Raw genomic sequence first — 1,102,227 nt, forward strand, 5'->3', positions numbered from 1 at the left:
CAGAGAGCGCGAGAGAGGAGGAAAGGACGGCAGAATGAAACAAAAACTGGTCTCGCTATATAAAACAATAGGGGGTTCCTCTGACGGGGATGTGAGAACGTGAGCGGAAGATCGGGAGAGAGTGATTGGGAGAGAGAAAGAGAAAGAGAGAGAGAGAATTTAAGCAGAGACCAGAGAGGAGCAGCAACCCTATCGTGCGATGTGTGTGAAATTCAAGAACCTGTAGCGCCAAGAAGAACAAAACGCGCCGGTGCCAGCTGTGCGGTGCATACGTTATTAGCGCGCTGCTCTGTCCTCCTTAGGTCATGCTGCACCGGCACGCAGTCCGGATTAACTAACTTTGGGTTAGCAACCGGTTGCTTTGATAAATATAATTCCGGACCATCGGGCTTAGTTTTCATATCTCTCTTTCCTAAGATAACAAATGCACGGGGCTAGTCGAGAGGTAAGGTAAGTCAAATAACAAGTTACTTGCTTACCCTTTCATTATGTTTGATTGATGAAGGTATGCAGGTAATTTGTTACTTGAGACACTCGCCTGCCTACTAGTTTTGTATAAATTTGACACAAAGGGTGAAATCGACTCTTTTATGATAAATTTAAAAAGTAATAAAATTATATATTGATGTTAGTTGCAATGATTGGCACCTTTGGAGAATTGGAGAATATAAAGAAATGGAGTAATTTTATTTATAATTTATTTATATATATGAACTTGTAGACGATCTGTAATTTTCAGAATTGAATCTTGTCTGTAATTTTATCATACATTATTTATTTTATAATTTTATATGTTACATTTTTTAAACATATATTTGTATTTTATATATGTGCAGAGTGTTGGGTAAGTTAGTATTTTGCCTTCATTAAATTAAGTTGAAATTATAATTAAAGAAATTAATTTAATTATCTTAAAAGCTGTATGAACAAATAAATAATTTGATTAAAAGTCATGTTAAAATTAAATTAAATTAAAAAACTAATTTTTAAAAGCATTATTTACATTACATTAAAATAACGTAATTTTTTAAAATTAGATTTGTCTAAATAACAAAAAAATTACAATATGGACTATAACATGGTTAAATTAATTTAATACTTTATTTGTAAATTGTGTGTAAATTATAAAATAACAAACAAATATTATTTTTATATGAGAATGTATTTTTTCTTTTATATAAATAAATTTTTAACTTTAAGAAAAAGTTAATAAGTTAAAGTTTACGTGTCTTAAAAGTACATAAACTAGTTAAAGCAAAAATTAATTTATTCAAAAATAATTAAATTAAGTTAAAAATGATTAACTTTTTAACTTTATTATTTAACTTTCAACTTTTTAACTAATTACTACCTTATATATGTAAATGTATCTTGATTTCTTAGATATTTATTTTAATATATTACATATAAAATTTTAGATAAAATAATTACAATTTGTATCTCTTAACGGATGCTATGTTGTATTTTAATTATAAAGAAAAAGCATAGCAATTAGGAATTTACCGTATAGGTTTAATATTCAACAGGGTTGGCACTAATCAACGTTGATTCTCGACGAATCTTCGTATACGTGGCATGAATACATGTCTATTGGAAGTTCGTCAGAACCGGTGAGACTTTACGTACCCATGCAATGTGGTATCGGCAATAAGAAGCTCCTTCTTCTCAGCTTTGCATTTGCTCTGCCGGTGGTTTCTTCCCCTCGTCTCTACTCTCCTGCCTGTCGCTTCGCGAAACAGGTTCCTCTCTATTCGGGCCGTCTGCTATGTAACTTATTGTTTTCATCGAAAGGCGAGGGCCGCCAGAAGTGGCCCTTCGTCAAGTGAGAAAAACGAGACCGCGAAGCGCGTTCTCATAGGCGACGTCGTTGCGATTATCATACGGACGCCGGTTTTATTGTGCGCCCGTTTCTTTCGCAGTTTCATCGCGACGACGAAAGAAGCGGGATCTTTGGCGACGTTCTTTTTGCCAGCCACGAATTAAACCCTTCATCCAGCGACAGCGTGCGATAGTACGTCAGCGGAGACTGTTTTTGTAAGAAGATGGGTACATGATACGCAGCTTGCCATTGCTTTTGATTATCAAGCTTTATGATATTTGCATTTATGCATGCTTTAGCAATCGTTAATCTTTTTCTACGATTTTGGAAAAAAAAACCTATATCTAATATTAATTTTTTAATATTTAATATTTATATTTTAACTTTTAATTAAATCTTAGAGAAATATTGAAGAAATTAGATTTTTTAAATTTAAATTTTGTTAGCTACTTAGATCGCACAAAGTCTTTTGTTGTCAATCTTTTACAATTCAGAAATTATTGACGATTAACATATTAGAAAAAAAATGATTCTTGTTCATTAAGATTCTGATTTTTATGCGATAATTAATTAGCGGTGTTCAAAGCAATCGGTGTTTTCTGGAATTTTTGTGTGAAATATGCATAAATTACATTTTATCTTCGTAATGATGCATTATAATTCGAGAATTGGTTCATCACACACTGCCTATCTTCCTGTTCGCGATAGGATGGCCGGCAGATGTCCAAACGCAACGAGAAAGGATTGTCTTTTTTCTTTCGCGCAACTTTTCCTGGGCACCGCCCAGGTGTCCATTGTGGGTCCGAGCAACAATTCTCAACCCTTAATCCTTAACCCTTTGGTCGCGCGTATCCGCCGGCAAACGCCCATTTACCGATTCTGAAACAATGGTGACCGGACCGCACCCCGGATGCGCACGTTTATTAAGTAATGTCCCCCTCTGATTTGGCGCCCGGCAGCTGCCCGAGCAAAAAAGCCACTGTAGCTATTGTCTATCGTTTCTCTTCTGGATCGACGACGGTTTCGTAACGACGACTTTGAACAATCATCACCTAAGAAAGACGAAGAATGGAGAGCGACCTGTCTTACAGGTACTGAAACACGTTACAGCTTTTAATTTTCCAAGTTCCTCATTTCGAACTTCAACAATTGCTCTTATCTTCTTTTCAATCAGTATTATAGTAAGAAAAAATAAATTACGAGTTTATTAGCTAAATTAATTTATTTCTTGTATAAACATGTTTTTATTTTACTTAATATAAATTTTTTTATTTTTAATGTATATTTTAAATTATAAATAGTTTACTTATTATAAATACTTTAAATTAATTTTTTTGAAAAAAAAAAAATTATTTTATTACAAAAAATAATTGATAAATTAATTTGCATAAATAATAAAATTTAATATTACTTGTTATAAAATAGCATCTTAATTAATATTTTTCTTTTACATCTATTAAGATTTAATTTATAAACAATCGTTTATAAATTGAATTTGTAAATTAAAATTAAAGACGAGCAACTTATTTACATTTATGCGTCTTAAATTGCTAATGCTTTGATAGTTTTTAGTAATTAAAATAATACTTTGATAGTCAAGTAACGCTGTCAAAAAATGATCATTTTCTAATCTTCTTATCGCATAACTCTTTAAAAATAAAAATAGACTTATTCAGTTTTATTTTATTTGCCATTATATAATTATTGTTTTAATTTATACAGTACTTTTAGTAAGAATGTCTTCTTTTATTAAATTAAGAGAAAATCACTCACCTCGAGACCGTTATCCATCGACCGACATTAGCACAACTGAGTCCATAAAGTATTTGAAAGTCCAGTTTTTCTGTGACGAGTATGTCCAGGGGGAATCCCCGTGGTGTTCTTAAGGGGTCACGTGAAACTCGAGCGGGTCCACCCCACTACGTGGTCGACGAAAGGGTGGCCCTTGTGGAACGGGTCTTCCATTCACACAAAATGCAAGAGGCCAGTTTGAAAACGGCCGGCCATCAAATCTCTACGTTGCGTCTAAATTATTTCGGCAATCGTGCGACCAGTGCAAAACACGGGAAGTAGGCATCGTCGGAAATGGTGAGATTAAAAAGATTTATATAGAAAAATACTATTAGACTCAAGAAGAACTATTATACATTATTGAATATTATACATTATTTGAATTCAGTATTGTTTACAATTGTACACTATTCTAATAGTTTTCTGCGAGTTTAGTCGTATTTTTTAAGAGGAAGGTTAACATTTACAATTATAAAAATAATGATTATCATTTTTTAAATCTAGTTTAAGTTGATCAATTAATAATTTTTTTTTGCAATGTACAATAAATGAAAATAGGAAAAAAGTTAATATTTACAATTTATAATTACTGCTTTAGTATATATTATGTATGCGCGTTAATCGTGATTTCTTTCATAAATAAATGTTATATTCTTAAATATAAGGAAAATGCTTGTTTAAATATTTGTAAAATTTTATAGCAATTTATTTTAATTTTATTAAAATAATATATGTTTCAACTGTCAAACATTAAATGTAAATTTCAAATAATTTTATAAATAACGTTCTTTTAATATCTTGTAATTTTTTCTTTAAAATTCTATGATTAAAGGATTTAATTAATTATTTTTGTCAGAATATTTTAATGTGCGACACAATGGATAAAAATATACATTGACAAATAAAAATTTATTGTTGGAAACACTCGAAGCTTATCTCTTATATAACTTTTAACCATATTTTGAATTAATATATGTAACATGTAAATTTATGTAATTTTTTTACAATTGGTAGTCTATTATTAGGCAAATTATTTATTTTAAATTACACACACACACACACACACACACACACACACACATGCACGCACGCACGCAAATATATTATACTTTATTTCAATTTCATCTTTTTATCTATAATGGCGTCTGACGTCATTTATATGTTTTTCCATAAAAGACGTATGATTCAATAATGACTTAAATAGGTTACACATGTTTTTAGCAAACTTCAGTTTTTCTTTCATCATTGATAGAGTAAAATGGCTTAATTAATGATAATGTCTAAAATACTGGCAATTCGATCTTAAATGCTTTTCTAAATATATCAATTATATATATTACGTAGAACTACATATAATTTTACTTAAATTCTTTAAAAATCTACATTATTATTATTATATTTTATTAAAAGTCTTTAATTAAAAAAAATTTAATTGTATGAAAGTTTCGAGCAATATTCAGTCTTATTAAAAAATGTGAAAGAAGGTAGTTATGAAAGTAAATTAATTTTAATAAATTAATTTTAAACTTAAATTAATAGAAAGTGTCATAAAAATGTTTTATTTAATAAACTTAAAAATAAATAAAAAAAAAATTATTAAAAAATTGAGTGTAATTACACAGTTTAATTATATTATATAATTATATATTATAATTATTAAAGTAATTAATAATATGTTTATAATTTTTGATATTGTTTTTAATATCAATATTCTGAGAAAATAAAGTTTAAAATTGATTTATAAGATATTTTAAAGAATCTTTAAACCATCTTATGATCCAATTTTGAACTTTGTATTGTTTGAGTTATAAATGTAAATTCTAAAATGCAAGTGACTTTGACGTGATATTTTAACCTTTTGTGGTTTGTTAATCTGTAATAATTTCTCATTTGTGTGTACTTTTTTGTTATATAATTAGCCCTTTTTTCATACAACAGTGATTTCAACAATTATTTTATTTAATAAAAAAATAAACTAGTTTGTTTATTGAGATAATTAATTTTTTTGTTAACATTAGACGAAGTAAAAAATAATTTAATAAACCAAAGTATTATTAGCCAAATATATATTTAAAAAAGTAAACAAATTTTTTTATGTATGTAAGCCTAGTAATTGGGCCATTTACTTTATTCCCTTTAATTCAGTTAAATATAACTTAGTATTTGGTCGTCTAGAAATAATGTCATTAATCTTAGAAAGATCAATTAGTTGCCGGTTAATTCTCACGAAATACGTCTTCGACCATTTCCTTCTTGATTGTCCGTGAAATTATAGCGCATAACTCAACCGTCATAATGATCAGGCGGATTTTATACTCCACGACTTTTATAAAGCTGTATTTGATTTTTGTTCGCGCATAATTACAGTTAATTAAAGATTGGGAAAAGAAGTCCTTACATCAAATAACGTCAGGCAAATTTGTTACGATGTTCTTTATTTATATATTTCTTAATAACCCTAATCATTGATAATAAAGTTATTGATATTAAAAAATAATTAAAATAAACATTAATTAAAGTTTGAGATAACTTTTTAAAACATTTTTTTTTATATAAATTATATAAAGAATTTAATTATAAAATAAGAGAGAGAAATAATAAATTTTTAATGTATCGACATATTTATGTATACTTGATTTGATTATTCATTGCTGATGTAATTATGAAATTAACACTAATATATATATATATATATATATATATATAATTAATTAATTAATTAATGAGTTTGATAAAAATTATTTTAAATAAATAAAGTCCAATTTTTAATTTGAATTTGATAGGTTACACAATTCTGCTTTGTAACAAAGACTGTTCAGAATTTTACAAATTAGGAACAATATAAAAAAATTTTTTTATATTGTTAAAAATTTATATATTAAATATTAAATATATATTAATAATTCTATAAATTGCAAAACAGATAATTATAATAATTTGTGCAAGATTTCGTGGATAAATTGTGTTTCTCGAAGATTGTATCCTTGCTCTGCCTTTGATCCTCGAAGCCGACATCCCTTTAACTGTACGAAAAAGGTCGAAATCTCTCGAAAATTGCAAGACGTGCCGTAGAAAATAAAAGAGATGTCCAAGAAGAGAGAGAATTAATTGGTAACGACAATGCGGTTGCTTAAAATGTCGGCCGCGGAATTTTCCCCGTCCATAGCTTTCATCTACCCTCTACCCCGACGTGCGGTGGTCCGAGTCTGATGTGGAAGGAGGTAGAGCCCACCCACTCCGGTTCGTACGTCGAAGGTACGGAGCCATTGATTTTGAATATGTAATCCGAGGCATTTTATTATTCCATCGTACTTGGCACAGAGGGAGGAGAAGGTGGACAGGAGAGAGGGAGGGAGGACAGTGGAACGGGGCGGTTCGACCTCCACCGCCATCGACCTTCGTCCCCATCGGTAAGGGGGATGGCGGTCGTGAGGGGGCGATTCGATTCTTTTTCTCTCTCCCGCTTTCTCCTCCACTACCACCACCGTCACCGGCCGGGTTCTTGATGCGTGATTGAATATTTTTTCGCTATGTGCGATTGGTTCGTCGTAACGGTGGCAGGCAGAATGGACGAAGGAGGTGGGGAGAGTAGAGAGGGTGGCCTACGGCGACGGCAGCGGCGGCGGTGGCGGCGGTAGTGGTGGTTGCAGCCACCTGTCAAGCAAAAGAATCGCCATGGTAACCAGGCCCCGCCGCCATCGGCCGAAGGGGCTCGTTCGCCGGGGGTGGCGACCCGGACTCGTAGGGATGCCCGCAAGGTTCATATTGAATTTTAAGAAAGTTTCCATCGGTAGCGCGGAGAGACGAGCGAACTATACCCGGACAGAAAGCGAGAAAAGGGTCGCGGAGGTTGCGCTAGCAAGCATCTCCACATCTTTACAATTTACTTTATTAAAAGAAAAAAATTTATCATTTGCGATAGAATTTCAGATGTTGACGATCTTATATGCACATAGTATTTTTTTTAGTTTTTTCCAACGGCTGATACCAGTGTCATTAGAACATAAAGAAAACACAGATTTATCTTATTTTGATCGAATGAACAGGGAGAGAATCTGTAAAAGAGCAAGTCATAAACTTCTTCACTCAATGCAATGTGTGATTAAAAATGAGTGGTAAGAAATGTTTTCTTTATTGATAAACTCTTACTAATTTTTCTCTGTTATGCTGCATGTGTCGTTAATATGGAATTAATTTTATGTTAAATCAATGCAAAAATCTTGACTCTATTTGGCGTTGCTATTGTTACACTGTGCTAACATTGTTACGGTACTACGACAAATTATATTTTTGGAAAATAACGTTAAGAGTTGTTCATAATAAAAGTGGGTGTTATGATTAAGTTATTTACAGTACTATTTTACGTCAGCAAAAATAAATTTAAATAAAAAAATATTTGTCTTCAATTATGATAAACAAGAGCAGAAATGCACAAAAATGGAAGAAATATTTGTAAAGAATTTAGGAAATTTCCAATATTTTATTTATAGCATCTAGTATTTGTGTTTCTTTTCGAAATTTATACATTACAATCAAAGACAAAAATTTTTATTGACATTTATTTTTAATGATACACATATATCATTTACCTGTATTTACTAATAGACATAATGTAACAGAACTAATACCACTTTTTAAAAAAGATTAAAACTTTTTACTCTCTCAATATTACAAATTTAAAATAATTCCTGATACTTAAAAATTTCCAACTTTAATGTAGAGAAAATAGATTTTCAACTTTCCTTGTATTTAATAAAATATACAAGTTCTTAAACTTTATAGGTATTCATATTATGCGGTAAAAAATAATTATTCTTATTTATATTTATATTTATATTTAATATTTATATTAAATTATTTATATTTATATTTAATCATTATTTTTAATAATTATTTAATAATCTTATATTTCTGTAATTTAATTAATATGCAACAAAATGACATTATATAAATATAAATAGATTGTACATTATTATTTTATATTTATTATTAGTAGTTTTACATTGTACTTTCTTCTTAAATTATTTAAAATATACTTTAATTTCTTATATTAAACAAATAAAAATGTGGAACATTTATATAATAAATACACTTTACAATAAAGTCAAGAAATAAATATTTCTATATATTAAAAGATCTGAATAAATTTTAATCTTTATATCTATATTTATAAACATTGTTTCTGTGTTGTCAAAAGAATAATTTATTTTTTTATTCAAAAAGAAAGATTTCATTTTCTTAAGATTATATTTATTGTGTAACACATTCACAAAATTTTATTACAAATATATATTTTTTGTATAAAGATATGTAAAAACGTAAATAAAAAATATTAATTACAGCATAAAACATATATGAATATTTATGCTATATAGGTTGCTTGGAATACAATACGCGGTTTTTAACAATATATAAAACTAGAAAAGCATTCATGAGAATGTGTTTGTAAGAACATCCAAGTCATGATGCGATTACGACTATCCGCATTAGTCTGCATAATGAAGAAAATGAATAGGGGTAACTGCGATCGCGCCGCGCACGCCGTCCACAACTTTCTCTCCTTTAGAAATTTTCAAAAGGTTAAATTAGAGGAACTTGCTCAAGAGTTAAAATGCGAAAAAGTCTTACATGATGCTTTCAGAACTTTATTTTGCTTAAATACATTGTTAGTGAAAAGATGAAGCAGTACATTGAGGTTTAATGATGTTTTTAATACATTGGCTAACTTGAATTTTTAATTGCGTTATTTTTGGTATGTAAATGTAATGCTTTATTAATTATTTATTATCTTTATATTCTTTAATTTTTTAATTAAATGTTACATGGAAAGAGTAGTTTTGCTAAAGCATATCTAAAAATTTAACTAGATTCAGATCTAAAGATAATTCTGTTAGACTATCAAAATAATTACGTACACCGAAAAAAAGTAATATATCCAATTAGATATGTAGTTGCGGGCTGTCAACTATAGATACACTCAATACAATAATATATGCTATTGCAGTATCAACATTGCACTTGCATTAATAGTAAATATTATCGTATTGAGTATTTTATGTAGTTGGCAGCCCGCAATTTATACATGTTATATTGGCTATATTACTTTTTTTCTGTGTAGAATGCTCAAGCTGGTTACTAAAATATCACAACTTTGCAGCATTGCTCATTATGCTTTGAATGTCTTTCATAATCATTTTGATGGTCCAACAAAATTATTTTTAGATTTGTATTTAGTTAAATTTTTAGATGGTTTAATAAAATAGTTTTTTGTATGTATCTTTGAATCAAAGTATAAAAATGGCGATATAATTTTTTATTTATTTCTTATAATTCGATTTACATGATAACGTTTGTCAATAAAAAATTTGATTACAATTTATTCTTATTACGTAATGTTTGTAAATAATATGCTAAAAAATATTTAAAAATTTATCATAATTTTAATTAAAATTTTTATTTAAAAACACAAAAAATAATCGGAAAATAAAATGTCTTATATATATTAAACATATAAATTAAATTAAATTATATAATTTAATTATTACGTTATAAAATGTATTTTTTAAATAATTTTATCTTTTATTAATGTGCCAAGTCTCAATTATATGACGTAGTCTTTTTGATATGTTTTTGATATGTGTTAGATAATATTAATTTTTTTTTCAAGTAAAAGCTAGTTTAAAACCACTTTTTATTATTTCTTCTACTTGTACATTTTATAATGCTATTTATCTTCATATTTTTTTTGTACTCTTGTTAGACTTTTGTTTCCACATTAGTAACGATGCAGTCTTGTTTTGTCGTATAAAAATTTATGTATTCAAGGGTTAAACAACTTTGTGCGCGAGGATGACGCGACGGCAGAACTAATGGAGACAACGAGACGACTTTCTCCGTCTGCGGGGTCTCCGTGGGGCGGAAAAACACGGCGTCTGAATTCGCCGGGCGAACCACGCGCGCGGGAAGAGGCCGCAACCCCCCGAGGGTCGAGACCGAGCGAGGGAAAGTGAGGAACAGAGAACCTCGGCCCCCGTGAGGGGGCGACGGGAGGAATCGGAGGCCCTGTAATGATCTTACGGCCCTGGTAACTTTTTTAATCAGCGCCCGGTTTAATTATACGGTCGATGAGGAGGTACTCGCGCTCCTCCCCCCCCCCCCTCGGTCGCTCTTCTGGTGCTTCAATCTCCCCGTCGACTCGTTTCGGTTCACCCTCTCTTCTTCCTCCCGACGATCCCATCTCCTCGCGTCGAGCCCTCGACGCAGCAGACCCGGTCAGTCGTCCTAACTAGGCACCGACTCGCAAACAAGATTTGACTTATTGCGCCCGAGCGATTTCTCCGGCGTTTTCTCTTGGTCTTCGTTCCACGCGGGCGAGAGCTACGAGAAAACGGGGCAACCGCCTCGGGAAATTCCGAAATGCTTTTAATTGGAAGACCGCGACCGCGAGCCGATACCGCGATGATCAGGGAGCGCAGAATGGACGCGGATCCACGCCTCTTGATGGAGAATTCGCCGATGAAGTGCATTATCGTTAATTAGCGAGCACGCTCGGGAACGATCTCTTTCCCGCTTTCCCTTCTTTTGTTTCTTAAGTAATATGTATTTACTTTTGATGATCATCCTATTCGATACGCTTTTAATATGCATATGTTATGAACTTTTATTATCATTTTGAAAGGAAAGCTCTTCTCATTTACCTCATTTACATTGCGAACTAATAGGCACCATGAGCTGTCACAATTTTAAAATGAGAAAGAATACGATGACGGAGCATTCCTATTATAGTTGGAATGGCAAATACAGTCCATCACAAGTAAGATAAAAAACTCGTAATGATTCTTTTGTCTTTTAAAGATAATCTGCAATGTGTTTTTGTCTCCTGTTTTTTGTCTCTTTTTCTACTGTCTTTTTGCTTCTTTGCAATGTTTCATATTTACAAGATAAAGATTGAAATTGACAAACTATGAAAGAGATAAGAAGCATGTGTGACAAGAAACCTGATTATCGATAAAATAATCCACACAAAACAAAAAGGTAATAGACAAAAAACTAGAAACAAAATAAAAAGTATATTGCTAAAATAGCTTTTTTATTTACATAGAATAAATTAAATTTTATTGCTTCTTAAAACATAATTATATTAATAAATATTTAAAATTTATATTAAATAAGAATAGATCTATTAAAAATAGAATTAAGTATTTTTTATACAAATTATTATTTTTTGTATTAAATTATGTTTTATTGGATAAAATTCTTAACGTGTTTATAAAAAATTATTTAGTAAAATATTCTTTTGAATGTATTCTTTTGTTTTTTTGTTACTGTTATTACTTTTATTACATTTTATTGTTTAACGTATACTGTTTTGTAACACTTTGCAAGTAATGTAGTGCTTTTTATTAAACTTGTGTTAAGAAAAATTCTACTTTTATTTATTTTTAAATAGAAATTATCAAATGCAGTACTACTATATATTATTTATCAAATTAAACTATTCATAAATCTTTGCTGATGTTCAAGTAATAGGGTATGTACTCTGTAGCTTGTACATTAAATAAGGATGGTAGGGGTGGAGTTTAGAGGGTGGTTCCCCGACCAGCAACACAATTCGCATTTCCCTTTCGTGAAATGGCGTCTCTTATACTTTTGCTTTGCTCTAATACCTGTATTAAATATAATTGGTTATTTTCATTAAGATTTAAAATTCGTAAATAAATAATAATTAAACTTAATTTTAACAAATAATTCAAAGTCATTATATATATTTTTTTTTGAATAATATCTTATAATTAATTATAATATATTTCAATTTAAAGTGCATTATTTTTTATTTTAAATACTAATAGTATAAAATTTATTGATTACTGCTTGAAAATATTTGTTTCTTTTCTCAAGAATAAGATCTCAAAAAAGCTAAATAAACTTCTTTAGCTTAGATACGCCTTTGAATGCTAAGAAATGGTGTCTGAAGTTACTGATTGTTGACGTTTTGAGTGTGGCACGAGCACCATTGCATCGGTAATCGATGTCTACCTGCAGTGATTTTTTACCTGAGCGCGTGCCATGTACCTGCCACGCGTGAGAGTTAGGTCCAATCGATTCGATGGAGCGAGAATAATAGGGTATCGATACCTGTTGCTGAAAACTCTTTTTGTTACCTGTTTCAGTTAGCCTGTTTGTGACAACGCGACTATTGAAACATCTATAAGTCACCAATGACGTTTAGTTTGACACTTTGCTTTTTGGAAGGCTTTACATAAGAACTTGCTTCACTACCAATAAGTGTTCTAATATTAGAAAGATGAAATAATTGGAATTTTCTTCCAATTAATTAAATAGGTATTTAAAGAAATAGATTTTATATAGATTTTGTTGATCACTTAAACTCAAGATTTTCTTTTTAAGATTTTAAATAAAAATTTATATATAATGTTAAATATTAAACAAATTATTTTTATATTTATTAGGAAATTTATTATAATTATGATAATAGAATTATAAAATTATATCATTAAAGTAGACGTTTTTTTTATTTTGTAAGTAGATATTATTTTGTATATACTTTTACAAAATTAATTTTTCTTAATAACAACATTATTTGATTCAAAATCTTAAAAAAAGATCTTGAGTTTAAGCGACTATAAGATTTTTTATATACACTTCAAAAACTTTGTTCTTGAAAAGCTCTTTGTTTCCAATCACTTATAATAACTCGAAAATAAACACTGTAAATTTGTAAAAGAATTTATAATCCCAATTATTTTGACGAATTTGTCGAAATTGCTGTGCATCAGAATCTGACATGGCCCGTTTATCGGGGTCGTTAAAAGTACGGGCGAGTAACGAGCATGAAATGAAGTTTTAATGGCGCCGAGTTGGAACCGGCAACGTCGTATTTTGTTGCGTCTTTTTTCGGGGTTGCAGGGTTGGATGTAGGAGGGTTGATAAACGCCATCGTCACCTTTTATTCCACGTCGATGGCGGCGATCCGGGCTTACGAAAGATTCGGCTTTAAGAAAGCCAAATCACGATCCATCAACCTTCTCTACTTAGCTTTACATTCGATGGCGCCGAGGAGAGGACGACGAGAGTTAATTACTGCGTAATTAACGTGTAAGGTAATCTGGGACTTGCGTTTCAACCGAACAAGAGAACGAGGACTTGTAATTAGCGTCCTGCTTGAAAGACTTACGCCCTCAAGCATGTCATGTCGAAAAATATTCTTAAAGCAAATCCCTTGAATTAATTTCTATTAAATTAATTTACATAAGAAATAAGAGAAATACCATTTCTTGGTTGAGACTCTTAATGCCTTATAATATTAGTTTTGTGTTAATTTTTTACAATTTCCAGCTCATGCAAACTGCGCATTTTCGTTAGTCTTCAAACACAATCCATACATGAAGTCGAAATAACTCACAAATAAATTGATGAGAAATTTATTAGTTTTAATCCCAATAAGCTTTTTTTATAAAAATTATTAAAAAATTAATCTAAAAATATATTAATTAAATTTTTTTATATAATAAATTAAATGAAAATCATATATTAACTATAGTATATTTATTTTATTAATATAATTAATTATATTATAAAAATACTGTGCAACTAATGTAAAATTATATATTAATTATAATACATCTAATTTTTGACACTTTTATCTCTATTTTATAAATATATTACTTATTGTATTTAATATGATAGTAGATTAATTTCAAAATTTTACTTATTAATATAAATTTTATTATATTTAGATTGTAATTCAAATTAAAGTAACTTTTAAAATAAAAAAATATTGTACAAAATTATTAATTATAAAAAATTATTTATTAATTTAGGCAATGTTCCGAAATTTACTAATACTACTGAAAATCTTTAGTATATATATATGACACAAATTATAAATTTTCAGTACTGACAATGAATTTTGGAACGCAACCTTAATATGTTCTTTCTACAGTTTTAATTTATAAAATATTGTATAAATTATTTTTCACTCTCTACATATCTAATATAATATATTTTATTATAATAGTTTAATTTTTCATGAATAATTTAATTCCAAAAATTGTTTTAATTTTTAATTTTTAGATGTTTAATTAAAATTTGCATTTTTAAAAAATTATAAATATCTGAACGACATATATCATTTTAGGAAAATAAATGTTCTATAAATATTATTTAGTATTTATGTTACATTAAGGTTATGTCATAAAGATTATGTCTTTATAAATTTTTTACGTATTGTTTACGTTATGGTCACTCAAATATTTTTTATGTAGCCAAACTAATAATATAAATTATTATAAATTGTATTAAAAATTGGAAAATATAATTTTTCCCATTTCTGATGAAATCTGAATCTCTTCTGTGATTTATTGATTATTATTTATATGTATAGATAATACGTAAAGTATTATAGTTTATATTGTATACACGTGATGTAAATTATTTACATTTTGTACTTAAACACTCAATTTTGTGGTACACCCTATATATTTTCACGTGTAAACATTACCGACTACTTACAAATAAACAGGTTTCAAACGTTTCTTGATAGAGGGTACGCATTTCGTTCAGCCGTGAATTGTGTTCTTCAACCCTTATATTTTTACAGTTCTCCTTATTATCGACTTTAAGAGGGTAAAATAGATATCTGACTTGCCACACACACAGTGATTCTCAAAGCTTACGCGAGCAAGTTAATGTTCACATTAGAAAATATCTCACGTTCTCGATTACGCCGCGTTAAGCTTCTAAAAGAGATTTATAAACGTGATAAAATGAATTTCCATGCCAATATGTGGCGGCGACGGTCAAATTGCCGGAATAAATTAGAATTTAGTATTATGCCCGGCTGATTACTTTCGTATATTTTCCGTGAAAAAAACGTTAAGGATAAATGACCCTTCATTCTCCCCATCTAATTGCAGGACGCGCAAATATGATTGCAGTAACATAAATTTTCTTTACTGTCCCATTCTCTATAAACTCATTAAAAAGTGCACATATTATATAAAATTTATACATGAGTACTTATTTGTACATATTTATTTCTTCCCTTAGTTTATATGCTTTACAAACTAATGCGTTTCAAGTATAACGTTATGATTTAAAAAACAAAAGTAATTTGCCTATATATTGATAAATAATACTTGTATATTATTGACAGTTCGGTTTCCTTAGACTCTTTAAAGAAATAAAACTTGCAGCGACTATATGTAAAGTCAGTCCATCTTAGAAATGTAGAATCACGAAGGGTTAACGAACCTTCGGATTCGTCAAGAGCCCTCGCAAAGGTACTTGAAACGACTTGCAGATCGACCTTGCGAGCCGGCCGTGGAAGCCGGTTCTGATGCCCGGCGATGTATTCTCTCTCCTGTAAAAACAGTTATTATTTTTCCGTCGATTGTTCGCGCCGGCAGATGTATACTGAAAGAATCTCTCCTCGCACGGTTTCCGCCCCGCGCGCGGCCGCCGTCTCTCTCTTTCTCCCGTCGTCTATCGACGCGATCGGGATTTGCATACGCGGGAACGAATCGGCCCGGGTCCGGAAGGACGGCAGGTAGGACGGCGACGCGATGTGGCAGTCGTCCTAACGCCGCGCCGTGCACCGGCGCGCCATAGGGTGAAAATGAAGTGGCCCGGGCGCATTAATAACTGCACAAAGGGGGCCTCGAAGATCGGGGTGGGGCGCACGTTTTCGGGCCGCGATAATGCATAAATTAAGCCGAAACGAGTTTCGCGGGCCAACGGCTTCTCGCCGTGACGACCGGACCGCCGTTCGCGCCGCTTTGTTCTCCTCTCCGGTTCTCGACGCGGGAATTTCTCCCCCGAAAAACGTCGTCCGCGAATTAAAGTTCCTCCCTCGAACTAAACTAAACGCCGGATACCCCGAATAAACGACACTTTTGATTCTCGTATTTTTTTTTCAGTACGCATTTCCTACGTATCTCCCATCAACCTATGCCTTAAGTAATGATAAAATTGTTAGATGTATGAGGTCTTTCCAAAAGCAACATGTGAGTGTTATGTAAGGAGAATTATAACGAGTATATTTACTTACCGTAAGAAAATATTATGCTAAGTATTATATATAATAAATAAATTAAGACTTAGTGCTTGATGATTAATTACTAAGAACTTTTAAATGTAATTAAATCTAGTGTAAATGTATATTAATACTTCAAAAAACGCGTATTAGCAACATTTGATACAAACAAAATTTGAACTAAATATACTGTGTATAAAATGTGCAGGTTTTGTATTGTAATAAAAAGTTATAATATTAAAATATTAATATCAAGTTAATAATTATTTATAGTATTATTAAATACGTCTCCAGATAAATAATTAATAATTTAATGAGCTCATTTACAAACTTTCTTTCTTTCTCTATCTTCTGTAATATCTACAGTTTTTTGTGATGGTATAGTTTCGAGAAAGAATATCCGGCTTTTTGTCTGTCGAACGGAATAACGCCATTGGATTCTTGAGACATCGCGGTAGCTCATCTTGCGCTTTTCAGCCAACCTGCCTATGCCACTCCAGACAGCTTTGTTCCTTTCTGCAGTACGAAAAGCAATTGTTTCGTGTTAGCAGTCTAAGAGAGAAAAAAGAGAGAGAGAGAGAGAGAGAGAGAGAGAGAGAGAGAGAATGCTGTTAAGGGGTGGGTTGGAGACAGAAATTATAAATGCGCGACTGCCAGCGACACCCCATTACTCGGTTAGGACTCTTCCTTTCGACGCCACTGCATCAAGAATTCTTCGTACGGTTAAAAACAAAAGACAGATATTTTATGTAAATTTTATTTACACTATAAATATGTCTCTATATTAGAGAGATAAGATAATTATATTTAAATACTTTTTTAAAAAATTATTCTATATATAAATATTTTTATTTATGTTTAATTTTCTTAAAATTAAATATACTCGCTGTACTTAATTATTTTGTGATAAAGTTTTATATTCTATATACATTTCGACATCAAAAACATGTAAGTTTGTGAACTTATATAGAATTTTACTTTTAAATGGTTATATAAATTTTTTTAAAAATAAATCAGTAATCCGTAGACATGGACTTAGCAAACATTAATGTTTCTGTAGAGAGAATTTTCAAATTAATATAATTTTTTGTACTGGCTACGAATCTGAATCCTAGATCAGAACGTCGTACTGTAATTATTAACAAATAAAACAATTTGCCAGTCAAGTCGATGAAAAACCGTTAATTTTCGTTAATTCTATTTATTATGTTTCCAATATATTTAACAAGAAAATCAAGAGAAAAAATAGAAAAAAAACTCAAAATATATATATATATCTTCTATAATTTTTTGTAATATTATCACACACGCACACTCTCTCTTTCTCTATAAAAATTTATTGTTTTTACAGAAAAAATAATAAATAAGTTTATTAAGAGCATTAAAAACAATTTAACGCATACATTCAAAACACTTTGATGTTAAAATGTTACAAATGGTGGCAAAATGTTTTCAAGCTCTCAATTATAACAGATTGCAGACTTATATATTTTAAAATTACTTAAATATTAATTAATTGTTATTTTAGATTTTATTTAAAGTACAATTATTTAATATACTTATAAATATAGAATAGTTGGACAGCAATAAATGGTAAAATTTCCTGATAAAAGTTATTCACTTCTTTCATAACGTTTACAAGCAAAAAATACATTTTGGTAGTGCACATGTTGGGTAAAAGAGTTTGATATTTCCTGAACTAATATGGCTCTGTTGAATTTACGCGCATAGCTGGACACCGCATGTTCGCGTAAACAAGTTTATAGGGCGAAACCTGTATTTTTTCTTTTTTTTTTCCACCGTGTTCTCGTTTTTCCACTCAATTCAGCCCCGTAAATCCGGGTCCATGTTGGTCTGGAGTTGAGCGCGCACTCCGATCGATCCAAGGCGTCGCGACGCCTACCTCTCTTTTCGGATTCTTAGCATATGTTTCCCTTCGAATCTGTCGAAGGAGAGTGCCTTCCATCAGTTATCCTTCAGATCGAGAGACACAGGCACAAAGAAGATCTTAAGGACAAACTGACAGGATAAAATTGAATTTATAGCACATTGCAATGATTGATTATTTAATAATAAAATACATTTTTATATAAAACCTATAAATTATATTTAAAAGAGTTATTAAAAGCAAATTTGTCTTGTGCATAAACAAAATATGTTTTAATACATATATACATGTAAAAATTATTTTTAAATAAAACTTGATAACAAATTTTTTTTTATCAATAATCCAATATGCAAAGATAAGGGTAGGTATGATTTTCTTGGTTTCATCAAAGCGGTATGTTCTGAAACAGTTTTATGTAAGTGACACTTCCCCGTCTGGCGGTTCTCCCCACATTTCCCATATCACGTTTCAAGACGCGCACGAAGGTAAATGAGAGTCTCGCGGAAAAGATGTTATTGATGACAGCGTTAATAATGGATCGGGTTCTCAGCCGATAGATATCATTAACGATCATCTGCCTGAGCTACAGTGGCTTCGATCAATCATACGAAATGCCGACGTCGTCGGCAGACTCCTCTCCCGCTCCCTCCGGTCGCCATCCGCCCCCGACCGCTCGTGTTGTCGTTTCTTCTTTCGGTCCAACCCCTCACCCCCCTCCACAACGTCATCGTCTTCGAGTAATTCCTGCATGGGCTGGGATATCTTTTTTCCATCCGCCATCCTGGAGATTCGCCAAGATTCATTCATCACCGGCATCCGAGGGCGCAAAAGGAACGCCGCAAAAACCTGCTCGCAGGAAGAGAAAAGATCGCGCGAGGAAGCGAGCTGAAGCAAACCAAGGTGGAGGGATGGTCGTTATCGTTGTAGCGCGAATGCGTGGCGCCGGTTAGAATTATTATCGATATGACGTGAGAAGACTCGAGAGAATGCCCGTATGTGTTTAAAAATGTAAAACAATTAATTTAATATACCGCAAAGTTATTATTGTCAGCGATATAGTAATTTATCTATTATCTGTAACTTATACATAGATAATAAATAATGTTAAGCATTTATGTGTAATATAATGCAAAGAATTGATTGAGATGATAAAAAAAGTGAGTGTAAATTGCAGTATATCGTACAGAACAAAATCTGTAAATGAGTTTAGCTGGTGAAACCCGGAAAACATTGAATCACATAAATGCGCATAATGCGTGTGCGCGCGATGTAAAAATGGAGCCCCCTGCACGATTTTCATCTCGCGCTTTCGTCAGCAGAGGGCAAGCATATAAAAGCTGGGAAGCTGGAAAAAGCTTTAGCCTCGGTGTCGGTTGGATAAAAGTTCCCGCTATAGCTCCTTGTCCTCGCTTCTCTATTCGTGTTGATTCTCGCCCCTTTTCCCTTCCTTCTCCACGTACGTTTTATCCTCGCTACTCCGATTTCCGCTTGCTATCGCGCGAGGATGCTAAAGCGAGGACAAGAATCGAAACTTATTCTCTAATTGCATTCGTGTTATGTGCATATATCCGTTCTGCATCCGTTTCTCTTGCATTCTCGTAATGCGAATACGTGTGTAAAAGACTTTAGGTTCTTCCGTCGACGCGAATAAGAATGTATTAATTTTTAGAGAAGTCTGGAAAAAATTAAAAATTAAAAATTATCTACAAAATAGAAAATAAAGAATTTTCCATTTTTTTTATTCTTTGTACAGAAAGAAGAAATAAATAATAATAATACACATTTAATATAATAAATATGCACAATTAATAAAAACAATCATAATACACAATTATATAATACACAAAATAATATAATAATAATACACAATTAATAAAAACAATAATGCACATTTGTACGACTTTGTATCTAATAAACAATACAAAGCAATTACAAACAAGGTGTCAAAAGAGCGATATTCAATTAAATTTTGATAAAGACAAGATTGTTCCAAATTTCAACATGAACTTGTCAACAAATGTATTATTAGCAAATGTGCACGATTATTTTGCAAATGAGATGTGCTAAGATTATTTTAAACTTGCCGTCAAAATTATTTGCCGACGAAATTGGCGACCGAAATATTTCCAATCGTCGATGTTACGCGCGCACGTGTATTCGTGCCGGCGCGTACGCGTGTCCGTATCCTCTTTGGATACAATGTGTGCGCGTCAAGAATACATACTATTGATCGTGGGTGGATGCGAGAGAAAGAGAGGGAGGAAAAGGAAAAAAAGAGGGCGAGGAAGGACGTGGAAACGGCGGGGAGCGGGAGGAAAGAGAGACGGCGAGTGCCAGGAAATACAAGGAACCAGACCGAGCAAGGAATTTTTCTCCTTTCCATATTTTTCATGCAGAGAATACGACATCCTCTAATAAAGTTCGACTAAAGCATCTTACTCTTTTGCAAATTGAATTTCTAAACAAAACTTAATGACATTCTTTAACGACACAGTAGTAGATACTTCGCGAATTATTTCATTGGCGATCTTATATAGATTATGCGTTATTTATATAAAAAATTTATGTTATAATATTTTAGTATTTTATAAATGTAATTTCACCAAGAGAGAGGTTAGTACAGTTTACTAATGTGTTTTTACTAATGTGTTAAAAAGACGTAATATTTATAATGCGAATAAATCAAAGACAGAAATAAGTATAAAGGTATGAAGACATTTTGATTCTAAAGTAATAAGATAAAAATTAATTATACTTACAGTAAACTAGCGGTATTCTTTTTACTGTTATAAAAATTATATTGTTATTAAATATCTTTATAAATCTCTTATAATTTAATATAAATCTTTACATTCATCTGCTTTCAAATAAAAGTATTACAAATTTTTTAAAGCTCAGTAACGGAAAAATCAGTAAAAAAAAAATTAATTAAGTGTATAAATTAACATACAATATCTTAAATTCTTAGAGATACAGCAAACAGTCTTTATAGCTTCAATTTTTTTATTTATGAAAATGGAATTTTACATCGTTTAGCAACTAAAGATCTTATTTAAGCAATTTTATTTCAGACCAATAGCTCTTCCTTTTTTAGCGTATGCCATTTATTTAAATTGTCAGAGAGAGATAAAACAATATTTAACTTTAATTTATGAAAATTTAATATTATATTATCTAGCAATTATAGATTTCATTTAACCAAGTTTGATTCCGACCAATAACTCTTCCTTTTTTTAGCGTACGTCATTTATAAGACCATTAAGTCGTAACGCACAAGTGTTGGCAGGAGCCGGTTTGTTTACCGATCTTGGACATTGACAAAGTATCAATGATCTATAAATTTGCCTAAAGATCGAGTGCTTTGCGCGGGGAGGAGCTAACTCTTATTATGCGCAACGTCGATATCCCTTACCGCACACACATAGTCGGCGCAGCCAGTGTCACGTCGTCCCTTTATGCGAATATTAATGGCCATCGATACGTGTCACTTCTTCACCGTCCGCATCGTTAAACACCTGCCCCACCTTGACGTAAGGTAGACCTTCCATGCAGTACCGAACGTGGGAAAGCCCCGGGCACCGCGCTTTCTTCGGTTGCCCCTTTCGTCTGCGCGCGCGAGGAAGACCGCATAAATCTGCATACATGCATTCGCCGAAGTAAAAACTTTGACGCCCCGCGCGCAGGCACAAAGGCTGTTTTTCCACGGGGAAGTTTTCGAGAAGCATCGCCGGGAACGGGGGACGCGCACGGGGAAGGCGCAACGACGACGCTCGGCGGCTAGGGAATCTCGTTTGGATTTTATACTTGGGTTTACCCCGCGATTTTTTCAAATCCGTATACGAAATTCTTGAGTGCATTAAATGTCAAGCGGTGAGCAATTGAAAATTGAATAGAGTCCACGAATTTGTTTGCCTGCACAAAAGCTCCAACAAAAATGTCCAACAAGATATTTTAAATTAAATATCTAACCGTCCATATTTTACGCGCGCGTTATTGTTACAAATATTTAATGTGTAATAACTTCTCGTTGCAATTATTGACAAATTTTTAATTATTTTAACAGGACAAGATCTCACATCTTTCAAATTGCAATTACTACTAGCATAAACAAAATTTGTTAATTAGTGAATTTATTTATCTGGAAATCTTTTTTGTTATTAAAAATATTTAATATTTATAGTATAATTTCTCGTTTTGTATTGTTAATAAATTTTATATTATATCAACAAAATAAAAGCTTGTAGACTTTTCAAACTGTAATTATTCATGCTACTTAGAATATGTTAGAGCAACGATAAAAATAGCGATATTAGGAAAGCGATGAGAATCGGTGCATTGATTTATATGTAAACATTTATATTGAGACAGCTCGCAGAGCTAATAGTTGACTAGCAATTGAGGAGGAAAAATTTAAATCGCTACGCTTTTATCAACTATAGAAGAAATGGAAGTTAAAAAGTTAATTAGTAAAATATTTGTGAAATTACATTTATAGGATTAAAAAGATGAGAATCAGATTTATGATTAGCTAGATATGTGATTTTATCACTGCTCCAATAACTTTTATCTTTGCTCAACATAATCCTAACTCATGATAATTAATAATGATGAAGACGATAGCTTAATTAGTATTTCAACATCTAAACGCGTTCTGAACATAGGCCAAAGTATCGAACCCCGTTTTCCGGCACGGGATCTTCTTACTGGAAAAAGAGAGAGGAAGAGAGAGAGAGAGAGAGAGAGAGAGAGAGAGAGAGAGAGAGAGAAGATAAACAGCGGGGTGGAGGGGGAGATTAAAGACGCCTACACCCACCTGTTGAGACGTTCTCATAATTAATTTCATTTCACACCGCCGCGCGCTCGCCTTTCTCGGACAACGGTAGAAAGAACGAAAATGAAATGGGGAGACAAGGACAGATAAATTAAAAGAATATATATTCTTTTGTAGAATTTCTTGGAAAATCATCCGATGATTTCAGGAGGTAAATTTTCTTTGATATTCTCTTTCTCTCTCTCTCTCTTTTTCTCTCTCTTTCTCTCTCTCTCTCTCTCTCTCTCTCTCTCTCTCTCTCTCTGTCTCATTCTCAATTAACAAGGATACTTAAGAAAACATAATTTTGAAACATTATTATTTTCACATTTACTGACATACTTCAATTTTGAAATGTGCATAGTAAACAGTATGTTATGTATATATATAATAGTTAGGTATATACTAAAACTTGCATAAAGTGCTGTTTCAAACAACTTAAAAAGTTTTTACATTTTGTTATCTTATAATAGTTTTTAATTTGTTAAAAATAATTTCAAGTAATAATCAATCGCCAAGACAGTATTATCCAAATAACAGTTGAATAACACCAACAAACGATAAGATGATAGTCCTTCAAGAGCTTTCTATCCGAGAGAGCGACTGTATCCTTCACACTATACGTAGTCTCTACCTAAAAACGTATCATTCCAACCTCGTGACGGAAACCTTTCAGATACTCTGAAATCGGTACCCTCCTCCCCCATTTCGGGGCATAGTTCGGTAGCACAAGGGGGGAGGGAGGCAGTAGGGGTAAAACTTTCCTTCGCATCCATTCGGTCGCGTTTTAATCTTTCGCCGGGTTTGGAAACCCGCGGGGCCGTCTGTTCCTTCGGGTAGTTCCATTTCAATTTCATCTGTTCTCCCCTTCCCCTCTGCCCGCCTGCAGATTCCCGTATTCTAGGAGGCCAACCACCCTCTGCCCTCCCCCTTCCTCCACCGAAACCTCGAAACTCTCGGAAGAAGCAAGGAGTTTGGTATCTACATTATGCTGATACGAACCAACTACGTTTCATCCGCCTCCCCGATGTGAAGTCGCCCCTCTTTCGCCGCCACCCCTCTCCCCTCCCCCTCTCCTCTCTTCTTCGCCCGTTCTCGCCACCCTCCGATGTCTCTTTCTAGCGCCATGCGTTTCTCCCTCTTGACTTTTCATCCACCGCATTCGTGCCGCGCTCCTTCTCTGGTCTTCCCTCTCACTTATGACGTCATGCATTGATGCAGGAGAGACGCGCGAGATAATGGAAGAGATTCTCTCGCGAGGCGCGCCGTTGCGAGGAAACGAGCGCAGGTCGCTGTCGTGGCAAATGTTCTCCGGGTTCGCCGTCGCGAATCAGGCGGAGCTTTCTTTGTTTGCAGAAATGTGTTTGCAGAATGTTCTCTCTAGAGATGAATGTTTCATCCAGGAGATTAATTTCTCGCACGTGAATGATGCAGAGCTTAACTGAATATAAAATACCGTGTACAGAAATTAGCGTGTTGAATGATAATGAAAGAGCTATTTATTTTAATAAAATACGTGCCATGTCACAAAAATGAAGCATATACGGGAGACACCTATCATCCAGATCATCCAGAGCGGCAGGGAGAAAATAATAATATTAATAATAAAGCTTGAAAAAGACTGCAGAATATTATTACGTCGCAAATAATTGTTGTTAAGAAACTGACATTAGCAGTGGTTTCAACAATATTAAGATCTAAATTAAATTACGGATTCAAAATTCGTTTATCTATCTGTCACATTCTTTAAATTTTAATAATCAGAAAATAGTTGTTTTTATATTAATTACAATTCTTTTCTTTAAAGATGTTTTTATCATTATATTACAATGCTTTTTTTAAAGATGTTTTTATCATTAATTCTTGACTGCTAAATTGATTTTATTAAATTAAAAAAGAGATCATTATATGATAAGTATTCTAAAAATAATTATTATATCTTTTTTTACATTTTAATGGATAAATAAAAGTTAGCATAACACAGGGAACAATTTCATAAAATAAATGTAAAAAATGTACAATCGTGCACTTACTTCTTAAAATAACATTCTTTTATTGTCGAATGGCAAAACATATATAGAAATAAAATTTATACAGTATGAGGGAGTTTGCTTATTTGATTTATACAACGCAAAACCGCACGAATGAAGACGAAGCTGAGCCACGCGGAAAATTGATACAACGGAAGCCATTGCATGAGGGTGCCGTCCTTTTTCCGCGAGAATTCACACAAAATATCGATTCGTCGTTTCGGCATGAAGCGCATAAATAAACGCGTTTTATTGCTTACATTGCCTCTGCCTCGCCTCGACGACACGATTTCACAATTTATGCCACGCTCTTGTAACGCACGGATTTATTCAAAAACGTAATTTACGCAAGCCCTTTTGTAAAACACAACATATGCGAACGAATCAGAAACGTAAATATACGCATACGTATCACTTCTCCATATTTTTAAGAATAAAATTGATGCGACAGATCTTATTCTAGTTTAAATGTAACATCGCAAAATGTAATAAAATGTAGAAAATATTTTTTTGTACTGCCAAGTGTAAAATAATAAAATTGCCAAGGGTAAAATAATAAAATTTGTACAAATAAAAAAAATTCGTACTATACATCGCGTTTCTATGAATTGTTTCAAATTTTTGATACAAATCCAACTTTTTTTCTGATATAATTCAACTTACGTCTATTAGTCAGGCTGAATTAATCGAACTAATTCAAGGGTAAAAATTTTCCGCATCATTTCGCGCAACAAACGTCGCGAAACGTGCACCGTCAACGTCGCCCGGAAAACACGAAAAAAGGATTCTCCTCCCGTTTCTCCTTTTTACCTCCTTTTCCTCCACCTATTCCTCATCCTACATCGCGCACGTCGGGAGAATTCACGCGCAATATCGATTCCGTGGCAGCATGGAGCATATAAATAAGAAGAGTTTTCCTGCGTGCACACGCGTCACTGCCCACGCCACGTCTTTGCAGCCCCTCCAGCTCATTTTTCCGGCGTTAACGTCACGAGAGGGTAGGGTAGCGCGGGGGTTGTACGCGGCCGAGCGTACGCGAGGGATGGCAGAGAGAGAGAGAGAAAGAGAGAGAGAGAGAGAGAGAGAGAGAGAGAGAGAGAGAGGGGGGGGGGGGACCAGGGCGAACACGAGCGAGTTTCGCGGAGAGAGAGGGATTGACGCGAGAAAGGGAGAGAGATAAAGATAGAAAAAGAGAAAGAGAGAGACGAGCTAGAGGGATGGAGATTATCCTGCGGAAGTATCTCAGGTGGGGGAAAACCTACTGCCAACGGACGAAACATCTCCCTCAAAAAGTGCCCCCTCCCCCTCTTCGCTTTCCAACCTCCGTACACCATCGGCCTGGTTGGACCCAGCACATCCACCTTCCGTATCGATTCACTCACGGACGGCGCGGATGTGCCTTCTTTTCCGCGGGAAACGGGAAATTCTAGTAATAGCCGTAGGTGAAGCTACAGTTAAATTTCGTTTCGGCTTATCTAAAATCAGTAAATTAATCTAGTAATCGTCGAACAAACGCGTTGATGAGTTAACAGCAGGAAAGTAATTAATTAGATTTTTGTAACAGGTGGAAAGGGGTTGAGACTCGAATTGTGAAGAATGCTTCATTTTGTGGTGATAATAATTTGATTAAAATAAAAAAAATGAATGTTAGTTATTTAATTATTATAATGCAACAAAATATTTACTCAAAAAGACGCTATTAACTTTTAATATTACGATAATTTGTGTATCAAGTGATACTAGGTTTATTAATATCAGATATTTTTTATACTTTTTCTCTCTCTCTCTCTCTCTTTTTCTTTCGCTAAAAAGAAAAACATTCTTTCTTAAAATAAAAGCCAGTCTGCATATATTCGTGCTCAACTAATCTTGACTTGTTTAAGTTAAAGATAATAATTTACAGATTTGGGTTGTAAATTTCAAAGTCGTTTTTCAGCTTTGTTTAGAAACTCATAAAATGATTGTGATAACCATTATGTAATTTTCGCAGAAAAACTTTCTTGCTCCTTATCGTCTATTAAAAATAATTGCAGTCACTTTTTAAAGCATAAGTTTTATAGTTTTCTTTTTATTCCGTTCTTTGTTATCTAGGTAGTTATGACATTTTACACTTGTTATATTATGAGAAGCTGTAAGATCAGATCTATAAACTTGTACATTGCGTGACAAAAGAACGTTACGTAGTTAGTTATTTACATACGTACGAGAAAAAAATAGAAATTATTCGCTAAAGAAGAAGATATGTTCTTTTTCTGTTCTTTTCTTTTTCAAAATTTGGATTTTTTGTATTTATTTTTATTATTATTCATGTTGAAATTACTGTGTCAACATTGCTATTAAATATAATTTAATAGCATAATTTCATAAAAATGTAAGAGTTATGCCAGTTGCAAACTTTAATGGTCAATAAAATTATTTGCTCCTTAGACAGCTGAAGGAATAATCACCGTTAAAGAAATGAGCAAGTTTGAGACCGATCTTACAATTTGATCTGACAAGTGCGGCAACTTGGGAAGGAGGGGATGGAAAAAGAGGGGGGGGGGGGGTGGCGTTCGCGTGGCCGGACGAAAGTTTGCCGGGCGGAAGTATAAATGTTCCCAATTAATCGGCAAACTCAAATTAAAACTTTGAAACCGTCGGTAGTCACCAAATGCGACACTCGATTTCGTAACAATGCCAGGCTTGCCTCGTTCCGCGTGGCCTTTTCGCAAAAAAGGAGAGTGCAGGTTCCTCGAGGAAATTATCGACTGTCTCCCTCGCAGTTGTAGGTCGTGTATTGCCGGCTGCAGAAAGAAATCACCAGGTTCCTCTATCCCCGCGATTTGTCTCCTCTATTACTTGAGAAACTTTTTGTTTCATCAATTATTCCCGCTGTTCGGAAAGATTTAATCGAAGAGGACTCAAACGAGGTATGTACTGACCTTTTTTTTTGAGTCGGCTCTCACACACAAGGAAAATTAACCTGATTATATTGACGTGATATTATTTTACGTGGCTTTAAAAAAACCGATACTTTTTAAAGTATCTTGTACTCTGATAAAAAAATTGACACAAAACATTCGTATGAACATATTTGAATACGACTTTGTAATGGCTGAAACTGGTGTAAATCGATTATTTCGCACACGTGCGTCAATTGTTTAAAAGTCACGTACAGTGCGACATATGAATATGAAATATAACAATTTCTTTTAAAGCGATTACCAATGCGGCAAGACGTCAACCGCGTCAACCGAACTCGAGCGAGCTCGCGTCAAGGAAAAAAGATAAACGATTACCTTTTAGCGACAAATCCGCGGGCCAAGTTTGTGTGTAATTTTCCGCAGGAAATTTACCGCGGTACATCATTACCTGCCGCAGTCCCTTCGTCGGTGTCTCCTCTCTCGCGCGGCGCGAGTGCGAGGGGGGAGGGGTCGCGCGCGACCGGCTTCTGCCTTTCCTCTTCCCATTTTTTTCCGCCCGCTACCCTCGCCGCTCCTCCTCCCGCGCACCCCCTCCTCCCCCCTCGCTCTCCTCTCGAGAAGCGAAAGAACGTCGTTAGTTCGCGTACCGTTGCCGGCTTGCCATCCTCCATCCCTCTATAGACGACGCGAAAGCTAAAGGAGAAAGGGGTGGCTTGACGGTGGGGGTTGGTTGCCGAGGGTCGTCGTCGACCTTCTCTCCACTCTCTCTATCTCTCTCTCTCTCTCTCCCCCTTAACTCCCCCGTTCGCCCCTCTCGTCTTTCTATCGCCGTCGCTCGCTCTCTCTTTCTCTCCCCTCGCAGTTGTCTCGGCTCCCGCCTGTTGGTGTATGGGGAATGAGTAGCCAAAACGGAAAGGATAGAAAGAAAGAGAGAGAGAGAGGAAGAGAGGGAGGGTGGGATTGTGTGTTTGAGATAAACCACCCTCCCCGTCGTCGACGCGCTGCCACGTGTGCGCCGACCATTTTGCTGAAACATAATGTAACTCGGAACGATGTTAAAATATGGCGCGGCCTTGGAATTACACGCGCCCCCGCGTGTATTAGAGACGCGGACCACTCTTTTACCCCTCCCTGCCCCTTCTTCAGCTCCCGCGCTCCTTCTTCCCGCCCCCTCGCGTCTCTCCTCTTATCGGGAATAAATTCTGGCAGTTTCGCCGGGCGCGATTGAATACCGTGGGCGGCGTGACGGCCGGAATAAAGAATAAAAAAAAAAAAAGGTAGCAGAACGGCGCGATGGCAGTTTTTTCGCGACGACTTTTTTCTCGCGTCCCGATGCGCGCCGCGCGGCGAGATTTCGCGGCTTGCGTTTTCCAGCAGCCGACTTTGTGTCGTCGGATAGCAAGAAAATAAGCTACGCGAGAGACCGGTCGTCGCAGGCGTGTCAACGACAGACCGTGATAAAGCGAGGCCCGATTGTGCTTCGCTTCAACATAACCCGTGTGCCTCTCGTCGCACGATATTTTTCCAACGTACGAAAACTTATGTATACGTAAATGAAAAGATGCACGTGTTGTTGAAGTATAAAATTCACTTTAGAAGAAGCCATTCGAAAAAAATTGGACGACGGAATGAAAATGCAAATGTAGAGTTTCTGTTTATTTTCGTACGATATACAATAATCATTAAAATATCGGGCATTACGATGGAACCGATAGAACTTGCTCCCCTTGACTGACAATTCCTAATTTAATTAATTTAGGATAAACATTAGTAAACAGTCTACAAATGCATAACTTCGTAATCAAGTTTAATATATTTTTAATTCTTATTAATGAACAAAACAGTTTTATGAAATTATTTAATTACTAATTTTTTATTTCTTTAATTTTCGAAATATTTTTTAATTAACTCCATTGTTTTCCATTATTTATTTAAACATGCAAAATGACAAGCACACGCCTGAAAAATTAGGCTTATTATTTTTTTGTCTCAGGCAGCACCACTGTTGAAAAATGCCACGCATTTGCGATTAAATATTTATAATGAACCGCGTTATATTCGTCATATCGAATCTCTCGGCCAGAAAACCCGAGGAAACTCTATTACAACGTCGTCTTTATTTATGTGTTATTAAAACTTATAGCATAACTTCCGTTTCCTTTCTTAATCTGTCCACGTGGAAACTGTCACGGCTTCTCATGTTGTCCTGTTGTGCATCGCGGGTATTTTCCGCTCCAAAAATTAATTTACATCCGCGTTCTGCTGCGCATAAAAAAGTTTCTTGGAAAAAATTTGACAATGCGAGATGAGAGCAACGATTTAACTGTCTCACTTCTTATCGCAGGGGATATCAATTTGCGCAAACTTATACACAAAATTAAAAACGACGTAGAAAATTGATGTAAGTTTATAATTATATCATAATACAATTCATATCGCGCTTGTGTTATCATAATTGTATAATAATTGTTTTTTATTACATAAAGGCACACAATGTAAAATGTACTTTTAAGTTTATTGAAAATGAAAAATTCACAGCGTTTCACTCAATTTTCAAATAAATTTAAAATCTAAATATTCCATATTTTATTTTATTTGAACTTTTAAGTCACTGTTTTTAGCAAATGATACAAGACATTACAATAATGTCAACTTGATATTTCGCTTGATTTAATCTCACTGATGTTACATCTATTTTGATTTACATCTATCGCCTCACGTATACGAATCACGTGAATTTATTGCTTCCACAACATCTGTACGTCCGAAAAGGTCCATCTGTCTCTGATAAATTTTTACTCGAGGAGCATTTCGAGCGCGAAATGCAATTAAAAAAGTTCACGACGCGGCGAAAACTGGCTCAGTTTTTTTTCCCTTTCGCGCGCCACTTTCACGTCACGGGACACAGCAAGAGAGAGCGGTCACTCGGTTTGCGAGCTACTGACCACTCGCAGTTGCATCCGCTGCACGAGATGCATTCACATACACACACACACCGGGCCATCTCGTCGCACACTGCACCAACGAGCACGCGAAGTTTCCCCACCGACGGGACGAACGCATTTTCGCAATTGGATGTTCGAATCCGGTCAGCCCACCTTCAACTACGTGCGAGCTTATTCTCGAAAACTTAAACCAAACGAATTGAAAAATGTCGCGAGTTAAGAGAAATTGTGGAACATAATGCGATCGATATAATTAATATTTTATCGATTTCACAGAAAAAATATTTAAAGGACTTTAACTATGTAAATGCAAGTTAAATCTAAGATTTTCGATAAAACTACTTCATTAAAAGTTGCACTGTTACCGATGTCGAAAGTAGATTGTGTCGGTTGGAGGTGTTTTAATATCAACTCCGGTCTTCTACACACATGATTAATTGCTGTTTTACTTTTATCATATCTTGCAATCTTCGCTATACACATCGCGATAATAACTTTACCTTAGCTTTTCACAAGACATTGTATTTTGTGTAGACTTAGTGTCTGCTTGCACTTTCAGAACTTCAAGTCGTGGTACCTTAATGCCACCAAGTCTCTAAATTATCACCTGCGATTATCGTAACTTCTTTCAGGCGCGCGCAAGACTCTTTGATCAATTTGCCGAATTTTTTGGAAGAGTGTGTAGATGAACCAGAGATGATAATTGCAAGACATTCCCCGTTCGTCAGGAAAGTATATAATAAGAACATATACTATAATATATAATAAGTATAATACCTATAAGAATAAAATGTCTTAATGATATGTACCTGTTTCTGGACACTTCCACAAAAAATTATTTTCTCTCTCTCTCTCTCTCTCTCTCTCTGTTTTTTAAATGCTTTTTTATTATAATATTTAATTGTAATCTTTAAATATTTATTAAGATTCCCTTATAAAAATGTAATACTGGACATTAGTCAGTAATTAATACTTATTTTGAGTATTAAATTGCATTGTTGTTAATACTTTTAATACTCAAAATAAGTAATACTTACGGGCAAATTTAATACTGCCTAGTATTACATTTTTATAAGGATTACAAATAAATATTGCAATAAAAAACATGTGAGATTAATAAGTTGTGTAAGTGTTCGAATGTAAGTACACGTCTGGTCACTAAGATATTTATCTTGTAATACTTCTCTAAAAAATACTATATTAAAACTATCGACTACGGCTGTTACTTTTGACAAATTCAAGTATTTAAAATTTCAAAGCTTCAAATTCTCGCGAAGCTTCGAATATTGAAAGTTGTCCAAAGTAATAGCTCTATTATCATCGACTATCACGCTGCAATAAATAATAAGTGTTTTACTACTCTTGATTACCATTTACTTCTACTATGTTCGTACGTTTGTCGCTTAAATACACTGATGACACGAGCCAAAGCTCTTCTCGCGCCGCGTGCTTTTTTTTCAACCGAAACGCAGAGTAGTCCCGTAACGACTAGTGGACCTCTCTCACCCTTTGCCTCGTTCTCCGAATAAATTCTGTCGTCTCTCTTTCTCTTTGGTTGCTCTCGCCCCACCTTCCGCCCCATGAATCTCACAAGGTTCGAACAAAGGGCCCAAATAAATACAAATAGCACTTTCGAACAATGGCCAACGGTGCCAGGCCTCCGCCTATGGCGTTGTCTATGCGGCCCTCACCTCTCGTTCCTTCTCTCGTCTCGTTCGCAGTTTTCCGTTTGTGCAATCGTGTCGAGAGAAAGAGAGAGAGAGAGAGAGAGAGAGAGAGAGAGATTTTTCGAGGACGATCCACGTGCAAAACGGAGTATCAGGCACGATGGGTTCCCGTACTATAATTGGCTTTGCCTCGGCGTATCAGCCCCGCATTATGCCGTCGCGTACATTAGCATATTCGCCTGAAGATCTCTTTCGTCACGCGCATAATCGGTAAGTATGCTCCTCGAAGGGACGCTGAGCCGCGCGCTTCTACTTCGGCTTCGCGGGGAAACATACCGGATGTCACCGAGATTTTTTTAAAATTGACATCCACGGCTGCTGCCAATTATACGAGTACGAGTATCTCGCTCCGCTTCTTGCGGCGATTCCGTTCGGGAAATATACCGAGCGCTTTTATCCCGGACTTTTGGATGGTGCTCGTGAAATTGAGCAATATGTTCTCACGTAAAAATCTGTGATAGATAACGAGAGAAGGAATTCCAATAACAGCCGAAGTAATGAAAGATGTATAATTATTTGCAGCAACTGAAAATAATACCAAAAGCATGAAAGAGCATAAAAGACTACGAATATTTCAGTTAACTTTAGAATTTTATTGATAACTCGGAAAAACTTTTTACATAATGGCTTTGTTTATTCGGTCATGTTAGACCGAATTTTTAGTAGCAGTAGTTTCGTTTTATGTTAATTTGTTTCGCAGAGCCTATCGGGCGAATTGCTTCGCACTTTTGTTTTTTCTCATGCGTTTTTTTTTCTTCTCCTTTATGCAGATTAGATACGGGTATGGGATTACAGTTCCAGGGCGGCTGCACTTTTGCCAGTCAGGGCTGGTTTTGAATAATTCCCTTAGAACCCACTGACACGGTGTCACCTGGATGAATGAAATGCGAACGACCGTGAGAGAGAAGAGAAAATTGTGAATTATAAAGAGTCTGCGCGTGTTAGAACAATATTTACATTCGCTGTAACCTGGATGACAGTGGAAGTATTAATAAGAATTTTTAATTAATTTATTCTATTGTCCTGTCGTGTCAAACTAGCGTCTTGAAAATTTTAACACTTTGTTAACTGATTCCTTCAATCTGCGCTAGATAACGCATAATTCTTCATTTACAGATTCACTATATATCAATTATGAAGATTTAAAGAGAACTAGATATATTTTAAAAAATAACTGAATATTGATTTGTATCCAAAAAGTCATACTTTCGAGAGTAAAATAAAATCCGTGTATAAAAATATGTTTTTCATTCGAGCAAATAATCAAATAAGTCTAATATAATGCTTTTCAAGAGATAGCAAAAAAAAAAGAAATTTTAGAAATAAGAAATTTACAGAAGAGGCAAATTGACTCTTATCTCGTTTAATTTTCTCAACTCGTAAAATCGCCATCTAAGACACTCGCGTATCCGCAAGATGAAGTGCAAGAGGCAAAGGTAAATAAGTGGAGGTGTTACATTACGAGGCGAGAGTGTCCTGTTGTAAAATTTCCGGGCGGGATAGAGTCGGCGGGACGGAAGGTCGCACCCGTATTTTAATTCGAGGTCAATGACGCTCGAGGGAGACTTAAAACTCGGGCTAACGATGGGTCTGTTGACCCCCAAGATTTTTTACTTGGTCGTAGGATGAAATCGGACCACCCTGTCATTAGCATACAAAAGTCTCGGTTGCGGGCCGTACAGCGCGGCGGTTAACGACAATCATTACTTGGGAGGTTGGCGACTCGTAAACTCTCTCTCTCTCTCTCTCTCTTTCTCTCCTCTCTTTCCCTACGGTTCTTTAACGTTCGTCCCTTAGTCGCGCGACCGCACTTCCGCATTCACCTTGCCCGCTTCATGTTAATTCCTACAATAGCGTTTGTCGTCCGCCAAAGCCGACAATCGTCTAAGCACGAGGTACCCAATGCGCTCGGAAAATTTTGTATTCTCCCTTGTGTTTCTCACAAAAGACATTAACGAGAAGAAACTAGAGTTAAGACACAGTTTAGAAAAGCTAGTTTTACCTCCAATTTTACAAATGCACATTAACAATATAATATCCTAACAATATAATATTTTTTTTATTATGGAGAAATAAAATTCAAATTTATAAATCATTCAATTCAATTAATATGTAAAAAGGGATATTTTAATAATACTCGTTAGTGCCAACAACATTAAAAAACCACGCGTTTAGAAAAGATCCAGACTGAACAGGCTGTACGGGTGCTCGCGTCTTCCGCCAATCGTTTCAAACTGGCATGTGCAAAAAAAAGAATATACTCAGCGACTACTCTGAAGCTCGTTGTGTGCCATGTCCACAATAGACATGTCTTGAGAGTCTCACTCTAGGAAATGCCATGCTCGTGGGAGAAGGAAGACGTTCGTTTTTTTTTGGCACTCCCGCGTTTTTGTCTTCTGGCAGCTGAAAGGGTTGCGCGGAACGTCGGAGACAGGACAGGAAGGAGGAGGGAGGAAGGGAGGGAGGGAGGAAGGAAGGGCGAGAGAGAACGATAGAAGCAAAGCAAGAGAAGAGAGACTAAGAAGAGACGGAAGCTCGTGAGACGTGTGGGAAACTGGCCCAAGGTATGCAAATATAAGACTCGTGGAACGAAGACCGGCAAAGAGGGTTGGGGGCTACTTTCGTTGCCAAAAAAAAGCGACAACCTTCATATTGTGCTCCCGTTCCACAGTGGACCAGTGGCACTGATCTTATGTAAATCGCTGTAGTGTGTATCTAATAAGATTCGCCATGTCCCTCTTCTTCGTTGTGTTTGCCTTACAATCAACAAATCTCTGAAAAAATCTTTACGAAGCTTCAGATAATGTTATCTAATCATAATTCTATAAAGAATGAATTGTACAATTGTGTACGAGAATGATACCTATCTATTTGTTTACCTACTTATTTATTTATAATCTATCTATAATATTTCCATATGTTTATTATAATTATCTGTATAAATAATGTATACTTGTGTGTTTATGTGTATGTGCGTGTGTGTGTGTGTTCATTGAATAATTCATAGAATAATTCTGTAAAAAAGAATATGGAGGATATACTTACTTAGTTATGTACATTTAATAATTAATAGCAGAAAATGTGTTTATTTATACCTTTATTTGCCAAATCATAAAAAAGGATTAAAGGACAAAAGGAAAGAATAAAATGTTATATCATTTTTTAATAATTATTGTTGTTCTTCGTCTTGATAAATCAATTTGATATCAATTTCCGCTCCCAGTCGTTCACGAAGTTGGTCGAGAACATCAACTTGAATCTGATCAACGTTTTCGACAGGAGTATAATCGTCCTCACTGGATCTGCAATAAAATATTATCACAGTCATGAGAAGAAAATGCCAAATTTTTTATCAAAGTAGATCTAGTTAAAAAATTATCTTCAATTATAAAATAATCATTAATTAATCATAAACATGGATGATGAAAAAAACATGACTATAAAATCTGTAGTCATGTGATAGTGTATCATTAATCAAAATTATCTTAGGATAATTTTTCTCTCTTATACATTTCATGTCAAACTATAAATTTCTCTAATATGAAATAATCCCGACATTAAACAAATCCATATTAAAAAGAAACAAGTTTTAAAACTTTTGTTAAAACTTTTGTTAAAATGTTCAGCAATTAATTACTAGGTTCAGAAAGCATAATATGCGTAAAAGAAAAAAAACTAAGTATATAAAAGTAGATTTTAAAAATTACACTCTTTTATTCTTGCTTTCACTTTTCTTCGTTTTTTTATTTTTGCTATTTTCACTTTTTCGTTGATTCAATATCTTTTATTTGCTATCTCAATCTCCGTCAATTTTTGTCGCTGATTGTTTAATCACCGTTTGGCAAAGTACGAGAGAAACTGCAAACTGTCCAGAGACGATATCCGGCAGCATTTCTGCGTCTCCCTCAGAAAATAATGTGTTGAAATAGGGGTTGGGAACAGCGAAGGGTAGAAGTAAGTCGAATGGGATGGAATCGATTTTTTTCAGCTTCTGCCGGAAGTTTGAGCAGAATCTCCGTACATTCGTTGTCAGATGGCGCCAAGTCACTTATTTTAAAATTTATTAATTACATATATATGTAATAGTATGTAGCTATACATTCAGATGAAAATATGCAACTGTCAATTGTAATTTGAAACATTTGTTTATATCATTACTATCGTAAAAAGATTATTTTAAAGAGACTATAAAATATAAAAAGAGTATAAAATATAAAAAATGTCTTCACGAATATCATAATATTTATACATAAGTTTTTTCAATAGTAATTGTTGTTGTTAACTTTCTGTCCTTAGTCTTTATTTTATCCAAAAAATATACTTTCTTTAAGTTCATTGAACTATTTTAAATAAAAATCGTTTAACAAATTCGATAGAAGTCCACGTACAAACTTATTATTTTTTAATTTATTTAAACATGTAATATTATTATACATGAGTCTTTTCATATCTAATATTTTGTAATTATTCATATACTTTTTATGAGCACATACATAAAATTATTACATCAACAATAATATATCACATCGCATCAATAAATATATATAAATACATATTTTTAAAACTTTCTGATATCTTTTTTCAAGTAAATTTCAATTTAAAAAAATTCATATAATAATACTCTTTAAATTACAATCATTCAAAATACATTGATTTTCAGTGATATATTTATAACCTTATCAGTGAAATAAATATACTGATTTTTCAGTGATTATACACTAATTCTGAAATAAAATTACTAAAAAACAATGAATATTCATTAATTATCACAGCTATAAGGATACCACTGCAAATCAGTGATAATACTGATTGCAATTTAGTGAGTACGTTACTATTATAATAAATAAACGAGTTTAGAAATGTTGTTTATAATAATTCACTTTAACGTTATTCACTTTAACGCTTATTATTAAAGAAATGACAAGACAAAGTTGAGGGAAAGAAATGCAGTGTAATATTCACTTGAGGAAATCGAAAGTAAGGACATCTAGTTAGGAAACACGAAAGTTGAATGGTTTGATTTTGATACACCCCTATGTGAAACCCACCCTTGCCTATCTGGAGGGTGGGGCTTAACTATATCCTGAACCCACCCCTCGGACAGCCCCGCCGTGTCGTCCCTATAAGCCGCCCTTCTTCTCTATTTCGTGCCCTCCCAGCATCTTCTTCCGCGCCATCTGCGGTATTGTGGACTTCGGTTTCGCGCGCGTGCAAAAGCAAGACAATATAATTTCAGTCGTTTGAAACCGTAAATTAAAGCCAATTTGTACAACCCAAACTTTTAATTGTCGGGATATACGCGAGATCGCGATCGCTAATTTTGGTCCTCCACCTTTAAGAGGTGCACAACCCTCTTTTACCACAAAACGATTCTCGCACGCTCAACTGCATCTACTAATTTATCACACGTGCAATTATTTCTAATTTGTATAACTAACAAGCGCGCAAATAATATTATATTTTAATAGTATAATGTAAAATATGAGTGAAATATTTTAGTTATTAATTCGATGTTATTATAGTAGTTTTTCTTAGCAGAAAATAGCAAAATTATAAAAACTTACACACATTTCGTATCTAAACATATTAATATAATAAAGAAGACTGAACAAATCGTTATGTGTTATTAGATATATAAAATAAATCAGAAAATTATACAAAATAAAAAAAAAGATAAAAAATATTACAAAAGATCAATAATAAAGAATCGATTAAAAAAATAAATGTTATACTTTTTTACCCTCCCCCCCCCTCCCGTGGTCTCGCTTCGTCGAGCCTTTGTTCCTACTATTATACAAGTCGCACGGAAATAAGATATCGATAAGTACAGTATTAGAAATTTGAATCTCACGGATATTTCCACCTGACTAATCAACTCTTTTTAATTATACGGGGAAACTTATAAGCAGGTATTTAATATTAGTATTTACTCTCGCATCTCTGGAGTATAATATAAATTGTCAATAGTATTAGTCATGAATTTTGCAGTCGACTTCCACTGATAATGAGGTTCATAACGGAAAATTTTAATTGTAAGACACCGATTTAAAGAATTTGACTCCTATCAGGGACAATGCTACAGATCTCATTAGGCAAGACACGTCAATATAGTACGACTGCTCCTACTAGATGCTACGCACAGAGATAAGTAAAAAGTTTTGTATGCATTCTGGTGCGTAATCAATCGACGGTCACCGACTATGTATTTTTACCTTATTTGTAATTTTATCTGAATTTGTAACATTGAAAATGATCTGATGGCAGATCAAAATGTTTGTTAGTTATAATCAAAAACACATACACTTCCTACACTAAGATCCGGTAATGGCTCATTAGCCTCCTTTTTATTAATTATTGTTTATTAATTTTATTATATATTAAATGCTATTTTTGGTTCTTTTACGACAAATCTTGTACGTTATTTCATAGGAAAAACAAATGTAATTTATTTGATAGATTGTTAATTAAACTTTGTAAATTTTTATCAAGGAAAGAAATTGTATGTTGAAGAAGTTATCTACCTGGCTATAGTGATGATTGTTGGAGGCGTAGGAAGAGCGGTCAAAAATAAACGGAACGTTCCATTAATCAAACGATCGAGATCATTAGGTTCCGTCACATGATCGGGTAGAACTGTATCATCTATAGTGCAACCTGCATTATATACTAACATCCAATCGATTTCCGGGTCTCTGTAGACGCTTGTTACTTCTTGAAAAAGTCGATCCACGGCTTCGTATCTGAAAAATTGCAAAACATAATCTTATCAATATAATTATTAAATAAAATAAATTTAATCTGTGTTTTTATAAACATTAAATAGTGCTATCAGTTACAATCGTAAAGTTCGTTAAATAAATACTCTTCTGTTCCACACTTATTTAGATTGCATTCAGATGCAAGTGTCGGTTTGTCAAACTAAATTAAAGATAATATTTTTATAACTGAGGTAAATAAATCAGATATTAAAGGCTTATTAGTTGTAAAAATAATACTATAAAGAATTTATCAAAAAAAAAAAAAAATTTTTTCAGAGGTAAAAGCGCCTCGATGACGAAAAGATCGATTGCATAGGTAATTTGTAAACTTTATCGCGGACGCACAGGCGGAGGACAAAGGTGAACGATGGAAAGTTTATAATGCCTCAACGATAGCACGTGGCTGCAAAAGTTGAGGTATTTCCTGAAGGCACGCGACGAAAGTTAACACGGCCACAAGAACGGTTCCGGGTGCTTGTAATTTGTACTTCTCCGTTCCTCCGACTCCCTTTATATACCGCCCTCTGCTTTTACTCTTATCTGATCACAAGTTTTCCTCGTTTTCTGCAGCTGCAATTCCTGGCGCGGCACGATCGGACGATACCTCCGTTGACAAGCAGGGGCCGATCATCTGTTTTTTATTTAGATTACCGATAATGATATCATTGGGGATGACGATGCGGGAATCGCGATGGCGGGTCTCGTAAACCTGCTTCGTAATAGGACGTTTTTAAGCGATACTCGCGTAGACTGCTGTCATCATTAGCGTTTCGTCGACATACCAGACGTTCTAATTATCGTTACAAATTAAATTTTAGAAAAACAAATTGAAATCCGATTCTTCATTTATTTTATTTATTTCTTTACAGAACTTTAGGTATAATAGTACCTTGATATATTTATAATATTTAAATATTTTATATATTCAATTTATATATATATATTAAAGACTTGGAAATTACGAATAAAATATAATGTTTATTAAAGACTTTTAACGGTAAGATTGACAGCAAATTAGAAGAGAGGTAAAAAAAAAAGTAACATTCGATAAAAATTCGTAAACGAATTCTCACGTGTGTAGACACGCGTATCGATGTAGGTTTCGATAAGGGAGAATTAAGGGTGTCTTTTACAGGGCGCAAAACAATACGAGCCGCCGCGCGACCGATGTTAAATTAGTCGACGCACGCACCTGAAGGTGAGGAGACACTTTTGATATTAATAATGAAAACGCACGCAGGCCCTCCACGCTGTATCATTTCACCGCTGATGCACGGCTGAGCGCATAATTTTCGAATTAAGTTAAGCGGTCTTGGGGTTTAGATGATCACGGTAACCGAACGTCCGTTCGTAATAGGCGTAATTGGTGAGAGAATATTCTTCTCTTTCTCCTTTTCCCTTCTTTATACCTTCTATATACGGTGATACCAGGTGCGCGGCCAGCAAGCGGCGTGGCGCGCACCTCAGCCGCTAACGCGTCAACTGTTTATAAGAGGAGGCCCATCGTCGGGCCTTTCTCGCCCACTTTTTCCTCGCTGAATATTAATTATTCCTCTGAAAGTCGCACCTGCCCTATAGCCGCCTCTGGGCCGGACACACATGAGCCCGCTTCTTCGTATCTATCACAGCTCGTGATTCCCACCGCAGATTATCCTGACAGTTGGGTAACAATGCCGGTTAACGATCGATCTCGAGGGAATTGAGAAACGCCGTTGCGTCTTCGTACGTAAGTGCAACTTTGTGCAAACAACATCGTAAAATGACACTACTATCTATTTCTTGAAGCCCCACGAAGACACTTCAAATAGCTTGATTGGCAAATGTGTGACCGGCCATATTTAAAAGAATATAATATATTCGTCACATTTGTATGATATTTATAAAACAATTTTTTCATAATAATTACTCTAATTTAGTAACTAATATATCAATGTGTATATTCATGTACCTTCTATGAGATCAGAGAAGAGATGATCATAGAAGGCAATAGTTTCGCGCGTGGCTTATTGTTCATTAATATAATATTAATAATAATGCTCTCTTATAAAATTAGAGATAATCTTGGGATAAATATAACAAACATTAATATTCATGTACGAAAAGAATGAATTGTAAAATATTACTCATAATTTTTGAAATATACAAACAATATAAATGGAGAATATTATTAATTATACATTTTGGACAAATGTTATATGAATATTGTTTCAACAATTAAAAACTTGAACGTATGATTGATGGTGTCTAGGTATCGCTGATAGGTGTAATTATAGATGAGTTATTACACTCATATCACAGGAATATGTTTTAATGACGCATGTTTCGTGAACATTCAATCTCGAGATGTGAGATCGCGTCGTTAGCGCGATCCATTAAGAACCTCAAGATTTGAGAAATCACTAGGTTTACATCCCTATGATTTTACTCACGTAATTCAAATTTAATGCCCGCAATTTAGGACGCTCGGAAGTTGCGGATAATTGTGGAATTCCGTTCTTTGTGAGATGCCAGGTGCATTATGCAGACAGACTTTTGCTAATAATATAATAATGACAACGTGCTAATTGCAAAATTTATTTGCCAGTATTGCTAATTTTAAGAAACATTGGCAGATGGTAAGAAAATATGACAATATTCATACAGCATTTATAAAACCTAATAAAAAACTTTTAGATAAAACTTAGTTTTACGATTTATTTTATTTCTTATTAAAATATTTACAAAAGTCTACAAAAATATTTTACGTAAAAAATAAATAAATTTTGGTGCAAGACAATTTTGAGCAACATAGATAACAAAACCTTGTTTTTCGCGTCAGTTTAGTCTGACTTGGTTTTAATAAAAATTTATTTGGGCCTATTTATTAAGAAATTAATAAAGATTTATTTGGAACCTGTTTATTGAGAAATTTAATGCTAATGCTAAAAGATTATGACAAACGATAATAACTCTTGACATTCTTTTAGGGAAACGTCAGCATCAAACTTGTTAAAAATTTAAGCCCCCCCTGGATATTTTTCAACATTATCTCTGACACTATGTCGTTCATCGTGAAAAGTCGGATTTTTGCGTATTGCTATTGTGTATTTCATTCTCAAGATCTTGTTAAAATGAGAACTGAAAAAAAAACAGGAAGTCGGATGTGGTTGATCGTGATTTGTTACTTGTATGAAGTATTTTTTTTCATCCTTTTTATTATTTCTGATGGTAGTCGTGTGAAATGATATTGAGCGGTAGGGTATTATTCGCAGGCTGTCACGGCTACAATTATATACGGTGGCAAAAACGATCGCGAGATCTCTTTGGACCCTTTTTTTTTACACTTATTCCAGGAAGCAGATGTCACGAGAGACTAGCACCAACGCATCTCTCCGCCTCTATCTGTACGATTCATATTTTTCGACGTGTGACCGACCGGTTTTGTTATTTTCTCTTCTCTCTCTCTCTCTCTCTATCTTTTTTTTGTAACGCAAGCTACTATATCCTCGTACAATGCGAGTGCGAGAAAGAAAAAGAGAAAGAGACAGGAAGAGAAAGAGAGACAGACCGAAGTAACGAAGAAGGAAGCGAGATACTACTGGTCCACGCTGTCCCGACGAATGAGTTAACGGACAATGGCGGTCCACGTTGAAAAAATAAAGGAAAGAGGGACGTTGAACGAGGGGAGGGGGCCCTCATTACGAAGGGCGCCCCCGGTGTGTTTGTCGATAAGGGGGCCTATATGCAAATGGCCGTCCGTCGCCGGGCGCGGCGGAAAGAAAAAGTTTCTCTCTCTTTCGCCTGCTGCCTCACTCTGTCTCGCTCTATCTTTCTCTCTTTCTCTCTCTCTCTCTTTTTCTTTCTATCTGCTCCGATGCCACTTCTCTTGGTGCAGGAATAATGCCCTCCGACAGTACGTTGAAGCAGAAATGAAGGGGGGGAGGACAGGGAGGGAGGGTATAATGTATCGTAATCAGATGATCAATTATTAAGAGCGCGGCAAAAAAACAACGAGGGTTGACGTACGAGCGACAGGACAGGAACGTATCCGGATGTGAGGGGCCTTCGTCCTTTTCTACCTCCGCGATCCACCACGGGCTCTCCCCGAGGCGAACGACATTCGATACGCGTTTTAAGTTTTCATTAGAGCGAAATCGCGGGGTTCGTATGCGCGTCTTGTCTTATCGCGAGAAGCACATCGCCAGAATTTCATTAACGCACACAGGAATATTACGAATGCTTTTTAATGTTTGCTTAAAGCGTCGCGGATTTGTCATACGATCATCGAGTGTTACGTGCGATAAGCTGCATCGTGAAAAAGTATTTACTTGAATGTCGAAAATATTTGTGCCATTAAATAAACCAAATAGTGAATGTATTTTAAAAAGATATTTTTTTTTCAAAATAAAAACTGTATCAATAAATTTAGAACGTGATATTATTCCTAGTATCAAATTAATAATTTTAATCTTGTATAACGAATTAGATAATTTTGATTTTTATAAACGTACACAAGAGTTTTAAGATTATTATTTCAGTAAATAATTCATGTAATTATTTTTTGTGTATGTTATATACATTTCATATAGATTTTATATGTAGAGCTTATATAGGTGTTTTGAAATAAAAAATTCTAAGAAAGTTGAATGTTGTGTGAAGAAGGGGAAGTTATTACCCAGCGATTTTGCATAGTAAAGACATCGCTTTCTTCAGGCTCGACCTTTCCTCCGGTCTGATCTAACCGAACTTGTTTTACACGAATGTTTGCCGAGCGTTAGGAAAATGCATCGATATCGAGTTACCGATCTATAATGGATATAGACCCAGCTGCGTTCACGCGTATGATCGACGGTAAACGTTTATTATGCGTGACCCAAAATTTCCGTTATCTATTACCATATGCTCTGAGATGATAATGAAATGAAAACTGTTTTCAGTTGTGTATATATTAGTAATCTATATCATTTTTCTTTTTAGCTAAATTATACATAAATAATACTAGGATTGGAACGAAACGTGTTATTTGTAACACTGTCATTTTTAGTAACGATAACGTTTGTTTAATAACAATAAATTTAACAATTAACTTTTATCGTTACTTATTACATTTTAAACTTGCTTGTAAAAATTTTTGTATGGATGTGTTTAATCTTCAATCTTCAACTAGTATTTATGGTCTTATTATGGTCTATATATGTTTAAAATTATCTTAAATATAGTCTTAAAATATGATAAATTAATCATATTACCACATACATTTTAAAAACATTTGAGTTAAAATTAGCATATTAAAATTGACTTTTAACATAAAATTAAAGGTACACAAAATATATACATATATTGCTATAGTTATAGATGATAATAAAACCAATACTAAAAATTTTGCATTTTAAATATTTTTAAATATATTTTTTTTAATTTTTGTGATTTTACTAAATTAAAATATAAAATAATATAATATTATAGTTCTCATTAATATTTTAACAAAAAGGCATTAGAAAAGTAAATTTTTTTACATTAAAAAGTAACGGAGAAAAAAGCAAATTGTTATTTTGTAAATAAAGAAAAAGACTGCAAGTTATTTTTGAAAAGTAATTTTTCCATCTTTGAATAATACACTAATTACGTTATAAGTTATAAAAATATTGATTCGTGTAAATATTTTATTTCAAGCAATAAATATTAGAGGTAATCCACATAATTAAATATATAACTATAAATATAAAGAAAAATAGTGTAACATTTTAGATTCAGTTAGAAATAACAATTAAACAATGTAATTATTATATTATTAAACAATATTAATTTAATTAATACTTATTTTAATGTGCCTAATAGAAAATCATATCCCTTACAATATGTGTTGATGCAAAATGTTGAAAAGTCTTAATTAAATAAAAACTACATATGTGTGTTAAGTATTGTTTTAATATTTCTGTTTAATGTCTAATTTAGAAAATATTGAAATTAATGTTGCAATTTAGAAAAGATTCGATGTGACAATTAAAAATAGACGATAATGAAGATTCTTCGATCAACGTTTGTAACTATTCAAAGGTCCAGTTAAATAGCACCCATTACTGATATTGGAAGCTTCCATCGCTCTGTTGGTGTCAGGCGGATACCTGTCAGGTGACACGTGCCATTCGGAACATGATAATTTGGCGCGTACTCGCAGGTAGAACGGGGTTGTGTTTGGAGCCGCAGCAGGTACACATCTATATCGAGAAACGATCCTAAGGGGCCGCCCTATGCCACCAATCAATAGATATTCATCCCCATCGAACGTTCGGATGTATTGTCGATACTGGATGCATTCAGCTGCATTGTGGGACAGGCAGGTTGCACTGTTGCCACCGATGTGCCGCGGCAGAAGTTAAAAAGACCATTGACATCGTGTCAAGCACAGGTCGATCTTTTTTGTTATTACGATTTGTCTTGCACGGGATTCACTCGAAAATGTATTACTCTCGACAGATAATATTTTCTGACAGATAGTACTTCAGCAACAAAAAGAAACATCTTTTTTTTGTATTAAGAAATTAATTTAATATACATAATAATGATACATATTAATAAAAATTGAAAAAAATATTGCATTAATATCTGTAATTTATTTTTCAGATTTTTATAATGTCGCGATAATTTGTAATAAATTTGTTATATATATCTTTTTTATAGTTTAATTTACATAAATATTAATATAAATATATTTATCCACAGAAATGTTTAATCAAAACTAAATAACGATTCTTTAAATAACGAGTCGATCATGGCATCTAGTAGTTCTAAAGGGCTTTAATTCCTTCGTGAATTATTGACTCGTTTGCGTGAACATTCGGGTCTTGTAACGGTATTTCAGGCGAACCCTTCCCCACGGAGACTTCTAATTAATTAACGGTCGAACTCGGTCACAATTGCGAGTGCGTGCGAAGCCAAAATCGTCGGTGTTGTAACACGTTGGGGCAACGTGGCAGCGCGAAAGGAGAGAAAGGGAATAAGACGATGGGGGTCGGTTTCAGCGCGGCGCCGTCACGCTGCGCGAAAATTTGCATACGTGTTCCGGATTTAATTAGGTTACGAAACCGGGTCGAAGTTCACACACTTCATTAGAAATTCCGGTGGCCCGTTTCGTTCTGATGTGATCCTCCTCTATCCGCTCTTCTTCCCAGGTTACGCCCCTTTCCCCGCGTTCTTTCCTCGTCATCTTTTTGCACGTATCCCTTTTTTTTTTCATCTAGCTCTTCGTGAACTTCCATTCAGTTAAAAGTAATCATTATTCTCAAAGTAATAAGCAAATCTAATTTTATTTATTAAGTTAAATTAAAAGTATAATTAATCTTTAACGTTTAGTATATGTAATTAATAATTACTTGTAATAAATAATAGTAATTTATATCGTACCGCAACAAAAAAATAATATTGTTAAAAGTAAATACTTTTCAAATAAACGGAAACTTGTTTTTACGAAAAAATATTAATGTTAAAAGAGTTCTTTAAATCGTTTTGTCGCCGCGAAGACACAAAACGTATAGTTGTAGCGCTGCGTCATGAATATTGGTGTTGAAAATTACATACCGAAGGAACATGATACATCGGCTGATACATTCGTGAGACATATTTCAGCTACCATTACCAGATTTACATGAAAACAGCCCCTTCTAATTATAAAGCTTGCGCATTACTCGGGCAAGGGGAGCGACACTGCTCTCGGGAAGGTGAAATAATCAAGTTAGTCTCTTTCTCTTTTTCTCTCTTTGGGGCCTTATGCAAATTCGACCCTGCTACTATATCAGCATCAGCTGTCTTAAAAGAAACTTGCGACGTCGGTCCGGAACAGGAAGTGAACGATCTCACGCTGTCTAATTAATTCATTTTTGTTAATGGAGATACTTATAACTCATCAACGATTTTGTTAACACCGCTAAGAATTATGCTTATTTCTCGCGCATCATCTTATATACGTGATTTCTTATTAACAATATAACGCATTCTTTTTCTTCTTTTAGTTAGTCATTATAAATCCTTTCTCTTAATTCAAACAAGAAGACATTTTTCATAGGAATAATTATCTGAGAATTTCTTAACGAAAAGATATTAAAATATTTCTAGTCTACATAATAAAAGTTTTTTAATCGAAAGACAATTATAAAAATATTTTAATGTTAAAACAGAAAGGTTTCGCAAGAAAATTAATTCATCGAAATATATTTTGAAAAGCAAAATTAATATCGCGTACATATATATCCATCTTTCCTTTACTAATTTTAAATCACCTAACAAGTTCGGAAAAATTTTCCAGCTTTTCTCGATATCATCCGACACGGGACGATTAAATAGGCAAAAGTTTTATTGGTTCTATCGGACCATGGAGTGGGATAGAAATCCCCTCGTCTCCAAATTAACAATTAGCGCAACGGCATAGGCACTTCGATCAGCGATTCGCTTCGTAATTGCGTACAATCAGCGGTTTCTGGAGGAGCGAACGGCTTAACGAACTTCCCCTTTGTCGCTCTGTGCGCGGTCGATTATGATTCGAGAGCCAGACAGGGGGCCGTAATAACAGTTTTAAAAAACTCTTGAATATTACTTACCATCGGCATGAACCCATCTACCGGCCGTGATTTGCCGGTGCAAATCGCGATTTAATAGTGTCAAGGAGCGATGGTGCTAGCGCGGGGGAGGTCGGGCGCGCGTTTTGCTCCTTCAGGAATTTTATCGGGAACCGGTAATCCTACGGGTGTGGTGTGGGGTGGCAGCCGAGTCCTTTAATAACGTAATTAGCCCGAAGGATCTAGAATTTCTGTGGCGGATCGGGAATAAATTAATGCAATTATCCTTGTGCTCCGCGGCTGCTGCCGCCGTGACTTTGGCGGGACGGAAGGGGTCGGAGGAAATTCTTTTCGCTTCTTTACGTCTCTTTTTCCTCCGCGATACGGCGGAAACGGTATTTTGTCTCTCGACGTCCTGGCCGGATATTTATATTCGCTCTCGCTCGCTGCCTGATCTTTTATGCCGCGCTCAGTTTCGCGATCATAATTTTCGTCTGTCAAACGGGAAACGGTAATAAAAAAAAAAAAAAAGGGTAGATTGTTATTTTCCCTCATCTATATTCTAGGTCACTTTTATGAGTGTTATCGGACATATTTTCTATTATAAATAAAAAAATGTAAGATGCGTTACTCTCTCCAGCAACGCTCGTCCAATTTATTGCACTTCCTCCTCGCGCTTTAAATCTCGACTCTCGAGATTCGCTCCAGCTGAGAAGCAGCGCCGCTCCGCAGCATTCGACGCTCGGCGGGTGGCTGCTCTTTAATATGCTAAATATCTCACCGTTCCTGCCCCCCTCCCCGAGGCGAGCAAAGGTACGCAAACACACGACGCGCAATTACTCATCTTCGGCTCTTATTAGTAAGAATTATAAGGCCGTGCACGCTGGGTCCCATGCGCGGATCACGGGGATCGGAAGGTTTTATGTCTACTCGCGGCTCAGGGGTGGCGACGTGACCTCGCACGAATTAGCGGGCCCGTATGTCGTGGAAGAGAGTTCTCGCGCGTATGCGCATACGTGTCGCACACAAAAAAAAAAAGAAATAAGAAGAACGTAGAGGGAACGCAGACATTGTCGCTCGAAGGGTCTCATCTTCCGCCGTGCTCTCGTAGACGTAGTATACGGTTTAGATTCTTGGGCACGGCCGCGAGTAGATATGCAAATGAAATGACAAGCGAGCCAGAACCGTAACTCGAACGACATCGGGTCCTCCGCATCCGGCTCACTTCACGTTGTGTGTACATTTTATGCTTTTACCGAATTTTCAGTCTGCTCGATAAAATTAATGCAAACAGTGCTTTAAAACATAAAACCTAGGTATATTAAACATTTCATAATCGTTTGTTTGTGAAATTATCATAATTGTGTCATTATTAAGACTTGCAATTAAACACCGGGAAAGAAGTAAATAATAATAATTTTTATATACATTGGTGTACTTCAAATTCTTTGACCTCCTAAAATTTATAAAAAATTGTAAATTTTACACAAATAACCACACATTTTAGTAATAACGCTCCGTCGCATACAGACATAATAAACATTGTCAACAGTGGCAGGTGAGAGATTTCGTCTACCTCGTGCCTCTCACGGTCCTGAGGAAGACGTGTCCCGACGGCGGTCGCACAAGGGGCCCATTACGCGAGCCGGCCCCCGGACAAGAAAAAAACGACACATTGTGATGTGATGTATGCGCAAGGGGTCGCGCCGCGGGACTAGAACAAAGCGTCGCGATAAAAACTGGGCACGAATCTGGGCCCCGAGAAGGAGGTAGCGAAGGGGAGGTGAGCGGACCAGTGGGGGCCTCACGCTTCCGAACTTGCTCGTGCTACTTTCAGTGAGTAGTTCGGCACGCGTGTTCGAACCACGTTTTCGCTCCTTCTCTCGTTCTCCTCTCGTGCCATTAATTCGCAAATTTTACGATAACCGTTGTGGCGTTACTCATAAAATAGCAGGCAACGAAAAGATTATGAAGATTGTTAAAGTGCCGAGAATCATCGAGCTTACGATGTGCCAATGTGTGTGTGATAATTGTTAAACTAATAAAGATGTAAAATTTATTATATCTTACAGAGTAATATTTGAGAATTAAAATTAAAAAGTTAATCTCTACTGGATTAGAATGAAAGTTATTTGTACAATTGTATATGTACAGAGATACTTTTTGAGAAAGTTTTTAATATAAATTGTCAAATATTGATTGTTTTGTTGATAATATACGTTAACGTGATGTATTGTTATCAGAATAGCTCTTTTAAGTGCATATCTAGAATTTAATTTGCTATGGTAATATTATGTTTAATATCCCGGGTTGTCAATTATTAATGTTATTAAATTAATGTCATTATACCAGTGATTGCATTATTTCAGATAAGTAATGAGCACTATGAAACCTATCCCTACATGGGAGGGAAAATAGTAAGACGTAATTAAATTTTTTAAAATGCAAAAACAATCGTTTCTATTTAACATAACTTTACAATTAAAAAGAAACTTTTAAAAATTAGAAATAAAAACATATATTTGATTTAATTTTAATATTATAAATGTTACATATTAAATCCAATTTATATTTGATATGTAATAAAAAATGACATTTTTAATTAAACTCTTCTTAAATAAATTAAAATAATAATAGCATCACATTTATATCATATTTATAAAACATCATTAAAAGTTGTTTAAATCAGCAAATTTTTGACAACGTAAAACAAAAATTTAGTAATTAACAGAGCATCGTAAACAATGTTGTAGCAGTTTTAATTTTCCATTCAGTCATATTTGACGTTTAGAAATTTATATATTTTTGCAATTTTTATAAACATATTTTTCTGCTTTATTTGAAATAATTAAAACTACTCGTGTGTTGCACATCTCCGTAAAGTTATTTTACTGAAAATCTTGTTCATATTGGATATCGAACCATATACATAGACTCAGAGCGTATCGCGTATCTACCTGGATACGAAAAGAAGAAGATCCCCTACGAGGATATCGCGGGGTGGAAGAGCGAGAGACGAAGGTGGTCGCGTATGGATTCGCCTTGAGCTATTCCGAGGGCGAAGTTAGGATGGTTTGGAAATGATGAAAAAGCTTCTTGCGTCACTGTCAGCCGCCGCCGGTCCGTATTACACCCCCTCCCCCTCGCAGCCCTCCTGTCTCCCGCCCCCGCCCCGCGGCCACATCTTTCCCTTCGTCGCCGTGTACCAAAGAACTTGGGTCCCCGCTCTATCCATCTTAATATTATTATTTCATTCCGCGAGCTTGGTTTTCAGGGCATCCTTGTCTTCTTTTTCCTCCCCTCCTCCTCCCCCATCTCACTCTTTCTCACTCTTTTGCTACTCGACGACCTAATCGTGCGATCCGCGCACGAGAGTTCGATCTCCCTGTTATCCCCCTTTGCGAAAACCACCTTCCGCCCTTCTCTGTCCCCGGGACCGATCCGCCCGCCCCCGTCACCGGCACCCTCCACCTTCCGGAGCACCATCACTTACGGATCAATAGGGTATGGAAGATAAACGCACCTAGAGGGGATCTACGGGGTGCAGGACGCGCCAGCGCGGGTGAGTCGACGGTGGAAAGGGGGGGGAAAAAGAAGGGCAAAATGGTACCTACCCGGAGGTCCCGGTGTCTCGTGTCAACGAGATACGGGGAATTTTTTGTCGCGGATGCGATTCCTTGTTTGAATCGAAGCGCGAGGCGCCGTTTTCGAAGAATCGTCCGCTGGAAGACGAGATAATGAATAGAATTGATCAAAAGGATTTACGCGTAAAAGAATTACACAATTACACGTACAAAATTACACAAATACACGTGGAGAGAGAACGCGCGTTTGCAAGAGATTAACAACTTTAGTAATACGTAACGTGATAATTTTAGGATTACAATATAATTTAAAAACAGGCTCCGTTTTTTTATTTGTGCAGATAAAAACATCACATGTACTATAAAATATGTAAGAGATTTTACTCACAATTTTCACTTTATAATATTTTTCGAAAATATGAAACTAAAGTTTACAAATATTATATATCTGTTCCATTAACATTTAAAATTTTTATTCGAAAGATCAGACATATGAGCGACACATTACAATGAATTTTTTAATAGATTTGCAAAATAATCAAATTTCGAATTTATGAAGGAATATATTATTCAAGATTTTACCTCGACCGAAGTTTTGTTGACATTTTCAAAATTAAATCTATATAAATAATAGAATTTAAATCACGGAATTTAACGTGGATAATCCGTCGCGCTACAAATTTGCAATCGGCATTATTGAAAGTATCTCGCACAGTAAACGAAAAGATGTTATTCAACGTCACTTCTTTTATCGATAAACGAGATGAAGCCCGAGTTTTCTGCCCGAAGGAGGAAATCGTTAAGAGAGCGACATGCAAATTCGTTCGAAACTTTCACCCACCTTCAGCTCTAGTACCCTCTAGGCGAGAAAAGCGGGACACAGGGATGAGGAGAGCGGGAAAACGGACGCGACCCTCGAAGAAGACGGAGAGCTGGAGGAGGAAGAGGAACAAGAAGAAAGGTGGAAGAAGGGCGGGGGTGTTTTCTGTTCCTGGCTCGTGGCGATTTATGCGCCCGAAATCGCGCGCCCCCGCTGGAAATGAAACGTCGTCGCGAGGAAAAAGGGTAGAACGGGGATGGAGGATGGACGGTGGCGCGGGATGGGGGCGGTCGGCGATGGTGGCACGTGAAGGCGAGCGAGCGGTGGATTTTCTACGTGAGATGCTTTCGCATGACCTCGTTGTCGCGAGAAAAAGCGAGGATATGGCCGGAATCCGAAGAGGAGACTGGAATACCGTTCCGAAGGGTTTCGATGACGCCGAAGCGAAGATCGGAACATAAGAATAGTTCTCCAGTTTTGCCGGTTCTAAATCTTTTAATTAGCTATAAGTCCACGGTACGTAATAATATTAATTCGTATAATCTTTGTTTTAAATTAATTAAAGATGAGTATCAATTTGTCACAACTAAATATTAATGTTAATATTTTTGGTGTGATTTTATATATATTGTCACGTTCAAAAAATATTAGAGGAGAGGAGATTCTTATTGGCAGCATATTATTAAACCATCATTATTATTTGATTAATTATCATATTGTTCCGACTTAGAACTGTATTTCAAGACGGAAAAATTTACTCAGCGTGCAGTTTGATGAACTTTAAAGATCCAGCTAGCACTGAGTAAGACTCGTCTTTAATTACTTGCGTTGCTATATCGGTCGAATTCTCTTATTATTATTTATTCTTTAATGATGTATAGTTGTTGAATGAAATCAATGAGGAATTATTTAATGGATTTGTCACAACTTACAATTAATTTGTTTCTTCTTTTCTACCCCTTTCCCCCAAGCGTTATAATTTATGCGACACCATTGTAAGAAGAAATTTATAATTTCTGAATCTCGACTATGTTTTAAACTTTTCACAGTTTTATTAAAATACAGTTGTATTGGCGTCACTCCATTAACGGTTTTTACACATGGATTTATTACTTCACTTTTATTATATGCACTGAACATTTCCAACCTTCTTTGTAACGCGGCGAATTACAGGTATAAAGTAACGGCGCCTTTCATTACCTTATCTTATCCGGGAGTTATCGCGAAACCGACAAAGGCGAACCCACGGTTCTTTCCACGCGTAATCGCGCCAATAACTCCGCTACAATTTCGCCGATAAATGTACCGGAGGGCACCCTGTTGCGGGTTCGATCTTCCGACGTGGCGGCTGGCGCGGGTCATTTTTCAAGCCCCGCGAATTTTTATCGCGTCGCGACGCATCCGGCCGCACGCCATATTTCCCCGATAGATTCTAACCCGATGCGGAGAAATATTGTCGTAAAAAAGAGACGAAACAAAATTAAAGCGAGGCACGCAACACCGGTTCGCCCGGTTTCCGATCGCTGCGATCGCCGCGCTATGTCTATTGTCCCCCCTTCCCCTCTCTCTCTCTCTCTCTCTCTCTCTGTCTTGTCCTCTTCGCCACCTCTCTTTAATCGGCCGCGTGCCGCCGGCGGAGGGGCAGTATGGCAATATGCGAAGCGAGCCAAGCCCGTTTAATATCGCAGATCGAGGCACAAATGAATATTCATTAAACACATTTTTCCGATTTTAATTACATCCCCTAAGCGGATCTGGCCCGGGCTTACGCAGCGCTTCTCTCGTTCTCCTCTGCTTTCACCCCCTCTGTCCCTCCTCTCCCATCTTTCGCCTGTCACTTTCTCTTTTCCGCGCTGAGTCGCGTCGTCCCTCACGAATCCCCGCGCTATTCTTTCTCTTTTTCTCTCTCCAAGATCCGCACGCTTTTTAATGAAATCCCCATGGTATAGGAGCAACGAACGCCATTATTAATATCACCGGTCTATCTTTGAGCACAATAAAGAATTACTTTGTTATTAATTCCAATGTCCGCCCTCCTTCTTGCTCTTCCTTCCTCCCGTCATCGCCGCAACGTACGCGTCGCTGTCGCGCTATCGTACGAAGTTGGTATGCTGGTGATATATATCGTTGTTGAAACACTTGCTTCGCTTCGTCGAGGCAAGTTCTCGATGATACGACGCCGCCAAAATTTAATTTAGACACACGGCGAAATATTTCCTCTCGCGATGTCGCACACGCGCCCGCATTCTCTGTTTGAAGTTTAATTTCGGTTCGGTTTCAGTCACTGGGAGACGATGAGGTAATTGATACACGACAATGGTTTTTAACGTAGCGTACAGAGCGCCAGTTATAAATTAACAATTCGCAGGTAGAGAAAAAAATGAAATGATAAAGATTCTATTATACTTTACTATATGAGCTTTATTTTAAATAAAACTAAACGGTAATTACTTCTTCTTGAATTAAAATCAACTTTTCGTGACAAATGAAATGTATAATTTTGATAAAAAATAAAATTTTTTTATTATCATGAAAGAACCATAATTTTCATATACTTGTAATAAATTCTCACAAAAACTCAAATACCATTTTGTACTGTATTCATCATCAGTTTTATTTAATTAGGTTATAAAATTTATTCTTTTAAATGTAAATTTTTTAATTTAAATTTTATGCTTTATTAATTATAATTTTATGCGTTATTAATTAGAAAGTTATTTTCAAAAATATATATTTTAATTATAAGAAAATAGATGGTTTATATTACTGCTTTGAATAAATAATTACTCATTAACTGTAAATAGGATTGTATTTTTTATCATGTTTTCCTACATTTGTTTTTTTGTTACATTCTCGAATAATTGCCAGACATAAGAAGACGCTTTCCATTAATAAGTTTATTTATTTCATAAAACAATAAGAATTCAATTACATGTAATTTTGTAATAAGTGAATGTGAAGCTATACAGCAATAATAAATCAGGATTTTAAATTATTATGAGCTGGAGTAAGATATCGGAAATCGGTAAAAATTTTCTTTTCATTCATTCTTGTATTTTTAAAAATAAGTTTTAAAATGTGTAAATCATAAATTTATAGTTTCAGAAAATGATTTTGAAGGGAAAGAAAAAAAAAGAGAGGGAGAAAGTTCGTAAAACTGGTAATTAATTTATCAAAATGTGCACAATTTGCGACATACATTCTTAAATCTCGGTAAGCGAGAGCAGCGTGGTTCAAAGCGTCTCGTTAAACAGTCATACAGACCTCTTTCAACCCCTGTACGGTTTTTTCGCTCTGTTTCTCTCTTTCTCTTCTGCCGGCTCCAGACACCCCCGAATTTTTCTTTGTACCTTGCCACCCCCTCCTCCCCGTACGTCCTCACCCTCGTCGCGAATCGCGCACACATGACGCGATGGCGAACGGCGAACGGACAACGCATGCGCCCGACATGATATTTTTTCTTCTTTCATGGCATCCCCACTCCATTCCGCCTCTTGTAAGGCGAGGGGTGGCTTGGTGGTCGGGAGTACGGGTCGGTGAAATAAGGGTGTTGCTACGGGCAACGCTAACGAGCTCCATGAGCGTCGTCAGATAGAGCAACACACCACCATGGTATCTTCGTGTCAACCCTCGCCTCTCTACGTCTCGTACGGCGCTACGACAAATCTCATAGAAAGTTGGTTATAGCATAAATGCAGCCGCTTATATGGCTATCGGCAGTTAGAGGAACAGAATGCTAGACGTATGATTCTAAAATCATTTTCAATTTGTCTCTAAATAGCGAATTTTTTATTAATTCTTTAAAGGAATAAAAAATACATTGTACACTTATTAATTCAGAAATTCTGAAATAATTAAATAAATATTATATCAAAAATTATTAAAAATTATTAAAATATATATAGATATTATAGAAATATTACAAATTAAAACTAGATTTTTTAAGACTAAAATTAATTTAATGTTTTACTAATGAGTAACAAAAATAAAATTAATGCATTTTTTATAAATACAATTACTCAATCAATCAATTTTTATAAGCAACAATAAAAAAAATGATACTCGGTTTACAGTTAAAAAAAATATTATTTAATTAATATTAAAAAGTCAATTTATGTTAAAAATCATTTTACAAATTTTCAGATATATCAAAAGTTATTTTTTAAATAATTTTTATATTTCCAATGTTTGTTTATGTATATTACACATATATAATCTTTATGTTATTATGCATAATTAGAAATATTTTTTAACATCTCCCTCAAGTTGGCATAAATGTTATAAATACTTCTTTGATGTTATTAAATAATAAATTTAGGAATAAATCTATACCTTTAGAAAACGTACTTTTCAGGAAAACCGATTTAATTACATATCTTTTTTTAAAAAAAGTGTGTGTGTGTGTGTGTGTGTGTGTGTGTGTGTGTGTGTGTGTGTGTATGAATAGATTTTTTTAGGACAGTAAATGAAATTAGAATACCATAAAAGTATAAAAGTTTTCTTGCTATACTAATTGGATATAAAAAGAAAGACGATTTTTACTTTCGGGAAGATTGTTAGGATCACGCGGTTAGGGATGAATCAGCGAGGGTTTGTCGACCACGACGAACCGCGGGAGGGTTGCTGCCGGAGTGGGAAGGCAATTACGTAATCAAGTAATTAGTCCCTGACCTCAGATAACAGGTTTCCTCGTAGTATTCAAACGTCCCGATTTTCTCCGTAACTTCCTCTGAATTCCTACTGTGTATCCATGCATTTAATTTATTCTCAATGATGAATTGTATGTGTACATATGCATATATGTATAAAAACTAATTCAAAAAATTATTTCACAATAATAAACAATCCTAAAATAAATATTCTAAACTGTTTTTAACTGTTTAAAATAATTTCTACATCATAGAATATCATAAAAATGTATACCTTTAAAAGTAAATTTATAATCACATCCGCAAATTACTATTCCTAACAATTCGGCATATTTTAAAGTGTATCTCATGTTTTTTTTTAGATATGTAATTTTTCCGTAGCATGCACGCAACATAGCGAGCATTTTTCACTCACTGGAGATTTACGAGGGCGAGGGTAGCGAAACATTATGGGTGGCGAACTGACGTCGGTGAAGGCAGTCGGAGCAGGCCGAGTGAACCTTACTTATTGCTATATTTTAATATAACGATGGTATAAGAACGCCCATCCCCGCCGTAACATTTATTTCGATGCCATCCTCTCTCGTTCGTCTCCGTAATCCCTTTGCGGTTTCGCATTAATATTCCATGCGCAATGTACGAGCCGCCGCGTGTATTAGTGCACGCTCGTGATATACGAAACACCTGCGGCGAGATCAATTTTATTCGAAGCTCTTCCCGCAAAGAATCATCAAACGCGGATGAATAGAGAGAAGCACGTTCTTCGTTTCGTAACTGCGTAGTATTATTCGTATATTTCTTGATGTCACAAAAAGCATAAATATGCTGCTATATACAAGTTTTCTGTGGTATATCCAATCACCAGGAACGATAAAGAGCAAATATGAGAATAAATAAAATCTTTTTAATAAAAATTGTAGAAATATTTTATGAAATTCGATGCTAATCCTTCGTTGTTCTCGTTCGTCGAACACATGTTTTTTAAGTCTTTAGTACAAAAATTGTACCAAACGGAAATAACTATACCATATAATCTAGAAAGTTGTAAGTAAAATGTCAGAAAGTTTCCAGAGTCAAACTTTCGTGCCCCATCTATATGCAATTAAAAAAGGTCAACCGTGTACTGAGCAGTCGCCCTTTACGAGAGGGCTAAATTAAGTCGCGTTATTTACAAACCTCACAAATGCGTCACTTTTTTTAACGCTATTATTTTTTATAAGGCATATCCGTCCGAGACGAGAGAGCTCGAGAGTAAAAGCGGGAGCCGGAGGAGCGAGGAGAATCGCGAAGAATGATCAACGAAACGTGAAACGAGTCACAGTCGACGGTCTGTTCTCTCACGATTATTGTCCATCGCACAAAGAACGCTCTTTTTTTTTTTCCATTCCTCTCTTTCCTTCCCTCTCTCCTTTCTGTATCAGTCGGCTCCTCTCGCCGTCTCCTCATCTTGATGGGTAATGCCGACTTGGATATAATAATGACCTCCCGCGCAAGGTACAATACGATATTTTCTTTTGCTAAATTATCGGCGTGCTACTCTCTCAAACTTCTGCTTCTCTCCACTCGAGAAAAACCGGCGGTTACATTTCTTATATATCTTCATTTTTGCGGTTGCCTTATCTGCTCTTACATTTATCACATCGTATCTGAGAATATATACACATTATTACGCACTTAAATTAAATTCATTAAGAGTCACTTTAAAGTGAACAATAAACAATTTCTCGTATACATTAATTTAATTTATATATTCACTTTAACTAATAAAAAAATATTAAACGGTACACGAATAAACTTTTCTTATTTAATTGATGTTAAGTAATTGTAATTAATATTGCTCATTATTTCTCTTGCAAAAGATTTACTGCTCGCCAGATTTCGCGCAAACATAGAAAAGCGACTTCTGGAAAATGTGCCCGCAAAAGTTCGCGCATGGATGATAGGATCAATGACTGAGGCAAATTCTGTTGACCGTTACGCTGACGTGCGCGTCGGAACGATAAGAAAATTCCCATCGCCGTAATATTCGCCGGGTCTCGGTTTATTTTCGCAGCCGGGGCGAGAGACGGCTGAAGCAATTCGCGCGGAAGCTGGAGACACAAACAATCTGGCGCGCTCGCGGATGATAAATGTTTTCGTTTCGCGGCATCGCCGAAGTGTAGTGCTTTTAAATCCAATTCCCATAATGCTCGCCGGTCTCCCCCGCCTTTCATCCGGCCAGTTCCGACGTTTTCGTCATTCCTTGTTCGGGAGGGAGGGAGACCGAGGAAGGACGGGGATTGAGGATGCGGGAGGAGGATGCGAGACTGCGTCGCGGGCGAACGTCCAAACAGACCAAGACCGAGGGATTCGGAGTGCCTCACGTTTTGAGGGATTTCGTGAGCGCGCGCACGGCTCGTCGTCGTTGTCTCATTTTCTCGGGCGTGAGCCCGAGAGGTTCTCTTCCCGGGAAAAAAAAAAAAAAAAAAAGGAAAACGCGTCGAGATTGCACGTGTATGCAAAACGAAGGCCCTCCTTCAGTCGCATCACCGGCGATTGAGGCCAGAGCGTCCTCTTCCCGCCTCGCGAGGGCGTCGGATTGATATTGGGGTTCCTCACCTCCAAATGGACGAATCGTTCCATTATTGCGAGAGGATCCGAAAGAGAGAAAGAGAGAGAGAGAGAGATATTTACATTTTACACGAGTATTCGATGAATATTTTAAAGTGCGTCTTAATTTCGTTCTTCGTTAATTCGTAATTTCCTTGTAGACCGCTAGATTACGTTCTATTTAATCCATGTGCGGCTCTTTTGAAAAAATAAACTGCGTTTTGTATCGCAACATTTTTTTATTCGTCTCATATCTGTAAATAGAACATATTTTATAACAGACGAAAGAATATGCTCTATTCTCTTTTTTATAGTCAATAAAATCTTTATACGCCATTTCACATGTATTATTTATTGCAACGACGTTGTTAAATGCTACACTGATTTATTCGGCTGTTATATGTGACTGTTGCCTTTCGATATGAAGAATTTTCTGCTTGTATCACTAATGCAGATTTACAGTATGGTTTTACGGGCTTTGTACGCTCACAGAAACACGCGCACATACGAAAAGAGTCACGCCGCGAAATAATCCTCTATGCCGGCTTATTGATCAGATCACAAGTCGTTGGAACACGCTACCCAATTCCGACCACCACACCCACCGCCTACCCTTCAGGAACGGGGCATTTTTATTCGTGCAGTCTCACCCTCGTCGTTCCTTCCATCTCGCCTCACCTCGTCGTACCTTCCCCCTACCCCCACGCCACCCCTCGCGGGGACATTGGGGTGGCAAAGTCGCGAGAACGCCATTTTTTATTTCACCTACGTCGAGGAATAGTAGCATGCGGAATCATTAATAATAGACTGCGGCGGTTCCTACGAGGATTAACGGGAGAAAGAGAAGAAGAGAGGATTATGTGTTTATCCCGTAGGCTCGCTCTTCTAATGAACATTGGGAGAAAGGATGTTGCAGATAGGAATCTGTGAAAGATCACGTGGCGATGCGATAAATTCAGACAGAAATTAGCTACGTATATCATCATTATATCATGTGTTTATACATTTTACTTGATGTAATCTATTAGAAAATAAAGTAAAATAAAGTTGAACAAGGAAAGATCGGAAAAATAAATATAAATTTGGCGTGATAACATTTTCTGTACAATGTTCAAATTTTCTGACTAGGTATATAATTAAACAAGCATATAACTTAAATACAATACACATACAATGTATGTATGTAAGAAAAAAAGTAATTGGTACTTGTTGACAAAAGCATCGATTGAATCAATGGAAGAAAAGGAAGCTAATATACTTTTTAAATTTGTTACCCATTAAAATTTCACAAATTCTGATTCTTATTGCGATGTATATAACATTTTGTCACATGTATATTTACACACACACACAACTTATATACTTTTCTCCATACTTTATCTCCTCCCATTTATTCAAGCAGTCCTCGAGCTCGGTCCCCGCTCGAGGGTGGATTCACCGCTGCTGCATCGAAGAAAGAGGACTTTTGGTGTTTCGCCGGAGGAAGCTGAAACGAGGAATGAAGAAGGACGGAGAGTGGCTAGTTGGGGTTGGTTAAATAAGGAACAGAAATAAATAGGAAGGGAAGAAAAGAGCTCGTTAGGGGGTCTCCGCGAGTTTCCGAGTACCCAACTACCCAACCAAACCCTCCTGTTTTCCATCCCGCTCTTGTCTATCTCTCTCTTTCTCTCCTTCCTTCTTCTGATTCATCTTTCTTTCGTTTTGCGCACGTACAACGCTTTTGCATCGCGACTTTTCGATATCTCATGACATGTTTTCTTGTTCGCGACAGAATTAAGGCAGTGCGATGGAACACAATGTCATCTAATTTATTATAAATTTATTCGTATTTTTGTATTTTTATTTCAGTATAATGCAAATCAAAATATTGTCACTTTTCTATTTATTATTTAAAAATAAAGAAAGATTTGATCAATTATAAGGTAATAAAAATTTTTATTTATAATAAAGTTTAATTTTTTAACATTATATGTAAAAAATTGAAAGATTATTTCATATTTTAATTTTTATAATTTTGTACGTTACAATATACTTATAAATAAATATCTAAACAAAATGGCAATGAAGAATAGAAATATTAATGCTTTCATACGTCAATAATAGCTTTGATGTTGCATTAAAAGACCGGCTATAAGGACCGCTATTAAGACTAAGATTACTTTCAGTGTATCCTTTCTTTTCATGAAACTGCCGAAATCGCGACGGTAATCGCTACTGGCTGTATTAAATATTAACAGGTTAATTTCTTGCAAGACAGTCCATTGCCGTGGCTAAAGAGCGACCAACCCTTTCATCGAGGAAGGAAGGAAGGAAGGAAGTAAGCAAGATCGTCGCCCCGACGAAGGGTCGGCACAGGTTCCGTAGAGGGTTTTCGCTGGTCGAGTTTAACGGGGTTTTGCTGGTCGCGGCGGTCTCCGGTTTGGGGCAGGTAGATAGGACGGGGGGAGGGGGCTGGGAGAAAAGTCGGGGGACGGGGGCGTTTTAGCGAGTTACGAGCAATTGCCCACCGCCATTCTGCGCCATCGCTTCGTTCTTTAACCGACCGGCCCTCTCTGCCCATCACTGGGACCCCTTTCTACCTCCTTGCACGAAGGGTAGCGCTTGATAGGAACCGGGAAAATTGCGTGATTAACCGAAACCGTCTCCTGGGCTCATCAACACGCTTCTGCGACCACGAGAATCGGCCTGCCTTCGAGCTATAATGGCCACCGTCCTAAAAGACCGCGACAGATCTCTTTCGATCAGACTCTCTCTTCCTCCACGTTCTCCGGCGGGGTCGGCTGGTCGTTCGTAAATCGTCCAATCGTCGTCGGCGGACCGCACATCGTGTTCTTGGTTTTATTGTCGGCGACGTAACCTATCGGCAGACCACTGAAGATTGTTGTGGGATTAAGGGGCTCGTAGACTACTGTGATCGTATAACGCTGAAGCACGATGTAAATAACACGGTCAATTGATAGGATCGGTCATATAGTATGTGCAATGTCCCATTTTGCACATATTTTTGTAATTAGAATTTTTTTGTAGAATTAATTTGTCTTTAGTAAAAATGTGTTTACGTGTTATGTTTTTTTTTTTGATAAACTTGTTTTGTCGCCAATTTGGACGATTTAAAATTATTATAAAGTAAACATATATTATATGTGTGTGTATAAACGTAAGCTACTTTAGTGATTCAATTTTGTGCCAAAAACTTTCTGTCTTTTATTAGTTATATAATTTAAAAAAATTATATAAATCTGTAATAAAAAATATAACATATATCCATAATAAAATTATAAAAATGTAACACTGTAATGTCACGTTTTGCGAAGTAAGTGATCGCGCAAGTTATATCAATCAATCAGTTATTGCTTATTTTAATATTATTAAAAATGTATGTGTCGCATCTCAAAATTGTTCTATTGTTACGTTTAATATTAAATATTAAATATTAAATATTTGTAAAAAATATTCAAACATAATTTTTTATTGATTTAAGAGTTATTTAATTTTCTGTTTAATCTTGATTGATATGTAAAATCACGTTTTACAGTACTTATTAGTAAATTTGATGAGGAAGTAGCGTTACAAATTAAATCAAAGTTTATAAACATATATTTGTTGTATGTCGCGAATACAAAGTGTGTGTATATATATTTGAGTCTGCATGCTTTATATTTTAAAACTGCTATTATAAATATGTATTTATATGTATGTATGCCAAAAAGATATTATATATTTTGTTTGAATAAAAATTGTAACAGTAATATAAAAAATACTATATGTCATTGTAAGTATAGAGAAAGAGGAAGAAGAGTATTATATTACAAATTTTATTTTAATTTAAAAAATAATTATCTAGGGACGAGCGCATTGATTGCATTCGTTTTGTGTTTCCCTTCCGCTCTTCTACTTAAATCTGACAATCTGGGATCGAATTATTTGGTAGTCGCGAAATTACGCGAGCAGAATCAGCGCAAGCAGCGAAACGATAGACGAGGCTTAATATGGATAATCCGTGGTTGATTGGCTCCGGGTGAATTAAAGGCGTCCGGGCAAATGCAGACGAATCGAGAACGAATTCTTACTTCCTCGGGAATGAGAACGAAAAAGAGATTCAAAGGATATTATTCGTATTGTGTATATTATTTCATACGTGAAAAAAATTACTGAGAGAATAAATGTTTATCTAAAGAGAGATGGCCAAGCGGCGCGCGGAGGTGGATAATAGAGTTATTTCAAGAAAGTCTAATTAATTTTCATGTCAGAGAAATAAAGTTATCCATTTTATGTCCGCAGTGTCCGTATGTGCCTACATACACCTACGTATTCAACACTTTTGCGAGATTTAATAAAAGCTCGAGCAGGATTATCCAATCAAATCTGCTCTGCATTTTCACCTACCTGTGAGACAGAATATTTTTCAGAGAAAAGCTGCAAGAAGTATTAAACTGAAAAACACATATTTCTTCCATCTGAAAAATACAGGATCAAAAAAATTAAGATTTCAGAAATTATGTTGATAAATGTGTTGCTTTTCATAAGAAAAGAAGAAAATAAATCTCATTTAGCAAGAATACGTTAGCAGTCAAGAATGCAACTAACGAGTCGTCGTATGATAATCTCCATTTTCCAAGGTAAAACCCGTTAGCAGTTCCCATTTTCCTTCATACTTTCCGCCCTTTCCTACCGAGATATAGCCTAATAGCTCTGTCGCTATCTCGCATTGTAATCGAAGGATAATACGACTTCTCGCCGATGTTATGATATTCTAACGGTATTAATGTTCAACAGACAATAAGATGCACATGTACTTGCAGACAACAGAAAGAGAGATTGCAAATGTAAAAAGAAAGTTTGTAATTTATTTTTCTTTTACTTTTTTAAAATTTTCTTTCATCTGCTCCTAAAATATATGTAACTATATATTTATAAGAATTGTTTAAAAATTTGTCAATTATTTAAGTTTTACAAAAAGTTTACAACAGTTAATTTAACGTTTATTCTGCACGTAGCAAACAATTGGCGGTTGTAAGTAATAAAATTTTTAATAAAAAACACGCAACATATGCATACAAACAGTGTCATCCATTGGTCTCCAAACTTATTGTCTTACGTAATAAAAAAAAAAAGAAATATAGGCGTAATCATAAACGCAATGCGAAATTGTAGTATATAAATAACCACCTTATTTATATACAGCATTCGCGAAGTACGTAATATACCGACTTCTTTTCGTAATAGTAGGGTAATGTAATCCGACCTGGTGCGGTACATTAGCCGGAAAGCACTGTGGGATATCCCGCTGTACCGTAGGCTGTCCTAATTGTCCCTCAGGAGTCACGGTGTACACAGGCTAAGTTTTTTTTTAGATTCGTCCCTTTTGTGTACACAAAATTATATCCCGATCTGTCATCGAGGAGCGAACACGAGTGTCAGATTTCGTTGAGAAAGAACGACGCAATATTACAGTCAATCAAATGTTATTATTCAGAATTTATATTAACGAATAATGTAACAATTTATTTTTCACAAAATAATCAACGACTTATTTCAGTTCACTTTAGATATGTATCGATACATAATTTCCTCTGTAAGAGAAAATATAATTATTTTTATCGCGTTTGTATGTACAGCTGTCCTCTGCCAAAAAATATTAATGGAATAACAGTTTCAATGTGATTAACACATTCCAACATTTGTATCAGCATCTGCTGAACCGAAAGACTTGAGATCGATTGAACTAACTGTATGTTAATTGGTTACTGTTACCAGATAATGATCTAACAGTTAGGTAACAGGTCTTGCTGCTAATTCGATATCCCATTTCGATAATTGGGACCGGCCCGAGTTGTTTACTTTCGAGCGAACGAGTCGTCCGTTCTTTTCGAAATGACGTTAATTAGGCTGCCCCTTGTTGAGGGTTGACTCGATATCAGCGGTCGATTATATTCTATCTCTCGAAAGACAGCGCTTAAAAGGCTGGTCCCCATTATGATTTCCCGTATTAATAATTGAGGCCGATCGAAATTCGTTTGTCTTCATTTTAAATCGAGACGATCATCTGTCCTTACCTCGATGCTGTTATACCCTTTGTGCATTCAACGGTAGAAAATGTGTCCTCTAATGATCGCGATGGGTAAACTTTGAAATATCATCTGCATAATTTCACTTTACTTGTTTTAAATGAAGGAATAATTTGATTCTTACTTGAAATATCCGAATGCGTACGGTTATCATAAAACTCACGAGTTTCTCATATCATTAATATTTCGTTTTCGTCTAATAAAAATTCTCTTATAAAAACTTTCTCTTTTAGTTTTTGAAAGTGCAGCAGATAAAAAGAAATAATTTCTCTAAAAGAATATAAATTATTTGTATAGATTATATGTATATATATAATAAAGTAAAACCTATCAATTAGATGTTTTATTTTTCAGTGCCTAAAACAAAAGTTCTTATACAAAAAATAAGAAATAATAAATAGGAATAAAAAATAAAAAGAAAACCAATGTGAATATCGCAATTGCGATGATAAACATTATTTTTTTCGTGCGTTATTATTTTTAAATTCTACCTAAATATTGGGAATTGATTACACCAAAAGATGAATTTTCATGGTAGACATCGAGTTTGATTCATCGGTCAAAGGAGTCAATCATGTGATCACCGGGTAGCATGACAAAGTCTTTATATACTGTACTCATCCAATGTATATAAAGAAAGGTGAGAGCCAAGAGAAAGGATAGGCAAAGAGCCGTAGAGGGCGCGTGAGAGGATGGGAAGAATTAATCGAGTCTTGTAGGGTGATATGAGCCATAAACGAGGCAATCTGCCGGAATCCCGAAGAACGATCGACGGTGTTTCATCAGGACTGGCTCGGTAGCAAACCGTCTGGAAGGCCGTCTACTGAAAGAGTCAAACGCGAGGACTGACGTCTATATGCACGTCTACACGCGCATCAGATTCGCCGGTCCAGAGAGACTATATGAATACACGAATTAGATTCACACACAGGTATACATCAACACGTACACGTGCGCTCATTGCACAGACGCGCGTCGATCAACCGTGAGAACGTCTTTTGGTAGAACCTGAATTTCTTGTGCTTAATTGATCTGGGAGTCAGTTTGGGCCGCAGAAAAAGAACAGGAAGCCACTCGTATACATGGCTCCTTCCGTTCCCAACGATCGAGATCGATCTCTCGTCGACCGGCGGACAGCAGCAGGTAGAGATGCAAACGCGAGTCAAGGTCATGGATGCATTTAATTTTGGTCTGGTATACATTGTATTATTTCGCGATGGAGCAACACTTTTCTTTTTTTAAGAAAAGAAAGAGTTTCGGGAGAGAGGGCAATACCCTTGTATTTTATTGTGCAAATAATTGACAAAAAAGAAGTTCGCAATTAATATAAAAAATTAGACTTGTAAAATAGTGAAGTCATCATAATTTGCTTCGATACGGAAAGTACAATATATTATAATAATCTCGTAGTATTCATATTTTCATGTGACAAAACTATAAATTTTCTGAAAATATCGATCAAAAAAGAATAATAATTTATTTTTTCAAATTTTAACAAATGCATTTTAGAAATGTTAAAATTGTTAAAAAACGAAATCATAATAAGATTATATATTTGCACAAGAGTAGGGACTTTTAGAAATATGCAAACTAAGAAAATGTATTAAAGAATGTATTACAAGGGGGAAAGAATAAGTTTTGCCAAAAAAAAACGTCAAAAAACAACGAAAAATAAAAAGAAAGGATTACAAAAATCCTTCTCCTTACCTACATTCTTATTTCGGACAGAAGCTCGCGTTAAACAGACAAGCCTTAGGATGGGAAGACAAAGTGGCGGGTTCTCTTTCTCATTGGTCAATTTGCGAGGGTAACGCGAGCATCCAGTCTATCGCCCGTGATCCTGAAAAACAATCGGCAGGAAAAAGATGTCCTAGAGCCCACTGGGAACGGACGGACAGGAGTGAGCCCGGTGTCGGCCGTCGTGCGCGATTAGCCTGCGGGCAGCATGTGGACAAAGCAGCAGCAGCAACAGCAGCAGCAGCAGCCGCAGCCGCAGCAGCAGCAGGTGATCCCGATATAATGGTACGTGTATGTGTGCACGTGTGCGGTGCACCCACGTGTCGCACCGTGCGCCCGGTGTATCGCGTTCACCGCGGCCGGTTGGTCATCCGGCGCATCACGTTGCGACGAACGGGGCCGAAAGAGATGGATAAGAACGAGCGGCTCGTTCTCCGACAACAACGTGATCCTTCAAGGGGATCGTACATTTGCATATACGTCTGCCTTTCCTCGCGAAGCAACCGTTACTTATTTGCGAAAAGCGGAAACGCGGTGCGGTAATTGTGTACGGCTGCGAGAGACGCGTGCAGTGCGACGACGTACTCGTCGATCGGCTCGGTTAATCTTTCCGATCATCTTAAACCCTTGTCGAATTTCGCAATTCTCTCCGGATATTTCGATGAATTTTTTAATGATTTTTTGCTCCCTCAATGAAGCATTTGCTAATCAAAATGCATTATATAATGACTAACAAATTGCAAAAAAATTGTTACAGAGAAGAAGATCTAATACATAAAATGCAAAATAAAGTAAAAGTACTTTTATTAAATATTTATTTAATAAAATTAATTTATTAGAATTATTTGATAAAATTGTAATTTGTATGAACTTTATTAATGTTTACTTAATTAATAACAATTTTATAATTAAAGTGACATATGATCGATGTTTCATGTTGAAGCAGAATAAACGTAAATGATGTTTGTTGCAGGATAATCGCTGCAAAATGTTGCAACTTTAACTATAACACAATTTTATATATTATTTGAATCTATAGCTTGTTAATATTTTTTTATATAAAATGCAACCATGCCTATGCAATTTGTCATTCACATTATTCGATATCGAAAAATTAATCACAGCACTACGTGAATCATCAATGACTCATAGTATTGATATTGCATCATGTATCATAATAATGTTTATACGTGATATAAAAAATATTTTATGATTATGTTTCTCTTTATAGCCAAAATATTTTCCGGCCTAACGATTGAAAGCCCAGCCAGTAAGTCACGTATTAAAAAACACAGTAACGTTGTAATGTGTAATAATTTAAACTTAAAAAAAATTTTTATTTAATTGTCTTGTTTCGCGGAAAACTGTTACCAACTTACGACGCGAAAGCTCACACGCAAAATCGATAATTGGCCGTATCGACTTTCGATTTATCAAGGCGCGCACGAGTATAGATCGCCTCTTTGTCTTGCTTCGCGATAGGGCTGGTACCCAATCAAGACAAGCGGACAGTGTTTACGAAGTGTCGTACCACCGACGGGCTAATGGCCCGAAGACATTAAGTTAATTGCTCGGCACGTCGTACCTGTGTACTCGCATTTGCGTGCGCGACGAGCCCATCTTTCTTTCGCTATCTGCTTTCCACCCTCGTGTACCCTTCTGCTGGCCGCCGTCACGTAATGTTCGTCATAATGGAAGGATATCGTAAAGGACGTGAGTAATCCTGCCGAATAAAATTCCCGCAGAAAAAGCCACAGCTTTGTCATCTCCGTTCGATCGATTAGAATAAAGATACGCGGACAAAGCGTATTTTATAAATTCGAATTCAAGATGATAATCGGATAGACATTAATTAAATATAGATCGCTGCAAATTGGAGTGTTTTTAAAATTTTGGATAATATCAAATTAAATCAAGCCAATAGTATGTTTAATGTAATTTTTTAAAGATTGTTGCAAACAATTATACTTTATTAATATTAGACTATTAAGAACATCATAATATAATGTTTTGACTTCACTAGCTAAAGTTATTAAAATTTAAAAACTGAAGAAAAGTTTCTTATATTTATTTTTTTTCTAATTAACATAAAAAAGTTTTGGTCCCAAATTTTTGCGAACGCCGAAATAAGTTACCAAGAAGGAAACAACAAATTTTACTTCTAATAACTTATGCAGTAAAAACAACTATATTTTGTCGTATATAGTTTTAGATAAATTTCATTTAAACAAGTATAAATTCAAGTAAATTTTTAAATGACTATTAGTTTCATTAGTATGTAAAAATTTTGATTTAATTTCTAACGTTATTTTCTTATCAAATTTGCAAATAAATACTATAAAATGCGATATTACATATAAAAGTGTAAACAAAAAATGAAATAACTTTTAAATTAGTAAGAAAATTATATTCAGATTGTACACACATACTCTAATATAATAATTTAAAAAACAATTTATAAAAATTTAAACATTTTTAATATTTTGAGCTGTGACACATACGTTTTTACATTATATGATATGCAAATATTATCAAATAATTTCCCACAAGAAGTTTGCTATTAAAAAATAAAAAAAACAAATAAAAGTTAAAAAAAGAAAATAATAAGAATAATTTGTCAAATTTATAAGTGAGCGCATTTTATTATGAAAATAATTCCCATTAGTCGATAATTGAAAATCTGTCATCACTGCAAGAGTCACCTTAAATAAGATCGCACAAGTTACGCGCTAATAATAAATATTCTAAATTCACAAAATAGAAAATATGTAAATACGACGTCTAGTGTAATTTTAGCATACACCATCGCGCTTGCCCCGCTCTCTCGCCCCCCCTCTTTACGTGTAAAAGGAAAAACAACCCCGTCGTAGTTGATAGGGGACTACGGCACCTCCGTCGCTGATTTTTCCTGCCCGTCGAACCGTCTACGTGTATTTACATAAAATGGCGAGTCGTCGGAATTTTTAAATCAAATTCCTTATCGAACAAGCACGGGCTCATGCAAAAGGGGGAGACCGGCGGGGTGTGCCGGGCGGTGCGAAAAAGGTGAGTCTCTATCTACCACCAGCGAGATAACGAGTTCGTTCCTTTTCCACGATCCTCCGCACCCCGAGGTACTTGCAACCCCCGCCCCCCCCCCTCCCATAGTGCTCGCTCCTCTCTCTTTCATTCTGTAGTCAATTCCTTTCCTTCTCACTTCCGCTCGATCTCTGTTCCTCTTTCACTTCGCGACTTTCCAAGCCGTGACCCAATGCGGGAAATGAGAAAATGATAAGAAAATATACTCTCGGAGGCTGCGCGGACTAAGACGAGGCTCGGAGGTGTGAACGAACGGAGTCACGTGATAATGAGTTTAGAAAGCGTTGTGGGATACCCAATATTTATGTACGTATATAATATTAATACATATATATATATATATATAAATATTATAATATTATAATATAATAAAATATATATATATTAATATTATAATATTATAATAAAAAATATGTACACTAAAAAAAAGTAATATATTCAATAAGATATGTTATTGCGGGCTGCCAATTACAGATATACTCAATACAATAATATATGCTATTGCAGTACCAACATTGTACTTGCATTAATAGCAAATGTTATTGTATTGAGTATTTTATGTAGTTGGCAGCCCGCAATCACATATGTTATTGGCTATATTACATTTTTTTCTGTGTAATTATATATAACTGATATTAATTATATCTGTTGTTATTTCCACTTTTAAAACTTTCTATTCATCGAAAAATTATTCCTCACAAAGTTATATTTCAGCATATAAGTGTATTTTTATATATTTACAATAAACACAAAAGATTCAAATTCTTTATTTACTTTTCAAAGACTATATAATTTCATTTATACTCATTATTGTTAATACAGACAGTAAAATTTTTATATTAGCCACAGCCTCTTCAGCCTTTAAATTAAATATTATTTATTGACGTGCTATTTTTTTTAATCCTTTACGCAAGTGAAACAAAGAAAAAGAATACTAGATGCAATATTAAGATAATCAAACAATTTGTAATTTCGAACGTATGACATTAATACAGCATAAATCTTTCATTACAATTTCTTATTACAAATATGTAAAAGTGGTTGCCACAATATCTTGCGCGATATGCGCAAAAGTATTCATCGAGATGAGCACAAAGGCGGAGCAGAAAGTCGTGGATGTGCGTGTGCGAAGGAGACTAAGAAATCAAGGATGGTGGAAAAGGAGGGGCCATCGAGGACATAAATCTTCGAAGCTTCCTTATCAAAGGTACTCCACCGGGAAATGGCGGCAATCTTCTAGGTTCTCTTCTCGTTCTTGAAATAAAGAAGCCAATCACAAGGCCGATGTGACGTTGATCCAGAATGCGAAATAAATTTAATTTATTTTATTATGTAGAACGTTATTCTATTATATATATTCTTGTATATTCATATGAATTTAAATTTAACACATAAAATCAAAATTTTATAGTAAAAAAGTAATCAGAAGAATAATAAGATTACTCAGAAGATTACTTGTAGAATTTACAGTTCTAAATTATACGTATAAAATGATTTATGCCAATACGATTATACCAATTACTCAACTTTAACCCTCTGTCTACACGCGTTGAATAAGAGAAATTAAACTTTAAGCGATGATTTTCAGATAAAACGCAAGGAATGTCGTGATATTTACACCAAACACTATAAATAATATTCAAAAATGTTACTTGTAATTAGCTTTAAATTTATACGAGTAATACTATTTTAATAATAAAATGCATTGTTTAATGCAATATACTTTCCGTTCATATTCATTCATACATGTACACAAAAATCATTTTCAGATTACTAAATCAGTTAACTTTTTGAATAGGCAATGTTTGAACTATTTCTTTTTTTAATCTGGAATGTCAACTTAAGGTACAAAAGTATTTTTCTTTATGTTATTTTTGTGTTTTAAAATTATAAATTTTTATATATAAATATATTATATATTTTTTTACATGAAAATGTGTATTTCTCTGATTTTGTCGACTATGATATAACACTTATATATAATTTTTTGTTAAACAACCATACATTTATTTTATAGAAATGCTAATGTAAATGTTGCTAAAAAAATTTATACTTGTAAAAGTATTAAAATTCTAACGCAAATGATCCAGTCATGTAGAAAGACAAAAGGCGTCTTTAATGTGTAAATAAAGGATTAATAATAACGATACGTAAATATTAGTAAAGAAGAATATTAGTATTAAATAACAAAATAAACCAATAATTTCTAAAATATATATTTTGCAAGGAAAATAAAAATCGTGTAAAAATTCCATCAGAATATGTAATTCATTATTTATATTTTTTCTAAATACTTCGTAGCCCCCCCCCCCATAATTCAAGATAATATGCAATAAACTAGAAGAAAATTGGTTCGGCGAATCCGTTAATCCACTAAACGCGACGAACTTGTTTCGGCGAATTTGAGGCAATGCAGTCATCGTCGTATAATGCATCGGTGCATGTATAGTGCATAGTCGTTATCTTGGTAGTCGGTTCTCCTTCAAGGGCTGTCAGAAGGAGAGAAAAAGAGAGGGAAAGAGAAAGGAAGAGAGAAACCATCCTCGAGTTAAGGCAAATAGGAGTGCCTGTCGAGGAGAGAGGAAGAAGGGAAAGGTAGATGGGGAGAGAGACCTGGTAGGAAAAGAGAAGAGGACTCTTGGCTTTCGCAAGTATTATCTTGTCAGCACGGATAACGACACCTTGGCGTCGTACCTACGGCCCTCATCAATTATAAATCCCACCCACCAATCGCGCGATATCCCGATCCCACGGCCGCAACCGCGGATCGAGACGTCTCATTATCTCGCTAGTCGGACATCGCGGTTTCGTCGAGCCATCTCAAGAAGAAGGATTGGGGCTCTGAAGAGGCGGCGTTTTCAACATGAGATATTGTAAAATTTCAAATTTTCATGAAGAATTAGTGCGAAATCCATAAAGGTATTTCTTCGAAATTTAGAAAATTACTATTTTTTTAAGTTTCTAACCGTAGCAAGCTGCTTAATAAAGAATAGTGCTGGATTGTTTGAAATTAAAGAAGCATAAAAATATGTCTTTCAATTATTTTTAACTGATTTAAATACCGCTGCATAACGACATCTATATTATAGGCAATGCTTGTAAAAATTAAAAACAGTGGCGTCATAAAAAAATTTTCTTTAAAAATATTTAATTATTATTTCTTACAAAAAGAAAAATTTTGTACGTAAAAGATAAATTTGACGTAAACTTATTAAAACTGTTAATCAATATAAAAATGTAATAATTATTCAAAGTTATATTTATTAACTTTAAGATATTTAAGATTGCAGTAACAATAATTGCGGATTTTAACATATTTTATTTAAATCAGTTAAAAATAATTGAAAGGCATATTTTTATGCTTCTTTAATTTCAAACAATCCTGCACTATTCTTTATTAAGCAGCTTGCTAGGGTTAGAAGCTTAAAAAATATACACGGGGCAAATGTCAAGCTCCGTTATTAGAGTCTAACAACTCCATCATTAAGAAAACCCAAATGAATAGTTCGTTCGAAACGACGATGTCCCGCTATCGGAAAGAATTCTTCAACTCTCCCGGTCTCATTTTCGTGCGGCAGTCTACCCCCGATGGACAAATGGTGTTTCGCTATAATGAAGGGTTCGCGAGGCGGCTTAATAAAAAGCGGATGCCATTACGCCTCTTGTCCTCGGCTTTTTGCTCGCCGGGGCCTGATACGTTTTCTTGTCGAGGCCCAACGGCGGAAGCTACTTTCGTGATGATCGCAGCGATATCTTGATATCTCTTGTCCCTAATGATGCTTAGTAATGATGCCTTGGAGTAATATCGTCAAAGAAAAAACCGCTTATATTTCAAAACATCACTGACAGGGCTGGCTAAATTATATGTGGATGTGATAAGTTGATACATGTAAAGAAAAAATTAGATTTATATTATTTTACCAATCTGTAAAGTAACATAGCTCATAATAGCATTATGTAATATCAAGAATTACAAATATTACAAATAATTTTTAATCAATTAAAAGTAATTCATACATACGTAATAATATTTAGTATATACATTGTAATAATATATATTTTTCATGTAATAACCTCCTTCTTCCATAACATTATAAACTAAATATATAAATCTCTTCCTAGAAATCATACGTAACAAAGATTAAAAGTTTAGAATAAAAGTCTTGTCAGAATATAGATAATAATGTGAGGTTCACCGTGAAAGACTTGCTCCAAAGATAGTAACATAACGGGGTACGTAACGATTGTATAGCGGGTTATCTACTACAAGGAATAAGCATTATGTAAATTAAGACCCTATTTAACCCTTCTAGTAAACCTGATATCCGTTAAGGAAAATCTGGTTGCGTGATCACAGGCGTCTATTAAATAGCACTCTCAGTCATTGACAAATAAAAATTTCGTCTTTACAAATATGTATACGTATATGCAAATAAGGAATTTGTTTATAAAAAAAATTTATATATTATTTTCAATCTTGTAAAAAGTATCTTTTCGCAAAAAAATATTACATAATATATAATATTAACGTTGTTTATTTGATCTATGGAGACAAGTGTAATCTATCATGCAACAGAAATAAAAACAAATTCTATAGAGTTTTATTATTATAATATATAACGTTAGAAAGAAAATTAATTTTGTAAAAATTCTGCTGTTATTAATGTTTCAAATTTTAAATAACATTTTTTCCTTTGTAAAGCCGATTTTAAAAAAATATAAAATATTTATATATATTTTTCAATTTGTTTTGTTGAGGTACAGTGAATTGTTTCTTTAAAGCTATCGATATTCATGATAGAATTGTAATTTGTTCAATTCATATATTTTTATTACATTCACTCAAGGAACATAATTCTTTTATATAATTATTAAATTCTGCAAGAAATAAGTAAATCACGTAAGTTTATTAATACAAGTCTTTTGATGTACGTAGAGAAGAGCAATCGTAAAAAGTAGAGTTTTACGTAACAGTACCAACCCCGTCCGAGCACGTCGCTGTCTTCGAAAAAAAGTTACCCCCTGGAAAGAATTCTACTACATCGATGCGTTCAGGGGTTGAAAAGGGACTGCTTTATCGACTCTCGCAGTTCTCAATTCTATTCAATTCTTTACGATTCTATCACTAGATTGTTCTGTCGTCGTTATTTTTATGAAGTTTGCCTTTATCAAACCTCTATTTAAACTTTTATACGACTACACAATATTCTTCTTCAGTTTCAGAAACACAAATATAAAATATAAAATGTGTAAAGTTATAACAATTATATTTAGGAATTATTGTGTTCTTATAAAAAATGTATTAAGTAAACAATTAAATATATACACCTATTTTTTTATTACTTATAATTAAATAAAATAAAGATAGAGAATTTTATGAATCAAGTTAAAAGTTATACAAATAAAGTTATTATCCTAAATTTTTTAACTTCTTAAGTTTTTGCTACATAAAAGAAGTTCATCCTAGAAAAATTTAATTATTTAATTATATTGAATATTAATTATATATATTAAAAATATAAATGTGCATTAAGTAATATCATCTCATCTATATTTAAGAAATATTAAAGTATTAGTATTAATAAATACGATATGTTTCTAAATTAAATTATTATGTACACAATTTAATTACATGTAATAACCTTTATAATGATATTCTTATATTATCTTTTATATAAGTTTATTTCAATATTTTCCAACAGTAAAAATGTCATGAGATTCAAATTTGTCATTGTTTCGCCAATATCAAAAATGCACTTACATGCTTTAAACAAATCAATGTTATTATCCGCGCGACACGCGGATTCTTACATTTGATATATTTTCGAGTAGTGCACACGCACGGTATTAGAGACGTACGCATACGCAATCCCGCGAGCATTCGGAACTGACATATCACAGCGGAAATATCTCGACCGTGTAATAAAGCACAGAGAAAAATGTCGAAACTCGAAACCGAGACGAAGCGCGAGGTGCATAATGTACGAGTATCATACGTCACAATCAACTGCACGCGGCGCCAAACGCTTATTTCTCCGATGGCGCTGCCACGCTATGAAATTACACCAACTTGACTTACGTTCGTGAACGACAATCTGACGTAGTCTAAACTCGGTTTCAACCCGACGAAAATAATTTTCTCGTATACCTCTAACGGTGTACCGACGTCAGTTACAGTCCGGGATTTTCGGAATTTATTGGTAATGGCCAAAATCTTGAGCCGAGCTAAAGAGAGTGCTTTGCAAGAGGGGCTTTGCTGAATTATTGGCTTTCATCGTATGTTTCGTTTTCAACGTTTAGTACTTTCACAATGATAACGTGACGACAAGGTAATTACCAATATGTTAACTTGGCTATAAAAATTAATAATACTTAACAATCGTTTTCATTTGTTGTGCTAATATAAAATAACAAAGTATAAAAAATTTTCATGTCATATAAAAGTGCGAGCACTTTTATATACTTTTTTATTTTAATAATCTTTGTTTTCAGATTTTCGTTTTAACTGAATCTTTAATAAATTCTAATCAGCACTCTCAAATTACTTCATTTTTATGAAAATCGTATATACGTAGAGAAATTAATTTCCCAGTTTTCCTAAACTTTTTTATGCACTAATTTATATTTGTGCTTTCGCGAAAAAATTTTATTAAAATTACGGTATATTGGTACATAATATTTTTGTAAATTGTATATACGTATAGAATTGTAACATTTTAATAGAAATTGTCAAATATTGAAGATCATTCGATATCTTTACTCTTCCGAACTTAACGAAATTCGGAATTCACAATTCTCGATACGTAGACACATATACGCCCGCGCGCGTTCTTTTACAACCACACGCCCACCCAGTGGGCCCGATAACATCCTTTGATATTGTCCTTGAGAAAACCAGGATTGCCAACGGGGAATATCGATATTCGACGGTTGTACCATACGAAATTTCAAGCATGGCCAGGCCGTTTGATGACAAGCGCACCCCTGGCACGCAGAGGGAGGAAACCGAAATGCGTCCACCCCGTCTGTCCATCAAAGGGGGATGAATTCGACCAATTGATGGGTTTGGAGCCGGCGTCGATCAATCGACAAACTCCGCGCTCAAAGCCAGTGGTCATTCCTACTCCACTGACCCTATTCGTTCGTTGCTCGCTTCGCCAATAAATTGGAGTTTTTTCATCTCGCAGGCACAGCCGTGAAAAAAACTACGGATGTATGTCGAAATTCATATATTATTTATGTATTACGTTAGTGTTTGCTTTAAAGATTTCGTAGAATTGCGATCGTCTCTTACACTGTAGAAAAGTATGTAAAATTACATAAATAATACGTGTAAAACTTACACAATTAATAGTAAAATATATAACGATTTAAAATATCTTAATTGTGTAAATACCTTCATATTAAATAAAAATTATATATATTTGCACAATTAAAAATAAAACTACTAAAAAATTATATATTTATTTCCACTATAAATTGTGTAATTTTACATACTCTTTTACATGCTATTTCATCTTTAATTCGATGCATCGTGATATTATAATTAAACATTTTATTTATCGTAGTTGTTTTTTAGTTTTTACATATAAATAAATTTTGTGTATATCATAGCGAATAAGTAATAAATAATTAAAATAAAACATATGAAAAATAAATTGAAACAGAAAAGAATTTCTAAAGAAATTGTATATCTCTTTCTATATTCAGTCTTTCAGAATTATAAAACATGTCTTAAATAGTTTGTAATTCAAAAATTATTCGGCATTCTTTGTAAAAAAAATTAATATTAAATGAATCAATGGATCTATAAAAGCAAAAAGTAACATAATCATATATGTATATATAAAGCACATTTTTTATATAAATCAGTTAATTTGAACCATTTAAAATAAAATTTATCCCTTCAAGTCGCAATAAAGAAGTTACTCGTACGATCACCCTTGTATTCACGCATGCCAGGTACGTATTTCGCGGTAGTAGCATGCACGTCGTATCAAAAATGGAAGGAAATAAGTTCGCGAAAGTAACGGAGTAACGTCCCAGTCAGAAACACGTTTGATAATGGAGCGAGGCAGATAACACGTACGGCGGCTGACGAGGATGCGCTCGGCGGGACTCGCATGCGGATAAGTTTGCCTTTCCGCATCGAGGAGCGAGGTGAAACGAGGCGGCCGCAGATCCGATCGGACAGCGGAATCGCAGGTACCGGGGCTGGTTACATCCGCGCGCGGTCTGCCAAGCGCGGCAACCCTATCCGATCTCGGTTTCGCTCCTGCAACGTTTAAAGCCTTCTACCTGACGCACCATGTCTCCTCTCTCATCTCGCTTCCACGCTCTCCTTCTCCTTTTCTCTTTCGATCTCGCTCCTTCTACCAGATATTACGTGAACACGATCACGTCGTATCACAATGCGAAATCCCGCTTTTATTCGTCCTCCCGAATATAATACGGCGGGTCCGATGTGGTTAGACGCGAGCGTGGCCGGCTATTTTTTATACCGATCCGTGCGTGAGTTATTAGCATATGGCATATGGTATATCAGCGTATGCGTACATACGATAGATCTGACAGATAACAACGCTTCGACGATTATAAAATATTAATGGTAAATCGCGTTGGGAAATCCGATGAAAAACGTGCAATAATCCTTTCTCGTTCCAATCCTATACTGATATGTTGTCTAATCACGCGGATTCAACTCACAGCACGGAACAATTTTTTTTTTTTCGCATACCTGTTGACCATAATGTTAAACATATAATAAAGTCATCAATACTGACATACTACTTTAATTTTAGAGCCAAAAATAAAAAATTTGAATTATATACATTTGTATATGATTAATATATAAAGTAATTATAAAATTAATAAAATATGTTTAACTTTCTCATAAAAAAAAGAGGGTGCTGTTTTAGCAGATTTATACCGCATTAGTGACCTTCTTCTATAAAATTATTTCCGTAACTCGAAATTTTGGTATCAATTTTCAGGTAAGAATGGAATAACGCAACATTTTATTTTGTTACTTTCAAGACACTATAAAATCCTATTGTAATTAATACAACGTATTATTTTAATTATTATTAGAATTAAGTATATTGAAAATATGTATGTAGCAAAGTTAAAGATCTTCCAGTAATATATTATGAATATTTTCTTTGTTATGCATTTTATAATAATTTATACGTTTAAAAAGATTAACGCACATTCATTACTGTTAATAAAAATAATAATTGCCTGTATTTTTTCTAAGGACTATGGTCATGGCATGGAATGAAAGAGACAGCGCTGAATCACGACAAGATTTTCAGGAACTAAAGTCTTCTCCACGTCGAGAAATGTGTCTTGCCACGGCGTACCTCATTCTCGGTAGAATCTCAAAGAGAATCAGAGCTCGTACCCGATGTCCCACCCCCAAGGAAATAAATCTTTGGCCCTGGGCTATGCATCACCGGTTGGCAAGCAATTTGGGGCCTGGCGATAACTCATACGAGCATCGATAGTACGTCCTTTTATCTACATATAATATAAGAGTGCTCCTCTCGTGTATTTAAGTTCACGTGTATATATATATATATATATATATATATATATATATATCTCGCATTAAAAATGTTGCTCTATATATGTATATAATACGCCATAAAAAAATGTTTGCTTTATATACGTCTTGTGTTTCGATTACACGTCGTGTGCGTAAACGCAACTGGAACTGATAAGAAGGCAATCAGTTTCAAAGATATTTTTCTTCACGTAAAAACACAATAATTTATTATGATTAATATACGCGTCTTAAAATTATTCCTCCAATTTCCCTTTCTTTGCGAATAAGTGTACAGCATTCTTTATAGCGAGGTATCAGATTTTTTCGTATATGTGCAATATCTTATTAATTTCTTACTCTGATTTTATATCGTATCGTTTTTTGATATTTGCCATAGAGCAATAAATAAAAAGAGAAAATTATAGTTTCCAAATTTATCACTATAAAAGTATGGTATTAATTATTTAGTAAAATTATATAGATGGCAGCATCTAAATTTAAATAACGGTAAAAAATTTTTGATAAAAAGTTCCTGAAAGTTTTTCTCGAGAAACTTTTTAAAAACGCTAAATTCGCCTTTCTAACAAATCTCAAGAGATCAGATATTCGTCGTGCGTTACATAAGCGCGTCTTTAGGCCGCCCATATAGCGATAGTACATGAGTAGTCGTGCGTCTTTGCATATAATTAGAAGAGTATTGAATCGACCCTCGTGTCGAACGCCTTTTCACTATGAAAAAGCAGGATGGGACGAAGGAGGGGTAAGATTGCTCGCATCCGAGTCGAAGGGTCTCCTGTTTTTTTGTCCTGTCAGTACGAAAAAAGGTCTCCTCCTCTCCAGGAGAGAAAGGGGTTAAGGGCTCCTTCCGCGATCGGCAGGTACATGCCAGTGACGTTTTCCAGAGCATATGCATATGTGCCTTGCCAGGAAGAGGGTTGATCAAATTAAACCAGTGCCGTAAGAAAACTGGTCCTTATTAATATTTCTTTAAAGCTATGTTCTACACGGTAATGATGTAATTTGTAAAAACAGGACAACATTGTGTACATCTAGCAAATAATAAGTAGCAATTTTACAAACAACAGTTTCAAACTCTTCCATAATTCTTTTTTACATAATTGAGCTACTTGTGCCATTAAAAATCATTTCATTTAATTTCTATCATATGTCTACAAATATTTAAAAAATTTTATATATTAAGTTACACGTTTGTAACCAAATGAGAAAATTTAATTGTACTTGAGATTTTTAGAAATTCAACACCTATCGGACCGTGCGGTATTAGAAGACAAAAGAAACCTGCATTACGGTCCTGCCCTTTCGCGCAACCCTTTCCGGCCTTGGGCCCCGTTTGCTTCCTTAAAAATCATTCGCATAAATTATGCATGCAGGTAGTCGGCATTGTACGGTCGCTCATCTCAGCGGGGCCCGATGATAAATTATCGCACATTGAGAATTTCCGCGCTAACGAGGGTTGGAAATTTGAATATCCTTCCGCGCGTCTTTCATTCTCACGGCTTTCACCCTCTCCGCCACTCTTCTCTCGCGCCTGTCTGGCATGCTCACGGCGGCTCGTGCCTACCTGAGGCTTGCGATCGTATACAATGAGTCCGTGATTTGATTTATCGAACGATTTCTGTCGCGTATGCAAGCTCGCGAACAGAGGCACGTTATTATGTAACCATTGATTCGCAAAATCTCTCAGACGCGAACGATGATTCGGTTATGGCACATACGACTTACCAGTCGCCCCATAATTTATAATAAGTTATGCATACGGTTGTGTGCAAAAATAATTTTTTATTTTATTAAATTATTATTTCGATTTACATATATTTTTCCAACGAATAATATTCTCTTCTTCGCAAATCTTATTAATGTTGTAAGCTGTCAAATAAATATGTCGAAAAAATGTGACTAAAACAATGACAAAAATTTGTGACTCATCTATATACTCAGTATTGATATAATTTCTTCAATCTTCAATAATAATTAATTATGGATAGTACCGTAAGAAGAGTGCACTGGAAAATTGCACAAACTCAATTTTCACTTTCCTAAAGTAACGTTTCACGAGATTTAGAGGGTAAAAGAATTTTCGCAAGCGCGCGAATTTTAGTCGATTTGGTGAAGCACATATCGCGTTCGCGTTCCTTTGAAATAATTATAATAACAGGCGATCAATTAAACGCCACGAGGTGTTCGCATGCGAACGCCGTCCCTCATCCGCGTTTAACGCGCGCGAGCCGAAATAAGGAGCTAATCGCGCCCTTGTTAAAACCGTCCGCAATTACCGGCGATTACAGCGTGCGCAAGAGGTGTGTTGGGGCGGCCGCGCAATTTCGCGCTGCTGATAATCGGCGCGCGCGATACGTGTTTTATGGCGAGAAAATTACGCGCTCCCGTTCACCACGCGCGGCGAAGCGGCGCGATGCCGTCGGCGTGCGCGAGCGAGCGAGCGAGCGAACGAGCGAGCTCCGGGGGTCACCGAACCGAACCGCCCATTGGCGAAAAGTGCGCCCTTATAAACAATCGCAGGGCCGGGCAGCGCGATTCATGATGGCCGCCGACGAAAGAGTCCGAGACCCAGTGCCCCTATCGCCCCGGTGAAAGAAGAAGAAAAAAAAAGAGATGTAATGAGTTTCCCCTACCAGCCGGAGCTCTTTCGTTACGGGACACACACCGTAGGGACGGCGGCAAATGGAGAGGCCGAAAGTAGAAAAAGGGGAACGGAGAGAGACCGGACGAACGAGCGAGAGGGAAAACACCCCACGCGAGTGATTTGCATACACGGTCAGCCGGATCTACGACGTGACTCAGTTTCGTCGACGGGGGTTAGCTCGAATCGTCTCTCCGCTTTAATGAACTACCGTGCTCGAATCGTGGGTCGTCGTCCTCTTTTTTTTCCTTTTCTCTTTTTTTTTGCTTCACTATCGCGAAACAAGCCGAATAGTATTGTAAAAATACGCGATGAACTACACGTACACGTGCCGTGGTAACCATTAGTTCATTCTGCGGGACAGTTGTTCTAAGAGACGTATTTGGATGGCTGTGGTGATGCTGAGTGTGTGATGTGATTGATTAAATTTTACTCGCACTGACAATGAGAATGTGGCATGTTAATTCATGAAAACACAATTCTCCGATAGGAATAAAATTTACAGATATTTTCTTCAATTAGTTTTATGCTGTGGTACATTTAATAATACATTTATTATAGAGAAACATTAATTTATCGATAGATAAAAAATAATATAAATACGTTTTTTTTTTGAAGTAAGAAGTTTACAGGTTCAATTAAACTTCGGACAATAAAGAAATAAAATAATGGCACTTATAACAAATACTCTAATCAGTTTCTTGTAACAATATTAGGTGACGGCAATCGAGCGTACTCGTAAAAAAAAAAGAAAATTTTTAAACTTACGTAAACTGAAGATTATTATAGTCGTTTGATTAAAATATAAACAATAAAAATATAATCTATATTTACATTTAAAGTAAAAAAAAAAATAATATTTTTGTGCAAATGCAGACAAACAGGATTTCTAAGTGTATAATCGTCATTATTAAAATTCAAATAATAAAGATAAAATAAAATAATTATTCTATTTATATCTGTATTACTATATTCTATTTTTATTTATATTTTACAATTGAAGTAGTTTTTAATGACGGGAAATTTAAATTTAAAAATTAAAAATTATTGAAACCATTTAAAATATTTTAATTTAATATTTTAAATAACACAGGCACTGTAAGAAATCATAGCTATGTGAACACATTACAAATTACGCAAAATTGCAGTAAAAACGTTTCTCTTCCATTCTTAAATTTGATAAATAATATACAACGTTTGAAAATAAAAAATAAAATTATTAAACGCAATAAATTGGTATTCACATTTTTTAACTCTCTTATTAAGTTTATTCAAGATTATATAAAACCTTAATTTTTTAGTTCCACTATGTTAGGTATAAAAAATTATTATGTTCACATTTGAGTATAAAAAACATATTTTGTTATATGTAAAACATTCTACATATAACAAAATATGTATATATAATTATTCGTCAAGTATTCAATCAATGTACAATGTAAAATAAATAATTAAAAATAAATAAGTGTGATAAAGCATTGCTGCGTGTTAACAGTTACAAAACTATCACTGTTGCAAAACTGTTCACGTAATAACACTTTTGATCGCAATTTTGTTTAAGATATCGTTTGACTGTATATCTTTGTTATCAACAACAAACACTTCACAAAGGATATTAATTGAATCCTATACGACCTGCAATGCTTATGCTAACACTTCCGTTTATCCGATATCGTCATTAAATTCTTGCGTGAAAAATTAGTCGCTTTACACGATGAGACTTAACGGCGTATTATTAATTACTGATACGAGTTAAACGAAGGAGTGTCAGCTCGACTAGATGGAGTCGTCGAGAGACGGCCATGTTGACGCCTGCGTACGTAGCGTCGCGGCGCCTACTTAGGGGGTGTGTTTTCTATGTCAGGAAGAAAAGTATTGACTAAAAACGAATCAATTATTGGCATTGTTTTGCAAACAAATTATAACATGATTGAATTATGTAAAATAGTAAAAATTGATTTTTTTGTTGCATCTGTTATCTAAGTATCATTTCATATATAATATTTTCTTTGAAAATAAAATTTTTTTATACCGTAAAATTTTATACTTGTTCAAACCATCAACAATCATCAAATTTACATCTTATATCTATGTAAATAAGAAATCTAATATAATATGTACTATTATAATATAATTGACATTATAAATATTATATACTTTCATATGTAATTCTTTTCTTAAAAAATTTTCTTAAAAAATTTAGTTAAATTTTATAATTGCTTAATTCAGCAAAACAACAAATTAATTTTTGAAAATAATCTTCTGTTTGCTATATATTTGCACGTTTGTTTAAATTCGGAAGAAATTTTATATAATATTACTATTATATCATCAGACTAAAATTATTATATCAGATTAGAATTATTAGATACTTCTTATAATGAATATCATAAACGTCTCAATTTTTGGTTAAGTAAATCAAATAAATGTATTTTCAATATATATGTATATATAATTTAAAAAAATTAAAATAAATAATATTGATATTAAAAAAATAAAACTGTAATAATCTTCATAACACGACAAAAAAAATTATTATGCAATTTCTTTAATTTCTTAACACATACAGCAAAGATAACTTTATCCATTAATTTAATACGGAGAATGACATCAGACATTTTAAAAAATTAAAAATATTTACTATAAAATCTGTGCTACGCTGTATTTATGCGACTGCACATTTGGCATTGTGTTATAAAAGTCGTATATATCTGGCTGCGCATATACGTATATATAGGCAGTTAGGACGCAGACGCCGGCGTCGCGACGTTCGACGGTACAGTTCCCGTCGGACGGTCCTTGGAGATGGCAGGATTCGGTCCTGGATCCTCTCCCAGTCCTATCTACGCTCTCGTCTTCGCACGTAGTCCTTTCCTTCCTTCTTCTCCGTCTTAAGATTAAAAGAAATAACCGGAATCGCGTGTCTGTGTGAATGCGAAAATATTACGAATTCTTCGAATGTTTTTCATTTAAATACAACAAAAATCAAATCGCGCTTAATATTAATATTAAGAAATTTTAGTTAGTATAGATCCGCAGTGAAGTGCCTTTCATTTCACGAGTGAGTTTACGTTAAACACGTGGTCCATAGTTTCAAAATAATAAAATTCAAAACTATTTTTACGCGTGCAAAATTTTGTAGCTTGTTTATTATAATTAGATGTGCCAATTACTTAAAAATGTTGCACTGTGTTTAAAAAATTGATATATACATTTAATTTAATTACTGAGTCTGTTTTTCGATATATCCTTAAACTTGTGTAAGAGATTTGCATGAGACATTTGAAAATAAATTTTATGTATTGTAAAAAGTGACAAATTACAAGTAGTGGAATAAAAAAAATGACAGTTAAAAATTATTTCTAGACATTTTACTTGTTGTTTAACTTATTTTTCACAGAATCGTACACAGAAAAACTTTTAAAATGATAAGATTTTGAAAATTACACAAATTCGGCAGCAAATTCCGCACAGAAAGAATTTCATTATTTATTAACGGCGTCAAAAAAAGTAATAGTAATCTTTAAAATATTTGACATTTTAGTGCTCGAAATGCATAATCACATACAATTCATTCACAAAACTCTCATATTTGTAAACTGGTTCTTCTTCACTTGGAAGCGCAAAATCGAAATTACGAAGCGCCTTCGTGAACAGCTAACAGCTGATTGTTTCCTCTCGCGGCGTCAAGCCTTCGTTTCGACTTAATTACGTCAGCGCCATCCCTTCTCGCGTGCGCGACCCTCTCCACATTCTTAATCAGCACCCCGCTCGTCTCTCCTGTTCTCTCCACCAATCTACCTCCATTCATTTTCACTTTCGCTTTCCCCTTTCCTGTCGCGTACAAACATTCATGGAACGATTTCCTGATTTTCCCGACTTCTTCATGTCCTGACGAACTGAGTATGTGCGCGTAATTAATTTTTTTATTCATTAAGATTGCGAATTTGCATTACATTTCGAGGAAAAAGAATTTCTCATCACCTGTCACCTCTCGTCACGTAAGAAATTCGATCGCATTCTACTGGAAAAGAAGAAACAACGCCGGCGATGACGATCATTATGAGTAAGTACTTTTTTAGTAGTAGTACTGTCGTAGTTATGTTGTTCCTTAGATTTAGTATTAAATTAACGTTTTTCTGATTGTTATGGAACTCTATACAAATTTTCAAAATATGGATTGTTGTTTCCGCTACGTGTATATTTATACTTATCTCTATGCTTTATTGTAAATAAGAAAAAAGAATTGTCTACATAAATAATAAAAAAAATTAAAGTAAAAAAAGGATACTAATTCATACGTATTTAAAATTTTACCTGCAATAACAAAACCTATTTACATATATGTATATGTATGTATATATATATATATATATATATATATATAAAATATATATTTATATATATTATATATATAGCACGTACGCGCATCACATCAATAGAAATATAAAAATTTATGTTGTATTTTTACTACTAAACACTATTTTCTGTGAGCCCAGCGAAAGATGAGATTAAGAAAATGGATAAATGTAATATTGGGTTAACTGTAGATAGGAACGGAATAACTTATTTAGAAATCGAAAGATTAAGCGAGAATATCATAAAGAAATTAAATCATCGAGTTTATTTGACAATTTAATACACTTTTGTTAAGTGCCTTAAAGTATTATTTTAAAAATATTTAGTATGAACAAAGTGTTAAAATAAAAATATATAGAAAAAAATAATTAATAGATATTTGGCATAAAATAGTAAATTATTTTAAATGTTTTCGTGTGTTTTATGTAAATTTTATTTTCTTGTAAGATTTGTAGCAATAAATATAAATTAGTAATAAAACAATTAACATATAAGATAAGATTTAACAATCTATAATCTTTTTCAATTTTTAGTTCTTTGATGCAAATATATACGCAAATAATTTTCACTTTTTTCTAAGTCTAATTTAGCATTGTTTTCCAACCAATTATTTATAACCGTCAAAGTTATTACAACTGACTTAATTAACACGTTCAATCACTATAATAGTTCTTCTGCACTAACGAAACACCAATAAAGAGTCGCGTTTTTTATGCTACCTGATTATTCGGATTTTTATTTTTCCGCGTTAAAAAGTGAATCGAAAAGCACTATTGAAAAGCGCGTTCTTACTTTTTACAACTTTCGAACTTTCCTCATCGAGATTTCGTGTTAAACTGACACGTTTCCGGTGACAGGAATCCGTAAGGCCGTTTTGCCGTCTGGCGAGGTCAGAGGGTGGGGAGACAGACACCGGTTGCACTCATCAACCCCTCTCTATCGCTCTTTCTTTAACCCTTTCTGCTCCACCGGTCTTTTCCTTTATGCTTTTTGCATATGTAATTGCGATCCCGTGCAGAAAACGAGCTCGAAGAAGAGTTCTCTGCCTGACAGTACAAAAACTAACACGAAAATGCTTTTATATAATCACCTATAACAAGTTGAGCACCGAATACCAAAACACATCAAAATTGTCTAACTTTTCTTGTTAATTTAATATTATTTAAAAATCCCTATAAATTAAAATACATTTAATCTTTCAAATAAGACATAAAAAATAAAGAAAATATAAGATAAAATAAAATGCTGATTGACTCAAATTAACATATTTTTGATATAAATGTATATAAAATAATTCAGTATTAAAAAAATGTGTAAAATTTTTTATATATTACTATTTAACAATACTTGTCTGAGAAATTTTTATTTTATTCGTCAATAAATGCATATTTATAGATATTTTAAGAATGTTTTCGTAAATATCCTTTATATGATACGGAAAAGCACAAAACGTCCATCTTTGAAGCCTTGTACTCGTGAGAAAACGAGGATAAGATAAAATATAGCTTCTTTCCCGTCTCGAGTTTGTCGGTGGTCCTTGTCTGGCCAGGATACAACCCCCCCTCGCTGTTTTCAACCCTTTTCCCTCCCGGGGAGGCGGGCGGGATTCACCCAAGCGGGGCACCCCGTTGTCGTCCTCTTTGTATACCCGCCGGAATAATGAATTATATTTTTCTCTTCCAGCCAAGCATAGATTATAATATTTTTTACTATCTACACAAAAAGCGAGAGAGAGCGTCGGATCCGTTGGTACAACCTATAAACCACGTCTCTCTCCCTCTCCTTCGCGTGCTCTCCCTCTGTCCTCTCACATTTAAAAAGGGGGACGATGAAAAAAAAGGGTTAAAAAAAGGGTTCTGGTGCGATCTTCACATAAATAATCAGAGCAGCTCCTCTTCTCTTATCTCTCTCTCTCTCTCTCTCTACTTGGCTCAGCTTTGCATACACGCTAACTAACTCCAGCCTGCCAACCGTCACAGAGGCAGACGAGAAATACAGGGCCGCGACATATGCAGTGGGTTGACCCTATCTATGTTTAATGATCCGCTGATACGACGCTCTTTCTCTGTCGTTTGCTTCTTTTAGTTCCTGTATTTTCCTTTGGAGTACGCGTTGCATTATAATTTTGAATTTCACAACTTTCCTGCATATAGATATTTGTTAACATAACTTTAAGATCAGAGACATCGTATTATAAAGATATCTTTTAAAATTATATTTTAATTGTTTTTTTAAATTGTAATAACGAATTATATATTATTATATAAAATTTATTATTATATACATAGATAAACTCTTTTTGCAGTAAACTAAATATATATTTTAAATAAATTGCTTATTAAATAGTTTTCAACTTATTTAATGGATTGTTATTATTTAATAAATTCCTAAAAATTTAGCAATGTCTTAAAAGTGAACATGCAAGATTAAAGATTAAAACTTGATTAATTGAACTTTTGCCTTACTAGAAATACATATCCCCAAGCAAATTTATCACACTGCAAAATTTAGTAAACGATTTTTAACACCGCGTTCGGCCGAATTCGTTAGATAAACGTACGACACTGCAAACTCTTTTTTTCAAAGGAGGTACTCTGGCTCTCGTATCCCGTTTCACACATGGCGCCGCCAACCCCTTCCGCTGGTATTTCGGTCTCCGTCTGTGGCAGGTCGGGGCAATGTTTTAGATCTTATCCCCGAAATTATACGTCTGTCTGGCTGTCTGCTCCTACTCCCGGCCCTCAGGACGTTGGCACGCGGTATCAAACGCTAATCGCATGCCGCGCTCACCCCCCTCCTCCATTTAGGTACCACTCCTACCTCTTCCTGTCTGGCCCGCTTTACATCCTCTCTGTCCTTCCGACTTCTATCCCGCAGGATAACGGACGACGTTCCTTAAATGAGAAGAAGAGTAAACGACCAAGCTCCCCTCTCCGGTGTATCCACAAGTTTTCGTCGCGATTGAAATTTTAATCTCGATGCATAATCCATTTTTTTCTCCGACATAACAATATTATAAATTAATATTTATAGCATAAATTGCAATAACATTAATTATTTTAGAATCAAATTGAAATGTCAAAAAAATATATATCTTTCCAATTTTTCAAAATCAAACTGGAATCTAGGATTTTAATTTATGGTCTGCCGACGTAACGCAGCTTCCAAAAATTAAATAATAATATTTAATTTATCAAAAGTTTATTTACAAATTAAATGATTTATTTGCGTGAAAAATGTCAGGTTTAACGACGTTCTCGAGGCGCAAGCGCAACCATCGCGCAAGGTTAAACTCAACCCTATCTTCTAGCCCTGCGTTATTATGCAACAAGTTGCTTCGTTTTCATCGTTTTCCGTCTCTTTTCCTCAGTTTAGTCGCCGGTCACCCGCGGTTATTAAAGATGCTTTTAACAAGTTTTCGTCGCTAGCTGTACACGCGTTCTCTTTTTAATGTCAAAAATGATCATTCTACTCCTCACCGTACAATTTAATTGCCGACACCGTCTATATTTCGAATGAGCGTACGAGTTTCCTTTTTCACAAATCATATAACGCTTTTACGTTACATAGCATATAACGCGTGTATCTGCGCCTCGCCATTGTACGGCGTGAAAAAGGCATTGTGTAGAGGAGAGGAGGAGATAATCGATAATCGAAATTTATTGCACACCGTTATATACGCGTTACGGTGCTTAGTTTTGGCAAAATAACGCGGTGTCATTCTCTCTCGAAAAGGAAGCGCGCGGTTGAAACCCCGTAAAATGCATACGATTACCCTCGAGTTGTCGAAAGCGCATAACGTGATCTTCGTCAAAAGGGTTAGGCGCGATGCTACGGTCACTCATAAATCAGGATTTACCCCTGTCGTACTCTTAATCGAGCGTGCAATTTCAAGTTCTGCTCGCGTATCGACCTGGCTGGAAATAATTGTTATTCATATTTGTATAACCAAATATAAAAATTTATAGCTATCTAAGAATAACATAATAACAATATATCTTAAAAATTAAGTTGGTATTTGTGACTGTAATTCTATGGTAAAAGAATTATGGTTGAAAGTTCAATTTTTATAATATTAGTTATAATGTTAGTAATAAGTTTGTAGTGTTTATAGTTCTATGGGCTATAAAAAGTTTGCACTATAAATTAAAATAATTTTAATTATTAATATAATATCAAGAGAGATATGGATAATAAAAATAATTATTTTTATATAAATGTCACAATTGTATTAAATATAATTATTTTTTAAACATTTACTATTTACGTAAAAAAAATAACTAATAGTTATAATCTGTATGGTTAAAATAATCTAAATAACAGTTGCATAAAAAATTATTATAAATTCTATAGTTAAATTATAGTAATTGTAATTTTTTTTTCTATAAGTATAACGATAAAAAAACCGACCAAAATTTAAAAAAATTTCTCGATTATCAAGCTTGCCTTCGATTAGCTGCCGGCGATTACCTGACAGCTGAAGTGGCGCAAATATTTAATGCGGGAAGGGTGCATCCCTTTCCGTCCACAATGTGTATAGAAAGCGAGTGTTTGTTTAGTTATAATAACTAGACCAATTTAAGACAAGGGTCTGATATTTTATGTCTGTAGGTGTTATCATTATTTTGCAACGATTGTATCAAATATCTTGAGACGATGACAACCAACGTTATATCATATTACGCAAAGGAGGCGATGTTAAATATACGTTTCAAAGTTCACATTTAAAAAAATGTTCATTTATACTTGTCTTCGATCCATGAAATCGATTCAAGAAAAAAGAAATCGGCCGCATCAACAAGTGTTCATTGACGATCTATCGCACTTCGTTTCTTTTTGCGTTAAAAGAGAGAGGTAATTTCGATCGCCTCAGCGTGGTTGCGACGTCGTACCGCGAAGCTAATGCCAGTTAATGACGGTTTCATCTGTCGCGTGGTCGTATATACGTCTCCGTGATACACGGGGACTGTAACGCACGGGGGTTATCACACAGGTACCACGACTACCGCGCGCTGGTATAGCCGGGAGTCACATTCGCCCGTCTGGCAGAGGGAGAGGAGGGCGAGGGGCAGCAGGGGAGAGCAGTGTGCAAGGAGAGTATACGTCTCCATGCACGTATAAAGCTCTCGTGAGTGTATATATTACATACGTTGTTCAATTTCACGACGTCTCGCTTCAATTCAGACGACGGATTTTCCACCATTACCCGGCCGTATTTCTCCCCCCTCGCGTCTTTCTCCGCCGTTCGTCTTACCCTCTTCCACGCTCTCAATTTCTCTCTCCTCTCTCGTAAGTTTTCACTATATCCCTCTCTCTCTCTCTCTCTCTCTTTCTCCCGCCCCCTCCTTTTCCGACTTCAGGGATGGCGCACCACTTTGTGAACCAAGACAAATTGGAAATATCTTCTCGCGAAATACAGCCGCGGTACCGGCTTCGACTCGGCGGAATATATTGGGCGACAACGGTATATCCGGTCGAGTCGTTATTAAATATCCGCTTCTCTGTACACACGCCACGCTGACTACCCCATTCGCCTATTCGCCCCCTCGCGCCGATTATCAAGTACGCGCAGGAAAGTAGGACGAAGTCACATCACGTATAGTTTGCAATTTTTGAAACAATTCGAGCCTATCATAATAACGAAGCATTATGATAACGTTAGTCTGTTTGATCGTCGATGCTTGATCGATAAATTTAAATGCAAGTAAGATATTTTAACGGACCAACTAATGTGTCGATTAAATGAGTTAAGTTAACTATTATTATTCTATAAATTATTACATATATACTACCCTGCTTATAGGATATTTTGTTATCCAAATATATCTTTAACTTCAGGGCTTCACAGTTACCGACTATTAGATAATCCCGTATCATTCTTTCTGACGCGTACAAAGAGCAAACAATAAAAGAAGTATCATTACAGGATAAAGCGTCAGGGGCTCAGAGATCGTTTAGGCGCGTATTGGCGCGGATTAAAGATGAGCGAGAGATCGCGGTGCGATTCGATCGCATTAGCTGGCGGGATTTCGTTTCGAAGCTCCGAGAAAGACAGCGACTATTAATAATCCGTGTCCAATATAATGCCGCATTAAAGAATAGCGCCGCTTGGCCCCGGGATAAGAACCGTGAAAAGATCCCGAGGGGTGACGCGGGAATCACCGCAAAAATGTTTGTATTGTGACGGCAGGTAGATGGGTCGTAGGTCAACGTGTTCACATAAAGAGGATCTGTGAGAAGTGTTCCTCTCTTTTTTTTTTTAATCGATGCACCCGCAAACTTTCGCGGAAAAGTCTCTTTCGACGAAATCCCTCGAAAAAGAACGAGCTTATAACATGCTTGTACACGTGTCACTGTACAAATTTATAAGTTGCTATTGCTAGAAAATCTACATATTTCGAATTCAGTTTATTTATTTTTCACATTAATTCTAATAACCTTTAATTTTTTTAACTTTTAAAATTCAAATTGCTCGTTATAAATTAATTATTATACTTTTAATAAGCGTTGATACAAAATTATTGATTAAAATAATTGATTATTTGTAAATGCAAATTTCTTTTCAAGAATAAAATAAAATAATAGTGTAAAAAAGGTGTATTTATTTTGAAGACATCGCCACTTTATTGCAAAATTAATAACGAAAATAATCTGCGTGTATCGCACGCGAGAAAAAAACGTTCTGCTTTCCACAGTTCGCCGTTCGCTTCCACTCGATTTTACATATCGGCACGTAGGTAGGTATACCATACCGAGCCGGTCCAGGTAGACGGACCGTTCCGCGGAAGGGGTTGCATAACCCCTTGCGTCAAAACGAGTACAATACATGAGAAATAAGAGAGACTGGCGCGCGGGTCAAGAGAAGAGGATGAGAAAGCTACCTACCGAACTGTCGGCACAATGACACCAAATAGGCGGTTGATTGCACAATACTCCGATGTTTATCGACCCATCATCGATACATGCCTCTGTCGCACGCACACACCCTCGGTTGTACGTATGCACTCGTACATAAGAGTGTGCACCCGTGGAGTCAACAACCGAACGTTACGCCCAATTTAAGACAGCGAATGCTGCACCGTTCGATGTGCATTAGAAGGCGAAAGAATGCGATCGAGCTATCGAGAATTTTATTCGAATGTCGAGCAACGTCGACGAGTCATACCGATGATAATCCGCAAGGTCGTCGGTTCGGTTGAATCAATGAGGCAGAAAGAAGAGTAGCCAAAAATATTCGAGATTTTCCAGTAAATGGGAATAGATTAAATTTTTTTATCAAATTACTAATACACTATTAGAAATTAGAAAGTATTGATTAAAAAAACTATTTGAACATGAATTTATAAAATACTGTGAATTGTAAAATAAAATAAAATGCATTGAAAAGAAAGGAATTATATGATAAAATTAAACATATGTGAGATATTAGAAATTGGGAAAATATTTTTAGAAATGTTTTATTTTTTTAAATTTATATAGGGACAATCCCGATACACATTATTCGATATTGCAGCAAAATTTAAAACACAATTTAATTATACTGCAGATGCTTATCATAAATTCTAAAACATAAAAGAGAGAAATGATAAATTAAGTTTTAAGCTGCTTGAAGCTTGGAATTAACGACTTAAGCTTTTTCTTAAGGGCTACTCTTCAAGTTTATTACAATCGTAATATATAAAAGATCTTTCAAAGAAATTCGTATTTTACATGTATATAGTAGTACATCAGTGTATAAAATAAAAATATGTTTATTTGTTTATCAGAAAGAGCAGTGGAAAAATTACTACATAATAAAAATAAAATCATATACCCGAGTTTCGTATGAAAGTATCCGACTCCACAGACACAAGTGTTGTAAGCTATTATGAAAAATTATCCCGGAAACAATAACATCAATCCAATCGTTCTCACCGAATTAAAATCAGTGTAGGAATCGACGAGCAATAGGCCGTGCTTGTTAAACATCGCGTTAGATGAAAGCAAGGAAGAGAAAACGAGAGGAACGAGGAAAAAGCGAGAAAGAGAGAGAGAGAACGAGGCATAGAAAGAAAGAGTACGCCATGAGGCGAAGGGGAATCTCACAAGGGGGTTTTGGGGATTGGTTGAGGGTGGTGTGAGTATGTGGGGGCTGAAAGGCGTTGCCTGGCAACCACCCCCGGCTCTTCGTAATGGCCGCCACACACGCTACACACATACTCCCCCTTCGTCCTTCGCCGTATCCTTCTCTCTCTCTCTCTCTCGTCCTTCTTCCACCTTTCTTCTCCGTCTCCTTCTTCTTCTTCTTCTTCTTCTCACCGCGCAAGGGGTGCACCTTCTACCCCGCGCATAATACATATCCTGCACCCTATACCAGCCGCGTGCGGGGTAAATTCTTAAATTTTGCCCGAATTGAAAATTTCCATATCTTATTCCCGCGGCGGCGCGGAGCTGCTCGCTGCTAGCTGCAGCCAGTCGTCGTTCTCGTCGTTCTCGTCATGCGACAGCTGCAATCAAACCGAAAATTTCCCAAAGCGATGCCTTTCCATTTCGCATTCTCCCATCGCATTGTTAGTGATCGAGACAACAACGAGAAATTTGGGTTTCCAGCAAATTAGGGGATACGCTGAAAGATTAATTCTGATCTGAATTTTGCAAGGAGAGACTTGAATCCTTTAAAAAAGATATGGATAATTATAAAAATTTTATGAAAAACCAAAAGAGAAACGGTTGTACTTATTTCAACCCGAATTATATCAAATCGTTAACTATATCAGCAAATATAGAAAAAGCGTTCTCATCGTGAGAACAGATTAATTTAGAGAACACAGAATAGAATTTCCCACGAAATAAAAGTTAATAAAACATTATTTTTTCACTTAAAAAAAAAAAAGAAATCACTACCTCGCGTGTGACAGTGAAATAGACAATTTCCGACGAGGAATTCTCGCCGATATCACACGAAGCTCTAGTGGCGTAACACCCGGAAGCAGGAAGCAGAGGGTCGCAAGTCCTTTAATCGGATGTCGGGGCACGTGTTTCGCGGTGGCAATGCTCGCAGCTGCCAGGACACTTATGCAAATCGTGCCTCGAGCCGGCTGAGCTTTCGGCTTTATGCACTCCGTTTTAGTTGGCGAATTTGCATCGGTTGAATCGACTCCCTTTCTCCTTTCCTCCATTCCGACTTCTCCTCCTCTTTTTACCTTTTAGTCGCGGATATATACCTGACGAGTACGCGAGTGCGACTGCACGGTATGTATGTATACCGGGGCTGCCACGTAACGCACGACAATATCGGCCAATTTGCATACGAGAAACGCTTCTATAGGCCATTTCAAAGTTCCACGTCTTAAGCATTAGCATCGGCGCTCTTCTTTGAGTCGCGTTTTTTCGTCTCGTATTTGAAAAAATGCACCGAATCTACGTATTACTTTTTAAAATAGTTGCATTGGATGTTATTAATATAATATTAGAAATAAAAAGTATGTATTATGGTCTCCCATTTATATTTTATACAATAATGTTGTTAATAATCAAATTTAAATTGAAAACTTAACATTTCTATTCGCCAATATGTTGTCCTATTTATTCTAAATTAAAAAATATGAAATAACTGTTTAGAATGTTATTTATAAAAATGTGATGACATTACATAATAAGTCAAAGAGAATCAGGAGTGGTATCCTGTAATCATCTTCCACTAAAATAGATTCAATAAATTTATTTTGTTTAAAAAACAGTGTTTTATTATAAAATTATATATATATATATATTTGTATAATAATACGTCCAAGTTTAAAAAAAATGAGAAAGTATATGTAATTCAATTAAATATATCTTAAAAAATAACAAATGTAGATTAGCATATTAACGTCATTGCAAAACTATGGGCCAAAAATGATCCCATAAGTAATCACTAAAATTCTTCACCTAATAATGGAAATATTACGAATAGCCATAATATTTGCAAAGGCCATTATATCACCTTCTTTACTGTTTTCAACTTAATACAATAAAAATAATTAGAATAATTCATTTTTTTCTATTTTGGATTACTGTATTTTTAATAAAATAATTGCTAGTTAAATGTAAAATTATCAAATAATTCGTATTCTTCTTTTAATATTGTTTAAAGTGATAAAATTGTAGAATAACGTTGTATAGAAGCAATAAAAGTAAGAAACTGTAGTACCTGAGATACTACACGAGAAATTTATGAAATATCCTATATGGTAGTTGATGACAAAAAAGAATAACCAATCCGTGTATGACTGGAGTGGAATAATATTGTCATGCAAATACATCTAGTAACGTATACTATGTGCATACACACATAAATTACACGTTGTACACGTGCCGTTACTGCATTACTATTATAGATATAGCTACTATAACGATTTACAAGTAAAAATATACACACAGAAACATATTTGTATGTTTACTTAATCGCAGGTTTAAATTTACACGCTTATAAAATTTAAAACTTATTTACATATCTTCATTACATATATTCAAAATCTAGTCTCTAACTCACCATAAAAGCTGTCTGTATTATATCGTTAAGAAACCATAAGAATTGTGTGTAAACAGAGAAGATTCCAAAACTCTCTGCATTTACGCAGGGAAAGCGGTGAGATAGGACTCTGAAGAAAGACGAGCCAGAGTAGCTACTGTTCGAAACAAGCATCCTGGAAATATGGTATTTGAAGCGCGTCCTACCTAAGTACTAAAAAAAGGAAAGGGTAACCAATCCACCAGTATGCCAGAAATGGAATAATATTGTCATGCAAATACGTCGGACGGTGTACATATAGCGCACACAGCCGTCGTAGTGATTTACATACACGTATGGACAGAGAGAAACGGGGATGAGAGAAGGGCACGCGAAGAGATAGAGGAAGAGAGAGAGAGAGACAGAAAGAAAAGGAGAAAGATGTGCGCTGCTCCACATCTACCTGATTATTCGTACGAGGCTCGGGGGTTGCCCTATGGCAAGAGGGTGCGAGCAGGAGGAGAGCAAGCGAGAGAAATAGCAGATATAGAAGGTGAGGCGGGGACAGGGGGAGGTAAGAGCCAGGCATAGATCGCGTAGGGGATACGTACATATTTGCAAATACATTTAGCCTGGTTCTACAGGGCTGGAAAGTTAAAAGGGCAAACGACGTGCGCCCGATACCCCGTCCGAATTCGCTGAACCGCAGTCAATTTAATGATTTCGTCCTGTTCTTATCGCGCTCTTACCTTCCCGCTCGTCGACGATTTTCGAAGACGACAGGATGGTTGGTAAATTCGTAGGCAAGAGGGAGAAAATGTTCCCCGGTCCCCCGCGATCGTGTGTACATCAAGGGCAGCCGGTCGAGCGCTCGGATAAATCTCTAACGCGGAACTCATGTTACATATATTCATAGTATATTTTTTTAGATATATAGTATATTTACATTTTTTTTTGAAAACTTTTTACAATAAAAGTTTTTTAGCATAGAAATTCTGATTTTAATTTAATAATATATATAAACATATAATGCAGACGATATGCTAAATATTTATTAAGGATAAGGACTGAGAACTCAATTACAAACTTTAAAGTCGACTTCGCCATATTCCAAATATTTCAAATATAAATACCAAACACTCTCAAAAGAAAAAATTTAGAATATGTACGAGTATTGCCGTTTAAGTACTTTTTAAATAAAAAATAGATATCTTTCCTCTTAAACAAATATGCATTAAAAATTGCCAAATTACATTTTGATTTAGAAAAATTATAACGTTTAAACGATGTTTAACGAATGTTATTAAGAATATGCGTAAGAATAATTATTGTACGAAAGATGCATCTCATTAAACCACATTTACGGTTCTAAAGTTTTCTGCTTTGGATGAGAATATAGCCAATTGTGACGCGGTACAGGTATGTGATCACCATAGAAGGGGTTGCGCGATCCCGCGGTAGGTTTAGAATGCTGTGATGAAAATCAAGGGGTTAGTTTCTTACAGGATATGGCACAGAACACATGGGCCGTACATTTAAGAGTGAAGCGTATCATTGTGCTCGTCAACAACGTTTAGTATTCTACGCATTTATATAAAATAATCAGTAAATTATGTGCATATGAGTGATTATTGATGGTTTTATAAGCAATTTTTACAACTGTTTGTGTCTTAAAAGTAGTGTAAAAATGCGCGTAATACTAAAACTTATAAATTTGTTTAAATGTTTGAACTTAATTTTTAAATTACTTAGCTTAAATCGAGTAATTAACATTTCGACTTTGTGATGAGATCTTCCTTCTGACATAAAATGAAAACTTTGTACTCAGATTAAAAATATTATAATAAAAATTAATTTGTATAATAATAATTTGTTTAATTTATTTAAACTTTTAAACATTGTGATAAAAAATTAATGCCTTCCTCGAAACATTTAAAAATGAAAACTTGCCTTATTAAACTAGATTAATTCTCTTTTGTTGATAGCTAATATAAACTTAATTAATTTAATAATTACGGATAGTAGTATTAAGGATATTTCTTTACATCGAAATAAGGTAAGAATACTCGTGGTGCGATAGTACTATGATAATTTATCAAACATTAAACTTATATTCATTAAATTTATATACAACATTTTGCTCAAAGTGTCTGAAATATTTCACACGAAGAAAGTATTCTTTCGCCCGGCTAGGCAGTAATCTATTACCGCTTTACGGACTTAAAAGACAGCTCATCTCCGTTTATCCGCAGGCGGGGCCTGAAAATCTGTCGGCGCGCGCGCGGGTAAGTGACACGTTTCATTCGCAATCGAAGCCCGGCATCAGAATTCGCGGAATTCGCGCTCGGAATGGCGCGTCGCGCAGACGGACGCGATTTTCGAAGCCGGGCTTGGCAACCGGGCACGTACCGAACGCCTCCGCAACTTCTGACAGATACAAATCCTCCCGACGTTATTTGCAGTGCCGCGCGCCCTGCCGCGCGGCGCGGCGTTAACCCCGGGCGTGTGCACTCGACAAATCTCGATATGGAAAATCCGCGAAACGTATAAATGTAGCTGTCAGTCGCAGCCTGCACCCCTAACACCTTTATCCTGCCAGGTGATGGGGGAAAGACGGCGGTAAGGGAAAGAGACGACGGCGGTTCCTGACGATAGCGGCTCCGCCGCCTACTTCATACAAACGCCGAGAAAACGCACTTCGCACGAGCGCTTAAAATACGTGTCTCGCACGCGTCCATTTTATATTGTTTTAATGTATTATCGTATACATTAAATACAAAATATGTAATGTTTCCTGTCTTACTATCACTTAATTTATAATTTAAGTTACTGCCATTCTGACGCTAAAAGTTCCGTTTAATATTCGCTAAAAAGTTTTTTTTTACGATAAAATGATTACAATCAAACTTTATATTGCGTAACTTTTTTATATAAACAATTAAAACTTTTGTATCACATGCTTCTTGTGTGTGTGAAGAGACTGAACAATTTATATAATTTTCCCAGTCTTTACTGTGACAGCTGTGATATTTGTACAGAATAATAAGAGTCTTTTCGAGGTGTAGGGTCTAATAGACGTGATTTTTCGCTACATTTGCTGGTAAACGAATTTTCGCCGCCTAATTCCGGACACTCTCCCTTCGTGGTCCTGACATAAATTATCGCCTCTTTATGTTTTTCTACTACATTCGCACTTCATTACTTCTAAAATTAGTCTTTTCAATTTTCGACAAAGAATGCTCTTTTTAAACATGAATATTTCTGTTATCTTATGCTCACATGTAAAACTAAATATAGTAAAAAATTTTCCATACGTCTCCTTCCAATATTTTTATTAACTTCGTATTTTGTGTATTACATAAATTATATTTGCAAAAATATTCAAGATACATTTTATTGTCAATAAATTATTCTTAAAATTAATAAAAAGAAAAGAGTTAAATTTGACATGATAAAGTTAAGAAAAATCGTAATTATCAGTTATAATTATCGTTTTTTAAAATAATAATGGAATAATATATAGAACTGTGTCGAAAGTATGGATCTCCCTTATCGTATGTGCCTGATATTTCGCGCAGCCTCCTGGATCCTTCTTATTGTGCGCGCTTTAACCCCACTTCCGGGCCTGTATCGCGTGTCTATTCCGTCGTGTCGACAGAAGAATTTTCTAGGAAAAGCTTGCGACTTTCCAGGAGCGGCATCGAGATATGAAAATTCCTGACATCCTATATTCGGGACTTGGTTGGTCGGTCGTTTTCCTCTCTCGCCGTGAAGTACCCCCTCCCCCCCTGGGGCCGTCGCTCTGATAGGGTTGCCACTGGCTTTTCCATATCCGCGTGCGCGCACACGCTCACCGACACGTTCACACGCACACACCCCCACACGCTGCACACCCTAGCTACCCTTATCACATATTTTTGCATATCATACCGCTGTTCTCGGGGGCCACACCTTCTCGCGAAAAGAAAGTACCGAGAAGACAGAAATCGCTGATGCGCTAGCGCGCGGGTGAGCGAGAGAACGGATACGATGATACGAAGATTCGATACGGTACGATCGAACCAGAAACTGATGTGAGCGTATCGTATTGTCATCGTAAAAGGATTATCTTCAAAAATGATTAAAATATGATTAACTTTTATGTTAACGAGGGAATTCAAATCATTTTTTTTTTATTCAAATAACATTATTCCAGAAACGGAATTAATTAGATCCTGTTTTAAAATATTTCTATTGATATACTATTATAGATTATGTTTATTATATTTCAGTTATCTAGTTTGATAATTATCTATATGTATAAACATTTATATATATATATATATATAAACAAACAAATGCGGAATTGTTTACAGAATCAAAATTAATTAGCGTGAATTTAATGTAACCATTGAAATTATTTTTCTTTTTGATCGCTACCATTGACTGACGATGAGCAGATGTTATTTCAAAAAACACGATTTTCGCAAGCATTCTTATATGTGAGACATGTATCGTGACAAAATATTTTTCAGCATAATCACATAAGTGATATAGGCAGCCGTCATAGGACGACACACGTAAGCTTCTTCTCACCACGTACCATTTTTGAATATGGTCTGCACGACGAATAATATTATTGCATGATGCATAGTTGGCTTATCGTTATACACGAAAGTAAAAAATTATATATACATGTACATTCGTATGTAAATTATTTAATTTACTTCGCATTTTTATAAAATTTGAGCGGATAAAAGCAAATAAAAGCGTTATTATTGTATCTAAAAAATTAATTAGATAAAAATCTAAAAACAATTCAGTTAAATCGTCAAAATATAATAATTATGTCACTCAAACTTAATGAGCAACACTCTAAAAAGGTATGACATTCAATCAATTTGAACGTTCTACATAATTATTTTGATAGTTCAATGAACAATAATTTTCAGATTTGTACCTAGTTAAATTTTTAGATTATTTTAAACTGTTCTTTCTGTGTATCATAAACATTTACTAATCAATTATTAATAAATTTGGGTGAGAATGGAATAGTAAGAAATAAGATTGTCAATTTCATAGCCGTGAGAGAGAGAGAGAGAGAGAGAGAGAGAGAGAGAGAGAGAGAGAGAATGTCGTTACTTCTAGGGCTATTTTCTCGCAGTGTTATCCTGCACCTTAGGTATGTCATATTTATATTATTAAACATTGCAACGCGCGGCTTACGCATACATTCTCGTATTCCAAATCCTCTCTCCTTCGCTCGTCTTCTCGCCCATTACCTAAACTCCTATATACTCGAAATATTCTGCTGCACAGTATGTTCTCTCTATTCGAGCGTATACTCTTTCACGGTCATAAAAGACGCGAACGGTATGAATAAAACGAACGATGACTTAATGAACGGAATAATCTCATATTTATATGAAATTTTTGGAAAGAAAAATCCAATCTGTAAAAGTTCACTAAGGTGAATGGTGGTATTCCGTATACTAACTTATGTATTTAAATTACATTTTTTATTGTTTAATATTATACCATCTATGTATATCTCATGGTTCTTACAGGAACAATATTATATTGCTAATTGAGAAAACTTACGCGATTTTCCTTTTCATTTCATCTTAGTGTCGAAACGAATTTTAGATTATTTAATATATTTCCTTTAACTTTTTTTTCTCTCTTAATCCGAATTTCGGCTTTTCATCCCCGACTTCTCAGAGGGAAGAGGAAAAACGCATTCTCGAGAGTTAATGCATACGCCTTTGCAGTAAACTGAAGTTATTCTGAAACACGAGGTATTGATATTCTTATGAAAACCTCACGAATGCAAGTACTCATTCATATGTTCTCGTATTCAGTATTGCCACCCTGTCTACGCCATTGCGCTATTCACTCGAGACGTTACGCAGGATGGAGTCATGGTTCTTCTCATTCCTTCTCTCCTTGCCTCCTTCTTTCTCTCCTTTTGCCCACCTCGCTTTACGGGGCACCATAGGGGACGAAGCTACGAGCAGAGGAGTCTCGCGGTGGCCGGGTACGGGGTATAGTTTCCGGAATCCAGCGGGGGTGGTTTTTTTCTTCCCGCGGAAAACGGGAGGACCGGAGGGTGTCTTATATGCGGATGCACAGCGGCCTCTGATATGAAATACTTATACTCGAGGATATTCAGCAAGCTTATATTTGACTCGCATGCAAATCTCCTCCATACTTGATTTCTCGCGGATGCGACTCTCCGCAAGGGAATGATGGCCCGTTTTACGCTGCACTTCCCTATTTCCTCCGTCAGTTTTATCCTTCTTTCTGGCAGAAAAGTCCTTTTCACTCGTTGAGTTTGACAAATAAGTTTTAAGTGTTCTAGAAATGGACTCACGATGATTTCAACAATTAATATTTCTTTCTCTCTCATTATTGTGTAGCAATAAAAAAAGTTATTTACAATTTTTTAAATAAATCACGTATAAGCAAACGTTTATTAGTAATACAGCGAGTAAACTGAAAGTCGGATTTGAATTTTCTTTACATCGTATATCCGCGAAAGAGAGCTAAGAGGAGAGTAGAGTGCGGCAAAGAGCGGTGAAGATGCAGCGTAATGATGTTGGGGGTAGAAGAATTCGATATTAAGCCAAACATATCGAGTCGATGGAAATATCGGTGTCAAGCCGCGCGAGCGGGAACGGGAGGGTAGGCGGCATCGAAGTCAGGGCAATTTTTGTCGAGAAAATACGGTGGCCTTCCCGACCACGGAAATAATATAATCTCGCTGTTTTACTTCAAGCCACCGTGCGCACCGTGGAAATGCGATGCGGTAGGGCCAAAGGCGCCTAGGACGAGCTCGTAGAGAAGCGCGAGAGTAAAGGGGAACGGGAGTGAGGGAAGGGGAGGGGGGGAGGGAGGTGGGATGCATCTGTAACTTACTATCCGGAGGGTGCACGAGGAACGGTGGCGAATGGGACAGGATGGTCTGGCTTAAAGCGCCAAGACACACTGTCTAGCTGCGAAATTGTTTGGCGAAATACGCCGAGACTTTGTCACTTCTTCCGGGGTACATTTTCACCCGGGCGCGCGCGCCTCGCGAGCTAACACATCCTTATTTTGCACGCGCGCTCGGAGGCCCGGAATAACTCCGTTGGAAAAACAAAGGTTTCATTCACTCCCCGCGCGTGTGAAAATATTCCGCGGGGTGTATCCCTCTCTGGAGGTCGCGCGCGGTAGTAAATAATTTTTATCTTTCTCTCTCTCTCTCTCTCTCTCTCTCTCTCTTGCGAGGGCGACGGGCGGTCTCGTCAGCGAGATATTGAATTTAATTATTATGCTCGGGCAATTTGTAACGTCAATACGAAGATCTGCGGCAAGCGCGATTAGAAAATTTATCGAGACGCGTATGCACGAGATGATACAAGATGAAGAAGAACGCGACGACTCGTTTCACGCAGAGTTCACGGGGTTCGAAAATCGCTACAAAGCACAATAATCGCATTAGCAATTCGTAGAGATTCGCAGAACTTGCAGCACTAGGGCCTGCATTTTTCTTCATAGCGCGTTCGTTTATTCTTTGTTCGCGCGCGCACAACCTCCTCGTGTATGGGCGATACAGCGTAGGCGAGCGTTACGAGAACGGGATCTCAAGGGAGACGTCTCGAAAGATAGGCAGTCCGGTATGTCTGCGAAATATGTATGCTTCCAAGGGATCCCGTCTCGATCCTCCGACCCGGAGTCGAAGACGCGGCGGAAAGTCACTCTGCATATCGCGCGGCAGCTCCTCTTGCGCTCCTCCCTACCTCCCTCCCCCCTTTTTCCTCCCTTTACATTTCTCTCTTCAGAAATAACAAGAGGGCTCACGTGGAGAAGCCTTTAGTTATGAAACTTTTCCGTAGCTAAAACAAAATATACGCAGACTATCACGGAGTTACGTTCTGCACTTAAACCGAATGTGACACGTCGTCTGTTTTATACACACGGAATAAAATACGCGCTCGATCACCTGAAATACACATATTTCCCACTTTTTTAACACACGGTCGATGTTTCATTAGAGTTTCATAAGAAAAACAATGAAACGTGTTCTCGACGCTCATATATTAATTTTATTGGTAATTATTATGTAAGAATCTTTAACACAAAGTTCTTTTCACACTCTCTAAATGACAATCAGTGTACTTTCACCGATTTGCAGTGATAGCCTTATAACTGTGACGATTAGTGAGTATTCACTGTCTCTTAATGATTTCGACATCAATATTAAAGTACTATCACTAAAAGATCAGAGTATTTATTTCACTGATTGACATGTTATTAGTCTACCACTGAAGATCAGTGTAGTTTTACCGACTTCACTGATTGCATTTTAGAGAGCACACCAAATAAAGAAAATGCTACAATTCTCCAAACATCGGATATGATTAGGCAGTTCGATTGGCTCAATCGTTTAATTCCCAATTAGATTGTAGAGTCAAAGAAGTGACAAATTAACATAATCCAGTAAGTTATCTTTCCCCGCGCACACAACCGGTTTTCTACTTTGGCCATTACGACTCGGCGAAGTCCCTCTGAAATAACATCGCGCCGAGGAAAATCCTGACCTACCTTAAGAAGTTTCGCAAAGTACTCCGCAGTAACTTTCACTCTCGTTGAATGAACTTACCTGGATCTTAACGCTCGAAGTAACAAGGAACACTTTTCCCTCTCCTGCGCATGCAACGTCAAGAAAAATAAATATACGACGAAGAGAGTGAATCGCCTTCTTACGTAAATTTAGCGCATTTAATCAGAAACTGCGGTTGCTAATTTATGTAATTTTTTTTATAAAAAAAACCAAATAATTATGTTCTCTGGATCTATTCACATTCATCTAATCAAACTATGCATTTCTCTAACAAATTTTATTTAATAAGTAAAAAATAAAAATTAATTTTGCATTAAGAAAAATATTACTTTTATTTGGTAATGTCGATTAAATTTTATCTTTTATGCAACTGTAATGTTTAATGTTTATTTATGCACTAAATGTTAAGTAACTAAGTTACACTAGAAAAGTATCAATTTTTTTTTATATTGGAGTTATATGTCATTAATAATAGTTAATAATAATTGATATATTTTTTATAGAATAACATAAAGAGAAATTAATTAATAGTATTATTCAACCATAAATTGTTTGCATTTATTGCAAATTACTAAGATTCAACGGCGAAATGGCTAATCTGGATTCACCTTAGTCCCCTCTGAGTATCGCGTCTTATTCGTCCGTATCGATTTTGCGTTTTCAGTAATTTTACGTTTCCAAGGAGAGACGAGACCGAGAGAATATACGGAAAGCCGTATGTATGTACTCCATATGTATATATTGTATATATTTACGCACACACATATGAGCATACATGCACATATATGCTCCGCATGTCCCCTACACGAGCACGTGTCCTATCGGGGGTAAAAAGGGGACGATGCGACGCCATGACGGATGCGTATAGCCGTAACGGGAAAAAAGATGGAGGACGTCTATATCGTCGCTACATACTATCGATACATAATTTTAAAAAATTGCCGGAACCATACAATAACTAAATTACGATGTTAATTCATCGTATATTGTGTAAGTTATGATAACAATTTTTGACTGTTAATAATTATCTCGATAAATAATCGCAATGTAAAAACAGTAGCTTTTTCGTTGTCAGCGAGAGAAATTCCGAGATTACGTAAACAGAAATAATTGTGACAGAGTAATCCAGGAGAAAATACCAATGCCGGGTCGGCTAAAGATGTTTAGGTACGTAGGTCGAGACACGTAAATGATGATGTCTGATATTAGGCGAACGCGGACATGGCATCCTGCAAAAGTCGCGGGCAATGCGAGGCGCCGAGACAGGGGCGAAAGATGGGGTAAGGTGGGCGGATAGTGGGAGTGGAGGGCGGTTGGTTGGCAAGGATATAAGATAAGGATATACGTGTGCATCGCATCCAGGATCCTTGATCCTTTATCCCAAGAGAGCGCCGTGCTGGAGATGGAGCTTTTCGAGTCCTCCTTTCAGCCGAGACTACACGTACAGGCCGTTTCAAGATCGAAAAGTAACCGTGCTGCGTGCGTTTCTACAATGCTCTTTCGAACGGCTGTCAATTCCATGGGGAAGATTGTTGTGCAAAAAACGCATCAATACGCGTGTTAAAACGAAAACGCCGGCAATTATAATATGATTATAGATTTTTGAAACACAAATATTTTTCTCCGCCCGTGTAAATCCTGTTTAAAGGAAAAACCAGGGTTGAGCTTAAAGAACGACGTGTGGTATGCGCGGCCATATTACATCCCTCGCGAGGACATTGGAAATTTCTGAAACATCTTGTACGGTTGGCAATGCAGACTCGCGCTCCAACATGATGCGAGATAGACCGTAAAAGATTACTGCGACATACAGCGTGCTGCTTTCTCCTTCTTCCCTGCGCATCCCGCGGAGAGCCACACGGTGCCACCTATCTACCCTCTTCCCACCCCTACCCCCGCCTCACTGTTCGTCCTACGTTCTCTACCCTCGGCGCATCCCAATCTCCCATATCATATTATTCCCAGCGAATCCCGTTTTACATTTACCTTCCCTACCGGAGCCTTCTTTTTGACATCAAACTGATTATTATGCGCGTATTGTTGGGACTCTATGGGTGTCGATGTCAGCGAAACGTTGCAGTTTTGCGATGGGACGTCGGCTGTCCTTTTCGCGTCTTGCGCGCGTCACTGAGAATTATGAACTTGATATGTGAAAAATGGACACGCGCACAAATGTATTATAATATTAACCCTAGAAGACAAAACTGAATTTGCTTACCTTCAAAGACAAAAATGAGGTGAAATGTTCTTACAAATTCTCGAGTTTTTCAATCCTTTCTATTAGCAGTGAATTAATAATTAAATACATTTAATAATTAAATGCATTTTCTTCGTTTTTTTTTTTATAAAGAAAACGATGATGTAAACATGATGTTTTTTGTCAGAAAAATATTGAAAAAACCACTTGAAAGAAAAAATGTGCAAAAATGAGCGTACATATATACTTTGAATTTTGTTTGGCATCCCGCATTTGTCTATTAAGAATAATAAATCGAAGCGAAAATATAAATAAAAGACGCGGATCAAGTAAATATCTCTAAAGAAATAAATGAGCAATCTGTTTTGAAAGCGATGTACGGGTATACTTGTGAAGCAGTAGCCTTACATCAGTTTGTGTTCGCATCTCATTGAAATTCATAACGTGACGAAATCCAGTTTACATCACTTTCAAAATAAGTTGTTCAGTCAACAATTTCGTCAGCAGCGTAAAGCGCGTGATGTACCCTCGGAATACAATCTATGCCGGAGAGTACACGTTTCGCGTACACCCGCGGCAAATAAACGCAAAGATTTAAAACAGCACGGTGAAAGAGAATGCACAAGTTGAAAAAAAAAAAAAATATATATCTTTGTAAATCTTGTCTCGCGAAAAGTTTCGGGAAGAGACTTTTATCATTATGGATGCTTTACTCCCACACATATGATTTTCTCGCAAAATGCGGCCTCTCTAACGCGCGAGGAACTATCCGGTGCATTCACGTCGAGACCCCTTGTTCTCCTAAAACTCGAAGAGAATCAGCTAGAATTTCGCATCTCTCTTCGTTTTCTTCCCTTTTTTTATCGATCGTTCTTTCATCCGTTTTTTTCCTCTCCCTCTCTCTCTCTCTCTCTCTCTCTCTCTTTCTCGTGTTTCATAGATAAGAGGGAAAAGAGAACTAGTATCTACGATGCGAAGAGTCGCAATAGGATTTCGCGTATTTCGTCAGACGTCAGGGCCATTACCGAGTGGAAAAACAGAGGAGAGAGGAGAAACCGAAGCGCATCAGACGCCGAAGTGGAAGTCGAAAGAGAGAAAATCGGACGGAGGGAGGAAAAAACGATGAAAAAGGAGGGTATGCGACGCGAGATTGTTATTTTCAAAATTGATACGCGACAGCGGAGGGTCGAACCTGGCGACTTCGCGAGGGTGGTTTCACGAGGGATGATTGTGTGACGGGAATGGTATTGAATCTCACGTCGTCACGCGGCATGTTGGTTCTCTCTCTCTCTCTATAAATATATATATACTATATATATTGGATATGAGGACTCTTTTTGAAGAACAGCCGAAACCGTCAACTAATATTAAAACCCGAAGACAATCAAAGAGAGAGAATTAAATCGTCGACGATCGAGAGTTAATAGTGAGAACTCGAATTGAATAACACTTTAAATAAAATAAAATAAAATAAAAAAAGACGAGAAAAATACAGTAAAATTTGGAATAAAAATCCAATATACAAAAATTAATTTTGAAATAATTCTAACACATAGAAGTGACTAATATTGTCACTATCTCGTGATCGAAAAAAGGTCGAGAGAGATCGCGGAAACATATGAACCATATGTATAACTTTCAACTCGTCGACTAACGCTGATTGTTCGTTTTTTAAAGTATTGATAATATAATAGCGATATCTTTCGCGTGGTCGTCATACACGAGAATGCATTGTGTATATGCGTTTTCCGCTCTACTTGTCACACAAAAAGTTTATCCGCTGACGACCAACGGATCCTTTCTCGTGAGTAGGATCAACCTTCCGGAGAGTCGGCTGACTGGACAGTTCGATTGAAGTTCCTTTTCAGCCCATCCAATGATATATTAATCAACATGGGGCGAGTGAGCCGTGCTGAAAGGTCACGCAGCAACCGTCCAACCGAGTTTATAGCTAACGATTCAAAGAACAGGAAGCTCCGAACATAGTATGACTTCTTTCTGATACTTCACGTGCATCCGCGTATTCATTATTGGCTTTGCATCTGAGATAGGTACACGTGAAGGTTTATTTCGAAATGTGTATTGAATCTTAAAAGAAATCGTTAAGATACTGCGACTTTAAAATATCAACATAGTTAAAACTATGTGTATAAATTTTTCGAATAAAAAGAATGTTAAAGAATTTTTTCAGGCGATTCTTTAACTAATTCGCAAAACTATTTTTATACGAGATTAAACTATAGGTGAGTGTAAAAGTTTTGATAAATTTTCAGTAGATACTGTAATGTTTCTGCACTGTTAGCAAATATATTAATATATTATATACCAATAAAAAGACAATATTATTGGATGTCGTTTAGGAAAAAAATTGATTGAATTCATGTAAGAGTCATAGCTTTGAAATGAAATGGAAAATAACAGAAGAAAGGATTTACATACGTATAATAATGATATGTGCATTTTGAAGAGGAAAACATATTCAAAATAACAATTGTAAAAAACAATTATAAATAATGTAAACGCGTTTTAAAACAGATCAACCGTCGCGCGCCGGTTAGTATTTAAAGAAACGTTATTTACAACATCCATTGAAAATTTATAAAAACTTTTGCATTCATTTAATATAAAATTTTACACGTATTTGCAGTAATGAATAAAAATTGATATATCTTTTTAATGAATGTTCTGGTATTCTTTGTTTTTTTCTCTTAATTTGGTTTCTTGTTTGTTATGCAAAAGAAAAATATTTCAGCAAAAGTAGATTTTGTAAATCAAATACTAAAATTTTTTTAAATAATTTCTACATTGAGAGAAAAAACATAGTTGCTATTATCATGATTTAACTATAATTGATATCCAATTTCGATGTCAATTATTATATATTCGTAATTGTTTTAATCATGTAAATTATAATTATTATTACTACGCAAGTAGTAAACAAATGTTTAAAAAATAATTATATTTACTATAATTCTGGTTGCATTTATTACAAGAAAAAATATATTTTATTTTTATAATCACATAATTAATAAGGTAAAATTTATTATAGTTAGTAGAATTAATAACAAGGTTGTTATAATAATATACATTGAGAAAAAAAAAGTTAATTTGATTAAATTTTTCAACTTGATTAAATTTATTCAGTTCAAATGTTTATTCATTTAACTTAAATAGATAACATAAATTACTTAAATTTCTCACCAAATATTTATATATTTGACTAAAATACATAAATGCTTGAATTGAAAAAATTTAATCAAGTTGAAAAATTTAGTCAAATTAACAACTTTTTTTCTCAGTGTAACAATAATAATTGTAAAAATAAAGCTGTTAGCCATAATCATTTTACTCTGCTATTATACACGTATAGCAAATACTTTTTTCTCGGTTTTAAAAAATACAACAAATTCCAAGTCAAGATGTTACGGAATGATGCATACTAAAATTTAAACTACTACCCGCGATCCGAAAGTACGCTGAGCATTTAATTGCTATGAATAATGAATTGCGACGTGCGGTTCGCGGCGACGGTGTCGTCGAGAGAGAAAGATAGAGAAAGAGGAAGAAAGAGAAAGAGAGAGAGAGAGAGAGAGAGAGAGAGAGAAATATGTATATATACATATATATATATACGTGGAGGGGCTGGTCGTTTTAGTTGAGGGTAAAGGCGAGGTGAGGGAGGTGTGGGGGCGAGAAGCGCAACAGGTTCCACTTAATTATTGAACACTATAACCGGCTGGCTCTGCCGTCACCGCCGTTTTTACGCCCCTCACGGCGAGCCTTCGTAATCAACCACCTGCCCGCTATTACGGGCGGGTTGAAGTCGATCGTTTTCGGTGGAAGCGTCGCGATTTTTTTCTTCCTCGCGTCTCTCGGCGAAACGGGAGATTTTTCGTCGCTCATTGGCGTCGCGTATTCCCATTTTATAGCGTCGTCGGCGCGCGTTATTCGTATTCGTCATTCGTTATTCGTTCGCCTTCTTCTCGCCATCTACGCGTTTCTCGCGCAGAATTTCGCTTTTTTTTTCGCGGTTTTGTTTCTCGCCTAGTAGAATAACGGCGCAAAATAACGCAGTACGACTGCCGCGCCATGTATAAGATGCGCGAAACGCGCCGAATTCTTTATCCGACGTAGAGTGTATTTCGTTTTGGTGCACGTCTCGCATCTCTCGTTGGCAGCACTGCACGCGGCAGTACGGGAAATGGGCTCAGAGAAAGAGAGAGAGAGAGAGAAAGAGAGAGAGAGAGAGAGAGAAAGAGAGAGAGAGAGAGAGAGAGAGAGAGAGAGAGAGAGAGAGAGAGAGAGAGAGAGAGAGAGAGACCGCTGAGACGGTATTGATTTTCTATCCGACGTATGAGAGATGCGTGTTTCGGATGGTCTCTTCTTGCTCTTTGTTTTCTCCATTCTCGTCTATTTAGCGTCAGAGGCTGCCGCCCTCGGCACAGAACGTACTTTAATAAAAGATTCCGTTCTGTCGCTCTGGAAAAACATTGCGCGCGAGCTGGCGAACGCCCTGTATAAAAAGCGAAGCGTTAAATGTATTTCTATGTTACGCGCCGCCAATGACGACGATCGGCCGTTTTATGCTCCGCATTGTGTAACTCGGATCGATTGTCGATACGTTACCTTTTTTACAATGCAATCCCAGTAATATGCATGGTTTTTTTTTATGCGTGAAACCTTACATGTCCTTTGCGAATTTTCTGAACCAAATTACAAGTGATACCTCAAGCTAAATCTACTCATTTCCGTGACGTAATGCGGATAACTCTATAGGGAGAAAAAAAGATACTTAAAAAATTCATTTCTGAGATATAAATTTATTTCATAACGTGACATAAATCTTCATTTAGATAAGGCAAAATAAAAATATTTTTTTCCAGCAAATAAACCAATTAATAAGAAAACTCAGGTACTTCGCAGATTTCTCAGAAATAGAAATAAGATGTATTTCATGGAAATGTATATTTCATCATAATCAAATTTTGTATAATCAATAAATATCGAAAAAAATGTCACGAAGAACATTTGCTTGCATAGTTGAAACATTGATGTCAAATTTAACATATATTGCGTATCTTAAACGGTTCACTCAATTTTTGTGTTAATTTAATACACGATAAATATGTTAGAACCCTTACGGAAAAAACACTAAAAATAACACTTAAAAAAATACTCAAGTTGAGTATAATTTGGGACAAGGGGTAAACACTCAATTTAGTGTAAACTCTCAACTTGAATGTTCGCCATCTAATTGAGTGTTAATTTCAATGTTAATCCTAAATTTAAGAATAGCACTGAAATTAACACTCAGTTAGATGGCAAACATCCAAGTTGAAAGTAATACTCAAATTAATACTCAAAGCCAGCTGAACACTCTATAGTTGAATGTTTATTTTAGATATTCGTTTTATGTCCATTTTTACCAATGCAGATTAATTTTAATCTCGGTTGAACTTGCTTTTCTTGCTTTTGTTTTTATTTAACATTTTCTAATCCAATGTTTGAGAGTGCACACTCAATATTAAGTGTATACCTTCAACCGATAGATGTTGAGTGTACATCCCCAATGTTTCAGTGTTCACACTTTATGTTGGAAGTATACACTCATTTATTGAGTGTCATATTTAAATGCTGAGAGTATACTTTCAAATATTCAGTATTTAAATCCAAACTTTGGTATGAACACTCAATCATGGGGTGTACACATTCGATGTTCTTTGTATAAACACAATCTTTAGTGTAAATACTCAAGATTTGAGCGTATACACTTAAATTTGGGAGTAAACTTCCAAAATCGAATATTAATAGTCAATTTTGAGTGTAAACTCTCAAAATTAGTGTGTTTTTTCTGTAAGGGAAACTAACATAAGTATTATGTAAAAAATTAACACAAAAATATGTCACTTTAAGACAATTTGGAAACAGAAGGTGGAAATGTTTCTTCAGTAAAATTAACATATAATATGTTGACACGTATAAGAATTAGAATTTACATTTTTAAAATTACATTATTTTTATGTTATTTGTTTATTTACCCACAAATTGTGTTCTTTTAACACTAATAAATATTAAATATTAATTTAACATAAATATTCAAATAACATAATCACATCACGTTAAATTAACATTTGAATAAATTAAACATTTAACAAGAACTAGTTTTAATATAAATATAAAATGTCTTCTACTGTGTGTTAATACTTTAACTTTTTTCTCAGTGTAAATAACAAAAAATTGGAACTTTACAAGACTCTTAATTTAACAGTTGATTATGAACAGCGCTCTATATACAATATATATATATTTATATTCTTTCTTTATTATTATAACTATTATTATTAGTATTACATACTAATTATCTAATGCTCATTATTTACTATATCTACATGAAGAAATGTGGGAAAAAGACAATCGGCAAATAACATTCGCCGTTTCGACTCGGTATCTTCATTGAAAACAAAATGACTGCAATCTCACAGTGTCAGAGGGATAACTTATCACCGATGTTAGCGTATGAGTACGCAGGCGATAGCGCATCTCGCAAGAAACGAATTTCTCTCTCTTCCTCTTTGCGTTAGTTTTTGTTCATCCTTGACAGAGGAGTAGGAGCAAATTTTTCTCTCTTTCTCTCTCTCTCTCTCTCTTTCACGGGAATGTCTGACGTTGACGAAACGCTATTTGGAAACAACAACTATCGAGAAACTCGCGATATGAGTAAATACAGTGGTTGCCGCGAGCAACGTTTCGCGCTTCGCGAGCACACATACGCGCCACGCGTTATTCACACGCTTGTATGTAGAAGTGTAATCGTCGATTCGCAGTCGCTACAACGCGCATACACGCACACGCTCGTCGTCTACGACGCGGCGCATGAAAACGGCTTCCGGTCCCTCCGAAGCGGGGAAGAGAACCGAGGAGGAAGAGACGGAGGGAGGAAATGCGGTTCAGCCGCTGACTGAACTTGACGGATTCGAGAAAAGTTGGGAAAGTGCGGTGGCCTGCTCGCGAATCGCTTTAGAGCATCAAACAAGAAAGGAGAGACTGGCAGAGAAACGTTGGCGCGTGTATGTGCGATGAGGTATATGAAACCATTACGGAATAAGCCGAAGGAAAATCTGGCCACGCTGCAAATCCGTCTACAATATCTGAAACGATATTTTTAGTTTTTACGACCACTAAAAATAACAGGACAAAGCAGAATACAAGTATTCTGGAGACCATCGAGAAAATCTTGGCCTTTTCCAGCGTTAATCTTCTTGCGACGTATTAGAGTGGTCTATAAAAACAGATTGATGCTATTTGAGTTTAACAATAGTACTTTGTGCCAAAGAAAATAAATCTAAGAAGAATTTATTTGTGTACAATTACAACATATGAATTTTGAAAAAGAAAATACTGAATGTTGTAAAAAACTATCGTGATGTATTTAAAAAATTCGCAACATTTTACAGCATCATAATCGCACGCAAATATTCTTTTTTTCAGATTTATTTTTGCTAACACAAAGTATTAGAGCACCTCTGGTATATATGCCGTATCTTAAAAACTTGATTTATCAAGCATTCATTACGTTTAAGATAAATAAATTATATTAATAAAAATATATCAATAAAAATATTACACTATCCACTATTGTAAAAAACTAAAAGTTAAATATTAATTTTTTTTAAAGAAACTTCTAGAAACTTATATTTTTGTCTTATATCAAAAGGGGTGGGATATATCTCTTGACGTCATCTTTTCAAATAATTTACTGTATTATCTACTACACTGTAAAAAAATTTTTGTAAAATTACAACTATAATAGTAGGTAATTTTGAGACCAACTATAATAGTTGTAAATTTTTATGTGTATGTAATTTTGTATATAAATTTCGCAATAATTTCTTATTTGTTTTTTGCACTTGTGTATACGCCGTAAACAAATTTATGACATATTAAATTATTTTTACTTGTATACTGCAAAATTATACATACGAGAAAATTTCCAACTATTATAGTTGGTCTTAAAATTACTCACTATTATAGTTGTAATTTTATAAAAATTTTTTACAGTGAGTATTGACAAATTATAATAAGATCGACGTCATTTCTTCTCAAAGAGACCAAGATTTTTACACTCACCCAATAAAATTTAATGAAGAGTTCCTTAATAATAACAAATCGACCCCTGCTCCATCGGGATCTGCGACGACCCTCGGTAACGAACTTCACCGAAGAAACGTATGTCGGCGTCGCGCGAGACTTCTTCCTTTTTCTAACACAATTTCGCAACGGCGCGTTGTCGCCGCTCAAATTATTGCCATTATAATCGCGGCGATCTTTACGTGTGCGTTCGCTTTCTCGCACCACCCATCGCTCGCGCGACGGCAGTAAAGATTGCGGGGGACGGCATCGTTTCGCGCTGGTTTTATCGCGTCGCCGGCAGTGCATTCCGGGCGGCAAGTGAGCCGGGAAACGACGAAAGGCCGCGCGGCGCGAGCGATACCACGGCGCGGCGCAAAGCTCGCGGAATTAGCGAGATTTACACGGGACATAAACGCCGCGAGGGTGTCGTAAAAGTTTTCAGATGCACGCTCCTCGCACGGAGCTCTCCTTGGTACGTGTGAGAGCGTCCGAGGCACACACAGGCGCCCATTCTCCCCCCCCCCCTCCTTCCACCCCCACTCGTATGGGGGATGAAATTTTTCGAGTTCTACGTGTGCCCGGGGATTCGATGGGCGCACGAGACGTCTCTCCTTATCCTTCCAACCGACCTCCCGTTTCTACGCGCCATAGGTCGGTATCACTGCCAGAACGGTAACGGCCCCATAAAAATTCTGAATCGCTGCTACGGTCGAAGTTTCGCCGTTCTTTACGCAGGGAAGAGGGGGAGGGGCGGTCGGGACGGGGAAAACGACGGAGGAGGCGGCAGACCGTATTCATCCTTTCGCGTTCGATCGCACGATCGACTATTAATTCCTGTTCGCACGAACATTGCGTAGATGTGCTCCGGGAACGGTCGCGATAGGAGATAACGGGATTCACGTGACTACACAAGTTTTCTCTCACATGTGCATCACAACGAACTGCACGTACGTAATGTTTGTGCGTTGAAAAATTCAACTTGTCAAGAGAAAACTTAAAAAAAAAGACTCTGGACAATCTTTAGTCAAATAAATATAATCAATATATTTTAAGAAAGTTTTAAAAATTGTTCACTAAAAAATATGAAATATATTTACGAATAGTATAATGTTACATGAGGATTTTGTAAAGGAAATTAATTATTAAAGTAAAGAAGACTGTTCTGTACAATTTAAGTATACTGCATTTATTAGCTAATATTTAATATTAAAGTAATCATTTATAATTTCTTAGAAACAAAGTTAATACTTGATTAACGGGAATCGTTTAAAGTCTAGCCATGATTTTCTATTTTGCCGACTTTTTTAAATTCACACATATACAAAAAAATGTTTTGAGTCATATAATTATACAATTGTATTCCTAAATGTTAAAAAGTATACCTCAATTTGTTTAAATTTTTTACAACCAAAAACTTTTCCACAAACCACAAACTGCAATTGTATAAGCGATCCAACTAATATGCCTAATCAGAGAAAAATAAATTGATGCTTAAATAGGGTTAAATATATAGAAGTAATAAATCAAACCTTCGTACTTATTAGTTACATTATAATTAATTATATTAATGTAAAGTACGCACATATAAGACACAAATGATGTATATAGTAATTTGAAATATATTAATAGCTAATTAAGTGTATGAGGGAAAGGGCTTAATTTGCAATTCGACAAATGAGTTCGGAGAAACGTCAGCGCTCGTTTACAAATTACGAGCGATAATTCGCAACAAGCTGTTTGCTCTATATCGAGCTATTTGTTCGTGCTCTATCTACATCCGCGACGTGCTCGGGGGCTGCGCGATGAAACACGGTTGCCTCGTTCCCGAAATGGCACTTCGCGAAAACGAATTTTCTGGCTTCCGCAATCTCCGATCACACTGCGTGCTCGAGGAACACTGCAGGCGATAGAGACTGCGGCGCAAGACGTTGTTTCGACGTAACGAAGGACTCTCGCAACTTTGGCGAGATACACAAAGTACGACAGTAAGGCGGTTACAAAAGCCATCCGCGTCGAAACCAGCGAGGAGACCAGCTACTCTTTGTCATTTTATTCGACTTAAGGGAAACTTTTGATTTACGAGAAGCTACGTATCAAGCAGTAGTCTTCCTTGCAAAAATATCATCTTTATTCATACTGTGATAATGGAGATATCTAAAAACTCGACTCACTTGTATCATTTGTCATAAGAATTGTTTACTAAGAATCAGAAATAGAAAATAGAAGATATTCGCCTTTCGTCTGTGCAATATACATATTCCTAGAAAAATCGCAAGTAGCAGGGAATCTACTAAATCTAAATCTCGCGATAAGTAACATAAGCCGTTATCGTAATATTACATTTGTTTTTAGTCTCAAATTCTTTTATACACGTGTAATCGAAAGACTATCCTGATTAATAAAATGAGCTCATGATGCCTTCTTCTCGGGCAGTCTATATAGATAAAAGTTTACTGACTTTGATGGAAACATTTGTACACGATTTTTGGCGAAAGTTACGTCGTTGGGGCAATCTTTAGTTTTTTCCAAAAACGCAAGATAAAGTATTTCTCTTTCTCGCCCGCGCTTCTCGCAAATCGCCAATGTCTTCCGCCATTTACACCGCGTCGGCTTATCGTGTGTCGACCGGGTCGCCCTTAAAGATATACGCGCAGAATGTCATCAGAAAGAATAGCGAAGACACGAGGGGGATAGGTGTTGCCTCTTCTTCGACACGAAGATTATCAATATCCAGACATTATTATATCTCTTCAGGGCATGTACGTGTGTACACATTTTCTCATACACGTATCCAAAAAAACCTATGAGAGGTGTGAACGCTCGGTTCGCACAAGCACCTCCTGTAGATTATACTGGGCCTATATATATATAGCGCGCTATGCATTCTTGAAACAGTCCCCTTTCGCTCCTTTTTATTTTATTTTTATATATATTAAACAGAAAAATTGTTTCGCGTGTCCTCGCGGAGTGAAAATCATTATCGAATACTTGACAAATTACTCCAATTATAATCGGTTGCTTGCGCGTTTGGTGATGATCGGGAATAAAAAAAAGATTGGTTCATCGGTTACAGTTAACGCAGAAATATTTATATTTCTATAAGAAAAAATTTTAACTGCAAGATTACAGTCGTGGCTTACATTTAAAAATAATAATTTGCTGTATATTTCCTATAAATTTTTTACTTTTTTCTCTCTCTCCCTCTCTCTCTCTCTTTCTCTCTTTCTTTCAAGGAAGGTATGATGTTAGGCCGAGAATAGGATTAAACTATCCGATTATTCCCCAGACCCGCTTCTCTCCGAGCGAAGAGATAAGACAGCGACTCCGCGAGAAAGGCGGGCAAGTTTGGCGCGGTTAGATGGCGGTCCGGGGTGGTTGGCGGCGGGGAGGTTGGCTGCGGATGCGAGATGGTCGCTCGAAGACAGCCCTGATAATAAATCATAGGATGATACATTCTATCGTTCCATCGCCGAGCGTTCGTTCCTTCGTTCCTCCTCAAAACCAGATCCCGGAGAGAAAGCTCGAGCTTTCTCGAAAGAGATCACCTCTGCTGCCGGGAGAGAGCTCGCCTCGTCCTTGCGAAGGAGGCAATCTATCACCCTTGGAGCCCAGCCCGTCCCCGCGACTCACCTTACCCTCCCCTCTATCCCCCATGCACACTCGCATACCCGAGACCCTCCATCTCCCTCACCGCAAACCATCCCACACATCCACTTACACTCCTGAACCAGCCACCGCTTTCATTCTCGTCCGTTCGTTCTTCCTCTCCTCGACGCCGCTGCAGATAGCGCGCCGATCTCGCGCGCGGTAAACTTTATTTTTCCACGACATTTTTCCCTCGACGTCGTGCCGCGCCGCACCGCGTCGACCCCTCACCGTGCAGGCCTCACGGTTTATCGATATTTCAGAAATTATAGACTGAATTTTACGGCTACCTCAGAACTGTACACGTTCTCCTGGATACTCTTAGAGAAGAAGCACGAGTGATCCTTCTACTGTCAAAATTTCGAATTTTCAGAAACCAGAAATAATTGCAAACCTAATTATCGATCCTCAGATTTATCGAGGTAAATGAGTTTTTCGTTGTTAAAGTTACAGTCAGAAAGAGAGAGAGAGATTTATTCTCAATTAAATACAATTATGTAAAAAATACTAATAATTGAAGCCAAAGTTATATCACAAACTTGTTATAAAAACAAACGTAATTACAACAAAATTTGAAATTTAAATTTCTTTTATTTAGAAATAAATATATTATATATTCCATAAATACCACCGTATTGTTTGCACAAATAATTATGTTATTGTGTAAATATATATTCTTTTTAAATCCATATTTATGGAATTGTAAAATATTATTTTAAATTTTCTTGAATATATTTCTTCGACCATTTGTGAATTAAGAATTTTATAATATAAGAAAATTAGTTTTCACAAAACGACATGGCAATCTTGAAGAGTAACATTGTAGATACTTGCAATCGTTACGATCATAACAAGCAATCTTCATGCAAAGATCGGTTCGTGAATTCAAATAATTGGAGCTCAAGATATTTTCACTGGTGTGATTTTCAATAGTACTAGGCATACGAAGTTTATAAACACGTTGACAAATATCGCGTAAGCTACTGAGAAGCGACGAGAAATGTGAAAAATGTAAACTTGTTTACATAAAAATTTAAGATAAAATAGAAATCTTGAATTCTATTCTTAAAAATCTGAAAAGGAAAAAACAAAGTAACACAACCAAATTAATCATTTTTTCCTACTACATTTTATATAAATACAATTTAATTACAATCCACATAAAAATATTATGTTTAAAAACTCCATTTTCAATTTTCACTATTCATAAAATGTTAACATAATAAAAGAATAATAAGTCCATCATTATTTATTACTTTTATGAAATAAATAAATAATGAGATTATGTGTTTCAATAAATAGATGAAATAAATAGATAATGTATTATAAAGCGTTAATTGTGAAAATTAATTAATCGCGCAAGTTAATAATATTTTATAATTTGTTGTTTATAAGACCTAATTGGGTTTGTGATACTCTCAGATACTCGATATATTTCGTGTAATACGAAGACATAAGCGGCTTGCGTCACTGCTCGCTGAGTCTCACGGCGCGAATAATGACATAATGCGGCGGTCTTGTGGCAGAGTTTTGTATACCATCGCATCGAAACAAATACGGTCAGCTAGTTTCACTATAAAATATTTAACATTAATATAATGTGTGTTAAACGCATTTTATTCTTTCTATTACGATAAACACATTATTATCGTATTTTGTTTTGTGGACTTATTAACATTTATTAAAAGAATGATTAATTTTAAACTTTTTGAAAGCAATATTTTGTTATTACTTGAATTCTAATTGTCAAGAAAATCTTTAATCTGTTTTAATTACGTATTGCTAATATCAAATTTTAATTAGGACATATACAAATTGTTTCTTTTAATATAAAATTGAATTAATTGTCAATTACTCAATTTAAAGAAAGTGATTAAATCTCTTAATTAGACTCAAGTCAAAATGTTACAAAAATTATAAACTATTATATTACATGTAATGTGTCTTTCAAAAAACGATTATTGAACCAAAATTCGTGTTATATTTCAAGATAATTTTCTTCTGAGTTCTTCAATTGAATTACGAATCCAAATATAATGTTCTCTTCAAATGTCGCACTGATTCTTAAAATTTATTTTATTAAACCGTATCACGTTTTATAATTTCAAGTATAATGTTTCGTCACATTTTAAGATTGGTTTCAGTTGAATTTTTCAACAGAAATGCGATTATAAGTATGGACTATATCTATAAAATAATATTTGCAAATTATAGAAATAAACGAGGACAATCGATTCAATAATTCTCTCTCTCTCTCTCTTTCTTTCTCATATAAATATAAGAATTCAAGCGAAAGTATATAGGAACAGAAGAGAGGAAAACGAAAAAAACATCAAGAAACGCTGAATCAGCAGCGAAACCGAAAGAGTCTAGTTACTGGTGAAATTTATGACCGGCTTTTAGCAGCTGAAATTGATTCGTTGAGTAAACTGATACGTAATGGAATCTTTTCTTTTTCTCATTTTGTCGTTTGCTTCTCCTATTCGAAAGTCTTTCACCACGTTGCGTGATGTCTCCTTTTTACTTTAAGATTTTCAGTAATTTTGATTCCGGTTCATATTTTTCATAACATTTTAAAAATACGAGAAACGATTCTCTATATACATATTTTACTAATATGTATTTGCTTTATCATCTCTAAAAATTTTTAATCAGAAATGCCAAAACAAAAAGTTTTAAGAAAAATAAAAATTTTTTAAATCAACAAAAAACCGTGTTTAAAAATTTCAATGCCATTATATCTTTGGAATCGCATGTTTTAAATCCCAATATTTACGACGTCACAACTTAGAGGTTTAATTTCTTCTCCGGATGTGAAACGTTTCTAGAGCTACACCCGACGTCGAATTCTGCCTGTCGCTGTCAATATGAAATCATAAAATCATTCACTTCAATAAAAGTTTTTTTCGAGCCGCGCGACCTCGACAAAGGTGTACAACCAATAATACTCGTTCGAGCGCGTTTTTTTGATTATCGTGAGCGTCGCAACAAACGCTACCTCGCCTTCCCTCTCGGAGGGTTATGGGCTTCCGGTCGGCTGACTTCAATATTTTTTACTCAGTCAAACTCGCGGGCTCGCGTTCGTATTTTCCTCTTCCGCTCTTTCGACACGGAACGAAACAACGGCCGTTCTTTCATATCGTCGATTTTCCGACACGCTGCCCATGAGACCGCGCGGCATTTTTTTACACCGCCTGATAATTTCATAAAACGTTGCGCTTTCGGAAACGTTATCAACATTCCGGCAGTTTGCTCGCGCGGCTCTTTCGCGATCTACCAAGGTCCTATGTGTCCGAAAGTTGCCGAGAACGGTAGCGACTTATGGGCCTGGATTCTCTATCCGGGGAGGCTGCCCCTCATTCCCGACGTCAACCGTCGCTCTTTTTAAGCATGGTGTCTTTGAAGTACCATCCGACAATTTTAAGCCGCTTCTTCTCGGTCAGATAAAGCCGCGCTTTGAAAGATCTTACGGATGAGTGACTCGCGCCGCTTGAATCTCTTTGCTACCGGAAGAATACGTTCATCATAATGACAATGCTGAGGTTGCTAAATCAAATTTTCAATCAATCTGAATTTTCGAGTTTGCGTCGAAATAAGGGGCTTCAGACAAAATTTCAGTGACGTAACATTAAAGACTTGAAAAATTGTCGTCTCGAATTTAAATAAAATTTTGAAGTAATCCCAACTCTTCATTTATTTCGAAACTGAAATGTGTATAATACAATAATATACAATTGAAAGAGTTTTAATAAAGAAAAATGTCAATTTCATTACACAGAAAAAAAGAACATTGTTATTTTGACAATACCTTTAGTTTCCAAATAAAAATCTTGAAATAAGATTATATTGCGTTAAATAAAAGAAATTTACTTTTATATATTTTAATCAAGAAAATTATATTCTTGTTACTTAAAAATAATTTTCTCAAATAAAAATAAAAAAATGTTGGATAGAAAATACTGTATGTTTAAATCGAAGATTATAATTTTTTTAGAATAAAATTATCAAAATAATAATATTATATTTTTGAAATAACAATTATAGTATTGAAATAAGGCTATAATATGTTGAAATTCAAGATTTTCAAATTCTTCTAAGAAGATTATATATTGTTATGTATGAAACAATGAATGCGTTCCTATGAATATATGTATAAGAGTTAATTTGACACTTGCTTTTTTTCTGTGTAAAAATAAAATATTTATATCAATTACATACTCGAAGATTATTAAAGGGCGAAGAAAAAGGTTCCACTCCCACTGATAGTTTCAAGCTTGCAACTAATAAGATCAGTCGAATCGAAATCAAAATACCTCAAATGTAATTTGAGAGACACGGTATTGAAGAGGAATCGGGAGATTTTATTAAAGCAAAACGCTAATCCCGGGGGAATCCGTCAATATTGCATATTGCAACGGTGCTCGTCGGACATATCTCACGGAAGGTTAGCCGTCGTGAAATAATAGAGAGTGAGCAATGCGCTCCGGCACTGACGTGTCTACGACAGATCGCGAAGTCCCGTCTCCTCATCCTGCGCACGTTAGGAATAATAGAATTTTGATCGAATACAAACAATCGGGCGAGCGGCAACAGGAAAAAGTCGCTCATGGGAATATGGAAGAGGCTCTCTGTAAACCGCCCGTCCAATCATCGTGTCGTTCTGTTCGCGTATATTCCCTTCTCCTCTCTTTTCTCTCTCCTCTCTTCCCTTTTGCCTCTATTTTTTCCTCGGCAGAGCGTCTCTACTCCTTTTCTACCCCCTGTGATCCTTCCTCGGAGGATCTACGGTGCTCCACCTACTACGTCGGCGATATATCCCGCCCTGTACACGAATTTCTGACGTATAAACTTCACACGTGCATACCCAGCACGCACACATCGGCTGCCGCCGGCGGTGGCAGCCGATGTTGCCAGGAGGACACGTACGTTCACCCTGACTGACGTTTCTCTTATTTGATCGTTGATTGTCATGCTAAAGCCCGCACATCCTATTGATTGGGAGGGGTCCTTCCACTCCACCCACTCGTCCTCGGCGCGCGCGTGTGTCTTTCCGTTCTAGAAACGCAGGGTGAAATAAGCGCGGGGGAGAGTCGTATGTGCGCGCACACTACGGCGCTCTGTGCTTGGCTGCGTCGCCGACGACGACGACGACGAGCGGCCGTAAAGGGAAGAAAGGGATGAGAAGAATGCCGGGGACAAATTTAGGGACCGTTCGAATGGAGATGCCGTGTCGATGTTACTCGCATTTGCATTCCGACTTTCGATACAAACCTTTGTTCCACCGACTCCTACATACATCTCGACTCTCGCTGCTCTCCCTACCGCGCGCCTTCTCTTCGCTTGTTTTTTTGAGGGCTCTTCGTGACGTCCGTTTCAACCGGCGATTGGGATTTCGTTCGTGAGACCTTCGCAATCATATCTCACGAGTCTCCTCGATCGTCGTGAAAATAGCGTGCGCATTATTGCGAAAACACGGGAAAAAATCGTCTTTCCGTGTCGCGTTACCAGCCGCCCGAACAACAATTTACAGAGAATGCGTTCAGACACGAATGTATGAGGAAGCTTTTAATGACTTCTTATCGACTTTTACGTCCTGTGACCACATTACATATTCTCTAAGGAGAAAAATATGTAGAAAATCTGGTTACCGATCAAAAACTGGCCAGTTTTTAATACTTTGGTTACATGTAAGCAAAAGTGGTCAGCAACTAATTAGAAATTAGCCACGTTAGACAGATTAATAATGAATGATAACTATTTCTAGTAGTTTCTGTCTAGTTAAACTTAAAATATCCTGATTTTCTAGTCAGTAATTAGCCAGAAATTAGTTAAGTCAAATCTATAGTTCGGCACTCTATTCAATAATAAATATTTTTGAAAAATTGAATAAAAAATCAAAGGATAATTCGTTATTCTTCTCTTTATCATTTGTAGTAATAATATTTTTATTTATATATCAATTATATGTAATACGTCTCAGACTTCGCGTGATAACAGTTAATAAAAAATTCTTGATCATTTCTACATGAAAATCCTAATATCCAAGAAAATAGTTAAAGTAATAGTTTTAATTTTTAAATAAGAGGGCTTTAAAATCCCTGATTTATAAAATCTATCAATAGTAAATAGCCGGCAAATAAGAAAGAAAAAAAAACGTAATTTCAAAAAGTAGTAAACCACGATTAATTAATGAAAATTTTCTTAAATTTAAGTACTCTTAATAAAAATAATTATCTGAAGTAAAGTTTTTTGTTAAATAATATTTTTGTCTAGATAAAATTTCTAGAGAAACCTCTAATTCAAAACAATTTGTCAAAATGCTAGCTAATAAAAAACTGGTCAGTTACTGACTAATTTCTGGTTCTTCTTCTTATTGTTTTGCAGATATCTATCAATTGCATTTAAGCAATCAATTTTTTGGGTCACAAAATCTGAGGTTACAATTTGCAATTTTTAGTATGGATCTGTCTAAACCGGGTCAGCAAGATTAGTCGACAGATCTGAATCGCGAGGAGATCTCCGCGAGGATAGCGGTAGGTAGGAGAGGATGAAGATGGAAGAGAGCGAAAGCGGAGAATGGGTGAACCCGGAGTGATATGTACGGGCGTAGGTATGCGGAGTGAATATTTCACGAGGAAAATTCAGTTACGACTCGAAAGATTCTCAGGACACGTAGAGCCCGACCGTCACGGTGGAGCATTTCGGAGTATTTCAGACTTAGTTAGAACGTTTGCGTTCCTATTTAACGTCTGATGCCTGCGAATCTCGCGTAATCTTCCTTTTTCAGTTCTTGTTGGCGCACATACCGCATTCTCATCCAAGACAATCGCAACTTGCATTCCAAGTTGCAGCGTCACGTTGCTATCGGTCATATGTCTCTGATGATTCTCAAGCGCCAGTGCTCATATTATAATAACACGAGAACGTGAATTATTTCGTATAATCGTGCAATTTGTAAACTCTTGACGAAACTTTGTTGTAAAATCTAGAATTGCTCTATCGGGCTTAGCTGTCGCGAGGTATGTATTATTCCTCCAGGCTTCCAAGCGTAGGTATCGATCAAGAGTTTCTAGCTCGACATCATCGCTCGGGAGAGACATCGTCTTCGAAACGCGCCCTCTAGTATAAAAATTCCTGCTCCTCCACACATCCTGCTAGGAGTCTTCCGAGCCGGTACCACAGAATCGAATTCTTTGCCTCGTACGTAGGGTATGCGAAGGAAGAAGGAGGCATCGTATGGGCGGCAGGCGGGAGGGAGGAGGGGGAGGTGGGTTTCTGAAGGGTGGAATGGAAAGAGGGTTGGAAGCTGAGTCGACGTCTTTCAGTCGATATAACCGTGGAGAGTGCACGGTACGGAACGAGTAAGAAAGAGAAACAGGGGAAGGGTACAGAGAGGCAGGAATACGTGATGGCGAGGAGGCGAGGGGAGAGAGGGGGGAGGAGAGGGAACAGGAGCGACTAGAAAGAAGCGCGGGATACGAGATTTCGTATGCCTGCCTGTCCGTCCGTCTGAACCTGAGGGCACATCAGCAGCCGCCAACCTCGAAGAACTTGGCAGAGAGACGAATACCTCTGCAGAAAAACGACGACGGGGGCGGGAAAGGAAGGGGGATAGTACGAATAGTAGGATAGGATAGGTAATCTAATAGAAGGTGGGTGGTTGGGAGGATGGCTGAGTCGACGTCATTGGCAGAAGGCTGTCGACTCGGTTGCGAGCGGTTTAAGGTCGAATACGGAAAAAGCGGGAATCCTCCTGGGTAGAGCTGGTTACGTCGCAGACACGCGTAACCTATATACACGTGAGAATAAATGCACGCTAGTAACTTCGTCCTTCCTTGACTTGAAAGCGCGCGAGTCCTTGACAATTTTTTCGGAAGTTGTTTTATTAGCGCCGCGCGTCGTATCAATCTACCGCGATTCGAGATGGAATTCGAAAGCGACGTTTTACGTATAATAAGAATTTTTTGACGAATCAAATGGGAAACGTTGTATACGTGTAAAAGCATCTGAATTCGGAGTAATATCTCAATGCTACATTTTATTCGCATTTGCATGCTACCTACACATTTAACGTTTATATGTGGACCAAAAAGTAGTTAACTTGATACTAGCAATTCTTTAAGATCCATTTGGAAATTATTCCGAATTTTCGATATATATTACCGTGGGGATGGCAGTGGGGGAGAAAAAATAGATTTTTTGATCGCACCGTGTAATAAATTGATAGTTACGCTTTTCAAGATACGTCTGAAATATTCCGGCCGCTATCAAAAATGCAGGCGAGCATTTTTGAAATTTCCATATTTCCGCTCGTACTTCAAATACCAGTATCTCGGCGTATACACATCGGGGGAGTGCGTGCACGTATACGCGCGGAATATAGAAAGCGATTTGTTGGCGGAGGGCGCGAGGGAGGGAGGGGGGGGGGACGAGAGGGAGGAAAGAGGAGGAACGTACGAGCTTCGCGTCACCGGCGCACCCTTAGACTCCATCCTATTCCGCGATTCTACTCACTCATTCCACTCTGCTCACCCCCCTGGGAGCCAGGGAGACTTCTATTCCTCCCTTCGCATCTCGACACTGACGTCCCGACATCCACAGCCCTCGTCCTCCCCCTTCGCCCCAGCTCCTCGCTCCCTCCCACACTCGTCCTCTCTTTCTCTCCTTCCGCGCTTGCTCAAGCTACCCTCTGGTTCCTCTCCAGGTCGTCGCAGCAACACCCTCTCCCGGGCCCCTTTCGCCCGTCATCCATCCCGTCCCCTTCGTCACCCTCTCCGCGACAGCCACGAGAGCACATAGCCTCGTTCGTATATCCAGTGTTGTAGATACGTCGCAGTGCTGTCTGAAGAACCACGCGTATACGCCGGCAGGTACGCGCAGGTGTATAGACAGGTGCGCGTCGACGGCGATGTTAGATTTTCATTGGTATTTTCGTTCAGACTCGATTCATAACATTTCAATCATCGCAAGGACGGTTATTTAATTACTGATATAGCTAGCAATGCATACAAAAATAATGAGTTTTATTAACATTATTCTCAGAATTATTTAAGTTAGATTAAATATAAACTGTATCTAACAATCGAGCGTGAGAAATTTTTTTAATTACTAAGACGACTGATCGTGATTAGTATTCTAATTGCTCTCTTCTTAATTTTTATAAGTTACAATTTTAGAACAAACAAAGAATGAATCATTAAATCAAAATCAATTAATTTAAACTATGCTTTTAAAGTACATATAATTAAGAAAATATTTTAATATTTTATTTTAAAATACATATAAGTACTGCGATATATATCAGCTAAAAGACATATCATAGTATTTTATCATTTTATAGAAGTAAAACATATTTAAGCTTTAATATTAATATTATTTCGTTTTTTTTTTAATCGAGGCACATATTCTACAAAATTGTTTCACAAAATTTTTTGATTAATAATTTAGCAAAGTAAACTACTTATACAATATGGATATTACAATCATCTTTTATTTTTTTATTATGCATTCATTAAATAGAAAAACTCAACATTGTTATAAAGAAATTAGAATTTGATAAATTTATACAATTGTCATGAAACATCTTCAAAACCTATCAGTTTTAAGTAAATTCACTCTCCGTGTATGTATGGGCGCTCTATATCCGTAATGCTTACCACCCCTCTCTCTCATTTAAGGGTGCACACGGAGTCAAGGTCACGAGAAGATGTGAATGAAGGAGAGAGGAAGGTAGGCATATATAAGCGGAGAGCAAGCGAGCGAAGCCGAGCGAGAATGAGACAGAGGTGGGAGAAGTGAGAGAGAAAATGGGGCCAGAGTAAGGAAGATGAGACCAGGGAGAAAGAGAGAGAGAGAGAGAGAGACAGGAGGGTGGTGCTTTTCCCCCTTATAATTAATGTGTAAGGGTAGGTCGTGGTATGCGCGCTTCTGCCTTGCTTCCAAGGGAATTAAATTACATCAGCTGATTCGCGAGAAAAGGAGAAAGTGAGCGGAAAGCTATTCCCACGACTGCTCAAAACTTCTTTCCAAGCCTTCTTTTCTTTTTCTTCCACGCAGTGTGATACTTAACTACTTGTTAGGTAATTTTTTTTTTAACACGCTACATTCGTAGAAGAAATTCGTCGCAAATAATTCAACACGATTAACAAAAGTTTTTCAAGTTTATTAAATTGGAAAAAATTGTAACAAATTTTACAATTGTAATGTTAATATGGTTGATCGATTTAGCACAGTTTCGATCTTCTATTCAACGTATTTCTTATAATTTCGCTTCCCTCTTCGATGCAAAAGTAAATTGTGGAACCAAAATTCAAAATCCAATAACACGGTAATCGCGCGATCCCTAAACGTCGAACCCCTTAGCTTCGGGCGTCAGCAAATCGCGTCTAATCATGATCGAGACTTACGTGGATCATTTGCTTCACCCTCGTATGTGCTTCTCTTCGAGGATTCTTTCACGATCAAGAGGATCTTCTCGCAGACCGAGACACGTCTCCCAACGTCGGAGGGTGGAAAACGCGCCACGGATAGGACGCACGTTGGTAACAATGTCGGATAAGGAATAAAGCTCGAAAGAGTCGCGCGGGGAGGGAGGGGGGAAAGGCGGAGGACGGGTGAGCATAACGTCGGAGGACGCTTGAGAGAGGGGTGGGTGCGGGTAGTGCGAGAGGAGCAAAGGATAGAGAAAAGCCGTTGGAAGAGACGTAGGAAGCTGGTGGATGGCAGGAGGGTGTGGTAAAACGGGAGATGTACGGAAAATAGAAAGAATTCAGATCACGGGATGTGTCGAGGGGGTAGGAAGAGGGGGGGGGGGAGGACGGCAAGAGGAGCCGGCGGAGGCGTAGGTGAACGACGAGGTTGGCTCTGCTCTCGAAGAGTAACGGAGGCAGGCGAGGAAGAAGCGAGGGGTTAGGACGAGTTACGGGGAGGACGAGAGAGTCCCCAGAACGAGAATGGAATCAATACGTGGAGGCAAGTGTGTGCCCCTGGCCCCACATGCGTGTTTCCGTGCCTGGGGAGGCTAAACACGCGAGTATCTACAGAGGGCAGGGAGAAAGGGGGAGGGGGGGGGGTAGTGAGCGAAGGCGGGTGTCCCGCACCCTTCTTTGGTCCAACCCTCGGGGCCAGGCGAGTATGCCCTCCCCCCTCCCTCCCCTTCTCGGATGTATGACCGTGTACGTGGTATCCGGTTATGCGAAACGTTACTGGAATTCGACATACGTGTTTTTAAAGCCAATGGTGGGATCGGCGAAAATGTATTTCCGTCCCGTGAACATCGAGATTCGATCACCGAAACACAAGTGATGCCGAGGCTAGGAGGCTCCCAAGTTAAGAAATCAATGAATTCTTGACAACATTTTGTAATATTATAATCATTTTTTAAATTAATTAAACCTTAGAAGATAAATATACTAACTGACATTATAAATGTTATGTATTAATTCATTTCAAGATGCCAAAAATGTTAATTTTTGTAGCAATGTCTTTATGCTGTTCTCCTCGAAATAAATAAGATTTTGAATTAGTAAAGAATATATTTGAATAATGTTCAAATTGTGATTCTGTGCTTAGAGCAATACTGCTATCTATCTCAAAACATAAATCGAATCCCCACGCCGAATGGAAAAATCCTCGTGCGAATTTTATCTGGAAATCCACGTGGAGCGCGAGAGTGAGTAGACGGAGATTCTAGGAGGAGTGTAACTCAATACGCCGCTAATACCACGAAAATATCTTTAGGCGGTGAATATCGAAACGTACATCCGTGCATATGCCGTCAAGAGATGTGTGAAAAGTTTTTATTCAAACAAATTTATTAAGCGCGATCGAAAACAACAGATTAATGATAAGAAATTTGATATACGTGTCGAGAGATAATATTATGACGCATACGAGCCAAGTCGCTAAATCTCGCAAAGTCTTAATATCATACACAATGAAAAAACGGTCTACGGGATGACAAAATGAGAACAGGTTGCCTCTGGAGGAAAACCAAATTGATTGATCTTGTAAGTCCTTGGGAAGGATAGGCAGAGTGCTCGAGACCTACAGAGACTGTCGTAAGAGCCCTTCGCCGGTGCCTCCCTTGTCCTGCCAATAAAAATGAAACTCTCATCACGTATGATAGATTCTCGTCTGCCCCGAAAGGGCTGTGCCATTATTTTCCTCCCTCTCCGGCGATCCTACCTATCATACGAAGACGCGATAGAACGTGTACAGCCAGGGTTATCACGGTGGTCGGGGGTATCAAGGGGAAAACGTTCCTCACTTTGTCAATTCTCAATGGAGTTGGGTCGCTACATATCTGCGCGTCGCTTTGACGCGGACGATGACGCCAATATTATTCGCGATTCGGGTCCCAATGAAATTGATCCATCTGATGGTTCCTTCGTTATTTTTTCAAATCGCCGAGCTAACTAAACAAATACTGATAAACATGGCATGTGAAAAATAAATATATTTATGCACATTTTATTCTGCGAGAGAGAGAGAGAGAGAGAGAGAGAGAGAGAGAGAGAGAGAGAGAGAGAGAGAGAGAGAGAGAGAGAGAGAGAGAGAGAGAGAGAGAGAGATGAGAGAGAGAGAGCGAGAGAGAGAGAGAGATCCTATCTCTCTCTCTCTCTCTCTCCTTCTCTCTATCTCTCTCCTTTTACCTGTTTAAAATTGCGTTTTGCAATTTTAAATATTAGGGAAAGGGTTATTTATCAAATTTTTATCATGCAATAGTATATTGTATTTGATAATAAGAATCGCGGTTAAGTTCATTCCGATTGCATCTCACAGAGCTGTGCGGTATTTACGGTTGCGCGCGCGGCGCTTCTCGATAATTCCACTTACCAACTCCGACTTGTACGAGTACACGGTCGATGAAAATGCTTCTGCATTTAAAACAGTTGCATCCGCAAATACAATCAAGGTAAGAGTCAACACAGGTTGGAGAAGACTTGGCTGATACTTTTTGTGAGTGTGAGAATACGAAGCGTCGCATCAAATAATAAGCATATCCTATGGTACAGTATTATTTAAATCTTGAATAATCATTGATCATTATTCAGATCGGATTTTAAGCAATTAATACAAACAAATAAATGTATAAATAAATTTCTAAAAACAATTATATCTTCTAAAATTCCAATTGTGATAAATTTTTTACTTTATTAATTATTTTTTAATAATTTAGTCTATTATAAAATAAATACAAACTAATCTAATTTATAATTAAAACCAGTGTCAATTTGCATAGTTACAAAAATGTAGTACATGTATATTATACGTTTATTATATAACATTTATTATATAATCTAGCATATTTTTTTTCTTTCATATCACAATGGCAGTAATTTTTTTCTCTGTGAAAAATCTTTGTGCTCCGTCGATTATTGTACATGGGTCGTAAGAATAGTTTCCTATCGCCTTTTCGTCAGTAAATCACGGTCAGGAGAAGATTCGCAAGGACGCACGTATATTTCCGATTCGCATTAGACGAAGGATAGAATAGGAAAGGAAGGCTCCCCCATGAACATCCCTTGGCAAGGAAGCATGGGGTTGCTATGGCGACCGTTTCGAATTCCATAGACACACGTAACTCCCTCCAGCCCCCGCCATATGAGAAGCGCTTGCACGCATCCTACGCGATCCTGATTGGACGTTATTTTTTTCCGATAAGGGGTGCACATGTCTCCTACGAAACATTTTTTGAGCATGGCCGTGTGCGTGGGCGAATGTCGCCGTGTGCGTGTAGTTGGTGAAGGGCGGTTCGAGGGTGGAGAGTCTTCTTCGTGTCACACGTACCCACAGTTTGTTTCTGGTCTTCTATGACATTTTTACAATATTTTTCGATTTTCAAAAACAAGAATTTGTGCACGCTTTTCACGAGTAAATGTTAGCGGTGCTATTATAATTGAGTTACGATTTGTTATTGTTTGTATTGTTTGTATCTTACTTGTGGGATTTGAAAAACTGGCGAGTTGTTTATGGGGCAATTAAGTTATTTTAATTTTCATAGATCCCAGTAATTATCAAATATGCGCGAAACAATAGATGGTAAGTGCTAAAATAAATTAAACTTATTTCGTTTTTATCAGAACAAATGAATAATGTACACATGTTCCTTAACATATTTACTGCGGGCGTTCACAATTATATAATGTGTATACAGTATGTAAAATAACGTGTCGTTTAAGCTTATGTTAATTTCGTTACTCTTGCGGGAAGTAATACCCTTATGCTTGTGAGACAAGGTGCCCTTAAACTCGACAGGAAAGGGCTTCGCCTTGTGTAAACTTGCGGATAAGTATCTCCGGAGGGCTCGACATTTCCCCAAAATAATCTGATCGGAAATAAAACCCTATCGCACGTAAAATGCCGCTCGATAAACAATAGCGAAAATTTTAATTAATTTTCTTCCTCGTACGTCTGATATGTATATAAAGAATATTCAAGTTTTTTGGAAAAAATTATGTCATACAATTTGACAAACATAAAGACACATCGCAACTTTGTTATTCAGCTTATTATTTTCGCTATTATTGTCATAGTAATATTAATTTTATTATTATTATTATTAGTTTATTATAATATATTTATAGAATTATTACTTACGTTTATATTAAATAAATGTGTTTAATATCATATATGAATTATGTGTGATTTTTGTTTAACTCCTATTATCCATATATTACGCATGATGCTATTTATTTTTATTTTTATTTAATTTATTATCTTTTTTTTCTATTTTGTTAGCGTAAAGTATAAGCCGAAACTTCTTGGATATCCGAAGCTCGGCAGACAAATTGCGGAAACCAGCCCGCGGCGGAATGGAATTAATTTTGCCAGCCCATCAATGTCGATTGATTGATCGGTGCTCACACATTTTCCCCTCTTTGACGATGACAAGGAGCGGATCGTCAGCTCGAAGAAAACCGATCCTCGCGTGAAAGGTGGCGACGGCTCCGGTCCATTTCGCATCCTGTCACTCGCGAATTCCGCGGATGCCGAAGCCACCCTCACACCCGCGGGGCGTGTTTATTTGGCCGGAAGTCCGTTCATAAATCTGGCTGTTTTCAAGCCTCACTCTGTGAAATATGATAATAGATGTGAGAGCGATGGAGGACCGTCGTGTATAAGCGAAGATAAATCCCGGCAGAAGAAAAGAGCTCGCGGACATCAACCTCCTGCGGAAAGAGAGAGAGAGAGAGAAACTTCAACCCCTTGCCCGTACGATTTTGCAAAAGTAACCGAGGCAATAGCACCCCCCGCCCGCGTTCGGGTACAACACTCGCGAGCGCGAGTTTTCCCCTGGAAAGTTTGCGGATTACTCATGCGAAGGCTGCGACGCGTTGTGTCGGATAGTGAACTCGCTGAATAAATATGTTTCACAGTTTGCCGCGAACATGTTCCTCCTCCCCCTTTTTTTTTCCATATCCGATTTTTTCCAATCCGTTTCGGACCGCTTTCAATTAATTGTTAGCTCCGATATTCGCTATTGGGGTCCTGATATGTTTTCGCGAATTAGTTTTAAAAGTTAGTCGGGCGCGACTCTTCTCCCCAATGTGACATTACTTTTATTTCACTCCCATTTTATAAACTTTGATTATGTATATAGATAAATTTTATCCCTGATAGAAAAAAGAAATAGACAGTGTTCGTATTAATCTATTCTAAGGAATTAGCGTTTATTTGCAATTTGGAATAATCATGCCATTTAAATAGTTTTAACAGTTTCAATAGTTTAAATTAGTTTTACTCGGGCATTTTCGTTGCTAACATCCTCCATTATCTCCTCTACTTTCTTATCGCAGATGAGAGTTCTGACAAGACGTTTTTCTTGTTCTCATTTAAGGAAGCCCGGCACTAAGTAGAGGTTGAATCAAGTTAAGGTAGGTCGTTGTTTGTTACCCCACCTCTCCCACCATCTCGCTTTAACCAAGTTCTTCCATTCCTTCTTTCCTTCTTCCCGAGCGCTTTCTCTCTTCCACTAAAGCAACGGGCACGCGCTTCTCATCTCGTCCTGTCTCGCGCCATTCGTTCCGCAATCTTCTTAAGACTTTAGGGCAAGCAAGAAGGGAGGTGAAACCAGCAGATGGGGTAGAGTATTAATAAAAACTCGCATCGCATCTTATCATCCCTCGCGCGAGTCCTCTCGACCGCCGTGTGAGAAACGCTTACCGCGCGCGCCACTTTGCCTCTTTATCTCTGTCACTCCTTCCCTCAAGGAGAATATTGTTTAACCCCCGAATAACTCTCACGCCTGTGATTTACGCGCGACGTCCTTCATTTATTTACTTATTAAATTCGTGTCAACCTTCGCGCGCGCGCTTTCTCCCCACGAGATACGTATTGTGGAAAAATTCACCCTATTATCTTTGATGCACTACCGTTTAAATGTTCGGTAATGATAAGCTTATAATTATAATTAATGAAATATAGCAAAGATAGAAAAAGCTACCTCGAGATAAAGTTTTATTTTTTTATAATGTTATAAACAGATTTTTAGAAGTAATTATCAAAACTTTAAATTCAATTTCCCAATTTTTAGATTTAAAATTTTAATTCTAAATAAAGTTAGTAATCTCGGAAGTATAAATTATTGATAATTTTTTATATCGTTATACAATATAGATGCAACATTCTTAAGGTTATCAAAATCACTGCTAAAAAATATAAACAATTATTAAATCGAAATGGAAATATGCAAATCATGATTAAGTAAATAACTTATAAAAAATACACTCATGATATTATTAAACTGAAAGAACTTTAAAAAATATTATTTCAATGAATATTAATTCTTGAAAATAACATTTTATATATTCTATTGTACATAATATTAACCGACTTTTCGGGCTTGAAAAGTTAAAAAAATCTCCGACTATTGTATGTCTATATTTATAAAGAAATATATCAATTAACTCACCTACTTAAAAAACGAAATTAAAATCGGATATTTTCAGAATTTACATGATAAAATGTTAATGCTGGCCATTTTATACGACGGATAAGATAACGATATCGGAGTAACTATTCGCCGCAAGGGTGGCTTTCGCGGCGCACGTGCATCTCGACTTTAACGGACTTCCATTAAGGGAAAATTCTGGCCGGAAGCGGGAGGCGGTTTAAACCAGGAGCTGGATGAAACCGCGCGGCACAGTACTAAAGGGGTGGCGATAAAGATGAAGAGGACGAGAGAGAAAGAGAGGGAGAAAGAGCACGGGGTGGAGTGGGATGGTCGACGGGGACGGAGAAAGTGGATAATGGAATTTCGAGAGCGAGAGTCGAGGACAAAATGGCTGGCACGCTTGCTGCTTCCAGAGCGGGCCGCTCGGAGGGTGGCGCGACTGCACTCGGAAGGGTGGTAGGTTAATTAATTCCGGGACATAAACCCACCCTCTCTTTCCCTGTCTCACTCGAGGAGTCTGCGGGCTGTCGTATTGCATAGAGAGAACGGTACGGCTTCATAAACTATTATCAAGAGCAAGGTCGCGCTTAAACTGTGCCATCCTGTACAGTTTAAAGGGACCGGGCCAGAAGAGGATACTTAATAAAGCTACCGTGTTGAAAGGGAGATACATAAACCAAAGTTTATGCATGCACGTTCATGTAGTTACATCGATTTATTTTAAAATGTAAAAAAATTGAAATGTAATATTTTTATCAAACATATTAAAAAATATATTTATGTCTGCTTGACTCACATAACAATGATTAAGAGGTTATGAACATAATAAACAGTAATAAATATCTGCATTTTTCTATATTTATTAATTATTATTTTAAAAAAATTTGTAGTCTGTAAATTTAAAACACAAAATGCATACATTTTTTTTGCATCTGTAATTATATGATAATGCTTTAATAATAAAGTAAATAATTTTATAAAACATTTTTTAAAAATTAATTAATAAATATATAGCAAATATAATTAAACATTTATAAAGCCATAAGAACATGCTAATAATAAAATAATATCACCGCTAATTGTAATTTTTTCTAACAAACAATAAATATTATGTACTATTCAGGTAAGCCAATTTCTTTCGTAGACTATTGCATACTACATTTACTATGTAAATGTATACGGGTATTCATCAGAGGCAATTGTGACGCGTTGCCACGTTGCTCCGCACGCGAGAAAGTATTTTCCTTTCAGAAACTTGGAGGGTACGCATGCGGAATTATCGTCGCATGCTTGTGTTCGCAAAATGCTCGCAAATTTCGATGGCGCGGAGTACCATATGCTATCGCCGCGGCACTGGCTGGCCGTGGTGATGATTGAATGCGTAATCTGCGAGTAGAATTTTCCCGCGTTTTGGCGGGAAAGTTGCCGGCGCCTCGTCGGAAATTCGCTTCACGCGTGAAAAACGGCAAACTGTATTTGCCGCAAACGTGAAAACGTGGACGTATCTCGCTTATTTTGAATGAGTGCGTAAAATATTCGAAAAACTAACATCCCATGCAAAACGGATACGAGTGTATGTATATAAAAACATAAAATGTAAAAGAATGTGTATCAATATTGCTTAGTTTTTCTTGAAATTTATACTTATAAAGTTTACCGACGCATGGATGATAGCATTAATAATGAAATCATTCTACATCGCTGATCGTCTTCAGTAGCTTTACAGAATTAAAAAAAATTTTTTCTAAAATGTGTTAATACAGAAAAAATTTATGCATTACATATTTAATTTTCATACTGAAGTTAGGACTAATAAGTAATTTAGTAAAAAGCATTAAAATTCAACATTTTGCAGAGCGTAAAATTTATTTAGCATTTGATGTTATATCCATATAATTTTGTTTAATAATTAACTTTTGTTGACGTTAAAGTTTTCAAACATGTGGCACCTTAATTAATTTCTTTTTTGATAATTTAATTTAGGATTTCTAAACAAAGCTATAAAATAACAGTAATCTTTTAAAAAATTTCATATTTTGATTGTGACTCTCGCACAAGCTCGAACTTGACAAAATCTTTTTCCGTTGCGTACAATAACGTCGAGAACCGTGGAACCGTTACATGCGTTAGACTCACCATAATGGACGCGATTTGCGTAGGGGACCTCTGCTCATTATTCAAATCGAATTATGTCGACCGATTGACACGTTCTCAGGTGGTGGCTTTTCAAATTCCCAAGTCGGTCGCCACGCCGGGGGTTCCCAGTGCGCGCGAGGTGTCGTGAGAGAGGGACGCATTTGCATACGGAATTGAACTCTTCCATTCTGGCATTACGACCCCATCGGGACTCGCGCGCTTGAAAAACATCGAGCGAACGAACGAGGTGAGGAAGATCGAAAGGCAGGCCTCGAATTCGGGAATGTCGCGTGTTAATTATTCCCATGTGGCGCTTTACAGAAAAAAAAGGAAACTAAAATAACACGATTTCTTATGTGTCCTTGTTAGAAGTTAAAAAAGTTTATCTTTGAAATAATACGCAAAAGATAATCCATGTTAATTCATAAATAATAAAATAAACATAAAAGTATAAAAAATAAATTGCCAATTAGGAAGAAAAATTGGACTTACAAATTGAATGATTATATATAATCTGTTAGTATGTTCAGATGACTTGAATTTGAAATCTAATGACGGAAAGTATCGCTTTCACAATAGATATAAGATTTACTTATCATCTTAATTTCTTTGGTATCACATGGCATCAAAAAGCATGTATTCGCATTTTAACATGCACATACATTGAGGAAACAAACATCTGCTGGTTTGTAATGCGCGGTAGATGGCCTTAAAAGAACTGTACAATAGCCATTACAACCATATAATGGTTGCATAACATCTTGAGAGTATGGTAAGTCAAGCTGTATGTTATACCCGGAAGTACTTTAAGATCGAAAAAGCGCAAGCAAGAAATTTATTTCATTGTTGACAAAATGACGTTTATGGCGATGTAATAAAAAAAAAAGTGAGATAAACACATTCAAGGGGATGCTAAAGTGCCCGTCAAACTTGATCGGGATCGATAATGTAGAATCATTTGTGCATATCATTAACAAGATATCGTATGTATTTCTTTTATAGATTCGGAAATTCTTTTTCAAAATTAAAGTACACGTATTAATATCATCATATAAACTAGATTTTAAACCGAGAATAAACAAAATTTTTTTCAGTCTGCTCTTTTTCTAACCTATCTGTATTTGTAGTTATAAAAAGTTCATAAAACTAATCTTTTTTTCTTGACTTTTAATCTTAGTTTGAATTGCACGATATTGTTCGTATATGTTACCCCTAGAGGAATACGGTTTCATTTTGTACATACATATCGTAGATTTCGTATACTAAGCAAATATTGTCATCAAGTGGCAGCTCTACGTACCAAAAATAAAATTCTTTTTCGTTTTTAATATTAACTGAACCGTATTTCCCTAGATTTCGATGCGTACTTTAATTCTATAAAAGTTTTGCGATTCTATAAAGCCAATTAAAAGATCAGTTTATTTAAAAAATGTTGGTAAAACAAACGACTTTAGGATCCTTTTAATGATTTTTAAAATTTGCAAGACGGTTACATTCTGTATTTTTTTATTATTAGAAATAAAACCGTGAATAATCTTCCGTTCTACTGAAAAAAAGATTATATAATTTGTGCGAAAACACGAGATGCGTCAAAAAAGTAATATGACTAAAAATATACGATTCGATGAAGTTAGTCGCAAATATATTGATTTCTTCAATTCATTTTTATGTTCTTTTAGATATAAGTCCGTATCTAGAACGCGGTTATAAAGATGTTAGCGCGATTTTTTGTCATTTTACCTTTGTTTTAAACTTTTTAAAGTAATGAACAAAAAAGCTAAAATAACAAAAAGCGCGTTATTATTATATTAGAAGCTCGTTCTAAATACAGGCCATATATATATATATATATATATATATATATATATATATATATATATATATATATATATGATTTCATATTTTACAAAATAAGTTGTAAAATATAAGATATAATAAAATAAAAATATTTTTTAAATATAAAATTATAGTTTTTTAAATATAATACACAAATAGAAAATAACCAATCTTGTGCTTCCTTATTTTACAAAATAAATTAAAGAATATGAGATATAATAATATGATAATATATTTTTGTATTTAATACCGTAAAATTCAGTATAACAAGGACAATTTTATTGTAATAAATATATAATAAACTATATTATATAAAATAATAATTATGTCAATAATATAGCTTTGAAATGGTGGAAACTCAACTGTTTTTGTAGAATGATCGGAGAAATATATCACTAATACACAATTATCTCTCAACGTTTTATGAAACGGGAGGCAGCTCGTCCGTTAAAGAAGGATGTGCATAATGATCAGCGAAGTAGCGGCCGTCTGTCCACATGCAGCTGGCTTCTTGATTTTTTAAAACATTGCAAACACAAACTGATGCGTATACATGATTCAATTGTATGCAAATGACGATTGTGACTTGATAAAGGATAAACAAAAGGAAAAACTCAACAGGCATGTGCATCATCGTGACCGCAATGCTGCAGTGACAATATTTGTAAAAATGGAACTGTTTTTGTAGATATACCTCATGTACACAGAGAGAAAGATTTCTTTAAATTTAATAAACCGTTTTGTTCCAAAGAATATATTTCTTTGTTTCTAATAAATTTTATTAAATCTAAAAAAATCTGTGTATTTATTAAAATCAAGGAAATAATGCTTTGGAATAGTCGAACAAAACTGTATGTTAAATCTAAAGAAATCTTTCTCTCTGTGTACATATAAATATGTCGTCTAAAATTATATTTCATTGATGCTTGCACGTACGTATCCATGATTAAATATACTTTCTGACGTATAAAGGATATCAAGACAAATCAGAAATAATTGAACGCGCGCTAGATGGAAATAATAAGAAAAGAGAAATTATAATATTAATTTTTTTAATTCGTACAAATGACGATCATCTACAGATTAACTTGATCGCATAACTTGATCGATAACACTTGGACCCGGCGAGTAGATCGATGGGCTTCTCTTGTTGACTTCCTTGCTGTTTCACTTTGAATTTTCTCTCTTATCGCAAAACCAACGTAAGAAATAAATGTATCCCTCGTGAAGTAAAATCCTTAAATTTACTGCTTCGATTTTACTGGTCCTCGTGGAACCCCTCGGTAAACGAGATTCGATGCGACCATGTTTCGATGAGATCGATAGTCTCTCCCCTTGCTGACGGTGTAGGTACTCGTGCGCCCGTAAGCATGCAACTGGATCTACCTTCGCGTGTATACGGATTCTTTACTCCTGAATGAATACCGCCATCTTACAAAGCTGCAGAGATATTACCATGTTACAGGCTCTATCTATATTTGCTTTAAAGATAAGCTTGCACGGAGAGCACTATAAAAGATCTTAGGTTTACGCTTGATTTAACCGAGATGGGCAATCAATTAATCAATTAATTAATTATAAACACGTCTTTGAATTTTCATACAGTAAGTTCGAGACACTAGCACAATAAAATTGCAATTATTGCATATAAATCAATTTTCAACTAAATTTGAAAATTTGTGAAATTTCTTCTATCTCTCTATTTTTATTTATATATTTTTAATAAAAAATATTGTAAGACATTAATTAGGATCGTTGTAATCATACCATATATCATAAACTCTTGACAAATTGAGTGTGTCAAGTTTAATCTGCGATTCAATAAGACCAGGTATGAGAATTTAACCCGTAATGTCGCACGCGTGCACGCGAGGGGAGGCTTTCGACGCCGCGTTCCGCTCGATGTCCTCCGCGCGAGCGAGCGAGCGAGCGGGCGTGCGAGCGGTCTCGCTGAAAATTGAAAAACTCGAGAAAAATCAGGCACAATCCCAGGCGCAAGCCGTTCCCCCGGGACAGCAGGTACAACGGAATCTGGACGGATCCGATTGAATTGCAGTTTGTTGCATACACACGGCTGAAGCGCGCACAACAAACTCGGTTAGCCTCGAGTTACGAGGAATTCCAGTTCTCTCTGTATTCACGTCTCCTTCTCGCCTCCTGTCTGCAGGCTAAGCGAGAGGAAGGTAGATGAATACTCGTAGGTCGGAGGGGCTGTTAAATCGTGCGGTAAATTCGCTTGCATTTCACTCTCTGGCGAAGGAGTCCCGGAGTAATACGTCGTCGTCGTCGTCGTCGTCGTCGTCGTCGCCGCCGTCGTCGTCGTCGTCATGGAGGGCGTAAGACGAACTCGAAGCTATTGGAACCGGGTCGAATCGAAGGTCTTGCCGGGGCTCCACGCCGGAGGAGAAGGAGGAAGAGGGTGGTTGGAAGTCTGATCAGTTTATAAGCGCACATTGAGTTATTGGTAGCTCATCTGCCTCGTCGATATCCGACTGGATAGCTCCTCCTCCTCCTCCTCCTCTCTCTCTCTCTCTCTCTCTCTCTCTTTCTCTCTCCAGGATTTTCTTCTTCTCTTTCCGCGCGGAGAAAACTGTCGGTGCACTTTAGCGAGCTTCGCGAAATATTTCGTCCTCCTTTGCTTCTTCCCTTCGTTCGATGCATGTACGCGCGCGTGATACGTCGAGATAAAAATATGCAACGTATTCCGTAAAAAAAAAAAAGAAACGGTAAGGAGGAGAGGGGGGGGGGAGACTACTCTCGAATCCAGGAATATAAATTCCTCGTACGCTTATATCGACGATGAAATTTGTGAAAGAGAGTTTCCCGTAATAACTTGTACACGGCGCTGTCATAGGTACGAAAAGAATTGCGCATCGTTTAACGAAGTTTGTAAAGTACACAACTTTATTGTCAGATCGAAGAACGATTGGCGTATTTCACTTTGGAAGATCCGCCGTTTGACGAGATCCCGCGCGCATTAGTCGCGGCTTTCACCACGGTTAAACCCGGGGACAAACGCTCCGCGCGTTTGGAGCTAATTATCGTGTATCGGTGTGGCAATCGCCAGATAGCTCTTAACGTGCCGCCGCGATACGGCCGGCGCGTATAATTTATATCGGCTGCATTGACAGGCGAAAAGAAAATGGAAGGAGGAACGCGCATAATTGCGCGCGCGTTGCGTTGCGTTGCGTTAGCGTTGCGTGCCGTCGCGAACAAAACGACAACCGCATCAATCGGTGTTGCGTGGAACGCCGCAACTCGGCTTTAAGAATGATCCCGTCGCGCGCGAAACACTTTTGCCGCGACTCGTTTGATGGCCCTCGGCGTTATTAATGGATCGCGCGGGGCCGTAACGCTTTTCCGTGTACCGGCGTTAGCGATCGCCACGGTTCCAGGAAGCGAACGGGTTCTATCTGCAGAGAACTGATGACGATCGCGACTTTAACAGATTAGACGACTCCCGGACTGGAAGATATAGAGGACGACGATAGAGCCGCGCCGCCGCCGCCGACACGCGGCGTAGAAAGTCGCGCGATTATAAAGCGCGAGAGTTTAGACCAGTCCTGGGTGGATCGGGTTGGTCGCTTCGGATAAAAGTCTCGAGTCGACGCTCGGCCCGAGCGAGATTACGCGGAGATTGCATCGCGCTAGGGTACGTAAGAATAAATGTTAAGAATTACACGTTAAAAAGCGTCCGGTAATAGCCGGTTGGCCGGACCGCGATAAATCCGTCGCCCCCCAAAAAAATGTCGGCGAATAAATAGTAGATACGCAGTAATCGAATTCCGGCGTGAATATGTATGCGCAATGTTATTTCGCAATAAATATGTATAGCAACGTGTAATCAGTAAAAAAGTTGAACGTAAACAAAATTTATTGCTTACGCCTTAACCGTGCGATTGCCTCTTCTCATCACGCAACCACACGTTTGCGCCAGCGATTCTTCTATCGTCGAACTTCTATCATCGGCAAATGTCAAAATCTGCGTGTTGCGAAGATGCGACTTCTGTTCAATATAATTTCGCGCGAGGGGAAAAAAAAAAAGGTGACGTCGAGGGAAAACGTTCGCGTGCAACACAAATCAACTGTGAAAGTGCAAAACAGGCGATATTGAACGACGATTGTGATGCATCGTGGATAAAGTCGGATAAAGAAATCGCGGGCCACGTTTAGATGTTCTCGCGCTCATGCGCACCCACCCCCAAAATCGTAGACGACGCGCGAGGGGATGGACGATTGAAAGACGATCCCCGAAGTACTTCGTCGGGATTGCGAGAAAAGTAAGAGAAGAGTAAGATCTGGGAAAATCAGAAGGGGAGCGGAAGAGGGAGGAGGAGGAGGAGGAGGAGGAAGGGCACAGAGACAAGAAGAAAGGCTTGCCAGTTTGTCGGCCGGAGTTATGTGAGCGCAACGACGTAAATACGTTCCCCGATGCGGAGGTGGGAGCGGGGTGGTTTCGCAGGCAATCGAGAGGGCCAGATAAAGAGCGCAGCCGAGATCTCTGTACGTAGATACACGCCGGTCTCGGGGAGACTCGCGGGACACAAAGGGCGGCGCGACGAGAAAGACGGGCGGCGGTTAGGAGATAGTCGTAAACAACTGTCGAACACAATCTCCTAATGCACGCCTCTCTTTTGGCACACGCGAGACACCCTTTCTGCTCGAACGACCACTCCTCGCGCAACCACCCTCGCACCTCACCCCCAAACACCTCCCCCCCCACCCCTTTCTCTCATCGTACATCGCCTGGTAATAGGAAGTTATATCCACGGGATTCGCGACAACCAGAGGCGCCGAAACCTATCACCGTCGCGCTTTCGTGACTTTTTGCCTGGCTACGGGCGAAAGATCGTCGTCGTAAATGGGGGATCCATCCTTGTAACGTCTGTATTGGAATTCATGGCCGTCTAGCTACTGTATCGGCTTGTAACTGCGCCATCGAGCGAACCCATGTATCTCCGCGAGCCCGAGTCTTCTTTCGAGATTTTTTCGAATCGACGAATCGTAAAGGAAAGAAGAACGTTAGCTTCGTATTTATAGATCGTCTATTACATCCGTCGTGGCTTTAATTGAAACTTAAATACGATTAGGATAATCTGTTAAAGACATTGAACATTCAAGTAATGGACATTGTAAATCACAGATTAAATCACAGCAAATCGTATATAAATAATTGATTATTCAGGATACTTCAATGTCGTTTATTATGCAGTTTTATGTAATTTATTTGTTCTTTCATGAGGAAGAAAATAATTTTCCCCGCTACAAATTTGAATTTAATTTTTACATAATTAAGCTTATTTTCGTTATTTCTCATTTACAATTTAATTATGCAAAATTAACTTTAGAATTACTCATGTAACTCATTAAACGCGCGTAATTATTAAGTTCTTCGTGTTTCGATAATCGTTGTGTTCATTCGTACAAGTCTACACGACAGGGGTTAAGACAAGACTTCTGTAGTGTATCGCCTTCGCTATGTGTACATAATCATATAAAATACATCAAGGATCATATTTTTTCGTATCGCATAATAAATTGCGTTTCTTGTGACATTAGTCTTCCGTTTCGCCCGAGCGAGCACTCCAGGATGTGATCGTTCTTGCTATTTGAATGGATTTAATTTATCATGATCGGCTTAGGACTAAATTTTATTCTATTTTCAAGCGTACTTGAAACTGCGAACGTCTGGAGACCTAATATTCTCTTCGCGTTCTAAGTGATACTTATTACTCCGGCAAGAAAAATCTGTTGAAGTGATATATACAAAATAACAAATAATAATTTGAAAGATATGCAAATTGGATTTATCCCTTTTTGTCGAGCAATTTTATTAGTAGCAGGTATAGCGTTGAATGTTGTTCTATAAAGCAATATTTTATATAATTTATATTTAATTAATTAATTACTATCATTAGAATAATGTATGTAATAATTTTTACAATTATTATTAATATAATAAAATTAAAATTATTAATTTTTAACAGTATTTAAAATTAAAATATATCTTAATATAGAAAAAATTATCAGAATTGATTAGAAATTCATATATGTAATGAAAAAATATATATTATATAAAATAAAATTAAAAATATAAAATCACAAAATTATAGAAATTAAATTAGATAAGAATGAGAAAAATAACAGAAAATAAACACAATATATAATAAATAAAGAATTACATAAATATCATAAAGATTACTTATCAAAGTATACTCCATATATAACGTTTATATTATAATCGTATGTATCTTGTCAACGCGAAATAAAAATAGAAAGAAGATACATATGTATATAGATAATTAAAACAGAAATATTTCGGATCTACAGGAACATTTCAAATGGTCTAATTAATTGAAGCAAGCAGATTCTGCACTTGCAGATGCAAACTGTAGGTCAGGAATGTGCACATGTGTATATATTAATATATATTATGAAATTGTGCTATTAGGAATCAAGCTATATGTACGGCGGTAATGTCAAGCAGCGGGAAGCACTGAGAAAAATTGATGGAATTACGGAACTGCATAAAACGCGCGAATCAAACGACAGAAATAAGCAAAAAAGCATTAAACTCTTTCGCCTAATGTCTTTGAGTTTCTCCATAACTGGTGAATATTAGTTATGAACGACGTAATATTGCCTCCGCTTGCTTGGGGCCTTAATACACGGATAATATGCAATAGTGTTTATCCACTATTCCAGTTTGTGCTCCAAAGAACATAATATGTGCACGAGACGTTTATATAAATTAATTTAAACATAAAGTGCTCACATTTAACGTTTTCTTGAAGATGTGTATTACAGCGTACCATAAACGATACAATCATAATGTTTCATCTAATTTGTAGTTTTACATTATAAAACATTTATATTTTTAATAGAAATCTTATTACTTATAATTCGTCAGAATTTAATAATACTTAGCATTCAGTGATACATTTTTAAAATGCAGTTATCAATAAGATAAAGACATATGTTTTTAATACTTTACAAATTGAATTTTACAATTAAACTACAAAAATATAAAGAGAATTTGAATCTTTTATTCTTAGTGTATAAGTGATAAATAATATATTATAAATATTAATATAATTAAATATAAAATTATATATATATAGTTATTTTTTTTTACCAAATTACATTCTTCAAATATGTTTATTTCAATTACATTAAAAAAATTATTACAAAAATTAAGATCTTAAAAAATAACTGTAAGTTTATATTAAGAAGAACTGACAAACAATTAATTATATATTAAATGTATATGCAGAATCCTATATAAAAATTAATTTCGGAATGACATAATCAACAATTATTACCTAATTTTAAGTATAAAAATTAATTAGTTCGAAAACGAAAAAATGAAGAGTAACGTTGCAAGCTGTCGGATGTTCTCTCAATATAAGTTCTGTGATTCATGTTCATTCAATTTAAATGATATCAAGGAACGCGATTGCGTCAATAATTAATGCAGTTTGACTTTGCGTATGCAATAGTGTTTGTAATATCGTTTACAATCTTGCAGCTTGAGTCAGGAAGTATTCGCGTAGTGAACTCAATTAATTCTGAGGAGAATTAATTAAAGATAAAATAGATGAGCCAGGTTGAAAAAGTGGGAAGAAACAGAAATGGAATCATGATATACAAACGATTTAATGCATTTGCAGTCCTATAAATAGCAATATCCGCAATTTATCGGATTAAAATAATTTATAACTTGGTGGGAAGAAATTGAGAAAATTACAAACAAGTTCAGTAAATGTAAAATATTTTATAAATTGGAATGAAGTATAATTTTATGTTTAAGATTGCATTTTATACATATTTTTTATAAATTTAATTTTATAAATTAATTATTATAATAATTGTATTAATTAAGTAAAATTGAGATTTTTTTTTCTCTAATATTGTTCTATATAATTTTTTTTTTTAACTTCACATATTATTAGAGTTACATATGCACAAAATAGTAATAAAATATAAAATAAATTCCACTGTTTTCAATTTTGTAATTTACTTAATAATGTGATAAATAATTTTGAGAAAATTGTTATGTGATAGAAGATAACACAAGGAAACTGATACACAAAGGTCTGTTACGTACGGAATATAATTAAATGATAAACAATTATCATTTTTCGATAAAGTGGTGGCAAAATAATAAACGCATAAATAACTTTTACCAGAACGTAATTCTGATTAGTACATTTGTATTAATTGGTAAAAAAAATTCTGTGCCATTCGTGAATATCGTGTCATACGAGATACCGAATAGTATTCGATGTCCTTACGTACGAAGAAAGGAATAAAAGATTTCTTCCGTTACGTCGCGGTCATGGCCAATCATCCGGAATGACTTTGCATGGTACTGATACTGATCCTATCGTGGATCAATTATTATGGTAACGTCGGTATGCGCCTGGGCGATCCAGCGGGAAGACAAACACGCCTCGGAACGGTCATGCATTCGAAATCCATTCGTTCCTACCGTACATCTGCCGATCGGGCCGAGTAATGTTTTCGTGTAATTTTAATCGAGTGATCGTACAAGACGCGCGGCTGGTAGATAAAGGGCCGGCGATTATAATCGAATGGAATTGAGCTACGTTCCGATTCGTATGTTGCAGCCTGTACTTACGCCATTTTCGTATATTAGCGGTAATCGAATCGTTATTTTGTGATGTGATGCAGATGCCGCGATACTCGCGGCTCGTAAATACAGAATGCAGGGTGTGTATGCACATTCCTCGCATTTTATGGCTATCGTACAAGCCTTACGTTATCGTATTCATTTATTCAAATGCCAATTCGCAGAATAAACACATACCAGATCAAAATGTATGGGCCTACAATAAGGCATTGACAATTGACAATGATGATGGTAGCAATGTGAAAATTCTTTAAATTAAAAAAGCAACAAAAAATTAATATAAATGTTTATAATTAATAATTAATAGTACACCGATTACAGATATTATAATTATACAAAGTTATAATTATATCGATAAATTATTAATTTAGGAGTAAAGTGTTTCAGAAAGATTTTTTATAGCAACGTTACGAGATATAATACACCTGCACTCGATATCGATATCCGATTTACAAGGGAATTAAAATTAAGTATTTAAATTAAAAGCTAATATGGAAAAAATTGAAAGTAAGTTAAAACGTTTCATTTAATTAATCGCTGTCATGTATTAACATGAAGCTAATTAATACGATCAAAACTGATATATCGCATACTGTTCGAACAGATAAAATCTTTTCTTAAATTTTTTATTATACGCGATTTACTTTTATTCTTATTATTCTTAATAAAAATGTAATAAGAATTAATTATGCATTTTGAATGAATTATATTAGTGATAATATATTTTTAAATATAAAAAATTCCAATTTTTAATATAAAATATATAAATATTACTAATGTTATAAACTTTTTGATAAAAAATGTTTTTCTGTTTAATAATTTACACACATATATACACACAAATTAGTAATTTAATTCCGTCAAAAATGTGACTATTTTTTATGTTTAATTTATATATTTTTTTAAAATTATTGTTTGATGTAACAAATATATTAAAACGTTAACAAATTTAAAAAAATACAATTCATAAATAATTATATTTTTTGTTATGGATATTTATAAAAATCATATAAAATTGCTAAAAAAACATTATATATCAAATTTTTCTTTACCATTAAATATAATTTTTATTGCACTTTAATATTAAGAAACGATTTTAGTAAATTATATTATATTAAGTATATATAAAGAAATAGCTCACATAAGTACAACAATTAGTTTGCAATAGTTTGTAATATTTCATGGAGTTTTCCGTTTATTATATTTTCAATAACGTAAAAATAATGAAAAAAAGTTTTCAGTTTTATTGCAGATTGTCGAAATTATTCGCTTGCAAATTATATACTATATTCTTAATAAAATCCTCGGAAAGTTGAAAGGCATTCTTCTCCACTTGTCGAAGAGATAAAAACAGTTTGGTTTTTGTTCGTCTTTTTATGTGTGCAACGTATCAAGAGAGATACAAAGTGTTGTTCGCGCGATTGCACTGCATGCTAATGTAACCCCTTCTCATTAGAAACTCATAAAATTCAGGATTCGCGGAGACGTTTTTCTCGTGACGAGGAAGGAGAAAGGTCCGAGGTAAAGGATCTAGGAACGAGGAGAAGGCGAAGGTAGAAACCAGTTCCCTAGGCGTTACTCCGAGCAAGGAGGAGAGTTCTTTCCCACATAAAAACCATGCCATGGACAGATGGATAACTCCTGCAACTTGCGAGCCTTTCATATCGCATGCACAATTGTAGATGAAAATGCGCCAGCACGTGCACGGTTTCCTATTTCGCGGACTTTTTTGTAATAAATCATAGAGTTGTTTACCATCTGCGGACTACTTAGAAAGATTAACGTCGAGATTAACGCACGGTCTTGGCGAAAGCATATTACATGCTGATCACATTTGTGTCTATCTGTTAAACGATGAATCAATAGATTATATTTATAGAAAGCATCGAATTATATTTCACATCCCAAAATACTCGCTATTTAAAATTAAAATTAATTAATATAAACTAGAATTTTTATGCCTATTTACAAAAAATATAATTGATATCTTAAAATGATAATAGTTACCAAAATTTTTCTATTTTCAGATAAACATTGAATCCAAAAAGACTGATAAAATAAAACAATAAATCTTATCTATAAAAAATAAAATTGTTGCTTAACATTTCTTTTAATCAAAGTAAAATTTTATAAAACGCAACATGAAATAAATTGTCTTTTTTATATATTTAATTTGTTACTGTTTCATTTTAATATTCAGAAACATTAAGAAATTACTAACATATGTCAGTGATATATGTATACTTCAAAAAAAATTATAAAATTATATAATAAAATATATAAATATAGTACATAATCAAATGACTTGTGATATGAAGCTTGTGAGCAGCGAACAATTGTGCGTACAAAATGTAGATTTATTGGAAGCTGTTGAAAGCCATCGGTCTCTCATTCGGCCGTGCATTACGCCGCAGGAAGATAAACCGAGGTATAATGAGACTTGAAGAGGAGAAGGTCAGTTCTTCAAGCGATGTTTACCAGCCGCTACTACCTGCGTGCAGTTCTGGACGGCAATTTGATGTCCTTGCCTCTCCTCTTCGATGTTCTGCATCGTAAAAGAAATTAGGATGTGGAGAAGGGGAGACAGTAGTAGGCGGTGTGGGTTCGTTAACCCGTACGGACGTCGTTGCAGAAATGCAATTCGCCAGCTGACGATACGCTTAACTGCAACGAACTAACCGTGGATGCGGGGATATACCGGATCTGAGGATGAAGGAGGACCTTCTAACGCGGGGAGGGTGGTGCATTAGGTAGAGATAGCTAAATGCGATGGGGGGAAGCGCAGACACTACGGCGCTTTTTAATTTCTAATTATTGCGTAATGGCCCTGCTGCACTCCGACCCCCGGCACTGCGTGCAGACCTTATGCCCCGATAGAACATGGCACGACTAAGACCTTTAGTTATGGGTTGCGATAATTGCCAATTTCCATAGGCTCTACGTTCCGATAGAGCTCACATGTGTCGGCCGATTCTAATTGCAGGCTACGTGCACAACGAAAGTCAACGAATGTCAAAAATATAAAAACACTAACTTTTAATTAAAAAAAAAAAAGAAAGAAAGAATTATCGTTCCGTCACACGTGCTTTAACGGTTTTCGTTACTTTTTTTTACCTTCGATTTATTTTACCAAGGCAGAAATATACATGATTTATGTCGATAAACGAAAATAATCGGAATTTATGAAAGATATCAAGAGACTAGCTTGTAAAGTTTCAACGTTTGCGCCTTCCTGCGAAGTTCACTCGAAAGCTTGATTTTAAAATCGTCGCGCGTGCGGCCGTTGTGGAGGTGCCTTTAAACTTGGTCCATCTGCACTATGGCACAGATCATAGAGAATGCAGCTCGTGCAGCCAATATCCACTTTGTAATCCGTGCGCTTCCTACACGGATGCACGCTGGGAATCGCAGGTAGGCAGGCAGGCAGGCAGGCAGGCAGGCAGGTACGCGGAGAGGATAGGTGGATTCCTAGGTGTGCATCGCGCGCATCTGACCGCGTTGCACATGCGAACGGTGGTATCTGATTCCCCGACGGAAGTCCCGTTCTTGCTCAATAACGCAGACGATCTGCCGGGAATAATGATTGTTTCACAGGCAGCAGATTTGTACGTACGACCGGGCCAGAAATCGGCGATTCTGCCGTGTTATGTAAAGTATTTTCCGCCGTTGCTACGCTGCTCGTCGCGTAGCGTTCATTAAAATTAATCTCCCCTATGAAGAACCGTGCGCGGCGTACGCGCTCGCATTTTTTTCCACGTGTCGTATGATGAAAATCGTTTCCCCCCTTAAAGGACTTCGACGCGGGAAAAATGGAGTTGCGATTCTTATCGCGCCGGTACACACGTCGCAGTTAATGCTAAACCCGAGCCCGACGTGTGTGAATAAATTCTGCGGAGTAGAGCGCGTCTGGCGGATCGCTACGGAACGATCAACGATAAAGAGCGATACTCTTAATTAGGAGTTAACTGCTGCATGGTTGTATTGCAGGTGGAATCCGTTACGTACATGTCTCACACCTGTATACTTGGATATTTCCAAATAAAAAGGGGTAAGGGGATTATATAATCATACACTTTGCCAGAATTGAAGGAGATATAGAGAGAAGGGAGGAAAGGGGGGAAAGGAAATGGGAGTGATATGAGTATGAATGAGAGTTATATAATGAATAAGGAACGAGAGAACATGCGTGTACATAATTTGGATTACGAGACTCGGCGATATTGAAAATTATGCGTGTCTCCCCCGAGTATTATCAATCAACATATTTCGTGCAAACATTCATATGACAATACAGACAATAATGTACGTCATAAATATAGCTACTTTTTACAGTTTTTCTATAATCGTCTCTGATGCACAAATCAATATCATTTTTCGTCGCGGATGAAACAATTGCTTCTACTACCATTTTCACCACCGTTTGTCGAGATTATGTAGATGTGTTGACAATTAATGTACATGTCGGCACAAAAACGCGTGCAGCATTTGCGTCACGTTGGCGCTGCGAATAAATTTCAGATAACAATAACAACACAACGGTAATCTGATGAACACATTAGGATTATCAAAATTTGGCGCCTATGTACTACAAGGTCAGTCGATCAAGATCAATTTCAGATCACCAAGGGATGATTCTGTCGGCAGTCACCTGCCCCATGTGCGCGATCATACCTGGCGACAGGTATTGCACCTGTAATACACCTGCATCCGATCGCACGTTTCGGAAGAAATTTATCGCTCCGCCCCGAATTATCGGAAATTTATCTATATTATCCGGAATTGCAATGCGAGATTTATTATCAATATAAATTGGCACGTTAGGACGATACATTACCTATTTAATTTAGATCTCTGTACACGGATCGTTATATATATATTGTTCAGCAATTAATCTTTGTTAATTAATTCGATTATTAAATTATAATTCAAAATTTGTTTCTAATAATACTACTCAAGAGATAGTACATAAATGCAATGATCCAGAAGAAAAAAAAACCCAAAATAAGAAAAGTGACAAAATGAATGAGATCAGACGAAATTCTCGCGAACTGATGTTTCATCTAATTATCAGTCGCTATGCGTATCGCGGGTAAGTGGAATTTATGATGACAACGGTATAATTCACTGGTAGGTAAAGATAAAAAAAAAGTAGACAGGAAATGAGGGCGAGTTCGTACCCCGAGTTTTATTTAATTGTTATTTACGCCAAACGATCACGCGATCAAGGGAAAGGAAAGAGCCGCTATTTATCGACGATAAGTGCGAGTGAAGGGGATGGGGGGAAGGAGGAAGAGGGAAACAGAGGCAGAGAATGTAAGGGTGTACGACTGATTTAGAGAACTAATTCGCGACAATTATCACCGCGTTGAATTATAGCTTTAAGTCACGCGGGTTCCCGTATCCATCGTCCTGCGTCCGATATCGAAAGGCACGTATGAAACAGAAAAGTTCCACTTCTTTCGCAATACAACGTCACGAAAGTAGATAATATTAACCGATTATCTTAGTAGCTTTGTATAGTTACGACTGTTAAACAAAACTGACCTATATATTCTGTAAGCAAGAAAAGAAATATTTGGCCCACTTTCCGAACTAAATATTCGTATAAAATATGTTATCTTTCTAATATCTCAAAGATACTATATACAATTCATCCTGCAAGGAATTATCAATAGATCTTCTTTTATTTGCTCTTCGAGTATTTTTTCAAAAATTATTCGCCAACAAATCTCGGATGACACGTAAGAGAAGCTTACGAGACCAAAGCGTCCATAAAGTCGCAAATCGCCCGTAAGCGTCCTATCAGTACGGAAATATCAACTTTATAACATATAGCCACTCAACCCGTTAAAAGAACGTCGTCACGCGCTTCGACAGACTAAATTCGAGACGTTCCGTCCGTACATTACGAAGGATACGCATTTATACCGCATGCGTCTGGCGCGCACACGGCACACGTTCGACACGCCGCCGTGCGTATGCACCTTGCGCTCGCGGGGCCTCTCTCCCGCGCATCGTCAGACGGAATGCCGGAAGTTTCGATACTTCTATCCAGCGGCGTAAAAGCCGCGACTACGCCGAGCAATCTGCCATGCAATAAAATCGGCGACAAGCCGTGAATTCGTGACACGACGCTCATAAAGGGATTTATGCGCACGTTCGAGAGAAACGAGTTGACGTGGCTGACGTCGAAAGCGTTATCGACGGCGAGGGCATACGTGCACGTATGCGTTTAAATTGCATGACCCTCTGAATCATTTTTGTTGCGTATTCACGCCGCAAAAGTCCACGCGATTAAAATCGCCAGCTGGGGTTATTTTCGTTTACAAAGCTAAATTAATAGCCGCGTGTGGCGTATCTGTGTAATAAAAATTAAACACGATCGCGTGTATAGTATTACATTTGGAATTTTTAATTAGAAATTTTTATGTAGTTTTTAATTAATTTAAGATTTATATACTTACAAAGATTATTGTATAATTTTATTAAATGCAAAAAATTTAGTGCCAGCATTTAGAGTATGAAAATTCTTTTACTAGCAGTAAAAATCAACACTCAAAAATGAACAATCTTAACTGTATGTTTCAAACATTTATTGGTCGAATAACTATTATTGTATATACACGCCTGAAAAATGTTTTTTAAGATATATTTGTTGTTACAAAAAATAATACCATATGTCTCAGTAGTCGAATTGGGAAAACGCCCTCACGAAATGATCTAATTTCGTATCTCGAGGTATTATGCTTCGCAATAAATTATTTATATACAGTTTTTTGGGGGAAAGAAGAGAACTTAGAGATGCTTCTGAGCATCGATATCTAGCTAGTAAATATGTTTCAAGACTGACCAAGTTATCAGCGCACAGTTTATATAAGCTAAAGATATTAAAGTATTAGAAAAAGTTTATATTTAGCATCTCAAGATCTGCTGTAGACCAAAATGGGCAATCTTAACTTTATTTTTATTTTTATAGCAATAAAAAATTAACGGAATTTTAATGCACACGATAAAGCCAGTGATATAATACATTGTAAAACATTTTGCATAAAAATGTATCTATGTTATATTGCCTTTACGTTATATCTTAGTGTATAATCGTTACATCCAGCTTGACAAGTTTATAACTCTATTGTCCTTATCGCAAAATCTTGCAGGTCATAATCAGTGCTATGTCAGTAAAGACATTCCAAACGGTATATAGTTGTAAGTGTATATATAGTTGCAACTTTCGCATGACAGAAGTATAATCAAGTCAATTTAATCTGGTACGTATGCTCAAGTAAGATTTCCACAGTTGCAAAGAGAGGCACAACCCAGAGAATGTAAATTACTAGTTTAAAATATTTTATTTAAAGCAGCCGAATTATGATAACCAGAAGATTTTTATTTCAAATTCTTAATTTTCATATGAAAAATACTATTAATATTTAAAATTTAAATCAAAATTTTCAATATTTTTATTATTAACTTTAAAAGCAAACTATAGTTTTTTACGTTATTTAAGCTTTTTTATAAATTGTTACATAAAAATTTTATTGACATTTTAAGTTATTAATAAAATAATCGTCGTATTAATAAATGTTCACTAAATATGAGCTAAAATTTATTACGTTTTAATATTTATTAAAATTATTATTATTACATTTTTGTTCACGATTTTTCCTCTATCAAAACATCCTTATTTTATTTAACAAATTTTTACAATTAATTATAATTTATTATAATTGGGCATAAATATCATCAGATTTTGGACAGAAACAGAAGAAAATTCTCTTCAAAATTCCCGTATAGCAATTTTATAAAATGTATGACAGTAAAATATTAGTGTGATAAGAATCATATAATTTAGATCTAATTTTTTGAAAATTTTTTTATCGTTAATAACTTAATTATTGATGATTTATGTTTTATGTAAATGTTAGACACGCTTAAATATATACTTTCAATCCCCAGATAATCAATCGCATCTCGCGCATAATAGTATTACATCGTTGCCGAAAATAGGTGTATGATGTTTTCCCCAAGAGACGGGCCTGATTAATCGTGATACACGAGTAAAATTAACTGATATTAATTGAAATAACAGGTAATAATATCAGCGACCCTAAATCCAATTTGCTGCCTTGTATAATCTCCAAATTTATCATTTTAAAATTACTATATTTTACGAGGAATGGAATTAATCAGTTGTAAATTTAAAAACATTAGTTTATCCAGTTATCTTGCTTCTTGATATTTTTATTTTTTATATACTATTTTTAACATAATTTCTGAATCTCTTCGTTAGCACCATGAGATTAATTGTATCAATCATTACAGATTTTATTCTAAGATATCAGATAAATATAACATTAAATTACACCATAAATTAAATGTATTAATATTATGGGAAAGAAGCAATAACGCATCAAAAAGACTGATGCGGCAAAAAAGATCTGAGATTAATCTTGCAGCAAACTGTTCAAACGCTTGGGTCGTTTTGTCGCGAAACCCGTAGTAGATCCGGTATCGAAGGAGAAAGGATTGATCCAGGATGCGTTGAAGATGGAGAGGCGCAAAAGTCCTGTTACAAAGTGAAGACGACAAAGAAATTGCATTGCCGCGCTAAATCTCGGTCGTCGATACACAACGACGCGCGACGTAATCAATCTTCAATTGGTACGATTGATTCTTTCCTTTCTATGTCGTTGATGTCTCGATCCCGGATAACCGCGTCGGTTTTTACGAAATTACATACGTATCTATATACCTTTGCAATAAAAAAATAAATAAATGCGATGTAAATGTAATGCAAATGCACGTCAATAAAATTTTTTACAATTTTTATAAACCGTAATAAATTATCTTTTGATTGCAAGAATTAATGTTTATAATTATAAATAAATGACACATGTAGTTTAGTTTATTGTGAAAGATATAGGATCGATTAAATTAGGTTAAATTTTACTCACGTTAGGAAACAAATTGCTTTCACGTTTCTCTTCATTATTATACGTGTTCAATCATCCCTTTTCTCTATTAACTAAGTTTGTTATAGCGTTCATTGATAATTAAAATAATACTATGTTAATAAATAGTTTCGTGTATCTTAAAATATATTGTGCAAACTCACCGTGATGTCTTCAAACCGTCGTAACTCTTTAAAGAACGGTGCTCTTCTAAATAACCGAAAAGATTCTTCAATTCGGAGAGTTGTTGGTTCCGCTCTATCATTGATTCTTTTAGGACCTAAAATATTAATCACAATATATTTTTAAAAAATGTTAAATAAATATATAATGTTCAGCGTATTATTTTCTAGACAAATTTAAAAAGTTTATTTCAATTATATTTCTGTGCCCTTTCTCTAATAATTTATTATGGCTCTTTTATTTTATTACAGGAAATATTTCTTATAAAAGTTATAGATTCAAAGTTTTCTTTCTAGAAAAATTAAAACTGTCTTGTCCTAATTCGTTAAATGTATATTTAATATATAATATACTATAAACATTAGAGAAATACATTTATTTTTTTATAAAAATTAATATTAAAGAGATAACTATAACGCAATACTGTAATCGGAAAAATATTCAAATAATTTTCATTCTCTGTACTTGAAAACACAGCTATGGAAACAGGAATCAAAGGATTGACAAAAAAGATACCGTGAATTTCCACGTTTAGAAAGAGAATTGCGTCGTTCAACCTTAATTGCGCCAATCTTTGTCCCCTACAGTACATGGGTATATAGAATCAAACTAAAAGAAAAAAATAAAGGAAGGACCAGAGAGAAAGATGAAAAGGGGAGAGGGGGGGGGGAGGAGGAAAACAAGTTGAGTAGCGCGGATAAGCGAAAAAAAATCAGGACCACCGCTCCTCCTCGAAAATAAAATCGGTTTTCCGATAACTGGTTATTTGCTCGCACAAGTGGCTCGCTGACTGGGCGAGCACGTCGGAAGCGGTTTTCGCGTGTAATATTATCGAGTTATCGGTAGGATAGGAGAGCATTGATCGCGCCGGGGATAGAGACCGGAGGAAATGGACGAACGCGAAGAAAGAGACCGAAAGAGGTTGCCCGGGGTGAGTCGGTGGATAGTGTAGAACGGGGGGGGAGAAGAGATGCTGGGAGACGAACGTACATTGCACGAGCACAATATATCCGCGTGATTACAATATGTCGGGGCTCGAGGGACCAATATCAACCTGAAGTCGGATCAGCCAATGCTGATAATCCCCATTGTTGATGCCGCTACTCGACTGCCTCTCACGAACGAGATGCATCTCGTTTCAAAATTTCGAACAGCACGGAGCGAATACGCCGACGAAGGATGTTCGTGCGGTTGAAAATTCCTCCTCGAATATCTCCGCGGAATTTCGACATAAATTGAACATTACAGAAACTCCATGAAAAATTTCTCGGTTTTGAGCGCATCTTAAAGGGGGAATGCGAGAAAATTTTAATGAGAAAATCTATCTTTTCTACATCTTTGATCACAGAGGACTTTGTAGGACTTCTAGAAACACATGCGAATAAGATTTTTATTAGAATGTCTCAATTTATAGCGATAAAAATTAATGTTTCAATTATTAAATTATTAAATGTAATACAAGTTCTGAAATGTTTATAATAAGTTGTCGTGGAAAAATTAAAGACTTTTAGAAAAATCTGTTTTATTATATGCAGTTTTGTAATATTAAAACCTGCAGTAGTTTAATGTATTTCGTCAGAACATAGTAGAAACATTTTGTATTTATGTTAAAACCAATCGTTGAATTTCTAACATATTCAAGTTAGTTTAACATAATGTGATTACGTTATTTAAATATTTAGTGTCAAATTAATATTCAACATTTCTCAATGTTAAAATAATACAATTTACAGATAAAAAAACAAATAACATAAAAATAATGTAATTTTAAATACTAAATTCCAAGATTAATGAATAAAACGTACATGTCAGCATATCATATATATTAATTTTATTAAAGAAATATGTTTCCACACTCTGTTTCCAAATTAGGTCGAAAATATTTTTTACATAATATTTATATTACTTTCCAAAACATTCGTCTCATGTTAAATTAACAGAAATTTGAATAGGTCGTTTAAGACATGCGATATGTGTTAAACTTAATACAAATTTTTTGTTAACTGTGGACATAAAACAATCACATTACGCTTATACAAATTATCACATAAATTTTCAATTTTTCTATCAAGTAACCTTCTTATTTCGTTTTCCATTAATATATTTTATTTTTAAATAAGTAAATTTATTGATTAATCGTCGGCTTTAGCTTCGAGATAAATCGAAAATATATATGCACCGCTCGTTCGGCGATCCATTACGGACTGGCAATTTCTGCGCTCGTGCATGCACCGGGATCGCGTTAAAAGAGAGGTCGGAATGGCGGATATGTGGACGGCGAAAGAAACGAAACCTGTCCTCGTCGTTTATGCTCGGCGTCGGCAGGCTAGATCGCCTTTCACACATCCCACACGAAAGACGACGATGACGGAGGAGGCGGCGGCGGCGGCGGCGGTGGCGGTGACGGCGACGAAGCTCGGTCTCTTTCAAAACAATTACGCATTCTTCTATGCCCGTTCTCCCACGTCACCTCCTATCGTCTTGTCGCAATATCGCCGCACAGTGCGCCTTTACCTACGGCCGCTTTCTGTCGGTAAAGAGCGCGACGGATCACGGCGAATGCGCGATTTACTTGGAGAATTAGCATAAAGAAAGTGTCGCCATAAGTATGTTCCCATTTGTCGCGGACTGATTTGTCGTCCTCGATCCGACGATTACCACATTTGTAAGACTCATTGGAAGTACCGACACGGCGCGGTCTCTGTATAGGGAAACTACTTGTTTATTTGGATATATTAATACAATACAACGTATCTACAATACGTTGAATTATTTTTGCAAATGTCTATGGTTAATATTGTAATATATAATTTTCACTACTTTATTATTGATATTAATTGTATTCTTTTGTAATTTTTCAGACACTAGAGAGGACTCCGTTCATCTTTGACGAATTGTAAGTTTCCATGCATGTTCTCGTGATTAATTAGACAACATCATAGTTATATAATAGCTGTATTATATGCTGTATATATAATGTACAATATTATTACAATAGGAATAACTATTCTTATCTATTTGTTGCATTATAATTTGAAAAAAAAGTCATTAGAGTAATCACTAATATTGCGATTACTCAGTAAATTAGCGGTAAATTTAGAAATTATTATTAATATTCTCATATAGGTGCCATCTTCTGTAAGAAAGTTATTTTATTCGAAAAAGCTCGTAGGCTAGCGGAAGAAGCTTGAAGTGGCTCATGCCATCGAGATTGTTTTCTGTCATGACTTTTCTCTGCGCCATTCTCCTACCAATGCTGTCATATACCCCATTCACCTAGAAGCAGCCATCGCGATTTACGATCCCTCCGCTCTCATCTTCGTGCACAGAAAAGCGCACGACAGGCTTCCCATCTCGGGCCTCTGCGAAAAATATTTCACATTCCGATAAAAGTGATGGACGATGTAGTTTAAACACCCCTAACATTTTTCTCGCGCTAGAGAAATTAAAAAGGCTTCGACGCAACTTGCAATGTGTTTGATACGACGTTGCGAGACGGACGACAAAGAATGATTTAATGGATTGAGTAGTATATATTAATCTCAAATTATAATTAATGATAACAGCAAGAATTAATTTACGATAGTAACAAGCTCGAATAGATTTTTAGAGAACAAATCAACTTGTTTACTATCGTTTGAAAGCTTCTTTTGCGTAAAAAGTAAGATATAAAGAAGATTTATGTAATTAATATTGTTAGATTCTAATTAATTTCGTGCAAAGATAACTTTCGGACTCACGTCTATGTACCGGTTTATTCAAAAACGTCTTCTGTTTGATAAACACATTTCGATCTCGAAATAAATGGACTTAATCTTAGCTTGGTGTGTGTATGTACATATGTGCGTATATGAAGAACCAAAAAGAACCGTAGGTAGCGTAAAAGAAGATAGGAGCGTTTACGCAAATTCAATATGAGAAAGAATTTTATATCAGGCCGGTTTATGATACCAGGTGATACCGGAGGCAATTAACATTAAACGTAATTAACGTCGATACTTAATTCTGAGGCCTGTCGATCGTTACAGCCTCCAATCTTCGTTTGATTATTTTCCTCGGTCGAAACGCGCGATATGTGGGCGCGATCGCGCAAATGATACTTATCAGCGAGTACACAGCCCGATAAAAATACGCATCGCGCGTTTATAATTATCTTTCGGAGAAGCACTGCCCGTGGCTCTAAGAGACGTGTTCAATTAGCCAGCGGTACCAGCAGCTATTATTAATGAGTGATATTAATGGAAATAGTCGCGATACGCACGCGCGCAATCGCGCGGGCTGCAGCTTTAATCCTCACCATTTACATCAGGACTGGAAAAAGCTGCCTTCCGCTGGACTCGTGATATCACTCGGTAAATCGCACACTTTACGCCTCCCTTCGCGTGGTAAGGACGCCGATTCGAGGAGAAACCTCGACGATGGAGGCGTAAAAAGGATTATATCCGTGGACGGAGGACTCTTGGACTTTCGGCGAAATAATCTCCATGCTCATTTTGTTCTTAGCATTATTCGTGTCATAGCGAGGTTTATCTCGCCTTAAAACGTACTTGCTTCTTCGGATGGAAAATATTAGCAGTGTGTATTGAAGTTTACATATTATCGCGTTCGTTCTCGGAATTCGACGTACGGAAAAATATAATAATTTCGCTTTATCGAGGAGATGAAGGTAATTTCGAAACATCGTGCCGTTTGATTTTATTTTATCAATACAAAATGAATTAATGTTACATTAACTTCCTCCTTTATAACAGTAAAATAAATAAAAGCGAGCAAAATTGAAATGCACAACAATTTCAAAATATTAATGTGCAATACACGTGAGATTATAAAAGTACAATAAATAATGTAAAATAATATCGAAAACGTTATAAACACAAGAATATCTTACTACAGCTTTTTTTTTATCGACGCGCGATTAAAATACGTCATTACAAATAGAGAGGTATGAAAAGTATATATCAAGTTTTCTTGCTAATCGCCGTTTATGCGGCGTTCTCACGTTCATTCACGTATCACTCACGAATTATTAACGCCCCACAGACTTTATCCACGCTATTCAAGCCATCGTTTAAATTTTACAGCAAAGTAATACCCGCCTGCGCAGGTTGCAGCGGAAACTGCCTGAGATTTCCTGAATACGTATTCGTATATTTCTGTCCGCCGTGTGCTTGTCTGCCGTGTGCACGTAGGCGCCAAAGTGGATGCGCGCATAAATTCGCTCGCGGTACGTTAAAAGATGTGAAGTGATTTCGAGCGTGCGGCGCATAACAGGGCGAGAAAAAGGTACGCGGCTTCGAGTTACGTTCGAGTAAACGCGCGCGTGAGGCTGCCTCTCCCGTGTATATATATTGTAAAATATACTTACGCAAATATTGAAACTCCACGCCTCGTTTTCCACTCGCGACTGCGTCGGTTACGCACCGGCGAGACGTTAACGACGAGTTGTTACCAATAATAATAAGTGGCCCTTGTTTGATAAACAATACGCTGCAATGCAATATTTAAACCCCATTGTCCGCTTGGACATCCGATCTGCTTCGTGCTTCCACGTGTGTTTCACATATATAGATGCATGTCGCACAAATTACGGCCTGTCGGACGGATCCGCGATGCGAAAGTGACAGCGAAGAAATTGGTGGGATTGCACGTTGTACTTTCACTAAGCAGATGGCTGTTTTCAAAAGTCGCTACCCGACGAGCGCCCGAGTAATTGCCGAGTCGACGGTCCGCTGCGTAACAAAAGCGGCGGTTCGGCCAAATCTTACCGTATATACATTGTCGAGTTAGTAGTAATTGTAGTTTATGGAAATGTATAGCAGCCCCGTGTGGTTACCGGCGACGTAAAGTAATTACCGTGATTCGCTGTTATGATTTTCGTGGGGAATACCTCGAATAACTGCCTTTCAAGCAAACGCGGCGGTCATATCTGACTTCCGTTCGGAATGATTTCAGGGTTAATCTATCAATTTTGCGACTCCACCACTTAGGCATGTAGGGATTTTTTTCGCACCGGTTTCGATCTTTCGGTTTCGATATTTAGCGTGAATCGTGAAGCTGTTTTTCATTTTGACCCTAACCAAGAAAATTAATAAAAACTAGCAACAACCACAAGCAAATTTAAGACATTTTTGATAAACAAAATATAATTTTGATCACTTTGTAAATAATAAATTCAAATAACATGCATGTAAGCCGTTAAAACAGCAGGTATATTAAGCTGGCTGAGCCGTATCATTAGAAAATATCGATTTCTATATCGGAATTATTTGCTAATTCTTTGCTTCAGCCAAAAAAAATTACCAGTGACTAAATAGTTTAATATTAGCAGCGATATAAGTTTGTTTTTAATCTGAAAAGTCCACAAGTAAAGCAAAATTAACTTTAATTATTTTATCCTAATGCACATAATATGTATATAATATAATACATAAACAACAATATCATATATGTATTGATCAAAAATTTTAAAACGCTTGTAATTTTTTATTTCTCACAAGTTAAATATAATAAAAGAAAAAACAAAAGTTTATATATTTATATATATATATTTTTAAGAAACAATAGAATTTTAAATATATCGTTATTTTCTTTTTTAATTAATCAAATTGAATACTTTTTGAATATTTTTTTCAATATATATTTTTTACTTTAAAATTTTGTAGCTTGATAAAATATTATTAACCAAAAATTAACAAAAAATTATTTTAAAATAGATTCTCTAAGTTTTAAATTGATTTTAAAAAAATAGTGCAATAATCCATTGTAATGATATAATATGAACTTTCCGTGTAAAAGTTTCTTTTTTATAAAATCTTTTTCAATCTTGAAATTAAAGAGTCACGGAAAAAAGAATTTAGAGAAAAAATGTTAATTATAACTTAATTCGTATAATTTTTTTTTATTTTAAAGATCTTTTTTATACTCAACTTTTTATGGAACGTGCATTTTCAAATTTTCAACCAGATATATAGTTTTATGTATAAGAAAAAGAAAATCTTATTCTATTCCAAAATTCTATATATTAAAAATTCTATTAAATAATTACGCGCAACATAGTGCTTGTCGCGACATAAGAATGAAGCGGATTCTACGAGTTGAAATCTACCCTTGATGTACAGAGCGTTTTTTTTTTTTTTTTAAGACTGAGTGAGATTGATGGGTCATTCTCGATAATTATTGCCAAGATCACGGTACGACGTGCGGGGACATCCCAATATCGCCTTCCCTCGGCCGTATAGGCCATTAGCATAATTACATTATGTGAGTGCATTCTGGGCGCGTGTAGGCCGATCGCGAGTGGGATAAATAGGCGAGTTGCGTGCAAATACGCTGGAATTTCTTGCGGCATCGAAGGGAACGAGGGGGATGCACAGAGTGAAACACAGGAAGAACGTGATTATTTCTTTTCCCATTCCCGCCGTTTCATCGCCCGAAAATTCCTTCTTATAAATTATACGCGAACAGCCACGTAAAGGATTAATATGCTAATATAATGTTCATTAATTATCACGGGTTGCCTCCGCGTGCCGTTAAATCGCCTTATGATAGCCTTGATAATGAGGATGAACTTTTCCTTCAATCCTTTAATGTAACATAGTCGTTCAAGTCGTTTAGTTACGTGTGACGCGCGATCGATCTCGTTGACAAAAAAAATAACAAACTACGAGGATTTAATAACAATCCACGTCGCCGTGTCAAACATTATCCAAGTTAGTTGTACATGGTGACTGTACTCTATAAATGTAAATTACGCAGCAGAACGCACGCAGGTATTCATCGCCGCGCATACACACTTTTATTTTTCTAACTCTCAACAAACCGCTATTAAAGGCGGACGATAAAGGGCAGCCAATTACAGAAGAACCCCGGGTTATGCGCAACAATTATCCGTATGTTCGCCCATAAACGCGATTGGACGCTCGTCCAATCCCCGGGCACTAAGAAATTAGGCAAGGCTCTCGCGGAGAAAGTCGCCGTTTAACAAGGTCTTTGAAAATCGCACACGGATAAAAGGTTAACTGCGCGCCGTCGCAGGTGGGGGAGGATAAAGCGGGGAAAGGATCGTTACAGCTCATTAGCCTTATCGCCCTGTCCATCGTTTAACCTCGCGCCTTTACGCCGCCGTGGCTCTACGGCAAGACGGCGCGACGCGACGCGGCGCGGCGCGACGCGTCCGCGCTCTCGCGAATATCGGAATTTTAATAGAACATCAATTTAACGACATCGACGATTTCGTGACGGCGCCGGATCACATCGACGACGACACGACGGGGGGAGGGGAAAAAACCAGCCGGTACTCCTCGGCGTAACAGGCAGACAGAAACGCATACGCGTACACGTACAAGACACAAGCATACGCATACACACGCTCGGTTTCGTGTGATGTAAGACAATAAATTCCGCAAACGAGACCCGTGCTCGATCGAAAGGTCGCCGCGAGACGGAACAGCCGCGGGTATTCTCCCGCGTGATTTATGCACCTACGAAAGATCGTGAAGATCGTCGTGACTGATTCGAGAGACAAGTGGAATAAATGCCGGGATACCGGGATCAAGTTCCACGGAAATCTGTATCGACGTTTCCACGTCGAGGATTCCACCTCCCTCCCCCCTCCTCTTTCCCGTGTTCCCGTCTCTGTCACCCCTGTCTCCTTTCGTTTGTCTGCCCCGCCGGTCACGGCACGGCGAAATATTAGTCGGCGATCAAACGTTTATCCATACCTTATGAATGATGATATAATGATAATGTAATACGATTCTATATGTGCAAATTTTTCCCACATATTTCGAGAAACTGCGAAACTTACCAGAAAATTAAACAATGACAAAAAATGAACAGTGAACAAATTAAATCTTTGTTACCAAAAATTTAATGCAGAATGTTCGGTAATTTTATAAAATTTACAGAAAAAAGTTAGTATTAATTCAACATTGTCTCATGTATATAAATAAGAATATAAAATCTTTTTTAAAGAGTTTTGATAATTTTAAATTTTAGTAAAATATTATATTTTTATTTCGATATTGTAATAGTCGTCAGAAGGGCACGATATACGATCGTTTTGATAATAATAATAGTATTAAAAGATTTTAATTCTCCGTTTGAAGATATTGTTATTCTTTATCTGATATTTTTCTTCTCAATCGAATAAAAATTCTTATTATAATCACACATTGTCTCGTATATAAACAAGAATACAAAATCTTATTTAAAGGGTTTTGATAATCTCAAATTTCAGTAAAACATATTTTTATTTTGATAATCTCAAATTTCAGCAAAATATTATATTTTTATTTCAATATTATAATAGTCGTCTAAAGAGCACAATACCGTTTTGATAATAGTATTAAAAAATTTGTAATTTTTGAAAGAAAATTTTATATTCTTGTTTATACATGAAACGATGATTGCACATTCGAGACTAATTTTTTTCTGTGTAAGATCTTGACAATGCAAACAGTTGCGAATATCTTTTCTACACTTGCACCACACATTTTACAGCGAAGATTAAAACCATATATAATTTCGGGTGAGTTCAGAGTTTTGAATGATATAGGCACACACAAAAATGATCTCTATATTTATCCGCGGCGAATGGAAACGTGACGATTGACGTAAGACACGTTTTTCCGTGTTTGTAGTACGGAAAATTGAATTTATCAAAGTTATATCGAATTCAATCGTATAATTTAGCATAACCACCGCGGAACTCCGACGTATCGTTTCCAAACATTGAATTCCGCATTCTGATTCCGAGCAAAATTAACCCGCGAGTGTACGCAAGATCGTCAAACAGTTCTATTTATTGCGCAAGAAAAAGTATCACCAACCGATTCTATGAAAATAACGGTGAGACAACGGCTTTCCGGGTACGAAATTTACGATAGGCCGTGTGCACTATCTCCCGAGATATTACGAAGGTACACGATACTGCACTTATTTTCCAATAGTCTTAAAACTTATTCATCCGCGTAAGTGTTTACGCAGCTCTCACGTCTCGAGTTAACGATTCTTCCTAGTCTCTCTCCTTTTCTCTTTTTTTCTCTCTTTCTATCTTTTCATATCTCTCTAGTAGATATTAGTCAAATTCACTCGAGACTCCGTACTCTCGAACGCGTCGTTAGGTAAATCTATTTTCGTCCGACGTGGGTGTCGCGATATCCCGGCACGTTTCCACGTAGGCCTCGGTTAAGTAACCGTCGTCTCTCATGCAATTGTCACGATTATTTGTCTCGAGTCCGGCGCGGCAGTCATTTTCAAACGAAAGCCATTTTCCTCCATTGCGCCTGGCATAATATTTGTATATATCGCAATCCGTTGATCGGATACTCCTTCGCACGATTCCTACTACTCCCAACTTCTCGTATCGTAAACTCGTTTCGTTCGTTTCTCTTTAATATAACGTCGCGCTCCGGGAAAAACGGACGGCGCTACGGTGACGCAAGTCGCGAATATATATATTTGTGCAATCGCGCTATTGCGTTGAATATCGGCCCCTATTTACGAGCGAACGCGCGTAAGTGTCCGCGATGATGGGACGCAACCACGCGTTCGATGTCTAGAGACGTTTCTCTCGTCCTAAAAAATATTCGCTCGTAGATAGCTGCGCTCTCGAAGAGACCCACGTCCTCTTCCGTAAAAAAAAGAGAAATAATAAAAAATCCGGAAATATAAATTATTCTATTAGTCGCTTCATTTCGTATACCCTTCTTATGAATAACTGATCATGAATAATACATCAATCAATCTCTTTCAATTAGCAGAAACGTCAGAAGCGCCGCCTGACATTTATTAGCCGTCTCAAAATGAAATGTGAAAACATTCGTGATACTCGGCCGACCCCTTTTACGCCAGATATTCATAGATTTCAGTTCAGGTTGTTATATGCGAGTTGCGTGCATGCACACAAACTTATAAGAGGCGGTCGGGTAATGCCGCTCCCACGGGCCTCCTCGCGGGACGAAGATGAAAGAAGAGCGCTGATACCGTGTGTAAGGAGAGGCAATCATCTCTCGGCGAAGGACTGCAGGAAGAGAGGAGGTCCCGGCGTGTGTAGCCTCAAGATGCAGCTACGGCCGGATGATTCGATTTGATGGCATTAATCAGCGACGAGCTGGCGCGGATTAAAGTCGCGCCTCCGAGCGGTGTAACGTTTCAATTTACCGCACGAGCATTCGGAGGGCTACACAGGTCGAATGGCTAATACCGTCGGTCATCTATAATTCAGTCACCTTTATTTGTACTCGTGAGTTCGACGCGAGTAGCGCCGGTGTCGTTTGTTATCTGAATTCCGAAAGCGCTTCATGGATTATTAGTGAGACGAAATAGCCTTACGGATCTTGTCTCTAATAGTCCATTCTAAACGAAAGATGATTCTAACGGTTAATACTTAGCGGATATTGAAGCATAGGAGAGAGAGAGAGAGAGAGAGAGAGAGAGAGAGAGAGAGAGAGAGAGAGAGAGAAACTAGAAACAAAATTTAATCATTTTAAGAGTAATAAACTCGAGAACAATGTGTGTGAACAATTTTCTTTAAAAATTATATAAAAATTAAATATTATAACCCTTTAAGTGCTAAGTAAACGTGTAATGACCATAAGAATAAACAAAACTAATAAACAAAAACCGACAAACGTTAAGGACAAATAGAATAATCCGCGCTCGCAAAATTTAATACACAATAAATTTAATGCTTGCTTATATTTTTAACATTATATTTATTTGTAGACTGGAGAATTAGACTATATTGATAGTTTGTTATATACATATCATCTTTTCTTTCCCCATTATAATTAAAAAATTTTTAAGGGATTGTTATTCTTAAAAAAAGTTAATAGATTTTTTTGCAATAATTTTATGTGGACATTATTTTTCCATTATAATTAATATTTGATAGAATCTCGCTTGTAAGACCGACTATATTTTTTATGGAACAATATCGGTTTTATTTTGAGCAACATTGTCGCAATCATTTCCATTTAAATCTTTGATGTTTAATATCCGTCCAGCTCGGAGCAGCAGAGCGGATTAAGAATGATCGATAAGAGTATTTTGAAATGAATCATTCTCCGCGTAGAACGGTTGTGTCCTATTGATCGCTGTCGGAATACTCAAATGTATTCTGTTCGTCGTTTTATGTGCTTCATTACGGTGGACACATTGCCAGCAATCGCATGTGTGATATGCAAGATAGTAAATTGTAAACCGGCTATTGCCTCACTAATACAAGTCAAAGTTTCACGTTGGTGGCGCGGGAATTACGGTCTTTTCCGATGCATTTCATGTAATTGCTAATGAGTAATTAGCAACCTCGCCAATACCATGTGTGTAAATGAGAATTGCGCAATCATCGTTACGTTTAGACATCGTATTAACCCCGTTAGGTTCACTTTCATTGTTATTTCAATGAGTAACGTAATAGCGTTGTTTTTATCGAAAGAAGTATCAAAAGATTCACAAAAAAATATAATATATACAGCAAATCTTGAGTTAACTTCTTTTATTGCAGTAAAAGATTATTACACGATCAAAAGGTTTTTTTAAATAATATATCCGACTTTTAATTTTATTATCTAAAAGATTATCAATTGAAGTTTGGATAGAAAAAAATATTTTGATGCAATAAACTAAATGCTTTTCCGTACAATCTCGAAAGAGCTAAGTTATCAATTCCAAATAATTCTTGTAACGCGATCGAAGAATGTAAAACTTCAATTGCTATACTCTACTCTTGTTGATGACTTTCTTTGCAAGACTTTCCAATTTGTGTGCGACAGGTTGTTCACGCAGCTGGTAAAGGTGTTAATTAACTTCTTTTGTTCCCCCGAAGTTTCTTATTAACACCTCGATCGCTTCTTGACGATGCTTGATAGAATCGTTACTCATCAAAATTCGAACGCAGCTGTAGGGCATCTTTAGTCCCTCTTCCCTTGCCCTATTCGTAAGCAAATTCATCAGCACCCATCGATCTATCGATGTCGCGTAATCGCATCATGCAGCGTAGTAGCGATAACGAATAAAAGGAGACGCGTGTTTAATGCATGTGAAACTTTTTATTACGCGGCTTGCCGAGCTTCACCGTGCGCGTAGAGCAAAATGAAGAAAACGTCGAAACTTTTCCCGGCGAAACTTGAACCTAAAGATCCCCCGACGACATCTATCTTCTGATCTTCAGGAACGCGGTTAATACCCGGATAATCTGTGCGCTTGTTCTCATAACGAGTCAGACGAGTCAGACGGGGAGCTGCGAGAGATTATTCAAATTAAAGGCAAGGAATCATTCTGTACAGCCTTCTTGAAAATTTTGATCGATTATATGATAAAGGGAATAGAGCTTTGATTTAATTATTATTATGTGTGACCGTACAACCGATAATATCTCAACGTGTCGACACAGAAAAACATACAAAATTAGTTTTATTTTAGCGAAGCACAAATTTAGTAGTTTAACTTTGATTACGTGATTACGAAAGATATAATTATCACCAGATTTTCATCAGTTTAAAAATTATTAATAAGGGTACTACGCATATATGTAGTTTCTTTTATAAGAACGTTGCATTTTAGGTAGCATAGGTGCACATTTTTTATTTTTACAATTATCGCATAATCACCAGGTGAAAAACATGCATTTACAAGTATAAGAATCAGAGCATGAACCGTTGAGTCTAAGGATTGAGTTGACTTATATTGTAATCAGAACCTATTGGCAAAATTAAATGTATTTTTTGAATACTTGTTACTACCTGCACACGCAGTAATTGCTATTTCTAATTATTCATTTGGCAAACCTTAGCAGAAAGAAAATCTAAGATAAATAAAATGAAAGTTGGAGAGATTTCTTGTCACTTGTATTTTATTTATTTTAATAACTTTAGCAATAGTAGTATGAGCGTTTGCTTATATCATAAGCACTTGATAATCTGTAATTACGTATAGGCAGGTCAATAAAAATTGTGTCCATAATAGAAATAGAAAATACAAGTCAAATAATATGTAATAATTTATGTTAGTATCTACAAGTATATAATTTAATATGCGACATAACGGTAGACAGTCCTGCAATCAACGGATTCCTTTATACTTTGAATTTATTGGCTAACTATTTATAGGCAGCATTAGCTCATGATGGATATCGTCGAGCGCTATAATCATAAATTGCAGCGTAATTGTTCATTAATTGTTTCCTTTAGCTTCCTCCATAACGATGCATATTTAATGTTGTTGCATAGGGAAGATTTATGTTCCAAATAATGTGATGAACAGCACATACAGGGAAGTATGCATCACCTGTTTACGTCGCTTAAATATTGGGATTTGAGCATCATGAATTTTGTGTTTTTAAATGTTAATTGTAGGTATGTTTTTGTTGTTCTCCGTTATTTTTAAGGTAATTAAACCCAATGAGCAAAAAAAAATTATTCTTCGTACGTACTTACAATAAAAATATACAAGATGCATAAAAATACAAGCTAAATTATATAATTTCAGACAATGTTTAAAATTTTGAAAATGTTTAAAGTTATTCCACGTATTTCTTGACTGTAGAATTCCCTCGTTGTTATGTATGATACACCCGTACGCATCTGCATATATATATATATATATATACATACAAAATTTACATACTTTTCTATTTTGAATATATACAGTATCTCTTGCCAATATAAAGCAATTTAATCAAAATAAAGAATATATTCGTTATAATTTTTATGATATCAAAATATATAAATCGCTAAACAGATAAATAGTTGATAAATCTGGCTTTAGTATTATCGCAGAAAATAAAATGTATTAATAAGAGAATTACACCGTGACATAACACAACTGAAACAGAGAAAAGTTCTAAAACATATAGCAGAATCTTAGTGCCCAAATAATACCTATTATGTAATTTCACACACATGTTTTAATTCTTTGTACCGCGCGCCGTTAGTTTCGGTCTTGAAACGCAACTCTTAAATTGAACCAGAATAATAACAATATCATAATATAAAATTGATCAACTTAATAATACTGATGCTAACAAGCATCTATAAGATTCGCCCCCCCCCTCCTCACCCTCAAAAAACCGTAAAATGTGTAATGCAGCACGAAATACGTACTATTGTTATCACGATATTATTATTCTTGAAACATGATCACAGTACATGTTAAGATGCGCCCGAGCTTTTAGCTTCGGGTCGTTCGACGAGCTGTACGTCGTTAATAATTCCAAATGAGCGCGTTTGCTATTCCTGTGCACAGCGGGAGTCCGGGCCTTCTGACATTACCGGTAAAAGCTCATCCTTATTTTCAATTACACGGCCAAAGTGGAGAGAGCGCGAGAAAGAGAGAGAGAGAGGCCAGCGATGCCCACTGCTATTTCGATCCTTTTTTTCCCCGCCCAATGTACCAGCAATTAATACTTTATAAATCAATCTCGGCCTAGTGCACGGACGGCGCGATCCGTCCGTCGGGCTCGCCTTTAACAGCGCGCCGCGATTACGCGGGCCATGACCGCTCCTTCGGTGGAGGCCCTCTCCGGTGTAATAATAGCCCGAGAACCGGGCATAATTGCTACCCTCCACGTGGAAATGGCCATTCTCACTCAAGATAATCGATCACAGTCGCACGATTAATAAGCGATAAAGTCGCTGAGCTCTGCCCTTCGCCGCCCACCACTTTCTTCTCTCTCTTTTCCCTTTTTTCTCTGTCCCATAGCCCGAAGAAATTTTAGAGTGCGAGCGCACAATATTTTTACAGTTCTTTTCGCCGCCGTGTCTGCGCGTGAAGATCCATGACGTCAAAAAAACTCGCCGAACGACACTCTCCGTTAAAAGATTATGATACGCCAAAAATAAGTCCTTACGTTGCGTTCGATGCGCAGCAAATATCGTGTCTATTTCTACAACTTGATGTTTAGATGATTTAATAATAACAGATTATCTCATGTAACTAAGTTTCAACAAAGATAACTTTTAATAAACACAATGTACAATATTAAAGTAACAATAAACTGATAATATATACGAATTTTATTCGTATATCCTAAGTATATATTATCCTAAATAGTCCATTAAGATTTTAAAAATTAATGAAACCATCAGTTCATTTAAAATTTGTTCATGTATTCTTATTTTTAATAAAAGATATGATTGATGGAAGTTTTAAAAACAAGTCTACACATCATCAAAGTATTTCATATGTTATTAATACCGAGTGCTGCATAATACAGAGAGTACTCTAATACAAAAAATAAAACATCTTCAAATAAATAATTCTAAAAGATATAAGATGAAACTTGTTTCTATGCTAATTTGCTTTATTTCTACGCGAGAATATAATTTTCGAAATTTTCGAGTTTTCCTTTAACAAATAAAATGTACATATTTTTTTACGCCATTATATTAGATAATAAACTGAATTAAAAAAATTTGTATTACTCCAATTTATACAATATCGATTCTGCATGCTTAATATTTTCTTACAAGAAATTACCTTCATTTTCATGCTACACTTTTCGGTCTACCTTATAAATATGCATCCAATTAGGCGCGGCAACTTTTAAAACACACTCAATGTCGCCGCGGGAGAGTCCATAAGATATAATTATACTTATATTTGTAATGGGAAAACAGAGTTTTTCTCAGATCGTTAATCGATCACTGTCGTGCCATTAATAACCTGTAATATCGTTAAGTTCTCTACTCGGCGTATATAGAGTGAATGCACTCGCGACGTAATCAGTGTACGTTGTATTAAGTACGCACCTTCGTTTATTCGCACACGAACGCTGATGAGTGGCAAGAACTCCGGTAAAATTAACGACGTTGATTTGCAAACTCGCGAACGTGTTTTATTATATACAATGTCGTGTATATTGGCGTACGTGTGCACGGTAGCACTCAATGCCGCGAAAGCGTCGATTTTTTGCGTGCTAATAATCGATCATATATATATGACAGATAAATTACTAAATAAACAGTATTGATGGTGAAACAGTTAGGATCACTGGCATTTAAGCTGATCCGAGAGATATCCGCGAGTAATCAGTTCAGATGTACGATAATTACATGGAACTCATATAGATAATGATTCGTACAAGCTAAAAGAATTGCAGTAAAAAAATGTATATTAATTATTTGTCAATCGAGATTGGATCTTAGATAGGATCATGTTTCATTAGAACTTCACATCATATAAGCCGGAACATTTAAATGCAGCCACCATACTGTATTTTTCAAATTTAGAAAAAGACAGTTTATATTCTTAACTTTCTCAACAATTCTCGATTTTTATTGCTTGTAAAATAACCTTGATTTGCGTATCATCTGCAAATTCTATTATCTTTATTTAAATAAATATTTATAATTTGCAACTTGTAACACAGATGAAAAATATTCAGTTCCATTACTCAATTCTGTTAGTCTTATTTATGTTCCACGTATTTATATTGTGTAAATTATAAATCTTATTTACTCGACTATATTTAAATACTACAAAAGATATTAAAAGAGAATAATTATTTCAAAATTTTAGTTTATTGTATTCCGTGTTTATTCCGTGAAATTAACTAATTTTCATGAAATCGAAAATATAACATAGAATAAACAATGATTCTATTCCGTTAGAATAATTATTACGAGAAGAGATGTGTTCTCCCGTAAGAAGTGCATAACACGCGCACATGTACTTTTTACGTGAGTTCACATGCTCTTGTATGGTACGATAAACTTAAGATAGTACTGAGAAACCTGAAATGCGTATTACATTTGGAAAGAACATGTTCTCTTTGAGCGGATAAAACGATCGCTGATGAACGATAAAAATTATACCGGAGCGCACGTGCAGTAATGCGATATATGAACGCACCGACAATGTAGCGCTGCGCAGCATAACAATGTTATACGAGACGTTATCCTGGAAATTTAATCGCGCGCGCGTATTGAGTCTACAAATACGAAACTTAACAATGATTATTTAATGTTATAAACTGTGTTGTATTAATTATTATATATTTGGAAGTACAATGTAAACAGGGTAAGATAAAAAACTAATCTTATTTTATAAACTGCATATTCTGTTGATCATGTTACCGAGAGAAGCTTTAGTCATTTCCCCATCCAGGATACTTTTTTCTAAAAATATATTTGCAAAATCCATTTACAAAATCAAATGTAATTGTATTAATCACATTATTAATACAATTATTAATTATACATCTTGACATATTTTTATAAATATATTTTTCTTTCATGGAGAATTAAATTAGACAACAAAATGGAATGTTATTTCGAAAAAAAATTTTTTTTGGAAGATTTTATTTTGTAACAAGAAATGAAATGATTAAGATAACATAAGCATATAAAATTCAAATTTTTGCTTTCATAAATTTTGTATTTATATTAGTATAAAATATCTCATTAATCAAGCTTATTTTTTAAACAATATTTTTTTTAAATTTTTAGTAAATTAACAGAACTTGTGATAAAATCAAAAAAATCTTATTTACGTAAAAATGTCAATTACATTTTATTTTTTCATTCTATAACAAATAAAACTACGGTAATTAATCCTACCAAAACTTTCGGAACGTTGTTTATAGTCCTCCTCTATTACACTTTGTGAAACGATAAGACATAAAAGTTACGAGATAATATCTATCTCTGCTGCTCTTAATTTTTATGTATCGAGATGCGGTGTTTGTACATTGATGCTTATCGTCGATTCTCAGAAGTTTCGCACGTTATATCGTCATTGTCCGAAGTGTTCATTGGGGTTTAGCGAGCGATAAGACGCGAACGGTAGCTTACAGATCCCAGCTGCGGCGAGTGGATTTGCAATAACGATAACGAGGGGGTGCTCGGAAGTGCCGATGCATTCTGCGATACTCGCGCGAGCAAGGAAGAAACAGCGAGGAAGGAGACGGGGCTAAGAAAGAAATAAAAAGAGAGAACCGAAAAGAGATAGATAGGCGCGAAGAAAGAGACGCGAGAAGGAGAGCGCGACGAAAGAGGGCGCCGGGAAAAGGAAGAGAGAAAATCCCTTGTATGCATTCGTGTAACACTTTACCATGAAGCGATTGCACAAGTGGGAACGCGACCCCCATAAACCACCGTCGACCCCGCTTCTTCCACGGTGTGAGAGGAGAGGGCTCCTTATTACCGTCGGCTTGGCGAGAAAATCAAGAAGCCACGGGTATGTCGGCATCGACATACCTTCCCTCGCGAGACGGAGATTTGATAAATCTTTGAAAGAAATCATGGGAAAACGACGACGCCGTCTCAAATATTTTTAAAGGATAGTAAACGTCGCGCTTATTTGCGGGATATTAATGGTGCTTTATTTAAAAATGCTACGAAGATACATTATAATAGTTAATAAAACTAAAAGCAAATATTTCTTAACAATGCGATAGATTAAACGAAATAATATGAGAACACTAAGAGAAAAAAATGGTTGCACTAACCATAATATCATTATTATTGTTATTTATAGTAATTTTTAGACTCAATCATATTTTAACAGTTATTCAACAAAATTATAGTTAAAGTTAAAACTATATTAAAGTTCTCACAATCATAATGTTGGTCTATACAACTTAAGATATAATTGTTATAAACAAAATAGATATCTTAATATAATAAGTTGTACTATAAAATAATTACTATAAACATCTACTATAAGTATATGATTATTATCACCAATATTATAGTAATAATTACTATAAAAATGATATTTATAACTATAATTATTTTACTATGCAATTATAGTTGCAAATATTACACAATTTTTCTCAGTGAAAGAGATAATTATATAGAAATTGTAAGAAATAATTTATGTTTGTAAAAGGCCGTTACATCGCTTTATATTTAAAGAATAGACACAAAGTTACAGAAAAAGTTAAAGTAGAAATGCCAACAAAGTGTTGATAGAAATGTGTAGAAATAAAAATTAAGTTAAACGCCCTATAAATCTCCAACAATAAAATTCTGTGTACCTATAGACGTGAAACAAAGCTTGTAAAACTGAATCGATAGATTTCAGTTTTGAAATCGAGATATATCAAGCTGCGCAAAATGTGTCTAGATGCTATAAAGTGATAACCGAGACGTGAGTGCCACTCCTGGAGACGATGAATGAAACCATTACGCGGGTGTGTCGAATATTTCACATAACTAAAGATTGTAGCAAAGTCGTATATCAAATTTCGATTTGTTTTAACGACACGTTGCGGTCGACGTGATACTGATCTTCGTGTGAACACACCCCTCATTTCTTCACATATCGTAAATATGGAAACTCGACTTTTTTTATGTTGATCATGGCATCTGTATGCTCGTGTATCTGTATGTTCGTATTACAGATTATAATCTCATCAAATATGCTGAGATATTTTTAAAATTTTTTCTTTGCAACACTAAGATAAATGACTTAAAAAAATATTTTAGAGTTTTACTTATTAAATTTGGTATAAAAAAAAAACTTTTAATGCGTTGAATGTTATATTTGTTAATGTAAGTTAATGCGTTTATTTCATGATATCACATTGTCATTATGCAAAAGCATATATGTACGTTTGAAAGTAAGAAAATCTAAAAGAATTTTTTAATTGTTTTTCTTTTCTATAGTGATGAAATAAGGCGTGGCAACAAGATTTATATTACTGATACTTATTTGCACTTATAAACAAATTGCGGTACTTTATTGTAACGTAATTTAAAATCGACATAGCTCAAACGTTTTAGTCAAGTGAAACATCTAATGCACTCGCATAATGGTTATCTTTATCGTCTCACGCAATCTCTTCGCTTTCGACGATTTATCAATTCCATCGACACATAGATGTTGGTTATAAGATTCACTTAGGTTCGATAATAGTTGAATTTTGTGTAATTAGAAACATTTTATGCAAGAAGATAAAAATAAAAATTTATTTTCTATATATATTTTGTTCAGTAAAATAGAACAAATTTTTGTTTAAAATTTATTAATTGACAAATTTATTGTTTTAAATAATTTATAGATTTTAAAATTATTTATTTTATTTTTACAAATTACAAATATTATATATATAAAACATTAGTTCTCCTGCAAAGATAATAAGAACTTTTACATTAAAAATACAAAGATTTTATCGTAAAAGAATTTTTTTTAATTTAACATAAATACATTTAATGACCAAAATTTCAAAAAAAATTCAATAAAATATTATAATAAGCAGAAGAAAATGTTATAAATTCAAGTCAAAGAAGGATTATAAAGTAAGTAGCAAATTTTAAAACATTTAATATACAAATATATTAACAAATTTTGCATTTAATTAACATTATAAAAATTATTAATAGTTTATTAATATTTCGTATATTCTCAGTTCAGATTTACATGAAAAAATAATATCCCAAGTATATATTTGGATTCAATTAAATCAAAATTAGTACATTAATTGTCATTAATTAATTCTAAGAATAAATCAAATTCTATTTTGTCACTCAGGCAGCTAATTAAAGTGTGCGGTTATCCGGGCAAAAAAAAATAATTTTTACAGAATCTTAATTATGACAGCCCGGTGGTTACCGTTACTGTGAACATCCTCTGCTATCCAATAACGGTCAAGCAGATCTATCGACGACCGTGCAGCGTGGCCTTTGACGACCGCACAAGTATCGCAATTAAGTCTGCCTCATGGTCTGCCAAGTTGATGTAGCGCCGCGCGCGTATGCACATCGGTTCCACACTACCGTCATTATTATTGTGGCCGTTGCACGCCAGTCACAGTGGCGCGTGAAAAAGAGTCTCTCCCGCGACTTTTCGCGCGCTCGTCGTAGGTAATATCCTATACCGCGAGCACGCGGACAGCGCGGCCCCGACGTCAACGAGCGTTACGACACGCTGAAATTATACTGAAAGATCGCTGATTTTGCGGCGCACACAAGCTCGCCAGTATTTTACACGTCTATGTCGGCGGCGTGCACGGGTTAGCGACTTAATCGACTTTTTCATTATTTTCGAGACCCCGGGGTGACCTACATGAGTGTTTACACGTCAGGACGCAATAGTGGAAATATACATATAAACGTACATATATATGTAGATATGTATAACATATATGTAATCTATATATGTATATATGTATACGGTACGGGCACATTACTGAACGTCAACGAGCTAAGATAGAACATGCAACATCGTCCAGGAGACAGATGCGGCCATTGTAATGCAAATCAGATTTTATCGTAACATTTCGCAGTGCTACCTCGCGATATCGTATTGCAACACGGCGGGATCATTAAATAGTTCTTGGGTAGCGCCAGCGCGCCTTCGCACACACCCGACCTTTCCGTCCAAGTGTCGTGTGAAACGCGCGATCGTTTCCTGAAATTATGCAGAACTCGAATATTGGGAATTGCATCGCCAATAATAATTAAAAACTCACGCGCCGGGGTGGTAGCTCGGTAAGAAATTGTGCGTGTAGCCCCCATAACTTTACTGCTGTGCTTACCAAAGATTTTAAAATCAATTTTTTTTTACGTAATGATATCATCTTTGTTAAAAGACAAAATTCATAGAAATCTGAAATAATTTTGCAATACATGTGTATTTATATTTTTCCGCAAACTATCAAAATAATATATATGTAATTACCTTTACACTGATAAAAAATATGTGGTATTTTCGACTATAATTGCACAGTAAAATAATTACTTATAACTTATAGCATCAGAAATATTTTTAAAGTAACTATTACAATAATGTTAGTAATAATAACCATATACTTATAGTGATACCAACTATAAAAAATTGTATTAGTAATTATACAGCTACTCTTTCTTGATAGCTGCTATATCATATGATTATTATTATTAGTACTAATATTAGTAATAATTACTAAAAATAATATCTTTGACTACAATTATTTTACTATGCAATTATAATCATAATTATAATCACAATATTACACGTTTTTCTATCAGTGTACATTCCCGAAATAAAATAATTTTAAAGCAAGACAGTTTCTTTGTGCTTTGACACAATTTCGCATAGTACTCTTAACAAATATTTGATGACTCTTCCATAAGAAAAATACATATTAAATAAATCTATTTTGTATTAATATCATCGTCTTATCATTTCTAAATTATATTGATATTGTGAACGAACAACGAAATAATTACGATAGTGAACATGTACTTTAAATACTTTTAATACTGATTATAAAACAGTAGTTATGTAATGATCGTAAGGCGTGGTTCATTGACATATGAAGCATGCAATTAGCGCCTCTGTTATAATCATCATGTTATGATGAAGAAGCGATAATTAACACTCGGCGGTTGACAAATTAGTCAACGCTGTTCACGATCGCTCGTTCGATGATTAATTGTCTACTAATTTTTCAGGAGTGTAGAGCAGAAACGAATCGCTTCGTTGAACGCCTGCGGGTATAATCGAGGGCTTTATAATCTTCTTACCGTATGCATCCATTACCTTCATTTTCAACTTCGCCGTACTAAACATAACTTCATAATGTATGACAGATAACCATTTATTATTACATATAGTAGAAATAATCCCATATAATAAATAGCTTTAATTACAAAATGATTTCTTGATTCCAGCATATAAATAAGCAAAAATATATTCACGCTTTATATAGAAAATTTAATTATCGATAAAATAAATATTGAAGAAATTCGTATCATTTAATAATCGTTAAATTGTAATTCCTCTATTTTTTATTAAACCAAAAATAATATAGGTTACAAAATTATATTATAAATTTATAAAATCGCTAAAAGAGGCAAATGTAGAATTTAATTAAAATACAGCGCATGTTTCAATCATTTGACGATTATTGTCGACGTGTCGTACGACCAAAAAATTTTTTTAATTAGTTGATATAACGTCAGAGTTGCGGGATGCAATTGTTCAGAGATCAATGGTTTATCATCGTGTCGTGTATGGATCTCACGACTTGGAATTTATGTGCACGTTGTTACACCGTGTCCTCGTATTGTGAATGCAACTGAAGCTAGCAGCCAAAGGCAGCAGCCAAACGTCGAGCGACCAGGGCCGAACGTCATATAGGCGTTTCCAGGGAACACCATTCAATCAAACGTTAAAAATTCCCTGGTTATGACATTTTTAACAAACTTTGAAAAATTGCGTAGAGTTTAGTCATTATAATACATAATCGATCATTTGCGACAAGACTTGTAATTTACCAATTGATATAAATTTTTTAAACTAATTTTTATCGTTTTTTGCGCCTCACGCCTGAACGCAATATACGATTTCCTTCAAATTTGGCTGGAAATATCTTTCCGTAACATACAATCGACTGATTGATCATTCGCGAGAGGACGTGCATTTTCCTAATTGTTATAAACATTTAAAAATTTGATTTTTATCGTTATTTGCACCTCACGCCTAAACGCAATATACGATTTCCTTCAAATTTGGCTGGAAATATCTTTCCGTAACGTACAATCGACTGATCGATCATTCGCGAGGGAACGTGCATTTTCCTAATTGTTATAAACATTTAAAAAATTAATTATTATCATTCTTTGCGACTCACGCCTAAACGCAATGTACGATTTTTTCCAAATTTGGCTGGAAATATCTTTCCGTAACGTACAATCGACTGATTGATCATTCGCGAGAGGACGTGCATTTTCCTAATTGTTATAAACATTTAAAAATTTGATTTTTATCGTTATTTGCACCTCACGCCTAAACGCAATATACGATTTCCTTCAAATTTGGCTGGAAATATCTTTCCGTAACGTACAATCGACTGATCGATCATTCGCGAAAAGACGTGTATTTTCCTAATTGTTATAAATAATTAAAAAATTAATTATTATCGTTCTTTGCGACTCATGCCTAAACGCAAAGTACGATTTCCTCCAAATTTGGCTGGAAATATCTTTCCGTAACATACAATCGACTGATCGATCATTCGTGAGGGGACGTGCATTTTCCTAATTGTTATAAACATTTAAAAATTTGATTTTTATCGTTATTTGCGCTTCACGCCTAAACGCAATATACGATTTCCTTCAAATTTGGCTGAAAATATCTTTCCGTAACGTACAATCGAATGATCGATCATTCGTGAGGGGACATGCATTTTCCTAATTGTTATAAACATTCAAAAATTTGATTTTTATCGTTTTTTGCGCTTCACGCCTAAACGCAATGTACGATTTCTTCCAAATTTGGCTGGATATATCTTTCCGTAACGTACAATCGAATGATCGATCATTCGTGAGGGGACGTGAATTTTCCTAATTGTTATAAACATTTAAAAATTTGATTTTTATCGTTATTTGCGCCTCACGCCTAAACGCAATATACGATTTCCTTCAAATTTGGCTGAAAATATCTTTCCGTAACGTACAATCGACTGATCGATCATTCGCGAGGGGACGTGCATTTTCCTAATTGTTATAAACATTTAAAAATTTGATTTTTATCGTTTTTTGCGCCTCACGCCTAAACGCAATATACGATTTTTATCAAATTTGGCTGAAAATATCTTTCCGTAACGCACAATCGACTGATCGATCACTCACGGGAGGATGTGCATTTTCCTAATTGTTATAAATATTTTTTAATTTAATTTTTATCGTTTAGAGTCGTGAAACCGCTACGTCCTCGTCGTCGGCTCTGGGTGCGGCAAAAAGCGGTAATGTACTTTACAAAAATAATCGCTGCATTATTCTGGTAATCAACTATGTTTTGCAAAAAATGCATTTTCATGAAAATTTCCCATATACGGTTAATTAAGTCGTTCTAGACTTCAAAAAATATTTTCGTAGAAATTTGAAGACAGCGTTTCTTATATTTATCTGACTAACAATTAGCAATTTAAAAAACCACTAAACAATTAATAACGATCGCGAATGAAAATCTCCTAACCAGGAAATTTTTAACGTTTGATTGAATGGTGTCCCCTGGAAACGCCTATACGACGTTCGGTCCTGGCTGCTCGGCGTTTGGCTGCTAGCTTCAGCTACATGTATTGTGATATCGTGGCTATAATAATTCATACTTACTCAATTTGAATGTGTATATCTTGAAAACTTTGAGTAGCAAATGACAAGCTTTACTGTTTGCTTTATTTCAAAAATTCTGTTATCAAACCACTCTTCTTTTAAACGGATTAAAAATATACGTAATATTTAACAATAAATAAAAAATAAAAAAAATATATTTACTAAAAAATTACGCCATTACAACGCATATCAAAACAAATAAAATAAATTGCAATAAAGAGAATATAAGTAAAGCATCTCGTTGTTAACAAATTTACGTTTATCGTTTAATATTTAAAAAAAAATAATAGAAATAAAAATACGACTTTGATTACGACGCCAAAGCGTCCAAACATTAATATATTAAACATTGTTTCCGAAGACATTTTCTCTTGAAAGTAGAATTGCCGTTTGACACAAAAATGACGTTCAATCGGCGGTGCGGCTGTTTGTTATAAGTACAGTAAATCGCATTCGGTTACAAAAAGCCGCGCACGATCAAAAATGATTGTCCGACATCTATCGAATGACCGTTATAAAATTCTTGCGCGGTGTACGTGTTTGTACTGCGCGATGAGTTTCGATGAAAATTTCAATGTTTTTCTACTCCTCATACGCAGGCCGGCCAAGTTCTCGTGTTCGATAATACAAATCCGTTACGCCGCTGCTGGTCGTCTGTGTTACATACGAATACCCCATCGTGTGCCGACCCGATAGTCGATAAGAAACGTGCGGCGCGCGCGTCTCGGAGCCGGTCGCTTATTAATATCGGCTCGAATCATGCTCGCCGTTTTGCGCGGGAACAGATGGAGATATTTAGATGCCAATACTTCTGGTAGATACGCCGACGGCTTCTTTACGATCAGTCGTTAGAACCGATGTAACATAGGTACACGCATATATCCGGCGTTTACATTTTACGACTTCTTCTTCTCGAATGTCTTTTTATTGCACACCGAAGACACTCGTCTTCTTTTTTTCTTCTCCGTCGCACTCGTGGACACCGATATGCAGAGGACTGCAGATTCGTTTATTTCAAATGAAATCTTATTTTGTTAAAAGAAAGATAGAGAGTTGGGAGGAAGACCGATGATATCCTTCTATTTTGTTAGATATATGCAACTATATAGAACAAAAATTAATCTCAAATTTACAATGAAATTGTTTCATATATAAGCAAAAATATAAAATTTTTTAAGAATTTGTTAATCTTGAACAGACATAACTTACTTACATGAAGAATTTTATATAATTTTATCAAGAAAAGTAGATTCTCATTGTCTTCTCTCTCACTAATAATTTTCATTGAGTTGATAAGAAAAAGTATTAGATAAAAACAACATCTTCAAAAAAGAATCTTTTAATAATACTATTATTATTGTTAAACTATCACATATTTCCTCTTTAAATGATTATTATAGTTTTGAAATAAAAATAACATTTTCTTGAAATTTAAGCTCAACAATTCTTTAAAAATATTTGTATAATATAAGATTAATAGTAATTTCTTTTTGTGTAAACAAAAATTTTTATCTTAACTGCGTTTTAATTAATTAAAAAAAAAAAAATTTGTTGGAGAATAATTATTTTAGAAATATGTTTGGCAAATGTTTGACAATGTATTTGAAAAAGGAAAAATAAATGTCATAAAGACAATAAGAGATATTATAGAAAGATTTAGTAATCAGAATTGATAACTTAGAAGTTTTGTCTTATATCATTCTAAGTATCTATCAATCAAGTATTTATATCAATTATTAAAGTTAAGTAAAGTAAAGTTAATAAAGTAGTAAGCCTTTTAACGCTAATTTAAAATATTTTGGATATTTTGTATGTTGGCTATTTTATCAGATTAATGAAAAATTCATGGACCTATTTATCGTATCACAAAGAAAAACCATGAAAATTCCTTAATGATAATTATGATATACGCTTAAGGCATTACTTTTTTTGTTAGAAGACGGAAAGAATAGAAAACCATGCGTTCATATGAGACTTTTGAAACATACATTGTGCTGTTACGAACGTCACTCATTTCCAGTAGCAACGAAGTCGACGAGCGAGGTCAGCGGGGCTGTATAATTTATGGGTCCGTATGTCAGGATATCGGCGGTGCCGAGGGGTTCTTCGTAAATTTTACGACTCACGGGATTGTCGGGGCCTCTTCTTGACGAGCCATCTCGGCCCCGCGCGTTTCTCGACCGCCCGGCCCCTCGGCATTCAAACAATTTTTGACGATCCGAACAAAATTGTGACGTCCTCGTAAATAAACGTTTTTACTGTTACTATCTCGCGTATATATATATATATATATATATATATATATATATATATATATATATACACTTTGTTCGTCCGTCTTCTTCGTCTTCCCTTCAGGCGTTACGAGACACCCACGAAAGTGACTTACTATTTTTGCGCTCGAATATTCCGACACGTTATTTTGAAAGATATCCAATAAAGTGATATGTCAATAACCATTTACATACGAGATGTAGCAGAAGTGCTAAACTTTCTCTTGATTATACACGCATGATTTAAGAGGCTTGAGGTCTGCTTTCCCTTCAAGAAAAATTAGATGACACATCTCCGTTTCCTGTACCATTTCCAGTACAATATCTCGTAGAAAGGTGCCAATATTATTATTATCGTATAAATACATTTAAGTCTCTTATGCAGCCACAAAGTCAAATCATATTCACGCGAATAATCGTGAATCACGTCGGAACGACCGATCGTGCGGCGCGGTGTGCAAGACAAGTATTAGCTTTATCAGTCTTGCTAATAAAAATATGTTCCGTATGTTGCACGAATTCTTCCTTTTACAATTTCGAAACCAACGGTTTCGAATTCCCCTCTCGATAAACGAGCGGGTAAATTAAGATAGGCTTCTACGGAGCGTTTTTATCGGCTTTATTGACGTAAAAGGATTCGTAGAAACGCGAGGGGAAGCACGAATGCAAGACTACGCCTTTATTACTCATTACCGCCGGCGTTACTCATTAACGCTCCAGTACGCATTATTACACACCGCACGCTCCTCCGCGCGGCGCAATGTGTAATATGCCACGTGATTATGCAACCGTAGTAGCTTTGTAACATTTTTCCGCGGTGGCCTAAGCGCACGTAGCGCGAATTACATTCGAGAAAGGCCGTAATTCGCCGAATAGGAAAGCAATTTGCAGAAGACCTCGACGATACTAATCGGCAAAATTCATCGGACGTACTCTCTCTCTTTCTCTCTCTCTCTCTCTCTCTCTCTCTCTCTCTTTTGCGCGCGCATTTCTTTTTCGAGAATCGCATAGATTGAAACGCCGCAAGTTTTACACGGCTCGCTAATTACAGGAAGGCGATCCCGTCTAGCTTGGAAAGGTCATGAGATGTTGAGACCTATTATCACAAGTTTAGTCTCGTAGATTAAGTCCGAGAAATGTAGTTGTGCATTCTTAGCTGTTAAAGTAGTTTATCAAACTGTGAGATCAAAAGAACCGTTCATTTTGAAAAGAAACTTGATTGAAATTTGTTAACAATATCTCGCGCAAAATTATTTCCAAATTTATTATTAATATATATATATATTGTGTACATATACATAAAGAAAGATTTCTTTAGATTTAACAGTTTTGTTCGACTATTCTAAAGCATATATTTCTTTGGGTTTTAATAAATTTTATACAGATTTCTTTAAATTTAATAAAATTTTTTATTAGAAACAAAGAAATATATGCTTTGAAATAGTCGAACAAAACGGTTTATTAAATTTAAAGAAATATTTCTCTCTGTGCATATATAATTATTAATAGACATGTTAATTTATTATTTAATTCACGTATAAAAAAAACAATAAAATAAGGAATTTCTTCCCTGACGTTATTTTCGTCGTCAAACAAAAAAAAAATATGCCCTATACGTTTCATGATTGCGACACGTATAAAGCATACAAATGAACCCGGTGCTATATACTTAAATGAAAAATACCCTCGGACGCATCATCATCACAGCGCGAATAACTGGGATCAACGGCCGCCATACACGGTACGCACATCCTTCCCTGAAACTCAATAATTAGTCGATTACGCATTGAAGGATGATGAGGAAGCGCAGTCCCACCGGGCTGACGAGCGCGCATTAGCGCGGCGCGCTGCGCCGGTGCGAATTGCGGCCTCACCGTCCTCCACTGCGAAACGTCAATGTACGCTATATATCGTTAACGTGCCTCTTTGTTTAATTAATTCCAAGCCACTCGAGAGCCCTCGCGCGTGGGTACGTGCGTACTCGATGTCCCGTGCCCTGGCACCAGGCAGGTTCGTGTACCTGTGTTACGCGGCACCATCGACGTTCGTACGCCGCGCCGCCGGTTCAACTGCGTGAGGTGCGCGCATCCTCTCCTATACAGGGTGCTCAAAAATTGATATCATCTCGTACATTAATGAGAGATATGCAGAAATTTTAGATGTGTCCTAGTCAATAACAATAACGAATCGTTGGTGATTTCATAGATTCAACGTGTATTATATTAAATATTATTATTATTCAGACGTAATGTTAATGCTCCTCTCATAAACAGAATATATAAATAAATTTTGAAAAATTAACTATTATATACGTTATATATCAATAAGATGTCTGTATTTACTGCAAAGATGCTATAGTAATATTTAATCGCGTTGCATCGCAAAGAAATTATTTTTTTAGTTATTATTTCAGAATTAAAAAATATACTACTGTTTCCTACTTCTAACGTTAAAAAATAATAGTTTTTCATTAAAAGATCAGTCTTTAGTTAAATTTAAAAAATTAATGGTTATAAAAGAGTTACTTCGTTATAACATAAGTACACTAATTATGGAAGAAGTCCAATTCCATGAAACATTCGTTTAATGGTTAGAAAACGCGCTGAGTAAAATAGTCTCATTCACCATGGGTTTTTGCGCTGTACGATGTTTCCCCGCGTATAGCGATTTGCGGTCTATACACACAATTCCGAGATTACTCGGCGCTGCCTAATTTGGTCGGAATTCGGGACAGGACGTGGCTCCGCTTATGTTCCCGCACGTTTTTCAGAACGCATTTATAAGAACTACTCCACGCGTTACCTTACGATTAGATCTAAATTGCTACAAGAAACCGCCGCGTCGGAATTACCCGTAATTATAAGAGCCACAAAAGTTTCAATTTCTCCCATGCGACGCGCGATTCAGCGATTGCGATGCGATAAAGCTTCCAGATCCCTGGTAGCTTCTCGGAACGATGGTCGTAAGAATTTGATCAGAATTAACTATGCCAACAGAGATTAACTGCAATTATCGCAATTACAAGAATATGTTTTTATAGTAGGATGTGCGTAAATACCTACGTTAATTTAGTGCTTACCTGGTCTTGGTACTGATTTACATATATAATACATCCGTTACTTATAGCAATCAAGTAGCGCATTTATAGCGTCTCACGTAAATGTGAAATATTAAAAAGTTCAATGACGTTTCACTGAGACAAGTCAATAATCTCGTTATGGCTTATTTACTTCATTAAAGCAGGTTAAAATTAAAATTCTGTCGATATTCACGTCGTAACACCTATGCAGAGGTGGTCAAAACCCCTTGCATTTTACAATTACGTTATAATTGGATATTGTAAATTTCATTTGTTTTTTAATGTATAAAACCAAAACATTCGACATTTTCGTACTTGTTACAAATTACTCATTTTCGTTTAGCTCTATTTAATTTCTTTTTTTTTTAGAATAAACAAATGCTTTTCATTCAAACTGATACATCTTTTTCGCACCGCAAACTTTCTGTAACGACGCATGCATCGAAATATAATGGAATTTATTAGGAATTTAATTTTCCACTGCAACATTTCTGAAATGCTTACTAGAGTTGCTTTGAGAAGAAAAATTGTTAATAACATTTGTGAAATAGATCATAATATGAGCGTTCACCTATTTATTAAAATTAAGATAAAAATATTTAAATGAGTAATGAAAAATACTAATTAGCACAATTAATATAGACTATAGTAACATTAAGAAACTCTATTACACTCAATGACATATTTCATTGGTTATAAAAAAATGACATTTATATAATATAATAAATTGTTAAGTTAATTTTTTAATTAAACAAAATTCATAAATGTATTTTTGGTTCATAATAACATCATATATAAAAAATATTTATCCCTGCATGTCCAATCTTTTACCGACATTTTTATAAAACTTTCAAGAAACTTAATTAAAATTGATTAGTTTTATATTTAAATTAAATTCAAAGAACATTTCGTAAAAAAAGAAGAAATAAAACAATTAAAGGATGTCATTATGTTATATGTCAACTAATGTTTCACTTGGTTGCCTTATTTTTGATATTTATATTTTCTCCAAAATTATTCTTTTTCTTAGGTCACCGAGATTCATAACTTTGCGTTTGAATTGAATTAAAACAAATAAGTCGCAACTCTAGAATGTTTATGTATTGCATGTACCAGCTGGTGTTTTTGCCAACCTGCCCCTTTCTTCTTTTTCTCTCTTTCTTCTGCTTTCCTTTTTTAACCTTTATTTCTTTCCGGCGTTATTTTTGTTGTTCCACCTGTGCGACATATTAGAAGGGACAGTACAATTAAAAGAAAAACAGACGGATAGGAGCACCACAGACGTAAAATGACGAGGAGTTTTGTTATGTCTGGAATGTGTTTCCACCCTCAACTTTTGCAGCGTTGCGCCTTAAGACATATGTGGCACAATATAAGCGCGCGAGACGGATACGTATGCGTGTCTTTCTTCCCGTTCCCCCTCCAAGGTCCGTTCACCGTATGTGGATGACTTCGAGATTCCAGAAGAAAAAAAAAAGGGAAGAATAAATTATTTAAACAGTGACGAGAACGAGGGAGGGCGCAGCAGCTTTAAAACCAGCGGGCGTTCAGCTGGATTTCTGGAATGTTTATCCCATCACGATGTTTCATTCAGCATCCGTTCCTTTCTGTCTTGTATATTATAATGTCATTTAATATGCCCATAAAATTTATAATTCGATGCACTTAGCATATTGCTGGCCGTCACGTTAAAACTTGGTCCGGTTATTTAGATATTCATAGAATTCGGTTATATTCTTCGTTATGTATTTCATATTGCGTGTGACTTGTATAAAATACAAATGTGTAAAAATAAGCATTATGACTGATTCAAATCAGGGTGAATAAAAAATGAATATTCGCAGATCAATTCCACAGTTCAAGAAATTAAAGAATTCTAAAATATTCTCTCAAAATAAATAGAAGCAGGTCTGTTGACACTATATTTTTGACACCCGTTATGTAGCAGGCATTCACGCATTACAGGCGGTATCCACCTGCCAGACTTCAACCGGTAACCCTATTCCTTCGATATCTGAAATCTACAACCCTCTCTCTAGATGAGGGAACGCTGTCTATTTTTGGGACCCGGCCTCTATTTCTGGGGGCCCGTCCCCTAGAGGAAAGGGATCCCCTTGTAAAACGAAGTTTATGCATCCTACTAGCGAGTCCACGGTGAGTTAAGCCTCTTAAATCTCGGGCAGCGTTGGTTGCATCACACTGCATTGCACCTTCTTTCAGTCGACGATATAAAGATCTCCCTTGAGATTTGAGAAACTTTTTCTAAGGAATAAGATAAGATTCGTCAAATAATACGTCTGGGTTTTACGTGCGTGGAATGCAGATTGTTATAACGACAATCAATGTTTCAAAAATCGTCATAGAAATTCGTCATAGCAAGATGTACTATGTGCAGATTGTTTTTTCTTCTTCATATTTAATATTATTAAAGAAATATGTTTTCTCATAATAAAATTAAAATCTTTAAAAATACAAATTCCTTAAGATGCTAAAACAATTTGGAAAGAAGTTATGTGTAAACAATAATACTTTTGTAATTATTGTAATTAATAATTACTGATATGTTTTCCTTTATAAAATTTTATTCTTAATAGGATAAATTCCAAAAAAGTCACGATGAAAAATTATATCTTTGTTTTCTAACATGTTTTCGCGAAACAAAACGATTAAAATAAAATCGCGAAATAAACTTTTCTCCCAATAGGTAGTTTGTTTTCGTAATTATACCGTCGCAGATATGCAAAGAAACCGACAGGAAGAGTATGTCTTGAGCCGATAAAGTGTCGGATCGTTTTCCGGTCGTTGGAGAGCTCTTCCGTCATTCCGAAATCGCCGATCGTCTGCCAGGCGCTGCTGTTAGCACCGGGGAGGCTTTTACGATCTTGACTGAAGGTACGAAGAGAAAAGGCAGGGAACAAGAGGGGAGGAGGGAAAGAAGAGAAAGAGAGGAGACGTACATAAGGGGACATTTCCGTGCTGTTGTTTGTATGCCGTTTGCAATAGCGGCTCGTATACGGTAACGACTCCTTCGTGTTTCCGGTATATGTGTTTCGCCATCTTCCTTTCGCCTCCACTCACCGGGATATCATTCCACGGCGGTAGCATTTTTCGTGTCTGCATCTTGACTAGAGAGCTTTTCCATTTGGCTGAATAGCTAGCCGCTCACCGATTCTTACGACATTGTTTGCTTATTGACAATTATAGCAATAGAAAGTCAGACACCCGATAAAAACTGGGACTTTATTATAAGTTTCCTTCGACAAGATTTCGTTGAATAAAAACGAATACCGATTTACAACATACAAAGAATATCAAAGATCAATGAAAATTTAATCAATTACGTGAACTTGTATTGTGGTAACGGAATCGTGACAACGGGAAATTCAAATTTTTAAATTGTTTCACTTATAACTTGTAAAAGTTTTAATTATGTATCTACTTGAGAATATTTCATAGTAAATATTCATTGAAAAAAGAAACATAAAATATTCAGAATTTTAACACATAATTTTTATCTATTAGTGACTTTCAAATATTCTTGGGAACTTAGAAAGTAAGGGGAAGAGTATAATTTAATAAATATATAATGTCATAATAACAAACATAATAATGCGCGCAAAATAAAAAGAAAAAATTTAATGTATAACTTTAACTTTGTTTTTCCAGTTATCTACTGATATTCTTTTTTATTCTCTTATTAACATATATTTAAAATTTAGAATACATTTTCTAATTTTGAGAATATATTAAAGCAAATTAAATTATTGTATATCTTAAAACAAAGTAAGATTAAAATTTTATTGTTTTATTAACATATATAAATTGTTTTAATAACATAAAACCGCTATTTTACATGATAAAAAAACACAATTATAAAAGTATGCAAAATTTTAACAAATTACAAAAAAAAAAAATAAAAATAGGCGTCGTATTATTTAATTTTGTAACTCACTTGTGACATAGGTTACATATTTAATTCTTTTCGGGCTGAAAAATCGTTATGTAATTACCGTGTTTACTTTTCTCATAGAATCTACATACATATAAAAGACAAATTGAATAAATTTTAAAAAATATACAAGAAAACACAATTATGACACAGTAACTATGCGTGATCCTCTAAAAATGCAATAAGCTGAAAAAATTAAGTCCGCGCGTTTTCAGATCACAGATTTTAGACAACGTTCTTATCTCTATAATATTATATTTACAAGCAATAAAACTTAAATATCTCTGTCGAATGTCTCACCGTCTCACCGTTTTACCGTCTCACCGAATCCTTTTGGAGGTTTCTTCACGCGACATCAAACGCCCAACCCCATCTATTTACATTTTATCTGTTGCACAGTGATGCAACGCATTAGAGAGGCTGTAGCGGTAAAACCAACTTTGAAGAGCCTTAGAGACGAGATAAGTTTCCAAAAAGGCTGGTTTTGACACGCCACTCCATCCCGGAGCGCGACGCGTATCGACGGAGATCGGAAAGGGATTTTTTCCCTTGTGGGTGCATCATCTGTGCGCGCGGACGTTTGTATATGTGTACGTATATGAGCATAGGGTAAGAGAAAAGAAACAAGAACCCATGACTCGGAGTTCAGGTCAGTTTTGTGTCAGCTGCGTTATACACTGTTCATGGAACTACACACGTGACTGGCGCAGCAACAGTAAGGTATTACTTTTTTCACCGGTTGTGCGTACTCTGGGAAAAAAAGTGTCATGGTGGATTGAAGGACACGAAATTTAGAGGAAATTTTGGTGCGTACAATTATACATAAATTAATATATTGAGTTTGTCAAATAATTGTGTAGCAATGGAATAGGATATACTTTTAATATGGCTATAGCAATGTTACATAATTTTGGTAGTTAAAATTTATCAAAAATTTATAAAAAAAAATAAAATAATTGTTACTCTGATTTACTTGCAATATGTTGAAGCTCTGTGAAAAATTAAAGACGAGATTTTGTGTAGCACGCGTAACAAGAATTAATAATGAATGGCGTACCTAACGATCTATGCTGTGAAACGTCTTTCGTAATCGGAAAATATCTTAAAGAAAAAAAATCACATTTTACAAGCATTTTTTGCGTCCTAGATGATGTAAAAGATAAGAATCGCTTAGTTGCGTTGTTGTTCACTGTTCTAATGGCGTTATCTCTATAAAAGTACCTGGGAAATGCTAATGATTAATTCGCGTTTCTGGTTCCTAAGATGAATAGATGTATATTCTCTCACAGTGTACAATTAAAGCCTCTGTTAGAGCAATCCACGCGGCTCTTAGCGATTCATGTGTGGTAATCATCGCCATTATCTACCAATAACGTGCAATTAGACAAGTACTTGATTACAAGACGTAACCTGGCAGGAGACAAATGTACCTACGTCTCCGTTACAAACTTCATATACGTTCCCGTTGTGTAAGCACGATGTGTGGGATGTGCATAAGATATCATTGTGCTAAATGTTTCTTAATCGTCTATTGCATATTACCCTCAATTTAAAAGTACTGACTAGAAAAAGTGTTTAATTTTAAAATGTCAAAAAATATTTTATCTCTGTTTTCTTATATATATATACTTAAAAATGCTTTAGTTTTAAATGGGGTTTAGATTTATAACACTTAAATTTAAAACTGAATCTTTAATAGTTTTAAATGTTTTAATATTTAAATTTAAATACCACAAAAAACATTTTTTAATATTTAAAAAACGGAAATAAAAATAAAACATTTTAATATATTATAATTAAACATTTTTAGTAAATAATTGTGCAAAATATATTAAATCCTGTATAAATATAACGATATATATAACAATTTTTTTCAATTAAAAAATCAAACTTTCTCTCTCTCTCTCTCTCTCTCCCCCTCTCTTTCAATTTATGAAAATGAAATTTCTAGGATTTTTGAAATAATGAAAATTGTTCAAATTTAATATACCATTAATTATCTAATGTATTTTGTTTGACAGCTGAGTAGCGTCATTTCGTATTGAACGTACTATTACGAAATTAATCGAAATCTTCTTTACACCTGCAAAGGACTGGTGCTTTTTTGAAACCTGCAAATCAGACCCTCTAACCAAAATCATTAGAAGTATAATACAGTTGGATATTCGGTTTCATAAAGCTGAGTTTTCGATGAGATTTACTACGAAGCAGGTTTCAGGTAGGCATTCAAACAGCTAGATTTCTAGAGAACGGTCCTATGCACACACTATGAAACCGAGCTGTGGAAAGTTTGGGGGGGATCATGTAAGGGGATACAGGTGTCTGAATTCTGAAGTGAAAAAAAAGAATACTACAAATTCCACAAGGATTCCTCCGCTATAAAAGATATCGTAAGCCGTAACCATCCCTTTCATCACCGGATTGGCACTTTCGGGTGGGTAGGCTGCTGCAGCTAAAAAAATCGTTTACTGTCAAATAACTGCACTTGTTGCTTCATCAATTCGCGGACTTCAGACATGGAATTTATGTTCCGTCTCAACGTTACGATGTTATCGCGCCATTACAAAGAAAGATAAGAGTTTTAAGAAGGGATAGATGATGCAATTATAATTCCGGAAATCAAGAATTTCTTGTTGCAAAATTTTAACGACTGGAAACGTTTTAGACTGGTTTACATTTCTACATTTTAAATTCCCACAAAAGCGGAAATTGTTAGTAATAATGCCGTAAATGTTAAAGCCAATTTCGCTAGAAAAAAATACGCGACAACTCAATTACGACGATTACCTTTGCCTACGTTTGCTTTAATGGTGCAAGTTACGATTTCCGATTTGACACATAGAATGAACGCCGCTTTTTTTTCCCCTTTGCGGTGTTAATAGAACCTCATTCTTTCGGCTCGCTTTCGTATCCATTAGCGGCTCGGCTGCGAGTTTTATTGACTTTGTGAAATACTCAGTGAGTGAGCGGAAGATAAAGGAAATCGTAAAATCTGCTTTTGCAGCGTGGAACGCTCGTCTCGATGTGAATATCTAATTCACGTCGCTTGTGCGACTCTCGATTGACCTTTCTGTACGCCATACTAGTAACGACCGTTCGCGAAGAAACGTAAGAATCGCAAACACACGCTGTAGGTGGCGAAATAGTCGTGGAACATCATACCAGGGATTATTTATTGCTTCGGTCGATCGTAAACTACGTTTCGTTGTCTAACGTCCACTACGACGTCCTGCTTTGCTGAGCTATGTAACGCCGCCTACGTGCCCGTGCGCAACATAATGTAGTTGACCAGCATATAAGTCATTGGGTACTGTTAAAATAATTGTATTCAGCACAAATTAATTGGCCTATATATAATAATTCTAAAGACATAACTGTTAAAATAATTCTATCTTATATTCTTAGTTTGGTAAAAACTATTAAGTCGGGAATAATTCAGAACTCTTATTATTTGCGGATATTATGTTTGCAAAGTTTACTCAATGTACTCATAAGCAGTATAAGTTAGAGAACGCAATTTGCCTTCAAAAAAACGTGATATTCTTCTATACACATTTGTTACACATTAAATAGAATCACTACCGTGTATTGTATTATAATAATAATTATATTACATGCATTATACATCGACGTATAGTATGAACTGGGTGGTCCATTCATAAAAACCACCGAAAAGTGTCGGGTAGAGTTAAATGTGCGATGATGATCAATCGCTCTCTCTTTCTAATACTTCTATTAGTTACTTTTATTACCGCTTAGTAGCGATCAAAAAAATCTTTTCAGACGATAAACTCTATGTATTGTTTCGTATACGTTTAATCGTATAAAATGATGTAAGATATAATCACATTAATACAGTTTATTTTATCAACCGACATCGTTTATACTTTTATTTAGAAAGTTTCTTGATCTAAATATTATCATGGTATACAAGTTTCATCTGCAAGAAAAAAATGAGACAAATCATGAGATTGTCGTTTTATCGGTTATCTTTAGATTATGATTACTACTTTTCGATTGGGTAATGTATTTACGATGCTGTTATTTATTAATTAACAATTTCTGGTTATAGATTCGATTATAAATTTTCGTTAAATTCTATCGATTGGCAATATTAAATGTATAAACTTGACCCAGCCTACTATATTACTGATTAGAAAAAGGTACAGCTTGGCTGCCATCAGTCACTGTCTCTTTTTTTTCGACCGGTTACATTTTTCCATCTTGAGCGTAGTCTATACGTCGATGGTATTATAACATGTATTATATAATTTAAATTACTATGTACCTATATAGGTTTGAAAAAAACGATAAAATAAAGATAATATAATGGCGAGTATAAAAGAACACAATAGTAAATAAATAATAAAAGAAAAATCACATGGTGCAACGTGGACTTCTCTTTTTCTGTCATTTTAGACTTTCTTCTTCTTCACAAGGTGCCTAGATTTAGGCAACCATTTTACTGTTACGGAACAAAAATGATCTTTTTATTAATATATAAAAATTATATGCCATCAAAAATAACATTATCGTTCTCTTTCTTTTTTTTTCCGTACACATATAAAGTCACCAATGAAAGAGGCTAACTGCTTCTTTCATTCCAGTTCCTTCATCGCACAATGACGTAGCTATTAGAGGAATTGATACGCTTAGCCGTTTAAGCGAAATCAATTACGGCTGCCGACAGGCCTACTGGCATAATCCATCGGTTGTTATGCACGCGCCGCTGTGCGACGTCATCTCGGTAGGGTGCCATCGTCCGATGGGCTTCCAGGTATTGCGAAACGCCGTCGGCGACCAATCACAGCCGAGGATCGTACATTTAAGCTCATGTCATTAGACTGAATTAGTCTCTTGGACTTGCTTACCATGGAGACGCAATCCGTTATCCTTAATCCGAAATGTTTAGAAAAACCACTGAGTCACTCGCTGATATTGACATTTTCCCCTGTCATTCGTCGCATGTAGGTGCACAAATAAAGTGATATAAATATTTTCTACTGAATATTATACTATATACAACTAATGTAGATGTTTCAATACGATATCTAAAGGTGTAGATTTAAATCCAAGGTACACACACACACAACACACACACACACACACACAAATCAATAATAAAATAAAATATATAATTTCTATGTTTTGCTATAGTTTATATTTTTTATTTTGTCGTTGATAACAGCCGTCGTGTTATTTATTTAGGAGGTCTGTGCCAATGTGTATTAGCGACTTTCTTCTAACATTAATATTAATATTTTAAAGTTAAAACAACACTTACTTACAATTAAAAATTATTATGATCTAAACAAGATGTTTCTTAGATTTTTAGATGCTGAAAATGATGTCGCAAATTAAATTTCAACAGCATATTAAATTTCCAAAATAATTGAGATGCAAAAATGACTTTTTTTGTTTAAAATTTTTTGTAAAAAACGGTTAATATTATTTTAAAATTTCGATTAGAAACTGTATATAAATCTTTTATAAAGACTAATAAATAAAACATTTACAAAATGCATTTTTTGCACATTAAATTTAATTCAGAAGCTTAAAGTATTGGTGAAAATGCTTGCGGTATGGTTTTCAGCATCTAAAAATCTATAAAAAATATCTTGTCTACTTCATAATAATTAAAGACATATTTTACGTAAATGAAAGTAATCTATTACGATTTTTAATTCTCAATAGAAAAAAAAACAAGAAGAAATATTTATTTAAATATCATTATTTATAAATATAATAATGTATACTTTATTTAGATTATTTACTAAACTAGAGAGAATAATATTATTGATTATTATAGTTTTAATGCACTCGCACCTCAACAATATAATCTACATGTCTTTAGAAAATATTAATTAAATTAAAATAAATCCCTAACAATTCTAATCGTTGTGAATATGAAAAAAAAATGTGAAAAACTTTTATATAAATTTTAATGTGTTGATATATTCACACGTATCTGACGCGTACGCAAAGGGTAACGTCCGGAAGCGGCGAGAGTGTAATAAAAATGCAGATGTGGAGCTGGTATTGTAGCGATCGATCGAAAGCAGTTCGACCATTCCGCAGCAATTGATCGGTTTCCTGTGCACTTAGCTGCACGAATTTACACAAATTGCACCGACACGCGCCATCATGCAGCATCCCCGTTTGCACCTAATTTCAAGTTAATCAGCTGGAAATACCTACACTGTAAAGGCACCTCTTTTATCGACTCTACACAGGGGGGGAAGAAATGAAATACCGACACGGATTATCGGCCCCCTTTGGCAAGGTTGTCTCATAACGAACATATTAGTGCATTTTCGTACTCACCAACTTTATGTGTTTCTAATAAGTGTAACTTGAAAATTAGTAATTAATGATAAGATTTATAAACTAAGATCGATATATGTTTAATGTTATCTTTAAATTGTTATACTTTATAGTAATAGTATTTTTGTATAATTACTTTTTGTACACAATATATTTTCAGGCCATCTTTTAATTAAATTTTAATAATAAATTTTTAATTTTGCATCTAAGTATACTTAAAAAATCTTTTTGGTTTATTTTTATCTACAAGCGTTTACATTTTGTTTAAATATTTATATTTCATTTAAATAAGTCTCACAGATTGTTTTTTCAGACATGTTGCTCTTAAAATGGCAATATTTTATTTAAGTAATCTGTTTTGCAAAAATTTAAGATTGAAGTTATTAATATCAAATATTTGTTTATTTAATTATAAATTAAAAATATTTATTATGAAAGGGAGATAGAGTAAATCAGAAAGCTAAAACTTTCTTAGACAGATAGTACTTTATCTCTTAATGTCTATGCCAGATGTCGCTAGCCTTTAATACGCGGATATGGTAAAAAGTAATAAAAAGGATGTGTCGGTATCATGACTGATTGTAGACAACTGCTTTAACAACATAGGTAGAAACATATGTATCAAATATATTATAGAATTTAAAAAAAAGAGTTTTTCATACAAAAGTTTAATCAATTTAATCAATCAATCAAACAATATTTTGATACTAATTAATCGTTAATTTATTCGTATATTTAAATTTATACAATTCATACAATTCAAAATTTAGATTGCAATCACTATTAATCTATTTTTGTTCAGTATGTTTATAACAAACATGCCGATTAGTTTTCACGTTTTGCGCTTTATATATTTTTCCAAGGTATTTCTTTTCTATAATTTACAATTTCTAGTATTTTTTATGACATAAAAAAGACTTTACTTAACTTCTAATTTTTATATATTTATATAATTTATATATGTTTACTTGCAAATATTGCCCTGATAAATGCATTTAATATTAAAAACAAAACTTGAAAAAAATATAAATGTTAAAATACAAAATTGATTGAAAAAACCGTTCTCTCTACTATCTTCTTCTATACTTTCATGTATAATCATATACGTGATATCCGCTAGAACCTGTTTCCTGTAAGGCAGGTTTAATGCATGCTCCGTTAGACGAAGTGTGCGTATGCTGGCGCCAGCTACCGACAGGCGTCACAAATGTTTGCCGCCTCTCTCATCGGGTGACAAACTATATTCGGTAGAAAATCTCGCGTGGCGGAAAAATGTTGGTGCAGTAGAGATCGGAAAAGGCAGTAGTGGGGACGATAGAGATCGGTGGGGGAGTATGAAAAGGCAAAAGAGGGGCGCCGTTAAAAGAGGGTGGAGTTTCACCGCGCAATGTGTTCGTATCGAAGAAGTAGGAAAAACGGCAGAGTCGCTCGCGCGTGCCCGCTTCTTTTTTACTCTATAGCTGTCTCGTTTACTCGACCAGGATACTAGGCGTGGTTTAAAAAAGATTTAGCGACTCGTGTGAGGGGGAGGTGGAGCTACCGTGGCGCGGAATTCCAGAATTCACGAACTGCGACGCCGCGCTGAAAGCGCCGGGGTGCCGTTTACTCTAGTAAGGCAGAGGGGGAGGGAGGAGAAGATAGGAGAATTCGCGTTGCTGCGGCGAGTTTGGTGGGACGCGGCGGTGGTAGACCCGTCGCACGCAGGGAAAGCGACGAAGGGGAAATTATATCGCTTCAGGCAGACCGATCGAGCTCGACAACAGCCAGTTCAATGCGCGCCAACATTCTCTCAAGACATTTCCTTGTGTTCGACTTATGCGTCACCTTTCCATACACGCATTCGTTTTAGAATTTACTCGTAATATAATCTTTTTAAAGTCCTGCTACAGACAGTATATCAAATAATCTGGAGAACTGTTTTTTCCCCATATAGTATTTTTTAATCCCGCTATTAAATCAGATTCAAAAATATAAGGTTGCCAATGTATTTGATTTAGAAGATGAATTTAGGGTTTTCTCAAATAAAAAAGAAGGAAAAAAATGTGCGTGACGGTGGAAGTGCTGGAAGTGTCCGCCGGATGGCAAGATGCAAGTGCTCATGTTAATGTAGTTATAATTCTGTGCGCGAAGGAGGCTGTCAGGGAAAGTTTGAATGCTTGGCAGGAATGTGCACAATTTGTTGGTTCGTATGTCAATATTCTCTGCACGTCTGATGGGTGCTGGGATAAAATGCGTTCGCAACAAAATTTATACGTTTGATACTAATGCTACTTTGGAGGATAAAATAATTATTGTAGCACTCATAATGACAAATAATATTAAAAACTTGATAAGTTAAGGCATAGTAACGTTAGAAAAAAAGACACCTTAACACAATTACAATTTGTTTTTCGTAAAAATTTTTTAATCAACATCTATACAGTCTAATACATTTAACATGATCAGATTATTTAGGAGTTTAAAGAGAATCCTCCAGTCTTCTACGAGATTATTTCAGCAGATCGTACGTTCCAATTCAAAAGCGAACGCTGAAGTAAACAAAGTAACATCAAAAATTAACTCTTCACAAATCTCTCTTGATTTGACCATAAGACTGAAAGTCTTATAAAGTAGATTATTAACATATAATATTTAGAAACGTCTATTAACAATAGTCTAACTATAATCACGTGACATAGCACTAAAAACATTGACACGCGACAAGATAGTTCTAACATAGTTAAAAGGACAAATGTCTCCGGTTTGACTACAAAATTAAATTTACTTCTTTCTTTGTTAATATTGAAAATTATACGACACCGAAACATCTGTCGTAAATATACAGACGAAAAGTGATAGATATTAATCATGGACAAAATATATGGGGTTGTGTGAATGTTATACATTATAAATCATATTATACTTGAAGATGAAGTCTACTGACTTCAATGGATTTATTGTACAAAAGTAGCGAGCAGAATAGCACTCGGTTATCTTTGCACTAACGGATCTGACTATTCACAAAGTTGGCTATATTTGCAGCGTGGATAGCGCGTGACGCATGCTAGCGATGTTAGAGCGTTCTGCTCCCCACTCTTGAATTTGATCTATCTTCCCCACCGCGAACATTCGATCCCCTACCGGCGGTATTGCAACGTACCGGACGCGACAAAGATGGAAAGATTCGCGTGTACCTCAGCTCGAGCAAAATGGAACACGTGCCGCCGCGGTGGGGGCGGAGGAGGAGCGAGACTCGCGTTGAAGTAGGGGATATCTATTCACGACGAGAGGGGCAACCGACTGCTCTCACCCTCGCGATTACCACACCCCTTCCACCAACCAGTGGTGCGCGTTTTCTCCCACATAGCGGCGCTAACCGACGGGATCTTTGTTACTCGCTACGCTCGAACGGCGTTTCGGTCGTGAGTTTGGATGCTGGTGCCGCCCAGCGGCGATCGCGCGAAACTCCAAGGTCGTCAGGATGGTGGAAGAATAGGTGGTAGGACAGGGTGACGCCGAGAGAGGAAACACGGCGATGGTGGGGTGAACGAAAGGAGCATGGTGGGGGCAAATCCAGAGAACGTATCCGACGAGGACGGCGACATACTACTCTAAGGACGCGCAGAACGTCAGAGTGGGTCGAGAACGACGGGTGTCTCTTTCTCTCTCCCTCCTTCTCTCGCTGCCTATCGCTCTGTTCTTGTTCCTTTCGAACATTTTTCTCACTTCCACGCTCCTCGTGGAGAGGCAGAGAAACAGAACTCGATGGCGGGGCGAGAGCCGGCTTACTACGCGGCGAAACGCTAGCACGGTGCTCAGTCTTCAGCGATCAAACCGCCAGGCAGTGTGGACCTTCCTGAGCAATCTCTTCTTCTACTTTTTACCTTCTCTTCTTTTTTCACTGGTGACGACAATCAGCAGATAAGACTAGAAAAACGCAACAGTTGTTCCATTGTTGCTTGATTCAACGATTTGAAGCGATTTTTTACTGGGAAGATCGTCAATTAAACTGAGATCAATGTCAAGAAGAATTAAACAGAAGACAGACAACAGTTTCGGTGAACAGTGTGAAGATAGTCAAAGTCCGGAATAACTTGTATATTGATCTTACGAACTTGGAGTAAGAAATTATTTACATCGGAGTAACAATGAAGGAAGAAGATTAGAAGCTGAAGTTCGAATTGAGAAGATAATGCGACAAATTGGAGTTTAGCAGATTTTTTAAAACAACGTATCCAGAATGGTGGCTTATGATCAGTTCAAACTTCAAGACATGAAGTTTCGAATTAAAGACTCAGGATTAAGAAAATTGTTCAATACTTCGAAAATGGAATCTATGAATACGATTAGACGAACAACAATACAACACCACGTGAAGAAAGCGTATCGTATCTACAAAGATAGGTGCGTGCTGAAGTGTAATCGCAATCACGAAGAACTGTGTTAAACCACGTGGGTACATTAAATCTCGTGAACCTTCCATTCAAAATAAGTTCGCGAACTAGAGATGGTGTATAAAATTGAGATCGAGTACCAAGAGTACCAATCTTCAAGTATCAAGTACTCACACTGCTCCTGAAGATCGTAGAGACATTAAAGGTGCAACGTAACAGTGAACACACTACGAGAGTCGTCGTATCGTGTTAATGTTGTTCAATGACGATACTACTTAGAGGAAGAAACTGTAAAAAGAAGCGCTGCGAGTGCGGGAAGTGTAAAATGTAAAAAGTGGTAAAGTGGAATAAAACTGCACTATGCCGTTCGCAAGCATAAGTTTCGAACGTAATATCCACTATCCATTGATGAACTTGTTACTCGTCGTGTGATCTGCCGACGGCACTTACAATTCGAGACATTCAGTGATCAAATAGACAAGTGAGGTAAGAAAAATAATCTCAAATGTAATTCTAAATAAAATATTTATATTCATTGTTTTATTTGCAAAAAATTTATTTCTAAAAACCAAAAGTTATACTACCCTCACGATTTTACAACGAATAAATAGTTATAGAATTTGCATTGCAACAGGATTTAATGTCCGAAACAGTATTGTTGTTTCATATTTCGTACTCAATGTTCATTTTTTCAACTAAATTGATAAAATTCATAAGATGTTAATGCGTGTGTTTTGATAATATTTGAAATTTATTAAAAAGATTATTTGGAGAATTTATCAAAATATTGTTACGTGTAAGCAGTTTTTGAATGTGCTTTACATATGCAAAGATATATTTTTAGTATTCTTGTTAAACTAGTTGAATCTGTAATATTTAAACAAAAGTAAATAAATATTTTTTCCTTTGAAAATATCAAATAAAAGATGATTTTTAGTTTTCGCACGTATGTGCATTACTGCAGCAAAAATTGATAATATAGTGAGGTTGATGACGTACTAGGAGAAGAATGTATCATTTATATGACATTTTTCTCTTCCTACCAGACGCTTCGGTGTGTTCGATACTAAAAAATCGGTTTTTAAATTCACCTGTTGCTACACGTTTTTCTCTGCAGTAGAAAAAAATGCAATCGCGTTTATAGGCATTCGTGTATTCGTGTTTCGAGAGTGTTCCTATATCTCGTGAAACGTATCGGGACTTCCAAGAGGACTTGATATCTCGCCGAGAGTGAGTTGCGCAAACAATTTTCGAGTGATCATCGTTACTAGAATAGATCCACCTGTTAGGTAAACAAGTTGATCGCAAATGCCCTTTGCTTAGTGTGCCTTGAGAGTCCACCTGTGAAGGTTTTCGTAGATCAGATGGTGGCTTGCCAGGTCAGAGAATTCATCAAATCTTTGGAAAGGAAAGGCACGTGCCTCACATCAGGTAGCAAGCGTCCTGGGGTTGCATTGTATATCGAAGTATCGGCAATCCGCATGAGTCGTTGCCACTCTTTTTGAGGATCTCAATTCTACGTTTGAGAGAATCCGAGAGTCAAGTGTTCCATTGAACATCGGAATGAGGCGGAAAAGAAGACCTGCGGGCTTTTCGAAAGGTTCACAAACCGCATCGACGAAATATTGTGATCTACGTATAAAGACCGTATATCTTATTACGCTTCTAAAAAGTGTTCAGTCGAACGTGATTGTCTTCCATTCTAATAAAATTTTTTAATGAAAATAAGTTGAAAAAAATTAAAACAACGTTGTGAAATTTCGGGAGTTTTCTATTTCTACAGTTTTTGATCTGCGGATTTTTAAGTCCACCAATAATTCAAGCTGAAAATGATATATGATTCTCTCTCTGCCCGGTTTTTGAAGTATTTTAATCTTTTTCTTCTCGAATATGACACACGTAATCGGCGCTCGTATAATAAAAAAAACTTCGCTGATGTGATTTTAAACTATCTACTGTGTGGGTTATTAGTCTTTTTAAATATCAGATTTGATTATATGGTGAACTATTCATCATATCACACTCGGTCACACGGAATATATTTTTCAACGTCAAATTACGGACGTTTCTAGGTATACGATACAAGCGCGCAAGTTTTCCAAGGATAACCGAGAAAGAAACCGAGAAATAAAAAAACGAGAAAAGAGCGATCACGACATCTCGATTGAACGACGTCTCAAGAAGAATACTAATTGCACGCGATCAGGTCGTTAGAGACGGAATCGCGGTAATATTTCATAGCAGCTTTCCTCATTGCATAACACTGTAAACGCACATCCGCAGATTTTGTTTTACATTCGCGGGACAATACTTGCATCTCTATAAATCGTTGTTAATTTTTTTCGCAACAAACAATTATAAACCTCCTTAGCGTGATATAATATGGGAGTGTGAATATTAAATTTGAATTAATATTTGTATTGACGTGGGGGTTGAAAACAACATTTTTGATCGAGAGTGATCGACGAATCGCGAAAAATGTCAATTTCGTCACGATAGAAAGGACTATCTTGTCATACATCTAGACGTGAGCGACCCTCTCTCAGCCGTCGGATACTCGCCGCGCTTAGTCACTTGGATTTCTCGAAGGCGCAATTAGTGTGCTGCGCAATTGAAATTACACGGTAACTTAGACGAATTATGTTTCTTTTCCGCCGAGACTTCAATCAAGAACTTCGATTTGTTCGTCTTGATGAGTTGAAAGTTACGAAGATGGCAAATTGGGCGCGGAAAAGGAAGATGTGTACGCGACGGATAGGAGGGTTTCGAAAAAGTTGATTGATAATGCGAAATGCAATCGTCGCGCGTTACGATAGACACGCTTTTCGAGACGACTCTTTTGAGCATTCGGACAACATATGTGTTTCCCGTTATATAGAAACGAAAACTTAGCTTGGAAGACAATCGTGGAGTGTGTCTCTTTAGTGGCGTGCCGGGGAAACGAAGCTGTCCGTATAAGCTGCGGTTTGGTACATACCCTCGGGGACCCACCCTTTTTTGGGTCTTATAGGGGCCATTATCCGATCGTGGAATTTGAGATCTGGCCCTTTCAGCCGCGCGTCAAATTATCCTTGAGCACAATGTGCCCGTTGATTGATATCTTCAGTCGTTGCTCCTGCAACGTGACTCGCTCACTTCGTTCTCTCTTTCTTATACCCTCTTTCTCTCTCCTCCGCGCGATCTCCCTCTTTCCCTCCCTCGCTATTCCCGTTGACGTTTTTTTTTCTTCTCTCTCTCTCTCTCTCTCTTAGGACCTCGCGCAGCGGCCCTGTACAAAGCCAGGCCCGAAATGCTTCTACTCGCGGACTCGCACAGCCCTTCCACTTGATTTATTCTAAACCCCTGCTCGCTCGCCCCCTGGTCCCGACCTCAAACTCGTTTCTGCCGTCGAGAAAAAATGATCTTACGAAACTGGAGAGCGCGCTCCGCGTAGTATTGTGATCCTTACCTTATATAAAATCCTACCTCGATGAAGATCGCTATTGTGCCGCGCATCGGCGAGAATCACTTTCTTCTCTTCTCGAATTTACGCGACGCGCTCGGTGTCAAAATGATTTCGCGTCTACGCTCCACAGACCGATCGTTCTTCGTGGCATGATTCGATTTGACGTCAGGCTGTCACCGACACGGACAGACTTATTTATTAATATTTCCAAGCGGGTGTTTTTTTTTTTCATATATACTATAGTAATCCGTTAATTATGTTAGTTAATAATTATTGCAGTAACGAGTGCAAATGTACCTTAATTCCGCAATTCTCGCATGCTTTACGTTGGTGACAATAGTGGAAGTCGTGGAATATCCGAAGGTAATCGTATGCGCGCGCGTGCGGAGCGTCCGGCTCGGCAGCACAACACAGTACACCAGAGTTTTCCTCGCGTCCCAATCTAAACTTCGTGAGTTAGGGATCAGCGATGGAAGAAACGAGATATCCGTATCGACTGCAGCTGTCGGTGAAATGTCACGTCGTTTCTGCCGCGCCACGAAAGCGACACTTTAATCACCGGCAATTACGCATGGCCGAATTAGGTAATTACCTTACGTGCCCGAGCGCGCGCGCCGCTGGGAGACCCGTTTATATGTCGTTACTTAGTCCGTTTTAGCTCGAGTTAGTGTAATTAGCGCAAGACAGGGTGTACGCGAGCATATTATGCGCCGAGTTCGCCTCGGGAACTCGTGTGTCTTGCCCCCGTTCCACTTTCCCGCACCCGCTTACATCATGTCGGTCGTCCGTTTTCAAACTTTCCCGTCATTAGCCGCTTTTTTCTGTCTCTCTTTTTCTCTCTCTCTCTCTCTCTCTCTCTCTCTCTCTTTCCCTCTTTCTTTACGCACTGCTCTACGAAAAGTATGATTTCTCGCGAGCAACGCTTCGCGTTACGTGGCTATACATTGCGGAGAACTGCAAACTAAGTGGAAACAACGTGGGCGATGATACGTATGTCGTGGAACTATAACGTCACCGTCTCTGCCGATGGCGGAAACGAGGATTTTGCTCGAATGCAAATTATATTTTATTTAGAGGATTCCTCGGCGGCTCGAAATTCATATTTCGAAATTTGAGAGTACGCTTAAGCTAAAGTTGAAATTGCTGACATCAGCAGTCGTCGCCTATCATCGAACATGCAAATGTTGCCATGAGACTCTTCTCTCTTCACTTCCAACTTTCGTGAAATTAGTCGCGGAAAAGGACATTTGTTCGATATATTAGGAAATTTTATTATAGACGTTTTTCTGTGAAAATCGATAGACACAAAAGGAAGTAGAGTAGAATTTTAACGAAGAAGTTTTTAACGTGGCAATCTTTTTTAACTAGCAAAGAATCCGCCGCGAATTTGCCAGTATTTTGTCACCAATGTATATGCTCGATGATTCGATGTATTCACTTTTATGAATGCGCATCGACGTATTACCACTGCATTTCGAACAGTCGAACGGACGCCGAACGACCGGAAGAGAGTTTTCCGCGTCGCCGCTGCTAAAGGCGGGTTCAGAGAGGATTTTCCTCGCTTTTCCACTGGCTGCTAGCGTAACGAGGTTACGCCTTAAGTATTTGCTCGTCGATTTCACGACGATGGGGTCCTGCCACCACCGACGCCTGTCCCCCCTCCCCCCCCCCTGCCGCCGGCTCGTCACGCGACTTCTTTTACCGTAGCGTCTATATTTCAAGAGCTCGAAAATTCATCTCTTTCAAAAATGTTTTACGTGACTTTTCTGTCTTTCGTCAAATTCGACCTCCATGTTCCATTAAACTTAACAAGTTTCGAGGCGAACCATAGTAGTCTCTTGAACACATTGCGTTTGTATTATTATATAATTATGTTACAATTATTTTCTTAATTTATTAATTTATTTTTTTTGCAATACCTTCAAATAATTCGCAGGGCACAACAGATTTATCTATTGGTTTTTACTAGAGAACTCCATTTTCTTTTTAAAAAATAATTTTAAATAATTTTATGCCAAAATATCATTTCTGCGCATGGTGCAGTTAAATGTTAGAAATTGACTGCAGTAGAAATGTAAGCTTCAATTTGCTCGAGTATCTCGTTTAATATTGAAATAAAAGTAGGAGCACCCGCTAACATAAAGGCAAAGAAATATCGCGCAGTTTGGAACTAAACTCTCTACCTCTCATTTCGCTTTTACTGTAGTAAGATCGAGAATGTTAGAACAAACTCGCTGACGCGCACGATAATTTCCTGCCTCCTTTAAGATCTCGGCTCTCATAGTATCTATTACAGTTCAACCTCTCCTGTTTCCAAGATAGCGACGTCAATTAGCTAGGAGAGCAGTGTTATTCGCTTGAACACTTGTTGGTATTTTATATAACCATTGTTACGTTTGCATCATCGTTATGTTACATAAAACGCGAGTCAATGTTAGTTATTAAACTTGTAGTGATGTTGCTCAACGACTAGTATTTCAACATTCACACAATCATCTTTATTCCGCTAAAAATATCGCATTTCGTCGGATACGCGGGGCATATATAAAAAGTACGAATTATAAATTTGAAATTGTAAAATTTATTTGTTTCACCCATCTTGCAAATATGTTTAATAGGGAATATTGCGGTGCGTTTTCCGTTGTACGTTTTGACGTTATATATATTCGGCGGACTTTTGAACGAGAATTTATAATATTGTACGGCTTCGATCGACGCTCCATGGGAGAAAGGATCGGTGTCGAAGGTATTGATCCTTCACAGGTGTTAGAGGTGTTATCTATTCTGCCTTCTTTTCACCCTTCGATTTTCTAGGTATACCTAACCGATAGCTCGAAACCTTCAAGAGGGACGTACGATCCCTGCTTCAGGTCATGCGTAGCATATAAATATTATGCACAAATAAGGACGGGCCGTCGCGATTATTTATAGGAATTTTATGAAAATTTCGTCTATACCGAAGGGTGAACACTAGGATGCAAAAGAGTTGGGATAACCACCTGGGTTCGGACGGGAAACTTTCTTTGATGTAAATTAGGCACATGAGAAATATTGCAAGGTATTAGTCTGGCATATCACATGACTAAATACAAATCAGAATCTATATATAAATTGTTCCTTGCTATTTAATCTTTATAAACTTTCATTTTGTACACTACAAAAGAAAGAATGTTTTTTTGCAGAGAAGGTGAATAAAGTTGTGCAAAAGTTTCACAAACGTCGTTGCAATTGAAAAATTTGTTTAGTAGATTTTGTAAACACTAATACATTTTATCAATCGTTTCATTAATAATGATAATAGGGATTCAAGTTGTTCTAATCAATTTTCGAAAACAATATCGTCGAGAAATTCGTGAGAAACTACGCGATGGTCGTTTTATGTTAATAGCTGAAGAAAAGTCCCCCTCAGGAGTTTTTCTCACGGGGTTCTAAAAGAATATTAATAGGTTCCGTATTCCCGTCATCTTACTGTGCCGGATTTTGTCGTGTTGTAAAGAGTTACAGACTACCTCGAGCCATCTGCGTGTCTTTTGATTTTCACGCTAATAGCAAATCTTCTCGCGTAGGTTTACGTGGCATTAGTTATTAGTGCGCTAGAATAATAAATGATACAGTAATCCTAGTAATATTAACTGTAAGAAAAGCGATAGCAAAGTTGAAAGAAACGAGTACAATGCAAAACTATTTCGCTCATATTAACAGCGAGTTTGAATGTTTTAATAAATATTAATTCTTTATCTTCTCTCTCTTTAAAATTTATATAATAAATAAAAACACATTCATGAAGTAAAAAACTTCTCTTAGGGAAACATTTTATTCGTCATAATAAAAATATCTCAGAAATAAAAATATCTTATTTATCTAATAAGGTGAAATATAAAAATAATATTATAATCGCTTCAATTCATTTCTCGAAATAGATTAAATTTTCGAGATCGCTATCATGCATAAAAATGATCAAAAAGTCGTAAAATCGGAAAGTATCCCGAAGGAGCAAGAACATGTATTTTCAAGTTAGGGTGTAAACATCTAAAAAACTCGCTGCTGCCGAATTTAGTACGCTCATTGGACTTGGAAGAAGATATTACATGGAATAATCTGTGGTCAGTGTTCCCCTACGCCTTTTCTCTCTTTCTTCTCCCCCTGTTGATGCGATTTATAATGAACACCCGACTCACCGCGGTACTCCCGATCGCCTAACTTCGAACACGTTGCCAGTTTAAAGATTAAAAAAAGAACACGACGCAACAATAATATCAAAGGGAGGGAGGGACAAGCTGGAATACGTAATGCGCTAAGGACGAAGGCGCGCCATGGACCAAGCATGAAATTGAGTTTCGTTCTGAAATCGACTTTCGACAAAAAGCATTATCGGATAATATCTCGTGGGATAAAGATAAATTATGTTCAGTCAACGCCGTGATTATTTTGGGCGGCAGACATGGCCCGCCATTTTCGCCTTTAAATAATCTTGAGCACATTAATCTTGGAAATATGATTTAATTCACAATGAAGTCGTATTTAGTTTAATTTTGGAAGATCAAATATCGACATTATTGTGGCACTGAATAGTGCATTATACGCGAAGAATGCGTATTATAATTATAACAAGAATGTACCCGGTTTTCTTCCTTGAGTCACTGAATTATTCATTCATTTGTAGGTACATAAATGTGCTTGTACTCGCACATCGCAAAATCTCTCATGGCCCGAGAAATAAGTAGCATTAACAACGCATTCATTATACTAATTACTATTATAAAGCATTGTCATGCGTCAAGACCATGCATGTTATTTCTTTGCCTCGAAAAGAAAAGAGTTCATACTGCTTATACCTGGGCCGAATGTAGGGCGTAGGGCGGTGAAAGGGGTTCGAGAAAAATCGCGTGTAGAAGTTGATGGTGGTTGATTTAATTTCGATTCAGACATGTATCACGAGAAGCTAAGTTAAAGTATAATCGAACAAATATATTTCGAATATATTTTAAATACACAGTAACTCACTCTGAGTAACATAGTGATTTCTTTTTTCGTACTTTTTTAAAGATTTAATCAAAGATAATCTGATAAAACATGCCGATTACACGACTACTAAAACATATTTCTTTGAGAAGGAGGAGAAATTCTAGCAAGTTAGTTTGTCGTATACTTTCATGCGTAAGAACCACGAATACTTGTCGAACTTACGCTATGACCCAGGTGTATGCTATTATTAAGTTACAAAAGTTTGAAACCCGCTTCAATCGAAATGACACGACCGTCAAGATATTAATTTAGCGTTCTCTTTTTATTTCAGATTCAAAGCCCGCGGTAAGAAGATTGCAGCTGCTCAGTGGCACTGATCGGTAAGGTATAAGGATTGGAAAACCGTTAAGCCGTAAGCTATATAACTAGTTTTAATAGAAAGTAATAAAAAGCTTGCGATAGATGTGCCCCGTTTTGCTCGGCGGGACACTGAATATTTTCACAAGGCAGACGACGCACGGTTTCCGTGGAACATTCGATTTGATTTCCAGACGGCAAACGGATACTTTCTTCACGACACTTTTCTCTAACTTATTGTTTGCCTTTGCGAAATTCAAGATTCAAACTTTATATCGTCTGTAAGTGATACCGTGTAATTCTATGATGATCGTATCGGGTATCAATATCGAGTGAAGCTTCGTCGCGCGATTTTGTTAGAGCTGCAGCTTGGGGAAATGTTACGCGGCAGCGTCGGGGCTAAGAGATCGAGCCGAGCCGAACGAAGAATCCGACAAGACGGTACGTCCCTGCCTTCGGTGGGCAGATAGGGTATAATCATACCGAGTTTCGTATCTCGAGGGGGGCCACGGGAAGATGGTCCAACATCTGCCGCTGCAGGGAATCTCTGCCCACATGCTGGCCGGGTCGCTCGTACGCGCTACACACGCGCACACGCGACGCACACGTGTGTACGTGCGGCAAAAAGTGACGTAGGTACACGGTGGGACGTCATGTAAATTCATTCGAAACACATGGCAGGGCGGCTCATGGCGGCGCGGCGTTCCTCACGCGCGCAAAGGGCTTCGGAGAGAGAAATCTCTCTCTTCGCGAGGAGAGCAGGCCGCGCGGAAAAACAAACGATAACTTCGGAGAGACTTTCAACTTCGCGTGCCCCTCCCGGTAGTCCCGTTATTCCGTGCAACGTCGCTGCGACCGGGCGCGGATAAATTTGGACTTCTTTTCTTTCACGGGGGTAACTCGGCAATGCGATATTTCAGTCGGTCACAAATCGTCGCGGTTTTCTTTCACGAAGGACGAAACGTTTAATGGCAACGAAATGACAATCCCGTTGAAATTAATTCAAGAGAGAATTTGCAGTTGACAGCGTTGAATAAACCGTAATATTCTACGTATCTGAATATGTTTATTAATCAATATAATTAATAAATTTTTGTATGTCATTATAAATTCAGACGATGAGAACTATCATAATTGGTATGCCGGCTAATTATGCATAATATAAAATATCGGCTTTATTAAAAGATAGTTTCTGACGTACCCTGCCACGAATATGTTAATTGGTTACTTCATTATTTTAATAAATATGTTCCTCTTTTGTTGTAATGTGTATATACGCATAAATTTATTACATCCTCGTGAACATATTAATTAGTTGCAATTTAATTTTAATCGATACATACTTATCTTTGTTATTATCTGCACTAATAGCCTATACGTTATATCATTATATTCTGCACAAAATAAATCTGTGCTCTTAATAATTTAATTTAATCGCGATAGCGCACGTGATCTTTTTATGAAGTATATTTTACGCAAAATATACCAACGGTACTGTATAATTGTTGGAAAAGGAGGAATCAATTGAAAAAAAAAGAACAATGAAACTCGCGCGCATTACAGAAGTGTTCCTAATTAAAGTCATCAAGCCAGTTGAACAATTATCATTAACTGCGTACTACGTTGCCGCAACGCTTACAACAACCGTCACGTTTACTGCCACTGAAAATAGTTCGTTCGATTTCACTTATATCCGCATAACACCCTTATTATAAGCAAAAAAAAGTAGGTATTGGACGTGCAGTATATTAATGAAGAAAATAACTTCTTGGTAGTTTAAATAAAATTACAATCACCTTGAAAGAATGAGATACTGCAAAAAAAAAAAAATTAACTAGAGAGATGAGCAAGTGCAAAGAGCAAAGAAAAAGAGAGGAGGATGCTGTTGTTCGGAGCGACTCCCAGAAGGGAGAGATAGGGGACAGCTCGGTTGTCGCGTCGTTCTCTCTTTTTTTTTTTTCACGAGAAAGAAATGTCTTCGTTATGTTCGGCAAGCCGGAAGATAAAAAGGAGCAAGGGCCCTTTCGATGAGAGTCGATTTCGAAACGCTTGCAGCCGCGCCACGTAAAGAGTGCTGCGGCACAATAAAGATAACGATTTACGTTTGACTTTATCGTCGGGAAACCAGGGCCAATGACTCGATGAACCCAACTTCGTATTCTCGATGCCCGCTTGGTGTCTCCTGAATGTCAAGGTAGCGTCGAAATTAAGTCGCAAAGCAGTAACTAACAGCTAATTAACGCTAACATAATTAAATAGCTGTAAGTTACGTTCATTTCCTTTAATATTCAGATAACTTTGAGCATCATACAGAATAGCTTTGTCCACATAAAACAGATGACATCTTATAAAATATTCTGGAATTAATTGCGGTTAAATGCATTTAAAAAGTAATAAAATAGAATTATGCTAAGTAGAATTTATTAAATTCTATTAAAAACTGGATTGTTATATAATGAAACTTTTATGAAGATATATTTTGGAATATCACATGATGTTATCTTAATTCTGTCATTACCGAGTCACATTACGATTATTAATTATACTTTTGATGTATTTAGCAAATTTTAACGAAGAATAAATTACCTTGTATGATGTGATCAAGATAGTCGATCAATTTTTACGAAAAATACGGCTAATAAAGATAGTGGAGATTACAATATGTACATAAGAATTTTTAAGATATACCTTTATTTGAAAAAAAGAGGTTTTAAGATCTCTGTACGACTGTGTGAATTGCGCGTTGGAACGGGCCGTATTTCTCCGTGAAATTTAACGAACCCTCTCGCAATGGGACACCATTAAAAAAATTCTTAAGCGTCATGTCGTAGAACGCACGCAATGGTGATGAACGAATAAAAGAGAGAGAGAGAGAGAGAGAGAGAGAGAGAGAGAGAGAGAGAGAGAGAGAGAGAAGGGATATTAAAAGGAAAAAAATAAACAAGAAGAAAGAACGACAACGTCGCGAGGTATTTCACGCAAACTTATGCAAATACAGGGCAACGCGCACATATCGCGCAGTTAAGTAATGTTTACGACTATGATGCAGACAACATAATTTATAATTCTTGCATATAGACCGAGGATAATATTTTTGGAACAATAATAAATGACAGAGAATTTTAAGTAGATAACAGAATTTAAAGCAAATTGAAATAATTGATCTGCTAGATATTTCTTGACGATTTATAAATTCTATGTAAATAAAATACTTGAGAAATAAATAATTAGATGTATTATAGATTAAAAGGATTAAATTTTAAAAGAACAAAGTTAATGACGACACATGATTAGTTTCCTTAATTTTTAAATATCTCTTAAATTTAGATAATGATTTATATATTTTTTTAATAGCAATCGTAGAGTTTGTAAAATATTCCGCGCGCGTACGGAATACTAAATTTTCCTCTCTACTTCTTCAATTCATTCACATTGTATTGCACTCACGCACGATTGTTTACCGTTTTTTTCTTTTCACAAGGCAAGAAGAGACATATCGCACGCATATAGACAGTTTTAATTATTTAATCTGACATTGAAGTGCATTTCCGTCGAAAAAGTTTGTGCCATGGTAGAAACTCGAAAATGCATTTCGTGCACGTAACGAACTTAAATGACCAGAGCGTGAGCACACCGGTTGCCCCGCGACCATTATCAGATCAATAATTACGAAGGAGAGCCAAACTTCTCGAACTTTGCACTGTTTCTAACAAATTCATATCGCCACCCGGTTTCTAACTTCTCTTTGTATATTGATAAAAGATGTCGGCGATCCTTGAAAGAGGATTATTAACTAGACGACCAGAAGTTTCCTAAGTAACTTTAGTTTCTGAAAATCTATCAATTTTATTTTCAGATCCATATCATATCGAAAAGTGTATGAAAAGCGACAAAAGCCTAAATAAACGTAAGAACCGGTTTCTAATAAAAAGTTTGAAAAACGATATTACAGGTAGATCGTTGCACGGTTTTAATTTAGCATGACGCTGTATTCTATGCGCAATAACTGCGTAGGCAGATTGGGCCAATGCAATCTTGATTGACAAACAACTGTTGCGGTGCATAATTATTATTCACCACACGTTATGGCATGTTCCAAGCCGCGAGGCGGCGGTGCCTAGAATCGATATTCTCAGGTTAACCGTACATCCACACACACACATATATACGGTGTAAGGGACCGTTCATGGCGTTGATCGTCACGTCCCCCAATTAAGGTCTCGAGGTCGTTAACGAGCAAAATAATTAGGCTATACACGCGGATGACGAGGACAACGCGGTTCGTTAGTCTGTCTTCCCTGTATAGTGATCCTGCTATCGTGCTACATCTAGCAAGACGATTAACAACAAAAAAAAAAGATGTCAGACGTATCCTTCAAGTAGTGGCGGGACATATCGTGAATTAATACGTTTGGTGGAAGACTCGTTTTACCAAATGCCTGCGTGCAAAACTGCTGCGTACGGAAGAGGCCGCGGTATTCGCGTGAGGGACAATTTTCAAAGCAAATAATTGATTGGATCTCTCTTCCTTGTCAGCGCATTACGCTCGAGCGTATTGTTACTTCGCGAAAGCACAGAAAAAAAAACTTTGCCCCGATTCATCATTGGTAGATCGAGCACGCTCGGTCACGCGTGTCGCGTTACAACCGATCGCACAATCACGCCTCGCTGCTGTCTTGCATGATCGCTGATAATAATTAGATTCGATCGGAAGTTTCATCCGTCCAATAGCGAGCTTTAGGAGTTAAAGCGCAGTGTTAACGAAACTTTAACGTCGAGTTAACGACGCGACACGCTGAGCCGGTAACCCATAAATGCGCGGATGCCAGGGGTTAAAAGCGAGAGGGAGAGAGAGAGAGAGAGAGAGAAAGAGAGCTGCGAGAGGGACGAAATGCGAGAGGGAAGGGAGAAATCTGTGAGCGCCACCCTTTCGTATGCAAATCCCGGGACACCTGGAGCCAAAGGCCGCATGCAAATCGGAGCTCGGGCCATCTGATCGGGCAGAACCTCCGCCTCTGAACCGGTCCGTGTTTTTTGCGAGCCCCGAAAATCGCACGTTTCTCTGCCATATTTTTTTTTTTCACGGTAGTAGCATACGTCGCTGGGAATTCGACTCGCGAAATTCAGTGCGAACACATCATTATAACTTCGCCGCGAACTTGCGTCGCTCGACAGTTAAATTTATGCAAACAGATGTGATGATTACTAACATTTAATTATTTTCCTCGTCCTCTCTCTCTCTCTCTCTCTCTCTCTCTTTCTCTGTCTTTCTATCTTTTTCTTAATAAGTGCAATTAATATAAAAATATTTTTTATTCGTTTCAATCATTCCTTATAGGCTCGATGACAAATTGCCATTTGCCCACGATCACGAGTCGCTCAGGGATCGAATCGGAGCAAACGATAAGCACATAATAACCGATATATATCTAAAATGACTCGTTATTACGTCAGATGGCTGATTTAAAAATTGGTACGCTCCATTAGCCGCAAAAAAAATTGTTAATGGCACGACTGTGACGAGTGCGACATGGCGATCGCATAAATAGCGATTGCTTCGAGCCATTGATTAATATCGGGCGATTGAAGCCATCGTGAATATCATCCGTTAAAATGATACCGTGCAGGAACGCACCAACGCGCGGCGCGGCGCGGCGCGGCGCGCGCGCAACCGTTTTTTTTCCCATTGATTTATTTCGCGCAAAAAGCGAGAAGAGCGCATTTATCGGACGGTGATTATCTGCGCCAGTAGCAGCACGCCGCGCCCCACCGTAATCATTAATTATCGCGCGCAGATAAATCGATTGCGCGCGTCCCTGCGCGCGCGACAACGGCGCGAGTAACGGCGCGGTTCGATACGGTGCGCGCGGCGCGCGGTGCGGGTAAAAATGCGAACGACAGCGTAAGAGAAGGTGTAAACCGGTGTGGCGGTGGCAGCGGCGACGGCGGCGGGCGACCGATAACGCGGGAGGAAAAAAAAAATAATCGCGCGACGATAACGCCGATGGAAATATTATTGTTTGCGCACGCCACATTCCTCACGGGCGCGCTCGCTGCACGGTGTGCGTGCCTCAAAAACTTATAGCTCCGCACGGTCCTCTCGTCGTAGTTTGTCAATGTTGACAGTATTTAATTAGGAAAATTTTCGGGTGTGTACCGTACAGTGTTTTATCGCATAACGACGTAACGATTACACTCTGTGTTCTTGCGTGTGCGCGTGCGCGTGTATGTGTGTGTGTGTGTATACGTAAAAAGATACGCGTAAACAGGTGTACGTGTGTGTACGAGGAATAAATTGTCCTATTGTAAACGCGGATATATGTATACCGGGGTAACAGAAAGTTTTTCAGCACGCGATCCGCGTAACTCCAATTAACGGCGGCAGTTGTTCGCTGGTAGGAAGATCCCGCGCGTCTTTATTCGCAATTTATTCCCGATAGTGCCGGGAACGAGGTGAGACGTTATACCCACGGTAACGGTTCTCGTTATCGTAAGGGGCGGTAGTTTCAGTTATAAGCGCGACTTATGCCACGTATTATATCGCGCTAAAACCCGTATCTTTGATAAGTCGACGATGCTTTTAACGCCGCACCGAGGCTAATCCGATCTGAGGCTAGACGCCAGCTGCGCACGCCGCCCGTGTGCTTCAAGCGCGTGCAAAATAATTGCGCGCTTATCACCAAGCGCTTATCCACCTCAACCCGTCTCGGGAGAAGATGGTCGGCGAAGACGCGATCCGCGAGGCAAGACGGACGCGTGAAACGCGCACGTATCGGCCAGTCAGATCGTTATCGTTAGCCGTCGTGTTTGTCAGACTCGCCTTCTTCGTTTTGCCCTGCTCTCTTTTCTTTCTCTCCCCCCCCCTCCCCCCTCTCTCTCTCTCTCTCTCTCTCTCTTCCGTTTGCCTTCCGCGATACGCCTAATCGCGCGATCTGAGTCGCGGCGTTGCAGCTTATCCGCGAAGACGTCGCTTCGGCGACGCCGACGCTGCCGCGTGAGCCAACGCGAAGCACAGCAGAAACATGAAGCTTCGACTTCTCCCGTTTGCGCGACGTGAATTTCGCTTATCGGGCAGGTAATCGGTTTTCCCGATGGTTTAAAAATGAACGTTGCGGACAATATCATTATTTCGGAGCGCGCGCGGTAAACGTATCCGAACGCGAAAACACTTAGACGCGGCAGAATGTATTAGTTATCGCTAAACGCTTTGTATCGCATTACGTTTTCTTTACATATACGTTAAAAACATGTTTAGATTATCGTGATTTGTCGTCAGAAACGTGGTAAGCAAAAGATGTTTACTTGAATATGGAATACCTCTTCTTGAATAAAAAAACACAGTTTTGAATAAGAATATTAAAGAATAAGCATAATATTTCTGCTAAAGATTATCAAAATTCAAAAATTTTATGAAAGTCGTTTGACTCAAAAGAAATATGTGATTGAAATTCACACTCGCGCTGTTATTTTTTTTTAAGTTGATTAGTCGGCAAAAACAGTTTTTAGTTTGCAAATTGCATATTTATCACTTTTCAATTTATGTGAATTATAATACCGGGTAACTTGTATTCGTACATCTATTGAAGTAATTCAATGAAATGAGAATCAATTAGCACCGTGAATTTATCAAAATCAATTTCCTTCTTCATTTTCCTTTAAGGATTAATCTTGGATCATTGAAACTTGATTTAAGAGATTCGTATCGACTTGATATTTATCCGTATCTTTCAGTGAAGAAATAAATTAAACGATGACGATGTAAAAACTACAACTTCAACTTTAAGTACATTATTCATCGTTCGACGTGTTTCTCTTACGTTTCTCTCAAAAAAGTGAACCCTTCGTGACTGCGATAGATAGAAGCGCGGGAAAATAAATTCTCGTGACAAAAAAAAAAGAAAGATTTTCTATCGCAGAGTCTTTAACGAAGAGATAATCCGACAGAGTTTCTCCCCCTTCGGCTCGGACATTCCCCCCGTCCCATCCTCTTCGCGTCTGCTCCTCTAATCATTCAATCTGCCCGGTATCCTCTCCGATGTCATTGCGTCTATCGAGAGCACCCGTGCGTGTCGGGTGTACGCATGCACGCACGCTCGGCCAAACGCTGAAGGACTGCCGCGCCGCGCAGGTCAGCCATCTTGGCTGACGTCATCTCGCGCGTCGAGCACGCAACCGCGAAATGCCGACTTCCTCGTTGCGATAGCACACCTTACTTTTTATTACTCCTTTCCCCGATTCTCTCCCTCGTCTATCCTTTGCCCGGCGCCCTCTTCCCCTCCCTCCCTCCCCCCCCTTCCTTCACGTCGAGCCGATCTCTCTTTTTTTTCTCTCTCCTCTCGTTCCTCTCTGCTCCGTCGTGTAGCATGTACGCATCGTCGGCGCGGCGTCGTGTGCAGACGTTCGCGTTTTGGTTGCGAAACGAAGCGAGACACCCCACCCGCGATACATGTAAAATGGCGGAATTTAATAGAAAGGCGCTATTCGCCGGTCGCAGTCAACCGACTGGAAGCCGAGGCGGTCCACCGATCCTTATCGCTCTTATTTCTATTCCGTTCCTGTACGGAGGGGAAGGATTGCGTATCGATTCCATCTGATTTCTTATGATCTACATGTGAATTTCGCGGAAGCACGCACATTTGAGGATTTATAGTCCGCGTCCGGTCGCGATCTCGATTTGCGACAGCGGAAGACGAATGTTGCTCGATTGGCTATGAATTAACATAGATGTCGCGGCCGACAGGAATTTATAGTTGACTTAAACGCCCGTGCCGGTTAATTTTTTTTTTTTTTTGAGCCCCGCGGTAGAGCGTGTCTAACCAAAGCATTCGGAATTTTCTGGTTTAACTCTTTCTGAAACACGCGTTTAATTTCGCGACACCTGGACGCTTCATGCTGCCGTGCACATTCAGTTAAATAAACTGCAGTATTCGCTTCTTTAAAATAAACAGCGAAGCTAAGCGCATAAAAATCATTATCAGATAATTATCAGCTAAAATTAATTTTAATCGAATAAAAATTGTTAATTTAGTTCTTAGTTTTTTATATATATCTAAAAAAAAAAATAAAAATAATATACTGAAAACGCAGCATTAAATATGGCAATATTAAAAAAATCATGTGTTCTCTCTCATTCTTTAGTACAGTTTGTAACTTTACACTTTATAGCACATCGTTTAAATTCCAGAAATATCAGGCTTATTATTTCGACCCCAACCAGCTTATTGATTAACTGATGGGGCTGAGTTATCGATTACCATAGTGGAATGTCAAATTAATATGGAAATATAAAAAAATTAAAAATAATGGTGATAGGCCATTACGCGGAACGCGCACTGTCGTCCCGTGTCGCGTGCACTCCCGTGTATTATTTCTTCAACTATAACACACACGTTTCCCCGAAGCCTGTAATAATCGGCGATAACCGACGGGTTGCCGCCTAAAGACGTTAATCGGCTATCAACCGGAAAAGTACTAGGCACGTGCCCGACGTTACGGGCGGGGACGCCCTCTCGAACCGACGTTCAAATTGACGTCGCGACGGTGCGCGCATCGCGACATACGGACGTCTAAATTTTTCAAGGCAACGAGCATTCCCGCTAATGATGATCGTTCGGCACGTCAAGCCGATATCACGCGACGTGACGCGGTAATTTGGATTCGTGCCGGGTCATTACTATGTTTCGCATTATAGGGACAAGTTCAGAGCCTCTCGAGTCTCTCTATCTCTTTCTCTCCCTCTCTATTTCTCCCGATCGACTACCAGTCGTGGTAGGGTAGGTGTTTATAACCGGTGTTAAATCGGGCTCTCTTTACGGAGCCCAATAAAACGCGGTACACGTCGTTCACTCGTCGATCTCCGTTCCGCAGGAACCTGTTCGTGATCCGGGTCAAATTGTAAAAATAGAACCGGGTAGAGGGAGAGGGGAGGCGAGAGGGACACGAAACCCCATCGCTCATTTAATATTTACAAAAATATGTTAATTTATTAATGTCCGGAGCTTTTTGCACCGATACCTTCGATTGGCTTCGCCTGCCACTTGAAAACCTGCTCCGTCGGAAGAAACAAGATCAAAATCAAGATCAATATCCAGTTGAGTTACTAATCGAATCTGCACTTCTGTATCTTTTTTTCTGACATCGCCTCATATACAATTAGCTACTCGATTCATGAGAAAGAAGATCGTGAGATCATGCCGGATGTGCAACCTTTAATATTATTCTCTTTGCTATCTCGTAAGATTCTTTTTTACAGAATAAAATAAGTTTCACTCCGAGATAAATTATATCTGCGATTTCATTTCGTTTCAAATAAATTTTTAGATTCCGAAACATTAGGTACAAAATCAATATCTCGAAAAATTTAATATAAATCTCTTCATGCATATAGTAGTAGTAGTAGTAATAGAAGAGGAGAACTATATCAGTCTCTAGATGTTAGATCTAAATCTAAAAAGTTTTTCTGTGACTCCCACTAAGGTTTCTTTTTCCTTAGGCTTAATATAGAAAACCTGAGTCCCAGATCTCCTTTTTAAGTTTGATATAGCTTCAGGTTTCAATTCTTATGCAGTTTTGGTCCTTAATAGAGCTTTAGACCTCCTTGGACCTGGTACAGTCTCAAATTTTTTGTAGCCTTCGGAAAATATATGTAGGGTGATCTTAGACCCAGGTATTCTTCATGATTTGCTACTGCCTTCCGGGAGATGGCGATCATATAATAAAAAAATCTGATATATTCTGGATTTAAACTTTGATTACAATCATCTTCATGTATGCAACTTAAATTGAAAATTTTTCAATCATATTTTGCTAACTGATCTTTTATTATAAAGCGTCTTCCTTTTACGAGAAGCAATTGGGATCACTCCCAAGGACCTGAGTGCGACGATTAATCTCGAGTGAAATTAACGATTCGCATGCGTCCGAGTTATGATTATCGTCGTGTCGCGCCCTATGTTAGGGGAATTACCCGTTGGTGACGGTTACTCGTCCGCTTTACTGCCTACCATGGCATAGCTCTCTCACTGTAATATGCTAATAGGTAGATGGTAGCTCTACCCCGCGTAACGACGGATCGTCGTATCGTGTTTACGAGGTGAGCCGACCCCGGGGTTTCCCCTCGTGTCCCCCACACGCGCGATGAGAGGAGAACCTTACGAGGATCGTCGAGAGAGTCATTCCCGTCCCGTGGTATTCGTTACGCTCCCGTAATTGCTGAACGCGTCGGTCGAGGCTGTCGTGCAAACCGATACGATGTGAAGCTTCATATGGGGACACGTGAGAACGGAATCGTTTATTGGGAGAAATCATAAAATAATCGGTTCGCGCGCGACACGGGACGTTTTTTCCACAACCATGAATTTCGGTCGATTTGTACACGAGCTTTAACTTTTATACGAACCAACTGTACCAATCGTATCATTTCAATTGTATCTCCGATTGATAGCAACGAAAGAGTTTATACTAAGCACTATACAAGCCAGGGGTTTTTTTTTATCCGCTAGTTTGATACCCCATACGACTGTCACGTAACGTGTAATCATTCACTCGCTCGTGGTGAGGGTTGAATCTATACACGAAATACAATACAATCTGAATTATCATTTGGAAATAAATGATTGCGTAAACAGGTACGTGTAGCGGGCAACGGTGGGAGATTCGCGCGGTCGTGCGAATCGCTCCCCCGTCAAGCAATATTGGAAACGAAGCAAAATTAATTAAACCGGCAGCGCTAGATCTGGATGCACGTATACCGGTTGCAACGATAATTAAAACTACCGACAGGACGAAAAATTTTTAATCAGCGGCACGACCGCGGCGCGGAGCGGATTGTCCCTCGAACGGCTCGGGATAATATGACACCGGCAAATTTTGATTCGGCGTTTCACGAGGACGAAAAATGATAGAGGAAAAAAAAAGAAGAAACCGCGGAGGGGTAGGGGGCAGAGAGAAATCAAAAACCCCGCTTGTTTGCGCGTATTGGAGCTAAACGGGGGGTTGGTTCGCTTCCGCACACAATTGTCGGGCCCGGACGATTGACCGAGAGGCCGAATGGTTGGGAGTTGCTGTAGCACGCGGGCGTGGTGCGCGCGATAAAAATGGCGCACGCTCGACGCGACGAGGGAGACTCACCCCCCCTCCCTCCCACCCCCCTTCTTTTATTCCCGCATAAATGCCGTGTGTGTGATGCACCCCCAACAGACCGCCCTGGACTACCCTGTCGAAAAAACACTGTTCCTCCCTCCCTCCTACCGCTTCTCGGCTTTCCTTCCTCTCTCTCTCTCTCGCTCGCCCCCTCCCACCCTTGCTGTTATCCCTTCATGGTCTCATTCCACTGCCGCCACCCTCGCGTTTTGAACCATCTACCCATGATTGGGAGGCACGAGCCTGTTTAACCCTCGAGCGGCTTATTATGCGGCAGTCGTATGAACGGGCGAATAGATGGATGGCACGAGAATGGTTTCGGCGTAGGCCGGGACGACAGATTGAAGGATTTTGGAGGGTTTCGGCGGTTTCTCGTGTCGCATTGCGAAGAGAAGAGGTTTCCTTCTTTGTGAGCTCAAGTGGACGAAGTGAACGTTGCGGCAAAGGCGGACGTGAGAGACCTGTTTTATGTTGTAAATGTCATCGATGACAAACGATTCGATTAAAGTTCTCAGGCTTGCCGATGACAGGGTTTCGTCTCGTTTCTGTACTGGCGCGATAGCGACGCGACCGCATACTAATCATGGCAATAATTAATTTGGATCATTAATTTGGATAATACTTTTAGTCTCAGCATATATTAAATGTTTATTACTACGATCAGAACTATTTGATGATAAACATCAAATGTAATTGATGTTTTGGAATAAAATTATTGTACTGTGAAATTTTTTCTAACGAGTCGAGAATTGATATCGTAGTGTGCTAATTGATATGAGCAATTTATGGGGTGACAGCGCAGGATGAGTTATAGTTCTCCCCGACGGCTTGTCATAACATTACAGCCATGATGGTACTATGGAATAGACACTAAAAGCAATCAATAATTAAGTAAGGTTATCCAGAAGTTCAACCGTTTGTCGCATTATGAGTCTGTCGTGTAATTAGAAGGGAAAATATATTTAAAATATAAAATGTTTTCCTTTAGAGGATTTGAAAAAATTATTATCTAATAATAATAGTTACATATTTTTACGTAATTAATAGCTAATCATTGATTAAAAGGAGTTTGTCAATTTATATAAAATTCACAAGGTGTGCATAAACATATATTCATATGTATATATTCAGGATTATTTTGCTAATAGATTTTAATCAAAATATATTAAATTTACGTTAAAAAATATTATACCATGATAATTTGTTTTTTCCAATTGATAAATAACGTGTGGATTGGTGTCACATGAGTAATTCAAGCAACCCGTGCAACATTCCGGACACCTGATGCCATTGTAAAAAAAAGAGAGCGTACGAGTGCGTATATAAAAAACGAGACCAGGGCGGTGAAGCAACGGGTAAAATCATCCCCAACAATCCCATTTCCGAGTGCAATAAACCAGACGATGGAGGAGGATGCTGCTGAGCAATAAACCGATCCGGATGAACATTTCGTCGTGTACCGAACGATATCGTATCTGAAATTCCACAGAATGTCCGATCGTTTCACGCATCCGTGACCCATCCGCCTATCAATGCGTTACGCACATATACGCATCTTTGTGAAGAACCGTATATTATTTTTAACGCGATAATGTTAATCTCATTATTTTATTTGAGGTGCAAGAGAATGCTTTATATTTAGAATGTTTATCAAATTTTTGTTAAAATATTTTTCCAGATATCTATATGCACTCTTGCTCTTTTTTGTTAATACGAAAAAATTTCTCTAAAAAAAATAACTTTAATAAAAGATAATGTAACATACGTTACGCATTTTATAATAATATTCGCTCGAAGCATAATTTTGTCAAAGTATGGCAAATATAAATATGATTGATAGGTCGGGAAAAGCTTGGCTGCACGAACTGACCGTTTTAATAGAAAGGATATATTCTCCGAGTATAGCTTTAAATAGCGAGACGAAGCGATATTTCGCCAGACTGACCGATGCACCGTACGTGCATGGCTTACGTGCCTGCAATGTAGAAAGGGTCATGCTCACGCACGAGAAAACCGATTATCTATTGCACCGCACCGGCCGCGTAGATAACTCCGGTCTAATGTACAATAAGAAAACGTGGTACGTGCGTTGCGCGCATTAAAAGAGAGGAGAACAAGAGAAATGGCGGGTACGAATTATTAAGATAATAATGAGGGAGAAAGCTGGCGGTCTGTTAGATCATAAACCAATGTCCCTGCTATTAGTTTAAACTCGTCAAAATAGTTGCTACGTGATTTCTAGAATCTCATGAATCAATAATCAACAACTCATATAAAGTTATTTTACGGCGGATTTTTAAAGAGAAGGATATTCTATTAACTGTGTGTGTGGAATTTCATTAATAAATTTTGGTGAGATGATGCGTGTTGAAAGATCCGATAAATTATAATACTATTAGAGCTGAAAAACGTATCTCTGGTTTAGATAAAGTCTCTGGATCTCCTTGGCTCTACCGATGTTCCGCAACGGTAACCGGCGATCTAAAATACATTCCGTTTGGTTCGAACGTTCGGTGCAATTTTGCGGGGCAATGGCGGGGAAAGGATCTCTCTCTCTCTCTCGCGCGCGCGCGCGATCTCTTTTAACTTTCCAAACGGCGTTTCGGTCGTAAACTCGAGATCCGTCCGTGAGCCTTGTCCCTGAGAATCTCTGTCCTTTGACTATCGCTATACAATATTCATGCTGCCGTGCCAAGTGTCTCGCAATAACTTAGTTATCTCACGATGATTGTGACTCAAATACGCGCATGCGGAATATTAATGCTGTCGGAAAGAGCGCGCGCGGCGTTGCAATATGCACGGGGACGCGGCGCGACGCGACGCGACGCGTCGCTGCGTCGCTCTGCGGCTGCAACGCAAACCGGGGAGAATTGTGACGGCGCGAGGGGACGACGCGAGGGCGGACGGCCCCCATTGCAATTGCGTTCTCCACCACCGCGTAGCCGCCGCGTTTACGTAGTTGGACCGATGGACCGGTTGGCTGTACTACACCAGGGGTGTAATGGGCAACGTGCACGCTGTCGATAGTTATTGCTTTGTTATTGGGCCGGGTGCGACGCGGGACGGGACGGAACGGGACGGGACGTGTCCGGACGCCACCGGAGCGACGCGGCGCCGAATATTGCGCGCGGAGGTTGTTTTATTGGAAATTTCCCGCGGCCCACTTCTGGATTTCCGCGATTTTCCCGTTCACGCGGACGTGACGACGCGTGCCAGCCGCGCGCGCGGCGCTTTTCCACGTTCGCTTTCTCCCGGCGCCCGCTTTTGCGCTTTTTTTTTTTTGCGCCCTTTTTGCATCCTCTCTCTCCCTCCCTTTTTTGCAAGCGGCGTCCTGTAAAATCCGGGGCTTCCGAGTAAATCCGAGTTTATTATTAAATCAAAGCTCGTAACACGACACGCGCGCAAACTGGTTTTTTTTTTTTTTTTTTTTTTAAAGAATTTCTGGGTCACTAGAGATGATTTCAAAGTGTTTCGTGTTTTCTAAATATGAAAAACGTGAATTGAAAATAAAGAATTTCGCGAGAGTGCAAAAATATGAACAAATGTTTAAAGCTGCGTTAACGTAGTGAAGAATAGAAATGCAAACGGAGAACAAAGCGATGATACATGTAAAATCGTAATTGCCAGGTAAAGGTTCGAAAAACAGTTTGAAATAATTCCATCGCTAACGTGTCTGGATTTACAGCTGGATTTCATCAAAAAGCCCGATAGGGGCCTTTCTACGCTAACAGTTTCCTCCATTTTCGGAAGAACGTTCGATCCAATTGGATCCAATCACGAACGGTAGGGACGTGCGGCTGCACGTGGCTTAATTGATTTGATTTCGAGGGGGTTTTCATCCCACTTTCGACGCGTACTTCCCTGCAACCTGACATTAAACATTGTGTAGCACCCCCCCCCTTCCCCTCGCTCTTTCCCTCCTTTCTGCTTTGCCTTACCCTTATGATTTTTCCAAAAGGTCGCCCAGGGTTCTGTGTGCTCGCACATACATACATACACATATACATACAACACGCGTACGTGCGTATAAAATCGAGAGCTTCTAATACCATCCATCTTGCGTTCAGCAATTACATTTCATTGTAATATTTAAGAATGTACGCTTTTCTGTATAGTTAATAGTATAATTCAGCTACTTTATTCTACGAAAGAAACGGGGAAAAAGATCGGTGAATCGCATGTCATGAAGCCTCTTTGTGAATGCGAGCGCGCACCAGACGCCATTATAATGCCCCTGATTGTATTGTACACAAGTTACATGTCTCCTGATTGTATTCGTCCATCGTGACTGAGTAGCTTCCATCTTGTTTCTCTGAATGCAATTGATTTCGAATAAATTACACATAATGAAGGAGAACCATTGCTTTATGAAAATGCAGCCGACTTTCGTACCCGATTTTCTTTGCAAGAACTATTCTTTGCCACTAATGATATTAAGATTACCAAATGATATTTGGATGAATAGTTTTCAACCTTTTTACGTAAAAAGGTTAGGCGATTTCCAAATGAACTCGATCCTTTTTTTACAAATCATTATTATTTATTAATTCAGCCGCAATTTATACCACTAATATTAAGTAAAATTCCAAAAAATGTAACCATAATAAATCAATTATAATTAATAAAACTACAGTCAGCAGTTAACAGATTTTAGCTTTAAAGACGTTTACTTGAACTTTGAACAATAATTTTATTTAAAATCTCGAGTGGGAAACAAAGATTTATAGCTTTTTTTTATCTTTTTTTAAAGAGGTAATTTTGTGATGATATCAGGCTTTTAAAAAAAACACGGTCTTTTATGTGTTAATTACCGTATTGTGCTAGAGTCGGCTAATCGCGAAATGATGAGTTGTCATAGCAGAAAACCGCAATTGCTCATGATGATTCCACGTTTCGTCACACGTTTGTTGCAAAATCTAATTTAGAGCGTACGTACCATACGAACATACCGCATGATAGTCGCACCGGCGTCTGTACGACTAGAAGCAAATTGCGAGCGTGGGGCCGATTTCATCAACGTTCGCGCGAGTATATCATCGATCTCTTCGCCTATTACAGGGCCCACCGAACCTAGGTTGCCAGTACCGGAAACCACAAACGCGAATGATGATTCACTGACTCGTCATACGCTCGTTACAAAATCTAATTTAAAATTGAGATGATGTACGAGATTAAGGCGTGGAAAGTTCTGTCGTGTTGCAAGAAACCACTATAGCAATTATACTAGCTTCGTCAATTATAATCTAATTGGAAAGGCGTAAAAAACCCATGCTACGTAACTCTAAGCTTTTCAGATTTGATATGTTTAGTTTTTATTCAATGAAACGAGAAATGCGTGTATCCACGCTTAATTAATTATTACATAATATACATAATCCCTAGTTAGCTACTTTTAAAATGTAATTAATTGTTTTCATTAATTGTTGTCCATGATTAGTGGTAGGTATGTTAAGCAGTTAGTTAGAAACAAAGGGAGCACGGAGAAAAGAAATTGTGCGTCGCGTCTCGTTCTACAGTGTAATTTTCAATATCCAGCTTATTAACCCGGAATAATACCATGTCTCTTGAGCTTTAACCCTCCTTGAGATTACACGACTTGTCGACGTATTAGTAGTGGTAAATCCAGCATAATACGTATATATATCCGAGCGAAATCTTATTCATGTCTCGTATTGCTGGGGTGAAAGGAATGCGCATAGTCGTAAATTGAAAAATTACGAAGAATTACGAAATAGTAGAGACAGCGAGTAGGCCAATTATTTCAATTAAAATTTCTAACATAGAATTTTACATAGGTTAATGTTTTATGTTCAATCATTTTACATAGGTTAATGTTTTTTAATCAAATTATCCAGTGACGGAGTATTAACAATTATAAATCACGCATATAGTGTTACTCATTGTTTAAAGATTTTCTGATTTATGACAAATTTTAAGTTATATATATCTTTGAGAAAAAAACGTTAACAGCATATAGTAAAATACCAAACTCATATAACATAAAAAATAATTATAAAAAATTATTTTTTATTCAGGTACAGCACAAATAATGTAACACTTTAACACCCATAAAATCGCTTAATTTCACGATGTAAAGCAAACGAGAAATTCATCGGCGTTTTTTTTGTTCGGCTGAAGAAATCCAAACAGGGAAGATTGGCAATGAATGTCGCGCGTTCACAACTCCGGCCGCGTGACTTCGCCGGCCTTTCCCTCGCGCATCCTCAAACGGAGAAAGTCCTTTTCCCGTCCCTTCGAACTCAGGCGCCTATCTATCCACGACCACGTAGGCGTTTTTATGCGAACATTCCCGCGTCCCCTAACTCCGCCGTCTCCTTTTCGAGAGCTCGGGTGTGCGAGGCGAGTATTAAAGTTCTGTTTTACGTGCCGTTCGCGGAAATGACGAATCTTCCGTTCTTCCTCTCGTACCTCTCTTGGCAGGCAAGTTAATGGTCGAGGCTTCCGCGGACTTTCATAATTTCGAGGGAGACGAATCTCCTTCCGGGGGACGTTTCGAAATCCCACTTTTTTTTTCCCCGCTTCCGCGGAGCCCGAGCTTCGCGAGAAGTTTGATTGCTACAACGCATACCGCGATGTGTCAGGAGGATGTCAGCGTTCGGCTTGTACGCGGGGGAGACAATTTTGGATGATGAACGATATACAGTTAAGAAGCGTTACGTTATGCGCGCGCGAGCAGCTGGCCGCTCTTCTCCATCGTTCATAAGCACATTTGCGCATGAAATAGCGGACGGCTCACGTCATTGTGTAAATTTATCTAACGAATTTCGAATTATTAGCTGGAATAACTGTGCGTCAGTAATTTGTTAGAGTACTATTAATCAAGTAACGCTAAATGAAGAGCGGCACTAAAAATAGATTTGTTTGTACGATCATGTCATGTTATATTCGACATGACCGAGCGATTACGGCGGTCATCGAAAGGAAAAATTATCTTGACAGTGAAAAATTGGTTGAGGGTGAGGGATCTCATGACTTTCAAATTCCTTCGGATAATTCAGAGAGACATTACAGCGACAGTAATAATTAATTGATTTAATTCGCAAAGCTCGTCTCCGCCATTGAAAATAGCTATTCCTGGCTATTTCCGGAATCAAGATTATCGGCGGTAGAGCGTAGTCGTAGGGACTACTGTGCAAGTTAAACATGTCAGTATCTAATAGACTTGTCTTTTTTTAGCTGCACTTTTTGCACTGTTTGCACTTTCCGCTGGCTTTCCATTTACATTGGAAAGATAAAGAGAAAGGATGAACGGCGCAAGAAGGTCCAAGCTAAACAGAACAGACCTTGTATCTCTTTCTACTTGATTCGTGCCGATTATCTTTGCAAGACCGATATTTCACGCCTCTCCTTGCGTCACAGGAAAGACACGTTCTACGTTTAACCGCTTTGCCGCGCGCGGCGGTATTGTAACAACGAGCAATTTTCGTTCGCCGGTGAACGGGCGGGCACCTTGCTATTTCACCTTGAAACCGGTCCAACGGTGCTTCCCTTCGGCTCCGGCCGCCGATCGAATCGAATCTCCATGTCCGATCTCTCGTTCACCCGTTCGAAACGAGTTCCATCGCGCGCACGGCTACGCGCGGGGAATGATTCGCAAGTACCGGTGTTTACTCGTGCGGTCATCTTCTAAATTGCGACGCGTTTATGACCGCGTGTCGATCCGGTGATCAATGCGGAGGCTAAAGAAAAAAAAAAAAAAAAGAAAAAGGGATTATTGCTACGCGGCCGCTCGTATTTCGTGAGCTGCCGGCGAGAGGAACAGTAATATCCATCTTTTATGTTCGATAATTAGACGCGTCGGGAAGAGGCGGACGGGAGAGGAGAAAGAAAAATAGCGCTCTTTATCGAGCATATTTTATCTGAGGGGACGCTAATTCGTTATTCTATTCGGTTTCAACGACCGTTGATGCAATTGCATGCCGGACTTATATGGACACGGCAGTGCTCTCTTACATAATTAATCGCCGACGAGTGATCGATAGATAGAATAACTAATTATCTTTATCTTCGGAATTGTTCGCCAACGCGGTGCGAACTCATAATTGCCGTTCTCGCGATTCTCGCGGTCGTCCATGCGGTCATTATCAACAAGCCAGAAGTAAAGTACAAGTAGCACAAGCTATTCGTTATTAGACATTCGCCATATATTTCAAAACGTGGCCTTCGCGCTTCCGAAAATTCGAGCGCGGCCCGCGGGAATGCGAAAGAGGAAGAGTCAAGAAAAAGAGATCGCTCGACAGTGATATGTAATGTATCTGGCATGACAAGGCGAGAGCAATTAAATGTCGCCGGATGCAGCTGCAGGCGATTGCGTCATCGGAGCTACTTTGCAACCTTGATCTCTCCTCGGAGGGGTCTCTTCACCGCGGTTCCCTCCTCCTCTCTCTCTCTCTCTCTCTGTATTTATCTCTATCGTTCCTCCATCTCTGCTTCCCCTCGTCCCTTTTAAAACTTCAACCGTCCAGCCGTCCTCTCTTTGGCCGCGATGATCGGCGTTGTCGTCGGATTCTGCCGTTTGCATTCTGCACTTGCACCGCGACAACTTCTGCACCTTTTTACGACCCGCGAAAGATGTAGCGACGTTTTACGACCACGCATGCATGCGGGAGAGCGGCCATGCGAGAGAGAGAGCGCGCGCGCGCGCGCGGGGTCCTTTCTAAAACAATAAAGAAAAAAAAAAAAAAATTCCACGACAGTCTAATAAAAAGTCACGATCCTATCCCGCCGTTTAGGATTTTACGATGATGCGTGCGGCGTTTTATGGTATGTCGAAGCGGAAGCGTCTATCGATTGGCCGGCCCACGATCAGCAGCTAGCCAGCCCGAAGGCGCGCCGCGCATTAAAAACGCTGTTTATCTTACGGGTTAACGAGTGACTTCTCGAGAGCGGGTTTCACTAGGCGCGTTACACCACGCGATCACCTTGTCCCTGTGTGGTTGACGAGAGAGAATAAATTAATAATTTAATAATCATCGAAAGAAGTGACAGGTTAACCTGTTGCACAAAAGGTTGTCGCTGACCTTTAGAGAGAAACAGCTTTTGCCGTCACCGCTTTCCGGGGGCATCGCGAGCCTCGATCCTCGATCCTCGCGGCGACGCGAATTACAAAAACGCGTGACGAAGCGGACCCTTTTTTGTCGCGTTTTCGGTCGCGTCGTGATACTCGCGAGGAATCGTGGGACCCGTATAACTGCGTGCCACAGCTTAAGCTCTTTATATTAGCATTGCCGTTAAGAGAGCAAATTAACAATTTAGTGATCACCGATGGAGTCGGTTTTAGAATAACACTTCCGCCGTGTCCACTTCTTCGGTGCCCCCGCGTGTCTTAACGCGAGGCAACGCGCTACAAAAACGCGTAACGAAATGAACCGTTTTTTTGCTATTTTGATGAATTGTAATCATTTGAGACTTGTTGAACCGTTCCATAGTTTAAACTCGTTATCCTTGTGTGCTGTGACGGCTTGAGGATATATTTTCATGTGCCGTCCAAGTTTATTGTGATTTAGAGTCAAAGTACATTACATACACTTATTGTTTTATTTGTCGTCGCATTACGAGAAATTGAGGGAATACGTGTAAATGGGAATTATACGGGATAATATACGGGGGGATATTAATGATAAACTTAATAGACAATGCCGTAATAAATAAAAAGATGATACGTTGGGAGGGAGATAAAAACGTAGGAAGAACCTACTGGGAAGCTATTTTGTCAACTCAGTCAATTTAGGATTGGTTCAAATTAGGGTCAGAGTGGTCACGAACATGGATGCGGGCGCGTAAAATCTCCTCTCAAGAGGGAAAAAGAAGTTCCCACGAATCGTGGCAAACGTTGTCAGAGAGAAGCGGCGGTCTTCGTGCGCGACGAAGTTTCTTCGTCTTAAATTCAATTCACACATGGTTAAACAAGCGTCACGTTTCTCTCTCTCTTTTTTTTTTTCACACAATCGTACTGTCACCGTCGTTGTCGAGTCAAACGTGATGGCTCGTACCCTTTTTAGAGCCGTACGACACCACATTTATTGCTCTTTTTCCAAGAATAACGAGCGAGAAGGGAGCCACAGTAGTAGAACATTATTAGTTTTTAGTGCTCTCAACAATGTAACATTCCATTTTGCTTACGAAACCGCTGTAAACGCTATAAAACTTGTCTGCACAATAAAGGTCTACACAGCAATAACGTATCGTATTCCTTAATGGACGCGATAGGTTAAAAAGAAAATCGGACGTGCTAGTAAAACAGTCCCCGCTTTTATTTTTGACGATAACAGACCCGCCCGATCGATACCGCCGAAATAACTTTAACTGCAAAATTTACTTCTCGTCATATGTCAAACGAATTTCAGGCAGGCGTCAAAGATTGAATATCGACTTTTGTGACTCGGGTCACACGATCTATTGCCTTCGTACACGTTTGCGCATATATCGTACACCCTGTTCGGCGCGATTGGTTCAGCGGAAAGCCGATGCCGCCAGCTACTCTGAATAATTAAACTAGCTCCCTGATGCGTGATCTGATTGGTTTCACGCACGGAAATTCTCCCCGCGCATTTTGTGACAAAAAAAAAATACTGCATGTTTAGTCCAATCTGTATCGCGGCGCTCGCGTGACATTCGCGATATCAAATTTAGAGCTCCGTTACTATCCTCACGTGCAATTGGTAAAATACAAAAACGTCGCAGGAAAAACTAATTAACTAATGCTGTATCTTTCTCCATATATTCCACTATCACACATTCATTTGAAGATCTAATGAGATGAATTTTTGAGCGATAGAATAATGACAATTGTCAATCTCCATTCTGTTCGGTTCCGATCGAGGAAAATATATTAAAATTATGAAAATAAGTATTAGAATGATAAGTGTGTATTCGTATATTATTATAAAATACGCGAAATATTTAAAGATTTGTGAGAATTTATTACAGGAGAATATTGGCGTGTAAAAAAATCTTAGAAATTCACTGTATCATTATACTATGTTGTACGTCTTAATCGACAAATCGATCGACAAAACACGCTATCCGCGTGAGCGTAACGCACGGTGATCGAATAAGCGTTTCACGCAAATAAAGACCTCGCGGTAATGATATCATTCGACTGACTCAACAGCGGTCACATTGACCAGGCTAACGCGTTTAACTACGAACAAATGGCAATCGATGCTATTAATCGACCGATAATCAAATCACTCAATTGACTTGGTTTTCCTTTGAACGCCCGATCAGTCGCCGATTACAGGGCACTTCTTCCTTCCGCGTTTTACGCCAGTTCGTGCGAAAGTTTATCGCGAGTGCGAGCAACCTTTGGCAAATAAAGTCGCAACCTTTGCAACTAAAGTATACCGTTTTAGATCACGTAATTATATGTTAATTTACACACGTCCTTTCAGTTCTGGAATACATATTATAAAATAAATTGTGATAAGAATAAAATTGAATAACAGACTGTTTTAAACAACAAGATTACAAATAACTACAGTCTGCTTTTCTTGAAAATGTATTTAAATAACGGAAATTGGGAATGTAAATTAATTTAAGATTAATTTCAGATTACAGATTTTTTGTATGTAATATTTTTTTTTGTATGTGTTGCTTGGATGGAAATTTATCACCAGTCAAATTTGCTATTAGATCACACACAAGGAAATTAATTGTACGACTTAGGCGCGAAAGATATTCTACGCCCGTTCTTCGCCTCTATTTGTGACGAACCACTCGCAGAAAAAATCAATCATAGCCAGTTATGCATTACGTGTCCGTAATAATTATGCTATGCGATTCACGGACGCGAACGCGGTTGTAATTGGAGCAATCGTGCCTCTTTTCTTCTCTCTCTCTCTCTCTTTCTCTCTCTCTCTCTCTCTTCGTCTCTCTCTTTTTCTCTCTCTGGTTCTGTCCGTCTCTCGCGACGTCAAATCGGATTCCTCCCACCCCGTCTGTCCGCGCGCTGCACAACCCGCCGTCGTCATCATCTTCCTCTTCGTCTTCTTCCGCGGCAGCGGCATGGCATCGTGTCATTCTTTACCGCCAGGGGCGTCGGTGTTGCTGGTAGACTTCGAAGGAAGTAGGGGGAACCCGTGCAGGGCCGTGTGTCCTCTCATCGTGTGTGTTTCTCCGCTCGGTGCCCCTCCGAGACTTCAGTTCTTCGCGAGCCTTCGTATGGATAGGATTCACGGGATTGAACAATCCGGATTTCGAACATCACTTAGTCGTCTCATTAAGAGATTTATCCATTTGGATTTCAATCAGAATCAAGAAACGATTGTGATTATGGGATTAACGTTGAAAATTTTTTTTTCAATTTTTAATTAAAAGAAAGAGAGACTCCTCTGGTGATCTGACTTGGTGATTAACCGGCAACGTGGCAGTGTTCGTCGAGAATTCACGTGATTAGCCGTGGAGCATTGAGCTCTTTCTCAACGTGCTGCTTCATTTAGTGCGAACCGGCGCCGAGGACCGCTTCTTCGTTCACTTCATTAAACTCGTCTTTTCGGAGTGAACGCGAGAAGATAATGCACCGATTGTTCCGTTCTTTGAAACACCAGTGAGAGTTCGAGTCTTTCGATACGTGATAGTGAATTTTACATTATTTATTTGTGTACTTTGAACTTTACACTCCAACTTTTTATCAATTGCTACCAGGGATATATATTCGTTTTACTTATTGTTTATTTTATATAGATATTACTTTTGTATGTTTTTCTTTATTTTTACTTGTTTCTAATTATTTCGTAGTAATATACCGTCGACAGTAGTGGCGGTCGTAGCACCGAGAGCTGGGCGTTTGCTCTCTATGCCAGAGACCTGCGTTCAAATCGGGACAGAAATATCGAATTTCGTTCGATTGCCATCTCTCGGAAGACAATGGCAAACCACCGAGAGTATTTTTGCCATAAGAATTTATAGGCCGTTTGAAATCGACTTAAACTGCAAGTCCCATATTGTTCGAGGAAGTGAGGAATATCAATGTCCTTTTCTTCTTGAGAGAGACTAGAGCCTGACCTGGACTGTTGCGCCACTGTTTGACTGAACGGATATAGTCGACATATTATTTTTGCGAGACGAGCGTGGTGTAGCGGATAAGCATACTGGTTACGCCGAAGGTCCCGAGTTTGATCCCGGCCAAAACAAAGTTGTGTTATATGTTCACCTCTTCGTTTTCCTCTTCGATGGAACGGCAGGCCATCAAGAGTGTTCTATGTCCATAAATCTCTCGGATCTTAGCCGTTCGGAATCGGCGTTAAACTGTAGCTCCCATATGTCTGTTTATAATCTACATGCGCATCGTAAATACATTCGGAAGAGAGAAAAAAAAAACAGGCTTTAAACCTACACGAGGAAAATGTTAATTTTACGTTGCAATTTTAAAATTTAAGTGTATATTATTAAAACCTATATTATACATTCGTAAATTCAAAAGCGACGATTATATTCTAACTAACTTTCTCTAAGGATATTTCATGTAAAGGTATGTATCCCCCATGTAGGACGACATAGGAAAGCGTGAAACTGAAGCGTTTGGCGCTTATGATGCAGCGGGTGATTCATCAACTGAAACTAATGAAGGACGAAGAAAGAAGAGAGAGACGGTATCTTAATGAATATGGTAGAGATCCAGCAGCGAGGTATAGAGTTCCTACGTAGTGTTCAGAAAGTAGGAACTTCATACCGTGCTCTTGGACTTGCCGAAAGATCTTCGACCGATACTCCACGTGTTCCGCAGCGATAAAAAAAGAGTACGAGACGCAATGTAATTGCAATGGCAAGGGGACGAACTGACGGTGAGAGAAGCGAACGTGATTAGCATATGAGACGCAGATCAACAAAATCTGCAATCTCTCGATTGGATGCTGAACGCGAGCTTCGTAAGTCACGAGGTATAATTAAGTTGAGAGACACAAAGAGGAGTTTTGTATAAGCATTAGATAACCCGAAGATATTGCAGGCGGAGTAGAAGAAAGAGCAACAGACACGTACGTCCCGCGGCATTTTATCACGGGTATCCAAGAATCATTTGCATGATCATTATTCAAAGATTTGTGTTAATAAATTATATGAAATTTCTTATTATACGGTCGCGTAAATTATAAAATTAAATGAATGCCGTGCTTTCCGCTGATTTTTAAAACAACTGCTATAATTACGATTCACACATTCACGTTTAGAATTGCACAATAACGTACATTGTACTTGTATTTTACTTTTGCAAAATGCAACTGTATAATTTTCATTTCACGATAACGTTCTATGCAATCTTTATAATAAAATGTAATTATTTATATAAATTATTTGATCAAGTGTTGTTCACATTGTATAATGTGAACATGTGCGTCAATTTTAAGAATATTTTTAAAAAAAGAATAAGTCGTGGATGTATGTTGTTTTTCAAATTGAAAAAAAAAATCATATGTATACGCGATATTTATATAAGTACAATTATTTCTTTTAAATGATTAACACCTCTGTTAGTTTTGCAATTAATGCAGTTTTAAAATTAATATTCTGCGCAATGACATTGTCTCAAACGTGTGAACAATATCAATACAAAAATAAGTATAAAAATCTTTTATCTGTATAAAATATAAACTACATTTTTTCTTTAAAGATTATCTAGGTAATTGTACATACTAATAAAAAAAATTAATTTTGATTAAAATTTTCGACTTGATTAAATTTCTTTAGTTCAAGTATTATTTATCAACTTAAGTACATGAAATATTTGAATTTTAATTCAAGTATTAATATTTAAATGAAATACGGAAGTATTTGAAGAAAATCAAATTGAAAAAAATCAATCAAATAACTTTTCTTTCTCAGTGTACCAATTCCATATGAACAGACAGTCATTTTTATATTTGTCTCCCGTTGATTTTACCTCCATTCAAACACACCCAAACGTATATATAATTCGCGAAGGAGACGCAGCAGACGTATCCCGACGTGATTAATAATTAGTGATTAATTATCGATTCGTCGCGACAACGCTGGATGATTGGTTTGCGTAGCTCGTGACCCCACGGCGTGGCCTCTGTTTACGCAGTGTAAAATCAACGATTTGGAGACGAGTCGCTGCGCAACATTATAAGTGTCCGTTCCAATGACACAAGCTGCATTTTACAATTCAATTGGCGCAATCAACCGATCTTGTATTTTTTCTTTTTTTTTTTTTAATATGTGTATAAAAACGAATCTAAAACCTGTTCTCTTTCTTCTTGTTTTTTTTCCTCCCGACATTCGGTAAAGCTCTGATAAAATCTGAAAGAGCGATTGCGTAAAACGAATTTTTCCGTGCAACTAGGAAGCGCCGAACTAAAAGCGGCCTATGCGTTTGCATGGGAATCGGCGCGATCAAACCGTTACGATTTTGACGTTTATTAACTTTGATGTCATACGCGATAAAACATACGCGCTTTACGCGGCACACGCAAGTATTCCATGTATTTCCCAACGACGGGAACTGATCGGATTTAATTCACGCGATGAAGAACGACGAGAATAGATTTGCCGCCGACCGGCCTCGTTCACGTATCTTACGTATCCATGCGGGAGAATGTTCTTGGATTGTACCATATCGAGCTTGTCCCACTCGTACAAACACGCATGGCAGATATCGGGAAATTACTTCTCTCATGCCGGACGTATAATCGATATATCTCGTATGTACATGATGATAATGTCATTGCTACGAAAATATTGGCGATTGCGTGTGTATGTGTGTGTTTGTGTGGTAAATAAGATTGTAATATATATATATATCGCATGTGCAATTTCATGATCGTAATTATAGATCAGCGTAAAGTCATCCGGATAAAAAGCTAAGCAATTCGTATAATATTACACTATTGCGTCAGTTGTCGATATCTCGCTGCTAATTAAGTAAGAACTTGATATATATGCTGAAATTATAGAATTATAGAAAACAACTAATTAGATAAAATACATGGGAAGTAAAAATTGTACTTTTTGCTGAAAATTGCCATTAAATTTTTCCGCAAAGTTAATTCGAAAACTCTCTAGTCGGTTTATTCGCTCGAATAAAGCTTGAAAAGACCTAGGAAGAAATGATGTATGTCGCACTTTTTTCTTGACTTCAATATAAATACAGCCACGATTGTATTTATTACATTTGACATTCTCGTGTAAGAAAACAACTTGTGAAGGACTCCAATTGGTTTCCCACGAGGAGCCACAAAGCAATGCGAGAACATTACTAAGCGAACGTTCGTACTTGAGTTGATGTTCGAAAGCGATCGAGAACACTTAGTATTTGTAATAGAATAGAGTGTAATAAATTCAATTGTTACATAAAAGAAGTCTTCAAGTACCAGTCTTCTAATTTTTTTCCTTGGGTCTCACTCATGGCACCACCGTACAGAATCTTTCTGAATTTGACATATTTTTGATTATACAAATCAAATATTCATAGATTTAAATATGTATACAAATTAAAAATAATTAAAGTTCCGAAAGAATAACTTAACACTAAAATACTCAAATATTTTTAAGATAATAGAATATTTTTTCATTATTTAGATATTTAAATTTGAAAATTATATCAACAACCTAACCAATATATCAATAACCAGTTTTTTGTAAAAAAACGTTTTTGCATAATGAATTACATAAATGCATCTAACAAATATTTTAATTTTTTAAAGACATTTCTATAAATTATCCAAACCAGAGTTAAAGAACTTAGGACAAATCTTGTAACGTATTTTATATATCAGTGGCAATTTTTAGATTTTACTTTTCCAGTCTCACATCACACACAATCTCAATTTAATCTTGATATTGCTAGCCGGAATAAAGCGTGTAAACTATTAATTATTAAAAATCGCAATTTTTCGTACGTACAATTTCTATGCCAAACAATATGCTATATAACGAAGCTTTTGACGTAAATAACCTCGAATCATTATTGAAGGTAAATAGGCACACCGGACCGTGTGGTCAACAGTTCTATAATTAAAGCATACCGTTGAGAGCACATGCACATATTGAAATTGTAATGTGCACATTCCACCGTCCTATACTATTATCCATTATTAACACCTAACCGTCTGCAGTGCATATACCTGGGTTATTAAAGAGGTCGAGAAAAATAACTAATGTTGTTACATCTATCGTTTCAATTGCTATTTCTCATTTTACAATGGAATATATGCTTCATAATACGTTATACCATTTTGTATAAACGTAATTTCAAAAAGAAAATATTTCATAATATTTTATATTTTTCAATGTTGAAACAAACGAACAAAACGAGCTAAATGTCACGGGTATTTTAGTATAAAGTGACAAACAAAAATAAAATATCATAAATATATATTTTCATATTTTAATGACAAAGAAAAATAAAATATCATAAATATATATTTTCATATTTTACGTAAATAAAATATATGGTACAAAATATATCTTAAATTTTTATAGCATTCTCTTTTGACTTACAACTGTTATTTCATTACTGGACAATCTATTGTGAGAAATTTTAATTTAAATGACCACAACACCTACATGATTCTCGCTTCGATTACTTACAATTTCAATATACCATATTAATCTCTATACCCATCGTTATTTTCATCTACATGCGCATCGAAAGGAACTTAATTACAAATTTAAATGTCTACGATATATTTTTGTAATAATAAATTTAGTATACTCATGAGTATACATATAAATAACTTATGTCAGCTCTTAGATAATTATTGTATTCTTTTATTATAATTTGTATTCTTCAAAGCCCAAAATTGTATATTTTTTAGTTTCAAAAGTTTAATGCTTCGTGATATTATATTAATTGAAACACTGATGTTTTCTTTTGCTCGTACGTTTTAATCATTCTCGTGTACTTTACTAAATTTGCTTCCATAGAATGTTCTGTAACACATTTTAATTAATGAAATGACATTGAATCTACCTAAAGAATACCAAAGAACAACGGAATATTTCGTTCGTCGTGGCAAGAAGACAATTTCATCGATTAGTCCTCTGCAAGGCCGAGATTGTCTCGTCTACCTCATATATCTTCTTCGGGGGTTGTTCCACAGGGGTCCTCGTCGACAGGTTCGACCCGATATTGGTCCCGATCGATGTTTGCATGTGGTGACAGGATTATGTTTGAGTCACCGAATCAGTGCCACGGCCATTTGTCACCTCGAGATTAAATAGAGAACCAACTGCCTTCGAGGGAATGGGTGGGGAACGGGATACAAGGGTGACTACTAGGCAATCTTCCCTCAAACCTACTACCGAGGACGTCCCTCATGAAGATAAGACGTTTTATGACACAGGCTTTGTCATTGTATTAAAACATTACATTGCAACTAAATATTTTTAACTATTAATCTAACAATGTAAAAGGGTATTCTTTCATAAAATCGGTAAAAATCATAGTATATTTATAATGTATTTTATAGTAATAAAAAAAAATATTTGTTAATATTTAAGACAATGCCTCAAAATATCTAAGAAAATATTTATAGATGCTAATATAAATATTTTTTCTAAAATATAAATAGTAAAACCAAGTGGAATTGTAGATATTTCAATGTTTAGCATAAGACACAAATTGTGTAAAATTCAAGTGATGCATACAGAGAAATAAAGTATCGACTATTAAATATTAAAAAAAAAAAAAATTGTAATGTGGAATAAACTCTTAACATCAAGAAAAAATTCGCTATTTAAAGAATTTATTAAAAAATATGTTTTTTTTTTCTGTGGATATTATATTTATAAAATATTAAGTAATGGAGAAATATCGTGAATAACAGAAATATATAAAAATATTATAACAATACAAATTTTTTGTAACGGTTTGCAGGTGAAAAAAGATAAGAGAGAAAAGGATTAAGTTAGAAAAAATCTTAGAATAAAATTTTGATTTCAGGCAAAAACTTTTAGCTTTATATGTACGAAATGATTGCCAGCAGGCTCGAGATAACCAGTGCACTCTAAAGGCCTTAGCTTATCTTGAGATATGATAAAGGGCTAACCACACCGGTTCAGCCTCGTCTCGCTCTCTCGTTCTTGTTCCCGTTTTTTAATATTTTTTAGTCGGGGCAACATCTCGCGATGTATCGCCTCGTGTCGACTGTGCCTGATCTCTCGAACATGCGGTATCCTTTATCATGTAAAAAACCGAGATAACATTTATCTGAATAATGTTGGCTTTTGAAACCTAACGCTGTACGAATACGTTGCGCAACTATTACATGAGAATTATCATGAAGCTAAAAGACATGTATATTCGTATATTTTTTCTTTATTCAATTTAACACATTGATAAATGTGTAAATTTGCTAAATTTAGCAACGGTACTTTTCAATTTCTAAATAAAGTTAAATAATTCTACAAGAATTTTTTAAATTAAATATATAAACATGTTATGTTATAAGATTATTTAAGCAAAGAATTTATTATAATTTAAATCTATTAATATTTCTTCAAATTATTTTTATGAAAATATTCTTTATATTCTTATGATATATTATTTTAAACTTTAATTCTTTAATATCATTATCCTTTTTTAATATAAAATATATTTTCACTGTATGACAATCAATGCAGTAATGGTTGCTTTTTATAAAAAAATATTATTACAAAAAATACACACACTACTAGTTTTTATTTACTAAAAAACTTGGATATTATTATATATATAGGATATTACGTATGATGATCAATTTGATTAACTTCTTTTTGCGAAATTTTTCAAAGTGCACAATGCGCGCCATTTTTTCAGATGAATTTGGCATCTAAAACGGATCGACATTTGGAAAGATGCAAAATACAGCATCTGCCTGTTTTTCCACGCGGCGTCTATATACATACGTGGACGGCTCTGACAAAAATCACGCACGTGAAAAGGTGGGGTGCATAAATTATGGCGCCCGCCATGTTTGTCCCGTAGCGTGGCGATTGGACGAGCGAAAAAACAGGAATCCATCCCCCGTTTAAGTGCTCCCACACGCGTATGCTTTTCACCCCAACGACGAAACAGCCCGCGCCGAAATACGCCATTTCTCTTGCATGATTTCGAAATCTAGCGCTAAAAGTTTTAGGGTGAGAAACTTCTTTGCGAGATTCGTATTGCTTATACAAAACCATCACACACATACTCATATTACTTCTCCCTGTTACGCGCGTATTATTGGTTGAAAAATATGATCATTTGAAACTATCTTTATTCATCGTTGGTTATAGATTTCTTCAATTTAAAGAAACAAATTTATACAAAAATGGTAAAGTTCGCTGTTCATTAATTTTTATAAATATTTAACAAATGTGCTGAATATTATAAGCAAAATTTGATTTGTTTGGATAATGCTTATATTTCATTGCATATTCAGTGCTTATAATTTTCTTTTTACGCGTATAACGTAAAATCTTAGCCAATTATCTTAGACGAACGATTGCATAAAACTTTTGCTTCACACAAACATAGAAAGAATTAAAAATTAATGGATTCTAGGTAGTATTGAAATAGCGTTTGACTACCGCTTCTACAGAAGCTTACACCTGGCGCTGTTGCGCATTCAGCGCAAATTGCATTTCATTGTATTACACAAAGACAGCACATTGCTTACAACTTCGGTCATCGAACTCTACTAAACGTATGACGCAAATTTTCATGTATGGGACATTGACGCAAAAAAATGCTTTATAAAGTAAATACTTAAATTTTTACATACATGCAAAAAAATTATTATAAATAGCACACTAAAAAACTCATTAAAGATTCTAAATTTAATAGTTATTAAATTCATAAATTAAATAAAATGACGAAAAATTAATGAAAACGATGAAATTAATATAAATAATAAATATGCATTAACGTATTATTATGTAACTATTATGTAAATTAGTACGAAATTCACATTATTAATCTATATTAATAAAATAATAAGCTTAAACGCATTACTCTATTTTTACCAAATAATATATGTAATATCCAATACATATTATATCAAATAATTAATTAATATTAAATTTCATGTGTATATTGTCTACAAGAATTAAAAGCAGTAGTATCTTATTTTAAAATAATCCCGTTATTGATTTTATCATTTTATCTAATGTATGGAAAAAAAATATATTTATTAGTGGACTCTAAACATACAACAAGTATCTATTGATATCCAATAATTACAAAATAGACTACAACTAACAACGTTAGTTTAAAATATGCGGTTATGAATATATTTATCTATATAATCATTAAGTAAGCTACGTAATGAGAAATCTATCTTAAATTAATATATATAATATCTTAATTAGTTCTCTGATTTCGCTAATATATCTCAATGGATTGGCTTATCCGTTGATTTATCTACAACGCTAGTATCTAATTTAAGTACTTGCATGTACACAGGAATTCGCGCAAAAGTAAATATGTGTCTCTCTTTTATCTGTTGAAGCCAGCAATGCGCATTTGCATGAAGACACTACAAGCGACGTTATTGCGTCAAAGTGCACACGTACAGACAAGCCGCTCCCCTCGCAGGAAGTCGGTGGCTGCGGTCGCGTCGCGCTAATGGAAATCGTAAACATTAATTAGCGGAGCACCCGTGGTCCGCGCAACGAGAAATGGGATTCGATTCTCCAGTACGGCAACATTTCGACAGCTGAAAAGCCTCTCTGTCTCCCGCGCGCGCGTGCACACCTATCTCTCGCCCTCCCTCCCCCCCCTCACCCCTCCCACATATCATATCTTTCGGGACGCAAGCGAATCCCGAATCGTCGATTATGAATCAGCGATCAAGTTCCATCGAGCGTTGTTTCGCGTACACTGATGGATGATTCGGTAGCTTTGATCAACAGGGCCACTACATCGAATAGAGCTGGCTGCGTGTACAACAAATCACAATTCTATCCCACTGTGTTCTATCCCACTGACTATGTAAGCATAATTTTGGTTGATTAGCAGACGATTTCATTAACGTAAATTACGAGTGATATCAATAATCTAAAGTTACTAATGTAGCTAACTTCTATGTATTATTAACGTCACTTGCTAATTTGGAAACGAGCAAGAGGTTTAGTTATTTTCCTCAAAGCTTGCACTTTCCGCTCTTTCTTTCCTTCCATACAACAAACACGTAAAAACGCCTCTTTTTTTAATAATATGAGTTATACTCTAATACGAGTTATATACACATCGGTGCAACGCCGGCTTTGTTTTGCCGTTTATTTCGACATGTTTCCGGTAACATCCTGCTATCTACCATGCGTGTTTGCCGGCTTGTCAGGTTTGACCATTCGCTTACATTGTCAGCACCTTTTTTATGCGATTGTCTGCGCCGTTATTCGATAAACCCTATCGTCGTTTACGCCCTCCAACCGACTGCTTCCCGCTCAGATCCGATATGAGGCTTAACCACAAAACTGGAAAACTCCGGACAAAAATAGCAACTATTGGAATTGAACAAAAATTGAGTTAATCGATCGTTGTACGATATAACAATTTATTTGGTAGAATATCCAAGAAATTGACTCCAATTTCTAATTCGAAGATTTAAATTTTAAATTCCCGATATGTATAATCAAGAAATTATAAAAACTTGACTCATTCAATTTTAATTTAAACTTTAATTTTATTTCAATGTTATCGAATATATTTTAATTTTCAATAATATCGATTAGATTTTATGTAATATTGTCTATTTGCTTTGAGAAAACTATGATGCAGTTAAAGAGAAATACAAAACGATAACTTGTACTTTTTCACTAATTGAAATTATTAATTTGTGTAATTATGTAAATTTTCACTAATTCACTTTAAATGTCCTTTCCAAACTTTCAACCGATTAATTCTTGGCTTCTCAATTTTTTAGATTTGCAAGTCGCGTATTATCTGTTGTGTTATTCTCTTCGCATCTTCATCATTTCGCCGTCAATTATTTCTACTCTTCTTTTTTACGTTTCTTGACGTATTCGATATACCACGTTTACGCGATACGCGCTACAGGTGCGGATGGCGGCGTAGCTATCGAGAGGAGATCGAGAGGATCGAAAGCGAGCGGAACAAGGTCCCCTCGATTCAGCGATCCATGAAGCCTCCGGACGCGAGAGGCGTTGTAAATCTCTGTCATGCTCCATAAATCCCACCCTCGATACTGCTCTACCCGAGATTATATACAAGTATACATATACGTGTATGGATCCTTTTCCGGCGTTACCATCACTCGACATGGATTTCAAAAAAGGAGAAACACCAGCTAAGAAAGGGGAAAGATAAGAAAGTCCATACGAACATATACTGTTCGGTATTTTCGATCTCCTGGCAGACATGCTTCATAAATCCGCTCGTACATAGTTTTTATCGCGAGGGATCTACAAGATCGACGTCGGAGATCGATATAAACTTGACTGATTACGCGGATGTTCGGTGTACAACATCTTGAAAGAAACGCAATGCTGTCTCAATGAAGGCCAAAAGCAGAAGAGGGGATAATATACCCATAAAAACTTTCTAGATGAATATATAATTAATACTGGATTTCATACACAGGTGTAAAAAAAAAAAGAAATCATTTAACTGTATAAAGTCACAATAGTAATAATATTATAATATTAATTAATTATAATAAAATCAACATATAATCATTGATAACTTAATTGAATTGCATTACCAGCAACACAAAATTAGATGTTATATTTTATTATCTTAAAAAATTGCAAATAAAAGACATTTGTAATCAGAAAATCTTTCACAATTATATTCGCGAATAATGTATTGATACTTAATATTCCCAATCACATACCATTTGTTCTGTTAATCCTTTAAAGCTTAATGTAATTTATGTATGTTTATTTTGAGCTTTTCCCAAATGTTCCATATTGGTAATGTAGTATGTTTCTCAATATAATATTCGTAATCCACCCTAATTAGATTCTCTATCTTAATTCGAAAAACAATTATGTTTTCACTAAAGAAGCCACTAGTTTAACCATTTGCAAAACAAATCAATGTTTGACGATATTGGAATTATTTGTAAAAACAGGTAAGTAACTGATACTTTTCCAATTTTTTTATCTATATTATCTCAAAGTGATAAGATTGGTTTTTTTATGATCATTATCATGATTATACAAAATATTTAATTATGCAGATGGGACATACATACATGTACATATTTAATCAAGAAAATTATCAAGAAAATCGTATTTTTTGATAATTAATTTTATTCGACAAAATTCTTCATAAGCAGTATTCTTTTTGCGATCATTGGAAAAGAAAAAATTTATTTTAATCAAATTTATGTCTTACAAATCTTAAAGGGTTAATATAGTGTACGTATGTTAATAATAATATAGTTGAAATTATTATAATTATTCATGTGACGAATTCTCAGATAATATAGAATATGTTACGGAGAACGAAGAACAGCAACTTGCCAGTAAGTCATGAAGGATAAGTATAAGCTTGTAGAAGTTGCGACAAGTTAGACACCCGAGTCCGAGTTAAAAGTTCTGTTCCTTTCTTGCGGTTTAACGTGTATGTTTATTCATAAATTCTTAAAACTACTACGAATATGATAAACGGGATCTAGTCTTTTACCGCGTGTAGAAAACTAATCTTGGATGTCTCTACAACTATTGGATGTCATCAAAATCAATCGTTGATTAATATGCTTAGTACAGAAAATTTAAACTAATAATCACAAAATAATATAATATAATTAAAAGGTATTTAATTTGCGTTAATTTAATTATATAAAAACTTAAATTTTAATTCAAGTATGTATTGATATATTTAATTGAAATACATAAATACTTAAACTGAAGAAATTTAATCAAGTTAAAAAAATTTAATCAAATTAACAACTTTTTTTTCGCAATGTTATTAGTTTTTAGAATTTATTCACGTAATAATTTTTTTAGAGCAATGTCATTTACATTTCAGAGAGAAGCGCATTGCGTTAAAAATTATTATTATACAATATACATGATATTAAGATGTGTTTTAATATTAGCGAAAAATTGTCTAAATGGAAATAAAATCTTACGGTTCTTTGGCGTTTACAAGTAATGGGAAAATGGTATCGTTCATAGGTAATGGAAAAAATCGCGCGCACCGACAGTGCGTGTGATTGTAGTTAATGGGAATATCCCGGGGCACTTCGATTTCCAGTATTAATTGGGGAAGCTATACCCTGCATTTCCACGTATTATCCGGTAGAAAAGCGCACAGCCCCTCTTGCGGAATTTTTTTTCTCGCCATTAGCCTGAAGCTAATTACACCTTTAGTCGACGAACAAAATTGCGTTTCGTATCGTATAAATTAAAATGGCCGCGCGTGGTTGCGACGGCAAGATATTTTTCGAGCGTAATAAAGAGAAATAATAAAGCGTCGATTCGGTTCAATGAACGCCACGTAAAAATAAAGTCATTAGGCACTGATGTATTTGTTTCATTAATATGAATGAAGAGAAAAAGCGCACGCCCACCGTTCGTATAATGAAATAAATTGCGGAAAATGTACGCAATGATAACTTTGCCGTTTTAATAAATAAATGGTGCATAAGCCAGACTCCAAATTTACACGGTTGAAACGGCATTACGTGAATCTACGATATGTACGTACATATCTACATTTCTGTTTTTATCAGTAAAATTGATAATTATTTGAAAAAGAACTAACTTATCGTTAAAAACAAGTGTATCTCGAGTGCTAATAATTTGATGAAAAAATGAGAAATGATTTACAATTCTATTTTGTGATAATAGTAGATTTAATTCTGGTTACAAACCTATTTTATGATAATAGTTTCAATTAAGAGTATTATGATTTATTTAAGCATCTACTAAAAACTGCTATGAAATATAAAAGTAAATATTTTTAATTGTTTTTAAAGAATTATTTTTTATAAGATAGATAAGTAAATTCTTCTATCTACTCTTCTGTTGAATATAATTAAACATGAATACGTATATGCGCGAATTACGCCATGTTGTTTTAATCGTCTTCGAATGTCGAACATAAAAATCGACATTAAAAACAGATGAAACTTTCCTGTTGCAGATCCTGTTAGATATTTATTTAGTTTCTGTTTATATTTGATCTGTAGATTATTAATCGTATGCACACCTTCACCAACAACTTGCTCATCTGACACTTCAAGCAGCATTAACCGTGTGATCGCGGTAGACATGATTTTTCAATCTAATATTTATGTCATAAACTTCGAGATTATATTCGCGAACGGCGAAGCGTGTACCTTGATTAGCTTCTTTATGTTTGTACCCTGAAATAATTACTCATCAATTATCCGCTTATCCGCCCGATTATCATTATATCGTTGATAGACTTAATGTTTAGCGCCTCGGAAAGCGCAAAGTTCAGAAATGATCCGCGCGTAATGTCCAAGCCAAGATAGCCTACGTGTCGTTACAGCGTGAGCATGTGAGTGCTCGTGCACGAATATTCTTATTTTCCTGCTTCCCGGCCAATTAAAATTGAAAATTACGTCGGGCGAACTCAGCGACACCTGCGCGAATCTACATACTGGATTGAGTGCCACATTCAGGCCTGTGGCTTTGCATCAGGCTCATACCTGGACGCATGTATTTATGTTAGTTGCGTTGTACTGTGTACGAGGTACCACTTTCAAATCAAATCGGCCTTGCATCCCTGTCGACGCCTTCTCGAATAATCTCGGAGGAATCGCCGTCGTTTGCATGCGGAGGATCGCGTGAAATTCCGTGTATAAAGCTCAGAATAAATGAACAATTATATTTAAAAGCATAGTTGTAAGAACGTGCTGCAACAGTAAATGTCCTTCTCAGATTTCATCCATTTGCGTGATAAAAAAATCATATAAAAAATAATATCATATTATATGCAAGAATCCGCATACAAGAAAATTTTTTGTATATAATCATGTGTGTGTAATCATAACTTTGTCAAAGCAAAAAGCCTCGTTTTATTTAACAGTTATATAATTTTTATTATTACTAATTTATATTAGATCTTACTTAACAATAATGCACAACATGAACGCGTGTGTGTATATGCCTGTAAATCACAACAAAATTAACAATAATTAATCTGAGGTTGGGAAAGAGCTGAGTGACGCTATTTCCTTAGAGCTGAAATGATATGCGCGAACAAGTTCGTTCGCCCACACAAGTGTCTATCAATAGCTTCTTTCGTCAGGTCCATCATGCGATGTTAGATCATTACGAGTTGTAAATTACTCGACGAGCATATACATACATCGAGAAACTGATGAGTGTAAGCATAAAATCACACTTACGGAATCGGAGTCGTAGCGGAAAGAATGATATCATCGATAGTGATGGTCTACCGATATAGAGGATTATACCGCGTGTTTCTTATGTAACATTTATTCGAGAAATATATTCATTATATATCGCTATTTCGTTTGATAGTATGCAGCAGTGAAAAGAAAAAGCTAGAGATAATTAATCGATGATAAATCTGTTTTTGAAAAATACGTATTATTAAAAACAGAATTAATGTAGAATTCAACTCTACATAATATTCTATTAAATTATTAATAGAACTTAACTTTATTGTCCTGTTTAAATTTAGTATATTATTTGGTTATATGGTCAAAAACTCTAAAAATAGACAAAATAAAAAACTCACCAAAAAAAATCCTCTGTGTGTGTGTGTGTGTGTGTGTGTGTGTGTGTGTGTGTGTGTGTGTGTGTGTGTGTGTGTGTGTGTGTGTGTGTGTGTGTATTACAATAGTAATAGATAAAATTATTACACACAATGCCAGGAAAAATTTTTAAAATATTAATAAACAAAATAAAATAAATTTTAAATAGGCTCAAATAGCAGGATTAAATAAATATTTCATTTAACGATATATTTAATAAATATCCTTAATAAAATACGAAATAAAGATAATTAAAGATGAAAATTATGTCTCACATATCTCTAATCTGCAGTATTAAATATATCAAACCTTGAAATTGTTTTTCCGATTCATGAAAAAAATTCGAGATATTAATAGTTTGAAAGCATCTTGTTGTTTCTTCAAGAATCAGGTTTTTAAAGAAATAAAGCATTGAAATTAAGATTAAGAGTACGTAAGCTGCTATTTACGAGACCACTTTGATAATGAAGAAATTATCGTGACATAAAATCTGTATGAATATTATGCGTAAATATATGCAGAAAATATGCATGTTCTTCTTTCTCACAGCGAGCTTCTGCGTATCAACGATTTATCGAGACATTGATACATCGACGTATCGAATCTTTTTGATAGCCGTAATGACACTCAATAACTGAGTGTCTTTTATATATATTATCAATTATTTCTAATCTATTCGTTCTTAAAATAATTAAAAAGCATTTAACTATAATCAATTAATTGTATAAATTTCGAACCATATCTTAAACTATGATATGAATCTGTAAGATAATATCTGTTATTCTTCTCTAAGATACCTACATTGATTAAATATTGCAAAATGTAAGTAAATATTGCAACGTAGCTTTCCCTCGGGAACGCCAGGTCCGAGGGGGCTACGCTCAATTAAACGGGAATTTCTATATATGCGGTAACGAGTAACGCTCTTCCAGTTAGATGCGATAGTTATTAGAACGGTAGTCTCAATATTTCTCGAGAATGCTCTCGATACGGTATCAGCAGCTTGCATACGGTATCCCCCACTCGCTCGAGGCTTACGCTCGAAGCGAGAACGGTAACTCATAGACGGTATCCCCCAAATATCGGGCGAGATGGCTCTCGACACGATAGCGGTATCTTGTATACGGTATCCCCCAATATCGATCGAGGTTGCCCTTGATACGATAGCGGTAGCTTGCAAGAACGGTAACTTCCCAATACGCTAAATTGTTGGGCGCCAGGCGCGACTTCTCGCGCCACACAATAATCAGCTATAATACGGTAACCAACTGGAAAGCGTTACAAGTGCCGGTAGCTCTTTCTCGCGAGACGATAGAGTGGCGTGGTTCTTTTTGAGACGGAAGGCGTGGAGATGTCGGATCGAGGCAGGTCGTATAAAGATTCGGTACTCACTGATTAAACAACAAAAGAATATTTTATATTTCTCTACTGAAAACGGTAACAAGGCTGCAAGGAGCTTACTCAATGCGTCTGTATACAATTAATGCACGAATTTTACTGTGATAGAGACAAAAACTCATTAGAGACACCACAAGGTGGAGAAGACAAAATTGATAATACGCGGCAGGAGGCCGGCGAGGCTCTCCGCTCGCACAAAGACAAAATCAATAATGGCGGAAACAAGTCGCGGTAACAATGATTCTAATCCTATGACTGTCGGCTCCGGCGTAGTCCGAGAGGGACGTACTCGCGGTATCAATTCTTCGGGGCCGGTCGGTCCGAGCCCTCGTGCGGCCACAAAACTCTACTCTTTACTTCGAGTTACGTTACACAACAAATATCACTAACTATATCGGATTCGGATCGCCGCAATCACCAGCGGAAACGGTATCCGGTATCCGGTCCCGCACGAGGGTTGACCGCCTTTTCCGAATCTTACTTAATCGATGGCTGCCGAGTGCTGGCCTTACAATAATGAACGGAGTCCTGGTCTCTGAAGTCTTCGGTAGCGATTTCGGTATCTCGGGCTCGTCCTCTGCCAAGTACGCACAGTCACGGCTTGCCGAACAGTGAGGAGCCCCGGTCCCGCGCCGGCCGGCTCGAGCCGCCGCGCATGCGCGTGCTTCGATTTTCGGTCGATCCGCACGCCTCGATCTCATGCGGCGCCGCTTCGCCTCTCGAACTGCCTCGTGGTCCGCGCGTGACGACTTCCGCCGAGGCGAGTGTTAACGCTCTGCCATTTTCGGTCGGCCCGGCTGGCCATGCCGTGACCAAACCGATCTACGTGGCGGCGGATGACAGCTTGACGGTCGCTCCCCCGGTTTGCAGCCCGGTGGCGTGCCCTCGGCGTGATTCCTCTCATGAATCCTTCCGGCTGCTATGCGGTATCGTTTTTGCCACGGTATCCTCAGGGCGGCGGTATCCAGGCGGCTCAGGGCGGTAATAATCAGCCGGGCTCGGTGCACGGCTCGGCGGGGAAACTCTGCGCGGGGCACCTCTCCTACTGTCGACTGCTCGCGCTACTTTTTCCCCCGATGGCTGCTCCTCCTCCGTTCGTGGTACAATAAGATTAAGCCTTCACTCGGCGCCTTAGTCCTAAATACCCTAATTAATCTGATACGGTAACGCGGAAACTAGAAAAGAAGGAAATAAACGTAAAACAAAGTCACGTCCCCCTCGTCTCAGCGAGGAGGAGCCCCAAATCGACCCCCTCGGTCGAGCTTACGCCCTTGTGACGAACGCGACCGGACGCGTTACGTCACAACTCCCCCTTCCCTGGGGAGGACCGAAGAGGTCTTGAACTCCAGCGACCAGGGCTGGCCACCACTCTGGCAGCCCCTGTGCCTTCCGACACAAAAACCGCATCTTGTCAGTCAGCGCTATATCCAAAACAACAACACAAAAAAATTCTCACTATTAGTCAAACCACTCAGATTCCTCCCCAGATCCGACAGTATCACCCTTAAATTTTCGCTAATGTGTCGTTAATCGTTCCGGGAAGACGAGGGAGAGGAAAAATAGTGAAAGACAAAACCGGGGTTGCCCCCATTTATATGCAAACTTTGCGGCGTTTAATCTCCGCTCCAATACAAAAAAACGAAAGAAAACGGTAACAGATTGAGTTTTAAACTCGAGCGGTAACACAGTAAGGAACAATCCAGGAGGGAATGGTCCAGTCTTACATATAACAAAAGAAAAGGCATCTTATCGCCCACAAAAAGAGAAAAGGGGACAAAAGGGAAAAAAAAAATATCTTTGCGGGTGGCTCGGCCTCATTCACTTCCTGTCCCGGGGTCCTCGGGGTCCGGTGTACGGGCGGGTGCCCTTGTAGGCGGTGCTGCACCTGGGGCAGGTCCGCACGGTCACCTCCTGTTCCCCGCAGCCGAAACAGAATTCCTGCTTCCGGGCGAGACGGCACTCCGTATATCTGTGGCCCCCTGAGCCACAATTCCAGCACCCCGGTGCGGGGCGATTCTTCTTTGCCTGTGGAGGTGGTGGGCTGGCCTCCGCGGGAGCGGGCCGGTACCTCGCGGGTATATTCGCGGTTTGTGTAGCCACTGTCCGTAGCTCGGTAGCCGGTAACTGGGTCCCCCGATGCGAGGTCTCAGGCCGAGCCTCTGTGGCCTTATCTATCGTTTCGGGGAAACCCCTCACCACCGCCCCCTTATCGGTCCACTGCGCGTCCCGGACCAGCCGCGCCGTGTCCTCCAGATCCGTCCAGAACCCCTCATCGTTCTGGCGGACGAATTGCCACACTGGCAGGTGGCGGGCGTAAAATTGGCGCCATAGGCGCCTTGTATCGGCGTTTATCATGCCGGCGGTAACTTAATTCGGGAACCTAATTTAATCGGAAATCGGGATAACGTAAGCCTTAAGGTCTTGGATATGGATTTTTCCGACGGCCGATCCCTCCAAGTTCTCCAACTCGTAAACCAGCGGAGAGATCACTCGTCGTATTCGTAAAGGTCCCTGGAATTTCGGTGCCAGCTTCGCCGCGATATTTTGCGCGGCCGAAGACAATACATGTTGTCGCTTCAGAACCAAATCGCCAACCTTGAACACGCGAGATCGTCTACGTAAATTATATCTCCGTGCCTGTCTCTGATTTGCCTGATCCAAATTATCGGTAACCCATTGCCTAACTGTCTGCAACTTTTCCATTCTTTGCGACCAATTAGCGGTATCAGTCGGAACGACTTCGGTAACATCTTTATCCCGCTCGCGCAATAATTCTTTCGGTAACAGTTCGCGTCCCAGATTCAGAAATGCTGGGGATGTCCCCAAAGACGAGTGGAAGGCGGTATTGTACGCGAAACGAAGGTCGGCTAAATGCATGTCCCACTCCCGATGGTCCTTTTCGATATACGCAATTATCATCGTCTTTAAAATGCGATTTACTCGTTCCACCGGATTCGCTTGTGGGTGGTATGGCGGTACCGTCGTGTGCGTGATTCGATTTTCCTCCGCAAATTCTCTTATAATTCGGTTTACGAATTCGGTACCGTTGTCCGTTAGCAAGACTTTCGGAGTTCCCCATCGCGATATTACGAGCTCTTCGAGAGCTTCCCTTATTTTCGGGCCGGTAGCCGCTCTCAACGCTTTACATTCCACCCATTTGGTAAATAGATCCTGAATAACCAGCAGATACTGGAAACCAGCCTTACTCCGCGGTAACGGTCCCACGATATCCGCTGCTACCACTACCCACGGTCCTTCCACTATTCTACGTCCCATTAATCCGGCGGGACTAGCCTGCTCGACTTTAGTGCGCTGGCATATGTCACACGCCCGAATATATTTGGTGACGTCGCGAAACATGTTAGGCCAAAAATAAGATACAGCAAGACGTTGATAAGTCTTCTCGACTCCTAAGTGTCCTGCCTGTGGGGCATCGTGCGACTCCCGCAATGCCTCGATGCGGGATTCGTGCGGCAACACTAACTTCCACCTATCAAGATCTTCTACTATATCCGAAATCACCGGTCGTGCCCTCAGAAAATATAATTGTTTATCCACAACCTTCCAATGCCCGTATCGCTTGGGGTCGGTAACAACTTCTTTGAATCTTTTTCGGTACCACTCGTCACGCGTGTCCTCGCACTCTACTATGTCCATCACCGCGTTTACAACGATTTCGTTCTCGCCCTCGAACATGCGCGACAACGCGTCCGGCACGTGATGAAGTGCACCCTTTCGGTGTTCTACCACGTAATCATATTCCAATAATTCGAGAGCCCATCTCGCTAATCTGCCGGTCGGGTTCTTAAGGTTATGTAACCATCGCAAACTACTATGATCGGTAACAACGGTAAATTTGTATCCCTCTAAGTAAGGTCTAAATTTCTGTATTGCCCATACCACGGCTAAACACTCTTGTTCGGTAACTGTGTATTTCTTTTCGGGATCGGATAATACGCGACTAGCAAACGCGATAACTCGCTCGGTACCCTCGATATTCTGTGTCAATACGGCTCCTAAACCAACTGAACTTGCGTCTGTTTGCAGCATAAACGGTAACTCAAAATTCGGACAGGCGAGTGTCGGGGCCCTTACTAGATGTTCGCGAATGTGTTCGAACGCGCGATCTTCAATTTCCCCCCACTCCCAGCGCCTGCCTTTTTTCAAAAGGCTAGTTAGGGGCTGACTGAGTGTCGCGAACTGCGGAATAAATTTACGGTACCAAGAGGACATGCCCAAAAATCGTCGCAATTGTTTTATGTTACGCGGTTCCGGATACTCTAGGATAGGGCGTGTCTTTTCGGGATCCACAGTTAGCCCTTCCTGCTGTACAATAAATCCGAGGTATCTCACTTGCGATCTGCAAAATTCGCATTTATCGGGATTGACCGTTAACCCTGCGGACTTGATTTTCTCTAATACCCGCCGCAGCCACGCTACGTGCTCGTCGAATGTCGGGGTGACTATTACTATGTCGTCTAAATATGCGAACGCAAACGGTTCCATCTCCGGGCCGATCAGGCGGTCGAGTAACCTTTGGAAGGTTGCCGGGGCCCCCGTAAGTCCGTACGGCATGCGGGTAAAATGGTACAATCCCTTTCCGGGAACACTAAAGGCGGTAACTTCACGACTCTCTTTTGCTAGCGGTATCTGAAAGTATGCCTGACTTAAGTCAATGGTTGATATATATCGCGCCGATCGTAATTTATCGAGGATGCCGGTCATATTCGGTAACGGATACGCGTCTTTTTTCGATACGCTATTTACTTTCCTAAAGTCTAGGCAGAATCGATATTTCCCGTTCGGTTTCTTCACCATTACTATTGGGCTTGACCACTCGCTGTACGATGGTTCTATTATTCCTGCATTAAGCATTTTATCTACTTCGGCCCGAATGGCTTCCTGAACTTTCGGCGAGACAAGGTAACATCGTTGTTTAATCGGCGACGTGTTCCCTACATCTATTTTATGCTCTATTAATTCGGTAACTCCCGGGTTCTCCGACGGCTCCGGTAACGTTTGTAAAAAAAAATCTAGCCGTTCCTGCTGGTCCCCCGTCAATTCCGCTAATCCGGAACACGCGCGATAAGCCTCTTCGGTATCAAAGCGGTAACGTATGTTCGGTATTTCAGAAAAATACCACTCGTCCTTGGCAAAATCCAATCCCACCCTAACTTTCGACAGAAAATCTAACCCGAGAATACACGGCACTGCCAAATCCGGTAACAATCCGGCGGTAATCACGGTATCTTTTCCCTCCAGTTTTATCGGTAACTTAACTCTTTCGCGGATCGTAGCTATCTGTCCATTGGCTGTACGTATCTGTACGCTCCTCTCCGGTTCCGTGGAGAGACCTAAAGCCCTTACGATTTGTATTCCCTCACGACCGAGGAGGGTCCTATTTGATCCGGAATCGACTAGCGCCGCAAGAGTGTGACCACGTATTTTAATATTAAAATAACGGAGAGGCGGTAACGGTGCGTTTTCGAATGTGCCGTACGAGCAGCCTAACGCTTCGGTATCTTTATTCGTAGTTTGGGTCTCGTTTTCCTGGCTTGGAGTCGCAGGTACCCGCCCTACTGACTCCCGCTCGCGTTTCCCGAGCATGATGGGCAGGTCTTTACGGTAAATCCTTGTTTACCGCAGCGGTAACAGTGGGTTCTTCGCGGTTCCGCGCATCCTCGCGCGCGATGGCCCACCTTCTCACAATTCCAACATTTTATATTGGCGGCCGATGCGGTATCATTTTCGGTAGCAGGGGGGTTAACCGTTGTAGGACTCGCGGCGGCGACCGTGGGCGTATTGCTGACTCGCTTCTTTCCCTTATGGCCGCCCGCATGGGCCACGTTTACCGCGGCGACGGTCCCCTGGGTTCGTGCTTTGCCCTTTGGTGGATGGTATGCTAAGTCCGGAAAGAGCGACTGTTCCGGTAGGAGGGGGGGTCGGTAATTCTTTTCCGCGGCGAAATTACGTTCGATTCGCGTCGCCTGTAGCTCTAGGGAGCGGAAACACGTAAAGTCGCGTCGCGAGATCGCTATCTGTAAGCGCGGTAACATGTTACGGTAAGCAAAGTTTAACTGCTCTGGTAACGGCCAAGGAGGACTTACTTTCGCAAGTAACGTTCGTAAGCTAGTTAAATAATCCGCGGCAGTTTCATGTTCGCCCTGCGTTCGCCGCAATATTTCCTCCCGAAGAGCGTAGTGATAGTCCGGATCACCAAAGCGTGCGCGCCAAGCGTCCTCGAAATCCTGCCAATCTCGCCAATTCTCGCTCTCTAAACGAACCCAATACAAGGCGTAATCTGTCATAAATGACGGTAAGCACTTAAAGAGATCGGCATCGGTAACCGGAAGAATGGAGCGAGCCTCCTTGATGCGCGTTAAAAAAGCTTCCGCGTCGCTATTCCGCTTTCCCGAGAAGTGGAGATTCCACTTCCTCATTAAGTGATAGGCGTCTGCGGCCGAGTTGCGCGGAGTGCGTCGGCCGGTATACGGCGGACCGGGATCTGCCCGCGGGGGAAGCGTATAATCGTATTCTCGCTTCCTCGTCCCCGTCTCTCCGGGTTCCCCTTTTGCGGTACCCTGCTCCTGTGGCGGGGATCGCACTACGCGGTTTCCGGTACCAAAATCGCTAATAGTGAATAACGGAACGCTAGGCCCCGGTCCCACGGCTCCTAGATCCTCGAATGGATCGCTAACGGCCTCCACGGGGTCGGGGGTCCCGGAGGGGGTTGTCCCCCTGAGGATCGCCTCCTCATATCGCGTCAATCGCGCTCGGAGGACCGGTAATATTCCGCGGACGTCGAGCCCTCGCTCCTCTAAATGCTGTCGCGCCTGCTCCTCCGTCAATTTCTGGATCCAGTGATGCGGATCTTTATTCGCCATTTTTCTTCCCCCCTCAAACGGTATCCTCAATTAAGAAAAATCGGTAACTCACTCACTAAAGCGGTATCGATCGAATAGCGGTAACCCCAAACGCGCGAGAGAAAAAAAAAATAAAGCCTAAAGTTCGGTAACTTATAAAGTCTCAACTTGCCACAAGGCACGATTCGATAATCGCAGTCGAGACACAAAGGGAACGGAATCTCGAGTCACCCGAAACGTAAATACGAGCACGCAGACACGGGCTGACGGACCGCACGAACGAAAACAGCGAAGGTCGCGAATAAAAAATCGAAGCCGAATCACCAACGAAAATCTTTTCCAAAATCTTACACACCAAATAAATGCGAACGCTCCCCACAGGCGAGAAAACAATTTCCCGAGCATTAACCAATAGTAACGTTCAGACTCAATTATTCGTTACGATATTTCCACAGTAATATTAAAAAAAAAACTTTAATTTTCCACGTACAGTACTTTCACTGCAGCGTGATTCTTTTCCACTCGTAACATACAGTGGTTTACGGTATCACTAATCTATCGGAAACTCAACGTTATTTATACGTAAGCGGTAACAATCTTCCCACAGGCAGTACACAAAAATCCTTGCGAACCGTAAGTGAATATTACGCAGGCTATAGTAAGGCGCACACAGCAAGCGTGCGTGCTGTAGGCACCGGAATTCCAAGGTCGCGGTAACTCAGAGTCGTCCGTCGGAATCAAAACAATAGACAGCACGAAAGTCAAAGGAAGGAAGGTTACACACAAGGAGATAGCAATACGAAATTTTCGATAATATAATATTTCATCTACGACTGCCTGTTCTCCGATTCTCCACTTAATTAATTTTACGGTAACGCGGCGTGGGCCCCACGTTGGGCGCCAAAATTTGCAACGTAGCTTTCCCTCGGGAACGCCAGGTCCGAGGGGGCTACGCTCAATTAAACGGGAATTTCTATATATGCGGTAACGAGTAACGCTCTTCCAGTTAGATGCGATAGTTATTAGAACGGTAGTCTCAATATTTCTCGAGAATGCTCTCGATACGGTATCAGCAGCTTGCATACGGTATCCCCCACTCGCTCGAGGCTTACGCTCGAAGCGAGAACGGTAACTCATAGACGGTATCCCCCAAATATCGGGCGAGATGGCTCTCGACACGATAGCGGTATCTTGTATACGGTATCCCCCAATATCGATCGAGGTTGCCCTTGATACGATAGCGGTAGCTTGCAAGAACGGTAACTTCCCAATACGCTAAATTGTTGGGCGCCAGGCGCGACTTCTCGCGCCACACAATAATCAGCTATAATACGGTAACCAACTGGAAAGCGTTACAAGTGCCGGTAGCTCTTTCTCGCGAGACGATAGAGTGGCGTGGTTCTTTTTGAGACGGAAGGCGTGGAGATGTCGGATCGAGGCAGGTCGTATAAAGATTCGGTACTCACTGATTAAACAACAAAAGAATATTTTATATTTCTCTACTGAAAACGGTAACAAGGCTGCAAGGAGCTTACTCAATGCGTCTGTATACAATTAATGCACGAATTTTACTGTGATAGAGACAAAAACTCATTAGAGACACCACAAGGTGGAGAAGACAAAATTGATAATACGCGGCAGGAGGCCGGCGAGGCTCTCCGCTCGCACAAAGACAAAATCAATAATGGCGGAAACAAGTCGCGGTAACAATGATTCTAATCCTATGACTGTCGGCTCCGGCGTAGTCCGAGAGGGACGTACTCGCGGTATCAATTCTTCGGGGCCGGTCGGTCCGAGCCCTCGTGCGGCCACAAAACTCTACTCTTTACTTCGAGTTACGTTACACAACAAATATCACTAACTATATCGGATTCGGATCGCCGCAATCACCAGCGGAAACGGTATCCGGTATCCGGTCCCGCACGAGGGTTGACCGCCTTTTCCGAATCTTACTTAATCGATGGCTGCCGAGTGCTGGCCTTACAATAATGAACGGAGTCCTGGTCTCTGAAGTCTTCGGTAGCGATTTCGGTATCTCGGGCTCGTCCTCTGCCAAGTACGCACAGTCACGGCTTGCCGAACAGTGAGGAGCCCCGGTCCCGCGCCGGCCGGCTCGAGCCGCCGCGCATGCGCGTGCTTCGATTTTCGGTCGATCCGCACGCCTCGATCTCATGCGGCGCCGCTTCGCCTCTCGAACTGCCTCGTGGTCCGCGCGTGACGACTTCCGCCGAGGCGAGTGTTAACGCTCTGCCATTTTCGGTCGGCCCGGCTGGCCATGCCGTGACCAAACCGATCTACGTGGCGGCGGATGACAGCTTGACGGTCGCTCCCCCGGTTTGCAGCCCGGTGGCGTGCCCTCGGCGTGATTCCTCTCATGAATCCTTCCGGCTGCTATGCGGTATCGTTTTTGCCACGGTATCCTCAGGGCGGCGGTATCCAGGCGGCTCAGGGCGGTAATAATCAGCCGGGCTCGGTGCACGGCTCGGCGGGGAAACTCTGCGCGGGGCACCTCTCCTACTGTCGACTGCTCGCGCTACTTTTTCCCCCGATGGCTGCTCCTCCTCCGTTCGTGGTACAATAAGATTAAGCCTTCACTCGGCGCCTTAGTCCTAAATACCCTAATTAATCTGATACGGTAACGCGGAAACTAGAAAAGAAGGAAATAAACGTAAAACAAAGTCACGTCCCCCTCGTCTCAGCGAGGAGGAGCCCCAAATCGACCCCCTCGGTCGAGCTTACGCCCTTGTGACGAACGCGACCGGACGCGTTACGTCACAATATTAATAAAATTGCGATAAAAAACCTACAAATAATTTTTAAAAAAAGTTAGGAACATAAAACACGTTTTACGTAAAAAATATTATATAAAAATTGTATAAAAATGTATATGTAAAATAAGCTAGAATCAGTAAAACATTAAATTTCATAATTATTACGTTACATAAGTATAAATTATACATCGGGATAGTTAAAAAGAAGTGAATATGAGTTTCATCTATACATGTTACATTTTTATTTAATAAAATAGGAAATAGAAAATATTATTTCATTCTGTATAATATTAAATATATTTCTTTATAATATTAAGTAATGTTTATTATTATTATAAAACAAGCATATTATCACACGTATATCAAAATAAAATAATTCAAGATATCCATCTGTATATTAATCCACAGTACTCTGAACTGTGCCTGTTAGCACAACGACCTCACGTATGAAATATATTTATCTCTCTTCGGGACCATACGGTCTAACAAGCAACGAATAAAATTTTGGCCGCACGAAATTTCGGCAAAACTTCACATTTCCGTCCGTAAGGTCACTGACTCTCATTGTCACGAACAATGCGGTACGCATGGCGTTTTCGTTGCAAGTGGCGGGTTCAATGCGCTCTTACATTCTATGTTGCATACCACCTGTAGGGAGGTCATGCGCTTATGCGCCGAGCATATCGCGGAACCATGTGCTCTGAAAATTGACGGTGTTTTCGCGGGAGCATCAATTACGTGACTACGGAAGACCAGGGGAAAAATAGAGGCGGGAGGAGGGGGGGGGAGGAGGAGGGCGCGGAAAATGGCTATACGACGTGTTTGTATGACCGTGCGCGTGCTGCGTGCGTGTACCCGGTGATCGAAATCAACCGTGCTCGAAGCGACATACGGTCCCCTGGAGTCATTGACACCGAGAGCCGCCATGGAGTTCAATTGGATGCCCCTGTGATTTTAGACTCGCCGTTGATTTACGGATTGCGCCGAGAGAAAGGCAATTCGCATCGCATTTGGATTCACAACGAAGGGCACACTGTGCGCGCCGAGATTACTCGGGAAGTATACAAAAACGCTTTGTGAAATGTTAATTAAAAAAAAATTAATTAACTCATCTTTAATCACCGAGATAAAAGAACGCTTGTTATTCGAATAAAATTTTTCATGTATAACATGAATATTCTGATTCCCATTTCAAATATATTAATAAAGAAATGTGGATTTGCGTTTTAATGTAATTTTATCTCGTTGAAAATAAGAGGGGAAAAAATATTTCGCAATATTTTTTTTCATTTTTTGTAAAACGCAAGTCGGATGATCTGTATATGTTGTAGGCACAGTATACCTATTCTCTTTCGTAGATCCCCTATCTTTTAGACAGAGATCTGCTTATGGAAATGGGTCTTTCTTAACTCGATAACTCGACAATAGTGCATTCTATAATGCGCATAATCATTGATTACATAATGGTTGCACTTACACAGTAATCTCATTCATTACGAAACATTAACACTCCTCCGCGCAACATCTGCTATCGATAATGGATTAACTGTTAAACACAACTATCCGCAATCAGCAAGGAATTCGCATTACGCATTACGGCACAACTAAGATTCTGACGATTTATCCCGCAATCAAGACTCTTTTCATAGATACTCGTCAGTCTTTGAACCGACAAACAGAACGATCTTCTCTATTCCCATCTATGACGTCGCTCAGAGTCATTAGCGATCATTTAACGAAAGTTAAATAGTCCCTATTCTTTTTTTTTACCAGCACTTTTTTTTATCGACACAATCAGTTTGCGACCTCAAGAGAATCGCAGTTGCAATTATCTAAATCCCTACACGGTTTGTCTTCAGACCCGCCCATCCTCATTTTCTTAAATAAAATGGTTGCGGATACTAAAATTTACAATAAAATAATGACTGCAACATATAAAATGTAAACTAGTGTCACGAAACACCGAATTTCCGAAATTAAGAAAAATTACACCTTAATTCGATATCGAATTACATCTTGCAGAATCGCGAGGGGCAACAATGTAATTTGTGGTGCGAGCCGACATCCGTACTGTATATATATTATGTATTATATTGTATTCACTCAATATACCGGATAATAATACATCAGGCTATTTTGACTTCGATGATAGACTCACCAGAGCGCGGTTCGTCATTTTATCAGAGTTTCGGCAAGTATGTTGTTATCGCAAATAATCACTGTCGTTAAAACGTCGCTTTGTATCGCGACGTATCGCGCTATAGTGCTCTAGAACGACAAGATCGATAACACGTAAGTCTATAGACATTTTCATCGCGCGTAAACTTTCCGATGTGCACAAGTGACTTATTTATAGATAAATGTACAGGCGCGTCGCATATTGTCGTGGCATGAAAACGCGATGCAGCTGTGATGTCATTTCTTGTTTCTCACGTGTAATTTTAATCAACGAATCATTTGAAAAATGCCGCTGCCTGCATTGAAGCGCTACGTTGATATTCTTGTAGGCATATTTCATGGGAAAAATCGCAAGGAAAATGTAAAAACATATGCGGAAAAAAAGAAACATTGCACTATTGCGCAATTCAGAAAATAAATTGCTAAAGTAAAGATAAACTTTTTAATTTATATTAGGTACATAAAATAATATAAGTTAGAAAAAATATATTTTAAATAATAGAAAAATAAATTAAGCTATATCAGGTTCACTGATCGGTTTCACTAACAACCAGTTAAAATTCGCATGCGCATTTTTACGCATCGCCGCGTAAAAGTGCGACGAAAGACTCGATTCAGCAACTTCGACTTCCGATATATCATATGGTGTCGAATGTAATGACACGTCAATACGTAACATGCAATATATTATATTGTATTCACTTAATACCTTAATACGCGAGGGTATGAAAGTAAGAAACGGCATTTCCGCGCAGAGGGCGACGAGCTTTGTGCTGAAAAGCGCAAGCACACCACAACCGTATACGCCCATCGCTCTTTACGCCTTTTTAAAGTAATGACCACTGTCATTTCTTCAATTGTTCGATGAAAGGGCAATAACCTTCGCCATGCTTATGAAATGTATTAATGTTGGCCGTTGACATGTCAGGAAGTTTTGCTGCTCGTGTCCATTGTAGTTTATCGATACACGTATTATTTTAAAGCTTATATATATAAACAAAAGCAATAACGTCTATTAAAATTTTATTTCAAAAGGATAAAAAATGGTAAAATAAAGTGATTTAATGATATAAAAATTATAAGATTATAATTCTTCTTAATAGCATAAAAAAATGTTCCAAAAATATGAAACATGCAAATATAAAATATCAATTTCTTTAAAAAATAATATAGTTATTAATATATAAATATTAATTTATATTAATATTATTTAATTCGTTATAAGTTTTCTTATAAAAAAGTTTAAATTATGAGGCATATTTAATACATATTTATATTCTATATCTTTCTAATATCTTTTTAAACGCTAATACACATATATAATCATTTATAACGCAATATTATAAAGAAACATCTGCAGTGACGGTAGTTTGTATTATGTATATCGCTGATCGTAAACAAGAAAATTGTGATAAAATATGAACGTGTAAAAGAAGATTGTGTTTAATGATAATAAACAACATTGACAACTACGATTTAGTTGCGACACTTTGCACGCGTTAAGAGTCTAATGGTGAGTAGAAATGGTCTGATAAGTTAGCTGTGACGATCTGAGATCGTAACTACTCTTTGACGCTATTAAGGAGCAGAGACACCCCCAAACCAACCCTCTATTCCCTGAGGAGTTTGCGCGTGACCGTTTAACGATCCGCGGCCATCTTGGACGCATGGCGTCGGTGTCGCTCGTCACGTCACCCAAGGGGGTTGCGGCTTCCCCGGAAACTGCAAAGGAAATCCTCGTTCTTATCACCTACGATAGATGGCGATGTTGGTTCTTATCCGATTTTCCAGGGGTGCGCCTGACATAAAATAAACCCCCACAACCCTTCCGAATAATTCAACATTTCGGAATTCTAACCACTAGATCTAGAGTCTGTTGGAGAATACATTTTACCTACTTCGCATTTCTTATGCGAAAAATTGCCGCATATTTTTCAAGAAAAAGTTGAGTTCTTATTTCTTCAAAAGTCTAAGTTAATATACCGCATTAGATAAACTTGTCATTTTTTGCGCAGGATCCCAGACAAAAATATGACAAAAATAAATAAAAACATAATGCGTGATTTATAATTTATGAAGACAAAGGAATGCATATAAATATTCTCTATCATTACAAATAATAAATTCTTATTATGTTTGAAAAATCTTTAAGCAGACGCGGACAAAGTTAATGAATAAATTTTGAAGATTATATAATATAGCATTGAGCTATACTTTTTCTTATCCCCAAAGTAACATGTAACATATAATGTGTGTTTCGTTCGCACATTCTTTTCTTTTTTTCCTTTGAATATTTCATTCGGTTCGAGTGTACTACGTGGTTATATTAAACACTAGATGTTTGGTTAATCGAAAATTACACGTAAAAGGAACGTAACATTATTAAAGAAATCTCGGATCGATCTTAACGGCATGCTGTAATTTCTGCGATTCATTACCGTCGGATGTGAATGAAAAAGAGAGGAAAAGAAAGTCACGACTGTTACGCGGGGCGCATAGCACGAGCGCCCTAGCACGAGAAGCACAAAGAGCGCCTCCTTGCGTTTATCGATCTAATTGTCGGAGGGCTTAATTGCGGGGGATGAGAGACGACCTTGAGGAGGGTCGTCGCCGTTACCACCACCTCCGCCACCACCTCCGCCGTCGAGACCGAAGTTCGAGCTGGGACTTCCGTGAGAGAAGGTAATTGCGAAAGTGACCTGCCCCAACGAAATTTGCCTCATTCCACGAAGACCGAGCGCCTTGTTAATGAAGAAACCAGAACCGTTGCACGTGTTCTGATCCACGTGGACCGGAAACCAACGTTCTCGCGCATTCTCAACAAGGACAAGCGGGAAAGTTGTGTGATGTATTTTTATCAATGCGTGGCAGGGATATTAATCAAAATTAATAATTATGAAACAAAATATTTCCCGTTATTTACTCATTTCAGATATTTTAGAAATCAAGTATTAAAGAGAAACATAAAAGAAAAAACCGGTTTAAAAGCTTTATGTATATGTATAACTACTACATTAATAATAATTATTATTAATAATTTAGTTGCAGTAAATGCAGTAATTGTAATTGATATATTATGCCATAAAATAAAATATCAAGTAACTACCATGGTTTTTCCCATACATCATAAACTGTAATGTATTATCGATGTAATATTATCCATTTTAACGCAACATTTACTATTATTATTAACTTAATGACACTCTGAGTAATCGTAATTTTGCTGAAATTATATAGATAATTTAAATAAATTAATAGATAAACTAATAAAAGATTGTAAGATATTTTTTATACATTTTTGTTAATGCTAACATGTGTATATTTTGTTAATTTATTTTAATTTTAGTTAAATTAATAATATCATCAAAGTAGTATAAAAACAATTAAAAAACATATTCAATCTTTTCATACGTTTGTAAATTCTAAATTTTATATGTGTTTCGACACATATTGTAAATATTCAACGTTGTATTTGTTGTATTGCAAATTAAAATCCAATGTTATAATATCATAACATTAATAATAATAATAATATTGCAGAGATATTAATATGAAATATTGACGTAAGTTGAAAGATGTATATTGTGGTGACAGAAAATGCGCGGAAGGGGCCGTGGTTGGGTAAAAACGAATAAGAAATAAGGACGGTTTCGATTCAAAAAGTCAGAGCAACTGCAGACGCGCCGAGAAAGAGAAATCTCTCAGCTCGTAACCGGTATGTCTCCTTTGATGGGAAATCCGTGAAAAGTCGAGATTGAATTATCCTACCGTCGTCGCAGGAATAGATGCGGACGAGAGAGCGAAACGAGAGAAAAAGAACTACAGACGAATACGGAAAGGGATGATGCGAGAGTGGGCGGAGAAGAAGAAAAAGAAGCGAGAAAGAACGAAAGCGCGGCAACAAGGAGGGAAAATGAGAGAAAATAAAATATAGCCCGGCCATTGGCGCGACTTCGTTTCGTACATTTTATTTGAGCCAATTGGATTTATTTATGCGGGTGGCCCAGGGTTGGGGAGCCCGAGAGGGTGAGCGAGGCGGAATGGCGGCCGGTAAAGGAGTTTCCCTCTTTTACCACCTCGTCACCCCACCACGCCCTTTCGCTGTCCGGACTCCGCACTTTATTGTATATTTAATTCCTTGTTGTTTATCTCCGTCCCGTTTTCGTACCTCGTGCAGGTTTAAACAGATATTTCAGCAGCAGAAGGCCGTTGCGAGGGTAAAAGAGACAGTGAGACAGGGTGCAAAAATAAAAGGGAAATGAGAGATATAAAAGGGGTGATAAAATCTTGCCGAAGATGGTATTGTTACTATTTGAATTTCGCTCCCCTGCATTTTCTGCCGTATTCTAGAATTGCATTCCTGATATGTTGAAATTCGCGGAGAGATTCAATGATAAAACAAAATAAACTATTAATACAATTGATCAATAGTTATTATTGTAATCGCCGAACGTGTTCATCGACAAAATACTTGAGAAATCTGCGTTACAGATAAGAGAACTGTGATGATAATAAAATAAAAAAATGGCAAACATTAGTATTTACAGAAGTTTTTACTTTACACGACATGGCATAAAAGCTGTTTGAAAATGTAACACAAACATTTTAAAAATACTATAAAATAAAAAATGTTATCTCCTAAAATTACATCGATCAATATTTGGGTAACATTACTTCCACTTGGATACAATAACGTGGCAGATATATGTATACGTCGGTAAACCATGTATTATTCTATCAGAACATTCTGTGGTTAGTCTAGTCAAACAACTAGATCAATCCAATAAATTCTGGTAGAAATTGATAGAACCAGTTGGATACAAATGCAGAATAACTCGCTTCCGCTTTTGAAACCACGAGTGCCAATTTAGCCCGAGCCAACGCCTCACGCCATTGTTAAACAATATACATTTCTAGGGTTTTTATAACAAACTTGAATGGATCGTGTATCAGAGAAATTGTGATTTACAATAGAAATATGACACAAAAAGAATGTAAATGCTGCAATCTTAAGTGACGTTTTATAACAATCGCTTTTTTTTCAGCAAAGATATAATTTTAAAAATGTGTCGTGTTTTTTTACGAATTTTCTTCAGTCGTATTTTCGACTTCAATTTTGGCATTTGCGTCTTCGTTCGTAAAAGTCAAATGACAAAAGTGCAGCTTTGGTGAAAGAATGAATGCACCAGGAGCCACGGAGAGGCTAGGGGAACTGGCTTACTTCCGGTTCGCCTATTCGCGCCATCATCCGGCACGAGCTGCATTCTCACGCTCATCTACATACTTGGCTATACATCAATATTCGGGGCGGCCGAAAAACGGATCCCGCTTTGCATACTGGACCCCCCGCTCGTGTCATTTCTTCTTTCGTAGGGATCTCAGTGGGACATCGCGTGGCAGATCCTGAGAAAGGAGTCGCGCAAAATACACCCCGCGGATCCGCCGCTCAAGTCTACGTACGTGTCGATTAATGCATGAAGAAAATGGATCCAACACATCCATGCTTTCGAGAATTGTGTCGCGAAGCAGTCATGCTAAACGAAGTATGAACGAGTTTGATCAGATTTTCCTATTACTGTTCATGTCTTAAAAGGGTGACTTCTAATGATTTATATTTCTTTATTTTATTTATACATAATCTAAATTTTCATTAAAAAATCCATAAGTAAAAAGAGATAATTCTAGGAGGAAAATTCCCATCATTATTGTGAGATATTTATGCTGAATATGAGATGATGTTTTTGTATGATTTTCGGGTCGTAAGTTAAATCGATACTGAAGTCGGAACGACACAAAACACGTTTTAATCGCAGACACAACGTGCGGTTAGTTGCTTTCTTGCGAGAGATCGACTCCTTCATTCTTCCTCGTAATTATTACTCTTTAACAAAAGATCGTGGCGCGAGTCTGGAAGAAGGAATGTGGATTGCGTAATTTAAATAATTCAAGAATGACCCTGACCTCGGTTAGGTTAGGTTACGGGGTGACCTGCAGCCGGCGATTACAATCACAATGCACCGTCAAGTTCTTAGGGTAAGACAGGTAGCGCCGTCTGACCCGCATACATTAAGTCGAAATCATCGGAGGTATCTGCATATCTATATATAAACATATACCTACAGAAAGATGAAAAAATTTCCACAAAACGGACTACCGCGTACTTTTTAATTAATCATCTTTTGATGCCTTAAAGTTGCAATTACTCAAGTGTTTTCTTTCTCACCTATCTAAAGAGAGAGAGAGAGAGAGAGAGAGAGAGAGAGAGAGAGAAGGCAAAATAAAAATAAAAAAAATAAAAAAAGTAAAGTGCCAATTTGAATTTTTGAAAGTTGAATTTAAAACGACAACGGTTGCATCATTCTCTTGCATTGCATTATCATCATGCTAAAAGCAGAAACTGGACCTATCCTCCACGGTACACGTAGGCCGAAAGAACCGAATATTTAACCGGCATGCATTTAAATGGCCCGATTCGCAACATTAACATAACGGTAGGCAATTCCGGACGTCAAAGCTTGACTGCGTTCTACGTTCAAGGGTACGCATCTTGCCGAGATCCCACGGTGAGAAGTTAAATTGTTCGGTCTTGAAATCGGCGATTTCGAATATAGGAGGATAGCTAATGTTTTCTAAATGACATGCAGAGGATGCACATGGCGTGGAACTGCCGTGAGAAATTACGATCCGCTCGCTGGATCAAAGGCTTTTCGACAATTGGAGATATGCAAAGTAGGATTCACAAAATATGCAACCGTTTACCGTTGTGCACATATCGGTTATAATGTTGTGAAAGACGTCAAACCTTATGCAAATGATATAAAGATCACAGAGAGAGAGAGAAAAGAAGAATTATGCAAAGAACCGAAAAAATATATATAGTATGTCCTGTTACTTCATTAATACATTTGTTATATACGCATTTTTTTAATTCTTTGCAAATTTTCAACAAAACAATTTTAATAATTAAAATAGAATACAAAATTTAAAGTAAAGAAAGAGAATATAAAAGAGTTTCTAAATAAATCAATAATAAAAATAATTTCCGTTATAATAATTAAATATAGCTATATATTTTTTATTTATATATTTATATCAACTTACTGTTTAATTTAGTTATTTAATTTAATATTTTATTTTATTTACTAAAAGTAATAGGTAGTAATATCTACATATTTGTTATTATATAAACATGTACATATATGTGTACTTGTAATTAAACTCGTTTGTAATTTATTTATAAATTCAAATGACATACTGTTGCACTTTATAATCGATGGCGCAATCAACATTTCCATTTCATCGACAAAATTTGTTATACATTCAACGCGTGATGTTAGTTATCATAATCCAGTGATTAAATAAATACATCTAACTACAATCGTGACTAGCTATTCACAAAATTCATCTGATTTAATAATTATAATCGCGTCCAATACTTTATTTGGAAAATCTATTCTATTCTAGTAAACATGTTTCTGTAAGAAATGATTAGCATTTTTTAACTTAACCGGGACAGGTTATGTATTAAATTTAAATGACATCAGAAACAATCTAACACTATTTGCTCTACGCATCCTATGATAACAATAGAAGAATTAATTTATTAGTTGAGTATAAATCTATATTTAATTAATATCAACTCCATGTCAATATCGCACAAATTATTTACGAGCAATCTGGGATGTATTGATTGCATCATAAAATACGAATAACTGAAAATATTTCCGATCAATGACCGCCTCGTTGTAAACAGTGCTACCAAAAATATCCAACAGCCATCATTAATAAGATATATCTAATAAGTCAATTTTAATAGAATCCATCGAGATTCTTTCAAATAACGAGAATCTATCGGAATTTTTAGCGAAAATGGCTTATCAAAAATTGCGTATATATAGAATATCATGTGAGAGTAAGTTGAAGAAGCATCTCATGTCAATTTTAATTAATTTAAAAACGTTTCATTTTAAAACGACACACGGTACTAATAATAGCATCGCGATCGAGATTCATTGACGAATGGCGTGGCCGGAGCAGAATTAACGTTTCGATGCTCGGAACTAAACGGCTGAAGGGTTGTAAGCTGGTATGCAGATGAGTCGACATGGTCGACCCCGGAGGCGGATGTTGGCAGTCTGCAGCTACGTAGACAATAGACCAGTGCCATTATGTCCGTCGAATCCTAAAACCCTATAGAGTCGTTCTTCTCTGTCTATTATCCCGTTGGTGGCAGGCCACATTGTGTATCCGGTCTGCCACGGGACTACGGCCATTGTCGGTCCACCTAATTATTCCAAATCTTCCGCTCGTTGCCGGTAACTCCCATCCTCTGACTCGCGAAATTTCATCGCCTCTAAAGCTATCTGGTTTGGTCGCGATTTACCCGATCTCTCACCCTCTCATTTTCCTGTCCGATCAAGTTTCCGCGAAATCAGATATTTAATGACCGATAATACCCACCCCCCCCCCTCCGCCCTCCCGCTTTCAGCCTCTCTCTCTTTTCTCTGCTCTCATGCTTTCTCTTTACCTCTTTCTCTCTCCTAATCTTGTTTAATGTAATACTGAATTATTTTTGATTAATTCAAGTATACAAAAAAATAGGACTGTATACAGGGAACATTTTTAGAACATTAAAGGCGACCTACAATGTGTCACGAACATTTCGTCGCCAGTCACAAAACGATTGCGACAGCCAATCAGAAACGTCAATAGTTCCATTGACGATTATATATATATATATATATCGCACTTTTAATTTTCAAAAATTAAATCGTCTCCTTTTTTATAATTTTTAAATTTAAAACAAACTTACCTCTGGATCATTTGATTCGGCCCTCTTATATGTAAACAAAGGAGCCAACTTGTCATAAAGGTTTACACGCTCATGAAGATCTTTGAAGGGATTTTTAGTACTGAAGAAGTCGAGGTCGATGTCTAAGATATACGGAGTATCTTTTTCAGGAAGATATTGGCGCAATGCTGAGCTGACAGCTGTGAAGTCGTCTTTCTGCAACACAAGTATCAAACAATTCACGTTATAGTATACGTCAACTTTTATGTATACTTTTAGGTAACATTTCAATATTTTCAGTATTTTTAATATTATATTGAGATTTTAAATGGGTTAATTTTTTAAAATATTAATCGGATGTTTTTTCTAACATTTTCCTTTAATTTCTATTAAACTTTATACATTGAATATTTTACGTAACTGTAACAATAACGAGTGGCTCGGCGCAGTTTTTTACAAATTTTTTTACATATTCTATATTTTTCATCACTAATAGTCGTACTATTTTGGCCATTTGTCACTGAAAGCGAGGTTATTCACTGGATGCTATCAAGTGATGAAACACGGGCATTCAGTTCTGCGAATTAGCGACGCTATATTACTCAATCCTTTTTTTGACGCTGCTCGCTGAGCGCTGACATCACTGGAAACGTTGACGATAATTACCAATAAAATGATCGATTGCCGATGTTATATTGACGACCCATGGTCCAATTTTCGAACGGGATTTTCACCACCATAGGAACACACGGGGCGGTCGGCGAGGAGAGATTGGCGACGTGCGCAACCGTTCGTATGAACCGGATATTGTTCGTAGCGGGGCAAAACGATGCCGCCCGCGTATAGAGGGTTTTTTGTGACGCGCAAAAAACAATGACTGCACTCGAATTAATTCTGTTAGAATTGATACTCGGGCCCGGCACTGGGATCGCAATTTGCATGCGTTCACAACAATGAAATACAACGGCGAGCGCGGGGTGAGATGCAATACTATCGCGAGGAGACGAGGAAAAAGGGGGGAAAAATGAGAGGAGGGGAAAAATCAACAATCAGACTGAGCAGTGGCTCTCAAAACTTGTAATGTTTTTCCCGTGTCGACAATTTTTCGAAAGAAATCTCACGATCAATTTACGTCAACAAAAAAAAACTTAAAGTGTAAAAAGAGGCAATAAAAAAATAAGATATTATCGAAAATCAATCTTTACAAGTATAATAATTTGCATTTTGTAGAATAATTATTTTACGATTTACAAGATATGTTTAGTAAGTAAAATCGTAATCGCTTTTTTAACTTTATATGAATACTTTCTCATAGTCTTATTCTATTTTTTTATTAAACATTTTAAGCTAAAATTAAGAAAAGACCAGTAATTTTGAAACAATCGAAATTATTGAAATTTTTTAATGGGCGCAAATCTAAAATGCATAACATGCAATGAGTACTTATATGTGCAATGCTCAAAACGTCAGGTTACAATAAAAAAAAAGAAAGCATATTCTACCTTATTTTTGAAATATTTTCCGAAATCGAAAAGAATCCATCATGCCACCTATATTTTTCCATACATTTAACAATATTTTGTCATTAAATATTGTGATATGGGCTTGAATCACGAATAATACAGCTTGGATACAGCTGCGGAATTTTCTGAAGCGGAGCGATTATTTTTTTTTTGTGTGTTCCCGATCTTGTGCCACGTCAGCTGATAAGAGCGCTCGTTTTGCGCAACCTTCGTATCACGCTCTGCAGATGTTCATCGGTCTTGTGTCTGATTTAATGCGACCGTACGATCTCTGAACCAGACTGCTTGCGTGCGTATCCATCCAGTTGACAATGATGTCAACAAAGGCAATGCTCTTAAATGCGTTTTTAATTACAATCTTTTATACGAAGGAAATATCTTTCTTCGTGCTCTTTTTTCTTCAGCAACAAGTCCATATAATTTGTACTCATTGCATACAATTATTTTAATCTGCATCACGTTAATTTCTTATCGTTCTCATAAAAAGCATAATAATCACAATACTTGTGCAAACATCATGATGTCGACATATCACGGATGGACAAACCGCAAAACACATAACCGCAGAAAAGTTATTTGCGATTCATATTTGAACAATTTTTCAATTGTATTTTCAGTTCTATCTCGCGAATTCGTACAAGCGACAAGTGAAGGGATGAGGGAATAACAAAGCGAAACGTACGTGCAATATATCAGTCGAATAATACACAAAGAAATATCGAGTGATTCTTTTTACAAGTTGTCTTATGAATTATGTTTAGTGCAACAAAGAAAAGACCGCGGACTGTATACGATGGCAGTAATAATCAACGAAGGAATTTCCCTGTGTCACATATTGTTTTTCAAGTAATCTTTGATAGTTTTTCCTTCTGATAGTTTTTCTTTCTTATTTGAATAATGCCTCGGGGGCATACATTAACATTTGAAATTTCCTTCGTATAAATCCTTCGTTACACGATATGCACGAACAAATCGCATAAGCCAAGTTAAGAACTTTCCACTCAATACAGTGATTAATATTTGCAAACGAAACGTCATTATGCTATACATATATTTCATTCGCGATAATAGTTACAAGTGTCTAATGCGGCATGTATAATTTATCGCGTCAAGTATTTTCCTCAGCGAACGTTATGTTTTTTATGGTCGTCTTCAGGTTCCAATCCACACTATAAAATTATATGAACAACAAGAATAAAATTTGTACGATTTATGGAAATGTATACGTTATAAATCGTATAATATTTTTACACTTGTTGTCCATGCAATCCGACATATTTTATTTATAGCGCGCGCATGACGTCGTGTTAATTTGTTTCTGTCAGTTGCGGCGTATCTTTTATTATATCACGCACAAGAGAAATACGATAAAGTATAAATATTGCACATTATTATTAACAACTGCCGATTGCAATATAGGAAAACGCTCAAAGAGGAATGTCATTGCCGGCTAAATTTAAATTGTTCGAGCGCGATAGTCGGACGTTGCACCCGGCGTAAGTGCAATAACACAATCCGTCGACTTCGATTTCGGCAGATATTTTCGTCCATGCGTCGAAGTTAGAATATGATTGCAATAGCGTCACTTTCACACGAGTGAGTCACGCAATAAAAGATACGATGCAATAGTACAAGATTCACATGAATATTTGTAGTTTTAATCTTGTGTAATTTTATGTAACCCTAATAATTTCGTATTAACATTAATATTTGTAAAATGAGCGAAACAAGCATAGAAATTTTCACTAATTTTCAAAATAAAATAAAACAGTAACTATTGTATCCGTTTTAACGTTGAAACTAATTTTTCCCTCTTTCGTATTTTATTATTCAAATAATTCGTATTCAACTGTACATTTCCTGAAATATCTAGAACCTTTCACATTTTTAATTGCTTCATAAATTTAACATAAAGCTCCATTCTATGTCTCATTATTTCGACGTCCTTTTTTAGTCCTTGATCCTCCGAGTTTTAAAATTACAAATACGCTGGAAAAATTTTCTGCAGTTTCTGTCTGACAAATTTGAATAAGCGTATTTCGAAGAGCAATTAGACGGCGTGGACTCTGTATTCGCGCAAATAAAATGCTTGAATAACGTCGAACGAGTCTCGCGAGGAGCACGTGGCAGCTCGCAAAAGGCTTACGGCTCTATATATGTCTACGACAGAGAATCGTCGGTCACAACCGTCGTCGCGACCGCAGTTAACGCGAATGCCATATGCAAATGATTGCATTGTCTTGACCTAAAGTGGCGTGATCTCGGTCGGTTTATTGTGCTTTCACCGGCATCTAGAGGCACAGCCTCGCAAAAATTACAGCTTACTCATTTACACCAGCTGCACAACGCACACGCCGCGTGAAAATACGCACATTTTTTTCATTAGACGAGCTTCTATATATTCTAAGAAATTTAATAATAATTGTAGTAAATAAATCAAGAATTTATTTAGATCGTAAATCAAACTCCAGATGTTCGTAATAATTTCCGGTTAACTTAAAAACTAAGCTTCAGCCTATCCCGCTTGATGTATAATATATCAAACGTGTACGAGTTTTGTTTTAATATTTCTCATTCTTATTCTTCGTTTCAAATTGTTATTAATGTAACTTTTTCTTAACTATTGCACTTTCCACATATATATATAATTCGTAGAAGTGTATACATAAATGGGAATATGTGATGTGGAAATGTTATTACGAGCACTGCAATATGGTAAGCTCGAGTCTGCGGGTTCGCTAAGCCTAAATGATCAATCATGCCTGCGGGGATTACTCCGATATTACGGTATTCTCCGACATAACAGACATCTATTTAATAAATCTCGGAATTGGAGTATGCTCGTTTTCTATTATGGGCATAGTCTGTTTCAGTAATAGCGATGCACTATCTTGGCTTCACAAATGGCCTTCGTTATTTAATTAATTATAGAATTGTACAAAATATGATATATAATATATATATATATACTAATATACATCCATGTAATTATGTAAATATGTAATTGTGTTAATATACATTTATACGATAAATTAATATAATATATATGAGAAAGGCAATAATCATGAATATTTCAGTCTTAAACGGATGATTTTATTACATTAAGTATATTATATTAAGCAATGTGTATTTGAGAAAAAAAATCCTGTACTGTTTGTTACTTTTAACAAATGAGACGCTTCGAAGAGTTTTTATTGGCAGAAAATTATTATAATAGATTTCTATAAAACCCGATACACGGCGACGAAGCATCTGTATATGTAATCACAAATTATCTACTTCTTCAATCCGATACGCATTCGCTCGCTCGCAATGCAATGAGTCTGCATATACGGCGAGCATTACGCAAACGACCGAAGTGAATATCCAAGATTCGACGCAGAAATCACGTTTTTATAGCGCCCCGGTGTTGCGTCCCGCCGATAATTAATTAATACGTGTTACGCAACGCGTGGGCGGTGCCCACGCTTGTTGCTCGATGACGCTTGTATCCATTGAATTAGTAGAATTTGCAAGCGCACCACGCTTGCCTTTACTAGCGGCGCTGTTGGTCGTCTTTCAATCGCGCGCGCAAATCCGCATTCACGATATGCAATCAACAGCGCCGCATGAGCTCGATCGCTCGCTCGGGTGCCGATCCTGATGCATTGTTCTTGCACATGGTGAATTAGTCTCGCGGATGGGGTCGGCGGACGGGATCGACGGTGTGTTAATTAAAACGATACCCCCCTCCCCCCCCCTAACCCCTCGTCGACACGCGCGAGAATTCAAATTTCGCACATATGTCAAATATGGTGCTTCACAAGCTGTTTTCTTTTACATGCAGCGCATTTTCCATTATGTGTAAATTAATCTTCTCTTAAATCTCAAATTATAATCTCTGGATTTTTCACAATACAAGTGTAATTTAATTGTATATACAGAATATATTTATTTATTTAATGCTAGAAGAAGATTAGTATCAATTTAACAATTACCGTCTCATATAAGCAAGATCTTCAATTTTGAAATCTTCAAAATGTTTGATATATAATTTTATTAAATTTCAATAAAATATTATATTTTTATTATAGTTCCGTTCTCCAAAAAGAACAATATGATTATTTTGATGTTAATAGTATTAAAAAATTTTAATTCTTGATTTAAAAATATTATTCCGATCCCTTTCCACCCATGAAAATAATTTTTAAAGAAAGATAAATATATTTTTCTCAATAAACCTATACAAAATTTTTTCACATGAACAAGATATGTCAAGTATGTTCAAGATTATACAATTTTTTAAAGACTTTATTCTTGTCCATATTAAACAATAATAAGATTAAAAATTAATTGTTTTCTGTGTATCTTGGCGTATTTTTAGTTCCTTCTTTTAGCTTCCGTGCAGCATTCAACATAATCTATCACTTATTTATTTCTTCATTATAAAACAATGCTTAAATTCGTAGAAACGAATCCAGGAGCGAGATAAATAAAAGTCCGCAATTATTCTCGGTTAATATATTCTCTATTCCGATTGGACTCCTATGTTTCCCGTCCGGTGACAATGTGTGTCTTACCATCGATAGAAATCCCACCGTACAAAATGCTGTCGGTGCTCGTGAAGACGTCAAGTCTTACCCTCTCTTCGATCAACGTCGCACGGCACGTTCGAGCATGTTGAGGAGCCAGCATACGGCGGCGGCGGCGGCGGCGGCGGTGACGCTCGTCACGACGAGTCAGCACGTTTTGTAGGAAGGCTTCGTGGTCGGGGCCTCGTTGCTCAGTATGCAAGCTCGGTGGTGGCCGCATCCGGTAGGTATGCACTCGCGCGCGCAAGCTCGGAAACTCACGTTGCATTATGTATCCGTCTGTCGATACCGGGCACCACGTGTCAACGCGATGATAAGAATAGAATAATAGAATTTTCTATGAACCTCTCCTGTCGTCAGGGGAAAGGAAAATATCCGTGAAACTCTCTTTCTGTCTCTCTCTTTCTCTCTCTCTTTCTCTCTCGCTGACGAGCGACGGCAAGCTGCGTTCACCTGCTGGGTCTCGTGTGTATCTCGTCGGAAGATCTCGCCTCATACGCCTTTCTTGTCGATATCGACGCTGAAATGCCGTTAAAGTGCCACCGCGTCAGTGCTCCGTCGAAAAAAAAGTCAATCGCGTTCCATCTTCTTGTACGACGCAGAGGTACGACGCCGCTTCCTTGGGAAATGAGCGAGTCGTGTGCGGAATGGGAACTTTTCTCAAGAAAGGAAGACCGAGACATTTCTTTATAAAAGATAGAAATATCGATGCATTCGGCTAAATTGCATCAATCGCGTCGAATAAAAAATATAATAATGATAATTATATAAATGAGATTTTCAATAATAACTATAAATATGTAAAATAAAAAGTGTTAATTATTAGCTTCATAAAGAAATAAAATAGACAAATGTTTCAGAGGACATAACATGCCCGCAGGAATTTTAATCGTAATATAAAGTACGTACAAATTATACGCAAATACGTGCAAATAATTGTTCAGTGAAATGTACGTGTATTATTTCGAAAAAACTCATGATTTTCATAAACTGAATGAACTTGGGAAATGATGTAGGTAAATATATCTTTTCTAATTTTAAAGATAAATATAGGTAGATCAAATTACATAATTTTCCCTGTCTGTTTTATGTTCTTGAGCAAGGAGATTTAGAGATGTGTACTTGATCCAAATTTTTTCGAAACTGGACTTGTATTTTTAGCGCTTCAAGTTATAATACAACATTAGATGTTAGGTCAATCAACTAAATCAAAATCATCATTCTTTAAACATCATCATTTTAACAATTCAAAATATTAAGAATATTGATCATGATATTGTATAATAAATAAAATTATGAAGAAGAACAGTAAGTTGTTAATAAAATCTGCAAATGCGGAAAATCTAGCCCGCATTATTTCTTACCACACGTATACAGAAAATCGAGTACGCACATTTCGGCATAGCTATCTTTCGCCTAATCGCATTTTTGCCGCTCGCTTCCGGGGAGCAATGCCGACGCGACGGCGACGGTCTCGACGGCCTCGTCGCGAAATAAATTGCGCGAGAGATAAGTTTTGCTCCCATATTTGCGTGCTACCGCGGGCTATACCATCTTAACTCGCTGCCGCGATTCTACAGCTGGTAATTGTCAGCCAATTACCGTGGCGCTGACGTATTTAGTCGCATGCGAAAAGAGCCATCTATTGTTCGCTTCCCCGTCTCGGTACCCGCGCTCCTAATTATGTATAATGTCCGCCGGGAAATCGCGGGCGATACATCCGCGAACGTGCGCCTCGTCCCATTGTTTACGCGAGCAATCGGCGCCTTTCCCCACAGGTGAAACTGTAAAAAGCCACCGGAAAATCTAGGAAAACGGTCGCTCGTTAAAAGCCAATTTTCTACGTGACCGTCCGTAACCGGCAACGTAATACGCGCAACGTAATAATAATGCGAGTCTCCTGTATCCTTCAGATGTACAAATTATGCGTTTCGATTGATGTTACTTTGAATAAGATGAGAGAGAGAGAGAGAGAGAGAGAGAGAGAGAGAGAGAGAAAGAGAGCGACTCATATATGCATATAATTTTTTCAAATACGCGTATATTAATATCCTTATAGGTTACCATGATGTAGCAACCTCTATTGAAAATGCTAAGCTGCGGTGGAAAAAAGTGCTAAATTAATTCCGTGTTCTCTTTTCGAGTCAATTGAAATGCAATCGCGACAAAAAAAGAAAGAGGTAGGGATAGAGAACCGGATAAGATAAGAGTCTGCGTTCGTTGTATAATGTAATCGGCGGTGGCGACACGGCGGGCGGCACGTAATTTGTTCTTGCACGAAGACTTTCATGTTTATTTATTATATTATCTGTGCTATCATCGTATATTTATTAATGCGCGTTCTTCTACTCGTCGCCATTCCACGTTCGCTCGCCACATTTTTCGCCGCCTATATACCACGCTTTCTTCCCTCATCGACGGCGGCGCAAGTATATTAACGTAAATTATGCCTGTCTGACCTTTAATTCTCTAATCAATGACTCGATTCTCCCGCGCTAAAACACCATAACACTTTTGTGGACACCTGTGGAGCTTCTAGTTAAGCAAACCTACGATTACCTAGTATTAGCAGGTTGCGCGCATGAAGTAGATAGAGGATAGACAACATTGTCTTACTTCGTGGCATAATTAACTCTCGCGGTATTAATTAGCGTTGGTGGTGTACGCCATCATGCGGCTTATCCTGTCCACCCAGTCGCAAGCCAATTTCTTATGTGTCTTTCGTTTTTACGTGACTCGTGTCACGAAGAGACATGTAACAATCGCACATGGAGTGTGTGTATGTGTTTTTACTGTTATACTACTTATCGCGGTAATTTCATCACTTTCTATTATCAAACTAGTATCAAACATGATCTTAGAACATGATATTAACGGTGATTGAAATAGGTTCCGTTATTTCAATTAAACCAAGGAGTAAAATTATTATACCTATTTTTTAATTGTTTAATACTTCACACACACACACACACACACACACACACAATGTGGATGTCGTTTTTTAAGTTTTTAGTTGTAGTTTGTATTATAAAAACTTGTTTAAAACTCTAATTTTTATATATATTTTTACGTACATATTTTTTGTAGAAATTAAAAAAAATAAGATTGATAATTAAGTACATCATTTTACGTCTCTTATTTCCAGATAATTAAGTTGAAAAAAAATACGATATAATAAGCTTGCACAACATATTCGTTGAAACACATTTTGAAGTATCAAGCTAATATTGTTCTTCACAAATATAAAAATTCTAGTTTTTTCTCCCCATCAAGTGTTTGCTTGGAGTAAACAAGTGAAACATTTTTCTTGCGAGTGTATGATAGTAAAAGTGTTCGATATTTGTCGGCGCAAGAGGAATTCCACAATGTGTAAGACTTTCAAGTGCTACGAAAAACTTTGACCGCAGGCCACATACCAACAGTTGGCAAAACACACGTCTCTCTCTCTCTCTCTTTCTCGAGAAGAAGACAGAAAGGGAGGAAAGCGGGAAGAGAAGAGAGATAGAGAGCAAGAGGTCAGCATGAGGGGAGGAGAAAAGGGAGCAAAAGAGAGCTCGATCGCGGGCTGCAGATGCTGGCGATAGCGCGCGTATAAAAGATGTATCTACATTTAGTTCGGACAGGCACCACTTTATTCGCTCGCCGAGCGCTAACAAGTGTTTTCCATCGGCCGAAGCGGTGCTTTAAAGATCCGCCGAGTGCAACCGGTCTGCCACGAAGTCGATGCTACTTGCTGGTAGCTCGTTTGGAATTGCGGTAAATCTCAACGCGCGAACAACGCGCGACTGTCAATCGGCGAAGCCGAGTTTTGATTTACTTCGCGCGCACACATCGCCGCGCACATCCGTTGCTGTGCGCAACCGGATGTTCTCCATGACCAGCGTGCTTTTTTCGTCCACTTCACCGTAGACGAACAGGCACGGTGTGATATTCGCTGCCTACAATCTTTAAAATCTATGCAAACGTTAATAATTAGAATTCAATTTTATATTCGTACTTGTTAATAATAATAAAAAGACGGATTTACTTATATATCAAATATGTCTTAATAATTGTACACACTTTTTTATTAAATTGTTCACTGATCATAACGAAAAAAAATATTTAGTTTAAGTCAATTTATACTAACGTAAAATTCGAAGCTACATTGTCTATAAAAGCACTTAATGATGAATATTGAATACATGATCCGTTATGTATCAAATATATTACGATCTTGGCTTTATACGTTTCGTTCTCTCGGACGAAAGAATAAAAGTAGAATCAGAGACCACAGTAACGTAGACACGGTATTTCATCCTTTATAGACGTCGGTTCGTATGCTAGAAACGCTCAACCTCACGAAGTCGAGAACTTCTAGCTTTGATGATGGGGGTTACAACATCGGCTCCGAGCTCTCGAGAATCACGATTCGGTGACGTGTGGCTAGCCAGCCATTCCCGGGTACCACTGTGGACGGGTGCATATAAACATAAAGTTTACCGTGGAGGGTCAATACATGTCGACTTGAGCATTGAAACGAACATTTATCCGCGGAAGTAGGCAACCACTTCTAACGGGTTAAGGTTGACCAGGGAAGTACAGTTGCAATAATCTTTCGCGGTTCATTGAACTTTTTCAGAAAATGCTCGCCCATTTCCAGCATCTGGCGTCATCGTATTCGCCGTAACAGATTTACAAGCGAAACTATTTACGATAGGAATAAGATAAGATTATCAACACAATTTTATATCAGTAACGTTGTTTTTGTCTCGTTAAAGTAACGGTACGTGACTTTTTTTCCGTTGAATTTAAAGCCACGATGATGACTTATCTCATCTTAGATCAATTTACTGCTTCTCCTTCTCTCCCCCCCCCTCCCCTCCGCCCCCTCTCTACGAACGTTTAGAATAGTCCAAGTGTAGCGAAGGATTTTATCTTTTCCCCCGTTGGGAAACAGGCGCGATTCGGTAACGTATGTTTTGCACGGCGTATCGTGATAATGCCGTACATGAGTCGCACATACCGGGCTAAAATATATACGCTCGCAGAATCCAGGGCGTGCTGGATCAAGGTGGCACGAGCGAATCCGTGGAAGTGGTCTACCGCTTCCTGGTAGCCCCGATAGTGCTTAATCGACGGCTTTGTGAGAAGCGGTCTTGCGGGACAACAATTCGAGAGTAATTCTTCGGATCGTAAACAACCCTGTCCCTCCTGCCTGGCCGGAGGTATCGGAATCTGGCGCGTTGGATCTCCGCGCGGTGGAGTTCGATCGCACTCGTGCGAATCGAAAGCGCGCGCGCTCTGATAGCACAAGTCAAATAAAATCACCGCGCGATCGCGCGATTCCGATCATGCCATATTTCCCATACCGCAATTATTTTTAATCATTCGAATTGCTCTCCGCACAGGCGGCTGTATATGTATTGCTCGACACATTGCACGTCGCGCTCATCTCGATGCTACGGCACGCGGAGATGGTTGTGACGTAACGGCGTCACAAACTTAAAAGGGAAACATTTGTGTTGTCAATAAAATATTTTATCTTACCCAGCTATACGCTAAAATGCATTTGCAAGAAAAATTGCACAAGATATTTGAAATATTCGCTACCTTTAACGAGAGTGCACGTGAGTGTTTGTAAAGTTTTTACATAATTTTACATAATAAATTGGCGATAGATCCGATAAAAAAAAAAAAGGAGTAGCCACAACAAGCTTGTTATAAATTATGCATAATGCAGCGTATACTGACGATTATCTAAAAAGTGGAATCGTTTCTGTGAAATTTCTGCGTAATCGTAAGTCAATCGTAAAAATCTACATAAATAAGTACCGGACGCGTATATATAAGTAAGGATTAACTTAGCGTCTTCACGAGCGCAGAAACTTTTGCAACAAGTGGTATCGTAAATACGATGACCGTGTTTACGATGTCGCCGCCTCTATAACGCTGTCGCCGAATGGGCTTACGCGGCGCTGCAATCTCTTATTCCGCATTCATTCCGCTTTAATTTACGACACGCTGGAGAGCCAAATCGCCGCGTGAATTACTTTTCGGATCGCAACCAGCAATTTCCGACAGAAAGAGAAAGAACGAAGGGAAGAGAGAAAGACAGAGAGAGAGAGAGAGAGGGGAAAAAGGACCGAGCGAGCGCGTAAGCAAGTGAGAGAGATAGAGAGACAGAGAAGGAGGGAGTTGCTTGGAACGACCGATAATCGGTGCATAAGCGGTACACGCGAAAGGCAGGTCCGTCATTTCTTCGATAACGAGTACCGACTTGAACCGTCTCCGACGGGTGTCACACGGTCTTAATGTCGTGGCATCGCATCGGCAGCAGCAAGAGACGCGAGAGCGGAGATAGCGCGCGCGGCTCCGCCGCTGCTCTGTTTAATTAATGATAATAGCTACGCCTAACAAGAGCTTCGCCCGGCCGAGTTTTCTTTTCATTGTCTTTTCGTGATGCGACCCGACGTTCTCTCTTCTCGCGTTTCTCCCCGTTAGCAGCCGAGGGGAGGCGTACCGCTACGGTTATATGCTCTCCTCTCCGCGTTCCCTATCCTTGTTCTTGGGTAAGGGTCAGATCGACTTGAGGCGGCCGATCGCATCGCCGCGCCGGAACGTTCCGGTTGCTCGCGAACCCAACTGATCCCGATACCGCGCGCTACCGTGACTTATGCCGGCGATATAGAGTTGTTTCGCCAATTTTTATTACGGGCTTCCTTTGTTGCGGCCACAGTGGAATGTCGTTACGCGAGCTCTCGTGAGCCCGCGCGCGCGAATGACGGCGAACTTCTTGTTATTATGTCGTTCTAAGCTTCATAGACCACTTCGTGGAGTAGTAGTTACGAGCGAGCACGATTTAATTCATACGCGCATAAAAAGTATAAAGACGTTGCCCATTTACTTTTAACTACTTTGAAACTTATGTACTCGAAAATATTGAACCTTTTTTAAATATTATTCATTTAATATAAAATATACAATAATATTTAGAAAAATAATATTAGTTATTATTTAGACAAAAAATATTAAAAAGCTTTGTATATTATTAATTTCTAGAGTCGTCATTAAAAAGCCTTAGTGCCTATAGTTTTTTTTTAAATATTTAGTAGTTTTTCAATAATGTTACAATTGATTACAACATTACATTTCAGTGAGTATGCTCATCAATATTTACATTAATTAATGTAATTGAAATAAAATTATTTTTATATAACGGAACGCACTGCTCGTTATCTCTTACAAGTTTGCATAGCATTCTTGCGACTTGAATCGAAATACGGCAAATACCGTGCGTTATAAAAATTACGTTCGATGAGGAATGCGTGGCGAATACTCAAAGAATTAACGTCGTCGGATTCGATGCATTCCCGGATCGTATAAAAAAAAAAAAAAGAAGTCTCAACCGCCATGGAATTAAAAAGCGGCACTCTAGACGCATATCGGAGCCTCCTCGCGTATTTCACTTTAACGGTGCGGGCTTCGTTAGAGGAGAGACGTCGAGATCCCGCATTGTGGTCGGGCAGTTCTCTAAGGCTGGGCCAATGCTGCAACTGCAACAGCAAGGAACGCGGACCGCATGTGCGCGCCAGTAACATAACGCGGCGCAACGTCGGCGCGCGCACGTACGTACTCTGTCGTAGATACGGTGGTGCTAATTGCAATTTATGTCTCATTGCAGTCGTCGTCGGTGCGCGGCGACAAAGGGAGTTGTGCCGCAGGCGGCCGTTTCTACGTTTTAAAGCGTTTCAAGAGGGAACCATGTCACCATCATTCGCGACAGAAAACACCATGGTTGCACCACGGTTCTCGTCGACGTCTCGTACCGTACCGTACTGCACCGCGCTGCACCGCGCTGCTTTCATCAATCTACGGGAGTTTGAAGTTTAGAAATCGGCAGGATAAAATACTCGTGTAATTAATGTCCAATACTTTTTAAAATTGTATAGGGTAATTCTGGTATATATGCCGCACCATAACGAAAACTTGATTTATCAAGTACTACTTACTATGTTTAAGAATAATAAAATATATCAATAAATAGTTTAGTAGTAGCTATTACTATAAACAAAGTTAGAAATGTATTTTTTTTATATTAAAAAATTTTTTTAACATTTGCATTTTTGTTATATATAGAATGTAGATAATTAATCAATAATATTTATAGATAAGAAGTAAAGTAACTTTTCGATCAAAACTTATACACTGTGTTTACAAAGTATTAGAAAGTAAGAACAATAAATATATATACCAAATAATATGGTTGCGTTAATACTAATACAAAAAACTGTAATTATAATAATATTATAAAGACACATAATATAGTGGCCACATGTAAATTATCTTTACTCTTTCAATTTTTTTCGATTTTTATAAAAATTTTAATAAACATTTTAAAACTATAATTTATTTCTTTAGAGATATTCTATTTATTTGTTGCAATAATATATCAAAGAATTTAAAAATACTTAAAACAAAATAGGTTAATTTAAATACCAAATTATGGAATTAATTAATTTTTGTAGCACATGAACTTATTTTATAATTTTCATAATTTATTAATTTTTATCGCATACATCTTGCTAATAAAGTTTTTATTTAAAAAATCAAATTGCAAAATTAAACGAAGCATAACGTTCTTGTATCTGCAGTTTAATTCGCAATAATCTCTTAATTTTCAATTCCTTCATGTCGGTGCTTGATGTCGAAACAAATGACATTCTTCTTGTTTTCAAGTATCCTACCGAAGAGAAAAAAAAACCGTATAATACTTGGGAGTATCTTGTGCAACACACACTATGCATGAAGGTAAAAAATTTCAAAATTATACTATTATTTTCCTACCACTTACTACTCGAGTACCGTTATTCGGTACAAGATTGCCGTCATTGCGGAGTAACAGTAACGCCCGGCGCGGCGCACGCGGTGCCTCCTTGAAAAATGCTCAATCGCCCGACAGTCATGATTCGGAAAGGTGAGCAGAGGCGTGAACAAGGTGCAAGCACCGATCGTTTAAAATTCAATGATACTTCAGCACGCTATCGATATGCACGCTTCATATCGCGCCTCTAATCGACTCGTTCTATTCCACCTCAATCCGATAGACGCACAACGCGATGCACAATGGGCGCACAATGGCATGGAAACACGTATATAAATCGCGCATTATGCGTCGTATTTTATGTGCCCGTAATATACAGTAAATACGTCTCGCGCGCTATATCCTTTGCTTTAGGTTTTCCTTTCGCTCACTGCCACTATTGTTGCCCACAAACGATACCCCGCTACATTGTGCCAATGTCGTTTCTCACAATCAGTCGACATTGTAATTTTTTCAAGATGCAAAAAAATATTGAAGCTGAATCCTGAACTGTTCTATAATGACAAATTTACAAACGCAATAGTATCCTGTACGTTGAACTAATCTTGATATTTTCTCGAAAATATCAATTTTTCTTCAACAAATAAAATTTTATAACAGGTAATAAAAAACAAGAAATGTACTGATATATAGACAAGAAAAGAAGATATATCAAATTTCGAAAAACATCATAAATTGTGTTTGAATATATAAATATATATGTTTTCTTCTGTTGATTAATGTAAATTATTTTATATCACCAAAAAAATATATTAACTTTATTAATTTTATTTCATATATAAAAAGTGTTCTGCTAAATCGAAAGCATATGTATTCTTTTAACAAAAAAAAAAAAAAAACAAAAAAAAAACTACAAATAGATAAAATATATTAAAACGAAACGTTATTTAATTTTATCAATAAATAAAGTCTCGCCTTTTCGTAATACAAATCCGATCGTAGACTTCTTATTAAATTCGCGACGAATTGAATTTTCCCGTTAGCCTCGTGTTTCTCGTAGGCGCCGTAGGAAAACTTCGTCCTCTAAATAAAGCCCCTGAGTTTTCCTCCGCAAAAGAAAGTTCCGCAACGTCTCGCTTTAGCGCTGAACTTGGTAATAAAATAATTATTTTCAAACGACCTCAAACTTCGATCACCATGACCTATTCTTTCTTCAAATTTGATGACATTATCAAACATAAGGATAAAAATATGTGTATTTATCTTATATTTATATTAATTCTTTGAAATTATAATAAATTATTATAATGACAGCAGCATAAGGTAATAAAAATCTTTTGTCTAAATTTCTTTATACACATTTATGATAGGAATATAAGAAAAATAAAGTTTTAAGAGAATTGTTTGTGCAAAAGTTTCTTCCATATTGCAAAATAATAAAAAAATTTAAAACTTATAAAAAATGAATACAGAAATTTGTGTTGTGCTTATCGTATTCGTCATTTTCCATTCTTATCGTTAAATATTTTCGAAACGTCACAATTTCAATACAGAGTACAGCATTTATGGTGAGAAATAAAACGGGGGGAAAAAAAAAAGATTTAATGTAATAACCCCATTAGGTTCTTTTCTCTTCTGCAAGAGGCGTGGATACATTAATAACGCAACATTTTCATCAATATCGGAAACGTATCTTTAGAGAGTACTATGAAATTTCCACTTTTGGCATTCGTCCAGAGGCTCGATTGGTCGAGAAGAGCCGCACGTGTACGCAGGCATGCATGGCGCAGCTGGTTTGTACGCAAGCTTGCACTGTAGTCAGAGCATATTTATGGATTAGCATACAATGGTGGTGTTTATTAAAGATTCCTCGAAGGTTCCCACCTTTGACGCCGCCTCCGCGCTTCTTCACCGTTCTTGAGAAGCATGATGCTCTCGTCTGGGAAGCTTTGCGCGTCTTCTCGAAATGATCTGATCACGAGAGCAGCTTACGATTTCGATCTAGGTTATGACGATCGCTTTGATTTTATCATCTCGTCCACAGAAATAGTATTACATAATAATATATCACTACCTAATCTTCATAATCTTCTTTTACGTTGGAAAAACCGTTACAAATCGTTTTACCGTGTACATAAATGTTAGAAATATACTCATAACAGTACGGAAAATAAATTTTCATTAGCTTCATACAGAATGCATTAACAAATAATAATATACAACGTATTGTAAGATGCAATATAATTATAATACCGAAATATCTTTACGGCAATTTGCGGTTATAATTCTTTGGTATTGGAATAGTTAGCCTTTATAAAAATTTCTTCAAATTTCAACTTTAATTTTTCCTTACGTCGATATGCTCGTACTTTATTCCAACTGTTAACAAGTAATCTCGTAATTTCATTGCAAATAGAATATCGCCCATTCGAATGCAAGACAAAAAATATTTTTACTGCAGTGAAATTGAGCTAGCTTCACTAGACCGAGAATCCGTTATGCATTATTCGACTCGTAGCTTTCCTCGAATCGACACTTAACCAGAAGAGCGTAGAGAGCGCGGGCCGCCGAAGAACGGCATAAAGAAGGCCGGCTTCATCGGAAGCGGCCTGCAAGAAGGTACGGTACAGTGTTCCGAGACGAGATCTCTAAGAAAAGGGAACCTATCGGACCAACCAGCCGTCTCGAATGCTCGTTTTGGTCAGCGGAGATTCATTCTCATGCAACTTTAGCTACGAGACTTACTTGGAAGCACGTTGTGTACGTGTGACCACGTCCTAACCCTACTAGAAGTTCAGCGAAGGAAGCAGCATGGAGGCGACCCTCTCCTCTTCTCTCCTTCTCTCTCTCTCTCTCTCTCTCTCTCTCTCTCTCTCTCTCTCTCTCTCTGCATGATTCTGTCTTTATTTACCATTGTATTCGCATTGCAGTCTTATTAAATCGAAATATTAAATATCGAAATTTTTTAACGACATTTAAAAAAGGTAAGACAATTTGTTTGGATATGACATATGTAAGTATAAAGAATTTTGTCGTAATTATTAATGCTGTGTTATGTAAGTGTACGTAAAAGGTATATCCACACAGAGAAAAAGATTTCTTGAAATTTAATAAATCGTTTTGATTGACTATTCCAAAGCATATATTTCTTTGTTTCTAATAAATTTTATTAAATCTAAAGAAATCTGTGTAGAATTTATTAAAACCAAAGAAATATATTTGGAATAGTCGAACAAAACTGTTTATTAAATCTAAAGAAATCTCTCTCTCTCTCTCTATGTGCAATAACAAAATAATAGAAACTTCCACGAAAAAGTTTTTAACAGTCTGTAAATTTGTGAGTCGTTTTCATGTTTGTCTTTTATTAAAAATTTTATTATTTCAGACTGTTAATTTTCGGATTTTTACTTCTTTGACTCCTAATCGCCAATCATTATTTTTCATAGGATGACGCGTTGTAAATTCATTGCCGGCAGCAAAAGCTATATCCCTTGGATATTTCATACATCACAGGTTACATAATGTTTCTACGAAGCATTTATTTATAGTTAAACGGTATATACAGAACTAGCTGCCGGTGCCATTAAGAACTAATTAAACTTATGGTAGATACTAGATCGTATCTATCTCATATTTTCCATTCTCCTATTTACTGCCTGATAGTAATTATCGAAATTTTATCTTCATCATTGCCCGCTGTAATTTTTTTCCACAGACTCTCTCGAGTAAGTCGCAGATTCTTTCAACTCGAAGATACTTAGCTTCTAAATCTCTAAGATTAAGAGAACACAACAGGATATAATTAATGGCACGACACCCAACATTTTCAACAAGAAGATAAGCGAGTCTATGTAAGAAGCGATCAAACGATCGTCCGCTCGGCTAATAAGGACTGAGATTTTCTTCCGCGCCCGCGGTCCACGCCTCTTTCTCATGACATTAGGGTCGCCCGAGAACCACAAGAGCGACGCCAAAGTGGGACGTTGATAGATAGACCCTCGACATTCGTGTTCCGCGTCGGACGTACTACGCCGCGGATCACTCATTAATTATTACATAAATACGTATAGATTAATAATTATACGCATTAATAACGCGGCATTCGTGGGCCGCCGCGAGAGACGCCGCCGTAGGTAGCCGCATGACGCCGACCGACCGACCGACCGGCGCGCGGCGCAGCGTCGGTGAATGTCGCTGTAACGGGTGTTCTAAATGTCAGCCACGCTTCACGACGAAATTACGTGCCCGAGCACTTTTTCCAACTTTCAAAACCGCTCGGTGCATCCGTACAAGGCGCTTTTAAGGTCATCGGGGCAATTATATCGGCCGGTAATCACAAGCGCGCGCGCGCGCTAGGCAACGGCCATTAAGCCCGATGCGCATCGGTGTTCTCGTTAATAAGTACACGATCTAATTACTCGCGGATGATAACCGTCGACACGGCAATTCCTAAGGCGTGATTAATACGTGTGTTTACGGAAATGAAAATTTCATCGAATGTAGCGCTACATCGGCAAGGTCCGCTCCCCCCCCCTCCCCTCCCCTCCCCTCCCCACCCCTCCTTTCTTCCTCAGCATCCCACATTCGATGACGTAAATAGACGAGACACGTTAAAGCAGCTCGGATATAAATAAAAAATTGTACGCTATTTTATTGGCGATTGGCACACCTGATGTTTGACATCTCTTGAAATGCGATATCGCTCTTCGCATTTTATTGCCACAATTAGAATAGCGACACAAACCAAAAAACATAAATTTTATAAGACAAGAATCTGTTCGAGTCGTTTCACGGAATTTTTTATGATGACAACAGAACGGCAAGTGTAGTAAAAAGTACGTGTAAGATTTGTGTGAAGCACAACTTGGCACAAAGTTTATGCAATCCGTATCTTTGTTTTTGTAAAAAAAAAAAAAAAAAAAAAAATTCTCACATCTCTCCCGTGTCGCAATTCACGCGGCGTGCGCTTTTCCTAGTTATTCTCTCATTTTTCTCGGTATGGCAATAAAAATTCCGTTTCTCGGCGAGACTGCAGCCGCCTTGAGACACACCTCGCTCGCGCTCGTCAGCAGCCTTAAAACGTTGGCAAGCCAACCCGCCGATGGAATGCAGAAGCGAAATTAGTATCGCTGTCATCACAAGCGCTCTCTCGCTATACTTACAAGCTGTGATGCTTTTTTATCACTCTTGCTCCTATACGATATCATCGAGAGGAGGCAGTAGCGGCATGAACGCAATCATCTAAACGTGACACTGTCGGAAAAATAATTGATTCAAAGGCGGAATTGTTTAATTTCAGTATTCTTCGTTCTTCTAACTCTGGTAGATTTTTCTTTTATTTTTAAAAAATATTTAATGTATTATTTGAAATTAAAATTATTTTAGATTATTATTGCATAAAATATTAAACATATTACTTTACTCGTTATATTACCTTATTAGCTGTTACTCGTACATTTATATATATTCTCTGTTGATTTTTTCGTTTAATAAAATTAAAGTGCTACAGATTTTTAACACGTATTATATGATATTTGAGTATAAACTTGTGTATCACATAACTTAATCTAGAAAAACTGTTCTTGCACATCTTCGAAAGACAAAAGTTTTAATCCGGAAGAATAACACAGTGAAGAAAAACACGAAACCGAGTATTTCAAATAGCATTTAGAGTTAATGAGGTAAGTGTGAGTCGTCTTTTACAGCTTCCAGTGCTTAAATGAAAGCTATTGACGCTCGATCCAGGTTACAGAACTCTCATCGTGGAAGTGCCCGTTGTATTGCGTGAGTTCCAGAAGCGCAAAACGCATTTGTCGATTTGCACCGAGGATGTGTCAATATTGACGTTGCTCTTGGGGAACATGTTCTCCACGGGCGGCTTGTGTCTCCTCGAGTCCTGAAGGACCACCGACGGTGCGAGCGAGACAGGCAGACGAAAGAAAAGAGCGCGAGATTCAAGCAGAAGAGGGAGAGAAAGAGGAAAACAAAAAAACAGAGAGAGAGAGAGAGAGAGAGAGAAATGTGGAGAAACGTTCCTCCACGTTACGAGGATCGCAGACGCGCTATTAAAGTGCAGAACAAACAGGAGGAGTCCTCAACGGTATAGCGAGAGGACACGCGACGTTACGCGTCTTCATGGGCGCGTGCAGGCTAAATGATTCCTTTGAGAATATACGAGATTTCGCGACCGCACTGTGTTACGTCAATTCATCGTTCGCAATTGTTCGTATCGCTGCGGGCTGAATAGCTGATGACAGCAAACCTTTCCATCAACCAAGACTTTGACCGAAAGCGTACAAACAATCGACGTTGATCTATGGCGCAGCGAGTCTTGCATTTTTTCCTTTATGTACCTCCTCCAATTATTGAGCCCCTTTGCAAATCTCTCTTGTAAGTCTCTTTTTGTACTATTGCGAGGAATTAATATTATTGCACTATAATGCGCCGTTAAACTTTTAGTTCTTGTCACTTCATATCTGTTGAATTATCTCAACTTTTCGAATAAACCGGACAGTTCGAATAAACTGGAGAGGCGCATCAATACGCCTTATAAATTTATAAAGCCAATAAAAACCTGTCTATTTTTATAAACGAATAGATAAAAACTTATTTGCAATGCAACTGATTCTTAATTGATACTAGAATTTCTCATATAATCAGCTCATATGTGATTAAGATGCAGAACATACTGGGTGTACTCAGAGAGAGGTTTGGATGGTTCAACTCCCCTCTCTCCCCCCCAAAACTTATTTATCATTTTTTATTTTTAATTACAGAATACGATTTTACTTTTAACTATGAATAAAATTTTTCGTATCACTTAAAATATTTTCATACAAAAAAAAAGTTATGATTTTAAAAGTTATGGAAAAATCTAATATTTTTCTCATTAAAAATCAAAAACAAGAAGAATTCTAAGCTCTAAACAATCCGAAGAAGCAATGCATTGACACCAAAAATGTTCCTGATGTATATGTCAATAGAATTGATAAATCTCCCCCCTCAAAAAAAAAAATTCTAAGTATATAAACATAAATTTTGGTATTACAAACTATAAACTATGCTTCGTACGAAACATACATTTTATTTAAGTTAATGTTGATTGCTGTTTATTTATTCGATCATACGGAGCTTCTGAGGTTTCAAACATCTGCTGGCCACCCCCGCGGCGCGTATTTTTCAAATTTTTGTCACAGAGGCAGTCCCTGGATTCTTACGAACGTACGCGGCGTCGTATCGTCACACGGCGGCGTACCCGTGGGCCACGGAGAGAAATTTCTCTGCGTCGTTGCCCATTATCGTATCGGGTATCGGCCGCACGCCGCAATTTCTGCTCACCGGGTCACGTTCAGCCGCAAAATCGGTATGCGGAAGAGAAAATATCGATGATTATCGCGACGCGGACGGTCACCGTAGGTGCCCCGACGCAGGACATAACGGTGTGCGGAATCGGTGTGCCATCCCTTCCTTCGGACACCCCGCGAAAAGACGATGGCGACGCCGCAGGAGACTCCGACAACTTTAACGGACAACTAAATCCATGCACGGTCTATCGTGCGTGATTAATAATCTGCCGGGAAGTTTCGCGCGCTTCTCTCGGCCGCGAACCCCTCGAAACGAGAAATTATCCTCAAATGCCGTAGGTCAAGTCATATAATGACTTTGTAATTGAATGTTCGGATAGACACTATGAAATTATAGAGATGCTTATCTAGGCGATATTGCCAACGCAGTTGCAGATATTTGCGCGTCTCCTGCCGTGAATGCTCGTCGCTTTGCAGCTTTTGATAACATCGCGTTGATATCGATGTAAATGGATGGACATTACGAATTTAAAGGATTATATCAAATTGCCGTAATATTTAACATTGTGGAATGTGCAAATTTGTCATCGTGTGTATAATTAAATAAATTGCTGATAGTTTATCTGATGTAAATTATGCTGTTTTATTAGCTTATGCGGATAATTGATTATTGATTGAAGATTTTATGGAAACCTTTTTCTTTACCCCATTTAAATTTATCTCAAAAAATCGTACGACACATGATTAAGAACATAACAATCAATTAAACAAAATGTATTTCTTAAATAAATTTTTAATAAACAAAAAGATTTGAATAGAAATTATACTGTGTACAAGTATAAATTTCCAGATTTTCTAACAATTTAGATTATTTTTTCAATCAATCGGTACAACTATAATTTTTTTAAATTATCTACTCTTTAAATCGTTTAAAAAATATATCGAAAATTTTTGTGCGAAACTATAGGTACGTAAGTTAAAGAAATACAAACTTAAATATTCGCGAGAATCTGCATCAATGTTTAATTTAATTTTTTTTGCACATAACCGGCAACCAAATTCAATTTGAAAAAATAAACAGTAGTTCGGACAATATTATATTAAAACATGGAATTCATTTTTGTTTAAAACATAAGATTCCTTTTTTTTTATAAAACTTTGCAAAAGAGTATAATAAAACGGAAATAATTACAGGAATTCGCAGAAAGATACAGAAGATGTTGGAACGCTAACGTCTCCGTGTATAAACCGTTTTGCCAATTTCCGCTCGACGCGGCTGAAGAAACGTACAAACGAATTATCGCTGTTCTCGTGAAGATGGTTATGCTTCGACATTCCATCGCGTTCGCCACGTCAAGCGACGTTCCCGCCGTCCGTTTACGTTCTGTCGCCGTTGCCGCGGACTTCATCGTCGTGATAAAAACGATCGGAACATCCGAGTCAGACTCTGATTAAAGAAAGAGCTAATTAATGATTAGCGCGTCGCATCGAAAATAGCGGCCGCTTCTTCTTCGTCGAGGTAAGAAGAAAACCAAAGTGACCAAAGTGAAATAATGCTGCGGAATTTCGTTTTTGTGATGTGTGACACTAGACAGAAATTTCTCCACTCGCAAGTCTTCTTATTTAACGTATCTTCGAAAAACGAAAATTCGACAATGAATATTTTAAGCGGCCGTCGAAAAATAAATAAAAAATTCATGAGTTCATCTTGATTCGAAATACAGTTACAATGGTCTCAAAAATAACATCGGTTTGGAAATAAATTAAGAAAAGAAAATTTAATTCAATTTCCGCTGAGAAAAAGGTCAATCTCGATAAAGTCAAAAAGAACATGGAGAAAAGTTATTGGATTTCCAGAACACACTAAATAAAGCGTTTAAATATAACACAGAGTATTCCACCAGCATTTTGTGCACGTACGTACGAATTAATGCGCCGCATCTCACATATATACATTCCACGCGGGACATTACAAATGGATTAATTAATGAATCGCGAGCATGCAGGAAAGAGGCGTGGTTTTTTTTTGCACGTGTGTACGCGCCCCTATATTCGTGCACGGGCCACCCGGAGTTCGCGTCGAACGCATCAAGAATCTCGTGGCTGCAGCATTAATTATTGAGCGATCACTGCCGTGTAATTAATTGACCGATCGACCTCCTTCCTGGCAGCGAGTATGAAAAATGTGATGCGGCCGGCGCATAACTTCATCGTATGTGACATTTCTTAGAAGGAGTAAAAAAAATCGATGATTTATCTTTGGTTGCGTGGCGTATAGCAGATAACTAACTGCGTGCAAAGAACACATAATACGAATGCAATAAGATAAATAATCCTCGGCAGTTATTTACGTTTCGATTTAATCGCCGACAAAAATCTGCTAAATATTGGCATATTAAAATAGAAGTCAATAATTAGATAGTATAACATGCAATTATATCAAATCTATTTGTGCTAATAATTTAATGCTTAATAATTTATAATTTAACAAGTTCCTAATTTATCCTTCAGACGGATAAAAAGGAACATTCCGTTTTTATTTGCACGAACTGTACAATCTTTCGGAACAGTTTACGGATTCCGTTATTCCGTACTTGGACCGAAATATATGCATAAGTAGATCGAACGTGTGCAACCGCAAGTGGGGCTAAAAATACCCGACATCTCGCGATGTGCGATATCTGTCGTCTATTGCGGTTAAAAGAGAACGTCCGGTTTTAGTTGAACGAAGGAAACGTAGCGTCCCTTTGCAATATCAGTTCAGGCTATAAAGTCGTTTCACAATTACGCGACGCCTGACAGGTGTATGGTGCAACGTGAAACGCTGAAAGGTTTGTCGGTTGCGCGAGGCAAGAAGCTGGCCGCGGGAGAGAAACGGAAAAAGAGAGAAGGACGGCGAATAGATGCGCGATCGTGGGCCGAAGAAAGACAGAGAGGTTGAATGGATAAATGAGAGACGGCGGGCGTGAAGGAAGCGAGCGCGAATAAACGAGCGCGTAGATGGGAAGATGAAGATGGCCAATCTTGCGAGAAAGGGTAAGAGAAGGACGAAGGGCGAGGCGAGGAGGTAACTTGGTGGCAGAGAGGAGAGCGAGAGAGCAAGGCATGGCGCGAGCGAGCACGACAGAAGTGGAACATAGATAGAGTAGGAGACAAAGAGTGATGAAGGGCGATGCGAGCGGGCGAGAGAGAAGTCGGGAGGCAAGAGAGAGAGAGAGAGAGAGAGACAGAGAGAGGGGGGGCGGGGGGAAGGAGAGAAAGATATACAAAGAGGGAGACAGAGGGAAAGAGATCGGGTCACCGACCTGTACGGAAATAGGATCGAAACCTTAGGTAAACGTAACTTTTCCTCCGGGGCGAGCGCTCAGGCCGTTCTTCGGCGCGTTTGGAAATCCGCCAAAGAAATCCAGGAACGGCCGTGTGCCGCCACACCAGGCCGTGGCGATTTCCCCCGCGGCTCGCCACGACGCCGACGACGACGTGCCGCGCTCCTCGATCCATTAGCGCGAATTGCGGCGCTGGCTAAGGTAATTGGACAGCTTCGAGGAATAATAATAAATGATATGTATCACGGGGTGAGCGTGCGATCGGCCTGAGCGAGCGAGTAGCGTATGCAACTCCAAGCCTGGGGATGAGGATCTGATTGGCGCGACATAATCGACTCTACGCGCTATACACTACGGCGTGATCATTGCGAACAAGCTCGAATGTGTGTTGGCGTAGGCTTGCGTTGCTTGTCCCGCGTGTCGCGCCGTGTGTCTGTGTATTAAAATTTGGATACAATGATACCGGACTTGATCGATCTACTTAGCGAACATGTCTGAATGACGCGCGTATTATCAGCCTCGTTCCTTTGATTTCTTTTCAATTTTATTCCTCAAATTCTTTTGCTGATAGCTCTTCACTCTCCTCTCGATTTCTTTAAAAAGTCTTCCGATTTTTATAAAGTAAATGTTCCTTTCTAGTTTGTTTAACGTAGTTGTTTTCAGTTATTATAACTTTTACAGGAGTTGCGATTTTTTTAAATTTGATTCGAGTCGAACTCACACCGTGCAGTTTTTATTCATCCACAATTATTATTATTAATAAAAGTATGAAAAGTTTTCCTTTGCAAGAAAACTTGTAAATTTCTAATTTGACGAAATCTTGAATATAACTCTACGTTTATTACATACACAATTTATATCGAAAGCAAGTTCTTTCCTTTTTGTTCTTTTGTAAAGCAGAATCCTACAGTTCTATTTGAACCTAAAGTATTATTATTATGTTTATTCATCTGGAAACGCAATTTTCTCAGGTCGTGAAAATATTACATGAGGATAAGTTCCGTACTCTATGAGAATGCGGAAAAACTGGCGGCCGCGGCGCGCAGATAGTGGCAGGCTTTGTTAACAGGATTTTCTTGCACGCGTGCATTTGCATAAAGGCATCTGAGGAGAAGCCGAGGTGAAATCATGCCGAAAGAGCGCGCGATACCGCGGAGCGTGGTAAAGCACCAAGAAAGTTGCACGGTAGCTTATCGCTTGGCTGGTATCTCGTTGTAAGGAGAGATGCTCGTCGGGTAATCTACATCATGCAGGAAGAGATCGCGCGCGGACCCCGGGTCGGTCGGTGTAATACAGAAGTAGAAAGTCTTTCTCGTATAATACGATGACCCGGCGCTACCTTTGGTCCAGGAAGATCCCACCGTGTTCTTCCAGGGCGGAATATACGCGGCTACTTGTGTAATATAGCAGCGGGGATGCGACGGTGGTGTCTCTGGTTACTCAGGAAGAATCTTTATTGATGTGAGAATTAACCCTGCGACCATACGATCGATCCGCACACGGGGAAAATTTTATAGCAAAATTTGCTATTGTAAGCAGTAAGCGTCGATCAAGGAAGAAATTACGCAAATTTTTACCACACAGAAAAAAAAGTAATACAGCCAATAACATATGTGATTGCGGGCTGCCAACTACATAAAATACTCAATACAATAATATTTGCTATTAATGCAAGTACAATGTTGATATTGCAATAGCATATATTGTTGTATTGAGTATATCTGTAGTTGACAGCCTGCAACAACATATTATTGAATATATTACATTTTTTTTCAGATGTTTTTCATCAAATTGTGCCACAGTATATATTTATAGTATATATATATATTTACACTGTTTATGATATAATTCTCTAAAAAATTTTCTTATATCCATATTTCGGGTCAACGTTTCACACTGAGAAAAAAAAAGTTGGTAATCTGACTAAATTTTTCAACTTGATTAAATTTCTTCAATTCAACTATTTATGTATTTCAGTCAAATATATAAATAATTAAATTGAAAGTTCAATTGAATTAAAGTTCAAAAATTTAGTCAAATTAACAACATTTTTTTCTCAGTGCAGATTTACTTACTTTCAATGTTTTTTTTTAATGGTAAGATGATGGTGCTTGTCAGCAACCGTATTTGTTATAGTGATTTATCGTACAAGATTTTAATTTAGGTAAAATTATATACTAAAAGGTACAAAAACATATATACAAAACTTTAATGAATATTGATTACATATATTGCATTAGCAATTCAATGGTGGAGCCAGCGTCTGAATATATGAGAGTATAAAGAAGTGCTTAATTGTGTCCACAATAAATAATGGAGCCTAATATTGTCTTCATTCGTCAAATGTACAAAAAATTATCAACGATCAGCGTAGATCGGAGGCATAATATAATGCTGGAAGAAGATATTGTCTCAGATACGTACCCGCGCGTACCTGCCACCGAATACCGGTCAAACGACATCGGCGACGGGAGAGAAGCAAACTCCCTGAGTCAGATGATCAATCGTCGTGGGCATCAGTCGACCGAGCTATCGATCACCCGACGACCTCGCGTCATCTTCTTTACCGTCGCGCGGAGATCCGCGCACTCACTTCCGGTTACCCGTACCGATGATGAACGTGGCTCTCCGATCAATGGACCCGTCCGTCGCCCTCGTTGCGATGCATCGAGCCGGCGGAAAACCGATCGTGAGCATTGTTGGACTAGGTGCGGACGTTTTAATGGAGCCGTTAAAGCCGTTAGTTAAGTTTAACTATCGCGCTCACGGCGCGCCAGCTGCCTCTCCGATCGGATAAGAACGGAGCCTTCTCCGTGCAGCGCCTTCTTAGCCATCGAAAGCGGAGCGGAATCTTTTCGAGGCGACGCGTGCACCGTGCTCCTTTAAACGATCGACGACGGTTTCCGTAAAGGCAGCCCGTCGCAACCGGAATGAATGAGTGAGAGATAAAGTCGCGCGCGTGTGATTCGCAAGGCTGGATGAGCGTTCGGCCAACTCGGCGCAGGTGTTGCAATATCGCTACATGGTCATTAATTTGCAATGAAATAACTTCGCGCGGCGCTTGATCGCCGCCGAGAATAACTAACGAGCGCTCTTTCAGCGTTAGAAATAGAAAGCGTTCCAAAGCTATTAATTGCGCGTTACACAATCAAATTGGAAGCACTGCGAATTTCTCGCAGAAACACGTAATCGTCAGAGATAATAGCCGGCCGGGGAGATAAAAAGAAAAAGAAGCTTCCACGCGGCGGGGGACAGGAAGCTCGATCAATCAACGAATGCCGACGTGCACCAGGATCCCGTGATACAAAACGAAGGTCTGATATAGTCGGACGAAGGTGGTGCAATGTAGTCTGCAACTGACCTACTTCGCCATAGCACGCGGTACATATCGGTGAAGAAACGACAGAATGCTGCCAATGCTAAAGGGACTTTCACTCGGAATTAAGGCTCGTTCCTGAGACACAATCGGGACCGCTGTGGCGATCGATTGTTTTCGAAAGGTCGCCGCCCGGTCCTCCATTAGCGGGTTTCCATTAGGCTTCTCTCTTTCATAATGGCGTAAAGGTCACAACGGGATGCCGCCTTCGTAATTTCGGACAGGCCGGCATGACAATAAACTTATTATATATTGAAAAGCACGCGATATACTGAGGGATTGGTTAAAACTCATTTCATTTTATTATTTCATTTGTACGTTAAAAATATTAGAAAAACATTCAGTATCCAATTATAAATATAATAACAAACCTTTCCTATAAAAAAAATTGGTCATTTATGTTATTTGTTTAATAAAAAATTATTTTGGCGTTATTTCGGAAAAGATTAAATCATAGCAATAAATATGTTATTATTTTCATAAAAAATTTGTAGTTGCTTCTTTACCCAACGAAATTTAAGAAAATACTGTTTTCTCAATCTGTTGGCAGAAAATTTATAAAGTTTATAAACTTTTTCTTCTATTTTCAGGTTTTGATTAAGACAGATTTGTGTTACTTTATGTCAAAGATTATTTCGTTCCAAGGTGAACAAGTGCCTTTGCTTACTTTTTTTATTTTATTGGCTGTCAATTTTATTCATTAATCAGCAGATAATAGGAAGTGGTAAGACAAGGTTAAAGTACATTTTTCTTTCTTTCAGTCCTTAAGCGGAATCTTCCTTCATACCGATTTAATGTACATCAAATCGAGAGATAAATACTAGTCCGAATAATTGTTTAATAACATTTTGTGTATGCGTATGTGTGTTATATTATTGGTATATAGGGATGATTCGCGTGAGCCTCGGGCTTCTCGATGGTGCTCATCGAGCGTGAAGCGATTCGAAGATGAACCATAGCGGTGCCAGCCATTTTCTGCTTCTTCTGCTTATAAGGAATCAAGATTTTATCATGTATAAACGCGCGGTGAAAAAAATATTTTATGCGTATGCCGACAGACGAACAATGAACCGCTCACTAATTATCCGCATGGTGTTGCACGGAGAATAAAAATATTCCAGTATCAGGAATATTTTTCACCCTTTGATATCTGTATGAAAGTAAATTACTAGCGTAGTAGTAATATGTATGCGTACATTGTGTAAAAAATAAAAATTTTGTATGCATTGAAAACAAATCGTTGATTAAACTTTTCAGCTCGATTGCATTTCCTCAGTTTAAATATTTTATATATTGAAGTTGTACTTGAAGATACTGAAAACATTTAATCGAGTTGAAAAATTTAATCAAATTAATAACTTTTTTTCTTGACGTGTATATAAACGGTTCTAATCACATCACGAAATATATTAGAAATGATTAAATTATTTCCAAAATTAATCATGCAATTTTTAAGATAAAATAAGAATTTTTAGAATATGTAACTTTTCCCTTTCTTTTCATGAGAAAAAATTGAAAATATGCTTTCTAGATAAAGATTAATTTTAATAGATTTCCGGTTTAATAGATACAGATTCTAATTCTTAGTTTAAGATATTTATATCTTTATATATTTTTTAAGCGTCCTTTCAATTTTTAAATTAAAAAAGACTAAAATTTCTTCTACAAACTTCAATAGTTAAATAAAAAAGATGCAATATTGCATGTAATACGACGATGCAATATTGCATGTGTACGACTTGCATGTAAAAAAACAAAGTTAATTTCTTCTGGCATATACATACCTATAAATATGGACTTTAATTTTTTTTCGCAAAGTATTAAAATTTTTGTGTAATCAACCACGCTCGAGTATAATGCGGCAAGATTATTATTTAAATAGACATAAAGAAACTAGATGCTGTGACTGGTTGGCGCCGCTTGGTTACGCTGGACAATAGTATAAACCATGGATCAGCTAAAAGGTGAGGTTCAACCGCAGTGCCACTCTCCGGGGGGTTCGGCCACGTTACCGGTGTTTAGCACACAATGCACGTTTGCCTCTTTACGAGTTGATAATGAAACGATTCTCGTAGTACGTGAGTAATAATTCTTCTCTCGATTCTCTTGCATTTTCTTTGATGCTGTCAAACGGTGTCTTGCGTAACAACAATACGGGGACGGTTATTTACTAGAAGAGTAGATATAAAGCCGTATGCAGACTTGATTAAAAATTTTAAAATCCACTGTAAAACTGCTTCCATGTAAAGCTACTTGTCACATTAATGTTGAGAATATTTGTATGTATTATACAAATCTCTCTTTATTAAAAGACCGACTATATTCAGTATTATTTATGAGCTTGATTAATAAATGTAAAAAATTTAAGAATATATTAGAAAAAAAGTCTTATTATATTTTCTTCTAATCTTAGAATTAAGCTTTTAATGGTTTCAAAACATATATGTCAAGAAATTTTTAAACTTACAATACATTAAATTGTACTATTAAATTTTACCTTCTTCTAGTCTTATTGATATCATAATATAAAAAATAAATTAAAAAAAAATATATATATATATTTATATTTTATCACGATATTTCAATTTAATGCTCTTAAGCTCGACTAGTCCAGCTCTTATCATTTGTCCACTACTAAAAATTATATACAATTTTTATATCGGCTGTTTTGAATTTTCAATGCATTTGTCTCTATTTTGTGTTATAAAAAAAGTAGCTCCAAAATTATCATTTGTATTCCAAAATTATTATTTTATGTAAATAGCTCTTATGTTAAATGATATATGCACAATCATTTAATGTTAAAAACTATTTTTCAAATGTCTTTTTCAAAAAAATTTCTAAAAATTAAGATTTATCTTTGGCAATACTTATTGTTGAGTTTTGACATACTACCATGTATTCATGATGTATTAAAGATTGCTTCATATTGTACAACAAATGCATATTGATCAAAATTATATATAATTATATATTACTGACAAAATATTAAATATAGATGCAGAGATTAAGGCATGAAATATAAACCGTATAAGAATTTAGACAGAACTGTCTGCACGATTGCGGCAGCCTGTACCGTTATCGACACCGCCATATGCACTGCCGGAGGAATTATGTGCAAATCTCGTTGGCCACGGAATGTCATTAAATTCGTCACGTTGTGCCGAATGGCGAGGTTGTTTGTTGCATTAACAGAGAATTCAATCGCAATGACCAGACGTTATCCTAGCAAGTCTTTTATTTACAAGCACCGGTAGCCTTATGGCTGATATATCTTCATGTTATAGTAAATAAAGCGTAAACTTTGCAACGTACTGACGTAGAGCCATACGGAAAACCGTGTTCTTATGCTTCATCTGAACATTTTACTGTAGATAAATCGAACATCATAATCCAGAAATATCATTTTTATTGATTCCATCCGGGCTAAACATGTAATTTGACTTTCAAATTTCTTAATATAAGTCGTGATATTATATTAGAGTCAATATTTACATGCAGATTTAGGCATCCAAGTATCAGTATTGTTATTTTATAAAAATTAATAAATTTTATAAGTTAAATACACTACATTGATTTAACTTTTCATAATTTAAAATGGAGCAGCCTGTAATTAATTAGGAATTTTTACGTCAGCTTTGGAGAATTAGATTTAAAATTTAATAACGATACTTAACCTTAATCGATATAAATTCGTTGCACAAGGCAATTTTTAATATCGATATTGTAAAAGACTATGTATTGTAAAACTCAACAACAATCATCATCAAGATATAAATTTTATCTTCTATAAATTCATTTACTACTTCCATATGTATATTGTAAATACGTACGAGCGCCAGATATATTTTTTTCGAAATGTGGCGCGTAGCAGCTTACTAACGATCTATATTGCAAGAAAAAGAGAGAGACTCGTCGGCGCTGAATCGCGCAAAGCTATCGGATTCAAAGCAAATAGCTGATAGCATTAACATAATTTTACAATTAATGTGCCAATAAAAGTTACTATTTCGAAAAATAGTACACATATGTAAATCAGTAAATATGTATATATAAATAGAGCTAGATAAAACATGTTTTACACTACCTGTGCTACTCACGCCATTAGTTTGTAAATATTGCAGAAAGTATTTCGTATGTGCAAGATACTTGATTTTAATTAACTGACAAGCTTAAATAATCAGATTTAAGTAATCAGGCTGAGAGAATTTGATTCCATCAGTTCGATATATCTTACTCGATATATCTTACTTATTAGATAATATCTGAATGAACTTTTAAAAAATTTTTCCACAAAAAGACCATTTTTTGCTCGGTATCTAAAAATAGCTAAATATCGATCTGAAAACAATTTAGTTATTATTTTCTTTATTATATTATAAAAATATTTATGTAGAAAGTTCAAATTATGATTGCTAAAATGGCAAAACATTTTTACAGCATTGTTCATGTTTGAAGGTCTTTCCTAATTATTTTGATGATCCAAAATTATTTTCAGATAGTTCTAACTAAATTTTTAGATACTTTTGTAAAATCGTTCTTTCTGTAGTCCATTGATAAATAGGAAATTCCTAAAATATTGTTTAATTATTACACAATTATGCTATATCATTTTTTTTTAATTTTATGGATAAATAATACTAGTAGGCGAAATAATCATATACATCATTGATATTTTTAAAATATATTAGTTTACAGTAAAAAAAAAATATATATATATATATAATTTATTTGCAAGTTCAATTTTTTTTAAATTTTTAAAATAAATATGTAACAAAAGTTGTATTTGCTCCAATAATCAAGGGTGTATACATTGCATCTCTAAGACACATTATCTCAAGCGGATGATTTCATTACAAATAAATATTCAGCGTAATTAAAATCAGCAGTAATTATTTACACTTTGTATTGGTTACAGGTATTTTCGCGCGATAGAGAATCATATAACGAAGTGTTGTAGCGGAAAATTAAATGTCGCACAGAAAATATCCAGTGCATCGATAAGCATTTATGGGTAGTTGAGTGTTTCCTGTTTACTCTGATATGTCTAGTTGGATTTGGTCATGGAAAGCTGATCTTGTCGCAACAGTAAAATGGTTAAGCATTTTTTCAATGCATTGCATCGCATCGCGTTGCCTATTTACATACACACATAAGATGACATTCACGCGTCAAGCTTGAAGATTCGAAATATTCTTTATAAAATAAATTAATGCGCTTGCAAATGCTAATGCAAAATATCAGTCTTATTGCCTACCTGCTCTAATGATAATATTATTTTTATAATTATTGATGTGCTGCTCGCACTTATGAGCATTTATAAATAATCCGCCCTGTCTCATGCACGAGTTCTCGGCTAAGCTTATTAAATAATATTAGTATGATAATTCCATCTTATTGCAGTGAATACATTTAATTTTAATCCTGTAAAGAGTAATAAGTGAACTTTCGAACAGCCCAACATCATTTTATTTCATCTTTAAAGTTATTAATAAAATTTTAAAAAACTATTTTCGTTAGGAAAAGTTATCTAACATATTGAATTAAATATTAAATGGCTTAGAATTGTGATGCGAAATGATAGTAAAAATGAATTAGATCTAGCATATTAAGAAATACTGTTCTAACGATTTCAAGAAATCAAAACTTTTTTGCTTTTTTTGAGACTAGAACTAAAAATTGCGCGCGCTTCGTATGCGCCATTCAGCAATAAAATTATCAAACATAAATATAATTCAACACATAATTGAATCCTGCTTGAAATAATTTTATATTCTTGTACGCAGAAATAAGCTACACTTAATAAATAATTGTGCACATAAGTACTTTGGACTAAACCAAAACCTTCCAGAATTTGATATTAATAAATTTTTTTTCTAATGTTATTACCTTTAAACGTTAGAAAAAAACATTTATATACTATTCATGCGTACTGGTATAAATAACATAAAAATTTTCATTGACTTAAAATTTATACTCAATTAATCTTCTAATAAATATTCTAAATTCTAGATATTTTAATACTTCTAGATATTTTAAAACTTTATTCTAATGTCAAACTCTGTTAATAGTGTTAATCACGGTACATCTCTTTCTAGTTCAATTATCAAATAACTGACATTTACTCTTGTAATGTAAAAGCATGAAATGAACAGAGTAAGAGGCTTTATTACTACATCGTTTAAAAAAATGGATTTCACGTGCGTAAAATATTACGTTAAAATGACATTAAATTTAAACTCATGACGAAGTCACAATGATCAATAGAAAGTCGTGTCCAGTCAGGTAGATGAGTCCAACGACCAGATCTGAATGGGAGAGATTCTTTCATAGCAATTAATTGGTTGTGTGCGGTCGGAAGAGCTAGTTAAAAATTAATTTACAACTTAAAAAATCTTGTTTTATCAGAAAAAAAATGTTCAAACTTCTTTTGCATTTTTTTTGAAACAATGCTTTTTATCTGACTGCCACAAATCTCCAGAACTATTTATCCAATTTATTTCTAATTTTAATCTAAATATTCCAAATTAAATTATTAAAATTATACGATCTAAAGCGTATAATTTTATTGATTTGATTTTTCATAAAGATTAAAGTTGATTTTTTTCTTTATGAAAACATATTTATTTTCAAAAATTGTACACTGCAATTTAGATCTTAATTTACAAATAATTTGTTTTTAATGTTGCAGTGCTTTCCGCAGTGAGCGACCAGTCATCGGACGGAAGAAGTTTCAATATTTAAAGACTTCATAATTTATTCACTAAAAAAAAAAAACCGATTAAAGTTAATTTACGTTAATAATCTACGTGAAAAAATCTAAGCTTTTCATTTATTATATACTATACCAAAAAATTCCCAAACTTTAGCTACTTTATAATAGGATCAGATTGATGTCCCTTTTTAAGTTTAAAGACTTCTCCCGAAATCTTTTCCATAACAGACGTGACTGATTATAAATTAACTAATTATAGGCGTTCGTTTTTATTTATTGCTTCACAAAAACATTTCAAACCACTTAATATTAATGTATAACAAATGGAATAAATATAGTAGTGCTAAATTGCTCAAGTCTGAAATATCTCTCAGCCGTTTATTCGTGCCGATATTCACGTCGATTAATTCTCACGAGCGCGCCGCCGCGGAAAGCAAATGTCGAACGTTTCTTCGGGTGCAAACTTAGGGCACTGTAAATTTCCACCGAAACGCCCGGCGCTACGACCGCGTGCGTAAATCGCAGACAGGTGGCATTAAGTACAAGTACTCGGTAGCGCGATTTTGATTTATGGCTAATTGCTCGGTATTTTTCCAGACTTCCTAACGCATTTTGCATCTCATGAATGATAAAGTCATTTTCGCGCGGGACGGCACCGAAGCGGGGAGCCGAGAGCGCGTTAAATTCACGGAGGCGAAAGGGTGGAAAATATGTCACGCCGCCTTCCGCACATCCGCGTTTCTCGGTTCGCGCGCCTCGGTGTGTGCGCGGGAACGAGCGGGCGAGCGTTGCGTGTGTGTCTCATGCCGCGTATGCGAATTGCACGCTCGTTTTCACATTCGCGTGAAAGCCGCACGCCGCACGGAAGGAACGATACTGTTAGCACCCACTTCGTGAAATTTCCGCTCGTTAGAGAGCGCCGAAAGGAACCGGTCTTTCATAGGCTTTCCGCGAGAATTACTGGTACACCCAACATAACTGCCCCGCGTGATATATTAATCCATTTGCATTCGCCCTCGTAATCCACGAGCGTACCACATTTGCCGAGTTCCCTTTCTTAAATGTCGGCCTTTCTCTTGCGCCGTGCGCGCAGCTATGGGATAAAACCTTTATCAAGCGGTTATCAAGAAGTCATATTATGAATAATAGAGCGGTTAATAAAACGGCAACAGCAAATAATTCATCTTTTTTTTTTTACGTTTATAACGAAATAAGTTTATAGGTATAATTCCCATAAACGCTAATCTTAATTTATCAAGATAAGTTCATACACACGCATGGACATGTATTTATTTCCTTTTTCTGTAATAATCGATTATCAAAGAGATACTTCTGATTTATCATTATATCTTTTATTAACAGTAATACATTTCGCTTGTTGTTCTTAATTATCTTTTAAAAAAGCTTTATATAATATTTCCAAAACAATTAAGAAGCTGCGGCACCAAGAGAAAAGAAGCCAGATAAACAAGATGCTATAAAGAAACGGTAAAACAAGAACAAAAACTAAAAACCGCGAATGGATTTGTGTTGTAATTTACCGCAGGGCGCCTTTGTTAAGACCTCGTGCGTTCATTCATGTGGATGCCACATGTCGTTTATAGCTCTTTAAGTTCAGTAAAGGATAATAACGATAAAGCATTGATTTTTCGCCTATGCTGCTTTCTTTTATGTTCCGCAGTAACGAAACACAGTAATAAAACACTTCGAAACAAAACTGGCAGAATTTAGTGTACATGCTAGTTCGACTTATCTTTTCATTATTATCAAGCTATTAATATTAAACAACAGTTAAAAAATAAGTTACGTGCTATAACCCTATTGTTAGAATGATCCTTCCAAATGTATTAGACTAAAAGATTATATAACACCGTTATTAATGTGCCCGACAAGAAAAGTTAATAATCGTCCTTCACAAAACGTACGATATTTCATGCGTAACATTCGGACGACATCAGCATCATTTTACATACAATGTGTCTCATACAAATCGCTCACCGCAAATCGTCTAAATTGCGAGTCTTATTTCTCGTCGGCTCGCATTATCTCGCGAAATCATTATCTCGCAGACCGCAGTTTAAACGAGCGTCTACTAGAGCATAATCGCCCGTTTCCCATGAAAGCCTTGAAAGGACTTTTGCATCGAGAATAATTTGTTTACCAAATCTGCGGTCTGTACGTGCGCGATACCGAGGAAAAAGAAGAGAAACACGGAGGAGCGCCGAGGAGGGAGCCACGAACGTTTATCGCGGTTCACCGCGGGGATTTATCGACGTCGCCGTTGCTATCTCGTCCGCCTCGATTTGAACTTTGACCCGAGTTGAACGGCGAACATGAAATCGTGAAACGCCTTCTACAAGATGACGATGACGACGACGGCGACGGCGACGACGACGGCGGCGACGACGACGACGACGACGACGACGACGACGACGACGACGACGACGACGACGACGACGACGACGACGACGACGACGACGACGACGACGACGACGACGACGACGACGACGACGACGACGACGACGACGACGACGACGACGACGACGACGACGACGACGACGACGACGACGACGACGACGACGACGACGACGACGACGACGACGACGACGACGACGACGACGACGACGACGACGACAACGACGACGACGACGACGACGACGACGACGACGACGGCGACGACGACGACGACGATGACGACGTAGCAAGGAAATTACTCGTATAAAACGGTTACGTTAAAATGTACGCGTAATATGTCCACGTATATACGTCGATAATGTAAACTTAGTTGATAGGCAGACACTGAAGATAATGTATGTATATAGAACGTAATACTTTTTGCAATTCTTAAAAATTTTGATAATTAATGAAATATTCATAAATTGAGACAATTTCTTTTCTTTCAAAGAATTTAACAATATGAAAACCAATATATTAATTTGTATGTTACAGCATCAAGACGTATGACAAAGAGTTACAAAACATTACAAATAGTTATATTGTTCTTAAATGTCAGTGGAAGGAATAACTGCACGGAAAGAAAGCTTTTGCTAAAGTATCTAAAAATTTAGTTCATATACAGAAAAATTGGTTAAACCAATACAAAATAATAAATAGAACGCTCAAGTTAGACTGTCAAAACTTTTTGCAATTTTGCTCGTCATACTTGAAAATGTCCTCACAATTATTTTCATGATCCAACAAAGTTATTTTCAAAAATTTGTATCAAATTAAATTTTTTAATTCAAAACCTTTTTTTTTCATGTACACAAAGATAACAATTTCTTTGAATATTTTTTTCTCTATTTGGATATTTTACTTATTTTATTTACTTTATTCAAGCAACAGAAAATTATATAAATATTATCTTTATTAACAATATTATAAAACAGTATTATTTTATTAAATCAACAATATTATTTATTCATCAAATAATCGTACTTGTTTCTTCAAATAAACGGTTTTATTTGATTTTCAAAGCATATATTTCTTCGTTTTTAATTAATTTTATTAAATCTAAGCAATCTGTCTTTCTGTGTGTACAGTAGAATTTTCAAAATTAAAAATAATAATACATGAAAATATCACCATAAGGATCATCTTCCGCAAATACATCTTTGCAGTGTTTATTGGATACTATAGCATCGGTTTCATCGACGTAATCTCGCTCGGCTCTAAGTACGCTCTATCACGACACATCTGAACCGTTCATACTTATCACGACGTAGCGTATATCACAGACTGACCCCTTATAAATATCGAAGAGCAGCTCATTGTGTGACCACGCGGCTGCATTCCTGTCGTACAATTAAGCTCGACATACGCTCTGGTAATGGCTCCCTCATGTTGCCGTCACGCCACGTATGCGTACACATAGCTTACGACTCCGCACTCTGGTTATCCACGAGTCTGCAGGTGGATGTGAAAAGAAGATATCGTAATTGAAGAGTATTTCTCTCACGATAAGCCAGGAGAAATATTTCGCCGATCGTATATATGTCGCGGATAAGTTCTAAGACCTAATCGAGATACGAGCGTTTATCTTCTTGCATACATAACTCACGAATTTTTATCCAATTAGCAAACTTGAATTTAAAAGTGCTAGAAGCATCAAAGATAATAATTCGTTAAAAACGTATATACTATATACGTGGGTGAGAGAGGGAGAAAGAGAGAGAAAAGATACAAAGACCTTTTTCATAAAATCGGATTTCAAAATTCTTAATCTTTACAAATTTTATAACATTTAGATTTCTAAGATAAAATATTATAACAATTCCAACTATTTCAAATAATCATCATGCAGTGATTGAGTGGCAACCTAAGTATCATTACAGTGACGTTAATAGTAAATTTACGGTTGTAAATAAATTGATTCCAACATTGCATTTCCGTAAGGATAAATATGAAAAAGCCGAATAAAATTATATGTATAAAGTGCGAAATTATTGCGTGACGCTGAGGCAAACGTTAAATTGATCCTTGATCGGTCTTGGTTAACGGCCGCGCATAAGCCAACTGCGATCTTTCACCATACCGTCGAGATTATCGTCATCAGCGTCGAAAACACGCCTACATCTTGTCATTTATTAGGTCTTCTGCGTCGACAGCAGTTACCACTGCATGTTGATGTAATCGAATTAGCAGTCGTGATGAATCGTTCGAAATGTCACTGACAAATATGCTCGTAGTGCAGGAACGCAATTCGCATCGTTGTCACGTCTATTGTCGCAGATTGCTTAGCTAAGTCGTGAATAAATTCCAACGAAAGCTATCCAGCTATCGAGAAACTGATCGTGAATGAGGACGCGTAACAGCCTTCTAGTAATTACGATTAATGAGTACGAATCTTTGTTCGTTGACGGAAAAGTATGCTACAAGTTTTAATATTCTGTACACATACAATTCGCGATTTTGTCCTGTAAATTTCTTTTCTTTGGTAAACTAAGAGCACTGCAATTAGCTACAACGTTTATATATAATATATATAGTTATTTTAAATGATAGACAACCATATAAATACTTTCTAGGAATGTTCAAGTGTATGTGTAAAAGTCATTGAAGAATTTTTTCATATTTGCAAAAGTAACGAAAATTAACTCAAAAGTGTTGTAACCTTACGTGTGTAGAAAAAACGCCAGAAAACGTGTGTACAGAGTGTTAATATTTACATAAAATGGGCTGAGAGTTATCTGTGTTTCGACAAGACGTTTTTAATAAATGCTGTGTCAAACAAAATTAATATTAATTATCAAAAGTATTATTAATAAAGCAGTTACAAGAAATTAAATGCATCTTTCTCTATGGTAAAAAGTTTTAATAAATTCGTTCAATCATTTTCGTTGAGTTTAAAAACTATAAAATTAAAAAAATATAAATAATAAATAACATCCTTCTTTTTATCGATATAGATCGATTATATTAATTATTATAGCTAGGATACAATTGTCATCTTCTTATTTACACATGGAAAAAAATACACTTTTGTAATCACTTATCAAATAACCCAAAGAGATTAAGATAAGTAAAGAGATTAAGATTGTCACGTTTCCCATTAGTACGTTAAGATATTCGGTTTACGAGCACACACGTATCTTTAGAGAAATATTTCGTATGCATTGTATTTTGTACGTGCAACGCGTTGATTCATGGCGGAACGGAACGTTGTAAAGTATCGACAGCGTATTTTTATTCGCCGCGACGTTCTGATTGAAACAATAAATTATAGCGTTGTTTTTCGTTGCGCAATAATTAATAATTGATAGCATGAAACAGTTGAACGTTATATCAAAGTCGAGTCGACTCAAGGAACAAAAACGAGACCAGGATGTGACACTAGATGTCTCGATATAATTTTCGTAAAATACTTATTTATCATAATTAGAGATTATAATAAAATAAAAATGTATACGGAGAATATATATTTTTTTAACGTTTTTTTACAGTTTTCTAATACATAATATATTGTACATTTTATTCTCGATTTAAAGTAATACACCATTTTATCAATCAGTTATAAAGAGTAAAGTGTTTAAACAATTAATTATTAAATGTTGTAAAATTTAATATTGCAACTCTACTTAATTTATCTTATTCTCTTTAGATATTGCACAAATTTTCGATATACTTTTGCCAGTGAAGCGCAACTATCCTCCAAATTCAAATTCATTTACATGACGTTCTACGTTGAATAATAGTGATAAATGCAAGAAATCTGAGCTCAAAAAATTCAATATAAAAATTCCACGCATTAAAAATGTGCAGAATGCTATTTATATACTTACGAAAGAGAACCGTCTTGATATCGTGCCGATGCTGTCGTTTATAAATAGTAACGGACAACTCGATAGAAAGTTTTAACCGGTTCTCAGGAAATGGCGCATATTAAGCAGAGAAATTTGTTTTTGCCCATTGAAAAAAATGACAGTTTATTATCAGACGTATATTACGGGGCGAAAACATAAGACCCAAATTGATTTATGATCGGTGTGACTGCCCAACAATACTCAACGTGATTCAGCAACAGTATCTGTTCATTCGGTAACTTCAGCCTAAAATCGCTGACAGCGGTGCTGACCTATGATTCTTCGAGGCCGTAGTAACCGAATACCTGTCTAATAGTGGACTCATTCATGCTCATTATTCCGACATTTACATCGAGCTTCGCGTGGCGTGTCATAGATGCTGATATTTATAGCGGACACTATTTGCGCGATAAAAGAAAGAACAGCGTGCGGCAGAGATAATAGAATGTTTTTCTAATGTTATGTCTGCAGACAGATATGTGTGGCGATGACTTTGAAGATATGTAATAGTAACCAAATTATTTATCGCGCAATGTAATTCGTTCAATAACTCATTATTAAACATATTTGTAAAATGTAATAATTTTTAAACGTTAAATGTAAAACTAAAAATTGTGTTAATTCTCGATGTGTTATCTTGGATTATATTACAAAGAAAAATTGATACAATATTAAAAAATTGAAAAAATATGACGCGGATATTCAAATACGTATGAAATATTTATCGAAATAAATTGTTTATTTTAATAAGTTGCATTTAAAAGCTTATTTTCTGAATAATTTATGATTATCAAAATCATGTAAAAGAAAGAGACAACACAGATTATAAATGTTGCTAATAATTCTGTGTATCTTATATTCGTATTGTTTTGTGTTTAAGACTCTTAACACACGTAAGATAAAACACTTTTGATAGAATTTATCGTGAATATGTTGTGACATTTAACAGGATAAAAAATAAGGTGATGGTCTCAATTATGAGATTTAATAAACAGTTCTGATCGATTATTTCAACACATATATTTCTTTGTTTTTAATAAATTTTATACACTTGTTTTATTTAATACAATTTATTAAAAACAAAGAAATATATATTTTAAAATAACCAAACAAAAGTGTTTATTAAATTTAAAAATATCTTTCTACACATATTACAAGAATTACAAGAAACATTTTAAAATGCAAGAAAAATTTTCTGTAATTGTATTAATATATGTGTACATGTAAAACAATTATTTTTACAAATTTGACACATAATAATAATTGGAACCGTCACTTGAAATTGTCTATAAGTATTTCAAAAATGTAAGCTAAAATATGTTGAATTTTACATAAATGTAAACGACAATATATAAAAAGAAATGCCAACAATTTTTGAACTTTAAACTTTTAATAATATATAGAATTCTAAGGCTATTTCGACCATAGCAGTGTAACGCATTATCTTCCAAATTCCACATACACATATGACGAAAAGAAAAACGCCAAACGTACATTCACGCAAATAGCACGGATGTTAAAAACATCTAGAACCTTTTTTCTATTCGGTATATAATATAATGTAATTTATTTGTGGACAAAAGAATCGTGGTACATGCGCGCAGGTGTACGCATAAACTTAAATGCTCAAGGTCTTTTGCCGTGAAGTTTCTTTTCTGTGTTCGCGGTTTTCTCATCGTCCAAACATGTCCTGATGTAAGTGTTGACCTCGTGGTTACCGGGAAATCATCATGATACTGTGGACGTTGCTAGAGCTATCTATGGTGTGGCTGACCAAACGGTTTTTTTTTTTTTTTAGGAATGAAAAGAATTGACGGTAAATCCGGATTGGGAAAGTTGAGTCGTCGTCATCCGCGTCTTCAGAATGAAAAGCATAAAAACCACGGTCGTTGCATTCTCTGTGGTACCAATTTCTCCTCGATATAACCGAAAAAAAGTGTGCCTCACTGCTAAAGTATGTTGCTAAACTACGTAGGTCGTTCGAATATGAAAGGCAAGTTTTCGGTTGGTTCATTCATTTAAATCCTAACCTTCGGTGTAAAAAAAAAACTACAGGTTTTACAAAGCAGATTTCTGAAACTACCAGCATAACTGCTTCGAATTGTTTTGACTTGTAAATGACTACGCAAAATGTTAATATCAATATTAATATCGTAGATCAATTTTGTGGCGCAAGACACCGATTGAAAGACACAAAATGCAAATTAAAGCGGGCCAGGAGAAATTTAATGCCATGGTTAATCATAATAATGGCAGTAATAATGTGTTCAACATAATACGGCTATAAATAATGTCCCTTCTACTTATCCTTACGAAATCAACAACGTAAGCTACATTATCGAACCACAACGAAATATTATAATAATTCCGATACCGTCCACAAAAGAGAACACTCGAATCGTCGCTTTTATTCCGAGTTAGTCCATGATAAATTTCACGTCGCATAGACCCCGCGGATTAATTTTCAACGTGTAAGATAATATTAGCCGGCCAACACTGAAAGCGCGAGCGCGCGGCGAATAACTTTGCGCAACTATCCTGCGGCCGGCATTCGCGCAACCACCGCCGTTAATAAGGTGTTAGTCTGGCTGGCACATGATCGAGAAACACGGGGCATAGGATAGGACGTTGCAACAAAGCAACGGTGACGGGTACAGACGAGCCGTATCCGGGACGTCGACCAATAAAATTAATCGCTTTTGCTACATCGCCTGAATAATTTATGCTCGCTGCTGTGCTTAGGAATTGACCGACCATCTCCTTCGCGACCGAGTGTGGCGCGCGTGTGTGGCGCAGTTAGGGATCGTTTATAAAAAATGGACAGACACTCGCACCCGAACGCAATAAAACGCAGATTTAGTAACATTTTCTTGGAAAAATCTCCTTTAAATTGGTCGTAAGAACTTTAACGTCGCGGACGTGCATCTTACTATAGCGCGGCACCAGTTACCATCTCTTTTTCACTTACGTGATTTGAAAAAGGAAGAGGTTTTTATTATTGCTAAAAGATATGAATATTTTAAATATGTAAAGTTTTTTTCTAATAAAGTGTCGTATGGCGTCATTATTTAAATTTGTGTCGTTATTTGAACACCGTATGATATAAAGAGATATTTTATATTAAATATAACAATGGAATAATTTTTATTCTCAAATTTGCATTGTTCAAATCGGAAATGATCGATTTAATTGAAATCGCCGCATAACGAGTGTTGCAACCGCGTGTCTTGAGTAGCCCCGCGTGCAGCTTTCTTCAATTTCGAAATATATGATGCATGAAAGTCGCTGGCCCGTAAAACTGTCGACATGTCAATTGGTAGTTTCTTCCGTATTGTTGTCCCCGCAGCCGACGCAACAATGTTGCCCCCAGATATGCGGTATGCATTATTCAATATACCCGGAAGGCCAACTGCGCGGGTCCGCCGAAGTTGACTCTCCTCTCCGCCGTAAGTACGACTTGTATTTTCTTTATCTCGCTACTACTTCCTGCATACTTCTCGGTAAAGCTCGCAGAAATGCGCTAATTGCGCTTAAACCGGGAGATACAAGAAGAATGGAAGAGGCATAACTTTCACACCTCGTAAACGGGTATGCCAATGACGCGCCTGAATACCGATGTGCTTCGTGTGGAATTATACAAAATTGTAAACGTTGAAAAGGAAGTTAAACATTTCGACATTTGTGGTTCGCAAGGATATTTTAATGTCGCGTACATACGTTAGCTCAATTTTCAGCTAACTCATCCGGTTTACGTGAATTATGTGCTAGGTAAGGTTACGTAACGCGTAATACCACTTCGGTGCTGCATTAGGAATATATATTGCAAAATTGTCAATAAGAGCAAAAGGACACGCGGCTTTATTGGGAGTGTCGCGTAACGGCCGCCGTAAGGCGGCACGGTAGCTATTAGGAGCAGGATGTAACCGTTCAAGAGCGAGTGTTTAGCCGGGCCCTCATAAATCACGCAAGGGCGACAAGCAATTATAATAACTGTACCTGAGTATAGACGCGTAAATAAAATACCAAGCCCTTCGGCCAAAGTAATGAGGCTGAATGCGAACCAGTTTTCGAGACTCGTTATCGCGACAGAATAAACACCGGCGAGGGAACGCTCTCCCGTGGAAGTCCGTCTCGATTATCAGTGTTTCAGGTGGTACCCCAACGGGGCATACGCCGTGCAATAATAACGACGCACGGCGCGGCCGGGCGAAAAATAAAAATACATCCCCGTAATAAATCGCCACTTTCCATCGTGTCCAAACAACACAAGGTGTACAAGGTGCCGTGTGTACTTTTGGATACTTTCTATCTTACTCTTTCGACCGCTTGTGTATTACTCTCACGTTACGCTACAATAGCGCTGTTTATCCATAGAGAATCGGATGTCTGTTTAAATAGACGTCCGGCTATTAAGCAAGGCACACACTCTTTAAACCGGAGAGAGGTCCAATCGCGCGCGATCTGTCGCTTGCCCACAAGTGTAGTCACCTTTCCGCGCAAAAATATTCCGAGAGAAACCTCCAAAGTCTCAAGGTCATGGGGACCTCATCGTCCGTGGAATTCAAGCTGAGTTTCAGATTTCAGCGGAACGAACTCTCGTCGGATTTGCCGAGTAGAGAGGGACCACGAAAGAACGTGGCGCGCGGATGTGGCGAAGGAGAATGCGCGCGCGCGCGCGCGCAGACGAGAGAGACCAAAAGTACATCGTGGCCGCTCGCCATAACCTTTTATCAGTTATCTAATTAGCCGTTGCATTTAATTAGCGATCCGAGGAGAAAGCCGCGAGATAGCCCTAGCGTTGTGCGAGACCGACATGGGCCTGCGAATAGCTATACGTAATTTTAATCGGCACTCACGTCAGATAAGAAAGGTCGACGGATGGACTTGGATGCACGCATCCGCGTGCACTTTGCAATTAGTCGTATTTTTATTTACTCAGCTATTTGCCGCTTATATTGAGCTGCGCACGAAGAAAGTCCGACATGAAGCTGTTCGATTAGTCGACGGGAATTTTAAGGATTTCCAAGCACCCATGACCTTACGCGAATCGAACAACAAGTAAAAAACGTTACGTAGATGGTTGTAATATTAGTAATCGTACGAATTCTATTGGGTTAAAAGACGATTTTAACATTCATTAAGTTTTAGGTATAAAATGTATTTTATATTCATAAATATCTTAAAAACAAGTAATTAATGTGAAGAAATTTGTATTTCTTCTAAAAAATCATTTCAATGAAAATCTTATTAAAACTAAAATCGTTTTTAAATCAAAAGGATTCATATTTTTTAAATAATTGTGTAATTTTGTAAAATCATAAACAAATTATAAAACAAATTGCGCAAACTGCGCAAAAAAATCGACAGATCTTTGTGGACCCACAATTGTCTCGTAAAAAAATCATGTTTATTCGATTTATAAGTACTTACCTTCGTTGAATCTTCGATGAAAGCTCCGATGGTTATTACATGCAGAATGACTTCGCGAGTATTTTCAAGTTCTTCTGGTGCGGCGTACAAACCGTCACTAAGGAAGTACGGTTCAGCGCAAGTTACTCTGCAAAGAATAAATATTATGTTATTTAATAATAATCTGTTTTTCGATTGATAAATTTAATAAAAGGCATCATAATTTGTCAATTTCTAGTAAAATTTTCTAATATATATTCATCTTTAAAAATACAAAATCTTATAAAATACATAAAATTATATATGTATATTGATACATAAATAATGTATTTATTTTTTATGGAAATTAAAGTTATAATAATTATTATACTATATATAAGTATACATAATTATTATATCACGTAATTTAAGTAAATTTTGTTAAATTAATCTAAACCACGTACTAAAATCTGCATTTGAATCTCATTAAAACTTCCTTCTAATTATTGTTTAAATTATTATAAGGAAATGTGTTTCTTTATTTTTTTTTTATAACGGATTTTGGAGAGAAAATAATATTGGGGTCCATGATCCCGACGGTTGGGTCAACATCGGTTATCATAACTGTTATCGTAATATCGAGATTTAATCGCAACATATAACCGTACATATGTATTAGTGTATCCGTAAACCGCATTATCTCGATTTAATTATTGCTGGGCGGTACATAAAGGAATTCTTGAGAATCTCCAATGACGAATATTCAGCAAGCAAATGAAGAAAATAAAAAGAAAGATATCATATAGCATTTATTATCCAGAAGCTCAATCGTTTTGAGATAATTGAAAAATAAAATTATATGACGATAAAATATATTAATCGTACTTGCGACCTCCCAAGAAAAGTCATTTGACAAAGATGGAAATAAGATTATTTTTCGTAATATAAAATGAGACCATATTTAATATTTACATGCGTTCATGAATAAAATATATGCATACGCATATATATTTTAAAGTGTGCAGGGTAGATCTGCTAATTGATTGGCGGCGGCTTATTTGTCTTTCAACAATTACACGAGTGGCGAATTTATTCGCCATTCGTGGGCATTCGAAATAAGCGGGATAAATCACAACGCGATCTAAATCACCCAACATCTCGCGGGGGCCCCGACATTTTTCTTCTCGCCTCTCTTTTGCGGGATATTAATCTTTACGCGTTGCACCACTTTCCTCGTCATGTACTCGCGCGCGCGGCGGCGACGAACACGCGGATCTCCCGCGCGCTGCTCCCGGGTCACGGCAAGTATAATAAATACGTTCCGTCCTTGTCTCTGGGTGGTTAAGGGGGAAGGAGCGGGGTGCGCACGAGGTAGAGGCGAGAAAAATCGAGCAGTCTGAACCCCGAGAGCCCGAGAGATTGCGTGGCCGGGCAACATCAATTTCGAGGGTGATTCCCGGCGGTGTCGGAAGAGCCCCCGAAAATTTCGAATGCCCGCGTAATCGAGGAGCGCCTTCTCAAGTCGAGTGTATAAAGGTGCTCTTACTCTCGAGGATACCACCACCTCCTCCTCCTCCTCTGGCTGTCCTCGTCTCTACCTCTCCTCCACGCTTTCTTGCTTCCCCGGCGTCCCTTTCGAACGTCGTTTTTTTTCTTCCATCGTCCGCGATAATGATACCCACACGCTCTCGCTCGGTAATAATATTAATGGCTTCGTGTACCCGGGGACCATCGGAGGCTCGGCAAAAGGAACAACGTGGTGATCCCTTACGCGGAGGAGCTCGTCGTAAGAAACGGAGGAGCCCCAGAGTGCCTCCTCGCCGGGGTATTACACGGGAAGCGTGGATTCGCGCGAATTAACTCCGATACACTCGCTGCTTCACGTTTCATTCATAAAAGATTCGTATTGCGATCTCTAATAAAATAAAGCTTACGCGAATTAATAATCGGATGCGCAGGTAAGCGAAAGACCCCGGAGATTGCTGTAACACGATCATCTCTAACAACCGTTTCAATGATGTTATCGTGCGTTCAGATTTTTATAAGACTTTTTAGAGGAAACTGAAGTAATTCCGCTTAAAGAGAACCAAGTCTCCTTAAACCATAAAACAGAGACGATTAGAGAAAAAAAGGTAGGAAAGTCATAAAAGTTTATAGTCTTGTAATTATGAGAGATATTAGGTTTTCAATACATAAAATTTTAATGATACATTTATATTTCCAGTTACATGATTACGTACGCGATAGAAAATGATTAAAGAAAGCTATTAAGCGTAACAAGTTGTCGTTCTTAATTTCAGTCTCACGATATCAACTTTGTTTTCCTCTCTGCTGCTTTCTGTGCATTAAAAATGTACTTTAATGATTTTAAATGCAGGTATATATATACTATTAAATATATAAATATTATTAAATTAATATTAATATATGTGTGTGTGCAAAATAACAAAGAGATAGGGAACGAAAGAGAAAGACAATCTTAATAAAATATTTGGACACATTGTAGCATGACGACGCTGTTTACATTTTTTAGCATGTCGCAAACAACACACATTCAACTGACATAATTCATTCGATTTGAATAAATCACGTTTGTAACAAAACTAAAATGAGGAAATTAATTTATCGGCCCCGGTATCATATCAAAAAACTCGCGTACTATCCATAGTTCGGTTCTGCATAATTAGCAATTTAATCTGAGTAGATCGCGACTGGTTGCTTACGCAGTCGGCATAGACATCACGTCTGTAATCCCGTAAACCTGTCGATCACCGAACAAAGGGATTGATCGCCCACATATGCCTGGTCGGACAAGCGCAACGGCGCGGGCAAATGTTCTTTCAGCTTTCGTGATGTCGAAAGGAAAAATTTAAGGCTGAGAATTGGCAAAAATTTAGTTTGCCAAGAATTGGCAAACTAAATTTTTTATCATAATATGTAATGTAATTATTAATCATGTTGCTTTATTAATGTAAAAAGGGAAAAAGAGAAAAAAAAAGTAACAGAAATTTGATAATCTAATTTGACATATTAAAATTTCAGTGCTTAACAAGGTTGCTTAAGAACCGTCCCCGCAAAACAAGATTTGATCTCGTCGAACTACTGAAAGTATATCTGACTCAGTACGTCTTTACCGCGAAACGGCCGTTAAATATTATACTTTCCACGAATCAGCTCCTCACGAGCCGCGTCATTAAAGTGCCGTTTGCTGACAGAAAATCGTGAAACGCCTACGATGTCGTTGAGCCACCTTGTTTCCGCAGCCTTCTCCGGATTCTTTACGCTTCGTGAATTTCGAAAGTAACGTTTCGGCCAAGAAGATTTTGCAATACAAATCATAAAGACTAAAACGATTAAATTTAGCAACAATGACTTTTCAACAAAAATGTTATGTTTTTTTAATATCTTCTTTAATAATCGCAATATTTTTAAATTATTGTGTTACTTCTACAGAAAGTAATTTATTACGGAGGATATATTAATGAAAAAAAGAAGAAAACAGCATACACGTAAAGTGTACAATAAATTGAAACAAGTAAACCCAGGACGTACCTGTTTTTCATTTGCCAGTGTAAAAAGAAGAGTCCTATTGAAAATTGATAAAACTATACTACATGTTGTATATTATGTATGTTGTTATGCATGTTATATTATTAGGTAAAAGCTATTAACGTAATCTTTTAACGTAATTAAATAAAAATAAATAATTTTATCTCCTGCAAATATTTTTTTCGTTTCTAAACACAATACATATATTTCTGTGCAGGAATTCGCTTTTAATGGCATAATAACACAAATTTTCTGTCTCATGAAAGAAATCTCGCAAATCTTGTTTACAGAAGTATCTAGAAATTCCGAAGAAACTATATTTTCAACGCATTTAGATGGTTAGATCGTTTACACAATAATTATGCGCATTCGACGACACTGCTATTCCAGGAGATTTTTATGCGTAGTGGCGGTTAGCACGATTAGAATCGTTTCTTATGGTAATACCACAAAAATGATTCTATCATCAACGAAGCAAGAGTCATACTCGCTAAACCACGTATCGTTGAATCGATAATTAGATTAATTCTTAACAAAACATGCGAGGTTTCTCTTTAATACTTTATTTTCTAGTCCTTGTTCATACGCAAAATGACAAATAATTAAAGACTTTTATTCTAATAATATATTTTTCAAAATATTAACAACAATATTTAACATTAATTACCAGCAATAATATTTAACAACATTTATGTATAATATTATTAATAATATTTATACTATAATATAAAAATAAAAATATTATTAACAAAACATCCGAAGTTTCTCAAACTTCAAAATTTCGAAACATTTTGAAATTTCTAGTTTTTGTTTATATGCAAAATGACAAGTAATTTTTCAATGAAATAATATTTTTAGATGTCTTAAATAATTTATAAAAGCGGCAACAATTAACGAAACAAAAACTGACAAAATTTAAAGAAAAAAAGTGTCCAAGAAATTCCTTATTATCGATTACACTAATTATTTTAATCAACAAAAAATAAATGCAAATAACGTGGTCCGGTTAATTATGTGTTGCTAGTTGCTAAAACAATAAAATAAAATATAACTCGTACTCTTTGTTACGTAAACACTCGTATTTAAAATTACATGCAAAATACATGTATCGAAAACTTGTCAGTTATTTTTTATCTCACATGCAAATATATTATTTTCGAAAGAGTAGGAGGTAAATAAAAATGCCAGTCACGAAAGAAAGCATAGTACTGGCGAATAAATATTAATAACAATCGGATTTAGTTCTTTGCTCGACAAAATATTCGAGACAAACCTATGTGGTGTATTATCCGGGCGGCATTAAACTTGTCAATTAGTTACGTAGCAGATTGTAGCTGTTATATTATGCTTCGTATTACGTACGACGTATGTGCGATTTGAATGTAGAAATCCGAGTACTACTATTCATTTGTGTCATGCATTTAGCGCTTACCAATATAGGAGGATTAAAATTATGCAACCAGGACACAATAAATCTGCCAATGTCAGGAAGTTGATATCGGAATCGTATAAATTACAAGACGAGTATCTTAATCGAATTAAGAAGTCTCATGTATGAAGTATCGGCACAGATAATACGTTACTCGTCGTTTAATTACGATAATGTTTAAATCATTCAAGTATAAAATCGACGGAAATCGACTGCAAGAAATAGAATTGCCTGCAGACAATTATAGCTTTATTGTTTAATACATTTTTTATAAAAGCTTTGTATCAATACCAGAGCTTTTTACCATGCATAGTTTTTAGTAATGATCGTAAAATATTCCCTAATACGTTTAACATCATTAACGTTTTTAACTTTGACTCAATATTTTTTTTTTTAATAGAAGTTGTGTAATAATAGTAATATCGAGTTTTTATTGTCTCTGCGTAGTTTCTAGAAATAATTGTAAGATTCCCTGTCACGTTTAAATTAATTTCTGTTTCTAATTTTAACTCGATGTATGTTTCACAGCTTTATAATAATAATAATAGAGTTTCTGTCGTCTGTGTAATTTCTAAAGATAATTGTAAAATATATTCCTTATCACGTTCAATTTGCTCACTTTCTGCTTCTAATTTTAGTTGAACGCATTTTTTTTACAGAAGCTTTGTAACGATAACAGATCTCTCTCTTACGCAATTTATAGAAATAATTATAAAAATTCTGTTATATGTAAATTATTATCTTTTTGTGTTTTTAACATTTTAAAGAAATTTTAATTGTTTTATAACCTAAAAAAAAAGAGCATATTATTTACTTGTCTATTAATTTCGGATCAAGATTTAATTTCGCAAAGTTTAATTTTCCATGTTACAGACATTCAGAAACTTTTACTCATCCATTCCAATAAACATAAGGATTATTTTTATACGCGCAACACGTATCCAAATATGAAACTTAGCGATATTACCAATAATTGTAAAAAATCTTTACGATGGGACACGAGTCGATGTCGGTCACGAGTGTCGAAAGAAGCGACTCTAATCACGAACAAATTATTGGCTTGTTCTTTTTCACTGCACTGTCACATTGGAGCAACAAGTCAGAGTAAGACAAACATATTTTTTCTCACTCTAACTTATCGCATCGGTGCAACAGTGCAGCGAAAAAGAACGAGCCATACATCGCGTCAAGAAAATCACCACGAAATAATCGTCCGATTTGCTGTGCGAAATGCAACCGGCGCAGCTGACGAAACATGGAGGGCCATACGCAAGAGAGGTTACCTTGGAGGTTACGTACCTCGATTAACGCATCAGGCTGATCGCTCGAGACCGTCTCGGTGTTCCTCTGATACGTGGGACGACATTCAAACACTCGTCGTCGGACGAGCAAACAACGCGACAAGCCCGTGCGTCTCCGAAGAGAAACCGATCTTTTCTTTTTTGTGGGAGGAATATCGAACTGACGCGACACGACGGCGCCGCGACGGCGCCGAATACCGAGTACCGAGAAATACGCGCGAACCGCGGCCGCGAGGGGACTAATTGGTACATTAAGGATGTTTGTCCGTTTACGAGGGATTCGACACTCCCGACACTCGCGCGGAGAATTCGCGCGGGACGAGTAAAAAGACGCGAAAACACGGCATAGCAATCCCTGCTCGCGACGACGCACTGGCCACGCACGATGAACTGATCGGCACGCGACGGAAATTCGGTCACGTGACCGCGTTCAATTTTACGCCGTATGTGAAAAACTGTTGTCGCGCGATGTCAGTTTCCATGTAAATATTGCGTCACAACTCGTACTGTGGATTTAATTATGTGCGTGATTTTGTATTGTAAATGCAAGGTAGGATAAGTTAATATTTTTTTAAACTAAATTAAGTTAGTCATGATTAAGTTAAATTAATTTTTTAAATCATTTATATTAAATCAAAAAATCATAATCTTTTAAATTACTCAAATGATTATAATGTGGAGCATCAAATAAATTTAATGTTACGTTTATAATTAAAGTTAATATAAAATAATTTTAAAAAAACGTTGTATGTGGGAGAAATATAAATTTTATCTATTTTTTCATATAGATGAGTATTTAATTTACAATTAGAAAAAAGTTAATAAAGTTCGTGTGTTTAAAAAATTAACTAGTTAAAGTTAAAAATTAAATCGTTTAAAATTAACTGAGTTAAATAAAAAGTTATTAACTTTTTAATTAGTTTCTACTCAACGCTGTATAAATGTAACTTTGAATTGCGTTTTACAGCACAGCAGGATTTCGAATTGCGTATAATTTTAAATTTTATGCAATTTAAAACAATTGAAATAAAAAACGGAATTTTCAAAATCACTTTAAAAAGAAACAAACATAGTACATGTACATAATTATAGAAAAATTGTGTGTGTGTTCATGTACTTTATGAAAGTCCTTTTTTATAAATATTTAATAAATAAATATTTATCGTTATACAACTTAAAAAACCGACTGTATATTACATTGTGATTCAAGCGAAAAATCATGATGCGACATACCGCTCGCAGAATTGTACATTTCTAACGGAAAACTCATTTAGAGACACAGTATCTATAGTAACAAATCGATGTGCGCAAAAATATCATTAAAAATAATGACGTAATAAAAAACTGAATTACTTGATTACTCTCAAAATAATATGTTTATTTCATGTCCATTGTTATTTACGTAATTGTTTATGAACGATAAAAGTAACTTAGTTTAATCAAATAAGCTATTTAATTTTTGATTTATCTCATTTGCCAATACCTACTCGAGACATTCTATACCAATTTTTACAATAATAGAGTGACTTTTTTAAAATTTCTTTCGAATAATTAAAATATCTGTTTCCAATTCTCTACACCTTTTACGTTTACTCCGTTATTTCAGATCATTTTATTAGAGTGCTCTGTCTACCTTACGCACGTGTTGTCGAATCAATTTGCCAAATGGATAGAAAAGAGGATAAGAGTGCAAAAAGGCGAACTTGATATGCGACGTGGATCAAAAGAGATAAGGGTCGAAAGAGATAGAATGAATAATAAGTGCAAAATTGGTCATGCTATGTGTACGGGGGAGAAGGACAATGCGAGCCTGATAGAAAAACAGAGGGAACCCATGGCCGCACCCTGATTTCACGCATATGATGAGTCGTGTAGACGAAAATGAAACGGCGAATTCTGACTCCTAATCTAAGCACGCGAGTGCGTGAAATCGCTCGACGACATGGTTAAAACTAATTTATAGGCCTTTCTCGTGTGCGGATTCTCTTTCCAATCAATGGATCATTAACCAATGGGATATTGATATCATCACGCTTTTCAATGATCGTGTGCATTAGCAAATTGCTTTCATAGTGCTGTGATAGTTAAAAATCTGTTTTCTTACTGTTAGAGAACGGAGAAATTAAAATCTTCTCGAAAATGCATTCTATTCAAACAATAATCATAAGGTTTTTTTAAGAATAATACTTGAAATATAGAAATATAGAAAACATGAGGATATACTTATTGAATGAGATTTTCTCATAATTTGCAAACCCATAAGTTGAAATTAATTTTAAATTTGACTATTATATATAATAATATACAAATATAAATTAATTAAAATTTTTTAACACAAAAATAAAATTGTCTATATCGGTCTGTAACAGATCGTGATAAATAATAATAATTTTTCCAAGATCCGCTGTAAATCAATGTAGACAATCTTATCTTCGTGTTTGACACTTTTTATTAGTCCTAATTTCAGTTATTATTGTTGAAATTTCTACACTTGAAATTGATTTATTTAAATTATTACAGAGCGATAAATCTGTTGCGGAGTAATAACGAAACAATTTTCCTTTTTAACGGTTTGCGTCTATTGTCTGGCATCGAGTTTCATCGTTCCGCAATCGCGGCGTAAAGGCAGAGATGCTTTTCTTCGTGTGCCTCTTTTACATCATAAATCACGTCTAGTTTAGGATCGTATATCGCAAAATCATTGCAAAACCTTTCGTATCAATTTCTCCGGCGACACACGATTCTCTTGTTGTCTAAGTTATTGTTACGTATAAACGACACATCACTGTCACAAACTGCTCGATAATCCCGGTAATAAACTCGGCTCGAGGGCTACGGGCGAGCTCATTGCGAACCCGTTAAGCTCGTTTACCAGAACAAGAATCGGATTCATTTATATCGGCCGGTACATATGAAAATTGCGCGCGACGCCGCGCTAATTTGCGTTCTACCCTAACGATCGGGAAGTATAATCGCCCGCGGATTACGTAACAGCGATAAATATTCACGATCGATAGAGCCAGTTTACGCAATAAATATTCAGCTTAATATCATTCCCTTCCTCTACACGTCACGTTCGCAAATCAGTGCGAGGCTCACCAGTATATACATGTCGCGTGATCTTGCCATACTCGAAGAGTCCCTGAGATAAAAGAGAGAGAGAGAGAGAGAGTGACCGAGGGTGTACGTATCTCTGCTACATACGAAGGTGATTATATTAGTCGCGCACGCCTCGAGTATCTACCGGGTGGTCCGTCAGATAGATGCATAAAGCAAAATGTCAAGCTCTCGATCTTCCATGAACAATCGATCATTTCAGGTTGCATCATTGGCCGAGATGATCGTACGCGATGCATCGTCGAGATGAGTCGCGCGCGCACGTACAGAATGCAGATAATTTGCCTCCCACCTCCTTAAGTTACGTTCGTTACGCCGAGTTTCGTCGTTAACCTGATTAATGATAATGCGAGGCTAAGAGGGAACCATTTTTCTTGCTCCTCGTATTCGTCGATCGGAGATCAAAGGATGCGTAACGGGGATATAATTTCGGACGTCGGGTAGCGGCAGCTGCCGTAGAGATTTTCGTCCCGCGATAAGCACTTATTTATTTCAACTGCGGTTCCTATCGTTGGTATCATTAATTATTATTTAATAACAAACTCTTGCCGCGTATCGTTTAATGTAATACTCGCGGCGCGGAATAATTACGTAGTTGTTGAAATACCTTCGGAGATTCCAAAGTTTGCTCGTTCGATTCTTAAAAATCTTTCTTAGATTACTTATAATTAGATGCAATTAACTTATATGTTGTAACGCCAGTGCTAATTAAATTTCATCCGTAAATACGTGTCGATAATCTTTAAATAAATTACCATCAATCCCATTGCCACTAATAGCTATCTGTACTTTATACGTACAACCGCGTTTACTTAGCACAATTTTATCCATAATCAAGTGTAATTATCCGCGGTTTAATGCAATTTTATGAGCGTATAGTCTTCTACTTTATTTTGCGGCATTCTATGGAAAAATCGAGATACGGCGTTGTAATGCTCGTCTTTACGCATCATAATATAAATCGATTGATAAAACGATCGCGTTGCGAGCCCGCGCTAACTTGATAATCAGCGTTTATTAATCGAGTGATAAAAACGCACATCTTACGACGCGACTGTCCGGCAATGCGACCAACGGCTTTACTCCTTAAGTCTCTCTGTATTCCCACTCGCATCTCGAACCGCACGAGCATTTGCCTTCCCGCATATGACAATATATGATGATTTCGATGACAGAAAACATATGTTCCCGCTTTACCTCAATGTGGCGTATATACCGAAACGATAGCCGGTACGTTCGCGACATGTGTGAACACTCTTTTACGCTGTCCATATAACTTCAAGTAAGTATCTAATATGGAGCTACTGCGCAGAAAACATAAAATAAAAATATTAATTCGCGTTTTAATTTAAAATTGTGATTAAGTGCCCAATTATTTAAGTTATTGGTCCAGAAAACAAACAAGTTTGATTTTTCTTTAAAAATTGTACGTGTAAGATAGACAGATATATATTCAGTATATCCGTAAAATCGTAATTTCCAGTTTTGCTGCTAGATCGAAGTGTAAAAACTCATTTTAATAAAATGATCAATTCGCGGACAACAAAGTTAAAAGCCGGCATCACGTACTTACGGAGAAATAAAAGAAAAAAGGTGTATATGTCAAAGTTGCGACGCGGTTAAAAAATATTCGAACCGGATGGAGTGAAGGTTGATATATACCTGGGGCATTTATCCAGCGATAATAACGTGGACCATGCTAATGTCAAAGCTGGTTGATCTGACCATAATCAGATCGGTGTAGTTTATAGCATATCGCTCGAAGAACAAGAATTATCGTTGCACGCGCAATGGTTTTGTTAGCATTTTATCTCGGGCGCTTTTAACATAATGAGCCTAATTTTTAATTTTATCATTTATTTAACGCTAGAATCTTGGTAGTAAGAAAAAATATGAAAATTCTAATGATAGAGATTATTTATACAAAAATAAAAAATAAAAAATATTAAATAAAAAAAAATTAGCGAAACCTAAGCTAGATTTAGAAATTGTTTTATGCATGTGCATTTATTTAACCTAGTTTGTTAAGTTAATTAATAAAATACTTAAAATTTAATATACGGAGAAAAAAGTGCTTACATTTTTTATTTTATGTAAAGCAGCTTGTGTAAAGCTGATTTTATCTATTTTTTCATATTATTTATCTTTCTCTATTACATTGAGAGAGTTTTAGAAAAAAAAAGTTATTTTCGTTTAATAAACTCGTGAATGTACATGATAAATCACTTAGAATAGATTAAAAGAGATTAGCAAAAACCGTATTAAGTTTAACATCATTAAGTAAAACGTTAATATTCCCGACACAGCTGCAACGAACTATTCGCGTAAAATGTAGTTTCGACTTGGAGCGTGAAATAACGTCGCTATCCAGCGCGGTGACACATTCTGAAAACTATTCCAGCAGGGCGGAGCAAAGGTTGTGGTATCCCTGGGGCATTTATTTAACGATATTGCCACGGTCCGAGCTAATGTCAAAGTCGATGCCGTGCCCAGGTCTACTTGGAACGTCGTGCGGCACGTATTATGCTGCCTAGCCGAACGTGAATTACCGTTGCACGCGAGAATTATCGCTTCCTTGGCTTTTAACGAGAGAAATTTACACAATCATTATTGTCCTCCAGGAAGGGATGACAAATTCGTGCGATAATTTAGCGGTAACGTATCCGTAATGCACGTTGTGAAATTGCCTGATTTATCATTACGAATAAAAGCCTCAGTTTCAAGAGGTACGAATGTCAATAGAACTTGAAGTAAAAGCGATTACAATCGACTTTGCCTCACATCTAAACATTTGACTGCATAATTTTTCTCATATAATGTACGATAGAAAATCTATTTTATAAACGTTGTGTGGAAAAGTAACGAGTCAATTTTTCAAGACGCCTTGAAGTCAATTACGTTCAACATTTACAGTAATAATGCATAAATTATAATGCACTCCGTTTGATCGGGGAGACGCATTACTCTCGAGCGTGTAAAACCCCTTCGCAAACGTTATCGTCTCCTTACCGCGCGGCCTTGATTATGAACGCGTCGTGTGCTCAAAACGTCGCAACACACTTCGTGCACCTAATAGACATCCTATTAGCCGTAGGTGCATTCGAGCCGAGAATTTTTCTAAGACGGCAAGCCTCTAATGCGATTCCGCTCTAATAGAATAATTCCCCAGCGCATTAGTCAGACCGCGGCTCTAATCGTGATTGCAGAATTTATACCGGAGTATGTACCGGAGCACGTATTAGAGAACGAGAGAGAGAGAAAGAGAGAGAGAGAGAGAGAGAGAGAGACTGAAAAGGAGAGCGTGTGGAGAGCGGTACGATAATAATTGAATTAAGTGAATGTCGCTTAATGATACTCATTACATTACCAAGCCGATTACTAAAGCGATCGTGATCACAGAGAGCGCATTACGGAATGCAGTGGAAGCAGATCTCGAGTAATAAAGTTTCGCGGCGTTAACATCGGTTTTATCTCAATGTATCGCACGTATCATCAGCTCTCTGCGGAGATTATAATCCGGTCTAAACTCCGCGAGAGATAATTCACTCGTTTAGTAATAAGCACGTGGCAAATGGCCCGGCCCGATTGATGCGGAACCGGGCGTCCGATATTCCGCATCAAAGCGATCTGACAATAAGTGCTACTAATCACAAGGAGAGGGATGTATGTATGTAAGAAGAAAAAGGTGCCGATGCACAGATATCGTGGAATTGCATAATAACTTCTCGCACCTTTTGCACGTTTTTGAGCACACGACAGTTTGCAGATAAATCGCATTAGTCACCCAGTAGATTCTAGCTGCGCCAATGTTCCTTTCCACGTCACTTTCCGTCTTCCCCGGAGCGCTATCTGTCCGCTATCAGGAGGGAGAACGAGCTCGCATAGAACCGCGAAAATATCTCTTCGCGCGAGGAATGAGATTTACGAAGCGTACGAACGCCAGCGGAAGCACGAAGCAACAGTGCAGCACTCTATTGCGTCTGGAAATCCATGACGTCGCCTGCCCGTAATCTACGCAAACGAGAGGCCGAGAGTAAGAGCGAAAGGTCGAGAGCTGAAGAGAGAGAGAGAGAGAGAGGGGGGGGGGAGGGGAGACAGAGAAAGTGGGCGATCATTTCTTCTTCGTCGAGGAAAGAGAAGGGCGCGCACCCGGCAGGAAACGGACGCACGAATTAATAATGGCTACTTGTATCTTCTTCTTTGCCTCGATTCTTCTCCCTCGGCACAGCAACCGTTTTGCGCGGGCCGCACGAGAGCCGCGGAGAGAGAAAGAAAGAAAGAGAGAGCGAGAGAGAGAGAGAGAGAGAGAGAAAGAGAGAGTCGGGGCATATGTAGTTTTCTGCATCGCCCCGCAGCGCGGCCGCTTAATGGCCGCGGTAATGCAACGTGATTGCCCGTTTCACGGAGCATTACGTGGAAAAACACACGTTGCGACGAGCGAGAGACTCACGCAAATGACACACGTACGTGCACGAGTTAAGCTACGAGCCGCGGAAGCCGAGGTAGCCTTGCTTATCTAACGTGGGACCCCAGCACGGGGAGATGGAAACAAGCGCGTATGGAAAAAGGACGTCGGAAATGAGTGAGACAGCCGTGAATTAGATCTCGTTTGAAAAGTACGACGATTTATGTATGCGAGTGCCGTCTACAAAAAAAAAATCACCCTTTGACGATACGTTAATTTCATATCAATCGATCGGAAGTCATAATTCTTGCAATCTGGAAAGAGTACCTTGCTAAGTAACATTCACATAAGGGATCTTTGTTACATGCGTGTCGATCGAATTGCTCATCTTTCGTGCATAAAGCTGATTTCCACACGAAACGTTCTCTCACATAATTGCCAATATTCAAAATTTTCAAAGAATTGACGTTTAAGATTGTCACCAAAAAAGTTAACTTAAAAAATATAAGTCAATTTTGAATCAGTCTTATGTTATATTATATTATGCTAAAGTATGTTTATCATTAGAATCAGCAATATTGAATAATTAACTTCAGAGAACAAAACTGTAATCGTAATTGCCGATCTCTTCCGAAAAAGCGTTATCGCGAGATACAAATTCTTTGCGAACCTCCCTTCCGCGAGTCCGCGCCTCGAAAGGATCGAAAAGGAGGAAAGGCAGAGCGATATGACGTAGTGCCGAGAAAATTACGGTAATCACATGGTGGATGTGCGAGATACCTGGAAGCACACAGCCGTGCAGGAGAAGGAAATATCTCTGGCACTGTCGAGGTTGAGAAAGAAGGTGGAGAAAGGGAGAGGAGGGGAGAGACCGAGCAAGAGGAAATAGAAAGGGGGAGAAGAGATGGGGAAAGGCAGAGAGAGGAAGCGAGAGAACGAAAGGGAAAGAAACTTCCAGAAAGCATGCCGACATCGAGTGAGGAGAAAAGTTCGGCCTTGAGGCGAACAACCGGCACGAAGGTGGAAGAAAGAGACGCAAGAAGAGGATATCATGTGTAAGTGAGCGAGAGAGGGCGGAAAAGGAGGCAGAAATCATAGGGATTAGCGTGTCGCTGCCATACGAACGGGTAATCCCGTGCTAATAGCGAACATTTCCTTTGCCCGTAAACGTTGTCGTGATATCGTAAACGTAAACAGAGTAGTGGCAACCCAGTCGTAACTCTTTCGCTCGCTCGTTAGGCGATGGCATGTCATGCCCGAGGCTATTCTGCGCATTTAAATGCTGTGTTAATGACGTTTTCGTATCAGAAGGCATCAACGGTTCTACCGTGTTGTATCGCTGCAGCCGTTAGTGAATCGGCCATTCGTCCCTACAACGACCCGAGTCGTATCGGTATTACGTTCTTTCATTGAAATTAATCTACACGAAGGCTCAATGAGCTCAAAGCTCTTCATGCTATGAAAGCTCAGTAACGGTTATCATTGTACTTACAAAAAAGAATACTACACTCTTTTCTCGTCAATCGACACGATTTTTTACAATTAACATATAATAAAGAATAGAGATTTACAAAAAACTACTTGTTTTAAAAATGAAAATAGAATGTATGAAAATAGTTTATTTTGCAGACACATACATGTATTAGAACTTAATATTTAAAAAAGTAACAGCAATGTATTTCTTTTCCCAAAGGAGAATTAGTGTAATTCTCCTAAAATAGTCTGAGGGGAATAAAATTCAGTTTGTGTGTAAAAAAAACATCCAACCCTCGCAACGACCGGATTATGAACCTGAAAGTATGAATGATTGCGTGATCTGGTGAAGGACGCGTGTATAAATATTTATGCATTTAAGTATAACGATCGATAAAGTTAAATATATCCGCCTTTTTACTTGGCTCGTGTAATAATAATGTATGTTAACGATTGCCGATGGCATAGTGGATATGTAACTTCTTAAATTTCTCAATAATGACAAAGAACGATCTTGTGTCATTGTGGTACGCGTATAGGGGGATTAGAAATTATGTCACATGTAATGCCTCGCCACGCAAAGCGATCGATGTAATTGAAGTAATTGACCGCGGTCCACGTCTCGTCCACATTCGCACGGACCGTACACACGTGTAAACGGGGCGTGCCTTCGGCACTTATATCATTAACTTAAAAATCTGCGTGCCCTGGAGCGATTGCATACGCCTTACCATGTATAATTCAAGACTGTATGTGAAGGTATGGAATATTACCATAACTATCTCTGTTCTAAAGGACAAAACCGCAAATATTTATTATTATCCAAACTCGAAATGTACGAACAGCATAATATGATATTTCTTGAGATATATGTGTGCGTGCGTGCGTGCGTGCGTGCGTGCGTGTGTGTGTGTGTGTGTGTGTGTGTGTGTGTGTGTGTGTGTGTGTGTGTGTGTGTGTGTAAAACAAAAGAAAATAGATAAAATTTCAACAATTCAAATTAAGCAATACATATATGTTTCAAAAACGTGCCATAAATAATTCTAACAGTTTTCTAATCTTCTAGAGATAGAATATAGCTTGTATTTATAATTATTACATAAATCTCGCATCAAAAAGCGTATTAAGTAAATTACTTAAAATAAAGTTTTTTATATTAAGACATATAGATTTATTCATAATTATTTTTATTAAAAATTAACGGCACAAATAACAGCTGATGGAAGAAGCGAAAAGATTACGTTCATGAGAAACTTTATACCATCAAACTGTTGTACGATTGTTTTATACCATTCAGTAATGATAAAAATTTAACTAACTAAAACTCACATTATGTAAATATTTGTTTCAAGCAATAAAATTAAATTATCATTAAATAACAAAAGTTAAGCTATGAGAAATTTGAATAAAATTAATTTTATTATAAAAATAATTAATGATTATTTTGTAAGATAGTTAAAACAACTTTTATCTATTAAATAAATTACTATGCAACAATCGCAAAAACAGGAGTAATTACAATCGCACGTACTATTCATTAGAATAGGATAAACGCATGGAACGAAATGCTAATTTAATGTTGCACAATGAAAGAATATTACAGAAAAAAATAAAACTATAAAGTTCCTTTGCAATGCGTCTCATAAAATAATACCATAAAATCTCAAAAGTTTTTAATAAATAATATACAATACACAAAAATTTTAAATTTTTGCAACTAATAAATGTGATAAATAAAAAAACACTCTTAATTATATTATATTGTACTGTTTATTAAATAAATGCAACACGGCACAATATTGATTAATCTAAAAAAATATTCTATTTACAATCAAAATCAGGAAATTGTTGTTATTTCAATATCACGCGATATGACGCGAGTAATGAGGTCAGTTAATGACTAATTAAGATGCAATCATTGAAAATATATAATTCATTATTGTATGGCAAAATATATTTCAAATGCCTACACGCACGTATAAATAATGTAGTAAAATAATGATATACAATTTTCAATTTCATATTGTACTTTGATTTTTATAAAATAAATAATTCGTACAAAGTACTTGATAAAATAAATACATTTACAGTTGTTAATCAGGAAAATTAATTACTCTTTTAGACTAGGAAGTTAATTATTAGAACGTAGAAAATAATTGTACGGAAATAGGCCTGTTTCTACCAACGTAGATTAACTTTAATCTCTGTTTAACTTACTTATTATCTTATTCTAATTCCAAGAATTAGATAAAGATAAAGAGTAAGTTAAACCGAAATTAAAGTTAATCTACTTTGGTTATAAAAACGGGCCATAATTAGTCTTTCAGTACATAATCACGTTTTGATAAATAATGCGAGAACACACGGAGCGATTCGCTTATTACCTGTTCGGTTGAGTCTCATTGTACAGAAGAACAACACGGTATGTAGGTAATGAGGTTTGGGTACTTTACATCACCAAAGCAAATATTAAGTTATACACTAGCCACTCTTGAGCAACTGTAAGATATTTAATATATTACGAAACAAATGTATGTTGAATATTTTATTCCTTGATATTTCAAACTGCTTTCGATAAATGAGCTATCTTATACTATTATATACTTTTTATATTGTTTTGTAGACTTATTGGCTACAAAAACCTATATCAAGTGTGGCCTAACCTCGTGACCCAAAATAGTCATCAACCGTTCATACCGTAATCAAGTTAAAATATTTTTGTAGTCTCAGCGCCGGCTACGCTTTTAGCTGTTATTGTAAATCTGAGATTTGCTGACAGTTTGACAATTAAACATTGGATAACGTGTATTTACACCGAAGTTTCCAGGCCACCTATTTTAGATTGGGTCACTAAAAAGCGAGACCTGATCTAAACCTAGATCAGGTCAACTACTAAGTGTTTACAGAAATAGGTGTTTATTTAAATATTTTTAGGTCAAATTTGATACGCCTAAGTGCAGAGTATAAATCATCACCAAGTATAGCCATCAAACCAGAGTATAGCCATTAGTATCGCTCAAAATAATGATTAATTCTATTTAAGAAAGACTTTTAGAGTATAGAATTATTGTAACTTGATGAAAGAATTTATTCGAGTGTTTCACTAACATCAAATTAATTCTTTTTTTTAAATAACAATTTAAATTAACAATTAATTACTAATAATAAAAATTAAATATTATTACTTCCAAAATAAGATTTATCTTCATATTGATTGAAAACTATTTCTAAAGATTAAATCTTATTACTTTCAAGTAACTCTGTTCCTATTCTAATTATTATTTAAAAAGGAGTAAAATTATGTGATTATCAATAATTATATAATAAATCGAAAGAAATAGATTAAATTATCGCGATTTAATTTTATTACGATTGGAAATAAATTATAACAAATGTTAAATTAATTCGTTCTAATTCAAGATCTACTTATTGTTCTAGAAAACCGACATTTTTAGTTTTAGTGCTAAAACATTTTTATTCTTGTCAGTGAGTTGAACTATGAAAAGGATAACATCAGTCTAGCGCTTAATATTAGAGGCTTCCGATTCCAAAGAGATAAAAGTTACATTACGTTATAAAACTGATTTCAACTGATTGTATTTTTCAGCAGAAACTATCATAATTATAATTATATTACATTATAATTATTATAATTACAAGTGATAAATATAGATATTGTCCAAGATAATTTGGTACTTTCTGCTACACGATATTATATGTTTCATCAATTTTCAACTTTCAGTCGGTTTCTTCGCTTCGCGATTTCTTTCTTGTACACGGTCTGTCGATCACAATGTTTCCGCGTTCCGTTACGCTCAGTAGAAAGAGACGTCGATGGCTAACACCTTTTTTTTTTATTCATTCGCGCAAAATTCGCAATTGCATTTGATTGCGAACAATGACGCACGGGGGAGAAATACGCATCATCGTGTGCACGCATAAAAAGAGACGACGAGTGTAGAACGTGACAGGAAATGTACGAGAAAACTTGCGAGATATTAAAGTTGGCAAAGTTGCCGGCGTACGTACGAGGTATCCCCTAGCTTTTGCTTACTAAGCCAGCCCTTCTACACTTTCCGTGCTGTATCTGTTCGCCTTACCCTTCTCCTGTTCCTTGACTCCTACCCCGTTTGCGCCGTTCATCTCACATCTGGCAGGATATTGCGATAAAAGAATTACCCGTTTCTCGCCGCGTGAGAACGTCTCTCTTCGCGCTGTATATTATACGTGAAAGAAAACTCCAGATATTAAACTGAAAGTCCCGTCTCGCCAGTTGCACGGGCACCTCGTCTCTCGCTTATGACCGTTCTCAAGACCGGTACGTTTTCTATTCGCGAAACCGCTCCCCTCCTCCTATCTATCCCCCTGTATCAGATAGTATAATAACTATTATAGTCCATCTCTGTCTAAGTCAGATAAAGAATTCTATGCTACCGCGGTACATCGCTATTAATGAGATTTTAAGCCTCGAAACATTTGCATATATGATCTCATCAATCCTGGTTGAAGAGATTTTGAAGGATGCAAAATTAACAGCTTGCAATCATTTTACCACGGCGCAACACCTGCGTATCATCGATCAAAACACTCATTTTCTGCGCCGTGCTACCGAACGCGCTCGCGCAGGTGTCAGTCTTGAAAACGACGCGTTAAGGAATCACGGACGGCGAGCGGAGGTATCAGTAGCGAAGGCGCCAAAGGTGACGTCGAGGGTACGATTAGCAGCGCCGACACTATATGGGGGAGAAGAAGGAAAAAAGAAACGGAAACTTTAACGCGCGCGGACGTCGCGGAAGAAGAAGCGAGGAGCCGCAGGCAGAGATGAGTGGGATGAAGGGTTGGAGGTAAGATCCGCCGCTCCAAAGGAACTATAAAAGGCTTAATCCCGGCGGCGAGAGTTATACGCGCATCCCGAGGAGGGATGCAGATAGAATTGCGGTGGTTTATAGACGCCGTGCCCTTGGGTATATTGCAATGCGGTTAGCGTCCACATCCTCTTCGTTCTCCTCCGTTCTGTGCCGCTCGCTGCCATCTCTCGTTGGCCCCTCTCTCATCCTCCTCCTCCTCCTCCTCCTCCTCCTCCTCCTCCTCCTCCTCCTTCTCCTCTCTTTCGTGGGGTGCGCCGACAATGTGACATGCAATATGGTAATCACCGTGGAGTGCGCTCTGGGCCCTACGTGGATGCTGGATGTCGTGGCGCGCAACCTCTGAATAGACTTCCCGGGGCCTACGGGAAAGGAAGTACGACAGGCCAACGACACGCGTCCCTCGCACCCCCGGTCCGTCGGGGTCTCTCTCTCTCTCTCTCTCTCTCTCACGTGCAAACGTACCCATGGCGCACGCGCGCGACGTATGAATCATCTTAACATTTTTTTTCAAACTCGGCGAATTGCCTCGCCGAGTCACCGCAATGGACGGAGCGGTATACGGAAAAATGATGGACCATTCTATTCAATTTCGATGAGCACCGAAATGTTATCATTATCGAGAGATGAGTTATGATTAAACGTGATAGCTGACATGTTTACGCGTGTTACGCTTCTTCGGTGAGTAACAGAAGCCGAAGTGCAAACTATTACATCCTTATCAGATCCCAGACCACGACCGCGACATCTGTCCTCGTCTCGAACGCATTATATTTCACGTGAAGGAATAATTACGTGAAAGGAATAAATGGTAATAATTAAGACGTCAAATTTTCACAAGTTTTTTTAACATTTCATACATTAAACAATTATTGTACTATAAATTATGATTTCTTTTTTATAATTTTGATTTATTGTATATTTCAGTAAATAGAAATATAATGTGAGTGACTTATTCTGCATAAATTGTTTTATTCAGTCTGTCTTTTAACAAACTTTGAATTGCGAAGAAAAAATGTACTGTAGAAACATAACTGAAGTTGAAAATGTGTATATCAGTCTAATGCTGAGTATCTACTTCGAAAAATGAGGTATAAGAAGAGACTACGCATGTTCTCATCATCTTCTGACAGATTTCTCATGTATACTCAATGCGTACAAGGTGCATAGATTATAATACATTTTCTATGGAAGACGTACTGCTAGTTTATGCCATCGTCTAACAATCAACATTCAAAAGTAAAATCATCTAAGATATTTATAATAAGAAAATAATGATTCTTTTTTAATATCAAAAATAAAGATTAAAAAAGGAAATCTATTTCACACAATTATGTATCTGCTAAAAAAAGGTATTCCTCGACTTATACAAACATATATACGTACACACAGAAATATAATACGAATATTGAGAATATAAAACATCTATAAGTTCATACGTGACGAATTCATTGTGCAATTTGAAACAGTGCAAAATGTCTTATGTAATTTAGTGTAAAAATTTTTATTATGTTCTACACGTGTGATTCTAAATAAGTGATTCTGTGAAAATTCGATTTTGCTCGGCTGCACACGAGTGGAAAAAAGATCCTATAGATACTCTGTGTCAATTTGTCGCGTGTTTAAGCAGTATCTAAATAATAATAGCAATGTACACAAATGTACGATGACGCCGAGTCAAGTCACCGTATATATTATGTACATTGCTTCATTATCATCTGCTTACACGCGCATTAAATTGACACAACTTCTATGCAGCGTTTTCCTGCTCGCATACAGCCGGTTTTAGACCATATTTTCTCTCTCTCTCTCTCTCTCTCTTACGTAGTATTATATAAAATTAATATAATTAATCTTACAATTACTTTTTCACTTTAGAATATTATGACAGTTTAATACCGGCAGTATGTCACGTGCAACAAAAGTTAATCAAAGAAAAATCATTTATTATACTGATAAAAGTCAAATGATTTGTGACATACTGTATAATTATTAAGAAAAATTCTAGTCACGTTTGACATTCTATGCATTATTTTCTAATAGTTATCTATTATTTTTACGTAACAAGTTGTAATAATTTATTTCGCATCAGCTGACATTCGAGGATATATGTAGTATAACCATTCCAGATTCTAGATAACACGTTAACTGTAACCTTCGCCTTGAAAGTATACACGATAAAGTTTATGTGTTACTAAAGTCAAGGACGCGATCATTAATCTGATATGAACTGCCTAGGTGTGAGAAAAAACGAGATGTAAAACTTCAATCACGCACATTCTCCATTAGTTCCCATATAGATAGCTGAGACGCACGTGGCCAATGAATCACCGGCATTTTTCCATGCCGGTGAGTTATCCTGCTCAACTCCCTCACTACAAGAAGTATGGATAAAGATACGTTGGTTTCAAAGAAAATTAATCTTGCGGTGCACTCGTGTGTTATGTAGATCTTTTGCTCACGTGTAACTGTTGCTCAGTTTAACGACCGAAAAAATAGAGTACGATAAAGAAACAACAATATTGGTCGCCATTGTGTTATTTTTTATTTGTCAATGTAGATCTTATAATTAATAAAACATAATTCTCAATATATTCTATGTGCTTTCTATTAATTTATTCTATTATTAATTATTTATTATCTTCTTGAAATATATTTACTCCTATTTCGCAGTACTATACAGGAAATACTTTGTTATACAAACATACTTTAAACGTTTATGAAACTTACTGATTTTTAGTAGATTGAATCAGATATCTCGGTTACACAAAGTTCTCGAGGTTTTCATGCTTCCGGGAGTTATTATTTCTGACAATAGGACAATTTTTGGATAGATGCATGTAAACTAGCATGCAATCAACTAACAATGTACGATTTTACATTTCTGCCTTTCGTAATTTTATTGTAGTACATATGACACATAATTAGTGGAAATCGCTCTTTACAAATAAAATTTAAATACAGATTTTTTATTGATATTACAATACTGTTATTTATTTGTTAATAACATATGTATATATTAGCTTTAATCGTTTTTATACATATTGGTTTATAAGTTTTGGAAATTAGAAAAATATTGCATTAAAAAAACACTAAAAATATAATTAAAACATTAGGTCTAATTATCTAATTATATTCATATAACACCAACAATTAATTCTTTCTTCAGAATCAACATTCTGTTAAAAGTATTTTATCGAATTATTTTATTGAATTCATGTTAAAACAGGTAGATAGTTGAAGTTAAGTACATAGCTTTTTATTGAAGATTTAAGAAGTCGTAACAACATTGTAACTACCATCGTTGAATATCAGTCAGGTATTCAGTTTGACAGAATAATGTTATAATTAATTAAATGTCAAAACTTTTGCAGATTAATTATATATAATAGAATACGTAGTGCACATAATGCACACAGAATATCAAAGCTTTCATATGTTCAAATTACATTATTATTTCGGTATAAGTTACATCTCTGTAAAGCACATATCGTTGTTGCAAACGCCTTGATAACAAATACGTAGTACACAAAGAGTAAATCATATCGTTTCATCTAATATATCTTCTGGAAATTTTCGCGTTACGTTCCATCAGTACTTCACGGATTATTTATACCTAGAATATTGCGCCGCGAATAATTTCCACAATGTTATTGCGTCATAAGACGCCACAGATTTGCTTCGTCTCGTCTCGTGCCGCGCCACGGCATTTAGATCGAAAGTCTATCGAGTGATCTTGTGCCAAAAGATTAATTTACCCATTACCAATGAATAATAACCGTTATTAACTATGCACGATGCACTTGCTTACGCTCAACAAATAACCGTTAATAATAATAATAGTAGCAGCAGCAGCGCATCCCGTCGTGAGATCTTTCGCAAAAGTATTTGCAAAACCTGTTTACCGGAGAAAACTTTCCTTTCGTTAAGATGTCACTGATAAACAATTCAACGGCTGACTTTTAATTCGCGTTGAAGAAGAAATGGTTGGGAGATTAATCAAATAGATGCTAAATTACATAAATATTATATCGAGGTCTACTTTGTCTGGAGGTGAAACCTAATGCAGATAACGTCAGGAGTAATGGTTGCAAACTCGTGATTCGTTATCTCTATCATTGTTACATAATATGTACCGGTCAAATAAAATATTATCATTGATTCCTGGGATTAAGCGGGTATTTCAGCTTGCATAAGTCATAAAGAAAACTAAGAAATGAATGAGTTAATATAATCGTTTCGCGTTAATACACTGCAATATGCTCGACGAATCATGGATACCCTAAGAGGAAGGAAACGGTTGCGGTCGTCGAGATGCAAGTAACCTTCCTCTCACGGAAATTCTTGCAGAATGATTCAACCACATCTTCCAGGTTAACAAAATTAGAAGATGACATAAAAAAAGTGGGCATTAAACACATCGCGATATGAATTAAGAAAAAAATATCAATGCGACGCACAAAATGCAGAAAAATTGAAAAGAACTTTTGTTAATTAATTAAATATAAAAACTTTTACGAATATTCAAAAAGAGTGGCGACAAAAAGTAATGGTTTTTTATATGTTCTCTTTCAAAAGACATCATTAAAATAATTTTTAGTCTTATATTTAAAAAATATTATAAGCTTATTCATATATTTTTAGATTAAGTTGAACATATATTTTGAGATTAAACTAATTATTTTATTAATCTTTTAAAAAACATTTTTTTCCTCAATTTTTTTATCTACGTGTAAGTAGCTTTTAATATATCGTCATCATCATCATCATCATCATCATCATCATCATCATCATCATCATCACAATCATCAAAAGCTTTTATTCTTCGATATGCTATTGAATTATATATTAAAAATTTTAGAACATCATGTATACATTAAGCATACATGCAAACTGCACATTACGCTGAAGTATCTGGAGCGTTGTATTCAAATAAATAAACACGCGTATAATAACTTCTGGCGGGAGATCTCCGGTACTCATCTTGGCTTCTCTCGGACATATAAAAAAAAAGACAGTTCGCAAAGGCTACATCGCGATGATCTCAACTCCATGATCCTCGGGCGTTCTTTTAACTTCTTGCTCTCAACGCAGTCGGTCGATCAGATCCATACAAATGCAATCACGACATTAAGCGAGGAGATGCGTCTTCTATGCACTTCCGCACACTTGCCTAGACCTATGTCTGACTAACTGTGTATGCATTTTTAAGTCGCTATCCGATACCTACCATGATATGACTGTGATAGCCGCAGGTAGGTTTGTCGGTGATCAACGTTGCCGTAACTAACGCATGCAGTACAATGTGCCGTGTGATCAAATCCGGGACGGAAGTGTGCTTTTGTTCGCCTAAAAACTAATCTCATTGTGATCTGTACATACCTCGAAGTTGAAATGTTTATTTATATATAGCATAACGTTTGCTAAGAACATATGTATTTGTTGTGCATTCTAGTATTATAAAAAGTGGGAAAATGAGACTGATGAGCAAACAATACATCCTGTTTGCGTATAAACATAGTTTAAAGGAATGTTTTTGCCAAATATGACACTTCTAGTACCTCACTTCAAGATGAAGCACATTAACCATTCCATTAAAAGGTCTTACATACCATCACCGAGCAGCTAGGGTGATCGTGCTTCAGAACGAACAAGATGGAAGGTGTAAGAATTAATGATTGCTATGAAGATCGTGATGGAAGACGCAAGAATTAATGGTTGCAGTCATGGTTCTTAGGTTCGATGTTTTCATTATATCTCCCGACAGTACAACGAATTTAGAAATAGTGACGACAGGACGGTCGCGAGTTTGCTATTTTTAGAGAATTTATTTTTACGCGCGACAGTGTGAATATGATTGATGTCTATTCGATTACCGTGCTGCTAGAATTATTGATCGACATTTCTAGATTATTGATACATCCTCATTAATATTGTTGAACCAATATCTAACGTGCGCACACAATACAATGTGATATAAATAAATATAATAATATAAATGTAACAGACATTATTTATCGCGACTTATTATTTAAATAAATATAATAAATTTCAATATACATATATGTTAAGTTAATCAATGATATATGTATCAAACTTTGTGACATCTTTGAAACTATACGTTAATACGTGAACTCTGTTAAACAATCTTGAATATATATAGGAAAATATATAAAAAGCAACTTAATTCTACTTTTAGATTTTATAGATAACATTAAGCCATTACAACTTTCTGTTTTTAAACGATTTATCATTGGAATACAAAAATTGGAAATGTAATACATAATTAATATATAAAAAGCATTAATTTTGACATAGGTGCTATTTCGATTTTTTTTGTGAAAGCTAACGTAATGGTTATTAATAAGCAGCTTTAAGATTTTCTTTCAAGCTGTTTGTTTTTTAATATACATTGCAGGATTAATAATTTAATTACGCAATTTTAATTAATTCCATAGATTAATTCAAGAACAGCTTTGTAAACAAACTCAAAAAGCTGTATCACTTATTTTCTTTGTCTTTTTTAATTTTGATCAATTTTTCTTTCTCACTTCATGGGTTATCGCGATCATCCCGCCAAAGCTTTACATCTGTGTATATTAATCAAAAGCTGATTAATCTCGACAGGTGCCGGAAGTAAATGTTTCTGTAATAAATATGGATTTGACACGTCATATATTCGCCCTAATATCTCTTAGAATTTCTCTCAATTTAAAGTATCGTATAACGCAACAATCTTTCACAAAAAAAATTAGTAGCAACAGAAAGAATTTGTGTATGGTAACTAAATTTCAGTTATATGCAGCTACTGCAACTAATCTTCTTTTTCCATATCACTAAGCAGATATTAAGAATTGATTCAGCTTATATGCACAGAAAAAATTTGTGTCAATTTAATAATCATCTTATGTCATCAACAACAAATTATCTTATAAGCACAAGAATATAATACAATCTTTTTTAAAAAGTAGAATCTTAAATTTCAGTAAAATGTTATATTTTTATTTCATTATTATAAATCATCTATAAAAAACAATATCATTATTTTTTTAATAATAGTTAAAAGATTCTAATTCTTTGTTTAAAAATATTTTGTTATTTTTTAAATCCAATTTATTGTTTTTTTCTTCTAATTCAATAAAAATTATTATATAAATAATAAGAATATATGTTTCGTGATAAATTTATACAAAATTTTGTATACATATAAGCAAAAAATATGTTTGTTCAACATTAACAAATTCTTTCAAAAAGATATTCTTGTTTATACAAATATAAAACAATGATTGTAGGTTTAAATTTCTCTTTTATATGCACAACGAAATGAAAATGTTCTTGATAATGATCGATATCGTTATACAAGTAAAATGAAATTTTGAGAATACGGGAATATATTATATTTTGCGGGATAAGGTCTCTACAAGCGACGTGGTATACCTCCGAGTATTCTCACGCTGTGGCAAAAGGTTGTGGAACGACGCGCGTAATGTGTATGTGTATATGTGCATATATATATATATATATATATATATATATATATATATATATATATATTTATGAATGTGTGCACGTGTACGCGCGACCGCGTGCGCGTCTCTGGTATGGAACTATGCAACGGCTACAGGTACTGGACTCTCGAGAGTCGACTAATGAACACAAAACATGTCAACAGCCGTGGGAAGACGGTAGAGTGAGTACCGAGCTCCTTGTTCGGCCGGTGTTTACGCTCTATCGAGGAAGTCGATGTAGAAACCAGGGAGCCAGACCACTTACCAGACAGACCGTTCTACACGAATCCACTTCTGTTAATAGTGCCGCAGTGGCCCATCAAGAGAAAATGCAGAGGAGGACACAATGCGTACCACCTCTTCCTTTAATTCTCGTTTTATCTTGTCATTGTTAAAAATCCGAGGAACGCGAAGTAACGCATATACTTGTTTTTTCGAGTAATATCCCTCACACACACACAGCAAATACGTGTATTATTTTACACAAGCATATAGATGTAAATATCTTCCTTTTACATTTAAATAAAAGCTTATTTTTTTATAATGTTGAATATCAAAAAAACTCAAATCGCGAATTTCTCTTTACGTTAAAATCCTGTTACATCACATTGGAAAAGAGTAAAACGTATATTTAAATGAATTAATTATACTCGTTCGCTTTGACAGGATTTTTCCGGGATAACCTTGTCGGGATATCGACGAAAACAATATGTGTATCGGCAAAAATATGTACGTTTCGAAATGTTTCCGATAATTAATCCAGCTTGTGCAGAAAGAGAGAGGAGAGAGAGAGGAGAGAGAGAGAGAGCTATGGGACAAGATTCTCGCATGACGCGCTCGCTGAAAATCCCTTCCTGCGACATTTGCACGACGGTTGATGCAGGAAACGTCTGCCAGTAATTCACAGCCCTTTGTCATGTCGCGCGTTATTGTTGGCTCGAGCCTCACCCGGCGACGAGAATCATTCGTGAGCAACCATCTCTAGCCGCGCGCCGGGCCGGCCGTGGCTAGCTTTAACAGTGTGTTCACCTCGTGGTTTATTTGCCGATGTAATTGCCATCGGGCGCGCCATTCTCCACACCTGGTGGAGTGGCCCATACCTTTGGTAGTCGTGGTCGGCTCTCGCACATCGCAAGCTTCTGCCTACGTGCATGCGGGAGGGTTGGGGGGGGGGAGGGGAGTACAGTACCTAGCGTATATAGCGTATACATAAGTATACACTCGAGTCGTTGCGGTATATCCGCTAAGCCTGCGGAGACCCGTGTTCACGTTTCACGCGTGATCGTGCACGCGCAAATCCGAGGAGCGATGGCGTACCGACTTCTAGCTCGTACGTTTCGCGGACGCCGACGTATAGGCGAAATTATCGCGGATGTGCCCGGCGTATGAGTTTAGCTTAATGGAGCATGATAAACATGACGGAGTGATTGTTAGGTGAGATAACATATATTTATTGGTTGCAAAATATATTCAGAAATTTCTTTATACTTCTCAAAGTAAAACATTTTACTTAATAAAAGAAAATATCGTGTTCCGTGTTCTTTTAAAAAAATTTCTAAATTAGCTTATCAACTTGCGAATAGTCGCATTGAAACGAATATGTATTCCGTTCAAATTGTCAAAATTTAATTTATATTTACTACGTATTTTAATCATTATTAAGTAAATAAGAGAATTTGATCGTTTTAAAATAATGATGAATCAGCTTAATCATTGATTTTTAAATGTATTCCGTTACACATTGGATAAATAGAAAAAAAATGCATTTTAAATACAAAAAAGGAATAAATATTTCACCATATGTGCTTATGCTAATGTCTTACTCGCATATTTGACTATACGTGTAGATACAGCCATTAAGAACGGATGCGAATACATATAAAAGAAGTTCACAGAGTCACATGAAATTTCACTTTGCACACGGGACTGTACGAGAGCTTCCACGTACGAATGCTTCCGGGTCATCGGTCGGAATACCCTGGACACAGGTGAAGAACTCTCTGAGGAACCCGGCGTAAAAGGATTAGAGAATGCGACGACAGAGGTATGTGGGAAACATGAACATAATGAGCAACCGGTGACGTACGTCATCGTCCACTCCTCGTTGGAAGAACAATGGCACACTCGGTGCCTGTTCTAAGGAAACAATTTAAGCAGCGACCGAGGGAGATCGCGCGGTAATCCCCCAGCTTCCGCATCCTTCGACTTCCAGTCTCTTCTCTGTCTGTCCTCCCTCCCAAGCTGCTGCTCTTTGTCGCGCCGCTTATTCACATAAGCGTATTTACGCGATAAATTGTCCAATAATCCTTGAACTTTTTAATCTTGAGGAATTCCGCAGATACTTTCAGCTAACGAACTATGCGGAGAACGAAATTGTCCGCCTTACTTGCGCCTTCATTGTGTTCCGCTGATAGTTCGGCTTTTGCGCGTTTGGCTCTTGGCATTCTTTGGTCCTTTTATCATCAACGTATTGTAATTTAACTTTATCTGATAATATATATTGCGTCCGAGCAGTCAGTAATTCCTCATTACACTTAATTTATATATCGGTGTACATTTTATCTCTTATTGATTTTTTTTTTCTTGACACAGTATTGTTCACGATCGAGGTGCGGTAATATTTCATGTACAATTATCTTTCTCTAATCTATTTTTCCACAATTATCCGCCAATGATTAATTTGCAGTCAAAGGTGGAGAATATCAACAGATGGAAAACGTTGTATTTTGTATTGCCATCCATTAAATCATTCGTCTCTAATTAGATCTCTTGATAGGGTTATGAGGTTTATCGAAAACGAGATAGCGCTAGACGTTTCTACAACGCTGACTATAAACTATGCGATCCGGCGGAACGATAATCAAGTTAGACATTCCTCAGTAAGTATATGCTTTTACCGACATTGAATATCAGTGAGGATGCTTCTGATCGTCTAGTTGAGCGGATATTGAAGCGGAGAACGATTCTCTACATTTCTACGAGGTACCGATAAATCCGAACGGGTTGAAATGATGAAACGACCAACGATCGTCAAGGGCGCTTCGTCCACGAACTGATCCGAGAAGCTTCATTCAGCCTTCCTGATTATCCCCGCGGATCAAGATGACCCATGGTACTCGGAAGATCGTAACGATTACTTGCACCGTGCTCCCTGTGCCTGGATAGACGCAAGAATATCCGGTGAAAGGTAACTGATTGCTTTTGCCTCGCGGAAAGGACCTAACAGGAAGAATCATCTGTCCTGCACGCCTATGGGGCCGAGTACCCTTAACGAGAAAATATGTACGGTATAGTGTATCGTACAACGGAGTATATGAATCCGTATATGTTCATTACTGAGAGGATCATCGATTTGAAGATTAAGCATCATAACGTAACTATAAATTTACTGTAAGAACAAATCTGTATGTTGCTATTCACAACTCTTCCATTACATATCCCGTTATAATTCACTATTAATTATTATACTTGCAATTTATGAGAAATTTTGAATAGTTTTTATGTAGACATTTATTTCTGTATAATGTACCAGAGTCAAATAGGTGCCACTCAATTTATTTTATTTTTTAAACAACTCTATTATATATATATTTATAGCAGTATTGAAATAAATTAAATGAGAATACAATTTTTATTTCAATCGTTCACAAAAATAAAATATATTTTCTGTATAAAAAATTAATTTTAAAATGTTTCTTTAATTTTAATATTAGGACTTATTATATGTTTATAAATATAATAAAGTTTGAATTAAAAATAAATAAAAAATAACAAGGAAGTTAAACAACCTTCTAAATCAGTTTCAAAATAAATATTAATCATAAAAACGAGATCTATGGGGTCTACTCTGACTACTCTACTTTTAAGCATCACAAGTATTTAATTTGATCATTAATCTTTTAATCTTTGTGAAAATTTCTAACCATTTAGGTATAATTTTAGTCTCTCAAAAGTTAACAATATCGAAAATCATTATCCTCTGGTCCGCACATAACAAATTACAATAGCCTATTTGTGGACCTTATTTAATGAGTACGTCATTTCTAAAGAAAATATACTTATCTAAAAAAATCAATACGTATAATAATGTTATAATATTGAAAACAATGTAAAATTAATAAACTTTATAGTTTATTAATTTTTAAATAACTCGTACGCCACTTCTTCACAAGTTTTTGTTACACTAATCAGATGCACTGCTGCTTACTTCCCCAATCCCTCTTACTTACTTATCTACTTTTTTTAAGCACATACTCTACTAGGCGTAAAGTGCCACTTTTCAAGTGGCAAATTCAAAAGTGACCCTTATTTAGTGCTGGGTCTGATTCAGCTTGGGTACCTTGCGTATCGCGTGACAATTTGAAAGAGACACGAGTACACATACATACATGTATATTGAAACAACTCAGTCCGCTGGGGTAACGAAATGAGGCCATTGCGAAACGGGAATAGCGCAGTTTCGCGATCGGTTTTCCGAACCGGACTCTGAACCGCGCGTTAAAGTCGTATGCGGGCTAGCTAGCTAGCTAGGTAGGTAGGTAGGTAGGTAGGTAGGTAGGTAGGTAGGTAGGTAGGTAGGTAGGGCTTTTACACAATACACGCAACGTGTGCTCACGTACGTGTCCACCGCTGTTGCTTGCGGCCTCGTCGAGAGTTGCACCCGCATGCACCGTGTGGTGAGCCGCGCTTTTGCACACATGATCGCGAGCGAGCGCGAGCGCGTGTCCCAAGCGCAACCAGCGGCATTACGTTGGCGGCCCAGCGCGGCGCGGCGCGTTGCAACACCCAGGTGTGTTTTGCAATGCGTTTCGATAGTCGATACGCTGTTTGCGCTCCTATCAGTGTCTAAAACCGCATATAGGAGCGCATTCAGTGGTCATGTAAACACGCGTGAGACTCCTCGACATTCCTTTCTCCGGTATCTCCTCTTATCTGGGCTGCTACCCAACGTCGCGCTCGTACTACGCCGCGAATATGTTTGCGCTCTTTTTTTGTGCGTACGTTTTTGCTTTAAGAGCCGCTGATGCACTCGTGAAAGCCGGGCCCCCACTTTGCATATCGATGGAAACGTATTTTCGTACGGTAACTCCTACTGATTATCGCTCTGCTTAAAAAGAGCGGAAGAAACGTATCGTTGAATCTTAATTACGCGAATGCGGAGCTCTTTCGCAAGAGTTTCTACAAAATCCTTTTTTTCTCTCAAATCAATTTAATTTGACATTGCGCAAGATACATGAATATTCTCCCGCGTCCGCGCGCGCGCGCGTTGGTTAATAAAGCGAGAACACCGGTTATGAAAGGAATAATTTCACTCCACTTTATTGCGAAATACGCGAAAACCCCCGGTTCTATCGGGTATAATGACGTTTCGCTAACCTATCACGTTAAGTTAAGTTGAAGGATTAATGACGAAAGTCGGTGAGGGGTGACTGACATATCCTGTAATTCCATATGAAACAACCAGACGCGTTACGTGTGGAAAACAAACAACTCGTTGTTTCGATTAAGCGGCGCACGTGTTATCGTGCGATCACGATATATCTCTAGAATTCAAGACTCTCCTTGCCTCGGAGTTATATCGCATTTAAGTTGTGCCACGGTGTGCTATTAAATTACGAATTAAAATAATTGCGGTTTTCCGTTCACCATGAACGGATATCTACGTGGTATATACGTCGTGTGTACGCCGCGCAGCATTAACAGCGCCGGGCATAAGGAGCTGCAGGGCGGATTTCTACGCACCTACTTGACGGGGCTGTTTATGTATCTAAAATTAAAGATAAAAGTCCCTGATGATAAGCCCCGACGATGTGCTAGAGTGCAATCATAATACTCATAATTTATACATCAGGTGTACCCCCTTTGCTCCCCTCGGTATCTCCCTCGGGTATCCCGCAGATATTCATTTTCTCCGATAGGTAAGTGAAAATGTACCGCGGCTGTGCTCGTAAGTAATATGTAAAAGGGGATTGTCTACGAGCCCGTGGAGTTGCACTAATTTTCGATCGTAAATCACCTCGGCTTTACCACTTTTAAATCGTTAAAACGTCGCGACTGAGGCAAGACAACATTTATTTTCTCGATATTAATTAATACCCGCAATTTCGTTTAAACCGACGGGTTAACTACGGGGTTTTATAATGAACAGGACAATAATTTATATTCCTAGACGGCGTACAAAGTGCATCGCAAGTATCCCCGGTATAATTAAAGTCTTGCCAGCCCAATCGAAAGGATCGATGGCAGGCAGACGTGGCGCTACCCGCGTGCAAAACGCGGTGCTCTAATGAGGCACCGATGTCGCAAATATTTGAGGGAGAGAGCGGTGGTTAACCTTTTCGACCGATAAATTCAATACCCATTAATGTTGATTACGTGGTCTCAATCGGCCCATCTTTTATTGCTTCCTCAAAGATATGCGCATCCTCTTCTGCACACGTGCGATACCATCTTTACTCAGAAAGGCATAAATTCTCGCAGTTATCTTGATCCCCGTTCATTACACTCGCTAGTGCCGATAGAGTCATTAAGGCACACTTAATAAATAGGCGAAGCAATTGGCGCGCGCGCGGTAAATTTCATCTGCGTTGCGCAACTCTCCGAATGCGAATACACATGACCTTGATTTTGCTATAAATATCGAAACGGCAAGTGCAGTTTATAACGACCTTAGAAAAATTAATCTTTTTAATTAGTTAAGTCTTAATTTTAAAACTAATATATTATACAAATATAGTACAATAAATACATTCACCATAGACAGTATAGATATACTGTGTGTATGGTATTGACAGATATATGTAGATATTTCTTTTTAATCTTCGACTACGGGTCAATTGTTCCAACTTCTTGGTAAACTTAACTATCAGATACATATCTTATTTATTTAAGGAAAAAAATTAAGATAGACACATGATTAACTGATAGGTAAGTTTACCAAGAAGTTGGAATAACTAGCCCTGAATTTCATCACATACAAAGATAATAGTATAGATTGAATATGGATAAAAATAAAATATGTGTTTTCTAATGATAGCACACGTCATGTAATATTACAGATTACACATTATTTACACGTTACTGTTGTATAATATTTTCGCAATGTAAATACTTTTAATAAAAGTCTGCAGGCGTATACGTATCGAGTATAATACGTAGAATATGTTTGATATAAATAGTAGTGTTTTGCTATTGCTGATATCTTTATGTATCAATGAAAAAAAAAACCATTAAAAATTATGATTTAAACGCAACACTTTTTGTGCGTTCCAATGATTGCAGTAGAAATGGTTTTGGTTGGATTGCTTTTGTGGCTGATGAATTGAAGTCGCCTTTTAAGAACAGCGTTGTTTTTATGTACAGAGATTAGTATCACCATCTAGTAAAATGCCAGTAGGATATTGGATGAGTATTTAAAATATAAATACACTTCCTCTGTACATGTACTCAAAATAAATTGTTTAAGGCCACATCCCTTTACTGGTTTCTTTTTCCCTGTCCAATTTCATCTCCTCTCCGATTCCTTTTTCTCGCTATTGCGATCCATTCGCAGTTGCTACGCATGTGCATTATACGTGCGTGATGCACCAAGAGGCAAAGAGAAAGGGAGAGAATCATATCTCATCAGCTTCCCCTCCGGTTCTTCCTCTCCGCCATCTATAGATATCGGCTTAATACATTTTCATTCGGTCTTAGTGCTCCAAAGAAACGGAGGAAGAGGAAAGGAAGAAGAGAAGGAAGAAAAGAGCAGATGTGAAGGAAGAGAACTGAGAAGTTAGAGCTCAAGAAGGCGGATAGACCTCGACCATTCTCTTAATAAGAACGCCTTTTTATCGTTAGTACTAATCGTGATGAGCTTACTAGGATACAAACTAGATACACTAAAATTAAGTGCTCATCTTTGTCGACCATTTGATTTATTATTATGTTATGTGATATCTCCGTGCCGTTTTTTAAATATAACGAATGAGTTGTTCACGTACTTATATATTGTATTTCACGCTATCACGAAATATGTAAATTGTAGAAAATGTAAATTACCAAAACAATAAAAAATTATCATTATGATTCATTCGATATATCAAAGCTTATTAAATATTAAATCATAAGTTTATTAAAATTGATTATTAGTAACTGTTATAATACAAAAGAAGAAGTAGAAAGAAAATGGTCTTTAAAAAATGGTCTTAAAAAACGTACTTGAAATAAATTTCATGCACTCGTGCTGCGGAGCAATAATAATAGACATAATTTTACACGTTTTTTTGCACGTTTCGCGCTTAACGCAATAAACGCGAATCGGCACGCGAAAGGCAGATAGACGAACACGTGCATCAATTGTGCACTCTTCATTGCGATCACATAGGCTCGTTATGACTGATTTATGTTTAATATAATTGCACTAACATTCTCAGAACTTGTCCGACGTACCAAAAAGTACCGGGTGATGAATGATGGCCGATGCTACCCGCCTGCATGGCCCCGGAGGACGAGGAGATGATGATGGAGAGTAGAAAGGATGAGAGTGAGGAGACCTGTTAGGGCGGAGTCAAGCCTTATCATCTTCACTGAACATATAGGACATTTAAATTAAAATGCATTTTGCGTCGAAGAAGCTGTATAGGCTTACAAACGAACTATACTTTAAGATTATGGAAATAAAAACATAGTAACAGGCTATTTGGCACTATTTGGCATTTTTATAATACGTATTATATTAATTTTAGAATATTGGGATAAAACTAATCGCACAAGTTCACAAGAAGTCACATACTTGATAGGATAACAAAATTGATTAAAGATTAAATTAATTTATCGATACATAGATACATATAAATCATTTTACAGCTAAAAAATTAGTTATTAAAACATAAAGTTATCATTACATATTATTACTCTTCTAGTTTATTTTAAATAGTTTATTTAAATATTGGACATTTTTTCCGTTTAAGTTTTTACTGGTACAATGTGATGTTACAAATATAATAATAAGTTCTCACTTTCTGCTCTTTCGCTCTTCCTCTTTCTTTCTTTCTCTTTCCCTTTCTCTCTCCCTGTCTCATTTGCTTATTTCATTTTTTTGTACGTTTCTTTAGCTCTTTGTTCTTGTTGGACAATATGACTCTGAACACAATAAATTTGCTTTGGCGCTTTGTTCTTATTAGCACTCGCTATGCCATCTGTGACACATACAAGACTTCAGATGTATCTTGATAACACGCGCTTTTATTAAACGAGATGCATTGTCATACAGATTGCAATAAAAATCTAATAAGATAAATAAAGTTAAATAGGAAAGCAGACTCAAATAAATATACATGAATGCATTCATTTACAATTAACATTATTTTCTAATAGGATCAAAGTAATTTAGATTTAGTATGTCTTCTATTATCTTTTAATATAATCATGTGTGTGTTGAAATAATAATACCATTCTGTTGATAAATAAAGAGTTTTTAAAAATCGCGTTGTGTAATAATTAATAAACGATAATCTATGGTTTTAGATTTACTTTATTTTACGTTTATTCACTGTGGGCAAAAACCTTTTCGTAGTCTGTCCTTTTCCTTTTCTATCTCTGTCTGTGCTTTCATATTTTCCGATATCTAATCAATATAATAAGAATTAAATAATGTAAGGGCAAGGATAATGTAAGGGTAAAAAGATATGTTATTTGATATAATCAAATACTGAAGTTTCAAGTATTATCCAATGTGTAAATAAAACTAGGAAAAATAGTATTATGTGGTGATTGCTATATGTTGCTACATTTAAATTCATATATCTTTTTATTCAGTTTTCGAATCATAAATTTCAATTTCGATCGTCGCAACAGTGTAATACGCATTACATTTGAACGTGTAATATCTTGTGCAATATATCAAAATGCAATTACAATACTACGATTGTATTATCAGATTTAACTTAAATTGTATAATTGAAATGCATAAAGCTGTAAATTAAATGGTTTTAACTTTTGTCTGAATTAATTTTTCATAAATACAACGCTGCGTTTATATGGACACATTCTTTATCAGTAGGCGGTCATGTATTAACATGTTTCAGAATTATCGTTGACCGCTGCATTGATAACGTAAATGGTTTGATATGTTTCCGTTTATAACTTCCTTCCCTGTATAATCCTATAGCCAGTAGTAAATATCGGTATTAAAATAAAATTAGCTATAAACACAACGCGATAATCATGATTTTTCTTTCAAAAATCACATTGTATTCTGGTAAACGCTGGAATACAGTCAGTTTTTATTTCCAATTTTCACAGTTTTATTTTCACGTTGAACAATCGTTTTCGTAAATTTTCTTACATCGTGTCAAAAGAAGAATAAATCTGCTTGAACCACAATAAAATTAATTTCTAATAGTACTAACATATTTTATATTACCGTTATGTAAAATCATTTCTGCAATTCTCTATTTTCTTTATCCGTAGTACTCTAATAGATCTTGACTTCGTGAGCCACGTACGGTGGACAGTAATTGGAAATCGACGTTAGTCCAGATGGTCGTGGTACATCCTGACTAAGCCTATCGCAGGTATTACGACTGATTGTGAGCACAATAGTGGTAATATCTCCTGATTTAGTGACGGGCGCGGCTAGATAGCCAAGGCGAGTGTGCGTTCCATTACCGGACTCTGAATCCTCTCCATTCTCCTACCCCTCTCTCTCTCTCTCTCTCTCTCTCTCTCTCTCTCTCTCTCTCTCTCTCTCTCTCTCTCTCCTTCTCTTTCTCTCTATAATTCTCTTGATCTGTCAGAATCGCAAACTGCGTTCTGTAAGTAAAGGGAGAAATATATGATACCTCGTAATAAAATGCAGGCGCAACATGAACGTCTCACAAACAACATCGTTCCTCAACAAATTAGAGGAGATTCTACCGTCTGTCCTTATCTGCAGTGGCAAGGCCGTACGTCATCGTCCGCTAAATCGATCGAACCAATGCGACTCGCGATGCGGCCTATCGGTTGGATTCTGAACGATCGCGTGGGATATACCTCGCGATTTATTCCTACATGCACGAGTAGAAAAGTACGAGTCGAGGCCGATTTTACGACTGAGCTCACACAATCAAGTCGCAGCTGCGCGAAAGCATTAGTGGATTGTAAATCGAAATTGCGATACGAAGAAGGAAAGCTATATCGGTAATTACTAACCATCGTGTGTATCCTTGATATAGCAAACAACACTAAGCTTATTTGATAAGTACTCCGGTAAAAGCATACTTTTTAAACATAAAGTTAGTTTACATAAACTATTAACTGTAATATCCTAATAAGAAAATTATTTTTTTCGGCAACGTATAAATACAATATTACGTGTAAAATTATTATTATTATTCATATAAAATTATTATTAAAGGCATCAACAACCGTTGCGACCGAAAATAGCTCTCATTTTTGTGTTTGACTTTTTCATTGTTAAAATTTCATTTAACGTCATAACACTTTTTAGGTTGTAGAAAAGATTTCTATTATTATGTTTCGTATAATAATAATCATTTAAACAATTTTTCTTTTCTTCCACATTTTAATTTTGTTGCGTCAAAATAAAAATAAAAAAAGTAGAAAAATAATATTAAAAAATTATTAACGTTGTGAACGGGTGAGGAACGTTGTGAACGCTATATGTGGAAGCAGCTTTATGATTGTGCAGATTTATTGGTCATTTATTGCAAATCCGATGCATTTGTCACAATCTGATTTTTGTATCTTACATTACTTTGTACTGTACTTCTAGTTGTTTTGGATGATTGCTCGACGAATTTTCGATAGTTCACAATCATGTGCAAATTGAAACACGTGCAAAATCTCATATAAGCGAAGCAGTAGCCAACCACGACATAAATAACTTTCGATAAGTTCGGTTGTGCAAGTTTCCGCTGCTATACAGGCTCTTCTATGTTCTACATAAGCTTCGGCACTTGCGACACATCAAAAACTTTCATACTTTTAACATTATTAAAAGACCGTTAACCGTTAACATTATTAAAGATTTTTTATTAATAATTAATAAGAATTAATGTTACCTACATTTACATAATAATAGTAATTTTTATAGTAAATTTTTCCACTTTGTCAATTATTTGTCATTTTAAGAGATATTACACATGTAATCATATGTTCGATTCTATTTTTACAATATATGATAAGTAAATAAAGTTATTAGGTAGAGAAAACATTGTTAAACGTGATTTGTGCCTATTAGATTTCTTGAGCGCCGGGCGCAAGAGGGCAAACAAGGTTAATTATCGACAATAAATCATTACTTGGGATCATCAATTTTATATTGAAAGCAAATTACATAGATGGACCGCAGATTTTCGCAATATCGTATTTTCTATGTTTATTATCTGTGCCATGGCTGTCAATCAATCTTTGTTAAGTTAATTTTTCCTTAAGAAACATTTATATATATATATATATATATATATAATTAAATTAAATATGTCAAATAATATTAAAATACATCAACTTTGGTAATATCGATCGTGGTAGCTTCAATTTAATTGTTACGTCGAACCTCAAGATAATGGCAACGCCTTCAATGTCGTGCTTGCAGTTGTAACAATGCGTTTGTCCTGTCTGTATGTGACGAAATAATTTGCACGTACGCCGACTGCGTTCGCCGACACAGCCTCTGAATACAAGCAATAGCCTATTTGTAAATGTCAAATTGCAAATTGTCTGCACGCGTATTATGCCCGTTTTATCTCCGGCATCGGAGTACATGAACAGGTAAGTCTTACTCGCATCTAATTATCTGACACGAGCTCGCGAATATCAAATTCGAACTTTAGCCTGATAAAATACTCGATAAAATACGCTTGCTTACGCGACTTCAGAGTTGTAACATGTTCCAATTAGATGCGTCTGCAAAGACGCATGAGAGACGCCTTTTAAAGTTATTTGCTTGTTTCTCGTCTTGCGTCGCCAAAAAACCACAAGCATGACGCAAATCGTAATTTTTAAACTTATAATTGTATATATGCGAGACAAAGTTCAGTTTTCTCTTCCTCTCGCTGTAAATGTCAGGTAATAGCGCGTGTCCGGCTCCCTCCTTTCTATTTATTGCGTACGAATGTATCCTACTGTTTTTTTTTTTTTTTTCGTCGTATTAATCGCAATTCCACGTATATTTGTACGTACATAATTTATTCGCGTAGGCGCAGACATGAAAGATTGGATGCAAATTCAAGACATAAATCTGCCGAAAGGTCGATCAATTTTCTATGTCAACCTACACGTTCGTTATGAAATATGTATGCTATAATGGTACTCGCGGGACAAAAATTTTCAACGTTTTACTTCCGCCATTTTATGGATGCAAGCCTTAAACGTAGAATCAATTGTTTTTCCCGATTATTATTGAAATGCGATATGCACACGACGGCGTTGTATAGTTAGTACGCGATGCCGATAATTTATGTTTGTATGACGAATGATTTATGACGAGGCATTAATGTTGAAACGCCTGATGGGAACGCCGTTAATTTGTGTCACCAGTTAGAGAAAGAAAAGTCAAATCCCCGTTAATTGTGCTTATGGGGTTGAATCCTAAGTCTCGGCTAATGAGGACATGTTAATGCTTCGTTAATGTTCACAATATCCTCCTTTTTCGTGGTATTTTATTTATAAATGGCAGGTATCGTTAGTATATATTTTCTTGCCGCGTTTATTAGATCTGATTCCCAAACTTTTTATTAGTCTACGTGGCAACTTTGATCGTGTTGTTTTATATTATTTATCCCTAACGATAAATTCCCGTTTTCGAAATGGCTAGAAACAATCGATACAATCCAGCTAATTATTATTTCAAACTTCAAGGAAGGATTAATATGCGTATTTTAATACCTTTGTCGTATATCAAATTACCTTATCCTTTCTAATATATTACTAGAATAAGTACAAATATTTTTGTTTCATAGAACATTTTTATAAAACAATTTTTTCAATATTTTTAGATATTTATCTTTCATATTAGCCGTCGTGGTTTTAAATAATTCAAATATTCAATCATTTTTTTACCAAAAAATATTTTTTTAATTTCACAAAGAGCGCGCAATAATAGCATTGGTGTACAACGCAGTGACGCTACAAAAATGCCATGCATAAACGATTTAAATTTCTGGCTGAATTATGATTTATATTTATCATAACGTATCTCTCGATAACGTGATCAACATCCGCGGTTTACGGAAAATGTTTGCAACGTTCCAGAGTTGAAAGGCAAATAAATCATTAATGAGTCCGTTTTTCGTTGAACGTTGGTGTGAATGTCCAGTTTTCATGGGGCGTTTCGTAGTCGAACCCGCCTCGCATGCAATATTGCCCGTGTAAACGCAATCACGAAATTTGCTTCAATAACAGCTTTCGACGGAGCGAACGCATATTGGTGCAACGGATGGCTCGTTAATGGCAAAACGTTATTTTATCAGTGACGTTGTTTGTTTAACGTGTACGGATATCGTGATCGTATTATTCCGTTTCACAGAAAACCAATCGTATGTATCTTTGCGATATTTTATTTGAACGCATATGTGCGCTCGTTTATTTGCACAATCATATTAAAAAGGAATGTCGGATGAGGGGGAAAATACAGATAAATAATATGATTGCCATATTATAAAACGTGGCAGTAACAAGAATACAATTATATTTTAATGGCATAATAATTACGCCAAAATGGTAGGAGAGGAGAATGTTTATGAAAATTATAAAAAGTAACAAGAGCGGCGATCATGATAAAAAAAATACATGGTGAATTTTTTACTCAAATGTTATTCTTAGTCATTTAACGCAATATTAACTTACTAACGGGCTACTATCAATGAATCTTTTAGAACGGAGTTTTCATGGAAAAAATGCACAATGTACATCTCGTCATTGTGTTACCTTAATTTTTAACATATTACCCAATATTCCGCCGTCGCTTATTGCTGTTAACCGCGCCTGTAATATGTTGATGGACAGCTCTCCCTAGAGTTCCGAGGCGATTAATTCGGCACAATACGAAGGATGCAAAAACTCGAAAGCCTGTCATTGTCTGGCGCCGCTCGGTCTTGCACTAATTGACCATATTATGGAAAATAGTAGGGTCAAGTACTCATGCGACCCGTGATGTCATCGCCACGTTACAGAACTGTGCGTACTGACAGACAGTCAGAACGTGGAAAAGAACGTCGTTAAAGTCGGTCCTTCAAGAATTTATTACGTTTGTTTACATAGAAGCTGCGTATCCTGTAAAAAAATGACGTACAGCTCGTAAAATGAGATTTAATGCGTGGCGGAGGCAAGGGTCAACCGGTGATGTACCTGGCACGTAACAGACAACACTAGTCACGAAAGCAATGAACATTTATTGTGCATGACAGAGAAAAACGGATATAAACACGTTAACTGACAAGAAAACTATTATATATTGTTTTTCGTCAAACTATCTTCGCCATTTGTAATGTCACATTTAGTGCTTCGTTCTAGCAATAAAAGAACAAGATTTTATCGCGCGCATTAGAGACGGGTTGATAGAAATTGTGCTTCAAGCAAGTATGTGAATCAAAAAGTAATTTAAATTGCTGTCACAGAGCAATTTTATTTTTAACAAAACAGAGATTATATCCCCCATATCAGTAAAATTTATATGACGATCGTAAAATGTGTGCGGAACAACAATGGATATTTCAGAGAGAAACGTCCGTTGCGCGATAAATTTCATCTCATTAATATAAACTGAATCACATACACATGAAACGCTCGTTTCTACATTTCTGTATTTTAAATGCCAATTTTCACAAAAGGATCGACCGAACCGGGCACCGTCCCGCGAATACTAGCATTTCGTGACCGAAATCTATTCCGAGGTAACGACAAATCGTGCGCTTATAGGCACGAATCATAAATCCATCGTGCCAAAACTAGCGGGCTACTTAACCGGACGATCAGACTGTCGATGGCTCTTGCGAGCGTGCGTCTCCTTTCCGCAATTTCCCTCAGCGCCGCAAATTCCTTCGTGCGGACCGGATCAACGCCGATTACGCGATCGCCGATGAGGGCAGGAGACAGGGGGGGGGGAGGGGAGGGAGCGGAGTAATAACGTTCTGTATCCTGATTCCGTGGATTTATGGGCACGATTTCAGATTCGAAATAATTGATAGAAGGAAACCGCAATGAAACGAAACGGAATGGAATATCGGACGGGGCTCGTTCCACCCGGGGAAGGTTTCGAGGGAGGAAGGGAGGATGGAGGAGGAGGGAAAAGGGTGCCTCGATTAGTTCCCGCCTTGCCCAATGCCCCGGCTGCGATTTATTGCCTGAAACCGTCAGCCGGATCGTTTATGAGGCCGACCCGAATACCGAGCGCCGCCGGTTACCGATTTTAAACAAACGATAATTGCCGGTTATGCCCGTGATTACGGTACGTTGTCGTTTCCACATGCGCCCAGCTTCCGTTTGACGATACTGCTTTGAATGAACTATTAGTACGTACAGTTAATTTCCTGTGGGCCTTGCTGACCCAGAATTGTATTTTATGTAGGTGTATCCGTTTTATGTGCCTATGTATGTGTATGCATCCTATTTTATAACATGACGACATCGAGATTTATGATCCACGTGAGAGGAAACAGATAACCGAATTACGGTATATAAATATTGCATTTATCTATGATAAAATACAAAATTATAAAATACAAAACACGTTTTTCTTTTCCTGACCACTTTATTATGTAGACCGTAGATGTAGATTTATAATTATATTAATGATTAAATCATTTTATTATTAATAAATGTTGGATTTATTATTATCAATTATATTAGAGAGAGAGAGAGAGAGAGAGAGAGAGAGAGAGAGAAGGAGAATAACATAAAATAATAAATAATAATACAGTAAAAAAATATTATGTCTACATAATTTAAAAGATTACGTTACAAATTGGCCGGCGTATCCGTTTCCTCTCATTATATTGTTCAAAATGATAAATCTGGTTGAGTATACTTTATCATAATACAGCGAAGCCGTAGAATTCGATTTATAGTTACGAATTCTGTTCCCCGAGAGCTGGCATCGTCCAAGTGTACGAGCGTATACATCAGCCTGAAAGAATTCCGTCAGGAAAGGACTCGACCGCGAAGCACATCCGCAAGCGGCAACCACCTTGTTCGCGGCACGTAGTAATCCTAACCCCACGCAATTTCTTATTTGTTAATGAAAAAAAAAGGGCCCGATCGAACGGATTCACATCGAATCATGCACACGTAATGCCGGTTCATACGTGCGCCCTCGCGAACATCCGCGCGTACGTACAGTACCATCCTCCTACCCGTGTGAGCAGGGCCCGACGATATGCATTCTCCAGATGTAGGAGAACAGATGGAGATTGCGTGCGGTTTCGCGTGGATCGTCGACTGATTGACATGAGCCAAGACCACAAAAATCAACGCGACCAAACGCAGCAACCTCGGTATACCCCCAAGTTGGACCGCAGCTATTTCATGCGCCTTGCTCCCGAGGAATCGCCTTAAGGATACACCGCCAGGTCAAATCGGGATACCCGGATTGTATTGCGATGCCTTATTTGCGCGTATACGCTATCACACCGCCGGGATCGTTATTATTAAAGTGGCGCGCGATCTCCGCCTTCATTACGTAAATTATTGTTTGCGCAAACACAACGCTCTCTATATATGGGGAGACGCGTACAATTTTCAACGCGTCCTGACAAGAGATACATCTATTTTAAATTACGCTGCCGTGGAAGGAGAGTTTCTTCTACTTCATTCTGAACCACGCGTGAACATCGCAATGCACGTAGTGAGACAAGCGTGATTCGTCAGACAAGAAGAAAAAGAAAGTTTTCGTATTTTCTTGTAGACAATATTTTTCACACAAAGAAATGATCGATCAGAAAATAATCAAGGAACTATTCGTGTGAGAGGGGAGCCTTGTAATTTCATAGAATCTTCGCGATGTTTTTCCACGAGACCAATGACAAATAAGCTGATACGGGCATCGGGCGCGCCGGTCCTTATCGCGGTGTCGTTCCAAAGTCGATGTGAACGTACCCTTATCTTTCTCTCGCTGTATCGCTTGCGGCCACCCACTCGTGCAATCCAACTGCAAGCAGCCTTGACGAACCAAGGTCGCTACTTGCAGCGGCTTGCACAAGGGAGTACACAATCACTTTTGCATCGGATCGCAGCATACGATGTACATATGCATGCATAAAGTAGAAAAAAGCCCCACTCCAGCGCAAATATGGCAAAAACTCGTCAACGAATCAATGCCCCGCCGTGCTATCTGTAAATTGCTCGATTGCATCACGAAGATACGGTTTCTCAAGATGCACTGGAGTAACTCATCAAGTCTACGCATGTTGCGCGCGCACGTTACTTTTGTGAGCGCTCGTCTTAAAGGAAGAAATTCGTCATGGGTTTGACACTATCTATTCATGGGTCCAATTTACATGATTATTAAAAAATTGATACGCAGCCAAAAAACGCACAATAAAGCGTTCGATTACGCGTGCGTGATCCTCTACTTTTTTCTTTTTTTTTTTTGTTACGGCAGATGTGGAATATTTTCCAATAACGTCCCGCTACGAACTTTCATTAGACCCCCCACGCTGCGGGGAGGATGTACGGCTCACGTGGAAGCTGAATGAATGAAAGTTTGGATTGTTCTATTCTTCTCCAAAAAGTGAGCCAGGTTCCCTTTTGTCAATCGTTCATATTTCCGACGGAAAGGGAGGCGTGCACAATGTTGCGCAACTTCGATATCTCGTTATCATAGATGTGAATAATTAGCCGCGGGACAAAGTGTGCTCGTGCACACGTGCGTAAACACGATAACGACATTCTCGTTTTTCAGAAGACATTTCTCTCTCGCCGTACGGCTCCTTGATTGTTCAACGGCGCATCGAGTCTCTCCCCGGTCCCTCCCGCCCCTCTCTTTCTCTCTCTCTCTCTCTCTCTCTCTCTTTTTCCGTATGTGTGTACGAATGCGTGTCTACTCGTGCATTGTGTTAATATCTCGTTGTCAGCAGCGACTAGCAGTGGGGTTAGACTGATATACTGCCGACACACCCGTCACATTGCGATACGAGAGATATGGCCTGGCAAAGACCGTGCCTATAAACTATACGCGCGAGTCGGACGTGCGTGTGCGCGTGTGCGTACGTATTTATATATACAGGCAAATAAAGCGCGGCCGCACAATGTGCTACTGGAAGTACGCACACACGCACGTGGGCACGGTCCAAAGTCACGCACACACACGACGCGCGTCTTCGACAGGCGACCCGCGCGAGATGAGAAAACGCACACGGACACACGTTCACGTTTATGCGCGTGATACGTAAAAGGCGATGTTGATTAAAATTTTTCCACCCATCCAAAAATTATCGGGGGGGGGGGGGACTTGATCGGGAAAAAACTCCGCGCTCTTCTATATGCAATAAACTCGCACGAAGGTCGAATAAATCTCGTAGTTTTAATTATTAGCCGAGAGACGCCAATGTTTCACTCGATTGAACCGAATCACGCGCGAAAGATCGGTCTCTCAGACGCATGTCGATAGAGCGAGAGAGTTAATCATCCTCCGCTTGCAATCATCCGCGCGCGGCTTACGTGACACTTAAGATCGTCCTCCCTCTCCCCGGTCGATAAGCTATCGCAGGAAATCGACGTGTGTACGCGACGTGTTTGCCGAGGAGCGGGATCGCACGTGCTACGTGAGAAGCCGACCGTCGGGGTGGAATCCGTTTACCGAGGGTGGGCGCGACAAGCGCTGTTAATTATTAAGAAAATCAATAGCGCGCGCGCCTGTGCATGATCCAAGCGCGGATCGCGCGCGCCTTCGGAGCAAACGGCGCACGAAAAAGGAAAGGTACATAGAAGAGCGTGCAGAAGGGCCGAGAGAGTGAATGGACGTGACGTGAGCGCAATCAATCATTCGAGGGATTTACAGGCCGCGAAGAGAAGCGAAGAGGCGAGAGTGAGCGTACGTATGTTTTATGCATACGCGCGTTTATGTATGCGCGCCGGTCTTTTCTCTCCCTCTCTCTCTCTCTCTCTCTCGGAGTCGTTAAGAAATTTTCGATGATGAAACGCCCGCGCGCGAGACCGGGAACGGATCACAGAATGAGCATTTAGATGATTCCAGGAGATTAGTGGATATGCGCGCTATAGGTCGGTAGGATTCTCCTCCTGTCGGAGAAAACGCGTACGCCTTCGTTTCGCGGTTGGCTCAACAAAGACCCCTACGCTGATAAACCGCGGCAGGCTGCGCTCGAAGATTGAGTTAACTGCATTCGCATCCTCCAGCTCTCGCTCTCTTGGAAGCAGACACACGTGGAGAAATGAGTATTAAGAGAGAGCCGCAGCCCCCCTCCCGCCCCCCCCTCTACACGTGACACGTGGGCGAAACGAAAATGAGAAAACGCGAGAATTGCGCCTGTCCGCCGAGAAGTCCGCCGTCGTTATGCGTTTTCTAACGATCGAAACGTGGTTGTCGAAATGTTTCTTTATGGCCAGCTTATATGGCGCGTAACAATAAGATTAAGCGCCGTTTTACGTTGCAGTCTATTGTTGCATTCCGCAGATCGTAGATACACATTGTTGCCAGCTGAAATTTATTAGTTATAATTATATTCCTTGCTATTTACATGCATTTTTCGTTGCAAATAATGCATCTTCTCTCCCACGAACATTATAAATTTTTATCAAAATCACATAAATCTCTATTATTCATACACACACACACACACACACACATATGTGCATCGGACAGTACAATAATATAAATAAAATCTTGCACAGGAGATTACTAGGAATTAGTATTTTTTAATATTATTTATTCATCATAATATAAAATATTTTTTAATATTATGATAAAAAATTCAATTTCTCTATGCATGCATCTTTCAATAAGATGGATTCAATGAAGAAAATGTATATGCATGTGTAATCATCGCTTAAAAAAAATACGCTTTGAAAAATCTGTTAATCTGGAAAAATTATTTTTTTACTTCAAACTAAATAAAATATTTGTACAGATTTTATTGACATTGCTGTTTTCATTTGCCGAAATAAATGTATTATTAAGAAAGTAAAATACACAAATTCATGTTGATAAAATCAATTTTTTGTTGCAATCATTAAATATTTAATTAAATATTTCAACTGAATTATCGTCTAGTGTATCAAATTTTTGTTCCGGCAACTAAATTCTTTTTCAGCACCTATTCTCACAAGGTTACTGTATTTTTATATGTTTGATGTCAGACGCTATTATGTCTTTAGGTATCTTAGAAGTTTATTAGTACGCAATTGATTGTAACTGAGTACGAATATTCACTTTCACTCTTGTTCTTTCGCCGCTAACAATAAGAAGAAAGATATAAACGCAATGCATAATAGTTTTCCTGCACCCGTAAACATGTGGCAAGAATAAGATATTTTCCAGTTAATAAAGTTTTTAAACAAAAACTGCCTGATAAATTATACGGTCTAATGTCTGACACTGTTCCTAGTTTTGAAAGCGTGGGTGATAGTCACGCGGCACCGTTTGTTTTTACAAACGAAAGGACGTAATCATAATGGGCGACTTCCACCTTTGGTCAGCTTCTACCTTGGCCGAATTCCATCGAACGCCTACTTCCTGCCGAGCCTCTGAATACAATCTACCGCTGCACTCTACGTGCCACGATTTCCCCCTAACCCCTCGTCCTCTCACGCTTTGTCGCTGCGGCTCTCTTTTTCTCCCGACGTCCCTCGTTACGATTTTCTCTTGCGGTTGCAAATTTATAAAGTCGACCATATAACCGCCGGCTCTTTTGTAAGCTTTGTCGTGAAGAGTAGCTCTTTTAACATCCTTTCGTGTTTCGCGTTTCAACCGAAACAAGCTGTGTCCGTTACTTTGTTTTTCAGACAAATGCAACATTCTTATCATGATAATAGTAAATATGATACATTAAATATAATACAATAACATAAAGCTAAATATAATAAATAAAATTTTATATAATATCCAATTTTTATGAGCGATATTTAGAAAAAAATGGAATTATGATAGAAACGTATTTCGTAATATTATACATACATGTACAATTGCAAGGTTTGATCAAAATTCGTGTTACAAAACTACTTTTATAGCTATTTAGTCACTAAAACATTTATCGTCGCTCTGCCGAATAAGAAACTACATACATAATAAATTTATAATATAAAACACAAGTAGACGTCATTTTTATACAAATGATAACAAAAAGATATGTTTAATTTAAAAAAAATCCGAATCAAGAGTCACAATGTTTAAAAAACCAAATAAAAAGCGCAAAGAAAAGATTAATATGAGTCAACATTGAAATTACTATGCAATTTTTTTAAATTAAAATTTTGATTATAAAAGAAATTTATTTCACAAATAGTTTAACCTTAATACATTACTTCTAAGATTGCAAAATTTCAATACATTAATTCGGTGTATTGCACCGAAATTTCCGTTAAAAATGACTCGAAGCAAAACGCGTTCAGAATTAATGTATTGAAATTTAACAAGAAGAAATTTATTGAGGTTTAGCTATTTGTAAAATATACATATTTGACGGTCAAAATTTTAAATTAAAAAATTGCACATTAATTTCCACGTTGACTCATATTATTCTGTTTTTTGCACTTTTTATATGCTAATAAGTTTTATATACTATAATAAAAAATTATATAATATATTATTCATGGTTAAATAATTTATTTTATATACTTATTTTACACTTTATACATGAGTAACTTTATTAATAAACTTTTTGTATAAAAAAATTATTTATAAATAAAATTACTACAAATTTAAACTTTATTACTCAATCACAAGAAATAATTGTTTTTTTAATAATTTTTAAATAATCGTACAATTTTCGAGCAATAGAATTTATTTATCACTTATATGTACAATATTAAAAATAGGATTAAAAAACTAGGATTAAATCGCCTGTTGTCGTTTAGAAGAAAAGACGGAAAGGAAGAAGACGAGGAAGAAGCAGACCGAAGAGGAAGTGGAGGCTGTCGAGAAACGTTTCTTCCCACGACGTGGCCCCAGACATTTGGTCCAATAATAACACTAATTTCGTCTACCGAGGAAACCTATTGTCCGGTCGATGCGTCTACAGCGGATGCAGCCCTTTATTGTATGTAACATACGAAGAGATGCACACGTGTGCAGGCGTGGGGATGTGTGGAACACGTCGGTTCCACGGACTTCACCTGTTTCGACGGTAGATTCGTTTCATTATAAAAGATCGAAACTCCTCCTCGATCCTTCGTCTGGCCAAACAGGACAAACTTCACGTATACAACGTGATCAAGTTAGATTAAAAGATATCCAGTTACAAGATTTGTTTTCAGAGATATTTGAAATGAAAAATTCCTTACCTTGAACGCTAAATAATTTTATTCAATTAAGTCGCAAAGTCTTATAAATATTATCCGACAAATCTGTATGTATTTTGTAATATTGGACTTATGTAATTGTGCAAAATAATCTAAGTTTGAATATAATAATAATGATTATTATCATTTTGCCTTGAAATTAAAGATTAATTTTAAATTACATTGAAAAATATTTCGCTACTAGTTGCTAATATGTAATATGACACTTCTTTTACAATGCAAATATTTGAAGTATGTAAAAATTTGCGGCTAAGAAAATTACAACTTTTAACAACGTACTTAAAACTTTTCTGTTATAAAAGAAAAAATATATATTTATAATTCCATTTTATACCTTTATAGATTTAATGTAATACCTTTAATTAAAACTGTATGTAGCATATGTAATTTGTTAAATACGTACAAGAGCTTCAAAATAATGCGGTACGTCGAGATTTCAGTGGAGAATAACGCGCACGCTATTGTCCTGATCTGACACATTCACCTTAATTATGCTCCTCGACGAGATTCCGGCATTGCGCAGTGTTCATGCGGGAAGTTGTATGCCTTGTACATACCCATGGTAGAAAGCTCACTAACATTCCATGTCGCGGCCGAAACAGTGGAATGCACTTTCAGTCGGCGGTGGTGCATCCTCCGGGTTACGAGTGGTTACGTTGATCGTACAAACGCGAGTGAATAAGCGAATAATTAACCGCCGTGATTAAAAGCCGCAATTCAAACCGATATAATTTGTTTATATATATTACAGGTACGCTTTCGGGAGCGCCAACAGGTATCGAATTATAGATAATATTCCACGCATGAAATTAATTCCTCCGCATATAGGCTCGCATAGAAACGATCTGCTAATTATCATGAGTAGTTAATAGCACAATATGTATTATTAAAAGCACAATAACAGATACAGCCGCGCGTCAAAGATAACATGAAGATACTTTACAGCAACATCGTTTCATATATACATATATATATATGTATATATAGCGTGCAGTGATATTAATCGTACATAGTTTGAAGCATAAATCTCCCCCTCCCCTCACTGATAGAACCACGGAAGAGAGAGGGAAAAGCTCTCGAAGGGAAACCTCAAAACACTTTCATAAATCGGTCTTCTTCAAGTGTTTCTTTCGTAATAACTCCGCTCTATCTCGTACACGGTGCATTCCACCGTATTGTACCGCGAGTACCCTAACGCACCGACGTGAGGACGACTGATAAAATCTGGGTCATTAGTACTTTTTTCTATCATTGTGTATGTTCTACGCTGACGCCGCGGCATGGGCTCCACGCCATGTACCAGATCGCCCCCTATCGTTCCCTCGCGCCGTTCATTTACCGCTTCCGGCCTTCACCTTCCTCCGTGAAGTTCACTTTCCCGCTTTACGACTCTTCCTGGGAAGCGTTCGGGGTCCATCTGGCATAAAATATTTCTTTCGGCGACTCACGCGGGGCATCAAGGGCGTGCGCCATTGTTACCCGATGCCTTTTCCCAGCCGCGAGACAGGCCGCGTACACGCGGTGTCTGTCTCCGCCGAGGTTTCCACTCGACTCGTCGCTTTTGCGCACGGCGAGGAAAAAGCATCTTTCCGTCTTTACGTCTCGCGCTATTTCCTCTTCTCTCTCTTTCTCTCTCTCTCTCTCTCTCTTTCTCTCTCTCTCTCTCTCTCTCTCTCTCTCTCTCTCTCTCTCTCTCCTCTCTCTCTCTCTCTCTCTCTCTCTCTCTCTCTCGTCTCCGGGGCGTGTTTCTTCGCCGTGGCGATTACTCCGCCGCCAATTTATTTACGGCAACTACTCCAGCGCGGTAATCACTCATTCAATTACCATCACCTATCGGCTTTATGGTTTTTCCGGGAAGGCGTATCAACGCTCTCGTTCTTTGAGACACAAACGAGCCGCCGGGAACAGCTTCGCGCCTCCGCTTTCATCTTCCGCCTAAGATTCATCATCGGCTGTACTACTCTCGCTGCCAACGATGTTCCGCGAACGATGTTATCGCGATCGCGTATTCTACACGCGATATTAAATACGCCGACGTGTACGCGATTTAATAGATATACGGATTACATGTGCAATTTTATATTCATGTCTCTCACAGCAAATACAATCTGCGTTTAATAGGGCGCGGGGGGGGGGGGGGTTAGCGGATGCGAAAAATGGGTGGGAAACAATCTTTTTGGTGGGAAATTAAAGGGCAGGGTAATTGATCTCGTGGGGAATCGATATTATAAATCGCGTTGCGCAATAATATTATAGTACCTCCTCCTTCTCTTCGTTTCTTTGTTTATCATTACTTAGCGCAATCTCTACTTCGCACTATCTTAGATCTCCGATCCCGACGCAGCTTTAATAAATACAACTCTGACGTTTCGAACGTTCACCTCACTGTCATTCCCTTGAGTAATTTCTTCCTGTTGATCGTAGATAAAGAAGCGATCGGTTCATACGGAACCAGCAGGTTGCCAGCCCGTGTTTTGACCGGGTTGATAGTCACCAGATAACCAGCTAGAATGAGACGTTACAATGATAGGCCGCTCGAAGCCACGGGGGAACGAGCTATGAATGCGCGTATTATGACTAAAGTTTCTGTTTCTGTCCGATGTCGGATATGTCTTGTCTACTGAACGACGCGTACGACGCGAGTTCGATATTGAAGTTGTAATAAAAAGGACACGCATTCTAAATGTTTTGCCAGTTCTGGAAATTTTGCAAAGTTTAAACTATATTTATTGTCGCAATAAAATACCTCTGAAAGCTATAAACAGCTAAAACACGAACTATACTGAATTGAAGGCGAGGATATAAAAAAATAGATGAGCACGAACTTATCTTGATATTTAAAATACAAGATAACATAATACAAATTAAAACACCATCAAGGTGCGAAATAAGTAACTGTCATATATTTAACAGGGTTGCAATTACTTTTTTTTAGTAACGGACTGATAATGGAGTTACTTTTCTTATGTAGTAACTATAATGGTAACAAATTTAACAATTACTTTTATCGTTGCTTTATACGTTTTAAATCCACCTATTTGTGACTATTGTGTATTGAATTCTCAATTCTGTTCTCAGCTGATATTCTGTTATTATGTTAAACCATTTTAATATATAGTTTAGTATAGTTACAAAAAATTATATAAACTAATTATATTGCAGCATATGTTTTATGAGCAATTCTGAGTTTAAAATTAACATGTTGGAATTTTTAAATACAAAACGCAGAAAAGTACAAATTTCGCTGTATTTAATAAATTAAATAAAAAGTTTTAATTTGCATTTTGTAAAATAAAAATTTACAACTCTCTAAACTTTTTGTAGTCTTTCGCAAATTTAAGATAAAACCAGTAATATTGTTGCCGTAAATATTTTATTAAATATAAAATATTAAAACAGTAAATTTTACGTTTAATTTGTTTTTGTTTTAGCGCTAAAAGAAGTAATGAAGAAAGTAGTTAAAATTCCTTTTAAAAAGTAACATTCTCAACCCTGAAATTCTTTTCAGGCTCTGTTTTGTGCTGGCAAATCTCGCAATTTTCGCGTTTAAATTAAAAGCACATGGAGAGGCGTGTCGCAAGGTAGATTAGGCGCAAAGATGTATGCGCGATATAAACGCGAACGAATATTTTCGTGCACAATGCGCGCTTTCGCGCATTCGTCATGCCGCGGTAGTTACGCTCACGCCTTCAGCCCGCATGACGAGGATGAGCAGCGCGACGGTCATAGATCACCCGTGCATTTAATAGCATCAAGATTCTCGGTAACTCGGCGAATTTCAATTTCTCGAGCTACTTTCGCGCGACTGCCAACCCAAAGTCCATTCCCAGCCATCGCGGGCGCGCATCGCTGATTTTCGTAGATATCATCAAACAGCGTCGCCGCCGCCGCCGCGGCGATACGTAAATTACAGCTCATTTCTGGCAGGCCGGTCATGCGAACGAAGTAGCAGCAGTAGTAGTAGTAGTAGTAGTAGTAGTAGTAGCCGGCTTACGCTTCCCCGCTGTCGCCCCACGGACACCGTCCTCTCCTCCAAGAGCGCGTTTCACGCATTAATGTCGCGGCACACGCACGCACGCTGGATGGATCCTAGCGGGGCACAGCTCGTCCATTTCCTGCTAATTAAATTAGCGTATCGGCCACCGTCCAGTGTCGTGAGCGACCCGAGAGCCGCGTTTCTCTCTCGTGAGTTTAACGACCCCGTCCTTCTGCTCCCTCCGCCGCCCCTCTCTTCGTCTTCATCAGTCGACGCCGCCAATTCCCAGGAGTCTCGTATCGGTCGCGACCGTTGTTCTCATTAGGATAAAACATACGAGTCGAGGCGGTTAACCGAATTACCCGACTCGCGTTACCTCGGACTGGGTACCCGCGAACATCCCGGGGCATTCGAGCGCATCGGCACATATTTCGAATCATCGAGGAATTATTAAAGATTTTTTTTTTTTTACACAACATTTTTCCGAATTATTCGGAACCCTCTGCATAGCAATTGTACATTAATTTCCAGGATATTCAAAGCATACCAGATTTATCTCACGCCGACTTTATAACATAATAAAAATATATCTTCAGGTTTCCAACGACTTATCAAACAAGGTCATCATGCAACGTGAAACATAAAACGTTGCCGAGGAGAATTAATATAAGAAACAGGTTGTAGCTGCAAATTATGCAGCGGAGGGTAAATATGATGAAAATCTTAATAGTGTCCCGTAGCTATTCGCACAATATTTCTGAATAGAAATGCGTGTATTTAAATGAAGTAGGACATTGCATATTGATTAAAAACTCGTGAATTCTGATCTCTGCCAGAATAGATTGATGCCCGTTAGGGTACGCATATATACATAAAATGGAATTTATTAAAATTACATGTATCCGAGTTGTTAATCCAATCAATGTATTCGGCTATAATCATGATGTAACGTTAATAACGATATTTTCCCTCTGTCTATCCCTCTCTCTCTCTCTCTCCTCATTCTAACACCACAATCTCGCGCGTAGCCACTCGAAACTGTTCAGAAATTTTCCACGGCGCAATTGCACTGCCTACCTTCGAGCGATATACTTCTCGCCGCGCGATTAAGACCCGTAGCTGATTAAAGCGGCAAAATCCTCTCGTATCGTTCGCGGAATATACGCAAAAGCGATCATTAGCGTCGATGGGCATATCGATTATGCGCGATCGGAATCTCGGTGCGGTGAGCGCGGAGGCACTCGAACGGTGGCGAACGTTGCGATTGGTATGTGCTCATCTAATTACGAACGGTATAAACGGGCGAGCCGTACGATACGTCGTCGACGGACACATCACCGCCGCTGCCCAGAGGCGGACAATTGGAAGGATTGTTTCCAAGAAGGCTTCGTGTACGTAATTGCCGAGGCGTGCGCGTTTACGAGGCGTACACGCGCGCGCGCGCGCGCGAGACATCGTACGGGAGCGATCGGTAATGAGGAAACGATTAAAATAATCAACATAGCGAGCCATTAAAGTATTACGGAGATCGCTCGTATCGCGCAAATTGGATATAGACATATCGCGGACGCATGCATGAAAAACCCGGAACCGACGATCTCTTTCCATCCGCATTATATTACCTGTGCTAATAATTTCTTCACGCAACTGCCTTCTCGGATCTGTATACGAAAGTAACTGAAAACAAAGGTTATAATAATCCAGCTTTGATCAAAGTTATCCAAAATCTTAGTGAAATAGATTCAACTGAACGTAAGGTTTATAATTATTATCGTTACTGCATTTGTTCATTAGCAACTAAATATTTTAAATAATATCATTGTGTCACTAAATCCACCTCACGGCATTATCAAGGATTTTTTTCAATGTATTTGAAGAAAATAAACACAAGTTAAAAAACGCATTGATTTTTATTTACGGCACAAATTACGGTTATGGATATTGGTACAGATTTTCGGCCGATCGTTTCGTTCCGCTCTAACGTTACGAAATTTGATATTCATTGGAAATTGAATATTCATCGACAGCTCGAGAGCCGCGGTAAGATATAGTTTGTTCAAGTGGTACGTAGCATGTATATTATAAGAACGAATAACATTTCTGTAAAATGTATAATTTGTGTTAAAAGATAACGTGATGCAAATTGCGCAAATTCGTGGTTTATTTCGATGAATTGTTGTAAGAGGAAAATTTCTCTTTTCGATATATGAGTTTCATCAAGTTTTTACGATGATGCACCACGACTTTCGAATTACAATTCACGTAGTCCCATACTGGAACGACGTTATCCAAGGTCAGGATCGGCATGAATTACGTTTACAAAGCGTCACCGGTAGCGTTGTATACGTAATGGCACTTTGTCAGTTATACGCCGGAAGTTACCAACTAAGGAAAACTCGGCGCATTAGTTGAATGTAATGGGACGAGGCAACGATATATTTATGGCAACGTCGCGCGAGGCGAGTGAATACGTGTCTCGATTTCGACATAAGCCATCGATCGTTTCAACAGCTGCACCATCCTCCAGAGGCTGCATTGCCCTTATAAGAGCGCGGTGCGCTTCTTACCCGGGCGCTTAGAATCTTATAATTGTGGCGCGAGAAAAAGGAAAATGGATCGCGCGCAATCGCGGCGCGGGGATATTCCTGAAAGTTTAAGTAACCGCGGCGGCGATAAAGGTAATCGCGGTATCGCCAATTCATCGACCTCTTCCGCGCAGCGGCAACAATTTGCCCCGGCTCTCGCCGCGCGCCGCCCGTGATTGCAGTCTGCAATTAAGTTTTCCACACGCCCGTCGCACCCGGCAATCAGGCGCCGCGCTTTAGAGAGTGCCTCTTGAGGACATCCTAGATTTAGCTAATTCGTCCGTTAATAACATTCCAGCTCACCCGCGGTGCGCGCTAATTACACACGTTCGCGATATATACGAACACGTACGAACAATACGAAGCACCAGATTGCCGGGCAATTAGCGATGATACCCGTGCGCGATCGAGCGCATGCTCGGATGTGTGCGCGCATCGCGAGAAATCGCGCTATCGAATCGAACATTAATAAGAAGCTGTGTTCCCATCGCCGCGATCGCGCGTGAATCATCCTCTATTCGCCGCGCGATCGCACACACGAGCGCACGCACACCGCTCACCGTTTCCAGTAGATTACCAGAAATTTATGAGATCGAGCATATCGAAGGCAAGTAAGTCGTCGAAACTCGGCGCGCCGCGCGCGGACGAGATTTATGGGACTCTCTCGGCTGCTGCTGCTGCTGCTGCTGCTGCAACGGCTAACATAATGTAATATGCATGCATCACACCGTACCTGACGTACGTCCTTCTCAGTTATTAATTCCGACGGACTTCGCTTCGCCTCTTTCGCGTTCGTATGCAATGAGGGTTGCGCAAAAGTCAATGCCTATTATACGCCGATAAGATTAATAAACTATGGCATGAGTGCACTTGTCACGGAGCTGATAGACGTCGGCCAGAGAGAGAGAGATTAGAACGAAAATTCCAAGCCGAGATCCGCACGTGCATGGTGTGCGTGCTGTGTGTGATTGCAGAAGGTCTCGTGTGAATTATAAAGGCGAGAGAGGCGACAAAATCGGCAGAGTTAATCGTGCATTCTCTCGTAATGTAAAATGACGAGAGGGTAAACAACCCGTCCGAAAAATGATCGATGCAAAAGGAAAAAAAAAAGGAGAATATTCACGAGGCTGCGCTGCCTCGACCACGGAGCCTCCTCTGTACCTTCGGATAAAAAAGCACCGCGCGCGCCAGGATGACGCAATAAATGTCATCTGCGCCTGTCGTTTTTCTCCGTCTTTCCGTTGGAATCATTCTTTTATGCTCATTGTCGCCGTCACTCCTTTCCCAGCGGGAACGAGGAGCGACAGTTAGCATCGCCGCGCCCAGATGTGGTACAATGCACATAGATGTAATATACCACAGGCACTAGCCGATCGTGAATTATTGATGGCTTTATCCAGGGGCTCTTGGATGGTACCAGGTGGCCAAGTTCCGCCTTGTTCCGAGCGGAGGTGAATCGACAGTCGAAGCGAGATGGCGAATAAACTCGCTCGCAGAGAGTGGTCGGATGAGGCAACGGGAGAAAGGCAGATCCGCGGAGAAGGACCGGAGAGAAAGAGAGAGAGAGAGAGAGGGAGTTGGTGTTTAGTTTACGGCGTGGCGATGTTTGACTAATGTTCCGCAATTTCAGCTTTTGTTGTTGCCGGGCCCCAGATCGCCCGCTGCGACTATTGAAGAGGGGCAGAGAGCAGTGAGTCTGATGGTTAACCGACCCTCGAATTTTCGACTCCTCCGTAACCACTCCTGTCGGCGATCCGACCAGCCGGGATTGAGGTTTTACTTACAGCGTAAGTACGACGAGCTCCCGATCCTTGCCCAGCGCGAATAACAAAATCATTAATTGCAATGACAAATATACGTCGTAAAGGTGATGCGAACGATTACTTAATATTTATCTTAGGCACCGTTTGCCTTGTTTCAGATTTAACGGTTATATATGGGCTTATATATGGCACGGGTGGTATAATAGTTTCTTGTAACGCACTATTGGCATTCAACGCGCTGCTCGTCCACCCGGCGTTACTGGGGTGGAATAATTACGACGATAATATCGCAACACCTCCCGGTACGACATTCGCCTCTAAACCCGCGCTTGAAAGTGAGCACTGCCCTCACGAGTAAGTGCGCAATAAATTATCCCGATTGTAACGAAAACTGTCGCCCGTTCAGCCGATAGCCATGCACTTGCGCCGTTATTGTTAATTACAAGTATAAGCGGCTCTAATGCCTATACGCACGGTGGGACTAAAATCAACTGTCGCGTCGATTACGTTTATTGTGACGTGCCGCGAAAATAAACTCATGTAAACTTCATTTCGCAAAATCAATATTTTTTCATCGTGCGCTTTGAACGGCTACTCGATATCCAATTAACGGGCCAATCAATCCCGAGGGAATGAGAACTAATAGTTTAGCATTACAACTGTATCAGTGGACGGTGGAATTGTCACACTAAATCATTCGAGATATTAATATTCCTAAGTCAATTAATGATTCACATTCGTTGCGCGCTTGTAAATCGTGCACGCGGCCATTTCCAGATATCCCCATAGAATATATGGGCACGATGAAATAAATTGTTATTTACTGTTATTTATATATCTCTTTCTCTCTTTCGAATTTGCTGTACTTTTCCAGTATTTGCTGTACTTTCGCGCCAATAAAATTAAACTCTGCCTCGCCACAGAGGCAAAAATAACATATTCATAATAATACGAGCACGTTAACGTGCACACTATTCTTTTATCGAAAAACCTCTCGTCGAGCATCAAAATTCGTAGGTAAATAAAATAATAAATATACAAGGAATTACGCAATACGTGATATATATCACGTATTGAAAGAGAAGACGACTATTCCTATTCCTTATCAATCGGATAAGTTGTATTTTCGATACGTTCATACATTAGTCATCATATGTTAGTTTTCCCGCAAGATCTCACATTTCTTGATCTTCGACACTTCGTTCTTACATGCCGAACGTTAAACGTCTTTATAATGAGGGGAAAAGAATCGGTAAATTGTGATGCAATGTGAACATTTTATCGAAAGGAATAAAAAAAAGAGAAGGAGCAAAGAGAGAGAGAGAGAGAGAGAGAGAGAGAGAGAGAGGAGTCTGACGTGCTTACACAAGAAGCGAAGGAAAGAGATGGCGACTGGACAATCGCCGGATGCCGATGCCGCGCGCAAAAGCAGGCCGGTGGCAGGCGCAGGTGTGCGTGACTATATACGGCAAGTACTGCGACAACGGCATTAACGTGCTACCATATCGATATCGTTATAATATGCAAACGCGCTCGCACATATCCGCGATGGGGACTTGAGACTAACGTGTTATTCTGGGTCATGGAAGCGCTCGGAAAGGAAAATCATCGGTTGATCTATCGCCGTGATAAAGGTTCCACCGAGCTATTTTCCTTTTCTACATTGAGAACGATAATCTTAATTTACCGCGGCATACGTAGGACGCATTTGTTGTCAAATTTTTTCAGGTTTGAACATAATTTGAATTGTTAATGAAAAATCGCCAATACTCTCATAAGCCTTCTAAAGTAGCATTCCCTTACTTCTTAGAAACGAAACATTGTACTATATCAATATTAATAAAAATATGGTTACATAGGAAATTAAAGAAATAAAAATTCATAGTTACAATCATGAGCCTTTTCTTATATAAAATCTACTAAATAAATCAAACCTTTATATATAGTTGTGTTATATGTTGCGTCCTGCAAGAAGAGCATAAGGTATTTTTGTGCAATCGATAAAAACATGTTTTACATTGAAATGTTAATAGAATCACATATATTAATTTGTAAATATTTTGTGCAAATGATTGTGTTAAAGAAAAAGAACTATAGCTAGATCTTGAGACCCAGTTTTTCAGACGTTATTTTTAGTCATGTTGCAAAAATATTGTAAAAGATGTTTTTAAAGTTTTTTTAGTTGTCTTTTCAATTACTATTCGAAAAAAATTTAACTCAAAGTTAACGTTCAAAATGTAAATGAGAGAGGAAAGTGTAAAATTATCACCTTCCTTATATTTGAAAATGTACGATCGTACAAATGTGACTTTTTTTTTCTTACGTAAAATTTGTACAAATTAATACTTTTTAACCGACTGGATTATCCGCGATGGTGATAATGGCGAAGAAGCGGATTTTCATAATTTTCAAGTTCTTTGGTACAAGTTGGCTTTTACTTTTTACCTCATAGTGATAATTAGCCGTTTCTCCCCTGAGTGAACAAGTCGAATGACAGAAGTGAAAAGAGATAGCTCGGTTAATTACTCCCGGACGCATATATAGGTAGAGAGAAAGAGGAAGAGAGCAACACGAGGGCGGGGTGGATAGCAACGTTTTCGAATGTGCATTATGAGATAATACCTTGCGCAGGTGTATTGTACGGTAGATTATTAACGTGGAAATTTCGCTCGCGCATACCACTGCTCATTGCAGCCTATGTCTACAGGTGTATGAGAGGGCTTTCGAGACGACACCTCGGTGCTAATTAGCGCCACCAATTAGCGAACAGCAGACCGGTTCTCTCTTTCTATACCTCTTTATATCATCCCTCTCCATCCCGTCCCATCCTCGTTTATCGATTCGGCTATTTGCTACCAAACGGCTGGGCTTTTTTTAATCCGACGGTCATTTTCATTTTGTAGATTCTAAAGTCCGGTTTTCTCACTAATGCCTCGACAAGAAAAATATAAAGAAAGGTTCAATTTTGAGCTCATAATATTATACATATATATAATATTATACATAATACTTTTGTGACTTAATAAAAAGGATATCAAATTTGTAAACTCTCTAAAACATTGTGCACAACAACACATAAATGTAACGTAGGAAGAGTGAAGAAATTCGGAAATTTAATTACCATTGTATACTGCGTAAAATTACAAATATACATATATACGATTTGCCATGGTGTTCACTATCGTTATATACAATTAACAAAATAAATATGTACAATTATGTACGGACGCATTTCCGCTCGATGACGTTTATTACTCTATTGATTAAATGATAAACGTAATACATTTAAATTAGTATAAAGAGAAACGGAGAGTAGTACTGCATGTAGAAATAGATATACCAAAATGATGAAAACCCGCGCGAGATTCTTGGGATGCATTTAAAACGTAATTTTCATAAAGCGTGCCTGGCATAATTATGCCATTAGGATCTCTTTGAAGCCCGTTTAAAGTCATAATCACTCAACGAGACCGGTCCCTGGTTCGCTTCTTCCTGGCTTGTTCCACCATCGCATCATCCCTGACGTCCCCCCTCATCCCCGTACCCTTTAACCATCGTCGGTATCTATTCTTGGATGTGCAAACGGAGACAACTTTGGCAGGAATCTTTGCACGATAATAGGACAAACGTAAATCATTGAACAATAGGAAACGATCTTTCTTGCCTCAGTCCTTTATCCTGTCATTTATGCGCGAGAGCCGAGCACAAATACATGCATAAATCAAACACGGAGGTACTATCATGGCATGTCGTCCAAAGAAAGACAGAGTCCAGGACATGCGTATTTTTTCTGTTCTTCACAACGATCGCAAAACTGACCTCGAAATTACGCGGAAAGACTGAAAGATCGAAAAGTAACACGAGAAAGATTTTATTAAAGTAACTAAAGTATCGAAAAAATTTGGATGTGAATGCAGATTTGAAAACAATTGTGTTGGACCATCAAAATAATTACAAATTCAGCACGATGAGCAGCAATGCTGCAAAAGAATTGTAACATTTTAACAATCAGTTCAAGCACGTTATATAATTATTTTAATTATTTAACAAAATTATTTTACATTCATACAACTAAATTTGTTAGCAAAATCGTTCTTTCCATGTATGGACTTGTGCACGAAACAAGATTACAAAGAGAGATTTTATAATTAAACGCTTTTTTGGCTTTTATTACGATTTTTTTTTACCGTTTGATAAAACGTAACACAAAACTGTAAAAAAACTCCTTCATCCTTTTAATTTTACAAAAATTAACACACATAATTTATATGATTTTACTCTTATGAATTATTATCTGCGAAAAACGGAAGGATTGTAGTATGTTATTGAAATCTTTATCTTTATCTATATATATTTCCTTTGTGTAGCAATGTCATTGGGCATTATAGATTAATCGCAAAGATAATCATCAAGGGAATTAAAATTATAGAATTGTCGACTTTTCAAGAGCGAAGAAATTTGCACGAGCACAAAATCAGTGAAACGTACGTATCGAAAGGATAATTAAGGCAAAGAATATATTACAATCACGATTGACTTTTTGTCAAGCAAATTTTTGTTTTCTAGGATTCGTGTACAATTCTGTGGGCATAGAAACGAACTAGATCGTAAACTAACGGTTCAATGGAGCATACGTCTCTTCTTTGGTGATGTGTAATGTAAAAAAAAAAGATTCGCGAGAAGAGACGTCACGGATATGTGAAAACCGTGTTTCAATTACGTGCGTAATTTACGACCCTCGTATTTTCTCTTTTTCATTCGCAACCAGCTCTCTGGAATCAACATTAACCACCCTTTTTTATCAAACAAAGTTACAACTATAATATCGTATAATCGTAAATAAATCTTAATATCCTTATATGATATTGTTATGCATTAAAGATCACAAAACTCGTTAATTATGACTCATTAATTAGACGTAAAAACTATTTTTACAAGGAAGGGAACTTTATGTAGATTACATGGGCATAAAGAGCAGCAAAGTATTTTCCGTTAATAAGGATTTCTCAAGAAATTTCTTGATTAATAAGATATCATTATGTAAGCTTGCAACGCTAATAATAGTGTAATTAACTAATACATTCATTTTGAGTACTCAACGCGGATACGTTTACGTGCTTAGTGGTAAGCCAAATGTCCTTCGCATAACTTTAAGATCATCGCGGATTGCGATGGATCTCTAGTGATACAACGCGCGCGCAAGTTACGGTTCGTTATAATTTCTTGCGGCATTTTCTGCGGGCAAAAACACATCGCGAGGATAATCAGTAGAAGAAAAAGGTATGCGCGGCGCATGTACGGGTGAATAATAATAAGAGATCAGTACCGCGGAGGATCGTATTCTGCCAGGAAGCTGCTAATGCCAATCGCCGACACGATCTACGAGTGCCAGCGGCATCATACATACATATCTTAACGATCTTTAAGATCTTATCACACGTCTTGTATCACTATAACTGAAGATGATGTCATTCATATATAGATATGTGTATGCAAGGAGAGAGAGAGAGAGAGAAAACGTTAAATAAATTTATAAAATAATTTTTAAAAAAATCTTGGTGACAATTGAGCAAAACTTTTCAACGTTTATTGCAAATATTTAATTAATTATACAATAAGAAATTAGATTATAGTATATAGTTAAAAGAAAGAATGAAAATATTGTACGATTCTAGGTATTATTTGCAAAATGACGTTTGAGTTTATTAGTTAAAATTCAGTGCACTTCTTGACACATACATCAAGAAGAAATGTTCTTATGTTTAAAAAAGGCGTTATTATCTTTCACACGATTTAGACCTCGTCTTTCTTTAACGATGTCTGCATTCTTCTTCAGTCTGTATTATACCTCTTGCCTATCTCTAATATTCAATCGGATCGTTCTTTGCTTCTGATAGGCTGCGTCATTTTTAAGCCTTAATTAGACTTAATCTTACCCCGTTGTAGTTTATTTACAGAAAACGCCTTCGCATTCTCTAGGCCACTTTAGTGCATTGCAGCACACACACACACACACACACACACACACACTGTCTTCCTCTTATTCCGGCTTACTTTAACATAGCGTAGTGCATTTTGATGAACCCGCGGCTTACTTCGATATAATCCAGCTTACCTTGCCTGACAAGGATGTACTCCAGTTCATTCTAGATTATTTCGTACCTTACAATGGCTCATTCTCTTTACGTCTTTACCTACCATCTATAAGAGAATGCGCGCGAAGAATGCAATGAGAATGCGAGGAATTGAACACTCTAACGATCATAATCATTATTAGCATTTGTATTACTTCCTACTCCGAATGAAATTCCTAGCAAATAGTTTCGTAATGAAGATGGCGTGGAGAGACGAGATATACGAGATAATCAGGGATCATACGTGGTACTTTAAGCTTCATCTGATATCTCACATTGTGTTGCGCCGTACTCACGATAACTCCGATAGCTGGTAGCGCCCTGAATACGCGGCGTATCTATCTATCGTTGATTTTTGCAGGAAGCGCTATCCATAATTCTGTATAATAAAGATCTTGAGCTCTTATCTGATAGCTCTCGTGTCGCTGTCAAGAGACGGCCCTTCCTATCTCTCAGTCCACAACCTCTCCTTCTTTCTCTCTCTCTTTCACACACGCGTCGCTCCGTTCGCTTTTTAGCGAAGGGACCGCGTCTGCCCTGGCACATCGCTCATATAACGGAGTTGCGTGCCACTCTGGTATCAAAAACTGCGCGCAGTTTGAACACTGAAAGCTCACGGCAATCGCCAATGAGATCTCTGACAATCGGTGACTCCGCGCACGGCAATTCATTGCGGCTTATCTGATATTCCGCGTGCGGCCGCCGCCGCCGCCGCCGTACCTAGAGTACACCGCGCCATTTTCCATGTACGCGCGTTCCGCGCAGATAAACTCTCTTACCTTCCTCTTCCGCGCTGAGCGAGCAGGTATTTTCTCTCTCCGGACACATGCGGCGCGACACACAAGTCCCGCGGCCATAAAACATATACGTAGACGCCCGTCGTATGCCACAATGGGGAGAGAACTTTCCGCTTTAAATTATAAATATTTCGAAATACAGAATTATATACTTTACACGTTGCGCAAGCTCGCGTTAAACAGTACGAGGAAATGTAATTTTCCTAAACAGTTAACACAAAAGATTGCCGTAATTGTCGTCGTCAGGTTAAAGTGTCTTTCTCTCGATAGTGTGACCCAAGTTAGAAACTCTCATGTATATAAACTTGTTCCTTTTTCTGTAATTTTGTCTAGGAGAAAAGAATATTCTTTATTTTCGAAAGGCTAAATATTGAAATAAAATTACGTAGCGTTAGACAAATGCAACTTGCTTACACGAAGAATTTTGTACACTTTCGTCAAGAAAACTTTATTCTCATAAGTTAAGAGAAAAAAAATATGGAATGGAAAAAAAAAAATATATATATATAGTGTTCTCTAGATGACTGTTAAAATTTTGTTAAAATTTGAGATTTTCCAATTTCAAAAAAGATTAATTTATATATAAACAAAAATATACATATTCTTGAATAAATATATCGATATATGAAAACAAGAATGTTCTTTTTCTTTTGCGTACGGAATAAAAACATGTGAGTATTTATATTACAAATGTATAATTAGATTTGCTACCTGCTATAATAATTTATAATTTTCTTGCCAACTTATTATACTCGTGATTCCAATTTAAGACTGTCGTTTTTTCTTCGCGGGAACACAGTGCATATAAATAAACTGGAAACCTAGAAATATATGCGCGTAGGCACGTAACTCGTTATTTCTTAATGCGTGACATTGTGGAAAAAAAAAAAAAACGATTGCTTAAACAACTCGATGTTTGCCGCGTGCCTTTCAGAACTCCCATCAAACATATCGTATCGGCCGGCTGAGCGCTTCAAGGAACACTTTGTGTAAGTTTCGCGCGCAACGGGTGTTTATTGCACTACCCCGCGTATTGCCCAACGTATAATTGCGAGATACGGCGATTTAGCGCGGCGGAGGTATAAATAAATCCGCGAGATATATGCGCGACAATTAGATCGTCGTTACGTTACCGCGGCCGGTAACGTAATGACGCAGGCCTGCCGCGGCAATTAGAAACGCACACCGTCGCGCACCCCGCGATTTTCGCAGTGATCTCTTTCGGTTCCCGGCGCAGTGCCGGCGTAATGCTACGTGCACCGGCTAATTTACCTGGCAGGATATCCTGTCGATCGGCATCCGGTGGTCATTGGATCGACCGATCGGCCAATCTTCGGCAGAAATCAAATGACGAGGCGAAAGCAACCGGCCTACCAGCCAACCAGCTGGTAGCCTCGATACCATAAAACACGCCGTGCCAATTAACGATTAGCCATGACCAGGATTCCTGGTAGCTGGGTATAACTGGCAATGACGCGGCTCGCGTATACGCCTCCTACACACATTGATTTGCGAATTATACCGGGAATCAGTGCATGGTGATTAGAACGTCGATGAGACCAATGCCGGCGATCGCGCTGTGAAAGGACTGGCCTGGCTGGATGGCTCTTTCCCTCCTTTCGAACGCGTCACGGACCATGATGCACGCCGTATCGTGAAATAGTTTTTTTCTCTTTTTTTTTTCGGCTCGGGGACAAATTTTCAGTTCGAACCGTCGACGAGCTCGGCGCATCCGCCAAGAGCTGGAGACAAACTCACATCGACTGTGGTGGACTTGCGCGATGGAGTTAACGAACTTCCGTTTCACATCCTAGTTCATTTGCCAGTCTGACTTGTAATGTAAACAACCACTCGTTCGCCTCGCACGGAGTGACACTCGCAGCTGCTTAACTGCAGTTAACGCCACGATTTGTGCGGCAACTCGCTCGATCGTCGTCGTTAACCGGCGGCGCCGATCCTCCGACGAAGGATTAGACGTGCCCGCGACCGATCCACGGAAATGCGTATGCATTTGCATCTTTATTGGAGCGTAATTGGTCCGCGTCCCGTCGTATTAATTACGCAAAGTCCCGATTCCCCTTTCGCGCGCGACAGAATCCGCTCGTTACGCACGCGACGCAAAGTCGAACGTATTGAAGCCCGAGATCTGCCAATAATTATGACTCACCGCGCTGTTCCATCGTAATTCATAAGCGGCACATTCAATTAACGTTGCTCGAAGATTACAGGCCTCGGCCTGAGTCGTGTGTAAACCCCCTCTGGGGCTGTGTTTCTTAACGGAGGCCGCCGCGCCGCGCGTGATTTATCCGCCTAGGCGAAATTTCGCTTCGCAAAAACGGCCATTAGCCGGTAAATCTCGCGCACGGACTGATAGATGTCTTTTAGATAATGAAGACGAAAGACGCGGCTTTTTTTTTTTCTTGACACCACCGCCGCCGCCGCCGCCGCCGCCGCGGCGTATCGCGTGTGGTGCCGTTTACGCTGTATAATTAAGCTGTTTGTATTCACGTGGGCGATAGGTGGGCGTGTAATAATCGGCCGCTATCACCACGTACTTATTCGCGTTGCCTACGATGCAGAACCAATTTTCTATCATTGAAAAGTGAATGTCGCGCTATTGTTTAACATTCGCGGCTATAAATTACGCGACTGGCTGCGCCGACTCGACGGCGGCTTGGCTTTTTTTTTCGCCATAACTCACACCGAGAGGGTCCCGCCATGGGCCCCGGTGGCGATAGCGACGACAATGTTTAAACTTATCGTATCATTATAACAGATATTACATGAACAAGCACGTGTAAATCACCTATGTTTAAGAATGACCAATGAGCCCGCGACTATTGTAAAACTGTGACGCAAAAAGCGAGAGGGTAAAGTGACTCGTGTAAAATTGACTTCTACAAGCAGCTTTCGATCGGCAAAACGATTTCATTTATCATTATTATTATACTCATTTTAAAATAGGGTGTTAAATAACAATGCTAATAAGCTGCGTTGGGCGTAAATTGACACTTTACATTGGCATATGCAAGAATCCTCGCATCAATTTCGTACAACGTTGATATTAAAAAGTAGGGCTTAGATTATGAGATTAATGCGCAGAAACGGAAAACCAATTTTTACATCAACTGGTATCGAATTGAACTACTTTGTTACGTAAACTCGTTGCTAAAACGGCTAAAAATATCCACCTGCACCTGTCCGGAGTTGGTGCGAGTCATAAAAGCGAACGTGTGTAGTGGCTAGTAGTCCTGTTTTGACAGATTATAATTTATCGTTTGCTCGTAAAACTGATTCTACGAGCCCTTTTACTTCTTCTTCGTCCCGAGAGATTGACTTTAATTCACCAGCATACGTGAATACGCATGCATAAAATGTATAGACATCGATAACAATGACCAGTTGCAAAATATTCCCAGTGCATACAAAGTTTTAACTGGTTTTAAAAGCAGTTTTTTAATGATCATTAAGTGTGGAACAAAGAAATCGCATTATAATTCCTTTAGCTAATTGAGCTAAACGAGATGAAAAAGAATTGTTGGTAAAACCCATTTGTTTTCGTATGTTTTAGAAAAAATTGTTTATAAGTTACGCGATGAGCAAATTTCAGACATTATCCTCATTAAAATTATTGGTGTATGGGGAATTCGAGTCCAAGTCGGGGTTTTAAATTTTTGAATTAAATCGACTCGATAAAGCCTTAATTAGATCATGTGTTTTTGTTTATATAATATCTAATTAATTAATAGAATTAATACAAAAAGAAAATTGCGCTTTTTATGTTAAAATTAACAAACTTTAGGCCTGCATTAAACGTTTAAAATTAATCTCCATGTAATAAAAATATGTAAATTAGAAAAATATTTATTAACACATAATTCATTCGTAATAATAAATTAAGTAATTTAATTTTCTCTCTCTCTCTCTCTCTCTCTTTCTCATTTTTTGTTCTGTTAATTACATAAAATATCCAATTCAAAATATTTGAGAAACATTTCTTTTGTCTTTTGCAGACACCACAGCCAATCTGGTGCCGACAATAATAAATTCAATAAAATGACAATATATATATTTCGTGCGTGGATGTAACTATAAATGTGCACAGTAGCTTTCGATACAACGCGCGGGCCAGACGCAGTACGCATGTCTGCTGTCAGGCTGTGTGTTTGGTTTCGACGGTATCAAAGCGCAGCCCACAGCTAGAGCCTTGCGAGCTTTTACGACTTGTCCGTCACTGGGGGCCGGCGTTTTTAATGATATATCTGCGTTACGTGTGGCCTAAGCGGACAGACGTGGCGGCGGTCGTTCAGACGTACAAAAATTTTTACGTTTCAATTATATGGTCCAGTGCGGAGCTGAAATCCTTAAGCCACTTGTCGGGACTCATCGCGGCACCTCTCACGCGCGCAACGAACGAACGACGGTCCAGAGTGCGAAGGCATTTTTTTACGCCATGCCCCTCCTTCTCCCTGTTCTTCATCTCGTTCTTCTTCTTTCTCCCCCTTCTGTCTCTCTCTCTCTCTCTCTCTCTCTCTCTCTCTCTCTCTCTCTCTCTCTCTCTCTCTCTTTCTCTCTTTCGTACGCTACCATTTTTTAAGAACGCCTGCGAGAAGCAAGCCCGACCGTAGTCTCGCCGGCGATGTAAATTTTTACGTTGTAATTATACAGCACGTACGTCTCTGGAATTCGTAAGGGCGCTGTCTCGACTCGAGATGGATGGTCTCGGTTTTTGCGCCAACACGGTGAACGACCAGCACCGATGCAGGCGTCTGGAGTGCAAACTAACTCCGCAGGCTGGACGTAGCCTCGTGCATGTCCGCGAAAAATTTCAGCCGACGTAACGGTGCTCACATTTGGGTCGACGCGCGCACATAAACTCCATACCTGAGCGTCATTAGATGTAAAGTCTGCTTGTTTGTGCCGCGGCCGAGGAGAAACAACGTGCAATTTCGTTGTTTCGTAGTCAGGAGGAAACATTCCTATCAAATATCGAGAATAATTCTTATTTGTAGGAAGGCAGGCGAAGCATCGGCATGGGAAGAACGGTTTTGCTGAAGTATCTGGAGATTTAGCTAAATAGATGCAAATCTGAAAACAATTTTGTTGGATTATCAAAATAATCTGGAAATTGGAACGCTGAAGCGTGATGAGCAGTGCTCAACAAAAAATTTTAACATTCCAGCAAATTTCAATGTCCTGTGTAATTATTTTTATGATTCGACAAAATTATATTCAGATCTGTATCCAGTTATATTTTTAAATACCGCAGCAAAAAACTTTCGTGTAATAACACACAATCCATTTTTTATCTTGTCATTTATTACTTATCCGAACAATACTTATGAAAATTTAATGAGTACGGTTACGCGTTTTTAACTTTCTAATTATTTCTCAATTGTCAATTGAGGTCGGTAGTTTTTGTGCCAACGGTAGACGTCAGTTTTCACATGAATGGGACATATAAAAAGATAGAGCACACGGGGTTCGAGTTGTAGGGTCGCGCGCTTTACGCAATCGAAGTGCGGCACTTAAGCTTTACGCGTATCGCAGATAGCGAGACGCGTGATAATCGGGCGTACGCGTCAAAGGCGTGCGATAAAATTCTTCTAAACGCCGGTGGTCCTGGGCCTGCGAGGTAACACTTTCACGAGGCAGCGCTGATTCTTTCGGATTTCCGAGAGATAGTTTCACCGGCGACGACAGATATTTACGGGCGTTTAGAAATCCTGGGTGTGGTTCACCGCACGTATAAACAGCGCGACCAGGCCCGGGACAAGCGACCCGCACACTGTAAAATACATGGGATATTGCTTACTATATATAGTATAGAACTATTGACGTTGACTTTGCGAGGATCAGGCATTATCGTAAAAGTGCGGCTAGTGTTAAATGTCAGTCAAGTCCACTTGTATATAAATTACTTACATGTTTATTATGCATCATGATTCAGCTTCATATACCGTTTACGTTATTATCAGACTGTGATTTCCAAGGGGGAGAAAGGCCAATATAGATTCAAAAATTAATCTTCTTAATGTCATAAATCGTCATAAAATATCTTCGGTATAAACAAGCAACAAATATGTAACAAGATATTCCTATAACGTCAAAGCGGCTGCTGTATAATATTATTGCATAAGTAACATTCATGATTTATGCTGTTAGAAAGGGTCAATCCTGTAGGCCATAATTAATGATTTATATTCAGCGTATAGTATACCTAACACCTGTGGATGCTGCGTGGATTTGTTTACGACAAACTACTCAGCATGAAATTACGTTTTATTACCGTAATATGTCATCACCACAATGCAATAGCAGCCAACCAATTATTATCTTTCGGTCGAAGGTATATGTAAAGATAATTTTAGTGGTTGTGTGCTGGTTTTATTAATATTCAACTGTACTATTCGTTGAAGTGAAATACGTTTAAATAAAGGCATTTATTACAGATACAATTTTTATTGCGAAACATTAGATTTCACACAATCGAAACGTATAATTTAAATTTATTCGACAATAAAGAATATATTATATGTATGAAAATAATCATGGCTTAGAGTAGCAGATAGCTTCATGTTAATCCGGATTCTCAATCGAATAACAACGAATCGTTATTGCCTTTCATGAAATTCAATAACTTTTGATAAGCGAATGTATGCAGCTTCTCTAATAAGAAGGCTCTTAGTATTCCGTAAACGAGGAGAAAGTTAGCCACGTGAACGAGGACTGGTAACTCGAAAGGATCAATTGGACCACATATTGAATGAATCGTATCTCTAGATTCCAAATGCGCGCGATCGTTTCTCGAGTCGTTACACGAGCCAAGATCGTGCTATTGTAAATATTGAGAGATCCGCATCCCGGGATATCGGTAATATCGTGTAACCCCCCGAAGAAAGCACGATGCTACATGTCCGCGCTCTCCTCGTGCGGACGCAATTTACATTTCGTCAACGTAGGCTATCGTTAGGCAGATGCGAGCACAAATTGGACGCTCCGTGTCCCCTTCATACGAATCACCTGCTACCTACATGCAATTACGGCCGATTTCATCGGACCTTGAAAAGTGTCGCGCGATCATGGCAATACGTATGCGGTACACGTGTAGCGTGTAGATCGTGATCGACGCTACGATCGCAGATCTTATATCCAGATGTCGGCGAGTTATCCAAAACTTGCGCCTGCGATGAAATATTTGCAATCAAGATTATATCAATAGGACTGACCGATAGTCTATATTGAAAAGACGCGAGCAAAATGCTTATTTGGATCACACTATGAGTTCGAGTACTTCTGTTAGTAAATATATCTGCTCGATAAATTTTTAAATAATAATACATTTTATGATTTTTTCGATAATATTTTATTAAACTACATAGAAAGTTGCTTTGCTAAGTATCTTTCCAACTAGCTAAGTGTGAAGATAATTTTTGGTAGCTTATTAAAATAATTGTGGTGCAAGTTTGGTTGCTAAAATACCGAAGAAACTTTTTGGAGCATTACTCCTGTTTGAATTCTTCATAATTATTCTGGGAGTTCAAGAAAGTTATTTCTATATCTAAATATATTTTAGTATAAAACATTTTTGCATATAACATTAAACTTAGGTTGAGCAAAATATAACATTAAAATTAAAACATGTAAATATTAAACAAACAACTGTAACAAAAATTGCATTAGTTGGAATTTTAAATTTAGATTGCAAGTTAGAATTTTAAATTTAGATCAGTCAAATTTAGATTACAACAGATAGATGACGGATTGTATCATAGCAAGTGTATAATAGTTTGATAAAAAAAACTTAAGAAAAGCATATCAATTCACAGAAATTAATTTAGTGTCTCTGAATGAGCGACAAGTATATTGACATAGTAAAATTAGCTTTCGCTAATTTGCATGCCACATAGTATATTTTAACTTTACTAGGAATGTCTTGCAAGATACACGGCGCGTATATATTCATGGCGTGTAACATGTAATGAAAATTATTTAACGGGAATGTCACGTCACATTGCAACGGTCGAGCGTCCGTATAAATTTCTTTTTATGGTCGATTAGCATTTTAGAATGACGAAAGGTGTCAGAGTGAGGCACAATTCACCAAAAATTTCGTCATCATAACTGATTAGCATAAGAGAGGCACGGTTATGCACGCGTAAATACCCGATTTAACATCAACGATCTCCGACATAATTCTAAAACCGGGTCTTAAAAAGTACCGATATAATAGCCGATCGGATGGTAAGTAAAATTGCCGCGTAGAATAATAATTTATAATATGTACACCGATATTTCTTTCCATATTTACGAGCGTGTTAAAAGGGTCAAAAAGGTTGAAGTGACCATTTAATCATTTGCTTAAAACAAGCAATAAAATAATCTACAATAATAACGTTACATTACAAAATTGCACATAAAATTATTGGTGTGTAAAAATTTATTATTCATTGTGCTTATATATATATATTTTTTATAAACTCGTATTTAAAATCTTAATGCGTAGGATTGTTCATTTATGACAATTCCGTTTTAATTAATAATTGTTGCGTGACAGAGATTTTGTACTTTTTAATCATGTAAAACGCCTACATTGAAGTTATGTAACGTTATTATAAGTTAGAAGTCGTCATTCAAGTTTCATCTTGTGGTTTTATAATTAACGCTCTACGAGCGCTACTTTGGTAGTTCATTCCTAATTCATTCGTAAACACTTAAGAATGCGTCAAGTGCGTCGCTTCTACATGGCCATTAACTTGGAAGACACTTCATACCGATATCTTCGCTCGCTAGTTTCTTCTGACAATATAAATATCTAAGAAAAATAAGAGAAGAAGACACAGTAGAAACTAAAATAAAATAAAAGAATATAACAGAAATAATACGTTTGTAAAATATAATTTTTGTATAGATAAATACACACACACACACACACATACATATAATTATAAACAAATCATTATTACATTGAAGAAACAAATAGAGCAACTTTTCCATCGTACAATTAATAATTCGAACAATACGAATTTTATTTTCACGTAAAAAAGATTATTACGTGTATCCTATATATTCAAAGTTAATATTGTACGCAATCTTATACGTAATTAAAGTGAAATTAAGATCACTGAGAACATGTCGCGACATGTACTATCTTTGTAACTGCAAGATGTAACATTCTCGAGAATACAAGGACGATAAGTGGGTTCTGAAGTGGCTGCCTGGAATTAGTCTCCTTCGTCTCCTAGGTGCAGGATACGAACGTTTCGTCTATGAGCATATAAGTGTACACCAGGCAACAATGGCGGATTTCAAGTGGCTCTTGAAGCGACTCTAATAATTTATATGCTTAAAAGGCCCTGACTGCCTACGTGAAACGTTGATGCCATAAGACAAGGGGGCTACGCGAAGAGCGAGTCGTGCTCAAGGGTAGCTCGGCTCCGAGATCCGTAGACAAGGACCCTTCACCAAGGAGAATTGCTGTTGCTGTTCCTGGCGCCTAGACTCCTGTCTTCTATCGTCGAACGAATCAAGCAATAATCTACTCATGATCCGACATATTCCGTTCCCTTTCGACGTGTCTTCTTGTACGACTTATCTTTTGTATTTTATGTATACTTGAGGTACATGATTTCGAGATATCAGTAAACTACATCGACACGCCACACTATTTCTTGAAACTACATGGAGAGAATTTTCTCATAAAATATTTACTTTAAAAATAAAAGTAATAAATAGGACAACATTGTATTTTGAAAAAATGTATATAATTTTCTGTAACTTATTGATATCTATTGCGCATATTTTATATTGTTTAAAATACAAAATATATTTAATTATTTTCACTAAACTGTGTTGTTAAATTTTTATTATTGTAAAATATATTGAATAGTTTACAATTCTTTATTGTTTTAAATAAATTTAAAATAAATGTCAAGCCATAAATATATCTTATATAAAATTTTGCAGTTGGTAATTAGTTGGCGCGCTGTTTATAGTATAAATAAATAATGAATAACACATTTATCAATAAAAAAATGACGTAGCACGTAACATAGAAGATTTATAATCCAAAATTCCTGTATTAGACTTCTATTAAGATAAACATATTATTTAAAAGATGATATATATAACATTAAATATATAAAGAACAAATTTCATAGTCATATAAAGATAAATTATATAATTATGTGTCATTATATAAAAAAATTTTGTCTTGAATTGTAAAAATTTTGCCTTGAAGCATTTTATAGTATGCTTAATTTTCATTAAGCCATTTATCAAATATCTTTTGTATATTTCGAAGTTTTTTATCGTTACTCATAATATTTGATTGCCTTGTTGTTAGCTCATCACCACGCGTGATAAAATTTATAACGAATTTTGCGGTAAAATATAACGGTAAAAAGTTCTAATACATTCCGTGTATATATTAAAATACTGAAGTTAAATAAGCGTAGCTATTCTCAGTAAAATAATGACTTCGAGCAGTCATTATTTTACTGAGAATTATATTTTTCAAGAAAAATAATGATATACACACAGAGCTAGAACGCTTTGATTGAGCAACGTGTAGGAATGCAATGTTTTTGATCTTGATAACAATTCGACCGAAGATACATGGGAATTCGCCAAGTATGTGCGAAGATTGTTAGTACCAGAGTAACTACATCAAGATAATCAATAACACAGTTATTAAAGAACCAGTAGTTTTATATGAATAAAATGCGTGGTGTTGTAGAAATTATAATTTAATTAACTGCACGCGAGTACGGCAAGAGTGTTCACTTTGAAAGGAACATTCAGAATCGAGATCGATATCAATCACTGCATATCATATCACATATCGCATGTTCCAATTTAATCAAATGAATACATTTTAGATAAACTGATTTAATCAGCAACGAATTTCACGCTCTTTGCTGTACTGACGGCGCTAAAGGTGTATCACTGGCAAACATAAGTCGCGAAGAAATCAGGTTGGAATGTTTCATGCTAATCCTTTTATTTGGCGAAGCGACAAACGCTCAATTGATTTCCGTTGTACTCTGGTCGTTAAAACAAACGTGATAATGGTAACGTTCGATGCACAGGGCCAGCACACGAGCCGCGATGAGTCGTCACAAGCACAAATTCATAAGTTCCTGCGCGGATGACCCCAAGCAATGTAACTTCAACGCCGACTCGTGTAAAACGATTTGACGCATTAGAGAAGCACAAAAACCACCTTCCCTCACCCACGCAGCAATTTACGTCTTACGACTCGTATTATGTGCGCCGCAGTCAAATCTTCCCTCGTAAGACAAAAACCGGCTGGCGTTCATGAAGCGCTCCTCTCGTTACATGGAACAATCTTCCCGGCATGTACATATAACGTGATGTTTTGCACGCGGTCTAAATTACATCGGAATTTCTCTCGGGTTCGCAAGGACGCAAAAATCAACAAATAGGCGTGCAAAGTCATTTTCATAGGTAAAAAAGTTGTATAATGATAATGCGCCCCTAAAGATTTGCGATTTTTCCCCCGCAAAATTTTCCGAGCGTCATTAACATGCAACAATATAAATTGCTTTATAACTATAACCCACTTACAATCAAATAGTAATTACATGAAAGCGTATATTATCTTTTATCGGTTTGCAATCGTAATTGATAATCCTTCATTGACAATACGATCAGCTTTCATCGGCTCGGACGGAATATTCATTAATGAGTCGTAATTAAAACGTAAACTTTTATTAGATTAATTAGCTCCTTCAATGTCTGTACGGTACAATAAGATGTGTCTGAATTGCGCGGCACTTGCCAGTTGAGAATCACTGAACCACGAGCAATGACCCATTGGAGAACACGACGAAAACATCGGGTTTCCAGCGAGTGGATTAATAATCGGACGGCGCTGGTTCGCTCGAAATATTGCCTGGGCACCCTTCCTTTGCCCTTCGACCCCCTACGTCTCATTTTTTTATCATACCATGAACCATTTGTCTTAATACAATTTCATCTCGTTGCACACGTCACGCCGGTAAAACATAGTTCGGCATATTTGTTAAAACTAGATCCACACAGTCGACCACCTAAACAAGATATATTCACACGAAATAATGTTTCTTTACATTCAATACTTTCCCGGCTATAATATTAAAAACAATTTTTATTAACATTTAAACATCTCAATCGTGTGCTCGCTGAAGCGGTCCTTTCAATGTCTTAAATAACATCCTTTTCACTCACGAAAATATTGATGAAATGGCTTTATCGAAGCATTAAATTACAATATTTTCTTTTCATTGAAAGTTAACTCCCGTGTATTTTTATTGATCCCCTTTTAGTTTGCCTTTCGTAAGCAAATCACTGTAAAACACAAATCACAAATATTCATGGGTAAAAAAAAAAAAGAGTGTGCGCATGTGTGCCGGGTGATAGGGGCTATTGACCAATAATATCAAGAACCGACGAAAAAGCGGTCTACAAACAAAAACCGCGAATGAAATTCCACACGTCGACCGGGAGCACAAATTTCGCAATTCACCGACGAAACAAAATCGTTCCCCGGGTTTCATATAGCCCGTAATCGTTTTTGACCTCTTTTCATATTCGTTACGTCGCCATCGATTTCGCGAATTCCGGCGATTTCGCGTCCGACGCGCCATTCACGCCGCGGAGTGCCGGGGCGCTGTGTGTAGCGGGAATTTAATTCGAACCGATGGGGGGGAGGGAGGGGGGGGGGCCAATATAAGCAAACAGAGAATGGTTGTTATTGTTTGAACGGGATGAAAAGGATGGACGGGATGGCCGGGACAGCTGTGAACGGCGCATACACGCCTGCCCGTGACTGACTCCAGAGACCGTATTTCTGGGGCAAAAAACGCGCGGGGGTTCCCCCGCGCTTCTCTCCGCGAGAAACCGCATACTTCGGTCCGAGTTTCTTAACCCTAGCAGGCAGCAGGGTGATGTAGCTCTCTCTCTGCTAAGCTCTCTCGCATCAGCCGGGACCAGCTCCGGCACAATGACAGCTTTCAGAGAAGTGACTCACGGCGATTCTTGAGGGAAGAGACAGGGAGATCGCGCGTCGATCCCGGCCGATCGATCCCGCTACGCAACGTCGTTTTATTATGCTCGCGGTGTAACGTGAATCGATGATGACAGAGCGTTTATTAGTAGTTCATCTTGACGCGACTCTCCGCACTGACGGGATGGAAACGGCAATCTGGAATTAACAACTTTATCCGCGATTGAATAAATAAATTACGATTCGGGTTGTCACAAAATTCAGTTATGATGTATTCAGATATAATATTGCGAGACATTAATTAAAATCGCGAATCTAATGCTACGCAACATGTACTGCAATTATATGCAATAATATGGTTGCGGATTATCGTCCTCCGGCGAAACGAGATGGATCATTATTAGGTCGTCGGGTTTCATTTCATTCAACATGAATGCTGTTAATTAATAAGGTAAAAATGAGATACTCGTCATACTTTGCATGCTAATATACTTTTTAACATTCTCTCTGATATGCTATTCTTGCAATCACGTCTCTTTTTTAAGTATCGATAATATGACAGAGTATAGTTATATGTTATATTCGTTAGAGCAAAAATTATTTTTATTTCAAGCAAATTATATAAATTATATAAATTGTAGTCTCTGCAACTTTTTAAAAAATTATTTGTAATTTCTCTCACAAAATATTATTCTGTATATATTATTTTGTTACACAGTGGATTTTACACTCTCTCTCTCTGTGTATTTTGCGAAGCTGTCATATTTTATTGCCACAGATTCTTATAACAGAAAATCGAACGCAAAAGTATTAAGTGAGATTCTCAGTATGTATTACAAAATAAGTTACATTTTAAATTAAGCAGAATATTCAAGCATATTTCGTAATAAACTTTAATCTAATGTACATAGTTATCGATTATTGTGATAAAATATTAATCAATATATACGTAATGAAATTATGATGATAAAATTATGATTAATTGTGATATGAGCCTCTCTGATGCATATTACTTCACTTTTACTTCAATGTTAAAGTTTTTTAAGGCTTAAAGAATTACTTACATTAATGCAAACATCAAGAAGCTACATAAGTGACTGCAATTCTTCACTGAAATCGATGTACACGGACAATATCTAGTTATACGCACAGCGGGAAATATTCGAGACTTTCAGCAACGAACACGTATGTCGTTCGAGAGATTAATCAGCCGCAAGATCGCAGCGTGCGTTATACTCATTTACGGCTAACACGACTGGCAATCGGCGAGACTAATGAGAAATAGAGAGGGAGCTAAAATGAGAGAGCATGCGCGCGTATAAATAATACGTTAACACCATGAACGTTATTAAACGTCAATCCACATGGCTTCCTATTCCGATAATTATAATATATTGTATTTTCCAATTATTATTTTAAAGACAAAAGTGACGAATAAGGTACAATATGTGTATAAAACATTATTCTATTATAATGTAATGTATTGTCATCATAAATGTTATATATATATATATATATATATATATATATAATTTTATTATATGTATGACAAAATCATTCATTTACAACAATACATTTTATATAAATAAATAAATATATATAATATATATGTAAAAGCACTTTTAACGTTTCTCAGAAAAAAAAAAAAACTCTCAGGCCCTCCTACCAATTTCTTTTAGGGAAAGGAGCCAGATAGGTTCGCTTGTCGGTTTTAATTTTAAAGTTACTAGCAGTTGTTATTTTGTACCAGAACTTCGTAGATCCATGTTCAGGTGAAGAATTAATTACAATAATTTTTTTAATAACGATATAACAACAAATATTTCGTATAACTTTTTATTGATAAAATCGTACACAATAATTTACTTGCAAAGATGTTGCAAGTAACACACAAGCAAGAACAAATTGTGGAATAGAACGACAATTGAAAATATTTCAATTTTAAATCCGCATCCCCAAGGAGAGAAGGCTGCCATTCATCACGGAACGGTTAAATATTATTGTTCTCACGTATCATTGCCGAGAATAGAGGTTATTATTACTATTCACTGGTATACCATTTCACTGCTGCGTTCCGCATTACCGCTCGATTGATTTAACATCGGGACTGCAATGCGATCGCGTTGCAAGGATGCGCGCAAAAACACATCACAAAAAACCGGCCGCGGCAAAGAAAAGGGCGCCTCCGCGAAATCTGCATATCATGGGCGCACGACTGTTTCGGATTAAAAAGTACCGCGTTTTTTGTCGCCCCCCTTTTTTTTTCACCACCGCCGTTATTATTATTTTCAATCTCTCCGACTTGTATCGGGGAAGGTAGCGCGTACGTACAACGTGCGCGAGCGAGCGTAGTGCGCGCTCCCTTTCCTCGCCCATCGCGTGCAGAAAGGGTGCGACGACTATTGCTCGGCGGTCGTCGTGAACGAGAAGTGAAAAAATATGTACGTACGCAGCGGGTATATGTCGAAACCTCCCGTTCACCGAGCGCGGCTGAATGCAAAGCGACGGATGTCCTACGTGCGCGCGTGCACACCTTTTTTTTTTACCCTCTCCTTCCGAGGCCTCCCCCGAAACTTTTTTTCTCGATTCTATCTCGCGGCTACCGCGTGACAGGATTGTTGAAATGGCCCGAGCATTGTTCCGCGTCTCGTGTCGCAAGGACGAGGGTGCCGGCTGTGACGGAGCCTACTGTCCGATTCCGACATGTGGCAAATGAAAAGAACCGCGCAACGGAGAACGAAAAACGAATCGATTTTCGTGCGAGAGCCGCATTGTCTTCATGCGGAACCCTTCGGCGCGAGTGTTTCGCGCGCGTCGAACGCATATCAATATGAGTCGCTGTGAGATTTTTGTCATATTTCTTAAAATTACAGTTTAAAGCAAATATAAAGCAAAACTGTATATATTTCTGTGATATAATTTATATTCTCATTTATATTAATTATTATTAGATATTTCATTATAAATTAACACGTATCCAAAAATCTAGTTTATTCTAATAAATTTTAAATTTGAAATTAAGATTATAAATTAAAGATTTATAAATTGTAAAATATACAGAGCGTTAAGTAATTGCATATTTTTCTTAGCTGCATAGAAAATTAATCTCAAATTTACATTTGATATATATAAAATGTTTTGTAAATAATTATCTATATAAATAAAAATGTAAAATGTTTGTTACTCATTTAAGATCTCCGTAAGTTATTCACCGATTGCTTTGAAATGAGAAACGGAGAGAGACCGGGCGAGACGGGGAGAGACCGGAAGAGACGGGGAGAGACGGGTAGAGATGGGGAGAGACGAGGAGAGACCGGGAGAGACGGGGAGAGACGGGGAGAGACGGGGAGAAACGGGGAGAGACGGGGAGAGACCGGGAGAGACGGGGAGAGACCGGGAGAGACGGAGAGAAACGGGGAGAGACCGGGAGAGACGGGGAGAAACGGGGAGAGACGAGGAGAGACCGGGAGAGACGGGGAGAGACCGGCAGAGACGGAAAGAGACTTGGAGAGACAGGGAGAGACGGGGAGAGACGGAGAGAGACCGGGAGAGACCGGGAGAGACCGGGAGAGACCGGGAGAGACGGGAAGAGACCGGGAGAGACGGAGAGAAACGGGGAGAGACTGGGAGAGACGGGGAGAAACGGGGAGAGACGAGGAGAGACCGGGAGAGACGGGGAGAGACCGGGAGAGACGGGAAGAAACGGGGAGAGACCGGCAGAGACGGGAAGAGACTTGGAGAGACGGGGAGAGACGGGGAGAGACCGGAAGAGACGGGGAGAGACGGAGAGAGACGGGGAGAGACCGGGAGAGACGGAGAGAAACGGGGAGAGACGGGGAGAGACGGGGAGAGACCGGGGGAGACGGGGTGAGACCAGGAGAGACGGGGAGGGACGGGAGAGACCGGGAGAGGCGAAGAATGTTTCTATTGTGTTTAAATTAAGGTAATAAAAAAAATAAAGATGGCTGTTATTTTATTGAAAAAAAGGAACTTATTTAAAACAGTCTTTTGAATGAATTTCTAAATCCATGGCAGCTTTTAGAAAAAAAAGTGAGAAGTACGTGAATAAATAAATATTAGATTTATTAAAGATAGATAAATGCTTATTTAAAAATAAAATAAAAAGAGCAACAGTAAAACAAGGCTCTTGAAAGTTAAACAACGAAAGCAAAGAAAATTTGAAAAAAACGTAGCATAAGAATAGAGAGCCACAGCAACGCGTGGCAGGGCATAGCTAGTGTCGAAATAAGAATATAATATTTTGTTAAAATTGAAGATTATCAAACTTTTTAAAGAAGATTTTGTATTCTTGCTTACATATGGTAATAATTATTGAACTAACAATTGACTAATTTTTTCCGCGTATACAAGTTCCCTGACTTGTAGATTTTGATAAATTTTATTTTCATAAAAATGTTACGTTAATTTCAAAATAAAACATTGATAAAAATATAAATCTAGGTAAACTCAAACATGTACATTTAAAACTTTCAAGCTATACCCTACAGTAATGAATAGAAAACACTTCAATTTTTAATAATATTTAATTTATTATATTAATATTAAAAAGATTTTTTGACAATCATGCCTCTTTAGTTTGCCTCTGGGATATACGTAGTTTAATAAAGTTCTTCTGGGATAGCTCGTATGAGTTCTCGTTATTGCACGCAAGTTGCTTCATCTTCCTAGCGAGTCTTTACGTCCACCGATCGTTTATGCGAACATATAGCCTCGGGAGCGCCTCCGATGACTGAGTGTCCTATATCCCATAATCGAATAAAATTCATGTTATGATCCGCGAGAGCAGCGCGAAAGTCTTCGCGATTACGCCGTCGAGGTATCTCGCATGCGAAGCTCCCCTCGCGTTCTCTCCTCCCGCGCGTCCCGTACAGGCGGAGATAAAGGCGCGGAGGTGATTTCATTCCGAGTGCGCGGAGAGCGCGCCGATAAAAGGCCTTCCTCTTGCCTGCAGGTGCCGAGGGATAATAAGCAACCGCCACTCTCGGGCGCGGGGATACCTCGCAGCGCGCCTGAAAGAAGGATTTTTTCGCGCCTCGCTGACCGCGGCGGCGCTGATTCCGACTTTCTCCTTCCAAAGCCGCCCGACGACACGACACGAGGTATATACGCGGATTGCGGCGCTTGAACGCGCGCGACTTTTTCCAAAGTTTTCCTTTTTTCACGCGTACAGTGCGTGTGTACATCTCCCAGCGTTGACGCCCTTCGTTCGACGCACGAGCAACGAAAAACGGAGTGTAATAATCGCGCGATCTCGCGACCGAGCATTACGTTCTGACGAATCGCGTCGGACAATTCTCTCCCCTCGCGAACGTGACACCTCGCGTACGTATACCCCGATCGCTTAACGTGAGAACGTGAGAGTGGTGAGAAAAGCTCACTCGACGATCTCCGAATGGAAAATCTCCATCTCCACCTACGCGCGGGGAAAGAGAGGAAGTAAGACGATCGAGAAAGTACTCGGGCGCGAAGATGCCCATCTCGTATCTCGTATACCGCGAGCTGCTACGGGCGAGGCAGAAAAGTCGACGTGTCTCTTCCATCTAATCATACGAGCGCGACTTCGCTCGTCCATACACGCTCGACGACTTTTGCAAAAACGGTCCGCCTCATCGGACGACGGCGCGTCGCTTACATATAATTTATATATCGCGGCCGATGTATATTTATACGCGGGGCCAGGGGCGGTAACGCCGGTGTTCCCGGAAAAGTCGTTTCGTGGAGGAAGCAGCCCAGCGCGCGGGGCCGCTCCTCCCTGCTCGTTCTCCCGGCATGCTCTCGAGCTGAGCGAATGGAAGAGGCGAGGGGAGACGCACGTACGTGTTATACTCCGCATTTCCACGCCGGAATTATGACTTTGTATAATCGCACGCGCGAGTCCGCGCTAAATAGTCCGGGCGGGATGTCCGCCGTAAATCTGAACGATCGTTAATTCGGATACGTTATTGCCGTGGCAGGCGCCTCGCGCATCTCGACCGGTATCAAACCGGCAATAATCCTCCCGCGCCGTCAATATTTTATTGCGGTAAATACGTCGCGACGTTTATCGCTCCGCCAAGTGCCGCGGAACGGCGTGCGCGCCGCCGCGGGGAGAGAAATTTCGACGATTAGACGCTGGGAGATTCATTCGGAATATACGCGAGGCGAGACGAGAGCGGCACGCAAGAAATATCCATTTCCGCGACTCGATTTCAACTTCCTACGCCTCTCTCTCTCTCTCTCTCTCTCGTAAGTGTGCAGCTTGTATCAACATTCTTGCAGCGTGTGATCGTTAACGTGCATTAAGTGTATCTCCTCGGGTTCTTTGAACAACCCGATTTCGCCGTAATGAAGAGTTCTTCCCTCCCCTCCCTTCTCGGGGCGCGTTGTTGAAATTCCAGAATTAGAAATTTCCAGACGACACGCGTAAACGGACACATTAAGAGGCAACGCAATTTCACGCGCGTGCGTTCAATGTACGTTTGACAGCCCCGCGCGCATTCGCAACGGGCGCAACGAGGCGTCGCGCCGTCGGACGGATACGTTGCGTAGAAAGTTGTGTAAGACAACGATGACGAAACAGGATCACAAGTACCCTACGCTTTGCATAGGTATATATACGAAATGGAAAAACATCGTATCGCGCGCGCGCGCGCGCGCGCGGCCCGTAATCATCGACGGCGAGGTAAATAAAGCCGTACGGTTATTTTGCTTCGTAAATCCATCGTCGACATAACTTCTTGAATTTCCTTAGGAAATCCAATCCTTTTGTTCGGGTCGCGCCTTAAAAAGTACGCGCCAGAAGGTAGCCGGCTTGCCAATCCGGGATACGTATCGTAAATTTTATTACTGTATTTAGCTGCCATTAAATGCCATGCACACGCGGTCTTTAATAGCGTGTAAAATATGGATATGATGAAAATATAGATATGATAATTAAGGAACATTTTGCTCTATGCAAAAATAATTTATTCCAAATAATTATCGTAATCTTATGTAGAGGAGGGCCGATACTAGCGTAGGCCTCTTAAAGCGACACTTCCTTATTTCTGAGAAACCGTTAAACTTTACACAATATTAATAACGACGAAAACAATCTACTTACCGGGTAATTAAAGAAATAAAATGTCATTTTTAAAGAATCAACATGTACATATTTATTATTTTCCTATAATTAGGAAGTTGAATGATGTTACAATATGTTATAATAAATTATAAAATAATATACACGTATACTTAACATTCTTTTACATTATTTCACAGATGCGCGTTTTTTAATTTTAGACAGGGGACATCCGAGTATCATGAGCATTGACGACCGCTGCTCGCGTTCGCGCCAATCGGCGCGGTGCAGGCAGCGTCGCGTAATAATCGGGAAACCGGCGCGCGGCGTCGGGGGCACGGCGCGGTGCCGATTACCCACGAAATTGCCTGCAAACATTTAATATCGGTCGCGTCGGCACGGTGATCGCGGTGAAAGCACGTCAAGCCGCGGCATACGAAAATTGACGATCCTGGAAGCGACGCTGACGGGACTCGGACGCGCCGCAACGCAAAACGGCCGATCCCCCGGGCCCGGACCGGGCGGGTACGCGCGGCTACGCGAAACACACGAGGCCGCGTGTGTGTGTGTGTGTGTGTGTGTGTGTGTGTTACACCTACACGGACACGGAGGGAGGACGAAGCGGTTGAGGGAAAGGGAGAGGGAGGGGAAAGGGGGGAGGGAGGGGCAACGCGGCGTAATCACCGATGATTGCCCTTTATTACGCCACGGTCAAAGCACGGCCCGGAATCCGGTCCACTCGGCTGGCTCACAAGGAACGATGATTCGCCGGCGGTCCGCGCGCGATGCGCTCTGGACCGCGCGCGGCCGCGGACGAGGGCGAGGAGGGCCGTGTGTATGCGCGTGTGTGTGTGTGCGAGGGCGAGAGCGAGCTTGTATGTATGTATGTATGTTTGTACGTATGCATGTATGCGCGCCACGCCGAAATCGGCCGGGGACACGCGAACCACTCGTTCAGCCCGCGATTACGCGGTCGATCGCTTCGAGGAAGCGGGCGTTTCTCGAGGCGCGAGGTAAACGACTGCCTCGTTACGCCGCCGGAAATGGCCGGATAATTAGTCCGGTAATGAAGCGTGTCAATGTACGCGATTCGTCGTTCGGGTTACGTTCTCGAACCGCGGATCCCTCCCGCCTCACGCCGCCCATGCGGATGCTGTTCTTCCTGCATGACGATTATCTAGCTTATAACCTTATCTCTCCTCGTCGGCCGATCATTAATCGGCTAATGGGGAAAGGTGCGCACGTAAATATACAAGCGTTTATGTGTATATAATGTTACGTTATTTTAAATTAAAGGAATATGAAGGCTTTAAGTTTGAATTAGCAGAATGCGCAGGGTGAGTGTTGTTTATTCTCTTCATCATTCTCCATTTGCTCCTCCGTAAGATTTGGCACCGGTATACTTTTCAGAAATACACATGTAAGAGCGTGATTTTTTTCGTGACGCGCAACACTCGTGGATTAAGATGGGCCGAGGGCTCTCGAGCCGGGAGAGCTCGCGAGTTCTACGGGCGCACGTGAGTGTTATGCGATTTCGTCGGGCTAAAACGCCTGATGCCCCCTCGACGAAATCGACGCGGTGCACGCGAATGCCTCGTCGAGGGGCCTCGGGTTGTGCGTTCCTGCGAATCGCGTCAGGAAACACGAAATTTATCGTTCATTCTACCGAACATTGTGGACAGCATGCACTGCATCGCGCGTTTCCGCTGTTAAACGTATAAACTTTCGAAAGCTTTTGATATAGGGTAAGTCGAGCGAAATGTGTCACTCTTGAAAAATAATTTATTATCTTCTGCCTAAAGGATAGAAATTGTTTATTTTATAAACAATAGTTATAGTTTCTGTTATTGCGTTATTGAAAAAGTAGCACATATTGAATATTTCATTATTTTCTGCCTAAAAGTACAGACTGTTAATTTTATAAAAAGTAATTATTTCCTATTGCCATTGTCAAAAACAGAAAAAAAAAACAGAAAAACAGAATTTTTGACAAATAAATATGTTAATCAAACTTTCAAGTACAGTTTTTTATTTTCTCTTGCTTATTGATAATTACTTTTAAAAATATAAAAATTGCCTGCATTTACCTAGAATTAATGTATTAATTAACCTCGAGCGTTCCACGAATGAAAATAGAACGAAATTTAGCTTTGAAATGTAACAGATATGTACGTCTTTGAAAAATTACGATGCTTCCCTGAATCGCAGCAAGAAAATAAATCTGAAAATAGATCCGGGGCTTGGATTTTGTCGACTGACGGCGTTATCGTTCAATCTCCCGCTCTGCAAGCGAACGGAATTCTCCGCGAGTGAAAATTACGTTTCACGTAAGAGTATCAATGATACTTGTGCGCTTTGAAACATGAGCGACGACAATCCACGTTCCTACAGCCTCTCGTTGTCGGAATGAATCATTCGCGTGAGGAGACGAGGGCGGAAAATGGCCGAAGTTATGGCAACGATATCACGGTCCTTGCACGAAAACGGCCTGGAAACTTGCCAGCCAAGTCCATCTGTGTATAACGATTGCACTTGTTGCAACGGTGCCATCGGGAAGCATATCCATGCATACGCGCCTGACTCGCGTGCTATTCATTTTTTAGCCTTACTGCGGAGCAAGGGCCGAGTAATTATTCTGTCATTTGTAACCAGAAAGATTCAGATTTAACTTTGATTTTAATTATGCAAGTTTAAATTCGTTCGAACCTTACGTGCACTTTCTATCGTTCGAAGAGAAATATTTATTTTATTTTCCAACGGAAGTTAAATTTAAGAAAATAGGAAAGTTTTGTTAAATGATATATATCACTCAAATTTCGACAATTTTATGTAGACGGCTTGACAATTACTGTTAAATAATTTATGGTAAATATATGCAAAAATATGCAACTATTTTCAAAAATATCCCGACATTAACTTTACATTACAAAAATTTCAAATATTTTACGGCTATATCGTACTCGTAGAAAATGTAAATTATATGGCGATACTCGACATATAAGACAATTTTATGTAAATTTCCAAGTTTTTTTATTCCTAAAGCGCGCAACTTTTCCCATTTTCCATTCTTGAAATATCGTATTCCGGTAGATTAAAAATGCATTACTTCTATGCGCAATTGCTTCTATGCGCAATTAATTGTACATCTAGAAACGTCTTCGCACAAATAACGTCTTGAGAAGCAGACGTAGCAGAAAAGGAGAGAGTGAGAGAGAGAGAGTCGGAGAACTCTCGTGCTTTACGTTATAACAATTGGAGATCAAAGAGGAACAGGATTCTGTTATCGGGATTACTTTATCAATCGCTCGGCTGCGTGAGACGGGAATGCGCCGGATGTGGACAGGAGCTTCGGTAATGAAGGAGCGAAGGGAGCCTGTGCGTTTCTGGCCGGTGCGGAATATAATCGAAAGAGGAAGAGTCGCCGAGGAAGAGACGGAGAGAGAGACAGAGAAAGAGAAAGAGAGCGAAAGAGCGAGAGAGAGAGAGAGAGAGAGAGAGAGAGAGAGAGAGAGAGAGAGAGAGAGAGAGAGAGAGAGAGAGAGAGAGAGAGAGAGAGAGAGAGAGAGAGAGAGAGAGAGTGAGTGAAAGGGGGAAGAGAGCGGGAGGAAAGGAGCCGTATTCCGAGAGGGAGGAGGATTGAGGGCGAGGAAGAGAACAGAGACGAACGGTGAGGCATGCCTAGCCCGCCTTGTGCTCGCTACTCTCCTGAGTCAGGTTCAACGACACGCCTCGCCTTCTTCGTAGTAAACAACCTGGCGTAGACTCGCCCGTTGCCTTCTAGTACGAGCACAGTGGTTCCCAAACCATCTCCTTTTCCGGCGGAGCCGATCGAACGTGGATGCGAAGACACGTCAAGAGAAAAGGGAACAAAAAAAGGGGGGAAGAAGCGAACGGGATCCGTTAAATCGAGAGATCTACGTAAGCGTCTTATAGTTTGCGTATCATAGCCTTGGTGCACCAATCGTAGCCTCGGAGGAACGTATAATAAAGTCAACAATGCAGAAATCGAGATACATCGATAAATGGATCATTTTCGTGCGAAAGCGTTGAATTACCCGAACCGATTGCATATAATTCGCGGGAGACGCGACGCGAGCGCATGAGAATATAATAATAACGAGCCCACAACACTTACCGTAACTCTTATCGGATCGTAGAAATAATTGTTTTTTCCGCCGACTGAATTACTGAATTATTCAAAGTATGTGAAAAAAAAAAAAAACACCACGAGCGCGAGATAGGCAAGACAGGTCCTTACCATACAAAAGAATAAGGACGCGTACGCTGCACGTATAGCGGCGCGCGTTCCCCCATGCGCTCCGTTATTCCGTAATAAACGATGAGACGCCTATGTCGGACAAGACTTGGCCTTTGCCTCGATATCTTCGCAGAACACACCCTTTTCAGCATTATCGCCACTCGGTCATCTTCCCGGCTCGAGATACAACGACGTTGTCCCAATCCTGTCCATGCTAATGACTTCTTTTCTTAATTGGCTGCCAGCCGCGTATGGCTCGTATACACCTCTTATCACCTTATCGTCGATCGCTCACCGCGAATTCACGGTGCCAAGGGAAACCGGGGGACGGGTGCGTTTCTCCTTGACAGAACCGAACGTTAGAAATGCGCGTCGCGATGCGCATGCGAAAGGAAAAAAAAAGCGAATTTACTTTATTCCATTATTTCTCACGATCATTTTTAACGCGGAAATTGAACGATGTCGGACTCGAGCGAGCCGACGGAGAAAATGCAAAAGCGGCTTCCAGAGAGCAGAGGCTTAGAGGGCCCGAATAGGTGGAGGGGAAGTTGTATGTCATAGTAAGAGGCATACCGAGAGGATCGTAATGACTAAATTGCGGACTTCCAGTGCGCGTGCACTTTTGCGCCGGCGCTTTCGCGGAGCCGCGGCGAGCCGGCTGCATTTTCGAGCAGAAATATCGCGGCGCGGCTGCGGCGGCACGGCGATGCGGTTCATGTCGAGATCCGTTCGTTTGTTATGCCAACCTGTTAGCGTTGGCCGCCGCAGCCGCGCGCCGCCGCTTGTTCCAATCGTAGTATTCCCGCGATTCCGCCACGGCTTTGCGCGTAGGTCCCTCGCGAACGCATAATAAACGCAGCCTTAGAACGGGCGTATCGCGTGTTATACGCGCGCAAGATATAATGCTAACGTCGGCCGGCTAATTGTAACGCTTGTACGGCCTGCACGAATGCGATACAACAACGAAACACGTCTTAACGAGCCGTGCGCAGACAAACGTATTTTGTGTGAATCAAGACGCACAGCACGCTTGTTAAAAAAGAGAATCCTGTTAATAATACGTCGAACGGTTTTCATTACGAGAAAGAGAAAATACAGTTATTTATCTCAAGAATGCTTAAATTATCTTGTTAACCATTCTATTAAAAATAAAATAGGACTGTAATCTTTCGCCGTTCGTTTTTCCAGTTTGTAGAAAAACATAAAAAAAACAAGTATAAGACTTGCTTGTGCGATTATCTGTCGCTACTGAAAATCTTTACATAGATTAATTTATGATCTTGGAATAATATACTATGTAAAAAAAAAAAAAAAAACAGAAACGCGACGTAGAGAAAACATATCTTGATTAAAAACTCATGGTTCTAATTTTTTTCGTAGTTTGTTCCAAGGTAAAAATATTTGTTTTTCTTCGTTATATAAAATTATTCTTATATCTAATATACATTAAAGAAATAAATATAATTACTCTTATATAACTTCTTTATTGTATAATTACTCATTATTGTTAATAAGAAGTGCAATAAAAATTTTATTTAAAAAGCGCGACAATTTAGAAAGAAATATAATAAAAAACCGCGTTCTTTGATCTCAAAAATATGTAATTGATATGAAATTGTAACACGTAATTACTGATCACGTACAATTGCCGAGCAGTTTTTCTAACAAAGCTCATTCGTGGAATCCATCGCAATGTTGTTTTCTCGCAACGATGGAGCCTTCGTGCGAGATGACAAAAGCGCAGCCGGTATGATTCTGGGGGTCGATTATGTGAACTTAATTAGAATTTATGAAGAGCACGAGCCAGTGGCTAACACCGTGTCATGGCAAACACAACGATATCATTTATGCAGGAGCAGGACGTACCACGGAGTGCAATTAATATAAATGATGGATTATTACCCGGGCTCTCGAGTATACACCGGATGCGTATACATGCATATTCTACAGAACATATAAATAAACACGTCTGCTTAGCCAGAGTAATTTTCTCCTAAATTATTATTACAAATGTGCCAAAGTGAGATTTTCGTACCGTCGATCAATTTACGATGCTATTCAGCGAATAAAACGTACCCATGAGATCATTTTGAGATAATAATGAAGGACACATTAGAAATTTGAAAATTAATCTTATTGTCCTCGGTGATAATTAACAAAAGTAACAAAGCTTCTTTATGATCGACTCAATTGGCAAAATTTAATTAAAAAATTAAAAAATAGAATCTAAAAATAAAGTCAATATATTGTGTACTTTTTAATTTTTTAAATAAATTTTGTAAGTGGATCGACTATAAGCATAAGATAACTTCGTTATTTTTTATATTAGAAATTATTTTAATTATTGTATCGTAATAATGGGAGCACAATAAAAATTGTTGCGCATAAATTACAAATGTATCTAATACAAAAACAACTTTTTATTAGTAAATTATTTACTTTTTTTTAATGTTCTAAAATTCCAATATTCATACCTCTTTTTTCAAATTAATTTAAAACTAAGGCACGTTTCAACTACATGTTTTCAATTATTAGCACATTTCCAGCAGCATTTTTGTCTGCCGTTCAACGATATTAATAACCAGCACGCGTCCAGTTTTTTCTTTTGCAAACGTCCATGTCAATCAGTAATTAAATATTCCCAACAGCACATTAATTAATTGAAATTGAAATGATCCGTATTCGCAATACCCGTCATTCGCATATGTTTCGAATTCGCATGGCTTTGTCATATTTTAACAAATTACGTCCGCCATGCGAGGAGAACCCTCCGTCCGTAGCCGACAGATAAACTAACCAGAGGACGACTGCCGTTCTGTCATTTGAGATTTATAGGATAACTCTCCAGGCCACCGTAATTTACCGCGACGTTGACTTTCTTGGAATCAGGATAATCGATGCTCCCTCAATCGATGCGCTCCTATACATCCGCGGCGAAATGCGCGCAGCATCGATTACACGTGAAATGTATCTTGCATGAGCGATGCGTTGGCGCGGAGCGATGCTCACGCGTCTCTGGGTGTCCTTTGTTGTCCCCGGCCAGCATGAAGAACTTACGTTCCAGTAAAGCAATTAATAATTGATAACGCGTTATGAGTCGGCGTGGGAAACACGCCTCGAACAGCTCTAGACACACAGCAGGCGCTGAGAATAATTCATGTCTCGCACTGTGTCTAACTTCTGCGCCTTGTCCTCCTCCTTCTCTCTTTCTCTCTCTCTCTCTCTCTCTTCACAATCCAGCACAAGCAACTTCTGTTTGCCTTTTTTCCATCAGATGTTCCGAGATACTACCAGAGTCGGATGAAGAACCATAGATACTTACAAATTGCGTGACACATCCAGAGGAGAAGCCTTATCGAGATAGCGCCGAGGAAGAGAGAAAGAGAGAGAGATGCGCGAGATAAACGTCTCGCAGCGTCTTAAACTCAGGACGTAAGTGAAATAGGTAATAGACGGATAGTTGGATTCGTGTGATAAATTAAGCAGTGGGATGCTGGTACCGTTTTTTTTTTATATCGCTTGCTATATCTTGTTCGAAAAGCGGATATTTGTCAGTGTCTTGGAATTAATAGCTCGCATACACGAAAGAAGATGTAAAGTTGACAAAGCCACTTGAAAACATTTATGAATAATTTCATTTCAACGAGTAATCTATTTTATTATAAAAGGAGATTTTTTTCGATGACTTGTAGAGCGGAAATGGATAACAAAGCTTTAGGAGGATAAAGCAAATGGCACATCACCGAACCTTCCATTTGAAAGCGACAAAGTAATGCGGTCGCTCTCGTCACTGTCTAGCGGAGCGATTTAATTAAGAGAACGTTAATTAATTAATACGAGGAGACAGACAAGCACGGAGTTTGCTCAAGCTGGAGTCTACTCGAGTATCGTCTGTCTGCAAGGCGGACAAAAAGCGGAGAATGATATAGTCTACAGACTTTACGTTCGCGCAAATTATAACGTAACGTAAGGTAGAATGCGATTTAAATATTTATAAAAATTGATTGAGTTCTAAAAGTTCACAAAAAATCAAAATAGAATATAAAAAGAATATTAATATCTTTCTTTTTATATTATAGGACAATTTTATATTATAGGACAATTATATATTAAATGCAGTGACAGTTTTTCGATTCATTAGAATGTAAATAGTACATTTCGTATTTCGTAAATATCAAATTGTAAATAAATAAAAAAAAGATATTAGCCGCGTTATTTGTTGCTAATAATATATTTAAAGAATCTGAAAATAAATTAATATTTTAAAAAGATTTAATTTCACATACCTCTCTCGCAACTTCAAATTGCATTAAAGAAATGTTGCTCGATTAAGAATCTCAATAGAAAAAAATATTTGGCATCAGCGAGCACAGAGCTGAACTTCATCTGCAATTACGTGAATTAATTTTAGCAGTTTTAATCTCTCTTCATGAAGTTGCCCACGCTTAATCTCCGGCCGGGTGAAGTGCCCCGCAACGCGAAGGCCTTTTGCACTTTTTCTGTCTGCGGAAAAATAACACGACCGGAAGAGACTGCGGCAACCATGAATACGTGACCGCCGCAGTATTCGGCTTAGAAGGCAGGAACGGAAACGAAAGTTCCAGGGACGCACGACGAATTTTTGAACACATAATCCGCATGATCTTCACTGACGGCGGCAGAGTGATATGTGCCGTTTTTCAGTATTAATTAATTTCACTGTTGATACATGATTAAATTTTTGCGCAGAAATAAAACGTTAATTTTTCTTTAAATAACAGGTACTAAAATTATTTTTGGATAAATAATATAACGCCAATTTAAAAGAAGAGAACATTTTGTCTCGCTTCAACTTCAAAGGTGTAGTAACGCAAAATTTTCATTGCACTTACATTTCCAGTAATGACACAATCGAATATGACTCACTGGCGATGATGACACAAATAGATGAAAACGTAGAGTTTCTCTCTGGAGTACCATTTCAAATTATTATGACGAGAAACTGAAGAACTTCTTTTATCCAACAGAAGCTTCAGAACACGTAATGGAAAACTGGACATTATTATATCGAAGTATCCATTTCTAATATTGTACCATCGTTAAATATACGATTCTCTCATTAATTAATAATCTCTCCATCAGACCGGTTTCATTCGTTTCCTCGCATTATTTCTCATCGTCTACTCAGGCTTCCACTATCCGTTTTTGTTCCGTGAGAAAGGATCCCGTTTCACATACACAGGTTCAATCCTTTCCTATAACTTTTTCACCGCCATTAATTGCAATTAATCCATTTAGCCATTATAGGCTTTTACGCGGCCGAAACCTTTTCGTCATTTGATTTAAGTATGGAGTTCGGTTGATTTCGTAGTGCCTGGCGCTTTTTGCGAACCGGAGACGAGTCGGAGGGAAGAAACGCCGCGTCAAAAACCGGCCGAAATCCTCTTTGCGCGCCGCTATCCTGCGCCGTTATTAATTATCGCCGAGTCATTATTAAAAGACCCCAGTCATTTTTACGAAGTGCTTTTTATCGTTCATTAAGAGGTATGTCCATCCCGTGCGCCCGCGAAAAACTCGACTTATCGCGCCCGTTCGCGTCTCGATCAGAGAGGAAGGCACAACGCGCGCGATCCTATCTCCTCGACCTCCTTCTGCCGCCCCTCATTTTCTTCGTTCGGAGTTATTATCAAGATCCGTGCGCGTGTCCGTTTAAACGGCAGAGGGATAACGGTATATCACGCCCGGGCACGTCCTCCCGTCCTTGTACCTCACGCCTACACGTGTACCCTCCGCTCTCCAATTCGTAGCGCCATTTCCGCGCGGAGGATGATCGAGCGGATTAGCGACGTGGGGAAATACTGTCTACCTAGAAAAGCGCACCTCCGCCCGGCGAGGTCCGGTCCCGTGTATTGGTAGATGGATTCGTCGTAATTCAAAAGACGATAATCGAGTATTATCGGGATACAGGTATACGTTTGATGCTACCTATAATAATAATTGTTTGAAAAAGGTGTTACACAGAAACGTTAAATTGTTTTTGAAAATTTATAAATATTAATAATAATATATGATATTAAATTATACGTACCGAGATAGATTCCCAGAAAAAAATTGTATTAAAAAATAATATGTATTCTGGAAGATTTTTAAATTAAGTTAAAAAATATTTAATTCATTCTTCAAAGATTTTATTTGATAGAGAAGCATGAGAATAATAAAGATTTATATAGGAAAGTATCTCAACGAAAAATGGAATGTCATTAAAAAAACGAGTTAGCAGTTAAACTAATTGTATAAATAATAAGAAAATTATATGAACTTTTTGTATTCTGTTGTAACGCGAAAGCTTAATTTGGTTTCGTTTTGTGTGATCTAACAGGCACGTTAATTCTTCAAAAATACGCATTTCTTGACAACCGAATAATTATAAGGAGAGCTTAGCTGTGCGCAAAATAAGAGGAGAAGGTATGCGAGAAAGGAAGGCTCCGGGTGATTACCATTGGGCGCGAGCAGCTTGCGCAGAAAGAGGGGGAAGGCGCAATGATGCCGGGACACGAGAACTGGAATGATGAATTGCAAGGCGCGGCAATGAATCAGAGCCCAGCGACAGGCGGTGCACCTACCAACAATGCGGGCCCGGTTCTTAGAGGCCCACCAAGGCTGACGACAAACACCTTTCCCTGCGGTTGCGCTAAACACTCCATCTAAACAATCGTGCGCTTATTTTATTTTTATCGTCTCTCTTTCTACTCGCTATATTCTATTTTCGAGAAATTGTTAGAAAGACCACCGGATCGATTTTTAACACCTTTTCGCTAACAAATTTCGTGTACAAATCTTCTCACCTCCACTTCAACGTACAATTTACAATAATCACCCTTTGCTTTCAGTTTTATTTTTATTTGCTGTAAAATAATGCGAAAAACGCAAGTGCAAGATAAATTAAGCTAAACTATACCGAACAATTTTCTTATGTACATACAGCAAACGTTGCGGCGATGTAATTTGTTTATGTAGCACTGCCAACAAAAAGTAAGAGGTTCATCAAAATGTGTGTGTGTGTCGCACCAGCGAGGAATTAAATTTTTTCCTAATCCTATACAAACGTAGTTTTACTCCATCGCGAGGCATTCTCTACGACTGCACTATAAATCACTACCAGACGTTTCCTACCTCTAAGTATACTTTATTACAACCCATAAAATATATTTCCTGTGAGTCATCTGTGTATCCGTGTGGGCGTGCGGAGAAAACATCAAATTCTTCTCAAAATAAACATTCACAGCTCTTTTTCTCTTATATCAGTTTTTATTTCATTCTTATAACGTTTAAAAACGACATCTTTTTAATTGGAAGATATTAAATATGCCGGAATGCCAGTACGTTGCCCTCGAGGCAATATGATAATAACGTCGCCTTTATAGCCCGGGAGAAAATCGGTAGCGTCAGGAATTAATATACAAACTTGTTTTACAAGCCGATCAACTCTCCCTGTCCACGAGTAAGTGGATTAAATGAAATTGCGGCCTCAATACTTGAACGGATCATGCATAAAAATATTCTAGGGAATGGCAAATGATATCAATCTCATTGTATCGTATAAAAGAATATTAAAAATATTCTCATTCATATTTCTAACAAAATATGTTTTACTATCATGTTACAATTGACGTTTTGAATTATTGTTTAATTGATAAAAGAGAACATAATTGTACATCTCATACATAAATGTGTGTGCGTTTTCTTTTTAAATTTTGTAAACGAGTAGTAAATTATTAATAAGCTCTTAAAGCTATTAATACATTATTTTGACTAATGGTATTTTATTCATAATTAATATTATCAAGTAATTCAATGTCTTAATAAAAAAATGAAAGATCTCAAAATCAATCATTGTATTACATGTAATACGTTACTGAACAAGTAATCGTACTTGATTAAATAGTTTCGCAATTGACGACAAGTGGAATTCAATTTTGTCTCTAATTATAAATAAAGCACGCTCAAAATTTTGTTCATATTAAAGGAAACTCGTATTTCAAACAGCAATTTATATTTATATATTTAAATTTGCAGAAGCGACTTTATCGAAATTCTTCGGTTAGCACAGCCTTTAAAATCGTTGCCGTTATCCTTAACCATCGAACGGCGAGTGTCAATAGGATGATGCAGTCACTTAAAAATGCGACCTTCGCGCTGCAACTGCGTCGTAAGCGTCAAACGCCAACACGACTGACGAGGGGCGGGATAATCTTGTGTTAGAAGCCCGATGATTCCTTTGCTTTCTGATACACACGTGTTCCGGTATAATTTATCATTCTTTAAAGTTCCGATGCCTCCGGGAATAATCTGCATGAAAGTCGATGTGGAATAACAAACGAGTGGCCGCTCGTGACTCATAAATCGACAAGAACGAACGTACAAATGAACGAACGTTCAACTAATTCAACATAATTACAAAACCCAGCTCGTAACAATTATAAAAATGACCATTAAGCTGGAATAATTAACGTACGCCAACGGTGACGTAACGTTACACATATTCTTGATAAACGACGGATACCGAAGCTCGAAAGGATGCAGCGAAATCCGTGAGGACCGATCGCGAGTCCAGAGGGGCGGCGGGATCGGCCCAGGTAGACAGGCAAATAGGGCAGGCAGGGGAAATCTCGGGGGAGGGTTTGGTTAGGAAAAAAACCAGCGGGGCTGGCGCACTGCCATGCACGATGGAAACGCAAACTAATCGCGCAATCTGCCGGTGCACGCGGCAAGTCAACTCGGGCCACGAAGAATTTCAATCAGCAATAATACCGCCGCCGCGCTCTTCATCTCGCGCCCAGCGAGATTTCCTCCCCCTCCCCCCCTCTACTCCCCCGCGTTCGCTGCCATTCTCGCTGCCACCGTGCGCCTCGCGGGGTCCCACCTCCTCGGTTTCGCGCGCGTGCGACCGTGTTCCTCTTCTCTCGCCACTTCGCCTCACGCCGGTTACAAATGGCGTCATTATTCCTTAATAATTCGCGATACCGCGAGCGGCGTATCTATTGTCCGGCGCGGGCGGCGGACGCTGAGTCGCGCCGATCGGCCAACACTTGGCAGACCGCGCCGGCCTCCTTCTCTCGCTTCTTTCTTTATTTTTTTCCCCCCCCTTGGTCCTTTCCTCTCGTCACGGAGAACGCGCGGTCGGTCTATCGGCCCCCCGTGTTTATTAGCACCGTCGTGGCAACGCGAGAGGCCCCGGCACCTCCACCGGCGGGTAAAGATGAGCGATTTATGCGGCGCGCGGCGCATCCGATGGTACACCCGGCGATACCATCTTATAACCGCTTCCGTGCTCGGTAATTGAAGTTCGACGTTTTCGGCAGGCGGGCGCGAAACGGTTCCTCTTCATACGCCGCGAGTCGAGATAAGACCGGGCACACACATCGCAGGGTATCGCCGATATGGCAGGCAAGATTTGTTGTTGGCATGAAAAAAAAAAAGGACGTTCGGCCGCCTCCCGGCTCGGGGCACCGTTCGCTCGCTTCTGTCTTCTTCTCTCTCTCTCTCTCTCTCTCCTTCTTTCTTCTTTTCTTCTTGTTGCTTTGTTTCGAATTCCGCGCGTTGCTCTTGCAACGATTACGTGTATACGTGGTAAATCGGCATGTGTCAGGATCAGAAGATATACGGGCTGATCGATCGAAACGGAACGAGTCTGTGATCGAGTCTGACCTGAAAGGAGTCGTGGGCCATCGTTACGCGAATTAAATGCCGTAATGATGTAACAGATAGAGTCGGATCTCAATAAAATAACCGACGATCATCCAGTTCGAAAGGGGAGGGGGGGTAATGAATGTTGTATCGACGTTGACCAGTTTCTAATGACAGCGCTACTTCGACGGGTACCGATAAACCGTATAGCGACGCTTATTCCACGATCACGTCGCATCTCTAGACTTTCGCGTCCAGCTATATCCTGCACACGTTTATCTTCCCTCTCCCATCGCCAGGTTCAAGGCACGCCACGTCGCGGTCCAAGTGTGTATACAACAGGCGAACAAGCTGTCGTCATATGGCGAGTGGTGATAACGACGGGCTGAAATAGGCAAAGTCACCGATCGTGGTAGGAAGGGTGGAAGCGATGGGTGTGCGAGGATCGGTGCACCTTCCACGCCAGCGGAGGTCACGTGGGCGTATCGAACCGGAGAGATTAACTGCCTCTCGCCTTTTCCGCGGATTCACAGCTGTTGCACCACCTGCCGCATCCGCCCTTTTCGCGCCCGTTTAACGCCACCTACTACTACGTGAGGCATCGCCGTCGTCGTCGGGATGCGCCGCCGCCGACGCCGTCGTAATGTTAATTGCAGGCTGCGGACAGTAGCCACGTGATAGCGGCGAACACAAGCCGAGTACGCGAGCGCAATAATTCACCATAGGATGGAAGAACGACGTTGCACACAAGGTGCGAGATATTGCGAGGTGAGCCGCGTGAAAATTGCTTCCGTTCTGTGTGTCGCGGAAGTGCGGCCGCAATATCCGTTCTAACAGCCGAAACAGTTTTGTTTGTGATTCCGAAGTGTTGCGCAGCTCAAATGTTAGCATTAGGTACGTTTAGACAGAAATCAAAGTTCATCAAGCCGCAACAACCTTGTTTTATAACAATTTCATTATCAAAACAGTGAGTTCGAGTCTCTCGTAAATATTTAGACTTATAAAGTTAATTTGCTATTAGTAGAAATGTTGCAATTATTAGTTTCAACTTCAAGAGAATAATTTTGACTTTAACTAATAATATTCAACTCTGAAGTGGTATTATGAGTAAATCTTCTCACTCAATTGCTAACTTAAATTTAATAATTTTCATAATTAAGATAAAAATTTTGATAGCTTAAAATTGCATTTAATAAGATAAAGAAATAATGTTACTTTAGTTATTCTAATAATATTTTGCAACATATAAAAAAGAAAAGAAAATGTAAAGAAAGGTAAAAAATTCTTAATGTTGTTGGATAAATTTGTATCCAGAGAATTAATATAAATGTTAGAATTAATATAAATGTTAATATAAGAAAAATATATAAGTAGTTCTCTACGATTAATAAAATTACTCTAGATGGTATTTTGAAGCATCAAATTTTGCATTATTATATAACATTTTAATATTATACGAATCGAATGTGAACACGGTAGATTGGGCCATAAAGAAACCATATAACAATCTTTCGAATTTCACGTATTTCTTTTATTATGAAAAAATCAGCAATCACTTAACATATTCAGCTATTTATTATTATGTAATACAAGCTTAGAATAAGCTGCATAACGCATATAATTTGCATTATAATATTGATAGGTCAAGAAGAAGGAAGAAATGCAGAAGATCATGTTCCGTTACGACGTTTGCATGATGTTAACTCGACATTTATAAATTTATCTGTTGCTTCGAAATAGGTAGGAAGTTTCAGCATAGCTTAAGGCCAATTTCGTCTTGCGTCGATGCGTACGATTTCGCAGATGCATAAATATGGTGGATGATCGAGGGGAAGGAAGAAATGAAAGCAATGAAACGAATGGCAAGCAATGTTAAAAAGCATGATAAGGGGATTAGGATTCAGCGGTATGCCACTCGTAGAGATGGAAGGTTCGAGTTCTTACCAAGAATGGAGAAAGATATAAAATTCACGATTTTACAACTTTTTAAATTGACGTTTATAGTTATGAGTTAGCTGCATGTCGCTGAATCATTGATTAGAATCAATCGGGATATAATAGGCATTATTTTCCTCTGCTTGTAGCACCTGTCACGCACATCGTTCATAAATTAAATGCATTTCTTAATGTTATCAATAATATATGCACTTTTCAGAAATACAGCTTTGAATTATCACAAATATATTTCCTGATTACAACATTTCTTCTTAATGTGTAAATTTCCTCATAATGTATTCTTTTGTACATTTACATTTAGTATATACATCTAATATATGGATGACGTGTGAAAACGGTCAATAATCAACGGGCAAGTTACCTCACATCCATTTTCCGAGAGCTGCGAGAGACCCAAGGAAACCTGCGTCAAGCCTTTAGGGACGGAGAGCTGATTATAACCTAGGGAACTGGGCTGGAGAAAAATTAGGGAAACTAAAACTAAAAGTAGACTAGAAACCTGAGACTGTATCAAGTCTAAAAGAAACCTAGTGAGTGATGAATCTGGAAGCTGTCAAACTTAAGAAAAAAATAGATTGAGCAGTAAGCCTGGTACATAAGATTCGATATATTATAACATTGAGCTGGAACTGACAACCTATACCAAAAATCACAGAGAGACTTTATAGATCTAGTGATGATCTAGGAACTAAAAATATAATCTCACCACTATTATATTCTATTATTACAATGTATAATTACAAAAATATGTACTACTTATATAGTGCTGTGATTGTTAACACTATTGAAAAATATAATTACACTCAATGTGAATAATATTTCTCGCGATCGTTCCGAGTCTAATTTTGTTCCTATCGTCATCGCTCAATATTCTACATCTAACCGCGATATCCTAATAGCGCGCCTAATTAATTGAAAACGGTTACGTTCAGCTGTAGAGAGTATCGCAAGTCCCGATCGAGAGCCGTTCGCGGAACGATTGTTGAAAACATACATCCGCCGCGCGATTCCCGGTTGCTATCTACGTTTCTTATCACCACGACGTGCAGCGCTGGAAAAAAAAACGCCCGACCGTTTCCGAACACGGCGCGTTCAAAGCGAACGTAGTTACGTCGGTATCGCGCGGCTCATAAATTCCAAATCCTCTTTTCTACCGTAGAATCCTCTCGTTTCGCTCGGCCACCTCTCGACCTTCCTCGGCGATCGATCGGTCGATCGGGCCACGACAAACCACGCGGCTGCACCACGACGAACTAAACCCCGGCTCGTGCGTTCGGACTCTCGTCCGACCTATCGAGCTCACGCGACTCCGCTCGAAGCAAGCAGCCTCGTGCGTTTCCTCTCCCGTCTCCGCCTTTCCTCCTTCCGCTTTGAACACGATTCCGGCATAGCGGAAATATCAGACTTAAGAGACGCGTCCACAAAACGACTTCTCCGCCGCGATAGCTTTCACGAAACTCGGGATGACAGCGCGCATTATTCCCAAGCGTTGCGACCCATGCTCGAGACGACATTCGAGTGATTTAAGTTGTCAAGTTGAGTTTCAAGTGGGTTTACGCGTCAAAACAGGTGGATCAACACAAACAAACTTTCGGTAAGCAGAAACAGAGCAGCACGAACTGTTTGCGAATAGGAAATCAACAAAGAACATGGTTTCCCAGGCCAAGACGTTGCGACCTCATAGATACTACCATCTTAACTGCGTTCCTGGTTTTGTTTCCTGAGAAAAAAAAAACCAAGATTTATAGATTCCTATACGCGTCCACGTGTATCCACGTTTCTGACGTTATGACAAGTAAGATAACGACTTAATTTACATTTTTTACGTTCGAGACAGACAGTTTCGAGGCATCAAATTACTTCAGCCTTCTTCTTTATGGCTCTTAAAAAGAGATAAAAATCTCCTTCATGTAAATACACAATTAAGAGATGAAAATAGCTGGTGCATATAAAAGTTGCAATTCTATTCGCTCTTTTATCCACAGCTTACATCGTTCTTCCCACCCACCGGCTCATTTAACACTAGCACATCACGGCCGCAGCAACGTGCCTTTACGCAACTTCAGGCGTCTAATCGATTCGACGATCTTCCAAGCGACGCGACCCGTTACGGGCAAGGGAGGTGAAACAACACGGAGATCAAGCGCGAAGCTGAGGTTTAAAGATCGAAAGAATGTTGAAACGCTTCCACGGTTCGTAACGACGACGATGCGGACGCGAATCATTAATCCTCGGAACACGGTGCCGTGTAGCTTGTACCTACCTGTGATTACGATTTTTTTTTTTATGTCCTATCTATCTCTCCCCGCTGAGACTTTCTCCGCCCCCCCCTCCCCTACCACCGTTCCCGGCGAGACGCACCTTCTTCCCTTAGTGCCTCGTTATGTGCCCGTGCCTTTGAGGTGCAGGGTGACCACGGGGGAAGGTACACCTACGCTCATCGGCGACTCGTGTTCCCACACGCGAGGCGTGAACACCGCCGGATATACGTGCGCCTCGGCGTGCGTTATCTTCCCGTGGTATCCAACCGCTTCGCGGTTCGCGGGTGGTAGGGGGATACCCGGCGAGGACCGACGTGCATCGGCGATTCTATCAAAGCCGGAAACTGCGCGGGTTTCCGGTTGTACGACCCCGACTTGTCGCCGCGGCTTCGCTTTCACGTGGCTTTAAGCCAGAGAAATTTGTAGAGAGAAGTCACTTGGAATTAGACCATTGTAACAGAAATTGTACTTTACCGTGTGTAGTTGTGTTACAAATGTAAATTTCTTAAACGTTACTTTAAAGGACAATTTTATGAGTCACGGTCCAAACAGGAGAACCTTTATTATGTTGCTTTCTTATTAAATTTCTGCCGCAAACTATAAATGTCGTCAACCATTTCAGTGATCAATAGCGAGCTGGGTGGTAATTTCTACCTACACGCCAGAGCATGGAAACAGTTACGACCCCCTTCTTATTAAATTTCCACCGCAGACTATAAATGTCGTCAACTATTTCAGTGACAAATAGCGAGCTGGGTGATAATTTCTGTGTTTTAGCAGTGTCGAGACACATTAAAATCGTTGCAACCGCTTTCCCGTAGATCCCGTCGTCGTCATAAACCGGCAACTTTCCGCATAAGCGCCAAGGGGAAAGGGGCCCCGCCACAAAGGCGAAAATACGTTGCGGCGATGCATCATTTTCAATAAACCCATAATTACACGGGTATCGGTGTAAACACGTACGTCATCCGCGTCCCACTCTGTTTTCAGCCGGCGCGCCGTGAAAGGTGCCAATTTCGTAGCCGGCGTAGCCGCGTATTATTTGCGTACGCATTTGCGTCCACCACGCGAGAGCTTACGTCCACGCAGCCATGCGTGCACGCGGCGCGAGTGACAGCGGCGCGAAGGTTTCCCCTCCGGGGGATCCGCGCGATCGCAGCTCTGTTTGAGCTTTCGATCGACGAGAACGAAGCCAGCCAGCCAGCCAGCCAGCCCCGCCGTCGTCCTCCACCGTGACGCGGAATCACGTGTTTATTGTGCGCCGCTTCGCCCCGTGAAGAACGTAATATACCCCGGCGTTGCGTGTGCGTGACTTGTGTGCACATCCGACGAGTTGCGGGCTAACCAACCTGTGCCGGCGATAACTCTCCGGACATGATTGCCGGGACGGATAAATGTCATATCATTGATACGCAGTCACGAAGACGCGATGTCGACTCGGGGAAACGTTTCATGCAGTCAGGTGAAATCAGAAATTATCGCAAAACGATCCTCCGCGGTGTGCAATCACATCGAGATACTCTACCTTATTATTTTGTGTAATAAAACCTCCATTCCCATTTTCACACAGCTAAGCCGTTTAAAAAACGATTGGAAGATTGAAATGTTCTTTTATCCGTTGATGCCAATTGTGTCGGTAGACAGTAGATGTATAGTATATTAGTTCATACTAAGTATTTGTAGTCGAAAAGATACAATATGAAACGCATGTAATACATAGCCAACTTTGAAATTATATATATAGAGGAAAGTCACCGATACTGGCACACCACTTTGTTTTTGTTGGACAGTATTTCTTAAACAAAAGTTAAAATTAAAACAACAAAAACAGATGAAACTGGAAAGTGTCTTCTATCATACAGCATTATTAATAATACCGTTGCAGATTTTATAATAATTAAATGTTTTTGCAACAACAATAAAAGGTGAAAAATTGGATCTCAAGAGAGACTGGCAGACCAGGTAACATTTTCCTTTTCTTTTCCTTTAAAATGAGTCATTTGTACAAAATATTAAGTTAGATTTGTTTTTTTAGATTTCGCATGGAAAAAAATAAATGTATGAACTATGGGTTTTTATTTCCTGAATTATATAAGTAGATCACGTTTCTATCAGCCGTGAAACAATACAGCGTTTCCGTGAAATAAAATTGCGCTGTTTTAGGAAGTCAATGCCGGTGTTGGCGACCTTCTTCCTCCACGCACAAGATTCACTGCGTATGCTGTAAGCGGAATAAATCGGCAGAGATAACGTTAACGAGGATTAAAGAAGCTCCGCGATAAACGATTTCCCATTTCCATAAATTATACCGCGTATAACGAATATAATGCTTTCATTAACAAGCAAGCGCAGCATCTACGGGGCGTAGAGGCTCGCGCGCACGGTTCTCTGTGGCGCTGAATAAGCTCGTTTGTTCGATAAACAGCGCGACCAACAGCTCCGGAGCGTTTGATCAACGCCCAGCCGTCCTATTAATTAAAAGCGGCCGAGTATCACTTCGTTAGGGGCGTCCGATGCGTCATAAAGGCGCGCGCGTTATACGCACGAGGCGGGAGGAGGAGGAGGAGGAGGGTTGGGGGGAGGAGGGAGGGGAGAGAGAAAAAAGACGATAGACGGGAGACGAGGTAGAGAAAGCTTCGTAAGAAGGACACGATGCAAATAGCCATGGAAACTGCCGCGGGACGGACTCGTTAACGCCCGGAGTTATGGCCTGTCCACACCGCGCGCGGCGCGGAGCGCAAAGTGCGGAACCTCCGGCTGTGTAATTTGCAAAATACTAATTACGCGTTCGCTATACGGCGACGACGCCGGCGCGTGCTCCGAGTCGTTTACACCTCGCGCTAATCCGCGCAAAAAAAAAATGGACACTTCGCACGTACGTATATTGTTAGCCCCCTTGTTAATAATGTCCATGGCCCGTGTGTGTTCGGGCCACATCGGAGGAGGTGCCGCTGCCGAACGACGCGACGCGCCCCATGTGACGTTAACACGCGGCAGCGTGCATAAAATATCGCTCGTAAAAGAGCGGACGGAGGGCTCGGAAGAAGCGGGAAGCGATGTAAAAAGAAGAGGAAAGACCGGAGAGGGGCTGGGGGGAGAAAAAATACGTCGCGATGAAAAACGCGCGCTTGGGAATCCCCGTTCCGGCGAAAATCCTAATCGTTTTCGCTTGCCGCGAGGATATGATCAAGCGGCAATCGGCGATAAGTCGAGTACAAACGGAATTCCCTTATATATTACCAAAAAACAAATTTTGTTTTGCAGGATCCGAAACGTTGCCTCGCGCCGAATTCGCCGAGATACGCAGCGCCGCAACTTGAGAAGCGTTCGGGATCGTTTTGCATTAGCGCAGCTGCAACTGCAGTTGCAGTGTCGCCGTGTTCGACGGCTTTAGCGCCGTGTAAGGTGTGTTATGCCTGTCCAGGTTCGGGAATACGACTCTCGTGCGGACATAACGCGACGAATGCGTTACCTCACTCGTTCCTTTGTCGCGTGGTCAACGCGAGATGTGCTACCCTTAACGATAAAGCCGTTGCTACACGCCCCGGCCGCTTGTTGTTGAACGGCGCGACTGCATTACCATAACCGACGCGAATGGCGGCTTAAAGGTACACGGCAACCGCCGAGCGTATTCCGCGTGCTAATAATACAGAACGCGCATCGGAATGCATCGGAAATGTCAGACGGGGAGAAGTGCGGCGATGGCACGCGGTGCTATAGCGGAGAAATAAAAGAAATCCCAAATTGAATAGCGGCCGCCGATACTTCCCGTTGCACGGACAGCTAATTACACAACACCGATAAGGCGAATTAATTTTTTATCGCCGATAAAAAGTATTGCCCCGAGCAAACCACTTATAGGGTTGTTACAGTTGATTTTTCGATAAAATCAATCTGCATAATTTTTCTTACGTTTGAAGCAATCAAAGCGACTTGTTAAACATGTATATATATAGAATGTAACAGAACGAAATTTATGACAAAATTTATGTTATTTAATACGAAACTCATATTTAAATGCATATTAATCATATACATCTTTCCTGGGAATAACTTTTCAAGCACGGAGCATCTTCACGGTTAAGTGCATGAGCGTTCAATCGCAGTTCCTTCATATTATATGTCTTAATAGGTCATCTATTCATAGAAGGAATAAAAATTGTGGAAGATGGAGCTATCTCGGATTTCTGAGAGGCCGGCACTGACTGAATGCATCGGTGCTTCCGAGAAATAGTTCACGTAACTCGGTTCTCCTGGCCTCTGTCAAATCGTGCGTTAGAGAATAATTTGTAGCCTATAAAATCATATCTGTGCGAAAGCAGGCGTATTAATATTACACCTCCCGTCCGTGACTGTCATAAGTGCCTTGTCTAATTGCATGTGAAGATAGTTATGCAATTCTCCTCTTGTAAAAGATCGCGAGGGGCTCACGTTTTACTACAACCTTTTACACGCGTCTTCCGAAACGTAATGCACGCCAGGAGGGGAAAAAAAGACAAGCCGGCATGTGCAATCGATATTCAAGTTCGACTTCCGCCATGCGTACCTGTTGCTGCTATCCGTGGGATACGCCTAGGATACGCCTAGCTGATAGCTGCCATTAGTACGTGATGATTATTTCTGCATGCCCCAACAACGATTTCCTGATACCGGAGCGGAATGCAAATTTCGAGCCCGAGCTTGAGCGCGCAGTGCTACAATGAATTAATATTAACGACGATATCGTTTTCGCGCCTCGGGGCACGATTCTACTTGCCATTAGACAATCTAATCCAGCTTGCGCGTAGCCGTAACCTTTTGAGATCACGTGTCCGCCGTCGTTCATATCTCGAAGCGCGCGAAGCGTGTACGCGGAGAATAAATTAATAATTTGTCTGTTAATCCGTTAGCCTACTATGCCCTCGCACACGTGACTGTATTATCTTCATCTAACATACTCAATGAAACAGCGTGGCGCGTTTATAGAATGTATATAGGAAATTGAATAGAAATCATAATGTCAAGAATATTGCAAATTTTATCGAAACAAATTACGTTTTTATGTATTCAACACAAGATAATGCCTATTACCTTTTCACGTATATATAAATTCTTTTACAGTCGTTAAAAAAAAATTTTATTATTTGAAAAATGTCTCCCAATTAGAAGAATATTCTACTACGATTCCTTTTCGCTTTATCTTTGTGATTATAAGGTATCTAGAAAACTAGAATTGATTTATTTGCATGGTGTAAACTGCGCAAACTGTAGTTACGAAGGAAACAATTAACACTCTCGCAATTTAGTTACGTAAATATTTATTACACTCTTGAATTAAAAACCTGCCACGAGTCCAAAACTTATAATCTTAAAATCCTCCTGTTGGATGAGCGGAGAAGGAGCGAAGGGAAGGACAGTAAGGGAACTTGAAAAGTTTGCTTGAACTTGGACGAAACTTTGCTCATATCCAATGTGGAAGCTGTAAAGGGCTGGATGTTACCCTTCCTGCGAAAAATCGCCGCACCTTCAGAGCATCACAATCTCTTTTGTGTACAAGACGATCTATCACACATGAATGCGTTGCATGTTAATACAATGTTTGTGCCAATGTAAACGACGAACGCTTTCTAAAGTTGTAATTCACTTTGAGAATAAAAACTAGTTGCTGCTTCGAGATTATCTTGTGTATGTGTGTGTGTGTGTGTTACAAAAAAATAGTAAAAATAATCTTCCAATAAGAGCAAATATAAATGCAAAATCTATTTATTTATTGGAAACTTTATAACTTGTATTATTCTGCAAGTATGCATTTTTCATGTTAAATTTCGCGATTATAAGGATACATATAATCATTGCGTGCACGAACTGAATTATAATAATCGTGATAAAGAAAACTGCTTCAGACACGACATCATGATCTCATATCAATTATGATCTAGTATCATAATTACAGTATTATAGCTACAATATTCGTCCTTATATGTATGGTAATGAATAAATTAACATAATATTCCTGATCTAATAACTCTTTTAATTTTTTAAAAATTTTATCTAATTTATTGTGTATTGCCAAGTTACAGCAGAGTTATAGCAACAACAGATGTAAAAAAATACATGTATAGATATGCAAAAAGCAAAAGGTAAAGCCCCAGCATAACATCTATTACAAAGCTCACCCAAAATACAAAGAAGATCGAGCTAATGACATAAGTGCATCATACTTAGGCTAAACACTTAATACGTCTATGCAAATAAATACTACGATTAGACTACACTGATACATTTACACATATAAAATATACACAGTATCGCAAAAAAAAAAAGAAAAAACGGTGAGTAACAAAAATTGTCCGATGCATATTGATTAACAACAATCTGTTTGGTTTTTGGATTTATTATTCATAAATAACGATACTCAAAACAATATTTATTTAACAAATATGTTAAATAACGGAATTTTCTGTAACAACAAATACGTTAGACTAACGTACTTTTTTTATTATAAAAATTTTGAATTTCTAAATGTACAGTTGTTTACAAGAAAATTGTGCACCTCGCATCGGATCCAAAAGTTATCGCGCTGTAAAAAAAGAGACGTTCTGCGATTTATTTTACACGCCTGGTTTGAGAACGTACTGTTTTTATGGCGAGTGGCTGCACCATCAAACGACTTCGCGCGATATCTTCGATCGGCAGCCGGAAGATGTGCCGGTCGGATGCTAGCAGGATCCTCATAAACGGGGCTGGATTTTTATTTCGTTGCACCAGTGAATTTTACGACTCTTCAAATTTCTGGCATTCCGATGTGAAATAGTGGGAATAGAATATTTTCTACGTCGCGCAATTATCGGTTCGAGATCTTTAAACTAGGAATCTGTCCGTTTCTTTTATCGATGCACTGACAAATTATTACTCATCCCGCGGATCGGCGCGGGCAAGAATTTAACGATCGATAAAAGCCCAACAGCTGTGTCTTTAACTCTTTACGGCAAGAATCGTATTTTCGATTCCCGGTGGGAATCCAAGGTACGTTTATTGGTAGCAAACTTATCGTGCGTTTTCGCGTAAAAATGCTGGCTTTTGCGGACGTGCATAACGTACCTATAAACGATAAAATACAGCAATAATTTAAAAAATCAGATCACGCGATGTTGCGCAATGCTCTTGCAAAAGAATCCTTCATCTTTAGGATAGGTTGTTTCACCTTCAAGTAAACTATCCGATAATTTAACTGACAGTTAAAAGTGTGAGTTGCGTTGTTCCACTTTTCGGCAAAATTTATCTCCTTGGTAAATAGCCAATACCGACAGATAAATTACACGGTGCTCTGACTACCGCGTAAGCCACTTAACCAACAGATAAGTGTACGTACTACGGTGGAAATAGAAAATTGATGGAAGATTGGAGCACAATATGACTGTGGATTGGAGTGTAGGTTAGATTATCCGAAATTTTATATTATTATATAAAAAATGGAACCAGAATTGTGTGAAAATCCACTAGTTTATGAAGACGAAGGTAATAATGAAATTGATGAAGAAATAATAATAGTGATTCGCAAATAATACACAGTTCGTCCGCGTCCAAATTTTATTAACAAATATGATAATATAGAATTCATAAGACGATTTCGATTTCGTAAAGGCACTGTCCAGATGATTTTAGATCTCATCGAAGAAAGAATAAGGAGCAAAATTGACAGATAGATATTAAACATATTTTTTACTTTAAGGTTAATTTGTATAATTTATATATGTGCTATATAAGCAAAGCTATTCATGCAGCTATAATTTTATAATATCATGTTAATAAATAATATATTTTATAATATATTAGTAAATATACATAATATATTTTTATTTTAGAAACCATGCTGTATCATCATTACACCAGCTATTATTTACTTTAAGATTCTGCTTGAAACACATACTCAAGCTGAGCAATTATACATATAATGAATCCCAAATACGAACACGAAATGTTGTTGAAGTTTTAGAGTATGGAAACGAAGATTTGCTGCACTGGCATTTGGTTTAACAATTGGCATTTGGTTTAACAATAACCCTTAACTGCACAAGCTATAACAGTACTTCGACAGAGATATTGAAGCTGCAATTGAGGAATTGGAAATCCAAAATGTACAATATCATAATGACATTGATAATGCTAATGCGCGGCGATCATTAATTGATGTATATTTTGCACGGTAACATTTTTTATATAACAAATCATAAAATATAATAAAAAATATTTTTTAACTAATTTTTGTTTACAGTTTTGTTGGTTAAAATTATAGGATAAATAATGATGAAACAACGCTCACGTAAAAGCTACTGGTAAACTGTCCGGTAAGATTTACCCTAAAAATAGTAACCTGCCGAGTAAGCCGAAATTTATCGGAAGATGGAACAACTTATCCTTAAGGTGGAGAATCTATAGCAATTTTTATAAAATGTTATTACTCGAACATTGCGTCTACGCGTACGTCAATCGCGAATTACGAATAAAAATATAGGAACGTAAATTGTCGTAATAAAGCTTTCTTGTCTGCATTAAGCTTCCTTTTGTTTCAAATAAGCTCTCACGAATAGTTTGTATCTGTCGATAAAAAAGAGATGAACAAGAATTATGTCTATAATTACATGCGCACTAATCGGCCGATTATTTGCTCGCGCGGTTATTTCATTTCGTTTACGCGCAATTAAACAGGCGCGCGTATTCGTAAATGATATTCTCGCGGTTATTTCATCTTTAAATACAACGTACAGCGCCTCGCACTTCGGTGAGGAGAAAGCTTATTGATGCTAAGGCCAGGATGGAGATTCTTAAGCATCAATAATATTATTTCGCGGAGAGAGGATTCTCGAACATCAATAATATTATTCCGAACTGCTTCGTTTGCCTCCTCGCGGTTACCGGTTGGCGTTAAAGAGTCTGAGATACGTTTGCCCCCTGGCCTCGCGAACGTGAATAGCCTCCCGACATATTTCCAATTAACAAGCAATCAACAAGCGCTATTTCGCGGCGCAAACAATCGTAATAAAACGTTCGAGCATGCGGCGAGCATAGGGGGGGGGGGGGAGCAGATGGGCGAGATTACATGGGTGAGATAGGCCGGCTATCGATTTAAATCAAAAAAACTATACGGCGAACTTTTATCTACCGCAATGAGGGAAATATTTACGAAGCTATAAGAAGCCGCGTGCGCGTCTCCTCTCCTCGCGGGGTTTCTAGCGTCGCAAAAACGTCCTGTCGCAACTCTCTGCCTATATTCTAGATGCGTTACACACACACTAGACACTTTACACCCTGCCCCCTACCCGCAGTAATGCTACCGTGCGACTGCGGCGGCGCGTTTTCAATTAAGCAAATGTTAATGAAATATCGTATTTCTAAAGTGTCTTCAATTATCGTGCGATAGGCACGTACGGCGTGTACACGTACGCGCCGCCTAAATTATCTCACGTGTTATAAAATCTTTCACGCGGCATAAAACAGAGCCAGACGTGGAAAAGTGGGTAGTTCGGCAGCGGGGGCTATTTTAATTAAAATGCCGCGGAAATTTTTAACTTGTTTCCCAATATTATTATCACGCGTGCGAAAAGTGAAAGCTGACGGGGGAGGGAGAGGGGGAGACATTAAAGACTACGACGGGGGCATGATCTGTCGCGAAATTGACATATAACTAATATTAACCTCTTTTATCGCAATTGATTTTGCATAACTCGAAATGTAAACGTTCTTTTCACGGTTGGGTGCCTTCTCGCGGTTGATGTGTGATGTCTGCTGAAAAAAAAAAACTGTGCTAAAGACATCGGCGGGGTTACGCTCGCGTTTTACACCGTACGACGTGCAATCGTGGCGACCAATCGTGTGATTGGTAAGAAAATAACCGACTATATTAATCGTTCACTTACGAAAACGGAGGCGCGGACTTTTTTCTTTTTTTTTTTTTTCCCCTTTCCTTCACTCGACACAAGCGGGGCGCACGTGTCTTCGCCGAGGCGTGAAAGATTGAGCGCGTGGGACGAAAACAGGAGCAGAAGGCTGAATGTCGCCGGGTGGAAGGTGGCGCCTAGGGTTTTTTTCAGTTTCTGGATAGCGAAAATTAGATTTCCGCGGTCCCGCCCGGGGGAGGGAAGCGGATGGCCGGAATGACTAACGTCCGCCAGACACCTTAATCAAGATACCATCCGTGCTCGTTCTCTCTTCAGAAGGGAACTCCATTAACATATTTCACTCTTTAATTCGTACGGGCGGCGCCGCGCGCGTTTCACGGGGCATTAGCGGCAAGACGAGGATTCGCACGGAAGGATCGCGCGCATCTATAATACGCGACCGCGAATGCCTGTGCACCTTGTTTGCTCGGTAACGCTGGCCGGTTCATAGATTTAAAGCGCCGTTTTGCTTTGAGCACTCGGTTTACAAAATTGTGCAAGCGACATCATCCGCGCGCGCCGAATGCCACGTATTTTTGGAGCTGTCTGGTCTGAGGTGAATAATAGATACTTTCGCAATATGGACGAAGCAGCCAGGATATTTCACATAAATAAAGGATGAATAACAATGACGAATTGGTTTAAGCTAAATAAATACAGCTGGAGCATCTATACATGTACGGTCTACGTCGAGTAAAATAAAATGTCAATACGATTAACTTCATTACTTTAAATTAATCGATCCAAGTTTTACGACAACTTTTTGGTGCTACATTTGTTTAAAATTCTTAAACTTGCATGATATTGTGCTAGACTAATTTATGAGCCAAGTTAACAAATTAAATAAACTTTTAAAACGTGAAAATATATGTAGCAAAATAAATAATGCAATTATATTAATATTGCGCGATCAAAATAAGAATAGAAAAAAAATATTTAGCTAATAGAGAATATCTATTTTTCTGAAAGTGCTAAAATCAAGTTGCAAAATAATTTTGATTACGTTGATAGACGTTTTGAAACATCGGTATCATAAATTGGAAATTGCGCTCACCTGATATTATTATTTCTGTTAAATTAGACTTATTTATTCCTATGCTTGTGTTCGGCGCATATTCGTTTACATAATAACGTGCATATAGTCTTTGAGTTGGCCTGTAAGTAGTGAGAAGGACTTCGAGAAAGACTTGCGAAAGAGAGGCAACGATTATCGAGTTACTTTATTCGCCGTGCGATCGCGATAGCCGCACGAAACTTTTATGAAGTTGCTCAACCGCACGAGAATTTCTGGATGTCACGCAGATTGACACGCCGCCGTCTCGAGTATCCGGAGTCCGGGAATCAGCGAGGAACCAAGGGCTCGCACTTGGGATATGGGCTGTAAAAAAGTGGTTACGCCCACCGTCACACAAAGTATATATCGGCGCTGAGCACCAAAGTAACCCTGTGAACGCTTGCCAAGTCGCCGGTTCTTGATAGAGTTATGAGGTCGTCGCAGTCTCTTCCTGAGTCTCTCATTTCTCGTGCGGAAAGGCCCGGTATAACGTAAACCTGACGTTAACACACCGTACTTTACTGCTGCCAGTTTTACTGCTGGTATGGCGACACAACGACAGCAACGAGTGCGAGTGAGCGTAAGAAGAAATAACCGTACATAGATGCCCGTCCACTGCGTTAATCATTTTTCAGATTCCATACTACTGTGCACGAAAACACTTCGCCCAAACATGTAACAATAAGTGATAGTGGCGAATGCATGGACGAATAATGTCCACGAAAGCAAAACATAGAATAAAAACACATATAAGTACAAATAAATAAATACATATTACTTGGACGCGTAAATTTATTGCGTATACTTGATTTCATTAAAAAATGATCAGATTTATTGCTCTTTATTGAAATAATATAACATAATAAAGTAGTTGATTTTGTTTACAATTAATAATATATTCATGAAGTTCAAAAGATAAAAGCGTAGTAAATTATGTAATAATTACATGTAATAACAAAAAAGTACACAGATTTTAAATTTCTTTTCTTAGTATCGAGATAAAATAAATAAAATAGTTAAAAAACATAAAATACATGTATTATCTATATACATATATTAATATATATATATATATATATATATATAATATTACTTATATTTTTTTAATGTAAATTCATAACTATTCTATTTATTGAATATATTCCCTTGTAATGGGGAATTATTATTGAATCAATTTCATAATATCATCACTATTAATAGTCATAAACTGATAAATTATATATAATATTATTATTATTAATTATTATTTGTATCAGAGAACATTGTAATAATCATTATAATTTGCCAGAAAACCTATTACAAAAGTGTATACAATTCTGATGAAAAAAGATGAATTGCAAATTTAAATTGCAATATAAATGACTTAAAAAAAAACATTAAATTAATAAGATTTTAAAATGTAAATTAATTTATACTTTTTATACCCAATTTTTATATAGATTTGGTTAAAATATTATTTACTTGGAAATATAATTATATTAAATTGTTTTTTATTATTTATTAACTGATACAGTGACCTACCACCCTATCACAATTTTCTCGGATATTTCATTATAACGAGCTATTCTTATGTTCGGTGATGTCTCACTCCAATTATCCATGAAGTTTATTATGCAGTCATATCATTAATAAGCTGAATAATTAAATGTTAGAGCTTGACATAGCACTTATAAGAAACTACACTAATAAATCTAGGTATAATACCTTTTTGTTTTAGTTACATTCTAAATCCACGTATATGTAAAAATGGCTCATTCGTATGTGTGATTTAATTTTCTGTGTAAAAATAACACTGCACTATACTGCATAAAAGGTAAATTTACATATTTTATTTAAAATGTTTCACACAATTTGCTGTTATTTTTAAGTGAAAAACTATCACATAAATGAGGCATTTTATACACACTTGAATCTGTAGTGTATTTATAATTTAGCTTGGTATAGTTTATTAAAATTCTTAGTTTCGATTAAAATTCTTCGCGTGTCTCTCTTGTGTTCGAAATAGCATTACGTAGCACACTTCGAATTTTTAGGCGTAGATATTTGTATTGTGGAATGCTTCTACTATTTTGTAATCTTAAACAAAAATATTTCCGTTTGCAGTTTATTCAATGACTATATCTGATGACGACCGGCACATTGCCAAACAATCACTTTGGATGCATTGTTCATCGAGAGAAAAGACGATTAATGGAGATAAATATATCAAACACCAAAATTCAATTATTTTAAACACGGATTGCTATTTATAAGAAAAAAAGCTGACAAATAAGTATCAATTACTTTAGGCAACATAAATACGATTCCAATTGAAAAATTAAAATCTATTAATAAAGATACAAATATATAATTAAGAATGCGTAATTAAATAGATACAATCAAATCTGTAAATCACAATCTCGAAAAATTGGGATGGCAGTTAAACCTTGATTTATGAGCAGATATTAAGCACGCATCAAATTAGCTGATGGCGTTGCCAACACATACACACGGTATGTCATCATCATCTTCGTCAATGTCAAATTTTCTTTCGTTTTATGATGAAGCCCACGTATTCAGCTAAAGAAGCGTTGAAGTTTGCGTGAAGAGAAAACTAACAATAAAACTCGAAAGAAAATTTTAGAGTAACAAAAGTAGTAACACACTTTCCTTACTAAACTTATACACTAACACTTCTAAATCTCTTATCTCTTTGACTTGTTAAAAAAAAAAAATGACAAAAGAAATAAAAAGACAGGAGGCATATTGACGAAACTTCAATAATCGCTAATTGATGAGAAATTAGCTTATTACACTTATGAGTCCATTTGGCATATCATTTCATTATTAAACCAGAAGAATCGGTTTTCACTGAAAGCAATTTCTTTAGTTGTAAAATAGTGCATAAATATAATAATTAAATAAATAATGAGGTTTTCTAAATTGCTTCGATTAAAAAATATATTTTTAAAAATTTTATACACTTGTTCTGTTCTTTTATAGAATGGCAGACCATCAAGAGTATTTTATGTTAAAAAATCTTTCTACCTTAACCGTTCGGAATGGATGTTAAACTATAGGCTCCGTATATTTTTTATCTCGTGTATTTGTATAACCTACCATAGATGTGAACCATAAATATACATAGAGAAAAGGCATAAGTTCGGAACCGTTGAAATTGAAAGGAAAATGAATATAACTGTAATATACAAACAACTTATCATTGCAAATACTATAAAATACTACAAAAATATAAAAAATTGATAAAAATTAAAAATTGCAATATAAGTTTATTTTCTATAATCAAGTTAATTTCACAAATGTAACTATTTTTTGTTTAATTTTATGCGTCTACTCGTATATTTAAAAAAATTTAATTGTAAACATACGACAAATGTACTTTCACACTTGTCAACACTTTTGTCATTAAATTTCAGTTCTTTTACTAATCATATATTCATGCAGGTACATTTCGTATTCACCTGGCATTACGACACGTAATAGCCGACAAAGAGTCCTGTTTATTTACGATTGATTGCGTGCTTCAACAATTTTTGAAATGCCCGTACTCTTCAAAACTGGTCAATCGTCAAACAAACTATTGGAATGAAGCGTCAATAGCGTCTGCCCTTGTCGTTTGATTTCCCATCATTTACGAGGTAATGCTAAAATTCTCGTGAATTGGTCCTAATTATTTAATGCACGATTGAATCATAAAAATAATAAATATCTTCATTCTCTAATTTTAATTAAATTAGTTTTTCATTTTTTAAAAGTCAATTTTATTTTAATTAAATATCGATCATTTATAAGAAATAAAGAGTCTATATATGAGTAATACGAACAAAATTAGAAAGAGCCATCATCATTAATAATTAAGAAATTAATAAGTGACAGTCCTTTCGAGATGAACAAACACTTCTAACAAAGTTGCTTGAGGCTACAAACTTTTTTATCGCAGAGAACACGTCTGAACAGCGTATCTAACGTAAATTAAGTACATTCATTTGTTTGGGATTCTCTTCTTTCTTCATGCTCGCTATCTCAGTACTCTCTTTTGACCTGAATAATCTTTCTAAGAATCTCCGAGCCTTGTTCATAGTACACGATACATAAATAACGTCTTACAAACGTAACTTCTATTGAATCGATCATATAGTATAATCATATAGTATTATCTTACGAATAAATTACTTATATAATACGGATAAATGTTATATCTTTTTAACAATTCAAAATCTTAATTTGATTATCATGACTTATATGACATTTCGAGAATATATAGCAGTTCAAATAGCAAAAATAATTATAGCAGTCATTAAAATATTTTAAAAATAATTTCTATAATTAAATTAAAAACTGTATCGTTCATTGGAAAAGTGATCCGTTCCATTAATGAATGGTATCGTAAGAGCGTTAAAAATATATGATTACAAAAATGGTATCGCTCGATGACTAATGGATAAATACTTTGAATAATGTTTAAGCGAAAGATGTCGCATTAATTTTAAACCATGCTATTGTTGTCATCGTGCCAACCCAAAGAACGGATGCACAAATATTTGTTGATTCATGAATACTTGTGACTTTACTATCACATTTATAACAATCAGATATAAAAAATAAATAAATATAGCACACAGTTACCAATAGATGTAAGTATATAGATAAAAATAAGTTAATTGGCACAAAAATAGATAAAGATATATGAAATATCCTATTCTTTACAGTTCTACTCAGCAAAATCAAAATAAAAGATCGCATAAATATAAAATAAAAAATATTATATTTAAATTAAAATTACGTTTCTATTCGTTATAAATTTATAGAATAAAAAAAGCAATGTTTATTAATAATATATAAAAACAACATAAAATACAAACTATACAATATCTATTTAGTGTAATAGGATTTAAAAGGTTCAATTAAAACATTCATTTAGAAAGGAAAATTTTAAAGAGTGAAATTTTATGGTGCCACCTGAGTACAATCGTTATAGTCAAAAATAAGTAATGTTATAAATTGAATAAAGCGGTTAAGTTTAGTTTCACTCTGAACACTTACGCATATATATAGGCATTTTATTTACTACCGCAGGTGTAGTCGCGCATTTCTCGCAGTCGACACGCACAGCTTCCAAATCGCGTGACATCCGTTACGCCACATTCTAAATAACATGACTTTCGCAGTTAATTGCAGTTTGCTACAACGGCAAAGTGCTAATGATCGCTACGGTAGCACCTGTACTGCCACCGATCATTACATCCAAATACCTCCGGATCACTTTTGACAAGCGCCGAGCCGAGAGAAAGATTGCGTGATTCGCAAACATAAGGGATATATGGTCTATCAGCGTGCTCTGCAACCTCGCTGCTCGATGTGAACAGCCCTCAGCTATACTCACACCATCGTCACGTCGAGATACTCGCGTGCTCAGCTTACGTAGCCTAGAATCGTGCAACTATGAATCTGAGCGGTGTAACCGGAAGTTTTCATCATAAGCACGTAGAGTAAGCAATTACAACTAACCGAGGAAATTATTGTTGTCGCAAACCCACGCTAGATAAACCATTGAGAAATGACATATCATTTTGAAACCGATTTAATATGGTATCCTTTTAATATTGCGTAATTCGTGTCTGAAATTCTTGAATTTCAAAAGTTTCAGAGCTCTTAAAAGAATTAAAATATAAAACCAAATTTTTCAGAGTACAATTATTTTATTTAAAAAATAAAAGAGTTTCCCTCTATTTATTTCTATATGCGGTTTAATTTGCCATTTAAAATCGAATATAATTATAAAAGTTCTTAATATAGAAAGACAATTTCAATTGTATTCTACAGATATTTATTTCCTGTAATGGATGAACGTGTGGGCTACGCCAGTCAATCGCGCTAGTCCTTCTGGCACAACAACCATTGTGTAGGGCATTTCCCACACAAAAGAGCCGAGTTGTCGATCTTTTACCGATGAAACATGCAAAAAGGGCAAACAAACATCTCTCTCGTGAGATCAATGTCGTACTGCGCCGGTATAGAGAGTAGTGAAAATTACTCCTCGAGGAGAGCCACATCAGAATGTTATCTCGATCGAGAGAATGCTGGCGCCAAGTCACCCGTCTTTGTACGCGTCCTTTTTCCCTTTCAACCGCGGTCCCTCCGAAACTCCGAAGGAAGGCGCGCGCGCCTTTTCTACGCGATACTCGCGTCGTTGTCGTCGTCGTTGTCGTTTGAATGTCACAACGACACGCATTCGTCGCATATAATTGCTCGCACTATGCATTGTTTCGTTTTTCTCCTCCTCCCTATCTCCCTCGCGCTTCTCTCTCATCGTGGTTGCAGTTGGAGAACGCCCGGCAGCCCGCGATATTTTCGTATCTCCTATTTATACACCGGCAGTAGAAGACGCACTGCCACAGTGTATCGCGGTGCTCGCGCAGATGCTCGCGAAGTTCAGGTCAGAGGACACACCTCGAGGAATTTCTCTTGGCAGAGAAAGAGAGAGAGAGAAATATCGCGCGAGGTGTAAAGCGTGATCGGGGCGTGGGTCTCGATTACTCGTAACCTCGTTTCATCGGTGCGATTTCATAAATTTCGCGACAAGCGGCGCGCCAATGTTTCGCTCGCTAATGATGTCGCAAGCGTGGAGACGAGGTATATAACTATAACATGAATATGTACCACCAGATTTATACCGGGTATACGCGTATAATTAGAGAGAGGGAAGAAGAATGTCCGCGAGCCGGAAGATTCCCCGCGGGTCTCTCTCTCTCCGTTTCTTCCCCTTGGCCAGCCCGAGTTTGAAAGATTCCTAACAAACCTGTTTCGCCGCGCAAACGTTAACGACTTTGTGGAGAATTTACGATTATGTAGGAAAGCGTGCCGTGTGCGGCTTTTCGGGACCGCAGCCCCGGGAAACCTGGCTACCGTCGCGTCGTTTTGTCGAAGCCGCTTATTACTTGTTTCGCCAACGCGCGCGAGACTCTAGGAATAGCCTTAATGGTGTATAGCGGCGTACGTATGTACGCGCGTGAAGAATCTCGATATTTTATGGCGGCGATTATCGTTTAGCCTGTCCGTCGCGGCCAAATCGCACCGCCGCGCCGCGCGACGCCTCTTATTTTCATCATTAAGCTGTGACTAATCTACCATATTACCGTGACGAGACGCGCCCGAAAGGCGTTTTACCGGGAACCTCGCGCCCCTGCCAGCGACTTTCCGAAAGTTCTCCTTCGTAGCGGCTGGGATGTGAGAAAAGTCACGAGACGCTTCCACGCGGCTAAAAGCGTAATTGAATTTAGACTGTAACTAAAATGCAAGCCAATTTTCCTAACCGTATCTTTTAACGGAAGCGCGTGATATGCTGTGCTGTTATGTGAAGGGGATGCTGGAATGAGATCAACTTAATCGAGATCGATAATGTGGAATCATATTGGTGCGCATTATTAACACTTTCTTTTCGTTCTCGGTATAAAGTCCAGTTTACAAACCGATATTAATGCGTATACTTTAATTCTGAAAGAGGATTTCGAAATCTATAAAAGAAATCCATACGAAATCTTGTTACGAAAATCTTTGTAACGAGATTTCGTATGTATTTCTAGTAGAGATCTCGAAATTCTTTTCCAGAATTAGAGTATACGTATTAATATCAGTCTGTAAACTAGACTTTACCCAGAAAAGAAAGAAATTTCCAAATTTATAAAAGAAATAAAAATCTCGTTATAAAAGTTATCGCTTAAATAGTAAAACAGATTGTCTGGAGCATCCCCTTAAGGAACTAACGGGTACACTTTATGTAAAATCTTGCATTGGTTTCTCTCTGCCGCAAGGTACAAATCTAATTTAACCTAAGCCTTAGTTAATGCATAGAATGCATCGTGGAATTATATTATAATTATGTTGATACTACAAAGAGAAGTCGTTAATGTCTTTTGAAAGCACGGAACCGCGCGATATGACAAGACACCTCGAGCGTTTTTAGCTCTTTTACGGTCCGATTACTCCAAGTGACTCACCGTCTCAAAATGCAATAGTTTAAACAATTCTTTCCGGATTATACAAATGATAGGCTACTTCCCACCGTTCACATTCGTTGGCCAATCCCGCTGTATAAGAATACGTAGGCGTGCACATTTGTTCCCCGCGGCTTTGTCTCGTGACACGATAATGGATACTTGAATAAACTCAAGCGTGCACAATGGCTCGCGCAGCAAACATTAGAAAAATCAGTAAAATTGGACGACACCGCTGCGAGAACCCGGGAAGAATTCAAAACTGTTACGCATTCCCGAGGGAAGTATAACGAGAGAAGATGCAGAGGAAGGCATTAAGTGCCAGACGTGTACAAACGTGTACTGATTAGTTTGAATTTTCGGAAACCCGAAGAAGATGAAAAAAAAGGGGGTGCGGAACAGGGATAATTTACTAGGTGCCAGGTAGAATAATGAGTTTGCGAAGTTCTTCAAATCACCGGACGCCCATCGTCCAATTCATCACGGAAATGAGGATCTTCATCACGCGAAAGAATGTAAACACCCTGGGACATCTTAACACACGAGGACCAATCACCAGGAGCCATTCTCTATTAATTCCGCGTTCTTCCGCAACTCGCCGTCCCGTTTGCACAACGATAATTGCTATAATTACCAAAAGCTGCCTTCCTCGCGACGACGTGATATCAATTGCCTTTCACGTTCTTCCCTTCGCAAAATTAAACTTGCGGTTTACTGCCACATCAACTGGCTAAACAAATTAATTGCCGCATCGTGTAAAGCCGGTTGCATTTTACAGAAGAAAATTCATTTCTCCAAACTAATTTCGCGCGCGGCGCAAGTTCGTGGATGCAAAAAGAACTTTGCCGATAACGAGGTACATGCCTCCTGGTTTCAATCAACGGCGACCAGGGCGAGTCGCGAAATGTCCGTCAACGCTGCTCGTCGCCAGGGCTCGTGTGCAAGCAAAAAATGATTTGTCTGCTCGTTTACGTCACTCATCCCTCCAACATTCGTGCAATAAACGGATATCGAAGGCGAGGAGAGTCGCGAGGCGAACGAGCACGATCGTCGGTTTATTATCTTATTATATTTCGCACGATAGGTATGTGTGTAGCGCGCGCATGTGTGTGTGTGTGTGCGTGCGTGTGTGTGTGTGTGCGTAGAATAGTGTACGTACGTACACATACGGTATGTTTGTGGGATACACGTGTGTTGCCGCGATTGCAGCCGCATGGTGAGGCTAATTGCAAACCAGCCGTTATACGGAGAACGCAGCGGGGGAACAGAATATCTTCCAGAGAGCCACGGGATGTGGGATATTTCTGATCTATCAGTCAAGCGATCAGTTCGCGTTCGCTCTGGTAGAAAATACAGAATAGCGTTGAAAGCCAGTAAGTAAGTAGCCGGATGTGGAGATGATGTCGAAATTGCTCAGATACGACATTCATTTTGCTACCTCAGACTGCGTTCGGGACAGCTACACCAAGGAATTAATAAGTGACTCTAGCGGGATGCCTGCCAGCGATATAATTACGTTCTGATTAAATCGCGGTGTGCACAATAATGCGGATGATTGGTGGCTACCTGAAACCGGGCTGATTCTCCCAATTAAAATCCCCTTGACCGACGCTACGGTCGCACGACGTTTCGATTTTCAGTCTCGCCGGCGAAAGAAAGGATTTGATATACTATATTGAATTCGACATTTCGTATATCGGTAGGATTGCTAATCACATGTTATTCAATAGTCACTGCTTCGGTAACGTATCATTAACTTATAGCTAGATATCATCGATTATCAACTGCAGCATTCTGGTTTTTCTTTTGCATGGAATCGTTTTTTTTTTTCTGACGATTCTCTAAAATTTACTTTAATACTCGAACGCAGCGACAAAATAGTGAAGAGGGAGAGAAAGAGAACGCACGAAGTGACGTTACCAAAATTAACCTTGAGACGGTGCCAAAATAATTATTCCTCCTTTTTCTCCCATACGCCACAGCCATCCACACTCGTGTCTCGAACTTGTCTAATCTTCCCGGCGCGAAATCGTATTCCTATCGTGCCTTTCAATCTGACGCATTCCACGGTGCCAATCACACGTCCAAGGTCGCCCAAGGATAAACGCCGAGCGGCGGGGAGGCGAGAGTTACGCTTCCGAAAAAATGTAAATGAACAACAAGCTATCGTATCTAAGACGGTTCCCTCGAGGTGGTCCTCCGGTCCGAGGCTTGAAATTCAAAAGCGATATCTAAACGCAGTCATAGCGCGAGCGCGAGCGAAAGTAAAACACATGTTGAGCCAATCAACCGAAACCGGCTGTAACTCGATACCGAGTAACATTTCTGTACTTTAACGGCTATTGAAAAGCCTGCCTTGTCTATTTTCTCACTTCTTTGAAGAGTGCCGTAATGGCCGGCCTGTCTCTCCCAGTTGACATTCTAATGCTGCGCAGATAAATTGGATTGGCATCTCAGATAGTTGGGATTGGCCGGGCTCCAGCGTCGAATGCCTTGATTAATATACCGGTAATTAGTTACCGCTGCAACCGCGAGTTACAGATATTATTATGCTAATTACGTCGGCGACGTTGAGTAATAGGCTGCACGTGAAGCAACGGACAAGAGGCGAGCGGCCCACGTTCTCGCCATTTGTGGTACCACTGTTCCATCGAACCTTTGGAAGCGAACAGGCGACCTTGAAAAATATCGAACGTATGCACAAAAGTGAAAGGATCCGTCGATCGTTTTTTAATATTTTTTTTATTTTTTTTTTACGAGCTCCTTATATGCAAATTGCAGTATTTGCCGAGGAATGCTTGAGTATATAGTTTGTTTAGTACAATTATATGTGCGATCGCTGATGAATGGTTGAGAGATATTACCGGTACAAAAAGCCTGTTCTAAACGCCTTTATTGCCGCGCCGCCTGTCGGTAAACCGTCAACTATTAATAATCTATTTGCGTCATTGTTCGTAAATTATACAACGAGACGTTCCTCGTTATTTCGATTCCCGGGACCACACCTCGCCATAAAAACGATGTTTTCTTAAACGCGACTGAACACCTTTAAAGTGCACATCAATCGTTAACTTTCATTGAAGCTAAAGGTAGCCACAAATGGGTCGCAAACGTACGGAGAGGCACAAAGAAAGTGAATATTTCTTAACGATTGGAGAGCACTCGTACCTGCTCGCGATGCACGCGAAGTCCGAATTAAACAGTTGTACAACTGAAGTCTACGTATGATTATCGTATATGCATTTTCTGTTAGGGCAACGATACCATTACACGTGTTCTGCGGGGGGGGGGGGGGAACGTAATTCCGATCGCGCTCATCCGTCAAGCTCTGCAAAACGCGTACGCCCTGACAGACGTGTGCGCATATATGCATAAGTAACGTATGTAACGTATTTCAATAATATTCCCCCAACAACAGCTGCCGTTGTGTGAGAAAGGAGTGCGCACTTGGGGCAGAAAAGAAGTTCGAAACAATTATCCAGACCAGGCCTGACGGACGGCGAACGATGTTAGCCGTGAGCTGAAGCACGAAGCGCGGGCTCTTAGATGGAGGCAAAGAGGGCGAAGGCACGGCAACAAAAATGATTCGGCTCCGAGCCCGACCGGGAGGCTTGAACTTCTTACATGAGTTCCCGCCAGTATTTACGATCGTGTCGACGAGGCCTCGTTGAGATCCGCGCCGATTCAAGAACAAGAGATAGAGAGAGAGAGAGAGAGAGAGAGAGAGAGAGAGAGAGAGAGAGAGATCCCCGATTCGGCCCCGAGCGGCCATCGGCAATGCGGGGAGAGTAACGATCGATGCGATCGGAGAACGCGGATCGTGAGCGCGCGCGGCTCCCGCGCACCAAAATTCTCTCGATCGTAACCGCAGAATCGAATTCCATCGCGACAACAGCTGCCAATCTTCGACCGCATTCGTTTCTTTTGCATTCTGTCGGTATTTGCGCGATCATTCACGATCGAGTTTCACGATCGTTACGAATGCCGCACGAATATCATAGTTGATATTCCACGCACGCGAGGAACAAATAAACAGCTGTCCTAATTGTTAATTTTTAGATAATAATTAATATAATCGTTACAATTATATTGTAAAAAATAAGGTGATAAACGTATATAAGTAATAAAATAAATAATAAAGTTTAGTAACAAACGTTCTCTTTGTCAACATTAATAACTGCTTATTGAAACATGATTGACATTTAAAATATGAATGAAATAATTCCACCAAAAAAAAGCTAAAAATATCCCATAAGATTATTAAGAATACGTATTTTATAAAATAATAAAATGCGAAGAAAATTACAAATAATTCTTACATTTCTAAATTATATTATAAAATCATAATTTTTCAAGATTTTTCATATTGTATTTAATAACAATAATGCATAATACTAAAATAATAAACTAAATACGTTTTCCTAATTTATTATCTAAATCATGTTATGTGGTATAAAATATTTATATCGCAATATGCTAAAGAAACATAACATTTATCATTTTTTATATATTATATTTTTGATCAAGCTTTTACATCATCATGTCTCATCATGTATCGAGATTTTTCCTATTTTACATGACAAAGGGGGATCGGATATAAGTCGAGTCCATTTACAATGAAATTGATCCCATAAGTTTTTATGGTGGTAATTGACTTTTAATCGGTTCCAATAAGCGGCTATGAAAATACGTTCCGCGAGAATGAAGCGATAAAGTGGGCCGACACCCATTCCAGATCAACATCTCCGTCATTACCGTCATCGCCACTACCACTATTATCATCATTATCATTATTTTCCTCATTATCCTCATCATCATCATCATCGTTATCAATTGATGCATTATCCGCTGCTGTAAAGTATCCTTTCTTGTCAATTCGATAAATTGCAGTCCGATAATTAAGCAGCACGATCAAAAAGAAATTGCAGTATCGGTTTTTACATAACGACAAAATATTCTAACTTCGATGGTTGATTTAATTTTCCCTGTAAGAATAAATTTGCCGATTTTAATAAAGTATATAAATTAAAAATTTCAAATATATCGCTGGTAACTTTCAAGCTTTTGTTTCTATCTCAAATACAATTCAAGCAGTTTAATTTTCAGCTTTTTTACATCGCGAATAATAGAACTGAATAACAGAAAAAAAGGACATTTAAAATCTCTGCTATTTTATATTAAAGCGTGAATGTGAATATGAAATATTGTAAAAGATAATAATAGGGAGAATATATAAAACATTCTTTTAATCTAATAATAATAGACGTAGATTTAATAATAATATATCAAATCTCCGATTCTCGTTTCTGGGAATGATCAAAGCTAATTCGATCTACATTTTTCAGATCTATATCTGTAATCTCTTTCGTCTGATCTCTTTGCGAATCAATCGTGTTTCTGACGTCATTGAGTCAATGGAGGAAAAAGGAAATCGATGGGATGTACGATGATACGCGTAGATATCCCAGATCTCCAAGCTCATGTTCCGGGAGTATGGAAGACGCTGGATGCCGTGGTTCTCTCAACAATCAGAAACCTGTTTCCAGAGTGAAACCTCTCCGGCTGGAACCTCTTTACTGTTCGTTCCTTCTTTTCTCCCTCGTCGTCTTCCTTTTCCTCTCGCATTCGCCCTCCGTCCCACCCCCTTCTGCAGACGAGGTTAGATGAGGATCGCCCCGCGTTCATCAATCATCCATTGAAACGTAACCCGTGGCGTTCTATAATTAACGACCTCGCTACAAACTTCGAAGAGGTCCCACGCCCAAACGAAATCTGGCCCGCTGAATGTATCCTCCACTTTGAGATACGTGCCAGATTGACGCGAAACCGAAGACCAGATTCTCTTACCCCGATCTTTTTCATCTGTTACGAAAGCGCTTCGTCGTGGTGCATTTACGCTTGCACTTTGATTTTTCGAATTTCGATTCAAGGGATCGTCGACGATACGTTTATTGCTCGAGGAACGATGCGGAACCTTGAAAATGAATGCTATTTGTAAGCGTTAAACAATTCCGACAATAACAAAAAGATTTATGAAACGTATTTGCATATCACATATACACGGAGAGAACTTTTGTCTTAAAATTTACCCTCAAAATCTGCTATTTGTGGGACAATGTGTGACCTCGAAGAATTTTACTATACTTTTTGGTAAAATTTACTATACTTTAGTCACACATTATCCCACAATTATCAAATTTGGGGGGTGAATTTTAAGAGATAATAAAATAAAATTAAATACCTCAAAATTGCGCTTTGGATACAAATAAAAGATTATTGCACTGTAAAAAAATATACTTTGGAAGAAATTTCGCAATTCTGTAAGATGTAATTTAATGAAAAAAAAATGTTTAGCGAGATGTGCTAAATAATATATACTACGTTCTCAAATTATCTGTCTCTTCCAAATCCTGTGTCGTTATGTGCATCCTCGCATCAGTGAGATTCACTACCGCAGGGTTACATTATGCAAATAATATTTCATCAGCTGGACGCGAGTAAAATTGCCATTTATAATAGTCGATTCGCGTAGAAAATCCTCCGATGCTAACATAACGCCTGCCTCATACGTTCTCGTAGGAAATATATTGACCGTGATAAACTTTATCAGAACCGTGATAAACTTTATCGGAACTGCCGGTGGCTTACTGCTTATCTGCTCGGTTTTGGCAAAGCTATTCATAGCGGATGAATTAAAATATTTCTCGATCGGACAAATTATATAAAGAACGTACATCTGATTGGATAAAACTCGCGGACACGAGTGCAACAATTTAAAGCCAGTTCACACGCGATTAGTCAATCGAACCGCCAATTTGAAGCAACCGCCTCATTAGAATGAACCGATGTTACAAGTAATAAAATTTGTAACTAAGGGATTACGCGGTTGCGAGAAGACGCATGGCACCACACGTTGGAATGTGAATTTACTATGTGCGGTAAAGAGGATTGAAGCCTAGTCTTTAGATTGCAGCAATGTGGCGCTTCTGGAAGTGCTTGAGCTACTGTAAGAACAATTTAAAAGAAGGTTTTTATAAGCGTGCTAGTGTGAGTGTGCAGACGCGCAATGCTTGACCGAGTTGGAAGGCGAAAAAACCTTATAGATGTGTGCGATAAAATATTATCATCGTGTGGCAATCACGTATGAATTTTTCGAATATAATAAAATCCAAATAACTATAATTAATGAACATGAGAAATGCGTGTGAGACAAGTTCTATGCATTAGTATGAAGCAACGATGTAGATTAGAAGGATTTTTCTTTTATTTATGGAGCTTTTCTTAACTATCCACCATATATTTCAAACAGATCGCATTTAATTGTATGATTGACTGCACATACAAATTAGAAGAATTTTAATGGGACTCGCGACTCGAAATAGTTGAAATCAGCCTGTCGAATTACCAAATCACTGCGGCAAGGCTGATTAACGATCGTGGACTCATTCCGGATTTGCCGGACTTAATCGTATTAGTATTGGGAAACTCACAGTAACAAATTGACCACGGGGTCTATGCGCTTTCACCAATGGAAATGCGTTGTCCAATCCTCTTCGCGACCCTTTTCCTATAATCCGTTAATCATTATCATCGTACATGGAACTGCGAGACAAGAGGCGGGATATATTATGAAACCGGTAACCGGGTAATTTCATGAAAACTGGTCGGACGGGTTAAAAACCGGCCTGGTTGACGATCTCGGACTAAACAGGCGCCAAACTGGATCTTGTTACTCTCGGAAAACGAAATCTCATCGACGGTGAATTAAAAATTTCATAACGGCAGTCGGCCCTAGAGCGCAGGGACGTATCTATTTTCTCTATTTTTGTTAAACCACGTAATGCCCTAAAAAAGCTGTAAACATTATCGATAAATAGTAAACTACGTTTTTATTCCGAGAGTAATGGTATAAAATAATAATTACTAACTTAAACGAAGAAGATCCTTATTATATTTTAATTATGTTTTAATTAATAGCTATATGATAAATAAAATGCAAAATGTACACTAATGTTCAGATTTGTGTCCATTAAAATAATTGTTGCATTGAAGTTTTTGTATAAATAATATACTACAAACGAAGAAAAAGACAGCGATAGTAAAAAGACGATTCCCTTTAGGTCTAAAGGGGTCGTGAAACTCGAGCGGGTGGATAAACGGGCATTGTGTTCGCCTCATCGACTGACCGATATTTGGCCAGAGTCATTCTGAAAGTATGGATTAACGATCCGTAGGGTGGACCGGAGGGTAGACCATAGGAGATTACTAAGCTAAGGCTAAGCGTGATGCAGGTGGTCGAAGGGGAACCGCCGGAAAGAAAGGACAGAGATGATGGTTCCACTTCAGAAACGAACGAAAGCCTCGAACGGTACAGTGGTGAGTTAAGAGGGCCTAGAAAGCATCGACTGTTCTGCCCGAGACCGCTGTTATATCCGAAAGCGGGAGTACATTCTAATTCGATCGGTCTGGACATAAATCTACAGGGTGTTCTTGATGTGACTTATATTTAGCTACACTTACAACTGCTAGAATAATACTTTCAGCACTTCTATTCGTATACTTAATCTTGGTCCTTCTTAGTAATTGTACGACTAAAAATTGTTTACGTAAACTTACTTGAAAAACTTACATTGGTTGGCTCTTTTAATTTTATTTAATTTTAACTTTGTTTAACATTTCATTTTATTTAATTGTCAGTGGAATAGAAATATATTCCAGTATTTCTGCTTTTACAAATAATTTTATGTAATTAAAAATTACACAAAATGTGGAAGAAATATTTTCAATATAGTAATTAAGAGTACTTGTAACAAGTTGTAGACTGTTGTAGAACAATAATGAAAATAATAACAATTTACATTTGAATGCATTACTGAAAAATTGTAAATGATTGTCACAGAATGAAGTGAAACACCCGATATGTCATAAGGATAAAGGCATCAAAGAAAATCAAAGCCTTGCAGGTATTACGCCATAAATCGGCTATGAGATGTTTGAAGGAACGATTGTTTCGGGTCGATTCTTCTTCAGAGCTTCGAGTGTCGAAATGAAACTCTTGATGTCTGATCGATTCTAGCATGAAGCATCGCTCCTTTCAAACTACTCCACAATAGCATAATAGAAGCTATTCACGTTGGAAAGTCCGTTTGCGATTCTTACATTCTCAAATCCTTAATTTTACCTTAAGTCTTGCCTCTATCGGATTTAAATACTTTGTATGTACTCGATTATTATTTTTCTCTTACGCATACATGGACAGTAATCATCATGACTAATGCTAGTCACTTATAATAAAGTATAAAATAAAGGAAAAGCGTATTTTATTTTTGTGAATTGCTTAGCACACAAAAATAATTGCATTCTGCAAAAATTAAAATGGTGAATTAAATAAACGGATAAGATAATACTGTTAAAGCAAAGTGGAATTAGATTTTTTCTATAATTTAATGACATTGCGATTGATGGCACTAAAGTAAAATATCAGAACCATCGTATAGCAAAGTAATTAATATAAAGGAGTATTCTACATGTCCTATCGGAGAAACAGCATTTACGCAAGAAATTGAAGAATGAAGAAAACGAATGCAATAAAAGAACAAGTCGAAATAGATAGGTTGCATGTAGGCAATTAAAATAGACGGTGACGTGAATGCGCAAAGCGTGCTATTTTGATGCCAGTCCTCTTTATTGTCTATCATTTATCTCTCATTTTCTTTAAAGCAAGACGCTATTGTCATATTAAAAAATCATAATTGCTTTATACCGTACGGCAATAGAGATAGAAATCAATCCTGATCCGGTTTGGAGGTATGACAAGAACGCGCGGGATTGCATAGCACTTGACATTATCCGTAACCCTATCGCCTCCTTAACGAAGTCAACGTCATTACATTCATATGTCGAAAAGCTATCACTTTTAATTTTATAACCAAGCGCAAGATCATTTTTTCCCCGACGGGCCTTCAGACATGAAGGCGAAAGGTTTGTAAATGTACGTTGGATAAAAAAAAAAATAAAATGAAATAAAATAATATCTTTTATTTCTCATAACTCTCATCATACGTGCAAATCGCATGCGAATCGTATATGAATATAAATCCAAATATAGAGGTGGAACAACGGTTGGACAATTATATACGAAGAATAGACGTATTAATCAAAGTATTATTTGTTATACAATAATACCGAGCCATCTACGTGCATAAATATCAGAAATAACAAACGGCAATGAAACGTAGATAAAATTAACAAGCATGAATATCTATCGGCGTTCCGATTTCATTTTGTTTTGCGCACGCTGCAAATGAATAATACGAGCCGTGAAAATTGTCAATGGGATAACGTGGCTTGCAAATCCTCTTAAAATGCATTATATAAATCGAAATCCATTTTTCAGGCAAAACATATTTTTCGAGCGCAGCTATTCAAACGATTCTCCGAGCCATTTATGCATACGTACACCGATCGCAAACAACGCTGCCGCGACGCCGCCGTGTACCCGCAAATATTCCCCCTCACGTGGAACACGATATAAACAGGTAGACACGGAGGGGGGGGGAGGAGGGGGGAGGAAGGTTGTAGGAAAAGAGCAGAGGAGAAAAAGGAGAAAGCGATTCAATAGTCACGACCCTTCCCGATCGATTAATATCACTGCAATAAACGTCATTGCGATATCGAAAAGGGGTGGCTCGCCCCACGGCAAACGCCGAGCCTCGTGTCGAAAAATGTATACCTCTCTATTTTACAAAACACGCAATAGCACACGTAACCCTTTAGTCACGTATAGCTCCGACTCCTGCCCGTTCTTCCCCTTCCGTGACGGAGAAAATAGAAAGCCAAACCGATGGAGGGAAGATCCAATCGCCACTTGCCACAATTCGACTTCTCGCGCATTCCGTAAAAATTCCAGAAAAAGCAGCAGAACCGAACTGTCACGATAGTCGGAGATTAAGGTCCCCGATTAGAGATTTCAACCTCGCGAAATTGAACGGTTGCGCAAACGCTGGACGTTCTCGCATTCATTGCCGGCGCAAACGCTCAACGGCCGTCATTAATCTCGCGATTGCACCGGCACACGGACAATCCTTACGAAACGGAATCCCCCCAGCGTTCCTATCCCATAGCGTCCTTGATTCCCCGAGACGATCCCCCCGTCGCCGTGGACCGCGAGATCCTCTCCTCAAGGAGACACGCGGGGACTAAAACGTCACCCGCTCTGTTGTTTTTTTTTTTCTTTTCTTTTCTGTAATGCGCGCATATTAAACGCAAAGAGGGCCGCACAATAGAAACGCGTTCACGCACGCTGCTCGCGTGGATGCCGAGTACTCCACGGGTATCGATGGCGTATCGACGGATCCCCATTGTGATCGGCCCAGGGACGGGAAGAGGGCGAGGGGAGGGGGAGCAAAGCCTCCCGATAGCCTGGCGCGTAGAGCAGGTAACACGTCACTGAGGTAGGATTGTGCCCCGACAGCGATTGATACGACTCGAGTCGAAATCTCGCGGTCCATTGTCGGGTTTGCTTTTTGCCGCCTCTTATATGCGCGACTTCGATTGTGTACCACCGGCCGCATTCATCCACGAGTGGAAAGGCGATTTCTCATCCGCGTAACGGGGTAACGGCGGCGAAGCACAATGCGGCCGGGCGAAATAATAAAGGGCCGCGCGCTCCGCGGCGGTAGGAAGGAAAACGGTGAAAAATGAAAACCTCCACCGACGAATATAAATCAGGGAAGGGCGCGCGCGTGTTTTGTGCGCCTCTCTCGCGCGCGCGCGCCTCTCGTACACGTGTAATACGTATACATACCGTGTACGTTGAACGCGCTCGCGTCTTGAGAAAAACTCTTTGTCTTTCCCCCTCCCCTCCTCACTCTTTCTTATTACCACTGCGTCGATTGCAGTTGACGCACTCCGACGCGTACGTGTACACGATCGTTGGCACGCGATCGGAGAGATCCTGTTTGGATCGCAAATCAAACTCTTACTTTTCCTTCGTCAACGCGTACACGCGCATAAAAGCGTACGCGAGAGTGAAATTGCAAAACTGATCGATAATTTCACATCGCGTTGCGCTTCTAAAAAAATGTCGGGGGGCCAAAAAATCCACCGGGCTACAGTATAAAGCGCGCAATGACATGCTTGATTACTCTCCACTTTCGCCATGTAAATGGTAATAAGATTGATGTTATTAACCTATACGACGTATTAAATTTTCCCTCGGATCGTTACGAATTGACTTTGCAGTTTCGACATAAATGACGCTCTCCGCTCGTCCGCCGTAAAAAAAAAAAAAGAAAAAAGAAACTTGGCACGATCGGTAATCATCATATTTTGAAATCGATCAAATTAACGTTACCGCTTATAAGCGCAGACACGTGTATCTGTGCGCGCGCGCTAAATTAAGAGTTGACGTTAATAACGATGTACGATTGCAATATTTCATTTTTTTTTTTTTTTTTGAAACGAGCTTCCGCAAGTAACGGCGCCAGACTTGGGTACTCCGCGTCGGAACATCCTGGAGGCGTTATTATATTGACAGCTGATAATGGCCGATTTCGACATTACTCGAATCGACATCCTTGCCGTTCGCTAGTTTGGCGAATGAATTAGAAAGTGGTATTAATGGTGCCGTTTGACCGCGAGACACAGCTACTTAATCTTTCAAAGGATTTACGGAGTCATGCTGTTAAATACGTAACACAGAGGGGGGACAAGTAAACTATGAACCTTTTCTATGATCAATAGTGACATATCACGGAAAACTTGCATTATACAATATTAGACGCGCGCGGATTTCGCTAGTTTATTTCTCAGAAATGGATATAATATTAGTTCGTTAATATATGTGCCGCGCTGCTTACGTAAAACTCGGCAAAATCAAAAGTTACGATTCGACGTAAGCGGCGCAACATATACATATATTAACGAACTAATATTAAATCCATTTCTGAGAAATAAGCTGGCGAACTGCGCGCGCGCGTTTAATACACTTTATTTGCAATACGGCATATTTTTCTTTTATTTATATAAAAATTTATTACTTACTCGAATTCAGTTTCAACACCGGAACATATCGATTATACGACGTGAACGTATGTAATTCTTATTTTAAACACAAGTTGCTATTTTAAAAACGAGATGTCTAATTCTCACGAAAACCTTGTCATTATCAGTTGCGAGTTATCACTCAGTTATATTAATTTCAATTGATTAAATACAGATACAAATGTGCACGCAAACTTACGTAATAGAATGCGAAATTCTAAAAAAAATAATTTTAAAGAAAAAAAAACTAAATTTTTGTATTTAAGAAAACATTTAGTTGTCTTGTATGTCTTTCGATGTTTAAAGGTAATTAAAATATAGTATGGAAACAACGTGTTATGTGAAACAAGCAGTGCGATTATAACTGTTGGACGAGATTTTAAGGTAGGATTTTATAGAATTGAGTTGTTATCGAACAGCATGTACGCCAATGTTGGCGTCGGGATGACCCCTGGTCCTCATCATTCTCTCTCTCCCCCTCTCTTTCCCGCTCCCTTCTGCTCTCTCCCTCTTCTCTCCTCCCTCTTTCTATCTTTCTCCCAGCCTATCGCTGCCTCGCTCTTTGCATCGTCAAACGATCTGTCGATCGAGGCAATTAATGCGGCTGGCTTTGATTATCCCCACTGCTCATGCAGACAACGACTTCACATGGCCGTGCAAATAAAGCAGTTTATTTATACGCATGCAATTAAGTTGGACACACACCGGACGCATCCGCGTGTCTAGTTGAAACGGTCAAGTGTATCAAGCGCGGTTACTTATACACATCTGCTAGAAATACATTCTACAGTTTGCGATAACATTAAATGCGATGCACACACCATGCTTATGCCGTTACGTCAACGAACTGTCCGATTCTTTTGGTTAGACATCTAGCTTCTATTTTTCTTTTTAAATAATATTTGAAAAAACGTCGTAACAATATTTTCATTGTGCCGTTATCATCGTTTACACATGCATTCCTGCTTTACCAATTTAATTATCAATTAATTGTTAAATTAATTAAAAATAAAATAATATAATACTATATACTAAATAATATTTGAAAAAAACGTCGTAACAATATTTTCATTATGCCGTTGTTATCGTTTATATACGCATTCCTGCTTTACCAATTTAATTATCAATTAATTGTTAAATTAATTAAAAATAAAATAAATAATACTACATGCTAAAACTGCAAAACAGATAATAATTAATTAAATCCATATGCGAAAAATGTACGAATTCTGTATAAAGTTTACATTTTAATGAAAAAATTAAATTACACAGCGACTATCTAAAGCAGCATTGTATAAACATTTTTCGCAGATACTCTCCAAACGAATCTGATTACCAGTAACTTTATATATATTGAATTGTGTATTGTTCAGATAGTCATAAATTAATTAAATTTACTATTGGTTATTTCAATTACAATTTATGTAACACAGCGCTGTACTTGCAATGCAGAAATGATTTGTCTAATAATAATGATTTACAACCTCATTTATCGTTTCTTCGTAACATTACTTTATGATCGATATAATTTTACGTATGATCAGTATAATTTTTTTATACGAAGTCATTAAATAGCCTCTGTTAGTGAAGGCTTGTGCGATTATTAATGTGCGCTCGTACATACAAGACGCAAACTGCTATAGAATTTATGTGACATAATTACGGCTTAATGATGAAACGAGGAAAAATATAAAGTTTCGAATTCTACTCTCGCTTTATACGTTATATATGACAATTGCGCTACAAAAAAATCTTCTAATGTTCGTTCGTTAGAGGGATGTTGGCGCCAGTTTCTCCCGGTAAAATAATTGTTATGGCTTAACGACATGCTAGATCGAGCATACGAAACGTTCTTGAGCTGTTTCGAGATATCCTAGAAATATCCTCGCCGTTTAATTATCATACGCGGCGCCGCATATAGCTTCATTAGTAAGTCGTGCGAGCCATAGTTCATGTTCTTACGGACCACCGTTCGTAGTCACCTTCGTGACTACGCTAATAAGTGCGCACGACGGCATTGATAATCACCGTCACTTACTAATTAACACGCGAGAGTAAGAATTATCTGCTCGGAACGACAATATACCAGTAAGATTGCGCGTCGACATTGTTTTGCAGTCAGGAATAATCTAGCAATCGCTGAAATATCGATATCGTAACAGCAATGGAACACCGGGTTCAATAGTGCTTGATATCTTGCGTTTAATGCGCGTATAATGTACAGTAGGTTATGGCCTTTGGTGGCACAGACGCCTAGACCATCACCGACGAATGTTAAGTAGCATTTATAAATACATAATTACGGTGATTAAAGCTGAAAGGTCCAGAGGCGCCGCCGGCACGCTTCAATTAACGACCAGGTGTCAATGATTATTATTCTCACCTGCACGGCGTTTGCATTTCGTGACCCTAACCGCAATTAAGAATTTCTTTATATTTCGAATAAAAGTGTACCTTGCAATTCGCTCGGTATATTTATTGTAATTCGAAAAATTGAAATTATTAACTAGTGCAGCACTCTCTATTGCAGTGAGGTAAATATTAATTAATTTTAGAATTAATTTTAGAAAATCAAAGGGAAATTAAAGCTTCTGTTTGATTTTTAATGAAATTCCAATGCTTAAACAATATAAAAGTTTAGTATGTTACATAAAATGTGTCTGTATAGAAACAGTAAAAAAATACATGGGTATGTAAAAAATATTGCTTCGCAATAAACATGTTAGCCCAAAACAGGATAACATAAGAACCTGTCACTCTTGTCGAAAGTAGCGATGAACAATTATATGCGGCGTAGGGCCAAGCCTTCTCGCTTCAATGGCGCCGACTGATATCAAATTTCAGTCGCGCGAGATCGGCGGTCCGAAGAAGAACGGTAATCGGGAGGAAGTCGTGCAAAGGCACGCACCGCGCGCGTGTGGTCCATCAATCATGTTGTTCCCGGCGACAGGTGGACACTGGGGTCGATGGAGACCCCACATAATTGGGAGAATAGTGCCGGTTTGCTGGTCGACCGGGCACACGGTCATTTATCTTGTCGCGATCGAGCGCCTATCGACGGTTCGGCCCGATTCGAGTTAACGCCCGTGAAATCGCGTGTCGCCCGTTTGGGAAAATCAGCCTCGTTCGATCTCTCTCTCTCTCTCTCTCTCTCTCGAGGCTGTATGTATACAACGTTGGCGCCATGATCGATACCGCGCCGCCGTTTTCCTGTTGGCGTTACGCCGCTCCGCCATGTACCTCGTAATTGGGGAAGCAAATACAGATATCATTGAAATCATCCTGGCGCGCACGAATACTCGTTGAAAATATTTATTTACGAAGTATCGATTGTTGCTGATGCGCAGCTGCGTGATTGTTTCGCAGACGCAGTCTCTTCTTTTCTTCAAAACGTTCATAATTTCCGACAGGTTTGCAACGCTCAAATTTTTAGTATTACAAATCTCTTTTGTACACATAAATTTTATTACAAAGAAAAAAATAAGCAAATTATACTATTGTAGTTAGCTACCGTCATATTTTAATATATTTTAATAAATTTATCGATGTAGTATGATTAAAATGAAACTAATTAGCAATTGCATATACATATAACTGTGTATAACATTACTATTAAAGTTAAACTTTATTCAAATAAATTGTCTTCATAATCCTACAGGAAATTATATTAAAGAGTAAGAGATATTAAAAATATTTTTTATGTTTTACACATATTAAATAATAAGAAAATTTTTTTAATTGCTTAAATATAATAATAAATCGACAACGGATCGATTCGAAACCATGGGAAACGCATTGGGAAGCTATAATAATGATTCTCTAGAGACAAGCCTCGTATACTTGTCAAGTAATTCAACACCCAAGATATCGTCTTGTTCTTTACTTCGTCGTATAATCATCTTTTTTTCGTTTGTGCCCTCCCGAGCTCGTAGTTCCGATCTTCTTTTACTGTCATCCTCGTCGACGACAAGGTCTCCCCTAGACGGCATCTAGTGTCTCGCCGACTAAAAAGACCATCACGTCCCACGCTGAATCCCATGCCTACGGGCACTCCTTCGCGCTGGCCTCAAAAATACTCCAGTTCAGTCTGGCTCATCGTGCCGCACCGGTACACCTTTTCGTTCTCAGTCAAATTTTAGCTGTTTGCGACGTTTGACGCTCAACATGTCATGAATATTTTCATCCTTATAAATTTCTTGCACGTCTGAAGCAGAATCACGTAGGTATGGCAAGTGTAATTAATAAATATGGAAAATTGTCAATTTTAGAGTTTTAATTATCTAGAAATCTTTACGAAACATTTTATTTATTTATGCAAATTATTTATTAGGTAAAGATAAAATTATACGTATGTCTGATCGAAACACGTTTTACCTAAATATTATAATTAAGAATTTATAATGCTTGTAAAATGAAATATTGCATAATATACATTTAATACATATGTAATATATTTATATGTATTCACGATATGTTTTTCCCACTCGTAAGAAATTAACTTGTATAAAAACTCGTTTAATTAATGCGACAAATAACGATGAATCCTAATTGATATCAAACGAGTGAATCTCAAGACTGCAGGAAAAAAAAAACCGAAAAAGAATTTACCAAGTTTTAATTGAGCGGCGAGATGCCGTTCTATGATGCCGTCAAAGGCAACACAACAACGGAACAACTGACAGCTAGATACGATCGTTCAACTGGCTACGTTATCCGCATTTGAATCTCAAATCGCTTCTAGGTATCAGAATCGTGAAGGAGAAACGTTGAAAACCTTCGAGTCGGCGCTCCAAGGGCTACGAGCAGACGAAGCGGCATGTCACGACAAATACAGCTACTTTTCCAGATCTCTCTCCCGCCGCGGCCGTTCCTGCCTCTCTTCTCACAAGATCGCGAGGGTATCGAGCACCGCGAGATCGTATCTGAGTGTCCCGATGGCGGTTCCATCGGTGTGGCAACATTCGCCAAGTTTTTTCATGCCCCGATCAACTTGAGCCTCCACCGAGGACTTTTGATCTCGAGTGCTTGCCGTATGAATTTCTAGCATGTCGATGCTCTGCCATTGCATTTTCTACACGCGATAAAGTTCGTAAAACACAGTATTCCAAAATGAAATTGCCTACCCTGGAATTTACTATTCAACTTCATACTATTCAAGTTCATATATAGTATATGCCTATCTCATAAAATTGATTTGCTCTCCAACGTTACAAATCGCTTTGAAGAACTTTACATTTATTACAAATTACTTCATTATAAAACTTTAAATTCATTATTTTATGAGTAATACGATTTAATTTCCCGTGCCGTTAAAGAAGATGAAGGTTGAATTGATTGGAGCTTGAAGTCATGCCAGGAATCGCTCTGCTGCAAGATCGTGAACAAGAGAAACCTCTCGGCGTCTTTGAACGCCGATAACCCTGTCTTTTACATATTCATATCCCATCGTCGAATCTCGATCAGCAATGGCGATAAAGCAATTTAAGCACTAATACCGCCCTCCCGTTGCAACGCTGCTGCACCTTCATCAATCGAAGCGATCTTTCTTACCGGTTTTTTAACAGGCTTCCGAGAGTTTCGTTACGCTGCGAATTGTACACGAATTTTGTGTGCGACACATAAATTACGGGATAGCGCGTGTGTATACGTTTGCCCCCGTGGATGATTCATTTCCAACGACTCTTCGGACTGTTTAAAAATCCCGGGCACTACATGTATCCTCTTCGTCAAAAGATCTGTATGTTTATCCACGTGTGACTGAAATCTTCAATCGCGGAATAAGATAATGTTTTCTTAACCCCAAAGTGACCGTTATCCGAAAAGAATTCCGACCGACTGACGCAACGTAAATGTCGTAACGTGTCTCTAATTCTGAAAACGAGTACTTGAAGCCGAAGAAAAAGGCTCCGATTATATTTATGTAGAATGATAGCGGCGTATATGTTGCAAGTTTTGAAATTTATAAAAGAACACGATTTCTTGCATCACACGCCAGTTTATTTGAACAGACGGCATTTCGAATACGACTTATTGTAATTCTCTCGCGATAAAATTAATGTAACAAAATTTTTAGAAAATCATGAAGATTGTTATGTGATTTAGTTTATTGATCTAATCTATTAGTTAATTAATATCAATTATTATATCTATAGCGTAACTCGTCTCTTCAAATTCTTTCAGTCTTTATGTATTCTTAAATCGTTTATATCTAGCAAATTTAAGCATCGAAAAAAGATGACGACAATAACGAAATAATGCCACATTACTTGATGCCGTCATACGATAAGAAGCAAGTTACACCAGTTATAGAATTATTAAGGTTCTGTCGTCACACAATATGTTTACGTAAAAAAGTATACTATTTTCCTTTTTATATGAGATTTCGGACAGCATGCAATAATTTTAATTTTTCTTCATCACCGTAATAGCGGTGTTCCGCGAGCTCTCCATCTGTCGGGACGACAAGCACTCCTAATTCCGACAAGGGGAAGGATTCCCTTCTCGCGTAGCCATTTCAAAGGACAATAGTCCAGCAGTGTCTTTGTGCGATTCGCAATGGAGTGCTCGGATTGCCGTTGATTACTGACAAATAGCGCGACCGGAGAGCAACGCCAAGGAAGATGGAAAAAAAATTTTGAAGAAAGGCAGAACGAAAAGGATCACTATCAATCATAAAGACACCGAAAGGCATGTGGTAGATCCCATTCACCGATTGTCATTCGAAGCTTGAATAGTTCATATAGATAGCTTTTATATGTTTTATACATCATTTTTGCTATTCTTATAACAGCGCTTCGGATTGCCTCCACTTTTAATCGATGGCATTTCATACGGAGTCGATTTTCTCGATAGAATTTATCGACTATACATCTAAAAAACATTATATTTATCGCAGAAGTTCACGCAAGCCATTACTTTTCTTATTACAATACAATTAATAATTTATCATTGCGTATATCAAACTTAAATATGTTTACAGCAAAAATATATTCAAATATATTTAAATTTCAAATCATGGACAAAATTGTAACGTAAAAAATTAAATTTTATAGAGGAGAAAATATCTTTTGCCATTTATATGATCAAAACTGCATTGAGATTGTCAGTTAGATTATAATAGTAAGAAGATATTGCTGCAGGCCATCTGCTGCACAATGTCTTTTTATTTAGACACAAAGTCTTTTTAGACTTATTTGAAATCACATCGTCAGCTAAACAGTAAGCAATCTAATACGTTCGACTAAATTTTCACGGTGATGCGATAGGCTCATATTCGTAGCTCGAGTTCCCGAATATTATTTTACCTGAAAATATGTAGAAACGAATTTGATGTCCTGGGGCGACCAATGCATAGTTTCAGATTACATTTGGATCTTGCTGACACATATCGGATGTAATGTATTTTCGCGGATTAGAATCACATGCTTTCGAATAAATAATTTACTCTATAACAACATTTAATACAAAAAGTTATATAAATTATTTTAAATTTTTATACATTATTATCTTTATGCTACATAAATAATGTGTTTACATAATTAAATTTTAAATTTATATTATTCAACTTATTAACAAGAATAGAATTCAATTCTATTATTTTTATTCATAATAAAAATAAGTAATGTCTGAATAATGTAAAAAATTTTCACTATATTTTAAATAAAATTGTTCTCAGGATTTTTGATATTTTTCATAACTTTTATGTAAATTTTAGAAATTTTCAAAATTTATGTATAATTTTATAATTTTGTAGAAAATTTCTTAGATAAAATATTTTTTTCAGATTTTAAACAAAGAGATTTTAGACTAATTCAGAATTCACATATATAAAAAATTCTGAGGAAAAAAATGTAAATTTTCTAAAAGTATTTCCCATTTGTAAAAATTCTGATTTTCTAATTCAGAAAAATTTTTACCAGGAATATCTTGGTTATTTTTATTAATTAAATGTATTAATCAAGATCCTGATTATCACAAATATTTTGCAAGTGATGACAGAAAGAGAGCTCTATTAAAATATTTTGAATGAAAAATATAATGGGTCTAATTACAAATAAATAATATTAGTAAGGAATGTAGAAATTCATATTACACTATGTGTGAATAATTCCTGAAATAACACAAATGTCTTAAAACATAACATGTTGTCGGCAAAGAAACAGTGTATCTCATTTCGTGTTCCTTTCGTGGGGCATACTTTCACTTTTTTCTTTGACATGGTCACCTCCTTCACATTTAAATAGCGGTTCACACTGGTCAGAGGAGCCGCAAAAGTCCACTTAGTGGTTCCGCACAAACAGGTCTCAAAATGAGAGGGCCCAACAATTGTCCACTTTCAGTCCTCCATTTGCCATCATGCTCATGATACATCTTCTATACAATAAAGACCTCCCTCTCATAAAAATCTTCTTTTCACTTCCTACCGCTTTCTTTCAAGAAAGAATTTAAAATCCTACGTTCCTTATGTAATAAATACTATAATTAGACATTTTTATCTGGAAAATAAGACAAGATAAAAAATAAAGAAAGAATAAAGAAAAAAATTTGAAATGTATGTGTGTGTGTGTGTATGTATAAAATTAATATCCTTTAACAATAATTTTTCAAATTTGTAATTTATCATAATTTAATTTTTTCAACTTTTATCTTAAAAAACGTACTTTGCAATATAATTGTTAATATACAAATGATAATATCTTTTATCAAAAATAAAAGACTGCAATTATTTAAACCATTACTATGTTTGTCTAATTTTACATAAAATAAAAATAAAAATAAAAATTATATATATATATATATATACAGTACGTAACACATTTTTACATAATAGGGAAGGTATAAATAAGAGATATTTACATAATAGTTCACGAAAAATAGCTTTGCATAAGTATTAAGACGCGAATCCTTAAAAGTAGCGGCAAAACATTTCTACTGAATTTACGAGGCATCCCTCTTCCCGCGAAACTGCGTTTATCCGCCCTTTTCGAATCTACAGTAAAGTACAGTCATTACCACTTGTATTTTTGTTGCTTGTATCGCGCGCGTTTTAGCGGCAACTTCATCTCGAACCGTGAAAGAGGCAGAAAGGCACTGCGGAGTAGTCTGTGCATTTTAATTGTTTGCTATGCAGACAACTGCCGCTCCGGCCGTACGGTTACATCCTAAACCTGACCGTTTGGCCCCGTACGATTCCGCCAAGATGCATTTCGGAGCCCTAGAATTAGCGTGGCGTGGGGCCCGCGATAGATTGCAGGGTTGCAAACGCGAAGACGACCGACGGAAGAAACGAAGAAGAAGAATGACCACGGAACTCCAAGTGTGGGAACGGCGAAAGCTGGAGCGTGAATAGTAGTGCTGGCACAGGAACGAGAGCGATATAGTAGTTAATATATTCGCATACGAAGCATATTTATATTAAAAAAAAAAAAAAAAAAAGAAACAACATAGGATTGATGGCCATTTAAAAAGCACGAAAGCGGTCGCCTCGTTAAAAGATAATTTATATTCTTCATGGGAAGAACAGTTTTGCTAGAGCTAGAGTTTTGCTAGAGCATCTAAAAGTTCACCTATATAGATACAAATTTGAAAATAGTTTTGCCATCAAAATAATTATGTAGAACGCTCAAACCAATTGCTGGAACGTCAAAGCATCGCAGCATTTACAGCATAATTACTTTGTTGGTTCGACAAAATTATTTTCAGAGATCTGTGTTCAAGAACTAAATTTTTGAATACCTCAACAAAACCGCGTACTTACATAGCGCTAATGGAAAACAACTAAAAAGATCTCGTTTTTTTTTTTTATAGGACACATAAATTTTGTCGTCATCAACGTGGTAAGATGTCTATAATTGTCCGATGATTTAAGCAGACATTAAGGTAAGGACATTTCACGGGATTGTTACGCGTGGTCGACGGGCACGAGGGGGAACGTTCATGTTGCAGAAACTGCAGATCGTTGACGACAGCGGACACGGAGAAGCGGCGGCAGCTGTTGTTACGTGTCCGCGCGACTAAATTACCGCACTTTGGGCTATGTAAATCGACCTTTAAGCGCCGTGTAACATCGCGTCGCTGATGCAGCCGCCGCCGCGCGACACGGCGAGATACACGCGTACGTCACTCCTGGTTTGCATAATGCGAAATTGCCCTGAAAATGATAGGAACGGTCGGTTATTATTTAAATTTCGGTCACAGGCTGACCCAGTTCCGGTGGCGGTCGGCCGCGAAGGAAGGGGCTGCGAAAAATTCCCATCGACGGGGCCCCGAGCCGCGAAGGCCACGGCGGTTTTAAGAAACGGCGGTTTCACTTCTCGTCCCGTGCAATCGCGTGTCGTGTCGACTGAATGAAAACCTGTCGACGATGAAAGAGGTATCCGACGGTCACAGCCCACACGCTGACAAGCGGCGGCTTCTTCCCGCAGTTATATAATTTGCACGGATCGCGAGAAACGTACGGTACTTATGTACGTGGAACCGCGCGGCACCCAAAGTCGGCCGAAAGTGAAAATTCCGGTTCCAAACGTAAAATCTCGCTTGCGAACGTAACGAGAAGATTTTACCCGACGACAGAATCTTCTTTAGATTTTCTAACGTGCTATAATGCTATACAAGTTATGTGACATCTTAAACTATTTGCACGATAGAATTACCGTAGATATCGTTGGAATGATATCGACGTTAGAATCATATTTCAATCTGACACATTTTATTTGGTAAAAGTATTCTCATTGGAAGATGTAGAGTCAATCACAATTGCAAATAGAACTAGATTTGTTCGACGGAATTGGAATAAAATGTAGAAAAATCATTACAAACATCGGCGTGTCACAATAATAGAAAATATATTGTATTTGTGACTGTAGTTGCACAGTAAAATAATCATAGTCAAAAATATTATTTTTTTAAATAATTATTACTATAATATTGGTAATAAAATAACCATATGCTATATTTAAAAGTTGGACAATTTATAGTATAATTTTTTTTATAGTTGACATCAGTATAAATATGTTTATTATCACTAAATATTATAATAATGAATATTATTATAACAATTACTATAAAAATGATATTCCTGACTATAATCATTTTACTATGTAATTATAGTCGCAAATATCATATATTCTTTTATCAGTGCACGTACTTAAAACTTTGACGCTTCGCATGAATAAAAGCGAATTCGTGGCAAAAGAAATATGACGGAAATATGATATATATAATCAGGTCGATCGAAGACCCCTGCTTTGTGGTTGAGCAATTTGCGAGTGTCATCAGGAGCAAAAGATAGTGTGCGCAGTATACGCACTAATTTCATCAACTCGTCAATGCATAAACAGAAGAAGTTCACAGATTTCTTTATACGTGATTATTCTGTAAATAATAACTAATGTTAATAAACGGCGTATAAATCCGAAACATGAAATATCTCTTCTTCTTGTTAACATCACACCTTGCTTGAGAATACTAATATGTACGTGTCTCGCCCTGTAGCATCTTGCTTATTACATCAAAATTTTTAATCCCTGCAGCTTTCTCCTTAGTCTTAACGCTTAATCTTGATAACAAAACATGTAATATTGTTTATAAAAAGAAAGAAGCAAAATCAAGTTTATAATTAGGAAGACTCTGAGAATATATTTCATTAAACGTTCGAGGCGAAATCATCGTCGAGGGAGACTTAAAAATGAGCGGACTTTAAAGAGGCGGACGTGAGCGGTGGTGTAAACATGCCCGATAATGAGCGTTGTGCCGATTACGCTGTCGCGCCGCAACCGTTTCGCGGAAAATGGATCGATAATAACGTGTCGATAACGTGAACATCGCAATTTCGTGTGGATTCAAATTTGCACTTGTGACAAATGACCACGGTCCCGAGAGCGAGTGATAAATCTCAGGTGGAATCGTCGCGGCCGACGTGCACAAGCACGACAACCGGTTCAGGTGAGTGCAGATCATGATGATATAAGTTTCACCGGTCGCGGAAGATCGATCGATATTGCCCGATAAATCCCATTATTAATGCGAACGTAGCAAGAACTTGATAAATTGCTAGCGCTGGGTACACGTTTAGTAGCGACGATCCTTTACGCCTTTACAAAACGGCCCTCAAGGGCTACAGGACGATTTATTCGCTGGCGATCATCTCGTCGTATTTACACGCGTACGTGTATACGCTGTCCTCTTTCGTTATCGGGAAAATCGATAACATGTCATAAGAGACCGGTAATGGGATAAACGCTTCCTGCGCTTATGAAACGTCAAATTGCACTCTTGCAAGCAGATAGGATGTGACAGTTGTAGAAATTATTTACCTTTAATTTAATCTACTACCTCAATTTATTAAAAATATACAAAGAGACATATTAATATTAATATTTATGTTTATATATTTTTTCAGTAGTCACAAACAAGATTTTATTATATCTAATTGTCTTTCTCCCATTTGAATTTCTAATTTTAAGATGAGAAAACTGGGAAAAGAAATAGAGAGGGAGAGAGAGAGGGGTGGAGAAAAGAGATAATATAATTTAGTCTGATTAATTAAACATGGTGAAAGTTAAAATGAACACTCAAGCTCTAAAAATAAATGTTAAGATAAAAAATAGGGTAAATTTTTTGTCAAAAAAAAAAAATTAAAAATAAAAACACTAATTTATTACAATATCGTATGCAATTTAAAAAAAACTTATTTAATTAATAACTTTTAACGGTTTTGTTGTAGACAGTGCTCCTGTTATTAAAAAAAAGTTATTAATATTATTTTATACAAAAAAAAAAGAGAAAAAAGTTTGAATTAAAATAATTTTCCGTCCCACTTTGTAACACGAGGCATTCCACCTCAAGTATCGAGCAATCATCGTATTCACACGTAAGAGGACGGGTGTGCAATAATAATTTCCGTACACCTCTGAAACTCTGAACGGCATCGCCGTGACGAATTCGTAAGCTGGCGAATGTGAGAGGGCATCGCGCAATTGCCCGATACTTACGTGGTTATAATTGACTCTTCCGTACACGCGACGTCCTGCACTTCGGTTTTACATCGTTTTAGAGACCGCCGGGGCCGCCTTATTCGTTTCAGAAACAAAGTGGCCTGCATCCTGGAACGTCTATCGCGACGAACGATCGCAATGAGACACGTATGTATCTTCAATCGCCGCACCGCGCCATCATTGTGGCGTGGTAGGAGCTGTTATTTCACGGCACGGACTTCTCCAGGCTGCAGCCGGCTGCAGGTGCAGCCGCTTCTCGATCCTTAGACGTTTCGGTGTGCATTGTGATCGAGTGATATAATAAAGCCCGTGGGAAACGGATAACGGGGCCACCTGACGCACCACTCTCTGACGACGATATATATATTTATATATACTCTTCTCTCATACACGCGTGCACGTTATAAAAAAAGAGGCATACGTCAACACGTACGTCCTGTATCTGTACAAAGGATGCGAGTCTTGTATTCAAGCATGCAGAATTGGCCTCCACATGCGACTTATGGATTGCTACACCGATAACGTACCTGACGTTGTCCCTCGATGCGTAATGCATGACGTGCGATGTCAAGAAATACATAGACATTAAGGAAAAAAAGCGATAAGCTGCAAATTTAAAGGAAACTCGAAAGAAATTGCACCGTGATTATGATTATGATTAGAAATTAAAAGCGTATATAAATGTAAAATTGTCGTTTTAGTCCGTTATATCACATCAATAAACTCAACAACACGTATTACAAGCAATTCATAGAAATAGATAATGAACACCAGATGATAGACGGATTATTAGTTACCAGATGACAGTCTATGAGGCAGTAACAATTAGAGATATCATTAGCGTGGAGAAACCTCCGTACGACGTCTGGAATTAAAGTATCGTAGGGGCTGACGGGTTACCGAAGATTACAGTGTACAACGAAGCATTAAGGCAAGCCCTTTCTGTATATATATTCAATTCAGTACGTTATTTCTGAATTTGTAAATTAATAGTGCTGTCATTATAGACAGAAAATAAAGAAGCGGAAAATACTACAAATGAAGACGCAACTGCAAGATATCAATAGATGCATACAGTATGTAATGACAAAAAATTGCATATAAAGCATAAAGTCTAAAGTGTTCGAATTCAGTTCTAGGAAAAATGCACTCTTCAATAAAATAAAATAAAAAATAATTTATTTAACATTTTTTAAAATGACATATCTATTTGCCACTCGCTATTTGCCACTAAGACAAAAAAACAGATACAGTTATGATAAATTTAATTGTAATTTATGTAATCATTTCCAGTATTTATTTTACCTTAATAGTTTTAACCATATAAATAATAGCTATTATTTTTACGTAAAATAGTAAGCAGATGTTTAAAAAAATAGATATATTCACTAATTATGATTGCATTTACTATGTGTATATAGAAACGTTTATTTTAGTTTTACTATCCGTATTTTAATTTTTTTCTACTTGTATTAGTATTTAAAATTATTATAATTTATAGAGTTATAAATATAAGATTATTATCAACATTATAGCAGTAACAACTAAAAAAATTAAGTTCCTAAATCATGGTTATTTTATTACGCAATTATGGTCACAAATACCAGACACTATTTTCCTAGCGCAGTGTGGTCTCGCGTTTATTTTATTACAACGCATCTCCATTTCTCTTTCATAATTTCTTTTTTCTCGCGCAGAAAAAAAAAACGAGACAAACATTTTTTTAGTTTTGTTACGTTTCACAGCTGTGTCTCATATGTGTTTCCGTGCCTGCTTATTTCCCTTCGTTTAGCAACGAGAGGGACAATTGATGGTCTCACGCGGTGCGATAATGCCCCGGGAAAACCTAGAACGGAAGAGGAACGATCGGCGATCGTCGGCGGTTAAAATTTTTAGGCCTTACCTACGCGCCTGAATCACGCTCGCGTCACGCACGCGGAGTATACGCGTACGTATTTCTCCTCGCGGAGAATCTACGGAGCGCGTCGGAAACCCTACGAAGTATTCGAATTGTCGGTTCTCAACGGGACATCGAGGCGGGTACCCTGCGGGGCACGGCGTGGTGCCACGGCACTATCATCCTGAGCTTTCACCAGCGTCATCATCATCGTCATCTGGCGGCTCTTATTCTTCCGGTGTCTGGACTTAATGGACGGATCTGTCATAACCCGTTTCAGCACCTTCGTCAGTGTCGACAATGAGTCGCAATAATGACTTGCAGTCCACCGCCAAGATCATAGGCGGTGATTTCGCGGAAATAAAATCGCTAATATCGCCGAACGCGCTCGCGATAGAAACTAATCTTGGCCGAGAGAAAACGGGCGACCACCCATTCTTTTTTATTCTATCCCCCCCCTTTTCTTTCATTCCTCCGTACTTAATCTCGATAATTAACAGAACGAGTTGTGACCAGCAGCTATAAAACCCGGATCTCATAATTGGGCATAGATTTGTTTAAGATCGAACTCGAAAGAGTGATATTGAAAAAGACTGTGTCGTTATATAATTAGCGTTAATATATGTACATCTTGTAGCGCGCGTGTATAATGACTTTCGTACTTTGGTTCGCCGATCGAACTCGCGACAAATTACAACCGCGGGAGAGCGTGTGCGGCTAACCGTTTCACGATTTCTCACAATCAAACGCTCCTTCCGCCGCCGCCGCCGCCGCCTTGAAACGCTCCGACCACTTTCTTGGATTAAACATCGCCCATCGTCGAGATTAATAGCCGCCACGTTGCGTTTCGCTAAACGCAAACGCATTCATGCGCCGCGCGAGCGACGGTCTCGCTCTCTCTCTCTCTTTCTCTTCCTCTCCCGACATTGTTTCCCTACGCATCCTGAAGAATGGTCCGTCGTCCCATCGGAACCGCCGCCGCCGCGCGCGCGCGCGCGGCACAATGCCCCGGTAATTTCTGTAGGTAAACGCGTTTACATATGCATACAAAGCCGCAGTTTCCGCGCGCGGTGGCACAAGCCGCGCTTCGAGACCCGCGAAAAGAAAATATCGCTAAAAGACGACGACGACGACGACGATCGTGACGGCGACGACCGCAACGACTCGCGCGTGCACACGTGCGTCCATAGAAACGTCGTCGCGGAAACCGGCGGCGGCGCGACCGTCCACTTACGTTACGTAGCCGCCGACGACTTGGATTAATGGCTCGCGCGGTTTCCCTTTGGCCCCCCCTCCTCCTCCCCCTCCCCCGAGATACCGTACCACGGGACCGCCTGATAATCGAAACTCTCGTTAGATTGCCGAGTGGGCGAGGACAATTTGCGCGGTGGTAGCGGCATACGTAATGCGTGTCCCTTTTAACGAGCGCGAGATTTATTCGGTATTTGCGTAATGCCTTTGCGAATGCGAAAACGCAAACGGATATTTTCCTATTCCTAAGAAATTCCTAAATTAAGGAGTGATTATAGTCAAACTTGGTCGGGATCGATAATACAGAATCATTAGTGCGCATCATTAACAAGATATTTGGTACGTGTTTCTTTTCCTTCTCGGTTATAAATTTCAATTTGCAGACTGACATTAATACGTATACTTTAATTTTGAAAAAGAAATTTTTAATCTATAAAAATTTTGTAACGAGAACGAAAAAATTTCCAAATTTATAAAAGAAATATATATGAAATCTCGTTAAAAGTTATTGCTTAATCGCTAAAATAAACTGTTTCCAGCATTTCCCTTAATGAAGATGACGAGAAACCGTCAGACGTCACGATAAATGGCACTAAGTAGATGTCACTTGCGACATTTGTAAAAATCCCAAAGCTATTTCTAAATTGGAATCGAGAGTTTATAATGTTAATAGAGCTCGGAATTATGCAGAGCGGGATTATTATGAGATGACGGAGATAACGACGCGGGGCGTAAAAGCAGATTTTTTTCGAAACTAAAAAACACAACTCCGACGGGAAAACGGGTCTCTAAATATTTCCTTTGCCATTAATAAATACGTTGCTCGTATAATCCGTTAATAATTGCTTTAATACGTAGACATGAGTAATATAAATTGTATTAAGAAGCCATAAATATGCATGAGACTCGATTACGCCGTTAACTGGAAAATGGTGGAAACCATTTGCCTCATTATTTTCTCAATCATCGGAGCGGCCAGTAACCAATTAATTAACTCGTAACGCTTTAATAGCTGCACTAATGACAGATCGATTAATGGGCACTTTCCTGAGAGGGAAGCTCCTGGATCCCGTGTCACTCGCGCTAGCAGGCAATTTTCGAGCAGCTCCCTTCAGTCAGAGCGGAATTTTTGTCCTCGCATGCCTCCAAGGTGCTTTAAAACGAGCATCTTATTTTTAGTTACAAAACGGCCAGATTATTCGCAGCCTCTCGAACAGTTATTATTGCGATTATTTTATAAATTAACCGCTGCGTCGCGCGACCGATAAGTGACATCGCATCTATTAAACTTTCACGTCGCGCACATACGACATTTATATAAAAGAAATAATACGTGTAATTTTTATTACTATCACCGTGCAGGCACAACTGAACGGTCGTTGGATTTATTCGCAATTTCGTATCCGATTTCATGATAATGGTTATCAGTGCCGCTCATTTAATCACGAAATTTGCGCTGCAAATTTAAGATCGAAAGCGGCTCGTTATCGCAAATTAATTATTTAAATTAATGATTTCCGCAATTCGCAGAGCACAGGATATGCTGCACCGTTGTCTGCCTTTGGCGTAACTTTGTAACGCGTTATTCAAGCAGTGGCCGGGAATAAAGTAAGTTATTTAACGACGCCCCTTTACACGGTGTTTTTCTGTTGATTTTAAGGTCAGAAATTTATGTCGTCGCGCGTTTACTATTAAAATGAAATAATTTATACCCGCGCGGATTAATAGCTACCATAATCCCAAAGTCAAAATACCGTGGCGCGGGGCTCGTAAGTCACCGCAAGACCACTTTGTACCGACGCCCGTTCCGACTGCGCGCGCGGTCCGCTGCGCCGAATAAGATACGTTATTTAACGATCGCTGCATTTGTACGATGCGCACTAAAACGAGAAGAAAGGGCACGGATAGAACGAAGCCGGCGAGTAAAATAAATGAAGCGACCCCTTACCGCCGCATGGCGTCTGAATTAATGATCCTCATAGCTCTCTGTGAACTCAGATGTACTATCAAATCGCGGCGCGTCCACACAATCATGCGACGTATCGCGCACCTATAATTGCATCAATTTGCGATGTCACGCGAGATATATGTATATACGTTGGAAGCGTATATACGTAAAGTCATGACGTCCCTTATAGCGGGGGATATCACTGTTGATCTACTGCACCGATGAAAAACAGGAGCCTGAAAGGGCGCGCTTAATAGAAACCTCTATTACGTGAGAAATATAGAGACACTTATATATCGAGATACACGGATACATGACACAGTGAAACCATAGGCGCGTTCAGGGGAGCTGTGAGTTGGGAATTTAATCCACCCTTTCCCCGTCCGGGAAATTTTTATATCCATTTTTTGTTTTTTTTAATTATAAAATACAAGTTTACTTTTAATTCTATCTGTTATTACATATAAAAATATTATTTTCCTTTCGTTACGATCATGTAAATAATTTTCCGTTGATAGAGCTTTGATAGCATAAGAAAAATTTTCGCAAGGTTTTCAAAAGAATATGGCTTTTGCATTCGATAAAATAAAATAAACACCCTCGGCTATGTATTAAACGCAGTTAACGGAAATAATAATCCCTCTCCCCCGAAAAAAATCTTGGAATAACACAATTTAGTTTTAATAACTCAAAATAAATTGTTCTAAATTGCTACTAATTTAAAGGGATTTTATACACATTTTACATGCAAGATATTTTATTTTATTGCAATATTGAAAATAGCGCCGTGTCTCCATTTAATGCTGGATATTAATCATACGATGCACATCTCGCACGTCTCGCGTCAAAGAAGTAACATAAAAGATTGTAACATAAGAAAGATCCAAGCTGATGATGCGAAGAAGAATCGACCCTCTAGCTACATGAGTGTTCCTCGTGTCCCAGAATATCAATTACACCCTCGCTGTAGCCTTCGGCGCGAAAATGTCATTAGAATCAATAACAGCAGCCACCCCCTTCCTCCACCCTCTCAATTCGCGTACACACAATTCCACCCTCGTCGCTTCCGTTCGCCGAACTTTTCCCGATGGCGCTAGCATTCTATGAAGCATTGTGCTCCGCTTTCTTGCGCAACCGAATTTTTCCCACCCTCGTCCCCGTTGCCGAAAAGTACGAGGGACGCGCCCGTCCACCAGCAATTTCATGAAACTTGGGCACGCGAGCGTAATTAAGACGCTTTGTGCTGGAAAATTCCAGACACAACAGTCCTTTATTACTCGGTTTGTCCGCCAAATTTAAAAAAACTATCTCAACGCAATAAATTTGCAAACATAGATGGACAATTTTATCAATTTCGCTAAAAATTTTATTAAAAAATTCCTAATAATCAGAAAGCATTACTCTTCTAACACGATAAATATTTCCAATAAATTAGCAGCAGACTTAATAATAATTACACTGCTGTAGAAGCAAAATTTTTTACTCGTTCAACACATCCGGATTTTTATGATCGCAGCGCCGCGGGCAGTAATTCAGCGTAGATTGTACCATATCGATATCAACGAGCGCCTTCATTTTTCTCCATCTTTCTTCGGACGGAGTAATATTTTCGCTACGAGCCCCGGGACTTCCTGGTCCTGTCAGGTTTCTGGAAGGACACGGCAAATCCCGCGGCATCGCGCCGGGATCAGGGAGAGACGGTAGAAGGAGAAATTGGAGACGTATATACGGCGGCGGAAATGTATACGTGGCCTAGAGGGTTCAAGGGTGCGCGACGTTGTCTTCCACCGCCGGGGGTGGATTTGCCTTGGAGGAACCACCGCGGTCCGCACGAGGGAGGGAACCATCCCGTAAAGCCACCATGATTCCACGAGATAAACCCGCATATTATGTCGCGTGGGATTATGCGGAAAACCAGCCGCGAGACGCGAGATCTGCTGTCTGTGTGCGCGGCTTGCGGTCGTACGTACGCGGGGCGCGGCGGCTCTGTGGGTGTGTAAAGATTTTACGGGCGTCACGGGGAACGAGCGTGTCTTCTCAAGAAAAAAATATTTCCCCCGCGCTTCGCCCGCTACAAGAAGAAAATTAAGAAAGCTTAGGGAGGAGTAAGAAAGGGTGCGTGTGCCGGCGCACGTACGCATTTTATTATTCTCGCGCTGACGGCCCCCGTGACAAACGAGCCGAGAAATATTTACGCCATCAAAATATGATCCCCCTTACCCCCCCCTCTCCCCAAAGCATGAGAAATATTTAACTTTTTTTATATTTACACTGCGCGCGGCGCGGTATGTTTTATTTAAGTATAAATCACCGGAGTGTACACAGACGTATAAACTTCCGAGGGTCGCGTTGCCAACGTAGAAGGGGACAAATAACGCATGAATGGAAAACCAAGGTATGCACTCGAAGACTCTTAATTTTTCACAAATCTCCCGAAACGTCCAATTATCGTGCTTCGTGTTACACACATCTTCCTCGTAACGGTCTCAGGTTACAAAAACCACGCGGCCCGGGGGCCCTTAATGCCCCGGGATCGTTACGAAAGCAACGAAAGCGTGGCGACTTCCGCCGGTGGCCGAGCGCGAGGGGCCGCGTCGCGTTTATCGGTCAGAAAAAAATCCACCCGTGAATTCCCCATAAAGAAGCTGCGGATACGCCCGGCTCGTATTTAAAGGACTTTAAGAAACCACGACCGCCGTAGTTCCCGGCTCATCTGGCTCGGGCCCGCGCGCCCGAGGTTTTTAATTAAGCCGTAAATCGAAGCGCCCGGGCCCGCCTTTATTGCGGCCCTAAACTATATCGACCACATTCTTAAAAGCGAGGTGCAACCCGAGACGAAACCTCCGCCGAGCGATTCGCCTCGTGCGACACGTCGCGTCGCGTCGCGCATACAGGTCTCGTCGCCTCGGGAGGTGTCGTCGTTTTTACCACGAAGCCACCCTCGAGGAGGAAGGACGCACGAGCGTGTCCTCCTTCGTTCGCCGTAATGATCGGACCCGCTGCCAGGAATGTCGTAAACAGAATCGTGATCAGGGTGGTCCGCGAGGATGACGATTTCCCCCCCTTTTTTTTCCCTTCCTTCTCCACTCCCTATAAGTCACGGCGCGCTTAAACTTTAACGTCTCGGCTTTCATTGCCTCTTATTCTCACGTGAGCGCGGCCGTTAACGCGAGCTCAAAAAGACGCGAGGAGATCGCGCGGCGCGCGTGTCAGAGCGCGCTTACGGCCCTCTCTCTTATCGCCGAAATGAAGGGCCGCCTATCTGGCCTTAAAACTCCTCCGTGATTTTTCTTTAAGCGGTCTTGCATTTTTTGTTTTCTTCAGCCCCTCGCTCTGTGTTATCTCAAGTATTTTAATGTATCGTGCCAGTTCGTGGAAATGTACTGTGGAAAAGGAAATGACAATACACAGTTTGTCGTCTACTTTGTAAAAAAAAAAAAAAAATTTTATTCCTTCATATGATGAAGACGATATTCTACTGAATTTCGTTCATTGGAGTCAATAATCCAAAAAGTATATTTATATTTACATTTATTTACACACTCCTCACAATATTACAGATCATCGAGTGTAAATTGGAATTATCTATAACAATAATAAGAAATTTTCTATAAAAAAATTGAAGGGGGTTGTTTAGCGAAAGTCCGTGAGGCGATTGATCTTGCATCATTTGATTTACTTGTGCAATTTGAGATTAAGACTGTAACAAAAGGACCAATTCTCTATCAGCGTTAAGCCATACTCACGCCTCTGTTAGCCACTTCGGGAAAAAAAAGAAAAAAAACAAGAGAGCACCAAGGAGAACTCAAAGGAGAACACCGTATAAATACAGAGACGGCCGTGAGAATAGGGAAGGACACGGGTACAGGTCGCGTCCGTTGCAGCTCGTCGCCTTCCACTTCCATTTGAATAAAAGCAACGATAAGCACATCCTTAGAGTCGCTCGCAGTTCTGAATTGTTTCCGCTTCTTAAACCCCCGACAAATTTATTATAATAACTACCCTTAGAGCCGGCGGATCTCGCAGCTCGCTCCGGCCTTCGTCTCTCACCGCGACCGCCACCGGGTTCCGCAGTCGCCTCTTCGTTTCCATCCACCACTCTCGCGCTGCTTCTTGGCCTGCGCACCAGCCGCTACCATCCCTTCGTCTACCGTGAACGCGCACACCGCCGTTCGTCCACCCCCTCGCGCTGCCCTCTCCCACCTCGCCGACGCCGCCGACGCCGCCGCCGCCTTCGGTGTTTTCTCTCGCGAGGAGGAACTTCTTTTTCTCCGCCGTAGTCGCCGGGCGAAAGGAAGGATCGTTCCCGCGAATAATGTGTTTCTCCTCCACCACCACGTGGCGAAGGAAGCTCGGGATAAGGGAGATCGAAGAGAACATCAGTTGCAATATTCTCAGCACGAACGTCAGGATTTCGGACGTTCTCTCCACGCGAATATGCCGGTGCTGGTTTACGCCCCAACGGCAGTTAATCATTTTACGATAATTACATGCTTTAAAGCCACGGAGGTGGATTTTCTCTTATTAATCCGGCACGCTCGGCTCGAGGTTGCGGTTTGTGGAAATTGGGCAATCGTTTTAACACAAACACGGTATTATTTTGTGCTAACGAAAAATTAAATTCTTATTAACTCACGTATTTCTTACGTTATATACAAATTACAGCAGTTATTAATTATATACATAACTAAAAATATTTTTACCCTTTTTTTTTTAATTATATGACATAAATCTATCTAATAAATAAATTACATGCGAATTGAGTCAAAAATATATTATACATAAATAAATAAATAATTATGTTATTTAATACTTGCGCTTTCAAACGCTTTCAAAACCAGGAATATGAAAATTATTTGCAACAAGGTCCTTCATTAACGACACGTCAATACCGGTAAAGAAATAAAAAAGGAATCGTGCCTCATCGAAGAAACCACCGTTATATCTTGACCCAACTTAAGCAGACGGCCCGCAGTTTGCTCGCTGCAGTATTGCCCGCTGTTGCGGAGTCTGTAAATAGGCGCTCGCCTTGACGCGTGTATTTTTCCACTCTGCGCTGCGGAAACCGCGGCCGCTGAAAACAACGCGAAATTGTATGCGAGGGAAAGAAGTGGAGGTGAACGACAACAAAGGAGACGAACGCGAGGGGAGAGGAGCGGGGCGGAGGAATAGAAGAGGTCGGCGCGAGCGGTGGCTTCGTCTCGGCGTGGTATTTACGACGTCATTTCCTCGCTGACTGTCAATAATTTCCCTAGGGGATGCGGAAGACATCACGTTGTCTCTCGCGTGTCTCCGCCGCGCGTTCTCCTTCGGACGTACGTCGCGCGCTTCTCCTCGGTTCGCCACATAAACCGCCTTTTCGCCATCCACCTATCTCGGCTCGCGCAACCTTTTTCATCTCTCTGCAAATTGAAAAGCCGGCGAGCGGGACGACGCGCAAAGCCCGCGAGCCTGCCAAAATGCAATATCACATAGATGAGAATAAGGCATGCAGTCCGTGGAAGAAACGAGAGATTACGTGCTTCCACGATAATTCACTTCTGCACATGCGGACCTTTCAACTGTCAATTACTATGTATCAATCAATCTATAAACTTTCGAATTAATGATAGCCTTGTTAATTTCAGATTTAATTATCCGCCTTGCAACAGCTATTTCCCGTCAAGTAATTCGTCGTGTGTGAGAGAAAACTCCGCACGCCGGTAATTAAAATTAATATAATAGCTTACGTATAAAAAATTATCTTTTTAATATTGATACTTTGTTATGAAGGAGTTAGACAGGTCTGCCCGGTGTGTGGTTCTGCACGTGTTACGTAAGACGATACGTATTTCCTCATATCGTCTACATTCATATTATTGTTATCTCGTATTCTAGCCATCTCGTGATTTCATCTTTCCAAGAATTAATCCATAGTAGAAACCTATAATCACGCCACGGCTAATGTGTAGCGCTAATCATTCTCCTGATAAAACGCATTGTTTTTTATTTCATTCTATAATTATACGATAACCCACGATACTTAAATGATCGGTCGGTCCGCGCGGACCAGTTATTATGCTGCGAGCCCCTTTAAAAACAGCTAAACGCGGGGAAACTGTAGCCTCAAGAACCAAGGCAGCGCGTCGCCTAATGAAGCATCTCCTTTAACTAATTTACAATCAGCGCTTCCTCTCATGCCGGCTTGGACGCCGAATGAGATGCCGGCGGGATGCACGAGGGTGGGAAGAAACGAGCACCCAAGTTCCGTACTTTCTCTGTCCCGAGGCTATCGCCGCCTTCATGACCCAGAACTCTTTAATTTTCGCCATTCGATTACTCCGCAGCATCCTCTTTAACTCATTAGACTCAATCAATTATACAGTACGGTTACAGCAGTAGTCTCCTTTCCCTTTCTCATTCTCGCCCAACCAACCCTCTCCCTCCCTCCCACTCACACAATCTCTGTCGTCCCTCCGTGTCGTCCTGCTCAACAACCCCGTCTTAATCCTGCGACCGAGACCCCGAGTGGTATCCCGAGATACCGGGGGTTTACCAAGGTAAACCTCTTAACGTCCCGACGCCAGTGGAAGTCAAGGTCGCGGGACACGTGACGCGGCGCGTCATTATCCGTCGAATTTTGGAGAACGCGGTGGAACGAATATCCCCTGCACGGTCCAAAGCACACCTACCTGCAACAGAAAGATAAAGCTACGTTAGTTTTAAAAGCATTTACGTATATAAGTATATAAGTCCACTTGTACAGCATACGTAATGTTACAATTTGCAGATCTAAATACGAGTATTAAAATGGATTTATTCCTTTAATATACATGTGACCGAGAAAGGGACTTGATTTACATTGTGACTGAGATTACTTACATCCAGGATCTATTTTATATATAGAGAAACATATTTATAATAAAAGTTCTGCAAAATTATATAATATATATTTTTTATAACGCGTTGAGAGTTATAAAAATTATGATACTTGTACATCACAATGCCATAAAAACAAAATTATCTTTATGTCTAATGATAGTCCATATTGTATTTTACAATAATATAAATGTTAATACATTTAAAAATAATATAGTAAAACATCATTCTTCAATTATTAACAATTTTTATTGAAATTTAAAAAATTAGCGAAAGGTTGAGTGATTGTTTTTAGCAAGGGCTTATCCCAAATTTAATGTGCACACAAACACATTGAGAACGCGTTATAGCAGGGTGGTCCATTTGTTTTCTGTGTATCCAGAACCCTAATGTCGTACGATAAGGTGTGGATAGAGCGAGTCGCCTGATATGTTAGCCGGCAGTTAAAACTTATCGTCGTGCGTCTCGTGTTATTCATCAAAGCGTGACGAGTGGATGGAATTTTTATATCTTCCTTCCTGGTAAAAAAGAGCTTCTCTCCTCCCCGAAATCGTTTTAATAAAACTCGATAGTTTAACGCTAAAACGCCGCCGGTATAGCCGGCCCATTACGATTGACTTAATGAATCGGACCATTCGAGCATCGTTGCGATGCCGACGAGCTATATCTAATGCAAACAAATTAATTTAAGTGGTTATATCGATTTCATATGCGGCTGTGTATAGTGATAATAGCATCATCATATAGGTGTACTTTTGCTCTATGAATTAAATGTACTTAAAGAACGAGCAGCACAATAATTTATACATGTAAAGATAACAAACGCAATTACTCCAGAATAATTACATCTCATGGGCATTGTAACGTTATTAATAGAGATGTACCTTATATCATAAATTATATCATAAGTAATTAAGAACAAGTAGCACACAACTAGAAAATGTAATTATATATTCTGTAAATCCATAAAAAAATCACAAGACATAATTTTATACATTAATCATGCATTAATATATTAAAACGTTCTGCTTAGAATTATAAGCTTAGCAAAGTCGATAATTTTAGATTCCAAATTTAAAGAATAATAAAAAATGTAACTCCTCCTAATAGTTGACAAAGATAATTGATTTCTTTGAAATTGTGCTGTTAACCGTTATCTATGATATATTCTTAATTGTTTATATATATATTTTTTTAGATATATTATGCAATATATATGTGTTAATAGTTTTCTCTTTATAAGTATTACATTAATTTGTCGCTAACTGGAACAAATATTTGCCAAAGTGCTTCAATCATTTTACTACCACTGGAATATTAGAAACTTTGAAAATTTAGGAAAGAGCTCAAAAATATATATTAAGAAAATAGGCGTGGTAAGTGTCAAGCAATTCGTGATATTATGCAGGACAGGGCGGCAGGAAACGGTGTAACGTCGCCAGTAGGCTTCGTGTACGAGGGTGGAATATGCTTAACGTTAATTTGTACGATAAAGGAATTATTGATTTTTACTTAGGCCGCTCAGTCAAGGGTGAGAGAGAATGCGCGGGGCAGGGAAACCTTGCTTTAAAGTGGAGGTACTAATGAGACGCCTTTAACGCATCGTTATGCTATCTCACGACTCAAAGTGGGAGATGCAATTCGTTCCTATATGGAAAAGATGTATTTTTTAATATTACAACATATTTTAATAATTTATTGAATCATACATTTAACTTACCTAATCGTTAATTATTATTTTAATTTTATAGAGCAAAAGGTAATATTATTTACGGTTTCCACATTTACATTCTGTACAATAAATTTGTTAATAATCAATATTTTAAATTTAAAACTTAACATACATTTTCCATTTCACATTCATCAATATGTTGCTTAATCGATTTTATAGATTTACAGATTTTTAAAATATTTAATTGTGTAGGTGTTATTTATAAAGATGTGATGGCTCTGCATAATAAGTCGAAGAGAAACAGAGATGGCAATAGACTCCACCATTAAAATAAATTTAAAAAAAGAATTTGTTTAAGAAATACAATGTTTCAAGCCAATACCAATTTTCTTAATACAATATAATTTATTAAATCAAAAATATCTAATTATAAACGCTATTAAAAACAACTGTGTTAAAAAATGTTAAACAAATTTCGAAACGTTTCGACTATACATAGTTTTCTTCAGTCGTGCCAAATTACCAATATTTATAAACTTAAACATGAGTAAAATAACGCAAACAAAAATATAATTAATCAGTTGAAAAATGATGACGATTGAATAACCATAAAAACAACGCATATCGTCTATAAAAATGTGTCATAATAATTAAAACGTAAACGAATAAATAATACAATCAAAAAATAATGAAATTTTTTTTAGAAATTAATAGTCAGAAAATATGGTCAAAAATCTTATCGAGAAATCTAAAAGATCAAAACCGATGAAAAACGTGTAATTTATGAATAACATAAACCGATATGCGTATTGTAAAAAAACTATAAACTTACATATATTGATTCCAGACAATATTAATAGAAGCAAGAAAAGCTAACAGTTTCAAACAAAGCGTTAAAAACGACTGTAATGTTCGGTAGTCAGAGACAGAAAGGTTTCGAAATTTGTTTAACATTTTTTAACACAGTTGTTTTTAATAGCGTTTATAATTATATATTTTTGATTTAATAAATTATATTGTATTAGGAAAATTGGTATTGGCTCGATATATTGACCTGTTTATCTTATTATTTTTGCTTGGCATTAACGAGCTCTTTATAATTCATTTGTTTTTTGTTATACAATGTTTCGTTAAACAATTTTATATGTATAGTCAAAATGTAGTCAAAATAAAGAGAAAATATTGGAAAATAAATTCTGCAAATAAATGTACATACACATCTTTCATGTATAGAATGCAGTACTAAAAAAATGTATAATATATATTACCTATAAGTTAACTTTGTTTATATCTTGAAATATATGTACAGCCAAATCAAATGTTAAATAACAAAAAAGAAACACTCAAGTGTACATATATTCATGATAATATGCTTAAGTTTAAAGAGAAATATGTGTAATTCAATAAAATAACCTTACAAAAGTCTCGAAATGTTCAAAAATAAAAATGCCTTATAACAAATGTTGTCTATTGTATATTGGTATATTAGCTCTGCTATGCAACAAAACCGATCACTAAACAAATTCCATTAATTAATCATTAAAATTCGCCTCTTAATAACAAAAATATTACGAGTGCAATCATAATACAACTTTTTCTTTATTAATATCGACTTTGCTCTTCGAATCCAAACATAGAATCTATAATCAAATACACAAAGCACATATGCAGATATTATTACAGCATATTCGTTAAGTGAAATTAAAGGGCCCGATAAATATCCCAAGATTATTACGCTCTTTTTATAAATATAAATTAAAAAGTGAATAATTGAACGTCTTCCTCCAGCTCTATATTTATAGCGTTCCGTTTCTCTTTGTCATTTCAATAAGAATATTATATTATGCGCTTTTTGCATTTTTTTTTAGTTTTGCAAACAAAAACAAAATACCGCGTTCTGAAAATATATTCATCGCATTTTTCTAAATTGAATTATTTCGCTCGAAAACTTTACACGCGAGCTAGCATGATATTATTAATTAAAGTGGCCAGCTCGCGCAGGTTCTGTTCAGCCGTCAAGTTGTACATACTCGCGTAAAAAAAACTGCTTACATTATGTGCATGTAAACCGTCATGGCCGCGGCTGCGGCCGCGACGGCTTTGCCGCGTCTGAAAATTTGGAGTAATAGGAAAACTCCTGAGCGGAAAAGAAGTTCAATCTAGCCGGGCGAGGGAAAAGCTTGGGAAAGCTCTTTGGACTCCTTTGATTCCAACTCGGCCCCTACCACCTTCTAAATCTTTTCCCTTCCCCCTGCCCCGCCCCCCCCCCTCTCAACCACCGTCGCCTACGACTCCGTAACGTTTTTCACGATAGGAAGAAGCTTCCAAAAGTTGCTTTGCCAAGTTACCCTGCGGCTGTGCATCGGGCAAGTCCCTAAAAATCTGACTTTCTTCCTCGCTTTCTTTAACCACCGTTGCGGATAACCGTCTACGGCCGGGATGGAGATTCCATCTTCTCCATATTTACGGTATGGGGATGATGAAAGACGAAAGTGATGAAAAGAGATCGGCGTGCTCGCGTTTTAGTGATCGTCGAAAGTCAGAAAGAAAGGAAAGGATTGCACTTTTTAACGCTTTACAGCGATTACGTTTTCCATCTGTCGGCCGATTCGGATTTGCATTAGTATTATAATAAGTAGAATAGTGGAGGAAACGTATGTCACGAAAACGATGAAAGATACAAGAAACAGCGTACGTACATATTTATAAGAAGATTTCTCTACTTGACGGCAAACAGAATTTTTCATATATGCTATACGTGTGTTCACATACGTTTTTAAATGCTGACGCAAATCTGACGGAAATGAGAAAACCTTTTTGTTGATTCGCAATAAATTTCTTTCCATGACATTTTTTTTTCCTTACTTGAAATCTATATCTGTCACCTACGAACAAATTATTCATGAAATATTTCGTACGCGTTGCAAATAAAAAACGCGCGAGTTGGAGAATCGTATATCGAAAGACACCCAGTCGTTGCGGGATGGTCGACGGCCGTGTGTGAGTGAGAAAAGAAATAATGAAAGTCCGTGTCAGGAAAGTGCTCTCTTTATTGACAACAAGGCTTCCGAGAGAGCGACACGGAGATGCGACGAGGGAAAATATAGTGCTTCCATATCCGTGCGCGGCTGTCTATCGATTCTCGACGAGTATAAAGTACTGCGATTCCGCCTGCCGCCGTCGCCGAGTCGACGGAATAAATTTGCGCTCGCCCGGGTAAAACGGGGTGAGAGTCCACGGAGTGCAGGCGAACGGGCGGATCGGCGCGGGGAAAGGGGTGGCGAGGGAGGGGGGGGGGAGGGGGCGGCGGCGAGAGGGTGCGGGAGTCGGAGGTCGGGAGGGCGGACGGGTGGGAAAAAAGGAGAAGGAAGAATACGAGAGGAAATGGAAGAGGCGAACGGGAAGAGGCGTCGGAAAAGCGCACCTCCAGACTGCGATGGGAATTTTCGAAACTACCCGACCTCCTCCGCTCGCCATTTCCTTCCTCCGTCTCGCACTTTTCCGCCCCTTATTCGTTCGCCGCCCTCCGCTCCACTCGCCGCGCTACGCCGCGCCGCGGCGCACGATCGAGTATCAGCGGCAGTCGGCGATGGAAACGCGTGCGTGTACAAGCGTTTGTGTAGGTTTCACGTAATGAGAAATCCACCTCAAAGTTCCCTCGCTCGACGGGCTTCAAAACGCAGAAGTTGCTTGATCTTTATCGCGCGAAAAGTTGCTTCAATCCATTTTAACACTAATGTCGAATAAGTTTAAAAACCCGACAATCGTATCAATGCCGGATGTTTTCTCTATTGACAGTAGGAACCGACTTTGGAAAAGTTTTGGTATAGTAACTAATAAAATTATTAAGATAATCTCTCTTTCTCTGGATTGTATTATAATAATAAAGAGAGAAAAAGAGAAAGAAAGAAAGTAGCAGTATTTAGAAAATATATTAATATTAAACACAACATTATAAAAAAACTAACTAATATTACATGCCCGACGAGCTTCTTTCAATAAAATTGGAAATATTCGCAAATGTTCAAATATTTTACATTAAAAAAGAACCTTGGTTTATTATATCATAACAAGGATTCATTAAAAATTGTTTAAACTACCACGTATATAAAATTATAAATAAGAATGTCATAATTTTAAAATAAATTAACCAAGATCTATTATAAATCTTCCCACAATATATCCATTTATAATTGATTTTTACTTATATACATAAATAGTATCGCATAAACAATTAAAATTAAAAATTGTTCGAAACAATTACAACTTGCTACTTTTTGTAAATCGCAAATGCCTCGCTCTTCCTTTATTGTTCTTATAATGCTCAGCATCAAACGATCAAATGTCGGAATTCACGAAAATTATCGCTTAGAACTATACCACCGATTCGTGAAAAGATAGGAAGATCCTTCCTTCTTACCCTTTCCTTATACCACCCCATCGTTTTGCGGCGAATGCAAGCGAGGAAAGGAGGGAAACTTCTCTTTGGCAGTCGAGGATCATTACGGCAGCTGATTGACGGGAATCTTGTTAAAGGTTTCGTTTGAATAATCGCCGCTCGATTCGCCGATTTTCATGACTCGATCCTCACGTAATGACGCGTAGAAAAATCCGCCACACCACCATCGTCGTTCGCCCTTGTGCCCATTCACGGGCAATAATTTCAAGAGTCGATTTCTTGCACGCCCATAAGCGTCCCCCTCATCCAAGCAACGCGATCGTTCCTCGTTATAACGAAATTCAATTTTATGTTAAATATTCCTGAACGCAATCCACTGGCGCTCCCGAGGTCAATTTCTGATCCTGTCCAATCGCGCGGCTCGCAAAAGCCGATCCATTATCTTTGCATTTACAACGTCTCCCGTTTATGCACGATTTAGACAACAAACTTTCGGTAATGAGTATGTTAATCTCTCGGGACATGCACAAAAAATAAATCTCCTAATAAAAAGAATATCGTTCTTTTTTTAAATCGACAGGTAATGTAAAAGTCGCTCTGGACAAAATATAGATCATACTTTTAATATAATTTATAATTAAGTACATTGTAATATGTAATCAATTTTCTTTTTGTTTATAATAATTTATTTGAATAATAACTATAACTCTCTTTCTCTCTTGTAATTCAAGAATCACGTGTATTTCATTCATAATTATTATTACTGTAAAAATCGCTCTGAACAAAATATAGATCATACTTTTAATATAATTCATATTTAAGTACATTGTAATATGTAATCAATTTTCTTTTTGTTTATAATAATTTATTTAAATAATAACTAGGACTCTCTTTCTCTCTTGCAATTTAAGAATCACGTGTATTCCACTCATAATTATTATTAATGTAAAAATCGCTCTGAACAAAATATAGATCATATTTTTAATATAATTCATATTTGAGTACATTGTAATATGTAATAAATTTTTTTTTTGTTTATAATAATTTATTTAAATAATAACTATGACTCTCTTTCTCTCTTGCAATTTAAAAATCACGTGTATTCCACTCATAATTATTATTAATTTAAAATTGAACGCTAAAAATCTGTTTGTAGCGCGCGGGGATACGTGCAGATTCTAAGTGACGTGGTGCCGAACGCAGGTTTTTCTTAAAAGCCATGATTACAATAATAAGAAGTCGCACCGCGACCCGAATCCGTCTTGCCGAGCTTGCGAAGTCTGGATGCCGCGTGAATAATTTAGGGCATATTCGCGCATCTAAACCCCGGATCACTTAAATTTTCAGGAGTACCAGCGACGCCGAGTTGTCGCTGCCTCTCACCGCGCGAGGGAGTCCAGGGGGAAAGTTACAAATATGTTTACGCGAGTCTCGACCCCGCAGGTGCGACGGTTTACACGATTATCCGGGTCCCTTTTCGGCGCCGCCGCCGCCGCGACGAAGGGGCAATTGCGATGCCTGCCCCCCATCCGCGTGGGAGGAAGGGCAGATATCGTGCGAGGCGGTTGGAGAAAGGAATAACGTATAAAAAACGCGTATCGGAGGTACGAGAGCGCGCGGCAGATCAATCTTCCGTTCTCTCCCTCGCGTCCTCGTCTTCTTCCCAGCCCCACCTCTCTACCTTACCCTCCAGCCACCCACCTTCTTTTCCTAACGTATAAGGTACGGATCCCCCCCCCCCGTCGACCTCCTCGCGCTTTCCCCGCCGCCGGGCGCGCACACGTGCGTGATACGCACGCGTGTGCCCGGAAAAGAAGCGTGTATCCCAGAGGATCCTCCTATCGGCTCGCGATTGCGGCCACCTTACGGGATTTATCGGGCGTGGACGGTGCCATTATTTCAGGGATTCGCTTCCGGTGTTCATCTCTCAGTGTCTCGTACGTCGACGCTCATCCTCACCAATTCTTCGGGTTCACCCTCCTCCCCGCGGCCCTACATCTCGCATCAATCCGGGTACATCGGAAGGGAAAAACGTGGAATTCGCCGGGCGCGGAATGAAAATTCCAGATCTGCCGAAGGAGGAGGCGAAATTTCGATCCCGAGGTAGAATCCTAATCGGCTTTGCTTTCGAGTCATCCGCTCCCTCTCCCCCCCTCCCCTCCTCCTCACGTCTATCGCGACGAGCCATCCCCTACGATGAGGTGGGATATACCCACCGCCGCGGCCACCCTTCTCAATCGTTGTCCTCCTGAGCGTGAGCATACGAAATTGAACGAGCATCCTTAACGAGCGGCGTGCACTCGCTTGATAAGAATGTTTGAGCGACAGGCAATGCGGTACCTCATTTCCCTGTGCAAGCAAGAAATTTTATACTTATTGAAGCCTATTACGCTCTTGTTTCTGTTCTGTTCTTGTTTCGTTAGCGTGCTCAGTTATTCCTCCGTCAAAATCCAGCTCATGCGGCCATTATGCTTCCGGCCGATTACGATTCATACGTCAATCGCAGCGCGGTTCCCAGTGAAATCGACAGCGTTACGCAAGATCTTGCCAAAGCAGTCTCGCAATCAATCGATCAGCGTTTTATTTACTAGATATCAAAGATATGATGGAAATTATAGTTTTAGTAAAAATAAGTTCAGTATGTGTATCTCACACAAATCTTTTTTGCCATTTTATTTCGTAAGTGTACATATAGTATATATATTGCATATGATAACTGATACAATACTTTAATAAAATATTGCAATCAATGTTATTATTTAATATTTGGAAAATTAATTTTTTTGTAAGAAAGTTAACCCGATTGTGTATTTACTTTGACAGTTAATTATCTATTTCATATTATATGATATATAAGCATCATATCATTTATATATTGTGCGATTGCCTTTATAATACCTGTAGTTGCAATGAAAAAAATTGAAAATGTGAATATAATATAATTGTGTATAAATTGATAAATTTATGGAACAATATCTTATACCTCGTTTTTTTATTTCTAAATATTTTTTGTATACATTATTTCATATTTGTGTAATAATTCTTACAGAGAAATTTCTTTTTGATATAAAAAAAACAACATTAATAACAAAATTTCTTAAAAATAATTTAAATTTTTGCGATTTGTTGCAATATTTATTTACAAATAACTTAGCGCATAAATTTTGACTAAGCAGTAAAATTTAAAAGTTTTAATCGACAAATCTTTTCTTTCTCAATTTTCTAGTATAATAAATTACAACATAAAATGCACAATTAATTTTACAATTTGTGTAATTTTATTTTACTAAGTATTTCCAGAATTAAACCTTCCACATGAGATCGACTCGACCGCGAAGAGAACAGCGTAAAAATGACTTACAGCCTCACGAAAGGCGAAACGTTAAGTCTAAGCTACTGGAAACTTTATGAAGCTTCTAAAGGAAAAAACGAAGGAATATTCTATACTCGGCGTATAAGTAGACGGTATTTCGGGCCCGAGGCACGTCGGTGGATCGGCAGGCGTGGTCGTGAGGCTCCTCCGATATTTCTGAAGCCAGCCGAAGGAAAAAGGAGTCACGGGCGACGGACGGGCGTGGAGAAGCGAGCGGTGCGGGTGAATGTGAAGGAGGGTGGTTCGGTGTTCCCGGGGGCGAAAGTGGCGCGGCGTTCTAATGCGATTCCGATATCGGTCCGGACATCTCGTGAGCCGACTATACCTCCCAACCCCCACCCTCTGACGTCCCCAGGACGATCTCACCCTACGATGTGGACGAGCACGTCAGGATGGGTGGCAGAGAGGGTGGATCGTGGAAGTAAAAGGGGTCCCCCTAAGGGCGGGGTGGCTCGTAGAATGGGCCGATATGTATGCCGTGAGCGCACCACCGTCCGGCCGCCATCTTGGAATCGATGTCGATCAAGCGGAAGGAAGGAACTTCTGCGCAGCTCGGGGGCGGCCGAGGTGTACCCTCCCCTGGTATGGTATGTGTGCGCGCCTTCACATACACCCCATTCTCCCCCTCCGCTTCCCGTGTGCCATCTCGTGCTGCAGAGGCGGTTGACCTACCCTCTAAATGTATTCGTATGCGCGAGAGAAGAAGACATAAGTCGTGAATTTCTTCTTCGCGTAAAATGGCGTCTCTCTGATATCGCTCGGGGTGCAATATGGTTTTCATTATTTCGTATAAAAATCACTTGATTATAAAACGAAAATTCACTGTTTCAGCACGAGTACAAAAAAGTTTACCGCACACATGAAATCTCCCATAATGTATATTCATCTGTTTTTAGAAACTTGAAAATTATGGCACAGCATTGTCTTAAAATGATTGAGTGTCTATTCTATACATTTTTCATGTATTTATATACATAAAAAAATTGTAATATATATTTTAATATATTACACTTTATATTAGATAAAACTAAATTCAAACGAGCGCACACTGCGCACCGATTATATCTATACCATTCGATACTGGTACTCTAATGATACATAAAGAAGCCAAACAGTAGAAGAGGGAAACGTTGCCTCACACTTCATCATGTGCAATACGTACTAGTATTACGATATCCAGCATATACAATACCGTTTAACACCGCACGCTGGTGCATAGCGTAAATCAATGTGCTCGGGACGAAAGGATCCGTGAGAAGAGACTCTATCCTGCCATAATATTCTCTCCATTCCACTGTAAGAATTATTGCCGGTACGTCGCAGAATTATCCTCGCGGAATGCAAAAAGGAATTTCGCGTTGGTGTAAGGATAAGCAGCGGCGCGGTGGCACAGTCACCTCTCGCGAGGAATCGGGAGGATGTGGAGGAGCCAGATAGGATGCCTGATTTATGAGATTATAGGTTGTACCGGTATAAACTCCGGCGAAAATGGCGTCTCTGCAAATCGATCGTAAAAAGGTTGTCGCACCAGCGGCACGGCGGCCGATGGAAGCGTACAATAGCCGGCGTCTCGTTCGTTAACTCCACGGAAATAAATAAAAACGCGAATGGGACATCGCAGGGGTATCGAACGACGTCGGTGGAGGGGGAAGGGGGGGGGTGTTATATCGACTGCGCGAGAGGCCCCGCGTACTCTCTTCCATAACCCATAAAGAATCGAGGCCTCCGGTGATTTATGGATTATGGCGCCGGAGCACGCGAGCGCGTGGAACTCGACAAAAAAAGAGACGAACGCGCCGAGGAACGCCGTCTTTTCATCGTTCTTGTCAATGAAGTGGATAGAAGTAGGCGCGCAAAATGGTCGTGCGAATTTACGGCTTATCGATCGACTATCGCGAGCGATCGCCCCGCATCCTCTCGAAGTAAAATGAATGGCTTTGTAATACCCTGAAAATCATCGGCCTCTTAAAATTGCGGTCGATGCGACGGAAACGAATTAAACAAATTGAGCAACTAATCTTTAAAAAAAAAAAAAAGTAATAAAAGAACAATGTCAAAGTACCTCTCATCCGCACTTTCTTTTTCTCTTATCTTATTTTATCCCCAAAATAATCAATAATCGTAATAGTCAGTGTTCGTAAAAAGCAAACGAGCGAAGGCATGATAATAACTGATCATGCGTGAATCAGAAGGAAATTCCGAAATTCAAGACAGAAACAATCGACACTTAGAAGTAGGGCTTAAAGGCAAATGCGGTCAGTGTGCCTCCACGGGCTGAGAAATACGAGGAGTTGAATGGCTCGTGACCTTGGCCCCGAGGCTGTTAGCCTGGGGTTGGTAAGGTAATTAAATGCCATGGATGGGGTTGGTTGCTATAACCGGCAGGATAGAACGAAGGGTATCCAGGGGGGATGAGACTAATTGCCGATGCAAGGAAAACCATCCCTCGCCGTGCTACCGGAGGATCTTTCAAGGTGCTCATCCTTCTGATTATACCACCGTTTTATTAACGGCTCCTCTGGCGCTGTTGCTACATAAAGTATCGGTCGCCTTCAATTCTTCAACGCAAATAAATTCAAGTTTTTCCGTATCATATCTTTCGTATTGTGCATCTTAAAAAATTAATTATACTGTTGTACATTTTTACTTATATATTATATAATATACAATTATGTTTATCTTATGTAGTATCTATTTTATATGCCGTTGTATGTGTATAAGCAACAAAAATATTTTTCTGCATATACATTGTACCAAACAGACATATTGTGCTTTACCAATTTTATTAAGAAACATCACAAATATATTCAAAAAATATACACAAAATATAATATAAATATCTCAAAAATATAATTATTCTAATTATTAATTATTTATCGTATCAACTCATGTTATTATTATGTCTGTTTATTAAAATTACAATAAACATTCACATTTTTGTCTTTCAGTTCACAAATTCAAGTTTTGATAAACTCTACATCAAAAAGAATAAACAACATATTTGATAAAATATTGTATAATGCATCTTACAAAAATTTATATTTAATAAGTATTTGCAACTAGAAGTAAATTGTTTATCACAGAATAATTGAAAAATGTGTAATCAAGCATTTAACGTACATTGACGTAATACAACAATAAAATATTCGTATTAATAATTCAAGAAATTGATAATTTACTGCGGTTAAATGATAAAAATAAAAGTTTTAGAATGAAAAAGTCACTGAATTCGTAGAAAAAAACTTTCCTAATTCTCGTCGGGGTACGTTCAATCCGTACAAATAGCATTCTCGTAATTTGAGAATGATAGTTAGATAAAGTTTCGCGCGCGACGGGGAACCACTGTCCCGGAAGTAGCCCAGTTACAAATTAGCATCCAAGGATTGCCCTTGGCGTTACTCCTGTCTCTCTTCCTCCCGTTCGGTCTCCTCCGATCTCGCTTCCTATATCCCTCTCGCTTCCTAGCATCGGTCGTCGGTACTCCTCTTTCTTTCTGGGTTATTAAAGGAAGCCGCCTTCGGGGTCAAGTCGGGTTAGGTCAGGGCGGCAGGGAATAATGAGCGAGGAAAAGTTAAACGAGAGTATTTTTTACCGAGAGGAAAATTACGCTGGCCTTCCCTGGTCGTAGTAAAGATGGTGCAAGGAGGACAAGCCATTGCAGCGGTGAACTTGAGAGAGACAGAGAGAGAGAGAGAGAGAGAGAGAGACGAAGACGGAAGGGAGAGAGGGAGAGAGAGAGAATGCAAAAGGAAGATAGGGGTGGAGAAGGAGGAGGAGGAGGAGGAGAAAGAGAAGTGAACGAGAAATTCAGGGGTAGGAGATCTCGGGGTGGCACTAGGGGGTGTCTTCCATTCATTACCGCCGGTTACCCCTTAATGGAATCTTCGTGTCCTCATCTTTCTACTGTCCTTCCTCAGCGCCACGCTGTGCCGCGGTAATTTCTGTTTTGCGAACAAGAAGTCGTTTGTACACTCGGCAAAGCGAGATGCCTGCCGTCATTCAGAAACAAACACCGCCGCGACTTGTACGCACGTTATCGCAACCTCGCATTTATCCTATTCTCTCTTGACACGCAATCATTCTTTAATGTCATGACGTCAACGTAAGTCCTTATCCTCATATATATTTGTCTTGTATCGGCATGCAATCAACGTTATAATAAATACAGTACCGATTTGTAAAATGTCATAATTGATATTAAAGAATTTAATAAGGGCTGCTCTTTTTAATTTGCAGATAACTATTTCCTCTTACAAAATCTTCAAATTTAAGTCAACCGGGCATACGAAATTCCAACCCTATTACGTACATTGAGTTGAAAACACCGCGCTTTAATATACATTAATAGACAATTAATTTCCACGTATAATTTCATCTATTTGTTAGCGACTATGGAATTAAGAATGTCACTGAGAGCAGAAATTTAGCTGGCTACGAATAACGTGAAAAACGGACGTGCGCGAGGAGGCTCTTGTGTGCGCCCTTTTCGATGCCCGGGATATCAAATTATTCTGCATAAAGGATGACACAGGTCGATGGTAATAAACTGACTCGAGAAATAATGGCATAACGAGCATAAAGTGGGGTCCGCTCGTGCAGCCGGCGGCCAAAGAAGCGGAAGGGGTTGAAGAACCAGGTAGGCCCATTATCCCCGGCGTATCCGTGTACACAACAGGGTGTCTATAAATGTTTCGGGGACTTACGTTTCTCTCGCGCCGGTAATTTATTCAGAAAGTCAGTCGCCACCTGAGTAACGTGAGAACACTCGGGATGCATCTGCATGCAGATGTCGCGCCCAGTTGGCATCCGAGAGCTATCGATCCTGTTCCTCTACTTTTTACTTCGTTTTTTTCCCCCCTTTCGGCCGATAGTAACCGTCTATTTCTTCATTCGATTGATTCGTGCCGTACTTAATTACATTTGGCTCTCCTCGAAAATACGATAGACCCACGCTGTGTCAGGTCGATGACCTTTGGCTGACCGGTGAAATCTGTCCAGGTAACTATGGAAAGACTTGTTTGTATTGATTTATATAAGGCTTGTGCAGTATCGCTTAATAAATAAAAAAATCAATTGCTCACAAATTAATTACACGTGTCATTTAATATGCACATTTAATATAAAGTAGATAAAATATTATTAATAACAATGCAAGACCCGCGCGCTCAACTCTTGTACACTTTAATACGAGTAGTGCCTCAACACTGTCGGATTTATCTGAAATCTGACGTTCCATTACGTGAATTGCAATTCTTCTTCGTTTTCTACGCGGCGTAGAGTAATCTTTTAAAATTTGAATGTCACGTGACTAACATCCTCCAAGAATTTCTCGTCTCAAGGGTAAGAAGATTAGGTTTCTTTGAATAGATAGGTTGCCTGGTGTCCGCAAGATAGGGACATGGGAAAGCACTCCTCCTTTTCGTATGTAGATTTCATTGGAATGCCCGAGGGACACGAGGGATCTCGAGAGCAAAGGGAGCGAAAGGGTTGAGGGAGAAGTTGGATACGGATAAGGGTTAAGATATACGCGTGGGAAGACTGCCATCTCAAATTTTCGAGTCATGCCACGTGTCTTTCAGTTTTTATTTTCTGCTGTACCATCGTTGATTGAAAATTAATAATTTGTAAGCTCGGGTGTATAAGTTTTATCATAGGTAAAAAAGATGTAAAAAGATTTGTCATTCTATTTTTATTCTCAAATTTAGTTTATAGTCAGTTAATAATATGATTCATTGAAGGAGATGAGAACATTGAAGGAGATAAGAACTTTGATACAGCAATGTATATTTAATATTTACAACTTTTTTTTATGGATTACATTACTATGATGTATATTATTACAAAATGTAAAATGTAATTGTTAATCAAAAATTTTCACATATCGGAAATTTAAGTTATATTTTATGTTATCACAATATTATCAGCAATGTGATATTTTTGGGTACTCGCATATTTATTTAGTATCAATGAGTTCATGTTAACCTGACAGAGGACAGCAGATGTGCGTTTATACACCGTCAAACAACAGCGTTGTGTCGTGCTGCGACTGTTTAATGGTCATATTTGCGAAAGATCCTTTTACATGTGAGGTAATGTCCTGAGACAACGTGACAAAAGTACACACGGAATCGATATGCGACCCTTTCTCTTCTACAAATTTACTAGAATACTTAAAGACCGACTCCAAATATGAAACAAAATATAGATAAAAAAATATCAACAATAATGAAAAACTAGTAATTGTTCTTATATTAGATTACATCATATTTTTAGTCAAATTAAAAAAAAGCAAAAATAATATAAAATGTTAACAAATTATATAAAATAAAGTTATTAAATAGAATAATAAACGACACATGATTAATATGTAATTAGAAAAACATAAGTTTTCCTTTCGGGAGTCAAATGTTAAAAATTTACAAATCAAATTAATCACAAAAAAAAATTGTTAAATATTTTCATATTCAAGCTTTGAACAGTATCATAAGAAAAAGTGACATAAAACAAGTGTTATTTATCTAAGATATTCCGACAAATTTTAGCAAATAAAATTATATTATTATAGAATATCTTATATTTTTTGTCATAATATTACCCATAAAGATTTACTTTACAGAGAAACAGCCTTACACATCAATGTACCAAAAACTTTTCAATAAAGGAAACCATTTATTAATTTGATAAAAAGTTTACGCATAAATTATTGGAAAAGATGAATAAACAGACTTGTGAAATTGATCTTCGACTTGGCCCGATTTATCTCAGCCTTATTTAAAAGGATCGTTGAAGAAGAGTCATTATCTTAGGGGGAACTCTCGCTTCTAACCTCGCGTTGGTTCACGTTCGATAAATTGTCGGTGGTGTAACGTAATAGCAGGGGATTAGTGAACGCCCTCTCATCCTTGCTCAGCATCTCGTAGGTCAGCCTTTAATAATTACTATTTCTTTCGAACGTCAATCGCTTAACCCAACCGGATCGGGGTTATTGGAATCGATGGTGCAATACGAGATTCATTAGTTTACTTTAATACTTTGTAAGAAGTAAAAGAAAAGAGAAGAAAAGAAAGGTAAGGAAAGAAAAGGATTGCAAGAGAAACTGTAAAAGTTGTATCTCAAGTAGAAAATTAAATATTTCCCAAATAGCCTTCCTTTTTTTTTTGAGAAATACATTTCTCAAAAAGATTTCTCTAAAATAACATTTTACACTAATCTAACTAGACATACATATCCGTTTGATAAGCGATAAATAATCTATACAATCAATTCTTTTTGGGAAACAGAAATTTCTCGATAAAATATACAGCTAAATAAATGTACTGCTGTTCCAAATTAGTGATAATCTGTGATTCTTTTTTAGTTTTAGAATCAATTCAATATAAAATTAGTATTTATATAAACTTGGTTTTTCTAATGTTATTAAATATTAAATTAAAATACATAAGCCAATAAATCATATAGATAGATGAAAATTCGTCATCAAGGCCAACGTAAAATCCAGTCCTATCATCGTATGTCCATCTCTCCTCGTAAGAGCTAGTCAGATTCGATGAGAGCAAGGGTAAGAGGGTTCGTGCACTGCTGACTGCACAGACCTCTTCTCATGATCCCTTCACAGAGGTAGAGGAGAAAGCAAAAGAGAAGCGCCAAGAGAGAAGGGACGAAAGAAAGGGAGACAGGCGCCCTTGAGAGGTGAGTCCCGGGATCGGTTCTGTGTGCGGGCCAAGCGTGAAGAAAGAAAGAAGCCGGTGCAGAGAAGAGGGAATGATGAAAAGAGCGATGGGAGATTGGAGAGGCGGCTGGCTGACTGGGTGGTTAGCTGGCATAGGTGGTGGTAGTAGTGGTGATAGTAGCTCGGAGGGAAAAAGAAGAGGAGAAAGAGGAAGAGGTTGAGGAGACGGCGGTGGCGGAGGTGGAAGAGGAAGAGGAGGCGACTGTACTAAGAAAAGCCGACACACGGGGTGGCTAGGAGCAGTGCAGATCAATGCCAGCCAGCCAGCCAGCCAGCCAGCCAGCCAGCCAGCCAGCCAGCCGACCCAACCCTTCCGAGTCTACTGCTCTTCAGTTCCCTAACCCTTTACCCCGTTTTTCCACCCCGACTTCGGCGGACTCACCCGGAGATAAAACACGAACGGCTCCACGAGCCACCCCTACACACCCTGCCATCCATGTCGCCCTGTCGTTTTCCTTCTCTCTCTACCTATGTCTTCCTCTTTCTGCCCGCCGTTTCTGCCTCGCAGCCACTCTCTCGATTTATCTTTCCCTCTTTCGAAGCTCTCTTTCGTCTCTGGCGTACCTATAGTTACCAACACCGATGAAAAATAATAGCTGCGGCTATACCGGCAAGGGAGAACGAATAAGCGAGAATGAAAAAGAGGAAGAAAGAGGGATGCATCGGCGTAAACGCACTCGAGACGGAATTGCTCTGCAGACTTTGCCTTCCCTTTGACGCTTCGAACGCCGTGCATTTCAACGAGCTGCCTTCCTCCCGATTTGTTCCGGGGAAATGATTTTTTCGAGGCAACAGCACTGCCTATATCCAGCGTTATCGCGAAGTCAGAGAGGAGCTCTTTTTCAACTGTGCCTCATTTAGTGGGAGAAGTTTGATAGAAAGAGGTGTTAGAGTTTTATTTAAAATTTAAATAACACACATCACAATTAACGTTTGGAGATAATGCATACACATTAGGAAATCGTAATTGATTCAAATCTTTATCTCACAATAGTAATTAATATGAAAAAAAAAAAAAAAACAATTTCTTTAACAATTACAACATTTTTTACATGCTTTAGATACATAAAAATATAACAAATCAAATTATGATAAATAAATAAAATTTGTTAAATTATACAGTGATAAATTTTTTCGGCCAAGGAAAACACCCGGAAAGTATCTATTTACGCAGTTGGTAGCATAGACCGATAGAGTTACGTTAATGTCGCGCCAGCACGGGTTACACGAAGATAGTCGGCCAGGACTAGCAATTTTTCAAAGGGAGCCTCTCACGACACCGCCAGCCAGCTTATTGCGATCGTGGATCAATTTTCAATCTTTTCAGAGATCCTCCTGTTGGCAGGATCAACATCACCATAGAAAAGGACCGAGAGAGAAAAAGAGAGAGAGAGAGAGAGAGAGGGGGGGAGAGAGAGAGTTACCGGGGTGAAACGCCTTTCGCAATCTGCCAGGAGTTACTTTCATGTTGCTACAGAGTGGCGGTGGCGCGGTCGCATATAAAACAAATTAATCTCGTTAGGGGGAGCGTCTGCCTTCGTCCTTCCGGCTTTCAGGATCTTCCACCTCCTTCTTCCCCCCCCCCTCCCCCCTTCTCCCTGCCTCCCTCTTTCCTTGACTGCTTGGCTCGCTCTTTCGAGCTGCTTGGCGGCGAATCTACGGACGACTTTGCTCCTCTTTTATCTTAATTCGTCGTCTAAATGAGAACGAAGTCGCGGTTATCGCGGTTTCAAGAAAAAGGGACTCCTTGAATTGGCGCGCCGGTGCTTTATAAATCCTCTTGAGCGGCCAAGTGACTGGCTGAGCGCGATTTTACTCGCGGACGCTCGCGTTTCTTGCTCGTTACTGTACAAGAGTAAGTACCACGGGCCGGATCGCGATTTAAACTTGGCAAGGCGAACCGATATGGCTACTTATCTATAGTTTATTGATGGAACGTAGACTTCACTCCTAATCGACAAAATAACTGAAAGTACGATTAATTTATTTATCATCCTAATAAAAAATTTGTACTAAATAATAACAGCATTATGGATGAAATGAAATAAGCAAAAAAGTAATGCATCATTTCACTGCGTTATCAGATAATTATGGTCAAAATATATCATAATTCTTGTTTAAATAAGATTATTGTTTTTATTAAAACGTGATAATACTTGTCAAGTTTTACCGATCATGTAATATACTATTAAATGATTTAATATATAGTTCACATGTTTTTAATACCGCCTTAACAGTAGGATAAATGTAGAGGGAATGAATTTGAAAGAACACGATCGACATTCGCACAATTTCTAATACAGCAATGTGAAAAGCGATCTTCCATCCTGTCAGGCGGAGAGAACTTAAAAGATGCCAGAAATGGAAATTCCACAACTACGTTTCTCTATCTCCACGTCCGGACTCGACACAGGCAGGTTGCATGGAGATAAAAATACAGCAAACGAAATGAAAAACTTGAAAATACCAAGTAAATCGACGTAGGTAGATATATATATATATATATATATATATATATATATATATACTTGAGTTCAAGGAGAAAAGTACGAAGAACACACACGAGACCGGTGATATTTGATGGTGCGTGTGCGAGTGCCCTGGTGTGCGTGGGTGTGTGTTTCGTAAGGGTGGAAAGACATCCAACGCGCATGCTCCTACGTGGGCGTCAATACGAGCTGTACACGCTACCCTTTCTCTGTCCTTTGTTACACACATATACACACGCCACACACATACGCGCACCCTTACGCAACACACATACGCAAATGTACGCGCGCGCATCGCCCCGCACATACACGCGTACGTATACATTTGCGCACGTGCATCTTGGAGCGAGAAAGCATTTCGCTTTTGTAATGTTGATGGAAGCACGTTTTGATGGTTGAATAAATGCGGTACATCCCAGAGATATTTCGTCAAATTTATATATAGCACTATCACATAATTTATTCGACGTCACATCTCGTACATATGTTTTACATGCGTATGTGTTTCTATTTCATTTTTTTTCACTGTATAAAAAAAATGTTCTTATAACAAATTACAAGCAAGTTGAAAACCAAGTTAAACCGTTTCTGTCTGTACAAAATATATTACAAAATATAAATGTAAAATGTAACTTTCAAGTTGTACGCCTATACAACTAATTACGTTTCGCATTTATTGGCAATCACAGTGAGACATTATATTTTATTACGCCCATGTCCCCAGGCTGCTATCAAAATAAATAATGTTATCATAATTACATGTAGGAAATACAACAATTTCATGCCGTCCAAACAAATAATACCACATACAATGTGATAATAATGAAATTCAATTAATGTGTACTTTTCCAATATAATTCCTTTGTTAATTTCACCCTCCTCACAAAACAATTAAAGCCGAAATCAAAGATGTAAGTGCAAAATGTATCGTAAGCCTTAAAATAAAAATTATCGTTACATTACTGCATGTAAGATATTAATTTAAACTGATTTACTTTTATGATGAACAAAAACAGATTCGGCATCTAACGTCACGACGTCACCGTACATTTACCAGACCGCTGGAAACCGTTTTCCCCAAAAGCCGGCCAAGATATAACGCCCTCTCGGCTTTCTTGGTGGCCCTTCCTAGGTAGCGCACGGGGCACAAACATATTAATGCCATAACCATCCAATCTAGTCGACGTACCGTCGCCTTAAATATAAATGGGCGACGCGCACAGGCAGGACGCCCCACTTTCGTATTCATGCGAAAGTTTCCTGGTCGCCTCGTTAACTTTACATAGGACTATATGGACGTTTCCAGATTCGGCAGTACTGTGTGTATGTGCCCCGCGTGTACGTACGCACGCACACGCGATATCGTCACCAACGCCGGCGACGATCCGCTGGTATCCGCTCGCGCTCACGCATACATCTACAACAACCGTCTAACTTCGGAGTAATTCAAGCTATTGTGCTCGATGGAATTGTTGGAGTATCGGCGATCGCGTAGTAGGTGAAACGATAATCCGATCCGCTTTTCTGGCGATCGTAAATTTCGTTTTACGAGTGATCGTGGTAAATGTAGAACACGATCTATGCTTCCGCCGCACGTTGTAAAGTCGACTATAAGTAGCATCGAGATACAGAGAGAGAGAGAGAGAGAGAACAAGTTAAACTTTTGTAAAGGATATTAAAGTTTAGAAGACTCTCTTTTTTTTTTAAGAATAATTGAAGAGTAGCTGATTTCATCAAAATGGTTCAAGTCTGATGAAAGAATAAAGCGAGGTCTTCATTTATCGAGGACAGCCTTGTAGATAAATGAAAACGATTGAATTTCATCCGCGAATAAATCCCGACAAAGCAATTATTGTCCTGCTCAATAAACATCTTCACAATTTTTCTTTTGCTCAAAAAAAAAAAAACGACTGTTAAACTCAAGACGTTCGATCGTACAATTCAGATACTTTAAACGGACACCCTTCCTGGTGATCCTCGATTAGCTGTAACGATCCCAAACGGCTAAACGATACGCATACCATTCGATGTTCGATGAATCGGAACCATCGTTGCATCCGCGTGACATATGCTCGGTGAGCGTGAAAATGCCTTTATGCAACCTTTAATCAAGTGCACGCATACGTGCGCATGCCGCACAATGTACAATTAATTAGAAATAATATTTTAATCACAAATAAAGCGAGGTACAAGCGTTTGGTAATTGCTACAAAAGGTAATCACATTCCTCGTCACAGAATGAAATCGAGTTAACATAATAATTTAACATATTTTATAACTATCGCAGCTTCATAGTTTTGAGTATGGAAATTCTTCGTTTCATCAAAGCGTATTTATATATCACATATCATCCGTAACAATTTCTTTGCCTAAGTTTGTTAAAACATACATACAATTTAACATTTGCATTGTAAAAGCCAATTCCTAAATATATTAAATAAAAAAAGAAACAAATGTAAAGCCAAGAATTTTTTTGCGAATGGAAAAATAAGATAGTAAGCGGCTGTAGATTTTATTTGACGTGCGTATATATATTTTCCTTTCATACGATCTCATTTCATGAACGAGGAAAACGACTATACGACACCATCATTCTTTCTGCGTCGTTCTTTTTCCCTCTTGTATTTCCATTGGTTTCTCTCGCCGACAAGAGAAGATCTTACTGGCCGTGGAACAATGGACGGTAGGTGTATTTTTATCCGGACATTAACATAAGCCGATTGTGTCTTTCCTCTTCTATACGGGCTGCGTGGAAAGATCGAAATAAAGATGGAAAGAATCGTCTGTCTGCCTACCTCTCGAAAGTGACACGTAGGCAAAAAAAACCCATTTCTACTGGTTGAAACAATCACGTTTTCTTTAAATTAGCAAATATTAAAACCAAACCGTGTATAATTTTTAACTACTTACAGTTAATTTTTTAGTTTTAAAATTATCCAATAATCCAACAAATTATGAAAATATAAATATTATATAACAATTATGTATATTTAAAAAATAATGACATAAGATAAACACATAACAGCACAATATACACGTTATATAATATGATTATAGAATTATAATGTCTAGAATTCTAACTCATAAACAGATTGTCACAGATAACTAATAAAAAAATAACTATTGGCTAAACTATCATATTCTAAATATGTTCTCCGAAAGGAACGGCTGTTTGGTCATATCGCAAGGTCTGTTGTCCGCCATTGTGCACTTGAAACTAATTTCTGAAATCTTTATCGTCCGGCGTCTTCTCGCTCTACTGAGTGAGCGTATACGCTAAACAAAAATAGGAGTAAAAAGAGAGCGGATGCGGCGGCGCTGCCAGAGAACTTTTTAAGCAAATTAATCAATATCAACGAGGACGGAAGTTTACGGCAAGCTACAGGACGAAAAAGAGAGAGAGAAAGAGAGAGAGAGAGAGAGAGAGAGAGAGAGAGAGAGAGAAAGAGAAAAAAGAAGATTTCACCGGGAAGCATCCGGGCGGACCTCGCTAATTTCTTTAAAGTAGTTTGCCAATTTATTATTTTCCAATTTTCCAGGAACTTCGGCCGCGCGCACGTACGACGTTTACAAGCCTCACTGTTATTCCGCTTTTTCTTTTTCGTTCTTCACGCTCGCTGCTGCCTCGAAACTGAATTTGGCAGCAATCAACCCCGACCACATCCGTTAAAAAATTGCTGTTTGTTTCACTTTTGCAAAATTGCTTCCATCGTGTCAATATGTACAATACATTTTAATTTTCGGCTATCAATTCCATTGTAAATTAACAGGAGAATAAAAAAAATATTTACTCTTTTTTATGTTTTTAAATTTATAAATAATTAAATTCGCAAACTTGATGTTTATATAAAAGCACAAGTATTATATGTGAAAACATTTCATCAGTTTTCCTTTCTTAAACATAGTTCCTGAATAATCCCTTATATTATTAGACACATCATAATTTTTATAAGTTCTTCTAAAAATCTCTTCTCAATTTCTTTCAAAGATTATATTTATACGACACATCTAAAGGAAAATCACCCATATTGGCATAACTTCGTTTCTGAATGTATTTCTTAAACAAAAGCTAAAAATAAAAACTTGGAAAACATAAATGTAAACTAGAAAGTTTCTTTCATCAAGTGACAAAGTGGTTTTTATAATACTGTTATATATTTTGTAATAATTAATGTTTTTGCAACATAATTAAAAATAAACATATAAAAAATTAGGTTTTAAAACTAGCAGATAGTTAAGGTTTTTCTTTTCTTTCTCTTTAACATGGATTATTTGTACAACATATTTACAAGTTAATGTATAAAAGAATTCCTAGAAAATTTTTATTTCGAAGTAAAACGTCTTCTTGTCGATTATACCTTATTCTGTTTCGCAAAACGCAACATGTAGCGTGACTATACAGGATGTCCCAAAACACGTGAGTCAACGATCGTAAAAAGATAGAAGAGATCGAGATGAACATAAAAGTCCAATATTGTTTTGGGTTAGGTCTTGAGTTAGGTCCACCAATAATCAAAATATTAATTTTTCAAATTATGCGAATGAGAGCGCGCCGAGGAAAGAGCTCGATACGCTCGAGCCAGAACACGGAAGAAAAAATCTATTGTGAATGTATGATAAGCTTTCATTAATTTACTGTTTACGACATTCACAATTACGATAGAAATTACAATAATTAGATTATTTGCAAATTCACCGTTTGTCAGTGCAATGTTTAATTTCCGATAAATAAGAGGATGTCCCGACATCCTCTATGTCATTGGCGATCTTTTATCATTGTTATAATCAATTGTAAAGAAAATGGTTATTTTAATAAATGTATTTGTTTTTATTAATATTGAGGAAGTCTAAAAAAGAGAGGAGAGAGAAAGAGAGAGAACGTTAATTTAGATATATAAAAATATAACAAGTTATCAACAAAACACAACATTTTCGACCATTCAAAATCTAAAATAAAAAAAAACAAAGCTCGAACTTATGCAGAAATATGCAAAATAATAATCTAAATTTTTTTTCTTCAAGAAAATACAACAAGGTATAAAATGTTTCGTTAACGTCACTATCACATTGATAATAACATACAAAGGAAAAAGATTTTTCCTTCTCCTATCAGAAAATGTACTTTCAATTTTTCAAAATAATTTCAACATTGATTGCATTCTTTTATCGAAAGACGTCCGCAACAAACGTATTGGAATCCTCGATTTTGAAATTCCGACTCTCTTTCGCATTCGCGATTCCACGAGGCACGAAACTTTTCCCATAGTCCAGCGGGTTTTTACCCCGCTAACGATCGACAATGTTTAAGCACGGCGAGAGCCAACAGGATCGCGCAGACGAAGCAAGTTTAGCCTAACAAGGGGCTCCCCGGAAGAGCAGGCACCGGATGAGGTATGTAAATCTCGTTCCGCCGAGGTCGTGCCGCGCCGACTCTCCCCTCGTCCCTTCACGAGCATCCACCCCTTAACCAGGTTCTTTCGTGGTCCACAGTGGCAGGGTAGATTTTAACCCTTTTCCAGTTATCGATTTTCAGCTCGAGACGAGATGAGAGAGCGCCCAGCCTTCGACCACTTTACGCCATACTCGATTCCACTTGACTACTCCGACAGGAGAACTATCTCCTCGCATTTAATTCACTTTTCTTCTTCATTTTCTTACGCTTCTTCTCCAAACATGTTAGATGTATTGGTATTTGCAAACGAATAATAAGAGATAATGAAAATTCAGAAGTTAGAAAATAAGTTGTAGTAATTGATAAATAAAATACGTTAGCTGCGTGAAAAATATGCTAAATATTTTGATTTAAGATTAGTTCCATCATTAAGATGAGTTTATATTACAATCAAAACGAGAAAGAGAGAGAGAGAGAGACTTTCCGGATTCTTTATCGCTAGGACATCTTCCAACCGAGAAATATATGTCCTTAATGTCCAGGAGCACACTTACATTCATCGAAGAAACACCTCTATAAATAACGCCGTAATGTATACCGATAACTTTTAGAGAAGAGGAGGGGTGGGGGGGGGAAGGAACGTCGAATTTTTACGAAGCACCATCGAGTGCTTCCATCCTTAGCGTCCCCCTCGAAGCGTACTTTATCTCTCGGCGATAAAAAAAAAAAGCGCTGCTTTAGGCGGCCGTGCTCGCTTCTCTATATCGAGGGGGTTTGTGTGATTGATTACCAAGGTGGAGTCTAACGCACGAGGGTGGTTGACTTGCGCAGACTACACACTTGGAAAACGCGTTCGAAAGCACGTATGCGTGAGCTAGAGTCCTCCGGAGAAAAAGGAGACTGCTTCTTTCGCGAGCGAGCTCGAAGAGGAACGAGAGGGGATGGTCCTGGTAAGATGGTAGAGCGGAACCTCGCACGTAGTACGCGATACATATCCGGGGGAAGGAACGAACGTGCATCGGGAATACGTATGCGTGCTCGTACGTGTGCCATTAGACACATATTCGCGTATGGAAGCCATACGGACGTACTCACGTGTGTACACGTGGGTGCGCGTGTGGGTGCCCTTACACGCGACAGGCAGGCACGTATACATCAGGGGGGTGCACGAGGGTCCATAGACCAATCGGAAGCAAGCATTCTTTATCCACCCGAGTATCTTGGACGCATGCCTCACGTACGAGGCGTGGTTTGGGGCCACCCTTGTTCGAATATACGTGCATGCCGTTCTTTTTTTCCGGTCACTGAATTTTCTATGCTCGCGGCGACGCATATATGTATATGTATGTATTATACCGCCATGTCAACGTCTTGCAAGTGTATCGACCACCCTACGTTAGGTCTTTAGTGATTTTTCGGCGTAATAATCAAGCCCACCTTCCTCCCTCTCACCCTACAAACGGAAAGGATAAAGCAAAATCGTTTTGTACAGTTGATGGAAGGTGCGTAGCGGGAATAGTAGGTAGTCGATATACAGACAAGCGGATAAATGTGAAATTTATTAGATGACGCGTGCGATTATTACCGCGGACAATGATTACTCCAGTCATAATTGTGACACTGGATCTAAACCTTGGTATTTTAATGCTGCCGTGCACGGGTGAAATTCTAACATCGCGAACGCCTGCAACGATGGCAGCGTTGCAGAAAGAAAACGAGATAAGTAACTCACTACCGGACTGACAGTTAACGCATACTCCAACACGTACTTCATATGCATAGTATTTGCTCAGGTGTTCAGGCGGTAGCGTACCGGGTTCCGCAACTGACATCTACGATCTAATGCGTTTCTACAACTTCAAGGACGCTCATCAGACTTGTAAGGAGTAAGCCGATGCAAATCTAAATCAGTTACGAAATAGAGGTTATCATGTGTGCCTCGTAATTTACAATCAACTGCAAACTATCGAAGCACAAAGTATCACGCGCAATTCGAATGCACGAGTTATTACGACGAATGGTAATTTAAACCCGGTAAGAAATTTTTCATACAAAAACATGTAATAAATATAATTGCATACAAAATATGTACGTATATGTTTATACTGCATTAGCTTCTTTCTTTTGTAAAGTTTTTGTCTGGTATAAAAAAAATACACAGTCATAAAAGACAAAAACTATAATAAAAAATTTTTTTTGCAAATAATATTAATGATTTAAGAAATATATATGATACACGAGCATTTTTTCTCATTTTTCATATTTAACTTTTTGTTTAAAAAAACAATGCAAAAATTATCTTTTTAATAGTTTTTGTCTTTTCATCGTGACTATTATCTTTTGTATACCAAACGGAAATTTTACAAAAAAAGAAATTAATATAAACATATATGGACAGATTTCATAGATAATTATATTTATTTATATATAATTTATGTAAAACACTTTACCGGGAAAAGAAGATCAAATATAGACTACGATTTTAGCGCAATTAGTTTCTACACGTAAAGGTCGAACACTCCATGAATATTTCTTGCAGGCGTAATAATGCGGCAAACGATTGCGCAAGGGGGAAGCAAGGCGCGTAAGGCGGAGATATATATTCCAAAATTTCCATGAAATTTCTCGGCGGTAGCGCGTATACACGGCGTACGATAATGCATGCTCGTATGCTGATAGACACGTGGGTGGAGAGGCGCCTCGGACCCCGTACGGTACACGTCGGGAGAGATCTCTCATTATGCATTCCTTTCAGGCGGCCGTCATTATTTTACATATTGCAGGAGGAGGCGTACACCGCGCGCGCCGCGCCGGTACCGACTCTGCCTTTGCCAATTTTTCCAGCATGGCAAAAAGGAACGGCCGGCAATTTGGTGCGCGCCGGATAGCATACGTGTACGCGCGCGCGTGTATACGGTCACCTTAACATTGTTGTTGCAATTTAATGCGTTTCATCGGGAGGCGGCGCCACCCGCGCGCGCTTTGAACGCACGAGCTCGCTCGCGCCACCGCCGCGCGGGCAGCATCCAAGTTCTTTCGAATTTATGATCCGCGGGAAACATTTATTTTTCTATACAACGGCGCCGCGGAAACGCGTAATAGAATTTGTAAGCGAATATATCGATGCCCGCCATTGTGGCAGGTGTATCGTTGAAATATTTTGCAGCCGAGGGAAATGATTAAAAGCGCGCGCGCGCATACGAAAAGAGACGGGGGTGGGCGAGAGATTGTAAATCGGTGCCTACTGTGCAGTTACGTGCACAGAGATGCACCCTAGAACACGCACACAAGACATTTATAAAGACGCAACATTATCCATAAAACATTCCGGATAATCGAACGTCGTATGTACAACGTCCGAAAACGGTCTCGAAACATAGTGATTTCCGTCGACCTGTCGGATTATTAAATCGTAAGAAGATAGACGTCGTGTGTGCTGCAACGTAGCGGATCCCGCGTACAATTATCCATCACGCACATTGAATCGGCGGATATACCGGCTTCTCCTCGTGATACGTGATATTATACCGGCAAATAAAACACGCGCGCTCGCGGGCATGATACTACAACGCTACGTATTCAGAAATGTGCACTAGGCGTCCGATATGAGCGGGCGGAGGAAGGGGGAAGGGAAAAAAAAGAAGGGTACCGATCACTTGTACTATGAGCCGTGTGTCTGTCTACGTTCAAACCGACAGGTGTACATGAAACGGCCACCCAACAGTGTTGCATGAGGTTAATGATCTTCATTTGTGAGGGAGCCGCAGTTCCAGGTAAAGAGCCCAACACGAAACAAGCCCGGCACGAAGAAGTCGTGTCCCGTAGAGAGGCAAGAAACATGTAGATGCATCGGAGCCTCTCAAGAATTTCACCATCGCGCAATTCACGCAACGATTAATTCGGACGTTGCGTCTCAATTATGCAAAGTACCCAACGGATTTATCTCACGAAAAATTATCGATAATTTATTTAGCAAATAATTGTAACGGTATTGATGTCTCATTAAACCAGTAGTAGTTCTATGAGGGAAGATAATTTCGTGGCAAATTTGTGACAACCCACTAATTCGCATAATACATTAAATAAAGCCATAATCTTCGAACTTAATTTCTTTCAACAACCCTTAAGACATTGTAGGAAAACGTATTAATATTATTGAGCAATTACGTGCTGAAGATAAGTTTTTAATTTTTTTTTATACTTTCAATGTACTCTACCATTTGAATATCGTCAAGAGAAAACTCTTGGAGGTCACACAAATTTCGTGTTCATATATTTAATGCGGGCTAACTGAATCTCCTTCAAACGTTCCATCGACAAGACATCGGATACCAAGAGTCAACATGGTCTTCTTATTTCCGAGCAACCAGCTCCGAGGAGGAGCGGCGCAAGTGACGCAGCCACCTGTACGTAAGGCAGATGAATCTCGTGGCGGCTTTCAAGGCAGGAAGAAGAGGTAGGTTGTAACAGGCCGGCCTATATGTATGGTAATATCGACAGGGAGGTCCCCGCGATCCAATACTCAGCTCTCCTCCCCCCCCCTCTCTCTCTCTCTCTCTCTCCCTTTCTCGTGCACGTATTATGCGGTGGCAGCGAAAAAAGAAGCGCTACGTAGGACGGAGAAGAGGAGACGAAGAAGGCGAACGAGGATCGGCGCGCAACCTCACGACGACTATCCAGTTGCGGCAGCAAGAAAGAGACAATCGAGAGGGACGCGCACGCCCTGTACCAACCCGTTTCTTTCCCAGTTCCGTTCTTCTTTCCGACGTCATCGAACTCCGCGGGAAGTTATGCCGCGAGAGAGGGCCACCGAGGCAGACCGGGAAGAAAGAGGGAAGAACGAGAGAAAAAGGAAGGAAACATCTCTCGCTCCTCTGGAAAAGCATAGAGGAGAGTAGTGAGTCGGCGTCGCCCGGGCAACGGCTCTGCCACCTTATTGGATATGTTGAGCAATTTATTTTATTTTTCCCTATTCCTCGCGGGAGGGGAGCACCGGGAGGAAGAGCGAGAGAAAGAAAGGGAGACAGAAAGGACGGGTGAGAGAGAAGGCTGCCGAAGGAGAGGTAGAGCGCACCCTCCTCCACTTACCTGCTACCCTCCGCACACGTCGACGCCATTTTCCAATATCGCGTCAAGCGAGCGCTCCCGTTCTCGTTCACTCACCCTCCCCCCTTACCCCCTCCCCCCTAACCCCCGTCTTCCTCTCGTTTCGTCTCGCTTCTTCGTTCTTTTCTCGAGGAGAAAGAGAAAATGGAAGCGAGGCACGAAACGAGAAAAAGGGAAGAAAGGAGCCTGGTAGGCGGCGCGGGGGATGGTGAAGGAGACGGAGGTGGAGAACGCGAGAGCGAGGAGCTACAGCTAGCTTCGGCTGTAACGAGAGAACCGAGTAAGGTTGGGTGAGAACCGTACGTTCCTCCATCCGTAAATTGGCAATATTCATGCCGAGCCGCGTACACGGCTTCCCGTACGGGGGAGGAGATGAGGAGGCCGGTGGGTTGCGAGAGGCGGTAGTTGAACTGCGGAACCGATTCCCGTAGCCCGAAGGCAACCCCCCCCCTCCCCCCGCGCGAAAACGCTCACCTAGACAATTCGTTCGTTATTTTCACGCCGACGTCGGAACGGGGGATGAAGCCGCGCGCGCTCCTCTTCCGCGATCCTTTCTGCAGCCGGAAAGTTGCGCGTGGTTACTACGATCGAATGGTTTTAGGGCACGTCATATGAAGATAGCGTTGAAAGAGGAGTTGGTTGGCGAACACCCGTTTCGCACGTACATACGTATATTTTTTATCTCTGTCACATTTACTCTTTCACTTTTCAATCTATATCACTGTTCTAATCATTGTTAATATTTTGCATATTAAAAATAGTTATTTCTCCTCAATTAAGTTCCCCAATGATCCGCAAAATTGTATAAATTCGTTATATAAATTCTTTAGATAAAAAATTACTGGAAATAAAATTACAATCTTATCTGGATTGATATCTCGATGACAATAAAAAGGCAATAAATGACAATAAATTTTATATTGATAGATATTCCAAAAACTGTAAACTATTTTACGATAAATTTCCAATTAGCTCATATACATTTCCAGTGAAAAAATATTTGTAAAATAAAAATGATATTTTTGTTTGACCAACAAAGTGTGTTTTCAACTGAGTGCTCGGCATTCTATCGGTATATTGATATTTAACATCGCGCCAGACAGTGAAAAGTCGCAACGATAAAGTTTTACTCATACGCTTTAGTAAACCTCCAATTAATGTAAACTTCTGTCGGTAAAAATCGTTTTAAAATTACTTTGCACTCCCGGGCGCGCGGCCACACCATCTCCCATCGGCAATCCTCTCGCCTCCTGCCCTCCTTCTTCTTTCAGCTGAACCTCGAGCCCGAGGAAGCCGAGGGGGTGGCTTTAGGAGTTTGAGTGATATTCCAACTTTTAAAATATGTCAAATTATTTTCTTTTCAGAAGAGCTGTCGTCTAAATACATTTCCATCTCTTTCGATGTATTTAAATACACGGGGCTCAATCTGCGACACAGCGGCGACAAATATATAAGGCTTTCGGTGCGTGATTGGTATATACGGGCGTATAAGAGACACGCTCGCCCACGCTGGTTACATTTCAATCCAAAATGAGGAAGTCTCGATTTTAAATGTCGCCTCAATGAGGAGACGTAGAAATACGTATCTTACTAGCCAAATTTTACCACATCTCTTAATTAAAGCGTATTTAAAAGTTTCTCTCCAACGTTTCTGCCAACACGCAAAATGCTAAAAGTCGCGCCGCTAATATTCATTAGATTAATATGGAAACGATCGCGCGATTCAAATCCCCGCAACTCTCTCGCGAAAAAACGAGGGAGAAATTTCAGAGAATCCACCTTTTTTCAAGCGCTTTCATTAAAATTCCAGAGAGCGCATAAGAACACTTTTTCTTTCTCTCTCTCTCTCTCTCTCTCGGCCATATTGTCTTATTTGTCGCGCGCAACAAAGAGACACATGGATCAACGAAAGGTACAATTTACACCCGTAACGCCAATTCACGGGGGGCGGGGGGGGGAGGGAGGACAGATGGAGGAATCTCCCTTTATTTCGAAAGCCCTTATGCCGGGCGTTATAGGCTAGACGCGTAAAGCACGTCGACTTCCTGGCGGCGCGAGGAATAAGTAAAGAGACGGACAGTGCATCTCTATGTAGATAAGTATGTACCTATCCGCGCAATTACATTGCACACAAAACGTCGACGACAACTCTTTGTGCCGGCTGCGGATATCAAAGCTCGAACGCTGCCAGCTGGAGCTCTCTCTTTCCTAACCCTCCCCCTCCTCAAGCTCTCTATAGCGAAGCAATAGAGTTCTTGCCTTTCCGTCACTCTATATCCGGCACTCCACTTCGCGACGCGGTTCTTCCGTCGGGCAAAAGTAGCCTCCTCCTCATTCATCCCGTTTTCCTTCACCTCCGCGTCCTCCGCCGCGTCCTTCCTCTCGTCCTCGCGAGGCGCGACTTTGCCACTCTCACTCCCTCAGTTCCGTGCGCTTCTCCTTCCGCTCTTGGCTCTGAAGAAAATAATTTCTTTCATCGCTATCCCTCTTCTTCGATTTCTCTTTATATGCCAGACAATGGAATGGTCCTTTCCCGGAGCACGCGGGTATGCTGATTTCTGACGAATGACAATAAATCGTCTGCAAAAGACGACGATTTCGGCTGACATGATTATTCCCCGCGAACACACTCCTTTGTTACATCGTATTAACAGACGGCTCGAAAGTTTTGACCTTCTATAAATATTATTTCGTGAGGGATTTGGAAGTTGCGCGCCGTCGCAAAATTAGAAAAGAAAAATTTCTTACGTAAATATAGCAAACTTGAAAATATTACTGTATCGTTCCAGTACAAACTTTTCTAGTAATGATAAGAAATAAACATATAAGATAATAAGCCATTATCTTATATAAACAACATAATTATGAAAAATATCTTTACATAGTATCTCTCTTCTTTAAATTCGGTTCCTTCAGAACTAAAAATTGCGATTTCTATTTGAGACTCATATATCCTTCATAATGATTGTGCTCTCAATATACTAGATGGATTTGAACCTGAATCTTTGTTTTATATATACATAATTTGTATACTTACATTATTATATACCGTTTTAATTTTTTTTTTAATTGACAAAAAAAGAAAGTAAATACATTAAACGTCTCAAGTGTAATTTCAAGATTTCAATGTTCGCACAGTCTCCTCTCCCATTTACAGAAATAGACATTTATGCAATTACAACTTTACGGTGCTACAGTACAGACGTAAAAAGAAATTAGAAGACAACTGAAACCTGCGTCAAAGCGCGGCCATCGACCCTAATTCTCGGCAACGCTCCGGAACTTAGAAATCTCGTACCGGATCCATTTGTATTAAGAAGTCCAAAAGAGAAGAACGGAAACGGCAACCCATAACGGCACTGGTACCTATGCATGCGAGAAGCAGTTAGCTTTATTGCAGCGCGCGGGAGTTTTTAATATCGCTTTGGCGCGGACGCGTCTGCCAGCTGACAAAAGGAGAAAAAAGGAGGCGTTAATGGAGAACGTTTTCGCTCTAACGACCGTGGAGAAAAGGAAGGGGGTGGAACGGGCCAAGACTACGGGACATCAGCCGGGACTGCGTAAAAGGGTGGACGCTGGCGCCTGTCCGCTGCCCACCAGACATGCTCGCCAGACCGTATGGTTTTTATACGATAAGAAAGAGAAAGAGGGAGGGAGAGGGAGAAGTAAAGATACGATAAGAATGCGAAAAATTCCCACGTTATAGGAAAGCTGGTGAGGAAGAAAGATGCGAGCATCCGCGATTCAAGTCAGTCTTAACGCCACAGGAAATCATCAATATCCATGGAAAAACGACGGAAGAAATTTAATGAGACCAGAATGGATATTTTTTGTGAGATAAATATTTTACTATCACTACTTTATATGTTTTGCAGCACTTATCCATCGACCTAAATATGAATTTTGCAAATAACAGAGAGATATTTATCTATTAAAATTATTTCAAATGATACATTTAAAAGTAGACATTTAAAACGTAAAGAGATTAACAAATTTTAATTACTTTGAAATAAAATGTATTGAGCAACTTTAATACCTTAAACAGTTACGTTAAGCACTTGACTAATTATACGGTACTGATTTAATGTTCAAGTAAATAAAAGAAAAGTCGTAAAAAAAAGTTAATTTTATAAATTTGTATAACATTATATAAAAATTAATGGTTAATTACATTATACATATATAGAGCTAATTAAAATAAATATATAAAGAATAGTTTCGCTTAATGTTAAAACTTTAGTAATAATTGTGATAAGTATATGCATCATCTCGTATAAACATTATAGTGCTTGATATTGTAATTGTCAACTTTATCAAATAAACTTTAATCACAAAATAATGTAGAAACATTTAATAGCATTACATATTATTCCGAATATCGAAGATTGAATGCGTTCATCTCGTATATATCATATCCAAAATCCCGAATTTTCTGGTCCTCATCCTCTTCGGATAAGAACGAGGGAGAGAAAATCTTCATAAAAGACAGAAGGAGCTTTAACTCTGGTGGTTCGAGATTTTAAATCCGATCCTGCGCGCGGCCCCACGCAGATTAATAAAAGAATTCATGAAGTTTAAACCGCTCTTATTACTTCGATTTTCTTGTACCTTCTAAAAAGACTTACGAGGCCACCTCGGTTTTATCCGTCAATATTATCAACAAAAATGTATATTTACGCTTCTATCACTTTCACAGAACCTTTAACCTTGTCGCTCTGCTCAGTGCCCCTCTTTTCAAAGTTAATATTATGTTACTCGTTAATTCTCGAGAAAACACTTAATCGGTAATTTTAAACTTGCAACTTTGTGCACCGAGGAATTGTATTTCATCCTCTTACCAATGACGTTTGTCTTAAGTTTCATGCATGCTAATATGCTACGTTACTTTTCAAAAAAGGTAATAGAATAGAATATTCAAAGAATGCCTTATATATTACCATGAATATAAAACGTGATAGAACTAATAGGTTTTTTAATTTTGGATGTCAAAAATCAGGTTAAGAAGAACGAAAGTTTTTTCAATGTCAATATAAATAGTGATTTAATTAAATCATATATGATTAAAAATTGGAAAAAATTTTCATAAATTAACGTATGCAAAAAGCAAATTCACATACTGTTAAACTGATTCTATCTAATCTCTAATTTTTAACAGGGGCTTAAAAAATTATTAAGGTACTCAATGTTAAAAAATAAAGAACAATAAAAGTGTTCAATAACAAAATGCTATTAGAAAGACATCTTTTTCGAAATTAATTTAAAAATTTGTTGATAAAAAAAATATAGTTTTCGGACGCACAAATTTATATTTCCTTGACTACTAAACGTCTTGAGAATTTTATTTTAAAATTAAAAATAAGAAAATTGCGAAACACTGTCGCATAATGTCTTCAATTTTTACAATACAACAAAAAAACCTACTCTTATAAAAGTCTTATGAAAGATATATGCATGGTTGTAAAATCAGATATGTAGATTCAGCAGATGAACGCCGTAGGTCGCATCACAGCTATGGACAAAAAAGAAATTCGCAATCACGTAAATAATATTTATGGCGGTGTTTGTGATTTCTGCGAAACATTTAAATGTTCGGTTAACTACGCTGAGAATACCTGATAGCAATTAGTGCGCTAATGTCTTCTAGTTACCCCGATCGCGCAAGAAGTCGGCGGTAGAGTAGCGGCACGTCGAGAAACAAGTAGAGAAGAACGCAGACCGCGCGCGCGTTAATGGCCTTACGTCGCCATCGGCATCGTGCACAGTAACAAAATATGCTTTTCGCGCGCGTAGTGCTCTTGCAAGTGCTTCAAAAAGAATACACGAATAAAATAGGATAACAAATGGCCGACAATAACAAAGTAATGTAGCTTATTTCGATTTGTATTAAAGATGTCTCGCAATATCTGTTGCATTCAATAACGAAATATCTTTATATGCAGAGACATACTAATTTAAACGTATACTGAAATGTTGCACAAATTTACAGTAAACCAGACAAAGATTTCGTTGACGCTGCAGAAAAGTATGCAGTCGAGAATATCCCAACCGAAAAAATTAAAATTTCGCCCGTGTATTTAGCGGCCCTTTTTTATTTGCGACACGTCCAATTAAAACTCCCTAAACACCTAACGCATTTGCGATACTCACTTTGCAATTTATTCGCCAGATATACTCGGTATCCTTTACTTCGGCCTTCGTTTACATCTCGTTATACGTGCCGGGGAATATTTATTTACATTCTGCTCCTGCCCCTGCATCTCTCATACTGCAAGTTTCTCGAAATTATCATCGTACACCTTCGTATACCTCCAACATTCCACCTATACCAGGCGGGAGAGAGGCCTCTTACCTTCGTTATCTACACAGACCGCAAAGCATCGAATAAAATTTTCACCTTCGTACGCCAGCGCGCAAGGAGTAAAGTGCCAAAAAGAATAATGACTCACTCTACTCTACCATTTTTACTTGGCGAAAGTGATTCTTTCACAGCAACCAAAATCATTGGTTCGTCACTTAAAAAAAAATATGTAAGTTAAAATATTCTAATAATAATATGTTATTTTATTAAATATTTGTGTCTGTATATATTATAAAACAAATAGATATATAATTGTATATTTATAAATTTACAAGTAATTTGAATAATATTTTAATATAAAAAAAAAATCTTAATTTCTTGTAACTGTAAATAAATGTAATCACTTAAATTATATACAAAATAAAAATTTTTTTTTAAAATAATTATCAAGATTAAATGTACAATATATTTCATCAATATATCTATACTTTATTAAAAGAGTATATATACATTTAATTATGTAAAATAGTATTCGCTAAGAATATACGTTTTAGAATATAAAGTAAGTGTAAATATCTGTGCACTGTTTACTATAGTTTTTATCGCGTTGTTATAATTCGCTTATTGTAAACAGCACAGCAGCCAATAATTGGACAGAGATAATTAACAGAAATTCACGGCGGGTTACAAGAAGCAATTAGCATTTTGCGCAGTACATATTCAGCCACAAACAGATAATAGTCAAATATCCTTTCTACAACGTTTAATCCCGGTAATCAATTATTATTATTAAAGGTTGAGACCTGTGATAGGGGCATATAAATGTAAGAAAATTAATGCAACAAGGAAAATATTACGCTACATTATGTGAATTACAAAAAATATATTAAGTGATTTATTCTTTCTTTCTTTCTCTCGCTAAAATTTCCACATCAACTGTACACTGGGAACAAAGTTTCTGTTTTTAAATTAAAATATCTTTAACGATCAAAATGTTTTGTTTTACATAACAAAAAAATTTAATTGCTTCTGTAAAATACATGCAACACAAATTTAATATTAAAAAATTATTATTAATTTTAACCAAATTATTTATTACAACAAAATATTTCTAATATAGTGGAAGATTCGATTAAAGTTCAATTGGAGTTCCAACAGTAATAAAACAAATATGTGTTCAAAACATAATCTCTCGATTTATCACAACAAATATTAACAAATAAAATTTACAGAATATTTTGTACATAAAAAAAAAAACACTTTCATTCACTTCAAATCGCGTCGATCTACTATTGCCTATCAGCTGAAGGTATCAAATGCGTTTCGCTAAGTACTAAAACGCGAACATTATTCGCGTTTTGCCGCAGGAACTTCCTCTTAACGTTTTGCGGCTAAATAAAATGACTACCACGGGCAACTCCTTAAAGGAAACAGTCGAGCCATCCGTTACGAGAAAAAGCATTCGCGACTCCGCTGATACGTACAAGTAGGCGAGAAGAAGGACAGACCTGTTTTCCGCCGTGGTACGGAGAGAGAGAGAGAGAGAGAGAGAGAGAGAGAGAGAGAGAGAGAGAGAGAGAGAGAGAGAGAGGGCCATTTGTATTCATATGAAAATATTATCTCGCCGCGCGTCGTGCCTCTTCGGGATCGCTATTCGGTTTGCATAGATACTTATGCATGAAGGCAACATCGCTCGGCATTGTTATGCAACCCGATGTAGATCCTCAATATAGATCCATGCTCGAGGTTTCATTCGGATTTGAAGAGCTCCGTACTCCTTTAGAGCATTCACGTACACACGCACACAATAGAGGGGATGGGACCACTATACCTAGAATCCGTCCCCTCCCCTCCTCCCCTCATCTTCCTTGTATGATGGTATGGATTGTATTACAGGTTGTCGAAACTCTAGATTGCCGTTTCATCGTAGGCACTGGTACTTGAAATTTCTGGCACACAGGGAATTGTGCTCGAGGTCTTTGCCATTTTTTCCCCCTCGCGTCCTCGCGCGAAATAAGTTTTTGCACGGCGGTTACGAAGATCGATGCATGATTATTGGTGAAATAATGAAGCTTAGCATATAATTGGCTCAGCTACCGCTTTTTATATTTTATGCACCGTTCCACCGTATTGCTGTCTGTAAAGTTGTAATATACGCCTATCGTGAATTAAGTCTTTGAAGTCTCCACTACATATTTCGTTCTAAAAGATTTATAATATGTGCAGCGAGCAACCTGCACCAACTTTTGTAGCCAACCAGTTCTTCCTACTACGGTTATGATCGTATATCCTGCTGTCGAGATGTAAGAGTCCGATTTCTATCTCGTGTACTATATAAATAACACTGGTACCGTAGAGATTTTTGTTACCTCGGTTAATCCTATTTGAATTTTTAAATTATGAGAAATATGCCCTATCAAAATTTCTAGAGATCGTGTAAAACAACAAATTGTCTGCGTACCGCAACGCTGCAACGTGAGATCTAATTTACAATTACCGAGAAAGGAAAGTACAGTATAACTGCCATACTTCACATTAACAACGCGGCAAATCGGCTATTCGTATCTTTCCATCCACCGCTTCGCGAATTGCATTATAAATCACATACCTATCTGCAAAGCAATTTATAATTAAAGAAAGTTTGAAATACGCAGGATATTGAATGTAACGTATGCATAACGGATGTAACGCATTTATTAAGATCTTATTTCAATTAAATCTAAGCGGACCAATTAAATGAACTTGTTACATTTCTCTCTTACGTTTTCTTCCTTCGTGTAATAACGCGTGCCAAATTTGTGACGATTAAAGCAATAGGACGGAACTATAACGTTCGATTCGACAGTTATCTGCGCATAATCGTTTTAAATCGTTGCAGCATTTGCAGTAATTAATACGCAACCGTGGGCTCAAAATACAGCAGCCGACGCAGTAGGATTAATCATATATAAAGTTCCCGATGCATTGAATGGGGGTATAACCGGTTTCGCCAACCGAGTTGCACGACAACAAAGCAGCCCACGCCGAAGATAAAGTGAATACGAAGTGCATATCATAAACATATACTTACATCCGCACACATTACCGCTGTTTGCACTTCATCGCCCCGCATTATTATCCAACTTATCTTGTTAAAGCACAATCGGAATATTTCTAGAATAATCAAGCTTTACGAATGCTGTTACAAATTTCTACCTTATCCGAAAGAACAATCCATGTCGTGTTATTTTATCATTTCTATAGAAGTACAAAGCAATCCTGCATTTTGCATTTATGAAAATATAGATATCCTGCATATATATGCAACACTTGCATAAAACGCTTATATGAAAAAAAATTATCTTAGAATTTACCCTCAAAATTATAATATGCTAATATGGACTTTAAAGAATTCTACTATATTTTTTTTAGTAAAATTTTCATAAAATTAAATCGAACTATTCTACAATGTAAAATAATTTGATTGACCTTTAGTAAAATTATACCAAACTACTTTTATTTAATTTTAACATTATTTATTATGCTGTTGAAAAAATCTTAGTCAAAACGTATTTAATAAACAAATAAAAACAAATTTTATCGCTAAAAATTACATTTCGTTTTATTTGTTTTTCGTCTTTTTTATCTCTCCTTAAAAATTTTACTAAATTGTATTAAATTTGGTTTCCTTTACTTATAACTGTACCGAAAGTTTTAAGAGAAAATCCTCTTCGTGTATGATTTGTCACATGATGCAATGAGATAACTTGTATTTCAAAAAAAAAGTTTTGAGTATGTTGCCGTATAGACGTAACTATTCTTCCTTGCTCTCCAAATCGATATTACAACGTTGAGTCTATATCGCGATCAACAAGAGCGCCAAGATAGCCGACCTCGGAATACGCCGAAGGGGTATGCCCGGACACATCGAGACGAAATTGGATATCAATTATCCCGGGATGATTATAACGTAAGCCGGGTGGGTCTTGGGTGAGCAAACAAACCGTTAGGATCGTCGGTAATTGGGTGGAAATTATTGCGTTCTCTCTCTACATTCGGCTCTCTTTGTCGCGCGTGCTGTATCGCGCTCTCCTCCCTCTCTGTTCCTCTCGCTCGTTTAGCGAGACGATGACGACGGCGACGGTGCGGCTATAATTTTCTCATAGGAAGTAAATTTCATTAATGTTGCTGGCCTAACCGCCGAAGAGATCCCCTATGCGATAACGATGCCCAAACCGGCTAAGGGCGATTGGTCGGTATATCGACTGGCCGGTAATAAAAACTAGTAGCCATCGACTAATTTTTCTCTCCTCGCGCAATTTTTCGCCCTCAGCCTCCTCCACGCTCTACCCTCTACTCTTCGATTTCACTCTTCCTTCCAGTTAGTCCTCCCATTTTTCTATTTGCTTTACAAGTGCGTGTAGTGCCACAACAGTTCCGACCGACTAATTAAATCTGAATAACGATTGGGTCGGCTCGCTCTGTCTGGTTATACACCGGCGATTGGCGAATTTGCACGTATAAGCCCGTATTTCGGCGACAATTCATGTACGCGGGTAGGCAGGTAGGTATAGGCAAATGCGCGTGCGGGAAATGGGGAGGCACAGGTGTGTGGGAGACGGCAACATTTATTGGACGCATGCGGCTAAGCAATCAATAATTACACCGGAGCTGGATTAATGTACAGACTGCGACGAAAGCGTTCGCCAATGCCCGTGGATTAACTGGGATTTTTACGTAACGCGAATAACGTCGCCGATATTATTCTCTTCGCGATTTCGAAGTACCTCTCTCAAGGTTAATCGGCGCTGAAGAAATGCATACGCGATAAGACTTGAGAAGGGTGTATCGTGACGGGAACCATTTTTTTAAAGTTATCAACAATTCAAACTCCAAACCACCACGTAGCCGTTTGATAATAGCCAATTACTGCGCGGTACAATTTATTTGCCATAAAGGTAGGTTGCTCTACTCCGTTTTTATTATATTTAATAACGCGCACATGCTTTATGCTTCCACGTAACAATATATTGTTGCATTATTACGTGCAAGAAAATAAGAAATGCTACCAAATAAATTATCAAAATCCCTTTAATAAAACTGACCAAAGTTAACTTATTTAATTATTATGCCAAGCAAGGAGAAACGGTAATTATGCGGAATAAAATAATTGTAATATATATTTAGAGACCTCAGAAAACACTACAATATAATAAATTTTTTTCTATCTGCTTTGAAACATCGCCAAGAGCCTGTAGCTACTTGCAATCACAGATCTCATTCCTAAAACTGTATGCGTCCCTTTCAATGATAACGATAACATGTTTCCTCTTGAACAATAATTTCTGACGTGCATTTATAGCACGAAATACTCGCGGATTAATCGCAACATCGGAGAGGAAGAAATATAAAAAAAAAAACTCGCACATGATTACCAGTATATCGAAGATGAAAAAGAGGAGGTAATGAGACGTGATATCGAAGAGAAAATGTGGTAAATGACCAAAGAAGCAGCATCCGGGTAGAGTGTTAAAACTAAAAGTGCTATTCATTTGGTATCCGTAATGGCAGGATAAACTGTCTGTCTATGGGTGATTATGCCAATTATCGAGAATACCAAGCCCGCATACATCGTTTGCGTTGAAATAATCCGTGTATTTGACACATTTTGACATTGTAACATTAATATTGCAATCGGTAATAGACCGCACATCCGAGGTAATTTCTTATTTGGTTACGACGTGATCATCAAAGGAAGGGAAAAAAGAATGATTTCATAAACATAAAAATGAGAGAGAGAGAGAACTAATATCTGCAGCGGATTTTCGTGCCCAATAACAATTTTTGTGTGAATTTTTTATGTAGCATTACGCGCCGCATATCAATGTTTTCATAAAAGAGAAATGGACGATTATCAACGGATATATCGATTAAAACAGCCACGTAGCCTGAGCCGAGTAACTCGTAATGGACCGCACATTTCCGGCTCGCACTTTCAAAACCGCAAAGCGCTAGTAACGAAGTTGTAGCGGGTACTGGCGGAATTTCGCAAATCTTAGCTGAATGCGCGCAAACTTGGTTATTCTCGTTCCCGAGAATAACGGCGGTTACACTGCGAATTACGGTTAAAAGTTAAATTATAGATTGTGCGGGCGAAGTAGAAATACGTCTATTATCTTGTAACTGTCTGACACGATTGAGTATACGTACATTTAGCGGCATTAAGTAGGTATAATGTATAGAATTGTTGGTAAAATTAAATCTCGAGAGATTGACATTCTGATACGTATCGTAAATCTTACCGCGAAACTCACCGTATCGACAATTGATTATCCACAGGGTTACATTACTCGCGATACCCATGATAAAATATATCAGACATCAATAAATTGTCGGCGATAAGCCACTATAATTAAGAACTACGGAGGCGGGATAAAAAAAAAGGGGGACATAGAAATTTGCAATCGGTTTTGATTGACGTTAAAAGTACGCTATGATAAATTATAGAGCCGGCATCAACCTATCACCTTTTCTAATAATAAAGCGCAAACATTCTCCCCGTGAAATGTATAGTACCTGCTAGCTCTAGAGTCGGGAGATCGGTCTCTCGATGCGAAAAAAAAGCGGGTATTACAGGCTATAATAATTTATCGAAAATTTCCCCTGACTTTCGATCTTGACATCCGCTTTGTTATTTACATCTCGAGGTGAAACGATAAGTATTATACGTTCCGCGTGATCTCATGTACAGTAACCGAGATCGTTCTCCTTGATGCACGCGAAGGAGTTAGTAGACAGTTTCATGGCGAAAGAAGAGGACACGCCTTCGTCGCCTTTAATGGAATAGCAAATAGCGGCCAGGAAATTTGCGCTTACGAGGCGCCTTCGAGCGCGCAAGATACAAAAGCACGCAGGAAATTCTAAGCAAAATGGCCGCGTAAGATCCGTTGATTCAATAGAAACTATTTGCACTGCCATTAGACTGTCCAATGCCGGCGCTATCGGCCTGTATACTTAAGAGATGGCGGCAAAAAATGCATATAATGACTTGACACTATTGCGACAGGATCTCGAATTTATCTGCTGCAACAGATCTTGCATCGCTTAAACGAAGATAATACTGATAACGAACATACATTTACAGAATCGTGCATATTTATCCAACGTGAGAGAGAAAAGGGAAAAATATGTACTCGAGAACTCAATACAAAAAAAAAATATAATAAAAATGTAAGAATGTAGAATTTCGAAATACAAAGGACACGTACGTCAACGATAATAAAGTATATCGCGGTTCGCCCTGTTCAAATGTTCAATTTTGCGACCGCGAACGAATAAACATTCACGGCAACGGATTGTCGCAGCGGCAACAATCGCGGTGCGCGCCGGATTATCTAATTTCCGGTTTCCATCTTGGTGACGTCTGCGGCATCCAAAATTACGCCCCCTCAAAGACGGCGGGTAGATACACTGACCGTATCCGCACGCGTATTGTCTCTCACCCATACTACAAGGTACAATTTCCGTTCTACTTCCGGAAATGGATCCATTGTCCGATGTAATCGGAAGACAACAATATCGCGGTCGATGAATATCTCTCTCTCTCTCTCTCTCTCATCTCTCTCATCTCTTGTGTCTGTTTCTGTTCTCGACACGCGGATTTACCTTCACAAATCAGCACGTTATTGCATCTATATGTGATAATGAGCCACGATTATGCACGCATATATCTGCATTGAACATATTCAATGCTAGGATAATGCGCTTGTCATAAATTAATTATATACGTAATGACGTTGATTATTTGACGTAGGGAAATTACTTTCGCAAGAAATTCCTTTATGATATTATCATTCTTTTATTAAATCTATCCGCTCAATTTACTTGAAAATTTTTTAAGTTAATTTATTTCTTCCATCTATTTTTATAACTTTTAAAATATATAATGTGGCTATAATTTCCTTTTATATTTTTTTTTCCTTAAAAAATAAATACAAATACAAATAAAAATAATAGACACATACGCGTTTTATTTTTATCATTAAGATCTCATTGTGGCATACATACACATACATATATGTATGTATAATATATAATAATAGAGAGTGAAGAGAAAACTACTTTTAACTGTATCAATTTATATCGTTCATCTGTTTTGTAGGGATGAACTGTTGATTTGCTAATGAGAACGTAATATTATCGTTAGTTAGATAGGTATGTTTCCATTAGACGTATATAGCCATTGCAATCAAAGCTCATCACGATATTAATCATTTAACTATCATCTATTATGGGAAATCATATGACAATCAATTCATCAGTGGACAAATTGTTTGAGCGAGTGTATCGGTGCACGGGCCCCGTCGTGTATCTTCAAAATGTAACTCGATGCGCGTAATAGATAATCAAAGCATAATTTCGAGCAGCGTTTTCGCTAAACGCCACGTAATTAATGCTTGTTTCGTATCCCTCCCGCTAATGAGAGAAATAATCGACACTATACATATCAATGAAGTGTCTCGTATATAAACACACCCGTGTTCCCCTCTAGGAACGCGATGTGATCCGAATCCTTCATGTACGTAGCTACTTGCCTGTAGCGCCTGTACGCATGTTTAATCATATAGGTACGAGGAGTTTGCGCGTATCTCAGCGATATGAACGCACGAGCCGTCGTGTATCGTGCACGTTCGCCCGGGCGTACGTGTGTGTATACGTGTGTGTCGTCAAACGCGCGTATACTTTGATGCATGCGAACGCATATCCGGATCCACGAGTAAATTAGTGTGAGAATTGCGGTGTGAGAATTAGTGCGCTATGCGCACGAACGTACGTGACAGAAACGTGCACCGGTTGTTGCATAACATTAACCCCCATACGTTTCCCCGCCTTGTAAATGTGCTGCAAACGACTGAGGTGGATATACGCACTAATGGAACCGTAGAGTAGGAGGAAGAGAGAGGAGAAGGTGCAATAGAGACGTGCAGATAGGTTAATGAATTAAGGAAGATAAGCGGTATTACCCCTCCCCCCCCCCCTCCGTGTTACAATGCGCGATTCCGATACCGAGCTGTTGTTTTGCGTGTGTCGCGCGTGAAATAAAATCCGCCGTGAATTACCTGAATAATTCACGGAGCTCGCGAATGGAAGGGCGACCAGCGGGACGCGGGCGCGCGGCGGAAACGTTTATTGCAAGAGTTGTAAAACGATCGGTTTCACATCCCCGCCTGCACCCGCGTGTACGAGTACGTGCTGCGTGGGTCGCGCGGGGACTTTAATTAGAAACTACATTTCGCTTAATATGAGAGGTGACATTTCCTAAAATACTTGTGCGTTTAATCATATTAAATAAAGAATTTGTGTCTGCTGTACACGATGTTGTGACATTTTGATTAAAAGGATAGATCTATCAGATAAATGTAAAAATAAGAGAACATAGAAAAAGTGTGAGACCGTTATATATTAAAATATTTTAATGTTAAATTAAGACTATATATATTACAAATCTGAGTAAATGCGTGGTAATATTGAGCATACAGTTTATGAGGATAGTATTCAGGACATTGACTGATAACAGATTCAATGTCTTGTACTTTCATTCCTTCTATTATATTTAAATAATGAATTTTTGCTTGCTGCTTTTATTTTGTGCATATTAAAGTTTTTATTTGAATAATGACAAACAATATTTATTATTTATTTTAAAAAGCTAATTTATTTTAAAAATCATATTAACTGCCACCATACGTTTAAAATGGTAGTAATTAGGAAATGCAGTTTATCTTATCCGCAGTGACCATCATTTGTTTTGAATCTTAGCTGGAATATTTTCCGTAAGAAGAATGTTACAATAATTAATTCGATTTGATTTATCAGAATGTTGGAATCTGTCGCAAAAACAATCTTGAGATGATTGCCCCCCCTCACGTTCATGTGTGCGATAATGTACCGATACCTATCGCTGTATAACGACATTCATACATGCACAGGACGCAAGGGGATGTACTAGGCGAGGCTAGCACACGCATATATATCGCGTATATATATTGTGCATGTACGTGCAAAGGCATAATTATACACACAAGGAACACACACGGAGAAGGCAAGTCACGGTCGCACCTGCTTGCCGTACCGACAGCAGGCACGTCTTGTTGGACAACGCACCGGTCGACGGACGGACGGATGGATGGACGGACGGACAGACGTACATATACCGGTTATTGTCCTGTCCCAGGAAGAAGCAGGGCCTGCGCCATCGGCTTCGTTAGCACTCGATTACTATCGAAAGACGTTTCCTACGCGATCTCCGTCACTTGTCATATCGCTTTCTCATTCTCCCCCACCCTCTTTTACTCCTCGTCGTACTGTTTCCGCGACGTCGCGGCGCACACTGTTGACTCTGTAAATCGCATCGGCGAAAGTAAAAGCTAACATAGTAATGAACATTAATTGTGTTTAAAATTTCATATCTTAATATTGTTATCAAATTTATACCTGTTGCACTACTAAAAAAAATCAGTGCAGGTCAAAATTTTATGATAATTTGATCTGATTATACGTTTGTTAAAGAAAATTTAATGCAACATTCTAAAAAAATCGTAAGACTTAGAACAAATTCCCAGAACATTCCCAGAACACTCTGTACATATATGCATACGCTTACGTGCCATAATGAAATTTCATTATAGCGAACATCGATGAAATGCAATATGCACCGTAATAAAATCTAATTAAATGCCTGGCTAATGCCTATCCCTATATGGATAATCCAGCGCCTATAACGTAATTTCAGTACATCAGTAAACGCAATTTCAAAATTTTAGGTAATCAACTCCGGCAAAGTAATTACGGTGATATTTCACTGTCTACGTAATTTTTGGAAGTGTATACAAAAATTTAAATAACTTTCCTATTGTATAACTTCAAGAATCAAACAGATTTTATCGAAACAAGATTATCATACGCTAAAAGATCGTTTATCACACTAATAAACGAGAAAAATGGAAAATGTATGACTATGTATCAATATAGTAGATCCTCATAATTTGCAATAGTGATAAGGCTTTCTTTTGGCTGACTAAATTGGCAATTTTTATTAGCCTTTGATACAAGAAACATTTTTATTATTACTTGAAAATTAAGAATAAAATATTGTAATTTTTTAATAATAAAAATTGCCACTTTGGTCGACCAAAAGCTTTATCTCTATCAATTATCACCACTGATAAGAAGAAAATTTTTTATGTTTCATCGAATCATTTACAATAGTTGCAGCATATTACAAAAACACATGGTTGCAGTGAGTATAAAATACCACAAATGTCGTTTAGATGTTGATGCGTCTTTTTTCCGGTGCCTAGCAGTTTCGTCACGATAAGCAAGACGGCCGAGTGGCTAAGTTGCAATCGCGATGGCGCAGCAAGAAGCAACTAACCGCTCGTAAAATGTCGTTACATTGTGAAAGATATCGTGGCAGATGGCCGTGCCGCGACTTGCAGATGAATGCAAAAATGCGTGTACGCCGTACGTGAGTACCAGTTGTAAGTGTGCCGATTAACATTTCCAAGTTCAGACACGCGCGATGCATCGTACGAGAATATATTTTATATCGGAGAGACCGCGGCGGCGTGATAATCTATGACTCGATGCCGTAGGATGGAACCCGAGAAAGAGAGAGAGAAAAAGAGAATTTGCCGATTCCTCGTTTAATTTACCATTTAATCGACATCGGCGCAGCTCATCGAACAAGCTCATTCGCCACGCTTTAATGAACCTATATAAAATATTATAGCCGCTACTTCAGAAGAACGGTACAGTTATTCTAATATATTTACCTCGGGTGTAAACTTACATCTTCCTTCACTTCATCCGGTAAAAGGGATATCTGTGTAAAGTACTTACACATTCACGGTCAGCAATTATCGCGTCTAGGGAATCGTATATACATAACTACGGCGGTGCACGCGAAAGTATAATTATCCGAAATATTTTGAAGCACAATTTTCACATTGTACAATTTCTGTTGCGGTATGTTATTCGCGTCGGGCCTTAAAAATACTACGCTGCAGTGGCATCAATCACACCGTGTACGTTATGTATACGCGTTTCCAGCGACCTGTGTCGGCGAAATCGTGCTGATCCACGTGGTGAACCATCAAAATGATGGATCTATCCGCGTTATCTTCTATCTAGCAGATAGGAGATCATTCGTTAGCTGCCCGTTGTTTACAATTAGGGAACCCCCATAAAAAGATTTTGACGTGGTAATTATCACCTCGGTTAGGAGCCACCTTGCGCAACCGTTGCGCATAGACGCGACCCTGCGGATGCATCGAATCGGGCGGTGTACTCGCCCACTTCATAAACCGCCGCAAATTACAGTTTTCGGGATGGAACGGTGGCCCGACTTTGCATAAAAAATTATACGGCTTTTCGAAAGAGGAGTGCTTCCGTCCTATTTGGCTTAAAAACCACGTAGCTGCGGCTCACGAGAGAAGAAACGAGAATACGCACGGTCGGCCCGAGCGATCCGTTCGCCCGAGTCGCTCGTTAAGAGATGGAAGAAACGATATATGGCCCACGGTGATGGGCACGACTAATTATTTCCACGGTTTGTCTTCCGGCTTTTCTACGGTGCTATCTTTTAATTTCGTGTTTCGTGCAACGTTCTCTACGAACGTCCGACGGTTTCGCAAATAAACTGTGCTAAATGCTACCATAAATTTCACTTCTGATACACGACCGAGCAAATGTTGTTCGGGAATTTTATTAGTAAACAAGAATTTTATTAATATACAGAAAGAAAATAATATAGCCAATAACATATGTAATTGCGGGCTGACAGCTACATAAAATACTCAATGCAATAATATTTGCTATTAATGCAAGTACAATGTTGATACTGCAATAGCATATATTATTGTATTGAGTATATCTGTAATTGGCAGCCCGCAACTACATATCTTATTGAATAGATATTTTTTTCAGTGTAGATATATAAAAGCATTTACAAGGATATTTCAGCTTACTTTAGTCAGTCAATCTTAAATATGTAATTTCTTCTTTTTCTTTTCTGATCAATGTAAACATTCCTAAGAAAATATAATATAAATTATTAAAATACAAGTGTTATTGGCTCAAATAAAAAATTACGATTAAATATTCCGCATGTTACAAATAAACAAAACTAATAAAGATGTATAATTCTAGAAGCGTTACAGCTTTGGAACAAACACTCTCTGCGTAACAATATATTTATCGAAAATATATTTATCGAAAATAACAGCAAAATACGTGTGTCAAACGTGATTCCTCAAGATTTCAGAGAGGTTCGTTCAAATTAGAACGCAGCTTTTCACCGTGCACCGGTGTGAAAAGGCATATGTCTACTTGGACAAAATCCATTATCCCCGCGACACGAAATATACGGCGGGTATTCTGCATAACCGCGTTTTGAGAAATGACAATATGACATGCTTCATGCTGAGTGGCCGCCTCGCATAAACGTTGCTGATATGACGGATGTTCCGCTTCCTTGTCTTTCTATCATTAAACCGAGAGGCGGCGGCGAGTCTACCGCCCTGCAATAAATATAGGCAAACGATACCGGAGATTACGCATGCATCTGCGACCAGCAATTTGGTCACCGACTTTGATCTATTCTTGGTATCGAGAGCTTCGACCACACCGTAGACTGAAGCAATCCACCTGCAAACTGTACGAAAGCATACTCGATTCCGCGTAAGTCAAATTTTAGTCACGCACGTGAATCACCCTGCTGCCTCTTCTAATTCCGATTTGGCAGCGGAGCAAGACTATTACTTTATGCATGTGTGTACGTGCAATTAACAGACTGATACAAAACTGGGTGAAGCCGAGCAAATTTAAACACGTGTTTCGAGATTTTAGATACGTAAAATAGAAACATATGCGTTATTTCTTACGTCATGTTTCGCAAAATTTAACCATAAAATCGATAGAATAATAAATTTTTAAGTTATCAACAATGTTACCGCAGTATAGATATAAATCTTTTTTTTTTAAGATATTTATTGCCCAACATGAAATAACACTGTGTAAAGAGTTCTAAACACTTATTAGTAAAAAAAAGAAACTAATAAACACTTATTAGTAAAAAAAAGAAAAAACAAAAAAATTTATTAAGTAACCTGAATAAAGCAATTCCGCTATCTGTCCTCATTAACAGTAGGCAAAAGGAACAAGTAAGATAAAAATACATGAAGTGCAACGTGTGGATGCAGCTGCTTTATCACCCTGCTTCGCGCTTGAAGATATTTATTGCACATACGTTTCATCCTCCGCACCATAACGACGCGTGTACACAGAACGATTAATGGCTGCGAAACGACTTTATTACAGCAAGCAGCATTTCGAAGTGGCCTGCCGGTAAGCGACGTCCGCAAATGCCTAATTAATATCTGGGTCACAAGACGGGGAGCGGCTTTAATTATCCGTGGCTACCGGCCGACCAATGATAAATAAGTGTCTTATTCTGTACTCTTGGACTTTGACACGCGTCTCTACTTTCAAGTCTGGTTAAGACACCTTGTCAAGAAAAAGTAGAGAAATAAACAAATTAAATATTGATAATGAAACTCATCTTGTGCGATAAAAAGCAAACTTTGTTTCATTGCAAAATATTTATGGCGCAATTAAAAGCGTAATTGATTAAAGCATTAATCACAAAATCGCGACAAATAAGCTTTGGTAAAAAAAAAAAATAAAAACTTAACATGTATCAGGCATTTTTTTAGATTGATATTAAGTATTATCTGCACTTTTGCAACGCCAAGAGCAACACTAGATTGGAAAAGGTAACTGGCGTCCCTTTGTGTGTATGCTGAATGCGAAATATAAATTTGAATAAGAAGTCACGTGAGCCAAGCCATTTTGAAGAAGAAAAAGCGATTGCACGAGCTAGAAGAGCCAACTAGTCGCAAGATGGTAGATTTGGAAATCAAGATTCTGACGTGATGAATGTGACTTCGGGGGTGGATGTGGGAGTGGCAAGAGGGTGCGCTGGTAACGTACCTTAAATCTAACTCGTGGAATTCTCTGATACGTGGCTGCGCTCTTGGCGTTCTTATACGCTCACACACGGAAAACCCTCTGCAAAAGATTCCTTCTTTCTCGACCAACCGCCATGCGGCTCCTCAGACATGCGTGCTACCGCAACTACACGCATGCCAATGCACAGTAAAACATGTTTCCACTCGATATACCAATCGAAATTTTATATTATACTATTTTTTTCGATTATATTACATCTGTCTGTAAAAATTGTTAAATTTTGTTAAAATTACATGTAAAATAATAAACAAACAGATATTTTCAAACGCTTATAATTTGCATTTATAAATGAAAAACGCATTGTGTTATTTTATAAATTGCTGAACAATCACAGAAAGATAAAATGAAATAAATACCATACTCTTGTAGCATATTTATTGTATAGTAATTGACTACTTATAATAATAGTCTGAATCAAAATGGAAAATTTAAGAAGAATAAAAATTTTCGAATAAAATTACAATGTTCTTATACACTCGCCTACCAGACCTTTGAGACACCCCGTAAGGGTGGTCCCAGCGCTATAGCTATTCCTTGAAACTTTCGGAATAAGATGACGCCGGAGCCCAACCTTACCCCGAGAGTAAATCGAGGCGTATGCTAAAATGGAACTGTACAAAGTACCATTTCATAAATCTTGCCCGGGAAAAGCGTACGTCGCGGGAAAGGGCGAGAAAGGGAGGAAAGCTGTTGATAGATGAGGAATACTCTTGTTAAAAGAGGGATCGGCAAGGAGCGCCGTGAGACAAGGCGGTCAGACATTATTTCGGAGCTGCTGCATGATATTATAAGCCAGACAACGACGCTTCTACTCTTCTGATGTGTATGCATATGAAACTTTCATATATAAAGTTTTCATGAAAAAACTCACTTATTTTTTCATAACTGCTGCTACAACTTTTGCTTTGTTATATACGTAGAACATTGCGTAATAAATATTCTGCAAACACAATTGTTCGAATCGTCTAAAAAAAATCGACCGTTTAAACACCCTGCTTTCAAATAACAGAGTTTTATTTTCAACTTTGTTATCAATATTAGTTATCTTTCTCTATTAATAATATATAATTTATAACACACCTAGTTGCATACATAAAACTAATATCGGAGAAAAATAAGGTTATTTATAAAATATTTCGTGCAGCTTTTTTTTCTATGCAAAGGAACAACGCGATTGAAATGCCTCATTCATATAGCACATCTACTGATTAACATAAAACTTTTAATACGCAACTCAAGGAATTGCTCCGCCGTCGCTTGCGTATAAGTAAGCGTGCGTTGACTGGGTATTGCGAGGAGGGTAAAACGGCGGAAGAAGAAGGGATGAGGGAACAATATATCAGGAGAAGTTGGCAGAAGGGCGGAGGCTTCCGCGAGAAAGTGGCGAGCTTCGTCGGCCCCGTTTCTTTTTACTTCGAAGCCAAGGAGAATCCCGAATAATCCGCCTGCAAGGATTATCCCATCCCTCGCTGATGCCCCTGTTTCATATAACTTCGAATATCGTGAACTCTCCGTCACGTCGGAATAATTCGATCTCACCTTAAAACAAATTTCTGCGTGCCTCTTAGCAAAAATAACTATCTGCAAAATTTCATTTATATAGAATATATTTTAGAAAACAAATACACGACGATACCTTAAATAAAGAGGGGAGAGAATGGAGAAGAGAAAAAACAGATTTTCAAGAAGAAAAAATTATTCCCACGCATAAACTGAATTTTTTATTAACAACGTTTAATATCCATTACTTCATCGGTGATAAAATCAATTCGTTATGTGCTCCAGTCCGCGTCTAATCATGTTCTCTTCAAAATCGTTCCTTATAATTGTACAGACATTAAAGCTAATAACTGTAAAACGCTGGAAATGTTACGTGTCATTTTCGTACACTTTTCTCTTCAATTATTATGTTCTAAATTATTGACGCCCACGGGCATCAATTAGTCAACGTCGTTCTAGAGGAAGTCTCAGTGTCGCCACTGCCCAGAAGACCAGAAATCCATCTTGACCGCCGATATTCAGCAGCCATCCATTACGTGCCGGAGGATAGGAGGAGAAACGGGCATTAGGAGGTACGTATTGCGGAAAGTATACGCCTCGCACTAAAGTACGATAAATTTATCCGCGCGACGTTAACAAATGGCGGGGTGGTTAATGGCGGATAGGCGGCACTAACGTGCCGACGATGGTGCAATAATACAGCAATAACCGTGCGACGTACGGATGGTAATAATTATGAGAAGACCGTTACCGATCTGACGTAAGATCTGAAATAATTATCGTGCTGGTTCGGACGAAAGATAAGAAATGTGGTGTAACGCGATGTTTATTTATTTTGCGGTAAAATCTTTTTTTTTTTAATTCATCTAGAATTACGCCACGTCGTTCATGACAAGTGACGAAACGGTCGTCAAAGGGACACTAGCATCTTGGCAAGTAATGTGATAAAAAAATTCATACATTATTGTCTATTGTTTGTATTCTATCTTGCGTCCTGTTTATATTTGCTACATAAACGCATGTCAAGAATACAACGTCGATGCGATTAAGCTCCTAATTAACTTAATAACTGTTTGCTGAACGTGGCTGCTTCAAATAATTAATCTTCCTGAAGGATTAAAAATAAATTTTTTCACCATTAATTATAATCTCATATTTAAAACTCTTCTTCTTTTGCTCTTTTAAAAGTTTGAACAATTAGAAGAAGATAAAGATTACGTGTGTGATTATGGGAAACATTATCTGTTTCTTTGTATCGGAAATTAATTCATCCCAACGTCTCCCGTCGAATTTAGCCTCGGAATCTTTACGCAATCGATTTTTCGACAGCGTTGACCCGTTTAAGATCGTCTTTCGGGTGATGCGAGAGCCACCCCTGTCGCGTTCCTTCTGTCCCATTCTCATGCCGACACTCCCTTTATCGATCCCACTCCAGTCTCTCCCTCACTCTTGTCCCTCTGCTCACGCTCTCATTCTTCTTCTCCCCCTTTCTTTCCCCTCGCTCTTTCTCGCACTCTGCCATTCTTTCTTTCTCTCTCTTCCTCTCTTCCGCCGCCGTCTCCCTTCAGCGCCTAGTCACCCCCGGGGAAACCCTAGAGAACCGCTTCCGTTTCTCCCCGCCGTCCTCCTTATTCGGCACCAACCACCACCCACCCGCGTCTATAAACTCGACCAACCAGGAAGCACGTATCTGCCCTTTCGAATTATCCGGCTGGCTTGCCGCCCTTTGTTGCACGCGGAATTTCGTTTAATTAAAATGATACTACGGGGACTTTCCGTCGTCTCCGCGATACGAAGACCTTGGATCTTAATAAGACCTTCGACTGGAATACTGTCGGAACGTAAACATTACTTATTTTAAATATCGGAAAATTGAATATTAGAAAACTAATTGGTGACCGTCCTGAGAGAGGAAATTGATAAAGTAACAATCTAGTATCGTGCTTAAACAATTTCGTGCTATATATATATATATATTACAATTTCTTTAATTTTTACAAAAAACGAACACGACATATAATATGGTATACTAGAAAATTACAAACGGCGGCACTGGATCTTAATGCATTTATTTTCAACGCAAATACTATACAAAACAACATTTACATCATTAATTTCATAGAAAAATGTATAAGTCTCGAGTAGTTAATTATTCATGATACATCAATAACTTAACAGGCATGTATCGCATAAACATGGCGGAATGGGATCGCGAGAGTCGAAGTTTATAGATGTCAGTAGTGGATGATATTAAGACACATTGACGTGCGACAAGAAACAAACTGCAATAGCCACGATATATAATAAACAAAAATCGCTATAAACATGTAATGTTAAATTCACAATGATTTAAAAAATTAGAAAGCTAATAACAACATCTGCAAAAGAGTATTTCACTGAAAAACGCAAAATTAATGTAATCCCTAATTGGTTTCGGCCACATAATTGGCACATTGTGATAATCGTACTATTCTCATTTTTCTCTTCGTTTGAGAATCTTCGTTTAATTCTACACACACTAAATTAGCGTGGGTTGTAATCTTGACAGGCATAAAGTTGCGAAGTAGCGGAGCATGAGAAAAAAAAAATGCATCATTCAGAGCGGAATTATGTTACTCGAAAGCACACGTTTAATGACGCTATTCAAGTAAAGCCTAATTAACACCGTGTTAAACGCTGTGTGCTTCATTGCTACCATTTTCTCCGACGGGTTTTGCATGTTTCACTCTTCCGCTCTTACACACGTGTATTAAAATTTATCCCAATACTCTGCAATAGTTCAGAACAAACAAATATTCACACACACGCGCGTGTATTATTTCGTTAAAAAAAAAGTTTCACATTATTTGTGTAATTAAAAATAATATATTTTGATCTACGTATGAGTTATACAATGTAGCTAACAACGACATGGATAAGTTCATAATTTACGAAACATACGACGTACGAAAAATAAAATGTGTATCAGAGTTCAGAATGTATCGCGTAAAATAAAAGGCTTCGTAACATGCCACGCGTTCACCATTCATATAAAATAAAAAGTATCAAAATAAAATAGAATAAATAAAAATACTAGAAGGAATCTAGAAAAATATTTTTGAAAGCCTATATTCACAACAGATACGCATCTCGCTAACGTTCTGACGTTCGTAACGGAGAATATGAAACGAGATTGCGCGACACCGTTAGGATCATCAACCGCCCGAATCCCGAGGAGATCGTTAGTCCTTGCACGATACGTACATGCGGTTTCGTACAATCGCCCGCGGTATGAAAGAAAGACAAAAAGGCATCCCCCATCCTTCACTGTCATGATCGGTGTCGTCGCAAGGGGTACCTTCACACTTCACCGTCGCCGCGAGAGGCTCGGCGCTCAACGGGATGACGACATGGACTTAGCTTTCTCCTCGCGAGAGTGAGGGGCGATTGGTCCATCGACTCGCGGGGCTCACACTGCTCACTTGTACGTGACGCGTACCTCACCCCGCTGAAGCTGATTTGCCCGAGCTCGATTTTGCGCTATTACCGAACGCCGAGTGTCGAGATTCGAGACGCGCTGAGACAGTCCTGTTGTTGAATACGGTGAACAGCGAGAACAGAACAGAAGAGAAGAGACAGGGAGAGAGAGGATTGCGAGGCGTCGCGGCGCTGGTCGGCACTAGACTTGGCGTCGGTTCGTTCGTTAGCTGGACCCTCTTGCTCGCCCGTATTAATTTGCTTCCTCCTCCCCTCGCGCCTCCCCTCGTGCGTCACCCCGCGGCGGTCCCTTCCTCGGCCATCCCCCCCCCCCTCGCTCGCGAAAAGGGGGGTTTGAGTCGCCCCCGGTCTTAGCTGCTGCTAGCTGCTGCCGCTACCGCTGCAACGAGAAGCCGAAGAGACGGCGCATGCGGACTCTGCTAATCACCCTCGTCGTCCTCTACGCTCCCGAAGAGAACCCCCTCCCTCTATCAGCGTCGCCCACCAATGCAGGCGATAAACGTGAGAGCCCACCAGAAAATTAATCGGCAACCTGAACTACTGCGGTCGGTGTTTCCAAACTACTTTGACTTTGTTTCTCACGATCCTGACCTCGACGTAAACAATTACGGAACATACAAAAGTGTCTTCAATAATCTCTTGTAGATTAATTTGCAAAAGGCAAAAGAATCAAATTTAAAGTTTGCAGAAAATTAGAAAAATTATTGAGATAGCGTATAGTTTTGTGAAACAAAGAAATTATTTTTTACGAACTATTATTGATTTTCTTTCATTTTCATTTTTTATCGTTGAAGAAACGTAATTTATAAAATAACTCAGATATAATCCTATATAAATAATTGAACTTGATATAATATACACTTAAGTATAATTTTTTTAGCAAAATTTATTACTAATACATCGGATTAAATTTCCATTCCATCAATACAAGAATTAAAACAATTTTATAATAGTTAAAAAAAAATCACGACTTGTATTCATCTATAATAGTCGCATGACACAAATAAAGTACGTCTAAAAAAATGTATTATACCTTCCTAAACTATATATATATAGAATCGTGTCATCAAGAGGAGGGTTCATAACAAGACGAAATCGTTTCTGCGGTGATGGGGATGATAGGGAACGAGGTATTGGAAAATCGTATGAGGGGTTGGGACGACGTAGGTAACTTCGGCCAACCAATCGGCGACGCGGGGCGGGAGGAGGTCAGCAATTTTTCGCCTCATTGCTCATAGAAAGGAAACGCTTCATCGTACGGCCCCAAAGCATCCGCGAACTTACGGCTGTCGGCCGCTGACTCTGAGGGCTTAGTGTCAGCTCGTCGTTGATCAGCTAGCACTCCCAACTTTACCGGACCAATTTTCAAAGGATGAAGCTCGATCGATTATTTTGCCCGTGGTTCGTGTGGCACAAATCCTCATAAAGAAAGGAGAGCGATTCTCATAAACAAGCCATAAGAGTCGCAAAGATTTTGCACGATTCTGATTTGTCTTTGATATGTTTTTATCTTACAAAATATAATTATTCAAATAATTCATAAATCATGTTTATTATATAAATAAATAAATAAAATGTAATATCTAAAAAATTCACGTAATTCCATTTTTAGTTTTAATATTCTAATATTTTGAATTCATCAGTTATGGTTATATGTCAGCGCATTTGATTTTACAGACATCAGCAAAATGCCGTTGTCCGCAGTTTAAGAAATGAAGGAGGAGAAGACTCGATAAGGGAGGAAAAGATCGGTCGCCCTATCGCGATTCAAGTTCAGAAAGCCTAAGAACCGAGGGCACAGCATAATCGCGAGCATAAAACAGCGAAACGCTTAGCATGGTAACATCCCGGCGCGGCCGTCATTACCGTATTGATCGTGAAGGTAGTTTCTCTCGCTCTTTTCCTCCCCGTTATCCCTCTCCGCATCGGGGAGGATCAGAGCCCAATAGTGGGGATGAATCAGGGAGGTGCAGTATCATGGAGAGGGTTGAAAGTGGGACAACGAACTTCTCGATGTAATCATTCTCAAAGATCAAAGTGATTGTCAAGGCAGAAGAATCATAAAATTAGAAGCAAGGATCTTTTTCTGACTGCATGCCAGAAAATTTGAAATTCATTAGCAGTCATCATCATCTGTTTAACGGTCAAAATATACCTCAGAACTCGGAACAGGATATAAAATATTGCTCTTATTCTTAATATGTACTTTTATATAATTAATTACATTTTATAAAACGTTATCGTGAAAAATATGTAGCTTCTCTTCTCTAAACAGTTCAAATTAGTTGAAAGCCTACAATTTCTTAGTCGTAACTCAATTCAATCTCTATTCTATTTATTACTGAAAAAAAGAACATTGAAACTCTTTTAGAAACATAAAGATAATCAAACTTGAAAAGGAATTCGATTGTTATTATGCGAGTGGTTACGCGAGTTCTTGCACTGATTCAACGAGGTGACATTGACCTCGGCGGTGACGTCAGGCAAAGTTCGAAGATCCTTCCTTCTCCTCTTACCATTCCTCACTGATGGTCCAGTACCCGTTGCAGGACCGGTTTGGTAAGCGTCAACCGATCGTAGGGGCAAGAAACAGCTGAATCACCATGACTCCGATCCTTCAACTCGGGGATCGAAGTATGGGCAACTCTATCGACGTGTCGAAAATTCAGAGTGAGCACGTATTAAAAATAAATTAATCTGCGCAACAAAAATATCACCCTAAATAATGTAGAAATTAAGCTAAATTAATAGACTCTGAAATATTAAAACCTTTAAACATATTTGACAAAACTCATAACTTTCTCTAAAGACGTCTATTTATATCAAAATTAGATAAATTTGTATCAAATAAAAAAATAATGTAATAAAAATATCTTTAAAAAGTAAAAATTACGATTTTTAATGTGTTGTAATCATTATTTGAAATAATAAAATTAACGTACAAATATTTGCTCCAAAGTATAAGGTTTGTAAAGTTTACATGGATAAGAGTATCCTATCTCCAACATCTCGAAATTTTTAAAAATTTAATAATATATCTAAATTATAAATATTTACATAAATTTTATTCTACAAAATATATACTATATTATATACCTACAAATATACAAATTACTTATTTATGTAATAATAATTTTCTGGAATTTAATAATCAATGTCGAGCGATTTATCCTCAATATAATATTCTTATTGTGTCTGGTGGACTTTTAATATCAAAATTATTTATATAAGAAATCTCAAATGAGATCAAGAAAATACTCGAAGGCGTATCGATTATTACGACATATTTAAAAGGTAAAATATTCTCCTCTATTTAATATCTAGTTATTTTTGTCACTTTAACTTAAAAACTTTATGTTTTATAGGCGAAACAAATCTGTAACTATTTTCCACAATCGCTATGAAACTGAATAGCTGTCAAAAATCATTTTTAATTAAAAAGATTCACAAAATTGGTATCTGATTTATAAATTAATATTCGATCGTTGTAGATTCATTTACCGTATGATAGTTATCCGTTGTTATTATTACATACATAAGATATAAAAGACTCTTCTTCTGACTCTTCTTCTATCATTTAACGCGATTATATAAACATCTGCAATTTTATTCGTATTTTACATTTGACAAGAAAGAGAAAAGATAATTACCCAGAAAGACTTGAAATATTTCCGGTACTCTTATTGAAATGTATTGATTATAAATATTACTTTAAAGATCGACAGGATAAATGACGGAAAGTAGTGTCGGTAATGATTAGCATTTGTTTTTTCTACATTCTCTATTCAATATAAACGTATAATTTACATACTACTTTAACCAATTTAAAAACATAATATTTTTATCTTGCGCTAATATCTTTAATATTAGCGCAAAGTCATTTTCTTATAACATTTTAATATTTCTTTACAAGTATTTTTATTATGATTATAACTCTAAAATAAGAATTCAAATTTTTTTAAGTAAAAGTAGTGTTAATAAATAATAAGAGCTTTGTTTGCCAAAGTTGATATCAATAAATCAAAATACAATTCAAAATTTCAAATTTAAACTTAATTTCATATAATTTTATACTTAATAATACAGCAATAATCTTTCAAACAAATTTTAAATATTATTGCTACCTTTAAACACAATCGCTATCATTCAAAATAAAATATTATCATCATATTGCGCGATTATTATACTTGAGCGATTTATTTTTCCATCTCACAGACTCATCATGCAATTCATGCCCACACAAATGTGATCAGATTACATTGCACGACGCGAACGTGATTCACGTAACCCACTGTAACCTGTTTGGTACAGACCTCGTAAATCTTTATTGCATCCTATCGGCGAATAACGTAAATGAATCATTTTTCAGTTAATTTAAAAAGAAATCACTTTTCTTCTTAATTATCATTCTCGTTTCACGTAAAATCTAATTTCGTTCAAATACTTTTCAGCACCAGAAAATTTCTTTTCTATCTCATTTTATACAGTTTTATTTATAATTTCACAAAGATAATCATAAGCCAATCAAATCTTAATTAAAAATTCAGCAATTATTAAAACAATCTCTCAGTTCTGAGATGTAGAAACCTTATTGATTCGTCAAATTTTTATTTCTGTTTAATGACGACCTCGATATAATTCTACCAGACGGTATAACGATTTCATAAGTCTCGTGTTCCTATCAAAAGCAAAAAATTCCATTCATCCATGCTGAACAGAAATCAGTCGATAAGTCGAATCGAGAAAAACATGAATGGACTCTTGGGTGGCGCGCATTAATGCATCGACAGTATCGTTGATAAATTTTAAATGGATGGCATATACAACCGATATAATCGAATGGCTACTGCAAAATGTGCGCTGAGTGCCTGTAGACGTCGCGAAGCAAATGGACCCAAGGGACATAAACGGGTTCGTGAGAAAGCATCTGTAGGATGTGATGAGCCAGCAAGTGTCTACTTTGGAAGATTGCGTCGATACGTAGGTATTTAGATTAGATTCAAGTACTCGTGCAGAATTTCAATTTCAATTGCGTCTAATAATTAATTAAATACTAAATTTCTATTGATTCGTAAAAATACCGATCTAATAATTCCCTGTCAGCGATAATTCCATCTCTAGAAAGCAAAGTTTCTTTCGTTTAAAAACAAGCGAGAATTCACGTGCCAATTTTTATAATCTTATCCTAATTATGGATTATCATACAGGCAATACAAATAAAAAAAAATAAGTAATTAATAAAATATTTTTTGAAGTAACCTTCATGAATAATTTATAAGTTATTATGGTACACTCACCATAATTATACGTTAAAATATGTACGTAACATTTCAGTCATACTAATCGGTTCATATTTATAGTAGTAAACAAAATTTTAAATTTAACTTTCTTCTAATATTTAATTCGCCTATTAATATTTTTCTCATATTTTTTTTCAAATCGCAAATTAATGTTTGTAACATTCCAAGACGTATTTTTCATAACATATAATTTTATCTTGAAGGATATTACCTTTTTCCTAATAATAATAATAATTGAAAGGAAGGGAAATGAGAGTCAAGCGTGGATATCGATTCGCAATTTTCCTGACAATTCATTAACATCGAAAATTCTGGCGCCTGCAATTCTCGCTCGATTTCTAATATATACTATAATAATATGGTCGGGAAATGGAATTTACGCCGTACGAAACAAGTTTTATGAAAAGGCATGCTAATGATAGAACATGGTTTGCTCAATGCACGGTCAGAACAGCGTCCTCTGGTATGCCACCACGTGGTGCTCGTGAACGAATGATTGAGACGTACTCCAGTGGTACGACTCGTATGGTGTATACAAGGGGACTCCTTGTTGCCGAGTCGCCGGTTGTGAGTTGCATGCCTCGTAATCTTCTCGACGCGGACAAAAAGCCAGTCGCCGTTTAAGCTAACTCGAAAAGAAGCGCGCGCATAATTTTTCTTCATACGTCTAACTTATTAGCTCTATGTCTTTGCATCCTGCATGTACCGATGCATCCTGCGATAAAATATGTATGCGGACGCAATTATATGATGCCATCTCATAAACATCCTCTCCGTGCGGCTCCAACCTGTTTACGCGAAAATATGCATCCTCAGCAGGGAGTAACGCGGAGTAAAAGATGTCGAAGAAGTCACGTTCCGTCTTCTGCTGAACATGACGACTTTTCTAAGCCGTCCTGAATTGCACATCTCGTGCAACAAGCAAATGTCATAACAAGTAAATAATAGATTTGAAAGTGTACGACAGTGGACTATTTTCGGATTAAAATTTTCTTTAATTTTCTATCAAGTTTTTTTAACGAATATGAATAAATCGATTAAACATCGACAGGATTAAAAGCATATTCTACCTTACATGCCTTGCGATAATTACACAAAGTTGCGACAAAATGCTATTGTATCATTATTATAATATTTTGATGAAATTAGAAATGAGAGAGAAACGTAGTGTTTAGCGATACTTAAGATTTCTACGGAATAGAGTTCCATGTTGTGTCAGATGATACTGTATGAGAGGCTCGAGCTCCAGCGCTCGATCTTATATGATAAATTCGGCACAGACGCACGTGTGTATTTACGGCATAGCATTCCACATGCATCACAGCAATGATATATGTCCCTGTGAGAAATTACATTACCAAGATTTTGGCGATGAGAAGAGAACGTATAATATAACAATTTGTTATTATAATTGCAAATTTCTTCTCTTTCTCTCCTACTCTCATAAATTTATATAACAAAAGTATATTAATTAAATAAAACAGTAATCTCTCATTGCTGCTTTTTATTAAAAATAAATTTAAAAATAACTTTTTAATTTCATCTTTGATATATAGAAAAGAAAGTGTAAGTATTATGACCATTCGTAATATCTTTGTTATATATTAGATGACACATTCTAGTGATTATTGATGAAATTAGTTTTTAGTTTAGTAATCCATAGTTGGTGAGCCATAATATCACCGTCTTCTCTGTTAAAGAGAAAAAAGTGAAAAATATGCAATATATTACACAGTAATTATTATAAAATCGTTATTTTTTAAGCAATATTTGTATATTGGCATAATTATAATACGCGTAACTTTTCACAATAAAGAATTACAACTTATTACAACTTTCTGCAATTTATTACATTTTTATTTTAACAAAGATATGAAACTGTAACATGCAAACACTCTATAAAATGCATATTCTCTCCGCTAGATACAAGATCATACGTCTTTCATCGATCATGCAGCTACAAATTCCACGTGGCTCGGGTTACAAACGTATGCCCACGCATATACATTTCGTGGTGCGCTTTGCTGTCACGCGTACAAAAGGTTGAAAGCTCGTTGTCTCGAGTTGACACGTACGTAGGCAGTAATGTCGGCTTCGTAAGAAGGGAGATCGCGTATATTGTGCTCACCGATCTGAGACGATATAAATTCTAAAATATATTGAAGAGAAATAAATTCTTCCGTGAGAATTTGTGTTTTGCCGGCAATTACTAGTTAAATATTGCTACCGGCTTCACATATGTTGAACTCGTGAAAGAAACGTTTTGTCTCAGCCATCTCAAATTAAAAAAGAATTAACGGAATAATGTAAGAAATAAATTCATCTTACCGCTTGATATAAGTAAAATTGTTTAAATCTTAAAAATTCGATATTGCCGCGATATTGTTTAAATATTGTAATCCCTGTTATCTCGTTCCTGGGAAGAGCTGAACGAACGGCGAAGACGGAATTTCCTCGAGGGATAACGGCTAACAATGCGCGCATTCCCGTTCCTATCCACGAATTACCATGTCTACACTTGGAACCGCGTGTGGCGTTTCTATCTGAGGCAGGATTTTCTGATTATGCCATCGCTCGTCCACTCAACTCCCGTTTCTCGCGCGAGCATGAAAAACGGCGCTCTTATCCGCGCGGTAGATCGCGCGCTTGTACCTCGCGGATTTATATCAGTTGCGCAAAAGCTCTATATATATATATTTATCTCTATATATATGTATATATCTCTCTCTTTTCCTCCTTGTAAAATTACACGCCGTAAACGCGATACGTCGCCCGACTACACGCGCGGATCGGAACCGTTCTCTCCGACCGGTGTCATAACACGAGTGGTTTACGCGCGGTGCGCCGTTTCGTCGCATCGCGAGGCACAAAGTAGCGAGAGCGGCACGGCACCGCACCGGCACGCTCCACGTGCCCGTATTTAACGTACGTGAGCGACATTCTACGAGCGAGTCGAGTGGGCAGGCGCACTCGAGCGCGCGGTTCTCGTTTACATGGACGGAGGAATACGGGGAGTGGACCGCGCGCGCGAGTGGGCGCGATGAGAGATCCTAGATCTATGTCGCGGAGGACGTAAATTTTGCAACGCGGAATACCGCAACGAGATACTCCACCACGGGGAAAAACATCGTAAATACGGCTCGCACACGCTCACCCGGCTAGCTCGGCGACCGGCCGGCCTCCTCAAACAGTTGCATCAATCATGCACTTATTATGCAATAAACCGTGCGATAATTTTACTCACTCCTGCCCGCGACCGACCACTTAGCTCTCTTGCTGCATTCCCTTGATGATCGCTACGTTGTGCCGGCTTGTGTGTGCGTGTGTGTAAATGCGAATATGTATTCACTAATATATGCAGTAAGTACCGGTGTAGCTTCAAATCTTACAATTCCTCTGGAATTCTCCGTTAATTGTTGCTCTTTCCGAAAACATATTTTATACCAAAGGAGATTTAATTTAAATAGCAGGCTATGCTAAGATTAACCAGTGGTAAAGTAAAACAGCGCGTTTCAGTTCCTAGTTTTTACCTGATTCGACTAGAATTAGATATCTACATCGCTGAAATAATTGTTTTTAATATTAATTAAAATCATGTAATACAAAATGGAATTAATAACAGCTAGCAAATACGATAATCGTTGGGATATATTTGTCACTTCATTACTAAGTTCGCGCAACGCGTATACTGACATCTTCACATTCACTAACACTGTGCAGGTCCTTTTGTCCATCATTCGCTCTCATTCTCGTATTCTCATCTGCCGATGCTGTCTTTGATAATTCATACGTTCTTTCAAATAAAAATAAAACTTTGTCTAATCACAGTTCTACACTTGTGTTTTTCCTTATATTAATTTTTTGGGTTTTTCACTTTAATCTATCTCTCTCTCTTCTTTCACATAAGCACGACCCAAAAAAGGTATACTCTGTCCCGAATTGTTCTATGAATAACTTATTTCCCGTCAAAACGCTTACTTGACATCTACAAGTTTAAATTATTTGATTAAAAACTCTCCCTCTCTTTCTCTCTTTTTCTCTTTAAAGATAACCAAAAAATTTACAGTAATTTTGATAACCGATAGGTCATGCAATAACTGTAAATAATAATGAGACACATTTATCACTAATAAATAGGAACGGCAGGAAAGAAGAATTTCTCTGTAACTTGTAAAATCTTCCAATTAAAAGACGTAAAATCAAATGTTTTAACGATGCAATTTGTACATTCGTAACGTCGGTACAAACAAACAAACAAACAAATTTTCAATACGTTTTGAATATATTATCACTTTACTCTTATTACTTCCAAGGTATGCAATCACTTGTGTATTAGCGCACCGCGATTAAAACAAAGTCGCTCTCGAAAACAGCTCTCGAACTTCGGGTAACGACGAAGAAGAGAAGACGAGGTTCGCGAAGCTCTGAGGAAACTGATCGAGCACTCGATCCCGGCATCCCATCGCGACCCACCTGGGCAACCTGAGAAGGGACCGGCAAACCCGCCTTTAGGGTTAACGAGCCCCTGCGAACACGCCGGTGTGGAACCTGCGCCTTTTGTAACCCGAAGTGACGCCGATCCCATTGACGGGGCCTTATGTGCTTTCCAATCGGTGATCTATGGATCCCTACTCGACCTCTGGTCCTCGTGCGGCTCGTAATCGTATATTTCATTGGCAGCTCAAAGAGTGGCTCTCTCTCTCTCTCTCTCTCTCTCTCTCTCTCTCTCTCTCTCTCTCTCTGTTTGCCTGCAGGCTCGATTGTCGTGTCCTGGCTTGTGTATTGTGTGCGAACGCGGCTTCGTTCGCGGAGAGGGTGAGGGAGAGAGACAGAGTTCAAAAGGGAGGCGAGACTTTAAAAGTTAACGCGTTCTCGAAAGCGCGATGCGTGTTTTGCGGGACGTGCGTACGCGCGTACCTGTACACCCGGAAGCACAATCCAGAAGCATAATCGTCATTTTAGCCCGATCGCCTGCCACGCACGCCCTCGTGTACAAGGTGGATCGATGCAGAATGGATTTATAGGCGGTGTTGCTTTGTGGGACACAAAGGGTTTGATTCGATGTTCGATGTTCGATGATCGATCGTATGGTATCGAAAAACGAGCGCGGACAACGAACACGCGTGGTGTGACATTACATTCTTTTGATGATCTCGTAGCACTAAAACACTATCAAAAAGACGTTTTAATGGAAGAAAAACACAAAAATGTATAATCGTAGTAATGTTATTAATTAATTGCAGGACAGCTAATAATTAGTTAAAAAGTTAAAAGTTAATAATAAAATTAAAAAGTTAATAGCTTTAAACTTAATTTAATTAATTCAATAATTTAATTTTTAACTTTAACCAATTATTCTTGAAACATGTAAACATTAACTTTTTTTCTCAAGATAAAAGTTTCATATGTCCAAAAAAAATTATTAAAGAAACGTCCTAGCATAAAAACAATATTTTCTTGTTATTTTATATAAATTTAGTTTACAAATAAAATACTAAATATATTTGATCGTCAATATTATAAATTTATTGGTAATCTAACATAATAAATTATAAGACTTTTAATATATATTTAATATAAATGATACTTTTCAAAATTAATTTTTACTTTAAGTTAATTTAATCTTAACGTAACTTTAACTAGATTAATTTTTTGTTCTGTTGATGTAACTTTTAACTTAGCTAAATTAATTCATTATATTCTTAATACAGTTTACAAAAACTACCATATTTTGAATGATAAGACATAACAAAATTTTATAATTTAATTTATTAATAATTTTATATTTGCTGCATTGCTTTCTCCTTCTTTCTTAATTATTTTTATTTTATTATTAGTATATATTATTAGTAATATTATTATTAGTATATATAATAAGTACACATGTTTTTACATTTATTCTAAAAGTTAGAGTATTACACGCAGAAATTATAAATTACACGTACCATGAAAGAATTATCAAAATTTTCATTGTTTTTTTAAAATTGTTATAGTATTTAGACTACTTGTATACGTATAATTCTTATAATTCATGCTACCGTGCTACATAGTACTTTTTTTATACTAAATTTTCACCGTGTAGGCTAGAGACGAATAAATCGTATTATTAATTTCGATAAAGATATTCTATTGAAAGTCGAGGAAAAGAATTATTCGACATGGCAGTGTTGAGTGGACCATCCAAACTGGAGGGGACTAACGAACCGTGACGTCGCGGTGATACTACACGACAAGCGGAAATAGAATTTTCTAACGTGTGCTAACGCACAGCATTGTCTGTAACGTCGCTTGCGCTTCAGGTAGGCGCCCAGCCCACTTCCCAACATTTGTCCCTAGCGTGTACCCGAATTGTCACGCGCATAATGCCGTGAGTTTAGCATATTATATCTCGTGGACCAGGTATATGTTCTCGTATAATTAGCAGCAGTTCTTATGCACCGCCGTGACATCGGCGCAGAAAAAAAAAACGGTCGGAACGCAACCCCGAGTGGGCCGAGGGGGACCGTCGACAGGGAGGGGGGGGGGGGGGGGGAGGGGACGGCTGCACAATAATTTTTTTTCCTACTGTTTCTCGTCACCGTCTTTTAACCCGGTGAGGTCCGGGCGTGTCCCACGTGAGGTCCCGAAAATTCCCACATATACCCTTCCGTCCAATTTGCATGCCGACGAAAATATCGATGCGTCGCCGCGCCGCGCGGATATTTTTCTCAGGCCCGTCATCTCGCGCGGGATGCGGAACCCAGGAGGCACCTATACCTTCTGAGAGATGCAAAAGATTCGGGACGTCGTTTGCATGTTGCCGCGTGGTCGCTTCGTCTCGCAACTCCACGCTGCTGGAAGGCCTGACTTCCACGTCGCAACGTGCCGCACATCAGAGGTTATTATCCGACGATGGCGACGACGGTGCAGATATCGAAAGAGTACCGTACAGAAAAATAAGATTGTATCGTAAATAATCAGCATATGCGCTCGTCAACGAGAGCGCAATGGCAATTCATCGAATCGAACCGCCGGAATAAGCACTCCGGCTCCAATTGAGCCTCGCGTTCAGCGGCAATCATAAATACGCTCGCAGCTAATAATATAAAAATGTTTCGGGTTTTTTTTTTTTAATACGTTATTATACTAACGAAGGAAAGGCAGAAGGATTACGGCAGAAATTGCCCTCCTAAATATATACATTCCATCTATCAGCTGGCGCATATATGCCCCACTATACAGAATAAGACGGCACGGAGTAATTTTATTTTCTCGTTTCGCAGTAATATCAAGATAATGAAGTCACGACATCCGTATGTCGTCCCTGCCCAGTCATCTTCTCATCAAATGACTTTTCCGAGATACTTTATGAATCGATAGGACAAGCACGCGAGCGCAAATGTGGAACTGAATTGGTATAATTGAGGAATGCGCAAACACGGTTATTTCATCCAGAAATGAATGGGTATCGGTATGCAGTAACTCTCGGATTTAACAAAAAAGTTATCCCATGCTTCATATTCTTTCGCTCCATATAAACATTATTCGTCGGTCCTACAATAACATCTATTTTTCATTTCTTTGTACAAAAAAAAATAAGTTTAACTATTATAATTTAATGCAAAAATATAAATGTACGTAATAAAAAATAACATATACCAAAAATATAAAAGATTAGAATTATTATAATTGATAAAATTTAAATACAAATGTCAAAACTGCGTTTCAAAATTGCCACACCTCATGTGCTAACAGATCAACGTAGTCATCGATCTGATTCATATAAATTGACATATAAACATGTAGATATAATAATAGACGCTTACAAATAAAATAAATATCAAAAATGTTTAATTTCCTACTTTCTTTTCTGAGAACGTTTCATAAAATATAAAGAGAAAGAGAGAGAGAGAGAGAGAGAGAGAGAGAGAGAGAGAGAGAGAGAGAGAGAGAGAGAGAGAGAGAGAGAGAGAAAGGTCTCTATGGAGTCTTTGACACTACCCTTTAAAGACGTACGCGGGAATGCGATGAGAAATAAAAATTGAAGTTGGCTTCCTGACCGAACGGATTATTGAAAAATCTAGAGTGAAGTGGCGTTCTTAAGGACCTCTTGAGAGAGGTCCTTGCCAGTGGCATACCTTCCTTTCACATGCTAACTCTCCTCAATGGTCCGGCCGGTGGTACGAAAGGACCACTTTTCAGATTTAAATCAAGACCGCGTGTACGCATCCTACCGCGACCTACCCGATTTGCATTACAGTACAGACAAAACGCACATGCGTGTGTGACGTACACATCCAAATGCGCGACGCACCCGTTGTTAAGCGGATGAACTTACCCGCAAACTCGAGAATGCCGTGCGAAAAGACCGCGTGTGAACAAAATAATCAAAAACCATGCACCGCCAACCGCAAACACTTGCAATGCTTTTTTTATGCATCTTCTCAATGTCACTATAAATAATGATTAAATATTAATTGCAAGAGAAGACAACCCATTATCAATATGACTTTGGCTAATTGTTTCATATTGATTATGTCATTAAGATCGTAAAATTTCTTTTTTCTTTCGATTTGATTACAAAATCAAGTTGTACATTGCAACATTATCATTCTTACTCGTGTACGACACACGTATTAAGTGCACTGGTGGCAAGCACTTTCGCACCTGCCGAAGTAATAATTCGTCCTTTCTCATTCGGGCTGATATCGAATTAAAGAAATTCATTAACTAACTGCGTACACGCGACAAAGAAGATTACCGTTATACTCAATGTACATCGTAAAAAAAGAAACCCTGCAAAATTATGGCTCGCAGAATTCGAAATAGCAGCTTGTACTCATAAATAACGTTCATTTTAGTCCGCGATTACTAAGTACTCGGCACCAATATAAAGTTTGTTCGCCAACTCCTTAGACGTGAAAGGAGCTCTTAATATTTTCGAGTGGTATTACATAACGACTTATCATTCATCTCAGAGTCAGCTGCAAAGAGTAAAGGAGATATCTAATATAATTATAATTTGTACATTTCGATACCTCCCTTTCAAGGTAACGATCACTCAAACCGTAATTGTAAGTTGGGCTTTTTGCGCGAGACTTATCGTGCACATAAAAATGACTTTTATTAACAATAGCTAGCATATTGTTACCTTTATACAGTTAATACTTTTAGATTTAAACTTTAGCGATTAATTCATACTTGCTAGGAATATCTTTATGGGCAAAATTTTCTTCTTAAACAACATGATACATAGAAAACAGTTATTATAACTAAAAACCTGAAATTTTTGGAAGAATTTTACACGAAGAAATGTAAGAAGAATATTACATTTGCACAGATAAAAAATAAAAAAAAGTCTATAAGAACATTGCAATTCTTATTAATTCAAAATGCAGACTAATACCTTTTCCCCAGGCCTACCTCGAAATTATCATATCACGCAGTAATTTTCTGGGGAAATAAATTATGATTGCATTTGACGTTAGGCGTCCAGCCGCACGAGAGACATCGATCAACCTCTCAAATAGCGAACTCCGTTCGTAAATCGCGCGCGCGCGATCCCACATAAACGTCGCACCCTACAGCCCATTATTCCGAAAACGTCTCAAGGTACGCCAGACACGATTCGATCACGTTGCGACACTTCGATCACGTCACTCGCACACGCACGCGACCGCAATACGCGCGTCATCAATCGTCGACGCTCTAATTACGATATCTCGATGCGGTTCGGTTGACAAAATGTATAGCCCTTATTACTTCCGGATAAGGCCGCGATGACGTATTAATGCTCGACGCTTGTTATTCTTTTTCTTTTTTTTTACGAGGAACGATGAAGCAGATGGGGAGGTAGGCTCCACCACCGGGAAAGAGGGAGAGATGCGAGAACGAGACGAAGACGAGGAATAGGAAGAGGAGGGAAGAAGCGACGTCGTGGGGAGTGCCGGACTAAATTACCCGGACGTGCCCGCGCAGATAAGGCTCCCTGTGTACGCGCATAATGCGGTACGTAATGTGCAAGTCCACGGGCAACCACCGCCCGCCACCTCATCATCATCCTCCTTCGTCGCCGTCAGCGTGCAACGTCGCTATCGCCGCCGACGCCGCCACCACTGATGCCGCCGCGGTCGCGCTCGGTAGAAGAAGAGGCAGAGGAGGAGGAGGAGGAGGAGGAGGAGGAGGAATTGGAACCTATGTATCCACGTATGCAGTCTGTGTGCTCAGAGGCTGGGCACATATTGACCGATACGTACCGCCGGTAGCAAGATAAACAGTTCTCCTCTCGTTTGCTCTCCCAGCCTTTCTTCCACACTCTCGCTCTTCCGTCTCCTTCTCTCTCTCTCTCTCTTTCTCTCTTTCCCTTCCTGACTTTCGTCTCTCTTTCCCTCTTTATCTTTCCTTCCTTCTCTCTGTTTATTCTCTCTTCCCACTTGAGCCTAATGTTAAGTCGGCGCCCGTGACCCGTACACACAAAATTTATGGTGACACGTCGACTGTAAAATTTCATAAAGAACACATTTTGTACGATAGCATAGTCAAACTGTAATCCTAACCGCTCTGTGGCGTACGAGAAAAGAAAAGATGAGTCTTAGTGGAAAAAAAACTACCTCTTTATTTTTTTTTGTAATATAAAAAAAATTGTTAGAAAATAAATAACTAATTAACTAATTAAGATCCCATTTATTTAAAGTGCTATCTATTGCCAAATCTATTGGAATGTTTGCAAATAGCGAAACTGTATCTAATGAGATCAAACTGTGTGAGTCATCTTACGCATAAAACTGTAAATTCGAGATCAACAATCACTGTTTCAATCCTGTTTATAATTAACAATCTACCTGTATTACTAAAGATAGCAAAATGAGCGCCAAAATATTTGTATATTTCACAATTTAGGGTATTTAAAGAATTATTTATTTGAAGAAAATTGCATACAATTATACCGCCGACTTCCACTTATCTATTTCATTTATTTAATTGTTAAATATTTTTCCTTTTAATAACCTTTATATTTTTAAACATATAGATTAAGTTAAAATCGTCTATTCGGTTTGCGGCGAATCTTGGTGCTAAATATAATTTTTCTATTAATTTAATACTATTAGTTCTTATATTTTTTTAATTGTAACTTGTCAATTAAAATGGCATTCATGTATACATAGAAAAATAAGTTGAATTATAAAAGTTGTTTAAAAAATATACATTACATTTGATAGTTTCATATTTAATGACAAATTAATGTCTATTTAGAAACGTTGGAAATTTTACGTGGCTGTTTAATTATAGCAAAATACATATATATGTATATTACAAATTTTATTAAAAAAAAATAACATGATTCTATCAATTTCTCTTTTTACTCTTTCTCTTATAACTTTCTCATTCTTGCTTATTGTTTTTTTTTTCGTGTAATAAAACACATTTAATATTTATCATATTCATGACACTTTTTTACATATGGTCTTAAAATATTTTTTATGGCTGTACATTAATTTCACTCCACAATAAACTATTAAAAAATTTTTTTTAATACCAGAACCCTTAATAGAATTTTTATTACAATATATGTAAATACAAAAATAAATAGAATCTCTCGATGAACCAAAGATTACTGTTATTCCTTGTAAAACGAAAGCAAAGGATATGAAGACGATCCCACATTGCCCGAGGTACGGAAACGAAATCACGCAATTGCTGTCGGACAAGCTACGAAATAATAAAGTTTACCGTGTCCCTGGCGACTCTTAATCATTCGCCGGAGGTGACCAGCGCGACAAGATCCCTGTAATTCCTCACAAAAACCGAACGGACTATCCTCGTTCTCCCTCTCGTAAAAGCCGCATTTTTCGGTCATTTATTGGTGCCGGCTCACGTCCAGGCGTATCAAAGATCGATCGTCGCGGAAGCACCCTCAGGATGAGTGCTTCAGCTATCCGCTTAAGTGCTGGGCTGCCGTTCAACGCCCTGCAGGCATCAGATGATCTTATTCGCGTGTCATGCGAATTTATATCGAAGCTCACACGCGCGACGTAATTTTCACAGATTGATATCGGACCTTTTACGGTGAAGACCAATACGATTCGAATATTCTTGCACATTACAATCCTCCTCCCCATATTTACCAACGACGCGTGAGCATGAATATCTCCAAATAATATCAATAATTGAATAATAATCAGTAATTATACCAAGTGTCATTAATATCGAATAATTATGTATGTCTATTTAAGCTTCCTATTATTATTTCTTTTTGTAACGACACACTATCGAGTTTCTCGCATTTAATATGCAAGAAATAATAAAGAGAATTCAAGAATAAAAAATATTTTCAAATTATCAAAATAGGGACTTAGACCAAGTCCCTATCAAGATAATTTAAAAGTATTTTATCTTTATTATTTCTTGCATATTAAACGCGAAAAACTCGATAATGTGTCGTTACAAAAAGAAATAATAATAGGAAGCTTAAATAGACATACATAATTAAATAGACATACTAAGCTTTCTTTCAATCTATTAGATTCCGATTTTTCACAAATTATTAAAATAATTTATTGTGTAAAATAAAATTGACCTACAGTCATAAAAGTTTTATAACTACATATATTAAAAAACATGTTATAAATATTACAAATGTTAATGTGTTTTCTCAAATAAAGAAAGTCAAAGAACAAGAATGAGAAAGTTGTAAAGAGCTAAAAGAAAAATAAAATAAAAAGTGCTTATTATTAGAAGCTCGAATTTTGTACACATACATTGTATAGTTTAATATTATACGTTATGATTATTATAAATTTTATCAAAGAGAACAATTATGATTAAACGTTTTACATTTGTCAATGAACACATAATTACATAATTATATCAATAATAAATGCATATAAAGTTTCTTGGATTAATTGTTACATTACATTGGAATCACTTTGAATTACGAGATATTTACGACGAACAAACAGAATTCGACCAGAATTTGTGCAAACGCGATTCGTTACATATACATAGCACGACTGACCTTTTCATGCATTCGTTACTCACCTCCATATAACGGTGGTATGAAAGACTTGTCGCTTTTTCATCAGAACACTAGAAGAGCAAGAGGAGGACGGGATCGGGGCCGCAAATTACATTGTGAAGTGCTATTAACGGCAACGTAATAGCCACAATAGGCGAGCCTCCAGCAGGATTTACATACGCGCGTACGTGTATATACATGTGTAGCCTATCGTGCGGTAATAAAATGCGTGAAAAAGACCTACGCGTACGTACGGTGAGATATCCAACGGATACCAAATGTTGCTGAGGGTTAGAACAAAAAAAAAAAAGCGAAGAGAAAGAGAGAGAACGGCCCTACTCTCCTATTCACGGTAACCGGCAATTACTTCGTCTACGTGCTATGTGCTGCATGTGCGTCGCGCTATTGTAATTAAATGAAGGAGACACGCTTAGACGGAGACGGGTATTGTAATTAAATAAAGGTGTCCGCCACGACCGTTGGCGCATACGGGCCGCATTAAAGACTCTCGGCTAAAGAGACGAACTCGGCCTTGGCATTCACTTAAGCAGGATATATGTCGCGGTAGCATGAAAAGAGAGACCCCACAATGCAACGGCAACGTGTCACATCTCTATTAATGCGGTCTCCATCCCCGCCTGCTTACTTGCACTTTTCACAATGACCTTTATACTTGTGATTCACGATGCGTCTGACCGGCGATTGTTTCATCGGCCGATCGATGATTGAATAAAACGGTGGGTGAAAGGATGAGAGACCACGCAAGGGAAACGTATTATAATCTTATGAAAAGTCCGCATTATCTCCGGGCAAGGTTTCGTTCTCATTCTGTTACATGCAATGTGTTCCAGAAATGCTATTGCTCGTACCCAAGAACGAATGAACTATACGATAGAATTGAAAAGTTAACGTTCTCCTCCCTCGTGTAATCAATTCTTTGTTAATACAACTGAAACATCTGTGTCAATAGCTGTGTAATGTCAGAATATTTTTAAAAATACGTAAATCTTTAGCATTAATCACAATTTTTTAACAGTGTGCATATTATTTAGTGTATGAATAAAATATGAGTAAATTTTGTTAGATATTATTTCAGTTTTATAAATTTTATTAGCCAAATATACATTATATATCACATCGCAATAATATATGTAATTAGTATATTGTCTAGAATTGTTTATGTACTTTATATATTATTTTTTAACAATATTTTTGAGAAACAATAACTTTATTTAGCTTCTTGAAAACTTAAGGTTTTATATATATATATAATAATCTAATAACAATTGTGTAGCATTGTAAAAAATTTGATAGATACGATTTAAAAAGTTTATCAAGAAATAGATGGAAAAGAAGATCCCTGTCGCAGCACATTAAATCAATAAAATTTAATAATTTTAGACATAGAGATTTACATTTCTAAATTTATTAACTACATTTTGAAGTACATTACGCAACATTCGACCTACATTTGTTTCTCATAATTTTTTTAGCTGGCTATAAACCGTTATTTTTCGAAACAAAACTTGAATCACATCCTGCCAGGACGAGGGTGAAGGATACAGGACAAAAACAAGTACAAAGTTTCGCCATAGAGGGAACCACCTACTAAGCTATGCACACCGAAGTCAGCGCCGAATAACAAGAAAGGGAAGCGGTGAAAGCTCGAATTCTTGTCTCTTTCAACTCTCTCTCTGAGGATAAAGTCATTTTCTAAATTTAACTACAGTTATAATTACAATATGGAAAGGTTGAATTTTCCATATAAAAAAAATTCACTTAAATATTACAACAGTTATAATTTTATTTGACTATTGTTAGTACTCCCTATAATTCACTTTCGTGAAACTATTAGATTAAATGTAAAATAAGAATATTTATATGTAACAAAAAAATATGTCCTCTAATATATATGTATATATTATAATAATTCAAATAATCGAAATGCATGAAAAGCCTATGTGCAACTATCTACATTTATTCTGAAAATAGAAAATCAAGAAATGGCACGCGGAATGGAAAGCAAATGAAAAGTCACTCTTAACAATTCATACGTCAGGATTATTAACTCCCAATAATTGTAATTGACAATGTAATTAGAATTCATTAACAGTCGCATTTTACCGTAGTACGTCAAATTAAGCATCCCGCGAATGCGCCGACTATTGGCGCTTGCCGAGAGAAGATGCACGTAATTTCGCCGCGGCATGGAACCAGTCGTAACTGAATGTAAGTAGCGCTGTAAAACGCCCGGTAAAATCTCGCGGCTGGCCGTTTTCATAGCGCGTAAAATGCTTTATAGGATAGAAGCGCAGCGCGAAAAGCCGCGCGGGCGGTACGCTTTCGGTGTGCGCGCATTCTTGGTGAGCTCACGAGCGTAAAGTGGCCGAGGGGAAGCGCGTAATTAGGGCTCGCCATGGTAAAACTGACAACTACACGTCAATTAGTGCAACGGTAACCGGCCCCCCGATTACCGCCGTCTCATCGCAAAGAGACAATTTCGAGAGAAACCAAAAAAAAAGATGTCCCGTGTGTGCCACTTTACTTCTTCGTAATCCGCATGCGTTCTCGCAATAGGTTACTGACGATTTAACACGAAGCTGACGGAATCGCAAAACAGAAGATGGACAACTGGATAGAAAGTTCGAGGGAAACAAGAAAGTTTCCTTCCCGGTCAGTTTAACGAATATTTGCAACCTCATTGCAATGCCTTAGTTACGTACTTGAAAATTTTTACATATAAACATATTTTAAATAATATTGTTAATAACTTTCGAAATTTATTAGTAGACTATGACATACAAAACAAATGTAAACAGAAATAATTTACTCAATTAATAAGTTAATTTATTCAGGAAATTTATAATTTTAAATGTGATACTGTATGACTAAACAGTTTTACGTATAATATTCGATATTGTGTAATCAACGTAGAAAATCTGGGGTCCGATACACCTGGGAAAAAGCTAACAATAAATCGTAATCTTGAAGTTGTCGCTGATTTCAAGTACCGTTCAACAATCTGCACGGTGTGAAATATTTTTCATGGAGTTTGCTAATGTTCATCATCTTTCTTGAGATAATATTCTTCCTAAATTGCAATCAGTAAAATCAGTAAAAATATATTGATTTTCAGTAGTATACTCATAACTTGTCAATTAGTGAAATAAATACATTGATCTTTCAATCATTATACTAATTCTGAAATAAAAATCTAAAAGACAATGAACACTCACTAATCACAATTATACGTATATCGCTTCAAATCAGTGATAATACACTGATTGAAATTTAGAGAGTTGCTTCCTAATTGCAACTCATTAAAAGCTTAATGTGCCATTATTTAGCGCAATGGGCGTTACCTTGTTACGGCACGAATTCAAGTTGAAAAACGAGACTTTTATTAATATCTTAAAACAATGACGACGTCTATGACTCACTGTTGACACTATGAGTGCTCTCATTATACTAATGTAACGCATCTTGCGATTGCGTGCTACGCAGTAGTATAATAAGAGCACGCCGTAGTGTAAATAATAAGTTGAGATATTAATATAAATCTCGTTTTCTGACAACTTGGATTTGTGCCGTGATAATGTAACGCATATTCAAGTTGTCAGAAAACGAGATTTTTATTAATATCTCAAGACAATGACGACAATAATGAGTCTGTGACTCATTATTGATACTGTACGTGCTCTGATAATACTATTGCGTATCATGCCCTCGCAAGATGCGATACGATCAATGCCCTATATAAATCTGGAATAAATCATCAAGATGTCATATCAAAGTTAGTTTCTGCACGAAAACAATTCTTGTTATCTCTAAGAAACTTCTCGGAGAATAAAATGTGTGTACACATAAAGCGGCAGTAGAATTAAACTTGTAATCTCGCGCGAACAAAATAAATTTCGATATCATTGTCACTTTCTCATTAAAAAAAGTCAAATATAAAAAATGAAAAAATCAATATTTGCGGTGAGTCTTGGTGCCTGTGTAATATTGTGTAAATTTTTACAATCTCCAGTTTAGGTAAACTGTATGTCATATATTCGATCTTAAAACACAGTCCTTAAATAAAGCCAATTTATCACAAATTAAATTGACAAGCAATTTTTAACAATACCGATGCATGAGCATCTTAAAATATTGTAAAAAATTTATTGCAAACATAACACCTTCAGCCAGGATTCAAATCTAGATGTCTCTCTCTATCTTAAAAAAAAAGTCATAGTACTTCGATAATTTACAGCCGAAATAATATGATATATGTTTAGCGAAAGTGAAAGACGCATCTTCATCTAGCAGTACAAAACGCGGTCTATGCGAGCTCACTTTGGAGAACAATAACGTTGGCGTGAACGTATAATGCTAAACGGCTAACTTCTCATCGTCTCTTTTCCCGTCTGTTTTAGTCATTACCAAAGATTTCATGGAAGATCCGTTCTTTCTTCTCTAAGAAACGACAACGTTGGCAATTAAATTCACTTTCGTTAGCCAAAAACGGTAAACTAACCGGAGAAGATAAAGGCACATCAAAGTTTTAAATTTAAACAATCGTCAAATTGTCAACAAGAAGATAAAGATATCAAATGTACAAAAATTGAAAATAGTATCATTACATAGTTTACGTTTTAATCTGCGAGAATGAGAACTTTAAACATTGAAGTCTACAAAAATCATAAACCATAAGAAATATTTTTTGTAAAATTTTATATCTTACTTTTTCATTTAAGAAAGGATCAATGGAATGATCTTACTTACCTAATGAGAGAAAAGCAATTTTAATAATGACATTTTAATGATGTCATGTAACAGTACTCTGTCTCAGGATCCGAAGAATATTGCCTCGTTTTCTCGGAAACGCCCGATGGGAAAGAAATTATGGAAATGTCCCGATAAGACAACAAGCTTAATTGCACCAAGTTTGCTACGAACTGGGGGAAACGAACCATACAACAGTTAGACGGAAAACAGAATTGACTATTGTTGCGATAATTGCGAGAAATTATGTTACCTGCGGAACTGATTACTACCTACAATGGTAACAATGGTACGATAGTACGTTTGTTCGTTATACAGGTAGTGCTCATTTAATGTGAAAACGTACGTATAAGTACATGTGTAATTGCATATCTGAGCGCACAAACAATAAAATTATTTTCATCGATAAATAAAACTAAATAAAGGACTATAAAAATATTCCATGAAATGATAATTACATAAAAAACAATGTAATATATTTCAAATCAAATTTTCATGTATTTCAAGATCAACTTTCTTCCCCTCCCCTCTCTCTCTCTCTCTCTCTCTCTCTCTCTCTCTCTCTCTCTCTCTCTCTCTCTCTCTCTCGCTCGCTCGCTCGCTCTCTCTGTCGTGTCACAAAATATATTAAAACGTATTATTAATGATAATTATTGTCGGAACAACATGCAGAGGTAATTTAAACGTTTCGTGATTTCAAAATAATTGATTAATTACAAGCCATTTATGTGGCGTTATATAAAAGCACTATAGACTTTCACGGTATTACAATAAAGATTAATATCTGCGAAGTTTCGCGTATCTTCCATGTAATTTTCACACGTAAGAAAATGGTGGCTTACATCACCGACGCACGCACGTCGAGTAATGTTAATACGCAAAAGTGTGATTATAAGAGAGAGAGAGAGAGAGAGAGACAAGGAGAAAGGAGTGAGAGATGGATTTTCCACCTGCAAAAGAATAATATACCGGACAATGTAAATTACACCGCGGTAACAAAAATGCAGGCAACGATGGAGCGATTAAGCAATTTTAGCGGGCGGTAACCCCGCGAGGCACGGAACAATCACTATAAGAACGTGACACAGCTGTCACTCGAATCATTTACATACTTTTACATACGTTATGAGAATGCCAGACGCATTACTGCAACTTGCTTCTTTGTAGCACAAGCAGAGTGACTGCATTGTTATCGTCATCGCCATGCATTATTTTCGCGTCACTCTTTTCGTTCGTCAAGCATAAAATACACGTTATGTAAAGCAACATGAACAAATTCGCAGCACTTCTGCTTTCTACCTGAGCATTTCTTTATAATCGATCATACAACTTAATAAAATTAATTTTAAACAAATTAATGCATCGTCGCAGCCCTTGATTTCTAACCCCGTTACTAGCAACTCTGTCGCCATCAATTTTATACTTTCGTCGTAATATCGTCAGAATGAGATAACAAGCAGACATCGTTAATAACCGAGTGGTATATCATACCCATAACGCGGTATGATAATACGATTTCGAACGATAATTCCGACAAGTTAGCCACACAAACTAATTCTCAGGGTGACATTAATGACGTTTCGCGTTTATCGTGCCAGTCGTTCACCTGGCTGAGTATTCGTGCGTATTATTGCGTATCGTACTTAGGCAGCTCGGCGTAATTGTAATCACGCTAATGCATCTTGTTGTGGCACGTCCCGACGCGATGCATTGCGTTGCAACCATATCGTCTACGGTACGTGCGCTGGATGACAACGAGACGCTTTCGAGATCGTTTCACGCGATAATGATAGCGTGCTGCACATGCACCCAGACAATAGATGGATGTGCAAGAGTGATCAATAGGTCAATACAAGAGAAAATTAGCCACTCGCCCGTTCCTCTTTTTTTTCCCCCCAGTGTTTAGCGGTGCGTTTTACATTGGAATTATTTCCTTGGACACATCTAATATATGCGCATAATTTAAGACCGTTATTAATGTACGTACTGAAAGTAATACTAATGTATGACATACTCTTTTTTTTTTTCTTCTTATTTTGATTAATCTTATCTCTCCGCCTAAGGCACAGCGTGTCACGCGAGCGCCGAACGCACGCGTACCATTCGCATAATTTAAAATTTATCATCTCCTAATGCAATATCAAGATTGATTGTTTACATTATTTTGAGCGCGCGGACAAGCATTTGCCTCGTAACAGAAATGTTCTCTTTATGTCGCCATTATCACAATCAGCGACACAAATGACGCATCTTCCATTACGCATTTTCGCGCGGCAAAAAAAAGGAGGGGGGGAGAGGAGGGGTAGAAACTCTTTCTCGTGAATGTGTGAACTCGCGCTCTGATTAAACACGATTCGATAAGTCCATAACGTTGTGCTCCAATCGGCATATTATTGTACGTTACATTTAAACGCAGCGATCGGCGCAAGATCTCGCGATAGAACGTGTAATTTTACTTTTAATCATTATCGCGCGTAACGAGGCGCGTCAAGTTTAGGCGCAGCAATAATAGCGCAGCAAAATAGAGAGCCGCGGTTCAAGCGGCGTACTTCGTAATCATCGTCATCATCCAGAGGGTGGAGGGGGGCCAGCTTATTATTATCGTTATCTTCGCGCTCGCCACGGAGCGCGGATAGCCAGGAGGGGAATTAAGGTAGAAATATACACACACGCTGCGACGGGCAAAAGTAAAAAGGCGCCTCGAAATATCAGGCGCGCGCGCGAGCTTTGAAACAACGTGTTACACAGGCGCCATAATCTTCTCACTGGCTTATGTCTTATTGTCTTTCATCGAACAAAGGCAGAAATTAATAATCACGGGACAGAACAATGCACGTGACCCGTCGTGTGCATCCGCGATGCGTAACGAGACGCGCGGAGCTAAACCGGGAATAACAACGCTGAATCAGACAACGTTGTATCATCGCGCGCGCGCGCGTCGGCTTTATTTCTTTTGTTATCGTTACGAGACTTTTTCTTATCGCTAACTTTTATACGACTCGACTGAGAAACCCCGACAACGAAAGGTATCCGAGGTTTGATAAGAACGATGGAAAAAAACGTGTCTTCAATGTTAACTTTTCATCTTATGCAATTTAATTAGCCACCAAAAATATAAATAGAATTTTTTATAAAGGATGTTAACTGACAAGAGTTATTATTATCCATCAACGAGATATATTCTACAGCGAGATATTTATCGCTAAAACTAAGATGATCATTCTAATATTTAATTTGTTTCTCCGGTGTACAAAAAAAGGGGAATGTTTAAAGAGTGACACGATGCCTTTAGGATGTCGCGCTGTACTGCGACATTTATGAAATAACAACACCGAGATATACACGCGATTAAATACAATCGCGATCACCGCGCTTCTTCATTGCCTTGCTCATTATCATTATCATTCTCACGCCTACCTAGCGATAACGGCGAAGCCCGAGGAAAGCTAAGAGCAGCCGCGAATGAAGTCATCTTCGCTGATGCATCGATGGTTATCCCGGCAGCGGCTTCCTTAAGCTTGACTCAATCTGTTTATCGTATTACCTGGCGCACCCACACATCGGGAGAAGGACTACGCTAGAAAAGCCGGACGGAAAAAAAATGAGATTCAACGACGCGTGAACAAATTGCATTGTTACCCCGATAAGTCCACAATCTCGAATCGGATCTAAAATCGAGCACTACGATAGATCAATCCAATTGTTCGTACTTGGCAAACAAGCACCCGTTGCTCATATTTTAAAAGAGAAAGAGACTAATCATGTTGTCTTTAGAAACATATGTAATTCGAATTTTAACACAGAAAAGAAAATATATCAACGTTATGCTAGCGTAAAGTATATTTACAGACAAATAATCCACTCTCCCTTTCTCAATGCCTAAAAATAGATAAACAATAGATTAAGTTATTTTAGTAAATGATAATTTCTTTAAAATGTACATTGTATCTTCTTTGTACATTGGGTAGATTATAAAAATTTACGACCTACAGAGAATAGACGTTGTGACAAATATATTTATGTTATAATGTAACAAACACTTGGAAAATATATTACTTTTTATTAATAACTACTAAATGTATTAATAAGAGATGGATCTATCATTTGGTTTTAACACAAATTTCAGCCTTGTTAGGAACAAGGTTGATACAATACATAAATAGTCACCCGTACAATGTTATATAATTCTTCTAGCTAGCAAAACACCTTTCGAGAGATATTGGAGAATGCTTAAGAAATATTGGAAAAGAAAGTTTGCCCTTTAAAACCGTTCGCAAAGATGTTCATTCTATAATATTTAAGCCAGGCGGTTACATTAACTGGAAAAAAATGCTAAAGTTTTGAAGAATAAAAGGCGAAACAATATGAGAAGCAAATTTCTTCCCCCAACATCTCTAATTTAATCAATTGAAAGATATTCTTTTCTAATGAAATAGTACAACATTTTCTATCGATGACTAATCAAGCATTGTGCGAATTTATTCTAACAAGAACAGAATTTACATTAAAGATAAATTAATCTCTTGTTTTAACAATCCTTCATTTTAATAAGGAAGAACAATGTATCTCCCTGATGTCCACATTATTTCGTCCATCCCCCTGTACATGATAATAAACGCTTCTAAGAATACGCGACAGGAAAAAAAGGTTGATGTTATAAATGACGTCAAACAAGACAATTATATTAACAGTCGCGTCTCGAAAGGTCTAATATGCATAGGCGAAACTATATATGCTCTTTGGTACCTAACAAAGATCACATCTGCCGATCGCTAATGTTAAGAGCATGTCTCGCTGAAACTAGCATAATATATTACCGCTAATAACAGCATTTGCCGCGGCGATTATTATTCATAAAGCGCGAAACATCATTCGCGCTGTTTTTCGCCCACACGGCCGATGAATTTATCACGGGATAAGACGCACATTCGTCTTATCCGCGCCGTCCTACGTAACTGCGAGCACAGTATATCAGCGTCCTGAGGTATCGACGTTTTTCCTTCCCGACGTCCAGGTCAATGATGCGCACGCATTTTTATCTCCTGCGGCTAGTTATGGCCCCGGCCCGGTATAATAGCGGTTTTAACTACATTCACAAAGTGGCGTAATTTATTGCGCCATTATACTCAGCTAAGGAGCTGCTTGTTGCGAACGACGACGGGCCGCGGTGAGGCGCGTGCACGCGGACGTGATTTAAGGTAAGGAGAATGACTACCGTGTCGCTATTATGGCTCATAAGCCCGATCGAAGCGGGTTTCAATCGACGTTCCCCGGATCGCGAATGCCTCGTTTATTCGTTCGTTCGTTCGTTCCTTCGTTCGTTCGTTCGTTCGTTCGATGAAAAAGACCGCGCCGACGACGTAGCCGCGCTACGTCGAGGGACTCTCCGTCGACACGATAAAACTTCCATTACATACAACGAGAAAGTAGATATCATGCACGGGCATACGAAACCAGGCATGATTTACTGGTTAATAAAATTGTGACAGCATGTAATTTATAACAATATACTGAGAATGCCGCGAGCGAATCTGCCAGACACTTTCGGACGGATATTACCCACGTGATTTTTAGGCGTAAAATATATCACGCGAACGAAGAGCCAAATGTCGGAATTTAGATACGATGCGCTTTAAACTCTCGTAACTCGTTTTAGTCCAAAATATTCAATCCCTGAAATGCATATTTATATTCTAAAGAATTCGAAGGAAAGAAATATTGTAATCGTTTAATAATCACACAGATAAGCTCCTTTTTGCTGAAAATGATATTCTGGTGTTGCAAGTTATAACCAAAATGGACGTTCTAATATAGTAAGCTGTAACATAAAACAATAATCACTGTAAACATCTATTATAAGCATGTGATTATTACTACCATTATTATAGTAATGATTACTGTAAAAATGATACCCCTGACTATAATTATTTTACTATGCAATTATAGTCGCAAACATCACACATTTCTTTTTCAGTGTGTATACGTATCTTTCTGCCATTCGACTTCTTAGTTATTCGACCACATTAAAAAAAAAAGTTTATGCCAAGTGTGCACTTAAAATTTTATGAGCGGCGCGTGAAGCCGATTTTCCGCGAAGCACCGAGCACGCATCTGCGTAATATACATCATCAGCTTCCTGCCACCATCGCCGACATTGTATCGGTTATTTATACGGGATTACGCTCGCCGAGCCAGATATTAATTTCGTTCGTCGACAAAGTGACGCGACAAAGCAGTAGCGAGATCGCAGGGAGAACGTGCAATTTGCGTGAATTTACAACGTTCCATCGAACGGACGCCAGAACGTACGTGTGTCGCGCCTATATTTATATAATGCTCGGCCACCCGAAGGCCGACTTCGACTCCGAAATGGGCTATCTTACCCGCCCTCGGAGCAACCTGCGCAAATAGCACACCCTGCCTGCAATACGCGAGCGCACTCCCGGAAAGATTTCGCGACATTATCATACCTGGGGGTCATTGGTGCACGACGAATCGTCTCGTCAGCCAACGTGCGGCCACTTTTCACATTGAACGGTACTTAAAGGCCTTGCGCTTATCGTTAAGTGTACAGGTTGCTCTCGAGCGTACACTTACGCCCGCTCTCCCCGCGCCCTGTCTTTCTCTGTATTTTTCTCATTCTCCTTTGCGCTCCGCGCAGGTATGTGTGTATACGCACGGGTAATCCAACGGGAGAGCGTGGGAGTCGAGAAAACGCGTTTCCTTCGCGCGTTCCATTTGCGTAAGCTCGTAAACCTCACGGACGGCTCGCGACGGCGCGGCGCGGCGCGGCGCGCGGCGCTTATTAACTCGATCGCCGAACGCGCGCCTATAATGATCACGTCGACGCGTGTAAAATAAATTGCTCCGATTGTCCAGGAAAAAAACTATCCACTTCTTCGCGCTACGGAATCGATGGGAGTTTACCGAAAATATGCCGGCAGCGCCGACGCGAAAGGAAATCTTGGTTTTACGTTTTAGTTTAAAATTAATACGAGAGATTTTCTGAGGATAAGAGAAGCGATTTCCAGATCAATAAATTTAAGAAATTCTAATAATGGTACTGAAATATTGATACTGCATCGTGAAATGCAGCTTATTTTCACTGTATCCGAGATCGCACGATAACGCATACGTAAGGTGAAGTTATTAGCCGCAGATTATTAAGACAGTATTATAAGTCTGATTTATTGATATTGACAATGCACGGGATAATCACATCTATCTACTAATATTAATCATTTCCTTTTGATCAGATAATAAGGCGTATCGGCGAGAATGTGGTTAGCATACCGATATATTAATAAATACAGCGATAATATGATGATAGGCATACGTATTGTGAAGTAATTCAGAGAAAGACTCAGCACTTTTCATAGCGCAATGTTGATTCTTGCTAGCGCTTTTATAAAAGTAAAAAATATATATGATGGAGAAATAAAATTCATTTATAACCATTACTCGTTCGACAAGCATGCTTCATTAGCCAAAATGTTTTCAAATGGGACACGTATTCATAATAACCTTCTAAAATGAAAGACAACCGTGATTATACGTACATTCTTATAAGCATTCACATGCCATTGTATCATTAATATCTTCTTATTGAGTGTGTCAAACTTATTAAACAATAAAATATTAGTAAATTAATTAAAAAACATATATTTAATATTTTATTTTATCCCGTAGACAGAGATTCTTCTTACACATTTATCGTAACCATTACTTGTCCAAAAACGCAATCATTGCCATAAAAATTTAATCAGATTGACTATACAGTAAATAATAAAATAACAAGATTGTAATAATTAACCAAATACCAATTCGAGGTATACACAACTTCATCTCGACAACAAATTCCAGCAAGTGTAAAAATATTTTTATAGAGATATATTTCCATGAAAACTAGCTGGTTATGATAATTGCTTAATTCACAAATAATTAAATTTCATACATCACTGTATGTTGTCTGCGTATGCAATTCTTTTAACCAAAATAAACGTACAAGATACATTAGTGGCGCCATAGGGTTACGATGCTGATGAACGATACAAAAAAAAAAAAAAAAACAACTGCGAGTAAGCTTCTCGCCAAGGTCGGGTTATAAACGCGCAGAGTTTAAGTCGCCTCAATTAAACTTGTGCAAAGATGGTGAGTAATAATAATTAAAAATTAAATATTTACATCCGTGGGGAACAAAGTTAAAATATCTCTGTGCGCGCGAGAAAGAAGGAAGCTGTTTATTATAACCGTGAGATGAGAGCTGAAAGAATGGAATAAAACTTATATTACGTAAATAGCTATACATATGCAGTGTACGTACGTAACGAGACAACTATTTACAATTTGTAATTACCGGAAATAACGGTGCGAAATTCCTATACGACTGGATTTCCCATGATAGTAAAGTAGCAAATTGTGTATTATGTAAATTACAATCGTCAAATACCTTACATATAGTTAAATAATAACAATTGCAATCAATAAAATTCTTTATTCAATTATTTCTTTACATTTCTATAAAAATTCCTGTTAATTATGAATGTTTTTCACAATTTTTTTACGAATATATCAAGTATATTTCATAATAATTGTTATAAAGCTTTGATTACATTGTGTTTAAACATTATAAGCAATTTCGATAATGTTCAAAATGATTCGTACTGAATTTTTTAATATATTTAATACTTGACTGAATCAAAACTTTCTCCAATTTATACAGATGCATTTTTTACTTTTTTAGATATCATTCCATTTCAATACAAAATAATAGATAAATACTAAATTGAAATTCACAAATATTCTAAATTTAGTTTCTAGACTCTATTTGTGAAAATGTGACTGTGCAAATTCCTACAAAAATTATGTACAATCATTAAGTTATAATACATAACAATCAACCAACTTATAGATCTTCATAAAATTACCATATGTGCAATAACATTTCATAATAGCAATGTAAACAGAGTAGCGATCATCATTTATCTAGTACTTGTTAATACACAACACTACATGCAGTAAATAAATTATAAATCATAAGAGACACGTAAAGCTCAAGGATGCCAGAAGTCATTCGTTCGATATGAATTTAAAAAAAAATCATGCGTAAAACAACTACGTTTGCAACCACATTCAAGCTATCTGATTTTGCACGAGATAATACGAGACGCCATCAGTGAGGTTGAATATTCAGGTGATTATCGCGATTGCTTCGGTTCAAAGTTTCAATTAAGTACAATTTATCTTTGCTCACTTGTGCTACCCATAATCGAGGAAACATCACTCCAAGAGATAGATTTCAAACCAGTTATGACAAGAGAAATAGTGGCAAATAAGCGAGGTGGACGCACGACGGAAATGACGGTTCTACAACAAACTAATACGACTACCGTGCTTCGATTAAATTCTATCCAAGGTTAAGTTAGCTTCAGGAATAAGAATCCATTATTTTCAAAATTCATGTACGGAGATATACGATCTGAAAGGTTCAAATAATATAATATCTTCTCCCCCCCGCCCCTTTAAATATAATTATATAAACAAAATACACTTTAAATAAAAATTCTCTACTTAGTTGGAACAAAGAAATGTTTTTTTTATTTCCAAAAAAACTTGTTTGAAATTTAACAAACAAAATATTTAATAAATAATGACACCTTATATCTATAAACTTGAAAAATTAACTGTTAAAAAAATGTTTTTAACAATTTAAAAAACTAAAATTTTTGAAATATTTTAATAACTAATTATAGATGATGTACGCGAGATACAACAAAATATAATTCTGTTATCCTAATTTCCAATAATAACATCGGACAACTTCTTTCCCGAGTTTGCAACCAACGTTTACAATCAACATCTCGATAAAAGAAGAAAAACAAAATTAGCAACCCCCGTTCATTTACATGAGAGAGTAGTTGTCCACGTATAGTCATTAAAATAATGAGCCAAGTCATTTCCTGTAAAATGATATCGGTAATGCTACCTTGGTTTTGCATAACGTGTAGCAGATCTGAAAAAAAGGAGGGTGCCGATAAAGATCTTTGAATCTTTGAGCGACAAGCTCGAGTGCGGCGACTTTGACAATTCTCTGTCAATCAACGACATCCGCTTACATTATTTATTAAACACGTTGCTTCCGTTATACGCTTTCCTTTTTTGGGAATTCTATTCTTGTACATAAATGGAGGTACACACGTGCACATTAAAAAATTCTCGAAAGCAAATTTGAATTTTGTTATAAAATATCTGTAGAAAAGATTTCGAAGTTGTCTCAACGTATATTTTCTTAGAAGCAGAATCGATACTTTCTTTGATTCCTTTAATCCTTCGAAACATCGCAATATGCTAATAGTATTTCAGTTATAGATTCGTTTCCACCAATATAGATTAACTTTAATCTCGGTTTAACGTACTTGCTATCTTATTCTAGTTCTATAAAAATTAGAAAAAATAAAGAATAAATAAAGCCAAGATTAAAGTTAATCTACATTAGTAGAAACGAGCCATAATTAAATAAAAACTTCATTCTGCAGTGTCAGCTGACCTTATATCTCTACAGAAAATCACGGGTAATCAGGAGTCAGTACTGAAAGCAGGCCAAGCATCTTTTAACAAAAATTAAAATTTATAATAATACACTGAAAAAAATATTCTTCATAGTATCAATGTATGACGTTTATTAACTAAAATTCATTGCTACAATAAATTTTTTGTTAATATAATAGTATAGATGTACATTGAACCTTTTCATTAACCATAAATAAATTTATTAATATAACGAATTATTTTTTGTTACAATAAATAAAACATAATGATAATAAAATATTTCATTGGACCAATTTTAATAAATTTTTCATTAGCAGAATGAATATTTCATTCGAATTTACGTACAGTTTTGGTTCAGTGTAAACAATACCCACAGATTCTAAGCCGAAACGTCTGTATTGTATATTATTATAGGTTAAATTAAATTTTATCAAAAAATCCTACCAGTTACAGCGCTGATTCCCAATTGCCCGTCATTCTCTATGCAATTGGTTAAGCTTCTGAAGAGTCTTGGGTTAAATTATCGAATTATATCTATCACATTTTCCTGCGTTATGAAAAATGTCATAGTCCCCGATCGGCTTATTAATCTCACGGCCTTGTTAAGAGCCAGGTGCAACGCGTAGTGATCCCGCAAATTTGTGACGTGTCTCCAGAACCGCTCATTATCGGTGCACCTGAGACGAAGTCACACGTACTTATCGGGTGTACGCGCCGCGCGCCGGCTTTCTGGTGCCCGAAAACGTCTTTCGAAAAGCGTGACTACCGTCAACGAGCATGAGAGACCGGCACCGTCATTATCCTCCTTCCAATTATCGCGGGCTCCCTCGTGTCAATGTGCACGCTTATTCCACGAGCTCGCAAGTACGCGCGCGCAAGCGGCGGCTTAATCTGCGCGCTGCGATCTCGTGGCCGGCTAAATGTCGCGCCCGCTCGATCGCAATTTTCGATCGCGCCTATATGTCCCGGCCATGTGCCCCGTGTACACGTCCGTGTACACGTGCACGTACACGCAGCGGCATCTGCGGCCGGCGGAATACCGAAATTTAAAAATCGGGCAATAAACAACCGTTCTCCTAATAGCGTCGCCGCGAGGCCGGGATGCGAGTGAGCGCGCGTTACGCGATATTCGGACCAATTAGTAAGCGGCAGATTGCTATTTCTACATTTGCCGTGTTTTATCGAAACACGGTCATCTCACACTGCCGATGAAAACTGCGAAACTAATGAAGAGGATCATTACGGTAACAGACTGCCTCTTCACTTGTCCCTCGGTGCTTTCTAATCGTGCGTTTTAAGCGATACGAGTCAACGGCAGATGAATGAACGATATAAGATAAAGTTAAGATTTACATGTTAACAAATATGTTAACAGACATGGATAAATGCAAAACTCTAAACTTGTATGATATCTTCATTTGCGTATTGGCGTTCTCCCCTCTCTCATAATCATCATAAGTAAAATTAATATACAGAGAAAAAGAATTTATTCCTGTTTTGAAAACATCTTTATTTTAGAAATATTATATACTGAAACAAGATCACATCAAGATAAATATATTCTCATAACAATCACAACAATGATATTGGAATCTTTAAATGGCTATTGTAATATTGAAATATAAATATAATATTTTGCCGAAATTTAATTATCAAATTCTTTAAGAAAAATTAAATTCTATATAAGCAAAAATATATTAGAGTATTTTTCTGGAAACAAAATTCTTCACGTAAACAAGTTATTTTCGTTTAATGTTACGTAATCCTGCAATATTTAAAAATACAGACGTTCTCAAAATAAGAACATTCCATTTTTTCCGTGTACACACGTACTCGCGTTACTTAGCTTGCGCTAAAATTATGCGATCAATCGATTTTTGCGCGATGCCCTTATAAACTACCATTCGGAAAGGTCTCGTTCCCATAATTGTTCTAACTCGCATAGACTGATAACGTCTCGTTAAGACGCGGCACGATGGCGCGCGCGGAGAGGGAGCGGACGGGGTCCCGCGATTGTGCTCGCGCGCTGCACACGTCGGGGAGGACGGCGTTAATTGGCTCGTCGGCATTTATCCGACAATTATGAATATCGGTCGCCGCGCTCGTAAATAATTCTGCGCCGCGCGTTGCGAGTCCGTGATGCGGGTGATCGAAAACGCGCCTGTAACTCCTCGCGCGCACCTGTACCGATCCATCAAGAGTTGCCGATCGTCGCGCGATAGGAGTATAGGACACTGAGCACCGCCGACGTGCCTGCGGGCATACATCGGAATTTGTTGCTTTAATTACGTCGAATACAACGATCCGTATCGGCGGATACATTATGACGAAACGCACCCCTCGTCTACCTTTGTGAGTTAAAACTCTCGCCGACGCACAAACTCCGTACTTTCATTATCATCTCATGGATAATCAAAAGGCCGATGCATCGCAGCAATTTCAATGCATAAATTGTTTTGATCCCTTGGTCAATTGGATAAATTTCCTATCATGTTTTCGATAATTATTTGTCAAATAAATATATCACAATCTCTCCTAATGTTACCGGTTAATGTTAAACATAAAATACGCAATATACTGATAAAAAAATTATTAATTTTATAAAAACTTAAATGTATCAATTAATCAAGAAAACCAAAACAATTTATGCATTAAAATTACTATAAAATATCGCGCAGCCTTTCGATTAACCGTGAGACTTTATCGCGTAGATAATAAGAAGATACGAAAAAAAAAGGGGTTCAATATTTGTACATAGCTCTTTATGAACTGCATTAATCTTATATCTCCCGTATAATTTCAACTTAAATCATTATTATATCGTAACATAATCTGCTGATAAGAAAGTGAAATTACTATTATAAGGATAAAGTTTAGTCTGATAAATTAAGCGTATGCGCGTAATAAAACTCGTCGCGTGTAAATGCTTCGTCCGCAAGCTGTCCCGCGATGCGCATGTAAAACCTGTCGTCTGATAACAGTAAAGTATCATGCGTGTTACATAATTAACGGCGCGACACACAATCTGTTCACGTTCCATCAGCCAACCTGCTGAACATCTTTCTCAATTTAGATCGCTACCGCCATCATCATTTATCTGTGGCGCGCATTAATAAAGGAATTGTAATAAAAAAAATGCAACAAGTTGTCTGTATAGATCGCATTAGCATTCGATAGTATCGTAAGAAAGGCCGCCATCGGTTGTTTTGAACATTACCGGTGCGCTTAACTCGCTTGTAGACGCGCGGGAAAGGTTTTCTTAAAAGAAAAAAAAAGCATCCCCCTTTCTCCCCCCCCCCACTCTTCTTTCGTGAATCCTCGCAGCTGCCGCGTGATCGGCATTCCATCGTTTTACACGGTAACACGTCATAGTTTAATCCTTAACGAGGCACGTATTACCATCACGCACCTTTCGCGCATATTGTGACACTAAAAAGCGATGTCGTATATAAGAATCACCCCGGAGCTACGGACACCTGCCCTCTATTTTTCGACGTTATCAGATTTTTCAATTGGAGAAGAATCGAGTAGTAGAACAGTAGATAGTATCGTACAGCATGTATACAAGAAAAAATTGACGTGAAGCTAACAGCACCATTCACGCAATTAGTAACGGTAATCAGTAGCAAATGGAATTGTTCGTGAACGATTTCTGTTTGACATAATTTATCGCTATTCCAATCAACCGCTTGTTGCAAACGAAAGTAAGAAAAAAGAAGATAAAGTACAATAGAATAAAAACGATATATCCGATTGTTACTCTGATCGAATTTTAATTGAATTTTATCAGATAACAATCGGTCGTGTCATTTAATCGATACGGATCCGTTTCTACCAACTCTTTATTTTTTTTTGTCTAATTTTTGCAACTAAAATAAGATAATAAGAAAACAAGCCTTAATCGATAGAAATTTATCACGGTGTAAAGAAAAAAAATCATGATTATTTTTTAATAGTGATAGATATAAATTTTTCAGTTTTAGAGTTCATCGCAGGGCTTAAAAAATGACTTTTCAATGAATTTATCTGTAGATTTTCTATATTTAGAATTTTCAAATAAATAAATACACAGTGCTGTACGCTCTGCGCTTCTACGGTTTTACGGTTCGATACATTCGTAGTGTCGACAAAATCTAAAAGCTCTTGGTTCGCATTAGAATATCAAACGCTGTACGTGATGAAACGTGATTAACATGCGATACACTCGAGTCACTCTCCTGACACCGCCGCTGACCCTTAAAACGGAAGCAAACGCTTCTTTGCATTCATGCCAGCCATTGTCCGGTGCTGCGCAGAATGATGCGTTCTAACGGACCAGGGTACGCCATCAACGCGTTTCATCGCGCATTCCGTGCATCGATCGTATTCAAAAGATTTGCCGCCGCAGGTAGACAGAGACCGTTAGAGGCGTCACCGTGTAATTGAAGTCTCCGGCTATCGCGCCATTAACGTCTGAAATGCGTTTCGTGAAAAAAAAAAAAAAAAAAAAACTTTAACTTATCCAGTATTGACATGCTCACGATGCACCGTGAGTTACCAATGCGAATCTCATGCCTCTTCGTCACGATCTCAATTTATTCTCTCTCGTGAATCATTTTCAGACGATCGAATAAACATGAAATTAACAACACTAAACCCTTTTCACCGATTATATCGTCAGCCGGAGGAGAAGAACATTTTCTGCCGCCTAATTTCATTTTAATCGCATTCAACAAGAACTATAATTTATAAGTTCCTGCTGTGTATTCTCAACGTTTCTACCTTTAAGAAAACCCCTATGAGAAATCGTTTTGTCTACGTAAAATATAAGAGTTACTTAATTTCACATTATCTTAAATTAAAAGTTATTACAGACAAGCGTTTTTTCTGTCACAATAAATCTACCCTTCTTCCTTGCTGAAAGTAAACGTGTATTTTGATAAAATGTATAACAACGAAAACTAAAGTCGCCAAAATCTTCATTTTTAAAAGTTTATATATATAAATATATTTAAAATTCTTTCCATAGAAATCATTAATATGAAAAATTGAATTTAAAATCCAAGCATCTATCTCTACAAAATAATTCTTGGTCGATACGTAACAATTAAACTATTTAAATTCACAATCACGATAGTTAAGTGGTGATGGTCTCAATTATGAGTCAAATCCGAATTACAAATTTGCAAAATTAAATATTTTACAGATATACATAAATAAATTTGCAGAAATTTGTCTTACATTGTTTAATTTTTTGTAATTATTATATAAAATCACTTTCTCAATAATGGCTAATATTTTAAAAAACCGAAAAGATATCATTAATAACCTCTCTAATAAACTTTCTAAATAGTTCCTTAAAAATCTCTTTAAATTATAATATTCTATACAAAGTATAATATATGCATTAAAAAAAAATAAAAAATGTACATTAACATTTAATTACGCGCTCATCCATAATTCGCGCTTATACACAAACATTTTTCAATTATGTTTTTCAAAATTCACACTCGTTTTATTAAATATATAATTTCTTTTTAAAATTATAACGTATTGCTTTTACATTAACATTAACATTAACAACATCCTTACATGTTCGTTAAATTTACACGAATAAAAATCATTTTAAATTTGAATGAACCACTCCACAATTAGAATCTCTATCGACAATATTTCGCAAACGTCACTAGAATTGTCTGATGACCGTGCGCGACCGCATGCAATGCGTTCCCTCGCACGGTGACCTCTCCGATTCCCGTCCGTGGCCCTTGTCGCTTCCCGTCTTTGTCCGGGGGGATAGACGTGGAATGTTATCTCTCGGCTTGGATGGTTTACGGCGGTTTTCGATAATAAAACAAACGACCGGCATGGTCAGCGGCACCGGCGGTGGCGGCGACGGCGGCGGCGCGGCGGGGCAAAATGACGGAGTCCGCTATTACAGAAAATTTTATTAACGAGCCGATCCCGGAAGACAAAGCCGCGGTGCAGCGTGTGCCGCAGTGCGTAAATCAACGGCGCTGGCTCGATCATTAAGCCTCTCTTTCTTGGCACCGGGGCTATCCTCGCTGCCGGCCGGCACCGCGTCGTAATGCGCCACCTCGTATTGTTTTCTTTACGTATGCAGTTGCACGCGATCGGTTTTTATGCGCGGGCTCGTAATGCCTCGCCTCCGCGAGATGTTTCGCGCGCGCGTGCTTCGAGCCGCCTTTCTTCCTTCTCGAGGAGCGGAAAATCGCTTAGAGCCTGCTTTACCCGGCTATAATGCATATCCGGCCACTTTCATTAATCCATTTCGAACAAAGAACCCTTCCCGCCAAATGCGAATCAACGTAACGGATTTCCCGTTGTCCAGATAAAAGACGGAGAGCGACATTAACGGCGAGGACGTTGACTCTCTTCCGTCCACAAAACGATTTGGTCGTTCGTCCGAAATGTGTATTTTTTTTCAGGCGGCATCTCGAAAAATAACTGGAGACTCCGTGAAATCCTTTCTCAGAGCATTTAGCGTGCCGCACGTGAAGCAAAGCCCATAAAGAGCATCCAGGCGGAAAAAGTAGATCCTCGTTATCGATATGTATCTCGCGAGGCGTATGATATCCCGGTACACGCCGCGTCTTGTGATTACGACTCGTACAAGTTGTTTCCCTATCGGGAACTCGCACTTCCATGTAATCCGAATCGCCACGCGGCCTCTAACAGAATAACAAACGAGCGAGAGGCATAATTTGCAGCAATTTCTCATCCCGTTTAATTTCTGACCCCTTCAACCGGCACCGCTCCCCCCCTTCCCCCCCCCCTCGGTTCACCTGATCGGCACACACTAAATATCCATTTGAGTATCGTTCCAAGTATATACGCACGCCTCTAATTATCCCTCTGCACGAGGCCCGCCGCAACGGAATTCCTACGTCTCTCTTTCGCAGGAGTCTCGGACCTTAAATTCTCATCGGGAGGTTCCAGACGGCGGACGCCGGCTTTAAAAGTCGCGATAAAAAAAAAAAAAAAAAAACCAGCATAATTCAATAGGCGCTATCTGGGTAACAACAACCTGTCGGTCAGACCGGGGGGGTGTCCTGATCATTTCGGTAGCGCGGGCCGCTTCTTTTCCTCCTTCCCACCCGCCCCCCGCTCTCCTTCCTGTGCCCCGGCGCTCTCCCGCGAGGACCCTCGCGGTCCCGGGGCTCCTCGGCAACGATAATTACCTATAATTAGCGAGGCGGCGTACCTACCCGCGGCGATACGTGGCTTCACGTGTAGTCATTATGCGTTTGCACGCTCCTATGCGTACGACTATATTTCTTGCGTACTGACAGCACCGAGACTGCCCACTGCGGCGGCTACGACCCGCACCGCGACGTGTGCACGGGGACCCCTGCGTACCGCTACGCCAAGATTCCTAGAGGTCTGACATTCCTATCGCGGGTCCTCGATTTTCATTCGGCGGGCCGTACGTCGCGGAGGATATTCACGTGGTGTGAGTCATCGAGGCTTTTGACGTTTTGCGTACCGCACACCCACTCGCGCCAATGAAAGAAGCGAGGTATATCGAGGAGATGCGCAGAAGAATGTCTCGTCCGTTCAAAAATTTCAAGCAATTTCAAGAAATGCCTTCATCCTCTACAAATTGTGTGTATACGTTTTTGTGTTGTTCTCTTAACAAAATTTTTTAATTTTATTAATTGTTCTGTTATTACGTTTCAGTATCTGTATAAAATTTGAATATAATTCTCTTATTGTGGTTTAAAAGTTATTTGATTTTTTGTTTGCTATTGATTCTTAGCGTAAACTCACGTTTTGTAATACTTATTTCCAAGTTTGATAGAAAAAGTAACGTTACAAATTAAGTTAAAATTTTTACATATACCAATAAAACTCTAATAAATATTTGTGCCAAAGTTCAATTAGATTTTACTCGTTAAAAAGTTATTTATTTAAAAGTGCAGAAAAATAAAATTATATTGCTGCATAGTCATTATAAATCATTAAAAATTTTTTATTGCTTTCTTCTTTGTACAGCTGGCTTTCAAAGACAAAATTCTGATGTTTACCAATATTTTTGTTATCGAATAGAAAAAAGAAGACTAAGAAGACTACAATTCTAAAAATTCGATAACTTTCAGCTAATATTGTAGAGCCAAAACATTCTTAATTGATTCAATTCAAAATCTTAGAATATTACACCTAATTGTAGTTTCTCTAAAGCCTAAGATTTCAGGAAGGCAAAAGAAAAACTGATTTATAAATATCTGTAATGTTACAAAAAATAAAATAAAAGGCATGCATGGATTCTGCGTAAAGAAAATATTTAAAAAATGTTTTATGACAAATTGGCAAACGGGACTGGAGAATGTAATCACGCGTGTATAAATCGATTTAAATTCTTTATAAATTAAGGGAATAAAGTATGTCCCTCCCCGACGTAAATTCACCTTCGACATCGCCAGTAACGGGACGTTACACAAGCTTATTTCTAATCATCTTCGATCTCCGTCTACCTTCCGGCCATACATAGCTCAAAGATCACGCGGCTATAATTAATTACAAATGTCTTTGCGTCGGAGAGATTATTCATAGGTCGATAATATGATCGCGCGTATGTTTACGCCAAGTGAAAGCATCGTTCGTTGAGATTGAGAAAAAATTCCGTTTTATTTGAAAAGAAAATACACATATTATTTGCGGAGAGTTAAAACAATCTCTTGAGTTTCATAATTTGATTCCATTTTTATTATTTATAAATTTTATTCTATAATAAGTTATATATTTTTTCTTGTCCTATATATATATGTATGTTCAAAGTAGTCTCACTTTTACGCTTATTTTTGTATACAACAGTAAATAATGAGAATTTTTCATTATTGTGCCATTTTAACATATACATTTTATAGTTTCTAATAAACAAAATTCCAATTACAAATTAAAGAATATATTTTAAATTATTTTACAAAATTATATACATTTTGTTAATAATAAACTCTTTGCAACTGTTGTAAGTAAGCAGTGCAGCGAAGAATCGTTGTAATTGAGAAGACTTCGTTAGAGAAAACTTTATTAATTTTGATCTTTACAATGAAGTACCTCCTTCACAGTCAAATAATTTGACTCGTATTTTATCCCAATAGAACTAAAAGAAAGGGGTATCTAGTGGCAAAAACAAAGTTTAAAAATAATTGAATAGCTTTTAAGATATTTTTGCAGATAGATGAACAAATGACGACCAAACTTGTGAAATTATAAAAGTAATTTAGTGCACTTTATAAAAATACAGACAAAGAAACATATCTACCTTCATAAATTTTTTTTTCGTAAATTTTGTTTCTCTGACTGCATAAATTAAATTGCTCGGGATCTGTGAACTTCCAATATCAAATCTTTCAGTTCAAATAGTATAAATGTCATATTCTTCACTGTCCATATTCACAGATGCAGATATATCTTTGGATATTATTTATAGACTCGACGAAATATGTATATTTGCACTGTAAGAAATATGACAGGATATTATTAAATAAAGTCTCGCATGTCGGATGCGAGTTCAACAGACTTATTGAACTAGACGTGTATTTTTTCCTCCCTTGTGAAAATATCAAATTATTCTGATATAAGCAGACATTTGTTATTACGAACGTCATTACGTTCATTATTTGTTCTCAAGGTCTCTGAACATTTACGACGGATCGTGGCTGTCGTCCAGAACCGTCCACTTTTCTCATTAACATGATAGTCTATTTACCTTGTAGTTTATGAATTATTGAATTGATGAAAGCTGCGAAAACGTAAAACCGAATTTCGTATTAAATAACAAATATTGCGTAGAAAATATTATCATTAATATCAGTATGATAAATCGAACCATAATGCATCTGCAATCCGCAAGTGGAATGCAAGTGTGTGTGTGTTAAAAAACATAATTATTTAAAGGAAACTTTAAATAATTTAATACTCTAACAAAGATAATAAAAATCTAATAAAAATCTTTGCTAATATTATGCGTTTTGCATAAAATTACGTAAAATAAATGAGGAAATAAATACAAGAAATATTGAGATATTACATTTAAATTGTGAAACTGTATTGTTAAATAATTGTAAATAATTTATTTTATTCTCCTATACACATACGTGTAGAGTATAAATTTAAAATATCTGCCGTTACGATAAACTGTATTATAAATAACGCAACATTACATAAAAAATTAGATAATTGCGAACAATATAAATAAAATCATAAGCAAAAAATACAATGAGCAAACAGTTTTAAACTCGACCACTCAAAACTAAAAACCTAATAATCCGCATGAAAGTCATCCTTTTCAGGCAAGACTCGTAACCGATTGTGAAAACTCCGAGTTGACCTATCAGTCAGCGAGCAACGCGTACACAATTCGAGCGGAGTGACATTTCGCGGACTTAAGAGGCGGTAATACAGAAACTTTCGCGAGTCTCGGCGAGCGAGCGAAACTAGAGAGACGTAAATCTTCGTCGAGTCGGCCTATGCGTTTATTTTCCCTATTCGTCGGCCCGTCTAAAAGGCTAACAGCAATTATGGTGTTTATTGCGTGCCTGTAATCCGGTCGCAGCGTGAGTTCGTTCAAAATGAAATCTTGTGGCACCACGATGCAAATGCGTTAAGCAGATACGTTCTCAAGAGTGTTATCATCGTGAACGGTTTATTTTACCATAGAGAATAATTTCTCTTAAATATTTGTTGCATATAAAAGAACAGAGATGCACTCCGCTACGTTTTGTCATTTTTATCATATAAAATATCGCATCAAATATATTAACATTTTTTAATATTTCCGTGGCTTTATTTTAGTTCTTATTTCTTTTTCTATTCATTCTTTATCATAAATTTAATTTGGAAATAAAAAATATATTATAAAAAAATATATAAAATTAAAAAATGTAATCTTTCTATAAGTTCTTCTACTCAATTTAATTTTTTAGATTATTCATCGATTCAGTACTAAAAAGTTGTTTATTTTTCTTCAAATGTTATATATATATATATCATTGTTATGGTAAAGTTAAAAATGTTAAAAAGAATAAAAAATTTAACAAGTTCATTTGTAATTATCAATATCCTTTGCAAGAACATTACTTTGCCATATCAGAACAGGAACTTGCATGTAAAACTATGATGCACTTTTTTGCTCAACAGGCCTTTCTCTTGTGCCGCTAGTACGTAATATAATACCTTACAATAATAAATCGCAATCAACCACCAAATAGCACTGATATAATCGATCGTTGACGCAGTACGACGTCGATCACCACGCGTCTCGTGGAAAAGAGAAATCGCCGTAATCAAGATAAATAACGGCAACGTAAATGGGCGACTAAAACGCGATCGAACTAGAAGAAAACGGTATGAAAGCTGCACTTGAAATAAACCAGTTCTAACGTTGACAGAATAGAAATAAAAATAGAAACGCCTAAAAATAGAAACGCAAAAAATCCTCCCGAGAAACCTTCAAAGTTTCATAAAACTTACTTGAATTTGTAACAGTCTCTTTTATATTTGTGCAATATTCCAAAATATCCAAAAATATATATAAATACATTCTTTCGAATATCTCATAAATTTCTTTCTTTCAAGTGTTTAAAATGAGAAAAAAATATTAAACCTTCCAGTCAAACTTATCATTTCCGGAAAAAATTTTGACTGAATTAAATTTTCCTCCATTAGAAATCTTCAGAGCACTCAAACGCACTGGTGATTTTTGCACCAGTTCATGCTATTTCCTGCTCTCCTAATTCCCGCGCGTTCGATTTTATCGCAGTGCGCCATTATTAGACCGCAACCGCTTGTCGCAGCTTGCGACTACGGAATAGAGAATTAAACGGTGGTTTCTGTATTCGCGGCGTGTTTCTCTAGTCCGTTGATCACTGGACAGATTCCAGCGGAGGGACAGGTCAAAGGCGGCACTTGCCCAAGCGTCTCGTAACTTGTGACAGCTCGTTGGAATGCGCCACGATTCGCTGATAGGGATCTCACGTTATTGGCTGTGCGATCTTCTTTAACCCACGTATACGCAATGCAGATGTTGAAACGGCTGGTCTTATCTATCGGGATCAACGAAGCATTCAATGACAAATTCAATCGAGTATCGACAACTCGATTGGTAGCAGTTTTGTATGCTATGTAAATGTCCGACATTATGTTCTTATATGTATCACCTTGTCGTCTTGAATTATTTTATGTTATTATTATTTATTAGAATAATCGCTAAATATATGTTTTAAGCGACTGTAATCATAAATGCAAGTTGTTGACCATTATTAGGTCGGTCTTGTCACATACAGTCTCGTTTAAATTTTTCCAAAAAGGTGCGACATCAAAGCTGAAGTGAGAAATAATGATGCCATTTAAGTGATAACGCGTTACATCAATGACGTACACGGTAGTACATGATCGCGCGGGATCACAGTCGTAAAAAATCCCACGTTTAAAAGCTATACTTCGACGTGCCGGCAATACCTCACGGCGATTATTTCTCTTAATCGTCCCCGCGATGAAGCCCACGTGGTAATTTTAGCATCAGGTTACAGGATATACCCTGCGCACACAACACGCGTCTTTCTTTCTCGTTTCTCGATTTTCTCGTATAGGGTGGAGAGGCGAGCGCAACATCGAAATAGATTCCCCGCCGTGAGACGAAATGACAGCGTGTCCGCGCGTGGATTAATCACCCAGCGATAATTAATTCCGTCCGCGCTGTAACCTATCTCGGTTCCCCCTCGCGTAAAAACCGGCGTTCCCGTAGAACATAAGTTAACCCGAAGTAACAGGTAACTGCTAACCGCTATGCTGCCTTCATATTTACCTACGGATGCAGGTAAAGATACAGGGAAGATCGGGCGGTACGCGGAGGCAGGCTGCAATCAATTCTCGGCTAAACGAAAAGAGCGAGCTTGATTACGGCGTGCTACACGTTGTTAATTAATAACAAAATTAATCAGGATATTTCTTGAGGAGAAAATAATTTTTGCCTCGAGACTTGAACAAATGGAAACTGAAAATTATCGGGTTAGCGTCTTCACGGACGAAACGAAATTTCATTATTTTATTATATTTAGTATTCGAATACTTATTTATATAATAAGTAATGCGTGAATAGAAACAAAACGTTGCGCAGAGCACAACATATAGTTTTGTTACATCAAGATTGTCGAGAGCTACCGATTCATAAGCATGACTTGTCTTTCTTAGCAGTATATTTGGTTGTAGCCACGACAATTATTTTCCAAACAAAAGTGATGACTGTGCTATTACCACAATTTTTAATGCCATACATTTTTTGCTAATAAATTAATTGCTAAGCCATTCACGTTAAAATCTTATTATAGCATATTATGAGACGGAGACATGCACGTACATATCAAGCTATATCAATTTCACAAAAAGCAAACCTAGTTGCATCGCTGTAATTTACCATCGTTGTAACTTATCATTATTGCAGTGAACTACAATAATGATAATCGCTATTATACACGTTCGGATACAGCAATTGCGAATAATGTAGCAGGTGCTTTACCGCTCGTACTAACTTTATTGCCACGACGATAAAACAAAAAGGAACTTTTATGACACAATTTAACGTCTTCGCGCATAACGGTTGTATATCCCACGTTATAACGGCACAATCAAATCTTTACTAAGTTGATCCACTTCGTATTTAACGCTGTAGCAAATTTAATTTTACCATAGTCCCGCAATAAACATCGTAATTGAGCGTTATAATAATTACGAAACGATTTGATTGCCAATTATAATATATGTTTTTTTTTTATATATATAAATTTTTATGATAACCAAACTACTATATAATTTCATTAAATAGTACAGCATAACAAAGTACCGTGCCGGTTTGATATTTCCGGTCGTTTGTCTATCTGTAAGATTTCTCAGAAACGGTTAAACTTTTTCAAACTTTGCTTCCGTTAGATAACCTTAGCCTAAGAACCTTGATTCCAAGTAAAATATAAGTTAAATCAGTGTAAAGGAATCAAAATTCAAAATCGATAAAATTATTTCACAAAGTTTTCCAATTACAACAATTTTTTACTACACTACTTGCTTACATCCGTTGCAAAGAGTTTATTGTGTTCCTGTAATATATATTTATATATATTTAATATAAAACATATTCTTTAAAATTAATTGCTACGTTTGAACTGTCTTTTGTATTTACAAATTCTTTACAATTAATATTTACTTGATAAAAGTTTCATGGACATTAATTGCAGTATTTGAATTAAAGACCAATAAATTGGACACTACATAGAATAATCTATTAAAAACAGAGTCTATATATAAAAATTTAAATAAAAAAAATTCATTATTTACAAAATTGAATATTAGACTGTATGAATAATACAAAGAAATAAGAGGAAAGTGCGATTTCTCGGTCGATTGCATTTTAAATGCAATCATATATCAGCATGGAGTTTGTAAAACAAAAAAAGATTTAATAACCAACATGAAATAAACCGTATAAAAATATTATTAAATACCAAGATTTGTTTCAACCGAGAAATGGCATTTCCTCTTATTCCCTTAATAATTTATTATCCACTTACATATTCATTTACATACAGCTGAATCGTATTAAAACGATATTAAAAGTTTATGACTGAAAAATTATTAGTTTAACACGCTTACATTTATTCAATATCTAATCAATAGAAAAAGATTAAAAATCTATGTTCACAATGTTAATTCCAGTCTAAAATAAAATAACCAGTTATCACACTCGAATATTACCAAATATTATTAAATACCAAGATTTGTTTCAACCAAGAAATGGCATTTCCTCTTATTCCCTTAATAATTTATTATCCACTTACATATTCATTTACATACAGCTGAATCGTATTAAAACGATATTAAAAGTTTATGACTGAAAAATTATTAGTTTAACATGCTTACATTTATTCAATATCTAATCAATAGAAAGAGATAAAAATCTATGTTCACAATATTAATTCCAATCTAAAATAAAATAGCCAGTTATCACACTCGAATATTACCAATCTGTAGTAAGAATATCTAAAGTCTGGATGAAACGTAGTTGTCGATCGGCAAGATTCACTTGAAACTTGAGGTATCCCTGCATTCGCAAAGACCATTTCGCCGCGGCGCGCCGTCAGCTCGGCGAGAAATTACCGAGACATTTGCAATTTGCCCATGTGAAATTCCACGCCGTAGCTTGGTTTACGCACGGCGCATACGAATGAACGGAACATTAAGGCGGACGTTAACGGCCGACTGTATCGCTAGATAATGAAATCGCACGGCTGTAAAATAATTTATTTATTGTTCGATCGCGGGCGGTCGTTTCTCCGGGTAAATTTCCGTCTGGTCGAGATTGAAAAGCCGCGTGATCTCAAGCGCGGGCCAGGCGCCGAGCCGAAAAAGAATTTGCTTACGCGTACGCGGCCGTGCGTGTAGAGCACACGCATAGTACACGCGCACACCATCCATATGACTCTCGGAAAAATTGCACGAAAGAGGCACGAGGCGTAATTTTACGACAAGGCAATAATCGGGAACAGCCGTTAGCATTGGCGTCGACTTCTCCTGCAGAAGTAAGAGAAATGCGAAAATTCTCTTTCTTCAAGAAATCTATAACCACCTTTGCGATCATTTTCTTGCCGATTTCATTCCTTTCTTGCGAGCATTTATTGCCTTAATCTTCATGTAACGAAATTATTTTAAGATCAGACATAATCTTAAATCTTTTTCGTAATTTAATACCCCGTTAAAAATCGCATTTATTAGATTTTTTTCCATATTTATCGATGTCTACAAAATAAAAATGAATAAATTGACAAGAGAGACAAAAAACAGGAAACACAAGAAAAAAGAGAGAGAGAGCGAGAGAGAGAGAGAGAGAGATGGATAAATTTCAAATTAACTGAATTAAGACGTAGGATTTTGTATCGCGGAAATTTTGAAATGTAATTCAACATAATAACTCTAGGATTCTCTAAACAAAATTGATTCCAAGTTCGACGCCCATGACAACGCATTCCCTGTTACGAGGCGTCTCACGCATCGTTTTCTATTTCTCACGTATAGTTCGCCTGGAAATTTAAATTTATGACGCATTACGGAGCAAGCAATCGCAGTCATTCGCTGGTGGTAAATTTACCGCCTTGCATGAAAAGACGCGCGAAGAGTAACAATATATTGATAGCGAAAGCAGTTCTCGTAGGAATTTCAATCTTGAACGTTTCGTCAACGATTTGCGGTACATGCTTACACTCCACGTTTAATTTCTGAAGCAAGTGAAATTACAATGTGAAAAAAAAAGTTCTAAGCAAGACAGATAACACTTCAGTTAAAACAATATGCTAAAAAGATTATTTTGAATTACCCGCGCTATTAAAGTTTTATAAAGTTTTCCTAATTACAATAACAAACCTTGAAATCGTATTTGCATTGCGCTCGAGAAATTAGAAATAATTATTTAATACTAATTCGATACTAATTTGTTGCTTTTATACGACAAGGTATTATTATTGATTCTGTCGTTTATGTAAAAAAAACTTCGCTCATTTACTGATTTCCACTAATTACAATGTATATTCAACATCTATTATACGTAATTTTTCATATTACAATTGCATCTTCTAATCTTTTAATCTTTCTTGCACATAACATGTAATAATACACTTGTTGTAAGTGAACGTTGTAAGTGAAACAAATAAAAAGATTCGTAATAATGCATCGTAATACATCACGCAGCTGTAAATTATTATCTAAACTGGCAATATTACCCGTCGCTTCTGACAATATTAGTAGCTACATCCGCTATAATCATAGGCAACGAGGCCGATAATTCTTGTTAGAACGGTGATTCATTATGTCCGGCCGATGCGTTGCGATATTTTATTCTATGGGAGTTTTTCCAACCTCGGCTAACGTTTTAATGACAATTTATGTCCTCGTTTTATGGACATCTCAGACCGGAAATCAATTCGTTTGTCCATGGACTTCTTATGTGAAAGGCACATTTCCCGTTTCTCAAGTATTATGATTTATCGTACTTAACGTTCCCTGGGAATAAAATTCACAACGTAACAAACAATTACCTTTTAAAAGTTGTCAGAAAGTTTGTAATTCATATGGCGTTAATTTTGAAATGTTAAATGACATTGTGACTGTAGCACGTGCGATCGAACTACCTATACATTTTCGTTCAAAAAGTGCATCAAAAAAATATTTTTTTTCTCATAAAATCTACTAGAAATAATAACATGTAAAAATTAATATAATTGCTTACAAAGATTTAATCATTTAATTTCATTTAATATTCGTACGACGTGTTTATTTTTTAACACGTTTATGATGTGTAAAAAATATTCTCATATCACGACGTAACGGTTTTCTCATATTTCTTTTCGCCTAGCATTTTTAAATCTGTGTGTGTTTATAAATGTATATAATAACATAAAAAATAAAACAAAATTGGTATAATTTTTCTGTAATAATTGGTATTTTTATCGAATCTGCTAGAATTTAAAACAGTGCCACAAGAATATTAAAAGTAAAATAAAACTACATATATTACTAAATAGGAAGGCTAAATATTTTAACAATTATCTAAATAGTCTAAGAGAATTGTTTTTAAATTCTGTTCCCAGAAGTGCAGAAGTAAGACAAATCATAACTCAAAAAAAGAAATTATAAAAAGTTATCCGTTATTTTTTAAAATAATTAATATCAATTAATCATAGGAAGTTTGTGGATCAACCCAATCAATGATTGATAATAATTAATTCAATATAATAATTATCACAATCGAGAATATTCTAAAGCACTGTCCAGATGTCAACGGATAATTCAAGCATGCAATAGATAATATATTCATACTGCAAATATTTCTGTTATGCTAGTCAGCTAGACTATTCAGGTATGCTCGTGGTACCACGGCAACAGCTTGGCTTGACACGTTGACAAAAGTCACACACGTGGGCTACCAATCACGCGTTGCACGTGGTGTTTTAGTTCAGCCTACGGACAAAATTGGCACGCACAGACTGCCTACTCAATTACCGAACGGCATCGATTAATAAAACGACAATGAAACACGATCTACCTACCCGCATGCATATCTAATAGATGAATACGTTATCTCGAGCCTCTTGATATTTCTGCGTGTTCTAACTGTTTCCCTTAGAACGCGATTAATGTCCACCAACGTTTAATCTGCGGTTTATATTAAAAATCTATAAAACGTAAACATTTATTTCTCCAATCTTATTTATTAACCATATATAGAAATCGTAAGCTCGCGCTATCCCGGAGAAGAAGTTACGACGCCGGATTGGATAACTCTCGCGATATCTTTTTCGCCGGCTACCACACACGATAAAGCCGGGTGTCCACCACGGGAGATAAAAAACCCAAAGTCACGTTACATACATTCCGCACGTGCATCCATATATAGGTATACCTATAAGCAAATATGCCTTGACGCGCGCGTTAACACGTGCGGCATGTCGCGCTTTTGCGCGCGATAGGCCGTCAATTCGAAGCTTGTCATTCGATCCGGCATTTCGATAAAGTACGCCGAAGATATTTTTTTCAAGAATGATGTGACACCGTAATTTCCGCGCGCAGAAACGCGTTTTAATCCCGCAACGAGATTCTGCAGAAATCGCGGCTCTCCCTTCGCATTCTTGTTTTAATTTTAATATTAAAAAAAAAAACTCTTATCAAATCTCATTAAAAGATACAAAGTTTAGACACGCGAAATAATGGAAGTCCAGAAATAAAGTCTTCCTCGTGCTACGCGTAGGAGAATGAGGTTTAATGAGCAGCCGCTTGTGCAGAAGTCATTTCCTCCCCAACGAAATATCGTACAGCGCCACACTATGTGTAGATAAACCATAATATATTTGACTAGTAACTTATTTTTATCTCATAACTTAAGCCCCGATCGGTATCTCGCCTCTAGCGCTTGCTGGGTTTGTCATTTTACAAGCCATTTGCATAATTGAATCGCTTACCTAATTTAAGGATACAATAAATTCAACTGCGTTCAATAATAATTCGCAATAAAGTGGCAACGCGCTTCCGCGTGCTTTCATAAATATATCAACCTTGTACTATATGTACCTTCTCTCCCTCTCTATTTCTCCCTCCCCTTTCCTGCAGTCTACAGTAGAAATTTGCATTTTGCTCACGCTACCACGGCGAGGCACTTGGCGAAATTCAAGAATCGTGGCTGAAGCCGTGACTTCACGATGTTGCAACCTACGTGCGAATAGTGTACATGCGCTGCAAGGAAAGTAGAAATATCGTCGTTTAGATGAAACGTTTGTACAATCATATAATCACCGAGCCGAAATAATCACATTAATATCTCACGTCTTCGAATATATAAATGTGCATCCAATGTTGGCTTGAAAATTACAGTTAAATATTAAATTATCGTCAATTAAATGATAATTAACGGGTAATAATCAACGTTGTCGCGAATATTCGAAACTGATGGACATGTATGTTGCATATTTTTAAGGAAGCTGAAATAACACTATTTCTTGATTGCATGAATTAAATTTGTAACACTCATGTAATTATACTTTTGAAATAATTTTAAGAAAAGTTTGTTACAATTTCAGGAACATAATAAATTTCTTTTTTTTTTTTTATAAAGATAAAGATGTTTGAAAACATTTAGTTTACTAATTAATCGAGAATTGGAGTCTCCAATCGTTAACTTGCACATTTCTTTTATAATCATAGAATTATACGTCGATTAAAATTTCTTTTCACAATAGCTCTTCACAATGGCCCGCCTGTCTTATCTCTAAATTATTAAATTTGAAAATTACGATAATCTATATTTACGATCTGTTCAATTACTTGGAAATATTAATTCTTTAAAGAAGAGCATTTAACATTCACAATCCTGAATTTCCTAAGCTGCGGGAAACAAGCGAATTAAACTACTGAATTTCGCCTGATGGCTGCCTCACGTGAGACTTACACGCGCTTGAAACGGTAGTGATATTTACGCACGACTTCAAATCCGTCTGCCGGCCTGTCGGATGTAGAGTTCGTGTAGGTTTCGTACCTCCTCCGCCATGCTCCGTCGCATGTAACGGCTGAACATTTATCTTCTTCTTGCTGTACCGTGAAAAGTGACAGCAACCGGGTTGCAGCAGCATCGCCGCCAAAGAGCGAAGACGTTCCGTACACCGCTTGCTGTCGCTCGATGTTTCGGTTATTAATTTTTACGAGTCCACAAGTGCCGCATGAAAGAGATGCCGCTTTGATCGTGAACGACGGCCGGCGATCCCAGCCAGTGAAACGATTCGAATACACGATGGCATGGCGAAGCAGTTCAAACAGATGTAGATTCACCTACCAGCAGATTAGCAAATCGCGTATTTTTAAACATCTTAATCTGGTCAATGAAGAAGCCAAAATGAGAAAATCTAATAGAATCGTAAAATATTCTTTAATATTCTTTAAAGAAAGAGGATATATTTCGCCATTGAAAATTTTGATAATTAAATAAGAAGATTAACATAATATATTTTCCATTCGTTACAATGTGTGATCCTTGCGCGCGAAAAATTCTCTACTTTACACAACTTATTTTGTAGTAAGAGTGATTTTCGTGATAAAAAAAAATAACTGAAGCGGCAACTTACATCATAAACATTCGCGATGTTGTAAGGATATTACGTGTCTGTATATTTACGGATTCGATTGCCTCGCCGTCGCAACCCGATTGCACTTCTTGCTACAAGTGGCAGCAAACACAGAATATGAACCGCCTAGCCATTACGTGCGACAAAGCACGACGTTTACAAGCGTGGCCGCTTTCGCAAAAACTGTCAGTCATTGTGTAAGAAACGTAAAGGAAAATAAATAAAGATGAATACGCTATCTTAACACGTTTCTTGTGGAGCACCGAGTTGCGGGTTTACTACAGTTATTAAGTTGTGAAAATGCCATGTAGGTACAAGAATTTAATTGAATTAATCGCGAACAAGAATATATGATCCTGTCAATCGTATTCTTGCATGATTTGCTAAATTATTAAATCATGTCATGGTCTACAACTACAAAACAATCGGTATGAACGGTACGTTTTCGAGTAACTGCATTTTCCATAAAGTTTTCACAAGAAAAAGTTCAAAATCGAAAAATTAATAATAAACAAAAAAATTTTGTAGTGATGCGGCACGTAATAGTATTAAACAAAACGTAAAAATATAAAAATTGTTACAAGTCAGTGAGAAGTGCAGTGTGTCTTTTTTCTTTTCAACACGACAAAGGAATAGTTAATCTTCTTTCCGTCTCGTTGTGAAAAGAGCAGAAAACAAGATGCAGCTGTGCAACCATTAGCGACCGCCCGCCACGCTATACATTTTCGTGATAATTATCCAAACTAATTACGTGCCGCATGTATCACATGTTTCTATTTCGTACTAACACGCAATCATATGTCATCCGTCGTTAATAACCGCATCGTTCCTCAATTACTGCACATCTTTCAAGTGCTATAATACAAAAATATGCTAATAGTAAGTCGCAATTCTATAATTTCAAGTTATAACCGTATCTGGGCGCAGTGCATGCATCATCTTACCCGATTGTACTTCATATAATTGTGTAACGTAAAATTATAATGTTGCAACTTTATTTCTTGTACATGTTTCTTCCACTTGTCGATGTATTATGGACAATGTACTTTAAGCGGCAACCTTTTACGCTATACGGTCACCCAAGCATCTTAGGTTTCGCTTTTGTAACATAACACAGCTGTTTTGCCACAATAAACGTCAAGTCCTAGCATATAACGCCTGCAGTTAATCTTCTTCGTGCTGCAACTGCCAACGATAAAAGATACGGGCAGTGATCTGTAGTTTTCATTGCACAAGCTATACGCTGCGAGGTTTCGGTTATTAATTTTTACAACCTACATAAATGCATAAGTAAAAAAAGGAAAGAGAGATTTTGAATAAGGAATCCCACACACATTGCGTTTATACAGAAACTGCTAGAACCCAGCAAATAACATGCAAAGTTAAAACTGATTCTTAGATTCGATACATTCTATGGAATGTATTTAAGATATTATCTTTAAATTCCATTTGTGGTAATAACACAAAGTTCAACTGTTTTGCTGCAATCTAGAAAGAAAATAGTACTTACTTTTATATATAATAATATATACAAAATCCTTAGTTGACATTTTTATTATATATAATGTTAGGGTAGAGGAAGAAGATTAACTTCTATGCTTTACATTCAACTCACGCTAAAACTACAATAAGTATTCAGCACGGCACCTCTTGTCGTGCTGATTTCGGACATTGAAAAATTATAAAAAAATGTTTACTCGCCGGAACTCTTTTTAAAAATGATTACAAAGTATAGAACTGTATAAGTACTACCGAGAATTGTCGCTAGAATTATCATAAATACATACTCAACTTTTTCTCAAGTGTCGTGTCGTGTTTAATATTAAAAGTGTAGAAAAAAAGAAAATTATTAAAATTTCTGTTTGTTATTACACATAATGATGGAACTCTAGCAGTACTATCTGAAAATAGTAGTATAAAATTTTATTTTTATTTTTTTCATATAAGGATTGCAGCATTTATTTTTATTTTCATAAAGAACTCGAGAACTATGGAAAGTGTTACTAGAACTCTAATTATTTTTTTTTTATATTAACAGAATGTCGTGCCAACTTCACAGATCGGGCGATATCCAGAATAAAAAAAACTCGATCTATTAAATCAAGAAGGTACTGACAGATCACCTGAATCAGCGATCTAAAAACCGAAAGAGTGCACCTGACGTTCCACTCGGTTTCACAATTAATTTTCATGATATATCCGTCGCGTGAAACGATCGTAAAAGTGGCCAGACCCGTTCGCGAGCGACGCTTTTCGCGAGAATCGCGGCGATCTAATGAATAATACAGCGAATTCTCCTATGGCGCGCGATCCCTTCGCCTTCGGTTTTGCGTCCACATTTTTCTGCGCCGTCCCATAATTTTTCCGCACAAAACGGCTGCGCGCCGAACGGTCCGCGCGGATATCGCGCCATAACGTATCGAAAGACACTTTGTGGCCAGTCATGTCGGGAATTAATAATGCGTCGCGCACCTGCCTGATTTAAACGACTCGATACGTTAATGCACCCGCGGCAATAACTCGTCTCCCATTCTCACCCCGGCGAAAGACAGTATCGGACGGAACCGGCTGATTATTGTCCCGTCTGATTTCTCTCCCGTTCGCATTAAAATAACTCTTCATCGCTCCCCGACAAACATTCCGTCCTAATCACTGTAAAACGATTCGCCGCGGCCGGGCAATTAACGCTACTAATCGAAATATCCCGGATAATATTCGATGCACATTTAAAGCGCAATAGCGAATTAATGAAAGCCGCCTGAGTAGTAAGAGAGTATAAATTCCGCGCCAAGTCGGTACGGGCGGCTCTCGTGTGCGAGATTTGGCGTGCAGCCCGCATACCGTGCGTTGCACTATCGGAATTCCAGAGCTGTCTCTTTATCTATGTAACTGATGACAGGCTCGATCCCGGTTGAATGACTACTGTAATTTCCAATCGATCGAACCCGCTGGTTTGCAATTAAGTTAATTTAACACAAATCAATTATTTGTTGAATTCACAGAACACGCAATGTGCGTCTTATGAAAAGAAATACCAGTTACTAATCGTAAATAAAAAAAAACCATCGTATCGACACGTTTACAATTACATATATCTAAGAAATAAAATCTCCAATCAAATTTACTCTTATATGTAAAATATTCATAATAATCTATACATAAATTATATTATTATAAAATACAGAAAGATATAATGCGTGTCGCAGTATCTTTTTTTATATAAGAAAATAAAATCATCTTTAAATCACGTATACGCTTCATCCCATTTAAAGCGTATAATTCGACAATTAATGATATGATTATCATTATCAGGAAAATTAGGTCCAATCGAAAACTAGTTACTTGTTTAATTATGTCCACAAGCACTTTCTCTTTCTCTACGGTTGTGTCTATCATTATCGTTATCACGGCTAACGTTCAGTTCTTCATTTTTTAAAGATAATTATCATTTATATCGGAATTTCTCGCGTTCATGCTTGGCTGCCGCCATTTTTTTTTCACAATTATTCAAGCAGAACGTAGCAACAAAATTATTTCATCAAGAAGCAGTTGATTAAATATTCTAATGTCAAGGTAATAGTTGATTAAGAGTAATATTTAATCGCTGTAAACTTTCTCCGCTTTAAGACTTAAGAAGTTTTAAGATTGAAATAATTTTTAAATTTTATCAAATATAACCAGTAAATTAATAAGTAATTAAATAAGACTTGGTGTTGTATCGGGTCTAAAAACAACTAGGGTTATATTAAAATAAAAAAACCTAAAACTGCATAAGTCTAAATATCTAGAGCTATAACAAGTCAACAAAAAAAACCTAGAAACTATGTTGGGCCAAGGCTCCTATTGAAGCTTGAAGAGATAAAACTTAGTGTCACAATATCTAAAATTTAGGATATCTATTAAAAGATTAATCAAATAAGTATTAAAATTTAAGTGAGAAAAAATGTTCATCTTACTTATACAAGTATGGATAAGTATTTGTGTTTTATACCAAAATGTACAAGCGTAAAAACAATCCCAAAGATCAATGATTTTTGGAAGTTAAAAAATTAATTTATTAACAATCGAGGTCCGGAAGCGCGAAGCGCGCATAATGTTATGTTCTAGTATATCATAAAGTCACCAGAATTAACAATATCATCGCTGCATCATCCTCTATCAAATTTGTGATAATACCTTTTCCTAAGAGTTTAATAAAATTTAAAGAGTATTTCTTTAAAATTTAATAGAGTATTTCTCTTTATCATCTGCTTTCTTCCAAGAAGATGCGTGATAATAAGAACATCAGGCAAAAGACCCTTTGTAAAGACAGCATGCGAAATGTCTTGTGAACTTTCTTATCCACAACGAGCTATACTATTCATATTTCCTTACGCGACTGCGAATGTCATTATCGCAGCTGTACAATCGCGATTGGCAAAGCTATTTTACACGCCCGCTTCTTGCGAAACAATAAATAATAAATAGATGCGCCATGTAGCGGTCATCGTGGCAAATTATCGCACACGAAATCTCATACAACCATTAAACAAAAAAAAAAAGAGATACAAAATGCTTTCATAATATTTCAAAGAGCATCTTAAAGTCTAAAAAGGACCTTTTACTTTCAAACACTGTTAAACTTTTTAAAATCTTTTTTCGCTATCGAAATTCGAAGTATTTCTTTAATTATAATTTTACCTTTACATATTGCAAGATAAAATTTTACGAAGTTATACGAAGTATATGTAAGCACACATATAATGTAAATTTATATTTCCCGCAGTCGCATTACGCTACAGATAGTGTCACCCGTATTAAACTTTAGTTTTAAAATATCGTGAGAGAATATATTATTACAATTACTTTTATAAAAACATGCAACATATGCTGAATATTAAAAAATCTGCACACACTATAATGAATTCTTATACAGTGCAAGCGCAATCGCCCGCATGCATGTCCAATTACAACACTATATTGCTTCACCAAGTTTTCTTAATCATTAAGAATTTGTACAACTTTTGTCAATCAATAAAAACTAAAAATCAGAAAAACTACAGAATCTCTCAAGTTTTTTAAACCATGTACTAATTGTATAGATAAAACAAAATTTGTACATTAATATATATGTATCTCCAAAATTTGTTAAATAAAAATAAATAATTACAATCTCTAATTAAATTAAAAGTAGATAGTGGAGTACATGGGTACTTAAATTAAGTACACACAACGAAACATACGTACGCATAATCGCAAGTGCGACGGTTGTAATTAAACGCCAACGAAGCGAGCGTAAGTCGGTAGTAATTCAGACAGATTAATCGTCCCTTGAAATTAACCGCGATTGCCGGGATACCTTTATCACCTACAACTCCCTCCCCTCATAATTTCAACTTTCCGTTCCCTCCTTTCCACCTGCCTCCTTACGCCTTCGTACGGACCGGGGTTCATAGTGATTTTATTCTCACCAGCATAAAATCCAAGAAGCAGAATTCACGGCGCTGGAAAGAATCATTATAATTGCCGACACGTGCATACGGTGCGAGTTTAACCGAGAACAAAATAGACTATCACGGTTTAATGGTAAGAATGCGAATTGAATTAATTGGAGCAAACCCGTTAGTGTAATTTAATGCGAAGACGTTGCTTAATGCAACCGGAAATTGCTTACTTGTTTCGCGAACAGGAATCATCCAAAGCCATCGTGAAGATGTATGGGACATATATATTCATAAAGAAATGATTAACCGAATATTTTTGATCGCACACTGATAACAAACTAATTTATTAGAAAATGTCTTCGTGTCTCAAAGACTCAGTTCTACATTTCTAAATTAAAATCAACTTAAAATTTTTTTTTTTGAGGTTTGATTGTGCGTAATTTTAGGTTGCAGTATCAAAGACATATTTACTCTAGTAGCAAAGAATAGACTTCTCAGATCGTTATAACAAAATGACGAAATTAATTTAGCGAGTCGTTTACGGAGCAAAATGATAAATCGGAAAGAAAATTATTGCTGTCGCTGAAATATTCGACGGATTATTGTTTATAATGATCGACGAATCAAATTGAATTCGCAATCACGAGCGGGATCCATCACAACAGAAAGAAATCGGCTCCGCCGCGCAATTATAGCGCAATTATAGATCCGCGATTACCATTCCTAATTGCGTCGATTAAAGCAATTACGCGCGTTGTGCCAGCGCCGTCACAAGATTGAAGAAAATGAGCGGTCTGTGGATCTCGATCGCGCGGCCGATCATTCATCGGCGCGGCGGTTCAATCAACCTCGTAGCGCTATATACGCAACTGCACATCCGTGCATTTCTTATTTCGCGTATTACGAACGAGACGAGAGATGGTGATTTTGCGCGCAACGACGATACTTGCGGCGTGCGCGGCCGCGCTCGCACCTGGACGAAAGGCTGGCGCCTTCTGTTTTATTCCGGTATTAAAAAATGAACGCCGATGTCGCTATAAATATGACGCCGGGCGCAATATAGCGCGGCGCGAGTATACTATATAGTTGCCTAGATAGCGATCAGGTTAGCCGCGGCATAAAATCCGGAGCCGCGCGATTATCCGCGTTGCGGAGAGATAACGAAATTTGCACAAAGGCAAGGAAGGAGATAGCGAGAAATGCATAAACGTATATTTTCGTTGCGTTTTTCTTCCTTTTCTTTTTTCTTCTTCTCTCTTAGTCCCGTCAGTAATCGTAAAGTAAAAGCTAACGAGTCCCACACGCGCGCACACACATACGCACCGAATCTTCGGTTGAAAACATAATCCGCACGCATATTTGTGTTGCGTGCGTGAATTTCCTTATGTCTCCGCGTCGATTCGCACCACCTCACGCTCGCCTCGCGAAAAATTTGCGTGAAAAGGTTCTCGAGTAAAAATCGGGAAAAGAATATCTTTATTCGCGACAATTATTCGCGATTAATGAGCTCTCTTCGTTTCGCGGTGTACGCACAACGTTAGACATGCGCCCGGGAAGGCCGCTGGGAAATAAATTCCTGGTAACTTGTGCATGCAAGAGTGGACGTCTAGGAGGACCGAGCGAGCGCGTGGTCGGCACAAAACTCATGCTACGAAAGGGAACAATGGGACCGGCTAGAAATCGCTCATTGTGCCCGCGAACCGGCAAAAATAATCACGTGAAAGACCGCGAGGACGGACGGAAGGACGGACAATGAACGGGTCCGTATTGCCAGACTGCCACTCGTCGTGCGTTCGTGCAAACGGTTTCCCCAGTTCTCAAACGCTTCGCCGTCCGTCCGTTTTGCATTTGTGCTCTCTCGTGTGCCTCGTGCTGCCATTCTTTCTTTCTGACCCCGAGTTCCTGCCACTCGGCGCGTCTTTCGTGGATGAAAAATTGTTTCGGCGAATTATCACGCTGGAAGAATGCACACTGTTTTTTCTGAATCGTATATATAAAAAAAAAAGTAAGTAAAGTAATCATAATGGATTATTTTACTTTTTTATTTAAAAAGAAAACAGAAGTAGTCTACTTCAAATAGCTATCACAATAGACAAATATTTTGTACATAAGTAGAGGTGATTTGAAAAATGGCGGACGTCCATATCAATTTGACATTAGTGAAGTCGTCTCATGTGCTTTCTTATCAAATGAAACCTCGTATAGTACTCGTAACACACAAAATAATAAATTTCATGGTCTTTTTTTATAAAATCGCTCATGATTTAATCATCTAAAATTTAAAGATGTACGTGTCAACGTATCATCAAAAAATTTTTAATGTATAGATTGTTCTATTATTGTTATTTTTTAATTTGAACACAATTCTCTTATTGGCTTCAATTTACTTTACTTGTCATGTGCTCTTGTTTTTTATGTAAATCACGTTTCGTATTTATTTGCAAATTTGACAAGAAGGTAACATTACGCATGAAATCAAATGTTGTTTGTAGACGAACATAACTCTGATAAATATTCATGCAAAAGTTTGGATCCTCTTATTTATTCAGAAGTTCAAAAATTTGCTTAAAACTGCAACAAAATAGAGTTTTCGCTGTATAGGTCAAATTTTTCGTTGTTTTGTTTCTTTGTAACTAATTCCAAAGCTAAAATTCCGATATATTGTTTTGCCGTTAATTAAAAGAAAAAAAAAATAAATCCAGAAATCTTGCATTTAAAAAAAATTTCCGTAACTTTTAGCTGATACTATAGAGCCAAAATATTCTTAACCCAATAAATTGTGAATTATCCCAGGTAAAACAAATACACACAGATGTTTCGCGCGCCCATAATCGCAAGGAAAGTTTCGTACCGAGAGGGAACTTCCGTTCTCCCAATTAAAGTAGAAGTAATAAAATAGAAAGCAACGCATGCCTTCCCGCACTTATTGTACGTAACAATCCGCACATTTTACCCGCTAATTTATGTCTCCGGTGGAAGAAAGCCGGGTACGCCGGACCGTCAAGACATTATTTACGAAGTCATAATTTAGGGCGCGCAGAGCGGCCGAAAATATCGCGATGAAGAGAAGAAAGAATCGCATATACCGCATATATTTCCTCGCGTTTCGCTGACCGAACGCGTAACACCAGTCGACTCGGCAATGAGTCGTTGATATGCATACACATATGCGAGTAAAAAAAAAAGCGAGAAGGAGGTAGAGAGAAGGGAAGGCACCGAAGAATCCGTGGGTGCCGTCGTGACGACGGCGACACCGGAAACACCGTGGGACCAGGAGGGGGATGCCCGTCCTTCCAATTCGCGGGACCGCCCCGCGATAAAAGTGTCGTCGTCGTCGTCGTCGTCCGGATAAAAGGCCGATCGAAAAAACCAAACGAAAAGAAAGAAAGAAAAAGCGCGAGATCCCCGCTCGCGCGGGGATTTCCGCGAGAGAGGTAACGGTAACGGCGGTAACGCCGCGCTGATTTTTACAAGCTGCGCGACGAGTCTCCGACTTTACGCGCGCGTAAGGTCTGACAAGGTGAAATCACTTGGTGTAATTCACCGAACGCTGAATACTAATTACACACACGGCCGTTATTAAATAATCGTCCATGGGAAGAGACGAGGCGGCCGGGTCGCCGTAGGACACGCCGACGCTTTTACGACCCCCGTATGTCACACGAGGCTCGTGAATAAACGGACGAAGAAGGAGGAGGAGGAGGAGAAGGAAGGAGGAGAAGAAGCGTATATCGGTGAGGAACTGTCCATACGTCGGTGCTCGATCGCAAGGATCTCGAGTGCCTTTTGCCGAGGTAGATTGCCGCCGCTCAGATCGCTCGCTTGCGAAATATCAAGCACGCGGCGCAATCATTTTCGTAGAAGGGGGGGGAGGCAGACGTCCGCGGGACTTTAATGTCCCCGCGTTTCCCACGAAGAGTTAATATACCGGCGTGTAACTTATATCGGAAGTCCTATATCAGAAACGCGTGTCGCGGCGAAAGCGCGCGCACGATATTTATCGGCCGCCATCGCGATCGGCAGCCGGGAAATTAAAGTTTCTGCCCGCGTCGTCGTCCGTTCGCGAGTTTAAAAGGAGGAGGAGAGATGCCGGGGAGAGCACTCTTGCGTCATTCCCTCGTTTTTAAAAGGCGACTTCGCGCCTGACACGCACGACACCGTTAATGTTCGTCGCGCATTGATTTCCAACGTGGCGCTCCTTTTTTACGCAATCTTCACCGCCGGTGCAGGATTATACGCGGCGCTGGGCGATTTATACGTGTATTTTAAACATATATAGACGGCGAGAAAGAAATGCGCCGTGTATATATATATATATATACGCAAGCCAAACGAAATGATTTCCCGCGCGTTCGCGCGCCCACTTCACGGCTATAACGTTAACGGCCCGTTATCAGATCGCCGGCGCTCGTTTACGCCACCGCCGGTTCAAAGACCTATTTAGCATTTTCTTACGCCCGGACTTAACGACGCCCCGCTATTTTTACGCCACCGGTAAGGAGAATAATTCTCCGTCCTCGCGCGCGCGCGCGCGCGCGAGGCACTTAACGTTTTCGCGCGACGAAAGAATAAGAGCGCAGGGCCGCACAGCCTGGAATTTATCGATCGTAACAATCGCAACGCATGCATCTCCGTAATTGTCCGCCGATCGAGTCGTCGCGATTTTCATCTCGCGTCACGCGCGAGGATCTCCCGACTTGCCGCTGCGTCGAGCTAACAACGTCGCGCGCTCCAAGGCGGGATAATAATGACCGGGGGTAACGCGGAAGTATCAATTTATTAGGAATGAATAACTGCGAAATGCAAACGTTCATGAAAGTCGTTAGTGGAATTTCTTCTTAATAAGCTTGCAAAATTAAAAACGCACTGTGTAATTATTTCACTGGATGATGGAAACGAAATTTATTCCGTAAAATTGCGAGGTGTAAAATAATATCGTTTCCCGTTTATTCGAATAATGAATTTATAGTATAGCTTTCCATCGAAAACTTTCTGATCGAAAGGAAGTTGCTAAGGAATGATAGATCGATTGCCTCGACGGAGAAACTGGATTTCCTGCCCCGTCATTTGCCCGCGTGCGACAGCGCGTCAAATTACAAATCTTCTCTAATTTTACGACAGGCTGAACTGTTCTTATCCACGTGGCGCAAAAGAGTACCATGCTAAATGAGCTGTCGATATAATTAAACGTCGCGTTGATAAGTTTAATGAGCTGACCGTTCGACCGCGAAAGACACTTTTTTTCATAACGTAAGAATTCTTATGTTACAAAAGAGATTATGTTACAAAAGAGATTAATCTCTTTTGTCGGAGCAGTGAAGACGGAAAGTCTTAATTGACGCAATTGCAAAACTTGCGTAAATGATGAGTGATAAAATATAAATTAGTAATATATAATTGCTCTATCTTTCAAGAAAAGATATTTAACAAATACGTGAATTCATTCATTAGTTTTTAATGAGTTTTTACTCGAGTAAAGCAAGATGTGTTACTTTTCACAATATTACATTAATATTCATTAGTTATGTAATAATGATATCAAAGTATAATATTAAAATAAAAAAAATTTTATCTATGAAATAACAGAGAAATAAGAGAAAATAAAAAAGCCTTAAATAAAAAAGAAAAAATATTTATCATGTCAGAGGAATTAATTAATTTTATCATTATTAAATCAGCACGTAAACAAATCATAAATTCGCAATTAATTAAAATGCAAACAATAAACTTTGCGTTTATTACGCTGAAACGAGTGGCTCAAATGAGTCATAAACAGAATGCAGATAGCAAGTAAGTCAATATAGTATTCTACTTAATTTATGTTACGTGTATAAAAGACTAAAAATAATTGCAATAAAGTGCACCTTTCTGGAATAATATTAATAACAATAATAATAATGTAACTTACTCTTAACGCGGAGCAAGTCGAGCAATTAAGAAAATTTATTCACTCCATTTAATCTGTACGTATAAAAATTATGAAAAATAATTTCCGGAACAAAACCGAAAGAGAACGAAGTTGATAACTCGAAATTACAGACAATTTCAAATTCAAATTAACGCGTAAAATTAACCATATTGTCATATCCCACAAGATCAACAATCGTCAAACAATGTACACTCGTTAGGGATAAATTTATACCCCAAACGTTTTACATAATAGACATTAATGAACGAACGACTGACCGACGGTTCGTGAATTCAGGATCGACGTTGAAATTAGTAACGATAATTCATTCGGGCAGAGACGGTCCATTGTTCGTGCGCCAGCGGATAGATTTCGATTCTACTTGATTCAATTGGATTTTATTCAAAAAAACCGGCTGTACGCGCGCGGTCAGCGCCTTCACACCAGGGACTCGTTTCCTGCCTTTTACTATTCGCAAACTTTCCGAAAACACTTCCATGAAGAACCTAACCGGCTTTCTCAAAGCCTGATTTCGCGTTTCATTTGCCCCCCCCCCTCCCCCCTCGCCCTTTCCCCGAGCACGTTCTTGATCGAATAAAGAAATGCGAAATATTCTCGATACGTATATAAGCGCATTATAATATTCTACCTATGCCTTCATGTAAACTCGCGTTACAATGCAGATCATTTTACATGCAGAATTGGAAAAATCGGAATGTTGCGATGTTGTTACACATTTGTTGTAAATAAATTAATCCCGGTATTACCGTACCGCGCTGATTCAAGCGTGTCGCAAGCCAATAGCTGGAAGGCAGCTCTTACTACGCATTAGAACTCAAGCCGCGAATGCCGATATATATTATATACTTGTTAAACCGATTTTTACCGATACGCATTGACTGATTTAAACCCGCGGTCCAAGTCGAATTGACGATCGCTAGGGGGCCGTCAATCACGCTTATTCTTAACGGAGATTGCAAACATGTGATCTAAACAATGACCGAATCAGCGAACGTGAGTGTGTCGCTCGCGCTCGGCGTGAACGCGATTCTTACGCGAGCGCGCGAGCCCCGGGGCACGATAGCGGCACGACTCCACGCGCGAGAATACGCGCCGGAGTCGTGAGCGTATATACGCCAACGGCGAATTGTCTCGTCGATCAGGTTTAATCTCGACAGAAAGACGGAAAGGCGTGTATCGCGCCGGCGACGCCAATCCCGCACGGGGAGTAAACTCGCGACGTGAGTGAAGGAAGCCAGAGAGGAGGGGAAAAAAAAAAAGGAGGAAAAGATCGACGAGCCTAGAACGCAATTAGGGAGAAAATGGACGGCTCTCGTGGCGAAAGCGGTTAAATCAGTCTGGACGCTTACGAGCGGCGATTACGCACGGCCAGAAAATTCCCCCGGCGCGGTCACCTGCCCGCCGAAACACGGCAACAACAACCGCGCGGTCGCAGATTTCGTAAATCATCGCGCTCCGTGCGTTGAGGGATCTCTTTCCCAAACGCCGAGCGGCACGGGATAAGAATGGCCGATGGCGACAGAGTGGGCGGCTTGTTGATGACCGGTCATATTTACGTCAAATTTTGGTCTCGTTATTATGTTATTAAACGAGACGAAAATATTCTTCTCTTTGTACACTGAGAAAAAAAATTGTTGATTTGACTAAGTTTTCCAACTTGATTAAATTTCTTGAATTCAACTATTTATGTATTTTAGTCAAATATATAAATGGTTAAATTGAAGCTCAAATATTTTATGTATTTAAGTTAAATGCATAAATACTTGAACTGAAGAAAATTAATCGAGTTGAAAAATTTAGTTAAATTAACATTTTTGTCTCAGTGTAGCAAGTAAAAAACAAAAATAGGCAAGTTTCATTCTTTGCGATAAATATTAAAATAAATTGGAAGGTTTAATTTTATTGTCGCCAATTGTTGATAAAATAACAAGAATAATGTAGCCTCCTTATAATTGATTTTACTAACAAAGTTTATTAATATAGTAGTTTAAAAAAGTACATGACGCGCGTTTTGATTGACCTTAATATTAAATTCTTTTCAAGTAACAAGTTGTCTTTATTTGTCTACTAATCTCACACTTCTCAACGGTGTTGACGTGTTTTTACGATTCTCAGTTCTTTACTTCTTATTATTTTAATTCTACTTAAGCCAATCATCATTATAGTTTATGACATAAGAATGTGCCATAACCTTCCTTTTTTAACTTAATCTCGCCTTATATTTCTTAATGTTGAAACTACGAATTTGCTGGCATAAAACTCATAGATTTACGATGTTTCTGCAATAATCACTTAAATCCTGGTTATTTTTTAATTATGTTACAAAACTTTTGCCACTTATATTGTTTATTAAAAGACTTCATTATTGTTAAAATTATTTGACATTATAAATGAGTAAAACATATCAAAATTTCTTTTTTATCATCTTGCAGTACATTTGCATATCTAATTTAACCTACACATGTGTTTAAATACATGTTCTGCATCTCGAGTAAAAATAGACCTTCGACAGACAGCTGATCAAGATCGTTTTACAAGATAAACACGACTATTTATTAAAGCTCGCGGACACCGAAAAGAAAGTGCTTCCTACGCGATACGCCGCGCATTAGTGGCACGGTTCTCCGCTCATTGGACATTGATAAATTGTAGTTTAAGGAAATTCTCAACATTCTTACAATCGCACCGCCGATCTCTCGCTGGCAAATTTCTAAGAGCCGTGACCGCGCGCGAGATCTCGCTCGGTGACTTCTCGCTGATGTCGGCGATCTAAACTGAAGGAAGAAGATTAGAGAAATCGCAGAGGAGACTAGCGGCGACGACGGACGGCGCGGCGCGTCCGAGACGCTTCGGCTGCAACAAATCCCAAAGAGATCCCCTTATCTCCGCGCACGCGGATCTCCGTTTCCGTCTCGCGATCGCGCGCAGATTTCACGAGCGTGCGCCAGAGTGAATACACATATAACAACCACGAGACGACGGCGAAGGCGCATCGATCGTAAAGCGTTGCCGTAAGAATCGGGGCGAGTTTACAGCCAATAGCAATTTACTCCGAGTCGATGCGGAATAATATCACAAATAACCGCGGTCCTTTCGCGGTTTTACGATAATTCCCGAGGCGTTATCCCTCAGCCGACCGCTGCGCCGCCGTTACGCGGTGGTACGTCGTTCTCGACGGCGCACGTACGCGATTCGCGCGCATCTTGGGGGGCTACCAGCAGGAATACATAAGGAATATATCCCCTCGCATATCTCAAGATATTTCCAGATTCCAGCGATACTTAGGCGGGAATTCGTGAGAATCGAAACGGTGCACGAGAATTATCCTGCAAGCCTTTACCACTAGTTTATAATAAACATCGCTATTATCCATAAATTCTTGGCCAAATCCTTCTTTTTATTATTCCCAAAGATTATTTCCGCAATAAATACATTTCGTAGGCTAGGAAATAATTGTTGCGATTTCTAAAATATTCCAAATGGAATATTTTAAAATGTTTTAAAAGAGGATAATTTTTAGTTCCGTTAAAAATTATATAAAAGTATGTAGAAATATTTCATTAGATATATATTTGAATTATTTTGTTGAATCAGCATTGATATGATTGCTCCATGTAGGACCATCAAGCATGAATAGCAGTGCAAAAAGATTTTGACGTTTTAGCAAATAGCTAGAATGTTCCACTGTATATTATTTTGTTCGTTCAACAAAATTATTTTCAGTTCTCTAGCTAAAACTTTTAGATATTTGAAGCAAAACTATTCTTTCCATATAAATCAAAATTAAGTTAAATATCCTAGTACTAGTTAAATGTATATTTTAAGATTATCCGCAATAGGATTAGTATATTTTAGTATTAAAATCGTACTTAAAATTATACTTCTTATCCAAGTGTAAATATCATATTTTCGTAAATACTAGAATTATTGATATTAACATAATCGCAAATAACTGTTTTCAAGCAAGTATCATAGATTCAATATCAACGAAATATCTCCAATATGAAAGAACACATTATACATTAAAGTTGACAGCTTCTATATAAAATTAACTTTAATCTTAATTAACCGATAAGTAACATCAAAGAACCTGTCAGACACTAAACACAAAAAAGTGACATCTGATAAAAACCTGTCTTCAAAAAAACTAATGTTACGTTTTTATCTTTCTTAATCATGTCATCACAACTGTGCTTAAAGATGACACTACCCTGACACCCTTCCTCCCCTCCAAGAAACTAATCAAGATCTCGCACGACATTTATGATACCGATCCTTTCATTCATCAACGTCATATCTTGCTGTAAGTTTGCTAATTTCAGTTATCTTAATTAGAACTCGTTTCTGATCAACTCGCCTAATAGTGGGGAGGATTACTGCTTTACTGTAGATTAATAAAATTGTCAACTCTATATAAGTGAAATAATGATTATGTCGCTAAAATTGACAAACTAGAATCTGATTTAGAAATTGTTTACAGGAAACTGGAGAAATTCAATCGCTGAGTAAGAAAAAGCATTTATGGGCAGATGCAAATGAAGATTAATATCAATCGTTGTGCACCGTAAAGTAAGAAAATATATTTCTTGCATCATTTAATTAAATCTCTATTCGCTAATATTCCGTCTAATTATCTCATCATATTTCTATATAATAATATAATATACTATTAATAATAAAACATTTCCTGATGTCAAAGGTAAAATACAATATACACTGAGAAAGAAAATAATTCAACAAAACGTTTCGTTGTGGGTTGCCAACAAAAGATATACTTAATGTAACAATATTTGCTGTCAATGCAAGTGCAATGATGTTGTTTGAACTATGTGTTTATATTGCAACACCATATATTGTTGTATTGAATATATCTTTTGTTGACAGCCCGCAACAAAAAAATTTTGTTAAATCAATTACTTTTTTTTCTCAGTGTAGAAATTCCTATAACCATTTTATAAATTGTTATCAAAATAATCAAAGTAATAGTAATTATTTTTTTATTTATATGTTCATGTTAAATACATATATAATAACTTTCTAATCGCCGGTAATAAAATGTATCCAAATGATAATGTGCTTTTATGTCGTGTTTATCTCATTCGAATTTAACAAAAACATGTAATACGTAAAAAAGTAAACAAATAATTAACTAAAATACACTATATAAAATACAGTCGATCAGTGTTTTCCTGTTCTACAACCTATTCTATTCCATGCGCACCTTCCTTGATAAATGTGCCTGTGTGTTTGCGGGTACGTACGGATATAAAACATACCGTATAATAATCAAGAATTAGAAGAACGATTTTATAGCGACGTGGCAATATAATATCGCCGTCGAGAGAAAAAAAAAATTCGCGCGAGAGCATTAACGTTCATTTGGTCGGTCATGCGCGAATAAAACGAAAATCGTGCTCGTAATCGCACTGACATTAATCTTCCGTCCGATACGTTAATTATAAGAGGAACGACGTAACGAATAGTTTATCGAACGACTAGTTGCGCGTTACTCGAACCGCGCAACGTAAGAATTGACCCCCCCTCCCCCCCCCCCCCGAGAAACCTTTCGCGGCCTTACGCATTTGCGTAATAAAGCTTTAATAATGCTTTAATAAAGTTGCGTGCCGCATCGGTGTGAATCCCGAGAAAGTGAGGCGTTACATTGGCAGCTGGACAATTTATTGCTAATTATTTCTATAGCCGCGGTCACGCGGGAGGAATCGCCGCATAATGAAGTGATTTATGATTGTAATCTGTCATTGGTACGCCGATCCATGCGCCCATAATTGAAGGTATATAAATGGGATGAAGATGTTGCTGAAACTAATTAATAATAAAGGAGCCTATGTTAAACACGTGCCACGAACAAATTGGTTGTGCACGACCTATTGGCCCGCACGGAGAAATCCAATTAGTGGGAAAATCCACGACGGACACCGCCTTCGCCGTAATCGTAAGAAAAGAAACTAAGATATATAAACGTAATTTAACACTCGAAGAAGATGTTGCGGGGGCAAGGAGATCAAGTAGAAAGCCGCAAAGTATTGTCTGTTGGTCGAAGATGAACGCGGGATGCAATAAGGCAGTAATCAAAAATTAATCTCGAAGTCTGGCACTTCGATTATATTTTTCAGTATTACTTGAGAGTATTAATCTTAATTGTTAATTTTTACGTAATGTCATTAAATCATTTCTGATATGAATAAATTTTAAAAACTTTGTCTATTGTAATTTTTTAAAATTAAATTACTAAATTTTTTACAGCGATATATAAAGTTTTATTTTATTTAAAAAAGTTACCAACGCTGTTAAAAATCTACGTATTATACATGAATATTTATATTTATGTATGTAATTTTATATATTTTCTTTTATATACATTGTTCAAAAAGATGAAAAAATTTGTCGTATCTCGTACAACTTATTTTCGTTTTATTAGAATTTTACGCGAGAGTATTACGCTTTCAAGTTTTTGTAACATGAGAAAATCTCCCAGACGCATAAATGAAATGGCGCCTATAAATCTAGTGTCATATATCACTATATATGGCTGGCGTTTTCTTTCCTACAACCAGATCGTTTATTACATTGAACGAAACGGATAGAAAAAGTAAAACGAGCGGAAAGAAAGCGGACGGCGTTCCCGCAATAAACTTTAAGCCTGACAAACAAATGAGTGGAAAGATATTTACGCTCCATTTCACTGTATTAAGAAACAAAATTATTCTTTCCGCTTGACGCAAATTTTACATCATCGAATTATGTCATAAATCACCGACATTTTTCCATATTATTTCAACAAATCTTTTATCTTTTATTTTCAATCAAATATAAAAATCATAATGTAAAAATATCCACGCATTCTTTTTACTCTCTACTTGACAAACCAAAATTCCAGTATAAATTTCAATAAAATTTAAGAATGTTTTGATCTCAATAAATTCGAGCTTGTTCAAAGCTTTCTTAAAATTAGTGATATTATAAAATCGCAAAATGATCCTATGTTTTTAGTGACAAACGCGTATGTTTAACACGTAAAAGATACACGCTTTAAATTTACAATAAATTCAATTTAGAGTGTAAATAAATTTAGTGAGTAAACTCAAGGTGTTAAGTAAAAGCTTTAAGCCAATTTTCAATAAGTTATTGCGACTCACGTTGACGAGGCACATATTTCATAAATATATATAGTATTTCATCACGTGGATCATTACGAAAAGTCTGAGAGGGGAAGCGTGCCGAAGCGGGAAAGGGAGAGAGAAAGAAACGAAGGAGGAAAGGCGGATAGGTGAAGAGGTATTCGCGAAGTAGACGAGAGTTATAATCATTGGGGTCGAGGTCTGGCCGGCCAGAGGCACCTCTGAACGATCCCGTGAGAGGTTGGTCACTTCGGGAAATGATGAATCGTCAGGGCAGGCCCCGGCCGATCCGCGCGAAAGATCCGCTCATTTCTACGATTTACCGTCAACTCCTTTTTTTTTTTTTATTACCACCGTTATTTACTACCGTGCTCTCGCCGTGAAAAGGACGCAACCCTCACGCTTACGCATCGTAACACGCCTGATACGATATGTTGCACGCACAAGACTAACGAATGTATCAAGTGATCGAAACGAAACTGTATAACGCAGATCGTTATCCCGTTCGAGAGATTCGTCCAATTACGAAAAGAGTACTCCTCGTGTTTTACCGCCACAATTCAATTACCTTACGCCACTTGTAATTAAAGAAGGGAATTCATGAATTATGCATTTGTATGAAGATATCGAAGCATTAAACACCGTGATGTTATTAAACATTCTTCGTCTCCGGCGTAAGCGTTACTTCCTACGGGATAATTTATACGGACATTTACGCGTGGCGTGACAAGGCGCGATTGCATAAAATTCCGCGGCGTACGTATACCACGCCGCGGGGAATCGTAAACATTCCCCTAAGCCCGACGTTTCACTCTTATCCGCGAGCGTATCGGAAAAAAAGGTGACGCGTTGCGAATGTGGCGAACGAGGAAAAATTTCTTCCAGCGCGCGCTCGCTTGCTCGCCGCCGCCCGGTGACAAGATAGAACCGAAGTGAGAATTCCTCAAGGTCGGCGAATTCCGCGGATGGCGATCGTTGGAGCGTATATTATCGGCCGTGCTAAATATTTAGGCCGGATACTGGGTGTCTCCGCGACGCGGCACGCTGCATATCAGTCTGGCCGATACGTGTCGGATTGTAACATTCGCATATATTGGAAACATTGTGTACGCGACAAACGCGCCGACAATAATGGCTTTGGTTGTCGCGTTGAAACCGACCCTAGCAAGGCGTATAAATCGCAACGACTCTATTTCCATGCGCTATAAAACGCCTTTTAAAACGTAAAGAATAAAGAGTAAAAAAAGTAATGAAAAAAACGTAAAGAAGTAAAGAGTAAAGGAAAAGGAAGAAAACCCATTACATATTTTTTTGACGCAACATTATAATTAATAATGGACATCATAATTCATGCAAAATATTTCAATTTGTGGCTCGTCTTTTATTTGTAGATGTTTTAATTTCAATTCGAATTTCAAAAAAAATTCTTTTTAATTTAATTCTTACAATTAGTTTTATTTCTCATATTAAAGTTTGAATTGTTTAATAAATCACTCACAAATTAAATTAATGTATTTGTTTATTTATTAACTTTCGCAATATTCATTAACTTGTCATTAAGTACCTTAAAAATTGATATCGTCTTGATTGAATAAAAAATAAGAAACGTAAAGTGCAGTAAATTAATAAAAAATAATAATTCTCGAATAATTAGACGATTTCAATGTAAAATAGCGACTCAAAGTAACGTGCATTTATCATTTATATTGCAGGAAGAATCTAAATGCGTGTATAAATCGCGAAAGAAAATGTAACGATAGAAAATCGATTTGTTCATGGTGAAACATTTCTTCCGGTGCAAGTAACATTATCATTTATCACACTGAGACAACCGACTGTCACAGATGCATGTGTCCACGCATGTGCAACGATATCTAGGAAAGAAGAAATATACGATTTACATTTTGATTACAAAAAGCAAGCGGAATGATTTATCCGCGTCTTTGACACAACCGCTTTTAAAACTGCCCGTGTAATCGCGTTGGTTTCGCACTGGATACCGGCTGCCACATCCCAATAAAATAATACACGAACTGCGATTTACGAACGCTTACGTTCAACCGAACACAGTTGTTAAGAAAGATTAAATGCGTCGGTACGCAGCTTCTAATTACTTCATTAATACAGAAAATGTCAATTGCATACATTACGCATATTCATACTACACTTTAGCATAAACGTTGTTTTTTATTTCTTACTGTCCTCTTGAATATATCATTTAAGATTGAAATGTTGAATGAACATAGATCAGCAATATCACGATGAATTAAATTTTAAAATACAACCTAATTAAATGTATTATATTATTGGAAAATAAAAAAAATATTTCAAATTTAATGTTTTGTAAATTAATATGCCTATACAAAAAGATCGGAAGTCTTACAGGTAAGATAACAAAAAACATTTAAAGACATTAATTACTTCGTTTAACAAAATTCATAATAAAGTTTACTAATTCGATTTATCGTTTCTTTTGTATGCTTATACTTTCTTTCTTTATAAATCTATTTAATAATTTATATTTATGATTTCTAATATTCTTTTCAATTATTGGTTCAGGGATAGTAAATCACGCGACAATTATAAATGAGAAACGTACCAGGACTTAAGTATTCGATCTGTTATCATAGGTGAATCCACAGTATGTGAATTCTAAATCTCGTTTCCTGATCTTCAACAGCATCCATGCATATTATGCGATTCAAAGGATGAATTAAACTTACCTGCAACAGAAAATAAAGAGAACGTTATAAAAAGATTATTTATTTAGCAATCGTATACACGTAATCAAAACACTAATCTTTCTGTACTGTCTAATCTCTTGATAAGATTTTCAATTTAATCAATCATCGACTTATTACAGTAAAACGCGCGTAACATATGCATACAAATCAGACAAATCGACATATCAATCTGCATGCGAATTATTGGTAAAATCATATTTTTAACTTTTTTATAATTGTATCTGTCCTTTGTACATGGTTTCAAAAAAAAAACACGCAAAAATATGTGATTATAATATTACTAATAATAAATAAATAATAAATCGTAAAAACTGGACAAAATAGCCTGCAAATTTTATGAAAAGTTATACACATTTATATGTGTATGTGTGTGTGTGTGTGTGTGTATGCATTAGTAAAATATTGTCTGATCAAATAAGAGAATATAACTACAAAGTATCTTGTATTATTACGTGTATCACTTTTAAGTGCAGTCATAAACAGGATGTTTTATTTTCGGTCAAGCAGGAAACAACGCCAAGTAATATAATGCAGTACATACAATACTTAAGACCGTAAAAGAACATAATAAACGTCGTTTCAATCTTTTCGGACCGATTATTTGGAGTACTACACCTAATTAAAATTTAATTTCCACTGATCTCTTCGAGATTACTTTCCTTCGGCTTTCGCAGATAATAATCATGCATTCGTGAAAAGAATACGCAAATGCATCAATATACAAGCTCGCAGAATTTGTAAATAATTTCGCTTCCGCTGACGTTATCGAGGAAAGTGCAGCATTAATTAATTATAAATTCGACCATTTCGGCAAAAATGGCCGACGGGGCGTGGCCAATCGATAGATGAGGCCATTATCTCGAAAAAAATCCATCCCCGCAACTTTACACGATACTCCGATTCGCTTGCAATGTAATAAGCGCATTTTCTGCCGTTTCGAAATATGCAAAAAAACAGAAGAGCATATAATCCAATTTGCGTAATCATATAATAGACTTTTAATAAAATTATTAATAAACAGTTATTGCACATCTATAAACTAATTGTTAATTAGGATTCACTGATCAAACATACAATTAACTAACAACTACAGAAATGATTTCGCCAATAGAAATAATTTCCTCCATCATGTATTTCTATTGGCCTAAGTATTTTTGTACTTTCAATTTTCCTAATCAGAAGCTATCAGAATCAAAACGCAAAAAAAAAATACGGAGAACATGACAGGTATTTCAAAATTCATTAACTATAAAACATCAAAACGTAGAGTCCGCAGAAATTAGACATTGAAATGGCGACACCAAACGACCGTGTCATAAACATCACGAAACGCGATTTCTTAAGATAGAAATCATATCGTGTCCATTTGTTACGGGAAAAACATCAGTATTCTCGCCCGCGGACTATCGAACAGCTTCGCCGATCAGATCACGGCTCTCACGACGTTCTCGCGTACGTTCTCGCCTGCGAGCAGAGGCACGCCGTGAAATCGCGGATTACCGCGGCGCGGCGGTATCAGAGAACTCGGGTTCTAACGATGATTTACAGCCGGCTTAAGTGCCTATGTGGGGTGCATTTCGGGTGGAAACGTGCCGTTTCCCCACGGCGCGCGGCGCGGCTCAACTGTCGCGGATCTCGAATGGATCTCCCTCGCGGAAAGCGTTACGTTCCTCGCGATCTCGCCTGGCATGCGTAAATATTTATGCACTATACGCGAAGATGCGTCGATCAAGAGTCGACCTAGCCGCCTATACATTAACGGGACGACGCACGCCGCATGCTGCGTCACGCACGCAACGCACGCTGCACGTGCACCCCACGCGCGCAGCGCCTTACGCTAGGCGACTAAATTATTTTACAGCTCGTAAAGCCCGTGCGAAGAATACATCGTTGCTAACGAGAGGTCCGCATCTATCAAGATAATAAGGATTACGATCTCTCCGTCTTGAGAAAAAGAGAAGAGAGAGAGAGAGAGAGAGAGAGATTGTAATGCGCTCCCCGAGCGTACGAAGGCGCGGCTCGATGCGACTCGGTGGTGAAAGACCGCGAAAAGGCAGCCATTGGAAAAGATTAGTCTATTTTACTCGTTATGTTTTTTCCCCCCTTTTCCCCCGCGGCGGTTAACGGCTCGCTTGTAAGTAAGCGCGATTGTTCCACACGATGGGAAACCGCGAGTTTTTCCCCTCGCAAGGGAGGAGAAAAATAATGGCCCCCGGCGATTTCTTTTCCCTTTCATCGCTGCTTTCATCCATGGATTCCTTCGGTAATTAGGAACTTAATTGTGCTGCATATATTCCCTCTCATCACGAGTCCTCCCATCGCAATCGTATACATAAAATGCAAAAAAATGGCATTCCTAATAATTTTCGCTCTAATGAGAGGACACTTCCAATTAGATTTGGAACATTAAAGACAACCCATTGTTTCCCTCGAAACCTTGTACCTCTGGTACTGAAAAACCAAGTGTCCCGGTGGTGATCCGGATAAAACTCACCTGTAAATTCCGCCGCGATTTCAGAATCAGATAAATTAATACACGCGTCGCTTCCTCCCGTCACGAGAGTACGCGTCGTCTCATTATGCGGCACAATGTGCCAAACGAGGCGCGCTCGTATCAATCTGATACATCCTAATGCACTTACGTGAAACCTATGATTAAGTCGAATCGGGTATCAACGTGGCGCAGGGGAAACAAAGGGACACACCGGCGCACCGCGGCGGGAGGGGCACCGCACACGTACATGTAATACATATCACATACGTCCCTGGCATCGTCATCGATCATCCGACGTCACGGTAGGGTGCGTTTCGCCGTAGCGCTGTATCAACGGGGGATCGCATGGTTTCTTTCTCATTTTTTGCCATCAGCTAACCGTGCCATAACCCCCCCTCCTCCCCCAACGCCCCCGTCACCCGACTGCCTCTCCCCCTCCCGGCAGCCACCTCGTTCGTTCCTCCCTCGTGCGGCTCCCACTGCCAACTCGTCGAACTTCCGCTTACAGCGACTTCCGGTTGGAGGGTTGAGCGCACCGCGCATCGCGGCTGTCACTTCCGGCTGGTTGGGACCGAATGAGGTTGTCATGGAGACACGCGGCCGGGTCTCCACCCTCGGACACACCCCCGGCAGTATGGCCGACAACTTACCCCTCTCCTCGCCTGCACGCTCGCGCGACAAGGGCGTCGACCATCTCGCTCGAGGATTTCGCAAGGGCCACCCAAGATAGGTGGGTGGGTGATTGAGTGAGTGGGAGAGCTCACGATACGGAGGGAAACCCCATGGGTCTCCGCTGCATATCGTGAAAGGACCCTCGACCCTCCGAGTGCCACTCATCCTACCGCACACAATGCACACGGGACTTGTGATGCGCGTCGGTGTGCGGGCGCGCACATGCGCGCCGCCAATTCTCGATTCTCGTGAGCCTCTTTGTGATCGACGCGGGCTGCTGTATGCGCGACGGTACATACACGCGGGAGATATTGGATTAAACCCTACGATATATTCGAGGACGTGCGCGAAGCAAATGCAATCTCAATAACCGTGATGACTTTCAACGTGGCTAAAATTCCAATAATCTCCGACGTGGATTTTTGTCATTACTCGTTCTTGCGTGTCGAGAGCTCTCCCCGATTGGCTTCCGATTAGAAATTAATACTGCTTTTATTCATTTAGCGTATTTCACATTAATGTACGAGAGAGAAATATACTCTGGCATTTTTATTTTATTTACTGCTGTATTAAATAGAACTGAATTTCAATTGAAATACGTTCTGCATGCATTTATGTTCTCTTCAATTGGTAACATTTCATATTGTTTTGCTTGTATCATATTTTTGATAGAACGAAACATGGAAAAGTAAATAATATCTGTATAACAATAAAACCCCATGCATTTTTTTTAATTATCAATAGTTAAAATTTACATATAGCCTATTATATTAATATCAAAATTAATAAATTTAAGAATTTATTGAAAGTACCACTAGTTTCGCACATATCTCGTATCACAATTTCAAAGGTAAATATAAAAAAGTATTTAAAAGTGTTTAAAAACATTTATACGAATCAAGTAAGTTAAAACAAATATTTTTTTTCTTTCTCGTAAACTTTTTAATATATTTTACTATATTTGTTGTTTTCAAAATAAATTTGCAAATTTCTTAAATATAATATAATATTGTAAAGTATTATTGCTAGTTCCGTACAAATCTCGCAATTAATTTGTGGCGAGAAATTCGCTGCTGCGAAACGGACGGATCTACTCAGTTGATTAAATACGAACATTAAAAAAAAAAGATAGAACAAGAGAAAGAGAGAAATGCGGGAGACCCGCATCGATCTGTTCAAATCCCCATAGAAATTAACTCGAGAACACCGACTGCCCCTTTCACCGTTTCAGACACGAGCACTCGTTAGAGCATTAATTAGCGATAATCGAAGCCGTGCGATTTAACCGACGCGGAACGCAGAAATTTACCCGACAAGTAACTGCGCGAGTTTCTCCCTAGGAAACGATGCAAAAAAACAAATGGCAAGAACCAAGTCGTTCTGTCGACGAAGCCATTGTTACGAGCCGCGTGCATGAAAGGTAAAGTACACTTAATTATCTCGGTGGACACGACTGAAAGTTTTATCATCGCCTTTACTTACTTTTGTCCGTACTAACGTATTTTAGAGAGCTCTCGATGGTAATTTTAAAAGTGAGAAATATACATTTAAGATTTTTTATTATATTAAAAGATTTTCACTCATGCAAAAATTAGCGATTTTGTTTCTGTAAATTACATTTCAAGCATCTGCTGTGCAAGTTACCATTTCCATATAATTGCACGCACAGAGTCACGATACAGTGTATACAATTAAATAATTAAAGGTTTAACTTGCATTTTATAGCAGTTGTGCATACATGATTTATATTCATGTGTTACCGAGAAAATCATATTTAAATACTTAGTTCAACTTTGCAATATTAATACGAATTTTTACATCATAAACAACTTGTCATCAATGACATCTCATAAATAACTTGATGAGAATCTAAGCATTTCTTTATGAGTGTTACTACGTAACATCTTTAATAAATATATATACTGAAGCCGATGATTCATAAAGGAATTATTTACGAAGGCATTTACAAAGATTTTTATGATATAAATATAACACTAAACTCAAATAGAAGTTTGCAAAATAATTAGAAATTATTATCAATAATCAGTAGATTATATCAATAGATTGTAAAGATAAATTATAGTATATAATGCTAAATAAGACACAGTATAGAATATTATTATAGATTATAAAAGTTGTCATATTTAAAACAGAAATACATGCTTTTTCCTCTTTCAACTATTTCATCCATCTCTCTCTTTCTCTCTCTCTCTCTCTCTCTCTCTCCTTTTATTATAATTTTAAGTTTACTTTTAAATTTGACGTCCTCGAAAATTGCTTCGCTATACATTATATCTTATTTTTACCGTTATAAAGATAATAGAAAAAAAACAAATGCTAGTGTTTAAAAATAAATTTACAACTTTTTACAAATAATAATTAGCAAAGCAGTGTACACAATAAAATTATAGAGTATAAGACACATATACTGTTTATCCTACTTATACCACAATTCTGAAAATGCAATTGTCGAATTAGTGAATGTCTCGCAAGCTTTAATTTCATACTGTAAGACTCGTTTAATTGCAGTTATCACGTTTACTGCTAGAATGACAGAAATGTTGTTACAGTACGTAGCAATTATTCGTCACGCAAGCGATATATTAATTCTACAGTAAGCTCACATCCCTATGGATTGCACGTAAAATGAACAATTTTAATAGTATTTATTCGCGTAATTGGATACTTGACGTTTCCATTAATAATTTAGTACATTTTATATTCAATGTAATCTTATCCATTTAATTTTAACATTATATCATTTATCGATCCTTATCATATTATATATCGCTTATATGAATTTAAAAAAGTATTACACGCAAGTTTTAACTATAAATTAAATATAAGCTATCTTTTTTTTTATTTAACTCCATCATTTGTACAATATCTATTAGTTTTCCTTATTGTCATTATCTTTATTTTTTATGTAATTATTTTTATCTTAATTTATTGTACAAATGTTTAATAATATTCAATGTATATTTCATTAATTACTTCATAGAATAAAAATGATGAAATGAATTAAAATATTCCAATTAAAGTTAAAAATATTTTTATTTATTAAAAACCATATTTTGGAAAACTTTCTCGCGAATAACATAAAAATTGTATTTACTTAGAATGTTTGTAGAAATTAAAATAACATTTTAAAAGATCAAAAAATGCAAGAGCAACATTGAAAGCTGTAACTTTTTAAAAAAACTTGATAAAAATTGAAACAAAATTCAATTTCTTGCAACAGAATCTCGTAAACATTGAAAAAGAAAGTCGTCTGAGCTCGTTCTCAACTATACAAGTATTCGCGTATGGGAGAATGGCGGCGACGTCAATTATAAGTAGACGGGAGGAAGTGAGGAAGAGGGTCGGCGTCTTCAGTCGCCCGAAATCCCCAGCCGAATCGCAACCCCGGTGCGGCGCCCTTCAAACTCATCAGAGCGCGACGTGTCGTTTGCCCACGAAGGCTTCGAGTGCTCGAGCGTTCGTCGTCACCGTAGCCGTCATCGACGTCGCCGCCCGCATCAAGCCAGCCATCCGTGTCGCACGGCGAAAAGGAAGGCGAAAATCCAGGGACAAAAGGTCTAAGCGTGCTCGAGAGATCTCCTCCGATCTGTCTCGAGTCGCGACGGTGAAGGGAAAAAAAAAAAGAAGAAGGAAACGAAAAAGAGGAACGTGGGCTGAACGAAATTCGGGCGTCGCGCCGTTCTCAAGTGGAGAACGTCGGGTCGGAGAGAAAAAAAAATCCATACCGATGTCGCCGGCGCCCGGAGGCGGGGCCAGGTACCATGTACCATACGGTGAGGGTGCCGACGACTCCCTTTTACAACGAGGCACAAGGGGCGCAAATGATAATTCGTCGGCATGGCAACGCCCGTCCTATCGCCCGTCCCGATGCTCCATGCATGGATATTCCTCGTACCTTTCTCTCTCACCCTCTACCCACTCTCCCTAGTCCTCTCCAACCCCTTTTGAAACGATCCTCGTCAGATCCCGCCGAGGACCTCCCTCTCCACCCCTCGGTCGACGCTTCGAGGCCGAACGAATGGCGCTCGTGAAACCGTATTTTCTTCCTTTTGAAGATCTCCGACCGGGTGCACTTGCCACCCTCGAGCCCGACAGGGAAACCCCGACGATGCGAGGGTAGGTAAGTGACGGTGAGATGAAATAGACGTATTAGAGAGAGGAAAGCCTGGCCTGGCCTGTTGCCACGGCAACAGCCTGGGAGGCTCGTTGAAGAGGATCGGGTCGATCCTGCCCTCGATGGCAGACGGAGGCAGCCGAATAACCTTGAAACATGCCTCCCTTTCCTGAATAGCTTTGCTCGCGATACAATAGTGAAAAGTGGGTGCGACGCGAAGGGTGGCAACACCGACTGTAGACGCACTTGGGTGAACTCGTTACTGAGGACGATCATTAAATATTATATGCTTTGAGAACTCCATTTGGAAACGTGCTGGTGGAAACATTTCCCTCCTCGTTGCGCGAAAAGTATATTCATATCATATAATAATTCCCGTCTCTTCATAATAAACATCGGAAATATTTAATAAATTTAGACTTAACGTTCATAAGAATTTTAAAATTTCATAAATCGCATAAATTAACTTCTTAGAAAAAAAGGTCATTGTCATTTTAACAATTTTGAAACCTTTAAAATAAATAAATATATTGCTTTCTTTCGGAAGTAAAGGAAAAACATTTTTAATTAAATTTAAACTTTTATTTTATCTATACAGCTGAATAAAATTAGAACACAAATAAAGTTATAATTCCTTAAGTATAAAAAAGAGAAAAAATAACGCATGTCTAGAAAAAAACCTATAATTAAAATAAATGATTACTACAATAAATTAACATAATAAACCACAGCAATAAAGCGAAAGAATTCTTTTAGTAAAAACACGATAAATGTTCGCTACATTAAATACAATCAAAAAATCAAGAAAAAGATATACTTCCGCACTATTCATGTACAAGAAAGAAAAGAAAAGAAATAAAGAGGCTGCACACGTTGATAAAAAAATAAAAGGAAAGATGACGATGGGAAGAGCAGATCGGACGAACGAACATTCTGCGATACACCATCGGAATCCTGTAACGAGTTGTCCCCGTAATAATAACCTGCCCATTGAACGATGTAGATCGTAGACGATCACGAGACTGACGCTACATTTTGATAGGCAATTTGTCGCGATCGCCGGATCTCGATTAATATTCAAGTTCCGCTGCCTGCTGGCGTCTCTCACGCGGCGACAGCTAAACGCAGCCTGCACGCATGGCGTGTGTGCAGGGCATAATTATTTTTAATTAAAAGCGTCTCTTCGCTTTTTCCAGTGTCGATACGTTCACGCGATTATATCTGATTTCCTTTCAAACGTTGGACAGATCCTCGGACAGGTCGCAGCTTAAACCGCTATTTTAACAAGGCGAATATAGTCCCGACGAGCGCAACATTTCTCATTGGATTTGTAATTGGTGTTAATTAAATTCAAGCTACTATAAGTGCATTTATTTTTTTGAGATGTAGATTCCCTCCACTGATTATTAAACATTATGAATAATATGTGATATAAGTTAAAAATAAAACGTAAGGTTTAATACTTTTATTTTTTTTTTTCTACTTGAGTCTCTTGTAACATTTTTTATCTCATATTTTATTTAAAAAAAGATAAATCTTCTTAAGAGCTAAGCAAACTAATACATCAAGGCATAGCATTTTATAGTTTGGCACTTTATTTATAATATTATAAAATAAGAAAAAAAATTCTTACATTTTTAAAATTATTTTTTATTACACACACACACACACACACACACACATTCTTAATAAAATAATGATAAATAATATAATAAGCGATAGAAAAGGAAAGAAGTATACATCGAGCAAAATTAACGAAAGCATATTCTTTATTGACTAACTAATCGATTGATCAATTAAGATATCAGCTTAATATCAATATGTAATCAGGACGTCGTCGTCTTGACCACGATCATCGCGATTAGTTTTGACGAGAAACACGATGATATCGACTTGTGCGAGTATTATTAACCGATGTGTACGTCGCTAAAGACATAATTGGCAATTAAAATAGTTAAAAACAAGAGATTTATATTTTTAATTATTAGATTCCAAAGATGTTTATGGACCCTTTCATAGTTTATCAAGTCTTGACATGCTAATTAATCTAACTTGAGAAGCAAAGAAATAAGTCGTAAACACGAATTCGCTTGCTCGTCGAAATAAAAAATAATTGCGACATTAAATTAGAAAGTAAAACGCTCATCGACAAATAACCCATCAAACTCTATGTTTATTATTCATAACTTTATTATTCATAGGATTCTATCTATTAAAATCTACGTGCGAGTAATATTGAGCGCGTTACGTTCAAAGAAATAACTTTAGAATACATAACTTTAGAACATAACTTTAAAATAAAAGAATGTAGACCGAATATGTGAAAACATAACTAATATAGAATATGCCTTACTCATAGTTGAATTTTCGTGCTGATATTTACTTGTGTGATTTTATTTATCTTTCAAAGTTCACTAAACTGTGTGCCGAATAAATGAATTTTCAGTCTTTAAAATACAGTTGTAAGATAAACCAGATCAATAATATCACATTAAATTGATAATCAATTTAATAATAATAATAATGCTAACAAGTATCTGTTTGTCTGTTCCCCCCAAATAATTTAAAAGTCTAAAAGTTTTTGCAACCAAACATCCTACGAGTCGTCGGATCGCGAAATCAGACGGAAACAACATAAATTAATTACTTATAAATTAATTTAGTGCAATAATGAGGAACAATAATGAAGAAATATTTAACCGAATAATAATTAATGGTATTATTAGCTATTGATCGATGCATTTGGTTTTTAATTTTCGCTGTTTAATTTTCTTGAAAACTATTCAATAAAATATTTTTTTAATTATTGAATTTTTTAATGCAAGTAGAATGTATCGAATGTTAGAAAAAAAAACCATTTGAGAATAATAATTATACTACAGCTGAAAATTTTACACTCAGTAATGCAATTATGTTGCACTTTATAAAAAAAAGCAGTCCTTAGTAGTTGTAAAAATAATTCAAAATTACGTTGTGTTCAAAACGATGCTATTTTTGCTAATTTATATAGTAATGAAAATATGCAATTTAATGATTTCTAATGTAATCTTCAATAAAATACATGTATATTATTTGTTATAATTAATATTATATAAAAAATTAATTAATTTTTTATTTTTATAAATGTAAAAATAAACCTTCCACTAAAAAAGTAATTTAAAAATTAATATCTAAAAATAACATAATATTAAAGTATATTTACAGCCTATATAACGAATAATAATATATATTAGTATAATAAAAAGTTACAATCCGATAGCAATTTTATAGTCAACAAATTGCAAAAAAAAATGTAGACTTTATTATTTCTGTTCCTACACTAGTAGCGTCATTAATTTTTACTATCAACTTGTCAGACAAGTTGCGGAAGTAGTAATTCAATAATTTTCTTATTGACATCGTTCTTCTGTTCAACTCGATTGACATTTGTCGATCAAGAATTTTCTCAGGAAGAAAACAAGTTGTACCAGTGTCACTCTAACATTTCCGTGAACTACATACTAATTATGAAGATATGATAGAAATAGATAGTTTAGAATAAGAGTTTTATTAGAGAAGAAAAGTTTTAATTATAATCAATACAAAGAAAAGATAAAAAAAGAATATATATTTTATAAAAATATATTTATTCAAAAATAAGATTAATAAATATTTTATTTTAAAAAGTATGTAGTTACTTGACATTGTGTGTGATGGGTAATATTTATAAAAATATCCTATAGTAAACTTTTAATCTATATTTTTACAAAATATATATGAAGTCTGAGGCGAGTGTGGTGTAGTGAACAGCGTACTAGTTTGTCACGCTAAAGGTGCAGGTTCAATCCCGAGCGAAATCGAACAAATTTTATATGCTCGTCCTCCTCTTCGATAAAATGGCAAGCCATCAAGAATATTCTATGCCTCAAAATTTCTCTCTTTTAGCTCTTTGGGAACCGACATTAAACTGTAGGTCCCGACTACCTGTGTAGAACTTACATCTGCATTACAGATAATATGTAGAGAGAACCCTGAGTCCGTCTTGGACTAGCACCATTGAAATAGAAATAGTACATGAAGTCTGTTCCTCTCCTCTACATTTCAAAAGTGCTTCAAAATTATGAGAAACCATGAAATATCTGTTCGATCACTTTGGAGGGTTACTCTTTCAGCGTAGTAGGAACAACAGACTTCTTAGAACCAATTGTTATCAACTTCTTGATAAACTTAATTATTAGGTAAATGTATCTTTCTTTCGAAATAAATACAGGTAACATCTGTCGAGTAAAGCTTCTCGATAATTTGGAACAATTGACCCTTAAAGTAGTAGGCCTCAAAAAGTAATCAAACAGGGATTTCGCAGTTTCTCATAATTTTGATCCGTTCCAAAATATAAGGAAAAAAGCAGACTTTATAGACGACTCTATAAGTATAATTTTTTTGTTATAAAATCACAATATCGAGATTTATTTAAAAAATGTAATATACCGAATTATATCTAATTGTAAGCAAACAATTAGATATAATTCGTCACTTTTTGTAAAAGTTTCAAGTATTTTCTAAGTATTTTTCTCCGAGGAATATTTCCATTCGAAATACCGTCTAGTTCCTATCAACATCGGGAAGAAAAGTTTTATTTCATTTTCGTAAATATTACATTTTGCCCTTGAATCCATCTTCCGGATCGCACCAAGCGAACCAACTATAATCGAATGAGCAGTATCGCGCCACTCCCAACGGATTACGTGAGCGAGGCAGCTACATGCATTTCGATCCGTTGATGTATTACGTGTACCTGTACATACATCTACATATGACCGAGCAGCTCTGGACCAGTCAAGCCGGTCTACCGCTCGGTTCCTGGTTCCTGATTCCCGGTTCCTGTGTCCCTCGCCCTCTCTGTGCAAAACTTTCAAGGCAATCCTCTTCGAAGCGGTATGCGGCTTCGGTCAATCCTCCATAATTTTCACAACAAAGAAAGGCAAAACTTGCAACTTTTTCGGAATTATTTAGAAAAAGGTGCATTTTATAAAAAGGGAGATACAAAAAGTTATAAGAAAATTAATTAAAAGTATTAAAAAAATGATCTAAATGTCAACTGAGTCAATCAAATTTATTCAACTTATCGTTAATAGACCATATATAAATCACAATCTTTATCTCCACACTATTTTAATAAAAAAATTACGATAATTTATTTCTTTAGTAGACTACTCTCTACTATTAGTAGAGAGAGAAATTAATACCTATATATTACATTTTTTCTGATAAAATAATGGAATCATAGCATATCATTGATTTATTTTACAAAATAATTTTGTAAAAATAGCACAAATAAAATTTATTTTTTATTAATTAAGTAAAATTGTAATCTACAGTAAATCATAGGGAATAATCACAAAATTAGTTAGGTCGTTCCATAAAATAAACATATTTAGGTATGTTTATAAGTAAATATATTTATATAAAATTCATAAATTAATGACAGCTAACCGTTAAGAACAAATTGAAAAATGTGTGTCAGAAACATTATTTTTTATCGAGACTTTTTCACCAAGCTTTTCGTGCGAGATATGCGAGAAAATTATAAACGAACTTATGAACAGTGCACTGAGAAAAAAAGTTGTTAATTTGACTAAATTTTTCATCTTGATTAAATTTCTTCAATTCAAGCATCTATGTATTTCAGTCAAATGTATAAATATTTAAATAGAAGTTCAAGTAATTTATGTATTTAAATGAATAAATATTTGAACTAAATAAATTTAATTAAGTTAAAAAATTTAGTCAAATTAACAATTTTTTCTCAGTGTAGAAGCGAACTTATAACGCCAATATGTCGCATACTTCCTCGATCAACATTAACATCAATTACAGCTATTGTAATGTTCACAGATGGTGAAACATAAGATGAGATGATGAAAAGATCGAATTGACTTTACAGACACGATCGAACGAAACGCAAGACTGCGTTCAGAAGCATCATCCGAGTGCCATCATTTTATTCTTGTTTGCCATCGAATATTAAACAAAGACAAAATAATAACTGGGAACACCCGGGTGATATTTCTGGACGCAGCTCTGCACTATTTACGCTTCGATCGAGGCGACTGTTTTGCACCGCTCGCGAAAAAAAGTCGGTGGAAGAACCTGTCGTACCACTCGAGCCCGGAAAGGAAAAAGAAAAGCACGCAGTGCCGATGTCGTTACCGAACGGAAATGAGGAACGATTCGAGAATGGCCTGGCCAACGCGCCGCAGAATATGTATGTCTAACGAGAGGGAGGAGACTCCGTCCGATGATTGCGTATGTCCGATGATGGATCATGCGTAGCACCACCGGTAATTACATGCAAAGGAGAGTGAGGGAAAATTCTCTGTGTCGCTCGGTTTCCGGGATCTAGGATAAGGCCACCGATCTTGCCCTGCCCACCTACGGCTCTCGTAACGATACCGATAACATATAACGTCGAGTGCGCGACTAAAAAGCGCGCCAGCCACGAGAACACGTCTACCACGATGGACGGGACGGCAGGCCAACTGCTAATTACACCCATCGGGCAATGGATCGGTTCTCTCGGGAAGTTATATGGCAAATGGAAGTGAACCACGGCATAAAGCTCTCCTGGGCCACCTACCGCTTGGTGTAATAATATCGATCGGCAGCAATGTAAGTAAGCAAACATAAACTATGTTTGCCGGCCACCTGAAGCGCTACGGAAACTAGAATCAAAGTGGAAAAGCTATTATTCGTGGTAATGATAACTAGCAGCATACCCGAATTATCGAAGCAAAAAAATATTTCGATACGCTTATGAAGAAAAAAATATTCATTAAGGAAACATTCAATTTAGATTGTTGCTTATTATAAAATCTATATATTACTATACTTTATTTATAATTTATTTAAAATTCAAAGTATAAATTTCAAAATAAAAGTATTAAGATAAACTTCATTTAGATACAACTGATGGCCGACGGGGTTATACATTTTAGGCCTATAGAACATCTGTAATTGATATTCATAAAAAAATAAATAACTAGAAATAATTTCTTTAATATATTTTTGTTTATACATAATTTTATTAGATTTTATTAATTATTTTATATTTTTAAATATACAATTTCAATTAAGATTATAATCAATTTGTTTACGTATTATTGATACAAATAAATATAGGTTAGAGAGTTTTACTAATGTACAAATGGCAAAACATATTGCAAATTAAAATTTTAAAAGTCATATATAATTTACATTCTAAAAATATCAATAAAATAATCAACGTTTTACTCGTTCCAGTAATAACCACGCTGATTTCATGCGTCAATCATTATATAATCATAAAATATATATATTTCTGATAGCGATATTATGTAAGGACTTAAAATATCCAATTATGTAAAGTATTAAATATTGATTTTAAATTACGCTTATTATATTAACATATATACAAGTTGCACCACGTGCATACAATCGTATCAGATTAATCAATTGCGGATTGCAAATATTTTGTTAAAAGAACGAAAAAAAACGATTGCCATTAAAGATAGATACATGTCTCCTTTGTGTAAGTGTATTTCAGCAAATTTCTAGTCTACATTTTGCGAGATAAACGAGACGATAATGACGAACAATACGCTACTTTAAGGGGAGTTAAATTATTACAACGTCTAGCGTTATCATTCTGTATCATGTTATCTATTACGCTATCGTGAGCAACGTGGGCTGGCAGATCTTGCTAAATCGGTTTATTATCTAATATAAGAATTATTGTCACGACCACTCTGTGATCTAGCGCGAATATAATTTGGCCGAAAGACTATAGAAAGCGTTTCCAAATATAACAGAATGCAAGAACAAGTATAACATGAGCGCTCATTTATTTTTGTTCTTACCTGAAAATCCTGATACAATTTTCTCTTAGAATTTAGCCTCAAAATCACAATAGTCGTGGAAACAAGATGTACTTGAAAGAATTTTATCATAACTTTAGTAAAATTTAATCAAATTATTTTATAATATGAAATTGTTTGGCTAAACTTTACTAAATAAGTAAATAATAAATAAAATTCTTCAAAATCCACGTTGTCCTACGATGACAAAATCTTACCATGACTTTGAGGGTAAATTCTACGAGAAAATTTTCTTCATGTCGTCGAAAGTACAATTTTAAAAAATGCTCTAAAAAAATTTACCGTCCACCGAAAGCGATCGTTAATTCTTTCATATGATAATTCAATTACTCGTCTGAATTTTTTTTATATGCCTGATATGTCTCTCGACTTCTTTAGAGCGACTTTTTAACCAGCAGATAGCCAGCTGATATTCGACTTGTCCTCAAAATAAAGATCGTTCCCACCATCTTGACAGTCCTGTTAAGCTGTCGCATCTGAGAAGTTATACATTGTTAAATCGAGGATGGTTCAAGAATGAAGTCGGATTAATTAGCACGATATGCGTCAAATTATATGTTACCGTGATGGCGATACCGACGTATCTCTATATTTCACGACAGACGGCAGGTACCAACACCTAAGATCGCCGCGAAGCCAAAAGTGCACCCCCTTATTATAAAGTAGCCCCACTTATCTCGATTACGCGGTTCTCTTTTTAATCGAACACTAACCGATTGATCGGCATGCGGGAATCGAGTCAGAGTACACCTTGCAATTCGGGAGCTGGCCCTCAGCTTTTCGGGCCGCAATAATATGTTTAATTAATGACATAGGTATAGATTAATGATCGTTATTCAAGCTCTTAAATTACTGATTTATGATTATAGTCATTCCATAAATTTTTGACATAGTTGTCTTATGTAAACCCCCTAAATGACGCAAAGAGTATCTTCTCTCTGTGCGGAAGATCTTTAGTTCAAATTCGATCAGAAACATCGATTTTATTCAATCACCGAAAGTATCTTGCCATAAGAATTCCTACAAGTCATTAATCAATATCTTATATTGTATAATAGATTATATGTTTCTGATTAGAGGACACAAAAGCTGATAATCACTTAAAATGAGAGAATATCGCGTATTACATAAATAAATCTTTAATAATGCAAAAAGTTTGCAAATGTTTATTTCTTTAGTTTTTCTACGCTTCTATTCAATTTCGTTACAATTTTCAACTGCATGGAACAAACAATTTTGCCGCGCAAAGTATCTAAACATTTAACTGGATACAGATCTAAAGATAATTTTATAGGATCATCAAATCAATTATAAAGGACATTTAAATATAATAAGCAATGCTGCAAAAAATTTTGACATTCTAGCAACCAACTCGAGTGTCCTACACAATTATTTTTGATGAGATCCATGTGCAACAAAATTATTTTCATCTTTATTCGGCTAAGTTTTTAAATACTTTAGCAAAACCGTGCTTATAAAACATTAAAATGTACCATAAATTCTCCGTATATAGAAATAGCAAACGACGAACAATAAGTTTCGTCGTTAGCTACGAAAATTGCTAGCACTACTCACATTATGAGCCGCACTATTTTGCAATCGCATAAACGTAACATGTGTTTGCGCGGAGAAAAATTCTCGCTCTACCCCGCGCCACGCCAACCGGATAAAATCGCGACCACGTATAGCGATTTCTCTCAGTTGAAAATATTCTTCGGCGAGAAGTTCTAAGAGCCGAGCGTTCGACGAAACGCTCGGCAAAGGACTCGGCGAAAGACTCGGTGAAAGAATGCAACAATGTCGACCGGATGGTTTGCACGTGACAGCGGCACGACGATCCGAATAAGGAAGTTTCTTAACGGCACGTACGTGTCGACGTACGCTCACGTACGGTCCCGTGGCCGCTAGGTATCAGAATCCTCACGTGTGCGATATCCGACTCGAATATATCCAGCCCATCGTCGATTCAAATTTCGAGTAACATTCCCTACATAACATCAATAAGCTTTCGAGTCGTCTTAAGTTATCAAGTTATATTCTGTAATTCTAGAGTATTGCTAATTAGATTTATTTTCTTCTGTGTTTTAATTTTTTTCTGATGTACTACGTATCTCTCATTGAGAATGATCAGTGTTTCAAAATAAAACAAAAAAAGTATTGAAAAAAAAAATTTCAATTTTCAATTTTATGTAATTTCGAAACAAAATACTCGTACAGACGGAAAAAATTTTTTTAACTCTTTTCTATTTTCTCTTTATAAAATTCATTACAAATTATAATTATTTTGAAAACTTTTCTACGACTTTTAATCGATATTTCCTATATAATACCAATAAGTTTGTATCGAGTTATTATAAATTATTAGATTATTTTGTACAGTATTTAATTTTTTTATGTATTATATATTGCTCGTTAAGAACGGATACGATCATTATCAGCAATAACGGTTAATAATTTTTTACATGTTCAATTCTCTGTTAAATAATATTTAATAGAATATTTTCTCTTGCCCTTACAAAAATTTTCCATAGAATTTGTTTAAAAAGAAATACTAGCCACTGATAAAAAGATTAAAGAATATAGACTTATAAAATAAAATAATAAGTTGTAAATGAAAGAAAGATACATCAATAAACAATACAATAAAAAAAAATCTCCAAAATCACTCGAGTTTTAAGAGATTATAATTTTCGTGCGAACGTAAACAAAGTATCTTTTTTACCTCCGATGTTTAAAATGATTTCTCCTCTGATGTACTTTTATTCCGTTTTATGATATTCGCATGCGGCATTCAATAAGCAAGTGATATGCATCATAAATAATGAAAAGTGTCCGCCTTCGTGTATATCAAAATCTATCAACGTAGGATGAATAACGAGTATAGAAGCACGCGCGCGCACATCCCAAGTTTTCATATTCATCATGAAACGTGCCGCGGGTAGGGCACTCAGAAGTTTCTCAGAATATCTATTTCTATTAGAGGATTCTTGTTAGCACGCATCACGCGTGCGCAAGACGATTCGAATGAATTAGGGATTCATTTACAATTACAGTCGGAGATTGATGAAGCAACAACAGTGCATAAAGCTCATTAAGATCGCGCAACGAGAGCTTTAACGCTGTGTTATTATCAGCATTGATTACAAATGTGTAACCCAGTCGTCGTCTTCCGAACCTTAAGAAGCGCGCTTAATTGTAAATGAAGCAAGCCGCAATTTACCACGTTTAATTGAAAACATGCTCAACAAGCAGCACTGATTACTTTCTTTCGGCGACGCACATGATTGATGCGGGGATCCTGATCGATCCAAATACCGGTACGCTATACAAGTTAGAAGGGCTTAGAGCATTCAAATTGTATTTTTAGTATCATTTGTTACAGATTATGTATCACATAATATGTTAAACTTGAAAATGTATATCGGCGTGAAAGTTAGATCATTTCAAATACAAAATAAATAATTTTTCGATTATAGATCAATTACTTACATTAAATTTAGCCATTCAATTTTTCGGTATGTACACTGAAAAAAATATTCTTCATAATATCAATGTATGACATTGATTCACTAAAATTCATTAATACAATAAACTTTTTGTTAATAATTCAATATAAAGATTAGATTGAACCTTTTCATTTGCCGTAAATAAATTTATTAATATAACAAATTATTCTTTGTTACAATAAATAAAACATCATGATAATAAAATAATTCATTGGACCAATTTTAATAAATTTTTCATTAGTAGAATAAATATTTCATTAGAATTTATGTACAGTTTTGGTTCAGTGTGTAAGAATATAATATTATTTCCTATATCATGCTGTCAAATCAACATTTATGAAATTAAACGCAATAATATAAAGTACGCTATTTAATATTTAAGTTTAATTAAATATATAATTAATTATAATTTCTTACCGATTTCAAAGTTATTAATATTTTTTTAACAAAATTTTAAATATTTTTATCTGTTTCATGTATTATTAATACAAGTATACAAATAAAATAAAATAGAAAATATTAAGAAAATGCTTTCTATGCTCAAACAGAAAAGTGAAGAATATTGTTGAAAATCTGAAAATTAGTAACTTCTGTATTTGAAAGCAGTTTTGTAAACGCAAGTGATCGAAGAAACTCGCGTAATGTCAATCCTACAGAGAAGTATAAAAGAACGAAATAATCGAAATGACCGACTACGCCGATATGTGGAAAAAATAAATTACTGCAGGTTGTCGCATAACTTTCGAATACCTTTGACGGATCAATAATTGGGCGAAGATGATAGCACAGCATCCAGGTAATTCGATAAAAAGAGGTTCGTACGCGAAGAAACTGGTTCTCAGATGGATATACGATTAGCAATCTGCGAATCGACTAGCGTTTATTTATATTATTTTTGCATTTTTTTTCTTTTGCATAAAACAAGAATCGAAATTGCAAACGAGTGCGCCAACGAAACATGTGCAGAATAACGCATAACATATGATATGACACACCAGTTGAAATTTGTTCAAACATAATACTGACACCATAGATATCACAGATAGTAATTTCATGAGATATAATTACAAAATTATTTTCATACAATAACAAAAACGGAAAAAAGGAAAAGCAACGGGAATTAAAATTTTAATGATTAAAAAAGTAGGATAAAATTTTCTTCAAAATGTTCTATCAAAAACTTTAATTCGTCCATATTCTCTTGATACTTGTAGGTATAATATACACGTTTTACATGCAATACGTAAAAGAATTGAAACATCAATATAAAAAAATAGCAATTATTAAGATAATGAGAAGATATAATTAACGAAAAAGTTTATCTAAATTATATGATTATAAAAAAAGTCGCTCATTATTATTAAAAATCACTGTGCATTGCGAAATAATATAAAGCAAGTAATTACTTGACAAGACCGTCCATATTCCAATATATTTAAAAAATCAGAATTATGCTTTTTATCCTTTATGCTTCCAAAATTCAAAATGGAATTTATGGTTTCTGTAGTCCTTGTCCTGTTACAATAAAATCTACATACGTATAAAGTGATTCAGAAAAATGCAAGGTAACTGTTAATACTATAAAATTATATCTCAGTTACGGTCATTATTTTTATTAAACAAAAACTCGAATTATCCAAACATCTAAAAAATTATATTCAACATCTAGATCTGCTGCAGATCGAATAAACGACCTTTAATCTAACTTTATCTATATGTTTAAATTTATTTTATAGTTAACTCTTTCACACTACTGCCTACCATGCCAGTTTCAAGATCCAATTTTTCAAACGTTTATTTTTGTTTATATTACAAAAACATTAATGACTACAAAATACGAAACAGTATTATAAAAATTAACATCTGATAAGTACTTTGAAATTTACATTTGTTTTTAAAGTTTTATTTTGTTTAAAATATTATCAAAAAATAAAGCGGTATGTGGCCATCCGCACATATATAATAGATACATATAATTTCTGCAATAATATTTAACAAATATCTTATAATTCTAATTTTCAATCTTTGTATTTTAGTTAATTTGTATTTAATAATTTTTTTAAAAATATAATATATAAAAAGTAAATACAAAATGTAAAAATTCTTTTAATTTATTAATGATATATTTGTAGCTTAAATATCATTGTATTTCTCGAAAAATCAAATGTAAAATGCAAAAAAAATACAATAATATAACAACATTCTGAATATTTCTTTAGAAAACTGCAAAATAGGATGACAAAGGTATATTTCAGTTTTATTCTATAAAATTTCATACGACTTTGTGCATTTAACCCTGAACAAAAAAGTCCATAAACGAGTGTATGAAACAACGTGTTTTCGTGGAATGGACCGGATGATGAGGTCATTAAACTGCAATTAGGACGCATCATCCTTTATTATACGGTGCCTGATGATCGTCCGATACGTCGACCTGTCCTGTATGATTCACGTACCGCGAAACAAACAGGAAGCAATGTGTCGCAGACCGAAAGTTGGCGCCAACTTGGCGTTGATATCATCTTGACTCTCATCTAAACTTCATGTTCGCTTCTTGAAGCATAATACGCACGTCAGTGGTTATATGTTACATCCGAGTGAAATGTCCGGAATTATTTATGTTCAAAAATATGCATGAGTAAAAGGGAAACTACATTGCCAGCTGTTATCTCCCAAAAACAAAAATTAATGTAAAAGATAAAAAAGACACGTAAAGCATCACAGAGCTACCTCTTGTGTTCTATGCAAAATGTAAAATAAAATTCGATGTATTTTGCTTAAACTCTCACAAATAAGATTTTTCTGAGAACAAGTAATACATTACGATTAATAAATATTATAATTAATCATTTTCTCGTTTTATATGTGAGGATCAGAAAATAAAATTTGAACTTTAAAAATAGTACAAAAATATCATTAACACGCATACAATAACGTACTAATACCATACAAAATACTATACCAAAATCAAAAAAAAAATTTTTGTACTTTATAGTGGAAAGGTAAATACGTCATAAAAAAAATGATGTATTAAGTGCTAACAATTATTCACTAGCCATCTAATTTTATCAACAAGATTATAATATAACGTTCTTATTTTTTTAATAGGAACGTTATATTATAATTTTAATATTTCTCTACATATTGCTAAATTTGTTTTCAAAGTTGCTGATTATTTTCTCTTCTTTTTATTTTCTCAAAGATTAAAATAATTCAAAAGTAAAAATTCTCACTGCCGCGTCCCTTCATTTCACACTTTACTGCGCGTTGCATTCTGCATGAAAAAATCCAGACATGGAAAAATCGCGATATTTTTTTTTTCTACACAACACGTCGCCGGCATTTATCGTGCGCTCGTTAATTTTCGCGGTGAGTCAAAAGCTCTGTTAATTGGTGGCGTAATGATGTCTTTCCTAATTACACACCACCAATGTAGAGGCACCTCAGCCAGGTACCTCCTTCTCAACCCCTGACTACTCATTCGTTCTATCCGCTTCTTACGCTTTCATCGCGGATCCATCATCGTTATTAACATTAACGCGGGCGCTTAGCAACCGAGTTGCTTTCCATTTGTCGCTTTTGTGAGAACACTACGGCCTCGCCGCGACAGCTTTAATGTCTCAGGAAAGCTCTCGTGGGAAGGGAAAGAGGGTAACGACAGTGGGGAAAAAGTAACGAGCGAGAACGAAAAGTGTATGCTCGTCACATCGTTACAGTTCTGGAAGCATACAGACGAGACGGGAAACGTAAAAGACAGAAACAGAAGGTTTCCCCGCTGGCTTTGAGCTACCGGGAAAAAAGCGTTAAAAAGTGTCGGCAGTTTTCTCGACGGATGTCTTCATGGCGGCGCAAGTGCGTTTTTCCATTAGTAATTCTCTTTTCTTACCTTAATGCAGCTCGTTTCTCATGTATACGCTGCTATTGAAGAGCTCCACAAAGTCCATCCATTTCCACAATAAGCATTATAAATTATTATACAAGCAACTCCTTTGAAGTAATCCTTTTAAGATAATTATCTTACATCGTTATATTGCGTCACAGAAAAAAAATGTAATACGTCTTCATATATAATATAAAAACAAAAACCACTCCTTCATCACTTTTTATTTCATTTTGTTAATTTCATGTTCACAGTTATTAGAATTTATTAAAATTTAATAAATTGAGTGTTATATTTTATTTTTAAAAAATGTATTTATATCAGAATAAAATAAACTCATGAAAATAGGAAAAGAGAAGGAGAGCTAACTCGCCGCCGTGATTTTCCTTTGACTTCGCGCATTCGCGCTTTAGTCGTTAAGGGAGGTTAGTTATACCGGTTATCGGTGCGAGTTCACGAACAAACGAAGACCGGTTTCGTTCCATTGAACCGATCTCCCGCACGTCCGGGGACCGAGTTACGTATTGCGAAAAGGTACAGGCTTCGATAAAAATTCACAAGTAATGAAATATATAAATATGTATAAATAAATTCACTCTCTGCCTGATTGTACGACGATGAAACTTTCAGATTAATGTCCCTAGTAGCAAAATACATTGGCAGTATATTGGCTAATATTGGTTAAATATTGGTTATATTGGGAATGCATTGGCCAATATTTTCCCAATGCTTCCCAATGTAACGCCAATATTGGTTATAAAATATTGGCTCCAAATTAAAATGCAATTAATGTCCAATATGAAAAATCGATTGATTCAATATTGGCCCAATGCTGAACCAATATTGAATCAATATTTCTGCTTAGACAAATTGGCTAAATAAGATAAAGGGTCCACTTTACAATATTGGACCAATATCGGGAATATTGTCTTTATACTACTTTCCAATATTGCGCCAACGTTTTTGGTTACTAGGGGTGCATTTAATCATACTAAATTACTAAAAATTTATTCCTTACAACGCGTGTCAGGCATGCTTTAAGTTCCATCCAAAAATCTAGCAGGAAAGTAACAAAAATATAAACTAGAAAAACAAGTAAAAAAAAAATAGTAAATTTACAGGTGTTCTCCAAATATTCGTAAATCGATTATTACCCTTTGATCGCAAGGTGAGAACGGAAAGCTGCCTCGGCGACCGTGCTTTCTTACACGGGAATACCGAGAGATGGGGCACATCGAGAGTTCATCGATGACGCCACCGGTGGCGAGATTCCAAACGGCGGACATAGCGGGGAAAGCGAGCACCTGGGTATCGTATCAAATATCGCGGTCACGTATGCGGCAGCCAAGTTTTCGGCTGTTTGTCGTATAAGTATAGTGAGACTTACGGTTATCGCCACCGCGCGAACCACGGGAGAGAGACGGTAGGAGCAGCCGCACTAATGGTTGGCGTATACACCGAATCTGTGCAGTGGAGCAAAGACCGACCGACCGACCGGCACGACCTTACGTCGGCCGGGGTCCGGCGAGCTCGTAAATTCAATTAGTCCGCGAATATCTTCGGGACCATAGCGGGGGCAGCGCGCGATCTTCTCTTCCTCCGCGAGACTCCTTCTTCTTCGCCTTTCAAGTCTTCTTCGTCCCCCTCCCCCTCCCCCCCCCTTCCCGTCTCCTCTCTCGCTCTCTTTATCTCGACCGAGTGGGAATTCGCCCACTTTTGTTCTTTGTTCCGTGGCACTTCCTTTGGTCGCCTCCACCTCTACCGCGCCTTCTCCTTTTATTCCTACACTCGGCTAGACGTCCACCCTTCATCCTCTACGCTATCCATTCTTCATCGCAGTCGCAAGGGGGGAAAAAAAAGAGGAGGAAAAAAGTAGGATAATCATATTGCGCACTGTAGTAGAACATGCCACCTGAACCACTCGGAGGAAACGGGAATAAAAGTTTAAGAGGAATGTCGAGCCGAGATGGCGCTGGTAAATTAAATTGCACGCGTGAGAAATGCACATATATATATGTATAAATAGCATATAGTTTAGATTTATTATTATTATATTTTATGGAGATACGGATTCAGACTGTAATTTCGTTCGCCCGGGCTTCGCAACGTCGGAGCTGTTGAAACCATTACGAGCGTAAAAAATTACCCACGAGAAACGACCTTAGAAACGTATTTCGCTATCTCGTTTGCCGCGAAGTTGATAGTAATTGAACGTACGTTTGGGGGGCTGGAGATTGAATTATTAGAATTACTAGGGAGTAACGCTAGGCAATTTCGATAATACGAGGCCGGCAGAGAGCGGAGCCGCCGCCGAGCGGCACCGCGTGATTTCTGAATGCGGGAGCCGGCGGATGCCTGCCAGCTAAAAGAATAAGGAGGTTAAAGTGCCAAAGGAACGCGGTACCGTAGCAAATAGCTAATTCGTACTCTGCGCGCGCGAGATCTCCTCTCTCGCCACACAGGTCGAACTTCTCGCTGCGCGCGAGGTGTACGGGCATGTTTCGACATCGGGAAATTCGTATATCTATCACGCGCTCTCGCCGCGCGCGAAGGGAGACGGTTTCGGGTGCCGGTGTTAGCATTCAACGACGCAGTTCTATCGCAGATGCGATCTAACCGCGCAGAGAAGCGCAGACCGAAGGCCGCCGATGGCGACTCCCACGTCGAGAGAGGCCACCTTGTGAAACCACCATGTGATACCACGTTTGCTGTATCGCAGCTTCTGAATATAAGCGCAACACGATCGTACAATCTCGATAGCAAATGGGGAAAAAAATTATAACCTACCAGCGCGTACATATTACCCTCTATATCAGATAATTTATCTAAATATAACAGATAGTCTATCTCAATTGCAGTCCTCGATTTTTTTTTCGAAGATTCATGGGAAAAGAAAAAGCATTAAAGGAAGAATTGAGATTTTAATTCACGTCTGTAAGGGACTTGAATATTAATAACGCGAGAATTTTGATCTTATGATCACATTACAAAATATATTAATCATTATAAATGGACAATTGGTTGTTTATAATCGTTTTTATATATCGCAAAAAAGTTATACCATCGTAATAACTTTATTAGCTCAATAGACGTTACACATATAAACTGAAATCATCATATACAATGAAAAGAAATGTGTGATATTTGTAACTATAATTATATAGTAAAATAATTATAGTCAGACATATCATTTTCGTAATTATTACTATAATATTGGTAATAATAACCATTTGTTTATAGTGATGCTTGCATTAATTGTTTTATAATATATCTTACTATATAAAATCTTTATTTTGGTTAGCAATCTAAGTTGCATAGACCAATATTATGATTATAAAAACTTTAATATAATCTAAACAAACTATAATTTATATTATTGAATAAAATATTGGTTGAATCAAAAAATGATTATAATTTATAGTTATTTTTATAAATTATAGCAATATATTATAATTACAGCAGCTATTTTTTCTCACGGTGTCATAAATATATCACTTCGTAAATGATTGGCAACTGTTTACGTAACAGTCATCGTCTTGTCATTAAAATCAATAATTATTCAATCAATTTTATTCGGAAAATACTATCGTGTTATTGTCCCATCATTGTAATTCTCGATTGACTCCGGAAATCTCGAAGCGCGAATTGACGTTTCATCTACTAGCAATGTGATGAGCATTCAATCGCCACTAACTGGATGAGTGCACGGTATGCATTTGCTACTCAACACTTGACATTGCGCGGAAAAAAAACTTTGAATTACGCGATGTAAGAAGCCAGCCAACAACGTGCAGAAACGAACTCGAGACGCCTTTGATGCGCCCGAACGGGCTATCAGTCATCACCCCGGCGAGAAAGGCAGGGAGTGATTTTCCGTCGGAGGCGATTTATCGATTGTGTGCCGCGATGATTACGCGTTAGCCGGAGGCCTAAGCACGCGTTTACGAAATTGATTGGACACGGTGTATAGCCTCACAATTTCGGTAACGGGAAAGTTCATAAGAGCAATCTATCAAAACGCGACCTCCACGACGACCTTCTTTCAGAAAGAAGCGTCGTAATTAACCCTTTGACTACAGCTGAGCTGGGCGCGAAACTGTACCGCTGTACCGCACAGCTTGATCACGAAATTCAGTTGAAAACGCGAACGTTTCGATCTTTCGATAAAACAAATGCAGATAAAATCACTAAAGACACATTCCTATGTGATAATAACAAGATATTTAATCGGTATATTCACAGACCAAACCTTATTTCAAGATCATCTTATTAAATTAAATATATAAATATATATAATTAAATGCGAAATATGTCCATACATGTTTTTACTAAATTTTTTTTTAAGTTTTGTTTAATATAAAAAAATAATCACACTGAAAAGACCAAATTTAATTAAAAAGATAATTTTCGAATTGTTTCTTTTACAAAAAGTTAAATATGAAAAAATAAGAAGAAAATTACCTATGTATGACCATATTTATGGTTTAAGAAATACATATGACTATACATGAGCAATTTTTTCTCATTATTTTCATTCTTTTTTTACGTTGATCTCATTTTTAACTTCGCATATTTAACTTTTTTGTAAAAGAAACAGTGCAAAAATTATCTTTCTAATTAGTTTTCGTCTTTTCAGTATGACTATTATTTTTTTATACCAAACAAAAATTTTACAGAAAAGAAGTTAAGTTATAAACGTATAATGGACGTATTGCGTATATAATTATAATATATTTATATGAAAAATATATTTGTATGAAAAACTTTTTACCGGAATGAATACTAGACATTGAGATATACGTCGTTATAGTGGCGTCTAAAAGAACGTTTAGAGAAAAACTATTATAGCAGTAGTACGTAGTAACCAAAGAGTTAAAGATAAAAATAAAATTCATGCGAAAGAAACATGCACATTTCTTCCAATGGCAAATCTCGCAAAATAAAGCATCTTTCTGTAAATAGATAACGATCAATTGCCCCAATTCTGTAAATAGATAACGAACAAGTTGCTGAGTTAACGATAAACTACATATGTTTGCGGATCGGACGTGTTATCCGCCATTTTTTCACAAATTTATGAACCCTTAAGTTAGCCTACATCTTACACATATCGATGTCATTTTATTCATATGCCGCACTAATTTGCATGTTGCATAGAGAGTTCTACAATTGCGGAAGGAACATTATCAAGAGGCAAAACACGGTTGTCGCATTAAGTCCGCATCCTTTTAGCGGCGCATAAAAAATTCACCGGCCACTAATGTTTCTCCCGCTTGCTGTCCTCTGAATGATAACACCTCCGCCGTGCCGCCGCGATGTGCCGGCATGTAATTATCGTCTGTGTGCATGCGCGCAGGTCCATTTTCATAATTGAACACTTTTACGCAAAGCCGGGGGCATGGAGGGGAAAGGCGAGGGGGGGGGGAAAAAAGATCGGAATGTATAATAAAGCTTCTTGCATTTAAACCCACACGCGCGGCTATTCGTGGCTATTCGCGGCTATTCGTGGCTCGAGTTATCTGCATACTACTCCGCAACAAGCGTATCATTTAGCTACCTACGCCAAGAATTTCGCGGCTCACATCGCAAAGATATATACGCGAGCCTCATTCACTTTATACGACTTCCTGTTGTTGCCGTTGATACGTTATGTATATATCTTTCCCACTATCCTTCCGTACGGAGGGATCCGTAATCGCTTCGGATCTCCTATCGACGAAGATCACTCATATCCACCAGAAGATATGAAGCGGAAAACTTGGCAAGTTTTCATCGTCGTAAAATTTAATCGAACGGATACACACGGCTTACAGATCTACTTGATTTTTGCCCCCGCGACGTCCGATAATTACACCTGCTTCACTAACGAGATATAAAACTAATATGTCCAAATAAAGATTGCGGCAAATTTCCGGCACCACTCGTGTGAGTTATATTTGAAATGTAATAACGATAAATCCTTTCCTCTCTATCGGGTAACGTTCAACGTATCGTAAGTTCTGATCAAACAATCTAGAACACGCGTAAGATTCTGTAATAGACATCTCATACGAGAAGGAAGTTCCCTTAATGTGCACGCGAAATATAAAAACTGTCATTAATTTCATGAAAGTGTCGGGCATTTTCTGCTTCATTTGGGATATAAAAATACAAGCGTGTAATACGATCGCGTCGTTACTGAAAGAAATCCGGGAAACTTTCTGTCCCGATTACGCCCCATTCCGCGTAATTTTACACTCCGCGTAAACTGGAAACCTTATAAATGTTACCTTGGAATCACGAGGAAGCAAAAAATAAAAATGAGAATAACGACTGAGCGATGAAGCGGTAAGCGCTTATCGCGCTATACGCGTCGCCCACACATTTTCCTAATTGGTCGGCCTCGCTAGAGAAAAGAACGATTTAACGTTGAGAAGCGGCGAGAGAGCATGAGCGGGGGGTAACGGAGAGGGGGAGGATCGGAGAAGCGTTTTATCCGGTACAAAGCTTGCCCCGTATGCCCCGTAAACTTCGCGGGGACGATAAAGCAAAACCGCGCTCCGCGATATAATAAGGAGAGCAAACCGCCGGCACATACGATGTACGTTGTTGTTTCTCCGGCGATACGAATCTGCCATTTTCTCATGAAGCCAAGGCAACGCATCTCCGCATCCGCGCGACTCCACCCACAAATCCCTCGCTCGTACGTATTATAATACGTAATGCCAATTGCGAAATTCGCGGCGGCGTTCTTATGCAACACGCGCGCGCGCGCGCGCACGCGGTGTCTCATTCGCGCCATTGTTCTCGTCGCGCCCCATTGTCGCACCGAGAGCTGTACGAAGCGGCATAGGTAAATGAAGAGATCCGCATCTCGGCGCGGTTTCTCCCGGCGGTGCGATGCATGCCGTAACGTTGCCGTGCGCGACGGTGCATTTACTGCACGCGCGCGGCTCCGCGCTTGTACAATAAATATATACGCGCTCGTCGTCCCACAAGCTCTCCTAAGCTCTCGCTCGCGACGATTAATGTCGCACGGTGGTGGTGTACACACGTGTTTCGTAAACCGTCTCTCGTAAATAGGACACACAACCGTGCCGGACCACATCTCGTCGCACCTCCGTGCAAATTAAATCAACGTGCCCATTAAAATGAAGTTTATGGGAAATGCTTAGAAAATAAGCCGCGCGGAAGTATACATCTGCGCGAAATGCAGGCATTATTAACGCTTTAAGGTGCACGCCTCGTGCAAAAAGCTTGCAGTTATGTAAGCTTTTGATTTTCTTATTCACGGAGTCACGGACTCTATGGATATTATCCTAGTAGCAAAAACGTTGGCGCAATATTAAAAAGTAATATAAAGACAATATCTCCAATATTGGTCCAATATTGTAAAGTGGGTGCTTCATCTTATTTAGCCAATTTGTCTAAGCAGAAATAATTGGTTCAATATTGGTTCAGTGTATTGGGCCAATATTGAACCAATCAATTTTTCATATTGGACATTAATTGCATTCTAATTTGTAGTTAATATTTTATGACCAATATTGGTATTACATTTCGAAACATTAAGAAAACATTGGCCAATGCATTCCCAATGTAACCAATATTAGCCAATATAGTGCCAATGTATTTTGCTACTAGGGTATTTTATATATCTCTTATTGTATTTTTGGGAAGGGGGGGAATCTTTTAGCGATCTAAATCTAAATCTTGCGATTTAATGATGTCTTGAAAACATATACTGAGAATTAAAAAAGATATTCTATGCAATAAAAATGTCTTAAAAATATCTCTTAAGAGTCATTTAAACATCTTTCTTTTCTAAAAAGATCTTGAATCATATTTCATAAGATATCTTTTAGATATCCGCAAGATATCGATATTTTCTAAATAATATTATCTGCAACTACTATTATATCAACTATTATAACTCTTTACTTCAAAAGAAAACAGTTGCCTTTAACAAATTAGTGATTGATCCTTTAATTAAAATATTCCTAAACTGTTCTTCTATAAAACTACAATGCAAAATAATTTAATGCATAAAATTATTCTTTTACCTAGAGTAATACTAAAAACTGCAAGATTCATGAATTATTACATCCTATGTCGCTTTTAAAAGCATCAATGTAGATACATCAATTGACAAAAAAAACAGAACGACACTTTCCTCCGTTCCGACTTTCGCGCGGTTCGCCCCGAAGCGAAAAGCCGAGGATACTGGAACGAGACGGAAAGCCGATCAAGCGCAATAAAGCTCGTGTTTTAATTCCAACGGCGCGGCCGGTGCGGCGTAAGTGAACTTAAAAGTCGTGCCTCATATACCTGCATTTACTGCGCAGTAAAACCGGCACATTGAGCCTCTAATAGTACGCGTCCGCCGACCGAAGTTCCGAGCGTGGAACGCTACTATAGCACCGGCATTTAGGGTTGCGCTAGCAATCTGAAGTACCCTCAATCAGGCTATAGGATATCTATTAAAGAATATTAGAGCCACCGGCGCTCTTCGATAAATTGCCGTTTCCCTGAGTGCTCTTCCGTGCGCTTCCATGCTTCTCGAGCGTCTTCTACACCATTTATGACAACCGGCATATGTTGTCCTTGCGCAAGAAAAACTCTCTTTCCCACGTCATTAAAAGTTATGACGTCCATGTGAGTGATATCAGCTGACATTCGCGAGCCTCAGTATCAGTCCTGATCACAAAACGCTTCCCGACATTCCGAGAGTAATGTAGAAGTATTTTTTACATAAAATATATATATATATATATATATATATATATATATATATATATATACACAATATGAGAATTTTTGTTATAATAAGAAATATAGGTGGTAATATCCGAAGAAAGATAGCTATAGATAAGAGATATTTTAGATACTTGAAAATCGTTTATAAATTTGATTAACAAAACTAATACAACAAACAGATCAATACATCGAGCCAAAACAAATTTTCCTAATACAAATATAATTTATTAAATAAACATTATATAATTATAAACGCGACTAAAAAACAGCTGTGTTAAAAAAATGTTAAATTTCGAAACGTTTCGACAATACTTAGTCCTCTTCAGTCATAATAAATTACCAATATATATGAACTTAAACATGAATGAAATAACGCAAACAAAAATATAATTAAACAGTTAAAGAATAAAACCATAAAACAACGCATATCGTATCAATGCATATCGTAATAACAAATAAAAACGTGAACCAATAAATAATACAATTAAATAAATAATAAAATGAAAAATAATAAAATTTTTCCGCAAGTCGGTTTTCATATTAAAAGGACAGAATAGATAGTCAATAAGTCTTGTCGATAAATCTAAAAAATCAAAAACAATGGAATACATGTTATGAATAACATAAACTGATATGCGTATTGTAAAAAACTATATTATGTGTTTATTTAATAAATTATATGTATTATTCAATACAGTAAATTATATTGCATTAGAAAAATTTGTCTTGGCTTGACATATTGACCTGTTTATTGTATTATTTTTGCTTAGCATTAACGAGCTCTTTATATTTGTTTGTTTTGAAATTTGATTAAAGTTGAATATCAATATGAAACCATAAAATTATCTCGCATATTATGATAGTAAGTTTATATGATGTGCAATATATATTTCTTCAAAATCATACGAGATGATTAATAAAGAAATCAAGTGTATCGTTTGCATAATGTAATGTCATTTGTAACGTCATTAGAATTTCACCCCTAAAGAGCAACACGGTCTTTTATGCGCTATAAAACAGTCACGAAAACCAATGCTTTTTTTTATGTAGTAAACACCCGGTTATACTAATTAAGGCGGTTCGGATGCTTAAAATCTGCAACGCTATATTTTTAAATTACGAACTTCCTCGACAAGGCGCTCTCTCATACGTTATCTGCATCTCAATGGAATGTACCGTAATACAGATATAAAACGTTATCGAACACATAGACACATTACCGTTAATGTATATTTTTCGGCTCTTAGAGCCGCCGCACAGACTTCTGCATAACACAAAATGCATAATGCATAAGAGAATTAACCAATCAGAGGTCTTTATTTCTATCCTAGCGTAACAAACCCTTGTTTGTTACGCTATCTCCAAGAAGTTGCGCCACAATTTCCCGCTCTACCCTGTCGCATTTTAATTTATAAACGTTATTCAATGTACTATAAATTTTTATATAGACATTCAAGTTTATCGTTGAGTAAAAGGAGACTAAACGAAACTAACGTACAAAGAGAGGGACAGAGAGAAAGAGAGAAGGACGATCTAATCTGACAGAAAAAAATAGGAGGCTGTTAGAAGCAGAATTTACAAAATTATTACAATTAGAAGATTGCGCTAATGCGCTTGTCCTAAAAATTAAGTCAAAGGTTAATATCTTGAAATTATAGGAAGATTGCTGCCATTAAAACGCGAGCAAGTATTCCAACGGGCAATTTTTCGTACAGATGTACGAATATAAAAACGCCGTGCGCATAATTTTCGGATAATGGCACTTGAAGACAACGTATCTTCCCTCTAATCATCTAATTTCGAGATGTTCTCGTTTAAATTTCTACGTCCCTTCGGGAATAGCCGATATAATTGGCGGATTCGTAGAGAAAGAGGGATGAACTCTAAAAACCGCAGACCTACCCACTAGTTTAATAAAATGTGCATAATTGCGCATTGCGCATAATATCAGGCCTCCTCTCCCCCCCTCTTCGACCGCGCTTTAAAATTCGCCAGCGGCCGGATCTTTTATCTCCCTTTTTTTTTTTTAGTTTCGACACAGCGTTTAACGATCGCCGGTGCGACGCTGTCGATGCGATCATCCGATATATCAGAAAATAGAGAGCTGTCAGGCAGGTGTACGATGCAAAGGACATCATAATCGGAGATCTTTGTGTGGCTTATCGTCGTCGACAACGCTGCTGCAACCGCGGTCATCAGACCGAGACAACGAGCGACGGACGGTTCGCCCGATCTCGCTATACGTCGTTCCAGCTTGAGTAGACAATGAATAGGACGCGAAAAGGTGGCCGGCGTGTTCCGATCGGGACGGACGAAAAAAAAGTATCATCACAATTAATCTTGTATTTTATATGTAACGTGGTAATGAGTTCAAGCGGCTATCGCCTGCGAAGATCTCATACCAGATTTCATTTTGTCGACATCGCTACCGCGCTGATTAGCGAACATAACTGGCAGAATGACGCATTCGCGATGTCACCTATCAGGTATAAAATTTGTCGGTCACTCGTTATAAAATATAAAATGAGACACAAGGAAAAAATACGGCATATTCGTTGCTAATTTTATAATGAAATATTAAACACATTATAAATTTCAATTATATATATTTTTTTGTTACTATCATATTTTTATTATTTGTTAAATGTATGTCCAGACAAGTAGCAAATTTTATTATCTATAATAATTATCATATTGCACAATGTAGCTCGTTAACAATTATATATTTAATTCAAGTAATATTGCGTGAAACAACTACAGTAAATTGATAAATGCCGCTAAATTTTATTCTTTATGGCTATAAAATAAATAACATAAACTAAAGAATAAAATATACATTAAATAAAATCTATTTAAAAAAATATTTTGTACAAAGATCGAATCTTGTAAAATAATTAAAACGATAAGGAACAAAAAAGCAACAACATTGCATTATTTAGCAATTTTATAATCTAAAGACAGATATAAAATTTTATTTAAGTGTGTGTAAATGTGTGCAAATGTGATCGTGTACTATTTGAAGGATAAAGATTAGATTAAGTGGAAGAGTGCACTCAAATGGAAAAAAAGATTAAAGATCAAAAAGGAAAGAATTAAGGTTGAAGTAAGCCGGGTCTAAAAAAAAATGGGAGGAAGCCATAATTCTGATACACGACGGATTCTCCTAGTCGATACCAGTCGTATTCGCATCCGGTACACAAGAAAATAAAAGAATGTTGGTCGTGCAGCCGAAGATCTGCCACTACATCGCATTCACAGGATTCACGACACTTCCGGTCAACAATACCATGCCGTTTATCGTTTAATTAGGGACCAAAATACTTGGGTATGCAAGTTATTCCCTTTGTTTTATGAGATACCAACTGCGTACGGTTTCTTTCCTTTCCTTTTCGTGGGCCATGCGATTTGTTCAACGATCGCGATGACTGTCGAGATTCCCGAAAAATATCACTTCCTTAAGACATCGTATTCTCATTTTCAATTACAAGGAAGCACATTCGTATACGGAAAATAAAACGACACAATATTATAAATATGGCATTAACTTAACCGTTATCTGTTGCCGTATTCCGTAAGTACAAAAATTGAAAATATTTTATAAAAAATATTTAACGTAGATACTGATTTAACATTTATGTGTTGTCGAACAAACAGCTACATCGCTTTTAGCTATGTGAAACACGATATCCTTGCACCGATAAGAATGACGAATACTACATCTCTCCGTGCAATCTCTCGAAGATAATTGGCAGACGAAAACATTTAATCGAGATACTTTAATTGCAAGGTTCCCCTGAGGCTAACCATCTTATTCACTCTTGCGTCTTTTTTTTTAAGCGCCGAATCCTTCCTTCATTTCTGCACTTAGTGCACTAACTGCGGTCTTCGCCTTTAATTACTTTCGTAGTCGCTTAATTGCGATTAAGGAACATGCTCAACGGCATTCTTTAAAACGAGGTAATTGAAACATTCCCTTTCATTACGTGTAATTGTGGCCATCTTTAATTAATTTGCAGTCTCGGATGAGAATAATTCTTATTACTGCTACAGTTCTCTTCGAGTTTTTTATCCCGATGAACAACATGTGCGCTGTAATTGTACTATAGTAATATGTAATTTTACATTTATAATAAATTTTCTAACAATAACATTTAAGATACTTTTTTAAATTACTCGATATAATATTACATATTGATTATTATATATTATACTATATTATTAGATTTGTATACTTAAGAAACTTAACACACAATAATTATAAACTTCTATTTTAATAGACAATGATCAATACGACTAGTTCAACGTTAAAGCACGACATAACTTAACTTAATTTTTAACAAAATTTAACCTTTTGTATAACAAAGTTCTTTAACAAACATACTTAGAATTTAACCATCTCGATTGATCTATTGGTTCTTAGAAGCGAGGATTGTCTCAAACATCGCGCAGAAGCTACGGCGTGAGGCCGATCTTAATAAATTATGCATCACTCGCCCTTCTAACATTAACAATCGACTTCAAGCATTGTCTCTTGCCATTCAAAGCGCAGCCATTGTCGACGAGTAAGATGTAACCTTTGTTAATAAATAACCGTTTCTTTATTTAGTAGAAACTAACCTCAATTCAATACAGAAAATTGTGCTACATTTTTCTTTACAAATTAACATAAACATTGCGTTATTAATACAATACAATACAAAATAGTATAAAATACGGAATAAAAAATAAATAAAGTTTGGTATAAATAATTGAAATTAAATTTCCAGTTATTCCCGATTTATCCGACGTATCTTTTTAACGAAAGAAGTAATTTATCAGTTAAAAAAGTTAAATTTGTTATTAACAATGACTATAATTTTAATTTTAATTTAAAAAATATCGAATGTAATGTACTAACATTATTAATTAACTCCGTAAATCTTCTTATAATTGAAATTATTAATTTTTAATACATTCTCTATTTATATTATTATTTCAGCTTCAAATATAACATCACGACATTTAATAATAAAAAAAAGTTTTTTAGACTATTAGCGTATAAATTTCAAGTAAAAATAAGTATCTTTGCCTTGTCGACTAACAATCATATTTATCTGAGTGCTTCCGTAATACTTGCAAGCACATCAAATATAAATGAATCGTAGATGCATGTAAAAATATTCTGCACTGTTTGTCTCGATCAATATCCAATCACTTGAAAACGGCGCAAGCAGATACACTAAATTATGGCAAAATGTATTCGTGCTTATATCGCCAATAAAGAAACATCTGCCGTCATTTTATTTTCAAAAATGTATTAATGATGCAATAGCATTATATAATAAAATACTATTTTTTATTTTAATTAATATGTCAAGCTTGCATCAATTAGTGTTAGATAGAGTTGAAAAGTAACGCGTTACTTGTATTGTTTTTTTTTTTAACGTTACTTTCTTCAGTAACAATAATGGAAACGTCGTTACATTATTATAGTAATAATGAATCTTTACTTTTTTAATAATATTTTATAAATATATGATATATACTTATAAAGCGTATATAAAATAATAACAATAAGCAATTAGATATTACTCTAAAAAAGTCACCAAAATTTAGTGAAAAAAATACTGAGAAAAAAGAAACAAATTATTAACGGTAACGTGTTATTTTTATAGAGATTTCACCTCCTAATATTAACATATATATTAACATATATATTTACAAAAAAAATCAAAAATAAATATATTCATTTACTTATATATAATTTTAATAATTTTAATAATAAAAACAAAAAACGACAAAGAGTGGCAGGTCAAAGTTTACATTTATAATTGGAGCTTACGAAAAAAACAAAATGCATATAAATAAACTTTAACATAATTTCTCATCAAACAACAATTTTTCATAACCTTAAACTCTAACAATAAAATAAAGAAAATTGTCATCCTTGTAGAATAATATTGTCATATCATTTCTTGTGGCGTGCATTAACGTACATTCCAGTATTAATTGATATGTCGCACGAGTCACGCTTATATATGATTTCCGTGATATCACGTATGCGTGACAAAAATAATTTTATAATTAATTTTTCACATGTAATTAATGCGTGCAAACAGTACCGAATAAAACTGATATGCGTGTGGATGATTTCTAAATGCATAGCAACAGCAAACGTGTTAAAATTGTTAAATAAATCATTCTCTGTTTCTTGCTTCATTGCTGCACGTCCATTTAACTTAATTATATTTACGCTGCACAAATTAGAATAGCAAAACAACCAAGTTTCGCAAAGAGTTGTAAAATCGTTGACAAGTGTCAATTCATTAATTCTTTTCTAGCCTCCGTATTTCTAACATTATGTTCAAATTATTATAATTCTCAAAGACTAGTAGCAATTAATAAGTAGCTTTTAATTGATTTATTAGAAAAGGTTAACAACGTTAACATTTGAAATATTAATCTTCAATACGATTAATACAAAAATGCTATATTATATGACCCAGTTTTGGACTCATCGATAAAAATCGCAATAACCGTTAACTTTCTTTTAAATGTGAAAGATTGTTGTCTACGACAATATAAATGTTTAATTATGCTTATTCAGAATCATCTGCCGATTAGCAGGATGTCATACGGGTAACACTCGAAGTAAGGCGCCACCTGTAATTATATTATTTGGGGCAATGCGTGTTAATTTATCACTTCGATAAATACATACTGATTAAACGAACGTATTACGATCTGTGTAATTATATCTGTGTCCAATTATCCCCTTTTCCCGACATTTCTTGCATTCGCTGACAAATGAAAAACTTACAAATTGTCACTATTGCAAACTCTCAATCGCCAGTTTTCTACGCAGATCAACAATTAACGTGATTTTAAACGTTTTCTAGTGGTTTTCAAGTAGATTCAAAGCATTCCGTTTCAATAACAACTAAATATATAAACCTAAACTGTTAAAATAATTCATTAAAGATTTCAAATTTTATTCTTTAAAGAGCAATAATTTTTCTCACGCAACTTTCGGATCATCTTACACATACATATTTTTTTTTATCTCACGACATCTAAACTAACAATTTTTCTGGAGATCACGCGTATTATACTCCGCAAAAAAAAATACATTTAAATTCTTACTCGGAAGCGGGTAGCAACATAAGGGCATATACTGGTTGCAATCAGATAGCAAAAGAAGAATATTGTATATCCTTTTTTTTTATTTTATCTCTAATGATTCCTCAAAACAAGCTTTACCGTGAACAGCTTAGCCATATTTGGCGCATCGCTTTTATCGCGATGTTTCCTACCCGCCACCGGTTTGAATGGTAAGGCGAGAGTAACCGACAGGTGGTACCGATCGGTCTGTGAAGACTCGAGAGAAAAAAATTAAATGTCGCTCTTGTCATTATGCCATACGTAGAGACATAAAAACAACTCTGACCGTTGTGCAGGCAACCAATTATTTCACTTGAAATTTTGAGTTTTATCTACACGACAGTCGAAATAAAAATAATTTGCCGATTCTCATCATCATCAATAAAACTTTAATATAATTATGGTAGACATTAATAGTGGTGCGTGTGTTTTTTTTTTATATTTAACATTGCCATAGTTTGAAATAAATTTTCAAAAAATAGAGAGAGAAAGAGAGAGAAAGATGAAAAATAGAACAAAAAAACATACGTACATAATTAAATAAATTTTACTTTCTGCAAATCAATTTGCGTGATGTATACTATATATGTATCTAATATGTTCTCTGTTAACAATATATTTATTAATTAACTTTCTAATGATGCTATAAGAGCTATGAAATTTCACACGGTTTTAATTATATGTTTAATCACAATTTATAGAGAAATTTCAAACTAAAATAGTAAATATATAATAAACAATCATAATCAAATCAAATATATCAAATCAAATCAAATGTATTGTATGCTAAAAATCGCAAATATATATAAACATTTTACCTTTAGACTTAAAAAGATATTTATATGTTTAATATATTGTATATATTTATAGTATATTTATTTTACATAATAATTTGCAATAGAAATATACGTAAAGTCCTATAACAATATTAAAATACGTAATTTTTTATTTAAATGCACCTCTCTCACATGACTGATTGATTGTACGTACGCTGATATAATTGCGCGTATTCAATTCACAATTCACGGTGCTCGTGCACACTATCGCCCGTTCCCGGAACTTTAACGCGAGCAGTATTATGCGCTTAGAGAAACTTGAGTGGCAAAGCGGGATGGCGATCAATTACCGCGAATTTTCCTTAATTAATTGCACGCCACGCCGGGCCATCGCGTGCTCGCGAGGCACCGCGATAAATACCGGGCGCTCCGCGAAAGGCCAGAGTCGATTCGTCACCGTCGCCCATTTGAGAATCACGCAGGCAGTCTTACGCTCGATCGTATAATCGCATCGAGTCCAAGAGCGGAAAAACCACATCTTCTAGCGCGGCGGAAAAGGCTAATGCGCTCAAGAAATAAATCCTGTATTCAAACAGTTATACGATCCGACATCGGTCATGCGGGGAAAAAACACCCGCTCGTTGCGATAAAGAAAAGTTAATGACAAAGTACGACGGTAGAGTAGCAACGCTCGTTATTTTTGTCCTCAAAGAGAAATTAACCGTGATCATATGTCCTTAAGCCAAGACGGTCTGAAAGCTATAGTACTAATAATTACTGCAGGAGAAACGAATGAGATAAAATTTTTACTTGCTCTCAAAAAGTTAAATTGTTTTTTATAGTTTAATCTTCAATCTCAATACAGTATTATTCCAGTAAAAAAAGTTACAGAATATACAAGGTATATATATATATATATATATATATGTATGAGCATAGTTATAATATATCTATACTCATAATTAAACAGAAAAAAATATTTCATAAATTGGTAGTCAAATGACTTTCTTAAATATTTAGTAATTTTTTAAATGACAAAACTATTTTATTAAATACTTAATAATATTTGGAAGTTAAAATTAAATGTTTATATATCAATCATTCGTTATTATAGATATATAAAAACATAATCTTTATGTAGAAGAAAGACTTTAAATTGTCGTGAGCACATTTTCGAATATATTTCCGAGTTTTATCATTCGTGATTGTCCTTAAAAAAAAAAAACAACAACAGCAATAAGAGGATTGCCGTTCTCGGACGTGATTTAGTCTACCGCTCACTGATAATACAACGACAATGACAAATCTGCCGCGTATCTCATTACCACTGGTAACCGGGCAGGAAGAATGGCAACACATAGAGGACACCGAATCGGTAAGCAAAGAATAATTTATCCTCGCGAAACACGGTTCACGGGGTTAATCGAATACTCGTGTCGTGGACGGTTTAGCGTCCTGGTGCTAACCACCTTGGGACGTTTAGTTCCACGAGTGAGTGCCGTCCTGCTCTCCTCTCGCAACATGTACATCGCGGGCGCGGGTATACGTACGGCCAAGCCAACGTGGTGAGTAACCAACGATCGCATCCGCCTACGAGATAAGGCGGATTGTTTGTCAAAGCCTTGCCGATTCGTCTTGCCGTGCCAACTTCAACAAACGTATATTGTCGCCTCGCCCACATGCATATGAACGAGATTTTCTCTCCGCACCGTGTGTCATCGCTTGCCTCCTCAAGGATGCATTTATTTATTCAGTACCGCTGTCCAGCTGCGTTTGAAATACGAAGAAAGTGTACCCTGTATGATAACAAGCGTGTAATAATATTGTGTGTATAGATTATAATGTACTCCGATTCTCTTTTCAACTTGTATGTAACAAGTCCTCGAAGTCGATCGTGAGGTGTTTCCCCCCCCCCCTCCCCCGAAAAACGCAGATTGCGAGATAAATCTAACATGATATTTATGATGAACGAATAATTATTTATATTTCTTTTTTGTTTTTGTCTTCTTCCTTAGGCTTAAAAGGCTCGTGCTCGCTGTTAAAAATAGAATGCGAAAAGAAATTATTCTTTCGCATATGTATGTATCGCGATAACCCGTTTGTTGTTTATAATCAATCTAGGGCGTACCCAGTTTATTATTAAGTTTTTACACGCCGCCGCGCGCTGTGGCAAAAGTTCTCACACGCTCGTTGTAAAGAATGCAAACACAAGTCTCTCGAGTGAGGCACTATGAAGTTTATTTACGTAACACGTTACACGAGAAGTGCTATTCGCGTATTGCAGATTTAATGCTCCGTTCACGAATGCTCGAGACGTCATGACTCCACTGAAACGTTGAAACTTATTTGCATCTATGTTAATCTCCATTCGCAACGAATCAAGCAGTTATTATTCTGACAACTAATATTCTATTTCTTCAATAGATTTAATGTTCATGTCTAATATTATTTTAGATGCAATATTATTAGTGTTTGTGGTGTAGTTTATACGAATTCCAACAATTTACTCAATTATAATGTCTACTTCTTGTTGTAAAAATATTTATAGTATATTGTATTCAGATTGCATTTAAAGATGCAGATATAAAAAGAAAAATATATTATACATATATATAGGAATACATTAATATTAATAAATATATTAATATATATTCAAATAATTTACTAATAAAAATATAAAATAATCTGTGTATAAAATTATATGCAAACATGGCTATCTTTTCTTCAATAACGGCGATTACACGAAAATTATAGATTACAATTTATCTCAGATTTAATATGAAAAAATACGTGAAGCTAATTGAATTAATTATTCATTTTCAATTAAACACGGTTCAAATGTTTACGATCTTCATGACCTAACAGTCGTTTCCAGGAAATAATTTTTGACGGCATAATCGTTCATTCCTTTCATGAAGACAGAACGGACGTAGCATCCTTTCATTAACTTTTTGTTTAGAATATAAGCGTTGAATGCTAAAGCGGAGTGGCATGATGGAGTAAATTCCGTCGCGGAAGGGTAGTGAAGACGTACGGTGTCACTTTACTTGTTGTTATAAACGTTGTTTTGAGTTACAGGAAATTATGCACAAGGCACAGATGCGAGCCGTCAGCCGAGCTGTCAGCCGCTAATGGCGGCATCATACATTCTACGTAACGTAGCGCTGCGTCGTAATTATTATTAATAGTAGCTCGTATATTCCGCAAACAGAAGTGGAGATCGTTTTAAAATGCGCGAGCCTAGAACTAATTTTGTGTCACGCATACTGCTGGTGCAACCGAGTAATTGTATGGCAGATACAAAAGACTGATATTTATGAGCAAGTTCGCGGCAGAAATGTAAATCGCGCGACGCGGCTGCTTCATATGGCTGCTATAAATTGAAACGTATGTAGCTGAATTCTTTTCTCGGTTTTTAATTGGTAAAAATCAAAGACAAGTACAGATCCATATGTCTTACGACAACCAATACTATGTGGTTCATAATATCGCGGAGAGTTACGTGTTATTGAAATTACTATCTATTATCATTCTCCCTTACTCTCGTGGCGAAGTGAGATCTTTATGCTCAATCACGTGCGAAAAAAACCTAGCCATTATTCCGTCACATTTTTTTTCGCTTCTGCAGCAGAAACAAATTTAGAAAAACCACCAAAAAAATAATCTAAATACACAAGAATATACGGATGTATTCACTTTTGGAGAAAGATCATTTAGAATTTAGAATTATCTTTTAACAATTTTAATATCTATACATATCTAATATATTATAATATTTCAAAGTTTTATCACTGATATTTCTCAAAAGTATTATACCTCAATTAACTAATTAAGTTTTCAATAATAGATGGCAAATTAAATTTCATTAAGCGTATTTTCATGTTATCATGGTGTAAAGATAATTTTATATTTTATATTTTAAAACTAATATTAAAATTCATATTCTCTTCGGATATATAAAATCATTAGTAGATTCTATATATCTACCCTGCTTATTACATTGCATTGCGTATTACGTTTTTCCTGCCTCGAGAGTCTGCATCAAATTGCACCGAGAATTCAAGATTTACTGCTCGACATAGCACATTCGTAACGAGGAAGTAATCATAAATCATCCGGAATAACGTGAAATTTATTAGCCGGGCTAGAAGAGAACGGTGATATCACGCGTCATCATCATTACCGAATGTATACATGATCTCGTGTTGTCGAGATATTTATTCATTCGTGAAAATCTGACTGCATTAAGAAGATGCTAACGATATAGATCTGTTTTATTCATTAAGCATTATTATTTTCAGACGTAAAAATCTTTTGATTGATTACACAGAATTGTAAATCCTTTCCCACTATTAAAGTATAATTAATGTATAGACAATAACAGTGAAGGAATGGAATTAATAATTTCATGAAAAAAAAATTAGAAAATTGTAGTTTTGTTATCAATTTCGGCAGTTAACTCGTGATAACATTTGTTACACATAAAAATTTTAGATTTTGTACGTATAAATAAAACAATCATCATTTTTGCTGCATAAGCCACATTTTTTGTTGGTTTCAAAACGAAATATTTCCGATCAAAATTTGTTTTCGTTGATTTAAAAAAAAAGAATAAATCTAAGAAGCCTTCTAAATTTCGGTAACTTAGCTGACAGTATAAAGTCGGAACACTCTTAACTTTTTTACGACGACCGGGTATAAGCCACGTGAACTACGTGCCGATCTTTAAAAGATCGAGATAATAAGGCGATTAATAAAAGCGGCGGGGGGAAAAAAAGATACGCGTGCGAATAAACCGGACGATACTGCGAAAGCACAATTACATATTTATCCTTCTCGCTCGAGTATCATAAGAACCGATCCAAAAGGTACGATCATCGCGCCTCGGGGCCGATCTTATCTCGCGCCGTGGCATCGGCTGCCTACGCACGAACGTCCCCGCGTGACGGACATCTGAATGTGCATGCGCGCAGCTGCGCTTCGCGCGCGGGACACCCACCGGCAATTATGCACGCATTGTACGCGAGGGCGAAAAAAAAATCGCTCGCGCGAATAAGGGAGTGAGAGAGAGAGAGAGACAGAGCGCACGGAAACGCGGCGCGAGGGAAGACGACAGCGCGGACTCTCCCCGACTATTTGTCAACGGTAGTGAGAGACGGCTGCTGATTTCTCGCGACTTCTCTCGTCGCCTTATGTACCGCGAATGCGAGTAAAAAGAAGCAGCGGAGGCAGACGTCTCGCCGTAAGGGAAGCCGCGAAGGCATCGCTCTCTCCGCTCTCTTTCTCTCCTCGCGGCGAGACGCGGCGCGGTGCACGTACTTCTCCGCACGTGTGGCTCGCGGGTACAAATCGTCGCGGTGAGATCAAAAACCGGCGCGCGTATTTGCGCCGAGAAACGCGCGGAGCGGAGCGGAGAGGGCGGTGTGCGCGTGGTCAGATAATCCGCCGTATAACTTCGTCGCCGCGAATACGATACGTCGGTCGTTCGCGTATAATCTGGACGGGCGGTCTGCAGCAGGCTAGCGCTCTCGCGTGAGATGAAAATATAGAGCACGGGGGAGAAGAGGACGGGGAGGAGCGGAGCGTGCGTTTTTTTTTTTTCTTTTCTTTTATGCGCGCGGGTGGCAGAGAACGGAATCAAGATTTTTCGTCGGTTCGCTCGTAAAGATATATTACCCTTTGCAACTTCCCGCGCGGTTACGTCGATCCCAGCCGGTATAAACGAGTATCCGGTCGCAGATAAACGATACTGCGGATATTGTCTCGGGGAAAAGTATTTCACTCCGAGGCGCAATATATATATAGCGGTTAGTTTTCCTTAACCGCCTAATAATAATGCCAGCGTGAAGAAAAGCCAGGGCTGCTGCCCGCGCTGCTGGTCGGGAGAACTCGAAGATTGTTTATCGCGATTGTTGCCTCACAACAGAGAGAGAAAGAGAGAGAGAGAAAATCTCCGGGTACTTTCCGTTCCATTACAAAGTGGCGGCTGCATTCTTATCGTACGCCCCATTGATGAAATAATAGAACCGGATACGCGTTCTCGCGGTCCGGTATTTAAGCGGCCACCCGACAGCAATGACACACGGATAAACTGTATTACTTAATACTTCACTCGACAGGGAAGGTGGACAAAAATAGGATTGCCGGGGTCTCTGCTCCCCCCCCTCCCTTCCATTTAGAACTTACGTACGCCAACGAATGCCACGTGCATTTCTCGCGTTCTAATGGGAAGACATTTTTCTCCGCGGTCGCGAGCCTAAAATATGCCGACCCGTTCGATATCAGCCTTGCAAGGCTGCCTAATGACAAAGAGATCTCGCTTAAAAATCAGACGGTAAACCCGTTGTTGCGTGACGTATTCCGAACGCTGCGACCGGCGAGAATCAACGAGAGAGCCTGGGCCGAACCGGCTCGTAATTTGCGACTTCTATATTTGTGTGCACGCGCGTAATAACTCGCGCGACGCGAGGAAAAAATGGTGGGCTGCGATCGACTTGCGAAATTTTAACGGGCGCGATTAACGCGTTATCCAGCTGCCTGGACTACCTTCCGCCGACCACAGTTAAAACGTTACAGCTAACAGCGAAACATACGATAAAATGTATTTTATCTAGTTGCTAAAGTATGCATATATATATATAGTATCAGAAAATAAAACAAAAATTCGACAAGGTTGCAAAACAATTACCTAACATAAGAAAACGCTCAACTACAGCTGAGAATGTTATTATATAGTATACCCGCCCGTATTCTTGCTTCTCTGTGCTGAAGCTAATCGGAAGACAAGTTTGTCTACCTGAACGGCTATTATGCTGTAATTATACTGCTTTTTGCGTACAGAATATGTTTTGCTCTATGATATAAGTGGTGAAAACAATAATTTGTTGAATGCCACCGATGTGGGTGGATAACGGGCTGTCGCTCCAAGCGAATTCCCGACCGACTCGCAATCTCCTTTATATCTCTTTTTTTCACACGAACACGCGCACAATTTTATATATAATACACGTTTATTTTTTTCAGCCTAATAAATATAGGAATTTCTAACAGAAAAATTTAATAGCTAATAAAATGGATTTTTAATCATTATTAACATATTGTACTTTATAATAAAGAATATGTAATAGATTTAATGAAAAAAGTAACTTTTTATTTTCAAAAAAAGAAACAAATACCTAAAATATCTGTGGAAAGCAATTAAAGTATTTTATTTATTTATTAAAATGTTAGATCTGAAAATGTCTCTAAATTGTTATGTGTAATTACACAGAAAAAATAACTCAAGTATTTAAAATTTTCGTTTGATACAGACTTGAAAATAATTTTTGCATCATCAAAATAATTATGACGCTCAAGCATAATAACCAATGTTGTAAAAAGTTTTAACATTCTAACAATCAGCTTGAGTGACCTACATAATTATTTTGATAGTTAATTAAAAAAATTATTTTTAGAGAGAAAGAGAAAGCTGGCTATCTAGCTAAGTTTTTAAGTGCTTCAACAAAATTGCTCTTACTATATACGTTGGTGACGTATTGTTGTGAAACGTTACATTTAAGAACGATATATTTACGCTCTTTACGACTTATTGCAATTTAGGTCCATCCGATTTTGCAATCTAGACTTGCAACCTTCGGTAAATACATTATCTTACAGATTAACATCAAAATGCTTGTTGGAGGGCATTAAACAAGAGAGTTAGCAATATGTGACGAGCTTGTCAGGTGCACGTACACTTTTTCCAGAACGATAAATCCATTATTTACGCGGTCAACATTATCCGAGCAATGTGTACACTTGGTCACGGGTTGCGTACATTCGGACGACAGATGCACGCATTTCCCATCAGTCATGATTACGATTCTCGCTATCACGATCATCATCATAATCCAGATCAGACCTTCGGGCAACAAACCAATCTTTGTTCAAGAATCTAAAAGCGAAGCGAATGAACGCATTACTGAGAATCCATTGCGATGCAAGTAAGAAATGCAAGGCATTTTTTGTACGGCTTTTGGTAAAATTACATTATACTACAATTACAACATTTGTAACATAAGTTTCTCAGTGATGATATGCGTATATACTCAGTTATTCTATGTAATCATAGTAATAGCAAAATTTGCTATTTATAAATATACACTGAATGAATATATAATATAAATTAATATACAACGAGTAATAACACTTAATGACATAATTTTATGCTGATATGAATTATTTATATGTAATGGTATGATTTTATGCTCGCTATGAATTATTAAGTATTAATTATAAACAATCAGAAGTTAGTAAGACACTATAACGTCCTTTTATCTGTATATGTAAAAACATAATTATACCAAAAATTCATAACATATTGCAGAAGAATCATACATATATTTTGAAAACTGTTATTATTTTCTCACAAGCATATTATTTTCTCTATTTTTTTGCATACTCAATGTTGTCCAAGAATGGACAGAGCCAAGGTCTCCGGTCTACATTATTTTCCATATTAGAGGTAATTACTCGACGTCAAAATAATATATACAAAGTAATGCATACGAGAACTTGTGCACAACATGTAAGGCAATGGTTAACTGCTGGCATCTGCTTTAAATTCGAGAGAACCTCGTGTGATCCTCCGTGCAAAGTGTGATTGTGTGGTGTACGTTGTACCTTCTGAATGTCCCGCATATTTTCGCGTACGCACATCCATTGTACAGGCATTGCCTTAGACGAATCAAATTTCCCCATAGTATTGTAAACACTCGCCTGCATTATGTTAATCTTTACCATAATCATAATATAAAAATAGTCGTATAACAAAGACTCCTTCATACGCGTGCGCAATTATAATTTAGAAAATTTATTATTATAAACATTTACGCGAAAAATAGAAGTACGAAGAAAGTACAGAATGTCGCGCAAAAAAGTAAATCATAATAATTTTATTTCTTTATTAACGATGAAAAATGTTGTGTCCTTGTTTAAAAAATGTAAACCAAGATGCGAAAATGTTTCGAGATTTAAAAGAAAATTTTTAGAGATCTAATGAAACCCCGGAGTACCGTACTTTATAAATAAATTAATTCAGAGCACAAATGATACACGAGTACACATAGTAATTTGTAACTGCATAACTTATCGATAACGTAATCGACACTCCTCTATATAGACGCGTGTTATGGAATTCCAATTTAATAGGTTTCCGATTAAGTATAAACGCTCGCTCGTGTCTAATAATCTAAATTCCATTAGAGCCTGCTCTAATTGTTATTCATGTTGCTACACCACAGCAATTTCATTTAGAATTGGCTGTTTTGCGTGTGAGGCAACTCATTGATGAAGTTGTTTAAGCATACGATTAATTAGCAAACTTCGATAAATCTTTAACGGATGCCGTAGCCGATCAATTTTATACATATTCAAGAAGACATTCTTGACGTTAATATCATTAGCGTCAATAATATTAACGTCAAGAATCTCTTAAACACGTGTTTCAAACTAATCGGTTCTAGTATCCATTTATTGTAGCTAATTGCTAATTAATCACGTGTAGTAAAATATGTGATTTCTTTTCATAAACCATCCTTATTACATCTTTCTTTTATTTCTAATTTTGTGATGATAGAATAGAGCGCCTGAGATGTAATTGTTAAATTAAGTTAACTAAAAATTTAAATAAAACAGATATAACCTTCTTAATAATAACATAAAATCGTATATTAAAATTGTACTTCTAAATATAACAATGAATATATACTAATTAATGAGTTTAATGCACGCTAATTATGTTTTACGTAACCATCGCGCGAGCCATTAAAGCAATTGAGAAATGTAGCCCTAGAGCATATTTAACGGCTTACTATGGAACAGCCTTAACGAATCAATTAGCGACGGAGAAGGACGAAAGGGAAGAGGTGGCTGTGAAGGGAGTAGGAGGATCGAGAATCGAGAACTCGATCTCTGCGGGGTCGATGCTAATTTCTAGGGTCGAATCGTGCGCCGACCGTGCTCGCGATTGGTCTGCGCGAGCGGCGGTCCCTTTTTGTTCTTTTAGACGAGAACCGCCAATATATATATATCTATATATATATGGAGCAACCTGGCGACGATCGTGATATGTCAGCCGGCACCCACGCTCCTGCGATTTCAGACACGCCACCTTTGCCGCTAAACCTTCTCAGCCCTGACCTGTCCTGTCGTCGCTTCAGGCCCTCTCTAAACTTACGTCCTATTATCTCACGGCTCAAATCTCACTCGAATCTCGAATCAAAATTTTCACCTTTTTTTTTTTTTTTCAAATCTTGATAAAGTTGCTAATAGTAAAACGATTTTTGCCGTTTGTGTTTCTGCTGAAGCGTTGCTATGTAACTTTATTAATGTATTTCATTTTGATAAACTTCAATACATAAAATATGTGTATAAAATCAAAAGCGTTTCTTTCTCAAATATAAATTAGAGAATGACTTTGAAAAATACTTTGTGCAAATTTGCAATAACAAAATATGAATAATTTCTTTATTTTATAAACTGTTAAAAATAAAAATATTTTACCTAGAGATATATATAAATCCAGATTGATTAAGAAAATTTAATATAATCATAATAAATTATAATTTATTTTGTTTACTTATTATTATATACTTTTATTTACAGATTTATCATTATATATTTTTATTATACTTAATATTATATGTAATATATATATTTTTTGCATCAAGTTATAAATCTGATATAAAAAACAGCTAAATTTATGTAAATAAAAGTAAAATAAAAAAGAATTTCAATATTATATTTAGACAATTATCACATAGAATAGTCAAAATTATATTTAAAAATACTGAAAAAATAACCTAAAATTTCTAGCAGTGCTGATTTTAAAAGACATGACAGAAAATTAATCGGAAAAATGTGGCGCTTGTCTAACCGCTACGTTCTATTATCATCGATATCACTTTTGCAATGACAGAATTGTTATTATAATTGCCCCTTCTCTTTTTGCAGAAAAGTAGGCGCGATGGCTGACGATTGTATTCGCCATCTACTACGATTTTCTCCCACTACAACCGCTTTCTGTCCTCCTACTCTGATGCCAGTTGAGCCACCTCTTCCTGAAAAAGTGTACCATCACCGACCATTGGGTGCAACTGAAATCAAGGCTACCGATTGGACGGCCTCTAACGCTCGCCTAGGAATGCTGCGACCTCGTGCAACGAATGCAACGCGCGACACACGTGTAGAGATGCAGATTAACGTAATCTCCGTGAGCTGTACGTTATCGGGTCGAGATCGACGACGCCTTCGAATTGCTCCACGCGAAGGATTTATGTTAATTCTAAGTAACCTTCGCAGAAATTAATCGGTTTGCATAACGCTTAAAGATTCTTCCCCGGGCGAGAGGGAGCCTTCAATGTGTAAGTGATTTTTTTTTTTTTTTGTTGAGAGCTTAGAAATAAACATAATGTTTATATTAAAATTTATGCCTATCTTTATCATTCCGATAAAAGGTATTCCGATAAATATCATGAAGTAATCAAAAGTGTTCACACTTGAACACGTTCATATATGTTCAAAATATTGAAGAATATTTAAAAAGAAATAAAGTTCTATATCTTTAAAATTTAAATATCGTGCAAAGCACAAATTTTCAGAGAAAAGAAAGATGACAAAAGCGTCTAAAAATATTGTCTATTTAGATATTTATTTTTCTTTCAATGTTAAGTTAACATTGAAGTTGTAACATAAATTTGATATGGTAAGAGTTTTTCTTATCGCAGCTAAATCAAATAAAGTAATCTATATATAACTGAACCGTACTGATCGCGAGAACGAATTTTAATATATCCAAATATCACACTGACGTACCAGATGTCCCTGTGAGAAAGAATTTTAGGCATACGCTTTGTTTACGCATCATGAAATAGCATTACATCATTCCTACGAGATTATTAGATAAACTTGTTAAACGGTGTCGCTTTTATTGCAGTCCAGTCAAAGTTATTCGAGATATGAGGAAGCATTTGGAGCCTGAGCCGACGGGGGACGATAGGAATGAGCGGTTGATGAAGAGAAAGGTGGAGGGCCGTTAAAGCTATATACGTAGGGAAAGAAAACGGGTAAGAGACAACCGCGAAAAAGACCGGCAAGTGGAATGTCAGTTAATTTGTAGCCAAGTCTAGTCCATGCCATAATCTGCGCATGTATCATACTCTTTTATACGCGCCGAGACACACGTTGCCGATCAGTATGTCGCGTGCAAGTACACCAATGTGCATTACAAAACGCACATTATGAATTACTATCATTATTTATTATCAAAAACAATTTTCACGTGATATAAAAATTTTATTATAAATATTACAGTATTTAGACTAGATGCTACAAATCAACATGCTACAAATTTGGTAGTATATTATATATATATTTATTTATTTATTGATGTAAAGAAGCTGTTTTGATATAAAATAAAAATATTAATAATGCGACGTTTGCGATTATCGTCCAATCATTGATAGATGAAATAAATGTCCACCAAGTACAATGGACTATTTGATAAAGAGGAAAAGAAATCGATCAATTGCATTCCACTTATGTGAGCAAGTCACTAAGCGAAAGCTGCACAAGCTTTTACCGGTAGCGTTCAGAACATCGGTACACAAGTCGTGTCTTAGCTATGGCAGGTATTTACTACTGGACACCGAGAATACTTTACTACGTTCGCGTTCTTCGTTGCATCAACGCCGTTTTGTCCAGAAAATCGCGGAATGTATGAGATCTTTGAGACGTGATGTGAGAACAGAAAGTGCTTGAAAAACATTTGCTTGATTACGTGAGTAAATACGCAAAGAGAAATAATTACATCATATGGTTGCCCATGTTTTACACTCTAAAAATTACATACTTGTGTTTTCGCGCGATTTTAATATCTTGATGGAAGAAAATAAAAAATTTGCCAAATGCGTAAAACAACGTGGGGTATACAGACCGGACGGTACTCACAATCCCGTAATACTTTATCGTTCAGAGATAAAAACTACTCTACGTAAAACCGAACGCCCGGAGGGCTTCCTTCTTTTGCTCGACACTCTCGCATAAGCAGGCGATTCAAGTGCCGCTCCGTGCAGAAAGAGAGAAAGAGCTACGAAACGTGAAACAGAGCACAAAAAGAACAATCCGCGAGGTGGATGAGAAGAGCACATAAGGAAGCCGAGTTTACGAGATGATTGTCCTACGGACCCTATTCATTCGACATGGAATCTCCAGGTGAATCTCTATTGTAGATTATTGCGCCATTGTCCATTGTCGCAATCCGCCACAACTGGTCTCCTTAGATCTCTTTGACATAAGTAGAAAAAGTTTGACAAGGATAAAAAAAACAGCGGTGTCATTGATGAAGACACTCAAAATAATTAAAATTATTTAAAAACCAAAGAAAAGTGCAGTCTGCATTAATTCAATATATAATCGGCATTCTACCTTAGGTTCAAATTAATGTTTCTTTCCATGAATAAAAATTTTTTTCAAACAAAAGTATTAAACCAAATCGAGCAAAACAATAAAATGCACAAATTTCGAACGTTAACATTTTTCAGAATTATAATGAATGTTCTTTTATATTGTAACCAAAAATATCAGAAATACACTGAACCAAAACTAGACATATATATATATAAATTCCAAAGAAATATTCATTCTACTAATAAAAAATTTATTAAAATTGGTCCAATGAATTATTTTATTAACATGATGTTGTAACAAAGAATAATTCGTTATATTAATAAATTTATTTATGGTTAAAAGGTTCAATATAATATTTATGCTATTAATAAAAAGTTTATTATCAATGAATTTTAGTCAATAAACGTCATACATTGATACTATAAAGAATATTTTTTTCAGTGTACGTAAGTTAATTTGTTGCTCGATTCAACATCTAGGCGAAAAGCCTTAATCACGTCTCAATTTCAATTATTTTCCAATTTGAGAGCAAAATCGACGGGGATGTGAAAATTAACGGCAATTAACGGCAATTCACGTGCCTCCCACGTTGGGCGGTCGGGCGAAAAAAGTGCAGGTTGCACGCGACACAAACGCGGGCAATGGAAGTTTTACTTGTCCTGCGGGACAAACGTCGATGGAAATCGAATGATGCGGAACAGGCACCTGCGTGGGTACATGCAATTACGTATGGATAACTTCGGCGAAAAAGCAGCCGATGCGATCGCACACACCGACTCCGATCTTATCGACACGATGTCGCGCGCATTGCCGAAGGTTCTAGGCCCAGTATGACGGTGCAATTATCAATAATTGAGAAATTTTTTTTCAAGTGTATTTCAATATAACGAGCCGACGCGCACATTAATTTGATATTATAAGCACTGTCCCAAGATTCCCGTTATTACATTGCCGTAAGACCATTAACCTCTTTTCGCGATACGCAATTTATGTTTTTCCCTCTCTTTTTTTTTTAAATTATACTCCGCAAATTTCGAAGACAAGTGTAATTCGGGCCATATGCGCGTTTCAAGATGCCCACAGGTTTTTTGAACCGTGTAAATCGTCAGATGTGCAATCTCACTTTAATTACTCATTTTAATTATTCAAATTAATTAAGCGAAGATTAATTGATATACATATTATATATAAAAAGTATTAACAGTATACGTTTGTAACATTATCAAATTAAAGTAATTATGCACAAATATTAAAAAACGTTATATAATTGCTGAAAGTAATGACAAAATTTGCTTATCATTCCAATTAAATTTAATATTCATAAATTTTAATATATACTCTTAAAAATAATTTAAAATTATAAATATATAAGCAAAAGACAATATGTATATGTAACCTCGATTTTTAAGTTTGTTTTTGATACTTTGTTATTATTATTGTTATATTTATTATAAATACATCAATAATTGTGTGTGAGTATGTGTACATGTAATAAAATTATATTAATATTTTTTATAGTTAGAAATTTTTATTTTAACCTAAAAAGTATTCTAATAATTTCTAATAACTTGAATAATTTATAATAATCTTAATAGAATATTACTTAATTCGGTTTTTCTAAAAGAAGAAAAAGAGTAATAATAATAAACTTTACTTGATTAGTTTGCTAATACTCTTATTGTTCTAAAAAAAAAAACCAAATTAATATTCTGCAATTATATAAAATCAAATTATTAAAATTTTGTTAAGTCTTCATCTCAGCTTAAATTTAATCTGATGGCTAAATGTCTCGTCGATAAATAAAGTGTCGATTATTAGTTAAATATCAGCATATCACTATTATCAGCCATCAGAAACTAATGTACGTAGCTAATAGAAATCAACAAAGACATAAGTAAAGGAAAATCATGACATAATCCACATGTTTCACTCACGATGCATGGACATACATCCCCACGGTAATTCGAGAAACATAACTCAAGTCCTGACGGACCGCTGAATCATGAGTTTCTCGCGGCATATACCGCCGCGACGTGTCGGCTTCCCTTTTGCTACTTCACTCTTGCCTTTTTCCTCTCCACCCATTCATTCTCTCGACTCGTCAACCCTACGACCGCCTGTGTCCTTCTTTGCCAAGTATGTGACGACTTTTCTCTGCCACGCACGTATTACAACCTTTCAACCGTGTGAAATGACCTTTACGAGGAGATTGTATCAAGGCGGCAAGTGTCGCGATAATTGGATTTTAAAATGTTAATATGTTGTTATTTTCGAAACACAATGACATAATCGATAATTAAATTTCAATTTAATTTAATTTTAAAAAATTATTTATAAGAAACTATCAACAGATCTGAAGTGAGATCTGCACATTTGAAAAAGTTTAAAATAGATCGATGTACTCGATATTCTCTTAATAAAAACCCATAAAATTATAGAATTTATAACATATATACCAACACTTAAATATTTCTTATATTATATTATTTATACGTATATGTATGTCTATTACTGCATGTCAGAATCATTCAAAAAAAAGTTAATTACATCAAAATTAAGAACTCAACGTGCAATCAGCGATATTCAATCGCAATAATTCGCGTTATTTTAGATATAATATCAAGCTTCTGGAAAATAAATGTAGGGCAGTAAATAACAGAACAACGGACAACCTGGTACGAGTTACAGAAGTTGTTCTTATAATTAAATAAAACGGTCCAAGATCGAGAGAACGAGAGCTAGGATAAAGCTTCAAATAAATAAATCCATGAATCAGATTATGTCGGTTACGCACTCACCTTATCAAGCCGGTCTCCTTCTGCTTGCCGATGAGGAACGTCAGTACACCGTCGGTCATCTGATTCGCCCACGGTGGTTTCACCCAGATCAGGTTCTTAAGATGACCTGCGTATACTGCAGGCAGAATCCAATTTTCAATGCTGATCTCGCTAAAAGAATATAAAGAGCAAAATAATTATTCCTTCATAGATTAAAAAGTTATGTACATTTTTTATCTTTTTTTTTCGCTTTTTGTAGTTTACATTAGCAAAAGTGCACATTTTATCTAAAAAAATATGTTCATCCTGCACAAATCTAAAAGTACATTAATATTTTAAATATTTATTTCGCAATTATATAATAAATGTAACTGTAACTGAAATCAACTAATTTTTGTCAAAGAATACGTAAAAATAGAAAATAATATTTTGTGTAACCAAATATCATTTTCTTTTTAATTATCACAAATATAGACATTTTAGTAAAAATACACTATTTTGAAAGATTACAATTTGATTGTGATAACGGAATACAAAGCAAAATTATAGTATAGTAATTTTATACAAAAGTAAATCAAATAATTTTAATCAATAATTAATTCAAAAAAATACGCTATTGTTATTTCCATATAAATAAAAATATAAAAATAGTGTATGAGAACATAGTAAATGTATCAATAAGAACTCGTACGTTTGTATTTATAATATTTAGATCAAAACTGTATCAAAAAAAATTTTGTCTCAAAATCGACGTGAAGACAATGAAGACAAAGCGTAATCAACACAATAAAAAAAATCAAAAATGGTTGTACTGTAGTTTAATTTCAACAAGTTCAAATTTAATAACGCCAGCACGAAAATATATATAAATAAAAAATTCGCTCTCGCCTTTGTACAATATTTTTAATACCAATAGAATGTAACGTGACTTTAATATTTTATTTCTTACCATCTGCACACTCACACACACCCACCCACCCACACACACACACACACACACACACACACACACACACACACATTTGACTATTAAATATAATATGCGCATAAAATACAACAATATAAAAGAATTTTTTTCATATCTTATCTATATTTTATTATAATATTCATCATTTCAATTTTGTAAAATTATTATTGTATAAGTCCAAAATAATAAAAAACCGCGAGATACTTGTTCGTTTATTTCGATTACTCTAGTAAGGTGTAAGATGTTACTCTGTAAGATAATAAAGTCCCCTCAAAATAATCGAACGCATATCTCGCGATTTTTTATAAAAACCAATTCCAAAATATATAGGATGGGAACCGATTTTTACCGACAAATATCCCTGTATGTGGCAAAATGTAATGATACCGAATCGTCATTCAATGTTACAGAGCATGCATTGGTAGCAATAAATACTAAACTCTTCGAACTTGAGCCGCGGTAGCCATCTTTGATGAACACTCTTATATCTTGGCTACCGATACAGTACATACATATTCGTAAGAATTTGATTGAAGTCTCTTCGCGGAAGGAGATTACACATTCGATGATGTTTCAATAAAAAAACAGCTGTCGGCAATACGAGACCAGGACTGCTATTCCGTAAACACTTACCGACAACTATCGATGTCGTTAAGTATCGTTGCGCATATTTTTTCATCAAAATACGTGCGCAAAGACACTTAACGACATCGATAGTTGTCGGTAAGTGGAATAGCCCCTCAGCAAATACGGTTATTGTACGTACGTACCTAAACAACTGATTCTTGTCCCACACCGTATCGGCCGGCATCTCCTTCGGTATCAGCATATCGGGATGCGAATCCAGATGTACGAAAGTATTACCTTCGAAGGGCAGATGCTTCGACCCCATACACCGATATATGAACGGTAAGGCCTGTGGAGATCAAAACGGTGTGTTTATCGAATATTCGTACGAAAATTGAGTCTCGCGTTATCTCCGCAACAAATTCGCGGACTCGACCGGCGCGCAGACTGGTGTCGAAATCTCGAACTTGGAGTCAAATCTCGAGATCGATTAAGGTGCCTTTTCACGCTGACGCTCGACGCTCATTTTCAGCGTCAAAAGACATCACGTGACTAAAAGTAAAGTTACCCATTGGTCATTTTTAGTCACGTGATGTCTTTTGACGCTGAAAATGAGCGTCGAGCGTCAGCGTGAAAAGGCACCTTTAGATCAGTTAGATCAGCCGTCGATTCTCAAACGATCTTCTTTGTTCCAACTTCAAGACAATCGGAAGATTTATTTCACTGTAATTGTCGATCATGCATTTGTGATATATGTACATGATCAAATATTTTTTATAAAACAAATGTTAGAGCTGTCGAGGTTATAGTTATATAAATCTTATCGAAATTTCGAATCAATTCTTGTCACAAAATCCTGATCTTTTACTCTACGTTCCTTTGAAAGATTCAGCAACAATAAACTTGCGTGACAGTTATAAAATAAATTAATATTAACGCATCAAAGGGCAATTTATTAATATAATTATTCTACTACTCGGAATTTCTCTAAAAGAATACAAAACTAACTTATCCCTCAGCTACGCAAAAAAGGAGAGAATATATTCCACTTCTTTTTTCCATTTAATGAATCTCGATCTTTAGGAGGCTCACGTTTAAGCATAAATCTTATATCGTTAAAAATTTCGTACAGCGCGACAGCAGCAGCTGTTCCAGGAACTTCCAGAAGCGCACGCGCCGCGCCTATAACGCCGCGACATCTAGCGACGCGATACGCGCAACAGGAGCCATCTGCGCTGTTCGCGGCGTAACGAACGAACGCGAGAGAAACAGCGTTCGAATGCACCCACCTCATCGTGGTCCTCCACCACGTAGACCGGCGTCCTCTTAAAGTGCTTGCGCGTGTACGACATAACTCGCGAGCGCGGGGTACGCGGACCTGACCACCCGACTCTCGAACGGAATCACGACGATCGGCGGACCGACGGGACGAATTATAACGCGTTAAACGATCGATTTTCCAATTAACGTCACGACGACACGAGACGCACGCGAACGCACCGGGAATCGCGGGCACGCGACGCACTGCTTCGCGCGGAAGCACGTGGTCACCGACTGAGGTTTGCTCTTAGGCGCGCACCTCAAACGCGATCATTTTGCGAATAAAGGGACAGGGGCACCGGGACAGGGGGTTTACACCGAATTTCTCACGAGACGAGTTTCGTAAGGTGGTTCCCGGTTCCCCTTTTTTCTCTTGCTCTAGCCCAGGCCCTCCCCCCCCCCTCCTCTTTACTCCATCCCTCCCTGCCTCCCCCTAAGAATATGAGGACGCCTTAGAAACCTGATCCCTCTAACACAGCCGGCAAGCGGCGAACCAACGTCCTGGAGTATCGTTTGACAACTTGGCGTTGATAAATTTGTCCAAGCAGGTCGAACGGTGTTTAACGGAGTCACCGCCGCTGAATAGATGTATCTCCGCGTGTTATTTAACTTTCGAATAAATGTATATCTCTCTCATAATTAGCACTCTATACACACATTGTTTTAAGAGACACTCTCAAATGTTAGATCTCGTGATACTCTAAAGTTAATTTTCATTACTTTTACAAGGACAAAAGATTCTTTGACGACTTACGTATACATAATGACAATTTTGTCCTGCGAATTTCTTTCCTTTGAAAAACTAGAAGCAATGTAGTTATAATAATTATATAATTTTTTTTATAAACAAAAATATAAGTACTTTTCATAGAGGTCATTAAAGAATGTTTATTCTCGTAAAAATAGTGAAAATTAATTCAGGAGTGTCGTGACCGAACGCGAATAGAAAAGATGTCAAACAATGTATAACAATAATTCAATTTTTATTTAATTAATAGAAAAGATGTCAAACAATGTATAACAATAATTCTATTTTCAATAAGAACTTTGGCACATACATATTTCTGTATTTTACTCTGCTTTCAATTTTACTTAAAAAATGAAGACTATTAAAGTAAATCAATTTTTATTTAACTAAAAGTAAAATCAGGTTTGTCAATGATAATATCTTTTCAGCTCTGTATAAAAAAAATAAGATCAACATTTTCGTGCATTCAGCTATCCATAATACATTTAGACAATTGTTAAACATTTGTAGATAAGAAAAGTATTTTATTTATACAAAAAAAAAAAATTGTTTTATTAATCGCTCAACATGTAAATCACAGAATTTTTATAAAATCGTAAAATAAACCGCACGTGGTATTTACACGAGTATTAATAGATGTCATCATCAATTTTTATGAAAAGATGATGATACACGGTAAAGTATCCCCCTATACCGTTGACAACCGACAGCATTCGATCGACAGGACTATACGAGACCCGATCGCGAAAGATCAATCCAATTGCATAATCGCAGGTAGCGTCGAATCGGTAGGAAAAGGTTATCCCCGGCACACAGTTCAAGTCACGTCGATGCGTGTTAAGTGCCGGCAATGCGTGACCTTTCGCCATCGCGATTGAATCACGTGTCATTCTCTCTACCGTCGCTCGATCATAAACTCCTGAGAAAGGCTGCAATGCGTTCGCGATATGATCTACACGAATATTCCTCGTACAATTGAACAGACAGATACAGAATACTCCGTATCTCCCTTATCATTTCGATTTTGCACGATCATTCATCGTACGCAGTCCAATTCTCGAACATCTGCGAACTGTAGATCTCGAGATGTAGTTGATTCGTCTGCAGGCTTAATGACGATAGGAACCTTTCAATATCCGTATCACATGATTGAACATCGTTTACTGAATCGTCACTTAATCTGTAAACCTTTAAATCTCTAGGGCGATCATTGATCTTCTGCTCGGAGTATTGTGGTACCCGTGATGATCCAGCATATGTACGAGAAGAATGGAAAGTTGCGGGAATACGTTCGCTCCTCTGATCACGATGGATTTGATTTGACGAGTGCGCTTCGTCTCTATATAAATTGTGAGACTCTGGAACCCACGGATGAAAACTTTGCACCGGATTCAGTGAAGACTGACGGGTTTTCTTCGTATTCGCACTTGCACGTGAATTCAATGTCCTTGAATATCTCGCGGAGGCGATTGAATCATCTATATCTTCGCTATCCTCTTGATCGCATTTACGAGACTTTACATGTCTATCATGTTTACCAAGTATATCCACATTGTTGTAAACAATGTTATTAGTTTGTACAGATGTATATCCGGTTGATACGTTTTTAATTTGATATTGAACATTCTTTCCGCTAGACTTGTGGCTACTGCTACTGATAGCCGACACTTTCTGTCGATTGTCCAAAGCAACTTTATCAGCACTTGAAAATGCAACATCCTTCTCAGATAACACAACTGACGACTCACTCGAAGTACTGCATGTTTCTTCATTACTTTCATCATTAACTTGTAAAATCTCTACCTTTTTGTATGCTTGATTAGAGATTGTATTATTAGAAACATCATTACATTTCATATTTTGTATCTCGTGCTGATTTTGATTAACATCTGTAACTCCATTGAAGTAAACATTTTTGGTTTTTGAATCTTTTCTCTTTTCTACATTCGTTGTTGGATCCATTTCACCAATCTCATGATATTGAGTTATGTCGCTTTGATTTTCCAAGTGCATTGGTTTTTCAGACACTAGTATACACTCTATCAATTTATCATTTTCCAAAGAATTTTCAGACAGTTGTAAATCGTTCGATAATTCGTCATCTTTTGCATGCCTTTCTGCTGTTTCTTTAAGAAGCACTTTCATATCCAAAAACGACAAATTTTGCTCTGTTATTTTTTTAATCAAATCACATGTCTCAGTTTCATTTAAGCATGCTAAGTAATCTATTATTTCTAATAATTTTTCATCGGGATTCTGACAAGTTTTAAAATATTGTAATGCCCTGCGATACTCTTCAATCTCAGAGTCCGAGAGCATTAAATTTGGCATATATTCTTCAATATTTATAGGATAAGGAAAAAATGCGTTAAATTTAGTCCCAAATGTATAAAAACGAGCCTTAAAATCTTCTATTTCTATGTACATATCTACCAAATTATCATCTGAAGATGCTCTAGCTGCTGAATATATATAAGTATCTTGCACCTCTTCATCATTACGAAGTTGTGGGAAAACGCACAAGAACGCCCGCTTCTGTATATCAAGAAAAGTTTTGAGGGATGAAAAATGTTCTTTATATATTAGTTTATAAAAAGAATCAGGCATGCCTTGGTACGTTTTATCTAATAAATCAATTTCAAAATCAAGTAGTTTTCTCCAATCGGAAGCTATTTTTAACAAAGATTCCTCATCGTCACAAACATTATTATCGTTTATAATAATTTTCTTAGCATACGTTATTAAATAATTATTTATTATAATTCGTATATGATCATTCTCACTATTATCCAATTCATGTATAGGTAAAATATTAATTAAATTAGTATCTTTGCTAGAAAATGCATCCTGAGAAGTTTCTATGGATATTTTTTCACTCTGAATTATTTCATCCATATGTGGAATGTTTTCAGCAATTGTTTCATCAATTATCTGCAATGAATCCTTCATATATTCAACGATGTTTTCAACTTCAGTATTTGATAATTTGCAATTCTCTGTATCTGATAAAGCTACTTTAAACTCGACATTTTTATTTAATTCTTCTATAGGAGAAGCACCAGAATTAGGTTTTATTGTAAATTTATATATATGTCTTGATCCGGAATTTGTACCTAATATTTTACTTTCTTCAGAATTTTCAACTACAGATTCTATAGTTGATTCTTCCTTACATTCTTTAGAAGTATTAACTACAGAATTCGTTTTGTTTTGAATGTAATGTTGAAATAATGAACTAACTTCTATCCTCTTATCTAAATTAGATCTTGGTTTTACATGTACATTATTAGAAGTAATTTTATGGCATTTGTTGTTTTTCACCAAAGTACCATTGCACTTTTCATGTTTCATTTCAGTGGCATTTCCATTATTATTCTTTGACAATAACATGGTTGTCATGTGTTTTGGTGAAACACTTTTACATTCATCAGATCTTATAAAAGTGCCATTATTTTCTGATGATAAAGTATCACTACTTATTATGCTCTTGGACAAACTATTGTTACATTCTTCATGTTCCACAATAGAAGCATTTGCAACATTATTTTCTGATGAAGTATCACTAACTGCTGGAGATAACGTACGTCTTAACATAGGTATTGTTATAGGTATACCATTTTCAGATTCAAGAATCGTTTTATCAATGGCTGGCAATTTTGTAAAACTTGTCTCAGATTCCAGATAAACTTTTTCAAACGTCGAAGTATCATTAGCCCAAACATCTTCCATATAATCAGGATTGAGTTTGAATAAATAAAAATTCAGTCCAATCGAAGTTAATAATTTTTTGAATGATGAAAGCTCATTCTCGGAAATAATTGTGATAGAAATTCCATAAGACCCATACCGACCAGCTCTGCCAATTCTATGTAAATACGTCGCTGGATCTGCAGGTATATCGAAATTTATGACCATATTAACATTTTCTATGTCTATACCTCTTGCGGTTAGATCTGTGGTCAGCATAATTCTACATTCTAAATTTCTTAAGTTTTCAATCACTTTCAATCTTTTAGTCATATCTTGATTTCCAGCAATATATAAAGATGAGAAGCCTAGCGAATTAATCTTATTGCTTACCGATTGAGCTCTAAAATAACAGAAAACAAGAATAATAGTTAATTGAATTAAATATACTAAAAGTTAAATAATTAAAAAATAATTACGTACCGTGATTGATAATTTGAAAAAACTAAACTCTGCTTAAACGGAATCTTGGTAAAAATTTTTACTAGCTCATCAATTTTGGTTTGTATCTAAAAATTTGAACAAATAATTTATATAAAATTTGTCAATAAAATAAAAGTCTATCAATTTAATCTGTAAATAAAAAACCTGTTTCATTGCATTAGGATGTGTCGGAACCATGGCCACAAATTGTTTAATTCCAATCAAAACTGGTCCATCAATATTTGGTGATGTTAGCACAGGAGAGCACATGTAAGTTTGCAAAAATGTTTCCAAATCTCCAGGATAAGTAGCACTTGAGGCTATAATTTGCTTACTGGATGGCAGTTTAGAAAATAAATAGCTATAAAAAAACAATATAACTTTAGTTAATTGTAATTTAACAAATAAAACGAATTGTTAATAATCAATTTAATTAAATGTAACGATTAGATGTGCATTAGTACAGATTAAAAGCTATTTTATACATTAATCTACCTGGATTTGTAAAACATAAATATTTTGAATGATGGAATACCCAGTTTGTATTCCAGTGAATAATATGAATATATTAATTATTTCAACGTCCAATTAGCTCATGTATTATGCATACAGTCACAAAACTAAGTGTCCGAACACTACACCATTATATCGATTTCTTCAAACTGTTGCTCAAGTGTTAAGAATTATGATTTTACATACGCTTTATAGCACTGGTAATTTCTATTTATATTTTAACAATTAATTATAAAACTACCAATACAATAATATGTAAAATCACACAATTTTTAATATACAAATAATAATTTGAAGGAATCGCGAACAATTGCTTTTTCAACTAACTATACTCTTTATATCATTTGTAGCCGTTAATACATAGAAAAAGATTGCAAATACTGGCATAGGCTTTTTGACTGTTTATTAAAGCAGTACACCTTTATTTCTTGGAAATGATAACATTGCACAATATTAATACTGATAAAACATGATCTACTAAAATGATTTAAAAAATAACAATCCATAGTTCACAGCTATAGCTTTTTTTCTACATAAAATCTATTAAAAACAAAAATCTAATTTTTACATAAATTCGCGCATTTTGCAAAAACTTAATTATAAAAATATAAAACAGTATTACAAAAAAACCACTATCAACCTAAAGATACTTTCTAACTTATGTTTATATTTTCAAAGTTTTATGTTTACTTTTGTTAAATATTATCTAAAATATTATCTAAAATAAAATAGTATGCCAGTATTCGTGATCTTCTATTAATATATCATTTGTATGCATATATGTATAAATGTAAATTTATTTAATGCTTAATTTTTAAACTTAATACTGACTTGATATCCTTTTGAAAATTAATCTCCATTAATTTGTCTGCTTCATCAAGAACAAATAATCTGATTTTCAAAATTTGAAGAAATCCCTTTTCAATTAAATGTTTAATTCTGCCTGGTGCACCAACAGCTACATGACATTTACTAAGTTTTTTCTTATCTTCGTCTATTGGTATTCCCCCTACAAAGTATTCAACTCCTAATCCTAAAAAGGACACAAATAATTAAGTCTTTTTTTTCTAAGAAAATATAGTGATATAACATACCTTCTATTTGTGAACCTATTGCTTTAATAACATGAGATATTTGAATCGCAATTTCCCTTGTAGGTGCTATTATCAAAACTTGTGGTGACTGTATTGAAACATCCAAAGTTTCAAGAGCTATTATACCAAACACTAAAGTTTTTCCAGTTCCTGATTTTGCACGTATTATTAAATCTATAAACAATCAATATTTTTAATATATAAATATTATTTATCTTTAATATTATATATATATAATTATATAATTAATACCAAATCCACAACGGCCTAACGGAATGGCCTTCAACTGGATGGGAGATGGTTTTTGAAATCCAGCAGACATCAACCCATCCAGAATATTTTGTGGAAGTCTCATTTGATCAAATGTAACATTCTCTTGTATTTCTACATCACTCGTCCTCTGTTTTTTGTTTATGTCGTGTGCAATATATTGAGCCATTTTCCTAATAACACAAAATATATACAAATATAAGAAACATCTATTAAATATAATCAAAAAAAAGAGATAGAAAAACGTTCTTCTCTTTTATAAAACGTGATATTATTTCTACATCAATTATGTCATTAAATTCCATCAAGCAATATTTATTTCTTTATTCAAATTTCTTTAAACTCTACATCAAACTAATGCACTAAAAAAAATAATATAACCAATGACAGGTGCTATAACGTTTCACGTACCTAATGTACAATTTCTATATAATGTAATGCGATTTATATAATTATACAAACTCTTGTACACCGGTTTATTTTCTGGAACACAACAAACACCACGCTTTCTCGCGATCTCACAGCGTTTTTCACTGGGAGAACTGGTGCGCACTGAGTGCGCACTTGCCGCAGGAAATGTGTTTTACACTATATGAGTGAAACACGTTGCCTGCGGCGAGTGCGCACTCAGTGCGCACTAGTTCTCCCAGTGAAAAACGCTATCACTGTGTAAGTTGCGTTCAAAAAGTACAACGATGGACGATTTTTGTAAAACGGTTGAGAGGTATGCACCAATCATAAACGAGTATTATTCATGGTCTGTTCCTTTAGCTGCACTTCATAAACAGTTCATTAACTGAAAAGAACAGACCATTGATGTGATTAGGTTAGGCTTCGCTGCGATTATTTTGTGAACGCAACCAAATGATCCTACGTGAATTCACTATTCAGAAGTTTCAGACAGTTTCAGAACGATGTTTCCTCAAACTGATAGAAACGTTCGATAGGTTTGACGCTAATTTTATTGCTATAAATTTCAAATATCTTGTTATTAACTCAAATAAAAGTTTGGTCTTTTTACAGCCTTACTTGTACTCTCGATGAAACTAATTTGTTAATTAAGATATTCCGAAGTACTGCTGTTTTCAAGTGAACGTAAATAAACTTAAGATTTTGTGAAAATTAGTTATTGCTCTAACTGTCGCGAAGAGTAGAAAATTCTGTGAAAAATGGGGCGCCGTTCAATCAATACCACGAAGAGTGGGAAATACATGAATCCCACTGATCAAGCAAGTTAGTAATCCAACCTAACCAAACTTTCTAATCAAAGAGCTTCTTTAGAGAAACGTAATTTTTAATTAGAAGAATGTGTGTATATGTAGAATATTTAATTGTCTTTTCTTGTTAATTGTAGGAAAGGAAGCACGTAAGAAAGAATTAAAGAAGAACAAGAAACAACGACAATTGGTAAGGGCGGCTGTTTTGAAAGGCAAAGATCCAGCACAGATTATTGAGGAGATGGAGAAGATTGATCAGATGGGTTAGAGATTACTTCTAATTTTTTAAGAATACACTATATATTTACAAAGTGCTTATTTATACATATTCTTTTATTTTTAGAGTATAATGTAATGCAGCCACCTCCCCTAAATGAGAAAGTATTGAAAGACAAGCGAAAGAAACTTAAGGAGACTTTAGACCGAGTCTTAAAAATGTATGTAAGTATGTAAATGTATGTATGTAAATAGTATAATAGTAAAATGTTCTTCAATAAAGTATTGGTAAGCTCTCTTGAAGAGATTAACAATTGGATATTACATTGAAATCAATGTGCTGCTACTTTATTTTTTAGGCAAAGGATGATCAGGAAAAGTGGGCAGAGCTGAAAGACCAATTGATACAGTATGAGCGTAGAAGGATAGATCTGGTTTCTTATTTTGAAGCTGTACGACATGCACAGCAAGTGCAAGTTGACGAGATTCCATTGCCCTCGGCTGTCAATGATATAACCAGGTTGTATCCAGGTAAGTAAAACAACTCCTAAATGCTTAATAATATTGTGCAATATTTTAGACAATTTAAAACAAATTCAGTACAGAGACTCAAATAATTAATAATATACAATATTCAAATATTGAGTGTCTGCAGGCTGCTTAGAAATAATTAGATATTATAATTGAGAAGAACTGTGAAAAATATAATTATGCAACTAATATAAGTTTTTGTATAATTTTATAACCCTTATAATTTTTTATTTAGTACAATTTAATAATATAAATTTCTGTACAGGTTCCTTAACATCACAGATTCCATTACCAGATATGCCACAGCCACCTGCACATATGTATCCACCTCATCCTCATTATATATCGCAACACCATGCTATAATGAATATTCCTGTACCACCGAGTATCTTAAAGAAGACTAGCGCATATGCAACTTCTCCGTCTGTGCCTATACTGGCACCCAATAAAGAGCCGCCTGGTGTACCACCTTTTCCACCTCCGGAACTGTCAAGTGACGATGAAGATACTGAAAATGTATGTAAATTAGCAAACGTTTTCTACCTAGCTATAAAAAAAAAAACAATTTTGATATTTATGAAATCAGCAGATGAAAGAGCCACCAGCAAAATCAAGGACGATACGATTCGCTGATGACAAGGAGGACAGTAAACAAGAGTCAGACAACAAGGAGAAAGACGCCGAAAAAGAAAAAGAGAAGGACAGGGATATGGCAAAAGTTAAACCGACCACGTTGCAGCAAAAAATGTTGGCGATGGCGGGACAAGATATCGACCAGTTTATGAGAGAGATGGAAGTCGTCCACAAGAGGAGAGAGACCGAGCGTGCTCAAGATTTGAACGCTCGATTGTCGCTACTCGAGACGGAAAACGAACCTAGTGCTAAATCTGGCAATAATAAATCTAGTAATAAAGGAGAGGAAGAGGAGTTGGAACCACCAGGGGCATCGGAACATCTTGTTGGACACACTGGGCAACACACGTCTCATTCTCATGCTGCTCAGCACACGCAGCAACATGGAACGATGCCGCCAATGGGCATACCACCACCACCTCTGCTTTACAGGCCACCTCCGCCGCCGTTGCATCTCAGAATGCCACCGCCGCCGCCACCTCGTATTGGACTCCGATTACCACCTGGTAATATATTAAAATTCCTATATAAATTATAGTTAAACTCTTTTAGCTTGAAGACTGTATAACTTTCAATATTATAACTTTTAACAGAAATTTGACTTATAATTTCCATTTTTTATCGAATGGTATTTATACTCCAATCTTATATTCAAGACCATCTTAAGTCTGGTCATAAGCAGTTTTAAGACTCTAGTCGTCCAATGACCAAATAACCATACAGAAGGTCAAAATTATACTTAAGACGATCTTGAATATAAGATTAAACTACAAATACCAACCGTAATATATTTAAACGAATGAAAGAAATAATGTAAAAATATAAATGTCATCGTTTTATAGGTCCACCACCTGGAATGCCGAGAATATTGAGACCTGGGCCTCCAAGTATACCAAGAATGCCACCGCCGCAAATGCAAATGTCGAATATGTCGAATATACCAAATCCGCAGATACAAACGCAATCTGGAAATACTACGCAACCTAAGACACCCAATGTTCTCTCCGCTGCACCACAGTTAATCAATCGAAAGGACAAAGATGTAAAAAGTACCACCACTATTGAGGCAAAACCACAAATCAGAAATCTGGCTGCTGACGTTACTAGATTTTTACCAACGTCTTTGCGCGTGAAAAGAGACGATAAAAAGAAATCTAGTAGTATTTCCAGGATTATGGAAAGGCCACCAGAAACGCAGCCACTTAGAACAACGCAACCTAAAACTAAGGATGATGCATATATGCAATTTATGCAAGAAATGGAAGGATTACTCTGAAAAATTTATACTTAATTGGAATCAATATATGACTTTTGTACAATATTCAATGTAATTGTGAACATGTCATTTCCGTTATTTAGTGTCAGTTGGAATGTCTATATCTTTAAAAAAAGAGTGAATAAGATGAAAATAATAATAAAAATTAAAAAATCCTTATGCAAAATTCTAAGAACTTTGAGAAATAATATATTAAAGTAATTTGATAAATTAATATTTCTAATAACGATTAATATTATTTTATATTTTGATTTTTTTGTCCTTTAATTAATCTTTTTTTATAAAAATGCAAAAATAATTATAATTTAATCCACAAATAAATATATGCTTAGTAATTTCTCTTTTTTTAGATAAAAAATTTTTCAAATTTTTTCAATTAAACTTGTTATATATATAATGTGATAAATAAATTCTAAATAATTTATAGATCTGCTTATTAAAGTATCCATAATAATATTTTCAATTCTGTATGTGAAACTTAATTAAAAGTTAATTATATCAATTCTAATACTATATTGATTTAGAAATTAGAAGAGAAAGTATTTTAAAACCGTGACTGAACATGAAAAGATGTATATATGAAATGTTCATAAAAATTTCTGAACGATTAAAATTAACATTTAATATTAAATTAAAATTTAATGCCCATTACACGCCCATTTCTAAGTCGAACGTCGCTTTTATTTAATTATTTTTGTTTATTACATTATTCTATTACATAACTTTTTAGTAAAATAATTGTATGTGGAATTTAAATTGTAAATTGATTCTTTAGGCAAATTTTTTTTCAATTCGTCGATTGATCAATGGTATTATGCGCAAATGCAACTTTGTTCCGTAAAAAAGCTACATTTGCGCCTAAATCCAGTCTCGAAAACGCGTCGTACGTCGTATATGCCGCGCACTATACGAAGCAACATGGCGGACTTGCTACTTCCGATAGCCCAAGGAGACCGGCGTCATTTCCCTCTTCTACGTTACACTCTACGCTCGCTAGCAAGTACTTTGACCAGCCTCGACTGATGCAACTGCAAAGTGATAGCGAATTATCCACACACACGTAAGAGAAACAGCGTCAAAACAGCGAACTGTACGAGCTAAACGCGCGGACTTGCATCCCACTTTTCCTTGCAACCGATTTTGTTTTTCGTCGTCAACTGAATTGAAGTTTTAATCGAGGACGATTACGGACATTGCGCTTCTCGCTTCAAGATGTACACGCGAAGCAGGCAGCAAAACCAGCAAAACTACAACAACGGTATGACTTTTAACATATATTGGGAACTTTGGGCCGTGTATTCTTATTGTAACGTCGTATCGACATCGTAGCGACAACGCGGTAGACGAGAGTAATTCCTCGCAAAGAGAAAAATCAATAGCCGCATACGCCGGTTGGTGCGAAATGGCGGTGCTCCTTTTCGCATTAACGGAACACGACGCACCCGTCGAGAACATGGCGCGACGTATACATATATCATGATACCATTTGTCGAAATGCGAGTTTATGCTGAGTCATCGTATGATTTACGAGCACGTTCGGCTCACATAGATAGGGGACACGAAATTTTTGTTCCCTCCCTCCCCCCTCTCCCTTTTTTACTGAAAAAATTGATTGATGAAAATTTTCGCAGTTTGACGCGTTATACTTGTAATGTTAATAAATAATTGGATGTTACAGGGCGAAATCCAAATAATCCTCAATCCCAAGGATCTCAAGGAGCCCAGGGATCTTACACGATGCCTGTAAGTATCTTCTTTTTGCCTTAAATATATGGTAATGTTTCACTATATTTTTACACATGGTATATATAGATTATAGATAAAGATAGACAAGAGATAGTTTATTATGCAAGCCATGAATACAATAATTCTGACTTGAACTTATTTTATTATTTTTTAAAAGCATAGCCATTGCCTTTGAAAAAATAACTAGTTACATAGATTTTACTATGTTATAAAATTATTTCTGGATGCGTATTGAGATATAAAGGGTGGTCTACAATACATGGAGTAAGCATGGAGTAAAAAGTAAGAGTAGGTTCTTACACCTGCTTAATGCTCGGTCTACAATGTCTACAAAGCAGGAGTAATAGAGTAAGAGTAACAATTGACCAATTAAAAACCAGGAGTAAATGAAATGAGCAACTCTCATTTCATATTTCTTACTTCTTACTCTTACTCCCTTACTCCTTCTGACATTGTAGACATGCATTAAGCAGGCGTAAGAACGTCACTTCTGGCATAAGAGAGTGGGCGTAATGGCGTAGGTAAAATAAATTGAATTTTATTTCCGACTCTTACTTTAACTCTTACGCTTACGCTGTTACGCTCAGCCAATCAAAACAGTTTGTTTCCTATCCTTAACATTGCTAATTGGCTGTATTTTACGCATACTTTATCATTCTGGACAAGACTGTTGTAAGCATTTTACGGCATTCGCCACTCCTACTCTTATGCCTTATTCTTTGCTTACTCCATGTATTGTAGACCACGTTTAAAAGTTTAGATAAATGCTTTAAGAATTCTAAAAAAAGTTGAGAAAAAAGTTTAATATACGTCATCAATCTATAGGTGTATGTGTGTATGTGTGTATATGTATATGCACATATATATATATGAATTTTTATATATATTATACATATTAATGCAGGAAATATAAAAACTTTGTATCTCTGATACATATTTTTTTTTATGAATCTTATCTAGAATCAAATTTTCTCTATTTTACCAACAGCATATCTATTTTATTGTATAATACTATTTGTAATAATATATATATATATATAGTATATTACAACACAAATATGGATCTTACATATAATATTCTTCAAAACTTGAGCGAATCGATAAACTATGTTCACATTTTTCTTATATATATAAAAAATAGATGTTATTCAAGTATTATTAAAATAATGAACTTTCACACAAAATTAAATAATCTGTACTTAAAAATAAAATGACTTAACCTTTTACATAAGCTATTTTCTGTTTATATGAAATTAATCATATAAAATATATACTTATTTTATAAATTATAGAAAATATTTTGTATTATAATTCTACATGCATAAATGTGGAGAACAAAAATGATAAAATTTATTAAGGTTAAACTGAAAAACATTTAAATATTATTTGTCATTTGATAAAAGGTATATTATAAAATTATCTTTTCCTTTATTATTTTTGTTAGTATTATTTATATTATTGTAATGTGCATATTTGTTTTAAAAATATAAAATTCTTACACAACAAAACTTACCAAAAATATCCAAAACTTACAAAAATTATTATCCATAAATCTGTCCTGTGTCAAAATAAAAATCAATATTCATATAAAATAAAAATAAATTTATATTTGTTAGGGTGTATACTAACGGGAAAAATCGAAAAAAATCGGGAATTTTAGAGAATTTTTTTTTTATTTTTGTAAATTGTATATTTTTATAGAAATTTTGCTTTTATATTTAAATTTTATTTTTTTCTTTTTGACAAAATTATTTCTTTTAATATTTTTTCTAATTTTTAACAATACAAAATGTGACTAAACACAGAAGGCTCCTTTAAAAAATATACTGTCTTTTATTGTCGTTTTTTTTCTTCCCCCCCCCCCCCCAATAAAAACTCGCGAATCACATGAAAGATGCACATAAACGTATGTACGGCACTAATCATATTCTACACAAAATAATGGTACACGATCAGAATATTCTACACAAATATATTGTACACAAAAAATTATACGTGGAAAAATTGCACATGGATATATTGTGCATAGAAAAACTGTGTAATGGACAGTTTTTCTATACACAATATATCCGTGTACAATTTTTAATTCAAGGTTAATTCTTGTGCACAGTTTTCCCATGTACAATTTTTTTGTGTACAATATATTTGTGTAGAATATTCTGATTGTGTACAATTATTTTGTGTAGAATATGATTAGTGCCATACATACATTTATGTGCATCTTTCATGTGATTCGCGAGTTTTTATTGAAAAAAACGACAATAAAAGACAGTATATTTTCTAAAGGAGCCTTCTGTATTTAGTCACATTTTGTGTTTTGTACTTTTAATGAGCTATATTATTACGAATAAATTGTTGTATTGTGCTATTTAGTTTATATTATTCTTTTTAGTATTTAAATTTAATATTCAAAAGTCGAGTAACTTTTCTTGGTGTATGATTAAGAAACACTTAAAGATATAATAAAGTAAATTTTTAAAGCTGGATTTTTAAAAAATATTCTAATTTTACCTAAAATTTTGAATAAAATTCTTGTAAAAACCAAATTCTCAAAGAATTCTTTTATAAAATTTATTTAGAGTATACACCCTGTTATTAAAAAAATTTTTTTCTAAAAAATGAAAATTATGTATGTTGTATCAAATGGTTTATTACTTGACCTTTGACTACGCCGTTGTATCTTAAACACATGCTGAGAGGTATAGTGTTTCCTTCTTCTTTCACAATCCCTATATACGAAGCAGTTAGTAGCTTCTAATTTAATTATTAATTGATACCAGCATTGGAGATGTGTTTATTGCGCTGAAATGTAGATATTACATTTCGAAATTTAATAAAGGGTCTATGACGGTAGTTAAAGGTTAAATAAGTGTTATATAAATAATAAACATTTTCGAATATTGATTAAAAATATTGATTGTACAATATGAAATTGAACAATATGATAACATGCCTGTTTGCATAAACACGCATGTAAATTCAAGTTCCATATGCTGTCGAAAAGATTTTCACTTGCATGTACTAATTAGTGGTTCCTACTGTCCCCTTCCCTGCAACGCAGGTACTAGTAGCTATACAACAATACCGAGGAGGTGCATTCGACCAAAGACTAGGTCGTCAGTTACCCACATAGCATACCCTACCGTAGGCCGTTTTCTTGGTAGTTCGTGCTGAACTCGTGCCTAAGCAAATGTCACTTTTGTAGAAATGCCGCGTTATTATAAGCATTCTACTTATTGCATCGAATGCTACTTTATTCTTAAACACCATGTTAAAATCCAATAAAAGATCACGTGGATTATTTAGTTTATATAATTTAATACACCAAAATCCATAACATAATTTTATAGCATAATTACATTAAAATTTTGTTTTACTGATCTCTTTACTTTTTAACATGTATTTCAATTTGATAATAAAAAAATATAATTTTTCATTTTTTTACATATATGTAAAAAACGTGCTATTTATTAATAGCATATTTTTCATTTCACAAGCTTAGCTCAGTCATGAGTAAAGAGACGTTGGCCACAGTAAAGGTAACATGGTTGGTATGAGCTATGGGGGTAGCATTTAACTATTTTGAACATACGATACTAGACCTTGGTGGGGTAGCACAACCGTAGAGGTTCCTTGTGTAGCGGCGACCCACCCTATGTTTTACAGTATAATACACAAGGAAGTTATCAAGCGTCGCAGTCCATTCAACAAAGCAATTATAAACAAGACAACGTACAAAACTCACAAGGATTCAAATCACAGCAGCAACAACAGCCGCAACAGCCAGCAGCCGCACGGTCTTTACCATCTATAGCACCTACACAACAACTAAAACAACAACAATTACAACAACAACAAGGACAGCAGCAAAAGTTACAGCAGCAGCAGCAGCAGCAGCAACAAGGACAGCAACAAAAGCTACAATTGCAGCAGCAGCAGCAGCAAAAAATGCTACAGCAACAACAGCAGCAACCTTTAGCGCAGCAAATGAACCAACAAATGATACAACAGCAACAGGCACAGCCACAACAGCAGCAACAGGCATCACCATTGCCGCAGCGATTGAAACCGATCTTGAAGCAAAGTACACCATTGACACAGCCAGCTGCACCTGTTGCGCAAACTCCACCAGTGACTTCTCAGCCTCCTGCAATGCCTCCAAGCTCTACTAATAATAATTCCGATATTACGATGTCTGAAGACAAGGATGATAACATGTCTCTTGATATGCCCAACCAAGATGCTCAACCAAGATGGCGAAGAAAGATACCTGGATGTAAGTACTTCTGAATTAAATAGAGATTATAGAAATGTATCATTTTATACTTCTGTAATCTCATTAAGATTATATTCAAATATTTGAATATTTTGAATAATATATGAAAACATAATATATAATGAAGATGTTAAGTCTCCTACTACAAATTCTCCTGTATATTTTAATATAAATAATTAATAGATTTAATTGTAAATTTTATTATTTTTCATTACATAGCCACACAAAAAAAGTGATCTGGCCTGTATACCAGACCCATGTATTCCTACGGATTTTGGCCTGTTGAAACCAAATCTGATGTCAGAATTGATGGATTGGTTCCATCCATAGATTTTCGAGCTTTTTCGAGGTTTCCTCGAAACAGCGAGCCAATCCACCAATTCTGAAATCAGATTTGGATTCAGCAGGCCAAAATCCATAGGAATACATGGATCTGGTATATAGGCCAGACCATTTTTTTTAAATGTGGCTGTGTTATTATACATAGCTTTTGAATTGTAGAATAACGTTAATAAGATTTTGTAAAACTTAATTAGAAGAATAATTAAATAAAACAATTTGTTTAAATAAGGAGATTACAGCAATGTTTATATTTGTATTGTAATTTAAAATTAAATTTGTTTTTTGTGATGACACTTCACTGCGCAAATTTGAAGATTCAGGAACATTGTTCTTAATGCTATTAGTATTGAGCATAAACTCTCCTGTAATCAATGTGAATTTCTCCACTGATATATAAAATAAATTTTAATTATTCATAACATATTGTATACATATTACTAACGTAACTATTTTTGTAGTTAAAGTAAATAAAAGATTGAAGCGTCTTCGTATGAATCAACGTCTAAGAAAAACTTTGCAACCTAAAAATGCAATCATGGTATTAAACGAAATGAAAGCTGGAGTTCAATTTACATTCCCTGAGACACAAGGACCCATGCCAAATTCACTTTATTTGGTTCATGCTGAGGTAATTTATTTTGTTGCTTTATTATAATTAAAATTTTATTGCAATATTTATAATATGATTGAGCCTCATGCTACATAAATCAGACTTCATCTTTACAAAACGCTTTATTAACATTAATTTATAGCTTGATGGTAAAACTTATGTTGGACAAGGATTATCCAAACCACTTGCCCGACAAAATGCAGCAGAAAATGCATTAAAAGCTTTATTACTTGAAAAAATGACAGCAGCATCTATGAAAGCACGTTTAGATGCTGAATCAGATGGACAAACCAATGTACCTATGGACGGAATAAAAGATGAAAGTAATGACGATAGCAGTACTATGGAGACTAATACTGAAGATGAGATTCCATGGAGTTCATTGGCCAGTTTTGCCCTTTACAAGCTTTTCCTTGAATGGCATAATCAAGGAACATCAGTTCCAGTACCACGACCTGGTTTACCAACTGCAAAAGGAGTTAAGAAGGACAATCTTAGTGCTACGAAACCTCCTACTGAAAAGGAACTTCCACCCAATCCTACGAATATACATCCAGTTATGCTACTAAATCAAATGAGACCTGGATTAACATATGTAGAACTCAACCGTGTTGGTAACCCACCAAATACAATGTTTACTCTAGCTGTTGAAGTTAGTGGAGTTGAATATTCAGGAACAGGTATATATACATATATATATATATTTTTTTTTATGAATTATTGTTAAGTATTTTTATTATTATTAATAAATAACAATTTTTATCTTACAGCTAAAAATAAAAAAGATGCCAAGAAAGCAGCAGCTAAGGCAGCATTATTAGCATTATATGATTTGACCTATCCAGAAGATGTCGCTAAGCCGGAGCTAATGGCTTAAAAAAGTGACCAATATTTTATTTAACACGAACTTCAAAATATAATGTTATACACTAATTGGATTTTTTTATTTAATTGTCCACAAGATATCAGTAATTTTTTTTTATGATTTGATGACACTACTGCTTCTATTATTTACTTTAAATTAAATTCTTTTGTATTTCGCCTTTGTAACACATGATAATTGTATACATAATGAAAATTATTATATGATCGTTGTCATATAATGTCAAGATATAAATACAAATTGTGAAACACACGATTCAAATAGTTTAATAACACCTGATTTCTTGTGATGTTATCCTTATATATATGAATTGTAAGTCCAACAAATTATAAGTCCATAGAAAAAAATTATGTAATTATAGTTAATTTATGACAAATTAATTTTTTATTTATTACATGTGTATATTTATATATAATTGTGTTATACACAATTATATAATTATTATATACATGTAATTATACAGTATAATTATGTATTGTTCATATAATTATTTCTGAAAATATATATTACATTTGATATTTAATGACATTTAGAATAACGGAAAAAATAATATTACAAGAAATTGAACACATTAAATTATTCAATTTTTTCATCAGTGTTACACAATAATACTTGTTGAAATAATATTAGAATTCCATATAGCTTATATTTAAACTATTCTTTGACAACGAGATATTTAATAATATAATTTTACATATATTTAGAATTTTAAAAAAATTTACAGCAAATATTTTACGTCACATTAGCAAACTGTGCTTTCACAATAAGTAAATTACAATTTTTATTATAATCATGTTTCACAATTATTGCAATAATAACAATGGTTATATACTCCATTGTTTTATCACGTAGTGTTAAATATACTGTTTAAAAAAACAGTATTGTAATGAATGTATTAAATATTAATGTATTCCCAATAAAATATAACTTCACAAACGGCATGGCATGTATTTATTTATGTTTATATTTTAAGATATGTACTATAGAATATTTAAAGATATTTTGGATCTTCAATTCCAGCTAAAAGTTATCGAAATTTAATAACTACAGACTCTTAGATTTTTTTAAATCAATGACAAAAAATTTTGATCATGGACATCCGATATATAGCTATAAAATCAATCGCAAAGAAAAAAACAAAAACTTTGACTTACAATAGCTTATAAAATTATTTTTCTACGGTTTTAGATAACTTTTTAATAATAAATAAATTTAAACACAAATATTTTAGTGGTATTTATTAATTTTAAAAAATTTTAATATAATTTGTAATGCTACTTTCTCATCAAAGCCAATAAATACTACAAAATGTTACCTAAGAATCAAAAGTAAACAAAAATTAAGTAAGTGATAACAGAATTGTGTTCAGATTTTATATACAGAAATATTCAAACATAATAAAACAATCTGTAACTTTTTTTAATTTTTTGTAACTCCTAAGAATCAAAAGTAAACAAAAATTAAGTAAGTGATAACAGAATTGTGTTCAGATTTTATATACAGAAATATTCAAACATAATAAAACAATCTGTAACTTTTTTTAATTTTTTGTAACTTTTTAAAATGATATATCCTTATTTTCAAACAACAGTTTGCAAAATGTTACAGCAAAATAAATATACATAACAGATTAAGAAACTTATACTATTCTTTAATAAATATTACAAACATTTATATAACTTGAAATGTATCTTCTGTTAAAAACCAAATTAACAATACAAACAAAAAATCTTAATATCGCTAGTAATTATTTGCAATAAAACAAGGAATTATTTGAAAAATTTTGCCAGTTGAATCGTTTAAATAATTCCTTGTTTTATTAAAACAAATTAATCGTAAAATTTTAATTGAAATTACATAATATCTGTGATTGCTTTCTCAATAATGTTTCACATATATATCAGGAAAGTGGTTGTTATAGCAACAATTGCCAAACAATGTTCCATTGTACAGTAACAGTCAGTTGCAATAGAACGTTAATACTTGTAACCAGATTGTCAAATAATGCATACATTAAAATTGGTAATGATAGGACCAACTGAGGTAAGACCATTCATGAATTATATATTTATATAAATAATTTAGAAGATATAAGATTTTTTTTATATCAGATTATACCTGAGAAAATAAAATTATAAAATATATACTTATAACATATATAAACACACACATATGCCTATTTAGAGTGGGAAGACCACAATAGCAAATTTTCTGGCGGATGCTACAGAAATTCCATATGATTATCATCCAACTCAAGGTGTCCGAATATTAGAATTTGAAATTAAAGATATTGAAATTAATAATGAACATATCTCAAGAGATCTCGAGCTGTGGGACTGTAGTGGAAACTATAAGTAAACAATATATGAATGTTTTTGCAAAATTTAATTTTGAATAAGAGAAAGATAACAGATATTGTAAAAATGTTTTCAATAGATATAAAAATTGCTGGCCAGCTATGCGTAAAGATGTGCATGGCGTGATACTTGTATACAGCGCAAAAACGCAGGATTCTTCAAAAAAGTTGAAAGAATATTACGATTATTTCGTTAGTGGAGCTAAAATAGGGGCAAACAGTTGTGTAATATTCTTCTTTGACCCTGATAATATCACCTCAAGCGCCTCAAAAATTATTTGTAAGTATACCAATAACAGGATTATTCATAGAATATTCAAATCCAACAAAACATTGATTTTGAGATAAATTATTAATTCTTTATTTTTCTAATAGTTTATGTATAAATTAATTTTGAAATTTATATGTGTCAAAGCATCTACTTTCCCGAACGTGTCTCATGTCAAGTGTAACGTGGATGACGATGGTGACAAATTAAAAACTGATTTTCGATTGTTTCTAAGTGCTCTAGTGACAAAATTGCATGAAGACAAAGAAGAAAAATTGATTTTGAGTGACAATATATTGTTTTCTAAATGATATATTCACTTTTTTATAACAGTTGTATACATAATAAAAAATAGTACTCTTTTATTATCAATGTCTACCTTTGTATAGCTTATACAGCCAGATACACACCTCACCTGATTACCAACATTTTCTTCATCAACGTTTCAATATATTATCAAGTATATCAACTATATAGTAGTAATATAATAATTACAAATTGTACATGGAATGATTAAATGTTATTTATAAATTCCTCTTTGTAATTTGTTTATATCTGTTATTAATTCTCTCCATGCTCTTTCTACTTGTATTAGGGTTTCTTCATTACTCCACAAAGTACTTATAACGACGTTGGCCTCTTTAACTTGCTCAGTGTTACTTGGTTGCATTTCGATTCGTAGTTTTGCTGCTTCCTCGGATAATTTATTTCTATCCATTACTCGTTTTATAGCCTGTAAATATATTTAATAAGAGTTTCATAAAAGGATTTAGATCGTATAAACAATTTATAAAAACTTTATACGTATATAAATGTGAATGTAAAATAAAAGATATAAAATAATAAAATACAAATCAATTTTTATCACCATACATAGGCGAAGTATAATTTATCTGTGAGATAAGATTAACCTCATTTTGTGGAATGATACAAGTCCAAATTTCATTGCATTCATTCTGCCATTTAGCTTGAATCAAAACTGCTGCTTCTAGTACAACAATATCACGACCTTTTCGAAAAAGTTTTTGTACTTCTTTTTTAGCTTCTTGCAGAATTAAAGGCCAAATTAATTTATTCAATTTCTCCAATTGTTCCTATATATAATACATATATTTAAGAAATTATATATTATACAATAGATGTAAAATATAAAATGCTAAATACCTTGTTATTAAATACTATATCACCAAGCAGCTTTCTATTTATAAATCCATCCGAATTAAGAATAGAAGAACCAAAATGTTCAACTATTTTATTGAAGCACTCTGTCCCAGGCGAGTATAAACCATGGGCCAATTTATCACAATCTACAAGACCAGCGCCGAGTTGTTGCATTTTTTTACCAACCGAGGATTTTCCACTTGCGATACCACCCGTTAAACCAATAATGTAAGGTTTTGAGATGTAGTCTCTCTAATAAAAGAAATAGATTATTAATTTACATAACAAATAAAATTATATAGAATTATACATAAGAAATCTCATATATTTTATAATTTTTTTCTATTGTAGTCTATATATTGTCTTCTGTAAGTAACTTACAGAACCTTGAAGCTTTGTGCCAAGTAATCGCCTTCTGTGATTACTAGAGCTGATTTTTTCCTCTTCATTCTCGTTATGATTTTCATCAATCGCTAATTCTACTGTATAAATATCCAATTTGCTTAAACCTTTTTGCATACGTAATTCATTGATTTTATCACCTCCACGCTTTGTCTCTTCACTCACAACCAACATTTCCAATGTTGGATCTTCCTTAGTAGGTCCATACATGTCATCGATAGGAACAACATTAGGTGTTATTGATGAATCCACATCCTCCAAAAATTCTTCAACTTCCCTTATCCTTTGCGTACATGGTTGTATAAGCTCCCATAATATTTTACCTGCAAATATTTAATTTCTAACTGTATCATGTGTGTGATATTATTAAGTCATCTCATAGTTTTTATCCATAAAAGCATTACTATACATTACGAGATAAATTGATTTAAATCAAGTAAATTATAAAAATTTGTTACTAGTGATCATGTTGGTGTCTGTCACGCCAACGGTAAGTCTTTCTGTACAGCGCAAGGCAGCCTCGCTCAACAGGATCTTGTGCCCGTTATGCAACCGATCGAATGTGCCGCCCAGTACTACATTCTTGTAAGTCTTCAAATTCTGAATATCACATTCTGAAGTTTTAACTGGACCCGGCCCGTATATATAATTGACAAAACGGTAGTTCATCGACTTGTTCGCCAAGTGATCCTGTATGAAAGTATCCGCCTCCTCCTTGCTGCATCTTTGATCGAAGATCACCACCTCCACAGGTTTTTTGGTGTTTATGACAGATCTGTCAGGATACTTCAAATTGGTGAGCAAAATACGAATATCTAGACGGGAAGCAATCGTGGACGTGTTCATGTAAATGTCGGTGATTTTCTTGGAATATTCCGGCCCTGTCCGCTGCACCATCGAGAAATTATTACCTCCCGCAAAGATATTCTTCTCCGGAAGGTACTGAATGTACAGTGTCTTTAGAACGTGCTTCTGGATTACGACCAACAATCCCTTCATCTTAGCGGGATTTGTTAAAACCAACAAGCCGGTGTTTGCCATGTCGGAAAAAAATATATTAAATTTCTTCACAACTTCTGAAATGCACTTTCTTCGATTTACGATTAATATTAATGTTAGCGAACACTGCCCTGACAATTGTAGGCGATCACACTTGAGTGTTGTCTTCCAAATCTGATTTTAGTTTTAAGGCGGGGTTCTTTTTTATCTATTTTATCTATACATTCGATCTTCGGGTACGTGATATGACATGACGATTATCGTAGTCAAAATTTACATAAGTTTTGAAAGAACTATTTATCAGACAGTTGAAGACATGATTGAGGACACATGATGGTTTTCAAGGTCGGAATTATAAATTTTATCATTAAACCACGTTAGTTAAACTCGTATCACAATTAAAGCCATTTTCACGTGTCGACAAATTTTCCAAGCGTGTTGATTGGGTGAAGGATAGAGAAATATTGAGCCTTCTGTTCTGCAGCCAACCAGCGTGCTTGAAAATATTAATTTCTCTCCAATGATACAAGAAGTTTAATTGAAAAGAGCATACCACTCTGCCAGTGTTATGCGTATGCGCAAGAATCTAACCTAGAAAAGAAGCCGGACCACGCTGATACGCGGTACCACGCTGGTTTTCGTAAATAAGAAAGAGTAGATGTGCCAAGTGTTTCATTAAAGATAAAAGCAGGCAAAGGGAGGAAAAACGGACCGTAAATATCCGTGCATTATAATCCTCGAGTTTTCCTCTCCATCTTTTCTCACAGTATACGATATTCACCATGGTGCACAGTAGAATATTCGCGCGGAATCGAGCGCTAGGCTATGTCAGCAATCACGTACCTCTCGTAACGAGGTACATCCTCAGGAGGAAGGAGCACCTGGTCGTCACGTGCGTAGGCAGGGAGTTCCACACGTACGGATGCAAACACTTCACCCTGCTGAGCGTCTCGGGTACGCACGCCGACGACATCACCTGCCTAGCCACTGACACGTTTCACGTGTACACGGCTAGCGCGAATAAGATATTCGCGTGGCGCCGGGGGACCGAGCTGAAGCACATCTACGCAGGTCACGACTGCACGGTCCATCTGTTGCTGCCGTTCGGCGCGCACTTGCTTTCCGTCGACGAGAACAGCACCCTAAAGGTCTGGGACATCAAATTGGAGAGTCTTCTACTGGAGTTGAATTTCAGCAACGATGTCTTCAGGATCACTGCACTGATACACCCCAATACCTACATGAACAAGATCCTGCTTGGCAGCGAGCAGGGCCAGTTGCAACTATGGAATCTCAAGCTGGCTAAGATGATCTATACATTTGAGGGGTGGCGGAGCAGCGTAACGGCGCTGGAGCAAGCGCCCGCGATAGACGTGGCCGCCGTCGGTTTGAACGACGGACGCATTATTCTGCACAATCTTAAATATGACGAGACTATCTTCGAGCTCGTGCAAGATTGGGGCTCAGTGATATCCATCAGCTTTCGCACGGACGGTCATCCTATCATGGCGACCGGCAGTCTAGGTGGGCAGATTGTGTTGTGGAACCTGGAGCAGCGAACAGTAGAGAGCCAATTGTGCAATGCGCACGACGCCGCTGTCACGGGTCTGAGATACATACCGAATGAGCCACTATTAGTCTCGTCTTCACCTGATAATTCTCTTAAACTGTGGATATTTGACATGACTGACGGTGCCGGTAGACTACTGAGAATCAGGGAGGGTCACGCCGAACCGCCGACGATCGTTCGGTTCTATGGAAACGATGGTAATTATCTGTTAACCGCAGGTGGCGATTCCTCACTTCGGCTGTTCTCCACCGTCACAGAGATATTGAATAAGAGCCTGGGCAAAGCCTCATTTAACAGGAAAGCTTCAAAGAAGAAAGGTCACGCGGTTGACGATCCGCTGTTGATGCCACCAATAACCAAACTCGCGTCCGAGGTGACACGGGAGAAGGAATGGTGCAACATAGTAGCCGCTCATTCTGGTCTAGGTGTGGTCACTACGTGGTCATCTCACCTCCAGAAGATGGGTGACTTTAAATTACTTCCCGAGAGATTTAAGAACAATTACAATGCTATCGCGACTGCTTTATGTTTAACGAGATGTGGGAACTTCGTCGTTATCGGGTACAACACGGGTCACGTTGACAGATTTAACATGCAATCGGGGATCCATCGAGCATCCTATGGGAACGAGAACGCCGCTCATGAAGGTCCCGTTAGAGGCATCATGGTCGACGACTTGAATCAGACTCTCGTCACAGCTGGCAAAGACGCAAACATCAAGTTTTGGGATTTTAAACCTAGGAAAGGTAGCTTGCGTTGTAAGAAATTATATTTTTCTCTCTCTAAGTACACAATATTTTAATGTAATTCTTATTTCTTAGGTATAATTACGGCGAGAACGATATTAACGATGGAAGACTCAATCGAGTGGATACGATGTCACAATGAGAGCTCCCTCGTGGCTATAGCCTTGGAAAATTTTGATATCATGTTAATGGATCTGGACACAAGGAGAATAGTTCGACACTTTCAAGGACATGAGGGACGAATAACTGATGCGTGTTTCAATCCTGACTCCAGGTGGTTAATTACAGCATCTATGGATTGCACAATCCGCACTTGGGACATACCATCATCACACTTAATAGATATCTTTCAGGTAAATTTAATTTCAGGATTAATAATATATATAAATAAATGGATAAACAGATGGATTTTGAGAAACAAGTTACCATTTATCTTCTTTCAATATTATTTGGATCAAAAGAGAATTTAAAAACATTAGAAAATTATATTAATAATAAGTTTTGTGCCCTTGCAGGTTTCCGAGGCTTGTATATCCTTAAGTTTCTCTCCAACAGCAGAATTTCTTGCGACCGCGCACGTACGTAACGTAGGAATCTTCTTATGGTCAAATCGTATGCTCTATTCGCACGTCTCGCTAAAGGCTATTAGTAAAGACGATATGATACCCGAAGTAGAGCTTCCCGGATCTTCCATAGAAACCGAGAAAGTCGATGAGAAAGATGTCGTCGCCGCAGAGCCAGATTACGTATCTCCCGACCAACTCGACAGTGATCTTATAACTATGTCCGCCGTGGCGCAATCTCGATGGCAGAATTTACTCGATATCGATATCATTAAAAAGAGAAACAAGGCGAAGCAACAACTAAAAGTCTCAGAGACTGCGCCGTTCTTTTTGCCTACGATTCCGTCATTGGAATTGCGCTTCGATTTCTCAAACGTTAACATCAACGACAATACTGAAACTTCTCGTATTCATCCGACCTTGCAAAATATTACTTTATTCAATAAGAGTCTGCAATCAGTTGACGACAACTTTTTGGACGTGATAGAAAAATTGAAGGCAATGGGTCCTAGTAATATCGATTTCGAAATTCAATCGTTATCCGTGGATGAGAATTCCGCTGAACTAGCAATGCTACAATTCATGAAGATGCTTCGTTACATGATGGAACAACAAATGGATTTCGAATTGTCGCAAGCGTATTTGGCAGTATTCTTAAAGTGGCACGGTCCAACGATTTCGGAGAAAGATACGTTACGAGATTGTCTGCGACAAATCCAGGAGGTGCAAATGAGAAACTGGTTTACGCTACGAGAGAAATTATTTTATAACTTGAGTGTTGTACAAAGTTTTAAGAAAATGTAAATAAAAGACGAATTATTTTTATATCATGTAAATAAATATTTTGTATATCGTGTAAATAATTAACAATCACAAATAAATCCGTTTTGTATTATGCGTTTTATATATTTTCAAAAAAATTATTTTACATATTTTCAAAATTATTTTCAAAACTTACATCCATTTATATAAAAAGTTACGATAGAAAATGCGTATAATTTGCATGGACTGGAGATTATAAAATTTCCACTTTGAAAATAAATTATTGTACACGTGCGACATCCAGTGTCGGCTCGTAAAGACATTATCCGATATATATCTTCTTTCTGGTTTAATTTTCCCGAATTTTATTCTTTTCAATGTATATAATAGAAAAATCCTCAATTTTATGATAAGAATATCTGTCATTTATACATATTTTATAAATATTATGAAAAACATGCTAAAAAATTATTTCTACTGTGGCATTTATATTTTATATACACACGCATGCACACACACGTAACTAATTAAACATCTTCATATTATATGTTAATACAGATATTCTTAACTGTTTCTTTTAAACAAAATTTTAATTTTTTCTCGTAAATATAAAGTATAACAAATTAACGCTTATTTTATTGCATAAACATAATAAAAAAGTTTTATTCCCAGTAAATCTAAAAACAGATTCAAAGTCTGGTAGATCACATAAGTACACTTTGTGAGAGTATTAATATTTACAACCTATTCCTTGTAATTAAGAAAGCCTTGCAATTGTTCTATTATCGAAGCCTCAAGGGACAAGTCATTGATATACAGTTCAAAGTTCGTAACAATTCTGTATAGACTACGCTTAATCGCGCTACGCAAAGACCCGAGAATTAATTTCTCATCTGCTTGCATTTTCCTCGCTAATACAGGTGACTTTGGCAGTTTGTCCAGCGCCTGCTTCACCGACAGCACAGTGTTGATGATGTTTGGCACATCTTTTTGCACAATACCATAAGAATCTTCACTCAGCGAAAAGACAGCCAAAGACGAAATAGCTTCGGCCGCCCAGATCACCAGTTGCCCGTTGTGTAAAGCGTGACGAATCTTATTGTCATCTTGCTCGGCAAAGATATAATTGATAAGTGGTTTAGAAAATAAATACGCTACGAAAGCTTCTTTCTTCTGCTTAATAAACTTTTGAATAAACGGACCACTGTAAGGAGCTTCCTCTCTCACATCTGTTTCTGCTACTAATACCGGTGCTACATCCGGTACCAATTTCCGCATATGATAAATGTACTTGCTTTGCTGAACCGGTGGAACTCTCGCCGTTAATGTACTATAACAGAATGGTTGTTCCTGAGATTTTATAGATATCGTGTTCAGGTCAGACGAGAACTTCTTGAGAAGATTCGTACACTTTTGCACCACACAGTTCCAATTGTACGGATGACCGCCTGGTTGACTAAGTGTAAACAACATCCCCCTTCTCGTTTTCTCCTTTTGGGCCAGAATGACCAAGTCCAAATATCCCAAGTGCTGCATTATTGGTATTTTGTCCATCGATAGTACATCGATGAGAGTCATCTCTAAACTGTCGGAAGTGTACGCGCCGCTCGAGCCAAATTTAAATGAAGCCCATTCAGTCAGATATATTTCGAATAATGTGTACGTGTTGCTGATAATCAATATAAATATAAATTGATACAGCCATAATTGCAATATCAACGACAGATTTAGTAATCTGGACAAAGCGTCCAGAGGTTTCATCTCCGTTTGCATAGGAAACAATGTTTCACGGTAGTATGATCTCACAAAGTAATAAACAGCCATGTAATACAGAGTCGACCACATGGAGGAGATCATCAACGTCGGCAACACAGCGTAAATTCTTTGTCTTAGTTGAAGAAATTTGGATTGTGCTATAATGGGAAATCGGAAATATTTCCCGACGATATTACTGGTCTTAAGCGAAAGATACAATCCACTCCAAAAGCCACTGAACAGCAAAAAGTAGTATTCCTCCATCAGACACGTTTCATACCCAACATTGCAATCTGCGGTGCTTGAGAAGCTTCCTCTCTTCAGGGACAGGTGCAGCCAGACCAAGATACCGCCAATGACAATATACAACGCTCGCAAAAATAAGTTTTGAATCCCAACAGTCTTGCACAGCTTAACAAATCTGCTCTTGTAGTATGGTGGAGGGTGCAAATAGTTCTTGCTACAGAGAAAACCCTGCAAGAAGGTCACTATGGCGAGGACGGTAAAGTAGGCCCACATCCGTGGTGACATCACAGCAGTCCATGTGTCCTCGAACCAACGTGTATAATCAATGCTCAGGTTCGCAAGTAGAACAAGACAGTAGACGAGAGACAATTGCAACATCACACTCGTAACAACAGCCAGGATCATCCGCTGCACGAGCAGCTCTCTGCACCCCTTCTTGTCCGTCTCAATCATCGTGATCTTATCTCTGCTCTGCTATTTTTTTCTTCTTTTTTTGGTTCGTTATCTGTTCTTTTGTAAAGATAGATATAAGCAAATATCTGTCCACATAATAAAAAGTAATGTGCTAAAGAAATTGTGGAAGGGAAAAAAAAAAGAAAAGTCACAGAAAAAAAGGGCAAGTTAAGAAAACATTTGTAACACTGTAACAATACAAGAAAATGTAAGCATAGAAAATTTAAAAATTGTATTAAAGAAATTAATAAAATAAGCAAAGATTGTATAGATAAAACATGGTTATATAATGACAGATGATATATATTAATGCTCATTTTCACAACCATTCTTTATATTCAAGGCCTCCTTAAATTTATTTTCAGATGCTTTTCAGCCTTGAATATAAGATCTGACTATGAATATATAAGCATAAGTCATTGAATTTAAGATTTGAATGCGTGCGATTAAAAAATATAAAAAATTATTATAATAGGCACCTGTCGAAAGACAATCCCAGACAATCCGATCAAATTGTTTGACGAAGCCGGTTAACCTTCAAGCCGGTGAGCGTAAGTTAACCTTCAAAAACTCTCCCACAGATTCCCTCCTACGACGGCGACCGGGCGACGCTGCTCGAGTCTCCTCGCAACGTCGCTCGTCACAATTTCTTTCGCGAGTATCGTCGAGGATTACGTTTTCCTTACCTCGTCACTTACGTGAATAACAACATTAAACAGAAAGCCTTTAAAATGATTTCAAATCTCACTCAATCTAACACAACCTTACCCGTCATTTACCGCTTTTAAAATGTATATTGTGGTCTGTTCTTTCTAGCTGCACTGTTGCACCGGTGCAATAAGTTAAAGTAAGACAAGTATATTTTTTCTCATTCTAAGTTGAGAGTGCCGTCGTGCTACGATCGCGAGCCATGTGAGATCGTACGTAACAGAGGTCGTATGCATGTGTAAAGTGCGGCATATATCATACGTTTGTTTTTGGTTTCGAATAAAGTGTTCGCGTGCGAATTCGAGTAAAGTATTTGCTCAAAGGGGATACGTTCGATAGAATATCGCGAGTGCCAATTAAGTAAAGTGCTACTAGTCGAGCATACGAAATTCTCGAAACGAATTTGTCTCCGTTCGTTGTATTTCGGCGCGAAATTTTCATTCAAACGGTTTTCTCACCGCTTTCCTCGGTTTGCGTTTCCACGAAGTTACGTGTGACGTCACGCCACTTTCGCAAAGTTTTCGTGTGCGTGTATACTCGTTCGAGGAGTGTACGTAATCCGTTCGGTAGGATGTCGATCGTGCTAATAATGAAATTTTACTAGTCGTCGCGCAATCATACATCAGAGATACAAAACTCGGGGAGTGAATTGCTTTACTTCAGGGGCTTGATTCTTGAATTCATTCGCAAGAAAACGTATGCGCAAATCCCGCTCTAACAGAAAAGTTGCAAGTTTATTGGTTAAAAGCCATACAATAGCCAATAAATTTTCAACTTTTCTGTAAGAACAGAATTTGCGAATACGTTTCTTTTGCAAATGAATTCAAGAATCGAGCCCCTGTTCAGTGTGCCTCGACGTGCGCATTCAAACATTTCTTAGCGCTTTTTTCGGGTTTCGTTTCGTGACGTCACGCATCATACCACTTTTCTGCCATATTTTCTTTTTTGATTCGCCGCCAATCAGACGAGACGTACTTTCACGTATTTTTTCAAATGTAACGGTCGCGCCAAGTGAAATTCTCGCGCGCGGTTTACGTTTTACTCGTGTGTGATATGTGTGATATAATATCTGTAATATCGAGAGTGCCGAATAAAGTATCGGGCGATCGTTATTAATGTGCGATCATTATTAATGTGCTTCGAAAACAGAGCAGGGGCTCGATTCTTGAAGTCATTCGCAAGAGAAACGTATACGCAAATACTCGCTCTAACAGAAAGTTGTAAGTTTATTGGTTAATAGCCATACGATAGCCAATAAATTTCCAACTTTTCTGTAAGATCAGAATTTGCGAATACGTTTCTCTTGCGAATGAATTCAAGAATAGAGCCCCAGGGGCTCGATTCTTGAATTCATTTGCAAGAGAAACGTATTCGCAAATTCTGTTCTTACAGAAAAGTTGGAAATTTATTGGCTATCGTATGGCTTTTAACCAATAAACCTGCAACTTTTCTGTTAGAGCGGGTATTTGCGCATACGTTTTCTTGCGAATGAATTCAAGAATCGAGCCCCAGGATGATATCAGCAGAAAGCGGCATTCATGGAGCGACTCGGTATTCCGGAAAAGGAATGTAGCAGCAGCAGCAGCAGCAACAGGAGCAGCGACAGCAATCGGTGAGTGAATTTTTATCAAATTAATTATTTGAATTTATATCATGTATATGTGGTACTGCACATTTATAGAACACGATTATGCACATTTGCATAAAACAGATTTAAAATATGAATGCATATAATTGTAAAATTCACGGGTATAGCATGAAACAGAATCAAATAAACGTGGACATAGCATAGAAAAGACCCAAAAAGTCATGCACATTACCTACGGGATTCATAATAGCTATTTGACTAGATAGTTCAATGTCCACATTTTGTGCACATAGAGGCGCTTATGGATGAAAACACCTAATAAAACGACGCGATGACCGCTCTCAGGTTCCTCTCTGGTATCAGAAACCGTGAAAAAAATGAAGTCAGCAAGAAACGCGCTTTTTTCCAACTACTTCAAATAGAAACGCATTTGTGTGAACGGGACTTAATACACACAATCCGCCAGGTTGACAGATGGACGGCAACTGTGCAACAGCGATTTGTTGCAGAATTGCAGATAACCTCCATCGGAGGTTAACCTTCCGTTATCGATAACTGCAAACTGGCACGGGCTAGAAAACCAAATAACATTTGGAATTGACTAAGAAAAGAAGAATTCAGCATATTTATGACCGTTCCAACTTCTTTGGTAAGCTTACCTATTAGGTAAACATGTGTTTCTAAATAAAGACAGATAATAGGTATCCGTTGGATAAATCCAATCTTCCAAATCATCCAAATTAGAATATTCAGCTTTTAAAGTAATTTATCAATTTATTACAAAAAACAGAAAGAATAATATAATTCGAGTTATAATTAAGAATAAGTTAAAATGTTACAGAAAATATAAATAGGCGTGCCAAATATCTGATCACAGATCAGATACATTTAATCTCATTAAAATAATAATTTACATGGAGAGAGTTTCGACAATTTAACCGTGATGTCACGGAGTATCATTCTCTATGTATACTTTTGAAATTTCTACAAAAATCAAAATGGAACATCGAGAAAAGGGAAAACAAGATTTATAAATAGAAAAGGAAAAAACCAAGTTTGACAACTGCCCAAAGTATAATTCATTTTTTACTAGATAACAACAATAATCTCTTAGAGAAATTATTTATTATTATTAGTTTATATTCTCCACAGGTAGCAAATTCATATCTGTTATTTGAACTAAAGATCCAATTGTAAACAAGAGATGGCGGAGAATAACACTGTCAAAGTAGTAAAAGATGGGGAGAGCAGTGTGGACTTAAGTCGTTACTTGAACAGTGCGCCGCCCACGATTCTCGACGAGATTGTCGCGTTTCAGAAGCCCAGCTTGTTCGACATACAATCGGATCTCCCTGTGAGTCGAGTCTCCGATTATAATCCTTTGGATTCCAATGAGACATCCAGGCTGGGCGGCATCTTTGACGCGGACTCCCTGCACGCGTCGACGTCCTCGTTGCTCGCAGACGCCGCGGTTGAACGGATCGAGCACAGCGCGTTGAATGACGTTTACAGGGACGCGTGGATACCATCGGAACATACGCGCAAGATCCTGGGATCTATCGCGACCACGGCGACCGGCACAAGTCACCTGGATCGCGAGAACCTTACTATGCCCGGGTTGGCGGTGCAGGGCGACATGCCCGATCTGATCAAGAACGCTGCCGTCCATTTCCTAGGCGAGGACGAGAATATCCATCGGAACGTGCTCACGGCGTCCGACGTGACGCAGGACGAGCGCGGTCTAAGGAATCTGATACAGGCCGGCTGCTATCGCGCGGCGGTCAATCTGTCCGGCAGATTGCTGGCGATCTATGCCCAGGGCTATGGCAAGATCAATCAGCCAAGCAAGCACACGCCTCACTCCTTGCAGCTCTGGTACACACGGCTGTCGCTGCTGGCCAAATTGCGGCAGATAGACGTGCTGGAGAACGAGTCGCGACCGTTCGGCAATCTCGACAAGCCCGACATGTACTTTACCTTCTATCCGGAACTGTACGGCACTAGACGCGGCTCCATGGCGTCGTTCGCGTTCCGATTACTGCTGGCAGAGATCCCGTCTTACTACGGCAAACCGAAGCAAGCGTTGGAGAACTTGTATAGACTGCTGGCGACCATTAATCAAATTATAGCCAATTTCCGAGCTGGTCTCTCTCCTTCGAGCACCGAGGGGATGAAGAATGCGAAGATCAGCGAGTCCGATCAGCAGGACGCCGTCAGATTGTGGACCGCCAGGAAATCTCGAATCCTGGTCTCTGTCGTTAACTGCGCTGTCAGCATGAGAAACTACATACTCGCGATAGAAATATTGGAGGAACTATGCAGGATGCCCGACTGGACGGCGGAGCAAATAGGTATATTCAGATCGGCCATAGGAAGGGTACATTTGTTTCTCGGCGACGTTACAGCGGCGGAAAGATATTTAGTTCGTCTCGCCTATCTTCACAAGGAGGACAAGCCGATGAGCGTTAGGGAACTAGTGGACAGCGGCCTGATAGCGGTTGCGGAGAACGCTTTTCAAGAGGCCTACAACTGTTTCCAGTACGCGTCGACGATGGATCCGTCCAACGTGATGTTGACTAACAATATGGCAGTCTGTTTATTGTACACCGGTCAGCTAAAAGCGGCCGTATCGTTATTTGAAAGCATCGTTAACAGAAATCCATTGAAGAGTCTGCAAGAGCCGATTTTACTGAACATGTGCACGTCATATGAATTACACACGACACATTGCAAGCAACCGAAGTTGCATTTGTTGCGGCAGCTGAATAGATACAAGGGCGACGCAGCCGACATTCAATGTCTAAAACTAGCGATGTAACGTTAGTCGTGAATTGTCATTGTTAACACATTGTGATCTGAGCCTGCTATTTTTATTAATTATAAAATATAATTATATATATAATTTTAATTTTATTTAATTAATTTAAAGATACAATTTAATTTGTAAAGAATTTATAGTAATACCAAAATCGGAGGATTCAGTGTAAGCGGTGCGAGTATCGGAGGATTCAGTGTAAGCGGTGCGAGTATCGGAGGATTCAGTGTAAGCGGTGCGAGTTTTTTAAAATTTAATCTAAATCAAATTCTGTTGTCTTTAACACACTGTCTCAAAAATTAGGAAAAAATTAAGTCTTTATTTCTACTTTTTCTAAAACTAATTTTCCTATTTATATTTGGAAACCACTGATTTAAAAAACAATTACAAATTTCTTGGTGTATTGTACTTTTTAGTATAACTGCTCGTGATATACTTGAGAATTGGATCACAAAGTGTTAAACCTCAGGGAAGAAGTAAATGTGATATTAATAAGAATAAAAATATGTTTTGTTAAGTAATCTCTGAATTTTTTTTCGCTTTTATTCTCATGTCATATCGTTAATATATAATGTGTCATTTATTACGTTGTACCAACGTCTCTGTTTCTGTGCTTGAATCAATTATGGAAAGTATAAATGATTGCACATCCCGAATTTCCCTCCCAGGGTCGTCGATTACATTAAGAAATACAACAGCGGGGCATCAAAGTAAAATAGCCTTTATTACATCGTGAAACGAGGACAATTTAACGAATGTTCAACAATTGCTATAGTTTTCTCTCCACTTCACACTCTCTCTCCCTCGCTCTATTTCTCTTCTTTATTTTTTGTTTTCGCTCACACGTGTCGCTGAACACGTGCAGTTTACGCGCACGGTCTTTCCTCTTCCAGTTTACCAGTTTCCCCGCTTTTTTATTACGTTCTTTTTTTTTAATTGAAAGAATACGGGTTGTGTCGCAGCATTTTTTGAAAATATATATTATGCAATAATCCAATGTCTTTTCACTATTTCTTGCGTTTACAGTTTATGCAGTTTATTTCTTCTTGCGGATCAATTTTCATGCTTCCGGTTTCACTCACTGTTTCCTCGTTTTCCTATCGTTTTATTTTTCTTATCTTTATTCTTTAAACTGGCTAGTTTATTCTTTCATGCATTTTCTCTTTCTCACTTTCACTCACTCTCTCCCTTTCTCTCTCTCGCTCTTATTATCGCGCGATTACATCGTAGCACATTATTATTAGATTATCGGATTCCAAAACTGCATTCTCTCCCGCTCTCTTTCTCTCTCTCTCTCTCTCTCTCTCTCTCTCTCTCTCTCTCTCTTTCTCCCTGCAGAATAAAGGCACGAACTGGCGGAAAAGTCGGCCTAACTGTATAATATTTTCATTTATTTATTATGGATGGAACTTCGTGTCACAATACAATTATTTTTTTTATTTCCTCTCTTTCCCCACCGTCGTCCCATGGGCCTTACGGCGGTTTCGGCCCGTTGAATTGTTAGTGCCGCATAAGTTAACGACGTAGTGAGCGCAGCGCAAGAATGTCCCCGTATCGAGATGTATATTAATTTAATTTTATTAATTTATTTATATTAGTTTTAATTTGTGTATCGTTACACATATATTTCGAATGCCCATTGTCGACGATCAAATTAGAATCGTCTCATTAGATTAATACAAATAACTTAAATTTAGTCCCTCTTATAAGGAACAATAAAGATATTTATTCGATCGTGAAAGAAAATAAATGAAAGATTTCTTATCTTTTCTTCCCGTGTCGAATTATTTTGAATACAATTAATGTTGAAATGGGCAAAAATATTCTCACTACAATATTACTGCATGCATGAATATTTGCCAGAATCATTATTAAAAATGGGCAAAAATTATTTTACTTTTATCAGAGAAAATAAATTAATAAATTTCATTTAAATAAATAAAATTTGTTATTTTTAACATGCAGAATTATTTTCTGCTTATTTCACGTTAAGTATTACATTAAAAAATTATAATACACATTTTTGAAGAAAGACATTTTATATGTACATATTGTTAAATTCTTTTGATTTAATTTTGCACTATTTCCCCTATTTCAAATTTGAAAATAAAGCACATAAACATAAATATAATAATTTGATTTATTACAAAAATATATAAAGCTAAAATAATTCCTCAAAATAATTTTTGAGAATAATTTATCTCTACTAGTAATTATATTTGATGTTGTATAATTAATTTTCCTTTATAATTGACATAAATTTAAATTCTTGTATGCAAGTAATAAGTTATGTGCTTCGATAGTAATTTACAACTTTTCCGAAAAAAAAATTCAAAACTACAGAGAGATCTTTAATACATGTTTCAAATAATTGATTTCCCAGATAAAAGAACTTAAACACTTCTGGAAAATGTTAAGTTCTGCAGAATTTTGCTAAAGCTTTACACGAATTAATTACATAGAATTACATCACTTGGAGCTTGCGCAACAGGCACTACATCGTAAATAAGAAGCCTTCAAATGATCTCTTTCTCTCCTCTTTCTCTCGTTCGAGTACGTTCACACTTCGTCTTATTACAGTAATATCCACGTCGCTATTCCTGTCAATTAAATGTAATTGTATGTATATATATCTAATATATAGTATATACACAATCGTGTATATAATATATATATACGCCAATTTATATAGTAAATTTATCTTTTTATGCCTACAATATATTTATATATTTTTATATATACTATGCGTATAGTATGCGCTTACGCCGTCTAATCTCTATAAAGAAACGATACATTATTGTCTGCGGTATTTTTTGTTTTCGAGTATTCATATATATATATATATATATATATATAGTATATATACAATTCACTTTTTTTGGTATTCATAGTAATAAGTCAATGAAAAGCTCAATGGCGTGACCATGTAGTAATCATTGAGTACAATAAGTCTGAAAATCCGTACGCTTCGCGATACTCCTTGCATAATCAATTTAATTGCTTCGCAGATGAAGGGCAGAAGAGCGGGTATGTTCCATTCTCTTTTACTATGTCATTTATTACGAATTTTATCCGTTGCGATTTAAAGAACCGTAAATGGCATAATTCAATCAAGGAGGATCGTGAAGAGGAGCTCGGCTCTCGACGACAATGTCGCGCTAACATTTATGTAATTTTTTCGTTTTTATCTTGGCAACTAGGCAAGCTCGGTCGTTCACGGAAGGCATCGTATGGTGCTTATTAAATCGTTGCTTCAACAATCATAACAATTTTCACCGCTCTCTTATCTTTTTTTCCCCGCTTGTTACTTTTATTTCTAATTATTTTATCTTCTGTTATTCTTTGCTTTTCTATCTCGTTATTGTTTGTTTTCGGGAGATAATGTCGATGCACAAAAGCTGGCGCGATTTACATTACGCTTTAACTTTTTTCTTTTCGTTATTTAGTAGTACGTACATATATTGAGGCAAGCGGGTCGCAAAAGCTCCCGAATCAGAGGAAATATATAATATATACTTTATATATATAATATATTATCTATACGTATATAATATTGTCTTCGTAAGTTTTCTGCTTTTTCATCCTGATGTCCTAACCCGTTGTTGGTCGTAAAGTCATTTTAAAAATTGAAGACATTTTAATTAGGGAAGCGACACAGCTTCGTTGAGCTCAGAACTCTTTCTTGAATTCATCGAAATTATATCACTTTCAATTCTTGGGTGCAAGTACAAAGCAGAATGACTTGAACATTAAATACTTAATCTAAGAGAAACGACGCAGAAATTACAGACAGTAGACTCTCTTTTTCTTTTCTTTTCTCTAGAGAAAGTGAAAAAATTGCATTAAAAAATTAAAAAAAAAGAAAGATATAAAAACGCCGAGAAACAGAAAAAACACGCGATGAATTACTATCAAGTGGATAAAGTTAGGAACGACTTTGTTAACTAAGTGAAATGCGATTGAGAATCACTCGTTACGGATTGCAGATTGTAAAATCGAATGGCAACATGAACGAGAACGCTTCGCACCGATAAATAGAAATTACGGCAATTCTACGCGCCTGTGTCGGATGTAAAGAGGAGATCCGTCGCAGCCAGAATCATCCGCTGCTCGAACGATTAGTGTACTATGTCACGCGTGTCTCCGCGCGTATATAATATTACATTATAATTATATAAAAATATATTTTTTAATCGTTAACACTATAATAAATGAGTATTATAAGCATTATATCTGCACATTTTTTATCTTTCTTTTCTTTTTTTCTCATTTCGCATAATGGTAGTGGTAAACACGATGCCTGTCGCGGATAACCGGAGCTTCTACTCACGAAACGTCGCGTCGAGGAAGTACAACCGTGACGTACCGGTTTGCCGTATGCCGCACACACACACACACACGCGTACATACATACACACTAAACACACGTACACATACACACACTGGCACAAAATTTTAATAATACGGTAATATCTGTATCTCATCTTTCTTCCCGTTATTTTCCTCTTTTTATATCAATAACAATATCACTTATCACTTGTAGTATTCGTGTAAATAAAAAGACGCATAAACTGTTATAAAATACATTCTCGAGTATTATCAATCTGTAGAGTATATATATATATAATATATAATATACGTCCTTATTTCTCTACGCGTTCGAACGAATAAAATCATATAAACGTCGTAATATAATAATTTTATAATAGTACAATATTGGAAGCATTTAATATCATACTTAGGTGTTACGGTAATTTTCGGGCCTCGGATTTCGGTGAAGAGATTATTGCGAGGTTTCGGTGCACGTTTCGTGTTTCTTCGCGCCGCACCTTTCCATACAACGTGAACGTACATGCAAAAGGCGCAGACAGCCCGAACCCGTTTCGGGCGTCTTTTCGATCGGGCGTCTTTTGGATACGTTCTTTCGGATTTCTGCGTCATTCGATGTATCATATCGAAATCTAGTTTTCAAACTACTAATCTCCGCCCACGCGAAACATACGTGTCGCATGTTTCGTGAGATTGCTTCTTTGGCTATCTGGTAAAAGCGAGGTCAGGTCTCTGATGAAAGGTGCCACGCAGTACTATTCGTTGCAAGAGGAAAAAGTGATAAATAAAATGAGGAGGCCCCGAAAAATGGATCCTCGCGGAATGTGTAGCGCAGTTTCACGACGTTACTATATTTCTCATCGTCTCGAACAATAATCACGTTATGCATTATAAGAATAACGTGTAATCAACTTGTCGTCTTGTAAGTACAATAGTAAAAAAAAAGATCTCGCATGACATCGATCACCGACCCGCATGGCCCTTATAAATCCAAGCTTGCCTATTTCGCTCTCTCTTTTCCTTGCCTTCGTTCTATACATATAATGTGTAGAATATAATAATAATAATAATAATAATAATGTAGCCTGTTTTCTTCGAGTAAAGTTACTCATTGTAAGGAAGTGGAACATGAGATTCTAATCTCCGGTCTTTACAATCGACAAAATTCCTTAATGTTAAGCTCAATTAACAGCTGTACCCCACACATATTTGATTCGGTAAACTCAATATATTCATCTTTATTCGCGTAGAACGAATACTCGTTCTTTTTTATAGATTATACACTATGCGCGATCTCCATTCTTATACACAAATTACCGTTGGGACCTGAGTTTTGGAAATTATTTGTCGAGATACGTGACACGTCGCTTCGCGGAGATTAATTGTTTAAAAACATTTTTTTTCTATTCATTTCGAATCTAGCTCGTGTATGTATATATGTATATATTATTATCTTTTTTGCGAATGGATATCGCGCTCCTCATGCGGACGTAGCTAACAAATTTGTACATTAATTAGTTTCCTTATTATTGTCATGGTATATATAATATTTTGTTAATAAAAATACTAAAATATTATGTATATTATAATATATATATAATAGATTATTGCATTATGCTTTGGTACCGTTACATATGCGTTTGGCTTTTTGTTGACACGCTTGCCGCGTAATTTTCCTCTTCATTTGTATATTCACCGGTTTTCATATTTTTTTTTACACAAGTTCTAAAATAAAATTAATAAAATCTCTAAAGTTAATTTAGACAATACAAGATAAAAGAAAACATCTTTCGTCTCAATTACGAGATTTAACATACATTTTGACTTCTTTTTTTTTCGAATTGCATCGCCTAAACAGTTTCTTATATCTTTCTTTTCTTTTTAAAGTACGAACCGACGAGCAATAACGCCATGGTTTTATATGTGATGTCGCGTAGCATCTTAGGTATTATTATACTTATGGCTTCACGAAACATCGCGGCGTTCCTAAAAGTCCATACCGCGAAAGGAAGGCGTAAAAGCTTTTAACGTTTTTTTTTATGGAGATAGGATCAAACTCACATGTAGTAGAGAAAAAATCTTAAACGTAAGAAGAAAGCATAAGCAAAATATGCAAAATATCAATAATACTACTAATTTACCAGTAAATTCGAATAGAATACTATAACATAGTAGTATTATTCTGCCAGTAGGTCAATTTCACCAACATAATTTAACTACAGATATCGAGCAAAATCTGTAATTTCGTAACTACTTAGAATATATTTCAATAAGTAAAATGTGAGTAGCATACTAGCAGTATGTTAACAAATTCTAGCAGAATACTGCGACATACTGCGACTAAGATAGGATGACGAGAATAAAGGTGGGAAATAAAGCTGATTTCACTCTGTACCTAATATACAGTATGAATCACAACAGGAAGAGATAAATAATTAAAAAGAAAATCAAGAAATAAATATAAATTAACGTATTGTATATAATATATAATAAATTCTTAGTAAATAAAATTTTCATACTTTATAATATTTTTTAGAATCTTTCATATTGTGAAATTATAAAATTTTTTTTTAATTTATAAATTTTTTCAAACACTATCACAATTAAGGCGATGCTCGACTGCCTCTCAAACTTGATCGAGGTCGATAATGTAGAGTCATTCATGCACATCACTAATGAGATTTCGTATATATCTCTTTTATAAATTTGGAAATTCTTTTCCAGAATTAAAGTACACATATTAATATCCATCTGTGAATTGGATTTTATATCGAGAACAAAAAAATTTTTTTTTTATTGCTCTACTTATCGACTTTTTACGCGTATAATATAATCTAAATTTTCGTTTCACAATTTCGTCTCAATTAGGTACTAAAATCTAATTTTCGAAACTCGACACTGTTTGTTCTCGTCGTCTACTAGTCTGTGAATACGAATTTCGTAGGTACAAACTGTAGATCTTTTATATTAAGCAAACATTGTTATGATGTGACAGCAAATTAACAATTTTTTCTCGTTTTTGGAGGAAATTCCACTCCACAGACTGATAACAATGCGTATTCTTTTATTCTGGAAAAGGATTTCCAAATCTATAAAAGAAATAAAAAGATATTGTTAAACAAAAATTACTATCTTTTTGTTGGTAAAACAGACAACTCCAGCATCCCCTTAATTAGAGAAATAAAGGAAGATTTGTAGAAAGAATTAAGAAGAATAGCAAGAGACGAGAGAGAGGAATGAATAGTTAAAGAAAACAGAAGACATAAGAAAAAAGAATCAAATGATGATTTTGCTCGTTTTCTGTTGACATTCTACTAAAATTTATAGCAGACATTTTTCAAAATCTATTTTTAACAGATTTGGTTATTTAGAAAATTGTGTATTTTTATGTAATAGTTGGCAGTAAACATTGAAGGATAGAGATATACATGTGTCACATGTGCTCTGTCACACAATGTATTGAGAAGGAATAATGTAAGAAAACATTAGACTAAAAGTGAAATAATGTGAGTCTCCATGTGTTCGAATAGTTAATTCGTTGGCGGATTCGACAGTCAATCTTGACCTTCACCACATAGCGGTTTTATAAGATTGATTAGAGAATTGAAAGTTGTTAGTAAAGAAGTATGAGGTAAATGGTAATTCATAAGAATGAGAGTTGGAGAAAGAGAGGATAATGCGTATCTCTTTTTAAGAGCAAAAAAAGCAATCGCTTCCCCTCTTTCTTTCTCTCCCCACTAATTTCACGATCGAACAAAGAAAGCATCTGACTTTCTGTTGTTCTGTTTTACTAATTCTGATTTCTTGCCTCCAACGGGAGTGCATGACCTATTAATATAAGTTTATGGGAAAAGATCTAATCTAGATAAGCGAACGAGCCTCAAATGAACAGACGGAGTATTCCTATTCTCTGTAGGGCTTGCAATAAGAATAACGGTGATTCATGTGTTGGCTGTAGGAGCCGGAGTGAGAGAAGCGCTTGAGGCACTTGGAGCACTGGAAGGGCTTTTCGCCGCTGTGCAGCCGCTTGTGTTCAGTCAGATGATGCTTGTGCTTGAACGCTCTTGGACACTCCACACATTTGTAGGGCCTTTGCCCTGAAAACACATTTACTAATCTCTGTTTTTGCTCATAATAATTATTTTTTAATACGATAGTTCCAAACAAAAACTCCTTGCTATATTAAAATTTCTTGATTAGTTTGGATAAAAAAAGATAAGAAAATATCGATATTCTAATTTATAAGGTTTCCATATAAATAGTTGTAAATAAAAAAGTTAATCTCTTAGTTAATTTTTGTTACATTTTCAAATATATGTTGATTAAACTACAATTGTATATCTTATTTAAATGCAATTTGAACTGAATATAAAGAAGCTTGTAAAGGAAGACTTTGGTTTCTACAAAAAAATTATTTATCTTAATAATAAAGTACCTTATTTTAAATTTATAACTTGGATAATAATTCTTGTTGTATAAAAGCTTCCACATACAATATACTTACCGGAATGTTCATACTTGTGTCTCGTGAGGGAACTATGTTTCGAAAATGTTTTCTCACACCGATCACAGAAATAAAGACCCTGCTCATTTTCTGTTGCCGTAGGTGTTATTTCCGATTGTAATGCAGCTTCGCTCTCGCCCTTTACGTTCGCTTGATTTTGATTCTTAAAAAAAACCACGATGTAATTCTTATACATTCATTTATAAAAACTTTAAATCTATTACTAATCTTACTTTTTATTATTACCTTTGTAATTATCTCTCCACTGGGAGGTGTACGCTTATTCTCAACAGGATCAGTAGCGGGAGTCTCTTCGTCTATGACCAAAGGCAAATCCTCGAGATCATCATTGTCGACAGCTAGAGTTGCAGTATTATCCTTCCGTTCGCCCGGAGACGAGGTGTTTCTATTCGCTGTATCATTTTCTTTGGTCGCCAATATAACAACTGCTTCTTTCTTCGACAAATCCAAGGGCTGTTCAGTAATAGGTGGATTTACTGGAGGTGTTAGAGGAACTAAGGCTGGTGGCATCTTCGATTCCCTTCGATCCCTGGCACGAGAATTTTGAAACCAAACCTGTAAAATAATCATTTAATATGTAATAAATAATTAATTATCATAAATCTATTAAATAATAGTTGTTTGATGTAACGGGGGTATATTCTAACAGTTTTCAGTTTAATTTTTTCAATTTAGACAGACAATCTGTCTTTGTTGGGCGTACCTGTACGACACGAGTAGGAAAATGGATGTAATCGGCAATCATTATGATCTCTTCCTTCTTAGGTCGTGGATTGATGGCGTAATAACCTTTCAGAACAGCAAGCTGTTCATCGTCTATGAGCGACCTAGCTCTGACTCTTTTACCGTTGTCATTGTGAGGTTGGTTGCCCTCATCTTCATCTTCCGAATCTGCTTCGGAACTGTCCTCTGCTTTTCTCTTGGCTGATCTCGATGTCGGTTGATTGACATTCTCAAGCTTTGCGGCTAAACCTTCACTTTGCGAGTCGTATTGGTCCGCTCCGCTCCAGTCCGGACAATGCGTCATTTCACTAGACATTTCGCTATCTTGATCCTATAAACAGGATTTCAGCTCACAAACAAAAATATGTATCTTACGCGACGTAGAAAAATTCAGTTATTTGTTCTTTGATCTCAATATATTTTTATTTCATTAAAAATTCTCTCTAAAATCTAAAATTTTAAATAAACATATTATAACTCGTGATTAATTAAAAAGATCTATTTATTCTAATTCTAAAAAATTAGAGTAAATTAATTGTATATTTATTGTATTGTGTATATGTTAACAATTTTTAATTTAATTTTTTTATTTTAACACGAGAAAAATTATTCTAAGATTCTCATTATTAAGGGAACTCTCTAGAGTAAAGTTTAGAAAATCAACTTTTTTATTGCATTTTCTTAAAGTTTAATTTCTTCACAGCAGAAGTAGTTACAACAATTTTAAATTTTAATCTCTTGCTTCTTTTTCTTTGAATTTTCTTCCTTGAATGTGACATTTTTTTTACAGTTTTTGTAAATTACTAAACTCTGTCGAAAAAAACAAAGAAAAAGTATTCTGCTCGCTGAGCGCGCTAATTCCCGTGCGTAGTGAGGTTTTGAGAACTGTATCTTTATAAGTATTTGGAATTCATATATGTATACAGGTCTCAAAACCTTGTCACGTACAGGAATTAGCGCGCTTAGCGAGCAGAATACTTTTTCTTCGTTTTTTCGACAATCAGAGTTTAGTAATTTACAGAAACTGTAAGAAAGATATCACATTCAAGGAAGCAAATTCAAAGAAAAAGAAGCAAGAGATTAGAATTTAAAATTGTTGTAACTACTTCTGCTGTGAATTTGTTCCAAAATATTTACGCTGCGGCTTGAAAACAATTGAAATTGCTAATTATCTTTCAGTTGGAATATTCAATGAAGGACATTATGCAATTTGGAAAGTTTTCGAAACAATGGAAGTTGTTATTGGTTCAGTAACCAAACATTTCGCGGATAAAAAAGACGACAAGTAATTGCAGAACGCTGAAAGAAAACACAAGGAAACGTCGAAAGAGATTCGCATAATTCATAGACAACTTCAAATCATATATCAATCGGTGGAAGCGTTACTATTGTATGCGAAATTTTTTTGTACGAGTTCAAGAATCGGGTCTCAGGCTTTAAACGAGGTTTTTTTTATTTTAAGAAAATGTTTTGTTTGGGGCCCTGAAATAGTTAATTAGCTGTAAGTATCATAAATTTCAAATTATATATATACTATTATATATACTAATCTATACAATTATATATACTAAAAATATGTACGTAAAACTTTAAATGCGTTTTTCTCAAAACGTTTTTCAAACTGATAGACATACTTAATAATACTTTTTTGAACGGATGATTGAAACCACTTGAAATTTTGAATGTATTCAGTAGATGTATAGTTTTCGACTGAATTAAAATTTTCTCGATACAAAAATGCAAAATTTTACACTAAAAAAACTATGCAATTTTCTCGACTAAAAATAATTTTTTTCAAAATAAATTTTTTTATTTTCAATATTTTTAATAATCCTAATTCTGGTTATAGCTACTGGCTATTGCTATTTTTCATAATTTTAAATGTTTTTGCAACAAAAAAGCTGGTAACAGATAAAATAAATATCTTATATAGTAAATTGTACTTATTCTTTGTCATTTTACTTTCAGAGTTTTTTTTAACTCTTGTTATCGCTCTATTTGCTATTAATAACAAATTAGTTGTCGCAAACCTTTCTTTCTCAGATTAAATTATAAATAAAAAAAATTATCGCTAAATCTCTCGTTACATACCTGGTAATCCTCTTCCAACTCTCGTTTCATAGTGGCCGGAGACGTGGATAGCTTCCGTACATTCGCTTCAAGCAGCTGCTTCGTCACGGATGTGTTTACAGTCTCCAGTATTCGTCGGACCGCATCGAGGCCCTGCAACGGGTCTACTGGCGCGGGAGACTCCTTGCCCTCAGTGCCCTCCGTTCCCTCTGAGTCCGCTGTCGATGGACTCATCACTTCCCGATGCGTCTCAAATTGCTCGGTAATGTGATCGAAGGTACGCTTAGCGTGCCATTGGTTCAGCAGCTTACTTATCGAAGACTGCAGGAAGTAATTTCCGAATCCCATCATGTGAGGCAGCAGAGTTGGCATGTCATAAATACCTAAATATCAAACAATTTAAGCTTAAGAATTGCGATAATTGTTGCTAACACTTGGTAAACACTTAAAATTATTTAAGATTAAAATTCTAATATTTAATAAGAATAGCGAGACTGTAATTCATACAATAGACCTTCAAGACCAATACCTTAAAGACAATCAGAAAACATCCTACCAAAAACGTTTCTTGAAAAAAGCATGCTATATAAAAACAATTTTTGAAAAAATATTGACTGATCAAATTGTACAAAATTTGCTCAGACATAACACAGTAGTAAAGATGTTTTTATACATCAATCCCATCTTCGAAATTAATTATATATTATCTTCATGTGCTATATTTGAGCGCGCAAATCTCTGACAATTTAATAGGTCAATTTTAAACATTTTTTTTTTTCATGTAAAAGTTATTATAGCCTTGGCATTTTTATATTTTTATTTTTATAATTTCAAAAATCTGTCACTAATACAGAAGATCTGAGACACAAATATAAAAATTCATCACTGCTTCGTAATTTTCATTTCATTACAGAAAATCTACCTACTCAAAATCATCTATCGAGTTCATAGATAAAGGAATAGTAAAGATATAATATATACGTATACAAATATAGTAATTTTAAAAAGAAATTGATTATATTAATAAAATTACCTGTTCCCTCTCTTTGTATCTCCTGATATTCCGAAGGTGACAACTTCGGCAGGATCGGCAAAAATGTATTATTGTTGGCCGTCAGCAGATCGACGTCACGTCGTCCCGATAACGCCTGATGCATCTTTTTCTGCCCTCGATCGACATTGCTTATAGTATTCTGCCTCGACTTTTTCAGATTCATTATCAAGCACTTCTTCGCCGTCATGTGGCTCGAATACGATCCAGAATGAGAGAAACGCTTGCCGCAATTGTTACATTGGAATGGCTTTTCACCGCTGTGAATTCGCAGGTGTTCCTACGAAAAGTACGGAAGGCGCATTTAAATTATTCTCTCTCTCTCTCTCTCTCTTTCTCTCTCATATGTAACACGTGTAAAAAGAAATAAACTCAAAGTAAAATAATAATGGATACTGAATTATAATTAAAATCGTTAATACCGCTGATAAAGATATATAGAATGTAATATAAATGCGAAATGTAATATAAAAAACATGAGAAGTAAAAAAGATAGAAAATAATATTACATGCTTTTATCATTAATCTATTTATAATAATAAGATACCTTAAGGTGATGCTTAAACTTGAAGGCCTTCTCGCAGTGAGGACATTTAAACTTTCGTAGAACAGCACTTTCATCATGGCTAATCATGTGCCTCTGCAGTCGGTAGACGTTGGCAAAGGTCTTACTACACACCTTACAGGACTGTCAAATTATTGAGAAAATTAATCAAACGAGATAAACGATGAACAAGAAAATTAATCAAACGAGATAAACGATAAACGAGAAAATTAATCAAACGAGATAAACCCACGAAACTGATCAAATCAAATTATTAATATTAATTTGTTGTAAAAATTCATAAGTAAAGATATGTTGGCGATATTATAGTATTTATTTGTTTATGTTATTAAAATGCTGTGTTCGGCGAGGTCATTTCATCAATTGCGTGAGTTACTGTACACAATTATGTCTCAAAGTTAATATTTTACTAATTAATACTTTAAGAACACATTGCAGTCATATCGAAATTTTTCTTTGAAAACTATGTTAAAACAACTAGTAACAAAATCAGTCGATATTATCTACTTATTTTCCCAAAAGAGAAATCATTTTTTGAATTTACTGGTTGATCTAATAAAAATATGTCAAAATAAGTATTTATTTTAATCGCATTAATTGCATGTGTATTATGTCTAATATATTCCATTGTATTTTGCAATATGTCGATATTTTGTTTCAAATTAAAGGTATTCTTGATATAAATGGAATTGACTAGAAGACATCCATATTCAAAATTCAATTTGAGCAATTGCAGATAATATTTTGCTACAAAAAAAGAGTCGCGTAATTGCGCGCGAAATCATATAAATTGAATATAAATTCAAAAAAGAAAGCAAAAATGTGAAACAGGAAAAAATATAAGAGACATATGATTGTCTCCCCGCAAAATATCATGAGATTAATTATATGTATAAAAACCATATTATTTATTTTTTTAATTACTTAATAAATTGTAAACTGAATATTACTTTCTACTTTACACTGCCATTCATAACTTTATGCGTTGCTTATTCATATCCAACGCTTGTTATAAAAAAAAAACTAATAATTTGGAAAATAAAACGGGATAATTTATCCCTACTCCGGACATTCGTGTCCCCCTTCCACTCGCGGAAAATCGCGTGCGAAGAGGGACAAAAACGGCGGTGGCCCTCAACTCTGGAAAGCTGACTGCCGCTTTTGCGGGGATATAATCGATAAGTCCGCGCGCGGGACGCGGACGAACAACGAGCACCCTTCCCCGCGGGCGGCGGCTGTGGGTGTCCTTGACAGGTCATCGCGATCACTCACCACTTGGGAGAACTGGGCGTTGAGATCGTGCTTGTCGATGGTACAGGACGTTTTGTGCGTGTCCTCGAGGTGAAGCTGCAGGACACGGACGTCCCGACAGTGGATGCCGCACTGAGGGCACCTTTCGCCACCCTGCTGCTGCTGCTGCTGCTGCTTCGCGGATGATCCGCCCTCGCCGTCGCCACCACCGCCCACCCCCCCGCACGTACCGCCGCTGCCGACGCCACCACCTCCATCGCAACCGGCAACACTTCCACCTCCTGCGGTTGGCGCACCACCCGCGCCACAACCTCCGCCCACCTCCGTATCCACGACACCTGCGTCGTCCTCGCTACGGCCTGTAACACGCGCACACGTGGCACGGTTTTTACATCTCACCTCAGCGCCGTGGCAGCGCGCCATCGCGCGTAACACACACACACACGCACGCACGCACGCACACCCCACACGTGTGCACACGTATTTGGGTACCGGAAAACCATCTTCATCACGTGTATATACGCGTGTGCGATGTTTTCAGTCATTCTCACTATCGATCTCTGTCGTGTCCGAAATCATCGGTTCACTATCGAGAATCTAAGATTTTCATATTTGGAATTCAAGAAAATTAAACGTAACTTGGGTTTTCTATATTCAGATTAACAGTTTTTTTTTTTTTTTTAAGGAGTTGTAACTTATTGTTGCACTGAATGAATTCTACAATCGCCGGTGTTGCAACTGACGCGTACGAAAGGAAATGCCTTTGATAATGCGAATCTCGTAATAACAATGCAGATAAAAAAACAAATGTAATTTCGGAGAATTCAGTTGTCGGGGGATAAGTACAGGATGTTATACGAGTAAATACGAAATGTGATGTTTACTCGCACACACGGAAGCAGTCGGTGTGTAATAAAGCGGAGTATTTTCGTATCTTCTTCGACATCGTAAATTGGGATTATTTAAACTTCACCAGTCTTAATTACCGAATGAAACTCGATTGATTCAATTTGCATTTTACAATACATTTTCGGTGTTTTACGGAGATGAAAATCTGGCAGATTCCATTCAGTTTTAATCGGAAATGGAAGCGCAGTACATCTTATACGCCGAGTTTTGACGCTACAAAGGGACAAAGATAGGCTTCACTGTTTATTCGTAACATTGTATAACAGTAAAATCCAATCAACTCGAAGAGTCCAAAAAATACAATCAACTTTTCACATCTTTCTAAGACAGAATAAAAAATATCACGGTATTAAAATGAAGTAAAATAATTTTAAAATGATTATTATGAAAGTTTATTTTTAGAGTCACAATTTTATTTTATTTTGATGTTATCATAACTTATTCTTAAGCTTGAGATTATAGCATCAAAATTTATATAATAATAATAATAATAATAATAATAATAATAACTCTATTGCTAAGGACAGAAAATTATACAAAAACCGGAACATAATAATAGAATACAAAGAATAGCATACAAAAGGAAAAGCATCAACCAAAAGTTGCTATTAAGCCTTCCCCAACAAGAAGAAAAAAAGCAGAATAAAGATTAGTAAAACTATATAGCAATAGAGTACAGTTAAATAAAAATTAATTAAGGATTTTCCTCATTTCTCATACGTGTATACGTTTTTCTCTGTCTTACTCTACTTTCATTATAACACTTACGTCTGATTCTTTACCATCAGCCTAACCATGGATGTACGCAATGGAGGGAGCAGGAAGGGATGCTTTATCCTCTCCTCCCAAATTTTGGTAGGGAGAATAAATTAAATTATAAATGTGATTTTTGACATAAAGTTAAACACTTGTTCGCCAGTGAGCCTTGGTTTATTTCCTAGGAAAAATAAAAAGATTAAAAAAAAGAAATTTAAGAAATTGGAACTAGCAGATTTTTGTTAAAAGAAGCCGAAATTTTGGCCCCTTTCGACTGAAATCTTAGTTACATCTATAAATCTTTCCTAATTTACGTAGGATGCTTTTCATTTATTGACACAAGTCGACTTTGATTGATGTTATTCTATCTTTCTTGATACTCAATGAATAACAAAGATAAAATAACTTGTGTCAATTAGTAGAGTATGTCGACTAGATCATTAAATGGAAGCACTTATAGAGAAAGCTGTGATTTCTTCCGGAAACATTTGTCGATAACACGATTCTGTTACATTCGGAACATTATTTACGAAAAATAATGATATTAAAATAGATCCTCCATATATTTTGATTTAACAATGGAGAACAAAAACTTTTAAAATAGAATCACGTGTCTCGTGCTTTTGGCACGCAAGCTCATGCAGACAATGTATTTCGTAATTGGTTCTTAATGATGTTTTTGCTCTGCAATATTAACTAAAAGTTATCGAAGTATAAAAATTACATACTTCTTATCTGAAAAAAAGTTAAAATATCCAATAACATATGTAGTTGCGGGATGCCAACTACAGATATACTCAATACAGTAATATATGCTATTGCAGTATCAACATTGTTTGCATTAACAGCAAATATTATTGTATTGAGTATTTTATGTAGTTGGCAGCCCGCAACTACATGTTATTGGATATATTACTTTTTTTCTGTGTAGATTTATTCTTTTCTTCTTAATCAATAATAAAAATTTTAGCTCTAAAATCAACTCTAAAGAAGAAAGTCACAAAAAATTTAGCTTATAATAATTTATGCAACAGAAATGACCTTATTTAGCAGCAATTTTAGATAAATAAGTTTTTAACAATTAAACGAATCTAAATAAATCTTTATGTAAGAATATCTATTCGAGTTTTAGTATTATATGTAAAAAATTTGATTTAATTTGTAATGCTACTTATCAAATTTACAAATAAGTTTCTGTAAGATATTATTTTATATAAAGAAATCGAAAACAAACCAAAACTTAAATAATTTTACACAAATACTCTAATGTAATAATAGAACAATCTATAAAATTTAAAAATTGTTGGTAAGTAAATACATACATCCTTTTAAAACATCCTATATCTTAACTCATATTTATATAAAACTAAATCTCTAATAAACTGAAAAGATCATATCTCAATTATAAGTTTATGTTTTTTAAATGTAGTATCTAATAAAAATCTAATAAAAGTTCATACAATAGTTCATATGTTTTACAGTTTAGTCTACTAATTGTAAAAAATTAAATGGTTAATTAGTATAATTAAATATTAAATTGATAAATTCTCTCAATAACAAACTGACTTTATTAAACGTTTAATAATTTAATATATGTAGATTAATTCAGTTATAATTACCCTTCCAACGAACAAGAGTCTTTTGGGCACAAGCGCAATTTTAACAAGCTCAATTTTCAATTTTTATTAACAATACACACTTGTTTTTTTCTATTGATTCATACCCATCAACGGTTTTTTGTATGCACAAGCCTTAGCGCCATATAACGGTAACATCGATCGAACTTAGATATGTTCGATTTTCACTCTTTTAGAGTAATGTTTCACTCTAGGAAATTTAGAGAATACTAGAATGCATTTAAAACGCAAAGTTTATTTACCAAGAAAACCGTATATCTCAGGTTATTTTATAGATAACGTAGAACAGGTATTGTTGGAATACTGTAGATCCCAGTGTGTATTATAAGGGTTAAATAAAGATTTCAACATTTAAATTAAACAACCATGTATTGAAAAGTAATCCTAAATTTTTCTAAATTTCTTCCAAGTCACACAGTAAAAAAATTCAAGCTAGACAAAAAAGGACTGATTACCTAAATTGGAGCAAATAAAAATACAATTGCTTATCGAGAATTGATCGTTTGACATTTGTCATATAGATATTCGTGTAAAATTGCAAATCATGTTTACATGGCATATTTCATTGTCATCGGAGATATTAATATCCTAACCATGACGGAAAGCTGCGTGCTCGGAGCGAGACAACGGAGCCGGCTATATCTGAGATTCCAAGTTGGAACCGCACGTGCAAGATTGGCGGCGATCAATCAGCTACGCGCGTATCTGGCGGTGGGTATCGGTTTACACGTGCGAGATGCGCACGGAGTTAATCGTGACTATACCTTCGCCAATTGCCAATAACGCAACGGCCGGGTCACCGCGGCGACACGCCAGTCGCGTAATCCCCGGCCCGTGACGCACGTGCATCGGTGTTCGCGCACGCATCTGTGGAATGCGCGTTATATCCGCTGGAGAAGAAGACGCGTGCGCGATAGACACAATCGAATCGCATGGATAGGGCGTAACGCCAGAGAAACGCGAGAGAAAGAAATACCGCGATGAGTCTCGCTGCCAAATGTCTCGCGGCCGGCGCCGCGCTATTAGGTAGGTAGGTACACATGTATACGTTTAACGCGTCCTTACATACTCACCGACGCCGACGCCAGCGTCGCGTCGGTCGAATGACGCGTCGTTTCACGTGGCGGAAAGAAAAAAAAATGTCGAAAATTAAATCGCGGAATTTCTTAAGAGCAAATATCACGAAATAAATAAATATATACATATAAATGTATATATTTACTTTTATTTACATTTAATATATGTAACATGAGACTTTCTAAAAATAGAGATTATAAAATTTTATAAATAGTGAATCATTAACATTACCATAATTACACAATTGCATTACTATCCCTGTACAGCAGGACAGAGTCATGAATTCCGTCGTAAAACTCGCGATCGAGTTCTCTTCACTTGCGATATCCATATCAAATAAAGAAGATATCTTTTGGGTCTCCACGTGTCTAGAATTTTTGAGAACTTTTCCACATCCGATCACTGAAATTGCATCGGCAATTGTGATGTCTGACGTTTTCAAACTTTTGATAATCGCGATTAACCGATCACAATAAAACGGCACGGATAAAATATAATCTGAAGATGAATATTCGAAGGTGTATAACTAAAGAAATAAAATTGAATTTTCTTAACTGCAAGCAAAAGTGTGAATCTGTCTGCTCGCAACGTCCAGGTAGAAATGAAACGTTGGCTTACCTCGGCTTAGGATTTAGAACACATGTCGTACACATGTCGTGAAAACAGAAAAGTAATAAAAGAAGAAAGATGGAAGCAAGCCGAGTGAGAAGCATTGTTCTTGCACATAGGTGTGTTAGGAAGTAATGCAGAGAAACGATGGTACAGTAATCCCCTATGCATAGAACCAGTCATCCATATCCAGTCACTGAAAAAAAAACGGCACACGGCCGTTCGAATCTGGGTAACTTTTCGGGTGTCCCCATTGTCGGTGAGGCTGGATTAAAATGCCTCCTTCCCCCTCCAACCTCTCCCCGCCACACGTACGATTTCCCATCGCACCGCACACGAGCTAATCCGACGCCGACGTCGGGTTGATTGCGGTACATTTAACCACTTGGCAGCCACGTCCGCGAATTAAATTCGCAACGAATTAATATTTAATTCATTACGAATTAAAATCCTTTATATCGCTCGTGTGCAAATAATTAAACCGACAATTGTGCTCATATTAAAAATCCCACATAATTCCGAAAAGTTAATGTCAATTAAAAAATAATATTATTCTGGGTGAATTTGAACAGAAAGCAGACACGCAAATCTTATGCCATAATTACTACAATTTTTTTAAACAAATTTGTTTAAAGCAGGATTTATTTTAAAATATCTTTGTCAATTATATCCTTGAATATTATAATTTCATAAAATTTTATAATTTTGATATTAAAAAATTAAATTGTTTTCAATGAAAATATTAAAGATGTATCTGCTCTCATGATAGAGAGTTAATAAATCGTGGAACTTGACTCTAACTTAATAAATTTTTTTATCAAACTTGTCTAAAATTTTTTTCTCAAATTAAGTTCAAACAAGAATGAATTAAAAAGTTAAGTACTATTTCGAAAGTAATGATGAAAACTGAAAATGATAACAAATTTCTACTCGTTGATTTTTAGATTTTTGTTTATATAAGATTTTTATATTACTTTTATTTATTCAAGAAAGCTATAAAATGTACAACCTTGTGAAAAATCTGTATTATACCTATATATTCATCTCTTATTTGATTTATAATATATATCATATACTCAGGCAGATTCGTAGAACCCATACAGTAATGTCTGCAAGTGCGCAGAATTTCTCGTAGCCGTGTTTGTCATCGGTGTATGTGGTGCGAATCTCACACCGAGTATGGTATATTAATCTCGCGTAAGTAGGTAGATAGGTACACGCGCGTACACACGGCATTTGCTGGGAAAATGCTAGTCGTAAGTCAATGCACGTAAGTTTGCACGCTGCCGTAATTAATATACTGTTGTACGGTAACTCTGCGCAATCGGAAACGACACCCGGCAACGGTATGCAAGTTTCTAAATACAGACATAATATTATCTTCCCTATCTTGAGCGTTATCATTTAATTAAGAATTTAATTTAGACTTTCTATACAATGAGTGAATTTATCTCAAAGCAATCGAATCTACTGTGTTTCGAGTTCTGTAAAAACTGCTGATTATATTTTCATAAATTATACAATTATTATTTTTTCGTAATGTTATTTAATTTTATTACCTATTTATTTTTGTTTTTGTTTTTAAAATACAAATACCTAGGCTGTTATTGTTTTTTTTTTTTATTAGATTGCATTTATAAGAAAATTTGTTTTTATAAATAATAAAATTATTTTTAATTAGACCCAGGTATTCATGAGTAACTTCATAATTTTAATATTTATTTTTATTTTTTATATAAATGAATTTTATATAAAATTTTATTTTGGTAATTTTAAGTTGGTTACTTTGATTACCTTAAAGTTACTAAAGTTTCGTTTTTCATCATAACATATCATATTATACGCATATACATAAAATATATACAAAAAAAACTTGAATGTAAACTTAAATCTAGCTTTAACTCCTTCCATTCATATATATACATATATGTTTTCCCATTTGAATTGTAGATTTTTATAGTTGCATCAATATTTTAAATTGCAGTTATTGCGTTACTTTTAAGCTTCGAAGAATAAAACCTAAATTGATATTCGAGATAGGCGCGGTATACGGCATGACAGAACGATGTAATCTCTTCTTCGGCGAAGAACGCGTTTCAAGCGGTATATGAAAACATGGCAACGGTCGTTTTCAAGCGTTAATCAAGCTACGAGGCAAACGGGAAGTTGGCTGTATCGCTCCGGATTGCGTCCGCGCGCTCACACGGGTTCCACGAAGACGAACTTTGCTCGCCGTGAGGCCGATAAGAGACGTCGAAACGGGTCAGAGCCGTGACCTTTCTTGCCTTCCTATGTACGCGATCCGTGAAGCACACGCTGCCGCCGCCGCCGCCGCCGCCGTCGTCGTCGTCGTCGTCGTCGTTGCGGAGCTATGTCGCTTATGCTCTTAATTGCGCGCCCGAAGCGTAACGAAACGCGATACCGTGCATTCCAAAACGTCATCTCGCAATTCATCCGCGTGCGCGCTCCTCACTTTACGTAAAAATAACGAGACTCGCTCGTCCTTTGCGATGTGGAAATGAAAACTTTTCGCGGTTCCGAGTACATCACGCGTATCTGAAAGAAGATACGTCAAAGGCCGGTATACCTAACGTAATCAAATCTTATTTCAAGATCGTCTCGAGCAATGTCCTAAGACGCCCTATAATACGGCTCTGTGATTGGTTGATGGCATCTTAAGACAGTATATAACTTAAATATAAGACCTGCCTATGAATACCGTAATGGCATCTGATGTAATCGTATCGAATGTTAACGAGAAACGACAATGCAAATCTCGTACGGAGAAAATCCAGTGGTCGCGCAAAATCACGTTCGAATTCAAGACGAAGATTAAGTGGCGAGTAGCGTGTAAGCTTCAGAAGCGAAGCGCCACGATATTGCCAAGTATATCTCGTCGATACCTTATAAGGCAAACACTTTATGGAAGGTAAACACTTTTGCGAGCCATGACGTAATATTCGACGCAATTTCGCCATCCTCGCGCTTCCCCCTGTGCATAGGGCAAGGGTTAACTTCGCCGCGAGCGTTAAATCGCGAACGATTCGCCGCGCGCGCGAACGTTCCCGTCCTCGGGAGGAAGAGATGCGCCGCAAATGACGTCAGCGGAATGTGGAAACCGTCGTCGTACGGCAAATTGCGAGCAATACCGTGCAACTCGCGCAATCTCGGGAGACCGCGCGCGACTCGCGGCGACGCGACGCCGGGCGTCGTGCGTCGTTTTCTTGAATCGCGTACGAACAAAAAAAGGACAAGATTAATAGGGCCAGCTCTCCCTTGCTGTACTTCGCGTTTACAGTACCGCATTGCGTAACGACATTATCTCGAAATGCATATTCTGTATTAATAACGTTCTCGCGTCGATGCCGTTATTAGTGGTCGTTATATTAGTATATAGCTTTGAAAATTGTGAGAGTCGACATAAAGTAAGCTCTGCCGAGACAATTTCGTTCGTTAATCCGATAAAATAACTCGTAACTAAGCAAAGAATAACATTAGAACTCTCCAGTAACAAAATCTATAAAACGACATTAAAATGATTATTCAGTTTAAGAAGAATATAGTTGATAAATTATCTCGGCAATTTTGTTAAATTGCAATAAAAGAATTTTTCTGATATTTATTGAAGAAAAATCCACTTCGATGTGTTAGCTGTATTATATAATAACATTATGTGTGCAAGATGCGCCATAGAGATGTAAAAACTTGAACACAAGTATATCAGTTAGTTTACTGAAAAGTATCGCTGAGTCATGTTTATTCACCGTCACAATAATACCGATTGACCGTACGTTTCCTCCGTTTTTTTTTTCTTTATTGGAGCGCGTGACGCGTAACCTAATTTCACGAAGTCTCGTAAAGACACCAGGCGAGCATTCTATTCGCGGACGAATTTGCAAGACGACATTTCCTGGGATTATCTGCGCAGACGGCAGCATCAATTGTCCCTCGAGAGTGGGTAGTCCGCGACACGCGATTGTTGCAGAAGTCCCTGAAATTTCGCGCATAAATGACCGAGGAAAACGTAATAGTAAAATGTGAAGTCGAAAAGCGGACGTGGCGATATTTCATCGAAACTGCTGAAATTTGCAAATATAGTACTTCTGTTGTCGAGAATGTCAAGAATTGTATATATTAATGAATTAGTAAAACAAAATTGCTTTGCGGCTGTGATGCAGGAAGAATTCCATTTAGTTTTTTAAATTCTCCATGTTTGTCTCTTCTCGTCAGTTTTTATCAGTATTGGAAGTTTGTATTATTAAATAATCGTTTCTGCACATACCAATTTTTTATCTTTTCCACGAGAGATAGAGATACGTTTGAACAAAACGCGCATTGGAATGAAAGTAGAGGAAGGAAGTCACCAATACTGACGAACCACTTTGTTTTTGGATAAAAATAAAACTTTGAAAACATAAATGTAATCTAGAAAATACCTTTTATCAGATACTACAGCAGTTTTCATAATATTGTCCCATTTTTCCGGCAATGTTTTCGCAATATATATAACAAAAAATGAATTTTGAGAAACTGGACCCCAAAATTAACATAGACAGTAATGGCAGAATTCAGATGGCCTAGTGAAGAAATTAACTATAAAATAAGTTCATGAACTAAGAAAAGAAATATATTTCTGTGTATTAAACACAGTTTATAAAATAAAAAATAAAAAATTAACATTTATAAAAATAAACAATTTATTTGAAATGAGATTATGTTACGCGTGTGTGAAAAAAAATGAACCACACATTTATAATCTGTTCTCAGTTAACAGAGAAATGCACCGGAAACCTATTATATACACTTCGCGGCGAGTTTATGTTTCATATTGCATTATGAGAAAAAAATACGAATGAAAAATTTATAAACAACACAGTTTCAGGAAGCTACAAACATGTAGAATGATTTAATATTATCAATAATATTCTCACTATTTTTGTTAACTTGCTATGTAACTTGCAAAGAATCATGTAAAGTTTATTCTCGCTTTTAAAAAATTCATTTTTAGTAAATTTTATGTAAAAAAGAAGACAAACTTATGGGTTTTTATTTCTTTACTTTCTAGCAGATCATGTTTTATCAGTATTAATATAGCACAATGTTTATATTCCGAAGAAGAAAGGGGATGACGTTTAGAAGACCTATGCTAAATATACTGGTAACTTTATTCCATCAATAATTCCAAGTAACAGTATCGCGGAATAAATCGCGCATTATCGCGTAATAATCGTTCGATTCTCTGAATAATGTGGCCATTAACGTTGCTGCACGATGTGCGAATCGAAATATTTTCTTGCGGTTTTGTCTGGGGCCGTCACGGAAAACCGCAATTTCCGTCGTTTCTTATTCTAACACACTAATGCATTTATGGTTCGATGCCATCGATTCCGCGTAAGCTTCCAATTACTCGTTTAAATACGCATTCCAGTGCAGAGGACGCGGCCGATATGACATCATTAGAATTACACGCTGACTTAAGCGTAAACTATATGCTTAAGGAGATATTACTTCATCTGTTTATTTTACTCGCGATCGGATATATCGTTTACATACATTTTAAACAATCAATCTCTAAGCCTGTGACAACGTAATCAGCAGTTTTATCCGGCTTTGTTAGATAATTAAAGAGGACAGCTCTCGCATAGCTGTGGCTGGCTAATATGGCAGCCGGTTTTCTGACGACCGCCCATGTCTACGGAATGCCGATAAAAAAGACGATCGGTAGGCAGGGCCTTAAAGAGCCGGGGAGGATAGACGCGCGCGCTCACTCGCTCGCGCTTACGTCACCCGACAACGTGGATTAAGCCGTAAAGGCGCATTCGCACGGCGCCGAAGATACGGGCGGACGAATGAACGAACGAACGAACGAACGAACGAACGAGGTCCCTGGGTCGCGTGTGCGTCGCTGGCTGCCGACCGACGCTTGCCACGGTAGTGCGAAGTAAACGATTCCTCGGAGAGGTCATTGAGCTTGATAGGGCGCGGGCGGGCGGCCGGCCGCCATCTTCCAGAACGTTAAAACCACTTCGACGCGCTCCCATAAACGAGCGACGTGGCGCGGCGCGCGGTAATCCGCGCTGTCCTACCAATCAAAATTATTGAGCAACCGCCGATGTACAGGCCGGGTGGCTATATGTATATGCGAGCGCGAGAAACGAAGGAAACATAAAACGTATACCGCCGCTGGAACGATCCGACGGCGGTATCGTAACGTCAATGAAGGAGAGGAAGGCAAGATGGCGGGGATTCGAGAAGAAGCCACGTGTCTCTTGCGGGGAGAGAGACCATCGCGTTTTACGGAGCTCGATCGGATCTCGCCGCAACTCGCGCTCTCCATTTTCCCCGCTCGGGGAAGATGATCGTTCGAGTATTACAACGTCGTCGTTCGTAACTTGCAACGTTGCTGTACGTTCTTTATAGAGAAGCTTCAAAGGTTCAAATTTAGTAATGACGATTATAATTATGAAGATTTCAGATGTGTTACTTCTTTTCGTAGCCTCTCTTTGCGAAAGAAACTTCTTCACCGCTCAAATTCGCATAATTTGCGATATTACATTGTATGTCTTTACAGAGAAGCTTCAAAAATTAGGAATTAAGTGAAGCTCCTTATTATAAAAATGATAATTAGAAATTAAATGAAGATTATAGATATATTATTATCTCTGTTTCGCTTTTTCGTAGCCTCTCTTAACGAAAGAAACTTTATCATTTAAATTTACATAACTTGCAACATTATATTAGGACTTTATAAAAAAGCTTCAAAAATTAAAAAGTGAAGCTTATAATTATAAAAAGTATATAATTATAGAAATTAAATGAAGATTATAGATACCATCATCAAGATTATAGAAAAACATATTTTTCACCTAACAGTTCGGAAATTATTAGTACATCTCGATATTAATGATTCGTTAACGCATCGATGTATTATAATGCTGATAACAAGCTAAGAAAAGCTAAGAAAACGAGACGCGTATACTACGAAAATAGGTAAAGCAGTTTACGCCACTCGTTTATCGCACACACTAATACAAACGTCGTCACAGAATCGTTATCTGCGAGAGAAATATTGACGCATTTCTCAATTGGTGAGAAAAATGATCGGATAATATTGAGCTAGCACGACTTTATCTGCTCGCAGTCGCGTGAGCCGCGCATTATCTTTTACGCAGGCCGTGCCAGAAACCACTCGTGCTGCTGGGTTTCCGAAACCAAGAAAAGCACAACTTGATGCGAGATACACGTAGCAAAAATTAGCACGTCCCTTTCTTCTTTTATTAAAGAAAGAATGTTTCCTTGTACGAGGATATACAATTACAATAGCGCTCGCATTTACGTGTGTCATGGAAAAAAAAATCGCTCGTTCTGGCGCTTTAAACAGAAGGAATTGAACCAACGCGCTAATAATATATAAGTTGAAGAGATAAAAGAGTACAAAAGGTCACAAAAAAAAGCATAGATATGCCCAAGCTTCTGGTCCATTCATCCTACTCTGAAACACGGGATGAACGGGTTATCTTTTTGCGCGAGAACAATGCGCTTCCTCGTGCACATGGATGCACGCGCTGCATAAACAGCATCTTCTCTCTCTCTCTCTCTCTCTCTCTCTCTCTCTCTCTCTCTCTGTCTGTCTATGTAATGTCAAAGAAACCTGTTGGATCAAATCTCTCAAAAGATGTAACCGCTATCTCTGATTAACCACTTCTTTACAATCGCCTCTGTGATTAAGCGAAATTTCACTATACTTTTTGTTATTGCAAACATACAAAAATAATCTCAAAGCTGTTTCATCTGTGTGCGTCGAAAATTAAACTCGACGCACTTGTAACGGTTTTAATTCTTACCGTTTGTAAATATTGCAAATACTTTTATTTGAGACGAAACATACAACAGAGAAATAATTTTTATCGCTTATTATTTATTTACATCGTTCTTCCATATGATTTTAGTGTTCGTCTTTTCCCTTCAGAGAGAATTAACTCTCCGCTTTAATAAACTTTAAAATTTTTATAGACATTATACCGAGAGTCATGAATGCGAAAATTTCTCTACATTAAATATATTTTTCTGGCGCGATTTGTGCACGAAAAACTGCCTAAACTTAGCCGCATGAGGCACAGCCACACAAAAACAACGGCACTTACCTATGCACGCGCAACTTTTGTTTCGCCATTGTAGCCCGTAAAGACGAAAATACGAGTCGGCGCGTTTTCGAGCGCCAATATTAGGAATACTTAAATATTTTCGTACGGGGCACGACTCCGCTGCTACCTGACTCGGTGTGTAATCACCGGTCACACATCCGCGCCCGCGCGCCATATCATACGGGCGTTCGCCACTCCGTGCGTTTACGTACGGAAAATACGTCGAGATTGATTTTCGGCGCCTTCCGCGAGTTTCGAGTTACGTGCTCCGCCGCTTTTCGGAAACCGAGATTGACACGCTCGCCGAAATCCAAATTGTTTACGAAAATGTATAAAGGTTCTTTTTAACATCTCTTTGTTATTCTTGCAATAGAATTTTAAAGATTTTCTAATTCGTCACCCTATTGAGGCAGTTTTTTGAAACGTATAAAGGACAATGAATTAAATGAACATTCCATATGTACAGTTATTTATTTATTTTTTTATTTTTTTTAATAAAGAATCACATGTTCTAAAAGTATTGGATTATAATATGAAATACAATTGATATTATAGAAACTTTAAACGCATCCTTTTTACAAAATTATCGAAGATTATATGTCCTTCTTCTAATTATTATTTAAATCTTAAAAAACTAAAAATTTAATAGATTTACTTTCAAATAACGATTGCAAATAAAAAAGCTTGCTCTTGAAAAAGATTTTTAAAAAAAATCTTTTTATACAATGAAAAATTTGATTAAGAATTATTGATTATAAAAATTTGACTTGATCATAAATACATTTTTAATTCCCGATTTTCTTTGCAATTTTTTCGAAGAAATACTAAACTACTTTTTTGATTGAAATTTCTAGTCATTAAAAAATTACATTTTACGCCTTTCTTTCACAGAAAAGCAGCCGAGTTTTAAAGAAAATGAAACAATCTCACTGTAAAAGGAATCTCTGTTAGTAGTCTTTTAACAGAATAAAAAATAATGACTTTAGAAAATTAAATTTTCTAAATGGAATGCAGTAAGAAATACCACACAGTTGAAAAATTTGTGTTGAATTTAATGAAACATTGTGTGTTCTAAATGGTCCAGTCAAATTTTTGTGCTAATGTAACAACGTAAACATGTTCAAAAATAACACAAATTTTATATTAAAAATTAACCAAAAAATGTAACATTTTGATACAATGTAGAAACAAATTGTAAAACATACTTCCATTTTCAAGTATTCTTCAGTGCAAGTAACATTTATAATATATCAACAGCTTATTATTTTGCTATTGTAGCATATTTGTAAATAAAATTAAAAAAAATTAAAAACATGTTTTTAAAATAAAATTATCAAATTGAACACTGAACATGCGAATTACTTGATGAATGAAATATTATGTCTGTAAAATAAGAGTAATTAAAATACAAAAACAAGTTAATGAAATTTTTTAAATTAAACGTTATCTCATTCAATTTATCTTTTCTCTTTTGCCAATAATTGTCTAAATTATCTAAGTTGATTTGCATGTATGTGTATCAACGAGAAATATCAGTTAATAATAACTATCATGGCGTTCAATACATTGGAGTCAAGAATCAATTTTTGTTTGCATAATCAGTGATATGCGACTAATCGTACTTACGAATGATGAGTGACGATGGGCCTACCAAGGTCTAGATAAATTGATGACGTATCGCGAGAATAGTAAGACTCATTAATGAGTAAATCGGCCAAGGTGGATCATGCGTCTTCTATGTGTACAAGGCGAAAGAAATGAAAGCAATAAATTCAACGATGTTACGCAAATATGGATTAAACTAGAGAATAAAAAAAGGGCAAACAATTCTTAAAAATATTGAACTCTATATTTTTAATTTAACTTAATTATTAAAATACTTTATTTCAATCCGTTAAGGTAAATAAATCAACTCAAATAATGCAGTGTATTTTTACACTAATTTATGTCTATTCAGAGTTTTATATACATTGGAGAAATAGCTTAAACTATTCCCCTTTTAAAAAATGGAAAATATATCAAAGATAGAAAATTTCATTTTACCTTAATATATCAGTACTACAAAAACTTATTGATGTCGTATAAAACTCTATAGTTTCTCTCAAAGTATGCATCTTCACAGATATTTCGGATATATCGTTAAAATTCTAATTTATTAAACAGTGCAGAGTTTCTTTGTTTTTGATAATAAATTTAAGATAATCTTAGCTCCACCGAGGTAAAACGTAAAAAATCAATCAATTGACTAAAAAGAGTTAAAAATTAAGGATAATAATATCTTTCAATAATAAAGTTTTTCTAGTTACAACAGCTTTTCGCTGCGCTATTTACATTTATTATAAAAGAGTTTATCATCGTTTATATCTTGTTTATATATAAATATATAATAATATATTTATATGTTACAAGAACTGTTATCAGATTTAACTTGCTTTTGTTTATCTTAACTGTGTGAAATTCGTGAGAAACAAGGACGGGGTTTTTCTCGATGAGATGAAACAACGATTTTTCCAAGTGGGGGGATAATATCTAGGAACGATGCCGGGCCGGTATCGATTTTCGCGAAACAGGAGACGGTGGACAGTCAACAGCGGAGTCAATCGCAGATGCTGCCTTGTCCATTAAAATGCCGTCTTATATCACGCAGGCGATATATAGGTCGCGCACGTGCAGCGGCACGCGTTCTGCGAATTTTCCTCAGACTCATCGAGTTTTAAACCAGATGACGAAGTTATGCATCTCTCCGCCTACGCGAAGATCGAATTCTCTACGAGGTATATCTTGACGCGCGCGCTTCATTTAGAAATATAAACCTTAGGCTTCACTTTAATCCACGAACTCTTTGATTGATTTTCAGGCTGATAACAAACGCGTAACGAGAGCAATCTCAAATATTCTCGTTAACACACCGAGTTAAACACTTAACAAGTTGATTTTTAGGTTTATTACCATGATTAAGGCATTGTTTAAACTATGGCAGCTTTTAAACCGGGACGTTAAATTTTAAAGTTACCGAGAAATTGAGCTTCAGAGAGCTACAAACATTCTCTATTTAATTTCAAATGGACTTTAATGCTTTAATTTTTTACAACACATTGGCTAATATTGGATAAACGTTGGTTATATTGGGAATGCATTAGCCAATGTGTTTTCCCAATGTAACGCCGATATTGGTAAAAAAATATCGGTTTCAAATTAGAATGCAATTAATGTTCAATATAAAAAATTGTTTGGTTCAACATTGGGCCAATGTTGAACCAATATTGCCACTTAGACAAATTGGCTAATTAAGATGAAGCGTCTACTTCACAATATTGGACCAATATTGGGAATATTGCCTTTACATTACTTCGCAATATTTCGCCAATATTTTGTGCGCTAACAACCGCGATTCGTAATCGACAGATTCGTCACGGTTGACAAACACGATTGTCATCGCAGGTGTGCCTCAGTTTTACAAGATATTTAAACTGGAGAGTTAAAGGCTGAAATGTAAATGTTAATGTCCGCTTCGAAAACACCTTTTATGTTTATTCATGTCATTTATTCAATCAACGTTTAAAAGTAAAAGAATCTCGCTACAAATTGTGTGTTTCTCTCTTCGATATTTTCGTTAAAGCGCACTCAAGTTAAGAGACGCGTACACATGGAAAAGGACTGTCATGTTTAGTAAACATCCGATACGTAAATCTTTTTACACGGGTATGTATACCTGCCAATATTAATGGTGATCGTTTGCGGGCCGGAATAACACGTTTGCTGGACGAATCAGAGTGGCAAATGAACGAACAATTTTATCGCGGGCAGAAAATAAGTATGAAAAAAAAAAGAAAGAAAGAAAAGAAAACATTTGTCGCCCGCGATCGACTCGGAGTTTTTCTCGACTTCATCGGCTCTCCTCGTCAGAGCTCGACTTCCGCGGGTTCACTTACCTTTGAACGAATTCCGGACGAGAGTCATGCTCATATTCGCGGAAGCCGGTGCCTCGAGGGTTACGTTCCGGCGGCTCCTCTTCCTCCTCTTCCTCCTCCTCCGCCTCCTCTTTCTCCTCCAGCTCCGGCCTCGGCTCCTCGACGTCGCGGTTGCCAGGTTCCGTCCGTCCGCTCTCTCTCCGGCGGGGCGAGGCGTGTCAGCTCGGTTTTCGCCTCACGACGGCGACGACGAGGAGGAGGAGTTCGTTGTCCATCGGCGTTCTAAGGCACAGCGGCGCGTCAACATGTCGCTGCAATTTCCTCTCTTTCGACTTGGACTCTTCTCGCCGCGCGCGTTATCGTTCTCCCACGGTCATCCGTCCTCGCCACCACGACGGCTATCGGCTGCGGTCTGTCGCGGACTGACTAGGACGACGTGCCGCTCGTCTTCTCATCGTCGACCCGGACGGCGACGGCGGCGACGCGCAACGTATCCCAACCGGCACCGGCACCGTCAACGGACATCGGCGAGTGGCACACGCGCGCGTTCACTGCCTGAACCCTCGCGGACAATGACGGAAAGGGAGTAATCGTGGAGAGGCGCGCGCGCCGCGCTCTTTTACACGGGACGGAGAAGAATTCCAGTTGCGTCGCTGCTTCCAACCGAGTCTTCTTTTAGATTCTCCAAGTTTCACGGTTAGCGCGAACTGTGCGACGAGATGAGGCAGGCATATATAGGCAGGCAGGCAGGCAGGCAGGTAGAGAGAGAGAAAGACGCTGACTGGGCGGAACGAGGCCAGGTCACCACCAGGTAACCTCCTCGACGGCGATTCGCGCGGACGACGGATTTTCGTTGGAGGACATCAGCCCACAGTCCGTTTCCCTTCTCTCCTCCCCTTCGTGGCGGCGTGTGTCGTTGTGTCGAGTGCGTGGACGGTGAACGACGACGGCGGCCAACTACGCTTTGTAAATAATCATCTCGCTCACTCGCGCGAGCACGCACCTATGTCTCGCGGTGATCGCGCGAAAACGCCAAAATGATTGGTGAGAGAGGGTGGAGGGGGAGGGGGAGCGAGAGTCAAACGAAAAAAAGACGGAAAGGGGAGAGGGGGAGAGAAAGAGAGAGAGAGAGAGAGAGAAAAGGGAGAGGCCGTGCTCCGTGCTCCGGGTATATCCGCGGGAATATCACGCGCGAGAATGCGCTCTTTTTTCTTACTCCTCTTGCCTCGACGCTTCTTCTTTCTTCTCCTCCTCCATCTCCTTCTCTTCTATCACCTTCCACCCCTCCCTACTCCATCACTTCCTCCGCCACCTTCGACACCTTCCCGTTCGGGGGACGACGCCTTCCCGTCTTCCTCCGCACCGCGACGTCGCGCACACGGGAGAGAGGAAGGGAAAGAGAGAAAAAAGAAAAACAGGAGGAAGAGAGGAGGGTCGCACACGATCTCGCGATCTCTTCCGAGCGCGAGAAGACGGCGGCGGACAATGACGGTGGGCGACCACACACGCGCGCGGAACGCAGGCGAGTGTGGAAGGGGGGTGAGGGGGGGGGAGGGAAGAGATGGAAGAGAAAAGGAATAAGGGAGACGGATGCGACGTGAGGAAGGAAAAAGCGCGAGAGACGATGACGTGAGGAAAAGAGAGAGAGACAGGACAGGAGCGGCCGCTGGCGGACACGGTAAGTCGTGTCAAGACATAATAGCAAATCGCGCGCGAACAACGAGGAGCGGACAACGAGAGGCAGAAAACTCGGCTGCCGAGGTGCGCGTTTAACTAAAAGCTTAGCTGCTCACCGCGCCGCGCCGCGCCGAGGGCCAGAGAGAGCGGAGATCGGGAGAGCAGTGCCGACGAGAGACGAGAGAGGCACCGGCGTAAAACGGCACGACCGTGCTTCCCCAACTAACACACACGGAGACGGAACATCGGGGACTGCTCCGGAGGTTTACTATAGGATGGGACACACGCGCGGATGGTGATGGCGGCCGTGTAGCAGCCCGTGCTAGCAGCCACCGCCCCCATGCTTCTCTCTCTTTCTCTCTCTCTCGCTCGTTCGCTCCCTCCCTCGCGAGAACGAGCCGAACGTCTCCCCTCTCCAACGGATCTCTCTCTCTCTCCCTCCCTCTCTCTCTCTCTCTCTCGCCCCGCCGGCGATATAAACGACGATGGACACGCTGGAGTATCCCTCCACTCCTCGCTTTCCTACGCGCTCCCTCGTGGCTACCGGCCGATGAGAGAGATCTCTCTCCCCTGCATCCTCCGCCTACGGTGTGCGTGTCGCCGCGTCTCACCCCTCGGGCTCACCCATCGCCTCGCACTCTCTCTCTCTCTCTCTCTTTCTCTCTCTCTTTCTCTCTCTCTTTTCATCCACCACCGACGCGCAGCCCCTCCCCGCCGTTCTCCCCCCTCCTCCTCTTCCCGTCCCTCCCCCGCTTCGCCGACGTTCCTGGGACAGCGAGAGATGTTATCCTCGAGCGATATTCGTGTGCGTGTGCGCTGTATATCCGTTTGTCCGCCGTGCCGTGCCGTCGCCACATCCCCTACCTGCGTCGCGATCCCCTGCGTCAACGTCGGCGGCGGCGGCGGCGGCGGCGACGGCGACGGCGGCGGCGTGTGCGTCGGCCGCAATCAAGACTAGGAGCGTAGCCACCGCCCGCCCGTGCCCCGCTCTTCCCGCTCGCTCTTCCCGAGACATTGGCCGAGCGGAGTGGTCGTAAACAAAAATTATGGCGTGTCCCTCCATGTTGTTGGAGCGCACGGAATGTTTTCGGTCATTTTAAATACACGTCTGCTTTACGTGGCGTCCTGTCTCCGCGGACGGTTACGCTACATTTACGTTTTTCTAGGTAAAATGCAGAATACGCGGGTCGCGGCTCGCAAATGCGAACGCGACAGCCAAACAAAAGTATTAACGGTATCATAGTATGACGCTTCTCATGGGTTGTCGCATCCGCATTTGCGACCTACGACCTGCGTTCTGTGTCCCGTGTAGAATTGTCTTAAAAATGATTTGGATTCGTACATAGACGACAGAGTTATTGAAATTTAAAAACTGGAGCTTTAGCTGCGAAGAAGAAACAAAACAATTTGATTTATAATGGTTTATGCATCGAAAATGTAATAATAATACAATCTATAGAACGTTTAAATTTTGGATACTTGAGATATATGACACATATTTTTAATCAAATATGAGATCCATTTATTCTAACTGCGCTTTCTTATACATTCGTACATTTTTTAGACTATAAATAAAATAAAATTTTTCGAAAGAAAAATTATTGATTTTACAACGTATGAGTTTAACATATTTATTCTTCAGTATTATACTATTAATTGCGACATTTGATTATTTTGTCAATACTTCCCAAAATTAATGTCAAATATATCTCGTCTCATTCTACGTTTTCTCGTGATGATCGTAGAATTGATCATATCAAAGAGAGATCGGAGTTTCTGTAATTGGTTCTCATATCGACGAAAAAACAGTTCTTATCGCGACGCGCTCGTTAACCGGAAACCATAGTATCTTCGGCTCTATAGCTGGCATACGGACGTTGTCGCTCTATTCTTTATCTGAGAAATGAAAGGATGCGCACGTTATATGGAGATGCGTGTACGGTATGGCCGTTTCCTTCGAATTTCTCTCTTTATTTCTCTTTTTGTTTCTCTCTCCCTTTCCCCTCCTCCTCTCCTCTCTCTCTCTCTCTCTCTCTCTCTCTCTCTCTCTCTCTCTCCCCCTTTTTCTTTCGGCTCGCCTCTAAAGGGAAAAAAATGGTGCGTATCTTATGGAAGGAAAAAAATTAAAGGGATTCCCAAAGTATATAGGTCTTGACCTATTAGTAATACTCCGATTTTTGATGAATTGTTTAAAAAAAGGTTTAGTCATAGTAAGGATCGAAGGATTCAATTTCAAAATAAACTATAATTTTCAATTTCTTGTGCTTGAAAATCATTCGCTTCAATATGACGTCAAAAATATCATCAAAAAAGGTGCTTTCTTTAAACCTTCATATATCTCAAATTTTAGAAAATAGAGATTTATAAAAATTATATTCAATAAAAAATTGGAAAAGTAAAAGTAATGTAAATAATCAACTTACTTCTTTCTCCCTCCCACTTTTTATATTCCCTGAAGCTAGATTGGTCGTAGATATGTGCTGTTTAAAAAAATAGGTTGCGATCCACATAAATTTTGGGAAACCCTGAAGCAGTATAGTCTGATATCGCTAATATTACCAGGATGAACAGAAGTTGCTTTCTTTAATTCTTCTACCAAAGTTTTGAACCGACTATATGATATTTTACTCCCCGTAGGCAATCGTGGGTTTTTTTACCTAAACAGAATTTTGCTCTCAAATTTCCAAGGTAAAGGAGAGTGAATCCTGGATGCTTTCCTAAAAAATTTTATTGGTAATATCAAAATTGCACTCGTGCCATATTGCCAATAGCATTGAGTGCTCCCACCAGTTAAATTGCGTTTTTTCCGCTTTTTCTTTACTTTTTTATTTATTGCTGTAAAATGAAAACTAAATTAAAGTCTTGCCTTTTCTGCCTAATATTTATTACACCTATGAATAACTATATAAATTGTTTCATTCTTTTTTTTAGGTATTAAAACAATTATATTTTTTGAACGCTTAAACGTGTTTGCATTTTTTTCTTTTTAAAGAAATTTAATCTAATTGCAAAATTTAGTCAAATTAACAACTTTTTTTTAGTATACATTTTAAAACAAATTTCAAATATTTTCTTTGGCACAAATTTGTGGTAAAATAAAGGCTTTAGATTGGGTTAAACAATTATTTAATAATATAAAAAAATAAAAAGTTACTCTGAATTTTTTAATAGATTTGTTGAAGGTCTAAAATATAAAGAAATTTATATTAGACAAAAATTGCTTACTGAATAAATAAAAATATTATTGTATATAAAATATTAACATGTAGGTTTTTAGCATTATATTTTTTAGTATTAATATATTATTTATTAATTAAAAAATTTTGACAATTAAAAATTAATTAAACCTAATGGCCAATATCTAGATCAATATGTATTTATTATATTTGTATTTCAAAATGCAGGACTGATTTTTTTCGAATATGCGAACAACAGCAGTTAAACGCAGAATATTAATTATGCGGTGAGAATGGAGAAGTAGCAGAAATAGCGTGTGATAAGGTTCGGTTATCTGCGTTTAATTCCCTTGACTTTTCACCGCTGCGTGGCAAGCGATACGTCCGTAAACTGTGCACAGGAATCGTTTATTCTAAACTCATTATGCATACACGCACGTCTCTACGAAATATCAAACTTAATCTTTTCTTTTCTCGGCAAAACAATAGAAATTATAGATTAGATAAGAATATATTCTTTTAGTATATTTTTGTCAGACAAAATAATATTCATTGGATGATTGGACATAATTGGATTTTACTCGGAGCGCGTGATATAAAAATATTTATCAATAAGTAATTTTTCAGGTAAGGTTTTCTTCACTCACAGCATTATTTTGTATTTATATTTAACCCTTTAAATCTCGGGAGATATATGCGCGAAAACATGTTTTTCTCGTGGTTTTTGTTTTTCCAAAAACTTCACTTGACTCTGAATCTGATCAAAAATTTGTTATACCGCAATTAATTAGAACGAATTGCTCTTTCTGAAAATGAAATAGGATATCTAAAATAGTAAATAAAGACTAAAAATAGAAATAAAAAAAGATAAATAATCTTCTGCCTTTTAAATAAAATAAATCAATGTAATTATTCTACATTAATGGCGACAAAATTTTTAGTTTACTATTAATCAATAAAAAGATACCGATTATTTCTTTTACATCCACTGACAAGATTATAAAGTTTTGAAACAAAGGAGCGTGTAGAAATAGCTTTGAAAAAAGAAATGGAACATTTGAAGTAAATTCTTTTCAGCTTTTATTTAAATTCCTAGACAACTTAAGCTTTTTTGAAAATATAAACAAATTTGTGTTTTGATGTTATATATCTTTTATTCTAATAATTATTTTTATCTTGTGAAATTCACATACATCTAGTCACAGTGATATTCATAATTATTTCCAAGGTAATTTTTACATAATTTTCAATGATTTTAAACTCAAAACTTCATTCTTGAAAGAATAGCGTTAAAAATATTCGATAAAAATGTTGATTTTTAACAGTAAACAATGTATTCTTGATATAAATTTAAATTAATACTTTTCCGTGAATTATTGTCTTTCTGAGAAAGGAGAGCAGATATACGTTTCATGTTGTGAGAGAATCATTGGGCGCATTCAAGCCGGACAAAGCAGCCAGTCTGCTCGCCGCAGTTGAACGTACTTGTCAGATTCACAGGTAAGAAACAATCACGTTCAATCACTCGGCAAACAGATTAAGCTGCTTTGTCGGCCTGAACGCGCCGAATGACTGTAAATGAAACAGGATGTAAATAAGATAATAAGACACTCATCTGTCAATAGGTGAGGACGTTAGGCTTTATCTCTTGTCATTAACGTACACTGTTATAATTTACATTTTCAATATGCGACGATGCCTTAAATCGCGCCCTTCCGAACGTCATGTCGTCGTCGTCGTCGCCGTCGATGACGATGGGAAAGGGTTTTCGAAGCGAAAGTTTCGTGTCGCGTCTATTTCTGAAGCCGAACATTACTTCTGGCGCGACATTATTACTTATTCCCCACGATAAAATATATTCACGGAATAGCGCGAGATTTACTCATCGCAGAAGCTCCTACCGTGCTCTCATCCCACGACCGAATTGCGGCTAATCAATCGCTTGGCGCGACCGAGTCACGAGTTCTTAGTCACGGGTTCTTCCAAATTCAGCGGTCGGAATCAATGTGGCGATTCCGTACCTCCCCTTCTTTCCCGCCCCTCTCTCCGTCAGCTCGCGCGCGGCTCCCACCGTGTGTCTGCCTCTTCTCTCATCTTCTCGAGCTTCACGTCCGCCCGCTCCTCGTCGTTACGTCGAAGGCAGTGAGAACGCGGCGACGTGGTAGCGGCACTGTCCGCTACTATTAATAGTGTGCAGCTGCCTGCGAATTACTGAATGAAAACGGAGAACCGTCACGGAACAATGTCCGAGAGAAAGAGAGAAAGAAAAGAGGAGAGAAGTGGGCCCCGCGCGCGCGAGAGCCCGCGCGTATATCGTTAAACAACAGGCGTCGTCGGGCAATGATCGTAATCGGAGCCGGACCCGCCGTCTCGCGAGCGGTGGTAGACACGCTACGAATTAATCCGGTGTCCTCCTCGCGCCGCGTGTAGCTTCTCGATTGTTTGCCGACGTATCCCTTCATGCTCATTTCCCCGACGGATATCGAATTCGATATAGAAGCCAATTCTCCTGCAGAATGTCATTATAAAACGTTTTCGTTATTTCTGTTATGTATTTCGGATCTTTTGCAAAGAAACGATGTTTACTCACGTTTGTTAATTTATTCGCGGAACAACTAGTCCGCGTTGCAACTTGAAACTTTACACTCTCCGAATTTCATAGAGTGAAGACATTTCCGCTACAATTTTTTTGTACGATTTTTCAGTCCGATGAAAGTTCAAGTTCACGCGCTATAAGAATGAAAGATAATCACTTTAATAAAAGTTAACGTTCACTCTCTTATAGAGGAAACTTATTGTGGAAAATCGAAACTCGAAAAGTTTTAGTCGCAGTATTTTCTATGAAATTTAGAGAGCATAAAATATTTTGAACATTTAAAGTACTTTTTCTATTAAAAAAAATAATAGTCTTTTTTGTCATTACATGACATTATTATGGAACCTAATAATATATTAGAAATCAATATATTATGATACGAATTATTTAATATTTAAATTTTATCTTATACTGCAATTTTTCAATCCTCATAATTTTGCTTCTCTCATTCATAAATAAAAAAATCATGCATAGACTTTGGGATTTGAGAAATTCTCAAATAAAACATATTTTACAAAAATAAGAGAGGATATAAATTCTAACCATTTTTAATTTCTTTTTTTATTAAATAAATATAAACTTATATACATATATATCATTTTTCTTCATATTTAACTTCTTGTAAAAGAAACAACGCGAAAATTGTGTTTTTTCAACATGACTATTATTTTTTTATATCAAACAGAAATTTTACAAAAAAGAAATTAGTATAAATACGTGTGTGGACGCATTTCGTATATAAATAAATAAATTTTTATATAAAATATTTTTTAGCGGGTAAATCAAATGTCTATTTTATAAAACTTTAGATTCTGCATTAATATTCTAAACTTGAATTTCGGTTTTCACTTTTTGAGATATTTCGGCCGACTATATACGTTGGACTGCACTGGCACGCAATCTCGCGCGATCGTTTTCTGCGTGCATACACGTCGATCCTACAATTGCGAAGCCATCGCTTCGGAGCAAGATGGCCTACGGAAGATCAACGAGACGCATTCGCTGCGCCGACAAGCGCGGACGGCTCAGGCAACGGCCGAACGAAAATGTATGACACTTACTCTTGCGTCTACATTTTTTTGTGTCGGTATGTTAAACGAGAGGCGTCGAAGCAGCGATCGCGCGATACAGAGTGTGTGGCAGTCGAGACGAGAACGAAGAGAGAGCAAATCGCCTTCTATTCGGCCAGTGCTGGCAATTAGAGCCAATAGCGTCTCCTCCTCTCTTTCTCCCGCCCTTATACTCTCTCCTCTCTCCTCCGCCTTTTCCCTCACGTCCTCCCTTTTCCTCGTCTTTGACTCGTCTCGTCTTTAATCACGCTGCTCTCGAGGTGTTGAATTTCTTGGTACGATGTTAATCTTCCCCGTTCTGTTAACGACGCCCGTCATCGTCGAGGGCGTTTTGATGAATAACACGGGCTGGTCGGTCGACTGGACGCGCGATTTAAGCGCGATGCGATCGATAACACGCTGCGCGGCAAGAAGCGATCACAGAAATTTCCCCGATGTATCATGACACTTATTGCAAGAGGCAAAGAAAGGACCCACCTAGAAATTACATCCGGTAGAAATTAGAATCGAATTGGATTTGACATTCGATTGTGCAAATCCGGCTACCCAAATTTGGCGATGTATAAGATAAAGGACTAACGTGTTTTAAAGACTTGAACCTGATCTGGTTCACCGTATCTGGTGCTAATTTTGTTTTTACGTGTGTAAAAGCACTTATCGGATTTGGTATGCCAGTATTTGAATCTGATCCGGCACAAACTAATTTCGAGATGCCAGACTAAATTACTGCCGGGAAGAAAAGAGAGAAAGCATCGGTAGTAACACGAACTTTTTCCGAAGCTGAAGTAATTTAGAACTCGGTCTCACAATTAAAATCCTACATTTAAAATCACATAATTAAAGGTTACATTAGATTTTTTAAGTTACATTAATTTTTTCAATTAGACTTTTTTACATCTTCTTGTTCATCTTTTTTTTTTTCTTTAAAATGAACATAAAAATAGGAAAGGTGAACTGAATTTTAACTACAAAGAATAGGTCTATTGTATCACTTGATATTTTTGATAGTGGTTTGTTAGTGGTTTTTTTTTTTTCTTTACTATATCTATTTTGAAAAATTTAATGACTAATAGGATATAGTATTTTCGAATCCTGCAATATTAAAACTTTCTTTTATCTTTAACTCTTTATCTTATCTCATAAGATTGGTACAAAAACATTGTTTTTCTCAAATAATTTCACAATTTCAGTTTCTAAAGAGTCTTAGGTCGATTGTTCCAACTTCTCGTAAAGTTATTTATTACGTAAACATGTGTCTATCTTCATCTTTTTTTTAATAAATAAAGGCAGATAATAGATATCTGTCAAGTAAATTTTCTTAATAAATTGGAATAATTAGTCATCGAACTATTAGCTCATAACTCTTATAAATTTACTAAAATTTAAAGCTACATATTATGATGGCTTAATGTTTACTGCATTGATTTCTAACAAACAAGTTCATTAAAGTTTTTTGTGTACCAACAGTTTAATCAACCTTATTAACATTAATATAGTGCAGCAAAATTAGAATCATGAAGTCGTAATTGCTGACTGAGTTTCGCACGAGTATTATTAGTATCTGGAATTGATAATAATAGTACTTGATATATCAGTATTACTGTTGACTGTTGATAATCAGTATCAACGATACATACACAAGTTACTACTAGTACCAGTTGATATTAATCTCAACAGACAGGGGTTAGTCGCAATCGTTCCCACCAGATTAACCAATATCGGCGTCGCGGTACCAGCAGCAATGCGATATACCGGTATCAATTAACGGTGCGTTATACCCTCGGTGTGTTCGTCGGGGTACCCGCGGATGCTACGGCACTGCCCTGATCTCCGGCACGTCGCGGTCCAGACGCGACGCGGAGATCACCGAGCGCGCTCGAAGCGCACCGAGCTGTTTTGGGAGGAGAAGCCAGAAGAAGCGGTAGGTGCGGCACGAAGTGGGGGGCATCTCTCTCTCTCTCTCTCTCTCTTTCTCCCTACCTCTCAACGCACGGTGTCGCGCGATGGAGGGGAGGGAATTCCCCTCTTTTCCCCGCCGCAGTGACCACTCTGTGTCCCTTTTTGTTGCCGCCCATTAGGCGCCACCGCAGCGTGATTCGCAACTGTGTTTCTTTATCTTCGCCGTATCCTACACGGCTATACGGACCTACGAACGATAGTACGCGCGTTCCTGCGTATTTCTTCTGCTTTCTTTCTTCTCGCTCGATCTCCATCGTCGTCATTGTCCGCCTATATTTCCTTTCCACTGCTCCGATTTCGAAGCTCCGTCTCTTTCTTCTTGTCCATTTTTTTTTTCCTTTTCGTTTTCCTTTCCCGCGAGACAGGACAATGAGTCGCGTGAATCAGCGCGATAGGTGTAACAACCTTCCCCGTGTGTTTTCACGTGGAGTTGAATCGCTCCGCGATGTTGTTTAAAGTTCTTCGACGATTGAAATGCACACGGTTTAAAGTCCTCTTAAAACTCTAAATACATTTGCACCGCGCATCATGTTTTACGCACACGCGCATAAGTATTGTCTCTGATATGATATGATGCCTTTTGTATTTAATGATACGAGGGACTTTGCCTTTCTACCTTTCCACTTTTTCCTTTCTTTATGTTGATCGATACTTTATGCCTAATATGTGTTTGTGGTCACAATTTTTCAGAATTTTTTTTTTTTTTTTTTTTTTCAACACAAAATACGGAAAAATACGACTGTGGTAATAACTGTAATAATATGGATTCACTGGTGAATTAGGTTTTTTTTTTTTAACAAATCTTTATTGTCCTTTTCTATTCTCATCTTTATTGCTCTGCTACGTCAATACTTTTAATATTTTTTCATATTTAAGAGCTCTAATAATTACTTTTTGAAAACATATTCAAATATTAAAACCATTGACGTAGGGCAATAAAGATGAAAATAAAAAAGAATAATAAAGATTTCTTTTAAAAGAAAAAACACAGACAAATGCCACAAAAAAAAACCGAAAGAAACGTTTAGTTATAATTTCCGAAAAAATTGTTAAAGAAGACTACCTCTCTAACACGTGTTTATACTTATTAGTTATCATCATCATGGTAAAGAGAAAAATAATAATTCACTGAACAAAACATTTGTTGTGCAGTTTTCACTCAAGTCTCTTCTTAAATAATTTCTCACATATTATTCAATAGATTTTTAGAAATATAAAATAGGTAGTTATGTTTCTTATGTGTTTTTATTTGAAATAGTAAATGTTTACCGGTAGTCACAAGACCCGTGTATCACATTTAGGTATATAGTAAGGGAAATTGGGGCTAGTGAATTATATATATATATAGGGATAGATAGGCTAACTGGATTTACATTAAAAACATTGGAAACCCGCATAAACGTATCTAAAGCACGTAGCAGGGACTGCCGCTCAGTCATCCGTGATATCTCGGCGTAAACCCGTTATTAAAAAGTTACTTAAAATAGAGTTATTTAGAATTTTACTTTTTTAAATAAAATTATACTTAAAAATATATAAATATGTTAAAATATATTACTTTTTATTTTAGAGTTTTTTTAGTTAATTTATCTTATGTCATGTATTATCCTGCCTCAATTCTGGAGCTACTTGTGCACGTATAATATGTTTAAGTTTTGCTCGAAAAGAGAGAGATAAACCAGTCGAACATTTCTACTTGTCCTTTTCTATTACTCCTTACTCCTCATTGCTTGCTATATATTTATTATCTTTATGATAAAGTCATTAGATAGCCAAAGAACTGCAATTAGAAAGAAAATGGTGTTGTTGGTAATGGCTATGTGTACATGTGTATTAGGAGTCAAGACTATTTAAGATTATAGATATATATATTATATGTATATAGATATATACATATACAAAGAAGAAATTTATATTATCACAGACGCGGCCACAGATATTCAGAGTATTGTTTTTCATTGCTTCATATTTTTTTATTTCTTCACTCGCTAAGAAAATTCATTTGTCTTCCTTCGGTCAATGATTACGATACCTCGTAGAGACTTTTATCGCTCCCCCGCGTTTTCTCAAGAGAACAGCTCGAGTTTCACAGTATCTTTCGACCTTTAGCCTCGCTCGGTTCCGGTCACCTATATACGGTGGGCATAAAGTTTGATAATTTGTCCGAAGTAAAGGTTGTCTAAAAAGGAAAGATTATATCGTATTGTACACCGAATTGTATCGTACCTCAGTTGGGCTCGAACTCCTTAAATTCTGACATTTTAAATGAACAAAAACCTGATCTTCTGAAGCAACTGCGCGCCATGTGGGCGCCACTTGTGCTCGCTTTTTGTTCTCTTTTTCTCTCAGCATTATAATGTTCCTTCAGGTTCCGTTTCTTTCTTTCTTTCCCATATCATCTCTGAAATCCTGTTGTATGTTTCTCGTAAACAAAATCACAGGTAAATAGACACCGAAATACATATCATTATTTGCATGGTTACGCACTTATAAAAGTTACATAGAAAATAAAATTTCTTAAAAATTTCTCATTTTGACCAATTTTTTCTTCGAATTGCACAAAGTACGGGGTTTTTTTACTCTTATAGCTGGAAACCACTATTTTACTTACTTTCAATTAAAAGTATAAATGACTGTTAATATTCGACAACCCGGGTATTTCAGATACAGAAGCGGTCATTCACGCTTCTTTCCTGTGCGTTTTATATAGAGTGTACGTAATATGTTCTATATGAAATGCAGGCGCATGTGAAAAGTAAGTGCGAAATATTAATGAGCGCAACTATCTTTGTGAGTATTATCTATTTTTTATTTAATTTTGCTGTAATGTCTATGTAACACCTACCCGGGTTAATATTTGTAAAATTAAATGATGGGACGGAACCGCGTACTTGAGTCTGCCCAGGTCTTAACATGCCTTGTCTAAAAAACGTCTTTTAGACATGCACTATATTCTTTAGACACGTTAGGACCTTGACAGGACGTCTAAGTTTTAAATTTTCTTTTTAAACGTATGTGCTGTCTGGGGTGTAAAGATAGTTGTATTCATATTAATAACTCTACATGGAAAAAAAATCAATTTTGATGAAGTATCTAAACTGCAAAAAGTTTTAACATTCCAGCAACCAATTTGAAAATTCAACATATTTATTTTGGCCTAACAAAATGATTTTTAAACTTGTAACTATAATTACATTTTTAGATACTTTAGAAAACTTTTCTTCTTTCCGTATAAAAAAATTAATTAAAACATAAGCGAAATTAATACATTCTTCACTTTAATAATTATAATACGTTTCATCAAAACTTAACCCTAGCTCGCCACTTTATTTTCATGTCTTTAATTCAGACTTTTATCTGTGCAATGGCTTGACTTTGTTGCCTTGTCATTTTCATTCTAACTAATATTTTTATTTTTGTGTAATATATACGATATGCCGAAGCCTAAATAAGATGTTTATAGTATTAGTAAAAAAAAGATTTGTATTTACACTGACATTTTATTACAAGAAAATTAGGAAAGGTAGAAAAGTGGTCTTGAAAAAAATTGCAAATATTTTTGCAAGTAACAGTGTATATTGGAACGCAGCCTTAGAAGAACTACAAGTTTTTTTTCGCTACCAGTGCATCAAAAATGGTTCTTTTCTCATGTGTCACTTCACATAAAAGAACATATTTCGACACACAGGTAACAAAAAATATTGTATGTGACATATGCGGATCGGTTATTGTCCGTCTGTGCGGTGGACATATTCCGCTCTTACGAGCAATTAGCCGATTCACCGCACTAGTTGCACATATATCTATTCTAGGTTTATAGAAAGCGCCAAAATATGCGAGAAATAAAAATTAGAAAACCAAAACGTGTTAAGCAGTCCTGGATCGGAAAGTGGTTAATTAATGTTAATCATGTACATCTTGTTGATGTAATGAAATCATTTTTCTCAGTCAGTAAATGCGTAAAAATCTGTGGACCGTAAAGGATTAAGTTAGATATACTTATGTTCTTATATGTTTTTACATGAAAATGTGCAGTAAGCTGGAGAATAAAATCATACTCGCAATTCGATTCAGCATGTTGCATACAAGAAGTAAAGTATTGAGAGAGAAGCTTCTCTCCTCATGAATAATATTCCATTAACAGCGAACTATAAATAATTAAACTCGAACCCTAACGGTCGATGATAAATCATTATTATTCATTGTTACAATTTTATCACGTGAGTAACCATGCGACAAAAGAATTAACACACACTGGATCAGTCACACAGATTTCCTGCATTCCCTTATCTCTGGCCAAGGTTTAGATTACGCTCCACATTACTCATTACGGCGAAGCGTGTGGCTATGAAAATAAGCGCGGTAGTCGAAAGCCAATATCTCGCATTATACGAGGACACTCGGAAGATAAACAGAAATCCGAACACCACACGCACGCTTTCACGATCGTAACAAATATTTGCCTCCTGACCCTGTGATATAGAAAGAGTGAGGGAGGGGGGGGGGGGGAGAGAGAAAGAGAGAGGAGTGCGCGTTATACCTAATGCAGCTTTATCTTCGCTCGTGTTCGGGCATAACCGGCTGGACTTATCCGATGAATATATGAAAAATATTCGAAATACTATCATTAAATTTTCTTTCTATGTAATATATATATGTATGCTATATATTAGTTTATTATATGTTACATATTATAAGTTATATAAAAGTAGATATATAGTTATATAAAAGTCTTAGATATTTTTAAAGCATTTTTTTTTAAATATATGAAATATATAATATAAGATTTATTACATATAATTTTCTATATTTACATGTCTTTTTGCATGTGTTTACAATAATAGATGTCTCTTTCGTAAATCTGTGATATTGCAATGATTTTTATGTATCGTTTTTGTTAATATTTATTGTGTTTTCTAAATTACATGGAAATTGTACTCGAAAAATGGGGAATTTATCGAATTGTTTAAGTTAGTGTTTTATCACGTGACTAAAAACGTTATTAATCGTCATCGTTTATATTAAAAATTGCAAAATTTTAATTAAACGTTTATTAATTTTCAAGTTGTTTAAGGATAAAAAATTATTTTTTATTTTAAATATAACATTTGCTATTATATTAAAAGTGTTTTCAACAATATTACTAACTAAGTCGTGTATTGTTGCTTTAAGAATAATTAATATTAAAAACAAAAAGTCTATTTAATAAAATTATTTAATGGTAAAACGTAATATTACGCTTTATTTTATTTTAGTAAATGAAATAAAATATACACGATTTATATTTTATTAAATAAAGTGTCCGAATTAAAACTTAGAATGATTTTATTAACAAAGACTTTTTGTTTCATCACATATCACTTTAAAGCCAAAACTTTAATCGGTTTTTCAGGAAAATCAAAACAGCTATATAATTTTTATTGCGCGCTACGCTCTGTGAGGCGCCATTCAAGCAAAATATTGAATACATAAAATATATCCCGGGAAACCTTTGTAACCATATAATACATGGTCATTCGCGAGTATCACTTTGTGCACTTCCCTTTTTAAAATCTTTGCGTTCTCTCTCTCTCTCTCTCTCTCTCTCTCTCTCTCTCTCTCTCTCTCTCTCCAAATCCCGAATATATCTTGTTTTTAGTGCAAAAGTTTTTGGAGATTTGAAGAAACACGAACAGATGTAAAAAAATATCAACGATTCTTCTTCTAGAGAGTGCTAACATATACCTATCGAGTTTATTTATTACCGAGTTTATCTGTAATGGCGTGCTATGAATCAACGTGTCACTACACACTTTAAGAAAATATGAAAAATTTATTTTAATTCAAAGAATTATTTACTCTAATGTAGAGTAAAACATTTATTCCAAAGAAGTGAAAGAACTACTTTGTAGGGATTAAACATTCACTCTTATGAAAAGTAAAGTGTCATTTCATGTCAAATAATAGTATCTTCACTTCATCAACTAAAGTAAAAATTAATTTAAAAATTAGAAATAGTATTGTTTTACTGTATCGCTTCATACAATAATTTTTTAAATTTAGAATTTAGTATCAAACAATCACATTAAACATGAAATTATATAAAAAGCCTCACGTTAAATATTTTTACATATAAGAATTGATTCGTAACTTATTATTAAAAAATGTGTGCTATAAAATAAATTGTGTGCCGTTTTCCCGTCATCAACAGAAATAGCGACGGGTCATCCTGTGTACAGATTTTTGTCGCGAGATGAGAACAATTTTAACTTTAACTGGAACTATGGCGGTTTCGTGTGGCACACGAGTTTCTGGCATTCTCGTTTTCGCTGTCTCTTTTTTTCCTTTTGCCGTCCTTTCGCGCGATGACGTCTCCTCCGAAAGAGAGATAAACTCGACAGTGCAAGATATCACACAGTGGTATGACTTTTTGCTATCAAAGGTAATGTTATAATGTTTCAAAAATTATTTCTGCGCTTGTTCCACTAAAATTCTAAAAAATTCGCATGCTGTTTATATAAAAATGTTGATTGGATCGCGAGTACAATATTATAAAAAAGAATTACTTTACAAGAAAAATTTGTTCCAAGTTAAATAAAAGGAAGAATTATCTATAAAAAGATCATAAAATACGTCTGGAATGGAACATTTTTCTTCTTCTATTTTTATTACTTATTAAAGCCATTTTAATTGTTGCTCATTATTATAATTTATTTTTTTACATTGAAATAATTAATTAATTGAATATTTCGGTTTTTGGATTAATATTTTTATTATTAATCTCAAAATTATTATTAAATCTGTATATAAATCAGATATTACGTAAGTGGAAAATCAAATGAATTTCGTTGGACCATCAAAGTAAGTCAAACTTTCTGCAGCATTGCTCATCACGCTTGAACATCCTTCTTAATTATATTTACGATCCAAAATTATTTTTACATCTGTATCCAGTTAGATTTTTAGATGGTTCGGCAAAACCGTTTTTTTTTTTTTTGCCGACCCACGTGTCTACACGATGGAATACGTTTTCCCATTGCCATTGAAACTCAGCAACGTTTTATTGTTCTCGAAACTCATGAACTTAGTGAAGATACAATAGGGCAGGTCCGTCGTGGTACATGAAAGGTGGACAGATTGTACGTACGGCCGAATCTACAGAAGATCGAGGTAGTCTATACCCATGGGTTACTGACGCAACGCCATATGGATAATAGCCTGAGGGCTCACCTCCAATTTCTAGTACCGTGGTACTGGTGTACGGGCCGCATTCAAGGTATCGACAAGGTATATACGCATGAATACGCCACGCCACGCACCCATGGTGCTTCCCAGCTACACCCCCTTCGCCTCCCTTAGCGAAAACGATTCTGCAAAACCGGGCTGGCAGGAGATCGCGTATACGTGAGTCATCGATATATTCGCCGCTGAACGCCCCGTGTGAACGTTGTTCCCACGACGTACACTCCGCGGAGGGAATGGTATCCTTTCCCGTGTATATACGCGACCATCGGCCTCGTATCGTTGACATGCCAATGGGGCGTCGCACAGTTTTAAGTAGATATAGCGAAATAAGTATTTCTGAAAGTACGTAACTATTGACGCGACGTTACAAGCATACTAATAAGTCTCCTGGCAGAAGAGGGCATCTGTATGCGAGGATGGATACGAGAGGGGAAAATCAGATCAGATATACGCTTACGTTTTGCGAAATTGAAAGATTGACGTGCCACTGTGGAATTATGCAACGTCAGCGCGGGAAGACCAAATGCAGTTTGAACTAATTGAAAAGTATCGCGCGCGTATGTACGAACTGCTGCTGGCCGTAAATCTGTCGCGCGCGAATTGTGGACGTAGGGCGTGTTTTATCGCGAGCGACAGGCGTCGCGGGATAGGTCTTTCGTTAATACGTGACGAATCGCGGCCACGCGTATCACGATAAATTTCGATTTCGCCGACACGCGGCGACTGCACCGGTGGCTTGGCTCTTTGTTCGAGAAAAACGATCGCGACGAATTTGTCACAGCGAATATTGTAAACAGAAGTCGCGCGCGCGCGCGCGCGATTGGATTTTCTGCTTCGCGAGTTGTCATCAAATCGATCGGTTTACAACCAAGTATTTTCTTTTTAAGTATTTTGTAAAGTTTAAAGTAAATCACAAAAGTAAATTGTACCACGAAGGTATAACGTCAAAAGTAAATTTATTTCATGAATTTTGTTTTATATTTACGCGAATAAAAAGTAACGCACGGTTATGGGGCGTCGCAAAAAAGTTTAATTAATTTTGAAATATCCTGTGTGGATCGGTGTAGATTTTAATTTCAACCGCATTCAGAGCGCACGCAGCTAAATCGATTAGCATATCGCTTTAATCGAATTAATTATGGCGCCAGATCAGCATCAGATAATTATACAGTGCTGGTGGATTTTCGTTTTGGCGTATTAATGGAGATCGGCGTAATTGCGTCGGGTCGTTTTGACGAGGCCTCTTTGAGTCAGCGGGCGTACCGCAAATTCTGCGATGTGCGTCAGCGTCCTTTCTTCTGCTTCCAATCAACGATTTATCGTGCCACGAGGGTACCTCTCGGTGCGCGAGTCGCCTGACATATTCCAGATAACGAACATCATTGCACGCGTATGTTGTTGCGCGAGGTAGATACAATAAAAGTGAATAAGAAATTCGTGATTTCAAGTTTCACTTTAAACATAAACATACATCCACAAAATGGTCTTTTTCATTATAAATATAATTATATTTTATTATCGGAGATACAAAATTATTACAAAATATATATGTATATCTTTTATCTATATTTTTGTTTCTTTATGACAGTCTAATAATTGTTAGACTATGTTAGATTACTGTTAATTTTTAGCCATTATGCAAGTGCGGGTGTAAAGTTGTTTAAAAGAATTTTATTACAGAACTGTATGATAATCTTGCTTATTGTCTTTAACAATGCGTGCGGTTATCTTCAATAAACTGCCGCGCACTTAATAATGTCTTGGGTAATTAGTCATTTATAAATAGCGGACGGTCGTTAATCTCAAAACACCCACACAGGCAGGTACCCCTGGCGGTATACGAGATGGAATTTAAAGGGATTCAGCGGTTATGCATTCTGGGAAGGTGTGCACTGCGAAATGCAGCCGCGGTGGATATTGGATGCGGATGATGGGGTAGCCGCTGCCGTTCCGCGCGCGGGAAAATGGGCGGCTATGGGGTAGCAAAGCTAAGCCAGTAATGCAATAACTTGAATAGAGGGGCACGCAGGCGGAAAGAACATAACCTACCCCTCCGCGAGCGTCCCTTTTCCCATCTCTTCTGTCTGCCTGTCTCTTTTTCTCCCATTCTCTTACTCGCTCCTTCTCCGTTCCTCGTTTTGAGGTACATGGGGTACATACGAATCTACGCACGTATAACTACTCGCACGGTGCACGGAACGTGGCACGAGGGTGGTTGCAGGGTTCTTCACCCCCTGACTAGGAAGGTACCCCACGTACAGTCGGTCACGTTAAAAGGCTTTTAGTACTCACTCGTTCGCCGTTATTGAATCTCCAGCCGCTCGTACGAGGGCCGAGTAATAACTGGGCGAATCGTACGTTCGCCAGGTGCATCTTTGCGTTATCATTTTAGTTCGTGCAGAACGTGAAGGAGTCGATATCAGATCCTTTATGAAAAATTTGAATCTCTCACAAAAAGATTGAAAATCGATGTTACATCGATAAGTTCAATTTTATATGTCATAAAAAGAAATATATCTGCCAATTGTGACATATCTTTAATAATGAACATAAAATATTTGTAAGCTTACAACATTAAAACATAAAACTGATATTGATTCTCATTTTATGTATATGAAATATCCCGGATTATATTATTATATTATTAAAGCACAATTTCCAAATCCTTTGTATCACTTTGTTATCAATATTAAGTATTTTTTTATAATTCTTAAAATTCTCTTAATGTGAAAATCTATTAACAATTACTTATTAATTAGAAAGTATTACCGTTTAAAAGAATAATTTTATTTATCTCTGTTTTAATTAATTTAATTTTACGTATATAATCAAAATTGAGTCATAGTGCAACATTGAGAAAAAAGTATTTGGTATTTGTGACTAAAATTGCATGATCAAACAATTATGATTAAGAGTCCATTTTTATTATAATATTACTTCTATATATCACTGCTATATTAATAATAATAATAATAATAATAATAACAACATTGTGTTTAGCAGTTTTTACTTAATAAATACAATCAATAACTACAGTGAATAAACTATTTTTTAATATTAGTTTATTATTTATTAGTAATAATAGCTAATAACTGTAATTTGAATGATTAAAAATATAATAATATACCATATATTTGGATGATTATAAATCTATAACTGACATTGAAAATGAATTATACTTATAGTTAAATTAATATAATTGTTACCATTTTTTTCTCTCAGTGTATATTATAGTGTTCACTTGCGCGAACCACTATATGCCGTATCTCTTAGTGGATCTGTAAATTATGTTGAAATTAATCTTTCGAAAGCGATAAGTGTATAAGCTAACGATAAAAATTGCCACCGCAAGTTGCAGTTGTCAGGAAACTTTATCGCTCGCCGCAGTCGTACGTACGTTTTATTTCGGTATTACAAAGACTCCCTAATGAAACTTAGAATTAGTGACGCGATTGACTGTACCTGTACCGCAGGAGGGTGATCCCGAGAGTTAAACTCCGCGATTCGAGAACGCGGAGGGGGTGAGGCGGGAGTGGTCGATGCTCTCCCGGTCAAATACAGGGGAAAAAGACAGGGCGAGCGAGTGAATGAATGGCTTCCAATCTGTTCCATCCCTTTGTTGAAGCGGCTCGTGCCGCGTGTGCAAATCTACCCCTGCTCGCCCCCTCTGCCCGCTTCCCCCCTGATTCCCTGGTCTCCCTTACGGATCCTACCGTCGTCGGTGCACACGCCTCACACCTGAGCACAATGGACCGTCGATTTCATTCTCCCCTAGTCTTACCTTCTCGTGTTTAAATACTGACATGTCTGTACGTCTGCACGTATTTCGTCTCAACGATTTTCCCTCTGTTTTCCCTCTCTGCGAGAACTCTGTCACGTGTATCTCGTTGGATATTGAGATACTAAAGTCGTCAAGTGGAAACTGAGAGTAAATTTCACGGAAATACGTAGAATGCTGTAATAATATAGTCATCAAGGATTAGTTTAAATAACGTTAGCATAACTTTAACTTATACTACTAATTTCTATAGTCTTCTTGTATAATTGAAAACAATACGCTTAAATTTTGAAATAAAATAGACAAAGTTTGTGATTTAATGTCATTTAAATGTTTATTAGTATGTCCATCAAATAAAAATTAGACATACATAAATATATATGAAGTATTTAAATATCTATTAAATATACTAAATAAATTTATCGAAAATAGATATATTCTGTTTCAAAATATTTTTATTTTTTGTAATTATAAAATATTTAACGATTTAATTATTAATTTTATTTTATAATTTATATGTGTATATATATCTACATAGTACTAATATTAACTTAACAATTATAATATTTTTAACACTTGTTTTAAACAATTTTAATTGTTATTGTTTGTTTTTTGATCCTTTTCTTTATTTTAAAAGATTAATAAGAAAGAATCGAAGAATATGCTTTTATAAAAATAAATCTTTTAAATCATTAACCCATATGAAAAATAATGATCTAATTACGCTGTCCGCGTTACAGGCAGAATCAAATAGGAGAGTCTGCAGAGAGGATGTTGCGGCCAACAAGGAAAATAAAACAGCGACTTTATCGCTATCAACGTGTGCAGAAGCGAGCAAAGGTGAGGGCACTCACGTAAATCGTAAATAAAGATTATACTGCGCATATTCATATGCATAGAACAGATATCGAGACTCTTTTTCTCTCTACAGTATTAATTTCTTTTTCTATGAAAAAATGTCTTTTTATCTACAATTCTACGAATTGTATTCGATAGCAACATAGATTGAGCAATACAAGTGATTGAGAGAAAGAGAGAGAGAGAGAGAGAGAGAGAGAGAGAGAGAGAGAGAGAGAAAAATTGTAGTAGAAGATCAATAAAAATAAAATTAAATATATATAAGATTCTACGCGTAATTAAAGATTTCTCAATGAAATGCGATTTAAGCCACTTTTCTAAAACTTACGAAAATAGATTCGAGTTTAACTTTCGCAACTCTAAAGAAATTAATTCTCTCAAGTTTATTCGAAAATAAATTAAATTCTAAATTGTTACATTGAACTATCTTAATTATTTTTTATCGCGAATTTGAAATTGTTTTTTTGTTTCTAATTATTCTATAGATTATTTCTTATATGATATTTTATTACGTTTAACATATTCTTCTACTTCATTTTATTACATTTACGAATTATTCTATTATTACACTTTTATTATTAAAACATTACTATAATTAATATATTTTTTCAATAATTATATTTTAAATTTACGTTTATAAATTCTTTCCTCTTTCTTCCGGTCTTTAATACAGAGAGGTTTTTTATGCCATTTTTCTTTTCACGGCTAAGCTTCATATAGTTCTTTGTTTATATCATCGAATATTTTGCAAGACTATTTTCATACGAATTACTACAGCGGCTTTCCAGTCCATCCACCATAATCGTAGATTTATCGTCAATCTTAATTTTGGTTTGGTCATCTCTACATGATAAATTTCGATACATGTGGGTCCACGTGTACCTGATCAAAGGCTATTTAGCTCGGTGTCTGTGTATACCTTAATAGCTCGTAGGTGCGCACGAATGATGATCGTTAACGAACATGCGGGCACCGCGGTGGGAATTCCACTCAATTTAAGTATAATTGTTTAATTGAGGATCCTCGCCGAGGCGCTCACCGCATGAATTGGTCGTTTACGATTCCGTTCTCTCGTCGCATATTTTCGAGAGTCTCACCACGTAACACAGAAACTTCGATTAAAATTTTATTTTGTATATACCATACATCATTTTCACTTGCTTCTTTTATTTTTTATTATAATAATTATGTTGTTGATATTAATACTATATGGCTTTGCTATTTTCATAAAAATTTTTACTACAAATTAAATATAATAAAAAGTTTGTATATAATATAGGCACTCAAATTTGTCGAGAAGATTCTGCAAAGTTTATTACAAACTTTATCAGTAGAAAAATAATAGATTTAATAAAGATTTAACATACGCAATACTGGAGAATATGGACCAAAAAAAATATATAAAGTAAAATAAAATGTAATAACAGTTTAATAACAGAAATTAAAGCAGACTTTGACATACTTTTATATGTATAATTTCATATAGACTGATGGCAGAGATAAAGTTGAATTTACATTTGACAGATTCTGTTTGATTTCTATTACCAATTTGCTTATAATTTCTAATCGAATTTATTCTAATAATTTTTACTCGAATTCAAACAATCTTATTTTCATTATTATCAACGTAGAAGATTAATTCTTACATTTTCACAGGAATGAGAAATAACACGTTATAAATACCGAGAGTCAGTTCCTTTTATTTGTTTTTTAATGAAAGAATTAGGCCATTAATAATGGGATAACTTTGTTTTCAAATAGTATTTCTTAAACAAAAGTCAAAAATAAAACTTTAAAAACATAAATGTAACCTTATATAAACTTTTTCAGACAATAGAGCAATTTTTACAATATAATACTGTTTTATATTTTAATCTCTTATTCCTTATAATAATCCTCCAAAAATTCAAAAAAAATTGGACCTTAACTGATAGGACAACTGATAACAATCAGTATATTGAAATAGTTTTACCAGCTACTAGTGAAAAACCGGTCAATTAAAATTGACCTTCGAGAGTATTACTATAATATTAATTGATTATAATTAACTATCATATCATTAAGTATCAAACTGAATATCAATTGAGGATTACTTATTGTTATTGATATTTATATTTAATCAACATCATTATCAATTATTGATGCAACTAATTAGTTCTTTTTTCAAAGGATGTTTTTACAACATAACAAACAATAAACATCTGAGAAATTCGAATAGTAGAGTATATTTTTCTTTCCTTTTTGTTTAACATGAGTACAAATATTTACAAGTTAGTGTATATAAGAATTCCTAGAAGCTGGTCATATCAATGTAAAACATTTTTTTTGTCAATTATATAAATACCTTATGCTCTAAGACGCAAATGTAGACGCACGATTCTATGTGATTCTATAAGAAAGTTAAATAAAATTAGACTTGTATTTAATAGATTTTAAATAGAAAAAATCAGGAAACTGTGTGAACTATATACGTATATCGACTTTTGTTTCTTTAATTATCTAAGTAGGTCATGTTTTTCAGTATTAATACAGTGCAATGTTTATTATTACTTTAAAAGTCTATGTCAATATTGATAACCTTTCTCTAATGATTTAGTAATAATATTACAATTTTCAACAGTACTCATAATAATAATCATAATAACAATAAAAGGAAAGAAGAAATAAATAAATTGTCCATGTATAATCATATATATTTATGATTTGTAAAATATATATAATTATATGTGAGCATTTTTTTCATTTTTTATACTTAATTTTTGTAAAAGAAGCGATGCAAAAATTATATTTTTAATTAGATTTTGTCTTATCAGTATGACTATTATTTTTTTATATCAAACAAAAATTTTACAAAAAAATAAATTTGTATAAATAAATATGAACATGTGTTAAATGTTATATGAAAAATTTTTTACCAAGCTGCCAAATATGTTTTCATACATGGTGTTATACCAAAAAAAAAAACAATATTTAGAATAGGAATAAGCGCATAAACAAAGTATATTTTTAACTATTTATGGATTAAAGATCCGTGATTAATAAATCCATATCGATGTCTCTCTCTGCAAATTCTAAAGTTACAATATACGTATAACAAACGCGTCGTCCGGCATGCATTGATATTACAAATTGCCACAGTTTTATAAAATGGCTGGCAGATATCATCCGCATCTGAAAGTATAAGAATCACAGAGAGAAGAGATACGCGAGGAAGAGATCACGATAAGATGGGGACGACGCCACGAGCGGTCGAATCCGCCGCCCGCGACCGCGTGGAAACGATATAATATATATCTCACGACGGACGAGAGAGAGAGAGAGAGATCGTTGCCACGATCTCCTCTACTGGAAGGATATAGCAGCGACGGGGGTGAAAATCGTGCCACGTGGCCCGCGGGTACTCCAGGAAGAACAAGGGGGAGAACTCGGACTAGCATTACTGGCCCCGGCCATGGCGAACGTGAGTTACCTTTACTGCATTTGCTATTCTGCCATTGTGCACGGTTACGATACGGGACCGTGCAGGGGAAGCTGCTGCGAGAGAGATCGCGTGAGTCATACTGAGGCGAGCGAAGCTCCATTGGCATTGGCGTAGAACGTCTTCCCTGGACAAGGGCGTCTTGTCTTTCATGGCGCATCACGGCTATTTTACACGCCTTCTTATCATCAAATCGAAATTTCCCCGAAACCGTTCTCAACGTTCTTCAGCAGAGCGAAACCTTATTGCCATCCTGAAGCTATTTCGCTAATTACAACGATATTAGTCAATCTGGTGTATTTGATTGCTCTTAATAACTTTCGTTTTTTTTTTTTTTTTTTTTTTTATTATTATTAAGGCAATCGTTGTTTTATTATTTACGCGAATTTCTCTCGTGTAGCGGTAACAATCTAATTATTTAAGAATGGAAAACTACAAACAATATATTAAAAAATGATATATATGGAATTGCTTCGTCACGATTAGTGCACGTATCGCAGAAAAAAATGATGCCTTCTGTAGTAGCATGTTTTCACAAAGATAACGCCGCTGATTGATCACCGAGACAGAAAAGACGCGCTATTTGCTTTGGCTCACCGAGTACGCAGTTATTGATAAACGAGGTATAGTAATTCGAGTGACGAATGTATAATGAAAACGGTAAGAAAAATGCAAACTTAAAAAGACATTGTTTCAAGAAACATTTCAAGAAAGTAAAATATAATTTAAATCTCTCCTTTATCCATATATGTTATAACTGTATGACCTAAAATGTATGGATCTTTTATTGAATAAAAATTCTTGAAATTTAGTTGGAAAATGGGAGAATTCACTTTTAATGTTTCCATCATGTTTCCGTTGAAAATTTATATATTCATTCTGCAATAGTTTTAATGAAAGTAATATTTCTTCACTATATAAAGCAAAGCTTTTACAAAAAGAGGAGTAATAGCGAAATGTCAAAGTAAATTTGGGTGAAATTATTCCGGCAAGAGAATATGAGAAAACTAACTGAACTGAATATTCAGGGAATTCGAGAAAGTAGTTCAGGAGGTCAATCGATCAGTTCTAGATTAGTCTGAAAAATTGTAGAGAATCTTTTTAAATGGTCGGAGTTATAGCAAACACGAAATCGTCGTTGAAGAGAAAAGAATTTGTCGCCGACACGTGGAATACCTACGTCACTGCGCTCGGTCAATGCATCAATCCGGCCTGCATCTGTATGTATTTACGCTTGCCGGAGAGGAGGGTAAGGGGGGAAGGGATGGACAAGGGGAAACCCCTATGTGACATCATCCCCCACGCGAGCGAGCGCCCGCTTCGTTTCGCTGGCTGACTTCTGTCGCCTAACTCCAAAACACCCCTGGACCCTGCCACCTCCCTTTACCTTTAATCTTTATCAATCCATCCAGCCGAGTCGCCGAATCGAACGCACGAGCATGCACGAGACGGGACGCACGGGACGCGAACGCCACCGCGCATTATTCACGGCCGATAGCGCCTTCATCCCCCGAATCCATCTACCTCTTTCACCGAGTTTCACCCTCTATCCGTCCTCCATCCTGTTTCACTCGCGTGCCCTTCGTAGCCTCGTACCCTAAACACTACGTCCTTCAGCGAACTGAGCCGAATCATTGATTGAGACAAAGATCACACGAGTCTCACTTTTGACATAAACGTCTTTCGATGTGTGCATTTTTACTCTCTCTTGTTAAATATTAGATACAATTCATTAATATTGATATTAATATTAGCAATTTTAATAGCCTGCTTTATTTAAATATTTTAAATAGATATTTTTATTGCCGTTTTTATGGTTTAATAATGTTTTCAAAATCAAACTATATATTATACACATATTATTTAATCATTATTTGTATGTGTACGTGTATATATACAATTTAATTAAAAATATTATTTATTACCATAAGTGGTAATAAAAAAATATATGTGTGTATTAAAAATGAATTAATTAATAAAGAAATTGATTCTTGGATTTAATTGGAGGCACTGCAAACAAAATGCATCATATACATTTAGATATTTTTCCATCATAATTTAACATTATGGTAATATTATTAATATTGTGCTTGATTAGTATGCGTGTAATTTTACATTAGTTATTAGCCATACAGCATAACATCTTTTAAAAAGCTTTCTGAAAGATATCTGACAGAAGATATCTTTTAGATATCTTTCAGAAAGCTTTCTGAAAAATGTGTGCTGTGTTGAGTAGGCAAAGATAATTTTTCTCTTTATTAAATTTAAATGCACATAAAGATATTGTAAAATGTACATGAAGATAAATTTATTAATTTCTGACTGATATAAATTTCTTTTTTTTAATTGCTATTTTCTTTTTTTTTTAGTTTTTCTTTTTTTGACATAAAGTTAAGTATAAAGATATATACAAAAGAGTATTTATATAAAATTTCTAATATCTTTCATATTTATATGAATGTCAAAAACAATCTTGGACAATCAGTATTTATAACACTATTATTATACTTGTTATTAAATAATTATTATGTTTTTAAATTCTTTTATACAATTATTTTATTAAACATTATTATAACAAAGCTATAATTATCATTTTTATGAGATCGCTTCAGTGGCGTCATCTACAAATTCAATGTAGTATTGTGACAATATATACATAATATTATTGGATTGCAAATATGCATTCTTATTTATATGTATAGTATTCGTAGTAATAATTAAATAATAAATTTAACAACAATACAAATAAATAATAATAATAAATTTAATATTATGTTAAAAGTTAATTTTTAGATATATTGGTGATTGAAAAATTGATATCAATAGTCGATAATATCGATATTCTTCAATTATTAATTTTTATCTAAAGATATAATTATGGTCAATATATTAATTATATGTCTATAGACAATAATACGTAATTCAATTTATTCTAAATTTTATAGATATGGACTGATATTTATAGGCCAGTATTCATAGTCGGATCTTATATTTAAGATCATCTTAAGTACTGTCTTAAGATGCCATTAGCCAATCACAGAGCTGTATTAGCATCTTAAGATATTGCTTGAGACGATCTTGAAATAATATTCGACTATGAATACCAGCCATAGTCTGTTCTTATAAGATCGTCTTAAGTTTATTTTTTAGACGCTGTACGGATTATTTTTATAGAGCATCCGGGTGATATATAATAAAATGGGATGTTTCGATTGGTTAACTTATAACGCGACGCATGCGTGTGACACCCTCAATGGAAACTCCGCTTTAGATAGTACACATACAAACCGCAGATGGCACTGCATTTGCAAATTTCCGCATTTCTAACGGAACTCTTCCGTCTTCTTGTTTTTGCTCCTCGTTGAAGAGGATGGTTGAATGGTGATGCCTGCTTGTGTTGGAGATTTTGTGGCGCCAATTATATTATTGTCAGATTTCATTCGTTTTATTTGATTATCTTCAAAAATGCCGGCGTTTTTGAAGCATATCGAGGTGGAAAATTTTAAGTCTTACAAAGGAAAGCTGATTATCGGCCCGCTGAAGTCTTTCACGGCAGTAGTTGGCCCTAATGGATCCGGTAGGTTATCATTCTGTGTATCAACAATGGGTGCGTTCAACGAACATGATGCTTGAGCAACGATTGCTTGTCAAAAGTAGTTTGCATACATTTAAATCTATTGAGTCAGACGCCAGTTTTTTAAAAGTTCTTCACTCGATTGTCATATTCGCTGAACGTGAAACTTGACGTTTCATGCTGATGAACAATGACACACTAAACTATGACATCCTAAACGAATTATGTAGTGATGCATTCTTGCGTTGATTACATGCCGTAGGAAAGTCTAATTTTATGGACGCTATCAGTTTTGTCATGGGTGAGAAGACTAGTAGTCTGCGAGTCAAGAGGTTCAGCGAGCTCATTCATGGCGCGTCTATTGGAATGCCAGTAGCACGAAGGTGACATTTTACATATACATAGTGATGCTACTTTCTAAAGTTTGAATAAATGTTGAATTGTGCATTATAATTTGTACATTTCATGTTTTTGAATAAGAACTGTGAGCTTTCTGTTGAATATAGTGCTTCAGTAACAGCTGTATTCGTGTTGGAGGATGGAACTGAGAAGAGCTTTATGCGTTCGGTACAAGGTTCTTCCTCGGAGCATAGAATCAATAATAATGTCAGTTTTGCATTGGGTCTTTATGCAATTACACATACATAGCCTCAAACCTCTTAAAATGTTTTTGTCATTGCAGGTTGTCACTAGCCAAGTGTACCTTAACGAATTGGAGCATCTTGGTATTAATGTTAAAGCAAAGAACTTTTTGGTATTCCAAGGTGCAGTTGAATCAATTGCCATGAAAAATCCAAAAGAACGCACTGCTTTGTTTGAAGAGATCAGTAATTCGGGTTCGTTAAAAACAGAATATGAAAGGTAAGTTTTCAAGTAACATTGCATATAATCACTTGGTAACTTGTACTTGTAAGTAATAAAAGTGTTGTTTTAGATTAAAAACAGAAATGTTGAAAGCTGAAGAGGAAACTCAGTTTTCATATCAGAAGAAAAAAGGAATTGCTGCTGAAAGGAAAGAAGCGAAATTAGAAAAAGAAGAGGCTGAAAAATATCAACGTCTTAAGGAAGAATATGTATGTACATTTTGTAACTTTACTACAATATAATATAAAATTGTACATGTTGGAATGAGAAATTAAAATTATGTATACTGTTTATTTTTTTTTAACTATGTATTTACATAACTATTACAAAAATTTTGTTTGTTTTTTTTAGATAGAAAGACAGGTAGAGTTACACCTATTTCGATTATTTCATAATGAAAAGAATACTGAAAATCTTGAAGTCTCTCAAAAGAAGAAGCAACATGAAATTGAAAAAGTTGAGAAAAAGAAGGAGAAGGCTGAGGAATTATTGAAAGAGAAAAAGAAAGATGCTGCCAAGCTGGGCAGAGATCTTGCTAAGATAGAGCAGGATATCAGGGAAGTAGAGGTAGAAATCACAAAAAAGAGACCAACGTTTATCAAAGCCAAAGAACGCGTTGCTCACATGCAGAAGAAGGTAGAATCCGCGCGCAAATCCTTGGCTCAGGCACGTATCGCAGACGAGGCTCATAAAAAGGATATTCACGAACTACAGGAAGAATTGCGACAGGTGGAAGAAGCTAAAGCTGCTTACGAAGCGAGTATAGCAGGACAATCGCAATTACAAGGGAAAGATGTGCAATTGGAAGACGAACAGGTAAAAAAAAACTTTAAATCCTGAAGCATGCGCTATTATATAATTAACAGCTGCTATAAATAAAGTGCAATTGTTAAATTACAATTGTTTAATTATGTAATAAAATTTAAGGTAAAAGAATATAATCGTCTAAAAGAGGAAGCTGGCAAGCAATCGGCGAGATACCTTCAGCTGCTCGACTCTATCAATCGCGAACAAAAGTCAGATCAGGACAGGCTTGACAATGAAGGCAGAAAGAAGACAGAGATAGAAAACAAGCATAAGCAGAAAGGACATATGGCAGATGAAGCGCTCAAACGAGTTGAAAAGTTGGAGGAACATATAAAAACATCAGAGGCTGCTTTGGAGGATCAGAAGAAACTCAGAGCTGACTTGCAATCCGACGTAGGCACGTCGAAGGACAAGATTCAAAATTTACAACGAGAATTGGAGAGTATCTCGGAGCAACTCGGTGATGCTAAAGTTGATAAGCATGAAGTTTCCAGAACCAAGAAAAAGACAGAAATTGTGGAGAACTTTAAACGTCTGTTTCCTGGAGTGGTGCGTTATCTCTATTTTATTACGCCGTTTTTTAATAAAAATAAAATAATTTGTTTTTTCCCCCTTTAGTATGATCGTATGTACAACATGTGCGAACCGATACACAAGAGGTATAATGTTGCGATTACAAAGGTACTTGGTAAGTATATGGAGGCTATCGTAGTAGATACCGAGAAAACAGCCAGACAGTGTATCCAGTATTTAAAGGAACAATATCTTGAACCGGAAACTTTTCTACCGCTTGATTACATACAAGCTAAGCCGCTCAAAGAACGTCTTCGGTAAGTGAAATAATTATTACATGGTTTTATTTCTTACATTACTTTACATCTTTTGTCATTTTGCATAAATCTTGTAATCATGATTGTATATTATATATTTACAGCAATATACAAGAGCCTAAAAATGTAAAGTTGTTATACGATGTGTTGCATTTTTCTCCAAAGGACATTGATAGAGCAGTTCTCTTTGCAACTAATAATGCTCTTGTATGTGAAACACCAGAAGATGCGAACAAAGTAGCATATGAAATGGATAAGAAAACTAGATATGATGTAAGTATATTGCCTTGGTCATTTCAGAAACATGACGACTTCTCTATGCGTATTTTTGTGTAAACTTTGTTATAATTTATATATATATATATATATATATGGGGTTTACGCAATTAACATGCCAATATAGTTCAATAATCTGTTAGAAGCACTCTTATATACTCCATAGCAAGATGTTCTTGGCAATTTATTAGTTTGCTCTCTGGAGATGACGATCGAATAAAATTCAATGTTTCCTATATGATTTGAATTCCTTAAATTCTTGACACAAAAAATAGGCACATAACTCTGCATTATGATCGCCACTAATAATATGCACACATTTTTAAACTTTGTTTTAACAAAGACATAAGATATCTATATATGCAAAATATTTACAGTGCGTTGCATTAGATGGTACATTTTATCAGAAAGCTGGTATAATATCTGGTGGCAGTTTAGATCTTGCAAAGAAAGCTAAAAGATGGGATGAAAAACAGATGTCTCAATTAAAGGCGCAAAAGGTAATGTAACTTTTATTTCTATATGTATAGAGAGATTATACATATATATTTTTTTAATTTATATTTATAGGAAAAATTAACGGAAGAACTGAGAGAATCTTTGAAAAAATCACGTAAGGAATCCGAATTGAATACGGTTGAATCTCAAATACGTGGTTTGGAGACTCGTTTAAAATACAATAAAAGCGACTTGGCTGCAACAGTGAGTATTATTTATTGTGTTGTTTACGAAACATATAATTATTAAATTATATAATTATTAATTATAATTATATAATTATTTAAAAAACAACAAAAATTTTTATTTTAGCAAAAACAAATCACAGATCTTGAAGCGGAATTAGATGTTCTGCAAAAAGAATTGAACATGTTTGGTGTAAGTTTTGAAATATTTTGATATATTTTTTTATCCATGCATATATTTATATGTAAAATGATTTTTAAAAATATTTTTTATATACAGCCTGCAATAGCTGCTATTGAGAAGACAATGGCTGAAAGGGACCAAGAAATACAAAACATAAAAGAAAAGATGAATAATGTTGAGGATGATGTATTTGCCAGTTTTTGTGAACAAATAGGAGTTTCCAACATTCGTCAATATGAAGAGAGAGAATTAAGGTATGAAAAAAATTGTGTTGTAGATAAGTGTTATTTAGATTTAAATACTAAAATATTGAATATATTATTGCAGATCACAACAAGAAAGAGCAAAGAAAAGAATGGAATTTGACAATCAATGTAATCGTATTTACAATCAATTAGATTTTGAGAAGCAACGTGATACAGAAAGTATGTTATAAAAATATGTTAGCTAAAACTATCTTATATTAGATGAAAAAACGTTCTATATTTTACTATATTAATATTTTAAATACTGTATAAATATTTTAAGTATATACTAATATTGAGTTTGTTAATTAATATTGTATTTTATAAGTAATTAATATTTTTATATTAGAGCTATATTATTTTATACTATATATATATATATATATATACAGAAATATTAAGATTATTTATAATATAGGCAACGTTTTGCGTTGGGAACGAGCGGTGCAAGATGCAGAGGATAAACTTGAATCCGCAAAACAAACCGAATCTAATCAAAAAGCGGAAATCGACCACGACGAACAGCAAATGGAACAATTGAAATCATCTCGCAATGCTAAAAAGATGGAGGTCGATCAGAAAGAAGACGAAATTGGTAAAGCTAGACGTGAAGTGGGAGCCATCGCAAAGGACATACAGGCAGCTCAGAAACAGCTTAACGCAATTGAAACAAAAATCGAACAGAAGAAGGCCGAGCGACATGCTATTTTGATGCAATGCAAGGTTTGAATTGATATAAAATTGCATTATTTGATTATATTATTTATTTAATATATATATTATTACTAATTTTTTATTTAATTTAATTTATATTATTTTGAATTACGAGTGTATTTAATAATATTTAGATGGAAGATATTGCAATACCAATGTTGCATGGAAATATGGAAGATATAGCAGGTGAGACAAGTACGACGAACGGAAGTGAAATTAATAATGATTCGTCAGTAAGTACGCAACAACAATACGAACGCGAAAGGAGGATCACTATAGATTATGCACTTTTGTCCGAAAGTCTTAAAGATGTAGAAGAAGAGGATATCAAAAAGACAACCGATAAATTAACGAAAATAATCAATGATTTGCAAAATACAATACAACGCATACAAGCTCCAAATATGAAGGTTTGTAACAATTGTATAAACTGGAAAAAGACACATTGTTAAATTTAACAAATTGTGAAAAAATAAATTTTTTTCTTAGGCAATTCAAAAATTATATTTGGCGAAAGAAAAATTACAAGAGACCAATGAAGAATTTGAACAGTCTCGTAAGAAAGCAAAGAAAGCGAAGACACAATTCGAGAAAGTAAAAAAAGAACGACATGACAGATTTATGGCATGTTTTGAACACGTGGCTAACGAGATTGATCCTATTTATAAGGTGATTTAATGAATTTATATGAAATTATCAGTACAATTACTTGTTTATAAATAAATTTATAATTTACGTTTAGAAAAAAAATGTGCATATATATATATATATATATATTTATTTATTATATTTATGTTTATATATATGTGTATATTATAACTGTTTCAGAGTCTAGCGAAGAATCAATCCGCTCAGGCATTTCTTGGACCAGAAAATCCCGAAGAACCCTATTTGGATGGCATTAATTATAATTGTGTAGCTCCTGGCAAACGATTTCAGCCAATGTCTAATTTATCTGGTGGAGAAAAAACCGTTGCTGCATTAGCTCTGTTATTCGCCATTCATAGGTTAATATTATGAATATAAATTCAAATTAATTATTTATTTCGAAAAGAAAGTTTAATCATTTTTATCATATTTGTCTATATTTAGTTTTCAGCCTGCACCGTTTTTCGTTTTGGATGAAATCGACGCGGCCCTGGATAATACTAACATTGGAAAGGTGGCCAGCTACATTCGGGACAAAACAACCTCGCTGCAGACAATAGTTATATCATTAAAAGAGGAATTTTATTCACATGCGGATGCTCTCATTGGAATATGTCCAGACGTAAGTACATTGTGAAAATATGTAAAAATCATTTTACATATTTTTGTCAGTCTTTGAGCCAACTATACTTATTATATGTGAATTACAGGTAGGCGAATGTTTGGAGAGCAAAGTGCTAACGCTCGACTTAACTGCGTGTCCTACGCATATTTCGTAGACATTTATTATTTAAAAGATCATTATTTTCTTATATATAATAATCATGAATAATTTTGATTTTGTGACTTCAAAGAATATATAAATATTCAAAATATTAACATATTATTATGGCTTTTAGATTTATTTACACATTCTTCATTATTTGAAATTATTAATTCAAGATCAAGCTATCACTTTGATAATTATATCATATACATTTATCTTGTAAGTCAGGATAAGAATGGCAGAGTAATTGCGAGTGTGAAATGTAAGTTATATTGTGAGTAATTGTAAATAGCTTCTAAAACTTAAATAAAAACTTTGAAGTGCTAAACTCTAAACAGATTTATTGTGTCAATAAAACAGTGCGTTTTAGAACAACAATTTGTTACATGTGTTTTAACAATAATGTGATGAACATATTATATGTTTATACACACACAATTATATATCTCAATTTTTCATATAATACATATATATTTATTATACAATATATCACATAACAATTATTATATATTTTAATATATAGAGCGTTTGACAATAGAGAAAATATTTAAGGAGTGATTAATTAATTACATAATTAATAAAATAAGGGAAAAAAATAAAGTTGTGATTAAGGTTTTGATGTTTAATTATAAATGTTACATATTCACATAAAAAGTACCTAAAGCACGTGAATATTTAGATATAGTTAAAAATGAAACTTTAATTGCAATTTCGTTATTCTTGATTTTTGTTTTATCGTCTTTTAAGATCACTCTTTAGTTTTTTTCTACCTGTTGATGAATATCATATTAATAAATAGTAAAAACAATAATATACAGGGTAATAACAAATTTACTATGTTTTTCTTGTTAGAGATGAAAAAATACACCCATTGTTATTATTAAGATAATTATTGTTATTGTAAGATAATTAAGGGGATATCTTATAATGGACAAATTTTTATAGGTAGACATATCCACAAGATTTAAGTCATCGTTTTAATTGTGTGTGTATACATGTGTGCATGCGTGCGTGCGTATGACAAAAATATAATATCCATTATTTCATTTATCTATTTACTAATATATAAAGTAATAATTATTCAACATTTAGCTTGTCTGTATCTTAATTTATTATACAATATACATTTCGTTCTGCGAGTTTGTTTTATAAATTTAAATGGCGCAAAAATCATATTTTTATTCATATTTATTTGTGTTGCCATTGCCATTCGGCAATATTTTTATTAAAACGTATATTTGTTTTTTTTACTTCGTAAATTCATAATTATTCTAAAATAGTTTGTTAAACAGAAATGCACTCATTGGTTGAACGGAAAGAACCTTCTCGATGCGATTTCAACACAATTTTGTAACACAGCCTGTCGCATAAAGAGAAGCCAGTGGTTCCTCTTTGGTGTGCGTGCCTCCTCCATCTCTTTTTTTTGACAGCGCCGTAGCTGTTTATTAACAACTAGAGTCCTATATAAAACATATCTTTACATAGGACTCTATTCACGTAGACAGCAGATTTTATTTGGTCTGTTTTCAATAAAAAGATCAGGTTTTAAATTAATCATAGTAATTCAAGATTATATCAAGTTTAAATTGCTGCTGTCCCATAATTTAAATGTATTTTTTAAAGTAAGTCGAAGCACAGTGTCAATTTTTATATACGTTAAGCGTTGTCTGATGTCTTAATAAGTCGAATTAAAATTTGATATGTATTAAACATCTAATTTCATTTACGCATTGATTCCCGCGCTGACTTACATTACCCATATATTTATCAATTTGTACTTTAAATTTGATGAGTTCTATATAATTCGCATATAAAATAAATCTCACATTTTTATTATATATTAATAGTCGCTAACTTGAATGTATGTGATATGTCGTTTTTGTTTTTAGCAGTAAGCTCGAAGATCGAGAATGAGCTTAGTGTATCGGTCTACTACGCCGAAGGTTCCGAGTTCGATCCCAGCCAAAACCAGAAATTATATTTGTTGTCATATACTCGTTTTCCTCTTGATTGCAATGGCAAGCCGTCAAGAGTATTCTATACCCATAATAGATTTTTCTATCTTAGCTGTTTAGAGCCAGCGTTAAACCATAGTTCTTAATATATCTTTATGCGTTAAACTGTAAGTCCCGTATGTATGCTGTGTACATGTGCATCACAGAAGCATACACGAGAAAGAAGGAACAAGTTTCTCTAATCTTACTCTCTAAACACGAGGCAGAGGAAGAAGAAGCTCAAAGATCATATCCCGCATGCGACTCAACTCTTTCAATTTTCCTTTTATTCTTTGAACGCGGGTGTTGACATGGACATGTCAACAAAAAAGGATAAGAGTATTATAATTTGCTGCAAGAATTAACATACGAAGTTCTTACAGTAATTGTAATACTCTTATCCTTTTTTCAGTTGTCAGATTTGCCTACACACGTCCACAAGTACAAGAATTTATTAATATTAATTTGATTATATGAAGGCATTTTAAATAATAATTAATATAAAAATTCAAAAAGCTTACGAGTTGTGCAAGTTATTCCGTGCTTACAAAACAAATTAGATCTAAATAAAATACAAGATTAAGTCATGTGTTTTGATCCATAACAGTGGTCATCCTCAGTATGATAATAAAAAATAAGTGCAACAATTAAGAAACTAATGATCACTGTTATGAATCAAAACATATTTGTATTTTATTTAGATTTATTTTATAAAGCACGAATAATTCGTGTAGTTCGTTAATCCCTTTTAAATTTTTGTATTGATTTTACATTACCAGATAGAGAAGTACAAAACGAATACTTATAATGAATACTTATAATAATATTTTTTTTATAATTATTGCGTGCTGTCTGGAATGTTCACATTGTTAATATTTAATTAAATTCCATATCTCGAGTAACGATCCTAATATTGGCACTAATTTATATGTGTGGATAAGAGATTGTTTGATAGGAACATTTCGGCAGGCATTTTGCAGAACATCCACAGCGCTCCAGATCAAGGTGGCTGCTACAGAACCATTGAAAAAAGAATAACGGGGGGGGATGTAAGGTCTTTTTTAGATGGTGAGAGTAGCCAGAAAGTATGATTGATTATTCACAGTTTTTTCTCTTATAGACATGCGGACATCTCTTAGTGTTTTAATAGTGCACAGTAGTCCACACTAATATGGCATCTTTAGCGTTCCCCCCTTACATCTTTAGTCACGTTTTTTATTAATTAAATTTACTTATTCAAGTCTATTTCTTTATTTTTTAGCTGCGTTCTGATATTCACTAGTACTGAAAATCAATAAATGTACATGTAACTATTAACAGATTTTTAATAGTAATTTGTGATTTTTATTTTATAATTGCCTGTACAATTGAAACTTAATGTGCCTAATATTATTTTTCAATGTAAATTTATGTTCTTTATTAAGTGCACTACGTCGTATACTGTCGCTCTTGAAATGCATTATTTAAACTAAAATTTTTAAATAATACTATTAATTATATTGATAATCAATTTAATTGATAATGATATATACTTTTACATATATTCCCAATCTATTATAATAGATACAGAAAAAATTTGCATCTCAAGACAAACAATATTAATGTATAACGCGCAGTCTAATTAATGAAACAAAATAGTATGATATTATGAATATATATAATTTTTTAATAAAAAATATTAGATCCAGCTTGGCTATTCTAAGAGAAATATATTGAAATATTTACCTGAAAATATCTTATTTGGCTCATTTTTATTATTCATTAAGATTTATTAAAATTTGTTAAAGTTTATTAAGGTTTATTAAAATTTTTTTAAGATTTATTAAAATTTATAAGATTTAGTTTTTTATTAAATAAGAAATTTAATAAATTTGAATGTTTTAATAAATTTTAATATATTAATTTTAATAAATTTAATGAATTTTAATAAAATAGGTCAATTGAGAGAGATCTTTAATAAAATATTTCCATTAGAGCATATAGAGGCAATTTCTTATTTTCTACTTTTAAGATAATCGCATTACCTCGGATGGAGCATGATAGCGCTATCTAGTGTCTCCACGAACAGCGATAGTACTGCATAACGCTAATAGCGAGCTCCCCCCGAACGCATCCTACTAGTAGAGTCTTCAACCACTAGCAACCTGCTGCAACACTTTGGAATTTGCATATTGGTAACCCTGTTACTTCGAATCCGTAGCTTTTTCGGATTCTTAACGGTCATTTGCTCAACGCTCATTTGCTCAATCAACATCTATTGCTTCTCTTTTTGCGGAAAATTGCTTTCGCTTTATTTTAACAATGCTGACTTTGAATACTATTGTTATATCTAATTTTAAGTCGTTCGGAGGAGAAATGAAAATCACTCACATTCAGCCGTTTACAGCAATAATCGGTCCAAATGGATCCGGTGAGATTTTTATGCTGTTTATACGTTCGATTTTATTTGATTTAAAAGAGAAATTATTTTCCTGTATATTTAAACGTTTTTATTTCTCCACTTGTGAATAGTAAATAATTACATATTAAATCCATGCAATTAATTTATGCGCATAATTTTAGATTGCAATTAAATAAATAATATATAATAAAATATATATGTAATATGATAAATTATTTTTAAATTATTAATATTGATTATTTAATTTAACAGCATTATTTGATTTGATTTAATAAAATACAATAATTTTTTTAAAACAATTTTCTGTTAAGATATTTGTTATTATAAAAAGATTATTTCTTTAAAGCTAAATTTTTAGTTTCTTATTAGTCATTTTTATTTATTCTTTTTTTTACTGTTACTTTTATATCCTATTAAGATATGTCCATTGTTTTATGTATTTTAGGAAAATCAAATATTATGGACGCTATAAGTTTTGCATTAGGAGAGAAAACAACTGCTTTGCGTGTTAAACGCCTAAGTGAACTTGTTTATGGATATTCTTTTGGACAATCAATGACCGAAGAGTATTAAAAAAAAATAATTACTTTATCTCTTGAAATAAATTTTATGTTATGCTGTTAGATTTAACATGTATGTGCATCTGTGTGTTATCTATGTATTACAGGCTTACCTATGTAAAAGTAAAGTTCAGTATAGACGGTATTGAGGAAAAAAGTTTCACAAGGACGATACATGACGAAACCAGTCGGTACAAAATAGATAACGAGGTGTAATTCTATTCAATGCTATTTACAATCTTGTTAATTCTTATTAATAGACAAGCACGTCTATTGAATTTAAAAGGAGCTTTTATAATTAAATAAATAATTATTTTATTTTATACATTACTTTAATTAATTAATTTTTGTATGTTAATTTTTTTAGTGCATTAATATTTAAATAGTATATGTATATAGAAATTACTTTAAAAAGTTTGATGGAGAGATTCTTTTTTTTGCACTATAAATAGTTTAGATAAGGTTTAACTTATTTTCTTATTTTAGTACATTTTAGTTTATCATTGATAATTTATTTTTTATTGTCCAGAATGTTACGGAGAAATTTTATTTGACCGAACTGCGAAAAATGGGTTTAGACGTAAAGGCAGGGAACTTTCTGATACCTCAAGGTTACATCGAATGTTTCGCAATGAAAATGCCGAAAGATCTGACTGCGATGTTTGAAACGACTAGTAATTCAATTACGTACAAAGCGAATTATGAAAGGTATATTTTTGTTCTAACTGTAAGAAGAATAAGTTTTGCTTTGCAATATTTTATAAATTTTACTAAATTTTGATATTATGTTAGATTAAAATCAGAACTTTTGAAAGTGGAAGAGGAGGTACATTTTGAACATCAAATGATGAAACAGGCTAAAATGAAAAAGAAGTACGCTATTACAGAAAAAGCAGAAACAGAAAAATATTTACAATTGAAAGAAGAATATGTATGTATTTTTACTTTAATTACATTACAATTTTTTAAATAATTATTTATATCTTTCTCCAAAATGATTGTGATAAAATTATTATCAAATTACAGAATAAAAAAAAATTAATCTATCAGTCAATTCGATTGATCCTCATTAAAAAGGAAGTTGAATCTTTACAAGATGAGAAACAAATAATTAGATCAAACATAGATAAATATCAATGTGATAAAAAGGTTGCGCTACATTTATTGAAACGTACAACCTCACAATGTAAGTCATTATCCAATACTCTCGAAGGTATCGAGGAAAAAATTCTGGAAATGGAGGATATCACTCAAAAGAAGAAAGCAGAACATATTGTTTTAGAGGAGAATCTATCCTATTGGCAGAAAAAACATGATTGCGCGCGCGTATCCCTAAACAGTGCAAGTAAAGCGTATAGCACTAAGCAGAGAATTATTCAAGAATTAAAAGATGAATTAAAACAAATAGACCACAAATTAATAGAGTTGAGGAAAGCATCACAAACAAGCATCATAGAACTGAACGACTCACAGGTATTACTATACCGTTATGATATTTATAACATGTACCTATATATCTGTAAATTTATATTGTAATAATTTTAAAAATTACAAAAGCATATTATTTCTTTAACATTTTATAACAAATTTTTACTTAATATAACTATTTACATGTAAGATTAAACGTTACATGGAATTGATGAGTAAAGCTGAATATCAAGCAAAAAACTTTGTAAAGCAAATAAATAGCTTACTACATGATCAACAAGAAGATCATAATAAACTTGATAACGAAAATAGGCGTAAACAAGAATTGGAAGATAAATTAAAACAGATAAGCTTAAGGAAGGAGAATTTTGAAAAGCGGCTCAAAAAACTGCAAGATTCAAGTGTCGAATGCAAAGCAATGTTTATAGAAAAAGAAGCAAAAATACAGGAACTAAATAAAAAAATTCCTGAAACAATTACTAAATTGTCAAATCTGGAGATCGATATTTCAAAGATTAGAGAGGAGCTTTCAGAAGTTCTTTCCGAGGCTGATAATGATAACAAAAATGAAACAATTAAAAAGTTAAAACAGTTTTATTCCATCGTGGTATTGTTTCTGTTAACTATTATTAAAATTTAGAAAATATATGATAATGTTAGATACAATCTATAAAGAGTTTAATTTTGTCTTTTTAGTATAATCGCTTATTTAATTTATGCAAACCTATTCACCCACGTTATAATGTTGCAATAACTAAAGGATTCGGTAAAAGTGCAGATGCTATCGTTGTTGATACTAAACGTACAGCAATTCAATGTATTCAATTTTTAAAAGAGCAAAAAATAAGGACAGAAACATTTTTACCACTTGATTCAATAAAAACTGTGTGTTTAAAAGAACAATTACGGTAAGTAATTGAAAAAAATACGTTTTTTTATAATGTGATGTTTAATGTTATTACTTTACAGTGCTGTAAAGGAGCCGAAAAATGTTAAGTTATTATATGATGTATTGGATATTTCATTATCTGAAATCAGTAAAGCGATTTTATTTGTCACCAAGAATACCTTAGTTTGCGACAATGCTGAAGATGCACGAAAAATAGCATACGAACTGGATGATAAACGATATGATGTAATTATATGTACACACACACACACACACACACACACACACACACACACACACACACACACACACACACAATAAATATAAAAGAATATTTTAGAAACTAAAATCTATAACACATTATTTATGCATATATAATACGCGCGCGCGTGTGTGTGTGTGTGTGTGTGAGACGGGGAAAGATATACCATGCATAGTTTTCAGTTTTTAAAATATTATCTAAAATGGTATCTAATATATATATATAATTTATTGAACTATTATATATTTATCATATTTAGTGTATTTCGTTGGATGGATGCTTTTATTGTACAAATGGTACAATGTCCGGTGGACAATTGGATTTAACTGAAAAAGCAAAACAATGGGAGAAAAACCAAGTACTTACATTAGAGAATCGAAAGGTTGTAAATTTTTTGCAACACAAGTTATACATAGCAGTTTATATAATATTTATTATTTTTTAGGCACAATTAATGCAAGAACTCAAAGAGTTGCCTAACATTTCTCTTATGCAATCTGAACTTAGTGTAACTAAGACACAAATCGAAGGATTTAAAGTAAAAAATAAATACATTGAAATAGATATAAAAGATACTGTACGTATTTAAAAGATAGGAACAGTTTATATCTTATAATCCCATTGTTCTATTATATGTATAAAATGATAAAATTTACATTTTTTAGGAAAAAATGATTGTCAAAATGCAAGAAGAATTAAATACGCTTGATAGGAAAATAATTGAATTAAACGTATGTATCTTAATGTATTTATACATACAAATGTATATCTTTTCAAAATTTTTAAAATTAATCTATATAATCGGAATATTTCCATTATTTGTAAAATTTTTAGATGGCAATAGATGAAATTCAAGACATAATGCAAAAAAGAGATGAAGAAATTAAAAACACGAAAAAGCATATTAATGCAATTAAAGATGCAATTTTTGTTGATTTTTGTAAAGACATTAATGTGCCGGATATTAGCTACTATGAGGAGAATAATTTACGGTATAAAATTTTTAATTTGGTCGATAATTTTAAGTGTAAATGTATATAAAAAAATTTAATATCTATTTTTAGAATTTATCGAGAGCAAAAAGAGAGGCAGATTGAGCTTGAAGAACAATATAATCGTATCGAGAATCAATTATGCTTTGAAAACGAGAGCAATACGGAAAGTAAGTTTCCAAATTATGTTTTTGTTAATATATTGTCTCTAATCGTTAATGTTTTTATATACGAATTTTATGTCAAAAGGTAAAGTATTAAAATGGCAATGCGCTGTAGAGCAAGCTGTTGCAAAATTGAATGAGGTGCATCAGAAAGAACGTAAAGCAAAAATTGAACTTGAGCAAGAAGAAACAAAGATATCTACGTTAAAAAATGATTATGCAACAGTAGAAAAGGATTTAAAGACTGTGGAAGAAAAACTGGACAATTACAGATCACAAATTGGTAATATCGAAACATTATATCTGAACAAACAGAAGGAGTACATTGCTGTACAGAAAAAAATAGAACACAGAAAAATAGATTGCAAAACTATACTTAAAGAGTGCAAGGTTTGTGAGTTTCTAAAAAAACTAAGAAATTACTCATATTAAAAGATCTGTTTAAAAATTTATCTACTTTTATCTATTTAAAAAAGTTTTTGAATACGAAATATGAAATATTGAGCATATTAATTGATCTCTTAGTTAACATTAATTGTATTTAACAATACATTTTACAGATGGAAGATATTATTATTCCAATATCCTTGATATCGCATCGTGAGTCAAGAGAAAGCACAAGTAGCTCAAGTTTGACCGTAGAATCATTTGGTGATTGTAAAGTGTTAAGTGAAATTGATTTCTCGCAGTTTCCCAGTAATATCCGCAATTGTACAGAAGAAGATTTACAAGAAACTATTATACAGCTTAATGAACAGCTGATAAAAATCCAGGATGAATTGGCAGCTGTAACAAATGCCAATCTCAAAGTATATAACATTTATGATTCTAACTAATATACACATATATATTTATATTAGATATAATTTTTAATCTCATGAATTTGAATAAATATAGGTTGATGAGAAGATCAATTCGATAGCCCAAGAAATACAACAGATAAATACGAATCTTCAAAAATTCCGTAAAAATTATGATCAAATAAAAGCAGAATTTGAGTCAGTGAAAGCAAAAAGATACAAACTATTCTTAGATTGTCTGGAGAGCGTTATTGCAGAAATAGATTCTATATATAAAGTTGGTATTTGTAATTATGCTTAAAAATTTAGTGTAATTTTCTTTGTCATGTAATTTTATATATTACAATTTTTACTTATTTTTTGTACAGAATTTAGTTAACGATATGTCGGCTCAAGCAATCATCTTACCAGACAATCTCGAAGAACCATACGCAGGCAAAATGATTTACAATTGCATAATGCCATCTAAAACCTTTCATACAATGCAATATCTATCTGGTGGAGAGAAATCACTCGCCAGTTTGGCATTATTAATTGCAATTCAGCGGTACATTTTAATAATTTTTAATATAAGTAAAATCAAAATGCCTCATGTGCACATTTGAATGTTTCTATAAATTGAATGACAAAAAGTAAAAAAAATTAAAAACATTTTAATTTTTCTTTTATTTGTAGTTATAAAAAAATACCGTTTCTCATTATGGACGAAGGTGATGCGGCATTAGATAAGATAAATATTAAGAATGTCATTCGTTTTATTCAGTCTCAAGTGAATACGATGCAATTTATCACGATTTCTTTACACAAAGAAATGTTTTCTAATGCCAACGCCCTTATAGGGGTTACTAATCCAGTAAGTTAATTTATAATATTTTGCATCTTTTTACAAACTTTATTTTATTTTATTTTTTATTTTAGCGTAACGTAAGCTGTCCCAACAGCGAAGTATTTGTCATTTGGTTAATTAAATATCGTACGTAAAACTATTTTAAACTCAACTGGTTATTTGTGTTATTATAAACTTCTTAAATAATATTTTGATAATATATATTATATATAATATATTTTTGATAATAGTACTAATAACATTAAATTATTACAAATGACACAATTATCAGAATTATTACGTCATGAATTATAAATAATTTATTACGAATGTCTCTCTGTCAATTTAACAATATATTTTCTTTAAAATTATTATATGAATTGTTATTAATTGAAGTTAGTTACAAACTGAACAGGCATTTTTTAAGTAAGTAGAATAAATTTAAGATTGTATAAATTTCCATACATATCAACATCAATAAGTCAGGTTTAATTAACTTTCTATAGCTAAACTTCTAACTATTTATGTTAATTTTGTTACTGAGTATATTATTAAGTAAATTATTTGTTATTTATGTTAAAAATAACATTTAAAATATAATATATTGTAATGTTATAATTTGAAATAAAATATTTTTAACAGCGTATGTATGTTCTTTAAAAAACAATTTTGTATTCCAATCTAGATAAATGTATCATCCATTTGCATATATCTCCCTGAGATAAGCTTTATGGTGACAACATTACGTGTGAGCGTGAAGGATACTACAATATTTAAAGCAATTACTATTATCTTTACGATTTCGTTAGTGCTCCTATTTAGATCTGTATAGTATCTCTTCATTAGTATATCTCGAACACAAATAAAAATAATTTAATATTGATTATAAAAAAAGTGTGACTTAGATTTTATCTAATTCATGTTTAATTGTGCAATCAAATATTTTAATTTTTTTAAAATACTGAGTGATATGTATTTGCTATAAGATTAATTATTGTATTGTATTCATTTTCTTAGAATTTTATTAATATTCTTAGAATTACATTAGTAAGTAAAATTTAAAAAAAAACAATTAATTTATATATTGCTTAATTTAATTAATTAAGAAACAAAAAAGAAACGAATTTTTATATCTTAATTAAAGAATGATCAAATTAAAATTTATGCTATGTATTTAAAATTTTATAAAACTAATTTAAGATATTTGTGTGTTTTTTTTAATGAATTTAATTATAAAACGAGAAATTATATAAATTTTTTCCTTGCAATATAATTAAAATAAATTAATTTTTTGCATTTAGTAATGTAAAGTATGTCCTGAGACATACACTCTTTTGAGTACAAATTATTTTGGTTTGTACATTAATAAAAATTTGCTTACAACTTCTATTTTATTCAAAATTTAAGACGCATGTCTTAATTTTTTCATCCATTTAATGCAAAAAAAAAACAGTTTTTCATACATTCTATCAATCTATCGATTGTGAATTTATAAATATACATGAAGACATCTTCTGATATATAATTAAAAAAGGAGGAATATGATTTTGTTGTTCTTGACATCGCTATTTGATATTATAATGAAGAAACAATAGTCTCAAGAGCATATGTAACATTTCTGATCGAATGTCAATACAATTCTACAACAAAACTGTGCCAATTGCATTGTCCTGATTGCTTATATTAAACATAGTAGTAACTCTGATTTATAGTCGTCAGTAACGAACGAAGGAGGTGCAGGTCAATACAGTCTATTGTGGCTAACGCCTTGTAAAATAAGACGGACACTCCGGGAATGCGGCCAAAATGATGATTGTCGTTTAATAAACTTATTAACTGGAAACGGCAGCATCTCGGTATCGAGGCCCGAGTGCTTCTCTGGCGCTAACTGATAAAAATGAGGCGAAACGCTTATCGCGAACTAGGTCGTTGCAGCTCGCGTTTCAATGAAGCATTCACATTCAACACAAGGATATGTGTTCGTGGCGACTGTAGCATAATATAACTGAATCATTCGATACTAGAAGAATTTTATCATAAAGTTTTTTATATTCTAAAAACTTCTAATTAAATAATGTTTTAAAAATCAGAAAGAAAATTAGCGTTACAAACTATCGCGTATTTCAAAAAAACTTTTCTCAGTAAAAATATTCTTTTAATGTAATTTTAAAGTTTGTTTCACTTTCTTTTTAATATAAACAAATTTATTTGTATTGAATAATGTCGATTACCTATTTAAGATGGCTAAGTAATTAAAAGCTAAGTAACTAGAAAAAAATAAAAATAGATTATTAATTATAAATTTTTTGTAACAATTGAATTTTTAGAACGATAAAATATTAATGGAAAATAAATTTTGTTTGCATCATTTTTTACTTTGAGGTGCGAATTATTTATGTCACGATTACATTTCAAGAGATCTTAATCTGTCATTACGTAAAAAATTTATGCTTAATTAAAAAATTTGGTGTAAAGACAATGGCGCCGTGATGCATGTTGCATGCAACCCTTAAGCAGAAGGTGATGACCTCCATTGCGCGGTGTCATATCGCTTCTAACAATACGCGGAATAATGGCTCTACGCTGACAATACTGACATGATCTTTCATGGGCTGCATTAACTCACTGCGATTATTCATCGAGGATTTTAAAGACATGTTCAAATTTATACATTATTTTATTTTGCAGTATTTATTATTAGAAATATTTATAATTAATAGTAATAAAGCATATTAATTTTGGATAATTACTAAAATTAATCTTAAATTAAATTACAACTACAATAGTTAAATGTATAATGTATTACGTAAAATATATTATATTAATTAATAACATTTTTTTTAAAAACAATTAGAATTATAACATTTTTCAAACAATTAGAATTAATAAATTCTGATCAATATCTTGCCTAATAATTTTTTAATTACTATTTATCTAGATTGATAATATTAGATAGAAAACTGCAAAAATAAAATTGAATTGTTTGTATGAAAGATATATTTAGTTTTGTGAAATAAAATATTTTTTAAAGCAAGATTTGATTTGTAAAATTATTGGACTTCAATCCTAGTATTTAATAGTTTTCAATATCAAGATTATATTTGCAATTTAATTAAAATAATATTTTAATAACAAGAATTATTTTTATTTTAAATAGTTGTGTAAAATTTTGTAATTTTAACATATATCGCTGGTTTTAAACTGTCTACTCAAATTTATGTTAATTTAACATAAATAAGTATGTTAGACGATCACATAAATATTATGTAAAAAATTAACACAAAAAATGTAACACTTCAATTTGCAAACAGAATACTGGAATATAAAAACATATTTCTTCAGTAAAACTAATGCTTATAATATTAATATGCATGTTCTATTTATTTATTTTTATACTTATATTTTAAAACTACATTATTTTTATGTGATTTATTTATTTATAGAAATTGTATTATTTTAGCAAAAGAAAATGTGAAATTTAATACAAAATATTCAAATAACATAATTATACTATATTGTATTAATATTTAAATATGTTAAAAATTGAAAACAAAAATTTTAACAAAAATCGGTTTAATGCATAAATGCAAAATATTTTTATGTATACTTATAGTACTATAATATGTATACCTTCATGTTTCTTGTCAGATTGAATCTATTTCCGTTTCTTTTATAAAAAAAGAAAAGAACATTATTAATAAATAAAAGTACACAGTAACAAATATTTTATATTTATATTAATATCTTGTTACAATTTTTGAATTTTTAGAATTTTAATGTTAATTTAAGTTACTTTAAATCACATAATATGATTGCATTATTCGAATATTGATGTTAAATCGCTCAACATTTCTTAGTATTACAATAGTACAATTTGTAGACAAATAAACAAATAACATAAAAATTATTAATAAAACATTAAATCTAAAAGATAAAAATAATATATTTTGAAACATAACTTATAAAACACAACATATAAAATGTAAAAAATAAATAAATAAAATATACATATGTTAAAACATTACATTTTGTTAATTATTTTTTATAATATTTATTTTACATTTTTTTTTAATTATTTTGTTATTTATTACATTCTACATTTTTAAATTCAATTAACATAAAAATCTAAGTGGATTATAAGACATTTGATGAATTAATTTAATACAAAATTAAAAAATAAAATATGTAAAATTTAATACAAATTTTTCAGCTATGTGTATCAAAGAACAAAGAAATGAAAAAAATACTAATCAGAGGAAGGGATGGCGAGGGGGTAATCGCGGAATAAGACGGCGGGAGAACCGCGTGCATCTTGTAAAATGAAGGATGATGACCTCCCCTATATCATGCAGAACATCTGCTAAATAGACGACACGCCGGTTGCCACGAGTGTAGTTGTCCTCAGTCTTGCGATGCATGCGAATCGGGATTAAGATCTATCTATACTTTCTCCGTTCTCCAGGGAGTTCTTCCACCCCTATCGGATAGAGAAACTTCATGATGAGCCGGCGGGCTTTAGAGCTGATCACAGGACTTCTTGTGGTCCAGCTGCTACTGCTCTTGCCGGATCACGTAAACGCTGTGAAGACTCGGTTGAGGAAACAAAGATCCAAGCCACAGGACCATCAGGCTCAGCAGCCTGGTAGCGATTATGACTATAATGAGTATTACGATCATTACGACGAATACGACGAAAAGAATGGTGAGTACTCTAAAAAATTAGACTATACAATAAATAAATAAAATTAAAAAGACAAAGAAATTATTAATTTAACAATAACTTCATTTTTTACTAAATTTATTTCTTTGATTACAATTCAACATCTTCATCTGTATTTATCACACGTATGTGTTAGACAACATATTTAAAAATATCCTTTTTGCTACGTATGCATCGAAAATGATCCTTTTCTCACCTGTCAATTCACACTCAAGAATCAACATTTGATGCACAGATAAAGAAAAATATTGCGACACGTGCAGATCGGCTATGGCCCACACGTGCGGATGAACGAACTTACGGCAATTAACCGACTTACCGTAGTTGTTGCATAAATAACTATTTTTTAAATCATGAATAGTATTATTATTATTAGTATTATTATTAGTATTATTATGAAAATAAAATAGCAAAATAATAACAAATTCTAATTCTTACTCAATATACGTAAAATATATTACATAAAACATATATATTCAGGCAATATCAGTAAAATTTTGGTTCAATTTCTATGATTTAAATACTAAATTAAAGACACGATTAGCAGTGTTTTAAACAAATAAAATCTTTTTCTCAAATTTGAGTTAAGTTTAAAAAAATTCTAATTCTTTTAACATCTTTTAAAATTTTCTATCATTTTTTGTTGTAGTTACTTTACTTAATAGCGTAACTTTATTTGTAAAATAAGAATGTAAATAGAAAAAAAAGATATAAATGGAGAATTGTTCGACAATAGTCTCAAAACGGAAAGTCGTACCGGATGTCATGCGTCACAGATCAATCTGATTAAGGCACCATATAAATTCATTAATCTCTCCTTTTAATCAGAGCAATCTAATCAATACCATTAATTTCAATTTATTAATTGCGAATGCAGTTAATACGACTCATAAGAGCTTCCGCTTCCGTTGTCTTACAGATATTAAAGATATCTCGAACTTGTGTTAAAGTGTGATTATCATTAATAAGTTTTCAATAATAATAGTAGCTTCTAATTTTTTGTTTAATAAAAATGTTATTTTGTCTAGAGACGGCGACAACGTCACCACCATCAGGTATCACTCGATTTTCGGGTAAACATATACGAAAGTTTTACATTAGTATAAATGACTTAAATTATTTTAAAGTTATTTTAAATAGTTATTATAAGTAGAAAGCAAATTATTATATTGTAGTAATTATTATGAAATAATTATTATTAAGAAATAATATATAATTATTCAATGTAGGGCGACCCGAAATACCAGCAGAAACATTCTTGAGACGAGGAACACCTACAGATCTACCGACTCCAACCACAACTCAATTTTATAATCATGGTATGTGTTCAGTTAAAAAAATTTTTTTTTAATACTAAAAAAAAAAAAAGAAAAAGTTAATGAATAGAATAATGCTTTAATTCTCGTTCTTTGAGTTTTAATTGTTTAATTATTTCTATAGAAGAGACTAGTCCTACATCCGAACAGGATCATTCAGTAAGTACAAACTGTTTAATAATTAAATACTTAAAGAAATAGGATTTTCTATAAGATACCGTAAAGGATAGTAATTGTTAGTTTTTTTATTCAGGTTTCACCTACGGAGATTTTACCGGGTGAGAGTAACATATATAGTTCTGTGGCTCTACCAGGACTACGAGTGAGTAATTATTCCTAAATTTATAGTTATAATTCTTTTTACAAATATTTGTACAAAAATTTATAAAAAGTAACGTTTACAAATTAGGGTGTACCTGGTCGACCCGGAGATGCTGGCCGCCCCGGTGATACAGGATTTCCTGGACAACCCGGTATTCCTGGAACTCCGGGGCCACCTGGACCACCAGGTCCTGTACCTGATGTAAGAAATCTATTATTTAAAACTAATTTTATTTTGTTACATAACATCTATTTATATATTATTTCTAAAAAATAACTGGAGAACGTAGTTTATTGAAATAGGAAAAGTAATAGAAATATTGTATTTATTTATAGAATGTATCTATAAAAAATATTAAGTTTAAAATAATAAAGAAAGAACATTTTGTGTAGTTAATATAAATTTGTATTTTAATAAATATTTCTATTTATCTATATTTCAATTTTCTCTTATAAAATAATTATATGCGTGAGTAATTTATTAATAATCTTTATTTAATATGTTTTAAATAGTTTTTTATTAATATATGTATATAATAATTTATTAATGTATCTTTAAATATTTGTAATAATAGGTATCTCTATATTATCAACAATTGGCTCTGGCTCAAGCAAATGAAGATAAGGGTCCGACAGGTGCAGCAGCATCATTGTATCCAGAGGCTTACTTTCAGGCGCAAGTAGGCCCAATGGGTCCTCGAGGTCCTCCAGGTAAACAATTCTTTTAATAATTTTGTTTAACTTTATCTAAATAATGTTTAATTTGTTAAAAATAATAATTGTTTAAAAAATTTTATTTAATTATATTTAGTACTGTCAGATCATAAGATGTGGATCATATAGTATATGTGTGCCTAACATAATTTATCTAAAATTATTCTAAAGTATTATTTAATTCTGAGAATCGGAGTGTTTTAACAAAGTAATTTATGAACGGTCTTGGTTTCGTAGGATTTTCAGAATAGCTAAATTTAGATTTAGCTTTACAATTCTAAAATTTAAAATCAAATATGGCGGACTACATTTTAAAAAACCTGACTATCTTAAAATTTGATTTTAGGAAACTATTAGAATTGCTCAATTTAAATGTAATTTAAAAATGTCAAATTTAAAAAAGTAGTAATTTAAAAAAGTAGTAATTTAAAAAAGTAGTAATTTTCAAAGGAAGAACTTGATATCAGGATTTATAACCAAAGTTTCAAACGCACTTATAGGCGTCTGTTCCACTCGTCAGCAAAAGATTCAAATAAAGCAAAAGTAAAAACTTGATTTTGTTTAGCAATATAAAAAAACTTTCTAAAACCAAGTTTATGATAATCAAATTATTTTTCTAAATTTTATCTGTAATATTAAATCCACGATTTTGAATTTTTTGCTTTTGTTCTCAAATTCGACTAAAGCATTATCGAATTATCTTATAAATTGTTTTATAAAAATCAAGCTAGCAGTTTACAAAATAAGAGGATGTGACCAAATAGACAGGCTTCTTCAAAGCATTAAAAAATATTAATATTTCCAATGAATTTAGGTGCGCCTGGTGCTCCTGGTCCTCAAGGTTTCCAAGGTACACGAGGTGAAACTGGTGAACTGGGTCCTCCAGGTCCTCCTGGCATGCCAGGACCTAGAGGCTTACCAGGATTGCCTGGAAAAGATGTAAGTGTTATTAGACTTTGAATAAATTTTTCTTAAAACATTATTTTTCAAAATTGTAGCTACATACAATTGGCTAATTTAAACATGTTTTGTCAATGTTTGATGAAGTTTGGAGCGTTCAAATACACGATAGAAATGAATAAATTTAAAATATAAGCAACAAGAGTAAAATTAATTATTAAATTTGTTATTGTTACTAAAAAAAGATATAACTACTATTACAGTTATCAAAAAAAGGAACAGCGTTACTTTGCAATTTTGAAAATTATATTATGTGTCATATAATATATTTTTAGATAAAATTTACATTTTATTACTAACAGGGTGTCAATGGAGAAGATGGTGAAGCCGGCCAACCGGGATCACCTGGTCCTCCAGGACCACGTGGTCTTCCAGGAATACCTGGGCTTCCAGGGATAAAAGGCCATCATGGATTTCCCGGTCTAGATGGTAGCAAAGGTGAACAAGGAGCTTCTGGTGAAAAAGGATCTATTGGGTCGCCTGGACCTATGGGTCCAGTAGGACCTATGGTATCTAAATAACATTATTAAAATAAAGAAAAATAAACAAATAGTTAAATTAACAAATAATAAATAAAACTGTATATATAGAATATATATCGAGATATCAAAATTTTGTTTTTACTATAGGTATGGTATTGAAGAGAACACATTTTAATAAATATACAACCTTGTTAAGACAGGATTTTGATATTTGGCATGGTTTTTAAGAAAATTCAAGAGAGCGTTGATTAAAATGGAATACCTTGTACACACACACACACACACACACACACACACACACACACACACACACACACACACACACACACACACACACACACACACACACACACACACAAGAGGTATTTATGAAAACAAATTTATATTTTATGTATACTAGAACATTACAAGCGCGCGCTGCGCGCGCGCTATTTGACTTTTTGCTTTAAAAATAATAATAATTGCAATTTGATTTTCTCTATCTTTTATTTACATTAATCAAACGTCTTCTGCAATTTTAAATAAAAAAATGTAAAGTTTAATTATACATACATACATACCTACATACCTACCTACATACATACATACCAACATACATACCTACTTGCATACTTACTGCTATCTAGCTACCTAGCTACCTAGCTATCTAGCTACATATTTATCTAGCTACGTTCGCTCGTTTGTTCCCTTCCTTGCACCCTTTTTCACTCACTCACACATTCAGTCACTCACTGGCTCACTCCTCGCTCACTCCTCGCTCACTCGCTCACTCCTCGCTCACTCTTCGCTCACTCGCCAGCTCGCTCACGCGCTCACTCCTCGCTCACTCCTCGCTCACTCCCGACTTACTCCCGGCTCACTCCTGGCTCACTCCTCGCTCACTCCCGGCTCACTCCCGGCTCACTCCCGGCTCACTCCCGGCTTACTCCCGGTTCACTCCCGGCTCACTCCTCGCTCATTCCTCGCTCACTCCCGGCTTACTCCCGGCTCACTCCTGGCTCACTCCCGGCTCACTCCTTGCTCACTCCCGGCTCACTCCCGGCTCACTCCCGGCTCACTCCCGGCTCACTCCCGGTTCACTCCCGGTTCACTCCCGGCTCACTCTTCGCTCACTCCCGGCTCACTCCTCGCTCACTCCTCGCTCACTCCTCGCTCACTCACTCACTCACTCGCTCACTTCTGGTTCACTTCTGGTTCACTCCTGGCTCACTCCCGGCTCACTCCCGGCTCACTCCCGGCTTACTCCCGGTTCACTCCCGGCTCACTCCTCGCTCACTTCTCGCTCACTCACTCGCTCACTTCTGGTTCACTCCTGGCTCACTTCCGGCTCACTCCCGGCTCACTCCCGGCTCACTCCTCGCTCACTCTCGGCTCACTCTTCGCTCACTCACTCGCTCACTCCTGGTTCACTCCTGGCTCACTCCCGGCTCACTCCCGGCTCACTCCCGGCTCACTCCCGGCTCACTCCCGGCTCACTCCTCGCTCACTCCTCGCTCACTCCTTGCTCACTCCTCGCTCACTCACTCACTCACTCCTGGCTCACTCCTGACTCACTCCCGGCTCACTCCTCGCTCACTCCCGGCTCACTCCCGGCTCACTCCTCGCTCACTCTCGGCTTACTCCCGGCTCACTCCTCGCTCACTCCTCGCTCACTCCTCGCTCACTCACTCACTCACTCCTGGCTCACTCCTGGCTCATTCCCGGCTCACTCCTCGCTCACTCCCGGCTCACTCCCGGCTCACTCCTCGCTCACTCCCGGCTTACTCCCGGCTCACTCCTGGCTCACTCCCGGTTCACTCCTGGCTCACTCCTCGCTCAATCCCGGCTCACTCCCGGCTCACTCCTCGCTCACTCCTCACTCATTCACTCACTCACTCACTCACTTACTCCTCACTCACTCCTCACTTCTTACTCACTCCTCACTCACTCCTTACTCACTCCTCACTCACTCCTCACTCACTCCTCACTCACTCACTCACTCACTTACTCACTTACTCACTTACTCACTCACTCACTCACTCACTCACTCACTCACTCACTCACTCACTCACTCACTCACTCACTCACTCACTCACTCACTCACTCACTCACTCACTCACTCACTCACTCACTCACTCACTCACTCACTCACTCACTCACTCACTCACTCACTCACTCATTCACTCACTCACGCACGCACCCCATCCAAGTCGCTAACCCATGTGCACACTGCAAACGAAGTAAATTTCACATGTGTTTGCAGGTTTTCAATACAATGTCTGGTAATGGAATTAACACTTACTCATTTTACAAGTACACCCATAAAAAAAGTAAACAAAGACATTGCTTCGCTGTGGTCACACACAAACACACACACACACATATTTAAATTTTTGTTTACAAATTATGGATTTCTTACTTACCGACATTTAAAAAAATTTTTTTTAAGTCGCCAAAAGTCCTTGCATGTTTTTTTTCACTAAATGAAATTTCCAAAATTTGAACTAAATTGGAGATTGGTCTGTTTCGGAAGCTAAATTATTTGTACATATTTTTTTGTCTGAGTTTGTCAGGTATTAAAAAAATTATGATAAACATTTATAAAAATATTTAAAATAAATATTTATACCATTATTATCAAAAAATATAAAAAATATTTCAAGTTTATGTACCACTAGACACCACAGACGCGTGCTTCGCGCGCGCTACTTAACTTTTTATTTTTTACCTTTTAAAAATAAATTACAACAATAAATGTATAGATAATATTTATACAAATTTGACAGCTGTCAAAATTCAATTGCAATGACAGCTACTCTTGCAACACGAAGTAAGCGCAGCGAGAGAACCAATTGGCATCGCGGAAAAGCGACAACAATGATCCTATCCTATAAAAAACTATAAAATGTTTTTCTATAACAAATATTGGTTATGACATAGGGTCCAGCAGGACCTCGCGGTGAAAGAGGTAGAGAAGGCCCATCAGGCCCTCCCGGATTGAGAGGTCTCGACGGAATTGCCGGTTCGCCTGGGCAACCTGTAAGTAAATTGTTATTCGATTTACACATAATTTGAAGATTAAGATATATCTCAAAGATTTTTTAGTAATTATTCTCAATTCTTTTTAGATGTTTGTTTATCAATAAATATATATTTATCTAAATATGTATAATTTTTATATATATTTAAACTTAATATCGCTTCCAGGGTGCTGTAGGAAAACCTGGCGCACCAGGCTTTCCGGGCAATCCTGGAGCCAAAGGTGATCAAGGATCACCAGGACCGACAGGAAGTCAGGGTTTACAAGGTCCACGAGGTAAGATACTTTAATTATTATTTAAACAAAAACAACATTTTTAAAAAATATATTTATAATTAAAAAATTTTATATAATATAATATATTTATTAATATTCTCTTTAAAAAAATAGTTGTATTTATTTTTTAAATTTTTTAAATTAATATTTTATAACAGGCGAAAGTGGTCGTCCAGGACAACCTGGTGAAACTGGCCCACAAGGTCTGCAAGGCAAAGACGGAATTCCTGGTGATAAAGGAGCTACTGGAGCGACAGGACTCGTTGGTGTACCTGGGTTTCCAGGTGTTCGAGGTCAACCCGGAACACCGGGTAATCCTGGCATTCCTGGCGCTAAAGGAGCACCCGTATGCATAATTAATACATCGCTTTATCCGAAAATATAGAAGTTATTTAATTTATATAAAATTTTGGCGATATTCTTGTAGGGCCTTTCAGGTGATAGAGGTTTTAAAGGGGATCCTGGAGTGAAAGGTGATCCTGGAACGCCTGGTCCTCGTGGGCTTCCGGGACCTTCTGGGAATGAAGGTAAAAGAGGTAAGAGAGGTATGCGTGGACCACCTGGCGCTACGGGACCTCCTGGAGAACGTGGCACACCTGGATCACGTGGTCTTCCTGGCTTAGATGGTCTTGCTGGATCTAAAGGTAAATTTCTTGTATTATAAAATTGAAGTTACATATTTTAAAACTTTGTATGTAAATATGATAAATTTTGCAATTCTTAGAATAATAACTTTCTAAGCTTTCTTAAGTTATATTAAACATCTATTATTTATTATTTTTAAAATGTGCAATAGATATAATTATGAGTAACGAAAAGTAATAAAAATTAAATAACTGTTAGGACAACCTGGTGATCGTGGTTCTACGGGACCTGTTGGACCGAAAGGCACTACTGGAGATCCTGGACGACCTGGATCGACAGGATTACAAGTAAATAATAATGTTTTAATATAAATATTTAACATACATGTTTCGTAAAAATATTATATTATAATGTATTATAATTAATGTATAATTATTGAATGAAAAATTTAGGGTACACGTGGTTTAATGGGTAGACCTGGAGTTCCCGGGAAACCAGGTAATCCTGGGGAACGTGGAATTCAAGGTGCAGATGGAAAACCTGGAGAACAGGGACCACCTGGGTCGCAGGGTTTACCAGGACCATTAGGATTACCAGGGGAAAGAGGATATCCTGTAATTAATTATTAATTTTCAATAATGGGTACATATTCATAAATAAAGGACAATTTACATAATGTAAAAATCGTAAATAACTCAAGAAATAAGCTTTTTACGGAAAAATAAAACTGTAGTTTTGGGAGAAATAAACTGGTATAACATATGTTTGAATTCCGAATGATATTTCAAGATTATAACAAGATTAATTTGCATTTTTTAATTATAATATCTATCTTCTTTTGCAAATTCTTAAAGTTGAGTTTACGGCATTTTCAAAACGTTAGTTTGAATTATTTATTTTAATGATATCATTATTTATTTATAAACCTTTTTATTTTTATAATTGGATAATTGTAAGATTTTTTTAAATATGAAGATTAACGATAAAATGTGTCAGATGTAACATAATAAATTTTACATTAATTATTTAATAGATTAACCATAAGAAAATATTTTTGTATAGATTACAAACATGAGGTATGTTTATTATAGTATACAAGTATTAATACTGTATTATTTTTTATTTCTTCATATCTATTTAAATTTTTATTATATTAGGGAGAACGCGGAAAAGATGGTGAACCTGGAAATCCAGGCTCTCCTGGTCCAAGAGGAGATGTTGGTAAAGAAGGACTTCCTGGAGTGCAAGGTCCACCAGGTCCACCAGGAAATGACGGCGCGCGAGGTCTTCAGGGATCTATCGGTCCTAGAGGTTTTCAAGTACGCAACGTAGAAACATAATATATTACTCATAATATATTACTCATAAACATAATATATTTCTCAGAATGTGGGAGATAAAGTAGTGTAATTTATCATACAAGTAAAACATATGCTTGTACACAGGGTCTTCCAGGTGCGGCTGGAAATCCGGGTGTTCCTGGCAAAGATGGAGAAGCGGGAGTACAAGGACCTCCGGGTCCGCCAGGATTAGTCGGTAACAGAGGCGAGCGAGGACTTCCGGGAGAAAGAGGACTCGTAGGACCTCCAGGACCTATGGGTCCCAGAGGAGAAACCGGAACACCGGGCGCTGATGGCCTCCTTGTACGTTTTTATTATTTATTTATTTAATATATTTGTGATTACATATGGAACGTAAAAAACAAAAAATCAAGTTTATAATTGAACGTTTTATTTCTTAATCATAATAAATTTTACAATATTTTTTTATATTTTTATTCTTTAAAATTTTGTTAAATATAAATAAAATAAATATTTAAATTTAGTAATTTTTATAGCAGATTTATGAATTACTTATTTAATTTATCGATTTCAAATGCCTTATATGATTGCGTATGATCCCAGAAAAAGATGTAACTATTATACATATACGTAAATAATAGTTTTACATCTTTGTTATACGGTAATTGTATTCGTCTGTTGGGATAGATCTGTATTACAATAAGAAATATGAAGTTTATTTATAATCATAGATATATTTATACATTCTTTTAGGGTTTACCAGGACTTAAAGGAGATAAAGGAAGTTTTGGCTCACCGGGATTACTAGGACTTCCTGGTGCGAGAGGATTACCTGGAGAACCTGGTCAAAAAGGAGAAAGAGGCATATCTGGATCAATCGGTCCTGAAGGACCACCCGGTAATACATTTTATGTTATTTATATTTTTTAGGTAAATTTTTAACTTAGAAAAAAAAAGAATAAATTAAAGTATGAAAAATAATGTGTTTAAAAATAATTAGTTGCAGTTAAAAAATAACTTTTTAAAATTAAGTTAAGCTAAAAGTCATTAAATTTATTATTTAACTATTATTAACGTTTTAACAAAGCAGTTTTGCATATATTTAAATAAATAATATTTAAATTAATTTGTAAAATATAAATGTATTATATATATACATATATTTTAATATTATATGTATATATATAATATTATGTATATCCATATAATATATTGTTAAAACTAATTTTTATTTAAAAATATCAATATGTATTTTATTTATTTAAATATTATAGGACATATTGGAGAACGTGGTCCACAAGGAGAAGTTGGACCTCCTGGTCCTCCTGGAGAACCAGCAGAACGAGGTGATCCAGGTCCTCCTGGGCCTATTGGTGAGACTGGAGCTTCCGGTAATCCGGGAGAAAGAGGACCTCTTGGATTGCAAGGCTCGCAAGGTTTTCCAGGTCCACAAGGATTAATTGGACTTCCTGGTTTGAAAGGCGATCGCGGATATCCAGGGTTAAAAGGAGAACAAGGAAATTCGGGACTACCTGGTAATAAACAAATTATTCTAATTATTATAACTGTTATAATAAATAATAACTGATATAATTATATTTAATATTACATATTACGTGCTGATGTATAATAGAATTATTTTTATGTGTATACAAAACAATAAATTACATTGATTAATAGGCACTCGCGGCGAGGTCGGACCACCTGGACCTATTGGACTTACCGGTGCTAAGGGACTTAGAGGTGAATCTGGTGCACGAGGCGAACCCGGTTTAATGGGACCACCTGGTATCACGGGACATATTGGACCATCGGTAAGTCGTTAATCTTCTTTATAAATCGTATTAAATCTTTGTGAATAAGATGCCAATAGTATTGCGTTTAACTAACTCGAAATTATTTAGGTAGATAATTATCTAGATAATTTTATATAAGTAACAGCAAATACTGTCGATAGTATCCCAATAGTATGTCATATGCTTTAAAATAAACAGAACATCAAAAACTGAAGAATAAAATATTGAACTAAAATTGTTACAGGGTCCACCAGGAAACATGGGACCACCTGGTGCTCCTGGCTTGCCTGGTGTCAAAGGCGACGCAGGCGATACCGGACGTCCTGGAAATCCTGGTTCAATCGGTAACCCTGGTCCATCTGGAATAGATGGAATTAAAGGTGAAAATGGCTCCCCAGGCTCTCAAGGCCCGATGGGTCCTCAAGGACCTCCAGGTTTACCTGGTGAGAGAGGTTTATCAGGATTACCTGGTTCTCCTGGCCCTATAGGAAATAGAGGATTACGTGGAGCACCTGTAAGTAAGAATTCGATACATACAGATTCTCGCAAACGACGTCTCACGTAATAGAGACAGCGATAGTGCTGCATGTACACTTGGCGCGAGCCATCTACCGTGCCTCTTGATATATAATTATATTTTAACACTTTCGTATAATTCCTTTATATTTTTCTTTTATATTTTTATTATATTATATTATATTGTATACAAAAAATATATTACAGGATGTCTCATTTAAAAAATATACTTAAACATTTAAAAAAACCACGCGTTTTAAAAGAAAAAATTTCAAACAAATGTATAATCTGTGAAGGACAAAAATATAAGTAAAATTAAGTTTTAAAAAAATCAAATTTTTTTAAGTTTATTAAGTCATTTTTTAAAAATCGTCGTTATTTTTAACATTTAAATATATAATATTTTTAAAAATAGAGTACCTTCTCTCTGTGTCTAAATATTATGTATATAGTGTGTATAATTACTAAAAATTTTTTGTTGTTTATAGTTTAATACAAAATTATTTATTTCTATTACAGGGTGAGATAGGACCTGCTGGAAAACCAGGCGCGGAAGGTCCCCCAGGACCCCCTGGATTAATAGGCCCTCTCGGTCCTCCTGGTCACGTGGGAGAAGCAGGACCAGAAGGACCAGTTGGAAAACCAGGACCACCGGGCATAGGAGGCCGACCAGGCGACAAGGGACCACCTGGAGCTCCTGGTGCTGCAGGACCATCAGGTCCTCCTGGATTACCAGTGCGTTATAATTTCTATTTTCTTTCTTTCTGTATAAAGCAATATTATATCAAAAATAATATTGAAGAATTAACTTTATCTTATTTTTCAGTAAACAATAGGTATTTTTGTGAAAGACTTTTTACATTAAAAAAAGATATGCTTTTCAAAAAATTTAATTATTTTCCTTCCTTCAAATCCTTAAAAATTTACGACAAAAGGCTAAAATGGTAATTTAAAAGTTTTTAGCATCAACAGCAAATTTTTTCAAAACTTTATGTCACAAAAGTATTAATTTTTAGTTTTAAAATGTATTTAAATTTGTTTCAGTATAATTTTTTATTTTTGAAATATAATATAGTAGTTTGAAATAGCTCTTTTTCCATTTAATGTGTGTTCAAATTTGATTTTTTGCATCATAAGTAAGAATAATAATTTTTGATGTATTTTTGCTGAAACGTTTTTGGTCCCTTTGACTTTTTATCTTAAAATCTATGAGTAATGGAATTATTTACCTTGTATTTTTTTTATATTGCTAAAATACATAAAAATCAATCTTTCGAAACAGAAACTTTGTTCCTTAATGTGTAATTTACTTACTCCTCTTTTAATAGGGGCTACTTGGACCTACTGGAGCTACCGGGCCCATTGGAGAACGTGGCCCGAAAGGTGAAACGGGCCCGCAAGGTGTGGAAGGTCCACAGGTAATGCGCTTTTAATTAAATTAATATACTAACTCTAATTATTATAAATTAATATAATAACTCTAATATAATAAAAAATATAATAAAAAAATTAATATAATAACTTTAATAACTTCAAAATTATTTAAAATTAATAATGAAATTAAAGATGAATGAAATTGAATTAATTTTTAGACTACTTAAAAAAAAGAAACATTTCTTGATGAATGAGATAATTAACTTATATGTAAATTTAATCTTACACGCACATATACATGTTGTAATTTTTAGGGACTACGAGGAAAACCTGGTCCGGCAGGTCTTGAAGGAATAAAGGGGGATCGCGGAGAGGAAGGACAGAAAGGGGCTAAGGGACATCGGGGATTTACTGGTTTACAAGGATTACCCGGCACTCCTGGTCTAGCAGGAGAAAGGGGTATACCTGGTTTGCCAGGACCGCCCGGTAAAGATGGAGAACCAGGTATTAGAGGTAATCCTGGACGGGAAGGTAATCCAGGACCTATTGGACCTCCGGGAAATCCCGGAGCAAGAGGTCCATCTGGGGAAGAAGGTCGTCATGGATTACCAGGACCTCCAGGACTTCCTGGACCACCTGGTCCTCCTGGGGATGGGTTTGGTTACGATGCTGCGTCTCTAGTAGCATTTTTAGGTATGCTTCAATTAATTCGAATTAGTGTATTTGTAGATGTAATTTCTAATTAATTCATATCACGTAGAAAACTTCTAAAAGATCGTCTTAATACTTTTATAGATAAAGGTATTTTTTAAAATTAGGTATTTTTTGTTGCTTAAATTTTTTTAATACATTAGAAATAATTAAACTTAATAATATTTAATAAATTATAGATTTTATTGTAATATTTAAAAATACTATATTTATTTAAATATTATATTTATTGTGCAGGACAAGGCCAAACTAAAGGACCAGATCCGCTTAATGATGAACCACCAAGAATATTTAGCAAAGATATTACTGAAAAAGAACGAAGAGAGTTACTTTTAAAAGCGTATGAAAATCTAAAATCATCGTTCCAAAAAATGATGAAGCCGGATGGTGAAAAAAATTCGCCCGCTAAAACGTGTCGAGATCTATTTGTTGCCTACCCAGACAAATTATCTGGTGAATCTCAAAAATCCTATTTTAAAACACTACTAGTGCACTTTCTCTATTTTTTAATAATAATTTTCAAATTTTATTTTTCTTAAAATAAAGTTTTAATTAAATATAAAAAACTATAAAAATATTAAATGTATAAAATTAAGCTTATTCTTTAAAAAAATCTAAGTTAAAAAAGTTTTCAAAAAGTAGACATTAATAATGAGAATAATATGCTATATTAATGCACTTAGCATTTGAACATTTGAATAATTTAAGTTTATGTTATTATTAGGCGAATACTGGATTGATCCAAACGAAGGAGATATTCGAGACGCAATCTTGGTGTATTGCGATGCTGAAAAACGAGCAACTTGTATTTTACCAAATCCATCGCGTTCACCAGATATCACTCACATCACTGATCAACAAGAAACCTGGCTGAGCGAAATAGACAACGGCATAAAGGTTGTATTACATTCTACTTTCTCCAATTTAAGTAATCGTCGCGACAAAAAGTATAATGCGCCTTATTCGAAAAACGTTTATGTGTAAAACAAATTTCATTATTACATTCAGATTACATACAAGGCGGACAGTAATCAAATTGGTTTCTTGCAATTGCTCTCGAAACATTCGAAACAGAATATTACGTATCATTGCAAAAATAGTGTGGCCTACTTCGATTATGAAAGAAAAACGTACAGAAAAGGCTTGAAACTTTTGGCTTGGAATGATGTTGAATTGACACCACGAAGCAATCAACGTCTCAGATATGAGATGATAACGGATGAATGCAGGGTAAGTAGTTTCAAACAATTTTAATTATTTTGTTTATGTTTTTGGTCGTTATTCTATCATTTTTACTTTTAAAACATGTAATGTTTGTAAAACGTAAAATTTATAATTATCTTAAATTTTTACACTTTGCATTTTAGTGATTCTTTATTTTTATTAATAATTAAATTTGTTTATTAATAATAATGAGATAAAATCGATTAAAATCACAATAGAACATAATTGTTTTAATTTGAAGATATTTAAATATATATAAGAAACAAATATTTAAATGTACATAAGAAACACATAGATATATAGAGATATAACATATTTTTTTTAGCTTTAGGCATGTTTATACTCTACAATTTATTTTTATATTCATTAATTCGCAGCTCCATCAAAACCATTGGGGTAAAACTATTATCTCATACGAAACGGACAAACCTGTAAGACTTCCTATCTTAGACGTGGCTTTACGAGATATTGGGAACCCAGATCAAAGTTTTTCTATTGAGATTGGTGCAGCTTGTTATGATTAAAACAAAATAGTAGTTCTATTTTTAAGAAGATTATTGTACATTAATTCTTTTTATCTGGCAATTAAATGTTACTTAACCGACTTTGTATATATCACTTTTTTATGCAACTTCTTCTCGATAGACACATTAAACAAATATTGTACAATAATAGTACGTGTCATAAAACTTTGGCAATAATTGCGTTAAGATGATACGTATCATCGTAATTACGATAGATGAGTTCCATTTATATCACTGTTCTTCGGTGCAACTATTTAGGAAAAATACAATGCATAAATAATTATACTAACGGATTCTATTCTAGCCTTACACACAGCCTGTCTAAATTTTGCCCTAATTGTAGCGTAATGCCCTTATAAAAATGTAATATGAGAAAGTCTTAAATTGACTCATAATTAACACTTATTTTAAATATTTAAAATACTCTCGTTAGTACTTTCAATACTCCAAAATAACTAAATAATTAAGTAATAATTACTGGCCAATTTAATACTGCTCAGTATTATATTTTTATAGTCCAAGAAAACTTAATGGAACGTAATAGGTACATACTATTATCTTTAACTGGAAAGAACAAAGTTTTTCAACTTTTTCATTTATTCTCTATTTTGTTTTTGTTATCTTTCTTCAAAATATAAACACTATAATATCAACTACTACCATTGTTGATTGTCTTAATATAATCGTAATATTATTTAATGTACATATTATATTTAATATATATATATATATATAATATTTAATTATATATATTATTAAAAAGTTGTATAATATAAAAATTTTTAATTAAAATATTGTGTATCTCAGGCTATGATCAACCTGATACTATAATACAAATGCTTCAAAGCATTCTTTGATTAGTCAAATCATAAAAATATTTGATTCATCAATTAAACGCTTCGAAGTGTTTGTGGCGTTGTTGTATATTGACAGCAGCCCAAATTGTATAATTTATATAATTTATAAAATATGCTTTTAATGCATTCGCAAGATAGGAAATGTAAAGGAGAACACGCGAAAAAATAAAACATTAATTTTTTATTAAAACCGCGTTATGGAGGTATCCCGTATGTGCTAACTACATTATCTGCTGAATAAGTTCCATAATTTGATCGTGGAATGGATTCCAACGCATATCTATAGCTACAGTTGGCGCATGCGTGGATGGAACTTTCCTTGGAATTAAACACACTGTCAGTGCCGTAGTGCTGTATCAACACAGTTTGACACCCGGTGAATAAACGAAACTCATACGATACGTACGTATTTACAATTGTGGTCGTACGAAATTTACGTGGTCGTACAAAATTTACAATTACTGCTGCGTCCCTGACGCTTCTTTTTGTTTGTATTACGGTGTTATGGCAAAAATATTTCCAAAACGTATTTGCTATTTACAACTTTATAGCTACCCATATTATTTTATAATAATATTTTCTTTAGCATTGTTAAAATAAACTGTAAAACGTATTTTTTTTCACGTCAATAGAAAAAAAAACATCAAAACTCGATCAATGCTCCCTTCCATTTGTATTGAACGTTATAAACATTAATTATCACATATTAAAATGCGTGATGATTATTACATAAATTATATTACATAAGTTGCGTGCGTACGCAATTTACAAAAATACAATTTAAAATGACATCACGCGGCTTTTTATACCACAACAAATAATACATATATCAAGACGAAGTTCAGTGGCCTGATGCCAGCCTCTGTTTCGCGCCATACTCAGTGGGCAAAAAAAGGGAGCGACTGCGAGGCAGGGCGCGCCTGAACTCCCATCAATTCAGTGAATTCAGTCGCGCTCCAACAGTTCGCGTTACTCGTTGCGCACCGTAGTGTCCGTCCGTCTCTCTCGCGTGGAACGCGATTCATCGTGACAAGAGAGGGAGCGAGAAAGAGAGAGAGAGAGAGAGAGAGACTCTCCGAAGATCCTCCGTGACGACGTGACATCGCTCGCGGATTCCCAGGTAATCGGAGATCCGCGCGTCACGGAAACACACACGTGGCGGTGTTTCCTCGCTACGATCTAGCGCGTTCTGCGTTCGTGCCACTTCGCGTATATACCTCCTGAACGTATCGATCCCCGGTTGTTAGTAGGACCGTTTTCGCGCGCAATCTTTCCCACGGACGCGCACGGAAGGGGGGGTGCGAAAGGGAGAGCCGGCCGCACGTCACGTCACATCGAGGTTGGGGCCCTATGGCTCGAGAGTTCGTCTACGCCGTGACCCGCCGGCTCGATGAAAGCCTTTTACCACCTATTACCGCGACGTCAGCAGGCTCATTGTGCTCAATCGTTACTGCCCGTGGCGACGCGGAGGAATTCCTCGGACGTACCGCAGCGGCGTCTTTTCTCCTCATCAGCCGGCATTAGAACCGATTAGGATCGTCCCCCTTCGGAGGAGTGTCTCTCTCGGTAATTGGAAGAGAAGAATTTGGCTAATAAAAATACTTTTGCTTCACGCGACGTTAACGCGGTGTAAAGGCGAGATTCTACAATTCCCAGTGAGAAATAGTACAACGAATTGATGTCGAATTCGTTATCATTTCTCGCTGGGTTGCGTAAACGTAGTTGTAAACACGAGGTTCCAAGAAATCAACCAATCACAGTCGATTATTCTTCGATCGCTAAAGAAACGATTATTTGTGATTGGTCAGTTTTTTTTACAATTTTTTACGTTGTACAACTGCGTTTACGCAATTGTAGAATGGGCTTAACTGTAACGAACGTAACATAGTGGCCAACTTGTAAGTTGAAAAACCAATTGACGATCGAAAGGTCAGGGCAACAGTTAGCGCTTTCGTAACGCGGAAATAATCGCGGGGAATTTATAGATGAAAGAAAAAGTGATTTTCCTCGGCGCGACTGGCGATAAATCAAGCTGTCGCTTCGACGTGACGTGATGTTTACGCTTGACATTGGCACATCCGGTTTTTTTATTGCGAATCGACGCTCGCGAAGAGTTCGAGCTGTCACGGTGCGCACCTCGTGCGTTCTCTCGCCTCCTCGCACCGACGAGCAAAATTAGAAAGACAACGCACTGCCAAACTAAAGCGAGCGCCGAATATCGTAAGGAAGGTGCGACTTATCAATGTGTTTTGTCCGTAAACACCGTGACGAAGGTGCCGCACGTCGGACATGTGAATTTACAATTATAGCCGTTTCCATATTTACCCGCGTGACGTAACGAAGGACAAGCCACTGTACGATACGATTTATCAGATCGCTTTAACATAAATTGCTAATATGCGAGGCTTTACAACGCTAAGATGTGAGATAATTTATTTTGAAGGAAAGAGACTTAAAAAATATTTCGCGAGCAAAACCGTCGAATAGCGCGAAAGTCGTCAAACGTAATCAAATTTTGTAATCAAATTTTGCGTTATATGAATTGCAATATAATTTTTATATATAATTTTTAAGAGTACAAATTATTTTTTTTATGGTAAAAGTATCCCACCATAAAAGTTACATGTAACGTGTCTGTTAATTGTAATTTTACATTCAACAATGTAATTGTAACACGTGTGTTATATTACAATTATATTATTGAGTGAGAAATTACAACTAACAAGCACGTTACATGTAACTTTGTGTTTGCTGGGATATATCTTGATTTTTTTAAGAAGGCACTGTTTTACGAGTGAAGTGAACAGCAACAAAATTTAATATTTACATTTTTGTAAAATATGAGATTGCAAATTTATCGTCGAGCTTCTCAGCGCGCGAGTTGCATGCGTCGTTCGATCCTCGCATTTTCCTCCGTAATTTCGTTGATAATCGTTATCACGCGAGCAACACGTACGATTGATGACGTAACACCTTCCTGCAATTGTACGCTCGCTCCGTAAATTACATAAGCTCGCGATTAATTACCTGCTTTTCACGTCGTGAGAGCGGGAGCTTAAAAAGGGCTTTCGTAGCGTCGTGACGTTAACTCTCTGACGAAAATTTAAAAATTTATTGCGAGATCGTGCAAAATTATCTGGCGACTTCTTTTCTTACCTGATTGAGATAATCAGCTTTCGCTACAAAAAATATCCCGCAATGTAGACAGCTGTGTGAACGAGTGTCATAACGTGTCATCGAATCAGCGAGTTGTGATTAATTTTATCAACCGTCCGTAGATACGTAATCGAAGTGAATCACACATTCGCAAGTCGAATAATGTTTGTGAGTGCGAAATCTCTACCCGGAAGCGTCCTGTTAAGACAATTCGAAATAAAGTGCTCTCTCTCTCATTGATAGTAGGAATACCAGACGCAGGGAACGGCAAGGGCTAGTTAGAAACATCCGATAATTGAAGAATCTGGAAATATTATTTTACCTTCGATTGTAAGAAGTTTGAAACAATATACGTTTGAGTTTAATTTTCGCAGTTTACAATTACGCGTTTTTTCCCCTCTTCTTAAATTAAATGTAATAAAATTTAATCAATTTACATTTTAATTGTATTATAAAAAATTAGGGGCAAAATAAAAATAGGGAAAGTGAATATTGAATAATACTTTGGATAAACAGTTGCTTTAATTTATAATAACGCATTGATTAAACTTTGCAAGATATAATCTAGTGTTGCAAATATAATATTTTAATAATTACTTGTATGTTACATGAATAATTATCTCTTTTCTAGTGGCCAGTCACTGAATGATATTTCTTATTCTTACCGTGTTTACACGGTTGTAATTAAAGACGGGTTCATATCCCGGTGTCACATGTCAGTGCTGAGTAGACAATTCGCTTGGTTTCATGTTGTTCTTATCTTGTATAAATGTATACGATGCGCGATTGTCAAACAAAAGATTAAAATTCAAATAAATATAGAAATCCAGTGTCGAAAGCGCAGTGTCACTGAGCAAGAAAGAACCCTGAATAGAGAGATGACTTAAGAATATCGCATTCGTGACGCGGGTCGATGAACGTTTCTAATCTGAGTAATTTATCGCATTTTTTTTGAATCGTCAATATTACACAATGCAAACAAGTAATTGTAAACATCCGTTTCGTTCTTGTGATTTAAATTAAAAATTTTTTTAACATTAAATAATTTTTTTTACAATTTACGTCACGCGCACGTGAACAAACTGTAATAGTGGAATGACGGTCCTAATTAGAATCAAATTTGTAAAATCAAATGTTTTAATTTTACAAATTTGACACACGTGTATTAATAATTTTGCAAGAAATTTATTTTACATCTAAGAAATAAAGCAAAAAATTATCCTTAAGAAGTTTTCTTTCTCTTTAATAATTTTTTGAAAAATTATACAGTAAATTATATTTACAATATTAAACGTACAATAACATATATATTAACGTACGTTATACATACAAAACGCATATTCAAATATGCCAACCTATAATTGGGTCTTATATACGTATATATAAACATCTTTAAATTTTTCAAAAATTAGGATTAATTAAATATATAACTTTTTTCTTTGAAATGATAATATCTATTAATAGTTATATTGATATTAATGGTTTTTCAAATATTTGATTGTTAAAATTACATGATTTAACAAAAATTATTTCCAATGCTTTATAATCTTAAATGATTTATATTTAGAGAATTGTTTATAATTCTTTTTATAGATGAACGATAAGTTTGAGAATTTAACAATCCGATCCACAGTCGAGTATTTCAGATTATTTTATATATATATATATATAATTTTCGATACATTATTTTCTCTACAATAATTAACAAGTACGGTGACACACAGTTTCAAGTATATTCGCTGCAGTTCGTTATTAACGTATTCCTTCAGAATTTCTCGACTTATAACTAATTAGATAAATTCATTAGTAAATGCATTTGCAGTTTCTTAAAATCTACAATCGATTCTCACGTATATCCTGTAGAATCATCACATGCACATATATTATATGCATTGCGCAAATTCGAGCAATTCTATTGTTTTGACGGATTAAACATGGGATTGGCACGTTATAATAGATGTCAATACGGAAACTTCCGATTCTATAGGAATTTTACGAAATTATTGAAAAATCAAAACGTTGATCAATCTTATTATTGTGAAAGAATATGGAGAGTAAGAATATATATATGTTTTTATATGAAAATTTTATTATTGGGGAAACATTTTTTAATTATTGTTGTTTTTTATTATTTTTTATTTTTTTTTTTTTCAAACATGATTCCAGACAAATATTTTCAATTTAACTTTATTAGCTTTGGGACTTTGATTCTCATGGATCAATTCGTCCTCTTGAGTAAAGCACTGAAACATCTTACGTAACTTAATTACATGGATTCCATACATTTATTTATCTTTTATTAATAAAAAAACCATCAATAAATTTCTTAAGTTGCAAATTTATTTTTTGCATGATTCATCAGCAATACGATTAATAAATAAACGAGAAATAAAAACACATTTAAAAAAAATTAATTTATTAGATGTAAACAAAAACGAATAAATTAATTTTCGAAAATGTTTTTCTACAAACACAATTCTCGTCAAAGAGAATGTATATTTGTCTTTACAATTATTTTACTACGCAATTGTACTCGTAAATATTTTTTTTTCCTCGGTATAATCAATTCTATATGTTCGAATTCGCGGCTACTTTAGTTTACAGTTCGCACTGTCACCCTCTCCCTCGGTCTAACACGTGGTCACGCGACACAATATTGCGCAAGTCCGAACGGCTCTCCCATATCGCGATTTAAATATAGAAACCGCGGGCCGGTGTGTACGTGCCGCGAGCGTAACGGCAGATGCCGCGTGTCTTTCAGAGATCCTCGTGACCGAGAGGACCATATCCAGGTGGACGTAGGGAACGCCGAGGGAGCGCGCGTCAACGCGTAGGTGGCGAAGGTGAAGGAACGTCATCGCGTCGTCGCCGTTCATTGCAGACTTTGAAACCCGCGGGACGACATGACGCAACGCGGCCGGCAGCCGTGAATCGATTGAACACCGAAAAGCGGGAAGAAGCGAGAGCCGGCCTCAGTTGCGGTCGAAGTCGACCGGCGATCGATGAGAATCCGCGCTTGGCAACGCTGAAGGATCCGAACGTGTGTGAAAATCCCACTTCTTTTCCACCTTTCTTCATTTTCGACGGCATCCCGCGTCCCATTCACGCGCCGATAACACACGGCGAAAATGGCTCTCTTCCGGAAGTTCAACGGTAAGTACTTACTGGCCGATTAATGGATCGCTAACTGCACGATTTGTGAATCGACCCACTGCCTTACTTTCTGCGTCTCGCCTCACTATTTCTAGTTTCACCGACTTTTACTGCTGCTCTTTAAATATGCACTAATCTATTATTTTCTGCCAGTAAAAATTAAATTTCTTTTGAAATTGACGTAATGTTTTCGTAGATGTCATGTGCGGTGCTGTAAATGTAAATGTACCTTCGAATATTAAAGTCGTAATCCTACTTTCGTATTTAGATTAGAGATTATTTTTGCCTTGACATTCTTGTCTAAAATATCAGGGAACATGTGTCTGATATCTATAATATTCAGAATATATGTATATATCTCTGAACTGTACCGGTTTCAATTTTTCGCTGATAAATGTCGATAGATCACCTGTGCTCAATGTCTTCGTCGATATATTGGCTGGTATCCCTCGGACTTCGGTAAACAAATTCCAAAGCCGCATATACGTTTTTGCCCAGTTAAATATAGAATATGAATAATGAGCATAAATGACTTGGTCGTATATCAAAATTGCAGTGACACGTAGGAACTTCAACTTTTCATTATTTTCTTGTAATACAAGCGTGCTCTTCCTCGTGCAAATGTTTTAGGACAAAGGTTGTTTCTGAAGAGAGGAAAAATCGTCCTTTCCTCATTATTCCTTGGAGAAAGTTGAACGAATTAATTTTCATAAATATCGCATACAAACAATATACAGATCTGCACTATTCTGTTGGTTACAAAATTTCGGAAGCGATAAGCATCATTGAAAATGATAAGCATTACATAATCGCCAGTGTCGGCATTCGACACATTCGTGCAAAAATCTTAGGGAGTGATAATCAGCGTACGCAATATCGAACGATACACACGACTCGGCGGCGTGTCGTTTCGATCCAAAACGGAAATTCAAATTAGCAAACATTGAGCATCGCATTATGCGAATGCGCTCACGTCACACATAATACATTGGTGTTTTTCCGACAGCGTGCTTCATCCAAGCGCTTCTGTCTCTTCAATTTCGTACAAAGTATCCGTAACTCGAGCTGCTAGTTTCAGTTCGCCTTGGTTTCACTTCGCAGAAATAGACATATGGAATGGGCTCGTTCACGGTCATCCCACGCTGGCATCATTTTCCGTTCTTAAAAAAAAAATTTATGTAATACGAATCACAACATTTATAGTACGCACGATTTATCAAAGTCGATTGATATATACAGAGTGCGCCAGAAACACAGATCTAAATTTTTTATCTTAATAGTGATTTCTTTTCTAAAAAATTGTCTACTTAATGAATTTGTAAAGAGTCAATTATTTATTTGGAGATACTTTTATAAAAAGTTATCATTTATGATTTTTAACATTTAAATTAAAATACCTGTGAATTAAATTTGTTTTTACTGTAGCAACAGAGTAATTTTACGATCGCTTTTTTTTTACATTAAATATTTTAACAATGTAAGCTTTAATTATTAATAAACATTTTTATTTATAAAAAATAAAATTTCTAACTGCAAACTTATCATTGTTTTAATTAAATCAAGAATATTACTTTTATAATCTTATTTTTCATTGAAATAAGATAATTGTAAATTGTATCTTATGATAATAAAAGAATCTTTAATTAATTTTACAATTAAATATTATCACGATTTTTATCTGAAGTTAGAAGATTTTAACTTTTTGTTAGAATACTTTGAAAAGTTGATTTAATAGATTTTTTTATTAATAAAACAATTGTCACAATAGATTTTGAACACCCTATATATTATAGCTGTACGAATAGTATATTAATGAGGTTGAATGACTTGCGTTTCGCATAAGAAATTACTTGGAACTATATCATAAATTTTGCCATCTGAACGTAAATATAATATTGTATATAAAATCTGTGCGTGAATGAATGAAACAGAAAGAAAGAAAAAAAATGTGTACGTGTGTCAGTGTTAATATTAGCATTAGTGTTATAAATATAATATTACGATTTATTTATTTATCATATACAGCAAAAAATTATGCAATTCAGTATTATGCAACTCTAAGTGCGGTGATGTAAAATAGTGCTTGCTTTGTCATTTTGCATAATGATATTGCATGTTTGCTTTTTTTATAAATACAACTTGATACAATTTAAATCATAGATTGCGAGTGTGTTTGTACATATCATTTTACAGTTCGTAACGATAAACAACAACGTCGGATTATTTTTGTCGATCATTAAATGTGCGTCGTTTTCTGACCTTTGAACATACGCGTACTTGTTCAAACATACGGAAAATGTACAATAGGAAACGATATGAAAAAATAGCAATATCGCAACAGTAATCGCATTGAATTATTCAAGGATCACGTAATACGACAAGAATTGATCATAAATAAAATAAAATTTTTAATTGCAAACTAATAATTGTTTTAATTAAATCAAAGATTGAAAGATAACATTTTTATAATCTTATTTATCATTGAAATAAAAAAGATAATTGTAAATTGTATCTTGTGGTAATAAAAGAATCTTTAATTAATTTTATAATTAAATATTATTTTTAATAATTTTTAAATAATTTTAATTTTTTAAATAATAATTAAAAAATTTAATTTATCTGCTACTTGTACGTGTGATTAGAAATTTGTGATAAATTATGCTTTTTTATTAAGCTTGATAATGGTTGGTCTGCAAATAATTTATTAATATTTATATGTCAGAAAGATATATTGTCATATCCAAAATACGAAAATGTCAAATCAACTTAGTTTACTCTTTCAATAACAGGCGTTGATTTAGAAACGAAAATATCGCATCGCATGATATGGAAAAGATGAAAAAATGTCTATGTAATAATACTAGCCAGTCATTTGTGCGTTATCGATTTGATTCCCGCTCATCATGCTCTGCAATTATCAGCAATTCAATAAGACTAATACGTACTGTCGTGATTAATACGAGAAAGAAGTAAAACAGCTCGATCGAGCACGTAGTATGCCGTAACCTTCTAAAGTTTGTAATCTGCATTAATGCTTTTCCTTGAACGGGATTCTCTTGAAATATGGTCAGGGTTGTCTATGAGCTGCATCCTAAGCACATTTGGATAATTAATTGTGCAATTTGATACAGCATACTATCAATCATGTGTTTTGTGAGGTACTTTATGTTAAATTATGTGTTAATAAATTTGTAAACAATTTAAAAATAAAAATATAATAACATAGTAATAGTAAAATTATTAATATACAACATTAATTTATTTTATTTTATTTTATTTGGAGTTTCTGTTCTTTAATATCTACCATGATATATCGCAGGAAGGCAAACAATTGCAGATGCACTTTTTTTTATTGTATCATGTATTTAATAAAACACAAGATATATCGAAGATATATCATTCTTGATTTACGATTATTAGATATTATGTGCCGATTCAAAGGTCGTTCTGGACTTCACGTTGTAACGAGGCGGACAGAAATGTCTCGTGCATTACGATGATCGACTACTACATACTATGTATATATACGAATACTTTAATTAAAAAAATAGTATTAATAAATATTGCAAAAGATTGAATGACAACAGTAATAATTAAAATAATGCAGTAATAACTTACATTTTGAAAATGTCATAATTTATTTAAATTATATTAAAAGAAAATTTTTCTTTTTAAGTATAAATAATTGCTTATATCATACCACATAAATTGTTAATAAATTATTATTTATTATATGAGAAATATATCATATATTTAGCAAATTGATATAATAGCTTATCTTATATTACTTATTCTTTACAGCAACAGGTATTCATGTGTGTTACAGAGAAGATTCCTCGGAGAGGCATCCTGGGGGCGATGATGTTCCTGGCTTGCATGTTCTCCTACGTCATTCGTACCAATTTATCCATAACTATTGTCGCCATGGTAAACACTACAAGCAAAGACGGTGGCGTTGGGCCAGCGTGCGCTGCGGATATGAAAAGCAATAAAACCGTCGTACTCAAAGATGTAAGTTTGCGTGTTTATCAAATTTGCGGTTTGAATGTATCGTCACAATCCAACGCAATTATTAATAAAAATATTGCGAATATTACTTGTATATTATAAAATATAATACAAGCATTACGAGCATTGTTAGCAGATATGTATTTCTTTATGTAGAATTATAACTATAATGATTTATAATTAAAAATACTATAAATCTATTTTTTTTATATTTTAGTTTGGGGAGCGTTATGAATGGAATCAACATATTCAAGGGCTATTACTATCAGGGTACTTTTACGGTGTTCTACCAGCTAGCGTACCAGCTGGACTCTTAGCTGAGAAGTACGGAGGCTCTAAAGTAGTAGCGTAAGTATAATCGAAATAAATTGATTACTGTTAATCATCTGTTTATTTGTTTTTATTGTACTTATTTTTTTTATCTTTGTGACATAGATTCGCCACTTTAATACCCGCAGTATTAAATCTTTTGATGCCTTGGGCTGCTAGCGTCCATTATGGTTTTGTCTTCGCACTTCGTTTTGTAATGGGATTTTTCGGAGTAAGTCATTGAATCATTCTATACAATTTATATATCTTTTTTAAGTGTATTATGAGATTGTTTGAAATTATTGTTCAGTAACATAATGTAAATTACATAAAGTTTTAAGTCAATTGTACAAGATTTCAGTATAATATATTAATTTAGGGCGCTGTTTATCCCGCTCTCCACGCGATGATTGCCAGATGGGTGCCTCCTGGTGAGAAAGGCATGTTTGTGTGGACTATGCAAGGTTTGATTCTTTTATTCATTTCTCTAACTTTAGAAGCTTTTCTTTAAAAGAATTATGTGTATATTAACGTAACTCTGGTTTTTTTTTTTTAAGGTGGTCCATTTGGAACTGTAGTAACATTTGCTTTATGTGGTGCGGTAATCAGTGCTTACGGGTGGAACGCTGCATTTTACGTTACAAGCGGAATTATGTTAGTTTTTTATGCTTTGTGGGTATTTCTAATATATGATACACCGGATTTGCATCCTAATATCACGGAAAAGGAAAAAGCATATATAAAGGAGCAAATAGGTACTACTGTCTCGAAACAAAAGGTACAAAATATATTTTTTGTTAAATAAATTATTAATGAAAAACTAAAAGTACGGAATAATTTTAAATTTAAAATAAATTGATGTTTTATATCTTTTATATAGGTTCAGCTACCAGTAAAAGCGGTCGCTACATCTTTACCATTCCTAGTACTATTATGGGCTCACTTTGCAAACATGTGGGGTATTTATTTCATCTCTACAAACGGACCCAAGTATACGTTGGAAGTCCTTGGTTTCAATATGAAATCGGTATTGTTCTTTTCGTTTTTGTTTTACGAAGAATATTCTGATTACTATATCATTTTTATCTTGTTATTGTTACTAAAGACATTTCTAATATTTTGTAGGGTGGCGCAATAACTGGTTTACCTTACATAGCTAGACTCGGTGCTGGAGTGTTATTTGCAGCAGCGGGCGATTATGTACGAAGGAAGAATTTCTTAACCTTAAGCTTGATGAGGAAGATATTTATGCTGTTCTGTAAGTAATTTGTTTGCTCTATCGTTACGACTCTGTCGTAACTTCGGAATTGTGTCATTAAAATGTCTGTACATGGGAATTTGTTATCTAACTGATAAATACGACTGTTAACAGCTCACTTGGGACCTGCAGCTTGTCTGGTAGTAATGACATACGTGGGTTGTGATGCCACAACTGCGATAATAATGTTAATATTGGCGTTAGCCTTTAATGGAGCCGCCTGTCAGACCAGCTTACAGAATCATCAAGATCTGGCTCCGAATTATGCTGGTTCTTTATATGGAATTATGAATACATTTGGCAGTTTCCCCGGATTTATCATTCCACCCATTATTGGCGCTTTAACCAATGAAAGGGTACATTAAATTTCTTTTCTTTAAAATTATATTTAAAATATGAAGAAATTTTCTAATCTCTTAAAATTATTTGAAAATTATTTAAAATTTGAATTATTTGATAAAAGTATATATAGAATAATTTTATATACTCAATACACTCTTTCTATTTTTATGCCTATTTTATGTTTATTTTACTACTTTACATGTATAAGTGAGATATTTTTTATATTATTTTTTATTTATATATCTGTAAAATATATTTTTTTATTATTATTTTATACATTATATTGGTCTCTTTATTAACATATTATATTATATTTTATTATAGAACGGTGTAGAAGAATGGCGTATAATGTTTTGGATATCGGCAGTAGTGTTTATATCGGCAACGGTTCTCTTTTGGTTATTTGGATCTGCTGAAATTCAGCCGTGGAACGATACGACTCATAGTAAAGTGCCTACTGTTTCCGACGAGGAGAAGCAGATAAACGAAACGACAAGAGATGGGGCTGATACAGAAGCTGAGGAAAATGAACGGCTCTAATGAGTTAGAAAATGAAATAAAATAAAGAAAAAAATCCATGTCTGTACAAAAATTAATTAGTTCAATGTCGGGAAGAGAGTGCATCTGAAATTGCAAAAACCTCTATTAGAATGTCATACATTATACAGACTAATGTTTGTACAGCTTTTAATTGTTAATGCGTAGAAACGGTAATCATTAGATTATAAGTAACGGGAGAATGGAAATAATGTACAGAATATTCGACATAGAATATTAAATATTATAATACATTCGGAATATTCATGCTCCAGTTACAGATACACGTTGCTAGAATATCATGGTATCTTTTGTCTTGATCCGATTTTTAAACGCAAAGTTTTTTCACTTTCTTTTTTTACTATTACTATAATATAAGACTGTGGGATTTAAAACTTAGGTTTTATATACTTTTCATAACTTTCAAGCGCCTGTGTCGTCTCGAATGCTTAAGTATTTATACGTATCTGATATTACGCTATGGTCATTTGTATATTTGAAAGTGTCACGGTCGTGATCATCGAATATCCACGAGGGATTGTAGACGTGGTATTCAAACAATGTAATGTATCGAAATGTAAGAATACTCTGTAGTGCATTTTTTATTTCGTGCCAAAGTACACGTATGTTGCTCTCATTGAACACTCGACGAAATTGTCGATATATCTAATACTAGGTTGAGGAACCTTGGCACTGTCTTCGGACCAATAATTGGTCGAGGTTACTCGATATTATAAATACGTTACACTAGGTACATTAGATCAATATATATGTTTCTTGTTATACGTTAAATTCTTTGCAAGACGATTTCGTAACTGTGATAAATATTGGCAATTTAATTTACGCACAACAGTTTTATCACCGTTTAAATGGTCTCGATTTTTTGAGACTACGGGTCATGTACTGCTTCAAAGAACACATAAATACGAAATTCATTGAATATGCGAAATCGCTCTTTACGTAATAATTACTTGAACTCTATTGGTTATGTATAACAAGAAATCTTTATATATTCTTCCCGTCGTTTACGAGCGCTCAAATGTGTACAAATGTGTAGTTGTAGTAATAAAAGCAACTCATATTCTAGTTTTCATTTATAAAATGTGTTTATGAAAGAAAACAGAGAGAGAGAGAGGAGGGAGGGGGAAGGCAGGGGAGCGACAATGTCACGATAGAATTCCTTGTATCCAGAGAAAGACATTGCGCTCGTGAATAAGCGGAGAAGAAATGCATCACGTTTGTAGATCGTGAGAAGTGTTACTCGTACATTAGAAATTGTACGTTAAAAATTGTAAACGTTCAAAACCATAGGGAAATAAGAAATACTAAATGTGTTGTTCCTACATTTAAAAAACAATTATTTTTTAAATTGAACCATTTCGATGCGAATATTTATTGTGCTGTCAATTTAACGTTACTACGAATTAAGTTAAAATCTGTGTGAAGCAAGTATTTAGCAATAATATTTGTTGCGTAAGTCAATTGTAAAAAATGATATATAAAGATTGCAACTCGCGCTGTTTTAAAACAAGTAAATCCTAACGCACGTAACAAATGTGCATTATATTATTATTGATTGTTAAGTTGTATACAGAGATACATACTTTTTATTTATACATTATATAATACATCTTCTCAAAATCATTACGTTTTTTATGTTTTCTTCTTTATATGTTTTTATAATTAATAAATGACAGCATTTGTGAATTGTAATTTCACATAGTAAATTGTAGCAGATTTACACATGTAAGAAATAATAGAATATATTTTGTGCGATTTTATTTCATATGTAATAAAGAAAATCATGTATCTACAAGTGGTCAAATTTATTAATTATGTAAGCTTGCTTTTTTTTTAATCTACAGTGGCGTATCTTTGTTTAAACCTCGCATTGTATACTTATGTACGTAACATTTCTTACATTTAAAACTTTCTATTTCTTCTACTTATGCACTTCCTTTTCTACTTTTTAAGAAGATAAAATTTTAAATCTTAAATATATTCTATTAAATATATTCGACGTAAATCAATCTTATTGACATATATTTTAACATTTGTCATTTTAGTGTTTACTGTATTAATATGTAAAGTTGTTTAGGCTGTACAAACGACAATTTTTTATGCTCCTTAAACATCTAAAAATATTTTAATAATTATACTTTTGTAAGTTGTAATGATCAAACATTTACATTTTATCATGTCAATGTAAAACACGATATCATAGAATGATAACATTAATAAACTTTAATCTATTTTATATTATTTTATACTATTATATATTAAATCATTTTGTACATTAAAATTTTTTTAAAGGATTTTTTGAAATTTTGTGAAATTTGAATCGTTTTGGGGGGTTACAACTTCAATTAAATTGATTAAATGTCACATTAAATGGTTTTTTATTCTTTTTAGTATATATTTCAGCAACTTTAATCAGTTTAATCAGTCTTTATTTTTTAGAAAGAATACAAAATAATGCAATTTTATATTGTAGCATTGCATTATACATTTATATTTAATCATACGTAGTAACATGTATAGCAAAATTTAGAAAAATGAAGTAACTATATTTTTTATAAAAACAGGTATTCTTGTAAAAATTAAATGTCTTGGTTGAAAGATTAAAGAGTTCTTCGCTTAACTTTGAGGATAAACGTCCGTATTTCCATTGGTTTCAAGAGAACATTGATTACATTGTCTTTAATCTCTACGATTTGTCTTTCGCTTTCTCCTGCATCCTGCATAACATCATTTGTCTCTAGTTCCCATTTCATAGGTTTATTTTCACTTAATAGCTGATTAGCGCCTAATGTGGTCTCTTTGATTGATTCAATTGAAAACGTCGAGAACAGATTCTGTTGAAATAAAATAAAAGAATTGTATTAGTTTTTTTTTATTAAGCAACTTCTAATTAACTGTTAATGTAAAATTTTTGTTCGCACTAAAAATATTGCAAAAGATAATTGAAGATTTATTTATAATAATAAAAAATCACCTGAATATTAACTTCTACTGGTTGAGACATCTCCTGCGCTTCACCGACTTCAAAGAGATGCTCCAATCTCAACAGAATTGTGTCATCTTTCCACGGTTCCAAGGTAAGAATATGTACATTCGGCGGTAATGAATAACTAAGACCGGAAATCTACAATATCAATAATAATTAATAAAGATCACGCCTCGACAGTTACTTACAAAATAATTTATAACAGTATAACAAATTTTAATGAATTATTTTAAGTAAAAAATTCTAAATAATCTTTAAAATTAAAGTTTTTACGCGCTAATTATAAATTATGTTGTATTTTTTTTATCCAAATAGAGACATCGGTACTATACGTACAAAATTTTTTAATACAACACGTACATTTTTTATATTGCTCAAGTTAACGGAGGCACCTAAGACCCACGGGTGTAAAGCCAGTTTAAGGGCTAGTTCCTTCTCCTTCAATACGAATTTATCCACATCCTTCACTTTACCTCCAAAGAGATAATGCGTTCCTCTAACTACCAAGCCTTCACCAAAAGCGGTTTCATTCAATGCTTCGCCTACACCAAACGCATCGTCCTTTAAAAGTCTTCGGTGAACCTGGAAACAATTTTACTTATTACATGTAATATAATGTTTCATAGAGAGAGTACAATGTGTTCGCGTCTTTTTTATATCTCGCAAGCTAGATCAGATAAATCTAGTAATTACTTTATGAAAATACAAAGTTACATTTAAAAAATAAACTGTGTATAAACTTTAAATTTATTTTTATAGAATTTGTGTTTTGTACTTTGCTAAAGTAAGCTTAAATATAGCCTTACATTTAAAATAAATTTCAATTTTGTATATTAAAGATTTACAGCCTTGACTTAAATATCTTATTGTAAATTATTGAAATTTTAAATTATTTTATAAATTATTAAAAATTTAAATAATTATATGTATATGATTACCACGTACATAAAATTGTGTGTGTAAATGTCTTTTAATAATTTAAATTTTATTAGAGATAGGGAATAAAAATAATGCAAAAATTAATCAAACAACTTAAATACCATCAATTCAATAACACCGTCCTGCATACTGGTTCCACCTTGGGAACGATCGACAAGGACATTCAACTTTAATTGGTTCTTTTTATCTTTAAGTGCAATTTTACTGGTCACCGGATAATAATTTCCGGATATTGGTTCCTCCAACTTCAAGTCCCACGTTGGCCGATAATCTCTCACACGCTTTAACATTTCTCTTCCATTGCTATCTGTGTAAAATGTTTTGTCTGATTCCAGGTTGCTTGAATACCTTGTAACTATCTCTTTGCCAATCTTATCCCTAAAATAAAGCGATATAATTATTCATGAGACTTTGCAATTTTTATTTATTATTTTATAAAAAATTTGTATAGAAATGTTACGTATGAAACATAAATATATAATAAAAACTCTAAAATATTTTAAATTATTAAACTTAAATGCTAATATTATTGCACACACACACATTGTATATAAAAAAACAATACTATTATATTACAAAGAAGAAAGAAACTTTTAGTTAAATTTTAAAGATTTGTATTCTATTGAATTTTGCAATATTATTGTAAATTAATATTGCAATAATAACAGTTAATAGTACTTGACAGGTATTGGTCCAACAAGCCAATCGAATTCGATGTGCTCTTCTTCAGGATAAATTCGAACTACTTGACTAACCCATTCGTTTATTGTATGATGAAGTTCTTCCACAACAGGGCCTATTAAAAAGTGAATTTTACAAAATATATTTATATGTTAGTAAATAAAATTGGCTCAATTTTATTTTTCTATTCTAAAGACAAATACCTTTGTATATTTTATAAGATCCGGCATATGCAAAATTTCTGGCTGATGTTTCTTTAGGTCTGAAGATATACGCGCCGGATGATCTATTAACGAAGACTTCATTATTACCCTCTGCTCCTATGTAATAATGGAAGGATTGTACGACGTTCATGTTTTGTTTATTCCAGTTTATTGCTAAGTCACCATTGATGTTAACAGATATATTGTATAGCTAAAAATTATAAAATAGATTTAATTGTTTTCGAGATTACTTGATTAATACTTATTTTATTTTTGTAATAATAATTTCGGAACATTATAAAGAAAAATTGTTAGGCTGTCGTAATAAATAAATTATTTTTTATTATTTTTACGTGTGCGTCGAAAGTGGTCCCTTTCATATCATTTCTCTAGATAAAGTCACGGATTTTAACATTCTTGTACAGTTTTCGTCCTCCAATAGATGAGCTGAATCGTGACGAGCAACTTTTCAGCATGACTTTTTCAGTACATTTAATTATTTTAGCCACATTTCAGCACACACAGGCGCGTCATTTCGCGACACGCATATGACAACTATCACAGACATTACCCAACACTTACATACGCTTTGTCGCTTTCGCGATAAATCTAATAACCTTGACCTGTCAATTTGCAAGAACTCAAGACACTCAAGAGACCACACATCAACGCACAAATAACAAAAAATACAGTATACAACACGGGTATAATCTTGTTAGATAATATACTATTTATAGTTTTAATAATTTTTTTAATATAGTTATATTTATAATCATATTTTAGCTTCTAATGATATATTTACACGTGATATATTTATAGCTCTATTTACCTCATTGCTTATGAAATTGGGTGGTTCAGGTTGTTCAACTACATCTTCCTCTGTCTTTTTGGCAACGGCATAAGCCAATGTACCAAGAGAAGGAATGACTGAAGTACGGAAAACGACCTCATTTTTCGCGTTGCTCTTTCTTCCTGGAACTTTTTGAACTGCTTCGGGGACTGGTACTATCTGCACGTCTGGATATACTCCTGTTTAATCCCACAAAAGTATTATATATTGTAAAATTTTTTTCGTATAAAATTATTATAATTTAATATTAAATAATGCACGTAATTAAAATGTTCTATACATATTTTTGAACCTCATGATATAACAAATTTAATTAATGCAAGACAACATATTGCTAGTATTAGTATAATTCACATATAAATACATATAAATATATAACTATAATATAAAAACGCTTATAATTTTTTAAATCTAAACGTTTTTATTATTTTATATTCCAATATATTCTAGAACATATACATACCGTCAATCAGTGATCGAACAGTATAAGAATTTCCTTGAATGGGAACGCGGATGTGAGTAGAAACAGGTCTGCTTAAAGGATTGTATACTACAACCATAAACATATCATTTTTCTCGGAAAATGCACATGAACTGATGTTTAATTCCAAACACGTGAAGACCTTAAAGGACGCTGCTGTACTATTTGTCATTCCTGACCATTTTCTGTTTCACAAACATTAGCAAAAAAATTTCTTTTTAAATTTTATAAAATACTATAGTAGATTTGTACATTTGTATATGGAAGCATATAATTTGTCTACATTCATATTTCGATATAAAAAACTAATCAAATGGCTCAACAATTTACAACTTAAAATATGCAAACAATATTCTCAATACTCTTGCAAACAATAATAGGTTTAAATGTTAATGTACAGTATTTTTCACATAATATAATTGGATAAATAATAATACAATAATATAATATAACTGAAATTCAAGTGTTTGACTCCATTTTAAGTCATTTTTAATGAATCGCTTTTAACTTATGCTACGTCCAAGTAGTAACGATAATTAATCTATGTCAGTCAAATAGATAGAAATCCATAAGAAGTCAACCGTTATTGTTTGTAAGATAAATTGAAAGAGATTTCATTCAATAAAACCCGATGCGGGGTCAAAACGTTTGAATTTCGATTATATTTATGAAAAATACATCATTATTGTGAGCACTGTCTTGTTTGACTTATTTGGCTCTACATATATTACTAAAAATTAAAATCAAAATTAAGTTTCTTAAAGAGAAAATACGTTAAATTAAAATTAAGGTAAGTTTTAGAGAACTTACCCTATGGCTTTCGAAATTATTTCTTCGGCGTGTTCCATACTCTCGTACAATATACGAGAATAATCGTCTGCGACTAATTGTTTCTCTGTGCCAGTAACGGCATCGTGATGCTGCATTACTCCCATTGCTTCGCGGAAGTGTTCTAAGGGCTTGTCGTAATTCTTTAAGTTTGTCATTGCAACGAGTTGTTTGCTTGCCTAGAAACAATATTTATTATGCCTTGAAAATATGAATCGCAGTTAGATAGATTATAACTTAAGTGAATTAAGTTATTTTTTAACATCTTGTTATTTCTTTTTATCATTTACCTGTAGCAAGTTGTTTCCTTCGCGCTCAAAATATTTCACAGTTGGTCTCGACGAAAAGTAGCCAGTCCAGTAAGAATGAGGATCGCTCGCGTACGGGAAGAAATCATCGCTTTTGGCAGGCCATTGAAGCTTCAAGTCATTCAAGGCCTTCAAATAGCACGAAGGTGTCGAGTAAATTACATTTACTGCAGAACCATTGCGCTTATTTGTATATCTAAAAAAATTATAAAACAAATTTTAGTGTCAATTTATATTGATATTTATGAGACAACATTAACATTAATAAAAAAAGAGATTACGAAAAGAGATTTTTTGTATCTTCTCCCTCTCCCCCCCTCTCTCTCTCACTCTCTTTCTCTCTTATCTGTTACACAATTATTTTTTCAAATAAAAAATTTCTGCATTTTCTATGCATTTTAATATTATTTATAGTTATTTTTTATATTTAAATGATTATTATCTTTAATTATTATTAGCTTTAATTATTAACTCTCTTATAAATTATTATAAAATATTAAAAATTGAAATAATAATCGTAAAATATTATTATACTATATATTTTTAATTTCTTTAAACTTTTATATTTTCTAAAATTTATTATTTATTTATTATTTAATAAATCTAAATACTATTATTTAAAAAATGTTAATTTTTTCTTTTGCACAAAGATATCATTCTATTTTGTTTTTATTTGATACTCTTTCTTTTCAAACATTAAAGTTTAATTTTTATAAAAAATAAAATATTTTAATATTTTTTCATTTTTCTCATATCATGATATAATAAATGTGTTTAATTTAAATTCTAAATAAAAAACATATTCAATCCAAATAAAATTGAAATTCGATAAAAATGTCAAATAAATAAAAAATTTAGCAAAGAATTTCTTAAAGTTAGTGGTGACTTACCTGATCAACTTGTCTAAATTACCGAATACCATTTCAGAGTGTTGATAGTGAAAATCATCCCCCATGGTGAGAATAATGTGATTAGTTCTGTAGGCCCGTGCTTGACCCTTCGCATACGTCAAGAACAGCTCCACCTGCCAATCGCGCATAATTTTTACTTACCATGACACGAAGACGGCATTTCATCGTACGCGATGTCGTGAAAACCACTTTTGCCCTTCATCCCTTTCTGCCTACTAGCGATGTCGTCCTTTGCGAAGCAACAATATCGCTTTGCGAGCTCGTAAGCGTCGGACATATTTTTCGATAGAAGCGAGAATAATAAAATTTTATCTTTTGGCGTTAATACCTTATCAGCTTGTCCAGATTCATGAAGTACATTTCCGCGTGCTGATAAGTGAAATCTCCTCCCATCGTCAATATAATATGATTTGTGCGGTAATAATTATCTTGCGTAACCGCGTATCTCAGAAAATCATCGATCTGGTACAGAAATACGCGTAGATTATGATTCTCGGACAACACGAACACATATGTCCTAAACTATTCGAGCAGTTTGATCGTTAAGGAGATGTTCTAGTTTGACGAATCGAAGAAATCAATTTTTTTTACAATTTTTACCAGTTTTAACAATTTGTCAACCTTTACAGTCTTAAGAATCAGTGAAGCAATTTAATAAAATTTAAACAATTTGTTGTTATTTTCACGTTCACAAATCGAACAATGCGCGATTAAACTTTAAATACATTTATCTTTAAACTATGTTGTTTAACATTGTGTAGGGCTTTTCTCAAAAATTATTGGAACCGATTCACTTCTGTCTTAAAGCAAAATATTTGACAATGCTAGTTAGAACTAATATTTTTTAAATAAAAAGCTTCTCTTGCAGTTTGCAAAAGTAAAAAATTCAAAATTTTGTACTTTATATTTAGTTGATTGCCATTTTGTATAACATGCGATAAATAATTGCGATTATATAGATAGATGTTTCAAACAAATTTAAAAAATAGTTGCTATTAAAAAGGTTTTGAGAAAATTATGTTTTTCAGATACCCAAAAATACCATCTTTTGTAGGCAAAATTTTTCTTAATTATTTAAGTTTTAAGAAGACAATTTTCAAGTGATAGAGATTATCTATTAAATACTTATATTACTCTTGGGGTTTATATATATTATTTCTTAATAAAACTTTTATTATCTTGTTAATAATAATTAGAAATAAATTAATTGGCACAAAGCATTGCATAAGCCCTATTTGCAAATTAATACTTGAGACGACCTCGTTAGTTCATCGTTAGTTTATCGTTAGGGACCTCTATCGTTGATAACACCGCGGTATTATCATTTTACATACCCTTCTGTCAATGTTATAGTCTGGGCTATCGGGATCATCGACCATTGGCTCATCGGCGCATAAAACGTCGAAGCAAAATCCTGGTGGTGGACTGTAAGTGTTGTACATCGCGGTCGTAAACAAATTTGCTCGTTTGCCTATAAAAACAATATCATATATTGTATAATTTTATCCATAGTACAATATGTCTGTTTCGTCTACGGAAAAGCTAACTTTTAAATATATAATTTAGAATTTATTTTTTGTTTTTTAATGAAAACATTAAGACAAAAGCTATTATTTATTAAGTTTTTCAATTTTTGCGAAAGATTTTTATTGCGAGAAAGTACCAGAAAGAAAAAGAAATTATTTGAAAATTATTACAAATATATTATTACAAATATATATTATAAACGTACATATTGAATTTTTCTTTTTATTTTTATCTTTCTTCTAATTCATATCTTTAATTTCAGTTTATTCTTATTTTTCTTGTAAAATTATTAGTATAATTTTACCAAAGATACTTTTTTACCTAAACTTGGACTGCTCTTCCAAATGAATTCCATCGTTTGGTCCTTTAACCTTTTACTCTTATCTTGATAATCGATACGTCCAAATAGCATTCCATCAAATCCCATCTGCGCGAACAAAGAAGCTTGTTCTCTTGAGTGACCGAAAGGATCTATTTGCCATCCAATGCGTGGTCTGGCACAGCTTCCGAATGTATCGTTGAGTCGCCTGCAGATGGAAAGATCAGCAACATATAAATTATGGTTCTAAATAAAAACTACAAATATATTAAAAATAAATTTAAATTATATATTTTAATAACTACTTAAAATTTATATTAATGCACTATGTTTGATAATATATATAATTTTATAAAACTATATATATAAAAATATAGTTTTTTTATTTGGAGACTATATATATATATATATATATATATACATATTTAAATTACTCGTATATTGTATATACGTAGAAGGATCAGATATGTTTAGACAAGAATATGAATTAATCACAATCGCGATTTCAATTATTCTCGATTTCAAAGCTTTTCTTGTTGATGAACCTGTTAACCACATATATATACCTAAATCCCCATGTGAATTGATCCACTAATGAATGATAATGAGTACAAGCTTCATCGTTCATACTCCAAGCTCCTCCGATTATTTCCAATCGCCCTTCGTCGATTAGCATTTTGACGTCAGCTCGTACCTTTTCATCTTGTCGTAGCCACCATTTCCAGAAGAAAGCAGTTTCTACGTAAATAAATCTACAAAAATAATGGAATAAAAAATATATAATTTATATTATTATAATACTTTTAAGTAACATTAAATTAATTATTTAACAGTCTTTTAAAAGTGGAATTGACAAGATTATCTAATTATATTAGCGTTAAACTCTTAAAAAGCTTAAATGGTATTGTCTGTAAATTATATATCTACTTATCTGTGATAAGTTTAAGTACTTTGAACGTGTTATGCGAATTTTTATCGTACCAATTCTTATATCAGAAAGATGGTAAATTGAGATAAATTACCTTCTACTTGGGTCAGCTAACAACGCTTTAATGACACTGTCAATAATATACTGCACACCGGCCTTTTGAATTACGGAGCGACCTTAATAAAAAAAATATTTTATTACAAAATTATGGAAAAAGTAAAATATAGACATGAAAATCTAATAAAAAGTAAAAGTAATAAAAGAATTATAAAATAATAAAAATAGAAAAAAATTTTGAAAAATAAACAATTTTTTGTGAACAGAATCAACGTCACACAAAATTCAATAATATAATTCTACATAAGAATATAATTCTAGAGAATCTCTAAAAAATGTTTTAAGAGCTTCTAAGTACTTGCTTTATATTATACATATAAGCACACTATACTACACACACACACACACACACACACACACACACACACACACACACACACACACACACATGCACAAAACAGATACGCATATAATATATATTATTACATATTATTACAGATAAAGATTATTTTATTTTTGTCATTCATACTTTTATTATTAGTTTTATTATTTAATTTTTTACGTAAATGATAGTACTATTGTTTACTTACTTCCAAAGTAATACTGATCCACAGTCTTCAACCAGCCGACATCATCATGAGTATGTGGAACCATATGAATATTGAGTTTTTTTGGATCCACAGGATGACATGCCTAAATGTATTAAAGTATATACTAAATGTACTCCAGTCTTTTTTGGAATTATTTATCAAATTTTACGGTACAATATAAAATATATTTATGTACAATATAAAATAAATTAATTTATATTGGAAACGCAATTTTTATTATTGCGAAGTAGACATATTTATAAATTGGAAATTGACACAGATCTTTGAAAGCTTATTTGCAATTAGTATTGTAGTTTTAATTACTTTAATTAGTAATTAATTTGCGTACCTCATAGCCACATTTCTTGCTAGCTGTTGCGTCTGGCGTGGTTCGTGGTATTCGCGCTGCATCGCCAGGGGTGAAGAACTGCGCGAACGCTAGTGACAGCAGAAGAAGCAGAAATTCGTATCGCAACATAGCGAAGATCGTTGCTTCTTCCGACACGCAACGTATGTAACTAATGAGATAATTGAAGCTACTGCCCCGTTCTTATACCGTTGACGGACCTCGCGGCAGTACGATAACTTACTCTGCAACAGATAAAAGACGATATAGACTAATGGTGATCACAAATGCAATGGCGTAAGAGCAATAGCAAGAGCTATCACAAACGCGTAATACTGATAGGCGCTCTCTAAAACTAAATTTTAAAAATAACTCTATTATTAACATTGTATATGTTTTTTTTGTCAGATTGAATTGTTTTAAAACAAATATGAGTATATTTAGAAAAATTATGTTATATAATTTTATTGGTTGATTTGACATGTTTATATAAGTTAAGCTTTTATAAGTTAAATATAAATATATGTATAATCTAATTATAAGTATAATAATTTACTCTATGCAAATGTAATAAAATGTAAAATATGTAAACTATGTTTTACTTGTCATCTATGTAAACAATAAGTAATGAAACACAAATTTAGATTTTATCAGAAATAATAAAAATTATATTATATTTTTTTTAATTTTTTATATATTTGATATTTAGTGTTATCAATACTAAAGTCGAATATATTAACAATTTTATAACTTAAAATAGTTTTATTATAGATTTTGGGAATGCCTAAGAGAGACTGAAAACATTTTACATTTCTTATTTTTTCCGATTTTTGTTTACATAGCTTACCAGAAACATGGCAACACTTGTAGCTGTCAGGAAGATTGACGTAAACATGTTCTACATCATTATAACATTATTATAACAGTCAAATTATAATATTATAAGAATTAAAATTTTTAGGTTATTTTCAAATCCAACAATTTTTAATTTCTTAAATTAAAGTGGTCGATAACTTCTTTAAATATCTACTTTTTAAGCCGTTAAAAACATATATTGAAAAGTTTTTATGAGAAATTTCTCAATCTATATAAAGAAATACGAACTTAAAAATTTGCGACGATCTACATTAATATAACAATCTATATTAATTCTTCTTACCAAAATAATCGGCAAAAAAAAGCAAAAAAATTATTATCTTCTATTGCACTAAATACATGTTAAAATATGAAAATATATTTAAATAAAAATATAATATTTAATATTGAATTCTAAAACTTACTAAGTAGTTATAAAGCATGAACTAAACTGCTCGCGTATTATATTCGATCTGTTCTACCGCAGTTGTACACTTATCTCTTAACTATGTATCTCTTGAATGTTTCTTTCAAAGTATAAGGGAAGATATCCTCTCCTTGCCTGAACAGTTATGCGCAGACCCGCCGTTAGCGGGCATCAACTTAATACCAAATTTTTTAAATAATAATTTTATAAATTCTATTAATTATTACTTATAAATAATTTTTTAATTTTATAAGTTTTATCAATATATTTCGAAACTCTCGTTTTGTAGCTTGGTATTCTGACATGATTGGACTGTAGACATAAGGCGCCAAATTCAAACTCGCACACAGGTGCTTGAATGATTAGCGACGGTTCTGGTTATGTAGAACGTAAATATTTACAATTTATCCGACATCTGTGTATTATTATTACGATTAGATGCTCGAGAAAGAATACTTTTTAGAACAAATATATTTTATCAACATTTCTCCATGTTGGTTTGTCACTAAAAAGATTTTAAGACAGCAATGTTTGTAATTATTAGGCTAATGTAAATATTGATTTATTTAAGACATATAGAAAATTATTTTAACTTTTTTAATTTTTATATTTATATTACAAATACGTAAAAATTAAAAAAAAACAAACAAAAAGATTAAAAATAAACTAATAAACGTGTGTATATTAAATTTCCACGCGCGATTTGAAATAGCAAATTATCATAAAGATATCAAAATTGAAAAATTAATAGCTATCTCATTGGGTTTTATAAAATTAATAATTACATAAATAATTGTCATTGATTACATCAATAATATTGATATAGCAAGATAGTGATCAATATAATCTTTTTTCAAGTAATGAAAAACTTAATTTTAATTAAAAAATAAGAAATAGCTTATCTAAAATTAACGATATTAAGTTGATATCTTGTTTATATATATTTGAAAATGTAGTTATCGATACATTATTACCAGATGTATTATTACCAGACTTTATCACACTTAGACTTTATTGTTTAATCTTGAAAGTGTTGACATCAATTTTAAAATTAGTTATGTATAATAATAATACATTGATCTGTAAAAAAGATACTTCCAGTTCAGAAAAAAAATTATAAATGATAAGCTTATGAAACTCTTATTGCAAAAACATTTTTTTTAAGACATGAAAACTTTTTAAATAAATAATTATATATATTTGTATATGTAATATGCTTTTGTCTGATAAATACAAATCTAATATCTAAATTTGGCTTTCATTATAATTTTGAGAAAAATGACATTAAAAAAGCAAGAAATAATTTTCATAACATTAACTGCATTTTTTTCTAAAATTAACGCAAAACATCAAAATTCTCTCAAAATGTATTTTGGTTTCAATATAATTTTCGGGGCATAGCAATTGAAAAATAAATCTTTTCCTGTGTAATACATAAAGTCCGTAAAAAAATAATTTAAAATTTTGCGCTGTTTTTAACTCTTTTGATGACATTTTTATCAAAATTGTGACAAAATAATCAGATTTGCACAAAAAAGATACATAGAAAATAACTATTTCATACTTATAATGCAAAAATCAGTCAAATATTGTCAAATATACATATACATATTGATATATATATATATATTACTTAGAAAAAAAATTTTTTTTTCCGTAAAGCAAACAAAATTGATTTTTATTTCACATTCCTAATAAGATTGTATAGCTTTTAATTACATTTTAAATAATAATTTATTAATGTGAGAAACTTTATACACGTTTGGCTACTTAACATTTTAAATAGCGATACATAGATTGCCAGCGTAAAACTTAAAATAATCGATAAAGTTGCAAGATTAAAGAAAATATTTCTAGAACATATTACAAGCGGATTCAGTATCTCTATTGTAAATTCAATAATTGTTTTACGATATTATTGAATACTTACTGCAAAAATAAGTCGATATGTATGTCTGAAAGTGCTTAAAAATAAAATGTGAATAAAAGTGACGAACAAATCACGATAAAAATTAGGAAAACAATATATTTATTTGCATAATATATAATAAAGTAAAATGCAATAATGTAACACCTTCAAAGCATGAACAACGTTAAATATCTCAATAAGGGATCGAAGAGGTAGAGGTACACCAAAGCAAAACTTCAAACAAATCGTGCATAAAGCGCGATCACATTTATATGTCATGGTGATAATATTTGAGTTATATGTAGATATTGATTTAAATCATATTGCTGGCAAAAATAAATCGTATCAACGCGGAAAACATATTCCAATAGTTCTCTTGTGGATATCTCAGAGTAATCAGATTTACAATTGATCTTTCAGTCACCTGAAAACAAAATTCATCTAATTTAATTTAATACAATTCTGTTTAATTAAATTAGAAATATTAAAGTTCTGTTATAAAACATTTACCTTATGTGTGTAAAAGGGTTATAAAATTTATCATACGTCTAAAAATCAGAATACATGATCTCTTGCGGTTTTTCGAATTTGATAGGCCGATAGAATGTAAAAGATTGATTCCATCCACGCGGTGCTGTATTGTAATTTGTCAAGTTGTGAAGACTGGCCAATTTCGGTCCAGTGCAATTGTCATTCTCGTACAGTTTGTTTCCTAAAAATTAAAATATTAAATATAAATCTACGAATATATATATAAAAGTCACGGAAAGATTATTAAATATTATTAACTAAAATATAGTTTTAACAAATTCCATGTTTAGTTTCAACAAGAATGTACCTTACGTCAATTATCGTATTTCTATTTTTTACAAATAAATACGGATATCGTGTATTTGATCAAAGATAGCAAAGTATACCGATTTATTTGTTGTTGAATTATCGATTATAATAAGTTGCGTAATCGCATTAAAAGGCCATAGTTTAAACTTTAAAATTTTTAAGGAAATACTATTCTTATACTTAAAAAATTACAGAAAAACTTTTAAAAAAGTTTATTCTTTAATTTTTTTTACCTTTTTACGATTTAAAAAATTTCATATTTTGTATACGTATAATTCAGTAATGCAATTAATTTTTATTATAATTAATTTGTTATTTGGCGTTGATATAAGGATTAGAAACAATGCGCATCAAAGATAGCCCTCGTGTTTAACATGCGAAAGCAACAAGATCAGAGCTACGAAAGCGCATGCGTATTAACTTGCCTAATTCCGGATTAGCGTCAATGAGCTTGCACTCTGGCGTGGCGGTGCCTAAAAGATTATCCAAGACCGGCGTGCTACGCAGATGTTTCTTGGTCTCGAGTATGTCGTCCTGCGAGGCGACCATCGAGAGCATCAGCGATTTCGCTTCGGCCGGCAATTCGGCCTCGGTATTGACGAATCTCGGGTCCGTGCTGTTGGCATACAGGGCCTCCAATTCCTGCGAGGTGGTCGAATGACGTCTCGTACCCGAGTACTCGTCCTCGAACGCGATCGAGTACTCGCTGCTGTCGCAGCAGTTCAACAGGACGGACGGCGCGGAATTGCCGCGTTCCGTTGATCCGACCTCGTTCTGATAATCGTCGGACTCGGTGTCATCGTCGGTCGTGTACTCGCTCTCGTCGGTGGAAGCGTAGCCGTTGCATCGGGCTTGCAGTTTGGCCGATCCTTCGTAACTCCCGCGCGCATTGCACAGCTGGCCGTTGCATTGGGACTGCAGCTTCCTCTCGTAGCTTCCTCGCGTGTTGTATAATCGGTTGTTACATTGGGCCTGAAGTTTCGCGGCTCCCTCGTAGTTCCCGCGCGCGCTGTACAATTGGATTAAAATGGATTCGCGATTTGATCTCGCCTAACTACTTCGATCATCTCTATCTATACCTGCTGCGCGTGCGGCTATTGCAATTGACAGATAAAAGTATACGCGCAAGAAACATGAAAGACAAATGGACTTCGTCGAACTTTGTTGAACCGTTGCACATTTGCAATTATAATAGCAGATTAAAATAAAGTATGACTAAAAGAATACGTAGCGCTACATCAAATAAACAACTCAGGCTCACTTCAGAGTTTACGTCAATTATCAGAAAATAATTTGAATAATTCTCGACCGAGGAGATATTGAAAAAAATATTAAAATTAAACGGAAGACTTCTCGCGTTGCATTATCATTAATTACTCAAAGAATTCACCGAGATCTCACCGTACGTATCCTTCCTCGTCGTTGTTATACTTGACAGGGTTCTTCGTCTCGAAGAAACGCGCTATGCCATTATCCAACGGACACTGCTGTACGATTGGAATGATCTTTGGACTGATCTGCTTATATTGTAGAACTGGTCTACAGGTTTTCTCGAATTCTTGTATCAGTTGCTTCACCGGCACAGGAGTGTATCCGTTTTCCTCATTATCATTCTGCATCTGCCGGTCACTCTGCTGCTTACTCCCGATTTTGTTATCGATCACGTTATCGAAACGCTGTTGGATCCTTGCGTTAATTTTTCGGTTGTCATTGTAGCTCCACGCGTTGCAAGCGTCGGATTTTCTCGGAGACTGATAATTAACGTTGTTGTTAACGTATCTGTTATTGTTACTTGCGACAGCGCGATTATTGGCCGTATTGTTAGTGCGCCGATTGTTAGTAGATTCGAAAACGATACGGCGGGACTTTTCGACAATGGGCGATCGAGAATGATCGGAAGGAAAATCGGAATCTGTGCCCACTGCAATTTCCCGCAGATAAATCTTTTTTATCTCGCTCGAATGGCTGCATCGGTTAGCGTTACAGTGCTTGTCTGCAACTCGCAAATCAAAATTGATACAGTAAAGCATAGCAACTGGAAGAAGCCTTATTGTAGGGTTTAGCTTGAGAAAAACAAATTATATATACATTTAAGAAATAGAAATGTGCGTGTGTTCAAATATAATATGTAAAAATAAAACACATATAATTTTCAATTAACAAATACTAATAATCGTATCTAATTATTTTTTGAAAACAAATTTTTTTATACATATATGAAATTTCTATAATTTATTTTTCATATAAAATTGCTTTCTTCTTGACTATTTTATATATTTCAAAAACAATATATTCTTTAATACTGTTGTAAAAGAGAATGTGTGAAAATTCAAAATAAAACTTTCAAATTTTTACAAATTCTTTTTAAGTGCATTATATGTTCACTTTAGTGCAAATATTTTAATTGTCAGAAAATTTAAATATCTTGTTTTGCATACTTGGTAACATAAATGCTTTAATGTGTCATTTTATCATGAGATTAGATGTTTACCTTGAAATGCACTTAATCTCTGTATTGATCAACCGTTATTATAAGAAACATGATCAGCATCGAAAGATATGACTTTTTGTTTGTCTCAGATATATCATGTCAAGCGCGTGAATTTCCACTGATTAAATAACATCGACAAATGCTTGCCAATTACTTCAAACCTCAAAGATCGTTCAACTCAGGCTCTGCCCGGTTTAACACTGATCTCTATTTTGGGAGTGTGTTAAGTACTTTTAAATTTTAGATCACACTTCTTTGCTCGTGTGTAAGTCTAATAGAAAAAAGAGAACTAAACTTTTCTTATTTTATTTATATCAAATTAAAGCATATATATTTGCTTTTTTTATAATAATTATTATTTTATATTTTATATTATTACTTATGGCTAAATTTTTACATATTATGTTAGTTTATATTTTTATTTACATTATATACATTACATTAGATAGATTATTTTTATAAAAAAAACAAAAATTAAAAAGTAATTGATTAATATGTAAAATGTAAAACATTGTAAAAGAACATCAAAATTTTAAAATATTAGAAAATATGTAATTTAAAAAATTAATGTGTACAAAATAATGCAGTCTTTAAACATTTCTAGCGTATATTTTCATAAAGTATATAAAGTTTATATATAAAAATATATAATTTTTCTTAAAAAAAATAATGTTATGTAAATACATACATAATATCAAACAACATTGTATAACACTAATAAATTTCAACCTCGATTTTCGAAAGACTTTGGTGACATTGATGTCTGCTCGTAATTTTAAAACATGTCTGAGAAAATAGAGAACATAAGCCTCATCGGTTGTGTGTATGTGTGTATGTTTATGCCAACAGAACTAATCTGTCAAGTGAGATCTGTCTTGCATTTAAGATTATTATTTTGTTCATCATTGAATTGTATTTACATTGTACGCACCTGTTATCGGGACATTAGCAGTATCAAGGGAAATATCCACCGTAAAAGGATTATAAAATGGTTTGTCAGTGGTTGAAACCGGTGTCCGAGGTGTTAACGATAAAGGCGTCATGAATTTTGCATTACCATTAATTTCCTAAAATTACAATTTTTAATTATGTTGTAAAGTATTATCATTACTTTTCTAAAATTATGATAAAATATGTTCAATCTTTTGTGGAAGAAATTTTTCATAGAATAAAATATTTTGAATTTTCTATACCGTTATATAATTGTCTTTATTCCATTAAAAAACAAAGCTCTCTCAAAATGGAAAAAATAAAATATGCTATTTATTTATTTTGACCTTTCTAATAAAAGTGTTTTTTATTATAGAAATTTAAATTTATTATATAGAAATAGAGAAATTGTTATTCAACAAAAATAAAGAAAAGACTAATGATAAGAAACTTTACTACTTACTAATTTTTCTGGATACGTTGGCGTAATCGGCGTGACAGGTGTATTGGGTGTCTGTGGCTGTTCTTGGTCTACCACCCACTTTTCCGATCTTTTCCTACGTTTCGCAAATATTTCAGCACCTGTGAATTGTTTTGGCAACACTATGTCATATGTATATTATATGTATGTACAGTCATAATTTCATATTCAGTAGAAGATTATTGTATTTCTCACAGCAAACAAATGTTTCAACTTAATTTATTCTATTTTATATTAAATAAAATATTATGTAATATGTGCATGTAATATTACGTATTATATGTAATTTTAATATAGTATATATAATATATATAATTTTTATTGCAATTGGCTCATGTTAGTCAAGTGCGTTAGTACTTACCGCGTCCTTTTTGAGTGTTCAAATCGCGAACAATATCAAAGAGCTTCTCAGGATTTTTTGGTACTGACGCGATATTGACCTCTTCACCTAAAGCCTGAATGCCATGAATATCCAGCACCTTCCCGCATGGATTCATCACGCATTTGAGGGGCAGTTTTTCCTATTAGAAAAAAATTTATTTCACATGGCAAATACATTGCGAAAAATTTAACAATCTGCATTATTCTTTACCTTATGAATCGTGGTCGATTCCTCTTCGTCCTCGATACCTGCAAAATATTTTCTATTATGTTCAATATATAAAATTTAAAAAAAAATAATTGTAACAATTTAATAATACAAATAACATATTTTTTCACACGGTTTCTTATAAATTCTTATTTACAGAGATGTGAAGAAAGAGATAACGGACACAGAAAAATTATTAACAATTTATTTCATTTTATATTTAAAAATCACTTTTATTTATACTATTTTAGAAATGTGTATAGTTGTTCTTTTTTTCTACTTTTTGTGCTTACTCTTGATTATTAATTTTAATAACAAATTTTAATAACTAAATTAATGTAAGTATTTTTGTAAATTTCTGATAATTTTGTATAATTTAATATAAATATACAAATTTCTTCAAACGAGTCTGCAATTGGTTTTTATAGAATGCGACAGTTTTAATGTAAAAATAAATTCTATAAAAAGTGTGAATGCATACCGTTGCCATCATGGATCCATTTAACAGATCGCTTTTTCCTATTCACGTACATAGACTGTCCTTTGCTCTTCACATTTTTTACGTCACTGAGCGAAAGCGAAATCCGACGTGCAAGCTCGACCTGATCTTCGACGGTAGGATGCGTCGGTGCGTAAAAGTACGAAGATGCAAACATTTTTTCTAAAAATAAATTTTTGATGTTGTCTTAATCTCAACGAATGTGAATTCCTTTCTTCTGAAAGTTTTATATATCATATTTAAGCTAAGCTAATAAAAAAATTTGCCACACATTAAAAAAAATTCTTTTAATATATTTTATTATATTGATTATATTTTATTATAATGCATTTTATTGTAAAAATTATTTTTGTTGTTAATTATATTAATAAAGAAACGTACTATTTTTTGATTGTAGCAATTCTTGAGAATCCGATGCTGGAGTAAGTAACTTCTGCAAATTAATCGGGGTAGTCTCGCTCCCTTCCTACAATTAATAAAATAATTGTCAAACTCATATTATTAAAACAAATTCAGTACAAAAATTTTAAATAGTTATAGTTATAATATTATTCCCTTCGTTCTTAACTTCTTTTGCCAATTTTATTTTATTAGTGTTTAAAGTTTTACGAAAAAATTCATCGACTAATCTTAAATTAAAAATAATTAATAATAAAAAATTAATAATGATAATAAAATAATTTTAAAATAAGAGTAAATGTTTAAGATTCCGAAATATATTTTAATTAGTTGTAAATAAAATTTTAATCTTAAAAGAAAGTAAGTTCAGAGCAGTTTTCTCTAGTTGTTGAAATAAATATATTTAATCAAGTTGATGTATTAAAAAGATATCGATTCTAAACTTATCCAATTTATTAATGAGAGGATTAGTTTAAGAATAACTTTAGGATTTGTTACGTGATGAATCGTGGCTTCGAAAGTAACCAAGCTTTAGAATACGCTGAATAAAACGTGCTTCTTATTTTAATGAAACTTTCAAATTTTTATAAATTGAGACGGTTCAACTCACCATGTCAAAGTGCAATATTTTTGAAGTGAGATTTTCAAGAAAATTCCTTTTGACCGGATCGTGTCTGTCAGACGGTTTGAAACCTCGTGAACGTATTACATTATCCGCCGATACGCTACGCTGTAGATAATTTTTCTCCTGTAGAGAGCTGCTATAATTCACGCTGGACTTGTACTCTGCATCCTTGGTGCATGTGAATCCATACGAGGTGTTGCTCAGAACGTTGCGCTTGGCGTTAACGTGTCTACGGACATTTGAAACGTTTGCAACGCGATGCGGATCCTCCATTTACGCAAGCTTTACGAGATTTCGCGATGACCATACAAACGTAGATGTTTAACAGAAACGTACACAGAGAAACTTTTGCAACTTTAAGTTGACTTCTTACGAAAATTATTTTAGATGGGAAAATATTACAAAATTAAACTCTGTCGTAAATAAAACTCGATTTTAAGTTAAAAATCTCGTTTTAAATTGTATAATTTCTTAATAATTTATCGTAGAATTTTATTATCAACCAATTTCTTAAAAAATAAAAAAATTAACTTTTTATATAATACTCTTATAAGATACTATAATATTTATAAAATACTCGTATTTTATATTTATATTTTGTCATTAGAATTTTAAAATAATGTTTATGTAATATTTTTATTTGAAATAGTCTCTTTAATAAATTGTTGAAGATGTTTTCAAATATTCTACACAGAGAAAATTTTATATAAAAAATTACTATGTATGATAGTAGCTATGGATCATAAAAAAAATTTCAGAGAATTACACCATAAGTAATGTAAATACTACGATACTTTGATGAAAAACCTAGTAAAAATTTTCATTATTCTTTCTTTGGTTTGTGCTTATTATTTATCATTGTAATTTTTACTATAAATTTTTCTTTGTGCATGTAATAGGTTCCTTATTTTTATGTGAAAATAAAAATGCTTGTTTTACACACACACACACACACACACACACACACAATAGAACGTTTAAAATATGTTTAAAAAAATAAATTTTAAATATTTGTCTTCTACAGTCAAATTGAAAGGAACTGTTGGAAGTAATAGCTTTTCATTCAGTGTGGAAAATTTGGCGAGTAGATATTTCTCCAAATTATATAAATCTGTGGATGCAATCTTTAGATTAATCATGCGTTTTTCCTTGACAATACATTAGTATTTGCCAACATTACCTGGCAAGGATATTACTGGCAACCAGCCTAAAAAATTGCGATAACAATTTGTAATAACAAAAATTAATGGCTACGTAAGCTTCCTCAAATTAAAATTAGTTAAAATAACGCTATTTTTTCATAAAAATAATATAGTAATTTAACAAGTTGTTTGTGTTTAATACTATTACTTATTAATTAAAACAACAATTTTGGCATTTGTAATATTATAAACACGAATTTTTTTATTTTAGTAATTTATATGGCGAAAAAAATATTTCTATATTTCAAAATTACAATTGCTATTATTCTTTATCGAAAAAATCGTATTAATTTTTTATTCAAAATGATAGATGATAGTCTCAACGAGATTTAAAATCAAAAATTATGCAAACTTATTGCGTTTAAATTTTTGATCCTGAATGTGTGTAAATATTTTTTGTATATTGTTTCAGAATATCTTGTTGCAAGCGACAAAATATATTTTGGCGGCGTAAGTATAATTTAATGTAGGAAAACATCGAGTTTACCTGCCCTTGAATTTTCGATATTGCAATACCTGACCAATTATATGAAATGTGTGTGTGTGTGTGTGTGTGTGTTTGTGTGTGAGAGAAAGATACGTGAAGATCTGTTCTAGTCGGCGTGCCATAGAACTCAACGAAGCTTTTTTGACTAGGAGAATTGGTTACTTTCCAAGCAGTCAATTAATTCCGCGTCGCGGTATTGGCAATGGTACAACGAGCTCTGTGTAAAAGAAACGCTAAATTTATCTGTTGTAACGTAATACGCAGTAACAGTTCAAGCAGTTGCTTTCGCCGCGCACGCGATCAATCCCGTATCCATGTTGCGTAGAAAAAGATTGTATACAACAATGCAATTTTCGTTTTTCTTCGATAGATAAATAGTCGGCATTGTTTTTCAGTCCGAATGTGCAAATTATAAAACGTTATATCATTTCAAGCAACGGCAAAATTTATTACATATGTATGTATGTATATTATATGTATGTTTGTATGTATTTTAATACTGATTTAATATTAATCAAATTTACATTAATACTATGCATGTATTTCTTTCTGCTAATTTGTTAGAAAAAACAATGTGACGTGGTTCAATTCTTATACCAGCGCAATCGATACATCGCTTTAAATAGATTGTTTGGTAGAAGTTCGAGAACTTCTTCGAAGTCAGCCAAGCTGTTCGCACTAAAATTTCAAGAAAGTTTTAACGGAACAAACTTCGATTACTGATTCAACTTAATTTTGTGGAGCATTTAATTGAAAGCGATCAGAAAAGAAGAATATGTAAGCTTTAAAGAAAATACATTAAACCTGATTACCATATAACTTATTTAAAAATAAATTTAAAATATTAATGTTAATTATACCTTAAAATAGCATTCTCTTTCCGAGTCAATTACAGATGACTATTATTAATTATTAATTATTTTTTTATTTTTAAATGTTTAGAATAAGATTGTAACTGTCAACTTTGATTATTGCTCCAACAAATTTTTCGAAACGCACACTTCTACGAATTTATTCGAAAGGTCACGATAACGCATTCTCTCTCCTTCTCTCTCCGCCTTCTTCTCTCCTCTTTCTTCTGACATTTCACAACATACTGTCACTGAAATCTCTCTGTATAGTTATCACGGTTAGAGAACATGTCACGATTAAATGTAGCATTTCTCAATCGCCGGAAAAAAACAGTCACATTGATAAACACAACTGACATTTGTCGCGTTATGCACTCTCTCGCAAAAACCCCCTCTCGCGAATGATAATAAATTTAAAAAAAAAAGAAGAAGAAGAAAAGAGAAAGAGGTGGAACCATGATGACTCGCGACAATTCGCACTCTTTTCCTCCCCCTCTTCTCCCCATTCGCTCCAAGATGAGCGACATTTCGAACAGAGATTTTACTTATCAAACGATGCTCTCCTCATCGCGACGTGCACGCACACAGAAAGTGGGTCGTCTCCCTTCTTCGCCTACACTTTGTTTTGCCTCCTTTTTTTTTATACGCGATTTATTTTTCCCACGGCTTTACGTAATGCGCGACACCCCTACGCGCCTACACACTTTCCCGGAGGTGGTCAGAGTCCGCCTAAACTCGACGACGAGGGCTCCCTCGCCGCGGGAAGCGAATCTCGCATCTTGCAAAATCCTCCCTGGCACGCATCGGCCGTACAGCAGACACAGCAGCGTGCCACCAGAGGTAACGGTACCAGAAGGAGTCGCCGCCCGCTGCTACTGCCGCCAACGCTTAAGGAGCCAACGACTATGGGCCGGTTCATTGATAGAAGAGATGAGAAAAGGGAGAGTAACGCGCGAGAAGCGAAGAAAAAGAGAGAGAGAGAAAGAGAGAAACTGAGCTTATTTTTATATCGAGCAACCGTACGACATCGTCGCGATTCTCCAGTGGCGGATATCTCGCGTACTCCAGTATAGCATGCAAAAAGACCTCCCGAAGGAAAGGGTCATCGTCCGCGACGCAGTATCGATAACTATCGCTTCACCTACATACGTGAACGGATATATCTTCCGGAACGGATCGACCGTGTGTCGGCGAGAGAAGTGTCACTTCCGTAGCGGCGGAGGCCTCCTCTCTCGATGGCTCCTCCACGGCTCTACCACTGGTACTATCGAGAGAATCAAGCCCCGTGCCCTTCCCTTCACCATGAAGATCGTCGCCCGAGATCGTCGAGCCCGATCAGCGGGATCCGCACTTATATGCGATGAATTACAAACACGGCCGGCACACACGGTGCTTTATAATAGCGCCGAAACCGTCGCCTATACCGCGCCTGCTTGCCGACTGGCTTGGGACGCCTTTCGATAAAAATAGACCATCAGAAAGCGACACCTCAAGATTCGAGCCGAGCCAACGGCGGGCTGTCCGTTATGGTACGTCCGTACGACGACGTCGTGCACGCAGCAAATGATAGCTACACGAACACCTGTGTTATCAAACCGGGAAGTCATTTAAAGTACCTTTACACATCTCAATTGTTCCGTATAATATTCATTATTGCATTATTATTACATCTTAACAATAAGGATAACAACAAAGATTTATTTTAATGCACTTTATAATATATACAATATTTTTAAATGCTGTATTATTTATATATATTGTTTTATATACTTGATAATTATAATCCTGGAATGATATTAACTTCTTTTTTCTATAGGTACTCCAATCTAATCGCTATACTTATATGTTGTACACCATATCCGTATTTCAATTATATTGTCTCTTAACAAACTTTTATCCAAAGACTAAATCTGCCAAGCAATTGTATTCTTTCCAAATTTAATGAAGAACTAACATTTCATCACGACAATGTATTCCTTTACAATATTCAAAATTAATTGTAACATAGGCCTTACTTCTTATTCATTAAATTTTAACATATTTTATAATGTTATAATTGTATTCATGTTGAAGAGTACCTAAAAAAAAGTTACGGTTGAAACATTTATATGTATATATAATCTTAACTAATGGACATCCACAATCGCTCTTAAGACTTATTAATTCCAATTTCTTGGCTAGATATTTCGTGTTTCTCGTTTTTCTTAGACTTATTTATTTTATCTTCATATATATACATTATTATATAATAACTGTTTAATCTTTCTGTAATAAAGTATAATTATATAGCATTCCTTTAGAGAATCACTTTCAAGTTACATTCTTCAAAAGTTTTTCTTAGTTTTTATCTTGTTAGATATTAATATTACATAAATTATGTATATATACAAGAAATACATTTTGTGGATTAAATATGCTTTATAAATTGATAATTTTATTAAATATAAATTGATAAACAGTCTCGATGATACTATTCTTGAAATCATTCTTTATGATATTATTTCGATATCTTATTGCATATTGAATTTAATATTCAAGTAAACGGAACTTACAGCTTTTATCGTAACTATTTCATACTTTTCATTGAGGCCGTGAAGATTTAACACCTAAAAAAAAATAAACTTGATATAATATTTTTGCATGATTACCTATAATGATTATAATCATTAAAATCATTAAAAATGAAATAGAATAACTTTATCTATAATATCTATATTATTGGTAGTATATTTAAATCATTAAGAGGCAACATTTGCCAACTGATACATGCCTCCTACTGCTTTTATACGCATGCGTATATGTATACACAGTTGGTCACGTGTGATTGTTCTAATAGACTTAAAGCCACATGACACATTTTGAAGATTAGAACATTTTTTTTGTATTATTTACCGTTATTTAATTAATTAATACTTTATATCTTACATTTGTTAAAATTACTTTTTTAATTGTTTAATTTTAACTTTAAAAAACTTTCAGAAATGCATATTTTTATTAACAGAAGTAATTATTAACACAGAAATAAGTATTATTATATTTAATTAAGAAAGAATTCTATTTTAAAATAAACAAAATTAATCTAAAGAAACAGGTTACATTTAAACTTTTATAAATTTTATTCATTAAATTTTTATAAATTTTACGTAGATATTTATATTATAAGATTTTGCATAATTTTGACTCCCAAATTATTAACTTTAGGCCCTAAAAATTTACGATTCGGTTCTGTTACTATATACGAAGTAATGATGTCACTGGCATAATACGTTACTCAGATAATATGCTTAGCACGTTTACGCTTTAAAGTTCATGCTAAGAATTGCATGATCAGCACGAATAAATCGAAATCAAGATTAACTTTATTTGCCGTAAGAGTTTACTAAATTTTTTTGAAGTTGTAGCTGTAATTATTTTTTACTTAAATAAAGATTTACTTATTATTTTAGATTAGTTTTTGACATTTCTCAATCATTGAATAATTCAAACATTTTAAACTTTAATTAAAAATTAAAAATTATTTGAATTTACAATATTTGAAAATATCCGGAAATGTCTGAAAATATCTGCAAAAATTATAATTCAAATTTGCGAAATAATTACGAGAAGAATCGAGTGTTGTATTATTTGATTGTGAATGAAAACGAACATTCCGCAAAATCTCTTATCAGTGAGCACCATGTGGAAGGGGAAAATGTTGATTATGCATTTGTTATATAGACCTTTAACATACTTGATTATAAATCTCTTGTGCCTTGTGTAGATCTCCTCGTCACAAATTTCGCGAAAAATACGTTCTACGGATTTAAATATGAGTAGACGAAGACAATTCTTTGGTGCAACTATCAGTTCCGTACTTTATAATTGTAAAAAAAGAGTTCTTGTTAATAATTGTTATCTATAACGATGTCTCTAAGTATGTACATATGTCAGGGTGCTATCAATATGCAATAATTAATGTGCAGTTAATGTGCTAATTCAAATAAATTATGATGAGTGATGTATGAAACTTGTTAAGAAAATAAGTTTTCCGAAAATTTTATTAAGCTATTTATTATTCTTTTTATGTGCAGAGTGCTTTCTCTTTTATAATTAAAAACTCTGTAGGTATACTAAACCAACCAAAATAAGAACAAACGTTTTTTTGATATTTTTATATTTTTCTAGAATTTGTTTGCTAAAATTTGATATCCAATGTTTGTAACAAATATTTCTTAATTTATAATTTTTTAGTGTTAGATTTATTTAAGATAACTTATTTAAAATATATATATCTCTAGATTCTATAGAAATAATATGTTTATAAAATACAGAATAGAATATTTTCAAGAAAAATGCGATTTATTGTTATGCAAATTTATTGTTACTTTTATTAAATACCTACAACAATAAACTTTTTAATGTTATCTTTATATATTTGTAAATTAAATTTAGAAAAAAAAGTCATAGTTTTTTAAAGATATTTCTTAATAAATCTTAATTTTTAAAAAGAATAATTTTATAAGATCTAATTCTATAAAAATATTTCTTAAAATATTCAAAAATATAATTTTGTAACTTTAACAAAAATTATATGTGTATAAAAATTAGCTAAAGTTGATAAATAATTAACAAGTACTGTGTTGCACGTAATCAAACTGATAGAAGCAAAATTTACAAATCTTATATGTGACAGCCAAAATTGTAGCGGATACAAAAATTAGCGATACATTTTAGTTGTGACATTAAAATATCTGTCTATATCAGCAAAACATTTTTTGGAGTAAAGTTAATCTCTCTCATTATATAATTCTAAATATAATTTTTATTTTTTTAATGAGTTATGCAATAAATTATTAATTTAAAGAAAGACTATGTAAAATTATCATAAATGTAATAAATCAATTTCGGCTTTTTGTGTATTGATGCGTATTTTACGTCAATGGACTGAATTAAATTAAATAAGAATATAAGCTTAAACCTATAATGCCTTATATTAATCAATATATATTAATGAATAATTTTGAAGTCGCGAATTTGTGGTACACCTATCGCGTCTTTCAGATAACTGATGTTGTCATGCGTGCGTTAGTCTAGCTCGAACTTATATAAACACATACGCACGACACAAGCGATTAAACCAATGTCGTGTATCGTCTGAGACGTTTGCTTATCTACCTGAAATGCTCTTGAAAAATTTATTTGCGGCTTGGTGACTTGCGCGTATTCGCGAGTGTACAAAATGAGCATAATATTAAATTCATTCGCTAAAATTGTCAATTATTTTCCAAAACACGTCAGAAAACTTTGGTATTTTGTTAGCCCAAAAGAGACGACCTTCGAGTTTCCACATGAGGTGCCGGACTATCAACAACAGGTAATAATTCTCAATGTAAGAAATAAAAATAAGTCTATTTTTTTACATCTGTAAAAGCTTAATTGCATTAGATTTTATTCTAGTTCTTGCATATTGCATAATGTCAATTTAAATAATGTTAAGATAGATAAGTTAATTGTTAATAAATAATTTAATTTTGGTAAAAAATATGTCGAAAAAAATTATGTAAAATCAAATTCCTTATTATTAAAAAAATTATTAATTATTAAATAAAAACAATAGCGATTGTGAGGAAACCGATTTTATGACAAATATTCTAAATATACAAACGTTTCGATCTTCATCAGCTGCCATCTTCAGTGTCAAATATAAAAACATTATCAGCTGATTGTACAAATCGATAAATCGCAATAATAATAAAAAGACGTTTTAAAAATATAAATTAAAGTTATTGAAACTACTTGCAAATCTTGCTGTCACATTATATTATTATATTATTATTAAATGTATGTGTAAAATTCAAATTAATAGTACGAAAAAGGAATATTATAACTGATTCATAAAACTATGATTATTAGAAATATTTATTAATTACAAAAAAATTTATAACAATGTTATATATTGATTTAAAAAGAATCAGATTGTTTTATGAGCAAGTAAACATAGATTAAATAAATAATTAACACAAAAATGTTCAAGTTTAAATAATTTACACTAAAATAAATAAGAAATACATTTATAAAAAAATTTAAAAATAATTTTAATATTAAATAATTTTTTAAGTTTGTTTAATTTTTACATTAATTTGTACTTATTTAATGATAATAATATAATAATTTTAATGAAAGATAAGAGTTCTTCCTTATAATTCAACTCGTATTATAATTCTAAGTTTTGATTGGAGTTTTATTCCATCTATATTCGCAATTTAAAGGGTTTTAACAAAATTCCTCTTTTAAAAATTTACTTGATACAATTTATGCCAAAGTAATATAAATGATGTCAAATGCATCGAGGAAGTCCAATAATTTGAATGCGCAGCTGGCCTGTTGTTACTAACGCAGCAAGCTACATGAATCGTTAACAAGTCATATGTGCGCGCTATTCTTGTCGAGACCTCATTCGAACGTAGCACTAATACATGAAACTACGCGCAAAGCTTAACTTTCTGCGTGTACAATCTCCGATATTTATAGATATGGATGCCGTTTTTTTTGCTGTTGATTCTGGAGCAACTAATGTTGAGGAAAAAAAGATTCCGTTTAAATGATCAAGTGACATCGCTATCTCATTGGATGCTCCATGAAACTGTTCGGTAAGAATAAACAACGGCTTTTATCTTTTGCTATATTAAGGAAAGCGAAAATTGTATACTTTTTCACTCTCTTTTCTTAAGAACTATTCGTTCCATTAGTTTTTTGAGGCAATTATAATAGTTCGAAAATAGTTCGGACATAGTTTGATTAATTGTACTCTCGTGTTACAACTGACTTTTCTTTTTCTATGATTTTAGTCTATACTTTTATTCTGTTTTAGATTTACTGCGTTTGCGAACAGAATTCAATTATTTTATTTAATTACAATTTTTATCTAAAGAAAAATATAAAAATAAATGTAAAAAAAATTGTATGAAGAAAAAAGAAGAAATCTTAAATTAAAAAGATGTAAAGTATACAAGTATCTAATAAACATAAGATATTTGTATAAAAATATAAAAATAATAAATATGTAAAGTATGAATATAAAATGTATATTGTACTTATAGGTATCATATCTTTCTTCGTTTGACAAATTTAGATAAAACGTCATGATTGATTTTACAGAATTTTTTCCCGCGGTGCGGAATACTGTGTATACATCGCCATTTATGAGAGATTTGGCAGAGGATACGCTTTACCCTGGAACTCGCTATGGACATGGTATATTACCTTCATTGCTGTGGACTTTTGTTATTATTGGGTTCATCGCAGTAATCATGGTTAAATTTCAATCCAACCGTTTATCATGACATATCTCTCTTCCTCTTTAATTAAAATGTTAATTGACTGTTTGTGTGTGCAGAGGTTCATTTTTTATGGGCCTATCATCAAGTTCATCACAGTAGCGAAGAATTTAATTTCGCGGTTGGTTTGAGACAATCCATCTTGCAACATTGGTGCAACTTTGTAAGTATTACTTCTTTAAAATTTCTTATCAAGTACAAAATTAATTATGACAAAAAAGTAATAAATAATTTTAATTTTTATTGTTTTATCTCTAAACACATTAATTAAAAGAAATTATAAAATATAAAAAGTTTTTTTATTTAAATTTAAAACTAAAAAATTTTTTTAATAAAATTTTTTAATGCAAGTTTGTATAGCATATTACATACACTTTGATATCTTTTGCAGATAATTTATTTACCCCTTGCCTTTTTCATACCTTCATCGCATTTTATAGTCCATAATCAACTCAATTTGATATATCAATTATGGATACATACGACAGTTATTGGTAACCTTGGACCACTAGAATTGATTTTTAATACACCTAAACATCATCGTGTTCATCATGGTAAATATTAAATATAATATATATATATTTCTTCTTTTGCTATTTTTATATTACGCATTTTTGCATTCTGCATTCTTGCAGGCTGCAATCTTTATTGTTTGGATAAAAATTACGGTGGTGTACTTATAATTTGGGATCGATTGTTCGGTACATTTCAAGACGAAGAAAGAAAAGAAGAAATAGTCTATGGACTGGTTGTTAATGCTGAATCATTTAATGCGTTTTATCTGCAGGTAAGATTTATAATAATAATAAATTTATTTTATTTTTTAATAAATAATATATAAAAAAATAAATAAGCTTTTATATTAAAATTATAATGCAATTTAGAATTGAATTTAATTAACAATTTAATGTTTCTAATTATTTTTCTTGCAATGTCATAGATGTTCTATTTAAAGAATTTAATTAAGAACAGCATAAGTATGAATACGTGGGCTGATAAATTTGCTGTTTTTTGGAAAGGACCTAGCTGGTTTCCAGGTGGACCACGTTTGGGTTTAGATGAATTTAAAATAAAGGTAAAATAAACATTTCATAATATAAAATATAATATTATTTATAAATGCTTTATTAATAAAAATGAAAAAATCTAGTTTATTTTAAAAACTTAGTATAAAAGTTATTGTTTCTTTATTTTATATATATGTATATAGGTGAAACCCAGAGCTGTATACGATCCTTACTTACCAAAATGGCAAAAAATATACATTAGTGTACAGTTTCTGATGGCTCTTTTTAATCATTATAAACTATATAAACCACAATATCATGAAGTGAGTTTTTAACATAATTTATTTATTAAATAATTGACATAATAGACAATTTAACCCTTTACGTAAGTGAAGAGTATAGTTATTGCTATTTTGATTTTGTTTTCAGAATTTAAACGATCCTTGGATTAGAACTGCAGTGACGAATAATTTAATTGCTCTTACTAGTATCGGTTTATTATTTGATAAGTGTGCATTTATATATTCCAGCGCTATTGAGATCGTGCGCTGCGCTTTTTATGTATGCTTTATGCGTATAAATGAAGACAACTTAATTGATTATTTAATATATCATGTACATTTGTTGCAATTAATCTTTATTTGGATACCTTTTTTTTTATACAAGACTCACGTACATATATATAATCATTTCTTTAATCACGGACACGTAAACCAAAGATCTTAAAAAAAAGAATTGACAGTTTATATGATTACAATTTTAAAATATGAGGTGTGTCTCAGATGTAATAAAAATGATTTTCAAAAAACCTTTTTATTCAAAATACATACAATTAGGTTTGATCATCTGTAAAGTAAATCTCTTTAGTCTTAATGTTATAATTTCAGCGAAACTGCCATTGTTTGCAATAATGAAGGAAGGCTGTATTCACTATACTTGTCACAGTGGGCTGAACGTTTTCAACAGTGCCAAAATGATATTCTTTCAGGTGGGTTTTGATTTTTTTAAATCTCACGGCGACAAATTAATTTTTTATTTCTTAAAATCAAAACTAAGCCGAAATGATACCATTTTTGTACTATTGAAAACGTTTAGCCCACCTTGACAATGATTCTAAACAGCTTCTTACATCAAGACTGCTATAAACAATGACAGCTTTGCTGAAATCATATTAAATTTAAAGAGATTTTAAAAGCAATCGAGCCTATTTGCATGTTTTTTTAATAAAAAGATTTAATAAAAAGATTTTGAACACCATTTTTATTACTTCTGAGACATACCTTGTATTAATCACAAAAAAAACTTAAAAAACTTCTTTGTATTAAAATTGATAGTTTAAGAAATATGAACTTATTTCATTACATCACATGTATAAACATGTGTAAGCCATAATTTATGATACATGCAATTTATAATATATACATGCATCTGTTTAAATGAGAATATGTAAAATTAGTCTCTTATTAACAAAGAAAGTTTTAAAACAAAAAATTTTAATGTACAATTATTTAAATAATAATTCAACTAAATTGCTTAAATAAATCACATAAATAAATAAAAAAGCGTCAAGTATAATCAAAGCAAGATCTTAGTTAATATTTTGTAGGTAAATTTTAAATACATTTTTAGTTTTTATGAATACACACATCCAAAACAGTTGGATTACGCAATTATAATTTTAAAAAATTCAATTATAAACTAGAAATAATGTCACAAATTAAATAAATTGTCAATTTAATAATTAATAAACTTAAATTAAATTAAATTAAAAATTGAATAAAAATTGTAACAATATAAGAATGGTAATAGAAGTATTTTAAAATTTACAACTTTTATGAAAAATCTAATACCGTCATAAAGTATTTTAACGTTTATAAATCTTTATTAAAACTTTTTTTATTTTATGTTTGTCATTATTCTGACAATATTTGACAATAATTAAAGATGTAAAATGTGATCTTATTTTTTGTTGAAGATAATGTTCTTAACCTTGAAATTATTTATTAGCAGCTACAAAAAATTGTTTCGTGATTTGATTTATCTACTTTATACTTCAGGATAATATATAATTATGTTTATGGATAAAAAAATATAGCAAGTCATAATTTGCAAGAATTATTTTCGCGATGCGTCTGCTTGCAATGCTCATTTCAATTAAGACTGCCCGTCTTAATCGCAACACTTTTCCTCTAATGGCTAGAGCACATGTCACAACAAAAACTGATTAACAAAAAATTTAAAAACTTTTTTTGGAGACCTGTATATTTCCGACCTAAAGTTGAAGTGACACAGATCACGCATTTTTTGATGACACCAAATTTCCTAACAATTATAAATGTGCCTATGACATATTATACAAATAAATCAATTAAAATGTTACATAAATTAAACATTATATAAATAAAAATATAAGATGTTAGCATGTAAAATGTATATACATATATATATACATATAAATAATATATAAACATTATATTATGTAAATACATCAAAATAGAAGAAATAATATTATCAACTATATTTATTAAAACAAGGTGCAATCTTTTTTTATTTATATTAAACATTATATAATAATTATTTACTATAAATAAATAAGATAAAAAATATGTTTAGATATTTAAATTATAAAATAAAATTATTCTGTAACGTTTAAATAAATAGAATATAAAAATTTAGAAAACATTTTATCTTTTATATATTATAAAAAAACTATTATAAAAAAACTATATAAAATATTAAAGAAAGTTTTAAAAATATGTACATAATATTTTATATGTTCGCTGTTTATTTATTGTTCGTGAGGTATCTTTTACATGATATAAGTCTAATAAGCATTTATTTCTTATGACAATCATGTGTCGTTGACGACAAATAAGACAGCAAATGTATTAACGCAATATATAGGAAAAATAAGCATGTATGCTAACAAGTTTCAATTAATGCAGATTTATATTTTCATTGTTAAAAAAAACAAAATTTTTTAATCACATTATTATAACTTGGAATAATATACAATACATATGTAAACATAATTGATAACATGTACAATAACGTTGTTTTTAAGAAAACAATAAATTATCAAACAATTGTTGGAATTATTTAAATAGAAAAAGTATATTTGCTACTTTCCGTAATGTGTGTGTCCTAAATATTATATTCGTATATAAAATTTTCTATTTAGATATAATATTATATATCTGTCCTTATGTATCTGTCCTTTGTAAACATGCGTTAAGATAGCATTATTGTATTTTTGAGTTTCGCAAATGTCTCGCTTGAAATTATTACATGATTACTAAATACGTCAAATATAAAATTTTACGAAAGCGCATTCCACAAAGACATCTTATAATCAAAACGTTTTATAAAACACGCTATAATAGTACAGCAGTATCGCGCGCGCTCGTACGCGTTACAATACAAGTAGAATATGTAAGTAGCACTTCAAAAAGTATATGTATTAAAAAATGTAACTTAATATATGTAAAGACTTCAAAAACAGTTAGATTGTTTAAGTTTTCTTGAATAAATACAGCAAGAATTATTACAACAAATACGTCTGTCCGAATTTAATAATGGCAAACAAGCAAGCATTCCCTCACTTCCTTATCCCACGCAACAATATTATATTTTAAAGATAGCAACTATTTTACCTAAGCATAATGTAAATATTACCAGAAGACATCGCGTAAAACAAGAACAAAATGTAATCGTATTTTGTATGTCCACAATGCACAAGTTCTTTAGTACATTATATTTAATATCGTGTTTTACATATAAAGCTTCTTGAATTATTCGGTAATATGTTTACGAAATCGTGACAAAATCCTTCCTGATGGTCCGCTTATCTAAAATTCACACAAAGTATTATTAATTTTCTAAATATAGATTTAGAAAGAAATAGAAAAGAAGAAAATTATATTTTATTATCTTTTTTTTATTTATACATATACATATATGTATATATATATATATATAATCTGTAGTAAAATGTGATATATATATATATATATAAACAATAGGATTTTTAGTGTTTGAAATTATTTTTATAAATTGCTCCAAAACTAAAACAGTTAATGTTTAAAAAATTATTTTGTATCAAATTCAAAATATACACAGTTATCTTAATAAACTTTTTGTAATATAGATATTTACTTTTTCTTAATATTATATATAAAATGATAATTAATATATTATAATTAGATAATTATTAATGTAAATTAAAAATTCTTTAAAATATCAGATACTTACCCATAAAAATTGTTCTACGTATCGCTTGACCTTTTCGTTTTGCCATTTCTCGCCGTAGTTCCGATCGAAGTTGTTCTTCCGAGAGAATGGTCTTCTCCTGCGTGATGTCCGTTGCTGCCGCTGCTTCTCTCGACATCCTGTTGCTCTACTGAAGGCATCTCAAGAGAATCCGAGGAAATGCGTCTTGTGCTGCCACTGTATTGCTCGGCAGTTTCCTTTTCCTTTATATTATTTAATGAATCCGAACTCAAGGACGGAGGATCTAGAGTCGTTTTCATTTCCAGAGAATCGGAGCTTCGACACAGCGGATGATATTTTTTCTCTGCATCTTCCAATTCTAGAGAGTCTGTACTAGTCTCCATTATATTGCTTTCTGTTTGAACTGCACATGCCTCATCAAATTCTTGCATTTCTTCTGGAAGAGTTTCCGGAATTGGTTGAGCAATGGCTTTCTCAGCTTCGATACCTTCAATCTGCGAGATGTCCTCCGTGGTGTCATCCTGCCGTTCCAGTTTCTCCACGTTAGACTGCGCGATGCGTATTATCTCGTCAATCTCTTTTATCCTTTTTTCATAGTCATCCGATCCAGAAGTGCTAGGATTAATCGAGCCGGGTGCACTACTGTCTGTCCTCGAACGCGGCAGATTTTCTAATTTATATTTGTTCTCCGGACTCTCATGTTCAAGTAATTCCTCTTCCTCGCGAGCCCGTAGTTCCATCAAATGAGCCTCCCTGCAGGCTTTCTCTAGACCTTCGAAGTCTTTTAATGAGGATAACGAGACGTCGTCTCCGTGACTTGAACGAGCGGTCATGTATCTTCTCGGAAGACTGCCATTATTGCTACTGGAATCCTGCGAACCGCTCTGTAACTTCCGCGAGTTCTCGGCCGCCACGGTACTCTCCAAGTGCTCAAATTCCTGCAGTGAGGTCAAGGACGCACTATCGTGATCGGTAGGCTTACTGAAATATTTCTTTCCTAGGATGTCATAGTCCGGTGTGCTACCGAAGCTACCACGCATACTTCCCACACTACCTATAGATTCCTTATGACTACCTAAACTACCAAGTCTACTACTGCCAGCTTCAAAATCAGTAACCTCCTCCTCCTTAATATCCTCTAAGGGTCCGCGGTCATATTGTTCGATATCGTAGACCCGCGGATCCGCATGGAACTGCATTTCTACCCACTTCTTATTTTCGTACGGCTCTTCATCGGAAAAAGACTGAGATTGGTCGTCATTCGACGCCTGGGGCGGACTCTCCTCAGTTTCAAAATCAAACAAATCATTATTCTTCGACCGTTGACTCGTTGATACTTGGGTGTCCTCTTTGTTTTCCACAATCATGTTCTCTAAGTCGCGATCATATTGCTTGCTAGTGGTCTGAGGTACTGCGCTGATGCGAATGCTCTTACCCTCGGCATCGAACTCTTCCGCCTCACGTCCGACTTCCTCGATCACCACGAAGTCATCGATGATGTCGGGCTTGTCTACGAGCTCGAATGAATCACTGTCGGGTGAATGACGCTCAGATCTATCCTTTTCTAAATCCTTTTCAACAACTGTATCGAAGGACATGCCTGATGCTGAAGATAAAGACGTGCTAGCCTGCTGCAGCATTGCGTGGACGGATGTTGACTGTATCAGTCCCCCGTCTTCGATCATTTCGTGATCCAATCTTTGTTCCAAACCTTCTACTGTTTGTACATCTGTTGTCTCCATGTCTTTTTCCATATCTCTTTGTACTTCTAAATCTATCTTTTCCTCTTCCTCGAGTTCCTCGCTATCGCTGGGCCTGGTAACTCGCGTAGAAATCACCTGCGTGCATACATCTTCAACTCTGTCCTCAGATTTTTGTGATGTTAAATCTACGGATTGAATAACTCTGGACACATCCGTAGAAGTAGAAATAGCTGAATCCACGGCTCCGGCTTGGTCTTCTTCCAACACTTTGTTCATTGATTCGGTTTCTATAATCATGCTATCGTCCACAATTTGTTGGAAAATCATCTCGGACGAACGCTTCATACGACATGGTATATGACTGTCGATTTTGTCCACCACATTGACATCATCCATCGGTATCTCTTCGCTACCAGAAGAGTCCGATGCTATCTCATGTTCTGCATCCAACGCGCTCTCTAGGTTCTCATCTATTTCGTTCACATCCACGTCCGCTTCCTCCGAGGGTACTAGTGTCTCTGACAATTCACTGGTACTATCGATGCTACCGAGATGGCCTGAACTAAGAGAGTTCAAGGATTTCATGGATTCGTGAGAACTTAACGTACTCGCTGCAGTTTGATACTCTTGCGACGTTGGTAACGTCTTTGATCTCTCGTGTTCGACAGACATCATTGCTGTCTCGTATTCTGATGCGGTCCCGGATTGCACACCACCCGCGGCGGACTGCATCGCCTCAACATCAGACGAACTAGGTCTGCTCCCGCTACCAATTTCGTAATCACAGGATTGATAGTTGCTGCTCTCAGAACTTGAACCGACATCGGCGTCGCTCTCTGAAGTTAAAACTCTTTTCGATATTCTGGTCGGTTTCTGACGTCTTCTTGGTGCTGGATGGGGTGGTGCCAAAGAGTAGCTGTCATCCCTGTTATCCATGTCTGAACCAATGTCTGACGATCTACTGATAGGAAGCGGACTAGGACGACCCTCCTCTTCTTCCTCCTGTTGTTCCTCAATGATTTCTTCTTCTTCTTCTTCTTCGTGCTTCTTAATATCGATTTCAGGTGCTTTAATTACCGCTGGTCTATCTTTAGTATCAGCTGTTGCTTGGCCAGGTAATTTGTCATCTATTATATCTTCTTGCTTCGCTTCATCGACTTTTTCAGGTTTCACAATTAACGCTTCGCTATGCGTAACAGCTTCAGTTTCAGCTTCTAATTCAGGCTCTACAGAAACATGTTCAATGGACGGTGGTTTGTATAAAAATGGCAAATCGTTTGGGATGGATTCCGGTTGGAGTTTGAACTGAAACTCTGAAGGCGAATCTTTGATCTGAATCACGGTTTGACTGTTTTCGCTTAGTTCTTCTATCAAGTCCTGTTTAGCTGCTTCTAAGGACTCTTTTACCTCGGCAATCTCTTTTTTTACTACTTGATCCAGTACCGTTATTGCATATCGTGCGCTCAAATCGACATTTTGAAGATCATCTTTTTTTATTTTCAAGGCACAAGTATCGGAAGAAGTTGTCGATTTGCTGAACTTGTCGTGCTTCTCGGTGGTCTTTTCCATGTGTCGTTTATAATCATCGCTGGGAGGTTTGATCTTCGACAGATAAGTCTCTGTCCATTCTTTTAATACGTCATCAACTCTTGCACATTTTGGTAGATCCGATTCATCTTTCGTAGAATCTTTTTGAGTTTCTTTAGTCTCAGTAATTTCTTCTTTTATATCTTCTGACTCTTTTATTGTCTTATCAATAACTTCAAGTTTTTCTTGTTGAAAGATCTCTTTATCTGTTTCTTGAGCTTTAATTTCTGCCATTTCCATAGCTAAATCCTTTATTTCCTCTTCTTTCATAGGTACCGTTTCCGTGACAGCTTCGGTAATACTCGTTTCCCAGTCAAAATCTTCGCGAGGTTCCGATTGTCGCATACTAACCATGAATTCCTCCGTCGGCGTTTTAGCATCATGTTCCCGTTGCAGAGCGTCGACTAGTTCTTGACAAGTAACATCTAATTTATTTTCGATTAGTTCGCTATCAAAATCCGGCTCAATCACCGGAGTCACGGTAAACTTTGTTATTTTAGTCGTGGTAGTTGTAACATTAACGTCACTAACAACCGACTCTTTCATCGATTCGATCACACTGATTTCCTCCGAAGACTTAGTTATGGACTCTTGTTCCTGGTCTATGGATTCATCTTGCGAGATAGTGCGGGCACGTCGCAAAGATGATTCATACTCCTCCAGCTCCTGATTGAATACCTGAGAGGGCTCCAGTGTTTCTGATATTTCAATCTTTTCATCACCGATCATCCAGTCCACCGGCTTGATCTCCAAATCGCGTACATGTTTTATCCTTGGCGAAACCAACGGCGGACTCTCGATTTCAAAACTGTCCGCCCTTCGTCTGTCCTTTGCATCGTATTCTCTCGATGAAACAGTCGAAGATAAAACTTGTTCTTGTAGCGGAAAATAGTCCTCGGACACTGTGCTGGAGCCAACGGTTACGTCTTTCTCCTGAGCAATCTTCTCTAAAGAATCTACAGCCACACTTTCATGCAAGGTAGTTACGTCCTTACTTGTTTGTTCGGATGTTTTTTGCTCGTCTAATTCCAAGGACGGCACATCGACCGAATCCTGTCGACTATCTATGCCTGGTTCCAAAATCTCTAACACCCTAGCGCCTGAAATCTCCGACATTATCTTGTCTTTCGATAAATTGGCATCCCTCTGAAGTGGCTCGATATGACCACTCGATCTATCCGAACGAAGTTTATCGGATTGTAGACTGGACACAGGCTTAGATATATCATCTAATTCTCCAGTATCAACGTCAAGAGTTTCTTCAAGTTCAAGCTGCTCAGATATACTGCTAGGGCTGATAGTGATGTCTCTATCTTCAAGTTTCGCTTGCGAAGATGATTGTAAACTCTCTTCTCTATCATGCAGTGACGATTCTTCATCTTTTGTTATGTCCTCGCTTATACTATCTCTGGCATATCCTTTCTCGAATAATTCCTCTTGTAGAGACATCTTTGACATCCCTGTTTCCTCAATTGGATAATCCAATTGCTCGTCTTTCTGCATAATACTTTCAAACTTTTTCGTCAGATCGTCTGCCAGTTTCTCGTGATCAGTATCGCTACTCTCGGAAATTAACTGCTCTAAATATTCTTTACTCAACATCTGTGATTTTAATCCTGACGTAGACGATCTTCTTTCAATTTCACTCTCAATCGACTGTATCAGACCTTCTGCTATATTCCGCGCTTCGATTTCTTTGGTGACTAATTTTTCTTTTTCCTCTAAAGATATTGGTATTTTGCTCGGAAGTTGTTCGACTTTTTTAATCTTTTCAGTTGATTCTGTCTTGTCCCTTTCACTAGGTACAAACTGTTTAACTGTAAAACTTTCCACATTCTCTCTATAAGACTGTCCTTGCGCGACCGTTTCAACCTTTTCCAAATCAATTCCTTCAACTTTAGCTGTTTTAAGTAATTCTTTAATATCCTCCACCTTCTTCTCATTATCCCTCTTAATCCTAATCGCCACATCTACATCACTTTTCTTGTCTATACTAGTTCCAGATTTTTCCGTCGCGGTTCCCTTGCTGTCCTCTAATAATTTAAATAATTCTTCCTTTTTACTCTTTGCTTTAGACTCAGAAGCGCTTGCATCTATCACCTCCTTGCCTTCTATCACATTCATAGACATCTTCTGCACAGCGGTCTCATCTACCTCTTTGGTTTTGCTTGTCTTCTCTTCTATTGTTTCAGCCGGTGATTCCTTAGTCAGCTTGGATTCTGAAGACTTTTTCCGTTCTACTTTCTCTTTCTCCTCATGAGTTATAAATTTATCCGTACCGCTGGAAATCTCTGATGAAAGCACTTCCTTCTTTTCCACTTTACTAGTAGCCTTGGTATCGACCTTCGAAGTAACAGTAGCGAAATCCTTGTCTCTCATTGCACTTATATCCTCGAACATCTTAAACGCGTCCTGCGCATCGGTAAAGGTTTTGGAAAAAGTCTGAGTCGTACTCTTTTTTGTGGTCGAGCGTTCTTCGTGCCGCGAAGTAACCTCCTCGCTGGACTTTCTCTCAGTGACAGTAATAGTCTCGCTATCTTTCCATCCTGGAAAATCCTTCTTCATTTCTTCCTTCTCTTTTATTGTTGCCCCTTCTGTAATACGTTTAGGTATACGAGATTCAAATTCCTTCTTCTTGGTGGATGGTGAGGCAACATCTTTTCCTTTCTCCGCAACAGAACTTTTTAATGATTTTTCCTCAGATTTTTCAGGAAATGTTTTGCCTTTTCCTTCTTTTTGAGTTTTATCTTTCTCGGCCATTGCCATAGAAATTGGGATACGAGATTCGAATTCTTTTTTCATCTGTTTGACTTCCGTACCAACAATGGATTTTTTCTTTTCGCCAAGACCTATATCAGCCATCATTCTTTTTCTTTCCATTTCCTCTTCTTCGACGATTCGTCTCTCTTCTTCGAGGAATTGCTCGATTTCCTTTTTATCATCCAAAGGAAATGATTTGGTCTTAATGTCCATTTGTTCCTCCTCAAATATTTTCATTTTTGTGCTAACTTCTGGAACCTGTGTAACCAGTCTTACCTGTGTTTCTTCAGCGAGTTCTCTTTCCTTGTTCAACAATTCCTTGCAAATCTCCATCATCGGCTGAGCTGTTATTTTTTGAATTTCCTCATGTACTACTTTGTCGTCGTCCTTTTTCTTTTTATCTTTTATATCTTTCTGTGTCTCTTTTGTCCATTTATTATCCTCCACAGCAGCCGTTAAAATTTTATGTATCTCTTTCGATTCTGCCACATGTCTTTCCTCAATATCGATCTTTTCCTTCGTTATTTCCGCCGTACTCTTTTCCTCACGAATCTTTTGATCAATTGACTTCCCTTTAGCTCTTTCAGACTTGGTGGAGTCTTGCTGCAATCTTGGTGTGCCCTTTGCCATCTCCTTCTGTATCTGCTCCTCAAAGTAATGCGCCTTCTCCGCCACCGAACACTCCGAGATGTCCGGCACGTTGATATCCTCGATAGTCTCCGACCTAATGACGTCCGAGATGCCCTCTGTGGTTCCATCACCCTCCTCAGACGCAATATTCGGCTGACATGACTCGCTGTCGCTCTCATTAATAGTTAATTGAGAAGTCCTCGAGATCTCGGATTCGGATCGCTGATAGTGATCGTGTTTCCTTGAAATATCCTCCCAGAATTGACGCTTCTCTGAGTACGTTTGTCTTTCGAGATCGGGCGACAGATCCGGTTCTGATTGACCGGCGCCTATTATATTGGGATAACTAGCATCTACGGATTCTAGGGGACAAGCCGCTTTTTGTGCAAAGGATTCGTGGATAGCGGCATCTAGAACAACCAAGAATTATGCTCACATTATTTTTTATTAGGCATGTCGTTATAATGACTGCGATACATTGTGTCTATCTTTCTTTACAATTGTTTTGTTTTTATTTACAACAAGATCTGGCGATCGAGAACTTCCGTAGCGCAAATCATTCTTTCTCTCTCTCCCTCTTTCTCTGTCTTTCATTTTCTTTTCTTTTCTACAGTCGTGGCAGGTACAAGATGTAGAGCCAAGATGTGATGAAGCCGCAAAATGTAAAACAGCAGTCCATTAATTCAGATATCGAGATAAAGTCTTTTTGTGTATAAATCTAATCTTAATTTTACTAAGATAATTATTTGCATAATATATATATATATAGATAATGTAATTATTATATGTAAATAATATAATTTGTATTATATAGATATAATTTTTTTGTTTATAATTTCTCTTAATTGAAAGAGAAAATTTATGATTCATATAACATAAAAGAATGGACTTATTTTGTTTTATATTCGACAGCTTTAATTTATTATAAAATATAACTTAGCAAATTTTAAATGCACGTAATATCGCTATAACTATTTTTAATATACCATAAATTTTCAATATATTTAAATTTATTATATGCATGACTTATATGATTATATTATTATTATATGTATAATTTAATTTATAATTATAATAATAATTATTATCATTATCGTTGTTTATTAAAAATATAATTCGCAAATACGAAATAAATTTATCTATTGTTCTTGCACATACAACGACTTAAAAACAATATTATTTGCCAAGAAAAGAAAACACTGAGTATTGCTGTATTAATTATCTATGTACGTATTTACATATTATATTATATAATTATAATTATATATATGTATATATGTATGTGTATTTGTTTATCGGAAAATTTCTTTAGACTGCGGAGACATACTCTTTTGCATTAATATCCCATACGGTTGTCTATGATAATGTTGAGGACGGCAGTTCGGTCTGCAAGTATAACAAGTACACAAATATTGCGTTATTATCGATTTTATAACGAAAACATAAAAATTGATTTGTCGATAATCGTTTCGACGCGCATCGTATTATTATTGGATTTATATAATGTTCGCGATATTCAATATTTCATAATTATCATAAGCAAACCTCTTTGAATTTACTTTTTATAAATTATTTCGTGTATTTTACTTTAAATTATTATGTTTGCCCTATTGAAAATTGATTAACTTTTAGGCACGGTGCAAAAAGGAAAACGTAAGAATCGGTGATAAACTACATACAGTGCCCATTGCCCCAAAAATAATGTTCGTATATACATAAGTCATCTCACACAATATATATTTATTCTAAAAATATCAAATTTATCCATGAAAATAGATATTTTATTTACACACTTTATTTTTAAATACTTTATTTCTTTTCATAATTTTCTGAATTAAATATTTACTGCAAAAGATGCGAAAATTATTTTTTGGGCAACTTTTGTGAGAAAGGACAGAAAAACGAAAATAAAAAAAAATTAATCAATAAAAAAGGTAAATTTTTGGATGTAAAGAACTGTAATGTTCGACACAATTTTGTTAATGAATTTTGTGTAATTAATGTAATTACACCCTTGTGATCATTTTAGAAGATTTTGATAGATGCCTGATATTGTTCAAGACTGTCAAAGAGAATCCAAAATACTACTCGTCTTTCAGAGATCCTAACTCCTAATTGAATCAAGATTTCTTACATTCATATAAGACGTTACGCAACTTATGTCGGAGTTGTAAGTATCAAATCCCATTAAATAACTTCTGCGATTTTATCCGATCACAGTCGATCGAAGGTTCCGCACTCCTGTTTTCTATTCATAACAATGTTATCTTGTTCTCTTAGCTTGTTAACGATACGTTAAATTCCCGCAAGCATAATCATGATATCAAGGGAGCAAGATATCATGGGAATTTTTCCTGGCTTTTATTACAAAGACTGTGTTATTTCGCATGCTCTAAATAATTTATTAAATCCATGATTTTAGTTAATTCCATTGGATTTAATCGACATCCTCGACATCGGTGTGACAGTCGCTGATGGCATCTTCAACATCCGGAACGTGCAAGGTGTTCCCCATTTTATTAGTCATGAAAATCTGCGATGCAGCCAGGACATCGAAGTCTTCGTACATGTTATTGTAAGCGGCCGCTTCGTCCAACTTAGTCTCATCGTCGGATCCTTCCATGTCCTCGCTATCGGTGTTCGGCATATCCGGCACGTTTTGAGTGTCCTCTTTATCGATAGAAACCTCTTCCCGCGAAAGTCGGTTTCGCACTTCCACAGAGAACGGTCCGTCACCTTCCTTAGTCGTGATCATTTCGCCGCCGAACTCGGTCAGAATATCCGACGTTGGTGCGACATAAATCGTCGGTTGAATGTCGTCATCTCCCTCCATATCCTCCAAATCTGTTTCACCTTGATAGTTGTTATCAACCACATTTAAGTTGCGATTGGTCTTGTCTTTCTCATCGGCCTCGTCGCTGTAGATCTCATCGACATCGGTGAGGTTCTCTAAGAAACTGCTCCGCCGTGACCGGGATCTGGCCTCACCGTCCGCTATAAGGTAATCCAGATTGTCATTGGCCTTCACCGTGGGCTCAGTGACTTCCGCGTCAGTCACAGAGATTAACGGATTCGCTTGCGAGGCTTGCGAGGCTTGCGAGGATTGCGAGGAACCAAGCTTACTGATCTTGGTGGTGATAATTGCCAGCTCGCCCTCGGAATCCGTGTCAGAGAAGTGGAACGATGCGTTGCTCATCGCAGCGTTCAAGCGTCTTCTGGTGGATTTGGACTTGCGCTTGGACTTGACCTTCGTTCCGGAAGAACATTCTTTGTCATTTGCTTGACTGTCCTGCTTCATCGTGACGCAGTCGTGCTCATTGATTTTCGTTGCCATGCTTAGTTTCTTAAGGGTCTAACGTGCCAACAGTAAGTGCAAACTAGTAATGAACTTGAAAATGAAAAATATCTGAAACTGAAAATATTGAAGAAGAAAAAATTGAAAAACATAAAATAAAGTTCCAAATTAATTATTTAAAATAAGTACGAAAACATACTCAAAACCAAAGTTATAATACAACAATAAAATTAACTTATAATTTATTTGTGAGTATAAATTCTGTTTTAAATACAATCTTACATTTAAAATACATTTTGTTAGTTATAAATATATATTTTATCTTGCATCAGACCTCAAGGTGAGATAAGCGAGAAAACAGGATTAGTAAGAAAATTAACAACTCGTGACAAAACTAAAAAGACTCACGTTTCAATAATTGCGTATGGATGCTTGAAAGAAGAATAAATACGAAATTTGCACCGTCCCCTTCGTCGGTACGGATAGAACTAAAGAAGTCCACCGGTACTTTCAAGCGTTTGTTGATGCAGTTATATTTAATTAAGTTAAGGAAGCCTCACCCAACTCTTAAACCGTAAGCCGATTATCTTTCTCCCCTTAAATTAAAATAGAATGACAATCGAATTTCATTACTTCTAAGACGAGACGAAACGATATTCGACAAAAATTTTCTTTCGACCTTGTCAAAACATTTTCCTTTTTCATGTTACACACTTTGCTTACGAACGACCTACGTCGCCAGACCTTTCTCATCGCTATATCGGTAAATATAAAAATATCTTCACGTAATAAAATATTCATCAACAACACTTTAATGTTTCATTACGCAAGTTCTCTTTTTGCACCTTGCATTTTTAGTGTTATAGACGAAATCGACTTTGAAGTTTTTCCAATTCGAATAATTCGATATGCGATTTATTTTCTTGAAATATGTATTAATATTTGACACTCGCATATGCATTTCATTGGTCACGTATGTTCTTTCTATCGTCTACATTTTATATATCATACCTGTTTGTTCCTTTTGTAATGTGTCGGTTATAAATTTCTTTTCCGGTGAGGAGGTATCGTCAGACTTATCAGGTTTTTCCATTTGTTCCATTTCGTACTTTGATTTATAGTAATCTAATTTTTGATTTATAATATTAGAATCTTTAAAACCTGTAATAACAAAACATTATTAATAGTAATAATATAAGTCAATGCTCATAAATCCTTAATTTAATTTAGGTTTCAAATCTTTTAATAAATGCTAATTTTTAAAAAAACTTTCTGTTAACTTTTGTTACTAAAAATAATATAAAAATATATAAAAATAATATAATAACATAAAAAATGACTCTTTTCCATAATAAAAATCCATCCATAATAAAAAAGGCCGTGTAGGCGTGAAAAGTGTGCGTTTAATCGTGCCGTATTGTTGCCGCTTTTCCGCGATACTGATTAGTTCTCTCGCTTGACTTCGAGTTGCGAGAGTTGTAACTTGACAGTTTAATTTTAACAGTTTAATTAAAACAGGCGCGCGCAAAGCGCGCGCTGCGTGCTAGTCTCTTTTTAAAAAGTGCATGTAACATCGATACTCGCATATATCGAATGTATCGAAGTTGCCTCTTTTCCGCGATGCCGATTGATTCTCTCGCTGTGCTTACTTCATGTTGCAAGAGTAGCTGTCATTACGATTAAATTTTGACAGCTGTCAAATTTGTATAGATATGATCTATACAATTATCGACGATAAGTAGCGCGCGCGTCTCTGGTGTCTAGTTACATAAAAAATTACTTTATAGAAATAAAAAATAAAATATTTATTATTATAACGTTATTACTTTGTTTTGATTATTATCATATTATTACTTAACCGATTATATATTTAAAGACAAATTTTCTGTATTTGAATTTATTACAAGCATTTCTAATTAAAACTAACACAATTTTGTAATTATAAAAATAATTAAAAATTATAATTATTATTTCTAATTTTTTTATTTATTATATGCTATATTTATCATATCAAATTTTTTTTATTTATTATATATTTTATGTAGAGGTAATAAAAATATTTTAGGTATACTTTATACTTTTTTGTATTATAATATTTAATAGACATACCTTTTAACTTCTTTTGTCTCTCATGTTTAACAATAGTTTCGGGGAGGACAATATTTAACACGCAAATAGGCTGCTGAGGTGGTTCTCCTTTAGCAACTTTCGGTTCTCGCATGAACAACATTCTTGCTACTGGATCCAATAACGGGTCTTTTACTTTTACATGGAATGACAATCGATTCTGTCGAAAAGCCCTGAACGTGAACTTCAACTGCATGCCGGATTTCGTTACTGGCACTAAGTTTCCACTGAACTCAATATAAAGGTCTCTTCCGTCAAGTGCCTATTAAATAAACACAAGAAAAAATTAAATTAAATATTAACATGTTATTTTTTAACAATTGTTAAATAGTAATATAATAAAAAAGAATATATTATCTAAAACAAGTATATCAACAATATTAATGTCTATTTTATAAACAAGATAAAAGCTTTTAAAAAAGAAAAATTTATCTAAATCTAATAAAAATTATCCCACAAAATTTATTTTTAAAAAGATTATACAATCAAAGTAGTTTAATATTTGTTACATTATATTATAAAAATACCTCAACATCGCGGCTTTTAACGATTTCCATAAATTCCTCTTGTCTTTCCAAAGTGTGCATGCCTTCCTTACCATCAGTCATGCATAATATTCGCAACGTAGCTTCTAACACGTCCATTCTCTTCGAGTATATTACAAAACTGAAGAAAGAAGCGTTTGTTTATATTAACTCAAGAGAATTAAAGAACTGGTGTTATAATATATATAAATAACAGAAAAACGCTCACTTTGTTATATATGGCACATGTAAGGATGCTTCATATAACTCCGTTGCCATTTTTGGTACTGCGCTAATATTTCTACAATCCATCAACCAGAATCGTGCTGAAACGGTAGTGGTGAATGACACCTTATCATTCATGAAAGTTAATGGCGTTGATCCAGTAACATCTTCCCACTGTGACTCATTTGTTCCACCTAAAATTAATTGATTTTTGTTATTTTGACATTTGTTACTGTAGAAAAAAAATTCATATCTTAAAAATATAAAATCAATTTTTTGTTCTTCTTTGCTGTGTGAGCAATATAATAATAATTAACTTCCAAGAGACATTATAAAAATTAATGATCAAGACTAAAATTAAAATTGCTTGTAAACGTTATAATTTGATATTGAATTTATACAAACTTCCTCGTTGGGGAAAAAGTTATTAGTATGATCAAATTAATTTATAAAGTTAAATGAAAATGTTTTAATTAATTTAATTAAGTTTTCTTTTATATTGAATGTTAGTAATTATAAATATTTCCTTTTTTTAAGAAAATAAGTTTGATTTTTCGTATTTATTTTGCTTGCTTGCTCTGAAATTCTAAAATGTTCATAGATACCCGCGATGCTGCACAAGAGCCGTAACGTAGGTGTCTCTCCACCATATTGATTGATCATCCCCTTGTTCGCGGCTTGTGGCACGGGGATCGTAAGTGTTATCGGTTTGTGGAACTTTCGTCGCCTGGGTTCGATCGTAATCACTGGTGAAACAGCAACGCAATTGCCAAGCAGTTTAGCTGTGAGTTCAGCCGGAATAACGTGCGCCTAAATACAAATGAGAGCTTTACATTTTTTTCATTATTCGTCCTCTTATGATCTCTTGCAATATCTTACAATCTCTTGCGATATATCAGTCAAATTTACAGATTTAACTACCTGTAAGCCAACTTTAATTTTTTTTGTTAATGCTCCTGGTGGAAAAACGGCCTGCACATGGTTCGCTACGCTGGATAACAAAATGCAGCCTTCGGCGCCGATAACATGGACTTCTTGCTTAATTCTGGTTACAATGGCGAAATATTGCGGGAAGTCTGTAGTAATTATGCGAATAATTCTACCTGAGTGTGCAACGCTCATCTGAGGATCTAAAAAACAATACCTTTGTTTAATTATAAAATAATATATTAAAATTAAAATTTGTAAGCATTTATTAAGATTGTGTAATAATTAATTTAAATATATTTTACTAAAAAAACAATTCTAATAAATCACGCATAATTGTAGAAAAGATTTAAAAATAACAAAAAATAGAAATTTCAAGGATATATGTATAATAAATTTGTGTGAGATGCAAAAAAATTTTTGGTTAATATATAAATTTTATGAAATTGTACCATAAGGCGTATTAAAAAGAGTATCATCATTATCCACTGAGTTATCGTGTTCCTTCCACGTTTCACCATTCTCACTTCGCAGGATAATAATTTCCCGTTCTTTGCGAACGGACGCAAAGTGCGGTATGTCAATTAAGACGGGTCTGAAATGATTTATTTCCATGTAAACCCGAATATTAAAGAGTTAACGTTAGTATATTTTATATTTATTTTATACACACACACACACACACACACACACACACACACACACACACACACACACACATATATATATATTTTATTATTAGGAAAAAAAAATTTTGTAAATAGTTTTGATATCTAATATGTCGAAATTAATTAAAGTACCCTAAAAATCTCGCGCCCACTGGGCCCATCTCGATAATTCGAGTAGCGAGCGCCTCTCCTTCCATCAAAGGGGGCGGATTCGGCACTTTACTTGCTTTTACTAGTCTACATGTTACGCGAATCGGCATCGTTGCTCTTCGAGGCGGCACAATAATCCGTACACCGCTGTGTCTGCATCCCTTCATGGCACCACCACGTGCATCGACCAGAAAACTTATTAAAAATCTGTAAATCCAGACCTTTGTAATTTCTTGCACCCATTTGATTTTTTTTTCCACGTAAATTAACCATTGATTTATACTTACGATCTAAAGTGCAGCTTTCTACAAAGAAAAACATACATTCTTAGATTAAGTCTGAACAAAAATCTTTTAATAGAAGTTATATAATTGTGTGAATATATGATTATATAACGGTATATTATCTTATTGAACTAATCGATATTTACCCCAGATTCAGTCCGTCGTTATCAAATTCATTTTCTGCTAAACAGTAGTTATTGATTTGTGCAAATTCCTTATCTTCTTTTGTAACTAAAATAAAAATAATTATAAATCTCATATGCATGCACTAATTTTTCCAAAAAAAAAAAAAAAAAAAAAATTAAGTTATTTTAATTTACAAACTTTATAATATTTGTATATTTTTATTTGAATAAAGAACTAAAATACACATACTTCAAACAAAAAAGAGATCAAAAAGTTCGAAAGAATCAAAAAATCGATCTAAAAACATAAATTCCTTTAAAAGTTTCAAAATGATTTTATAATGATCTCAAAGTTTATACATGACTCTCAAAATTCATTATTTGTTAGGAAATTATAAACGTTAAAACAAACTCTTTAAAACAACTTAAATAATAAAATTTATCTCTTTTACTTTGTCTGTGCACAGGGTCATCCCTAGTAACATCAATAGGCAACGAATCATCCCTTAAACTCTTCATCAAATCTGCTGTAAGATATCGATAAGGTTGTTCATTAATTAATGCGTCAGAACCTAAAAAGAGAAATTATTCTTTGCAAAAAGTTTAATTATTCTCAGCATTCTTTGCATCTATGCACACATACCTCCTTCATCTTCCGAATCAGACATAAAACTAGTCTCTTGCAAGCTTTCCGGAGCTATTACTTTGTACTTTTCTTCCCAATTTTTGTTATCTGGAGTCCCATTGTCATAAGGCAATCCCTTCAGCACTTCCATCACAGAGATATATCCTAATTTTTGCGCTATATTCAGTGCCGTTAAACCATCCTGTGACAACAGGTTTTATAAATTTATTAAAATCTACTCAGGATAATATTCTTTTTGAGCTAAATTTAAATTAAAGTTTATAATTTACATCAAATTAATTTAATTACTTTAAAAGTTACATAAACAAAAAAACTAACTCAGATACAAGTTACGTTAAGATTAAATTAAATTAAAAATTAATTTTGAAAAAGATTATTTATATATATTAAATTAGAAAGTCATAATTTTTTAAAATTAAATTATTCAAAACAATTATAATATAGAAAAAAAGGTAACAAGTTAAAATTTACATATTTTAGAAATAATTATTTAAAGTTTAAACATTAAAATTAAATAAATTAACATATAACAATATCAGTACATTAATTCTTCCGACTGATATACGTTTAAACGTATTAATGAATTAAGTTGATCGTCTAATAATCTGCATCAGATCTTAGTGATAAATATAATTTTTCAATTAATTTAATTTAATACCCCGGCTAAAATATTATTTTTTGCAATAAATTTATTTATTAGTTCTTTGGGGTGATTTTAAGATGCTCTTGAGCATCGATATTTAGCTTTAGTAACTGTGTTGCAAGACGAAACCTGTTGGCACGCAGTTTATATGAGCTAAGAATTAAATTAATAGAAAAATTATATTTATCATTAAAATCCAATGCAGAGTTTTAGGCGATCTGCTTAATTTATTGTTTTGACTAATTTAAATTCAAAGTTATTAACTTTTAACTTTTTAACTAATTACTACTCTACTAATAATATAAAATTTATATTTATAATATTTTGCAATCTTTAATTCTTAATTTATTCTTATAGAAATTGTAAAAAATTTTATTTATCTAAATGCCTAAAGAGGCAAAAGTTTATCTAATTATCTTAACAATATAATTATAAAACTTTAAATTATTTTATAAGCAATAGTTATATTTAATCATTTTTTAATATTATTATTATTATTATTAATAAATCAATAAATAGACATTATAACATAAATAAACAATTGCATACATAGCAATAATATATGTTGCTTACATTAGTGCACGCTTTATGTGAAGCATTTCCTTCCAACAAAGCCGTGACGATATGAGCTTGACCCTGTTGGGCCGCCTGATGAAGCGGAGTATAATTCTGATTAGTTCTAACATCAATCGCGGCGTTATGTTTCAATAAAAAGCGTATCATTGACAAATTTCCGAAGTGTGCAGCCACATGTATCGGTCTATAACCAGTTTCTGTTTGACTCTCAACATCGGCCCCGTTCTTCACCAAGATAGAAGCCACCCTAATGAAATCTTCTTGGGCGCATAAATGCAATGCCGTAAGTCCGTTCTGACAGATTGCAATGAGAAAAAATTGAGATAACGAAAAAATAGTGCATCCATCATTGTTCATGATTTTGTATTTCATTAAATTTAAATATTAAAAATTAATTCAATATAAAAAATAACTTTTTTTTAAGTTATATTAACCAAAAGTTGATACAAGATATTACTTAACCAAATTACTAATTTTATAGTTACAAACAATAAGGAATATATGTAAATATATCAAAAATAATTTAAGAAACACTGCGAAAAAAAGAAGTTCAAAAATTTTTAAAATATATACTATATACTATATACTATAATTTTGATTTGATGGAATCAGGAATATTAAATAAATAAATTAAATAAAGAATCATATACAATTTGTACAACTAAGCTCGTATACCTAAAATCGTAATCTATAAACATGAAATATTTGAGGAAAGACCAATTTACCTTGGCTTTGTGATTGGGATTGGCACCATGCTCTATGAGCAAATTTGTCATATCGTAATGTCCTTTTTGGGCACTTAAATGCAACGGGGTGAAACCCGCTTTGGATTCCGCGTTCGCGTTCGCCCCTTTCTCCAAGAGAGAAGAGGCAATATCCATCTAGCCACATGAAAGGGATCGTTTTTGCAAAACAGTTAATAGCGACAATAATAAACATTATAGCATAAACATTCACGCGTTAAAGAAGGCATCTCACGCGTTATCATAAAATTCGTCATTATTTCGAGATAAGTTTACCTGGTTTTTGCGAGCAGCGATATGTAGCGGAGTGTGTCCATTTTGTGATGCAAGATGAGGCGAAGCTCCTTTCTCTAATAAGAGAGTCGCGATGTTTGGATGCTCATAGTGACCCGCCAAATGCAAGGGTGTGATATCGTTCTGAAACGTTAAACATATGTCTGCATAATTCAATGGAACTTATTTGGAAGTCAAAAGATAATTTATACAATATCGCGTAATAAAAAAAAACACTCAAAATTTTAGATAAAATTAATAATTATTCTTCAGCTTTTTAAAGATCCATTTCAAGTTTTTTGCTTATGTAGAAATTTTCATAGTAGTTCAAAGTAAAGTAACATTATGTAATTATTAATACACAATAATAAATAACATTAAAAAAATAAAACTACTACATTAAATAAGAAATATTATTTTCTTTTTCTTTTTTTAAATATCTAAAGATCTTTTTATCTAACTCGATGTAATTTAAGTACATATATAAATTAATATACACGAACCTTTCCTTGGACATCAAGTTTGCTTTCTTTTTGCAAGAGTATATTTGCGACATTCATATTCCCGTATTTAGCTGCGATATGTAAAGGTGTGAAGCCGTTTTTCGTTGCAGCCTTGAGAGAAGCTTTGTTCTCCACAAGAATGGCCGCCACCTATTTGTTAAAAAGATTTTGTTACAACAAAATTTTACGGAATCTTAGTCTTTACTTATACGCTTTTTGCAGTACATAGCATTTATCTTTCAATTATTTCAGATAATCTTTTATTACTTTAAATAACCTTCTTCCAATTTAAAAAAAAAATAAATTTTATGTTTTATCCTATATTGCATGTATAGAATAAAACTTATATATAAATAAATAATATGTGTATTAAGCAAAATCAAAAAATATTGGATTACCTTCTGAAAGAAAGATGCCCATTAGAAATGAGATATGTATTGAAAATCAATGTATTAGTATGTTCGAGCGACATGACACAGTTACGGAAATAACGACAAATTAGAATTGTCGGAATTAAATTAGCGTTTGTATTTAATCACATTCACGTTCATACGAACTCTACGAAAGCGTTAGTAAATTATTTATGAGGCGCGTAGAAATATAAAGGAAACTTGATAGATATGTGCGGTTTTTTTTTGACGCAAGGCTTGACAATCAATATCGAAGGAATGAAACGATTGCCAAATGTCACGGGGTAAAATTACGTTCAATCTGGCTACCTTCGTGTGATGGGATTGTTCTTGTGATAATAAGAAATACATGTAGGGATAAGAGAAGAGAAGTGGCGATAAAATAAAACGAAATGAGAATGTAATTACAGAATGTAGTTTGAAAAGTATAAAATTATTCGAGTATGCGTGAAAATAGAAGAAATAAGGTAACATAAATAATAAACAACGTAACGAAAAAGTTTATTATATAACGGATACAATGATAGATAAACGTAACATAAAATGTATATTAAACGTAAACAAAATTATATTACAATAACAGAAGGTGCAAAAAAAAAACAGAGTATGTGCGATGAGAGAACGATGAGAACGATGTGCACAGGTGCAACAATGATAATGACACGCTGCGTGTCCGCAGCGCCGGCGGCGTGTCCCTCTCTCTCTCTCCGTCCTAAATAAGATACTCGCGTCGTCGGGTCCAGAACAGATACGTTCTGTTTTGCATGGCGACGTAATCCGCTATTTGCGCGTACTCATTGTACATTACCTCCTCTTGACCCTCCTTCGCCGCGATATGAAGCGCCGTGTACATATCTTTCGTGGCGGTGTCCACGGCCGCGCCGTGCTGCAGCAGCAACATAACAATATCGATATTTCCTAATCGGGACGCTATATGAAGCGGCGTTTGCTGTTCCTACAAAATAACGACGAGAAAACGAGTATTAGAGGGTGCGGCGAGAATTCACTTTTTTTTCGCGAAGCAACAAGGTGAAAGCGTGAAGGTGAGACTCGTGATTAGAAAAGTTTCCAGTTTACAAAATCAGATCGTGTGTTCGTGTCGTATCGTGCCTTAAAGATTCAAGTGGCATATTGAACGAGAAAGCGTGAAAAACAAAACTAGGTTCTTCTTACTTGTAAATTGGAAGATCACGCACTTCAATTATCAAATCGCCAGATAAGAGAAGTTAAATTTGAACTTCGGTATATGAGACTGGTTAATGGTTCATGCTTTTGTATAAAGGGGGTGCGTATATGAGTGAGATCATTTGTACGTATATAAATGATCTGGATTTCTAGATGACTTTCTAGAGTACAATTTTTCTTTTTGGTTTTTTTTAGGAGAGGTACTCGCTGTCGTTAAGTTAAATAAGCGGCATGATTCACTGGCTGAGGGTCGAGAAAGCGACAAAAAGGGAAAGGCGAGGAGGGTTGAAAACGAGGAGGGTTTTGGAATGGTTTGGAACAACACGCTCTACTTACCCTTGCACGAGCATCGACTTGGGCACCATTTCTTAGCAAAATTCGAATAATGTCTGTTTGATTAGCTCTAGCTGCCAGATGCAGGGGTGTTTCACCCCTAACAGTTGGCACGTCAGGATTGGCTTCATGCTGCAGTAGGAATATCACGATATTCATACACCCCATAAAACTGGCCACATGTAATGGAGTCAGCCCGGACTGCAAAACACACGTATTGTCTGTTAATATCTTGATTTCTTGATATGACTCCAGAATTAATTCCATCGATTTTTTGTTTTATCGTTGTCGTTATCATTCCGGCGATCGATGTCTCGAAAACTGACGAGGAAACAAGTAGAAACGATCGTGACAGAAGATCACGTCGGTTAATTTCGTCAGTTTTGTTTTACTATTAAACGCACGACCCTTTAACCAGTCTTTGAGATTTACCGATCGATTTTATTTTTGCGGGGCACAGAAGAACGGATGAAGATTCCTCTTAACAATGTTAATTTCTTTTAAAAAAATACCTAAAATTTAGGCTTTGAATAAATCGAAGAAGATAATAATGCTTATAAGAGCCGACACAAGTTGTTCTGTATACATTTAAACCATTTTACTATCTGTACATACAAGTAAATTTAACTTTTATTATTTTGTGCAAAATTTTAAAATGTGTTTGTTTACATTTTATTGCTAAAAAAGTTACAATTGTTCAAGTGTTTTAGTCAATGCAGATTGTATGCACTATCCATTCTATTATCTGAACTATTGCGACAAATTTTAACTTATTGACCACATCTATGTAACTTGACTTCAATTAAATACAATTTAACGTATCATATTGACAACTGATTCCTATATCTGTTTGTTATTCATTGAGAAAAACCCAATTATAAATCGAGACGTTAACGATATTTTTTTTAATAATAAATCTATACACATGAACAATTTGTAACAGCTCTTATGGATTTCATTATTTTCTTCGATTAATTTCTCTTAACAACGTTAATTGCGATCAAAGTGCGACACATATCGATGTTACGTTTTAGTTGTACTCCGAATATATTATACGTTCTCATGTAATTAACGAAAAAAAAAACACGACTTCACTTCTGTGCAAATGCGATCGGTATCGCAATTTGGCTTCGTAATATTCCATCGAACATTGCTATTGACACTGTGTGAAAACATTTGTGATTTACAGCGAGTAGAAACATTTATGAAAACATGATTGCGAGATGATGCTTGACGGTGCGAAAAAAAACGTGTTGCTTTACCTCCGTGGTCGACTCGATGGACGCGCCATGCTTCAACAGGAGTTCCACCACCTTGATGCGGTTCTTCTTGCAAGCGATATGGAGCGGCGTGAAGCCATTGAGAGCTCGAGCGTTCGGATCGGCTTTACGATCGAGTAGCAACTTGGCGACCCTAGCGTGGCCGCAGTGCGCGGCAACGTGGAGCGAGGTCAAATAATCGATGGTAACTTCGTCTACTGGCGCCCGATGAAACATCAGCACTCTTGCTGCATCCACGTGGTCTCCTTGCGAGGCCATGTGTAATGGTGACAGCCCATTCTTTAAAAACAATTATTTTTAACTTAAAAAAGTTATAAAACAACAGATTGTGAGGCATATATGTAGAAAAAAAAAGTATATATATATATATATATATTTTATAAGCTGAAAACATTTTAAATCTGTAAATCACGTAGACTCTACGTCGTAGAGAATAATATTTTTTAATAATTATATATTTATAGTGTCCGACTCTGAATATAATTGTAATCTTGATGTTAAAATCTTAATATTTTTTCAGTTTTATATAATGTTTTCTTTCACAATATATTGTGAGAAAAATATCGAGAAAAATTGTTTAAAATTTATGGATAATCGATATAGGAGAAAACTTACAGCAGAGTATTTGCCAGAACTTACCTTGGTGCGCGCGCTGATTGGTGCCGAATTTTCAAGAAGAGTGCTGACAACTTGTTCGTGTCCTGATCGCGCTGCACAATGTAGCGGAGTTAAACCATCTCTGGTTTTGGCATCGATTTGTGCCGAATTCTCCAACAATATCTTAACCATATTATTCTTGCCCCACTTTGCCGCCACGTGTAACGGACTTATATTATGCTGAGAAAAATGGATTACATTAAAATATATTCAGTAATTATTAAATCATGATATTAAACATTTTTAACTATTTAGAAAATAATCAAAATTATGCTATTTCTTAGAAAAAGAGAGAGAGAGAGAGCGAGAGAGAAAATAATAAAATATATATTTCATTATTATGACGTTAAAAACGTATAATCGTACATATATGTCACTTTAAATTGCGGTTCTACGTCTTTGGAATAAAACACGGTATATTTTCAATTTCAGAAATTTACTGGTTTTAAGTTATTTGTTAATTTCCTACTTTATTTTTGCTATATAAATTAGAAAATGTATCTTACCTTAGCTAAATAATTTACATCGGCTCCTCGTTTTATTAATAACCGTGCTATTTCCTCGTTTCCATAATGAGCGGCGATGTGAAGAGGGGTAAAACCACTTTTCGATGTCACATCGGGCTTATGGTCGTTCTGTAACATTTCATTCATTACAACGATATATTTTAATTAGTATTTTAATTTGCTTAATTATTTTATATTTTTATTTCAATTTTTTTTTGTTTTATAATTATCTTCTTACTTGTAAGAGTAAATCAGCGGCTTTGCAATCGTCTTTCTTCGCGGCGATATGGAGTGCCGGTAATCTAACCTTGCCCTTTAAGTCATTCTCAAGGAGTACGCTGACCACTTTATCGTGGCCTTGTTGCATCGCCACAGCAAGCGGTGTAAATCCATCCTGAAAAACATCAAAAAGTAAGAAAAACTTCAAAATAATCGAATTATTCAGAAATACAAGTTAAAAATACAAGAATTTTGAAAAATTGATTTTATTTTAATTTTACATAAAAGTTACGCTCTTCTTTGACAGATTATTAATTATTTAAAATAGCCCAGATTCTGTCCACTATTACACAAGTAAAAGTAAATTTTATAGAGATAAAAGTTGAACTTATTAAAGTTACAGTAACATAAATCTGTAACTAAGTGATCTATTTCAGAAAAAATGGATCAAGTTTACCTCAGTCGCGAGACTTTGATTTGCTCCATTGCTGAGCAGAAGTTTGACGACATGATCGTGATTCTCCTGCGCAGCCATATATAAAGGAGTGAATCCATTTTGCGATTGAATATTAACTGCGGCACCAAATTGAATGAGTATATTGACTATTTCGGACTGGCCAGCTGGAAATGTGCAAAATTATATATGTAAAAGTACAATTATGATAGAGTATACGCGTTTAGGCAATAGAAACTATCGATTCTTACCTAAGGAAGCTATGTGTAACGCGGTATTTCCTTTCTTCGTTGCCGCATCTACCTTTGCGCCTCTTTTTAATAGCTCGGTTACTATCTCGACATGACCATCCTTCGAAGCTAAATGCAGGGCATTTAAACCGTTCTGCAATGGGATGCAAATCTTATTATTATTACAATATGTATATCAAGAATAAATCAATTTTACAATCGATAATTTAAATCAAATTTAATTACTTTATTTAACTAACAGTTAAATGTTAAATATTAGATTAAAGTTAATTAATTAATTAAAACTAAAGAATAGGCTTTTATTTTATAGATATTTATATAAAAACTATTATTATTAAATTTAATTGTTTAAAATAATACTGAGATTTGATTACGTAAAATTAACGTACTTTGGTAAATAATTTAATTAACATTTTCAGTTGAACGCTTACCGAGTTGGCTGTATTAATATCTAAGTCGGTATCAAGAAATTCGACCACTTTCTCGAGATTGCCAGACCGAGCAGCGCGAAGAAATGCTGTCGTGTCATCAGCCTAAATGCAAATATTGTATTCTATAATAAACTATAAGAGCAAAACATTTAAAGGGTAAGTAGAAAAGATAATATGGAAAATGGAAGAGCATCGATTAAATATAATAAAAAAAAGAAAAATGCATAATACAATTTTTATAGATACAATCTTCAAGAATTTGTAACGATGATATAATCCTTCGTATAATCCCTGTCCTTTTACCCTTACACATTTGACACTTTGCATCATTATTATCCTTCTCATTAATTAAGAGAGAGAGAGAGAGAAAACATTTTTTTAAAACAGCTTTATATGTATATTTATATTTACAAAACTTAATTAATATTATATCTACAAAAACTCGTTCTTTTCCTTCAAACAGCTTTGAAACTTTTCGAGACTTACGTAAATCTACAGAATATAAAAGCTTAAAAAAATATATAAAATGTTTGTAAGATTAATTAATCTTGGATCTATGATATTATACACGGAATATATATATATATATATATATATATTTATATAGAAAAGAAAAAATTTTATATAAGATTTAAATATAATAGAAGAATTTAATAGAATGGATCCTAATTTTCTATATTAATTTAATAGAATTTAATAATTGAATATTATTATTTAAAAAAATCTTATTTTAATATTTTTCTTAAACAGTTATTTACTGGTAATCGTTCAATGTCTGGAGTGATTCCGCAAAGCATCATTAATCTAAGATTACAGTTAACTAACTCATAATTTTCTTAATTTCTCTCCAGGGAGAAACGGGTGTTCCGCGTATCTCACCCCTCGGTTTACAGCCCGCTGTGAATCATCACGATAAGGAACCATGTCAGCCAGGTGGTCTGCCCCGCGTCAACGCTACCTGCGCGCGCGCGCGCGCGTGCTACGTCACCCTGACCTTTGACCGGTAACTTCTGCCGGCTCCTACATAGCGCCCGATGAATTGCGCCTTTACAGCTTTTTGGTCGTGACCGGCTTTCGCCGCGTTCCTCTTTGACATCGATACGTGCCGTATTCGCCAACTATCGCGCCTGAACGCCCTATCCGGTCTATTTCGCGCACCACCCTGTGATAGTCCATTCTCCTTTATATATCCTATCTATCACCTTGGAGAAGCAATGCTGTCCAATGTGACACCCTCTTGTTAATAAAACTATAATTGGAAATTGGTTAGCAATTTAATTAGCTCGGATTCTCATGCGACTTTATGAGGATCGTTTCTATGATAATGAAGTCGTAGCTCCATCGCGAGACGTATTTCTCCTCTTTTAATCATCGTATCGAAATTTCTACTCTGTAAAAGTAATACAACTGCGGATTCCTCTGTACTAGATTTTAGAAATTCTGATAGAAATTTAATATTGGCAATATTACATTGGCTAGTGATTAATTATTTCTTTGAGTCCTAAAATTCTTTGAGTCCACTATCGATGATAAGTAAATTTGTAGTAGATAAGTAATTAATCACTAGTCACAATTTAATAGGTACTGCTAATATTAAATTCCTATAAAAGAACGCGTTAACAATCTCCGATCGGGTATTGCGATTCCGACTCTAACCGTATATGTATTATAACTATATGTGTGTATGCGTATGTGTGTGCGTGTGCGTGTGTGTGCGCGTGTGTGTTACTTTTTGACTCTTATGAGTCATGGTATCACGAGATCCTCGACAAGACGACGAGTCTTGATTCTAAAGCTAAGAGGTAGGTATACCTCTAAAATTCTACCGCTCATCGTCTTCTTCGATCGGTCAATTCGGAGTGGACGGGAAAGAGGGTGCATGCACGAAAGAGAAAGACAAAGGCAGAGAGAAGAAAGAGAGAGAGAGAGAATGAGAGCTTGCCGGCTTCGAACCGCTATGCCGCTTCTGTTGGAGACCGTACCTGGCTGGTATTGTCGGTGATCGCGACCATCGCGACTAATGGCTGGGCCAGAAAAAGCACCTCTCGATTTTACTCGGAGACTGCTGATGTCGGCCGGTACGCACGCACGCACGCACGCACGCACGAGACGCTTCGTCTCTCCTTTGACACCGACCGCGCGCGTCACACCACCATTTGTGCACACATCCCTTGGGGGTGCGCACGATAACGCCAGGAAGAGAGAGAGCTTTAGACGGTAGGAGCCGCCCTGCGGGAAACACACAACGGCGCAGAATCGAGCGACAACGATCTCGCATATAGAGGGAACACCACACGGGGGTGCCTTGCACCGAGGGGGTGGCTGCCGGCTCGCTCGCATTCTCCCCAAGAGGCACACATGCGTCGTCCGTCTTCCCACCGCCGCCGATCCCTCTCGCGCCCTTCTACGTACAATTCCAGCATTGTTCCCTTTCTCCCTTACTCTGTCACGTTGCGCCAGTGCTGTTTTAATAGGAAAAATCTCTTTCGCTTTTTTTTTTACATTCCCCTTCCCTGCCTTTCGTTGCATTTGGAACCTTGACAGATCGCCACTTTGAATTGCGTAACTATAGAATGCACATATTGTTTTTATGTGAGATATATTATATATTTTCAAAAATAATGTCTCTTTGATTTCTACGTTTTGAATTAAAACATGTAAATTTTAAACAAACAAATAAATAAATGTATTTCTATGTACGTATGAATGTGTACGTGTGAATGTGTAGGTATATCTTCAACAAAATTCTTATAAAACAATTTAACCGATAAAAATTTAAATAATTGTGAGTTGGCATTAAAATGTCTATAGAGTAAAAAAATACAAAAATGTGTTTAAATGTGTTTAATTTAAAAAGATCGTATATATTTCTTAACATATTTATTATGTATAATTGTATGTATGTTAAACATAATTAAATTTACAAATGAGCTAATAATAATAGCGTGTCTCTCGGGTAATATTTCTTATATAATTTTACATACATTTTCTAGTTTTTTTTTTCGAATTGCGCGCTATTACTTTTGGTCTTGAAACGCAATTAAAATGAATTAGAATAGTATAATCAGAATATTATATTAATTATCAGTTTGATAATAGTGATATGCTAACAAATATCTATAAAATTTTACCACATCAAGATGTTGTAAAAAATTTGTTTAATTGCCTTCCTATTTTGTTTTTCTTTTAGACATTTTATTTTGAAACACAACCTCCCTCTTGATTTTCTCATTTAATCCTGTCGTTACATCCGACCTTTTCTTTCAATCTAGCGTGTACACTATGGAACAGCTATAGGAGACTTATAGTTATAAGGGTGCGATGTGTGTGCTGTAGAATCACCATCAAGCTTGGTTTACCGACGGGGAAGGTGGAAACAGTTTCTGAAGAAACCATACCAGCGGTAATAGCGCGCACTTTTCCATGTGCAAGATATAAGGGGTTGCGAGAATTGCAAGTGATGCATTTCGTATTCGAGGCGCCACATGCAAATACCATCCATGCTCAAAAATCATCCTATTTTCAACCGAAAAAATATCTAACCAAATATATGCAAGATTGAACTGGAAGAGAATTGCTACTCAACGTGAAATATCTTAATTCTTAAGCCACGGAAGTTCAAGATACTATCGCACATATCGTGCGCATTGGTAAACTTTAAAGAAATTGCAAAACATAAAATACATAAAAATATAGTGCTTATGTCATAGATTTAGACATATAACTAATGATAATAATTATAAATAAAAAAATAATCAATTAATTATAATTAGAGATATTTGAATATATTTAAATGACAGACGTAGCTTTTTTTCACTATTAGTTCCATGTTTTAATATTTACTTTTTTAATTTTATCTTCTAATTTTTCAAATGTTTCGTTAATTATTATTGAACAATATTATTTTAAAAGATCGGTTTCTTTATCGATTAAAATTTATTAATTTATTTTTTATGCAAAAATTTAAATTTAAATTTACTAGCAGTATTAAATTTGCTAGTGATTAATTAATTATTTTGTATTAAAACACTGTTATTAATACTTTTAATACTCAAAATAATTAAAAACAGAAGTAATAATTATTCAGCCTTACTAGCCAGATTTATTTAATCAGTAAGACACTACGTTTCAACCCTAAATCAAGTGCGAAAAGTCACCATAAATACATATAACTCACGCGAGATCTTATAACATGTGCCCAAGTATATCATCTAAAAAACAAATATAATGTGATGCAGTAGAACATTCTAAAAACAGTAAACTTTCATAACAATATAGTCAATAATCTATACAAAACTTACAATTAGCGTGCATCGTATGAAACAATAAATTTAAATTGACAAGCATTATAATATGATCCACAGTCGTGTGACATGTCTGTTGTAACCGAGATACGTTGCAATATTCAAAATAATTAATCACTAGTTAATGTAACACAAGTATTAAATTTTTGTACGAGTCATTTCATACTGTTAATATTTTTAAAATAATATAACTCTAATCATATAACTTTAATTTAAATGTTAAATTTGAGAATTTTGTGAAATTTATTAATTACAAATTAATAAATATTTATTTTTATTAAATTTTTATTAAATTAATAAAAATTTATTAATTACAAATTAATAAATAAGTGATTGGATTAATAAATAAGGATAATTCTTAAATCACTTTCACTTTATTCTCTTTTTTCTTCAACACGAGCAAAAAAATGATGCATTAATTCTATTATATCGCACGTCAAATATTGTTTAATATTGTTTAATAAAATTGTCAGAAATATCCAAAAATAATACACTCAAATACTATGATAACATTTATTAAGCACAGGCATTATCGATCAATTAATTAATATCAAATAATCTAAAACAATAATCATGTCTAGCTAGTTTGCACTAACTTTTCGCTATATAAATCTGAATGAGAGAGCTTAGTGATGACTTTAAAAAATATTTTCGATAACGTCAATGTCCTAAATCACATCTTGAGAGAAATAAGCAGCATGTCATTGCACACTGCGATCAATAAAATCTTTATAACCGAGCTCGTGTGACCGCAAGTAGGAAGAACAACGTTATATGTATGCGCGTCTCACGCCGTCGCATATACATCCCTCAATACAACCTTGCACTCGCGTGACTTCATCCAAGGCCGCGACCCCCCGACTCCAGCATGCTGTCACACTTCTCGTACCCTTAATTCTCTTGCGCACCAATCGGCTGTGAGATTTCACGGATACATATAGAGGTTCTGCCCTTATTATCGTGTCCGGCAATTTATTTTCTGTGTAACATTGTCGGCAATAATTCTTGATCGAATTGCTGTCGATTGTGAGATGACAATTATTTTCGTGGCATGACACGATCGTGAATATGAAAAGATATTGTAAATTTTGTTATACATGCATGTATAATAATAACAAATTTGTCATTTATGGAATCTTACTAAATTGACAAATTGATTGAAAATTATCGTTGACAATTTTGATGAATAAAAATTGTAATTATTTCTTAAAAAAAAACTAAAACTATGATAATAAAAAACACTTTTATATGAAATCCTCAAATAAAACTATCAAGATGGGTTATATTTTATTTGCGGAAAATAACACACAAAACATAAATAACTTTTTGTCTCGAAAATAGCAAACAAATAAAATTAAAAAATGTTAAAGATTCAGTGAAGTTATAGCAACGAAAATGTTGACAGAGAAGTAGTTACTAAATAACTACTTCTTGGAACACAAGTAATGTTTCCGAATATTCTGACAAATTACTTCTAAAAATAATGTCGAGCTATCGCCTACTGGACAGTGTCCAATAATCGCCACGAGCGAAGCTCGATAACGAAATGTCAGCTGATTCGGTCATCTGATATTTATTTATTAGCTTTACACGCTGTTAATCCATGTTTATTTCATAAAAATAGAAGTTAATCTTACCGGTTATCGATGCAGCTGCACAACGCTTGTATTTAATCCATGTTTAAATAAATTATTGCAAAGTATATTAATCGTTATTTTATCCCAAACGTGTTTGTTAATGTCAGCAACATAGAGATCTTGAAACTAGAGGGAATTGTTATATAAAATGCTTGATTTCTTAAGATTTTCCACATATATAAATGGGAATTTGGAAAAAAAGTTAAAGATGGAAAATCTTATTAGAACAATAGGTATTTAGTACAAATCTTTACCTCGAGCCTAATGATCGGTGGGAATGCGTCTTCTTTCGTCATTACTAAATAATAAACTGTATATTCTCTTTGACAAACTCTACGGACACGCACGCTCTGTAAGCACCATGCTGAAGACGTAGACTGCAGGATATTAATAGAGTTCTATGTTATTTTTGTTAAACTCCTATATGTCATGCCTTTGTTAAGTAACCGCAGCAACCTTTGCGCTAATATTTGAAGTTGGTACATTAACAATTACGTGAATTTATTAACGCAATATTTATTTTAGCACATTGACATATATTGCCTTTACTGTATATATTAATTATACATTCATGTCATATTGATATAAATAAAATATAATATGAAATTAATAATTTATTGTAAAATCGGTTAGAATTTTTTCACGCGGAAAATTGCGGAAGTTATCGATTTATCGGACACACATTATGTAAATTTTTATTTCTACATAAAAAATGAATATCTATAATAGAAAAATAAATTCTCTTCAATTATTAACTTTTTTCGAATTGTATAATTATTTTTAAAATGTGTATTTACAATAAAATAAAAACAATGCATTTGATATTTCGATATAACTTTTTAAATTATTCAAGATGATAAAAAATGTAAAAATACTAATGTGAATTTACATACCTATTACGTTCATTGCAATATTTATACAATATATTATATATATTGTCGTAATAAAAATCGGATAATTTTACCAATTTTTATTTAATCCATTTATAAATTGCATTATATATTTTGTACAAAATAAACATTAATTCCACCAGAAACTGATCGAGAAACTCGGAGTAAGAGCAGTTACATGATGCCACCATTTTGGCGGAATATACAACATTTCTCCAGGTTTTAAATAAAACGTCATGCCACTAGCTTTACGAAAATTCGGCCATTTGTCGTAATCTGGCCTTACAGGATCTACTTGCGCAGTATTGTTAAGCAATCTACTGTCATAAGGATACAAATTATCTGTCTCGGCTGGAGAATACAAGATAACTCTTTTGTAGCCAAATATCTAAAAATAATAATAATAATACTATAATAATGTGATATAAATAATACACTAATTATTTATAATATGTAAGATAAAATATAAAATTAATAAAAATAGTTTTTAATATTTTACTCAAACAATTTTCATTATGTCTTTTTACCTGAGAAAGCAGATTATTTTTTGGATCAAAGTGTAAAGGCGACACTGTATTAGCAGGTCCAAACCAAGCATTTATATCAACTTCCGAAGATTCTGCATCGTTCTCTTCATTATCCGAAAAGCAGCAATACTCTGGTACTTCGAAATCCTCTTTCAACTCCGGTATCTAAGATTAATTTAAAAATTGCGTTTTTACATAAGATTTCACCAAGTATGCAACGAATTAATACCTGCTCAAATAATTGATGTTGTGCTAAATAACCAACTTCGCTATTATGTACAATAACGTGTTTTTGTAAAAATTCAGAAAAATTAATAAGATGCTGTGTCCAATCATCTTCAGTATAACGGGATCCAATTTCAATCGGTACTGTCCGAGAGCCCGCGATCTTATTCAAATAGTTAGGATTTTTCCATAACTTTAATGCTTTCCAGTGATTGATACAATCTAATGAACCGTGTAAAAATTTATATTTTATATTCTTTTTTAATTTTTTAAAAATATATGTTAAACTACTAAATGTTTATGCTATTAACGGTGAATAAAATTTAGAATTATGTTATGACATGGATTTTATCATAATACAAAATCAATATAAAATATTTTATTAACATATACTAAGTTTGATTCATGTATACTAAGTTTGAACATTCGTACCTGTTAATAAAGCCGGTAACTTTGGCATAAAAATTTTATTGTAAAATGTTTGCATTGAAGGTTTTTCGAAATGTCTATCCGGATAATTAGACATTAAGTAGTTAGTCTCTTCGTGATTAATTGAAATATCTTCCACATTTATAGTATGAGATTCTTCTAACAAAATTTGCAAAATAAAATTGATTTCTAATTTTTAAATAGTTTAATGTGTTACGTAATAATTATTACATTAATATTTTTATATTCTTACCAGCACAATAGTTGTTTAACTTCGTGGCAATAGCCGTCAATAAGTTTGGTATACTAGGAAGAGGTGCGCCCAACAGAATGCCTCTATCAATTTCATAAATAATATTTTTTAATATAGTTGTCTTTTTCTTCTCTTTACCAACACAATTTTTCGTGTTTATTTCGTATTGAAGTTCTAATAATACAGCCTAAACGGTCAGATACAATTCCAAGTAAAATTCATACGGGTCAATAAAAGTTTTTGCAAAGTAATATAAATATGTTTGATTGTACATCAATATTTTGTACCTTAATAATAATACATAGAGAATAACAATATCTGTATTCTAGTGGAACATCTTTCCAGTAGCCTGAATTTAGTACCTCCCATGTGCGATCTAAGCAAGCTTCCACTCTTGTTATCGAAGCACTTATCCATTTTTCTGAAGTTCTTATGAAGAAAACAAAATTTATATTTATATAAATATTTTTGTTGAATGTTACATAAACTACTTGTTGTTTCAAATAGATCTAAACCAGCTATGAAATTCCTACTTTAATAGTCATATAATTTCATACAAATTTTAACTTTTTTGCATATTTTTACATCAATTAATTTAAATAAATAATATAAGATTATACTCTAATGTATTTCAAACTAATTGATTTAATCAAATTTTGGCTTTAAGTTTGTGATAAATATATATGAAATAATGTTGCCTATTATTTACAATTCAATATTTACAATTGTTTATCAGATGTTTGTAGTACGTTGATTATAGATGTCAAATGTAGTTTTATTTCAATAGGTATACTTTCCAATTCTTTTGTTAACAATTCCCAAGGGATTGTTATGATAGAATCACTGTGAGCCATTCTCTGTAAATTATTTCAGGGGTTTACCAATCATGATTATATAAAATATAATCAAAACGTCTTTACTCTTATAAAAAGATGCTTCTGCTATACATGGGTTTACTTAAATATGACCATCGTACAATAACATAATCAGCTAAATAATACAAGATTTTTCCAGTTAGCGAGAAGGTTTTAACTCTACAAAAACTTTCTATGAATACAATAACATTTTCTGAGAGAAATAGGATTTTAAACAAAAACGCTATGACACATAGAGGTACACAAGTGCCAGGACCATTGCATAAAATGAGCTCTGGTTTTTCATTCCATAAAATTGGAAGACAGTTTAGCGTGGCAAGTATAGTAGTCCAAACTGATGTAAAGTATGACTGCTGAACTTCCCGACTTCTATAAATTTCTATAATTTTGTGATCATTATTGCCACTCTCCAGATTCCTAATTTTTTCCGCGCTAAGTTGATCCGTCCAAGCGTGAATGTACACTCTGGGTGAATAATTCTTAATATTTAAGTGTTTAATGATTCGTAGCATTTCAGCTGTATGTCCACCAGATCCTAATATTATCATTGTTTTAGCGGGACAAAACTTCTCTCTGGACTTGCTTTTGATGAATATCAGATAACATGCTCTTACAAGTGTCAATACACAAACAAGCACAAAGAAGATGAAGCATTCTGCGTACATTTTCCAGTTCTGCAATCTGAAAAAAGTATTTATAAAATAAAATATGTACCACACAAATTTGCAAAAAGTTAAATTACCTATAATAATAATTCCTACTAATTTCACTAAGAATTTTGTTTCAGCTCATCACTGTAAACAATAAGAGATCACAACTTAAGTTTAAAAAAATATTTATTTTTATAAATGGGTTTTTTTTACTCTTTGTAATAAAATTTGTACTTTTTGTACTACTTTAAGTAGCAATAACGCTAAAATCAAAACTTTGGGAATTATTCAGTTTAGCGATCTCAAAACCAAAATTAACAAACTTATACTCATTCAATGCGTTTGTGTACAAATCTGGAAGAAAAAACTATCGCTCTGTCTCAGGAACCGAGATATTAATCATTAAAGTTTACGATTAGCGAGGTTAGAAAATCTGTCATACCCACTGATCTAAATCTGGATAGCCGACGACGCGCGTCCGTGAAGCCAATTGAAAGTCCGTCATCTTAGAGGGCACATAATCAGACCAGACTGACCAGAGTATTATCTAAGATCTAAGCAATCCAGCATGAAAGCATTATGTGCCACTGGCTTAATTTATACAAAAAGTATATAAAATATATATGCTTATATAATTTTTGCATTAAACAAAAAGTAAGAAATTCAAAGTAAAAATTTACTTAATTATTTTAAATTTTGTAATATACATATATTTGTAATATTTTTATATATAATCAGAAAGAAAGGTTTCTCTCTGACATAAAATTGAAAGTAATCGACGAAATCCAATTTAATCGATTACGATTAATCGAATCGACGTTTCTCGTTAGGATAGGCATTGCATCAGAAATTGATTCAAAATCCGCTATTTTGTATTATTTCGACTTCAGATTTAAAATAAAAAATCTAAAAAAACCTTTATATAAAATATTATACGTAAATAAACTAATAGTTAATTTTAATTTAGCGGCTATATTAAATCCGCCATTTTAATTTTTTACTTCAAATTTGCAATTAAGACCCTTAAAATTCTCCATGTACATACTAAGGACGGGATTCATAGACCGATCTTAAGCTCAAACATTGTCTTAAGTCTAGCTTCGAGCCGACTTGAGACTTACTTAACCAATGAAATAACAGCATTGACGTCTCAAGATCGTGCTTAAGCTGGAACTTGAATAAGATTTGACTATGAATTCCGGCCTAAAATTAAGCAAAATATATGTTCAGCAGAAAAATTTTTGACAAAGAATAACATTACAAAATTTCTTAGAGAATAGTTCCACGTTTCACGAGTTCAAACTCATTGCAATTTTCACTGTAAAAAGTTAAATATAATATTTCACGCGATTGAAGAAATAATATTAAATAAATTAATATTTTACATTTGAGACCATAACAATAGCATTAGATCAGGCCAATTCAAATTCAGCTCGCGCTTCCACCTCTGTCTTGATAGAATAAAACAAAGAATAAATAAAAAAAAAAAGATATTAAAGAACCTATTTTGTTGCCGAGTGTCTATTTCTTTTTGTTTATTCTTAGTTTCACTCTATCGAGATGGAGAAATGAAAGTGTGTTCGGCTTAGGAGAGTTGTAAGCTGAATTTGGACAGGTCTACATTAAATGTATGGATAATAATTTAAGGGATTAAAAATAATGTAATGTTTTTGCCAAATGTTCATTAAAATTATTTATTTTAAAGTTATTTAAGCTAATCAAATTAATACGCGCTTTTGTTGTATTAATATAGATAATCGTACACAAAGTATTAATACTATGATTATTATAACTTATAAACTAATTCCGAAATGAAAGGAAAATATAAAAGTCAAACTGAAAGTGTTACTGTACACGCACGCGCACACACATATATTCTCTCTCTCTCTCTCTCTCTCTCTCTCTCTCTCTCTCTCTCTCTCTCTCTCTCTCTCTCTCTCTCTCTCTCTCTCGCTCTCTCTCTCTCTCTCTCTCCCTCCTCTTTTTTTAAGAATAATGATACATAAATATGTTTTCAAACAATACTCCAATGCTGTTAAACCGTCCATTTTATTACAGTATAGTTTCATCGTTAATCCTCAGATAGAATTCCTCAACTATTTTCCAACTTGTTGAAGCAATACATAAAGATACTTCTTACAAAAGTTTACCCTTGAGTATCTCATAAACCATTTTATTCCTAAAGTACGGCATATCATCCTGCGTGAAAGTTATTTTCTTGTTTGCACAGACATATTCGGCAAACATGCAAGAGAACACGCCACAGTCGCTGCCGTTCATCTGTTGCGGAATATTCTTGGCAGACTGTAATTTCCAATCATTCATATTATAAGGTTGTTTCTTTTTATCTAAACTCTCATCCTGTAAATATTGTTTTAACGCTGCCAGACACTTTGGATTACTGCTCCCCATACTGTCATAATAAATAATCGTTTTATCCCGGAAGTCTACTATCGACATACACCAGTGAATATCAAGATGTATAGGCACAACCATAAGATCTTGTGCAAATATGTCTATCTTCCTAGTCCACCGCTTCAGAGACGAATGACCACCCGACAAAAGTTTTGGATAAAAGAATGTGTTCATTGCATGTACTTTTGGATACTTATCCAAAGATGTGCCTCTAGCAATCAATAAATTCATGTAGAAGTTTATTACTTCGTCGTTCAGCCAATTTAAGTCAGCTAGTGTGTAGAGGTCCTTCCGTGTGATCCTTAGACCAAAACCTTCCGCAAGAACTTCACCCGGAGAGCCTGGTGCAATAGCGTTCCTCACTTCTCGCAACATCTCGTCGGTCAAGGCCGGCAATGCCGGTTCCACCTGCTCGTCTCTATCATCTAGCACAGACAGATATAATTTCATAGAACGTGCCAATTGTTCTTCCAGAGCTGCTTCTCTTGCATATCTGTTGTGTTTCGATAGGACACACGTCATCTTCTTCAGTTCTTCAGCCTCCCTGTGCCGTTGTTCAATTCGCTCGTTGTATCTTTTAGTAACTTGTGGGATGAAGTCTTGTCTCATGACAGCTTTCGCAGCCAGCTCATCGCGCAATGAGTTAGTTGCGACAACTTTAACGGGCAACTTTGTCGATGGAGGTTTCACCAAACCACTCGTACTGGGTCTATCAATTGTAATCACTTTGTCAGGCTGCATATACCTCGATGTGATACTTTTCTCATTATAATCAAAAATAGGAACTTTTTCTTTGTCTATCCTAGTACAGTTTGATGTGCAGCCTCTATGACGGTATGGTGCCGTCATCGTCTTAGACGTATTAGTGACAGACGATTGAATTTTGTTGGACGTCGCCAATTCCGATTGTTTTTCTAGATCAATCACTTCTATAGGTTTGGGTATAGAAGTGTATTCAACATGTTTGTCCAATACTTGTATCCTATTTGGAAGCAGATTTTGCAGCATCTCTTCATACTGATATTTTTCTTTCAACTGATTAGTTTTGGATAATGTGGGAGACTTGTGACAGGTATCTGCCATCCTGTGTTTGTGATGGAAAAAATGCTCCATACTTGATTTACTGTGATGCAGTTGTGTGCAAGTAGATTTACAACTGGGAGACGTAACTTTGTAATATTCATAAGATTGTGGTTGTTTCTTATGAGTACCGTTCAACTGTGTGCATGGTCTCACTGGCGAACATTTCTGCTCGCCTAGACAAATGATATCATCATCGTCGCTATCATCAATATAATAGGGCTCCATTGTGTGTGCTATATTACAATTGGATTTAAATCTCTTGGGCGTTGCATATTCCTCCTCAAAGCTGCAATCCTCGGAAGCTTTCCGTTTCTTAGAACCTTCATCCACCCATCGAAAGATTTTCTTCAGAAAATCAAATATCATAGTCATTGTTAATACATATATTTATTCCGATTTTATTATTGTCCAGCATATGCTATTAATGTAGCGCAATCTAAAAAACAAAAAAAAAAGAAATTCTTACATGTAACATAGTACAAGTTTCAATATATAAATTTTTAATATATCTTATACATAAATATTACAAAGCTACAAATTATGCAGTAAAGTTTCATAGAAACTACAAGTATCAAAAGTTGTACATATCATATCTAACATTAATAACATACTTGTCCATTTCAAGATTTTAATTATCTTGTAAAACAAAAAAATATATATATATATACTTGATCTATGCAAGATAATTGTGTGTGTGTGTGCGCGCGCACGTGCACACACACACACATACACACACACATACTTTCTATGATAAAGTATGCTCTTTCTTCTACAATTATATATTTTCAAAATATAATAAAATTATTTACATGGAATTTTTATACCAGGAATTTAGACAAACCAGATGAATAAGTAAATGTTGATCTGTATCTTGTTTGATCTCTATTAAAAACACCAAGTATGCAGAAGCCAATAATAAAAATTCAACCTAAAACCAAAGATTTTTATTATCACATATATTAAATAAAATTATTAAAATTATCACTAATTGAAATAATATGGGTGCCCTGTTCTTTATTGATGTAAAATAAGTTTACTTAAAATTGAAATAAAATAATATAATTGAAATAAAAAACAATGCTTATTTGATATAACATAACTAAAAAATTATCATTTTTCAATATCTAAACAAAAGGATTCCAATAGGAATTCAATACACTGAGTGAAGTGCTAAAGATATTTTTATTTCCTTATAATTGGTAAATTGTTACAACAAAATCACATTTGAAAATAATATTACAAAATTTTTGTGATTTAAAACATTCAAACTAAAAAACTTTTGAATTGTGTCACTATTATAAGAAATGATATATGTATAAATTAGCAAAGAAAAAAGGGTACAAAAAATTTAAACCACAAAGAATAAATGTTGTAAATGATTTAACTACAAAAACACAAAACATATATGTCTTAACCGAAAAAAATAGTAACGTGAATATCGTCACACTTTTCGGCGACATATACGTTGATATCTTATCGGTCAAAGAGTTTTTTACACTCTCGCATTTAGATGTTTTCATATGTAAAGATGCCTCTAGAATGCATTAGCGCGGAATAACGCAAGCAACCAAATTCATTATAAATATAAATCTTGTAGATCAGCGTGATATGAAGTTAACCTCAACACGCGGCATGCAACACGCACTTTATTCCTGTCGGTGCTTACTCAAGAAACTGCGCTAAATTCGCCGTATAGCCGTCAAGATAACGATTAGTTTAAATGATATTTTCTCGTCCGGTCTGGGCGATTTGTCGTTCACGGATGTCCACGGAACTTAATTTGGCAAACGTTGCGAATAGCGGTGACACATCTCGTACATATCGCGCAATATCGCGCTCGACACCTTGCATCGCTTTTACACGAGAACCTGCTCCGAGCAGATTCACTACTCCCCGGCCCGCGCGTACTTTCTCATCTACTCAAGCGCACTCTCTTTCTTTCTTTCTGTACTATGGCCGGTATTCATAAAAGCCCTCACACATGAATTGACATAACCATACAGTAATGCCCAGTCTACAATGAGTCGTTGGTCGTTGGTCGTAAGAAATTTAACCAATCACAGTTGATCTTAGAGAAGAATAACCGAACATAATTGGTTAAATTTCTTACGACCAACGACCAACGACTCATTGTAGACTGGGCATTAAAGTTTCGGTAACCCGACAATTTCCTCAAAAAATGAAGGAGTGATGTTGGTACTAACGAAAGTCCCTAAACACTAAATTTTAATTTTTGTGTATTAGCAGGTTATTTGACATTATATTGTAGATTCATTTATTATTTGTATTTGCACCGCGCATACGTTTTCGCGCTGACAGATTTATTACTGATGCAGTTTTACTAATCACAAAAATTAAAATTTAGTGCCTACGGACTTTCGTTAGTACCAACATCACTCCTCCATTTTTTGAGGAAATTGTCGGGTTACCAAAGTTTCGACGCATCGGATTGGGCGACCGTAACCGTAACCTGCCGTAACCGGTTGAATCAAGTACGTGATTGGTCGAAAGAAGTTTTTTTCAATAATTACTATGTGTAATCGTTTGTATTTCGTATGAAGAGATTTGAAGTGCAATTAAAAAGGTTTGTGAGTCATTTGTTTATTTGTAATTAATTATTTTTCCACCCGACACTTAGCCGGAATATATTAATTAAACAAAGTTATTATAAGGAATCGTTTGAAGTTTGTATGAAAAGTTATGAAGTTTGATTAAAAAGGTTTGTGAGTGATCCAAATACATTTTATTTAATTCGTGAAAGTTAGCCGAAATTTACCGACAATATGTAACGGCATGAGCATGCGCAGCGGTCACATTTGCATGCTCTTTAGCTGTAAACTCATTTGACTTGTTCTTTTTCGCTGCACTGCTGCACTGGTGCAAGGTTAGAGACAAATGGTCTGTTCTTTCTAGCTGCACTGTTGCACCGGTGCAATAAGTTAAAGTAAGACAAGTATATTTTTTCTCATTCTAACTTATTATTGCACCAGTGCAACAGTGCAGATAGAAAGAACAGACCAACAATTATGCAAAAAGTGCACGAAATTCAAATGTGTATGTATTTAATGAGAATCCCGAGCATCTCGTTTTGCGTGGAAAGTCGCAAACCTATATGGTGCAGAGAATGCTTCGCACGCACACACACACACGAGGGGGGGGGGGAGTGCCTTCGGCCCCTCCTCCCGCACCCACCCCGTCCAAGTCGTTAACCTATGTGGATTTTACTTTGCTTGCAATGTACCTGGGCAATCCATGTACATGGGTCCATATGGCAATCCATTGGTACAAGAGGCGATGCGCGGAATAAAAAACAAACTATATAAAAGTTTTACAATTTTTAAATCTAATATATTTTTATGCATGATTAGCATTACAAAAACAATCGATAAATAGCAGCAAATAAATTATAGTCTTTTTAAAATTTTACTTTAACATTTAAAAATTTTCGCAAGTAAACAAATTTTTATATCTCGTACAAAATTTACATCATATAGACAAAATTATAAAGTTTCCATTAAAATACTCTAATATTTAAAATATCTTATATAAAGACTAATATCGATGACATACTATACTTATCAACATTTATAACATCATAGCTTAAATATATGTGATATTATTTGATGTATATTAGTGTTAATACATAAATTATATCAAATATATTTTAAGCAGATATATTTTAATAAATAATACTGTACATATTGTCAAGGTCTTCAACAATATTTCAATAAACATTAACACTAATAGTAACATAATATTAATATTAATATAATTTAACATAATATTAATAATATCAGTCAATAATATATAATAATTAAACATATTGTAATACATTGTATGTAATTTTTTAATCAAAAATTATAATATGGATTTTATCTAGGGTATTGGTCATACATACGAGAAAAGTACAAGAATTTTAATGAGTTTATCAAAGATATAATTTAATATTTTCGACATATCTGTTAATATATTTGTTATTATTGAAAAGACAATACTATCAGTTATCATTTACAAGAATTTACTAAATTCGAATAAGAGTTATGATATGTACATAAAGTATAACTGTTACTTTCTTCAGAATCTGAAGAATTTGTGTCATATGTTTTTGTTTGGAAAAATATAACGTGAATATCCTTATGATCTACTCCAGTTTTCTTTAACGCTTCATTTGAATGCCTTTTACTGTTATAATTTATGATTTTTTTACTATCAAAGGATGAAATTCGTTTCTTATTTTTATCTAAATTATCGGTGGCATCGTCGTTGTCATCCTCACTTGAAAAAAACATAAATCTTTCATTTTCATGTGGCTGTAAGGAAGTAGTTGCTGTCTGCGTATCACTATCAAAAGATCTAATTTCGACAACTTTATTATGTTCTTTGTTTTCTTTTATCGATCTAATATCCTTTTGTACAATCTTTTTTGATTCATTTATTGATACTTTTAATCTTTTTCTAGGATGTTGTATCGATCGAACAAAATCGTCTTCATCTGATGATGTAAAAGTTAAAATTGAATATTTATTACGATCTTGGCATAATTTATTACGATTATTATTTCGAAATGTTTTCTTCTGAAATGCAGAATCCGAGTCTGCTCTATTAAATACTTGGTTTCTACTTTGTCGCTCTGTGAATTTATGTTGCTCAATAGAATGTTCAATTCGCTGTAAAAGTACAACTGGATTTAAATTAAGAGAAGACAAGTATTGTTTATATTTTTCACTTTTTATGGAAATTGTGTCATCATATTTCCGAAACGTACGGTCGTCTTGTTTATCCAAATTATTGTGAGAGTCTGATAAATTCTTGAAAGAACCGTCAATATTGGAATCTTTAATCTTGTTATTTATGTATTCGTATTTATTACTAATGTCTGTAATTTTGCTGCAATCAAATTCTCTTACCTCTTTCCTTTTAACTTTCTTCGAGACAAAATTCTTTTTAATGGAAGAATGTTTACTTACATCTTCATGAATTGAAGTTGTTTTTCTCTTGATTGTATCATCAAGATCGAAAGCAGGATGTAAACTTTGTTTTGTTTGTTGTTGAGATAATCTATTTGTGCCATGTGTTTCGGTTAGTATTATATCTATAGGAGAATCTCTGCCTGTATATAACTTCTTACGATGAAGTGTTGTCATACTTGTATCTTTTGCAATAATTTCAGATATGACGTTTTCTAATATCTGTTTTTCGTGAAAAGTATCCATCTTTGTAATATTTGCATTAGATAGAATGTAAGCTGCAGTATCTACAGAACTGCAAGATGAATCATTTTTACACTTTTGCTTATCATCTGTAGCATTATTTACAGTATGTACTACATTTGTGACCGGAGATGCTGAAGGCGACACTAAAGATGTAATTTCTTTCTCACTTAGCGACGAACCAGTTTCAGATAATTCATTCTTTTCATTTAGAAGTGCTTTGTAAGGTAGATTACCAGTATTTATCCAATATTGTACAAAAGTGGCTGGCTTACGCATAAGTATTCGTTGTCCATAACTGGATTCTTCTCCACTAACTGCTTTTTCATCTTCCTTTTCTTCAGGTTTTAAAGTATCAACATTTAACTCTATATCATCAGACATCTGAAAATAAAGTATAAATTTTTTGCAACAAGCAAAACAGTGAGCACTGTTAGATAACAAAATAATAAAAGTTCACAAATATGATTTAATAAAAGCATTAAAAGAATGCTGGAGATGTCTGTTTTAATGACAAAAAGACAATAATCTTTTTATTTCTTTTATAAATTTGACACAATTCTTTTCTAGAATTAAAGCATATTAATGGTCTAGATTATGTAGTTTACATCAAAAACACAATTGTTAGTTCACTGTATTTTTAGTTGAATGTGATGTCTGAAGCTGTCATATCATAACAATATTTGCTCGATATAAAAAATCTGTAGTTTATACTCACAAAATTCAAATTTCCAGACTTATAGATAACAGAAATGAATTTTGATTCTCAGTATAAAATCCAATTCACATATTGATATTAATATATGTACTTTAATTCTAGAAGAGGATTTCAAAATCTATAAAAGAAATACATCAAATGTTATTAATAATATATACAAATGATTTTGTTATTGACTTTGATCAAGTTTGACAGGTACTCTAGCATCCCCTTAAGGAACTTAACAAAAACTTTAATGAAGGAAACACATACCTCCTTGGAATACTTATCAAATAAGTTGTCCCAAGTTTTCTCTCGAACTTCCAAAAGTTCTTTTGGTATTTGAAAATTAAAGGTATTGTCTTTGGTTCCAGTAATTCTATATATATGTAAGTTAATAATATATGTATAACAATATTCATTAGAAATAATAATACAAAAAATAGTCTCTTTTAAAATTCATTTACTATAACAATAATGTAAATAAAAATTTGTAACTGATATACCAAATTATATTATACCAAAACCACAATTAAAAATGTCAAAACTTTAATCATTTAAATATTTAAAGTAAAAAATTTTTGCAGTTATGTCGGCTGATAGCAAATAAATGTTTTATAAACATTATATGTATACATATATATAGGTTTTAAAGACAATTACTTACTTTTCAATACCTTGGGAATAAGATTGTGAAAGAAAATCATTATTAATGTTTCCATTCACTATGCAATTTTCCATAAGTTATTTTATGTCACCGCGTCAATAACGTTCAACAAAATATTATTTGTAAACAAATAACTCATAACTGTGACCCAGACATGTACGAGCCATGAAAAATAGGTTAAAATGCATTAAAGCCCATAAACATAGTATATCTAGAGTCTAGACTAAGCATTGCAAGACTCTCGTACCTGTCCCCTACTCCCCTGTCGTACTGTTCGTATGTGTGGCGCTTAAATTCTTTCCTTCTAGAAAACGGAGTGGTGGGGATGTCCAACACGAAGAGACAAAATATATGGGGTGCGTTCGGGGAGACGCTATTAGCGCTATCAGCATCAGTTTATCCTTGTTCTACTTTTAATGAGTAATAAAGATGGACTGATGCTGGTAGCGCTAATAGCGTCTCCCCGAACGCACCCATAGGGTGCGTTCGGAGAGCTCACTATTAGCGCTAAGGCACTATAAAAGTGAGTATTCTCACGTCCGCCATTTTTCTTCAAACTAGTCAAGTAACTAGCATGATGTTTTATATATATAATACATCGCAATAACTTTTACAGTCTCAAGATCATAAATATCGTGTCTTCGTTTTATTGTCGCATAAAATTTGGCGTTTCCAAACATTATTGACGTATATATGTACAAAATATATCTAACTTTTCATGCTAGTTACTTGCTAGTTTGAAGAAAAATGGCGGACGTGAGAATACCTACTTTTCTAGTGCTCTATTAGCGCTACGTAGCACTACCGCTGTTCGCGGAGACGCTGGATAGCGCTATCAAAATTATGATGACGTCACTGTCCGTAGCGTTTGACGTCATAAACGCGCGCTATCCATGCTACTGCTTCCGAGGTAGTGCATGGATAGCGTTTGGCTCAATCCCCACCATTGTCTGTTTAAACATCACGTGCTATCTCTCTTTTAAGGTTAGAGAAAATTTATGCGTGATCTTGAAAGTAGAAAATAAGAAATTGTTTATATGTCCTAATGAAAATATTTAATTAACATAAAAATCTCTCTTCATTGAGAGAGAGAGAGAGAGAGAGAAAGAGAGAGAGATCTGTTTCATTGAAATTTATTAAATTTATTAAAATATATTAAAATTCCTTAATATATACTCATTTAAATTTGTTAAAATTTCTTAAAAATCATAAAATTTATTTCATTGTTATTTATTATATAAATAAATTTTTTAAATTTTAATAAATGTTAAATATTAATTTTTAATAAATTTTAATGCATTTTAATAAATCTTAATAAATAATAAAAAGGGATCAAATAAAAAAGTTTCTGTGAAATATTTCATTAATATATTTTTATCAAGGTGATCAAGACTGGATCTTTGAGTTTAATATTATTTTTCATCAAAATATGTATATAATAATATATACTATTTTGATTCATTAGACTGCATGTACTGTTTGTCTTAAAATGCAATCCTTTTCTGTACCAATTGCAAATATGTAAACGACTTAAGTATCATTATTATCAATTAAATTGATAACGTAATCATATATTATTTTAAAATTTTAGTTTAAATAATTAATGCAATTCAAGAGCGACAGTATACGACATAGTGCAAAAGAACATAAATTTACATAAAAAAATTATATTAGGCATAAGCTTCAAACATATAATATTATGTAAAATAAATATAAATTAATAATTAATTAATTTAATTTTGAATTGAGATAGAAAAATGGAACAAAATAAAAATTTATAGGAAATTGTTTAAATTATTTTATTTTATTACATATAAAATAATTTTAATTAAAGAGTAATATATAGGACTTATTAATTATTATTTAATTTATTTAAAAATTAAAAAATTTATTTAATAAGATCGTAAATAACTTTAATAATTTTTATTTTGTGAACTTCAATAATTTCAATTTTCATTGAAAAATTTAATTGTTTAATAATCATTTTATAATTATTAAAATATTGAATATAAAATAAATGTAAACAAATAAGTATCATATATATATAAAGAAAAATAATAATAAATATACTAAGTAACATTGTTAACATAAATAATTATTAATATATATATAAACATTTTGTTAATATTGCTGGCAATGGCTAATCAACTGCCCAACAGTGTTTGCTACGCTATAGCTGTTCACGGAACTCGCTATCACTACCGCGCTATTGGCTCCACGAACAGTTCAGATAGCGTTAGAGTTTGTAGCGTTAATAGTGTCTCCCCGAACGCACCCCAAATAGCACAGCGTCTTCTTAAAGAATTCATAAAATAATCTTCCTTTCTAAACAGTAATGCCCAGTCTACAATGAGTCGTTGGTCGTTGGTCGTAAGAAATTTAACCAATTATGTTCGGTTATTCTTCTCTAAGATCAACTGTGATTGGTTAAATTTCTTACGACCAACGACCAACGACTCATTGTAGACTGGGCATAATTCCTAAGGCCCGGTTCCACAACTCACGGTTAAATTAACTGGTCGATTATTCCATTGGAATTGACCAATCGTATTTGTCGTTAAGCAAAATTAACAAATACGATTGGTCAATTCCAATGGAATAATCGGCCAGTTAATTTAACCGTGAGTTGTGGAACCGGGCCTAAGGAATTCATAGGCTGTGGTCCACTTGACGCTACAAATTCTTCGAAGTGTTTGATTGACCAATCGAAACAAAAATTTTTACGAATTGACCAATCAAAGAATGTTTCGAAACGTTTGTAGCGTCACGTGGACCGTAACCTTTGTGTGTGATGGCCCTAATGGTATATCCACACAATTTGCATAAGCATATAAGCATATACATAAAGAAATTGATTGGTCTACACTGTCTACAGTCTACAAGCACTTACATAAGAAAATAGACCAATCGAATTCCTTATGCATATGCTTCTGCGCTTATGCAAGTTGTGTGGATATACCATAACACTGTCTTGCTGGAAAGCACATATAATGCATATAAGTCTTATTATATATATGCAATTTTGCAAGTTCTCGCTTTGTTTACATTTTGGTTGATGTGTTTATGGTTTATGGCAAGCAATTCACGCATTGACATAAAATGTAATAAAACATTTATGCATATATAAGTAATTAAGAATAAGAATCTGTAAGATCGAAAGGCTTTACAAAAACAAAGAGTATAATTACGCGAGTTACAAATTTTAAAAGTTGGTTTATAAATATGTTTTCAACTATACTACAAGTTTTGTGTAAATAAAACATAATTTTTGTTTAAATAAAGACAACTTATTGTCAAAATACACTCGTAATTTATTTAAAATATATTCTTAAACAAGTATTATTTAAGTATACTAAAGTAACTTATGTTAGTTTTAATTTTGTTTTTTTTAATATTCTTGCAGATTGTAAAGGTTTTTACACCTTGAAAAAAAATATAAGTAAAATTTTGTATCTCAAGAGAAATATACCAAAAAAAATCTCATGAGTAATAAGCAAGGATTTATTGCTGTACATGTTGGTATGTAATTTTTTAAACAATTTTTTAAAATGATTTATAATTAATAATCTAAATTGTTGCAATATATTGTCATTTTTTATTGATAGGTGCAGGACAGCACTCGGCATCGCTCAAAGAAAAGTATCAAAAGTTATGTCGAGATGCATGCAAAGTGGTAAAATTTTCAAGCAATTTAATTAATTGTGATATCTAATTTTGTATTTATAAATTCTGTACTTACAATTATATGTTTTACCAGGCAGCTCAGAGTTTGAAGTCTAATAGTAATGTATTAGATGCAGTGGTTGAAGCAGTAGTGGTATTAGAAGATTCTCCTATGACAAATGCTGGATTTGGATCAAATCTCACATTGAATGGAACAGTAGAATGTGATGCAAGTGTAATGGATGGCAGCAGTTTACAGTATGGTGCGATTGGTGCAGTTAGTGGAATAAAAAATCCAGTCTTGTTGGCAAAGCGTTTGTGTGAGCAGCAATCCATTAAATTTGCATATGGCAGAATCCCACCTAGGTACTATTTTACTTTTAAAACATTAAACAATTATATTCTAATCATTAATATTAATTTTTATTTTCTATTAGTTTTCTGGTTGGAAATGGTGCCCATATTTGGGCACATGAGATGGGCATACAAATCTTGCCACCAGAACAGTTAATATCAGGTATAAGAAATTAGTTAAAAAAATATTAATCAAGTTTTTAGAAAATATTAGAATTGATTTTGTTTTTTCTGTGTAAATCACAAGTTTTATTAGTGTTTTATATTTATTTACCCAATGCATCTGCACTTTCTAGTAAGAGCTCAAAAGATATACAGACTTTATAAAAGGAAAGTAGAAAGTTGCAGTGCAGAAGCTCAAAAGGTAGGGAAGAAGTTTATATTTATAAGAATTATTTTTTATTATAAGAAATAATCATTGTTTAATTATACTGCAGTGTGCTAAGAAAAGGATGGACACAGTAGGTGCAATATGTGTTGATGATAGTGGAAATATCGCTGCGGCTTGCTCGAGTGGTGGCATAATCTTAAAATATCCTGGAAGAGTTGGACAGGTATAATTTATCAATATTTAATTTTTATTTTATTTATCAATTTAAAATGTTTTCTATTTTTGTTATAATTTATCTAGCTTTTTATTCTAATTTTAGGCTGGAGTATGGGGCTGTGGTGCCTGGGCGTGCAAAGATACATCATATTCGGTAGGCACAAGTACTTCAGGTTGCGGGGAGCATCTTGTGCGGACTTCGTTAGCGCGGACAGTCGCAGAAGCTATTTCGGACACGTCTTGTCCGACTACAAGTTTGCATCGAGCTATGAATACAGATTTTATTGGTGCGTTGCAGATTTAATTACACTTAATAAAACGATGCTTAATAAAAATAATAACAATGTTTTTGTGCTCTCTTTAGATTCGAAATTTCTTTACGGACTTGAACAGAAACTTGGTGGCGTTATTGCTATGCGATATTGCCCAGAAGAAGGATTAGGCGATTTTCTTTGGAGCCATTCCACAAATTCTATGATAATAGGTTATATGAATACATGTGAACATTCACCAATGGTATGTATTCCATCTCATTCTATCTTTTTTACTTAATATAGTAAAGTCCTTATACATACGTTTACTTATGTAATATTTTTATTTCTAAATTATTAATCTTTAAAAATAAATAATATAAAATATGAGTTATATATTTAAATACTTTTATTTATAGAGTTATATGTCGGCCCTATCTTCTGATGAAGTAGGTAAAAAAGCTATTGTCGAAGGTGTCTGCTTTAAACTAACAACAGGACTTGACAAAATTTGAGAATGATTATATATGTCTCGGATGTAATGAGTTTGTATAAATATTATTTATAATCTAAAATACTTTATATACAAAATTTTTATACAAAATCATGTTTATTTTATAAAAGGTGTAAATATTACCTAATTGAATAAATTTTCCACGATCACAATCTCTATAGCAAACAAAATTTTATATTACTTTACTGTAAATATATCAATGAGTTGTAAATCGCCTAGCGGTCTGTATCGGATCTTAGTGATGGATATAATTTTTCTATTAAATTTAATTTTCTTAGTTTTATTTTAAACTGTGCGACGACATGATTTAAACGGAATGACGAGAGATCCGAATTCGACCCCCCCCCCCCTCAGCTGAGGTATTGTTTTTCGCAATAAATTTAGTTTTTCGGGGAAGGTGGGATTTTAAGATGCTTTCGAGCATCGAAATTTAGCTTAGTAACTGTGCTTTAAGTCTGACGAATCCTGTCGGTGCGCAGTATAAAATATAGCTAAAAAAAATTAAATTTAATAGAAAAGTCATATCCATCACTAAGATCCGATACAGAACGTTAGGCGATTTACAACTTATTGGTATGTTTAATATATTATAGTCGGTTAGAATTAATGTACTAATATTGTTACTTTACTGTAAATTTTATACTAAATTTTATAGTTAACTTATGTAAATACAATCTTTATTTACTATTAGCATGTGTAAATACATGTATAAATAAATCCCGAACAGTTTAAAATAATCTTTTATTTATATTATCACAAATAAATATGTATATCACATATAATACATATAAAATATAATACATTTTATAAGTTTATAGGTTTAATTTAAAACAAATTTATACGAATCAAGCACATCGATTTTTTTTCTGTATAAACTTATTAAAGTTAAGAACATAAAGTTTTTACTTAAGTTTAATATTACTGCAAAAAGTTATACTAATTTTAAAAAAAAAAGCATTTTAAAGATCATTAAAGTTATTTTGTTAATTTTGTTTGATGTTTCATCAGACTAAAGTAAAAGATATATTTAAAAAAACATTAATTTTTTGTATAATTTTATGTAATTTAAAAATAAAATATATTGCAGAAATGAAACTAAAAGATAGATTTAAAACTTCCTTTTTAAAATGCATTTTTTAAAACTTTCGATTTTATCGAAATTATTTTTTTGTAAAATGCGAGAAAATTCCAAGTGCTTTCACTTGAACGGTTGTGTGGATATACATATATACATATATTTATGTGTACATATCAAGATCACTTATTAAATAGAATAGTATTATTAAGTATAATAATTAAATATTCAAGATAGTGTAAGCATTTTCAAAGTAAGATTAATAACTTACAGTTCACTGTTACTCAAAGATCAAGAATATAAAATGAGTTCGAACCCCTTTAAAAGATTTTATAAGAAACTATCAGCAAAATATTCTAAAAATAAGCTTGTATTGCACACATTTTTTGTATAATATTGTAAGAAAAAAGTATCAGATCTAATTTAACTTTAAATAAAATTAATATTATAATTAGTTATTCTATATACATTATATATACTTGATAAATGTGTATACATTCTCAAAATTGACCTTTTTCTTCGTTTCTAAAGAATTTTCGATCACCAGGATCGTCATACTATGATCTATATTAAAGTTAACTTTTCATGATTATTTTAGTAAAAAAAAAACTAAATATAAATTATAAACTGCCTATATCGTTAAATCGTTTCAATTTTTCTGGAAATACATCTTTGAAGAGCACCGGATCTGCGCGAAACTCAACCGATTCTAACGGCATAGTCCCATAAATTGAAGAAAATTTATTTATACACTGCGTACGTTCAACCATGTGCGTCAAATCCGCGGATAACATTTCGGTATTGGTACACTCGGGACATCGAAATTTCTTCTTTGGTGTCACCTATAAAGTTTTATGTAATTTTTAGAAAATGCCAGTACACTGATTAATAGTCTTGCTTACTTTTAACGGAGCTTTTCCAGTAATATTTGCTACCAGAAAATTCATTGCAATGTCCTCACAATTCATGTGCTCATCGACCCATTCCTTTATGTCCCCTGGCATAGCTGTGGTATACATATAATTCCAATACTGAAAGATATTGAGAGAAAGGCAATTTTACATATGATAATTCAATGTAATACTTGTTCAAGAAATGATATAATTTACTTGGATTATACGTTCTTAGTAGAAGGATACAGGAGAGGATGTTGGTTTTTTGCAAGAAAAAATAAAATCCAAAGGTGTTTATAAGGTATTTGTAGCCTGAAATATTAAGTAAAAATTTTAAGTATAATACTATTAAGCGCCGAACTTCCTGAACAAGGAAGAGGAAAAGTTTGCAGCGTTTACCTTATGATGAAAAGCTGCTCCTGTTAAAACCATAGAAATACTGTTCGTCCATTCGCTTTCGTACTTCCAACAATTAGTGCTATTATCCCACATGTGCAAACGAGATGGAAATCCAACGATTCTATCTGGGAATTCCCTCCACACCTAAAAATTAATTAAAAATATGTATTTTAATTCAATCAGTACTTAAGAAATTAAATGTAATTTAAATTAATGTATCTACATTAAATAAAAAATTAATGTAAATGTAATTTTTTAGGACTATAAATATTTAAAGTACCTCATAAGCGAATTCTACTTCATCAGCAGTCAACATGATAATGTCATCATCTATTGACAATACTGCTTCAGTTTCAATTTCGTCATACGGATAAAATCGGTTGGACAATTTGTTTTCTTTCGTTTGTATTACTTTCAATGGCTTACTCACTTTTGGCCATCTAGTAGCTGTAATGTTATAATTTCAAGTGATATAAAATTAACATATAACATATAAATGTATGTACTTAAAGTTTGGTAAATAATAAAAATATACATATTAGAAGCTCTTACAGTGTGGTGGATCTTTATGTTGATTATTCCAAATCACCAGAACTTTGGACAGACTTGGTACTTTTACGAGTTTATTAATTAATAAAAACAGTAACTCTAGTCTGTCGTACGTTAATATTACGGCAGTGAAACCACGCGTTTTAGGAGCAGTCACCGGTAGAAAAAGTGGTGAAGGCTTTCCCTGTATAAAAGAAACGATTTACTTGACATGTAAAAAATTGAGCTTTCCAATTTCAATAATTATATCCACCTTATAGGATGGTACATTCCAGTATGTGTAATCTCGTGTCAAATGTGGAAATACACGATCCGAGAGTATTTCTAATGTAGTTTCAGTAATTTTCTCCATCGAACTAAAATAACGATCATACAGCCATGCATTCTGTTCTTGCATTTCCATAATACGTTGATGAGATATCTTTTTTAGCAGTTGTACAGTTAATAAAATATCAACTTCACGTATAAAAACAGCAGCCCTGATAATGCAAGAGAAAATATAAATAAAATAAATCACATATATTAAAACATGATACAGCAGATTATTAATTAATTTATAGGTCCATCTTACTTGGTCCAATCAATTACATCGTGAAATGGCATCATTAAAGAGTCAGCTATAATCACAGGTATACAACCAGCAGCCATTGCATCCAAAAGTGCACTTTGAGCAAGTCTAGCACCACGGATTATTAGACAAAATGTCGCTGTCTAAAAGTGAAATGCTTTCATTTACATATTAACAAGAGAAAATATTGTGCATTGAGATTATGACTGTATTACTTGCAGAATGTCAGGATATTTATATATATCCTCTCCTACGCAACGAATAGTGTTATTCATTGGATTAAAATGCAGACATGGGCCTAGCACTAAAATGTCTTTCGAATACGTCATTTTTATTTCCATTAGATCTTGCTCGAAAGCAGTGTTAATGTTGATTTGTGAAGACATTACCAGCCATATTCTAAAATGCAAAATAACTACATATATGTATATAAAAAATAATCATGCAAGATACACTACCTCATATTACTATGATTAGTTTTCAAATTGTTTACGAGTGGACTGTAGACTGGTAAACTAATGTCGAAACTAGGTCTATATGTCAAGGATGACATTCCAGCGCCCGCAATTATCGCTTTTCCCACAGGTACATCAATGACAGTGTTGTAGTCCGGTACACTCCCAGGTACCATGTTAAAGATCAAGTGATTCTCTCCCTTGTTCCAGAAAGATAATGTTCTCAGTGCCTGAGAGACTTCTTGCAATCTCAATCTGTTCTGATTGAGAGTGTCAATAGAGGGGACAAAAATACAGGCTTCGTATGGATTGGGAGTATAAAATTTGCTGCTGATAATGGCACTCAGAATTTGATAGAATTCTTTCGTCATCTGATTGGTAATTGGTCTACCTGTGGAATCCAGATATACCTTGAGTGGATAGACATACACCAGGAGTTTGTTTCCCTGGCTGCCGCATCGATACACGTTGAAACAGGTGAAATATGTACAGGAAGAATTGGTGACGTCTGCTGTACCCGAGTCAACATGTAACGTTTGAATAGGCAAGGCATTTATATCGTTCAGCGTTATAGCAATGTGCTCGGAATGTTTCTGCGTATTGCCGAACTTAAAAATATGATACACCGAGATCAATACAATAAATGATGTAAATAACAATAAACATATCACAAAGATATTGTGATAATGATACGACACTCTGTTGGTTTTATGTGATATACGTGCCGATAATATCATCTCTTTTTCTCAGTTCTCTTACGAGATATCGTAAAAGATCGTTCTATAAATCTCATTCAAGTACATAAAGTCTTGCAATGTATAAATATATAATTTCAAACGTTGACGCACATTTGATATAAAGAGCGTTGTCATGTACAGGTATTCATCTCAATACATATATAATTAGAATCTCATTGTTAAAATTACATTCCTCTTCGTTTTTTCTTTTGATTTATAAAAATTACCATTAGACTATTAATGTAAAAACAAAATTATGTAAAAATTAAAAATATTTATAATATATAAATACAGTGTAACTTCGTAAATGACAGAAGTATACTGTCTGACTGTCACGGTGTAAAGGGAAATTCACATCTTGGCAGAAAAGCAGAAACTAATCAGAACATTAGTCTCTCACATTAGTAGTTGACAGTTTCTGTGAAGCAGAAAAGCAGAGTGCACTGTTTGTTATCAGCGCGAATTCTAATTGGTTTCTGCTTTTCTGCTATCTACTTCTCTGCTACCGCCTCCTTGACTTGATTAAACGCAACCAATGAGAATTAAGCATTCACTGTCGAACGTTGAGAACACCGCCGTTAGATCGGTTAGGTCGCCCGTCGCCTGTGTGGGGAAGGAAAATGGCGGCGGTGACAAGCTGGTGACAATCTGATGTGGGATGGGCGTCGCGTTAAACGTAGGAACGCAGCTTTTTTTCTCTCGTCGTAATGAAAATGAATGGTGATATCGCGACGTATAAACATGGCGATCATTTGATACTGCAGTCGTTCTCCAATCCAGACGAGGCGCGAGTACTGCGGCTGCTCGTGATACCGATGGAATACGTGCGGAGTGGCGTAATTCGTACGGTCTAACTAACGTTACCCCCTGACACATTCGGGGGGCCTCGCGAAGACTAAGGAGACGCGAGATATCGCGAATAAAAATATCTCCCATCGGAACTTGTCGGGTGGCGTATCGCTTGGTCGTTTTTCCATAAGGCTGCTGCGACGCGGAATCGAAAGGAGGAGCAACGCGCGTCGTGTACGCTAAGATGGCCCGGGAGTACGACCATCTGTTCAAGCTGCTCATTATAGGAGACAGTGGTAAATAAACATGTATACACACACACACACACACATGTACACGCATGCAGTATCAAGGTACAAAGTCGCTCGTGGTGACGCACATTCCGATGCTTTACGAATAACCTTTGTTTCATATCGCAATTTTTCTTTTTTTCGCTCTTTCTCTCTTTCTCTCTCCTTCCTTCTTCTCTTTCTCTCTCTCTCTCTCTCTCGTAAATTTCATTTCGGAAAGTATAAAAAGGTTGCAGAGCAAAAGAGAGAGAGATAAGTGATCGCGTCGAGCGTTGATATCTCGAATGCGATGATGCGAGCTGATCATCCGTCATTAAGCAGTTTTAGCGGTGGTTTATTAAATGATGAGCCCGACAATGGATACGACGTCGGCTATCCATTGCGCCGCCGGCGGTAGCTTAGATTTCATGATGCGAAAATTGTCCTTCCTGCATGACAGATTTAGAACAGCGGCGGAGGGCGCGATATGTCGCGTTGCGATAATCGGAAGCCAAAAATAAGAGACAAAAATGTTTGTCATTGTTCGTTTATTTCTTATTAATCACTCTTGTTAATGTGATAATTAACAGATCTATGTAATTATGTACTGTTTTTTTTCTCTGTCTATTCATTGTTAAATGATACAAATTGTTATTGACACCATTAAATAACTGATATTATTTAACTGTCAATAAAAAATAATTGTTAAATCTTTATTAAATATTTATTTATTCTATTTTATAGTATAAATAGAAGTAATTATGATGCAAAGCACTTTATGCAAGACCAATATGCAAACATATGTTTGACAGTGTAATTTTTTTCATGAATATATTTATACCTTTTTAAACATACATTGTATAATTATATATCTTAATATATATGTATATATATTAAATTTATATATATTAAATGTATATATGTATATATATGTATGTATACTAAATTAATTAAAATATATATTCTTTTTTTTCTCTCTAAGGTGTAGGTAAGAGCTCACTGCTTCTGAGATTTGCTGACAATACCTTCAATGGCAGTTACATAACTACAATAGGAGTGGACTTTAAGATACAGACTGTGGAGGTAGATGGTGAGCGAGTAAAGCTGCAAATTTGGGATACCGCTGGACAAGAACGTTTCCGGACAATAACTTCAACTTACTACAGGGGAACACATGGCGTTATAGTTGTGTACGATGTGACCAGCGGTGATACATTCGCGAACGTTAAACGGTGGTTGCACGAAATCGAACAGAATTGTGATGTGGTTAACAGGGTACTTGTAGGAAATAAAAATGATGCGCCTAATCAGAAGGTGGTATTAACAGAAGATGCACAGAGATTTGCCAATCAAATGGGAATCCAGTTATTTGAGACTTCTGCCAAGGACAACATCAATGTTGAGGAGGTATGTATCATGCTACTATTATTTAATACATTATTGTACTATTATTTATAAGGCTATAAATAGAAAATGTAAATTAAAATTAGATACTTTATTTGTTTCACGATTATTAATTTATTTGGGAATAAAATTTTTATCAAAATTTAAAGACATTCCAAAATAAATTTTGTTAAATCAGTATATAGTTTATTCTTCATTGGAAATTAACAATAATGTGTTATTTGCAGATGTTTATGGCGATAACGCGGCAAGTGTTGCGGACCAAAAAAGAGCGTAAGGAACGGCAAGCCATACAGACTAATGAGATAGTCAACTTGAGGAAAAACACAAAACAGCACAGGAAAAAATGTTGTTAGCGAGTGTCGTATAAACACGCTATTCCCTATAAACAAAATATTCTTTGATACGATAATTAGGACAGAATAAAACAGAGAGCATGTGTTAATATTACACGAGTGGACATGAGGCGCTGGAAACCCTGATATTTTCTAACACTGAGTTTTGTATTCCAATTACGATACCTAAGATTGTATCCTAACTGAAGTATACTTTTTTGATGATAGTATTTAACATAATAGAATCGAAATATCGAACAAGCGCATAAAGGCTTATTTAGTGAAAATACAATCGTGTGTGCGGCATTCATTTTTTAATATGTCAACTACTTGGCGTGCTATGTTGACGGCCTATTCATTTGTAATATTTACGGAAAGGTAACTCGCTCATATACGCGTATGTATTTAAAAAAAATCATTGTTTCACATACACATTTTTTTAAACACATTTTGTACACAAATGCATTTCATTCATATCATGTCGTTGAACAAAGACATCATAACTGACGAACATTATTATCAACATCTTCCGCCAGTTTTTTTCTAGAGTCATTTTGGTCATTGTAAAATTTTGCTGCATTCAATAATGAGTTACCATATGCTAAATAAGTTGTGTTTAGAATGAATAGGGTTAAAAGTTTCTTGAACCAATAGGCGACAAATATTTAGCTGGTCCAAATAATTTCTTAGGACATTTTAGTAAAATTAAGGTTCCTGTAGCTTGATGACGCTTTCAATACAATCTAAAATCTAAAAAATTCAATCGAATACATGAAATCGATTAGTGATATGCAACGGTATGTAAAATTATAAATGGTGTAAAAAAAAAGATCGTTATATGAAAGCTATAAAAATTGCTTGGTCATGTAAAAATCAATATACTTCCAGTCATATATTCAAAAGACTGTCAAAAAAATTTTGAAGACTAATCAACATGACTTAAAATAGCCGTATTTGCAATATATAAAATTTTATAATTAGTTATAATTAATTCTTATTAAAATTTTAAATATTTTTAATTATGAAATTTGTGATCATTTAATTGTACATTAAACAATATTGAAAAGCACATTTTAAGAAAGTCTTATAAATAGTATCTAATAAAAATCATCGAGTATGTAGTTTTTCTTTTATAATTTTGTAAGGATGATAAATTTGCTAGCCAAACGCATCAATTATATGTTATACTTCCAAGGCATTTAAATGTGCAGTATCGCGTGCATCATGCGTTAATAAAATGTTGAACAGTATTATCTCATTTTTAATTCTGTGTATGATCTAATGTTTCTTAATGGCTTTGTAATGAGGGAAAGTTGAAAAGCTATCTCTCTCTTTCTCTTGTAAACGTCCAAATTTTATATACTCAAATATAAAAAATATGCAAGTATTTTAAATTGTCCATGCATTTGCGATGAATACATACACACTTATATACACATACACACAATTAAATATTTATTGCAGAAGGGTAGATAGCAAGATGATAAATTTGATAAAATATAACGATCGGGTCATGTCCAGCTATGACAGAAGCTGTCTGTATTAATCTGTGATAATAGTTAAGATAATGTCGCCAGCTGCCACTGTAATACTGCTGCGTGTACCTATTCCCCGCTCCTGTTGTAATTGATATCGCTATTATTTTTCTCTTCCGTTTTTTTTTTCTCTTTTGTATCACTTACATATCTTCCTTAGAGGCAATAAAGCGACATCTCACAACGTGTACATAACTTGCCAGTTTTAGTGGCATACTCACAAAGTATTTTAATCGAGCATATTCAATCTTGTTTACTGTTATACAGTTACGACGTTGTAATATTATTATACATACGTATGATTATAAATAAATAGGAGTCTACATGTACGCATCATGCAAGCATTGCATTCACTCCTGCCCGTTGAATTGACTTCTACTTCAAATGGACGTATGTATTTTTTTACATAATATTTAAAAAATATATAAATATATGCAGCCAAAATTTTAAAATCACGTAATTCGAATGCATCAACGAATTCAACTAATTCAATTGTAACCAAACCATCTATATTGTTTGATCGACTCAAGTAGCGCTTCAAGATACGATCCTGTATCGTCTCACTTGAATTCTAGTTCAAATTCGAAATTGAACAAATGTATTACATGGTCGAGTTTGGAAAATATTAAGGGTTTAAACTTCGTGACCGAATTTTTCGATCGGCGGAAAATTTCGAGGGCAGTGTCTAAAACGCATTATCTGTATTATTTATACATGAAGAGATATTGAGTCATATTTGTAATTCGTATTATTATTGCTGTTAATTGTGAAAGTATATATATGAAAAAAAAATGGTTTTGTTAAAATATCTAAAAATTTAGCAGGTTATAGATCTGAAAATAATTTCGTTAAACTATCAAAATGTATATAGGATGCTCAAGCTTCTAAAATGTCCAAACCTTTTGCAGCACTGCTCATAATGTTCTTAAACGTTCCTCATAATTATATTGATGGTTTGTGATGGTTGATGATCCAAGAAAATTATTTTCAAATCTATATTTACATACACATACACAAAATTAAATTTTTAGATACTTGACTAAAATTGCTTTTTTTCGTATACAATTTTGAAATTCGCAATAAAAGAAAAGATAAAATATCAAATAATGTTCTTTTATATGGCCATGCAGACATTTTTAAAAGAATTGCGTACATAATGTAAAAGTCTGTATACATATAATTATTTTTAAATTACAAAAATATTTTTTATCATATGTCTTTGTTTAACGAATATAACAAAAGAACCCAACGAATATTAGCACGTGGAATATTAGCACTATTATTTTTACGTTATCTCTATTCATAGAAAGTAATGTAATTATCGAAAGATTAACTTCGTAAAATCTTTTTCATATAAAACAAATATATACGAAATATATAATTATATATGAAATATATATGTTCATATATATGTTTACATGTTCTGTTTTAATAAAATTTTTGTTATATAAAGAAATAACAGTGGTACTGAAAAGACAAAAACTAATTAAAAAGATAATTTTACAAAAAATGATATATTTATGATTCAAGGAATATATTGCATATGATTGTATATGTGCAAATTTTTCTCATTTCTTTATACTTAATTTTTCGTTAAAAAAATGTAAAAATTATCCTTTTAATTAGTATTTATCTTTCCAGTATGTTTTTTAATACCAAACAGAAATTTTACAAAAGAAACTAGTATAAATATGGATATATATCGTGTATAACTACATATATTTATACATGTTTTTATAAAAAATTTTTACCGGGAATTAAGAGATACGGTAGCGGCTCGCGCCAAGTGAATTTATATACACCATTACTTAATTCAAAGAATTTCAGAATGATAATTTTCTGTTGCCATCTTGCTTCTTACATGTGGTTTCAATTTTTGTGTCCATTATCTTTTTTTCAACAGTCTTATTCTCACTTTGCAGAATACTATCATAACAAAAATGTTATATTATTAATTGCAATTGGGCATTATTGTTAACGTTCGTAAGAAAAATTATCGATCTTTTTAGATGGTATGAATTTTGATGAAAATGCACATTTGCATGCATTATTGATATAACAACAGTTTCCTCTTTAATGTTAGATTAATAAGAAATTATTCGATTTATTCGCGTGCGAGAATAGCGAAACGTCCCGGCCGTATTTGCAATTGTTCTGCATAATGAATATGTGCGAACCGCTGTGTTGCATCGATCGAACGAGCATCTAGAATAAATTAAAATATCTCCCTCGTTCACACGCGTAAAATTTCTTGATTAGCGCGAATCGCGTGCTTTCTCGAAAATATTTTACGTGATCGACGATCAAAATTATCATTGTTTCTGTCTCTCAAAGCCAGAAATCTTCATGAAAATCTGTTCACACAATTGATGTAATTCCTTAATTTGTTCATACCGAAATTTATAAATCGTTCAACTAATTGTCACTAATAATATAAAAAGCTTCCTATTGACAAACTTATTGCGTATGTGACTATATAAATTTCTTCACGCTCCTTGTGTGCCTCGAATCAATTGAAATGCCAAACGCACTATGACGTATTCCGAATTTGCGGCACGATTCTGCAATTCCATTAATTGGCGTATATTAATTGTCTCGTAAGAGTCGTAAGTTGTCGTGCGAACGGTGCCGCTTAAACGTATCGTCTGAATAAATGTTAGAGAACATCTGAATATCGTGAGATAAGTAATTCCCTAGTAGGCCTATTCTGTAACTCTTAACGGCAGTGTCGATATCGTTATATTGTCGTTGCGCACATATTATATATGGCAAAAAAGCTGCAACGACAATTATGACGATACTGAACTGTCGTTAAGAGTTACAGATTCCCTACAGGAAATCTCTATTGTGCCAAATTCTTCAACATGGTCGTTTTTACGAGTATTATGTATAATATTCTAAGGTCACCGACATCTTAGTCAGTCTGTTTGTTCGCCTGACATTTAAAGCTGCGTTCAGGTAATATTTTATCTTTGTTCAACATTCGATGAACAACAAAGATAAAATGATATCCGAGGGTACCCGGATGATGTTTCTGAACGCGGCCTAGGGTGTTCTCGAATGTCACGAGATATGAAAGAGCCGTGTGTAAACTGTAGAACTGTAGGCCGTCAGGTACACCAGGAAGAATTCATATTATATGGTAGACCGAAATTTTTCTTTGAGCACAGAGTAAAAAAGCGGCGGATAAGAATTATTGCGTCTCGACTCGTCTCAACTGTCTCGAAAAGTCTCTAAAGACGAAAAACCGATTGCGTTTCCTGTCGGAAGAAATAAAAAATTTAAAAAGAAAAAATAGATCAAGACAAATAGTGGAAGAGAGAGAGAGAGAGAGAGAGAGAGAGCGATCGTGTCGAGGATTCAGTATTATTTGGTACATGGAGCGGGAAGCGGCGCAGCGGCGGCGGCGGCGGTGGCGGCGGCATTCCGGGATTTCGGCAGGCGAGGCTGAGTCTCACGCGGCAATGTGGTGTCCGGGGTGTACGGTGTGCGCCGTGTGTCTCACCCTCTCCCCCGGCCCCTCCCGCCCTCCCACCACGCAACGAAAACTTAAAAATGCCGCCGCAGCGCAACCCGAATCGATATTCGCCGGTGCGGTCACGTGGGACGGTTTCGGGGCCGCGCGGGCCAATGGGCGGCCGCGGCGAGCGGAGCTCGCTCCGCCTGTGCTCCACGGGACGACGACACGACATCTGCGTACGGGTAGGCGGAACAACAGTCCGCGGCTGGTAGCGCACCGGTTCACAGTAGGCGATGTTCCGCTTTGCGGACGGTCGACGACATTCCGAGTGACCCCCCCCTCCCCGACACGACATACACACACACACACACACATACACACACACACGGCGTATGTATACATCGACGTCGGGCGTTCAACAACGAGAACGGCGACAACGACGGCGACGGCGACGACGACGACGACGACGCGACGACGATCGAACGCACGTCAAGACACGTGAACATACGAGACACGGCGGCCGCGCGGCCTCTCTCGTTTAAAGCTGTTCGGGAGCCCTCCTCTCGACGACACGCGTACATCACGCACGCATCGTATAGGACGTGCCCGACGACCGTTCGCGCGTGTGTATATGTATGTGTTACGTGTGGTGCCCTATCGTCCGCCGGAAGAAGCGCGGAGCGCGCTCGTAAGCGACCCCGTATTTACCTCGTATACACACTCGTCTCGTCTCTTACCGTGGTTCGTCTCGCGTGCGAAAAGAGTCGGCTAGTCGTCCGCGGCCACGGAACAGAGCGAGAGAGTAGAGGAAGTGACTGTGTGGCGTGCGCGACGGAGATCGAGAGCGCGAGGCAACATACACACAGGACGAAGGGACGAGAGAGGTGGAGCAGGCGGTGGAGTGGAATAAGAAGGAAAGGAGGAGCGAGGGAGCGAGATAGACGCTGCGCCCGATAAAGCGAGCGAGCGAGCAAGAGAGAGAGAGAGAGAGAGAGAGAGAGAGAGAGAGAGAGAGAGCGAGAGAGAGAGAAAGAACGAGTCGACGGAAAGGAGGAGGAATCAAGAGTCCAGACACGGTATGGTGTTTCTGTAGTATGTGCTCTCGCGAAAAGTAACCAACTCTCTCGCGAAACTGCCGCGTGCAGTGTCGATCGCGCGTCGATATATCGCGCGCGGGATCTCGGAGCCGCGACTCGAGAGATAAATCCCGCGGACTTCAACAACCACGTCGTGGATCGCGATCCGTGCCGTCGCGTCGACGCGGCGTGATATCGCGACGGCAGTAGCGGCAATCGCTGCGTAGCGTGTGTCGATCGATACTCGCGATCGATATCGGGATTCTTGTGTGCGCGCGCGTTCGCGCGCGCGCGTTTGTCGGCGCGCGGAAAAAAAACTCTTATTATGCGGCTGCTACTACCGAAGTCGCACCATAGCCACCGCGAGCCGCGGGGATCGGAGGATTAACCGAGGAAAACGATAGGGAACGCGGGACGCGGAGGAGGAGGAGGAGGAGGAGGAGGAGGAGAAGAAGAAGAAGAAGAAGAGAAGAAGGAAGAGGAGGAGGAGGAGGAGGAGAAGGAAGAAGAAGAAGAAAGATTTCAAGATAGAGGGAGATAATCACCGCGACGGACGAGGACACGACGACGAGCGCTCGACGGTCGCTCGCTCGTCGTCGGAGCCGCTTCGCGTGAGGCTTCGCCGCGCGGCGGCAGCTGCCGCGGCGGAAGCGTCGGCGGAGGCGGCGGAGGCGGAGGCGGCGGCGGCGACGATCGGCTCGGGACGATCGCAGGAGGACGACGAGGAGGAGCACGACGACGGTGAGCGGGAGAGGAGCGACGACGATAGCGACAGCGACGACGACATGGAGGAGAGCCAGCTGCTGATGACGGAACTGCCGTCGCCGTTGACGCCGAGCGCCGGTCGAGGCGGTACCACGCTGCTACACCGTCCGGGCCACTACTACCACCTGCACCAGCCGCACCTGGCGATCCCGACGTCGCAGAACCAGGCGATCCTCCAGCACAACACGGCGCCGCACTACGGCGGTACCGAGGGCAATGGCGGTATCTGCGGCGGCGGCGGTGGCGGCGGCGGCGGTGGCGGTGGCGGCGGCAACGGCGGCGGAGGCGGCGGCGCCGGCACCGGCACCGCGACGACCGCGATCGCCGCCGCCGCCGGCGGCCTCCCGGCGGCCTACACCAGCGTCAACCAGGGCGGCATCTCGTCGTCGCGACTGCACCCACATCAGGCGCATCAGCGCGGCACCGCGGCGATCCACGGCCAGCCCGCAGCCAGCACCCACGTGTCCTCCCTCTATCCGGAGATCCTCGCGCTCATCTTCAGCTACCTGGACGTCCGCGACAAGGGGCGCGCCGCGCAGGTGTGCACCGCGTGGCGCGACGCTGCCTACTATCGCTCGGTCTGGCGAGGAGTCGAGGCGCGGCTGCATCTGAGGAAACAGGCGCCGGCGTTGTTCGCCAGCCTGGTGCGACGCGGCGTCAAGCGGGTCCAGGTCCTCTCCCTGCGCCGCGGCCTCAGCGACGTTCTCAAAGGCGTGCCGAACCTCGAGGCGCTCAACCTCTCCGGCTGCTACAACATCACCGACATCGGTATCACGAACGCCTTCTGCCAGGAGTACCCGTCCCTCACCGAGCTCAACCTGTCGCTCTGCAAGCAGGTGACCGACACCTCGCTCAGCAGGATAGCGCAGTACCTGAAGAACCTCGAGCACCTCGAGCTGGGCGGCTGCTGCAACATCACCAACACCGGCCTGCTGCTGATTGCGTGGGGCCTCAAGAAACTCAAGCGGCTCGACCTGCGGAGCTGCTGGCACGTCTCGGACATCGGTATCGCCCACCTGGCCGGGATGAACCGCGAGACCGCGGACGGCAATCTCGCTCTGGAATACCTGAGCCTACAGGACTGCCAGCGGCTTAGCGACGAGGCGCTCAGGCACGTGTCCATCGGTCTCACGACCCTCAAATCCATCAACCTGTCGTTCTGCGTGTGCATCACCGACTCCGGCGTCAAGCATCTGGCTCGGATGTCCAGTCTGCGCGAGCTGAACCTGCGCTCCTGCGACAACATCTCCGACATCGGTATGGCGTACCTAGCCGAGGGCGGCAGCCGCATCACTTCGCTCGACGTGTCGTTCTGCGACAAGATCGGCGACCAGGCGCTCGTTCACATCTCCCAAGGCCTCTTCAACCTCAAGTCCCTCTCGCTGTCCGCCTGCCAGATCAGCGACGAGGGTATCTGCAAGATCGCCAAGACCCTGCACGACCTCGAGACCCTCAATATCGGCCAGTGCAGCCGGCTCACCGACCGCAGTCTGCACACCATCGCCGAGAGCATGAAGAACCTCAAGTGCATCGACCTGTACGGCTGCACCAAGATCACCACCGGCGGCCTCGAACGGATAATGAAGCTGCCGCAGCTCAGTACGTTGAATCTTGGTCTGTGGCACGTGCGGTGATGGCTTTTTCCGTTGCTAAGTGCTAAGCAGGATGAACGCTGTCAACATCACCATCACCATCACTATCATCGTCATCGTCGTCATCATCATCGGCATCGGCACCGTCATCGCCATCCCCGATGCGACCCGGGAGGGAAAACTTTGTCTTCGCGCGCATGTTCACACTGCCGCAGGCGGTAAGTCCGTGTTGCTGTCTCTCTCTTTTGGCGCACGAAATCGCCTGAGCGCCCTCGACATCGGCATCCACGACGACCTCGTTGGCGAATAGCGTTTAGCTCGTTTCTCTCCGCCCGAGACGGGAATTCCCCCTTTTCTCCAAAGGGGGAAGCGACCGCTCGTTCTCTCGAGGGGCACCGTTTCTCTAGCAAATGGCATTACGTCCCTTCGTGGAGCGCTTCCTTTTCCGAAAAGAAAAAAAAAAAGGAAAGAAAGAAAAAGAAAGCGACTGTTTTTCGAGCGCACGTACATATATATATTTGCGATCGTGCTTGATCGTCGCGTGTCGAAGACGATCGCTAGATTAATTAAACGATGGATTCGACGAGTCTTCGAAACGCTTCGACTCAACGCTCTCGACTCGTTCGACCCTCGAAAATTTAGGGGAAAAAAATGGAAAGGAATATGTCGCGTTTAGGGTTTTTTCGCTCATTGTTCTCCGCGAGAGTACGATCATCGACATAACATTTTTAGATATCAAGGATTGGAATTGATATAATTTCGATGAGTTTATTTTTTTGTAATAGAAATATGTATGCGAAAATAATTCTTACACCAATAGTTATGTAATAGAGGAATCATCTTCGCTATGATAAATTTGAACTCAACGAAACGATAACAGTTTCGATCTTTAAATTAGGTCGGTTTTTCTTACAACACGCGGGTTCCGACAGAGAAATCGAGAAATGTATCGATAAGTATAATCGATCAATGATTAAACTAGGGATGGGCAATCTTGAACCGATCTTTTGAAGAATCGAATTTTTTATACCAAATTTTTAAATCTAAATATTATTTAGATCGCTCTATAGCTTCGATTAATGCAATAAATCAATTTTCTTAAGACCAAAAATCTATAAATTTAACCCATTAATGTCCACGTTTAAACTGCAAGTCCTGGAATGCTCGTAACTATCTAAAAGGCGATATTTCGTCAAATTATGTTATAAAACAAAAAAATGATTTTTTGCAATTAAATAATAATTGTTTCGTAATAACGTATCGCCATTATCACATACTACAGCTACTATAAAGTTTTGATCGAATCGGAAGAATCGTTATAACTTTTCATTTTAAACGTTAATTTTTTTATTATAGACGTAACGTCTCGCTGAATAACTAAATTCTTAGATTTACTCAAGATTTTTGTATCTTTCTTTATTAAACTATCAATATTAGTTTCCTCAAGAAAAGTATTTAAAAATGTTTTTTCTTGCACGAATGTGTCTCGTATATTTGTAAAAGAAGAAATAGATGCATTTTTTCTTGATTTAATAACATTAGATTCTTCATTAGTTAATCGTTTTTCCGTTTTAGTTATTTTAACAATTTTAACATTTCGTTTTGGTTCTTACATTGTGTGTGCTTTTCATTCGGTTGTGATTTTCAAGAGAAGAATTCAGTGAGCTTAAATTTTTACTGCTTCTCCACAATAAAATCTTTAAAGTTTTCTTTGAAATTAACATGATTGTGACATTGTAATTTATTATAAGTACACAAAGAAAATTTTCTCTTAAAAATTACCCTTAAAATTGTGGTAATTGTGAGACAACGTGAACCTCAAAGAATTTTACTGTATTTTTAACAAAATTTACTAAAATTTTAATAAAATTTGGCAAAATTTTAGTAAATTTTGTTAAAAGTATAGTAAAATTTTTCGAAGTTTACATTGTTTCACAATTACCACGATTTTAAAGATAATTTTTAAGAGAAAATTCTCTCCGTGTAGAAGGACTCTTTAATGCTTTTATGATTGTATGTATACCTTATAATATCTCAGACAACACAAAACATTTATCATAAATGTTTTTATAAATATTCTGAAAATTTATTTTTAAAAAAATGTGTAATAAAAATTTTATAAAAAAATTTTGGAATAATACAAAAATTATTACTACAAAATATGAAATATATTTTAGGAATGTATTTGAGAAATATTTTTTATTTATATATATGCATATAAATATTATATATATACATATATAAAATAAAATATTTAAAAAAACTTAAATTTTATAAATATGTTAAAAATATTTTATAAATATTTTGTGTGCTATCTGGGATGTAATTGGTCAAATTGCAGCAATAAACAATTATACTTATTTGAACAAAAATATGTTATAATTAAAAATTGTATAGTTACCTCAAATAATATTTTGTAAGCTTAACAAAAAGATCAATTTTTGTTGATCGATTTTTTGATCAACAACGAGCCAAATATTTTTTAATGATTCGCCCATCCCTAGATTAAATGTCTGTGCATCCTGAAAAAAAAAACATTTACATACATGTTATGTATTTCTGAGAGTACATGGTTTTTTTTATTAAAAAACAATTCGGGTTAATTCGCGCATAGGGGAAAATGTTATGTCTCTTGTTTTTTGTATGGATGTTTCGGATATAAAAAAAATGCGACTTTCTTGATAATAACTCTTTTATTTTTAATTATGTTTTTACTTGTAATTAATAATTGCGATACGTGCAATATGAAGTAGCGACACACATTTTCCACAAGTTCTTTATTTCTTCCCTCCAACAAACTGTTAAAAAACAGTAATGTGTCTTCTTAAACTGATATCTCGCACAAAAATGTGCTTCAGGGATTTACTTCATGGATTTGTTTCGGGCCTGTTGTTTTACTTATCTGATTTATCAATAGAATATTATTTATATATATAATATATCGCCTTATTTCTAATTGCAATTTTTATATTGATAATAATCGAATTATCGGTAATGTGTTTCCCAATAATATCACTGACGTTAATTGATATCTGTTAGTATTAATGTTGCTACCATTCATTTAAAATGATTTAAAAATTACTTCTTAATAGAATTAACTGATAAAACAAACTAATGCATGATAATCAGCACACATTTCTCATTCTATTAATTTGTTGATATTCAGTTCTTCCTTCAATAAGAGTGAAAATGTTGTTCTCGTGAAATGTCTGTGAAAGTTTCTTAGTATCACTATTGCTAACGTGTTGGAAGTTACATATTAGTGGAATTATTCGTAAAATGACACTGTATGCCGCGAACTCCTCTCAAGGCCTCCGTGATGTGGCTGGTTAGGCGACATTGAATCTTTTCTACTTATTACTATTTTGTACATTATTACGATTACGTTATTACGATTTGTGCAAATAGAATCTACTTTTGTAACGTGCATCTACAATTGCGTTGGATTAATAACGTAAAGAGAAGGGGTGAGGACGCACGCGTTACTTTTATACATTATTTATAAATCTTGAAATGTTTTTAAGAACATAAATAGAAAAACTGTTTTAAAAGAAATTTAAAATTAATGAAAAATTAAATATATCTTAATATCACGTTTAATGTTACGCATAATTGCACAAGATTGGACTTAAAATTAAAATAAAATTCCATTTTGATACGACTCATAAGAGAAGAGTAATGTTTAAATTAAAATGGAATTGAAATCGGACATGAAAAACATTAAATAATAGTTTATTCTCTTGTTTGTTTAATGTTGTTTCATTGATTTTGATTTTTTTAATATTCTACGAAATATAAAATCTTAAATTTTATATCATCTAAAGAATCAAAGTAATTTATATTCTCCTGTTTTACATGACAGTTTATTCGCGGATGTAATTTCTTTCGCGACAAAAATACTGGAAATATATTCGAAAAGTTCGACCTTCGCGTATATTTTTATCAGACTTGGCATAGAAAGATTCAAGATTATTGCAATACCGCTACGTGTTAAAGAGCTATGTGCTTTTTGTATCGGCGTGTCCTTGGTTTGTTCCGCGCTTCTTAATCTGCATAATCTGCATATTTGACGTAATAGTACATCTATCGGGTGCGATTTAAATTTCACAATCTACAAGCAATCATTATAATTATAAAAGGAGAGAAATATACAACATTTTCTAGCTTTTTAAATATTTGCGGAGTTATGTATTTTCTGTTAATGGAAAACATTTATATTATGAGATACTGAAAAAATACAGTTATGTAATATGGGATATACTATACTGTGTCATCGGCGAATAACACCCTAATGCTCGTAAAAATCGCTAAAAGCATTTTTAAACGCGCCAGGGATTAAGCAATATTACGTTTCGTTTCACGAGCCGCGGGGCACAAATTATACATATCTTTTGTTTTCGCAGAAGAGAATGACTATTTTATGTTTTTAGCAAGATTTAAGTACTATTCGTTAAACTTGTTTCGTTTAATAAATACGATAATGTAACCTTTTACATTGATTTTTTTTTAAGTTTTTTCTATCGGTGAAGAAAATTTACGAAAAACTAACTTTAACGGTGCACATGAAATCTATATATAAAAAGATAACAGTTAACAGTAATTTTTATCTGAATTCTAATATTGCGTACACGAAAATATTTTTTAATACTAAGGACAGAGCTATTTTTTAAAGAATTGAAATATACGAAATACTTTATTGTGGCCGATTCTGACTTCTTTTTTATTTATTTTAAATTTTTTTGCTGTCTATGAAACGAAATTGATAGGTACTATGATCTGCAATTATTTATAACGTAAATCAAATGCATACTTTTCCGATTTAAGTAATCAGAATTGTACTGTGAGAAAAAGAAATTAATCTTCACAGGAGTATTTCTTCTGTAAAAAGAGTCAAATTTAATTAGTCAAAATTAATCGCAGTTTAATGGCAATTTTCTCTGTCTGCTTCTAAACTCAGAATCAAAGAAAGAAAGAGAGAGAGAGAGAGAGAGACAGAAAAATCATTTAAATTTTGCTAAAATTTTACTTCTTATAAATCTTCTTTGTGAAGTAAAAAACGTATTTTCTTACATAGGAACAACCATGTTCTAATTTCTTGATATAGATAAACTTATCTATCAGATAAATATGTACCTGTTTTTATTTAGAAAAAAATGAAGATGAACACATGCTTACCTCATAGATAAGTTTACCAATAAGTTGGAATAATCTGCCTATAGTGCTAAAAAAATTGAATTTATCAAAACAATGTTTCACTATTTGAGATAAAAAAACCCACAGAAAAGTCAAGCTATCATCGATCTAATCAGTCTGTCATTTTTACTTACTGGTATTGTCTCTTAATCTTTCTTCTCTCCCTCTTTTTTCGTACTTTTTTGCTCTTTTGCTTATTTATTTATTCTTTCCTGAATTTTCAAATAATTATATATATATATATATATATATATATATATATATATGTCTATACATATATATATATGTATATTCTAAATATAGGTTCATAGATATATGAGTGCGTACATTTATTTTTGAGATTTCATTATGTATAAAATAAACTAAATGCTTAAAAGTGCATTTATCAACAAGATGTGAATACGGACTATAGTGATAAAACAAAAAATTTTTAAAACTTAAAAGATTTTTATTAAATGATAACTTTAACAAAATATTTCATAATTGCTTTTAGTTATGATTTGACAGATTTTTTGTTAAAATACTGGTTAAAATATAAAAAATTGTAAATCAGAATAAAAGTGTAAAACTGAAAATATTATAGTAAAAAAATATTAATTTATCATAATACACACACACACACACACACACACACACACACACACACACACACACATATATGTATTATATAATTACATATTATAATATGTCATACATATATTATATTATAAAATATAATACATTATATGTCATATTACATATATTAATATTATAAAATACTATAATATTTATATATGCAACAAAAAGATTTTTTAATTTCAATTCAGTCATATAATTTCTTATAACTTATATTTCGATATTGAAGTGCACATATTATAATTATTTTCTGTTTGCACATCTTAAAGCATAGCTAGCATAGTAACTCTTTATACATAATGTTGAACCAAAAATTTATGTTATGCAAATTAACATTCCGCTAATTCCGCCACTAATTAACGAGGATGAAAAATCTGTACTGAAAGTTTCTCTTGTATAGATGGTAAAGGGTAAATCAAAACGATGAGAATAATTGAAATATTAGTAAAGAAAAATTGAAACTTCTAATCTAAAATTAATCTTGAATAAAACTGATTATTTGCTTTTAAACAAAATTCTTCTTTTTCTGTTTTTTTTTTAATATTTTGATATCTTTGGAGAAATTGATTGCTTAAGAATTTATTTTTTTTTTTGTTGCTAATTATCGATGAAACGTACATGTAATATAGACCGTCTCTTTTTTTAAAATTGATTCGATTTTTTGAATCAAGCTCTTCGTGTAAGTCTACTTGAAATATCTCAGGTAACTCGTGAATATTTGCAGCCGTTTCTCTTTCACCGGACTAATTGATACATTTCCGCCTCTCATGCACAATTCGACCATGTTTAAAAAAATCACTACCGATAATAAATTTATGAGTAATCATGTGGCCAGAAACAACACGAATATGAATAGGATAAGTATGTTCGTCGATCGCAGACTTCAATTTAGACCTGTGTTAGCAGGTCTTTCAGAAAACTTGTCGGCTGTTATCCTTACGTCATATGCCATATTCTTGACTTCTTGATACCTAAGGGTAGAAAAACTACTAGATTGTCATTAGGACGAATATCTTCAGCTTCCAAGCTGAACTGGTATGGCCCTGGAGCCGCGTTGGTCATGGCTTGACGTACTGCTTCAGATAATACACCTAAACAAGGAATCTTCTCGTGCAGATTATGCGTATTAACAGTTATGGTGCCGTAGTATCCATCGTGCCTAGCTATTCGCTCTTTAGGCAAGTCGGGGATAGTAGGACAAAGGTACTCCTTCGTCATCGATTGCATCGATCTTCATCTGCATCATCAATAGTTTGGATATGCAGAATTGTGTATTTTCGATTAACAGCAAGCCGTCGCGCTGTTTTGTGGTCAGCTGCTGATTCAATTTTATCTTCAATGTAATTAGTCGAAACCACACCATTGCGGCAAAATAGTAGTCCAAGTACTCGGGTAATAGAGCCTTTTGGATGTTTGTGGATTCTGCCACAACTTTATTGTGTACCATGTGCGATATCTCAATTAGCGCAGAGGTAGCAGGCGCATACCATGTGTCGTTATCAACTTCACGGCATGACATAGACCATAGACGATACGAATATGGCATTTTGCATCGGATCATTATTGGTAGACACTGTTTTCCAGGTTAGCCTGGAGTCTGGTGGGCTTATTTATAATTTGAGGCACTCGTCTACGACGACCCTATGGATTTATACCCATCTTCGGTTTTGCAGTCGGCATGCCAGTTGGCCGGTGCTTGCAACAACGGCGACGGTGTTTGGATTTTGCTGCGTGGTAGCTGGGGCGATTTAACCATTTGCAACGTTAATGTGCTTTGTCTGCCTTTTCGAGATCGAGATCAATTTATCGATAGCTGTAGCTTGGTTAGCTTAATCCGGTATCGCACCTTGGCATTAGCAAAACTCGCATCCTTAGAAAAGGAGTTTTTTTGTCGATGAAACTTGTTTAACTTGATTTAAAAGTTTCCTAGAGCAATTCTCTTGATTTCCTGATATTTTCAAAAGTTTCTGCACTTTGTCCTTTAGTTACAACTGATGCTGTTCAACTTAATATAATAAACTCATTGATGCTTTAGGAATAGTGATATTGTTTCTTATCAAATTGACTATATGACTTGTGAAATCTCTTGTCAGAAATCGTGAATTAATATGATTCCTTACATCGATAGAATTATTGTATCTACTTAAAAATGACAATTTTGTTTCCTGAGACATTAATGATACGAACATCTTTTATTGTTTTTGGTGCTATCTTTTTTTACAAACAATTTTTTAATATACTTATTTATTGTTTCAATTTGAGTAAGATCTAATAAGCCTAATAATTCCATAAGATTAATTGAAAATAAAATGAACAATGGCGATAAAAATTCGATAAATTAGGTTTGCCGATTAGTTTCGAGGGTTCACTATAGAGATGACTGTACAAATTTATTAGAGATATTTACTCTAATTTGAAAAAAAAACAGCTATCGAAAGCGATTTGTTTCAGAAATTATTTTGAGTCGGCTCCATTAGTTAACTATAGAGATTTATGAAGATCATCTCTTGGCAGTGACTAGTCTTTCGACCATCTTACTGCGATAATCACCGCTTACTAGTGATACGGTGTTGAATACCCGAGATTTGTAGTATTCAGGGATGTTGCGATTGGTGTTCCGGTTATTGATGTATTGGTCCGGTATCGCATGGTTGGCAGTGGGTCTGATGCAGCACCACACTGAATGATCGTTGTCGGCTGGCTCTTTGTACATCTGGTAACAGAAGGTTACCGCCATGCCGTACATGCCTGTTGTCTTATGTGTCAGAGACTCGGCGCGCAGTTCCGCATTTACATTACGGACTGTGGGATCACAGAGGTCAATAGGACGCTCTATGATTAGTTGACTGTTGCTTCCAGCTTCCGATAGCGTCATGAAGTTGACGGGTGTGATCTTGAATGTCTTGTTGTTAGCTAAGACAGCGGAAACTGATCTCAATAAATTGAAATTGAAGCCAGTCTGTGGAGGATGGTTCGGGAAGCTAGTATTCGTTATACCAGCTGCATCGAATATAGCAGTTGCTTCCATCCTTGGCCTGCGTATGCGGTGGAAACCGAGGAGGTTTTCTGTCGGTTCCATGTGTGCAGGCAAAATGGGTGGGGTCCACTGTGGTATTGGGTTGTCCGGACTGAGTGTTGCTCGGATCATACCTACGTGTATCCCAAGGGCAGGTACCTCTTCGTAGTTGTTATGAGAGTGAGCATTTATACGCCCATACGTACCTGGCAGACTATCAACTTGCGTGGTGGGGAGTTCGGGAAACTCAGGATATAGGTGTTGTCCCGTTTTGGATGTCACGTTGCCTATGCTTGTTAGATATAGGCGCAAAGGCTCGGACAAGTTGTACGTCTGGATGGAGGATACTTGAAGTATGGATTCTTCGGCTTGCGTTAAGCCTTGGGAATTCTTAGCCTTGAGGTTGATGATCCTAAGCCACAGCATTGCTGTAGAATAGTACTCGTAGGCTTCTGTGGTCCATACTTTCGATAAGTTAGGCTCATCGACAAGCATTTGCTGGAAAGATAACCTAGCGATCTCAACGCTAGCAGTGAATGATGGTTTCTGCAGCGTGCGTAGGTTTACCTCTCTGACTGAAACGTCTTCTCCAAATATCGAATCAGCCATTGGTGAGCGCTCAACGACTCGTTGAGCCGGGCGCTGGGCGTCGTCCGCAACCCTGGTTGGCTTTGGTAAGCCTGGGGGTGGGCGCGGTTGGTTTCGACGCGGTGGTCCTCTAACTTGGGCTTGGCCTTGAAAGGCGTTGCGTACCTGCGGATCCTTTTGATTCTCAGGTCGACCGCGGTATACTCTTGGTGGTTGTTGAGCGTCGCGTGCCTGGATTGGCTGTGGTTGTTGTTCAGCCATGCTGATGTTAATAAAATAGCGAGAGCTAATGTTTATAAGCACCAAATTGAGATTGGGGGGACCGAACCTCGGGCCTCAATCATAAAAATTGGTTCACTATAGAGATGACTGTACAAATTTATTAGAGATATTTACTCTAATTTGAAAAAAAAACAGCTATCGAAAGCGATTTGTTTCAGAAATTATTTTGAGTCGGCTCCATTAGTTAAAATATGAGTACTTTCAATGATTCAAAGGTAATAATTTTGATTTGAACGACAAAGAACGTTTAGGCCAACTAAAAAAGTATGAAGATGTCAAATTGCAGGCATTATTGAAAACTCAGTTTTAATGCTTCAAAAAGTTAATTTTTGACAAACAATTAATCGATTTGATTTGCTTTAAACTAGAAATATTTAATAACAACTCAAAGAAAACGCAAAATGATTTTGTTGCACGACAATACTCGACCGCACATTGCAAAAACAGTTAAAGATACGTTATCGGCACTTCAATGGAAAATCTTACCACACGCCGCGTGTTCAAACTATGCTCTTTCACATTATCACTTGTTTTAATCAATGGAGTATGACTTTGCTGACCAACACTTCAAAACATATGAAAAATAAAAAATTGACTTGACGAATGGATTATTTCGAAGGATGAACATTTTTTTGTGCAGAATTTACTTACTATCAGAAAAGTGAAAAAAGTTATAGCTAACGATGGAAAATATTTCGAATGAAATATAATTTAATGTCTCTCTAAAATAAACGTATCCTTTTTTGCAAATTTCTCAAAACTAACCGGAACACCTAATACTCTTTGAATGTGATTTAACTAATAGTAAAAATAAAAACGTAGTTTGTCAGTTATTCGTCAGTAGTACTTCGTTCTGGTAACTGCAACGGGGTCTGATGGCAATGCCAAGATGGCACGTGATACTTCTGGGCTATTCAGGAACTATAATCATCTTTGCTCGTTCACTCAACGCGTGAATTGTTCAGACACCAGAATGCTGCAGCGCCAAGATTAAATCTGAGTTAGCTAGACATCCTAATTGGTTTTTAAATAAGCACCATTTTATTTGCGTTTTGATAGCGTCTTTTGAAAGCAAAATTTTTCTTTGAAAAATGTATACTTCTGTTTTATAAAAATACCAAATTTGATAATGTGATGAAAATATCAGAAAAATCTTCGCTTACAAATTAATGTTTATTTACTCAAATTAATCTGAATCAAACTATTCTTATTTTTCGATTTATCAACGTCAATTCCACATTATGCGATAAACAGCCAGGGAGATAAAGTATGGCATTAGTGCATCCCGGTCGTTTCCCACGCTTATTTATTCCAGGCGACGCGAAAGTTACATACTTCGGGTCTTTGTAGCTCCGTACGTGGAGATCGAACGTTCGTTTCGAGGAGGAAAGGGAGAGAGAGGCGGGAAGGAGGAGGAGAATCAAACCGTACGGCATGCGTGCGTGCTCACTTCTTTCTCCCGTTCCTTTCGTGGAACCTGAACATTCTGCCGGAGGAGTAACGCTGGAAGTTGCCGCTCCAGCCGCCGTGTAAAAAAATAGGTGCGCACACCGAAAGTTTCTCCTCCCTTTTTCATCTTTCTCCATTGCCGCCATCGCTGATGTGTATGCTTCGCTGTTACGTTAGGAGTTATCATGCACCGCGTCTATTTTAGATAGGCAATAGACTTTGCCTATCTATCCTCGTCCTACCGCTTTTCTCCTCTCTCCTCAGCTGAAAGAAGCAATGCACGAGAGAACGGTAAACGACGCTACTGCGTTCGCCATTTAACTGCGCAAAAACGTGTAGCAAAATTCAGACATTTCATCTGTTGCAGCTTACGCAATACAATTTATTATTGTAAAAATGTCTTTATTGATAAACTGTGTTACTTTCTGCAAGATAAACTTTTTTAGGGCTGTTTGCGCCCTTAAATATTTTAAAAATATTTGATTTAAATCTTAAGGATTTAAAATTGAATTGAATGCTTGATTCATCTTGTCTACTTTGTTTTGATATTGATCCTCGGAAGAGTTTTAAAAAAGAAGTATAGATATATTGGGAATGATTAAGTACAGTGCGCAAGTTTACAACTTGAGAATGAGACTATCACAGAAGAAATTGCTCTTTTTAGTTCATCTTCCAATGTAACTTGAGCAAGTTTTTGAGACTCTTGAGTCTCCATAAGCTTGTTAATATCTTCCATAAGTCTTGTCCTTGCAGCTGCTTGTGCTGATTGGAGTCTTGCTATCATATGGCTAAAGTCTGCATCATAATTATCATAGCTCTCAACCTTATGTGGTTATTTTAAAAGGAAAGGGCCTTACATCAGCAGTTACGTCCATCATTTTTCCATGCCATAAGCTTGTTAATAGTCTGAGCTCCTAATTAGCTCCTAAGTTTGCTAAGTTCTGTTTCTTTATATAAGTTGTATAAGTATCTCGTATTTTAAATATTTGGGCTTTTTTAGTGATCCCTGCAGATGCTCCGACAATTCGAGTAACTATATTTCTAGAGATAATAGAATCATGTTTCTTCAAGAATTCTATCGTTGCAACAGTGAGGTTAAGGAAGTTGGCAGCATTGAGATCTCTCGATGGGTTTAAGTATTCTGTAGTAAGGTCAAAGAGCTCCATCTTCATCTTTTTTTTCTTAATTATCTTAATAAATTTACATATTTCTTCAAGAATAACTGGTTCAGCATGTGCTAGAGTTTTTGTGGCATATTTATAAAATCTAACATTGCCTTTATGGTTGCCATTAACGAATGGGACAGTAAGACACATGCAGTTGAAAATTCTGGTAGAGTTTGATAACAGTAAAAAAATAGAACTACGAAGTCGATCCGAACAGTTCTTGGTCGAAAATGGACAACGACGGATTGAAATTTCTATTTCTCTCTATATTTTTTCTTCTCGCCAGACAACCTTGAGTTGGATAGAGGCGCCGAACAGCGTGTCTGTGATTGGCTGACACAGCAAATTAGAGAGTGTGTTCATCATGGAGCCGGCATCTTATATCGGAATCATTTCATATCTTTCTCCGGACAGATAACGTTCTCCGGATGTTTATTTTTTTCGTAGTAAACATTTAGGATTATCTTTGCAAACCTTGCTGACATGGCCAGTTCGAAAGCAAGAATAGCAAGAATATAAAATTTTAGGGTTTTAAGTTTTGTAAGAATAGATTTCAACTACTTTCTCTCTTGTCGCTGCTCCTTCTATATGCTCCTTTTCTTCTAATTGAATACCTTTTCTTATTAATTTTTCTTTAATCTCTTTCTAGGATTTCATGTGTATTCTTCCTCTCTTTTTTCCTTTTCTCTCTCTTCCTCCCTCTCCTATTCTCATTTTCTCCAATCTCCCTTTCCATCATCGGCCAGCTTCTACACACTCCCTTTACTTTTACCCTACCAAATCTTTCACCTCTACCCCTTTCTTCTTTTGTCTTTTTCCATCTATGAATTTATTATTGCATTTTTCTATTCTCCTAGTTTTCAATAAAAACTTTATTTCCCTTCAAGTTTTTCCTTAAGATATAATTTCTCTCTATCTATTTTTATTATAATCACTGGACCACTTTCCCAATAATCTAAAATTTTGCACTCCACCACTAGCTTTTCTTTTGTAAAATCTTATCGTCTATCGAATAGATTTTATGTCTGATTCTAAAAATATGAATTGATTTGTAATTAGTTGGCAAATTTGATCCAAACTGTGCGTATTCTGGGCACATTGTATTAATTTGAGTCGTTTAATCTAGATGTTTTAATTAAATCTGTGCAAAGACATAAGATTTTGTAGCGGTAACGAAAAAAGATATATGAAAAAAAAAGGTTTGAAATGTTCCAAAATGGAAAGCGGATGTCTTTCTTTTGACAATGTAACACATGAATTATGTGAGATTCTCAGAAAATTAACTCACACTGAGCGATTTTTTTCCGTTCCGATAAATTCGAGCCGTCGTGCCGTCCAGCGCGGCATATTTGCGACATATTTGAGAATTTTTGGACGGGTCTGTACCGGAATGTACAGGCGGTCGGTATTTAGAAGCAGTGGGATCGGAGGACCGACAACGGCGGCAAGCTCGTCTGCCCGCGAGCAGGGTCTCGAAAACCTGAATTTCAACTGTCTACCTAGACCCGTCGGCCTCCGGATCCGTCGAAAACGTATTGTCGTGTGAGAAATAGTTGGTTCTACGACGATTTTAGAGCGGCATTATAAAAAGAATATTCGATTAAACGACAAAAATCGGCAGAAATCATTTTTGTTTAAAATAAATGTCTGATTAATCGGACAGATTATTTCCCGATATACGGTGGTACAATAAATTTCATCAATGCGATTGCACTAATTATAGTAATCGTCGAATCAACTACGTGTTTATTGTAATAATAATATAATTTGTTTGATGAGCTGAATATTTGTCTAAATGGATTTTAACTCAAGCGTTAATTTTATTCATGCAATCAATGAGCATTAAAAAAGAATTTTACAGTCGAAATTTATGAACTTTTATCACATTTTTATAAGCATCTGCGATATTCAGGTTAATACTTGATATCAATTCCAAAATTTATATTTTAAATTTATTTTTGACTAATACTACTTCAAAATAATAAACTGATGTATTCTAAAAATATCACAGGAGATAAATTTTAAGTGATACGTGGAACTTATTATTAGACTTTGAACATATGCTCTTGTAATTAATTCGAATACGACTAATTATGATGAAGAGAGTTTCAATTTTCCCAAATTATTTTTTCTATCTCCTTCCATTTTCTCTACACTCTGCTAATTTTTACTTTTTATAATCATATCTTAAAATGTTTTTTTTCCTCCTCTTTTTCTTTATATATTTGTTTATATCTAAAGGGATCAATTTTACTAAACATTTTTTCGTGAGACATTTTTTGTGCGACATTAAGTTTTAATTGCTTGTCAATGTGAAAAGAAAGAGAAGCATATGTTTCAACGAATAGTAATCGTGAATAATGCAGGGATAGTTTCGTTTGTTCCTGTTACACACGAAAGAAACGTCTATATGACTTATAAATGACGACGAAACAAAATTATTCTCATCGTTTCTCGCGATTTTATCCCTTACTCGTCGTCGTCGTACGAGAAGCTCACGCGTTGTACAAGGGATCGCTATGTGTCCGGTTTAAAAACGTGCCGCATGACACACAAGGGTGGTGTATCCACTTGTATACGGAGCAACCAGACAGGGGAGATCGAGAAGGAGTGGCGGGAGCAAGGGAAACACGCACGAAGATTGCATACATTCCCAATGGCAGGTGGGGGAATTCGGTCGGCGAGTAGTACCGACGAAAACCGAGACCAGCCGAATCCCACCGACGAAAGACAGAGGGAGAGAGACAGCTTTGGGAAAAGAGAAAGAAGGATGGAATGTCTGTAGTCGCCGTCGTGGCGAGGAAGCACCGTAGGGGCCGAGAAAAGGGGAGAGAGAGAGAGAAAGAGAGGGAGAGAGAGAGAGAGAGGGGGGGCAGGGACTTTCGTATAAGTCGTCTCTTTTCTCGCTACCCTAGGTTAGGTGCTATTGTAATCGATTGGAGATGTGGGACTTCCCCCTAGGGCTCACTATCCTTCTCTTTTCCTCTCTCTCTCTCTCTCTCTCTTTCTCTCTCTCTCTCTCCCTCCCTCTCTTCAACCCTTGCCTGCTATATAGACTCGTTATTCATTGTCTGGCAACCCCTATGCGCCAAGTATGAAGGCATGTGCACCGACACACTATCACGTGCAGGCAGTACGGAACAAACACATATACACGCACGCGCGCACAACACACATGCACAAAGTAGATAGATGTAGAGTATTGTAGAGAATTGCGTGCAGGGTATAGTTCGGTCTGAGGCGTTCATGGGGTTAGAAGCGAGACACCTTGTGTTCGCGACGTTTCTTTGCATGAAACTGCCCGTTCATTACGTATTATGACCGTCAAGGCATCCGTACCCCCATTCAGTAAAGTACTCTTTGTACTCTCTGTTTCCTGAAACAAAATCTTTCCTTTTTTTCCGATTCTATCGGTCTCTTTTTTTATTTATCTTTTTTTGCAATATCGCTACTTTTATTAATTTTATATTTTCCGAAGTACGTCAAATTAGTTAAATTCCGCTGATGTGGATTAAGCATGTTAGAATCGTAACAAATGTTTTTGATTGGCATTAGCATGTATTTTTTCAAAGTGGAAATATACACTTTTTTCGCTCAATGTGAAAAAGATCGACAACATGCGATTATGAAAAATCGTAATACATTTATTACCAATTCACGTTATGTTGCATATATTGTATACAATTATGATTGGATAATTATATTCAATCACTTTTCAAGTCGCAAGGTCAACGAAGAGGATACCGAAAATATCCATCGGAATCTTGACCCACGCACAAAACCAACAGGTTTTTCCTTCATGAATTCAACCATTCTTGACCTGAACACGCAGCGAATCGTTCTTTGTCCAGTTCAACGACCAATAATGGCGTCGTTACTACTTTCCGCAAAGGCATCGACCGTCTTTTCCAGTACTATAACCAATTATACATGATTTCTATTTCTGATCTCTATATTGTCAGATATTTGTATAAATTTTGGTTAAAATTGACTTTGTCAATTGGACAATGTTTATTGTTATTAGTTGCGACAATTGTTTTACGACTATACGGGTAATAGATTAGTAATTATCTTTTATATATCTCAAATATATATTTTTGTATATACTGTACAATGAGATATTCCATTCAAATAGATTCACATATCAAGAATAACTTTGATATTGAAAAATGTTTTAAACAAAAGTTGAATGTATTAATTAATGCAGTTCTTTAGTGCATTATAAAGTAAAATGCATGGTTAACACGGTGTGTGTGTGTGTGTGTGTGTGTGTGTGTGTGTGTGTGTGTGTGTGTGTGTGTGTGTGTGTGTGTGTGTGTGTGTGTGTGTGTGTGTGTGTGTGTGTGTGTGTGTGTGTGCGCGCGCGCGGGCGCGTGTATTAACCGTACATTTTAATTTATTTTTCTTTTATTCCACATACGTCTCCATTAATTTTTGAAGAGCGTCGTTGAGAAATTTACAATGCATACATATTGAATTTAAATCATCGCAATTATTAGCTATTATTATAGTTTAGTCAATAAAGCCTACACTTCCTGGAAGAGTTAGTTTCTTTGCGGCCAAATATATAAGCATTAAATGTTCTGAGATGTTACTTTGCTGAATAATGTTATATAAAAAACGAAATTACGGATTTAGTAATTCCGAAACAATGAAAATAACGCTTGTTTCTTTAGATACATCGATTAGCTACTCTGGATTTGTACACTATGAATAGATATTTTTCTTATTATTATGTTCCGTTTTTTTGAAATTTTTTATTGGTTATTTTTTCTTTGTCAATTATGATTTTTAATTATAAAAATTATGAAATCTATAGAATTTATTTCTGATTTGCGTCTTTTGTCGGTTATTCGCTTACCTAAACTTTTATTCACTACAAAAAATATATTAGATGTTTATGTCAAGAAGTTATTAATTTAAAAATTAAAAGAAAAAAAGAAGCAATCAGAAACGAGCAAACAAAGGTATAAAAAACAAAATTGAAATATGATTATTATTGTAGAACAATGTTAACGACTTGACTAAGTCATCCAATCTCTTAAGTTTTTCTATTTCTCTATCACTTAATATTTCACTTACTTTGTCTAAATTATTTTAAGTCTCTCATTTTTATTATTCTTTATATCTCTTCGATGAAAGGCACTTGAGCAATCTTATTTGATTCTTGAGTTTCCATTTGTTAACACCAAACCCAATTCTTTGTGGCATCAAATTTAGTTGTCTAACTCAGGTATTTATATTGTGTAAATATCTCTTGTTTGATATATTTTATCCTTTTTTATAATTCCAGCGGAAATATTAATAATAGTTAGTGTGATATTTTTAAATGTATAATTATCTTGTTTAAGGTATTCTATTGATGCTACGGCTAAATTTGGAAAATTAGCAGCATTTAAATCACCATCAATTGGTTTTAATATTCTATGGTAAAGCCATATTATTGATCGTGTCATTTTAACCGCCAAATTATATACTTAGTAAAACGTCACCGCGTTTTTAAGTTGCTTTACTTTAATATTAAATATAAAATAGAAAACGGTTAATTAGACTCTAATAATTCAAATAAAACGTTAAGGAAAAAATAGCCAATAAAAGCCAGCATTAGATATAAGTGTGCAAAAATTTATTTAGGTTGATGTTAAAACGCGTTGCAACGTGAACGCAAACAAATTATATACATCAAACATGCAAAATAATGTTTGTACACATATTACTCTTTTATTAGTAGTGTCTTTTGTTAATTTAACACATAACAATATCTTCCAAGAGATGGTTTCTGATGCTAATGGGTATGCACAATTTTGATAGAAGTTTATTATATTAATCTCTTAGTCTAGCAATTTCTTCAGCAATATCATTGGTTTCTATCTCTAAATTTAGAAGTCTTCTGGCCTCATCAAGAATGGGTTTAATGCTATCCACAGACACTTTTGTGTAGTTGAATATAGCAATCTCTATTTGTTTTACATGTTCTAGTTGAGTTTCTTGTCCTTTTGTCCATTCTGCCTATCAAATCTTCTTGAACTTGAGATATTATTCCAGCAAAAATTCCTGTTGGACTAGATAGAGCATCTCTTTTGGAGAATAGTCCCGTAAATATCCATTATTGATAATCCGAGTTCAATTGTATCCATGCTTGGAACAATCATGTCTTAAGTAATTTTCAAAAAATTTGAATATCAATTTCCAACTTCAAAAAATGTCGATACATTTTTGACTTTATACGTTTCACAATCATGTATTCTTAAATAATGTTCTGAAAATAATTTTTCAAACAGTTTTTTATAAATATTAATAAATGTTTTCTTTTGATTCTAATTTTAGTTTTTTCAATTTGGATGCACATCAAGTAATATGGAAAGTAGAATTTATAATTAAATTTGCACTACTTTCAAGTTTGGTACAACGGCTATAATCGATGATGTCTCTAGATGACATAGGTTGATGAATTCCCGACCTATCTACAGTCTCCACGTCGATTTTACGATAATTGGGCGGGATACACACGTCTTCCGACGTTAAATCTTTAGTCCGTTTGTTGACTTCTGGGTTTTTTGTGAAAAGAAATTATATTTATTTTTCTCTTTTCATATAATATTCCATATAATATCTATGTATTTGTTCTCCACGTATCTTTGCCCGGATAACCCTTTTCCAATTAACAATCGATGCGATTTTTGAAATCGTTTTTGTTATTAAGCATAGATTTTTTTCAGTAAACAGTTGTTGGTGTCGATATACATGATTTTACATTTGTCGTGATTCCAGCAACAGCAGCAGCATATATTCATTGTGAAATTCGTATAAACAGACTTTCGATATATTGAGGATACACATATCCATGTATATCGGTTTGTTGAACTTTACCTCGAGTTTGCGCAGTTCAACGGCGATTAGATTTTCTGAAAAAATGCTTCGGCTGTGAAAATTTGGTTTTACAATCATTGCGTGTCGTATCTAACGTAGACGATACAACCTTCCTGAATAGACAGCTGCTCATTGATAATGGTGACGTACACGTAGGGTTGCCATTCGTCCTCTTTTTTCCGGACACTGTCCTCTTTTTTTAGGGCATTCGGAAACATCCGGGGGGATTTTTGAAAGCATTGAAAATTGGTCCGGGAGAATTATGTGCGTCCGGAGTTTTTAATATTTTAATTATTTATTTCCTTTACCGTGCTTTTTCTAATGGCACCACTTATTGAGCGGCTGACAAGGGAACCTCGCGAACTCGAAAATTCAGATTTTTAATAAAATTTGGCATAAATGTAGAAAGGGTAAATACATGAATTTAGAAATTATTAGTAGCGGCCCAAAAACGATTTAAAGGAGTGAAACCGTCCTTCAAAGGTTGAGACATTTTTGCGTTTTCTCGATATATCTCGTAAACTAAACAAAATATAAAAAAATGTTTTACACAAAAGTTTTACAATAAAAGTACTTCTATCTAACTACAGTAATAAAATTTTGAAAAAAAAATTAAAACAAAATTTTTTTTCAAAATTTTATTAATGTAGTTAGATAGAAATATTTTTGCCATAAACTTTTCTATAAAACATTTTTTGATATCTCTAATACTTTTCGAGATATATCGAAAAAAGCAAAAATCTGCTTTATACATCAGGAGTAGTTTTATTCTTTAGATCGCTTTCGATCGGCACTTGAAAATTTATAAATTCATCTGTTTACCTAATTACATTTTTTTCGTAAATGGGAAAAATGCATTGTGTATCTCCCATGGTCGGTCCATGTATGGGGTTACCAAAAATGTGGTTCCATTGAGTCTGCACCTTCAATGTCAGTTCGGTTGACAGCCGAACGGGAGATGCATGTCGAGATGATGTCCGTTCGTCTTGAGGCACGTCCAGTTGTGGAGTCCGTTTGTCTTGAGGCACGTCCAGTTGGGCGATCGACCTTGCCCGCCTTCTGAGATTCCTCCATAACGCGGGAAAATGAGCCGCACGTAGCGGCAACAATGAGATGTACCGGGGGTATGTAGGATCCATTAAAAAACCCACCGCTTGGATGAACAAAAACACAAATGGACAACATACTGTCACGGGAAACAACTAGTATTTCCCATATAAAGAAATTTTTAGGGTGATACATGGAAAAATTTTCAGACACCGTCGATTTCTGATAGGAGTATGATTTCCATCCCTAAAATGTCCGCGGTGGTGTACTTTCAGCATGCTCGGGAAGGACTTTGGATGTATTGTATAATATTCTGGAAAAATTGTTTTGTCCTTCCATTTTACGATTTATACAAAGTTTGTCTATAATATATAAAAAAACATTTAAATTATTACAAACATTACTACAAGTAAACATTATAATTATTTAAATAAGAAATTTACTTACGAACAATTCTTATATTTCGTAGTGTTTACAATTATGGTATTCTTCAAAAAAATGATGCATGCAAAAATATTTCATGCACCAGGAGCAACGTATTACAGCAAGTTCACCACATGTTGAACAACGTGGAATTTCATATATATCTTTTCCGGAGAAACAAAAATCGATTGGATTTTCAAACCTTGACGGCCGTTCTTCGATATAGCCACTTTTAAATCAGACGTACTTGAAAAGATTATGGAATCGTGGAGAGGACAGTTGTATATGCGTTAACGATTGTAATTTAATGATATTATTTTTTAAATGAAAATTAATATCATAATTTAACAACGTGACTCAATCACTAAATGTTCTTACAAACTTTTTCCAAATTCTAAATCCATACACATCAAAGAGTGAGTAACAATTAAATATAATAAAATTAAAATACTTAATAGACTTACAAGAGTAGCATACTCTTGAGGCGAAGACAAAACTTTCCATTGGAAAAAATAATCCGTTAGCAAATAGCGGTTTGTCTCCTCCTTTCGGATCTAGTAGTGCTTTTTGTCGAAAATTATAAGTCATGTTCCAATTTCTTAATACGTCAGTCCATAGTTCCCGACTTATTTTCAGTCATCGAATGGCTGCTTACACTTCGTCTTCCTTTACTAAATATAATTTGGTAAATTAGTTTACCAATATTCTATTAAAAATGTCTCAATAATTAATTATTATCTAAATCAATAAATTTAAATACCTTCAGATGTACTCGTATTAGGTACATTTTTATTATTGTCCGTAGAATGTCTGTTATAGTTGCATCGAACCTCCTCAACATAAACTTCAGGTTTTTCACTTTATCAGTTAATTTTACTCTTATATTTTTTTTATTTGGACTATTGCAAACGGCTCGTACGCATATGTAGTCTATAATATATTTTCCAAAATAAACATTATTTTATTACTGGTATTAATTTTAATTATTAAATTTTAAAATTAATAAAGAAAGTTTACCTCAATCTCAGTTGGAAATAATTTGCATATTTTCTTAGATACGATGTAAAACTCTTCAAAAGCAGGGCTACAAAAATGTTACAAAGATAAATAAGATTGTCTATTTAATCTGCAACAAATGTTACTGTTGCATAATATTTTTTCAATAAATTTAATATTTCCAGCTCATTATGAAAGCCACTTTTTTCAGTCTTGAAATTCAGTTATTAGCTAGATAACGGCACTCAAAAACATCTATAAGATTTTTTCTTTTTCCTAAATTATTGGAAATAATTATTGCGAAAACTAATATCTGAATCGGGATTGGCCATTCTAATTGAGATATTATTTTTCGCAAAAGCTGTATATAAATTATTGGGAAAATAATATATATCTTAGCCAGGACTGACCACCTTGGCTGAGGAATTATTTCTCGCAATAAATTATTCGTAGTAATTCGGGAAAGGGGGAAAATCTTACAGATACATTACAGCATCGAGTTAGTTCAGTGCATCATAGTATTTAGTAACTGTTTCAAAACTTATGAATGTGTCGGCGTGGTTTATATACGCTACAAATATTAAATTTACAAAAAAATTATTATTTAGCACCAAGATTCTCTTGCTGTAGATCAAATAATGTAATAATGTAATTTTATAAAATGCCGATATTATATATAAGATTGTGTTGTTCACGGTGTTTAGTTTAACGATTGTGTGTTCTAATATTTTTATTTTTTCTAGTTATCACGTTATTGGTATATATATTATCTGTCACTTTGCTTATTTGGGTGTTTTTATTTCTGATTATGTCCGGTAACTGAATTCTGTTTTTATTAATGATTTATTTGATTGGGTTTCCTCTTTTGTCTTGATTTTTTGTGTCATTGGCGTTAGTGTTTATGTTCTTAATTCTGTTTTTATTCTCAATTATTTAGGGGCAGCCTCTATACGAGGCAGGGTGGCCGTAGCTATTGATGCAAAATAATTTTGACTTCTCTAATTGTGTATACGGCGGATATCTGCATTTACCTGGTTCGTGTTTAGTATCACATTTAACGCATTGGTACAGCAAGTTACAGTTGGATGCAGACTATCATATGATTTTATAATATTTATTATGTGTAATTAATGTATTCTCGCATATGTCCGGGATTGCAACAGAAATGTTCAGTTTTAAGGCGGTAAGTTCTAGTTTAAAAAATTTTAATATGGCAATCCTACGTACACGTCATCTTCTTTCTCAACGCCATCCGGGTATGGTGTCGCTGACTTTTGGATAAGCGTCTGGGCGACAGATCCAGCCTCACTCAAAATGGTTGATATTCAAAGTGATGGTCTTGAAACTTTTCGTACCACTGAGAAATATTGAAACAGAATTCAACAGATTTAAGTTCAAGCTCCTATTTGCTGGTCGTTCAGGAAATCGGTCGGGCGTTATTTTAGTATCATTTGTTATATTTTTCCAGGCGCTTGATACCCAAAGGTCTAAAACCCAAAAGATAATCATTAGGCGTAATGGTTCTTGTTATAATGCTAAATAAACCTTGTCAGCTGTATGTTACGTAGGGACATACGCGCCTTTGTTGCAAACGAATCCGCTAACATTTAGTGATCACCAATTTCTCAATGATTTTACGTTGATAATCTCCAGCGAATAACGACACGATGTTGAATACAAAGGGTCGATGAATTCAAAGTTGAGGTCTATGTTGTGTCGTTCGCCATAAACGTATATTTTACGCAATAAATTTGCGATGACCATTATCGCCGAATCGATGTCCTTTGCATCCTTTTCCGAGACCGACGTTCGACCATTCAACGTTTCGAAAACTTTCTCCTTCGACAATCTCGATAAAATGGCTAGACTTCCGTTCGTCGTTAAAGCGGCGAAAGATTTTTCTCGCTCCTATCATTTGTGGAGCGTCTACCTCGTGCACTTGCTCATAGAGTTTGTCAAAGAAAGATTGAGCGTCCTCTGTATATGACGACGCTGTTGACATCTTTCTTTTTTTTTCGGCCGGACGTATGAAATTCGGAGCGTCTTCAGTCGACATTTTTCTCTTTTTTTCGGCCGGACGTATGAAATTTGTTAAATCAAATTGTTGTGCGGAAGGAATCCGTAGACTGGTATCGTCGTCGAATAAATCTTTGTTGGTATTTATTCTAAATGAATCACTAAAAATCTGTCGTAATTAAAGAATGCAATTAAAGATAAAAGAAACTCTAAAGTTTCAATCGTTATGAAAGAAAAATCCTTCGTTGTATTAACAATACTTGATATTAAACATTGATTTTTAAGCATAATTATCGTAGAAGGCGTAATTTATCGTGAAATCGTTGTCGTGAGACAACGTCATCAAGAGATATTTTTCTATCATGTTATGAACAAAGAGTGTAACATAGATATCCATGGAAATATCGCGCATTTTGTTATTTTCTAATTAGATATTTAAGAAAAGAAAATGTATGAGGAATCAATCATAGATATTAATTGTGATAGATCTTTGTTAATTTAATATTCTATGGAAAAAAAAAAACGATAAGAATATGTGCGTAGCGGCCATCTACGCGAGTCTAGGTGCCAGTGCGGCGGGACGCGAGAGCGGACATGTTGGGGATTCTACTGTGCTTCCCGTTCCTCTGATGCTTTGCGTCCTCCTACAAAGTCCACGTTGGGATCATACTTCTGAAAATGAAATTGTAAACATTTTCTGCTTCAAACTGTTCAATAAGTGGTTTCATTGTTTTTAACAAATCATTTGTTGTCTTTTGTAAGTCAATAAAAATCTTCTAGTGTTTTTTTTTTTGTTTTTTTAGTTACAAACTTCGTAACTTTTCTTGAAACAATTTGGTGGGACTTTTTGAATCTTGATATTCAACTGTGAGATGCTTTAAATATAGGATTTAAATTTCCTATTTTTTCTTGAGCTTGTAAAGCTCTTTTTAGATCAAAATCATGGACCAATTCTGATTCAATAGCTGAAGTAAAAATTTATTATGTGTAAATTTTTTGGAGATATAAGAATTTTTTTGTACGATTTCCACTTGTAGTTCTTCTTCCCATTGTCTTAACTGACGTTTAGATGAAACTCTTTTAAATTTACTTTGTATTGATTTTGGAGAACAATTTTTTTGCTAATGTTTATATTATTGTCCAAATTCCACCAATATTTAACAGCTTGTCTTTTAAAAGAACTGTTAAAATTTACATCATTGTTTGAACATTGTGGATGTGAATTTAAATTATCTTTACTCCATGCTTTTTTGTCATCTTCAATTATTTCAAAACTATGTAATTTATAAAGTTTTTTTATATGAGATAGGTTTGTTTCATTATTCTAATTCATTATAATGAAAAATACTATCTAGCAATTGTAAGTCAACTGAATTAAATGCTTTTTTGTCACAATTTTGAATTTAGTTCTTACTGCTATATTATAAGCGTAATGGTTCTGATAGGTTAAATGTTCTCAACAAAATGTCCTCAACAAAATCTCTTCTAGTGACGTCAGATCTTGTGAGTTCTTACTCTTGAGATGCACGATTCTAAGCCAGAAAGATAGAGGCATTAGAACCGAGAGAAAAACGCTCGATAGTCTTTGGCGTCTTCTCATCCCTGAATCACATTTCATGATTATCAATAAATCACAGTTCATGAAACTATCTCTCGTAGTTTCACGCTACGCGTCACTTACAGCGAATTACTATCATGTCTCTCGAAAATTATCATAACTTTGACTTACAAAAAAAAATTATAACTAAAATTATTGTTGTTACCCCGCAAGGGGTGCCAAGGAACGAATCATTGTCCGGCAGTAAACATAAACCTGAATAGGTTTAGGTATTGCCTTGGGAAGTGGCTTGGGTGGTTTCCTAGCCGGAGCTTGGAATTGGTTGATTTCTTAAGGATCCATCTAATTTTCAGATTTTCCTCTGTATACTCTGCGCGATTGTTATTGTTATCCAGTTGTAGGTACGATTGTCGATCGGCCATAACACTAAGAATCAAATTTCATGATTATCAATAAATCACAGTTTATGAAACTATCTTCACGCTACGCGTCATTTACAGCGAATTACTATCACGTCTCTCGAAAATTATCACAACTTTGACTTACAAAAAAAAATTGTAACTAAAATTATTCTTGTTACCCCGCAAGGGGTGCCAAGGAACGAATCATTGTCGGGCAGTGTAAATATACACTTGGTGCGAGCCAGTACCGTGTTTCTTGATGTCTTCATTAATAATTACGGTTGGACGCAAAAGTTTTTTTGTCTTTGATTGTACCGTTCCAATGATCTTGAGCTGTAATATCAATGATGCAATAATGCAGAATTGAGTGTTTTCATTCAAGAGCAAAACGTTTCGTTCTTCGGCCGTGAGCTGTTGATTGAGTTTTACCTTTAAGGTAATGAACTGGAACCATACCATGGCAATGAAATAGTAGTCAAGGTACTCCGGAAGTATCGCTTTCTGAGTGTTGGATTCAGCGATGAACTTATTATAAATCATACGAGATATCTCGATTATGATTGGGGTTGCAGGCGAGTATTGGGTGTCATTATTTAACCTCGCGATAAGACATTGATGAAACGAAAGTTGCATTACGCACTGGATCATCATTGTTAGGTGTAGCGAATTTCTCCAAGTTAGTTTGGGTTATGTCGGTTTATTGTCCTAGTCATACGCCTTTTAGGACGATTCTGGGGCACATTGTTTGCCTTCGGCTTTGCAGCCGGTATGCCTGAAGCCGATGAACGATTAGCGACGGCAACGGCGTTTTGAGTTTGCTTTGCTGCTATGCAGCGACAACAGGGTTTGTTTGACCATTGGCAATGTTATTCATGTTGTCTGGAATACTCCTTTGTGATCTCCAAAGACGCATCGAAATCTGTAAGGCTTGGTAAGCGTGATTGTGTTGTGCTCATACCCTGGCATCAGCGAACCTCGCTCCTCACGAAAAATTAGAAAAACCGCTTTAAGCCTTAAGATCTACAATGCACTACACTGAGAAGAAAATGTTGTTAATTTGACTAAATTCTTCAACTTGATTAAATTGCCCCAGTTCAAGTATTTATGCATTTAACTTAAATACATGAAATATTTGAACTTCAATTTAACTATTTATATATTTGACTGAAATACATAAATAGTTGAATTGAAGAAATTTAATCAAGTTGAAAAATTTAGTCAAAATAACAACTTTTTTTCTTAGTGTACATATGCTACAGTTATATGCGCACTTCACAACGGACAAAGGGCGTCTGGTCGTACTGCGCCGGTCAAGTAGCGAGTGCTAGATCTGTACTAAGGCGCAAGCGCTAAAGACATAACAAAACACGCGTAGCGTGTACACAATTTGTTCTCTTTTTCGAGGTTCTACCACCAATTATCTCATGATTATCAATAAATCACAGTTCATGAAACTATCTCTCTCAGTTTCATGCTGCGCGTCACTTACAGCGAATTACTATCATGTCTCTCGAAATTTATTACAACTTTGACTTACAATAAAAATATAACTAAAATTATTGTTGTTATAATATTTCTATTGATCTTTCTTATTTCCAGAAGCTTACAAATCATCATGTATCATGACGAGAATTTCGCATTCGCACTCGATTCGAATGCGCTATTTAGTCTTAAATTACAATCTATCATACAAACTGTCAAAAGTTAACAACTATTAACTATTTGTTCTTAAATCTACTACAGAAAATTATAGCACTTATTCGATTTCATTTTTTCGTGTTTTCTGTAAATACCAATTATTTCAAAATTGGATTAAAAACTAATCTAAACAGGATTTCTTAAAAAATTTTTAATATTTTATAATTAAATAAAATCATTGCAACTTCCAACTTAAGTAATTTATTATATAATTATATAAAAGAGATTGAGAAAACTTTTCACAGACGTTTTTAAGGGTATATCTCTTCAAATAGCTTTATTGTAATTTCGATTCTTATTCATAGCTGTTCTATTACCAATGATCAATTTAAAATTAGAAAAAATTATAGGGAAGGTCGTACTTTTAATCTATAAAGTTCTAAATTTTTAAATAAAAAAATTAGTTTTAATTACACTGCGAAATGTGCGGAGGCGTGACCACTATATTTTATTTATTTTATTAAAAAGAAATATGTGCAATTATCATAAGTTTTTTCATACAATAAACATCACTACTAACAGCTTAATCGCGATTACTGAAAAAATTTATTATTAATCACAATAAGACGAAAATAATGTATAAGTTATCATTATTTTCAGATAAACGTTACTTTATAAAATAATTATCTGTTTTCAAATTCTGAATGATTGAAGTACCGTTAACTTTAAAACATCCAATGAACTGTGATAAAATAGAATGAATACTTATAACAATATTTAGAACACATTTATGTTATTTTAATTTAGAGAAATTGTATCTTATTTTTAAACTTATATGGATTTGATTTCACTGGTTTCAATTTATGCAATTTTTAATATTTCATACAATATTTAATGTATTAACATTCTATGCCTCTATTTCTAGATTACAAAAGTTAGATGTATCGTACAAAATTAAAAAAGTATATTGGGGAATAATATCACTTATATTAATTATCCCATTCCAATGTATTTTTTTTAAATTTTATGCGATAAATCTGTTATTTGATTACAAATTAATATTTTTATGTCCAAGTGGATATAATTTTCCAAAAACTATTTCATAATGTATCGTTTCAATTTCACTGAAATGTCAGGATGCACATGACTTTAAAAACGCACGTACGTATAAATATTCAACGAATAAAACGCGTCACACGCTGAAACGAATGTATGATGACCGTAACTAACTGTAATGATGATCGGCGAGGAAGGAAGAAAGAAGTGCGGAAGTAGGGAGCAGGTAGAAACGAGGTGAGACGAAAGAAAACCCAGAAGCGAAATACTCTAGCAGCTTAAGCTATTTTCGTTGTTCATTGTTATAAGCTTTTATATTAAAAAAAAAAACAAAAACGAATTTTTCTGGACGGGAGTGTTAGTTTAGCGCGCCGAATTCATGATACGATTGCGTGTTTCGAAAGATGTGAGAGGGGGGAAGGGATGCGTACCACTGTGTGTGATACCTGCGTACTAATTAATTACAGCTGCGTAGATTATCGATCCAAGCATAGTATGGCGTATATACACTTGATATTGCGTACATACGCACTATAATCCGTCGGTTTTTGTTGATACGGTTACGTTTGTACGTTGAACAGTTTTTTTTTTCCCTCGTTGATTTACATCGATGCTGTTTCTGCCAGTTATGTGTGATCGAGACCGATTGGAACTCGGCGATCGTGTAACGAAATCATTATACCGCCATTAGCATATGTGCAACAAACGGATGTATAGAGTTGTCTCGGAATTGACGGATATATGGAGTTGCCTGTGATGAAATTTAAATTGATTGTTTTACAGATAACATTACTATTCATATCGCTTTTCGAATTACGGCACTCCACGTCTTACGAATCAATGTGAAATTGAAGAGATCTGCTTCAAATGACGAATAAACTTTTTTCTATAATTCCTTATGTATTAAGGAATTATAATTTTTTGAGGGCAGTGCGCATTCACTTTCTGCGACATTCTGAGACATTCTATATCAAATATATTCTTATGTAATATATATAAGTTTTTTTTCGTTAATACAAGTGTCCATCGATCGATCGTCCTCGATTTTGCTGTCATTGTTGGCAGGGGCGGATCTTTATCACAAAATGATTTAAGACTTCCTTAAGACTTTAACTAAATTATTTTCTTTCCACTTTTTATTCCACAAATTTTACAATTACATCAATAGCAAAATTTCTTCTACAATCAAATAACGGAACTAAAAAACTAATAAATGTATCCGTTCATAATTATTTGCATCGTCTAGTGACATACATGATTTGATATCCTAATATTTATTAGGAACAACGATTGCAATAATGAATTATAGTTGAAATTAAATCGAGATCTTTAGATTATTTAGCAAACTGTTATTTATCATAGATTTTGAATAACGCATAAATTACGCATTGTTAATTTCTTCATTAAATTTTGTTTCAGTGGGGAGAAAGTTAGCTAAATGGAATATACAAATCTAGATATTTCGTACACGGAAGTCTGTGTATCAAATGGCTAATTTTATCTGATAGATCCGTCCTTGCTCAACATGTGTAGCAGCCGCAATCTCGATTTAACGCTAACGTGTCACACCTACCATTTGCGAATAGTGCAAAGGCTGTCGCTGGCAAATAGTTTAATTGACAGGATGCCAAATGCCAAATGTTAGTTCTAAGTAGTCTCGTGGCGAACCACTCGTTTTAACGAGCCCTTTCGCACGGACTTCTCGTATCGCATCGTGGAGCGTAGTTTCATCTGTCAAGGATGAAGGGGCAGATGAGGACAGTCACGATCGGCCGTGATCCTGAAATTTTTACCGAAATTTTCTTAAAGACTCAACAGAGCGAAGAAACTCGGAAAAAATTTCTAATTTGTCCGCTATTTTTCAAAAAGATAGCGTCAATTATTTTATTGTCAACATTTTTTTAAGACTTTTATATACTGACGAATATTGTGTAAAATATGAATGCAATGTATAATTTTTAATTTATCCTGGATTTATCTTATTCAACCAGAAAGTGTAAATTTTAATTGAATAACAAATAACAAATCTAACGCAACAATGTATACATGAAAGAAAATCTGTCGTAAAATTGTAAAACTTTATCAATTCTTCTGATAAAAGAAGGGTTGAGAAATTCGATCGAACAAATATGTCGCTACGGAAATGTTTCTTCTGTGAAGTCGCTTTTGAAAATCTTTCCTTGCGCAACAATAACATTGATAGCACATTCTTGTCCATTTGTCAACGATGAAATGTTATTGTTGCGCAAAATAGGCATTAAATTTGCTTTAAATTTAATTTCGATTCCAAGTAAAACAACAAAAGAATTTTGCCGAAGCATTTTTTTAATACTTTATTGAACAGAATATTATTGTAAGGACGAAGCTTACGTTACATGTGATAATCACGAAGAACAAACGTAATTATTTTCCATTTATAAGTTACATTTCACAATGAGGAAGGATATATCGATTCTATACTGCAATATTTGTTTTTATTTTGTACAACTTGGAAAAATTTTTCGATTATACAAATTCTGTACGGATGTATTGAAAATGTAAATTAAAGTGGTCCTCTCACCAATCTGTATGATTAGCATCCAATTTTTAAAAAATCAAATTTTTCAAAACAACATTTGATTATATTATTCGGTTTGTATTTGTTTGTCGATTTTTGTTTTGTCTGTTTGTCTTCAAAAGATATCAAAAAGGTATCAAACAGTTATAAGTAATCGAATAGTTTCGAAAAAATTTTAAAAGATGCTATGTTTACATAGGTCTCTTATCAATATTATCGCGATTAAAATAAAAAGCTAATGTTAAAGCGATTAAATCAAGTTACAACAAACTACAGTTCAAAATTTCTAACTTTGACCGAAACCTGTTATTATTGTTATCGCGAATTTTAATATAGCGTGTTATTTCCGATAATACATGATTTCCGAACTCGCGCAACTTGTAAAAGACGTGACGTCACGAAATTTGCTTTGTCAACTCTTGAAAGAAAATTTATTTGTATCGTAAAGAGATAATTATTTGAGTTAATTGAATTTTTTTCATGTGGAAATTGTTATCGTATTTACGTTGATGCAGTTATGAAAACATGAGTAAAATATAAATTTTTTTTGAAGTATCAAAAGGTATGATGAAATATCAGAAATAGAGAGACCGAAGTTTTCACATACGGGACTCAAATTGTTGCTTGGAAGCTTTGCACGTTTTATAAACGTTCACACGAGTTATCGCAGTAAATGTACCTGAAACGATTGCGTGAAAAAATATTTATTCCGTGTGTTTATCCTGACACAGTTTTATCTGTATTTATTTTTGCGATATATATAGGCGGATTATTGCAGATAAAAACCCATGCAACTTCGTTCTTTTGTGTTTTTCCGTGGTGGTCGTTATAACTAAGCTTTATCAAGATAAAGTATGACACATCACCTTTAAAACCTAAATTAATTTTTTAAAAATACGATAGCATACGAAAAGAGCATTTCTTTTTACAATTCGATTAAAAGCTGTCCATTTAAATATTTATTCACTTTATCAAGTAATATTTTCTCTTTCTCAAAATTCAAAATTTTTGATCTTTCTCATACATGTCAAACGCAATTGTCCTGCGATTTCGTCATTATAAATACCTGCATAATCAAATTTGTATTAAAATATTCGCGTATTTTAAATGTCTCGCATTTTAAAAGGGACAGCCTTCCTTGTGTCGGCATTTAGATTGATGCAAAATTAATGACGTCTATTTCTGACGTGCATTTGCTTTTGTTAATTAAAAAGAACTAACAGTGTCAACAATGTGCGAGTCACCGTCTCAATCAGATAGCAAATTTTGATACAACTCAATACTCGCCCTAGAGAAAATTATTTGAAACACTAGTTGCTTGATATAATAATGTGCAAGCTGCTCGTTACTTTGACGGAAAATATCAACCTGTTTTTTTCACGACTTGATAATCGAGATGACCTAATCTCACCATAGAAGAGACCATAGGAGAAAACATGGCTGTTAGAAAAATATCTTAAAATTGTTCTGTATTAATTATCACTCTACCTAACCTGAATGAAATAAGTTTGTAGTTAACTAGTAAAAGCAAACTGAAATCCTGGGAAGTGTAATGACCTCTGGGCTCAAGGCCTCAGTTCTCCTTCTCTCAGTTTCATCTATTTATTCCATATTTGCTTGCTAACATCACTAAACAAGCTTTGAAGCAGATGAGCTTTTCCTGGAGATTTTACTGAAAATATAATTTGAATAAGATCAAGTAGAAGTGACACCATCCATTTTAACTAAAATGTCAAATGTCTGTCTGGGTACTATGTTTCATATTTTCCATGCTCTAATCATTCTTTTCATAATAACCGATGGGCTAAACTGTTGATAGCGACAGATATAAACCATCTTTTTTATTTTATTTTGAGCTTTTTTACTCGTGTCGTAAACAACTGCTGGCTATAGCATATGTCATGATCTAGGAGTTAGGTCTGCAAGTTTTAAAAAATGAAACATTTGGTCAACAAGTGGGGCGTTGTTGACAGTTCTCACCAAAAAACCCTTGTTTATCATGAAGGTCTTGTACTTTAAATACTCAGATATTTTCATTATTTTTCACATTTTTATCCAAATTCCTAATCTACTACACTAAGTACAAGACATTCCGATTAAGCTCATAATCAAAATGAGGGCTTAGAATACGAGCAAAGGCCACCACCTCATCTAATAAGGTCTAGAGAAAGATGGAATATATGAAGAAGGAAGAGGAGAAGAATGGGGTCCACCTCCTCTTCCACTACTACTACCTGTGTGTCCTTTCCTTCCTCTTTCCAGCCCAGAAGTCCTAGATTCTTTATCCATCTTGAGTCTTCAATTATCTAGATTTAATATTAGTAGTTTCTGATTGTCAATGACACACAGAGAGGCGAACCTTTTATGAATTTGTGTAATCGATACTTCCTCAAGTAAATCAACTTGGAAATCTCGACTAACTACGAAATTTACGCGATTGAGTATCCGAGTGATTAGTAGTAGACCACAACCTTTTTTGCGATACGTTTAACATAAAATGTGCAATGATTTGTTTATGAATATTTACCATGTGCATTTAGATTTTTATCAAAGTTTGCGGCGAATCAGTTCGTACTGTCATGTTGCAGTCTAACTGATTACCTTACGACACCTAATCAACTTTGGTAGAATCTTATTTTCAATTTATAATTACATTTGTTTTGCACCTGTCAACCCACGAAGTAGCTTAGCTTCGGATTTACGATATATGATTATAATGGCATTCGAATCAAAGTGACTTTGCCAAACAGAAATAGTATAATCGAGACGAAGCGCGCGAGCGATATTGTCTCTCGCTCTACTGTCTTTCCTTTCCCGCCCTTCGATTATTCTGTTCGATAAAGTAAGTAGCTTACATATGATAGGCCGCGTGGAAAATACCTCGAATGTTTGAACACATTGTAAGTAGCTTACGTACGATAGGCCGCGATGAAAATACCTCGAACATTATTACTGTACTGTACACGGTTGTACGCCTTAAGGTTGAATATTAATTTCCTCTCGATTTTTCTTTGGAATCGCGAGGAGTTGTTGATGTTTTCTTCGATCTTTTCCTTTATCTGTCTTTCTACTCTTATTGCGTTTAATCAGTTTTAAGAACTGACTTCCGAAAAAAAATTGCGAATGTGTCAGTCTGCACTGGCATTTCTTATTATCGTGTAGAATTTTGTAATTTCTTACTTTTGCAACATATATGTATGATATTTCTCTTATCGGAGACAAGATACGATAACGAAATATTTAATGAACGCTCTTTAATCCCCGTATCTATAGAAGATAGCAACAACCGGTTTTGTATTTCACCTTCAAACAATTAATGTTTCCAAGACAAGAGATGTAAAATATTCAATTAAGATAAGAAATTACAAACTTCTATAAAGATTTTGTTCTTTTATGATGAATAGGGGATATTAAAATGAGAATCTAATTCTTCAGAGGAAAGAGTGAGTTCATTTCTGCGTCTCAGTTACTCTCATAATGGCTTGCAATTCTAGTAGCACAATACATGGCAATATATTGGCTAGTTTGACTAAATATTGGTTATATTGAAAGTGCATTGGCCAATATTTTCCCAAAATTACGTATATAAGTTCCTTATTCTGCCTCTTGTATCCACAACGCAAGAGGCATAATTATGCTTTTTTAATTGCTCAGAATTGTTGAAAGGTGTAGAATTGTATGATATTGCCATCCAGTACTGATACAATTATTTCAAGCTAATTTCAATCAGTTTGATGAAGCACATTATCTACTCGAACAACCAATAGAGCATCTGTTGTATGTACCATCATGAGAGCAAATATGGCTCGTGAAAGAGCTACTTCAGGAAATATTGATGTTGGTTCCACTATATTTTTTCCATAACCCCACTGTGATTTGAGAATAGCATGTAACAATTCTTGAAATTGACTACTTTTGATTCTATAGCTTGTCCAGTTTTTATTTAACAGAGATGTCGATATTGTATATAGTTTTTATCATGTCCATGCAGGTTTCATAATTTAATTGTGCTTGTTCAGAATTTTCGGATAAATATAAGACAGATGAAAGTTATATCTTTTTCAACAAGTTGCTCATTGGAAAATCTGAATTTTTTCTGAGCATTTTTGACCAAGAATTGGGAGATAATGGTCTTTCTCAATATAGGGTTTATAGCAATTGCAGCATTCTTCTCAGCATATGTATTCATCAATTGCGCTATTATATCTTTAGGGCTAAACCCTTCATATGTAGACACTTTACTCATTATTTTGAGATATCTTTCTTTAGATCAATAGAGTGTCAAGAATGAGACTCTTAAATAGGTATTAGCTTGGTCATTTGTTTATTCAAGACTGGTTATCATAGATATTAGTTGAGAGGCGAAATCAGAGTTATCAGTCAAAGTTCTAACTCTGTTGATTATGTTATCAGCCATTTTGCCCCAAGTTCAGGTTCTTCTCTTTAGGAGAAAAACTAATGGCTTTGGCTCTGATAGCTTCTCAAATTCAAGAATGATGATTCTCTCCTGAGTTTCTGAGCCCTTCTCGGGATGGATTGCACTTCTCTCAAAATAAGAACCGAAAGAGTCCTAGGACAATAAATGGACTCAGCTTGCTGTGCGAAATTCTTCACCTCTCCTCTCTGTTATCATTGGACGTGGTACAGCAATCTAGATCCCTAAGAAGAGTTATCCTTTTCTCTTCCTCTGAAATTGAATTGATTTATTGCGAAAGCAGTAATGTTTCGGAACACAGGTGCAGGTCAGCTTCACTTCCAAGAACCTGCTTTCTGTAGTCTCACTGAAGTGCATAAGATCTCTGATAGAGCTAACAATGAATATTGGTCATAAAACATTGGTTCCAAATTAGGTTGCAATTAATGTCTAATGTGAAAAATTGATTGGGCCAATGTTGAATCAATATTGAATCAATATTAGGGATATTGCATTTATATTACTTCTCAATATTGCGCCAATGTTTTGTACTATTAGAAAGATGTTTTAAAACAACGGAGATCAGTGCAGGATACACTTTACATTCAATAACTGTAACGTCAGAAATTGAACTCTCTGAAATTACAATCTCTATCGTCGGGTCGCCGGTAATAAATCGCGCAGTTGCGACTGGCGGGTCACAAACGTCACGAACGATGTACGCACGTCTTTTCGATTGGACGGACTCCTTCTTTAACCTTGGACAAACCTTCGCGCTTTGATCGGTTCGACCCGAGGAAACGGATAACTCGCACGTCGCGAAAGAATTTCAACCCTCGTTTGCGCGTCGATTTCTCCTCTTTCTCCTCTGTCCTCCATATCCCGAGCGAATCGTATCGTGGTGCGACTTGATGCGAAAGAGGAAATGCGATCGATACCAAGAAGGAAAAAGAGAGAGGGAGAAAGAGAGAGAGAGAGAGAGAGCAATTCGTACCTCGAGCGACGATGCAACGTACCATCGCGTGAGCGAGGCTTGAAACTCTTAACTCGGAATATTCCCCTACTGAAAAATGTTCAAAGAGGACAAGGCGATCTCCAGGGTTTCGATCTAGTTAACATTGTTATGTATACATAATAGCGACTGTACGCCGTATTTTGCATGAAAAAATTAACCGAGCGTTGAATCTTTATTAAACCTTGAATTTAGCAAATTTTTTTTCTGGATTTTATTATTTCGGATCCGGAAAGTTTGTCAAGATTCGAGAATGCCTCACGGACTCTATAGATCGCAAAGAAAAACCATGGTGAGGCGTGGATATTTCGGTTTAAGGCTCAACGACATTCGAAAATGTCAAATAGAATTAATTGTTGCGCACGTGTATATGTGTATGTATGTGTATGTATATATATGTATACATATATAACATGTGCGCAAGTGTATGTGTGTGTATGTATGTGTATGGATGTATAGGTAATATGTATGTGTGTGTTTGCGATGGGAGAGAACACGAGCGGAATTCGGCCTGCTGATCACTCCGTCCGCGACAGGCACACTGTAATTATATACATTGTAAATACTCAATTGACGAAGTACGTTAGGCAAAACACACGTACGCATCGCGTAATTGTACATATTAAACATGGAAAAGATATTTGTTAAATATAGAATATGTTACGTTTTTCAAGAAGCCATGATGTGATTGTTCATTTCTGTCACTGTATATTCTTATCATAGAAAGCCCCAAAAAGATTCTCTTCGTTAAAATTTTAAAAAAATTTTCTCCACATTCTTATATCCTTTCCAATAAAATTTGTTCTAGATTCATATGCAAGATAACCATCTCTCTCATTCTTACTAATATTTATGGATTTTCTAATTAATGTGAAATATCGGTAAATATATTTTTTTTTTTCGAAATATTTGTATAAATAAATATCTATATTAAAAATATTGATTTTCATTAGTTAAGCTACAAATTTACAAAATTCAATGAAATTTTTCTGAAAGAAGCTAACTCAACAGTATTCTGAATAACAAAACTCAGCCTTATGTTACACCTCCTATTCCTTATATTTGACGACGAATATAACGATGGACAACGGTGCCGAAGATCAGAAAAAGGAAGGAAGATGTACGCAAGGTAAGTGCCATTTATGCTCTATCGGTGTGTCGTCGAACGATTGCAATAAAATTATTACCGAAGTAGCTTCAAGTAAAACGCAGGAAAAGATCGAGAGGTACGAGATTACGCGTGGGGAACAACAATTCGTGCATCACAGAGAGTCCGCGTTCGCTCACGTACCGCGTAAATATCGTGCGTATCAAACGAGCGAGGAGTGACTCACGCTGATCAACGGTCATCAGGCAACGCGTGATCAAGTCGACCGCGCGCTTGTTACTACTTGATCGATCAGCGAATTAAACGGCGCGGCGGACCCGTTGCCGTGAAAACTGCGCCGCGGCGGTTTAAGGCAGCCCGCGCCTAATGCGCGACAATTAGCCACGCGTGTCTCGCGCGCAATTAGCCGTAAAGGCGCACGCGTGCGAGCCTAGCGCGATTAATACGTAATATTTTAAGCGGAGAGACGGAACGCATTCGCGCCTCTCCTCGCCTTCTCGGGTACGCGATCGGGACGCGCGTGTTTTACGATACGCCATTAACGTAATTACGTTTCTCTCGCTCCCGCGCCGGAAGTCGGTCGCCTCGCGTTTTCACGGGAGGCGCTTACCTACGCGCACGTTGTGTACCGTACGTCGTACGTACGCGTATATCGTGCACCGGGCGGCGAATAAAATGTATTTCATTTGAAATTAGCGCCGGCTTGATTTTGCCGCGTGCAAAATGCACACGGCGTAAGCCCCCCCCGCGCGCGCGTATGCACGTACAGGGCGTACGGAGAATTAATTTGCGTTTTCATATAACCGCGATCTATAATGGAAGCGCGGTCCGGTATCGATACGCTCGGGTTTCGCATACAGTTTCGCCGGCTGGCTACCCGTTTATATAATTTAGACGGAATAATAGGAAACACGTTCTCTCTTTCTCTCCTATCTCCGCGCCCGCGAATTAGGCGGTCCGTGCATTAGCGCGAATCGCAGATTAGCACGGGAAGGCGAATTAATTGATATCGAAAGACTTTTCGAGTTTCGAGTGAATTAATTCGCGTTTCGCGCGAAAAGTAAATTCTTCCTTAAGGAAACGCCATCCTTTAGAAAACGTCATTAGAAAACGTTTATCCGTTTTTTATTTGTTTTTTTTTTACCGTTGATTTTAAATGTAACTGCGACGTATAATGGAATGAAAAATATTTGTTAACTGGTCGTTCACCGGGCGCGTCTTGCCTACTCTGCAATTTGCATATGTGTGCAGTTTTACCGCCTATTGCAGCTGAATTATGCAGTGCTATTGAAAGCGCTATCTACTTGCAGCACACATATCATTACGCCGCGTTAAAAGGTTCGCAATTTTGTTTGGATAATTTTATTCGAAAAGCGCCGCTTTAGAACTGCTATATCTTGTTATTCAAATTACGAAAGCGACATTAAAATGGCTGGAAAACGGCCGAAGAATGGGGAAGAAAATCCCCCATGAAATGACCGTGAAATTCTTCGCATTTCTTCGATAGAAATTCCCTTTTTTTTTTTTTGGTCACTCTTCTTTTTTTTTCCCCATTATTAATTCCACACACGTGTCGCGAGAGAAGAAAAGTTCGCGGGCGCTGTCGAAATGGAGCCTTTTCAATTATCGGGATTGGATCGAGATAAATACATTAAAATGAAATGCGCGCGCTACATCAAAGATCGCGATCGGTCGTGCGATACGCGATACGCCGTGTTTCGGGTTTTCATTATCATGAGATATTAGTCCGCGTCATTTGTCCGCGCGCCGCGCCGCTGCCCTTTGCCATCCGCGGGCTGCTCCTGTAAATGGCGCTACTACGTACGTACGTACGTTCGTTCGTTCGTTCGTTCGTTCGTTCGTTCGTTCGATCGATCGCGAAACAAACATTATAAAATGACACACGCGGCGCGCGCGAGCCGAGAGAGCGATATTCGCGCGCGCGGCGCGGCGGACGGACCCGCGCGAATGTGGATGACATATTCGCATGGAAATGCAGCCCGCATTAATTTATTCGATGTGTTGTTATACACGTGTCGCTAAAGGAATATTCATTACAATATCCTCGTGTCCCGATATCGCTATATCATGGAAAGGCGAGGAAGAGGGGGGGGGGGGGGGAAATTGTGTGTACAGCCTCTGTGTGCCCGATAATTATACGCGCGCGTACGACGACGTCGCGCGGACATTATGTATTTTCGTCTCGCGCGATTTTCGGGCGATTTACGCGGGAATTTCGGATACCGACAAAAACAAAAAAAGAGACGGGAGGGGAGGAGAGGGACGTATATTGACGAGTTTGCGAAACGAACGTATAACGGAGAGAGGAGAGAATTAACGGATACGATATTTCTCGCGATGAAAATATTGCATACCAGGCAAATTACATGTAAATTAGCGCGCGAATTCCCCTTTAGATTTCTGAATATCTTTCTGCTTTCACGGAAATCTTTCATATCTCCCGATAACGCCCGACGTGGAGCATCGGGCAAAAGATGATGGTAGTCTTCACCTATTGAACTGCAAGAGTTTCGAACTCATTTCTTCTCTCTCTCTCTCTCCCTCTCTCTCTCTCTCTCTTTCTTTCTCTCTTTCTCACGTGGATCTAGTGAGTTGCGTCAAAATCGAAGAGCGAGAATGTTTACTTTCGACCACTCCAGATTCTCTTTCGACCCGCAGCAATTTACCCTGCTTAACAAAAAAACTATACAAAATGTTGCAAAAAACGCATAGCTCTGCCTTGAAAACGAGTATAAAAAGAGTGCCGTATAAACATGGGTTTGAGAAGGTTTTTCTTTCCGAGCGTGACATCGAGAATAGGAGATCCTTTGGGAGTCTACAAAGGTACAAATAAACAATATGTAACGGATAAATATAGTAAATGAATTGAAAATAGCAAATAAATTCTGTTCCTTTATTTAATTTTATTAAAGATTTGCTACGCGTAATGTTGTCGAATTTATACTGAAAAAAAGGTTGTTAATTTTACTATACCTTTCAACATGATTAAATTTCTTCAATTCAAGTATTTATGTATTTTATATAAATAAAAAAACCATTTTCAAGTATTTATACATTTCATTCAAATAAATAAATATTTGAATTGAAGTTGAAGTGTTTTATGCATTTAAGTTAAATACTTCAACTGAATAAATTTAATCGAGTTGAAAATTTTAGTCAAATTAACAATATTTTCTTTTCAATATAAAGAAAAAAAAAGGTAAAAGGGTTTTTGATAAAAGAGACGCAAAGAGACTTCAACAAAAATAAAATCAATTTATTAAAAACATTAATGACAGATACACATTTAATAGATTTAATCGTGTGATAAATTTAATCAAGAGTACGTAAACGTCAACCAAATACAATAATGTACGCACAGCCGGGTTGTTCGCGTAACGTCACCTCTGACGTTCCAACGAATCCACCGTGTAGATTAACGTAAGGTGAAATCTCTAAGTTCCATTTCAACTGGAATAAATTTCAAGTGACGTCCTTTAAACGGAATCTTACGTTAACATTCAATTTTCCAGATATTTTAACGCGTTGGGAACCCAGAGATAAAAGCGGGTAGCGCCGATCGCCCGAACTGTCGTGAGTAACAAGGGAGTTCGTAGGGACTCTTGCCCCTCGGAATCTACAGTTACGTATAGACATTCGATCGAGAACAACATGCGGTTCCAGAAAGGCGTGTAAAGAATTACCATGTGCCGCTCGCACACAAGCGCAAGGGAAACGTGCGGCACACAAAGGAGAAGGGCAGGTACCTGCCGTCCGGCCTTTCCCGAAAACCCGAAACGGGGTCGGGACGAATGCGAAAGGGCAGAGGAGAGTACAAGGGGCAGGGAGGAGTGTAATCGCACACACAATCGGGGAGCCCCGTGAAATCCTTGCGCGATCTCCCCCGTCCCGCTCCCGCGCGCGCGCACACGCACGCCGCTACCTGGCGAAAAGGGACAAATCCCTAGTGCCGCATGTGATTAAGTCCTTTTCACGGAGTCGCGGATCCAAAGGAAAGAAGAGAAGGACCTTAAAGGGAGGGCAGGTAGGTGAGGAAGGAGGGCGGCATACCACGGACCTCGACTCCGCGGCATTGTGCGCGTCGTGGACGACAAAGAACGGCCGGAGGGGGGAGGGAGGGAGGGAGGGAAGGGAGGAGGTTGAATGGGGTGAAACGGCGAGCGAGCAGGCGGGAGGCAGAAAGAGAAAGAGAGCGAGAGAAAGGGGGAGCGGAAAGGAAGGAATGCTCTTCGGAGAGGAGGGACCCACACGGATATTCATCACACAGAGAGCCGGGGTGCTCCGGGGCGGACAGCAGGCATCGGGTCGGCGCGGCTATGAATGTAGGAAACTACCTGAGTTGCATCGCGCGTTGCTCTTGCTCTCCTTCGGCTCTTGTTGAAGATCACCGCGTCCCGTCCTCCTAGCCGAGAGAAGCGCGGACCGTTATCCCGGACGGTTTCGGAGCTACGCGTGGGTAGAAACCACGGCGAATCCGTCGGTTCGCTTTCAAACGCAGCTCGTGTGGAATAACATACGTGCGTAAATGATCGAACAAAAATGTACATATATGTTGTACAGCCCTATCGAGCGTGAGGTCAATTCTGGAATGGCCAATCTCGCGGATCCGCGGGAAACGAGGAGCGTAAAATGTTTTTCCGCGTTACGTCGCGGATGAAGCAGCAACGAAATCGGATCTTGCAAATCTCTCGGGATTAAAAGCCCGCGGCGCGGGATGTATCGATTGTGCGGATAATAGAGGAGAGGGTGGTATTATGGCCCCCCGTGCAGATATTATGTGGCCGTTCGTAATATCTCCTGTTATTAGGTGAGAAATTCTGGTGATTACTTATGGGAATCATTTGTTTAGTAGCCCGCAGTTGGGCAGCAACGTTAATATATCGACACACGACACAACCAACGTGCGTCGTAAAATATTTTTTGCTTCTGAGCAAATTTTGAAATTTTTTTCAAGGTATACTTCAGCATTGAATTACACATGTTTTCTCTTTTTTTTTTTTTTAAACTCGAGCGCATCATCACACGAACATGACGGGAGTGTTTCTTTCCGTTATTTAACATTTTATTCAGCTGTACACATTTCGAGTTATACAAAGTTAAACAATAGCAAGGGATTTTGTTAATGTAACGCGGCCTCGTTTTCATATTGAAGTAGTTATTCGATAAATTAATCGTAATTTTACCGCTAATCTATAATTGACAAATATCATAGATTTTTAATACTGCAATTTATATATTCAAGAGAGATCATGCGTACGTACACATATTTGCATGTATTTTACTATTTTACAATATTTCCTCTCTTGATTTTGACTAAATGTATAATTTTAGAATAAAGTACTGGTTTTTTTTTTTTTTTTTTACAAAACCATTTTAAAAAATCTATTTTAGTGCAAGACTCACATTATTATCCTCATTTCTCTTCGATCCATTATGCAGTGTCGTTACATTTTTACAAGTACACATTCTAAGTATTAGATATTTTATACAATTTTTAATTTTAGAATTGATCGATTCAACAACATAGTGGCGAATGAAAATGTTATAGTTTTTTTTAAATTCAAAATATTGATTATTAACAAAGTTATTATACAAAATGTAAATGAAGAGCCGTGATACCGCCCTCTAACTTTTTTCGATAAAAATTAATACAGATGAAAACTTCGCGATACCACGCTGCCTCATCGCAATTAACCAAGGGATGCTGTTCCATGCGAAATAAGATTCCGCGTGGATAGAAACACGCGCGCGAATGCTCGTCCAATATGGTATACGTAATAAATAGCATTTTTAGATATACGTGGCGTGCACAGGTCTCTCCTGCGTTTTATTACCGGGAGGTGCAAGTCGTAAAACTGCGCATAAAACAATCGATGAACTGATATTTTCGCGTTGGACTGGGGTACTACGCGCGATGGAACTGGAACGAAAAGGCACGAGAGAGTGCGTCAAATTGGTTCGTTTCGTTTTTGTGAGCGGCACACACGGGCTGTGATTTATTGTCACAAAATGCTCATTACTTGTTTGCGCTGAAATCGAAGTTCCCTGTCCTCTCTTTTCCCCCCTGGTCTCATTGTACGAAATGAAAAATATTATATTCGTATTGTACATCACTTAAATGATTAATTAAAAATAACTAATAATAATTAATAGCATTTTAGCTTTGGTCAGAATCGAACGGTCTCTTGGGTTGAATAATAATTCATAATTAAGAGTTTATGAAACAAATATGTTGTTATTAAAATTTTACTATGCATTTTACTTTGTAAGCCGCAAATTAATAAAATTGTTATCTTTATTTTACATATGTCCGAGTATCAGAAAAATGTACTTTGAAAGATCACGGTATTTATTTTATCCGCCTTAGTATGGAAAAATTTAAAGACAATAATATTAAAAATAAATTACATCGCCGTCAATTTCTTTGAATTCCACATTATGCCACAATGAATTGTTAGAACTCATGAACGATTAGAAAAGTAACTAATTTATATTAATTATTAAAATATATATTTAGTAAACCACATGTCCTGCTGTGTGCTGTATCATTCATTCATCGCATCTTGTTATATAACTATCTCTTTCCCCCTCTCTTTCTCAATGAAGTTTTTTTCTAGATTAAAAAAGTGCTACGTTATTAAAAACTGACATAGGATCATTGTTGAATCCTTTCTATCGGTCTATTTCTCTCTCTCTCTCTCTCTCTCTCTCTCTCTCTCTCTCTCTCTCTCTCTCTCTCTCTCTCTCTCTTTGTTCCTCTCGTTGAAACAGCGAGTCGATGAGACGCGATGCGACGCTACGCGACGCGACGCGGCGCGAAGCGACCGCACAGCGCTTTCTCGGAAGCGGCAGAGTACCAAGAATTTTTGAGGCGAGCCGAGAAGGGACAGAAAGAGAGGGAGAGAGAGAGAGAGAGAGAGAGAGAGAGAGAGAGAGAGAGAAAAGAAGGAGAGAACACGACCCGAACGAACGATGCCCGGAGGGTTTTAGGAGGCGTGGTACGGTGCAGTCCGCGTGGGACAAAGAGTGGAAGAGGGAGAGACCAAAGTTAAAATCTTTATTAACACCGGCCGCGCGCATATATACAGCCGGGGAAAAATGTATATATCGCGGTCGATAGTTTTCCTTTTTTCCCTTTCGACGCCGGCGTCGACGAACGAAATCGAAACGCGATCGCGAACCGAGTCTCGAGTTCGCGCGATTAAAACGCAAGCCGAAACTTGGCGTACGATGTAACATTGCCTTAAAAATTAAATAAATAAAACAACGTGGAGTTGTTTGCGCGTCTAGACGTGCGGATCGATTCTTCTGTGTGCTCTTCTCGCGTGCAAATTACAGATTAGTGTCATATCAGTGTGTACCAGATAATAAGCTTCGAGAAATTCACACTCGAAGAGTTCGTTTTCTTAGCGCGCTTTCAAATAGGCACGTCGGTCAACGGATCACCGTTGTTTTCGCACAACTTTTTTATTTTTAATATTATTCTGCTAACGCGCTGATCTTTAGATAAAAATCCTATTAAAGTAGAGTCAACTTGATGTTATAAGTGAAGAGTAACGTTTTTCCACTGATATTTTCAGCCCTGACGCTTAAGGGAGTTCCGCTGCTAAATCAAAATGAACAAATCATGAAACTTTGTAGAGAAGTTCAAATTAGTGATATAAATTGTCAAAATTTTAGAAAGCTGAACCAGCTAGTTATTTAGATATTAAATATTTTATTAACATGGGCTCTTATGGGAATCGATGAATTTTCAGGATTTTTCAGTTTTTATTGTCGTATTAAACATAAAAGTAATGAACAGATGTTAGTGAAATTTTACAACGATACATCTTAGCTGTCCAGAAGGGTATTGTTAAATTTTTGAAAAGATGCACTTGCTCGTTTGAGTGAAATAATTGATAAGATAAAAAAAGTTTACAATAATCAAAGTAATGCAGCACGTAGGTGTGGTAAATGTGTGCTAGTGATGAATTTCAAATTGTATTTAGTTAATCTAAGGGTGATATAATAGTGAAGAATGTTTATTCTCAATTTATGAAAAAATTATTTCAGTAATGACCGTAGTACTTTTTATACCCGAATTTTTTCTTATATTCACCATTATTAACTTTAGACCATATACAGCAAAAAAAAAGGAGGCAACAGAATGGTCATTTGAATATTCTTCTTTACTTGAACCCCTGTGCCACTTGTTGTGCCAGGCCTGAGCAGAGGAACTCCCTTAATTCTCAAATAATCTCCCCTTTTCTACAGACTACTTCTCTTATATAAATGAAGAATCGTAGAACTTGTCGAAAGTGAATGGTTTATTTCATTAGCGACGAATTCGTCGTAACATATCTACAAAAGATTAGTTTAGAAGTAGTGTACTTACATTTTTCTTACATTTATCTGCTCCTTACGTTTCTCTAACATTGTATTCTAATATATCCATTGTTTATCGGCCATAATCTTCGTTAACCACTTCCGTATGTATTTTTACAAGGTTTCAATAAAGGTTTCCCTCCCACTTCTCTTTCATTTCCACTCATCCTCTTTTTTCTGTCTCCCTCTCTCTCTCTCTCTTTTTCTTCCTTTCTTTCTTCCTTTCTCGCTTCCTGTATGTTTTTCGAAAACTTCAGTCAGGAATGCGTCGAGAATTCATAGCCAGAGCCGTGGCCTGAACGGTATTAAAGGATAACGTAAAAGGTGGCGCAGGAGCGAGCGGGCTGTGTGATGGTATTACCCAATAACAAACGTCAAAAGCAAAGAAATGTACGCACACTCTCCTGCTGTCACTCCTGTGTCACTTTCTGTCTTTGCCTGTCCCGATCCGACGCGAGGTAAGGCGCCAGTGACACGGAGTGCTACGGGTCGCTAGTAGGAAGGAGACAAGAGCGTATCGATAAGGCTAAAGAGGGACAGGGAGGCGAAGGGATGCGAAAAGATAAATAAGGACAGGAGAGGAGACGGCTAGAACGGAAATAGGGAAGAGATAAGAAGAGGTGGAGTGATAGAGGGAGAGAGGAAGATAAAAAGTGAGACAAAGAGGAGTAGGGCGAGACAGGAGGCGATAGAGAAGGAGAAAGGGGGAGAAGAGAAAGAGAAAGAGAGAATAAGTACAAAGAAAAGAAACGGAAAGAGAAAGAGACAGGAAACAAGATTGACTCTCTCTCTCTCTCTCTCTCTCCGTTTCTCTATTTCGATTCTTGCCTTCTTGTTCCTCTGGACATGCGAAGCAGCATGTTTTATAGAAACAAATGTATATAGTTGCGATTATAAAAAGATGATTGCTGTTTCGGGCTGCGGATAGCCGGCGAGACATTAATCTTCGGTGGGACTCGGCGCCGAGTGTACTGATAGCGGCGCTCGCCGATTATCGATCGTGCTAAGGGCACACCGCAAAATCGATCATTTTACATGTGGTACGTGCGCGATATCGAAAGATTCGCGCTTACATTTCGCTCGCTCGCTCGCTCGCTCGCGCGCGCGAGCGTTCCGCTCCCCGTTTTATTAAAGTAACGTAATCTACCGCTACGCGGCGGCGAGTAAAAATTATGGCCATTACCTGCATTATCGCGTATCGAGTTCCACGGGCCACGCCCGACCGCTTATTAACTTCATTAACTAATCAGGATTTCGAAAGGTGCGTGCGTGTGCGTGCGCGAGAGCGCGCGACCGCGACGACATTAGCGTAACGTTACATATTACTATATATATATATATATATATATATCTCGGTAAATGCAACTGATTTTACGCGTGCTGCATATACGCGATGGTGGAGGTGTATTATCGATCTTTTCGATTTCGTTACCCAGAAGCAAGAATTCAATATCAGGTTGCTCCGAAGCGCAGTAAAGTACACGAAAGATCGATAACTTTTGGCAGATACACCTACGAGGAAATACGGCTCTTAAAAAAAAAAAAAAAGAAAAAATAATGCTGAAGATGAATTGGACGCGATAAAGATATGACTAATACTTTTTTTTTTAACGTACATTTTTGTGACACGGAACTTAATACGATATTTTTTGCACGAGAAGAGTTAATAAATAATATTATATGGGCGAAAATAATTAATGTCGAATATCGCGGGAGATGGAATCTCTCAATGCTAGATTCTCGAAACGAGTTTCGAGTTGATCTTTCATTAAAATTTGGTACGTCATCGCTCTCGTCGCGACTTCTCGACTTTCAATATTCAATATCCCGACGATTAAGCGTCAAATGAAATTTTCTGTTAAGGCAAAGTCGAAGTTAAGTCTACTTAAAATTAATCGAGTGCCAAGGTATTCTTATTTATCTTGTTACATTCGCGAAGCTTAATTTGCGAGAGTAATTTCAACATCGAATATATTTGTAATTAGGTTGGTCTGGAAATTTTCCACCGAGAAGAAAGCCGGGCCCAAAAACGCTTATCGAGAGGATGACGCAATCAGCAATATATGTAAGCACTTGCAAACTAATTGACTCGCGTCAATTGAATATTCTCAAGGTAGATATATATAAAATTTGTTGATTAAAAGCTAGGTTTGATAAAATTGATTGAGCGTAGATAATAACTCAAGCATAGACGTAAATAGAGTCTAGAGATAACAGATACGTGTAGCACAGAATTTTTAAATGTACGATAGACGACTATTTTCTACCTTCAGTATATTGAGAATTACTCGAGCAATATTGTATAAAACAATGGCGTTAGAGCAGCTTTGCATGCGAATATACGGCAGACTGACAATAAAAAGGATGTGGTCTGTATTGCCCTTGGACCTCAATAATTTAACAAGGGGGGGACCGGGACCCTTTTAATGATAATTTCCTCTAGAAAGAGATCGGAGCTTCTTCGTGACGTAACGAAGTTATTTCAGAACGATATACAGTGAATCAAAATGACAATCTAGCTAAGAAAAGAAAAATGTTTCTTTAAAGGTTAATATTTCTGGAGATGATTATTTTGAAGAAAGATAGTTTATTTTCTAAAAACATTTGCAGTCGCACGTCAAATAGGAAAATAAAATAAAAGTATATGTACGAATAAAATTATCAGAATTTATTTTAAAAATGTATTTATTTATTAAAGAATAGCAACAGATTTATTTATAATATAACATATAATATATTTATTGTATAACATATATCTATTTATTTTTAATTAAGTATAGAATTAAAATAAATTGATATTTGCTGGCTTAAGTTTTAAAATAATATTTTCTTACTTTGCACAACAAAAAAACTTGTTTAAATTTATTTGCTATGTTCTATGATATCATGATTCTAAAATGCATCATTGCATAATATATTGCATTTGATTACATATATAAATGTTTTACATAACAATATTATAAAAATAATGTAATAATTTAAAAATAATTTCTTATACATACATATATTGTTATAGTAGTATGAAAAAAATTAATCATTGAATAATATAAATTAAAGGTTAAAAATGTAAAAATATTTGTCTTTATAAATACAATAAATATTAAAATAACTAAATTTCAATCAGTCACTATATATCGTGATAATCATACTAGTTTATCTGAGTCCCTTTTGTAAAGCATTAAGTCAATGCTCTAGTATTACACGAGTAACAAAGGAATATTCCGTCGACATTCAGGAACAGTAAAGCTTTGAGGTAGAACGTTAGATAAACATGGAGAAAAGTAAGTATATACTTTTTAATTCTATTAACGTATTAATAAAGTCTTACAGTTTTTTTATAATCGTACTAACATTTTTAATTTTAAATTTTAAAACTTAGCAGTATCTAGAAAAAATGTGTCGTGTATGCATAAGATTATATGATAATTTTAATGTGTTATTTATTGACAGTTTCTAAATCTTATTATTTAAAATTAGTTATTATTTCATAAGTGTAACATATAACATACAACACGTTTTTTAGATTTGGAAAACTTTTTCCATTTTGTTACAAATATGTCGAAAACAATTTAACAGTAAATATCACATATTTTATTATAGAAGATAAATATTTTTGTTGTAAATCTTCGTTGGATGTAGAAGAGAAAATGATAAATATATTTCATTCGTACTCACAATATAAACAATTTTATATTTAAATAAGTTTATCATGATTTGACTTGGTTCGCAACGGATTGACTTTAGCTAACCAATAAGATGAATAGTGTATTCAATTAAATGTCAGTCGAATGTATATACAAATTGAATGTAAATGCAATTAATAATCAAAAATAAATTAAAACTTTTCTTTGTTATTTAGTAAATAAAATTTTGTCAATTAAATTTTAAACTCAATTTTATTTTTCTCAGACGTATCGCAATTACAAGACGTCGTCTTTTCAAAGTATGGCATCGATGTGTAGATAAATCACGTCCTCAGCTCCACGTCATTGTATCTTGCATATGTTTTTGATTTATGATACGTATAACGATGTCTTGCTTTTTCGATATTCCCAATATCTTACCTTCTTCATTTTGTACTATAACTATACTTTATAAAAATTTTCCAATATAATTTCAATCCAATACTAGTAAATTAATTCTTAATTTTAATCTATGCTATACAGACACAAAAGTAGTAGAAATATATTATATATATTTGTTGTACGTACTTTTTATTAAATTTATATATATGTGTGTGTGTTTATTTTACTCACTGATATTTATTTTATGCCAAGATGTCTCGGTGAATGTCTCAACGAGCTCGTGACGAAAGTAGCGATTTATCACGTCGTCAAAGTATAACGTGCGATTAATTAGTATTTCACGCATAATTTTTTATCCTCGAAAGTTGATACAATGGGTTGATACAGTACAAAGGTTTTCAGTTCGAGACTCGCATAAGCTTAACGTTTATAAAAGGAGTCGTTCATAAGATTCAACGCACATACCGTGAATGATAAAGTTATCACGAAATTATCGTGAGTAACGCGTTTATCGGCACGGGCAAAGTTGCTTCGGAGCTGAAACTGTATCCAAAATGTCATCGCGGATATCGAGACGCACGAATAACAGACAGAATATGTAAGAAAATGTTGCATAAAATGAGAGATTTTTTAATTCAAAGCGATTACAAATTACCGTAAAGAACATGCAAGTATACATAACAGCAATAACATGATTTAATTATATTAAACATTTGATTTAATCGGACGTATGAGTTCGAACTAAAACCTGAAATCTTAGATTAAGCGTGCAGAAGAATCCAATAACAATACGTTGTATCGATTTAACTAATAAAATTCGTTTATTGAACGATATATGTATAAACAAAGCGATCGAAGCTTCTCTTATTTTATAGTAAACTAATATAGGAAACATACGATGTATATTGCGTCAGTCTGACACGATTTGTTTACCATACATAGTAAACTGATAATTTCAGATATAATGGAAGTTAACGGATTCTGCAATTTTTGCCCAATTTTTCTCGAATAACCAAATAGAGCTGCAAAAATGATTTCCACGCAAATGTAATGGAGAACAATATTGCGCATACGCCGTAAAAAAAATGCGCGTGTAAAAATATACAAGAATATCCCTTTAGGGAACAAGCGATTTAGATTGAATGTAAATAAAATCTATGGCATTTTTTGCACGACATTTGCTTTATTGCTAAACAATACCGGCTGTGTGTGTGAAAAATATCCGTACGCGTGGTGTTCTGAAACTTATTATTATTTTTTTGCTCTTCAGTTGGCATTTCTTTTTGCTCGGAGAAAATTCTTTTCTTTTAGCTTTTTCAGCAGTTATCTGAAACTTTACAGATTTCAAGTATTACATTTATAAGAACTAATAAATCCATGGCATGAAACACGGTCTAATAAATAAGAATTAGCTATTTTAGAAAGAGATTCAATTTTTGTCGTTTCTATTTAAAAGTAGACACATTGGTACCAAGTATATAGAAAAATAGAGGAAAAAAACATAGGAAGAGGAATTTTAAGAAAAATATTTCAATGACTAATACGTGGCCAATGAGAAACTATAAAAATAACATTTTAAATTATTTATCAATATCTTGAAATTTTGGGAAAAAAGTACAGTTTTGCTAAAGTATCTAAAAATTTAGCTAGATTTGAAAATAATTTTTCTATAAAAAACCATCAAAATTAAATAATTACAGATACAGTAAAATTCTAATCTTTTTAAAGCATTTATCAAAACGTTTCCCGCTTTTTCTGTTTCTCATGGAATAAATAAATAGAGAAAACGTTTTGTTAAAATATCTAAAAATTTAGTTAGATGTAGATCTGAAAATAATTTTTTGTTGGACCATCAAAATAATTATGTAGGACGCACAAGCACGGCGGGCAATGCTGCAAAAAAATTTGGACACTCTAGCAACCAGCTTCAGCGTCCCAGATTATTATTTTGATGCAACAAAGAAAATTATTTTCAACCTGCATCTAGCTAAATTTTTAGATACTTTAGCAAAACTATACTTTCCTTTTCAAAATTTCAAGACGTTAATAAATAATTTGAAACGTTATTTTTCTAATTTCTTATGGGTCACGAAATATTTTTCTTAAAATTCCTCTTCCTTTGTTCCTTTTCGATATTTCCCTGCATGCTTTGTGCACTAATTATCATTTAGCTTTTATTAATCCTCCGTCCTTCATCTTATAAATGCAATTAATTCTATACATCGAGCACCTCACGCGCCCGTAAAAAGTTAGTACTTGTTTCGGAGTGCGAACGAATTAATAAAATCTATCCATCTATTTTTCCTACATTACGTCTATCTATCCGGCTCCTCCGCGCCAACAAGCTGGAACCAGAGGCTGTTCAAACGAACAAATAAATGTGCCTGCATAAAAGGCGGGCACGTACAGCGAAAACTCATTTTCGACATTTTCGGAATAGTCCTTTGTGGAATGAGCGATTCGATTTCAATGCAGTGGTAGAAAAAGGCGCTCCTGCCGCCGCCGCCGCCGCCGTTTCGGTGTGCGTGCACACGCCCGGTTTCGTCCGTTATGGATCTTACATCACTCGGACGCTCGTTCGCTCGCGCGCGCGGCTCCCGACATCGGCGGATACATTTCGTGGAATTCTCGTTTCTCGGCTCTCGGCTCTCTCTCTCTCTCTCTCTTCCTCTCTCTCTCTCTTTCAGTTTCTATCTCTGCCTCTATCTTTGTATCTCCGTCTCTTTTTCTCTCCATTTATCCGTCGCTCTCCATCTCTTTGTGCGTCTGTCTCTCGTTTCCATTAACTCCGCACGGCGTTAATATATACGTACTTATTGCTCGGTATACGGTGAGGAGGAGGACACCAAAGCGCGAGAATAGCGCGTTCCGCTCTTGCGTTTCGACAGTCCGCCGTACGTACGTACGTACGTACGTATATGTACGCGTGCACGTGCTACGTGAAAACCGTACGCCGACGTACTGGGGAAATGGGAAGGATACGCTAACCGTACGTAATAATGCCACGAAAGAGAAGATACACTGAAATACACTTGGCGAGACCGAAGACCGAAACACTGAGACACGCCGGAAGCAACGAGATGTGCTTAGCCCGGTGTCCACGGACGGTATACGCAGGGGTGTTCCTCCCTGGGACGGGAGGGGTAAAGGGTGATTTGCCTTGAGGTTATTTTGTATTATCTTTGCAATACCAGCTGAAAGTCGTCGAAGTTTAAAAAGTGCAAGCTTCTCAGATTTATTTTATTTCTTTTTTCTGAATTGTCAATGACAAAAAAGTTTTAATCGGCAATATCCGAATTTAAAAATTATCAGCTACGAAGAAAAGAAACGATGAAAAATTTGATTCGTAACGACTTGTGCGACGAAAAGATATTATTTTGATGCAATTTTAGATAAATAAACGAGTAGGTGGAGTTCATATAAATTTTTGCGAAAATATTTATTAGAGAATATTTATTGTAAAAATTTTGATTTTGATTTTGTAACGCTGTTCCTCATCAAATTGTAATTTATAAATTTGGTCTTGAATTGACGTAGTGTTTAAATTAAAGCAGATCATTATCATAATGTTGAATTAATTAATTTAATAATACGATTCTAACAAAAATATGTAAGATTCCCTCTCTGCTTAAAAAACTGTAAAGAATTTGTTGCGATTAATATTATTTCAGCCAGGACAAACTTGGATCTCCATATATTCCGTGTGGAGGTCTTATCCTGTTCAACCACGCATATTATGATATTACTATTCTGTTTCATTTTGAGAGCTAAGAACTTCAAAAAAGTAACGGCACGCAGTTCAAAGAATTAGAAAATGTGCATATAATCACATAATAAAATATAATTATTGGGATTCTAAGACGCCCGTTAGAATTCCAATTTCCAACATTCTGTCATCGTGCGCAGGGCCTAAAAGTGTTTTTCGGTTTTGTATGTTAAGCAAGTTTCTATATGTATCGGATTTAATAAACGTGAATTTAAGCAACTGCGAAATCTCTCTCTCTCTCTCTCTCCCTTTTCGCCTGCCTATGACCTATGGCAATCGCATTACCCGTTTTGACGCAACAAGATCCGTTTGTCAACGCAGTTACGCGTATCCCGCGTAATGGGGAGACTTCTGACGAAATATTCTCCGCGGAAACATATCACCCCTTCTCCCCTCTCGCCGCAAATTATCTAGGGATCCATCACATCGAGATCTCGTTTGCGGCGGCGGTGAGACAACCCTCCCTCCCGCCCTTCGTCCTTCCCCTCGCAACCTGAAAACCGCTTCTTTCGACCGCCGCGGTCGTCATCCGCGCACGAAGTGGCAGCTCGCGAGAATTTCCGGAGAATAGTCGTTCGATACGCACAGCGTACCGAACACGTCGAAAGTAGACGTATACTTTCCAAATTGCAGCGAGCGCGTCGGCCACGGTCGAAATACGAATCCGTTCTTACGTCACCGTTGCGGGAACGCGAGCGCTCGCTCGCTCTCGCGATTGGCAGCTACATTTTGAAGAATTCTCCAGACTAACCCGTCGTCTACGGACGAACGGGTTCCTTCGCCAGGCTTCTTCGCGCCGCCCCCCCCTCCCCCCTCCCGCGTTACCACCGCTGCCCCGTGTGCTCGCTAGTTTTCTCTCTCCTTCCATCTCCGACTACTCTTTTCTGGGCCTACGAGACTTGAGCTCCGCGCCGCGCGGTAGGTTAGGTGCCCCTTTTTGCTTCATTGTACGTTCGTCGGTACGTTTTTGTGCACATCTTCCCCATTCCCTGCCCCCGGCCCTCTACCTCGCCGTTCCCTCGATCCCCCCCTTCTGCCCCCTACATCGCCGGTCCGCCGCCTCCACCTACCTCCGGACCGCCCTCTCACCGGCCCACCCTATGCCCGAGCGCTCGCTTTTTCCTATTTTTTAACATTTTCTTTTCTTCAATGCCTTAAAATGCAAAAATAAACGAGACCTGGCCGGCCGGGAAAGGAATTGACCGTCGCGCGGCGGGCCGGGATTTTCGCAGAATTTACGCGGTCGACGGGAAAAAAGAAACTTCTCTCTGAGAATGTTGGCCGCGCGCGGCCCGGTCGAACCAGAGAGAAATTTTCTTTTTGCGCGCACCCCCGAAATTCCGGGCGGCGCGCGCCCGCGGCGACGCGCGGACAATACGTACGCCGCCGTGGCCCCGGAGCCATCGTCTCTGCCCGTTCGCCTCGTGCGCTCTCTCTCTCTCCCTCTCTCTCTCTCTTTTTCTCTCTTGCTCTCGCTCGCTCGCTTGCTCGCGCGCGCGCGCGCGCGCGCCTCCCGCCTCACCCTCCCGTCACCCGACCGCGCCCGCCGCCACTCCTCGCCACTCCGACGCGATCCTCCTCGTCGCTCGACGTCGCCGGCCGCGCAACTATTGACCGGGCCAGCTGCGCGAACGACGCTCTCGGATCGGCGAGGCCGGCGTCCGTGGCGATCTCGGCGATCGCCACGCCGACGCTCCCGCGTCGCCGGTGCCACGCGGAGGACGCGGCTCGCCGACGCCGGCACCTCGCCGCGAGCCCACGAGGAGGCGGCCGAACGCGCGTCCCGACGACGAAATCTTGCCGGCCGCGCGGCGTCTCGCTCGCGCCACCGGCGCTGCCGGCGTCCTCGTCGCGCGCGCCGCGACCCACCCTCGCTCGCTCTCGCTCCCTCGCACGCTCCCGAAGCGCTGCCGACTCACACTCGCTCCCACTCCGCCGACACCGCCGCCGCCGTCGCCGCCGCCGCCGCCGCCACCACTCGCGCTTCCCCATACCCGCCCGCGCGCGCGCTTGCTCGTTCCCACTCCCCCGGTCGCTTTATTCGTCGTGAAACTTTTTACGTTGTATATATTAAAGGGAACGTATCAACCTCCTTTCCGTTAAAGCGGATAACACCAAATTAACCCGCGGCGACGCGCGATTTCGGAACCTCGCGCGGCTTCCTCTCCGCTCTTCTACGATCACGCGCGCGCGTGAGGACGAGGAGGTGAGTCATCCGCCGTCGCCGCGATGACTCTTGTTCCGAGCGACCGGTTCGCGTCTCCGCTTCTCTTTCGTCCTTTAACGAAAGCGCGAGCGGCGAGGTGTTATCGCGTTCGAAACCGGCCGGTGCGATTTTGGGGCGCGGACTCGTCCGAAAGGGTAAGAACTCGCTGCCCGACTGCGTGTCGTACCTCGGGTACGTAAGATTCTCTCTATCTCCCTCTCTCTCTCTCTCTCTCTCTCTCTCTCTCTCTCTCTCTCTCTCTCTCTCTCTCTTTGCCTCCCCTTTTAACGCTTATACGTGGCATAAGTAATTACGCCGAAAGCGCGACTCTTTTTTCCCCGGCGCTGAAAGCTCGGCCTCGTTTTCCACATTTTTCCCTGCCGCGTTTCTCGAGATCTCGCGACGGGGATAGAAGAAGAAAAAAAGCGACGTGCGCCGCGAAAAGGGAAAATAATAATGATACAAAATACATTAAAAATTGTTCAAACGCGTGAGTCGCCTCGCGATTTTGCCGCGCGGCGGCACCCTCGCGAGCGAAAGGGTTCACGCGATTTCGCCGAGTCACCTCGATACTCTCGTATCTCTCGTATCCCGCCGCACACACGGCCGGCCGACCGGGACCTTAAGGGCCGGCGGCAGGTGAAAGTACCCCCATCGGGCGCGAGACTGTCTTTTTTCCTCCCGTTCCGCACCCGGTCCCTCTATTCCGCCTGCTGCCCTCCCCTCTGTAGCCGCGCCCTTCCCTCCGCACCGGACCGGACGTCGCTCTTTCTCGCGCGCGCGCGCGCGCCTCCCTTTTTCTTTTTTTTTTCTTCTTTTTTTTTTCGAGGCGAACGATCGGGAACATGTGGCACGAAGGTTAGCGAATCGCGTAGCGTTGCGTTTCGCTCGTCGTCGTCGTCGTGTCGCTCATTTCTCACCGTTGCGTTTACTTTCGTGCAACGCGCCCACCACCGGTATAAATACGTTGGAATTTACGGCACTTTGCGCGCGCGCGCGCGCGCGCGCCAAGCGTAACAATCGCTCGCGCGATCGATTCGATGACGTAATAATGTGTTACGTAGCCTTTCGAATTTTATTCGTCCGCGGAGAGAAGAGCGCGAGAGGAAGAATAGGGGAGCTCCGCTCCGAGCTTAATATTCAGGATGCGAATGTTCTCCGTTTCGTGATCCTCCGTGATCGCGCGTACAAGGATGAGGGAGCAGACACCGCTCGACATTGCTGCACTCTCTCTCTCTCTCTCTCCCGGCTGTTCGCCAATTGGCAACTCGACGCGAGCGTGCCGTAATAATAACGGTCGGCATAAAAAGTAATAATCGCGCGGACGAGACGGGCACGTGCGCCGATTGGTCGCGCGCTCGCAATTCGCGGCACTTTCCGCGCGCGCACGCCCGCCCCGATTCTCAACGCACCTTAACGCGCGGAGCGATTTCGGCCGCCGATAATTTTCCGCATGGGCCGATCGATCCGATCGTTCTTGGGGCAATAATTTCTACCGGGCAACGCGCGAATCGCTTTTAAGTATACGTTTCTCGATTCGAATATACATGTGAGATGAATTATCAGCGGGAAGCAAAAGCGAGTAACTCGACGGCAGGCCTGAGGAGCGTTATGCGGCCTCTTTTTCACCTCATCGTGATAAGAATTGAAAATAAAAACGAAAAACTGTGTGTTGTATAAAGATTTCTAACTTTTTATTGTTACTTTTGACAATTTCGGATATTCGAAGCTTCGAAAGCTTTTGAAGCTTCGAAACTTCAAGCCTTTGAAGTTAACTTGAAACTTTGAAGCTTCGAACCTTCGAAGTTAACTTTAAACTTTGAAGATTTGAAGGTTCAAAGCTTCAAATTGTTTCGAAGCTTGGAATATTTAAAAGTGTCAAAAGTAACGCAGTTCTAGTTTTACATTAATTGAAGTTTATATTTTACCGATATTTATTAATATATATTATATATATTGTTACATATAAATAAATAATGAAAAAATAAAAAATATAAGTAACATGCATATGTATATTTTTTTTTATTTTTTATATACGTGTATATTTATATATAGATATTTTTTTATTCTTTTATTTTGTGTTTCAGTTTCCCTACCTGACCGCGACAAACGGCGTGATTTTTCGGCCGACGCGCACGGCACGCGTACTGTGCGCGATGAATCGGTCGCCGCACGAAATTCGGCAACGCGCGCTTTAATCTTCGCCGCGAACTTCCGATACGTGGCCGGCATTCCTAATTCCGATCGGTCGCCGATGCCGCCCTCCCTGTCGTGCCGGGGCGCAAAAATTCCGCGCGTCGTGCGTTTTTATTTCCTCCTTCTCCTCCGCTTGCTCTGTTTTTGCTCTCACCCCCTCCGCGGGGAGGAACGAACGGACGAGAGTCCGCATTATAAATGGGGAGGAACGGCCGAGGAGGGTGGGGAAAGAGGGAACGCTATTTTAACAGCGGCGCGCAATTCCATTTTCCTCTGCTTCGGGATACGAAAACTTTAAAGTTAAGAAAATAGGAAAATTCGAGGACCGGTGTCAGAGAAAGGTATATACGCCTAACGAAAAGATATTTGTCAAGCCTGTCTGATTTCAAAGCGCACCATCTTTTTTTTTCCGGAGCGAGGGAAAACAAATAGAAGGGAGAATTGCGGTGAAACATTTGTTTTTATATAATACACAAGGATATTAAAATAATGCGAAGTATCTTCATAATGCGAAATGCCGTGTTGCAGCTTTGTGTAAATTCTAGAATTTCGCACAGACAAATAGAATTATATGGCTGAAAAAGTAGCCACTCTGACTGCTCTTCGGGATTACGTTATCGCGAATACAATCGTTGATTGTAATCGAAAGATACTTCCCGTAGTGCGCCACATTGTAGTAACGTATTACTGTTTTACACATGATATTTGTCTTTCTATTTCTAATATCTCATTTCATACTTCGATTTGCATTCATAACTCATAAACGTTAACTGTAAGATAGGTATAAATTTGAAAATATAAATCATTCATTATTTGTTGATTTATACCGTCGCATTTACAGACATACACGTGTTCCTGATGGTAGTTTTTATTATGGACTTTATTCGATGTTAAAATTGATATATTAAGCTACGAAGTGATCATGCGAATTAGAAATCGCGATTATTTCGCGTTAATACGTTTCGCAATTTTAGATTTTTGTTTGTTTTATTTATTTTTGAAATTTTACTTTTTTTATATAATAATAATAATATTCGAGAACTTTATAGGATTAGATTCGAAAAAATTCGAAAACTTTAAAAACTGATAATTATTCTAGACGTATTAATAAATTTCGCAATTAATTTTTTTTCTATAGTTTTTCTTTCTGCTTCATATTCTTCTCTCTCTTTCTCTCTCTCTCTCTCTTTTCTGTTTTTTGCTCTCTAATTATAACTATTCTTTAAATAAATTCTCAAATTTTGTCGCGAAAAAATACACAATGTAAAATAATGTAAAATAAACTACATTAAAAATCTTTCCAATTACACAAATTTGCAAATTTTATTTTACCGATACATTTTTATTAATGATCAAAATTTGTACCTTGTTATATCAATAAATTCGTTAAAGTTGTCAGTTTATAAACTCTCGCGAGTGTATTATGTGAAGTGAAGAGTGCAATCGACGTGGGACGACACAGGAAAGCTCCTGGATCACTTCCGACTACTGTTGCAGATGTGATTGCAGCGGAAGATGCATTAGTAAAGGGATATCGAGAAATGATGAGTGATAAATTTCAATTAATTTTACCATTAGCGTGTTTCTTTTATTAGAGTTACACTCCTCTACATTTCATTAAATTTTACGTTATTATCATTATTTCATGTACAGTCAACCACTACATTATTAATAGAAAATTAATAATTAGTCATTTAGGCTGGAAAATAAAATAATAACCCACTTTCCCCTTCCTCTTCTCAGAAAAAACATTGCATGATCGAATCTATAATTTTCACAGTTACGTTCATTACGCCTCGTACTTCCTTATATCCCCGCACTGTACATCTCGTAGCCCACACGCCACATCCCATACCTTACATTCCACCTCTTGTATTTTTACATCCCACACAGTGACATTTCGCCTCTCATAATACACAGGGAAAAAGAGCATATTTTATTTTTAGGCAGAAAAGCTCATATTAATTAAGTATGTAATATATCTAAATATATTCATGATTATATTTGAATTAATAAGTTGCTTACCCACTGTGAAAAAATTCTTTTGGATATTAATTAAAAGATTTTTATTTATAAATTATAAATACACATGAAATAGTAATAGATTTTTTTAAGAACAGGTTTCCAAAACAAATATCTGTGAAAAAATAATTAATCAGAATATTCGAATATTGATCTGTGAGTATGCAATTACTTATGTCTTTGATCTAATCATTGAAAATGATTTATAATTGTTTCTGTAGGTATAGATTTTGATTGTATTAGATTCTTAACAAAATAACAGTTTTATATTTTCATTGAATTTAAAAGTAACTTGTAACACCGAAATAATTTTTCTTTAAGAAGCTAAATTTGTAAACTCTCAATAACATTCCAGTATCCAAGCAGACCTTAGCGTCCTTTCTAAAATAGAATGTACGGAAGATAACGGGATAGATAGATGTATGTATGTATATATATATATATATATATATATATATATATATATATATATATATAAACGATACAAGGTCCACCATTGGCGATAAATAAATAAATATTACGATTAAAATTAAAACTGTCGAGTGGCCGGCCACCGAGTGAACGTGTAATAAGGTCACCCGGAATTTATTTCATTGCGTTGCATATTATGCAAGTTGACGTGCAGTTTGATAAAGAGAGCAAGAAAGCAACGGCTATATTTATCGTCGGCGCGCGACCGTTGTGCAACCGTGCGGGAATACACGAGACCTAGAAACGCACGCGCACGCAGGATAAGACACGCGCTTTTTTTTTTTCGCCCCGCACACCGGCCAGTTTTATTAATTCGTGAAAATATCTTTTAAGAACGTCAAAGGCACGTCACGCTAATTCATTCGTCAGCAAAATATTTTTTTCACGTGAAAGAGAAATAATATCGCGTATCATTCATTACACCGGTTCGAATTTTGGACAAAACACTTTTCAGCAAGTTTTGCAAGCTCGTGTTTGCGCAAGAAAATTAAAAACTTTATTTATTGAAACTAAATAATACATTAATTTTGCATCTTACACGCACTGTCCTTTTCACACGCATACGCCTCTCTGCGTGTAATAAAATGTCGGAGATTGGAAAATCTGCTTTTACAGCTTTTACAAACAACGTATATATAACGATATTACAGATCAGCCCTGTGAAAAACGTCACCTTAAACCAAGCTATCGACATTGACATCTCCGGGGCACCATTAACATATATTCTTCAATGTTATAATTGTTTTACGCGCGAAATCGTAGAACGTGTTTAATAAATTATCGACGAAAAGTACGCGGGCTCTCTCTCTTTCTCTCGTTGCGCGTACATCCCAAAATAATCTGTGCGTACGCTGCGAGAGAGAAAAAAGAGAGAGAGAGAGAGAGAGAGAGAGAGAAAGAGAAGGAGAGACGGAACCATACACCGGATCTAAATTCCGTGAATAAATGATATTTCATTAGGGCGGGCGAACGAAACCGGGGCTTTGTTGCGAAAACGTCACTGCTCGCTGGCTGGCTGGCTGGCTGGCTGGCTGTCTGTCTGTCTATCCGTCCATCCGTCCGTCCGTCCATCCGTCCGTCTGTCGGTCACGCAACGAAAAAAAAGAGAGATAAAAAGGAAAAAAAAAAGAGAGCGTGCGTTTAACACCGAAACCGATTTTCGCGTTCTCCGCCCGTTCGAAACGGAAGGCCGGCGACCCACGCGCACTGGATTAACTTTAAAAAGTACACAAAACCGCGCCGCGCGGTTCTTTTTTTTCTTTGATCTTTAGGAAAGAGAGAGAGAGAGAGAGAGAAAGAGAGAAAGAGAGAGAGCGTACACCCGCGCGCGACTCCATCCCCTTTAAACCGAGTTTTTATTTTCTCCGCGTTATACGCGCGCCTCTTCTCCCCCACTTTTCTCTCTCGCTCTCTTTCTGTCTCTGTCTCTCCTTCACACTTTTCTTCTTCCTGATTTGCATTCGCTTCGGAAAAAAAAGGGGGAAACGATTATCTCCGCCGTCACGATAAATGATCTCATCTGATTTCGAAAGAGGATAGGGAAAGAGGGAGGAAAGGGTTAAATGGATTCGCGTTTCGCCCCGATGCAACTTTAATCCTTGATGTGCAAAATCCTAAAATGCGACTCTTTTAAAAAACTTAACTTTCAGATTTCCTTTGGTTCTTTCAAATACTTTATCCAAAAAGCACGAGGCAAAATGTATGTGTGTGTGTGTGCGTGTGATATTTATTACCGAACATCTTTCTCATCTCTCTCTTTTAATCTCTTTCCTAATAATGGGTTTTTCCTCTTTTAATAATGACGATTCGCGAGACACCGCATCGTTGTGGAAGAAAATATTAGTTAAGAGTTGAACAAAGCGCTTGTTTCGTTTTCTCTCCCTCCCACTCCCCCCTCCGCCCCGTGTCCCGCTACTAATTCCGTAGCGCAAAAATTGAAATCTGAAAGCCGCGAAATTACTTCGCGTTACATCGCATTATCCCGGTGGGATACGCGCGAACGAAACACGAACGAAGTCCTGAATTTCGCGTAACTCAAATTATTCGCCTCGCATCCATATACATTAACGCGTTTTCGCGTTAGTCTTCTTTAGAGTTAACGTACGAGTCGTTTTTGTTATGAAAGTGGTGTAAATCAAATTTCGAAGTACGACGAATTTAAGGTCGACGATATATTTAGAAAAAGCGTTGCGTTGCAATTGTTTTAACGTAATTGTCATAGATGGAATTTGAAGCTCTTTAGTTAATCTCAACATTTTCGAATTATTCTTAGAAAGGAATAAAGCTCTTCAAAACAGTAGCATTTGCAATAATTTTCTAATAAATTGATGTTAAATATATTGCTTTCTTGTTAAATCGTTTAACATAGATTTTTATCGCACGTAATGTTTTAATACGGTTCTATCTAAAACCGTAATAGAGAGATTATGAAATAAAACGGTTAACATAATAACTTTACATTATAAATTTATAGCATTCTCTGATTACATATATGATACAAAAAATTTTCTTAAACCTAAAGTTGTAAGCAATTGGTTGTGTTTTCCTAAACTTTAGGAACAATATACTACTGATTTAGGACCTATAGAATTAAAATTAGTTGTATGTTGTATGTAACATGATACTATTTAAAATTAATAAATCTTGCGAATTAATTTGATATTCGTTAAGTCATATTTGGCAATAGACTGAGGAACTTAAATAAAATTTGTTTCGAGACAAAACTCCAGTTTTATTTCCCGCAACTTAATAACTGATTCTCTTGAGAGAAAAGCTCATATGTGTGTATGTACATTAATTTTGAATCTCATATTTTTTCGGAGATGAGAGAAAATAATAATTTCCATAAAAAACCTGACCTGAAATCCGAGAGATTATTTTTAAAGTATTAAAATTATTTTCTGAGTGAAAGGAAAATACTTCGTTTTTTTTTTTTAATAACAGATTTATTAATTTTATAAATAGATAAATTAATCAAACAATTGAGTAAATTACTATTAAAAGAAGAGACAATTTATGTGTAACAGACTAAGTAAATAATTTATTAGAAATAACTATACTGAAATAATTTGATAACTTAAAAATTGAATAACAATAATTTCAATTCTCTTTCCATCAAAGCCAATATTTTTAAACAACGTTAAGCAATTCGAAACAAATGTACTAATTTATCAAAAATTGACTTGAAACACGAAATAAAATATTTAGCAAATACATATTTATTTCATAAAAAGATCACCAACACTGCCATAGATTTTCTAAAGCGGCACTTCCTCCTATTACTCAGAAACTGAACGTATTGTACAGTATTAATACTAATAAAAACATGATCTGTTAATTATTAAAGAAATTAAAAAAATAAAAACGTAGTTCACATACATTCATTCCTTTTTTCTACATAAAATCTATCAAAAACAAATCTAATCTAATTTAACCTTTATATAATATATGATCGCGCTATATGTTGGATCTTTCGGAACACCATAAAGTATTTGTACAATTAACAAAAAAAGGTTTTACATCAAAGTGAAAGGCTTTTAAGAATCCTCATATACATTAACTTTTAATACTTTGTACAAATAATCTATAATAAAAAAGGCCGTGAAAACGCAAGAAGTTTGCTCGTGGTCGAGCGAACTAAAAAGCCATGTGAGTGATTTTATTGTTGACAGTTTTTCGCGAGAAAAACAAAATTAAAAATACTTAAGAAGAAATAAGAAGAAGAAAAAAGAAGAGTAAAATAAAGTAAATCATTTATACATGTAAATAAATTATAATTAGTGTGTAAATAAAAATTTTTAAATCTCAGAAAATACTAGAAAGATTGTTATTGTTTAATTGTTGTATAAATTTCGGAAATTTATATCTGACAGCATGTGAATATTATAGAATAAAATATCTATTCTTTTTTTATAGAGAAAACGAAGAATATTATAAAGAACAATTTAATTAGAGATAGCAAGAGAGAGAAAAAAAGAGAAACACAAAAAAATTTTCAACTTCGTCAAATATATAATTTTATCATGTTTTTACTTTTGACTTTCTGCAAATTTTTTTATGTGTTTATTAAAAACTGCCAACGTTGAATAAATTACATTTAATTTGTTACAATTATCGTTGAACACATTGAATTTTGACAGCTGTCAAATTTCTATAGATGATTATCTATACAATCATCGTTGCAATTCATTTTTAAAAAGTAAAAAATCGCAAAGCGTGCGTCTGTCTAGTTCATGTAAAAAAAAGATGTAACCTATTATGACAGTTTTGAGGCCCAATTTCACAGACATTTAGTTTTTATTATTTTACGAGAGCATTAATTATTATAAAATATACGAAACGGTATTATAAAAATTATTATACCGCCTGAGAAGACAGCTCTAGTTTGCATTTACGTTTTCAAAATTTTATCTTTAGCCTTTGAATTTAAAGAATACTATCCAAAAATAAAACGAGATATGCCAGTGACCTTCTTCTATTCAATTAAATTATTTCGAGTAGCAAGGCTGAGGCGTATATACCGAGCCTGATATTTGGCGACGTACGCAAGGTCGTCGCGCGTGTTGTCATTCTCGCGGCGAGGCTCGAGCACGAGTTACATTAGCGAAAAATCGCGACAGAATATTGGAAGACACCAAACGTCGCCGTACATAATGTAGCGAGCGATAATTGCGCACGATTGACAATTCGCGAGCGTACCAACTGAATGATGAAACGACTGCTTATCGAAGCAGGTATTTCGCGTGATCCGTCATTTGGAACGAATGTGTAAAATTATAGATCGCCATTTGCGTTATTTACGGACGGCAATTATCCTCCCGACAGCGAGCTTGAATTCGAATGTGTTGCACTTTTTGGTCTAAATGTAATTTGTCCGCCGTTTCGCGATTGATAACGCGGAAAAATGCGTCGAATTGAGTCGCGCGCTCGAGCAACGACCGATAACCGATTTGAAACGGAAGGAACACGGAATATTTAACGTACATTTAGCAACGTAATGTATTTCGCAGCAACCTGGCCGGCCTTGGTGTTCGCTGCGATTCGGAAGCTCGCTGCGCGCCCCGGTGATACAAGCCGCTTCGCGTGTCGCCGTATTGTGTTTCCTTGAAACGCGGGATCACGACGAAATATTAGAAGACACCGAACGCGATGTGTTTGCCTGTGTGTTTTGTATATTTCCTTTATATTTTTTTCCTCGGACAATCAGCTATTGTCACTCGTGCGATTAACATGTTGAATCGTCGATGGACGTTTAGAAATTTTTTTTAACCCTGCACAGAAAAATATAAATTTTTCTGCCAAAAAAGCGATTATTCACATAATTTGCTGATTTTTTTTTCTAATAAGTAAATAACGATTATCTTTAACGAAGAACATTTTCTGATAGTGGTCTTAAAATATACTTGACACAAGTTTTATCGTACACTTGAAAAAAGAATTTATATTTTTTCGAAGAATGTTATAAAATTGCATCGAGATAAAGTGTCAAAATAATGAGCAAATAGAATTTTTATCTGCAATATGATTTAATGTTTTAGATTGAAGTATTAAATTATTAGGATCCGGAATATATTTTGAATAAATTTATGTGACAAACTCATGATAGATTTGCGGATATAAACTTATGAATTATTTAAAATATAAGTAATTCAAGTATACATATTTTTATATGTGTACACAGAAGTTTACTTTAAATAAATATCACTGTTTCAAATAAATGAGCATATTATATTTGTCACAAAAATATTCTGTGCAAAGATAACCGTTATTTAAAAAAAAAAACTAAAAAAAAATTAGTAACTTTCCTTAGCATAAGAATAATATTGTTCTGTATGTAGATTGTTATTAAGGATCAACATTATTATAATTCTTAAAACGCTTCTAAAACAAAAAACAAAATATTATAATATGTACATATATGATTAATATTCAATATTATAATGTCTATAAAATATTAAATGCACGCTATAAATAACGAAATAATGTAAACAGAGTAAAGTGTATTATTCAATACATTATCCATGAGGCTATAGTTTTATTTAATCATATTACAATATTTTATCATTATATACTTATGATGATGGCAATGCTATCGTGACGCGCACGGTAAGATATACAGAACTCGCTGAGCATTGTGTTAATTATCTCTGGCGATTAATGACTGCAAACTCATCGTTTCTTTTATTGGCGCAAGTATTCCACGTAATTTGTTCATTGCACGAAATCGAAGGGAATGCAAATCACAGATTATTATTTAGTGCGATATCTCTATACATGAGAATGATACAATAATTTTTTTAACAATTAAATTCCAATGTATTTCGCTTCGTATTTAAAATCTACTTTAAATTTACTCATCTTATGAACGTAGAGCGCGGAAAAATGATCTACAAACCGTCGAACATTCAACGTTCAACGTTTCGTTTATTGTGCTAATTTGCGAGAATCGCGCATGTCGAACGGATCGTAAAGCTTTCTATACTTTTTTTCGCGTTATTCCTCTGTCGCAGTGTTCAACAATAAAGCGTCGCCTGCGATTAACATCGAAAACGCCGTGCAAAGTGCGACTACTATTCTGATGATTAGTACACGCGGACTGTAATTAATCATGTTTTCGCGTGTGTTGTGTTGTCAAGTGCAGCAAACGAATCCTAAGAGGAAAAGGAAGAGGAAAAGGAAGAGGAGAAGGGGGCCAAGGAGATCGAGCGACAGCAAAACAAGTATAGAATGCGTAAATTATTCTTTTTTTATTTTATTTACTACTTAACTAAAGCAGAATTATTTACATTATTTAATGTGTAAACAATAATTATTTTTTTAAATATTAATTATTGTGAGCATTGTTATAATTTACATATTTTTCTATTTTATAGTTTCAATGTGGTTTCAATCTGGCCCCGCAACTCCACAGCTGTGCATTGCACCGGTAAGTTTTTTAATTTATTTTATTTGTGTAATAGAGTTATATAATGATTATATTATGTACATATAATACACATATATCATACTTACACGAAAAGAATAGTTTTGCTAAGTATCTGAAATTTTAGCTAGATACAGATCTGCAAACAATATTGTTAAACATTAAAATAATTATGGACATTCTAGCAAGTTTGAGTATTCTACATAATTATTTCGACGGTCTAACAAAATTATTTTCTGATCTGTATTCCGTCAATTTTTTAATAAATGCTTTAGCAAAAAGTCGTTTTCATTGTGTAAATGTATATATGTAACAACTAAAAAATATAAGAATATAGAAATAAGTATTATATCTTATAGAGATATCATTGTTTTAAAATGAAAATGAAATGTGTAGATTAGAACAGATTAATAAAAGTATTTAATTCCGGAAAGTTGTATAATTATTAATATATTGAACCCACACTCGAATTGTCAAGTAAAAATTTAAGGAAAGCTCGATTGAAAGAACACTGTGAAGATATAACATATTAATAATTTCATTTGATTAAAATCTTTCAATATAAAATTTTACATAAGGTGGATTGTAATGGATATAATTTTTAATTTATCTTCGAAATAATTAAAGAAAAATACGAAAAAAGAGAAAAAGGTAAAATTAAATAATTCCAGATAGAATGTTGATGCATTTTTAGAGTGTAACGATTCCGCTTCACGCTGTTCATACTCTTATATTCTCATGAAGTTTGGAACAGGGGATATTTATTAGAAGATTGCACTGTATTATTTGTACAAAATAAAAATAAATTGTCTGGTGCAGTAAAAGTTTTATTAATTTTGTTGTGTTGCTTTATTTTCTCCTTCCTAAATATATTTTTAATAGAATTTGAGATGTGCATTTGAATTCTCCATATGCTTCTAGGGTTAAATATTACATGAACTAATACAAGAAAATATTTAGAGATTCTTTTTATATGCATTTTACAAACACAAATAAAAGACTGGCAGGAAATATATTACCGTCAGCTAATTAATAAAAAACGGGCTAATAATTATTAATCATTTTTATGATAAATAAATCAGTATTTTAGTTTTTTGTAGCCAATTTTTTTATTTATTGAAAGAGAAAGCGAGATCTGATTTCGTATTATTCCAAATAAATTTTAATATTTAATTCCGTAAAGTCTCGTAACAATTTTAACTGTTTCATTACGTTTCGCAATATTAGAACAATATCTCAACGTCAGCGGTTTCACGTCGGGAAGCAATCGTTGCGCATTCTATATTCAACCGAATATTCATTCTCAATTGATTTCTAAAATCTAATCTGTGTTTACGGAGCCATCTACGTTTTCAAAGCACCAAATTTTATTTCGAGTGCTTTACCTCATACCTGATATATGACATGAGATTTATGCAACGATCGTAAATACGAGCCTTAGCTTTTTTTTTTCCGTCGAGCACTTCAAAGAGAGCATGTAAGAATATAGATAAATATATATGAATTGTTAACCGTAACATTTTCGCTTGCTGATTCCGCAGCCACGCGGAACGAAGGGGTTGGCAAGCCCGGTCTTTCCCTCTCTCGACTCGACAAGGGAATATTCAAACGCGACGTCGCCTCGCGTCCTCCCACGCTGAATTCGCCTGTTTATAATTTAGTCCCGCGTTGGTTGGTTCCTAGGTTACAGATCGAAAAGGGGAAAGGGACAGAGAGAGAGAGATGGAATTTACAAAACTCACTATTCTGTTTTTTTTTTTTACAATTTTAATAGATATGTACGAATATTCGAGGGAGAAGCGTGCTGCTTTTCGTTAATTTATTTCCGCCGAAATTGTTTCCCCTAATTACCGTATTACTGGTGCAATAGCATTCAGAATTTAATGAATTCATAATATTATGCCGCGATGGTAGCTTCAGTGTCATCTCTTTTTTTTTTTTTAATTTTCGACTTCTATTGTGTTTTGAGAAAAAAAAGATCCAAACCGTGTAATTATTTTATTTCTCGCTAAAACGCACGCACACGCAGAAGCGGATTCCAAATTTCGCAAGCGATAATAACTTCGCGCCCCGACTCTTACGTTTCTCGGACGCTGTTGATGAAACGTTTACTCGCACGGCGATTTCATTTCGACAAAAAATCGCCGACTACATTTCGACTACGATCTGCGGTTTTGCCGTTGAGGATGCGAGGACAAACGTCGGGAATAATTTGTCCCCTTCAAGTAAACCTCCTCTCGCGACAACGCAATCGTCACTCGGGCGCGACGTCGTGCGCACACCTGATCGATCATAGGAAAACATAATTTCATTACGAGCCGGAATATTATTTCCATTAGAGCGTACGCGCGCGCTCCTATTTACACGGACGCGTTCGCTCTCTCGCTATATAGCATAACAATAACAATGCGGTGGAGCTCGTGCATACGTGTGAGAGCTTCCGCGCAGCGTGTGGGTGTAGGTGTATACGTGCGAGCTCGTGTCGCAGATATAATCCAAAATTCAAAGGAAAGAGAGAAATTTATTAGAGCGGGATACACACAGAGAGAGCGCGCGCCGCCCGCGCGCGCGCGTTAAATTTTTCAATTTCTAGAAAATTACATTATATTGACAAAATATATGGTGCGCCTATATTTTACGTTACGCACAATTGCGAGGTATATAAAAACTTAACGTGGGCAAAACAAAATGCGCGATCTTCGCAACGGCACGGTCGTTTTACATACCGAGTCGCACGCACAGCGGGGGGCATCAATCGGCAACGGGAGAAACGAAGCGGCGAAAGAAATATCGAGTTTCCGAGTGATTTCGAGTTTTTAAGGACGTTTGGGCTCTCTCTACAATAACCAGCTGAAAGTTATCGAATTTGTTAAGAACTATAGGCTTTTTTAGATTTGTTTTTTCTCCCCTCTCCCCCGGAATCGACGACAGAAAAAATTTTTGATCGCGAGTATCCGAATTTTGACTCTGAAACCAGCTGCAAAAAGGAAAAACAATGAAAAATTGGCGTACGCGGCGACAGTAGCCCTATTTCGGTGCAGTTTTGAGTAAATAATCTTTAAACGAGCAAATATGGATTCAAATGAACTTTTGCACGATTATTTATTAGAGTTCTATTAGTACATTTATTATTATACGTACGAAATTTGCTTTTAATTCGTAATGCTGCCTCCTCGTCAAATCTGCAAATAAATACTACAAAAACTAATGTTTCATGAAAATCTAGAGGAAACAAAAAATTAAATAACTTTTAAATCAATAAGAGGATTATATTCAAATTTTATTAGAGATATGCCAGACGTAATAATAGAACGATCTGTAAAATTTTTAAATTTTTGGTAATGCCTCGAAATGTAGCACGCACATCCTCAACTTTATACGTCATGCGTCCTCCTTTTTTTCTGGTTCATCGGGGATGTAAAAACGGAGTTTTTTAATGATCCACTTTTCAAGATTTTCCGTAAGGAGAGACGGAGGGTAAGATCGATAAAACTTGTCACATCACGAGTGTAGATTTGGATAGAGTGCCCGAATGTTCCTGCATTTCGAAATTGCATTAAAAACGTTGAAGTTAATTTTATTATGTATACCTTTACCCGAAAACGAGAGGCGCAGTAAAATGCAAAATAAGATTCTGCCTCTTCTCTCCTAACTCAATATCATAAAAAAAATTGAACAACGTCAGGTCTGCGTCTACACCACTTGGACGTATCGGAATAAAGAGCGAGCAGGCAAAGAAGTTTGTGCGACGATAATTTAAATAATTTTCGTAAACTTAATTAACCATTTTCCCGTGGACCTACATACGCCTTGAGAAACGGATCGTAAAACGCGCGATATCGCAGCCTGTTTTCTCACGGAGAGCTGAAATTTTCGCCCATATCAAAAATTCGCAAAGGCAAAATCTCGCGAGCGAACGACGCAAATTAACGTCCAGCGAACCACGGCGGTCTCATTAAGGGAGAGGGTGAGAGAAACAGGGACAGAGAGAGACCGAGAGAGAAAGAGAGAGAGAGAGAGAGAGAGAATTCCGTGTCTCTCGTCGGCCGAAATAACCGATCGATTTTGCACGTAATGTAACCCTATATATTATCCTGCGACGGTGCACGAGGGTGCCTTGAGATTTTCAATTGAATGCGTCACAGGACGTCCTTCTGGGCTTGGCGCGCTCGGGCTCTCCCCCGGCCGCGCCGCGCCCGGCTGGGGAACTATTGTCGCGGCGCGCGACCCGCGATATTTTCCATAATTACCGCGGCGCCGCGTCCGCGGCCGATCCTGGCGGGAACGTCGCGCGCCCGACCGGCGCTACCTTCTCAGAGATAAATTTTTAATTTTCGGGAGGGCCGCGGCCCGCCAGGCGGGCCGCGGTCGCGGCTCTCGCGGCGCGACTTCGGCCGCCGGCTCGGACAAACATCGCCGCCGGCGGAAGTTTTGTCCGGCCGCGGGCGGCGTTCGCGCGCGTTCCGCGCGCGATCCGCCCGCGGCCGACGCGCGGCGACGTCGCCGGCGCGTACGCCCGGCGTCGCGGGCCACGCGACGCGCCCCGACCCGTCCGCGCCGAACCGCCGCGTCCCGCCGCGCGTCCGCCGCGATCAGCGCGCCGCGACAATACTTCCCCGGCCGGCGCTACGTATGGTATATTAGGATTAAAGTGGATCTCGCGTTGCGCTCCGTTCCCGGAATAAAGGGAATGCCACGATATTAAAGCCCGCGAGACAGGGAGAGCTACGGCGGTGTCCCGCCGGGTGCACGGCACCCCGAAATACCCGACGGTCCTTCGTTCCTGTCTACCTGCCTGCCGCCTGCCTGCCTAACGCGACGACGCCCTCGCCCGTCGTCGTTCGCCCGCAAAAATCCCATCCGCTGCCAAAGGGTTTCAGAAACGGGCAGAGACGTCCGAGAGACGCCGGCATCTCGGATAATACGAACGATCCGCTTTCAGAAGTACGTTTATAAATATGTTAGACTAGTTTGCTTCCAGAAATGGAAAAACAACGCTCGCGTCATACTTATAGATATTAATTATGTTAACTTCCGAGAACGTCATTAACGTCGCTTCAGAAACGAGCTGTTTAAGGCTACACAATTTTGTTTGTGTTAAATTTAATATGTCCCGAACGGCCCACTCAAATTTTTGTTTAACACAGTAAAATTAACGTTTATAATATATTGACATTTTAGTCGTTACATCAATTTCAGAATTTGTTGTTTGTTTATTTTAATATTGTATTATTTTAATACTAAGAATTGATGAATATTATTTTTAACAAAAAATGTTCAGATAACATAATTGCATTATGTTAAATTAATACTTGAATGTGTTAGAAATTCAATACAAAAAATTAACAAGGACCGGTTTTAATACAAATACAAAATGTTTTCTGAAGTGCATGGTTGGAAAATTTGTGTTAAATTAAATATATATTGCATATTTTAAACGGTTAATTCATTTCAACTTTTGGTGTTAATTTAACACAAGATGATTATGTTAGAAAGTAACATAAATGTTATGTAAAAAATTAACACAAAAAAATGTAACACTTTAACACAATTTGAAAAAATACTTTTTCAATAAAGTAATTGTAATATGTTGGTACATGCAAATTTTATTTATTAATGTTACAATTTATGTTTTAAAGCTACATAATTTTGTTTGTTCGTAAATAATGTATTATTTTGTAAAAACACTAAATGTCGAATATCAATGTAACACAAATTGTTCAAATAATATAATTGCATTATGTTAAATTAACACTTGGCTATATTAAAAATTCAAGAACATGAAAAATTTAACAAAGACCGGCTTCAACATAAATAAAAAATGTTTTCTACTGTGTATCAATAAAGAACGAAACGACAAAAATTGGCAAAATTCTAAACGACACTGCGACAAAATGTTACTAATGCCGCATTAAGAAAATACACTATAATGATGGAACGGCTTTTTACGAAGAAGGTTATTTCTCTAGGCGTTGATTCCCATTTGCTGGCGTATCTATCAGACGACGACTCTCCGGGAGATGGTTCTACACCGACGTTCTACATCGACGTACCCGCATGGCTTTGGAGAAAAGATAATGAACGTGACGTTAGTCGGGCTGCTGCTACACAGGGCCTGCATGTCGAAAAGTTAAGCTCCATTCGGGGAAAGTAGTAGTCTAACTCCCAGACGACCATAAGCGCGCGCCCGGTAAGCCCCGGGCGAAATAGCGGCCATCAGTATATCATAAATACATCGGTGCTCGGCGTCACGTGGGTCGCAGGTTACTAATGGGCGAATTAATTAATTATTAATTTATTCCCGCGTATTAATGGATACTGACGCGATTATGCCGGGATATATATTTGCGTCACGATTAAAATCCGCCGCCGACGAAATTTTATCACCGCGTATTCTGGAAAATCGAAAAATACTCGCTCCCGGATTGATTTTACGGGTGGTTAATTTTTTACGCGTGCCGCGTAAAATCGAATTTTCTTGCGCTCAGGACACGCGCGCGCGCGCGCGAAACGATGAGTTTTTAAAGTTCGACTTGCATCGCACAGTGGGAGGGAAAAGGGTGGTAAGCGGCTCGCATAAGTAAATTTCGAGGGAGTGGGGAGGCTTATTGGTATCGCCGATGTAACGTTACGCGAAATTGTAACATAATTTCGTTAGTATTACGCTGCATAATTATACGCTAATGTAACGCTGTTTCCTCCTCTAATATAATGTTACAGCGTAATAAAATTCTTAAGAAACTTATACGTACATCATATTACGCGTTAGCCCGCGCACAAGCCGGGAGAGGAGAACGGGTTTATTCTACCGTAAATAATTACGGTGCTAGCTAACATTCTCGCCCCCTGAATGTTATTATAATATACGAGACATGAAGAAAAAAAAAAGGGGGGGCAGTCCCCCGCCCGCCAAGTCGAGCCGGGCGCGATGAATTTGGATATAAAATATGATTATAAATAGTGCGCGATGTGTCCACGTCGAAATTCGGACGGGCGCTACTTTCCGAAAAATATGCGTTTCGCGCGGCGCGCGCTCTCCTAAATTTTCATTTGCGATCGTTGCGTTTTGTTTTAATACACTATCCGCTCTATTGATTAACTAAATTCTTAAAAAGCGAAACGACCGTACACTAATGAAGTAAAATATCGGTCGACATTTGTTGTTGTCCTCAATGAGAACAGACAGCTTCCTCCATCGAGGATTTTCGTGAGAATTGCGAAGACGGTCTCACGATTGGTTAACGTTCTCTCCTGCTTAACAAATCCGAGAGATTAGATAGGAAAAGGTCTAAATAATTTTAGTTTTTCGTCAGATTATCAAATTTGTTATATTTTTCGTGTTATTTAGCATATGATTTTTAGTCAATGTTCATTTGACGCGTCTTGTCGAAATTGATATTACTTTATCATATTTTCAGTTGGTGTCTGATAGAATATTATGTAATACTTTAATACTTTACTACTAGAGTTTGTACTTTTAACGAATAATTTTAATAGTTCTTTTTTTACGTATATAAATTATTTATTATTTTCAAATTATAATTTTTAGATTGGATTAGATAACAAAGTCAACAAGTGTAGAAAAACGCACCTTAGATTAATAATAAATTATTTAAGATACTATAAGAGACAATAGAAATAGATAACTTCTCTATGGTAGCTCAAACGTGGATCCGATTAAAATGAAAACATTACTAAAATTAAATAAAATTTCAATAAAAAAAAGTTTAATCTATTTCTATCATTTTCTACCGCTTTTAAAAATAGGGTCATTACTTTTGACAAGAAAGCTCTAACAAGAAAGCTCGTTACGTTCAAAATGTGTGAAAATCATGAGAATGATCGTATGACTTCTGCATGTTTCGAGGAATTCAGCGAAGAAGAAACAAGTTTGTGACCTTTCCGTTCAGGAATATACGTAAACCATTAGACAATGCGTGGGCGAAGTAACCGTCCCCTAATTACGCTAATTACGGGAGGTTCGCGTTTATCAATATTCGATCGAACAGAGGCGCGATCGATAACAGGCAGCTTGTTTAACGTCGATATTCGGCGGCCGTTCGCCGTTCGACGCGATATCGCGAGATGTAATTTTTAACGGGGGACTCAATCATTTTTCGAAACGAATATCGGGTTACTGCCTTTCCCATCCTCTAGCCTAGTGTTTCCCCGGCGATTGTTAAAATATTTCGTTTACAGGCAAAAAGTCGTGCTCTCCAGAAGCGAATGGGGGGGGGGGGGTATCGCGAGTACCTGGGTACTTCACCATGGCGATATCAATACACTTCGAAAAAATTTTGCCACCCTTTCTCGCGAACACACTCGGCATGTATAATTTAATTTTCAATTCTTTTTTCCTGTTACATTACTTATGCATGATCTTACGTACAGCACTACTTTTACCGATCTATTTTTCATATTCGCGTTTTTCCGTTTTTTTTTCCCCTTTCGCGAAATGACTTCCTCCCGTGAACCCATGTTACTCAACGTTCAATATTTTCTCTCCTCTCTCTCTCTCTCTCCCTCTCCTCCACAGCCTTCTATAAATTATATAACTTAAATTTTACTTATTCCTGCTATATTTTTCTTTGCGCCGCAAGTTTACCTATTTTTCCTTTGCGCAACTTTCTCCTACGGTCCTGAAATTTCTCTCTCCCCGCCGATCGGCTTTTCTCCGAAACTCTCGCGACATTTGCGTAATAACGCGTTTCCCTCGGATATCGCATATACAATTTAGATTTATTATAATTTTAAAGTTTTATTATAAAACCTCGCGTATATCTTTATTTCGACGTCCCTCTAAAGCCCGATCCCTCGCGGCTTGCCCCGACCGTGGCGGCGTGGCATCGGTGACATCGCGACATGCCAATTCCGAGGCTAAGGATACGCGCGCATGCTGCACGAGCGTTATCGTCGCAGAAAGTAATTTTGGCAATACATCTCCGCGGAAGTTCCTCCGGTTTTTGTTGCTCTTTGAAAAATGGCCCCGACTGATAACGCGGATACAACACACGCGCACGCACACACATACACACGCGCGCGCGCGCGCGCGCGCGTACACACGCAGAGGGATGAAGATATTATTTCGTTATATTCCGCGTCACGCTCCTTCTGAAATTACGCTCGGGGCTACGCGCCATTTGTCTGTTTCTCTTTCTCCCTCCCTCCCTCTCTCTCTCTCTCTCTCTCTCTCTCTCTCTCTCTCTCTCTCTCTCTCTCTCTCTCTCTCTCTCTCTTGTTCCGCATCATTTGTACACTGTGAACGCAAACAAATACGCCGCATTATACATGAGCGGGGTGTTTGAGAGTTTCGGAGTCGAATCGAACGTAAAACGTTATACATAACGTCCTAGTATTTTCGACCGTACCGCGTTTTTCCGCGTTTCTGTGACTCTCGATTTTCCCCAATGACGAATATTATCATGCGCACCCGAGTTTCACATTTTTATCGGGCTTTCTTAATTTTAGAGATTAAATACGATATCTTGACAACAGAGTTTCAAGTTTGTGAATATTTGAATTAAAATTAATCGAGAACAATTAATCTTTCGACAAGCATCTAAATTCAATGAAATCTTGCAATTCTCAAAAGAAGCGTTATTATTTTCGAATAACTCTTCGAGATATATGGAGTATACCAAGAAAAAAAGTATGTAATATTTGCAATTTTACTATAATTGCATAGTAAAATAATTATTGTCAGGAATATCACCTTATAACCTATATACTCTTATAACCGGAAAACATGATAATCATACGCTTATAGTGAAGGCTTACAGCGTTTATTTTATGGTACGACTTATTATATAAAAATCTCCATTTTGTTTATCACAAGTTGTATAGACCAATATTATGATTATGAGAACTTTAATATAGTTTAAACAAACTATAATTTATATTGTTGGGTAACTGTAAAAATATGATAGAGTCCCAAATGACTGTAAATTATAATAATGTTATGATTACTATTCTTTTCTCACTTGGTGTACGATCGCTTGACGCGTCTGATGGTTGAATGTCACGCGGGCATTTTTGAATCTGAAAGAACGCGCGTATGTAGGTGAAAGAGAATCGCGCGTAGAAGGCAAAAATGATTAAAACGCGGGTAGGCGCTATTTATCGGCAAACACGCAGTAACAATGTTCGATGTCGCCGATAATGCGTTGTTACGGGGTTACGAGGTTTACGCCAAAATACGATAACAATAAAATCACCCGTGGTTACCGTATCGAACTCGATTACACTCTGCGCCGGACATTGTGCTACCGCCCAATGAAACCCCCCTGCCCCGGTGTAAATACTGATTTCGCGGTGCATGTTAATTGATCTTCTTGTATGGAGTAAAAAAACACACACACAAACCAAAACCTGTGTGTTTTTAATCGGAAATGTTGGAAAAAGCTTAAATGATCAGAGAGTTCGATGCCTGCAGTATCCCAAAATATTTCATATTGTAAAAAACTTCAAGAACATTGAAGTTATTCGAGGAACAGAGAAACAAAATCTCAAAAATGCATTTTTTTATTAGAAACCAATAGAATGTCATAAATGCGCATTTTCAAATGAAATAAATGCAAGGTACAGTCGCATAAATATGGACGAATCTAATTAGGTCAAAGCTTGCACACGCGACACACATATACGTATATAAGCAATCGTTATTTAAAAAAAAATTTGTTTTTAATGCAATTTGATGTAAAACTACAGATCTGTCATTCAGTCATCGAATCTGTTTTCCTGATTACAACAGCGTAGATGCGTGGAAATGCGATAATGAACCGAAGCTACTTTTAGTCTACTCCTTAAACGCCCGAGCGTAAGAAATGTGTTTCCTCCGGGCAGAAACGGAGTGATCCTCTTCCCCCGGGCGATTTCTCGCGATGGACCGCGCGCGGCACGTGCCGTATTTCGCGCGGCGATTTTAATTTCGACGAATTTCAAAGGCATTTTTGCGAAGGACGGGAAGAGCGTCAGTTAAAGAGCGCGGGAGGAGGAGGAGGAAGAGGAGGAGGGGGATGGGGGTACCGCGATGGGGGGGGTAAGGGAGGTGGGATGAGGCGGTAGGGTGTAGGAGGAGGAGAAAGAGGAGGAAATCGTCGATTGGCTTACATGCCACCTGTAGCACCGCGGGAATGCGGTCGACTCGCGCTCGTTGTGATATCGCTTAGAGGTCGGGAAGGGATTCATCAATAAAGTTTACTATTTTTCCGATATCGTTTTTCCAATTCTATAAATCGTCGTGTGCTCGGCCCCACGGCTCGTACACAGCAACCCCCGCGCGCCCACACCTACACACACGCCCGCGAGCGCGCGCGCGCGCGCACAAACGTACGTACCCGTTCGCGCGCTGCCATACACACGGCCGCGGCCGTGGAGCCCAGTTATGAATGGCCTACGTCGGTTGACGTTAATCTGCCACTTCATCTCTCTCATCCAACCTCCGCGCGCGCTCTCTGTACCGCGCCAATCTCACTCCATCCCGCCGTACCCCCGGCCCTCTACCTCCTCCTCCTCCTCCTCCTCCTCCTTCTCCTCTTCCTCCTCGTCCGCCACCCTCACACGCGCCCGCCCGCCTCGAGCACCCCATACCCGAGCGCCCTTCCGCGTGCACTTCACTCCCTCCCTTCCCTCCCTCAACCAATTGTTTCGTCGGGGGAGCAAAAAAAAAGGAGAATGAGAGAGACAGAGAGAGAGAGAGAGAGGGAAAGAGAGAAGAGGGAAGGGACGGGACGTAATAAAAAAAAAGGAGATAGAAACCCTGTCCCGACGAAAAAATGCTTCGGCCCGTCCGTCCGTCCGTCGCGTTGCATACGCGTGGCCACCAAATTAAATCGCTCGTTGTTTCGGTCGCACATCCGTCCGTTCGTCCGTCCGCGCGCGAGAAAAAAAAAGGTGCGGGCGGGTGCGAGAGGGGAGGGGATGGGATCGCATTCATGGGGTATCTTGGAACGCGTGCGGACCATTTTGCCACGGAAAACGCCACAGGTTTTTCACGATCCACTCGCCGCCGACGCGAGTCTCGCGGCCGCGTTCGCTGGCGGATTTAAACTTACCTTAGACTGTAATACGGATGAGTCGCACTCTTCCTCTACGAAATAAACAAACGACGAAAAGATATTTTTCTGTAATGTCACATCTAATTTGCTGTTATATTTAGTTCACATGTAAAATCGAGCCTGGAATTTGTACGAGAAACATCCCCAGTGAAATATCATTAGAAAACGAAATGATTGTGAGAAGGAATTGTGTGTGTGTGTGTGTGTGTGATTTGGAAAAAAATTTTTTATTTTTACTTAGAACATCATGGTATTGTATATTATTCTCTTTTCCATTTCGTCATTTCAGTAATAATAATTTAAATAAATATACAAAATAGTTGCCATAATATCGTTTACAGTATACAAATATAATTTACAGTTATTTTTTTATTCAACCATATTTTTATAGTTATTTAATAATATAAATTATAACTCGTTTATGCTATCATGGCTGGAGTCCACTTGGTGCTGCAAACGCTTCGAAGCATTTTTTGATTGGTCAATTTGTAAAATTTTTTGTTCTGATTGATCAATAAAATACTTCGAAGTGTTTGTACACGAAGTGTTTGTAACGTCAAGTAGATTGCAATATTAAAATTATCGTAATCATAATATTGATCTATGCAACTTATGATAATTGCTATTAACTAAAAAAAAAATTTAATATAATGTTATTCTAAAATAATATTACAAGCACATAATTATTATTACCAATGTTATAGTAATAAGTATTATAAAAATAATATGTCTGACTATAATTATTTTACTATGCAGTTATAATCGCAAATATCACACATATTTTTTCTCAGTGCATTTTTTCATTCTAAATGAATAATAATAATCTTTTTAATTAGCAAATTATATATTTCAAGAACGCAAGATAGTAAATATTAAAATAATATTAATTTATGCCTTTTAGCTTAATCGACTTTTGTTTTGCGTTTCGTGAAAAAGTCATATGTAATAAAAAAAGAAGACTTATAATTTAATTTAAAGATATAAAAATTGTTTAAAATAAAAAATGTTTGATTATAATTATCATAATATACAAAGAAGACTATAACGTAAAAGTATCTAACTTTAATTTTCCCACAATTCTCTGATTTAATTGTAAAATTATTTAGCATTGAAAGTTAAAGAGTTCCGGCGAATCGAGATTTCCGTAACGCAATTCGATAATGAAATCTTATCCTTTCCGTACTGCACATTCCAAGCGGGCTCTAATTCCTCGCAAAATTTAATTTGTGGCTCTCGCTCTTACTACTAAAATTAATGCCGAACATTCCAAAGTCACCCGGACTGCCGCGCCCGAGGGGAGGGAAAATCATTGGGTCCGCCGTTAAAATTAAGATCGAAGCTCTCGTGATATTCTGTTTACCGTATTCGTTGGCGATTAAAAATTTAAGAGCGATGTCGTGCAAGCTGCCGAATAAAGAGCGCTTTCGCACGGTGCGGTTTAGCATCGGAGCTTGCGCCGATAGTCCGGTACAGTCGCGTTCTCTCTCCGACGAAGCCGAGAAGGATACCGATCGCTGTCCTGTAAGATTTATTTGACGACACGAGGGTGGAAAGCGAGGGCGAGGGAGAAAACGTGGGATTTCAAAGGGATCGCGACCATTCATTCGGTGTAAGGTTGAAGAAGGGGAGAACTCGAGAGAGATCGAGAGAGAGAGAGAAGGGAAAGAAACATTTTATTTTTAATTCTTCCATTTTATTTATGACAGACGAATAGTTTACGTACTATTTTGTACATGTGAAAGCTATTAAGACAATGGAGCACTAGGATCTCCGGATCGGTACATTTGGCGAGCCGCACTGTGCGATAAAAAAACATTTTTTTCATTCCGCACACAATTTATATATTATCTGTTTAAACTGATATCAAATTTATAAAAAGTACGTATGCAAAAAGAACAGTGCGGAAGGCAAATTATCAAATATTTACTAATAATATTACTGGTTAGAAAAGATTATTGATTTTATCGTAAAAATTACGAAATAGGAATATAAAAAGTGTGTAAATGCAAAAGATGTATTATATATATATATATATATATATACATACATTTAAATTGTTTAAATCTTTAAATCTTCTTTTTTAATCCAAAAACTATTTTCGTTTTCGGAGTAATCAATATAATAGGGACATGCATGTGTAAATTCCGACGATACCGCGAGGCTATAAAAAATAGGTACTGTCTTAGGTCTAGCCCCTTTAAAAAAATAATCTTGAGTTAAAACATAAGTATACAGCATACATTTACAGCGACACGCACACGTTAGCGCGGGAACGTATCACAATCACACGGGAGGTCGGCGTGTAGGCTAATTAAATTACATATGGTAATTACAATCCCGGAGTCTGTTACGACGTTCGCTCGTTAAAAAAAAAATACAATATCTTTTACGATATGCATGTACAGTCGCGCGTCTCGCGAGCGATCGCACGGAAATCGGTAGGGTTAAATAACATGCTTCTTACGCGTTACAAGGCGTAACAACACACAACCGCCGTACAATAAAAATAACAATCGACAGCGTTAAGGCGCACACATACTCGCGCGCACGATGTAATCACCTTAATTTCGTGTAACTTGCCGTCATCCATCGCGTCGCTGCATTGTAGTATACAACGTTACTTGTGTGTACATTTACGGGCCCGTAACTTCGACAGACGAACCAACTCTGTATTTCCCTACGTACGTTCCTGCATACGTAATTCAATATCATCGCAGAAAGTATTCGGGCATGCGAGACTAGTCGAAAGATGTACTCTTATTTAATAGTTCTTTACCGATTAAAAATGTGAAAGTAGTCTCGCGTGTGAAAAGAAAGAAAGAAAGAAAAAAGAAAGAAACGCTTAGAAAGAAGTTAGAGACGTATTAACGTCAACCTTCTCCGAGGGCAGAAGACGATAAAACGAGGCGCTAAAGCGTTACTACACGTAACTGTAAATAATACTACTGTTTATAATACACGCTCGTTTCCAAGCATCTCCCCGCAAAGGCACTCCTCCTTTCGTAATAATATTGTATATAGTAATGTAAATCTCACTGTTACTCCAACCACATCCCTCGTTCGCGCGTAAATAAATTAAACAAGGAAAAAAGAAGGAAACGAACAATATTTTCTTGCGTTAAAGGTATGTACATACGGGAGCTGCGTACGGAATGTGAATCAAAAATTCTTACAAGTACGTAAATAACGGTTAAATATATTACGGGAATAAATTAAAATTTCCATTCAACAGGACTTACTTTCCAGTTATCCCCCCTCCCCCCTCGACACAATCTCCCAACATCACTCAATTCTCGTCTCGTTTAAAAATTGTGCGTTATATAAAAAATTAAAGCGGACTGAATTTTCGCCACACGTTACAAATACATTGCACATGTATGCACGTAACAAAAAAAAAAAAATGCGAGCGACTCGCCCCCGCGTTTTGGATTTCTGTCTGCGTTCAAAGTGCATCAGAGGAGGGGGTGGGTTAAAGCTACAAGTTTATAAATAATGTAATCAACCGCGGGGGCGTAAGTGTAAATTACTGATAAGAGCGAGCGGAGCGTTTGAGGGAAAGACGGAGGCGTAGATTAAATATTATATCTCAGGTGGACGATTACTAAGTTATCCCCTTCCCTCCCCCTTTCCGTCGGATTTATCATCCCGCGCGATTAAATGATACTTGCAGGAGTTTCTTATACGTTATACATCGGATCGGTGCAAGTCGCAGCAGGCAGTTCGACGCGGGATCACCCGTTCTCCCTCACCCCCTCCCCTCCCCAGCCCTTCCGTCACTTCGCACCCGCGAGAACCTCGCGATCGATGCGTCCGTGACTCTGATATGTACATTTCTTCTTTGCCTCCCCTCCCCCGCCCCAGTGGAATGTAAAACGCTCGACTATTTCGTACTGAGCAATTTGTACGTTAATACGAAAATATAAATCTCATGCGTTCCGGCACTCGATCCCCCTACCGGCTCCGGAGGGAGACCAGCGTCAAGCTCGCACGTTACACATTCCCTGATCGAATCAATCGCCTCGGAAAGGACGTTACTGCTCCGAAATCCTTATTTCACGGGAAACGCCAAGAGCATTTGCATTCGCGTCGATATACGATCGGTCGAATTCTCTGTCGTTCGATCTCGTTCAATTGCCGCCTGATCAACGGCTGATGCAACGCTACGCAGTCATTTGTTGCATGCCTATTTACACCGCAGAAAAATATTTTAATTTGTCACCTCTGCCGGCGCTTGTCCTCTCGTTCTTCAAACCAGCTATTTCCCTCTATACATCATTTCTCGCGATACGTATATATTTTTTATTTATTATCATTTCACGTTATGTCTTACTTTATATCTACATTCATCTTTATTATATTCTATTATTGTTATTTATTTTTTCACTATCTATCTACGTATCATTCTTCTATACTCGCTCAGATATACATATGCGTATTCATGTGTACGTATATGTGTATGTACAGCATTAGGCTAAATGCTGCTAAAATAAGCAGTAAGTCAAAACAAACTAGCACTTTGTTTCCATACGTTATCTGTATTTTGATTACTAGAATTTAAAATATTCTTTCCTTAGTACTTCTGTACTGTGTCTTTTAGATTTTCATGAGCAAGAATGAAACCTAATATTCCTATTTTGAATTTCAACAACATTAAAAAGAGATATTGCCGATGTCTCGTTAGTATCCAACTTCCTATTACGCTTCTGCTCCTTTAGGTACGTCTACATATTTACTCAATAAAGTTAAGATTATTACACAAAAAAATGAGCCTTTTTCGATCAGAGCGGAAGGCTTAGTACTTAATAACATTTTTTCCAGTTCTGCGCGTTAATTTTGTCAGTCTTACAAAAGCTAGAACAGTATTAACACGAATTAAATTGATGAACGATTTAACAATAATGATGCCAATGACGATCTTAAGGCACTGTAAAGAATCTAATGCGAAAAATATCCCGGGTTTAAATCTGGACCTCCTACTCTCGACCAAAATGACGGGAGTCTTTACCAATTCAATCGCTGAGGCGTGTAATTTAATTTGTGATATATCACTATTCCAGCTTCAGTGCAAAATCGCATTCCACAAGACGCAAAACAATATTCTATATATTGTATTATATACATATATAAAATATTAAAAGTTTAAATTTATTAGACAAATAAATGCTTTAAACTCTCACTTGGACTAATTAAGCACTAAGATCTGCTTTACCTAGAAAAGGCTCGTTTCTTTCTTATTTGCATTAGTCACGTATCGATATAGCTTAACCTATCGTAATATATTACGATAATAATAGTAATTATTATAACTTAAGAAAACATCAGGTACAGCGAAAATGTACTGCCGACATTCTTCGGACGAAAGCCGGAGTCGGGTTCAATATTTTCCGAAACGAATGATTCGATCATCTCGCGATACTCCATATACCTCCCCAGCACCGCCCTCCGAAATCATCCCCTCGTCCCCTCGTGCGAACGGCGTATCCCCCCCCGTTCACTCCCTCCAGGTCGTGATGTCCTTCATCTCCCGGCCCTCCGAGACGTTGACGACGGCGGGATTGAGCAGCTTCTTGACGCTGTGCTTGCGTTGCATGTCGTAGCCGCCGATCTGACCGTTCTCCGGGGGCTCGTTAAGGGCGGCGATGGCGACGGCGGCGGCGTTGTCGGTGCGCCCGAGGCAGAAGTGCTGGCACGACACGACCACGACGAACAGGCCGAACAGCAACCCGAGGAGATCGCCGACGAGAACGTCCCACCAGTGGTGCCGGTTGTCGCCCACTCTCGTCAGCGAGCACGCAACGGCCCACAAGCCCATCAGGCACTGCAGCCACGGTTTCAGAAACAACGTCCGGTTCGGCAGACGGTTCTGCAGGTACCACTGTTTGCCGCGATGCGACAAGAAACGAACACAAAACGTTTTTTTTAATAATAAAATCAAAAACCCGGAGATCTCGCGCACGTCGGCGCGACAAGTCTCTACTTTTCCGCACCCCCCCCCCCCCCGGGGGTTTAATAGCGTTTCATTCGGCGGCGAAAAAAAAAGGAGAGAAAAAACGCAATATACCTCGACAGAGGTTTCGGCACGCCTTTGTTTTACTTCCGTTTTTATTTATTATTTCGCGAAGCGAGAGTCGCGGTCACTTCCGAGAATTTATTTCGCGGCCTTCTTGCATTCGTCGCGCGCGTCCCGCGAAAATCGATATGCCGCCGGTGAATTTTTTTCGCGGATTATTCTTTCCCGCGTCGCTTGGGTACTGGCTATCGATACTAACCGGAAGTACTCGACGCTGACACCGTAGTTCCCTGTATTGCCAACAGGCTGCTGAGCTTTACGGGTAAACTAAGGCAAGGTTGGATAAGTTAATATTTTTTTTAAACTAAATTAAGTTAGAGTTAATAGGCTATAAAAATAATTTAATTACGTTAAAAGTTACACGAACAAATAGCTGAATCAGTTAAAAGTTAAGATTACATTAAATTAAAAGCTAATTTTGAAAAATATTATTTATGTTAAACTAGAATGGATTAAATTAGAATAATTTACTGAAACAATTTCTTTTTTATATATCAAGTTTATATGAAATAACAAAAAAAATTGCTTTTTAAGTGGAAATGCATTTTTTTCTTTTACATAGAGATATATTTTTATGGAGAAAAGTTAACGAGTTAAAATTTATGTGCTTTAAAAATAATTAGTTAAAATTCAAAATTAATTAAGAGTTATTAACTTTGTTGTTTAACTTTTAACTTTTTAGTTATCCAACCTTGCTAACAAGACGTTCTGATTTTCCTCAATTTTTTATGTTATAAAGCAATTTGTCAAGTTTTTATTATAAGTTGTAAAATAGAATTTTCTCAAAGTCTTACCACCAAGAAGATGCTCGTGTAAACGGAGAGAGCCGAATGGCCGGACGGAAAGGACTTGCTGGAATCATTAACGAACCACGTGGAGAATTCGGTATTCGTGCACGTGTAAGAACTAACGTATCTGTAAAAAAAAAGAAAATTCAGAAACTATTGTCTCAAATTAGACGCAGATGACTGGAATAAAATTTAAACTAAACATTTTGAAAAATTCTGAGCAATATTTTAAAAGCAAAATTCTAAAATATACCTTTTATAGCAGCGATTTTAATGCTGCTACAGTGCTAAATGCTGATACAGTGGATACTTTATATTATCCTGAAGCTATCTGAACGGCACTAAAAAGGGCCGATCGAAGTACGTACATTATAGAATTCTATATAACCGACCGCACCTAGTTGCGAGAGCACTGAGCAAATTTACCTTTTTCGCGATTGATAAAAGCATCTTCTTCGGTCAACTACGTCCTTTTTTTACATTAAAAAAATCTAAAATAATGGCACGATCACTGACAATGTCCCAAATCCTAAAAATTAGATTTTGCAAATCTAATTTTTTAAATATTTAAATTATATTATTACATTGTATTTAATTTTATTTAAATTATTAAAAAATCAACTTATCATTATAATATTTTGTTAAAAGTAAACCTTCATTCTTCTAATAAAATAGGGTATTTAAGATATATACATATATTTCTGGTATTTTATAACATTGTCAGTAATTGGGCCGTTTACTCTATCCGATAAAAAAGGATTTAAAAAAAGGGTATGCCGATTCGTTTTGCGATAGAGCGGATGTAACGTATCCGCACGTTACTTCGTGTTCTCTATCTCTCGGCGTTGCTAAGAACTTGTGCAATCATTGCGTCTTATACGTAGGTGTCCGATATGCGTATTTCTTTGTTTCTCTGGCGGGTCGCGCGCCGCGTACAAGCCCACGAGCACGCCATTCGCGTCCACCACGCGGGCTGCCTACACGTCGACGACATAAAGGTCGACCCCGATCACGCCTAGACGGTAAACCTAGACGGGACAAAGAGAGAAAAAGAGAGAGAGAGAGAGAGAGAGAGAGAGAGAGAGAAAGAAACGGATGAAAAAAATGTCGGTGCGCTTACTCATCGGTGCAGTTGACCGCCTCGCGCGGTTTGCACGTGTCGAGAAAGTGCGGCCGCGGCTCGCCGATTAGAAGTTTCATGAATTCGACGATGAACGTGAGGGTCGCAAGCCCCGCGATGTAATATCCGTACCAACGCCAGATTTGCCTGCCCCGAGTGTTGTAACATGACACGCTCTCGTAACTGTCGGCGGAGTAACAGACGTATTCTACAATCCAAATCTGAAACCGATCAAAAAGGACCCCTTGCATTACTCTCGATATTCCTACGAGGAGAGAATTTTCCATTAAAATTTACCCTCAAAATATGGTAATTGTAAGATAATGTGTTAACTCGAGGAATTTTACTATATTACCTTTTAGCAAAATTTACTAAAAGTATAGTAAATTTTACTAAAGAGTATGATAAAATTCTTTGAAGTCAGACATTATCCCACAATTACCAGATTCTGAGGGTAGATTTTAAGAGAAAATTCTCTTCGTGTAAAGGGAAAAAAAGATTATACATTAGAAAAAGAATATTCTTGTTTGAAAACAAGAAAATATTTTTTCTGGATGTGGATTTCTTTTTCTTGTATGATGTAATAATTTTTTTACATCCTGTCACTCATTTTGAATAACAGAGATTGTTAAAGTCTACATATGTGATACTCACATCTCTTCTTTTTAATTTTGTCATTAATAAATAATTCATTTTATGAGTCATAATTTTTTAAAATATTCTGTATATTAATGTAAATTATTTCACACACAATTGGTATCCTTTTTATATAAAATTCAAATTTTATTTATAAGCTAAATAATACAAACTTAAGAAGTCATACCACTTCAACAATTTTAAAAAGTCGAGTTTCTTGCATGTCTTTAAACTTTTAAATGTGTGGAATATATTGTGTTAAAATAATATGTTGAAATTAAAACACATGACAAAGTTACAGCGATCAACAAAGAGTCATATCCGGTCAGGTAGGTTTCAATGATCGGATCTGAATAGAAGAAATTCTTCCGTAACAATTTTTTTATTGTTTACAAGAAAAGATAGTTTTATTTTTATCTTACCATACATTTTAAAAACAAAATTTTAGTTTTTCACATCAGCTTGAATTTTATTTTTGAATTCCAAAAATGATGTTTGATAGCAAAAACATGATCGACATTATTTTAGATTTAACATTATTGCTCATACAGCCGTTAACACATTCAATGACGGTTACAACAATATTTTATTAATAACGTAAATGGTGCATCTAAATATTGGATCAACATTATTATATAATTTCTGCAAAATAACGGATGAGCAACGACAGAATATCACTGTAGTACGGAAGAGAGTAATAAAATAACAAAGAGCTTACAACAATTAAAAAAGAAGCAGTTAAACTATTTCTCTGAAGCAAAAGAATTGCAGTAAATCTGAAATGGTTGATTAAAAGTATAATACAAAAATCTTGTTTTATTATGAAAGGAATGTTTAAAAGTTCCAAAATTTATTTTTTTCTAAATATTCATATTATTTTCTTGATTCCTTGTACACATATACAGTCATCGAGACTAAAATCCTATTCTTCCTACATACGAATAACATTTGCATACAGTAGCAGTTTTTTTTTATTCTGACTGAGCGATTGCATATTTTCATATGCAAAAGTTTTGTATGTACTTAGGAGGATTTTCTTCAAAGAAAATGTAAATCATAAGATCAACAACATCTGAAGTAACAGCATTGCAGAAAGCACATTCAACTTGAAACATTTTTTGTATAATTACGGAACGTGCAATAACAATTTTTATCATAAATTTAGAATAGGAAGAAAAAAGAAGCAAGACTATGAGAAACCACTTACCACTATTAAAGGCAGACTGAGAGTGAAACTTATCAGTAAGCCCATGGAGATCGTGTCGCCTGTGAATTTAAACGAGATCTTCGGGTCATTGCAAAAGAAACCGATTCGCTGACACGGTACCACATTGAATTCGAGAATCGCCAGGAGTACACTCACTGAAATACAGTGAAAAGTCGTGAGTCAGAATAGACAGATAACAATTACCATCGAATTTACAATTTTTCTAATACAATATTTCCAAAAATACTTAAAGACTAACTTACGAAATAGTAAGAATACAAAGTCTGCTACATGAGTCAAAAGTGCATGTTTGCAGAAGTTGTGATTGAGTATCGAAAGAAATAATTTTGTATTTAAAGTATTTAAAAATTTAGCTAGATACAGATCTAAAAATAATCTTTGTTAAACCATCAAAATGTAATAACGTAAATTGCTAGTCCTTATTAGTGGATGTTGTTATAATAGAACGTCCTACATAATTGTTTTCATAGTCCAACAAAATTATTCCCTAATCTTGTATCTATAGCCAAATTTTTAGATATTTCAACAAAACCGTTCTTTCGGTAATCGAGAGATTGCGGTTTTCGTGCATGGTTTTAAACGCACAGGAAAACGATTACGGAAGGAAACAATTGCGAAACTTTTCCTATTAAAATTCTCGCGCACTTTTAATATTCCTGAAGTTTAACACTTCCGCCAGCTCAAATGAGACATTTCAGTTATGTTCATAATGATTATGCATCTCTCCGATAAGATAGTTGCAGTTCTTTATAAATCTATCCATCTGAAAGATGAGTAATCACGGAATGAGTCGCCTAAATTCCGGCAAATTGCGTAAGAGAAGCCAGATTTTCGGAGTACAGGCCGGAATTAACGAAAAGTGTTAACGATTGCTCAAATAAATCCGATACCTTGTCGTTTCAAAATAACGCAGATTCAATCACGCAAAGTTGATTTTTTCGAATTATATTCAATGAATAATAAATTAACTTCGTGTGTTATATAATTTAATTATTTAATTATAATGTAATCGATCAACGATCAGCGGTCAAGATGCGTTTTGAAATATATTAACAGTATTGAAAATGCTGTTACAGCATGTGTAACGTGAACTACGGACTTTTAATGAATCGGTATGTAAACGACGCGCTATTATTTTTCCGCACCAATGCACGGAAAAAAAAATTCTCTCCCATTGGTAATCGTGGTTTGCTGTAACAATGTTTGCTGCTATAACTAACAAATTTGCTGTTGTTACTAATGTTTCGATGTGATAACAAACTATGCATATCTGTCATAATCATTTTGTTTAGCTACATACAGTTAGCTATCCCAGCTAATTGATATGTTTCACTCAGCAAAAACATATCGATATTTGCTTGAAAATCAAAGAATTAGATATGCGAGTTAAACATTTAAGTATGACACACAACAAGCGTTTGTTTTTGTCGACCGAAATGTCCGCGCTGTTTCTATATATGTCTGCCTCCATCAATGATAGATTATAATTATTATTCTCACTTTCTAATACGCTAAAATCTCACTTTCTACTTTCTAAATCTTAAGTCAACTTGTCGTTTTTTTCATTTTCAAAGTTAGAAAAAAAAAGAGTAAAAAATTTAAAAGCGTAAAAAAAACTTTGCTTTTACTTGTTTCTAATTTTTACAACTAGAAAAAGAAATGTAAGTACAATGCAAGTTAAACCCGAGATTAAACACGATTTTGCTTACGTAACTAAAAATTCAGCTAAATGATGAATCTAAAAATAATTTTATTAGATTATTATGTAGCATGCTGTTTGTTAAAATGTCAACATTTTCGCAAAATTGTTCGTTGTGCTTCCTTTATAATTATTTTAATGGCCTAACAAAAAATTTATTTCAAATCTAGCGAAATTTTAAAATACTTTAGCAAAATATTTCACCGTATTTTCCATAAACCATATTGATAAAAATGAATATTAACGCATGGTAGTCCTTCACCATATCAACTTCAATTGAAACCAATTGAAAGACTATACAGTTTACGACTTTACGTTATCTGCACTATAGAGTTTCTGTTAACTTATATTTCTATAGTTCTACACTGGTCAGTACATTTTGAAACGTTTTTCTAATTCTCATTATTTTAGATTACTTCTGATTATAGCGCGATCGAATAGTCGTAAACAGATAACGCGCGCGCGCGCAACGTGACGAGCGTATTATCTTCTATGTGTGCGTGTCACATTCTAAGTTTTTTCTCTTGTACGTACCAACGACGAAGTAATTACGAAGAGACCATCTGATCTGTACACGCGACGTCATCTTCCGTCTCTCGTCGGCTCTCTCATCCTTCTGTCTTCTCTCATAGACGGAATAAAAGGATTTTCTTTCCGGCGATGCATCTTCTCTCGACGCGCGCGGACGAGCGTACATCCCGTAGTAAAAAAGCGGCGTTGTTTCGGCGATACCGCGCCGATACATTCGCGACGAGCGAGCGAGCGTTCCGACTGCCAGACACTCGCGTGTCACGTTATCGTAATTGACGCGATTTAGCGCGCATGCGTAGTTGAGACGCGCGCGATTATTCCAATGCCGCAACAAAAAAATTTCGAAGCAACAACACAGAATGACGCGGAAAAAATATAGACAGGCTTGTAATATCCGCGTTTAGATTTGTCTATAATTTACAGATATGTATGTCAATCCAATTCTAAATAATAGAGAGTTTTAGTTTTAGAGAGGGAAATTTTTTTTAAAGTACGTATATCCCAAATTCAGCTCTTTCTCTAACAAGATAATATGAAATTTAATAATGTATAATAATGTATAAAATATAAATGAATAAAGTAGTAAAATGTTTAAAAATTACTAATTTTAATATTTTGTGATGTAAACCGTGCAATACGATAATTGTGCAAGGATAATGAGAGTACGAAGTGATTGTAAATTGAAATGTTAAAACTTTCGTACTTTATTAAAAACATAAAACGTTTCCACTCTCCTTAGAATCATCTTCAGTACCTCATAACAGACATCTATAAAAGCCATACATTTTATCCTCAATCCAATTAAATAGAGTTATTATCGAGACAAAATTTATAGATTTTATGGATTTTTGTTATGGTGCGCTGAAAATAACTTCAAAAAAATATATACTATCTATATATATATATATATACACACACACACTATACATATATATATTTGGTATTATAAGAATATGTATATTATTATACAAAATAAAACCAAATTTAGTTAAATTTCAATGTAGCTGGCCATAAATATTAGATACTCAGGAATATTAGTTCTGCGCGTAGCACGCATATGCGAATAATATTAATAACATAGCCGTTTGGTAAAGCGAACAATGCTTTAGTTAATTATCTAAATGATAATTCTATAGGTAAATTATGCAATACACACATTAATGCATATGCATCTGTAATTTTATTAAGCCACTGATATATTACGCTGTATAACGCATCTATCGATTTGCTGTTCGCATTTGTTGCAATTGCAAAATTTGTAAATAAGAGAAAAACGGTATTTCACATAAAATATATCGAGAGCTCTATGCAGATGTAGGTCTTTTAGGTTTGAAAAAAATAATTTTCCATTAAAAATGGTCGGATAAGTATTTTCAAAAATAAAAGGGGCGTCTTGTGTCACAAACCATGATGCATTTTAGTAAAAAATTTATTGATAAAAAACGTAAGGAAGTAACATCAGATTACTCATTCTGACGTTGACATTTCCGCACTGCGTGTCCCACAACAAAGGGATTCCCATTATGGTTACCTCAGATTGCGAAAAAGATTTCTTAACACACAGTGATTAGCAAAATAATATTTCATATTGTGACTCATTACATTAGATAAATTACAATGCACAAACTCCCTTTCTCTTTCTCAAAAATTCATATACGTATAAAAAAATTAGGATTGTGGTAACTTGGTGATTTAAAGTAAAACAAATATAAAACATCGAAGAGATATCACTAAATAAAGTAATGTTATGCAAAAAATATTTTTAATTTATGTTGTGTGTATGTACCTGTGAATCTAATGTCTAATCTAATATGTATATGTAAATATAAATAATTTAATTTTATTATAATTCTGAAAGACCTTAAGACTCATAATCAAATTATTTATATTTCCTAAACATATATATGTACAGTTGGCATCTTCTTACATGTGCGATTACCTGATATGTTACATCGATATAACAAGTAAATACATTGTTCATTAATATTGTTTAAAAAAAACATAATAAGTATTAAATGTCTAAATAAAAATTTTCAAAATAGGGCGTATAGTTTTTTAAGTATCTGTATTGTAAGCTCTTATTGCAAACATGTAAAAAATACAGCAAAATCAACAATTCTTTATTAAAAAAATTAGTTTTTTTAAGAAATTACTAAAAAATCTTCACAATGCTTCAAATCTTGGCAATTTCTCTCTACACTTGAATTGATTTTTCATGTAAAAAATTTCATACGGTTTGACTCTGTCAAACGCAAAGGCACCCGCCAGGCCGCCACGTGTTGCTCAGGGCTTTTTTGTCGTTAGATAAAACGCGCACGTTCGGCGCATAATCCAATTAGTCGCGCAAGATACAAAAAAAATATACGGCCTCACACGCCGAGTACCGTGAAATAATTACAATTATCGCCTACGTCAAAAAAGTGAATATTACCAAACAATCATAACGCTCTAAAATGATTTATATAACATATTTTACGCTTTTTCTTTATATTACAATAATAAATAAAATATATTGTTTTCATATAATGTGATATTAAATATAATTATTCATGATATCATTGCATCATTTATTACATTTTAAAAATGATCAACCTTGTTACACACATATCTAAAATTGGTTTTTTATTTTTTTTTAATATATTAAATTAATATTCTCGTATTCTATTGTAAACAATTGTTTGCAAAATTTAAATTTTTTTAAATATTAAAAAAATTAAATAATAATTTTATTTACATCAGAAATACATGCAGATATTATTATTAACTTAAAAGATAAAAGAAATCATAGCATTATGTTTATTATGAATTTGTGCCAATGAGTTTTACTTTGCACGAGATAAACAGATGTTATCACACATGTTTTAATATATATATTTGACAGTTTCAAGTGCTAAGAAAGTTACTGATAATTAGAATTTTGTAGAATTTATCTTCATTTAATACGAATTTGATATGAATCAATCACATTTGATATAATATATAATATCTTTTTGTATTTTTTTCTTGGACAGATGTTTCATTTTTTTATGTCTTCATCTAAAATAAACAATTTTACAAGTAAAATTAAATTATAAATTTTTTTATAAACAGTAATCAAAATGTGATTAAACATCTAAATTTAATTTTAATTAAATACCACAGACGCAGAAAAGCAACAATACAATTGGTAATATCTCCTTTCTACAAAGGGGATGGATGGATTTTGAATATTTTACAATTTACGCAGGAAATTATGAGTTAGAGAACTACGTACAAAAGATAAAAAACAAGTTGAGCAATATGTTAATATCCTCTGCGTAATAAACATTAATAGGAGACCAAATCGTTTTATCACATATTTGCTGATAATAGAATACTTACTATCTGCAAATGTATTTAGTGATAAGCAATTTAGTTGTATATCCGTAAACATATTTGTGACGAATGTGAATAAAAAATAATGTTAAGTCTTGTAACTCTCACTTCTTGTATAAATCAATGACATATATTTTTTGATTATTCTACTAAATATACATATAATTTAGTATATTTATTTATTAATATAATATTCCAGTGTATAATATAATATAAAAATAACATTACAGCGTTAATAATATTTTTTGATACAAAAGTTATCAAGAATTGAGAATAAATGCGCTTAAATACACCGCGTGACATTGATGACCAATGCATTAAAAATTCTTGGAAGCAATTTAACAATTAAACATAAATCTTTCTACGCGAATCATAATTGACGATTTTACTATTTATCTTAGATTTCGCCTGATTCATCTTATCAAGTCATGGCAAATATTCCGCATTTCTACGAGCAATTTAAATTCGTCGAAAAGAATTCTGCTAAACTTGAATAAATCATACATTAAATGCAACGTTCTTGTTACGTTAAATTAAAAAATTTTTAATTACAAAATCGTATTAGTTATATCGGAACAATCCAAATATTATAAATTCTATTTAAGTATAGATGTGCGTACCTATAATCTTTATCTTTTTTAAATATAGAAGTAAAGCTTATCACGCCACTTGCAACGAATAATTTATCTTTGATCAGAGGCAGACAAACTTGAATAGTTATAATCAAATATCCATCCATCTTGATCAAATATTGCCCTCGTTTCTATTTTAAAGCGTCTACGATTTGCGGATTTGCAGTAACCTTGATCTTTTTTGCGTTTACGAGTGACTATTGCTATCACATATGACACGAATGAGACCAGAAAATTACGGAGATTAAGTGCCCTTTGTCACACTTTTGCGACGAGGAATGTCTCATCAGCGGCGGAGAGAAAAACGGGTAGACAAGTAGAGAATTGCAACGTGTATCGTGATTCATTCCTAATGCATTTCGACATGGAGCTGTGCAAGTCAAGAAATATAAGTCAAGAAAACCAAGACGATGAGATGTGTTAACTCGCTATTCCGTTGAAGATATTCTTTGAAAAATTGGATAATGGCATATTTATGAACGTGTACACTACTGTTCAAAAGTATTTGCCCACTCAGAGTTTTACACGTATCTCTTTTTCATACCTAATTTCGTTCAAATTCTACTATGTTTTTCTTATATATGTAGAATATAATTTTTAATTATCGAAGTTATTATTAGACCGAACATATAAAAAATTATGAAGAAAGTTTGAAAATCGCCATTGTTTAAAATTTTTATCGTTTAATTAAGAAAAACAAAATGAGCAAATACTTTTTCAGTGGTACAATCAACTTATTGATTATCGTCAAACAATAAAAATATTGAGATTTCTTATTAGTTTTGTTACCTAATAGTATCAATTTAATTACATTTCAATACTTATCTTTCATTACTACTACCATTATCAAGGATAATTATTTTAATTTTTTTTCTTTTATTAGATTTATTGCTTTGTTTTGTAATTGTACTTTTTAACACATACTTATCTCATCAAAAAGATCACTCTTTTTTTTCATTAATTTTAAGAAAAGCTATCATTTTCCCCTTCGCGGATCTAGCATGCCGATGGATGACCGTTAAATCATATGATCCGACATCAGTTTTGTGATCAACAAAATAGACCGGACAACGTTTTAATTTCCGCGTGGTTCAGCGTCAGTCGGCCCGACTGTCGCGTCGTACGTGCACATTTACGCCCCTAGGACGAGCCCTAAACTCAAATTGGTCTTGAGTTCTCCTTAATCCGGGCCTGACTAACCGTGCGTGTCACGCTCGCTGCATATGTGCGCGCCGGAGAGAAGCGGGCGCTGAGTGGCACACATCTGTATGCCACAAACGTTGCGGGGGAGAACACAACACCCACTAGTAGTGTGACATACATGGCTGCGTCGTAATCATTTAAGAGATTAAAGCCCTGTTTAATACTTTGGTATATTTTTTTCTTCCTCTTTTTCTTCTTCTTTTCATTTTTCTCTTGCGCAAAATCTGTGTAGAGTTCATCCGCGACACGTGATTCAGAATGCATAAGGATAAAAAAAGAAGATAAAAGGGTTCAGTCACCTCGGCAATAACAGTAATCTAAAATTACCGTAACTTTTACTTACTTATAAAGTGAGCTTGTATCTTGTCAAATTAAAAAGAATTGAGCGAAAGCCAATTTAAAATAATTTATAGCTTCTCAATATTTTAATTAATTAATGGAAATTTACCTAATTTTGACTTTCTTAATCCTTTGACGTATGTATGCAAATTTCTATTTATGAGTAATATCGGTGATATCGAGAGAGAAAGAAAGAGAGAGAGAAAGAAAAAGAGAGAAAGAGATGTATATATTTTTTAATTTCTTACATAAAGATATAATAAATTTTAGTAAATACGTAAGAGAAAACTTTGTCCAAGTCTGATTATAACTCAGACATTACACTTATGTTCTTTCTGCATTTTTCATTCTTTCTAATTCATTCTTACCAAGAGGAATTTCACCCATTTAAATGACATTCGCAATACTCTTGTATTGCACATGTATACGCTTAGAACGAGATCGTGCGGCTCATTGCCATCATTACGCGACAGATGCACACAGGGGTATTTAAAGCGACACGCTCGTAAAAATTCCAATTAAACACCCGCCCCGTAATATATTGCATTACACAAAGCGGCACACCCGTAAAAATTCTAGTCAAACACTCATCCGTAATATTGCATTACACAGTTCGTGGTTTCCCTGTCAGGCTTCATTACACGCGTGGTTTCACCCCCAGCGAATGCGCTTCCATGCAAAAGACTGCACTCGTACCGCATAAACGACAGAAAGAAAAACGAAGGCAAAAAAAGACAGATAAGTATACCTCGGCCGGAAACCAATTCTTGCGTTTCTATTCTGCGTTTGCGAATCGTCTGTATTGAATAACGGTTGATTAGAAATGACCGGGAATCCCGACAGATGGAAAATCTTTTATTAGTGCGACACATAAAATTGTATCAGTTAAATAGCTTCACCGAAAAAAGAAAATAGTTACAGTGATCATAATATCACTATAATTTATTAATAGTTATTTAACAATATAAATTATGAGTAATTGTTTAAACTATATTAAAGTTCTCATAATATATTAATCTAAGCAACTTATGATATGGTTACCATTAATCAAAATGGAGATTTTTATATAGTAAATTGTACTAAAATAATCACTCTAAGCATATGATTATTGTTACCAATGTTATAGTAATAATTACTGTAAAAATTATACTCCTGACTATAATTATTTTCCTATGCAATTATAATCGCAAATATCACACATTTTTTTCTCAGTGTTGCTACAAAAGAAAAGATCGTGAAGCATAATAGGAGAAAAATAAATAAAATTAATCTTACGAGTCTTTAATTTTTTACAAAGGCATAACTCCATCAAACGCGTTAAAAGAACTGTATTTTTGAATGGCTAGAGTTGGAAAATATAAATACAAACCGACAATAGGAGTTGATTATTACTTAGTATTTGCATCTTGTTTAACTTTTCTATTCTTATTTTTCCTCGTTTATATTATTTTTTGATAGTTTTTTTTGTATCAAAAAGAAAGTTATCTCACAACAATTTCATAAACGAGATAGTTGCCAGTGAGAACGCTCGCGATTAAATTAACTATAATACCGCGCCAGTTTCCGCGAAGTTTCGCACTTTTAGCTGTTCAGGAAGAATGCGCGGCATGTACTTCCGACTATTCACGGTTTGCTTGCTAATGCAATAACGCGTCAGTTAACAAGCTAACGCTTCCTCTCGTCGGGCGTAAAGACATGCATATTCGCCGGCCGCGAATATTTATGGGGCTAATAAAAGTCACGCTGTACTCAATTAGCAAAATGGACATTAAATACTAAATTCGGTAAACTGGCCACCGCGTTACCGGCGCAGTAGATGACTTGCATCAAGGAAATAACCGCAAAATCCAATTTGCAATTTTACATCATGAGAAGAGATGTTTGATAAAGAGACAACGATAACGAGTCTTTTCTGAAATAAACCTGTCAGCTATAAGTTCGTAGCTTAAAGCCAAATATATCAAAGTCTGAAAATTATCAAACATAAATGTGCACAAATAATCCTCAAACTCACTTCATGGAACTCTCGGTACTAAAAACATGAAATTACATTCATAATAGAAACACAATAAACGAAACTTCAAAATTCAATTTACGAGAATTACGTAACAAAATAATTACTTCCGCAATCTTTAATTATATACGAATTTCACGAAAGACGTATTCAATAAACAAAATTTCTCACTTAATGGAATACTCTGGAATGATTATGAGCTTTGTCGAAAAATGTTAAAATAATTTCTTTTACACAAAAGGAGGCACATAATCGATTTAAATATTTGCAAGGTTACTGCACAAATAATTTTCCTTTTGTAATAACTTCTTTTATCGTGACTTTTATCACTAATGATAATAATTACAAAATATAAAAAAACGTAATAAGAAAAAAATTAAATATTATACAAATCGACATATATGCGAAAAGGGTAATTGTTATTTTTTGTTAAATCAAATTTATCTCTAAAAATTAACATCTTTACTATAAAAATTATATTATACATTAATTATAATCAAGAATATCATTTTTATAGCTATTTTTTTAACTATTACAATAATATTAGTAATAATAACCGTATACTTTAGCGATGTCAACTATTTGTAAAAAATTGTACCACAAATTATACAACTTTAAAATGTGGCATATGGTTATTACTAATATAATAACAATTACTATAAAAATAACATTCCTGATTATAATTATTTTACTATGCAATTATATTCACAAATACAACACATTTTTTTATTAGTGTAAGAAATCTATTAATTCGAAAGTCTGAAAAAATTAAGTAGCACTCGGATCATAGAACTAAATTCAAATGCTACTCACTTGACAATACTAAGGCCAAATCCACCATGTATATCCAGCGTAAGGTTTTCCTACAGACACTCATGATCTTTTGAGTACGAGACGCCGTTACACTTGTGTTCTCCACGTTGATTTCCTCCGCCAATGTTGTGGTGCTGCACCTCGTGAGCTCTTCTGTAGATCTCTGAAAAAAAAAAGGAAAAAGTTGTGTTAAAAGATGAACAAACAATATTTAAAGTATTTAAGATAACACGAAACGCGAAACGTAATAGCAATACGCAAACTAATTAATAGCACATATTCTCTTTCGAAATATAATGTTTCGTATATGTATTTTATCATATAATATCACACATTATGTAATACTATACCTCAATATATTCTATATTTCCGATATATTATCTAAATTATCGAATTGATTAAATTGGCTGGATTGATTTATATAATTTATGTACATCGAATAGGCTGCCTCATTACGCTTAATATCTTTTATGGCGTAATATTTTTTTCACCGTGCTCCAAAAGACGGGGTGAATTTCCTAATAAATGTGCATGTCGACAGATTGAGTAACGCGATACACGAGTGTTGCTATACACCGATCCCTGATATACGGTCGCATCGGTTTTCCACCGCAAGCCGCAGTCGTGCGAGATGCGAGCAGATTATTTTTTTTTTTTAACGTGGCGGTGCGTTTTTCGTAAAGTGATCCCCTGTCGACGGATCGCCGACGGAGTTTCGAAAACACAACTTAATTGAATTACGCTTTGTCGGAAAACAATAAAGTAGCTTGTTTCAACAATAAAGTAGCTTGTTTCAACAATAAAGTAGGTTGTTTAATCACGTGCTGTTATGTCGCTTGGCAGAAGCAGCGCGATAACATTTTATCATAATCTGCGCAATAAAATTGCAAATAGAAGGAAGATATAACATTTTGTTGTTGATAATAGCGATTAACGGATCGTAGATGTTGGAAATTCTACTACGCTGCTTGCAACGTCCAACAGGAACCAACCTCTTAACGGCTTTCAACCGCCCTTGGCATACTTGCCGCCCCCAAACATTAAGCTTTATTAAATCTAAATGTTCTAATACGATATCATGAAACGAAACAGCTTTACCACGTTACCTGCACTAAGAATATTTTGGCTCTACAATATCAGCTAAAAGTTATCGACATTTAAAAATTGCAGTCTTTCAGAGCAAACTTTTTTTTTTCAAATAAACGACAAAAAATTTTGATCCTAAATATCCGAATTTTAGCTTTAAAATCAGCTGCAAAGACAAAAACCAATAAAAAATTTGGTTTATAATAGTTTTACATAAAAATTAAGAGTGAACAAAAAATAACATTAAATAAATATTAAATAAACATTAAATAACTTTTAAACTAATGAGAGAATTATATTCGAACTTTACAGAGATATTCCAACGTAACAATAGAACAATCTATAAATTCAATAATATTCAAATAAAGGTCCATGATCGAGCTAATATAAGACGATGACAAAAAATAATCCTTTTATTATTACGCACTTACATGACAGAATGGATTTAACATTAAGAGATTGTTACAAAGTAGCGAAACGTTTCGACTGTACTTAGTCCTCTTCAGTCGTATAAAATATAATAAAATTAACAAAAAAAATTATGTGCCAAAAGATTGGATAAACGGAAGAGTAATATTAAGTAAAATAAATTAAGAGAAAAAATACAACAGAAAGAAGAATTTTGAAAGAAGAATTGTAAAATGATATATAAATTTTGGTCGTCAATTAAAGTAATATATCGAGTTATGAAATAAGCTAGGCCCGTTTCTACCAACATAGATTAACTTTAATCTCGGTTTAATTTACTTGTTATCTCATTCTAGTTCCAAAAATTAGAAAGAGGTAAAGAGTTAGTTAATCCAAAATTAATCTACGTTGGTAGAAATGGGTAAGCGTAGTCCGAGTATAAACAAAAATAAACATATCGGAAAGTGCAATAACTCTGAGTCTGAGATTTCGTTCCTTGTATAGACCAAAATGTGTCGAAAAATCAGTACATAGCGGAATTAGGGCGTCAAACAAGTAAAATTATGAAAGACTATAAAGGTAAAAGAACAAAGAAGGCAATAAAACTAATCGAAAAGTTAATAGTTGAAAGTTAGAGATTCATATGAAAATCACGTACATGTTTTTTTGTTCTTGAGCAAAAAAGGAAAGAAGTTTCAATTGTAGTAGTCTGATTTCTATGAAGGCACAAATGTGGAAATAACTGTACAAAAAGAATGAAGAAATAATAAAAATAAAAAATATAAGATAATAAAGAAATTAGTTAAGTGTTTTTTTTTAAATAAACATAGTATAAAATAAAAAAATAGTGTAAAAATTAATATAGTGAAAAAACTTACGTGTGCCTTAGTTTGTGGTAAAAGAGTAAAAAGCCGAGGGCTTAATAAACTGTATTGTCAGCTATGTAATAGATGTACAGAAACGGCAGTCAAAAGGAAAGTGATCCCTTCGATGCAGATGAGACTTATATGTGTTTAATGTTTATGTTAGCAAGATTATGAAGTAAACAAGAATAAGAATTATCAAAATTCCGATATGTGGTTATTGAACTTTCCGATATATTTGTTCTTATTTATACTCGGATTACGCTTAGCTTATTTCATAATTCAATCTATCACTTTAATTGACGACCAAAATTTATATATTATTCTATAATTTTTTTTCGAAATTTTTTTGTATTTTTCCTCTTAATTTATTTCACTTGATGTTACTTTTCCGTTTATCCAATGTTTTGGCACATAATTTCTTTTTCTGTTAAATTACATTTTATGCAACTGAAGAGGACTAAGTATAGTCGAAACGTTTCGCTACTTTGTAACAATCTTTTAATTGTTAAATCTATTCCGTCATGTAAGTAATAATAAAGATTATTTTTTGTCATCGTCTTATATTAACTCGATCATTGACCTTTCTTTAAATATTATTGCTTTGCATAACCGATAATTTTTACATGTAATCTGTAAAATTGTTTAATTTCTAGTAATGTTTTGAAATGAGACATATACATCTTTGATGTGTAAACATGAATATCAATTCTCGCACGAATATTCCAATATGAGAAAAAATTCTAAATTTTTCGTGAACGTAAGTCTAAAATTTTGAACGCAAAATTTTAGCAATATTTTAAGTGATACAATATACTTTTCTTATACATATACAATTCCAATAGTCTAATATACTTTAGATTATATTACAAAACTTGAGAAACATTAGTTACTCATTGTGAAAATAAAAAAAATAAGATTTATATTATTGTCACAATTTGCATTTATACAAAATGATAAAATTATTTCTAGCAGTAAACAGATACAAAGAATCACTTTGAATGCCGCTCAAAATGATCAAAGTACTTAGCGTGCTGTTCACGAGAAAAAAACTGGATAGTGTTTGTACCTTTTAAAATTAAAAAAACAGTAAAAAGCGCACAAGGCTGCATTCCAATATTACTGCCAGTACTGAAAATCTATAGTATAGGTAACGGAAACTATAAGATTTTCAGTACTGGCAGTAATATCGGAACACGGCCAAGTAAGTATACTTTGTGACAAGACACGCGCGGAAAAGGCGAAACATAGTCGCGTCACGTGAGTCATTACTGTTCTCAAAGAACAGAAACATTGCTCTTGGAGATTGCTCCCACCTACGATACAAAGAAATTATTTCAACCACCTGTTGGATCTGCAGCTTTCTTTTACGGCCTATTTCGGCCGTTCTTACAACTCTACAAATCACTCCTTGATTCGTTTTCTCTACTCTTTGGCGGCAAAACGACGTCTGTGAATTCAAATGGATTGGAATGGAATGTGTTCTTTTCCGATAGAAAAAAACCGTGAATTGTGAATGCGGAACGTGGTGCTTAGTAACAGCAATAGTGGATAAACCTGTTTCTAAAATCTGAGAAGAAATTCTTTTGCAAATTCCTGCTCATTTTTAAGAATAAGTCAATTCCAATTCAGTTATGCACAGATCAAGGGATCTGTAAAGCTGGCACGACATTCTATTAATATAAATAAATAATTAGAATTCTAATAGCACTTTCCATAGTTCTCGAGTTCTTTATAAAAATAAAAAAGATTTCTGCAATTCTTATGTAAAAAAATAAATTAAATTAAATTAAAAAATAAATTAAATTAAATTAAAAATTAAATTTAAATTAAATTAAATTAAAAATAAAATTAAAAGTAAAAAAATGTCGTGCTAACTTCGCCAGAACTCTGTTAAAAAATGATTATAGAGTATAGAACTGTGCAAGGACTAAAGAGAACTGCGATAAATACTCAGCACGATACTCCTTGCTCGAGTGTCGTGCTGATTTCGAGCATAAAAAAATTATTAAAAAATGTTTACTCGTCGGAACTCTACTTAAAAGTGATTATAAAGCATAGAACTGTATAAGTATTATCAAGAATTAAATATAAAACAAAGGTTTATACAAACGAGCTCAAAGCAAAACTTTTATCAAGCAAAACTTTAACCATAATTTATTAACAAAACATAATGCAAAACTTGTGTTGTTTGAAACAATTTCGAGTGCGCAGTCTGTTACTAACAAGTTTGACGAAACGTTTCGACTGTACTAATAAAGGAACGGTCGGAAGTGTCCCTCCGATTTTAATAAGCTTTGGATATGTTGTTGTAGTGTAGAACATAAAAAAATTTTAGATTTATATTTTTTTTAGCTGCGTATCTCAATGTTTAGGGGTTGAAACCACTTGTCGGAGATAATGCATTTTTTCATTTTTGACAAAATATCTTTAAAAATATAAGGATTATGAAAAAATGTTTTATACAAAAGTTTTATGACATTTTTTATACTCTTTATAATGATATACTTATGTTTTTCAAAAAATTTAAATTTTTTAATTTACCCTTACTCAACTCCTTTTTTGTAAAGTTTTAAAAATTTTGTAAGGACAAAAATTAAAGAGCATTAAAAATCGATCTTGTAAATCTATAGAGCTCTAGTGCCGAGCCGTGTTTCCTGCGCCCACGACAAAACACATGCTTTCCTCGTATTTTGCACGGCGTTTTTGCATGCTTATCACATGAGATGTTTATATACATTTATGCGGATGTTTATATACATTTGGCACACAACACGTGCGAATAAATTTAGCATACAAAAAATATATATTAATATGCATAAATTAGTCTTTTTTCCTTTGTACTATTTTTTGACATTGTTTGAACTAATTAATTTTTGTGCAAACGCCATCTCGGGTATAATATGTTTAAATATAATTGTGCTTGCAAAGGTAAAATAATCTCTATTCTAATATTACGCATCACAGCACTGTTTTCTTGCAATACCGTACACATACGTATATATGTTACTTTTGTTATATATATCCATTTATGCTTTGTATCGTGTAATACGTTAGGTATTATGTAATTAAGATTAATCCGTTTTTATGTTCTAATATAAAAAAAAATATACGCAGAAGAGGCACTTATTAAATGTGACACGACTAAAGAAATAACGCAACACTACTTCTAGCGCGGTGTCTATAGTACAAGATTATCATTTCGTTTTGCCAATAATTGGGAATGATGGAATTCATATGTTATTATATATGAATGATTGGGTTTTTAATGCTTTTTAACTTTTATTATTACAAAATTTTCAAAATTTTACCAAAAGGGGTGGAATAAAGGTAAATTAAAAAATGTTAATTTTTAGTAAAATGTAAATATACCATTATAAAGAGTATAAAATGCCATAAAACTTTTGTATAGAACATTTTTTAATAACTCTTATATTTTCAAAGATATTCGTTAAAAACGAAAAAATGCGTTATTTCCGAGGGGTGGTTTCAACTTCTAAATGTCGAGAGCTAAAAAAAATATGGCTCTAATATTTTTTTATGTTCTACACATATCCAAAGTTCATTAAAATCGATGAGGGACTTCCGACCGTTCTCTTGTAAGTCCTCTTCAGTCGTAAAAAACAAAGCATGGCATATAAATTAACCGCGAGTGCTCTCTTTTGTTTTCGTGCAAAGATAATAAATAAGCCGTGTGTCCTCATTGAAAACGTAATTTACAAATAAATCCGATAACTTTAAAATATACATTATTGTACAACATTAACGTAATTCATGGTAACGGTATTTATTTGTTCGTCGACGAAAAATAACGCAGTCCAACAAAATAATCTTTTTCCTGGTCTTTAGCGAGAAAACAGTACACTGAGAAAAAACTAGTTGATTTTACCGACTAGTTCAATAGATTCTACTGAGCAACTCAAATAAGTGATGGGGACGTTGTTTCTACCGGGGCATCGCGGTAGTTTTTACTTGGTAAATAGCAGCGTACTATAAATTTCACTGCACTCTGCAAAGTTTAATAAACAATTATTAAAAATTCAATTAAAAAGAGGCGAATAAGCCGCTATAAGGTCTTGGCGTAGAGTACATGTTTATCTCACAAGGAAACCTCGCCAATCCGAAAATTCTGATTTTAATGAAACTAAATGTAGAGAGGGTAAATACATAAATTTAGAAATTTTTTGTTTGGGCTTATAAACGGTTTAAAGAGTTGAAACCACCCTTCAAAAGTTGATGGTTTTTGCCTTTTCTCGATGTATCTTGTAAACTAAACAAACGAAAAATTTCTAAATTCATTTATCTCTTCTATTTATGCCAAGTTTTATTAAAATCAGAATTTTCGGGTTTGCGAGATTCCCTTGTTAGTAAAACATAATCAAAGTAGACGTTTCGATCTGTCGTGTAAAAAAATAATTTTATAATATAAATATATTATAAGAAACTTTGCGCAGATTACATAATATATGTGCTGTATTGATTAGACGTGTGTTATCATGTGCCGAGTGTAAGAATACATAGTCTATAATTCTTACACACGAAGTAGGTTCCTTAGAGTAAAAACGGTAACGGCGATTCGAGATTAGAAATTATAATTTGCTTGCATCAGGATTCAACAGTATTGCAGTCATGTGATTAAAATTTGAGTTAACATAATTTCCATAAGAATGTATATTATTTTTGCGTTGTCTTCGAAATTCGGTACAGATCCAAAGTCAAGTGGAAGTCGACATAAGAAAATAAATATAGAGAGTATTGTTGCTCTCGGAGCCTGATGTGATAATAACACGAGATGTAAGATAAGGTTCAAGTGAGTCGATCAGTTTGTCAATCGGTCTGTCAGTGTGTTAGTTTGTCAGTCCATCAGTCAGTCTGTCAGACTATCAATCAGTCTGTCTGTCGATCAGTCTGTCAGTCAGTAAGTCGGTCTGTCAGTCAGTTAGTCAGTCACTCAGTCAGTTAGTCTGTCAGTCAGTCAGTCTGTAAGTTTATCAATCGGTCTGTTAGCCCAACAGTCAGTCTGTGAGTCGATCGACCAATTGACAGATTGACTGACTGATCGACAAACTGACCGACTGACTGATTGACTGACAGAGTGGCTGATAGACGGACAAACAGACTGACTGACAGACTGATTAACTGACAAACTGACTAACTTATTGACTGTCAGTCGGTCTGTCAGTCGGTCAGTCAGTTAGTCGCGTGTGTCAAGTTAGACCCCGCACATGAAAATTTGGTAGTTCTGATATGAGTTCCCATTTTATTTTGAAGAAATAAAGAGTTCTCTGTAGCTTAGAAAAAAAGTTCTGTTGATTAACGGTTTGTAGTTCTGACTGCAGTTTTCGATGAGTTTTACGAGTGACGAAAACTCTTACAAGTGAAAACGATTGGATCAACAATCCGCAAGATACTGTTACATATTAGAACGGTAATCGCAAAATTTTCCAAGTCTCATGATCAAAGAATTTTTGGAAGTTCCGAATAGTTCTGATTACATTTTTGGATAATTTTCGATTTTTGATAAAAAAGTCTTACAAGTTAAAGCAATTAGATGACATGATAAGATACATGTCATTTTTAACTGATTTTGAAATTATAGTCCATAATTCTTTAATTTTTGTATCTAATTTTTTGTATTCGTCGAGAACTCTTTGAAATAAGTAAAATAACAATAGAAACATCTCAGAACTATTGTATCTTAAAATTGAATTTTAACCATTTTTAATTTTTTTAACTAATCAAAATTTTTTTTATGCTTCAGGAACTCTAGATAATCGCAAAATGAAGATATTGAATCATTTAGAACTATTCGATTTGAAATTTCAATAAGATGTTAGAATCTCATTTAAAAAATTTTAATTTCCGTTTTAAACTACAGAGAATTCTTTATCTCTTCAAAATGAAACAGGAACTCATATTAGAACTACCGAGTTTGAATGTGTGGGAGCTAACTTAACACACACTATAAACAGTGAGTCTATCAAAAACCTAGTGCACTTACTTGTGTGTAATTACATAAAATATGTACAGAGATAAAGTGACCAGTATATCCAGAGCAATGTTTAAGCGTGTATACTTTTCGGAAGTCGACGTGAGTATGACCACAAAGTATTATTTGCTTACAGGTATGGACTGAATGTCAAATAAACATTGATAAGAGCTGTCAAGGCACACCTATCTTTTGATAAGTTAATACCAAACCACCTCATCTCAGGAGTGGGAGTATGGGCGCACGTAGAAAAGGATGGACGATATAAGATGTATATTTTTCCTTCACACGCAGGTGCGTGTAAGAAATATATCTTATATTGTACGTAAGACCTACCTCTACTCCCGAAATTTGGGACAATCCTCGGTCTAGATATGCTATATCTATGGTTAATTAGTCTGTTCTTTTATATAGATCATTTCTGAAATTAATCTTCTCTAATAATTTGGTGTCTATCAAGAATTGTCGCTAGAATTATCATAAATGCTCAGCACGGATACTTTTTGTCCAAGTGTTGTGCCGTGTTTAATATTAAAAGTGTAGAAAAAAGGAAGAAATCGTAAAAAATTTTTTGTGTTATTACACATAATGGTAAAACTCTAGCAGTACTATCTGGAACTGATATTAAACATAACAATATTTATTGCTTTCTTGTACTTTAGAGGGAAAATGTCGTGCTATGCGCCAGCTTCACAGATCCTGGAGATCCAGTCTCTCTCTCTCTCTCTCTCTCTTATGAGGCTGCTCACGTACCTTCTTTTTTTTTCTAGATCTTTAGGATCGAAAAACGTATAGCCTTAGGATCTGTAACTCTTGCAAAATATCGATACAATGACATAAAATGTATAGACTGTCTTCACTTTTTATCCCACATAATAGGCAACTTTCTTACTCAGCAAATTTGAGCTTGTATTTTTTTTCAAAAACACAAATTTCTTCCGTGTATTTAGCAAGGGGTATTTCTAAAAATTTGGATTATCTGCAGACACCCACAGCCTTCCAGAAGATCAAGTGTTTCCAGTCCAAGTAACTCCCGATTCTTTTACTCAAAGCAAAGGGAATACCGATATTCTATTCATTTATCCGCTCCCAGCTTTGTTAGCCCATCCGTCACTTGGAGGTAATCTTTAACTAAATTTACTAGTCAGAAATAAATTGAATCCTCGTTTAATATACAAGACGTCTTGTAAAATCACGACTTCAATCTTAAAAACCACGACTTTAATCTTCAATTTTTCAATTAAAAATTTGTAATGTAACATTTTTCTTAAATTTTTATTTCAATTGTGTTAACAGTCAAATTTTTGCATCAAATTAAGATGAATTTAAAACTGATTTTTGAAAATTAAATGTTGTAATTATTTAAACAATTCAGTTTCTCGAATCTTAGTAAAAAGTTCTTCTTAATTGTTATTTCCTAATTCCGTCCAATGTTACCGAAGCGCGAAAATACAATAATTTAGCTGATTTTTTCGTACTTATTATTATTTTTTACAATTTATCATAATGCGAGCTCGAGACTTTATTGTAAATCTAGGACGCAATCTTTCGTCCATCGCGTGTAAATAGAGTCGAGTGAAAAATCCGGCAGTTAATCGGACACCGTCGTAGCCTGCGGGTGCATCGATTAACGACACTTGCGCTATAAAATGCGATAATATATCCGCGTTTCACGGAGGGAGACTAGGTACGCGGTCCAACTCGGTCATCCACTATGAAATAATTAGGGAGAAAACGATCACGGGGAGGGGCCCCATTGGACAACATCGAGGGGTATTTTGTGTTATGAACGCGAGGTAGCAACGTTGTGTACGCGTACCAGCGACTTTCTGCGCGTCATTTTTCATTACTCGCGTCAATTCGAAAGGCTCGCGCGTGCCGCTATTTCCATCTCGCATGATAAATTTCAATCTTTTTACGTTCGCCGCATATATTTGCAGAAAAATCCCAAACTCGCGCGCGCTATTTGTATCCATGCATTGTTAATCGTCGCGCGCACATGCGCTCACTGACGATGAGATACAATCTCTGCCATTAAAAAGGGGAAATGCAATTTTGTAGAAGTACAAAATGCAATTGCGAATGTAATACCTAATTTTGAAGAGAAATCGATCCTCTTTGATTATCTCCACTCTGAATTTCTTTATTGTTTGAATTTTAATAAGTATAACAGAATATAGTTATAAGAGAATTTACGATTACATTATTAATCACAAAAATAAATAATTTTATCTTCACAAAAAAATGTTAAAATTGCGAATAAACAATGAGCTTGATGGACAGAATTTTTCACACAAATATCAGTGTGGCACAAACAAGATTAGATTTATATTTATGGAACGTAAACACAGATTAAGCTTCACTTAGACTCGAATGTTAAAACCGGGACCTGCAATCAATTGGATGTAAAGTATCCGTAAGAAATATTTCATTGAATTCTCTCGTCTGTATTGACGGCAGTAAAGGATTCAATAGATAGTTAAACTGTCTTGAAAGCAATATTACTGCACAAAAGCGCGATCAATTTCGACAGGTTAGCAGATAACGATTCCCACAATCTGATTCAAAAGTTGACAAATTGGCAAAGATCTCATTAGCCTTTTAATGCGTCGCGCGTACTTTATTATTTACGATAAACTGCGTAATAACTGCAATGTCAAAAAACATTAGAAGGTAAGAATTTTTCTCGTAAAAGTTATCAAGATACGATAGATCATGTGCTTTCTATCTATTGATAAATAGAATTATCTATCAACGTGCAAGTCAGGTGCTATCGACACCATTGTTCAATACACCGAATAGTGCATAGTTCTAATGTCATGAAAAGTAAAATACTTTTCTGGTCAATTTGTCGGTTCCAATGTTTGGTGAAGTACCGGTAACCAAACTACTATGTCGCGATAATGTCGAGAAATAAAAAAGGTGAAAAGGAAAAAGTACATGACAATCGCGCCAGACAAATATTCTTGAAAATCATAATAGTGGATACAATTAAAAATTCGAGCTATATTGTGTTAATTATGTTATGTATGAGACTGAATTACGTGTACAAATGTACTAAATTCGTATATTTATTATTGCATGTACATTATATTCATTTTTTTATATTTTATATTATATATGTATGTATCCGCTCTTCTCTTTTTTTTTTGAAACGTAACTAAATTCCATCAAAAAAAGTAAACAAAAAATATAAGGGAATTATAACGCGCGCGCGCTTTATAAAGAGAGAAAGACATACACATCCCAATAACACGTAACCAGAGCCGAGTTTAGAGTGAAATTTCACAATTACGAAGCGGATTAAGCACACGGCAAATTATCATCCGCAATTCCCGATAATAATCTCGAAGAAATACCTGTGAGTGGTGCGTTCAAATCCAAGGTTTAGAATTCATCATCGCGACTGAACCGACCAGTATTCGCTCATCGTAACTCACGTGGCTGCTCGATAAACATGGAACTTGCAAATTTGCGCGAGACAAAGAGGCCGATCGATTATGCTCATTGCCGGGATTCGTGGCCTAGTAAAAAGGAAGGAGAAAAGAAACCGGCGTGCACGCGAATCGATCGCGATTCTCAATAACGAGGGTCTCCCGGAAGGTCTAACGAGACCGGCGGCCGAGTTGCAACTGCTCGTCCGCCAACGAGCTTCGTACCTCGCATCTCCAATCAACTACTTCCTCGCAAGTTCAAATTAAATGTTCTCTCTACCCACCCTGCTTCCCCACTACCATCACCAACCACCACCATCACCATCACCACCAACGTCGTCGTCGTCGCCGTCGAATGTAACTGTGCATGTTCACGTTTTACAGTTGCGTCGCGCATTGTGCGAGCAGGACCCTCTCTCTATTAGGGGGAGGGGGGAAGGGGGCCTTCGCATCTTCTAGCCCCCTCTTGATTTCATCGGACCCCGGGGTGAACGAGGTCGATTCGGTCGGCTCCGAAAATGCGCCACGGCCGCCGCCGCCGCGCCGTGCAGATGTGCTTGCTCTCTGCCCTCATTCGACCTTTTTCGGGATCTTTATGTTGCAGAGGAGGAAAAGAAGAATTAATTCCGAGCTTGTTTGATAGATCTGTCGAGTTCGCTCGACATTACGACATTACGACATTAGTTTTGTTAGCTCATACACGTCAGGTTGTAAGATTTGATATTTCATTAATATTACAAGAAACACGAGAAAATGCCATTTCGCGATCAAGACAATTCTTGGTGTCTAATAATGATATTTTTGTTTGTATTTTTACAATCACCAGCTCACTGCGCGCTGCATATTTGCCGATTTTGAAATACATAATTTTTATATGAAGTCAAAATGCGACTAAATTTACGGACAATATAATTGTGATATTACGCATTTAATAATATTGACAAGCATTTTCTCAAAAACCTCCTAAACAAATTATTGTGAAAAATAACTCAGTCAGAATTTAAACCTGGTAATTTCTATTTAAATAATAAATATATTGTGCACATACAAACATCCAGTGTTGGCTTAAAATTGGAATTATTTCATATATGTACTTTTCTGATTTAATAAACGAAGAAATCTATAAAGAAAAATTACTAAATTAGATATTGTATCGCTCCATTTGTTATCAGAAATAATAAATTATAAACTGGATAATATATGTAAGCTTGTTGATTTTTTCAACTTGATATTAGTATATAATTGTATTATTTGTTTCGTTAAAACTAATAAAAATTATCCTATTAATAAGAGAAAAGTTTACTTTGTAGAGAGTAAATTGGATTTAATCATTAAATCGATTGTGATTTCAAATCGGTTGTGTATTTAATGTAAAGAATAATAGTGATACTTATTTTGATGTAAAAAAATTAATAACACAAGGCTAAATAAAATTTATTAAATAACTACATTCTAACTGACTTATAACAATTAAATTGGTAATTCCAAAAAACGAAAAAATAATAATTTTCGACATTTAATTATTTTAAATACCAAAATTAATTTTAATCAAATTTTTAATAACAATATTTTCTTTATTCTTTATACACATTCTTTATTTTTATATGGTTATATTGAAACTGATATAAATACTTGTATATTTCTTATATTAGAAATACATTTCTCTCTCTCTCTCTCTCTCTCTCCCATATATAAAAATAAAAATGAATAAAGTAAAAAGTAAAAAACATTTTTTTAGAAATATTGTTTAATGACATTTTGTCACTGCTTTATTTAATTTAATTCAAATAATAATTAACTGTTATATGTAACAATAATAATTATTAAATACTATATCTAAAAAAAATAAAAAGTATAAATTAATTAATTTATATAACATTCTAAGTTTATTAATGCTTGTCAGCATCAATTAAAATTAAAATCTATCTATTATATTAAAATTACTCAAACTGTATTTCAAGATAGAAATGCGGTGGATTTGCATACGTTGGAAATTGTAATTTTCACTTAAATAATATATTATTGCGCACACACAAACATCAGAGAGAGTATTAGCTCGGAATTTGTGTATATATATATATATATATATATATATATATATATATTTCTGATTTAATTATCGCGAGTCTAATTCCTAATTAATTCTTCATTTATGTTACAAATGTCACATATATTGTATATTATATTATGTTTTATGAAATTAATATAATTAAAATAAATAAAATTTTAATATAATCAATAGATTCTTTATTCTATAATATTATTTTATATTGACTAATATATACGAAAACAGAAAATTTAAAAAAAATTCTAAAGTTTTATTTCTCTCTTATTTGTTAGAAATCACGAGCAAACCATTTTTGACGTTAAATTTTATTGTTTAAGGCAAACTTTTATTGTTTATTAATTCAGAATTAATCTTTAATAAAAATATTAATGGGATTTGTCATAACTTTTCAACTTTCAAGGCTAAATTGAAAATACCGACATGAATATATTCGAGTAGTGTATTCATAATTGCATAATGATATTTGTGATAGCATGCGTCATATACTGTAGTATATTGTACATACATACATCTAGACAGAAAGAATAACTTTAATTGACGTTAGATAGCGCATACAAACAGTCATAAATTGTGTTTATTGAAATGATATATCACAGATTACGGCAAAATGTGTTTTGAAATTAGAATGTAAATTTTGCTGAGTTAATTTTTTGCCCAGTCACCGCTTAGTATATATCATACTATTGGTCTTTTTAATTACACCAAAGTGAATTATTACAAAAGTATACGGATGAGTAAGGGAAAATTATAAACCGGAAGTTCAAGTAAAATAACAAGAGTCAAATAAAATTGAACAATTTGTATAAAAGAACAAATCTATGTATCTATCTCTCTAAATTTTTTAGAGTGAAAATACTGCCACACCAATTTTTCGAGTGATTTTTCACTCTTAAAGAGTCACTGCCACTCTTTAAGAGTGAAAAATCACTCGAAATTGAGTGAAAAATCACTCGAAAAATTGGAGTGGCAGTATTTTCACTCTAAGAAATTTAGAGAGATTGTATATGCTAGAGTTCATTTCTAAAAAAAACATTGAATAAATATTCGAATGTATCAAAATGTTGTCAACTCTTTTCCGCGATGCTAATTGACCTTTTTGCTGCGCGCGCTAACTTTGTGAGCGAGTGTCATCGTGAGTTAGCAAGTGATAATTCATATAGAAAAGAAGTTATCACTGCAATTTATTTTTAACAAATAAAAAATAAGAATTGTTCACGCGAAATATCTGTAATGTCTAATATAAAAAAGTAAATAAAAAAGATAATGTTTTATACTTGGTTTTATATAATCACTTGCTACGTAGCAACTATTTAATTTTTAATATTTAGAAAAAAGTTTGCCTTAAATTATATAGAATATTATCGCCGAAGAATATTAACTTTTTCATTCCTAAATTATTTAATACCAACAGAAAAATATTTATATTTCTGTGAATTTGTGTGTGTAACAAATAAGCGATTTAATATTCTGAAAACCTTTAAAAAATTTCTTATTAATTTTATTGCGTCTATGTTTTAGTTATAGTGCATAATTATTACTTACTATAAAATAAAAACATTTTTACTTGTGATAATTTCATCTAAAATATTTCAAAGAAATTATAATTTTGCAAGGTCTTGTATTGTATTTATGATAACTCCTATTATCAAACGACTGAAAAACCTTTTAAACTAAGCTTTTATTTTGTTTTATGATAAATTTTAAAACACATATTCAAGTACGCGTGTTATAAATATAAAAACTTCATATATAAACCGTAGTAAAAGTTTTTTTAAAGTTTAAATACGCAGTTATATGACTCTACAGTAAAAACAAAAAAATAAAAAAACAATATGTAAAATTCATAGATTCCATAAAAAAATCTTACATCTATAGATTAATTTCATATCATGTCAATTTATGACTAATTAAAAACAAATAATACAAAATTTGTAATTCTAATTACTAACATTGCATAAGTTACATAACGCGCGTATTTTTTTACATCTAATTTAAATAAACTCTATTCACAAGCGCACGTATATAACACTACATAAATACTTTTATTATGCTGCATAGTTTATTTTTTTAAACTATGAATATTAAGTTTGCGGATATTTTTATGTATCCATGTTTTCTTAAGAAATCCGCAAGTTACGGACATAATGAAATATTCGAAATTATAAAATAAAGTAGAGATTTTTATTTCATGTTAAAATTAAATTTTTGCGAAGTTTTTTATTTGAGACAATTTACATGTAACTTAAAAATTATAGAAATAAGCCCAAACTTAAAACCGGAGATTGAAAAAATCTATACGTTTACATAGATTATGTTCTTAATTATAAAATTAGATAATTCATCCATCGATCTTTTCTAATTAACTGTTACTCTGAACATGTAATAAGTGTTATTACTTTGATACTTAGTCTTTATGACTAACCAGTAATTTAACTAACCATTACTTTCGTAGCCATCATCTTAATTAACTGTTGAAAATTAGTAGTTCGTACCAATCAAGTGAAAAGAGTAACTAGATAGTATTGAAATATGTGCGATACTAATTTAGTTAATTTCGAGACTGCGAAGAACAATTCATAATTGCCTAATAAATAAAACTGACTTTCTCCATAAAAAGTGACTTGAAATGAATCGATATAGAGATTGATTCCGCAAAATTATGACAGAAATACAAAATCAGAAAGAGATTTTTTAAATTATCAAGTTTTTCATTTATCTTTTTTTTAAATTTTTTAAATGATTAAAACAGGTTCAATTTTAGTCTGTTAAGTTCTTAAATATACAACACATATGTTAAAAGCAATTTCTGATTGTTAAACAATTATATTAATAAAACAAATGATTGAAAATACTCATGTCATCACTGTTTCGACACTTCAATGTCCACTACGAGAACGTGCAAAAATTATAAATTTTGTTTAAAAAATTTCCAATGATTTTAATATAATCTTTACATTATTATTCAAAATTAGGACATGCATCTATTCCTTTTGTTTATTCTTCCTCTTGCTCTATTAAAAGTTACAGAGATTTGAGAGCTCTATTGAAAATAACGGAGAGATGATACAGTTAAAGTTCGTGAGGATTTTGGATCTCTACTTTATTCTTTAATTCTGAATGTTTTTCAATACACGTGTAATTTGTAGATTTCTTACAAAAATATGTACACATAAAAGTGTCCGCAAACTTAATATTCATAATTTTGTAAATTCTTTTTTTATTCTTTAATTCAATTACTTATCTTTTTAAGATTTCTTTCCACTTTTCTCGAATCTTTCTTCGTCGAATAAATTATTTCAAATTGTTCTCTCTCTCTCTCTCTCTCTCACTCTCTTTTTTTCTTTCTTTCTAATATATATATTTTTGTTAATTCGTACGTTTTTCACCCGGAAGTTTCTTCACGCAACCGCGCGAAACGAAGTACGAGCGGGAAATTCCAAAAGCATCTCGCGTCCTCCGCGACTCGCAGCGCCTGTTGCATATTTATGAAGCACAACTAAACGCGAATTCTCGATCGCACACGTCCAAGGAAAGGCAGAATTTCTCGGCGTGTTCTCGATCATTTCTTGCGCGATTTTCTCTTTCCTTTCTCTCTCTTTCTCTCTTTCTTTCTCTCCCTCTCTCTCTCTCACTTACTTTCGATCGAAATGAAAAACAAGAAATTACTAACCTGCATCTTCCCAGGTCCCTTTTTTAGCGATTTGCGAAGTAGCGTGATCGACGAATATTCCACCGATCGCGATGTCCGGTCCACTGATATCTGATAGCAGATGTTCCTCTCGTGTCGCGGAACTCAGATGAAGTGGCGCCCGGATGTGAAATCACGCGGCGACACCACCTGTCATATATTTATGACAGCACGCTGACACACTGACGCACTCGGCTACTCTAAAAGTGACTCCACTCCAAGCAACGCGTCACCGCCGCCGCTGATTCAACCATCGTGAGATGTTAGGCGAAAGCGGGGGTCCGGGGGTCGCCATTCTCCTTCCTCCCTCGTCCCACCCTCGCCAATCCGTTCGCTAATCGCGCCGCGGCATTCCGTGATACAGTCGATACGGAAGATTTCTATTCTACCACCAAGTCCGGTCTGACAAGTGCACCGTGTGCACATACATACTGTACTTTTTGCAAATTTTTGAAATGGGCATGTAACATTGAATTTAAAAGTAAATTTAAAAGAATGAAAGTTTAACTATAAAATGTAAATCTATGTTGGACTAAGACTCCCTTTTTAAGATATAAAATGTATCTTTTTTTCTTTTATTTTGATTTTTGGCTTTTTAATTTATTTTTGTGTCAATGAAGTATTTGTTTTTTGTGTAATGTTTCTTTTTCATATCTATCAAATTAATTTTTACTTTCACTATCACTAATCACTATCTTAATCGCAATCAATGTAGATAAGTGTGGATAAACAACAACTTAATTAGCACTGCTAAAAGTGTTACATAATTTTTGCTTGTGTATTAATAATAAATAGAAATGATTATTAACAACTGATAATATGAAGTGCTTTTAAGAAATGATAAACTTTAATTGTAACTTTCAAATTTTATTTACGATATAAGATAAAGTGCTATATTTTCAAAACACACTATGAAAAAATAGCATTATTTTTTAATTCAATTTTTAATTTATTGCGAAAAACAAAGAACAATTTTGTTTTTTAGCTGTTCTTGCAATAATGTGCTCTCTTCTATGTGAATAGCAAGCGAAAAAAATTATTTCTCCTTTTTTTCTTTTCAAATGTTAATTCATTAGATATATATTTCTTTTACTTAAATAATAAACAAGACAATTTTTTTTTCTTTTTCTAATTTTTTTTTTTCAAAAGATATTATTTTATTATAAATGTATGTATTTATTTCAATTTCAAATGTGAAAGATGAATAACACTGCCCTTACGGAAAGAAACTACAGCGGATTACAAAAAATTATATTACAGGAACTACATAAAAGTATTACACGAAATTACAGGCTGAAGTATTGTAATATTCTGTAATATTTTCGAACTACACGCTCGGATTACAGGAAAATAATCTGTAATATCTAGCCTACAAATTAATATATTGTCTTTAATATATTACAGAGAGATTACAGGATAATAGCCTGTAATATCACAGCGGATTACAGAAAAATAATTTGTAAAGTATATAATAATTACATAGAAAAAGATATATAATGTAAAATAATGGAAAAAATCATTTATTTAAAAATTACGTGTATGAAATGTGTACATTGTTCATAGCCGGTACATCCAATGTGATTAAAAAGTGATACAATAAATCTAATAAATTTCAAACAATAATTATGGAAATAATTTAATTGATAAGACTCTATCTCAAATTTCATGGATTGCTGGTGGCATTACATTTAATGTAGTAGTGTATTACACATTTTGTAGATTATACGTGTAATATATTGCACATGTAGTGGATTACACGTGTAGTCTATTACACAATTATGTCACTTACCATACGTGCAGTATATTACACATGTAATGGATTACACGTGTAGTAAATTTTACACACTTTATGGGCTAGACGTGTATTCCGTATTACAAGGATTTCACGCACTGTAGTAACAACAGCGTGTAATAATTACAGATTACTGTGATCCTTTCTGTAATAACTACACAACTGTAAATATTTATTGGCTGTAGTTTCTTTCCATAAGGGCATGGAGCTGTGCAAATGCGCGGTTTACTTGCATTTTAAGAGTTTATTTATCTTGTAGCTGCATAATCATATGCATAAAGAAAATTATCCTGTCGCATTTCTAATATTTCTATTATAAGGATGCCGTAAATTACGATTGTCTACACTAATATAATAGATGTAATAAAAGACTTTAAATCTTGTCATATTTTTTCTTTTGCAACATTTGGACAAATATTTATAATTATCTAATTATATAGAATAAAAATAAGAAAAAGAGAATAGATCATCAGAAAACAAATATATTTAATAGAGTAGGAATTAATGTGTTTGTCGCATATACTTCCTGCGTTTGAAATTGACGCCCTAAAATATAATCCAATTGAATTGTTTTGTTTTTTTTTAAGCATTAGTCTTGTACTTTTTTCTATGTAAATATTAGCAAGCGCAAAGAATTTTTTCTTCTTTTTCTTTTCTTTCAAATGTTTCTTTCAAATTTGAAAAAAGTAAATACACACATATTTCTTCTATATACGCTAGAATACATTGGCTGAAGGAACAAACTCTGGGTGGGCAGGAAACGCCTTTAAAACGAACGGACCTGCACGGCCTGCCGTGGTGTTGACGTTGACAGTGACACGCGGCCAAGAGTGGGCCGACAATTGGAATAATGGGATTTTAAGCAAACAGTGAACCGAACCGAACAGTTCGGTCTTATTCTCGTGCGCGGAAGTAGCTTGTGTACACTCCATACGAGCCACGATACAGCCGTCATCGATACCGACAGCGATAACTGACGTCGTGTCAGCGTAATCGTCGTCAGGGGGGCCGATCCCTGGCTAGCTGGCGGATCCGCGACCACGAAACGTAACCGTCGCCGCCGCTGCTTGACAGAACGACAGAGCCGAGGAAGATGGCCGATATGACGGAATCGCCGCCGCTGTTCGACACCAACGAGGCCAAGCTGGACGACCTGGAGGACGACGACGAGGATATCTTCGCGTCTGCGGTGCAGGTATCACCATAGCGATCGAGACGTCACGAGGGGCACGGGGGGGGGGGGAAACGCGGATTGCAATCCCGACAAACTCGCGTATCGCGATGCTGCTGAGAATAATTTGTGCATGCTCGCTCGTAAATTCACGATAATCGTAAGACGTGCCTCCTCGGGAATTAAAAACTTGTCGAAGCTACATCGCGTACGATCGAGCGTACGTTCTCTCTACCGTGAAAGACGAATATATGATGCGTTTCTGTTGATTCGATATTGATACACGTCAGCTTTGTATTTTGATTCGATATCACGCAGTGCACCAAGTAATATAACAAAAATTTGAAGGATGGGAAAGGGAAGAGGGAAATTTGTGAGTTTGCTGTAAATTGGAAAGGAATGTTGACGTGTTTGCAGGAGCAGAATCAGCTGGAGGATGCCTCGCCTTACAACGGAATGTCCAAAGTTCAAGCAGAGCTGCCAAAGCTATCTTTGCGAGATATGCCAGAGGAAAATTCGTTCTCCTCGATGTCCAGCCCAGCGCCGGGTCCCTTGAGTCCACCCCTGGGGCCGATGAACACAGATATTGGGGATCTTCATGATGTTCCTATCAATGACAATGCAGACACATTGTCTACGAACATCATTCATTCTCGATCTTTAGAAGAGGTAGATTACGTTAGATTGCACATTAATACATGTAGCAAAATATTTTTGTACTAAAAAAAATGATCACTCAATGATAGTTTTCTTCTTTTTTTTTTTCAAAAAAAAAAAATTTTTTTTATTGATATAAAATCTTATTATGTATTTGAAACAAGTACTATTAAAATAAACTTCTGTGAACACATAAAAAAACATACTGTAAATATTATATTGAGTAAATAATTTCAAATGTATATAGTAATTTAATATAATTCAATCAAGAATGTTAAATTAAAACAAAAATTTGATTTGTTTATTGTTCTGAGTTTTCTTTGATAAAATTTTATAATCTAAAAAGCATTTTTTTTTTTTTGATATATGATGAGTTTTTCTAAAATTTGTAATAAGTATATTTTAGAACAATTGAAAAAAATATTTGTTAAAAATAACAGTTAGTTACTAAAAAAAAAAGTAAATTATCACTTTTCTTAGCATTACAATTGATATTTTTCTGTATGTATATATAAAGTCTGTATCAAACTATGGATTGGAGATTGAAGATTGCAAAGAGATTAGATTAAAATTAAAAATAACTGATTCATTGAATGTTAATCTTCATTTCCCATTCAGAGTTGTTAAATTAAGGGTTTTCCCTCAAATTTTGGTTTTATTATTGTCAAAAAGCTTTTTTTACAAAGATCAAAGGTTTCTAAGAATTTTTAGGGGAGAAAAGTATAAAGATTTATAATAATTTTTAGGAATTGAGCTTTAATAATTGTTTGTTATTATAAATATCTATAACCTGACAATATACATCATTCCCAATTTTTATCTCTCTGATGCACAATCTGATATAAGCTTAATTTTAACTATGTAACTTTACACTGTTTATTTGTACATAGGTTCCAGCAGATACGTCCGAAGTTTTTTTAAAAATCACTGTCACCTCGCCTCAAAAGATAGGTGATGGAATGGGTGCCTATGTTGCATACAAAGTTGAAACGAGAACAAATATGCTTATTTTTAAGAAGAGAAACTTCAGCGTGATCCGACGCTTTAGCGATTTTCTAGGTCTTCATGATAAATTGACAGAGAAATATCTTAGAAACGGCAGGATAATCCCACCAGCCCCAGAGAAAAGTGTAATTGGTACGTATAAAATTTATGTTAAATTTATTTTTGCGATTATCGAAAAAAATCTTAGAAACATGAATTTGTATTGATAGGAACGACAAAAATTAAAATGTCTGGGGACAAAAGCCAAGAACAAAATTCGAGTTCCACAGAATTTCTTGAACGGCGTAGAGCAGCACTCGAGAGATATTTGAACAGAACAGCTGCACATCCGGTTTTGAGTATTGATCCTGACTTCAGAGAATTTTTAGAAGCTGGTAAGACAATGGCTTAGTTTACATCGTCAAAACCTTAGTACGCGTATTAAGTTTGGTGCGCACCAAAGCCTTAGTACGGGCGCGTTTACATCGAATGTACTAAGCATGTACTGTGAAAAATATAATACAAATTTAATTCATGTTGATGTCTCCTACTAAGACATTTTCACACCGGTTTTTAGATTTTAGCACTGAGGTTATGCTCAATTGCTAAATTCTCTCTAAAATGCGTTTTATGCGTTTACATCGACATTTGTATCACTTGGTACGCGTATCAGTTTAGTACGATACTCCTACTTGATACGCTCGTACCAAATTGATCCGGCAGCGTTTACATCGTGCGTACTAAATATTTAGTACGAATTTGATACGAATATGGTACCTGATACGCGTATCAAATGCACGATGTAAACTAAGCCATTGATATTCATTAATAAATTACGTGAAATTTTCGACAAATTAAGTTCTTTTAATTAATATGAACATTACTTTTTTGTTTTAGATGTAGAATTGCCTAAGGCCACCAATACATCTGCATTGAGTGGTAAAGGAGTAATGCGGCTTTTCAACAAAGTCGGGGAAACGGTTAATAAGATAACATATAAAATGGACGAGAGCGATATGGTGAGATTTCTTCAATGTAAACACATATTTCTTCTTGCATGTATTTCCTATGAAGTATCGTGAAACAATTTTTTGTTGCTTACAATAGGAGGGTAAGGTACGTTCATTTGAAATCAGCATGTCGATTCATATATTATTTATCGTTAATTTTTTATTGATTCCATCATTGTTATTAACAAAACTATCATTACATTATTATTATGTAATATAATGTGTCATAAAAATGTATAACAATAATTTATTTTATGTATTTAAAAACAGTATATATTTTACGTTTATATACGTATGATTCGTTGTATGGAAAGAAATAAGAATAATAAGAATATTTTTTATAGTGGTTTGAAGAGAAAACGTCGCAAATAGATTCCCTTGACATTCAGTTACGCGCCTTGCATTCTGCGGTCGATTCTTTAACGAATCAAAGAAGAGAATTGGCAAACTACACTGGTGCTACGGCAAAGTCGATCGCCGTTCTTGGTCATGGCGAACCAGGAGCGTCTCTTGGCAGAGCTCTGGCGCAATTGGCCGAGACTCTGGAAAAAGTGGAAGTGATCAGAAAAACACAGAGCAACAGCGATCTCTATCAATTTGCAGAAATGTTGAGGGATTACGTCGCACTAATTGGTGCTATCAAAGTTGGTTTACCATTTATTATTTTCTTTTGATACTTTTATGTTTTCTACATATGTTTCATTTTGCAGGATGTTTTTCACGAGAGAGTGAAAGTTTTCCAAAATTGGCAACACGCTCAGATGATGTTGAACAAGAAACGCGAACAAAAGGCGCGACTCGAACAATCAGGTCGAACGGACAAAACAAGCCAAGCGGCTACCGAGGTCATAGAGTGGGAGGCGAAAGTGGACAGGGGTCAAGAGGAATTCGACAATATCTCGAAGATGATAAAGGAGGAGATCGAACGCTTTGAATTGGTCAGAGTGCAAGATTTCAAGAAGCAACTGATCGAATACCTGGAATCAATGCTGCAACATCAGAATCAACTTATTAAGTACTGGGAGAGTTTCTTACCGGAAGCACGAGCAGTGGCGTAAACATTCCGTTAAAGAGAAACGATAATGAGGCCGATACCTACCTATAATACGACAAAAGTAACTTCTGTGATGTTCGTCGGAACAAGCCAAGACAAGTCAGGACAAGTTATTTGTTCAGTATCAACAATTGCGGCGTATTTTACCAAGAATTCTTAAACTTCATCGAGAAAGGATATTTTATATTCGGAAAAAAAGGAACAGTAAAGGCGAACATACATTTGGGCGTATTGCTAGATTATTGGAAGAAAAAGAATATATCCTAGTTAGACGAACATAACTAGAAGTTTCAAATTTTTATTACATTTCAATTATTGTCAATATATAATATATTAATTCTTTATGATTACTTTATATTCATATTATATATATATACATTATACGTAACTGTACGTATGAAATATACAATTTGTTAAATAATGTTGCTAAATAATAAAGATCGATCATGGTTATATTAATGCTTGCATTACATGCATTATTCTCAACGAAACGAGATATGAAAATATTTTAAAACCTAAGGAATGTAAGATTTTCATTTGGTGGTAAAACAATTTTGTAATAAGCGGAACGTTTGTATTCAAAAATACTTAAATTTTAAAAGAGAAAACACAATTTAAGCGTAGTAATGTAATACATTTGATTTAGGTATAATCAAAAAAACAAGAAAATTTTATTAAACGCATTTTCCTTATTTGTAGCAAAGAGGAAAAGAGAGGAAAAAATCAAATGTAATAATTAAAACAAATAGGCTTTGTAACTACTTTACGTTATACTTTCTGCAATATAAATAAAGTAATTCTACAATTGGATATTGGATGAAAAAAGCTTCATAAGGTTCTTATAAAGATTTTGAATCTTAGATTTTTGTAATTGGAGAGATTATGTTAAACTTTCAATACTCGAAATGTAATAGATTTATGGTTTATAGATATATATTGCATAAAAAAAATAACCAGAACAGAATAAAAAGTTCAGCTACAAAGAATAGAAAGACTATGATATGAAAATTTTTCACCAATTTGTTATTGGAAAAAATATTTCCTTGTGTTTTTAAGAATTTTTCATATTTTGGATTTGTATTAAAGATTTCTGAAAAAATCTTACATTCAAATTTAATTTACATATATACAAAAAGCTTTAAAATCTAAGAAAACTTCTAAAAAGTATTTTAATTAATTTGTATAAAAAATTGGGGACTTTTCTAAAAATATTCATAAAATTATATAGATTTTTAAAAAGTCTAAGATTATAGAGAAATTCTGACAAAATTATACAATAAAAATATATTACAGTTTAAAATGAATTTCAGAGAGATGTTGAATTTTTTGTGTTTTGTTCATCCTTTTTTTCTCCAATATTCAATATTTCAACAGAGAAACCTGAGAGCGGCCACCGCGGCCTTTTTCGTGCGACCGATATTTGACTAGCATCAGCGCCAAACGTGGATGTAAAGTCTATTTTACATTAATCGCAAGCAGCTAGTTGCGACTTGCGACATCCAATAGGCGCTTAGTTTCTAGTTAAAGCTCGACATTTATTGGGTGTTGCAAATTACAACTGGCGACTGCAATTAATGTAGAACGGGCTTTACATCCACGTTTGGCGCTGATGCTAGTCAAATATTGGTCGCACGAAAAAAGCCACGGTGGCCGCTCTCAGGTTCCTCTCTGATTTCAATTATAATTCTTTTTTTTTAGTGCAGAAAGTACAGTATAGTATAACCACAAAAAGCCAAGAGCAGACATTCAAAGATAACCTCGAAAAAATGCGCTTTTGCGCTGCGCGCAAACATCTTGATGCATCTTAATTTATCAATGATAAAGAGCCAAACAGTGTAATATATTTTACAATGTCATCTGACAACGATGAGGACACTCAATTTCAAGCGTACGAAGACGATCCGCGAGTTCCTTGCCAATACGGCATTAAATGCTACCAAAAAAATCCACAGCATCACCACAAGTACAAACACCCGCCAAAAAAGGTAACGTATAATTTTCAATTAACACAAGCAAATTTTCAGCAGATTTGTATATTAACGTTTGATTAACTTGCTAAAGTGATTAACTTAGAATAAATAATCTGTAAATATTGCAGTCAATCTTAGTTAATTAAATTTAGTAAATTAGAAAACTTGCTAATTACATTTATTATATAACAAAATATTTTCAAAATCTAGATTATTTTCATTTCTAATATTTGAAAATTATTATTTTATATTTGAAACGTATAGTTTATAAGTCAGTTTATAATTACTTATAAAAATAAACTTGAAAACAATTCACACAAGAACTTGCGAATGCTATTTATAGAATTGACATACTAGTATTAATTAATACGTTAATATTTAATTAACTTGTTCAGTGGTTAATTTAAAAGTAAATAATATCTGTATCATTTTGTTAACTTGGATAGAATTATTAAGTTTTATTGTTTAACGTATGGAAGAAATAATTAAGGATAAATTGTATAGTTTAAAACTTTGTTTTGGAAAATTTGGTACTTTTATTGAAATTTCAATTAGTTAGAATAATGTACAGTCTAGCTTTTATTGTTACTTGTGTTTCAGACTCTACAAGTAGAAGAAAAAATTGAAAATACTGAGAAGATAACTACTGGAGAAAAAAGAAAGGATCTTATTAAGGATAACGGTAAAACACAATCAGAAAGTCCATCAAGAAAATTACAGAAGACACGCGAGTTTTTTGATAGAAATTTACATAATATTTCCCCAAGTCCGGAAAGAACTGATGTCAGAAATAACAAGGAGGATGATGAAGATTTTAATGAGAAAGCAGAAGCATCAAATAAGAAAATATCATTAAACGATGATAATTCACTTGAGCAAATTGAACACAACACAGCTGAAAATACATTGATTTCTGATAGTAATATTGAAAAAGTTATTATGGATTTATTTCTAGTTGAAATGCCAAAAGATTTTTTTCAATTCTATGAGTTTTGTAAGAGTATATCAAAAGATAAAGATCCTCTTTTGGCTTGTAAGTCTGTTCGTTTGAAGCTTGTGGGTCCATACAATGTGCTAAACAGTAAAATAAAAATTTCCTCAAACGAGGATGACAAGGAAAAATATTTGACACACTGGAGATACTATTACGACCCTCCAGAATTTCAGGTAAATAAGTTAAAATATCTTTATACAAATCGCACTGTATTACATATTCTAAAAACTAAAGATATGGATTCAATATATAAATTATATTGACAGACTGTTGTGAAATGTGATGATAAAGAAGGATTACATTTTGGTTACTGGCGAGATGATGCCGCGGAAAAACCAGTGTTTGTAGCAAAGAATCAAGCAAATGTGAATGGTATATTTGAACCTGTCGCAGAAAATATATTTGGTGCTATTGAGTAAGTAAATATGAACATTTTAGAAATCTAATGTAAATTAGTGTCCATAAACTTATTCTTTGTTTATATTTTTCTTATTGTATAATTTTTTTTAAATTACAGTGTTTATTTGCAAAATAAAATAAAATCTGCTAATCCTTTTGAGAAGACCAGCATAACGCGTTTGCATTCACAATTGAAGAATTTTGCCAAACAGCATAATATAATTCTCGAGAAAAATACCGCAAATATGAAAGCGAGAGAGAAACGGGTTGTGGCGCGAACCTTTCACAAAGCAGGAATTGTAGTTCCTTACGATAAGAAAACTCAATTGGGTTACAGAGATTTAGCAGCGACAGACAGTAAGTACAATTGTATTTATGATATTAATTGCATTAATGATACAATTCCGATACAGAACAAGATATTCTATGAACATCCTAGAATTCTATGAACATTCTAGATATTCACAGAATATCTTGTGCTGTATGGATTGTATTAATGATATGTATTAAAAGAATGTTCTAGGATGTTTTAGAATGTGAAAAAATGGCCTATTTTGAGAAACTTCTACAGAAAAACTATTACACATATTCTTTTATGTTTTAAATATCTACTTGTACATATTTAAGTAAATATCTACAAATTTTGTGATCTAACTAAATGTTTATTAATTTTTATGTTACATAAACTTAAAAACATTTCTCAAGTTGATTGACACAATTTTTTAGGAACTACTATATATAACAAAAAATACTTCACAATTTATAATTTTCTAATTTAATTTTAGTTTCAAATTATTCAAAATAATAATTATTACATACATTTTGTGTAGTTATGTAAGCACAATGTACATAAATATCTCGTTGTATGCTATAGATGACTTGCAAAAGATATTGAAGCAGATAGAGGAAGCTACTACTTCGGAAGAAAGAAAAACGCCGATGGCAAAACTCGACGAGATCGTCAGGTTGGCGACGATAGCTGCAGATGAATGCGACTTTGGCACTTGCTTAGAGTTGGGACACGATCTCTTCACAAATGGTAGCATTCATGTACAAACTAGAGCTTTGCAAATGCTATCTATCGCTTATACTCATTTAAAAAGACCACAGTTATTAAAAATATTCAAAGCACATTTAAAAAACAGAAAGAAAGATTGTGAATTAAGTATGATTTAAAGTGCATATTTATATATAAAGACAATGGCCTATTTTATATAAATATGTCTTACAAGGGAACCTCGCGAACCCGTAAATTCTGATTTTAATGAAACTTGGCATAAATGTAGAGGGGGTGAATAGATGAATTTAGAAATTTTTAGTTGGTGCCCAAAAACGGTTTGAAAGGGTAAAACTACTTTTCAAAGTTGAGACATTTTTGTGGTTTTTCGATATATCTCGTAAACTAAACAAAATATTAAAAAATGTTTCATACAAAAGTTTTACAGCATAAATACCTCCATTTAACTACGCTATTCATTTTTTGAAAAAAAATTTTTGTTTTAAATAAATAGCATAGTTAAATAAAGGTATTTATACTGTAAAACTTTTGTATGAAACATTTTTTTATATTTTGTTTAATTTACGATTTACGAGATATATCGAAAAACCGCAAAAATCGTCTCAACTTTGAAGGATGGTTTCACCTCTTCAAACCGTTTTTGGGCACCAACTAAAAATTTTTAAATTCATGTATTCACCTCCTCTACATTTATGCCAAGTTTCATTAGAATCTGAATTTTCGAGTTTGCGAGGTTCCCTTGTTAGATCAAATCTCTTGATCATAATAATCATGGTCTTTCTAAAATTTATCTCAGGAAGCTCATTACAAATTACTACATTTTGTATAAATATTATAATATGATGCATATGTAAAAAATAATACACTTAAAATTCTTGAGAAAATTTTTTGGAATAATTATAAATGGAACAGTGATAATTATGAACAATAACATCAATGCAGATATTGTGTAATGTTTTTCACTAGTATAAAATAAATATAAAAAATTTTTTTAAATAAATATAAATTTGGTAAACATTATAAAGTTATATTGAATGTGAGAAAAATTGTGATTAATATAATATATTAATTATATCAGTTATCCTGAAAATCATTCTTAGCTGCATCCTTTATATTTTTAATTGATGAATTTTTCTGTGCATATAATTACACCATGAATCTGCCTAATTTGAAAATCTGCCTATGCAGGATTTTCAAATTATCGAATATGAATTCATACAAAGTTAAACTGTGTATATTCATCATCAAAAAACGTAGAACATTTAGATCTGTGTTACCAATTTTTGTAAAAAAATTAAAAATATGAATATTAATATTTATAGCAATTGCTACATGTTCTTTTAATGAAGACGCAACTTTATATTGTATATTTGTTTATTAAAAGATTATAACGCAACATAATTATTATGAAATGTATGAAAATCTTAAAGAGAATCTCTCATTGTGAAGAAACTGCAACTCTATCAGTTTTTAAACAAAAGTCCAACTACAAGTTTTATCGAGAAAGAAGGCAATCCTTAATTTTATATTTAATGGTATCAGTAGAGTATCAGTAAAGACAGAGTTTGTTATCTGAGTCTTTCTAATCGAGAAATTTTTTTAACGAATTTTAATAAGTATATGAAAAAAGATAATCCTTTTTTGTTCAAATACGTGTTTTGCACGCATGTATGTACATTTGCAGATAGAAGGATTACGGAGTAAATTTATTTTTGGAGAGCTAATGTTTTAAATATTTTATTATGATTAATTGGTCACAGTAGCAATAATGGATCACAGTTGACAAATATACGCATAAAAATAAAATTTTAAATGGAATTATACTTGTTCCAAGTCGATAGTCTTTGTTTAACTTAAATACGTTTTCAAAATAATAGCTATATGATATGAATCAAAGTGACAGAGAAAAAAAAGATCTATACTAATAGCGAATTTGATTGAATACATCAATACGCATTAGTATAATCCAATTAAATTTACTATATTCGTGTCAAATATTGCGTGACCACAAAAAGTAGATAAAATTTAAAATTGTCAACGTCCTCACATTTCTTTCTTTTTTTACAAGATGATATAACAAATGTATAAAGTGTTTTAAAAACCGTCATTTAATTGTCACAAATAATATTAATAATACAAATTATAAATATTATGTTTTCATAATTGTTGAGTTTGAATACAAAATTATGTAAATATAATAAAATAAACATGATAGAATTTAAGAGTTTTACAAATTTTCAAAAAATTGCTTTTCTTCTTAATTAATAATTGTATCATTTTAAAAAATTCACAAATTTATAAAGTATATACATTATAATATTGATAAAAAATATATAATTAAATATAAAATTAGCATTATTTACTTTAATTTTTTTAAATTAATTTGTTTCATTCAACTTTTAAATTTAACAGTAAGTTTTAATATCCAATTTCTTTGAAGGATTTATAAAATATATATTAAGTTTGTTATACATTTTTCACATTAAATTATATTTTCTTATAATAAAGAATTTTATTTTATAATATTAAATCAAGTATAAAAAAACTCCGTTTCCGTAAATAAAGTGTTTATCCCATGTCATACACCAATATATTATTAAAATGCAACTGAGACGCTCGAAATAGAATGAACGGCGAACGTCCAAAAATACCTTACGCTTCTGCTTAGTCGTCGATGTCCAGGCGTTCCGGTTAACAGTAGTGTTTCGATAAAAATTTCATTAAAAAATATCCCGTCTTTTTTGGTAAATTATTCTTGGCATATTGCAAGCTGTTTATAATAAATGCTATAAATTAAAGAAGTGTGAAAGGAATTACTATTAGGAACATATTATTAGAAATAATTAACACATTTACATCTCTAATAATTTAAATATGTCATTTTTATACTTAGATCAAACTTATGTACAGTGGCTTTAATGTGCACCAGTGTGTATTAATTAGCCCAGTCCAATCAAATTTGCTATAAATAAACTATGTGTTAACAAATTATCACCAACACGCAAATCTAATTCTCTCATTGGGTGATACATGTTACGTTTTGCCTTACGTTTTATATCGTGGATTACTATTTTTAAGGTTTATTTCCAGTTCACGACTTAAATATAAAGTAATTTTTTAAAACGAAATTGTAGACCAGCACTTACTTGACGTTTATGTCCCGGATCATGTTCCGATATACACTGCCAATATTAAAAATATGCAATAAGTAAAGAACATTCCATCAACAACCATTAATAATATTTTTTAAACATTGATTTTATGTAGATTTCATTAACATTATGACAATACATCATAAATGTTTTTGAATTGTTACTTTATAATGTAATATTTCTAAACATTATCATAACATTATCATAACATTGTAAAAATTTTTAATGTTTTACTCAATATTTTTCTTAATGATAAATATTATATTCAATATTAAAAACTACGTTATTGTATAATTAACTACATATTTGAAAATGTTACACATTATAAAATATTCTAATAATATACTAATGATATTTTGGTTACTGGGTGTATAATATGTATAACATAAATAAATTTTCACTACTAGCAGTATGATTGTATACATAAAGCCTGGGTATTAAATCAGAATTAAAGGATTTATATAACTTGAAAGGATCTAACATTCCATTCGCTTAAATAGAGAACGTAATGCAAACAAAAGAAAAGTATCAGTCTTCTGTTTTTTTTTTTTTTATCAACCGCCTACATTTATTTATTTTTTTCCTGATTTGAGGTTATCGTGTTGAATTTATCGCAATTAAAATTACAAAGATCCTTCTAAAGGAAAAGAAGAAGAGAGATGTCTAAGATAGAGAAATCAGATCTCCCAGCCGGCGGAGACGCACCTCCTATTGAAGCAATGAAGATCGACTGTGCTAACAATACAGTCACAGTTATCGAAGTGAAAAACACCGATGTAATGCTGGAAGATGCTGATGCATCCGCAAAAGAAGTTGTAAAAGAGGTATTAAATGCACGGACTGAAAAAGACGAGCAAACGGTAGAAGCGATAAATAACGCGGCCATACCTAATGAAGAAGAAGTCATTGGTCCAGATGCACATACTCCAGAGACTACTGATGTAATCGCAGAAATCGCTCATGTAACCGCGGAGAACGATGTAGAACAAATCGAGGCGCAAAGGTCTGTTGAAGAATCTAATGATTTTTCTGCAATAACTCTTCAAAACGAAGAAACGCCGCAGTCGAAATCTGCCAGTAAAGAAAAGGTGAAATCAAAAGCAGTAAATAACGATTTTTCAATAATAAAACAATAATAAAGATTTGGCTCTATTTAAAATTATTATTTATTTATTAAATAATAATACACATTAATATAATTTACAATATTATTATTCACCAATTTCTGTCTTATCCAGTCCGACACGTCGAAGCAGAATGCAAGTGGTAACAATGCGACGTGCATATCCAGATTGGAAGCGGAAGTGCGGGTGAGGAAATCTTTTGGAAACGCAGACTATCCAGAAAAAATCGAATCACCTCGGCTTGAAGTTAACGAAGTTAAATCTCCTCATTTTCAGTAAAAAAAATCAATGTTTCTTACAAAGTTTTTTTTTGCCTCTTTGTTATTTCTCTTTCCACAGAGTAATATATGCATGTAACAATTGTTGTTACGTGCTTATCAATTATTAATCAATAAGCTCGTCGTTTATTGTTAACAATAACATCTTCTATTTCAAATTATATATTTTAAGCGTTAAAGTTGGTTTTAAAAAATTCTTTAATATTCTACAATAAATTAAAAGTTAACTTCTCGAAAACAATTACCATTACTCGTACATCTTGCATAAATGATGCTGTTATCAAAGAAGAATCTAACGATCCTTATAACTCATTCAACAGAAAAGAACAAAGGAGTGCGATAGTTATCGAAAGAAGTTGGAAGACACGGAATCGAAACTGGTCGCCTTGCAAGAATCCTATGACACGATAATAAATCACAGCAACGACGAGGATACTCTGCAACAATCGGTGGAGCAATTACGCGGACAATTGGTGCAGACGGCATTGATGTACGAGGAACGCAATCGCATGGTTGCGAATCAGGAGAATCAGATCAATGCTCTGAACAATCAGGTGACCTCGTTGAAGGAAGTGGTATCGATCACGCGAGATCTACTGCAGATCCGTAACATGGAGGTGAAACAACTGCAAGTGAGTTGATGATCTCATTCCTCTCTTTCCGCATATGCGAATTACAACGTGAACCGTTTAGACAGAATATTATATCATAGACATATGTATTGAATTGCAGTATTAATAGTAATTAATTTAAATTTTTATTTAAAAACGGCCATAACTTTATTCATATAGTTTAAATTAATTCCTCCCAATATTCATCAGTTCTCATCAAAATTTCAAAGCTTTATACTAACGTACTAACGTTACATCATCATTGACAAGTGTGCATTGTTAATTGAAAAATTTGTAAAAAATTGTATATACATACACATTGTAGGCTGAAGTCGATAATATGGAGAAGAAGATCTCCGAGGAACGCGATCGGCATAACGAGATGATTAGCAAAATGGATGCAGCGATGCGACTCAACGCCGATCTCAAGAAGGAGTATGAAACCCAATTATCTCTGTTTCAAAGTTTACGTGAAAAATATGGCGAGAAAATTACTCTATTGTCCAAGGAAAAACAAGCCCTCGAAATGGCCGCCTCTGCACCTGAATGAAAATAACTCTTTTGTACGATCTCAACAACATTAATAGTTAACAATTTATACATTTTTTCATTTTCTGTTATCTTATGTGTATTAATAAAAACAATTTTTTTTCGTTACCGTGCGTGGGGTTTTTCCAATAGTATAATAATCACAATCATTTCCGTCAATATTCCAAGATCTAATCTTCCATGAATAAGCTTGCATCTTAGCAATTTGCGTAGTAATAGATATACAAATATTGCAAATATTACATCATACATGCAAAAAGTAAACTATGCAAAGTCGTATACAATCTACATCTTAATTAACGAACAAATTGAAATTCAAATTAACTTTGAAGAAATTAACTCACAATCAGAATTAATTAATTTAAAATAATTTTTAAGAGTTAATTTCAAAGCACTAAGTTCTTCGAAATTAAAATGCTACTATTTTATTTTCGATATTATACTTTTCTCAATATTAATTAATACATACTTAATTAATATTGTATACAGTATAATTACATTTCTGAGAAAAAAATAAGAGCATAAATGAGATTGAGCATTGAAAACAAGAGTCTATATACTCAGGTTACTTTTATTATTAGATCATTTGATTCATATTCTGTTAAATAATAAAATTGTCATTTATTTCATAAGTTCTGCGTCATTGTCGAGTCAAAAGAGCATTACGCAGATGTGGATAGTACAGAGAAATGATTTAGCAATAAAAGTTATATAAAACTGTTATCAATTAATGAAAAAATGTTATTGCCAACATTATAAAAAGCAGCTCGAAAAATTTACTCATAATTTGTGTTGAAAGTGGCCACTGACGGGTGAAGTCCCAAAGTAAGAAAATATTATAGTTGGATGAAAATAAAATTAATTATAATTTACTTTACATAAAGTTGTGAATTCTTTTATGATAACAATTATTCAAAAAGAAAAAATAATTTTCAAAAAATTCTTAAACTCTATCATTTTCATTCTTGTTATATATATTTATTACAATTTTATCTTTAAACTCGTGGACAAATAAAATTTATAACTAGACTCAATGATTTATTTTTACAGTATTACTTGAGATAATAAAACATTACTTTTATACATAAGTAATATACGAAATGCAAAGAAAGATGAAGACATTGACGATATGCTTATTTGTATTTTGTCTTGTGACAGTATCCTCGAAACCATGGAGATTTAGTGATGCTGCTCAACTTAGGGTTAGTAATCTATGTAAAGTTATTCATTATTAACAATTGCTACAATATTACAATAAATAAATATTGATATCAATGTGAATTAAACAAGTATAAATATTTATTAAATATTTAAGAAAATATAAAGAAAAAAATACTTTTCTTAATAAAAGATATACATGATTAGATACCAAATAAAAAATATTTATTTTAGTTTCTTCCAGGAAGATGTATATTCTATTTAGATAGCGTAAGCTGAGACGATACATCGAATAATTCAAGATCATGTGAGACGCATCTAAAATAAATTGTCAATAACGTAATCAAATAATTAATTATTCGATATTATTCGATTCATAAACTTTTTTTAGAGGCGCGTCTTAATTACCCGATCTTGAATTATTCGATGTATTGTCTTAACTTATATACATATATAATTTTTAATTAAACTAAAACTCTTCATACATATTCTTGTAGAGGTTTTACTTGCAGCACAACATCGCACAAGTCGACAAAAATAACATTGTGCCACCAGAAATTGAAATTACACCAATTAACAACTTAATAGATAAGTCTGAATCAATCCCGATAGAAAGTCAAGTCAAATAGGTGAGTTTTTAAACAAAGTCTTATTTATTATAAGTTATTTTCTTATATGTGTCATATGTTATTGTAATAAGCTATTAATATTTTCTATTTTCACATCTAATCGAGGATTATAAAAATAAAACTTTTTCTCCCAATTCTAGTGAAATTTAAAAAATTTGCATTTAGAATACACAACATAAAATGATAAAATTTTAATTCAATGTAAAAAATGATATTATAGAATTTCATCATAAACTTCTATCATATTATCGCAAAAAAACAGTGGAACAGAACAACGGTATAAATTTGCAGCAGTATAAACTTGCTTCTGTTATTTTTCAGTGATTAATCGACTATTGAACAAATTATAGCGAAGAGATGTCAAATACAAGTAGTTGTAGTAATTAGTAAAAAATAAATTCTCATCTATGGATGGATTGAAAAATATCGGCACATTATGTACATTACTAAAAAATACTAAAAATAATATATAAATTTAATTAAAATTAACTAAATCAATTATCAGTGAGAAGACAGAAATATTAACTTGGACGATTAAAATTAAGAGAATAATTTTTATAATTAATTAGGTGTATATTATTAATAAATTGCAAATGTAGTACATACTTAATAAAATTTTTTGTATTGGAGTGTCAAAATAAATCTCAAAATAAAATTAATTTTACATTAAATTTTTTCATCGTTCCTAGCAGTAAGTATATACAGATAAGAGTACCAAACATAAGTTTCCGTGGTGTAGTGGTTATCACATCCGCCTAACACGCGGAAGGTCCCCGGTTCGATCCCGGGCGGAAACATTTTTTTTTTTATTTGAAAAACTCATTATTTGATTAATGCGATTTCTACAATAGTACACAATTAGTGCAATTATTTTATAATATTGGAAATTTTTCGAAGTTCACTTTTAACGTTAATATTTAATATTTTTTACTGTACTTAGAAATGGATACTGAAGAAATGCTCAAATTAAAAAAAAAATAATTAAAATTAAAATCATAAAATTAACACAAAAGAGGAAGAAAAGTATGGAAAATAGATTAAATAAATTTGAATACTAAATACATAATATTGACACGTATTGTAAGGACTATAGATAGAAATGCTAGAAGATATAATTTACTTATATTATATACAATTATATTTATATAATTACATTAAATATAAAGACAACGCTTATTATGCATATTTATTATTTATAATGTGTACCTCGTGATTTATTTATTTGCGTTTATGCCACAGTCACAATAACAGGCGCCTCATCATCCGCCTCTTCAAGTAAATTCGAAAAGTCCCACAAAAACTTTGCGGTCAATCGATCCTGCAAACGCTTTACATACGATTTCAATCGGCCATCCACCTCGGAATTCGACTGAATATTACCGAATAGTTTGCACAAATTACGATACACGAAATTATTGTTTGCCACGATGTCGCAGAGTACGTCTTCCGGCACATACAATAATTCTACTTCCAAGGCTTGCAGAAACTCCATATAGATAGAGCGATACTGTGGAATCGCGTTGTCCGCACCGCAAATTAGCGACACGAGTTTCTTCCATTGCTCGAAAGCATCTAAACTCTGACCAGCTAGGAAACAGACAAACGTCAGCTGCATCTCCCCGATAATCTCGACAGGCCTAAAAATGTGTGATTAATTACAATATACAAAAAACCCTGCTCTTTCTACGAATCATATTTCTTTTCCTTTTTATTCATAAAATTTCTAGCCTTACTCTCGCAATTTTTTCAGCGTAGTGTCCAAGACGTAACTAGTATCAAGAGAATGCTGTGTTATTTCACTTGGAGTAGCATCATCGGGATAATGTTTATCTGGTATTTCCGTGAGCCTAAGCTCCGTACCAGGTTTTGGTTTCAGATTCGGTAGCAATTGCTCCTCTTTCTCTTCTATCGTAAGCCTACCGGATCTCCTTTGTTTGCTATTAGATTCTTTGCCACGTGGTCTCGAAGCGTCACTACAGTGCTCCAATTCCAAGGCAGATCGCATATAACTGAAATAAAAATTAATCGGTCGTTTGACAAATATTATGTCATAAAAATCTCATTTTTTAAAAATTCAAAAACTGTATTGTTTTTATAACTGCAGTACAAAATAACTTATTCTCAAAAATAAAATTATTTTCAAAATTTTTATTTGGCAATAAAATATATATGAACATTTTTATACATACAAATAGGTTTTTAATTAAAAAATTCTGTAAACAGTAACAGACTCTTTTAAATATGTTATAAAATAATAAATTATAAAAAAATATTTAATTTTATTGTTGAAGAATAAACATTTCATAAAAGAAACATGCTCGTGTAACATTGAATTTTAGTATGGTAAAGTAATTCATTATTGATTGTATTTTAATTTATTATATTTAGAGCATAACGTAAAGAAAGCACAATTTTGTCATTTTTGTATAAGTCATTATGAGTCAAATTTTTTTGCAACTTAATTTCTAAAACATGTATATTCACGATCAAATATTTTATTGATTTGAAAAAAAATAAATCTAAGAAATGTGCAGTTTTTTAATTTTGACAACTTTTAGCATTGTAGAACCAAAACATTGTTAAAAAGCTATCTATCTCGATTCTTCAGTGAAAGATACAAAAGGGGATCATTAAAGTAATGAAAATTTTGTAACTTATTTCAATTCAATTTTTTTTTACAATATAAGCGATAAGTTTCTGTTTATCTGTAAGAAAATTGCTTATAACTGACAAATGTCTTTCTTTACTATATCACTATCTACTTTCCTAATTCTAAGAATCCACTGATATATTAATTCTTCAAAAACTTACATATATCATTTGTTAAATAACTCAAGTGTTTCAATAATTACGTATTCAATTTCAAATTTTAAAAAGAATAGGACTTGTGTCTTACCTACCCGCATAATGGTGAGCATCTCGTCACGAGAGACGTGGTGATCCCACTCGTTAATTTTGTCCATGACTTTAACATCTCATATGGATATGGTCCCAAGTATCTATCCAGCTCTCTTATGTTGTCTCTTAGCCTCTGAACTGTCTCCTCAGGTACAGCTGTTCAAAAATTTCATATAAAATAAATATGGAAGTGTTCCCTATTCTATTCACTATTAACAATAATTTTAATTGCTTACATTCAGAGCTGATATCTTCTGCCTTGCTATCCCATCTTTTTACTAAAAATTCACTTTTCTGGAAGTCATGAAAGAAACCAACTCTGGGTGCTAACTCGCCAAATTCATTTACTGCACTGTAAAAATAAATACTAAATTATTAAATGAATCTAACGGTTATATAATTGCGTAAAATCTTGTGTATAAGAGAAGTATCTGTATAGCTCAATATCTCAATAAAATTTGGAGTTTACTAGCATGTATATATCAAATACCAGTAATGTACAAAGTGGATTCCAGATGGGATCATCTTGATCCCCTTAAAATTATGCCCTACGGTCCAGGACTTAATGTCGATGCCGATGTCAGTGCTCGCTGGTACATCCAGGAGGACCAGCGTGGCACCTTGTGTCAGTAGGGCTTGCGCTACATTTTGATCCATTTCCATTTTGCGTCTAACAGTGCGTTTGTTACAAACATATATATGTACTTATACAGCTAGGATATATTTTTCAAGTAAACACTGTGTCGTTAGCATAACAATAGGATTTATTCAGTGACAATCACGTTGTAACATAACCTTTAAGATCATGCTTAGTGCACAAGGGTTTTCTGCGCTAGGAGCCGATGATATCTACACGCGCTTAGAGGTTAAAATGAGGAAAAGATAACAGGATTAAAGTGGTAACCAAAGTGAAAGATAGTGTGTTTGTATTAAAGACAATAAATATTTGACGCATTACACTTGATTACACTGGCATTTATTGATAAAACGAACAGCAACGCCACATCTATGCTGATGTGGTCGCGTTTTGAACCACTACGTTGGCGCGATATTTTTGTTTTGTATTTCTGTATTACTTCTGAATCTGCATTTTTAATGAAAACTTATTTTTAATGAAAATTTAATAATGAAAAAATTTACAGTAATAAAGTAAATTATCCAATTTCCTGAAAATAAGATATTGTTCAATATTTTTTACGAAGATTGACATAATTGATTTTCTATTTACACAATTACATATTACACATAAAACATATAAAAACTAAAATTTTAAAAATACGAATTGTTTTATTCGATTTATTTTTATATAAATTTACAATGTAATTTTTTTAAGATTACCATACTAATAACAATAAAAGAACATTTTTAATTAAAATGCCAGTAACATAAAGGCTCAAAAAACGCATAAATTATGTTGTTTTAGTTACACAAATATCATAAATGATATAAAACATATTATAGATATTTTATATCAAATCTTTTTTTTAAATCTAGAGTAGTTTGACAAGTATTCAATTATTATAGTGTTCTAATAATGTTTGTCAATACAAAAATACATACCAATTACAGAAAATAAATTATCATAATACTAATTAGATCTCTTAAAGTATTCATTTTTACAAAAAAAATTATGAAATTACAATATTAAAGCAATTCTCTTATCACTATAGATTTTCGTCATCAGATAAATCAGATACTTCAAGTACGGCGAGAGACGAAAGTTTCTTGTATTCTTCATCGAAAGTTTCATCGAGGATAAGTTTTGGGCCATCTGGCAAGAGCGAGGTTTTTGAATCTAGAAAAAAATTAATGGTTGAATATAAGCAAATCTTATAAACATTAAATAACACTAAGCTTCATACCTGATGCAAGTATGTTCTCTTCGCAAGGCTTTATGTTCTCTTTCTCCTTAGAGAGCAATTCTTTAAATTCTTTCTCTATAGTTTCAATGTATCCGTAATCTGAAAAATTAAAAGATATTTCATTATAGACCTCAATGTAACTATGCTATTTGTCTTTGTTTAACTTTCAAATAACTGTTCACATACCAAAATCATATTGGTTGTCATGCCAATAAGCCAATTTTTCTGGTTTGGGAAACTTTTTAATATTCTTCTTAGGGAGCAATGGCTTCTTAAAAGTACCATCATTCAATTGCTTTTTTGTACATTTATTAAGCATACTATCTTCCTTCAGAACAGATTCTTTAAATTTGGATGACTGTGCAATTAACGTCTATAAAAAAGAAAGCCATTAATAATTTAATAGTATGTAAAGACTAAATGTTTTTATGTCTATTTCAACTAATGTAGATTAACTTTAATCTGCTCTAGTTCTTAAAACTAGAAAAAGATAAACAGTAAGTTAAATCAAGATCTAAGTTAATCTATATTATTGAAAAATAGACATTTAGTTTCCTAAAGATTCTTTAAGGTTTGAAAGAAAATTCTATTATAAATTGGGCATATAACAGATATTCGGTTTACAATGTACACTAATAAATAAAATACATTAGCAAAGATAATATTTTTATTTACCTTCGCTGATATTTCCTTTCCTGGAGATATTGGACGTCCCTTACTATCTATTTGAGTTACTTTCAACTTTGAACAATCCTGTTCTCTACCCTGAATACTTTTCTTACTTGATTGTATATTGGATATACTGGATATATTCATATCAGAATGAGATCTTATTGATAATCCTTTTGGTTTTGTGCTTGCCATTGTCTTGAGGGAATTTACTCTAATCTCATGAGATGTGTTAGATCGTGTAATAGGTTTTATTTGACCTATAAACACAAGTCAATACATTAGATACATTTACCAACATTTGTTCTAATTCAAGTTTCTTCTTGAATATAATGATAGATTTTTATAATCAAATTAACATATGATCTCCTAATTTAAGCACAAATGAGATTTGTTCTTGATAGCTGTACTGCTGTCTGGTACAATAAGTTAGAAGAATAAGAAAAAATATATTTGTCTTATTCTAACTTATTACACCAGTACAGTAGTGCAGCAACAAAGATCAGGCTCAAGAAAAGTTCTAGTGCAGTAATAAAAAATAAATCCTTTTTCATATATATTGCAATAAAACATCTTTCTTACTTAAAACTAATCATAAAATTATTGTTCAGTTTAAAATGTTTCTTGTATAATTATTTATAATTGTGTTCATATATAAAAATTATACTGGACCAAATATTTTTAATCTAATTTATTTAATTTATATGCAAAATATATGAGGTTAATTTACATATTGTGGTACAAAAATAGTAATTATAGGACATATTTACCTCCGTTAGACTCGGCGAGTCCACCCAACAAATTAAATATGTTGGACATTTTGTGTCAATATATACAGTTAATCCCTTGTAAACCACACTTACAGCTATTTCGTAGATCCGTGAATTTTCCTCTTAATCTCTAATTAATATAGACACGGAACAACCTCGGAATAACCGGTTCGCACGACATTTGAAAACAAAAGCAACCGTTTATCTCCGCACGCGCAATCGGCGTAATAACAGGCGTTTGTGCTGCGTTCATGGGAAGGATAGATGGGTCGCGAGGCTAAAAAAAGGAAAATGTAATCAACAGGCTATCTTGGCCATCTGTCAATCGAAAAAACCAACTACAAATGGCGCTAATTTAGGATAATCAGTCCTACAATCACCGATAAAATACTAACATATAAAATATTAATAATCTACATTATACGATGTAATGTACACAATGTAAATTATAAACTATATATGTCATATTTTACATATCTATGTAAACAATTAGTCCATGATGGCTAATAGAAGATTCAGAAAATTATATTGCACCCAAACGTTTTTTATTTTTAATATTAGGACGTTGAATAATTCACTACTTTATTTTTAAAAAATCTGCAGCTGAAGCACACAGAATTCTTGTCGAGACTTACAGAGACCATGCTCTGTCGGAAACAACATGCAGATATTGGTTTAGACGCTTCAAAAATAATGATTTTGATATTGAAGATAAAGAACGTTCTGGCGCACCGAAAAAGTTTGAAGACAAAGAATTGGAAGCATTACTTCACAAAGACTCATGTCAGACGCTAGCTGAACTTGCAGAATCATTAGGAGTTGATCACACAACAGTTTCGAAACGTTTAAAAGCATTAAGAATGATTCAAAAACAAGGCCATTAGATGCCGTACCAGTTGAAGCCGAGACGTCGAACCACGTCGAACGGCGTCTTTTTACGTGTGAACAGCTGCTTCAACGGCAGAAAAGGGAAGGATTCTTGTATCGTATCGTGACTGGCGATGAAAATGGATACACTACGATAACCGTAGAAAATCGTGGTGTGAGTCCGACCATGCATCAATATCGTCGGCAAAGCCGAATATTCATGGTTCCAAGCTTCTGCTCTGCATTTGGTGGGATTAGATGGGTGTAATTTATTATGAACTGCTCAAACCGAATGAAATCATTACGGGAAATCTCTACAGACTACAATTGATGCGTTTGAGCCGGGCATTGAAGGAAAAACGGCCGCTATACGAGCAGAGACACTACAAGTAATTTTGCGGCATGACAACGTTCGGCCACATGTAAAACCGGTGAAAACTTGGAAACGCTTAAATGGGAAGTCCTACCTCACCCGTATTCACCAGACATTGCGCCTTCCGACTACCACTTGTTTCGATCGATGGCACATGGCCTGGCTGAACAGCACTTCCATTCTTATGAAGATGCCAAAAAATAGGTCTTTTGGATAGCTTCAAAAGACGTGTCGTTTTTCCGACGTGGAATTCAAATGCTGCCAGAAAGATGGGAAAAAGTAGTAGTTAGCGATGGACAATACTTTCAGTGACAGGTTTTTTACTGATGTTTTTAAATAACGCATTAATTTTCACAAAAAAAACAGCGAAAACTTATTCGAAAACCATTGCCATGTTGTTTTTTTATAATTTCTAGGCTTCTTTATAATTTATATTAAATTGTTCTATTTTACAATTTATAAAAAGATATAAATTATACATATGATTGTATTAAAAAATTAAGATTATATTTGGAAAATGCACAAAAAAATAATTAAATGAGAAACTAAATGGACAAAACGTAATGTTTACACAACTGAATTTCCAATATTCGGGAATTATCTATTAGCGATAAGGAATACAAGATAAATATATCTTTCTCAAATTGAAAAACAGATCGCAACTGAATAAACTCTCAATTGGGTGGAAGGATTATTTTCAAAGAAACAATCGCTTTAACATATATCTCATGTAAAACAATATATATATCTTTATTGATAATATATTTTATTAAAAGAGACAATGTATGCACTGTCAGTAGCAAATATTTCAGACAAATCATTCTGAGATGTATAATATATATATATATATATAAGTTTATGTATATAATGACCTATCGCGCGTATGTTGCCTATAATGCATAAGCATCCATACAAAGGCCATTATAATAACAGAAAGCTACCAATTGCTTAGATTGGAATGCTTTAAAACAAATCTGTCCAATCATTGGAGTTAAACTTATGCTACGAATTGGACAGACCTGCTTGAGGAGAAATCTGCATGATAAATCATTTCTGTGTATATACAATTATTTATTACATACACATAGACGAAAGAATATATTTTAGAAAAAAAAAACAGCATGGACAACCTCGTCAACAAAAATGTTATTGTTTGGAACGCAATAATAATTTAAACATAAAAAATTTCCTTATTCGTAAGTTTGACAGAATGTTTTTCAGGACGTTTATTTTGTTCGAGCACTCCCTCCTTTCATCTATGTGTAGCGCAATTAAGTTAAACGCTTATAAATGCTAATTTGTTATAAATAAATCTTTGAGCTTCTTTCACAAAAGAGATGATTTTTCAGCTAATGTCTAAATTTTGCCACATTTCCCGTAATATCTCCGATCTTTATTATAATCTATATTAAAACGGTTTGTCAGTCTCTTTTGCATATCGCCGAGTGATAGATGGTTTGTCGTATTAAGATCAACACAGCGCCTTCTTTTTCTTCCTCATCTTCAAGCCATTCTGATACTCTGGATGATTTGAAACACAGCTGCAACAAATAATATTAGCGTTCTTAATTAAAGTATTCTTTATGGAATAATAAAAAGTACATAAACTTTTAAATGCAAATAACAACTGATTTACACCATCCATTTACACCAAGGTAAATTAACTTTGATCTCAGATCAACTTACTTTTTATCTTTTTTTAATTCTTAGAACTAGAAAAACACGTTAAACTAAGATTAAAGTTAATTTACATCACTGAAAACTGGTAAAAAATAAATTTATAAATTTATATGTCATAAAAAATATTGTATATTGCAAACTTTCTTATCTTCAATATGTCAACAACAAGCATCTGCTTTTGCACACAAAAAAATGCTATTATTTAAATTACATAAATATTATATGAAATATTTTATATATTTATTATCTGCTAATTTATTGTAAGTTTATCAAATATATTTAGGTTACATTTTAAATAGTAATTTAATACTCTAATTGAGAACATTAAGTTAAAACGAAAATTCTTGTTTTTTATTCTAATTTTTTTCTAAAATTTTATATTCTTTAGAAGAATATTTATTATAAATGTTTTTTTTTCAATACAAGATAATGAATTTTTTTTAATTTGTCACGAGTACATTTTTAGACTATTATTAAGAAGATAAAAAATTATCGTTACTTAAAAGTAGAAAAATATGTAAAAGTAGTAAATTGAATAATTTTTCTTCTTGACAGAATTGATATTTGTCTGTCTTTTTCGATCCATTACATCATGTTTGCTGTATGCCATGCACAGAATAAAAATATTTTTAGCCTAGAAGAATAGTAGTCTTTTATTAAGGTATTCTTTTACTTCCAGATGTGAAGAATCAAAAAGATTTTCAAATTGACGCTTCTAAATTATCACAGGCACACTTACCAGATCCACAAACGACAAAGATAAAGAGCGCCAAGAGTCCAGTTCCAATTGGAGGTCCTTCCTCTTGCGATTTCTATCAGCAAAACAAAAATTGTTGTTTAATTACAGAGTACGGTAAGTATTGGATGACAGTTGGAACGCGCACACGGAAATGTCGGGTATGCAAAGCACAAAGCACTGTATAAACAAATTGCGCATACAGATAAACCAGACTGATATCTTTCAGCGATTGTTTAATAAACGTCACAACAGAGACGTCCTCGATATTAATTCAACATTTATTATAGATACGTTTTAACGTAAGAGCTTCGCGTTCTTTACATATGGCAGATTTTCGTCTGCTGACACGAGAAATTCTCTTATTGTAAAACCCTTAACAAGATAACAACGTCACGAGACGCTGGGTAATTAAACGGAACGAAAGCGAGAGGCTGGACGTCCGACTGAACGTCCAACGTCACTTGACAGCTGTCCCATTAGGAATGAACGATCGTCTATAACCTCAATACGTCGGATTGACAAGCAGTTATTCACGCGGTGTGCAAGCAAACGGGAAAATTAAATCGTCATTTTTCACGATTTTTTAAGTTTTTTAATCCCTTCCATATGTCCATATGCCTTCCTCGAACGTCATCGAAAAATGTTACAAACCTCCGTGAAAATTTTTCTCTCAAAACATCCGGAGACTTCAATGAGACGAGTGATTTTACGCTGGAGCGAGAGGAGCGAGACGAACGCAAGATGAACCCGGAAAAATCCCGGATTTCAGAGAATGCGATTCGACTCGACAAGGACTCACCGACGACTTGGGAACGTTTCCGCGTAACGTGATGTTCTTCGTCGCCTTCTCGTTCGCGATGCGCATCCGCTGCTTCGGCGCCATCGTCCTCGCCCGTGCGATTACCTCGGCAAGAGTGTGCGGCAGGGAAGACGCGACAGATGAGATGAAACAGAAGCACCGTATGCGAGCGCGCAGACGTTCGAGCCCGTCCGGCGTCCACGAAACGTGTACCGCGACGTTCGCCAACGTGTGACGTGACACGTAAAGTTGCGCGATAGCCGACAACCCGCTCCCTCGTGCCACACTGTCACCACCGTGATCGACCGAGCGAATTCCTCGCACTCGTCTTCGGTGATCGACACCTCGTTTTCCCCTCGATGACAATTGTGATATTTATTCACGAGCGTGACCAGCAAATGTAAGAAAACAGCGGACTGCAGCGGACACAGAAGCAAAAAAAAATGTCAAACATTCATTTGAGTTGGAGGAGGATGTATGTCCGCCATATTGCGGCGGGAAAATTTTGATTTGTTAATTTAAATTGTTAAAAGAACAATGTGTACTATTATCGTTAATTGTTATCGTTTAATTACTTTAGAATTGAAATATTAATCAAAACTTTGACTTCTAATGTACGAGAGTAAGATATTATTATTATTATTGTTAAAGTAATCTGTTTTAATTCACAATTAAAGAATTGATTAAAATGCTTATTTTTTAACATATGAGAATCAGACATATTACTATTATTAAAATAATATTTTACTTTAGAATTAATTAAAACATTGATTTTAATTCTGATTTTTTAAAATATATGAGGGAGATGTATCTTTACTGTTAAAATAATTTATTAATTTATAATTAATTGAAATACTTTTACATTCTGAATGGAATGTGAAAAGAAATCGTGTATATTTTGCATATTTTGTCTTTTATCGGTCATTAAAACGTCATTATGAAGAGCACGAATAAGATAATTTTTCATCCAGTCCAAGTTAAAAAATGGATATACATCAAAAATTTGAAAAACTATCTAATACACAAAACATAAAATAGCATAAAATTCTTTTCATAAAATACTTTTCAAACACATATTTCAGCGACAAATTTATTGTAGCGGGGAAAGAAAAGTAAAGCTGTGATCGTCATTGTATTATACGTAGAAATTTTATATTTTTTCAGAATCACTACATCTAACAACAAATTGTTTATTTTCGAAGACTCCCACCAACATTAGTCTCTCGGTAAAATCACTGAAATATAATACTCTCATTGTTATATCTCTTATTCGAATTACCTATCTCTAATTGTGTTTATCGGAATCGATTTTTCGTCTCGGCGGCAATCAATTTATATGATTCGGGTGAAATGCCCGCCCGCGAAAGAGAATTGTAAGCATGAATTTATTCGTGAATCCCACAAACGGAAATTCAGATAAAGTACAACGCGGACGAGATCGTGATCCATATGATCATTATACTGCAAGCAAGATCTTGCACTGGCATTACACTTCACGATTCCTTTTCTTTCTCTCTGAATTCATTTAGCTTAACGATAAACGGTTTTCCGTTGATAATAAAACGTTTAATCAACAAACCTCGATAATCAAGAATCAGATGATCCAAATTACTCCAACACACAGTTTGCGTAAATCAACGAAAGTCTTGTAAAACTAGGATTTCATAAATTATAGTGTATTAATATTTTCATATCTATTTTATCGCAAGTTTATTACACTTTTCTGTTATTGCAACATTCTACTTCGAGTCTTCAAGAGTCAGAAAAAATTATTTTACATCATCTCTTTATGCTTCATTGTCCGAGCTGAAGTCTCTACATAAAAAGCAAATCGACGCTTCTTGATTTTTGTACAATAATTCTAATAATTTTCTGTGCCATTTGCAAGCGAGACACATATGTAATGAAGAATGATCGTAACCGTACAATTATATTTTATGGTATGTATACATATATCAATTACTATAATTTTATCGGCATACTTGAATTAATAAGAAATGTATGACAATGTTAAACTAAATTGTACGATTGCAAAATGTATTTTGTTCGTATATAATAGCTCGGACTCATACGGGATTCGACTAACACTTACACTTATTACTTTATTATTGACAGGTGACTGCATTTGCGACACGCGCACGTGTTCCAGTACAGTAAGATCCGTTTACAGCGTATCTTTATCTTTCATCGAACAGCGAAACACACGACTGGAAAGAAAAAAAGATAAACGAACGAGTACAAGATGAAGATGTCGTTCGAATATCTAGCGGGAAACACGCGACAGCGTGAGTTCCGTTGGAAGAGTAATGATACGTTCAAACACACACGCAAGTTCCTTCGCTTCTAGAGCGAACATTAAGTCGATGACGAGTAAAGCTGAAAAAACAAGAATCACACTCTCGAGCGACGTGGCGGACAGTCACTTTGTAGCGAAATAAAGTATATATTTCATGAACAAAATAAAGCATATATACTTCATTCTGTCGAGAGCAGCGAGTGTCGCGCGCGCAGTTTTAGGAATTATCCATCATGTGATTCAAATACTTCAATTAGTGATGTACTCTTAGTCTATCTTGACTGTTGAATATATCTTTCGCACGAATGCATTGGTGCCGATATATCCGACTGTACCGCACATGATACCCAGAGCCAGGCTGAACAATGCCATGTAGCCGAAATAAAACGCCGTTTGGAAGAGACCATACATTCTGCAAGAACAAAACATCAAATAAAAATGAGAATGAGAGATATTTGCTATCGAAATATTTACTTGCCATAAGTGTCTCTACTCACTTAGTTTTGAAAAAGAAATAGTAAAAGGAATAAATGTAGACGTAACTGGCCGTTGAAGCCGCTGCAAGAAAGCTCGTCCATTGCCTATGGATTATATTTGGATTATATATAAAAAAAAAGTTTATAAGATGTTTCAATCAACTGTGTCCACTTTAAAAAGCTATCATTTCTTAACTACTTTAGCAATTCTTATGAAATATGGACGAAAATTTAAAAAATGTTGAAAGTTTCATTTGGTATCATTATTGATAATGTTGGATAGTGTTTTATGAGATCAAAATCGAAAAATGGATGTTATTTATGTAAACATACTTAGAATTATCTTTAATATGTCATTTTTTCATTTCTCAGTCCTTACTCATATGTACTAAATTTTATAATTTTCTTATAAACAATTCAAAATTTGATTTATCGTATTTCATTTTCTTCAATTCCTTTCTTGAGAAGTTTCATATTCTTCACCAAAAGATTGTTTTTTTTTCAAGAAGAGCTCGTTAGACAATTATAAAATTTAATACAAATAAGTAAAACAATTGAAGAGCGAAAGAATAAAACATATTAAAGATAATTCTAAGGCCGGTATTCATAGTCGAATCTTATTTCAAGATCGTCTCAAGCAATGTCTTAAGATGCTAATACGGCTGTGATTGGCTGATGGCATTGGCGCTTAAGACAGACTTAAGATGATCTTAAATATAAGACCCGAATACCGACCTAAGTATGCTCAAATTAACAATTTCCATTTTCCGACTATGAAGTTTCACAAAATACTTTTAATAACATCCATCATTATCAATAATGATATCAAATAATACTTCTAACCTTTCTTAATACTTCCTCCAAACTTCATAAGAATCGCTCAAGTAATTGAGAAATGGCAACTTTCCAAAAGTGAGTATAGTTGACTAAAATACCCTGTATGTATGTATGTAAATATATAGATATACACACACCATCGATAGTCTTCGGCATTCAGCAAGAAGTATGTACATACGATAGTGACGCAAACCGTTACTATCATGAGAATAACGAACACTAATAACATAAAACCGTAGACGTAATAGATTTTGTACGCCCAGAACGAGGTAAAGACGAAGTACCTGAAAACGTCGACGGGCATAATAAATGATTATCAAATGAATAACTTAAGATACTAATACAATGACTCCATACATTTCAATGAAGATCGAACCAAAGGGTAAGATACCGCCGAGCATTATGATCACCAGCGGTTCCATAAACCATTTCTTCTCGGGTATTGGTCGAGGCACTGCGTTCACGCGGCACGGTGCGTCCGGTGTCCCAGCGAGATTGCGGCCGAGAATGGTACCTACTAGCGTCAGCGGTAATATCACAAATATGCAGATACACGTCACCGCAACCTGCGTACGTACAAATGACGTGACCGTATTAATCGTGAATATTGAATACAATTACACGTAGCAAGAACGATCGAGGTATGCAGTTACAAACCATGGATCCGAAGGGTATCGCTCTACTGGCGTGGTAATACATGGCGATGAAATTGATGAAGAAAGCGGTGCCGCATACCATGAGCGGTAGCATGAAAGCACTGAGAATCATCTGCTTGATCCACACGCGTCCGCCCATTCGAGCGTACAGTCCGCCACCTGCGTAACCGTTAATGGGTGACGTGGCGGCGTATACGAATATCGCCGTTGACAGCATTGAACCGCGCTCGGTATAAAGCTCACCAAGGATAGCGAAGATAATTACACTCAGCACCACCACTGTGACCTTTATGTACAAAATGGCGTATCTCACAATTTTTATTCTTTAAGGAATTAATATGTAAAGTCATGTTATATGAGATAGACGTACCTGATAGCCTGCGCCTATAAGAGCTGAGAAAAGCATAGCATGACTTGCAGGCCTAAACACATCTCCGTGTACTTGCTTCCAACCGTACTCATCGCCCAAATCTCTTTCCATATCGTCCATCTCCTCATCTCTACTATATCTAGCATAATCCTTTCTCAAAGTGCGCATCAAAATCATTGAAACAAGTCCAACAAGGAAAATCACCATCATGAAGCTATTAAAGATGCTAAACCAGTGTATCTGAAAAAAATTTAGTTTACATAATGCATGTATATACAGAGTTGCTATTAATGTTTTGAATTTATTATATTTCTTCAAGCAAATCGAGGAAAATACAGCAAATTATCAACATTTTTTTATTAAAAAATATCTGATTTGACTTTGTAGAAAACATTGTTAACATGAAACAAATTTTCTTTATATTATTAACATGAAATTGCTCTTTGCTCTTTTTATTTTTGTGCATATTTTAATTATGCAAAAGAATATAAAGTTTGGTAAAGCCATAAATTCAAAGATATTTTCTAATAAAAAGATGTCAGTAATTTGTTCCAAAATTTCCTTAAGAAACAAAGTTGCTGCAAGAATTTACTTACTCTATGCTGAAAGAAATTGGGATCCAGATACTTGTCGAATCTGTCCTCAAATTTAATATTACTCTTCTTCCAATTGACTTCATAGGTAAAAGGTATACGTGCACCCTGCACTAGCTTCACTCTGTTGTCACTGGTCAGATTAACGTCCACTATTTGTTTACCATCGTATCCAATGTCGAACTTTTTGTGTGCCCAGATGTAATAGGAATCTGATACCGCAACTCCGTCATTGTTTTCTATTTCTCCTACAACACCTGTAACACAATTTAACTGTCATAATTTGCCACCTGAATACACAGAGTAAGAAATTAATGTTATGTTAATTACCCCATATTGGCAAATCATCAATGTACATTTGATACCAATACTGATTTTTTATTGCGTACGCAAACGCTTTCTGGCTTTCCTCATTTAAACTTATCTGGCAGTATTCTGTCTTGGAGATATCCTCTGAAACATCCCATTAAATTTTCATAACTTTATACTTTATATATTAATTGAATGACGTACAATGAGCTAAACAATTATATTTGTATTGTTGTAAATATATGCTGATATATAGCTGACTCATAAATCCACACCTTTGAATTCGATATCTAAGCCACTGAACTTCAGCTCGATGCCCTGCAACGCCTCCGCCAGGGTCTCGTGATAATGATTGATGACATTCTTGGTGCCTGTACAAAAGGGTAAGGAATAATAGGAGTATGTCTCTTGACGATTGTGATACGGGCCTACGGTGCTCATCCATAATACGACCTCGTCGCCATCCTCGTACTGTAAAACAAACGATACGTCCATGTTTAAGATACTCTGAACCTCCAACTGATCCAATGTCGCGATTGAAATGAGGCTACATCGCGGAAATGAGAATCTCATTCAGATTCGTGGCAAAGTGCGACGATAAACAGTTTTTATCCTGATACATATCAAATAGAGACGATATCATCGAATATTTATTTAGATGCGAATGGACGAAGAGCGAAAGAGAAAGACGAAGAAGAATAGCATCAAGAAACGTGTGGCCACAGCGCAACATTTGGCCTTTAAATGTCAGCAACAGCAGGTCGGCAACCTGGACGGCACGCTGTTGGTGGCGCGTTTAACAGGTAGGGTATAATACTCACGACGTGGGTGTGCTCGTCGGCGCGTGCCGACGGCGGCGCGAGGAGGCCGAGGAGCGCCAGAAAGCAGAGCAGCTGCCGTCCCCGACGCATGTTTACCGACGCGTGTTCCTAAGCGGTGACAAGGCGCGCCGACCGGCCGGGCGCCCTTTACGCGTACGCACGAACGAGAAGAGGAGAGGATCCCACCAGCAGCGAGACGACGCGGCGACGGCGGACAATCCCCATATAGAAAGCGTAATGTGTGCCGTGCGCGCGTAAGCGGCTCTGCTAGCGATTGACAACACACAGGAGGGGACGCACGGGAACGCACACGGTGGTGACGGACGGACACGTATCAGCAATGCCGGAATGACGGATATATTATGCACACTGTAGTCGTAATCGTAGATATGCGCTATCGGAGCCGAAGGTCGCCAGATGACGCCAGCGTCACTCTTGCGGTCTCTTAACTCTTTTCTTCCTACATGCCTACATCTGATATTTACAGTTGGAAAATATAACGGGGTATAGAATTTAATCGCAAAAAATTAAAAAGAGAATAATACAAAATAAATCAATTTAATTAAAAAAAATTTTATATAAAAAACGTAACGCTGCTTTACCAAAATAAGGAAAATAAACAAATAATGACTTTAACCTAAACCTAAACGCTATATTTCATTATATTGGTAGAATTTTTTACATAAAATTTTTTTTATTTTAATTAAACTTTTTTTCATTTTGTATTATTGCCTTTTTAATTCTTCGAATAATTAAATTATTTGCTTTAGTTAAGTTTGCTGATCTAGCCATGGAACAAATTTTATATATTATATTAATTTTTAATTTTATTTTTTTACATAAATGGAATACAATTAAGAAAAGTTTCTTTAATGATATTTTTCATAAAACGATTGTAGCGTAATCAATCTTCCTTTACAGTCCATTTTTCATTTTTCAATTGCGTAATGATTGATAATAGAATTGTATAAACAATTCTTAAGAATTGCTACAAAATATATTAGATAAATCATTATTGTAAAAGAAATATTATATTAACAATAAGATATATATAGCTGACAAAATCAAATTATAAATTTCTTACAGAACATTTAGAATTTTAATTAACTTATATAATTTTATAGAAAGAGAGAAAAAGATCATAAAAGTTACTAAATTCTCTAATGTAATTAGATAACTGAAAATAAAATTAAAAATACTCTTTTTTTCTATTTCGTATTTTCGACTCAAAAGTGGATTTCCTTTTGCGCATGTGTCGGCGGTCACTATAGCTACCAAATACAAACGTCGCCGCGTTGGGTTGGATGTTGGATCTCGCCACTGTCATAAATTGTCACGAACGATTTAGCGGTTGATTATTACGACACATGGAGACGAGTAATATAGACGTGATTCTAAGCCAGCTGGGATGGCAGGACGGCTTCCGAATTCCCGTAGCTAACGAGGAGAATAAACGTCTGGAAGAAGAAGTAAAAAACAGGAGCTAGAGTCTCGACTTGATTATATCTTCGACTTCGACTGAACTCTAATCGACTCGGCAATTAATTCAACAGAATAAACGACAGAATTGCAGAACAAAAATTTTAATTATATATATAATTTGTTATTTTTAATATAATTATACTTTCTTTATTTGAAATTACAGATTGGCAATTCTTTTTGTGCTAATAAAATATTACTGTTACTTAACGAGTTAATCGCTGTTTAAGTTAGTCAGGGTTTGATTGAAGTCACTCTTGTACGAATAATTCTTTTCTCGATTCATTAGAAAAGTTGCTGAAACAATTTTTTAGCGAAAACGTGATAATACAAAATATTTTGAATAATTTTGGCAATAATAAACAAACGTATAAAATATATTCAATAACGGGTATATTTCTATTAGGAGAAAATAAGAAATTGCAGTTGTTATAATCTAATAAGAATTAAATATGATTGTAAAATAATTATACCTATTTTTATGGACAAAGAAAGATTTTGTTTTAAGACATCTTTGATTTGCATACTTATATATGCAAATATAAGCAAAAATTATTTTTGAGATGTTTTGGAAATTAAAGAGATTTTATTATTTTTTATACATATTTATGTATATTTATCACAATTGAGTATCTTTACACTTAATTAATAAAGCAAAAAGTATAATTATCATTTCTATAATTATAATATGACAATTATCATATAAAGTAATTACATTATACGATAATGAATAAAAGTTAATTTAATTAAAAGAATTAATTTAAAAGAAATAAACGCATTCTAAAAATTTGCTGTCCCTAGGTTGCTAGAAAGACAAAGCATAAAATTTCATTAAATGCAAGGTTGGAGAACCTCGAAGAACGGTTAAAGATGATCAGAAAGCACACTAGTGATCTGACTATGCGGCATGACTTCAATCAAAAGTTAATCACTGAACATTCGGTCCAGCTGGAGACAGAGGATCATCTGTATCGATTAAGCGGCAACACCGAATCATCTTTGCGCCAAGAAGCGCGCGAATTTGAGAAAGAATGGGCGGACGTGAATTACAGAGTATCAAGCGTAGAAAAAGAGCTGATTAAAATGACGAGAAAACTGGTCGAAGCAAAACAAATAGTCCAATTCGACGAGGATAGCTTACGCAAATGGGAGGAGATGCTTGCACGGAAGGAGGAGGATAATCAACTGATAGAAGATTACATGAAGCAGGATACACAAAAATATAAGGTATAACAATTAGAATATATGATATAAAAATAATATTGTGTCAAAATGATATTCAGAATCACATATAAATATTCTCATGGGAGCATTACAAGAAATTATTTTGGTTTACACTCTTATAAATATTTAACTTTGTCTTTTTACTTTATTTTACATATTAAAGAGAAAAATAAATTTAGAATAGAAATATTTCAATTTACTAAAATTTTTTTAGCAATCAAAAATTTTCTTAAGTACTTATTATATTTTAATTTTTACATTAATTCTTACATTCATACCTCTGGATAGTAATGTGTCTTCATTGTTGTTGGTATATTACTTGCGTTATAAAGTGTATTGCTACTGTAATTACAGCAGCTGAGTTTATATTTGTCGACAAATTGGTGTTATTACAATTTGGGGTAGCAATTTTCCAGCAATTTTGAAATTATTATTATCAAAATTCGTACTTGTACCGTAACATTACCATAATAATTATAGCATTCTCTAAAATATTTAATAATTGTATAATATGATATTAGGTGATATATATTTAGAAGTTAAAAATATATCAAATTTGATTTAAAATGATAATAAAAATAAGTGAAAGGTTTTTTGATTCAGATTTCTTTATATAAGAAATTTTACTGTTACATAATACATTATAGTTACAGGAGTATAATTTGATCTGTAGGAATTGGAGCAGAAACGGCAGAAACTCAGCATGGAACTTGAGATTTATCGTCAAGCTATAGTCAAAACCGTCGACGAAGTACAAGAGATGGAGATCGTTTTAGACCGTACAACAAAACTGTATATGGAAGCGTTAAAAGAACGCAAACAAATGATAAATCAGTGGACGCAAAGCGTTAACGTTCTACGCCAGAGGGACAACGATATACAAAATAGTCTAAAAGTACGAATATTGGTTTCTACAATTTTGTATCAAGTATAAGCAGAGTTGGGTAGTCACTAATAAAAAAAGTTTTATTGCAGCAATGTCACGGTTACATATTGGTGTTTGCTGGGAATTAGTTAATTTTTTAAATTTCAACTAGTTATTTTTAAATCACAAACTGTAATTTATTAATTTTTCTCGTAAATTAATAATATACCTATTTAAAAGGAAGAAAATTATAAAAGAAAAAATATATTGCCATAAAAAATAATATTTTTTTGTTATTTCATATAAATTTATGTAAACAAAATATTAAATTTATTTATAAAATGAATTTAATATTTTGTTTATTTATAAAATAATATTATATAATACATTTATTTATAAAGTATATAGTGTAATGTTTTGTTACTTAGATTTGATTTTTGTTAAACATTACAACATTCTAATTTAATATTAATAATAATTTTTTAAATTAACATTTAACTTAATTTTAACACAACTTTTAAATGAGTTAATTTTTTGGTCAACTTATAATATAATTAAAATAATTTTATAAGCCATTAACTTAAAAATGTTAACTTACTCAATTCTCCCCTGTCCGAGTATAAAATATAAATCGTTACAGGAAATTGAAACGTTGCGAGAGATCAGCAGGGAAAAAAAGAGCAATCTTGAAGAAGTACAGCAATTTTTAAAGGATCAAGTTGTAAACAATAAGGAGCTAGAGGAGTTGATTAAACAATCGGAAAAGGAACTTGGCTCAGTCCAAGAAAAGCGCCGTAAAATTACAGAGACGATTGACATCTACGATGTCGAGGTAAAGGCGATAGAAGAAAAATTAGATTATATTTTCCACAAAATTATAAGTCTAGTTGTGTAAATTATTGTGTGCTAATTTAACGTAACTACTTTATCTACCTGTCTTTCTCAACTTTACTAAATAATTATGCATTTATAAAAAATTATTGAGATAGCTTCGTACTCAGAAGAAATTAGTAGGGGAATTGGCACGTCGTACAAAGCAAATTAGAGTCAATACGAAACGCAAAAGAATCGAGATCGAGAACAAGCATATAAAGGTGGACGATTGCAAAAAGCGAATTAACGATTTAATGACGACTTTGGAAGAGATTGAAAATCAAAAGTTAAACGTCGAGGAAAGAACGAAACGTTTGGAAAAAATGATCGAGGTATATCTTTATTATATATTCAATTATAAGATATATATTTTTTATTTTAGATATATATATATATATATATATATATATATATATATATTTCTGTTATGTATTACTATTATGAAGAAATAGATCAATTTTCAAGATGCTAACAAAAACCATTTAAATTAAAAAAATTGATTTCAATATATATAACAAGAGATTTTTTTGAATAGAGGAAAAAGTAACTTATTTGAGTAACTCCTTTCAGGACGATGAGAAACGAAGATCCGCTATCGTCAAGGAATTGAATCGTTTGCAAGCCGCGATTTTACGTACAACGAAGAAGATTGTAGAATTGGAGAGTGAAAGAAAGATTCTGCAGATGGAAATGCAGGGCGAACACAAGAAGGTTGATCTGTTCAATACCTTGTTCTTAAAGGAGAGCAAACTTCTAGAGGAGAAGAAGGAAGCTCTTTATCAAGTGGACTTCAGTCTGCAAAAGTGCGAGATGAAGCTTGAACGTATCAGAGGACACGAACACGACAAGAGTGAAGTCGAGAGGAAACAAACGAGAATCGAAGAGTTGCAGACTACATTGAAAGAAAAAACTGCCACATCTAAGTTACTGCAAACTCAAATCGTCAATTTAGAGGTGAAATCTAATATATTTTATATATTTTTTACAGCGCGTAAAATATTAATTGGCCAAAATAATTGATAATAAAATTTATTCGAATAAAAATACTTAATCCTGATTTTTATCTATAGCATGATATGAGAAAAGTATCCAACTGCTTGTCGAACGAAAATGAAGAACTTGAACGATTACGAAGCAAAAAGCAGGACCTGTTGTTGCTATTAGATGGAGGCGAAAAGCGATTGAAGATTGCGCAATCCCGAAATGAAGAAAGACAAGTGGAAGAAAATATAATGCGCCTTCGGGTGTCGCAGCTCGAGCGAATGACGTCGAACGTGAGCGATAAAGTCTATGATTTGGAGAAGTACCGTCTTCATCTCGAAGCTGTAAGTTATTTCCAGACTCACTTTGTTAGAATGAACAAAATTAACTATAATCTATATATATATATATATATATATATAATTTATATAATTTATATAATAAAATCGATTACATTTGATGCAATAGTAAATTGTAAAGTCCTACCTCATTTATCTCCATTTCTTTTATAGACAATTACATCGAAATAATTACAAATAAGAAAGGAAAAATTATTAATTTGTTACCAAATAAATTTTTCAAACTCTCAAATTTCTATCTTATTTCAATAATTATTAATCATTCATTTATCTTCGTAGGCGCTTAAGGAACGCGCGGCAGAGATTGCGGCGCAGAAAGAGGCACTCACCGTGCAGAAGAGGATCGCCGGTAACGAGTGCTCGGAGCTGCGCGCCGCTATTTCCGAGAGGAAGAGCAGGATACGGCAATTGCAAGCGCGATACGACAGCGGCATCGCGACGATGGGCGCCACCCCAGACGGGGTGACGATGAGCACCGCGTACTTGAAGATACAAAGCGCTCAAGAACGATACATGCTGCGAGAGCAAGGCGACAAGCTGGACGAAGCTATCAGGCGAACCGAGCAGGAAATACGTAGCATGGAGAACACGTTGCGGGTGGTGAACGTATGCAATGACAAGTACAAGGACAGTATAAGCGCGGTTGATCAAGACGCACCCGAATGGACGCAGCAGAAAAGACTTGACGAGCAGATGCATAACGCGCGACAGAACCTATTGCAAAAGCAAACGCAGCTGCAACGTTTGTTCGATGAACTGCAGGTATTTTGCACACACTAGAGCCTTCTTATATTTATAAAAAAATCGACACGATAAAAAGTTACATAAATAAAATGGTACTTATATCGTGACAGAAGTTGTATGCGTTTGAACAAAATAATAGAAATAAATGAAAAATAAAAATTGTGTGTGCAACAAAATTGTGTATTTTAGTTATATATTATTTCTGCACCATGAAAGATTTCTGTTAAATATTTAGTGTGTGCCAAGTGTTAAACTAAGCGTACTGAGTAAATTTAATTATACTAAAAGTAATAATAATAATATAAATTTAATTAATAATATAAAGTATCAATAAATCAATTTTATCGGGCAGAAAGCGCAGAATAATTATATTCAATTGCTCAACGATATCGAGAAGGCAAAGGAAGAAAAGGAAAATAAAGAACGTTACTTATCGAGTATTGAGAAACAGACTACGGAACAAGGAGAGAAGATCTCCAGAGCAGATAAGAGCCTGCGTAAAGCACAGAAGGACATACAAAATTTATATATCTCTAAGAGGGATGACACTGTGCTTCTGCAACAAGTAGGTGACAAATGATAAAAATCTACTGTAAATGCTCCTTGACGATTTTATCTTGAGATGTTTTCCAGAGGGAAGTGGAGCTGCGAGAGCTTCAAGAGCAAAACGCATTGGTTCTTCAGGACATCGCGGAGTTCACGATTCGCCACGTGGAGGCCGAGGCGTATGTTAAAAAATTGCTGATGGCCAAAGACATCGAATTACCAACCTTTCCTCCATCAATTAAATCGCCTATTAGTCCTTGCGGTAGTTCCACAGGCTCGATAGATCAGCCTTTGAAAAGCACGAGTCGTATGAGCGCTTTTACGTCGTCGAGAGAGAGTATTGGCAGCGTAGTTAAAATAGAGCTGCAATTTGAGGAGCGTGAGTGTATTAGATTTAAAAATTATTGAGATTTAAAGTAGTTTTATTACGTAGGATGGATGTTTAAGAAAAATCCATTTAAATTTTACATTTTTTTGTTTTTTTTCCTCACAATACAGATATAGAGCCCTGGCGTTAGGTGTCAAGATGATTAATTGAAAAACATAGTCTACATTATGATAAGCGTCGAGTTATAGTATTGCAGAAGTGAAAATTTTCAAATTTAACAATTTAAATAATTTTTTTAAATCGAAGTGACCGGCAACATAAAAAAAATTTTTTTACTGTTTAAAGAATATATTGGAAAATTTTTATGAAAAATCTCAGGTACATAAGTTAAAAAAATACGAACTTAAAGAGTTGTAAAAGAATCTACGTTTCATGTGCAATGTTTAACAATCTATAGTTCATTTAATCTTTCTCACAGAAATAGCTGGTAACCGATTTAAGAAATATATAAATAATATCCGAACAAAATATTATATCAAAAAATTGAACTTTATTTCAGGATTTTTGTTTGACGATAAAACTACTTTGAATATCTCTCTATACTTTTCTTTAGACATTTATATGGTCAAAATGATTAGAAAGAGAAAGAAGAAAATTCCAATAAAATTGATTTTTATTGTAGTTCAATAATTATTAATTCGTATTTTATTTGATTTTAGCAGCAGGCAACGCATCGAAAAAAACTATGAAGCGTGATCCTGCATCCAAAGGATCTCTCGCTTTGCCGAAGCGATCTACTATCTTATACGAAAAGCAACAATCGCAGAAAAAATCGTGATAATAGTTTTGACAATGTAATAATTAAGATTAGGCAACGATAGATCTCACCTACACAACTCTGTCACAAGCATATCTGTTTTCTTATTCCTCTATTTATAACAAAAAAAATATCAAATGCGATAATATGTAAGTAATTATCGTATCAAGAAAGTGTTATCGCACCACGTTGTAAACACGTGCGCATGAAAGTTCTCGAAAATAACGATTGTACTGTATATCTTTTTTTTAATGTTAAAAGTAACATATTGCATCTCTTGTAAGTTCACAAGCAGCTCGGTCAAATCCGCAAGTATATCGTCCGCATATTTCGGAGATAGATATAAAGTAAGTAAAGCCTTCTGAAAAAATTAGAAGATGGTTTGTACTTGTGAAATAGTAATGTCTTATACAAAAAGATTTTATATATTAATTTTCTTGGTTTTCTATATTTTTTGCAAATAATTAATGAATCTTCTTGAAGCATATATTTATTATTTATATCGCTCTAAGCTTTTTGTGAAAATATTATGTTAAATTATGTACTGTTAATTATATTTGCATTTGTAATAATTATGTCAAAGGGATATTGATGGTCTATATATATATCTACTATTCTACTTAATCATCCTTTCTCTAACCTAATCCTATCTGATTCTAACCTTTGCGCAACCTATTTGTATCGGCTTGTCGGCGAATAAAATATTCAATTAGATATAAGACAGTATTGCTTATCAAGGTTTCAATATAATTTTCAGATGTCTGGATTAACAGAAGTTGAGAGCAGTAAAGTTTTCGGAGGATGGCAGAAGGTGTATACACACAACAGGTAAATATACAAAATATACGATTTATACGTAGTAAAAGAAAAGTATTAGGAATCCCTAAGGATTTATGTTCCTAAATTTATTTTGAAATATTTAGCACATACTGAAAGAAAATACGATTGTGATGGTTTGACAGTACAGAATTGGGATGCCAGATGAGATTTGCTGTCTATATACCACCGCAGGCTGAGAAGGAGCTGGTACCAGTTATCTACTGGTTGTCCGGTCTCACTTGTACCGAAGCTAATTTCAGTCAAAAGGCTGGAGCACAGAAACACGCTGCAGATCATGGCGTGTTCCTCGTCATACCCGACACCAGTCCAAGAGGATTGAATATTCCTGGCGAGGATGACAGCTATGACTTTGGGACTGGCGCGGGATTCTATGTGGACGCGACATGCGAACCATGGAAAAAGAACTATAGGATGTACAGCTATATCACCAAAGAATTGTCAACTTTGATCAACAAGGAATTTCCAATTTTGCCATCTAGACAGTCCATAATGGGCCATAGGTACAAAAAATAATTTGCAGAAACATTTTGAAATATCTTTAAAATGCTTCGTCTTTTCTTTTGTTCAGTATGGGAGGACACGGCGCTCTAATTTGCACCCTCAAAAACCCTGGACAGTTCAAGACAGTCTCAGCTTTTGCACCCATATGTAATCCAATCTTGTGTCCATGGGGAAAGAAAGCCTTCTCAGGATACCTGGGTGGCTCAGAGGATAATGCAGTATGGAAGGAATGGGATGCCACGGAACTCGCAAAAAAATATAATGGTCCACCTTTGGACATTTTAATTGATCAGGTTAATTCTAATAATTTTTAATTGCTAACACACATGTATACATGTATTTTATCTCTAACATATGTTTATATTCACTCTAGTGCATTTGACTTTTTTATCTATTTCCATTAATGCAAATTAACTTTGATTTCAATTTAACTTGCTCTTTATCTTCTCTTGTAGTTCTAAGAATTAGAAAAAGTTAAAATGAGATCAAAATTAATCTATGTTGATAGAAATAAACATTAATTTTTTACATAATTTAAATTCATAATTGTGTATAACAAAATTTATTAATGAAAATATAGGGCAAGGAAGACAAATTCTTAAAAGATCAATTATTACCAGAGAATCTACTAAATGCTGCGAAGGATAACGGCATCGCGCTTACTCTCAGATTTCAAGATGGTTATGATCACAGCTACTATTTTATAACCACATTTATTGAAGATCACTTCAAGCATCATATGAAATATCTTAAAAGTTAGAGGTCTGTATCCACACACACACACACACACACACACACATACACACACGATTGTTTTTATTGTTAAAAACATTAGGACTTTGATATAATCATAATTTACATTTTTACAAGATTTATTCTTTTACGCCTATATATGTATAATGGAGATTATATATTGAAATAAATTTAAGATACTTAAAAAGATTACTTGTTTTCAAATGAGTCAATAAAACTTTGCATAGTGTTAATATAAATTCTATATTTCTCGTATTGTTTTTTTTAAGGGGCGATAAATTTATATTTTTTTCATCACATGTAAAAAGAGTATAAATAACACAATCTATAGTCTGTATCTTAAATTTTTTTAGCAAATTTATCCTTGATAATCAAAATTTTACACTTTATGCATAAAATATAATATTCTTTCTATAAACAATATAATAAATTAAAATTTAGATTTAGAAAAAAAAAGAGAACTATTATTGTGATCTTCGAGGTTCACGGAGCTCGTGCCAGAAAGTCAAAAGGGGTTCCCGTTTCTGCCAAATATAAGCGCTGCCCCATGCTTGCCAGAATCTACAATTTTCAGAAAAAAAAAAAAACAATTTATATTATCTTTTGACAAACTGAAACTATTTTACTAGAAAAATTATCTAGTGCTATTCATTTTTAAAATGTGAGTATTTATGTAGATATTTTACTTTTTTTGAATTCCTAAAATATACGTGCATAAGTTGCATATTTTATATAAGAATTGTATTTTGAATTACACACAAGTATAATCAAACTCACATTCCGAATAACGCACCACCTAAATGCGCAGCATGATCAAAATATTTCCATCTTAAGATACAACCAACAGTATCCAAAGCTATTAATCCTTTGAGTGCCTAAGTAAAAAATTTAATAAATATGATTATATCACAAAAATATATATAATACTATTTTCTGTTATTGCATTTATTCTTAAAATTTGAATAAAATGGGATACTTACCATACCCGCAGTAAATGTGAACATTGGAAGGAAAATGATACTGAGTCGTATATCAGGATATTGTGTGCAAACAAATCCAATAATACCCAAAATCGCTCCTGACTAAAATTTAAAAAAATTGTTGAAAGTTGAAATTATAACGGTAGATCTCTAATAGAAAAATACACAAGATCTGTTCTTTTTACCCAAACTTCTTGTGTTCATAATTTTTCCTTTTTCCTTCCAATGAGAAAAGAAAAGGAAGAAAGATAAATTTTTTTCTAAGGTTCAATGGAAGGAGAAATCTTATAGATACTTATTAGCATTAAAAATATTAAATTGTCAATTTAATTTGTAACATTACATAATCAAGCTAAAGAACTGTATTTGAAGACTGTCAAAAATTGGTCGTTGTTCATATGTACTAATTTTAAACAATAAATTATGCATGCGAACATCCAGTATTGGCTCATAACAAGGATATTAAATATATCTTTTTAATTTTTAAAAGCAAAAAGCTCAGCTAAAAAGAACAGGCGTATAGACATACAAAAAATCTATCACATATTTTTAGAAAATTTTCAAAATATATACAATACATAAAATGTTTACTACTCTTCAAAATAAAGTTAGTAGTTACCGCTCCTAGAGAATAGCCTGGTATTCTAAACACAGTTTTATACACGTTACTAACGAAGCTGGAAATCACTCCACTCGATAAATACAGAGCCACAAATTGCTCCTTCCCCAATGCCGCCACAGCTATTGTGCTGAAGCTGTGCAATACAAACATGTTTGCAGCCAGATGGAATAAGGAGTAATGTGAAAAAGTGGCGAGCACCATAGACCAGCATGACATACCTTAAAATGAGAATTGTCCTAATCAATGCTTATAAACAATTCAAAAAACAAATAATTGCTATGAGTTTTTGCGTTAGTTTTACTAGAGACTGCGAGTATCACTTACTGGAAGCTGGATTGACGGAAAAATAACGCACCATTGTTCTTTGCAATGCCGGCATTCGCCAAGCCAGGAATACAACTGCATTTATAAAACATATAGGTACAAATATCTTTTGTCCTTCAGTCAAATTTCGCCACCACGTCTCAATTTCGGCCCTCCATCCTGTTCGCTAACCAATGCATTATTGTATACATAAAAAAGTACATATATTGGATACTTTTCCAAATAATACTTACATTAACTCGAAACTGTCTGTAACGGTGAATTAATTGGTATGTCTGGTTTCTGATGCGCTCATACTCCCAAATTGCAGCACCCATTATGGAGGCTCCACTAAACTAATGAAACAAAATGTTAATATGATTGTTTATTTGAAGATACTTTAGAATCTCTGTGTGTGTGTGTGTGCGTGCGCGCGCGCGCGCGTCAAATAAAAATTTAATTAAAAAATATATTAATTTCCTCCTTTTTTTACTTTAAAATAAATGTTGATAATATTAGAAATAGAATTTAATTACATACAATTATGTATATGATATAAATATATAAAAAAATATATATATATATTACACACACACACACACACACACACACACACACACACACACACACACACACACACACACACACACACACACACACACACACACACACACACACACACACACATATTATAAATACTTATTTTGTTTTCAAGTAAAAAAAAAAGAAATTAATAATTTAATTTTTATATTTCAATTTTTAATTTCTTTTTTCATACACAAATGAAACATTATGGTTACAATTGCAAATTTTTTGTTTGTTTATTTTTAAAAGAGCTTGTAAGAAGAGCAAATTTTATTTATTTACCATGATGGTGAAACTAAGATGCTTTAATAACCGTGTAGGTGGTACAGTCCCAGACTCAACATAATTAGGAAAAGGAGACTCTGATCTGAAGGAGATCTGCGACTTCTTTAAGCTTCTTATTTGTCTATAGTGTAGTACTTGCATTTTGGGCCTGTAGTATTGCGCAGTTGTAAAGACACTACAATTTTATATAAAACACATTAGGATTTTAAATAAGTATATATTTCAAGTATAAAAAATTACAATATAATTATATAATATAATTTTTAACAAAGTATTTTTATTTTAGGAGATGAAGCATAGAATACAAAGAGAAGAAATGTTAAATATGAGTAAAAATATAATACATTATATATATATATATATATAATTTAATATATATATATATATATGTGTGTGTGTATATAACACCATTAAAATCATAAAAAAATCAATAATGATCATAGGATCTTATGGTCAATTTTATGTAATTTTCTATTTTTTTTAAATTGTGTGCTGTTATTGTAAGTTTTGAAACATAATTCTTAAAATGAATCAGAATAGTAGTATCACAATATTAAATTAATTATCAATTTAATAATATGTGAACAAGTGATTTTAACAAGTATTTATAAGATCTTCCCATTCTGTGTGAGATACTGTAACGAATTTATAAATTATAATTTTATAATTTTTATATGTATATTATGGAAAATATAAATTTAGCAAAGCTATTTTTAGCTGTTTTATCATTGTAAACATGAGTGACATCAAATTACAATAAATTAATTATAAATTATCTATTATGAATTATAATATTATTTTAAAATTCATTATAAATTCAATAGAATTATATCTTGTGTATCAGTTCTAAATTTATCTTTTAAAATATACATATGAGTCAAGAGATATAAATTAAGAATCATCTTATGTAGTAGCAAATATAAAGAGTGAGATAGTCTTGTATCAAAAGATAATATACTCCTTTATAAGATAATCTTTTAGCCAATCTTGCAGAAAGTTTCATCATAATTTTATACAAATAGAAAATCTCAGATTACTGGATGTTTGTTAGAAATATATGTTAGGTTTTTTTTAGGGACAAGGGAAAGAAGGTAAAAATAGTGAAATAGTGCAAGAAATTAAAAAAAAAGAGTAATGCCTCATAATAAAAATTAAAAGTCCGTCGCACCATCTGCTCGTGTCGCCTAAACGTAAAAGCGTCCTGGTCATCATGCTATCGGAATTTCTTGTGCGTCTGAAGAATGCATAAATGTTCCATGTACACGAAAGCAGCAAAATTTTGTCACGCAGGATCCAGGTAACCTCTCCAACCGCACATCTAACAAACCGAAGTGACATTCACTCCGTTTTCGCGTCAGTGCCGGCAGTGCCATCAGTGGTGATTCCGCTACAACGGACGTAAAGTCCCTGGTGAATTTCCGCTCCTCGCCGCCAGGGGATTGGCAGCACAGTTGGCAGCAGCTGCGCCGGCGCGCGCGATGTTCAGCGCGATGGCGGCGGCGTGTTGCGGCGTTTGACGTGCGTGCGGGCGAAGAGTGCCGGGGAAGAAGAGAGAGCGGCAAAACACAGGACTCCGAAAATACTACGGCGACAATGGCGGACGAAGAGCTACCAGCGGGATGGGAGAAACGCCTCAGCAGATCGACCGGTACGTCGAGGTGAATCGCAGATCCTCGCGGTCGCGATACCCCGGCGCGACGAACGACGGCGGCCACCCTTGAGAACGTTCGCGCTCCCAGGATCTCGTATTTCACCCTCGCCGTATGGCATTTCGCCGACGCCGATCAATTCGCCGCGTTCGATACCCTCGTTTCGCTGAGCGTTTCCCATGTCATACGCTCGTCCTCGATACATGCACCACCGATCGTGGTCGGTTAGGAATTTTTTTTTAAGCAATGAGAGATTGAGAGATCGAACGCCGGGCACAGTCGCAGCCGCATCTCTCCGGTTCGGAATGCGGCTGGAAAGACTATCCTGCGTAATCGTTATTATCTATTCAATTTTTTGTCAATACTTTGTCGATGTATTAATTTTAACTTGTATCGACATGCTAGTGAAATATCGGAGATATTAAATTAATTCCCTTAGAAGTTAATGCGCGATTATTTCAGATCAAATCTGGATGAAAATTAAATGTGAAACGTTAATTTGCAATTTATTATTTTGTGAAGTTATATTTAATATATTTTTTAACAGTTATTTACTGATTGCTGACTGGCAATAACTCTTAGATTTAATAACATTTAGATAATATATATTTAGATATATTTAGATTTATTTAGATATATATACAATAATAATATTATATTAATATTTTATATAATAATATTAATATTTAGTTTTCTACTTCAAATTAATGAAATTTTTGTAGGTCAACATTATTATTTAAATATTTATACCAAGGAAAGTCAGTGGGATAGGCCAGATAAACCAGCGGATCCATCTGGTAATGGCAAGCCAGATGGACCTGAAGAAGTACAGTGTTCTCATCTACTTGTGAAACATTCAGGTTCTCGACGACCTTCTTCTTGGCGAGAGGAGAACATTACTAGGTCAAAGGACGAAGCTCTCGAGTTGGTTAAATGTAAGTTAACATCTTTGCAATATTCTATCATTGACAATTATTTATTATCATATTGATTATCAGAAATATATATATCTAATATTGCTGCTACAAGCCAATTCTAAACATTTGTATATATAATTAATTATTTAAATTTACAACCACCAGTGTATATTGTGCGTCAATAAATTTGTCAATTTTGAAACACAGGGATTTAAGTAAGAGAAAGCTTTTATAGATGCTTGTTATCATTAAAGATATTAAATTGCTAATTAATTTAATTTGTAATATTACATATTTCAATTAAGAACTGTGTTTTGCAGCAATATATGCTGGTGATTGTAAATTTAAACAATTGTACACACAAACATCTAGTGACTTGTAGCAGATATCAGATATATATATATTTCTGATTTTAAGTCATTTGAGTTAACGATAAAAATTTCTTTTAACATATTGACCATGTAATATCAAATATTTTTTCTATTTATCGCTATATTTGTCCTATTGAACATCACTGTCCTAGGTAGGTTAAAGCTCCTAACTTTTATTACAATTGTAATTTTTATAGAGAAAATGGTTGTGTTTCTTGCTTAGTTTTTGTAGGTTTGAAATTTATTTATTGTTATGACTATTTGGAGATTTTTGTCTTCTGAGAGTCAATGCAGTTGGATTTGTTTAGTTCGTTATTATGAGATTCATTTATGTAAACTTTAATTCTGTCAAAGTGGAATTTTTTCCACTCAAAAATTTTTAATGTTATATAAGCGAGATAACAAAGCTCTGGAATTTGGATCTTTTTTGATAGGCAACTGCTTTAGCACTGAGTTATTCGGCATTTTTTATTGTTGCTGATTACTGTGAAAAATATCTTGTTAACAGCCTATAGAGAACAAATTGTGTCTGGTCAAGCAACGTTCGCTGAACTCGCCACCAAGTACAGCGATTGCAGTTCGGCAAAGCGCGGTGGTGATCTTGGACCTTTCAGTCGGGGCGCGATGCAGAAACCTTTCGAGCAGGCGGCGTTCGCGTTGAAAGTTGGCGAGTTGTCGTCGCCTGTACACACAGATAGCGGAATTCACATCATCCAACGAACTGCATAAGTCAGCTCAGCCTGAAACAAATTGCCGAGATACTTGGCGAGAAATTCTCTCTCTTTCCATCTCTCCCTCTTTTAATCTTATCGTTTACAAGTTCATGCTGTGGTGTTCTCCCAACATTCTATATACTGGCTGTTGCGGTTTACTTATTTCAATCGGAATTTAAAACTTTACACTTATTTAAGATTACAATTTCAAAAAGCATTTCTCTTTAGGTATATTTTTATCTATAGTATTTTTTAATAATGTAATTCCACTTTGCAATAAGATGATAATGAATTAACAGTGCAATCGAAGAAACGAGATATTAACATTTTAAAGACAGATTGCATGTTACAATGTTGTCATATAAGAGTGACAATGTTACATTAGAAGAAATATTTGAATGCATGTTTTTTGACAAATGTCATTATTTTACTCCAGGATGTAGCAAGTACGACTGTATTAATATGTTAATGTTAAATGTTTTCCCTGACCTGAAGGAAATTAAAATACTGATTGCATAATAAGATTACTGCTCAATAATTCTATTTGGGATTGGGATGAGATCACGCAAAATATTTAAAGAATATCAATATAATATTTAGTAATTAAGTTATACTATAACAATAATTATATATTGATTAGTCAACTCTTGATCTAATAGTAAAGCTTTTTATTATTTTTTGTATTTTAATAATTTGTATTCAAGTAAATTATAAAGATTAATTTGGTTATAATTATTAATCTAAAAACTTTTATCGCATGACCACAAAAAATTGTGATTAAGCTAAAAGTATATTTAATTTTTACGCAAACTTTTAAATGTATTGACAGTATCAATTTTTATCGCATGACTACAAAAAATTCTCTTTAAGCTAAAAGTATATTTAATTTTTACGCAAACTTTTAAATGTATCGATAGTATCAACTTTACGAAAAAATATATTTTATGTGTTCAAATTTAAAATACGTTGTATAAACTATGAAATATGTGATAAGTTTATTTTTTTGCTTTTTATCAATTTTTTATTATATATTAGCTGTATAAATTAATTCTCAGCCTTTTTAAAGAAAATACGTTGTTTAATTATAAAAAACGCTTATGTAGATGTTTTAAAATGATTTGTTGAGTGCAAGTGCAATTGTATGCTTTAATTGAATCTGATAAGGATTTTTTTCTTCAGTTTAAAACATTCTTCATCCTAGAAATTGAAATTGCTATTCTGAAACTTTTGGAACCACTTTTTACACGTGCTATAAGACACAGCACTGCTATAAGACAGCACTTTTATTTAAGACCGAGTAAATTATTTTCTTAGCCTTATTGGCATTCCTCTTTAGTTGGAACGCGAAAAGGAGACAGTATCTCTGATGCTGTTTTTCAAACGACATTCTACTGTTTCTTGAAGTTACATTAGCAGCACCGTTACAACTACTATACCTTGTTTTTGCCCAGTTGTTTCAACTTCTTGGGAAACTTATCTATCAGATAAATATATGTCTCTTTCTTTCTAAACAAATACAGATAGATAATAAGTCGGGTAAATTTCCCAATAAACTAAAACAATTGGCCCTTAAAGCTTAAGGGTGGCGTATTAAAATGACTATATAGCGAGAAAAAATATTTGAATAGGTGCTGCAGTTTATTAAATGCAGGGATTGAGAATTAACATTTGTACACCTAATAATTTTAACATACTTCAACATTTTAATTTTTATTTCTTTGTTTTATTTAGAAAATCATAGACATGTAAGTATTTTGGATATATAATGTTGGGGGAAAAAGAAAATCTGAGCAGCTGAAAAGATTGAAGGGACGTAAATCACATATTTCAAAAAAATACTATCTTTTAAGATTAACTTAAGTTTATTATCGTTAATGTAGCGTAGTATCAAGTGCTCACTTTAAATAAATGAATTATGGACACGAGAATAATAGATTGAAGAAATAATTTGAAGCGTTTCCACCACATCTATACATATGTTTCCATATTCTAAAAGACATAGATCTTTTGGAGATAGTCAATTTTGGAAATAGAAAATTTAAATGTAACCCTGTTACATGTAACTTATAATGTCATTACGAAAAAAAACAATGTGAGTTTAAAGTAAAATATAAATCTGTGCGATTTCAGGAGATCAATTTCAGTTTTCTTGCATGAATTAATATATATTACGTGTGAATTTTATTATACTTATAATTTTACAAAGTGATTTATATTTAAGTGAACATTAAACATACATGTAGCAGTGGAATAACATATATATTTTGAACTCTCACTTCAGCAAAACTTCAATTATAACTCTGAGATTTACTTGTAATCTTATGCTAGTGTAGTTAGATTTATTTCAATGATTCATATCGTTTTTCTCCTTTGATATCATCTATAAAACAGACGATAATACTCTGATTAATTGAGTTGTATATAAAATATAAGTTACAAGAAAATATTTGCTTTCAGCACACAGATTTAAAATAAGATTTTTTCAATTCGCCCAAATTAAAACTGCTAGAATATTCTTAAATAAGTTTATGGTTATTACCCTTAGAAGACAAAAGGATGCATATCAATCCAAACGAAATTCAAATTACACTCACTTTCACACATTTTTCGTGTTTCTTTTGCCTTAAGTGGATTTTTCGATACTTCTCTGACAAAAAACATTATGTTTATATATATCATCGTTTTCTTCGTAAAAAACGAAAAAAATGCACTACTTGATTATTAATTTACTGCTTGTAGAAAGGGTTGAGATCCCCGTTAAGTTTGGGATGATGTTTTACTCCGATTTTGTTTTTGAAGACAGATTCAGTTTTGTCTTCTAGGGTTAATATATGTATAATATTATATATAAGTCTGAAAGGATCGACATATTTATACGTATATGTATGTCGTAGCAGTCCATTTAGATAGAAATGCAATTACATACAATATAAAAGTCTCTTAATTTTTCCCCCTATTTATTACGTTTGCAGAACAAGACAAGAAATTATAAGGTGTAAAATTTTAAGCGAGAACAAAAGATGATTACTTAAACGAAAGAGCAATCTTTTGATATTTGTTAGAGTAAAAGTTTAAAATAATTCTGTCTCTTTTAGCATTAATGTGGGACGTTACCGGAGAGTATAAAAAAATACAAGAAAAATCGAAAACTCAAATTAAAATTACTTGCAATGTTATCGCAGATTGATAAATATAGCATGGCCATTATAATAATTCACGATTATACTTATGTTTAATTAAAAAATTAATTAAAAAATTCGGATTTTCTTGTAGGAAATAAATGTTACCATTGATGTTAATTGAAATATAATTCAACAATTCAAATATGGTACGACATTAACATGTGGATAATTATAATTACTATTGTTAATCAATAATCACTATTTACTGATTATACATCTAATTTTAATGTAGGAATATGAATTGTGATGATTGAGTGATGAAAATGGTCACCAAATAAAGATAATTAAGGAGAAGTTAATTATTTATTCGTCAATGGCTTTTATTAAAGAAAGATATATATACGTTCAACAACATTGAAAAGTGATGTCATATCTACATTTTGTGTCCGATTTATAATGATTTATTATCATTATTTCAAATTTTACATATCCAACATTTATCATGAAATTTATCATGAAAAATTATTAAATGTTTTTTTTGCAGCAGGCTTTCTTCTTAAAAAAAATAAGATGAAAATTTTGCACAATTAAATTATATCAAGATAGTGAAATTTTTTAAGTTTATATTCAACATGTTTAATTTAGAAATTTCGTTTTTTAAGAAATTTTTATTTTGAGAAATAAATAAATAATTAATACGTAATAATAATAGAGGCTTATAATAATTTATTGCAATATCAACAAATTGTAGTGCTTAAAACATCTTGTCAACAATTTGCTTTTTAACTTCTACATATATAGTCTGGATCTCGATATTTTTTGTTATAATCATTTACTTTGCGGTTTTTTTGTTTATTCTGATATACAGTCCCAAAACATGTGGGTCAACGCTAAAAAGGTAGAAGGGATCGAGATGAACATAAAAGTCCAATATTGTCTTGGGTTAGGTCCACCAATAATTTTTAAGTATTTTTAAAATTATGCGAATGAGATCGTGCCGAGGGAAAAGCTCGATCCATTCGAGCCATAACACGGAAGAAAAAATTTATTATGAATGTATGATAACCTTTCATTAATTTACTTCACAATTACGATAGAAATTAATTAGATTATTTGCAGATTCCATACGTTAATATCTTGATTATTGGTGGACTTAACTCAAGACCATATTGGACTTTTACGTTCATTTCGATCTCTTCTACCTTTTTACGAGCGTTGACCCACATGTTTTGGGACAACCTGTATATAAATTAATAACTTAAATCTTAATTTAATTTTTTAAATATGTTTTAGGAAAAGATAAAAATTAAGTTAAATTGTTAAAAATCAAGTTATTAAAATTTTGTTCTTTTTCAATTTTAAACAATAAAACTTTAAGGTTATCTGTAAATGTATATTAGAAATGTTAAATAAAATGCTGCATAACGCTGTATGTTAATTAACAATATTTGTAATGACGATATTTTATAACTCGTGATTTAATGTTGTATAACCCGTAAGATCTCTGTCGAAAGTTTAAGAAACGTAATATGAAGCTAATTAACATATTTAAGAAGATATTCTTTACTGGAAAGTAATATTTATATTGATATTTTATCAAATAACGGTTATCTTTGTTTCTAAGAGCTATAAAAACATTTTTTTGGAAATTTTTTTTCTTTAGAACATTTTTGCACTAATTTTTTAAAAGTATACAATATTTTCTTCTACATTTATGTCTCAAATAAAGTTGAAAAAATAGTGAAACTTGATGGATTCCCATAAGAACCTATCCCATACAGCACATTTTTTAAAAAGCTTTCTGAAATATATCTTCTTACAGAAAGCTTTCTGAAAGATGTGTACTGTATGGGATGTTAAAATTCAAATTGTAATAACTTTTGAACAGGTCTTACAAACTTGTTTAAATTGTGAATAATGCTTTATTAATATAATATTTATCATCTGACAAAGTTTGAGGAATATGGCATTTTTTTCTTTTAAGAGGTCATACAAGGGGCCGTACTTTAAACAAACGCCGCTCCAACCAAGTCAGAAGTTATTTTTTGGAAACGATGTCGTTTCATGTTGGAATCGAATTATCAGTTTGAAACTTACGTAAAAATTTTAATATTTTTGAGTAATAAAAAGTTGTACAAACGTGTAATGTTGAATGAAATATTATATAATTATTGTCATAATTAACAATATTATCTGACAACATTTATACTTTTTTATCACTTGCAATTTACACCAACGTCGCATCAAATTAACATTCATTAAAATTTTCTCAATATTCGTTGTTATTACTTAAATGTTGATTCGAATTACTAAAAATTTAATATTTTTTAATAATGTTATATTAATCAAAGAGTAATTATCTTCTTGTTGATTATAGTAATTAGATAATGTAATAATTGTTTACCGATATTTGACTACACACACACACACACACACACACGCGCGCGCGCGCGCGCGCGCGTGTGTGTGTGTGTGTGTGTGTGTATGATTAAATTTTTTTAATGAAAAAACTTTGATTTAATTCCAACTTAATGTAGAAATGCGATTTATTTGTGTGTGTGTGTATAGTTTTTTTATTAAAAATAATTTGATTATACAAATGAATGTTATGCCGAGCAGAGTATAAACTTTTGCATAATGCATAAGAGAATTAATCAATCAAAATTCCTTCTCTAACGAAAGATCTTTGATTGATTAAATACCTTATGCATTACACTGAAAAAAAAATTTACTACATTGAAATAAATATTTTTTCAAATAGTACCAAGCAGAAGTTTTGTAAAAAATAAATAATATTTATTTTAAATAAGATAATATTTTCTATTTCAATTTAGAAAATGTATTATACATTTTCTAGATTGATAGAAAATGTATAATGCATTTTCTAAATATTATAGAAAATATTATCTTATTTGAAATAAATATTATTTATTTTTTACCAAACTTCTGCTTGGTACTATTTGAAAAAATATTTCAATCTAGTAAAATTTTTTTTCAGTGTATGTATTATGTAAAAATCTGTGCTCCCTTAACGCGATTACAAGTACCATGTTTGCGTCGGCCATATACTTAATCGCTCTTTTATCACCTGTTTAAAGTAAAAAGTAATTGTTTGTTTGAACATATATTGCGCTTGAAGAACTGCATTCTTGCGTTCTCAAAACGGAAAATTGTATTTCCATAATTTAAACGTACGGCCAGGTATTAACCAGTAAAATTAACGAGATCAATTTTTACTTATTTAGATTAATTTTAATCTCGATCTAATTTATTTTTTATCTTTTTCTAGTTCTAAGATTTAAAGATGGACAGGAGCAGATATGCTATGGTGTGCTTAGGTAAGTAAATCCACTAATCATACAATATAATCTAATTTAATCGCATTACATTTAAGCGAAATTTTAGTTTTGTTTATTTTACAGACATTATGCTTATAAATTATTATTATATAATTCTATTTTCTATTTTTTGATATTTTTATAAGATATACATATAGATAGATAAATATAAAAGGATGCAAGGAGACATCTTTCGTAAATATATTTAATACGAATTCTTCAATTTCCCAACATTTCTACAATTTGCTGTTTTTAATAGCTAATTAATGAGCTTTTTCTACAATTTGTAAATCTTTCGTGAAAATGATCGAAGCCTTGTAAATTAACTTTCATTAAGCGCAAAAGGATTAAAGTGGGTAGTGAGTAGTCACGCTATGTCGATCGACAGTAATGCGCGTTGCACTGATTAATCGAGTGAATTTCTAGTGCGTACCTACGCACATAATAACGTTATATTAAGCATGATTGCCCTAGTGGAGTTCGTGATTTTTTATTGCAGCAGAAAATGCAATATTTGCGTTTTTATTATTTTATTTTCTTTTGCATGTGAGATAAAATACGTATTTAAATTTATTATTTTTACATTAATTGCATTATGTTATTGTTATTATTTGTTATTATTAAATATGTGGAAAATTTTTTTATTAAGAACTCAAATGTTTTTGTTACAAAAAATATTAAGACGATAAATGACTTAAATCGTGATTTATTAAATAGAGAATATATTCTAATTGATTATATATTTATCATATTAGTTATATACTATGTACTATTAAAATTTCTCGAGTTACACACAATTCGTAGCTTTGAAACAGTTTTTCATTTTTATAGCAAAATTTTTTTTGCGAACGAATTTGAGCATCCCTTTTGCTTCCCAGTTTTCAAAACAATAGTCTCTAAAACGAGTGATTGATACGCTATCATTTGCTGGAACGATACAAACACAGCGTATCGTTATGTATTACGTCAATCGCGTCCCCAGGTCGCTCCAAGTGTGTGTTGATTACGCGCGATTACATAATAATTTGGAGCAAATTTCGCGCGATGTTCCCAGCTGAGGGGCCCCTGAATGGCGGATTTCCTCCGACTGTAGGGCGATATATAGTTAACGCGCGGCGTGTACGGCGCGCCCATTAACGGTTAATTCGATATGTGTGACCTTAAAGGAGCCCATCTATCAAAATAGAGAGACAGTTCGGGGTAGCGTGATACAGAACGGGTCGTCTAATTGAAGGTCCAACCCCCTAAATAGCTGACGCGTCTTCACCTCGCCAGCCAGTTTAAATTTTCTACAATTCTGTATTTCTTATCCCGTGATTCCCGTAAAACTGAGACAATTTCAATTTTATTCCTTGAAGTTCGTGATGGCGACGGAAATATTTCGTTACTCTTATCTCTATTCGCCTTCCTTTTCATCTGCGCGTGAACACGAATGCGCGACACGTGAAACGTTTATCTGAGAAGAGGCTTCAGACCTCATCGGCAGCTGAGTTGAGACGCAAAAGACACGGACGATATTGTGCGACCACAGTCGGTTGTTTAAGATTACATCCTATTATTTGTTATTGTTTTGTTTGTTTTACAAGTATATTTAAATATTATTTCCACGCAATTTCGTTTATATGTTATTTTTTTAAATTGTGAATATAATCGCGCAATGCGTGAATATCTAAGCGATTCAAGCAAATTAGTAAAATACAAAATCATAATAAGATCAAGGTGACATCAAGTAAAAGTTATTTTAGGAAAAACCTTTATTGTTATTTTTATAATTTTGCTCTCACTTGGATATATTTTTGACAGTAATTTTTTTCTTTCTATCATCAAAAATTTTAAAATTTTATAGATTGTTCTATTATTACATTTGAGTATCTGTGTAAAATTTGAACAATTCTTTTATCAATTTAATTTTTTATTTATAAAAATTATTTTATTTTTTATATACTTTTGTGTAAAATGTTTTACAGCACCTATTTGCAAATTTGATGAGGAAGTAATATTTCGAATTAAATATTTACATATAATAAAGTTTTAATAATTATTCGTGCAAAATTTATTTCTTTAGATTTACTTACTTCTTTAAGGATGTTTTGGTTTTACAAAAAAACATCAGCTGAAATTAAAATTATTTATTAAAATTTATAACCTGCAGGCTTTTTAGATTTACTCTTTTTCTTAATAAAAAAATTTAATTCTAAAACCAGCTGTAAAGAAAAAAAAACGAAAAATTTGGCTTGTAATAGCTTGCGTAGCGAAAACGATCGTGTTTTACTATATGCTATATGTTCATATTTTTGGTAAATAACTTTTAAACGACAAAGTAAATCTAAATAAACTGACACGAATATTTATTAGAGTTTTATTGGTATAAAAAAATTGATTCGAAATTCTATTTCCTCAAATTTTTTCTTTAAATTTATAAATAAATTTACAAAATGTGGTTTTACATAAGAATCAAGAGCAAATAAAAATTCAAATAAAAGAATTGTGCTTAAATTTTACTGCACAGATATTCAAATCTAATTATAGAATAATCAATGAATTTGTACATTTTTAGTAATGTTTTGATATAACACATACATATTTAAAAGTTATTTTTCTAATAGGGTCATTTTCTCCGTATAACCATTACAAGCTGCATTTCTTTTTTTTTTAATTTGATTGCAAAACGATCGATGGCTAAAATTTAGATATTTATAATCAAAATTTTTTGTCGTTAATTGAAGTTTGCAGTTTTTAATTTTCGATAACTTTTATTTAGTATTGCAGACTTAAAACATTATTAAAGTAATTTTAATTAAATAAATCATTGTTATATCAAAAATTCATTACAAAATCTTTAAAAGTATACCAAGTAAAATCATAATAACTTTTTTTTTAGATAATTTCTACTCAATGTCATTTTGATCTTATTATGGTATTGTGTTCTTTGCGAAGGGTTGGAATGATTTTGTGAAAAATGGGAAAAGGAGATAAAAATATTTGCGATGTCGAATATAAATCGCTTAATTGACGATTTAGTTTACGATGCAACTTTTCCACGTACAGGAGTATGACGGAACTGCGCTCGTATTACTTGCGTGCGTGCATCTCCGCATTAGGGATACATGTCTCCGCATGACCCTGACGAGATTACGATCATTAACGGTCAATGCTGGTTGCGCAAACTTCAATTTTTCGCCCGCGACTGACCCTCTGCCATCGGTTACCGTAAATTGGTCACGGCATTCGAACCTATAAAAACCTCGCAGCACGCAACAACGAAAATAATTTTATAATT

General features: G+C 35.9%; 38 protein-coding genes, 12 long non-coding RNA genes, 1 other non-coding gene and 1 pseudogene across 104 annotated transcripts; 30 read left to right on the forward strand and 22 right to left on the reverse strand.

The window, feature by feature from the left end:
* Positions 1-7,025: 7,025 nt before the first annotated feature.
* LOC118644606 lies at positions 7,026-11,427 on the forward strand. Its single transcript, XR_004962381.1, has 2 exons — positions 7,026-7,725; positions 10,436-11,427. It is a non-coding gene; the product is annotated as an uncharacterized LOC118644606 (long non-coding RNA).
* A 24,620-nt stretch (positions 11,428-36,047) lies between these two features.
* On the reverse strand, positions 36,048-675,661 carry LOC105839886 (UPF0489 protein C5orf22 homolog). 2 transcript variants are annotated; one of them, XM_036283061.1, is made up of 8 exons: positions 674,761-675,661; positions 673,675-673,820; positions 671,959-672,108; positions 322,997-323,123; positions 275,668-275,862; positions 159,011-159,126; positions 39,489-39,707; positions 36,048-36,269 (listed from the first exon to the last, which is right to left on the reverse strand). In XM_036283061.1, the coding sequence occupies exons 1-8, from the start codon at positions 674,821-674,823 to the stop codon at positions 36,137-36,139; spliced, it is 1,149 nt and encodes a 382-aa protein (XP_036138954.1). In that variant the 5' UTR covers positions 674,824-675,661; the 3' UTR covers positions 36,048-36,136. The 2 variants fall into 2 exon arrangements, with proteins under 2 accessions (XP_036138954.1, XP_036138953.1); XM_036283060.1 differs by lacking the exon at positions 674,761-675,661 and adding an exon at positions 674,602-674,720.
* LOC118644468 lies at positions 114,809-121,464 on the reverse strand. The gene is made up of 2 exons (XR_004962243.1): positions 116,726-121,464; positions 114,809-115,746 (listed from the first exon to the last, which is right to left on the reverse strand). It is a non-coding gene; the product is annotated as an uncharacterized LOC118644468 (long non-coding RNA).
* LOC118644467 lies at positions 133,043-137,033 on the forward strand. Its single transcript, XR_004962242.1, has 2 exons — positions 133,043-134,416; positions 135,116-137,033. It is a non-coding gene; the product is annotated as an uncharacterized LOC118644467 (long non-coding RNA).
* Positions 202,888-234,686, forward strand: LOC118644463. The gene is made up of 2 exons (XR_004962236.1): positions 202,888-205,558; positions 213,814-234,686. It is a non-coding gene; the product is annotated as an uncharacterized LOC118644463 (long non-coding RNA).
* Positions 281,380-291,453, forward strand: LOC118644462 (annotated as a pseudogene).
* On the forward strand, positions 375,741-383,733 carry LOC118644469. The gene is made up of 2 exons (XR_004962244.1): positions 375,741-382,406; positions 382,541-383,733. It is a non-coding gene; the product is annotated as an uncharacterized LOC118644469 (long non-coding RNA).
* Positions 419,794-437,302, forward strand: LOC118644464. Its single transcript, XR_004962237.1, has 2 exons — positions 419,794-428,985; positions 429,094-437,302. It is a non-coding gene; the product is annotated as an uncharacterized LOC118644464 (long non-coding RNA).
* LOC114255502 lies at positions 439,775-450,725 on the forward strand. The gene is made up of 2 exons (XR_003626760.2): positions 439,775-440,307; positions 440,598-450,725. It is a non-coding gene; the product is annotated as an uncharacterized LOC114255502 (long non-coding RNA).
* Positions 493,644-504,050, reverse strand: LOC114254101. The gene is made up of 2 exons (XM_028189620.2): positions 502,081-504,050; positions 493,644-500,075 (listed from the first exon to the last, which is right to left on the reverse strand). Exons 1-2 carry the CDS (start codon positions 502,388-502,390, stop codon positions 499,933-499,935), a joined length of 453 nt encoding a protein of 150 aa, XP_028045421.1. The 5' UTR covers positions 502,391-504,050; the 3' UTR covers positions 493,644-499,932.
* Positions 517,710-521,217, reverse strand: LOC118644465. Its single transcript, XR_004962240.1, has 2 exons — positions 521,088-521,217; positions 517,710-520,999 (listed from the first exon to the last, which is right to left on the reverse strand). It is a non-coding gene; the product is annotated as an uncharacterized LOC118644465 (long non-coding RNA).
* Positions 564,658-670,861, forward strand: LOC114255499. Of its 3 annotated transcripts, none has more exons than XR_004962239.1 (3): positions 564,658-569,244; positions 666,707-667,116; positions 667,689-670,861. It is a non-coding gene; the product is annotated as an uncharacterized LOC114255499 (long non-coding RNA). The 3 variants fall into 3 exon arrangements; XR_003626758.2 differs by lacking the exon at positions 564,658-569,244 and having other exon boundaries at positions 666,399-667,116; positions 667,689-668,965; positions 669,602-670,861; XR_004962238.1 differs by lacking the exon at positions 564,658-569,244 and having other exon boundaries at positions 666,416-667,116.
* Positions 608,542-616,633, forward strand: LOC118644466. The gene is made up of 2 exons (XR_004962241.1): positions 608,542-609,910; positions 611,081-616,633. It is a non-coding gene; the product is annotated as an uncharacterized LOC118644466 (long non-coding RNA).
* Positions 675,662-675,757: 96 nt separating the features above from the next.
* Positions 675,758-682,119, reverse strand: LOC105839884. Of its 2 annotated transcripts, none has more exons than XM_036283058.1 (7): positions 681,998-682,119; positions 681,569-681,759; positions 681,317-681,490; positions 681,054-681,255; positions 679,875-680,070; positions 679,710-679,795; positions 675,758-679,629 (listed from the first exon to the last, which is right to left on the reverse strand). In XM_036283058.1, the coding sequence occupies exons 2-7, from the start codon at positions 681,753-681,755 to the stop codon at positions 676,572-676,574; spliced, it is 3,903 nt and encodes a 1,300-aa protein (XP_036138951.1). In that variant the 5' UTR covers positions 681,756-681,759; positions 681,998-682,119; the 3' UTR covers positions 675,758-676,571. The 2 variants fall into 2 exon arrangements, with proteins under 2 accessions (XP_036138951.1, XP_036138952.1); XM_036283059.1 differs by having other exon boundaries at positions 682,049-682,098.
* A 290-nt stretch (positions 682,120-682,409) lies between these two features.
* LOC105837464 (WW domain-binding protein 11) lies at positions 682,410-685,634 on the forward strand. Of its 3 annotated transcripts, none has more exons than XM_012682270.2 (8): positions 682,410-682,533; positions 682,610-682,819; positions 682,941-683,066; positions 683,147-683,244; positions 683,379-683,550; positions 683,816-684,066; positions 684,137-684,689; positions 685,026-685,634. In XM_012682270.2, the coding sequence occupies exons 2-8, from the start codon at positions 682,756-682,758 to the stop codon at positions 685,457-685,459; spliced, it is 1,698 nt and encodes a 565-aa protein (XP_012537724.1). In that variant the 5' UTR covers positions 682,410-682,533; positions 682,610-682,755; the 3' UTR covers positions 685,460-685,634. The 3 variants fall into 3 exon arrangements, with proteins under 3 accessions (XP_012537724.1, XP_028049953.1, XP_036138324.1); XM_028194152.1 differs by having other exon boundaries at positions 684,140-684,689; XM_036282431.1 differs by having other exon boundaries at positions 682,451-682,819.
* A 568-nt stretch (positions 685,635-686,202) lies between these two features.
* Positions 686,203-693,571, forward strand: LOC105837444 (mediator of RNA polymerase II transcription subunit 15). 4 transcript variants are annotated; one of them, XM_012682239.3, is made up of 6 exons: positions 686,203-686,717; positions 687,138-687,202; positions 690,968-691,481; positions 692,282-692,451; positions 692,576-693,113; positions 693,204-693,571. In XM_012682239.3, the coding sequence occupies exons 1-6, from the start codon at positions 686,672-686,674 to the stop codon at positions 693,308-693,310; spliced, it is 1,440 nt and encodes a 479-aa protein (XP_012537693.1). In that variant the 5' UTR covers positions 686,203-686,671; the 3' UTR covers positions 693,311-693,571. The 4 variants fall into 4 exon arrangements, with proteins under 4 accessions (XP_012537693.1, XP_012537711.1, XP_012537684.1 ...); XM_012682257.3 differs by having other exon boundaries at positions 686,204-686,519; XM_012682230.3 differs by having other exon boundaries at positions 686,205-686,717; positions 690,872-691,481.
* Positions 693,572-693,782: 211 nt separating this feature from the next.
* Positions 693,783-696,308, forward strand: LOC105837433 (intraflagellar transport protein 22 homolog). The gene is made up of 4 exons (XM_012682210.3): positions 693,783-695,359; positions 695,501-695,670; positions 695,753-695,952; positions 696,088-696,308. The coding sequence occupies exons 1-4, from the start codon at positions 695,321-695,323 to the stop codon at positions 696,249-696,251; spliced, it is 573 nt and encodes a 190-aa protein (XP_012537664.1). The 5' UTR covers positions 693,783-695,320; the 3' UTR covers positions 696,252-696,308.
* Positions 696,237-698,843, reverse strand: LOC105837422 (bifunctional coenzyme A synthase). Its single transcript, XM_012682198.3, has 5 exons — positions 697,962-698,843; positions 697,483-697,826; positions 697,105-697,353; positions 696,852-697,034; positions 696,237-696,673 (listed from the first exon to the last, which is right to left on the reverse strand). Exons 1-5 carry the CDS (start codon positions 698,542-698,544, stop codon positions 696,461-696,463), a joined length of 1,572 nt encoding a protein of 523 aa, XP_012537652.1. The 5' UTR covers positions 698,545-698,843; the 3' UTR covers positions 696,237-696,460.
* A 189-nt stretch (positions 698,844-699,032) lies between these two features.
* Positions 699,033-702,276, forward strand: LOC105837400 (WD repeat-containing protein 36). Its single transcript, XM_012682167.3, has 3 exons — positions 699,033-700,818; positions 700,894-701,171; positions 701,334-702,276. Exons 1-3 carry the CDS (start codon positions 699,285-699,287, stop codon positions 702,183-702,185), a joined length of 2,664 nt encoding a protein of 887 aa, XP_012537621.1. The 5' UTR covers positions 699,033-699,284; the 3' UTR covers positions 702,186-702,276.
* LOC105837409 (nucleoporin NDC1) lies at positions 702,265-706,012 on the reverse strand. 2 transcript variants are annotated; one of them, XM_012682187.3, is made up of 2 exons: positions 705,077-706,012; positions 702,265-704,649 (listed from the first exon to the last, which is right to left on the reverse strand). In XM_012682187.3, exon 2 carries the CDS (start codon positions 704,595-704,597, stop codon positions 702,888-702,890), a length of 1,710 nt encoding a protein of 569 aa, XP_012537641.1. In that variant the 5' UTR covers positions 704,598-704,649; positions 705,077-706,012; the 3' UTR covers positions 702,265-702,887. The 2 variants fall into 2 exon arrangements, with proteins under 2 accessions (XP_012537641.1, XP_012537633.1); XM_012682179.3 differs by having other exon boundaries at positions 702,265-704,654.
* Positions 706,013-707,090: 1,078 nt separating this feature from the next.
* On the forward strand, positions 707,091-710,665 carry LOC105828883 (trafficking protein particle complex subunit 12). 3 transcript variants are annotated; one of them, XM_036283478.1, is made up of 3 exons: positions 707,091-707,559; positions 707,735-707,965; positions 708,046-710,665. In XM_036283478.1, exon 3 carries the CDS (start codon positions 708,098-708,100, stop codon positions 709,709-709,711), a length of 1,614 nt encoding a protein of 537 aa, XP_036139371.1. In that variant the 5' UTR covers positions 707,091-707,559; positions 707,735-707,965; positions 708,046-708,097; the 3' UTR covers positions 709,712-710,665. The 3 variants fall into 3 exon arrangements, with proteins under 3 accessions (XP_036139371.1, XP_036139372.1, XP_012522899.1); XM_036283479.1 differs by having other exon boundaries at positions 707,091-707,542; positions 707,721-707,965; XM_012667445.3 differs by having other exon boundaries at positions 707,104-707,542.
* Positions 710,666-717,050: 6,385 nt separating this feature from the next.
* Positions 717,051-743,281, reverse strand: LOC105828882 (zinc finger E-box-binding homeobox protein zag-1). 2 transcript variants are annotated; one of them, XM_036283480.1, is made up of 9 exons: positions 741,287-743,281; positions 724,244-724,581; positions 722,954-723,094; positions 722,389-722,686; positions 721,377-721,738; positions 719,266-719,616; positions 718,788-719,117; positions 718,542-718,704; positions 717,051-718,149 (listed from the first exon to the last, which is right to left on the reverse strand). In XM_036283480.1, exons 1-9 carry the CDS (start codon positions 741,318-741,320, stop codon positions 717,941-717,943), a joined length of 2,226 nt encoding a protein of 741 aa, XP_036139373.1. In that variant the 5' UTR covers positions 741,321-743,281; the 3' UTR covers positions 717,051-717,940. The 2 variants fall into 2 exon arrangements, with proteins under 2 accessions (XP_036139373.1, XP_012522898.2); XM_012667444.3 differs by having other exon boundaries at positions 717,051-718,134; positions 741,287-743,274.
* Positions 726,737-768,515, forward strand: LOC118644608. 4 transcript variants are annotated; one of them, XR_004962383.1, is made up of 3 exons: positions 726,737-728,550; positions 763,486-763,585; positions 766,762-768,515. It is a non-coding gene; the product is annotated as an uncharacterized LOC118644608 (long non-coding RNA). The 4 variants fall into 4 exon arrangements; XR_004962384.1 differs by lacking the exon at positions 726,737-728,550 and adding an exon at positions 762,828-762,960; XR_004962385.1 differs by lacking the exon at positions 726,737-728,550 and having other exon boundaries at positions 763,389-763,585; positions 766,742-768,515.
* LOC114255030 lies at positions 749,357-756,384 on the reverse strand. The gene is made up of 2 exons (XR_004962386.1): positions 751,422-756,384; positions 749,357-750,261 (listed from the first exon to the last, which is right to left on the reverse strand). It is a non-coding gene; the product is annotated as an uncharacterized LOC114255030 (long non-coding RNA).
* A 1,626-nt stretch (positions 768,516-770,141) lies between the features above and the next one.
* Positions 770,142-777,007, forward strand: LOC105837318 (structural maintenance of chromosomes protein 1A). Its single transcript, XM_012681981.3, has 20 exons — positions 770,142-770,658; positions 770,918-771,038; positions 771,162-771,261; positions 771,338-771,516; positions 771,590-771,728; positions 771,871-772,335; positions 772,447-772,875; positions 772,945-773,156; positions 773,261-773,429; positions 773,810-773,932; positions 774,003-774,134; positions 774,243-774,308; positions 774,396-774,553; positions 774,627-774,724; positions 774,963-775,267; positions 775,393-775,668; positions 775,748-775,927; positions 776,087-776,265; positions 776,351-776,528; positions 776,617-777,007. The coding sequence occupies exons 1-20, from the start codon at positions 770,547-770,549 to the stop codon at positions 776,683-776,685; spliced, it is 3,690 nt and encodes a 1,229-aa protein (XP_012537435.1). The 5' UTR covers positions 770,142-770,546; the 3' UTR covers positions 776,686-777,007.
* A 3,622-nt stretch (positions 777,008-780,629) lies between these two features.
* On the forward strand, positions 780,630-788,025 carry LOC105837302 (structural maintenance of chromosomes protein 1A). The gene is made up of 20 exons (XM_028192695.2): positions 780,630-781,076; positions 781,513-781,633; positions 781,735-781,837; positions 782,157-782,335; positions 782,420-782,558; positions 782,654-783,100; positions 783,246-783,683; positions 783,752-783,963; positions 784,025-784,190; positions 784,466-784,588; positions 784,652-784,783; positions 784,872-784,937; positions 785,041-785,198; positions 785,271-785,368; positions 785,448-785,752; positions 785,923-786,171; positions 786,260-786,439; positions 786,531-786,709; positions 786,838-787,015; positions 787,081-788,025. The coding sequence occupies exons 1-20, from the start codon at positions 780,968-780,970 to the stop codon at positions 787,141-787,143; spliced, it is 3,645 nt and encodes a 1,214-aa protein (XP_028048496.1). The 5' UTR covers positions 780,630-780,967; the 3' UTR covers positions 787,144-788,025.
* A 3,049-nt stretch (positions 788,026-791,074) lies between these two features.
* Positions 791,075-806,908, forward strand: LOC105837322 (collagen alpha-1(I) chain). 2 transcript variants are annotated; one of them, XM_012681988.3, is made up of 28 exons: positions 791,075-791,690; positions 792,737-792,781; positions 792,938-793,027; positions 793,149-793,183; positions 793,278-793,346; positions 793,434-793,547; positions 793,921-794,056; positions 794,874-794,998; positions 795,322-795,528; positions 798,421-798,519; positions 798,688-798,796; positions 798,955-799,142; positions 799,224-799,440; positions 799,640-799,728; positions 799,834-799,995; positions 800,539-800,700; positions 800,827-801,024; positions 801,436-801,580; positions 801,957-802,217; positions 802,363-802,496; positions 802,723-802,992; positions 803,514-803,729; positions 804,323-804,412; positions 804,683-805,061; positions 805,317-805,532; positions 805,804-805,976; positions 806,088-806,309; positions 806,681-806,908. In XM_012681988.3, the coding sequence occupies exons 1-28, from the start codon at positions 791,486-791,488 to the stop codon at positions 806,825-806,827; spliced, it is 4,503 nt and encodes a 1,500-aa protein (XP_012537442.2). In that variant the 5' UTR covers positions 791,075-791,485; the 3' UTR covers positions 806,828-806,908. The 2 variants fall into 2 exon arrangements, with proteins under 2 accessions (XP_012537442.2, XP_012537443.2); XM_012681989.3 differs by having other exon boundaries at positions 792,737-792,763.
* Positions 806,909-808,632: 1,724 nt separating this feature from the next.
* On the forward strand, positions 808,633-822,263 carry LOC105837314 (sialin). 3 transcript variants are annotated; one of them, XM_012681977.3, is made up of 11 exons: positions 808,633-808,804; positions 813,602-813,993; positions 817,795-818,004; positions 818,219-818,349; positions 818,437-818,542; positions 818,690-818,774; positions 818,868-819,088; positions 819,191-819,337; positions 819,436-819,568; positions 819,683-819,924; positions 820,235-820,450. In XM_012681977.3, exons 3-11 carry the CDS (start codon positions 817,807-817,809, stop codon positions 820,448-820,450), a joined length of 1,479 nt encoding a protein of 492 aa, XP_012537431.1. In that variant the 5' UTR covers positions 808,633-808,804; positions 813,602-813,993; positions 817,795-817,806. The 3 variants fall into 3 exon arrangements, with proteins under 3 accessions (XP_012537431.1, XP_012537428.1, XP_012537429.1); XM_012681974.3 differs by having other exon boundaries at positions 808,634-808,804; positions 817,820-818,004; positions 820,235-822,263; XM_012681975.3 differs by lacking the exon at positions 808,633-808,804 and adding an exon at positions 808,883-809,250 and having other exon boundaries at positions 817,820-818,004.
* Positions 822,264-822,473: 210 nt separating this feature from the next.
* LOC105837315 (lysosomal alpha-mannosidase) lies at positions 822,474-832,637 on the reverse strand. 2 transcript variants are annotated; one of them, XM_012681979.3, is made up of 17 exons: positions 832,426-832,637; positions 832,077-832,179; positions 831,524-831,605; positions 831,068-831,253; positions 830,504-830,709; positions 829,990-830,126; positions 828,635-828,768; positions 827,727-827,940; positions 827,419-827,615; positions 826,591-826,793; positions 826,107-826,306; positions 825,278-825,488; positions 825,072-825,189; positions 824,495-824,771; positions 823,815-824,036; positions 823,443-823,592; positions 822,474-823,302 (listed from the first exon to the last, which is right to left on the reverse strand). In XM_012681979.3, the coding sequence occupies exons 1-17, from the start codon at positions 832,552-832,554 to the stop codon at positions 823,069-823,071; spliced, it is 3,003 nt and encodes a 1,000-aa protein (XP_012537433.1). In that variant the 5' UTR covers positions 832,555-832,637; the 3' UTR covers positions 822,474-823,068. The 2 variants fall into 2 exon arrangements, with proteins under 2 accessions (XP_012537433.1, XP_012537432.1); XM_012681978.3 differs by lacking the exon at positions 828,635-828,768 and adding an exon at positions 828,984-829,117 and having other exon boundaries at positions 832,426-832,636.
* Positions 832,638-835,710: 3,073 nt separating this feature from the next.
* Positions 835,711-846,517, reverse strand: LOC105837312. 5 transcript variants are annotated; one of them, XM_028192535.2, is made up of 12 exons: positions 846,157-846,517; positions 842,453-842,696; positions 841,825-841,909; positions 841,426-841,605; positions 840,948-840,985; positions 840,717-840,876; positions 840,338-840,456; positions 839,876-840,011; positions 837,855-838,446; positions 836,879-837,462; positions 836,124-836,325; positions 835,711-836,037 (listed from the first exon to the last, which is right to left on the reverse strand). In XM_028192535.2, exons 2-11 carry the CDS (start codon positions 842,453-842,455, stop codon positions 836,162-836,164), a joined length of 2,061 nt encoding a protein of 686 aa, XP_028048336.2. In that variant the 5' UTR covers positions 842,456-842,696; positions 846,157-846,517; the 3' UTR covers positions 835,711-836,037; positions 836,124-836,161. The 5 variants fall into 5 exon arrangements, with proteins under 5 accessions (XP_028048336.2, XP_028048335.2, XP_012537419.2 ...); XM_028192534.2 differs by having other exon boundaries at positions 846,153-846,517; XM_012681965.3 differs by lacking the exon at positions 846,157-846,517 and adding an exon at positions 845,553-846,130.
* A 20-nt stretch (positions 846,518-846,537) lies between these two features.
* LOC105837313 (alkylglycerol monooxygenase) lies at positions 846,538-854,056 on the forward strand. The gene is made up of 10 exons (XM_012681967.3): positions 846,538-846,619; positions 850,306-850,360; positions 851,518-851,636; positions 852,145-852,299; positions 852,383-852,486; positions 852,715-852,877; positions 852,959-853,110; positions 853,264-853,398; positions 853,534-853,653; positions 853,760-854,056. Exons 3-10 carry the CDS (start codon positions 851,524-851,526, stop codon positions 854,054-854,056), a joined length of 1,239 nt encoding a protein of 412 aa, XP_012537421.2. The 5' UTR covers positions 846,538-846,619; positions 850,306-850,360; positions 851,518-851,523.
* A 2,041-nt stretch (positions 854,057-856,097) lies between these two features.
* LOC105837307 (ankyrin-3) lies at positions 856,098-887,993 on the reverse strand. Of its 9 annotated transcripts, none has more exons than XM_036283529.1 (29): positions 883,658-884,511; positions 882,555-882,924; positions 881,676-881,777; positions 881,245-881,377; positions 880,997-881,160; positions 880,559-880,714; positions 880,321-880,449; positions 879,797-879,994; positions 879,140-879,436; positions 877,881-878,078; positions 877,168-877,314; positions 875,950-876,099; positions 875,450-875,590; positions 875,156-875,311; positions 874,428-874,724; positions 873,209-873,392; positions 873,018-873,092; positions 872,587-872,671; positions 872,444-872,461; positions 872,139-872,363; positions 871,791-871,933; positions 871,333-871,541; positions 871,017-871,221; positions 870,416-870,605; positions 870,190-870,328; positions 869,645-869,924; positions 868,547-868,696; positions 857,582-864,650; positions 856,098-857,178 (listed from the first exon to the last, which is right to left on the reverse strand). In XM_036283529.1, exons 2-28 carry the CDS (start codon positions 882,597-882,599, stop codon positions 857,596-857,598), a joined length of 11,271 nt encoding a protein of 3,756 aa, XP_036139422.1. In that variant the 5' UTR covers positions 882,600-882,924; positions 883,658-884,511; the 3' UTR covers positions 856,098-857,178; positions 857,582-857,595. The 9 variants fall into 9 exon arrangements, with proteins under 9 accessions (XP_036139422.1, XP_036139421.1, XP_012537405.2 ...); XM_036283528.1 differs by having other exon boundaries at positions 873,018-873,137; positions 883,658-884,510; XM_012681951.3 differs by lacking the exons at positions 882,555-882,924; positions 883,658-884,511 and adding an exon at positions 887,871-887,993 and having other exon boundaries at positions 873,018-873,137.
* Positions 864,670-868,054, reverse strand: LOC105837309. Its single transcript, XM_012681962.3, has 2 exons — positions 867,944-868,054; positions 864,670-867,652 (listed from the first exon to the last, which is right to left on the reverse strand). Exon 2 carries the CDS (start codon positions 867,572-867,574, stop codon positions 866,678-866,680), a length of 897 nt encoding a protein of 298 aa, XP_012537416.1. The 5' UTR covers positions 867,575-867,652; positions 867,944-868,054; the 3' UTR covers positions 864,670-866,677.
* A 123-nt stretch (positions 887,994-888,116) lies between the features above and the next one.
* On the reverse strand, positions 888,117-892,079 carry LOC105837308 (bifunctional peptidase and arginyl-hydroxylase JMJD5). Of its 6 annotated transcripts, none has more exons than XM_028192712.2 (10): positions 891,908-891,997; positions 891,558-891,609; positions 891,479-891,496; positions 890,664-890,797; positions 890,228-890,369; positions 889,941-890,127; positions 889,691-889,876; positions 889,263-889,480; positions 889,034-889,198; positions 888,117-888,894 (listed from the first exon to the last, which is right to left on the reverse strand). In XM_028192712.2, exons 4-10 carry the CDS (start codon positions 890,792-890,794, stop codon positions 888,637-888,639), a joined length of 1,287 nt encoding a protein of 428 aa, XP_028048513.1. In that variant the 5' UTR covers positions 890,795-890,797; positions 891,479-891,496; positions 891,558-891,609; positions 891,908-891,997; the 3' UTR covers positions 888,117-888,636. The 6 variants fall into 6 exon arrangements, with proteins under 6 accessions (XP_028048513.1, XP_012537415.1, XP_012537412.1 ...); XM_012681961.3 differs by lacking the exon at positions 891,908-891,997 and adding an exon at positions 891,700-891,901; XM_012681958.3 differs by lacking the exon at positions 891,558-891,609 and having other exon boundaries at positions 891,908-892,079.
* Positions 892,080-893,143: 1,064 nt separating this feature from the next.
* Positions 893,144-896,875, reverse strand: LOC105837320 (sentrin-specific protease 1). Of its 4 annotated transcripts, none has more exons than XM_028192710.2 (3): positions 896,630-896,875; positions 895,805-895,891; positions 893,144-895,399 (listed from the first exon to the last, which is right to left on the reverse strand). In XM_028192710.2, exon 3 carries the CDS (start codon positions 895,333-895,335, stop codon positions 893,602-893,604), a length of 1,734 nt encoding a protein of 577 aa, XP_028048511.1. In that variant the 5' UTR covers positions 895,336-895,399; positions 895,805-895,891; positions 896,630-896,875; the 3' UTR covers positions 893,144-893,601. The 4 variants fall into 4 exon arrangements, with proteins under 4 accessions (XP_028048511.1, XP_012537438.1, XP_012537439.1 ...); XM_012681984.3 differs by having other exon boundaries at positions 895,773-895,891; XM_012681985.3 differs by having other exon boundaries at positions 895,773-895,891; positions 896,609-896,875.
* Positions 896,876-898,287: 1,412 nt separating this feature from the next.
* Positions 898,288-901,803, reverse strand: LOC105830129. 3 transcript variants are annotated; one of them, XM_028194855.2, is made up of 4 exons: positions 901,538-901,802; positions 901,144-901,249; positions 900,291-900,557; positions 900,156-900,225 (listed from the first exon to the last, which is right to left on the reverse strand). In XM_028194855.2, the coding sequence occupies exons 1-4, from the start codon at positions 901,609-901,611 to the stop codon at positions 900,193-900,195; spliced, it is 480 nt and encodes a 159-aa protein (XP_028050656.1). In that variant the 5' UTR covers positions 901,612-901,802; the 3' UTR covers positions 900,156-900,192. The 3 variants fall into 3 exon arrangements, with proteins under 3 accessions (XP_012524749.1, XP_012524750.1, XP_028050656.1); XM_012669295.3 differs by having other exon boundaries at positions 898,288-900,557; positions 901,538-901,803; XM_012669296.3 differs by lacking the exon at positions 901,538-901,802 and adding an exon at positions 900,892-901,009 and having other exon boundaries at positions 898,288-900,557.
* A 2,709-nt stretch (positions 901,804-904,512) lies between these two features.
* LOC105839246 (threonine aspartase 1) lies at positions 904,513-907,603 on the forward strand. 3 transcript variants are annotated; one of them, XM_012685421.3, is made up of 10 exons: positions 904,513-904,638; positions 904,941-905,056; positions 905,143-905,210; positions 905,295-905,566; positions 905,638-905,717; positions 905,851-905,918; positions 905,992-906,108; positions 906,205-906,388; positions 906,466-906,617; positions 906,772-907,603. In XM_012685421.3, exons 2-10 carry the CDS (start codon positions 905,020-905,022, stop codon positions 906,865-906,867), a joined length of 1,074 nt encoding a protein of 357 aa, XP_012540875.1. In that variant the 5' UTR covers positions 904,513-904,638; positions 904,941-905,019; the 3' UTR covers positions 906,868-907,603. The 3 variants fall into 3 exon arrangements, with proteins under 3 accessions (XP_012540875.1, XP_012540874.1, XP_012540873.1); XM_012685420.3 differs by having other exon boundaries at positions 904,530-904,787; XM_012685419.3 differs by having other exon boundaries at positions 904,530-904,745.
* A 958-nt stretch (positions 907,604-908,561) lies between these two features.
* On the reverse strand, positions 908,562-911,984 carry LOC105839250 (exostosin-2). Of its 2 annotated transcripts, none has more exons than XM_012685427.2 (9): positions 910,809-911,542; positions 910,566-910,749; positions 910,354-910,493; positions 910,036-910,261; positions 909,786-909,966; positions 909,514-909,680; positions 909,234-909,377; positions 908,844-908,972; positions 908,562-908,783 (listed from the first exon to the last, which is right to left on the reverse strand). In XM_012685427.2, exons 1-9 carry the CDS (start codon positions 911,540-911,542, stop codon positions 908,562-908,564), a joined length of 2,127 nt encoding a protein of 708 aa, XP_012540881.1. The 2 variants fall into 2 exon arrangements, 1 of the variants encoding a protein (XP_012540881.1); XR_001139281.3 differs by lacking the exon at positions 908,562-908,783 and adding an exon at positions 909,051-909,146 and having other exon boundaries at positions 908,848-908,972; positions 910,809-911,984.
* Positions 911,985-912,178: 194 nt separating this feature from the next.
* Positions 912,179-916,203, forward strand: LOC105839251 (ras-related protein Rab-35). The gene is made up of 3 exons (XM_012685428.3): positions 912,179-912,627; positions 913,583-914,007; positions 914,232-916,203. Exons 1-3 carry the CDS (start codon positions 912,576-912,578, stop codon positions 914,358-914,360), a joined length of 606 nt encoding a protein of 201 aa, XP_012540882.1. The 5' UTR covers positions 912,179-912,575; the 3' UTR covers positions 914,361-916,203.
* Positions 916,204-921,112: 4,909 nt separating this feature from the next.
* On the forward strand, positions 921,113-923,004 carry LOC105832000 (F-box/LRR-repeat protein 14). The gene is made up of 2 exons (XM_036282557.1): positions 921,113-921,397; positions 921,461-923,004. Exons 1-2 carry the CDS (start codon positions 921,196-921,198, stop codon positions 922,807-922,809), a joined length of 1,551 nt encoding a protein of 516 aa, XP_036138450.1. The 5' UTR covers positions 921,113-921,195; the 3' UTR covers positions 922,810-923,004.
* An 80,891-nt stretch (positions 923,005-1,003,895) lies between these two features.
* On the reverse strand, positions 1,003,896-1,040,447 carry LOC105829990 (phospholipid phosphatase 2). 3 transcript variants are annotated; one of them, XM_012669091.3, is made up of 6 exons: positions 1,040,170-1,040,447; positions 1,022,652-1,022,814; positions 1,012,046-1,012,200; positions 1,010,203-1,010,423; positions 1,009,089-1,009,209; positions 1,003,896-1,008,099 (listed from the first exon to the last, which is right to left on the reverse strand). In XM_012669091.3, exons 1-6 carry the CDS (start codon positions 1,040,173-1,040,175, stop codon positions 1,007,716-1,007,718), a joined length of 1,050 nt encoding a protein of 349 aa, XP_012524545.1. In that variant the 5' UTR covers positions 1,040,176-1,040,447; the 3' UTR covers positions 1,003,896-1,007,715. The 3 variants fall into 3 exon arrangements, with proteins under 3 accessions (XP_012524545.1, XP_012524546.1, XP_012524544.2); XM_012669092.3 differs by lacking the exon at positions 1,040,170-1,040,447 and adding an exon at positions 1,034,357-1,034,797; XM_012669090.3 differs by lacking the exons at positions 1,022,652-1,022,814; positions 1,040,170-1,040,447 and adding an exon at positions 1,014,300-1,014,816.
* Positions 1,040,448-1,042,804: 2,357 nt separating this feature from the next.
* LOC105840583 (sorting nexin-2) lies at positions 1,042,805-1,047,314 on the forward strand. 2 transcript variants are annotated; one of them, XM_028194086.2, is made up of 8 exons: positions 1,042,807-1,043,174; positions 1,043,568-1,043,819; positions 1,044,698-1,044,944; positions 1,045,022-1,045,186; positions 1,045,689-1,045,810; positions 1,045,899-1,045,907; positions 1,046,146-1,046,445; positions 1,046,512-1,047,314. In XM_028194086.2, the coding sequence occupies exons 1-8, from the start codon at positions 1,043,073-1,043,075 to the stop codon at positions 1,046,857-1,046,859; spliced, it is 1,545 nt and encodes a 514-aa protein (XP_028049887.1). In that variant the 5' UTR covers positions 1,042,807-1,043,072; the 3' UTR covers positions 1,046,860-1,047,314. The 2 variants fall into 2 exon arrangements, with proteins under 2 accessions (XP_028049888.1, XP_028049887.1); XM_028194087.2 differs by lacking the exon at positions 1,045,899-1,045,907 and having other exon boundaries at positions 1,042,805-1,043,174; positions 1,046,512-1,046,859.
* Positions 1,047,315-1,048,319: 1,005 nt separating this feature from the next.
* On the forward strand, positions 1,048,320-1,051,472 carry LOC105840578 (histone PARylation factor 1). The gene is made up of 5 exons (XM_012687543.2): positions 1,048,320-1,048,840; positions 1,049,426-1,049,992; positions 1,050,086-1,050,234; positions 1,050,337-1,050,575; positions 1,051,093-1,051,472. The coding sequence occupies exons 1-5, from the start codon at positions 1,048,706-1,048,708 to the stop codon at positions 1,051,392-1,051,394; spliced, it is 1,392 nt and encodes a 463-aa protein (XP_012542997.1). The 5' UTR covers positions 1,048,320-1,048,705; the 3' UTR covers positions 1,051,395-1,051,472.
* A 2,138-nt stretch (positions 1,051,473-1,053,610) lies between these two features.
* LOC105840580 (leucine-rich repeat and coiled-coil domain-containing protein 1) lies at positions 1,053,611-1,059,124 on the forward strand. 4 transcript variants are annotated; one of them, XM_012687546.3, is made up of 8 exons: positions 1,053,611-1,053,980; positions 1,054,982-1,055,476; positions 1,055,627-1,055,767; positions 1,056,111-1,056,422; positions 1,056,727-1,057,775; positions 1,058,001-1,058,152; positions 1,058,606-1,058,737; positions 1,059,059-1,059,124. In XM_012687546.3, the coding sequence occupies exons 2-5, from the start codon at positions 1,055,048-1,055,050 to the stop codon at positions 1,056,949-1,056,951; spliced, it is 1,107 nt and encodes a 368-aa protein (XP_012543000.1). In that variant the 5' UTR covers positions 1,053,611-1,053,980; positions 1,054,982-1,055,047; the 3' UTR covers positions 1,056,952-1,057,775; positions 1,058,001-1,058,152; positions 1,058,606-1,058,737; positions 1,059,059-1,059,124. The 4 variants fall into 4 exon arrangements, with proteins under 4 accessions (XP_012543000.1, XP_012543002.1, XP_012543001.1 ...); XM_012687548.3 differs by having other exon boundaries at positions 1,055,020-1,055,476; XM_012687547.3 differs by having other exon boundaries at positions 1,055,032-1,055,476.
* A 337-nt stretch (positions 1,059,125-1,059,461) lies between these two features.
* Positions 1,059,462-1,059,534, forward strand: Trnav-aac. The gene has a single exon. It is a non-coding gene; the product is annotated as a tRNA-Val (tRNA).
* On the reverse strand, positions 1,059,535-1,062,654 carry LOC105840581 (protein AAR2 homolog). The gene is made up of 5 exons (XM_012687550.3): positions 1,062,126-1,062,654; positions 1,061,872-1,061,987; positions 1,061,638-1,061,791; positions 1,060,471-1,060,746; positions 1,059,535-1,060,374 (listed from the first exon to the last, which is right to left on the reverse strand). The coding sequence occupies exons 1-5, from the start codon at positions 1,062,296-1,062,298 to the stop codon at positions 1,059,966-1,059,968; spliced, it is 1,128 nt and encodes a 375-aa protein (XP_012543004.1). The 5' UTR covers positions 1,062,299-1,062,654; the 3' UTR covers positions 1,059,535-1,059,965.
* Positions 1,062,655-1,062,917: 263 nt separating this feature from the next.
* LOC105840579 (stress-associated endoplasmic reticulum protein 2) lies at positions 1,062,918-1,069,665 on the reverse strand. Of its 2 annotated transcripts, XM_012687544.3 has the most exons (8): positions 1,069,247-1,069,388; positions 1,068,596-1,068,668; positions 1,065,830-1,067,717; positions 1,064,937-1,065,213; positions 1,064,173-1,064,426; positions 1,063,684-1,063,870; positions 1,063,498-1,063,596; positions 1,062,918-1,063,430 (listed from the first exon to the last, which is right to left on the reverse strand). In XM_012687544.3, the coding sequence occupies exons 4-8, from the start codon at positions 1,064,983-1,064,985 to the stop codon at positions 1,063,300-1,063,302; spliced, it is 720 nt and encodes a 239-aa protein (XP_012542998.1). In that variant the 5' UTR covers positions 1,064,986-1,065,213; positions 1,065,830-1,067,717; positions 1,068,596-1,068,668; positions 1,069,247-1,069,388; the 3' UTR covers positions 1,062,918-1,063,299. The 2 variants fall into 2 exon arrangements, with proteins under 2 accessions (XP_012542998.1, XP_012522661.1); XM_012667207.3 differs by lacking the exons at positions 1,062,918-1,063,430; positions 1,063,498-1,063,596; positions 1,063,684-1,063,870; ... (1 more) ...; positions 1,064,937-1,065,213; positions 1,069,247-1,069,388 and adding an exon at positions 1,069,395-1,069,665 and having other exon boundaries at positions 1,066,899-1,067,717.
* An 859-nt stretch (positions 1,069,666-1,070,524) lies between these two features.
* LOC105828727 (transmembrane 9 superfamily member 3) lies at positions 1,070,525-1,076,087 on the reverse strand. Its single transcript, XM_012667206.3, has 10 exons — positions 1,075,753-1,076,087; positions 1,075,207-1,075,402; positions 1,074,953-1,075,075; positions 1,074,626-1,074,879; positions 1,074,030-1,074,269; positions 1,073,661-1,073,945; positions 1,073,361-1,073,569; positions 1,073,141-1,073,287; positions 1,072,188-1,072,271; positions 1,070,525-1,072,102 (listed from the first exon to the last, which is right to left on the reverse strand). Exons 1-10 carry the CDS (start codon positions 1,075,840-1,075,842, stop codon positions 1,071,958-1,071,960), a joined length of 1,773 nt encoding a protein of 590 aa, XP_012522660.1. The 5' UTR covers positions 1,075,843-1,076,087; the 3' UTR covers positions 1,070,525-1,071,957.
* Positions 1,076,088-1,076,168: 81 nt separating this feature from the next.
* LOC105828726 (coiled-coil domain-containing protein 39) lies at positions 1,076,169-1,084,016 on the forward strand. The gene is made up of 12 exons (XM_036283467.1): positions 1,076,169-1,076,256; positions 1,077,024-1,077,221; positions 1,078,033-1,078,458; positions 1,079,129-1,079,350; positions 1,079,961-1,080,152; positions 1,080,310-1,080,525; positions 1,080,764-1,081,147; positions 1,081,264-1,081,518; positions 1,081,813-1,082,295; positions 1,082,630-1,082,842; positions 1,082,911-1,083,202; positions 1,083,871-1,084,016. The coding sequence occupies exons 2-12, from the start codon at positions 1,077,120-1,077,122 to the stop codon at positions 1,083,987-1,083,989; spliced, it is 2,904 nt and encodes a 967-aa protein (XP_036139360.1). The 5' UTR covers positions 1,076,169-1,076,256; positions 1,077,024-1,077,119; the 3' UTR covers positions 1,083,990-1,084,016.
* Positions 1,084,017-1,084,044: 28 nt separating this feature from the next.
* LOC105836720 (S-formylglutathione hydrolase) lies at positions 1,084,045-1,086,419 on the forward strand. Of its 2 annotated transcripts, XM_036283469.1 has the most exons (5): positions 1,084,045-1,084,315; positions 1,084,726-1,084,796; positions 1,084,931-1,085,308; positions 1,085,377-1,085,602; positions 1,085,890-1,086,419. In XM_036283469.1, exons 1-5 carry the CDS (start codon positions 1,084,220-1,084,222, stop codon positions 1,086,067-1,086,069), a joined length of 951 nt encoding a protein of 316 aa, XP_036139362.1. In that variant the 5' UTR covers positions 1,084,045-1,084,219; the 3' UTR covers positions 1,086,070-1,086,419. The 2 variants fall into 2 exon arrangements, with proteins under 2 accessions (XP_036139362.1, XP_036139363.1); XM_036283470.1 differs by lacking the exon at positions 1,084,045-1,084,315 and having other exon boundaries at positions 1,084,640-1,084,796; positions 1,084,892-1,085,308.
* On the reverse strand, positions 1,086,287-1,090,213 carry LOC105836719 (presenilins-associated rhomboid-like protein, mitochondrial). Its single transcript, XM_036283468.1, has 8 exons — positions 1,090,006-1,090,213; positions 1,088,835-1,089,012; positions 1,088,222-1,088,323; positions 1,087,989-1,088,154; positions 1,087,662-1,087,882; positions 1,087,043-1,087,144; positions 1,086,840-1,086,937; positions 1,086,287-1,086,623 (listed from the first exon to the last, which is right to left on the reverse strand). The coding sequence occupies exons 1-8, from the start codon at positions 1,090,173-1,090,175 to the stop codon at positions 1,086,527-1,086,529; spliced, it is 1,134 nt and encodes a 377-aa protein (XP_036139361.1). The 5' UTR covers positions 1,090,176-1,090,213; the 3' UTR covers positions 1,086,287-1,086,526.
* Positions 1,090,214-1,090,305: 92 nt separating this feature from the next.
* On the forward strand, positions 1,090,306-1,095,968 carry LOC105836721 (putative peptidyl-prolyl cis-trans isomerase dodo). Its single transcript, XM_012680952.3, has 3 exons — positions 1,090,306-1,090,485; positions 1,091,209-1,091,421; positions 1,092,283-1,095,968. The coding sequence occupies exons 1-3, from the start codon at positions 1,090,431-1,090,433 to the stop codon at positions 1,092,501-1,092,503; spliced, it is 489 nt and encodes a 162-aa protein (XP_012536406.1). The 5' UTR covers positions 1,090,306-1,090,430; the 3' UTR covers positions 1,092,504-1,095,968.
* Positions 1,095,969-1,102,227: the final 6,259 nt, after the last annotated feature.

Source organism: Monomorium pharaonis, chromosome 2 (assembly GCF_013373865.1).
Source record: "Monomorium pharaonis isolate MP-MQ-018 chromosome 2, ASM1337386v2, whole genome shotgun sequence".
Classification (NCBI taxonomy): domain Eukaryota; kingdom Metazoa; phylum Arthropoda; class Insecta; order Hymenoptera; family Formicidae; genus Monomorium; species Monomorium pharaonis.

Bases quoted from the DNA above. Each gene is read 5' to 3' on its own strand.
- LOC114254101 (XM_028189620.2), bottom strand. From the start codon at position 502,390: ATGCACGGCGTTCGAAGCGTCAAAGGGAAGGCAAAGTCTGCAGAGCAA. The intron at 500,076-502,080 runs GTGTGTAGGGGT...GTAAATTTGTAG, and splicing joins AGGGCGACATGGATGGCAGG to AAGAGAAAGGGTCGCATATC.
- LOC105839886 (XM_036283060.1), bottom strand. From the start codon at position 674,670: ATGTCGCGGCGTTATAGGCGCGGCGCGTGCGCTTCTGGAAGTTCCTGG. The intron at 672,109-673,674 runs GTACGTACGTAC...ATATTCTTTTAG, and splicing joins GACAAGAATCAGTTGTTTAG to CGAGATCAGCATTGAAAATT. The intron at 323,124-671,958 runs GTGAGTGCGTAA...TATTCTTTGCAG, and splicing joins AAGGAGACCGGCTTGATAAG to AGTAACTTGCGCTGAACCGT.
- LOC105839884 (XM_036283058.1), bottom strand. From the start codon at position 681,755: ATGGCTCAATATATTGCACACGACATAAACAAAAAACAGAGGACGAGT. The intron at 681,491-681,568 runs GTATTAATTATA...GATTGTTTATAG, and splicing joins GTTAGGCCGTTGTGGATTTG to ATTTAATAATACGTGCAAAA. The intron at 681,256-681,316 runs GTATGTTATATC...TGTCCTTTTTAG, and splicing joins AATAGGTTCACAAATAGAAG to GATTAGGAGTTGAATACTTT.
- LOC105837464 (XM_012682270.2), top strand. From the start codon at position 682,756: ATGGGGCGCCGTTCAATCAATACCACGAAGAGTGGGAAATACATGAAT. The intron at 684,067-684,136 runs GTATGTAAATTA...TTATGAAATCAG, and splicing joins ACGATGAAGATACTGAAAAT to CAGATGAAAGAGCCACCAGC. The intron at 684,690-685,025 runs GTAATATATTAA...ATCGTTTTATAG, and splicing joins TGGACTCCGATTACCACCTG to GTCCACCACCTGGAATGCCG.
- LOC105837444 (XM_012682230.3), top strand. From the start codon at position 686,672: ATGTACACGCGAAGCAGGCAGCAAAACCAGCAAAACTACAACAACG. The intron at 691,482-692,281 runs GTAAGTACTTCT...CTATTTTTGTAG, and splicing joins GCGAAGAAAGATACCTGGAT to TTAAAGTAAATAAAAGATTG. The intron at 693,114-693,203 runs GTATATATACAT...TTTATCTTACAG, and splicing joins AGTTGAATATTCAGGAACAG to CTAAAAATAAAAAAGATGCC.
- LOC105837433 (XM_012682210.3), top strand. From the start codon at position 695,321: ATGCATACATTAAAATTGGTAATGATAGGACCAACTGAG. The intron at 695,360-695,500 runs GTAAGACCATTC...ATGCCTATTTAG, and splicing joins TAATGATAGGACCAACTGAG to AGTGGGAAGACCACAATAGC. The intron at 695,953-696,087 runs GTAAGTATACCA...TATGTGTCAAAG, and splicing joins AAGCGCCTCAAAAATTATTT to CATCTACTTTCCCGAACGTG.
- LOC105837422 (XM_012682198.3), bottom strand. From the start codon at position 698,544: ATGGCAAACACCGGCTTGTTGGTTTTAACAAATCCCGCTAAGATGAAG. The intron at 697,354-697,482 runs GTAAGTTACTTA...TTCTTTTATTAG, and splicing joins GCACAAAGCTTCAAGGTTCT to AGAGACTACATCTCAAAACC. The intron at 696,674-696,851 runs GTTAATCTTATC...ATATATTTACAG, and splicing joins GTATCATTCCACAAAATGAG to GCTATAAAACGAGTAATGGA.
- LOC105837400 (XM_012682167.3), top strand. From the start codon at position 699,285: ATGGTGCACAGTAGAATATTCGCGCGGAATCGAGCGCTAGGCTATGTC. The intron at 700,819-700,893 runs GTAGCTTGCGTT...CTTATTTCTTAG, and splicing joins GGATTTTAAACCTAGGAAAG to GTATAATTACGGCGAGAACG. The intron at 701,172-701,333 runs GTAAATTTAATT...GTGCCCTTGCAG, and splicing joins ACTTAATAGATATCTTTCAG to GTTTCCGAGGCTTGTATATC.
- LOC105837409 (XM_012682187.3), bottom strand. From the start codon at position 704,597: ATGATTGAGACGGACAAGAAGGGGTGCAGAGAGCTGCTCGTGCAGCGG.
- LOC105828883 (XM_036283478.1), top strand. From the start codon at position 708,098: ATGGCGGAGAATAACACTGTCAAAGTAGTAAAAGATGGGGAGAGCAGT.
- LOC105828882 (XM_036283480.1), bottom strand. From the start codon at position 741,320: ATGAGCATGACTCTCGTCCGGAATTCGTTCAAAG. The intron at 724,582-741,286 runs GTAAGTGAACCC...CGCGTGTTACAG, and splicing joins CGTCCGGAATTCGTTCAAAG to GCCGTAGCGAGGACGACGCA. The intron at 723,095-724,243 runs GTGAGTGATCGC...ATAATTTGACAG, and splicing joins ACGCCCAGTTCTCCCAAGTG to TCCTGTAAGGTGTGTAGTAA.
- LOC105837318 (XM_012681981.3), top strand. From the start codon at position 770,547: ATGCCGGCGTTTTTGAAGCATATCGAGGTGGAAAATTTTAAGTCTTAC. The intron at 771,517-771,589 runs GTAAGTTTTCAA...GTGTTGTTTTAG, and splicing joins TTAAAAACAGAATATGAAAG to ATTAAAAACAGAAATGTTGA. The intron at 774,309-774,395 runs GTAAGTTTTGAA...TTTTATATACAG, and splicing joins AAGAATTGAACATGTTTGGT to CCTGCAATAGCTGCTATTGA.
- LOC105837302 (XM_028192695.2), top strand. From the start codon at position 780,968: ATGCTGACTTTGAATACTATTGTTATATCTAATTTTAAGTCGTTCGGA. The intron at 782,336-782,419 runs GTATATTTTTGT...ATATTATGTTAG, and splicing joins TACAAAGCGAATTATGAAAG to ATTAAAATCAGAACTTTTGA. The intron at 784,589-784,651 runs GTTGTAAATTTT...ATTATTTTTTAG, and splicing joins TTACATTAGAGAATCGAAAG to GCACAATTAATGCAAGAACT.
- LOC105837322 (XM_012681988.3), top strand. From the start codon at position 791,486: ATGATGAGCCGGCGGGCTTTAGAGCTGATCACAGGACTTCTTGTGGTC. The intron at 792,782-792,937 runs GTAAACATATAC...TATTCAATGTAG, and splicing joins AGGTATCACTCGATTTTCGG to GGCGACCCGAAATACCAGCA. The intron at 793,184-793,277 runs GTAAGTACAAAC...TTTTTTATTCAG, and splicing joins CATCCGAACAGGATCATTCA to GTTTCACCTACGGAGATTTT.
- LOC105837314 (XM_012681974.3), top strand. From the start codon at position 813,969: ATGGCTCTCTTCCGGAAGTTCAACG. The intron at 818,350-818,436 runs GTAAGTATAATC...TTTGTGACATAG, and splicing joins GGAGGCTCTAAAGTAGTAGC to ATTCGCCACTTTAATACCCG. The intron at 818,775-818,867 runs GTTTGATTCTTT...TTTTTTTTTAAG, and splicing joins GTTTGTGTGGACTATGCAAG to GTGGTCCATTTGGAACTGTA.
- LOC105837315 (XM_012681979.3), bottom strand. From the start codon at position 832,554: ATGTTGCGATACGAATTTCTGCTTCTTCTGCTGTCACTAGCGTTCGCG. The intron at 832,180-832,425 runs GTACGCAAATTA...TAATACATTTAG, and splicing joins GCAAGAAATGTGGCTATGAG to GCATGTCATCCTGTGGATCC. The intron at 827,941-828,634 runs GTAAGTCACCAC...TAATTTTTTTAG, and splicing joins AATTTAGACAAGTTGATCAG to ATATACAAATAAGCGCAATG.
- LOC105837312 (XM_028192533.2), bottom strand. From the start codon at position 842,740: ATGGAGGATCCGCATCGCGTTGCAAACGTTTCAAATGTCCGTAGACAC. The intron at 841,606-841,824 runs GTACGTTTCTTT...ATTTATTTTTAG, and splicing joins ATTGCTACAATCAAAAAATA to AAAAAATGTTTGCATCTTCG. The intron at 840,877-840,947 runs GTAAAGAATAAT...TTTTTCTAATAG, and splicing joins AATCGACCACGATTCATAAG to GAAAAACTGCCCCTCAAATG.
- LOC105837313 (XM_012681967.3), top strand. From the start codon at position 851,524: ATGCCGTTTTTTTTGCTGTTGATTCTGGAGCAACTAATGTTGAGGAAA. The intron at 851,637-852,144 runs GTAAGAATAAAC...TTGATTTTACAG, and splicing joins ATGCTCCATGAAACTGTTCG to AATTTTTTCCCGCGGTGCGG. The intron at 852,300-852,382 runs GTTAAATTTCAA...TTGTGTGTGCAG, and splicing joins GGTTCATCGCAGTAATCATG to AGGTTCATTTTTTATGGGCC.
- LOC105837309 (XM_012681962.3), bottom strand. From the start codon at position 867,574: ATGGCAACGAAAATCAATGAGCACGACTGCGTCACGATGAAGCAGGAC.
- LOC105837307 (XM_036283528.1), bottom strand. From the start codon at position 882,599: ATGGTTCCTTATCGTGATGATTCACAGCGGGCTGTAAACCGAGGG. The intron at 881,778-882,554 runs GTGAGATACGCG...ATTTGCATTTAG, and splicing joins AGCGGGCTGTAAACCGAGGG to GCTGATGACACGACAGCATT. The intron at 870,329-870,415 runs GTGAGCGTTTTT...TTCTTTCTTCAG, and splicing joins CATGTGCCATATATAACAAA to TTTTGTAATATACTCGAAGA.
- LOC105837308 (XM_012681958.3), bottom strand. From the start codon at position 891,970: ATGACGGACTTTCAATTGGCTTCACGGACGCGCGTCGTCGGCTATCCA. The intron at 889,199-889,262 runs GTATTAATTCGT...AATTAATCTTAG, and splicing joins AACATCAATTATTTGAGCAG to ATACCGGAGTTGAAAGAGGA. The intron at 888,895-889,033 runs GTAAAAAGACAT...TATTATTTTTAG, and splicing joins AAAATAATCTGCTTTCTCAG to ATATTTGGCTACAAAAGAGT.
- LOC105837320 (XM_012681986.3), bottom strand. From the start codon at position 895,335: ATGACTATGATATTTGATTTTCTGAAGAAAATCTTTCGATGGGTGGAT.
- LOC105830129 (XM_012669295.3), bottom strand. From the start codon at position 901,611: ATGGAAAATTGCATAGTGAATGGAAACATTAATAATGATTTTCTTTCA. The intron at 901,250-901,537 runs GTAAGTAATTGT...ACATATATATAG, and splicing joins TATTCCCAAGGTATTGAAAA to AATTACTGGAACCAAAGACA. The intron at 900,558-901,143 runs GTATGTGTTTCC...CTTTATTTTCAG, and splicing joins TTGATAAGTATTCCAAGGAG to ATGTCTGATGATATAGAGTT.
- LOC105839246 (XM_012685421.3), top strand. From the start codon at position 905,020: ATGAGTAATAAGCAAGGATTTATTGCTGTACATGTTG. The intron at 905,718-905,850 runs GTATAAGAAATT...TGCACTTTCTAG, and splicing joins ACCAGAACAGTTAATATCAG to TAAGAGCTCAAAAGATATAC. The intron at 906,618-906,771 runs GTATGTATTCCA...TTTTATTTATAG, and splicing joins CATGTGAACATTCACCAATG to AGTTATATGTCGGCCCTATC.
- LOC105839250 (XM_012685427.2), bottom strand. From the start codon at position 911,542: ATGATATTATCGGCACGTATATCACATAAAACCAACAGAGTGTCGTAT. The intron at 909,967-910,035 runs GTGGATATAATT...TCTTTTATACAG, and splicing joins GGAATGTACCATCCTATAAG to GGAAAGCCTTCACCACTTTT. The intron at 909,681-909,785 runs GTAAGAGCTTCT...ATAACATTACAG, and splicing joins ACATAAAGATCCACCACACT to CTACTAGATGGCCAAAAGTG.
- LOC105839251 (XM_012685428.3), top strand. From the start codon at position 912,576: ATGGCCCGGGAGTACGACCATCTGTTCAAGCTGCTCATTATAGGAGAC. The intron at 912,628-913,582 runs GTAAATAAACAT...TTTCTCTCTAAG, and splicing joins GCTCATTATAGGAGACAGTG to GTGTAGGTAAGAGCTCACTG. The intron at 914,008-914,231 runs GTATGTATCATG...TGTTATTTGCAG, and splicing joins ACAACATCAATGTTGAGGAG to ATGTTTATGGCGATAACGCG.
- LOC105832000 (XM_036282557.1), top strand. From the start codon at position 921,196: ATGGAGGAGAGCCAGCTGCTGATGACGGAACTGCCGTCGCCGTTGACG. The intron at 921,398-921,460 runs GTATCTGCGGCG...ACGGCGGCGGAG, and splicing joins CGGTACCGAGGGCAATGGCG to GCGGCGGCGCCGGCACCGGC.
- LOC105829990 (XM_012669090.3), bottom strand. From the start codon at position 1,014,510: ATGTATCGGCGCGGTATCGCCGAAACAACGCCGCTTTTTTACTACGGG. The intron at 1,012,201-1,014,299 runs GTACGTACAAGA...ACTGTATTTCAG, and splicing joins TCGTAATTACTTCGTCGTTG to TGAGTGTACTCCTGGCGATT. The intron at 1,008,100-1,009,088 runs GTAAGACTTTGA...CGCGGCAAACAG, and splicing joins ACACGAGCATCTTCTTGGTG to TGGTACCTGCAGAACCGTCT.
- LOC105840583 (XM_028194086.2), top strand. From the start codon at position 1,043,073: ATGGCCGATATGACGGAATCGCCGCCGCTGTTCGACACCAACGAGGCC. The intron at 1,043,175-1,043,567 runs GTATCACCATAG...ACGTGTTTGCAG, and splicing joins TCTTCGCGTCTGCGGTGCAG to GAGCAGAATCAGCTGGAGGA. The intron at 1,046,446-1,046,511 runs GTTGGTTTACCA...TTCATTTTGCAG, and splicing joins CACTAATTGGTGCTATCAAA to GATGTTTTTCACGAGAGAGT.
- LOC105840578 (XM_012687543.2), top strand. From the start codon at position 1,048,706: ATGTCATCTGACAACGATGAGGACACTCAATTTCAAGCGTACGAAGAC. The intron at 1,050,235-1,050,336 runs GTAAGTAAATAT...TTTAAATTACAG, and splicing joins AATATATTTGGTGCTATTGA to TGTTTATTTGCAAAATAAAA. The intron at 1,050,576-1,051,092 runs GTAAGTACAATT...TGTATGCTATAG, and splicing joins AGATTTAGCAGCGACAGACA to ATGACTTGCAAAAGATATTG.
- LOC105840580 (XM_012687546.3), top strand. From the start codon at position 1,055,048: ATGTCTAAGATAGAGAAATCAGATCTCCCAGCCGGCGGAGACGCACCT. The intron at 1,055,477-1,055,626 runs GTGAAATCAAAA...TGTCTTATCCAG, and splicing joins AATCTGCCAGTAAAGAAAAG to TCCGACACGTCGAAGCAGAA. The intron at 1,055,768-1,056,110 runs GTTAAATCTCCT...CTCATTCAACAG, and splicing joins CTCGGCTTGAAGTTAACGAA to AAAAGAACAAAGGAGTGCGA.
- LOC105840581 (XM_012687550.3), bottom strand. From the start codon at position 1,062,298: ATGGAAATGGATCAAAATGTAGCGCAAGCCCTACTGACACAAGGTGCC. The intron at 1,061,988-1,062,125 runs GTATTTGATATA...TTATTTTTACAG, and splicing joins ATCCACTTTGTACATTACTG to TGCAGTAAATGAATTTGGCG. The intron at 1,060,375-1,060,470 runs GTAAGGCTAGAA...ACACATTTTTAG, and splicing joins ACGCTGAAAAAATTGCGAGA to GCCTGTCGAGATTATCGGGG.
- LOC105840579 (XM_012687544.3), bottom strand. From the start codon at position 1,064,985: ATGTCCAACATATTTAATTTGTTGGGTGGACTCGCCGAGTCTAACGGA. The intron at 1,063,597-1,063,683 runs GTATGTGAACAG...TTAATTTTTCAG, and splicing joins TGACAACCAATATGATTTTG to ATTACGGATACATTGAAACT. The intron at 1,063,431-1,063,497 runs GTATGAAGCTTA...ATTTTTTTCTAG, and splicing joins AGAGAACATACTTGCATCAG to ATTCAAAAACCTCGCTCTTG.
- LOC105828727 (XM_012667206.3), bottom strand. From the start codon at position 1,075,842: ATGCGTCGGGGACGGCAGCTGCTCTGCTTTCTGGCGCTCCTCGGCCTC. The intron at 1,074,880-1,074,952 runs GTAATTAACATA...ATTGTGTTACAG, and splicing joins TGATGATTTGCCAATATGGG to GTGTTGTAGGAGAAATAGAA. The intron at 1,072,103-1,072,187 runs GTGAGTAGAGAC...TTGTTCTTGCAG, and splicing joins TATTTCTTTTTCAAAACTAA to AATGTATGGTCTCTTCCAAA.
- LOC105828726 (XM_036283467.1), top strand. From the start codon at position 1,077,120: ATGGAGACGAGTAATATAGACGTGATTCTAAGCCAGCTGGGATGGCAG. The intron at 1,078,459-1,079,128 runs GTATAACAATTA...TTTGATCTGTAG, and splicing joins AGGATACACAAAAATATAAG to GAATTGGAGCAGAAACGGCA. The intron at 1,081,148-1,081,263 runs GTGAAATCTAAT...TTTTATCTATAG, and splicing joins CTCAAATCGTCAATTTAGAG to CATGATATGAGAAAAGTATC.
- LOC105836720 (XM_036283469.1), top strand. From the start codon at position 1,084,220: ATGTTAAAAGTAACATATTGCATCTCTTGTAAGTTCACAAGCAGCTCG. The intron at 1,084,797-1,084,930 runs GTAAATATACAA...ATGGTTTGACAG, and splicing joins AAGGTGTATACACACAACAG to TACAGAATTGGGATGCCAGA. The intron at 1,085,309-1,085,376 runs GTACAAAAAATA...TCTTTTGTTCAG, and splicing joins CAGTCCATAATGGGCCATAG to TATGGGAGGACACGGCGCTC.
- LOC105836719 (XM_036283468.1), bottom strand. From the start codon at position 1,090,175: ATGTCACTTCGGTTTGTTAGATGTGCGGTTGGAGAGGTTACCTGGATC. The intron at 1,088,324-1,088,834 runs GTAAATAAATAA...TTGTTTCATTAG, and splicing joins ATCTTAGTTTCACCATCATG to TTTAGTGGAGCCTCCATAAT. The intron at 1,087,883-1,087,988 runs GTAAGTGATACT...TCTCATTTTAAG, and splicing joins TTCCGTCAATCCAGCTTCCA to GTATGTCATGCTGGTCTATG.
- LOC105836721 (XM_012680952.3), top strand. From the start codon at position 1,090,431: ATGGCGGACGAAGAGCTACCAGCGGGATGGGAGAAACGCCTCAGCAGA. The intron at 1,090,486-1,091,208 runs GTACGTCGAGGT...AAATTTTTGTAG, and splicing joins ACGCCTCAGCAGATCGACCG to GTCAACATTATTATTTAAAT. The intron at 1,091,422-1,092,282 runs GTAAGTTAACAT...TCTTGTTAACAG, and splicing joins AGCTCTCGAGTTGGTTAAAT to CCTATAGAGAACAAATTGTG.